This window comes from Pelophylax lessonae, assembly GCF_965119305.1.
Source record: "Pelophylax lessonae genome assembly, chromosome: 11".
NCBI lineage: Eukaryota > Metazoa > Chordata > Amphibia > Anura > Ranidae > Pelophylax > Pelophylax lessonae.
Genome location: NC_138778.1, coordinates 68,738,475 through 69,891,907, shown reverse-complemented (window position 1 = coordinate 69,891,907; position 1,153,433 = coordinate 68,738,475). Strand labels below are relative to the sequence as shown.

At 45.3% G+C, this 1,153,433-nt stretch overlaps 3 protein-coding genes and 1 long non-coding RNA gene across 4 annotated transcripts; 1 reads left to right on the top strand and 3 right to left on the bottom strand.

Moving 5' to 3' along the window:
- Positions 1-28,750: 28,750 nt before the first annotated feature.
- On the bottom strand, positions 28,751-46,348 carry RPL23 (ribosomal protein L23). Its single transcript, XM_082271956.1, has 5 exons — positions 46,276-46,348; positions 41,453-41,536; positions 38,968-39,096; positions 38,649-38,762; positions 28,751-28,874 (listed from the first exon to the last, which is right to left on the bottom strand). Exons 1-5 carry the CDS (start codon positions 46,286-46,288, stop codon positions 28,792-28,794), a joined length of 423 nt encoding a protein of 140 aa, XP_082128082.1. The 5' UTR covers positions 46,289-46,348; the 3' UTR covers positions 28,751-28,791.
- Positions 46,349-161,908: 115,560 nt separating this feature from the next.
- On the bottom strand, positions 161,909-321,006 carry LASP1 (LIM and SH3 protein 1). The gene is made up of 7 exons (XM_082272074.1): positions 320,765-321,006; positions 256,867-256,961; positions 216,663-216,747; positions 195,293-195,400; positions 170,227-170,383; positions 168,009-168,109; positions 161,909-162,624 (listed from the first exon to the last, which is right to left on the bottom strand). The coding sequence occupies exons 1-7, from the start codon at positions 320,831-320,833 to the stop codon at positions 162,451-162,453; spliced, it is 789 nt and encodes a 262-aa protein (XP_082128200.1). The 5' UTR covers positions 320,834-321,006; the 3' UTR covers positions 161,909-162,450.
- Positions 321,007-406,350: 85,344 nt separating this feature from the next.
- Positions 406,351-432,683, top strand: LOC309566523. The gene is made up of 2 exons (XR_014225884.1): positions 406,351-406,589; positions 432,402-432,683. It is a non-coding gene; the product is annotated as an uncharacterized lncRNA (long non-coding RNA).
- A 34,458-nt stretch (positions 432,684-467,141) lies between these two features.
- FBXO47 (F-box protein 47) lies at positions 467,142-1,051,467 on the bottom strand (the record flags this gene model as incomplete). Its single annotated transcript, XM_082272782.1, has 11 exons — positions 467,142-467,254; positions 546,161-546,320; positions 618,103-618,245; positions 618,581-618,727; positions 645,701-645,877; positions 667,025-667,133; positions 737,221-737,298; positions 837,615-837,691; positions 936,788-936,952; positions 1,036,178-1,036,362; positions 1,050,992-1,051,467. The coding sequence occupies 11 exons, from the start codon at positions 1,051,465-1,051,467 to the stop codon at positions 467,142-467,144; spliced, it is 1,830 nt and encodes a 609-aa protein (XP_082128908.1).
- Positions 1,051,468-1,153,433: the final 101,966 nt, after the last annotated feature.

Below are 1,153,433 nucleotides of genomic sequence, written 5' to 3'. Positions count from 1 at the left end.
GGAATCTCCAGGCTAACTTTGAAGGACTATAGTCAGCATAGGAAAAAATTCTATATTGACAAGTAGTGAAAAAGGCAGCAACGGTGACAGGGGCGGTACCTGTCAACTCAATCATTGGCCAGAGATTAGCTACCTCTGGGGGGCAACCGCTTATGGTTGGGAAATCAATTTCAGGGTCCATAATCCGTAAGGATGGGTAATAAAATCGCTTCAAAGAGGGCGTCTAACCGTGGTGAACCCTACCACTTGACCCCGAAGGAAGAGATGATTGATAAATATGGGCCTTGGGTTGTGAAATATATTCAAGATTGGGATCGCTGGACTGGGAAGAAGTATTCTAAAAGAGGGACTTTTAAGCCTAAAGCCTGGGAGGCCCTGTGGCATAGTCATCACAGCAAGATGATACGCCCAAATGAAAGAGATGCTTGGAGTGCATGGATGGTAGAATCCATGAACAGGGCTAATGATGTGAATATTTTTACTGTGAGAATTAAGACAAAAACACACCAAATGCCGCTGAGGATTAGAGAAAAGCAGGAGCAGCTACTAGAGCCAAATCCCCAGAGTAGTGAGAGTGATGAACAGGGGGAAGATGCAGAATTGTCAGGATTGGGGCCTTATGCAATCGCACAGGCCTTATTAGCAAAGTACTCAAAAATTGATCCAAACTGGAGAGATAAGCCCCTCTCCTCTTTGTTGTCACTTGCAACTGCTATTGAAAGAAATATAGCTGATTGGGAGTCACTGAAACCTCAAAGGATCTGCATTGTCACTGATCAATTGAACAGTGCAGATCTCGGCCTAAAACCAAAAAGGAAGCCTGTCTGCTTCAACTGCAACAGACCAGGACACTTCGAGAGGGAGTGTAGAGCTCCAAGACAAATTAGGCCACCACGACCTAAAAGGGAATCTGTAAGAGACCCTAAGTGATGTGGAGAGCTCCCGGTGTTACCTGTAATCTCAACAAATGAGAAAGGAAGTGCTTATGTACAAATGCCATTAAATAATCAGACCCTAAATTGTTTAGTAGACACCGGGCCAGCTCGTTCAGTTTTGAAATCCAGTGAGGTAAATCTTCCCATTCAAAATACAATTAGGGGAGTTGGTCTAGGGGGTATATCATATCCCCCTACTGGAAACCACTCCCACAAAAGTTTGAATTGGACCCTTTCAAACTGAAGCCTTCCTGCTCTTGAGCGATTCAGTTCCTTGCAATTTGCTAGGAAAAGATTTGCTCTCCCAAATAAAAGCGCAAATTTACTGAGGATGGAGTGGAAGTAAATATCCCTTGAGATCCTGACCAGCACCAAATGGTAGAAACAGCATCATCGCCTTATGTAAATTGGAACCAGACAAAAGTTTTGCAGAGAGCTTGCCCAGTGATTTATCCAAAAGCACGAATCTAAAGAGGAGAACACTGGGATTATGATCCACCTCCCCCCTGTTAAGATAAAACTAAAACCAGATGCTATCCTCCCTAGGTTACCTCAGTATCCATTGAAATTGGCTCAATTGGAGGGAATTAGAGCATATTGGTGAAAGTGAGTTCACCAGCTATTACCCCATTGTACCCTGTGAAGAAAAAAAAAAAAAGAGAGAAATCTTTCAGAATACTTCAGAAAAGTCCACGGGGGAGATTGAACTATTAATGAGTTCGGGAAGTCTCCAGGTCGGTTTGAAAGACTATAGTCAGGATAGGGAAATTCCTGTTCTGACAAGTAGTGAAAATTTGGCAACGGTGACAGGGGCGGAACCTGTCAACCCAGTCATTGGCCAGAGATTAGCTACCTCTGGGGGGCAACCGCTTAAGGTTGGGAAATCAATTCAGGGTCCAAGGATGGGTAATAAAATCGCTTCAAAGAGGGCGTCTAAGTGTGGTAAACCCTACCAACTGACCCCAAGGGAAGAGATGATTGATAAATATGGACCCTGGGTGGTATGATATATTAGTGATTGGGATCGCTGGACCGGAAAGAAGTATTCTAAAAAAGGTACATTTAAGGTTAAAGCATGGGAGGAGCTGTGGTACGCTCATCATAAAAAGATGACACGCCCAAATGAAAGAGATGCTTGGAGTATATGGATGCTAGAATCATTGAACAGGGCAGAGGAAGTGAATGCTTTTGCTTTGGGATTTAAGGAGAAATCTTTCCAAGCAACACTTCAAAGTAGGGACAAGCAGATACTGTCCAAAAAGTCACAACCCCAAAGTTGTGGCAGTTATGAACAGGGGGACAATAAGCAATTGTCGGGACTTGGGCCTTGTCTTGCAATTGCCCAGTCCTTGTCAGCAAAATGCTCAAACGCTGATCTAAATTGTCACCTTTCAGTAGCTGACAAAAAGGGAGAGCAACAAAAAAGCTACAAGTTTGATACTCCAGTAAAAGATGAATTACTGGAAGATTGTGAGGCACAGGAACCGGAAGAGGAAAGTAGAACAGCAAGGCAGGGAACGAATGCCATGCTGGAATTAAGGGAGGAAAGTCTCCAGGCAGAAGGAGCATTTTCGGCTCCTCTGATGGAAGAGGATATGAAATTAAACTGGAAAATGTTATAGTAAGCGTGGGGGAAAGACTCCGCTGATCTTTGCAGCCAGGTGGATAAGTAGACAGTATGAACATTTGAAATTGCAAAACACGTCCCTAAAAGAAGCTCTAGATATAGCCAAAAGTAACATCAGTACTTTAGAAGTTTCTAAGTCAAATTCTGATGTTTGCTACCATCACCTAGTAATAGAAAACAAGAGATTACAGGAAGAAGTTCATCAGCTGGTAAAATGACTGAAGGATGCAGAACGTTAAGTAAAATCCTTATCTGTCAGCTGCCAGGAGCAGCTTGCTCAGTCTTCAAAGAGGGTGGATAACAAAGCAACTGATTTGGTTATGTCCAAATTCAGTGGGACACCCACACCTAATGTTTGTACCAATAGGGATAAATCCATGGAAGGTAGGAGTTCTCACAAAATTGCCCCTATATCTTGTAAAGTACCAGAAAAAGCTTCTAATCCAGTTGGAACCTTTCCAGTCGTAGCCATCAAACATTCTCAGTCATCTAAAACAAAGCCTTATGTTAAGAGATGCTGTACAACTTTAGATAAGATAAAATTTTATGTATGTGGACTATTTGGCCACATAGCTCGATTCTGTCTATCACGTCCCATTGAAAAAGTAGTGAAACAAAATCCATACAGGACAAATAGACGGGATTTTGAAGTGTACTCCGTGCGCCTAGGTGTAATAAGTATGAACAGCCCAGATCATTGGTCCCATTCCAAAATCCTAAATTAGAGAATGCGTCCATACAGGATGAGAATGAGGAAAAGATTTGGGATGGGTCTTTGAAAGAATTTCAAACTTACCAAACAGATTTTAAGGAATTGAAAGGAAGACGTACAGGCTATTATAGAAAACATGCCGGTATTTGTGGTGTCTAGAATTTGACTTTAACCTAGCTAATTGTGAGAGTAAGTTTGGTCTGTGAAATACATGATCTATATATGTTGTGTTGTCTGATGTTTATCTCAGCTGCTTACAGCCCACTGACCCCCCTCCTTTCTAGCCAGATCTGTGAGTGTATTGTCATGCGAATTGCCTGGTAATTCATTAAAGTGAAAGGTGAAATTTCTGTAATAGTGAATTGAGATGTGTATTCACTAACATGTGTTTTGTTTTCCAGAGAGACAGTTCTAAAGAGTGTCATTGTAATGAGGTATTATGATTTGTGAATATATGGTACCACCTAAATATTTTTTTTTTTTTTACGAGCTGCTCATTTTTGACCATGGTGAAAATTTTTTGGGGGGGAATTAATGGTATACCATAAAAAAAAATCCACGTGGTAATTAGTTTGAGCTCAACAATTTTTGGTATTTGAAAAAGTGCACTGTTCCAAAACAACTTAGGAAAAATGTTTAAGTCTTTCTTTATGGAATGTAATGTATTGTATAATTGTGTGTTTCATATGCTAATTTTTTGTTACATGTACCTAACCATCGGTTTATTTTTAGGAGGAAGAAAAAATGTAATGTTTATTTGTAATTCTAAATTTTATTGGTGTTTTATCCTTCAGATTCGATAATTGGATTTCATGGCTTTCAGAACCAAAGGAGATCACAGCCTTCAGAGACAACTTTATATAAAAATAAAATTTTTCTTTTTTAGGTTTATTTAGATGGGGCTTCTGATGTCAGTCCATTTGGCTGTGCTTGGTTCTAGACCATGTGTGGTGTATGTTCTGATCCGATATATGTAGAGCCCTGGTATTAATGAGTTTCTTTCCTCAACTGATAAGCAAAACCAACTAGTTAAAGTCTGCTATGCCATATTTCCTCTGACAATATGATTGGTCATCTTCAGTCTTACTTAGGTTCTATAGATGAGAATTTGATTAGGACTGCAGTGGATAATTGTCACTCTAAACACCTATATTAGGTTGGAGAAGTGTTATGAATCTCTGTCAGTGTTACTGCATTTATTGGTAAGGGTATTTTGGAATTGTCCAGAGTTTGAATAGATCTGTTACAGATATGTTTCCTCTTTGCCCAAACTTGTAAGGGTCTGCTGTTATACCTGATATAATTGTGTTCACACCCTGCTGTTAATTGAATTAATTACACACCCAGCCAGTCCTTTCTTTTCAAACTTAGCTCATTGCCTCCACGGTAATATAATTTTGTCTTCCTAGCAGTCTCTCTGTGTGTCCCCAAGTGTATTTCAAGGTTACTTCCTGCCCAGTGACACCATGCAACTATCTGCTCTTAAAGTTTCCTGTTTGTTTTTACATGGCTATTCATTATTGGCCATCTGTGCCCAGTAGCAGAAGTTTCTTGAGCTGGAAACACACTACGTAATTTTTTATTGATTCAATTTCTTTTGGATTGTCCTTCAGATATGTGGTACAAGGGCCTGCCTGGTTGCATCCAATTTGAGAGTGTTTAGGTCTGGCCTCATATTGTATGGTTTTGATGACTCTGAAGAAGCATTGTATGGGAAAATTGTATGCGAATTGTATGGTGTGTTGCCAGCTTCGGACTTTGTGCCTTGGCCGTTAGAAGGGCCCTCACTTTTGTTATGTGTGGACATGTTGTATTCTCCTCAGTTGGTGCCCATAGGTGTCTTTCCTGTCCTAGACTCCTTGTGTACCTTAACTAGTATTCTGTGTCCTGCATGCCAGAAAGACCAGTGCCCCAGTGATGTACTATGCTCCTGCATTCCATGTGAGTCCTATTGGAATAGTGTACGCAGTTTATATTGTATGGGTGAAGGATAACATTGTCTGATTACCGGATTGACAAACGGGTCACAAGGTGTGCAGCCTTTGTAAAGAATCAGGTGTACATGTTGGAAGGTTAATTTCAATCCGGGTATTCAGACTATTCCCATAGTTCGGTTAAAGAGAGGTTTATTGGAGACTGCAGGAGCTGGAGGCATGGCACTGGGTGCTTTAAACACTATCGACCGGAAGGTACTCAGGAACACATTGGGGAGTCTGGAACTACATGTTGCTGAAGGGGTTAGAAAATCCCACTTACTCTGTCCAGCACCCAGGTACAATGAGAGGTGTTCCAGGACCCCAGGAAAAGTATTTGCCTCTTTCTCAGGGGGACAATTTCCACTTTGCAAAGACAGGCAGGTGGGGGTAGTATCCAAGTTTACTATGGGTCATATGGATTGGTGGATGACTCTGTTCCATGGCTGTCAAAACCAGATTTGCACCGTTCTCGTCCCTGATTGCAGGGACTGAACATCGTGCGTATACCTTGGTCAATTTGGGTACTATCCTATCTGACTCTACAGTGTTACACCCCAGAGTCCATTATGTTCTGATGGTTTATGAGTCTGGAAAACCTCAAATGATTGATATTGACGGGTGCTGGAGAAGGGAAAGTGTTGTGTTATGTCAAAGGAAACGGTACAGAATCATGAGTCAGCAATGCTGGCACAGGAAGGGGTCATGTGTCATGGATGCCGAGGTATTGTCCCAACCTGTCCTAAACAAAGTTAAAATTATTTGAGACCAGGGCACTGGTGCTGCTATCAAATGTCTAGTGATGCACTGTGTTCAGCATCAAGTTAAATTGTACTCAGCGGGGTACACTACCTCGGGGATCTATTGCACATCTTCTCTTGTCCTTGGCATGGATATAGCAGGAACACCGGGACGTACCCCTATTACCCCAGAGAAAATACTTCATATCAAACATGACAACCCTTTACATCTGCAGAAACTTCCTTTGGGATTTAGGGCAGAGTTAAAAGTTTGGTAGTTAGACTTTGGGCAACAGGATTTGAATAGCGTCCGCAGTTTCTGCCATGCGTTAATAGAAGGGCCCTACTTAAGGGGTTAATAATCCAAGGGGAGGCGGTTGTACAAAAAGATAATAGCTGCAGGGGGAAATGATCTGATGGAGTTGGCTGAGGTAAAGTTCTTGGTGGAAGTGGAGTAGACTTTCCTGAATAAATGAGTTTTCAGGGATCACCTAGTGGTGGACGGGGAGTAGGAGCTGGCTGGACATACTAGAGTATGGAGTTCTATAGATTCTGGAGCAGTCCTGATAGTGAACCCGGGAGGAGGTAACATGGGAGCTGGAGATCAGGATGCCTTAGGAGGAGCAGAGTGGATGATTTGGGTGATATCTTGAGATCAAAATAGATTAATCCAAATATCTCAGGTTAAGTTTTTCAATGGGCATATACAGTCCTTGGGCCACAGCTTTAGTGAACTCCACCCTGTTGCTGTCCTGATTTGGGTAACTATTAGGAGACGATATGGGTATTGTGCGAATTTAATAGAGGACCCTAGAACAATATAAAAGAACAAACTATATTTTTTAATTTTTGTTTTTGTGAGAAGCCTCTAAATTGGAGTAATAAAGTGCAGACAGGTTTACCTAAATCCTAAAAAATGTATTTATTTATTTTTATCAATTTTTTTACTCTCTCCTTAATATCTGTGTACCTGACCTGCAAATTCATACTGCTGATCACTAGTGTCGGAGAGGAGTTGCCCTTTTTGTAAAGTAGTTGCTGCAATACTTTTTGTTTTTTCTCCTTTTTCAGTGCAGTCAACAATAGACTTCAGGGCAACTATGTATTAGTGAATTTCTTTTTTTATACAAATTTAATGCTCTGTAACTATCCAAAGTTGAATGTGTTAAATAAAAAACTTAGTTGGAGCAGCATTAAATCTGTAGTTTTTATATTTTTATATTTTGACAAAATCTGTTCACATGTAAGCATATTGGATTTGGGGTTTTGTAACTTGGAGGGTTGTACAATAAACGTTGAAACAATATTACACTATTGCGCCCCCATCTTTATTTCCATGACACATCCTAATCCGTGATTGGAGTACGTATCTGGAGGTTATCCGGGATTGACGGTGTGATTCAAGGAAGTAAAGGGTCCAAGCAACCAATGCTTACAGGCGCATTTTTCATGATATTTCCGGTGAGTGCCCACTGCTAGGGGGGTCACGTCTGGTGTGGTGAAGGCTGTAACCTGACTATGGACAACTGTACACCGGGGAATATAATTATCATATGAACTGTCGGATGATTTTATGAATATTTCACTGAACCCACAGGCAGTCATTTGCATTTGAGGACTATATGATCTATGATATATATTTGATATATTGAGCGCTGCTGGATGCTATTTAGTGCTGGTTTATACTCATTGAAGTATTTTTTACAGTATTTTATTACATCAATTTTATAGAGTGTTTTCATTGACAGCGGCTGCGATCAACAAACTTTTAAGTGTCTTAATACGTTTTATTATATTTATTCTAGTGTGTGGTTTTATCCCTTTATTAGAAGCGCTGGGCGAGTGTTTGCAGTCCAATATCGGTCTCAACCACTTTTTTACTACTCTGTATATTATGCTGTCCTGTGCCCAGCGCTCCGTGTATTATGCTGTCCTGAACCCAGAACTCTGTGTATTACGCTGTCCTGAACCCAGCTCTCTGTGTATTAAGCTCTTCTGAACCCAGCACTCTGTTTATTATGCTGTCCTGAACTCAGCTCTCTGTGTATTATGCTGTCCTGAACCCAACTCTCTGTGTATTATGCTTGTCTGAAACCAGTGCTCTGTGTATTATGCTGTTCTGAACCCAGCGCGCTGTGTATTACGCTGTACTGAACCCAGCACTCTGTGTATTACGTTGTCCTGAACCCATCCCTCTGTGATTGACGCTGCCCTGAATCCAGCAATCTGTGTATAACGCTCTCCTGAAGCCAGAACTCTGTGTATTATGCTGTCCTGGATCCATCACTCTGTGTATTCTGCTGTCCTGTGCCTAGAGCTCTGTGTATTTTGCTGTCCTGAACCCAGCGCACTCTGTGTACTTTGCTGTCCTGAACCCAGCTCTCTGTGTATTACGCTCTCCTGAACCCAGTGCTATGTGTACTATATAGTCCTGTACCCAGCGCTCTGTGTATTATGCTGTTCTGAACCCAGAACTCTGTGTATTACGCTGTCTTGAACCCAGCTCTCTGTGTATTACACTTTCCTGAACCCAGTTCTCTGTGTATTATGCTCTCCTGAACCCAGCTCTCTTTGTATTACGCTCTCCTGAACCCAGCTCTCTGTGTATTAGGATGTCCTGAATCCAGCTCTCTGTGTATTACGCTGTCCTGAACCCAGCACTCTGTATATTACGCTGTCCTGAACCCAGCACTCTGTGTATTACGCTGTTCTGAACCCAGTGCTTTGTGTATTACGCTGTCCTGAATCCAATGCTTTGTGTATTACGCTGTCCTGAATCCAGCGCGCTGTGTATTACGCTGTCCTGATCTCAGCTCTCTGTCTATTACACTGTCCTGAACAAAGCTCTCTGTGTGTTACCCTGTCCTGAACCCAGCACTCTGTGTATTATGCTGTCCTGAACCCAGAACTCTGTGTATTACGCTGTCCTGAACCCAGATCTCTGTGTATTAAGCTCTTCTGAACCCAGCTCTCTGTGTATTATGCTGTACCCAGCCCTCTGTGTATTATGCTGTCCTGTAACTCAGCTCTCTGTGTATTACGCTGTCCTGAACCTATCGCTCTGTGTATTATGCTGTTCTGAACCAGTGCACTGTGTATTATGCTGTCCTGAACCCAGCACTCTGTGAATTACGCTGCCCTGAACCCAGCAATCTGTGTATTAAGCTCTCCTGAACCCAGAACTCTGTGTATTACGCTGTCCTAACCCAGCACTCTGTGTATTACACTGTCCTAACTCAGCGTTGTGTATTACACTGTCCTAAACCCAGCGCTCTGTGTATTACGCTGTCCTGAACCCAGCGCCCTGTGTATTACACTGCCCTGAACTCAGCGTTCTGTGTATTACGTAATCCTGTAACCAGCGCTCTGTGTATTTTGCTGTACTGAATCCAGCACTCTGTATATTATGCTGTCCTGTGCCCAGCGCTCCGCGTATTATGCTGTCCTGAACCCAGAACTCTGTGTATAACGCTGTCCTGAACCCAGCTCTCTGTGTATTAAGCTCTTCTGAACCCAGCACTCTGTTTATTATGCTGTCCTGAACTCAGCTCTCTGTGTATTACGCTGTCCTGAACCCAACTCTCTGTGTATTACGCTTGTCTGAAAACAGTGCTCTGTGTATTATGCTGTTCTGAACCCAGCGTGCTGTGTATTACGCTGTACTGAACCCAGCACTCTGTGTATTACGTTGTCCTGAACCCATCCCTCTGTGAATTACGCTGCCCTGAATCCAGCAATCTGTGTATTACGCTCTCCTGAAGCCAGAACTCTGTGTATTATGCTGTCCTGGATACATCACTCTGTGTATTCTGCTGTCCTGTGCCTAGAGCTCTGTGTATTTTGCTGTCCTGAACCCAGCGCGCTCTGTGTACTTTGCTGTCCTGAACCCAGCTCTCTGTGTATTACGCTCTCCTGAACCCGGTGCTATGTGTACTATATAGTCCTGTACCCAGCGCTCTGTGTATTACGCTATCTTGAACCCAGCTCTCTGTGTATTACACTTTCCTGAACCCAGTTCTCTGTGTATTACGTTCTCCTGAACCCAGCTCTCTTTGTATTACGCTCTCCTGAACCCAGTTTCTCTGTGTATTAGGATGTCCTGAACCAAGCACTCTGTGTACTATGCTGTGCTAAACCAAGCTCTTTGTGTATTATGCTGTCCTGAATCCAGCTCTCTGTATATTACGCTGTTCTGAACCCAGTGCTTTGTGTATTACGCTGTCCTGAATCCAGCTCTCTGTGTATTAGGATGTCCTGAACCCAGCTCTCTGTGTATTAGGATGTCCTGAACCCAGCACTCTGTGTATTATGCTGTGCTAAACCCAGCTCTATATGTATTATGCTGTCCTGAACCCAACTCTCTGTGTATTACGCTGTCCTGAACCCAGCACTCTGTATATTACGCTGTCCTGAACCCAGCGCTCTGTGTATTACGCTGTTCTGAACCCAATGCTTTGTGTATTACGCTGTCCTGAATCCAGCGCGCTGTGTATTACGCTGTCCTGATCTCAGCTCTCTGTGTATTACGCTGTCTTGATCTCAGCTCTCTGTGTATTACACTGTCCTGAACCAAGCTCTCTGTGTGTTACGCTGTCCTGAACCCAGCACTCTGTGTATTATGCTGTCCTGAACCCATCTCTGTGTATTACAGTCTCCTGAACCCAGAACTCTGTATATTACACTGTCCTGAATCCAGTGCTCTGTGTATTACACTTTTCTTAACCCAATGCTTTGTGTATTACGCTGTCCTGAATCCAGCGTGCTGTGTATTACGCTGTCCTGATCTCAGCTCTCTGTGTATTACACTGTCCTGAACCAAGCTCTCTGTGTGTTACGCTGTCCTGAACCCAGCACTCTGTGTACTATGCCAGGGCTCAAAATTTCAAGTCCTGAGCTACTAGCCAGGCCTTAAGAGTTACTCCCCACCAGTTGCCCCACCCAACCTTACCCTGCCCCGCCCAGGGCCATCTTTCCGAATGGGCATGCCCGGCGAGTGCCCGGGGGCCCCACACATAGTGTGGCAATGATCTGTCCCCCCCCCAGGCCAGATTCGTTTACCTGGTGGTCTAGCCCCCCCTGACCAGTTTGTCCCCTGGGAACGGGTGCCGGCTGCTTTGCTGCGGCTCTGAGTCTCCCTGCACTGGTTGCTAGCAAGGCAGCCGAATGGCATCTAGCAACCAGTGACGTCCTGAGTAGAGGGGACCCAGCATGCACAGGGAAGAGGATCCTCCTCGGCTCGTCCTCATCCGCCCCTACAATGGCTCCACCCACCTCCTCCCTTCATGTGCTGTGCTAGTGTGCTGCTGTAGAAGGTAATTAGACTGCTGCAGGCTGCTTGATTTTTCTCTCTCCATCCTCTATGTGCCATGAACATCCTGTGTGTCATCCTGTGTGCCATGTACATCCTGTGTGCCATGTACATCCTGTGTGCCATGTACATCCTGTGTGTCGTGTCATCCTGTGTGCCATGTACATGCTGTGTGTCATCCTGTGTGCCATGTGCATCCTGTGTGCCATGTACATCCTGTGTATCATCCTGTGTGCCATGTACATCCTGTGTGTGCCATGTACATCCTGTGTGTCATCCTGTGTGCCGTGTGCCATCCTTTACCTGTCATGTACATCCTCTGTGTTCCATCCTATACTTGCCATGTACATCCTCTGTCTGTGCCATCCTATACCTGCCATGTACATCCTGTCTGTGCCATCCTTTACCTGCCATGGTCATCCTCTGTGTGCCATCCTATACCTGCCATGTACATCCTCTGTCTGTGCCATCCTATACCTGTCATGTACATCCTCTGTCTCTGCCATCCTATACTTGCCATGTACATCCTCTGTCTGTGCCATCCTATACCTGCCATGTACATCCTCTGTGTGTATTCTCGTGGGTGATTGTGTAGGCAGGGCCCCAGTGCACTGCATTGCCCGAGGAGCTATAAGGCTCTTAAGATGGCACTGGCCCCGCCTATTGTTCCACCCCTAAACACGCCCTCTTAAATTATCTTATTAAGTGACACTGTTAAATGTTGTATGCAGAATTAGGTTACAAAAATAAATATTAACAACTTTAACAATAATATAAAGTATATTTAATTGATTTGACTGTGATAAATAAAATGATATAATACGATTGGCTACTATAGGCACTGTACATATCATTACTGCCTTGTTAAGTAAATATGCGCTACATACAGAGTGCAGGATTGAGGGGTGCCAACGTATACTCCACAAACGGCTTAAAACATCCCAGTGCCAGGTTCCAAAAGGGCCATTTTGGAATCTGGCGCTGGGATGTTTTAAGCCGTTCACAATGCCTATTGACTTTTTTTATGTTTACATACAGTATTTCATGTTTTTTTCACTATTGTCACACATGCACGGTCACTTTATTTGTTTACAATAAAATTTAGATCCACATGTGTGCTATAGTCAAAATTTGCTTATAACTATTGGGACATCATGCATTTTCTGAAAAAAAAAATCTTTGTCTGCATGAGGGGTTTTAGCGCTGCACACATTGTTGTTTTCTAATTCTATACAGGAGTCTGTTAACCTGCCAGCATGTTTTTGGAGTGTGCGAGGAAACCCACATAAGCAGGGAGAATATTCAGACAGCATCCTGGACAGGATTTGACCCCAGTGCGATAAGGCAGTAGTACTAAGCCACTGTGTATTATTGCTTAGTGCTATCTGCTCTTTTACTTGTACAATATCCTGTATCCTGTCCTGCCTTTCCCAGAAAGTGGCATACTTTGGGCGGTGGCATAAATGTGGGGCCTCCAAAGGTGTCCAAATTGTTCCTGATATACAGGGCGCCCTCTGCCATCTGGGTCCACTATAAGCCAACAAGTGGCTCTCCGCATACAGTGCCAGAATTTTATATTTCATTATATATTTCAGTTGGAATAGAGCACAATTTAGAGTCTGTTCTGGACAAAATAATACAATATCTTTGTTTTCTGCATTCAACTCTCTTTACTTGAGGGACCTCTGGTGGTATACTAGATATATTTTATGTGAGGCTAAGATAATTGTGTGCCATCAGCATTCAGTACTACATATTGAGTTAGTTGTTGTGGTTTTATTTTTAATTGTACTATAGTGAGTGGAGCTTGCATGTAGGCTGTTACCCGAAGTGTCTCTCGCTGCCGACTCTTCCTCGCCCTCCTCGCTGCCCTGGGACGCACATCTTCTCTGCCGTCTCAAGTCCGTAATGTCAGTGAGAAGAGAATCCACAGGGCTGTGCTGGAAACTACACTTCCCAGCGTGCAACACGGCTCACGGAGTGCTCATAGGGATGACTGGGGAGGCGGCTCGTGCGGCTTGTCTAAAGCCGAGCAGACCCGCCCACCACCCTAGCCAAGCCGAGCGGATCCACCACCACCTGAGCCAAGCTGAAACACTCGCCATCAAATAAATTCCACTCGCCAAATGCGAGCAGGTGAGTGGAAATTTTGGGGGCTGTACTAGGCTGTCCTGAACCCAGCTCTCTGTGTATTCTGCTGTGCTGAACCCAGAACTCTGTGTATTACTGTCAAACCCTTGGAGTAATGTTACTTTGGATTCAAGTCCACATCTCCCCAAGACACACAGACTCTGGGTCTCAGGGCCTAGGATCCATGTTAAAGGCCTAGCTGCCTATTGCCAATAGGGGACTGCTCCGCACAGTCAGACTCTTTGCAGATGCTAATGTTATCAGCTCAACCACCTGTCTTTCACACATTGTGGATTGTGCTGATTAACTCACCTATTGTCTACTGTGGGGACGGGTTTACACTTCTAATAATGTGTATTGTACTTCAGGAGCTCGATAACGGCAGGTCTGCTAGTTAATTAGCTCCACGTTAATAAAATCACTGTCATCTATTAATTGCTATTGGGAAAGTAGAATATTGTTTGTGTTGGTTGTTCCTTAGATATGTTAATTATATTTCTATACACAATTTAATCTGCATATGATAATGTAATGAGGCACCTGACCTGGTAGGGTATACATTAGGTGTGAGTTTGTTCAAAAAATGTTCCAAATTTTATACAAGCTTGTGGTGGACCCCCTACCTCAAAAAGAGTATGTCTGCCGTATGAGCTTCCCTTGCCCGATACCAGCACAATCCAAAATCCCTTAGCCCACCCAGTCACTTGTCGAGACATCTGTGTAGGGTGGTAGTAAGCATAAGACTGTTTATTCAAACACAGGCACAAAGAGATATACACTCAGGGGACAATCCCCCTTCTTTGCATGACACAGGGTGGGGTAAACTACATTCAGTAACATGACACACAGGTATCTTCAACTTTCCAACAGTAGAGACAGTCTTTAGGAAGGGCTGCTTGAGAAATCCCCCCCCCCCCTATCTAGCAGCTAATCCACATACACATCCAATAATATGTTGATCCCAAGGCAGACAAACAATGGAACAGTGGGATATAGGCATTTAACAATAACAAACCCCACTTCAAACTATCTAGCAATGGTCTATGAAAAACTCCTACAAGCAGCCTGAAAAGGTCAAACCAATTTATCTTCATATACAGTGCCTTGCGAAAGTATTTGGCCCTCTTGAACTTTGACCTTTTGCCACATTTCAGGCTTCAAACATAAAGATCAAAAAAAATTACAGTTTTATAAGAATCAACAAGTGGGACACAATCATTTATTGGATATGTCAAACTTTAACAAATAAAAAACTGAAAAATTGGGCGTGAAAAATTGGGCGTGAAAAATTATTCAGCCCCCTTAAGTTAATACTTTGTAGCGCCATCTTTTGCTGCGATTACAGCTGTAAGTCGCTTGGGGTATGTCTCTATCAGTAGTATGTAAAGACAGTTTTACTCGCGCCTAGGATGCGTAATTGTTAGAGCTGGGGAAGCTGCAAGTAGTCAAGTGAACTACTAGATAGTTAACTGGAAATGTGAGATCAAAAATTACTGCGCTACCCTTGTATTGTATATAAAACTGCTGTTTAAGTTACTAAAGTGATAATATAAATTTGCAAAATTACCAATATAAAGTGATTAAATTATCATATCACTGGAAAGTGCATATGTGCAAAAATTATAATAAATATTGCATAAAATACGTGGTTCAACTGTGCACACAATAATCACATATACTGAAAAAGTCCTGGGAAAAATGTGCAAAAAACAATTCTGTGCAAAAAAAACAATCCTTTGTGCTATATATTTCTTCAAAAATCAGTCCATAGTGCTGGTATTGCAGAAAAGGAAGAAGAAAAGTGCAGCAGTGCTTGTGAAGTCCTATTGTAATCGTGACAATTTCTGCAACCCTTCGCTTCACCGCAAGGTGCTATGTGGTAAGGTAGCTCACTTACCAGATGGTGTGGACTCTTGTGGCGTACGCCAACAAGAATATCTGCGCTTGGTTATTATGCCGGCTTCACTGTTGGATGGGATCCTGGAGGTTCTGGTGTGGACCCAGAACGAGAAAGAAGAGAGGCTCCTCATGGTGTAGAAGGTTAACAACCTTTATTTTGTGCATTCACACGAAACATCAATCCACATAAAATATCCATAAAACTGCAGTGGTTAAAAATCTTCACTCCAAAAACACCACGCTTTAAAAATCAAAACATGCGTCCAAATATAAACAATCTCTGTAAAAAGAGCAGTTCTGTATCGATGGTGGCTGAGTAAAACACTCCAGCCACTTCTGAGCCCCTGTACAGCCCTGCGGCTGATGTGACAGGACGCCGCTATGTGTGACCGCGAGGTCTGCCGTACCCGGAAGTGGGAACTCGGCGTGCGGTCCAGCAGTCTGCTCAGAACGAGACAACATGCGTACCAACTTGACACGTTTTGTCAGAGATGTGACATCTTCGGAAGTGGTACGTACGTTGCGTGTCAAGATGGTTTTATGTGAAAGACGGAGGTCATATCCGCCTTTCCTCTGCAATGGCATCCATAGTTTAACCAGAAGCAATTCACATGGTCCGTAATCCAGCGGTGGATGTTAGATTATACCAAATATTCCAACCTTATATCTATATGCATCTCAATTACAATGGGCAAACCCATATATCGCTATTTTGGGTACCAAAAGCTAAAAAAAATGGATTTTTGTAAAATCTTACCGTAAAATCCTTTTCTCTTAGCTCATTGACAGACGTAGTCCTCGGTGATACAGCACCTTCGGGTTATGTTGCCTCCACAGGAGTAGGACTAGACAGGAAATAAAATGCTCTGGCCACACCCTAGGGGCAGTCCCAGAGGGTATATCCTCTCTCTCTCTCTGCCTCAGCAAATCAGTTATGTCATAAAAGCAGTCTTTAGAGAATTTAACCCAACCCAACTCAAAAAAACAGAGGGGCGGGTACTACGTCTGTCAATGAGCTAAGAGAAAAGGATTTTACGGTAAGATTTTACAAAAATCCATTTTTCTCTATCGCTCATTGACAGACGTAGTCCTCGGTGATACAGCACCTTCGGGAAGTCCCAGAGCAGTATCACAAATGAGGGGTGGGAAAATGGAAATCAAATCCCATCTAGAAGGCCCAACCGGTGCCAACTAGAAGTTTACAATGCTCATCCTTAATGATGAGACTCAACAAAAAAAGGTTTTCAAACAGAAAAAAACCCTCGAGGTAGACCACCGGTCTCCTCAAATAGCGGCCTGCAAAACCTTGCGGCCAAATGAGGCATCCGCCGATGCCATCACATCAATTTTATAAAATTTTGTAAAGGTATGTACCGACGACCAGGTGGCCGCCTTACATACCTGGACCACCGACGCCTGATGGCGAAAGGCCCAGGAAGTACTGAGCGCTCGAGTGGAGTGCGCCCTAACAGGGAACGGAGGACTCTGACCCTTAATAGAATAAGCCTGTACCACCGTCTGTCTAATCCATTTGGCAATAGTCGCAGCAGATGCAGGCAACCCCTTTCTGGGGCCATCCGTGATCACAAAAAGTGAATCCGTCTTACGGAACGATTCCGTCGCCTTCAGGTATACCCTGATTGCCCGAACCACATCCAAGGAATGCATGTTCCCGATGATGATTGGGCTGAGGACACAAGGAAGGTAGTACAATATCTTCATTCAGATGAAAATGTGTAATCCTTTGCTTCGGGTTTGGCTGAGTCGGTCCTCTGTTTGTCCGACCAGCCTTTCTAGAACCCTCCTGGAGGAGTCTTGCCTTTCCCGCTTGTTCCAGCCAGGCGTGCGAACCCTTTATGGGCGGTAAAGAAAGGTCCTCGCTTGTTGCGAGGTCCCTTAGCTTTAGCAGCCGGTGGCAAGAAAGTGCTCTTGCCCCCAGTGGCATCTTTAATGATTTCATCTAGGGTGGCCCCAAATAGGCGATTCCCCTGAAAAGGGAGATTCGTCAAGGTCTTTTTGGAACCTAGGTCAGCTGACCAGCATTTTAACCACAGCACACGTCTGAGGATTACCGCTGACATAGATGCATGCCCTAATAGGGGAGTAGTGTCCAAGGCTGCGTCACAGATAAACTGTAGCCCTTGTATAATCTGTTCCATCAAATCAGATGTTTCCTGGGGAATATCTTTTCCCCTAAGGTCTTGGCGTACCAATCTCGCCCATTCCGTAAGTGTCTGGGAAACTAGACCAATAACAATTACTGGTCTAAATGCTGACCCTATCAGAGAGAAGATAGTGCGGGACTCTGCTTCCATCTTCCGATCCACCGGATCCTTAAAGGACGAAGTGTCCTCCACTGGGATAACCGTGGCTTTATTCAGCCTGGAAATAGGTGGAAGCAATACGTTTGGAAATAGTAAAGGTACGCTTAGAATGCTCCCATTCTCCTTTAATTTTATTACCAAAACACTTGGGTACAGGAAAAACCTTCACCGTTTTGATGGGCTTGTTAGTACCAAAGGGAATCTCTGTTTCAGTTGCCTCTGCCGGTAAAACCTCAAGTCTTAAGGTTTCCCGCACCGCCACAACTAGTGCATCCACCAATGCTTCTTCCTGAATTATGGCGGAAGAATGAACGTCCTCCTCACTGTCTGAGGGAGCTTTACCTGAGATAACAGCCCTTGCAGAGGGACCTGCAGTGACCATCTCTGAATCTGAGTCAGAGGTGTCAGATATTATAGGGGTAGGCGGGGGTCGCTTTCTTGACCCCAGTCCCTGACAGGCCGCCTCCACCCGAGCCACCATAGACTCCAAAACTGCTGTAAATGCATCCATACTCTGTGCACCGGTGGGTCCCGAGGCCCCCTCGAGGGAAACAGGTGGGGGTACTTGTGTGGCAGGGTCCATGATTATTCCAGTAACTACCCGGAAACTTCAATCCAACTTAAATAAAAAACTTTTTTTTTTTCCAGACCCCCAGCGCCACAAAAGCCCCTTAGTGTTACCTGCTAGGGATCCCTATCGAGCGAGAGAGAGAGAGAGATAGACCCCCAGGCTCACCACTTGATGCTCAGAGTTCACTTGCAACAGGTTACAGCACTGTCTTCACAAACAGGAAGTCTTTTGGCTGGCTGCCCAGGAAGAAAGGAGGCGGCTCCGCCCCTCTGCACGCCTTCCGGCGCCTCCCCTAGCTCCACGAGGTGTTGAAGTCACCTCAAACATGGCCGCCCCCATGCTGCAGACACGAGGCTACGCCAAAATGGCGGCCTCGTGCGATCTACGGCGGTTTGCACAGCATAGCGGCGTCCTGCAGTAACTAGGCATCGCAAAACCTCTCTCTCATGGAGATCAGCTTGACCGGCGGTACCGAACCCTGGCGGAACCGCATGGCCGTCGGGAGACCTGCTTCAGCTGGAGGAATGACCTGGCAAGCCGCATCCCTGTGACTTCTGACAGGTAGGATACTTCTTGTAACACAGTAAGCTTCCAGTGCTGCCACATATTACAAACATACTTTGTAATTAGATTGTCAGCTCCCAAACCAAGCCTGCTGGCTTTTTGTACACAAAAATCACACTCAATTAGGGGGATCTGTGACATGTTATAGGATAGAGGGGAACCCATCCTTACCATTACAGAGGGGCCCGCGTTCACCACAAGACCCGTCAGGGGGAAAAGGGGAACATACTACTCACCATATCGGAACCAGGCGGGCGCCATTCCTGACAGTACCCCTCTCCACCGAAGTTGGAGGGCTGTCGACCAATACGGACGCCGTGACTCATGGTCTTTGGCGTTTCAGCGAGACGTTTAACTCGCAGGGTCAGTCCCTCCAGTGGGACAATGTCGCGGCCGACCCAGCGCGGAGCTATGGCCTGCACGCGCTCGTAGGCTGAACTGGGGTGACCACTGGATCTCAACATCCAGCCCGTCGCCCAGTTCAGCTTTCTTGCTTGAAGATCTCACAGGAACACTGGAGAAAAAAAGCTGTCTAAAAAAATCTTTTCTAAGAAAAAAATCCTGCCAGGACCGAAGATCCCAGCAAGGTATCTAGGTCCTTACTCCTGACTAGACAGAAAAAAACTGATTTGCTGAGGCAGAGAGAGAGAGAGGATATACCCTCTGGGACTGCCCCTAGGGTGTGGCCAGAGCATTTTATTTCCTGTCTAGTCCTACTCCTGTGGAGGCAACATAACCCGAAGGTGCTGTATCACCGAGGACTACGTCTGTCAATGAGCGATAGAGAAAACATGTTAATTAATACGTGATATTAGGATGTTAAAGGGTATACCACATTACTCATTTACTGTGTATAAGCCCTGTTGCACATACGCCCTGCTAGTTGCAAAAAAAGCTTATTAATGTGTGATGTTGGGATGTTAAAAGGGGTTTGTCACATTGCTTATTTGCTGCGTCTATGCCATGCTGCGTATATGCCCTGCTGGGTGTAGAAAACGTGAATTACTTCCGTTTACATAAATCTCAATGTACACACCCTATTTTTATTAATGTTTATACCTAACCTAGGGAATATATTTTTTAAAAAAACACTATTATTTCACCTCATAGGTTTATATAAATTTATAAAAAGGTCCTTTATTAAAAATTATTTATAAAAGTTTTGATATTATGTTAAAATGATTTAATAATTGGAAATAAAACAATTTAAATCAAGGTCTTTGTTCATTCCTCCCGGCTGTAATGTACCTAGTTCATATATCCAAAATGTTTCATTTTTAGATATAGCTATTCGCATATCCCCTCCTCTCCAATGGGTATCTACTTTGTCAATTCCACAGAACTAAAGCAGTCTGGGATCTCTGTCGTGGTGGGTTCTAAAGTGCATGGAGACACTATGCTTTTTATACCCTTTTCTTATATTATTGAGATGTTCGCCTATTCTTATGCCCAATTTTCTTGTAGTGCGGCCTACATATTGTAGGCCGCAAGGGCAAACCAATAAGTATGTAACATGGGTGCTCGAACATGTGATCAATTTTTTTAATTTGATACTCCTTTGTGGGTCTGGTGGGATATGACAGTGGTTTGTTTTCTTACTCTGGCTTTGACTGTGTTGCATGGTTTACATTTACCACAAGAATAAAAGCCCTGAAAATTCAGAAAGGATATCATCCGCTTTGGAGGATCAGGGACATTGTGCACCAATCTATCCCTCAGGTTAGGTAATCTCCGATACACAAACTGTGGTTTGGGCGGTAGGATAGTTTTGAGGGCATTATCCCTCATTAATATGTGCCAATGTTTAATTATTTTTTCAAATTGTCTATGATTTCTGTGATATTGCGTAATAAAGGCAAGATTATAATTAGACCTCTTTGGATCCTTATTTTTTTGTTTTATCCTCCCAATAACAGTAAAACGGCTGTGAAAAAATATATACCAACCCACCGCTGCACCAGTGGTACTACAAGTCCCAGTGCACCAAAATCACTATAGCAGCAAGATCGAGCCAAATAACCCTTCACCTTAACAGATGCGGATGCAGTGTTAGGCTGCATGCCATGTGATGAGAGGAAGTTCACAGAACTGCCACTAGAGGCCCACCGCCGAATCACCTCCCCAGTCTCCAAAAACATGGCCGCCTATTGATAGCAATGGGAAAGAAAATGGCCAGACTACACAATCATGGCCGCTGATAAAGCAGCCATCCACAACAAAATGGTGGCTGCACGTGGCTCCAAGGACCACCAGGTACAGTTGGACAGCCAGGTCCACCCACTCCATAAAAAAAAAAAATCGGGCATGGCCACCAGGTATGGGTGATGGTGGGCCCACGTCCACCCTGAGGGACCACCAGAGGGGCAGGGGAAAACCACTTATCACACCATGGGTCCAGGCAGGCACCACTCCAGACAGATCACCCACCATTTTGGCATGAGGGTGCTGCGGGCCAGAGGTACGCTGCGTCTAAGGCCAGGACTAGGATCGTGACCAGGGCTATGCGCACTTGTGAGGCGTTTAACTCGCCGGACAGCCCCCGTCCAGTGGGGCTATGTCACGTCCAAGCCAGCGTGGAGGATATGGTTGGTCATGCTCGCTGGCCAGACTGGGAAGTTATCTACTCCTATGGAGAGGAGCAAAAATCCATCGGTCAAGAAGATATGGAGCTGTGTCCGTCAATGAACAAAAACTTACCGTTAGTTCACCGGTAATGGTCTTTCTATGAACCCTTCCAGGACGGCCTAAATATGAGAGATTGTGGCTCCACCCTACCGGAAACACAACTAATTTGCAGCTGTTAAAAAGGTCCCACCCATACCTTAGGCTTCAGTAATACAAAAGTAGTTTCCAACACGAAACCCTAGGGATACAGTTATATAACTTATCGTTACTATACAAATAAATATAACCATATATACACTTCTTATAACTCACCACCACCACATCAGGGCGGGAAGTAGGCCAGCCATCCTGGAAGGGTTCATAGAAAGACCATTACCAGTGAACTAACGGTGTTTTCTCATTTCACCCTTCCAGGACGGCCTACATGAGAGGATAATAAAGGAATCCATACTTAGGGTGGGACCACCGCCTGTAAAACCTTTCTGCCAAAGGCAAGGCCTTGTTGAGACAGTACTTCCACAGATAGTGCTTTAGGATGGTATCTTGACTGGACAAGGTGGCTGCATGGCGGATCTGTTCCCAGGACGCTCCAGCTCTTTCAGCCCAGGGTGTTGCCAGGGCCTTGTAGAATGTGCTTTCAGCTTTGCTGGGGCAGGAATACCTGAGATCTTATAAGACATGTTAATGGCTTGCCTGATCCACCTGTAAATTGAAGGCTTTGAGGCCTGTAATCCTTTCCTTGGTCCAGAATGTAGAACCAACAGGTGATTAGATCTCCTAAATCTTTTGGTCCTTAAATAGGTGAGAAGACACCTTCCCACATCTATACAATGGAATTTCTGTTCCTTTGCACACTTAGGTTTCTCACAGAATGAGGGTTAACACTATCTCTTGCTTTCTATGAAAGTAAGAAGCTACTTTAGGCAGATACAATGGTGATCTGGTTTCAGGATCACTGTCTGGGAAGATTAACATAAAGGGCTCCTGGACAAACTTTGCAAGTCCCCAACTCTTCTGGCTGTGTTCACTGCCAACAGAAAAGTTAATTTAACAGACCACATATTCAGGGGAACCTTATCTAAAGGTTCAAAGGGTTCACTAGATAACACCTCTAGTATCCTAGTTAAATCCCATGCTGGGAAATCAATCCTGTTAATCGGGGTATCTCTTTCCCTTGCTAACAGCAATCTTTTAAAGGTTCTTTGGCAAGTCCTTTATCTAGAAAAACATAAAGCGCCGCTAAGTGTACCCTAAGGGTGTTAACTGCCACACCCTTATCTACCCCATCCCGTAAAAACTCCAGGATCATAGGGATGGAGGCAGAGGAATCCTTCTGACTCTGCCCGGTACAGAACTTTTTCCAAACTTTGGAATATATTTTTCTTGTGACAGGTTTCCTACTAAGGAGGAGCGTATCAATGACTATCAGAACAACCTTTGTTCTTAGAATTTGGCGCTCACTAACCAGGCTGTCAATAGAAAAAATTGAGGTCTGGGGTGAATAAATGGTCCCTGTAGTAACAGGTCTGGAATCTCAGGGCCATCAGTGTTTTGCGAACCAAGTCCTCTTGGGCCACCAAGGCGCAATCAGAATGAGACTTCGGTCTGGAAATCCGCTGAGTTTCTGTAGAACTCTCGGAATCAGAGTGAGGAGGAGGAAAGGCATATGCTAGTTTGAACTGCCATGGCTGTTCTAGAGTATCCAGGCCCAACATGTCCCTCTGTTGTGATAGGGGAAAGAACTGGCTTACTTTTCTGTTTCGCCGAGTGGCAAACAGATCTGTTTCTGGAAGACCAAATTTTTGAACCAGAAGCTGAAACATTCTGGGATTCAGTTCCCACTCTGTTTGCTCGATGGAATGGCGACTGAGGAAATCCGCTTCGCCATTGTCCTTTCCTCTTATGTGTACTACTAATCGAGAGATCACTCTGTTCTGCCCATAACAGTATCTCCTGGGCTAACCTTAACAGGGTGTCAGACCTGGTCCCTCCCTGATGGTTCAGGTAAGCTACTGTTGTAGCATTGTCTGAGCATATCTGGATCTCTTTCCCCGATATGTCTTTCTCAAATGCTCTCAAGGCTTCTCCTACCGCTTTCAGTTCTCTGTAATTTGACGAGGAATGACTCACCTGGGTCACCCAAGTGCCCTGGGCATGAGCTCCTTCTAGCAGAGCTCCCCAGCCGCAGGTGCTTGCATCTGTGGTGATTTTTAAGGGTCGCCACTGTGCCCAGAGTCTGCCTTTCCTCAAATTTTGAGGAATTGTCCACCACTTCAGGGAAGATATTACCTGAGGGGAAAGAATCACTTTCTCCTCTAGTGAATCCTGTCTCTTGTTCCAAGAAGAGAGGTGTAAGAACTGAAGCTCTCGTAAATGGAGCTGAGCCCACTCTACTGCTGGGATGCAGGCTGTTATCAGACCCAGTATTCTCATGATCTGTCTCCTGGAGCACAGAGGAAGAGAAAATGCACTTTTTACTGCAGAGACCACTTTTTCCACCTTTTCTTATGGAAAAAAAAGCTTTTGAGACTTGGAGTCTATTTGATAGCCTAGATAGGTTTAAACCTTTGCTGGCTTCAATGAGGATTTCTCCACATTTATCAGCCACCCTAGTGTCTGTAAAACAGTTAACACTTTCTGGGTGTTTGCACTCACTTGTTCTGCTGTATGAGCAAATATCAAAATATCATCCAGATAAGGGACTAGTGTTAGGCCCTGTAAGTGCAGGTGGCCTACTACCTCCGCTAGGACTTTTGTAAAAATCCTTGGACTGGCTGCCAAGCCAAAGGGAAGAGCTCCGAACTGCCAATGGGCAGTGCCTTCCTCTGTGACCACTGCGAATCTCAGGAATGCCTGATGTTCCAGATGAATTGGAATATGGAGGTAGGCATCTCTTAGATCTATCGTGGTCATAAAAATGTCTTAACAGATTTTTTCTGACCGCATAAATATTCTCCATTGAGGATTTTTTGTATATTAGGTACTGGTTTAACTTCCTGAGGTTTATAACCAATCGGAATTTCCCTGAGGGTTTTGGCACCACAAATATGTGGGAGTAAAAGCCTTGGAAGGCCTGACTTAGTGGTACGGGGGTAACTACCCTTGGCTCTGCTAGTTCTTGAACCCCCTTTAACAGGGCTTCCCTTTTTTGTACATCTTTTGATGGATGTTAGTGTTATTTCTGCCACTGCAGTCGGTATCCTTCCCGAATAATCTGGAGCACATAAGGGCTGGTTGAGATGTTTTCCTATTGGGGAACAAAATGGGATATCCTACCCCCCACCCCTGACGCTGGCATCATTTGGTCTCTTTGGGGTTGGCCCCGGGCTTAAGGAACCGCATGTTAGACTTTTGCTTGCCTCTTGCCAACCCTGTTTTTGGCCTGCCCCCTAAAAGGTCTTTGTTGTCCTTTGTCTTGAGAGTTCCGAAAGGAATATCTCCCTACTTTTTCTTTCCTCTTAATGTGAAACCTCTTTCCTTTTTCTGAGGATCTGGATAAAACATCATCCAGGCCTGAGCCAAACAGTAAGGCCCCTTCAAAAGGCAAGGCACAAAGGCTCAGTTTGGAAGAAACTTCTCCTCCCAGGCTTTCACCCAGACCGTTCTAGCAGAATTAACCAAGGCTGCTGTTTTTGCAGCGGCTTTAACCGCTTCCACTGCTGAGTCCGCCAAGTAAGACACTGCTTTCCCAATTACAGACAGGGAGTCTAGGATGTCTTGAGACCCTCCACTAGCTAAAACCTGCTTAGGGAGATCCTTAACCCAGAAATCAGCATTTCTGGCTACACAGGTATCTGCTAATGCAGTAGTCCTATTACCAGAATGGGCTACCCAAGCCTTTTTCAACAAGGATTTGGTTTTCCGATCCATGATATCCTTAATGAACCCAGCATTTTCAAATGACAGATCTGATTTTTTTGAAAGCCAAGCCAGGGGAGCGTCCAATCTAGGGTTTTTAGTAAACTCTTCTAGCTCCTTTTCCTCAAAAGGATACCTCCTTTTCCAGGACTTCAGCCTGATTGGAGCGCTCATAGGAGAGCTCCATTCCTGACGAATAATATCTTTTAAGGATTGGTGAATTGGAATAAACCTAGAGCGGGTTTTCTCCAGGCCCTTATACATCTTATCCTGAACAGAGGATACTTTAGCAGGCGTAGGAATCCCTTCCGTGGCATATACTCCCTTGAGTCCTTCCATATCATTCAGGGAAAAGAGGCTCTTGCTCCCTTTGGAGCTTAGTCTATCCTGTCACTGTCAGACTTTACTAGAGCTAGATGAATGATCTGTCTCCCAAGTCCCAGCCAGACTAGTCCCTTCTGGATATTCCTCATCCCTTGCCTGTGCAGAGGGGATGTCCTGGGAAGCTGTACAGGGGGCAAAGGGACCTGCCCTAGGTCCCGCACTCTCCTGGGTTGACAGGCTCTCTTGGCACCTCTACAGACTGCACTGAATTTGGCGGAGTAACTGTTGCAGTCCTAAAAGACTGAATAGTTGCTACCATTTCCTCCTGTAATGATCTAAGGAAATCCTTCATTAAAACAGAAGCCTCTTGTGCAGCTAGCTTGTTTAAACATGTAGGGCAAACAGCTTTAGTGTAAGGCCTAGGCAGTCTATCCCCACAGTTACCACACTTCCTAGACATGCTTGTGCTGGTTGAAGTGGTGGGGGGTCTGTAGTAATAACCAGAGAGAGGGAGAATCACCATCTCTTTAACACAATTACATGAGTACACAGACACAGTTAAAATTAACAGAGGCTGTCAGCAAGGAATAAAGAGTCATGCTATCCTATATAACAATAGCAGTGGACCCCCACAGACCGGAGAATCACTTACCCGGTCTCTCGCTGTCATTCCTTGCAGCCACCTGTGGTACCGCTTGTTCCCCCTATGGGACGTGATGCGGTGGTCTTTGTCTTCCTGGGGGGTTTCCCCTTTGCAGCCGGCTTAGCACGCGGGTCCAGCGTCTCCTCCATGCCTGTGTTAGCTCCTCCCCACTTAACCGGAACTTGTGGTATTCAGAACGAGGCTTGCAGCGCTTCTTCCAGCAGGAGATTTGAATTTCCTTTAGCGCTTACCAAGCATAGAAGTGCTTATGGAGGAGACTTTTCCTGTGGAGACTACCAGGACTTCAGGTATGGAGGGCACTTCTTTACTTCAAGAAGCCGACTACCTGGCAAGCATTTTGGTGACCTGTAAGTTTTTTTCCCCAAGGAAAGCAGATAGGGAGGCAATTTAACAGGGTTTCCCCAGATACCATCTGTATTGCCCTTACAGGGGTACCCATTAGACAATCAATTGCGTTCAGGTCAGAGAAAAAAAAACAAACGTTCCGGTGTAGGTTGGAAACACAACTGAACTGAAGCCCAAGGTATGGGTGGGACCTTTTAACAGCTGCAAATTAGTTGTGTTTCCTGTAGGGTGGAGCCACAATCTCATATGTAGGCCGTCCTGGAAGGGTGAAATGAGAAAGAGAAATAAACATCTTAAATGTTTTTACATGCTAGGACAGGGATATGCAAACTGTGTCCCTTCAGCTGTTGAAAAACTACAAGTCCCATCATGCTTCTGCCGCTAATGCTTGTGGCTGTCAGCCTTGCTATGCCTTATGGGACTTTTAGTTCTGCAACATCTGGGAGGCCCACAGTTTTCATACCCTTGCTCTAGGAGCTCCTTCCCTTCCTCTTGTTCCCTATATATGAATGTCAGACATACAAGTTTGACAGCGTACACAGTTGGGGATATCGGCTACAGATTATCCCAGGAGTAATGCGCAGTTGCTGTTTTATAACTTTACTAGCAATAAATTCTGGTGAGTCCCATCTAGTACGTATGGTGGTGGATTACACTGGGTGTTAACCTTTAGCCGACCGCCGCACGAACATATACTGCGGCGGTCAGCCCCTCACAGGCAGAGTGACGTATCGGTACGTCACTAGCCTGGGAGGGTCTGGGGAGCGAGCGCGCGCCGCCGGCGGCGCGCTCCCGCTCCGTCACGGACCCCCCCCCACGCGTGTGACCGGCGGACCCGATGTCCGCTGGTCACTCGGCGATCGGCGGGGGAGAGGGAGAAAGGCAGGCAGCTTGTGTAAACAAGCTGCCTGTCAGTTCTCCCTGTGTAGAAACACTTATCATACGGTTCTACTATGTAGAACCGTTGATCAGTGTAACTACACCTCAAGCCACAGCCTATCACAGTTAGAATCACGCCCCTATGGACACACAGCCCCTCCCTCTCAAATAAAGTTAACCCCTTCACTGCCAGTGTATTTTTACAGTAACAGTGCATATATATATATAGCACTGATTACTGTAGAAATGTCACTGGTAACCCCAAAAGTGTCAAAAATGTCAGGTCAGTCAAGGGTCCGATTTGTCCGCCGCAATGTCGGGGAAAAAAAAAAAAAAAAAAAAAAAAGCAGATCGCCGCCATTACGCGTTAAAAAAAAAAAAACAACAAAAATCTTTCCCTTTGTTAGTAAACGCGATAACTTTTGCGCAAACCAATCAAAATACGCTTTTTTTACCAAACATATGTAGCATTAAACAAATTGGCCGAAAATTTTAAAAAATTTTGATTTTTACTTTTTTTTGGGGGGAATTTCATATAAAAAAATGTGAAAAATATTGTTATTTTTGCAAAATTGACGCTCTTTTTTTGTTAATAGCGCGTGATCAAAAAAAAAAAAAAAAAAAAAAAAAAAAAAAAAAAAAAATCGCACAGGTGATCAAATACCGCCAAAAGAAAGCTCTGTTTGTGGGAAAAAAAGGACGTCAAATTAGTTTAGGTACAGCGTCGCACGACCGCGCAATTGTCCATTAAAGTCACGCAGTGCCGAATCGCAAAATACCCCCTGGTCAGGAAGGGGGTAAAATCTTCCGGGGCTTAAGTGGTTAAGCACACACCTGAAGGTCCAGACAGAAGAAATCACTTGAAACATTTTCCTTTCACCTTTTATGGCATGGGACTTTATTGAGCAAATTATTATTGGAAAATTTTGCTCATATGATTTTTTTTTTGTATTTATGGTCACTGATTTTCTGATGTATGTTATACAGTATTGCATTGCATAGGGCAGTTCAGTATATATTGATTTAAAGAGATTTGTATTAATACATTTTGCACATATTGTATTTGATGAATTTGGTATTTTTTTTTTTATTGCACAAGGCACTTTATATAGAGATTTTCCAGAATTTTTTGTGGCAGTTAATGATAGTGCACACATTGCATGTATGAGCACTCATTTGTTTGCAAAAAAAAAAAAAAAAAAAAAAAAACTTCATGAAAAGGCTAAAGGCCTTAGCGCAGTTCTATACTAAAATGAATACAAAAAAATAACATCTTTGTAACAAGAACTTTATTTTACAAACAGATGGCATGTTCAGGCAATGCTTCCAGCATTTGAGGCGATCCTGGGCCACAGGTCTGCACATTCTTTTGCCACCGGGCCTGTTATAGCTGAACCTACAAAGCAAAAAACAGAGCGTTAATAGTTTAGAAAATTTTCTAGTCAAAAATAATAAAGTGAATCCCAAGAATGTGAATTAGTAAATATAAGTGACAGATATCTTTGAAGGAACAGGTCATATTGCATATACAAAGTTCAGAATGCTCCCAACACTATAATGGAGCCCAAATTTAACCACTCAGACAACACACCCCAAGAGCGCCCTTCTCCCATGTACTCTGACAGGAAAAGGACTCCAGGAAAATGGCCACTGAATTCAAAGTGTGTATATTTACTTTGTGCTCTTACCCCTGGGAGCTGTACTATAACAAAATGAGGGCAGCAGGTAAGACACTCCTATCTCATATCATTAATACATCATGAGCATGAATGTAGAGCAGTAGAACTTGTTATGCTCATGATGTATTATTGGTGTACGATTGAGTTTTTTTTTCACCACCACTGCAGATGCCCTAAATGTTACTACAACCCACTGCACCCTCAGAAGTAAAAGCCTATTTACAGAGCCTGTCAAAGTGACCCGATTTCTTTACTGACCATGTGTAATGTACAGGTTTACTTACAGCTTTAAGTAGCCCAATTTTAAAAGAACACTATAAACACACCTGGCATCTAAATATTAAAAAGGTTACTGTCCTGAAGAATGTCACACCGCTGATTGAAACAGTATGGCACATGTAGCCACCTCCTCACCCAAAAGCAGTGCATTTATTTCCTCTTCATCGACAACTCAAAGTGCCACTAAACAGACACAACAAGTGCTTTAAAAAGAGGCATTTCACTGAAATCAGAAACCATGGTAATCACCATTGCAATCCCAATAACCTTGCTCATTTGAGGAATCTTATTTCAATTACAGGTTAATATTTATACCAAGACTTCCATACAGGATAGAATATTAAAGCTCAACTCAATCAGTATACCTTGGGGGGGGGGGGCTGGGGGATTTTTTCTAGGGAAGGATGTGAAGACAGGTCTCCCACATTTTTTACTACTATTGGCACGATCAGCAATTTTTAGCGGGACTGCGACAGTGCGGCGGACAAATATGACGCCAAGTAATAATTTTTGGAGACCAGTGACCCAACTGTGTTCAGTGCTTAAAAAAAAAAACAAAAAACAAAAAACACACTGTCACTGTACAGACACTGGCAAGGAAGCGGTTATCAGGGGCATATGTGCAGGAGGGGGGACACAGATCTGTGTCCCTGCTTAGCAGAGACACAAAATCTCCTGCCTCTCCTGAAAACGATCAGTGTGTCCGGGGGACATCACATCCATTGGACCCGCTGTTTTCAATCACAGCGGAAGTGGGTCACTGGCAGTGCACATGCCCCAGTGCACTAAAAAACGTACAGGTATGTGATTTCAGGCAGGAGGACCCCCCTGCCACAGTAAATTGTGTGGAGCTCAGATTGCAAATATGTGTAGGACAAATTCTTGGCAGTCAAAGGGTTAAATAATTTTCCTGAGCACTCCTTGGCTGCCACCATTTTCAAAAGGCTGCAGTACTGTCCAAGTCAAGCTCTGAACAAGTATGTAGAATAGAAATTCTGAATTTTCTATTGTGTTAGCAAATCTTCAGTTCCACTTTTGATTCACTATGTTAGAGGAAAACTAGAAATGTAACTACCTAAGCAATACTCTGAAAAGGGTAACTTTTGTCTGGAATTCCTCATGAAAAACAGCAGAGCACTTTATGGTGAAAGTACCTAGGTACCCCTGTGACTGCAACCCAATTGCTGGTTATCTGAAGTGAGACCTACAGTACACAGTGCTGCCACTAACTACTAAACTGTGCTGCTCACTGTACTTGTCAAAGCTCTGACATGAGGATGCAAAGCCTTGCTTCCATCAAGATAGCTGCCTTCAGGCAGAGTAGCGGAATGTTTGGAGAGTTAATAGGAAAAGATCGAAGGGAGACCAGACAATACTGGCAACTACTTGCATTTTCTTTTTCAGGCAAAAAACTTCCAGAGTTCAGTTTCCTAAAGAAATGAGGCCAGTAAAAGTAGATATTTTCAGGAGGTCAGCAATTGCAGCCTTCATATTTCTCCCAGTACAGATTTTCCTTTAACCTATTTAGTATTAATCCTTTCGAAAGACTGACAGTTCGATTAAAACTTGTCAGAAGTGAAATTGGGGAACAAAGTGACCTCACCGCAGCTCGCACTGTTTAACTAGTCGTTTCTCATTTTTCCCCCACACCTGTCAAAGCACAAAAATCCGGGGCTCTGGCAGGTTTAAGGAATATGTAAACCCAACATGTCGCATTCCTGATCAGGGTCTGTTATACCGGTGTTTCTCAACTCCGGTCCTTAGGGCACACTAACAGGCCAGGTTTGCAGGAAAACAAATACATTACAGGTGATATAATTTGCTGCTCAGTGATTGCAGTATTCTAGTTTGCATCTTCCCAAGGTAATACTTAAAATTTGGCCTGTTAGTGTGCCCTGAGGACCGGAGTTGAGAAACACCAATACCATGCACGTATCCTGTTTTGTATTACTTTTTTTTTATGGAACCAACCATCTGCTCAGCGTTTTACAAAATGAAGGCTGACAACATTTAGAGTCGGTTCACACTAGCGCGACTTGTCAGCATGACAAGTTGCACTCCCTCGCAGTCCATTGACCAATACAGGACCCGTTCTAATAGGAGCGACACAAGTCGCTCCGACTTAGAAAGGGTCCTGTACTACTTCGGGGCGACCTCAGAGAGACTTGCATAGACTTCCATTATGTAAAGTCCCTGCAAGTCGCTCCAAAGTCGTGGTGCACGGGACTGCACAAGTCGCCCCCGAAGTAGTAAGGAGTCGTGTCGCCTCAGTGTGAACCGGCTCCTACCATACAAGTTAGTACAAGAGGAACCCTGCTTGATGAAGCTTACAAGAGTTGTATTGCTTCCTTCGTATGAAATACCTGGGGTTCTTGCCAGAACCTCTGTTTTCCAAACAAAAACTGACCACATTAGGCATTCGATGACAGCGTGGCCAGTTTTCTAGCCCTGGTCAGACTAATGATACACGTACAGGTTCCTGCTGAATTATACCCAGGTCTTAACCTCCCCACGGGGATTCCTATCCAGCAACAACCTGAATTAATTTCGTAGGGGACTCTGCTTGCAGAAGGCGGTCGTCCAAGCAGCCCGCTAGCGCGATCCCCCGTTGGCGTAACAACGCTAGCACCAGGGCTAACACTTTTGTGAAGACCCGAGGAGCAGAGGAGAGACCAAAGGGTAACTCCACAAACTGATAATGCTCCTCTCCCATGGCAAAGCAAGGGAAGAGATGGTGACCGTCACATATTGCACCAGCACAAAGCAGTTAAGCACCTTGAGGTCCAGGATTGGACACACCTTGCCTTCCTGGGAACTGTAAACAGGTTTGAGTAAATACCCTGAAAATTTTCTGAACAGGGACAATCAGCCCTTGAAGCAACAGGTCTTGTACAGCCCCAAACAGACCCTGTAAACGGTCTATGGACAGGCGCAATTTAGAAGGAAATTCAATCTTAACCAGACCAAACAACTTCGTGGACCCACTTGTCTTGCACCAGGGAAGTCCCCCCACCCCCGATACGTGTGAGGGTGCACGTTCAAGCTGAAGGAGGCTCGTCTGCGGGCCTGGAGAAGCCCGCTCCCGGCTTGCCAGACCAGGTTCATTTGGATCCTCCAGAAGAGGCCCTGAAAGGCTTCGAGCCCTTGTCAGTCAACCCTGAGGGACAAAAAAAAAAAAAAACTGTATGAGCCAAAAGGAGGGCCCACGTCTACGACGAAGTTCCTTTCCCTTCGTAGCCTATGGAAGAAAAAGTACTCTTACCCCCTGCGAGACCTTTAATGATGTCATCCAGTGTAGCCTCAAACAGGCGATCCCCTTGAAAGGGGAGATCCGTCAAGGCCTTTTTTTATGTCAGCCCCCATCCAGTGGGGTTATGTTGTGGCCGACCTAGCGCAAAGCTGAGGTCTGCGCATGCTCGCTGGCCAGACTGGGGTGACCACTGGATCTAGATTATTCAGCCAGTCAACCAGTATGGCATTTGATTGTAGATCTCACAGAAAAAAAACAGGAGAAAAAAAAAAAAAAAAATCTAAAAAAATTTGCCAGGACCAGAGATCACAGCAAGGGAACTAGGTCCTTACTCCTGACTAGGCAGAAAAAAAAAACAAAAAAAACTGAAGTACCTATAGCAGGGGTAGGGAGTATAACCCCTGGGACTGCCCATAGGCATAGCCAGATTATTTTTCTGCCTAGTGTCCTACTCCTGTAGGGGGCAGTATAACCCAATGGTTATAAAGATCAGGAGCTGTGTCTGTCACTATACGAAGGAGAAATAAAAAACGTCTGGAATGCTTTGTACTAGAATATTTTTAGTGTCTTTTTTAAAAGTACATTTAACATAATAAAAGTCACTATCTACAGTAACATTTTGTTTTTAAAATCACTGATCAAAGAAAGTGCATAAAGTGCTTAAAAAAAAACCTACTAACAAAAAATACTTTATTGCCAGATAAGAGAATTGATAATGGGAGTGTATGAGACTTTACAACCACTTTACTTTGGTTCTGTGGCTTTATCTAAAGCAGGGGTCAACAACCCGTTAATAGCGCAAGGTGACTGGTAGATCATGGTCTGGGCTTGCATCAATGCAGAGCTACTACTTGTAAAGGTGGAGTAGTAGCAGGGAGCAAGCGCCACATAAGCGGATGCCTCTTCTGTAGTGCTGGCTTCTATCCCATCATGTGGAGTGATAACTGCACTCAACTTCTTTTCCCGGTTAGCAGTCTGCAGAGTGGCGCCAGCAGCAGGAAAGAAGAGATCTTCAGGTTAGTGTGAAGCAATAAACTGGGCATAATAGTATAGGGCTGCTTTCACACTGCGGGTACAGTGTACCTGCAGGTTTGCTGCACTTTGCCACAGACTTCAATGATATCCTGAGGGTTTGGTGCACTTTCAGAAAGCGTGCCACACCTGCATGATATAATATAAGTCTAACAAAGCGCAGCTAACTCAAAAGTTGCAGATGCACTGCGCTGCTCCCGCAGAGCAGGTAAACTGCAGCACATCAGTGTAAAAGCAGCCTTATAGGGGGCCAACAACAGTAAGGGTTCATTTACATGTGTAGTTTGGGCGGTGGTAAAACTCAAACGTTAAAGTGTTTTACCACTCCAGTCCCAACTGCTCCCCCTTTAGCTGCAGTGGCCAGGGGTGTACATATGCCACAGCACATCACTAACTCCGTAAATGCTCTGCAACCTTGTTTAGTACAGCAAACAAAAGTTACATGCATTTACAGGGCACTTGCTGAGTTGCCCCATTTACTTGAATGGGTCGCTGCAGGCAGGCAGTAGCACCCAGCAAAAGCAACAGGTGGTTTATTTACTGCTGCAACATGTGTACACTTTTGGCAAAAAAATGCAGGGATTGCAGGCATTAAAGTGACTCAACTGCAGGTTTTTACCACCCCCAACTTTGTGTAAGTGGGCCCTAAGAGTGCCGCTGCAACGAAGGGCTCATTCACAAATGCAGCAGCCACTGCTGCTCCCCTGAAAAGCGATCTGTATTTGACAGGTGGCGAGGAGGCAATATGTTGCCTCCTCACTACCTGATTTAAACGCACGTTTGCCGTGCAATGCATGCGATTGAGACATGGTACTACGGCAATTCGGTTTAAATCAAGTTTGAGGAGTGGGCAACACTGCTTGGGTGATCTTTGACTTCTCCCATGTTGTTCAGGTAGATAACCACCTCTTTAAAGGTTGTATTCCCCTGATCTAAAGGTTGCAAAAGCACACTCTTTGCAAGAAAATATCACAAAAAGAAAGCCGTATTTGATCAAACTATTTTGCTATCTTACGTAATGGATAAAGTTATTGTGGAATAAACCGGTCCACAGCACAAACGTAAAACCTTCTCCAATACTTATCTATAGGGGGTGTAAAGATTTGGGAAGAGAGTTAGGCAAGTGGTTAAGGAAGGTCGTCAAACGTCCACAAAGGGATGCCAGAAAAAAAAAAAGCACAGAAGTAGGCATAAAGGTCCAGTGCAGCATAAAATAAAAAAGGTATTGTAAAGGTCCAGTGCAGCATAAAATAAAAAGGTATTGCCACAGTACCAAGCAGACAGGAAAAGAAGCAGTAGAATCTGATCCTGTAAATCAGGGGGTTGTCCTGGAGAGTGAAAATACCGAGGTGTGCCAATTACCACTAGAGGTTCAACAGTATGAAAAAGATGTAACATTTTCCTGAACAGAGTGAAATTCCAGATGCCGGTTTAACAAGGAGTCCCAGGGTACGGGGAAGCCAGCAAAACTTGGGAACATACTGCAGAGTTTGGAAAGGATACTCATGTCACACACAGTTAGCCAATGGGCTAAAAGGGGTGTCTGGAGCAAAATGCCAGGGAGGCAGAGGACCTTCCTGGATGTACATGTAACCCCCACAACTTGTGGAAGTGGGGGAGCACTTTAATGTAGATCCAGAAGGGTTAGAGTATCTGATTTTAGACTAGGCCTGAGTGGAGGACGGCTCTGAAGGCCTATGGCCACTAATTGCCAAGCAGAAAATTTCCACTGAACCTTCCAGAGCCTCTGAGTTGAGGAAGGAGCACACACTGGCCACCAATCGCATTGCTAATGACTGTCAGGAGCAGGTCTTAAGATATGAAGATTCTAAAAAGCAAAAAAGAGAACCAGATGTTTAACAGCTCTAAAGGTGTCCCATGTAGAGGCTTTTTCCTGGCATCCCAAAGTGCTGATGTAACAAGCCATCACAACCAAAGCGCAAGGCTCTGCCCGCTTTATAAAAAGGGGCTCATCTTTGCTGTGGGGGGAAACCAAGGGATACCCATTCTGACAGATAGAATGGTTATTGCTAAACAGGACAGTGCAAAAACTGTATATTTACACTGGGATGCGATTCCAAACTGAGCACACTTTTACCAGACATACTACAGAAGGGTTAATGTTGAACACAGATGTATCCACAATGGTCACCAACTACAGGTTTACAAATCTCTTCTCAAAAGGAAAATGGTTTGACAAACTATCAGGCATGGCCCAGGATCCATCAAGGCGTTTACAGCCTGCATTGAACAGGGGTAGGCAAACTTCAACCTTCCGTTTGTTGTTGCAGACTTCAACCTTCCGTTTGTTGCAGAAGTACAAGTGCCATGAGGCACCGCAAGACTGACAGCCACAAGTCTCAGTGACATGATGTAGTTTCACACTGGTTGAACTACATGGACTTGTGCCTTTTTTCAACCAGACTATGCGACAGTTGGAGGGTCAAAGTTAACATACCCGTAACAAAGAATGACTTAATGGCTGAAGCCAAAAGGTCTGCCACTGTGGAAGCCTACAAGACCCAGGGTCTCAGACATTGACTCTTCAATAAGATGTGAAAATACCCTGTACATTTAAGTAAACTCAAAAAAAACTTTAACAGCCTCTCCCAAAATATACAGTTGGGACACTGGAGTTGATTTACTAAAACTGGAGAGCAAAAATCGGGTGCAGCTCTGCAAAGAAACCAATCAGCTTCAAGGTTTTTTCCCCCCTTCTCGCAACCCCTAGATAAACAAGATGAGGTTAGAAGCTAGGGATCAACCGATATCGTTTTTTCATTGCCGATACCGATATTTTGGCCATTGCATATCGGTATCGGCCTATATTTTGTACATTTAAAAATTATGACACAAATCTAGTACTGAACATGTTAATTTTTGTTTAATGCCTAATGTCTGGTTTGCTTGCACCCTGTGGTGGCTCGCTCGCTGGCACAGTGCCTGTGGCTGGCTGGCACCGGGCTGCTGTGGGTGAGTATGGCTGTGATACACTCCTGCGAGACTAGTCCCGACTCCAGACAAGGCTGTCCAAGGCGAGGGAGGTGGCCTAAGGCAGAAGGACGTCACAAAAATATCGGCCAGTCTCAGGGCCAATACCGATCTATCGGGGTAAGTGCATATCGGCCTTGCCGATAATCAGTCGATCCCTATTAGAAAGAAGCACAAGGATTTGCACTCTCCAGTTTTAGTAATTCAACCCCACTGTATCAAGCTGCAGTCCGGTTTGATGTAAAGGATCCAGAAGGTCAAAGACTGCCCAAGATAGTTCCAGGGCTCGCTTGGAGCATCTGCATGCAGATTGCTCCAACAACTGGGCACAAACAGAAGACTAAGGTGGACATTGAAGTCCCTGTGGACATAGGGAAGATTTTGGACCTGTCCAACAGAGCTGCAGAAGACGGATGATAACCCTATAAGGATAGGGAGTCCCAGGTTTCAGATGACATGCATTAGCTCTCTATGGGAATATTGGTGTAAACACTCCCAGAACCACTACGGGAGCATGGGCTGAAGTCACCTGTAAGAAGCAGACTGCCTTGTGTCTCCTAAGACATGTTGCCTCACATAGCGGTCGCTGTAGACAGGCAGTGGAACAAAGTGGTGAGTCACATGGTGCTTCAAGAGTTCAACAGAACATGGTGCTGAATGTTGGGAATAGTTGAGCACAAGCAGCACCTTACCAAGTAGATTACACCCATGCTCAATCATTAAGCTTTAATCTTTACCACAGAGAAAAATGCCAATTTGAATAGAGACCAGCTGTATATTAGGTAAAGGGATGTTTTTCTCATTCAGCACTACCACCAGCTTTAGAACTAGTCATAGGCCAGACTAGTGCAGCAAAAATGATAGCTACACTGGGTCACGTCAAAAATAAAGTGAGGAAACATCCACAATGATCTAAGGCCAGAATAATCACAAGCACATGATTGGGTGTTGACTTGCACCTATTAAAGATAGTAATTACACGAAAAAAAAAAAAAAAAAAAAAACACTAAACGGCACCAGGGCCAGTGTTTACCATGAATTAAGTGTCCCGCATGCAGGTTGCCAACTGTGTCAAATTTAAAATTTTAGGTCCTCTGCCCCGGCTACATTTATAAGGGGCTGCACCTGTAATTGGCATACTCGAGTGCAAACTATTCCCACTTGTTTCCACTGTCATGCCATATCCATAGAAGTTGTGCTAACATTTCCATCAATGAAAAGCACTCTGACTAGAAGATGGGTTGATAAGTAGAAATCTCTGCCACCTTCAATTTATTTTGTGGGAACTTATATGAAGCACATGGACAGAAAGGGTGGGTATAGTCAGCACTTGTCACAGGCACAGCAACTCACACTGACCTGGAAGATCAATGTGGGACACAGAACTTCAGATTTAAACCAAACAGCAGCCATCAGCACACAGGACATTGAAGGCAAGTCCATCCCCGGTGCAATAATAAAAAAAATAAAAAATGTACATTTCAGATTTAAACTGAACACTTCATTTATAGAAAAAAAAAAATAAACTGTTGCTAATTCAAATAGAAGGGTCCCATAACACAAGCATCAGTTCAGTTATGTCTTTTGCCAAGAAAGAGGAAAACAAATCCTTATTCTGTTCATTTAACACCATTTGTTACTGTGTATATTTTTTGTTATAGAAGAAACTAATCAAAGATGACAAAAGAAAACAAAATGGGTTTCTTGCTTAAAAACAGACAAATGGAACAAAAAACAAATGAAACGCTTGCCTGAAACAATCCAAGTCAAAATTAGCATACACAAATCCTTTAACTTACATGGAGGCAGAGTCTGTTTGAGGTGGGCCTAACTTTGTTCCAGCAGAATACATTTTTCTTCCCAATTGCCTGGTGCCAGCACACAAAACAATCCAACAATTCCCACCTGTGCACATTGGGAAATTTTATGCAATACATACCTTTCATTTCTCCTTTATTATTCACTATCACCCCCGCATTGTCTTCAAAATACAAGAACACACCATCTTTTCTCCGGTATGATTTTCGTTGTCTTATTACCACTGCAGGATGCACTGTTGAGGTAAAAACAAATCCCATTTACATTTAAGGTCTAAAGCTTTAAGCTCTTTCATAAAACACCACAAGCAGGTAGGCTTATCAGACCAAAAGCACTGAGATGTTTTAGGAATTCATAAAGCAGATGCCTAGAAAATGACACAAGTTACATTTACAAATACCGCATATATATTTTCATGTGTGAGGATACCAAAACACCACCTTTTTTCCGAAGTTCAGGTTTTCCTTTTTTAACTGTGGCCATCACCATGTCACCAACACCGGCAGCTGGCAATCTGTTCAGGCGTCCTTTAATTCCTTTAACAGAAATGATGTACAAATTCTTGGCACCTAAAAAAAAAAAAAAAAAAAAAAAAAAAAAAAAATGAACATCATCAAGCAAAAGAAAATCTAACCGCACACAAAAATGTGACATTTGTTTTGCTGATCCAGAAATGTGCACAAGAGGATCAAGCAGCATTGTACCAAGGCCGATCAAAGTAGCACAGCAGCCTCTTAAAGTTTAAATATAAAAAAAAAAAAAAAGAAACACACAAAGCACTTTTTACTTCAACAAAAAACACCAGCCTATCATAGTTCCCCATAAATTTTGGTGCATTAGAAAGCAAGTCCTTTTACTGTAATTCAAGTCAGTTTTTTGTACAGAAGTTAAATACTTCCCAGAACCATTTTATCCCTTAAAACTAACTCAGGGATAGAAGCTTCGGAGGAAGCCATTTTATGACCACAAATCTTCCTCTAATTTGCTGAGACAGGCTGATGAGGTTGTGATCTCCATCTCAGCCAGAGGAAAGTGCGCATTCATTCATTAACTATAAAGACCTTAGAACAACTTGATTTTGTTCTAGGACGAGGTGGTAAGTTCCTGTCCCACGGCTGGAACATCTCTATATGTAGCTGAGGGAACATTCCGTTTATACAGTCTGCTCAGCAGGCACATCTAGTAAAGAGAATAGATTGTTTTGGCCCAAACAAGTTAAAGGCACAGTAAACGTTAAGCTTTAAAACTGAACTCCAAACCAAAATCGCACACGTAAAGCCCCATCTCGGTTTATGACCTCATTAAAGCAGTATTAAACCCAAAAGCAAACATTTTTTATATTGCAGCTTACCAATTCTTAGATGTGATGGCTGCATGTTTTCTTTAGGCTTGTTTTTTTATTTTCACCTGGGGACCCTGTCAGTATGTTTTTCAAGAGAACAAGCTGCCCTGCAGATGTGGCAGTTAGAGAGTTGAGACAAACTGTTTAACAGACAAGGGTGCTTACAATGATAAGCTTTTATGTAAAACTACCAGAAACGGACAAATCTGTTTGCCGTTAATTGGTTTAGTGTATCTAAATCTGCTTGTAAACCCAAACACTCCCCTCCCCAGATTAACAATGCTGCTGTCTAAAGGTGCCCCGGTGCTTCTTCATCCACAGTGTAGGCATTCTCTTGCAGGTGGTGTGTTACTTGCCAGATCATCAGATAAAAACAGGGGGGGGGGGGGGGAGCATGAATGCAGCTACCACATCCGCGGATTTATACGCTGCAATATATTGCAATTTTGATTTGGGGTTTAATACAACTTTAAATAAAGGCAAAAAAGGGATTTTTTACTTGTCTGAAAAATTCCTTTGAGAATACAGTAAAAGCAATGTGATCTTTATTCTCAACCATGGGTTATGTGGCTTCCTTCAGTATACTGGACAACAAAGCTCTAAATAAAAAAAGAAAGCCCCTCCTACTCCCAGCATGCCAAATATTGGTCAGCAAGAAATATGAATCGAAAAAAATAATTTTCTTCCAATTAAAATTTTGAAGTTTAACTGTTCTATTCCAACAAATAAAAATAGTTACATTTATTTCCATATGATTTGCTACTGCAATTACCTTATTAATACTGCCCCAAAGTTTATGTATGTTCTCTGATTGGACAAGGTATAGATTACCACCCAGGCTCTTTACCTAGTCTAATCAGACAACAGCTGGTCCTCACTGAAGAAAATAAAAGTTTTAAATGGCAGAAGGAAGTGAGCGACCCCCTGTGGCTACTATGCAGAAGGGCAGCACTGGAAGACTGCTGTTATCACTGCTGGTGGCAACTACTACAGTGATTTACAGCTTACAAAGGAAGAGGTTGGGTAGGAGATGTGCATACCTACATTGATCAAAGCTGGGCCAATGTTACTAAGCAATAAAGCTCATACCTAAACAGCTAGAAGGTAGACTTTAAATGCAGAAGAGGATAACATTTTAAATACTCCAAGCATGAATTACTCTGGATAAAAAAAGCCTGTTTGGTGGCTCAAAGTGTCACATTTTGAAATGAATTTCAGTAATTTCATTCAAAAAATGAAACTCGGTGGGTGATAGAGCTCCCTGTGGGAAGCGATCCTGGGAGGACCTCATAATGTCTTCCCAGGATAACAGGGCTCCCGCTCGGCTGTCCCATTACAATAGGCCGGGCGGGAGGGGGTTATACAGACCATTTAAATGGAGCTAAATGGTCTGTATATTCCAGTATACAGTACAAGTCCTCTGTTCAGATGACTTGTTATATTCAAGTATGAACTTCCACGTTATGACAAAAGCCCACCCAGAACAATGCTGATTTTAGTCCCGCTTCGATAAGAGCAAACAGACTTTGGATGCACAAGTAAATTGGATAACTAGAACACAAACATCTTCGTATTTAACATACCGGTGTTATCAGCACAGTTAATGACAGCTCCCACAGGTAGACCGAGGGAGATGCGAAACTTCGCACCAGAAGAACCTCCACGTCCTAAAAAAAAAAAAAAAAAAAAAAAAAACAAACGAATGCCAGTTTATAAAGATGTCAACTGTATACTTAGTTTAAAGCAACGGTTGTAAAAGTCAATCACAGGTTATAAGATGTACCTGAAAAGAAATAAAATGCCTCCACCAATTAATGTCTGCAAACACTGCTTCATTAGGAGAAGAGTATAAATCTTCTGTGTTCCCGCTTTGTTCATTGGTTCCTACCGCTGACCCCTATGTCACTGCTATGCACAGTGCCCTGGAAAAATATTCATACTCCTTGAAATTTTCCACATTTTGTCGTATTACAACTAAAAATGTATTTTATTGGGATTTTATGTGATAGACCAACACAAAGTGACACATCATTGTGCTTTGTAGAACCACCTTTCGCTGCATTTACAGCTGCAAGTCTTTTTGGGTATGTCTCTACCAGCTTTGCACATCTAGGTGGTGACATTCTTCCTTGCAAAATAGCTCAAGCTCTGTCATTGGATGGAGAGCGTCTGTCAAAAGCAATTTTTCAAGTCTTGCCACAGATTTTCAATTGGATTTAGGTCTGGAATGTGACTGGGTCATTCGAACACATGAATATGCTTTGAGATAAACCATTCCATTGTAGCTCTGGCTGTATGTTTAGGGTTGTTGTCCTGTTGAAAGGTGAATCTCCATCCCAGTCTCTAGTATTTTGCAGACCAACAGATTTTCTTCTAAGGTTACCCTGTATTTGGGCTCCATCCTTCTTCCCATTAACTCCGACCAGCTTCCCTGTCACTGCTGAAGAAAAGCATCCCTACATGACACTGCCACCACCATGTTACACAGTGGGGACGGTGTTTAGGTTCATGTGCAGTGTTAATTTTTCACCACACAGCGTTTTACTTTTAGGCCAGAAAGTTTTTGTCTCATCTGACCAGACCACCTTCTTCCACGTTTGCTGTGTTCCCCACATGGCTTCTCGCAAACTGCAAATAGGACTTAAGGCTTTCTTCTTGCCACTTTTCCATAAAGGTCAGATTTGTGGAGTGTACAACTAATAGTTTTCCTGTGGACAGATTCTCCCACCTGAGCCGTGGATCTCCTCCAGAGTTACTATGGGCCTACAAGCGGCTTCTCTGATTATTGCACTACTTGCCCGGGCCTGTCAGTTTGGTGGATGGCCATGTCTTAGTTGGTTTGCAGTTGTGCCATACTCTTTCCATTTTAAGATGATGGATTGAACAGTGCTTCATGAGATGTTCAAAGTTTGGGGGGAAAAAATGTTATAACCTTATCCTGCTTTAAACTTCACAACTTATTCCCGACTTGTCTAGTGTGTTCCTCCGCCTTCATGATGCAGTTTACCAAGGTTCTCTAACAAACCACTGAGAGCTTCACAGAACAGCTGTATTTATAGTGAGATTAAATTACATATAGATGTACTCTATTTACTAATTAGATGACTTCAGAAGGCAATTAGTTCCACTAGATTTTAGTTAGGGGTATCAGAGTAAAGGGGGCTGAATACAAATGCATGCCACACTTTTCAGATATTTGTAAAAAATGCTGAACATTGATCTTTTTCCTTCCACTTTATGTTGGTCTATCACATAAAATCCCAATAAAATACATTTACATGTTTGGTTGTAACATAGTAAAATGTGAAAAATGTCAAAGGGTATGAATACTCTTTCATGGCACTGTACAAGGGGTATGCAAGAATTTCTGCAGAATCGAAGTAGGAAACTGCTGCGCTTCCCATTTAGATATGTGGAATGAAGTGCTACAGGGCCATACTCCTACTATTACAGGTTAAATAAACCTGTGCATAAATTCATATACCATATTAAGAAAAAATAATAATCAGTATCCTGGATTTAAAATAATTCATCAATATGGAGCAAAAAAAAGGGAATATAAATTTCTTCTTTTTTGATTTCATTGATGTATGTGCAGTCCATGATTTTAATAACCGAGTAGGTTGCCAGTGAAAAAAGTGCTCATCCAATATTAAGCTGTAAAGTGCTCCATGCTTGTGTAAATCACTGCAACTCCCAGCGTGCAGACTCTCACCAGAGCGTGCACTCACCCGCAGGTGTGGACCCCCCTGGGCTTATGCCGAGGTAGGTCAACCAGGCTTTGGAATAGATTTATATCCACCCAATGGCACGAGAGCCCTCATGCGCTCCAGATCATGGATGGAAAAATGATCACAAAGTGGACATAGCCTAATTCCATTTATTAAAACCATTTCTGTGCCATGCCCCAAGACTGGGAAAAATCTGCCAGCTTTTTGGGGAGTTAGTGACACCAATACAGCGATTAGTGCTAAAATATGCACCGTCACTGTACCGACACTGGCAGGGAAGGGGTTAACATCAGGGGCGGTCAAGGGGTTAAATGCATGGCCAACATTCACCTCATTTGTCCTTCAATCTTTCAAATGGGACACTAGTTCTGGTGACCTGGGGATCCCCAAGGAATTCCCTTAATTCGCAGGAATTTCCACTTACTTCCTGTTTGGCTATGAGACAGGAAGTCTAGGAAAATCTCCACAATAGGACACAGAAGGCAGGAAAAATAAAAAATCTGACAGAGGGTACTTAAGGCCCCTTTAACACCTGTGCAACCTGAAAGTCATGTGACTTTGCTGCAACTTGAGGCACTGCCTGTGTAATCTTGAGGTCTATGGACCTCAAGTCGCATCAAAGTCGGATCAAAGTTGTGCAGGGACTACTCTGAAGTAGCTGCGACAGTCGCACAGATATGAACGGTACTCATTGGAAATCATGGGTTAGGACTTATGCGACTGCAGTCCAAAAAACGTGAAAGGGGCCTTAAAGGGGAGCTCCACCCACCATGGCAAGCTCCGCTTTAAGCACTTCTTTCCCCAAAAAATATGACATTTGGCATGTCGTTTATTTGGGTGGTGACAGGTACCCACTACTGCTCAAACAGCTTAGGCCCCTTTCACACGAATGATCCGATCAAATCCGCCTGTCAGTTTTTCAGGCGGACCTGATCAGAAGCTCCATGCATCCCTATGGGGCAGCAGATGTCAGCGGAGATATCTCGGCTGACACCCGCTGCTATCCGATCCTGTCTGTGAAATCCGGACGGATGGAAACCCTATTTTGGAGGATCGGATGGGATCATGAGAACGGACAGGCAGTCCGTTCTCATCCGATATCCCCATAGAGGACAGTGGGGATCCAACAGCTCCATCTCTGCACACAGAGCGGTGACGGAGCCGTCATCTGCCTGCTCAGCGGGGAACGGCTGATCGATCCCCGCTGAGCAGAACGTATTCTGTCGTCGTGTGAAAAGGGCCTTAGGCAGCTTGAGTGGAAGTTCTCCTTTGCCACTCTCTCCTTGTAATCTTCTGAGACATGTCACAGGTCCCAGAAGATTGCCCGATCAATGGGGAGGCGCTGCCAGCGCACACCCGGGTGTGAAGCCGCAAGTTATCACAGCCGGGTGCCCACTATTGCAGCGCTGGCGCTACAGAGAGCAGCGCTGGCGCTACAGAGAGCAGCGCTGGCGCTACAGAGAGCAGCGCTGGCGCTACAGAGAGCAGAGGGAGAGAAGCGAGGTTTTAGGTGGCTGCATCGCTGGACAGGTAAGTGGGTTTATTAAAAGTCAGCACATACACTTTTTGTAGCTGCTAACTTTTATTAAACACAAAAATGAGCAGAACTCCACTTTAAGAGCATAACGTGCCAGCATGCAACACAATGAAAGACTTACCTTAAAATAAAGTCCTCCATTGGGGAACTATCAGGGCTTCCATCGTCACTTGGTCTTCTTCTGGGTTTGCGGTCTCCAGCTGTTTGAATGGCCGAGACATGATGATGTCACTGCCGCAACACAGCTCTGTCAATGGACAGCATGGCCTTCATTTTGAGCGCAGTGTGCATGCGCGGTGTCATCACTGGCTGCTACTAAAGTAAATCGCTCTTAAACAGCGCAGGTTTAGGAGATATTTACTGTACCTACAGGTAAGCTTTACTATAGGTTCACCTGTAGGTAGGGTTGCCACCTCATCCCTATAAACCAGGACACATTATTTACACAGGCTCTGAGGCTAATATAATGCTGATAAAGCACCAAGTGATTTTGATTACCACCTTGATCAGCCATAGAACCTGTGTAAGTAATGTGTGTCCTGGTTTAAAGGGATGAGGTGGCAACCCTACCTGTAGGTATAAATTATGATGGCTTTACTGTTTCCTGTCATACCCCACGTGATAAAACATATACAGCACCCCAAACATGCTTAGACCTCACACAACCACATCATATCCTGATACTATGACTACTCCAACATGACAGGAGCCATTCAGGAAGAGTACTGATAAGAAGCATTGCTCTGCATTAGTATTTAGGAGTGTGAATGACAGGCCAGGCACACACTATGGAGCGCTGCACACCGAGATACTCCACCTACCGGCTCTAATGCTTTCTAACCATAGCAAAACTTTATACAAAACATACAATGAGCAAAACCCACAGCAAGCACACCGCCACACATATAACCCTCACACCCTGCCTGACAGGATCGTTCCCCGACATTAAACATGGCTGCCTGCTTTCACCCCCTCCCGTCGATGATTCTACAACCTTCTCTACCATGCAACCCTTGTCATAATGCCGGGAGGAGATAGACAGGAATGCAGAGAAGAGAACATGATTAAACACAAGCACGAACAACCATCGCAGATAGCGGATGGCAACAGATTGCACGGCGCCGCTCTCTACACTCACCCCTCTTAGACATCTTGGTAGCCGGAAAGAGAAAGGCCGCCGCAAAGGATGCCGGGATATAGCATCCGCCGCGCGAGCAGTAGTTCGGGCATGTGACGTGACATCAGCGGGCGGCGCGTAATGACGTATTTCCTGTGTCGGGGTGGTATACGAGCCGTGAGGAGATTTGGTCATCAGTAGTTGTAGAGCGCAGCCCGTGGAAAGTTTACTTTTTACTTTAACCCACACGATAGGCGGATATATCAATTCAGGAACAGTGTTTATAGGCTGCTAAAATGTCTGTGAAAAAACAGGCAGGACTAATGGGACGTGATTTACCCACTGGCTGTGCTGACAATTTTTACATTTCTCATGTGTAGTCCTGGTTCTTACTGGGAAACCCTGCAATTCATTTCCGGTTCCCACATCACACCTGAATCTCACACTGAGATCTGCGAACCGCTGTGGGTGTCAATGTAAAGTTAAAGAGGAAGTAAACCCTCCTCTGACACTTTTACCTATAGGTACTGTAAATATCTCCTAAACATGTACAGTTTAGGAGATATTTACCTTACATGCAGCCAGTGACGTCACTGGCGCATGCGCTCTGAAGGAACGGCTGCTGTTGCCGTTTCTTCAGAGCCCTGTGCCGTGACCGTCAGCTAGCGTGCGTGTGAGTGACGTCACCGTGGCTCCGGCCAATCAGATGGCCGGATGCCGCGATCCTGGAAGACGGGCGACTGGACATGTCGCCCATAATACAGGTGAGCGGGCGGCACGGCGGGGGCTCGTTCTTAGGTAAGTATTTCATAATGACCTAGTATGCGATGCATACTAGCTCATTATGGGTTTCTCTAAAAAAAACTTTAGAGGGTTTACAACAGGCATGTCCAACCTGCGGCCCGGAACCCCAGGCAATGCAGCCCACTGCCCCCTGACAATTTTTTTTATTTGCTGGGGAGGAAGGAAGTCGGGTCGGGGGCATGGCCACAGCAGCCTCCAACTAACGGTAGGCAGAGGCTGCCTCGAATAGGGGGGGTATGTGAGCATGTGCAGTGTTTCTGACTCATACCACCATGACCACTTCAAATCACTGAATTGGTCATGGTGGTTAGAGTGTTCCTTTAATATCTCTCAGAAGAAGTAAACCTCCATATACTGATTCCATTTCATTTGATAATCCTCTAGTTGTGTTAAATTAGTGCGGGGGGGGGCTGCAGTTTATTACTTATATACCTTAACTATAGTATATATTTTCTATGCGGCCCAAGAAAATTTCTCTACAATCAATGTGGCCCAGAGGAGCCAAAAAGTTGGACACCCATGGTTTACAACCTCTTTAATGACACTCCCAGATCGGTTCGCAGAGCGCAGTGCCAAATGTCAAATGGTTCAGGTGTTACGTTAGAAAACCATACCCCGTAAGAAATCCATACCCACGTCACTTCCTGTCAGGAACAGCTGAGCAGCGTAGCAGTGCGCATGCTTACAGCCCCGGATACGTCATTGAACAGCTGAGGGCCTGACAAGTGCGCATGCTCGGAGGGTATGGTTTTATCACGGTAGTGTGTGTAACGTTACACTTGCGGCAGTTACATTAAAACAGCTGGGCTGCAACATGGGTCATCTCCGCTCCTATCCCTGGCACTTCCGTGATCTCGGCAAGTAAATGTAAAAGCGGCGGCGGGTGTATGAAATCTAAATGACGGAGATCACGGCTCCGTGATCCGCTTTTATATTTATTAGCCGAGATGAGGGAAGTGACAGGGGAAGGAGCGGAGATGACTCATGTTGCAGCCCAGCTGTTTTAATGTAACCGCCGCAAGTGTAACGTTACACACACTACCGTGATAAATCCATACCCTCCGAGCACGCGCACTTGTCAGGCCCTCAGCTGTTCAATGAGTTAGGTGCTGACGTAGGTGCATCGGAAGTGACGAGGGTATGCATTTCTCACGGGTATGGTTTTTTTACGCAACACAGGAATCGGGTCACAGAGGTGTGAACATCCATTCGATCCAATTCCAGTGCCAACCAAACAGGTCCTGCACCATTTTGGAGCAAATGCGATGAGATTAGAGCAGTGTCATACTAGCGGGGGGCCAGGCACTGGGAGGAGTGCCGGACCAGCCGCATTTCCCTGTGAAGGCAGCGCTGCAGTTGCAGCTCCTTCAGTCTACGCTGCTCACAGGGGGCGGGAAGGTGAGTGCCTGGATAGGAGAAGCAGCGGGGGCAGCTGCATATAGAGGAATTTATCTTTTCATATTCCTCCTGCAGCCGCTGAATGCCCACTTCTCCTCTCCCTTCTACAGGCATTCAACGGCTGCAGGAGGAATATGGAAAGATTAATTCCTCTATATCCAGCTGCCCCACCGTTCCTCCTATCCAACTTCTTTTGCTGGCCCCCCAGTGCTGTCTAGCACCCCCCAGTGCTCTTCAGCTCCCCATAGTGCATTCCAGCTCCCCCCCATGCTCTCTGGCTCCCCCAGTGCTCTCCAACCCCCTGTTCTCCCTGACACCCCTCCCTTCCCCAGTGCTCTCCAGTTCCCCCCACCAGTGCTCTTCAGTCCCCCTGGTATTCCCTGCCCCCCCCCCGTGCTCTCCACCCCTACAATGCTTTCCAACCCCCCCCCCCCAGGCTATAAAATTTTTATGGTATGTGAACACAACGTCAAATTTTCATTTAATTAGTACAATTTGCGTCCGAAAAAAATCGTAAGAGCAAGATTACGCATGTTCGGAGAGTAAAGAATGCATACAAAACAATTCAATACATTACATAACTTCTGAAGTTGACTTCTGTGGTATGCGTATTTTTGCATGAAAGTAATAACCTCTTCACTTTTGATATAAGACTAGCATGCAACAAAAAACAGACGAAAAGTCGTCTGATAATTTGATCGTGTGTAGGAGACTTTATCCTTTTTCACACAGGCTTTCCGATCAGGTCCGCCTGTTAGTTTTTCAGGCAGACCTGCTCAGACCCTCTATTCACCCCTATGGAGCGGCAGATGTCAGCGGTGACATGTCCGCTGACACCTGCCACTATCCGATACTGTCTGCCAAATTCAGACCGATGGTGACCCTATTTTCTATCCATCTAGAGGATCTGATCGAATGGGATCAGATGAAAACGGACAGGCGGTCCATTTTCATCCGATCTCCCCATAGAGGAGAGCAGGAATCTGACAGGTCTGTTTCAGCACAGTGAGCGGAGATGGACCTGTCATCCACCTGCTTATCAGGGATCAGTGGATCGATCCACGCTTAGCAAGTGGACTTCTTCAAACTGAGGCACCCAGTGTGAAGGGGGCCTAACAAGCCAGGACAATAAAAAATATCCCCCAAATGACTCCCTTTTTGGAAAGCTGACATTCCAAGGTACTTAGTAAGAGGCATGGGGGTTAATTTACTGTAGCACCTAGTCAGCAAATGGGCTCCTATGCATTAGCGACTACTTTTAGTCAGAGAAAGGATTTACTAAAGCACTTAGTCAAAAAATAGTTACAACTGCAAATGTATGAATGGTCACAAAACTTGGCGACCATCTAAATTAGTTCCCCTCCTAGAACCAGGTGCATAGTAGAGAAAATCTTTTTTTAACCACTTCTGGACTGGAAGGTTTTACTCACTTAATGACCATGCCATTTTTTTGCAATTTGGCACTGCGTGAATTTAACTGGTAATTGCGCGGTCATGCAATGCTGCTTTTTTTTTTTTTTTACACAAAGTTGTCATTGAAATTATATATTGCTCACACATGCCATGGGTATATGTGAAATTACACCCAAAAATACATTCTGCTGCTTCTCCTGAGTACAGAGATCTCTCGTGTGAGAATTTTTGGCAGTCTAGCCACATTCTACTTACCAAAAAATGGTCATGGGGGGGGGGGGGGGGGGGGTTTGTGCTATCTTGGCATTTCATGGCCTCGGAAACTGTGATAGGTAGTGAGGAGGGAAATCAACAATTTTCACCCTTAGAAAGCCTGAAGGCGGTGATTGGTTTTCGGGGTCCTGTACGTGGCTAGACTGCCAAAATGTCTCACACGTGCGGTATCCCTGTACTCAGGAAAAGCAGCAGAATGTAGTTCTATATGAGCAATATAGAACTACATTCTATAGTTCTATATTCTATATATGAGCAATATATAATTTAACCTTCCCCCATCCGCGCTACAGCCTATATACGGCTGCAGCGCGGACTCGAATTTTCGGGAGGCCGTTTTTAAATGGCCTCCCAGTGACACGCCCCCCGCGCGCTCCCGCGAGCGCCCTGCGGGGGAAATCTGTGTCGGCCGTGTCCCTTGGACACGGCCGATCACAGATCGTGGTGAATGGCCAATCACAGCGGCCATTCACCACGTGATCGGGCCATCCAATGAGCGATGATCTCATATGTAAACATATGAGATCATCTCTCATCGCCGGCGCTCCTTCCTCACACGGAGCCTGCAGTGTGAGGAAGGAGGGGGAGCCTCACAGCGCCGGGGACACAGGAGAATGTAATCAGGGCACTGATCACCAGTGCCCTGATTACTAGAGGTAAAAACACACACACAGTGCCCCCCCATCAGTGCCCACAGTGCCCGCCATCAGTGCCCCCCATCAATGCCCACAATCAGTGCCCATAGTGCTGCTAGTCAGTGCCCATTAGTGCCTGCTCATCTAAGCACTGATGAGCACTGACTGGCAGCACTATGGGCACTGAGTGTGGGCACTGATGGTGCTGCCCATCAGTGCCGCTCATCAGTGCCACCCATCAGTGTCCAGTGCCATCCGCCAGTGCCCATCAGTGCTGCCTATCAGTGCCCGTCAGTGCCGCCTCTCAGTGCCCAGCAGTGCCACCTCTCAGTGCCCAGCAGTGCCACCTCTCAGTGCCCAGCAGTGCCGCCTATCAGTGCTCATCAGTGCCGCCTATCAGTGCTCATCAGTGCCGCCTCTCAGTGCCGCCTATCAATGCCGCCTATCAGTGCTCATCAGTGCGGAATATTAGTACCTCCTCATCAGTGCCCATAAGTGCCACCTCATCAGTGCCCATAAGTGCCACCTCATCAGTGCCCATCAGTGCAGCCTATCAGTGCCCATCAGTGCCGCCTCATCAGCGCACATCAGTGAAGGAGAAAAATTTATTTTCAAAATTTACTCGCAGAAAATAAGAAAAACTTTTTTTTTTTTTTCAAAATTTTCTGTCTTTTTTCTTTTTTTTTGTAAAAAATAAAAAACCCAGAGGTGATTAAATACCACCAAAAGAAAGCTCTATTTGTGTGAAAAAAATGATAAAAATTTCATATGGGTACAGTGTAGCATGACCGCGCAATTGTCATTCAAAGTGTGAGAGCGCTGAAAGCTGAAAATTGGCCTGGATGGGAAGGGCGTTTAAGTGCACAGAAGGCAAGTGGTTAAGTGACAACTTTGTGTAAAGAAAAAAAAAAATTTTTTCCTAAAACTTGTGGCAAAATATTCCATGGACTCAACATGCCTTTCAGCAAATAGCTTGGGGTGTCTACTTTTCAAAAAGGGGTCATTTGGGGGTGTTTGAACTGTCCTGGCATTTTATGCCCAATATTAGAAGCTTATGTCAAACATCACCCACTCTTCTAACCACTTGAAGAGCAAGCCTTTTCTGACACTTTTTGTTTACATGAAAAAATTTATACCAGAAAGTGTGTGGTCTGCCCACCATTGGACCTCCCAGCATCCACCCATTTCTAATGATGGGCATACATGCAATGTTCTTTTTTTCCATTCAGCACATAGCAAGAACATAGCAGATTCCTCCATTTGATCAATGTGGATGAAGAAATCTCTGCCAAGAAAAGTGTTAAAAAATTAATGGCGAAGCATAGGAGAGAACCGCCCTCTTTGGCCATCCCATTCCCTGTGCTTTGCCATATAAGCTCTTTTAATTTAACTGTGGTGGTGAAACCTCCTACAGCGCTGCAATCATTGATTTTTGTATATGCTGAGAGCAAATGCTGTTGTCAGAATAACCAAATCAGCGCTGCAGCTGATGGGTGTACCTGCAAAGCAAACAATTGTTAACAATAAGATGCATTAACAAAAAAACATTACAATATAAAAGTATACAGTGCAGTAAAACAGTAGAATGGTGGTATCTGCAAAGAAAACTATGGTTAACAATGAATATACAGTAACAATAAAACATTACAGTATATTATAAAGTACAGTAAAAGTAGAGTAAGAACAGAAAATTAACTCAATAAAATGACAACTATTTTTGGTAGAGGTGCACCGAAATTTCGGCCACCGATATTTTCGGCCGAAAATGGGACTATCCTATTTCGGCCGAAATGGGGTTAAAGATGCCGAAAATGTATGGCCGCTGATATCTGTAAAAAGTGAGCCCTTTACTTCCCTGTCATTTGCGGGTATCTCTGCTGACTGCTGCGAACCGATCTGGCGCCGGGCGCTTCATTGTGACCTGCACTGGTTGCTAGATGGCCAGCCGACTGGTGTCTAGCAACCAGTGACGTCTCGGAGGAGAGGACCCAGAATGCACAGCGGTGAAGGATCTCATCTCGCCTATTGCTGAAGTGCTCCACCCACCTCCTCCCTTCATGTGCTTTGCGCTGCGGAGGAAGGTAATGTGGATGTCTGCCGTTTTTTTTTTTTCTTCTCTCTCAGTGCCATCTATGTACTTGTGCAGCCTACAGGTGTAAAAAAACAGCTTGTCCCCTTTTTTCCTCCATAAGAACAACTGATTAAATTTACAATCACAGCCTAGTTCTGCTTGCCATTGGAGCTCACCCCCTTGTAATTGCAGCAGCACAAGGTGTTTGTAGATGCAAGTGAAAAGCACATTGCTTGCAATATTGCCTCAATAGTGTGTTTAGGTCCAGCAATCTCGCTCTCTCTCTTTCTCTCTAATGCAATTTCCCATAAAAGCGCTCTCTCTCTCTAATGCAATTTCCCATGAAAGCGCTCTCTCTCTCTCTCTAAAATTACGTGAATCGCATACTCCATGCAGCGGTATGTGATGCAAATCCCAAGAAGTAGATAATAATCAAATGAAATATAACACCATGATTCGCATACTAAACAATGCTCAAGAAAATGTGCAAATAATGCAACAGATTCAGGAATACATTCCTAACCATAACATGTGCAAATTTGACAATAAGTGCTGAATAATGGGTATCATGAATTATGATACCCATTTTTCAGCACTTACGGTCATCTAAAAGTCATTTTTGGTTTCGGTTTCTGGCCAAGGGCATCCTGAATTTTCAGTTTCTGTTTCGGCCCAGAATTTTCATTTCGGTGTATCCCTAATTTGTTTACACTTTTTTTGTAACTGTAAAAAAACTGTTCCAGGCTAGGGTCTCTCAAAATGCGAAAGACATCTAACATCTTTCGAGACCCTGTACAGTATGAAAGTGTGCACTAGACTGTGGCGTGCTGTACCCTATACTTATACTCTACTAGTGTGGGGTAGCGACAGAAACAGTCCCAGATGCAGAGACCAGGTTGGCCAGGTCAGGAGGGACAAAAATAGCAGGTTTCACGCCTATATCTGCCTTTTTTACAGACCCAACATCTTCATTGGGGCATTGGGGTGCTCTATGGGTAGGGATACCATGGAGGACATCTGGAAAATGCCTCTCACGCAGCCGGCTCACTGCATCTGGATTGTGAATTTGGGCCACAGCACCTTCTGGATATAGAAGGGCTGTGTGGTGATCTCTTCCTGGAATTTTAGGAAGGATTTACTTCTTCCAAAGGAAGGAAATAGCCCTGCATATTGATATCATGTTGTATTATCTTTATAGACATATATAGACGCATCTACTCCTGAAGAAGTGAGCTGTGTCTTACGAAACGTGAGTTCTAAGATGCTTTCATACCACCATGTAACTTCAATTGCTATTTACAAACATGTATACCATCATGTACTCTATGATTAATTGATCTGGCATATGTATATGTATTTTATGATGATTTTTTACTCTCAATAAAATTATCTTTGGCCAATTGTGCTCTTCTCATTTAAAGTCCCAGAGCTAATTCCTTCCTTTGTATGTAATTTTAGGGATGGAGGTGTGTCATTGGCAGTATCAGACCCCTTTTTTATCATTGGATCCACTTCTTCCTGACGCTTGTAATGTTCCGGTACCTTTGGTACCCTAAATTACACTTTCCACAAGTGTATGCGCCCTACCATTTACTTTTGGAAAGGTGCGCATACACCTTTAAGACTGGAGCTGTCATCACTCAGCGCCGGACTAGATGGCTATTTAAGGCGTCGGCTCTCACTCACATGTGTTCGTTCAAACACCCTTATCTGGATGCTAACCTTGCTTGAAGCTTCCATGCTTGCAAGCTTACTTCGCTGACGGAACCTCGCTGCGCTGATCCCTGTATCCCGCTACTGGATCATCCGCCTCTCCTGAACCACCCTTCGGCTGTATCGCTAATAGTGCTAAGTACCCCACAGGGGAATTCTCTATAAACTTATACTAAGCTTACACTATCTAGCTCTGCATAGTAGAGACTGTTTATCACATCTGCATAAACTAGATTGCTAGCTCTTGAGACTACTGCTACTTTTCTGCACTGGGTTGATCTCTTTTGTATGTCCACCTGCTATTCTATCATCTGCTACCATACAACATTGCTAAACCTTCCTGCATCCATCTGCTACTGTCTCACCTTCAAGTGTCTATCACCTACCACCTCCACTCAACCTATCCCTCAACCTTCATCATTGTGTTACCACATGCATAAAGTCACTCTAAGAACCAGCTTGCTAATTGTGTGTATTTACTGGCTGAAATAAGACCTTCCACACATGATGAGTCATTGAGGTTGGGAATGGTGTCTCAGCATATCTCTTACATGACTGCTGACGTGGAACTATTTCTGCAGCTGAAAATCCACACCATATAAAAACGCAGGAGCGTTACAGATTGAACGAACCTAAAAATGGATTCAGCAGAAATAGTTCCAGAAATAACCACTCAGGTGACACAATTAAAACAGCAAGTATCTGCGTTAATACACGCACTTGCTGAATTAAAAGAAGACAATCAGGCTCTGTCGCAGCAGGTAATTAGACTGACACAACTTACCTCTGCTCAGTCCCCTGAACCCAAGATAAATCCCCCTTTGGTATTTACAGGCGATCGCAAAAAATTTCGCGAATTTAAAAACGCATGTGAGTTACTTTTTTTGCTAAAACCTCGTACCTACCTTACTGATCACATTAAGGTTTGTACTATTATTTCTTACCTATCAAGCGATCCTCGAGCCTGGGCAGATTCTCTTTTTGAGAAAAACGACCAGCTTCTCAACTCCTATGCCTTGTTCCTGGCAGAGCTCACTAGCCTATATGATGACCCCAATAGGCAGAGTACTGCTGATCTTCAGTTAAGATCCTTGAAACAAGGAAAGAGGCCTGTGGAAGACTTTGTCGCAGAGTTCAAGAGATGGACCCTTGATTCAGAATGGAATGATGCATCTCTGAAAACCCAATTTAGGCTTGGCCTATCAGAGGCCGTTAAGGACGAGCTCGCCCGAGCGGATCTGCCAAAAACCCTGGATGCATTAATACAACTCAGTATTACCATAGATAGAAGACTACGAGAAAGAAAGGCTGAAAAGATGGGAATGCCATTATCCGTTTCCTCTCGAAGTCTGGCCGTTCCTATGGAGGTAGGAACCATACGCCCACCGCTATCCACTATGGAAAAAACCAAAAGACGAAATGAAAATCTCTCCTTGTACTGTGCATCCCCGGATCACAAGATAAACGTCTGTCCCCTAGTCAACAAAAAGAAGGGTGAGTGTTCACATGTCTCTCTAGGAGGATTGACAACTTCATTCACTAACCCCTACATTTCTGTTTTTTTGACATTACAGTGGGACCAGAACAGGATTACTACTAAGGCCATGATTGACACAGGATCTTGTGGAAATTATATGGATATATGTTTTGCTGCTTTAAATAAAATTCCTATTATTTCTAAACTCAAACCTGTCTCAGTAAGTCTTATTACCGGTGTTCCGTTATCCTCTGGTCCGATTACCGATCAGACACAAGCACTTCTAGTTACTATTAACGAGTCTCATAGGGAGACTTCTACCTTCGATTTAATACCATCACCCCACTTTCCCATTGTGTTGGGACTTCCCTGGTTGCACACACACCAACCAACCATAGATTGGAAGAAACGGTCCTTGACCTTCCCTTCTTGTTATTGCGAGGAAACGTGTAACCTCCCGTTTTCCGGGAAGATTCTGTCTGTGGTGACAGATGAGATTGCACCACTATGTTATCAGGATCTTTCTGAGGTTTTTCTTGAGAAAAATGCTCAAGCATTACCTCCTCATCGAGACTATGATTGTAGCATTGATCTACTCCCAAATAGCAAATTGCCGTTCGGTCATGTTTATCCTCTTTCACAGGATGAACTTGCCCATCTCAAAACCTATTTGGATGAGAACTTGGAAAAAGGTTTTATTAGACCTTCCACTTCTTCCACAGCAGCAGGACTCTTTTTTGTTCGCAATAAAGATTCAAGTCTCAGACCTATCATCGACTACAGGAAATTGAATGCTATCACAATAAAAGATCGCTATCCTCTACCGCTTATCCCTGAGCTCATTGAGCAGGTGCGTGGAGCTACCTATTTTTCAAAATTAGACCTGAAAGGAGCATACAATCTCATTCGAATCCGTGATGGACACGAGTGGAAGACTGCATTCAGAACTAGATACGGATTGTTCGAATATCTTGTGATGCCATTCGGCCTATGCAATGCCCCTGCAGTTTTCCAACGATTTATAAACGATATTTTTAAAGACTTACTAGATGTCTGTGTTGTGGTATATCTGGACGATATACTTATATATTCACGGACCCTGTCTGAACACATAAGACATGTAAGACTTGTATTATCGAGATTGCTTGCACATAATCTTTATGTGAAGCTGAAGAAATGCTTGTTCCATAAAGACGAGGTACTCTTTCTAGGCTACATCATATCCAAAACAGGAATCGAGATGGACATGAGTAAAATATCCTGCATTCAGGATTGGCCTACACCAACTACACGCAAGGCGCTACAGCGATTCCTGGGATTTTCAAATTTCTACAGGAAGTTCATCAAAAACTTTTCTGCTATTGTGAGACCCCTCACACAGCTCACTAGCATAAAAATACCATTTAAATGGTCAGAAGAAGCAAATAAGGCTTTCCACTTGTTAAAGACAAGGTTTACTTCCGCTCCCATATTACGCCATCCAGACCCATCCCTCCAATACATTCTGGAGGTAGATGCGTCAAACCTGGCAGTAGGAGCAATACTCTCCCAACGACCTACCCCCACTTCACCACTTCATCCAGTCGCCTTTTTTTCTAAATCCCTGAGCAGTCCCGAGATAAATTACCCCGTGGGTGAGAAGGAACTGCTTGCTATAAAATTGGCTCTGGAGAATTGGCGACATTTACTCGAAGGCACCCAATTACCAATAATTATATACACGGACCATAAAAACCTCCAATATCTTCAGACTAGCAAAACTCTCTCGCATCGACAGGTACGATGGTCACTATTCTTTCTAAGGTTTAACTTCCTAGTGACCTACACACCTGCAGATAAGAACAAAAAGGCGGATGCACTATCACGACTAACTGAAGAAAACTACTTTGAAATTCCTTCCGTTCCTATAATACCTCACAAACGCATTATTGGAGTTGTCCGTTCCTTGAAGGAAGAGGTTCTGCATGGTATAAGGTTGGATTCATCCCCACCACAACTAACTACCGATGCAGAAGGCTTCCTCTACTACAACGACAAACTTTACATACCACCTACCCTACGCACCAAGATCTTGGAATTATCGCATGATGTGCCTATGGCAGGACATATGGGTATGACAAAGACTTTCAATTTGATTTCTCGGCAATTCTGGTGGCCTGACATGAAAACATCTATACAAAAATTCGTCTCTTCATGCAATGTCTGTGCCAGGTCCAAAATTGACACTACGAGACCATCCGGTCTACTATGCAGTCTACCAATACCCCAAACTCCATGGGAGGTTCTGTCATTGGACTTCATCGTAGAATTGCCTCCTTCCAAAGGATTTAATACCATCTTGGTGTCAGTGGACCATCTGACAAAGATGGCACATTTCATTGCTATTCGCAGACTACCTTCGTCCAAACAAACGGCAGAACTCCTGATGAAACATGTCTTCAGATTACATGGTATCCCAAAAACTCTTTTGTCTGACCGTGGATCCCAATTTATTTCTAAATTCTGGCAAGAACTATGTCACATACTACGGATTGAGCGGAAGCTCACTTCTCCTTACCATCCGCAGACCAACGGACAGACTGAAAGAGTCAACCAATGCATCGAGCAGTATTTACGTTGTTACACTTCTTACCAACAGGATGATTGGTTGGATCTTCTCCCCCTGGCAGAATTTGCCTACAACAACGCAACTCACAGTACAACCAAGCAGAGTCCGTTCTACTTGAACTATGGGTTCCATCCCTCTATTCTCCCTCCACGCATCCTTCCTTCAAATAACCCAGTAGCCTCAGACTATCTTACCCAAATAAAGGATTCTCTGGGTTTACTAAATACTACCATTGCACACGCTCACAGTCAACAAAAGAAGTACTATGATCTTCGTAGAAGACCTTCTCCACAGTATACTATCGGGGACCTCGTTTGGCTCTCAACAAAAAACTTGAGACTGAAGATCCCTAGCAAAAAGCTTGGACCTCTGTTCTTGGGACCTTTCCCAATCAAGAAACTTATTGGAAAAGCTGCAGTGCAGCTTACATTGCCAATGGACCTAAAAATCCATCCCATTTTCCATGTGTCGCTACTAAAACCCCATGTTCCGGACCAAGGAATAAGGCCTAATATTCCACCTCCCCCTCCTGTACAAGTTGAAGGTGGAGAAGAATACGAGATAAAAGAGATTCTGGATTCTCGTATCTACAGAAGAAGACTTCAGTACTTGGTTAGATGGAAGAACTATGGGCCCCAAGACGACACCTGGCTAAACACCTCTGACATACATGCCCCTAGATTAATCCGCAATTTTCATGCGAGATACCCAGACAAACCAGCTCCAGAGGCCTTCAGGAGCAGGCCTTAAGGGGGGGGTATTGTAATGTTCCGGTACCTTTGGTACCCTAAATTACACTTTCCACAAGTGTATGCGCCCTACCATTTACTTTTGGAAAGGTGCGCATACACCTTTAAGACTGGAGCTGTCATCACTCAGCGCCGGACTAGATGGCTATTTAAGGCGTCGGCTCTCACTCACATGTGTTCGTTCAAACACCCTTATCTGGATGCTAACCTTGCTTGAAGCTTGCAAGCTTACTTCGCTGACGGAACCTCGCTGCGCTGATCCCTGTATCCCGCTACTGGATCATCCGCCTCTCCTGAACCACCCTTCGGCTGTATCGCTAATAGTGCTAAGTACCCCACAGGGGAATTCTCTATAAACTTATACTAAGCTTACACTATCTAGCTCTGCATAGTAGAGACTGTTTATCACATCTGCATAAACTAGATTGCTAGCTCTTGAGACTACTGCTACTTTTCTGCACTGGGTTGATCTCTTTTGTATGTCCACCTGCTATTCTATCATCTGCTACCATACAACATTGCTAAACCTTCCTGCATCCATCTGCTACTGTCTCACCTTCAAGTGTCTATCACCTACCACCTCCACTCAACCTATCCCTCAACCTTCATCATTGTGTTACCACATGCATAAAGTCACTCTAAGAACCAGCTTGCTAATTGTGTGTATTTACTGGCTGAAATAAGACCTTCCACACATGATGAGTCATTGAGGTTGGGAATGGTGTCTCAGCATATCTCTTACATGACTGCTGACGTGGAACTATTTCTGCAGCTGAAAATCCACACCATATAAAAACGCAGGAGCGTTACACGCTTTATTATTATTATTATTATACAGGATTTATATAGCACCAACAGTTTGCGTAGCGCTTTACAATGTGAGGGAAGACAATACAGTTACAATACAGTTCAATACAGGAGGAATTAGAGGGCCCTGCTCGAGCTTACAATCTAGAAGGGAGGGTCAAGTGAAACAAAAGGCAATGACTGTGGGGGATGGGCTGATGGAGAAAATGGAAGTATAGTTGCTAGGTGTTAAATAGGCTTTATATAGCATAAGCATTCAGCAGTGCCAATTGGAATAGGTATACGGACACTTTTTTTTGTACCAGCGTCTGGCCTTACGGGCAATTAAGTACGGCGCCATCATCTGGTCATTGAAGTCCACCTCTTTAATGTTAAGGTTGTATTCATGGACACAGAGGGGCTTCCCAACAACACCAGTCTCTGTTGCAATTTAGACTGTTGTATCTGCGTGAATAGAGGACAGAATGAAAACATTCTGAGTATCCCTCCACTTCACTGCAAGCAATTTATTACACGTCAAGCAGGCTCTCTCCCCCCCCCCCCCAAGTCTAAGTCAGGAATCTACAAGCTGTTGGGGGAAGCCCCGGCGATTAGGTCGCACAGTGCCACATGCGCCAATTCCAAAATCAAAAAGGTGACTAAAAAGTGGCACGCTTGTGTAATAATTGTCCATGTGTAAATGGTACCCCTTTCTGAATAAGGGTGACACCAAGTCCCAAACAATCTTGCCACTGCTCCCCATGTAGTCTGGGCAGTTGGGAGGCTCCACATTGCTATATTTTCCCTCATATATCTGGAAACTACATTATAAAGAGTTTATACATCTTGACCCCATATTTGGCACGCTTGCTGGGGAGAAACTGTTTGAAAGCAAGGTAGCCAGAAAATTGAATCAGGGACTCATCAACGCAGATAGCTTGTTGGGGTATATACAAGGCTGCAAACTTATGGTTGAAGTAATTTACAAGGGGCCGAGTTCATTGTCACTGGAGCGCATGAGCCGCAAGATTTGCCGGTATCTAGTCCTGGCCATGGCAGCAGAGAACACAGGCATATGATGAATTTGGTCAGTGGACTAATATGACCGCAACTCACTCTTCTTATTAATGCCCATGATGAGGGATAGGCCCAGAAAGGATTTAAATTTGTGTAGCACCCTCCTAGGTAGGTGCTAGTGAGAGAGTATAGTTTTGGCTCTGTCTGCCTATTAGAGGAGCAGCAGGCAAATCTATATTGCTTTCTGCCTACCAGAGAGCAAGATCTGTGAGTTAGGTCTGCTCATAGTGCTCAGTGTGTGATTCATCTGGTCTAGGGATTGTTTCACACTGGTCCAATAGGAGGCATATTGGACAGTGGAGGAAATCTGACCAATGGGTACATAGGCTTTGATACAGCCCCAGTGATTGGCACAGACTGTCTCAGTGCATTGTGGGGTGTGGTATAAAAGCCAGGAGGACATGTGCTGCGGGGTCTTTGGCTGGTGAGCAGAGTCCCGGGGGGAGGGTGGCAGCTGCCTCCTCCTCTGTAGCAGTGGCATGGGATCACAGGCAGACGGCCTGGGGACCAGAAGGAGCTGAGCCTAGAGGTCCATGAGAGCTGACTGAAGGGGTAGAGACACTGGAGATCCTCGAAAACCAGAATCGTGAGTGCAGGGGGATCATGTCTAGGGGCCTGACCAGAGGGGGGCCACCCGTGTGTAGGATAGTCAGAGGACGGGTGTCAGCAGGTCAAGTGAAAGGGGGTACTAGGTGTGTATCCCTGTGTCATCTGCATAGAGACTTAATCCTAAATCCAAGTGGCAAGGTGAATCTGCAGCCTGGCTGCATTTTCAGACAGGAGTCCTCATCTACTGTGAATAGTTAAATTTGGAGTATCCCAATCTTACCTTCTCCCACCCCCAATTAAAATAAAACCACAAAGACAACTACATCCCATAGACTGTTCATTGACTGAGCCAGATAGTAAAGAGTTAAACTGTGCATGCGGCAGTTGCTATCGGTAACCCAGGGGGATCCCATGGTGAACAACCCAGCAGTCCTCAAGGGGGCAGTGCTACAATCGGAAACAGTGATACGTTTCCATGCAAATTCTCTGGCAAGGGTCAAATTTGGATTTGTGGTGATTAATTGATCGGCTTATAAATTGCTTTAGTCCACAATAGATTTGTACAGATCTTCAGTGAAAAACAGCTCATAAAAACCAAGGAGAATAAAACTGGCTGTTTCCACCTGAATTCCGGGTTGGCCAGTGAATTGGGAAATACGGGCGCTGCAGAAGTGGTGGGCTCCCAATCAGGATTTGCAAGCGCATCAGGAAGGACACTATGGGCTCTACGGGCCTGTCTTCGAAATTCCTAGTGGCTGCGGGCCAAAACGTATGCTAGCCACTGCACCAGCTTAAACTGCACTTATAAAAAACTTGCCACGTCACCAAGTGTTACTGCAGTGCTGGTTTGACTATGACCAGGATGTACTAGGTCGCTGGTGCTTACCAGTTCACCAGAAGTTTGAGCGGCACTAGCACCGACACTCTGCTGCATACGAGAACCCTGCAGTTGTTGCACTTCAGCAACAGAAGAACGGGGTTGGGTATGCCTGACCTTAGCAGGGACCACTACTCCGTAATCAGAGTTATCTGTCAGTGTGCCGCTGCTCTCTACAGGTTAGAATACTGAGCCTGATTCTGACAGTGAGGCTTCCCCATCGCTCTCATCTGTCATGCTCAGCATCGTGTAGGCCTCTTCACTAGTGTACCTCTGTCTGGACATTTTGGCCAATAAATTTATAGGTACCTAGTGTGACTCACAGGTAAAAAATCACCTGGTTGTCAAAGACTATTTTAACCGCTACCAAAAAATGTAACTGCTAGTGCTAGCAGAGATTAGACCTGACTCTGCTTATGCTGCGGTTTAGTGTGCTGTGTATTGGATGTGACAGTAATCTGCTGATACTGCACTTCTTGGGGGGGCGGAGGGGCTAAACGCAGTTGCTGACAGATGTCGGGGTTAACACTGTGTTTTGGGAACACTATACTAAATTGTTAGGGAATAGGGATGCTAGTGTAGTTATGATCAGATCAAAGATATTAATCCGTTCAGACACTATACTAGTATTGGAGATGTTTAGTGTGTGTGTGTGTCGCTAGCAATCAAAGGGTTAAAACGTATTACTAAATATGCGACGGGCAATTGGACACTATCCTGTATTGACGCTAACTAACGTTAACGCTGACTGATGTCACCTGTGACACTAATACAGTGATCAGAAAAAGATCTGTACACTATAATAGTGACACTGTGACAAGGCAATGAAGGGGTTAACGGGGGCTGATCAAGGGGTTAAATCTTTTTAGGGGATATATGGCGGGTACCCTAAACCTATCTGGGACTCCCTCTTAACTACCACTAACTGTCTATCACACTAACTGAAGTCACAAGTTACACTAATACAGTGATCAGTAAATTATCTGTATATAGTGTACACTGTGACAGGGAGTGATAGGGTTAACTGGGGGAGATGAGGGGGTTAAATCTTTATTAGGGGATGTATGGCGGGTACCTAAACCTATCTGGGACTACCACTAGTTGTCTCTCACACTAACTGAAGTCACAAGTGACACTAATACAGTGATAAGTAAATTATCAGTATCGAGTGTACACTGTGACAAGGAGTGAAAGGGTTAACTGGGGGGTGATCAGCGGGTAAATGTGTGCCTATGTGTACTGGTGTCAGTTTAATGCTTGTGTACTCATGGCAGATGTTCTCTCTTCTCACGCTGGAACCGAAAAGGGTTCCAGGAGAGAAGATTGCATAATTTCCTGTGCCTGTGTTTACATTACACAGCCACAGGACATGTTGCAATTGGTAAGAACCGATCACCAGGTCCAAGCCAAAAATCATGTTCTGAACCATGTCAGAACAACGCGAGGACGGACGGCTGGTGAGCGCACCCCCTAGCCCCGTGCGTGACCAACGTACAGTTACGTCACTTCGCGCAGCTGAGCCACCTTGCTGCAGTAAATCTGCGGCGGGCGGTCAGCAACAGGTTAAAACATGATCTCAGGCATTTTAGACTTCCTGTACATTTGTTGAACATTTTAAAGAATAACTGCTTCAAAAGAATTCTAAATGTGTCAGTATAAAGTGATATATTTCAAAAAATTCAAACAAGCATTGACTTCTAGTTCAAACGCCTCAGTAGTGACACAACTGAGCATGCCCAGACCAGAAAAACTACCACTTGCTTTCCCTCGGGTGTTTTTTTTTTTTTTTTTTTTTTTAAGTGCTATAGTAAATACCAGTGTTTGCAAGTCTGGAAATGTTCGAAATGCGGGAACCTGTTTTCGCTAAAGCCTGTAGTAAACAGTCTAACATTTATTTATATCTATTTAAAAGTATACATAAATCCCTAACTAGAGAACTGTTACTATGCACAGAAACACCAACAAAGATATTCTAAGAACTTTTACATTTCCTTTGTAATTGTATTTAGCAGTGTTTTTTTTTCTTTCTTTTGCTTCTAATACAATATTTATCTTTTCTCATCTTTTAATAAATGCTAGTAGCGTTTTAAAGCGGAGTTCCGGGCACAGAAGTCATTTTTTACTAAACATACCCCCGGGACAGTCAGGGCTAGCACATTCCACAATGGCTAGCCTCTGATCTGTCCCGTTTCGCACTTACCTTTTAGAAGAAATAATTACTTATAAAATTTCTTCCACAGCGTTTCCATCTCTCTTGTGGGCAGCTGAAGCCGGCGCGGTCCTCTTCTGTGTCTTCTTCCGCGTCTTCTTGTCCCAGAATGCGCCTGCACCGGCCCCTCTCGTCACTTCCGGTGTGGCGCCGCATTCCTCCGTCGCCCGGAAATGACGAGCGGGGCCGGTGCCGTCGCATTGATTCCTGGGAGCTATGATGTTCAGCTCCCAGGAATCATAGCGAGACATGAAGTGACGGGGTGAGCCGCGGCTCCGAGGGAGGAAGTACTCTGAGGTGAGTATCTTCGATCTTCAATTACAAGGTAAGTAAACAAAAAAAAAATATCGTTTTTGTGCCCGGAACTCCGCTTTAATTTTTTTTAGGGTACATTTTATTTTATTTATGTACTACAATGTGCATTGAGCATGCCTTTTGACTTTTGAGATATATTACCTAAATGGTAGAAAAACTGCACTTGGTGCCCAGCATCTAACAAAAATCGAAATTAAAACTCTGATAGCTGTCTTCATGAACCGCACATAATACCAGTGCTGAAGCCAAATTAAAAGGAATACAAATGTTGTGCTGTGTTACTAAATGAGATGTATGTTGGTTATATGTATTCCAATACAAAGGATCATAATAATATTCCAAAAAATGTGATCTGTGTTCCCAACATTATAAATATTCAAAAAAAAAAAAAATAAATATAGGAGGGTGACACTACAAACCCTATTGACACACAAATGAAGAAAAAATATGAATTCATAAATTAATAAACATAAATCCTGGTGCAAGTCCACCACCTACATGTAAATGTCCAAATAAAAGAAGTAGTTGTGTGTAGGAGGGTTCCACCATCATTGCAAATCTTGCCATATATTTCCACTCAATAATGACCATCAGCAGTGAATTCCACACCAACACCAATTACAGCCTCTTACCAAGCGCTAAGACCAAACATATAGGTGGTGTTATAGCAGCATGTTGTCAGTAATCATCTATTTGTATGGCATATCACAGCAACAAGTTGTTGAATGGTACTCAGGAACTCCAGGGTACATCAGCAAGGATTTACTGTTTGCATCTCCCCTCCCCCACGTACATCAGGGCATGTAAGAGAGATAAGCAAGCATTCAAACGTGCAACCTGCAGATTTTGTGTAATAAATATCGTGCATCTACTCACAAGTACAATAATAAATCGCATGGCTTAATGTACATGGTGGAGCGGAGGTGAAAACAGTGAATCCCTGCTTTTATGTTTTTTTTTTTTCTTGTGTCACTTTGGAATGGTGGTGTCACCCTCCAAACTTAGGGCTGGTTCCCACCACAGAGATGCAGTTGACATGCGTGTGGAAGCACAGTGGCTAAGTGGTTAGCACTCCACTTAGCAGCACTTGGGTTGTTGGTTTGAATCCTAACCATGGTACTAACTGCCTGGAGTTTGCATGTTTTCCCTGTGCCTGCATGGTTTTTCTCCCACACTCAAAAGACATGCTGATAGCTGATTATGGCCCTCCAGCTGTTCAGGAACTACAATTCCCATCATGCCTAGTTATGTCTGTGATTGTCAGAGATTTACAATGTCTCATGGGATATGTAGTTCCGTAACAGCTGGAGGGCCGTAGTTTGGACACCCGTGGAAGCTGTCCCTAGTAGGTGTATAATTGTGAGTTATGGACTTTAGATTGTAAGCTCCTTGAAGGCAGGGCCTGATGTGAATGTACAATATATATATATATGAAAGTGCTGTGTATATTGACAACGCTATATAAGTACCTGAACTAATAATAACAAATGTTTTTCTATGTGTTTTTGAAATCTGGTAGATTTTAGAAGGGCTTCTCATATTGGAAACAAAAGAGCTGACATTACAAATAAAAAGTGTGTGTGTTTGGGAAAGGGGGGGGGGGGGTTGTGCTTGCTCTTCCATCCCCCTTTCCTGGCCTGCAGGACTGTATGCTTAGATAAGGGTGTGTTAGTGATTTTGGGGGAGGCCACGCATTTTTTTTTTATTTTTTGGCCAAGGGGTCTCCATGTCAGACTCAAGGGCCCACGCTCTTTTGTGACATTTTGGCAATGTTGTTTCCAATATGCTGCCACTAGGGAATCCCTGCTGACATCAGGGATGAGTCACTGGTGTTTTTTTTTTTTTCTTTTAGCACTCAGCGTATCCAGGGACTTTTCACTCACATATGCTTATATAACTGTTGCTTTCTTTCTGTGCATGCTATTAGATCTTTTGGTCTGTAGTGTGTGAATTGATGCACATAGCCAAGGGATAACACAGTTGGAGAGAGATTTTGTGCCTGCAATTAGGTGCAAACATTATAGGCATAATGAATGGACAGATTGAATGACAGTGGTGGGCGTATCCTTTATTAGGCATGTGTAGGTGTGCTCACAATACAACCTATGTTAAATAAATAACTGCAGTAGTGAGGCTTGCTTTGCCTGAGAAGAGGCCAGATTATTTGCTGTCTGTCCTTGCATATTTTCCCCTTCTTTTTTCCTGGGGTGGGGGTAATATTGTGCATAATGGCCAGCACCCCACTATGGCTGTTTTGATGTTTGTTCTGTGTGTTTGCTTTAATTGTTGTGCATTTATTACTTTTTTTTTTTTTATCCCCCATTTTGTTTGTGAGAATCTTGCACCTAACAACAAATTGATAGGGATGGTGAGAGTAGTTGCATCTTACTATAATGGCACTTTTCCACTGCAAGTACCGGCTCGGCCCTGCTTGGCCCGGTTTGCTTCTCCACTGCTGGTACCGCATGGTACGGTGTTGGAACGGTTCGGTATGGTACGGTATAGTTTGCTTTTCCACTAAAGTAGTACTAAAGTTAAGTGGGTGGGATAACAACGGGGTGGGTGGGATTCTCTGACCAATCAGTGGCTAGTAGTGACTGCATGCAAAGGATTGTGGGATATGGAACCGGGTATGGTACCTCTTGGAACCACAATCGAGGTGGTACTGTTTTTTGAGAGCCGTACCGTTCGGCTCCATGCAGTGGAAAAGCGCAGCTGTACCGTACCGAACCGTTCCTACACCATACCATGTGGTACCAGCAGTGGAAAAGCACAAAAGCGAGCCGAACCGTTCGGTTCCATGCAGTGGAAAAGCGCCATAAGAGAGAGAGGAGTTTACCTTTACTAAAATAATTGCATTTCCGTGTTCTGTGTACTTGTCAAGGTCTTACCTTACTAGCCTTGCTGTTGGCAGCCATCTTGGACATGTGCAGACTGCTGTCTCTCATAAACTCTGCATCATCACTTGCCTGCTGCCTGAGCGTCGCTCAGTAATGATGTTGCACACCTGACTATACATACAGTGCCTTGCGAAAGTATTCGCCCCCCTTGAACTTTTCGACCTTTTGCCACATTTCAGGCTTCAAACATAAAGATATAAAACTGTAATTTTTTGTGAAGAATCAACAACAAGTGGGACACAATCATGAAGGGGAACGAAATTTATTGGATATTTCAAACTTTAACAAATAAAAAACTGAAAAATTTGGCGTGCAAATGCATATACATATAAACACAGGCGCACAGACACGCTGTCCTGCCACAATACATATACTGTGGTGGGGTGGCACGTGCAGGCACAATCATGTACATATACGTCATGATGCCTAAGGACACAGCGGATTGTGGCTCACGGTATCATTCCGATTTGAGTGGCCCTGGACTTATTGGATCGCTATTCGATCACATGATCACAATGTCTACAAAGCAGCCAGAAGTGGAATGAATCTCATTTATAACAGTTTTGCTTCCTATACTAGTGAGTTGGGATTGGCCCACAGCTATCACATGTTACCTGGCCCTATGACAGCACCTTGTGATTAGCTTTAGCCAATCACAGATCAGTAGTAATCACAGCTGTCATGAATGAAACTCATGCATGACAGTTCAAAGTATTGCTGGTACAAAGATTTTCATTGTAACACCAATGTTAAAATAGAAAACTGGACCCCTCGACGCAGAGTAGTACATTGTTACTATGGTGACGCTGAACTACTCGGATGCAAGTGTTACATAAATTAAAAATATTTACTTTTTTTGTCCACACATTTTTGTATTTTTTTTTTTCTATTTTTACCATACTGTCCCCAGTCAGTGTCCCTAATCGCCGCCACACCAGTCATATGCGGATGCATAAGAACATAGGTCATTTGCTTGGGCTAAGGGCTGGTTCACACCACAAAAACACACTCCAGATCCATTCTGAATGTGTGTTTTTAATGCATTTTTTATGCTTTCTGGTGTGTTTCTGATGCGTTTCCAGATACCTTCCGAATGCTTTTTTTCACTGTACTGAGGTCTGGTGCATTTTTGACGTGTTATACCACATTCCAGTGCAGGAAAATTGCAGCACGTTCTACTTCTTTTTCAGGCAGCTGAAAATGCACAAACTAAAATGCACACATGAAAAAGACAGGCTGGGCAAATTAACCACTTAAGCCCCGGAAGATTTTACCCCCTTCCTGACCAGGGGGTATTTTGCGATTCGGCACTGCGTGACTTTAACGGACAATTGCGCGGTCGTGCGACGCCGTACCTAAACGAATTTGACTTCCTTTTTTCCCCACAAACAGAGCTTTCTTTTGGTGGTATTTGATCATCTGTGCGATTTTTTTGATCATGCGCTATAAACAAAATAAGAGCGTCAATTTTGCAAAAATAACAATATTTTTCACATTTTTTTATATGAAATTACCCCCCAAAAAAATGTAAAAATCTAAATTTTTTAACATTTTCGGCCAATTTGTTTTATGCTACATATGTTTGGTAAAAAAAATCGCAAAAAGCGTATTTTGATTGGTTTGCGCAAAAGTTATCACGTTTACTAACAAAGGGAAAGATTTTTGTTGTTTTTTTTTAACGCGTAATGGCGGCGATCTGCGATTTTTTTTGCGGTACTGCGACATTGGGGCGGACAGATCGGACCCTTGACTGACATTTTTGACACTTTTGGGGTTACCAGTGACATTACTGCAGTAATCACTGCTATACATATGCACTGTTACTGTAAAAATACACTGGTGTTTCTACACAGGGGAGAATGACAGGCAGCGTTCATGACAGAGTTCATGGTTGTGATTTGAACCCATGACCCAAGTGCTTCTAGGCAGAAGTGCTAACCACTAAACCACTGTACTAGAGATCGACCAATATTGGTTTTTCATTGCTGATACCGATATTTTGGTCATCGCGTATCGGTATCGGTCAATATGGGCCGATATTTTCATACATTAAAAAAAAAAATGTTTTTATTTTTTTACTTGACAGGTACTCTTGTGGAGAAAACTGGGGATCTAAAAGACCCCAAACCCCTCCACTGCACTTTAAAGCATTCAAAATGCCAAGTTTGGCTGTTTTGAATGCTGTCATTTTTATAAAATCTGTCATGACATCACTTCCGGGTTTTTGCATGGAGACCCAATCAGAGCCGAATGTGGCTTTGATCGGGTCTTCGGTGGCCATGCAAAGCTGGTTGCCCGGGTCTTCCGGTGGGACAGGAGACGAGCCACGGAAGGTGGCGGGAGGTCCCCTCCCACACCTTGTAATGACAGCCGAGCGGCTATGGACGCCGGTACCGGGGTTATGTCTCTAGCTTCAGGCATTACTCCGGGACAAGCACTTTCCGAATATCAGTGGCCGATTCCGATATATCGGAGAAAGTGCATATCGGCCCTCAATATATCGGCTTTGCCGATAATCGGTCGATCCCTGCACTGTACTGCCCATAGTTTTAACTAGAATATATATGTATAGTAGTACCATGATTCAAGAATTAAGATATAAACAGTGCATTAAAAGCATTCAAAATGCCAAGTTTGGCTGTTTTGAATGCTGTCATTTTTTTAAAATCTTTCATGACATCACTTCCGGGTTTTTGCATGGAGACCCAATCAGAGCCGAATGTGGCTTTGATCGGGTCTTCGGTGGCCATGCAAAGCTGGTTGCCCGGGTCTTCCGGTGGGACAGGAGACGAGCCGCGGAAGGTGGCGGGAGGTCCCCTCCCACACCTTGTAATGACAGCCGAGCGGCTATGGACGCCGGTACCGGGGTTATGTCTCTAGCTTCAGGCATTACTCCGGGACAAGCACTTTCCGAATATCAGTGGCCGATTCCGATATATCGGAGAAAGTGCATATCGGCCCCTCAATATATCGGCTTTGCCGATAATCGGTCGATCCCTACACTGTACTGCCCATAGTTTTAACTAGAATATATATGTATAGTAGTACCATGATTCAAGAATTAAGATATAAACAGTGCATTAAAAAAGTAATCATACCCCTTGAAATTTTCCACATTTTGTCATGTTACAACTACAAACGTAAATTAATAATTATGGTGTCAGCATAACATCAAAAGCAGGAAGCACAAATAAAGGAGTGTACCACCGTCCCTAGCAAATTGGGTAGAAGGGAAAAGAGACTAGAAGAGGCAGGGGGACTTTGAAGGTACGATAAAGTGGAGATATCAAGTCATAAAAGCATAGAAATTTATTGAATCAAATTCATAAAAAAGAAAAACACAAATACGCATACATATAACAGTGCATTAAAATCAAGCATAACTTGAACAACAGACTCTCATGCTACCACTATGAACATAATGCCCAATATGTGTAGGTCTTGCCCAACATGTTTCGCGGTATGTTGTCTGCTTCTTCAGGGGTCTTATCCTGACAGAGAGTTTGTTTCACAGTTATAGAGAACTTGTATTCAAATCTATTAAAGAGAAATGCAATCATAAATACAATAATATACATAAGACAGAGAGGCTCAGTGGCCAAGAAGGGGAGGGCCTCTAGCCAAATATCATTATATATTAAACACATACATGGCTTAAAGATGATCTTGGTGTCCACAGTGTTCCCATGTGGCCAATATGGTCCCAGAGATGAAATGGGGAGAGAAACCCCCTAGTTTGGCCAGGACAGATATCAAAAAACGCCTCCAAGGCGAGTATGGGAGTCCTAGATAGATATGTATGAAAATAATAAGTGGTTGCAAAAAATGCATCAATAAATAGTATAATAAAAGATATATAGTCATGCAAAACTGCGTATCATGATTGATATCAAATAGGAATTCTGTCTTACAACGTTAGTTATTGTGTATATAAAAATAATTATTAAGAATGCAATATGTACAGTGGGTACGGAAAGTATTCAGACCCCCTTAAATTTTTCACTCTTTGTTATATTGCAGCCATTTGCTAAAATCATTAAAGTTCATTCTTCTTCCTCATGAATGTACACATAGCACCCCATACTGACAGAAAAACACCGAATTGTTGACATTGTTGCAGATTTATTAAAAAAGAAAAACTGAAATATAACATGGTCCTAAGTATTCAGACCCTTTGCTCAGTATTTAGTAGAAGCCCCCTTTTGATCTAATACAGCCAGGAGTCTTTTTGGGAAAGATGCAACAAGTCTTTCACACCTGGATTTGGGGATCCTCTGCCATTCCTCCTTGCAGATCCTCTCCAGTTCTGTCAGGATGGATGGTAAACGTTGGTGGACAGCCATTTTTAGGTCTCTCCAGAGATGCTCAATTGGGTTTAAGTCAGGGCTCTGGCTGGGCCATTCAAGAACAGTCATGGAGTTGTTGTGAAGCCACTCCTTCGTTATTTTAGCTGTGTGCTTAGGGTCATTGTCTTGTTGGAAGGTAAACCTTCGGCCCAGTCTGAGGTCCAGAGCACTCTGGAGAAGGTTTTTGTCCAGGATATCCCTGTACAGGATATCCCTGTACTTGGCCGCATTCATCTTTCCCTCGATTGCAACCATTCGTCCTGTCCCTGCAGCTGAAAAACACCCCCACAGCATGATGCTGCCACCACCATGCTTCACTGTTGGGACTGTATTGGACAGGTGATGAGCAGTGCCTGGTTTTCTCCACACATACCGCTTAGAATTAAGGCCAAAAAGTTCTATTTTGGTCTCATCAGACCAGAGAATCTTATTTCTCACCATCTTGGAGTCCTTCAGGTGTTTTTTAGCAAACTCAATGCGGGCTTTCATGTGTCTTACACTGAGGAGAGTCTTCCGTCGGGCCACTCTGCCATAAAGCCCCGACTGGTGGAGGGCTGCAGTGATGGTTGACTTTCTACAACTTTCTCCCATCTCCTGACTGCATCTCTGGAGCTCAGCCACAGTGATCTTTGGGTTCTTCTTTACCTCTCTCACCAAGGCTCTTCTCCCCCGATAGCTCAGTTTGGCCGGACGGTCAGCTCTAGGAAGGGTTTTGGTCGTCCCAAACGTCTTCCATTTGAGGATTATGGAGGCCACTGTGCTCTTAGGAACCTTAAGTGCAGCAGAAATCTTTTTGTAACCTTGGCCAGATCTGTGCCTTGCCACAATTCTGTCTCTGAGCTCTTCAGGCAGTTCCTTTGACCTCATGATTCTCATTTGCTCTGACATGCATTGTGATCTGGAAGGTCTTATATAGACAGGTGTGTGGCTTTCCTAATCAAGTCCAATCAGTATAATCAAACACAGCTGGACTCAAATGAAGGTGTAGAACCATCTCAAGGATGATCAGAAATGGAAAGCACCTGAGTTAAATATATGAGTGTCACAGCAAAGGGTCTGAATACTTAGGACCATGTGATATTTCAGTTTTTCTTTTTTAATAAATCTGCAACAATGTCAACAATTCTGTGTTTTTCCGTCAATATGGGGAGATGTGTGTACATTCATGAGGAAGAAGAATGAACTTAAATTATTTTAGCAAATGGCTGCAATATAACAAAGAGTGAAAAATTTAAAGCGGAGTTCCGGGCACAGAAGTCATTTTTTACTAAACATACCCCCGGGACAGTCAGGGCTAGCACATTCCACAATGGCTAGCCTCTGATCTGTCCTGGTTCGCACTTACCTTTTAGAAGAAATACTTACTTATAAAATTTCTTCCACAGCGTTTCCATCTCTCTTGTGGGCAGCTGAAGCCGGCGCGGTCCTCTTATGTGTCTTCTTCCGCGTCTTCTTGTCCCAGAATGCGCCTGCACCGGCCCCTCTCGTCCCTTCCGGTGCGGCGCCGCATTCCTCCACAGCTTCTGGGCATGCCCAGAAGCTGTTTAGCAGGGGAATGCGGCGTCGCCCGGAAATGACGAGCGGGGCCGGTGCCGTCGCATTGATTCCTGGGAGCTATGACGTTCAGCTCCCAGGAATCATAGCGAGACAGGAAGTGACGGGGTGAGCCGCGGCTCCGAGGGAGGAAGTACTCTGAGGTGAGAATCTTCGATCTTCAATTACAAGGTAAGTAAACAAAAAAAAAAATAACTATCCAATTCCATTTCAGGTGAGGTCTACCTAGCGGAGGGGCACAAAAACAAAATATCGTTTTTGTGCCCGGAACTCCGCTTTAAGGGGGTCTGAATACTTTCCGTACCCACTGTATATATATAAGACTGTTAGATATAGGTATCAAAAGATTTAGATAGATAAAAAGTGGTAGAAGAAATCCGCGCTTAGGATAAAGAGTGTATAGAAATTATGTATACAAACACCACACTTGGCTGCTGCCCACTTCAAAAAATGCAACCCTAAAAGGGAAGCATCAGATGTATGGATAGAATGAGGAAGTGATTGGCGCTACCTAATGGGGTGTTCGGGAAATCAGATTGTTTAAATGTTATTGCGTCACTCCTAAAAATAAATTATGTCCCTGGTAATTGGTATGGAGTGTGTATATGTATCCAATGGTAATACGCGTGATAAAAAATTGAAATGGATTAAAATCCGTGTATATCCATTTAGTTTAACAATTGGTTAGTTTTGCCTCCCCACCTCAGCGCAGTGTGCTCCCTATATGGGGTGCCGGTGGGTTGGTGCTACCAATCACTAATCTCTCGTGACCACCCATTTTACCGCCCCTTGTCTATTAACCCTCACGAATTGCTGTAGTTACTGTTATTGGTCATGCTCTGTTACCAAGCTCTGTTTGCATTACCTTGCATTATTCTGCATGTCAAACGTTGTTACTCACTTGCATTATTCAATTAAATACTTGAAACAGGAAAAAAAAAAAAAATCTGTGTATATCCATATTAAGTGACAAGCATAAAAAATAAACAGTAAAAATGTTATGATGTATATAAAATACAAACACTAAAAATACAAGTACCAATCTGCGTGTTAGTATAAAAAGGATATATAAATAAATAAATAAATATGTGCAGACCCAAAGTGAACGTGTGCAGATTTGGTGCAATAAATAATCAATGTGTTACACAATGTGTGTGAAATAAATAGATATATGCACAATCCACAATAAACCTGTATGGTTAGTGGCTAGGTACAAGCCTAAATGGATATATCTACTATCACTGGTATGTGTATGAAAGCCAACAATGGGCTCTTCCAGATTGGATACACAAAATAAATTGAGTATCCAGGTGGGTGCAAATAATAAAGTATGTGGATACAAAAATTAATGTGCAATAGTGAATACAGGTAGCAATGAAATCTACCTTATCAAATAAGCAATTTACAAGTGTGTGATATTGTAGGAGTGGGACTTATTTAAAATAGATGGATGTATATACTCTGTACAATACCAGTAATGAGTATAAAATGGGAATTCAATCGCAAGCAATAAATATTAGTAATAAATATAGCTGCCAATAAATAGGTACAACAGTGCAAATGTGAGAAAGAAAGAACTGTGCAAATTCAGCAAAAAAGGTGGGTATCACTATAGAACGCCACAACAGATAAGTCCAAATATCATGCAATCAAAGCTGATGAATGAATCCAAAAAGTCCTATAGTTATATAGTCCATATAAAATGGTTAAGGTGCTCTTTTCTCTATGCCCGGAGTGCAGTGAGTGGGCGGAAGGTAAGGTGCTCCCCTAATCCTGGGGTCTTGCGCTTACCAGATTCCCATACCCCTACAGGGGTAAATAGCGGGTCGATATTGGGGATCGCTCCCATACACCGGCAACCTGGTCCCTTCTAATGTACTTCCTCCCTTTGCTCGATCTCACTCCGTCATAGGGTATATGGCTTACGGTATCAGCTCAGTAAGGAAACATCCAGTGCAGTCCCCGGGTATGGAAAAAGGGAAAAGGAGCCTCCGATAGTGTAGTATTGTTTAAAAACTCTTTATTCCAATAAAAAAGACATGTACTCACATATAATATGAACCTGTAGTACGTCCGTCTGGCATAGGAGCCGCAACCTCCTCTCTCGCGGTGCACACCTGGGAGTAGCGTGCGTGCCAACCGCCGGATGTGCGTTCCGAGCCTCGGGATCGTTAGACGGAAGTGATGTGGTCACGCTCTCGACGCGTTTCGTCACACTGACATCATCTGGAGTAGCGTCGACCACGTCCATTCCGTCTGTTTAAATATTGTGTGGTTACCAGGCAACCCGGCCGGGGGATGTCCAATTGTTTCTCATTTGGCCAATGGGGCAATTGCGTGTCATATGTTGCTAGGCAGAAGTGGTCTATTTAATCATTGTTGAACAAACGCTTTTATTTGGCCAATTAAAAAAGAGGAAGTTTGATGTCATATGTTACTAGGCAGTATTCCTTTGTTGAAAATTGTTTAGAAAAAAGGGGAACTTCATACAAAGTATAGGAAAGCCGGGTGATCGAGGTTTCCCGGTCACCCGGTCCTGTCAAACTATGTTATTAGTGGATAATGACTATGTGTATATGTACCCAGATGTAAGTTATCGTGGAGCCGGCACATATATCTAATCTGGGGAGAAAAGAGGGGGGTTTTTTTTAAAAAGATTATTATAGGGGACATTGCATGCCTCTTTTTACTGATGACATAGGCAAGTATATGTGTGGGGTAGATGAAGTGGGAGGCGAGAGTGTTTTTAATTGAGCCAAGTGCTATTTCTAAATATCTAAAAGAAGGGGCTTAAAGCTTATATTAATCCAGTGGTCAGTAAAAATATAAAAATATAAATATCAACAGAAAGGGGCTTGCCACGTGTATTAATCCGGTAGCCAATAAAGATATATATATAAAAAATAATATATAAAAAATGGATAGTAAAAAAATTTTTGGGATAGTAAAAAAAATATATATATATAAGGGTAGGCTATTTCTTAGGGCAGTCCATATAAAAATCTCCTAGTAGTATCTAAAAAGGGCATTCATTTTATGTATATTAAAAATGCAGATAAAATCTTTTAAAACCTAGTGGTCTGGTAGGCACTCAATATCTGGTATGTTACTTTACACCTAATCAAGAAATAATATATTTGCACCTCTAACATATATTATAACAGTATCCGTAACATATATACAGTGGTAAGTCAACTGTACGTCACATGTCCTGAGTTTTTTTAAAATGGAAAAGATGTATCAATCAGTGTTCATAAGTAGAATTTAACATATAGGGTATATGAAAAATCTATGTATGCCTATGGTGTACCACAGGCTACCCTAAATGTTCCCTAAGTTAGTTCTAAGTTACTAGGAGGAATGTGTATTGATCTAGGCCCTGTAATAGTATCTATCATGTTTGGGCCCATGTACATTAATATGTATGTGTTATATCTAAATGTGAGCATCATTTGAGCTGTTGTTATTCTCATTATGGAAAAAGGCAATGATATGCGAATAAGTGAGGGTGTGGGAAGAGTAAAAGAATATTGACCCGTCCTGTCCTGCTGAAAATAGTATGGGGATTATTTCAGAATAATCCTATCCAAATTATGTGGAATTGGAAATGTGATAAGTTTTTACTATTTCTAATAATGGGGGGACCAGAATCCTGTATTGTTCAAATTGTCCCATTCATAGGAGGTTTGGAGCCTGGATCTGATGTGGATATAGAAATGTATATATTAATCTAAAATGACTTAAAAGATGAATTAGTAGTTTGAAATAAAACAATTAAGATCTATTTTGAGAGTCAACCCTCCAGGCTGGAGTGATTCTAATTGAAATATCCATTTCGTTTCGTTTTTGGAAATTTTCCTTGTTTTATTCTCTCCCCTCCAATGTGCTTTTATGGTGTCTATGCCATAGAACAGTAAACCTTTTGGATTCTTGTTGTGTGTTTCAAGGAAGTGTCTTGATAGACCATGTTTAGGAAAGCCATTTTTGATGTTTTTTATGTGCTCTCTTATGCGCACGTACAGTGGTCTGGTGGTTCTGCCCACGTACTGTTTGTGGCAAGGGCACTCAATAGCGTAAGTAACGTGGGTGCTGGAGCACGTTATCAGTTCATTAATTTTAAATTTCCGTTTGTTGGAAAAGGATCTGAATTCGGTCATCTTCCTAGGTTGTAATGTGTTATTTCTACATGCAAGGCATTTCCGACATCTTATAAACCCTTTTAGATCTGGGAAAATTTTAGTTTGCTTTGGTGGGTCTACCACGTTATGGACCAACCTGTTTCTAAGTGCAGGTGCTTTTCGGTAAATGAACTTTGGTTTACTGGGTAAAATCTTTGCCAAAGTCCTATCTGATTTTAAAATGGGCCAGTATTTGTTAAAAAATGTTTCCATTTGTCTGTGTTGTTTGTTAAAACCAGTGATAAAAGCCAGATCAAATTCATTATTTTTGTTTTTGGGTTTTTCCTTCAATAATTCTTCTCTCCGCATATTTTTAAAAATATTTGCCCCATTGGCCGAATGAGAAACAATTGGACATCCCCCGGCCGGGTTGCCTGGTAACCACACAATATTTAAACAGACGGAATGGACGTGGTCGACGCTACTCCAGATGACGTCAGTGTGACGAAACGTGTCGAGAGCGTGACCACATCACTTCCGTCTAACGATCCCGAGGCTCGGAACACACATCCGGCGGTTGGCACGCATGCTACTCCCAGGTGTGCACCGCGAGAGAGGAGGTTGCGGCTCCTATGCCAGACGGACGTACTACAGGTTCATATTATATGTGAGTACATGTCTTTTTTATTGGAATAAAGAGTTTTTAAACAATACTATACTATCGGAGGCTCCTTTTCCCTTTTTCCATACCCGGGGACTGCACTGGATGTTTCCTTACTGAGCTGATACCGTAAGCCATATACCCTATGACGGAGTGAGATCGAGCACAGGGAGGAAGTACATTAGAAGGGACCAGGTTGCCGGTGTATGGGAGCGATCCCCAATATCGACCCGCTATTTACCCCTGCAGGGGTACGGGAATCTGGTAAGCGCAAGACCCCAGGATTAGGGGAGCACCTTACCTTCCGCCCACTCACTGCACTCCGGGCATAGAGAAAAGAGCACCTTAACCATTTTATATGGACTATATAACTATAGGACTTTTTGGATTCATTCATCAGCTTTGATTGCATGATATTTGGACTTATCTGTTGTGGCGTTCTATAATGATACCCACCTTTTTTGCTGAATTTGCACAGTTCTTTCTTTCTCACATTTGCACTGTTGTACCTATTTATTGGCAGCTATATTTATTACTAATATTTATTGCTTGCGATTGAATTCCCATTTTATACTCATTACTGGTATTGTACAGAGTATATACATCCATCTATTTTAAATAAGTCCCACTCCTACAATATCACACACTTGTAAATTGCTTATTTGATCAGGTAGATGTCATTGCTATCTGTATTCACTATTGCACATTAATTTTTGTATCCATATACTTTATTATTTGCACCCACCTGGATACTCAATTTATTTTGTGTATCCAATCTGGAAGAGCCCATTGTTGGCTTTCATACACATACCAGTGATAGTAGATATATCCATTTAGGCTTGTACCTAGCCACTAACCATACAGGTTTATTGTGGATTGTGCATATATCTATTTATTTCACACACATTGTGTAACACATTGATTATTTATTGCACCAAATCAGCACACGTTCACTTTGGGTCTGCACATATTTATTTATTTATATATCCTTTTTATACTAACACGCAGATTGGTACTTGTATTTTTAGTGTTTGTATTTTATATACATCATAACATTTTTACTGTTTATTTTTTATGCTTGTCACTTAATATGGATATACAGGGATTTTAATCCATTTCAATTTTTTATCACGCGTATTAACATTGGATACATATACACACTCCATACCAATTACCAGGGACATAATTTATTTTTAGGAGTGACGCAATAACATTTAAACAATCTGATTTCCAGAACACCCCATTAGGTAGCGCCAATCACTTCCTCATTCTATCCAAAAGATTTAGATAACTCACCAAAGGGGAATACCTCAAAACATGAGGATAAAGTGGAGGCCTACAGACTGGATGGATTGATGAAGGTAGGTAGAAAATGGAAGGTTTGTATTACCAACGCCTAAGAAAAAGGTGGGGGGGGGGGCGCATGAACCACCAGTCAGAGGGATATCATAAACAAGGACTGAGATAAACAAAAAAAGAGGGATAATTCAGCATGATTAAATGCTAATTGTATATAAAAAAAAACGGTGTACATATATATATATATATATATATATATATATATATATATATGCAGAAGGTATATTGTCCCAGTAAGATCTTACCAATGCAAAAAGCAACCATGCGATCCAAATAGAGGGAAGGATATGTGAAGGCTGCGCCTCAGAGAAAAGTATCCCCCGCCAATCAAAAAAAGGAAGGCGTGGAGGCTGTTAAATACAAAGGTAAAGGGGTAATCAAACACCATGAAAAACCAAGAAAGTACCCAATCTAGAATGTATTTTATTGGGATTTAAGGTGATAGACCAACACAAAGTGGCACATAATTGGAATTGGAAGGAAAATGATAAATAGTTTTCCACATTTTTTACAAATAAATATGTGAAAAGTGTGGTATGCATTTATATTCAGCCCCCTTTACTCTAATACCCCTAGCAAAAATCTAGTGGAAACAATTGCCTTCAGGAGTCACCTAATTAGTAAATAGAGTCCAACTGTGTATGTAATTTAATCTTAGTATAAATACAGCTGTTCTGTGAAGCCCTCAGAGGTTTGTTAGAGAACCTTAGTTAACAAACCGCATAATCTAGGCCAAGGAACACACCCGGCAGGTCAGGGATAAAGTTGTGGATAAGCTTAACCACTTGCCGACCGCCGCAAGTACATTTACTGCGGCGGTCAGCCCCTCCTGGGCAAAGTGACGTATATATACGTCACTTGCCCGCAAGCCAATAGCGGGCGAGCGCGTGCCGCCGGAGGCGTGCTCCCGCTCGTTCCTGCACATCCCCGCGTGTGTGACCGGCGGACCCGATGTCCGCCGGTCACTCGCGATCCTCCGCTGCAGAGGGAGAAAGGCAAGCGGCTGATGTAAACAAAGCCGCCTGTCATTCTCCCTGGTGTAACTGCAGAGACTATATGATCCTGCTATGTAGGATCTATGTCTCTGTGGTTACATGAAAAGCCACACCCCTTTACAGTTAGAAGCACGCCCCTAGGGACACATTTAACCCCTTCCCTGCCAGTGTCATTTTTACAGTAACAGTGAATTTGTATAGCACTGATTACTGTAGTAATGTCACTGGTACCCCCAAAAGTGTCAAAAATGTCAGTCAAGGGTCCGATCTGTCCGCCGCAATGTCGCAGTCCCGCAAAAAAAATCGCAGATCGCCGCCATTACTCGCTTATTGTGATTTTTTTTACCAAACATATGTAGCAGAAAACAAATTGGCCTAAAATGTTAAAAAAATTTTATTTTTAAATTTTTTGGGGGGAATTTCATATAAAAAAATGTGAAAAATATTGTTATTTTTTCAAAATTGTTGCTATTTTTTTTGTTTATAGCGCAAAAAGTAAAAATTGCACAGGTGATCAAATACCACCAAAAGAAAGCCCTGTTTGTGGAAAAAAAAGGATGTCAATTTCATTTGGGTACAGCATCGCACGACCGTGCAATTGCCAGTTAAAATCACGCAGTGCCAAATTGCAAAATACCCCCTGGTCTTTGAGCAGCCAAATCCTCCGCGGCTTAAGTGGTTAAAGCAGGGTTAGGTTATAAAAAAAAAATATCACAAGCCTTGAAAAAATTACGGAGGAATGTTCAATCCATTATCCAAAAATAGAAAGAATATGGCACAACTGCAAGCCTACCAAGACATGGCCATCCACCTAAACTGACTGGCCGGGCAATTAATCAGAGAAGCAGCCAAAAGGCCTTTGGTAACTGTGGAGGAGATGCAGAGGTTCACAGCTCAGGTAGGAGATTCTGTCCACAGGACACCTATTAGTCGTGCACTCCACAAATCTGGCCTTTATAGAAGAGTGGCAATAAGAAAGCCATTGTTGAAATAAAGCAATAAGAAGTCCTGTTTGCAGTTTGCGAGAAGCCATGTGGGGGACACAGCAAGTATGTAGAAGAAGGTGCTCTGGTTAGATGAGACCAAAGTTAAACTTTTTCACCTAAAAGCAAAATGCTATGTGTGGCGGAAAACTAACATTGCACATCACCCTGAACATACCATCCCCACCGTAAAACATGGTGGTGGCAGCATCATGTTGTGGGGATTCTTTTCTTCAGCAGGGACAGGAATGCTGGTCAGAGTTCATGGAAAGATGGATGTAGTCAAATACAGGGCAATCTTAGAAGAAAACCTGTTATGCCTCGTACACACAATCGGATAATCGTATGAAAAGAAATCGCTTTTGAATTGATCGCATGATAATTTGATCGTTAGTACACAGCTTTCGACAGCCGATCATGACATTTTGTCCAACAAAATCCGAAGGGACAAACACGAAAACTTTTGTCGTACGATAGCCTATCGAACGACAATCGTTTAATCAGTACGCTAAAAATTGATAGACAGGAAAGGTTAGACAGATAGTGGTAGTAGGGAACTCAATTATTAAGAGGACAGAGAGGGCTATCTGTCAAAACGACCGTGAGTGCCGAACATTATGTTGTTTACTGGGTTCTTGGGTTCGGCACATTGCGGATCGGGTAGACAGATTGTTGGGTGGGGCTAGGGAGGACCCAGCGCTCATGCTGCATGTAGGCACTAATGACCAAGTAAGAGGAAGGTGGAGGATCCTAAAAAAATGATTTCAGGGTCTTAGGGAATAGATTGAGGAAAAGGACCTCCAGGGTGGTTTTCTCTGAAATACTGCCTGTACCTCAAGCCACACCAGAGAGGCAGAAGGAGCTTAGGGAGCTGAACAAGTGGCTGAGGAACTGGTGTAGGAAGGAGGGGTTCGGGTTCCTGGAGAACTGGGTTGACTTCTCAGTCGGTTACCGGCTCTTTAGTAAGGATGGGCTGCACCTTAATGGGGACAGTACAGCCTTTTTAGGAAGAAAGATAGTCACAAAGTTGGAGGGGCTTTTAAACTAGGTGTTGGGGGGGAGGGCTCAGAAATAGTGCCAGTTAATAGTGAACAAAGGACAGAAGCTACTGTGTGGGGGGCAGCAGTGACTATATAACCGCAATGACAACTACTGGGGGGAATGAGCGGACAAACCACACACCGAGTAGGAATTAATGTAATAATAAATCAATATCAACTCCAACATCACTAAGAGGGGTATACACAAATGCCAGGAGCCTAGCAAATAAAATGGAGGAATTGGAACGGTTATTACACGAGGAGGACATAGACCTGGTAGGAATAACAGAAAATTATTTTGACCCGTCACAAGACTGGCTGGCAAATATTGAAGGGTATTCTGTGTAAAGGAAGGACAGGGAAGGCAAAAGAGGGTATGTCTCTATATTAAATATAACGTAAGGGTGGTGGAGAGGAGTGACATAATGGAAGGGATGAGGGCGGAGGTGAAATTGTGTGGGTAGAACTCCATAAGGAAGAAGGAAGGGGGTAAGCAGGGGTGGCACGTCCATTAGGAGCGCCGCCCCCCATTCATGCGTCCGGCCCCCTAATCTACATGCAGGGGCGCCGGACGCATGGAGTTCAATGGGGATTTTTTTTTAAGCACCTGATTAGAGCCAGAGGCTCTAATAGGCTTCAGAAAAGGGTGGGCCCAGGGCGCAGAGCACTGCACCCCGAACTCACCCAGTTGTGCGACAATAGCGGGTCGTGAGACGTGATTTTACTGGCCTTTGGCCAGGAAGAGGGAGGGGACATACAGCCGAGGAGAAGACACAGCGGCTCTCGGTGAAGGAGCAGGTAAGATGCCAGCCAGCCAGCCATCCATCCAGCCATCCATCCATCCTGGGAGGGGGGAGGAAGTAGGGAGGGGGTGGTAGAGTAGATTGCAGGCCAGCCACCCGTCCTGCTGGGGGGGGGTGTTGGTTTTCACGCCGCCCCCCCCCCCCCCCCGAATTTTTATTCACCAGCCGCCACTGGGGGTAAGTAATAGTGGGGGTATGTTATAGGCTGCCCAACCAAAGTGAGGAGGTAGAGCTGGAATTTCTTTCACAGTTGGGAATAGCAGCTAATCAGGGACAAGTCATCGTAATGGGGCACTTCAATTATCCCGATATTGACTGGTAATTGAGGACAGCTCACTCTGTAAAGGCCAGGCATTTCATGAATGTCTTACAGGACAACTACATGTCACAGATGGTAGATTTTCCTACTAGAAAGAATGCATTGCTAGATCTATTCATTACGAACGATTCAGGCCTAATCTCAGATGTAGAAGTATGGGACAACTTGTGCTCTAGTGATCACAGAATGATTGATTACATTTAAAGTAAATCATAGAACAATAAGACACGAGGGGAATATAAGGACTCTAAACTTCAAAAAGGCAAACTTTTCTAAATTGTGCTCAATAATAATAGATTGGGACCAAACCCTAGGAACAGTGAACACGGAGGCAAAATGGGAATCCTTTAGGAACATATTAAACAAAAGTATTGCACAGTGCATTCCAATAGGAAATAAATTTAGAAGAGCCAAGGTCAAAACAGGGTGGCTAAACCGTAATGTAAAAATGCTTATTAGAGTGAAAAAAATTGTCTTCAAGAAATACAAATCGGAGGGGACATTATCAGCTAAAATACTTTCTTCTCCTCTGTTTTTACACATGAAAAGGAAGGGTATACAGACCAGGACTGTCTGGTTAGCACAACACCGCAAGACTTGCCGCAGTGGCTATCAGAGGGCGAAATCAAGGAAAGACTTGATAGCATTAATACTAATAAATCGCCTGGACTGGATGGCTTGCACCCGAGAGTACTCAAGGAACTCAGTAGGGTTATATCTAGACCGTTGTTCCTATGTTCACAGACAGTATATTGACAGGAACTGTACCGGGTGACTGGAGGAAAGCTAATGTGATATCAATATTCAAAAAAGGAAGGAGGGATATTCTGGGAAACTATCGACCAGTCAGCCTGACATCAATTGTATGTAAATTATTGGAAGGGTTGATAAGAGACTACATCCAAGAATTTGCTAAGGACAACAGTATCATCAGCAGTAATCAGCACGGGTTCACAAACGGAAGTTCTTGCCAAACCAGTCTGCTAACATTTTACGAGGAGGTGAGCTATGAGCTAGATAGGGGGAGACCTGTGGATGTGGTGTATCTGGATTGCGCTAAGGCATTCGACACTGTTCCCCACAAACGCTTAATCTACAAGCTAAGGTCTGCAGGCATCGACCTCAAGTTTTGTTCTTGGATAGAAAACTGGTTACATAGGTGTGTCCAAAGGGTGGTGATAAATAACGCGTACTCAGACTGGTTTGGAGTGGTAAGTGGGGTCCCCCAGGGCTCTGTCCTGGGACCAATTTTGTTTAATTTATTCATCAATAACATAGAGGACATAATCAGTAGCTCAATCTCAGTTTTCGCAGATGACACAAAGATCTGTAGGACAATAACTTCTCATCAAGATATAGAAATTTTACAGAATGACCTGAACAAAATAACTGAGTGGGCAACTATGTGGCAAATGAGATTTAATGTAGATAAGTGTAAGGTATTACACGTGGGGGCAAAAAAACATAAAAGCTAATTATGCTTTGGGGGGGCCTCTGGGTGTATCCAGAATGGAGAAGGATTTGGGGGGTTCTAGTGGAAGATAGACTAAGTAATAGCATGAAATGTCAAGCTGCAGTTGTCAAAGCTGGCAAAACTCCAGAAATAAAGCTATAATCCTGCCACTTTATAAAACCCTGGAGTATTCTGTCCAGTTCTGGTCGCCAATCCTCAGAAAGGATGTGCTGGAACTGGAAAAAGTCCAAAGAAGGGCAACTAAACTAATAAGGGGATTGGAGGACCTAATTTTTTTTGTTCAATATGTTTTTATTGAGAAAAGAAATGCCACAGGTTACAAAACCATATCAAAGCAGTATAAAGGCATGAACATACATAAACAACTGAATGAATTAGAAACAGTGTGGAAAATCTCCACAAAAAGTTATTGACATACAGAAAGTGTAACCTCATGTATAACACTAGAACCGTAAATAATGAATACATTTCACTTCCCATCAGAACTGATGGATAAGAAAATAGTAAAACAAATAGAGGATAATGGAAAAAAAGGAAAGAGAGGGGGGGAAGGTGGTGGGGGAGGGCAGCTGGCTCGTATGACTGGTACCTGAGCATATAGCATAAAAAGACAATATACATTGTACTATTTGTTTTCAGGACACCAACGCAGCATAAGTAGATGAATATGTAAAGGGAGGACCTTATTTATGAGGAGCGATTACAAGTGCTTAATTTATTCTCCTTGGAGAGGAGATGCCTGAGAGGGGACATGATAGCGATTTACAAATACCTCAAAGGTGATCCCAGCATAGGTAGAAAACTATTTAGTCCCAAGGAGTGCAAAAAGACACATGGCCACACAATGAAATTAGAGGAGAGGTGGTTTAACCATAAGCTGCATAAGGGGTTATTCGCTGTAAGGGCGGTGAGAATGTGGAACTCTCTTCCACAATTGATGGTAGCTGCGGGGAGTATGGCTACTTTTAAAAGACTCTTGGATGTGCATCTCACAGATCACAACATTCAGGGTTATGGGAAATGAGCAGGCCACAGACACACACATACACCTGTACAGGTTGAACTGGATGGACTGATGTCTTTATTCAACCTCAACTACTATGTAAGACCACGCATGATCAGAAAAACCAAAATAACCTGGAAAAAGCCTGGCGGCCATTTTTTTTATGTATTGCACTGATACATAGCTACACAACCAGGAAGCTTTTTCAGAAACGTATGAAAATAAAAAAATCATACGTTTAGTACGCATTGTTGAATTCGATACTAGTATCATACAACAAAATGCGAACGATAAATTTTCCAATTATCTGATCGTGTATATGAGGCATTAGAGTCTGCAAAAGACTTGAGAGTGGGGAGTTGACCTTCCAGCAGGACAATGACCCTAAACATACAGCCAGAGCTACAATGAAATAGTTTAGATTAAAGCATATGTACAGTATCTCACAAAAGTGAGTACACTCCTCACATTTTTGTAAATATTTTATTATATCTTTTCATGTGACAAGCCTGTGTGGTAGCAACCAGGTGAGGAGTGGCCAAGCATGTCTCCAGACCTAAATCTCATTAAGCATCTGTGGGGCATCCTCAAACAGAAGGTGGAGGAGCACAAGGTCTCTAACATCCACCAGCTCCTTGATGTTGTCATGGAGGAGTGGAAGAGGACTCCAGTGGCAACCTGTGAAACTCTGGTGAGCTCCATGCTCAAGAGGGTTAAGGCAGTGCTGGAAAATAATGGTGGCCACACAAACTATTGACTCTTTGGGCCAAATTTGGACATTTTCACTTAATGGTGTACTCACTTTTGTTGCCAGTGGTTTAGACAATAATGGCTGTGTGTTGAGTTATTTTGAGGGGACAGCAAATTTACACTGTTATGCAAGCTGTACACTCACTACTTTACATTGTAGCAAAGTGTCATTTCTTCAGTGTTGTCACATGAAAAGATATAATAAAATATTTACAGAAATGTGAGGGATGTACTCACTTTTGTGAGATACTGTATGTGTTCGAATGGCCCAGTCAAAGTCCAGACCTAAATCCAATTGAGAATATGTGGCAAGACTTGTAGATTGCTGCTCACAGTCACTCTCCATCTAATCTGACAGAGCTTGAGCTATTTTGCATAGAATAATGGGCTAAAACGCAGCCAAACTACATTTGCTAATTGTTTCTTTTTACACACAAATGGGATCTTGGCTAAATCCGTCAATCCTATGCTCTCTAAGAACCACGTTTAGCATTTTCTATTATGGAAATGTGAGTATCCTGACTAGACATTTACTAAAAGGCTTCACCCAATTCATGGTGCTTCTCTGTTCTGCACATAAAGTCTTAGTTGTTTCAGTTAGGTGCAATTAGGAGTCTTATTGCCTCTCCCTATTCTTAGGAAATGAACCCCATCATGAGGTTTTTAACCACTTCAGCTCCAGGTTTTACCCCATTTTTTGCGATTCGGCACTACGTTGCTTTAACTGACAATTCCGCGGTCGCGCGACACTGTACCCAAATACAATTGATATCCTTTTTTTCCCACAAATAGAGCTTTCTTTTGATGGTACTTGATCACCTGTGCCATTTTTAGATTTTGCGCTATAAACAAAAAAATTGCGACAAAAAAAAACACTATTTTTTACTTTCTGCTTTAAAACATTCCCAATAAAAATAGTTTTTAAAAATCAAAAAATTTTTTTATCAGTTTAGGCAAATTTGTATTCTGCCACATATTTTTGTAAAAAAAAAATTCCAAAAAGCATATTTTAATTGGTTTGCACAAAAGTTATAGCTTTTTCAAACTACAGGATAGATTTTTGGGCTTTTTATATTATTTTTTTTTTATTGGTAATGGCGGCGATCAGCGTTTAGCAGGACTGCGACATTGCGGCGGACAGATTGGACACCTGACATTTTTTACACTTTTTGGGGACCAGTGACATTAATACAGTAATCAGTGATAAATAATATGCACTTTTACTGTATAAATGACACTGGCAGTGAAGGGGTTAACACTGGGGGTGATCAAGGGGTTAAGTGTATGCCTAATAGTGCTTACTAACTGTGTGGGGGGATGGGTTGGACAGAGGCAGGGAGAGATCGGTGATTCAGCTTAGCTGAATCACACAATCTTTCCCTGGCTCCCTGACAGAAAAGCAGCCTGCTTTGTTTGCATAAGCAGACAGCTCTTCTGTCATTCTAGCCGAAGATTGTGAGAGGCCGGCAGGGATCGAGCCTGCTCCTCCGGCGTTGTGGCTCCTGCTGTGTCTAATCCACGTGCACATAATCACGTAGCTCATAATCACGTGCACATAATCACGCAGTAAATCTGTGTAGGGCGGTCGACAAGTGGTTGAAGTTGTTTTTCTCTTCCGTCCTCTGACAGTCGCCGCCCACTCATACAGTCTTCACCAATGGGTATTGACCTCTTATCCACAGGAGCAAGCTAGGCATAAGACTTGTTAAAAACAAAGCAGTTTACATAGACACACCTACAGGGGGCTGTCCCACTGGTCCAGTACCCCCGGCTAGCCTCATTCCCAATTCAGTTTGTCTTCTGCCTAGATAGGAGTAAGATAGGCTTTCCCTGTGCTGGGGCTACATGTCTCAGCCTTTCTTCTGTTTTATTACTTTTATTTTCTGCAAAAGTGTTTTCTTTGCACTACTAGCTTTTTATTTGTTCTGCGCTTAGTTAGTCGGATCTTCGGAAGACTACAGCGTTTGCGGAGCTGGAAATCGGACTGGTCGTCCTGGTACTCCAGGACAGAGGATCTTATGGAATCCCAGCCCGCCATCGAGCGTTTAGCGGGCTATGCGTGCGTCCTGGCCTAGCAAAAGACCTGCCCCTGTCCTCAGGGGCAAAAGCCTGGGAGGTGGCTACCTCGCTCGGATGCCTCAACATGCGGTTTTGACCATGCAACGCATCCTATTTCGACTGACGGCCCCCCGCCATCTGGGGTGGGGGGTTCCCGCGATATCAAGGCGCCCACGCCGTATGGATCGGTAAGTAAACTCTGTGTGGGGCCTCTGTTTGGGGATGACAGTCTGCATATGTCTGTGCTCTTCCCTCATGTCTGTTTCCGGGGCTTGCATCCCTCCCGGTCCCTGCGGGGGCTTCTAGGCGCAGGTATCGCCATGTGGGGGTTTGTGAGGGTCCCTATCCCTGCCCGCTTTATTAGTGTGTTTGAGGGTGCAGACATGGCGGTGCAAAAAAACGCGGGTCCGCCATTTTGGGTATGGGCAGCTGCTCTGGCCTCACTGTAGGCACTTTCTGCAGCTCTCTATGTAGTGGTTTTGGCGCCTTCGGGAGCCATCTTGTGTGTGGCAAGGTGTTCTTCTTTGCACATGTTCGGCGGCCATTTTCCCTGAGCCTCCCATTCAGATGCATTGGCAACCATTTTCCATTAGACCAGTTCCTGTTCAGCCTCTAGTAGGTGACATCACTTCCTTTACTGTATGCAGTGATCGTTTCCAGCAGCAAGGTAACACTTCTGGGGGCTTTTGCTGGTGTTGGGGCTTATTCTTCTGTTTTCAGTGCTTTTCCCATCTCAGGGGGGTACCTTAGTGGGATCCCTATTGTGGTGCATTGCGGTGGGTCGCCGAGATCGCGTCTTAAAGGGCCAGCGCCATAGTATGTTTCTCATAGAGTCCCAGGACTGCATATTTCCCCCAGCCTTAGTGAATGTTTTCAGGTACTCCTGTATCTTCATTTTCTCTTGCTGCTGCACTTGCGACTTTAGCGTCCAAGGTGGATTTATTGATGTCAGAGCGGAGTTCTAGGAAAAGAGCTAGGATTTCATTATCCTCTGATTCTGAGTCTGATATGGTTGCCCTGGACAGTTTACCCCCTGAGGGGTCTCAGTCCTTTCATGCTGATGTGGAGGGGGAGGGGGAGAATGATCTTTCTTCTGAAGCGGCTAAAGAACACGCTGCTGTGTCTGCGCTTTCTTTGCTTCTGTTGAAGAGACACTACATTTAGAAGATGAGCCCAATCCACCGGGTAAGCAGTCTTCTTTTTGGGACTCGCAGAACCCGAACTGCGGCACAGGTGTTTCCTTGTCCCGCTGAGTTTCACGTGACGGTGAACGAACAATGGCGTAATTTAATGCGCCCTCTTGTGGTTCCAAAACGGTTTCAATTCCGTTGCCCTTTCGCGTCTCCTACGGATTCGCAATGGACCGTGTCCCTTAAAGTGGATCACACAGTGTCCAGGTTAAACAAGGCCACTCTCATGCCCTCGGAGGATTCTCCGGTGTTCAGTGCTCAAACGCACTCTGGAGGCGGATTCCGCCCCTCCGACTACTGTGGAGATGGTGGAGCAGATGCGTCTGGCAGGTTTTTTGTACCTGTGTGATGCGGCCTTGGAGGAGGCTCCTCTAGCAGCTCGGCTGTCTGGTGTCACGGTGCTGCTCCATTGTTTAATGTGGCTGACAAGCTGGTCGGCTGACCAGACTCCAGGAAGACGGTGTCTGACATCCCTTATGAGGGGAATCGTCTTTTTGGGGATTCCCTGGGTGAGTTGGTTAAAGGGGGCACTAGGGGCAGAAGCACTCTGCTGCCCCAGAACCCCAGGGGTAAGTTTTTCTGCAGTAAGCGGGGCCCTTCCTTTAAACCAAATCAGGGGTCCTTTCGTGCCTTCAAGGCACAGGTCAAGGGGAAACCCTTTAAGGGCCAGGGTGTTCAGAGGAAGCCCTGGGCGGGCAAGCTAAAATCCACCCATGCCGGCCCGGCAGGTCCTTCCGCCTCCACCTGCAGGGACGCCCTCGCCCATTGCAGGGGTGGGGGGACGTCTGCACGGTTTTCTAGACCTTTGGTTGCTCCGGGTTCCGGACAGGTGGGTTCAGGAAATCATTCGATCGGGATACAAGATCAAATTTATTTCGCGGCCAGCGGACAGATTCTTTCCCTCAAATCTTCATTTGACCCCAGCTCGGTTACACGATCTTCATTGGGCGGTTCAGGACCTCCTCGCCCAGGGGGTGATCGTCTCGGTACCTCATCGGGACAGGTTTCGGGGGTTTTACTCAAATCTGTTCACTGTGCCTAGTAAGGAGGGCAAGGTACGTCCATTTCTGGACTTGAAAGCTCTGAACCGCTTCGCGCGGGTTCAAAAAGTTCCGCATGGAATCCCTCAGTTTGGTGGTGGCCTCCTTAAGTCCAGGAGATTTCCTGGCTTCCACTGACCTCGAGGATGCATATTTACACATCCCTATATTCGTGGGTCTTCAGAGGTTACTCCAATTCGCAATCACGGAGGATCACTATCAGTTTGTGGCATTACCTTTCGGTCTCGCTTCGGCTCCAAGGGTGTTTCCCAAAGTGCTGGCTCCTGTTCTGGCCCTGTTGCGGGCGCAGGGGATTGCGGTCTTGGGATGTCTGGATGTCTGGGATCTCCTGTTACGATCGAGTGCCAGCCCGAGTCTGTTACGCGATCGGTCAACTACCGTTCAGACGCTCCAGGAGTTCGGATGGACCATCAACGTTCAGAAGTTGACCTTGTCTCCTTCTGTTCGTCTCCCTTATCTGGGAATGAAATGCATGGCGGGTCATGGTACCTGCCGTGCATGTATGGGGCTGTGGCAAGACAAAAAAAAATAAAAAATTGTATAGAATATAACTATTTCTATTGGATAAATTATAAAAGTAAGGATTGGTCAGTTAAGGCTGAAATTTAATTGGTAGAAAATATACTTTAGTGATTGGAGGAATTTGAATAATTTCAATACCTTGAGGTGACAGTTATCCCTATATAAGAGAGTGTAACAACTGTCAAAAATCAGTCAACAGGAGAGGACCAAGAAATTAGTTTGCCTGGCGATTACCTTGTCATGGAGTCCCTTCTTCGTGAATTACTGGAGAGAGCCCGTAGTGCCGACGGTGAGGAATGGGTGAAGAAATGCCTTTCCATTCCGGTGGATACCTCTGTCTCTGCTTGTCCTCCGACATCATCGTCTCCTGATTTCTGCGTACTTCCGGCTCCTGTTGACCCCGGTATTGACGCTGCTTCCGCTCGGCTGGTTTCGCGAATGGGATCGTCTGCCCCCGGTGACCTGGATGCAGTTTGCGGTGATCATCATTTCCGGGCGATGGCTTCCTCCGGGTCCCGGGATAGGAAATCACCGCGGATCACGAAGAGGCCTAGTAGATTCGGTCCGGCTGCAGTTTCCTCGGCTCCGGTCCCTACTTCCATGAAAGGGAAAGTTATTAAAGGTACTTGTGGTACCCGTTTGTCCTCTGCCCCTCGGGGAGAAAGTGTTTCTTTTTTACAGGTTGCAGTTTCTCCTGTTGTAGGTCGGTCAGCCTGTGCGGTTCTACCCGGTTCGGTACCGGCGACGGTGGCCTCAGCCTCATCAGCTTCTTGTGATTAAGTTTCTTTGCCTCCAGCTCCGGTCCAACTGCAATTGGCTAGCAGTGCTGCGGTCAGTGATGACGCAGCTGTTGCAGGTGAGCGTCCTGCAAGTGCTATGATGTCTGAATTTTTAAATGTAATGTCTGAATTTTGTAAAAAATGTTCTGCTCCTGTCACAGCTCCTGTTTTAGTTAGTAGTCCTGCAATGGGTAGGGATGTTGTTGAGTCTAATGTTCCTGCCTCTTTGCAGGAAGTTTGGGGTACCGATGTGCTTCACGGTGAGTCTCCTTCTAATGTATATGTTATGGATCCGGTACACGTTGATCAGCATGATGCGTTCTCTGGGAGTTTGAGGAATATACCTGAGATTGCTTTGAGGGAGGCTTTACCTTGTCCCGTGTCTCCTTTAGGGTTTCACCTTAAAGAATCTATTAAAGATAAAATTTGTAGGGGAGAGTATGTTGACATCTTGTCGTTGCTTCCTGGCCTTAAGATTTCTAAATTTGACAATGGGAAGGCTGGCGAGGATAGATCCAGGGTTGCTCCTAGGACATTTAATAATTGGCTACAGGGTTTCCGTATTTATTCCAGTGTACTGGGTGAGAGAAGACCGGAATTATGTAGCGGGCTATTCCAGCACTTGGATATTGTGCTGGAGGCATACAAGAGTTTCGCTGGTTTTGGTTGGTTAGCTTACGATGAGTCGTTCAGACAGAAGCTTTCCATCCATAGATCTTTACAATGGGGAGTTAAGGATGTGGGATTGTGGCTCAACTTATTGTTACCACAGAAACCTACTTTTGTACCAAAACCTGCCAATTCAGTTACACATAGGAAAGGTGTTTGTTTTGGATTCAACGATGGCATGTGTAAATGGCCACACGCATGTAAGTTTAAGCACGAGTGCTCACATTGCGCTGGGGCACACCCAGTATCTAAGTGTTATAAAAAACAGGCTTCGCTTGGTAGTCACTCGAATAAGGAGCACATTTTTCTTAAAGGCGGAAACGACAGTGAGCTTGGAAAAAATGCTCCCGTGGTTACAGGTTTACCCAAACCGTAAGTCAGCTGATATTTTACTTCAAGGTTTTTGTTTTTCTTTACCTTCTTTTTCAGGTACAGGCTGTGTAATTCATGATAATCTTCCTTCTGTGGCTATGCATCCTGACGTGGTAAAGCAAAAAATTGCTAAAGAAGTTGCTAGCGGAAGGGTTGCAGGGCCTTTTTCTGCTCCTCCTTTTCATAGTTTTAGGGTTTCCCCTTTAGGAGTCATAGCCAAGAAGGAGGATGGCGAATTTCGTTTAATATACCACCTGTCTTTCCCGACAGGGGAATCGTTAAATGACGAAATTGATTCTGATTTATGTTCTGTATCCTGTAGGAAAGCAGGTTGCTCTGCCTTACTTGCTAAAGCCGACATAAAATCAGCTTTTCGGCTGTTGCCCATTCATCCCAAGGCATTCAATTCTTTGGGTTTTTGTTTTAATGGAGAATTCTTCTTTGACAAATGTTTGCCAATGGGGTGCTCCATCTCATGTTTTTATTTCGAATTATTTTCCACATTTTTAGAATGGGTGATTATTAGCAAGTCGGGTCCGGATAGTGTGTTACATTATTTGGACGACTTTCTATTTATTGGTAGGGCAGGGTCATCTGATTGCATTTCTTGTTTTAAGTATTTTGAGTATATTTGCTGCGAATTTGGTATTCCATTGGCTGTCGAGAAGACGGTGTATCCTACATCTTGCCTTGAATTTTTAGGTATTCAAATTGACACAACTGCTATGGTTTTTCGCTTGCCTGATTCAAAAATTTCTAAAATTCGTTTTCTTTTGAATTTTGTTTTGGGTAGAAATAGGATCAGATTGAAATTTGTTCAGTCTCTCCTAGGTTTACTCAATTTTGCGTCCAGGGTCATGCCGATGGGCAGGGCCTTTACTAAACGGTTATATAGGGCTATTTCAGGTGTCTCATCCCCTAGTCATTTCATTGCTGTGTCGGCAGATATTAGAGATGATTTATTGATTTGGTTGCAATTTTTAGATTCCTTCAATGGATACACTGTTTGGCAGGACTGTTTCTGCTCATCTTCGGCTTTGGACTTGTTCACTGATGCCTCCGGCTCCCACGGATATGGCCTTTTCTGGAACGGCCACTGGCCAGCTGCTAATTGGCCTGCTGCGTGGATAGATAAAGGTTTGACTGGTTGCATAGTTTTACTAGAATTGTTTCCAGTTCTAGTTGCATTTTGAGATCTGGGGAATACATTTTAGTAATAAGCGTATTTTGTTGCATTCCGACAAAAAAGGAGTAGTATTTGCCATTAATTGCTTATCCTCAAGGTCTGCTCCGGTTATTTCACTTCTTCGGTATTTAGTGTTGTTATGTTTAAAACTTAATATTTGGCTAAAAGCTAAATATATTCCTGGATATTCCAACGTTATTGCTGATTCTCTGTCTTGCCAGCAGATGGACCATTTCCGGATTGCGGCTCCTGGCGCGGATCTCTTGGGCCTTTCATGCCCTTCTCATCTGTGTAATCTGGTCTGACAAAGGTTTCTTCAGCAATTTTCTCTTCTCTGGCTCCTGCTACGTGGCGTTCATATCACGCCGCGTGGCGTATGTGGTCTTCCTTTTTTGTTAGCCATGATATACATGATTTTTCTTTTTCTGAAAAAAATGTATTGTCCTTTTTGGAATATTTGTTTAATAGAAAGTTTTCTTATTCTCATATTCTCAAGTCTTTGGCGGGTATTTCCTTTTTTGCGAAATTGCATGGCCACCGCTCATGTAGGGATTTTTTCTCAGTGAAACTGGCTTTGAAGGGTTATCGCAAATCTAATATTGCCCCTGATAGGAGACTTGCTGTTTCTCTTTCTTTGTTGGAAAATTTATGTAAAGCCTCTTGTTTTGTTTGTTTTTCACAATATGAGGCTGTTTTGTTACAATGCACTTTTTGCTTATGTTTTTTCGGTGCGTTTCGCATTTCAGAGTTGCTGGCTTTAAAATCATCTGCCATTGATGGTTTGCGTTTCTCTGATGTTTCTATTACTAAAGGTGTGTTTCGCGTCTTTTTGAGGCGAAGTAAAACAGACCAGTTTGGAAAAGGCCATTGGATATCTTTGGGGCGCTATGAGAATGCAAATATTTGCGCTGTTCATCGGGTTGAAAAAATTTTATCCGTACGGCCTCTTCCGTTTCTTCATTTTTTCATTCATCAGAATGGTAAACCGCTGACGATTTTTCAGTTTAATGCTATTTTAAAGAAATGTTTGATCCATTTAAATTTGGGCCATCTTCCAATTTCCGCTCATTCATTCCGCATTGGCGCTGCTACCACTGCAGCTCAGTTTGGTATGTCTGTCAATTCTATTAGAAGTATTGGTAGATGGCGTTCTGCCGCTTTCAGATCATATGTGCGTCCTAATTCTGGTATTTAATTACAGGTTCTCGTAAAATAATTTGGATCATCGGACATTCGTTCATTTTTTGGGCCCACAAGCGGGCAGAAGTTCGGGTTTATACTGCAAATTTGGGTTTTTCATCGTCCTCTGCTTCGCTATTCTGGTACGGTAGGCGTGGAATGCGTTGGCATGACCTCTGTTCTGTTTTTTCTGAACTGTGTTTACTTTGGCCTTTCCCCGATGCGGTAATTCGATGCGGTAATTATTCATCTTGGGGGCAATGATTTAGGTTCCCGTAAAAGTGTGGATTTGTTATTGCATATTAAATCTGATTTTATGCATTTCAAGTCGGTGTTTTCTTCTTGTACTTTTGTTTTTTCCGAAATTATACCCAGATTGTGTTGGTTTTCGGAAGAACATTTGTTTTTGGAGAAAACTTGAATAAAGGTAAATAGGGCTGTTTCTAAATTTTTACCCTCCATAGGGGGTTTTTCGTTTAGACATGTGGATTTAGAGGGGGGGTTGGGGGGTTTTTATATATGGGATATGGTTCATTTGTCTCCAATTGCAAATGACATTTTTAATCTGGACTTGCAATCGTGTATTGAAATGGCCTTGGGCCTTGTGGTGGTGCCATGCTCTTAAGTTGAGCATGGCTTGTGGGTTTGTTTTTATTGTATAGTGTTATACAATGGGTAGTCCGAGTTTTTTGACTGGACTACAGTTCTTGTTACATTAATGTGTATGGTTAGTTCGAGCTTCTGGGCTGAACTAAAAATATGGTTATTACATATAGATAATAAAGGGCCACGGCCTATCATACCATTGCAAGTCCAGTACTGTTTTTGTCTTTATTTAAATTATAAAGTAATATATTGTTTAAGTTGTTCTGCATGCGGCACCATGAAATGCATGGCGGGTCATGGTACCTGCCGTGCATGTATGGGGCCGTGGCAAGACAAAAAAAAAAAAAATTGTATAGAATATAACTATTTCTATTGGATAAATTATAAAAGTAAGGATTGGTCAGTTAAGGCTGAAATTTAATTGGTAGAAAATATACTTTAGTGATTGGAGGAATTTGAATAATTTCAATACCTTGAGGTGACAGTTATCCCTATATAAGAGAGTGTAACAACAGTCAAAAATCAGTCAACAGGAGAGGACCAAGAAATTCGTCCCTCCCTCCCTCCCAATGTTCCCAGTGTTGTGAGTGGGTTTGTTTTTATTGTATAGTGTTATACAATGGGTAGTCCGAGTTTTTTGACTGGACTACAGTTCTTGTTACGTTAATGTGTATGGTTAGTTCGAGCTTCTGGGCTGAACTAAAAATATGGTTATTACATATAGTTAATAAAGGGCCACGGCTTATCATACCATTGCAAGTCCAGTACTGTTTTTGTCTTTATTTAAATTATAAAGTAATATATTGTTTAAGTTGTTCTGCATGCGGCACCATGGTCCTGGACTCTGCCCAAGTAAAGGTTTACTGCCGGAGGACATGCTAAAGGACATGAGGAGTGCCCGGGCGGCCCAGGAAGTGACCAGAATTCTGTCTTGGGCCGAGACGCACGTCTCTGCGATTTCGGCAGTTCACATTCCGGGTGTGGAGCATTGGCAGGCCAATTATCTGAGCCGCCAGACCCTGGACCAGGGAGAATGGTCCCTACACCTGGAGGTTTTTCAGATGCTGTGTGCGAGCTGGGGATCCCCGGATGTGGATCTGTTTGCCTCTCGGCTAACCAACAAGGTGGAAAGGTTTGTGGCACGAACACGTGATCCTCTGGCGGTCGCCTTGGATGCGCTGATGGTGCCTTGGAATCATTATCGCCTGATTTCTGCCTTTTCTCCACTTCGGTTGTTGGCCAGGTTCCTTCGCAGGTTAGTCTCGGAACCGAAGTTGGTGATTCTGGTGGTCCCAGACTGGCCGCGCTGGTCTTGGTACGTGGCCATCGTCCAACTGGTTGTCGAGACTCCGTGGCGGCTCCCGTTTGAGACGATCTGCTGTCTCAGGGGGCGATCTTCCACCCTGCTTTACGGTCGCTGACCTTGGCGGCGTGGCTGTTAAAAGCCAGGTCTTGAGAGATCGGGGTCTCTTGTCGGCGGTCATTCCTGCCCTGCTCAGGGCTAGGAAGGCCTCGTCCGGTAAGATCTATTACCGTACTTGGAAGGCTTATTTTGCCTGGTGTGAATCCAAGGGCATCCATCCTCTCTCCCTTTCGGTGGTGAGGGTGTTAGCCTTCCTCCAATCTGGTGTGGACCAGCGTCTTGTGCTGACCACTATTAAGGGCCAGTTATCTGCACTGGCCATCCTTTTTCAGCGCCCCTTGGCATCTAATTCATTGATAGGCACCTTTATCAAGGTGTGCGTCATTTGGCTCCTCCTCGGAGAGCGACTTTACCTCCCTTGGGATCTAAACTTGGTCCTGTCCGTTTTGCAACGTCCTCCCTTTGAAAACATCAGAAAACTTTTTCTGCATCTGCAGACGAGAAAGGTTACCTTTCTGGTGGCTATCACATCTGCTCGCAGAGTGTCGGAGTTGGCGGCCTTGTCTTGCCGCTCCCCTTACCTGGTGGTTCATAGGGATAAGGTGGTCTTGTGACCTAACCAATCCTTTCTTCCTAAGGTGGTTTCTGATTTTCACCTTAACGAGGATATTGTCTTACCTTCGCTATGTGCGAACCCTAAGCATCCTAAGGAGTGTGCCTTGCATTCCTTGGATGTAGTCCGGGCGATCAGGGTCTCCCTGTCGTCCACGGCTTCCTTCAGAAAGTCGGATTCTCTTTTTGTCCTTCCTGAGGGACCTCGGAAGGGTATGGCTGCATCTGCGGCAACCATTTCTAGATGTATCAGACAGACGATTGTACAGGCCTATTTGTTTAGGGAACGGGTACCGCTCTTCCTTGTCAAGGCGCACTCTACCAGAGCGGTGAGTGCGTCCTGGGCTTTCCAGCAACAGGCTTAGGTGGCCCAGGTGTGCAAGGTTGCGACTTGGTCGTCGGGGCACACCCTTTCCAAATTTTACAAACTTGAGGTTCTGGCATCTGCAGATGCTTCCTTTGGTCGCAAGGTTCTGTGTGCGGCAGTGCCTTAAGGGGGCCCTAGTTTTGCAGGTCCCTGGCTGTTGGGGTTGGTTTCCCCCTTAGTTATTTGCTTTCCTGGGTTGTTTGCTCCAGTTGAGCTTTTCTGTTACCCAGAGGGTTTACCTTTCTGTTCAGATAAGGTTCCCTTCTCTGACCTGGGTGCTGCGTTGCCTTTGTGACGGTTGCGCTTCCCACCCCTCATGTCTACACTGCTTTGGGACATCCCATTGGATAAGACTGTATGAGTGGGCGGCGACTGTCAGAGGACGTAAGAGAAAACTGAATTTTTGTAAAATCTTACCGTAAAATTCCTTTCTCTGAGTCCTCTGACAGTCGCCGCCCCCACACCTCTTTTGGGGTTCATGGACTATCTACTGCTTGCTACTAAACTGAATTGGGAATGAGGCTAGCCGGGGGTATTGGACCAGTGGGACAGCCCCCTGTAGGTGTGTCTATGTAAATTGCTTTGTTTTTAACAAGTCTTATGCCTAGCTTGCTCCTGTGGATAAGAGGTCAATACCCATTGGTGAAGACTGTATGAGCGGGCGGCGACTGTCAGAGGACGGAAGAGAAAGGAATTTTACGGTAAGATTTTACAAAAATTCTGTTTTTTATTCCCACAGTTCTTTTCAAAATCAAATTTTTTTTCTTCATAAAATTATCATATATTAACAGCCTATTTCTCCCACGTGGCACATGCATACTTGATACTACACCCCAAAACACATTCTGCTACTCCTCCTGAGTAGGGCGATACCACATGAGACTTTTGCACAGCCCAGCCACATAGAGAGGCCCAACATGCAGGGGTCACTGTCAGGTGTTCTAGGAGCATAAATTACACTTCTAATTTCTTGACTACCTATTACATTTTGAAGGCCCTTGAGCACCAGGACAATGGAAATGCCCACAAAGTGACCCCATTTGGGAAAGCAAACACCTTAATGTATATTCTAGGAGGCATAATGAGTCTTTTGAACATGTCATTTTTTCCACAAGTTTTTGGAAAATGTGGAAAGAAAATAAAAACTGGATTTTTGACTTACCGTAAAATCCTTTTCTCTTAAGTTCATTGACGGACGCAGTTCTCTCTGATTCATATCAGTAGTGTTATACTGCCCCCTACAGGAGTAGGACACTAGGCAGAAAAAAGTTCTGGCTACGCGTATGGGCAGTCCCGGAGGGTACACCCTCTCTCTTCCTGCATAGGATGTCAGTTTAGTATCAAGCAGTGTCAGTAAGTAACACCAACCCAACTCAAAAGAGAGGGGCGGGTACTGCATCCGTCAATGAACTTAAGAGAAAAGGATTTTATGGCAAGTCAAAAATCCATTTTTGGCTATCATTCGTTGACGGACGCAGTTCTCTAATTGATATCAGTAGGGACGTCCCAAAGCAGTGCCACAAAATGAGGGGTGGTAACAGCAGGGAACAGCAGGAAACAACAAGTCCCCAAGGCTAAACATAGCCGACCAGGCAACATAGGACCCAGCAGAACAAAAGATGAGGCCCACCTGAAAAAAAACAGTAAACACCCTCAAGGAAGGCCAAAAGACCTCCAAACAGCAGCCAGCAAAAAACCTTGCGGCCAAAAGAGGCATCTGCAGATGCCAGCACATCCACCTTATAAAAGGTGGTAAAGGTGTGAACAAACGACCAGGTAGTTGTCTTGCAACCTGAAGCACAGATGCCTGTATGGCGAAAAGCCCAGGAAGCACTAGGCGCCCAATTAGAAAGCGCCGAAACAGGGAAAGGCAGGACCTGACCCTTAAGTGAAGAAACCACCAAAGAATGCATCGATGGACAGTGGAGATCCAAAAGGCCCTGCGGCCTCCGTGAGGGGGTCAGGTGGGGATACATGACCTGCAGGGTCAATACAGAACCTGAGGAACCCGCCAGCAAAATTTGCAAAAAATTTATAAAAATTACATTTTTTTTTTCTGTAAAAAGAAGTGGCCCCACAGCGCTACAGCGTCCCCCGGAGGTCAGGCACATGCTAATTAACCCCCCCCCCCCAAGCTGGAGAGGAGGGAAGGTGTAAATCTGATGATACTGGTCCCAGGGGCCATCAGCGCATCTGTGCCATCCGCTAGTGGGTCCCGTGACCGTGCCACAAAGCTGTGCACCTTCCTGTTGAGCCAAGATGCTAACAGATCCACCTCGGGGGTGCCCCACCAGAGACACAGCTGATAAAAACACCTCCAGATGAAGGGACAGCTCCCCTTGATCCAACGCCTGCGGACTGAGATAATCCGCCTGCCATATTTCCACCCCTGGAATGTGTACGTCGGAGAGGGCCGGAACAAAACGTTCTGCCCACCAAAGGATGCCGGCAACCTCCAGAGCTGCCAATACACTACTTGTTCCAACCTGGTGTCTGACATAAGCCATGGCTGTAGCATTGTCCAATTGAATTTGCACCAGACACCCCTGAAGGTGATACTTCCAGTGATTCGGGCACAGCCTGAGTTTCAGGACATTAATCGGGAGCCTGGACTCTTCCAGTGTCCAAACTCCCTAAGCGGAGTTCTGACCAAGGACACCTCCCCACCCAGGCAGACTGGCATCCGTGGTGACCACTGTCCAATACAGGGGAGATAAGATTTGCCCTGGCGAAGAGCTGGAGAGCGAAGTCACCAGGTCAGAGACCCTTTTGTTTTTAGGCTCAGCTAGATTTGATTGTCCAGAGACTTCGAACACTTGTCCCATTTGGCCAAGATCTCCCTTTGCAGGGAAGTCATATAGAACTGTGCAAATGGGACCATCTCAAAGGTAGCCACCATTAGTCCCAGCCCCCTCATGCAAGTCTGGAGGGATGACCACCTGTTGGGACAGCAAGAGATGAATTGCAGCATGCAACTTCTGGAGTTTGCCCAGAGGAAGGAACGCTGGCTAGAGCAGAGTCCAGAATCAGACCCAGATAGTCCAGTTTTGTGGAAGGAACCAGAGCAGACTTCTGAAAATTCAGAAGCTAGCCGAACTCCCTCAGAGTCCGTATAGCGATGTCCACATTTTCCATCAGAGCAGTAGAAGACACTGCTCACAAGAGAAGGTCGTCCAGGTAGCCCATCACTGGGATTTCTCGCTGAAGTAACAACGCCAGCACCGGAGCCTTTGTGAAGACCCGAGGAGCAGAGACCAAAGGTTAACACCACAAACTGATAATGCTCCTCTCCCATGGCAAAGCGGAGGAAGTGTTGGTGACAGACACATATTGGAATGTGTAAGTAAGCGTCCTTGATGTCGGTAGAGGCAAGGAAATCCCAGATGCAAGGATGCCACCACCGTGCGAATAGACTCCAGTCTGAACTTCTGTACCCACACAAAGCAGTTCAGGGCCTTGGGGTTCAGAATTGGATGCACTTTGCCTTCTTTCGGGACCGTGAACAGGTTTGAAAAAAACCCTGAAAATGTACTGGAGTTGGAACTGGAACAATTACCCCTTAAAGCAACAGGTCTTGCACGGCCCCAAAGAGGGCTTGCAATTGGTCCAGAGACAGATGCACATTGGAAGGAAAGAACCTTTCCGGAGCGTAGGAACGAAACTCGATCTTATAGCCAGACCGTCTCACTTCGCCGACCGACTTGTCTTGCACTAAGGAGGTCCATGGGTCCAGAAACCAGCAAAGACGTTTCCGCACAGGTGAGGGCGCACATTCATGCAGAAGGAGCCTTATCTCTGGGTCTGGAGAAACCCGCTTTGGACTTGCCAGACCTAGTTCACTTGGATCCTCCCAAAGAGGCCTTGAAAGGTTTTGAACCCTTGTCATCTGACCCTGAAGGTACCTCATTGTGAATTGTTTAGGGACCACAAAGGGACGTTTTGGATGTTCCCACTATTTTGCACCAAATTTGTCAAAATAGGAAGGAAACGGAAACACCTTTGCCGCTCTAGATGGCTTGTGAGTGCCAGAGGGAACCGGTGATTCCGCTGCAGCTTCAGCTGCACCCTTCATTTATAAAGTCTCAAGCACAGACACAATCAGTGCGTCCACCAGCGCCTTTTCGTGCGCGGCTACAGGAGTGGAGGATTTATCCTCACTATTTGAGAACTCAAATAGTGCGTGGCTGCAGACCTCTCAGGGCGGCCCCCATCCACGGCGGCCATATTAGATTCAGAATCTAAGGAGACAGATGAAGCAGGGGAAGACAGGGGGCGCTTTTTACTACCCTGCCGTCCAAAATCCACCTTCACCTGGGACACAAAGGACTCCTGGACCACCTTCAGTGCATCAATGGATGGTTGGGACCCAGAGGGCCCTGCAGACTCTGAGAGGGGTTCAGGTGGGGAAATGTGCTACAAGGACTCCATGAGGAATAAGGGTACCCTAGAAAAGTGCAAAAAAACACCGCACTGGTAACACCATCCGGGCACCAGCCACAGAGCACCCCCAATCCTGCAGCAGAGAGAGGGAGAGGGCCCCACCAGACTCACCACCCCACCAGACAGTCACCGGCAGCACCAGGATCAAAGCACTCCATGTGCGCCGTCTGGGAAGGAAAAAGGCCCCATGAGATAAGGTGGGGCTCCCACAGCTAAAATTTCCACCTAGAAGGCTCCACAGTAATGGCCGCCATTCATTCAAATGCCAGACTAACACAAAATGGCCACCAGCCTAGACAGAAAATAGACTACAACTAAATGGCGGCTCTACAAGGCTCCCAGGAGAGATCCCTTAGGGCTTGCCTAGGCCCCCCCCCCCCACAGGTGATCGCTGGTGGCGCATCCACCCACCCCTATCTCCAGTACAGTACCATGCTCCAACCCCAGGAGGTAGTCAGATCACCATACAACCCCAGTATAAGTGGAGGGGGGATAGATGACTTATACAGTGGGTACGGAAAATATTCAACCCCCTTAAATTTTTCACTCTTTGTTATATTGCAGCCATTTGCTAAAATCATTTATGTTCATTCTTCTTCCTCATGAATGTACACATAGCACCCCACATAGCACTGACAGAAAAACACAGAATTGTTGACATTGTTGCAGATTTATTAAAAAAGAAAAACTGAAATATCACATGGTCCTAAGTATTCAGACCCTTTGCTCAGTATTTAGTAGAAGCCCCCTTTTGATCTAATACAGCCAGGAGTCTTTTTGGGAAAGATGCAACAAGTCTTTCACACCTGGATTTGGGGATCCTCTGCCATTCCTCCTTGCAGATCCTCTCCAGTTCTGTCAGGTTGGATGGTAAACGTTGGTGGACAGCCATTTGTAGGTCTCTCCAGAGATGCTCAATTGGGTTTAAGTCAGGACTCTGGCTGGGCCATTCAAGAACAGTCACAGAGTTGTTGTGAAGCCACTCCTTCGTTATTTTAGCTGTGTGCTTAGGGTCATTGTCTTGTTGGAAGGTAAACCTTCGGCCCAGTCTGAGGTCCAGAGCACTCTGGAGAAGGTTTTTGTCCAGGATATCCCTGTACTTGGCCGCATTCATCTTTCCCTCGATTGCAACCAGTCGTCCTGTCCCTGCAGCTGAAAAACACCCCCACAGCATGATGCTGCCACCACCATGCTTCACTGTTGGGACTGTATTGGACAGGTGATGAGCAGTGCCTGGTTTTCTCCACACATACCGCTTAGAATTAAGGCCAAAAAGTTCTATTTTGGTCTCATCAGACCAGAGAATCTTATTTCTCACCATCTTGGAGTCCTTCAGGTGTTTTTTAGCAAACTCCATGTGGGCTTTCATGTGTCTTACACTGAGGAGAGGCTTCCGTCGGGCCACTCTGCCATAAAGCCCCGACTGGTGGAGGGCTGCAGTGATGGTTGACTTTCTACAACTTTCTCCCATCTCCTGACTGCATCTCTGGAGCTCAGCCACAGTGATCTTTGGGTTCTTCTTTACCTCTCTCACCAAGGCTCTTCTCCCTCGATAGCTCAGTTTGGCCGGACGGCCAGCTCTAGGAAGGGTTCTGGTCGTCCCAAACGTCTTCCATTTGAGGATTATGGAGGCCACTGTGCTCTTAGGAACCTTAAGTGCAGCAGAAATCTTTTTGTAACCTTGGCCAGATCTGTGCCTTGCCACAATTCTGTCTCTAAGCTCTTCAGGCAGTTCCTTTGACCTCATGATTCTCATTTGCTCTGACATGCATTGTGATCTGGAAGGTCTTATATAGACAGGTGTGTGGCTTTCCTAATCAAGTCCAATCAGTATATTCAAACACAGCTGGACTCAAATGAAGGTGTAGAACCATCTCAAGGATGATCAGAAGAAATGGAAAGCACCTGAGTTAAATATATGAGTGTCACAGCAAAGGGTCTGAATACTTAGGACCATGTGATATTTCAGTTTTTCTTTTTTAATAAATCTGCAACAATGTCAACAATTCTGTGTTTTTCTGTCAGTATGGGGTGCTATGTGTACATTCATGAGGAAGAAGAATGAACTTAAATGATTTTAGCAAATGGCTGCAATATAACAAAGAGTGAAAAATTTAAGGGGGTCTGAATACTTTCCGTACCCACTGTAGGACCATCAGAACCAAGGGGGGCCTAACAGGAAGAAGGGGAACCCGGGGTCTGACCATCCCAGGGAGGGGTCTGCGTCCACCCCAAAACCTCCAGGGGGAGAGGTGGGATAGCTACTCACTATACCAGGAACCAGGTGGGCACCACTCCAGACAGAACCTCCTTGCCATGGAAATGGGGGGGCTGTCGGACAGCAGCATGCTGGGACATAGGCCAAGACCCGGTCGTATGCAAACTTGCGAGGTGTTTAACACGCAGACCAGCCCCCGTCCAGTGGGGCTATGTCACGGCCAACCTAGTGCGGAGCTGAGGTCTGCGCGTGCTCGCTGGCCAGACTGGGGTGACCACTGGATCTAGATTATCCAGCCCGTCACCCAGTCCGGCAGTTGATTGTAGATCTCACAGGAAAAAAAAACAGAAGAAAAAAAAATCTATCTGAAAAAGAAACAATTACCAGGACCAGAGATCCCAGCAAGGAACTAGGTCCCTACTCCTGACTATGAAGAAAAAAACTGAGTACCTATAGCAGAGAGGCGGGGGTATACCTCCTGGGACTGTCCATAGGCTTATTCAAGTTCTTTTTTCTGCCTAGTGTCCTACTCCTGTAGGGGGGCAGTATAACCCAATGGTCAAGAAGATCTGGAGCTGTCCGTGTCCGTCCATCAATGAACGAAAGAGAAACTAAATATTTTGTATCTCAGAAAATTTGAATATTACACAAGACCAATGAAAAAAGGATTTTTAATACTGAAAGGTATGTCCATGTACAGTATAGTATGCACTCAATATTTGATCAGGGCTCATTTTGCATGAATTACTGCATTAATGCAGTATGGCATGGAGGCGATCAGGCTGTGGCACTGCTGAGGTGTTATGGAAGCCCAGGTGTCTTTGGTAGTGGCTTTCAGCTCATCTGTATTGTTGGAGCTGGACTCTCTCATCTTCCTCCGAACAATATCCCACAGATTCTCTATTGGGTTTAGGTCAGGCAAGTTTGCTGGCCATTCAAGAACAGTGATACCATGATCATAAACCAGGTTTTGGTACTTTTGGCAGTATGGGCAGGTGCCATATCCCGCTGGAAAATGAAATCAGCATCTCCATAAAGCTTGTCAGCAGAGGGAAGCATGAAGTGCTCTAGAATTTCCTGGTAGAGGGCCATTTTCTTGAGGTTTGCCATTGGAAATAGCGGCAGCCATAACAGTGGAGCCCTGTGGGTGGCAATTTCGGTGGTGGGAGCCCCTCCTCATTCCCTGGTGCCGACTCCTGAATCATTTTACTTCCTGATCACGGCACATGTAGTGCAGATTCTCCTGGTGGCTGCAGGTGCCTGTTTCTGTGGGTGGCGAGTCTGGTGGGGTCCTCTCCCTCTCTGCTGAGGATCGCTTGGTGCTTTGTGCCTGGCGACCAGGTGGTGCTTCCAGCGCGGTGGGGGTTGTCCCTTAGCAGTGTTTTACACTTTTTGTGGGGTCTCCCTGGTGACTCATGGAGTCTTTGGAGCATATTTGCCCACCTGATCCCCTCTCAGAGGCTACAGGGCCCTCTAGGTTCCAACCATCCATCCATGCACTGATGGCGGTCCTGGAGTCCCTTGTGCCCCGGGTGGAGGTGGTTTACAGGCGACAGGCAAGCAAAAAGCACCCCCCCCCCCCTGCCTTCCCCTGCCTCATCTGTCTCATTAGATCCTGAATCCGAGGCTGTGTACACTCTGGCTGGTTCGGCAATGAGGCCGGTAATCACCGTTGCTGTAGTGTTGCAAACTCTGGCCGAGTGGGCTAAGCTTCTACACACTGACCTGGAGGGGGTACAGCTCCCCCCTGCCTTTGCAGAGCTGGCGGACCAGCTGGTCCAGGGGCTGCAGTTTATCTGTGATGCCTCTTTGGATGCGGCTCCCCTAATGGCTCGTCTCTCTGTTTGGGCAGTGGTCCTTTGGCGTGTTTTTTAAGTGCTTGTCTGCGGATCAGACTTCAAAAAACGCCTTGACTGATCTTCCTTTTAAGGAGATCGCCTGTTTGGAGCTACCCTGGATGACAACATTAAAGGTCTCACGGGGGGGGGGGGGGGGAAGAGTACTACTACTCTACTAAGGCTAGGCTACTAAGGGAAAGGAGCCTCGTTGTAGACGTGGGCCTTCCTTCTCAGCTCATAAGAAGTTTTTTAGTCCCTTAGAGTCGACTGACAAGGGCTCAAAGCCTTTCAGGGCCTTTTCTGAAGGATGCATATTATATTACACAACAGAACAATTATGCTTACTGTTACTGGGTCCATATAGGGAACATTGTATCCCACTTAATCAATACACCTTCCAAATTTTCAGAGGTTAACCCATGGATGTTGAAACCGGATGAAGGACAATTAGGATTTTGATTAAATAAGTGCATGTGAGGGTTACATAGTTACATAGTGAGGTTGAAAAAAGACATCAGTCCATCCAGTTCAACCTATGATGTGTGTGTGTGTTTGCTTTTAACCGTACATTGTATACCCCTGTATGTTGTGGTCTCTAAGGTGCCCATCTAATAGTTTTTTGAAGCTATCAATGCTCCCTGCTGATACAACTGCTTGTGGAAGAGAATTCCACATCCTTACCGCTCTTACAGTGAAGAACCCCTTACGCATTTTAAGGTTAAACCGCCTTTCCTCTAGTTTTAGTGAGTGGTCTTATTGTATTCCCTTTCTCTGAATAGTTTGTTCCTTATGCTAGGGTCACCAGTACAGAATTTGTACATTGATATCATATCCCCTCTCAAGCGTCTCTTCTCCAGAGAGAATAAGTTCAGTGCTTGTAGTCTTTCCTCATAGCTGATGTCCTCCATTCCCCTAATTATTTTTGTTGCCCTTCTCTGGACTCTTTCCAATTCCAGCACATGCTTCCTGAGGACCGGTGCCCCGAACTGGACAGCATACTCCAGATGTGGCCGGACCAGAGTCTTGTAGAGTGGGAGAATAATCTCTTTATTTCTGGAGTGAATTCCCTTTTTTATACATCCCAGTATTCTGGGTGGATATCAGTATACCATAAGGAGTACTAGAAGTCAGAATCTAGGCACCTAGGGAGAAACAAGGAATTTGACTGAATATACAGGACTTTTTATAACTTTTGCTTCTAATACTATGATGCCTGATGAATCCATAATGAGATATTACCTTGAATCACTCCTGCTCAATCAAGGATTGCAACCTAGAAGTTCCTTAGACAGCCTCAGGATATAAGCAATATCATAGAAATGACATCTGAATACTAGTGGACATCTTCCCCTTCCATTATAGCAGAGCCTATGACCTTGCCACATACCTGGAACAGGGTAATATCATATCAGCTCAAAAGAGTTCAAAAGATCAAGTCCTGATAGTTCACTCCCATTTAGAATGATTCAATGTCTTACCTAAATGTTCCTTTCTTTGTACATGTAGGTTACCCCAAGGTGCTTCAGAGTTAATTAGCACTACATTTCCTCCACCTTATATACTCCTCACCTCCAGCATCCATCAGGACGCTTCAAAAGGCCGGACGCCGTTTGTTTCCACCACGCATTCGCATGATGGCGACGGGTAATGAAGTCACAGGGATGCTGTGAATCACCCGGCGCCATATTGGAAAATCCTCCACTGTCTACGGCACACAAGATATCCAGTAAACGAAGGGAGGAGGTGGAAAATGCAAGTGGCCATAAGAGGGGCAGTAAACACGCTCCACCGCGGCGGTCAGGCACAACCCAACCATGTCTGGAGCATCCAATAGCCCCCCCGGGGCGTCTGTATGGTCACCCTTCCATCAAACAGCTGCAAATAACAATTGTATTAATTAAATTCTATAGTGCCATCTAGTGGACAACCTGCAAATTAAACAATAATCTTCCCAATGTGTTGCCCAGAATACCTAAACCAAACCAGAGATACATATAATATTTTCTTCATAATATTTTATTCATTTTTCATACCATAATACATTATATCACTAATACACCCTTGTGCACTCCTTAAACTATTTTATCCAAAAAATTTTAATGAATATAAACATTTTTGTATGTTTCAAAAAACAATATAATAGAAAATCTAATAACACCTCCTTAGATCATCTAAAAATATGTAAATATCTTGATCTATTTCAAAAAGGCTTGAAACTCAATGACTCATGAGAGAGTATATATCCATTTGGATTCTCGTTGCAACAACAATTGATCTATATCACCTCCCCTTTCATGGGGCAGGACATAATCCAAGGCAAAAAACTTCATCTTACAAGGATCAAAGTTATGGTAAAGTCCAATATGCCTGCTAATAGGAGTCTCCATTTTTTTCCTTCAGAATAAGACACACGATCCCTTATTCTGTGAAAAAAATTGTCTTTTTGTTTTGCCAATATAGAAAACTTTACATTCACAGACCATATGGTAAACTTTTACAATTGTTTGACAATCGGCTTGAAAATTTGACCTGTAAATCTGTCCATTAGGTAACCTTATTTCTTGGGCATTCATCACCAAGTGACAAACATTATATTTACCACATGGTTTTGTGCCTGGTGTTTTTGGATTAACCATCATACTCTTGTTTTGAAAATGGCTTTTGACTAAATGGTCCTTTAAAGAAGAAGCACGCCTAAATGTAATCTGAGGTCGATCACTAACATATTGAGATACAATATCATCAGCCTTTAACAAATGCCAATATTTATCCATTATGCCACGTATACGATTATGACGACTTGAATATTTGGTGATCAGTCTGACCTTGTTGTCTGGGACTGATCTGATTCTTGTAGAGTGTATCAATATCACCCTTTCCTGATTATTAGCCCGGTGGTACGCCTTTTTGATGCATGACCGGCTATAACCCCTTGCTAGCAATCTTGTTTGTAAGGCTTTAGCCTCAGTGACAAAGTCAGCCTGCTCGCTGCAAATACGTTTTAATCTGAGATATTGACTGTATAGTATACTTCGGATTTGTGAAGGATGATGCGAACTAGTCGCATCGTCTAACAATAATCCCTCCCTCCATTTTGTTTTTTCAATTTATTTCATAATTTGTTGAGTGAACGTCCAAATATTAGGGTTTGCTTGAAGAATAGGAAAGGCTCGCGACTTAGGCTTGTAGAATTGAGGGGGGGATAGTAACAACAGGAGTCTCATCTAATGGAAAACAGCAAACAGGATCTCCATCAGAGGTTGACATTGGTTCAGATGACTCTCCATCATCCCAGAGGTCTATCAGGTCCTGAAGAGCCCTGAAGTCATTCAAGGTGAAACCACTCCAAGGCTCCCGGACTCGAGAACTGTGAACCCATGGGTAAGTTTTCTTTGTGGTGTAAAACTTTATACATTAGTGGTCTGGCGAACAAGTGTACATCTTTTATAAGTTCAAAACCATCAACTCTTTGGGCCGGACAGAAGGTCAACCCCATACTAAGTAGTTGGAGTTGATCTTCAGATAATTCATAAGAGGACAGATTAATTATTTGGATAATTGGTTTGCTCATGTTTTTTGGGTGGCTGGTCTCGCCATTTGAAATCTTTTTGAGATCCATTGTGGGAGGTAGGCAAAAAATTGATGCTGAGCGTATGTACCCCATTTGGGGTACCAAATTAGAAAAATGTATCTGTGACAAAGTAAAGAATTAATTTGCGGGGTAGGTGGATTAACCACCTCCTCTCACCATGTGTTAGAAATGTTTACTTTAGACAAATTTAACTTTAGTGACTGTGATGTATGACGCCTAGAATCAGCGTACCCCTGTGCGTTTAGGTGCAGAAAACTGAGCTCCCACAGTTTCATTTTTACGTTTAGAAGACGATCGTTTTTCTCCCTCATAGTCATCAGAAGTTCCTTGGATAAATACCACTGAGGATATTGATGAGCCATCAGAATCTGTCGGATCATTAGTAGCTGTATTCAGTGTGTTTGCGCTACCCTACCTATATTTTGTATTTGTCTCATTGTCCATTTGTCCATTTATAAGAAACTTTTGATTCAAATGTCATTTTGTCACGGTAATACTTTCCTATCTTTGGTTTTAAAAATAGAAATAACAAATGTCTCTATATATTTATTGAGAGATTATTCTCTACTAGAGAAGGTAGGGTCTAACAATAATCCCTCCCTTCATTTACTGGCAATCTTGTGTGCTGTGTACAGTGGAGGATTTTCCAAGATGGTACCGGGTGAGTCACGGCATCCGTGTGATGTCATTACCCATCACCATCTTGCGCATGCATGGGGGAAACAAACGGCGTCCGCGCCTCCTGAAGTGTCCTAATGGACGCTGGAGGTGAAGAGTATATAAAGGTGGAGAAAATGTAGTGCTAATTAGCTCTGTAGCACTTCGGGGGGAACCTACATGTGCAAAGAAAGGACAATGTAGGTAAGACATTGAATCGTTCTAAATGGGAGTGAACTATCAGGACTTGATCCTTTGAATTCTTTTGAGCTGATATGATATTGCCCTGTTCCAGGTATGTGGCGAGGCCCTGGGAGCTGCTAAAATGTAAGGGGAAGATGTCCAGTAGTATTCAGATGTAATTTCTATGATATTGCTTATATCCTGAGGCTGGTTGCAATCCTTGATTGATCAGGAGTGATTTAAGGTAATTACTCTGATCTCTTAATTATGTAAGAGATATTTGGATTCATCAGGCATCATAGTATTAGAAGCAAAAGTTATAAATAGTCCTCTATATTCACATTCCTTGTTTCTCCCTAGGTGCCTAGATTCTGACTTCTAGTACTCCTTATGGTATACGGATATCCACCCTCACATGCACTTATTTAATCAAAATCCTAATTGTCCTTCATCTGGTTTCAACATCCAGGGGTTAACCTCTGAAAATTTGGAAGGTGTATTGTTTAAATGGGATACAATGTTCCCTCTATGGACCCAGTAACTAAAGCATAATTGTTCTGTTGTGTAATATAATATTTGTCAGATACCGGTGTTTGTTTGTCATATGGAAATCATGATAATTATTTAAATGAGTAAATATGTATTTATTTATTACTAGCTTATGTAAACAATATCCAGACAAATCTCCTGAAGAAGCTATGATTATCTAGCAAAACATGTCGAGGAAGTTTGGTTTATTGACATATGCAAATAACGTTTTATGAGATGAATTTTAATGTTTAATAACATTTTTTGAATTTTAAATATTGTCTGTAAATTTCTTTATGGCACCTTAAAAACCCTTAATTTACAAATTGCTTCTTGTTAAAAATCTCAGGGTGTGGTGCAAGTAATTAGATGGTGCACTCAATCATTTAGCTATACTGAAGATCACAATATGAACTCTGCGGGAGTTTGGCTGGATTCTGAATTTTTAGAAATATGGTCTAGTTCCGTCCACAAAGCTGGACTATCTGGGCCTGACTCTGGACTCGGCCTTAGCCAGAGTGCTCCTTCCTCTGGACAAACTACAGAAATTGCAGGCTGCAATTCACCTCCTGCTGTCCAACAAATGGTCATCCCTCCGGACTTGCATGCAGGTTACATAGTTAGTGAGGTTGAAAAAAGACATCAGTCCATCCAGTTCAACCCATGATGCATGTGTGTGTTTCCTTTTAACCGTACATGTTGTGGTCTCTAAGGTGTCCATCTAATAGTTTTTTGAAACTATCAATGCTCCCTGCTGATACTACTGCTTGTGGAAGAGAATTCCACATCCTTACCTTACCGGTTAATAGATTGGTTTGGCACGAACGATTTTTCATGAATCCATGCTGATTACTACTTATAATACCGTTTTCATTACTAAAGTCTTGTATGTGGTCCCTTAACATCCCCTCCAAAATTTTGCAGACTACTGATGTTAGCCTGACCGGCCTATAGTTACCCGGGATATATCTCGGCCCCTTTTTAAATATTGGTATCACGTTGGCTTTTTTCCAATCAGCTGGCACCATACCCGTCTGTAAACTATCCTTAAAGATCAAGAATAATGGTCTGGCAATCACCTGGCTGAGCTCATTAAGAACCCTCGGGTGCAAGCCATCCGGTCCAGGGGATTTATTTATGTTAAGTTTCTCTAGTTTAGCTCTAAGTCTATCTTCTGTTAGCCATGGCGGCACTTCCTGAGGTGTATTATTTAGTTCGGCCTTACAAGCTGGGTTCGTGTAGCCCCCCGATTCCTTTGTGAGGACTGAAGAGAAGAAATTATTTAACACTTCCGCCTTTTCTCTGTCCTCAGTGGCCATATTTCCTTTATCATCTTTTATGGGGCCAATGTGTTCTGGCCTCGCTTTTCTACTATTTATATACTTCTTGGGGTTCTTTTTACTCTCCTCCGCTATATGTCTCTCGTGTTCTATTTTAACCGCCCTGATTTCATCTTTACATTTCTTATTACACTCTTTGTAATGCTTAAATGCTGCCAATGACCCCTCAGTCTTGTATTTTTTGAAGGCCTTTTCTTTAGCACTAATATACATTTTTATGTTGGAGTTTAGCCACCCAGGGTTTAGTTTTGCTCTTTTAAATTTATTTCCATTTGGAATGCACTGGCCAATCCCCTTGTTAAGTATGCTCTTGAAGCACTCCCATTTTCCTCCGTGTTCTTTGTTCCCAGGGTTCTATCCCATTTGATATTTTCTAGCAGCGAGCGCAGTTTAGGGAAATTGGCTCTTTTGAAATTCAGTGTCCTTACATTACCCTTGTGTTTCCTATTACTGTAATTAATCCTGAAACCAATTGACCTATGGTCACTGTTCCCTAAGTTGTCCCGTATTTCTACAGTGGGTACGGAAAGTTTTCAGACCCCCTTAAATTTTTCACTCTTTGTTATATTGCAGCCATTTGCTAAAATCATTTAAGTTCATTCTTCTTCCTCATGAATGTACACATAGCACCCCATACTGACAGAAAAACACAGAATTGTTGACATTGTTGCAGATTTATTAAAAAAGAAAAACTGAAATATCACATGGTCCTAAGTATTCAGACCCTTTGCTCAGTATTTAGTAGAAGCCCCCTTTTGATCTAATACAGCCAGGAGTCTTTTTGGGAAAGATGCAACAAGTCTTTCACACCTGGATTTGGGGATCCTCTGCCATTCCTCCTTGCAGATCCTCTCCAGTTCTGTCAGGTTGGATGGTAAACGTTGGTGGACAGCCATTTTTAGGTCTCTCCAGAGATGCTCAATTGGGTTTAAGTCAGGGCTCTGGCTGGGCCATTCAAGAACAGTCACGGAGTTGTTGTGAAGCCACTCCTTCCTTATTTTAGCTGTGTGCTTAGGGTCATTGTCTTGGTGGAAGGTAAACCTTCGGCCCAGTCTGAGGTCCAGAGCACTCTGGAGAAGGTTTTTGTCCAGGATATTCTGTACTTGGCCGCATTCATCTTTCCCTCGATTGCAACCAGTCGTCCTGTCCCTGCAGCTGAAAAACACCCCCACAGCATGATGCTGCCACCACCATGCTTTACTGTTGGGACTGTATTGGACAGGTGATGAGCAGTGCCTGGTTTTCTCCACACATACCGCTTAGAATTAAGGCCAAAAAGTTCTATTTTGGTCTCATCAGACCAGAGAATCTTATTTCTCACCATCTTGGAGTCCTTCAGGTGTTTTTTAGCAAACTCCATGCGGGCTTTCATGTGTCTTACACTGAGGAGAGGCTTCCCTCGGGCCACTCTGCCATAAAGCCCCGACTGGTGGAGGGCTGCAGTGATGGTTGACTTTCTACAACTTTCTCCCATCTCCTGACTGCATCTCTGGAGCTCAGCCACAGTGATCTTTGGGTTCTTCTTTACCTCTCTCACCAAGGCTCTTCTCCCCCGATAGCTCAGTTTGGCCGGACGGACAGCTCTAGGAAGGGTTCTGGTCGTCCCAAACGTCTTCCATTTGAGGATTATGGAGGCCACTGTGCTCTTAGGAACCTTAAGTGCAGCAGAAATCTTTTTGTAACCTCTGTGCCTTGCCACAATTCTGTCTCTGAGCTCTTCAGGCAGTTCCTTTGACCTCACGATTCTCATTTGCTCTGACATGCATTGTGATCTGGAAGGTCTTATATAGACAGGTGTGTGGCTTTCCTTATCAAGTCCAATCAGTATAATCAAACACAGCTGGACTCAAATGAAGGTGTAGAACCATCTCAAGGATGATCAGAAGAAATGGAAAGCACCTGAGTTAAATATATGAGTGTCACAGCAAAGGGTCTGAATACTTAGGACCATGTGATATTTCAGTTTTTCTTTTTTAATAAATCTGCAACAATGTCAACAATTCTGTGTTTTTCTGTCAGTATGGGGTGCTATGTGTACATTCATGAGGAAGAAGAATGAACCTAAATGATTTTAGCAAATGGCTGCAATATAACAAAGAGTGAAAAATTTAAGGGGGTCTGAATACTTTCCGTACCCACTGTATATCCGTGAGCAGGTCTGTATCGTTGGTAATCAGTAGGTCAAGTACCGCATTGTTTCTTGTCAGTGCATTCACCATCTGACCCATGAAATTGTCCTGCAAAACATTTAGGAACTGCCTAGCCTTGGCTGAGTGCACGGTTCCTTCTGCCCACTCTATATCTGGATAATTAAAGTCCCCCATTATAATGACATTTCCCATCCTTGCTGCCAATCCTATCTGTAACATGAGGTCCGCCTCACCCTCCTCCCTCTGGTTGGGGGGCCTATAGCATACGCCCAATATTACCTTCCCCACTGTGCCTTCCCTTTGAAGCTCTACCCATAGGGATTCTGCCTCATCCATAGCTCCATTATTAATATCATCCCTCATATTTACCTGTATACTGTTCTTAATATACAGACATACCCCTCCCCCTTTTTTACCTTCTCTATCCCTGCGATAAAGGGAATACCCCTGAATGGTTGCCATCCAGTCATGGGAGCTGTCAAACCAAGTCTCAGTTATCCCCACAAAATCTAAGTCCTCCTCAAACATCAGCAGCTCCAGCTCTCCCATCTTGTTGGCCAAGCTTCTGGCATTGGTATACAAACCTCTTAATTTTGATCGGTTACATATATCCACATTTGTTGTTATTAGGCTGCTCTCTTGATTTTTCCCCATACCCACCCTGGGTTTAGGAGCTCCGAACACCCTACCGCTAATGCCCCCATTTCTGCCCTCTGAATCTTGCTTTCCACTGGCTAATTCTACATCTGTACCCTCCCCCCGTCGCCTAGTTTAAAAGCCCCTCTAACTTTGTGGCCATCCTCTCACCCAGTACGGCTGCACCCTCCCCATTTAGGTGCAATCCGTCCCTACCAAAGAGCCGGTGGCCGACTGAGAAGTCGGCCCAGTTCTCCAGGAACCCGAAACCCTCCTTACTACACCAGCTCCTCAGCCACTTGTTAACTTCCCTAATCTCCCGCTGCCTCTCTGGTGTGGCTCGAGGTACAGGTAGTATTTCGGAAAATACTACCTTGGAGGTCCTACTCCTCAACTTAGCGCCTAAGTCCCTGAAATCGTTTAGGACTCTCCATCTTCCTCTGCCTATGTCATTGGTACCCACGTGTACCATGACAGCTGGGTCTTCCCCAGCCCCACCCAATAATCTGTTCACCCGATCCGCGATGTGCCAAACCCGAGCGCCCGGCAAACAACAGACTGTTCGGCGCACACGGTCTTTATCACAGATTACACTGTCTGTCCTTCTAATAATTGAGTCCCCTACCACCAGCACCTGTCTTTCCTTTCCCTTTCTCCCGGCCTCACTGGAGGAGTTCTTCCCCTGGCAGCTAGGGGCGTCGCTCTGCTCCAGCAATGCTGGTCCCTGGCTGGTTTCCCCAACATCACACAACGGGGCGTATCTATTGGGGTGCTCCAGCCCAGGATCAGCCTCCTTGCCTTGTCCCCTTCTACCCCTCCTATCTGTCACCCCTCTACTCTGATGCCTGCACCTCCAATACTCCGCCCACCTCTGTGCAGACCCCTGTCTGCACCTGACTGGTACGATCCTGGCTCTCCTCCAGTATGGACATTCATCTCAGTGTTGCCAGCTGCTCCCCTAGATTCAGGACCTGAGCTTCCAGGGAAGCAACGTGCTTACATTTTGAGCATTTGTATTTGCCCTCGATCACATGTCTGAGGAACGCATACATATCACAAGATGTACACCGAGTCGCATCTCCACACCCGCCGGGCATTGTACCTACTAATCTAATCTAATGGGGATTCAGTAATTTAAGTCTATCCTATGTGGCTATTTCCTGGCTTCCTAACGCTACCTTCTCACCCTCTGGTACTCCGCTACACTCGCTTGACACTCAGTTGCACAACACTCACAATCTCACAGCCCGGTCAGTCTCACGACACTCCCAGTCGCACCACCCGGTCAGTCGCACAACACTCCTGTCGCACACACTCACAGTCTCACAGCCCGGTTCAGTTGCACCATACTCACAATCGCACAGCCGGTCAGTCGCACAACACTCTCAGTTGCCCAACACTCAGTTGCACAGCCCAGTCACACCACACTCACCAGTCGCAAGGACACTCACCAGTCGCAAGGACCCTTACCAGTCGCAAGGACCCTTACCAGTCGCCAGGACACTCACCAGTCGCAAGGACACTCACCAGTCGCAAGGACACTCTCCAGTCGCAAGGATACTCACCAGTCGCAGGGATACTCACCAGTCGTAAGATACTCACCAGTCGCAAGGACACTCCCAGTCGCAAGATGCTCACCAGTCGCTAGATACTCACCAGTTGCAAGGATACTCCCCAGTCGCAAGGACACTCCCAGTCGCAAGATGCTCACCAGTCGCTAGATACTCACCAGTCGCAAGGACACTCACCAGGTACTCACAGAGCCTCAGTGTTCAACCTCAGTCACCAGTCCTGTGTGTGTGTGTGTCCCTTTAAGCACTTTAAGACACTTGCTTAGGCTCCTACCTCCCTCCTCTGTCACTTGCCGATCAGTCTCCCCTCAGCTCCTCTCCCTGCCAATGGTCAGGTCAGGTATTGTGCGTCTCCTCTGCCCCTCTGCCCTCTCTCTGTCTGCCGCCCGCCCTTGCAGGGGGGGGGGGGTTACCACACCGCTCGCTGCCCGCACACCACGCTCTTTCCTCTGGGGGGGGTTCTCGCACCGCTCGCCGCCGCTCTTGTTAGGAGGGGGGGGGGGGTTCACACACACTCACTCGCTCCTTCAGTCACACACACACACACACACACGTGCTCCTCACACACGTCCTCCTTGTCAGCCTCTGCTCCCGCGCCTTGTCAGCCTCTGCTCCCGCGCTGCTTAAGTCCGCAGCACAGCACCACCTGTTGGCCGCAGCACCAGCCTCTGCGATCGCGCTATGCGGCAGGAAAGTCCGCGGCTTCGCGTCAGGCACTAGGCCGCGATTTCACAATGTCCCCAAACTCGCAAATCTTGATCTCAAAATGTTGCTGGGGGTCAGATGGAACCCGATGGGGTGAAGAAAGGCCCGTAGAAAGCGCCCTGCTGGAGGATGGCTGCAGATAGAGTCCGGGGTCGGCGGAGCTCTCACCTCGCGCGTCTGGCTCCAACAGTAGTAGTTCTCGAGAAAGGCAAATTTCCTTTGAGGCTTTTGATTCAGATCTTATGCCATCAATGCCCAGGTGCTGGGCCTGATGGTGTCTACCTTCGAGGTGGTTCAGTTTGCACAGTTTCATACAAGGTCCCTGCAAAGGGAAATTCTGGCCAAATGGTACAAGTCTCCACAGTCTCTGGACAATCAGATCTGGCTGGGTCGGGGTACGAAGGAGTCCCTGATATGATGGCTTCATTCTCTGGTGCTTTAGCTGGGAAATTCCTTCCTCTCCTTGTATTGGACAGTGGTCACCACGGATGCCAGCCTGTCTGGCTGGGGAGGCGTCCTCGGCTAGCATTCTGCTCAGGGGATCTGAATGCTGGAAGAGTCCAGACTCCCGATCAATGTCTTGGAACTCCGAGCGATCAAACTGTGTCTGGATCATTGGACAGATCGTCTTCAGGTTTGTCCAGTGTGCATTAAATCAGACAATACAAAAAGAAAAGAGAAGCCTATGCACTGCTAATCAGGTATCAGATGTGAGAGCAGTAAATATTAAGTAAATAAATCTGCCCAGGTGAAAAAATGAAGTTGAAGAAAAGAGCAGCCAATTCTGTATTATCACAAAATACTAAAATTATCAAGATATAAGAGATGAATCGGCGCTGATTTCAGAAAAAAAAAAAACTGAAGAATAAATAATAACTGGGTATCATAAAGATGTAGGGAAAATACCCAATGGACCCATCAATAAACGTAATATGTGCTGAAAGAGAAAATATATATATATATATATATATATATATATATATATATATATATATATATATATCTCTACAGAAGTGAAAGTGACAAATTGTGTCTAAAATATGGATGGGTGAGATAAGTGATCCCAGAAAAGGTAGGCAAGGTAAAATGTGCATCAAAGGGATAAGGTGGCTCTTTGCCCCTGTCCGTCCTTCCTTTTAAAAGGTCGTCTCTGATTTTTATTTGAATGAAGACATTATGTTGCCTTCCCTGTGTCCCAGGCCTAAACATCTGAAGGAAATTGCCTTGCATGCCTTAGATGTGGTCCAGGCAATTAGGGTGTACCTGGCAGCTACGGAGTCTTTAAGGAAGTTAGACTTTGTGTGCTCAAGGATGGACCTCGAAAAGGGTTGCCTGCTTCCTCTGCGACTATTTCCAGATGGATCAGAGAGACAGTGGTTCAGGCCTATTCCATCAGGGGTCAGATTCCTCCTTTCACTGTCAAGGCGCACTCTTCTAGGGTGCTTAGTGCATCCTGGACTCTCCATCAGGCGTCAGTGATACAGGTTTGCAAGGCAACCACCTGGTCGTCGATGCACACTTTTACAAAGTTTTATAAAGGGGAGGTTTTGCCACCTGCAGATGCTTCTTTTGGCCGCAAGGTTTTGCAGGATGCTGTTTAAGAGGACCTGATCCTCTTTGAGGGTGTGTTTTTTTTTTTCAGGTGGGCTCCTGTTGCCTGGTTGGCGACTGTTTAGCCTTGGGAATTTTTTGTTGCAACCACCCCTCATGTTTAACACTGCTTTGGGACATCCCAATGGTTATGAATATCAGGAGCGGTGTCTGTCAATGAATGCAAGAGAAAATGGAATTTTTGACTTACCGTAAAATTCATTTCTCTGATGTTCATTGACAGACACAGCACCCACCCCTCTGTCGAGGTATAATTCTACTGACACTCTTTGTAACAAAACTGAGTGGCTATAGCAGAGAGAGGGAGTATATCCCCTGGGACTGCCCATGGGTGTAGCCAGAATTATTTTCTGCCTAGTGTCCTATTCCTGTAGGGGGCAGTATACCCAATGGTTATGAATATAAGAGCTGTGTCCATCAATGAACATCAGAGAAATGGATTTTATGGGAAGTCAAAAATCCTGTTTCTCTTAATAGTGGGAATCGAGGACTCGGGTGACGTGTGTATACCTATGTTCACGCCACCCTCATGCTAAAAGGTACACAGTATATTGGACTAGAATATGAAAGATGAAAAAAATGACAGTGAAAATGAGTGTACAGTCAAGACTAAAAATATTAGCACCCCTGCATTTCTGTCAGATAATGCACCACTTTGCCCAAAAAATTGTTGCAATTTCAAAGGTTTAGGCATTCTCATGTTTATTTCTTTTGTTTGTATTGGTAGGACATAAAAAATTGGAAAACCAAAAGGCCAAATCTGACACATTCCATGCAATAATGGACTGAATAAAAGGATTGGCACCTTCTCAAAATTGTAAGAAATAATTGCATTCCAAGTTTGTGATGCTCCTGTAATTTGTAATTAAACTCATCTTTATTAATTAACAGGTGCTGTGAATATAGAAATCACACCAGCAACCAGTTAAAATGGTAAAAACATTTACTCAACCTTTGTTGTGTGGAATTTTGAGAAAGCATGGACAATCTCAAGATTACAAGTCCATCTCCAGAGATCCTAATGTAGCTGTGTGCACTGTGCGCAGCATTGTCAAGATATTTACAGCCCTTGGCACTGTAGCTAATCTCCCTGGACGTGGACAAAAGAGGAAAAATTGTTCAAGGAGTTTGCCAAAACGTACCTGTGGAAGCCAAAATAGTTTTGGGAGAATGTGCTGTGGACAGATGAAAAAATTACAGCTTTTTGATAAAGCCCATCATTCTACTGTTTTCAGAAAAAGAAATGAGGACTTTAACGAAAAGAATACAGTCCCTTCAGTCAAATATAGTGGAGGTCACTGATGTTTTGGGTTTTTTTGCTGCTTCAGGCACTGGATGTGTTGACTGTGTGCATGGCATTATGAGATCTGAGGAATACCAAAGAATTCTGGGTTGCAATGTAAGGCCCATTGTCAGAAAGTTGGGTCTCTCTCAGAGGTCATGCGTCTTACATAGGGACAATGACCCAAAGCACACATCAAAAAGCACCCAGAAATGGTTTAAGACAAAGCACTGGGGAGTACTGAACTGGCCTGCAATGAGTCCAGATCTAAATCCCATAAAGCACCTATGGAGAGATCTCAAAACAGAAGTCAGGAAAAGGAACTCTTCCAACCTGAGAGACCTGGAGGAGTTGGTGCAAAAAAAAAAAAAAAAGGTATGGCGGCGCTGCCTAAAGGCAAATTGACATATGTGCAAAAGGAACAGATAAATAAATTCTGTATGTGATGTGTATGAACAAAAATGTGCTCAAATGTGCTGGGGAAGACACCAATGGATACACTGGATATGGTCTGGATGGCACCTGCAATAGCAAAGAGAGACAGCAAGGTGGAGAAGAGGATACACAATAATTGGCAACTTACAGTGGGTGGATGATGTCATGCATTAGAGTCATTGGTGCACCTGCAGCTGGGCGTAGAAGGCATCAAGGAAACCATGATGGAGCTGCAGTGCAGTGTGGTAGCTGGAGTGACCAGGCAGTGTAAGGACAGGAAGCAGCACATGTGGATTGATGGAGCACATGGAGGTAAAGTGTGCGAGTTGTGGTATGTGACACCTGGTCATCCAAATGAGACTACGCTCTGAGTGGTCAAATTTAACGCCAAGTTTGAAAAGTTTATTCTGTAAAAGTGAATAAATTCCAAACCCAGCCCCAGTTTCTTGATAATTATATGGTATGCACGCATACTATTCAGGATTGTTGGGCTACAGTAACAGAGTTACAGGGTGACCCTGTCTTACCTGGACATGTCAATGGTCCCTACTAAATATTGGGTCCAGGGTTCATCCATTGCAGTAGACATACCCCAGAGGGATCCTCAGGGTCTGGGTTCCAAAGGGATGGGCCATGGTCCACACTGCAGCTCACAAGCATTTCACATGGGATCCAGTGTCTGAGGCCACCCCAATGGTGTGGGGCCCTTGTATGTTTCCCAAGTTTTACAGAGGTTGCAGATTTGGATGCATGGCTTCTACTGTTGTATTAGAAGACACCGAGGAGTTGATACAACAAAAAGAAAAAATAATAAATTAGTTAAAGGGATAAAAAAAAGTCTCACTGGACAAAACTGGATTTTTGACTTACCATAAAATCCTTTTCTCTGAAGTTCATTGACAGATGCAGCTCCATATTCTTCTTAACCATTGGGTTATGCTGCCCCCTACAAGAGTAGGACAATAAGCAGGAAAAACCTTTACCGTGCCTATGGGGCAGTCCCTGGGGATATACACCCACTCACTCTGCTATAGGCATTCAGTTTTGTTGCAAGCAGTGTCAGAAGGAAAAAAAAAAAAAAAAACCCCAACTCAACTCATATATAGAGGGCGGGCGCTGCATCTGTCAATGAACTTCAAAAGAAGCATCCAAAGATGCCTACACATCTACCTTGTAGAATTTTGTGAATGTGTGCACAGACGACCAAGTTGCCACTTTGCAAACTTGTATCACTGATGCCTGATGGCAAAAAGCCCAAGAGGCACTCAGCGCCCTAGTAGAATGCACCTTCACAGTTAAAGGTGGAACCAGACCCTTAGTTGAATAAGCCTGTACCACCGTCTGCCTGATCCATCTGGATATGGTCGCAGCAGACTCAGGCAGTCCTTTCCAAGGTCCAGCCGTGAGGACAAAAGCGAGTCTGATTTTCCAAAGGACTCAGTAGCCGCCAGGTAAACCCCCATTACCCTACAACATCCAAAGAATGCAAGGAAAATGCTTTAGGATGCTTAAGCTTAGGCGATAATGAAGGCAGCACAATGTCTTCATATAAATGGAAATCCGAGACCCTCTTCCGAAGAAACGACTGATTAGGTCGATGTATCACCTTGTCTCTGTGGACCACCAGATAAGGTGAGTGGCAGGATAGCGCCACCAATTCTGACACTCTGCGCGCAGAGGCAATAGCCACTAAAAAGGCTACTTTTTGTGACAGTGAAGGCACAGGAATTTCCCCGATGTGTTCAAAAGGAAGTTTCTGAAGAACTGACAGTACCAGGTTAAGATCTTCTCGAGGTAACGGGGACCGTATCGGGGGAACCATGTGGCGAACACTCTGAATAAAAGTGTGAATCAAAGAATACGTGGCTAAAGGGTGTTAAAAAAAACACTGCTAGAGCCGACACTTGGCCTTTAATAGTAGCCAAGGCCAACAGCTGCTCAACCCCTTTTTGGAGGAAAGTCAATATCCGAGCCACTGAAAATAAGCGCGGATTTACCTTAATGGATTCACACTATGCAATGCAAAATTTCCATGTATGATGATAAATCTTCCGAGAGGTAGATTTTCTGGCCTTCAACAGTGTGGGAATCACAGTGTCAGAAATACCCCTAGCCTTCAATACCTGGCTTTCAACAGCCACGCCGTTAAGGCCAGTGACTGTAAAGCAGGATGGAAGATCAGCCCTTGAGACAGCAGATCTTCCCTGAGAGGAAGTCTCCAAGGAGCATCGGCGACCAATCTCACCAAAATGGCATACCAAGATCGGCGTGATCTGAGTCCCTTCCAGCTGTATTCTGTGCAGAAGTCTCTGCAGCAGTTATAGTGGGGGGATACGCATAGATCAGCCGATACTATCCCTAAGGAGCCACTAGTGCGTCTGTGGCGTCTGCCAGAGGATCCCAAGAATGGGCTACAAACCTCTGTACCTTCCTGTTGAGCCGAGAGGCCAACAGATCCACATCAGGAGTCCCCCACCGGACACACAGCAGGTGAAACACCTCCGGGTGAAGGGACTATTCTGCCTGATCCAACACCTGACGACTCAGGTAATCCGCTTGCCAATTCTCCACTCCCAGGATATGCATGGCGGATAGGGCTGGAACAAAGTTTTCTGCCCATATTAGGATCTCAGCCACCTCTCGAGCCACCAGGACACTCTTGGTGCCCCCTTGATGATTAACTAAGTCACGGCAGTGGCATTATCTGATTGAATCGGAACTGGACACCCTCGAAAGTGATTTGTCCAGTGAATCAAGCAAAGCTTTATTGCTCGGAGTTCCAGAATATTGATCGGTAGTCTGGACTCCTTTCGAGTCCAGGTCCCCTGGGCATACATCTTTCCAAGTACCCCCCCTCCCAACCGAACAGGCTGACATCCGTGGTAACCACAGTCAAATACAGGGGAAGGAATGACTTGCCCTGATGTAGAGCCAGGGAGCGGAGCCACCACAGCAGAACACTTCGTTTTTGGCTCAGCAGGATCAGATAGTCCAAATATTTTGGATCCTTGTTCTACTTGACAAGAAAATCTCTTTGCAGAGATCTCATGTGGAACTGTGGGAACGGAACTGCCTCGAAGGTAGACAACATCAGGCCCAGCCCTCGCATGCAAGTTCGTAGAAAGGACAGTTTGATGGATAACAGCAGTTTGTCCAAAGGAAGAAACACCCTCGCTGAAGCTGAGTTCAGAGTCAGTCCCAGATAATCCAGTTTTGAGGATGGGACTAGAGCATATTTATGGAAATTGATGTTTCAACCGAACTCTTGCAGAGTCCGTACAGTGATGGTTAAGTCGACCAGCAGGGCTGAATGGGAGTCTCCTAAGAGGAGATCATCCAGGTACCCCAGTAACACAATCCCCCGCTGTCGCAGTAATGTCAATACCGGAGCCAACACTTTGGTGAAGACCCTGGGAGCAGAGGCGAGACCAAAGGGTAACGCCATAAACTGATAATGCTCCTCGCCCACAGTGAAGCGAAGGAAACGTGGGATGTAAAGGTAGGTGTCCTTGATATCGATAGAGGCCAAAAGGTCTCCTTGGTGTAGGGATGCCACTACCATGCAAATGGACTCTATTCGAAACTTCTGTACCTGCACAAAGCGGTTCAGAGCCTTAAGGTCCAAGATAGAACGCACTTGCCTTTTTAGAAAAGGAATGGACAGAGGGCGCACCAGCCTAGCGCATTATCTTTAAAACAATTTATTGTTATTAAATATACATACACATTGTACTCACAAATCAATTGTAAAACACGGGCAAATGTAAGCAATGTAGGACCACCAAGGGTCTCCACTGGGCATCCTCTGCTGCCGCAGGCCGTGGAAGGATGTGGACCTCCAAAGAACTGCTTACGCGTTTCAGGGTGTTCCCCCTTCATCAGAGCTAATTGGGGGAGTGAGTGGTAGGGCTTTTTGTATTCTAAAAGGTCACATGATCAAGTACCAATGCTCCACCCCTTGTGTGTGGGTCAAAAGCAATAATGACAATAAAAATAATCGCAACAAAGTAATGATATCAATACATGTGCAAATAGATTAGTAACAAAAATAACATTATGACCTTAAAAGAGCAAGCCATACAAGATTGACAGACATAAATCATAAGTTCCGCCCTATTTCATTGTGCACTCAGTATATGCCATCCAAATACAGCAACAGACACAGTGTATGATGTAATATAATATACTATAATGTTCTATGATGTTCCTTACTTCCCAAATGTATGTTGTATGTACCGACCCACCCTCTGAACAACGTTCAGGTTCCATGTAAGGTCAGACCATAATACCATGGGAAAGAGACTAGCTGCAATGTGGGACATCGGTACCGTTTATGGAAACAAAATTATTATTATTACCGGGGCGTCACTGTATGCAAACTTTATGTGCCTCCGTTTGCGTACCAAATACATATAAATTTTAAACCTTGGACCATTTTGTCCATCAGTTCGGCAAAGTCAGGGGGAAGCGGTCTCGCTTCCAAATCATTCTTCAAGAGCTTTTCCCATTACGTAATGGTCTGGGACACCAGAGCGATCGTGAAGACTGGTCTAAGTATTGAGCCCACTATCACATGTAAGTGGCGGGACAGAGCCTCATCCTATCAACGGGGTCTTTAAATACCGGAGGCTCCTCCACCGGAATCACAGTGGATTTGTTCAGTCTGTAGACTGGGTGGTCCACCTTCAGTGGAACGGTCCATTTTTTGATCACAGTGTCCGCAAAGGGATAAGCCTCGTACACACGCATCGATTATTGGCCAGGAATTTTCGGCCAACGTCCGATCGGCCATTTTTCGGCTTGTTAGTATGATGCTTTCGACAACTGACTCCGACTTTTCGGCCGAATAAAATCTGGTGTGCAGACTATAAAATTTTTGTTGGCCGTCAACACAACGGCCGATTTTCCAGTCAGTACAGATTTTGGCAGACAAAAATCTGATGAGCAAGACTGGGCATGCTCAGATGCTCAGAGAAGAAAAAACACACGGAAAGTAAACCAGCACATGATATCACTTCTGAAGTAGATTTTTGTTGGCCGAGAAAATTCGTGTGCAGTCTAGGCACATTCCAACCAACAAAACACCATTCTGGACAAAAGTCGGACGATCGGTCGGCCGATAATCGTTGCGTGTGTACGAGGCAATAGCGTCTCGTGAAACGCTTCGGCACCACTAACTTGTTTAAGGCACCCCCCACTGTTCAGTGACAATTTTCTCAAAAAGTTCTGGGAAAAGGGAAAACCTTGACCGACCCGAGATTTGCGGGTGCCAAAAGACACCTGCGTCCCTGATGCTGTGGAATCATCTGCCATTTTTAGAGTTTCCCACACTGACACTACAAGTGCCTCCACAAGCACTTTTTCCCGTGCGGCTGCAGATGAGGATTTATCATCCTTGCCATCCGAATCAGAGTGCGATGACACAGACCCTTCAAGGTAACTCGCGTCCGTGGCAGCCATATCAACCTCAGAATCTGAGGATACAGATGAGGCAAGTGAGGGCAGTGGGCGCTTTTTACTAGTCCTCTTTTTTTTTTTTAGGACCATAACTTGACACCAGAGTTTAAAAAAAAAAAAAAACACCTGCCATTAGGGCAGACAAGGGTTGCGACCTGGAGGTCCCCACAACACCAAAGAGGGGATCAGTAGGTGATACTTGCTCCTGGGACTCCATGTTAACCTGGGGACAGCGCAGTGTCACTTTAAGATTATGGCAAAAAAAAAAAACGTCCCCAAGTCACTGTACCAGTGGTACTACAAGTCCCAGCACACTAAACAGCAATATAGCAGAGTGAGAGAGCGACCTACAGGGACCCCAATAGACTCACCACCACACGATATTAGGGAGAGCAGAGCTGGTCTGAAGTGTACAGAAAATGATCCTCACAGGAAGAGGAAGTACCTGGGTCAGCACCACAGGTAAAGCTTTGCCACTCACTGATGTACAGCATCCTTAGACTCAGAGAAAATGGCCGCCCAATGCATTTCAATGGAGAGACAACAAAATGGCCGCCCAATGCATTTCAATGGGAAACTACTAAAAAATGGCTGCCGAGCCTTGTACAGCTGACCTTTAAGAAAATGGTGGCGTCCGCACGCCATGCGGTCTACAGGATCCCAAGGGGTCCAGCGATCAATCAGGCATAGGGGGGGCCCTGGCAGGGACCCCCCACCAGGATTACCCCCCCCTGCAGATTGCGCGATCAGTGACATTGGCGCGCCCCCCCCCCCGAGAGCCCCCATCGCCTGCTACAGCCCCTGCACCGTACCAAACTAAGGTAGGGACCCCCTATGAAATAGTGGGAAGGATGGCCTGCGGGGGGAGAATTGAATGGTCGATTGGGGAGGGTCCCTAGGGACCCCACATACAAGGGGGGCATTGGGAATGGGGGGGTAACCCGAGGGTCCAACCGTCCCAGAGATATGGGGGGACACTACTCACCATACCAACGATATCAGGGTGGGCGCCACTCCGGACAGACCACCTCTCCACCTGGGGTGGGGGTGCTGACGGCCAAGGTATATGTTGCGACTGAATCCAAACCAGGTTGTGTGCATCCCGGTGAGGTGTTTCACTCGCGAGTCAGCCCCCGTCCAGTGGGGCTATGTCGTGGCGAGGCCTAGCACAGAGCTGCGACCTGCACACGCTCGCTGGCCAGACTGGAAGATCATAAGGATCTAGAATATCCAGTCCAACGCCCAGCCCGGCTGTTGATTGTAGTTCTCTCAGGAACAGAACTAGCTAAAAAAAAAAAGAAAAAAAAATGTAGACAAAACGTTCCCTTTTACATAAACATGCTAGGATGGAAATCCCAGCAGGGAACTAGGTTCTTACTCCTGACTAGGCAGAAAAAAACGTAATGCCTATAGCAGAGTAAGTGGGTGTATACCTCCAGGGACTGCCCCATAGGCGTGGTAAAGATTTTTCCTGCCTCGTGTCCTACTTCTGTAGGGGGCAGCATAACCCAATGGTTAAGAAGAATATGGAGCTGCGTCTGTCAATGAACAATAGAGAAAAATATATAAACATGTTATACTTACTGTACCTGCTCTGTGCAGTGGCTTTGCACAGAGCAACCCTGATCCTTCTCATCTCGGGTTCTCTGCTGGTGCTCCTGGCCCCTCCCCCTTGCCGAGTGCTCCTAAAGCAGAGCGCAATATTGTGATCCCTTGCTCCCTCCTCACTGCCTGTGATCAACAGCAGAGGAAGTCACACACTGAATGCATGAAGGTAAAAAATCTTTAGCCTTCACGATCACAAAAAGGAGAGAACTTATTGGTCAGTCTTTAGAGACAGATAAGACACTTGGTAACATAAAATTATGCACATTTTTATTTGTACAAAAAAATTTAAAAGTCAAAGCGTATGTCATGTCATATTTAAAAACAAATGCACAAACACATCTTACAAAGATGGTAATGATACATCAAATCACTGTGATGGTATTCCAGATAATTCCAATGCATAAATCCTTCTGTAGTGGTGTATCAACGCGTTTCTCTTTTGCTTCCTCAGAACACACAGCAAGATGATATAGGATTTACTTGCCTGGAGAGGCAGACGCGTGTATGGGAAAGCCTTCGGGGTGGACACTGGAGCACCAAAGGGAAGAGCAACCACGCCCTGATTCCCTAATTGTAGAGAAAGAAGAGGGAGGTTTAATACATTGAGGTAATCATATGGCCCACAGGTGATGGTGAGTGGCCTGATGACGAGTTCCCCTCAAAATGGGCAAGTGACCATATGGATTAATGTTTAGGCCCAATGTCAAATCGATGCTATATCCTCTATTGGCACTGTAATATGTCCAGCTTATTAATAGAGATGTATAGAACTGTTCGCCGGCGAACAGTTCCCGACGAACTTCGCATGTTCGCGTTCGCCGCTGCGGGCGAACATATGCGATGTTCGGTCCGCCTCCTATACATCATCATTGAGGCAAACTTTGACCCTGAACATCACAGTCAGCAGACACTTTCCAGGCCAATCAGCATACCTCCCTCCCACACCCTCCCACCTCCTATAAATAAGCAAGGGCAGCATCCATTTTAGATCATTTCTGTGTTACTGAGAGCAGGGAAAGTGCTGGTGCTGCTGCTGTTGTTATAGCTAGGGACAGTTCCCGGTCTTGTTAGCCAGTGTTCTTGGTACACTCCTGCTGTAAGGATAGCACCCCAAAAAGCCCTTCCTAGGTCTGGTATTTGAGGGTTTTTTTGTGTATATATATATATATATTGTCCCCCAAAAGCCCTTTTGAGGGCTGGTATTTGTGTAATTTTTTTTGTTCTGTGATATATATATATATATATATATATATATATATATATATATATCTATTGTCCCCAAAAGCCCCTTTGAGGGCTGGTATTTGAGTATTTTTTTAATATATATATATATGTAGCATGTCCAGAACCAGAAAAAAAAATTCATATAGGTGTAAAAGGGGTTCCCACCATCCCTGCTCTACTGAAAAATTATCTTTTTTTTCTGGTTCTGGACATGCTACAGAGCTGAGACTTCACAGGTACACTTTTAGACCCCCTATACACTAAATCACACAAAAAAAGTTCTTAAAAATTGTCATTTTTGATAGAGAGCCAATTATTGGAAAACTTAAAAAAAAAAAAAATTCTTTGGATTTATTGTCTGGGGGGTCTAAAAAGTGTACCTGTGAAGTTTCAGCTCTGTAGCTTGTCCAGAACCAGAAAAAAAAATAGAATTAGGGTTAGGGCTAGGGTTAGGGTCAGGGCTAAGGTTAGGGTTATTTTTAGTGCTTAGGGTTAGAGTTAGAGGGGTAGGGGTAGGGCTACTAACTCTAACCCTAAGTATCTCACCATAACCCTATCCCCTAACACTAAACCTAACCCTAACCCTCTACCCATAACCCTAAACCTCTAACCTTAACCCTAACCCTCTAAGCCTAGCCGTAAAAATAACCCTAAACCTCTAACCTTAACCCTAACCCTCTAATCCTAGCCGTAAAAATAACCCTAACCCTAAACCTAACCCTAGCCCTAACCCTAACCCTAGCCCTAAGCCTAACCCTAGCCCTAACCCTAAGTCGTATTTTTTTCCGGTTCCGGACATGCTACAGAGCTGAAATTTCACAGGTACACTTTTTAGACCCCCTAGACACTAAATCACACAAAAAAAGTTCTTAAAAATTGTCATTTTTGATAGACAATTATTGGAAAACTTAAAAAAAAATAATTTCTTTGGATTTATTGTCTGGGGGGTCTAAAAAGTGTACCTGTGAAGTTTCAGCTCTGTAGCATGTCCAGAACCAGAAAAAAAATAGAATTAGGGTTAGGGCTAGGGTTAGGGTTATTTTTAGTGCTTAGGGTTAGAGGGTTAGAGTTAGAGGGGTAGGGGTAGGGCTACTAACTCTAACCCTAAGTATCTCACCGTAACCCTAACCCTAGCCCCTAACACTAAACCTAACCCTAACCCTCTAACCATAACCCTAACCCTCTAAGCCTAGCCATAAAAATAACCCTAACCCTAAACCTAACCCTAACCCTAATTCGTATTTTTTTCTGGTTCCGGACATGCTACAGAGCTGAAACTTCACAGGTACACTTTTTTTTTTTTTAATTTTTCCAATAATTGGCTCTCTATCAAAAAATTACAATTTTTAAGAACTTTTTTTTGTGTGATCCCTCTCCGGCATGCCACAGTCCAGGTGTTTGTCCCCTTGAAACAACTTTTCCATTACTATTGTGGCCAGAAAGAGTCCCTGTGGGTTTTAAAATTCGCCTGCCTATTAAAGTCTATGGCGGTTCGCGAACATTTGCCGATGTTCGCGTTCGCCGTTCGCGAACGGCGAATTTTAGGTTCGCGACATCACTACTTATTAACAGCTGACGTATACCTTTGCACTTTGGGGGGCCAAACATTATCTGGAATACCATCACAGTGATTTGATGTATTGTTACAATTGTTGTAAGATGCGTTTGTGCATATGTTTTTAAATACAGTGCATTATGCATGTGCTTTGACTTTTATAATCATCCAAATTTATTTGTACAAAATAATTTAAATTACTAAGTGTCTCATCTGCCTCTAAAGTCTTGCCAATAAGTTCTCTCATTTTTGTACCATATATTCTACATTTACCCTCCCTTTGTTGTTCTTTGTACAATAGGGATGTGGCAGTGGAGTAATCGCTTTCTGCTTTTCATCCTTTACAACCACTTTAAGCTAAGAGTGATTTCTCTGTAAGGAAGAAGAGGTCCATCGCCTTGGAACACTAGCAAAAAACTCAGGACTTATGGATTGGGGTAGGGTTAAAGGGGACACCCAGGGCATGTGTCCTTAAAAGTTTGCCAGTGTCCAGTCTCCTGAAGTTTTCAGTGGTATGGTAGTTTAGCCACTTAAGGACCAAGCCTATTTCTGACACATGTTGTTTACAAGTTAAAATCAGTATTTTTTGCTATATATATATATATATATATATATATATATATATATATATATAGCAAAGACTCTGGAGACTAAAATGTTTGCATGCAATATTCGTTGCAATGTTTTTTTGTCACGCGGTATTTGTGCAGCGGTCTTTTGAACGCAATTCATTTGGAAAGAATAGAATTTTTGTAAATTCTTACCGTAAAATTATTTTCTCTGAGTCCTCTGACAGTCGCCGCCCATTTATACAGTCTTCACGATTGGGTATTGGCATTCTCCGCAGGAGTAAGCTAGGCAGTAATTTTGTTAATACAACAAACATTAACATATAGACACACCCACAGGGGGCCGTCCCTCTGGCCTATATCCTCCAGCCAGTACCACTCTAATCCAGTTATGTAGCAAGCAGTCCATGAAAAACCGTCAACCCCAAAGAGGGGAGGGGGCGGCGACTGTCAGAGGACTCAGAGAAAATACTTTTACGGTAAGATTTTACAAAAATGTTATTTTCTCTTACGTCCTCTGACAGTCGCCGCCCATTCATACAGTCTTCACGATTGGAACGTCCCAAAGCAGTGTAGATGTGAGGGGTGGGAAGACGCAACCTTAAAATAGGCAACGCAGCACCCAGGTCAGAGAAAAAAACTGAACTGAACCAGTGGGGTAAGTAAAGCTCAACAGGAGCTAATCCAGGAAAAAAATGAAATAAAGCCCATGACTAAGACATTAAAAAAATAGCATGCCTCTAAACCACTGCCGCACTCAAAACCTTGTGGCCAAAAGAAGCATCCGAGGATGCCATCACATCAAGTTTGTAAAACTTAGAAAAGGTGTGTACAGACGACCAGGTCACCGCTTTGCACACCTGAGCCACCGACGCCTGGTGGCGAAAAGCCCAAGACGCACTAACCGCTCTAGTAGAGTGTGCCTTAACACTGTCCACATTCCAGGTGTGGAAAACTGGCAGGCGGACAGGGAAGGGAGGAAATTGACCCTTAATCGAATAGGCCTGCACAATCGTCTGTCTGATCCATTTGAAAATGGTTGCTGCAGACGCCGCTGTACCCTTCCTTCCGGGGTCATTCAGGAAGGACAGACAATCCAACTTCCGGAAAGAGTCAGTGGCGAAAAGGTAAACCTTGATCGCCCGCACCACGTCCAAGGAATGCAAGGCAAATTCCTTCGGATGCTTAGGCTTCGCACAAAACGAAGGCAACACATATACTCATTGAGGTGGAAGGCTGAAACCACCTTAGGAAGAAAAGCTTGATTTGGTCGCAGGACCACTTTATCCCTATGAACAACCAGATAGGGGGAGCGGCAAGACAGAGCCGCAAACTCAGACACTCTGCGAGCAGATGTGATCACCACTAGAAAGGCAACTTTCTGTGACAACACAGGCAGAGGGATATCCCTGATGTTCTCAAAGGGAGGTCGTTGTAAAATGGACAGAACCAGATTCAGGTCCCAGGGAAGTAAGGGAGCCTTCCTCGGGGGAGCCAGATGACCCACCCCCTGAATAAAGGTGCGAATCAAGGAATTAAGACACCAAAGGGTGCTGAAAAAGAATGGCCAAGGCCGACAATTGGCCTTTGATTGTGGTCAGCGCCAGGCGCTGATCCACCTTAGTCTGTAGGAAGGCCAATACCCTCGCCACTGAAAAGGAGCGGGGGTGAAGACCTTGTGATTCACATCAGGCAAAATATGCCCTTCAGGTGCGATGATAAATCTTCCCAGAGGAAGCTTTTCTAGCTTTTAGCAAGGTAGGAATGGCAGCCGACGGGGAACCCCTGTCTCTCAAGACTTGGCTTTCAACAGCCAAGCCGTCAAAGCCAGCGACTGTAAAGCAGGATGGAAGATCTGTCCCTGAGACAGAAGATCGTTTCTTAGTGGAAGCCGCCAGGGAGGCTCGACAACCATCTGCATAATGTCCGCGTACCAAGACCGACGCGGCCAGTCTTGAGCTACCAGAATCATCAGCATCCGTTCCAAGGCTAACCTGCGGAAGAACCTGGACACCATTTGAATCAGAGGAAAGGCATATATCAGCCGATACCGATGCCACGGCACCACTAACGCATCCGAGGCGTTCGCCAGAGCATCGCGAGATCGAGCAACGAACCTTTCCACTTTTTTGTTGAGATGGAATGTGAACAGATCCGCGTCCAGAAACCCCCACGGATACACAGAAGGTGAAACACCTCCGGGTGCAAGGACCATTCCCCCCTGGTCCAGGGTCTGGCGACTGCCAGTTTTCCACACCTGGAATGTGGACGTCCGAAATCGCCCGAACATGCGATTTGGCCCAAGACAGAATCTCGGCCACTTCCCTTGCTGCCCGGGCACTCCTGGTGCCCCGCTGATGATTGATGTACGCCACCGCTGTGGCGATGTCCGTCTGCACTCGTACAGGGCAGCCCTGAATCCGAGCCGACCAACGGAACAAACAGGGCTTGATTGCCCGGAGCTTCAGGACATTTATCGGTAGGGAGAACTCCTCCCCCGACCACGTCCCCATCCCCTGGGCACAAATCGTGCCCAAAACTCCACCCCAGCCCGACAGGCTGGCATTCGTGGAGAGCCCCATCCACAATAACGGCTGGAAGGACTTGCATTGTGTCAGAATCAGTGACTGGAGCCACCACAAAAGATCTGATCTCACCTGGTGGCTTAGAGAAATCCTTCTGTCCAAGACTTGAGGATGTCTGTCCCACCTGGTAAGGATCTCTGCCCCGTAGCAAAGCCAACACAGGAGCCAAAACCTTGGTGAACACCCTTCGAGCCGAAGTGAGACCGAAGGGCAACGCCATGAACTGGTAATGCTCCTCTGCGATTGCGAAGCGGAGATACCGCTGATGACCCTTCTAAAAAGGGATGTGCAGATATGCATCTTTTAGGTCGATGGAGGCCATGAATTCCCCTGGACTCAGGGATGCCACCACCGACCTGAACTTCTCCACCCGCACAAAGCGGTTCAGAAACTTCAGGTCCAAAATCGGACGCACCTTGCCCTCTTATCTGGGCACTGTGAACAGATTGGAGTAAAACCCCCAAAACCTGTCCCTTGGGCGAGAAGATCTTGAACCGCCCGTTGTAGATCCCGGAAATGATCGGGAGTCAGATGGATATTTGATGGAAAGAATCTGTCTGCGGGGCGAGATCGGAACTCGATCTTGTACCCTGAACGAATGAGCTTGCGAACCCACCTGTCCTGAATGTCGGACAGCCAGGGCTCGGAAAAACAATGCAGACGTCCCCCCACCCATGATACAGGTGAGGGCGTTCCTTCAGGAAGGGGTGGACTGGGTTGCCTGCCCAGCTTGACCCGTTTTGGGCTTACCCGCCCAAAACTTCTTGTGACCACCAGAGGCCTTGAAGGACTTACCCTTTTCCTGTGCCCCGAAGACACGAAAGGACCCCCAATTAGTATTAAAGGAGGGACCCCGCTTAGCGTAGGGAGATTTACCTTTCAAGACTTGAGGCAAGAGAGTACTCTTACCCCCACAGTAAGCCCCTTGATCAGCTCATCCAGAGAGTCACCAAAAAGACGATCCCCCGCATAAGGGATGTCAGACACTGTCTTCTTAGAAGCCTGGTCGGCCGACCAGCTTTTCAGCCAAATAATGCAGCGGATTGCAATCCCGTCCGCAGATAGACATGCGACTAAATGAGCCTCGTCCAAAGCCGCGTCACACAGGTACATCAAGGCGTGTGCCATTTGATCCAACATGTCCAGCGCAGCAGCAGAAACCGACTCTTCTACCAGAGTGCGCCTAAGCACCTTGGCCCATTCTGCGATGGTCTGAGAGACCATCATTGAGGCGAACACCGGTTTCAGCAGGGAACCCGCCACCATATACATGTGGCGGGAAAGCGTTTCCACCCGTCTATCCGCCGAGTCCTTAAGCACTGGTGAGTCTTCCAGGGGCATCAAGGTGGATTTATTCAGCCTGGAAACAGTGTGGTACACTTTAGGAACCACAGTCCAGCGAGAATCAACCGAATCCGCAAAAGGGGTAACGGTGCTTAAATCTCTTAGGTACTACCAGCATCTGCTTAATGCAACATCATTGGTCTCCTGGAACTCCTCGGGACAAGAAAAAACCTGACCGAGTTCAGGGCCTTGCGGGTCCCGAAGGAAACCCCCTTACCTGCCATGGAGGGCTCATCATCAAGATTTAAAGTCTCCTTAACGGAGCTAATAAGTGCGTCTATCGCAGTGCGGTCACGTGCTATCCCAGAGGAAGAATCCTCCTCCACATCCAACTGAGAAGACGGGAACCCAGGCTCGGAGTCAGAAGACAGAGGGCATTGGCCGTTTCTTTGTAACTCGGTCAGACATCAGCAAATCAACTTTTGACGCTAAAGTCGCAAGTGCAGCAGATAAAGAGGCTAAGGAAGTGGGATCAGGAGTATCTGAACCACCAACTAGGTCTGTGGGGAATTTGCTATCCTGGGACTCCATATTAGCAAACTGCAAAAAAAATTACGCTGGCCCTTTAAAACGGCGGTTCCCGCGGACCCCTATCGCAAACTGCACTACAGGTGGAGACCCTTCCCTTAACTAAAGCTAAACTGACAAAAAGAGTGTTAGCAGAAATATAGCCAGAGAAAACCAGTAAAATCCCCCCACAGTGTCCCTATACTTGCCACGCTGCTTTTGAGAAGGCTGATTATAAAGAGGAAGTGACCTCACGCCCCTAGAGGCAAAAGCCAGCCATGAGCCACAAAAAAATGGGTCCTGATAGAGTCGAATGGAGGAAAAGCACTTAGAAAATGGCCACTGCCCAGACAGGACATCCGTCCACAGAAAAGATGGCGCCTGATCTGCGCTGGTGTAACGTTAAAAAACCCTACCTCGTGAAAATTCCCTACCCTCGTCACTTCCTGTGCACATACGTCATGGAACAGCTGAGCAGCTTCCCACTGCGCATGCTCATAGCTGCGGAGGGTAGGGAATTTTCATGCGCTAGTTGTTTTGTAACGTTACACCGCATCAGCTGTTGCCGCGGGTACATTAAATCATCTCCGCTCCAACCCCTCTGACTTCCCTGATCTTGGCTCCAAAATGTAAAAGCGATGGCGGGTCTATGAAAATGTAACTCACGGAGATCTCGGCTCTGTGATTTATGTTTTCATACACCCGCAGCCGCTTTTATATTTTGGAGCCGAGATCAGGGAAGTCAGGATTGGATTGGGTTGGAGCGGAGATGATTTAATGTACCCGCGGCAACAGCTGATGCGGTGTAACCTTAAAAAACACTACCCAGTGAAAATTCCCTACCCTCCGGAGCTGTGAGCATGCGCAGTGGTAAGCTGCTCAATGACGTAGGTGCACAGGAAGTGACGAGGGTAGGGAATTTTCACGAGTAGGGTTTTTTCATGGAACATCGGCAATGATGATGGAAAATGGCCGCTGCCCTCACTCTGAGGCCAAACAGCCAGCCCTTACCAAACATGGCAGCCGGGCGAAACAGCGCCAAACGCCGCAGAAAACGCCCGCACTGGCCCCCACCGGGATCTGCAGAGAGCACCCCCGGGGAGAAGGAAGCCCCCACACCCCCCCATATGGCAGTCTGCACCGCAGGAGCGCCCCCGCAGGGACAGGGAAGGTAAGACACAGGGTGTCATCCCATGGCCATGAGGGGGATATTACAGCAAACTTTACATGTAACGCCATCCCCAGAGTGGGCCCACTCAATACCCCCTCAAAAACCTGTTCCCGGGGACAGAGGGGTAGTAGTATTCACCATACCGCAAACGTAGGCACCGCTCAGACACGGGAGACCTCCCACCTGGTGGGGGTGCCATCAGCCAGGAAGGATGCTAGCAACCCCGGGCGTTCCGACGTTGAGACATCCCAGTTGTGATAGAAAACTTAGCAGGCTCGTCCCCGCTTCTAGGGGCACTGTCGTTGCGAGGCTTGGGCGTACCAAAAGCCTGCGACGCTCGATGGCAGATTGGGACTCCATAAGGTTCTATATTAACCAGTACGAGGCACAGTTCTGCTGATGCTTGTAGTCCTGCAAATTCTGACTAACTAGCGTAGGGGAGAAAACATAAAAAGCTATTCTTAAAAGAAAAAAAAACTTTCCAGAAATAAAACAAGAAAAAAAAACTGAGACAATAGGTCCCGGCAGGGAAAACCTAGTCTACTTCTGATGCTAGGCAGCAAAGAACTGGATTAGAGTGTTACTGGCTGGAGGATATAGGCCAGAGGGACGGCCCCCTGTGGGTGTGTCTATATGTTAATTGTTGTACTAACAAAATTACTGCCTAGCTTGCTCCTGCAGAGAAGGCCAATACCCAATCGTGAAGACTGTATGAATCTGCGGCGACTGTCAGAGGACGTAAGAGAGAATACATTTCACTTCATTTAAAAAAAAATAAATAAACAAATTTAGCCCAATTTTTTGTATATTTTAAAAGAGGATGTCTCTCTGAGTAAATAGATATCTAACATGTTTAAAATTGCACACACTCGTGGAATGGCGACAAACTACGGTACCTAAAAATCTCCATAGGCGACACTTTAAAATTTTTTAACAGTTACCAGTTTAAAGTTACAGAGGTCTTTTTTTAGAATTATTGCTCTTGCTCTGGCGATCGCAGCGATACCTCACGTGCGATTTGAACAGTTTTAATTTGCGGGCGTGACCTACGTATGAGTTTTCTTTCGTGCGCAAGCTCACGGGGACAGGGGTGCTTAAAAAAAAAAAAAAAAATGCTTTTCCTATTTTATATATTATATTTTTTTTCCTATTTGTTCCTATTTTTATTTTCTGCTTTAACCACTCTACAACCGCTCACAGTAATACTACTGCGGCAGAGTGGTTCGTTATCGTCCAGCCACGTAGTATTAACGTGACTGGACACTCCCCCTTCTGGGCGGCGCTTGCGCGCCGCCGGAGGCTCGCTCCCGCTGTGTTCATTCACAGCGGGAGTCGGGCCAGGGGAGGAGCAGCGGCGATCGCCGCTGCTCTTACCCGATCGTCGGGGATCGAGTCTGGAGATCCGCCCGCTGTGTGTAAACACAGCGGGCGGATCTCCATAGTGACAGGGAGTGACAGATCGGACTGTTCAGCATAGCTGGACATCCGATATGTCCATGACTCACACAGTCACCTCCCCCCCTACACGTCAGTAAGCACCAGGCATACATTAACCCCTCCCTCTCCAATAAAATTAACCCCTTCCCTGCCAGTGTCATTTTTACAGTAACAGTGCATATTTATAGCACTGATTACTGCAGTAATGTCACTGGTACCCCCAAAAGTGTCAAAAATGTCAGTCAGGGGTCCGGTCTGTCCGCCGCAATGTCGCAGTCCCGCAAAAAAAGTCGCAGATCGCCGCCATTACGCGTTAAAAAAAAAACACCAAAAATGACAGAAATCTTTCCCTTTGTTAGTAAACGCAATAACTTTTGCGCAAACCAATCAAAATACGCTTATTGCGATTTTTTTTACCAAACATAGGTAGCAGAAAACAAATTGGCCAAAAATTTTTTAAAAAATTGGTTTTTACATCTTTTTTGGGGGGAATTTCATATAAAAAAGTTAAAAATATTGTTATTTTTTCAAAATAAACGCTCTTTTTTTGTTTATAGCGCAAAAAGTAAAAATCGCACAGGTGATCAAATACCACCAAAAGAAAGCTCTGTTTGTGGGAAAAAAAGGACGTAAATTTCGTTTGGGTACGGCGTCGCACGACCGCGCAATTGTCAGTTGAAGTCGCACAGCGCCGAATCGCAAAAAGTGGCCTGGACGGAAGACAGCAAAATCCTCCGGTGGTAAAGTGGTTAAAACAAATCCAAGTAAAAAAACATGTTCATCAATTTAGCCCAATATGTATTCTGCTACACTTTGAAAAAAAAATCCCAATAAGCGTATATTGATTTTTTTTTTTTTTAAAGCCCGTAGCGTGTGCAACACACTCAAAAGACTCCACCCGATGCATAAAAAAGTGCACACACACACAAAGTGAGAACACAAAAAAGCACAGGGTGTGCGAAATCGTATGGTCTTCCCTCCGAAGAGGTAGGACCCGAAACCTCGATCCCCCGGGGCGCAAGACTCCTGACAGGGATATAAGGTACTTGTGGTCAGTCGGCCGAAACCAAACTGACCCCGTTCTTCAGGGGGACTGCCGAAACAGCCCACCCCAAGTACTAAGTGGAGCTCCCCCGAAGGGAGACCCCATGAGAGAGGGTGAACTAAGCCAAAAGGCCATATCCACCCCCTCCCAAGACTCAAGGCTGGGCCCGAGGACCCACACACTCCAGTCGTGCAAATAAAGAAAAAAAAGGTGAAAGTGCAGTGACAAACTCCAAAGAAAAGGACAAACAAACAAAGAGGTGGGGAAAGGGAAGTGGGGAAAGTGCAATGGTGCCATGTGAGGAACCAAGGCAGGCCTTCCAGCCGGAATAAAAAATTCCTCTGGTGCAAGCCAAAAGGCCTGTCCCAAGAGGCAGGTGCGAAAAAGGTGTGCATAAGTGCAGTGACCAAGGTGCCGAAAAAACTCACAGCGAGCTGCCCCTCACCAGTGAGAAATTAAGGCACCCCTGGGCTGCCACCCCAGGGGCACTTACACTACGGGCTTTTTCTATCTCAGCCCCCGGCCAGACCGAGTGTAGCCTATCCCCACCAGCAGACATCAGAACCTGGACAGCTTAAAGAGGGCTTACCTACAACTGGGGACAGGCCCACAAGCAAGCCAGATCAAAACCCAGGAGAGAAAGCCCTCCCCTCGCCATCCTGTTCCTCAGCCCATTACATCCAGGAGCAGTTCCACCGGGCTCATCCTCCAGACCGGCTTTCCTGATCCCTTCAAACTGGTTAGGACAGTTCAACCCATTCAAATCAGAAGGCGGCGGGCCCCACATGCTTTCCCAGATGACCTACTCCCCATACCTCAATACTCTGAGCGCTCCGGGTTTCGGTCATACTGGTACTAGCTAAGGCCCATACCAACTGATAAGAACAGATACTACACTTGATCTTAGACAAAAGGCCGAGAAGCGTATATTGATTGGTTTGCGCAAAAGTTATATCTACAAGCTATGGGATATTTAGGGAATTTTTATTTATTTTTTACTAGTAACAGCGGCAATCAGCGACTTATAGCGAGACTGTGAATTTGAGGCGGACAAAACGGACACCAAGTGACACTTTTTGGGGACCAGTGAGAATAATAGTAATCAGTCCTAAAAAAAAATACACAGTCACTGTTCTGACACTGACAAGGAAGGGCTAAAATCTGGGGCAATCAAAGGGTTAAATGTGTTCCTAGAGAGTGCTTGCTAATTGTAGGAAGGCAGAGATCCGTGATCCTGCTCAGCAGAAACACAGGATCACTACCTCCCCTTCTCACAGAACAGCGATCTGCCTTGTTTACATCAGCAAACGGCTATTCTGCTTGACAGGTCCCTGTGGACATCCTGACCCACGGGGATCCACTGATTGACTCCTGCTGTGTCCAATCACCATGCACCCCAAACCCAGTAGTGCAAAATCACGTACCTGTGCCTTGCTGCCATATATGTACTTTATATGGTCAGGAAGCGGTTATACCGGAATGATGCCTGCAGAGATGGTAGGAGCTCTTGTAAAAGCAATCCTAGCAGCTAAATTGCTGTTACAAGCAAAGGCTTTCCTGTCCCACTGGGAGTCCTGATAGACCTAGTAGTGCTTTCACCAGCTGAACGTAGAGGCAAACAGAGACCGGATCGGCTCTGTTCGCCTCTATGATATAGGAACTTGGAAGCGATGAGCATGCATCATTTCCGGTTTCCCTGGAGGTAAACGGTGCCATTTTTAAAAATGATAAGCATTTGATCACACCGATCTTGGTGTGATCAAATGCTTTTAGGAGCAGAGTAGAGATCTGGGGTCCCCATATTTCTACATAAAGAGTACCTGTCACTGTCTATAGCTATCACAGGGGATATTTATTGTGAGAACCATAAAAGTGATCAAAAAAATATTTAACGTGACAGTGTAAAAGAAAAATAAGTATTAAATAAAATAGTGTCCCCGTCCCCTCTTGCTCAAAGGCAAAACGTGCGAGTTGGTCCCACACGCAAACAGCGATGGTCCCACACATGTGAGGAATCACCACAAATGTCAGGTCATGGGCTCTAGCACCAAATCTGCTGTGTAAATTTAAAGTGGTAACCCATCAATAGGCATGTGCATGTTTCGGTCCAAATGTAAATTCGGACAAATTTATGGTTATTCGGAGATTCGGCTGCTGCGTCCTTAGCAACCAATGATTTATCAGATGTCAGCGAACACTCCCACTGTCAGCTGAACTGTAAACAAATGAATGCCAGCAATAAAAAAAATTCAGGAAAAGAAAACCGTGTGGGGTCGCCCCCCTATCCATACCAGGCCCTTGAGTTCTGGTATAGATTTTTAAAGGAAACCCCATGCCAAAATTAAAAAAAAAAAAAAAAATGGTGCCCCTCCACCATACCAGGCCACATGCCATCAACATGGGGGGTTGGAGCACGAGGGCTCTGCCATGATGATGGGGACAAGAGCCTCTTAAGCCCCGTACACACGTGCAGATTGTCGGCCGAACGATCGGCCGTCTTTTGTCCCCGGGCTGTCGTGTCCGCTGAAAAGTGCAAAAGACTGCACACGAATTTTGTCTGCCAACAGCAGCCGACTGCAGAAGTGATGTCATGTGATTGTTAACTTTCCCTGTGTTTTTTCTTTTCTGAGCATGCCCAGTCTTGCAAATCTGCTGTCTGTCGGACAAAATCTGTACTGACTGGCGAACAATCGGCCGTTCTGGTGTCGGCATACAAAAATTTTAATGCTTGCATGACAGATTCTGTTCGGCCGAAAGTGCGCTGTCGGCAGCATCATACTAACATCGGCCGATCGGTAGTCGGCTGAATCTTTTCGGCCGACAATCTGCACGTGTGTACGGGCCTTTAGCCACAACAAGGGGCTTATTGGAATCTGGATCCCCTTTTAACAAGGGGGCAGCCAGAATCCGTATGGTATGGGGTACGTAGGAGTAAGAGTATGGGTACCCCTTCCCATTCACCAAAAAGTGTAAAAACTGAGTAAACACCAGTTTTTGGCAAGTCCTTTATTAAAAAAAAAAAAAAAAAAAAAAAAAAAGGTGACAGGTGTAGATCGTTCATCACGAAGTCCGCCGCACCTGAAAAAGCAAAACAAAAAAAAAACCTCCTCCAGTCTCATGAAGGCTTCCGCTGTCTGCCATTTCTTAAGCAGAGAACCACACAAAAGTGGAAATTCTGCTCATATCCCCCACCCCCCCCCCCCGGTGCCACATCAGAAACAGGTACCCACATCGGTACCTCATCAAAAACAGTCACCCACTTCCACTTCCGTGTAAGGTTGACCTATGTCATTTCTGGCCCCTTCTCCTTCCCCCTGCTGCCCTCTGGGAGACGCACACAAGTCCCAGAAGACCGAGGAACCATTCAGAAAGCGCAGCGCAACTCGCGCATGCACAGGAGAAAACCGTCTGTAAAGCCACAAGGCTTCACTTCCTATTTCCCTTAGTAAGGATGCTGGCGCTTGCACCCAAAGCTGATGGACTAGGGGTGCCAACATCAAAGAATACCAGGACAGGTAAGTGTCCTTATATTAAAAGTCAGCAGCAACAGTATTTGTAGCTGCTTACTTTTATTTTTTTTAATACAGGCTGGAACTTCACTTTAATAGCTAAGGGGCGGTGCTACCCAGCGTTGTCACCAGGTGGCCACACTTTGTGACATCATTGACTGAGGCATGCTCAATCAATCACATCACAAAGGGGTGGGGGTCACCAGATGGTGTCATCAGGTGACTCTGCCCCTTAGTTATTTAACCACTTAAGCCCCGGAAGATTTTACCCCCATTCCGACCAGGGGGTATTTTGCGATTCGGCACTGCGTGTCTTTAACGTACAATTGCGCGGTCGTGCGACGCTGTACCTAAACGAATTTGGCGTCCTTTTTTTCCCACAAACAGAGCTTTCTTTTGGTGGTATTTGATCACCTGTGCGATTTTTTGATCACGCGCTATAAACAAAAAAAGAGCGTCAATTTTGCAAAAATAGCAATATTTTTCACATTTTTTTATATGAAATTCCCCCAAAAAAATGTAAAAATCAAAATTTTTTAACATTTTCGGCCAATTTGTTTTATGCTACCTATGTTTGGTAAAAAAAAAAATCGCAAAAAGCGTATTTTGATTGGTTTGCGCAAAAGTTATCGCGTTTACTAACAAAGGGAAAGATTGTCATTTTTGTTGTTTTTTTTTTTAACGCGTAATGGCGGCGATCTGCGATTTTTTTTGCGGTACTGCGACATTGCGGCGGACAGATCGGACCCTTGACTGACATTTTTGACACTTTTGGAGTCACCAGTGACATTACTGCAGTAATCAGTGCTATATATATGCACTGTTACTGTAAAAATACACTGGTAGTGAAGGGGTTAACTTTATTTGGAAGGGAGGGGCTGTGTGTGTCCCTAGGGGCGTGCTTTCTACTGTGATTGGCTGTGGCTTCAGCTGTAAGGACACTGATCAACGGATCTACATAGTAGATCCATGTGATCAGTGTCTTTGCAGCGAGGAGAATGACAGGCAGCTTGTTTACACAAGCTGCCTGACATTCTCCCTCTCCCCCGCCGATCGCCGAGTGGCCGGCGGACATCGGGTCCGCTGGTCACACGCGCGGGGGGGGGGGGGGGGGGGTCCGGGAGCGCGCCTCCGGGGGCGCGCGCTTGCTCCCTAGACCCTCACAAGCAAGCAACGTAGCCCTACGTTAGTTTGCCTGTGAGGGGCTGACCGCCGACGTAGATAGTCGTGCGGCGGTCGGCAAGTGGTTAAGAAATATCAGACAGTGGAGCAGGCAGACAGCGGGAGCCTTCGACGAAACCAGTTTTTTTTCCCCCAGGTCTGGTGGGCGTCATGATTGATGATGGATCTACACCGGCGCACTTCCCCCCCCCCCCCAAATAAAGTACTTGTGTCTTTACTCACTTTTTTGGTGAATGGGTAGGGGTACTATGTACCCCATATTTATTTGCATAAGGAGGGACGGGATCTGGGGGCTCCCAGATTCCGATAAGCCCCCTGCCCGCAGACCCCCACAACTAATGCCCAGGGTTGTGGGGAAGAGGCCCTTGTTCTCATCAACATTAAGATAAGGTGCTTTGGGATGGGGCAGAGCACCCCCCCCTCCATATTGAGAGCATGTGGATTGGTATGGTTCACTCACCCCCCCCCCCTCCATATTGAGAGCATGTGGATTGATATGGTTTGCTCACCCCCCCCCCCCCCACACCTTTCCTAGCCTGCCTGCATGCTCAGAAAAGGGTTTGGTATGGATTTTGGCAAGGGACACCACATTGTTTTTTCTTCTGATTTATTACCGGAATTATTTTGTTTACAGTTCAGCTGTCAGTGGGGAAGCCATCAGTTAGGGAACTGGCGGTCAGCGTCCCGGGTCTCTCCTTGCCAATCAGCAATTCTTTACACAGCATTCAAAATGGTTGAGCATTTTTCAACCGATCTGAATTCGAATCATTCCGAAAATGTGGAGTTCATTTGAAAATTAATAAATTTAATTTTACAAAAGGAAACTAAACGAATTCCTAAATGAATCAACGAAACAAAATTAGTAACGTAACAAATCTATTAGAAACAAACATTTTCAGTTCTGCACCGGTCTACCTGTAAAGGCTTTTAAAGCGTCGCCTAGGGATGGTAAAATTTATGTAGTTTGTCACCGTTGCATGAGTGTGCAAAATTAGATTAGGCAATAGCATGCAATGTCAAGCGGCAGCTGCCAAAGCCAGCAGAATATTCGCATGCATAAAGAAAGGGATGTATTCCAGAGAAGACTATAATCCTTCCACTTTATAAAACTCTGGTCCGACCGCATCTGAAGTATTCTGTCCAGTTCTGGTCGCCAGTCCTCAGGAGGGATGTGTTGGAGCTGGAGAGAGTCCAGAGAAGGGCAACTAAACGGATTAGGGGATTGGAGGACCTTAATTATGAAGAGCGTCTGCAATCGCTTGATTTATTCTCCCTGGAGAAGAGACGCCTGAGGGGGGACATGATAGCAATTTATAAATATCTCAATGGGGATCTCGGCATAGAAAAAAAGCTATTCAGTCGAAGGGATTGCATGAGGACTAGAGTGCATACAATGCGATTAGAGAAGAGTTTAACCTCAGGCAACGTGGGGGGTTCTTTACTGTTAGGGCTACAAGATTGTGGAATTCTCTACCACAAGAGGTGGTTTCTGCAGGCAGTATGGTGGCTTTCAAAAGACTCTTATGCCTCGTTTCCACTGAGCGGATCGGTTCGTGTCAGTTTGGTACGGTACGCTAATTTGAGTGTTTCCATTATGAAAGTGGCCCATACAACCGAACCAAACTGCACCATTCCTGGTCCTGCTTCAGATGTAGGGCCATAGGAAATGGTACGGTACGGTTAGGGCGGAGCTACTGGCGTCACACGATAGAGTCCACTGATTGGCGGACAGGAAACCATCAATGCTCACGGCAAATGAAAGAGCAAAACAAAACACCTCATTTGGTGTAAACCCCGCATGGTCCCTGGTGGCCCGACTTGCAGTGGAAACGCTCACCTGAATATACCGGACCATTCTAACCCTTCCAAACTGTACCAACCCGAACCGTTCCGCTCAGTGGAAACGAGGCATTAGACGTACATCTCAAGGATCAGAACAATCAGGGCTATGTGAGACGATTACAGCCACACACACCTATACAGGTTGAACTGGATGGACTATTGTCTTTATTCAACCTCACCTACTATGTAACTATATAACAATTTTAAAGCGTAACGTGTTTGGTATCGATTTATCCAGTCTAATATCATCTTTTAAATTTGACCAAACAATTAGGTATTATTGTGTGCATTTGTGCATTAGAATTCAAAAAATTGTGTTTGGAAAAACCGCTTTGCAAATATTGTGAGAGAAAAAAATTGCAACATCCACCAAAATTATTCTCTAGAGCTTCTGCTTTTAAAGTATATATTTGGGGGTTCTAAGTAATTTTATAGCAAAAAACACTGATTTTACAAGTAAACAAAAGTGTCAGAAGAAGGCCTGATTTTAAAGTGGTTAAACTTTACTTCATAGAGGAATAAAATGCTAAAAAAATAAAAAAAAACCCTCTTGCTTATGGTTCCAAAACATATCAAATAAAAATGCCAGGACAGTATGAACAGCCCCAAAATGACCCAATTTTGCAAAGTAGACATTTTTTCTCAAATTATTTGAAAGCATGAAGCTTGGTAATAGATACAGCACATCATTACAGTATGTCATACACAGATGGAGGAGGAAGTGAAGGGGTTATTGCACATGTCCTACGCAGCAGGTGGATGGAGAGGAGACGTGCAGGACAACAGGTGTGTACCTGTTCTACAGTACATAATACAGTTCCACAATGACTTAAAGCTGAAAGTATACGTTTCGTGCAATAGCCCATAATATACATTCTTGACAATAGAAATTGTCTTACCTGTAAAACCTCTTGGAGGAAAATTACAGGACACAGGATGGTATTCATTAATGTAGGGTTATGCTGCCCCCTTCAGGAGATTGGCACAGTAAAGGTGTTGGGGCAGCCCTGCATAACCCGCCCCACTTCCAGCAAGTTTTTTTTTTTTTTAGCAAGCAATAGTAAGAGCAGATAAAATAAGAAAATGTGGCGTAATTGACATTACAAAAAGAATTTTAAAATTAAGAAAATTGCATCTTTTTTTGTACATTACAGGACGGTATTAAGGAAAATAGGGACGCCCCCAAGCAATACAAAAGAGATGATCATAACAGCAAATGAAACGTCGGCCAACGTAACAAAAGGTTAACTGAATGGGTTTGAGAGAGTTCATAGAGCCACCGCAAGAACCTTGTGAGAGACAGCATTAGACAAGGCTTGAATATTAACTCAGTAAATCTAGTGAATTGAGGACCTGGCAGCAGTCTTGCATATCTGAGAAACAGGTGCCTGATACTAGAAAGCCCAAGATTAAATTATGCTTTGATAAGTTCCATATGCTTGAAAAATTAAGTTGTAATATCCACCTGGAGATGGTGGAACAAGAGGTCGGTTGTCCCCCTGCAGGAATCCCCTAGAAGTGGAAAGAGGGGTGGTTTGTGTAGCAGTGTTAATTTCGTCGACTAAAACCGACTAAAACGTTTTCGTCGACTAACACAATTCAGATGACTAAAATACGACTAAAACTAAAACGGCATTTTAGTCAAAAGACTATAACTAAAACTAAATCGAAATTTGCTGCCAAAAATTAACACTGGTGCATGCTCAAAGCATAAATAATAACATATTCGATTTTTCACTCCAGGACCAGCAGTAGTATATAATGAGTTTGGAAATTGTAGAGAAATGCTTAAATAATGCATTACAAATTACAATTGAACTACACCCATTTGATTATAGATTACTAAAATGAGTTTTAGTCGACTAAAATGTAAGATGTTTTAGTCGACTAAAATATACTGGAGTTTTAGTCGACTAAATAAGACTAAAACTAAAACACTTGCAGAAGACTGAAATAGGACTAAAACTAAAATGCCATTTTAGTCCTAAGACTAAGACTAAAACTAAATTGAAATTTGCTGCCAAAATTAACACTGTTGTGTAGGCATGCTTTGGATGGCAAGGAGCAGGACATAGAGAAGGCAAAACAATGTCCTGGGTCCTGGTTAGGATAGAGAGAAATAATCTTGGTGAGAAAGGAGGCTTTTGGCTCCATTACAATCTTGACTTTGTTCAGTACAAGGAAGTGTACCTTACAGGTTAAAAAGTAACCACTTTTGTTGAGAAAAAAAACATTCCCCTCTGAGTGATCCATATACATTACAGGGATTTAAAACTTTGTTGCAGATTCCTACCTTTTTGGATCTGAATAAATCACTGTGTCTGGGTTTGTGTCCATGTGGAAAGTTATTCTATATGGGAGTGATTTCATAATTATCAATCAGTTGCTGGACTTGCAGGGCTTTAATGAGGAAAGTGGCAGGATCTGCATCCCTTTAGGCTGTGGCTTCAGCTGTAAGGACACTGATCAACGGATCTACATAGTAGATCCATGTGATCAGTGTCTTTGCAGCGAGGAGAATGACAGGCAGCTTGTTTACACAAGCTGCCTGACATTCTCCCTCTCCCCCGCCGATCGCCGAGTGGCCGGCGGACATCGGGTCCGCTGGTCACACGCGCGGGGGGGGGGGGGGGGGGGTCCGGGAGCGCGCCTCCGGGGGCGCGCGCTTGCTCCCTAGACCCTCACAAGCAAGCAACGTAGCCCTACGTTAGTTTGCCTGTGAGGGGCTGACCGCCGACGTAGATAGTCGTGCGGCGGTCGGCAAGTGGTTAAGAAATATCAGACAGTGGAGCAGGCAGACAGCGGGAGCCTTCGACGAAACCAGTTTTTTTTCCCCCAGGTCTGGTGGGCGTCATGATTGATGATGGATCTACACCGGCGCACTTCCCCCCCCCCCCCAAATAAAGTACTTGTGTCTTTACTCACTTTTTTGGTGAATGGGTAGGGGTACTATGTACCCCATATTTATTTGCATAAGGAGGGACGGGATCTGGGGGCTCCCAGATTCCGATAAGCCCCCTGCCCGCAGACCCCCACAACTAATGCCCAGGGTTGTGGGGAAGAGGCCCTTGTTCTCATCAACATTAAGATAAGGTGCTTTGGGATGGGGCAGAGCACCCCCCCCTCCATATTGAGAGCATGTGGATTGGTATGGTTCACTCACCCCCCCCCCCTCCATATTGAGAGCATGTGGATTGATATGGTTTGCTCACCCCCCCCCCCCCCACACCTTTCCTAGCCTGCCTGCATGCTCAGAAAAGGGTTTGGTATGGATTTTGGCAAGGGACACCACATTGTTTTTTCTTCTGATTTATTACCGGAATTATTTTGTTTACAGTTCAGCTGTCAGTGGGGAAGCCATCAGTTAGGGAACTGGCGGTCAGCGTCCCGGGTCTCTCCTTGCCAATCAGCAATTCTTTACACAGCATTCAAAATGGTTGAGCATTTTTCAACCGATCTGAATTCGAATCATTCCGAAAATGTGGAGTTCATTTGAAAATTAATAAATTTAATTTTACAAAAGGAAACTAAACGAATTCCTAAATGAATCAACGAAACAAAATTAGTAACGTAACAAATCTATTAGAAACAAACATTTTCAGTTCTGCACCGGTCTACCTGTAAAGGCTTTTAAAGCGTCGCCTAGGGATGGTAAAATTTATGTAGTTTGTCACCGTTGCATGAGTGTGCAAAATTAGATTAGGCAATAGCATGCAATGTCAAGCGGCAGCTGCCAAAGCCAGCAGAATATTCGCATGCATAAAGAAAGGGATGTATTCCAGAGAAGACTATAATCCTTCCACTTTATAAAACTCTGGTCCGACCGGCATAGAAAAAAAGCTATTCAGTCGAAGGGATTGCATGAGGACTAGAGTGCATACAATGCGATTAGAGAAGAGTTTAACCTCAGGCAACGTGGGGGGTTCTTTACTGTTAGGGCTACAAGATTGTGGAATTCTCTACCACAAGAGGTGGTTTCTGCAGGCAGTATGGTGGCTTTCAAAAGACTCTTATGCCTCGTTTCCACTGAGCGGATCGGTTCGTGTCAGTTTGGTACGGTACGCTAATTTGAGTGTTTCCATTATGAAAGTGGCCCATACAACCGAACCAAACTGCACCATTCCTGGTCCTGCTTCAGATGTAGGGCCATAGGAAATGGTACGGTACGGTTAGGGCGGAGCTACTGGCGTCACACGATAGAGTCCACTGATTGGCGGACAGGAAACCATCAATGCTCACGGCAAATGAAAGAGCAAAACAAAACACCTCATTTGGTGTAAACCCCGCATGGTCCCTGGTGGCCCGACTTGCAGTGGAAACGCTCACCTGAATATACCGGACCATTCTAACCCTTCCAAACTGTACCAACCCGAACCGTTCCGCTCAGTGGAAACGAGGCATTAGACGTACATCTCAAGGATCAGAACAATCAGGGCTATGTGAGACGATTACAGCCACACACACCTATACAGGTTGAACTGGATGGACTATTGTCTTTATTCAACCTCACCTACTATGTAACTATATAACAATTTTAAAGCGTAACGTGTTTGGTATCGATTTATCCAGTCTAATATCATCTTTTAAATTTGACCGTTTCGTGCAATAGCCCATAATATACATTCTTGACAATAGAAATTGTCTTACCTGTAAAACCTCTTGGAGGAAAATTACAGGACACAGGATGGTATTCATTAATGTAGGGTTATGCTGCCCCCTTCAGGAGATTGGCACAGTAAAGGTGTTGGGGCAGCCCTGCATAACCCGCCCCACTTCCAGCAAGTTTTTTTTTTTTTTAGCAAGCAATAGTAAGAGCAGATAAAATAAGAAAATGTGGCGTAATTGACATTACAAAAAGAATTTTAAAATTAAGAAAATTGCATCTTTTTTTGTACATTACAGGACGGTATTAAGGAAAATAGGGACGCCCCCAAGCAATACAAAAGAGATGATCATAACAGCAAATGAAACGTCGGCCAACGTAACAAAAGGTTAACTGAATGGGTTTGAGAGAGTTCATAGAGCCACCGCAAGAACCTTGTGAGAGACAGCATTAGACAAGGCTTGAATATTAACTCAGTAAATCTAGTGAATTGAGGACCTGGCAGCAGTCTTGCATATCTGAGAAACAGGTGCCTGATACTAGAAAGCCCAAGATTAAATTATGCTTTGATAAGTTCCATATGCTTGAAAAATTAAGTTGTAATATCCACCTGGAGATGGTGGAACAAGAGGTCGGTTGTCCCCCTGCAGGAATCCCCTAGAAGTGGAAAGAGGGGTGGTTTGTGTAGCAGTGTTAATTTCGTCGACTAAAACCGACTAAAACGTTTTCGTCGACTAACACAATTCAGATGACTAAAATACGACTAAAACTAAAACGGCATTTTAGTCAAAAGACTATAACTAAAACTAAATCGAAATTTGCTGCCAAAAATTAACACTGGTGCATGCTCAAAGCATAAATAATAACATATTCGATTTTTCACTCCAGGACCAGCAGTAGTATATAATGAGTTTGGAAATTGTAGAGAAATGCTTAAATAATGCATTACAAATTACAATTGAACTACACCCATTTGATTATAGATTACTAAAATGAGTTTTAGTCGACTAAAATGTAAGATGTTTTAGTCGACTAAAATATACTGGAGTTTTAGTCGACTAAATAAGACTAAAACTAAAACACTTGCAGAAGACTGAAATAGGACTAAAACTAAAATGCCATTTTAGTCCTAAGACTAAGACTAAAACTAAATTGAAATTTGCTGCCAAAATTAACACTGTTGTGTAGGCATGCTTTGGATGGCAAGGAGCAGGACATAGAGAAGGCAAAACAATGTCCTGGGTCCTGGTTAGGATAGAGAGAAATAATCTTGGTGAGAAAGGAGGCTTTTGGCTCCATTACAATCTTGACTTTGTTCAGTACAAGGAAGTGTACCTTACAGGTTAAAAAGTAACCACTTTTGTTGAGAAAAAAAACATTCCCCTCTGAGTGATCCATATACATTACAGGGATTTAAAACTTTGTTGCAGATTCCTACCTTTTTGGATCTGAATAAATCACTGTGTCTGGGTTTGTGTCCATGTGGAAAGTTATTCTATATGGGAGTGATTTCATAATTATCAATCAGTTGCTGGACTTGCAGGGCTTTAATGAGGAAAGTGGCAGGATCTGCATCCCTTTAGCCACGATTTCCTATTGGGAGCATCTTCCCAAAAATTAAATTTGTGTTGCAAGGGATGCCCGAAATCAGACTTGTATCTAAAGCCACGTACACACGTACCGATTGTCGGCCATAAATATTCGGCCGACGACCGATCCGCCGATTGTAGGCTTGTTAGTATGATGCTTCCGACAGCGCACTTTCGGCCGAAAAGAATCTGTCGTGTAGACATTTAAATTTTTGTTGGCCAACACCAGAACGGCCGATTGTTCGCCAGTCAGTACAGATTTCGGCCGACAGACAGCAGATTTGCAAGACTGGGCATGCTCAGAAAAGAAAAAAGACAAGGAAAGTTAACCATCACATGACATCACTTCTGCAGTCAACTGTTGTTGGCCGACAAAATTCGTGTGCAGTCTTTTGCAGTTTTCAACATACACAACAGCTCTGGACAAAAGACGGCCGATCGTTCGGCCGACAATCGGTACGTGTGTACGGGGCTTTAATGTAGACTTCTGGGGAAACCAGTGAACCACACAAGCAGAAAATTATGTTTCTGGGAGGGCGTTCTGTACACATTCTGTGTACAGAACACCTCCAGGTAGCCATAATTGTATTGCATTTTACATTAAATTACAGAGCTGCAGATTGAAATGGAAAGATAGTTTGTAATAACAGTCAATTGCAATAGGACTTGTCGCAATTGTATGTGCTATAATATACATTTCTTTTATTTGCCATTTTTTTCCCCACAAAAGTGGAGTTCCTTTTACGGCTGCAAGCTCAAGGACACAGCATGCAGAGTTGATGGCAACAAGAAAGGCAACCCTGTAAGTGAAAAAGTCAAGAGAATATCCCTGATAGCTCTTCAGAATCTACCCTTGAGCCTGACAGAACCAGGTTAAGATGCCACATAAATACAAGGGAACAGACAGGGAAAACAATGTGACCACCACTCTGAACAAAAGATTTCACTACGGAGTGAGAAGAGCGTGGTCGTTGAAAAAGAATCACCAAGGCTGAAATCTGCCCTTCAATGGTAATGGTACTCAAAGCTAAGGTACACACTAATGCAGTGCGATTTGATTTTCAATACAATTGTGTAGTGCAGCTGCAGTATGACTTGTCGAGTGTTTTTTGATAAGTTTTTAATGTGTGTTTTACTACTGCGACTCATCCCTGCTGCGTGCCCCCCCCCCCCAATCCGTATTAGGCCCTTTAGGTCTGTTATGGATAATAAGAGGGGTCCCACGCAAAAAAAAAAGCCTGGCAGGACAGAAAAGGGGAGCGCCCCCCCTTCCAGAAACATACCAGGCCACGTGCCTTCAACATGAGACACTTCTTTGCTGGGAAGGACCCCACCCTGGCAAAGTACCTTGTCTATGTTGATTACAAGGAACTTTTCCAGACAGCTCTGGCATGGTGGGTAGCTTATCGGAATCTGAAAACCCCCAATAGCATCCCCAGATCCTGACCCCTTCATGTGAATGAGTATGGGGTACATTTTTTTTTTTTTTAATGCCACCTCTTGTTTACATTCTGCTGTCAGTGGGGCATCCTTGCTGTCAGAGGGGGATTCCCCAAAAGGTCAGAGTACCATGTCTGGCTGGACCAGTTTGAGAATCATCAGAATATGCCTTCTTGTCACCTATCCTGCAAAACAGATTGAGGAGTTGCAATGGAAGAAGGCATAAAACAGGCTGAACTAATCCCACCAAATCACCAAGGCATCCACAGAGAGGGTTGGGGGATCCCTGGATCTGTACATGAATCCTTCAAATTTGTTGTTTAAACATGAAAGCAAGGAGGTCTATGCCGTGTTCCACATATACCACAGGTGTCTTGAAACCCCTTCGGGTGAAGTGACCATTCCCTGGAGTCCAGACGTTGTTGAAAGAGGAACTTCGTTTGTTTTCCACTCCTGGAATATTGATTGCAGATATGGCTGATACGTGAAGTTCCACAAAGACAGTATCAGATCAATCCTGGTCAGATGACGTGCCACAGTTGACAATATATTTGGAGATAACTGAATCATTCGGAGCTCCAAAATGTTGCTCAGGATCAGGGCCGGGACAAGGGGTGGGCAGGAGGGGGCGGCTGCACTGGGCACTGTGGTATCATGTGAGGTGGGGGAGCACCATCAGGAAATTTTTGGGGGGGCGGGGGTTTGTGTTGGAAGGGGGAATTTGGGGGTGGCAGAGGGTTAGAATTGTTCTACGAGTAAAATATATTGGGGGGGGGGGGGATTTGTGTTGGGAGTGGGATGGGGGAAAAGTATTTGTGCTAGAAAAGGTAATATGGTGTGTCTTTGGGGGGGATTTGTGCTAGAAGGGGGAAGTTTTTTTTGGGGGGGTGGGGGATGACTGGAAGGATGGAGGATGTAAATTTATGCTGAGAGGGGTAGGGGAGAGGATTTGTGCTCAGAGGGAAAATTTGAGGGGCAGAGGATACATGGTAGGAGGGGGACATTTTATTTATTTTTGTTTTGTTTGTGGGGGGGAGGGGTTTGTGATGGGGGCATATGAGGAGTGAAACGACTTGAGGGGGGGGGGTCTTTCAGCAGATTTGTACTGGGAGGAGAGTGAATTAATGTTTAGGTGGTAAACATGCAGATTAGTGCTCAACTGGGGGGAGGGGCGGGACTTTTGCTGACACATAATGGTTATACATCTGGGGGGCAGGGTAAATTTGGCATGTGTGCCCTGGGCTCTATATGACCTTGCCCCGGCCCTAAGGATACAGGCTTCATTTGGCATCCAAATAACTTGGACTAAAAGAGCGCACATACCGACAGGGTAGGAGCCGTCCTTATGACTTTCCAGCGGAGATACAGGAATAACTGTGCCCTCTGCAGAAGGTCATCCACATAACCCACTATAGGATTCACCTGTACATGAAGCAATGTAAGTACAGGAGTGAGCACCTTGGTGAAGACCACGGTGCCATGGCCAACCAAAAGGCAGGGCAATGAACTGGTAAATTTGTTTGCCCACTACATAACACCGGAAGAGTTGATGCACTGGGCAGATAGGGACATAAAATAACAAAAGGCCACAGTATCCTGGAGCATCAATTACATAGCTGAAAAATATACATAAGTGTTGCTGTTTCATAAACGGGCAGAGGAAACTATGCAGTATCAACAAACAGTTGTAAATGCAGATAAAACAAGCACAAATACCTCCATATGTCCTATAAAAATAAAGTTTATTGCGTGACTGGGAAGGTAAAAACCTATAGGGCCTTCCAAAGATGTGACAATTCAGATACATACTTGTCAGAGGCTGGAAGGCAGGCCACTCCATATTACCATGACCTAAATCTGGAAGAAATAAAAACAGGTGTACTCCGCCCTAAGGAAGTGAATCTAAACAGTGGGCTGCAGCCCCCCTCAAATATAACCGCAGTTATATACAGAAAACTAGAAAGAACAAGGGGTGTGGCACTGCCAAGGTGGTTGATAAATTGGTAGTGTATAAAAAATGTCAAAGATAAATAAATAATAAAATAAAATAAACCACTGGTAGTGCAACCCTACAAAGGTGGTAGATAAATTGATAGTGTATAAAAAATGTCAGACACAAAGAGTAAAAAGAAATGGTAAAGTAAACCAATGGTAGTGCAGGAGAGCAGAGCAGATGCAAAACAGCGTGACAAATGTGAGTGGCCGGTGTTTTGAGTGCAAACCCTCCTGGTAATGATCAATATTAGTGAATACTTAAAGAGGTCTAACAGACGGATGAATAATGAAGCAATATATATACAAATCCAAGAAAGTGAATAAATATCAGATGACTACTATATAATCTTCAATATAAAAAGATAAATAAATGAATAAAGTGGAAGTGTGTGTATAGTGTGCAAAAAATATACAGTGACTATATATAGACAGTGGCAACAGTCCATATATATCATGCAGCACAGCCCGTGGATCCTTAGATGGTGACAGTGGTAACCCTGTGGTGGGGTGCTCGTGATCCCTGGGGTAAGTAGCACACTCACCAGAAATACCCACCCCACACAGGGATATAGAGCGGGTATAAATATGTAGGTATCTCTCTGGTGGGTCCTGGATCCCTCTGGGGGTCTTGACCTGGCAATCCCGAGTAGGTATCCTGGGGGCCTCACTATGTCTTTGACATTTTCTATACACTACCAAATTTATCAACCACCTTGGCAGCACCACACCCCTTGTTCTTTCTAGTAAATCTGGAAGAACCCTATATTCGCAAATAATGTTACCAACTGGGAGGTTTTCTAGACTGTTTCATTCCACACAAGAGACATGTTTCGTTTTTTTTTTTCATCTCTATTGGTTGAACTGGATGGACTTGTGTTTTTTTTTTTTCCAGACTAACAATGTAATTAATTCTAAATTTAGTAAAGGTGAATTGTGAGTAGCCTGCAGCACCACTTCCCTTGTGCATATGATTAGCTACGCTATCCCTAGAATTAACCACTTAAGGACCAGGCCTATTTGACACTTGTTTACAAGTTAAAATCAATAATTTTTGCTAGAAAATTACTTAGAACCCCCAAACACACACACACTTTTTTTTTCAGCAGAGACCCTAGAGAATAAAATGGAGATCGTTGCAATCTTTAATGTCACACTGTATTTGCTTTCAACAAACACAAAAAAATACACTTTTTAATTAAAAAAGAAAACAGTAAAGCTAGCCCAAGTTTTTTCTAGAATGTAAAAGATGTTACGCTGAGTAAATGGATACCCAGCATGTCATGCTTCAAAATTGTGCACGCTCGTGGAATGGCAACAAACATTGGTACTTAAAAATCTCCATAGGTGATGCTTTAAAAATTTCTATAGGTTGCTAGAGTTCCAGAGGAGGTCTAGGACTAGAATTATTGCTCTTACTGTAATTATCGCGGCGATACCTGTGTGGTTTGAACACCATTTACATATGTTGGCGCGACTTGTGTATGCGTTAGCTTCTGCGCGCGAGCTTGGAGGATCGGGGCACTTTACATTTTTTTCTTATTTATTTTACCTTTTATTTTTACACTGCCCCCTTAAAAAAAATTTTTTTTGATCACTTTTAATCGCTATTATAAGGAAAGTAAACACCCCTTGTAATAGGAAAAAAATAAAAAATAAAAGGTATTTTTTCAGCAAGAAAAAATATTGGCCCTTTAAGGCCCCAAGGCCATAGAGTCGAGTGGGGGCCATCTTGCCCTCATTCGACTTCCTGGCTGGGACACAGAAGGACTGGATCGTTTTCCCTGCTACCGACTGCTCCGGTAAGCGGGGAAAACGACTAGGAAGTGGGGCACCTTTCCCGCCGCCCATAAAAGTGATCCCGCGGCGAATCAGCTGCTGGGACCACTTTTATGTGAAAGAGGACTGCTGGCCCTGTAAGAAAATACCAGGGTTATGGCAGCTATCTATTATGGCACATGCTGCACGCTTTTAGAATGCCTGCAGGACAAGTTTTGCAAAATATGTCTGCACATGTTTCTCTCTGTAGGCCAAATAGAGTTTGCCTTAATAAGCTCCACTGTCAGTATGTTATTTTGAATTTGGCACATTCATTGCGCCACAATATAAAAGTAGCGCGTTTTAGAACTACCTAAATTTGGTGCACAAGTCCCTGTCAGAACCAAATATGTCACAAATGCTTCATGAATATGGGGTAATTAAAGCCAGATAAGTGATACAGCAGCTTTATTCAAATCACACTATGTGTAGGTGAGAAGAATCCCAAAATAGATTCTCACAACACCTGTGGTAGAAGGAACGGTAAATGTAGATGTGACCTTGTCATGGAGGCATCTGGGAGACCAAGGACCCCCAACTGATCATAGTGTGGGTACAGGCTTCGAGCTTGCTGTAAGCATTGAGTCTGTTGCGTGTGCTCAGTAAAACGGTATGCACATACGCTACGACCCAAGACAGGGTGCCGGTTTTAAAAATGATGCTGACTTCACCCCCTGCACGGCTTACTACACAAGGATTGCCACCAGACTTTGTGAATAAAATGATTTTGCGCCCAAGGACACTAAAAATGTGTTAGTATTGGGAGGAGTTCTGAAGGGCTGCCCTGAATGCTTTGCCAGTGTCCAGTTCTTGAAAGGCAGCATAACCCTACATTCCTGCATACCATCCATGTGTACTGTATTGTAAAATAAAGAAACAGAAAGGTGTACAGTATTTTTCTAAATTTTAGCCAAATTGACACACCAAAAAAGAAAAGAAAAACTGACTTGTTACCAAATGAAAACACAATGACATCACAGTTAAAAATGATACTTTTATTTTAAATTTAAGTAAACTGAGAAAGCTTCTCTTGGTAGCTGCATGATTGTTTTCTTTCTTTAAATGATTATAGGCCCAAGCAATTTGGTACAAAGGCTTTTCCAGCTAGGGATAATATTAATTAGAAAAAAATAAAATGAAAAAAGTAGGTTAAGGAATGATTGATACATACACAAAAAGACTAAGGCTGCGGAGGGAATGGGATGAAGACATGAGGGGACATCATGTCTGCTTTCTGCAATCCCACACTTGAGTAAGAGTGAAAGTGCATTGAATGAGGGAGGACGACAGAAAAGAGTTTGGTCCAATTAGAAGAGAATGTGCTCATGATAAGTCGGTGGGCATTAAAATACTTGCAATGCCACCATTGCCAATAAGTTTTATGTATAGTGTTTCTGTGTGTCTTTTCAGAAATACAGAACTGTCATTGCCACACGCATAAAACCATCTAGCACTTCTTATTCTAAAATATGTTAGACTGCATATAAAGGAATGTACATAGTATTTCGTTCAGGTGTTTTGTGGAATTATCTGTCCCTCCACAGGTATTCACATTGTATTCCAGTTACTTCAATTGTAATTGTGCTTTAAATGTAATATTAAGAATACTGGAATGACTTGTGCTTGATCCTCAATGTTACAGTCTGCCTCCTTTCTCAAGCTCAGCTTTTGTCTGAGAGCACCATTACATCAAAATGCACCACGACAGATCATGAACTGTCCAAGCCTGAGAGGAAATGAATTAGATAAGGCAGATGAAGCAAAAGGCAGCAGGTTTTTGGCTCAAAGGGCATCTGGTAAAATGTACATGTGTAGTAAGTTGGCACCAGAAGACTGATGTTCTTTTTCCTAAGTAAATGCATTATAGAAACAGCTGCACCATGAAACTCACCAACAGAAATATTTCAGCAGCTTTCTGTGGCTTTCACACAGACTGTTGAAACAAAATGTAGCAGACAGCACTAAATCATATTAGGCTTTGTGCCACAAGGCAAAAATACACCTCTCTATCACCAGACAACCTACAGTAGAGTAGAGGTCCTTTCACCACTACAAAACTTAAAAAGGCAATGAATGTTGTCACCAGGGAAAGTTAGACACGTTAACGGTCAAAATGGTCTATGTGAAGCTCCTCCACATTTGTTCAATTTCACAATGAAAAATGTCTTCATTTTTCTTATTCCTCCCGAATTCAACTGTGGCCTAACAAAATGGAAAAGGAAATATATACACACATATTTATAAAACATATCAAGCTGGGGGAAAACAAAAATTAAAGTAAATTAAGTTCTTTATCTACCAATATTATAATTAAATCTTCCAAGCCGTTTATTTTTCCACTATACTAAATATATATTTAAAATATCAGAAATTAAAAAATGAATGGCATGTTTCTGGCAAAAGGAAAGGTTAACCACAACAGTGGACATTGCGGACTGTCAAGAGGTGGATTTCAAAGAGAACAGGGTGCTTACTGGTGTCTGCTTTAAAAAAACTGTTGTCCATAAGTATGCAAGATAATGAATACCAGTATAAATAATTTGCCATCCTTCCACATCAGTGATATCACAAGAATTCCCACAACTGCATGATAACTTAAGCTCCCGTTTAACCGTTCCTTAACCAGTCAGAGTTAGCTGGTATACAACTAATGTGACAGTATTTAGGGTAAGCTAAGTATAAATAATGGGAAGTCCTGCAAGTTGACGTGCCACTGCCAAAGATATATCTGAGGCAAAGGAAATTATGGTGAATGGTCAGGTGTACAAGCATCACACATCCTTGCGTTTTTTTCTATACTGAACTTCTCAATTTAGCTATGTAAGCTACTTGGGGCTAACTGTTCTCATCTAAAAAAAAGAGAAATTGGGGAGCCATATTTTAAATGGGCAGACCTTTTTTTAAGTTTCAGGTTAGAAATTCACAGAGTAAGAAGAATGATGGACAAGACAAAAAAAAAAAAAAAAAAAAATCGAGGGGAAATGTCCCAGTGACTGGTCCGCTCCTTTTAACCTGTAAAAGTATTTTTATAATAGTGCAAAGCGCATAAACAAGTCAGTCAGACAGAAAAGAAAAAAAAAAAAGAAGGGAGGTGTTGAAGAGGGAGACCTCTGCCCAATGTGGTCCCTCCAGTGTCTAAAAGATCAAGCCAGAGGTAATTTTCTCTTCTGCCACCAAAGGACAGTGGAGAGGCCTTCAAGAGAGAATGCTATAAAGAGAATTGGAGCCAATCCTTCCCATTGCTGGAAGAGGAATGCACTGGAATGATTCATGATTTTCTGTGAGAAAGAGATGAAGCATGTTCTTCTGTTCAGATGGCTTCAACATAATTGGCAGGAAGCATGCCCGTGTCCCCGGTGCGCTCAACAGTTCCGTACATCCACCCCTCATCGATCTGCTGCACGTTGATAATTGTGTCGCCATCTTGGAAGGACACCTCATCTTCATCGGCTGCATTATAATCATAGACGGCTCGATAGCGCTTCTGTAAACAAAGGCAATATATATGAAACCTTTAAGGTTTTCAGACATACATGTAACACCAAAGTCAACATTTCTGGTTGAAGCCCATTTCTATGACTCCTTTTCAGCAAGTATACATTCTTTGTTTTGGGATTACCACTTCTAATGGTCATGTGTATATGGGGGAATGTGATAAGAACAGACTGCCACTGCTTACACACACTGATGAAAACGCTACTTTCTGGTCTTTGGATCCAACCCTCAGATTAATACTTCCTCAGTCAATGACCCAGGACAAGTAAGTGTGTGAGCGCTTCCCCCTCCTGATCGTGTCCCTGCTATATTGTGGATATTCAAAATGCGATGGGTTCACAGACCCCTCCCCCCCCTTTAATCTCCTGTGCAATAATACCTATATACAAATCTATTATAATCATATACTGTTAATGTAATTAATGCACAATGTAATAGTGAAAAAAGCCTTCCTCCTTTCAATATTGTTCAGAATGCTGTTGCAATATATGCATATACACTATCGATCCTTCTCATTCAGTCCATCCAAATTGTTATCCAATGTGATGTCAAGTGCAGTCTCTTGTGCTGAGATTAATCACCCCTATGCAAATGTGAACACTCTGCTCCCCTCGTGTCCCCACTCACCGAATAGATGTAGAACGAATGCATTATAACTTCACATTTGCACAGGGGTGATTAATCTCAGCACGAGACTGCACTTGAAGCGACATTGGATAAAAATTTTGATGGCCTGAATGAGAAGGATCGATCGTATATGCATAAATTGGATCATTCTGAATATTGAAAGGAATGAGAATTGTTCATGATATTTTGCATTATTTACATTAACAGTATAGGATTATAATATATTTGTATATAAATATTATTGCACAGGGAATTGAGGGGGAGCGCTGTAAGCCTACTGGATATCTGAACTCCCTTATGTTTGTTCTATTTCAGTGTCTCAGGAAGTACAAAATATTAAATTTGGAGTTCAACAATAATGGCTCATATACCATTAATCCTTATAGTATCATTATTTCCACCATTATTATAAAATAAACCATTATCATATGCAGGCTTAATGCCCCCCTATTCAAAAGTTTAATCATTTACATTAGACTGATTATGTTAATATGTATCTAATGTGTGTAAAAATTATAGTTTATCTTTAACCACCTCCTTCCCAAGACTTTTCTAGAAAAGGACTTAGAACCCCTATATATTTATTTATTTATTTTTTAGCAGAGACCCTATAGAATTGGTGTGTGTTGCAATTTTTTATTTCACACAGTATTTGTGCAGCGGTTTTTCAAATGCAAAGGCGAAAAAAAACAAACACATTTATGAAAAAAAACAAACCCAAATTTTTTTTTTTTTGTATAATGTGAAAGATGTTACATCGAGTAAATAGATACCAAACATGTCACGCTTTAAAAATGCGTCTGCCCGCAGAATGGCGGCAAATTACGGTACTTAAAATTCTCAACAGGCAACGCTTTAAATGCCTTTACAGGTTACCAGTTTAGAATGGCGTAGGAAGTCTGATGCTATAACTATTGCTCTCGCTCAGACATTCGCGACTTTCCCTTATGTGTGGTGCGATCACCGTTTACATATGCACATGGTAGTAATGTATGCGTTTGCATTTGCGCGTACGCATGCTGGGACAGGGGCACTTTACATTTTTTACTTTTATTTAACAAGAAAAAAAAAAATATTTTTTTGTACAAGCCACCCACAGGCCCTAGTCTCAGCCACCAGCCATCCGACCCACAACAGGGTGTCAGTCGGCCAGCTTCCAGCCAACCACCCCACAACAGGGTTCCAGTGAACAAGCAAACCAGCCACCCAGATGGCACCAAGCCAGCCACCACACAGTGTTCAAGCAAGCCAGTCACCCAGAACAGGCCAGGTTGAGTGAGTGTCACCAAGCCAGCCACCCACCACAGTGTTCCAGCACGCCACCCACCCACCACAGTGTTCCAGCACGCCAGCCAGCAAGCCACCCACCACAGGGTGACACCAAGCCAGCCACCCATCACAGGGTGACACCAAGCCAGCCACCCACCACAGTGTTCCTGAAGGCCAGCCACCCACCACAGTGTTCCTGAAGGCCAGCCACCCACCACAGGGTGACACCAAGCCAGCCACCCACAACAGGGTGACACCAAGCCAGCCACCCACAACAGGGTGACACCAAGCCAGCCACCCACAACAGGGTGACACCAAGCCAGCCACCCACAACAGGGTGACACCAAGCCAGCCACCCACAACAGGGTGACACCAAGCCAGCCACCCACAACAGGGTGACACCAAGCCAGCCACCCACAACAGGGTGACACCAAGCCAGCCACCCACAACAGGGTGACACCAAGCCAGCCACCCACAACAGGGTGACACCAAGCCAGCCACCCACAACAGGGTGACACCAAGCCAGCCACCCACAACAGGGTGACACCAAGCCAGCCACCCACAACAGGGTGACACCAAGCCAGCCACCCACAACAGGGTGACACCAAGCCAGCCACCCACAACAGGGTGACACCAAGCCAGCCACCCACAACAGGGTGACACCAAGCCAGCCACCCACAACAGGGTGACACCAAGCCAGCCACCCACAACAGGGTGACACCAAGCCAGCCACCCAGCACAGTGTTCCAGCAAGCCAGCCACCCAGCACAGTGTTCCAGCAAGCCAGCCACCCAGCACAGTGTTCCAGCAAGCCAGCCACCCACAACAGGGTGACACCAAGCCAGCCACCCAGCACAGTGTTCCAGCAAGCCAGCCCCCCACAACAGGGTGCCAGCAAGCCAGCCACCCACACTGCCAGGCGTCAGCCACTGACCCACAACAGGGTGACAGTAGCCAGCCACTCCACAACAGGGTGCCAGCAAGCAAGCCATTCACACTGCCAAGCGTCAGCCACCAACCCAAAAGAGGGTGCCAGCAAGCAACCCACACTGCCAGGTGTCAGCCACCAACCCACAATTGGGTGCCAGCAGCTTCAGCAAGCCATTTTTTAAATCTTTTTTGTGTCTTTCAAATTGAAACGGAGATAGATGAGGAGAGAAAGTAAAAGTGTGGTCTGGGACTATTTCTCGTCTCAACCTTCTACAGCAAAAGCAGCAGTGTGCAACACATGTACAAACATCATAAGCACGGGATCAGTAACTGCAAAAAAACAAAAATACCTCAAATCTTTGGGTCCATCTAAGACAGTGGTTCTTAACATGGGTTCGATTGAACCCCAGGGGTTCGGTAAATCAGTCTCGCGGGTTCGGAGGAGGTCAAGACACACACCCGACAAATGATTTGTGATGACACGCCCTGCTCATTCGCTGCAGGTGATCACGCAACATCGCTTGGCCTATCTGTGCTGCAGGGAATTTGGCGTGCCCAGTAGTCGAATTGTACAATATGGATTCACATGTATAACGGAACGTGTTGGGAATCAGCGTCCTAACTGCATGATTTGCAATGCCAAGTTGAGCAATTCTAGTCTAGCACCGGCAAAACTAAGAGAACACTTCCTTAAGCTGCATGGAGATGGAAAATACAAGAAAACAACGCTCGTTGAATTCAAGGTGAGGAGAGCCAGATTCGATGAAAAGGCTAGTCTGCCTGTTCTCGACTTTGTACCCATCAACAAACCGATCCTCATAGCATCGTACGACGTTGCTTACCTGATCGCAAAGCAGGGCAAACCACACACCATTGGTGAAACACTCATAAAACCAGCTGTGTTGAAGATGGCGAATATCATGCTGGGAAAAGCGGCTGAAGTTAAGTTATCCCAAATTCATTATTAGGTTTTTGTTTTGTTGTGAAAATCATGTTTTAATGGTTTTGTTCTTTAATGGTTTTGTTCATTTTGTGCACCTATGTATAAATATATACCTAAATATGTTTTGAATTTGAAAAAAAAAAATTTTTATTTTTCCAATTAAGAAGGGTTCAGTGAATGCGCATATGAAACTAGTGGGGTTCAGTAGCTCCAACGAGGTTAAGAACCACTAAGAGTTCATCATATTGAATTATATCATGCAGCACAGAAAAAAACAAAATGAATATCAATGTGACTTTGAAATACCTCCTCCACTATCCCAGGCAACAATAACAGATATGTTTCTGAAAAAAAACAGGTGTCACTGTCTAGATTCAGATGGAAGATCCCAACTGCTGAACAGAGTAATCACAGAGATGATTGTCACTGATAACCAGTTATTTACAATGGTGTCTGACTCCGGATTTAAGCAGTTGATGTCCATACTTGAACCAAGCTGCACACTGAAGAGTGAGAAGTATCAAACAGCAATGCTGGGAAAGATTCACCAAAAGATCGTTGACAAAGTAAAGGCTATGCTGCAACCAGAGAATGCTGGCAACTCGCTCTCATTCACGACTGACTGCTGGTCAGGCAAACAGAGTCAGACAAGTCACTACTTCTTACATGCCACTTCAGGGCATGGACAAAAAGGCAATTGGTGTCTAATACAAAAGTGATGCAAGGATACCACACGGAGTACAGTAGAAAAATGTTTCTAGGCATGCTTGAAGACTAGGGAATCAACAAAGACCGAGTGATGCTCGTGCTACTTCGAGACAGTGGAGCAAACCTGCGGAAAGGAATGAGGGTTGATGATATGTCATACCTCAGTGTCATGGCACACAACACCCTCCAACTTTCAAATGATGGTCTGTCAAGCCAAAGAGCTTTGATTGATATATGTTTTGAGAAGGATGAACAGATTAAAAATGTTGTGTTTGCAAGTCTTTTGAATCCTCAATACAAGAACAAGGCTTTCTCTTCTGATGTATTGGCAAAGGCAAAACAATGGCTGACAGAAGATATTCAACAGGAGGTTCCTGTCGAAAAAACAAGTCCAGATCACTATTTTTATAATATGAAAGAGCAGCATGCTGCAAACACAGGAAAATGTCCAAAAATACGTCAACGAACAGAAAAAAATCTTTTTCATCGTGGTCGAATTGATCAAGCAATTTTCAGTGTTTTATTGGGGCCTCATGCAGAGGAATCAATTTCTTCTGAATCTGTAATAATGAGCCTGGATGATGAACTTCATCTCTATTTGATGCAGTGAGTGCCCTACTGCAGAGGTAGCCCACTGACTCCAATCCAATATCATTATCGGTTAAGAGAAAATGATATCGGCCGATCACCAGTTTAGCCACTAGGTATTGTCAGCTCCATAAGTTGCTTTTTCTTGCATCTGGTATCCTACTCCCGCAGGTGTTGATATAAAATTGAATTAATTCCTTCTAAAACACTAACACATCATTGATAATAAGGAAACCCACATAGCAAATTTATCAATTTCAAATAACCAGCTGGCACACTTCCAAATCTCTTTAAGAAATGGTACTTACTCCTCCTGCAGGGGCTGAGTGCTGGGTAGTGACTGGAGTCACTGGCTCCTGGTAACCAAATTTAGGCTGCTGCGGTAGCTGCTGTCGCTGATGTGGATATGCTGCACACATACAAAAAAGACAAATAGGGGCAGTATTAGTTTACATCTGTCCTTACTTATCACTTAAAGGATTTCTAAATTCAAGAGCAAAAATAGTTTCTTTATTGTCCATCGAGGGAAAAAGTAAATCATTCATGTGGGTTATGTTGTAGCATTCAGTAGGTGGACATAGGCAAACATAAAAATTGGAAGGCCAGCCAACTAACTCCACCCCCAACAGTCATACCTATGTTTTTGCTAGTGTCCTAGGAGTTTGGACACTTTCTTTAGCTTTGAGAATATAATTTCTTCTATCAACAAACTTCATTCTCCGCAGATAATTTTCGCTTAATTTAGGAGGTGCTTTCGCTGCTTAAGTTTAAAATTTAATTATTTGGCCTCAACACCATAAAAACGGTATGTCTGGTGGAAATTCAATACAGCTCACCATCCAAATAACACCATTCATACAGTAATCATGGAGGTGGTAATATCCTATTATGAGAATGTTTCTCTGCAGCAGGGACTGGAGCACTAGTCAGGATAGAAGAAAAATGGATGGGGCAAAATACCATCAAAATAGGATGGAGGTCCTATTTATACAGTGGGTATAGAAAAATATCACTCCCCTTTAAAATAATCCCATTTTGTTGCTTTGCAGCCTGAAATGAAGACAGTTTGTTTTATCCAGCTGTACTTACTAGTGCAACTTACAACATCAAAGTGAAAGATATAACATCAACATGTCAGAAAAAAAATGAAACAGAATTACCGAGTTGGAAAAAGGATCACCCCACTTATGTCAGTATTTTGTTGGGCCACATTTTGCTTTAATCACAGCTTTTGAAAAAGAAAAAGATGACCCTCTATGGGACTTTATGGGGCTCTACTGTAATAATCAATATATCAATTTAGTAAATGAACAATTTATTATACACAATAATGATACATGTAATAAGAATACATAATGAAAACAAAATGATTGTGGCAATAAAAGCACATACAGGACAATATACACACAAACGCAACCAAAAGGAACCCAGCCCCTATGGATACAGGGTGGGTGAAGCCCAAAGCGTTTCGAATTTTAGAGGGATGATTCTATCTTCAAGGGCATATTGGTTGAGAAATATTTCTCAACCGATATGCCCTTGAAGATAGAATCATCCCTCTAAAATTAAAAATGCGTTTGGCTTCACCCACCTTGGCTTCACCCACCCTGTATCCATAGGGGCTTGGTTTCTTTTAGTTGCGTTTGTGTGTATATTGTCCTTTATGTGCTTTCATTGGCACAACCATTTTGTTTTTATTATGCATTTTTATTACATGCATCATCATTATAGTGTATAATACATTTTTCATTTACTAAATTGATAAATGGATTATTACAGTAGAGCCCCATAAAGTCCCATAGAGGGTCATCTCTTTTCTTTTTCAAAATCTGTGATTAAAGCAAAATGTGGCACAACAAAATACTGACATAAGTGGGGTGATCCTTTTTCCAACTCGGTAATTCTGTTTCATTTTTTTTCTGACATGTTGTTATATCTTTCACTTTGATGTTGTAAGTTGCACTAGTAAGTACAGCTGGATAAAACAAAAAAAACTGTCTTCATTTCAGGCTGCAAAGCAACAAAATGGGATTATTTTAAAGGGGAGCGATATTTTTCTATACCCACTGTATAAATAGGACCTCCATCCTCCTAGGACACCATCCAAAAATGGAGGCATTGTGGGAATGGGAAGGACACCTGACTGGCCAACAGCTTTTTGTTTGCCAGTGTCAAAACACTTCTGTATATATCAGAATAAATACATCCTGTGTCCCCTAATGCAGTGGTCCTCAACTCCGGTCCTCAGGGCCCACTACCAGGCCAGATTTTAAGTATTACCTTGGGGAGATGCAGACTAGAGTACTGCAATCACTGAGCAGCAAATTATATCACCTGGGATGTATTTCAGTTATCTTGCAAATCTGGCTTGTTAGTGGGCCCTGTAGGCCAGGGTTGAGGACCACTGCCCTAATGAACGATAAAGAAATGTAAATACTTTGATGGCCATGGTCTGAGAACAAATGCACTTTGAAAAAATGTATATACACAAATATATACAATAATGTTTTTGTTTTGCGCCATTACCTGAGCTACCGGGTGGGGGTTGATGGGGGGGCATGCTCTCTGAAGGAGTCCGACGATAATTGGCACCATCTTCAGAACCTCTACGTTCACGTTCATCTCCTGCATCCATGGAAGGACCACCCATCCGGCTCTTCTCAAACTCTTCATGATATTTAATCTAGAAATAAAGGTGTTTTAGAGCTCCTATGTGCAAAGGAAACAGCTAAAGCCAAATCTACCAGTATATCATGACCACATGGTATTCTAGAACTTTGTTCGAGACCACACAATCATACTCTTAAAACAAATGTAAACCAAAATAAAGCCTAACACCACATCTTTTTTAGCTTGTAAACCTATCCTTGCACTTTATTTTGCCATTTTGTGTGTGCACCCTTGAAATTGAAATAAACTACATAAATACATAGTCTATCTGGTTGAAAGAAGACAAAGTCCTTCTAGATCAACCAATAAAAAGGGGAAAACAATCCTATATACACAATCCCATACCCACACAGTTGATCCAGAGGAAGGCAAACCACAACAGCAAAGCATAAACCAATTTGCTCCAGTGATGGAAAAGATTCATTCCTGATCCCCCAAGAGACAATTGGATGATCACTGGATCAACTTTACCTATAGAGGTTAGTATCCAGTTATATATACATTTAGGAAAGAATCCAGGCCTTTTTTTAAAGCAATCTACTGAGCTGGACAGAACCAGCTCTTAAGGGAGTCTGTTCCACATTTTCCCAGCTCTTACTGTGAAGAAGCCCTTGGAGATTAAATCTCCTTTCCTCCAGATTTAAAGAGTGCCCCCATGTCCTCTGTGATGACCTTAAAGTGAACTCAACACCAAGTTCACTATATGGACAACCTATATATTTATACATGTTTATATCCCCCCTAATCTTCAGTTCCTCTAATCCAGTGATGGTGAACCTTGGCACCCCAGATGTTTTAGAACTACATTTCCCAGGATGGTCAGGCACTCTGCAGTGTAGTTGAGCATCATGGGAAATGTAGTTCCAAAACATCTGGGGTGCCAAGGTTCGCCATCACTGCTCTAATCTTTCCTCCATGCCTCTTATCAGTTTGGTTGACCTTCTCTTCATTTTCTCCAGTTCCCCAATATCTTTTTTGTGAACTGGTGCCCAAAAATAAACTGCATATTCTGAGTGAGGTCTTACTAATGCTTTGTACAGGGGAAAAAATAGGTCTCTCTCTGGAGTCTTTGGAACGTGCACTTTGGCATTGCATGCTATTAAGCTTATGATCTACCAGAACGCTCAGATCATTCACCATAGATTCCCTCAGTTGTACTCCTCCTAGTATGTATGATTAGGGATGCACCGATCCGATATTCGGATCGGATATCGGCCCCGATATGCCCATAATAGCTGGATCGGTAAAATTAACAGATCCACGGGCCAATCTGGTTTTGCTCTTTACATAGCTATGAGGGAGCAGAGAACAGCTGTCGAAGAAAAAAAAAAAAAAAGCCTCCTGCAAATGCCTGTCAGTCTCCCAGTTAAGTAAACACAATGATTACAATGTATCTTTTCGTTCGGAGGAGGGAAGTTTAACCTCTTAAATGCACAATTGTTATAGGGTATCTGCCGATGCCGATACCGATCCGGAAGTATTATTTTGTTATAAGCTCACAAAACAGTACTTCCGGATCGGACTCGGGATCGGCGACTTCACAAAGCAAAAGATCGGCATCGGCACCAAAAAAGTCGGATCGGTGCAACCCTATGTATGATGTATGCAAATTCTTAGCCTTCAAGTGAACTGTATATTTATCAACATTAAACCTCATTTGCCACATAGTTGCCCAATAAAACAATGCATTGAGATTGGCTTGCAAGTTGGAGACATCCTGTAAGGGCGTTATTGCACTGCATAGCTTGGTGTCCTCTGCAAAGACTGAAACGGATGTACTTTTAATCCGAGACCCAATATCATTTATAAATATTAAAAAGTAAAAGGTCCCAACACTGAACCTTGGGGTACACCACTGATACCTTAGACCAGGGGTGTCAAACTAAATTTAATCGCGGGCCGCATCAGCATTATGATTGCCCTGAAAAGGGCCGGTTGTATCAGTTAGACTAGATATCCAGAGCATTCCCTACCCTTACATAAGATGTCAGGAGCCTCTCCACCATCAGAAGTTGAGTCCCCCGCCCTCCCTTACATCACAGTGCACCCCCATTGCCTTGTGCTGCTGCTGGGAAGAAGCTGGGGGCAATGCTGGAAAGCAGAAGGTACAGGATCTAGAGGAGGACCAGAGGAGGGCTGGAGCTCTTCTGCAGCTGCAGGAGAGGTGTGAGGGCCACATTAAATGGCCTGGAGGGCCGGTTTCGGCCCGCGGGCCTTGTGTTTGACACATGTGCCTTAGACCATTCAGAGTTTGAATCATTAACCACTACTCTCTAAATTCAGTCTTTTTGCCAGTTTGCTATCCATTTACAAACTGATTTTTCCAGACCTGTAGAAATTACCTTATACATTAGCTGTGTGTGGGCAACTGTGTCAAACGCTTTTTCAAAAACTAAGTATGCTACGTCCACAGCTACTCCTTTGTCGAAGGTTTTACTTGCCTCTTCATAAAAAGAAAAAAACAGAATTTTTGTAAAATCTTACCTGCAAAATTCCTTTCTCTTACGTCCGACAGTCGCCGCCTCCTATCACTATTGGGTATTGTCCACCTATCCGTAGGAATAGCTAGGCATATAGACTTAGTCAAAAGACAAAAGGCATTAGCATATACACACCCACGGGGGGCTGTCCCATCTGGTCAATACCCCCCTGCATCACCACTCCCAACTCAGTTTGGTAGCATAGCAGTAGGTAATAAGAACCCCAAAAGAGGGGCGGGGGCGGCGACTGTCGGAGGACTCAGAAAGGAATTTTACAGGTAAGATTTTACAAAAATTCCGTTTTCTCTTACTTCCTCCGACAGTTGCCGCCTCCTCCAAGTCATCACTATTGGGATGTCCCAAAGCAGTATAGACATGAGGGGTGGGAGACGCAAGCGTAGAAAAGGCAACGCAGTACCCACATCAGAGAAAGGAATCTTACATGCACCGTAAGAACCAACTGGGCAACAGAGAAAAAACAATGCTCAACAGGAGCAACAGCCCAGGAAAGCAAATGCCAACAGCCAGGGACCCAGAGAAAAAAATCAAGGGTCCATCATGGCACAGCCGCACTGAGAACTTTGTGGCCAAAAGAAGCATCAGCTGATGCCAGAACGTCTACTTTGTAGAACTTGGAAAAAGTGTGCACCGACGACCAAGTTGCCGCCTTGCACACCTGGGCTACCGAGGCCCGATGCCAACAGGCCCAGGAAGTACCCAAAGACCTGGTAGAGTGCGCCTTAACAGGGAAGGGCGGAACCCGTTCCTTCAAGGCATAGGCCTGCTAAATGGTCTGTCTGATCCACTTGGCAATAGTCGCTGACGATGCAGCCATGCCCTTCCGAGGTCCCTCAGGAAGGACAAAGAGTCCGCCTTCCGAAAGGATTCCGTAGACTTCAGGAAAACCCTGATCGCCATGACAACATCCAAGGAATGCAAAGCAATCTCCTTTGGATGCTTAGGCTTCGTACAAAGCGAAGGCAGGACAATTTCCTCATTAAGGTGGAACTCCGTGATCACCTTGGGAAGAAAGGACGGGGGTGTTCTCAACACCACCTTATCCTTGTGAATTATCAAGTAAGGGGAGCGGCAAGACAACGCCACCAGCTCCGACACTCTGCGAGCTGAAGTGATCGCCACAAGAAAAGCAACCTTTTTCGACAGCAGAGGCAACGATATCTCCCTGATATTTTAAAAGGGAGCACGCTGCAATGCGGACAGGACCAAGTTCAAGTCCCATGGAGGTAAAGGCTCCTTCCTGGGAGGAGCCAAATGTCGCACACCTTGAATGAATGTGCGCACCAAGGAATGAGACGCCACAGGCGTTGGAAAAGGACCGCCAGTGCTGACACATGGCCCTTTATTGTGGCCAGCGCCAGGCGCTGATCCACTCCAGACTGGAGGAAAGCCAAGATTCTCGACACCGAGTAAGAACGAGGGGAAAACCCCCTGGACTCACACCAGGTGAAGTAGGCTTTCCAGGTACGGTAATAGATTTTACCAGAGGAAGATTTCCTAGCCTTGATCAGGGTAGGGATAACCTCAGAAGATAGACCCTTGTCCTTCAAGACCTGGGTCTCAACAGCCAGGCCATTAAAGCCAGCGACTGTAAAGCAGGATGGAAGATCGGACCCTGACACAGGAGATCTTCCCACAGAGGAAGGCGCCACGGAGGCGCCACTGCCAGGTGAACAACGTCGGCGTACCAAGACCGGCGAGGCCAGTCCGGCGCCACCAGAATCACCATGTGCGGTTCCGAGACCAATCTGCGAAGGAGCCGGGATAGTAACTGAATCTGAGGAAAGGCGTACATCAGACGATACTGATGCCAAGGGGCCACCAACGCATCCGAGACGTCCGCCAACGGGTTGCGCGTTCTTGCCACGAACCTTTCCACCTTTCGGTTTAGCCGGGATGTGAACAGATCCACGTCTGGGGATCCCCACTTCGCACACAGCATCTGAAAGACCTCCGGGTGTAGGGACCATTCCCCCTGGTCCAGGGTCTGGCGGCTCAGATAGTCTGCCTGCCAATTCTCCACACCCGGAATGTGAACTGCCGAAATCGCCGGGACACGAGTCTCGGCCCAAGACAGGATGTCGGTCACCTCCCGGGCTGCTCGAACACTCCTGGTGCCCCCCTGGTGGTTGATGTAAGCCACCACGGTAGCATTGTCCGTCTGTACGCGAACAGGCAGGCCCTGGAGACGGTCCGACCACTGGAAGAGACAGTTTTATCGCTCGTAGTTCCAGCACATTTATCGGGAGGGAGGACTCCAGCCCGACAGGCTGGCATCCGTGGTAACCACCGTCCACACCAACGGCGGAAGGACTTGCCTTCCGCCACCGATGGGGACTGGATCCACCACAGAAGAGCCAATCTGGTCCGGCGACTCAAGGAGACCTCCAGATCCAAGGACTGAGGAAGTATGTCCCACCTGGCCAGGATCTCCGTCTGGAGAGCCCGTGTGTGGAACCGGGCAAAGGGAATCGCCTCGAAGGGCGACACCATCAAACCCAGGCCCCGCATGCAGGCCCTGAGTGACGAGGACGGATTGTCCCTGAGGGACCGGATTTTGTCCCGCAAAGTCCGGAGCTTGTCCTCCGGCAAGAATACCTTTGCCTGAGCAGAGTCCAGAACCATTCCCAGATAGGGAAGGCGAAGCGACGGAGACAACGCTGATTTTTGAACGTTGATGGTCCACCCGAACTCCTGGAGTGTCTGTACCGTGATGGACAGATCGCGCACAAGGTCCTGACTGGCACGCGATCTCAGAAGCAGATCGTCCAGGTACCCCAGGACCGCAATGCCCTGGGCCCGCAGCAGGCCCAGAACCGGTGCAAACACCTTGGTAAAAACCCTGGGTGCCGAAGCGAGACCGAACGGTAACGCCACAAACTGAGTAGTGGTCCTCTGCGATAGCGAACCGAAGGTACCGCTGATGACCCTCGAAAATGGGGATGTGCAGGTACGCATCCTTCAGATCTATCGAAGCCAGGAATTCTCCTGGACTCAAGGAGGCCACAACCGAACGGAGAGACTCCATTAGAAACTTCCGAACACGCACGAAGCGGTTCAGCACTTTCAGGTCCAGAATAGGACTCTTTGCCCTCCTTCCTGGGCACAGTGAACAGATTCGAATAAAACCCCCGAAACCTGTCCCGATGAGGCACCGGGACAATCAGCCCCTGAGCAAGCATGTCCTGCACCGCTTGATGCAAGTCCAGCAGACGCCCCGGAAGCAAATGGAGATTGGAGGAAAAGAAGGAAGGAATTCGATCTTGTAACCTGATCGAACGATTTCCAGGACCCACCTGTCTGAGATCCGGAGCAGCCAAGGTTGGAGGAAACCGCGCAAACGTCCCCCCACCCCAGAAATGGGTGAGGGCGCCCCTTCAGGCAGAGGCGGAGTGTCCCGCTGAACCGGCATTGCCGGTCTTCTGCTTACCCGCCCAGGGTTTCTTCCGGTTGCCCTGGGCCTTGAAGGGCTTGCCCTTGGATTGTTTCCGAAAGGCACAAAAGGACCGACTTGATTTAGGCGCAGAACCCCGCTTGCCACGGAAAGACTTGTTCTTCGGGTTCTGGGGTAGCATAGTGCTCTTACCCCCAGTGACGCCCTTCACCAGGGTATCCAACGCCTCGCCAAAAAGGTGAAAACCAGCATAGGGAAAATCAGCAACAGTTTTCCGCGAGGACTGGTCGGCCGACCAGCTCTTCAGCCATATCAGTCGCCGGTTAAGTACCGCAACACTCGAAAAGCAAGCCACCAAGGGGGCCTCATTAAGGGCTGCATCACACAGATACAGGACTCATTGATGGATCTGGTCCACCCTTACCAGTCGTGCAGGCGGCACGCCATCGGACACTAGGTTGCTTCTAAGCACCTTAACGGACGCGAAAACGGGTTTAAGTAACGAACCCCGCCACCGTATAGGAATGGCGGGCTAGAGACTCCAACCGCCGGTCCGTGGGATCCCGGAAAACCGGGGTATCCTCAGTAGGAACCAAGGTAGCCTTGTTCAGCACGGCCACAGTGTGATCTACCTGTGGAGGCACACACCATCGTGATTCCGTAGCCGGCGCAAAAGGATTTTAAAGCAATTTGAACCGACTAGGTACCAGGAATGGACGTTTTAACGTGCGCCACATTTCATTAACAGTGTAATGGAATTCCACTGGGCAGGGAAAAACCTGCGCAGACTTGCGGGTCCTGTGCGTCCCAAATGAGGACACAACGCCCGGAGGACAGGGCTCATCCTCTAATTGTAAGAAACAACTCATCCATAGTGACCCTGGGGAGGATGTATCAACACCCTCCACCTCAGCCTCCCCCTCAGACCCCGGGGGGTCTAAGGATGAGCGGGACCCTGAAAAGGGCACACTCGCAGCAGCATCCATATCCCCATCTGAATCAGAAGCGAGACAGTCTTGGCCGTTTTCTCGCAGCCCGTTCAGACATCAGCATTTCCATATTTGCCACTAAAGTCGCAACTACAGCAGCCAGATCAGGTCGCAGCGGGGCCACAGGAGAACTGGGGCCCCCCACTAAAGCTGGAGGAAACTTGCTTTCCTGAGAATCCATGGCTCAAGATAATAAAAAACTACAGTGCAAAAAAGTAGTGTACTGTCCCCTTAAATATTGCTGCGGAGTGCGCAGCCCACCGCTACTGTCACAGCTGTGAAGACCCCCAAAAGGAGAAAGAAACTGAGCCAGAAGCAGTATACAGAGGAAGACAGAGATAAACTGCAGAGCCCGCAGATGGTTGCTACCTGTGTCTGTGCTGTCTGAGAGAAAAAGGAAATGCTGCTGGAGGGGGCTGGCCATAAGCCAGACCCCAGGGAAAATGGCTGCCCCATAGGGATGCATAGGAGGCTACACCAAGATGGCCGCCGACATGCGGCCGAACCGATCGTCTCACCGCCAACAAAATGGCAGCGGATGGCGCCAAAATGAGCTGTATACTCGCCCCAGAGGGGCTATACACCTGTGCGTAGTAAAAACATGGCGGACCGCCCGATTACACCCCCGCAGCGGTCGCCGCACAGCACACAAGTCTGTACCCCCAAACATGCAGCTAAGGTGACACAGGGACAGGGACCCCCGGCAAACATACATGATCTGCACACAGTGAACCCCGCAGGGATCGCACAGGGAGTCACACAGGCACAGACATGGGGACACACAGCAACACAGACTGCCACCCCAGGCAGAGGCCCCACACAGAAAGTACTTACCTGTACCCGATGGCATGGGGGAGCCTCTATGCACGGATAAACCTCTGTCCTCATCTGACAGGGAGTGCCGTGAGCCAGGGACATGACGCTGCAGTACCGCAGACAAGTCCTGTGAGGTAGCCACCTCACGGCTGCATCCCTGCAGCGAACAGGGATGGGTCGTTCTTAATGCCAGGGCGAACCATAGCTGAACGCTCATGGCGGGCTGGGGGTCCATCTGGCCCTCTGTGCCCTGGAGAACCAGGGTGGCCAGTCCGAATCCCAGCACCGCATGATCCATCTTCATCCGAAGAATAAACTAACACTAAAGCTGACAAAATAAACAGCTAGTAAAGTGAGAGAAAAAACTGACATTTTAAAAGAAAATCAAATAAAAGATTTTAGGAAGGCTGAGACTGAAGCCCCAGCACAAGGTAGCCTGACTATTCCTGATTGCTAGGCAAACTAAAACTGAGTTGGGAGTGGTGATGCAGGGGGGTATTGACCAGATGGGACAGCCCCCGTGGGTGTGTATATGCTAATGCCTTTTGTCTTTTGACTAAGTCTATATGCCTAGCTATTACTACGGATAGGTGGACAATACCCAATAGTGATGACTTAGAGGAGGCGGCGACTGTCGGAGGACGTAAGAGAAACTGGATTTTTTACTTACCGTAAAATCCTTTTCTCTTAGGTTCATTGACGGACGCAGTCCTCTGATGCATATTGGTAGGGTAATACCGCCACCTACAGGAGTAGGACACTAGGCAGAAAGAATTTCTGGCTACGCCTATGGGCAGTCCCTGGGGGTATACCCTCTCTCTTCCTGCATAGGATGTCAGTTTGGTACTAAGGCAGTGTCAGAGAAAACACACCAACCCACTCAAAAAAGGGGGCGGGTACTGCATCTGTCAATGAACCTAAGAGAAAATGATTTAACGGTAAGTCAAAAATCCAGTTTTCTCTATCGTTCATTGATGGACGCAGTCCTCTGATGCATCTCAGTAGGGACGTCCCAAAGCAGTACCAAAATGAGGGGTGGGAACAGCAGAACAAAGAAAAAACAGTCCCCAAGGCCAACAAGGCCAACCAGGCAACACAGGACTCATCCGAACAACCAGATGGAGGTCCACCTGAAAACAGAAGAACACCCTCAAGGAAGGCCAAGGGGCCCCCTAAACCATGGCCTGCAAAACCTTGTGGCCAAAAGTGGCATCCGCAGATGCCATCACATCCACCTTATAAAATTTAGTAAAGGTGTGAACAGACGACCAAGTCGCCGCCTTGCACACCTAAAGCTTAGACGCCTGATGGCAAAAGGCCCAGGAAGCTCTAAGCACCCGAGTAGAATGCACCTTGACAGGGAAGGGAGGAACCTGACCCTTAATGGAATAAGCCTGCACCACTGTTCGTCTGATCCATCTGAAAAAAATAGTCGCAGCAGACACAGGCAGCCCTTTCTTCGGGCCATCCGTGAGCACAAAGAGCGAGTCAGACTTGCGAAAAGACTCGGTAGACGCCAAATACACCATGATCGCACAAACAACATCCAGGGTATGCAGAGCAACTTCCTTAGGATGTTTAATCTTAGAACACAAGGAAGGTAACACGATGTCCTCATTCAGGTGAAAACTGGAAACCACCTTCGGCAGGAAAGCCGGATCCGGCCGAAGGACCACCTTGCTTGTCCTTGTGCACCACCACATAGGGAGAACGACAGGACAGCGCCACCAGTTCCGACACCCTGCACGCAGAAGTGATAGCCACCAAGAAGGCCACCTTCTGAGATAGGGTAAGCAGGGGGACCTCCCGAATATTCTCAAAGGGAGGCCTCTGGAGAACCGACAGCACCAAATTAAGATCCCATGGCGGTAGCGGAGGTCGCACCGGAGGTACCAAATGTTGCACCCCCTGGATGAAACTACGCACCAGGGAATGGGCAGCCAACGGCCTCTGGAAGAAAATGGCTGAGACCTGACCCTTGATAGTACTCAAGGCCAACTTTTGATCAACTCCCCTTTGAAGGAAAGGGACTCACACCACGCAATGTACGACTTCAACGTACAAAGACAATTCTTCCTGGAAGAAGCCTCTCACGTCCTCGCTTTTAGCAGAGTGAGAATCACTGAAGCAGATAAACCCCTGTCCTTCAGTGTCCTTCAGCACCTGGCTTTCAACAGCCAAGCCGTCAAAGCCAGCGACTGTAAAGCAGGATGGAAGATTGGCCCCTGAGACAGTAGAACCTCCCTGAGAGGAAGTCTCCACAGGGCATCTGCGACAAGCCTGACCAGGTCGGCGTACCAAACGCGAGGAGGCCAGTCCGGAGCCACAAGAATGACGGAATCCCTTCCGTCTCTATATCCTGCGAAGCAATTGGCAGCAACTTGAGAGGAGAAAAGGCATACAGCAGCTGTACCGGCCCCAGGGGGCCACCAGCGCATCTGCGGCGTCTGCCAGAGGGTCCCGGGAGTGGACCACAAACCGCTGTACCTTCCTGTTGATTCGAGACGCCAACAGATCCACATCCGGAGTGCCCCAGCGAAGGCACAACTGTTGTAACACCTCCGGATGCAGGGACCACTCCCCTGCGTCCAAGGCATGGCGGCTGAGGTAATCTGCCGGCCAATTCTCCACTCCCGGAATGTGTACCGCGGAGAGAGCTGGAACATGGCGCTCCGCCCAATGTAGAATGTCCGCCACTTCCAGGGCCGCAAGGACACTCTTGGTGCCCCCCAGGTGATTGACGTAAGCCACGGCCGTGGCATTGTCCGATTGAATGTGCACTGAACAACCCTCCAGATGGTCGGTCCAGTGTGTCAGGCAAAGCCGGATCGCTCTCAGCTCCAGGACATTGATCGGCAATCGAGATTCCTCCAGGGACCAGACTCCCTGTGCCGAGTCCTGATTGAGGACAGCCTCCGCCTTCCTATCCTCTGGGTGGAGAATCTTCCACCGGAATCATGGTAGCCTTGATAAGTCTGGAAACAGGGGGATCCACCTTAGGTGGCATGGCCACTTCTTCACCAGAGACTCCTCAAAAGGGTAACGCCTGGTAAACCGCCTAGACACACCGGGAGAACGTGTCCGCCGCTCCCATTCTTTGGCGAGCAGGGCAGCAAAATAAGCGGGAAAGGGAAAATACTTTTCCACGCTCTGAGGTTTATAGGTGCCGAAGGCAACCCGCCCCCCAGGAGCGACAACAGCCGCATCCTCCAAATTTAGGGTTTCGTGCACCGAACCAATGAGTGCAGACACCCGCGCCTTATGCTGCACAGCAGAAGGCTCATCCTCACTATCAGAGGAGGCATAGTGCGGGGTACCCGCATCTGCGGTGGCTGGGTCAGACTCAGAGTCCGAGACGTCAGAGAAGGCAGGGGTAGGAGGGGGGGGGGGGGGTCGCTTCTGCGCTCCCCGCCCTCTAAAGGCCACCTCCACCCAGGACACAAAAGCTTCCAGGCAGTGGACAGTTGCGACCCGGAGGGCCCTGCGGTCTGCGTGAGGACACATGGTCTGAGGGGTCCATGTTGCACTAATGGGACCCGCCAGCACCTTTTTTTTGTAAGAAAAGGGAACGTCCCCACAGCGCTACAGGTCAGGCCCATGCTATGGAACCCTGCAGAGAGAATAAGCCCCCAGCAACTCACTGTCCTTGGAACTCAGCAAGCTTCAGGATGTCTGCGCGTGTCAGCGGTGGCTCAGGAAAGGAAACCTGAGCCAGAAGCTTCCTGGGCTGAAGAGAGGGGCTCCTCTCCCGAAAAACGCCTCCAGGCACACCCACGGGCCTTCCCAGCAAAAATCTACCGCAAAATGGCCGAAAACCACCCCCCAAGATGGCCGTCTCCATAACTGCAGACAAAGGCTACAACAAAATGGCGGGTGGGGCAATCGGAACCCCACGCCAGCCTTAATACCTCATCTAGCCCTGGAGGGTCTGACCGAGGCCCCCCCCAGCGACCGGGCGCCACAAATGGCGCACCCCCCAGCCCCCCATGTGGCCTGCACACCAGGCTCCAGCCACAGGTAGGCCCAAACCATTCCCCTACGCGGGGGGTGGGGGCAGTGGTGGTGGTGGGGGTAAGGGGGTGTGCAAGGAGGGGGGGTCACAGCAGGACAGAGGGAAACCCAGGATTGTGAGGGTCCGACCATCCCAGAGAGAGGGCCCGCGTCCACCCCAGGGCATGGGAGGGGGGGGGGGGACGTTTAATCACCATACTGGGAACACAGGCGGGCGCTATCTCATGACAGGACCTCACGCCACCTGAGTAGGGGGGCTGTCGGCCAAATAAGAACACTAGGACATAAGCCTGGACCCTGTAGTGTGCGTCCTGGCGAGACGTTTAACTCGTGGGGCCAGTCCCCGTCCAGTGGGACTATGTCGCGGCCAAACCAGCGCGGAGCTAAGGCCTGCACGCGCTCGCTGGCCAGAATGGGATAACCACTGGATATGGGGGTCCAATCTGTCGCCCAGCCCGGCATAATTGCTTGAAGATCTCACAGGAAAATCTTTCCGGAGAAAAAAAGACTAGCTAAAAAAAAATGCTACATAAAAAAATACTCCCATGCCAGGACCAAAGATCCCAGCAAGGAACTAGGTCCTTACTAGGCAGAAAAAAACTGACATCCTATGCAGGAAGAGAGAGGGTATACCCCCAGGGACTGCCCATAGGCGTAGCCAGAAATTCTTTCTGCCTAGTGTCCTACTCCTGTAGGTGGCGGTATTACCCTACTGATATGCATCAGAGGACTGCGTCCGTCAATGAACGATAAAGAAATCAGGTTTGTCTGACAACTTCTGGCTTTCATGAATCCATGCTGGCTAATGCTTAAAGTGGAGTTCCACCCGTTTTTCCAACATTATAAAAATTGCTTTTTTTCCCCAAATGATCATAGCATTGGCTAAATGTAATTGTTTTCCTATCTACTTAAAGTAAATGTTTTATAAATGACATTCTTCATAAACTAACCTTGATTTTTCCTCAGCAACTACTTCCTACAATAGGTGCTGCTGGTTACCCAGCATGCACCTCCAAAGGAAGGTCCCACCCTGTTATGGCAACACAGCTACTTCTGTGCTGGTCTCTGGTGAGAATTGAAATCACATGAATGTCTAATACATTGTTACTGTGGCTAACTTTGTTTATGTTAAACATACCTGTATCATATATATTATTACTATTATACAGGATTTATATCGTGCCAACAGTTTGCGCAGCACTTTACAATGTGAGGGAAGACAATACAGTTACAGTACAATTCAATACAGGAGGAATCAGAGGGCCCTGCTTGTTAAAGCTTACAATCTAGAAGATTATATATATATATATATATATATATATATATATATATATATATATATATATATATATATATATATATATATATATATATATATATATATATATATATATATATTTATATTAGGGATGCAACGAATATTCGGCGGCCGAACATTATTCGGCCGAAAATAGAAAAAATAGCACTTTGTGTTCGGCCGAATAAGTCAAAAGGCCAAATAATTTTGTGCCGAACAATAGGGCTGAACGATAGTCGATATGATATCGACTATCGTTCTATGGCCGTAGGCGATATTCATATCGCCGCAGGGGGAAGGGACTCGGAGGAGGACTCTCAGACTTCCGTGAAGCCGGGACACTTCAGCGGTGAGCATACATACATTACTCACTCGTGCACTGCAGCCCGCCCCCACACATTCAGTGAGTCTTACTCTCCTCCCTAGTTTTTTCAATGGCACATTCAGAGAGCCAATCACGCCGTGATTAGCTGTACAGCGAACCAATCACGCGTGCCTGCACACCTGATTGGTTCCGCTGTGCCGCTACTCACGGCGTGATTGGCTTCCTGAATGTGCCATTGAAAAAACTAGGGAGGAGAGTAAGACTCACTGAATGTGTGGGGGCGGGCTGCAGTGCACGAGTGAGTAATGTATGTATGCGGCTGTGCTCCTTTCCAGGCTCCTACTAGTCCACCTCCATCCTCCTACTACCACCACTATGAGAGACTGTATAATCTGATCGAGTCCACACTGACACTGACTGTCACTGAGTAATTGATGTTACCATATTAACCCTGACCTGCCCAGTGCCCTGTATCTGCAATTAAAATTTACAAGGCTGCCTGCATGCTTCCTGATTTCCATTCCCGGCATCCTTCCCAATCCCTACAGTGTCACTAACATTAACCCTATGGTACAAGGCTGCAGTGTGCACTGAATCCCATTCCCTACAGTAACATTTAGGGAGAGAGACATGAGAGGACAAGAGAGAGAGAGAGAGACACGAGAGGACAAGAGAGGACAAAAAATTGGCAAAATAAATAAATGGAAAAAATGCGAAACACCGCGTTCGGTATTCGGCCTTCGGCCAAGCATTTCATTATTATTCGGCTTCGGCCAAGAATTTCATTTCGGTGCATCCCTAATATATATATATATATATATATATATATATATATATATATATATATATATATATATATATATATATATATATATATATAGATCCATCTGTCTCTCTCTATATATATTTATTAATATTGTTATATATCCATTTATTTTTTACAGTATTGCTAATTTTCACTTGCAGCTGACGAAACAGATTTTCACTTCACCTTTAATTCCACCGTGAATTTTAAATGTACCTTGGCGCCGCGTGAGGGGGGGCGCACATAATCCTCTATCTCCCGCAAGCATTGCCGGGACAAGGCCATCCAGCGCCCAGGGCGAAGACACCAAACTGCACCCCCCCATAAAATTTCCCCTCCAAGCGCAAATTCTCCCCTCTTCAAATCCCCCCTCCCAGCACAAATCTTCCCCTCCCCCAAATGTCCCCTTCTAGCATTAAGTCCTCCTCCCCTCCTAGCAGAAATACCCATCAATTATCCCTACTAGCACAAATCCTCTCCCCCAAACCCCCCCTCCCCCCCAAAAAATTCCCCTTCTTGCACAAATCCCCCCTCCTAGGACAAATCCTCTTCCCCCCCATCCCCCCAGCGCAAACCCCCCAAATATCCCGTCTAGCACATCCACCATATTCCCCCGCCTAGCACAAATCCTCCCCCCAATTTTCCCCTCTAGCACAAATACCCCCAATCATCCCTACAAGCATAAATTCCCCCCCATCCCCATTTCTAACAGCGCCATAATTCCCCATCCTAGCACAAATCCCCCCCCATCACCTCTTCTAGCACAACCCCCCCCAAATCCCCCTCCTAGCACAAATCCTCCCCCCCGTCCCCCCAGCACAAATCCTCTTCCCCTTATTCCTACAGCACAAATCCCCCCCTCCTAGACAGAACCTCCCCCCCAACAATCTCCACAGCACAAATCCCCTCTCCTGGTACAAATCCTCTTCCCTCCATCCCCACAGCAAAAATCCCCCCTCCTGGCACAAATTCTCCCCCCACCCCCACAGCACAAATCCCTCCTCCTGGCACGAATCCTCCCCCCCAGCACAAATCACCCCTCCTAGCACCCCCCTCCCCAATTTCCCTGCTAGAAAAAATGTTATCCTGTCACCTCTCAAATTCCCCCCCCCCCTATATTGATCCAACCTAGAAGTAATCATCTTCTCCCCACCCTTCCTAGTACAAATACTCTCATTCCCCTCTCTCCCCCCCTCCCTGGTGTCCCCAGTGCAGTTCTCCCTTCCCTCGGCTTGGCTGCAGCTTTCCTCTAGCAGGCAGACCTCAGATACAGCGTGGCACATTGATTTGTGATTCTCCTCTTCTGAGGCTCCTTCCTTCTCATCTTCATATGTCAGAGCGGAGGAGGAGCCTAGGGGAAGCCGATTTCTAAAGCTTTGCACGGACAGCTGGCGGGAGAGATGCTGCTGCAGAAAGGGGAGGAAGATTGCGGCTCAGGGATGCCACTGGATGTCAGATCGGGACTTTACAGTGTTTGTTACCCCCTCTCCTTAAAGCAAACAATGTGTGTAGGGGGCACGTAATCAAACTCTGTATTGTCCCGATCTGACAACCAGTGGCATCCCTGAGCCGCGATCTTCTTCCCCTTCAGCACAGCAGCCGCATCTCTTCCGCCAGCTGTCCGTGCAAAGCTTTAGAAATCGGCTTCCCCTAGGCTCCTCCTCCGCTCTGACATATGAAGATGAGAAGGAAGGAGCCTCAGAAGAGGAGAATCACAAATCAATGTGCCACGCTGTATCTGAGGTCTGCCTGCCTGTCCGTGCCAAAGGTTTAGCAATCAGCATCTCCTAGGCTCCTCTCCACTCTGACATATCAAGATGAGGAGGAGCCGAAAGAGGAGAAATCCCGATCTGACAGTCCCCATCTGATGAGCGCTACAGTAACAGGAGTGTGAAGCTGGGGAGGAAAGAGAGAGAGCTCCGCCTACCATTTCCGGTTTTGAAAAAATGCAATGATTCCTTCCCACGGCTCCTGGGAATGATGACACACATCTCCCAGGAGCCCCTGCGGCGCAGGAAGTGACATATCTCGCCGCGGCGCCGAAGGAGGCAGAAAATTGCTTACCCCTAGCAACAGGGCAAGTGGAGCAAGAAAAAAAAAAAAAGTCACCAATACTGTGATCATTTGGGGAATAAAAGCAATTTTTGTATTGTTGAAAAAACGGGTGGAACTCCACTTTAATTCCAGCAAGAACTCGTCTATGTGATCTTTTATTAAACTTTCCAGTACCTTCCCATTTTTAGAAGTTAAACTAACAGGTCTTTAGTTACTTGGTTAAGACCTTGATCCCTTCTTAAATAAAGGAATATCAGTAAAAAGTTAATTTCAGTAATTAAATTCAAAAAGTGAAACTCATTATTGATTACACACAGAATGATATATTTGAAGAATTTATTTCTTATTTTTTATGAATATGGCTTACAGCTAGTGAAAACCCAAAATTCAGCATCTCAGAAAATTTGAATATTGTGAAAAAGCTCAATACTGTAGAGTCATGGGGTCACACTCTAATCCGCTAATTAACTCAAAACACCTGTAAAGGTATTCTGAGCCTTTAAATGGTCTCAGTCTTGTTCAGTAGGTTACACAATCATGTGGAAGACTGTTGACTTGACAGTTGTCCAGAAGTAGGCCATTGACACCCTCCACAAGCAGGGGGAAGTCAACAAAAGGTCATTGCTGAAGAAGCTGGCTGTTCACAGAGTGCTGTATTCTAGCATAGGATGGACGACCACCTGCTGCACAGCAGTAGATGAATCGCAGCCCACAATTTCTGGTGCTTGTCCAGAGGAAGGAACACTCTGGCTAAAGCAGAGTCAGACTCAGATAGTCAAGCTTCGTGGAAAGAACCAGAGAAGACTTCTGATAATTCTGAAGCCAGCCAAACTCCCTCAGAGTCTGTATAGTGATTTCCACAACGTTCACTGTCGCAGTAGAGGACTCTGCTTGCAGGAGGTGGTCATCGAGGTAGCCCAGCACTGTGATTCCTTGCTGACGAGAAGACCCGAGGAGTGGAGGTGAGACCAAAAGGTAACGCCATAAACTGATCATGCTCCTCTCCCACAGCAAAGTGGAGGAAGTGCTGGTGACAGACACCTAATGGAATGTGTAAGCATATTTGATGTAGATCGAGGCAAGGAAATCCCCCTTATGCAGGGATGACACCACCGTGCGAAAAGACTCCATTCAGAACTTCTGTATCCGCACAGACTCACCAATCCCACCAGACAGTCGCCGGCAGCACCAGGACAAAAGCACTCCACGTGCGGCATCCAGGTAAAAAACAGACCCAGGAGTCAGCACCAGGGGATAAGGAGAAGCTCCCACAGCCGAAATCGCCACCCAGAAGGCTACTCTGTAATGGCTGCAATATATTTAAATGCCAGACTAAGGCAAAATGGCCACCAGAATACACAATTGACTATACAGACTATAGGCTACAACAAAACGGCAGCACCACCAGGCTCCCTCCCAGGAAGGATCCCTGGCAAGGAACAAAAAGGTAAAGGGGGAACCAGAGAGGAGCCCCCACCAGGTACACCACCCCCCAGTCCCCAGCCCCAGAAGCCGCCCAGCCTGCCACACTATCCCATGCCAAGAGGGGAGGGGGGATGGATGGGGGACTAGATGACTCGCAGAGACCACCAAGGCGCAGGGGGGAGGCCAAAAGGGAAGTAGGGGAATGCGGGGGTCCAACCATCCCAGGGAGGGGCCTGCATACACCCCAAAACCCTCCAGGGGGAGAGGGTGGGGACAGCTACTTACCATACCAGGAACCAGACGGGCACCGCTCCAGACAGAAACACTCACCATGAAATGGGGGGGGGGGGCATCGGCCAGGAGGAACGTTGCGCCGCTGGGCGAAACCCTGCGACCTCACAAGACATATAACTCGCAGGCCAGCACCCATCCAGTGGGGCTATGTCGCGGTGGACCTAGCGCAGAGCTGTGGTCTGTGCGGGCACGCTGGCCAGACTGGGGTGACCACTGGATCTAGATTATCCAGCTCATCGCCCAGTCCGGCAGCGGATCGTAAATCTCACGGGAAAAAAAAATATCTATCTAACTAAAAAGGATAATTGCCAGGACCAGAGATCCCAGCAAGGACCTAGGTCCTTACTTCTGCTTAGGAGGTAGTATAACCTACTGGTTGAGATTCTTAGGGGCTGTCAATGAACGAAAGAGAAATTAAAGGAACACTTTTTAATCCTATAGCATCAAGTCAAGTAAACTCTTGGGATATTAATCTGGTCATTCAAGTAGCAGAGGAGGTTATTAATCAGTTTCAGCTTGCTTTGGTGTTAACAAAATAGGTGCACTAGATGGGGCAACAGTTTTGCATTTGGCTAGGGTCAGTGTCACTACCAGTAGCATGAGGCGATACCTGGACCCTATAGATATTGCACAGGCAGTCCAACTCCACCAACATCGCACATTAATACATGCCATTGCCTGAAGGTTTGCTGTTTCCACCAGCACAGTCTCAAGCGCATGGAGGAGATTCTAGGAGACAGGCAGTTACTTAAGGAGAACTGGACAGGGCCGTAGAAGGTCATTAGCCCATCAACAGGACTGGCATCTGCTCCTTTGTGCGAGGAGGAACAGGATGAGTACTGCCAGAGCCCTACAAAATGACCTCTAGCAGGTCACTGGTGTGAATGTCTGTGACCAAACAATCAGAACCTGAGGGCCCAATGTCTTTAGGTGGGGCCTGTGCTCACTGCCCGGCACCGTGAAGCTCGATTGGCATTTGCCATTGAACACCAGAATTGTCAGGTCCGCCACTGACACCCTGTGCTTTTCACAGATGAATCAGTTTCACCCTGAGCATGTGACAGACGTGAAAGGGTCGAAGCCGTGGAGAACATTATGCTGCCTGTAACATCATTCAGCATGACCTGTTAGGTGGTGGGTCAGTAATGGTGTGGGGAGGCATATCTATGGAGGGACACAGACCTCTACAGGCAAGACAATGGCACCCTGACTGCCATTAGGTATCGGGATAAACTCCTTGGACCTATTGTCAGACCCAACGCTGGTGCAGTGGGCCCAGGGCTCCTCCTGGTGCACGACAATGCCCGGCCTCATGTGGCGAGAGTATGCAGCCAGATCCTGGAGGAAGAAGGGATACCATTGAACCGCCTGACCTAAATCCAACATCTCTGAAACATTATGTTTCGGTCCATCAGACGCTGTCAGGTTGCATCTTAGTCTGTTCAGAAGCTCAGTGATGCCCTGGTCCAGATCTAGGAGGCAATACCTCAGGACACCATCCGTAGTCTCATAAAGAGCATGCCCAGACGTTGTCAGGCATGCATACAAGCACGTGGGGGCCATACAGAGTATTATTTTGAGTTTATTTTAGTATAGATACCCAGCATGATATTTTTCCCCATTGAGAACTGATGTTTTCAAATTATATTATATTATATATATATATATATATATATATATATATATATATATATATATATATATATATATATATACACACACACACACACTATATATATATATATATATATATATATATATATATATATATATATATATATATATATATATATACACACACACACAAATATATGTCTATACACACAATTATGTCTGTGTGTGTATGTATATATATGATTTATACACACACATAAATACACACAATTACACCATAGTTTGTGGACCCTATAACTTTCCTACGGAGTAATATACACCAATTTGGGTTTATTTTTTACCAAAGAAATGTAGCAGTATACATTTTAGCTTACATTTATCAAGATTTATTTGTAACATTTTAGAACAAAAAAAAGTGCCTTTTCAAAATCTCTGGCCTTTTTTGTTTATTTCGCAAAATATGTAAAACCCAGTTGTAATTAAATACTACCAAAAGAAAGCTGTATTTGTGTGAAATAAATTATAAAAATGTCATATGGGTACAGCGTGGCATGACTGCGCAATTGGCAAAGTGAGACAGCACTGAAAGCTTAAAATTGGCCTGAAGTGGTTAAGTAGACATCAATAAAGCAACAGTGAAACCACAAAAAAAAAAAAAAAAAAATTCTCCATGCAAATTGCTAGCATACTATCACATTATGAGAGACTTGCCTGAAAACGAAGTACTCCGGCTAGCTCCTTAGTAGTGCAGGAGTTTGTCTTTCCCCTGCTAGGTATGTTCTCTGGGTAGTATGACCTGGAGGCGCTCCGCACTGAGCACTTCCAGGTTCTTCACAAAGATAACACAAAAGCAATATTAGGACAATTTGAGAGTTTCTAACAACTTAGAAACACCTGATGTTTGTTTACACTGGAAAGCTGGCACCCTGCCAAGATTGTTTTAAATGGAAGAAAAGTTAAGCTTCTGTTAACTTTGATGAGAGTAATTAAACAAATAAAACAAAAATGTAATACATAGTAGTTTCATAATCCTTAACCATTTCGTATCCAGGCCAATCCAGGCCAGTCTGACACTTTGCTCCTTCATGTAAAAATCTATTGGTATTTGATCACCTCTGCGTGTTTTTTTTTTTTGTGCAATAAAAAGAAAAAAAAGACTGACAATTTAGAAAAAAAAAAAAAAAAAACAAACAAATAATATTTTTTTATTTTCTGCTTAAGAGCCGGTTCACACTGGGGCGACCTGTCAGGCGGTCGCCGTAGGTCGCCTGCCATAGAGAAGCTGTGGACCCGTTCTAATAGGAGCGACTTGTGTCTTAGAAAAAGGGTCCGGAGCTTCTTTGGGGCGACCCGGAGCGACCTGCATAGACTTCAATGTTATGAAGTCCGTGCCGGCTGCTCCGAGGTCGCGGTGCGAGCAGCGCACCGCGACTTGTGAGATCGCCCCGGCAAGTCGGATCGCTGTAATGTGAACCGGCTCTTAAAGCCTATCCAATAAAATAAAAAAAAAAATTTCTTCGTCAATTTAGGCCAACACGTATTCGGTTACACCTTTTATGTAAAAAAAAAAAAAAAAAAAATCCCATTAAGCGCATAGATCGTTTTGCGCAAAAGTTATAGCGTCCAAAAACGATGGCATAGCTTTATGGAATTCTTATTTATTTTTACTAGTAATGGCGGCAATCAGCGACCAATAGCGGGACTGCAATATTGCAAGGGACAAATCAGATACCTAATACTTTTGACACTTTTTTGGGAAACAGGGACACCAATACAGTGATCAGTGCTAAAAATATGCACTGTCACTGTACAAATGACATTGGCAAGGAAGGGGGTTAACATCTAGGGCAATCAAGGCATTAAATGTGTGGCCAACATGTGTTACTAGGTGTGCTGTTTTTACTAAGCAATGTGCTATTTTTCAATTTGTGCTTTGCAGAAAGAAAACAGCACATTGCTGCTGTCACAAGAGAGCCCTGTGTTTGTTTACCTACACAAGGCTCTCTTCGGTAATGTCTGGAGGCGATTGTCGCGTGCCGGTGATCAATCAGTGGCCAGCACCCGTTGATTGGTTCATGCTGCAGCTAATCACAGTACAGCCAGGGCAGCGGGGGCGCTCCCTACACCCCAAAGCAGGAGAGCTACCTTGCCGCCATTTATGTACAGTAATCGGTGGGCAAGCGGTTAAAAGAAAGAGAAAACATTTACCTAAATTTTTTTGTATAATGTGAATGATAGCAATCAAAAGTAGACTAGATAAAATAAATAAGTAAAAAAGTAAATATGACAGTCAATCATAATTTAAAGTGCAAAGCGAGCCATTGGGATCATGGGATCAACAAATATATATATATATATATATATATATATATATATATATATATATATATTTATTTATGTGTAAACAAACAAATTTATAAATAAATATTCTGAAATTGGTGAATAAATATAGTATGTGAAAAATGTTTGCAAATAATATTGACTTCTTTTAAAGTGATAACGGTGCTGGTGAATCTTCCGTGCTGTAAATATTGAACTTTCCCAAAAATTCTGTGTAAAGCTAATTGCCCAGACCACATCCAAGACATGTAAGGCAATTTCCTTCAGATGTTTAGGCCTGGGACACAGGGAAGGCAACACAATGTCTGCATTCAAATGACAGTCAGAGACCACAATAGGAAGGAATGGAGGACAGAGGCAAAGCACCACCTTATACTTGTGAAGCACCATAAGGTGATAACGCCGTTCCGACACTCTGCATGCAGACATGATAGCCACCAAAGTCGTCCACCTTCCGGGGCATTGTAAACAGGGAACCTCCCAAATATATTCAAAGAGAAGCTTCAGTAGAGCTGAAAGCACCACATTAAGATCCCAGGGATGCAACAGAGCCCACACTGAAGGCACCAAATGAAGGACACCCTGAAGAAAAAGGTATGCACCAGGGAGTGTGTGGCCAAAGGTCGTTTGAAAAAGACCGCTAAAACCAGATACCTGGCCCTTGTTAGGATTCAAGGCCAACTTCTGTTCAACCCCCCCGTTGAAGGAAGGTTAAGAACTCCCTCAGAGTTCGCAGAGCAATCTCCAGTAATCCATCATAGCAGTCGGAGACTCCACTCGCAGAAGATGATCGTCCAGATACCCCAGTACCGCAATCCCCTGCTGACTCAAACAATGCCAGCACCGCTGCCAACACTCCTGTAAAGACCTGAGGTGCGGAGATGAGACCAAAGGTCAGCGCAACAAACTAATAATGCTCCTCGTCCGCGGCAAAACGGAGGAAGCGCTGACAACCAGCACATATTAGAACATGCAGGTAGGCATCCTTGATGTTGATGGAAGCGAGAAGAAATCCCCCCTGATGTAGGGATGCCACTACCATGTGAATGTACTCCATGCAAAACTTTTGTACTCGCACAAAGCAGCTTAGCGGCTTGAGGTCCAGAATTGGATGCGCCTTGCCTTCCTTCCTGGGGACTGTAACGAGGTTTGAGTAAAAAGCCAAGAAGTTTTTGAAGTCAGAACAATCCCCCCTTGAAGTAACAAGTCTTGCACTGCCCCAAAGAGGCCCCCGAAACGATCTGGGGACAAGTGCAGGTTGGAAGGGGGAAAAAAACACTGTTTCATAAGTTGATACAAGGAGTATAGGTGTATAAGCTGATACAACATGGGTGGATGATTATTTGGTAGTAAACCCCACAGAACAGAATGTCCTAAGGAGGGTGACAAAGTTCCAAGAACCCTGGAAGGACTACAGCTTGATGTGCCTGTAAGGGAGCACTGTCTTAGTTCCCTATGTGATGTAGCTATCCCAACAGCCCTCTCACCTGGCAGCTCGATTTTAGGGAAACCACAAAGGAGGATGGCAGGACAATTTAACCACTTGCCTACCTGGCACTTTCACCCCCTTCCTGCCCAGGCCAATTTTTAGCTTTCAGCGCTCTCACGCTTTGAATGACAATTGCGCGGTCATGCTACACTGTACCCATATGAAATTTTTTATCATTTTTTTCACACAAATAGAGCTTTCTTTTGGTGGTATTTAATCATCGCTGGGGTTTTTATTTCTTACAAAAATAAGAAAAAGAAAAAAGACAGAAAATTTTGAAAAAAAAAAAAAGTTTATTTTCTGCGAGTAAATTTTGAAAATAAATAGATTTTTCTCCTTCACTGAGGTGCGCTGATGAGGCGGCACTGATAGGCTGCACTGATGGGCACTGATAGGCAGCACTGAGAGGCAGCACTGACGGGCGGCACTGCTGGATACTGATGGGTGGCACTGCTGGGCAGCACCATCAGTGCCCATAATGCTGCCAGTCAGTGCTCATCAGTGCCTAGATGAGCAGGCACTGATGGGCACTGATTGTGGGCACTGATGGGGGGCACTGTGGGAACTGATGGTGGGCACATTGTATTTTATTTACCTCTGTTGTAATCAGGGCACTGGTGATCAGTGCCCTGATTACATTTTTCTGTGTCCCCGAACGGCTGATCGGCTCTGCTCCTTCCTCACACGCAGTCTCTGTGTGAGGAAGGAGAGCTGGCGATGAGAGATGATCTCATATGTTTACATATGAGATAATCTCTCATTGCATGGGCCGATCACGTGGTAAATGGCCACTGTGATTGGCCATTTACCACGATCTGTGATTAGCTGTGTCCAAGGGACACGGCCGACACAGATTTTCCCTGATGCGCGCTCGCGGGAGCGCGCAGGGAGCTTGTTACTGGGAGGCCGTATAAAGACGGCCTCCCGGAAATTAGAGTCCGCGCTGTAGCCGTCTTTCGGCTATAGCGCGGGCCGGAAGAAGTTAAAGATTTCCGGACTGCCTGCCGCATATACAGTTGTGCTCATAAGTTTACATACCTTGGCAGAATTTATTATTTCTTGGCCATTTTTCAGAGAATATGAATGATAAACACAAAAACTTTTCTTTTACTCATGGTTAGTGTTTGGCTGGAGCAAATTATCAAATCAACTGTGTCACTCAACAAAAAAACTGCTAATGACCGTTCTTCACACTGCCAATATGTTAGGGATCAGTCAGCAATATCTGTGGACATGGAAACTCAGGGGGATAGTGGATACTGCAAAAAGCAGTGTCTGTAGTGGGGAGAAAATGGACACTGCAATGAATGCAGTGGAAGTGTAGTTCCTGCACAGAGATGATGGTCCATGGAGGAAATGTGGAGACCGAAAAGCAAACACACTTTGTACTGAAATGTGTTGCATGTGTTACTACGGTTTGCAAAAAACCCTAGGACAAAAAACAGGGAGTTGCAATCTAGCTCTAAAAGATGTTGTATATGACAATTCTGCTTTCAAATAAACTGATTTTTTTTATTTACTTTGAGTATTAGAGGCAGCTACACCTATTAGTGGGATGAAGAACACTTACATTGCTGATTTGATCTTGCGTCTTCTTAATTCTCTGTAGTTCAGGTGTATCAGCTACCACACTGAATCCCTTTCCCTTATTCTTTTCAAAGTCTTCCTTGTAGCGAATCTAAATAAAATACATCACAAAAGTGTTAAAAATTCTTACAACACACACAGAATTTAAAGAAAAAAAAAAAAAACACGTCTGGTGATTCCTGCAACACTCAGGTGGCCAGTACTTCTGATTTATACTGCTGTTAAAATAAAATGTGCGCAAATTAAAAAAGTGTATATAAATGGTTGACATTTTATGAAGATCCCAACACATTTACTTCAAATCTCTTAAATACTGATATGCTGACAGGAGGAATTTCAGGAGGTGGAATTAGTACAGGAATCACTGCTTGCATGCAGCATGGTATCATGGGATAAGTAGTTAAAAGAAACTGAAAGTAAACAGCAGAAGCTGCAAAGCATGCAGAAAATCCAGAAAGTGAAGGAAGAGATGGACAGTTGATAGGCAGCATTGATAACATGAAAGGAGATTTTTCAAGCAAGCTTGGATTGGATTGTCACATGTAACTATTATTATTACAAATACTTATTTTAGAAAGTTAAAGTGAAAAAGTGTATGCTGTGACCATAGATTTCCTTTAAAGAGAAAGTAAAAGCTTCCCCTGTAACTTTTAACTATAGGTAAGCCTATGATAAGAATATGAGATATGAGATGAGATGAGATATACAAGATATGAAACATGCACCGTTTAGGAGATATTTACTCTGAATGCAGCCAGTGACATCACTGGTGCATGCACTCTAAAGGAACGGCCACCGGTGCCGTTCCTTCAGAACCCTGTGTCGTGAACGGCAGCTCCCGCACGCATGGGTATACATGGACGCTGTATACATGGGGGCTTCGTTTTAAGATAAGTATTTCATAAAAGATTAGTATGTGATGAATAACAGCTCATTATGCCTTTGTCGTTAGGCATTTTTTTTTTTTTGGGGAGGTTTACAACCTTCAAGGAAATATTCAATATTGCCCAAAAGGCTTTTGTCTTTCTACAAATCTGGCTCTATGTAATCTTCTAACTCACCAATAACCCTTCTTAAATAGTACTCTAAAGACACTTTGTTAATCATCTATGTATAGTGGGAGGAGATTTTGCTTGATGAAAAATCACCTATTCCATCTGGAAAGTCATACGTTCCAGAGATCGTAACATCAGTATTTAAAAAGTATACTAAGAGAAATGTGGGTTTTATTTAAAAAAAAAAAAAATGAAAACCACTCACCTAGGAGGATAAAGCAGTGGTCCGATGCCTCTAAGAATAAGAATGAAGCGATCAAGGACCGCTGAGAGCGCAGTCCTCTGTCTTCAGTGAGCAGAGGGCTAAGTGACGTCACCTGATGGTGAACTTTAGCCTGCTGTTGGCTAAGTACGGGTCACAGGAATGTAGAAGTACGGGTCACAGGAGTGTAGAATGAGGTGCAGACCCGTGACCCACAGTAGAAATAGGTCCCTAAAAACATTGGCCCCATTCCTTCTTTAATTATTTTGTCCATATGACAAACAAAATGGCTCATTTCCGTTTCAGTTGTTCCTGCCCCAGCCTCTGGCCTCTTTGATAGAATGCCACTTACTATAAAAAAAACTGTTTCATTGGGCTTTCCTTAAAAAAAAAAAAAAAATCAGACTCAGACTTTAAGGCCTTCCATTTTCTGACCTATTACCCAACAATAGTATGTGGTTTAAAAAAAGCGCCAAACTAGTATCCGAGTAGGTTGTCCGCAAATGCAGCTACTTCATGGGATGTCTCGCCAACCTGTACCCGTTATATCTAGATTGCCTCTGATTTGCCTTAGCAGAGACTCTAGAGTTAATAAAAAAAAAAGGAGCGGTTAAAGGGGATAGCCATGACGAGTGCCATTTGCCAATGTAAAACTAGTGAATAGCACTGTTAGCTTTGACCGCAGCGGTTGGGTGGTCATATAGGGCTTCTATCTATTTCACTACATTTGTCCCAAACCCTATACACCAAAGAGTACTCCTCAAATTTCCAACTCACCCTATCAAATGCCTTCTCGGGGAGCGAAGCATTGCTGGTATTTTAGTAGGCTCACACAGGTGGATGATCTTGAGAGATCTGGTAGTATTATTCCTCGCCTCTCTGCCAGGTACAAAGCCCGACTGTCTACATGGACAATTCTTTTCAGATAGGGGAGGAGTCCTGTTGCCATTATCTTTGTAAACAGTTTTAGATCTGTATTAGGAAGAGAATATGGCCTGTAGCTGGCACAAAGCAAGAGGTCTTTATCAGGTTTCAACAAAACATTTATATGCGCATGAGAAGTATCCCTCAGGATAGAGTCATTCTGTAATATTGAGTTGAAAGCTGATGTAAATTTAGGGGCCAGGGTTTGATTAAGCATTTTAGAATAAAACAATGTGACCCCGTCAGGTCCTGGAGCTTTTTTGACTGGCAAGCTCTTTAGGGCCCTACTAAAATAATTTTCTTCTATAGGTTTACTGAGTGCCATTTTTCTCTTTGCAGGAGAGTTTTGGAAGAAAAGACTCAATAAGATATGTATTAGATCTTCTTTCTGGGCAGGAGTAATATGGGACAATTTATCCGGGAGTTTATAGAGAGCTGAATAAAATTCTTTGAAACAGTTCTCTTATTTCTACCGATTTTTTGATTCTCTGTAGCCGTGATAACCTGAATGGGGGCCTGTGTGGACAGAGCATGAATGGAGCTTGCAAGAAGCCGACTTGCTTTGTTGCCAAATTCATAGCACAGGCGCCTACTATAAAGCATCTCTGTTTTGGCTGTAGATAGCAAGAGGGAGTTAAAGCGGTTGTAAACCCTATTTAAAAAAAAAAAAACCTGCAAGACAAAGGCATAATGAGCTAGTATGCATCGCATACTAGCCCATTATGTTTAACTTACCTTAAAACTAAGCCCCGACACGGACCCCCGGACATCGATGCGGGCGCTGCCATGATCCCTCGTCGTCTCTTCCGGGTTCGGCGGCTCCGGCGCGCTGATTGGCCGAAAGAGACGGCTCCAGCGCGCTGATTGGCCGGAGCCGCGATGACGTCACTCCCGCGCATGCGCGCGGGAGTGATTTTTCCGGCAAGCTCCCGCCAAGTTAATTGAAGGTCCCCCCCGGACCTTCAGAGCGCATGCGCCGCTCGCGCGAGCGGCTGCATGCACTGTAAATATCTCCTAAACCGTGCCGGTTTAGGAGATATTATTTGTACCTACAGGTAAGCCTTATTATAGGCTTACCTGTGGGTAAAAGTGTCAAAAAGCGGGATACAACCGCTTTAACCTGTTGCAGTAAATTAGCTAGTTCCGACTTTAATTGTATCGCTTGTGATTTTTTATGTTGGGCTTCAATAAAGTGTATGCGCGATATTAATAAAATCAGTTTTTCAAGATACTCCTTCTTGCGTCTGGAGCCAAGTTTGATCAGGAAACCCCTGATGTAGCATTTATGAGCTTACCAAATTGACAAGTTTAAAATATGGTTACATTTGTCTCAACACTGAGAAGGTAGAGGGGAGAGAGAAAAAAAAAAAGAAAAAAGAAAAACAAAAATCCTGTCGCTATAGTCAGACACCAAGCCAATCCTGAGCAGATTTGCTGTTTGGAGGCTGAAGAGTGGAAAATTTGAGTGGAGAGTGATAAACCGTTTTGATTTTGACTGCTGGTGACTGTTTGCATTTTAGGGAGCTCTTTCCTTGCAGTTTTTTGGAGTTTTTTTCCCTTTTTTTGTTACTATTTTTTTTCTGTCACTCCTTTTTAAATAGCCTTTTTTTTTTCTCTATCTTTCTTTCCTTCCTTCAGACTACTGATAAAGGGGAGTCGTTAATTGGTCACAGGTGCTTTTGAGCTTGCTCATCCTTTAGCTTGTCACCTTTTTGCTTGCTGGAACTCTGAGCAAGTGGATCTTGACTAAGTGGGGAGTTAAAAACCAGAGTTTAAAAAGGAGATTTGAAAAGGAGTCTTCAGACCTGTTAAGTAACATCTGAGATTTTCTGTTAGTTGTATTATTGTTGTAACTGGGAAAATGTGTGCTAGCAAGATTGAAGGTTTTGTGCAGTGCACAGTGTGCCGCATGTATACAATAACGGAGCAACCGCTCCAGGATGGATACCGCTGCGACAGATGTGAGCAGGTTGTCCTTCTGGAAGCTCGCATTAGAGATCTGGAGGAGCAAATTGCAGCAATGGGCAGAACTGACAAACTTGAAGGAGGTCCTCTGCTCACTCAGCAGGTGGCTAGTGGGGTTAATGGGGAGGGTGGAGGGGTAAGTCAGGTTTATCAGGTAGGAAGATGGGTTAATACAGTCAGAGGGAGTGGTAGGGGCTCACAGAAAAGGAAGGCCAGACCTGGGTTTGAGCACCCTAACAGATTTGCCATGTTGGATGAAGATGTGGGGGTGGCAAACTCTGAGGTGGCAGCCCTAGATGTCACTGCTATACCTAACAGCCAGGAGAGCAGTTCGTCTAGTAGAGGTGGTGAGGGGACTGTAGGTAGGCCTAGACAGTTGGTGGTAATTGGGGATTCTATAATCAGAAGCACTGATAGAATAATTTGTCGCCAGGATCACCTCAACCGAATGAGAAAAGAAATGAGAGATTATGATCTGAGGTATGCACAGTGGCTGACCTCCATTCCTGAGAGTCTAAAGAAAAGAGTAGGGCATGGGTTGTGGGACTTTGAGTGAGATCAGTCACTGTACTTAATAACAAGAAAATATACAATCATCAAATATACATTTATTAACCATTTCATGATACACATAAGGATGTACAATGCAGATATTGGTAATCAATGTAGACATAAATTAAAGGAGAATCAGACATAAAATCACTAAATTCATATATATATATATATATATATATATATATATATATATATATATATTAGGGATGCACCGAAATGAAAATTTTGGGCCGAAACCGAAAATGCAGGATGCCCTTGGCCGAAAACCGAAACCGAAACCGAAAATGACTTTTTCCCCCAAAAAAATTTGAAATGGATAGAACAGGGACATAAACCAAAAACAGGCAGCGACGTACACCTACACCTGTCGCTGCCACCCTGTCACAGTATATGTACTGTGATGGGTTGGCAAGAGGTTAATTTAATTACCAATGGTATTTGTATTATGAGGCATGAGGGGTTAATGTATTGTCACTGCTGGTCACTCATCTATTAGTGACTGACCAGTGGCAGGTAATTAACCCCTTTGTGCTGCATTAGTGCAACCAGTGTTAATTAACACTGACACTGGTTGCACTAATGCAGCACAAAAGGGGTTAATTAACTGCCACTGGTCAGTCACTAATAGATGAGTGACCAGCAGTGACAATACATTAACCCCTCATGCCTCATAATACTAATAGCATTGGTAAGCTGCCTCAGCTCCCCTCCCCCCTCCCCCACTGCCTCAGCGTCCTCCTCCTCGGGTGTCCTCTCCTGCATTCAAAAGTCCCGCCTCTGGCCGGCGGCACCGCCTCTCAATGATGTCCCTACTACTCTGTGCATTATGAATGGACATACTAGGCGGGGGGCGGGGCGAGCGGCCGCTATAGAGAGAACTATTGTGATCCTTCACTGTCAGCTCCTCACGTCTATGTATGAATGAGAACTGAACTGAGCTGACACCGGGCGGGGGGGCGGGCGGAGCGGCCGCTATTAGCTGTGACTATGTGAGAGCTTCTCTTCCTTGTCAGCGGAGATACGTGCCTGTCAGGGAAGTGAAGCTCTCACATAGTCACAGCTAATAGCGGCCGCTCCGCCCGCCCCCCCGCCCGGTGTCAACAATACAATTGTTCAAAAATTAAAATATTTTTTTGTGCGGTGTATAAACGTGAGGGCACGTATGTATAGATCTATATATGTATATGGGCACAGAAATATGCCCAAAAAAAAAAAAAAAAAAAAAAAAGGGAGGAAAAATCCCCAAAAACAATATAAAAAAGGGGGAAAAAAATACAACCATGTGAAAAACATACCTGCAAACTGATTCTATGATGGCATAAGAGGTGAAAAAAGCCAAGCATAAAATCCAAGGAGAGGAAAGACAATGGGCAAAATAGAGCAGTCTCAACCCGTTGTCTCAGACTGTCACTTTTGGGTTCGTTTCAGCTCCTCCTAATGCTTTTGGGTCATTTCGCATTTTCTGTAAGTAACTGACAACTTTTTATATTCATATTTGGAGCAATTTGTTTTCCTGTTTTCTTTATGAGTATTCTGCATTCTGATATTTATGTATATATATTTACAGGTATTGGTTTTTAATAGCTCCTGATTAGTGGCCTATGAGCCACGTGTCAAGCTTATACTTTGAAGATTTATCTTTATTTGGGGACTGACAACTTTTTATGAGATACATTTATGATATGGTTATTACCTTGATATGTGTATATATGAATTTAGTGATTTTATGTCTGGTTCTCCTTTAATTTGTGTTTACATTGATTACCGATATCTGCATTGTACATCCTTATGTGTATCATGAAATGGTTAATAAATGTATATTTGATGATTGTATATTTTCTGGTTATTGAATACAGTGACTGATCTCACTCAAGTCCCACAACCCATGCCCTACTCTTTCTTTAGACCTCAACCAAATGGTTTGCTGTCTCCCTGGTGCCAGGGTTCCGCATGTGGTGGACCGGGTTGATAAATTACTGGGAGTGGCTGGGCATGACCCAGCTGTCTTGGTCCACATTGGAACCAACGACAGAATATATGGAAGGTGGAGGCTCCTTAAGAACCAATTTAATGAAATAGGCTGCAAGTTGAAGGAAAGGACCTCCAAGGTGATCTTCTCTGAAATATTGCCTGTGCCATGCGCAACACAGGAAAGGCAGGGGGAGATTAGAGAGCTGAATGCATGGCTAAAGACATGGTTTAAGAAGGAGGGATTTAGGTTTTTAGAGCACTGGGCTCACTTTTCATTGGGGTGCAATCTATATGCTAAAGATGGTTTGCACCTAATGGAAGGGGGTCTGTTGTGCTGGGGGAGAGGTTTATGGGAAGGCTGGAGGAGTTTTTAAACTAGGATTGAGGGGGGAGGGTGAATTAGATTATAATGGGGCAGACAGGTCAGACAGGGGCCTGCCCCTATTGGTGGGTGGAATGGGGAAAGATGGGGGGAGAGATATGGCAGAGGATAAGAAGGTTCCCATGTTACAAACAACCATTGGAAATGGTACTATTTGTACCAAAATTAAAAACATGCAAAATAGGTGTGCAAAAAGGGACAAATGATTTAAAGTGTTTGTTCACCAATGCCAGAAGTCTGCCAAGCAAAATAGGTGAGTTGGAAGCTCTGGTGCACGAGGAGAACTATGGCTTAATTGGTATTGCTGAATCTTGGCTTCATTCTTCACATGACGGAAAGACAGGGTAAAACGGTGGGGTGGTGGTGTTTGTCTCTATGTGAGAAGTGATCTCAAAGTGAGTTTGAAAAATGACCTAGTTGATGGAGTGTGCTGAATCTGAAGCAGTATGGGTTGAAATGTACATGGGTGTGCGTAAAACAAAGATTATCATTGGAGTTTGTTATAGACCTTCCAGTATTAATGAGGAGGTGGAGACTCAGCTCCTGGCACAGATAGAAAGGGCTGGGACAGTGTTAATAGTGGGGGATTTTAACTACCCAGACATTGACTGGAGTAATGGCACTGCTGGAACAGTTAAAGGGCAAAAATGTATAAACCAATTACAAGACAATTTTATGGTGAAGTTTATTGAGGCCCCCACTAGAAATTATGCTCTATTGGACCTGGTAATCTCAAACCATGCAGAGCTTAACAATGTTCATATAAAAACATCTGGGTAGCAGCGACCATGACACGATTTCATTTAATGTTGGCTGTAAGCAAAAAACGCATACAGGAAATACAAAAAACACTTAACTTTAAGAGAGCTAATTTTTCCAAGAACGAGGGCTGCTATCCAGGATTTAGACTGGGAGGGAATATTGGCATCGATGAACAATAGGACAAACCCCCAAAAAGTCTTCAAATATATTAACAGTAAAAAGGTTAGGTCTAGCATGTAGGCCCTTTACAAAATAATCAGGAGTGGGTGACTGGGAACAAAGAGAAGGCAAATTTATTAAATACTTTCTTCAGCTCTATATATACAAAGGAGCATGGGGGAGCTCATGACCATAATGAGGACGGTATTGACAGAGCCCCAAATGATCCACAATGGCTCAAAAGTGATATGGTTCAAAAATATTTAGACAGAATAAGGGTGGATAAAGCACCTGGACCAGATGGCATCCACACACGCATCCTATAAGAATTGAGTGCTGTAATTTCTAAGCCTTTGTTTCTAATTTTTAGGGACTCGTTAAGGACTGGAATAGTACCACTGGATTGGCGTAGGGCCAATGTGGTTTCTATATTTAAAAAGGGATCAAAGTCTTTGCCAAGTAACTATAGACCTGTAAGTTTAACCGCTTCCATACAGAGCAGTTTGACACCCTTCCTGCCCAGACCAATTTTCAGCTTTCAGCACTCTCACACTTTGAATGACAATTGCTCAGTCATGCTACACTATAACCAAACAAAATTTTTATCATTTTTTTCACACAAATAGAGCTTTCTTTTGGTGGTATTTGATCACAACTGGGGTTTTTTTTTTTTCGTGATATATGCAAAAAAAGAGCAAAAATTTTGAAAAAAAAACACTTTTTTTAGTTTCAATTATAAAATTTTGCAAAAAATTAATTTTTCTTCATACATTTGGGCCAAAATGTATACTGCTACATGTCTCTGGTAAAATTAACCCAAATTAGTGTATATTATTTAGTCTGTGTGAAAGTTATTGAGTCTAGAAGCTATGGTACCAATTACTGAAAATTGATCACACCAGATGTACTGACTGCCTATCTCCTTTCTTGAGGCCCTGAAATGTCAGGACAGTACAAATACCGACCAAATGACCCCTTTTTGTAAAGTAGACAGTCCAAGGTATTTAGTAAGAGGCATGGTGAGTTTTTTGAAGTTGTAATTTTTTCCCACAATTCTTGGGAAAATGAAGAAAAAATTTTTTTTTTCTTTTTTTTCCCACAAAGTTGTCAATTTATAAGCTATTTCTAACACATAGCATGTACACAGCAAAAATTACACCCAAAAATACATTCTGCTACTCCTTCCGAGTATGGCGATACCACGTGTGAGACTTTTACACAGCCTGGCCACAAAAAGAGACTCCACGTCCAAGAAGCACATTCAGGCGTTCTAGGAGCATAAATACACATAAAACTTTCTTACTACCTATCACACTTTTCAAGGCCCTAGAGCACCAATACAATGGAAAAGTCCACAAAATGACCCCATTTTGGAAAGCAAACACTCCAACGTATATTCTATGAGGCATTATGGGTCGTTTGAACATATCATTTTTTTCCACAGGTTTTTGGAAAATGTGGGAAAAAAATGAAAACTTTTTTTTTTTACACAAAGTTGTCAATTTATAGGATATTCCTAACACATAGCATGTACACAGCAAAAATGACACCCCAAAATACATTCTGCCACTCCTCCTGAGTATGGCAATACCACAAGTGTGAGACTTTTTCACAGCCTAGCCATATAGAGGGGCCGAACATCCAAGGAGCATCATCATGCATCCTAGCCACTTGCCTAGGCCTATTTTTGACATTTGGTGTTTACAAGCTAAAATCAGTTGTTTTGCTAGAAAACTGCTTAGAACCCCCAAACATTATATATTTTTTTTTTAGCAGAGACCCTAGAGAATAAAATGGAGATTATTGCACTATTTTTTATCACACCGTATTTGCGTAGCGGTCTTCCAAACGCAATTTTTTTGGAAAAAATTCACTTTTTTTAATTAAAAAATAAGAAACCAGTAAAGTTAGCCCAATTTTTTTCCATAATGTGAAAGATAATGTTACGCCGAGTAAATAGATACCCAACATGTCATGTTTCAAAATTGCGCACGCTCACGGAATGGTGACAAACTTTGGTACTTAAAAATCCCCATAGGCGACAATTTAAAAATTTCTACAGGTTGCCATCTTTGAGTTACAGAGGAGGTCTAGGGCTCAAATTATTCCCCTTGCTCTAACGATCGCGGCGATACCTCACATGTGTGGTTTGAACACCGTTTACATATGTGGGCGGGGTTTCTGTATGCATTCGCTTCTGCGCGTGAGCTAACGGGGACAGGGCGCTTTAATTTTTTTTTTTTTTTTTACTATTTTATTTATTATTTTTTATTTTTACACCGTTTAAAAAAAAAAAAAAAAATTGATCATTTTTATTTCTATTAAAAGAAATGTAAATATTCCTCGTAATAGAAATAGGCACGACAGGACCTCTTTTTTGTGAGATCTGGGGTCAAAAAGTCCTCAGATCTCACAAGTACACTAAAAGATAGAAAAAAAAAAAAAATAATAATAATTATAATATAAAATGAAAAAAAAAAAAAAAAAAAAAAAAAGGACCTTTAAACCGGTTGCTAGGCAACAACATTTTCCGTAGCTCCGGTCCTCCAAGACCATAGAGTCAAGTGAGGGCAAGCTTGCCCTCACTCGACATCCTGTCTGTGAGGATTCGGGACCGGATCGTTTTCCCCGCTGCCGGCGGGTCCGGTAAGCGGGGAAAGGGACCGGAACGCGTCGGGAGGGGGGGGGCGCCTCTTCCGCCATCCCGGAAGGGTGATCCCACGGCGAATCCGCCGCTGGGACCACCCTTATCGGAAAGCCAACCGTCCACCGTTTAAAAAAATACCAGGGTTATGGCAGCTATCTGCTACCATAACACCGGTATTTAGGTTTAAACGGACGACGTATATAAACCTTTTTGGACTTGGACATGGTGGCTGTATGAAGGGTGACAGGTACTCGGGTACTTTGTTGGGCAGGTGACAGGTACTCTGGTACTGATGAGCAGGTGGCAGGTACTCGGGTACTCCGATAGGCAGGTGACAGGTACTCGGGTACTCTGATGGGCAGGTGACAGGCAGGTGATAGGTACTGATGAGTAGTACTCACTGACTGATAGGTGATAGGTGATACTGTACTGATGGGTACTGATGATCAGTACTGATACGTGATAGGTACTGATGAGTACTGATGAGTAGTGATGGGTACTGATGAGCAGGCGGCAAGTACTTGGGTACTTCAGGCGTCAGGTACTCTGATGAGCAGGTGGAAGGTACTCGGGTACTCTGATGGGTAGGTGACAGGTACTCAGGTACTCTGATGACGGGTACTCCGTTGACAGGTACTCAAAGTACCCGAGTACCTGTCATCAGAGTACCCGAGTACCTGTCATCAGAGTACCCGAGTACCCGTCATCAGAGTACCCGAGTACCCGTCATCAGAGTACCCGAGTACCTGTCATCAGAGTACCCGAGTACCTGTCATCAGAGTACCCGAGATCAGAGTACCCGAGTACCCGTCATCAGAGTACCCAAGTACCCGTCATCAGAGTACTCGAGTACCTGTCATCAGAGTACTCGAGTACCTGTCATCAGAGTACCCGAGTACCTGTCATCAGAGTACCCGAGTACCTGTCATCAGAGTACCCGAGTACCTGTCATCAGAGTACCCGAGTACCTGTCATCAGAGTACCCGAGTACCCGTCATCAGAGTACCCGAGTACCCGTCATCAGAGTACCCGAGTACCCGTCATCAGAGTACCCGTGTACCCGTCATCAGAGTACCCGTGTACCCGTCATCAGAGTACCCGAGTACCCGTCATCAGAGTACCCGAGTACCTGTCATCAGAGTACCCGAGTACCCGTCATCAGAGTACCCGAGTACCCGTCATCAGAGTACCCGAGTACCCGTCAGAGTACCCGAGTACCTGTCATCAGAGTATCCGAGTACCTGTCATCAGAGTACCCGAATACCTGTCACCAGCCCATCAGAGTACCCGAGTACCTGTCATCTGAGTACCTGATGACAGGTACTCGGGTACTTTGATGGGCTAGTGACAGGTGCTCTTTATTGGGGGGGGGGCAATAAGTGTGGTTGGGGTGCACTGTAGTTGGTAACTAGCTGTTACCACAATCTCCTCCTCACACAGGATCAGTGTGTGAGGAGGAGAACACGGTGACAGCTAGTTACCGTGTTCTCTGTTGACATTTGTGACCGGCTGTGATTGGACACAGCCGGTCACGTGGTAAAGAGCCAATTTCATTGGCTCTTTACCTAGATCGGGGATCGACTCTGTCCGAGGGACGAGCCTCGTCCCCGATCGCTGCTCTGCGCGCCCCCGGGGGCGCGCATTGCAGAGAGAACGAGCGGCTCGTGCTGGAGCCGCTCATGTGATCGGCTGTGATTGACACAGCCGATCACGTGGTAAACAGCCAATTTCTATTGGCTGTTTACCTTGATCAGTGATGGGCTATGTCCGAGGGACGAGCCTCATCCCTGATCGCGCCGCTGCGCGCCGCCGGGGGCGCGCAGTAGCAGCTAGAACGGGCCGACGTCATATGACGGCGGCCCGGATCTAGACAACCACTTTGCCGACGTCATTTTACATGACTCGGTAAGGAAGTGGTTAACTTCTATAGTCGGAAAGATATTGGAGAGTTTAATAAAAGACCACATAGATGAGTTCTTGCTGAAAAAAAATATTTTAAGCAAAAGACAGCATGTTCATTAGAGACAGAAGTTGTCAAACAAACATGATTTCTTTTTATGAGGTGGTAAGTAAAACCTTGGACAGAGGGGTGGATGTGGACGTAGTATACTTGAATTTTGCAAAAGGGTTTGACACAGTTCCCCAAACACGGCTAATGTGTAAGGTAAAGTCTACTGGCTTGGAAAGATCAGTTTGTAATTGGATAGAAAATTGGCTAAAAGATATAATTCAGAGAGTAGTGGTTATTGATTCTTACTCTGAATGGTCTAAAGTTATCAGTGGTGTACCCCAAGGTTCAGTGTTGGGACCCTTACTTTTTAATATCTTTATAAAATATATCAGGTCTGGGATTAAAAGTAGCATTTCAGTCTTTGCAGATGACACCAAGCTTTGCAGTGGAATAACTTCCTTATAGGATCTCTCCAACTTACAAGCAGACCTCAATGCACTGTTTCATTGGGCAACTAGGTGGCAAATGAGGTTTAATGTTGATAAATATAAAGTTATGCACTTGGGGGCTAAGAATATGCATGCATCATACATACTAGGTGGAGTAGAACTGGGGGAATCCATAGCGAAGAAGGATCTAGGTGTTCTGGTAGATCATAAGCTTAATAATAGCATGCAATGCCAAGCTGCTGTTTCCAAAGCAAGCAAAGTTCTTGTATTAACAGAGGCATGGACTCCAGAGAGAGAGAGATACAATTTTGCCCCTGTACAAATACTTAGTAAGACCTCATCTGAAATATGCAGTTCAGTTTTGGGCACCAGTTCTTAAAAAGGATATCGGGGAACTGGAGAAATTGCAGAGAAGGGCAACCAAACTGATAAGAGGCATGGAGGACCTCAGCTATGAGAAAAGATTAGAGGAACTGAATTTATTCTCTCTCGAGAAGAGGAGATTTAGGGCTCTTTCACACAGGTGTACCGTTCAGATCCGCCTGTCCGTTTTTTTGGCGGATCTGAAAGGCCCCCCCATGCATCCCTATGGGGCATCGGATGTCAGCGGAGACATGTCCGCTGACATCCGATCTGTCAAATCTGGACGGATGGAAACCCTATTTTTCATCCATCCAGGGGATCGGATGGGGTCCGTTCCCATCTGATTCCCCCATAGAGATGTATGGGGAACTGACAACTGTGTCATTCTCCTGCTCAGCGGGGGATTGGCGGATGGATTCCCCGCCGAGATAAACTGAGTCCATCTGACGGATGGACTGTGTGAAAGGGGCCTAAGGGGGGGATATGATCAACATGTATAAATACATAAGGGGTCCATATAGTGAACTTGGTGTTGAGTTGTTCACTTTAAGGTCAACACAGAGGACAAGGGGGCACTCTATGTCTAGAGGAAAAACAGATTTCGTCTCCAAATACGGAAAAGGTTTCCTCACCGTAAGAGCTGAAAATGTGGAATAGACTCCCTCCAGAGGTGGTTCTGGCTAGCTCACTAGATTGCTTTAAAAAAGGCCTGGATTCTTTCCTAGGTGTACATAATATAAATGGGTACTACAATCTTTTTTAGGTAAAGTTGATCCAGGGAATATCCGATTGCCTCTCGGGGATCAGGAAGGATTTTTTTTCCCCTGCTGTAGCAAATTGGATCATGCTTTGCTGGGGTTTATTTTTGCCGTCCTCTGGATCAACAGAGGGTATAGGATTGTGTATATGGGATTGTATGGTTGGGTTTTCAATACTGTTTTTTTTTGGTTGAACCGGATGGACTTGGGTCTTTTTTCAACCTGACTAACTATGTATCTATGTAAACCTGTACCACCATGGGCTCTCGGGTATATGCTATCTAGGGAGTAGGTGTCTGTCACAAAACCACACAGACACCAACAAGTGTTTCTTGCAGAAACAAGATATCTGCCCCCATCCACCAACGTTCCCCTAAGGACCTGTGTGTGCTTCTCTGAGCCTCTCAGGCCCCTAACATTAATGAAGACAAATTTACTAGATTGTAAACTTATCACTGGGGAGGTGAAGGGGAGAGAGCGAGAAAAAAAAAATCCTGCCCCTATAGGTGCCAAGCACCAATCCAACAGTGTCCCCACCAGGGGCTCCTGGGTATATACTATCTAGGGGGTAAGTTTCTGGTCATAAAACCACACAGACACTATAGGCCAAACAAAGTAGACCCACCCCCTATTTTTTATCATTAATGAAGATAAAAAACTGGATTTTTGACTTACCGTAAAATCCTTTTCTCTTAAGTTCCTTGACGGACGCAGTTCTCTCCGATTCATATCAGTAGGGTTATACTGCCCCCTACAGGAGTAGGACACTAGGCAGAAAAAAGTTCTGGCTATGCCCATGGGCAGTCCTCTCTCTTTCTGCATAGGATGTCAATTTTGTATCAAAGCAGTGTCAGAAAGTAACACCAACCCAACTCAAAATAGAGGGGCGGGTACTGCGTTTGCAATGAAGAGAAAAGGATTTTACGGTAAGTCAAAAATCCAGTTTTCTCTATCGTTCATTGACGGACGCAGTTCTCTCTGATTCATATCAGTAGGGACGTCCCAAAGCAGTGCCATAAAATGAGGGGTGGGAACAGCAGAATAGAACAAGTCCCTAAGGCCAAAAACAGCCAACTAGGCAACATAGGACTCATCAGAACAAAAGATGAGGCCCACCTGAAAACAAACAGTAAACACCCTAAAGGAAGGCCAAAAGCCCTCCAAACAGCAGCGAGCAAAAAACCTTGCGGCCGAAAAGAGGCATCTGCAGATGCCAGCACATCCACCTCATAAAACGTAGGAAAGGTGTGAACAACCAACCAGGTAGTCGCCTTACAACCTGAAGCACAGATGCCTGTATGGCAAAAGCCCAGGAAGCACTAGGCGCCCAAGTAGAAAGCACAGAAACAGGGAAAGGTAGGACCTGAACCAAAAATAAAGAAGCCTGCACCACCAACTGTCCGATTCACCTGGAAATAGTCGCAGCAGACACAGGCAGCCCTGTCCTTGGGCCATCCGTGAGCACAGAGAGCGAACCTGACTACGGGAAGACTCAGTAGTCGCCAAGAACCCCTCGAGTGCCGAACTCCATCCAGGGTATGCAGCGCACATTCTGTAGGATGAGGGGGCTCAGGACACAAGATGGCAACACAATGGCCCGTGCAAGTGAACACCAGAAACCGCCTTAGGAGGGAAGGACGGATCCGGACGAAGTACCACCTGGCCCCATGAACCAACAGATAGGGAGAATGACAGGACAATGTCACCAGTACCGACACCCCGTGTGCAGAGTGACAGCAACCAAGGCCACCTTCTACAATAAGGTAAGCAGGGGATACCCACGATACTGGCAAAGGAGGGTCTGGAAGAACCGACTGCACCAACCAAGGTCCCCAGTTGACGACGGAAGTCGCACCGGAAGAACCAAGTGTCGCACCCCCTGGAAAAAGTTACGCACCAGGGAACGGGCGGCCAACGGCCCGAGGAATAAAAATGATCAAAGCCGAAACTTGACCCTTGACAGTACTCAAGGCCAACTTTTGATCAATCCCCCCATTGAAGGAAGCCAAGATCCGGCCACAGAGCAAGAGCGAGGGGGAGCCTAAGAAGACTCACACCGCGCCATACGCGACTTTCTCATGATGAAAAAAATCATCATAGAAGACGCTTTACGCAGGGTGGGAATCACCAAAGCAGACAACCCCCCGTCCTTTGACACCTGGCTTACAAACAGCAAAGCCCGCAAGCCGTCGAACGTAAAGCCGGATGGGAGATCGGCCCCGGAGAGAAGAAAACCCAAGGAGCGTTAGCGTTAAGCCTGACCAGGTCGACGTACCAAGCTCGGCGAGGCAAGTCCGGAGCCACGAGAATGACCAAAATCCTGCCGCATCGATCCTGCGAAGGATTCTTGGCAGCAACAGGAAAGGAGGAAAAGCAGACAGCAGCTGACACTGACCTCGGCCCATCCGCGAGCACTCTTGCACGACCATGCCGGCCTCAGCTTTGCACAGGTGACCACACCAAACATCTAGGCATTGAACATGTTGAACCTAGCGAATGTTCTTGCCCATGACAGAACCCATGAAGCCACCATTGCACCTGCCAGAGGGTACCGGGAGTGGGCCACGACCTCTGCACTATCCTGTAGATGCGATGCCAACAGGCCCACGTCCGGAGTGCTCCCAAACGAAGGCACAACTGCTGGAACGACTCCGGATAAAGGGACCATTGTCCTGCATCCAGGGCCAGTCGACTGAGGCAAACCGCCTACCAATTGTGTTGTTTCCCCCCTGGAAATGGAACAGCGGATAGAGCCGGAACAAGGCGCTCTGCCCAATGAAGAAACATCACTTCCAAGGCAGCAAGGACACTCATGGTGCCCCCATGGTGAATGACAAGCCACGGTCGTGGCGTAGTCAATTGAAAGTGCACCAGACAGCTGCAGGTGCCCGATCCAGTGAACTAGACAAAGCTGGAACGCTCTCAGCCCCAGGACAATAAGCGGTAACCTGGATCCTCCAGGGACCATACTCCCGAAGCAGAAAACCTGCTGAGGACTCCTCCCCACCCGGACAAGCTTGCATCCATGGTGACAGTTGTCCAGTAGACGGGGAGTAAGGATTCCAGAGCAAGACTCCCCGGGCACCCGGCCCAGTCGGATCCGCAAGTCCAGAGAGTTTGGATTCCAGTCGCCTTCGAGAAGGAGCTCCTCCTGGGGGATCCCCAGAGGGATTGAGCGAAAGGGGCCGTCTTGAAAAACAACACCATCAGTCCCAGAACTCGCATGCAGGTCCAAAGAGAAGACCATGCGCAGAACAGCAGCAGTCGACCGCAGTCTAAAGTGCCAAGAGTTTTGACCCCGGAGGGAAAAACACCCTGACCGAGGACACGTCCAAAGTCCCTCAGAAAATCCAGTCTCATGGAAAGGACCAGGGATGATATCTGAAAATCCACCAGAGTTCCTACGGTGACAACCAACTTCGTTGTCAGCACCGTAGGGGACTCCAAACGGAAAATTTGTGAACCGCACGGAACCAACAAAAGACCAGTAGGTCCAGCTTGTTGAACCAGAGCCTGAACTGCCCCACAGAGCACCTGTAAGCGATCCAGAGACAGCCACACATTGGAAGGGAAAAAACGTAACCGGAAATAACCCGATCAAAACTCGATCTTGCAACTGGACCGCATGACCTCCTGAACCCAGTCAGCCTGGGATCCGGGCCTGTCCAGCAGGAAGTTGAGTGGTGTCATGAGCATGAAACTGAGGCTGAGACCGCAGGATGGAACACAGCGTGAGCCGTACTGGCCGTCCACAGGATCTTCCGGCGTGATGACAACGCGTTTCCGAGCATGCGCACTGCGATGGGATACCAGCGCGCGCTCCTTTTTCAAGTCGGTCGCTGGTGTCCCATTGCAGTGCGCATGCTCGGAAACGCGTCGTCATCACGCCGAAGATCCTGTGGACGGCCAGTACAGCTCACGCTGTGTTCCATCCTGCGGTCTCAGCCTCAGTTTCATGCCGTGACACCACTCCACTTCCTGCTGGACAGGAAGAACTGAGACGAATACAGACCCCCAGTGGTGACCCCAAGCCTCAAGCCTTCACATGGACACCGGAAGGACCCACCTAACCCACAATTACTTACCTTCATGTAAGTTTTTACTATTGTTTGTCAATTAAATACTACAGTCTTTTACTCAGAGGTGCCTGTTTTTTTCTCTTTGTCAGCGTATTATTTAGTTTGTACTAAACCCATAGTTGGCAGTTAGATTTATAACCTACTATTGGTGTTTTGTGCACTTATGCAATAGAGGCACAACTATATTTATATAGAAATATCTTCCCACCATCCACTGGGCCCTAGCTCATATCCCACCACCAATCTTGTTATTTGAAATTTATAGGTATAGTTATTTGCAAGCGCAGACCTGTGGGGGTAGGCGTTCAACCCCTTTTTTCTTTTTAGTTTAGTTACGTAGCAGGAGGGGGGTCTAACAGCTGCTCCATACATATATATTCTATTTTATTACCTTAGTATTTCACTGATAGAGGTGGTCCTTGGTGCGGGTGACCCATTTTGTATTCATTACTTTCTGCACATAGCCTGAAGCAGTGGTGGGATTCAGCCGGTTTGCACTGGTTAACATTTCACAAGTTTCCCGAACCGGTGCAAGCCAGAGGAGATCGGGCCACTCTGTTATTGCCACCCAGCAATTTACCAGCACAGCTGGTATTTGGGGATCCCCAGTAATTGCAGGTATTTTTATTGCAGCAGCATCTGTGCGCTACACTTGTTGCTAGGGTGGCCAGCCGCCTAGCGTCTAGCAACCAGTGACGTGCCGAGGAGGAGAGGGACCAGCATGCAGAGCGAGACAAGGAAGATCCACCTCCGTGACTATTATTGAATGTCTGGCTCCACCCACCTCCTCCCTGCATCTTTACAGTGCGGCCACTGCAGAAGAGAAACTGTCTGACAGAAGACCTTGGAGCAGACAAAAACTGATGCTTAGGCGAGTCTCCACCTCCTCTCACTCTCCCCCTCCCTCCCTTCTCTCCCCCCCCCCCCTCCTCTACCTCTCCCCCTCCTCTACCTCTCCCCAGGTGCTGTTGGCCTTCTAAATTTTGGGGTCAATTTTTCCAGTAATTAGGCAGTTTTGTCTGTGGTGATGGAGCACTGGATCTGCATCATGGATAGCTGGCACTTGCAGTTCACATACTAGTATATGGACTATTCACAATATGAATGTGTTTATATCTATGTTGATTATTATGACATTGTATGTCTGAGCATTTAGATCACTGAATGGTGTCACTATGTTTGTTCTATGTTGTTTTGACATGATTTTAAGGTATAAAGTTTTTATTGCAGTTGTATTTTGGTATCCTGACGCTTCTTAGTATCTCCCACTTAATGACCAGGCCATTTTTTGCGATTCGGCACTGCGTTACTTTAACTGACAATTGCACTGCACTGTCGTGCCACGCTGTACCCAAATAAAATTGATGTCCTTTTTTCCCACAAATAGAACTTTCGTTTGGTGGTATTTGATCACCTGTGTGTTTTTTTTGCGCTATAAACAAAAAAAAAAAAAGAGCGACAAAAAAAAAAAAAAAAAAAAAAAAGAATCCCAATAAGCGTATTTTGATCGGTTTGCGCAAAAGTTATTGCGTCTACAAACTAGGGGAAAGATGTCATTTTTAATTTTTTTTACTATTTATGGCGGCGATCTGCGATTTTTAGCGGGACTGCGACATTGCGGTGGACAGATCCGACCCCTAACTGACATTAGATAAAAAAAATTACATTACACCATGCTTGAAGGTCGGAACTGGTTACTAAAATTTTTGAATCCCACCACTGGCCTGAAGTGCTTTAATCCTCCCTTGAAGAGCAAAATGGCAGCAGGCCGTAAAAGAGACCAAGTTTCAGAATATTTAACAAAGTGCCTGGTGGCCCGAATGAGACATCATGAGAAGACGTGCTGTGATGAAAGGAACGTGTTTGAAGTGTTTTAGATGTAGACCCAGCTGATATATTCAGCTTAAGTGTTTTTTTTCTCAAAGATCTTTGGTTTATGCACTTCAGTTACTAAACATTGATGTTTAAGGAAATACAAGAATATGTAATATAATGTTATTGTTTTAAGTAAATTAAAGAATTTGAGTAGTTCAACTGTGTGTGATTAACCTATTAACCTAAAATTGGTTCTGATATCGCTGTTTTACTAACCCGACAGCTTATTATTCTAAATAGGAAACCTTCATTTTGACTGCAAATATTACAAATTCGAACTACCAGCAAGAAGGAGTACTTACATTTAAAAAGAGAACCTGCCATTTCAGATCCCTCATGGGCACCGCCTGTTAGCGGGCATCCACTCACCTGTTGCGTTCCTCACCTTGTTGTGTCACTGCCGCATCACCAGCCGTCCCATTAAGGTGAATAGGACTGTCAGTGAGTCAACAGCGGGTCAGAGGAGGAGCTGCTCTTTAAAAATTATTATTTAAATCAAGCCTTTACACTAGTGATTTAAATGGACTTGATTTAAATCAAATGCACCCTTTAGAGAATGGAGTTGTACAGGGCCAGGTGTAAAAAGTAGATCAATACTTTTTTTATACCAATGTATTGATCTTGTGGTCAAGGAAGGCTGTAACATTTGGTAATTATAATCCACACGGATTGTATTCGTGTATTCAATCTGTTTTTTGGAATAGACAGTGCCCTCCTTTGATGCTTCTGTGCGGTTGTGGATGGAGGAAAAGGACATGCATATCCCATTTATCCCTCCATTTAAAGGCTAAGCTCACCTTTTTGGGAAAATAATGCACAAATTTCTGCACAAAAGAACATTTATCATCATTTCCGGCAGGAGCCTGGAAAGCATTGCACCCATGATCAGTAAAACACAGGTGCAATGCCAGGCTCCTGCAGACTCAGTATAGCTGTCTACGCATATGGGAGATACGGGCAGACAGTTACTGAAGATCAAGAAAATTAATAAACTACCAGAGCGCTCACCAGCACCCTCACAGTTCATTGAGAACTAAAAGCCGTCTGCTGCAATGGCAGACAGTAGTTGTAGGTCAATCATTCACAAAGCTCTGAATGAAGATGGCTGTGTGAGTGCTTTTTAAATTGTAAGAGCAATTGCGGGGAGAAATACTCCTGCCCCTGTCACAGGGAGAGGGGGAGGATGGGAAGGAGGTGTTGGGGACTGCTGGAGCATATTACATATTGCATACACAACATAACGCAGACCATGTTACCTGGCTTTGCAGCTCACTTTGCTGCTTCAAGCGAAGGTTTTCTGGAGTGTCGGCCACTGTGGTAAAAGACTGTTTAGGATAATGTCTGAAATAGAAGAAAAAAAAAAAAAAAAAAAACAACTTAGAAAGTATTAAAGCTAAAGCATCAATACAACAGCCAGGAAAGACCATCATTGGCAGTCTATATAAAATTTTCTCATGACTTTGGTTTATGCAGCAAATTAATGATGAAAGGCAGACTACTCTGTTACGCATTATATACCAGTAATCAGATACTAATGCTCATCTATTGACACATTTACGCTTCAGCTTCTAAAAGCATCTGGTTATGAACTGTTTTACTAGATAGGAGGAGAAAACACTTTTCGCTCTACATATAATTCTGCCTTCAAAGGCGATTTTAAAATAATGGGATTTTTGCACTCACCGTAAAATCCATTTCTCTGAGTTCATCGATGGACACAGCGCTCCATGAATCATAACTATGGGTTATATTGCCTCCTCCAGGAGTAGGACTAGGTAGAACAAAAAACACCCAGCTACGCCCATGGGCTGTCCCCAGCTGGTATATAACCACCCACTCTGCTCTAAGTAATCTGTTTAATAGCAAGCAGTTTTAGAAGTATCAGAACTCCATAGAGGGCTTGGTGTTGTGTTCTTCAAACTCCGAGAAATAGATTTCACGGTAAGTACAAAAATCAATTCCATTCATTCATCCACAGACACAGCACTCCATAAATCATAACTATTGGGACATCCAAAAGCAGTGGCAAAAGGAAAATGAGGGGTGGGGAAAACAATGGCTAAATATAAAAGAACCCTTAATCAGGACACAGGAGCCCTGTCTGAAAAACTGGATTTTTGTCTTACCGAAAAATCCTTTCCGCTGATCTTCACTGACCGACACAGCCCCATGTCTTCTAGACCATTGGGTCTATGCAGCTCTCTTCAGGAGTAGGACTAGGCAGAAACAATTGGTTACACCCAAGGCAGTCCCAGAGGGTATACCATCACTTCTTGCTATCACTTCTAGACTTCAGTTTGTAAGCAGCAGTGTCATTCGTAAACATAACTCAACCCAACAGAGGGGCAGGTGCTGTGTCCATCAGTGAACCTCAGCGAAAAAGGATTTTACAGCAAGAAAAAAAATCCAGTTCTCTTTCATTCACTGACACACAGCTTCATCTCTCTAGACCATTGGGATGTTCAAAAAGAGTGTCAACATGAATGGTGGGGAAAACAACGCAGATGCATAGAATTCCCAACAAGGCTAAACATAACCAAACCAGGTAAAAACTGGAGCTCAACCAGGAACAACTGGAGCTCACCACCAGGAAAAAAAAATTACACCCTTAAGAAGTGTAAGCCTCTGCAACCGCAGCCTGCAAAACTTTGCGGCCCAGCACCGCATCCGAAGATATAAGTACATCCACCTTATAAAATGTTGTGAATGTGTGTAATGATAGCCACGTAGCCCACATAGACCACGTAGCCGCTTTGCACACCTGAACCACTGATGCCTGATGACGGAAGGCCCAAGAGGCACTGAGTGCCCTTGTAGAATGCGCCTCAAACGGGATAGGAGGAACCTGACCCTTAATAGAATGGGCCTGCACCACAGTCTGTCTGATCCACTTGGAAATGGTCGCAGCAGACGCGGCTTGTCCCTTACGAGGTCCATCTGTAAAAAAAAAAAAAAACGCATTTCCGAATCGGCTCAGTCACAGCCAGGTACACCCAAATCGCCCGGACCACATCTAAGAAATGTAAAGCAATTTCCTTAGGATGTTTCAGTTTAGGACATAAGGACGGTAAAACAATATAACTTGATTTAAATGAAATCCCAGAGAAAACCCTTTAGGAAGGAACGCCTGACAGGGTCACAACACCACTTTCTTCCTATGAATCACCAAGGTAAAGCGATCGACAGGACAATGCAGTCAACTCCAAAACCCTAAGTGCGGAAGTAATCACGACTAAAAAAGCCACCTTCTGCGACAAAGTGAGCACAGGAAGTTCTCAAAACTTTTCAAAGGGAGGCTTTTGAAGCACCGACTGTATCCAAATTGAGATCCCATGGAGGCACCAGGGATTGCACCGAAGAACCACTTTATCCCTATGGACCATCAAATAGGGACTGCAACAGGATAATGCCGCCAACTCTGATACCCTGCCGAGGTAATAGCCATCAAGAATGCCACCTTCTGAGATAACGTAAGCAAGGGAATCTCCTGAATATTCTCAAATAGAGGTTTCTGGAGAACCAAAAGCACTACATTTAAATCCCAAGGCGGTAAAAGAGAACGTACTAGTGGAGCCACATGTCGAACCCCCTGAATGAAGGTACAAACTAAAGTTTGTGGCTAGGGGGGGGGGGGTCACTGAAAGAGGATTGCCAAGGCAGACACCTAGCCCTTGATGGTACTCAGGACCAACTTCTAATTAATGCCCAGTTGAAGAAACGTTAAGATCTGAGCCACTGAAAAGGATCGAGAAGGAGCGCTAATCGACTCACACTGAGAGGAAGCACCCAAGGAACATTTACGGCCACCAGGCTGATTGGAAGATCCTCGCTCTTGACTCCTCTCAGGAACTGCGGAAGAAGCATGAGCCAAGGATGATGCTGGCCTTACCGTGGCTCATGGATGCCTGCGTAGTCTGCTAGAGGAACCAGTGATCACGTCACGAACCTCTGTATCCTCCTGTGGTGCCGAACCTGCTAGGAGCTGCATGTAGGACTGTGCAAACAGAACTGTCTTGAAGGTGGACACCACCAGACTCAGAACCTGTATGCAAATCTGGAGAGAGAACTGTCTGACAGCAGCCGGGGAATCACAGCCTGTGGTTCCTAAAATTTGTCCAGACGAAGGACCACCCTGGTCAGAATTAAAATTAGACCTAGGTAATGCAACTCTGGATAGGGATAGGGGGAACCATTGATAGTTCAGACATCACCTGAACCTTTGCAGGATTACGCGCATCTCCTTAACTCTCACCAAAGTAGTTCACGGACATCAAAGATGTCCCCCAACTTCAATAATGGGTAGGGGCAGACCTTCAATGCTGAAGGAGTCCTGTCTGAGGGTCCGGAGAAGCTAGCTGTAGGCTTACCAGACCAAGGTTGCTTGAAACCTCCCGGGGAAGATTTGAAAGATCTTTTTCCCTTATTCTCTGTACCAGAAGCAGGAAAGAATTTCCTATGGGCTGAGGAGGGGAGGCCCCAGTCTGCAGCAAGGCTCCTTCCCATTCCTTGACTGTGGCAGGAAGGTACTCTCCTCCCCCCCCCCCTTCCCCGCGATATCCTAATGATGTCATCAAGGGTAGCCCCAAACAAGCGATCGCCTTTAAAGGACAGATCAATGCGAGCTTTCATAGAGGCTTGGACTACAGACCAATTCTTAAAGGGTCCCTAGGAAACTGCCGCACTGAGAACTTTACGGCCAAAGGAGGCATCAGCCGATGCCTGAACATCCACCTTATAGAACTTTGAGAAGGTGTGAACGGACGACCAAGTCGCCGCCTTACACACCTGGGCCACAGAAGCCTGATGACGGTAAGCCCAAGACGTACTCAAAGACCTGGTAGAGTGCGCCTTCACAGGGAAGGGAGGAACCTTCCCCCTTCAAGGCATAGGCTTGTTCAATGATCTGTCTGATCCATTTGGCGATGGTCGCAGCCGACGCCGCCATGCCTTTCCGAGGTCCCTCAGGAAGGACAAAGAGGGAATCCGACTTGCGAAAAGACTGATCGTCCGGACAACATCCAAAAAATGTAAGGCAACCTCCTTCGGATGCTTAGGCTTCGCGCAGAGCGAAGGCAAGACAATGTCTTCATTCAGGTGAAATTCCGAGATCCTTTTCGGAAGAAAAGATGGGTTGGGCCGCAGGACCACCTTATCCTTGTGGACCACCAGGTAGGGAGAATTGCAGGACAAAGCCGCCAGCTCCGACACCCTGCAAGCCGAAGCGATCGCCACCAAAAAGGCAACCTTCTTGGATAACAGACAACGAGATCTCCCTGATCTTTTCAAAGGGAGCCTGTTGCAACACGGACAGAACCAAGTTCAAGTCCCATGGAGGTAAAGGTTCCCTCCTAGGAGGGGCCAAATGTCGCACCCCCTGAACAAAAGGTGCTAACCAATGAATTAGACGCCACAGGGCGTTGAAAGAGAACGGCCAGTGCAGAAATCTGACCCTTAATCATGGCCAACGCCACGCCCGTTTGAAGGAAAGCCAACACTCTCGACACCGAGTATGAGCGAGGGGAATACCACCTGGACTCACACGGCAAAAATACGCCTTCCAAGTACGGTAGTAAATCTTCCCCGAAGAGGCTTTTCTAGCCTTGATCAAAGTGGGAATGACCTCAGGGGAGAGACCCCTATCCTTCAGGACCTGGCTTTCAACAGCCAGGCCGTTAAAGCCAGCGACTGTAAAGCAGGATGGAATATCGGTCCTTGAGACAGGAGATCTTCTCGAAGTGGCAGACGCCACGGAGCGTCGACCGCCAGATTTACGAGGTCTGCGTACCAAGACCGGCGAGGCCAGTCCGGCGCCACCAGAATCACCATGTGCGGTTCCGAGGCCAACCTGCGAAGAAGCCTAGATAGCAGTTGAATCGGTGGAAAGGCATACATCAGACGATACTGATGCCAGGGCATCACCAACGCGTCCAAGGCGTCCGCCCGAGGATCGCGCGTTCTTGCCACAAACCTTTCCACCTTGTTGTTTAGACGAGACGCGAACAGGTCCACATCCAGGGAACCCCACTTCGCGCACAACATGTGGAAGACATCCGGGTGAAGGGACCACTCTCCCTGGTCCAGGGTCTGGCGACTTAGATAATCCGCCTGCCAGTTCTCCACCCCCAGAATGTGAACTGCCGTTACCGCCGGGACGTGCGTCTCGGCCCAAGACAGAATGTCGGCTACTTCCCGAGCCGCTCGGGCACTCCTGGTGCCCCCTTGGTGGTTGATGTAGGCCACCGCGGTGGCATTGTCCGTCTGAGCCCGAACTGGACGGCCCCGAAGCCGGTCCGTCCCATCTCAGAAGGCAAAGCTTTATCGCTCTCAATTCCAGAATGTTGATCGGAAGGGAGGACTCCTCCTCCGACCAAGTTCCCTGGGCGGACAGAACGCCCAGAACACCACCCCAGCCCGACAGGCTCGCATCCGTGGTGAGTACCGTCCATGATAATGGACGAAAAGACTTGCCCCCCGACACCGCCGGGGACTGGAGCCACCACAGAAGATCCCTCCTGGTGTCGTGGCTCAACGAGATCCGCAGATCTAGACATCTCATGCCTAGACATCTCATGCATAGACATCTCATGCATGTCCGGAGAGACGAGTGCCGGTTGTCCCTGAGGGACCTGACCTCGTCCTGAAGAGTCCGAAGCTTGTCCTCCGGCAGGAAGACCTTCGCTTGGACAGAGTCCAGAATCATTCCCAGATAGGGAAGACGAACCGAAGGACACAGAGTCGACTTCGGGATGTTGATAGTCCAACCGAACTCCTGCAGTGTCCGCATCGTGGTGGACAGGTCGGTCACCAGGCTCTGACTGGCATTTGACCTTATCAGGATATCGTCCAGATACCCCAAGACAGCAATGGCCCGTGCTCGCAACAGGGCCAGAACCGGCGCCAGCACTTTGGTAAAAACCCGCGGAGCTGAAGCGAGACCGAAAGGTAACGCCACGAATTGGTAGTGATCCTCCGCAATGGCGAATCGAAGGTACCTCTGGTGACCCTCGAAAATGGGGATGTGTAGGTACGCAACCTTCAGATCGATGGAGGCCATGAATTCCCCAGGACTCAGGGCAGCCACCACTGAGCGCAGGGATTCCATGCGAAACTTTTCAGAGCTTTCAAGTCCAGAATCGGACGCACTTTGCCCTCATTTCTGGGCACAGTGAACAGATTGGAGTAAAACCCCCGAAATCTGTCGCGATGAGGCACCGGGACCACCACCCCCTGGGCCCGCAGGTCCCGCACCACCAGGTGCAGATCCTGCAAGCGCTCCGGAGACAGCTGAAGATTTGAGGGAAAGAATCTGCCCGCCGGCCGAGAGAGAAATTCGATCTTGTAACCAGATCAAACGATTTCCTGAACCCATCTGTCCCGAACGCGGGCCAGCCAAGGTTGTAGGAAACCGCGCAGACGTCCCCCCATCCCAGAAACGGGTGAGGGCGCCCCTTCAGGCGGAAGTGGTATGGGAAAGTTGAACCGGACTGCCCGGACTTCTGCTTCCCCGCCCACGGCTTCTTCTGGGAGCCTTGGCCTTTGAAGGGCTTGCCCTTGGACTGCGACCGAAAGGACCCCTGAGAGGGCCTAGACGAGGAATTCCGCTTTCCACGGAAAGACTTATGCTTTTAAGACTGGGGCAGGAGAGTACTCTTGCCCCCCGTAACCCCTTTTATCAGGGTATCCAAAGCCTCGCCAAAAAGGCGAGACCCCGCGTAGGGAAAATCCGCCAGCGTCTTGCGAGAAGATTGGTCGACCGACCAATTCTTCAGCCAAATCAGACGACGATTCAGAATCGCCACGCTGGACAGGCGCGCAGCCAAGGGAGCTAAATTCAAGTCTGCATCGCACAAGTACATGACACCCTGATGGATCTGGTCCACCATAGCCAACGTGGTAGGTGAAGCGGAATCAGCCGCCAAGGTGCGCCATCTTGGTCCAATCAGCAACAGCCTGTGCCGCCATAATGGAAGCAAAAATAGGCTTCAGCATAGAACCAGCCACCATATAGGCATGACGGGCAAGAGACTATTCTCCTGTCCGTAGGGTCCCGGAAGACCGGGGTATCCTCAGAAGGCACCGCAGTAGCTTTGTTCAAAACGGCTACCGCGTGATCCACCGGAGGCCTCACACACCAACGCTAGTCGGTGGCAGGTGCAAACGGATAAAGCAGTTTAAACTTATTTGGCACAGTAAAGGGCTTCTTTAAATTGGGCCACTGTTCATTAACCGTATGGTGAAATTCAGCAGGGCAGGGAAAAACCTGCGCTGATTTGCGAGTCCTCTGTGTTCCAAAGGAAGACATCCTAGCAGGAGGAGTAGGCTCATCCTCCAGGTGCAAGGTGTCCTTTATGGAAGCAATCAGCTCATTCACGAGTGCAAGCTCTTCAGGCGAGCCAGGGGGAGAAACATCAACCCCCTCCACCTCAGGCTCCCCCTCAGATCCCACAAGGTCCAAAGATGAGCGGGACCCTGAGAAGGGCACGCCAGCCACAGCAGCCACATTGCCCTCTGAATCAGAGGAAATGGATAACCTGGCCCTTTTTGCGGATCGTTCAGCCAGCAGCATCTGCACCGGTGACACTAAGGAAGCCACCACAGTGGTCAGATCAGCCCCCTCGGGGGTGCAGCAGCCCCCTGGTCCCCTACCAGGGCGGGGGGAAACTTGCCATCCTGAGAATCCATGCCCCAGTACAGAAAAGTATAAAGGTACTGGCCCTTTAATACCACGGCGAGCGCAGCCCACCGCACACTGCTGTATGCACTGACCCCGCAGGGATAGACCACACTGAGCAAGGAATGACAGGACAAGAAGTTAAAAACCTGGAGAGAGCACACCAGACTGCTGCCACCGATCGCTGTTCCCAGAGAAAGAGGAAGTGATGCAATGCTGGCTGACTGATATAGCCTATGGAAGGCTCCAGCAAAATGGCCGCTCGGCCGAGGGAGAAGGCTACAATAAAATGGTGCCGCCATGTGCATAATGAGAACCGCCCGCCAAAATGGCGGCGAATGGCGCCAAAACACGGCGCTGTATAGGGACAGGGCCGGTCACAGTATACAGGCAAATAAAATGGTGCAGCGACCACCGCACACACACGTCTGCACACAAACTGCACCCAGAGCATAATAAACAGCAGAGCAGGATGGCCCCCCCTCGCAGCCCACAGGCAGTGCAGCCACACAGGGAACTGACAGGGAGCCCACAGTTATACAGACATGGAGGGTAATACACAGCCACAGACTGACACCCATACAGAAGGTCCCCACACAGAAGGTGCTTACCGTACCAGATGGCGTGGGGAGCTGTCTCCAGCGACAAACTGCTATCAGGGCAGACAGGGAGTGCCGCAGCCAGGACGCTTGTGGACCGCAGTCATGGCGTCCAGTGAGGTAGCCACCTCACAGGCAGCATCCCTGCAGCGAACAGGGATGGGTCGTTCAATGTGCCAGGGTAAAACCTAAGCTGAACGCTCGATGGCAGGCTGGGGATCCATCTGGCTCTCAGCCCTGGGATCCAGGGCGACCAGTCCGAGACCCAGCTCCGCATGATCATCTTCATCCGAAGATCCCTAAACTAAGGCTGACAAAATAACAGCTAGCAAGGAAAAGAGAAAAATACTTGAAATAAAATCAAATAAAGGGTAGAAGGCTGAGACTGAGCCCCAGCACAGGAAAGCCAGCTACTCCTAAGCTAGGCAAAGTCAAACTGAGTTGGGAATGCTGGTGCAGTGAGGTATTGACTGAGGGGACAGCCCCTAGGGGTGTGTCTATGCTAAAAGCTTTTGTATTAACAATTCTTGTTGCCTAGCTACTCCTACGGAGCAAAGGTCAATACCCATTGGTGAAGACTTGTGAGTGGGCGGCGACTGTCGGAGGACGTAAGAGAAAGGAGTGTTTACGGTACCACTGGTGGACAAGTCCACTTTTTTTTTTTTAAATGGGACTCCTCAAAAGGGTAACGTACAGCAAAACGTTTGGGGACCACAAAGGGTAATTTTGGTTGCTCCCACTCCTCAAAATAAGGCACATAAGTAAACACCATTGGAGTATGATGCAACCTATGCGTACCAAATTATACAGTCACGTCTGTGGCTACATCAACCGCATCCTCCATCTTTAAAGTCTCACGCACTGCAGTAATAAAGTGCATCTACCAGCGGCTTTTCATTCGCTGCTGTGACCATGGAGGAAGCATCCTCCCTATCGGATGGATCAGGGGGTGGGATATTAAGTCCTCCTGGATGAGCCGCGTCAACGGCGGCATCCGGCTCAGAATCAGATGAGACAGAATGAGCAGGGGAAGGCGGGGGGGGACACTTCTTCCTGGGCTTTTGCCCACATGCCCCTTCCACTCGGGACACCAAGGACTGCAGGGCCGCCGTCAGTGCAACCATGGGAAACTGGGGTTCCACGGGACCTGCCACCTCCATGGAGGGGGTCAGTGGGGGAGAGGTGACCCTGAAGTCCCATAAAAAAAGGAAGACCTTGCAGTACAAAAACAATCTTTTTGGCACCACTAAAGGATCCCCCATAGGCTCAGGGTACCTATCAGCAGAGAGAGATAAGGACACCCCAAAGACTCTCCCTACCGAAGAAGCGCAGAGAATTCGAACCCAGCATCATTATGGACGCTATCCCTGTTCACATCTCCCGGGCACAGGAAGAGGAAACTAAAGAGAAAGAGGTAGAGGGGGAGCTTTGGCATCGACATGCGGCCTCAGTCCTCCAGCATCCCCCTGACATCATCTGCTACACAAACACAGCCATCAACTGGAGACCAGCTGAACCAAAAGAAAATGGCCCCCGTGACATTCAGCTACACAGACATGGCCGCCTACCAGAGACAAGCTAGAGTAAAGGAAAATGGCCCCCGTGACTTCATTGGGCTACACAAACATGGACGCCAACTGGAGACCAGCTAGAAAAAGGGAAAATGGCCCCCATCAGCTACACTAAAGCATGCTGCTAGGATCTTTCCTGCACCCTCTGCAAGGGGAACCCACCCCCACCTCTAGATCAGGGGTCTTCAAACTATGGCCCTCCAGTTGTCCAGGAACTACAATTCCCATCATGCCTGTGAATGTCAGAGTTTTACAATGCCTCATGTGATGTGTAGTTCCGCAACAGCTGGAGGGCCATAGTTTGTGGATCCCTGATCTAGGTTATCCAGCCCGTCGCCCAGCCCTGCCGTTGATTGTAGATCTCCCGAGAGAAAAAACAAAAGATGTAAGGGAGAAAGTTGCTAGGACCAGAGGTCGCAGCCTAGGACCTTACTCCTGACTAGACAGATTAAAACTGATTACCTAGAGCAGAGAGGGGGGGGGGGGGTTATATACCAGCTGGGGACGGCCCATGGGAGTAGCCAGGGTTTTTTCGTTCTGCCTAGTCTTACTCCTGGGAGGAGGCAACATAACCCAGTAGTTCCGATTTATGGATTTATGGAGTGCTGTGTCCGTCGAACGAAAGAGAAAAATATTTTTTTCTTCTTTGAGCTCATGCATTTGGCACATTCGTCCATACAGTGTAAACCACTGGAGTATTTTGAAGCCCAGACACTGCATACAGCTGCCCAGAGACATGAATAGTGCCCTCTGATTCCTCCGGTATTGAATTGTATTGTCTGCCCTCATGTTGTTAAGTGCTGCGAAAAACTGCAGGCACTATATAAATCCTGAATAAGAACAACAGGGAAAGGCACGTGTAAGCAGCTTTTGCCGCTACTTGCATAAAGTGGTACATTTGCACAGACATATGTCCTAAATGCAGTGTGCATTTAGGACGTTACGTCTGAGCGCACGCACTAAACGCAAGTAACTGTGCATAACTGCGTTCAGTCACCTTTACGCATTCATATGTATGGGTGGCTGTATGTAACAGTAGGGCATCCTGGGTACCAAAAAATGCAGAGTTTACACTGTATGAGTAAAATGCACCCATGCATATGAACCCTTAGGGCTCATTCACAAGTGTGCAGCCTTGCCCAGCGTAATACAGGCCAAAAAGCCTTTGTTCCCTATGAAGGCAGTTTACAACACTGCACTTAAAAAAAAAATTTAAAAAAAAAAATTTAGTACAGAAGGTTGCAATGCAAACTACTGCATTGCATTATTGTGCAAATAGAATGTAAAGAAAACTCAGTTGAGACATTTCAAAAAAGATCTAACAAAAAGAAGCTGATGGTGCTATGCGCCGGGAACTGCATATCAGCACAGTTTCCTCCCAGCACACACCAGCGGATATGTGATTAGCAAGGCTTGCTGGTGTGAATAAGCCCTCAGAATGTTTAGGCTAATGCTGAAATTGCAACTCGGCTTATAAAAAAAAAAAAAAATAAATAAAAGCCCTGCAAACAAAGTAGACCTACAGATTTACGGAGCATGCATTCACTTAACATGAAAAATATATATCTGATAGGTCAGACATTTACAAGTTTTCTGTGCAAAGTTTGCATTCAGCCAGTTGAGTGGGCGGCTGGCAAAACCGTCAAAGTGTGAATGTATATCCTGTCCACAGTGTGACAGGAAATGGCTGGGCTTACACACAGGTGACCACTCAGAGCAAAAAGCGTTGTTCCCTCTCTGACCACAATCACATCTTCTCCAAATTCATGACTATTTATAGACAATGACACAGTAAATGCTTACTCAATACAGTGGAAAAAAAATGCACATCCTGTGTGAGGGTGATGCAGGTGAAAATAGAAAGAACTCAAGAGGAGGAGAGCTATAAAGATTGAGAGATATCTTAATCAGAACCAACAGAGGAGGGAAACAGATAAGTTACAAAAGTATGAGGAAGGTTTCTTCACTTCAAAGGCACATAAAAAAAAAAAGGTTTATTCACACAAGAGTAAGCTGTCCACATAGCAAACATGCTGCCCTGTTTAACAGATACCAGTAAACATAATATAGACAACCCTACAAATCCTAACAATGTTCAAAAAGGCAAACGTATATATTTTTTTTCTTCATTCCACAGATGTTCTAGCAATTACACAGCCCACCATTCATAATGGCAAAGGCTATCTAAATCCAAAACCAAAAATGTAATATATTACAGATCACTAGTAGTACTTGGTGTGGTGGCTGTATTGGTTTCCTTTTTTTTCTTTTTAGAATATTTTGCATTATTTTCACCTGGTAACCCTGCAAACACAATTCCTTTAGCTACGTCACTCCTCCACTATATCTATGGATAGGAGCCATTGTTGTCACCCTAGGCTGCTCCCCTGATATGGACTTCAAATATGTCCATATCGCTTTAACTCTATTAAATGGAGGGCACAGCAATCAGAAGGTTTTTGGTGAAGCTCACAAGAACTGACAAACACTGCATTTCTAGGAAGATCAACAGATATTTTCTGAATTTGCTAAAAAAAAAAAAAAAAAAGGGGCTTAAAATAAAAGCGGATGTAGACACCACATCTAAGTACTGTGAACTGCAGTATAACACATTTTTGTTTATGGGTTTAGTTATCCTTGAGTCCCCGTTCACACTAAGGCAACCTGTGAGGCGACCTGGTCGCCTAACAGGTCGCCGTAGGTCGCCTTCCATAGGGAAGCTGCGGACCCGTTCTAATAGGAGCGACACAAGTCGCTCCGACTTAGAAAAAGGGTCCGGAGCTTCTTTGGGGCGACCCGGAGGCGACCGCCATAGACTTCAATGTTATGAAGTCCGTGGCGGCCGCTCCGAGGTCGCGGCGCGCTGCTCGCACCGCGACCTCGGAGGTCGCCCCCCCAAGTCGGATCGCGGCAATGTGAACGGGGCCTTAGTTAACCGTTTGCTGAGAATAATTTTATGATGGAAAACTCTCACATTTGACAGTTCATCAATTGCTTTTAGTAATGTGTACATGTAACAAGCTTTTTTCTAAATTCAAGTTAAACTAAAATCAAAACATAAAAATAAGCGAGAGAGACCTTGTTTACAGGAGGCTCTTTAATTAGGCAAATTAGGCGGTCACCTAAGGCCTCACGGCCACTTAATTTTCCCGAACACAATGCCCCTTGTTTTAAATGGAGAGTTCGGTGGGCGCAAACAGCGGCAAGGCTGCAGGGATTCGAGGAAGGTGGACAGCGAGGATGGCAGCTAGACCTACGAGAGCCCAAACAAATATGGAACTGCAACCATCTCACAAACCAATCCAGGCCATCCACGGAAGTTAACACATCAACAGGAGTGTCTTCTGATGAGAAGGGTTGAAGAAAATCGCCATGTAAGTTCACTGCCGTTAGCTAAAGAAGTAGAAAGCCAAACTGGGGTGATTGTTTCCTGTGGCACAATAAGGCGTACAATGTAGAGGAATGTCATGCATGGGTGTTGCCCACTAAAAAATCCTCTCCTAAAGCCTACACACCAAAAACCCACCTAGAATTTGCCAGGGCCTATGCTGAAAAAGAAGACAACTACTGGGACTCTGTACTCGGGAGTGATGAGACCAAGAGAAATGTTTTGATGGCTTCAATACTGTATGGCGTCGCAAAGGTGAGGAGTACAAAGAAAATTGCATAGTGCCTACAGTGAAACCTGATGTTGGCAGTGTCCTTCTGTGGGGCTGCATGAGTGCTGCTGGTGTCGGGGAGCTGCATTTCATTGACAACATGAATTCACAAATGTACTGCTATAGATGGAAAGAGAAGATACTAGAATCACTCCGTGCCCTTGGTCGTCATGCACTTTTCCAACATGATAATGATCCAAAACACACATCTAAGGCCACTGTTTCAGTTTCAGCCTGTTCTTCAGAAATGCTTCAGTGGTCAAGTAGGTCTACTGATCTGAACCCAAACACCTATGGGGAATTCTGAAGAGACAAGTTGAGCATCACTTTCCATCCAGGCTCTAAAAGAGGTTGTTCTTGAATGGAAAAAGATAGATGTTGCAATAGATCGTCAACTTGTTCATTCCATGCCTAAAAGACTTGGTGCTGTCCTTACAAATCATGGAGGTCATACAGAATACTAGATGTAGTTTTTGTTGCGGGGTGTATTCATTTTTGGTTAGGGGGTGCAAATTACTTGCCACCTGCACTGACAACCCAAGCTACACCACTATGCATTACCCCAGTTTTGTGTTAAGGCAGCGTTAAGAGCCCTGTCTCACTTAAGCGGGCCTCGCGGAATTATTTTTCCCATTATGGGCATGAGTGGGGGCCCATGTCTAAGCTTTTCCTTAGGCCTCACAAAGTCTAGAGCCGCCTCTGTTTACAGATAACATGTGTGGATTCTTCTTTTAGGTGAAATCTTCCATTCAAAGACCCCCCCCCCCCCCAACATCTTTTGGTGTGGCGGAGGTTAATGCGACTAAAGAGCTGTCAGGCACTCTCCTCAAGAGAGCTTGATTATGCCTGCTCTTTCCTGCCATTCATAGAAGCCATGCTACAAGTTTAATGAATGACAGCGTCTGCATAGGGAAAAAGTGGGTGACTGATAGCTCCGCCCCCTCCATTCATAAAAGCTGTAGAATGGTTTCTATGAATGGCGGATCTGGCAGGAAAGGGTAATAATCAGAACAAGGGACAATTCGTATAAAGTTATATCCCTTGTGCTGATTTTTTTTTTTTTTTTTTTTTTTTTTTAGCTGAAACGCTGAGCCAATGGGCAATCGCTGCTGCTCCCTAACACTCAAGCATATAGCTGTTAATGCTGGTGAACATTTCATGGTTGACTGTTAAATAAGGACAGGAAGGTTTTACCCCATTAATGACCAGGCCATTTTTTGCAATACGGCACTGCAATAGTTAACTTTAACTGACAATTGCACGGTCGTGTAACGCTGTACCGAAATAAAATGTCTTGTCTTTTTCCCCACAAATAGAGCTTTCTTTTGGTGGTATTTGATCACCTCTTGAGTTATTTTTTTTCTTGCACTATGAACAAAAAAAGAGCGCCAATTCTGAAATAAACAAAATATATATTTTTTACTTTCTGATATAAAACATTCCAAATAAAAAAAAAAAAAAATGAAAATCAGATTTTTTTCATCATCAATTTAGGCCAATATGTATTCTGCACCAAAAATTTGTGGTAAAAGAAAATCCCAATAAGTGTATATTGATTGGTTTGCGCTAAAGTTATCGGGTCTACAAACTAGGGGAAAGATTTAGGTAATTTTTATTTATTTTTACTAGTAATCACGGCGATTAGCGATTTTTAGCAGGACTGCGATATTGCAGCGGACAGGTCTGACACTTGATACTTTTGAGGGAACCAGTTACACTAATCGGTGCTAAAAATATGCGCTGTTACTGTACTAATGACAATGGCAGGGAAGGGGTTAACACCAAGGGCGATCAAAGGGTTAAGTGTGTCCCCATGGGATGCTTTCTAACTGTGTGGGGGATAGACTCATTGGATGAACACAGAGACCCGTGTGTGTTCCTGAATAGGAGAAACACTGAATTCCTGTGTTCATCTCAGACAGAACAGCGGTCTGCCTTGTTTACATCAGCAGACCGCCGTTCTGTCTCCATGGGGAGCGATCGTGGGTGGCTGACTGGCTCCTACTCTGGCCAATCGCGGTGTGTGCGCTCCCCCACTATCTGTTACACCGACATACAGGTATGTTTTGTGTAATAGCGCCAACCTGCCGCAGTAGAACTACGGCAGCTGGTCGGCAAGTGGTTAAACACCACCAAAAGTGTTAAACTGGAGCAGACAGTATTCTGTAGCCAGCTGTGCATAGAAACCAATCAGCTTCCATCTTCAGCTTGTTCAAATAGGTTTTAAAATGAAAGCCGAAAAACTAATAATTGGTAGCCATGCACAGCTGCATTCAGATTCTGGCTGCTCCAGTCTTAGTAAATTGTCCTAACATAATACGGAGTGCATTGCAGTCAGTTTATAAATTCCGAAAAATTGCCTGGTGGGCATGTCTCACACATATTCCAGCTGGTATGATGAATGGGCAACACAGCTATGACAGTGATGCAGAAATGATTGATCCCCCTGCAATTTTTTCTTAAAGATCCAAGCCAACAATCCAAAATTCCAGCATGATACAGCAAAAGAACTGGGAAGTCTGTGCTATGACTGGAATTGGTCTGCTTCCTCCCCACCACATACAAAACAGAAGGCAGTAACCCTTGCAGTACCAAGGCAAAACAGCACCACATAGAAAGCAATGTGGCAGACCACAACAAAAAGCTTGACAAAGTCGGAGGATAGATTAGACGAAATACCAATCTAGATTCCCTTCTTGTACCAGGTAAAACATCCTTTCCTATATAATTACTTGGAGGCTACAGACAAAGTCTTGGTGGCATTTGTGATAAATGCAACATTTACATAGGCTAACCTACTTCTGCCATAGTAATGAGCAAACAGTATGTAGGAGCCTTAAAGTGTATGTATATCAAACACTTATGTTTTAGACAGTGGTAAAGGATTAAAACCCCTACCAGATTATTTTTTTGTTTTGTACCATTGGGGAAATTTCCCTTTACGTCCTGTGACAAATATGCAATAGAAAAGAAAACCTCCCATTGGCAGATTCACTCACTTCTTGTTTTGGAAACCACTCCGATTTCCCCTCACTTTCTTTGTGACAATGCTCACCAGAACAAAAAGAAGAGTGAATCTCTATAATAAGGAAATCGAGAGCAACAAAATCTATACAGTGGGTCTAACCCATTTCGCACTTATCTCCTATGGACGCTAGCAAAAAACTAGACTTACTGGGTGTGGTCACACAGGGGATTTACTTTTTTGTCTATGTTCAATACCCTGAAGGCAGTTGCATATAACCCAACACTGTATGCTTAAGAAAATGGTATACTGTGAGACAATGCCAAACATACTGAAAAGCGCATGTTGGTTTTGCATACACTTTTAGGCCTTGTTCTCACAGGTGAACTTGCCTAAATGTACACCCGTGTGAAAACCAAGCTTTGCCTGCATGGGATGCACAGGTGTTCAATGCATTCATGTTCAGGCAGTCCCATTTGAGTCAATTGGGATGAAACAGTTGCACAGACTGCTACCAATCTGACATCTGTATGGGTACCCGTCCTTGAACGCACACAGTCTGCGGTCATGGACCCATACCTGTCGCCTGGTAAATTGGAAGCAACAGCACTGTCCACGCAGTTGCTGTGTCCCAATTAATACCAATGGGACAGCCTGCAAACAGATGCACCGAACACATGTGCATTCTAGGTGGACAAAAAACAGCCCTCACAGGTGTGTTTTTAAGTCTACCCATGTGAACAAGGCCTAAAAGAAGCATTAGATCAAGGTACCAGCTGTACAGCCGTATTTACCCACTAATCTAAAAGTGATAGAATCTTTTCAGTGTATTTGTAGATATTGCCTGAGAGGCTAAGCAGAGTAGCAGACAGCTGGCACACATTCTGTATGAGACAGCATGAGTGGGAGGCTGCCAGAACTGCTATGAACAGACTTTCAACATAGGATGAAAGCAGGAGACTAGAATGCTATATATATATATATATATATACATATATATATATATATATATATATATATATATATACATACACACACATATATATATATATATATACATATATATATATATATATATATATATATATATATATATATACACATACATATATATATATATATACACACACATATACATATACACACATACATACATACACACACACATACATACATACACACACACACACACCCTTTAACTGGGGAAATACAGAGCTTTGCATGTTAATTAAAATAAAAAAAAAATTATTATAGGCAGTTGACGTACAGTAAACAGTTAAGTGAATGTTGCCAAAGGGCAGCACATCAATGTGACTATAATGAGCTGACATTCTCCCTACAGATATCTATGGGATCACTTTAGCGCCCCATTATCAAATAGGTGAAAGATTTAGGCTTGTTCTGGGGAAAGGATTCTTTTTTGTTGTCCAGGCAGTACCCAAATTGCTGCCCCTGCCTCCCTGTTTACAGGTGTCTCCTTTAGCTATCCATCTGCTAAGGAGACATTCAGTTGAGCTCACTCCCAGCTGGAGTTGAGGGTGTCCATTTAAATACACTGTACCCAGAAACCACGCCCCTACTCCCCTCTCCCAACTAATTTAGAGGCAAGCTGCAAGAGCCTGTTGCTTCCCTACCCTCAACTCTCCTCGCGGACTTGTAAGTTTGAGGGAACAGCAAGGATTGTCGGGGACATGGCAGTAGTGACAAGGACAGCAAACAAGTATACATACTGGGGTGTTTTTTACCCTAATGCCTCTTGTAGAGTGCCAAAACTCTGGTGCTGAATCTTACTGTGCGGCAATAACAGTGACAGAATAAAATGTGTTGCATTCTATGAAAATAATGGAATGACTTTTGTGAATGGAGAAGGAGAGAAGGGTGGATGGTTAACCCCTGCAAACCCGGAGGTTCAGCAGTGTGAAGAGGACCACTATTCACTGCAGGGAACATTTTGACACTATGGAGCAATCAGCAGGATGTGGGATACTCTTCACTAGAAGTAATGCTGCTGAACTTCCAGCACAGAAAAAAAAAAAAAAAAAAAGTCAGCTTTAAGATATACGCTACGCTTTCATAGCTGGCAAAAAAAAAAAAGCCACCTTTTTTTATATGCATCGACTGTCTAATTGGTTCGTTTGAATCAAGCTTTTACTCCATTACAAAGATTACAATTAAAAAAACCAAAACACACACACACACACCAGACTTTGACAGCTACATAATCACACTACAAAAAGGTCAATTGCTTATAGGATTTAGGTCACAAACAAGAATGCAAGTGACTCGCCTTCCTGTCTCTGAAAGAGGAAGAGGCGTTTCAACTGTGCAGTGCAGCAGGACATGTTAAAAGGCTGCAAAGCAATAACCAGAGCCAAGTTATTTTTGCAAACATACTCTGCCCCTATTTAGAAAATATTTTCATGCAGACATTCACTCTAGGTAAACATCACAAAAATATAAATCCATGCTGCAAAGGAGTGTGTAACCATACCATTTTGTGGTTTCACTCTTGGCCAAAAATCCTCATAATAGTTTTCTTTTTTGAGGGACACTCATAGGCCTAAATCTTTATAGAAGATTGTTTTTTTTTTATATGTACAATTTGGATTAAAACCTAACGAAGAAACAGGAAGACGGATGAAACTTGATTTTTCTACTGAACGGTGGTATGGTTTTTGCGAGTGCCCTTTCAATTGTGTCATATATACAGTGAGATATTTAATGGTTTACCTGAAGGGAATGCCTTAATATCTGAAAACCTCACAGCAACACATTCTGTGCTTTAAGAATCTGCTATTATAACTGCTAGGAGAACCATATACACCTCACCTTGAAAAATTGGTCAAAAATGTAAAATCTTAATCCAACTTGAAAAACTTGGTTAAAATGTACGCTGAAGCCCATTTCTTAGCAAGAGGCACTGAGGCCTGTACACTGTGTATTGGTTGTTTATGGAGATGGAGCCTTCAGGTGCTGCGCAGACAGCCCATGTAAGCCTATAGGGACACAGCTACTTGTCCTAATTTTACAGGCAAGCAGCCCTAAATGCTAACCATGTACATGCGGGGCCAGTCATTTGCCCACCAGTCAAATTAAGATGATGAAAAACTGAGAACACTTTGGTAAAAAAGATGGGTCACTTAGGGTGAATTCTTACACAAAGGAGAGCTACCGCTACAACAGCTCACAGTTGCTGGCTGCGGTTGGGGGCAGCGTGGTGACAAACACATCACGCTGCTCCCTTTTTTTTGTACAAACTATTTGAAGTGTACAAAAAATGCACTTCGTTCATGGCAATGTACAGCAGTGCGATGCATTGCTGTGCTATTTGGCACGGGGTGCTGTTGTAGGGGGTCAGCCCCTTGAATGACTAAACTCCATTACACTGTACTTCTATTGAGAAAGTCCCACAGACTGTCATGCATCTTTCAGCCACAAGATGTCACTGATGTTAATGAGAATAAGCCACCGTTGTTGTTGTTTTAAGTGAGGGGATCTTTCTGGAAAGGAGGAGGGAGCAGGAAGTTCCTGGAACGGTGTGGTGTTCGTGTCTCTATGGCTGTGCTGAGCTGAGAAAAGGGACGGTATGCTGTGGCCTTGAGAGGGCATATAGACTGTATAATCCAGGGACAGGGCAATAGGATCTTGCCAGAGGAGACAGAGCTGAACTGTGGTACTACGGACTGCAGCTGAGAACCAGAGAAAGAGAGGAGAGAACATCCCAGAGCACCTCAAGCAAGTTAAAGAGCAAGGGGCCAGACTGCAGTGACCTCCAAGTGACAGAACAAGATAAACAACCTGCAAAGAAACCCAGACCAGTGCATAAGAGACTGCAGCTACAGACAGCAAGGGACAGATACAGAGACCTGACTGCATCCACCATCACAGACTGAGATAAAGCAGCTGTACCTACAGAACTGTGAGTGTGCACCGGTGCTAACCTGTGGCAGGGCATAGAGCAGGTTTCTGTAGACAGAGCATTGCAGCAACGTGTCCCGGTTAGCGGGAATCAGATAGGATCATATAGCAGAGTAGCCTGTATTCCTGTGTGTGAGTTGGTGGGAGCGCCATTTTATGTATCACGTTGCAGTTAACTTTGCTGTAAACCTATGTAATCTGTTATTACTGTTAACATCATTCTCCGGCCATTATACTCTGTTGGTTAATAAAGCCGGTATCTGCTTCAGCCTCATTGTCTGCTGTACCGTACTTGAATTCTGCATTGCGGTCCCCTACTCCTCTGACCGCTACACTGTGATAAAAAGCAGAATGTCTGCCTTTTAGCTTCTGGGACTTGTCAAGGGTCATAGAAGGTTACGGAACCATTGACAAAGAGAAGCACAACTCGTGCATGCGCAGTGGGAAGCTGGCTTTGAAGACGCAAGAAGACTATTACCAACAGTTAATATACCGAGACCCCGAAGAACTGGCCTGAGGACAGCACTGGATCCCTGCACAGGTAAGGGTCTTTTTATTAAATGTCAGTAGCTACGGTATTTGAATTTTTTTTTCCAAACAGGGTGAAGAACGTCTTAAGGGATTAATGTAATACTATATTACTTTTTAAATTTAGAATCTGTCTATATACAGTATGTGGTTTTAAACTAGCAAAATAATGGGGCCTTAAATTACTCCTACACTAATCCAAAGAAAGAAATTTCCACTGTATCCTACAGCAGAACTAAACTATATCTGAACACTACAAACTGAAAACGCTATTTAATTTATTTTTAAAATTCAAAGCAAACTCACCCATCCATCCATGTCTCCGTACTTAATTTTGTTGAGAAATATTTTTGTTGGGGGGGGGGGGGGACCCTTGAATTTCTGGCTTCAGCCATCTTATGGGTAAATTATGTATGCAACATTTACTTCATGAAATTCATCTGCTCTGCTCAGGCATGAGGGTGTGCTTCGCTGAGAAATCCCCTCCTCCAGATGAAAGAAATAAAAAATGCCCATGAAGATTCACGGGATAAATGCCATTTTGACCTAGACCAGAAACCAGGAAGCAACTGATGTAAAAAAAACAAAAACAAATACAACAGGAAAATATATATATTTACTAAGACTAGAGGCATAAGGATTAAAAATAAGAATTTTGTAAGACGTGCGAGAGATTAGCTCACAGGGATCACCTTTTCCAGGAAAGTAAGGCCAGCATGCAGGTAATTTCTTAAAAGTCTGGTGGGTTGCCAGCTTTATTCAGCAGAGGTTTGCAAATATGAAACAACAAAACAGTAAAACAAATCCTTGCCGTCCAGCGCTAAACTATACAGGAATTTTCCTCACTATACAGTGTGGGGCTGGTCCCCATCACCTACAAAAAACATATGGCAAAGCAAACCTTTTAAAGTCCAAACCGAGCTCCTCTCTCAGATCCCCTTCTGAGTCTCAGGCCAGAGCATTTCTGTGCTCTTTTCCTGTTCATTTAAAGTTCAACTGAGCATGGACTCCGGTAACTCACAATCTCTGGACCGGAACCTAGCCTGTCACGGAGGCTGGAAAAACCCGGGCCGGATTCCAGTTCAGTCTCTCACTACAGAACGTATGCCAGGTGAAATATAGTGATCTACTACCTCACCTCGCCTACCGTCACAGACCTTACAGTAAAATCGGTTTCTCTGATGTCCATTGACAGACGCAGCCTCATCTTAATGAGCTATGTGGGTTATGCTGCCACCTGCAAGAGTAGTCTAGGCAGTACGTTAGTACAAAGTTTTTACACACACGCCCACGGGGCTGTCCCTCCAGACATAACCCTCACAGACACAGCCCAGCACATCAGTTTAGTTGCAAACAACGAAGACAAAAAACCATCCCCATCAGAGATGCAGGTGCTGCGTCTGTCAATGGACATCAGAGAAAAAGATTTTACAGTAAGATCTTAAAAATCGTATTTTCTCCATCGTCAGACGCAGCCTCATCTTCATGAGCTGTGTGGGACATCCCAAAGCAATATAGGCCTGAGGGGTGGGAAAAACGCAACCAGAAAGGAACGTAAACTGCAAAGGCTAAAACCTAACCAACTGGGTAACATGAAGCTCAACCAAAAACATGAGCTCACCCAGGTAAAAAAACCCTAAGAGAATAAAAAATAAAAAAAAAACATTCTCGTACGAAACAGCAGCCTGCAAAACCTTGCGGTCAAAAGAGGTGTCCGAAAAAGCAAACAAATCCCCCTTGTAAAATTTGGTAAAGGTGTGCACAGACGACCAAGTCACTGCCTTACAAACCTGTACGACCGAGGCCCGATGGCAAAAAGCCCAAGAGGCATTCAGCGCTCTAGTAGAATGAGCATTCACAGGGAAAGAAGGAACCTGACCCTTGAGTGAACAATCCTGAACAACCGTCTGCCTGATCCATCGCAAAATGGTCGCAGCAGACGCAGACAAACCTTTGCAAGGACAGTCTGACCGACTGTCTGATTGCCTAAAGGATTCAGTAACCGGCAGATAAACCCTCGTCGCCCAAATCCCACATCCAGAGAGTGCAAGGCAATTTCCTTGGGATGTTTAGGCTTAGGACATAAGGAAGGCAACTCAATGTCTTCATTAAGGTGAAAATACGACACCACCTTAGGGAGAAAAGACGGTTTTGGCCGGAGGGCCACTTTATCCCTGTCGACCACCAAATAAGGCGGACAGGGTAGCGCCGCTAACCCAGAGACTATGCAAGCAGAAGTAATAGCCACTAGGAAGGCAACCTACTGTGAGAAGGAAAGCAGAGAAATCTCCCCGATATTCTCAAAAGGGAGGTTTTTGAAGAACAGACAAAACCAGATTGAGATGCCACGGCGCTAACGGGGATCTCCTCGGAGGAGCCAGATGACGCATCCCCCTGGATGAAAGCGCGAATCAAGCTATTAGTGGCCAATGGACATAGGAAGTAAACAGCGAAGGCCAACACCTGGCCCTTGATAGTACCCAACGCCAAGCGCTGCTCAACCCCTTTTTGTAAAAAGGCCAAAACCCTAGCTATAGAAAACAAGCAAGGGTGCAGCTGCAGCAATTCACAACATAAAATGTACAATTTCCACGTACGATGATAGATCTTCCTGGAAGTCGACTTCCTGGCCTTCAAAAAGGGTGGGAATCACCGAGTCAGACAGACCTATATCCCTCAACACCTTGCTTTCAACAGCCAAGCTGTTAAAGCCAGCGACCGTAAAACAGGATGGAAGATAGGTCCTTGAGACAGTAGATCTTCCTGCAGAGGAAGTCTCAATGGAGGGCGTACGACCATTTTTACCAGGTCTGCATACCAAAACCGCTGAAGCCAGTCTGGTGCCACCAGAACAGAATCTCGGCCACCTCCTTTGCCGCCAGGACACTCTTGGTGCCCCATTGATTGATGTAAGCCACGGCCGTGGCATTGTCCGGCTATATCCCAACCAGAGACCAAGGCCAGCAGCAGGAAACAGAGCACAGGAAGTGATCTCGCCTGAATGAAAAGGTCACGCTGCTCAGTGCAGCACAAAGGCTACACAAACATGGTTACCCATACAGTTGCAATAGGAAGCTCAGGGAAAATGGCTGCCTCATACAAGTCTATGGGGAAAAAAAACAACACTGCCGACACTTAAGATGGCGGCGCCCACGGCGGGCCATGTGGCAAGGAACCGACACTATGAAGGTCTCAGGATCCACAACAGAACCCAGCAAGCCCAAGGTGCCATGCCGCCACCCCCTCTCCCAGGGCGCCCAGCAGGAAAAGGGAAGGGGGGGGGGTAAGACACACAAACCGGGCAGGCCAGGGGGTTCTTTCAGGAAGCACAAATCCCATTATCCCCAGGAGAGGGCCCACGTCCTCCCAAGGCTAACAGGGGCAAGGGGGGCACATTTACTCACCATACCATGGACTGGGGTGGGCTCCGCTCCAGGCAGAATGCTTCCCACCTGAAGTGGGGGTGCTGCCAGCCGAGGGGTACGCTGTGACTCAGGGCATTTCAGGTCGTTGCGTTCCAGGTCGTCGCGTCCCGGTGAGACGTCCGCTCGCATGCTCGTCCCCATCCGGAATAGGGGCACTGTCGTGGCTAGGCCTAGTGCAGGACTATAACCTGCTCATGTTTGTAGGCCAGGTTGGGGGGACCATAAGGATCTAGATTATCCAGTGCGAAGCCCCAGCCGGCATCGTTGCTTGTAGATCACCAGGAAATTCTTCCCTGAACACTAGCTAGCGAGTAAACAAAAATAAAAGAAAATATTCTAAAAAAAAAAAAAAAAAAAAAAAAGACCGGAGTCCCAGCAGGAAATCTAGGTCCTACTCCTTCTCTAGGCAGAAACAGATGTGCTGGGCTGTGTCTGTGAGTGTTATGTCTGGGGGGACAGCCCCTTGGACGTGAATATGTAAAAATGTTGTACAAACGTACTGCCTAGACGTGGCAGCATAACCCACACAGCTCATGAAGATGAGGCTGTGTCTGTCAATGGACATTTGAGAAATTGGATTTTTGTCTTACCGTAAAATCATTTTCTCTGATGTTCATTGACTGAGGAGTTCCAGAATCTTCTTGACCAATGGGTTATGCTGCCCCCTACAGTAGTAGGACACTAGGCAGGAAAAAACTACCATGCCTATGGAGCAGTCCCAGGGAGTATACTCCCACTTCCTGCTATAGGCATTCAGTTTTGTTGCAAGCACTGTCAGAAAAAAAAATAACCCAACTCAATAGAGGGGTGGGTGCTGTCTCCGGAGAATGCGCCTTAAACATGAGGAGGAACCTTACCCTTGATTTAATAGGCCTGCACTACCGTCTGTCTGATCCATCTGGAAATGTTCGAGGCAGACACGGCCAACCCCTTGCGAGGTCCATCTGTAAAAGAACAAAAAGCGAGTCCGATTTCCTAAACGACTCAGTTGCCGCCAGGTACGCCCAGATCGTCTGAAGCACATCCAGAGAATGCAAGGCAATCTCCTTAGGATGCTTAGGACACAGGGAAGGCAACACAATGGCTTTATTCAGATGGAATCCAGAGACAACCTTTGGAAGGAACGATTGACAAGGGCGAAGCATCACTTTATCTCTGTGAACCACCAAGTAAGGTGAATGACAAGACAAAGCTGCCAGCTCTGACACCCTTCGTGTAGAAGTAATAGCCACCAAGAAGGCTATCTTCTGAGACAATGTCAGCAAAGGAATCTCGCAAATATTTTCAAAAGGCGGTTTGTGAAGGACCAACAGCACCAAACTGAGGTCCCACAGAGGCAACAGAGACCGCACAGCTGGAGTCAAGTGGTGAACCCCCTGAACAAAAAGGTGCAAACCAGAGAATGCGTCGCCAAAGGACGTTGAAAAAATATCACCAAGGCCGAAACCTGGTCCTTGATGGTACCCAAGGCCAGGCCCTGCTCCACACCTCTTTGGAGGAGCGTCAAAAATCGAGCCACCGAAAATGAATGGGGAGAAAACCCCCAGACTCGCACCAAGCAATGTATGCTTTCCAAACGAGATGGTAAATCTTCCTAGAGGTAGATTTCCTAGCCTTTAACAGTGTGGGAATCACCGAGTCAGACAACCCCTTATCCTTCAGCACCTGGCTTTCAACAGCCAAGCCTTTAAAGCCAGTGACTAAGTAGGATTGAAGGGTAAATAGGTCTTCTCTGAGAGGGAGTCGCGTCCAGCCTCACTAGATCCACGTCTGGGGCCACAAGAATGACCGGAATTCCTTCTGCCTCGATCCTCCGTAGAAATCTCAGCAGAAGTTTGAGAGGGGGAAAGGGGTATATTAGATGGTACTGGCCCCAAGGAGCCCCAGTGCATCCGTGGCATCGGCTAGACTGGATTTTGAGACCTTGCCACAAATCTCTGCACCTTCCTGTTGAGACAAGAGACCAACAGGTCCACCTTGGGAGTTCCCCACTGAAGACACAGCTGGAGAAACACCTCTTGATGAAGATACCACTCCCCTTGGTCCAAGGCCTGTTGACAGAGGTAATCCAACTGACAATTTTCCACCCCTGGAATATGCACGGCAGAGAGCTGGAACTTAACGTTCCGCCTACCTTAGAATGCCAGATACTTCCGAGCCCCAGGGACACTTTTTGTGACCCCTTGGTGATTGACCTATGCCACTCCTGAGTCCAGACCCCCTGAGCACAATCAGTGCCCGAAACACCTCCCCTCCCGGACAGGCTGGCATCTGTGGTGACCACCGTCCAGTACAGGGGAAGCATTTTCCCTGTCGAATAGCCGGGGAGCGAAGCCACCAGACCAGGGACCCTCTCATACCCAGGCTTAACAGGATCAAAATTGTATAGAGACTGTGGGTTCTTGTCCCACTTGGCAAGAATCTCTCTCTGCAAAGGTCTCGTTTAGAACTGTGCAAACGGAACTGCCTCAAAAGCGAACAATCAGGCCCAGCACCCACATGCAAGTCCTGAGAGACGACTGACTGCTGGACATCAGAAGTTGAATAGCATCCTGCAGCTTCTGAAGCTTGTCCAGCGTAAAAAAAGAACTCTGGCCGAGTCCAGAGTAAGACCCAGATAGTCCCAACTTGGTGGACGGAACTAGAGCGGACTTCTGGAAGTTTAAAGTCCAACCGAACTCCTGCAGAGTCTGCATAAAGATGTACAGGTTGTCCTGTAGAGCAGTCAGAGACTCTGTTCCCAGGAGAAGATCGTCCAGGTACCCCAGCACTGCAATCCCCCGCTGTCGCAACAACACTATCACCGGGGGACAACACTTTTGTGACCACCCGAGTAGCTGAAGCGAGACCAAAAGGGTAACGCAACTAATTGATAATGCTCCTCGCCCACGGCAAAGCGGAGGAAGCGCTGATGCCCGACATACAATGGGGATATGGAGGTAAGCATCCTTGATATCATTAGAGGCCAGAAAATCGCCTTGGAGATGCCACCACCAAATGGATTGACTCCATCTGAAACTTCTGTACCCCCAAAAAGCGGTTCAGGGATTTGAGTTGACTTTGCCTTGCTTTCTGGGAACCGTGAACAGAATAAATCCCGAAAACGTCCGAGCTTGGAACCAGTACAATCACCCCTTACATTAGCAAATCTTGTACCGCCCTGAAGAGGTCTGGGGAAAAACACAGGTTGGAAGGAAAAAACCTCTCTGGAGAATGAGACCAAAATTTGATCTTGTTGCTGAACCAAATCGGCTCGTGGACCCACCTGTCTTGAGTCAGGGAGGTCCACGGGTCTGGAAAGCAGCGAAGCCGTCTTCCCACCTCACATGCAGGTGAGGGCGCCCCTTCAGGCAGAAGGTTTGTCTGCAGGTCTGGAAGGACCTGCCCTCGGCTTACTAGGCCAGGGCCTCTTGGAACCTCCAGAGACATTCCGAACAGATTTTGATCCTTTTTGAGACCCTGGGGGACGAAGAAAAGCTTATGAGTCTGCAACAAGACTCCCTGCCCCTGGAAGCCTATGGGAGGAGAGTATTCTTCCCTCCTGTGACTTAATTATTTCATCCAGGGAAGACACAAACAAGCAATTCCCCACAAAGGGGAGATCCGCCAAGGCCTTTTTGGAAGCTTGGTCCGCAGACCAGCATTTCAGCCATATCATGCCCCGAAGAACAACTGCTGTCAGACACCCTAGACACTAAGGGAGCCGCATCCAGAGAGGCGTCACAGAAAAAATGCAGCCCCTGGACCAACTGGTCCACCAGCTCCGCAAAGGCAGGGGGGGAGCTTCCCCCCCCCCCTCCAGGTCCTGGCGCAAAAGCTTAGCCCACTCTGTCAAGGTCTGGGACACCACCAAGGCAATGGTGAACACCAGCATAAGGACCGAACCAGCCATAGTAAACAAGTGTCGGACCAAGGTCTCTGCCTTCCTATCAAAAGGGTCCTTAAAAGCCGGAGACTCCTCTACGGGAATCAGAGTGGATTTGTTCAGTCTGGAAACCGGAAAATCCATCACAGGCTGGACCGACCACTCTTATTAGGAACTCTTCAGAGGGGTACCTCCTAGCGAAACACTTAGGAACCACAACACGTTTAGGGCAACCCCACTGATTTGCGACAATTTTTTCAAAATAAGCAGGAAAAGGAAAAAACCTTTGCTGCTTTAGAGGATTTGCAGATACCAAAGGTGACCGGCGCCTCAAACGCAACGTATTCTCCATTTTTAAAGTTTCCCACACTGATACAATCAGTGCATCCACCAATGCTTTTTCATGCGTGACTGTACTGGAGTATACAGAGGAATCATCGTCACTATCAGAGCACACAGGGTGCGTGGACGCAGACCCAGAAGGGTGACTTGCGTCCGCGGCGGCCAGATCAGCCTCAGAATCTGAGGAGACAGAGGAGGCAGGTGAAGGCGGTGGATGCTTTTTGCTGGTCCTCTTTTGCAGGACTATATCAACCTTGGACACCAAGGACTCCAGAGCCGCCGCCATTGCAGACAGGGTGGACTGGGACCCAGAAGGGCCCGCCTCCTCAGAGATGGGATTAGGGGGTGAAATCTGCTCCAGGGACTCACACGGCCAAACATAGTAAAAAAAAAAAAAAAAAAAAAAACACTGCTAAGTGACTCCTGCTGCCACGCTAGCGACACTACAAGTCCCAGCACAGATGAATAGCTGCTATAGCAGAGAGAGTAGTATCTCCACAATCACTCACCACCCCAGTCAGCACAGAGCAGAGCGCTGTATGCTATACATCATGCGGTGATCAGAAAGGAAGAGGAAGTCCAGGAGTCAGTCACTAGCGGTTCACCGCCACCAAAGCTCCAAAAAACATGGCCGCTGCTTTAGTTAATGGGAAACACTAAAAAAATGGCCGCTGGACTTCACAAACATGGTCGCCGTATATAATCAGCCAGCAAAATGGCAGTAGCACGCGGCTACCGGGACCCACAGGGGACACCAGAGACATTCGGCCAGTAAGAGGGGGGCCCTGGCAGGAGCCACTTTTAGAATAGCACCCAATAAAACCACACGATCAGCTGCTGTCTGGATCAGGTATTGCCTCTTTGGGGGGGAAAGAGGGGAGCTAGGTGTGGGTAGATGGGGGGAGGTCCACTAGGGACCCCGACATATGGGGGGGGGGGGGACGCCATGAGGGAAGGAGGGGAGCTGCTCCAGGCAGACCATCTCTCCCTCAGAATGGGGGGTGCTGCGGCCAGGAGGCATGCTGCGACTCAGGCCTGGACCAGGTCGTGTGCGCCCTCGCGAGACGTTTAACTCACATGCCAGCCCCCATCCAGTGGGTCTATGTCGCGGCCAACCTAGCGCAGAATATCCAGCCCATTGCCCAGTCCAGCAGTTGATTGTAGGGGGAAGCATAACCCAATGGTCAAGAAGGTTCTGGAGCTGTGTCCGTCAATGAACGAAATAGAAAAAAACTTAAGTGGTTGTAAACCCTTACATATACCCAGTAAAGTGACTAGCCTTTAGGTGATACATAGAAATAAAACAAATCACACTATATAAAATTGTACCTGTTCAGCTGTAGTCTTCTCTACAACCATTTAAAGTCCAGAATTTATACAGCATTTCTGAGCTTTTAGAAAGCAGTGGGCGTGGAGCTGAAGTTTCACTCTGCAGAGCTCAGTAACGAGAGCCGATTGGAGGGAAGGGACATAGCCCTGTTCACACAGCACACAGGGACAGAGCTGAGGCAGTCAGTCACAGGCTGTGTTGGAGCTCCCTCCCAACAACTTTTTATCTCTTGGTTTAAAGAAAACTTTTAGAAGGGACTCCTACAGATAAAGGAATGAGACAGCAGGCAGAAAAGAATTTGTGCTCTGGACCGACAAGTACACACTACAGAGGCATTTGCTTTGTTCACATTTCATGTGAGAAGGTTTACAACCATTTTAATGATGATTGAGACAGTTTAGTAAGTGAAGAATATGCCAGCTACTTACTTTGTCAGTAGCAATGAATATTAGTTTTCCAGAAGTAGCATGTATGTATGTCCAACAATGTAGTGCAAGGAGTTACAGAATTACCAAAAGATTAGAAGCACTAGTAAAAGATAGAATATATATATATATATATATATATATATATATATATATATATATATATATATATATATATATATATATATATATATATATATATATATATATATATATATATATATATATATATATACATATACATACACACACATACACACACACATACATACTTGAAGGGGAATTCTAGTCATAATTGAAAATTTGCACATGATTAGTATGTTAAATGTGTTTAACTTTGATATTATTCATTTTCAGGTTTGCCGATTGTCTGGCTCAGATTAGACTTTCTAAGCTACACAATCAGCTATTTCCTGTTCTTCACCGACAATGCTTTGCTTGCCGGGCTGAATTTGGCAGCTCTCAGGCACTTCCTGAAAAGGTTGTCTGCCTCTGTGAGAAAACCAGGCTAGCTTTTAGGAAAGCCGCCCTTGGCCTGCCAGCACCAACCCCATCCCTGCCAGAAGCCTTCTGCAGATTGTGCAGCAGCTCCTCTTCCAAGCCTCGTTTTGGGGGAGAAGTCCTTGTATGGCTAAAATCCTCACTGCAATGTATACACCGACACATGACACACGCACACATTGCAATGTATACACCGACACATGACACACGCACACACTGCAATGTATACACCGACACACACACACACTGCAATGTATACACCGACACATGACACACACACAGCAATGTATACACCGACACATGACACACACTGCAATGTATACACCAACACATGACACACACTGCAATGTATACACCGACACGACACACACACACACACACACACTGCAATGTATACACAGACACATAACACACACTGCAATGTATATACCAACACATAACACACACTGCTATGTATACACCAACACATGACACACGTAAGGAGGAATCCAGTGCAATATACTGCAGCCTTTGTGTTACACACGACAAGGCAGAATCATGGGGAGATCTCTGTCATGCTTTGCACTTACACTAAAATTGTTAGATCGTGTGAAGTTCTCCGCTTGTCATGCGTTGCAATAACACTACGATGTTGGATCATGGGGAGTTCTCTGCTTGTCACTTGTGGCACTCACACTACAATGTTGGCTTATGTGAAGATCTCTGCTTGCCATGTGTTGCAATAACACTACAATGTTGGATCATGTGGGGTTCTGTGCTTGTCTTGAGTTGTTCTCCGCTTGTGTTACACAAGACAAGACAGAATTCATGGGGAGATCTCTGTCATGCGTTGCACTTACACTAAAATTGTTAGATCGTGTGCAGTTCTCCGATTGTCATGCGTTGCAATAACACTACCATGCTGGATCATGGGGAGTTCTCCGCTTGTCATGCATTGCAATAACACTTCAACGTTGGCTTATGTGGAGTTCTGTTTGTCATGGAATATTTTCTGCTTGTAATGCGTTGCAATAACACGACAATGTTGGATCATGAGTTCTCTGCTTGTCACACAAGACAGAATCATGTTGTGTTAATGTATAGCGATCATTGTAGACTGAGTGGAGACCCCAGAGCACTTCCAGCTACACTGACAGTTACCCCTGTGTCCAGCTCTCTTCTCCCATGGTAGTCTTGATTCAAAGCCCTGCAAGGCTATACTGTATATGTACACTGCACCTCCCAGCCCCTGTGTCCTGTGTGAATGGGTCTTTTTTAGGGATGCACCAAAATTTTCTGCCGAAAATGGGCCTATCCCATTTCGGCCGAAAATGGGTTAAAAATGCCGAAATTAATGGCCGCCGTGAGGAAGGAGGACGTAGCGCAGGTTTGAAAAGTCGCGCCTCTGGCCGGCCGCCTCTCAATGATGTCCCTACTACGACTATGTGTATGAATGAACTGACACACCGGGCGGGAGGGCGGGCGACCGCTAATAGCTATAACTATGTGAGTGAGAGCTTCACTTCCCTATTGGCCGGTATATCCTCTGACAGGGAAGTGAAGCGCTCACATAGTTCTAGCTATTAGCGGCCACTCGCCCGCCCTCCCGCCCGGTGTGTCAGTTCATTCATGCACAGATCGTAGTAGTGACATCACAGGGAGGCGGGCCGCCGGCCAGAGGCACGTCTTTTGAAACTGGAAGGACACCGGAGGAGCAAAGTAAGGAGATTGCATCCTACGGATGGGGAGAGATGCTGAGGCGGATGGGGAGGGACGCTGAGGCGGGGGGGGGGGGGGGGGAGTGTACTGCCAAGATGCTGAGGCGGGGGTGCACTGAGGCAGTGGGGGGGGAAGCTGAGGAGAGCTTGCCAATGGTATTCGTATTATGCAGCATGAGGGGGTTAATGTATTGTCACTGCTGGTCACTGATGCATTAGTGACCGACCAGTGGCAGTTAATTAACCCCTTTGTGCTGCATTAGTGCAACCAGTGTTAATTAACACTGATACTGGTTGCACTAATGCAGCACAAAGGGGTTCATTAACTGCCACTGGTTGGTCACTAATGCATCAGTGACCAGCAGAGACAATACATTAACCCCCTCATGCTGCATAATACAAATACCATTGGTAATTAAATTAACCTCTTGCCAACCCGTCACAGTACATATACTGTGACAGGGTGGCAGCGACAGGTGTACGTCGCTGCCTGTAATTGGTGTATGCCCCTCTTCGATTTTAAAATTATTTGGGGGAAGTAATTTTCGGTTTTCGGCCAAGGGCATCCTGCATTTTGGGTTTCGGTCCAGAATTTTCATTTCGGTGCATCCCTAGTCTTTTTTTCTTCATTTTCTCATGAATTAGGATGTACAATGCATTCTTATTAATGAAATGACACTGGACAGGAACCTATGATTAGCTCCTCCTATTCTGTATAAGCCCACTGGCTACATAGCAACAGTGTCCCTCCCTGGAAGTGATGTCACTAGCTTTCAGTAACCACACCCACTTGCTGTTCTTAGAGTCAGAAGGAAGAGGAATTAAGGTCATGTGACAGGCACTGTATACTGCAAAATAAAGGTAGAAAAACTGGGATTTTTTCATTTTGAGACATAAGGCTGAACTCCGCTTACTGCCTTCAGAATCTCAGAGAGACGAACCCAGCTTCTGGGAGATACAACTTTCCAGCATTGGAAAATGATGCATAGGCTCGAGGTAGACTGGAAAAGCAGAATTGGTTTGTAAAGCAGAATTAACCACTTCCCGCCCGCCCTATAGGCAAAGGACGGTGGGAAAGTGGTTGTATTATCCTGACCGGACGTCATATGACGTCGGCAGGATAATACAGCTCTGCGCATCCCAGGGGGCGCGCAGAGCGGCGATCGGTGATGCGAGGAGTCAGTCTGACTCCCTGCATCTCCGATCTCGGTAAAGAGCCTCTGACGTAGGCTCTTTACCATGTGACCAGCCGTGTCCAATCACGGCTGGGCACATAGTAAACAGGAAGAGCCGTTGATCAGCTTTCCTTAGTTCGTGCTTGACCGGTACTGGTAATCAGATCATTGATTACCAGTGCAGACCCTCGGGGGGGGGGGGGGTGCCACTAGAACCACCAGGGATGCCCACCCATGACCCCAGGGATGCCCACTATGCCCAGGGATGGTAATCAGGGCTCAGAGCCCCCCATTGCCCTCCCCATCAGTGCCCATCATTGCCATCCATCAGTGCTGCCCATCATTGCCATCCATCAGTACTGCCCACCAGTGCCATCCATCAGTACTGCCCACCAGTGCCATCCATCAGTACTGCCCACCAGTGCCATCCATCAGTGCTGCCCACCAGTGCCATCCATCAGTGCTGCCCACCAGTGCCCATCATTGCCCATCAGTGCTGCCCACCAGTGCCCATCATTGCTGCCCACCAGTGCCCATCATTGCTGCCCACCAGTGCCCATCATTGCTGCCCACCAGTGCCCATCATTGCTGCCCACCAGTGCCCATCAGTGCCCATCAGTGCTGCCCACCAGTGCCCATCATTGCCCATCAGTGCTGCCCACCAGTGCCCATCAGTGCTGCCCACCAGTGCCCATCAGTGCTGCCCACCAGTGCCCATCAGTGCTGCCCACCAGTGCCCATCAGTGCTGCCCACCAGTGCCCATCATTGCCCATCAGTGCCGCCCCATCAGTGCAGGAAAAAAAACTTATTTACAAAATTGTATAACAAACAAAAAAACTTTTTTTTTTTTCCAAACTTTCCGTTCTTTTTTTATTTGTTTAGCAAAAAGGAAAAAACCCAGAGGTGATCAAATACCACCAAAAGAAAGCTCTATTTGTGGGGGGGAAATGACAAATTTGGTGTAGGTACAGTGTTGCATGACCGCGCAATTATCATTCAAAATGCAACAGCGCTAAAAAGGGGAAAAATTGGCCTGGGCAGGAAGGGGGTGAAAGTGCCCGGTATTGAAGTGGTTAAGGGAAGATCAAACGCGTGAACCAGCCAGTCTCTATAACACTGCACAGTGCTCCTAATATGTTGGGAGATGGTGGGTTGGAGGTGTTAAGGTGACTGACAAGCAAAGGAAGACTACACAGAGGCAATTATCACTGGAGTGGAGAGCTTTGGTATTGCAATGCTTATGACTGGAGGGGGGGGGGGGGACACAAAACTGCAGATTCTAACTTGTGTTATCATTAAGCTATATAGTGTGCCAGAGGCATGTGATTTGAAAGAGTTGATGACTCAACTTCCCATGCTATGATAGGCAAGGGATATTGTACTTGGGCTTTGGACTCAAACAACACAAAGAAAAATAGTTTGCATTTAAGATGAACATAAAGTCAGTTTGGAAGGCATTCTCAACCCATTGCAGGGAGAAATAAAAGCAACATTAGGTATGCCAAGGGCAACACTGCTCCATAGGATACAGACATTTAGACACTGTATAAAAATGGGAAATTTGGACGTACTTGTACATTCCATATCTTGAAGTATAGTACAGGGCAGAGGAAATAGAGTCCATGAGTAAAATGCTACTTTCAGATGGTTAGACGACACTGGAAAAAGTTCACTGGAACTGCCCCCTAGTGGCCCCATATAACCAGCTGCCCACTCCGAGACTCCAATTTTCTTAGTAAGCAATGATTAAATCACAGAAAAGGAGAAGAAGGTCTGTGTCCTGTATGTTATTTACAATGTTAAAATTTATTTTACCTTTATTCAATTTTTTAACCCTCTTCCTGCCCAGGCCAATTTTCACATTTCAGTGCTGTTGCACTTTGAATGACAATTGTGCAGTCATGCAATGCTGTACCAAATTGAAATTTTTACCTTTTTTCACACAAATACAGTGCCCATAAAAAAGTATTCATACCCCTTGAAGTTTTCCAAATGTTTCCAAATGAAATGTTGGCTAGGAGAAGTGTAGCAGCGCTGCGCCGGAGATAGAGGCGATGTTTCTTGTATTGGTCACGGGCGGAGTGCATTTGATATCACTCCGCCTGTGACTCACTCAGTCTATCAGAACAGAGCCAGAACTATACAGGAAGCATCGGCTCTGTTTTGAGAGATCAGCTGAGTGAGACAGACTCAGCTGCACGGGGGGCCGGACCAGATGACTTTGCGGGCCGCATACGGCCTGCTGGCCTTCGGTTCCCCACCCCTGGTTTAGATCAAAGCATATTCATGTGTTAGAATGGCCCAAAGTCAAGATCTAAATCCAATTGAGAATCTGTGGCAAGACTTTAAAACTGTTGTTCACAGGTGCTCTCCATCCAATCTGACAGAGTTTGAGTTATTTTGGAAAGAAAAATGTCACTCTTGATGTGCAAAGCTGACATACACAAAAAGACTTGCAGCTGTAATTGCAGTGAAAAGTGGTTTTGCAAAGTATTGACTCAGGGGGGCTAAATACAAATGCTTACCACACTTTCTAGATATTTGTAAAAAAAAAAAAAAAAAAAAAAAAAAAATGGAAAACCATTTATCGTTTTCCTACCACTGCACAATTATGTGCCACTTTGTGTTGGTCTATCACATAAAATCCCAAATAAAATACATTTATGTTTTTGGTTGTAACATGACAAATTGTGGAACATTTCAAGGGGTATAAATACTTTAAGCCAATGTAGAGCTTTCTTTTGGTGGCATTTAATCACCACTGGGTTTTTTACTTTTTGCTAAACAAAAAAAAAAAAAAAAAAAAAGACCAAAATTAAAGAAAAAAAAAAAAAAATTTTTGTCTTACTGTAAAAATTCTTTTCTCTGAGGTTTACTGATGGACACAGCTTTAAGTCTTCAGACCCCTGGGCTTTATGCGGTCTCTCTTCAGGAGGACTAGGCAGAAACCTTCTTGGTTACTCCCCTGGGGCAGTCCCAGAGGGTATACTATCACTTCCTGCTGTAGGACTCCAGTTTGTAACAAGCAGTGTCAGAAAAACATAATTCAACCCCAACAGAGGGAAGGGTGCTGTGTCTGTCAAAGAACCTCAGAGAAAAGGATTTTACAAAAGACAAAAATCCAGTTCTCTTTCGTTCACCGTTGGACACGGCTTCAAATCTTCAGACCATTGGGATGTCCCAAAGCAGTGTCAGTACTAGAAGTGGGAAGGAAAAAAAAACAGCAAACGCAGAGTTCCCAACAAGGCTAAACATAGCCAACCAGGTAACAGGAGCTCAACCAGGAACAACTGGAGCTCACCTCCCAGAAAAAAAATACACCTTCAAGAAGCAGAAGCCTATGCAACCGCAGCCTGCAAAACTTTGCGGCCAAATGCAGCATCCATAGATGCAAGTACATCCACCTTATAAAACTTTGTGTGAATGTGTGTACAGACAACCACGTAGCCACCTTGCACACCTGAACCACTGACCCCTGATGACGGAAGGCCCAGGAGGCACTAAGTGCCCTCGTAAAATGCACTTCAACAGGGAAAGGAGGAACCTGACCCTTAATGGAGTAGGCCTGTACCACCATCTACCTGATCGACTTGGAAATGGCCGCAGCAGATGCAGCCTGCCCCTTACGAGGTCCATCCATAAGAACAAACAAGGAACCTGATTTTCTAATCGGTTCAGTCACCGCCAGGTACACCCGAATCTCCCTTACCATATCTAAGGAACATAAGGCAATTTCCTTAGAATGTTTCGGCTTCGGACATAGGGTCGGTAACACAATATCCTCATTCAAATGAAACCCAGAGACAACTTTAGGAATGAACGCCTGACAGGGTCATTTGGAAAAAGGAAAAAATTCCATTTAAGGAAAAAATGCCAGGACCCCAGATCCCAGCAGTGAGCCAGGTCCTTACTCATGACTAGGCAGAAAAAACTGGAGCCCTACAGTAAGAAGTGATGGTATATCCTCTGGGACTGCCCCAGGGGCATAACCAAAAAGGTTTCAGCTTAGTCCTACTCCTGAAGAGAGACACCATAAAGCCCAATGGCTGTGTCCTTCAGTGAACGAAAGAGAAAAATCCTTTCATAGTTTGTTATAAAATTCTGCAAACAACTAATTTTTCTCCTTGGTGTGTGCTGATGAAGCTGTACTGATGGGCACTGATGTGAGGGCACAGATGAGGCTGCACTGATAATCAGGACACAGGTAATCAGTGCATGTCTCTAACACAAGCTGGTTACCGTCTCTCTTTTCTCACGCTGTTAGCGTGAGGAGGGAAAAGCCGATAACCGTCTTGTGTTTACATCCTGTGACCAGCTGTCATTGGCTGACAGCTCATCACGCGGTAAAGGGCCACTGTGATTGGCCCTTTACCCCGATCTGTGATCAGCTGAACCCTGCGCGATCATGGGAGGACATCCATGGACACCCTCCCGATATTGGAAGCCCGCGTTGTAGCAGTCTTTCGCTTGTTAACAAATACAAGAGATTACATCACTTTCAAATTTTTATTCTGACATACCAGAATTTTCTTAACTTTAGTAACCTCTTAATTTTTTTTTTTATGGAGACTAGCATGCGAAAAAACACAAAAAAAGGGGACGATCATTCGTCCGATAATCTCATTGTGTGCACCAGGCATTGGACCAGGAGAATCTGAGCCCCGGTTCACACTTGTGCGTGTGCGGGGTTCGCATGTAATGTCGGAGCGCACTGCTCCTACATTACATGCGATCGGCTGTGCGGTGCGAGTTTAGCCATACAAACTGTATGGCTAAATTCGCATCGCTCCCGCAGCAAACACGCACAGGAGGCATTTTTGCAGCCGCATCAGGATCGGATCGCACAGCGGTTCACACTTGTGCGATCCGATCCTGCGCGAACTGCACGATCGCACTGCGATATGCGATCAAACTGGGGGTGTCGTTAAGATTACATTGACACCCCCAGCGTATCGCATATGGCAGTGTGAACTGCCGGGGGTGCGTGTGCGATGCGGGAACAGGCTGCGAATTCGCAGGCTTCCCGCATCGCATTAGTGTGAACCGAGCCTTAGGGTGGGGCAATAATACAACTAAACAGCAGCAATAGCCCCACAGGAAAAAGAATGGTCAACAGAATAAAGGTGAATAAAGCACCTGGAGCAGATGGCATACACCTACAGATTCTAAAGAACTGAGCTCTGTCATTTTAAAGCCATTGTTTCTAATCTTTAGGGACTCTACTACTTGCCGCCCATGCTATAGCCGAAAGACGGCTACAGTGCGGGCTTCAAGTGACTCAGCTGATCACAGAACAGGGTAAAGGGCAAATCACAGCGGCCCTTTACCATGTGATAAGCTGTCAGTCAATGACAGCTGATTATGGAAGTAAACAGAAGCTGGTTATCGTTTTTTTTTTATCTCCTCATGATCAGTGTGAGGAGAATAGAAGAAAGCTAGTAACTGGCTTCTGTTACAGTGAAATCAGTCCTAATCTGTGTCCACCAGTGTCTCATCTCAGTTGCCCATCAGCGCTGCCTATCAGCGCCCATCAGTGAAGGAGAAAAATCAGTTTGGAAAATTTTATAACAAACTATGAAAAATGTTTTTTTGTCTTATTTAAATTTTCGGACTTTGTTTCTTGAGCAAAAAAAACAAAAAAATCTGTGGTGATTAAGCGCCGGTTCACACTACCGCGACGCTACTTCCCGGGGCGACCTCCGAGATCGCGGTGCGAGCAGAGCGCCGCGACCTCGGAGTGGCCACCACGGACTTCATAACATTGAAGTCTATGGCGGTCGCCTCCTGGTCGCCCCAAAGAAGCTCCGGACCCTTTTTCTAGGTCGGAGCGACTTGTGTCGCTCCTATTAGAACGGGTCCGCAGCTTCCCTATGGGAGGCGACCTGCGGCGACCTGTGAGGTGACCAGGTCGCCTCACAGGTCGCCCTAGTGTGAACCGAGGCTAAATATCACCAAAAGAAAGCTCTATTTGTGTGGGAAAAAAAATTATACAAAATTTTGTTTGGGTACAGTGTTGCATGACCGTGCTATTGTCATTCACATGCGACGGTGCTGAAAGCTGAAAAATGGCCTGAGCAGAAAGGGGGAATAAGTGCCCAGTAAGAAAGTAGTTAATGACTGGAATAGTAAAAAGGATCAACATTTTTACAAAAATAACTATAGACCTGTTTAACTTCTATAGTTTGGAAGATACTGGAGAGTTTAATAAAAGATTACATAAATGAGTTCTTGCTGAGAAAAAATATTTTAACCCCTAGGCGCCAACAAATATGCAGCCTGCATCTGGGTGGCAGGCGACACACTCCGGGCTCCCACTAATTTAACATTATGGTGAGTTGAGCTATTTCATTTTATATTACAATGCAAGAATAGAAATTATGCGCTTCAATCATCCTGACACCATATCAACCATAATGTGGTGAGGACTGAAGCGCTAACACCAGCCATATCCCAACAAATATACAACGCCCCTTATGGATTCCTCAGTCATTTTCCATGTCACAGAAAGTAATAGCAAGCGGGTCACCATAAAAGTCAGATAATTAGCATTTTCAGAATAAGTTCAGCCATGGCAATTCCCATATTTCACTAACAGGTTAACTTTAAGGCCATGACTAGTAGATACGCATTGCATCGAAAAGCATCCACTAAACACAGAAGGTAGAGGCAGCTTTTTAGTAGACTAAACCAATAGTCAAAAAAGCAATCAGTTCACTAGACCCATATTTCATGCACTAAAGTACTGAGCAGAAAGTTGTGGAAACAAACGGAATTAGATTGCCACTTACGCGCTACAGTATGGCTTCTTGTCATATCCCTTGTAATTCTTCATGTTCAGAGTCATCTTGCAGGTCTCGCAGCTGAAGCATGCTTTATGCCAAAACTAGGAGAGAAAGAAATAAAGTCACATTGGCCTACTTTCACAGCCTGTGCCAAAATATCTCAATCTTATTTAACCACTTCCATACAGTGCAGGTACACCCCAGACCACTTCCTGCCCAGACCAGTTTTCAGGGCTCTCACACTTTGAATGATAATTACTCAGTCATGCAACGCTGTACCCAATCAAATTTTTTTATCATTTTATTCACACAAATAGAGCTCTCTTTTGGTAGTATTTAACCACCACTGGGTTTTTTATTTTTTTGCGATATAAGTGAAAAAAAAGAGCGAAAATTTTGAAAAAAAAAAAAAAAAAAATTTTGTTTTAGTTTCTTTTATAAAATTTTTTATAAAAGTTAATTTTTCAGAAATTTGGGCCAAAATGTATACTACTACATATCTTTGGTAAACATAAACCAAATTAGTGGTTATTATTTAGTCTGTGTGAAAGTTATAGAGTCTACAAGCTATGGTGCCAATCATTGAAAATTGATCACACCTGATGTACCGACGGCCTATCTAATTTCTTGAGGCCCTGAAATGTCAGGACAGTACAAAATAAACCCCAAATGACCCTTTTGGAAAGTAGACATTCATTTAGTAAGAGGCATGGTGAGTTTTTTGAAGCTGTAATTTTTTCCCACAATTCTTGGGAAAACGAAGAAATAATTTTTTTTTGTCATATTACCAAGTCATTTCTCACACACCGTATATGCATACTTGCAATTACACCCCAAAATACATTCTGCTACTCCTGAGTATGGCGATACCACATGTGTGAGACTTTTACACAGCCTGGCCACATACAGAGGCCCAACATGCAAGGAGCACCGTCAGGTGTTCTAGGAGCATAAATACACATATAATTTCCTAAATTACACATATAATTTCCTAACGACCTATCACACTTTTGAAGGCCCTGGAGCACCAGGACAATGGAATTACCCACAAAATGATCCGTATATCCTATGAGGCATAATGAGTCTTTTGAATAGGTCATTTTTTTCCACAAGTTTTTGGAAAATGTGGAAAGAAAAAGAAAACTTTTTTTTTTTTTTTTTTTTTACACAAAGTTGTCAATTTATTCGATATTTCTAATACATAGCATGTGCATAGCAAAAATTACACCCCAAAATACATTCTGCTACTCCTCCTGAGTATGGGAATACCACATATATGAGACTTTGTCACAGCATAGCCACATACGGAGGCCCAACATGCAAGGAGCACCGTCAGGTGTTCTTGGAGCATAAATTACACATATAATTTCATTACAAGCAATCCCACTTTTGAAGGCCCTGGAGCACCAGGACAATGGAAAAACCCACAAAATGACCCCATTTTGGAAAGCAAACACCCCAACACAATCTAGGAGGCATGGGCTGGAGACAGGTACTAGACAGGACAAGAGTACTCTGATGGGCTAGTGAGTGACAGGTACTCTGATGGGCTAGTGAGTGACAGGTACTCTGATGGGCTAGTGAGTGACAGGTACTCTGATGGGCTAGTGAGTGACAGGTACTCTTTATTTGGGGGGGGGGGGTAACAGCTAGTTACATGTTCTCTGTTGACATTCTGTGAGCGGCTGTGATTGGACACGTGGTAAAGAGCCAATTTCATTGGCTCTTTACCCTGATTAGGGATGGACTGTGTCAGAGTGACACTCTCCATCCCTGATTGCCGCTCTGCGGCGTGCACGAGGAAAGTACGTGTGGCCGGCTGTTATTTAGACACAGCCACTCACATGGTAAAGAGCCATATGTTAATGGCTTTTTACACTGATCGGGGATGGGCTGTGTCTCGACGGACATGCCACATCCCGATCGATGCGTGCCCCGGGGGGGCAGGAGAGCAGTGGAAACAGGCGGATGTCATATGACGCCCGCCCGGATCGAGAGTGTGTTCCTGCCAGCGTCATTTTACAACGAGCCGGTATGGCACTGGTTAATCACTTGAACACCAGCTTCTAATACCCTCTCACTGCCTGGCCATTTTTTAGTTTCCAATGCTACGATTGTCATTAAAAACTATTACTACATCATGCAACACTGAGCCCAAATTAATATAAATTTTTGATACAGGGCATTCTTGTACTTCATTATTCAATATTAATTATTTTTCTCTTTAAGCTATAAAGACTTGTTTACACTTGTGGTTAGGGGGGGAGGGCAGTACAAACAGATGGTTGGCCATATTTTTAACAGCTTCCGGTCCCGCTCCATAGCAATTTTACTGCACCTGTGCGACGGATCACGAATATATACGTGATCTGGTTCTCCCAGGTAGGGTGCATGCAAGCGCGCTGCCAGTGGCTCACTACCGCTGTGATCACACACACAGTGGGAGCCCAGCAGCAGGTACCGTGGTCACCTGCCAATTGTTCAGTACACAGGCAGAACACTGATCTGCCTATGTAAACAAGGCAGATCACTGTTCTGTCAGGAGGGAAGGCATTGAACCGGTCCTATGCCTTCCCCTAGTAAAAGCACCTCCCCCACAGTACACAAAATCACTACCTAGGCACAGTCAACTCCTTGAACGCCCCTGATGTTAACCCCTTCCTAGCTAGTGTCCCCAGTACAGTGACAGTGCATATTTTTTAGCACTGATTAAGGCTGGATTCACACTTATGCAAACTGGATGTGGGTTTCCCCACATACAATTCGCATGACAGGAAATTGTGACCTGTTCCTCACTCAATGGAGCCAGTTCACACAACTCCAGGGTGGCTGCAGAGCGAATTGCACAGGGGACCTGTGCGTCTTCAGCTCCATTTGATGTGAGAATTCAGCCAAAATTTGGGGCCCGATTCGTCCCTGAAATGGAGAATCTATCCATTAAAATGCATATGCTTCCACTGTGGAGACTCTCATAGCTTTACAGGAGTTAGGACTGCAGGTAATACAGGGTGCCATGAAGTGGCCCTGTAGCTTACACATGCGTTTGCAATTGTTCTCGAACTAGACCCCGGTTTTTAACGCATACTGTTAGATAGATTAATTTGGTTGGTAAGCAGACTGGTTGGCACTCTGAGCTGGTCATTTTTCTGGTTTTGTCTTGAAATGGAGAACAGGAACGCACTGGACCCCTGTCAGCCACATCTGTTTCAAGTGTGAACCCAGCCCAATGTCACTGGTCCCCAAAAAGTGTCAAAACAGTCAGTGTCCAAATTGTCCGCCCCAATATCGCAGTCCCACTATAAGTCGCTGATCACCACCATTACTAGTAAAAAAATACATAAATAAAAATATCCCAAAGTTTGTTGTAGACGCTGTAACTTTTGTGCAAACCAATCAATATATGCTTATTGGGATTTTTTTGTAATTAAAAATATGTAGCAGAATACATATTGGCCTAAATAGATGGAGAAATTGGATTTTCTAAAGGTTTTGTTAGAAATGCTTTATAGCAGAAAGTAAAAAAAAAAAAAAAAAATTTTTGTTTTTTAAATTGTGTGGGGGGGGGGGGGGGGGGGGGGGGAGAATCTTCCGGAGGTAAAGTGGTGAATGCAAGTCCGTTCTGTCCACCACTTCCCGTCCTATATATTTACTTTATTTTTATACTTTTAGTTTTTTTCCTGAAAAAGGGTTTGGTTCCGCCTCAAATACATGTTACATAGTTAGTGAGGTTGAAAAAAAATCATCAGTCCATCCAGTTCAACCTATAGTGTGTGTGTTTAAAGTTAACCGTACATTGTATCCCCCTGTATGCTGTGGTCTTTAAGGGGACTGTCTAATAATTTTTTGAAACTATTGATGCTCCCTGATACCACTGCTTGTGGAAGAGAGTTCCACATCCCCACTGCTCTGACGGTAAAGAACCCCCAACGTATTTTAAGGTTGAACTGTTTTTCCTCTAGTTTTAGTGAGTGGCCATGTGTCTTATTGTAGTCTGAACTCTGAAAAGTTTGTTCCTTATTCTAGGGTCACCAGTACAGTATTTGTACATTGATATCAAATCCCCTCCCAAGCGTCTCTTCTCCATAGAGAATACGTTCAATGATTGCAGTCTTTCCTCATAGCTTAGATGCTCCATTCCCCTAATTATTTTTGTTGCCCTTCTCTGGACTCTCTCCAGTACCAGCACATCCTTTGAGGACTGGTCCCCAGAACTGGATGCCATACTCCAGATGTGGCCGGACTAGAGCCTTGTAGAGTGGGAGAAAAATCTCTATTTCTGGAGTGAATACCCTTTTTTATACATGCCAGTATTCTATTGGCTTTGCTTGCAGAGGCTTGGCATAGCATGCCACTGTCAAGCCTGTTGTCCACTAGGACCCCCAGGTCCTTTTACACCCTTAGATTCACCCAGTGGTTCTCCCCCCAGTGAGTAGCTTGTGTTCGTGTTTGACGCCCAAGTGCATTACTTTACATCTTTCAACATTAAACCTCATCTGCCATGTAGTTGCCCACCCCATTATTACGTTCAGGTCTGCGTGTAAGGTTTCCACATCCTGTATAGAAGTTATTGCCCTACTTAGTTTAGTATCATCCGCAAATCCTGAGATTGTGCTAGATATTCCCTCCTCTAGATCATTTATAAATAAATTAAACAGGATTGGTCCCAGGACAGATCCTTGGGGGACCCCACTTTCCACCCCCGCCCAATCTGAGTACTCCCCAATTATCACCATCCTCTATCCAAGTACTCACCCTATGGTCCATACCTACGTACCTTAGTTTGTACAGTAAGCGTTTGTGGTGAACGGTGTCAAAGGCCTTTGAAAAGTCCAGATACACCACATCCACAGGCTTTCCTTTATCTAGGTGGCAGCTCACTTCATCGTAGAAGGTTAGTAGATTGGTTTGGCAAGAACGATTTTTCATGAATCCATGCTGATTACTACTAATAATACTGTTTTCATTACTAAAGTCTTGTATATAGTCCCTTAACATCGCCTCCATCTTGCAGACTACAGATGTTACGCTGACAGGTCTATGGTTACCCAGGACATATCTCGGCCCTTTTTTAAATAGTGTTACCACGTTGGCTTTTTTCCAATAAGCTGGCCCCATTCCCATCTGTAGAATATCTGTAAAGATCAAGAATAAAGGTCTGGCTATCACCTGGTTGAGTTCTTTAAGAACCCCCGGGTGCAAGCCATCCGGTCCAGATGATTTATTTATGTTAGGTTTCTGTAGTTTAGTTCTAAGTCTATCTTCTGTTAACCATTGGGGTACTTCCCGAGGTGTATTATTTAATTTAGCATTACAAGCTGGGTTAGTGAAGCCCCCAATTCTTTTGTGAAGACTGAAGAGAAATTTAGCACTTTCGCCTTCTCTCTGTCCTCTGTGGCCAGATTACCTTCATCGTCTTTTATGGGGCCAATGTGTTCTGGTCTCGCTTTCTTACTATTTATATACCTAAAGAATTTTTTGGGTTTTTTTTTCTACTCTCTTCCGCTATATGTCTCTTGTTTTCTATTTTAGCCACCTTGATTTCCCTTTTACATTTCTTATTACACTCTTTATACTGTTGGAATGCTGCCAATGACCCCTCAGCCTTGAATTTTTTGAATGCCTTTTCCTTGATATTAATATGCCTTTTTATGTTGGTTTGGAAACCCTGGGTTTGCTTTTGCTCTTTTAAATTTATTCCCTTTTGGAATGCACTGGCCAATCCCTTTGTTTAGTATGCTCTAGAAGCACTCCCATTTTCCTCCGTGTTCTTTGCTCCTAGGGTTCTATCCCATTGGATATTTTCTAGCAAAGAGCGCAGTTTTTGGAAGTTGGCTCTTTTGAAATTTAGTGTCCTTATATTACCCCTGTGTTTCCTATTACTATGATTTATACTGAAACTATTTGACCTATGGTCACTGTTTCCCAAGTTGCCCTGTATTTCTATATCCGTGATTAGGTCTGTATGGTTGGTAATCAGTAGGTCAAGTACCGCATTGTTTGTCGGTGCGTTCACCATCTGACCCGTGAAATTATCATTCAAAACATTTAGGAACTGCCGAGCCTTGGATTAATGCACAGTTCCTTCTGCCCAGTCTATATCTGGATAATTAAAGTCTCCCCCATTATAATTACATTTCCCATCCTTGCTGCCAATCCAATCTGTTAGAGGTCTGTCTCCCCCTCCTCCCTCTGGTTGGGGGGCCTATAGCATACGCCCAATATTACTTTCCTTATAGTATCTTCCTTTTGAAGTTCTACCCATAGGGATTCTACCTCCTCAGCTCCATTATTAATATCGTCCCTCCTATTTACCTTTACACAGTTCTTAATATACAGTGCCTTGCGAAAGTATTCGGCCCCCTTAAACTTTGACCTTTTGCCACATCTCAGGCTTCAAACAAAGATATAAAACTGTAATTTTTTGTAAAGAAACAAGTGGGACACAATCATGAAGTGGAACGAAATTTATTGGATATTTAAAACTTTAACAAATAAAAAACTGAAAAATTGGGCGTGCTAAATTATTCAGCCCTCTTAAGTTAATACTTTGTAGCGCCACCTTTTGCTGCGATTACAGCTGTAAGTCGCTTGGGGTAGGTCTCTATCAGTTTTGCACATCGAGAGACTGAAATTTTTGCCCATTCCTCCATGTAAAACAGCTCGAGCTCAGTGAGGTTGGATGGAGAGCGTTTGTGAACAGCAGTTTTCAGTTCTTTCCACAGATTCTCGATTGGATTCAGGTCTGGACTTTGACTTGGCTATTCTAAAACCTGGATATGTTTATTTGTGAACCATTCGATTGTAGATTTTGCTTTGTTTTGGATCATTGTCTTGTTGGAAGACAAATCTCCGTCCCAGTCTCAGGTCTTTTGCAGACTCCATCAGGTTTTCTTCCAGAATGGTCCTGTATTTGGCTCCATCCATCTTCCCATCAATTTTAACCATCTTCCCTGTCCCTGCTGAAGAAAAGCAGGCCCAAACCAGGATGCTGCCACCACCATGTTTGACAGTGGGGATGGTGTGTTCATGGTGATGAGCTGTGTTGCTTTCACGCCAAACATAGCGTTTTGCATTGTTGCCAAAAAGTTTGATTTTGGTTTCATCTGACCAGAGCACCTTCTTCCACATGTTTGGTGTGTCTCCCAGGTGGCTTGTGGCAAACTTTAAACACTTTTTATGGATATCTTTAAGAAATGGCTTTCTTCTTGCCACTCTTCCATAAAGGCCAGATTTGTGCAGTATACGACTGATTGTTGTCCTATGGACATAGTCTCCCACCTCAGCTGTAGATCTCTGCAGTTCATCCAGAATGATCATGGGCCTCTTGGCTGCATCTCTGATCAGTCTTCTTGTATGGGCTGAAAGTTTACAGGGACGGCCAGGTCTTCGTAGATTTGCAGTGGTCTGATACTCCTTCCATTTTAATATTATCGCTTGCACAGTGCTCCTTGGGATGTTTAAAGCTTGGGAAATCTTTTTGTATCCAAATCCGGCTTTAAACTTCTCCACAACAGTATCTCGGACCTGCCTGGTGGGTTCCTTGTTCTTCATGATGCTCTCTGCGCTTTAAACGGACCTCTGAGACTATCACAGTGCAGGTGCATTTATACGGAGACTTGATTACACACAGGTGGATTCTATTTATCATCATTAGTCATTTAGGTCAACATTGGATCATTCAGAGATCCTCACTGAACTTCTGGAGAGAGTTTGCTGCACTGAAAGTAAAGGGGCTGAATAATTTTGCACGCCCAATTTTTCAGTTTTTATTTGTTAACAAAGTTCGAAATATCCAATAAATTTCGTTCCACTTCATGATTGTGTCCCACTTGTTCATTTTTCACAAAAAATTAGTTTTATATCTTTATGTTTGAAGCCTGAAATGTGGCAAAAGGTCGCAAAGTTCAAGGGGGCCGAATACTTCGCAAGGCACTGTACATGTGATTGGCAGAGGCAAGAAGAGAGCAGTGATGATGGTCAGTCACCAGCTCTCTGCTCTGCCCCCTCCAGCACTTTCTGGAATGCTGGGCTGGCTCAGTCTCCCAATGGAGCAGCTGAGAGGGTGAGCCAGCTGCTGGTCCAGGCATCTGGGTAATCCTGACAGTAAAGTTGGGACCTTTCCCCAACCTTGATTGCCCACTGTCAGATGAAAATGGGTCACAGAACTGCACTCCTACGATCCATAGGGGAAGTAGGGCCAAAAAGGCTTTGGCCATACTTCTTTCAATTCCTGACACATCATAATAAATATCGAAAGTACAAATTTTCAAAAGCAGTTGCACCTTTTCATCATCAAAAGCAGTCCTTAAGCTTCAACCTTGTAGAAGAAGAAGTGTCTAGGCTGACATTCCATCATCAGCTGCAGGCAGGAGATAGCATTTCTAGGGTCTCCTTTTTTACTCCCCACCTACCTCCCCATGACTGCAACATTGTAAAGCTGAAGCTTACACCCCCTTCCTAACCAGAACAATTTTCAGCTTTCAGGGCTCTCACATTTTGAATGACACTCATTCATGCAACACTGTACCCTTATGAAATGTTTGTCCTTTTTTCACATAAATAGAGCTTTCATTTGGTGGTATTTAAGAAGTAGTAAACCCTGCACAAAAAAAAAAGAAAAAAAGAAGAAAAAGAAAAAAAAAAAAAAGCCTGTAAGATAAAGGCATACTAGCTCATTGTGAAATACTTACCTTAGAATGAAGCCTTCGCAGTGACTCCTGCACAGCGACAGGACGGCCGACATGTTCGGCCGTCCTGCTTCCTGGTTTGCGTCCTCTGGCCATCTGACAGGGCACACTGACGGGGCACGATTGAGGTATGGATGAGCCCTGCTGCACTCTCTCGTCTCACGATGTACCGATCGCTGTGTACAGTGTGCGAGGAGAGGAGAGAACAGAACATGCGCAGGTTTGTTGACAACTGATCGCTCAGTTATTGGACGGAGCGATCAGGTGGTAAAGGGCCGCTGTCATTGGCCTTTTACCACGAACCGTGATGCACCGGGTCCCTTGGACCCAGCGAGCATGGACACTTCTGTGTGCGGGCCCTAGGGGGAAGCGCGATTCTGGGAGGATTTCATTGTACGTCCTACTAGAATAAGCCGACAGCGCTGTAGCCGTCATTCGGCTATGGCCCGGTCAACAAGTGGTTAAATAAGCCAAACTGATTTTCCCATCCACACAGCTGGGATAGATAAAGGAATCCTTTCTACAATGCTATTGTATTCTGACATAGGGGACTTCTCTCTTGTCAAAAAAAACTGATCAGCGCTGCGGCTAATTGGCTGAAATTCCTGTTCGAGAGAAGCCAATTGTTAGACTGTAGATCAATGGGCATAGATGGATCAAAATGTAGTCAGTCCTTACTGAACCGACTAAAACGGAATTTTTGTAAAATCTTACCTGTAAAATTCCTTTCTCTGAGTCCTCCGACAGTCGCCGCCTCTTCATATTCGTCACATATGGGGTATTAGACTTTGCTCCGAAGGAGTAGCTAGGCAACAGAATATGTTAACAATAAAGCTTTAACATATCCCACCCTCAAGGGGTGGTCCCCTCAGTCAATACCCTCCTACTTCCTGCAACCATATCTCAGTTTTAGTGGAATAGCAGTAGAGTATACATTCAAACCCCAAAAGAGGGGCGGGGGCGGCGACTGTCGGAGGACTCAGAGAAAGGAATTTTACAGGTAAGATTTTACAAAAATTCCGTTTTCTCTTACGTCCTCCGACAGTCGCCGCCTCTTCATATTCGTCACATATGGGGACGTCCCAAAGCAGTGCAAACATGAGGGGTGGGAAACGCATCCGCGCCGAAAGGCAACGCAGTCTCCACATCAAAGAAAGGAACCTTACCAAAGGAAGGAAACCAGCTGGGCAACAGCAAAATAAGTGCTCAACAGGAGCAACAACCCAGGAAAAGACAAAAAAACCAGGGGATACAAAAAACTATCCCAACAGCCAGGAGTCCCCAACAAGGGACCCTATGGAACAGCCGCACTAAGAACCTTGCGGCCAAAGGAAGCATCCGCCGATGCCTGAACATCTACTTTGTAGAATTTTGTGAAAGTGTGTACGGTCGACCAAGTCGCCGCCTTACACACCTGGGCTACAGAAGCCCCATGACGGCAGGCCCAAGACGTACTCAGTGATCTAGTAGAGTGCGCCACAGGGGGAACCTTCCCCTGCAAGGCATAGGCCTGTTCAATGGTCTGCCTGATCCATTTGGCAATGGTAGAGGCGGAAGCCGCCATGCCCTTCCGAGGACCCTCTGGAAGAACAAACAAGGAGTCAGTCTTACGAAAAGACTCAGTCGATTTAAGGTAAACCCTTATCGCCCGAACAACATCCAGAGAGTGCAATCTCACCTCCTTCGGATGTTTAGGCTTCGTGCACAACGAAGGCAAAACAATATCCTCGTTAAGATGGAATTCCGAAACTCGTTTCGGTAGAAAAGAAGGATTAGGTCGCAAGACCACCTTATCCAAATGAACAACCAGGTACGGAGACTTGCAGGACAAAGCCGCCAGTTCCGACACTCTGCGAGCCGAAGTGATCGCCACCAAAAAGGCGACCTTTTTGGACAACATAGACAACGAGATCTCCCTGATCTGTTCAAAAGGAGCACGTTGTAACACAGATAGAACTAGATTCAAGTCCCAAGGGGGCAAAGGATCCCTCCTAGGAGGAACCAGATGCCGCACACCCTGAATAAAAGTGCCAACCAAGGAGTTGGAAGCCACGGGACGTTGAAACAGAACGGCCAGCGCCGACACCTGACCCTTAATCGTAGCCAGCGCCAAACGCTGATCGACACCCGTCTGAAGGAAAGACAGCACACGGGAAACCGAGTACGTGCGGGGTGAAAACCCCCTGGACTCACACCAGGCAAAATAGGCCTTCCAAGTACGGTAATAAACCTTCCCCGAGGAAGACTTCCTCGCGTTGATCAAAGTATGAACGACCTCTGGAGAGAGACCCTTCTCCTTCAGGACCTCGGTCTCAACAGCCAGGCCGTCAAAGCCAGCGACTGTAAAGCAGGATGGTAAATCGGTCCTTGAGACAGTAGATCGTCTCGAAGAGGCAGACGCCAAGGAGCGTCGACCGCCAGATTCACGAGGTCTGCGTACCAGGACCGGCGAGGCCAGTCCGGTGCCACAAGAATCACCGTGCTGCGTTCCGAGTGCAACCTGCGAAGGAACCTGGACAGCAACTGAATCGGTGGAAACGCGTACATCAGCCTGTACTGATGCCACGGGGCCACTAACGCGTCCGACGCGTCTGCCCGAGGGTCGCGCGTCCTTGCCACGAACCTCTGCACCTTGTAGTTGAGGCGAGACGCGAACAGGTCCACATCTGGAAGACCCCACTTCGCGCACAACATCTGGAAGACAGCCGGGTGGAGAGACCATTCCCCCTGATCCAGGGTCTGGCGACTCAGATAGTCCGCCTGCCAGTTCTCCACTCCCGGAATGTGAACCGCCGTTATCGCCGGGACATGAGTCTCGGCCCAAGACAGAATGTCGGCCACTTCTCGAGCCGCTCGGGCACTCCTGGTGCCCCCTTGGTGGTTGATGTAGGCCACCGCCGTGGCATTGTCCGTCTGCACCCGAACCGGGCAGCCCTGCAGCCGGTCCGTCCAGCGATGAAGACAGAGCCTTATCGCACGCAATTCCAGAATGTTGATCGGAAGGGAAGACTCCCCCTCCGACCAGGTCCCCTGGGCGGACAGAACGCCCAGAACACCACCCCAGCCCGACAGGCTGGCATCCGTGGTGATTATCGTCCACGAGATCGGACGAAACGACTTGCCCCCGGACACCAACGGGGACTGGAGCCACCACAGAAGGTTTTCCCTGGTGCGATGACTCAACGAGATCTGAAGATCCAGAGATTGAGGTCGCCCGTCCCACCTGGACAGGATCTCCGCTTGGAGACCCCGCGTGTGAAACTGCGCGAAAGGAATCGCCTCGAAGGCCGAGACCATCAATCCCAGACATCTCATACCCGTCCGCAGAGACGAGTGTGGAACGTCCCTGAGGGACCTGACTTCCTCCTGAAGAGTCCTGAGTTTGTCTTCCGGCAGGAAGACCTTCGCCTGCACCGAGTCCAGTATCATTCCCAGATAGGGGAGACGAACCGACGGACTCAGTGTCGACTTTGGAACATTTATCGTCCAACCGAACTCCTGCAGAGTTTGCATTGTGACAGACAGGTCCTTCTCCAGACCCTGTCTGGTCGCAGACCGAACCAGAATGTCGTCCAGATACCCCAGGACAGAAATGCCCTGGGCTCTCAATAATGCCAGAACCGGTGAATGCCACCTTGGTGAAGACCCGCGGAGCCGAGGCGAGCCCAAAGGGCAACGCCACAAACTGGTAGTGATCCTCCGCAATGGCAAATCGAAGGTACTTCTGATGACCCTCGAATATGGGGATGTGAAGGTACGCATCCTTCAAATCGATGGAGGCCATGAATTCCCCCGGAACCAGGGCAGCCACCACCGAGCGCAGGGATTCCATGCGGAACTTGCGAACTCGCACAGAGCGGTTCAGAGCTTTCAAGTCCAGAATCGGACGAACCTTGCCCTCCTTCCTGGGCACGGTGAACAGAGTGGAATAAAACCCCCGAAATCTGTCCCGATGAGGCACCGGAACCACCACTCCCTGAGCCCTCAGGTCCCGCACCGCCAGGTGCAGATCCCGCAGGCGCTCTGGAGACAGTTGAAGATTTGAGGGAAAAAATCTGCTCTCCGGCCGAGAGAGAAACTCGATCTTGTAACCAGATCGAACGATTTCCAGAACCCATCTGTCCCTCACACGGGCCAACCAGGGCTGAAGAAAACCGAGCAAGCGTCCCCCCACCCCAAAACTGGGTGAGGGCGCCCCTTCAGGCCGAACTGTTATGGGCCGCAGGTCCGGATTGACCGGACTTCTGTTTCCCAGACCAGGGCTTCTTCTGAGAGCCTTGGCCCTTGAACGGTTTGCCCTTGTAGTGCGGCCGAAAGGCACGAAAGGACCCCTGAGGGGGCCGAAAATGAGCATGCTTCTTCCCAGAAGCCCCCTTAGCCTTGGGGAAATGGGGCAAGAGAGTGCTCTTACCCCCGGTAATCCCCTTAATCAACACATCCAGGGACTCCCCAAAAAGGCGAGACCCATCATAAGGCAGATTGGCTAAGGTTTTACGTGAAGATTGGTCCACCGACCAACATTTCAACCAAACCAGGCGGCGAGACAACACCGCCACGCTGTGCACACGCGCGGCCAACGGAATCAGGTCCAGGTCCGCATCACACAGATACATGACACCCTGGTGGATCTGATCCACCATATCCAGGGTCGCCGCCGAGGCCGAATCGGCCACTAGGACGCGCCTAAGCATCTGCGTCCAACTTGCGATCGCCTGGGCCGCCATGAGAGAAGCAAACAGAGCCTTAAGCATAGAATCCGTAACAGAATAAGTATGACGGGCAAGAGACTCCAGTCTCCTATCCGTGGCATCACGGAAAACAGGGGATCCCTCTGCAGGGATCGCAGTGGCTTTGTTCAAAACCGCAATAGCATGATCCACTGGCGGAGGCACACACCACCGTTCATCAGTGGCAGGCGAGAAAGGATAACGCAGCTTAAATTTACTTGGTACCGCAAAAGGCTTGCGCAAATCGCGCCATTGGTCCTTAACAGCGCGCTGAAAATCAGCATTGCAGGGAAAAACCTGCGGCGTCCTGCGTTTTCTCTGCGTCCCATAAGCCGCCAAGGCAGCTGGGGGACACACCTCGTCCTGCAAACGTAGCGTCTGCTTAATGGAAGCAATCAACTCATCCATGATTGCAAGCTCTTCAGGCGAGCCAGGGGGAGAATTATCAACCCCCTCAACTTCAGCCTCTACCTCAGACCCCACTAGATCAAGAGAGGAGCGGGACCCCGATAGGGGGGTCCCCGCCAGAACAGCCCCATCACCTTCACCCTCAGAATCAGAGGACAGAGCAACTCTGGGCCGTTTAGTAGATTGAGCAGCCACCAGCATTTGCACCTGTGCAGCAAGGCCAGCCACAATAGTGGCTAAATCCCCCCCTGGGGGGGGGAAACAGCGGTCCCCTGGCTTTCCTGGGAAACTTGCCCTCCTGAGAATCCATTGCCCCTGTATGCCAGACAACCAAGGGTTAACTGCCCCCTTACAGCAAGCGCGGCAAGCGCAGCCCACCGCACCACACTCAGGCACAATGAGACCCCCACAGGGAATATACAGACTGAATACAGGCAATGGAACACAGGAATAGAAGGATAAAACCTGAGGAGACTCCGCTGCTGCTGCTGCCTCGATCGGTGCTTCCAGGAGAGAGGAAGTGATGCTGCCAGGGCGCTCTATGTAAGCCTATGGAGGCTACAAGAAAATGGCCGCCGTGCATGTAAACCATGCGGCCGGAGCGGGCGCCGGTAAAATGGCGTCGTTTGGCGCCGAAATCGCCGCTCCACAGTGCATAAAATCACACACAATATTATCCCATTATATGGATACCTGTTAGATCGCCGCAGCGATCGCTGTATATGCCCCAACATGCCATTAAAAACATGCCCCACAGCACACAGCTCCTCACACTGCCCAGCCTGACATACTCAGTGTCATACAGCTCCCCCCCCCCCCCTTGCAGCCCACAGCATGCAGCCGAGAGATAGGGAGACAAGCAGTGTGATTAAAGGCAGGTTACACAGTCCCAGACTGAGACCCCCCCCAGACAGACAGGTCCCCACATAGATACACTTACCTCACATGGCGTGGGGAACCCGCACAGGCGAACAAGCCGCTGCACATGAGGCAGGGAGAGTCGCAATTCAAGACGCACACAATGGCGGTTCAGAAACCGCACAGCGTCCGGTGAGGTAGCCACCTCACCAATCATCCCTGCACCGAACAGGGATAGGTCGTTCACTGTGCCAGGAGCGTTACCTGGCTGAACGCTCGATGGCAGACTGGGAAGCCACTGACCCACGACCTGCGACCAGGGGGATCAGCCCGAGACCCAGTCCGCATGATCCTCTTCGTCCGAAGAACGAACTAATGCTGACAAAAATAACAGCTAAGTAAAGGTAGAGAGAAAACTCAAACAAAATATCAAAAAGAAGAAAGAGTCTGGGACAAAAAGTCCCAGCACAGAGAGAGCCAGCCACTCCTGACAAGCTAGACATTAAAACTGAGATATGGTTGCAGGAAGTAGGAGGGTATTGACTGAGGGGACCACCCCTTGAGGGTGGGATATGTTAAAGCTTTATTGTTAACATATTCTGTTGCCTAGCTACTCCTTCGGAGCAAAGTCTAATACCCCATATGTGACGAATATGAAGAGGCGGCGACTGTCGGAGGACGTAAGAGAAAATTCGATTCACCTATGGCCAGCTTAAAGCGGAGTTCCGGCCTTGGGGGTCATTTTGAGCTTAAAATACCCCCGCGACAGTCAGGGCTAGTACATCTGAAGTGCAGCTGAAGCCGCAGCGTCCCTCTTCGTGTCCTCTTCCGTGACGTCGGACTCCCACAATGCACTGCACCAGCCCCGCTCCTCACTTCCGGTGCAGGCGTGGCATGCCCAGAAGCTGTTTAGCAGTGAATGCCGCGCCTGCACCGGAAGGGACGAGTGGGGCCGGTGCGGGCGCATTGATTCCTGGGAGCAATGACGTTCAGCTTCCAGGAATCATCTCAAACCGGAAGTGACGGCGCGGGCAGTGGCCGCAGAGGGAAGAAGTGGAAGGAAAACGAGTATATTTTCTTCTATAATAAGGTAAGTGACCGAAAAAAAAAAAAAAAAAATCGTCGCTATCCATTTCTCTTTCAGGTTGCCCTTTCGCAAGCGGATGGCCCAAAAACGATCTTTTCGATTTGGAGGCCGGAACTCCGCTTTAAGTAACAAGATCGGTTTAGGAATTGGTGAACACAACCAAGAACTGCACAGATATTCGGTTTTACATGACTCATCTCTGAGCCAGCTTTTTAGTACTGTAAATACATGCTGGAAAATGGAGTAATCACAGATAAAAATGGGTGTATCAAGGCAAATCTGCAGCTTCGAATACATACTTTATTGCATATATCATCTGCATAAGCTGCAGATGACATCTGCAGCTATAGGTCACAGCCGCTAGCATTAATCAATATGTGTTCTCACGCCAGGGGCAGCTCCCCGCACCTCCACCGGGAGAACACAATAGCTCCACGGGAGGTGTTGCAGCATCATCTATGTCTGGCTTAACCAAAGTCAAATGATTCACCCTTGACAAGAGTCACCCCCCTAAGAGAAATCGGTGCTCTAATCTTCCTATTGGAACTTGCCACTATGCAGTTCTGTCGTACACATCTGAGGAGAGCTGGCACTATAATTTGGAGTCATGCTGCTGTAACTGGCACACACATCTCTCTGGAGAACCGGAGCTCTTCTGGAGAAAACCTATCAAGGTAACATCTTCCATAGAGAGCTACCAAAATTACAGTACCAGAGGCATTAAAATACCTATTTGAAGAATTTCTTTAAAAGAATATTACGGACTCCAGTAGTAGTGAAATTATTCCTATAGAAGATATTAAGTCTCAACAACAAAGTGATTGTAAACCTCAGACATGAAATTTGAACAAAGCATATCCTTCTATAGTGTGTGCTTTTCTCAATTAAGAGTACGAAGTGTCATTTCTGTCTGCGGCTGTGTTCCCAATATCTGCACCCGGCAATCTCCTTCAGATGTTTATGCCTGAGACACAGGGAAGGCAACAGTGTCTTTATACATATGACAGAGACCACCTTAGGAAGGAATGACGGTTATATAGCAGGCCAGAGCATCCGCCCTCTTATTAGCTGGACCTGTAAAGGTCGGGGACTCCTCAACCGGGATGAGGGTAACTCAGTTTGACCTGGAAACCGGCGAGTCCACTTCACTACACAGTAAAACCTCATAAGGTACCGCAAGCCAAAAAACGCCAAGAAACCACTGTGTTTTGCACAACCCCACTGTTTGTGAAAATGTTGTCAAGGTAAGCACTTTGCAGGGCCTGTGGGTGCCAAACAGAACCAGTGCCTCCGACTTGGCATCAGCTGCAACCTCCATTTTTAAAGTTTCACGCACTGACACACTGGATTTTTGACTTACCGTAAAATCCTTTTCTCTGAAGTTCATTGACAGACGCAGCTCCATATTCTTCTTGACCATTGGGTTATGCTGCCCCCTACAAAGATAGGACACTAGGCAAGAAAAACCTTTACCACGCCTATGGGGGCAGTCCCTGCAGGCATACACCCACTCACTTCAATTTTGTTGCAAGCCGTGTTTAGAGGTAAAAACTCCATCCCACTCAGAAAGAGGTGGGTGCTGCGTCTGTCAATGAACTTCAGAGAAAAGGATTTTACGACAAGTCAAAAATCCAGTTCTCTATTGTTCATTGACAGACACAACTCCATATTCTTCTTGACCATTGGGACGTCCCAAAGCAGTATTTGCATGAGGGGTGGGGGGGGGACTGCAGAGAAAGAACGTAATTCCCCAAAAAAGGCTAAATTTAGCCAACCAGGTAATATGGACAAAGAGTATGAAAGCCTGAAAGGCTTAGTAATCGCCAGGTAAACCCAAACTGCCCAAACCACATCCAAAGAATGCAAGGCAATTTCCTTGGGATGCTTGGGCTTAGCACAGAGTGAAGGCAGCACAATGTTTTCATTCAAATGGAAATCAGAAACTACCTTAGGATGAAAGGACTGATTAGGTCGAAGTACCACCTTTTCTCTGTGGACCACCAGATAAGGTGAACGGCAGGATAGCACTGCCAATTCAGACATCCTGCAGGCAGAAGTGATAACCACCAAAAAGGCAACCATCTGTGACAGTGTAAGCAGAGGAATCTCCCTAATGTTCTTAAAAAGGGGGTTTTTGAAGAAGAACAGACAATACCAAGTTAAGGTCCCACAGAGGTAGCGGGGGGGATCGCCTCGGAGGAGCCATATGGCGAACCCCTTGGATAAAAGTGCGAATCAAGGCTGGGTACCTAAAGGACGTAGGAAAAACACAGCCAAAGCTGACACTTGGCCTTTGATAGTGCCCAAGGCCAACCGCTGTTAAACCCCTTTTTGAAATCCTAGCCACTGAAAAAAAAGGAGGAGAGGATGCACCTTCAGTGATTCACACCATGAGATGTACGATTTCCACGTACGATGATAGATCTTCCTGGAAGTAGACTTTCTGGCCTTCAACAGTGTAGGAATCACCGAGTCAGAAAGACCCCTGTCCTTCAATACCTGGCTTTCAACAGCCACACCATTAAAGCCAGCGACTGTAAAGCAGGATGGAAGATCGTCCCTTGAGACAGCAGATCTTCCCTGAGACAAGGGGGGGGGGGGGCACATCTAGCGATGCATCACATATAAATAGTAGGGCTTGGATCATTTGGTCTGTTAGCTCTGTCAGGCCTGGAGAGAGCTGTTCTGTTTCTAGGTCACTTTTTAGTAACTTCGCCCATTCCATTATGGTCTGGGACACCAGAGTGATCACGAAGATCGATATTGAGCCCGCTATCACATGTAAATGATGGGACAGAGACTCAATCCCTCTATCCACGGGGTCTTCAAAAACTGGGGACTCAACCACCGGGACCACAGTAGATTTGTTCAGTCTGGAAACCGGATGGTCCACCTTCAGTGGTACGGTCCATTTTGTGGATACTGTATCTGTGAATGGGTAGCTCCTTTTAAAACACTTTGGCACCACCAACATCTGTTTGATGCACCCCCACTGTTCATTGACAATTGTCAAAAAGTTAAGGACAAGGGAAAACCTTGCCCGACTTCTGAGATTTGCGGGTGTCAAAAGACACCTGCGTTACCGACGCTGCAGAATCATCCGCCATTTTTAGAGTTTCCCGCACCGACATTAAGTGCCTCCGCCGGCGAGCTTTCTCGTGCAGCTGCAGATGAGGATATATTGTCCTACCCATCCGAGTGCGATGACACAGATCCCTTTTGGTATCTATCTCAGAATCTGAGGATACAGGAGAGGCAGGGGAGGGCATATGGCGCTTTATACTAGTGGTATTTTTTAAAAACAAATCCACCTTTAAAACACCAGGTTTTCCAAAACTGACTCCCTGCTGATACGACTGTTTGCGGAAGAGAATTCCACATCCTTACTGCTCTGACAGTGAAGAACCCCTTACGTATTTTTAAGGTTTAACCGCATTTCCTCTAGTTTTAGTGAGTGGCCACGTGTCTTATTGCATTTCCTTTCTCTGAATAGTTTGTTCCTTATGCTAGGGTCGCCAGTACAGTATTTGTACATGGATATCATATTCCCCCTCAATCGTCTCTTCTCCAGAGAGAATAAGTTCAGTGCTTGTAGTCTTTCCTCATAACTGATGTCCTCCATTCCCCTAATTATTTTTGTTGTCCTTCTCTGGACTCTCTCCAGTTCCAGCACATCCTTCCTGAGGACCGGTGCCCAGAACTGGACAGCATACTCCAGATGTGGCCAGACCAGAGTCTTGTAGAGTGGGAGAATAATCTCTTTATTTCTGGAGTGAATCCCCTTTTTCTATACATCCCAGTATTCTTTTGGCATTGCATGCCACTGCCAAGCCTGTTGTCTACTAGTACCCCCAGGTCCTTTTCCATCCTAGACTTACTCAGAGGCCCCCCCCCCCCCCCCCACTGAGTAGCTTGCTTTCGTGTTTCTGGCACCCAAGTGCATTACTTTACATTTTTCAACATTAAACCTCATCTGCCATGTAGTTGCCCACCCCATTATTTTGTTCAGGTCCACTTGTAAGGTTTCCACATCCTGCATAGAAGATATTGGCATGCTTAGTTTAGTATCATCTGCAAATCCTGAGATTGTGCTAAGATATCCCCTCCTCTAGATCATTTATGAATAAATTAAACAGGATTGGCCCCAGGCCCCGGGACCTACAGGGACCCCAACAGACATACCAGCAATTGATATGGAGATCAGGATCGGTCTGCTGTGTAGAAAAACGATCTTCACAGGAAAAGGAAGTACCTGGGTTTTTTACTAGTCCCGGCAGGGACCCCCACCAGGATTAAACCCCCCCCAGCAGATCCGCTATTGCGTCCTCGCATTAACCCCCCCCCCTCCCCCGAGGACCCCGGTCACTGACTGAGGTAGGGACCTCTATGATGGTGGGGAGGGAGGCCTTGGGGGAGCCTGGTACATGCCGAGGCGCCAGGGGAAATGAGGGGTATCTGTGGGTCCGACCTTCCCAGGGAGGGGTTCATGTCAGCGCCGAGACCGCCAGAGCTATGGGGGGACACTACTCACCAACCAACGACATTGGGTGGGCGCCACTCCGGACAGACTACCTTTCCACCCAGGGTGGGGGTGCTGATGGCCAAGGGGCACGCTGCAACTCAGGCTGAACAAGGTAGTGTGCCTCCCGGCGAGGAGTTTAACTCGCGGGCCAGCCCTCGTCCACTGGGGCTCCGTCGTGGCGAGGCCTAGCTCTGGGCTATAACCTGCACACGCTCACTGGCTGGGCTGGGAGGCCTTAGGGATCTAGGCTAACCAGTCCGAAACCCAGCGCGGCTGTTGAACATAACTAGCTAAAAAATTTAATTTTTAACAAAAGTTACCTATAAAATAAGATAAACAACAAAAAACAAGCTAAGACCAAAGTCCCAGCCGGGAACTAGGTCCTAATCCTAAACTAGGCAGAAAAACGGAATCCTATAGCATAGTGAGTGGGTGTATGACTGCTGGGACTGCCCTATAGGCATGGTAAAGATTTTTCCTGCCTAGTGTCCTACTACTGTAGGGGGCAGCATAACCCAATGGTCAAGAAGAATATAGAGCTGCGTCTATCAATGAACAATAGAGAAAAGAGTGCATCCACCAGTGCCTATTTAACCACTTAAGGACTATTTGACACATTTTGTTCACAAGTTAAAATCAGTGGTTTTTTTTGCTAGAAAACTACTTAGAACCCCCCAAACACACACACACACATATATACATATATATTGCTTACGCTCTGGGGATATCTCACATGTGTGGTTTGAACAGCGATTTAATTTGCGGGCGCGACTTCCGTATGCATTTTTTTTCGTAGGCGAGCTCTCGGCGTCGGCTAAAAAATTTTTTTTTCCTATTGATTTTAATTAATTTTTTAAAATTTTACCAAAGGCTTTAAAAAAAAAAAAAAATAATAATCTGATCCCTTTTATTGCAGTCACAAGCAATGTAAACATCCCTTGCGACAGCAATAGGCAGTGACAGGTACTCTTTATTATAGGGGGATCGAGGGTCTAAAAGAGCCTAGACCCATGCACTACACTTCCATGTATTCAAAACGCCGAAAACTGCATTTTTGAATATGCTCACTTTTTAAATTTGGCACCTTTAGCAGCCGAGTAACCCGGATGTGACGTCATGGACGCCGCCTCCAGGTTACGTCATCGGAGACCCGATCAAAGCCGCATTCGGCTTTGATCGGGACTCCATCCAGCCGGCAGACGCGCTGGCTGGTTGCTCGGGTCTCCCAGGACGTCCCCTCCCGAGCCGCATCGGTCGTTACCGCCGGAAAGCCGACCGCCGGCTCTAAAAAAGGGTATCGGGATGATGCCTCTAGCTAGTCTAGTCTAGTCTAGCTAGAAGCATCATCCCAGTACAACCACTTAAAAGGCAGGCAACGCAGACCTACGTCAGTTTGAGTTAAGTGGTTAAGCGCGGCTAGAAGAGCAGAGAAATCATCCTTAATATCTGGGCACTATCTGGTGCATGGACGCAGACCCAGTAGTGGTCTGCTAAAAACCTTTAAAAAAAAAAGAAAAATCCTCAGGGGTGACAGGATGCACGGAATATAGCATTATTTGCTTAAATGAGAACTACCTGGACTTCGCTAAGCTACAGCATGGTGCTAAATGGAAGGGATATGGAGTGTTGCCAACTTTTGAAGAGCTGAAGGGGAAATTAAATCCACCAGATTCTATTACTACATGCAGTTGAGACTAGGGATGCACCGAAATGAAAATTTTGGGCCGAAACCGAAACCGAAAATGCAGGATGCCCTTGGCCGAAAACCGAAACCGAAAATGACTTTTTCCCCAAAAAAAATTTGAAATGGATAGAACAGGGACATAAACCAAAAACAGGCAGCGACGTACACCTACACCTGTCGCTGCCACCCTGTCACAGTATATGTACTGTGATGGGTTGGCAAGAGGTTAATTTAATTACCAATGGTATTTGTATTATGAGGCATGAGGGGTTAATGTATTGTCACTGCTGGTCACTCATCTATTAGTGACTGACCAGTGGCAGGTAATTAACCCCTTTGTGCTGCATTAGTGCAACCAGTGTTAATTAACACTGACACTGGTTGCACTAATGCAGCACAAAAGGGGTTAATTAACTGCCACTGGTCAGTCACTAATAGATGAGTGACCAGCAGTGACAATACATTAACCCCTCATGCCTCATAATACTAATAGCATTGGTAAGCTGCCTCAGCTCCCCTCCCCCCTCCCCCACTGCCTCAGCGTCCTCCTCCTCGGGTGTCCTCTCCTGCATTCAAAAGTCCCGCCTCTGGCCGGCGGCACCGCCTCTCAATGATGTCCCTACTACTCTGTGCATTATGAATGGACATACTAGGCGGGGGGCGGGGCGAGCGGCCGCTATAGAGAGAACTATTGTGATCCTTCACTGTCAGCTCCTCACGTCTATGTATGAATGAGAACTGAACTGAGCTGACACCGGGCGGGGGGGCGGGCGGAGCGGCCGCTATTAGCTGTGACTATGTGAGAGCTTCTCTTCCTTGTCAGCGGAGATACGTGCCTGTCAGGGAAGTGTCCCTAGTTGAGACACGCTGTGATAGCGCAGGGAAGATCTTAGGAGTGGATTGCATCCCCGGGCGCCTCTGTTTACACTAAGCAGAGAAGCAGAAACATATAAAAAGGGTTTATATCACAATGCTATGCTACTACAATCTTTCCTGTCCAAACTTATTCTGCAACAGGACAAGATCCCCAAACATACAGCCAATGTCATTAGGAAAGCGTAAAGAACAAGGAGTCTTATAAGTGATGGTTTGTCCCCAATAGAGCCATGATCTCAACATTAAGTCTGTCTAAGATTGCATGAAGACACAAAAGGATTCGAGGCAGCCTACATCCACAGAAGAAAATGCAATACTCCAAACAAATAATCAGCCAAGCGCTCACTCCGAAGGGGAAGACTGGCGTGCTGCTCTCCTCAGGCAGGGAACTCCAAACGGATGCATGAAAGAAAGGAAAAGGAGGCGCAAACACCTAGTGCATTACCCGTGGTACTGTTTAAAATGATTTAATAAAATGCTGAATGCATACTCACAAACATGAAGAATTAAAATCGTATTGCAAATTCCCGTCACCCATGTGTTGGACCATGTCCTGGAAATTGCGACCGCTAACGCGTTTCGGGAGTCAAGCTCTCTTCCACAGAAGAGCTGTGGTTAGTTCCGTGATTTTAGGAACAACCTACCTGCTGAGTTTCTTCAAAAATTGTGTGCAAGTGTACCTAGAAATGATGCTGGTTTGAAGCCAAAGAGTAGTCAGTAGTCACACCAAATATTAATTTGACTTAAGATTTTTCTTCTGTCCACTCTTTGCATTTCGGAAATTGATAAAAATAAAACAAATAGAATATATGTTTTTGAAAGCATTCTTACTTTACAGCATTACACCTGCCTAAAACTTTTGCACAGTACTGTACCTTACTACATGCAGATGATTTCCTGTTACTCATTCTTGCTACATACTTGTCCAATTTATTTCCTGTTGCTCATTCCTATTGCAAGGGTGTCCAGTCTATGTTTAGGTCATGACTGCTCTAAAGAACAATCATATAGTAGTTGGATATTTACATCACCAATTAAGATCTGTGAGCAGCTTTAACCACTTGGTAGAATAGTTTTATTTAAGAGATTAGAATATTTGACTTGAACTAGATCAAATAAAAAAAACACACCCAAACCACTGTGTGCCAGCCCTGGAAAAGATAGTAAAAAAAACTGCTGTACGAGTTAACAGCTAGATGGGAATAATTTACAAAAAAAAAAAAAAAAAAAAACACACTGGCAAGAGGGAAGTAAAAGTAAGTAAGGAAACAGATCTAGTCATCTTATGTGGCTTGGAAATGTAAGAACAATGTTTATACCTAGCAACTGTAGAAACAAGTTCCTTTTATTAACTTGGTTCTTTGTATAGAGATGTGTATTTATTCGTTTTTGGCACATTACCAGTCTACAGTTTTGCTTGTTTAGCTGCCTACCATGGCTTAAAATTGACCAGGAGCCACCCATTTCTAGCTTGTATACAGTGCCTTGCAAAAGTAATACAGCCTTAAGTTTAATGTTTTGTTAATCTGAATTTTATGTAATGGATCAGAACACAATAGTCTATGTTGGTGAAGTGAAATGAGAAAAATATTTTTATAAAACTATTTTTAACATAAAACGATTTTTACAAATAGAAAACAGAAAATTGGCATGTGCGTATGTATTCACCCCCTTTGTTATGAAGCCCCAAAAAAGCTCTGGTGCAACCAATTACCTTCAGAAGTCACATAATTAGTGAAATGATGTCCACCTGTGTGCAATCTAAGTGTCACATGATCTGTCATTACATATACACACCTTTTTTGAAAGGCCCCAGAAGCTGCAACACCTAAGCAAGAGACACCACTAACCAAACACTGCCATGAAGACCAAGGAACTCTCCAAACAAGTAAAGGACAACGTTGTTGAGAAGTACAGTCAGTGTTAAATTATAAAAAATAAAAAAAATCCAAATCTTTGATGATCCCCCCAGGGGTACACCATCAAATCTATCATAACAAAATGGAAAGAACATGGCACAAAAGCAAGCTTGCCAAGAGACGGCCACTCACCAAAACTCCCAGACCGGGCAAGGAGGGCATAAATCAGAGTCAGGACAGAAACCTAAGGTAACCCTGGAGGAGCTGCAGAGTTCCACAGCAGAGACTGGAGTATCTGTACATAGGACGAAAATAAGCTGTACGCTGCACAGAGTTGGGCTTTATGGCAGAGTGGCCAGAAGAAAACCATTACTTTCAGCAAAAAACAAAATAGCACGTTTTGGAGTTTGCGAAAAGGCATGTGGGAGACTCCCAAAATGTATGGAGGAAGGTGCTCTGGTCTGAGGAGACTAAAATTGACCTTTTCGGCCATCAAAGAAAATTATGTCTGTCGCAAACCCAACACATCACCCAAAGAACACCATCATCTGCGTGATTTGAGGCTAGGACGGAGGTTCCCCTTCCAGAAGGACAATGACCCCAAACACACTGCTAAAGCAGCACTTGAGTGGTTTAAGGAGAAACATGTAAATGTGTTGGAATGGCCTAGTCAAAGCCCAGACCTCCAATAGAAAATCTGTGGTTAGACTTAAAGACTTCTGTTCACAAGCGCAAACCATCCAACTTGGAGGTGCTGGAGCAGTTTTGTAGTGAGGAATGGGCAAAAATCCCAGTGGAGGGGTGTGGCAAGCTAATAGAGACTTATCCAAAGCGACTTGGAGTTGTGGTTGCCACAAAAGGAGGCTCTACAAAGTATTGACTTTAAGGGGGTGAATAGTTATGCACATTGACTTTTTCTGTTATTTTGTCTTATTTGTGGTTTGCTTCACAATAAAAAAAATACATCTTCAAAGTTGTGGGCATGTTCTGTAAATTAAATTATGCAAATCCTAAAAACAATCCATGTTAATTCCAGGTTGTGAGGCAACAAAAGAAAAAATGCCAAGGGGGTGAATACTTTTGCAAGACACTGTATACACTGACATGTAAGAGTATAAATCTGTGTGACAAACATTATTGCTTTGTTTTCTCAATAACCTGGAGTGTAATTTATTACTCTTAATGGAACCCCACATAGGTCTATAAGATAATAACAGGTTGTCCAAAGGGCCGTACACACAGCCTGAAAAATTGGGCAACATGGGCCAGTTCACTAGAAACTGACATTCATCCTAGGTGTACGGCAGCCAGTCAAACAGAAGCTGGTCATTTGGCCGGTTACGGTTGAAAAGGCATGACCCCAAAAAAGTCTGCCGATTGGCACCTGATCAGCGCTCTTAGGCAATGGCTGAGAGCGCTGACCGGTGTGTTCTGGCGGAGAGGACGCCCCCTGTCATAACACAATAGCACAGCAGGGGAGATCCCTGTACTAACTGATTGTTAGTACAGCGGCTACTTCTGAGCTCTTCAGTTTTTTCCCCCCTTCAGCCCACTGGGTTGAAAAAAAAACCTACTAGTGTGTACCAGGCCTAACTCCAGCAGACAACAGGATTTACAAAGGGTAGAAGATAATAAAGTTCTATTTACTAAAACTAACTTAAAGCAGACCTGTTGGTACTAGGTTTTGACAGGTACCTGCTTCCATTTCTGATGGGAGATCGCCGCGGCAACCCCCCCCCCCCCCCCACAACCTTCTGAGATAAGTCACAGGTCCCAGAAGGCTGCGGAACTATTCAAAAAAGCGCAGGTCACAAATGTGCAGAGGGCAGCCGACTACCCACAGAAAACATTCTAGCAATGGGGACCCGAAGACCAGTGAAAAACTAGTTCAGGTGAGGATGGCACAGAACCCTGGACAGGCAAGTGTCTTTTTTTTTTTAAAGTCAGCAGCTACAGTTTTTGTAGCTGCTGACTAAGGTTTTTTCAAACAAGACGAAGAACCATTTTAAGTAATATGAGAAGAAAAACTCCAATGCTGCATCTGTCTCCGGCTGGCTCTAACACTGAGAACCGAGCGATCAAGCATCACCAAGCGATCAAGCATCAACGATCGCTCGGCTCTCAGAGCTTCAAGAGCTCCCAGCTCATTTGGTTGCGATCCTGGTTTGAGCCTGGACTGGCTCTGCGACTTCAGCCTGCTGTCTACTGACCACAGATCAGCAGACAGAACGAACTGCACTTTTGTGATCCACAGGAGTTTTACTGCCAAACAAGTTTTGGCTGTACTTCTTTAATGAATACAAAGCATTCACTAATTTAGTAGAAATTAGTGGCGAAGAGGAGTGGAAGACATCACAATCTTTACCTTATCCAATCAGAAAAAGTTGTGTATTAACCGCCGGAGGATTTTGCTGTCTTACATCCAGGCCACTTTTTGCGATTCGGCGCTGTGCGACTTTAACTGACAATTGCGCGGTCATGCGACGCCGTACCCAAATGAAATTTACGTCCTTTTTTCCCCAAAAACAGAGCTTTCTTTTGGTGGTATTTGATCACCTGTGCGATTTTTACTTTTTGCGCTATAAACAAAAGAGCGTTTATTTTGAAAAAATAATATTTTTAACATTTTTTTTATATGAAATTCCCCCCCCCCCCCAAAAAAATGTAAAAAATCTAATTTTTTTTTAAATTTTCGGCCAATTTTTTTTGTGCTACCTATGTTTGGTATAAAAAAAAATAAAAAAAATAAAAATCACAATAAGCGTATTTTGATTGGTTTGCGCAAAAGTTATTGCGTTTAAAAGATTTGTCATTTTTGGTGTTTTTTTTTTTTTAACGTGTAATGGCGGCGATCTGCAATATTTTTGCGGGACTGCGACATTGCGGCGGACAGATCGGACCCTTGACTGACATTTTTGACACTTTTGAGGGTACCAGTGACATTTCTACAGTAAGCAGTGCTATAAATATGAACTGTTACTGTAAAATTACACTGGCAGGGAAGGGGGTTAATTTTATTGGAGAGGGAGGGGTTAATGTATGCCTGGTGCTTACTAACGTCTGGGTCTGGGGGGGGGGGGGGGGAGGTGACTGAGTGACTCAAGGACAGATCGCATGTTCAGCTATTCAGCTATGCTGAACACTGCAATCTGTCACTCCTTGTCACTGAGGAGATCCGCCCGCTCTGTTTACACAAGCGGGCGGATCTCCAAACTAGATTCCCCGACGATCGGGGAAGAGCAGCGGCGATCGCCGCCGCTCCTCCCCTGGCCCGACTCCCGCTGTTTTCAGTCACAGCGGGAGCGCGCCTCCTACAAGGGGAGGAGTCCAGCGAAGTAGGTCTACGTCGCTGGACGGAATCGTGCCACTTTGCCGCAGTACAGTCCCAGTGACTGGTCGGCAAGTGGTTAATTAAAAAAAAAAAAAAAAAAGTGTTCCTGAATGGAGGTGATGCTGAGTGACTGCCTGTGTTCAGTCAGCAGAGGGGAAGCCCCTGGAGCAGCACCCAGGAGATCAAGGCTATCAATGTATATACTACAATGATTTTTAGTGGTCCTTCACATATATGGAGCCAAGCTGGACTGAAGTAATTTTGGGGGAAAAAAAAAGAAAATCCCTGGAGTTCCTCTTTATTAAAAAGGATAAACACAGGGATGCTCTGCCATATCATTTTAAGACCAAATGAACTTTCAGTATACATTTCATGTGTAGCAAAACAAAAAAAAAAAAAAAAAAAAAAAAAAAAAAAAGGTGTACAGCTTGTTTTATTTAAAAAGCAAAAAGTCTAAGTAGAAATCCCTGTGTGCTGCCAGCGTTCTGCAAAGCTGGACTCTTGGCTCTTAACCTTTTTTATGAGGTCTGCCATGTCCCTTGCAGAGTCAAATTCAGAGATCTCCAATCAAAAGAAAGCATGAGCGTAGCTGATTGCAGGGCTATAGACCTAAGGCCCTCTTCTTCACACCTGAGCGTTTTACGAGCTGAAATGCGCTCATCTCTGCAGTCTCAAAATGCCCAACAAGCAAAATCCCATTCATTTCAATGACCCCTGTTCACATATGAGCGTTTTGTCGACTGAAGCAAAACACCTGAAGCTCAAAAAATACACGAGCTGTTTATTTGGCAGATTACAAGAGTTTTTGTTAGATGTCAATGCCTGCCTCCAAACACCTGCAAAACAAGTCATAAAAACGCCTTAAAAAAAGGGCAGAAAAAGAAAAAAAAGGCCTGAAAAAGGCCAGGAAAAAAAAAACTCCTAAATACGTGAATGAAGCATTAGTCATTAGGGTGTTTTGGACCTCTGAACGGTTTCCCCATAGATAACCAGTAGAAGGTACTGACCGGATTGTCAAAGAAAACAGCTACAGAAAAAAAAAAAAAAACTATTTCAAAAGTAGTAAACAGATACCCACAACTTGTCTAAATAGAGGAATTATGAATAGCCCAAGCACTTTAGGAGATGACAAACCTACTGATATGCTGCAACTTAAAATAAAACAAAAACTGAAAAGGGGGAGTCCTCTGCCAAAATAGCAGAAAAATCCAGTAGCGCAATAGTGGTGGCACCCTCCTGCCACACCTCAAACACACAGTGCTTATACCAATGAAAAATATCAGCAACGTGAGAATAGGATCACAGGATATATCCCTAGAAATCCTTGGTAAGTTATAAACATATCGCATAACATAAATGACCTGTTAAAACATTAAAAGTCCATATGATATGCACATAGAGTCCATATAATAGACACACAAAATGGTCCAAGGAGAGTTCTTAGAGTTGTATAAAGTACTCAAAACCCATACTTGAGTAAAAGTACAAATGCACGATCAAAAAGTTGTCCTTAAGGCGGAGTTCCACCGTGGATTTTTTTTTTTTTTTTTTTAATACCCCCGGGACAGTCAGGGCTAGTGCATTCCACAATGGCTAGCCTCTGATCTGTCCCGGGTTGCACTTACCTGTTAGGACAAATACTTACCTTGCAAACGTCTTGTCCAGCGCTGCCATCTCAGATGTGGGCAGCTTGAAGCCAGCGAGATCCCCTTCGGCGTCTTCTTCTGCCTTCTTTGGTCCCACGATGCTCTGCGCCGGCCCCGACGTCCGTTCCGGGTCGCGCGCGTCATCCCTCTACAGCTTCTGGGCATGCCCAGAAGCTGTTTAGAAGGGGATGACGCGCGCGACCCGGAACGGACGTCGGGGCCGGTGCAGGCGCAATGATTCCTGGGAGCTATGACGTTCAGCTCCCAGGAATCATTGCAGAGCCAGGAAGTGACGACGGGCCGCGGCCGAGGAAGGAGGAAGAAGGAAGTAAGTAAGGTAAGTATTTTTTCTTCGCTACGAGGTAAGTAAAAAAAAAAAAAAAAAAATATGCGATTATCCATTTCTTTTTCAGGTGACCCGGAGCGAGAAGATGGAGGTAAGTATAAAAATAGGGTGGAACTCCACTTTAAGTATTGCAAGTAGTTTTTTTAAAATTTTGCTACTCATGTACTGAAAGTAAAAAGTACAAGTACTGTGTTATGTAGTTATTAAAGAAAGAAGTCAAAAGTTTGAACATCATATTGTTTTTTATTATTTCAAATGCAGCTTTTATTTATACATACAGTAGCATTTATTTTCAAATGCGCTGATAATACACGTTTTGAACTTCATGAAACCTGCCATCTACTGTTCTGGCAGTGGTAATTTTTATAATAGGAACGAGTAACTATGCCGCACAAAAAAAAAAAAAAAAAAAATATCGGAGTAGAAGTATTGAAATCATTGAAAAAATGTAGTGAAGTAAAAGTGGAAGTAGGAGAAAAAAAATTCTACTCTAGGAAAGTAAAAAGATACCGCCTTTCGGTACTTAAGTACAGTAGTGAAGTAGTTCTACTTATTACTAAGAACCAGAGATGTATAGTAATTGTGTATAAACATATGGGTCACCAATCTCCATCTCCACCGTGTCCAGGGACAGCTGAAAAACGCACTCTTCAAATACTGTGGCTTAATCACTCGCAATTAAGCTGGAAAGCCAGATTCTCAGGAACACACTGGACAACTCCCATAAACAGTAGTTGATCATATATTTTGAATCTTATAAAACCAGTCTCCTTGATCTCCTAGCCTGAGGAACAGAAAGTATGGAACAAATCACAAGGGAGCTCCAGGGATGACTCAACTGCTAGATATCCTGGGAGTGCTGTCACGCTCATCACCTGCTGATTGTTGGCAGAACTGCAACGGAAGCCGGAAGCGGTATGGCGGCTGGCAGTCCTCTGTACCATCTGTACCAGAACTTTTGCTAGAAAGGTTGATTGAGAACCTTACTAAATAAATGGGAAATGGAGTATTTTTACTCAAATGGAAAGGTTCTCTTTAGAGATTATCTGATCAGCTCTTTACTTAGGATCAGACAGGTTTGAACATGAAAGTGCTCAGAGATCAGGGCCACCAGGTTCACTACACGCAGGCTTATGGCAAAGATCAGAATTCCTCTTGGTCTTCCATCAGTGGATGTTGAAAAGGCATTTGACCATTTTGATTGTTTTTTATTCTGATACAATATTCATATTGATTTTCCCGCTATCTTCTATCGAGAATATTGGTGCTTTAACCACACTCCGGCAGCTAGGGTTAAAAGTGAAGTGCAGGATTCTTAATAAAAATAAATACTCGCCTATTTAGATAGAGTAACAATTAGATGCTGCTGCTGTCCCGCGCTGACTACACACAGAGATTAAACCCCTCTGATAGCTCAACTCACAAGTCCACTCTGAGCAGAGTTGCAACTGTCAGTCACCACACCACACACTGCTCTGCACTCACTAGAGCACCAGGCTATGGAGGGGGCAGGAGCGGCTGGCTATCAGCAGTGGGCTGAAAGCCTGAGCCAGCTTCTGGCTAGGAATCTGGGTGGATCCCATCATGCAGAGCCTGGATTGGCTCTGTGACGTCAGGCGCCAGCGCACTTTAGCCCAGTTGGGTGTTCCATTAGAAGAGGTATAGCCAAAGCTAAAATAAACTGAACCCTTTGTGATCTGATAGTTACACAAAACGATAAACAGGGTTGTACCTATTCTTGTATATAATTACCATAGAGCATCTGGCAAATGCTGGATGGATTAGACATAATCCATCCATACAGGAGTGTATATTGGCAACCTGGAGTATAAAATTGAGATGATTTATTACATTTTTTCTCCGGGTAGGGCGTGGTCTAACAGCAGATGTAGTAAGACGCTACGAGTCCTCCCCGCCGGCATCCGATCCCTAATCCTTAGGACGCACATCCTGCACACCCAATCGTCTTCCAAGCCGCACGGTGAGCTTCCCTAGACCCCAGACATCACATACTTGCCCTACGCGGGATCCTCCGACATGCAAACTGGAGAAAGGCACAACGTGCTTCGGCCGAGGAGGCGCTCCACGATGGCACCCTGCCCCAGCGCTCACAAAAACTATTTTCAAGGGCACACATCAAGGACTCGGCCACTGTCAGTCCCCCTGGAAGATGAACTGAGTACAAATATGGACTGGAACGCAGTGAGTACACCAGGGGATGCATTTGCATTACACTCTGCCTCCCTAGCGGACCCTGAGCCCACACTGCGAGATATTCGCTCAGCAGTTACATCATGTCATGCCTCCATCATTGCACTAACGGATGAGATCAAGGTGGGTCAAAACAGAGATTCTGTTTCTCAGACAGGATAAGCAGAAATTAAGGGACCGCACACCTCTGCCCTTGAGGGAAGGGTCAGTACCACCGAGGATGATATGGAGCCACTGCAAAGGGATGTCAAATATCACACTCATCTTACTGCCCAACATGCAGCGCAGCTCGATGATCTTGAGAATAGAACGAGGCGCAATAATGTGTGGGCTATCGGAATCCCAGAGAGGGTGGAGGGCAAAAACCTTGTGACTTTCATAGAACAGTGGCTGATATCTACATTTGGCAGGGACTTCTGCAGTGTAATGTCCTCATAGGGTGCCAGCCTGCCCACTGCCAACTGGAACTAATCCACGCCCATTCCTATTTAAGCTCCTGAACTTCAAAGATAGGGGATGCGATCCTGTCTAAAGCAAGAACGACCAGTGGCAAGCTATCGACAACTTTAAACTATCTTTATTTCCATATTTCTCCGCTGAACTACAAAAACAGCATGCAAAATTTGTTGACATCGAAAAAACGTCTTAGAGCTTCTGAACTTCCAATACACAATGCTCTACCCAGCACGCCTCCACGTGGTGGCAAGAGGAGAAGTGCATTTTTTGACTGCCCCATGAATGCTACACAGTGGCTAGACGGGGAAGAAAGATCTCTGCATGCTGACATGGCTCCACGACCATCTGCAACCTGAATCGCTGGAAGACAAGGGACCATATAAAACTGTGACATACGGTCACCCTTTACATTTGGATTCATCTTCTCAGACAAGGCAGAAAAATTAGACTACCATTGTTCAGGTGATCACATGGCCTCTGCTGACAGTGAAGCGTGGCAAAAATTAGCTAGTTCCCCCCATCAGAGGTCCTACACGGGACTGTTCATGTTTTGGTTACAACTACATTGGGCCCTGTTGGCCCTAGATATGCTTTCTGGATATCTTAGTTATTGTTTTTTTCCCTTTCTTCTCCCCTTAATCAACCCTGATGACAAGTGTGAACATGACTTGAGGAGTGGCTCTAGTGAGAGCTATGGGAGTATCCTTTGTGGTATGCTGCCTGGGCATCGGATCCCCAGATGTTTGGCAGTCATCGGTACCCCACAACCCAAGAAACTTTGCCATGTACTAGACTCATTGGGGCTATATGGGAACATGTGACATCCCCTTTTTTCAATGTGCAACATGGCCAACACTGAAAGGATAGTGTCCTTGAACAAATAGGGGACTTAATAACTCAGTTAAGAGACTGGCAGTGTTCCGAGCTGTTAAAAGACTTAATGCTGCCATCATCTGCGTGCAGGAGACGCATCTGTCTCCTACGCCAATACCTTGTTTATTACCACGCCAATTTGACAATCTGTATCACTCTACTTACTCCTCCTGCTCCAGAGGGGTGAGCATTTTTATCCGCAAAGGAGTTAGGTTTACATGTTTAAGCGCAGATATTGATACTGCAGGGAGATAGGTTATATTGGTATGTTGGTATGTAAATTACAAGGCCAGATGTGTATCATAGCTAGTATCTATATTTCCCCCCCCCCCCTTTTTCTCCTCTGAGGTCCTTAGACATCTGGCGAGCTACACGGCACGCTTCCCAGATATGCCACTATTGATAGTGGGAGATTTCAATAATTATTTGGACCCTGAATGTGACAAGTTTCCTCCTCCAGCACATCCTGCAGCTAGGCGGGGTGGACTCACCTCCTTTGCACATTTGCTCAAGGACCTGGGTTGGATGGATGTCTGGAGGATGAGACACTACTGGGCTCCTCTCATTATGAAGCCAGGAGTGTCTCTGATCACTCTCCCTTCTGGGTGGAAATGGTTGCCCCCATCTCTCACAGGCCTAAGATTTGGAAGTTAAAGCCTGTCCATTTCCATAACAAGACCCGATGCTGACAGACACTTTTTTCTTCTACAATGTGGGCACGACAATATATAGTGTGGGATGCAGCGAAAGCACATTCTCGTGGTCAGTTTATAAATAAAAAATACTACCCATATAAAATCTGACACTAAGGCTTGGGAGACACTGGTGTTGGCTGAGGCCCGGAGAGCAGAGGAGGCATATATTGCAGGTCCCACTGACGATACTAAAAGGGTATGGCTTGAGGCCCAATCCATGTGACGGCAGGTGGAACTGCAACTGACCGAGAACAAGAGTTTTTTCTTACAGCAAACATGCTTTGAGGAGGGTGAAAATACAGGGTACACACTGGCACCGTTGACTAGATCTCATCAATCAAGAAGTCGCTGGAGAATATAGGTGGTGTACTCCTCTCAATTCTGTTCAGTAGCCTGTAAAAGTAGCCCCGAAATTTGGTAACTAGATAGAGCAGATACCCTCCCATGAGGAAGCATGTAAGCAGAACTTTCACTTTTGGGTGGAACTCTGCTTTATATAGATTCAATTGTGGAGCGGTACTGGACTGTTTAAGATGTGCGGTGCTATGTGTACAGCCATGAGCAGCTGCATACCCTTTTTTAAAACCACGGCTCAACTGCCTGATTTTACCATCCCCTGGTCATCTATGTTAAGGAGTCCTAAAGCAATGGGGAAGAGTAGAAATATATAAATATGTGATCCATGCATTGATGTAACTTTGGTTGTGTAGAATGTAATTTTCTGTTATGTCTAAATGTAGGCAAGGAAACCGGGGGTCCCATAATCTTCTATTGCCTGGGGGCCCATGAGTTGTCAGTCTACCCCTGGTTACAACAAACATTTTTTTTGTTCCTTTAGGATGAGGGTTTTACATGAATAAATAAAAGCGGGTCATTGTAACCACCCCTGTCGGTGGTACATGGTTTGTCTCATCCCTGTACACTGATACATCTGGAAAAGAGCTTGTTCTTTTGAAAAGCAGCAGACTTGCTGACCAGATAAAAATAGAAGAGAGCCTAAAAAAGGAAAACAAAGGCAGCCAATTACATCTAAGAATCTGTAAGCTGCAATCTGCTTTTGGGACCTCAATCAACGTACATGAGCTCTACGGGATGAAATGCTTTCAGTTTGCGCTCACTGAGAGGAGGCGGGGCGGAGCGCGGAATGAAAAGGAATACATCCCTGAGTACAGCTGGTGCCCGTCTGGATATAACGCGAGATTTCGTCACTAGGCGATTCGCAAGGGCTGCTGGGATACATGACGTCGCTATCCCAGGAGCCCTTGGGAATCGCCTATAGGCGGCCGGACTCTGAAGTGCGGAAAAATAAATTGAAAAAAAGATATTTCCTTACAAAAAAAAATAATCTATAGTTTACATTGGTAAAAGCATTTTTTAAAAGGGGATTGCATACATCTCCACTTATTAAAATGGGTGGAACTCCGCTTTAACCAGACTAAGGATCAAGGATAATGATATTCTCAAAATATAATATCCTATAGAATACCAGTTATTTCTTCTGGTCTTTGCATATATTGCATTTCATCCACCCTTTCTCAAAAAGATCGGGGAGAGGAAGATTTCCAGTGTCTAGGTATAGTTGATCTGGCAGCAATCAGAAAAAAAATTGTAAAAGACAATTTTTAGCAACAGTAATAGGGTCTGAAAAGATTGATAGTAATGCAAATTGAGGAGAATGAGATACATTTGGTCATATATGTCAAAAATAGCTGACCAAAAAGGAATTATGCATGGGCATTGTCCACCTTAAGTGAGGCAGCGAGCCCTAGATTTTTATTGGTTGAACTAGATGGTCGTTTTTCAACCAAACTATGTAGCTATCTCCAAAAGACATTACAACTTTAACCACCTTAGCCCCAGAGGATTTTGCTTAATGACCAGGCCCTATTTTGCGATTCGGCACTGCGTTACTTACAATTGCGCGGTGGTGTGACGCTGTACCCAAATAAAATTGACATCCTTTTTTTCCCCAGAAATAGAGCTTTCTTTTGGTGGTATTTGATCACCTGTGCGATTTTTATTTTTTGAGCTATAAACAAAAAAAGAGCAACGATTTTGAAAAAAAATATATATATTTTTCACATTCTGCTATATAAAACATTCCAGAAAAAAAAAAAAAAAAAACATTTAAAAATCAAAATTTAACATTTTAGGCCAATTTGTTTTGTGCTACATATTTTTGGTAAAAAAAAAAAGGGGTTAAATGTAAGCCTAGGGGAGTGATTCTAACTGGGGGGGGGGGGTTGGGCTTGTGAGATCATCACAGAGACATGAGATCCTATATAGCAGGGTCACATAGCCTCTGTGATCACTTCAGGGATGATGACAGACGGCTGTGTTTACATCTGCCGCCCATCCTCTGTCAGCGGGGGGAGATTGCGAGTGGCCTGTCACACGCACTGGCTCCCTGGCTGACGAGCGGAGGTGGGAGCGTGCGCCCCCTAGAGTCTCCTGAGCGAGCGACGTAGTACTACGTCGGTTTGCCCAGGAGCGGCCGCCTGCCGCAGTAAATCTGCCGTGGGCGGTCGTCAAGTGGTTAAGGGAAGATAGTCTAGTAGTAATACCATCTTGTTAAAAGCCTAAAATTTCTTTGCTGTGTCCCACTAGCAATGGGCATTCTGTAAATCATAAGGCTTTAGCAGCTTCATTAGATTTTGTACACAGCAATTCCTTCTCCCCCTCCGCCGTTTATTATGGGAGTTGTGGAGTGGATGGAGCCAAAAACAAGGCATATAGCACAGAAATTGGGTTTCCTAGCAAAAAATACTGATTTAAATTTATAAGTAAAAAGTAGGGATGCACCGAAATTTCGGCCACCGAAATTATCGGCCGAAAATGAGCCTCTCTCATTTCGGCCGATAATGGGTTAACAGTGCCGAAAATAAAAATGGCCGCCGTGGGGAAGGAGGAGGGCGCAGCGCAGCGCAGGGCAGGTTTCAAAAGTCCCGCCTCTGGCCGGCCGTCCGCCTCTTAATAATGTCCCTACTACTCTGTGCATTATGAATGGACATACTAGGCGGGGGGCGGGGCGAGCGGCCGCTATAGAGAGAACTATTGTGATCCTTCACTGTCAGCTCCTCACGTCTATGTATGAATGAGAACTGAACTGAGCTGACACCGGGCGGGGGGGCGGGCGGAGCGGCCGCTATTAGCTGTGACTATGTGAGAGCTTCACTTCCCTGACAGGCACGTATCTCCGCTGACAAGGAAGAGAAGCTCTCACATAGTCACAGCTAATAGCGGCCGCTCCGCCCGCCCCCCCGCCCGGTGTCAGCTCAGTTCAGTTCTCATTCATACATAGACGTGAGGAGCTGACAGTGAAGGATCACAATAGTTCTCTCTATAGCGGCCGCTCGCCCCGCCCCCCGCCTAGTATGTCCATTCATAATGCACAGAGTAGTAGGGACATCATTGAGAGGCGGTGCCGCCGGCCAGAGGCGGGACTTTTGAATGCAGGAGAGGACACCCGAGGAGGAGGACGCTGAGGCAGTGGGGGAGGGGGGAGGGGAGCTGAGGCAGCTTACCAATGCTATTAGTATTATGAGGCATGAGGGGTTAATGTATTGTCACTGCTGGTCACTCATCTATTAGTGACTGACCAGTGGCAGTTAATTAACCCCTTTTGTGCTGCATTAGTGCAACCAGTGTCAGTGTTAATTAACACTGGTTGCACTAATGCAGCACAAAGGGGTTAATTACCTGCCACTGGTCAGTCACTAATAGATGAGTGACCAGCAGTGACAATACATTAACCCCTCATGCCTCATAATACTAATACCATTGGTAATTAAATTAACCTCTTGCCAACCCATCACAGTACATATACTGTGACAGGGTGGCAGCGACAGGTGTAGGTGTACGTCGCTGCCTGTTTTTGGTTTATGTCCCTGTTCTATCCATTTCAAATTTTTTTGGGGGAAAAAGTCATTTTCGGTTTCGGTTTCGGTTTTCGGCCAAGGGCATCCTGCATTTTCGGTTTCGGTTTCGGCCCAAAATTTTCATTTCGGTGCATCCCTAGTAAAAAGTGCCATGTCACCTACGTGAACCTCGCATATGAATATGAAAAACAAATAGCCAAAAGATTAGGCAAAAACCACCTCATTCCAACGAATACGGCAGTCGTGGATTCCTTGGGAAAACAAATGACTGATGTCAACAGGCTATAAATATATATGCAATTATAACCATAAACTTCTCTTCTTCAATGCTCATTGTTATATTTCATATTTCTTGTATGACGAAGCATATAGGTATGTAACCCCAATCATTCCGACATTGTTGTTGTTGGTTATTCTTTTTGAAAACTCAAGAATTGAATAAAAAAAAAAGTGCCAGAAAAACACCTGGTCAGCAATTGGTTAACCACTTGACCTCCGGAAGATTTACCCCCCATCATGACCAGGCCACAACATAACAATATTTTTTCACTGTGTTAAACATTCCATTTAAAAAAAATGTCTTTATAAAATTCAGGCCGATATGTATTCTGCTTTTTGGTAAAAGAAAAAATCCCAATAAGTTTATTTTGATTTGCACAAAAGTGTCTACAAACTGATCTTTAAAACATTTTCTTTACCAATTTTTCTTAGTACACCATGGTGGTGATCAGTGACTTCTAGCAGGACTGGGATCAGAGGTGGGGGACTCGAGTCACATGACTTAACCCTCCTCTTGTGTTAGGGTCAAAACTGACCCGTTTTCAGGTTTTGAATGTCTTATAAGTATCACATAAATTTGTTTATTGCATCAAGATTTTTTTACTTTGTCAGGAACCTCTATTTAAAGCGGAGTTCCGGCCTCAAATACCTTTTTTAACTAAAAATACCCATATAATACTAATCCATCACCCTTTACAGAACCACTATTCTCGTACTTACAAGGTGTACAGTATTGGATTTTGGTCAAAATCGTACTTTTAAAAACGCCATCTGGGCGCGCCCATCTTAGACGTGGGCATCTGAAGCCGCAGTGTAATCTGCTGTGTCCTTCTTCCCGATTCCAGGGAGTGTTCTGGGAGTTCTTCCTGATTCCAGCCTCCTGGGAGTGATGACAAACAGCTCCCAGGATGCAATGCAAAGGCGGAAGTGATGTCAGTGGCCGTGACCACAGAGAGGGGAGAAGGAGGAAGTACAACCAAAAATGTCCTGAAAATAAGGTAAGAGACCCCCGAAAAAAATTGAAAATGCCCAATTGTTGATCAGCATAGCGAGCACTCCAGGAATCACTAAAGTTGCAAAATAGGCCGGAACTCCGCTTTAAACAATGCAATAGAAAAATAATCCTTTTCACTAAATTAGAAAATACTGTGGTGAAAATTAAGACGTTCATGGTGTTAGGGTCAATTCTGACCCAGTTATAATATAGGATTTTAGGACACTAATAAGTGCCAAAACTGAAATCATAAACACTCTCTCTGCTTAGTAACAGTGACAGCCAATCCCCTCTCAACCCTGTAAGCTGTAGTTAGGGAGGGGCATATCTCTTTTCCTGCTTCTCTAAATAAAGTGAAGAAACATAGGACAAATTCATTTCAGGAGTTGCTGACTTTATTTTACCATTTTTTCAATTTGACAATGAGAGGTATGCTATCAAAAGAAAGGTCTAGGGGTCACACCAAAAATATTAAAACCAATCTTTTCAAGGATAAAGAAGCCTAACAAGGTAACCAAGAGGTAAGAAACAAATTTGATGATAAATAATTATTCAGAGGGTATTTTATGGCTGATTTAAAACACGGGTCAAAACTGACCCTAAACATCATGGATAGTAACGGAATTCTAACATAAGAGGAGGGTTAAGTCAGACTTAAGTCACCAGTTTGAGGACTTGAGACTTGCTTGACTAAAATAAAAGACTCGACTTGACTTTGACTTGGTATTCATGACTTGAGACTTGACTTTGACTTGAGACATACGACTCGAAATGACTTTACTTTAAGTTATTAAATATTTGCATTTTCTCAAGATGTGTTAAAGCAAAATGAATGTGCCTGTTAGTGATGGACGAACATCTGCCGGGACAGTTCGCAAACGGTTTGTGCGAACTCGCTCAAATGTTCGCGAACCACGGGTTCGCAGCGGCCCCTATTCATTTTAATGGCAGGCGAACATGAAAAACCTCCAGGTCATATTTGCAGCCACAAAATACTTACTAGCTGTGCACACATAGTCCCACAACATGGACACTGACATACCAGAAGTATTGCTATTGGAAAAGTTGCCATAAAAATGTTTTATTATTTTTTCAGCAAAAAATATACATCTTATTTTTCTAAATCAGCCAGAACTGACAGCAGCCAGTAAATATATGTCAAATACATATAGGGTCCATTCACACGTCTGTAAAATTGGTCCGCATCCATTCCACAAATTAGCGGAACGTTTACAGACCCATTGATTTTCAATTCCAGTCTGAAAAATTAGGCATTCACAGGATAAAGAAGTGTCAGCCAGTACAGGCACCAAAAATTAGCCCACGGGCGTTCACGTGACAGCAAAGAGCGTTGTATTCTGTCCTAATGCTGGAGGTACATTAGGCATTCACAGGATTGTTCTGATTTTTTGGACACTGGCTGTTTAACAATAGAAATACGTAACATGTTTTTAGTGACCGTAGTGTTGAAACATGACCAGACGAAGGATTTTGAGCTGTTTGGGCATTCAAAGTGTTTCTTTAATATGCCAAGAAAAAAAGCACTAAGCATTTTTGTTAATGTTGAAAACAAAACCTTTCCTGACCACTGACTTTAACTGATTTAAAAAGGTGAAAATTGGGGTAGATCAGTATTTTTGACTTGACCAAAATAAACGACTTGACTTGCTTGACTTCTAGCAGGGATTAGACTTGCTTGCTTTTCGCCACAATAACTTGGGACTTGCTTGAGGCTTGAAGGTTAAGATTTGAGACTTGCTTCTGACTTGCACATGTGTGACTTACTCCCATGTCTGACTGCGATATTGCGGTAGACATTCTGGCACTTACACTTTTGACACTTTTTGGGGACCAGTGACACTAATACAGTGATCAGTGCTAAAAATAAATAAATATGCACTGTTACTGTATGAACGACACTGGCTGGGAAGGTGTTAACATCCCAGGCTATCAAAGGGTTAACTGTGTGCCAAGCCTGTGTTTGTGTGAACTGTGGGAGGTGCTTTTACTAGGTAAAAAGATTGAATTTATTCCTTGCTTTCTGTCAGAATGGCGATCCACCTTGTTTACATAGGTAGATTGTCATTCTGTCTCTAATGATTGGCAGGTGGCGGTGGACATCAGGTACTGTGCATCCGCCAATCGGCTTCCACTTCACAGCGGAAGTGAGCCACCAGCAGCGCATACGTGCCCCCTACCCAGAAGAGTTGAATCTATATTTTATATATATATATACATACATACATATATATATATATATATATATATATATATATATATATATATATATATATATATATATATATATATATATATATACACATATACACATATACATACATACATACATACACATATACACACGATATGGGGCAAATGTGTCACCCTATAGCAGTAAAACTGCTATAGGGCAGACCTTAAGTGGTAAAGAATAAAGCAATCATCCTGTTTAACCACTTCAGCCCCGGAAGGTTTTACCCCTTAATGACCAGGTGATTTTTTTGTGATTCGGCACTGCGTTGCTTTAACAATTGCGCGGTCGACACTGAACCCTAATACAATTGATGTCCTTTTTCCCCCCCCACAAATAGAACTTTCTTTTGGTGTTATTTTTAGATTTTGCGCTATAAACAAAAAAAAGAGCAACAATTAAAAATAATATTTTTTACTTTCTGCTATAAAACATTCACAATAAAATTTTTTTTTTTTTTTTTATCAGTTTAGGCCAATTTGTATTCTGCTACTTTTTTGGTTAAAAAAAAAAATAAATAAATAAATAAAAAAAATAAAAATCCCAAAAAGCATATATTAAATTGGTTTACATAAAAGTTATAGCGTTTACAAACTATGGGATAGATTTTGGACTTTTTTTTTTGTTGTTTTTAACCACTTTACCGCTGAGTACCGTATTACTACTGCGGCAAAGTGGCTCTTGTAGGTCTGACGACGTAGACCTACGTCGCCAGACTCCTCCCCCTGTAGGCGCGCTCCCGCTGTTTTCATTCACAGCGGGAGTCGGGCCAGGGGAGGAGCAGCGGCGATCGCCGCTGCTCTGCCCCGATCGTCGGGGAATCCAGTTTGGATCTCCTAAGTGACAAGGAGTGACAAATCAGAGTGTTCAGCATAGCTGAACATCCGATCTGTCCCTGGCTCACTCAGTCACCTCCCCCCACACACGTCAGTAAGCACCAGGCATACATTAACCCCTCCCTCTCCAATAAAATTAACCCCTTCCCTGCCAGTGTCATTTTTACAGTAACAGTGCATATATATAGCACTGATTACTGCAGTAATGTCACTGGTACCCCCAAAAGTGTCAAAAATGTCAGTCAAGGGTCCGATCTGTCCGCCGCAATGTCGCAGTCCCGCAAAAAAAAAAAAAAAAAAAAAAAAAAAAAAATCGCCACCATTACTCTTAAACACCAAAAATGACGCAAATCTTTCCCTTAGTTAGTAAACGCAATAACTTTTGCGCAAACCAATCAAAATACGCTTATTGCGATTTTGTTTACCAAACATGGGTAGCAGAAAACAAATTGGCCAAAAATTTAAAAAAAAAAAAAAATTGTTTTTTACATCTTTTTTGGGGGGAATTTCATATAAAAAAAAAAAAAAAGTTAAAAATATTGTTATTTTTTTCAAAATAAACGCTCTTTTATTTTGTTTATAGAGCAAAAAGTAGAAATCGCACAGGTGATCAAATACCACCAAAAGAAAGTTCTGTTTGTGGGGAAAAAAAGGACGTAAATTTCGTTTGGGTATGGCGTCGCACGACCGCGCAATTGTCAGTTAAAGTCGCACAGCGCCGAATCGCAAAAAGTGGCCCAGACGTAAGACAGCAAAATGCTCTAGTGGTAAAGTGGTTAATTAGGAATGGTGGCAATCAGCGATTTTTAGCGGAACTGCGACATTGCGGCAGACAAATCCGACACTAAGTAACACTTTTTGGGGACCAGTGACACCAATACAGTGATCAGTGATAAATAATATGCACTGTTACTGTATAAATGACACGGGCAGGGAAGGGGTTAATACGGGGGGGGTTGAGGGTGCTTCTAAATTGTGCTTACTAACTGTGGGGGTAGGCTCTGTGACAGGCACACAGATCAGTGTTTCAGCTTAGCTGACACACACACACAATCTCATCATTGTGCCTGTCTGACAGGAGAGCCAACTGCCTTGTTTACATAAGCAGACGGCTCTCCTGTCAGTTTCCCTAAAGATCGCGGGAGGCCGGCAGTGATCGCGCCCGCTCCTCCCGCAGTCTGGCTCCCGCTGTCTCTAACCAAGGCGGCGCGGCAGTATAATATACTGGATTCTTCCTTGTAGTGTGTGTCATGACACTGCAGTGAGCATTACAGCCATACAATGACTGCTCTCTATGCCAAAACAAGACCTTGGAGCCTGAGGCGCTCTATTCAACTATAGAGTATTCAACTATAGAGTGATCTTCCCCATGTAGGCAGGTATACAAGATCTGTCAGTGGCAGAGTGTGTTTCGTACTACAGATGACGTCACGTACGATGAAACGCATGGAGTGGAGCCGAAACACACAACACTGCACATGCGTCAACCAGCCGCAGCCATCCTGCTTGTGGGAAAAACACAAGTTTGCATAACTCCAATTTAATCTTCATTTATTGTAAGTGAATTTCCTAATAAATCTTGCGGTTTTTAAAATCGATTCACACTATGAAGACTGCACTTTCCCTTTATTATATTACCCATGTATGGAGCTTCAACTTGTGACACGCTGTAATAACGGAATTTTTGTAAAATCTTACCTGTAAAATTCCTTTCTCTGAGTCCTCCGACAGTCGCCGCCTCTTCATATTCGTCACATATGGGGTATTAGACTTTGCTCCGAAGGAGTAGCTAGGCAACAGAATATGTTAACAATAAAGCTTTAACATATCCCACCCTCAAGGGGTGGTCCCCTCAGTCAATACCCTCCTACTTCCTGCAACCATATCTCAGTTTTAGTGGAATAGCAGTAGAGTATACAGTCAAACCCCAAAAGAGGGGCGGGGGCGGCGACTGTCGGAGGACTCAGAGAAAGGAATTTTACAGGTAAGATTTTACAAAAATTCCGTTTTCTCTTACGTCCTCCGACAGTCGCCGCCTCTTCATATTCGTCACATATGGGGACGTCCCAAAGCAGTGCAAACATGAGGGGTGGGAAACGCATCCGCGCCGAAAGGCAACGCAGTCTCCACATCAAAGAAAGGAACCTTACCAAAGGAAGGAAACCAGCTGGGCAACAGCAAAAATAAGTGCTCAACAGGAGCAACAACCCAGGAAAAGACAAAAAACCAGGGGATACAAAACTTATCCCAACAGCCAGGAGTCCCCAACAAGGGACCCTAGGGAACAGCCGCACTAAGAACCTTGCGGCCAAAGGAAGCATCCGCCGATGCCTGAACATCTACTTTGTAGAATTTTGTGAAAGTGTGTACGGTCGACCAAGTCGCCGCCTTACACACCTGGGCTACAGAAGCCCCATGACGACAGGCCCAAGACGTACTCAGAGATCTAGTAGAGTGCGCCTTCACAGGCACAGGGGGAACCTTCCCCTGCAAGGCATAGGCCTGTTCAATGGTCTGCCTGATCCATTTGGCAATGGTAGAGGCGGAAGCCGCCATGCCCTTCCGAGGACCCTCTGGAAGAACAAACAAGGAGTCCGTCTTTCGAAAAGACTCAGTCGATTTAAGGTAAACCCTAATCGCCCGAACAACATCCAGAGAATGTAGTCTCACCTCCTTTGGATGTTTAGGCTTCGTGCACAACGAAGGCAAAACAATATCCTCGTTAAGATGGAATTCCGAAACTCGTTTCGGCAGAAAAGAAGGATTAGGTCGCAAGACCACCTTATCCAAATGAACAACCAGGTACGGAGACTTGCAGGACAAAGCCGCCAGTTCCGACACTCTGCGAGCCGAAGTGATCGCCACCAAAAAGGCGACCTTTTTGGACAACATAGACAACGATATCTCCCTGATCTGTTCAAAAGGAGCACGTTGTAACACAGACAGGACTAGATTCAAGTCCCAAGGGGGCAAAGGATCCCTCCTAGGAGGAACCAGATGCCGCACACCCTGAATAAAAGTGCCAACCAAGGAGTTGGAAGCCACGGGACGTTGAAACAGAACGGCCAGCGCAGACACCTGACCCTTTATCGTAGCCAGCGCCAAACGCTGATCGACACCCGTCTGAAGGAAAGACAGCACACGGGAAACCGAGTACGTGCGGGGTGAAAACCCCCTGGACTCACACCAGGCAAAATAGGCCTTCCAAGTACGGTAATAAACCTTTCCCGAGGAAGACTTCCTCGCGTTGATCAAGGTATGAACAACCTCTGGAGAGAGACCCTTCTCCTTCAGGACCTCGGTCTCAACAGCCAGGCCGTCAAAGCCAGCGACTGTAAAGCAGGATGGTAAATCGGTCCTTGAGACAGTAGATCGTCCCGAAGAGGCAGACGCCAGGGGGCGTCGACCGCCAGATTCACGAGGTCTGCGTACCAGGACCGGCGAGGCCAGTCCGGTGCCACAAGAATCACCGTGCTGCGTTCCGAGTGTAACCTGCGAAGGAACCGGGACAGCAACTGAATCGGTGGAAACGCGTACATCAGCCTGTACTGATGCCACGGGGCCACTAACGCGTCCGACGCGTCTGCCCGAGGGTCGCGCGTCCTTGCCACGAACCTCTTCACCTTGTAGTTGAGGCGAGACGCGAACAGGTCCACATCTGGAAGACCCCACTTCGCGCACAACATCTGGAAGACAGCCGGGTGGAGAGACCATTCCCCCTGATCCAGGGTCTGGCGACTCAGATAGTCCGCCTGCCAGTTCTCCACTCCCGGAATGTGAACCGCCGTTATCGCCGGGACATGAGTCTCGGCCCAAGACAGAATGTCGGCCACTTCTCGAGCCGCTCGGGCACTCCTGGTGCCCCCTTGGTGGTTGATGTAGGCCACCGCCGTGGCATTGTCCGTCTGCACCCGAACCGGGCAGCCCTGCAGCCGGTCCGTCCAGCGATGAAGACAGAGCCTTATCGCACGCAATTCCAGAATGTTGATCGGGAGGGAAGACTCCCCCTCCGACCAGGTCCCCTGGGCGGACAGAACGCCCAGAACACCACCCCAGCCCGACAGGCTGGCATCCGTGGTGATTATCGTCCACGAGATCGGACGAAACGACTTGCCCCCGGACACCAACGGGGACTGGAGCCACCACAGAAGGTTTTCCCTGGTGCGATGACTCAACGAGATCTGAAGATCCAGAGATTGAGGTCGCCCGTCCCACTTGGACAAGATCTCCGCCTGGAGACCCCGCGTGTGAAACTGCGCGAAAGGAATCGCCTCGAAAGCCGAGACCATCAATCCCAGACATCTCATACACGTCCGCAGAGACGAGTTCGGAACGTCCCTGAGGGACCTGACTTCCTCCTGAAGAGTTCTGAGTTTGTCTTCCGGCAGGAAGACCTTCGCCTGCACCGAGTCCAGTATCATTCCCAGATAGGGAAGACGAACCGACGGACTCAGTGTCGACTTTGGAACATTTATCGTCCAACCGAACTCCTGCAGAGTTTGCATCGTGACAGACAGGTCCTTCTCCAGACCCTGACTGGTCGCAGACCGAATCAGAATGTCGTCCAGATACCCCAGGACAGAAATGCCCTGGGCTCTCAATAATGCCAGAACCGGTGCAAGCACTTTGGTGAAGACCCGCGGAGCCGAGGCGAGCCCAAAGGGCAACGCCACGAACTGGTAGTGATCCTCCGCAATGGCAAATCGAAGGTATCTCTGATGACCCTCGAATATGGGGATGTGAAGATACGCATCCTTCAAATCGATGGAGGCCATGAATTCCCCCGGAACCAGGGCAGCCACCACCGAGCGCAGGGATTCCATGCGGAACTTGCGAACCCGCACAGAGCGGTTCAGAGCTTTCAAGTCCAGAATTGGACGAACCTTGCCCTCCTTTCTGGGCACGGTGAACAGATTGGAATAAAACCCCCGAAATCTGTCCCGATGAGGCACCGGAACCACCACTCCCTGAGCCCTCAGGTCCCGCACCGCCAGGTGCAGATCCCGCAGGCGCTCTGGAGACAGTTGTAGATTTGAGGGAAAAAATCTGCTCTCTGCCGAGAGAGAAACTCGATCTTGTAACCAGATCGAACGATTTCCAGAACCCATCTGTCCCGCACACGGGCCAACCAGGGCTGAAGAAAACCGAGCAAGCGTCCCCCCACCCCAAAACTGGGTGAGGGCGCCCCTTCAGGCCGAACTGTTATGGGCCGCAGGTCCGGATTGGCCGGACTTCTGTTTCCCAGACCAGGGTTTCTTCTGAGAGCCCTGGCCCTTGAACGGTTTGCCCTTGTAGTGCGGCCGAAAGGCACGAAAGGACCCCTGAGGGGGCCGAAAATGAGCATGCTTCTTCCCAGAAGCCCCCTTAGCCTTGGGGAAATGGGGCAAGAGAGTGCTCTTACCCCCGGTAATCCCCTTAATCAACACATCCAGGGACTCCCCAAAAAGGCGAGACCCATCATAAGGCAGATTGGCTAAGGTTTTACGTGAAGATTGGTCCACCGACCAACATTTCAACCAAACCAGGCGGCGAGACAACACCGCCACGCTGTGCACACGCGCGGCCAACGGAATCAGGTCCAGGTCCGCATCACACAGATACATGACACCCTGGTGGATCTGATCCACCATATCCAGGGTCGCCGCCGAGGCCGAATCGGCCACTAGGACGCGCCTAAGCATCTGCGTCCAACTTGCGATCGCCTGGGCCGCCATGAGAGAAGCAAACAGAGCCTTAAGCATAGAACCCGTAACAGAATAAGTATGACGGGCAAGAGACTCCAGTCTCCTATCCGTGGCATCACGGAAAACAGGGGATCCCTCTGCAGGGATCGCAGTGGCTTTGTTCAAAACCGCAATAGCATGATCCACTGGCGGAGGCACACACCACCGTTCATCAGTGGCAGGCGAGAAAGGATAACGCAGCTTAAATTTACTTGGTACCGCAAAAGGCTTGCGCAAATCGCGCCATCGGTCCTTAACAGCGCGCTGAAAATCAGCATTGCAGGGAAAAACCTGCGGCGTCCTGCGGTTTCTCTGCGTCCCATAAGCCGCCAAGGCAGCTGGGGGACACACCTCGTCCTGCAAACGTAGCGTCTGCTTAATGGAAGCAATCAACTCATCCATGATTGCAAGCTCTTCAGGCGAGCCAGGGGGAGAATTATCAACCCCCTCAACTTCAGCCTCTACCTCAGACCCCACTAGATCAAGAGAGGAGCGGGACCCCGATAGGGGGGTCCCCGCCAGAACAGCCCCATCACCTTCACCCTCAGAATCAGAGGACAGAGTAACTCTGGGCCGTTTAGTAGATTGAGCAGCCACCAGCATTTGCACCTGTGCAGCAAGGCCAGCCACAATAGTGGCCAAATCCCCCCCTGGGGGGGAAACAGCGGTCCCCTGGCTTTCCACCAATACTGTGGGAAACTTGCCCTCCTGAGAATCCATTGCCCCTGTATGCCAGACAACCAAGGGTTAACTGCCCCCTTACAGCAAGCGCGGCAAGCGCAGCCCACCGCACCACACTCAGGCACAATGAGACCCCCACAGGGAATATACAGACTGAATACAGGCAATGGAATACAGGAATAGAAGGATAAAACCTGAGGAGACTCCGCTGCTGCTGCTGCCTCGATCGGTGCTTCCAGGAGAGAGGAAGTGATGCTGCCAGGGCGCTCTATGTAAGCCTATGGAGGCTACAAGAAAATGGCCGCCGTGCATGTAAACCATGCGGCCGGAGCGGGCGCCGGTAAAATGGCGCCGTTTGGCGCCGAAATCGCCGCTCCACAGTGCATAAAATCACACACAATATTATCCCATACTATGGATACATGTTAGATCGCCGCAGCGATCGCTGTATATGCCCCAACATGCCATTAAAAACATGCCCCACAGCACACAGCTCCTCACACTGCCCAGCCTGACATACTCAGTGTCATACAGCTCCCCCCCCCCTTGCAGCCCACAGCATGCAGCCGAGATATAGGGAGACAAGCAGTGTGATTAAAGGCAGGTTACACAGTCCCAGACTGAGACCCCCCCCAGACAGACAGGTCCCCACATAGATACACTTACCTCACATGGCGTGGGGAACCCGCACAGGCGAACAAGCCGCTGCACATGAGGCAGGGAGAGTCGCAATTCAAGACGCACACAATGGCGGTTCAGAAACCGCACAGCGTCCGGTGAGGTAGCCACCTCACCAATCATCCCTGCACCGAACAGGGATGGGTCGTTCACCGTGCCAGGAGCGTTACCTGGCTGAACGCTCGATGGCAGACTGGGAAGCCACTGACCCACGACCTGCGACCAGGGGGATCAGCCCGAGACCCAGTCCGCATGATCCTCTTCGTCCAAAGAACTAACTAATGCTGACAAAAATAACAGCTAAGTAAAGGTAGAGAGAAAACTCAAACAAAATATCAAAAAGAAGAAAGAGTCTGGGACAAAAAGTCCCAGCACAGAGAGAGCCAGCCACTCCTGACAAGCTAGACATTAAAACTGAGATATGGTTGCAGGAAGTAGGAGGGTATTGACTGAGGGGACCACCCCTTGAGGGTGGGATATGTTAAAGCTTTATTGTTAACATATTCTGTTGCCTAGCTACTCCTTCGGAGCAAAGTCTAATACCCCATATGTGACGAATATGAAGAGGCGGCGACTGTCGGAGGACGTAAGAGAAAAATACTTTGCCTTGATGTGAACACAGTATTTAGATCAGTGGTCCTGTGTAGCTATTACATACACTCAACAAAATTATAAAATGCAACACTTTTGTTTTTGCCCCCATTTTTCATGAGCTGAAGACTTTTTCTATGTACACAAAAGGCCTATTTCTCTCAAATATTGTTCACAAATCTGTCTAAATCTGTGTTGGGGTCCTTTCCCACGGAACAGAGTCCGTTCTGCTCAGCAGGGGGGGGGGGGGGGGGGGCAGGTTTTCATCCGCCGATCCCCACTGAGCAGGCTGATGACAGCTCCGTCTCTGCTCTGTGTGCGGAGACAGAGCTGTCAGATCCCCGCTGTCCTCTATGGGGAGATCGGACGAGAACAGACCGCCTGTCCATTCTCATGCGATCCGATCGATGGATGGATGGAAAATAGGGTTTCCATCCATCCGAATTTCACAGACAGGGTGGGAATCGGGTAGCAGCGGTGATGTCTCCGCGGACATCCGCTGCCCCATAGGCATGCATGGAGCAAACCCGATCCGCCTGAAAAACTGACAGGCGAATCGGATCGCCTGTTTGAAAGGGGCCTTAGTGAGCACTTCTCCTTTGCCGAGATAATCCATCCACTCCATCCACCTCACAGGTGTGGCATATCAAGATGCTCATTAGACAGCATGATTATTGTGCAGGTGTGCCTTAGGCTGGCCACAATAAAAGGCCACTCTAAAATGTGCAGTTTTATCACACAGCACAATGCCACAAGTTTTGAGAGAGCGTGCAATTGGCATGCTGACTGCAGGAATGTCCACCAGAGCTGTTGCCTGTGAATTGAATGTTCATTTCTCTACCATAAGCCGTCTCCAAAGGGGTTTCAGAGAATTTGGCAGTAGATCCAACCGGTCTCACAACAGCAGATCACGTGTAACCACACCAGCCCAGGACCTCCACATCCAGAATCTTCACCTCCAAGATCATCAGAGACCAGCCACCTGAACAGCTGCTGCAACAATCTGTTTGCATAACCAAAGAATTTCTGTGCAAACTGTCAGAAACCGTCTCAGGGAAGCTCATCTGCATGCTCGTCGTCCTCATCAGGGTTTCGACAAATGCTCACATTCAATGGCGTCTGGCACTTTGGAGGAGAGGTGTTCTCTTCACTTATGAATCCTGGTTTTCACTGTACAGGGCAGATGGCAGAAAGCGTGTATGGCATTGTGTGGGTGAGCAGTTTGCTGATGTCAATGTTGTGGATCGAGTGGCCCATGGTGGGGTTATTGTATGGGCAGGCATATGTTCTGGACAATGAACACGGGTGCATTTTATTGATGGCATTTTGAATGCAGATACGGTGACAAATCCTGAGGCCCATTGTTGTTCCATTCTACCACGACCATCGCCTCATGTGGCAGCATGATAGTGCACGACCCCATGTTGCAAGGATCTGTACATAATTCCTGGAAGTTGAAAACATCCCAGTTCTTGCATGGCCAGCATACTCATGGGAAAGGTCACCCATTGAGCATTTTTGGGATGCTCTGGATCAGCATATACAACAGTGTGTTCATGGTCCTGCCAATATCCAGCAACTTTGCACAGCCATTGAAGAGGAGTGGACCAACATTCCACAGGCCACAATCAACAACCCGATCAACTCTATGCGAAGGAGATGTGTTGCACTGCGTGAGACAAATGGTGGTCACACGCAATACTGACTGATTTTCGGACCCCTCCCCCGTACAGTAAAACTGCACATTTTAGAGTGGCCTTGTATTGTGGCCAGCCTAAGGCACACCTGTGCGGTAATCATGCTGTCTAATCAGCATCTTGATATGCCACACCTGTGAGGTGGATGGATTATCTCAGTAGAGGAGGAGTGCTCACTAACAGATTTGTGAACAATATTTGAGAGAAATAGGTCTTTTATGTACATAGATAAAAGGCTTAGATCTTTGAGTTCAGCTCATGAAAAATGTGTCCAAAAACAAATAAGTGTTGCGTTTATAAATTTTGTTGAGTAAAAAGGCATGCTAACCTCTCCTTGGTGAAGTTCACTGGAATCTAGCAAGCCCTCACTCTTTTACGCACTGGGGTTACTCTCAGAGTAGCGTTAAAGGAGTTGTAAAGTCTCGAAGTTTCACGTTGATGCATTCTATTAATGTGAAAAACCTTTGGTGCTGCAGCTGACCCCCCCCCCCCCCTTATTCTTACCTGAACCTGATCGTACCAGCAACAAGCATAAGCCCAGCAGCTCCAGCCGCTGTCTCGGGTCCTCATTGGATAGACTGATAGCAGCAGGAGCCATTGGCTCAAATCCAGTGACACCGGAGCCAGGGAGGGAAGCAGAGTCCTGATGTCTGTGTCAATGGACACAATGGACTCGTAAGCATGCCCGCACCGATGCCCCCATGGAAATCATCTCATCAAATCATGTGGGGCATCCAATGAAGAGGAGGAGCCAGGAGTGACCCAGGGGAGACCCTAGAAGAGGAGGATCGGGGCTGCTTGCACAGAGCAGGTAAGGTGGAACATGTTTATTATTTTGCACAAAAAACAACAAACCTTTACAATCACTTTAATAACTGGAATTTGGAAGCTTTTCTTTGAGATCCACTTTTATTTATTTATTTTTTTTTTATCTGCCATACACATGTGGCCCCCAAATCTTTTACGTGTCATTTAGTCAAGTTTACAAGTAGGGGTTCACAGATCTGACTTTTGTAGTCCCGATACCTGGCATTGTGTATCTGCCGATACCGATTCGGAACTACACACATACACAATATGCATGCGGCTGCAGTACAGAGCCATACCACTGCTTCCTGTATATGGCTCATCTATTCACAGGCGGAGTGCATCTGATATCACTCCGCCTGTGAGCCGGATCTATACAGGAAGTAGCGGCTCCATGCAAGTAAGGGATGGCTGAGCCGGGACTTAGCAAAACCAGATCGGCCCGTGGATCGGTTCATTTTACCGATCCAGCTATTTTGGCAGTATCGGCGCCGATATCTTATCCCAATATCAGATCGGTGCATCCCTATTTACAAGAATATCTCAGGCGACTGGATCCCCTGTACACTTTGAAAAGCCCAAAAATCTTAGGTTTTTCCTGTGGAATTTTAAAAATCATCTAACTTAGTACTTACTGTAAGCTTGAAGGGCCATTTCATATCCAGGGATAGTGCAAGGCAGAGAAGAAATGGAATCTCCCATCGTGCCTAAAAATATAAGGTCCATAAAGACATGGATAAGAGAGTTTGGGTGGAGGAACTTGACTGGACTGACAACCCGATAGAACACCTTTGGGATGAATTAGAGTGGAGACTGCGAGCCAGGACTTCTCATCCACATCAGTGCATGACCTCACAAAAGCACTTCTGGAAGAATGGTCAAATATTCCCATAGACACACTCCTAAACCTTGTAGACAGCCTTCCCAGAAGAGTTAAAAGCTGTTATAGCTGCAACAGGTGGGCCAACTCAATACTGAACTCTACAGACTAAGACTGGGATGCCATTAAAGTGCAGGTGTGTGTAAAGGCAGGCGTCCCAACATTTTTTGTAATATAGTGTATACTTGATGTTAATTTGTTCCTTTGGTTCTTGCCAATGAGTCTGTCACACTAAATCAGACTTTAACCACTTACCGCAAAGTGAAGTAGGGCTACGTCGGCAAACCTTGCGGTGTTATACCGGGGTGATGTCTCTAGCATCATCCCTGTACTGTGGTTTAGAGCTTTCCGTCTGCAACGACCGATGCGGCTCGGGAGCCACTCGATCATTACCCGGGTGAGCGGGAGGGGACGTCCCCCCCCCCCCTCCTGCCGCGACTTTGCCCGGGCCTCCCATCCCCCGGCTGGAAGGAGTCCCGATCTAAGCCGGAAGCGGCTTCAATCGGGTCTCTGATGACGTAACCCAGAGGCGGCGTCCATGACGTCACTTTCAGGGTTATTCTGCAGCAAAAGGCGGCAGATTTAAAAAAACGACTGTATGCAAAAATGCAGTTTTCGGCGTTTTGCATACATGGAAGTGTAGTGGAGGGGTCTAGGGTCTTTTAGACCCTCGATCCCTCCATAAAGAGTACCTGTCACTGCATATTTGTGTCACAAGGGATGTTTACATTGCTTGTGACAGCAATAAAAGTGATCAGATTTTTTATTTTTTTTTAAAAACCTGAATAAAGTAAAAAAAAAAAAAATAAATAGGAAAAAAAACATTTTAGCCACCCCCGTCATCGTTCGCTCGCGCACTAAAGAAAACGTATACGGAAGTCGAGCCGCAAATGTAATCACTGTTCAAACCACATATGTGAGGTATCGCCGCAATCGCCAGAGCGTGAGCAATAAAAAAAAAAAAGAGCTACACTCTAACTCTCTGGTAACCGTTAAAAAATTTTAAAGCGTCACCTATTGAGATTTCTATTGACCATAGTTTGTCGCCATTCCACGGGTGTGCGCAATTTTAAACCGTAACATGTTAGATATCCATTTACTCGGCGTGACATCACAATATACAAAAAAAAAAAAATGGGCTAACTTTACTGTTTAGTATTTTTTAAATGCAGTGAAATGTGATTTTTCGTAATTTTTCCCAAAAAAAAAAATGGCGTTTTAAAGACTGCTGCGCAAATACCGGGTGACAAAAAAAATATTGCAATGACCGACATTTTATTCTCCAGAGTCTTTGCTAAATATATATTCTAATATAGTAGTTTTCTAGGAAAAAATACTGATTTTAACTTGTAAACAAAAAGTGTCCGAAATAGGGCTGGGGCTTAAGTGGTTAAAGTCGCACGATTTCAAAGCCACATGTCAATGCGACTTGGAAGATATCAGTGCGACTTCATGCACAGATGTCTGTGTAAGTCACACCTGGACTTGCAAAAAGCAGAGCAGGAAATACTTCAAAATTAGGGCAACTCTTAGGGCTCTTTCACGCGGCCGCTCCGCTTGTCCGCAAATCATCCTATTTTTTTGCGGATGATTTGCGGACATAATGCAGGTCAATGGCACTGCGGATGTCAGCGGAATACCATCCTTTCAGTTCTGTTCCGTTTTTTGGAACGGAACAGAACCCTATTTTTTCATCCGTTCAAAAAACGGAAAGGAAGGAAAATCGGATGTCAGCGGTGTCATCCGCTGACATCCGCAATAGTAATGTAATAATGTAATGCCATAGACATACATTATGTCCGCATATCATTCATCCGCAAACGGATGGGATGATATGCGGGCACACGGAGCGGATGACACAAATGTCATTCGCTCCGTGAAAAAAAAAAAAAAAGTCCTGCAGCGGATTAGAAATCCGGAGCGGCCGTGTGAAAGAAGCCTAATGGAGTTGCACAGATTTGACCACTTCCATTGCAGACAATAGGGTGCGACTTATGTGTTTTGAAACTATCAAATCACATGACAAGTTGCACCGGTGTGACAAGGGACTTACTGTGGTGACTAGTTTTTTCTTCTAGTCTTTTAGGTTTCCTGTTCCAGGTTCGCAGAACTATTATCCTGCGCGGTTCTAAAAAAAAAAGAAAAAAAAAAAAAAAGGGGTCTTGGAAATTGAGTCACCAGGTAATTAACTAACCCTTTCACTGCCAGTCTAGGTGCTCAATTTTTAACCAAGTACAGAAGTTTGCTTCCAAATTGGCTCATCTATTCCTGTACACAAGTTCAGATGTGTGGTTACATCTGTACAGCCACAGCATCTGTCAACCGGTTATTGATTTGCACAGACTGCTGCCCCTAGCTGTATGCAAACACTTTTGATTTCCCCTTTGAGGATAGAGAAAGATTGAGGTCACAAAGTCCTCAAGCTCTTTCTCTCTGAAGGACAGTGCTTCCTCATGAACAGAGAAGTCCTATACAGAGCACTAGTCATTCACAACACATGACTGATGTTTACTATTGCTTCTGTCATGAGCAGACACAGCAGTGATCAGTACTTATCACTTGCTGCTGCTATTCAGTAAAGGAATGGGAGTGGTAAAAATGAGGGGCTTACCGATCTGAAATACAATCCTTCCTCTTGCAGAGCCTGCCGGTCATTGATCCACCTGGAACCTGACCCCCTGCAAAAATCCACCGTCTCTGCTGACACAGGTGTGTTATGTTAATGCAAGCCGCCGTAGGGCTAATTTACACAGTGTGCAATGACAGACATTTCACTGCGTTGTAAAACACGTTACTGCAAGGACATACAGGAAATAATTATTTCCTATGTGTCCCATTCACACTGCGCTGCAGCATATGGATGCACTAAAAGGACGACCTGCTGCATTTTAGCTCAGTGCACCATCATGACAATGTACAGTCACTCACCACACTGCTCCCTGCCACAGCCAGCTGCAAGAGTGGTAAAGTGCTCCAGCAGCTCGCTGTTCCCATGTGAATGGTGTAAGGCCGGTTCTGAGCATAAATAAGATATACCTGTGCTCAAATCCTTACAGGCCATAGATCAGGCCCCTTTCACAGAGCAGCGGTTAGCGACCCCTGGTCTAGATCAGCTGTTTTGAACTACGGCCTTGTGAGCCAGTTCCCAGTCCACTGGTTGCTGTGCTATAGCTTCTGAATTGAGAAGGCCAGTGAAGACATTTTCAGTTGCATACCAGGTGAGCGGCCTGCACAGATTTGCAGCTGCTGAACACAGAGTTTCGGGGTCTTTTATTGCTTCCACTGACAGCAATGAGTAGTGGGCTCTTTTAGTACTCTGATGCAGTCGTTTTTTGCCCCTAGTTACTGATGAAGGGGCATGTTTAACCTCATTGGCATACATTTCTTTTTTTAATTCCACTGTCCACAAACCCAACTTACTTAGGGGCATTTTTTTTTTTTGCTTCTACTGACTACAGACCAGCCCTCACAGTGCGATGAACAGCAAACTGGCCCGTTGTTTAAAAAGTTCTGGGACCCCTGGTATAGCAATTTAAGATGCAATTTAAAGGACTGAGGAAACCAAAGTTGAGTGTTGGTTAGTTACTAAACAAACTTCATTCCTTGCTCTGCTAATCTTTCTCAGCTCACATGTAGCTGCTTGTCTTGAAAACACAATGGGGGAATGCCATAAATCCCTAATGACAGTTTTCTGGCGCTTTGAGCCATGGCTTGAACCACATTCAAAAATCCCTGCCACCTATTTAAAGAATTTAAAGAGGAGGTCCAGTGGTTTTTGTGTTTATTAAAAAGTCAGTAGCTACAAAAAGCCTAGCTGCTGACTTTTAATAAACACGCACTCACCTGTCCCACGATCCAGCAATGTTGTCCCCTGAACCATCGCTTCTCTCCCCTGCGCGGGCATTTTAACTGTGGGCATCCGGTTGCGATAGCTTGCGGCTTAACAGCTGGGTGCCCACTGCGTGAGTCACGCTGCGTCTCCTCAATGGTTGGGCAATCTTCTGGGACCCATGACATGTCCCAAAAGACTGCACAGAGGGAGGGGGGGGGGGGGGGAGAGAACTTCCCCTCAGATCGCCTAGGTCAGTGATGGCAAACCTTGGCACCCCAGATGTTTTGGAACTACATTTCCCATGATCCTCAGCTACACCGCAGAGTGCATGAGCATCATGGGAAATGTAGTTCCAAAACATCAGGGGTGCCAAGGTTTGCCATCACTGGCCTAGGTGAACTAAGCAAAAGTGAGAGTGGGTACCTGTCAAAACTAGGTACCCGCTCCCCCCCCCCAAAAAATGACATGCTAAATGTGGCACAGGAGGGTGGGGAGGAGTGCAAAAAGCGCACCTTCCCTTTTGGGTGGAGCTCTGCTTTCAGTAGCTTAACATGCAGCAAAGAAAGTTCTTAACAGAGACATTTTTTCAAAGTTGCGCTTTTAATGCACCAAATTCATAAATACTTCCGGTTCCTAGATAAGAAAATTGGACGTAACTAGGACTAACTTTTAGAGGTTCATTCAGTTTTTCTAAAAATAAACAAAAAGGGTGAATACTCTACACCCTCCCCATGCCCTAATCCCCATGGTACTTCCATGGGTGATGAACTGTCAAGAGTCCAGCCCACACAGTGGGTGCAGCAAGGTTGGGGATTTGAAATCCATGTTCACACAATGCAACAGATCAAAGCGATGTTTTGTGCCATCGCTGACTAATCAGAATTGCTCTGATCTGTCCTGGAAATCCAGCAGAGAGAAGAGGGAGAAAAACTGGGATTTCATGTCCCTGGACCGCTTTACCAGCTACATGGGCAATGACAGCTCATCACCCACTAAGGCAAGTACAGTGGGCACCAGGGGAGGGTGTAAAGTGTTAGGTAACCTTTCCATTTTTGCTAAAAAAAAAAAAAAATTTGAACTTGCACTTTAAGGCCCCTTTTACACCTGTACGACCTGAAAGTCATGCGATGCCTGTGTAATCTTGAGGTCTATAGGCCTCAAGTCGCATCAAAACCGGACCAAAAGTAGTGCAGGGACTACTTTGAAGTCGCACATATATGAATGGTACACATTGGAAATCATAGGGTACGACTTGTCATGCGATTTTGCAGTCTCAAGTCGCAGGACAAGTCGCACAAGTGTTAAAGGAGCCTAAAGCCCCGTACACACGCACAGATTGTTGGCCGACCGATCGGCCGTCTTTTGTCCAGTGTTGTTTGTTGGTTGAAATGTGCTCTAGACTTGCACTGGACTTTTGTTGGCCAACAAAAACCAACTTCAGAAGTGATGTCATGTGATGGTTGACTTTCCCTGTGTTTTTTCTTCTCTGAGCATGCCCAGTCTTGCTCATCAGATTTTTGTCTGCCGAAATCTGTACTGACTGAGGAACAATCGGCCGTTCTGTTGTTGGCCAACAAAAATTTTATAGCATGCACACCAGATTTTTTTCGGCCGAAAAGTCGCAGTCGGTTGTCGGAAGCATCATACTAACAAGCCTACAATCGGCCGATCGGACGTTGGCCGACAATTTACGGCCAACAATCTGTGAGTGTGTACAGGGCTTTAGTTGGTGTACTGAGACAGGCACAGGCAGACTACTTATCTCTGCATGTTGTATAGGGGGAGTAGCATGTTTGCGGCTTCTACCCTCTCCCCAACTGTGCAGTCAACTTCACAGCTGACAGTCTCCTAGCAACCAGTGATGCCACACTGGCAGAGCTTGATGAGGAAGATAGACACTAGTGACCCTATCAGGTCAATTTTCTCCTCAATGTTGACAGCAGACGGTGGGTGGATTCTATAGCCAATACTAGGTTGTCTATTGGCTAAGGAGCACACGCTGCCTGCTGACAAACAGGAGCGGACCTGGTGGGTAACTACTAACTAGTGCCTTAGCTTCCCCTTCAGGTTAGCCCATCCAGCTTCATAATTGGTACAAGAATTTGTCGCCCGCGCTGAGACAAACCAGAATTCTAACAGGGGTCCATGACACACTCATATCCCCTAAAAGTCTGCTTACTTTCTTCAAAAAGACTCCCAGGAGAACTCCAAGCTTAGTCAACACTGGAAACTTTGTGCAACAGGTCCAATGTTGCAACATGTAAAAAACGGGTACAATCTCTAAAGTAACAAATATGTAAACTTACTGACATACATTCAGTACATGTAGGCATTTAGAGAAACACACAAGACTCTATTCAACAGAACGGAAGCTAGTCACAAAAAGATGTTTAGTGAAGGGAGGGGGCTGGGGATGTTACTGGAAGATTTTGTAGCCCTGGGAAAGTGAACTCTAGGGGTCAAGCTAAGCAAGGGTGGGTCTATGAGTCTACTTAACCCCTCTAACACACATACATGTCGCAACTCTTCAGCTCTCAAATGAAACATGACGCCAGCCAGCTTTAACCCATTCATGCACAGCTCGTCCTGCAAAAAACATAAATCATGGCTAATCAACACCTGGCAATGGTAAAATGCATAAGGCATAAACATGACAGCAACATTATAGATTAGATTTATAGCCTGACAAAAATGTAATACAAATCCTTCTTGTGTTTGGTTACACTGTCTAAAGCCTGACCATTATGTACTTTGGGGAATGTAAAGAATTTAAGAGCACCGAGATGTGGGGGCAGTGGCTTAGGAAATGAAAGAGTTAACACTGGGAAAAATTAGCATTTGTGGAGATGATGCCAGGATGGACGGACTTCCGCATACATGGCGGCTAGCAGGGGGAGGGAGGAAACCATCATTCACACAGGCTGGGGGCACTACACATGAAGAAGCAAGGGATAGAGACGTTGCAACTGCAAAACAATCATGCATAGTCCTATTAACTGCAATGAGGCACTCGGAATGTGAACCGCCCATATGAACCATAAAAATACATCTAAAAGAGAACTCCATACAGCAAACCGCTCTAGACAATTTATCAAAGCCAAACAGCTGAAAACAATCACGTTTATTCTTGCAAAGTAGACCAAAAACTTTGCTTGAATACTAAATAAAAAAAAAAACACAAATGCTGTTATAACTTTACCAGATCCGTGGCACTTAACATACTTTTTGATAATTCAAGTAGGGCTCATTTAAATTTGCAAAGAAAAATAAGCGCCTATTAATGCACGTTTTGTGTTAAAACATGTTTTTGCGTTTTTTACAAGTTTGCATCGCATTAAAAAAGCACTCGCCAGACGCCTTCCCATGTGTTGGTTTTCTATTGCATGGATTCTTGTACGATCAATTGGGCTAGTAACGCTTTGTAAACGCATGTCACTGTAAACACCATAGGGGTGTTTGTGGTGCATTTTACATGGAGATGAATGCAGGCATTTGGGGAAGATAAAAGCCAGCCGCACAATATGTTGGATCCATTTTGACTTGATGCAACGCAAATGCAATCATGTGAACACTGGGCGCTGCAACGCAATTTCAACCACTAAACATGGGGCTTCAACAATGTTGCTGAAACTCCTTTTGAAGCTAGGGTAAACTTCGCCTTACACACTAAACAGTATTTATAAATCAAAAGGAGGATTTGAAAATATGATTTATAAATAAAAAAGAGGATTAGAAAATATTGTATATTTTTAAAAAGGAGGATTTGAAAATATAGCTTTCACACTGCCGCAATTTGTCAGGCGACTTGTCAGCCTAACAAGTCGCGGTCAGTCGCGGTCCATTGAGTAGTACAGGAACCGTTCTAATAGGAGCGACACAAGTCGCTCCGACTTAGAAAAGGGGTCCTGTACTACTTTGGGGCGACCTCGGAGCGACTAGCATAGACTTCCATTATGTGAAGTCCCTGCAAGTCGCACCGACGTCATGGTGCACAGCGGTGCACACGACTTCACAGGTCGCCCCCCCCCGAAGTTGTGTCTCCTTAGTCCCCGTTCACACCTGGTCGCCTGACAGGTCGCCGTAGGTCGCCTTCCATAGAGAAGCTGCGGACTCGTTCTAATAGGAGCGACACAAGTCGCTCCGACTTAGAAAAAGGGTCCGGAGCTTCTTTGGGGTGACCCGGAGCGACTTGCATAGACTTCAATGTTATGAAGTCCGTGCCGGCCGCTCCGAGGTCACGGTGCGAGCAGCTATGAGGTCGCCCTGGCAAGTAGCGTCGCCCCAGTGTGAACCAGCTCTCAATAAAAAGAAGGATTAGAAAATATTTATAAATAAAAAAGAGGATTTGAAAATATAATTTAGGCCTCTTGCACCATGATACTCTTATTTGAGCATCTACATTTTCAGACTTTTTTTGTTTTTTAATTTGTATGTATTTACACGCATTTTGGCAAAAATGTATTCTCGCTTTCTTATCCTGCATAATATGTAAATGGGAATTTGCACGCACAAGGCATAAATTACTGACCAAAAAAAGTTGATTTTTCAATTTTTTCCACTGAAGAATGCATGGCGCTTGTTTACGCGCCCGTGTGTATAGGCACATTACAATCAATAGGTTGTAACCAAAAAACTCAGTAACCAGTAGGTTGCAGTGTTCAAGAGGCCTTATAATTAAAGAGGAAGTAAACCCTCCTCTACAACTTGTACCTATAGGTAAGCCTATGATAAGGCTTACCTATAGGTACTGTAAATATCTCCTAAACATGCACCGTTTAGGAGATATTTACCTTACATGTCGCCAGTGACGTCACTGGCGCATGCGCTCTGAAGGAACGGCCGATCGTGCCGTTCCTTCAGAGCCCCATGCCGTGACTGTCGGCTCTAGCGCGTGTGCGCGGGAGTGACGTCACCGCGGCTCCGGCCAATCAGATGGCCGGATGCCGCGATCCCGGAAGACGGGCGACTAGACATGTCGCCCGTCATAGAGGTGAGTGAGCAGCACGGCGGGGGCTCGTTCTGAGGTAAGTATTGCATAATGAGCTAATATGCGATGCATACTAGCTCATTATGTCTTTCTTTTGCAGGGTGTAAAAAAAAAAAAAAAAACTCAAACGAGTTTACAACCTCTTTAAAGAGAAGGATTTTAAAATACTACAGCACCTTTCACATAGTGCGGTTCAGTTTTGATGGGCTCCGCTGATCCCCGCTGAGCAGGCGGATGACAGGCCCGTCTCCGCTCACTGTGCCGAGACTGACCTGTCAGAGTCCTGCTCTCCTCTATGGGCCTGTCCGTTTTGATTCGATCTGACCCGCTAGAGTCCCAGGGGTCTTCAAACTATGGCCCTCCAGTTGTTCAGGAACTACAATTCTCATCATGCCTAGTCATGTCTGTGAATGTCAGGGTTTTCCAATGCCTCATGGGATGTGTAGTTCTGCAACAGCTGGAGGGCCGTAGTTTGAGGATCCCTGCGCTAGACGGATGGCGAAAGTATCGCCAGCCGTCTATTTTCAGCGGATCTTATCGGATGCCAGGCGGGTGTCAGTAGCCATCCACCTCCCCATAGAGGAGAATGGGTGGCCCGATCGGGCCTGCCTGAAAAATGGAAACGATCGGGTGAAAAGGTGCCTCATACTGAGAGATATTTTATATATATATATATATATATATATATATATATATATATATATATATATATATATATATATATGCGCACGCTATGTATATTGTCAGCGTTATATAAAATACCTATATTTATAAAGAGGATTTATACTGTATAAGCAAATGGAAGATTTGAAAATATTGATAAATATATGGAGGATTGGAATGGACAGGACAGCTGTGATGTGCAGGAGCAACAGCCTTCCAGATCCATGTGAAGGTGTCAGGCTATAGAAGAACAGGGAACATAAATGATGCAGGGCCTCCAGGTAACTAAATACCAGCAGCAGGAGGAGAAGAAGAAGAATATAGAATTGTGGGTTTATGCTTGACCTTTGGAAGAGATAATCTACAACATGGGCATTCATGTGAGTTAGGCGGATGGGTTGGGAGCAATGCCCTTGACTTTGTTGGTATGTATTGTGTATGACTAATATGTGGAGAATTCATAGAAATGCTGTGAATGGTGAAAATAGATGCGGTGTAGCGGATGAGAGGTTTAGCATACCATAGACATCATTAGAGAAGGGAAGTATACCATAGACATGATTAGAGAAGGGAAGAGTCATGGTACAGTCATCATAGGATACAACCCATGGCCTACAATGACTGTATACTGTACACCCCAATACACACAACAGCCACTGTGCAGGTAAGAAATACACGGCTTATTGTGTAGAATGTGACAGTGACACACACCTGAATTGTGCCTGTAATACAGAGCAGACAGGACTGGGCACAACACGTGTAATTGAACCCATGATACCTCTGCTGGGCCCATATAATGTGCAGAGTGCCCATACGTGACCTGTATTACAAGGCACACTGGGCGGGGAGGCGGATAATTACCTTGTCCAGGCAGTTGACTTTCTCAGTCGGGTAGACAATCTTGCCGCAGCGGGCACAGCTCGGGTTCATAATGGCAGATAAAGAGACTTCGCTTAGTAATGGAATAGTGCTGACAGTGTCTCTGACACCCCGTCCAGCTCCCTTCTCTCCTCAGGACTCTCCGGCAGTCTCTCCTCAGCGGTCTCTGGCTGTCTCTTTGCCGCGCTGTCCGTGACAAACATAGGAGGGGCGGGGGCGCGAGAACGTGCACAGAGCGGGAGCGCGCCTCTGCTCAGGGCGTTTCTTGGTGGTGTGGGAGTGCGCGCGTTGTTGGCCTCATAGGCAGAGGAGAGCTGATAAGATTATACCAAACATTTCTCTTCACATACAATGTAACCCTTATATGTAGAATTGGTCACATGTAAGGTATATGAACATTGTGCTGCTAGTAAAGGTTGGTTGAGTAGGTGATGCAGTATTTTCTATCAGCTGGGGGTATAGCTCAGTGGTAGAGCATTCGACTGCAGATCGAGAGGTCCCTGGTTCAAATCCGGGTGCCCCCTCACAAGTTTTTTTTCTTCATTATTTGGATTTATAGTTTGTTCAATTCAGACTTGAAAGATTGTACTTTTGTATAATGCTCTGTTTCCACCATCGCGGGCGGCTACGAAATCGTGCTACTTCTAGCGCGGGTTCGTAGTGTAAGTTGTTTGCGGCTTTCAGTGCGACTGGTCCCTCATTATAGAAGGAAGTCGCACTGAAGTCGGCCCAAAAGTAGTGCACAAACTACTTTTCAAGTCGCGGCGACTGAAGTCGCAGCAGTTAGAACGGGCCAAATTGAAATGAATGGCTTTTGACTTGCTGTGCGACTTGACATGTGTCAAGTCACACAACAAGTCACAATAGTGGAAACGGAGCCTAAGGCTCTGTTTACATATTGGCGTCCCAGATTGATTCCTCCCGCAATCCTGAATCACAGCAAATCGCAGGACGCCCGTGCAATTCCCATCACTTCCACTGGCACCACAAACGCCTGTGCGATTCCCATCACTTCCAATGGCACCCTAAATGGCTGTGCGGTTCTCATCACTTCCAATGGCACCCCAAACGCCCTGCGATTCTGGTCACTTCCAATGGCACCACAAACGCCAGTGCGATTCCCATCACTTCCACTGGGACCCCAAACGCCCGAGCGATTGCCATCACTTCCAATGGCACCCCAAACGCTCGTTTGATTCCCATCACTTCCACTGGCACCACAAACGCCCGTGCGATTCCCATCACTTCCACTGGCACCACAAACGCCCGTGTGATTCCCATCACTTCCAATGGCATCCCAAATGCCTGTGCGATTCCCATCACTTCCAATGGCACCACAAACACCTGTGCAATTCCCATCACTTCCAATGGCATCCCAAATGCCCGTGCGATTCCCATCACTTCCAATGGCATCCCAAACGCCTGTGCGATTCCCATCACTTCCAATGGCACCACAAACACCCGTGCGATTCCCATCACTTCCACTGAGACCCCAAATGCCCGTGCGATTCCCATCACTTCCAATGGCACCACAAACGCCCGTGCGATTCCCATCACTTCCAATGGCATCCCAAACGCCCGTGCGTTTCCCATCACTTCCAATGGCACCACAAACACCCGTGCGATTCCCATCACTTCCAATGCCACCACAAACGCCAGTGTGATTCCCATCACTTCCAATGCCACCACAAATGCCCGTGCGATTCCCATCACTTCCAATGGCACCACAAACGCCCGTGCGATTCCCATCACTTCCAATGGCATCCCAAACGCCCGTGCGTTTCCCATCACTTCCAATGGCACCACAAACACCCGTGCGATTCCCATCACTTCCAATGCCACCACAAACGCCAGTGTGATTCCCATCACTTCCAATGCCACCACAAATGCCCGTGCGATTCCCATCACTTCCAATGGCACCACAAATGCCAGTGCGATTCCCATCACTTCCAATGGCACCCCAAACGCCCATGCCATTCCCATCACTTCCAATGGCACCCCAAACGCCCGTGCCATTCCCATCACTTCCAATGGCACCACAAACGCCCGTGCGATTCCCATCACTTCCAATGGCACCACAAACACCCGTGCGATTCCCATTACTTCCACTGGCACCCCAAATACCCGTATGATTCCCATCACTTCCACTGGCACCCAAATACCCCTATGATTCCCATCACTTCCACTGGGACCTTATCGCGTCTACAAACTAGGGGAAAGATTTATGTAATTTTTATTTTTTTACTAGTAATGGTGGCGATCTGTGATTTTTAGCGTGACTGCGACATTGTGGCGGACAGATCGGACCCCTAACTGACATTTTTAATACTTTTGGGGGGGCCAGTGACATTACTACAGTAATCAAAGCTAAAAAGATGCACTGTTACTATAACAATGACACTGGCAGGGAAGGGGTTAAATCATGGGCGATCAAAGGGTTAAGTGTATGCCTAGGGGGGTGTTTTCTAACTGTGAGGGGGGATGGGCTTGTGGAATCAACACAGAGACCTGTGATTCTAATTAGGAGGATCAAAGGTGTTCTGTGTTCATTCCAGAGAGAACAATGGTCAGCTGTGTTTACAACAGCAAACCGTTGTTCTCTCTCCGCGGGGAGCGATTGCGAGTGCCCAGCGGCAATCGCATCCGCAGGCCCTGTGGATCGGCTTCCCCGTTGCCTGATGGGGGTGCGAGTGCGCCTCTGGCAGCACACGCGCCCCCAGGAGTGCTCCCGCGAACCGCCGAGTCAGCCTGCCGCAGTATATCTGTGGCGGGGGGTCGTAAGTAGTTAAATTAATATTTTGTTGAAGCACCTTTTGATTTTATTACAGCACTCTTTTTGGGTATGAGTCTATCAGCATGGCACATCTTGACTCAGCTTGCGAAGGTATCTCCTGTGCACAGCCTTCTTCAGATCACCCCACAGATTTTCAATCGGATTCAGGTCTGAGCTCTGGCTGGGCCATTCAAAAACTTTTCTCTTCCTCTGGTTAAGCCATTCCTTTGTTGATTTGGATGCAGGGGCAGAGTGAGCGGTCGGGCACTTCGGACGTAATCCGAGGGCCTGGCTGGGAAGGGGGCCCACCGCCCAGTACAGAATTAAGGTAGGAGGAGGGGCCCGGCGGCCGGCGCTACTTCCGTGAGAGGAGGGGCCCGGCGCTGCCTACTTCACTCCTGTGCCAGGAGCCGGGCAGAGAGACAGCCTCGGCTAGAAGACTCCGCCCCCACTCTTCAGCCGTCAAAGCATGGATCACTGGATCCTGAAAAAAATAATCTCTCCTTCCATCTTGGCGGTGGCAGAGAGAGGGACAGGAACACCTCCAGTTTAGCAGCACACAGACCATGGCCGCTGAACTGGAGGGCACGTGAGATGAGGGGGAGCCCGGGGAAGAGCCTGGAGCCGATCTAGTTTAGGGGGATGGGCCTGGAGATTAGAGGGAGGAGCCGAGTGAGACAATGGGGAGGAGCCTGAAGATGTGGCAGAGGAGCCTGGAGCTGAGGGAGAAGAGCCTGGAGACAAGTGAGACCAGGGGAGAGGGGCGCAGTGGCACTGGTACCACCACAGATGAAGATTTCTCCATTACATCTCTGGAAGGTAGGGCATAGAAACTGCTTTTACTTTTATGCTGTCAGAATCTGGCTGTGAATAATTTTGTACCAGCCGTTCCTTGTGCCATGCCCGCAGTTTCTGACAGCTCCTTTTGCCATGCCTGCAGTCTCTGACTGCCCCTTGTGCCATGCCCACAGTTTCTGACCGTCCCTTGTGCCATGCCCGCAGTCTCTGACCGCTCCTTGTGCCATGTCCTCAGTCTCTGACTGCCCCTTGTGCCATGCCCGCAGTCTCTGACTGCCCCTTGTGCCATGCCCGCAGTCTCTGACCGCCCCTTGTGCCATGCCTTCAGTGTCTGACCGCCCCTTGTGCCATGCCCACAGTCTCTGACCGCCCCTTGTGCCATGCCCACAGTCTCTGACCGCCCCTTGTGCCTTGCACGCAGTCGCTGACCACCCCTTCTACCATGCCCGCAGTCTTTGAGCGCCCCTTGTGCCATGCCCACAGTCTCTGACCGCCCCTGGTGTCATGCCCGCAGTCTCTGAGCGCCCCATGTGCTATGCCTGCAGTTTCTGACCGCCCCTTGTGCCATGCCTGCAGTCTCTGACCTCCCCTTGTGCCATGCCCTCAATGTCTGACCGCCCCTTGTTCCATGCACCCAGTCTCTGACCGCCCCTTGTGCCAAGCCCACAGTTTTTGACCGCTCCTTGTGCAATGCCCGCAGTCTCTGACCACCCCTTGTGCCATGCTTGCAATCTCTGACTGCCCCTTGTGCCATGACCGCAGTCTCTGACTGCCCCTTGTGCCATGACCTCAGTTTCTGACCGCACCTTTTGCCATGCCCGTAGTCTCTGACCGCCACTTTTGCCATGCCTGCAGTCTCTGACCGCCCCTTGTGCCATGCACGCAGTCTCTGACCACCCCTTCTGTCATTCCCGCAGTCTCTGACCACCCCTTCTGTCATGCCCGCAGTCTCTGACCACCCCTTCTGTCATGCCCGCAGTCTCTATCCGACCCTTGTGCCATGCCCGCAGTCTCTGACTGCCCCTTGTGCCTTGCACGCAGTCTCTGACCACCCCTTCTATCATGCCCGCAGTCTTTGAGCGCCCCTTGTGCCATGCCCACAGTCTCTGACCGCCCCTTGGGTCATGCCCGCAGTCTCTGACTGCCCCTTGTGTCCTGCCCGCAGTCTCTGACTGCCCCTTGTGCTATGCCTGCAGTTTCTGACCGCCCCTTGTGCCATGCCTGCATTCTCTGACCGCCCCCTTGTGCCATGCCCTCAATTTCTGACCGCCCCTTGTGCCATGCCCGCAGTCTCTGACCGCCCCTTGTGCCAAGCCTGCAGTCTTTGACCGCTCCTTGTGCCATGCCCGCAGTCTCTGACCACCCCTTGTGCCATGCTTGCAGTCTCTGACTGCCCCTTGTGCCATGCCCGCAGTCTCTGACTGCCCCTTGTGCCATGAAATCAGTTTCTGACCGCCCCTTGTGCCATGCCCGTAGTCTCTGACCGCCCCTTGTGCCATGCCTGCAGTCTCTGACCGCCCCTGGTGCCATGCGCGCAGTCTCTGACCACCCCTTCTGTCATGCCCGCAGTCTCTGACCACCCCTTGTACCATACCCGCAGTCTCTGACCGCCCCTTGTGCCATGCTCGCTGTTTTTGACCGCCCCTTGTGCCATGCCCGCATTCTCTGACCGCCCCTTGTGCCATGCCCACAGTGTCTGACCGCCCCTTGTGCCATGCCTGCAGTTTCTGACTACCCGCTGTGCCATGCTCTCAGTCTCTGATAGTCCCTTGTGCCATGCCTACAGACTCTGACTGCCCCTTGTGCCATGCCAGTAGTCTGTGACCGTCCCTTGTGCCATGCCCGCAGTTTCTGACCACCCCTTGTGCCATGTCCGCCCCTTGTGCCATGCCCGCAGTCTTTGAGCGTCCCTTGTGCCATGCCCACAGTCTCTGACCACCCCTTGTGTTATGACCGCAGTCTCTGACCGCCCCTTGTGTCCTGCCCGCAGTCTCTGACTGCCCCTTGTGCTATGCCTGCAGTTTCTGACCGCCCCTTGTGCCATGCCTGCATTCTCTGACCGCCCCTTGTGCCATGCCCTCAATTTCTGACCGCCCCTTGTGCCATGCCCGCAGTCTCTGACCGCCCCTTGTGCCAAGCCTGCAGTCTCTGACCACCCCTTGTGCCATGCTTGCAGTCTCTGACTGCCCCTTGTGCCATGCCCGCAGTCTCTGACTGCCCCTTGTGCCATGAAATCAGTTTCTGACCGCCCCTTGTGCCATGCCCATAGTCTCTGACCGCCCCTTGTGCCATGCCCGCAGTCTCTGACTGCCCCTGGTGCCATGCACGCAGTCTCTGACCACCCCTTCTGTCATGCCCGCAGTCTCTGACCACCCCTTGTACCATACCCGCAGTCTCTGACCGCCCCTTGTGCCATGCTCGCTGTTTTTGACCGCCCCTTGTGCCATGCCCACATTCTCTGACCGCCCCTTTTTCCATGCCCACAGTGTCTGACCGCCCCTTGTGCCATGCCTGCAGTTTCTGACTACCTGCTGTGCCATGCTCTCAGTCTCTGATAGTCCCTTGTGCCATGCCTACAGACTCTGACTGCCCCTTGTGCCATGCCAGTAGTCTGTGACCGTCCCTTGTGCAATGCCCGCAGTTTCTGACCACCCCTTGTGCCATGTCCGCCCCTTGTGCCATGCCCGCAGTTTCTGACCGCCCCTTGTGCCATGCCTGCAGTCTCTGACCATCACTTGTGCCATGCCCGCAGTTTCTGACAGCTGCTTGTGCCATGCCTGCAGTCTCTGACTGTCTTTTATGCCATGTCCGGAGTCACTTACCGTTTCTTGTGCCATGTATGCAGTCTCTGATCGTCTCTTGTGCCATGTATGCAGTCTCTGACCATCTCTTGTGCCATGTATGCAGTCTTTGACCGCCCCCTGGTGCCATGTCCACAGTCTCTGACCACCCCTTGTGTCCTGCCCGCATTCTCTGACTGCCCCTTGTGCCATGCCCTCAATTTCTGACCGCCCCTTGTGCCATGCCCGCAGTCTCTGACCGCCTCTTTTGCCATGTATGCAGTCTCTGACCATCTCTTGTGCCATGTATGCAGTCTTTGACCGCCCCCTGGTGCCATGCCCACAGTCTCTGACCACCCCTTGTGTCCTGCCCGCATTCTCTGACTGCCCCGTGTGCCTTGCCCTCAATTTCTGACCGCCCCTTGTGCCATGCCCGCAGTCTCTGACCGCCCCTTGTGCAAAGCCTGCAGTCTTTGACCGCTCCTTGTGCCATGCCCGCAGTCTCTGACCACCCCTTGTGCCATGCTTGCAGTCTCTGACTGCCCCTTGTGCCATGCCCGCAGTCTCTGACTGCCCCTTGTGCCATGAAATCAGTTTCTGACCGCCCCTTGTGCCATGCCTGTAGTCTCTGACCGCCCCTTATGCCATGCCCGCAGTCTCTGACCACCCCTTCTGTTATGCCCGCAGTCTCTGACCACCCCTTGTACCATACCCGCAGTCTCTGACCGCCCCTTGTGCCATGCTTGCTGTCTCTGACTGCCCCTTGTGTCATGCCCGCAGTCTCTGACTGCCCCTTGTGCCATGAAATCAGTTTCTGACCGCACCCCTTGTGCCATGCCTGTAGTCCCTGACCGCCCTTGTGCCATGCACGCAGTCTCTGTCCACCCCTTCTGTCATGCCCGCAGTCTCTGACCACCCCTTGTACCATACCCACAGTCTCTGACCGCCCATTGTGCCATGCTTGCGGTTTTTGACCGCCCCTTGTGCCATGCCCGCATTCTCTGACCGCCCCTTGTGCCATACCTACGGTGTCTGACCGCCCCTTGTGCCATGCCTGCAGTTTCTGACTACCCGCTGTGCCATGCTCTCAATGTCTGACCGCCACTTGTGCCATGCCCGTAGTCTCTGACTGCCCCTTGTGCCATGCCAGTAGTCTGTGACCGCCCCTTGTGCCATGCCCACAGTTTATGACCACCCCTTGTGCCATGTCCGCCCCTTGTGCCATGCCCGCAGTTTCTGACCGCACCTTGTGCCATGCGTGCAGTCTCTGACCATCCCTTGTGCCATGCTCGCAGTTACTGACAGTTCCTTATGCCACGCCTGCAGTCTCTGACTGTCTCTTATGCCATGTCCGGAGTCACTTACCGTTTCTTGTGCCATGTATGCAGTCTCTGCTCGTCCCTTGTGCCATGTATGCAGTCTCTGACCATCTCTTGTGCCATGTATGCAGTCTTTGATCGCCCCCTGGTGCCATGCCCGCCGTCTCTGACCGCCCCTTGTGCCATTTCCGCTGTTTCTGACTACCCCCTTGTGCCATGCCTGCAGTTTCTTACTACCCCCTGTGCCATGCCCTCAGTCTCTGACTGCCCCTTGTGCCATGCCCGCAGTGTCTGACCACCCCTTGTGCCCTGCCCGCCCCTTGTGCCATGCCCACAGTTTCTGACCGTCCCTTTTGCCATGCCTGCAGTCTCTTACCGTCTCTTGTGCCCTGACCATCCTTTGTGCCATGCCCGCAGTTTCTGACAGCTCCTTGTGCCATGCCTGCAGTCTCTGACTGTCCCTTCTGCCATGTCCACAGTCTCTGACCGCCCCTTGTGCCATGCACGCACTCTCTGACCACCCCTTCTGTCATGCCCACAGTCTCTGACCACCCCTTGTACCCTACCTGCAGTTTCTGACCGCCCCTTGTGCCATGCTCGCAGTCTTTGACTGCCCCTTGTTCCATGCCCCCATTCTCGGACCGCCCCTTGTTCCATGCCCACATTCTCGGACCGCCCCTTGTTCCACGTCCATAGTCTCTGATCGCCATGCCCGCAGTTTCTGACTACCCCCTGTGCCATGCACTCAGTCTCTGATAGTCCCTTGTGCCAGGCCTGAAGTCTCTGACTGCCCCTTGTGCCATGCCCGCAGTCTCTGACCACCCCTTGTGCCATACCCACAGTCTGTGACCGCCCCTTCTGCCATGCCCGCAGTTTCTGACCACCCCTTGTGCCATGCCTGCCCCTTTTGCCATACCCGCAGTTTCTGACTGCCCCTTGTGCCATGCTTGCAGTCTCTGACCGTCCCTTGTGCAATGCCTGCAGTTTCTGACAGTTCCTTGTGCCATGTCTGTAGTCTCTGACTGTCCCTTATGCCATGTACGGAGTCTCTTACCGTTTCCTGTGCCATGTATGCAGTCTCTGACATTCTCTTGTGCCATGTATGCAGTCTCTGACCGCCTCTTGTGCCATGCCCGCAGTCTCTGACAGCCTCTTGTGCCATGCCCGCAGTCTCTGACCGCCCCTTGGGCCATGTTCGCAGTTTCTGACTACCCCCTGTGCCGTGCCCTCAGTCTCTGACAGCCCCTTGGGCCATGCCCACAGTTTCTGACCGCCCCTTGTGCCATGCCTGCAGTCTCTGACCACCCCTTGTTCCATGCCCACCCCTTGTGCCATGCCCACAGTTTCTGACTGCCCCTTGTGCCATGCCTGCAGTCTCTCACCGTCTCTTGTTCCATGCCCACAGTTTCTGTCCGGCTCTTGTGCCATGCCTGCAGTCTCTAACCGCCCCTTGTGCCATGCCCGCAGTTTCTAACCTCCCCTTGTGCCATGCCCGCAGTCTCTGACCGCCCCTTGTGCCATGCCCGCAGTCTCTGACTGCCACTTGTTCTATGCCCACCCCTTATGCCATGCCCACAGTTTCTGACCGCCCCTTGTGCCATTCCTGCAGTCTCTTACAGTCTCTTGTGCCATGCCTGCAGTTTCTGTCCGCCTCTTGTGCCATGCCTGCAGTCTCTAACCACCCCTTGTGCCATGCCCGAAGTCTCTAACCGCCCCTTGTGCCATGCCTGCAGTCTTTGAAAGCCCCTTGTGCAATGCCCGCAGTCTCTGACTGCCCCTTGTGTCATGCCCTCAGTATCTGAGCGCCCCTTGTGCTATGCCCGCAGTTTCTGACCACCCCTTGTGCCATGCCCACCCTTTGTGCCATGCCCACAGTCTCTGACGCCCCTTGTGCCATGCCCACAGTCTCTAACCGCCTCATGGGCCACGCAGTCTCTGACCGCCCCTTGTGCCATGCACACAGTCTCTGACCACCCCTTCTGCCATGCCGCAGTTTCTGACTACCCCCTGTGCCATGGCCTCAGTCTCTGACAGCCCCTTCTGCCATGGCCTCAGTCTCTGACAGCCCCTTCTGCCATGCCCACAGTCTCTGACAGCCCCTTGTGCCATGCCCACAGTCTCTGACCGCCCCTTGTGCCATGCCCGCAGTTTCTGACTACTCCCTGTGCCATGCCCTCAGTCTCTGACAGCCCCTTGTGCCATGCCCACAGTCTCTGACTGCCCCTTGTGCCATGCTCGCAGTGTCTGACTACCCCTTGTTCCATGCCCACAGTTTATGACCGTCCCTTGTGCCATGCCTGCAGTCTCTGACCATCCCTTGTGCCATGCCCGCAGTTTCTGACAGCTCCATGTGCCGTGCCTGCAGTCTCTGACCGTCCCTTATGCCATGTCCGCAGTCTCTTACCGTTCCTTGTGCCATGTATGCAGTCTTTGATCGTCTCTTGTGCTATGTATGCAGTCCCTAATCTTCTCTTGTGCCATGTATGCAGTCACTGACCATCTCTTGTGCCATGTATGCAGTCCCTAATCTTCTCTTGTGCCATGTATGCAGTCACTGACCATCTCTTGTGCCATGTATGCAGTCACTGACCATCTCTTGTGCCATGTATGCAGTCTCTGAGCATCCCTTGTGCCATGTCCGCAGTCTCTGATCATCTGTTGTGCCATGTATGCGGTCTTTGATAATCTCTCCTGCCATATATGCCATCTCTGACCATCTCTTTTTGCCATGTATGCAGTCACTGACCATCTCTTGTGCCATTTATGCAGTCTCTGATTGTCTCTTGTGCCATGTAGGCAGCCACTAACCATCTCTTGTGCCATGTATGCAATCTCTGACCATCCCTTGTACCATGTCTGCAGTCTCTGATCATCTCTTGTGCCATGTATGCAGTCTCTGACCATCCCTTGTGCCATGTCTGTAGTCTCTGACCATCTCTTGTGCCATGTATGCAGCCTCTGACCATCTCTTATGCATTGTATGCAGTCTCTGTGGACAGTAATGTAAGGGGTAGCTCTATGGACTCTTGTGTAAAGGGGGCTGTGGTGACCAGAGACTCTTTTACATTAGAATTTCCCTTTACACCAGAGTCCACAGAAAAGCCTCTTACATCAGAGTCCTTAGAGTTCTCCTTTACATCAGGGTCCACAATGTTCTCTTTTACGTCAGGGTCCACAGAGATCCCACTTACACTTTAAAGGAAAACCCTGTGTTGGATTTTATTAACCTGACCTTCATATAAATGGAGAAATGTGTTGTTGGCCTATTGTTATACCTAAAACACATTGCTAATTACACTAGTAACATGTGCGATTAACATAATATATAACTTAAATATTGATATTTGCACTGTTTTGCATGGAAATTAGCCATTTTATGTAATTTTTTGAATTGTCTGTAAAAATGTTAGTAAATTTCATGTGGCTCTGTCTTGTAAATTTTTAACTCTCCTTCAGTAAATTTCAATCAGGGGGGTTGGCAACACTGCACCCCATTATAGTGCCCCCTCCCTCAATTATGTATCCTGAGCGCCTCTTGCCCATTTCCGGCTTCTGGGCCTGGCATAGCAGATTCCGCCAGATAGAGGGGAGGGAGAAGAGCAGACAACGTCTGCTCTCCTCTCCTTCTTCTGGAGGCGGGATGTGGGTGTGGCTGGAGACGGGATGTGGGTGTGGCTGGAGGTAGGGCAAGGGTGTGGCTGGAGGCAGAACATGGGTGGGGCCTTGAAGGGGGCCCTTGATTTATTTTGCCTGGGGGCCCTGAGGGTTCTCATTCCGCCCCTGTTTGGATGTATTCTTTAGGTCATTGTCATTTTGAAAGATGAAGTTCCTCCTCATGTTCAGCTTTCTAGCAGAAGCCTGAAGGTTATGTGTCAATATTAACTGGTATTTGGAACTGTTCTTAATTTCCTCTATCTTGACTAAGGCCCCTGTTCCAGCTGAAGAAAAATATCCCCAAAGCATGATGCTTCACTGGGGGTATGGTGTTCTTTTGGTGATGTGCAGTGATGTTTTTGCACCAATTCTTTTGGAATTATGGCCAAAAAGTTCAACCTTGGTTTCATCAGACCATAACACATTTCCCACATGCTTTTGGGAGACTTCAGATGTGTTTATGCAAAATTTAGCTGGGCTTGGAGGTTTTTCTTTGTATAAAAGGCTTCCATCTTACCACTCTACCTCATAGCCCAGACATATGAAGATTACTGGAGATTTTTGTCATATGTACCACATAGTCAGTACTTGCCAGGTATTTCTGAAGCTCCTTTAATGTTGCTGTAGGCCTCTTGGCAGCCTCTCTGACTAGTTTTCTTCTCATCTTTTCATCAATTTTGGAGGGACGTCCAGTTCTTGGTAAGGTCACTGTTGTGCCATACTTGAATATGACTGTCTTCACTGTGTTCCATGGTATGTCTAATGCCTTGGAAATTATTTTGTACCCTTATCCTGTCTATTACCTTTTCACAATGAGATCCCTCTGGTGCTTTGGAAGCTCTCTATAAATCATGGCTTTTGCTGTAGGAAGCGACTAAGAAATTGTCAGGAAAGACCTACTAGAACAGCTGAAGTTTATTTGGGGTTAATCAGAGGCACTTTAAATGATGGCAGGTGTGTATTGACTCCTATTTAACATGAGTTTGAATGTGATTGCTTAACTCTGAATACAGCTACATCCCCAGTTATGAGAGGGTGTGCACACTTATACAACCACATTATTTTAGTTTTTTGTTTTTACTTCCCCTCTGAAAGATTTTAGTTTGTTGTACAGTTTATAGGCCACATTGAAGGTGGAAAAAGTTCTGAAACAATTTATCTTTGTTTCATTGTTTTTAACTCACAGAAACCTGTCATTTTAATAGGGGTGTGTAGACTTTTTATATCCACTGTATGCTGTAGCCGCGGGTCACAGCATGGGGTCTGGTGCATCCTTGCTCACCGATTCAGGTGCAAATCAGGACCAAAATTTTGCCTGAATTCGCACCTGAATCAGACCAGAAGATGCATAGGAATCATATTAAATGCGGACCGTGGCCGCCCCTGAGCCGTGTGAGCTGGCTCCACAGAGAGCCGATGTTCTATCAGATTACGGCTACCCATCAGATTGTGTAACGGAAGTGACGTTCCAACCAAAAAATAGTTACTGTGCATGCGCTATGTGTTCCAATATGGCATCCACAGTGCTATGCATTCCAAACACTTCATGATCTGATGGGTAGCGGTAAACTGATAGAACACCCATGCGGACATCTTACTACACCCAGCTACGTCTTTTCAGAGTAATTTTAGCAATAAAGTGAGCATATATAAATATATATATACTATATTGATATCTGCGATGCTGTTTGGATGTTTATTTTTGAAAGCCTAAAGGTTTAGCGCTGAGCAGTGCAGGGTGTTCCAACACGGCCTCCGCCACCTCCCTACTGCTGGTGTCCAGCTTCTTTCAAAATGTAACATCCAAACAGCATCACAGATGTCAATATACTATATTTATTTAGATACGCTCAGTTTATTGCTAAAATTACTCTGCAATTCAAGACGTAGCTGGGTGTGGTAAGATGTCCGCATGGGTGTTCTATCAGATTACCGCTAACTGTCATGGAACACATGTTGGAACACAAAGCACATGCGCAGTAAGTGTTTTTTGTCGAAAAGTCACTTCCGTTTCACAATCTGATGGGTAGCGGTAATCTGATAGAACATCAGTCACACTCTCCTGTCAAGCGAATTGGATGCAAGGAAACTCGCATCCAATTCGTATATGTGTGAACCCAGCCTTAAAGTGGTACTAAACCCAAGACCCTGCATTTACTATGAAAAAGGAGGAAAATGCCCCGGATCACCACTCAATAATGCACCCTGATTGATCAGGGAAGGTCAGTTGGTAATACCAACTAATTAAACCATAGCTACACAGTCTCCTATCACAGCCATGAGGGCTGGGCAGTCTCCAACCTAGGAAAAGTATTTAACCACTTAAGCCCCGGAGGATTTGGCTGCTAAAGGACCAGGGGTTTTTTTGCGATTTTTTACTGCGTGACTTTAACGGACAATTGCGCGGTCGTGCGACGCTGTACCTAAACGAATTTGACGTCCTTTTTTTCCCACAAACAGAGCTTTCTTTTGGTGGTATTTGATCACCTGTGCGATTTTTTGATCACGCGCTATAAACAAAAAAAGAGCGTAAATTTTGCAAAAATAACAATATTTTTCACATTTTTTTATATGAAATTCCCCAAAAAAAAAAAGTAAAAATCTAAATTTTTTAACATTTTTCGGCCAATTTGTTTTATGCTACCTATGTTTGGTAAAAAAAAACGCAAAAAGCGTATTTTTATTGGTTTGCGCAAAAGTTATCGCGTTTACTAACAAAGGGAAAGATTTTTGTCATTTTTGGTGTTTTTTTTTAACGCGTAATGGCGGCGATCTGCGATTTTTTTTTCGGTACTGCGACATTGCGGCGGACAGATCGGACCCTTGACTGACATTTTTGACACTTTTGGGGGTACCAGTGACATTACTGCAGTAATCAGTGCTATACATATGCACTGTTACTGCAAAAATGACACTGGCAGGGAAGGGGTTAACTTTATTGGACAGGGAGGGGTTAAGTGTGTCCTAGGGGCGTGATTCTAACTGTGTAGGGACATTCCTATTGGTGTAAAAGCAAAGATCAACCGTTCTACATAGTAGAACGGACAGATCTTCACTTTTACACAGGGAGAACTGACAGGCAGCTTGTTTACACAAGCTGCTCTGTCTTTCTCCCTTCACAGGAGCGATCGCAGTGTGACTGGCGGACATCGAGTCCGCCGGTCACACGCACTGACTTGTCTGTGAACGAGCCGCGGCGGACGCGCGCCTCGGCGGGCGCGCGCCCGCCCACGATAGGCTCGCAAGTCAGTGACAGGCGAGTGACGTACCAATACGTCACTCTGCCTGGCCGGGGCTGACCGCCGCAGTATATAGTCGTGCGGCGGTCGGCAACCGGTTAAAAAAGAATATGGAAAATGTAAGGCACAGGATCCCAAATAAGGTTGATCTAAGGACACACGGAGATTATAGAAGTAGCTTTATTATTTTCAAAAAATTAGATTAGTACAAAAATTCAACCCTACCACCACAGGCTGTGCATATAGCCCACACCATTAAAATCAGAAAATGTTGTCTATAACGGGGGAGTTAACTGCAGCTGTACATGCATTACCCAGTAACATTCAATCAACATTCATAAAACATTTGGATAGAGTTATTAGCTGTGGGGCTCCACCCAGTTTAGAGATAATGATGATAGTATCTTAATAGTTCACCTATTCATGGTGTCATGGTGCCGAATCATTATAATTCATGGTGCCAATGCAGATTGGGGATTAGTAGGAGGGTTGAGGCTATCACTAGATCGGCAGTCCACCTATATAAAAAATTGGGTGCTGAGTGTCGGGAGTGTAGCTTGCACTTCATATAGTCTTTGGCAGAAGCAGTATATACAGCACAAAGCCGAGTGCCCAAGTTCCACAGTAGTTAAGTTCACATCAGTATCGAAGTGGTTCACTCACCACTCAGTCACTCTATAGTAGCTGCACAACCGTGCTGTAAAGTCAGCCATTACGTATGTCGGGGGACGCTCTAATGATTTCAGATAGCCATCTCTATCCTGACTAGGCACTGTATGTTCAGGTACACTGGAGGGGTTATGGTCCAGAGGAATGCTCTTGGGTCTCATATTCGGACGTACATGCTCCTGCACTCCTCCGTCTTTCCGTAGACGTTTTTCCATTAAGCCTGGTGCCCCCTTGAGGGGGAGGGGTCGTTGAGGAGGGGATACTGTCAGGGCTGGATTCCTGCTATTTATGAGCAGTTATTTTCTTTTAATGCACAGAGGCTGCTCAGCTGTCAGTTAATTACCAGCCACTTGTTGTATCCATAATGACTCACCAGGTTACCATTACCTGCCTCATTAGTCCAGACTACTGCCAGCCCCTTTTGGCTATTTAAACAGCTTTGCTTATTTCCTCCTTGCCCTTGCATGGTCTAAGATCTCCAGTGTGCTCCTGTGTATGACTTGGCCTGGCTGACTTCTCTTCCAATACCTGTTCCTGTTTTTGCCCCTTACTTTGCTGACTTCTGGCTTCCTGACCCCAGCTTGTCTAATTACCCGCTCTAGCATCCAAACCCTGGCTTCAGTTTCTTTCTACGCTCCTGAACTGTATTTTTTTCAGAGATGTATAGTAACGAAGTAGAACTACTTAAGTACTGTACTTAGGTACCGAAATGCGGTATCTGTACTTTCCTAGAGTAGAATTTTTTTTCTCCTACTTCTACTTTTACTTCACTACATTTTTTCGATGATTTCGATACGTCTACTCAAGTATTTTTTTTTTGTGCTGCATAGTTACTCGTTACTTTTAAAAAAATTACCACTGCCAGAACAGTAGATGGCAGGTTGCATAAAGCTCAAAAAAACGTGTATAATGTCATTTGTAAATCAGCGCATACGAAAATAAAGGCTGTGTATAATAAAAGCTGCTATACCAAATCTTTCCAATAAAAAGAAAATATGAAACAAACAAATAAATGGTGCTACAGCGCTTAAAGTGCATCAAGAAACTACTAACAAACACAGGTTAATCATTTGAATAAATCATTTGAAATAATAAAAAACAATATGATGTTCAAACTTTTGACTTATTTCTTTAATAACTACATAACACAGTACTTGTACTTCTACTTTCAGTACTTGAGTAGAAATTTTTTTTCAAAACTACTGGTACTTTTTACTTTTAGTACTTAAGTAGCAAATTTTTTGAAAAAACTACTTGCAATACTTAAGTAAAAAAAATGTTGAATACTTTAGTACTTCTACTTAAGTAACTTTTTCTGCGAGCACTTCCACTTCTACTCAAGTAATTTTTTGATCGAGCACTTGTACTTTTACTCAAGTAGAAATTTAGAGTACTTTATACAAGTCTGATTTTTTTATATTTTATTAAAGGTGTGATTTTAACTGCATTTTCTGTCTCTGCCTGATTTTATGGTTTCTGACATGACCTCTATGCTCTGGGTGTTACTCCTTACCCCTACACTCTGCCAGTTATGCACTCCTGACCCCTATGTACTTTTGTTCCCTGCACTAAGTGAGTTACACACTCCTGACCTGACCCCTATACTCTGGGTGTTATGCACTTCCATCTTTTGCACACTATGTACTCCTTACCCCTGCTCTCTCTATGTTAAGTATTTTTGACCCCTGAGCTCTGTGCGATATATACTCAAATATTTACCCCCTCCCACTGTTAGCACAATTTTTCCACATGTACAATTAGCCACAACATTCTGCACGCGCAAACTTATTTTCTCCTCTGGATCCCCATGGCTGAAAAACACTTTCCTACTGTCCTGGCAGCAAAAAAAGAAATCTTTAGTACCTATTATATACACAAACCACCACATCGCACTACAAGTCCCAGCTTTCAAAGCCTAATGGCCATGACATTCATTAGATCCAATGAGGCCAAACAGGGACAACAATGGTCACAAGGCAACAGGATCCTGCAGCTTCCCGATAGGGATCCGGATGATCCAAGACAACCAAAAAAAAACAGGAGTGCAGGATCTTCATTAAAATCACAGCATATGGTTATTATTACAGTTTAAGCTTTGGTAGATCAGCATGGAAAGCAGAGGGCAATAGCAGGGAACAGGGGACATACTAAAACATTTAATGTGAAAATGGCTTAATGTAGCTTAATGTGTAATAAAGTGCCTAAACCATAACCAATTGCCCTGAAACTTTGCACAGACTAAGTTTTTAACTGTTTTAATATATCCTAGAAGTTTCATGTAGTTTGGTCTTCCACGAGGCAAACTGGGGACATTAAGCTTGTTTTTTGGGGAGCTTAATGTGGCTTAACGTACAAAAAAGAGCTTAGATGTGAACCAATTTCCCCCAAACTTGGCACAATAGAAGAGTCTATCAATTCAAACATATTCTGAAAATTTCAGATCATTTGGTAAATCACACCAAAAGTTATTCACATTAAGCTATTTTTTTACAATACTAAAACGTTTAATGTCCACGGCTTAATGTAAAAAGAGCTTAATGTACCAAAATGTGCCTAAACCTCAACCAATTGTCCTGAAACTTTGCACAGCCCAAGTTCTGCACTTTCCAAAGCTATCCTGGGGGTTTCATCGATTTTGGTCTCCCACGTGGAAAACTGGGGACATTAAGCTCTTTTTTTGGGGCGCTTAATGTGGCTTAACGTACAAAAAAGAGCTTAGATGTGAACCAATTTCCCCCAAACTTGGCACAATAGAAGAGTCTATCAATTCAAACATATTCTGAAAATTTCGGATCATTTGGTAAATCACACCAAAAGTTATTCACATTAAGCTCTTTTTGTACAATACTAAAACGTTTAATGTCCTTAGCTTAATGTAAAAAGAGCTTAACGTACCAAAATGTGCCTAAACCTCAACCAATTGTCTTGAAACTTTGCGCAGCCCAAGTTCTGCACTTCTCAAAGCTATCCTGGATGTTTCATCGATTTTGGTCTCCCACACGGAAAACTGGGGACATTAAGCTCTTTTTTTGGGGCGCTTAATGTGGCTTAACGTACAAAAAAGAGCTTAGATGTGAACCAATTTCCCCCAAACTTGGCACAATAGAAGAGCCTATCAATTCCAACATATTCTAAAAATTTCAGATCATTTGGTAAATCACACCAAAAGTTATTCACATTAAGCTCTTTTTAGCAATCATAAAAACGCATAGCTTAATGTGAAAAGAGCTTAACGTACTAAAATGTGCCTAAACCTCAACCAATTGTCTTGAAACTTTGCACAGTCCAAGTTCTGCACTTCTCAAAGCTATCCTGGAGGTTTCATCGATTTTGGTCTCCCACACGGAAAACTGGGGACATTAAGCTCTTTTTTTGGGGCGCTTAATGTGGCTTAACGTACAAAAAAGAGCCTATATGTGAACCAATTTCCCTCAAACTTGGCACAATAGAAGAGTCTATCAATTCCAACATATTCTGAAAATTTTAGCTCATTTGGTAAATCACACCGAAAGTTATTCACATTAAGCTCTTTTTAGCAAACATAAAAACGCATAGCTTAATGTGAAAAGAGCTTAACGTACTAAAATGTGCCTAAACCTCAACCAATTGTCTTGAAACTTTGCACAGCCCAAGTTCTGCACTTCCCAAAGCTATCCTGGAGGTTTCATCGATTTTGGTCTCCCACACGGAAAACTGGGGACATTAAGCTCTTTTTTTGGGGCGCTTAATGTGGCTTAACGTACAAAAAAGAGCCTAGATGTGAACCAATTTCCCTCAAACTTGGCACAATAGAAGAGTCTATCCATTCCAACATATTCTGAAAATTTTAGCTCATTTGGTAAATCACACCAAAAGTTATTCACATTAAGCTCTTTTTAGCAATCATAAAAACGCATAGCTTAATGTGAAAAGAGCTTAACGTACCAAAATGTGCCTAAACCTCAACCAATTGTCTTAAACTTTGCACAGCCCAAGTTCTGCACTTCCCTCAGCTATCCTGGAGGTTTCATCGATTTTGGTCTCCCACACGGAAAACTGGGGACATTAAGCTCTTTTTTTGGGGCGCTTAATGTGGCTTAACGTACAAAAAAGAGCTTAGATGTGAACCAATTTCCCCCAAACTTGGCACAATAGAAGAGCCTATCTATTCCAACATATTCTGAAAATTTCAGATCATTTGGTAAATCACACCAAAAGTTATTCACATTAAGCTCTTTTTAGCAATCATAAAAACGCATAGCTTAATGTGAAAAGAGCTTAACGTACCAAATTGTGCCTAAACCTCAACCAATTGTCTTGAAACTTTGCACAGTCCCAGTTCTGCACTTCCCAAAGCTATCCTGGAGGTTTCATCGATTTTGGTCTCCCACACGGAAAACTGGGGACATTAAGCTCTTTTTTTGGGCGCTTAATGTGGCTTAACGTACAAAAAAGAGCCTATATGTGAACCAATTTCCCTCAAACTTGGCACAATAGAAGAGTCTATCTATTCCAACATATTCTGAAAATTTTAGCTCATTTGGTAAATCACACCGAAAGTTATTCACATTAAGCTCTTTTTAGCAAACATAAAAACGCATAGCTTAATGTGAAAAGAGCTTAACGTACTAAAATGTGCCTAAACCTCAACCAATTGTCTTGAAACTTTGCACAGCCCAAGTTCTGCACTTCCCTCAGCTATCCTGGAGGTTTCATCGATTTTGGTCTCCCACACGGAAAACTGGGGACATTAAGCTCTTTTTTTGGGGCGCTTAATGTGGCTTAACGTACAAAAAAGAGCTTAGATGTGAACCAATTTCCCCCAAACTTGGCACAATAGAAGAGTCTATCAATTCCAACATATTCTGAAAATTTCAGATCATTTGGTAAATCACACCAAAAGTTATTCACATTAAGCTCTTTTTAGCAATCATAAAAACGCATAGCTTAATGTGAAAAGAGCTTAACGTACCAAAATGTGCCTAAACCTCAACCAATTGTCTTGAAACTTTGCACAGCCCAAGTTCTGCACTTCTCAAAGCTATCCTGGATGTTTCATCGATTTTGGTCTCCCACACGGAAAACTGGGGACATTAAGCTCTTTTTTTGGGGCGCTTAATGTGGCTTAACGTACAAAAAAGAGCCTATATGTGAACCAATTTCCCTCAAACTTGGCACAATAGAAGAGTCTATCAATTCCAACATATTCTGAAAATTTTAGCTCATTTGGTAAATCACACCGAAAGTTATTCACATTAAGCTCTTTTTAGCAAACATAAAAACGCATAGCTTAATGTGAAAAGAGCTTAACGTACTAAAATGTGCCTAAACCTCAACCAATCGTCTTGAAACTTTGCACAGCCCAAGTTCTGCACTTCCCAAAGCTATCCTGGAGGTTTCATCGATTTTGGTCTCCCACACGGAAAACTGGGGACATTAAGCTCTTTTTTTGGGGCGCTTAATGTGGCTTAACGTACAAAAAAGAGCCTAGATGTGAACCAATTTCCCCCAAACTTGGCACAATAGAAGAGCCTATCCATTCCAACATATTCTGAAAATTTCAGATCATTTGGTAAATCACACCAAAAGTTATTCACATTAAGCTCTTTTTAGCAATCATAAAAACGCATAGCTTAATGTGAAAAGAGCTTAACGTACCAAAATGTGCCTAAACCTCAACCAATTGTCTTGAAACTTTGCACAGCCCAAGTTCTGCACTTCCCTCAGCTATCCTGGAGGTTTCATCGATTTTGGTCTCCCACACGGAAAACTAGGGACATTAAGCTCTTTTTTTGGGGTGCTTAATGTGGCTTAACGTACAAAAAAGAGCTTAGATGTGAACCAATTTCCCCCAAACTTGGCACAATAGAAGAGCCTATCTATTCCAACATATTCTGAAAATTTCAGATCATTTGGTAAATCACACCAAAAGTTATTCACATTAAGCTCTTTTTAGCAATCATAAAAACGCATAGCTTAATGTGAAAAGAGCTTAACGTACCAAAATGTGCCTAAACCTCAACCAATTGTCTTGAAACTTTGCACAGCCCAAGTTCTGCACTTCTCAAAGCTATCCTGGATGTTTCATCGATTTTGGTCTCCCACGTGGAAAACTGGGGACATTAAGCTCTTTTTTTGGGGAGCTTAATGTGGCTTAACGTACAAAAAAGAGCTTAGATGTGAACCAATTTCCCCCAAACTTGGCACAATAGAAGAGTCTATCAATTCCAACATATTCTGAAAATTTTAGCTCATTTGGTAAATCACACCGAAAGTTATTCACATTAAGCTCTTTTTAGCAAACATAAAAACGCATAGCTTAATGTGAAAAGAGCTTAACGTACTAAAATGTGCCTAAACCTCAACTAATCGTCTTGAAACTTTGCACAGCCCAAGTTCTGCACTTCCCAAAGCTATCCTGGAGGTTTCATCGATTTTGGTCTCCCACACGGAAAACTGGGGACATTAAGCTCTTTTTTTGGGGCGCTTAATGTGGCTTAACGTACAAAAAAGAGCCAAGATGTGAACCAATTTCCCCCAAACTTGGCACAATAGAAGAGCCTATCCATTCCAACATATTCTGAAAATTTCAGATCATTTGGTAAATCACACCAAAAGTTATTCACATTAAGCTCTTTTTAGCAATCATAAAAACGCATAGCTTAATGTGAAAAGAGCTTAACGTACCAAAATGTGCCTAAACCTCAACCAATTGTCTTGAAACTTTGCACAGCCCAAGTTCTGCACTTCCCTCAGCTATCCTGGAGGTTTCATCGATTTTGGTCTCCCACACGGAAAACTGGGGACATTAAGCTCTTTTTTTGGGGCGCTTAATGTGGCTTAACGTACAAAAAAGAGCTTAGATGTGAACCAATTTCCCCCAAACTTGGCACAATAGAAGAGTCTATCTATTCCAACATATTCTGAAAATTTCAGATCATTTGGTAAATCACACCAAAAGTTATTCACATTAAGCTCTTTTTAGCAATCATAAAAACGCATAGCTTAATGTGAAAAGAGCTTAACGTACCAAAATGTGCCTAAACCTCAACCAATTGTCTTGAAACTTTGCACAGCCCAAGTTCTGCACTTCTCAAAGCTATCCTGGAGGTTTCATCGATTTTGGTCTCCCACACGGAAAACTGGGGACATTAAGCTCTTTTTTTGGGGCGCTTAATGTGGCTTAACGTACAAAAAAGAGCTTAGATGTGAACCAATTTCCCCCAAACTTGGCACAATAGAAGAGCCTATCTATTCCAACATATTCTGAAAATTTCAGATCATTTGGTAAATCACACCAAAAGTTATTCACATTAAGCTCTTTTTAGCAATCATAAAAACGCATAGCTTAATGTGAAAAGAGCTTAACGTACCAAAATGTGCCTAAACCTCAACCAATTGTCTTGAAACTTTGCACAGTCCAAGTTCTGCACTTCCCAAAGCTATCCTGGAGGTTTCATCGATTTTGGTCTCCCACGTGGAAAACTGGTGACATTAAGCTCTTTTTTTGGGGCGCTTAATGTGGCTTAACGTACAAAAAAGAGCCTAGATGTGAACCAATTTCCCCCAAACTTGGCACAATAGAAGAGTCTATCTATTCCAACATATTCTGAAAATTTCAGATCATTTGGTAAATCACACCAAAAGTTATTCACATTACGCTTTTTAGCAATCATAAAAACGCATAGCTTAATGTGAAAAGAGCTTAACGTACCAAAATGTGCCTAAACCTCAACCAATTGTCTTGAAACTTTGCACAGTCCAAGTTCTGCACTTCCCAAAGCTATTAAGCTATTAAGCTATTCACATTAAGCTATGCGTTTTTATGATTGCTAAAAAGAGCTTAATGTGAATAACTTTTGGTGTGATTTACCAAATGATCTGAAATTTTCAGAATATGTTGGAATAGATAGGCTCTTCTATTGTGCCAAGTTTGGGGGAAATTGGTTCACATCTAAGCTCTTTTTTGTACGTTAAGCCACATTAAGCGCCCCAAAAAAAGAGCTTAATGTCCCCAGTTTTCCGTGTGGGAGACCAAAATCGATGAAACCTCCAGGATAGCTTTGGGAAGTGCAGAACTTGGGCTGTGCAAAGTTTCAAGACGATTGGTTGAGGTTTAGGCACATTTTAGTACGTTAAGCTCTTTTCACATTAAGCTATGCGTTTTTATGTTTGCTAAAAAGAGCTTAATGTGAATAACTTTCGGTGTGATTTACCAAATGAGCTAAAATTTTCAGAATATGTTGGAATTGATAGACTCTTCTATTGTGCCAAGTTTGAGGGAAATTGGTTCACATCTAGGCTCTTTTTTGTACGTTAAGCCACATTAAGCGCCCCAAAAAAAGAGCTTAATGTCCCCAGTTTTCCGTGTGGGAGACCAAAATCGATGAAACCTCCAGGATAGCTGAGGAAAGTGCAGAACTTGGGCTGTGCAAAGTTTCAAGACAATTGGTTGAGGTTTAGGCACATTTTGGTACGTTAAGCTCTTTTCACATTAAGCTATGCGTTTTTATGATTGCTAAAAAGAGCTTAATGTGAATAACTTTTGGTGTGATTTACCAAATGATCTGAAATTTTCAGAATATGTTGGAATAGATAGGCTCTTCTATTGTGCCAAGTTTGGGGGAAATTGGTTCACATCTAAGCTCTTTTTTGTACGTTAAGCCACATTAAGCGCCCCAAAAAAAGAGCTTAATGTCCCCAGTTTTCCGTGTGGGAGACCAAAATCGATGAAACATCCAGGATAGCTTTGAGAAGTGCAGAACTTGGGCTGTGCAAAGTTTCAAGACAATTGGTTGAGGTTTAGGCACATTTTGGTACGTTAAGCTCTTTTCACATTAAGCTATGCGTTTTTATGATTGCTAAAAAGAGCTTAATGTGAATAACTTTTGGTGTGATTTACCAAATGATCTGAAATTTTCAGAATATGTTGGAATGGATAGGCTCTTCTATTGTGCCAAGTTTGGGGGAAATTGGTTCACATCTAGGCTCTTTTTTGTACGTTAAGCCACATTAAGCGCCCCAAAAAAAGAGCTTAATGTCCCCAGTTTTCCGTGTGGGAGACCAAAATCGATGAAACCTCCAGGATAGCTTTGGGAAGTGCAGAACTTGGGCTGTGCAAAGTTTCAAGACGATTGGTTGAGGTTTAGGCACATTTTAGTACGTTAAGCTCTTTTCACATTAAGCTATGCGTTTTTATGTTTGCTAAAAAGAGCTTAATGTGAATAACTTTCGGTGTGATTTACCAAATGAGCTAAAATTTTCAGAATATGTTGGAATTGATAGACTCTTCTATTGTGCCAAGTTTGAGGGAAATTGGTTTACATATAGGCTCTTTTTTGTACGTTAAGCCACATTAAGCGCCCCAAAAAAAGAGCTTAATGTCCCCAGTTTTCCGTGTGGGAGACCAAAATCGATGAAACATCCAGGATAGCTTTGAGAAGTGCAGAACTTGGGCTGTGCAAAGTTTCAAGACAATTGGTTGAGGTTTAGGCACATTTTGGTACGTTAAGCTCTTTTCACATTAAGCTATGCGTTTTTATGATTGCTAAAAAGAGCTTAATGTGAATAACTTTTGGTGTGATTTACCAAATGATCTTAAATTTTCAGAATATGTTGGAATAGATAGACTCTTCTATTGTGCCAAGTTTGGGGGAAATTGGTTCACATCTAAGCTCTTTTTTGTACGTTAAGCCACATTAAGCGCCCCAAAAAAAGAGCTTAATGTCCCCAGTTTTCCGTGTGGGAGACCAAAATCGATGAAACCTCCAGGATAGCTGAGGGAAGTGCAGAACTTGGGCTGTGCAAAGTTTCAAGACAATTGGTTGAGGTTTAGGCACATTTTGGTACATTAAGCTCTTTTCACATTAAGCTATGCGTTTTTATGATTGCTAAAAAGAGCTTAATGTGAATAACTTTTGGTGTGATTTACCAAATGATCTGAAATTTTCAGAATATGTTGGAATGGATAGGCTCTTCTATTGTGCTAAGTTTGGGGGAAATTGGTTCACATCTAGGCTCTTTTTTGTACGTTAAGCCACATTAAGCGCCCCAAAAAAAGAGCTTAATGTCCCCAGTTTTCCGTGTGGGAGACCAAAATCGATGAAACCTCCAGGATAGCTTTGAGAAGTGCAGAACTTGGGTTGTGCAAAGTTTCAAGACAATTGGTTGAGGTTTAGGCACATTTTAGTACGTTAAGCTCTTTTCACATTAAGCTATGCGTTTTTATGTTTGCTAAAAAGAGCTTAATGTGAATAACTTTCGGTGTGATTTACCAAATGAGCTAAAATTTTCAGAATATGTTGGAATTGATAGACTCTTCTATTGTGCCAAGTTTGAGGGAAATTGGTTCACATATAGGCTCTTTTTTGTACGTTAAGCCACATTAAGCGCCCCAAAAAAAGAGCTTAATGTCCCCAGTTTTCCGTGTGGGAGACCAAAATCGATGAAACCTCCAGGATAGCTTTGGGAAGTGCAGAACTGGGACTGTGCAAAGTTTCAAGACAATTGGTTGAGGTTTAGGCACATTTTGGTACGTTAAGCTCTTTTCACATTAAGCTATGCGTTTTTATGATTGCTAAAAAGAGCTTAATGTGAATAACTTTTGGTGTGATTTACCAAATGATCTGAAATTTTCAGAATATGTTGGAATAGATAGGCTCTTCTATTGTGCCAAGTTTGGGGGAAATTGGTTCACATCTAAGCTCTTTTTTGTACGTTAAGCCACATTAAGCGCCCCAAAAAAAGAGCTTAATGTCCCCAGTTTTCCGTGTGGGAGACCAAAATCGATGAAACATCCAGGATAGCTTTGAGAAGTGCAGAACTTGGGCTGTGCAAAGTTTCAAGACAATTGGTTGAGGTTTAGGCACATTTTGGTACGTTAAGCTCTTTTTACATTAAGCTAAGGACATTAAACGTTTTAGTATTGTACAAAAAGAGCTTAATGTGAATAACTTTTGGTGTGATTTACCAAATGATCTGAAATTTTCAGAATATGTTTGAATTGATAGACTCTTCTATTGTGCCAAGTTTGGGGGAAATTGGTTCACATCTAAGCTCTTTTTTGTACGTTAAGCCACATTAAGCGCCCCAAAAAAAGAGCTTAATGTCCCCAGTTTTCCACGTGGGAGACCAAAATCGATGAAACCTCCAGGATAGCTTTGGAAAGTGCAGAACTTGGGCTGTGCAAAGTTTCAGGACAATTGGTTGAGGTTTAGGCACATTTTGGTACATTAAGCTCTTTTTACATTAAGCCGTGGACATTAAACGTTTTAGTATTGTAAAAAAATAGCTTAATGTGAATAACTTTTGGTGTGATTTACCAAATGAGCTAAAATTTTCAGAATATGTTTGAATTGATAGACTCTTCTATTGTGCCAAGTTTGGGGGAAATTGGTTCACATCTAAGCTCTTTTTTGTACGTTAAGCCACATTAAGCTCCCCAAAAAACAAGCTTAATGTCCCCAGTTTGCCTCGTGGAAGACCAAACTACATGAAACTTCTAGGATATATTAGAACAGTTAAAAACTTAGTCTGTGCAAAGTTTCAGGGCAATTGGTTATGGTTTAGGCACTTTATTACACATTAAGCTACATTAAGCCATTTTCACATTAAATGTTTTAGTATGTCCCAGGGAACAGTGACAAAGCTGTACTGCATAAGCGGCAGCTCCAGATCCCATAGGAGGCCTAATAGAGACCCAAACTGACAGCTGTCAAAAATCAACCAGAATACAGCTTTCTCTGCTGCTGTCTCCTGCCTCATGATGATCTCTATGCGTGAGGGGCAGTATCATGTTTTGAAGGATAGCTCCTTCTTTTTCAAACCTGCTCCTGGGAGTGATTGAGACATTTATAAAAGATCGTGTCGGGGGAAAGGTGTTAATCAAACAATTTGTAAATTTGTGAATGATTTAAGTGGTAGTGTAACTTTTCACAAGGTTCCCATTAGTTGTACTATCCCCACTTGATAAAAAAATATAAAAAATAAGAATAAATTTATTCCATTGCGGGTTACATCGGTAAAAGAGGGAAGGAAAGACCCACAAACTATATCAATTTTACCCTTTTCTTACCAAATCTTCATAAGCATCCTCAAAAAGTAAAAAGCAATAACCATAAATATCATTAAACTAAACAACACTTTAAAAAAAACTCAGCTATTTAGGATAACCCTATTACCATATTAAGAATTACAGGAAAAATACAATTTCTAGTAATAGAAATGATCAATCATCTAGAGAGCACTGATCCTCTTATATAATACACACACACAGACATCCAGTAGAGTATTTATCAAACAAAGTATCTATTTCAGTGTCATATATACTAAGGCCCCGTTCACACTGGGGCGACGCTACTTCCCGGGGCGACCTCCGAGGTCGCGGCGCGCTGCTCGCACCGTGACCTCGGAGCAGCCGGCACGGACTTCATAACATTGAAGTCTATGCAGGTCGCCCCAAAGAAGCTCCGGACCCTTTTTCTAAGTCGGAGCGACTTGTGTCGCTCCTTTTAGAACGGGTCCATAGCTTCTCAATGCAAGGCGACCTACGGCGACCTGTCAGGCGACCAGGTCGCCTGGCAGGTCGCCCCAGTGTGAACGGGGGCTTATTAGCATTTGTTAGGGAAAAATTGCTACAAAATAATAAATAAAAAAAAAACCTCTGTGTGTGTTCTGGGCATAAAAACTAAAGTATAGCTATGTTTATATTGAGGTAAATTTAGAGCAGGGGTCAGCAATCTACGGCCCGCGGGCTGCATCTGGACCTCCACTACTTAATGTCTGGCCGTCAGTGCCTGTTATAATTTCATGTACACCCAGTCCATGGACATTTTCGCTGCTCCCCTCTTCATTGGACAATGGCCAGGATTATAGGGCTGGATGGGGGCAGGAACTTTTGGAGTTAACTTTTCACATTAAATAGCAGCTGATTGGTTGCTACCCTAGTCAGATAGAGTCCAGAAGCAGGTAGTCTCCGGGTCGTCGTCTGATGCGGCTTTGTCTGCCGATGCAGAATCCAGACCCAGGAAGGTCGTCAGCCAAGCCAAATCATGCACAGAGAAACCACAGAGACCAGAGGACTGCTAGCAGTGATGCACCTTGGAGCACAAAAGCAAGGCCAAGGTCTGAAAGCCATATACTGTATATCACTATATATATATACAGTATAGTGATATATATAGTCAGGTGTGCAACATCATCACTGAGCGACGCCCAGGCAGCAGACAAGTGATGATGTAAACAGAGTTTATAAGAGACAGCAGTCTGCACATGTCCAAGATGGCTGCCAACAGAAAGGCAAGGTAAGACCTTAACAGTACACTCCCCTCAATGGCCCCTCCTCCATGGAGCAAAAAACGGTTTCTGAGGAAAGCGAGCATGGAAAGCACGGAGAAGGCCGGGAGCATGAACATCAGTGAAGGGAACCCAGGAGTGCTCCTCAGGACCATAACCTTTCCAGTGAACCAGGTATTGAACCTGACCTCGGAAAAGATGAGAATCCAAGATTCTGCTAACCTCATACTCCTCATGATTGCCCACAGGAATGGGACGAGGGCAAGGAAGTGAAGAAGTATAGCCATTGCAAACCAGTGGCTTCAAAAGTGACACGTGAAAGACATGGAGATACGCATGCCAGGAGGAAGATCAAGGGCATAGGCCACCGGGTTCACCTTACCGTGAATGTGAAAAGGGCCAACAAAATGAGGTGCCAGTTTTGGAGTTGGCACCTTGAGGTTGAGATTACTGGCTGACAACCACACCATCTCCCCGAACTGGTAAGAAGGAGCAGATAAACGTCTCCGGTCTGCCTGGAGCTTAAGACACTGTGCAGAGACCCGTAAAGACTCTTGAATCTGTACCATAAAGGAACGGAGGGCACAAAGGTGATCCTCCACAGCCGGAATGTCCTGTGGCGAGAACGACTCAGGCAACACAGCCGGTTGGAACCCATAATTGACCATGAATGGAGACATTCCGGAGGACGAGTTGACGGAAGAGTTCCTGGCAAACTCTGCCCAGGGTAGCAGATCAACCCAATTGTCCTGATTGTCAGAGATATAACAGTGGAGAAATTGCTTCAGAGCTTGGTTGGAACGTTCAGCTGCACCATTGGACTGGGGATGGTAGACCGAGGAGAAGGAGAGTCGAATACCCAATTGAGAGCAAAAGGTGCGCCAGAACCTAGAGACAAACTGACTCCCACGGTCCGAGAATCTCCTTGTGTAAGCATAAAACCTCCCTGGCAAACACCAAGGCAAGCTCCTGAGTGGTAGGCAGCCGCCTTAAAGGAACACAGTGGCACATTTTGGAAAGCCGGTCGACGACCATGAGGATAACCATGTACCCTTGAGACACGAGAAGTTCCACAATAAAATCTATGGTCAGGTGAGACCAGGGATGCTCCCCATTGGGAATGGGATGCAGTAGGCCCAAAGGAAGGTGCCGCGGAGGTTTGTTCTGGGCACAGACCGAACAAGCAGCCACGTACGCAGCAACATCAGTACAGAGAGATGGCCACCAGAACTGATGGGAAATAGCCCAGGACATTTGGTTCTTACCAGGATGACTAGCAGTCTTGGAATTGTGGTACGTGCACAACAGTCTGATGCGCAACACCTCAGGTACAAAACATTTGCCAGCAGGTCTCTCAGTGGGAGCAACAGGTTGGGCAGCCAAGATCTGTTCCCCAAGAGGAGAGGTTTAGTTAGTGTGGAAGGCAGCCAGAATATGATCTGAAGGTATGACCGGTGTCGGCACGGAATCTTCCCTGGACAACTCAGAATACTGGCGAGACAAGGCATTAGCTTTAACATTCTTGGAGCTGGGCAAATATGAGACCGCATAGTTAAAAATGAGACAAGAACAAGGCCCATCTGGCCTGACGGGGTGTGAGCCTTTTGGCCTCCGAGAGATACGTCAGATTCTTATGATCAGTGAGAATGAGAACTGGAAATGCAGAACCTTCGAGCAAGTGTCTCCACTCCTTGAGAGCCAGGATAATGGCCAAGAGCTCTCTGTCTCCAATCTCGTAGTTGCATTCATCTGGAGACAGCATCCTGGAGTAGAACCCACAAGGAAGTAAGGGTCCATCAGGTGTCTGATGCTGAGACAGGAAGGCGCCTACTCCTGTCTTAGACACATCCACCTCTAGGACAAAGGGCAAACCAGGATTGACATGAGACAGAATGGGAGCCAAAGCAAAAGCAGACTTAAGGGTCTCAAAAGCTTTGATAGCAGCAGGCGTCCAATCGTGGGTATCACTGCCCCTCTTGGTCAGATCTGAGATAGGTTTGGCCAAAGAGGAAATGTTCCTGATAAATTTCTGATAGTAGTTGGCAAACTCAAAGATGGAATGGAAACCACTAGGGCGAGGCTACTGTAGAACAGCCAAAACCTTCTGAGGGTCCATAGAGAACCCCTCAGCAGAAATGATGTAGCCCAAGAAGGACACCTTAAACAGGTGGAATTCACATTTCTCAAGCTTACAGAAAAGTCCATTCTCGCGTAACCGTTGCAGCAACCGTCTGAAATCAAGGTAGTGTGATTCAATGGAGTCCGAGTAAACCAAAATGTCGTCCAAATAGACAACCACGCATTGCTGCAACATATCACGGAAGACATCATTGATGAACTCCTGGAAGACAGCGGGCGCATTGCACAAGCCAAACGGCATTACTAAATATTTGTAATGACCGGTTCTGGTATTAAACGCGGTCTTCCACTCATCGCCTTCCTTGATCCTTACAAGGTTATACACGGCCCTTAGGTCAAGCTTGGTATACACCATTGCTATCCTGAGGCGGTCGAACAATTCAGTAATCAATGGAATCGGGTATGCATTCTTGACCGTGATGCGATTGAGAACCCTATAATCAATGCAAGGTCTCAACTCCCCGAAGAAAAATGCGACACCCGCTGGAGAAGTGGACTTGCCAATGTGCCTTCGGGTAAGCGCATCCACCACGTACTCCTCCATGGCCTTATTCTCTGCAACAAAGAGAGGATAAACCCTGCCACGAGGGGGAATGACAACAGTTTGCAAGTCTATGGCACAATCGTACGGACGATGAGGAGGAAGAGTACCAGCACGTACCTTGTCAAATACATCTTGATACTCATGATATTCAGTAGGTAATACTGAATCTGAGGAGGTACAAAGTACCTTAACAGGCCCATGGATACAAACAGCGCCACACTGTGGAGACCAAGAGAGGATCTCAACTGACTGCCAATCAAATGTCAGATTATGCTTCTGAAGCCAAGGGTACCCTAAAACAACAGAGTAGTGTGGGGCAGATATAACCTGGAAACAGGCTGACTCCCTGTGAACAGCCCCTATAGCCATGTCAACTGAAACAGTCTCGTGGGTAACCTGTGCCAGTTGCAGGGGTCTGCCATCAATCGCCTCGATGACCAGTGGAGCAACACGGGGCTGCAAGAGTATGGAATTCGCAGCAGCAAACATACTGTCAATAAAGTACCCGCCAGCACCGGAGTCTACCAACACCTGGGTAACCACCGAGCCTGCTGCCCAGGAGAAGACAACTGTGATTAGCGGTTCATCTTTATGGGAAACCGAGGATGAGGAAATTCCACCTAAGATCTGCCCCCGGCAGGATCTTAGGTGGGAGCGTTTCCCAGACGGGTAGGACAAGATTTCAGGAAATTTCCATTAAGGCCGCAATACAGACACGGCCCTCCCTCCTCCTAAAGGCCGCTCAGCCTCAGAAAGGTGAGTGAACCCTAGCTGCATGGGTTCACAGCCAGACGCACAATCCCCAGGAGGCATGGGAGGTGAGGTATGGGTGGGAAAGAAAACATAGGAGCCAATCTGGTAGGAGGCCTCCGCAGGCGCTCCTTAAAAGATGGTCTCTCCCTGAGCCTGGTATCCATCTAAATCAGGAAGGAAATAAGAGCCTTGAGCTCATCAGGGAGATCCTTGGCCGTGATCTTGTCCTTCAATGCATCAGAGAGACCACGAGAGAAGACTGCCACCAGAGCCTCAATATTCCAGCCCACCTCTGCTGCCAGGGTACGAAATTCAATGGCATACTCGGCAACAGTTTGAATACCCTGTTGAATGGACAGGAGCAGCTTAGCAGCAGAAGCAGAGCGAGCAGGCACATCGAATACCCTACGAAAGGTGGCAACAAAACTCGGGTAATTGAGAATCACAGAATTATCGTTCTCCCATAAGGGATTCACCCAGGCCAAGGCCTTGTCCGAGAGCAACGAGATTAGGAAGCCCACCTTGGACCTGTCAGAGGGAAATGCCTGAGGAACCATATCAATATAAATGTCCACTTGGTTTAGGAAGCCACGACACTGACTGTTTCACCCCCATAGCGCTGCGGGAGGGGGCTGAACCAGTCATCCCTTTGGTAACAGCGACTTCAGCTGCAGGAGCGGCAACAGGAGCAGCAGTGGATGCAACAACAGGAGGAACCACTGGCCTAGCAGCACTAGGAGTAAGGTGTGCTGTGCGTGCAAGGAACGTCTGCAACGCCTGAGCGAACTGAGGGGATCTTGTTGATCGGGCCCTGTAACCAGCAAGGGAAGCGTAGGAGCACCCCCATCGTCAGGGTTCATGGCCCTTGCGTACTGTCATTGTGCCAGGAAACCAGACCACATGAAGATAAAGTAGAATAAAGCTATTTATTTATGCAACAATAATAATCGCACAGCAAGAGAGAGGAGCAAAATCAAGAACAGCCGGGGTCAAGTTCGGAAGTGGGTAGTCAGCCAAGCCGGGATCGAGTCCAGGAACAGGTAGTCACCCAGACCGAGATAGAGTCCAGAAGCGGGTAGTCTGCCGAAGCCGGGTCATTGTCTGATGCCGGGTCCTCTGCCGGTGTGGAATCCAGAGCCAGGAAGGTCATCAGCCGAGCCAAGTCATGCACGGAGAAACCACAGAGACCAGAGAACTGCTAGCAGTGATGTACCTTGGAGCACAAACGCAAGGGCAAGGTCTGAAAGCCATCAGGTGATATATAGTCAGGTGTGCAACATCATCACTGAGCAACGCCCAGGCAGCAGACAAGTGATGATGCAAACAGAGTTTATAAGAGACAGCAGTCTGCACATGTCCAAGATGGCTGCCAACAGGAAGGCAAGGTAAGACCTTGACATATTATTATCTTAATTTATTAGCAGGCGAATGCGGCCCTCCATGAATTCACATACATAAAATCCAGCACTTAAGTGTAAAAAGGTTACTGATCCCTGATTTAGAGGATAGTAAGGACCTCTTATGCCTCATTTTACCCATTGGGGCTAAGGCATCCAGTGTGAAGATCCAGAATGTTTCCCTGTGACATAATTTTCTCTCCGCAAAGGATCCTCCCTTAGGCCCTGTTGACACCTGGGTTTTTACAATCATGGGTAGAATTGCCGCCATTTTCCCTGTGATCCCAAAATGCTCTGCAAAACTTACATATCGCACCACGATTGTTCAGGTGCCGTTATTTTCAGAACCTAAATGTGGGTGTGGTCTGACGCGATTATTACGCCATAAATCACACTGCAGTCGGGGCAAACCACATCGCCCGAAGCTTGTCACTCAAAAGAAGAAGGAACTTCTGTTGGGTGACAATCTTCGCACAAGGCAGTTTGCCACAATTGCAGTAAGATTTATTGTATGACAATCATGGCAGGACTGCACCCATGTTTAGGTGTCATCAAAAATGAATGGCATCTGAAATAGTGTGATGTGAGTTGTCAGTTTTGCAGAGTGTTTTGGGATCGTGGGCAGAATCGTGGCAATTCTGCCTGCAATTGCGAAAGCACAGGTGTGAACAGGACCTTAGGAATAGCTTCTATTATTCAAACCTTTAAACTACTAGTCGATTAACTGCATTTAAGCATAAAGTGTCTTGGAACACTATTTTCCACGTCATCTGACGAGTCGCCTGTGTGTCCCAAGAAGTACATTGGAAGACCTGACTGATGCTTTTTCAATCAACATGCTTAAAGGCATAGTTCACCTTTACCAAAAAACTGTGTATGCAGATAAGGGGTGTCTGTAGATAAAAACAAATGGCTTTGACTAAAGTTGAATAATGCTTTTGCTATACCTCTTGAAGCCTGACTGAACCCCTTCTTAACAGAGATTGCATCATCCCATCCTGCTTTGTTGCTAGGATGTTGCTAAGATACTCCTAGCGCTTTGGGCCAATTAACACTAGTGCATTTTAGCACAGCTGTAAAACGCAGATCAATGGAAGGACATCTTAAAAACAATCATTAAAATGTGTCCTATTCACACCAAAATGTTGCGCTACACTAAAATGCAGAATATATGTCAGCGGATATCAGTGCGCATTAAAGCGCAACAAAATGATTGGAAATGTTCATGCATTTTAGCGCAAGTCAGTGTGAATTTGCCCTTACTGTTTACCTCCACCATCACAGAAGTGAGCTGTGTCTCTGATTCAAACCCCCTTACATGCTTTTCTATCCCCTGATACAGTAGCTCTGAGGTCTGCATCTGAGAGATCACTCCTGTGATGATGGAGGTGAACAGTAGGAGCTAGGAGTCTCTTAGTAACATCCTAACAACAAGGCAGAACAGGATGATGTAATCTCTGGGTGTATTTCAGTTAGGCTTCAAGAAGAACATAAATGATCTACACCTATAGAAAAGGCATTATTCAACTTTGGTGAAAGCACAGTATGTTTTATCTAGAGATAAGGGACTTATCTGCATAGGTAGTATTTTTTAGTAAAGGTGAACTATGCCTTTAAAGTGTTACTAAAGCCACAACAGTACAATTAGTCTGTATATGCAGCAAAGCATGCTTGTTATAATCCTGCACATTGTGAAAAAAGGATGTTTGATCCTGTCTTCTCTGATCCTCCCCTTCTTCCACTGTCCCAAATCCATCTGCTGATAGAACATACTCCACTCTTTAGGAGCTAAAATGATGCCTAGAAATTCTCTGTCCCCAATCTCGTAATTGCACTCTGCTGGAGACAACGTCTTATAAAAGTAGCCACAGGGATGCATAGAGCTCTCAGAGGTAGGACGTTGGAGAGAGAGGAGGAGAGCGCCTACTCCAGTCTCAGACGCATCAACTTCAAGATTGAAGGGTAACCTAGGATCAGGATGTGCCAGCATTGGAGCTGTAGCAAAATGTCACGGAACCATGAACCAGACGTACAACAACAGATAAGTGAAAATAAGAAGGCTTTATTGAAAATCAAGCTGTAAAGCAAAAGTCCAAACAGATGGCGAAACCGAAGCAGAGTCCTTGCGAAGCCAGAGGTCAGGAACCAGGAGGGTAGTCAGACGAAGCCGGAATCAGGAACCAGCAGGGTAGTCAGACGAAGCCAGGATCAGGAACCAGCAGGGTAGTCAGACGAAGCCAGGATCAGGAACCAGCAGGGTAGTCAGACGAAGCCAGGATCAGGAACCAGAAGCAGCAGCAGTCTTAGAAGCATGTGAACACAGGAGGACCAAACAAGGAACTGAAGCCACAGACCTCCTATATATATGAGCTAGGCATCCAGCTCCTCCCAGTGGGAAGGAGGAGCCGCAGGGTGGGAGGCTACAAGAAACCCAGAAACCAAGATGGCCGCCAGCACATGTCAAACGAAGGAGAACAGCAAGAAGGTAAGACCATGACAGTACCTCCCCCTCAAGGGCCCCTCCTCCGCGGAGTAAAGAACGGTTTCTGGGGGAAGCGTGCGTGGAAGGCTCGGAGCAAGGCAGGAGCATGGACATCTGCGGAGGGAACCCAGGAACGCTCCTCTGGACCATAACCACGCCAATGAACCAAAAACTGCACTCGACCGCGGACCAGGCGTGAGTCCAGGATATTGCTCACCTCATACTCCTCACGATTGCCCACTTGGACCGGACGAGGCCGAGGAACCGAGGAAGTGAAACGATTACACACCAGTGGCTTCAACAGGGAGACATGAAACACGTTGGAGATCCGCATGCCAGGAGGAAGCGCAAGGGCATAGGCTACCGGGTTTACCCTGCGAAGCACTCGGAAGGGACCAACAAAGCGAGGCGCCAGCTTGGGAGTGGGCACTCGAAGGTTGAGGTTGCGGGTGGACAACCATACACGGTCTCCGGCCTGGCAGGAAGGAGCAGGCGCTCGTCTGCGATCAGCCTGGAGTCTCTGGCGCTGCGCAGAGACCTCAAGGGACTTCTGGATCTGAACCCAAGAAGCACGTAGGACGGAAAGGTGATCCTCCACAGCCGGAATATCCTGGGGAGAGAATACCTCCGGTAACACGGCAGGTTGGAACCCATAATTGGCCATGAAGGGAGACGTCCCAGAGGAAGAGTTCACCGCCGTGTTCCTGGCAAACTCAGCCCAAGGCAGGAGGTCAACCCAATTGTCTTGGTGATCGGAGACATAGCAACGAAGGAATTGCTCCAAGGCCTGATTGGATCGTTCTGCGGCCCCATTGGACTGAGGGTGGTAGGCCGAGGAGAAGGAGAGATGAATCCCCAACTGGGAGAAAAAGGCGCGCCAGAACCTGGACACAAACTGACTCCCCCGATCCGACACAATCTCCTTGGGCAAACCGTGCAACCGGAAGACCTCCCTGGCAAAAATCGTGGCCAACTCCTGTGCAGAGGGTAACTTCTTGAGAGGAACACAGTGGCACATTTTGGAAAACCGATCCACAATCATGAGAATGACCGTATGGCCTCGGGATGCAGGGAGGTCCACAATGAAATCCATCCCCAGGTGTGACCATGGGCGCTCCCCGGTGGCTATGGGTTGCAGAAGGCCCAACGGAAGGTGCCGAGGGGACTTACTCTGGGCACAAACGGAGCATGCCGCTACATATGCGGCGATGTCGGAACGTAGGGAAGGCCACCAGAACAGACGTGAAACAGCCCAGGACAGCTGATTCTTTCCAGGATGCCCCGCGGTCTTGGAGTTATGGTAGGTTCGCAGCAACCGAGTGCGCAACTCCTCAGGCACAAAACATCTGCCGTTGGGTCTCCCAGAGGGAGCACCAGATTGAGCCGCCAAAATCTGCTCACCCAGGGGAGAGGTCAGGCTGGTGCGAATGGCGGCCAGGATCTGATTCGGAGGTATGACCGAAGTCGGAATTGACTCCTCCCTGGACAGGTCGGAGTACTGCCGTGATAAGGCATCCGCCCTGATGTTCTTGGAACCGGGTAGGTAGGAGACCACGTAATTAAAATGTGACAAGAACAGAGCCCATCTGGCCTGACGTGGTGTCAATCTCTTGGCCTCAGAAAGGTAGGTCAGATTCTTGTGGTCCGTCAGGATGAGGACCGGAACCACCGAACCCTCGAGCAAGTGCCTCCATTCTTTAAGGGCCTGCACGATGGCCAATAACTCCCTGTCACCAATCTGATAGTTGCATTCCGCGGAAGACAGTTTCCGGGAGTAAAACCCACAAGGAAGCAGAGGGCCCTCTGGTGTTCTACGCTGAGACAGAAGGGCGCCTACTCCCGTCTCAGACGCGTCCACCTCGAGGACAAAGGGCAACCCAGGGTTGGGATGCGACAGAATCGGAGCCAACACAAAGGCGGACTTTAGAGCCTCAAAAGCTCGGATGGCCTCGAGCGGCCAGACCTGGGAATTACTGCCCTTCCTGGTCAGATCCGTGAGAGGCTTGGCTAGCATGGAAAAGTCCCTGATGAACCTCCGATAATAATTGGCAAAGCCCAAAAAGCGCTGCAGGGAGCGAAGACCACTGGGCTGGGGCCACTGTAAGACAGCCGAAACCTTCTCAGGATCCATGGAGAACCCCTCAGCGGAAATGATGTAACCTAAGAAGGTTAACTGGGATCGGTGAAATTCGCATTTCTCAAGCTTACCGAACAGCTTGTTCTCTCGTAACCGTTGCAACACTCGTCTGACATCCAGAATGTGGGTCTCCATGGATTCAGAATATACCAAGATGTCATCCAAATAGACCACCACACACTGCTGCAACAGGTCACGGAAAACATCGTTGATGAATTCCTGAAAGACTGCGGACGCATTGCACAACCCAAAGGGCATAACCAAGGATTCATAATGACCGGTCCTGGTGTTAAACGCGGTCTTCCACTCATCGCCCGCCTTGATCCTTACGAGGTTATATGCCGCCCTCAGGTCGAGTTTGGTAAAGACCGTGGCCCCTTTAAGGCGATCGAACAGCTCGGAAATCAAGGGTATCGGGTAAGCGTTCTTGATCGTGATGCGATTGAGGCCCCTGTAATCGATGCAAGGCCTCAACTCACCGCCCTTCTTTTTCACAAAGAAAAATCCAGCCCCTGCCGGGGACGAGGATTTGCGAATGTGTCCGCGTGAAAGCGCCTCCTTCACGTACTCCTCCATGGCCTCATTCTCCGCTACCGACAGTGGATAGACTTTGCCACGAGGAGGAACGGCACCAGGTTGTAACTCGATGGCACAATCGTATGGGCGGTGCGGAGGTAGGGCAACCGCGCGCACCTTATCGAATACATCCCGGTACTCCTTGTATACAGGAGGCAACAGAGAGTCCGAGGAAGTACACAGCAACTTGACAGGCCCATGGATGCAACTAGCCCCACACTGCGGTGACCACGAGAGGATCTCGGCCGATCTCCAATCGAAAGTCGGATTATGCTTCTGGAGCCAGGGGTACCCCAAGACCACAGAGTAGTGTGGAGACGAAATAACCTGGAAGCAGACCGACTCTCTGTGAACGGCACCAATGGCTATCCCCACTGGAAGGGTCTCATGAGTCACGTGTGGCGGCAGAAGGGGTCTGCCGTCTATCGCCTCAAGAGCCAGTGGAGAACCTCGAGCCTGCAGAGGAATGGAATTGGCGGCAGCGAACACACTATCAATGAACAAACCACCAGCACCAGAGTCCACCAACGCCTGGGTCGTCACCGAGCCCCCGACCCAGGAGAGGACAACAGTGATCAGTGGTTTGTCAACACGGGAAACCGGGGACGAGGAGACTCCACCCAAGATCTGCCCCCGACAGGATCTCAGGTGCGAGCGTTTCCCGGACGGTTCGGACATGCCAACCGAAAATGCCCACCGAGACCACAGTACATGCATCGGCCCTCGCGTCTCCGGAGTACCCTCTCCCCCTCGGACAGGCGAGCAAACCCCAGCTGCATGGGTTCACCCCCAGCCAAGTCATCCCCAGGAGGCGTGGGAGGAGAGGGAGGCACGGGTGGGACAGCAAAGGTAGGCGCCAATCTGTTAGGAGGCCTCCGCAGACTCTCCTTAAAGGAGGGTCTCTCCCTGAGTCTGGTGTCAATCAAAATCAGGAAAGAAATAAGAGACTTGAGCTCCACTGGTAGGTCCTTAGCTGCAACCTCATCCTTCAAGGCATCCGAGAGACCATGAGAGAAAGCAGCGACCAGAGCCTCATTATTCCAGCCCACCTCTGCTGCCAGGGTACGAAACTCAATGGCGTATTCAGCTACGGATCGTGAACCCTGCCTGATGGACATAAGGAGCTTCGCAGCAGAGGCAGCACGAGCCGGCACATCGAATACCCTCCGAAGAGAAGCAACAAAACCGGAAAACTCGGCAACCACCGGATTGTTGTTCTCCCATAAAGGGCTGGCCCAGGCCAAGGCCTTGTCCGAGAGCAGCGAAATTAAGAAGCCCACCTTTGATCTCTCAGTAGGAAAGGCATGTGGCAGCAACTCGAAATAAATGCCCACCTGGTTAAGGAAACCTCGGCACTGAGTTGGCTCTCCCCCAAAGCGCTGTGGAAGGGGGGCAGAACCGGTCATACCCCGAAACACCGCAGGCGCAACAACAGGTGTCGGAGTAGACTCTGGCGCAACAACCGGAGCGGCAGTAGGAGCGGGCCCAGGAGCGACAACCGACCCATCGGCAACGGGAGCGAAATGAGCCGTGCGTTCAAGCAGGGTTTGCAACGCCACGGCGAACTGACCCAACAGGTAATCCTGCTGATCGAGTCTGGCAACCAGCGTGAGTAGCGAGGATGGCCCTGTACCGTCAGAATTCATGGCTTGGTCCTAATGTCACGGAACCATGAACCAGACGTACAACAACAGATAAGTGAAAATAAGAAGGCTTTATTGAAAATCAAGCTGTAAAGCAAAAGTCCAAACAGATGGCGAAACCGAAGCAGAGTCCTTGCGAAGCCAGAGGTCAGGAACCAGGAGGGTAGTCAGACGAAGCCGTAATCAGGAACCAGCAGGGTAGTCAGACGAAGCCAGGATCAGGAACCAGCAGGGTAGTCAGACGAAGCCAGGATCAGGAACCAGCAGGGTAGTCAGACGAAGCCAGGATCAGGAACCAGAAGCAGCAGCAGTCTTAGAAGCATGTGAACACAGGAGGACCAAGCAAGGAACTGAAGCCACAGACCTCCTATATATATGAGCTAGGCATCCAGCTCCTCCCAGTGGGAAGGAGGAGCCGCAGGGTGGGAGGCTACAAGAAACCCAGAAACCAAGATGGCCGCCAGCACATGTCAAACGAAGGAGAACAGCAAGAAGGTAAGACCATGACACAAAAGCAGCCTTGAGAGAATCAAAGACTTTAATGGAATCCAGGGACCAATCCTGTGAGTTGCCGTCTTTCAGGGGGTTTTCAGGGGTTTCACCAGAGAAGAAAAATTACGAATACATTTCCGATAATAATTGTAAAAGCAAAAAAAAACATTATAGAGAACGTAGACCTATGGGTCAAGGCCACTGTAAGATTGCAAATAGCTTCTCAGGGTAAAATATAACCTGTTCATGATGCAATTCGTACTTTTCCAACTTGCAATACAAGTTGTTCTCTCCTAACCTCTGTAGCACACGGGAGACGTCTGTGTGGTGCTTCTCTAAGGATTTTGAATATATGAGAATAGCATTGGGGTAACCACCACACATTGCTGCAGCATATCTTGGAAGACATTGTTAAAATATTCCTGGAAAACTGCAGGAGCATTGCAGAGACCAAAGGGGATTACAAGGTATTTGTAGTGTCCTGTCCTAGTATTAAATGCAGTTTTCCATTCATGGCTCTCTTTGAGATTGTATGCTCCTCTCAAATTGAACTTAGTGAAGACCAGTGCTCTCTTGAAGCAGTTAAATAATTCCGTTATCAATTGAATCGGGTAGGCATTCTTAACAGTAATGCGTTTAAGACCACTATAATCGATTAAGGGTCTCGGTTTGCCACTATTCTTTTTTACAAAGAAAAAGCCAGCACCGGCGGGAGAATAGGATTTGCGGTTGAACCCCCAGGATAGTACATTTTCAACATACTCCTCCATAGCCTTATCCTTAGAGACAAACAGAGGATAAACTTGGCCACGAGGAGGAATGGCACCGGGTTGAAGGTCAATTGTGCATTCATAAGGCTGACATGGCAGCACAGACTACCAATTGGATTACCTATTGACCCTAGTTTTTTGCTGCAATCTGCCACTAAGTTGTAGCCCTCAGCATCATCCCACCAAGGGGGTGACTGGAATGGCGAAACTACAAAGCGAAGACTGCAGACAGGAGAATAGTCAGGTCCAAGCGGAGGTCAAGGCATAGCAGAGAAGATAATGGTCAGGTCCAGGCAGGGATTGAGGCAGGCAGCAAGCAAGAAAGTAGTCAGGTCCAGACAAGGGTCAAGGCAGAAGGATGGCAAAAGAGTAGTCAGGTCCAGGCATGGACTGAGGCAGGCAGCAGGCAAGAGAGTAGTCAGATCCAGACATGGGTCAGCAACAGGCAGGCAGCTAGCACTTTAGCTCAAGTGTAGCTGAAGATAAGACACAGCACTAACCACTTCAAAGGCTATTGGATAAATACATTCCAGGTAGGAAACATGACTAGCCTTGCCATGAGCGTTGACACAAATCAATGTGTGCTGCCACATGCTGAACAGATACACTGGCCATTCAGGAAATCCTGAAGATACTGGGAATCCTGAAAATGTGGTGAGTACCATAACGGCCAAGTGCTGAAATGAAGAGAAAAGGTTCCCAAATCTATTCCCAAGACCCTATTATAGATCCTGATGAACTTGGATTTGACTTCACGAGGGATCATGTGTGTTTGTTAGTCTTTAGGGAAAAACATTGGAAAATCAACCCTGAGATATACTTTATAGAACTTATAGAACTAATAAGTGAAAAAATGCAATACAGTATAACTAAAAAAAAAAAAAAAAAGGCATGCATAATGAATTTATTAGATACATATACAGTCAGGTCCATAAATACATCGACACAATTCTAATATTTTTGGCTCTATACACCACCACAATGGATTTGAAATGAAACAAACAAGATGTGTTTTAACTGCAGACTTTCAGTTTTAATTTCAGGGTATTTACATCCAAATCAGGTGAAAGGTGTAGGAATTACAACAGTTTGTATATGTGCCTTCCACTTTTTAAGGCACCAAAAGTAATGGGACAAATGGCTGCTCAGCTGTTCCATGGCCAGGTGTGTGTTATTCCCTCATTATCCCATTTACAAGGAGCAGATAAAAGGTCCAGAGTTAATTTCAAGTATGCAATTTGCATTTGGAATCTGTTGCTGTCAACTCTCAATATGAGATCCAAAGAGCTGTCACTATCAGTGAAGCAAGCCATCATTAGGCTGAAAAAAAAAAACCCATCAGAGAGATAGCAAAAATATTAGGTGTGGCCATATCAACTGTTTGGAACATCCTTAAAAAGAAAGAACGTACCAGTGAACTCAGCAACACCAAAGAAGACCATGGAAAACAACTGTGGTGGGTGACCGAAGAATTATTTCCCTGGTGAAGAAAATACCCTTCACAACAGTTGGCCAGATCAAGAACACTCTCCAGGAGGTAGGTGTATGTGTGTCAAAGTCAACCATCAAGAGAAGACTTCACCAGGAGTGAATACAGAGGGTTCACCACAAGATGTAAACCATTGGTGAGCCTCAAAATCAGGAAGGCTAGAGTTTGTCAAACAACATCTAAAAAAGCCTTCACAGTTATGGAACAACATCCTATTGACAGATGAGACCAAGATCAATTTGTACCAGAGTGAGGAGAAGAGAAGAGTATGGAGAAGGAAAGGAACTGCTCATGATCCAAAGCATACCACCTCATCAGTGAAGCATGGTGATGGTAGTGTCATGGCGTGGGCATGTATGGCTGCCAATGGAACTGGTTCTCTTGTATTTATTGATGATGTGACTGCTGACAAAAGCAGCAGGATGAATTCTGAAGTGTTTCGGGCAATATTATCTGCTCATATTCAGCCAAATGCTTCAGAACTCATTGGATGGCGCTTCACAGTGCAAATGGACAATGATCCGAAGCATACTGTGAAAGCAACCAAAGAGTTTTTTAAGGGAAAGAAGTGGAATGTTATGCAATGGCCAAGTCAATCACCTGACCTGAATCCGATTGAGCATGCATTTTACTTGCTGAAGACAAAACTCAAGGGAAAAATGCCCCAAGAACAAGCAGGAACTGAAGACAGTTGCAGTAGAGGCCTGGCAGAGCATCACCAGGGATGAAACCCGGCGTCTGGTGATGTCTATGCATTCCAGACTTCAGGCTGTAATTTACTGCAAAGGATTTGCAACCAAGTTTTAAAACGTGAAAGTTTGATTTATGATTGTTAATCTGTCCCATTACTTTTGGTCCCTTAAAAAGTGGGAGGCACATATACAAACTGTTGTAATTCCTACACAATTCACCTGATTTTGATGTAAATACCCTCAAATTAAAGTACATCTTTGTTTGTTTAATTTCAAATCCATTGTGGTGGTGTATAGAGCCAAAAAGATTAGAATTGTGTTGATGTCCCAATATTTATGGACCTGACTGTATAAAGAGGAATTCCTAAAAAAAAACCCACATACAAACAATATAAGGACCTATTATTATATATTTATATCTAATAACATTAACTCCTAGGCGCAGGGAGTACACCTTTTTTTCGGAAAAGGGTACTTGTTTTTCACATAAGGACCTATTGCCTGATACTGCCTAGTGATACATGTACCCTACCACTATCCAAGAACCACAAAGAAGCTGACCACCAATGTATGGGCACTCAAAAATGTAAGTATAAACCTAAACTATCATTAAGAAATCACTGATACAACAGTTAATATCAAACTCTTGTGTTATGTTGTGTTATTTTATGGCCTGTTGGGTGTAAATTTTGCAATTCCTTTACACTATACTACCAAAAGTATTGGGACACCTGCCTTTTCACGCACATGAACTTTAATGGCATCCCAGTCTTAGTCTGTAGGGTTCAATATTATATGGGCCCATCCTTTGCAGCTATAACAGCTTCAACTCTTCTGGGAAGGCTGTCCACAAGGTTTAGGAGTATGTCTATGGGACTGTATGACCATTCTTCCAGAAGTGCATTTGCTAGGTCAGTCACTGATGTGGATGAGCAGGCCTGGCTCGCAGTCTCCACTGAAATTCATTTTTGGGCTTGGCCCCTTAATACCAGTTAAGGTAACTCTTAAGGCATCAGCATACCAAGACATTTTGAATAATTTCATGCTCCCAACTTTGTGGGAACAGTTATGGGATGGCACTTTCCTGTTCCAACATGACTACCCACAAGTGCACAAACAAGATTCCTGTGCATGTAAAGGCAGGCATCCCAATACTTTTGATAATATGGTGTATTTAGATTTCGGTTGGCTGATGGTAATCCTCTTACTGCTTCCCCTCCAATGGGGATTGTACTTTTCAATTCCCAATAGGAACAGCAAGGAGGGGTCCATTGTGACAACTCACATAATGTTTTGATAAACTATTATTTTTGTATCCTTTACTGATGCTCCGCAAATGTTCCCTAAACCTTTTCCATATGGTCTCTTTGTTCGACACATATGTTGCTTCCCACGTGGACATTGAAGGGCATATGGGAAGAAATTTAGGGTAATTGGCGCTGCCTATATTAAAGAACTGAGGTGTAAACAGTGATCGGTAAACTGGTATATAAATACACTGTGGTGTATATATGAAATTTAGTGATCAATAAGTTGTCAGTGCAACAAATAAATATATAAAAATATAACAATATGAAATCAGCATATATTATAATAAAATACAGTGACTAATAAATATCATTATCCCCGTGATAAAGTGCAATCCAAGTGACAAAGTGAATATAAAATATAATCCAGCAGTGAATAAAATGTAATATATAAATTGGTACAAAGCTGATATAAACAAGATAAAGTGGCAGTGGCAAACGAAAGTGCAAAAAAATGCACTAAAGGTATAGAAAGTGGTCTGAATACTCTGAAAAATAAAAGTGACAACAATAGTGCAATAAGGTGCACAAAAGTGACTAATAAATATAATAAAGTGAATGGCTGAGAGAAAGCCCTAATAGCCAGTGATGCAATGGTGGTGTATAGATAACCAGGTTAGTCCATAACCGAATGGATGTACAGGTGACTTTGTGGGTAATATTTAGGGTGACCCCGTGGTGGGTAACTGGTGAGGTGCTGGGTGACCCCTAAGGTAAATATCCTACTAACCAGATATACCCACCCCACACAGGGGTATAGAGCGGGTATTTAGGTGCAAGTGAAAGCCGCTCTGTTGGTTCCTATCTCCCTTCTGTGATTGGGGGATGTCAGGGGTTGTCTCTGAGGGTCCACAGTGTGTAGGCGTCCCAGGAGGAATTCTGGATCCTATGGTCCTCTACTTTGGGAGCGATAGTATGTCCAATGGTCCGTGGGTGGACTCCGGCCACTCGGTAATGTATGGAGGCAGGAGGGTCATATAGGGCAGAAAAGAAGGCTGATAGTGTGATATCGTAAAAGCCTTTATTGAACAAATCGTACATAAAATGGGTACTCACAATAATGCAGTCAGTACGAGCAAAAAGTAGCGTCCTGGAACGCAATGCATTCCACCAGAATGCCGGAACCTGAAGAGATGTGACGGCGCTGTACGCGTTTCGTCATCAGACGTCTTCTGCAGCGTCGCATCACTTCCAGTAAGCTCCCTTATGTGTATGGTGGTTACTAGGCAACGGTAGACGCCGTGGGTCAGTACAGCGGAAGTGTCGGCAAGGTTAGAGGCTCCAATAATATGGCGGGGAAGGAAGTAAATATGCCGATCATTACGGATGGTGCCGATTTGAGGTATTTGCTGTGACCCAAAGGCGAGAGGTGGAGATAGGATAAAATATATTACCTCTGTAAATGTATAAATATATAAAAGACTCCAAGAGTAAATATATATTATCCGTGCCAAAAAAAACAGCAAAACAAAAAACAGAAAACCACCATAGGCATGATCAGGAGGAATATAAAAATTAACAATTATGTAATATATAATATATAATTGAAAACTGGTGACCTCTAGTGGCTAAAAATATATATTGCACAAGAAAAAGAATATGTATATAAATGTGTATGTATGATAATTTAAAATGGGGACATCTAGTGGATGAAAATAAGTATTGCACAAATAGGGAAATAATTTAATAAAAGTGAATGTGTACAGTAAACCTCCCTCCATTGCCGGGGTTATGTTCCGGACCCAGCCGCGAAAAGTGAAAATCCGCGAAATAGAAAAACCCTATTAAAATGCATTGTAGGCATGTTTTTTTTACTGTCACTGTACGTGTAAAAGCATTTTAAGGTCTTTAAACACACTTTTAAAACAATAGAAACTCATTTAAACACATAAAAGATACTGAGAGACATAGCAAGAGCTATGGAAAACACAAAAATATTTAATTCTATTGATTTATATAGTAAAATAACATTACAAAAAAAAACGCAATATACCGGGACTGCAAAAACTGAACCGCGATGGAGCGGGGGTTTACTATATATATATATATATATATATATATATATATATATATATACAGTGGGTACGGAAAGTATTCAGACCCCCTTAAATTTTTCACTCTTTGTTATATTGCAGCCATTTGCTAAAATCATTTAGGTTCATTCTTCTTCCTCATGAATGTACACATAGCACCCCATACTGACAGAAAAACACAGAATTGTTGACATTGTTGCAGATTTATTAAAAAAGGAAAACTGAAATATCACATGGTCCTAAGTATTCAGACCCTTTTCTCAGTATTTAGTAGAAGCCCCCTTTTGATCTAATACAGCCAGGAGTCTTTTGGGGAAAGATGCAACAAGTCTTTTACACCTGGATTTGGGGATCCTCTGCCATTCCTCCTTGCAGATCCTCTCCAGTTCTGTCAGTTTGGATGGTAAACGTTGGTGGACAGCCATTTTTAGGTCTCTCCAGAGATGCTCAATTGGGTTTAAGTCAGGGCTCTGGCTGGGCCATTCAAGAACAGTCACGGAGTTGTTGTGAAGCCACTCCTTCGTTATTTTAGCTGTGTGCTTAGGGTCATTGTCTTGTTGGAAGGTAAACCTTCAGCCCAGTCTGAGGTCCAGAGCACTCTGGAGAAGGTTTTTGTCCAGGATATCCCTGTACTTGGCCGCATTCATCTTTCCCTCGATTGCAACCAGTCGTCCTGTCCCTGCAGCTGAAAAACACCCCCACAGCATGATGCTGCCACCACCATGCTTCACTGTTGGGACTGTATTGGACAGGTGATGAGCAGTGCCTGGTTTTCTCCACACATACCGCTTAGAATTAAGGCCAAAAAGTTCTATTTTGGTCTCATCAGACCAGAGAATCTTATTTCTCACCATCTTGGAGTCCTTCAGGTGTTTTTTAGCAAACTCCATGCAGGCTTTCATGTGTCTTACACTGAGGAGAGGCTTCCGTCGGGCCACTCGGCCATAAAGCCCCGACTGGTGGAGGGCTGCAGTGATGGTTGACTTTCTAAAACTTTCTCCCATCTCCTGACTGCATCTCTGGAGCTCAGCCACAGTGATCTTTGGGTTCTTCTTTACCTCTCTCACCAAGGCTCTTCTCCCCCGATAGCTCAGTTTGGCCGGACGGCCAGCTCTAGGAAGGGTTCTGGTCGTCCCAAATGTCTTCCATTTGAGAATTATGGAGGCCACTGTGCTCTTAGGAACCTTAAGTGCAGCAGAAATCTTTTTGTAACCTTGGCCAGATCTGTGCCTTGCCACAATTCTGTCTCTGAGCTCTTCAGGCAGTTCCTTTGACCTCATGATTCTCATTTGCTCTGACATGCATTGTGATCTGGAAGGTCTTATATAGACAGGTGTGTGGCTTTCCTAATCAAGTCCAATCAGTATAATCAAACACAGCTGGACTCAAATGAAGATGTAGAACCATCTCAAGGATGATCAGAAGAAATGGAAAGCACCTGAGTTAAATATATGAGTGTCACAGCAAAGGGTCTGAATACTTAGGACCATGTGATATTTCAGTTTTTCTTTTTTAATAAACCTGCAACAATGTCAACAATTCTGTGTTTTTCTGTCAGTATGGGGTGCTATGTGTACATTCATGAGGAAGAAGAATTAACTTAAATGATTTTAGCAAATGGCTGCAATATAACAAAGAGTGAAAAATTTAAGGGGGTCTGAATACTTTCCGTACCCACTGTATATATAAGTGAGGAGGGGAGACGAGAAATATCATATACAATAACATGGGATAAGTATGTGTAATAAAAAATATATATTTAATAAAAATATACAGTATATATTTAATAGAAAGGTGTATTTAATAGAAAAGGTATATTTGGTATATATTAATAAAAAGGCATATATGGTGGCAGGTATATTAAAAGGTATATTAAAAAGGGGTATTAAAAAAGAAAAGTGTATAAAAATAAAATATAACATATATATAGTACATTCCAAATAAATATTTTGGCAAATGATCACTAAAAATATTATGTAACTTTATTATGAGGGGTATTGTAAGTACAAGTGTGAGGCTATGTATAAAACGAGGGAAGATTGTATGTGGGGTCTAAAAATTAGAGATAAAACAGTTGAGGTCAATATCCAGATTCAAACCCCTCGGCTGGAGGGTATTAAGCCTGTATATCCAGGCAGTCTCATTTTTAGAAATCTTGATCCTTTTGTTTTCACCTCTCCAATGTCCTGAAATGGAATCTATTCCTATAAATGTAAGTCCTCTCGGGTCCTTATTGTGTGCTTCTGCGAAGTGTCTAGACAAGCTATGCTTCGGGAATCCCTTTCTGATGTTGTTCATGTGTTCCCTGATCCGTACAAATAAAGGCCTTGTGCAATATATATTTTTAGCCACTAGAGGTCACCAGTTTTCAATTATATATTATATATTACATAATTGTTAATTTTTATATTCCTCCTGATCATGACTATGGTGGTTTTCAGTTTTTTTGTTTTGTTGTTTTTTTGGCACGGATAATATATATTTACTCTTGGAGTCTTTTATATATTTATACATTTACAGAGGTAGTATATTTTATCCTATCTCCACCTCTCGCCTTTGGGTCACAGCAAATACCTCCAATCGGCACCATCCGTAATGATCGGCATATTTACTTCCTTCCCCGCCATATTATTGGAGCCTCTAACCTTGCCGACACTTCCACTGTACTGACCCAAGGCGTCTACCGTTGCCTAGTAACCACCATACACATAAGGGAGCTTACTGGAAGTGATTCGACGCTTCAGTAGATGTCTGATGATGAAACGCGTACAGCGGCGTCACATCACTTCCGGTTCCGTCATTCTGGTGGAACGCATAGCGTTCCAGGACGCTACTTTTTGCTCGTACTGACTGCATTATTGTGAGTACTCATTTTATGTACGATTTGTTCAATAAAGGCTTTTACAGTATCAAACTATCAGCCTTCTTTTCTGCCCTATATGACCCTCCTGCCCCCGATACATTACCGAGTGCCCGGAGTCCACCCACGGACCATTGGACATACTATCGCTCCCAAAGTAGAGGACCATAGGATCCAGAATTCCTCCTGGGATGCCTACACACCATGGACCCTCAGGGACGACCCCCGACATCCCCCAATCACAGAAGGGAGATAGGAACCAACAGAGCGACCTTCGCTTGCACCTAAATACCCTCTCTATACCCCTGTGTGGGGTGGGTACATCTGGTTAGTAGGATATTTACCTTAGGGGTCACCCAGCACCTCACCAGTTACCCACCACGGGGTCACCCTAAGTATTACCCACGAAGTCACCTGTACATCCATTCGGTTATGGACTAACCTGGTTATCTATACACCACCATTGCATCACTGGCTATTAGGGCTTTCTCTCAGCCAGTCACTTTATTATATTTACAGTCAGGTCCATAAATATTGGGACATCAACACAATTCTAATCTTTTTGGCTCTATACACCACCACAATGGATTTGAAATGAAGCAAACAATATGTGCTTTAACTACTGACTTTCAGCTTTAATTTGAGGGTATTTACATCCAAATCAGGTGAACGGTGTAGGAATTACAACAGTTTGTATATGTGCCTCACACTTTTTAAAGGACCAAAAGTAATGGGACAACTGGCTGCTCAGCTGTTCCATGGCCAGGTGTGTGTTATTCCCTCATTATCCCATTTACAAGGAGCAGATAAAAGGTCCAGAGTTAATTTCAAGTGTGCTATTTGCATTTGGAATCTGTTGCTGTCAACTCTCAATATGAGATCCAAAGAGCTGTCACTATCAGTGAAGCAAGCCATCATTAGGCTGAAAAAACAAAGCAAACCCATCAGAGAGATAGCAAAAACATTAGGTGTGGCCAAATTAACTGTTTGGAACATTTTTAAAAAGAAAGAATGCACCGGTGAGCTCAGCAACACCAAAAGACCCGGAAGACCACGGAAAACAACTGTGGTGGATGACCGAAGAATTCTTTCCCTGGTGAAGAAAACACCCTTCACAACAGTTGGCCAGATCAAGAACACTCTCCAGGAGGTAGGTGTATGTGTGTCAAAGTCAACAATCAAGAGAAGACTTCACCAGAGTGAATACAGAGGGTTCACCACAAGATTGGTGGGCCTCAAAAACAGGAAGGCCAGATTAGAAGGCCAGATTAAGGCCATTGGTGAGCCTCAAAAACAGGAAGGCCAGATTAGAATTTGCCAAACAACATCTAAAAAAGCCTTCACAGTTCTGGAACAACATTCTATGGACAAATGAGACCAAGATCAACTTGTACCAGAGTGATGGGAAGAGTAGAGTATGGAGAAGGAAAGGAACTGCTCATGATCCAAAGCATACCACCTCATCAGTGAAGCATGGTGGTGGTAGTGTCATGGCGTGGGCATGTATGGCTGCCAATGGAACTGGTTCTCTTGTATTTATTGATGATGTGACTGATGACAAAAGCAGCAGGATGAATTCTGAAGTGTTTCGGGCAATATTATCTGCTCATATTCAGCCAAATGCTTCAGAACTCATTGGACGGCGCTTCACAGTGCAGATGGACAATGACCCGAAGTATACTGCGAAAGCAACCAAAGTGTTTTTTAAGGGAAAGAAGTGGAATGTTATGCAATGGCCAAGTCAATCACCTGACCTGAATCCGATTGAGCATGCATTTCACTTGCTGAAGACAAAACTCAAGGGAAAATGCCCCAAGAACAAGCAGGAAATTAAGACAGTTGCAGTAGAGGCCTGGCAGAGCCTCACCAGGGATGAAACCCAGTGTCTGCTGATGTCTATGCTTTCCAGACTTCAGGCTGTAATTGACTGCAAAGGTTTTGCAACCAAGTATTAAAAAAGCGAAGTTTGATTTATGATTGTTAACCTGTCCCATTACTATTGGTCTCTTAAAAAGTGGGAGGCACATATACAAACTGTTGTAATTCCTACACCGTTCACCTGATTTGGATGTAAATACCCTCAAATTAAAGCTGAAAGTCTGCAGTTAAAGCACATATTGTTTGTTTCATTTCAAATCCATTGTGGTGGTGTATAGAGCCAAAAGTATTAGAATTGTGTCAATGTCCCAATATTTATGGACCTGACTGTATTAGTCACTTTTGTGCACCTTATTACACTATTGTTGTCACTTTTATTTTTCAGAGCATTCAGACCACTTTCTATACCTTTAGTGCATTTTTTTGCACTTTCGTTTGCCACTGCCACTTTATCTTGTTTATATCAGCTTTGTACCAATTTATATATTACATTTTATTCACTGCTCGATTATATTTTATATTCACTTTGTCACTTGGATTGCACTTTATCACGGGGATACTGATATTTATTAGTCACTGTATATTATTATAATATATGCTGATTTCATATTTTTATATTTTTATATATTTATTTGTTGCACTGACAACTTATTGATTACTACATTCCATATATACACCACAGTGTATTTATATACCAGTTTACCGATCATTGTTTACACCTCAGTTCTTTAATATAGGCAGTGCCAATTACCCTAAATGTCTTCCCTTATTTTATACAGCATTTTTTACTGTAGTCCAGGGTAGGCCCCAGCCTATATACACATTTGCACTTTACAGATATCCTTAGCGCGGTGTTAATTTCTTTCCATTGAAGGGCATATCCCTGATTGGTTGGAGAAGGATGGGCAAGGAGGAGCTCCAACAGAGAAGGGGGTATTAAGCAGGATGCAAGCAAGCGCAAAGAAAATACTAGGAGAATACTTTTTTAATGTTAATAGAATTAAATTGACAATAGAGGAAAAAAGTTATCAACATACCACTTTGAGAAACAATACATGATTTGCAGAAATTAGAATTGAAGAAAAAGGTAGCCAGAGATAATGACTAAAGAAGAAAAAAGATATAGTCGTAAGGCCTGCTGACAAGGGAGGAGGAATTCGTGCTCAAGTCAAAAGAACAGGAAGGCAACTCGAAGATCGGGACACTTAGGCCTCTTTCAGACTGCTTTGTAGCAAAATCGTGGTAAAAACATATATGTGTTTTTACATACTTCCCAACTTTCTAAGATGGGAATGAGGGACACCTATTAGCAAAAGTATGTAGGCATTGGACACAACCCCTGCCACAGATAATTGTGCAAAAATGATTGCTTAAACCCACAAGTGCTTTTTTACTACTACTATTAATTTATATTGACTTTTGGAATTTACAAATGCAGCAATTTAGAAAGTGGATGAAAGGTTTAGCACTGGGAAACACTTTTTCAGTCCCGAGCAAAGCACTCGGAAGTGGGAACTCTGCATTCTGGAAAAGGCAGTAGTACAGCAGGTGGAGCAGCAGCAGCCGGACTGGAGGGTGCTGTTATAGGGATGGAACTGGTGAGTTTGGCTCGGCAGAAGTCATGGAAGTAGAGATGGTATGGAGACGCCCCTCAAGCTGGAAGTAGCCATCTTGCAGCTTCTTGACTGCTTGTGTCAAAGCTGTCATCTGTTGACCTAGAGCTTCCAGTGCAGAAGCACCTCTCTCAGCCTCAGACATAGTGGCTAATTGATCAGGTACCGGGTGCTGGTGGCCAATAGAAAGGGCTTCCCTTGCAGCTAAGTTCTGGAATCACCTGGAGGTGAGAAAGGAAGGGTCGGGAACAAATTTGCACAGGTTGTCTGCAGAGTTGCTAGCCGATGGAATACTGCTGATGTGGTGAACAGAGTCTGCAGGCAGGTGGCGCCTGTGAGATGTGACAGGTCTGTAAAATCACTGAGACAGTAGGATATTCAACACAAGCCGGGATCAGGAACCAGGTGGAAAGCAGAGTAGACAAAGGCAGGTGGAAGTCAAGGTCAAACTTGAGAAGCAGGCAGAGGGTATCTGTTAGACAAGCCGGGCTCAGGGACTGGAGACAGGCAGGAGACCAGTCAGGAACAAGCTGGGATAGTAACTAGGGATCACAGGAACAAGGAATCACAGAAACACAGGTAACAAGCTAAAGATGAATCAGCAATTTCAACCAATGACAGGCTTCCTTATAAAGGCCCATGTGAAGTACTGGTGGAGATGCTGGGTCTAGGAGTCCTTCTCCTACCGTTGATGCTCTGACATAGGCTCAGACTAAAGAAAGTTTCCTGAAGAGAAGGCATAGAATAGGGATGGTCCTGCATATCCCTGGAAGTCTACCTCGTGTAAGGGGAACAACATTTGTGTTCAGCCTCCTATATGAATTGACATGTTCTGCCAACACAGCACCCCTTGTGGAAGGCCACAATTTATTGGCTTTAGGTTACCTGTCTGAATTAGAATTTTTAAGCACCCTGCCATATGTAAGTCTACACTTTCCCTAACCAAGTAAACTGTGTTTTATCCCACTACCTGTGGTCCCTTTGTATTGCATAGCTAAGCGCTGAAAAATTCATTGAGAACAGGTTACCCGCTTTTGCAGATACTTTGGCACCCAAATACATGATGGAATAGGTCTGCACTTGAAGAGAAATGTTCTCTCTAACTGCATCTGAAAGAGTAATAAGGAGAATATTTAACTTTCTGATATTGATTTTAAAAATAGAAAGATCCTGGAACCTGACAAGTTTCTTCATAATGAGCAGTAGAGAAAAGTGAGATTTGGTAACAAAGAAATAGACAATATCCATGATAGTGGTGAGCTTGTGAGAAGGAGAAACAGCTGTTTACCAGATATATCTGGGTTATGGCTAATCTTGTAAAGCAATGCTTGAAAAACTAGTACAAATAGCATCTGCGACAGGGGGCAGGATCATCTTTACCTTTATTTTGGCTGAGGGGGTAGCTATACAAAGTGGGTATCAATGGAAGCATATTCCCACAACATCCTTAAAACCCCAGTCAACCTAATAAAATGCTTTTTCAGCATTGGTTGATAAGATGAGACGGGATATTTAGGAGTCTCACCCCGTGAACAGAAGATATGACTCTTTGAGAGCTGACTTTACTTTTCCTAAGAGATAAACCCCACTTGGTCCTGGTGAAAAATATCTCCCAGGTAGCCTGTCAGGCAGAAGTTTTGCCAAGGCTTTAACATTGAAATTCATTCATGAAATAGGGTAACCATTTTTGGCAGAGGAGGAGATCCTTGTCCTCATTGAGCAACAAAGTATTGTGGGCCATCTTTGCAGCTCTTAGGATGTACCCCCAAGGTCAGGTTAATAAAAGATTATATGCAGCAAATTAAGTTTAGAGTATTTGAGAATGTAGGCTCTAATTAACCACTTAAGCCCCAGAGGATTTTCCTACTCAAAGACCAGGGCCTATTTTCGATTCGGCACTGTGTGACTTTAACGGACAATTGCGCGGTCGTGCGATGCTGTACCCAAATTAAATTTACTTCCTTTTTTCCCACAAACAGAGCTTTCTTTTGGTGGTATTTGATCACCTGTGCGATTTTTATTTTTTGCGCTATAAACAAAAAAAGAACATCAATTTTGAAAAAATAACAATATTTGTCACATTTGTTTATATGAAATTCCCCCCAAAAAATGTAAAAATCTAAATTTTTTAACATTTTAGGCCAATTTTTTTTCTGCTACATATTTTTGGTAAAAAAAATCACAATAAGCGTAATTTGATTGGTTTGCGCAAAAGTTATTGCATTTACTAACTAAGGGAAAGATTTATGTCATTTTTATTGTTTTTTTTTTTAACGAGTAATGGCGGCGATCTGCGATTTTTTTTGCGGGACTGCGACATTGCGGCGGACAGATCGGACCCCTGACTGACATTTTTGACACTTTTGGGGGTACCAGTGACATTACTACAGTAATCAGTGCTATACATATGCACTGTTACTGTAAAAATTACACTGGCAGGCAAGGGGTTAATTTTATTAGTGATCAAGGGGTTAAGTGTGTCCCTAGGGGTGTGTTTCTAACTGTAAAGGGGTGTGGCTTTTGATGTAACCACAGAGACATACGATCCTACATAGCAGGATCGTATGATCTCTGCTGTTACACCAGGGAGAATGACAGGCGGCTTTGTTTACATTAGCCACCTGCCTTTCTCCCTCTCCAGCGGGAGATCGCGAGTAACCGGCGGACATCGGAGCCATCGGTCACACGCGCGGGGATGCAGGGGATAGAGGGGGGGCGGGAGCGGGAACGTGTCTCCGGCGGCGCGCGCTTGCCCCCTGCAGGCTTCTGGGCGAGTGACATAGTACTACGTCGCTTTGCGCAGGAGGGGCTGACTGCCGCAGTAAATATACTGTGGGCGGTCAGCAAGTGTTAAGGCATCTGTTACATAGTTAGTGAGGTTAAAAAAAGACACCAGTCCATCCAGTTCAACCTATAATGAGTGTGTGTTTGAATGTGTTTATGTCAATAGTACATCGTATACCCCTGTATGTTGTGGTCATTAAGGTGACCATCTAATAGATTTTGGAACTATTGATGCTCCTTGCTAATACCACTGCTTGTGGAAGAGAATTCCACATCCTTACCACACTGATGGTTTAGAACCCTTTATATTCCCCTTCACAGAAAAGTTTGTTCCCTATGCTCCCAGGGGAGTGGCTTAATGCAGGTATATCCTCTTCATTTCAGTTGCCCTGAACCTGCTCCAACCCAACTGACACTATTAGTTTGGTCATGTTAAATGATCACGACCGCAAGGATTGCAACAAAAGATCAAGTTTACTGCTCTTTGATTTGAAGTTAGAGAATGTACAAACAGAATCAATGGTAATGCAAGAATGTCAATAGTGATGTAGATCCTGAATCCCCAACCAATAACTTGAGTAGGGTTCAGCACTCAGGATCTGGAAGACAAACCACACATATATAATGTATATACATACATATATATGCTAGAGGGTTGTATTCTGAAACAATATAAACAAACTGATTGTTTAAGTTGATGGAGAGTGACCACAAATTAAGGTTAACTGTACTTAGAGAATAACTGTAAAATAAACAGTACAACAATACTAACTAAATATCAGAGTGCACTCTGTTGACTAATGGGGGCCCCCTTTACACTAGATTGCAAGAGTCTCCTGGAGAGTGAGGCCTCACTAGTCTTCACCGGCAAGAAATCCTCAGGCAATCCAAGGAAAGTAATTGTAATCCAAGTAAAGGTGATCAATAACTGTAATCCCCAAGGTAGTTAGTAATTAAAATCCACAAAGATAAATGAGAAACAGATCTTGATGCTTTCCAAAAGACAATAACCTGGTACTGTAAAAGGGCTTAAGGCTGCAAAGTGTCAAATGTAAAACTGCAGTGTCCAGTAGAGATTTCAGAACTGAATATGGCTGCTACTCAAATAGTTTGACAGTTCTGCCCTGATTCAGTCTAGTGATGTGATATATGCAGATGTAGATGCTGGATGTCTCTCACCCAATACCGGGAGCTCCGCACTGCCACCAGGCCCCGCTCTGCTCAGCGACTCTCCCTCGGCCTGTCAGGCATCCTTCCACTCAGTCACACTACCGAGCCTCTTCCACCCACACCACTCATCTCAGCTCCGGTTTTAATACATGCCAATATTCTGTTGGCTTTGCTTGCAGCAGTTTGACATGCCATTGCTGACCTTGCCGTCTGCTGTGCTCAAAGAGATGACCAGTTAGTGCTTTCACCTTAGATGTCCCAGGCCTGGTGGATTGGAGATATATCACCACCTCCTTAAGTAGAGGTAATGGGTAGCCAGCAGGTGATCTCTGTATGGGATGCGAGGGCAAGGATGAATAAAGCAGGCAACATTTGGCCGAAAATAGTAGCACTGCCGATACAACCTGGACTTAAGCTGCTTTACACAACAGAGTGCATACATCAGCCTCATACGTAGATTACTGGGTAAGTGGACTGCCCTTAGCTTTAGCACACATGGCTGATAATACACAGGTGATTATTTTCATAGGAATTAATCACTGCTAGAAATTGTTAAGGCCAGCAATTCACAGCAATTTATAACTAGCGATTTAAAAGCCTTAAGAGCAATTGTGGTTAGTCATTTTGATTGTCAACAACAAATAACTTAAAAATGTCACTGCTAGCAAACCTATGAAACATCATTACGCTTTTCTTAGCGACAAATCGATGTAACAAAACAAAATGGTAATCGCTGCTTTATCTGCGCATCTGTGGTTATAATGTGCATATAACTGGGCTACTCATAGAATTGTTTTGCCACCAGGGGGTACCATATCTAACCAAGAATTGGATAGCTGGTCTCTCATATGGAGGTGTGATATTATACCTAAGGGACGATTCATTTGGAGCTGGACAGGATTACGTTAGTGCACTGTAGGGCACCTGGTTATTCACACAGTTCATTGGTATCCCTTTGGAATACGTGCATTATTATATATAATGTACATATGAAAGTCATGTCCTCTATGTTTCTCTCCTTGTTGGGCGCCAAGCACATAAGATGCCTACCCTGGGGTGGGCTCTTCTGGGCTACACTAAGCACTTTCTACAGTGTCAACCCCAATACACATGGGGCACTTTGACTCGAGCCACGCTCATGACCTGAACAGATGATCAAAGATGAACAAACTCTCCTAAAAATGTATTGGTGTAGTAAACATGAACATGGTTACTTGTGCATTTAGGAGGGACACACAGTCTTTGTCCTTGTCCTCTCCAGCTGTCTAGCATATCTTCTCACTGTGTTAAGAGTCATTTCAGACAAGGCAAAGGCAGTTTCAAACATTTTACTTGAAAAATAAATTAACATAATGGCAAAGACTATCGACGATCCAAAATAAAATGCCAACATTTCCTAAGTCCTAACTTCAGGCTTGTAGCTGCCCCAGCATACCTATTCAGGCAAAAGTCAGATACTGGTTGAGTCAATGTCTTGAATTTAGCTACGACTTTGGCATGGCACTGTCCATCCAGACTCACATCAGGAGAGCCTGGCAAGGTGGTCCTGGTCCTCCTTCTTCACTTTCCACTTACTTGTCTCTGCATCATCTCTCTCCCTGGGTCTGAACCTCTGTCCCTTTTATATCCCAGAAGACCAAGGGTTGGACTAAATTGGGGAATTAATATGTACTGCACAGCACTATTAAAGATAGATGGAGTTATAAATGTTTTTTAAATGTTTTTTTTTAAATGTCTGGTACATTTACATGTATTTACATGTATGGTACATGTATATGGTTTGAATTCTACATAAAATATATAATAAAAGAGTTATAATTAGGATTTAATTTGTTAAGGTTTATGGGACATTTGTGATTATATATTAATAGGGGTTCCCCCTGTTTGAAGTAGGTTGTTAAATTTATAGTCCTAGTTGTTGTTTAGGATAGCAAATATTTCTGCAGGTGCAATTTTCTGGTCCAGGTCCTGAATATTTTGAGTATCTAAAACAGGATAATAAAGCTTCTCTAAGTACTGCTGTGTTTTCTTTATCGATCTCTGGTTTGCACTGATTCACCCTTCTTTGAGATTGCACCAGTCTGCATAATATTCTTAGAAAAGTTTTTCTTTCTCTGCAGCTTCTGTTGTAGAGTGAATGTATGACCCTGCAGCCTTTATTCTGAGGGCCCTTTCTAACATACCACCACACTTCTTTCCTCGCTAGTAATAGAGGTGGGAAATAAATCTGAATTATATGAGTATCTATCATTAATTTCTGTGTGTCCTAAAGTGGAATAGGACATGTCCATCTTCTGGGTCTGGGATCTCTTTTGTTTGTGTTCCAAAGATGGGTACTTCGTAAGTAAGGCCCTAATTACAGCCTGAAGCTGTTGTTTCAGTTCTTCAGCTGTTTCTTTAGCTATCTTTCCTGTGTCTTTCTGTAAAAAAAAAATACTGGCAAAGTGTGGAGTAGATGAATTCCACAGTGGCTACATAATCTAAAAGATTCTTGTTTAAACGCCAAGCCCTCTCTTTCTGGACAGCGTATTGGATAGATAAATGTAGTATCATTGAGGAATAGTTTGAGAGTGTAATAGGGAGAATATTCACATCAATACATCTGTCCAAGTACCCTTGATAAACTACTCTATTCTGGAATAAAACTGGTGTACTGCGGAATAGTTAGTGAAATCTTTCTCGTAGATGAAAGTCTCCAATAGTCTACCAGTCTGAGCTTCTGAAGAGACTTTTTGAAGTGCTTCCTTGTTGACCCAGTGTAGTATGGTAAGCAACGGGTTAAGTTGCTGTCTGCAAAATGTTACAATTATGTATATGTCTGGGAGCTGGGTGTGGCTGAAGTTAGTTGCATGCTGATGTGCAGTGAATAAAGAAGCAACCTGTACAGCTTGTCTGTGTTAATACACTACATTTTGGCGACAAGGATGGCTAGCTTTCTGGATTTACCGGCTATCGGACCGTTTGATGTGTCTGGAGACCACACTAGTCTCTCACAGCGCTGGGACAAGTGGAAGAAGGGATTTCAGCTCTATGTTATAGCCACAGGAGTGACTGCACCTGCTCAGAAGAGAGCCATGCTGCTGCATCTAGCTGGACCTCAAGTTCAGGACATTTTTGAAACCCTGGGAGCAACAGGGGAAGATTCAGACTATGAGACAGCCATGAATAGACTGAGTGAGTACTTTGAGCCAAAGAAAAATATTCCCTATGAAAGATATAAGTTTAGACAGGCTGTGCAAGAACTGGGAGAAACCACAGACAGTTATGTGACTAGGCTGAAATATCTGGCAAAGTCTTGTGATTTTGGGACTGTAACTGAGGAGATAATCAGAGATCAGGTCATAGAGAAATGCACATCTGTGCACCTCAGGAGGAGATTATTGAGAGAACCTAGTCTCACACTTACTAGTCTGCAGGAGATTGCAAGAGCCATTGAACTGTCTGAGCTCCAGGCTCTGCATATTGAAACCAAGAACACTGCATCTGTCAATACAGTCTCCAAACCTACCTATAATAATAGGAATATCTGGAGTAGGAAAGAGAGTTTTCCAAAGAGGACTTTACATATCACCTGCAATAAATGTGGCAGGGCGGGACACACAAGTCAGGACTGCACTGTGGTACAGAATAAAATGTGCTATGCTTGTGGAAAGACAGGTCATTTTGCAGCTGTGTGTAGAAGTACAACCAGAGATAACAAAACCAAAGGACAATCTGCACAAGTAAATGTTATAGCTGAGGATAAAGAGAGTGCTCCTGACTGTGAATTTATATTCTCCCTGTGTTCTCTGCAAGCTGGGACATTAACCATTAAGATTGGAAATACAGATGTGTCAGTGCTGATTGACTCTGGAGCTACATGCAATGTTATGGACTTGGCTTCTTGGCACAGTCTTAATGGCAGAGAAAATCACCTTAAATTGTGTAACACCACTAAACAGATTTATACTTATGGCTCCAGTACACCACTGCAACTTAAAGGCAAATTTTATACCTCTGTTCAAACACATGAGACTGGTCCTCCATTGCAGACCGAATTCTATGTTGTAGATGGCACAGGGTCGCCTCTGCTTGGTCGTCAAACCGCAATGGCACTAGGGGTGTTACAGATTGGCCGTGATGTAGGCAGCGCAAGAGTGAATATGGTGTCTCCTGCTATTTCTGCATTGAAAGAGGAATTTAAAGATTGCTTCTCTGGGTTTGGAAAATTAAAGGATTTTCAGTTGGAGCTTCACATTGATCCACATGTAAAGCCTATTGCACAGCCAGTACGCAGACTTCCTTATAGCCTGAGATCACCTGTTGAGCACAAACTGGCAGAGCTGCTAGACCTTGACATTATTGAACCTGTGGAAGGGCCCACTCCGTGGGTATCGCCGTTAGTTGTTGTACCAAAGGGCACAGATATTCGGATTTGTGTGGACATGAGATGTGCTAACCAAGCTGTGCAGAGAGAGAGACATCCAATTCCCACTATTGCAGATGTTCTGCATGCAATGAATGGGGCAAGTGTCTTCAGTAAACTGGATTTGAAATGGGGTTATCATCAGATTGAATTGACCCCAGCATCTAGAGTCATCACTACATTTGCAAGCCATAAAGGTCTTTTTAGATACAAGAGGTTGATGTTTGGCGTATCGTCCGCACCGGAGGCCTATCAACATGTGATTCAGCAAGTGCTACATGGTTGTGAAGGCACGCATAACATTTCTGATGATATAATTGTGTGGGGAACAAACACACAGGAGCACGATGAACGTCTCCGTGCAGTGCTAAATCGCTTGAAGGAGAAAGGGTTAACATTAAATGAGAAGAAATGCACATTTCAAATGAATAAAATGACTTTTATGGGCCATGTGCTGTCTGACAGGGGCATTGGTCCGGAGGACTGTAAAATTAAAGCTGTGTCTGATGCCAGAAATCCTGAAAACCCTGCAGAAGTACGCAGTTTTCTTGGGCTAGTGAATTACTGTGCCAAGTTTATTCCAGATATGGCGACTGTCAGTGAACCTTTGAGAGTGTTGACTCGCAAAGCAGTCCCGTGGAAGTGGGGCTTTTTGGAACAAGGTGCATTTGATGAACTTAAGAGACGGCTGACTTGCGCCACAACTTTGGCTTATTTCAATCCTACTGCACACACCCAAGTTATTGTCGATGCTAGCCCTGTGGGGTTAGGCGCCATCTTGGTTCAGAGACAATGCACAGGCGATTACAGGCCTATTCAGTATGCAAGCAGATCCCTCACTGATGTAGAGAGACGTTATTCTCAGACCGAGAAAGAAGCTTTGGCTGTTGTTTGGGGATGTGAAAGGTTTCACACCTATCTCTACGGCCTTGATTTTGAAATCATCACAGACCACAAGCCTCTGGAAGTGATATATTCGCCACGCTCAAAACCATCCGCCAGGATTGAGAGATGGGTTCTCAGATTGTTACCATATCGCTTTACAGTGCGGTACAGACCTGGACCGACTAATGCGGCAGATGCACTTTCCAGATTGCCTCAGTCTTCTGCACCTGTTCATAACCTGGCAGAAGAGTACATTCGTTTTGTGGCTACTAACGCCATGCCTCAGGCATTGACACCGCGGGAGGTTGAAGAATTGTCATCTGTGGATCCGGAAATTGCTCGGTTGAGAAAATGTGTAAGACAAGGGGTTTGGGTGGATTGTGACCCAAGCTATCACAGAATCAAACAAGAGCTGAGTATTGCAGGACAACTAGTTCTACGTGGCAATCGTATTGTGATGCCTAAAGATTTACGGAAACGTACATTACATTTAGCCCATGAGGGCCATCAAGGCATTGTACGCACCAAACAAAGATTACGTGAGAAAGTCTGGTGGCCAGGAATTGACAAGGATGTGGAACGTTTGGTTTCTTCATGTCGAGCATGTCAGTTGGTGGGCAGCAAACCTAAACCAGAACCAGTAACTCACACTGTTCTACCTGAGGGACCATGGGAAGATTTAGCCATTGATCTGTGCGACATTCCATCTGGACACCATCTTTTAGTTGTTGTGGACTATTATTCAAAGTGGCAAGAGGTGGTAGTTCTCACTAAAGCTACATCATCAACTGTAATTGAGGGGTTGGAGAGCATTTTTGCATCTCATGGGTTGCCTAAACGGATTGTGAGTGATAATGGTGCCCAATTTACTTCTCAGGAATTTCAGGATTATCTGAAATCAAATGCTATTGAACATCATCGTACAACTCCATACTGGCCACAGGCTAACGGGGAAGTGGAACGCCAGAATCGAACCTTGCTGAAAGCTTTGCGGATTGCTCATTTAGAGAGAAGAGACTGGAAAAAGGAACTGTGGCGTTTTCTTTTGGCTTATCGCACAACTCCGCATACTGTCACTGGCGTTAGTCCTGCGGAACTTCTTTGTGGTCGCAAATTCAGGACAAAATTGCCAGACATTGGGGGTCCTCCTACAAGTCAGAAACCTTTTCGGCATATTGATGAGGAAAGGAAGATCCGGGCTGAACAGTATGCAAACCACCGCCGCCATTGTCAACCTAGTGGCCTTCAACAGGGTGATAAGGTGTTGCTTCAAAGTGATCGGTTTAACAAACTGGCTCCGTTCTTTGAACCTGAGCCTTATGTTGTAAAGGAGAAAAGAGGTACTCAAGTGGTTTTAGAGGATTTAGATGGACACACAAAAGTGCGTAATTCCTCATTTGTGAAGAAATTTATTGAGTCTGAAGGTCAAGTATCGGAAGATGGCGAACAGGCAAAGAGTAGTGATGATACTGCCAGTGATCCAGACTTCAATCCACAACCATCCACATCGGAATGGCCAAGAGAAAAACGAGCAACAAATCCACCGGCCTACCTTAAGGACTATGTGTATAGTCAGGAGTTTATAGGTTAAATTTTTAGTTGTTCATCCATGCATTTTGTTAATCTTATTAATACGTTGTGCATGTTATGTTTTATTCAAAGAGAGGAGGGAATGTAGTATGGTAAGCAACGGGTTAAGTTGCTGTCTGCAAAATGTTACAATTATGTATATGTCTGGGAGCTGGGTGTGGCTGAAGTTAGTTGCATGCTGATGTGCAGTGAATAAAGAAGCAACCTGTACAGCTTGTCTGTGTTAATACACTACACCCAGGTTACTGCAGATTTTAAAATCCTTCCCTACCAATGCCAAGCTGGAGAAAAACTCTTCATGGTTTCTGATTTTGTCCCAGGGTGGATCATCTCCCACACTTGAGGCCCATGTGACATAGAGGCCCAGGCAACATAGCACGTGCATTGGAGGAACCTTACCAGCCAATGTCACTGACTGACCCGCTATCATCAAACCACAAAACAACTGCCCTGAATTGGCTTCTAGAGTACTGTAGATTTTTTCCAAGTATTGGATATACCTCCCTACGTCTCATAGAGACTGTATGACCAGTCCAGCATATTGAAAGGCAAACTTTCTATACTCCTGAATGCCATACAGAAAACCAAGCCCCCGGATAGTCTTCACTGAACACATTAAGATCACACTTGTTTGGTTTATGTTTTTTTATTTTTTTATTGAACATTTGAACAGTTTACAGAGTAAACAGCAGTTGGCTTTTTGAAAAACAGTTTAAAAAGCAGAACAGTTAATCTTATGTAGCACCCTCCTAGTTAGGCTGCTAGGCAATTTTAATTTTTGGATTTTGCTGTGATCATATGATCAGTGATTGTTTGGTTTGGTCTGCTCAGAGCTTCACAGGCTGAGTGTTTGATTGGTTCCCCTGCCTCTAGAGAAAGTTTCTAGAGTTTAGGGTGGGAGAATTCAAATGTTCAGTCTGAATATTCAGCAGGGCCTAGCCTATCCCTGAGGAGGTGTGTCCAGATGGAGGTACAGTAGGTTGCTGTTAAATAGTCTGGAGCCCAGAGGATAATGTCTATTTCCCCCCTGTGGATCTGGAACGGTAAGCTGGGAGGAGAGGAGCTGCGTGTCCCTGGAATCTGGACTACTTTACTTCATAGTCTCCAGCCGTGAACCATGGACTGTTCCAGTCTACCCATACTAGTGCTACAATTGCTAAGCAAGAATTGTCCTCTGAAAGCAATTTGTTCTGTTTTGGAGTATCCAGCATCATCCAATTTCCCTGCCAAGTTTCAACTTGCAAAATAACTTCCAAAAGGCAAGCCCTAGACTGATTAACCACTTTCCACACGTGCTATAGCAGAAAGATGACTACAGCGTGGGCTTCAAGTGCCGGGAGGGCATAAATAGACGTCCTCCTGTGATCGCGCAGCTTGTGTGCCCCCTGCGGCGTGTGGGCGGCGAGCTCTGTGATAGTCGAGTCCTTCGGACTTGGCTGATCACAGAACAGGTTAAAGGGCCAATCACAGGGCCCTTTACCATGTGATCAGCTGTCAGCCAATGACAGCTAATCACAGAAGTAAACAGAACACATTGGTCCCAATCTGTGCCTGCAATTGCTGTTAATCAGTGTCAACTAGTGCCACCTATCAGTGCCTACCAGTGCCACCTATAAGTGCCCACCAGTGCCCACCTATCAGTGCTCACCAGTGCCACCTATTAATGTCCACCAATGCTTCCAATCAGAGCCTGACAGTGCAACCTTTTAGTGCCCATTAGTGCTGCCAACAGTGCCCATCAGTCCCTCAATATCAGTGTCATCTATCAGTGCCACCTACCAATGCCTATCAGTGTCCATCAGTGCAACCTATCAGTGCCCATCAGTGCCGCCTATCTGTGCCCATTAGTGCCACCTATTAGTGCCCATCAGTGCCATCTATCAGTGCAGCCTCATCAGTACCTCCTATCAGTGCCCATTAGTGCGGCCTATCAGTGATCATCAGTGCAGCCTCATCAGCACACATCAGCAAAGGAGAAAAATTACCTGTTTGCAAATTTTCTAACAAACTTTAAAAATTATTTATTTTTATTTTTTTTTTAATTTTCGGTCTTTTTTTGTTCCTTTAGCAAAAAAATAAAAAACTCACAGGTGGTTAAATACCACCAAAAGAAAGCTCTATTTGTGTGAAAAAATGATGAAAATTTTGTTTGGGTACAGTGTTGCATGACCGCGATTGTCATTCAAAGCGCAATAGCACTGAAAGCTGAAAATTGGCCTTGGCAGGAAGGGGGCAAGCACCCAGTAAGCAAGTGGTTAATAAGCCAGAGTGAATGGACTGTGGTTGCTGTGTACCTGGCTGCCTTTGCACTGTTTGGGAAAGAGCTTGTCTATTCTCAGAGGCCCCTATGTGGGTTGCGCTACATGTGGGGGCTTGTCTGGGATTCTCTACAGTGCCTGCTGTTGCCGTCATTGGCAACTGATAGAGGATTAAAAATTGTGGTGTTTTATCCAACAGCATTACTTTAATGAAGGGGAAAACACTGGCCATCTATTGGCAGTCATTGCTAGGGCACAACATAGTTTTACACAGATAGCGGCAATTCAGACTCCCACGGGTGAGACAGTTCATGAATGATCCCGCCCGGATTTCTTCGGTTTTTACTAAATTTTTTCAAGACTTATACACCTCTAATGTTTGTCCCTCCGTAGATAGTTTAGAAGAGTTCTTGAATCAGTGCCCAATCCCACAGCTTACCTGGACAGGGAGAAATGCGTTGGGTGCCTCCCTTACCATTGAGGAGTAGAGATGTATAGAACTGTTCGCCGGCGAACAGTTCCCGGCGAACTTAGCATGTTCGCGTTCGCCGCTGCCGGCGAACATATGCGATGTTCGGTCCGCCCCCCATAAGACATCATTGAGGCAAACTTTGACCCTGAACTTTACAGTCAGCAGACACATTTCCAGCCAATCAGCATACCTCCCTCCCACACCCTCCCACCTCCTATAAATAAGCAAGGGCAGCATCCATCTTAGATCATTCTGAAGCAGTGTGTGTAGTGAGAGTAGGGAGAGAGCTGCTGCTGCTGCTGCTGCTGCTGCTGTTAAGCTAGGGACAGTTAGTCAGTGTTCCTGGTCTTGCAGTGTTCTTGGTCCACTACTGCTGTAATATCAGCACCCCAAAAAGCCCTTCTAAGGGCTGGTATTTGTGTTTTTTTTTTTTTTATATATATATGTATATATATATATATATATATATATATATATACCTAGCGTCCCCAAAAGCCCTTTTAAGGGCTGGTAATTGAGTTGTTTCTTCTTATATATATATATATATATCTATATCTATCTAGTGTCCCCAAAAGCCCTTTTAAGGACTGGTAATTGAGGATTTTTTTTTATTTATATATATACATATATATATATATATATATATATATATAGTGTCCCCAAAAGCCCTTTTAAGGGCTGGTAAGGTAATAGAGTTTTTTCTTTATATATATATCTATATATATCTATTGTACACTGCAGTTGCCTGCCCGCTGTGTGTGAGAGGCCACAGACCTACCACAGACTGTACTGTGTGCACACCACACTCATTTCGGGTGGCACAGGCACAGTACCTTGCATTTTAAAAAATATTTTTTTTTTCCTCTGTCATAATTGCAGTGAGTGCTGTGTCAGGTCCACAGAGTGCACTGTACCCACTGCAGTGCACTGCCCACCACTGATATATATACGGTGGCACAGCATCTTGTTGCAATAAATTGAAAAAAAAAAAATATTTTTTATTATTGCAGTTGCCTGGGCTGCCAGTTACTGTCAGGTCCACAGAGTGTACTGTGCCCACTGCAGTGCCACTGTGTGCCCACCCACCACTGATATATAAGGTGGCACAGCAGCTTGCAAAGTAAAAAAAAATATATATTTTTTTTAATTGCAGTTGCCTGGGTGCCAGTGACTGCTGTCAGGTCCACAGAGAGTGTACTGTGCCACTGCCCACCCACCACTGATATATAAGGTGGCACAGCAGCTTGCAAAGTAAAATAAAATATATTTTTTTAAAATTGCAGTTGCCTGGGTGCCAGTGACTGCTGTCAGGTCCACAGAGAGTGTACTGTGCCACTGCCCACCCACCACTGATATATAAGGTGGCACAGCAGCTTGCAAAGTAAAATAAAATATATATTTTTTAAAATTGCAGTTGCCTGGGTGCCAGTGACTGCTGTCAGGTCCACAGAGAGTGTACTGTGCCACTGCCCACCCACCACTGATATATAAGGTGGCACAGCAGCTTGCAAAGTAAAAAAAAATATATATTTTTTTAAATTGCAGTTGCCTGGGTGCCAGTGACTGCTGTCAGGTCCACAGAGAGTGTACTGTGCCACTGCCCACCCACCACTGATATATAAAGTGGCACAGCAGCTTGCAAAGTAAAAAAATATATATATATTTTTTAAATTGCAGTTGCCTGGGTGCCAGTGACTGCTGTCAGGTCCACAGAGAGTGTACTGTGCCACTGCCCACCCACCACTGATATATATGCCTGCAAGAGAAAAAGCCAGCCGCAGAGAAGCCGTATTCCTGAAAATATAAGAAAAATGCTGTTTTTTAGGGGTTCTGGACATGCTACAGAGCTGAAACTTGACAGGTACACTTTTTAGACCCCCCCAGACACTAAATACAAAAAATGACATGCCTGCCTAAAAAAATGCCCGCTAAATGCCTGCAAGAGAAAAAGCCAGCCGCAGAGAAGCCGTATTCCTGAAAATATAAGAAAAATGCTGTTTTTTAGGGGTTCTGGACATGCTACAGAGCTGAAACTTGACAGGTACACTTTTTAGACCCCCCAGACACTAAATACAAAAAATGACATGCCTGCCTAAAAAAATGCCCGCTAAATGCCTGCAAGAAAAAAAGCCAGCCGCAGAGAAGCCGTATTCCTGAAAATATAAGAAAAATGCTGTTTTTTAGGGGTTCTGGACATGCTACAGAGCTGAAACTTGACAGGTACACTTTTTAGACCCCCCAGACACTAAATACAAAAAATGACATGCCTGCCTAAAAAAATGCCCGCTAAATGCCTGCAAGAGAAAAAGCCAGCCGCAGAGAAGCCGTATTCCTGAAAATATAAGAAAAATGCTGTTTTTTAGGGGTTCTGGACATGCTACAGAGCTGAAACTTGACAGGTACACTTTTTAGACCCCCCAGACACTAAATACAAAAAATTACATGCCTGCCTAAAAAAATGCCCGCTAAATGCCTGCAAGAGAAAAAGCCAGCCGCAGAGAAGCCATATTCCTGAAAATATAAGAAAAATGCTGCTTTTTAGGGGTTCTGGACATGCTACAGAGCTGAAACTTGACAGGTACACTTTTTAGACCCCCCAGACACTAAATACAAAAAATGACATGCCTGCCTAAAAAAATGCCCGATAAATGCCTGCAAGAGAAAAAGCCAGCCGCAGAGAAGCCGTATTCCTGAAAATATAAGAAAAATGCTGTTTTTTAGGGGTTCTGGACATGCTACAGAGCTGAAACTTGACAGGTACACTTTTTAGACCCCCCAGACACTAAATACAAAAAATTACATGCCTGCCTAAAAAAATGCCCGCTAAATGCCTGCAAGAGAAAAAGCCAGCCGCAGAGAAGCCGTATTCCTGAAAATATAAGAAAAATGCTGTTTTTTAGGGGTTCTGGACATGCTACAGAGCTGAAACTTGACAGGTACACTTTTTAGACCCCCCAGACACTAAATACAAAAAATTACATGCCTGCCTAAAAAAATGCCCGCTAAATGCCTGCAAGAGAAAAAGCCAGCCGCAGAGAAGCCATATTCCTGAAAATATAAGAAAAATGCTGCTTTTTAGGGGTTCTGGACATGCTACAGAGCTGAAACTTGACAGGTACACTTTTTAGACCCCCCAGACACTAAATACAAAAAATGACATGCCTGCCTAAAAAAATGCCCGATAAATGCCTGCAAGAGAAAAAGCCAGCCGCAGAGAAGCCATATTCCTGAAAATATAAGACAAATGCTGTTTTTTAGGGGTTCTGGACATGCTACAGAGCTGAAACTTCACAGGTACACTTTTTAGACCCCCCAGATGCTAAATCCAAAGAAATTTTTTATTTTTATTTTTTTTTTAATTTTTCCAATAATTGGCTCTCTATCAAAAAATTATAATTTTTAAGAACTTTTTTTTGCGTGATCCCTCTCCGGCATGCCACAGTCCAGGTGTTAGTCCCCTTGAATCAACTTTTCCATCACTATTGTGGCCAGAAAGAGTCCCTGTGTGTTTTAAAATTCGCCTGCCTATTGAAGTCTATAGCGGTTCGCCCGGTTCGCCGGTTCGCGAACATTTGCCGATGTTCGCGTTCGCCGTTCGCGAACGGCGAATTTTAGGTTCGTGACATCACTATTGAGGAGCTGTCTCTAGCTGCCTCTCAGATGGCCAATAATAAGTCACTGGGGATGGATGGTTTTCCTGCTGAGATTTATAAAACGTATGGTGATACACTTTTACCGACTTTGTTGATTACATTCAATGAAACTCGCCGGGTGGGTGAGTTGCCGGAGTCAATGCAAGAGGCCATAGTGGTAGTTATTCCCAAACCTGGTAAGGATCCCCTACATCCTGACTTCTATAGGCCAATTTCGCTGGTAAATACGGATGTCAAGCTTTTGGCTAGGGTGTTGGCTAATAGACTGGCAAAGATCATATCTAAGTTAATACATGTTGATCAATCCGGCTTCATCCCAGCTAGGTCTACTGCCCTGAATCTTAGGAGGCCGTTCTTGAATGTTAAACTCCCGGTTGATAATCTGGGTAATAGAGCCATTTTTTCATACGCTGCTAAGGCTTTCGACAGCGTCGAGTGGAAATACCTTTGGGCCGTGCTGAACAGATTTGGGCTGGGCACCGAATTCATATCCTGGTTTCAGCTGCTTTATACTGGGTCTAGAGCCCGCATCAGAATAAACGGTTCCCTCTCTGACTCCTTCCCTTTATATAGAGGCACTAGACAGGGGTGTCCCTTGTCACCATTGCTATTTGCCCTGTATGCCATTGAACCACTTGCAATACTGATTAGGAACTCACCCTCTATCATCGGTTTTAAACAGGGACTGCGGGAGGACAAAATTTCTCAATATTCAGACGATACCCTGCTGTACCCTAGAGACACCGGTGGGTCGCTCTCTTAAGTTGTTCAGAAGCTTTTCGGGCTTTGCTATTAACTGGCATAAGACTGTACTTTTACCCCTAGACCCTCTGAGCGTGAGGTTGTCGGATACTTTCTCCCAGGTGCAGGTGGTCTCCACCTTCAAATACCTGGGCGCTATGATTTCCACTAATCTTAAGGACTACGTCTCCCTGAATCCTAAACTTCTCTTACGTACATTCCAATCTAAATGTGATAGTTGGTGCAAACTCCCCCTTACAGTCACTGGCCACGTTAACTTAATCAAAATGATTTGGGCGCCTCAACTACTTTACATCCTTCATAACTCTCCGGTCTGGATACCTAAGTACTGGCTTGATAGAATAGACTTCCAGTTTAGTGCCCTTATATGGAAAAATGGAACGGCACTTTTGAAGCTTGAAATCTTACAATATCCCAAGGATGGGGGTGGGATGGCTGTCCCTCACTCGCAGACTTACTTTTTCGTAGCTCAGCTGCAGCACTTTACTGATTGGGATCTCTCTACATGTGAAGACCCCTCACGGGGCCTACTGTTGTGACCTGATACGGGATACACCTCATTTACTCACATGGAGATGGGTTTTCCCAGTGTCCTCTCTCATTGCCTTACCTCTCAGCTTTTAACTAAGCTGTGGAGGATGATCAAACAGAGACTGGGCCTTTCAGATTATTTTAACCTTACCCCACTGTGGAATAATCACTTCTATGTAGAGTTGATAAGGCATGGTAGTTTCCCTGTGTGGATATGGGCTGGGGTTAAATATATCTCCCAGCTATGTGTCCATGCAAATATAAAGACCTTTGCACAACTAACTGTTTACTTTCCGCTGCTCAAGAACTGTAGATATCAATATATGCGACTGTATCATGCATTTCGTAGTCAGAGGAGACACACTCCCTTACAGCTTGTTGAATTTACCTTTTCGGAATCTATTTTTACAGATAGGGAAAAAAAGCGCATTATTTCTAGGATATATACTACTTTGTTATCTTATCTGCAAGACTCGGCCCTACTTCCGTGTCGGGAAAAATGGGAACAGATGTTGGCCCCATCGGTGGAGATTAGTGGGAACAGATACTGGAGGCAGGTCCTTTGGTGTCGGTGTCTGCCACTCACAAACTGTCCCATTTATTTTTGTTGCACCGCACCTATAGAACTCCAACTCAACTATATGCATGGGGTAGAAGAGACATGCCTATCTGTCCCAAATGTCAAGTGCATCAAGGTGATTACATTCACATGCTCTGGAAATGTCCTAAACTTGTGAGATATTGGAGTTATGTAGTGTCCACTATTAATTGGGTATATCAGGTTCAACTTGCACTGGACCCGCTGACGTGCTTGTTGGGGAGCTTAGATGAGTAGTGATGGACGAACATCGGCCGGGGCGGTTCGCGAACGTCAGCCGCAAATTTTCTCAAAAGTCCGCAAACCGCAAGTTCGCTGACTTTAATGGGAGGCGAACCTTAAAAACCTTTAGGTCATATTTGCAGCCACAAAAGACGTACTAGATGTGCACAAATAGTCCCAGCACATGGACAATGTCATAACAGAAGTATTGCAATTGGAAAAGTAGCCCTAAAAATTTTTTTTTTTTTTTTAACAGCAAAAAAATGTATTTTTTTTTTCATAAATCAGCCAGAACTGACAGCAGCCGGTAAATACATGTCTAATACATACAGGGTCCATTCACACATCTGTAAAATGGGTCCGCATCCATTCCACAATTTGGCGGAACCTTTACAGACCCAATGATTTTAATTCCAGTCTGAAAAATTAGGCATTCACAGGATAAAGAAGTAAGTGTCGGCAATTCCAGGCCCCAAAAATTAGCCCACATGCGTTTACCTGACAGCTAAGAACGTAGTATTCTATGGCTGAAGGTACATTAGGCATTCACAGGATAAAGAAGTAAGTGTCGGCCAGTATAGGCCCCAAAAATTAGCCCACATGGGTTTAACTGACAGCTAAGAACTAGGGTTGAGCGGACACCTAGATGTCCGTGTTCGACGGGTTCGGCCGAACTTTAAAAAAAAGTCCGGGTCCGTGTCCCGGACTTTTACCGAACTTTTCCTGGACACCGAACCCCATTGAAGTCAATGGGGACCCGAACTTTAAGGCACTAAAATGGCTCTAAAACACCAAAGGAAAGGGCTAGAGTGCTGCAAATGGCAGCAAAACGTAATTAAGAGCATGGCAAGTGCTCTGCAAACAAATGTGGATAGGGAAATAACTTAAAACAACAAAAAAAAACAGAAAAATAAAACAATGTTCTTCTTCATCTCTGAAGGACGAGGCCCATATGGAGTAGGAGGGAGGTTGAGGTGGTGGTGGATGTGGCGGTGACATAGGCGTGCGCACAGGGTGTGCTGGGTGTGCCTGGGCACACCCTAATCACCTAGGGCACATAGCATTGCCAGTGAGGAGATGGGAAAGATCTCCCTGGGACCTGCTCTGCTCTATTTCTCCTTGCCTACAGGTACATGGCCCCGATACATTACTCTCCCTGCTGGCAAACACATGCATGTGTATTTCAACTTTGGGGTGCACACCTTAATGCAATAGGCTGCGCACACCTATGGGCGGTGTAGGTGGAAGCGGCGGTGGAGGAGGACCAGGGCCGGATTAACAGCATCATGGGCTTGGTGCTGAGGATTTTGAAGGGCCTTAAGGGCCGTGCCTTGCCATGCACCCAGAGGAGGAAGGGTGCAGCCATGCATGCCTAATTCAACATGGGATGCTGTCTCTGAAGCCCATAAACACATCCATGCATCGCCAACTGTCCCTCCTTGTCCGGCCTTCACGCTGTGTGGGGAGGTTCTGAGGGTGCTGCCTGGGGAAGCGAGCATAGAAGCCAGACTTCTGTGTTTACAAGTGACAGAAGAGCGGTAACAGTGAATATGGCCAACCCGGGGCCTATATAAAAGGTAGGGGCCTGGAGCTGCAGCTCCAATAGCCCCTACATTAATCTGGCCCTGAGGAGGAGGACGAGGTAGCCAACACTGCTTCTTTTCAAAAATTTTAAATGAGGGTACACCCCAAAAGAGTGAGAAAGAGCAAAAATGGAACAATGGGTGGGTAAGGTCGGTATCCATTGCTATTCTGCATAAGGTACGGAAAAGTCCCGTGGGATCCATGCCTGGTTCATTTTAATGAACGTGAGCTTGTCCACATTGTCTCTGGACAGGCGGCTGCGCTTGTCTGTTATAACGCCCCCAGCCGTGCTAAATACCCGTTCAGATAATACACTGGCTGCAGGGCACGCCAGCACCTCCAAGGCGTAAAGGGCAAGCTCAGGCCATGTGCCCAATTTGGAGACCCAGAAGTTGAAGGGGGCAGACCCGTCATTCACTACATGTAGGCGTGTGCACACATACTGCTCCACCATGTTGGTAAAATGCTGCCTCCTGCTAAGACGTTCCATCTGAGCTGCTGGTGCTGCTGTTTGTTGTGGCGTGCTGACAAAGCTTTTCCACATTTCGGCCATGCTAACCCTGCCTTCTGAGGTGCTGGCGGTGCCCTGGTTGCGTTGGCGACCTCCTCCTCCTCCTCCTCTGCCTTGTGCTTCCACTGTGGCCCCGCTGTCAGATGGGAATGCCAGCAGCATGGCGTCTACCAGCGTGCGCTTGTACTCGCGCATCTTGCGATCGCGCTCCAGTGAGTGAATTAAGGACGGTACGTTGTCCTTGTAACGGGGATCCAGCAGCGTGGCCACCCAGTAATCAGCACAAGTTAGAATGTGGGCAACTCGGCGGTCGTTGTGGAGACACTGCAGCATGTAATCGCTCATGTGTGCCAGGCTGCCCAGAGGCAACGAAAGGCTGTCCTCTGTGGGAGGTGTATCGTCCGTGTCCTCTGTATCCCCCCAGCCACGCACCAGTGATGGCCATGAGCTGGCCTGGGTGCCACCCTGCTGTGAACATGGTTCCATCTCCTCCTCCAGCTCCTCCTCCTCCTCATCCTCCTCATCCTCCAGAACTGTGCCCCTGCTGGACAATTGCGTCCCTGGCGTTTGCGTGTGCAGGAACCCACCCTCGGAGCCCCTTGCGAATGACTGCCCTGAAAGCCTTGGAAATGTTACCTCTTCATCCTCCTCCTCCTCCTCATCCTGTGCCACATCCTCTTCCATCATCGCCCGAATTGTTTTTTCAAGGAGGCATAGAAGTGGGATAGTTAAGCTGAGAACGGCGTCATTGCCACTGGCCATGTTGGTGGAGTACTCAAAACAGCGCAACAAGGCACACAGGTCTCGCATGGAGGCCCAGTTAAATTAAATAGCGGAATAGAAAATATGATCCAAAAAAAGTGTATGTATATCACACGTACACAACCACACTGGGCCCCAATTACTATTGTTTGTACCCCTAAAAGGCTAGATGAGGAGTAGGGGGAGTATGGAACAGGCAGCACCCTCAAACCTTCAGAAGTATGAGATGAACCCCAACAACTTGGAAAGGTGGATCTCTCTCACACGTACCAACACAGACTATCCCCCAATTTAACTGATCCCCAAAGGTTTTTGATTAAATAGCGGAATAGAAAATATGATCCAAAAAAAGTGTATGTATATCACACGTACACAACCACACTAGGCCCCAATTACTATTGTTTGTACCCCTAAAAGGCTAGATGAGGAGTAGGGGGGGTATGGAACAGGCAGCACCCTCAAACCTTCAGAAGTATGAGATGAACCCCAACAACTTGGAAAGGTGGATCTCTCTCACACGTACCAACACAGACTATCCCCCAATTTAACTGATCCCCAAAGGTTTTTGATTAAATAGCGGAATAGAAAATATGATCCAAAAAAAGTGTATGTATATCACACGTACACAACCACACTAGGCCCCAATTACTATTGTTTGTACCCCTAAAAGGCTAGATGAGGAGTAGGGGGGTATGGAACAGGCAGCACCCTCAAACCTTCAGAAGTATGAGATGAACCCCAACAACTTGGAAAGGTGGATCTCTCTCACACGTACCAACACAGACTATCCCCCAATTTAACTGATCCCCAAAGGTTTTTGATTAAATAGCGGAATAGAAAATATGATCCAAAAAAAGTGTATGTATATCACACGTACACAACCACACTAGGCCCCAATTACTATTGTTTGTACCCCTAAAAGGCTAGGAGTAGGGGGAGTATGGAACAGGCAGCACCCTCAAACCTTCAGAAGTATGAGATGAACCCCAACAACTTGGAAAGGTGGATCTCTCTCACACGTACCAACACAGACTATCCCCCAATTTAACTGATCCCCAAAGGTTTTTGATTAAATAGCGGAATAGAAAATATGATCCAAAAAAAGTGTATGTATATCACACGTACACAACCACACTGGGCCCCAATTACTATTGTTTGTACCCCTAAAAGGCTAGGAGTAGGGGGAGTATGGAACAGGCAGCACCCTCAAACCTTCAGAAGTATGAGATGAACCCCAACAACTTGGAAAGGTGGATCTCTCTCACACGTACCAACACAGACTATCCCCCAATTTAACTGATCCCCAAAGGTTTTTGATTAAATAGCGGAATAGAAAATATGATCCAAAAAAAGTGTATGTATATCACACGTACACAACCACACTAGGCCCCAATTACTATTGTTTGTACCCCTAAAAGGCTAGATGAGGAGTAGGGGGGGTATGGAACAGGCAGCACCCTCAAATCTTCAGAAGTATGAGATGAACCCCAAAAACTTGGAAAGGTGGATCTCTCTCACACGTACCAACACAGACTATCCCCCAATTTAACTGATCCCCAAAGGTTTTTGATTAAATAGCGGAATAGAAAATATGATCCAAAAAAAGTGTATGTATATCACACGTACACAACCACACTAGGCCCCAATTACTATTGTTTGTACCCCTAAAAGGCTAGATGAGGAGTAGGGGGGGTATGGAACAGGCAGCACCCTCAAACCTTCAGAAGTATGAGATGAACCCCAACAACTTGGAAAGGTGGATCTCTCTCACACGTACCAACACAGACTATCCCCCAATTTAACTGATCCCCAAAGGTTTTTGATTAAATAGCGGAATAGAAAATATGATCCAAAAAAAGTGTATGTATATCACACGTACACAACCACACTAGGCCCCAATTACTATTGTTTGTACCCCTAAAAGGCTAGATGAGGAGTAGGGGGGGTATGGAACAGGCAGCACCCTCAAACCTTCAGAAGTATGAGATGAACCCCAACAACTTGGAAAGGTGGATCTCTCTCACACGTACCAACACAGACTATCCCCCAATTTAACTGATCCCCAAAGGTTTTTGATTAAATAGCGGAATAGAAAATATGATCCAAAAAAAGTGTATGTATATCACACGTACACAACCACACTGGGCCCCAATTACTATTGTTTGTACCCCTAAAAGGCTAGATGAGGAGTAGGGGGGGTATGGAACAGGCAGCACCCTCAAACCTTCAGAAGTATGAGATGAACCCCAACAACTTGGAAAGGTGGATCTCTCTCACACGTACCAACACAGACTATCCCCCAATTTAACTGATCCCCAAAGGTTTTTGATTAAATAGCGGAATAGAAAATATGATCCAAAAAAAGTGTATGTATATCACACGTACACAACCACACTAGGCCCCAATTACTATTGTTTGTACCCCTAAAAGGCTAGATGAGGAGTAGGGGGGGTATGGAACAGGCAGCACCCTCAAATCTTCAGAAGTATGAGATGAACCCCAAAAACTTGGAAAGGTGGATCTCTCTCACACGTACCAACACAGACTATCCCCCAATTTAACTGATCCCCAAAGGTTTTTGATTAAATAGCGGAATAGAAAATATGATCCAAAAAAAGTGTATGTATATCACACGTACACAACCACACTGGGCCCCAATTACTATTGTTTGTACCCCTAAAAGGCTAGATGAGGAGTAGGGGGGGTATGGAACAGGCAGCACCCTCAAACCTTCAGAAGTATGAGATGAACCCCAACAACTTGGAAAGGTGGATCTCTCTCACACGTACCAACACAGACTATCCCCCAATTTAACTGATCCCCAAAGGTTTTTGATTAAATAGCGGAATAGAAAATATGATCCAAAAAAAGTGTATGTATATCACACGTACACAACCACACTAGGCCCCAATTACTATTGTTTGTACCCCTAAAAGGCTAGATGAGGAGTAGGGGGGGTATGGAACAGGCAGCACCCTCAAACCTTCAGAAGTATGAGATGAACCCCAACAACTTGGAAAGGTGGATCTCTCTCACACGTACCAACACAGACTATCCCCCAATTTAACTGATCCCCAAAGGTTTTTGATTAAATAGCGGAATAGAAAATATGATCCAAAAAAAGTGTATGTATATCACACGTACACAACCACACTGGGCCCCAATTACTATTGTTTGTACCCCTAAAAGGCTAGATGAGGAGTAGGGGGGGTATGGAACAGGCAGCACCCTCAAACCTTCAGAAGTATGAGATGAACCCCAACAACTTGGAAAGGTGGATCTCTCTCACACGTACCAACACAGACTATCCCCCAATTTAACTGATCCCCAAAGGTTTTTGATTAAATAGCGGAATAGAAAATATGATCCAAAAAAAGTGTATGTATATCACACGTACACAACCACACTAGGCCCCAATTACTATTGTTTGTACCCCTAAAAGGCTAGATGAGGAGTAGGGGGGGTATGGAACAGGCAGCACCCTCAAATCTTCAGAAGTATGAGATGAACCCCAAAAACTTGGAAAGGTGGATCTCTCTCACACGTACCAACACAGACTATCCCCCAATTTAACTGATCCCCAAAGGTTTTTGATTAAATAGCGGAATAGAAAATATGATCCAAAAAAAGTGTATGTATATCACACGTACACAACCACACTGGGCCCCAATTACTATTGTTTGTACCCCTAAAAGGCTAGATGAGGAGTAGGGGGGGTATGGAACAGGCAGCACCCTCAAACCTTCAGAAGTATGAGATGAACCCCAACAACTTGGAAAGGTGGATCTCTCTCACACGTACCAACACAGACTATCCCCCAATTTAACTGATCCCCAAAGGTTTTTGATTGAATAGCGGAATAGAAAATATGATCCAAAAAAAGTGTATGTATATCACACGTACACAACCACACTAGGCCCCAATTACTATTGTTTGTACCCCTAAAAGGCTAGATGAGGAGTAGGGGGGGTATGGAACAGGCAGCACCCTCAAACCTTCAGAAGTATGAGATGAACCCCAACAACTTGGAAAGGTGGATCTCTCTCACACGTACCAACACAGACTATCCCCCAATTTAACTGATTCCCAAAGGTTTTTGATTAAATAGCGGAATAGAAAATATGATCCAAAAAAAGTGTATGTATATCACACGTACACAACCACACTAGGCCCCAATTACTATTGTTTGTACCCCTAAAAGGCTAGATGAGGAGTAGGGGGAGTATGGAACAGGCAGCACCCTCAAATCTTCAGAAGTATGAGATTGTGTTCACTGTACCCCACAAAGATTGAGTTCACTGCACCCCACAATGATTGTGTTCACTGCACCCCACAAAGATTGTGTTCACTGCACCTCACAAAGATTGTGTTCACTGTACCCCCCAAAGATTGTGTTCACTGCACCCCACAAAGATTCTGTTCACTGTACCCCACAAAAATTGTGTTCACTGCACCCTAAAAGGATGTTGTTCACTGCACCCCACAAAGATTGTGTTCACTGCACCCTAAAAGGATGTTGTTCACTGCACCCCAAAAAGATTGTGTTCACTGTACCCCCCCAAAGATTGTGTTCACTGCACCCCACAAAGATTGTGTTCACTGCACCCCAAAAAGATTGTGTTCACTGTACCCCCCAAAGATTGTGTTCACTGCACCCCAAAAAGATTGTGTTCACTGTACCCCCCAAAGATTGTGTTCACTGCACCCCACAAAGATTCTGTTCACTGTACCCCACAAAGATTGTGTTCACTGCACCCCAAAAAGATTGTGTTCACTGTACCCCCCCAAAGATTGTGTTCACTGCACCCCACAAAGATTGTGTTCACTGCACCCCAAAAAGATTGTGTTCACTGTACCCCCCAAAGATTGTGTTCACTGCACCCCAAAAAGATTGTGTTCACTGTACCCCCCAAAGATTGTGTTCACTGCACCCCACAAAGATTCTGTTCACTGTACCCCACAAAGATTGTGTTCACTGCACCCCAAAAAGATTGTGTTCACTGTACCCCCCCAAAGATTGTGTTCACTGCACCCCACAAAGATTCTGTTCACTGCACCCCACAAAGGATTTTGTTCACTGCACCCCAAAAAGATTGTGTTCACTGCACCCCAAAAAGGATTTTGATCACTGCACCCCAAAAAGGATGTTGTTCACTGCACCCCAAAAATGATTTTGTTCACTCCACCCCAAAAAGATTGTGTTCACTGCACCCCACAAAGATTGTGTTCACTGCACCCCAAAAAGATTGTGTTCACTGTACCCCCCAAAGATTGTGTTCACTGCACCCCACAAAGATTCTGTTCACTGTACCCCACAAAGATAGTGTTCACTGCACCCCAAAAAGATTGTGTTCACTGCACCCCAAAAAGGATGTTGTTCACTGCACCCCAAAAAGGATGTTGTTCACTCCACCCCAAAAAGATTGTGTTCACTGCACCCCACAAAGATTGTGTTCACTGCACCCCAAAAAGATTGTGTTCACTGCACCCCAAAAATGATTTTGTTCACTGCACCCCAAAAAGGATTTTGTTCACTGCACCCCAAAAAGGATGTTGTTCACTCCACCCCAAAAAGATTGTGTTCACTGCACCCCAAAAAGATTGTGTTCACTGCACCCCACAAAGGATTTTGTTCACTGCACCCCAAAAAGATTGTGTTCACTGCACCCCAAAAAGGATGTTGTTCACTGCACCCCAAAAAGGATTTTGTTCACTGCACCCCAAAAAGATTGTGTTCACTGCACCCCACAAAGGATTTTGTTCACTGCACCCCACAAAGATTGTGTTCACTGCACACCAAAAAGGATTGTGTTCACTGCACCCCAAAAAGATTTTGTTCACTGCACCCCAAAAAGATTGTGTTCACTGCAGCCCAAAAAGATTGTGTTCACTGCAGCCCAAAAAGATTGTGTTCACTGCAGCCCAAAAAGATTGTGTTCACTGCAGCCCAAAAAGATTGTGTTCACTGCAGCTCACACACAGAAAAATGGATGTGGATCACTGACACCTGCCTATCTCCAATCCCACACCACACAGCAATATCGATTGTAGTTTGTAGAACACAGTTTCCCTAAAATTCAGCAGACTCTGTCCCTAACAGGATTGAGAAGAGATCGTAGATCAGGATTGAGTGCAGATTCACCCCACCCCCCACACAGCAATATCGATTGTAGTTTGTAGAAGACACTGACCCTATAATTCAGCAGACTCTATCCCTAAAATGCCTACAACTCGCCCTGCCTAAACACTCCGACCTGTCCCTCAATTCTATCCGGACACAAATGTTTTTTTCCTGCCTATCTTTCCCTAATCAGCAGCCAGCACATTGATGTGTGCTCTGTCCCTTAGCTAAGCAGCAGAATGACGCTGCTGCGGCGGCTGCCTCGAACTTATAAAGACTTGGTCACATGCTTCAGACGGCCAATCACAGCTACTAAGACATTTGCAGGCATGGCTGGGATGGCTTAAGGCACACCAGTTAAACGATTGTTGATTGGCTGTTGAAAGCCCGCCATGAAAAGAGCGCCAAAGCATGCAAAACCCGGAAATAAAACGACCGAACACGGATTTTTACCCGAACATACAGTAAAGTGTCCGTGTCCGTGTTCGGGTAAAAAAAATCCAATTATTCGGTACGAACACGAATAATACAGTCCGTGTTCGCTCAACACTACTAAGAACATAGTATTCTGTGGCTTAAGGTTCATTAGGCATTCACAGGATACAGAAGTAAGTTTCAGCCTGTATAGGCCCCAAAAATTAGCCCACATGGGTTTACCTGATAGCTAAGAATGTAGTATTTGGTAGCTGGAGGTACATTAGGCATTCACAGGATAAAGAAGTAAGTGTCGGCCAGTATAGGCCACAAAAATTAGCCCACATGGGTTTACCTGACAGCTAAGAACGTAGTATTTGGTGGCTGGAGATACATTACGCAGATTCAGATTGATTTTTCTGTTTTTTTTTCTCTTATGTTTTTTTCCACTGAGACCTATTGGAATTTGAGTCTATTTTTATGCCTGTAAATATCTGCATAGCAGTAAACTAAACATTACTGCAGGAAGTTATTTTATCCCATTTATATGGTGTCAAAGCTGCAAACTATTCTTTTAGAGCAGTCTGCAGACCTAGAAAATATTTTCTAAGCAGCCCCCTATGAGGGTGTGCAGGGATCTCCTCCTGAACAGAGTGCATAGTGGCAGGTCCAGGTAAAAATACAATTTAGCCCCTTTTATGCATAGCTTGCATAATGGCAGTGTAGTGCATATTACATTCCTGGGACTGTCCACATCCCCATGTCTAGGCACAATGGCTCTATGTGCATGTTCACATTTCCTGGAGTTGGCTAAGTGTACACTCCAAGAACTGGGTAAAATACCCAAGAGTGTTGGCAGCAGATCTTGGGTCCTGCTTGATTGTGGTAGTCCCCTAATTCTTATATTTTTTCTATTTTCATATTTTCATAGTCAGCCAATTTGAATATTAGAACCTAAATTTTAGGGTCTTGTTGATTGGTTTTGTCAGGCGTTGTGCTCAGTTTGAGCTTCAGAATTTGAACTCAGTGCTTCAGAGTTTTAGCGGTGTCTTCCCACTTCTCTTCCAAGTCACTCGCCCTCCCCCCCCTCAGATTAGAGGTGTCCTCTTTTAGTTCAATGAAGCTGCTCTAATATCTGTCCTTTACCTTAGGGAGGAAAGCCACAAGATCATCTTTAGTCAGGACTCTGGAAGACATTGAAGCATTTTTGAATGTCTTGCAGGACATTCCCCAGTGGGTCACTTTGCTTATCCCTAGTCTTCCTATCCCCACTACCCTGGGAGTGCGCAGGGGGAACTTACAAGGGACTCACTGTTGGTCAATGAGGGAGATGTACAATACCCTGTATCAAGGTGAGGATGTCAGCTGCAGGTTTCCATGACTCCCCATGTGCCATTTTGGTGCTTGCCAGCACCTGATGTTTGCCATCATAAAGAAAGGTTTCTATCTTACCGTACTGAGCAGGGGTGCCAGTGTGTCCAGTCTTTTTTTGTCATAGTGTTATTGCTAGCTTGAAAGCAACAGTTGGTAGGTAGTAGGAGATGATGGGAGCAGGACAATTTTAAAGGATAAGTTCACCCTTTTTAAAAAAATAAATGCACATCTTCTTGCAACTTACTAGAGACAAAAAGCATAGGCTGGGGTTATACTACAAGAATTAAGGTACTGCAGAAAATATATCAGTGTAAAGTTGGCCATTTGCAGGCAATTTTATTTTATAATTGTATTTTATCTATGGTGATAGATGGGCATGATGAATGTGAACTATATAATTTGATGTGTTTTAGATGCACACTTTTCTTGCACTTACTTTTTTTTTATTTCAAAAGATGCAGCTGGGTGCTGCGAACAAAGGCTGCTTTAAGAACAGATGGTGAGTAACAAATTAATGATCTCCTTTTGGCGTTTGTATCAACATAAAATAAAAATAATAAAAAAAAATCAATGATAATTAAATACAAAAAACAAAACAAAACAGAAAAAAAAAAACAGCTTGACCTAAGGTAAAGGCTATATCAAAATAAAGACCAACATGCCCCCAAATTAATTTAAAAAAAAAAAACCCCAAAACACACCTAAAACAAAAGCCTGTTTTTTAAGGGAATGTGATAAGATAAAAAGTGTACTGAAAAAATATAGAAAAGCTGCTACCGTAGAAAATAAATTATAGGCTGAATGGTGAATATCAGGTGCGCTAATCTATTAGCTAATCATTATTATATATAAATAAATAATTAAATCAACAAAAATGTTGATGAATAAGTAAATTCAGTTTAAGGAGGACCAAGTCCTCTAAGACAAACAAGTCCAAAAACCCAGGTGATAAATGAAGTGTGCTCAACAAAGTGAACGAAAAATATACAATAAAACAACAAAATCAATGGGGAATCAAGACAGTCCATCCTTAATTTAAATCCAACATGCATGTGATATGTCTCCAAGGTGCAAAACTTCAAACGCAATGGATGAGTGCAGCGAAGACCTCCACCGTGAGTGAATAAGCCCCTTACCAGATGGGATAATACAAGGGCATGTGTATTATCCGATCCAATGATGATATAGCCCAGGGAAAGTAAGAAAAGGTTCCCACAAACTTCTCCCAATGTAGGGGGGAGTAGGTCAGCCTCTTACCAGAATGATAGTAAATCTGTGCAAGAAAAAACAGCTTGACCTAAGGTAAAGGGCATATCAAAATAAAGACCAACATGCCCCCAAATGAATTAAAAAAACAAAAACAAAACACACCTAAAACAAAAGCCTGTTTTATAAGGGAAGCCTTGCAGCAAAATAAAGTTCGCTTTGGACATGTCAGCAGCTAAAAATGACTGCTGACCTCAAATCAACCACATGATAAAATGAAAGACAAATACAGAAGACCCCAAATATTAGGAAAATAGAAAGCAGCAAAGGGGTAGATTTCCCAAAGAGCTATCAATAAGAAATAAAGTGCAATTTCCAAACTGACCTTACTCTCTCTATGGCATTCTCAGCTCCCCCCTTTGCTTTACCTTCAACAGCTTTCAAGGCATTCATAATACTGTGTCTACTGTGTCCCCCCCCCACCCCAACTTTTATAGTGAAAAATCTACATATTACCAGCACACCCAGGATCTTCAAATTACATCAAAATGTTTTATTTAGGGTGATCACATCACAGCGGAAGAATGCAACGTTTCAGAGTTACAAAGGACCCCTATATCAGGCATGTGATCACATCAAAAATAAAAATATTCTTACCAAAGTACATACAGGAACGTTAGCTGAAAATGTGATCATGCAAAAAAAAAGTATTTCTGATGTGATTCTGTATTTTATTCCAATGGAATATAACTCACTTAGAACATTGCCTATAAACCTTGCATTTTTTATTTGCAGTGGATCAGGAAAATGGCCCTTTAATATGTTGGACTGCCTTTGCTGTTAAATTATTGCAAAATATATGGACAATGTGCTGCAATGTTGTTTAGGGAACATTCATCCTGAAGGATTGTTTTTTTTTTTTTGCCTATTGTGCTGATGATGACACAGCATTGACGGTGTAACAGCATGAATACAAGAGGAGGCGAATGACAGAAGTAAGAGTGGCAGCGTAAGCAGATGCAGCCCCCTCCCCTCCTATCCACATCTCTCCCTGCCCCCTCCCAGACTATTTCCCTGCATCCCAAGGCCTTCAAGATGCTGGACATTTTCATCCTGATGTTTTTTGCCATTATTGGCCTGGTTTTGCTGTCCTACATCATCTATATATTGTGAGAAATGATGTCCTTGGCTAGCAGGTAAGTCTCTTGTCATTCTCTGTCACTATACCTACTCTGTTATGGCTCCAGTAGATAGCAGGCTACAGGGTTTACCTTATACTAACATAGCCATTATGCATTACATACTATATGTATATATATATATATATATATATATATATATATATACATATATATATGTATATATATATATATATATATATATATATATACACACACACACACACAGCGAGAGAGTTTGTTTCTTGTATCAGTTTACATCACACTTTAATATTAGGAACCTGCACCCTCATGTTTATTACACAGGTTAAAGTGCATATGTCAGGATTATCATCTATTTATTTATCAAAACCCCCCTTTCCCATATAATTGACCATGAGACATTTGATGTTAATACACAGGTACTTGTTGACAGAAGGATCCTGAGCAAAATGTTCCGACCTTATGTATACCCAGGTATAGGCATGTTAATGTGCATATGTGTCATGGGCGTCCGCAAGATGGGGCAAGTGCCCCCCCCTCTGGAAATTTCCAGGCCTGCTCTAAGAGGGGAGTCTATGGGGACCCTGCTCTAAAGGGGGATATATGGGGGACCCTGGCCTGTCTTGCTCTAAAGGGGGATCTATGGGGACCCTGCTCTAAAGGGGATCTATGGGGGACCCTGGCCTGGCTTGTCCTAAAGGGGATCTATGGGGATCCTGCCCTTCTCTAAAGGTGGTCATATTGACTATATATATATATATATATATATATATATATATTGTTTGCAGGGAGTGTCTGGAGTACCTGATGGTGCAGGCAAAACCGGTAGCACAGGGAATATAGGTGAAAAGGTTAGACTAAAGAGGGATCGATGGGGACCCTGGCCTGCTCCAAAGCTTCAGTACATTTTAGTTGGATATAACCATTTTAGTCAACTAAAATCGAATGCGTTTAGTTAAATTGTAATGCATTATTTAAGCATCTCTATAGAATTTCTAAACTCATTATATACTCCTGCAGTAAAAAAAATATCACGTTATTATTTATGGTATTACGGTTTGAATGAACTCACAGATACAGATTTTGCCACTATGGACAGTCTGAAGAGGCCTGTAATGCTGCACAGTGCTCTGCACGGTGGTCTGAGGAGGCCTGGAATACGCACAGTGCTCTGGACATGGACAGTTTGAAGAGGAGGCCTATAATGCATTGCACACAGTGCTCTGGATGCAAGTCTGAGGAGGCCTGTAATGCTGCACAGTGCTCTGGATGGTGGCTGTAATGCTACACAGTAGTGATCGACCAATATCGGTTTTTCGTTGCCGATACCGATATTTTGGCCATCGCATATTGGTATCGCCCGATATTGGCCGATATTTTTGTACATTTAAAATTTTGCAAAATAAACACAAATTTCGACACAAATCTGTTACTGAACATGTAAAACTTTATTTATTAATAATTTTAACATTAAGGACTCCTTCTTCACACCTTAACTGCATGAGAACTGATAGGAAAACTTCAATTGCAGGGACATTTAGTTTCACATCATTCTGATTGTGCATTAATGCATAATAAACTGCTGCAGTAGTGCAATCACTCACTGCAATAATTTTAAATCACTACTGCAGTGCAGTCAGTGCAAAACTGCTAGAAAAAAGCTAGACAACAGCTAGACAGTGGATTGGATTGGAGTCAGTGGACTACCTCTGCAGTATGGCACTCACTGCAACTACTGCGGTCAGTGCAAAACTGCTAGAAAAATAGCTAGGCAACACAACAGCTACAAAGTGGATTGCACTGGAGTCCATGGACTACCTCTGCAGTCTGCAGTATGGCACTCACTGCAACTACTGCAGTCAGTGCAAAACTGCTAGAAAAAAAGCTAGGCTACACAACAGCTACACAGTGGATTGGACTGGAGTCAGTGGACTACCACTGCAGTAGGGCACTCACTCACTGCAATAATTTTAATCACTACTGCACTACTACAGCAGTAGTCCACTGACTCCAATCCACTGTCTAGATTTTTTCTAGCAGTTTTGCACTGACTGCAGTGCAGTCAAAAGCTAGACAGTGGATTGGAGTGGACTCAGTGGACTGGTGGACAGACACTACTACTATACTTTCACATCAATACTCCCAGTTAAGTAAAACAATATTATAATGCAGAAAGCATAACATTTCAGCATGTGCACTAGTTAAACTGCTTATTTTCTTTTCATAAATTGCTTCCACTTCACTAAAAACACACTCACTTGGTACCGAGGAAGGAGGAGCAGAAAGGTATCTTCTAGCATGAGAAGCAAGTCTTTTAAAGCGTGCCTCATTTTCTTTCCACCACTGAAGAGGATGAATTTTTCTGTAAATTACTGGTTCCTTCAAATAGAGATGAAGTTCATCATAAAGGCTCATTAATGCAGATTCTGATAAATCCTCCACATGAAGCCCCAATAAAACACTGAATATGGCATCTATTTCACCACAATTAACTTTCTCTTCTGTCCATTGTCTTTTTGGACATTTTTCTCCTGCATCCTGCTCTTCCACATCAGAAACCTTCTCTTCTTGACTTTTCTTTTCGTCAAGAGGAACCTCCTGCACCTTCTGCTGAACTTGAATCTCTTCTGTCAGCCATTGTTTTGCCTTGGCCAATACATCATCAGCAGAGAAAGGAGGGTTCTTGTATCAAGGATCTAAAAGACATGCAAGCACAACATTTTTATTCTCCTCATGCTTCTCAAACTGTTTGGCGAGGCTGTCCCTCATGGCCTGCCTACATGCTTTAATGTCACGTGTGTTGGGTCCTTCCCGTTGAAGAAACATCTTCAGCACTCTCACACATGGGATGTGTTAGTATTTAGGACCCCTGGTCCGATGGTAGTCCCGGACTACCTATGGCTCCTTTGCTCGTATTGTGTCTGGCAGGCCTGGGAGGCTGGTTTCTGGAAATAACACAGACGGAGACAGATGTATAGTGAAACCAAGCTCTCAGTTTATTATAGGCTCGTTGCGGCTTATATAGTAAAGATAAAGGCATATAATCATAGGTATAGGGCACTTGTTACGTTCTTATTGGTTAAACAGCTTCAGGAGACAAAAGGTCACCTTGGGGAGTAATACCATATAAGACATATCTCGTGTGACTAGAATCACCTGACACAGCCTTATCGCGAACTGCAGAAACTTTCCATGGTACGTAGACACTTTTCATATCTTGTGTAACTAAGGTCACATACACACACAAACACACAGCTTATAAGACATTAATGCATACAAAATGGGGTAGGGACATACAAAATGGAGGACACATAGAATTTGATATCTCCCCATCTCCCACAATCCCCTCTTAAAATCATTAACCCTTAATTGATTTTCCCTTGTCACCCTGTATATCATTGGAATATATAATTCTTAGGGATATTATCAGGAGTCCTAAACCTCCTAGGAATATAGTACCACGATTGGCAGATTAATTTTCTATATCCCTGCTGCTTGAAAGACCAGATCATATATCATCCTTTAAACAATAAGGTTCTTTTTTTCTTTCTGTTTATACCTCTTAATGTACTCAGTATATTCTTTAGGGTTATTAGTCGAGGAGGTCTGGTAGCCTGGGACTTGGTGGGATAGCATAGAGACATTTTTCACCTTTGGTCGGGAAACTCTAGCAATAATACACATTACGAGTTTGAAGCATGCATATAGGAATAATAAAAAAAGCAAAACCATTATAACAGTCATAGCGATATTTTTCAACCATGAGGATATTCCTCCAAATTCAAAATTCCCACTACCAAAAGGACTCCATGTCTTAGCAATATTCCTAGCTTCCTGTTGCAACTTGTCTACTTCTTTCCGGTGCTGTGCAATAATATCATAATAATCGGGTATCTCAACAGATGTATTGTGTATCCATGTGCAACATTCATAATCCTCCGTAACTTCACATAACCCAGTAAGAGCAGCACTCATGCTTTCTATGGCTAGGTCATGGAGCTCAAGTTGTTTCTTAATTGCCCTCACTTCTATATTTAATTTGGTAATGTCCCCTGAGTTCTTATCTAGGATGTCATCGAGAATTTTAGAGTAATTATTCAACCTTTTCATCATGTCTATTCCCCATCCGGTCCATGAGGGGAACCAGGCCCATACCATATCCTTTTCAAGGAATAATTCCCTTTTATTGCGGTGTTTGAGGGGGTACCTAGGATACATACTAGCTTCGAGGAGATGTCCTCCTTCGTTGTCTCCCACTACACCCATGATGGGAACTAGGGATGCGAGGTAACACCACCCTTGGGGTTCAATGGGGATCCAAGGGTGACAAATCTTTCCACAACAAATATAAGTACTGTTTCCCAAAGCTAGGGGACGTTTGTGAAGTAGTGCCATTAATTGATCATCATAACTGGACCAAGCTAAATTTGACAACAACTGTCCTACTGGGGAAGAGGAAGTGGAACTGGAGTTAAGAAAGTTCATTAGAGTGGCGTTTAGGGCTGGTTCTGAGGTGTGCCAGAAGGAGCTGTCCATCGAGGTCATTGAGAAATTAATCTTAGTTTGCCGGCACACTTCAGCTCCCTTGGTGGAGTTTCCCAACCTAAAACACCAGTCTGGGGAATGACTCCTACCAATAATTTGGAAAGTGAGGGTATCATTTGAGAGTGTTCTCGTGACATTGGTGAGGACAAAAGGAGGTGTACCATTTAGGAAAGGGGTGAAGTTTAAAGGTATCGCTATTAGGGGGATTCTAGCGGTGCTAGGATGGAGTTTACTACATATCCAACATTTTTCATATCCGGACTTCTGGGCATATGCATATTTAAATTGCAACAATGACATTTTATCTGTAAGACTTTTTGAGCTTTCATCTCTCTTTTGTCTGTTATGTGCATTACTCTGTGTTGGGGTGTTGGAAGCTCTGCAAATGGCCTGTAGCCCTACCAGGTCTTCTGGATAATAAATACAGCTAGTGGTAACCCATACTACAGAGAAGACTGAAAATGATACGAGTCCCATAAGTAGCCAAAGTTTTCCAGAATCTGGTGCTATTAGGAATGTCATTTTTCTACAGGGTCAGGGCCGCCTGCCTCTGAAAAACCCCCTTTTCTTGACTATCCTGTTCGAGGTCAGAGTCGTCCACTCCCGTTAGTACCTCTCTTGCTTCTGGACCTTCCTGTTCAAGGTCAGGGCCGTCCGCCCCCGTTAGTACCTCTCTTGGGTCTGGATCTGGACTTGCTTCTGGGGGTGGAGCCTCCTTCACCAATTTCACTCGAGTAGCATGGATCCAGGCTTGTTGGTTCTCCACAAGGACAGCGATTCTGGTCACTGCGACTACCTTTGTCTTTTGGTCCAAAACGAAATCCGGCCTTGGTCTTGTGATGCTACTTCATCTCCTTCCTTCAAGTGATGGGTTGATACCTGTGAAAAGAAAAGAAAGGTGCGAGCAACTTTTTCGTTCCACTTGATTCAAAATTCCAATTTACTTTTTCTCAACTCGTCTTTGATTGTCCTATTTATCCTTTCCACTGTACCTGAATTCTGGGCAATGCAAATAGGAGCACTATTACGGGGTATACACGGTTTCCCCTCTTTGCAAATCAATCCTGTTTCAGGATTCCTTTGCAAAACAGGATAACACCAGTCCTCCAATTCCTCAGCAGTGGCTGAGGCCTGTAGATCTGTGATCAACTGGGCATCATCGGGGAGGATGTGGGTTAGGACAGGCATTTGTTTTAGGGCTCCTAAAGGTAACTGTTGTGCGGCTGCTTTTGCTATTTTGTCTGCTAGTGCGTTGCCCTTGGAGATGTCATCAGTACCTCTGGTATGTGCCCTACAGTGAATGATAGCTAACTCTGAGGGTAACAACATAGCCTGAAGAAGGTTGGTGATGAGCTCTTTCATCATGTCTGCACGGGGTGAAGTGACACTTTCAATAGTTTCTAGGCAGTCATGTGGTTCTTGGCCCATATCATCTGCTGAATCCATCTACTATTGACTAAAAGGAACTCTTATTTCTTCCCTGCTTTGGGCCTATATGTAAAAACCTATTTCTAGATGTTCATGTTTGGCCTTATGTGTTTGTTTGTGTTGTTCCTAATACAGGTGATGCACCTAGCAACATATGCTTTCACTAATTTAGGCCTGTAAATGCAAAAAAAAACTTCAGTAATACTTCATATGTTCTTTCCCACCCCCTGTGTCCTATTCCATCATACTAGGCAATAGACAGTGGGGCGCTAGCTGCGGGGATACAAGATCTCCCCTTCTTTTAGAAAAAGGCCACTCTCAACTTTTTCTAAACCATCACCTAATTCCTTAAACCTGTTCTGTAGCATGCGTTTGTAGCTCTAATAATGTGTGATCTTTTGGCCTGACTTTCAGCTCTACAACCAGGAACCATCTACAAAAACATCCTCTTCTCCCTCTATGGCTGTCTAGATATATTATGTCTATACAATCATGTTGTTGTGTAACACACCCTTTAATCCCAGTAACCCATTTAAAACTGGGGCCTACCTAGGGCAAAAGATGTGGCCATCCCTATTACCATCTCACAAGATGCTATGTTTGGAGTCACCTCAGGCATGCCTTAGACCTGGACTGCGACCATCTTTGGACAAAAACTATAGGGCAAAGTCCATCACCATACTCCTGGGCAAGTACACCTGTCATGGTCTTACAATTGTCCCTTGCATTAACACAAAACATTTTTCCATAATTTGGGAGGCCCAGTGCAGACGCTACAACCATAGCATTTTTCAGATACATAAACGCATTCAACATTACTTGTGACATTTCTGGACCTGTGGCTTGTCTCAAAATGTTGTCATAAAATAGGAGCAGTCGGATCCATTGCAATCAATGATCCTGGTTTTGTGGGCGGGCAAGACCCACTGTGGGCTGGCAAGACCCACGTGACTGACTCTCCTTTTCCCCCTCTGTGAGAACAAAACCAAGGTAAACAACACTTTCCTGATACCATTGTCATTTTTCCTTTGACACTTTGTGTCCACATACATGTACTTTTCTCAATGAACTCACTCGCTCTGACTGGCCTCCACAGAGTGACTACATATGTTATCCACATATTGTAGCGGGACTGACTCATGAGCAGGTGTCCATCCCCTCTTGCGTGGTCTGGAGAACTATAGAGCAGACAACTAAAACTGTCTATTTAGCCCTGAGGCATTTCTACACCAGGTCAGTTACCTGGACTGATTATCAAAACAAGAAACAAAGATGGCTGTGTCTCCTCGTCCACTAGGACGGTAAAAAAAACGCATTACTTCAACCAATCACTGTAAAGTGGGTAGCATCGGATGGTATGGCTATCAGTAGAGATGGCACATCAGATACCACTTGCATACTACATACTACAGTCAGATAAAACTAAAACTTTTTGGCTCTGTGCCAATCTTACTAAAAAAAACTTTTTTATTTTTTTTTCTTCTGCCAATCTAACAAAAACCTGTCCAGAGGTTCCCCTCCCTCAATAGAGGACTCCCCTAAAATATTACCCAAAAACTGAAATCAGATAAAAAGTTAATCTGATTTGAAACTTTTGGCTCGGTGCCAATAGGGTCCAATGGTCACACTAATTGCGGTAACCCTTTCTGTCCCAAAATAAATTCCATAACTATAACAGGAATGAAAATATTTAAGTTTGAACCCTTTCTTGGCAAGTAGCCAATTTTCAAAATTTTGCACCAGAGCTCCCTTTTACGTTTAGGGACACAAGGGACCCATTTGTAAAATGTAATTTCTCATTATCTATAATTCTATAAAAAATAACCTCAAAATATCTTGCCGACTACGGCGAACTATGTTTTGCCTGATAAAAACTGTATTTGTTCACTATTATTATTCTTCCCAGAGGTTCCTATGCTTTATGCACAAATGTATAAATGGCAAAACTCCAAAAATTCCATAAAAAGATAATTGCATATGTTTGGCAATGCTGGGACGCATAGTCCCACAAGCTGGGACCCATAGTCCCACGAGCTGGAACACATAGTCCTATCAGGCTCCGCACAAGAATTGACCCCCTCCCTAGGAATGTGGGAACCGCCTCTCCCTAGAAATGTACCAACGTCAGGGTCAACGTCGTAGCTTCAAACAATTATGTATATCTAACTTGGAAAATGAATATTCAGAACAACAAAAACAGGGGCGCCATGTTATCTTGTGAGGTAACACTATTTTAATGTACCTTCGGCCAAGAGTCTGTCTAATGTATGCCTGACTTCATACTCCCTAACAAACTAAGTGGACACCTAGGTATTATTCTGAAACAGTGCCAAATGATTGAGTACTCTCCTGACTCTTCTATAATTGGTAAAGGGGGGGGGGTTTCTAAATGTCTTGGTGGGGATCCCATTGAAGGTTCGGCTTCTAATGTCTCTCCATTCCAGAATTCTTGTGATATGGAACTGCTAATCACTCCACAATCCACGAGAACTAGAAGATTCATGCCATCTACACAAAGTGAAATCATAGGCAGTTGTTGGTAATTGAGAGACACACGGGGAAATGCCGAGTCCCCGCCTTCTGGGCACCATCATTGTTGGTTATTAAAAGGGGGCCTATTCTGAGAATGCTCTGCTCTGCCCCTGAATCCCCCCTTGCCTCTTCCACTTTGATAGCGTCCCTGATAGGGTGTCTAAAAATATGTAGCAACGGGCTGTTTCTCTCTGGGGAGATCAAAACATCCCGCCGCATCCTTTTCTGTTAAGGCTTTCTGGAAACCATCCATGTCTTTGTTTGTCCAGTCTGAAACTTGCTGTTTCACAATCACCATGTATTGGGACTTTAAATTATTGATAAATGTCTGAATCATGAGGCTGTGCCGTTCCTTGGTGACACTTAAACCGGCCTCCTGATTCCATACATTTTTAAACCTTGTCCAAAATTCCAGGACGGTTTCACTTGACTTCTGCTTACAGGTGATTGCTGTGGCAAGTGAAGGATATAGACTAGCAATGGGGGCACCAGGGGCATATGAGGGTGGACATCCCGAATGACCCAGATGTGATTTTTCTGTATTTGAGCAGAATCTCTGTTTCTCCACGGCGTGGAGACCTGGAGCTTCTTTGCCTTTCAGGTTACTTTTCGGCCTTTTTGTCCTCTTGTCTGTTTTATTAATCTCTGTCCAGATTGCTAAATTATCGACCCACGGGTCTGTATATGTATATCCACCCGATACCCGGGTGACACACGCTTTGCATGTCTCCCCCCGGTTCAGGTGGGGGGATGTTCTTAGACTGACTTTTCCCCATTCCCAAGGATATCACAAATATCTCTCCCTGACAGAGAATACGTACAGATTATAAAGCTTTCTTTTCTGTGATATACCTGACTCTTAATATCTTCTAGGCTAAAACCTTTAATACATTTCACATAACAATGTATATTAATTCTTAATACTCTAACTTAAGGTAGACCGTTCTTCTACCTTAATTTACTTCCAGGAATATTACTCACCAAATATTCCTGGCCATTTACATAACAAGACAATAAACAAATACCAATATTCTCTCACTCAATAAGACATGTCTCTATGATTTACACATTCACATAATCACTTGTTACCATGGTAACCCTTTATGGTTTCAAAACCCTCCTTCAAGCCACTGATGTATATAAATTAAACCCATATACTTTTGGACTCGGGTGTCCCTTTTAGGACAAAAAGAAAAAAAACCCTTTCCGAGTCTTGACCAATACCTCCCGGTTACAGTGGCTATCAAGAAAGTTTTCCTACCATTATAGACAAACAATACAAATTATCTTATACTTCTATGCGACAGAGAAGGAAAGCTTAAAGATTTTTCAGACACAATACGAGCAAATTGCTAACACTTCTTAAGTCTCCCTGAGACTAGCAAATTTCTAACACTTCTTAAGTCTCCCTGAGACTAAATATTTCCCTGAAATATTTCAATTATAGGTATGTTGCGTGTGTTCCCGGAACACACCAACCCCTGTGGTTCAATTGGATATGAGTCTAGCCAGTGTCCCCCCCGGAGCCGCACTACAATCGGTTACATAGAAAGGAGTTTTCTACTTACCGGGTGAGTGTGGGTGTCCGCGGAGAGTGACTCTCATATCCCGGCATACGAGCCCCCAGCTGTTAGTATTTAGGACCCCTGGTCCGATGGTAGTCCCGGACTACCTATGGCTCCTTTGCTCGTATTGTGTCTGGCAGGCCTGGGAGGCTGGTTTCTGGAAATAACACAGACGGAGACAGATGTATAGTGAAACCAAGCTCTCAGTTTATTATAGGCTCGTTGCGGCTTATATAGTAAAGATAAAGGCATATAATCATAGGTATAGGGCACTTGTTACGTTCTTATTGGTTAAACAGCTTCAGGAGACAAAAGGTCACCTTGGGGAGTAATACCATATAAGACATATCTCGTGTGACTAGAATCACCTGACACAGCCTTATCGCGAACTGCAGAAACTTTCCATGGTACGTAGACACTTTTCATATCTTGTGTAACTAAGGTCACATACACACACAAACACACAGCTTATAAGACATTAATGCATACAAAATGGGGTAGGGACATACAAAATGGAGGACACATAGAATTTGATATCTCCCCATCTCCCACAGGATGACAGAGGACACAGATGAGTCGTAATGACTCACCTCTAGTGTCACTTCCTCAATGGGTAGGAGCATCTCAATAATGTTGGCTACTATGTCCCACTGATCAGCAATAGGACAAGAATGTCCTCCAATTCCATATTCACCAGAATATATAGTGAGAGCTCGTTTCTGCTCCAGCATCCTTTGTAACATGTGTAGTGCTGATCTCTTTTTTTTGTGTGCATTTTACTTTGCTCATTTATCTGTGGTTCAGTGTCACCCTAGTAACACTGTACGATTCTGGGTGGGGGAGTCCATTTTTTATGGTAACATTTTGATTACAATGAAAATCTTTGTACCAGCAATACATTGAATTGTCATGCATGAGTTTCATTCATGACAGTTGCGATTACTACTGATCTGTGATTGGCTAAAGCTAATCACATGGTACAGTGTGATGTGATAGGTCAAGGTACAATTTGATAGCTGTGGGCCAATTACAGCTCACTAGTATAAAAAGCAAAATGTTATAAATTAAATTCATTCATTAGACATTGTGATCACATAAGCCCAGGGCCGCTCAAAGCGGAACAGTGTCGTGAGCACAATCCTCTGTGCCCAGTGGACACAACAGTGGCGAGGGGCATACTGCACACCCCAGCAGACATGCAGCGATCCCCAAGTAGGCATCATGACATATATGTACATGATTGTGCCTGCATGTGCCAACCCGCCACTGTATATGTACTGTGGCAGGACAGCGTGTCTGTGTGTGTGTGTGTGTGTGTGTGTGTGTGTGTGTATATATATATATATATATATATATATATATATATATATATATATATATATATATATCCTTTATTATTAATATACAGTATTTACCTAGGGCCATCAGTTGGTGCAGCTCTTTACAAAATGCATATATACAGTATATACATACAAAATACACACTGTATTCACATGAGCAGGCACAAATCTAGGAAGTCTACTGTACATATAAACAGGAGTGACATGTGTGGCCGTTAGCAAGAAGTGAATGTGTGCTGATGATCACTAAACACAGAGACCCCCCCCCCATTCAAAAAAAAAAAAACCCTAACCATGGCAAAAAATAAAAAACCCAGTGGTGATTAAATACCACCAAAAGGAAGCTCTATTTGTGTGAATAAAATGATAAAAAATGTGATTGGGTACAGCGTTGCATGACTGAGTAATTATCATTCAAAATGTGAGAACGCTGAAAGCTGAAACTTGGTCTGGGCAGGAAGGGGGTGAAAGTGCCCTGTATGGAAGTGGAAATAAATGTCCATCTTTAAGTTTTACCTATAGGTAAGCCTATATAAAGACTTACCTACAGGTAGTGTAAAAATCTCCTAAACATGCACCGTTTAGGGGATATTTACTGAGCTAGTGGCCAGTTACTTCACTGGCGCATGCGCTCTGAAGGAACGGCCACCGTGGTTTTTCTTCAGAGCAGTGTGCCCTAACTGGCGGCTCCCACGCACACCTGGAAGGAACACTAGGTAGAGATGGATGCTGCGTCCAGCGATGGCATCGCTTCGCTGGAACACTTCAGTTTCAGATGCGTACTAGCACATTATGCCTTTGCTTTGCAGGTAAGTAAAAAGAAAAAAGTGCAGCAGTTTACAACTTCTTAAAAACATATTACAAATCTCCACATTAGCATATAATAAAAGTCCAAAATGAAGCCCAAAAGTCCCACAATGGCTAGAATAGTTCCATGGAATAAGTAAAGTAAAATCAGAAGTATATATCCACTTCAGGGGGTTCATCCCTTTACCCACGGACAAACACCGCGCTTACCTCAGTCCAATGACACCTGTGTTACCAGCAGGTCATAAACACTTGTCCCATCTAAGGGCCCTTTCACACGGGCGCTCCGTATGTCCGCAAATCATCCTATTTTTTTGCGGATGATTTGCGGACATAATGTAAGTCTATGGCATTGCGGATGTCAGCGGAATACCATCCGCTGACATCCGATTTTCCTCCTGTCAGTTCTGTTCCGTTTTTTGGAACTGAAAAAATCCTATTTTTGTTCCGTTCAAAAAACGGAAAGGAAGGAAAATCGGATGTCAGCGGTGTCATCCGCTGACATCCGCAATCCCCCATAGACTTACATTAGGTCCGCATATCATCCGCAAACGGATGGGATGATATGCGGACCTACGGAGCGGATGACAGAAATGTCATCCGCTCCGTGAAAAAAAAAAAAAAAGTCCCGCAGCGGACCTTTCACACGGAAAGCCCGTGTGAAAGAGCCCTAAAGGGAAAAAAATATGAAGCAGCAGGGATTACCCAGACATCAACTCGATCCCAAGCACATATGAGGAAAAGGAACAATCGAAAGCCCCGTACACACGATCAGATTATCGAACGATCTGTCGTCCGTTTTTTGTGGCATGCTAGTCTGATGTGGAAAGTGAAGAGGTTATTTTCATACAAATTTTCCCGTACGACAGAATTCTACTTCAGAAGTGATGTCAAGTGTTGGATTGCTTTGTATGTGTTCTTTCGTCTCTGAGCATGCCTAGTCTTGCTCTTAAGATTTTTTCCCGTCTAAATCTGTACAAATGAGATGAAAATCGGACGTTGTATTATGGACGACAAAAATTATATAGCCTGCACATCAGGATTTTTTCGGCCGAAAAGTCGGAGCCGGCTGTCGAAAGCACCATACTAACAATCCGAAAATCGGCAGATCGGTCGTCGGACGAATTTTCCCTTCAGATTTTCTTATTGTGTGTACGGGCCTTAAGTGCTCACTCGTAGTCCTATATCCTATAATTCTTTAACCACTTCAGCCCCGAAAGGTTTCACCCCCTTCCTGACCAGATCGTTTTTTGCAATTTGGCACTGCGCTAACTTACCTGATAATTGCACGGTCATGCAACGCTGTACCTAAACAACATTTCTGTCCTTTTTTCCCTACAAATAGAGCTTTCTTTTGGTGGTATTTAGTCACACTGGGATTTTTATTTTTTGCGATATAAAACGAAAAAAGGCTGAACATTTTGGGGAAAAAAATGATATTTTCAACTTTTTCTTTTAAAAAAATATCCAATAAACTATATTTTTGTCAAACATTTAGGCCAAAATGTATTTAGCTATATGTCTTTGGTAAAAAAAAAAAAAAATCTCAATAAGCGTATATTTAATGGTTTGCGCAAAAAGTTATACCATCTATAAACTATGGTGTATATACTGGAATTTACGCAGCTTTTACTTTCTGACTGCCTATTTCATTTCTTGAGGTGCTAAAATAGCAGGATTGTACAACCCCCCCCCCCCCCCCAAATGAACCCTTTCTGGAAAGTAGACACCCCAAGGAATTTGCTGAGAGGCATGTTGAGTCCATGGAATATTTTATGTTTTGCCACAAGTTTCTGGAAAATTACAAAATTTTTTTTTTTTTTTTACACAGTTGTCACCAAAATGATATATTGCTTACTAGACATGTGCAGAACGGGAAAATTTGTTTTGTTTACTTTCAGATAGATTTGTGATGTTACTAATTTTGTTTCGTTATGGAATTCATTTTGTTTGGTTTCGGAATTTGTTTAGTTTTGCTTTGTTTTCATTAAATTTCATTTAGTTTTGTTGAAATTAGTTTCATTTAATCATTTTCCAACAAATTACTACTTTTCAGAACAATTAGAATTTGGATTGGTCAAAAAAATGAACGACCAATTAGAGTTCTGTGTAAAGAAATAGCTGGTTGTTTAGTAGTGGGCCGGGAAGCCAGCCGCTCGCGTCCTTAACCACTTTAACCCCGCCCAACGTACATATACTGCGACACCCTGCTGCTGCTGGTCAAAGTGACGTAGCCCTACGTCGCTCACTCAGGAGACTGTAGGGGGCGCACTACCTCCCCCGCTCGTTCCCTGGGGAGCCAGCGCATGTGACCGGCGGCTCAGATGGCCGCCGGCCACTCGCGATCTCCCGCAGCTGAGGGAGAAAGACAGACGGCTGATGTAAACACAGCCGCCTGCCATTCTCCCTGAAGTGATCACAGAGGCCATGTGATCCTACTATATAGGATTGCATATCTCTGTGATTACTTCACAAGCCATGCCCCTTGACAGTTAGAATCATGCCCCTAGGGACACATTTAATCCCTTGATCACCAGTACAGTTAACCCCTTCCCTTCCAGTGTAATTTTTACAGTAACAGTGCATATTTATAGCACTAATTACTATAGTAATGTCACTGGTACCCCCAAAAGTGTCAAAAATGTTAGTTAGGGGTCCGATCTGTCCGCCGCAATGTCGCAGTCCCGCAAGAAAAATCGCAGATCGCCCCCATTACTAGTAAAAAAAAAAAAAAAAACAATCAAAACGGCATAAATCTTTCCCATAGTTAGTAAACGCAATAACTTTTGCGCAAACCAATCAAAATACGCTTATTGCAATTTTGTTTACCAAAAATATGTAGCAAAAAACAAATTGGCCTAAAATGCTAAAAAATTTAGATTTTTACTTTTTTTTTTGAGAATTTCATATAAAAAAATTTGAAAAATATTGTCGCTCTTTTTTTGTTCATAGCGCAAAAAATAAAAATCGCACAGGTGATCAAATACCACCAAAAGAAATCTTTGTTTGTGGGTAAAAAAAGGACGTCAATTTCGTTTGGGTACAGCGTTGCGCGACCACGCAATTGTCCGTTAAAGTAACACAGTTGCCAAATAGCAAAATAGGGTCTGGTCATTGAGCAGCCAAATCCTCCAGGGCTAAAGTGGTTAACAACCATGAGTCATCATCTGTCAGCGGGCTTCCCCACTAACAGATAAATGTAAAGAAAAGAATGCCGGCTATTGCCTGGCAATAGAAAAATGATTAAAAAAATGGCGTAGGATCCTCCCCCTAGTCCATACCAGATCCTTCGGGTCTAGTATGGATTTTAAGGGGAACCTGACACCAAAATAAAAATAAAAAACGATGTGGGGTCCCCCCCAAAATCCATACCAGACCCTTATCCGAGCATACAGCCTGGCAGGTCAGGAAAGGGGGGGACGAGTGAACGCCCCCCCCTTCTGAACCATACCAGGCCACATGTCCTCAACATGGGGGGGGGTGGGTGCTTTGGGTCAGGGGGAACTCTGCGCCCCCCCAACCCAAAGCACTTTGTCCCCATGTTGATAGGGACAAGGGCCTCCTCCCGACAACCCTAGGCTGTGGTTGTCGCGGTCTGCAGGCAGGAGTCTTATTGGCCTCATGGGAGGCCTTCTGCCTCTGCCTCTGCCTTCCTTGACAATTCTTATATAGGCAAGAGGCGTCATGTGACATCAAAAGGGGGCGGTGCCACTGGGTGGCGTAGCTGGGTGGCCCCAGAACTGTCAAAGTGGAGAGCAGGCAAACGGTGGGAGGCCTCCCAAGAGGCGAAAGTATTTTTTTTTTTACTATTTTTGGGGTCTGGCGGGAGTCGTGATTGACGATGGATTTACGAGGGACATTATTTTTTAATAAAGGACTTGTCAAAAACTGTTTCCTGTGGTTTGTGGTTCTTACTTTTTGACACTTTTTTGGGGAATGGGTAGGGGTACAATATACCCAATACCCAATCATATAGGGGGGGGGGTGCCGGGATCTGGGAGCCCTCTTGTTAAAGGGGGCTTCCAGATTCTGATAAGCCCCCCACTCGCAGACCCTGACAACCACAGCCCAGCCCCTCAACATGAAGACAAGGTGCTTTAGGGTGGGGGGCACAGAGCACCCAATCCCGGGTGGGGGGCGCAGAGCACCCAATCCCCCCATGTTAAGGGCATGTGGCCTGGTATGGTTCAGGAAGGGGGGCGCTCGCTTGCCCCCCCCCCTTCCTGACCTGCCAGGCTGCATGCTCGGATAAGAGTATGGTATGAATTTTGGGGGGAACCCTACGCCAGTTTTTTTTATTATTTTGGCGTAGAATTCCCCCTAAAATCCATACCATACCTGAACATAAAATATTCCATGGACTCAACATGCCTCTCAGCAAGTATCATGGGGTATCTATTCTCTTAAAAGGGGTCATTTGGAGGAGTTTTGTGCTATCTTGGCATTTCAGGGCCCCTAAAACTGTGATAGGTAGTGAGGAAGTGAAATTAGTAATTTTCGACCTTCGAAAGCCGGAAGGCAGTGATTGGTTTTTGGGTCCTGTATGCGGCTAGACTGACAAAAAGTCTCACACATGTGGTATCCCCTTACTCAGGAGAAGTAGCAGAATGTATTTTTGGGTGTAATTCCCCATATACCCATGGCATGTGTGAGCAATATATCATTTAAATAACAACTTTCCTGGCCCACTGCTAAACAACCAGCTATTTCTTCACACAGAACTCAAATTGGTCAATCTATTTTTTGACCAATCCGAATTCTAATTGTTCTGAAAAGTTGGAATTCGTTAGAAAATTTCAACAAAACGAAATTAAATTTAATGAAAACGAAGCAAAACTAAACAAATTCCGAAACCAAACAAAACAAATTCCATAAGGAAACAATATTAGTAACATCACAAATCTATCTGAAACTAAACAAAACAAATTTTTCCGTTCTGCACATGTCTAGTGAGCAATATATCATTTCGGTGACAACTTTGTGTAAAAAAAAAAAACTATTTTTGTAATTTTCCAAAAACTTGTGGCAAAACATAAAATATTCCAAGGACTCAACATGCCTCTCAACAAATAGCTTGGGGTGTCTACTTTCCAAAAAGGGGTAATTTGGGGGGGGTGTTTGAACTGCTCTAAAATTTTATGCTAAACATCAGAAGCTTATGCCACACATCACCCACTCTACTAACCTTTTGAAGACCAAGCCTTTTCTGAAACTTTTTTGTTTACATGAAAATTATTTATTTATTTTTTTTGCTGGAAAATTACTTGAACCCCCAAACATCATATATATTTTTTTAAAGCAGAGGCCCTACAAAATAAAAGGGTGGGCGTTGCAATTTTTTTTTTTTTCAGACAATATTTGTGCAGCGATTTTCCAAACACAATTTTTTTGGAAAAAAATTTTTGGGATTTTTTTTTTTTACTCTTTTTATTGTTTTTGAAAAAAGACAGAGCCATTGGGCATACCCTGGCTTAAGATAACACAAAAAGAACATACACTAGAAGTACAACAACTACAAAACAAAAACCCCGAACATGGCTGCAGCTATAATATATCAATGTCATGCTTCACCAAAAAACGGGTGATAGTCACTCGATCTATAAAGTCCAGAACCTCGGTCCAGTATGCGAGTACAGATGGACAATGCCATATCATATGCGTATAAGTGGGGGCATCAGAACGGCATCGCCAGCAGGTCCCAGGAGTATCAGGGAAAGCTCTGCTCAGTCTAGTCGGCGTCAGGTGGAACTTGTGCAATATTTTGAACTGTACCAGTCGGTCTCTGGAGGCCACGAGGTGCCTGAAGGGGTAATCCAAGACATCCTCCCAGCCCTCCGTGTCCAGCTCCGGCACCTCCGCAACCCAGAAGGCCTGCAGAGCCTCCATGCCAGAATGTACACTGGGGAGCAGGGTGTTATATATGGAAGAGAGAGGCTTTTTCAGTGTCTCATCACGACTTTTTGGAATTTTAATGCACAAAAACACAGGTCTACTGCTAGCATTACTGGCCTCGATCTGACGTTCATGGTGATACTTCACATGCATGGTGCATTTGCGGTTTACATAAGCCACGAGACTAATGCTTGCATTTGCCTTTGCACGCAAGCACAAGGGACAGGGGTGCTTTAATTATATTTTTTATTATTTTTTATTTCGCTTTTTTTATTTTATTTTGACACCTTCCCTTTAATTTTTTTTTTTTATCCTCTTTATTATTATCACAGGGAATGTAAAAATCCTCGATGATAGCAATAGGTAGTGACTGATACTCTTTTTTGAAAAATGTAGGGTCTATTAGACTCTAGATCTCTCCTCTGCCCTTAAAGCCTGACCACACCAATACCAATTTAAAAATGCCGCTGTTGATGAGTGATGAGATTCTTGTAGCTTTCGGTTTCTTAGGCTGTAGAGATGATTGGAACCATTTAAATCTCAGATCAGCTCTATGGTCAACTGAACCACCGGCTGCATTCTCGGGTTCCACAGTGGGACAGGAGAGCCCGAGAAAACCATGGAAGGTGGCAGGAGGAGTCCCCTCCCACTGCTTGTAAAAGCAGTCTAGCAGCTAATTAGAGTGAAAAATATATATTTCACCACCGCAGTAAAAAAAAAAAGGCATATATGGCGAAGCATAAGGGCGATCCACCCTCTGTCCACCCCAGCCCCTATGATTCGCCATTATGCCCTTTTTTTTACTGCGGTGGTGAAATCACCTCATATAGCGCTGTAGTCACTGATTTACATATGCAAAAAGCAAACCCTGTTGCTGTCAGAATAAACAGATCAGTGCTGCAGCTGAATGGACTAACTGCAAAGCAAACCATGGTTAACAATAAAACACAGTAACAATAAAACATTACAGTATAGCAGTATAGTATAAAGTACAGTAAAACAGTAAAAAACAGAACATTATCTCAATAAAATGACAACTATTTTTGGCTTGGTGTCAGTGATTGTAGTAATATCAACCTATGTTGGTGGTCAGTGGCAGTGCTATCTAAACCGTTTTCCTTAGCAGTCAGTTGCAGTGGAAGTGCTAGTAGTCTCCTCCACACACTAGTTACATAGTTAGTCAGGTTAAAAAAAAAAACACATTTCATCTTGATCAACCAATAAAAGAGGGGAAAACATCTTACAATCCCATATACACAATTCTAAACCCACAGTTGATCCAGAGGAAGGTAAAAAACCCCAGCAAATTATGATCCAATTTGCTACAACAGGGGGAAAAAATCCTCCCTGATCCCCTGAGAGGCAATCGGATATTCCCTGGATCAACTTTACCTATAAATGTTAGTATCCATTTATATTATATACACTTAGGAAATAATCCAGGCCTTTTTTAAAGCAATCTACTGAGCTGGCTAGAACCAGCACCTGAGGGAGTCTATTCCACATTTTCACAGCTCTTACTGTCTGGCAAGGGTCAAATTTGGGTTTGCAGTGATAAATTGATTAGCATACAAATAGCTTTGGTCCACAATAGATCCGTACAGATCTTCTGTAAAAAACAGCTAAAAAAAATCAGGGGCCATAAAATTGGCTTTTTTCACCTGATTTTCAGGTTGGCTAGTGAACGGGGGAAGTGCGGGCGCTGCAGAATCTGTGGGCTGCCAATCAGGATTTGCAAGCGAATCAGGAAGGGCACTATGGGCTCTACGGGCCTGTGTTCGAATTCTTGGTGGCTGCGGACCACTACTTGTTCTAGCCACCACACCAGCTTGAACTGCACTTATGGGACTCGCCATGTCACCAAGTGATACCGCAGTGCTGGTTTGTCTATGACCAGGGTGTACTAGGCCGCTGGTGCTCACCAGTTCACCAGAAGGTTGAGCGGCACTAGTCCCGACACTCTGCTGCATAGGATAATCATGCAGCTGTTGCACCCCAGCAACAGAAGAACGGGGTCGGGTACGCCTGACCTTAGCAGGAACCTCTACTCCATTGTCAGAGCTGTCTGTCAGGGTGCTGCTGCTCCCCACAGGTTCATATACTGAGCCTGATTCTAACAATGAGGCCTCCCCATCGCTCTCATCTGTCATGCTCAGTATCCTGTAGGCCTCTTCACTAGTGTACCTTTTGTTTGACATTTTGGCCACTAAATTTACAGGTACCTAGTGTGACTCACAGGTAAAAAAGCGCCTGGTTGTCAAGGACTGTTTGAACCTCTAAAAAAAAAAAAAAATAAACTGCTAGTTCTGGCAGAGATCAGGCCTGACTCTGCTAATGCTGCAGTTTTGTGTGCTGTGTATTGAAAGTGACATTGAGCTATTGATACTGCACTTCTTGAGGGCTGGGAGGAGGGGCTAAACACAGGTGTTGGCAGGTGTCAGGTGTCCTGCTGTCCTGCTAACACCGCATATTTGGGAACACTAAACTATTGGGGACGCTAGTATACTTCTGATCAGATCAAAGATATTGATCCGTTAAGACACTATACTAGTAATGGCGGTATATAGTGTGTGTGTATGTGTGTGTGTGTGTGTGTGTTAGTATTACTGGCAATCAAAGGGTTGAAATCTGATGCTATCTGGGATTGACCCTAACTGACACTGATGCTGTCGCTAACTGGTGTCAACCGTGACACTAATACAGTGATCAGAAAAAAAGATCTGTACACTATACTAGTGACACTATGACAGAGAGTGAAAGGGTTAACGGGGAGGGCGATCAGGGGGTTAAAACTTTATTAGAAAATATGTGGAGGGACCCTGATGCTATACTAAGACTTGACACTGACGCTGACTTTCTAACTAGCGTCACTCGTGACACTAATACAGTGGTAACTTATCTGTACACTGTATATAGTGACAGGGCAGTGAAGGGGTTAACTGGGGTGATCAAGGGGTTAAACCTTTATTAGTGGATATATATTGCGGGTACCCTAAACCTATCTGGGACTGACGATAACTACCGCTAACTTCCGCTGGCGCTAACTGGCGTCACCAGTGAGCCTAATACAGGGATCAGTAAATTATCTGTATACTGTATATAGGGACACTGTGACAGGGAGTAAAAGGGTTACCTGGAGGGGGATCAGCTGGTTAAATATGTGCCTATGTATAATGGTGTTAGTGTAGTGCTTGTGAACTTACTGTGACTCTTTCTCCTCTCACACTGGAACCGAAAATGGCTCCAGGAGAGGCGATTGCATAATTTCCTGTGCATGTGCTTACATTACACAGGCACAGGACAAGCAATTGGTCAGAACTGATAACCAGGTCCAGGCCATAAATAATTGTACCAGATCACTGCGGGGACGGCGGGCGCATTGGGCCCCCTATCTGCGGGCGCTCATCACATACCTGTACGTGACTTTGCACAGCCGTGCCACCCTGCCATAGTGTATAGTGGACTGAAGTCCGCTCTCTCTGCTGACATCACAGAAGTCGGTCCAGGCACCGCGTCATCGCGATCATGGATTTAGGATCCGCCAGGTGCCTGGGCCGACACCCAGCTCAGCCTCTCAGCAAGCTGCTGAGAGTCTGAGCCGGCCGATCCCCCCCCCTCCACAGCTTGGCATTCCAGTCAGCGTTCCAGTCAGCAGCTCTCTGATCGGGGAGCTGTCAGAACCGAGCGATCGGCGGTGTTAAATTGCTTGGTTCTCAGTGTAGAGGCACATAGGGACAGATGCAGCATCGGACTGATGCTGCATCCACCTAGGTAAGTACGAATGGGGGAAAAAAAAAAAAAAAATCTCATATATCTCTTTTAAGGAGTGGATGTATATGAGATATTTATGGACAATAAGGGCATCATTGTCACTTTAAATTTGTAGGATATTTGTGAAAAAAAGAGTAATGGGGTGAGGTAACTTTTTACAGTTGCTATTCTGACACCCTGTAAAAGTCAAGTCCTTCTGTAAAAAATCTCATTTTTTATTTCACATAACTGCTTGCTAGGTATTCCTTTGTTTTCTGGCTCATTTCTCCTATCCCTTCTCTTAAGTCTCGTACACAAGACTTACTTACTTACACTTTACTAGCTCCTGAACGCTTTTCCCAACATCATCCTTGGAGCTGACCAAATCTTCCATTTCTTTACACAGCTGTTTGTTAACTCTTTCTAGTTCAACCTTACACTCTAGAGCTTCCTCCAAGGAGCGAGCCAAGAACAGGGCTTTGCTCTCTTTATCACGCGCCTCCGCTTCTGCACGGTCGCGTTCTTCTGCATATTTTGCAGACACAGTCTTCTCCTCACCAAGCATCTGATCAAACTTCTTTTTCACATCTTCAACATTTTCTAATGCACCAACGCTTTCTTCCATGCGTTTTTTCATATCCGCTATCTGAGCTTGCAGTGTTGCGACTTGCTCTAAAAGGTTTTTCTTTGCTTCTTCCTCCTCCTTTAATTGTTCCAGGAAGCCATTTTTCTCAACTTCCATTTGTTTTAGTTTTGTGCTAAAACTCAGCCTTTGACACCTCTCTTCCTGTAAGAGTTCCTGAGTGTCTTGCATCTGCGATTCCAAGATAGAGAAATCTTTGGCAATTTCTCTAGATTTGCTGTCTGCTTGAGAAAGCTGATTTATGACATTGTCCAACTCAACCTGCAGTCGGTTTGCCTTCTCTGACAGCTTAGCACACAATCGGTCACCTTCTGACACCTTGACTTGCGATTCCTGCAGCTGTGCCTCTACTTTTTTCCTCTTGTGTTCAGAATCTCCTTTTCCCTGCATAAGAGCCTTCACCTCATTGGCTAGCTTCTGGGAATGAGAATGTAATTCTGCCACACAGGCTTCTTTCTTCTTTAGCTGCTGCTGGACACGTTGGGCTTCATCTTTCCAACTTTCACAGTCTGTACGTAATCCATCTACCACATTGCTCAAAGTGGTGAGCTCATACACAGTACTCAGTAATTTAGCCTCTCTCTCATTTTTCTCCTTGTAGCTGAGAGACAATGTCGTTTTCAGAGCGACATTCTGTTCCTGCACATCCTGCAGGTCTATTTTTGTAGCTTCCAAAGACTGAAGACTTTTTTTCAGCTGATTACGCAACTCCAACATATCACCCATACTTTGCTTCTGCAAAGTCTGAACTTCAATTTCCTTTTCCATGAGGATGGTATTTTTTTCCATTATAGTCTCTCTACGTTTTTGCAACTGGGAAAAAAGAAGAGCAGTGGATTCTTCCCACTGTAACACCTGAGCCTGCAAGTTTCTATGCTCCATCCTAAGCAACTCCAGGGCGTGTTCCTTTTCTTCCATTTTCTGTTTCAAGGCATCCAGCTCAGCCCTGCACACATACTCGGTTTCCTCCAAACCGATGACCACCATTTGCTGCTGGCGTCTCTGTTTCCAGCCTGCCATGCTCTCTTGGTGAGCCTTTTGTTGAGCTGCAAAGCTCCACTGAAAATCTGCATTTGCCTGCTGTTGAGCTGCATTTGCCTCAGTGTTGCTAGGGACAACAACCTTTCTCTTTAGCAGATTCTGTTCAGGCATGGATGGGGCTCGTTCAGGCGGTAACATCCCCTCCATCCTTAGAATCCGGTCTCTCATTTCAGCTATCTTTGCATCTTTCAGGCGCTTTGATCGCCCCATCTTCAATAACTCCACAATAAATTTTTCACAGTCCAGTAGTTTTTCTCTCTCTTGCAGGATCTCCTTTCCTGCATACACAGTTTGTGCAGTCTCATGCACCAGACAAAGCTCATCAAGAATTTTGAGACCACTGTCTCTTTAAAACAAGTAGTTTTTCTCTCTTTCATGATCTTATCTCCTGCACACACAGATTGTGCAATCTCATGCACCAGACAAAGTTCATAGAACAGATGGGAACTTCTTTGCAGGGATCTCTGCTTCTTCCCACTGCATACCTCCACCATATGTGAGGTTGATTAACTCGATGGCGGGTGTGGATGACCCCTTTGGGGGGTTCGTTACACAGGGAGATAGCCGAGAAGTGGTTGCAAACAACAGTTTGGTTTATTCATGCAATTTTCTTCACACAAGTGCAAGCGTCAAAAACATCCAAAATAAAATAAAACACAAAATAAATCCTTGCCACTGTGGGCGGCTACCTTCTCACACACAGGAACCTACCTAAGGAAGTCTGTCCCCAACCTACTGTTGGGCAGACTTTGCTGATCCTACAGCAGACACTCAATAGTCCATGTCTTTTCTCTTCACATTGAACATGTCCCTTTTCTCTTCACATTGAACATGTCCCTTTTCTCTTCACATTGAACATGTCCCTTTTTTCTTCACATAGAAATAGTTCATTTATTTCTTTTCACATAGAAACAATCCCAGACCTCACCTTGAGTAGTCTTCAGTGTTAATTCATTTTTCCTTCACACAGGAAATGTCCATTGGTTTATTTTCACATAGAAACAATCCAAGACCTCACCTTGAGTAGCCTTCACACTTTTTACCCTCCTCAGCGCACATCGCTTCAGGAGGCATTCCTTCTCCCATGCTCACATAGCGTCGGGAGGCACAGATCTGACTGTCCTCCTCTACTCACACAGCGTCAGGAGGCAGCAATCAATAGGACTTCCTCTGGACAAATTATAGAGGCCTTAATTTCCTCATTCTGAATAGCTGAATGGTTTTCAACTTCTTTACACCTTCCTGCTGCCTTTGCAGCTGACACCCTATAGTAATTGGTGAATTGTCTAAACCAAGCAGACATGTATCTCCTGTCTGTGACAACATCCATAGATTTACCTGACTTCTTGTCACAATATATATATATATATATATACTGGGTTTTTTTCAGCAGGAACGTGGGGGAACGCAGTTCCGGCACCTCCAGAGCTACATGTATGTAATGGCAAGGGGTGCTGGGATGTGCTTGAGGGTCTATTGATGCTGGGGAAACCATTGTTGCTGCAGGGGACCTATTTTTGTGGAGGAAGAGGGTCTATTGTTCTAGGGAGGTTTTCTGTTGCTCGTGGGGAATCTATTGTGGCTGAGGGGTGGGTCTTATATTGCTGGGGGGGGGGGGTCAATCGTTGCTGGGAGGGATCTACTGTTGCTGACTGCTGGAGAGTCTATTGTAACAAATGCCATACAAAATACTTGACAAAATGATACTTGGTTCTGTCTTCTCTAAAAGGGGTGGTACTAGGAGGTGGGTAAGGGGTGGAACAAATTAATGGTGTTCGGAGGTGGGTAGGGGCGGAGTCAAGGGGTGACTTGAAAGGGAGGAGTTCCTGCACCCATTCTCTGAGAAAAAAAGCCCTATAAATATATATATATATATATATATATATATATATATATACTGTATTATTTTTCAACACATTGTTGGTATTAGGTATTTTATGTATGAGCACTTACTTCAGCCCAATCATTCTATCCTTTTGATGCTTTTGTATGGTTTTTTTATTTTTGAATTGTGTTTTCACATCCTATTAGCACCTCGTGCAGAGTGTAGAGTCATTTGGCATTAAGACAGCAGCACAGCAATATTTTTTGTACTAATCAGTTTTATTTGTGGGAGCACAATTAGTGTTAGCAACAGCTGGATATACAGTAAGCAGTTCCTTATTTTTTTTTACACTATTATTGAGGTTTGTTACTGATAGCGCAGTAGTTACACTTTTTTATTATGTAAATACATTGCACTTTGCGTAGGAAATGGGGATGCTTGTTTTGCTTCAATCTGATTCACTTTGTATGAAATCTTCAGCCTTTAGGTGAATGGATATGTCGAAAATGAACAAGTCAACGTTATGAGACACAATGCTCCTTAATCTACTGTGGACCAGAGGGGACTCTTTGAAGGCAATAACAGATATAGAATACCAAAAACATGGGCAAGAAGACGCTATCAAGGAGTTTTCCGTGTGGAGACACCAGAGAAAAAACGGAGAAACTGTTACATCACCGATATCACAGTTAAAATGTCTAATTTATTTCTAAATATTGTGGGTCAAAGAAAAAAATAAAAGACTGCAACATGAATGTTATAAATGTATTTCTCCTGCTATCATTTTACATATTGCGCTATATTGATTGATTTTTAATTAACATAATGGAATGTGATTTTTTTGTTATTACATTTTAAATTTAGTTTAGCCAGCTTTTATTATAAACAACAAATAATATGAACAAAAACATTGGCTCACATATGTACTAGAATATAAAGTTTAAGAAATCATATTTTTTTACCCAAATGCTCAATTATGCCTTTATATATACTGTGCTGTGCAACAGAAGTGCAGCAAAAAAGTTTCTAAGAAATCCTTAATTCTAAGGTACCTTGTCAAGGTTAGGAGGCTTGCATGCATCAGGTATACAAAATTTTTAATTCCTGTTAGAGTCACATATGGCAGATGGGTTTTAGCAGAGATGCAAGACCAAAACCTACCACCTATTTTAGGCAGAAGCAACATAGCAGGCTGTCAGATGATCATTGAAGGAGATAATAACAGCAAAGACATTGGCTCAAACTGGATGAGAGAAGGCAATGACAAACCACTTCTGTACTTAACCAAGAAAACCATATGGATAAATACAATAGAATTTTTGGATAGTGCCTAAAGATGGGCTTCACAAGTCAGAAGGCACTCAACATACCCCCCTGAGCTAAGGATTTCTCAAAGTTTATGTAAATGACACAACTAGATTAAAACTTTTTGTTGTTTTGGCAAGCTAGTGTCATTAAGAGAAAGAACACTGGGACTAAGCACACAGGACCATACATGCAGGATTTTTATTGAGGGTTTTTTGGCACATTAAAGAGCAGGAAGGACCAGCATGATGGGCGTTGAGATAATAACCAAAGGGCAAAGTCCAAAAATTCAGACAAAAGAGATCTGGGGGAGCCTGCCAGCAATCCAAAACCAGCTCTGTTTGTCTACTTGTCTACCAAGGTATGTTTGTAAATGGCACAGTAGACAAGTGGTTAAATTAAGTTCACAACTGCTGCTGCGGCAGCAGCTGGGAGCTTGACATTGACTTTATTGTCAACTAAAGCTTTCCGATAAAAGTCATTGGGCAGCTCTAAGCTGCCTGATCACTTTTATGGACTTCTCAAAGGGGCTTCCTCCATTTGTCAGTGTTGCTGACACCCACAGTGGTTCCAGGGCTCTGTGTTGGAATGGTTGCATTGCAGGGTAGGGGAGACATTGGGGGTCTATCTCTAGTCTGATAGAAGTCAAGAGCACCTGCCCATGCCATTACATAGAGGGATAACATCATTGCACCACACATGTAAGGTATTGTCGCAAACATCAGAATGCGAGCAAAAATTCTAAGGCCATAGTTCATGGTTAACTCTAAACTGATGACCTGTAAAAGCTTTTAAAGAGTTGCCTATGGAGAATTTTGGTTACCATATTTTTTTGTGATTTCCTGGACGTGTGCAATTTTAAGATTTGACATGTTTGGTATCTATTTACTCGATACAACCCCATATTTTATATTTCGCAAAAAAAAAAAAAAAAACATGTATAAGATTGTGTTTGTTTGCACTAAAATTCATTTTTGTGAAAATATGCATTTGATAAATAACTGCACAAATATCATGCGACATAAAAAATGTAAACTACCACCATTTTATTCTCCAGGGTGTCTGCTTTCGGGAAAAATATAACGTATGCTAGAAAAAAATTGCCCTGGTAAACAAGTGGTTAAAGAAGAGAGTTCTAAGTCCCACAAAATGCCCAGAGCAGTACAAGTCCCAGCAGTAACAGTGCTTGGATAGAAGTGTAGCGCTATCCCCATAGGGGCTGCTGATTTGGATAGGTCCTCCATTGTTTGCCTCAGCCTTTTCCAAGACAAATTTCAGCCCCTCCAACACATTGATTGTACAAACATACAATATCTCAAGAAGTCACTAAAAGTAAAACTTATTAGTGCTATATCAAAGAAAACAGGCAGCAAACTATGTAGTAAAGGTTATATTGTCACACAATAAGGTTGGTAACTTGGCAAGCATAAAACGGAAAGTTAAATATCAAATACTTACCATGATTTTCCTTTCCTGACGAGTTCCATGTCAGTCTACCACTGGGGTATGCTCCGCCTATACCCCCACCTGCAGGACCTAACTTATAAATTTAACTCCCTCCCTCAGGCCGGCATTCCATAACTCAGTTTCCACACACCTGGGTGGGAGTCTGTGCTGACATGGAGCTCGTCAGGAAAGGAAAATTGCGGTAAGAATTTGATAAATAATTTTCCTTTTTCCTGAAAGCTAACTAGCTAACCAGGGTGGGATAATGTGGAAATAAAAAAAGGTTAAATATGACCTCTGGCTAATGAGATAACTGTTTCGCCACAATTGACAGTTGTCAAAAATTACGTATCTATGCGATAATGAGAAATATAGGTGAGGAGGAAAAGAAAGGAACTCCAGCATGAGGGAGTCAAATTTATTTATTAGGTCCTGCAGGTGGGGGTATAGGCAGAGCATACCTCAGTAGTAGGCTGACATGGAGCGGTCAGGAAAATAGATTAACAATGGTAATAACAAGTCCCACCCTTCCTTCTAACGCCATGTTTCAACATCCGACTGTTGTGAGTTCCTGGTGTATTTTCTGTATGGCCATTCATGTACTGGTAAATGGTATCTTCCCAGCTCCATCCCCATGCTACCCTATTCTATGCAATCCAAACATCACTCCGGGGATGTCAAGACCCACTTTTCTGCCTCTGCGCCACCGAGACATACAGTATATTCTGCCATCCATTAGATTAACCACTTGCCGACTGCCTAACGCCGATCTACGTCGGCAGTCAGCCCCTCACAGGCAAAGTGACGTAGGGCTACGTCACTAGCTTGTGAGGGTCTAGGGAGCGAGCGCGCGCCCCCGGAGGCGCGCTCCCGCTCCCGCGTGGTCACGGACCCCCCCCGCGCGTGTGACCGGCGGACCCGATGTCCGCCGGTCACTCGGCGATCGGCGGGGGAGAGGGAGAATGTCAGGCAGCTTGTGTAAACAAGCCACCTGTCATTCTCCTTGCTGTTAGGATACTGATCACTCGGATCTAGTATGTAGATCCGTTGATCAGTGTCCATACAGCTCAAGCCCCAGCCAATCACAGTAGAAAGCACGCCCCTAGGGATACACACAGCCCCTCCCTCCCAAATAAAGTTAACCCCTTCACTACCAGTGTATTTTTACAGTAACAGTGCATATATATAGCACTGATTACTGTAGAAATGTCACTGGTAACCCCAAAAGTGTCAAAAATGTCAGTCAAGGGTCCGATCTGTCCGCCCCAATGTCGCAGTACCGCAAAAAAAATCGCAGATCGCCGCCATTACACGTTAAAAAAAAAAAACAACAAAAATGACAGAAATCTTTCCCTTTGTTAGTAAACGCGATAACTATTGCGCAAACCAATCAAAATACGCTTTTTGCGATTTTTTTTACCAAACATAGGGACCATAAAACAAATTGGCCGAAAAAGTAAAAAAATTTTGATTTTTAAATTTTTTTTTTGGGGAATTTCATATAAAAAAATGTGAAAAATATTGCTATTTTTGCAAAATTGACGCTCTTTTTTTGTTTATAGCGCGTGATCAAAAAATCGCACAGGTGATCAAATACCACCAAAAGAAAGCTCTGTTTGTGGGAAAAAAAGGACGCCAAATTCATTTAGGTACAGCGTCGCACGACCGCGCAATTGTCCGTTAAAGTCACGCAGTGCCGAATCGCAAAATACCCCCTGGTCGGAATGGGGGTAAAATCTTCCGGGGCTTAAGTGGTTAAGGATTCCATGTGTGTTGACCTTTGCTCAGAAGTGTCAAGATAATAATTTTTCTGACCTGAGACACTTTCAGTTTCTCCAACATTCCCATTTTCTACCATCTCTAACGAATGCCTCCTCCTTTATGCAACCATTAACTATATATGAGCGTGAATGTCAGCTTGAGAAGATCTCAAGACATGCTAATTTCCTCACCTATAAACTTTTGCTGCTAGAGACCTCACTGTCTCCACCTAAAGTGAAAGTAAAGGCAAAACCTAACTAGCTCTAAACTAACTCCCACCCCCATTCTAAGCCTTATCTATCTAACCCTGTAAAGAAAAGATCACTATACGCACCTATTCTGAAGCCGCTCCAGTCTGATCTCCAGCAGCACCTTCTGTGGGCAGGTGACAGCTCAGCCTGGGACCGAAATGGAGCAGCTTCACAATAGGTAAGTACTGTATAACAATCTTTTCTTTACAGGGTTAGATATATTAGGCTTAGAATGGGGTTGGGATTAGGTTTAGAGTTAGTTAGGTTTTGCCTTTACATCCACTTTAATTACTTAGACAAATGGGAGAGAAACTTCCAAATAAGTTGGACATCTGCAGACTGCAAAAAGATCTTGACCCTTTCTTTTAAATCATCCATTTGCAATAAATATCAGGAATTGGGTTATAAAATACATACACAATGATATTGCACCACTGCTGCACTACATATATCCTTCCATACCTGAAACCTGTTGATGATGCGGTACTGGCAGGGGAGACATGTTACACATGTTTTGGTCATGTCCAGTGCTCTACATATTTTGGAACAGGGTACATACTATATTAATATTATACAGGATTAATATAGCGCCAACAATTTACGCATCACTTTACAATATAAAGTGGGACAGTATAATTACAATACAGTTCAATACAGAAGGAGTAGGAGGGCCCTGCTCATAAAGCTTACAATCTAAAAGGAGGGGGAGGAAGTGCAAAAGGTAATCACTGCAGGAAATGATCTGATGGAGGTGACTCAAGTACAGTTCTCAGGTGGAGGTGGAGGTGGCGTAGACTTCCCTGAATAAATTAGTTTTCAAGGATTGCCCAAAGGACAGGATAGGAGATGACTGGACATGTTGGGGCAGGGAGTTTCAGAGGAAGGGAGATGCCCTGGAGAAGTCCTGGAGGCAAGCGTGGCAGAAGGTAACAAGGGAGCTATAGAGCAGAAGGTCTTGGGAGGTGCAGAGAGGATGTTTTGGGCGATATCTGCATATGAGGTTGGTGATGTAGCTGGGGGCGATGTTATGGATGACCTTGTATGTTGTGGTTAGTGAAGAGATTGGCAGAGAGGGCCAGCAGTCACAGATCGGGTATTAGGGTATATTAGTCTAGTAGCAGAATTCATAATAGACTGAGGGGGATAGCCTGTGTAAAGGTAGGCCAGTGAGGAGGGAGTTGCCATAGTCAAGGCGAGAAATAACTGAGAAGTGAATAAGTTGTTTTGTGGTGCCATTAGGAAGGGGAGAATTCTGGAAACGTTGCGGAGGTTAAGACGGCAAGATTTAGCAAGTGATTAGATGTGGGGGCTGAAGGAGAGGTCAGAGTCTAGGATTACACCTAGCACCCTGGCATGTGTAGAAGGAATAATGACTGTGCAGTTGATCTCCTTAGTAAAGTCATGAGAGGATCAGGGAGGAGGAAATTATACAAGATTAGTTTCAGAGAGATTAAGTTTGAGAAAGTGGTGTGACATCTATACTGATGGATACAATACTGATGTCACTCAGAAAATTTGTGATAGGTGAGAAGACTGAGGGGGTGAATTGAGGAGTCCAGAGAGAGATCTGGGTGTCATCAGCATAGAGGTGGTATTGGAAGCCATGGAAGGTTATCAACTGGCCCAGGGAGGAGGTATATAGAGAGAATAGGAAGGGCCCGAGGATGGAGCCTTGGGGTACCCCAACAGAAAGAGGAAAAGGAGCAGAGGAGTTGCTGTTGTATGTGACACTGAAAATATGCTGAGATAGGTAGGGGGAGAACCAGGAAAGAGCAGAGTCAAGGAGGTAAAGGGAGTGGAGTTTATTGAGGTAGAGTGGGTGGTCAACTGTGTCAAAGACAGAAGAAAAGTCCAAGAGTATGAGTACGCCTATTGGTTTTAGCAGTTAGTAAGTCATTGGTAAGTTTTAGTAGGGCAGTTTCAGTGGAATGTTGTGGGCGGAAGCTGGACTGTTGGGGATCGAGAAGATTGTTGTCAGTGAGGAAGCAACTCATATGGTTATGGACAATGTGTTCAAGAAGCTTGGAGGCAAATGGGAGCAGGAAGAGGGGTCTTAAGTTAAGTTATTGACACAGGTGGGGTCCAGTGATGATTTTCTAAGTATGGGGGTACCCAGTGCAGTTTAAGTGGGGGAGGGAAAGGTTCAAGATGAGAGGGAGAGGTTCAAGATGTGGGTTAGAGAGTTTAGGATAGTGCAGGAAGGTGGTCATAGTAAGGAGGGTACAGGGGACAGGTGGGCTGAGGAAAGGAGTTTGGCAACTTCCTCAGTGGTGGCAGAGTTGAAAGAGGAATGTATTGAGTGTGTTGTTGGTTGGGGGAGGAAGCTGGGGGCTGGATATCTCATAATGAATTGTGTCGATTTTGTTTTTGAAATAATTGGCAATCTCCTGGGCAGTAAGCAAGCAGAGGCAGTCGGTTGGTGAAGTAAGGAGTTAAGGATAGAAAAGAGTATAGGAGGTTAGGATGAGCGGGTTTTGATGAGAGTGGTGTAATAGGTTTGTTTAGCAGTGTGGAGGCAGCAGCTGTAATTGGGAAGGGCAGATTTGTAGAATGAGAAGTATTGCAGGAATTTTGTTTTATGCCATGCTCGCTCAAGAGCACGGCCGCGTCTCTTGAGACTTCTGGTGATGTCTGTTTGCCATGGTTGTAACAGACGAGGCCTAGTTCTACGTGTAGAGAGAGGAGCGAGTGTGTCAAAGGAGGATGTTGTAGACAGAAGTGGCCAGGTCTGGGCAGGACAGGGGTATGATTTTATCATGAAGGCAGTCAGTAGCAGAATAAAGAAGGGAAGGGTTGATGTGGCGAATGTTCCTGCGTGTTATTGTTTGCCAGTTGGAGGCATGGGAGCAAGGAGAGAGGGAGAGTGTGAAACTGATAAGGTTGTGATCAGAGAGAGGAAAAGGGGTGTTAGAGAAGTTGCAGGGAGTACAGAGGTGGGAGAATATGAGGTCGAGAGTGTTAACATTGGAGTTAGTGATGATTTGTGTCCATTGTGTTAGGTTAAAAGAGGAGGTTAAGTTGAGTAGTTGAGAAGTGGCTAAGGTTTTAACATTGATTGGAATGTTAAAGTCACTGAGGATGATGGTAGGTACCAGTGGCGGCTGGTGCTCAAAATTTTTGGGGGGGTGCAAAAAGAAAAATTCGCGGCAAAAAACGCGGTAAAAAATGATGTGACTTTGATGCCACACAAGTGTTAAAGGGGCCATCAGTAATCAAGGAAGAGTGCCTTGATAAAGTATTCATAGTTACCCCTTTAAATAATCCATATTTTGTCATGTTATTTACCACCAAAAAACGTACATGTATTTCATGTGATAGACCGGCACAAAATTGTGAACTGGAAGGATAATGGAAGAAAAATGACAAATGTATTGCTTTGAACATTTTATTAACAAAATTCAAACATGAAAGAAGAAAACTAAAACCAAACCACAAAAAGCCAGCGTCCTTATCTGAAAATAAATTTTGCTCTTCTTTTCTTAAGGGATGCAAATTTCTCGATGACCTTCTGGTTGAAATCGGTCATCTCTGTCACCAGTCTCTTTTCCATAGACAGCATGGCCAATGCATTCAACCTCTCCTGGGTCATGGTGTTCCTCAGAAAAGTCTTGATCCTTTTTAGGGTTGAGAAGCACCTCTCAGCCTCTGCTGTGGTCATGGGTGTGGTGATGAGGATCTTCAGGAGAGTGAAAGTCTCTGCAAAGACATCTGTAAGGTTGTTGGCAACAAAAAACAGAAATAAATCCACAACTCCATCGCATGTTCGGAATTGCTCCTCGGAGTAGAGGAGACTAAGCTCCGTTTTTAACCTACTCCCATCAAGTACAGCATAGGTCTTCACAGTAGTGCTAAGTGCATCCTTTGGGAATTCCCTCGCATACTGCTCAAACTTGTCCGCTTGAAGCAGGGTGGCACTAACCAGATGGTTTGTGAACGAGAAGCGATCCATGGTATGTAGGAGGATGGTATCACAGGCCTATCAAGAATGAGAAAAAAACAAAATTAGGTACTGGTGACAAAATGTCAATGTCATGTGTTAGCTCCCTGAGCATCAGAAATGCATGAAACTTAAAATATGTACTCAGAATGTCTTGGGCATTTGTATGGGATGCAGAGAAATTATGATTTCAAAAAGCACTTGTTAAAATGTTCAGGTTTAAGTTATTATAAAGGAAGATCATATTCAGTGTTTTTGAATCCAGAACTCCATACACATCAACAGGACATTCAAAGTAAATGTTTCTAAGTTGTATGCATTTCTGATGGTCTGGGAGCTATGAATGCTGTAATACCAATTTTCTCCACTAGAGGGAAAAAACACATTATTTTCTACAAATAAAAACTAACCGAGGGGCGTGGCTTGGCGCGCAGCGAGGATGGCTGCCTGATCCCTGAGCTCCGGACCCGAGGCGACATTGCACGAACTCTACAGCGTCTTCTTAGCTGACTTTTGCCACAGAATGGGCAGGCTCGGCAAGGCGAACCCCACGACCAGAAGTGTGAAGCCCGTTAAAACCAGCCAGGGGAAAATCATCGCCGATATTTTCAAGGCCCAGGCGACACTCTCCAGGAGACATACTTCTGGGCACAAGATGGCGCGGAGACAGGCCTCTGAGGATGAGGAGGAGATCGATACTGACTCCATAGCAGCTTCTGAGGACAACGTAAGTTCAGCCTCCCCCAGAGACAGACAGGTGACCCTTAAAGATATGATGGCTATCGCTGCTGACATAAAAGGCTCCCTGGGGGCCGCCATCACGGACCTAAAGGCAGATATGGTGAGACTAACTGATCAGATGGCAGGGGTGGAGAAGGCCGGCAGAGTCAGAGACAAGGCGATAAAAAGACTGGAAGAAGTGACATGTACCCATGCTAACCATTTAATCTCGATGAATCGCCACCTCGAGGATCTAGATAATCGTGGCAGAAGAAATAACATAAGGGTGCGAGGCCTGCCTGAATCGGTGGAGGGGGGGGACATTAGAGCAGCTCTCTCATCCATATTCAACAGTCTGTTGGAGAGACCACCTGAGTCCCCGATAGAAATGGACAGAGCTCATAGGGCTCTCAGACAAAGGGCCCCTGATACTTTACCACCCAGAGATGTCATTTGCTGTCTCACCAGCCATGTTCTCAAAGAAGAGATATTAGCCAAAGCGAGACAAAATGAGGAGATCCTATTCAATGAGGTTCCTATCTTACTCTTTCAGGATTTGTCACCTATAACCCTGAAAAATAGAAGAGCGGTGAGACCCTTGTTAGAGGTTATGAAAGAAAGAAATATCCCATATAAGTGGAAGTTTCCTTTTGCTCTGCAGGCCACTTTCAAGGGGAAAAATTATCTTTTGCGTACACCGGACGACCTGCATTCCTTCTGTACAAATTTGCATCTGGATCCAATAAGCCTACCAGAGTGGTACGCAGAATTTTTATTGCCCTCTTCACCGGTCAACCATCATGCATACGATAGTTCTCCTTCAACCTCGGCTCACAAATCTCCCTTTTCCAAAGGAGGTAACAAGACAAAATTTAAAAATCAATCACTTCCTTTTGCATCACCTCCTAAAACGCCGAGGATGAGAGATAAATAACAAGGTCCACAATCTTCCAGGTTGCGGATTAATTCTCATTTCTCCTGCTGACACTTCATCTTTTTGGTCTTACCTTTGCTGTTGATCGCTCTGCTGAGTTTTTTTTTTAGTTTTACTTTTAAGGTCATTTGATTATGGCTAGCATTGGCCGTTGCTATTTGTCGGAAGGTTTACCTCCATTATAAAACGGATGATTAGACTGGAATTCTTGTTCTATAAGCAATATAAGCTAAGACGCTTTCTGGTGGCTTTTTTCCTTTTTTCGCCACTAGGGGTCGCCTTTGTTCCAAGAAAGTGAGCTATACTTATAATAGAGGATTTTCCTTATCCAACGCAGCTCTTGTCATAGTATTAAGCATGCTGACTTTGCTTTATTTTTTGGTTTCCTCAGATAATCTTACTTGCACCTACAGCCCACTTCAGATGTTCTTTGTGACTTTTCCTTAGATGGAAACTTTGCCGCATGGAAATAGGACTTCTTCTCGACGTTTCCCTTAAGGTACTGTATGGTCTTGATGTGGTTTACACACAGTGTTCTACGAAGTGTTGAGGCTGTAGATAATAACATGGCTGCAGGATAATCTTGATCGCTCCAAAACAATTTTCAATTTACAACAGGAACTGAACATTGCCTAATTTTTTCCTTTCTTTTCTCAAAAGGCTTTTCATCATAAGTGAATACTCGTTGCCTTCTTTATTTTATTTTCTTTTTTTGACATTTTTTCTAGGTCCTAACATGCCATTATTGACCGTTTAGATGTGATTTTTATAAGATTTCCTAAACATTCTGCCATTGTTTTGTTTATATGCTGTAGAGTTGTTTTATAAAAATTTATACTATCGCATTTTTTAATAATGTCGCCTCACATGGGTTGGGGCATTTTCTGACTTCAGTACTTACCTTTACGCACTGCGTTGTGCTACTTCCAGTGCTCCCACCAGGCTCTCATACCGTTTGGTTGTATCCCAACCTGACGGTATAGCCTACTTTTTGGTTGACGGAGAGCTGAACTCTAGTTAACCGGCCTATACTGTCTTTACTTACTCACTCTTTTTTCATACTAACTTCTGTTTCCCCTTCCCCTTTCCCTTTGACTTCCCCCCCCACTCCTACGAGTGTGCAATTTTAAGATGGCTTTCGCCCACCTAGGCAGAAATCCATTGGTCGTTTCCTTCAACGCCAATGGACTTAATATTCCTGAGAAAAGGAGAAAGCTACTAGGTGAATTGAGGAAGAGCAAAGCTCTTGTAGCTTTTATTCAAGAGACTCATTTTAGATCAGACCAGATCCCCAAATTCACAGACAGACACTTCACCAAACTATACACGGCTTCTAACCAGTTGGCAAAAACGAAAGGTGTCGCTATATTGCTTAGTAAAAACTCCCCATTTGTAGTCGAAAGAGAACTATCGGACCCTGAGGGAAGATTCGTTTTCCTGGCAGGGTCCCTGAATGGACGTCCCATGACTTTTGCTAATGTCTACTTCCCGAACAGGGCCCAGGTCACCTTTTGTACGAAACTGATTGACGAACTTAAAAGTTTTGCTTCTGGTTGCATTATCCTTGGGGGAGATTTTAATGTCCCCCTGGAACCACTGAGAGATACCTCCACAGGCAAAACTAGTATTGCATACGGCAAACTTAAAAAAATCAAAGACTTGTTGAGATCCCTTAATCTTGTGGACTCATGGCGAGCCTTACACCCGACTGATAAAGATTACTCTCACTATTCTGCCCCACACAACAAATACGCTAGAATAGACATGATCATGATCTCACAAAGGGACTTACCCGACTTAGTTGAGGCAAAGATAGGGCACGTGGTCCTGTCGGACCACGCGCCCGTTTCCATCTCCCTCAACACTGATTTTAAGCACAAACCCGAATTCAATTGGAGATTGAATCCTTCGTTGCTCCTCGACCCAGTCATTAAAAAGGAAATGGAGGGCTCTATTTCCGATTATTTCAAAGAGAACTCCTCACATGAAATGTCTAGTGTGACAATATGGGAAGCTCACAAGAGCGTCATTAGAGGAGAATTTATTAAATTTGGAGCGAGGAAAAAAAAGGAGAAAGAGAAGCTGATGAACGATCTGGTCTCCAAAATCGCTAAGTTAGAGGCGCAACACAAGATCTCTGCGGCTGACTCTATTCTGGAGGAGTTAACCGACTTTAGGAAAAGATTGAGAGATCTACTTAATAATAAAACTAGAAGATCAATCTACTTCAGCAGAGCCATTTATTATGAGCACGGTGACAAAGGCAGCAAATTTCTTGCTAGAGCCCTTAAGGACATCCAAGCGGCCTCACATATTCCGTTCATGAGAAACAGGAAAAATATCAAAATTCATGATCCCAGATTTATTGCAGAATCGTTTCGCTCATATTATGAAACTCTCTATAACCTCCCCCAACAAACACGCCCTGCTAATCTTTCGGGTCCCAGAGACCAATTAATTTCTCAATACATTATTGATAGCGGACTTCCCTGCCTCTCCAAACTGGATAATGCCCTATTAGAGAAAGACATTTCCCAGGAGGAGGTCAAGCAAGCGATAGATTCCTTAAAATGCGGTAAGAGCCCCGGACCTGATGGCCTAACGTCTCAGTACTACAAATTATTACGTCCCCTGCTGACTGGCCCCCTAACCAAAGCATTGAACGACCTTTCCACTTTGACGCGCCCCTCTTCTGAATTCCTGTCCGCCCATATAACTGTCATTCCCAAAAAAGACAAGGATCCGACTCTATGTCCAAGCTACAGACCGATTTCGTTGCTCAATCTAGATGTTAAACTCCTGGCGAAAATCCTGGCTAATAGACTTAAGCCTTTGTTACAATACATCATAGGCCCAGAACAGGTCGGCTTTATGCCAGGACGAGAGGCTCGTGATAACATTATCAAATCTCTTAATTTATTACATGCTGTAAGGACTAATGGAATACAGGGTTTGATGTTGTCCACCGATGCTGAGAAAGCTTTCGACAGAGTGGCTTGGGACTATCTACTTGCTACCTGTCGACACCTCGGGTTGGGAGACAACATGATGAGATGGATTGGATCGCTTTATGCTAACCCGACAGCTAGGGTGAAGGTTAACAATGTTTTTTCTACGCCCCTATACTTGAAAAATGGGACGAGACAGGGCTGCCCCCTGTCACCTATATTATTCATTCTAGCACTAGAACCGTTAATTAGACATATTAAAATGGACACGGCCGTTCATGGGTTTTGGGTCAAAGGTAGAGAATATAAGGTCTCGGCATACGCCGATGACCTGCTGTTCTATATCACCCAACCACATGTCTCTATCCCTAATCTTAATTTACATTTCCAAAAATTTAGATTCTTATCAAACTTCAAGGTGAATCACTCGAAGTCTGAAGCCTTGGATATTTCACTTTCTGAGAGTACGAAAGCTTTAACCCGCGCCAATTGCCCCTATAGATGGGTACCTAAATCTCTTAAATATTTAGGAATTCAACTTACACCCAAAACAGATATGATTTTTGACGCCAACTTCACCCCATTGTTGGCGGATATAGGTAGAGATCTCAAGAGTTGGAACTCCAAGAACTTTTCCTGGTTTGGAAGGGCGGCCATCTTGAAGATGGTAATTCTTCCCCGCCTACTTTATCTTTTCCATGCTTTGCCGATTAAGATCCCTACAAGTTTTTTCCGTAAACTTAATTCTATCCAGCGACAATTTCTGTGGGCGTATAGGAGACCGAGAATTAGCCTTCAGATCCTACATCGTGCTAAGCAGGACGGAGGTATTGGCTTACCAAATTTTGCTAAATATCATCTGGCCACTCACATCACGAGAGTGGTTGATTGGCACTGTCATCTATCACAAAAAGATTGGGTTGCACTAGAAAGAGATTGCACCGAATTTCAAACACAAAACCTACTTTGGACTAGTCCGGAGAATTACCCCTTAGAAATTAAACACCATCCATTAATTTCCACTACCTTAGACCTGGTTAACCGTGTTGCTACTAAACATCATTTGATTACCAAATTCGGGACAATGACACCTATTTCACATAATCCAGATTTCATCCCGGGTTTGGACTTTAGGCTAGGGGACAGGTCTGGGAATCATCGCGGAGCACAGCTACGAGTTGGTGATTGTGTGTCTGGCAGTAGGCTACTCTCTCTCGAGGAGTTTAACTCGCTGCAACCTAAAGGTTTCTGTCTTTCCTTTTGGAATTACTTGCAGCTTCATAACTTTTTCCGAAACGCGAAATCTAAACTACAATTGAGCATTCCTCTAACAGCTCTTGAGGAGATCTGCCTCGGACAGACACCTCGCACCAAAACCACTTCACAAGCATATCAATGGCTGTCTCAGTCTGGTGGCGATCTCCCTTACAAAAACAAACTACTGTGGGAAAAAGATTTAAATCGTATTATTTCTGTCAAACAATGGGAAAAAGCTTGTGTCTTTACACATAAGTGCTCCTTGAGCACAAGGGTGCAAGAGACTTCCTTTAAAATCCTGACACGCTGGTACATTACCCCTGTACAACTTAAGATGTGGTCTGCGCAACTCTCGGACAGATGTTGGAGATGCTTAAAGGAGAGAGGTACTTTCCTGCATTTGTGGTGGGATTGTCCCATCATCCAAAAATTCTGGATTGAAATCATACATCTGATTAAATTTATTACCAACACTAATCTACCGTTAGATGCCGCCTGCTGTCTCTTACATGTGCATAATGTATCCTATAGGATTTACAAACGATCTCTCACTAGGCACTTGCTGAATGCTGCAAAGGCAGTCATTCCCCTGCATTGGAATGCCCAGTCTGGGCCTTCTGTGAAGGAGTGGCTTGATAGAGTTAAAACTTTCTTTGAGATGGAAGAGATAATTGCTATTAAAAAAGAATGCGATTCTGCCTTTCACAAAACCTGGCGTTCCTGGTTAGAATTTACTCTTTCTGATACTTTCAAAAGATTTTATGTCAACTAAATCTGAATTTAGTCATCTTTGGTCCAAGGTTACTGTTTGTCACATGATTATGTGATTGCTTACTATGCCTCCCTCCCATAATTTACATGTTTTTGCACACTCAACTTGTCCTTATCCCGTTACCCACCTTTCCCTTGTATTTTCCCTCTTCTCAGTCACTTTTCTCCTTTCTCTCCCTTTTCTACGGCTCACTTGCCGTGGCCACGTTAAGTGGCAGTTAATTCTAGTAGTTATGTTATTTTAATTTCATGGTTTGGTCTATGCAGTGTGTGTTACCTCATTTGTTTCGTCATTTTTGCACTTTTTGACCTATTCCATGTACATGTTCTTGTCACTTTTTTGCTAAGCATTCCAATTTGAAATGTATCTATGTCATTTCCTTTGCAAAGCTAATGTTTGTAATTGACAATTCTTGCAATAAAGCTTTTTTTATTGAAAAAAAAACTAACCTCTGTTGCAAGAACTTTATGGGTTGCTGGTTCAAACGAGCACCGCCTCTTCGGTTGAGAACCACCTTCACTCAGTTCACCAACCAGGGAATGCAGAGAATCTCTGAAAAATGTAGAAGTAGTAAGAATAATTAAAACAACAACAACAAAAACAACAACATGGAAAGGGATGAATACAGCTGCTACCTGATGTTTTGTATGGCCTGCTGGAACTGCTGGATGCTCCCCTTAATGTGGATTGAATCTATGTCCTTCCGCTGGGAGGCATTGGGTGACATCAGCTTCCGGTTGGACGGCCGTAACCGGAAGTACCCGGGAATCAACACCGCAAGAGTGCAGCAACATTATATCGTCTCTGCCTATACCATTCATTTTAAATGTGAGTGTATTTCTTTGCTTTACATAATAAAGACAGTTTTTACATGCTTCACGATTGGGGATTATTCTCTTTTTCTGGGACACACTGGTACCGTTTGGAGATAATCTGGAACCAATAACTGTGGAGTACAGAGTGGAGGTTGGAGTATCCCTTGCTGAAGAACCCAGCAGTACACCCCTAGGGGAGAGACCAGCTTAAAGCGCCTATTAAGGCGCAGTGAGGTGAGCGGCCACTGCGCTTATACTACCATGGCTCACTCTGGATCACAGCGCGGAATATTCACAATAGTGCCTTAGAAAATCACTAATTGTCACCTATTAATTGTGCACGGATGAACTTTATTTTTTTTTTTATAAATTCTTTTATTGAGAAAAAAAACATATAAGGCATGTCACAACTCCAACAGAGAAATACGGTGCACAATAGCAAGAGAGAGTAAGATACATAGTCAAAATCCCAGTAAAAAAAATATATATTTATATAAGCCAACATGTCGACATAAAGACTGGGAGGAGAATATGGCTAACAGAAGGTAAACAACTCCAAGGAGGCATTCCCCTGAGAGCGCGCTGGAGAGAAACGTCCAGAGCAAAATACAGGACAATGGGGCCATTGACCGCGCTTGGGCAATTCCCGACACCCTCCGGCATCTATCACATGGCCGGCTGCAGGTGCACGTGGGAAAATACCCATATAATTTCCATATATATCTCAGCTGCCACTAAGGGGATCAATATAGATAATCTCTCAGAGATTGGGAACAAACAAATAGTCCGATAAACCTGCACAAAAGTGAAGCTTAGAAATTAGTTAGAGAGCAACGAGGAAAGTCCAGTCTGCGCCCCCTATAGACAGGGCAGACTTGATGCAGTAGGGACAGAGGAGGAGGAGGAGGAGGAGAACAGCAAAGGGGAAGTAGAAGGGGACTGGAGGAGAGAAAAAGAAAAAACAAGAGAGAAAAAGGAGTGTGGGGGGGGGGGGGGACAGCCCGGCCCAGCGACAGCACCAGCTTCAGGTCACCAGATCTCTATATTCCGCCGTAAATGTGAATTCGTGCCAGTGGTGCCAGCGCTTCAGAAATTTCTCTCTGTCATCGTGCTCCACCGCCATCAGGTCTTCCATTTCATTGATGCATTTCATCTTACGGAGCCACATGGCCACAGTGGGGGGCTGGGTCTGCTTCCAAAGAGGGGGAATGCAACTTTTCGCCGCCGTGAACAACGGCAGAATTGATTTCTTATAGGACGCCCTTGGGAAATCGTGATGGTGAAGAAAGAAGAGAGCCAGGTCCATTGAAAGAGGGTGATCAGTGAATTTTTGGGCAATGCGAAGCACTGAGGTCCAGAAGGGCCGCAGCCCTTCACAGGACCAAAAGACGTGGAGGTACGATCCCACCTCATCTCCACACCTCCAGCAAGTGTCGGTACAGGTCGGGAACATCCTACGAAGCTTCGTAGGGGTGTAATGCCATAGAGTGAGGCACTTGTAACCTACTTCTTGATAGCGAGAGCAGATCGAGGTTTTGTATGCGAAGAACAACATGCGATCGACATGATGATCTGTGAAGGTCAGGCCAAGATCCCGTTCCCATTGTGCAATATATGGAGGGCGATACGGTGCTTCCGGCGTGACCAAAGCCCTGTATATCAGGGAAATAGTATGTCGTAGAGGAGACGGGTCAGAACAGAGCTCCTCAAAATAAGTGAGGGGCCTGACAAACTGATGAGCCGGGGGTAGGGACTGTAAGAAATGGGAAAGTTGGACCTGCTGCCAAAAGGATAAGGCAGAAAAAGTAGCTTCAGAATGCAGGAGAGATCTAGAGATCCACTCCCTATTCCGTATAAAGTGGCGCGCCTGGGCAAGGCCGATGGCCTCCAGGGACCGAAAACCAGGGAAATTATTTCCCGGCAAAAAGTCCGGATTGCCGATCACTGGGAGAAGGGGGGATGGCAGGGTAGCCAATTGGCCCCCATGACACAGCCGCCTTCCCACCGCCAGAGTGGGACCAACGGTAGAGTGAGCAGACAGTTCCCTGGGAACGGAGGAAGGAGTCCATAAAGAGGATTCCGGGGGAGACCCCACCGAGAGCCGCTCCAGCCGAACCCACTGCTTCAGTGAGCCATGGCGGTACCAATCAAGGATGCGAGACATGTGACAGGCTTCATAGTAGGCAACTGCATCCGGTAGGGCCATGCCGCCACTCAGTTTAGGCATGCTGAGCACACGTAAGGCCAGTCGGGGGGGACCTCTAATCCACAGGAATTCTCGAAACAGTTGGTTTACCCTCTTGAGGAAAGAGGACGGGACGGCTACCGGCAACGCCTGGAACACATATAACAAGCGAGGCATCACATTCATTTTAATAACATTACAGCGCCCAAACCAGGAAAATCTGCCGACGCGCCACTCGTCGAGATCCTTCTTAATTCGGGCCAGCAGGGGGGGGAAATTACAGTCAAAGATTTTATCGGGGCAACTCGGGAGGGAGATCCCCAAGTATTGAATATGAGACTGAACTTTATTTTTATCACTGCACCAACTGTATTCACCGCACACAGATCATCATTTGCACAAAGATTTGTTTATATATATATATATATACCTTTTATGCACATGGACTGTTGAGTGCACATAGAATTATTGATATATATTTATTTTTGATCACTGCACCAGATTGATATATGCACTTTAAATTATTTATCAGGAATACACACGTATTTGTTTTAGATATTTATTGATATTTGATTATTTTATATTATTTATTGATTCATCATAGCACTTTATATATATATTTATTTGGTCACACATGCACCATTTGTGAATTAGCCAACTATTACTGCGATTCAGTTGGCTGTTGCGATTATCAAGGTCATTTATCTTTATGTGTCGTTTTTAGAAAAGGAGGCTTTTTATTCTACTGGGAATTAATATTTTATAATTTTTAATTAGTGTCAAGGAATCGGATTTGGATGTTTTTAAAGATTCGCATTATATATGTCGTCTTATACCTCCTTTGTTTATAGATTGACCTGATGAAAGTTGTCTACAAGTAGGATTTACTTCCCACCTTCATACACCTCAGACAGATATAGGGATTTTTTAAGGATTTTAAAGGAATCGGATTAGTTTGCAAGAGTTGGATCATATATGTTTCGTATACCTGCTGACTTCTGATTTAATTATCTGGTCTGTCTATATATTATAAGTAGTGAGACCCCCTTTTTTCTTCAGCATCTTCCTATATCTTAAGACATCTCGCTGCGATTCTGACATTGGTAGACTTGGTCAGAGTCTTTTCTGAGATCTCTTCTGTCGTGCGCCGACTCATTGTGTCTTCCTTATTGTATTGGTATTTAGTGATTAATACTAGAGTTGGCTGCATATAGAATCGGATTGAATCCGAATCTCAGAGTCATTTTTTATTTATTTATTCATTTATAACGAGCTGCGGCATATTAGAGGAATCCTCCCACTTGGATACATACGTGACAGCGCATTTATCACCCCACTATTTTTTCTCACTGTGTGGCAATATCAGTGGTCTCGTCGGCCTAGATGGAGAGAAAATCACTGTTTCGTGCTTCTTGGATAATTTGGTCTTTAACTACCTCCCACCCGGGCCATAGTACATATACGGCCGGGCGGGAGTCTCGTCCTTCTGAATGGACGTTCCGGGAACATCCTTCAGAAGGAGAGATCGCGCCGCCGCGGGCACGCACAGCGGCGCGATCTCGATGTGCCTGTGTCCCTCGGACACACGGCAACAACATTCGGCAGGAGGGCCCTGTGATTGGCCCTCCTGATCACATGACGGCTGTGTCCAATCACAGCCGTCATGTAATGTAAATAGAGCCGTGGTAACGGCTTCGATCTCTTCTCCTCCTGACAGATCCTGTCAGTGAGGAGAAGAAGAGAGGATCGGTGCTGCTGCGGGGGTGATCAGTGAGTATTTCTAATTACTCACTGATCACAGGGGGGGTCTGTGCTGGTAATCAGAACATTGATTACCAGTGCAGCCCTGGGGGGGGGAGGGGTGCCACTAAGCCACCAGGGATGCCCACCCATGACCACCAGGGATGGCAAGCAGGGCTCAGAGAGCCCCCCAGTGCCCTCCCTATCAGTGTTGCCCACCAATGGCATCTATCAGTGCTGCCCACCAGTGCCATTATTGCCATCTATCAGTGCCGCCCACCAGTGCCCATTATTGCCCACCAGTGCTGCCTATCAGTGCCCATCAGTGCCCCCCATCAGTGCCGATCAGTGCCACCCATCAGTGCCGATCAGTGCCGATCATTGCCGCCCAACAGTGCCACTATCAGTGCCGCCAATCAGTGCCCATCAGCGCTGCCTATCAGTGCTGCCTATCAGTGCCCACCAATGCTGCATATCAGTGCTATCTATCAGTGCCACATATCAGTGCCCATCAGTGCTGCATATCAGTGCTACCTATCAGTGCCCATCAGTGCTGCATATCAGTGCCACCCCATTAGTGCCACCCCATCAGTGTCTCCTGATCAGTGCTTGTCAGTGCGGCATCATCAGTGCTCATCAGTGCAGGAAAAAACATATCTATTTACAAAATTTTATAACCTAAACAAAAAAACTTTTTTTTTTTTTTCAAACTTTTCAGTCTTTTTTTATTTGTGCACCAAAAAGAAAACACCTGACGGTGATCAAATACCACCAAAAGAAAGCTCTATTTGTGGGGAAAAAATGACACAAATTTGGTTTAGGTACAGCGTTGCATGACCGCGCAATTGTCATTCAAATTGCAACAGCGCTAAAAGCTGAAAATTGGTCTGGGAAGGAAGGGGGTTTAAGTGCCCTGTATTGAGGTGGTTAACAACTGACGACATGCAGTCCAAGAGCTCGTTCTGCACAGTTTTTGAAGTTCCCTTAAACACAGTGGCGTTCTCAAGGTGCTCTTTCAAAACTCCATCCAGAGAAGCTACAAAGTCGACCAAGCCACGGAATATCCCGGGATTATCTGAAGTCGCACTCTCATCATGGCCACGCAAAGCAAGTTCAAATGCACCACAAAATTTCACGCAGTCTATAATTCTAGACAGGATGTGTCTATTTTTGGTGACTTCCTCATTGTGCTTTCTTATGGCAGTCCTGTAGCTTTGATGTAGCTGTTCAGCAATGCTATGGCTCCCAAAAAGCTGGAGCCTCATAGCGTTGGCCAGATGACTTTGGCTAGCTTCATGCCACTTGCACTTGTCTGTCAGATGTTTCAAGTCAGAAACCCCTGTTGTTATCCAAGATGTGTCAGTTCCATGACCTTGAAACAGCATACAGGGAAAACAATAGAAGGCATTGCTAACATCACATCCAGCTAGCCAACTCCGTCTCTCATAAGAAGTGGTGGAAAAGCTCCGAGTGTAAGCCCGACCACGATCACTTGCCTGCTGCTTAATTTGCAAGTTGGGACGATCTGGTCCAAGCTCCTTTAGCCTCTTTTTCAAAGCATCAGAACACCGTGAGAAGGGGTTTTCTTTTAGGCTCCATTCACACCTGGGCGTTTTCAGCTCCAAAAACGCTCAAAAGAAACGCTTCCAAAACGCCCAACAAGTAAAACCCCATTCATTTAAATGGCCCCTGTTCACATCTGAGCGTTTTGCAAAACGCCTGTAGCTGAAAAAAGTACATGAGCTTCTTTTTGGGCTGATTACCAGCGTTTTTGATAGATGTCAATGAAAAAAGCCTGAAAAAATCGCGGTAAAATCGCGGTAAAAATCGCGGTAAAATCGCGGTAAAAAAACGCTACGCTCAAGTGTGAATGCAGCCTTAAAGCTACCACAGAATTTTCTCTATGACTCATCATGGCTGACAAATGTGCCTCACTTCCTAAATGATCAGTACCTAGGAGTCAAATGACAATGTGGGAATGTTTAAAAGAGAGATCCGTATGGCAATTCTATATGCGTGTCTATTTAATCAAGAGTTATGATAGTTAGGCTAGGAGGTTTGAAGGTGTTTTGCACGTCACCCTGAAGCCTCGTAACACATTTTTTGTTCGCCTACTTAATGATTTTTACAGTGGTCATTATACAGTGACATGTTGTACTGACTACATGCCAATGATCAGAAGTGGTATTGCTGAGACAAGCAAGACAAAGGTGCAGCAGCACATGGAAACTGACATAAATATACAAAAGCTGATCATTGTGAGCACCTCTGTCAGTGTAAATGCTTTGTCAGAACCTTCTAACTGCAACATCTGCAGGACTGCTTGTTTTGTTGAAAACAATGCACTTAGTCTTACTAGCAGGATCAGCAGGTGAACATAAAGAAACTAATTACAGGTCACTATAAAAAAGTCCTCAAGATCCATTCCCTCATCCAGGACAGGGAAGGTGCCACTGCCCACTCTGATATTAGGGATTTCTCCACCCCCCCTCCTATGATAATAAGGAGTCCAGACAGCCTGCTGAGCCACCCTCCCATTCCTAGACTGTGTGACCTCCATCAGTGATAACTATTAAAACTGAAATAAAATGTGTCAAGTTTACTCATTTTACCTTTGTGTGAATCTAGGAATGGGAGGGTGGCTCAGCAGGCTGTCTGGACTCCTTATTATCATAGGATGGGGGGCCCAGGGGTGCATCCCTAATAGCAGAGTGGGCAGTGTGGCATCCTTCCCTGTCCTGGATGAGGCCAGAACTACTACAAGGACTTCTCATCATGCCACCACTCCATAACCATGATGGAACCATCTTCTACCAGGCAGCAGTCTGTGTGCCATTTACTAGTAATAAATATATAGTGCCAGGCCAGCAGCCTGCTTAGCAGTGAGTGTACACAATATAAGACAGTGCAGGCCAGGCCAATTACATTGTACACTGGTAAAGTGCTATGCTAACTTAGCCAGTGTTCAATGTAATTGGCTTGACCTGCACTGTCTTATATTGTGTACACTCACTGCTAAGCAGGCTGTTGGCCTGGCACTATATATTTATTAATAGTAAATGGCACACAGCGGCCTGGTAGAAGATGGTATAAAACTCACTAACTCAGTAAAATTATTAAAACACAAAGTTAATATTCTGAAGAGGAGTAATTCTTCCATTTAAAAAGTAAAATAATTTAGAGCCTGCACACTGAATTCACATACATTAGTAAATGTCTGCACATGAAGTAACTCCAACACAGATATATATACTGTACACAGGCTGTTAATATTTATAGGCCACAGATACCCTGTGTATGTAGGCCTTAGACATGACCAGCGTGCCGTGCCCCCCCCCATCATCAATGCAGACTAACCACCAGCTTGCCGTGCCCCCAATGATCAGACATCAATGCAGACTGTGACCACCACCATCTATCATATATATCATCATGGATGGATGATCCATCCATCCATCCATGATGATATATATAAGGATATCTGTGCACACTCTGGTCTGGGCCCGGCCTGGGTAACTTGATAAATCTTGCACCGTGACCTGCCTGTACCTACCTGTTCTGGCCTGGCCTGGGTCCATCCAACCATCCATGATGGATGGATGGACCCAGGCCAGGCCAGAACAGGTAGGTAGTACAGGCACTCAGGCAGGTCATGGACGGTGCAAGATTTATCAAGTTACCCAGGCCGGGCCCAGACCAGAGTGCAGATGAGATATCTTTATCATGGATGGATGGATGGACCCAGGCCAGGGGAAAACAGGTAGGTACAGGCATGTGAGGTCACTGTGCAAGAAGAATAACATTAAGTTACCCAGGTCGGGCCCAGACCACAGTGTGCAGATATGATTATATATATATATATCAATCCATGGATGGATGTATCATCCATCCATCCATGATGATATATATATATAATCATATCTGCACACTGTGGTCTGGGCCCGGCCTGGGTAACTTGATAAATCTTGCACCGTGACCTGCCTGTACCTACCTGTTCTGGCCTGGCCTGGGTCCATCCAACCATCCATGATGGATGGATGGACCCAGGCCAGGCCAGAACAGGTAGGTAGTACAGGCACTCAGGCAGGTCACGGGTGGTGCAAGATTTATCACGTTACCCAGGCCGGGCCCAGACCAGAGTGCAGATATCCTTATCATGGATGGACCCAGGCCAGGGGAAAACAGGTAGGTACAAGCATGTGAGGTCATGGTGCAAGAAGAATAACATCAAGTTACCCAGGTTGGGCCCAGACCACAGTGTGCAGATATGATTATATATATATCAATCCATGGATGGATGTATCATCCATCCATCCATGATGATATATAGATATATATATAATCATATCTGCACACTGTGGTCTGGGCCCGGCCTGGGTAACTTGATAAATCTTGCACCGTGACCTGCCTGTACCTACCTGTTCTGGCCTGGCCTGGGTCCATCCAACCATCCATGATGAATGGATGGACCCAGGCCAGGCCAGAACAGGTAGGTAGTACAGGCACTCAGGCAGGTCACGGATGGTGCAAGATTTATCACGTTACCCAGGCCGGGCCCAGACCAGAGTGCAGATATCCTTATCATGGATGGACCCAGGCCAGGGGAAAACAGGTAGGTACAGGCATGTGAGGTCATGGTGCAAGAAGAATAACATCAAGTTACCCAGGTCGGGCCCAGACCACAGTGTGCAGATATGATTATATATATATATATATCAATCCATGGATGGATGTATCATCCATCCATCCATGATGATATATATATATATATATATAAGGATATCTGTGCACACTTGGTCTGGGCCCGGCCTGGGTAACTTGATAAATCTTGCACCGTGACATGCCTGTACCTACCTGTTCTGGCCTGGCCTGGGTCCATCCAACCATCCATGATGGATGGATGGATGGATGGACCCAGCCCATGGCAGAACAAGTAGGTACAGGCATGGATGGCATTGGTGATGGCAAATTCTAGTGATTTAGTGAGAATTTGAAACCACTGAGGAGAAGACTGCAGTCTGCAGGTGCAGGAGAGGAGGAATGACTGACACAGGAGAGGACTGTCTGCGAGTGACTGAGGACTGAGGAGTCACTTACAGGTGGTGACTGACTGTTCGTGACTCGAGTGGTGCACTGGTGTGGTGTCTCTCTCTTCCAGACTGGAGTTCCAGATGACCTCTGAGAGACATTTGGTTAATGCTGCTAGGGTGTGTATTCCGCCTTTGTGGAAATTGACGATGCCACCAACTTTACAACCATGGATTCCTAAAGTGGAAGGCATTAGGCAAATGGCAAGCCTCACCAGTTCTCTAAACACAAGTGAAAGATTTACCAAAACGTGGAAAGTTACAAAGATTTGCCCTTGGGACTTTAAATGAGGTGCAACACGCCCAATGATACAATGTAAAAAGCAAGTTTATTGAAACATACAATGTCAGCAAGTAAACACAGACAGATACCATATTATGAAACAGATTTATGATGTTATACATAGTATATTGATATTCATAGTCATGTTCAGTATTCCATAGAGCAGTCCATGGTAGGTATGAAAGTGCATCCTGATAACCCAACGCGTTGTGTGAACAGCGGCTCACTTCCTCAGGGGTTGATGCGATACATGGTTTCTAAGAAATAAAGAGTTTGTGGCATGTAATAAAGATAGTTGATAATGTTATGCTAATGCGAAACACTAAATGGCCACCAAGGGGCCCATACTTATAAATCTGGTAAAAGAAATCGCATGCTCGTGATCCATTGGCTGCTGCTGGGAATTTATCAAAATATGGTTTTACTGGATAGAATTTTCCTGCACGGATGAATTCACAAAGATCCTGATGGAATAATCCTTGCACATTATAGGATCCTTCCTACCCATCTGTACAGATGGGCAGAGCTGCCTATATGGATCCCCAGGTGTGGCATGGTGTGTGGGGGTACTTTAGCAGCTTTGGTGCTCCGTTTTCCTTCTCTTAAGGGCTAGACAATTGATTATTATTTTTCCTCTCCTCCTTTTTTTTTTCTCTCTCGCTCACTCTTGTGCTATAAGTACTCTTACTTCTAACACTTTCTCACCCTGATGCAGGATCACTGGCAGGATGCTATCATCTGCTATACTTCATTTTAGGTAGCTCTTCGTGCTGTTATTTTCGCTCGATGTGAAATACTGTGGGTCACATTTGTGAACAAAAATACAGTATAAGTATATATGCTACCTAAACTCATTGTAATCTACTGCATATTTGCAAGTTGGATTAGGGTGACTTTGATAACGGTTGTGATTTTTCTGTCTGCATTATTCTTTCAAAAATGACATTTGGAATTCCTTTTGGCATAAACAGTAATGAGGGCACCTCAAGTGCAACGGTGAGCAGTAGTGAAGTTAATTACCCCCGCAGGAGCCACTGGTGATGATGGGTTATCTGTTCTGCCATGACTCTTGAAGCTGCTCAATCCCCTGTGACGCACCCGGTTACAGGTAGAAGGCCACTCACACCTGTGTAACTTAAGCGTTAGTGTGCTATAACACTACACAGGAAATAGGCCAAGTGACTGGTGGTAGAGTAAATTATTGTATTGAAGAAATGCAGTAAAACAATGCAAAAATCATTCAACAAGAAAATGTTAAATTAAACTATAACTAGTACAACAAGTGTTTAACCACTTCAGCCCCGGGATATTTTACCCCCTTCCTGACCAGGCCCTATTTTGAGATTCGGCACTGCTTTAGTTTAACGGACAATTGCGCGGTAATGCAACGCTATACCCAAACAAAATTTACGTCCTTTTTTTCCCCAGAAATAGAGTTTTCTTTTGGTGGTATTTGATATTTGATATTTTTATTTTTTGCACTATAAACAAAAAAAGAGCGACATTTTTGAAAAAAAAGAAAACAATATTTTTTTAAATTCTGCTATATGACATTCCCAAAAAAAAATTAAAAATTTAAAATTAATACCGGAACCGGATGTGATACAACAGCGATGTATGCGTTTCGTCACAATACATCCTCGGCAGCGTCGCATCACTTCCAGCCTCCTCCCTTATGTACATGGTGGTTACTGAGCAACGAACAATGCTAATCACCGAAAGACTGGTCAGCAGAGGTATTTGTGGATTAAAGGACTATGCCAATATGGCGGAGAGAACGATATATATATATAATCCATTTTAATGATACATGCTGTCCCAGAGGTGAAATTAGGAATTATCCACAATATATACATTATAATTATGATAAAATTTGTATTGGTATATAAAAATATATATATATGATGGGTCAAGAATATGCGTATAATTCCGTGCTCAAAAACCAGGAGAAATATACAATATGGTACTAGGATAATGAAATTAATTGGTATTTAGATATAAACATAAATTATACTAACTATGGATAAATTATAAAACCCTAAAATAAAGTGTATGTGGGGACATCTAGTGGATTTAAGTGGTATTGGTAGAAATATTAAGAAACATAGATGAGGTAACTAAAAAACACATATTAAATATATTGGAATGTATATATGTATAAAATGCATGTAGGAAAGCTAAACTTATGTCAGTAGGGTAGAAGAAAAGCCTCTTAGTAATTAGTACTAGAAAATGGTAAAAGGACAATAAGAGAAATATTTATATAATTAGAAAAAATATATATATGAAAATATATATATAAAATGAATGTATAAATAAATAACGGACATGTATAAAATATATATAGTGAGAGTATGTAGTATCATATGAATAAATTAAGCTGGGTAAAAAGGGTAATGACATGTAAAAGGAACATAAAATGTACAAATAAATTTAGAGGAGATTGTAGTAAAAATAGCTCATATATGATAGTATGAGTGGTGTATGGTAAGACGGAGTGGGAAGTCTAAAATGATAGGAACAGGGAGTCTAAAAATTGGAAATAAAACAGTTGAGGTCAATGTCTAAATTTAAACCTCTCGGCTGGAGTGTATTAAGTCTGTATATCCAGGCGGTTTCATTTCTGGAAATTTTAATCTTTTTATTATGCCCTCTCCAGTTACCGGAGATGTAATCTATTCCAAAAAAAGGTAAGTCCACTAGGATCCTTGTTATGTACCTCCGCAAAGTGTCTAGAAAGGCTGTGTCTACGAAAACCTTTTCTTATATTCTTTATGTGCTCTCTGATCCTAACGAATAGAGGCCTAGTAGTCCTGCCGCCATATTGGAGTCGGCAGGGGCACTCTATTAGGTAAGTGACGTGAGTAGTCTGGCATGTGATTCATTTGTTAATGTGGAATTCCTCTCCACTCCATCTGGACTTAAACTTCAATGTTTTCTTTGGTTGGTCCCTAATGGTTCCTCATGACAAACACCTGTTGCACCTCACGAACCCTTTGATGTCAGAAAACATTTTGACAGGTTTAGGGTGGTCCACAACATTGTGGACTAGTTGGTTCCGCAATAAGGGGGCACTTCTGTAAATTAATTTTGGTTTAGGAGGTAGCAGTTTGGATAGAGTTTTATCTGATTCCACAAATGAAACCGCCTGGATATACAGACTTAATACACTCCAGCCGAGAGGTTTAAATTTAGACATTGACCTCAACTGTCTTATTTCCAATTTTTAGACTCCCTGTTCCTATAATTTTAGGCTTCCCACTCCGTCTTACCATACACCACTCATACTATCATATATGAGCTATTTTTACTACAATGTCTTCTAAATGTATTTGTACATTTTATGTTCCTTTTACATGTCATTACCCTTTTTACCCAGCTTAATTCATTCATATGATACTACATACTCTCACTATTTATATTTTATACATGTCCGTTATTTATTTATACATTTATTTTATATATATATTTTCATATATATATTTTTTCTAATTATATAAATATTTCTCCTATTGTCCTTTTACCATTTTCTAGTACTAATTAATAAGAGGCTTTTCTTCTACCCTCCTGACATAAGTTTAGCTTTCCTACATGCATTTTATTCATATATACATTCCAATATATTTAATTTGTGTTTTTTAGTCACCTCATCTATGTTTCTTAATATTTCTACCAATACCACTTAAATCCACTAGATGTCCCCACATACACTTTATTTTAGGTTTTTATAATTTATCCATAGTTAGTATAATTTATGTTTATATCTAAATACCAATTAATTTCATTATCCTAGCACCATATTGTATATTTCTTCTAGCTATGTTTATTGTGGTTTTTGAACACGGAATTATACGCATATTCTTGACCCATCATATATATATTTTTATATACCAACACAAATTTTATCATAATTATAATGTATATATTGTGGATAATTCCTAATTTCACCTCTGGGACAGCATGTATCATTAAAATGGATTATATATATATATCGTTCTCTCCGCCATATTGGCATAGTCCTTTAATCCACAAATACCTCTGCTGACCAGTCTTTCGGTGATTAGCGTTGTTCGTTGCTCGGTAACCACCATGTACATAAGGGAGGAGGTTGGAAGTGATGTGACGCTGCCGAGGATGTCTTGTGACGCATACAGCGCCGTTGTATCACATCCGGTTCCGGTACTCAAGTGGAACGCATTGCATTCCAAGGATCTCCTATCTTGCTTTTTACTACTTTTAAACTGTGAGTACCCATTTGTATGCATTTTTATCAATAAAGGCTTTACGGAATTACACTATGAGCCCTTTTTCTTGCCCCATATGACCTACTTGCCCTAACCCCGTCCTCATTGGCTGACCCTTACCTGCGGACCACTGGAGGTTATACCCCCTTTGAGTGCGGACCACCACAGGATCCTGACTACCCTTTAAAGAGCCCCTGTTTATCCCGGGACCCCACGGAGGACCCCTAGTATATCCATACCAACTGAGGGAACCAGGATCCACTTGAGTGATCGTTATCCTCAATTTATACCCGCTCTATACCCCTGTGTGGGGTGGGTATTTCCGGTGAGTCGACTACTTACCCTGGGGTTCACTGAGCACCTCACCCACTATCCACCACGGGGTCCCCTCCGACATCTATGTGTGAAGATTTAGTCACCTATATTCGTTTATATTTGTTAATGGACTTATTTTTCACCCAGTCACCTTAAATTGATTTTCTTTGATTCTGTGTACTGGCCTATGGACTTTTTTGCCAGTTGATATTTTGTTACTTTAAGTGCACTAATCACTTTATTGTATATTTTGGTCGATACAATTTTATCTGATTTTGTACACGTTGCCACTTTATTGTTATCTCTCACCATACTGCACCTTATCACTATTGAGATATATATATTATAATTTTTTGCGTGCACTATAACACTTTTTTGTATATTCATTTATTTACCTATTTATTGCACCTGTGCTGCACCCCACCTTTATTTATTATATATTACCTATTTATTTTATTGTTCACATATCGTGTATTTTGATACTTTGACTTTTTATTTTATACACTGGTACCTCTTTAATACCTACCCCTACATATTATTAGGAGGCAGCGCCATTCCCCTACCTTTACTTTTCCAAATTTATATAGCCTCTGGCTGTAGTCTAGGGAGGCTGCAGCCCACCTATCCATTTATTACTCATCTATTTCCTTAGCGCAGAGTCTACCACCTTCAAATTCTTTACTTCGCCCACTGATGCTCGTATGGTATCAAGAAGTAGGTTATAAATTGTTGACATGCTGATCAACAGGCTCTCCTTTAAAAAGCCTATCCCACTGTATGGCTGCTATGCTGGCATTGTCAACAAGAACCTGGCACACTGCTACATATCTTTTGGTCATGCCCCCGTGTAAGGCCCTTCTGGGAAGACATTAAATGGCAGTTTCATAAACTCACTGACTTTTCTCTGGAGAGGTCTCTGGAGGTGTTCCTCCCACAGGTTTCCCCACTCTGGAGAAGCAGGTAGAAGAAGTGCCTCCTAATCCACCTGCTTAATGTCACCAAAGTTTGCATTCCAAAAAAGTGGAAGAGCATGGACCCACGATTGATTGGTCAATGGATAGCAGTAGTTAATGAGATTGAGGATATACAGTGCCTTGAAAAAGTATTTATACCCCTAAAAATTTTCCACATTTTATCATGTTACAATCAAAAAGGTAAATGTATTTTATTGGGATTTTATGTGATAGACCAACACAAAATGGCACATAATTGTGAAGTGGAAGGAAAATGATAAATGGTTTTCAAAATTTTTTACATTTTTCAAATAAATATCTGAAAAGTGTGGCGTGAGTTTGTGTTCAGCCCCTTTTACTCTGATACCCACAACTAAAATCTAGTGGAGCCAATTGCCTTCAGAAGTCACCAAATTAGTAAATAGAATCTACCTGTGTGTAATTTAATCTCAGTATAAATGCAGCTGTTCTGTGAAGCCCTCTGAGGTTTTTTAGAGAACCCTAGTGAACAAACAGCATCATGAAGCCCAAGGAACGCACCAGATAGGTCAGGGATAAAGTTGTGGAGAAGTTTAAAGCAGGGTTAGGTTATATAAAAATATCCCAAGCTTTGAACATCTCATGAAGCACTGTTCAATCCATCATCCTAAAATGGAAAGAGTAAGGCACAACTGAAAACCCACCAAGACATGGCCGTCCACCTAAATTGACAGGCCGGGCAAGGAGAGCATTTTTCAGAAAAGTAGTCAAGAAGCCCATGGTAACTCTGGAGAAGTTACAGAGATCTACAACTCCGGTGGGAGAATCTGTCCACAATACAACTATTAGTTGTGCACTCCACAAATCTGGCCTTTTTGGAACAGTTGCAAGAAGAAAGCCATTGCTGGAAGAAAGAAGAAGAAAAAGTGCTGTTTGCCGTTTGCGAGAAGCCATGTGGGGGACACAGAAAACATGTGGAAGAAGGTGCTCTGGTCACATGAGACCAAAATGAATTTGCCTAAAAGCAAAATGCTATGTGTGGGGCAAACTAAGACTGCACATCACCCTGAACACAGTTCAGTGATGGAAAGATGGATGGAGCCAAGTACAGGGCAATGTGGAAAGATGGATGTAGCCAAATACAGGGCAACCTTAGAAGACAACCTTCTACAAAAGACTTGAGACTGGGGTGGAGGTTCAACTTCCACCAGGACAACGACAATAAACATACAGCCAGAGCTACAATGGAATAGTTTAGAACAAAGCGTATTCATGTGTTAGAATGGCCCAGTCAAAGTCAACACCTAAATCCAATTGAGAATCTGTGGCAAGACTTTATAATTGCTGTTCGCAGATGCTCTCCATCCAATCTGACAGAGCTTAAGCTATTTTGCAAAGAAGAATGGGCAAAAATTTCACTCTCTAGATGTGCAAAGCTGGTAGAGACATACCCAAAAAAAACTTACATCTGTGACTGCAGCGAAAAGTGGGTCTACAAAGTACAAAGTATTAACTCAGGGGGGCTGAAGACAAATGCACGCCACACTTTTCAGATATTTGTAAAAAATTTTGAAAACCATTTATCATTTTCCTTTCACTTCACAATTATGTGCCACTTTGTGTTGGTCTATAACATAAAATCCCAATAAAATAAATTTACATTTTTGGTTGTAACATGACAAAAATTTAAAAATTGCAAGGGGTATGATTTTTCAAGGCACTGTAGAATGGTAAACAGCAGCTATGAAATATATAGAAGAACAATTCTGTGAAATATGCAACGATTGGCACGATTTTCAATGTTCACTCTGGTAGCGCAAGGTCCGCCTCAGTAAAGGTTGGCTATCGCATATCTTTGGTTTGCCTTTGCAGACAACAGTTCCCTCACATCCCTGTGCTCTTCTCTTCCTCCCTTTCCCCCTCCCAACTTTTTTTTTCTCGCTTTCTCTCTCTTGTGTTCATCCCCTATACATGAGTATGTTTTGAAAAGGTGCTCTTTGCTCTTAAGAACTATCTAACCGGATCCTGGTCTACAAACCCAAATCCAAAAAAGTTGGGACACTGTACAAATTGTGAGTAAAAAAGGAATGGACTAATTTACAAATCTCATAATCTTATATTTTATTCACAATATAATATAGATAACATATCAAATGTTGAAAGTGAGACATTTTGAAATGTCATGCCAAATATTGGATATTTTGGATTTCATGAGAGCTACACATTCCAAAAAAGTTGGGACAGGGAGCAATAAGAGGCCGGAAAAGTTAAATGTACATATAAGCAACAGCTGGAGGACCAATTTGCAACTTATTAGGTCAATTGGCAACATGATTGGGTATCTAAAGAGCCTCTCAGAGTGGCAGTGTCTCTCAGATGTCAAGATGGGCAGAAGATCACCAATTCCCCCAATGCTGCAGCGAAAAATAGTGGAGCAATATCAGAAAGGAGTTTCTGAGAGAAAAATTTGAAAGAGTTTGAAGTTATCATCATCTACAGTACATAATATCATCCAAAGATTCAGAGAATCTGGAACAAAATCTGTGCGTAAGGGTCAATGTCGGAAAACCATACTGGATACCCATGATCTTCGGGCCCTTAGACGGCACTGCATCACATACAGGAATGCTACTGTAATGGAAATCACAACATGGGCTCAGGAATACTTCCAGAAAACATTGTCGGTGAACACAATCCACCATGCCATTCGCCGTTGCCATCTAAAACTCGATAGGCCAAAAAAGAAGCCATATCTAAACATGATCCAGAAGTGCAGGCTTTTTCTCTGGGCCAAGGCTCATTTAAAATGGTCTGTGGCAAAGTGGAAAACTGTTTTGTGGTCAGACGAATCAAAATGTGAAGTTCTTTTTGGAAAACTGGGACGCCATGTCATCTGGACTAAAAAGGACAAGGACAACCCAAGTTGTTTTCAGCACTCAGTTCAGAAGCCTGCATCTCTGATGGTATGGGGTTGCATGAGTGTGTGTGGCATGGGCAGCTTACACATCTGGAAAGGCACCATCAATGCTGAAAGGTATATCCAAGTTCTAGAACAACATATGCTCCCATCCATATGTCGTCTCTTTCAGGGAAGACCTTGCATTTTCCAACATGACAATGCCAGACCACATACTGCATTAATTACATCATCATGGCTGCGTAGAAGAAGGATCCGGGTACTGCCTGCAGCCCAGATCTTTCACCCATAGAAAACATTTGGCGCATCATAAAGAGGAAGATACGACAAAGAAGACCTAAGACAGTTGAGCAAATAGAAGCCTGTATTAGACAAGAATGGAACAACATTCCTATTCCTAAACTTGAGCAACTTGTCTCCTCAGTCCCCAGACTTTTGCAGACTGTTATAAAAAGAAGAGGGGGTGCCACACAGTGGTAAACATGGCCTTGTCCCAACTTTTTTGAGATGTGTTGATGCCATAACATTTAAAATCAACTTATTTTTCCCTTAAAATTATACATTTTCTCAGTTTAAACATTTCATATGTCATCTATGTTGTATTCTGAATGAAATTTGAAACTTCCACGTCATTGCATTTTGTTTTTATTCACAATTTGTACAGTGTCCCAACTTTTTTGGAATCGGGTTTGTACATACCTGGTATAAGTGTCTGGGAATATGACTGCCTGTGGGCCTCGTTTGTCATAGTGGCCTTGCATGGGTCTGGATTTATGGTATTGAATGGGACAGACAGACGATCTCAGTGTTGTGGGCATAACTCCCATGTGCTTTCCAAAAGAGTGAATTATAAATCAATACATTTTAAAAAAGACCTATGTTATATCCAGCAACCTAATAAAGGGCATTACAAATAAATGAATACCTTTAAAAAATAACTTTTTATTTTTTCCCAAAATAATAAATAGACAAATATATATTCTTCAAATGACACAATAATCTTGGCCAAAACAAATGAGACAACACCACATACTTCTGCTGTTTCAAAACAACCTTCTATGAAATAAAATACCACTTTTATCAAAGTAGCTGTGCGTAATCTTCTATTACTTACTAACAAAAAAGCTTATTGATATCTAACTAGAACTGCTGTAATATGGAAAATAATAATAATAATAACATGAGTATTTTTTTACAGTGCTTAAATAATTTATGTAAAAAACAGTTGAAAGGGAGATATTTCAATTGTACTCTAAACAACATTTTCACAAATAAATAACATAACATAACGTTTTACATACAACATATGTAATAAGATATGACATGTAATATCATTCCAACATATGACCAAATTTGGATGTTTTTTTTTCTTCATACTGAAGGTGAGCAGAGAGTCAAGTACATGATCTCCTTGTGGAAATTTGCTTGAGCATTAACCAGGAGGAACAAGCTCAGGAAGTTGCTGTCCTCTTCATCTCGACCCCCTGGAAGAGAACAACAGAATTATCATTGTAGACCAAAATGGCAGACAGGGATGGCAAATAGCCACCCACTCAGTTTAATGATTTGCGTTATTGCAATCAGCATACAGGTATTTTCAGCATAGGAACAATCAAACATCAGGGTGTTAAAATGAGATCTTGTGTGTGACTGAAAGAGTAAATTACAGCCGTACTGCAGAGCAACAAGAAATGTAGGACACATTTTCACTCACTAGAAGGCATAATTGGAACCCCCCCCCCAAAAAAAAAAAAACAACAGGGTTTGTGTTTTTCCCCTATTTATACTTACCTAGGTGGATGCTCGCTCATTGGAGCGCTGGGCTGTGGAAGAGCGAGGAGCGGTCGGCTCAGGCTCTCAGCAGCTCACTGAGAGGCTGCGCCGGGTGTAGGATCCCGACTCTGTGGTGGTGATGAGGTGGTGCCTGGACAGACATCTGTGATGTCAGCAGAGAGCAGACTTCAGTCCGTTCTCTGCTGAAAACGGGTCACAGGAGCAAAACGATCCATAGGGGGTGTACAGCCAAACAAACTTTGGCTGTACATCTCCTTTAATGTAATTTTCAATTAATTTTAGGTTTGTCTTAGCTCAAAAGTATTATTAGAAGAAAAGGTCCCAGACTAAGGAACTAATTTTAAAAATTACTTTCCACCTAGTTTCCATGAGAATGTACCATTTATCATAGATTCTATGCAATCTGACAATAATGGCAGATATCTGATGCTTGGGGGCTCATTATGGAATAGAGATGCTACTATAGCTAATATTTATGCTCTAAATACTAACCAGGTATCCATCTGAAAACTTAGGCTACATGTACACTGGCCACCCCTAAATGTAACTCTCCTGGCACCAGAAAAATGCTAAACACAGCAAAAAAAGCAGGACCGCATTGCCGTCATGATTTTGCCACGTTTTCATTTTTTGCCACATCGTTCCTCTCCTGAAAGCGATTCTTCTTTGTTCAGGAGAGGGACATTTAACTGCCTCTAAACTCTGATCAAAGCCTATGTGTACTTGGACACATACAGTAGGCTTATATGCAGTTATGTTCAGGGGCTTTGGCAAAAAAAACGCCAAAAGCTCTTAAATTCACGTTTAGGAGCAACAGTGTACATGAGGCCTTAGGGAGTTTAAGACAGGCCTGATTATTCTTGTTGGCGATATCAAGCTCTGCCCAATGCTTACAATTTTCAAACTATTTTTTTCTAAAGCACAGTTGATAGATGTTTGGAAATTGGATAATCCAAATAGAAAATATTATATTGGAAATAATAAAATAGTAAAACAGTGAGTCCAAGTGTCAAAATTCATAACATAAGTAAAAAGTCCAAAAAAGTTGTGATAATAAGTAAATAAATTCCTGTGCGCCAGAATTTTCCTTGTGATAAATACCTCACATGAGTGGCGCAACTTTTTTTTTGTTCCATATATCACAAGAGCAATATTCTTTTGTTGTTAATAGAAAATATTATATGCAGAGCTGGAACAAGAGAGAGGCAGAAAGGGCATATGGGAAGAAGAAGAAGCTGTCTTCATGCCCAGGAGGCACATGCTAAGAAGGAGGACAGAACTGAGTGGGTACACAGATGATGGGGGATAACTCAGCCCTAGGCCTCTCCTCTCTTGCTCAGAATCCCCCAAGAGCCCCTTAGCCTCCTCTCTCCTTTAGAGCCCACCAGCCAACTTCCTCCCCCAGATCCCCTCCCAGATCCTTTAAGTTCCATGCACCCGACAGAGCTACACTCTCCTTCCCTTGTTCACCCCACTGACATAGACGGCAAAGTAGTTTTCCCCAGACTGATACTACTGATGCAAGTGTTTCTCCTTCCACTGACACTGATGTAGCACCATTATTCCACTATACAACACAACTAAGGCAGGGACACTTTTCCTTCCAGTGATGGCACAGACACAGGGATCTTTATACTTCCAGTGACACCACTGACACTGAAAAATGTTTTCATTCCAATAACTAGAGATGGCCTTGCGGTTCGCCCGGCGGTCGGTTCGCGGCAAATTTTGCTTGTTCGCAAATTCGCAAAAAGTCAGACTTTTTCCGATGTTCGCGAATATGTCCGCGACGCCATTTTCTTTTTCATTCAGAAGAACTTTTACCCATGACACAGCCGTCAGGTGGAACGGGACAGCCAATTGAAACATTTCACCACATGGACATGCCCCCTACCCTATAAATAGACCTGAGCTGTCGGCCATTTCACATTCCGCATTTTGTCAGCGTAGGGAGAGGTTGCCTGTGTTCATGAGGGAGAGATTGCCAGACACAAATAGCTCTGTGAAGATCCACAAAAGTCCTTTTCAAGGCTGGTATTTCGGTATAGGTCTACTAGTATCTTTTCAGGTTAGGGGCAGGTATCCAGTGGGTGCTTTAGGGGCAGTTAGAGATCGGCAGCAGTCACACAAATCGCTCTGTTAATGTCCACAAAAGTCCTTTTCAGGGCTGGTATTTCGGTATAGGTCCAGTCTCTCTTCAGTATAGGGTCAGGTATCCAGTCTGTGCTTTAGGGGCAGTTAGAAATCGGCATCTGCAGTGACACAAATCGCTCTGTTAATGTCCACAAGTCATTTAAAGGGCTGCAATTTTTTTGGTATTGCTGTGCAGTGAACTATATAGGGGGGTAATCCACAGTATAATATACTTTGTAGAAAGCATATTATAGTGGATTAGTAGTATTATTGTGCACTGTGCAGCATTGTGACAGGTGTGGTGACTGGGTGTTGCTGCAACACCAATCGCTGATGGGAATAATAAAGGGGCACTCTGACCGCAATATTAAAGGGGCACTCATCGCTGATGGGAATAATAAAGGGGCACTCTGACCGCAATATTAAAGGGGCACTCTGACCGCAATATTAAAGGGGAACTCTGACCGCAATATTAAAGGGGCACTCTGACGGGAATATTAAAGGGGCACTCTGACGGGAATAATAAAGGGGAACTCTGACTGCAATATTAAAGGGGCACTCTGACCACAATATTAAAGGGGCACTGTGACGGGAATAATAAAGGGGCACTTTGACCGCAATATTAAAGGGGAACTCTGACCGCAATATTAAAGGGGCACTCTGACGGGAATAATAAAGGGGCACTCTGATCGCAATATTAAAGTGGAACTCTGATGGGAATAATAAAGGGCACTCTGATCGCAATATTAAAGGTAAACTCTGACCGCAATATTAAAGGGGCACTCTGACGGGAATATTAAAGGGGCACTCTGACCACAACATTAAAGGGGCACTCTGACTGCAATATTAAAGGGGCACTCTGACGGGAATAATAAAGGGGCACTCTGACCGCAATATTAAAGGTGAACTCTGACTGCAATATTAAAGGGGCACTCTGACAGGAATAATAAAGGGGAACTCTGACCGCAATATTAAAGGGGCACTCTGACCACAACATTAAAGGGGCACTCTGACTGCAATATTAAAGGGGCACTCTGATGGGAATAATAAAGGGGAACTCTGAGCGGGACACATATAAGGGCACTCTGATGGGGACACACTGGATGTAAAGGGGCACTCTGACGGGGACACACTGGATGTAAAGGAGCACTCTGATGGGAACATGGATGTAAAGGAGGGACTCTGACAGGGACACACTGGATGTAAAGGAGGACTCTGATGGGGACACGGACACAGGCTGAATGACGGCGGGGGACACGGGCTGCATGACAGCAGTGACATGGGCTGAATGACGGGAGAATACAGACTGGATGAGGGGGGACACAGGCTGGATGAGGGGGGACACAGGCTGACAGTGTGTCCCATCAGAGTGCCCCTTTATATCCAGTGTGTCCCCATCGGAGTGCCCCTTTATGTGGGCTAATTTTTGGGGCCTATACAGGCCGACACTTACTTCTGTATCCTGTAAATGCGTAATGTACCTCCAGCCACCAAATACTATGTTCTTAGCTGTCAGGTAAACCCATGTGGGCTAATTTTTGGGGCCTATACTGGCCGACACTTACTTCTTTATCCTGTGAATGCCTAATGTACCTTTAGCCACAGAATACTACATTTTTAGCTGTCAGGTAGATCGATGTGGGTTAATTTTTGGGGCCAATACTGGGCGACACTTACTTCTGTATCCTGTGAATGCCTAATGAACCTTAAGCCACAGAATACTACGTTGTTTGCTGTCAGGTAAATGCATGTGGGCTAATTTTTGGGGCCTGGAATGGCCGACACTTACTTCTTTATCCTGTGAATGCCTAATTTTTCAGACTGGAATTGAAAATCAATGGGTCTGTAAAGGTTCCGCCAAATTGTGGAATGGATGCGGACCCATTTTACAGATGTGTTAATGGACCCCATGTGTATTAGACATGTATTTACCGGCTGCTGTCAGTTCTGGCTGATTTATGAAAAAAAAAAAAACATTTTTTTGCTGTAAAAAAAATAAAATAAAAAATTTTAGGGCAACTTTTCCAATTGCAATACTTCTGTTATGACATTTTTCATGTGCTGGGGCTATTTGTTCACAGCTAGTACATCTTTTGTGGCTGCAAATATGACCTAAAGGTTTTTAAAGTTCGCCTCCCATTAAAATCAATGGGGCCCGCCGCGAACTCGCGGTTCGTGGACTTTTGAGAAAATTTGTGGCTGATATTCGCGAACCGCCCCGGCCAATGTTCGTCCATCACTATCAATAACACCACAAATGCTCAGACATCTTTTTCCTTCAAGTGATGTCACCACACATGAACATTTTTTTCTTCCAGTGACGCTACCAACTCAGGGACAATTTTCCTTCAAGCGTGAACACAGATGAAGGGACTTTTTTTTCTTTTAGGGACACCACTGATGCTGAGATCTTTTTTTCCTCCCAGTAACACCATCAATGCAGGGACAATTATCCTTCAAATCACACCACTGATGCAGGGATATGTTTTCCTTCCACTGATACCACTAGCATAGAGAAACTTTTTCCTTTTATAGTAAAACCATCAATGCAAGAACATTGTTTTCTTCCTGTAACTCTACAGACACAGGGAATTTTTTTACCTTCCAGTGACACCACATATGCTGAGATATTTTTTTCTTTTAGAAACACCATTGAAGCAGGGACATTTTTTTCCTTCGCTACTGTTAGCCCGATATTTGTGCAGTGATTTTAAACTCTTTAGTTCGCTGCTGTGTACTAACTATTGGTACTATTTTAATGCATGCCACAATATTACATACAATTCAGTGCAGCGTGTTCTAGCTGCATCCTCTCCTCCACCCCATTCAGTACTATTTGACAAGCCCTTTATAGCTACTGTTTGAGAGGATTTAGAAACATTATTTTAATAATGATGCTGATAGTATTAATTCTTCTAATTATATTGGAAACTCATACGATTTATATTAGTGGCAAACTAATTGCACAGGGTAGCAAGCGTAAAAAAAAAAAAAAACAAGCTGCGCTTGAATTTGATGACTTTCTGCACCAGATAACAAATTAAAGCGTAGTTCCACCCTAAAATTAAACTTACCTCCATCTTCTCGCTCCGGGTCACCTGAAAAACAAATGGATAATCGCAATTTTTTTTTTTTTTTTACTTACCCGGTTTAGAAGAATATATACTTACCTTACTTCCTCCCCTCGGCGGCCACGGCGACTCGTCACTTCCTGGCTTGCAATGATTCCTGGGAGCTGAACGTCATCGCTCCCAGGAATCAATGCGCCTGCAACGGCCCTGATGTCAGTTCCAGTGCGGACGCCGTCATACCTTGCTAAACAGCTTCTGGGCAACGCGAGCCAGAAGTCCTTGGTGAAGGAACAGGGACGAAGAGACAAGCAGTGACCTAATAACACTTGAGTTGTATATGGATGAATCTGATAGCAGTGCAGCAGGGCAAATGCATAACAGGCAGAATCAAGTAAAATGTCATCAGTAGCTATATAAATACAGGAAATGGGTCCACTTTAGGAGACATAAGTCACAGTGCCAAGACCAACTGAGTCCACGTGTAAAACTGTGATAACTATCATCTAAAGGTAGAGCTCAAATGCAACAAGGAGGCAGGAAAAATATGAAGCTGTAGAACTGATTATACCATATTGCCTATTAGAGATGGGCATAACAACCCCCGGATTGGTTCGCTCCAGAACTCTTGAACAACTCGAAAGTTCGGAGTCGAATACCGAAACCCCCGGTTAAAGGGTCTATGGGACCCGAACTGAAAAAATCAAAAGTGCCCGTTTTGAGGGCTTAGATGCAAGTTATAGGGTATACAAAGGGTATGGGGGGTTCAGGTACTGCCCTGGGGGACATGTATCAATGAAAAAAAGTTTGTAAAAAACATAGTTTTTAAGTGAGCAGTGATTTACTGATGCTTAAAATGAACAATAAAAATGAAAAATGTCTTTAAATATAGTGCCTGGGGTTCCCCCTAGTCTGCCTGTAAAGTGGTGCATTTGTACCGTGTATAAAACCTCCTGCAGCAAAAATGACAGTTATAAAGGCAAACAAAAGGCAAAGACTTTTTCCCTGCAAGCTTTCTTTATTTTATAAACAACGGATTGGGGAGCTAGTCTGTATGATGAGGCCACAATTCAGTGCACTAAGAACAACATTAGAGATTTTTTGGGATAAATTCTGGTGTCTGTTTCGCAGACTTTGGATAGAAGTAACAATTGCAGAAAATTTGGGCTTTTGGTGTTGGTGTGCCTTCACACCATAACCCTATAGAGATATTCTTGATGAAAGCAAGAATTGGCCTTGCTCTAAAAAATTTAAATGATAGGCAGTTAGGCACCAGTAAAAAAGGTGTGGAAAAATTGGTCCTTGGGTGTTAATTGTGCCCATGAAACCTATACCAAAAAATGTCTTTAAGATAAATCAACACCCTTAAAGCTAGGAAGCGCAGACAGTCTTTCAGAGATTCCAGATCCAGAAAACACGCTGCGACATCGGCATCAGGGGTTTTATAGCTGCTGCTTATCCAGGACTGATTAATTTTGATAAATATCTGCTCCCTCTGTGAGGATGGGATGATTTTCGAGACATTCCCCCTGTAATGATGGTCAAAGAGGGTTGCCAACCAATAGTGATCCTTCTCCTTGATGCCACAAATTCTTGAGTCTGCTCGCAGGCTTTGAAGAATGAGAGAGTCCATGTACCGCAAGTTTACGAAGGCATGAGAAGCAGAGTCCTCCAGGTCACTGAGAATTACAGTATCTGGAATTGCCTCCACCCAGCCACGTACTACACCCAAGGGTTCGGGGGACAGAAAACCATCTCTTAAGGTTTTATGTATGTCTGCCTCTGCTTCAATGCCTCCAAAACTGCCAGAATCCTCCTCCCCCCTCTCCTCTTGTGTATTCTGTGGTGTCGCAAGAACGGTGCTTGCATAAAGTGGACCTTGAGAGGAATGGAAGTTATCCTCTTCCTCCCACTGCAAAGGGTGACAGTACAGTGCATGCATCCTTTATCAGCAGTCATTGGTGTGGGGAAAAAAGCCAAGCCAGCCTGAGCCTGTTGTTGTGCCATACACAGGTACTCATTGACAGCCCTCTGCTGCATGTGAAGCCATTGCAGCATTGTCAAAGTTGAGTTCCACCTAGAAGACATATCACAAATCATGCGGTTTATGGATAGGTGGAATTCCCGCTGAATTTCAGCTAACAGAGCACTGGCTGATGTATGACCGTCTGAAATGGCTACATATTCTTCTGGCCTGCTTTAGCAGATCTTTTAACCCTGGGTATCTGTTTAAGAAACGCTGAACCACCAAACTGAGGAGATGTGCCAGGCATAGCACATGTGCCAACTTTCCCTGTCTAAAGGCGGACAGGAGGTTAGTACCATTATCGCACACCACCATTCCTTGCTCCAGCCAGACTGGTGTGGCTCCTGTTCCATAGACAGACCATCTGAAGGACTGCATGGCATCTTTTAGCCTGACTCATTGAATAGTTCTTGAATGATTAGGGGGTACTGGTGGTTCATAGGACAATTCAGCAGGGGAGGGCATGGAGGAGGAGGAGGAAGGGGTGGAACTGACAAATCTCGCATCATCACCACCAGCAGTATGGAGATGTGGCAGCAAAACAAGCTGCGACACTGAGCCTTATCCTGCATCCTTCCAAGTTGCAAGCAGAGTTACTCAGTGTGCTGTGAACTAAAGTTATAGTCCCTGACCATGCTTGCTGGACCACATGTCAGCAGTAACATGGACCTTGAGGCTGATTGCCTTGCACAACTATGCCACAACATTGTTTTCTGTGTGATGGTACAGAGCTTGAATGGTCTTACGTGAAAAGAAATAGCGACCAGGAACCTGCCATTGTGGTACAGCACATTCTGAAAATTCAGGGAAGGGGACAGAATCCACCAGATGGAAAGGTAGGAGTTGTAAAAGCCAACAGCTTTGACAAACTTGACTTTAGACGCTGGGCATGTGGGTGGCAGTGACTGTATTTTTTTTTTTTCCTGCAGCAGCTGGGGTAGAAAAATTTGCCTGCTATAGTCTACAGCTGGTGGTGTGCTGCTGGCAGACATGCTGCAAGAATCAAGAATCTGTGACAACCTTCACTATACCATCATCCCTGTCAGTGGAGGCTGCTGAGAGGTCATGAAATATAGCGGGGGTAGACCTGAAAGGTGAGGAGTGAGGAGGAGCAGAATAGCATCCCTTTTGTGTAGCTTTTAGGTACTCTTGCCAACAGGCTGAGTGGTGGGAAGTTAAATGCCTTGTCAAGCATGTGGTTCCCAATTGGCTGGTGTTTTTTCAAGCCACGCTTGATCTGCTTGAGTCAAAGTTTGCAAATTGCAGCAGTGCGATCGGCTGCACATGTGCTAAAAAAGACCAGACAGCTGAGCTGTGGGAAGTGGGCCGGGAGATAGCAGCTCCACAATGTGATGGAATAGGATGGCTGCTCTCTACTCTTCCATTATGGCTGCCTTGTCGGGGTTGTGTCTCACCCTCACTTTACTCCTCTGCTCTATCTGGCACCCAAGTCACGTCAGTGACCTTATCATCATCATCCCCTCCATCCTCATCATCACTGGACCAACTTGGCAATACGCTGCGGCTCTGGGAACATGACTGCCAATTTGTTGTTTACCAGTGTTCTCCCCTCTCTGTAAGCTCATGTTCCTTTCTTCCCCAACCTCAGAGTCAGAACCAACATCGGAATCAAGTAATGCCTGTGCAACATCAAGGAGCAAGTGGCTGACGCTGTGTCCATCTAACTCAGCTGACTCATTCATGCATGATGCGGTGGCTATGGCAGGAGAAGCTGTGGACAAGGAGGCAGAATAAGCTGCTCTGGCAGCTGCGATGGACTGCGCACTAGTCTCTGCTTTGGTGATAGATGATGAGGAGGATGAGAATGGTTTTGTAAGCCAGGCCACCACCTCCTCTGCATGCTGTGGTTGGATAGCACGGGCAATATCACTAAAAAGAAATAGTGCCCTGCCTGAGTACAGACCACGTCCACCTTTGTCTGTGGACAAAGGTGCTGCCGGCCCCCTCACAGTGCCATGGTAACGTCTACCTCTACATGCTGGCCTCCCAGACATGATGGTGGAGCCGATTACCAAAATGTCATAGAGACGGGGAAATGTGTGCTTGGATGCACTTTAATCAATGGAAAGTGGTGTTTGGTGAACTTTAAATTGAGTACTCGCTACACAGACACTCTCCACTGACACACTAGAATATACTGCAGTAAAAGTGCACTAATGGAATTCAATCTACTGCAGTAAAAGTGCATTAACGCACTTCAATATACTGCCATAAAAGTACCCTGACACACTTCAATATACTGTAGTAAAGAGCACTAATACACTTCACTATACTGCCATAAAAGTGCACCAATGAACTTCAATATACTGTGGTAAAACTGCACTAATATACTTCAATATACTGCAGTAAACATGCACTAATGCACTTCAATATACTGCAGAAAAACAGAATTTTTGTAAAATCTTACCTGTAAAATTCCTTTCTCTGAGTCCTCCGACAGTCGCCGCCTCCTCTAAGTCATCACTGTTGGGTATTGACTTCCGCTCCGCAGGAGTAGATAGGCATAAAGACTTAGTCAAAAGAACAAAGGCGTTTGCATATACACACCCATGGGGGCTGTCCCATCTGGTCAATACCCCCCTGCAGTGACCACTCCCAACTCAGTTTGGTAGCATAGCAGTAGGTAATAAGAAACACAACCCCAAAAGAGGGGCGGGGGCGGCGACTGTCGGAGGACTCAGAGAAAGGAATTTTACAGGTAAGATTTTACAACAATTCAGTTTTCTCTTACGTCCTCCGACAGTCGCCGCCTCCTCTAAGTCATCACTGTTGGGATGTCCCAAAGCTGTATAGACATGAGGGGTGGGAGACGCAACCGCAGAAAAGGCAACGCAGTACCCACATCAGAGAAAGGAATCTTACATGCACAGTAAGAGAACCTGCTGGGCAACAGAAAACAATGCTTAACAGGAGCAACAGCCCAGGAAAGCAAACACCAACAGCCAGGGACCCAGAAAAAAACAAGGGTCCTTCATGGCACTGCCGCACTGAGAATCTTGCGGCCAAAGGAGGCATCAGCTGACGCCAGAACATCTACTTTGTAGAATTTGGAAAAAGTGTGCACCGACGACCAAGTCGCAGCCTTGCACACCTGGGCCACCGAGGCCCGATGCCAATAGGCCCAGGACGCACTCACAGATCTGGTAGAGTGCGCCTTAACAGGGAAGGGTGGAACCCGTTCCTTCAAAGCATAAGCCTGTTCAATGGTCTGTCTGATCCATTTGGCAAAAGTCGCTGCAGACGCAGCCATGCCCTTCCGAGGTCCCTCAGGAAGGACAAAGAGGGAATCCGTCTTCCGAAAGGATTACGTAGACGACAGGTAAACCCTGATCGCCCTGACAACATCCAGGGAATGCAGAGCCACCTCCTTAGGATGCTTAGGCTTCGTACAAAGCTAAGGCAGGACAATGTCCTCATTAATGTGAAACTCAGAGACCACCTTAGGAAGGAAGGAGGGATGCAGACGCAAAACCACCTTATCCTGGCAAGATAACGCCGCCAGTTCTGATACCCTGCGAGCCGAAGTGATCGCCACCAAAAAGGCAACCTTCTTAGACAGCAGAGGTAACGATATCTCCCTTATGTTTTCAAAGGGAGCACGCTGTAACACGGACAGAACCAAGTTCAAGTCCCATGGAGGTAAGGGCTCCTTCCTGGGAGGAGCCAAATGTCGCACACCTTGAATGAAGGTGCGAACCAGGGAATGAGACGCCACAGGGCATTGGAAAAGAATAGCCAGTGCGGACACCTGGCCCTTTATCGTGGCCAGCGCCAGGCGCTGGTCCACCCCAGAATGGAGGAAGGCCAACACCCTCGACACCGAGTACGAGCGAGGGGAGAACCCCCTGGACTCACACCAGGCGAAATAGTCCTTCCAGGTACGGTAAAAGATTTTACCAGAGGAGGTCTTCCTAGCCTTGACAAGGGTAGGGATGACCTCAGGGGAGAGACCCCTGTCCCTCAGGACCTGGGTCTCAACAGCCAGGCTGTTAAAGCCAGCGACTGTAAAGCAGGATGGAAAATCGGACCCTGAGACAGGAGATCTTCCCGCATTGGCAGCCGCCACTGCCAGGTGAACAACGTCGGCGTACCAGGACCGGCGTGGCCAGTCCGGCGCCACCAGAATCACCAGGTGCGGTTCCGAGGCTAACCTGCGAAAGAACCTGGACACCAACTGAATCGGAGGAAAGGCATACATCAGATGATACTGATGCCAAGGGGCCACCAACGCATCCGAGGCGTCTGCCAGAGGATCGCGCGTTCTTGCCACGAACCTTTCCACCTTGTGGTTTAGACGAGATGCGAACAGATCCACATCCAGGGATCCCCACTTCGCACACAGCATTTGGAAGACCTCCGGGTGTAGGGACCATTCCCCCTGGTCCAGGGTCTGGCGGCTCAGATATTCGACCTGCCAATTCTCCACACCCGTAATGTGAACTGCTGAAATCGCCGGGACATGAGTCTCGGCCCAACACAAAATGTCGGTCACCTCCCCGCCCGGGCACTCCTGGTGCCCCCTTGGTGGTTGATGTAAGCCACCGCGGTAGCATTGTCTGTCTGTACCCGAACAGGACGGCCCCGAAGACGGTCCGACCATTGGAAGAGACAGAGCTTTATCGCTCTCAATTCCAGCACATTTATCGGAAGGGAGGACTTCTCCTCCGACCAAGTGCCCTGGGCAGGCAGGTTGCCCAGGACTCCACCACAGCCCAACAGGCTGGCATCCGTGGTAATCACCGTCCACAAAAACGGACGGAAGGACTTGCCCTCCGACACCGTCGGGGACTGGAGCCACCACAGAAGAGCCAATCTTGTCTGACGATTTAATGAGACACTCAGATCCAGGGAATGAGGTAGCCTGTCCCACCTGGCAAGGATCTCCGCTTGGAGAGCCCGCGTGTGAAACTGAGCAAAGGGTATCGCCTTGAAGGCCGAAACCATAAACCCCAGGCCTCGCATACAGGTCCTGAGTGACGAGGACGGATTGTCCCTGAGGGACCTGACCTTGAGAGTCCAGGATCATTCCCAGATAGGGAAGAAGAACCGATGGAGACAATGTCGACTTCTGAACGTTGATAGTCCAACCGAACTCTTGCAGCGTCTGCACCGTGGTGGACAGATCGCGCAGAAGGTCTTGGCTGACACTCGATCTCAGAAGAAGATCGTCTAGGTACCCCAAGACCGCAATGCCCTGTGCCCTCAACAGGCCCAGAACCGGCGCCAGCACCTTGGTAAAAACCCTTGGACCCGAAGCGAGACCGAAAGGTAACGCCACAGACTGATAGTGGTCCTCCGCGATAGCAAACCGAAGGTACCTCTGGTGACCCTCGAAAATGGGGATGTGCAGATACCCATCCTTCAGATCTATCGAGGCCAGGAATTCTCCGGGACTCAGGGAGGCCACCACCGAACGGAGAGACTCCATTCGAAAACTTTCAAACTCGCACGAAGCGGTTCAGCGCTTTCAGGTCCAGAATTGGACGTACTTTGCCCTCCTTCCTGGGCACAGTGAACAGATTTGAATAAAATCCTCGAAACCTGTCCCGATGAGGCACCGGGACAATCACCCCCTGAGCAAGAAGGTCCCGCACTGCTTGGTGCAGATCCTGCAGACGCCCAGGAGGCAAATGAAGATTTGAGGCAAAAAATCTGTTCCCCGGCCGGGATAGGAATTCGATCTTGTATCCTGATCGAACGATTTCCTGAACCCACCTGTCCGAAACCCGGAGCAGCCAAGGAAACCGCGCAAACGTCCCCCCACCCCGGAATTGGGTGAGGGCGCCCCTTCAGGCGGAGGCGGACTGACCTGCCGAGCCGGCATTGCCCGACTTCTGCTTGCCGCCCAGGGCTTCTTCTGGTTACCCTGGCCCTTGAAGGGCTTGCCCTTCGATTGGTTCCGAAAGGCACGAAAGGACCCCTGATTGGATCGAGACGCCGAACCCCGCTTGCCACGAAAGGACTTGTTCTTTGGGTTCTGGGGCAGCATAGTGCTCTTACCCCCTGTGACGCCTTTCACCAGGGTATCCAACGCCTCGCCAAAAAGGCGAGAACCAGCATAGGGAAAATCAGCAACTGTTTTCCGCGAGGACTAGTCAGCCGACCAGCTCTTCAGCCAGATTAGTCAATGGTTAAGTACAGAGACACTAGACAGGCGTGCTGCCAAAGGGGCCTCATTTAAGGCCGCATCACACAAATACATGATTCCTTGGTGAATTTGATCCACCATATCCAGCCGGGCAGGTGGAACAGCATCAGACACGAGGTTGCTCCTAAGCACCTTAGTCCAATCAGCCACCGCCTGGGCCACCAAAACGGACGTGAAAATGGGTTTGAGCAACGAGCCCGCCACCTTATAGGAATGGCGTGCCAGGGACTCCAACCGCCGGTCCGTGGGATCCCGAAAAACCGGGGTATCCTCTGAAGGAACCAAGGTAGCCTTGTTTAAGACTGCCACAGTGTGATCCACCTGCAGAGGCACACACCATCGTGATTCCGTAGCCGGCGCAAAAGGATAAAGCAATTTGAACCGACTAGGTACCAGAAATGGACGTTTTAAAGTGCGCCATAGTTCATTAACAGTGTAATGAAACTCAGCGGGACAGGGAAAAACCTGTGCCGTCTTGCGGGTCCTGTGTGTCCCAAACAAGGACACAATGCCCGGAGGACTGGGCTCATTCTCCAAATGTAGTGTTTCCTTTACAGAAACAATCAATTCATCCATGGTCGCGCGCTCTTCAGGCGACCCCGGGGAGGAAGTATCAACCCCCTCCATCTCAGCCTCCCCCTCAGACCCCAGCGGGTCCAAGGATGAGCGGGACCCTGAAAAGGGCACGCTCGCTGCAGCAGCCATATCACCATCTGAATCAGAAGAGAAAGACAATCTGGGCCTCTTTTTAGCAGCACGTTCAGCAATCAGTATTTCCATATTGGACACCAAGGTCACCACTACAGCGGCCAAATCAGGTCTCAGAGGGGCCACAGGAGAACTGGGGTCCCCCACCAGAGCTGGGGGGAATTTGCTGTCCTGAGAATCCATTGCTCCAGACGAAAAAACAACAGTGCAATAAATTTGGTACTGTCCCTTTAAGACCGCTGCGGAGTGCGCAGCCCACCGCTACAGCTACAGTGACAAAGACCCCCAAACAGGAGAAGAAAAAACTGAGCCAGAAATGACAATACAGAAGGTAATTGAGAGAGATAGTCTGCAGAGCCCCGCAGAGTGTTACCACCGATGTCCTGCTTCAGAGGAAAAGGAAGTGCTGTCCGAGTGGGCTGAACTATAAGCTGCATGACTCAGGGAAGATGGCTGCCCCATAGGACTGAATGGAAGGCTCCGGCAAAATGGCCACCGGACATACGGTCAGAAAGATCGTTCTGCTACCGCAAAATGGCGGCGGATGGCGCCTGTCAGGAAAGGAATTACCGTTCAGCAAAAATAGAACGCTGGAGGCAGATCAGGTGTGTCACCACGCCCATCTCCCCAGCCCTGGCCCTATATAAAGCACTCTCTGGCTGTGCTTCAGTGCTGGTTTATCATCAGCTCTAGTACCTGTGACCTGTTTGTTTATCTGCATTCCTGCTTTTGACCCGGCTTGCTCCTTGACCCATCTGCACTTCTCCTTGTTTGACCTCGGCTTGCCTGACGACTCTTTGCCTGAACCATACCTCTGCTGGATATTCTGTGTACCTACCTCGGCCTGGATTCCACGGACTCTCTCCTTGTCTTACCCCTCTGTACCTCCATTTCCTCGGACTGATTCACTGTGTATGACCCTCGGCCTGGCATTAACCTTTTGTCTCTTGTTTCAAGCATCTTTAGATCCTCTGGAAACGGTCCTGTGAGTCCACACCATACCATTCATCATACGGAATCCACCCGCATCCAGTGCTCCTGGGGACGTATCATCTCCTGTTCCACCTCCAGGGGTGATCCGCACCGAGCTGCAAAGGAAGCCCTCTCAGCACTTCGGCCTCCACCAAGGTAACTGACAGCATAAACCAGCCATGTCAGAGGCCGACAGAGGTGCTTCCCAGCTCGAGGCCCTATGCCAGCAGGTTTCAGCCCTGACCCAAGCTGTGCAAAGGCTACAAGATGGGTACTTCCAGCTAGAGGGTCGAGTACTCAACATGACCGGCCCTTCTCCTCCACCTGATCCGAATCAGCCATCCACTAGCTCGCTGCAGGCTCTGGCCCAACCGGACCAAGCTAGCTCTGGCCATTCGGCTTCAGCTCCGCCCCCGGAACCACGGGTGCCCACGCTGGAACGCTTCCGTGGGGAGCGTAGGAAATTCAGGGCCTTCAAGAATGCTTGTTTATTATACATAGCCCTTCAACCTAGGACCTTTTCCTCTGAGTCCGTCAAGGTGGGATTCATAATTTCCCTACTGGCCGAAGAACCTCAAACTTGGGCACACAATCTCTTGGAACAGAAGAGTCCAATCCTGAATTCCACAAACTCTTTCTTTGAGGCTATGGCCCAATTATACGAGGATCCCCAGCGTACGGTCACGGCAGAATCGGCCCTGCATGCCCTCCAGCAAAACAAACGCCCGGCCGAGGACTATACGGTAGACTTCCGTAGATGGGCAGCCGACACGTACTGGAACGAGGCAGCATTGAAATACCAGTACCGTCATGGCCTCTCGGAAGCTTTAAAAGACGAGCTGGCTCGGGTAGAAACACCTGCATCCTTAGAGGATCTAATCGCTCTTGCCATCCAAATGTATAGGCGTCTGCGGGAGCGACGCTCAGAACGCCTTCAAGGGTCTCAAGCCACGTGGGTCATGCCAAAGGTCCCATTTATGGCCTCTCCTCTACCAGGACCAGCTGTCAATGCCCCGGCAGACGGGGAACCTATGCAAATTGGGCTCATTCGTTCCTCCCTGACCCCCGAAGAGAGACAACGCCGTCGCCAGGCAAACCTCTGTCTATACTGCGGAGCTTCCGGCCACTTCCTCCGCAATTGCCCTGTGAGGCCTAGTAAGTGCTGTTCGTGGTCTGTCCCGAACTGTCAGGTCTCTGAGCCATCCCCTGCTCACCTTATCCTTCCTGTCTCCCTACAGGTAGCAGAAGAGAGGATCCAGCTCACGGCAATTATTGATTCCGGAGCTTGCAGTTGCTTCCTGGATTGTACACTAGCTGCGAAGCTAGGGGTACCCCTGCAAGCCAAGGAGCAACAGCTTCAAGTTTTCCTGGCCGACGGATCCCTGCCTAGTTCCGGACCCGTGACCAGGGAGACCTATCCGGTCCTTACTACCACGGACTCGGGTCATCAAGAGCTCCTCCGCTTTGATGTCCTGTCCTCTCCCTTATTCCCGGTCATCCTAGGCCTACCATGGCTCCAAGCCCACAATCCACAGATTGATTGGATTAAGAAGAGGATTTCTTTCTCATCCAAATACTGCCTGGATCATTGCTTCCCTTCCGAATCCCAAGCTCCTGCCACTTGCCTAGCTGTCCAGCCGGCCTCAGATTCCTCCGAAGACATTCCTGCAGCTTACCGGGACTTTAAGGATGTTTTCGACAAAAAGAAAGCTGATGTTCTACCCCCTCACAGGCCCTACGACTGCCCCATTGAGCTTCTCCCAGGGGCAGAGATCCCTTTTGGAAGGATCTTCCCCCTATCTGAAAAGGAATTAGAAACTCTCCGGTCCTATGTCGATGAGAATCTGAAAAAGGGGTTCATCAGGCCCTCATCCTCCCCAGCTGGCGCTGGAATATTTTTTGTAGAGAAGAAGGACGGTACGTTAAGACCTTGTGTTGATTATCGGGAACTCAACAAAGTTACCATTAAAAAACGCTACCCTCTCCCGCTAATTCCAGAATTGTTCCAGCGCTTCCGGAATGCTCGAGTCTTTACTAAACTAGACCTCCGAGGGGCATACAATCTTATCCGCATCCGAGAGGGGGATGAGTGGAAAACTGCATTTAGAACCCGTTTTGGCCACTATGAATATATGGTCATGCCATTCGGGCTGTGCAATGCCCCGGCCACTTTCCAACATCTGGTAAATGACATTTTCCGTGAATTTCTGGATAACTTCTTAATTGTTTACCTAGATGACATCCTGATCTTCTCCCCCTCTCTAGAACTTCATCGGATTCATGTTAAAAAAGTTCTAACCACCCTGAGGAAACATGGACTCTACGTGAAACTGGAGAAGTGTGAATTTGAGAGAGGATCTATTCAGTTTCTGGGGCTTATCATTTCAACAGAGGGCGTCTCGATGGATCCTCAGAAGGTGAAGGCAATTTTGGAGTGGCCAGCCCCCACGGATAAGAAAGGAGTTCAGCGATTTGTGGGCTTCGCTAACTTCTACAGAAGATTTGTAAAAGGCTTCTCAACAATTGTCACACCCATCACCCAGCTAACACGCCAGCAGATCCGTTTCCGCTGGTCGCCAGAGGCCCAGTTAGCCTTTGATAAATTAAAGAGCCTGTTTGTGACCGCTCCGATTCTTCAACATCCAGATCCAGCTTTACCCTACATTCTCAAGGTAGATGCCTCAGAAGTAGCCACGGGGGCTATTCTGTCCCAGCGACAAGGCCCAAAGGCCTTACTACACCCAGTAGCATTTTTCTCTCGGAAGATGTCACCTCCTGAGAGGAATTATGATGTGGGGGATCGAGAACTTCTAGCCATTAAATCTGCCCTGGAGGAATGGAGGTACCTGTTGGAAGGGGCAGTGCACCCTATTATGATATACACGGACCACAAGAATCTCGAATATCTGAGGGCCGCCAAACGGTTGAGACCTCGGCAAGCTAGGTGGGCCTTATTTTTCTCACGCTTCAATTTCCACATTACCTACAGGCCAGGGTGTAAGAATGTAAAAGCAGATGCCCTATCCCGGATGTTTCCAGACACTCCCGATACAACAGAGCCCAATACCATCCTGTCGGCTCAAAACTTTTTTCTGATCCATACGGACTTACGGTCCTCAATTCAGCAAGCCTCTACCCATTATACAGGACAAGAAGCCGAATCTCTACATAAGCGGGAAGGGTTCCTCTGGTTTCAGGAGAAAATTTTTGTTCCCACACAAGTGAGATTGATGGTCCTCAAGACCTTCCATGACCACAAACTTGCAGGGCATTTTGGGGTAAGGAAGACCTTCGAACTAATTCAACGCCACTTTTGGTGGCCTAAATTACACCAGGACTGCAAAACATATGTAGATTCCTGTATCACCTGTCAACGCAACAAGGGGGCAAAAGTAAAGTCATGGGGACTGTTAAGACCATTGCCAATTCCGGAACTACCCTGGAAGGGTCTATCTATGGACTTCATAGTCGAGCTTCCACCCTCAGAAGGGTTTACTACCATCTTAGTGGTCGTAGACCGACTCTCTAAAATGGCTCACTTCCTACCAATGATGGGTACCCCTTCTGCCTTGGAGACAGCCAATACATTTATCAAAGAGGTGGTCAGGCTTCATGGACTTCCGAACAATATAGTCTCGGATCGAGGCGTTCAATTTACCTCTAGTTTCTGGAAGGAGCTCTGTAAATCTTTGGCGGTTGAAGTGTCCCTGTCATCTGCTTATCATCCACAAAGCAACGGGCTGACTGAAAAAACAAATCAAACCCTGGAACAGTACCTCCGATGCTTCTGCACCAGTGCTCAGGACAACTGGACCTCCCTGCTTCCATGCGCGGAGTTCGCCTATAATAAATCTGTGCACTCCGCAACCAGCCAAACCCCATTTTGGGCTAATTATGGCTTCCATCCTTCCTTTTTGCCCAAATGGATCAGGAAATTACGGTTCCCGCAGTCCATGATCGGCTAGCAGCCATTGCAGCTAATCTCCAGTTGTTACGGGACAATATTCTGAAGGCACAACAGGCCTATAAAAAGTTCTGTGATCTCAAACGGAAGGAGAACCCAGCATACAAGGTGGGAGACAAGGTTTGGCTTTCGTCAATTAATCTAAGATTGCCTTGCCCGTCCAAGAAGTTGGGGCCCAGATTCATTGGTCCTTTTGAGGACAAAAGAATAGTGAATCCTGTAGCCTTTGAGTTAATCCTGCCTGGCTCTCTTAAGATCCATCCGGTGTTTCATGCTTCGCTGCTTAAACAGGCGATACCAAGCCCCTACCCTGGAAGAGAAGAGTTACCACCTCCTCCAGTTTCGGTAGAAGGGGAGCCTGAATTCGAGGTTGAGACCATCCTAGATTGTCGACAGAAAGGCAATCGCACTCAATATTTAATCAAATGGAAAGGATACCCGCCGGAAGACAATTCTTGGGAACCATTAGGCAACATACATGCTCCTAAACTCCTGAGAGAGTTTCACAACAAGTTTCCAGAAAAGTGTGGTCGTAGGGCATCCAGAGGCTGCCCCTCGGGGGGGGGGGGGGGGCACTGTCAGGAAAGGAATTACCATTCAGCAACAATAGAACGCTGGAGGCAGATCAGGTGTGTCACCACGCCCATCTCCCCAGCCCTGGCCCTATATAAAGCACTCTCTGGCTGTGCTTCAGTGCTGGTTTATCATCAGCTCTAGTACCTGTGACCTGTTTGTTTATCTGCGTTCCTGCTTTTGACCCGGCTTGCTCCTTGACCCATCTGCACTTCTCCTTGTTTGACCTCGGCTTGCCTGACGACTCTTTGCCTGAACCATACCTCTGCTGGATATTCTGTGTACCTACCTCGGCCTGGATTCCACGGACTTTCTCCTTGTCTTACCCCTCTGTACCTCCATTTTCTCGGACTGATTCACTGTGTATGACCCTCGGCCTGGCATTAACCTTTTGGCTCTTGTTTCAAGCATCTTTAGATCCTCTGGAAACGGTGCTGTGAGTCCACACCATACCATTCATCATACGGAATCCACCCGCATCCAGTGCTCCTTGGGACGTATCATCTCCTGTTCCACCTCCAGGGGTGATCTGCACCGAGCTACAAAGGAAGCCCTCTCAGCACTTCGGCCTCCACCAAGGTAACTGACAGCGCCAAAACAGCATGTAGTATTGCCCATAGTGAAGAAATGGTGAACCGCACGGTTTTACCCCGCTACGGCCGCCACACACACAGTCTGCACCCCCAATAAGCACCGAAGCGACACAGGGAAGGGGACCCCCAAAAACATACAGCACCACAGCGCATGCACAAGCGATCCCCGCAGGGACCGCATCAGGGAGTCACACAGGCACAGACATGGGGGACCACAGCAACACAGGACTGCCACCCCAGACAGAGGCCCCACACAGAAGTACTTACCTGTACCAGATGGCGTGGGGAGCCTCTCAGAACGGAAAGCCGCTGTCCTCATCTGACAGGGAGTGCCGTTAGCCAGGGACATGACACTACAGCATCGCAGACGTGTCCTGTGAGGTAGCCACCTCACGGCTGCATCCCTGCTGCGAGCAGGGATGGGTCGTTCATAGTGCCAGGACGAATCACGGCTGAACGCTCGATGGTGGGCTGGGGGTCCATCTGACCCTCTGCCCTGGAGAACCAGGGCGGTCAGTCCGAATCCCAGCACCGCATGATCCACCTTCATCCGAATATCCGACTAAAAACTAAAAGCTGACAAAATAAACAGCTAGTAAAGTAAGAAAAAAACTGACATTTTCAAAGAAAATCAAATAAAAGATTAGTTAGGCTGAGACTGTAGCCCCAGATCAGGGAATCCTAACTACTCCTGACGCTAGGCAGAAAGAAACTGAGTTGGGAGTGGTCACTGCAGGGGGGTATTGACCAGATGGGACAGCCCCCATGGGTGTGTATATGCAAACGCCTTTGTTCTTTTGACTAAGTCTTTATGCCTAGCTACTCCTGCGGAGCGGAAGTCAATACCCAACAGTGATGACTTAGAGGAGGCGGCGACTGTCGGAGGACGTAAGAGAAACATGCACTGATGCACATCAATATACCGCAGTAAACATGCACTGACGCACTTCAATATACTGCAGTAAACATGCACTAACACTTCAATATACTGCAGTAAACATGCACTAACACTTCAATATACTGCAGTAAACATGCACTAATGCACTTCAATATACTTCAGTAAAAATGCACTGACGCACTTCAATATACTGCAGTAAACGTGCACTAACACACTTCAATATACTACAGTAAAAGTGCACTAACTCACTTCAATATGTTGCAGTAAAAGTGCACTAATCCACTTCAGTATAATGCAGTAAAACTGCCCTGACACACTACTTTACTGCAGTAAAACTGACCTGACACTTTACACTGACACGCTTCAATATACTGCAGGTAACCTGCTCTAAAAAACGAAACTGACACTACAGTAAAAATGAATGGTTGCACTACACTTACACTACACTATCATTATATTCACAATAAACTGACACTCTACACTGACAATAGAATCACAATAGCACACTAACTCACTATTAGCAATGAACAGATCCCTGTTCTATTCAGCTCCACTCCAAAATTACACTGAAAATGACTGCTCTGGGAAAGAACCTTTTGTAGTGTGGGATGGGTCTATGAGCAATGAGCCATTATTGGGCACAGTCATCATTACTTTCTCCAGTCATGGCTCTGACAGCGCTCTGTGCCCTGATTGGGCAAATCCTTCATTACTTCAGCCAATCAGGGCTTCTAATGCAATTGTGCTGCATGTAGTGCATAGTGGGGTGCTCGGCGGGTCAAACAAACAGTTGAATGCCCTCACAATTTGCCCCAAACTCATGCTCGGGCCGAATCGTTAGCCCAACACTATTGCCGCCTGGTGGGGGGAGCACTATACTCTCCCGGCCGCAAGTCTCTCACTGCAGCCTCGGAGCTGCCTGCTATATCCTTTGTAGTTGTGAGCTGAGGGGAGGGGCGACAGTGGGGGAGGAAGACAAGACAGAGGGAGATGCCGGGTTTCCAGTTCCAGCTTTAAAAAGGCAAGCACATGACAATGACAGATCATCAGGTGAGGTGGGAGGTGTAAACATTGATCGGATGGATCGCTGAGTAGTGTAGCAGCTGCCTCTCCTTACAATCTTCCTCTCAGTCTGTTACTGCAAGCAGGCTGGGGGCTGCTCAGAGAGCTCCAATCCAGCCCCTTTTTCCCATGCGGAGCTGTGGAGGAAGAAGTCTCATGGCATGTTTGTGAGTGTGACCCGGGCCATGCAATCCCACAGCCTGAGCCTGCTGAAGTTTTAGTGTGTGCTGGCATTGCTGATCTATCAGTTTTGCTGGTGGTTGTGCCAGAGCGATCAGTGACAGGAACTGATGACATCCTCTGAGCTGTGTATCTGTCACTGTGTGATCGCAAAGTTCGGGTGTCCTCTGTGTGAGTTGCCTGATGTCAGTGTTTTATCTTCCCCCACTGCCTGAGAAATCCAAGCATGTCAGAGTGTGAATCCTCCCCTCTCCCACTGCAACGGTCACCCTGTCAGCCACAGATAAAGTTTGTGACACTGAATAGCAGAGCCTGGGAGGGAGGCAGACTTTACCAGGGGACATACTGTACCTCAGTCCCACACTGACAGATGAATTAAAGTGCCTGCCTGTGTATGGGCAGATCACAGTGTGATCACTGGGTTTGATAAGTTACAGTCAGAGCATGTAATGTACACTACACATACACTTCCAAAACATGATGGTGATGTCACATTACCATTATGGAAGTGTATGTGTAGTGTACACTACATGCTCTGACTGTAACTTAGACTGAAGTTTAATGCATAGTAAAACGTTTTGGGCTTATGGAAGTGTATGTGTACTAATAATGCGCATTGTGCCGCACATTCATGAGCATATGGGGGGAGGGGGGGGGGGGCAGCAATTTTTATTTTGCCTAGGGCGCCAAAAATCCTTGCACCAGCCCTGGAGAGGAGGAGCCGTACAGAGGAAGCAGCTGCTTTGCTCTCTACTGCAGCTGCCTGCTTTCTCTGTACGGCTCCTCCTCTCACAGGCGGAGTGCATTTGATATCACTCCGCCTGTGAACCGGGACTATGGAGGCGCCGTTCTCACAGTGACAGCCACAGCCCCGCTGAGATATCACACAAGAGCTTTACACCACAGAGCCTACAGAGCCCAGCATCACAGAGCCCAGCATCACAGAGCCCAGCACACCACAGAGCCCAGCACCACAGAGCCCAGCACACCACAGAGCCCAGCACACCACAGAGCCCAGCACCACAGAGCCCAGCACACCACAGAGCCCAGCACCACAGAGCCCAGCACCACAGAGGCCGGCATCACAGAGCCCGGCATCACAGAGCCCGGCACCACAGAGCCCGGCCCCACAGAGCCCGGCACCACAGAGCCCAGCACCACAGAGCCCAGCACCACAGAGCCCAGCATACCACAGAGCCCAGCACCACAGAGCCAGCACTACAGAGTCAGCACTACAGAGTCAGCACTACAGAGCCCAGCCCCACAGAGCCCAGCACCACAGAGCCAGCACTACAGAGCCCAGCCCCACAGAGCCTGGCACCACAGAGCCCAGCATCACAGAGCCCAGCACCACAGAGCCAGCATCACAGAGGCCAGCTTCACAGAGCCCAGCACCACAGAGCCCGACCCCACACAGCCCGGCACCACAGAGTTCAGCACCACAGAGCCCAGCACCACAGAACCCAGAATACCACAGAGCCCAGCACCACAGAGCCAGCACTACAGAGTCAGCACTACAGAGCCCAGCCCCACAGAGCCAGCACTACAGAGCCCAACATACCACAGAGCCCAACATACCACAGAGCCCAACATACCACAGAGCCCAGCATACCACAGAGCCCAGCATAGCACAGAGACTGGCACCACAGAGACTGGCACCACAGAGCCTGCCACCACAGAGCCCAGCACCACCGCCACCACAGAGCCAGTATACCACAGAGACTGGCACCACAGCCCAGCATACCACAGAGACCGGCACACCACAGAGGAGCCAGGAATCAGGACAGGCAGCCAAGAATCAGGACCAGCAGCCAGACCCCAGGACCAGCAGCCAAGAATCAGGACCAGAATCCACCCCCAAGGCCCCAGCAGCCAGCCCCAAGGCCCCAGGACCAGCAGCCAGACCTCAGGACCAGCAGGCCAGCCCCAGCAGCCAGACCTTAGGACCAGCAGCAAAGCCCCAGAAGCCAGGACCCAGTCCCAGAAGCCAGGCCCCAGGACCAGCAGCCAGGCCCCAGGACCAGCAGCCAGGCCCCAGGACCAGCAGCCAGCCCCAGTACCCATTATTTAAGGTAAGTGAAGTCTTCTAGTCTTGGGCCTGGGCATCAAAGTGCTATTAATTAATATAATATTGTTTATTTTTCTATTGTTCGGTGACACACTAATGTAGTCTCTCATCGGGGATGGAGGGGACTCTTTCTATCAGAGACTCTCCAATAGGCACAGAGAGGGCCTCTGTAAGATAAACCCCCCTCCAGGTCCCATTAGACTCCGTTGTAGTCTCTAATGGGGCCTGGTGGGGGGTCTTTCTAACATAGACTTTAAAATGCACACAGAGATGACCTCTGTTCGAGAGATCCCCCTCCAGGTCCATGATACAACCCCATTGTAGTCTCTAATGGGGCCTGGTGGAGGCTCTTTCTAACAGACTCTCTCTCTAACAGAGGCCCTCTCTGTGTTCCTTGGAGAGACGCCCTCCAGGTCCCATGATACAACCCCATTGTAGTCTCTAATGGGGCCTGGTGGAGGCTCTTTCTAACAGACTCTCTAACAGAGGCCCTCTCTGTGTTCCGTGGAGAGACCCCCTCCAGGTCCCATTAGGAAAGGGGAGGGGTTAGTAAGATGACCACGCCCACACGGGGGGCGCCATAAATATTTCTGCACCCAGGCGTCTGTTACCCTAGGATCGGCCCTGGAAGGACATGCAAACTATACCATTGAATGTACCAACTAATTTACCGTGAAAAGTGCACTTCACTTCAATGATGCTCTTTGCCTTTGTAATTACAAAGAGAAGTCAATAAAAATAGAGTTGTTCACATTCGTGTCCTTTATAGGGCCTTTTTGTCTTTTTTTTCTTAGAACAAGATATCTGTTCTTGCAGTTGAGAAACATTACTAGTCCAGGTGGTACTTCAGGTAGTGGAGGATTAGTTAGGACCCTATGGGGCAATACCACAGCAAAATCAGCCAAAAACTAGGTGTCAGGAATAAGTATCAAAAACTATAGCCTTAGGGGGCTACCTATAGCGCTTGCTAAATTTTCTATTATACAAATTAGTACCAATTAATGTGTATCTTTTTATGATAATGATTCAAGTGCTTAGTGTGATAAATAAAAAATATAAATAAAATAAGAATCAACAGTGAATATAAAATATAAAATATGTAGCTAGGTGAAGTGTTATTATGCAATTCCAGACAGTGTATATATCATTAGTGAGATATATCTATTACAATAAATATACAAATGTAATCAAAAAATAAATAAATAAAATAGTTAAAATATCCCAACAGGGTTAAATCAAGTCCATATGTTAGGTGACTACAGTGACAAATAAAGTTGAAGTGGAGTTTTCCTTGTGCACAAATGTTCCAGTGCACTTAAGTGCAGGTGGTCAATGTGGATTCCTATAGCATAAAACTTGTGACCTTTTGTGGCTCACGTTCCTTTTTACCGTGGTATAGGTAAAGTTTGAAACTTACCAGATTCCGTGGGTCTTATGTACCTTACGGCACTAAAACCACTTGTGCTAATTGGCTCCCAGGTACTAATTTGTATAATAGAAAATTTAGCAAGCGCTAAAGGTAGCCCCCTAAGGCTATAATTTTTGATACTCTTAAACCACTTCCATACAGAGCAGTTAGACCCCTTTCCTGCCCAGACCAATTTTCAGCTTTCAGCACTCTCACACTTTGAATGACAAGTGCTCAGTCATGCTACACTGTAACCAAACAAAATTTTTATCATTTTTTTCACACAAATAGAGCTTTCTTTTGGTGGTATTTGATCACAACTGGGTTTTTTTTTTTTTTCGTGATATAAGCAAAAAAAGAGAAAAAATTTTGAAAAAAAACCCCACTTTTTTTTTAGTTTCTATTATAAAATTTATACTGCTACATATCTCTTGTAAATTTAACCCAAATTAATGTATATTATTTAGTCTGTGTGAAAGTTATTGAGTCTAGAAGCTATGGTACCAATTACTGAAAATTGATCACACCAGATGTATTGACGGCCTATCTCCTTTCTTGATGCCCTGAAATGTCAGGACAGTACAAATACCCCCCAAATTACCCATTTTTGTAAAGTAGACAGTCCAAGGTATTTAGTAAGAGGCATGGTGAGTTTTTTGAAGTTATAATTTTTTTCCCCCAATTCTTGGGAAAATGAAGAAAAAAAATGTTTTTCTTTTTTTTCCACAAAGCTGTCAATTTATAAGCTATTTCTAACACATAGCATGTACACAGCAAATATGACACCCCAAAATACATTCTACTACTCCTCCTGAGTATGGTGATACCACATGTGTGAGACTTTTACACAGCCTGGCCAGAAAAAGAGACTTAACATCCAAATAGCACCTTCAGGCATTCTAGGAGCATAAATACACATAAAACTTTCTTACTACCTATCACAGGCCCTAGAGCACCAATACAATGGAAAAGTCCACAAAATGACCCCATTTTGGAAAGCAAACACTCCAACGTATATATTCTATGAGGCATTATGGGTCGTTTGAACATGTCATTTTTTTCCACAAGTTTTTGGAAAACAAAGTTGTCAATTTATAGGATATTCCTAACACATAGCATGTGCACAGCAAAAATGACACCCCAAAATACATTCTGCCACTCCTCCTGATTATGGCAATACCACAAGTGTGGAACTTTTTCACAGCCTAGCCATATAGAGGGGCCCAACATCCAAGAAGCACCATCATGCATCCTAGCCACTTGCCTAGGCCTATTTTTGACATTTGGTGTTTACAAGCTAAAATCAGTTGTTTTTGCTAGAAAACTACTTAGAACCCCCAAACATTATATATTTTTTTAGCAGAGACCCTAGAGAATAAAATGGAGATTATTGCAATATTTTTTATCACACCGTATTTGCGCAGCGGTCTTCCAAACGCAATTTTTTGGGAAAAAATTCACTTTTTTGAATTAAAAAATAAGAAACCAGTAAAGTTAGCCCAATTTTTTTCCATAATGTGAAAGATAATGTTACGCCAAGTAAATAGATACCCAACATGTCATGCTTCAAAATTGCGCACGCTCATGGAATGGCGACAAACTTTGGTACTTAGAAATCCCCATAGGCGACACTTTAAAAATTTCTACAGGTTGCCATCTTAGAGTTACAGAGGGTCTAGGGCTCAAATTATTGCTCTTGCTCTAACGATCGCGGCGATACCTCACATGTGTGGTTTGAACACCATTTACATATGTGGGCGGGGTTTCCGTATGTGTTCGCTTCTGCGCGCAAGCTCACGGGGACAGGGCGCTTTAATGTTTTTTGTTTTTTTTTACTATTTATTTTATTTAATATTTTTTATTTTTACACCGTTTTAAAAAAAAATAAAAAAATGATAATTTTTATTTCTATTACAAGGAATGTAAACAAAAGGCATGACAGGACCTCTTTTTTGTGAGATCTGGGGTCAAAAAGTCCTCAGATCTCACAAGTACACTAAAAGATAGAAAAAAAAAAATAAGTAAATAAAATAAAATGAAAAAAAAAAAAGGGACCTTTAAACCAGTTGCTAGGCAACAACATTTGCAGTAGCTCCGGTCCTCCAAGACCATAGAGTCGAGTGAGGGCAAGCTTGCCCTCACTCGACATCCTGTCCGTGAGAATCCGGGACCGGATCATTTTCCCCGCTGCCGGCGGGTCCGGTAAGCGGGGAGAAGGACCAGAACGCGGCGGGAGGGGGGGGGTCACCTCTTCCGCCATCCCGGAAGGGTGATCCCGCGGCGAATCCGCCGCTGGGACTACCCTTATCGGAAAGCCAACCGTCCACCGTTTAAAAAAATACCAGGGTTATGGCAGCTATCTGTCATCAGTGTATCCGAATACCCGTCATCAGAGTACCTGAATACCTGTCATCAGAGTACCCGAATACCTGTCACCAGCCCATCAGAGTACCCGAGTACCTCTCTGCATCCCATCAGAGTACCCGAATACCTGTCACCAGCCCATCAGAGTACCCGAGTACCTCTCTGCATCCCATCAGAGTACCCGAGTACCTGTCACTAGCCCATCAGATTACCCGAGTACCTGTCACCTACCCATCAGAGTACCCAAGTACCTGTCACCAGCCCATCAGAGTACCCGAGTACCTGTCATCAGAGTACCTGATGGGCTGGTGACAGGTACTCGGGTACTTTGATGGGCTAGTGACAGGTACTTGGGTAATCTGATGGGCTGGTGACAGGTACTCGGGTACTCTGATGGGATGCAGAGAGGTACTCGGGTAATATTTTATTACCATATATCTTTTCATTTGACAACACTGAAGAAATTACACTTTGCAACAATGTAAAGTAGTGAGTGTACAGCTTGTATAACAGTGTCATTTTGCTGTCTCCTTAAAATAATTCAACACACAGCCAATAATGTCTAAACCGCTGGCAACAAAAGTGAGTATGCCCCTAAGTTAAAATGTCCAAATTGGGCCCAAAGTGTCAATATTTTGTGTGGCCATCAATATTTTCCAGCACTGCCTTAACCCTCTTGGGCATGGAGTTTACCAGAGCTTCACAGTTTGTCACTGAATTCCTCTTCCACTCCTCCATGACGACATCACGGAGCTGGTGGATACTTGAGCTCCTGCACCTTCCGTTTGAGGATGCTCCACAGATGCTCAAGGTTTAGGTTTAGCGGTTTAGGTCTGGAGACATTCTTGGCCAGTCCATCACATTTACCCTGAGCTTCTTTAGCAAGGCAGTGGTCATCTTGGAGGTGTGTTTAAGTCATTATCATGTTGGAATACTGCCCTGCGGCCCGGTCTTCGAAGGGAGGGGATCATGCTCTGCTTTAGTATGTCACAGTACATGTTGGCATTTATGGTTCCCTCAATGAACTGTAGCTCCCCAGTGCCAGCAGCACTCATGCAGCCCCAGACATTGACCTCCTGACTGTAAGCAAGACACACTTGTCTTTGTACTCCTCACCTGGTTGTCAACACACACGCTTGACACCATCTGAACCAAATAAGCTTATCTTGGTCTCATCAGACCACAGGGCATGGTGATCAGCCATGCAGACCAATTTGATGCTGTGTGTCGTATGGTCTGAGCACTGACAGGCTGACCCCCCCACCACTTCAACCTCTGCAGCAATGCTGGCAGCACTCATATGTCTATTTCCCAAAGACAACCTCTGGATATGACGCTGAGAACGTGCACTCAACTTCTTTGGTCGACCATGGCAAGGCCTGTTCTGAGTGGAATCTGTCCTGTTAAACGGCTGTATGGTCTAATATAATTTTGAGTGGAGAGCAAATTTACCCTGTTATACAAGCTGTACACTCACTACTTTACATTGTAGCAAAATGTAATTTCTTCAGTGTTGTCACATGAAAAGATATAATAAAATATTTACAAAAATCTGAGGGGTGTACTATTTTTTGTGACATACTGTAGCCCCGCACCGTGAGAGCAGCAACACTCAAGCAGCACCATCGCATCATACATCACTGTCCTTTGCCAAATACAAAAAAATCTCTCACCCTGCACCTCATCAACGCGGCTAAAATGTTCCATGTCACTGGTTGTCTACCTCCCCCCCTACTATTGCGGAATGGTTCCGGAGGGTACAACGGGTTGCTGAGATGGAGGACCTTATTGCCCAGGTCAAGGACTCTAACCACAAACACTACATGACTTGGGCACCTTGGATACACTTCAGGTCCTTGCCCGACTTTCAGACGCTGAGCACTTAATCACCGGATTCCCCCAACCAAATGTACTTTACCTCAGGTGGGTATACTCCGCCTTTCCAACACTCAGGGGACCGCTCCTTATACCACCACCCCTCCCTTGCTTCCTTCTGTCCCCCCTTTCCCCTCCTCCCTTCCCCCCTCCTTCCCTCCCCCATTTTTCCTCCCCCCTTCATGCCCCACCCCCCTCCTGACCCCCCAGCTGTCATCCGAAGGTCACTACCTTCCACTGTCCGCCTCTCCACGTATCCCAATTTAGAATTACTCATAACTGGGACCCGCTTGTAAATGGTGTGTACCCTTTGTTCCCCGACACAGCAAGTTCCCCATCGTGGGTGTCGGAGTTCAGGAAGCCTCGCCGCAACACATCTCCTGCTCCCGTACCCCAGTTCTCTACAGCTGCACAGATACTTTCAATTATATGACCCTACGATGATGATAAACCTCATGTTAGAGTCTCCATGGTGCCTTACCCTTCCCTGACATTTACAATGGCATTGTCTCCTACCGTTCTGTTTACTGTATAAGTTTGAAATGTTTGTTATAACGCATGTTTGTACACATGACTGTCTTTACAATTGTTTTGATTACTATGTACTTTGCTTAATCTCAATATAATGTTTTGGAAAAAAAAAAGAAGTACCGTCGAAGAGATATAAATAAAGTTCCAAGAGGCTCGTGGAAATGTTCGAAGCTATGTTAGGCTCCGCCAACCACCCAGCCCAAACCCAATAATATTTGCGGGGGCATCCTCTGTTTGCATAAGTGTCTTTATAAAATGGCAGGCTGTTATTAATCCATTGTTTCCAAAATGAAAGTGCTGGGGGAGTAGATTTTTTCAGATGGAGAGCAACGGCTTTCCTAGAGTAGAATAATGTAATGTTTGCCAGCAAACGCTTCGCCAGTGAGGGCAGAAAAGGTTCCACCAGTCCCAGCAGGCATACGGGCATCGAAGTCTGCAAGGCAGAGGAGACAAAGGAGTTCAAAAAGGTTACTACCCCTTCCCGAAATCCAGCAACGAGTGGACAGGTCCAAAAAGTGTGTGAGAAGTCCCCTGGGGTCCCGCCACATCGCTAGCATTCGGGGGGGGGGGGCATGTGGAATTCATTTTGTGAAGTCTATACGGTGTGAAATAGACACAGTGCACCAATTTAAATTGAATTAAGCGGTCCCTCAAGGAGACCAAGGATCGGAAGGGGAAGTCCCACACATCGTCCCAGTGATCACCTAGATCGGGTATGTCTCACAGCCAACGAGCCCTGAGACCCTCCAATGCTGGGAGAGAAACTGAAAGTAAGTGGAAGTATGCAAAGATAGAGGAATATGATCCGGAGCAAACACAATGACATGCCTCCATCCCTAATGGTTAATGCAAACAGAAAACAGAGGTCGTGGGACTTTAAATGAGGCAGGTCACAAACTAAGATATACAAAAATAGAACATAATAATTTATTATACATACAGTAATTGATACAAATGTTGACATCAGTTACAAATATAATGCAGACATATATGCAAAAAAGGCTGACACAAAAAAATACATATAGTAAAGACATTGTTATAATAGTAACAAGATATATTCAGTAAAAAAGTACATGGTCGTCACTTAATGTTGCATCTATTCATCTAAGTAGCTCTGCGCGTTTCGTGGATCCCTGTCCACTCATCAGGAGCTTAAAGCCAAAGAAATACCTGTAAATGTACAATATGTAGGTTTGTATGCATGAAATCTCAAAAAAAAAAAGAAATTGCCTCATTACTTACGCATATCGGCATCAAAAATATACCCAGCATCTGGGGGGGGGGGGGGGTAAGAAATGAACGCACGAGGGCAGATGTCTGATCCGGGGCCGTGGCAAGGATGAACCATCTAGTCCAAAGAGGGAGGGGAGGGGAAGAGACGGAAAGGCAGCTGGAGGCCAAAAAAACAAAAAAGTGAATATACATGTAGACACATGTAGAAGGGTGCTATAAAAAAAAAAAAAAATATATATACATATACATATTTTTTTTTGCGTCAGCCTTTTTTGTATACATGTCTGCATCATATTTGTGACTGATGTCAACATTTGTATCAATTACTGTATTTATATTTGTTTGTACCTGTATATTCTATAAAAGAATACCTGTAAATAAGCTTGTACCTGCATATTTATTGCAGGTACAAGCTTATTTACCCTGCATCGGCTCCTGATGAGTGGAAAGAACCCACGAAACGCGTAGAGCCCTTTTCGATGCTACGCAATTACCACTATCTGTTATATTACTTGTTCATACAACCATTATTTATCAATGCATCTTGACAGTGAAGTCTAGGTCAATTTATAACACCCACAACACGCTGGTGTGGCGATATGTCTTAGTGTATATATATGTACTATGTGCGATTAACCACTTAAGCCCCGGAGGATTTGGCTGCTAAAGGACCAGGGTTTTTTTTGCGATTTTTTACTGCGTGACTTTAACGGACAATTGCGCGGTCGTGCGACGCTGTACCTAAACGAATTTGACGTCCTTTTTTTCCCACAAACAGAGCTTTCTTTTGGTGGTATTTGATCACCTGTGCGATTTTTTGATCACGCGCTATAAACAAAAAAAGAGCGTAAATTTTGCAAAAATAACAATATTTTTCACATTTTTTTATATGAAATTCCCCAAAAAAAAAGTAAAAATCAAAATTTTTTAACATTTTTCGGCCAATTTGTTTTATGCTACCTATGTTTGGTAAAAAAAATTGCAAAAAGCGTATTTTGATTGGTTTGCGCAAAAGTTATCGCGTTTACTAACAAAGAGAAAGATTTTTGTCATTTTTGGTGTTTTTTTTTTTTAACGCGTAATGGCGGCGATCTGCGATTTTTTTTTCGGTACTGCGACATTGCGGCGGACAGATCGGACCCTTGACTGACATTTTTGACACTTTTGGGGTTACCAGTGACATTACTGCAGTAATCAGTGCTATACATATGCACTGTTACTGCAAAAATGACACTGGCAGGGAAGGGGTTAACTTTATTGGACAGGGAGGGGTTAAGTGTGTCCTAGGGGCGTGCTTTCTACTGTGTAGGGACATTGCTATTGGTGTAAAAGCAAAGATCAACCGTTCTACATAGTAGAACGGTCAGATCTTTACTTTTACACAGGGAGAACTGACAGGCAGCTTGTTTACACAAGCTGCTCTGTCTTTCTCCCTTCACAGGAGCGATCGCAGTGTGACTGGCGGACATCGAGTCCGCCGGTCACACGCACTGACTTGCCTGTGAACGAGCCGCGGCGGGCGCGCGCCTCGGCGGGCGCGCGCCCGCCCGCTATAGGCTCGCAAGTCAGTGACAGGCGAGTGACGTACCGATACGTCACTCTGCCTGGCCGGGGCTGACCGCCGCAGTATATAGTCGTGCGGCGGTCGGCAACCGGTTAATGAGCAATACTATTTATTCATTGTATTTTGAAATGACTCAATATGTGTATATTTACCAATAAACGTTTTATACATTGATTTTCTACATCATGTTATAGCTGTGTGCTTCATTCAAAGTCCCAAACCTCCCTCCTCTTTTATCTGAACCAGGGATGGAGGCATATGACCCTACCCAGTTTTATTGCCTCATTTAAAGTCCCACATATCCCCCCCCTTTTTTTTTTTTAAATCAAAAATCCAGTTTTCTCTATCGTTCATTGACGGACGCAGTTCTCTCTGATTTGTATCAGTAGGGACGTCCCAAAGCAGTGCCATAAAATGAGCGTTGGGAACAGCAGAAAAGAACAAGTCCCCAAGGCCAAACATAGCCGACCAGGCAACATAGGACTCATCAGAACAAAAGATGAGGCCAACCTGAAAACAAACAGTAAACACCCTCAAGGCAGGCCAAAAGCACTCCAAACAGCAGCCAGCAAAAAACCTTGCGGCCGAAAAGAGGCATCTGCAGATGCCAGCACATCCACCTTATAAAACGTGGCAAAGGTGTGAACAAACGACCAGGTAGTCGTCTTGCAACCTGAAGCACAGATGTCTGTATGGAAAAAAGCCCAGGAAGCACTAGGCGCCCAAGTAGAAGGCGCCGAAACAGGGAAAGGTAGGACCTGACCCATAAATGAAAAAGCCTGCACCACTGACTGTCCGATTCACCTTGAAATAGTCGCAGCAGACACAGGCAGCCCTGTCCTTGGGCCATCAGTGAGCACAGAGAGCGAACCTGACTACAGGAAGACTCATTCGCCAAGTACCCCTCGAGTGCCCGAACTCCATCCAGAGTATGCGGCGCACCTTCTGTAGGATGAGGGGGCTTAGGACACAAGATGGCAACACAATGGCCTCGTGCAAGTGAACACTAGAAACTACCTTCGGAGGAAAGGACGGATCCGGACGAAGTACCACCTGGTCCCATGAACCAACATATAGGGAGAACGAAAGGACAATGTCGCCAGTGCCGACACCCTGCGTGCCGAGTGACAACAACCAAGAAGGCCACCTTCTGCAATAAGGTAAGCAGGGGATTCCCTCAATACTCGCAAAGGAGGGTCTGGAATAACCGACTGCACCAACCAATGTCCCCAGTTGGCGACGGAGGTCGCACCGGAAGAACCAAGTGTCACACCCCCTGGAAAAAGTTACGCACCAGGGAACGGGCGGTCAACGGCCTGTGGAATAAAAATTACCAAAGCGGAAACCTGACCTTTAGAAGTACTCAAGGCCAACTTGGTGAATGACACAAGCCACGGTCGCGGCGTAGTCAATTGAAAGTGCATCGGACAGCTGCAGGTGCCCGATCCAGTGTACTAGGCAAAGCTCCCAAAGCAGAGAACCTGCCGAGGACTCCTCCCCACCCGGACAAGCTAGCGTCCCTGGTGACAATTGTCCAGTAGACGGAGCGGAAGGATTCCAGCGCAAGACTCCCCGGGCACCCGGCCTAGCCGGATTCCTTAAGTCCAGAGAGTTTGGATTCCAGTCGCCTTCGAGAAGGATTGCCTCCTGGGGGATCCTCAAGAGGGATTGCGGGACCGTCTTGAAAAAAAAAACAACATCAGTCCCAGAACTCATGCAGGTCCAAAGAGAAGCATGCAGGTCCAAAGAGAAGACCATGTGCGGGACAGCAACAGTCGACTGCAGTCTAAAGTGCCAAGAGTTTTGACCCCGGAAGGAGAAACACCCTGACCGAGGACGAGTCCAAAGTCAGGCTTAGAAAGTCCAGTCTCATGGAAGGGACCAGGGATGATTTCTGAAGGTTCAGAACCCACCTGAACTCCACCAGAGATCTCACGGTGACAACCAACTTCATTGTCGGCACCGTAGGGGACTCCAAACGGAGAAGCAGAGCGGCTAGGAAACCAGGGCCGATACGCCCCGCTGCCACAACAGCACCAGGACCGGAGCCAACACCTTCATGAAGACCCTAGCAGCACAAGCGAGATCAAAGGGTAACGCCACAAACCAAGAGATCCTTCCCCACGGCAAAAAACTGAGAACCCGTAGCTGTCCAGAACATAACGGGTTGTGAAGGTAGGCAGCTTGATGTCTATGGAGGCCAGGAAGCCCCCTGATGTAGAGAAGCCACCACTGTGCGAACCAAACCCTACTTGGATTTGTGATCTGCACGGAACCATCAAAGGACCAGTGGGTTCAGCTTGTTGAACCAGAACCTGAACTGCCCCACAGAGCGCCTGTAAGCGATCTGGAGACAGCTGTACATTGGAAGGGAAAAACATTACCGGAAATAAACGGATTGAAACTCGATCTTGCAACTGGACCGCATGACCTCCTGAACCCAGTAGCCTGGGATCCGGGCCAGCCGCAGGTCCTCGACCGGCAAGAACTTCCCCCAACCCCATAGATGGGAGAGGAAGCGCCTTCAGGCCGAGTAGGCCTTGTCCACAGGTCTGGAAAAAAACAATCTCATGTACACCAGACCAGGGTCGTCTGGAACCCACGCGGAAGTCTGGAAGAACTGTGCCACATCAACTGTCCCCGAGGGATGAAGAAACTGTTTGTGAGCCGAAAGGGAGGAACCACGACTGCGACGAAGGCCCTCACCCTTGACAGCCTGTGGAAAAAAACACTCTGTCCCCGCGAGACTCTTACATAATGTCATCCAGGGCAGTGCCAAACAGGCGATCCCGTTGAAAGGGAGATTTATTAAAACCTTCTTAGAAGATTGATCCGCAGACCAACACTCTGGTCAAGTAGACTCCGGTCAACCACCACCGAAAACGAAAAGGTGAATATACAAGGGAGCCTCGACCAGCGTGGCATTGCAAAAAAAATGCAGCCCCTTCGCCAGCTGGTCCAACAGCTCCCCCAGGGCAAGTGGGACATGCCCCACACCAAGTCACGGCGTTGGGACTCCGCCCATCAGGCATAGTCTGCGTGGCAAGGGCAAACATAAACACTGTTCCCAGTGCAGCTATGCCAGAGAGCACAGAGCGGAGGCCACCGCCCGCGCCATCCTATCCCCCAAGTCCTTAAAGAACGGGGATTCCTCCACCGGAACAATGGTATTCCCATTCAGCTAGAGACTGTACGTCCACCAAAGGCGGAACAGTCCTCTGTACCAGAGACTCCCCCAAAAGGGCAACGTCTAACGGCTGCTTAGACACCCCAGGGGAACGTCTCAGATGGTCCCCTCCAACCTCCAGCAAATAGTCCAGGTGGCATGTGAGTGCCAGATGCCATCTGCGCCCTAGGCGCCGCCGCTGAGATCCCCAAATTGCAGGGTGTTACGCACCAAAAAACAGCCAGTGCGTCCAACAGCGCCTGTCGCGGCAGGGGAGGTGGAAATGTCATCCTCATCATCCGAGGAGACAAGGCGCGAGGTAACAGACCCAGCAGGGAGGCCCATGTCTGCGGCGGCTGAGCCAGACTCCGACTCTGAGACATCAGATGAGGCAGGGGTAGGTGGAGAAACGTTTTAGCGCACATACCACCACCCCCCCGGGCCCAAATGCGTCCCGAACTGCCGAAAAGGCATCGACAGACAGTGGAAATCAGGAAGGTCCTGCGGCCTCCGTGAGGGGGTCAGGTGGGAAAAAATGGCCTGCAGGATCCATACTTAACCTGAGGAACCCGCCAGCAAATAAAAAAAATGATTTTTTTTAAATGGCCCCACAGCGCTACAGCACCCCCCCGGAGGTCAGGCACGCGCTAAGGGACCCCCACAGAGAGGGAGAGACTACCCTGAAGACTCACTGTCCTGAGGACACTCCCACAGGCCTTCACAGCAAAAGATCTACAGCAAAATGGCCGAAAACGGGTGTACTAAATGGTTGCCTCCATAGAAGCAGACAAAGGTGGCCCCGCACGGGAATCGCGGTAATCTGGACCCACAGGGGGACCCCCCCAAACGCCCATCCACACCATCACTTCAGAAAAACCCCACCGAGGCCCCCCCCACGCACGATCGTTGAGCAACGGCGCACTCCCCCGGCCCCCCATGTGGCCTGCACACTAGGCCCCAGGCTCAGGTAGGCCCAAACAGTCCCCCACATGGGGGGGGTGGAGAGGCAGGGGGGTCACAACAGGACAGAGGGAAACCCAGAAGTGTGAGGGTCCGACCGTCCCAGGGAGAGGGCCCGAGTCCACCCCAAAATCCGCCAGGGAAGGGGGGGAGGGAACACAGGCGGGCGCCATCTCTTGACAGGACCCCACGCCACAAGAGTTGGGGGGCTGTCAGCCAAATAGGAATGCTGCGACATCAGCCTCGACCCTGTCGTGTGTGTCGTGTGTGTCCTGGCGAGACGTTTAACTCGTGGGGCCAGTCCCCATCCAGTGGGACTATGTCATGGCTGACCCAGCACGTAGCTAAGGTCTGCACGCGCTCGATGGCCAGACTGGGGTGACCACTGGATATGGGGGTCCAGTCTGTCGCCCAGCCTGGCATAATTGCTTGAAAACAGGAGAAAAAGCTCCAGAGAAAAAAAAAGGCTAGCTATAAAAAATCTATGTAAAAAAATACTTTATATGGCAGGAGCATATATCCCAGCAAGGAACTAGGTCCTTACTCCTTCCTAGGCAGGAAAAAAAACTGACATCCTATGCAGGAAGAGAGTGAGTGTACCCTCCGGGACTGCCCATAGGCATAGCCAGAACTTTTTTCTGCCTAGTGTCCTACTCCTGTAGGGGGCAGTATTACCCTTCTGATTCGAATCAGAGAGAACTGCGTCTGTCAATGAACTTAAGAGAAAAGGATTTTATGGTAAGTCAAAAATCCAGTTTTTTTGGGACCCGTGGGTGCCTTCTACGGTAAAACTCTGTTACTTTTGGTGCTTCAGACATCACCCTCCAGAACATTTCTTCATCCTGAAAAGAATAGCACAATCTGCTCAGGAGGTGGAAGTCGTCTCTGATTACATCAATATTATACGACTGCAATGGTGAATTATTCAAAGTCCTCCCTCAGAGAAATTTATAGACTTTTATTTTCCTCTGTGTCTCGTACAATGAAGACAGGTGTTAAATTTATATATACTGAGTCTTGGCGGGAGATGGACATTTTCACTTTGTGTGTCTACCTTTCAGGGCTCTCCACTTCACCAATGACCTTTATGGAAGTCCTAATCTCTGTGTAGCCCCTCTAAGGAAACAGGGGTGCTTTAAATCCATCATTACTTAGATGGTATTCTAAGAGTATTCTGGAGAGAACTTCATCCGTCAATGAACGATAGAGAAATGGGCTTTACCACCTGTGTGCACAATCGGCCACCCTGGCCCCCACCACACTAGCCTGGGGGGGGGGGGGGGGGGGGTCTCCTGTCAACAAGACTCCTGTACGATGAAGGGATTAAAAAGGACCATGGCTGTGCATTCCTCAGAAAGATGCCCTTGAAAAATCCTTCCATTCGCTCTTGAAGGCAAAGGATCTTGAGTCCAGGAATGTAGAGTTGACCAAACTAGCAGAGAGAACTCCCTGGAGCCTCAACCTCCTATGAGGAGGAAGGCCGGACTAACCACCGATTGCTCTTGGAATAATGCTTAGCGTTGGGATGTACAGCATATGTGACTTTTAATTGTGACCAATAAAGAATATTTTAAATTCCAAGGATGTGTGCCACTCTACAAATTTAAACACTGCTGTATGGCATTCAAGAGCTGACTGTGAGCACCATCCATCTGCACAGCAAACTGAGGAAATTCAGGGTTAAGCAGTGGTGAGTCAAAATTTCTAGTCAGAGGGAAAACCTTGTCATCATACAGGCACTTACGACCACCCTGCCTCAAGACGGGTTTGTTGACCAAGGACTGGGCTTCAAAGCCCTTTTCATTGTCACTAAATGAAACACTGCCTTAGGGGAACATTGATAACAACAAATGCTACTTCATCCACAAAATCTGCCGAGCACTTAATTTCGACAAAATCATTAATAATCTGCCCACTCGGCTATTTATAGGTGATGGTGATATCAAGATTCTGGATCCCAACTGTATTGAGATCACTGGCCTACAAGCGCCCCCTGCCTCTCGACATGATTCTCTCAGATATCCATCAATTCATCGATCGAGGATACAGCAAACTGAATCTGAATCTTTCCTAGGAATAATAACACACTTGACAAAATGCATAATGGCAGCATCTATACCTTTACTGTAGGGTGCAGTGCTGTAAAGTGTGTGTTACTGCAACACATGTTCAGTGCGGTAGCTCGATGCAATTCTTTTGACCAGAGAATCTGCATTTCCCTCCGGAGTAGGGCGTAATTTTGCTGCTGCTTACTTATGTAAAACTTCAAATCACTACTGCCACTCTTCTTAAATCAACCTTTTCACCTTTCAATTCATTGGAGAGTATGCGAGACCGTGTTTTGAATACGTGAAGTATGTTCTGACTTTGAAGGCAGTCATCTGGGTCATCCAATTCCAGGCCTGCTTAACCAACCTAATTAATGACTGGAACCAAGAGACACTCAAAACCTGCTTAGCCTCTTCAAGGAGGATGACCAACACTCTTCTACCTTTGGTGCAGCCAGATGTAAGGCAGAGGTGAATGGCTTGGATAAAGGTGCCCTCAGAGCTTGGAACAAAGATGGCTGTAATGAGCTCAAGGACTACTTGGTTAGGAGGGCTAGTTGTGATGCCCTGAACTCATCTGCAGTGCTGCTTCCTTGACGTTGCACCTGGAGTCTGCTGGAATAAGTGGCTGGAGAACTCAGTTGGAGGCTCACTAACTACTTGCCCATGAAGGGCCATGACTTGCTGGCTCACAGCATCCTTTGTCCTTAGAGAGACCTCCATGGCAATATCCATAGACATGTTAGTCTAGTAATAGGTCCACACCGCAGGCCCACCATTTCTTACTCTTTTGTCACTGTTAGTGCTCAGAGGAGGAGAAATGCTATCACTCACTGTTAATTTTCTGTGCCTCCTGGCTTAAGCAAGAGTGAGAGAGGGTAAGGTTGCATCAGAAGATGAAGGCCACGCTCATAGAAAGGCACTCTTTTGCCTCTTCTTACTTACCAGACCGATGGTCCATACCTAGCCCCTTTGAGGTCTTGGCTATGTGGCAGAAAGTTCCTATTGGAGCAAGGCTGTCAGCACTGCGCAGAAAGCAAAAGGAAGGAGACTCAGAGAAAGAAGCATACAGATCATAGGCATGTGCCAAAACCACCTCCCTCCCATTCACCTGTAGCATAAGCTATGAAAAACAGAAAATGTTTCTAGTGCAAAATACACCTCACACATGGGAGAGCCTGGACATGCCATAACAAAGATGGCCGCCACACGAGGCCCTCTGCGCAGTGCATGCATGGACGCAAAAGCTGGCCCTGAGACCGGAAACAGCCATCAAACCTGGACTAGGTCGTGCATGCACGCACGCTTGTCACAGAAAAAAACCACAGATGAAGGAAAAAAACTGCAGACAAAAGAAAAAAAAAAAACAAATGCTCCCACAAAGGAAAAATGACTAAGCATAATAAAGATAGAGGCAAGGGAGGAAAAACAAAAAGGACAGCACATGAAAATAAATAAAAGGCAACACTAACACCAGTACCAGGATTCAGCTCAGGTGTGTAGAGACATGCATGCATAATGGACTGCAGCAACCACACACCAGCTCAGGTGTGCAGAAAACACATGCATCTTGGACTGCAGCAACCAAACACAAGCCCAGGTGTGCAGAGAAACACATGCATCATGGACTGCAGCAACCAAACACAAGCTCAGGTGTGCAGAGAAACACATGCATCATGGACTGCAGAAACCAAACACCAGCTCAGGGGGGCAGAGAAACACATGCATAATGGACTGCAGCAACCAAACACCAGCTCAGGTGTGCAGAGAAACACATGCAGCGAGGACTGCAGCAACCAAACACCAGCTCAGGTATGCAGAGAAACACATGCGTCATTGACTGCAGCAACCAAACACCAACTCAGGTGCAACACATTAGGTTCTAATGTCTCTAGTTAGAGAACTCCTCAGCCGCAGACCACCAGAAAGGCCTCCCCACCTTGTTGGTGCATTTAGCAACCTAAAATGTGGGGCTGCGCCTGGGAGAGGCTGAACCCAGATAGATACCGACACAGTCGGCAGGTAGGGACTTATTGCAACATCACGGTCTTGCAGGTGTAGAACTTGAGAACAGGGATGGGGCGTGCCCGGAAGTGAGGATGTGAGTGTGGGCTGTGTATCTCCTCGCTGAACACCTCTCCCGCCGGAGCTGACAGAGACGCCGCGAGGACGCCCTAAAACAGCGGAGCTATAGAGCCGGAACTTGGCTGTGATCCAACCGCCGACATCTGAGCAGCTCGTGCCTCGGGAGGGGGGAGAGGAGCAGCTGTCCCGTGCGTGGAGAGAGAGGTGGAACCCGGCTAGATCCCGCCGTTCGGAACGTGGGCGGCCTGACCGGGTAGGGGACCGTGTCCCGGACCTCCCGCTGGGTGTCTCCGCCGCCAAGCTCCTTGCTGCTGGAGCACGCCGGGGTAACGGTGTGGAGAAGACAAGGAGAGTAGAAGGAGGAAATAGGACATCAACCTCTTGAGCTCCCACACTGTAGAGAAACGGAGGTGGGATACCCGGTTGGAAAAGCCGGCCCGAACAAGCACAAGATACCTATTGCAGGTTATTATATTATTTTAAAGCTCCTTAATGTGAAGGGTTTCCCCCAGAGAAAAAGGACTGTATACCTACCGAAAGAGGACAGCTGCGAACGTGGGTGAGATAATACCTTTTTGTTCTTTTTCTACCTATATCTACCTATTTCCATTGCTTGTGGGATGGCCATAGACTGTGATATCTATAGCAGGTAAAGTGGAAGAAAAAGGGACTACATCCCCTCTGTGCCGGATACCTGTTTGCCTCTTGGTGTTATTGAAATAAAGTCTACTAGAGGAATTATTGGAAACTGGGAGAGAACTGGTTATTGAACTAAAAAGGAAAGCATGACATTAACTAAAAAAAGGAAAGGAAAGAAAAACACGATAAAAGTCAAGATAAATAAACCAGAAGGAGAAATAGATAAATATTTTGCTAATAATCATAAAACGCCAAGGGAAGTAAAAATGGCAAGATCTGGAAACAGTGCCTTAACAAGCCCAGAGTCAGGGGATGTGCCGAGCTCTATGACTACTTCTCCTACCTCGGAGAATTATCTGGAAAGTCCGGAGACGAGACAAAGGGAGAATGAAATATCTTGTAATTATACACAGAGCTTGGAGTGCAGCGCGGAGTTAAAAGCTATGCTACAAGCTCTACCAACTAAAATAGACATAGAACAGATGGTGCATAAAATAGAGGAAGCACATCAGAGAGAAATGCAGGAAATTAAGAAAGATATAAAAAATATTTCGCAAGCTCTAGTAGAGGAATCAAAGGCCAGAAAAGATATTGAAGAGAGAGTAACATCATTGGAATTAACAAGAGACATACAAAGGGAGATAGATGAGAAGATACAATTACAGTTGGAGGAGATAGAAAACAGAAATAGACGTAATAACCTACGCATAAGAGGCATACCTGAAACGGTGGGAAAAGAGAGACTATTAGAAGTAGCGGAAGATATTTTTAAACAGATCATGAAGGATAAATATCCGGAACAACTAGAGATAGAAAGAATACATAGAACCACTGGCCCCAGAAATAAGGATGAGAGAAGCCCAAGGGATGTGATCTGCAGACTATTTCACTACGTACATAAAGAAGGGATTTTAAGACTGGCATGGGAATCCCAGGATATAAAAGTGGAAGGAGGGATAGTTAGGATATATGCAGATATCGCCAGAGGAACATTGAGAAGAAGAACTCTTTTGAAACCGCTATTAGATCTGGCAAGAAAAGCAGGATGTACATACAGGTGGGGGTTCCCATTCTCTGTAACATTCCGTAGGAACGGACAGTATTTCAACCTTAGGACATATCAGGACAAGACGGCATTTTTCCGGTTTATTGAAACAGATCCTATTCAAATAGTGAATTGGCTGAACCGATTGCCCAGCGAAAAACCGTCAACATACCTTCAACAAAGGGAGAAAAGATCAGAGATACTATCAAGAGAAGAAAGAAGATAAAGAGACTTAACTATTAAGAGATTGTAGTGAGGTCCCCTTATGGGAATTAAGGGTTAATAATCTCCCCCCCCCTTTTTTTTTTTTTTTTTCACACAATTTTTTAAATTCTTGATGGAAGTTATTCCTCTAACCACTAATTTTACGGGGGATCTTGGGATTTTCACATAATTTTGAAACTATGATGGAAGTTGTTCCTCTAATCACTAATTTTTGAGGGATTTTGGGGAGGGGTCCCCCCCTCCCCCTTTTTCTTTTTTTTTTTTTTTTTTTTTTTTTTTTTTTACACAATTTTGAAACTATGATGGAAGTTATTCCTCTAATCACTAATTTTGGGGAGGGGTTTCCCCCCCCCCTTTTTTTTTTTTTTTTTTTTTTTTTTGTTGTTTGTTTTTGAGACTATGATGGAGGCTTTTCTTCTGGTTGCTAAGCTTGTGGGGGATTGATGGATTAACAATTGGGGGGGAGGAAAGAAGGAGGGGATTGAATTAGTGAATTTGAAAATGTTGTGATGTTTATTATGTGATGAATGACGCTCAGGGGATCGGGGGGAGGGATGGTTGGGGAAGGGAGAGAGGGGAAGAGGGAGGTTACTCTCAAACCTGCTACCCCCCCACCTACCTCCCCAGGGCCATAAGTTAGACATTTTAATGTCCTTTGGTAATTTAATGAGAAGGGAAGGCCTCTACTTACTGGGGGAAGCTGAAGAATATGAGGGGAAAAGGAAACTCCGGTAAATCTTAGAATAAAAAAAGGATAGAATAAGCACATAAAAAACGGCGGGAGGAGGTGGAGGAGAGTCCACAGAGAATCACTTCAGGGCACGACCCTATCTATAGAGTCACACAAGTGGCACGAAAGTGACCGTGTGAAATAAGGATAAGTTTTGTTATTATCCGAAACTACGGGGGAGAGGGTCGCTCTCTTGTGGAGATCGTCCCCCTCAAACCCGTAGGAAGGGAGGGGTGGGGGTTTAGGGAAAGCGGAGGGGTTTTTTTTTTTTTTTTTTCTCTCTCTCTCTCCTCTCTCTCTCTCTCTCTCTCTCTTCCTCCTTTTGCTCGTTTTTGTGTCACGAGCTAAGGATGGAAAATATAAAGGTGGTATCATATAATGTCAAGGGACTTAATGTACCAGAAAAAAGACACATGCTATTATCTGACCTAAAGCAGTTACATACTAGTATAGCACTGATCCAAGAAACGCATTTCAGGACGGATAAACTACCCTTTCTTAAAAACAGAAATTTCCCTTATGCATATCATTCCACCTATACACAATCCAAAGCAAGAGGAGTCTCCATACTTATTGCAAACTCTGTCCCTTGGACTTTCCAAGATAAAATGCAAGACCCGGAAGGAAGATTTCTGTTTGTGAAGGGGAAAATAGGAGAAATACAAATAACAATAGCAACAATTTATGCGCCCAACAAAAGACAGGAAAGGTTTATAGCTAAAGTAATAGAGAAATCTATGAGGTTTTCAGAGGGACAGTTAATTATGGGAGGAGACTTTAATTGCCCATTAACACCAGCATTGGATATATCTACAGGGACATCGACTTTTTCAGCGGGAAGAAATAAAAAAATTTTAAAGACAATACATAAAGCTCAACTTATAGATGCATGGCGGTTACAACACCCCTCTGAAAAAGAATACACCTTTTTCTCTACGCCGCATAAGACTTATTCTAGAATTGATTTTTTTCTTATACCACATGCACAATTACAATCAGTTCAAAAAACAAGTATAGGTAGTATCACATGGTCAGACCACGCACCTATATCCTTGCTGTATAATTTGGTGGTGAATTCTGCACAGGGGAGGAGCTTCTGGAGGCTAAACGAAAGTCTGCTACAAAAGGAAGAGATATTAAGGGAAGTTGAGAAAGAAATGAAAAGTTTTTTTGAAATAAATGAACAACCAGACTGTAAGATAGGAATACTCTGGGAGGCACATAAGGTAGTTGTGAGAGGAATCCTTATAAAACATGGAGCACGTATTAAAAAAGAAAGGAATGAGCAATTATCACAGCTATTGGGAAAACTTGGAGAACTAGAGATAGAACATAAACAAAGACCAATAGATGTAACCTTGGTTGAGTTAAAATTAGTCAGGAAACAGATAACAGACCTGTTACAGTATAAAGCAAAAGCTGCATTACAAAGATGCCGCAAATTAAACTATGAGGCGGGAGATAAATGCGGGAAAGTACTGGCTAGAACTGTGCGTGAGCAGAGGACAAGAGCCTATATACAATCTATCACATCAAGAGAGGGAATTAAAAAGACTTTGCCAAAACAAATATTGAAAGAATTTGAGATATACTATACTTCTCTATATAATCTACAGGAGGCACCCCCTCAACAGCAAGATATGGATCAGTATCTGGTACAGTCACAGATGCCTAGACTCTCAGAGGAGGACCGGGAAAGTCTGGAAGCCGAGATTACACTAGAGGAAATAAAACAGGCAATTGGAGCCATGAATCCCGGGAAGGCACCTGGCCCAGACGGCCTAACGGTACAATATTACCAGGTACTGTTCCATATCTTGGGACCGTATATGGCAAAGCTGTATAATGCTTCAGGTCCAGAAGGGAAACTAGCGAGAGATACACTTACAGCTCACATCTCGTTAATATTAAAAGAGGGTAAGGACCCAACGGCATGTGGCAGCTATAGGCCAATATCCCTATTAAATGTGGATTTAAAAGTACTGACTAAAATCTTGGCAAGTAGATTGGCAGAATTCCTTCCAAAATTAATACACCTAGATCAGGTAGGCTTTATGCCATCTAGAGAGGCAAAAGACAATACAACAAGAATCCTCAATTTGATGCAAGTAGCAAAAGAAAAAAAGATCCCTTATGTTGTGCTGAGTACGGATGCAGAGAAGGCATTTGATAGAGTGGGATGGCCGTTTCTGTTTTCCGTACTCAGACACATCGGATTAGGAAAAAATATGCTAGAGAAGATTACTAGGGTGTACACGGAACCGATAGCTAGAGTAAAGGCCAATGGGTTATTATCAGAAGCTTTCCCAATAAGGAATGGTACTAGACAGGGATGTCCCCTGTCTCCCCTCCTGTTTGCCTTAACGGTGGAACCGTTTCTGTGCAGGGTCAGACTGAATCAGGATATTGAAGGGATAGAGGTAAAAGAAGTGCAATATAAAGTAGCTGCTTACGCAGATGATTTATTATTTTCCCTGACTAAACCGGGTATCTCACTGCCAAATCTTCTACAGGAATTTAGAAAATTTAATAACCTGTCCTATTTAAAGATTAACTATGGAAAATCAGAAGCAATGGGCGTAGGATTATCTATAGCTCAAATTAACCTATTAAGAGATAGTTTTGGCTTTAAATGGAAGAAGGATGCAGTGAGATACCTGGGGACATATATACCAGCAAGGTTAATACAGGTGTTTGACCTTAATTTTTTACCACTTTTGGAAATGACTAGGAAACTACTTAAACAGTGGAATGGCGGGCTACATTCTTGGTTCGGTAAATGCAACTTATTAAAAATGATAGTACTACCTAAATTTTTATATCTATTACGTGCCTTGCCAGTTAAGATACCAAGCGCGTTTTTCAAGACAATACACTCTCTTTTTGTAAAGTATATATGGGCCCATAAAAGACCCCGCATAGCACGTAGAACTTTAACCCTACCGAAAAAGAATGGGGGTCTGGCTGTACCAGATGTCCGAGTCTATTATCTTGCAGCACATATGAGCAGGATATTGGATTGGTGGCATCATTCAGAAAATAAACTTTGGGTACAAATTGAACAGACTCAAACAGAAATAGACTTAAAGAGGGCGATATGGGTCTACCAGTGGTTGCCTAAGGAGTTGAAAAATCACCCAATAATAGGAAATACACTGCGGATATGCTCGCATCCGAGCATATATAGTAAACTAACGAAGAAGGAATCACCTTTATTTCCAATATTAGGGAATCCGCAGTTTACTCCGGGCTTAGACTCCAGAAGCTTTATACAGCTGAGAGAAAAGAAACAGGAACAGGCCTCATCATTTCTTATACAAAATAACTGGGCTTCGATCAGTGAATTGCTGGAGAGAGATGGTGCATATAGCTTATCTTTTTGGCAAGCAGCGCAACTACATCATTTCCTGGACTCCATACAGGACTCAGAGAAGTATGGTAGAGCATTAACAAAATTTGAAAAGCTATGTGTAGAACCAGGGAAACTACTACGTACACTGTCAATCTCCTACGATTTACTGATGGAACCAGAAGAGCAAGTTAAACCTCATTGGGTGGGAAAGTGGGAGAAGGATTTAGGGTTTGAGTTAACAGAAGGGCAGGTGCAGAGAATAGTGAGACTAACTTTTAAACCAGCAAGATGTACCAAGACTCAAGAGATGAACTATAAGTTCATGATGAGATGGTATATTACTCCTGAGAAATTGCATAATTGGTATCCAAGAGAAACCAGTGAATGCTGGAGATGTAAAAAAGAAATAGGTACGTTGGTCCATATTCTCTGGACATGCACAGAAGTTAAACCCTTTTGGGGAAGAGTAAAGGAGGTAATCCAGAAATTTACTGAAAATAGAATAGAAGAAAAACCAGCCCTTTTTCTGCTGCACTTGTCGGATATATCGACAAAGAGTTACGAAAACTCGATCGTCCCATTTTTGATAAATGCAGCAAAGGCATGTATACCGAGTAATTGGAAAAAAGCACACCCCCCCTCGATAGGAGAATGGGTAAATAGAGTAGAGGAAATAAGGAGAATGGAGGAAATGATTGCATCCTCTCAGAATAGGCAGGGAAGATATAAGAAAATATGGGAGGAGTGGAGTCAATTCATAATCTCGGAAGAAGGGAAACAACTTACAATAGGATAAAGTAATCTGGAAAAACTTATTGATTGCTTTGATCACTTGAACATTGGCTATGGATGGAGGGGTGAGGGGGGGAGAGAGAGGAGGAGAGAAAAACTTATGGGGGGTTTCCTTTTTTTTTTTTTTTTTTCTCTTTTTTTTTTTTTTTTTTTTTTTTTTTTCTTTTGGGTTTTGATAGGGAGGGAGGGAGGGAGGGAAGAGAGAAAAAATGTAGGAATATAAGAGGTAAAAAGTGGAAGAGGAAGATTAAATTACGTGTTAAAAAATGTTGTAAATTTCACTTTGAAGTAATGTTTGTATTTTGTTTTTTGTATGAATATTCCTGAATAAAAATTTCATATTTGAAAAGAACTTGAGAACAAAAAGGAGAATGGGGGAGGTTGCTCTAGCGTTCCTTTTAAAGATTTAAACAGGTCTTGTGGGTGGATAAAGGGGTAGAGCTATATCACATGTATGCTGCAATGTTGGCGTCAAGAACAAGGTTTTGCCTTGAGTCATACTTTAAAGTGGAGTTCCACCCATTTTTGGAACTTTAGATCTATGTAATCTCCTTTAAAATGGCTTTTACCAATGGAAACTTTTTTTTTTTTGCTAGTAAATACCTTAATTTCGGCTTTATTCCTCCTCTCCTCACTTCCTGGTCCGATCGGCGATGACGTCATTCGGCGATCCGCAGTGTCTGCTGGGATGTATTCTATTCCAGAAACCTCGCAGTAGCTGTATCTGTACTGAGCCGTGCCTGCCCCGCCTCCGCCCCGCCTCCTCTCATTGAGTTGCATTTTAGAATGTATTAAGGCTGTTCTCTGCCCCGCCTCCTCTCATTGAGTTGCATTGTATGAATGTATTAAGGCTGTTCTCTGCCCCGCCTCCGCCCCGCCTCCTCTCATTGAGTTGTATTGCAATACAACTCAATGAGAGGAGGCGGGGCGGAGGCGGGGCAGAGGCGGGGCAGGCACGGCTCAGTACAGATACGGCTACTGCGAGATTTCTGGAATAGAATACATCCCAGCAGACACTGCGGATCGCCGAATGACGTCATCACCGATCGGACCAGGAAGTAAGGAGAGGAGGAATAAAGCAGAAATTAAGGTATTTACTAGCAAAAAAAAAAAAAAAAGTTTCCATTGGTAAAAGCCGTTTTAAAGGGGATTACATAGATCTATGTATTCCAACCGATTAAAAATGGCTGGAACTCCGCTTTAAGTATGTGTATGAATTCCTGTGCCTTCTATTCTAGTCCTTTCCTCCCATCATCCTTTAATCCTAGCAGTCAAATCTTCTAACTGTTCCGATTTTAGCCAAATCAACCTCCACTGCTTAACCACTAGAATGTAGAGGAAGCTGATTGGTTGATCATACAAACACTTTTGATCTTATTGGTAAAAAAGATTAAAGACTTTATTGCAGTCACTGAAAAATCACAATTTAGGCTTATTCAGTCCTGAGGATCTCCATTGTACAGTTTTTCAGCTCTCAGTAGTTTGCATTGGGGGCCAGGTGACATAGATGGGGATATAGCACTGTTAGTTTTGTGTTGATTTGTTCTTATGCATAGGATATGGCATAATCAATTCTCTGCTGGTGTAGTTTTCTCTTATGTCCACAAGATGGTGTTCATGTCACATGTATTGACAAAATGCTATTGTTTACTGAAGCTCAGACTTCTCAGCATATTTTGTGCTTTTCATTGTCAGTTCTAATCCTACAGTTTTAACCACTTGCCAACCGCAAAACATATGTATACGTTGCGGTCTGCAAGTGGTTTACCGGGTTTATGGCTGATATCCTCACTACCGTAGCAGCTGCTGGATTTGTTGGGTCCTTCCCCCACACAGCCAGGCAAGAGGAATTTTCACAGTTTCTCAAAAGCTCATTAATCAGTCCAGGGGTAAAGGTTGTGTTATTGTTTATTTAGGGGATAAACTTGTATAGGGAATAAGGATGCATAGGATGCCCAGAACTGAAGAACTTGAATAAACTCTTGAGAACTTGCTTGTTAAGAACTGACTTCAGAAGTACTGCTCACTTGTAGGAATGATGATGCAGCTAAAATTACATAAAAAAGATTCCAAAACTGGTGGTGCAGGTGCTACTCCTTGCAAGAATTTCAAAGCACCTGGTAACTATTGTCCCAAGCTTGAGATGTGAGCGACTGGTGAGTATCTTTGCGACTGGTGAGTATCTTTGCGACTGGTGAGTATCTCTGCGACTGGTGAGTATCTTAGTGACTGGTGAGTATATTAGCGACTGGTGAGTACCCCAGGTTTAGTACCAGGGGAGATAGAGGTAGTGTATGTAAGGAATAGCAGGTCGTTAACATTATCCCCATAGAGTAGTGGGTAATAATGTCCGACAGGATTGCGGATGCCACCCAGTGCACTTCTTGCTGCATGTATGCGTTCCTTGATGAACCAATCGAGGGCGGATACTGCTGTGCAAGATGTGAGCGACTTGTTGCTCTGGTAGACCAGATCCTGGATCTAGAAAACACAGTGGCAACACTGCGTAGCATCAACAACCTGGAAAGGAGCTTGGACATTACCCATCAGGAGCTGGCAGAAGCCAGCATAGAGGAGGAAGGAGTAGAGGAGACGCAGGCATCAGTGGTACGCAGCTGGGTGACTGTTAGGAAGGGTAGAGGGATGAGTGTCAGGGAGGCCAGTCCTGAGTTGTTACACCCTAACAAATTTGCCACGTTGCAGGTTGAGGGGATATCAGCTCAGGGATGGCAGAGCTGGAGCAGGAGCCCTCCCTCAGCTGCCAGGGAAGTGGCGGCTCCAGGAAGAAGGGGGGCCGTGACTCAGGAAAGGTTAGACAGGCTGTGGTAGTTGGAGACTCAAATATCAAGAGGACAGAGAGGGCAATCTGCCAAAAAGATCTCGGTAGCCGAACAGTAAGTTGTTTACCGGGCGCCCGAGTTTGGCACATTGCGGATCTGGCAGACAGATTATTGTGCGGGCTGGAGATGACCCAGCGGTCATGGTGCATGTGGGCACTAATGACAAAGTAAAAGGAAGGTGGAGGATCCTAAAGAACGATTTCAGGGACTTAGGTAATAGATTGTGGAATAGGACCTCCAAGGTGGTTTTCTCTGAAATACTGCCTGTACCTCGAGCCACACAAGAGAGGCAGAAGGAGATTAGGGAACTTAACAAGTGGCTGAGGAATTGGTGTAGGAAGGAGGGGTTTGGGTTCCTGGAGAACTGGGCTGATTTCTCAGTCGGCTACCGGCTCTTTAGTAAGGATGAGCTGCACCTTAATGGGGATGGTACAGCTCTTTTGGGGAGAAAGATGGCCACCAAGTTGGAGGGGCTTTTAAACTAGGAGACGGGGGGGAGGGCTCAGAAGTAGAGTCAGTCAGGAGGGAGCAAAGGACTGAAGGCAGTTGTAGGGTGAGCAGCGACAGTAGGTCCACAACGTCAATTGGCAGGTCTGTGCGGGAAAACCTCAGACCAAACAGGAATAAACATAACCGCCAATCACGTTTAACTTCCGTAAAACTAAGAGGGGTATATGCTAATGCCAGGAGCCTAGCTAATAAAATGGATGAGTTGGAAATGTTAGTACATGAGGATGACATAGACCTTGTGGGAATAACAGAGACTTGGTTCAACCCCTCACATGACTGGCTGGCCAATATCCAAGGGTATTCGGTGTACCGGAAGGACAGGGTAGGAAAAAGAGGGGGAGGGGTATGTCTCTATGTCAAGAACAATGTAAAGGTGATAGAGAGGAGTGACATTACGGATGGGATGAGCATGGATTTAGAATCTGTGTGGGTAGAACTCCATAGGGAAGGAGAAAAGGGAAAAGTAATTGTGGGGGTTTGCTATAGGCCACCTAAACAAGAGGAGGAGGTAGAGCTGGAATTTTTAGCACTAATGGGTAAAGTGGCAAAATTGGGATCTGTCATCATATTGGGGGACTTCAATTATCCCGACATTGACTGGGATGAGGGGACTGCACACTCACAGAAGGCCCGTCTATTCATGGAAACCTTACAGGATAATTACATGTCACAGTTGGTGGATTCTCCGACAAGAGAAAACGCAGTCCTGGATCTATTGATCACTAATGACCCAGACCTAATCTCGGAGGTAGGAGTCCAGGACTACCTGGGCTCTAGCGATCACAGGATGATCACATTTAGCGTAAATAACAATATAGCAAGGCAAGTGGGGAACATAAGAACCCTTAACTTCAGAAGGGCAAACTTTCCAAAATTGTACTCATTGATGGAAAGGGTAAACTGGGACCAAACCCTGGGAGCACTGACCACAGAGGAAAAAATGGGAATGCTTTAGGAACATATTAAGCAAATGCATCTTGCAGTGCATTCCTATGGGAAATAAATTTAGAAGAGACAAAGCCAGACCTGGCTGGCTAAACCGTAGCGTTAAAAAACTTATTAGGGGAAAAAAATTGGCCTTCAAGAAAAATAAATTAGAGGGCACAGTATTGGCTTTCGAGCAATACAAGGAGGCAAATAAGAAAAGTAAACAAGAAATCAAGATGGCTAAAATCAACTATGAGAGACAAATAGCGGAGGATAGTAAAAAAAACCCAAAGAAATTCTTTAAATATATCAACAGCAAAAAAACTAGGGCAGAGCATATTGCACACATAATTAACGATGATGGGAGGATGGTTACAGAGGACACTGAAAAAGCAACTGTGCTGAATGCTTTTTTCTCGTCAGTCTTTACACAGGAAAAGGAGGGGTACACTGAGCATGACTGTATGGTTAGTAGTAATACACAGGACTTGCCACTATGGCTAACAGAGGGTGAAATCAGGGAAAGGCTGGATAAACTTAACACAAACAAATCACCAGGCCCTGGTGGCGTACATTCGAGAGTACTCAAGGAACTCAGTAAGGTTATATCTAGACCACTGTTCCTGATCTTTGCTGACAGTATTAGGACAGGAGATGTACCAGGGGATTGGAGGAAGGCTAACGTGATTCCGATATTCAAAAAGGGCCAGAGGCATATCCCGGGAAACTATAGGCCTGTCAGTTTGACATCAATAGTATGTAAACTTCTGGAGGGGATGATAAGGGACTATATCATAGAGTATGCTAAAGACAACAACATCATCAGCAGTAATCAGCATGGGTATACAAATGGGCGTTCTTGTCAAACCAATCTCTTAACATTCTACGAGGGGGTGAGCTGTGAGCTAGATAGGGGCAGACCAGTATATGTGGTGTACTTGGATTTCGCTAAGGCGTTTGATACAGTTCCCCACAAGCGCTTAATTTATAAAATAAGGTCTGCAGGTATCAACAGCAGGGTATGCTCTTGGATACGGAACTGGCTAAAAGGGCGTGTCCAAAGGGTGGTTATAAACAGCGCATACTCAGACTGGTCTGAGGTAGTAAGCGGGGTGCCCCAGGGCTCAGTCCTGGGACCAACCTTGTTCAATTTATTCATAAACAGCATTGAGGACGGGATCAGTAGTTCGTTATCAGTTTTTGCAGATGACACAAAATTAGCCAGGGCAATAACTGCACAGCATGAAGCAGATATCCTACAGAATGACCTGGACAAAATAACGGAGTGGGCAACGACATGGCAAATGAGGTTTAATGTGGAGAAGTGTAAGGTTTTGCACTTGGGGACTAAAAACATAAAAACACAATACACATTAGGAGGGGAACCCTTGGGGGAATCAAAAATGGACAAGGATCTGGGAGTCTTGGTTGATGATAGATTAGGCAACAGCATGCAATGTCAAGCGGCAGCTCCCAAAGCCAGCAGAATATTAGCATGCATAAAGAAAGGGATGTATTCCAGAGATAGGACTATAATCCTTCCACTTTATAAAACTCTGGTCCGACCGCATCTGGAGTATTCTGTCCAGTTCTGGTCGCCAGTCCTCAGGAGGGATGTGTTGGAGCTGGAGAGAGTCCAGAGAAGGGCAACTAAACTGATTAGGGGATTGGAGGACCTTAACTATGAAGAGCGGCTGCAATCGCTCGATTTATTCTCCCTGGAGAAAAGACGCCTGAGGGGGGACATGATATCAATTTATAAATATCTCAATGGGGATCTCAGCTCAGAAAAAAAGCTGTTCATTCGAAGGGATTGCATGAGGACAAGAGGGCATACAATGCGATTAGAGGAGAAGCGTTTTAACCTCAGGCAACGTGGGGGGTTCTTTACTGTTAGGGCTACAAGATTGTGCAATCCTCTACCACAAGAGGTGGTTTCTGCGGGAAGTATGGTGGCTTTCAAAAGACTCTTAGACTTACATCTCAAGGATCAGGACATTAAGGGCTATGTGAGATGATTACAGCCACACACACCTACACAGGTTGAACTGGATGGACTATTGTCTTTATTCAACCTCACCTACTATGTAACTATGTAACTATGTGGGGTCCTTCTTGCTGCCTTGCGCTAGCTCTAAGCTGTCCCCTAGTCCTGACATGTAAAGTATTGCAGCTTTACTGTCTTCTTGGGGTATGGTGAAATTAAAGTTACTCACTCAGTCCCATTAGGTGATTCCTGGAATTCAAGAGGCTGCTGTATGGGCATGCTGCTATACAGACCGGGTCTTGCTTTCAGGATGGCTTCAGATAAATCTAGCTGAGGCTGGTTAAGGGTGTGAGGCTTCCAGCTCTTGGACCGTGGAAACTTTCTGATGAGGGCGGCAGGTCACTCAGTGTGAGTTCCATTAGTGGCTTCCCGCAATGCCAAAACTTTACCCATTCCTTGATGACTGCTGTGGTTTTCTTGCAGCCTGTGCACATCAGACACAGTCTCTCCACTCCATCAATCATTTCCAGAGCAATCTTTCGCAATGCTCCAAATGAACTCACATGTCTACCATCTACTTCTGCCACTCAAGCTCTCAGTTCTGCGACTCAGCCATAGCAGCTACAAACCTGCACATAATCCACCATCTTACTCCTTTCACACATGTGCTAGGTGTACTCCTCCTTCCGGGGCTTCCTGGATTTGTTGGGTCTTTCCCCCCACACAGCCAGGCACCAGGAATTTTCACTTTCTCAAAGGCTCATTAATCAGTCCAGGGGTTTTGTTTTTGGTTATTTAGGGGATAAACTTGGATAGGGAATAAGGATGCATGGGATGCCCAGAACTAAAGAACTTGAATAAACTCTTGAGTATTTGCTTGCTAAGCACTGACTTCAAAAGTTCTGCTCGGTCATGGAAATAATGATGCAGCTAAAATAACATAAAAAAGGTTCCAAAACTGGTGGTGCAGGTGCTGCTCCTTGTAGGAATACCAAAGCACCTGGTTACTACTGTCCCAAGCTAGCGATGTGGGGGTGCTCCTGGCTGCCTTGTGCTGGCTCTAAGCGGTCCCCAGGTCCCTGACATGTAAAGCATTGCAGTTTTACTGTCTTCTCTGTACAGGCTTGGGGTTTAATGAAATGGAAGTTACTCACTCAGTCCCTTTCAGTGATTCCTGAAATCCAAGAGGCTACTGTATGGGCTCACTATAGAGGCCAGGTCTTGCTTTCAGGAGGGCTTTGGCTAAGCCTAGCTGAGGCTGGAAAAGGGTGTGAGGCTTTCAACTGCTCTTTCTTCTGGCCTTCCTCCTGCCCAGGGACAGAGTCCCATCAGCACAAGTGTCTTCTTCCTGGACTCGGCTCCCTTGACTACCAGGCTTCTGACTATTTATGGGTTGTTCCCCACCTACTGAGCATTGCCTCCTCAGGGATTGGGGGGAACTCCATAAATATTCAAGCTGCAGCCTATGTTCCTCCAGAAGTATACAGTGAGTTCTAAAAGCCAGGCGGAGGTAGCAGAGTCACAGGCTTAAAGCAATGCACAGTCTAAAAACAAAGCAACTGCTGCTCCTCTGCCTATAGAGTTGCCCAATTAAATTTAGCTACACTTAGTAACACTGAGTTTGCTACACGTACATGCGTAAAATTCTTCTTCATCCTTTTCTAGTTGCCAGAGTTGCAAAATACATGGGTATACCTGCATATAATGCATATATATGTCATTACTGCACCCAAAAGTAAAATTTTCAGTTTTCATTTCACATCTCTGCACTGTATTACTGATTTTTATGCAGTTGTGTGCATTGTTCCATTGACAATGCATGCGTGTTAAGATCATTAAAAAAACATGGCATCCTTTAATCCAATGTGCAAGAGGCCATATAGTGAGGAGTACAGAGCTGTAAAATAAGCATAGAATATTTTACGTTTGAGTACAGTCATTTACACGCATGCGCATGTACGTGCATATGCAGTATACATGTGTATATTGCAACACTAGCAACTAGATGAGGATGGGGAAGAAGTTAAAGGCATGTTTGAGTGCCTATACGCATGTATTTGCAAGGTATTTATGGAACATTTTAGGCCAGTCGCACACGGACATAAGAATGTACTCAATCTTGTTGACAAAGATCCTGAGTAAAATATTTTTCGTACAGATCATCAGTGCCCTGATAACAGTACAGTCTCAGCAGTGCCCATCAGTGAAACCAATAATTCCCTATCAGAGACTCCAATCAGTGCCCCACAGTGACACCAATCAGTGCCCATTAGTGCCTTTCAGTGCCCATCAGTGCTGCCCATCAGTGCCATCCATCAGTGCTGCCCATCAATGCCGCCTATCCATTCTGCCTATCATTGCCCACCAGTGCTGCCCATCAGTGCCACCTATCAGTGCCAATCAGTGCTCATTGGTGCCGCATATCAGTGCCACATATCAGTGCCCATCAGTGCAGCATATTAGTGCCTCCTCATCAGTGCCACCTAATCAGTGCCATTCAGTGCCACCTAATCAGTGCCTGCCAGTGCAGCCTATCAATGCCCATCAATGCCACCTCATCAGCGCACATCAGTGACAGAGAAAAATTACTTATTTACAAAAACTTTTTTCCCCAAATTTTTGGTCCTTTTCAGTCAACAGTGATTAAATACCTTTAAAAGAAAGCGCTATTTGTGTGAAAATATGATACAAATTAAATTTGCGTACAGGGTTGCATGACCGCGCAATTGTCATTCAAAGTGTGACAGCACTGAAAGATGAAAATTGGCCTGGGCAGGAAGGCGGTGAAAGGGCTCAGTAGGCAAGTGGTTAAGATTCTTCTTCATTGCCAGTGTTGCAATATATGCTTGTATATGTGCACAAACATGCTTATAGACGCATGAACACATGTATGTGTGTAAATTACTGCACTCAAACCAAAAGGGAAACTATAGTCAAAAATGAAATTTTTCCTATTAATAGTATGTTAACTATCTTTATCTTTGATATATTCATTTTCTGACTAGCTGCTGGTGTAGCTTAGAAAGTCTTATTGAAGCTGGACAATCAGCTTCTTCCTGTTCTTCACCAACAATGCTATCTCCCTTTATCTGAATTTGCTAAGCTGTCTTTCACTTCCTGAAAAAGTTGATGGTCTTTCTTAGACCCACCTGTAATGGTGTCGTGCGCTGGGACACCATTTTGTCATCACGGGCATCCATGTTGTCCAGTGACACAGGCGACCATTTTGTTTAAAGCTGTAGCCAGCAGATGTGTACTCAGAGAGATTTTCCTTCCCCCCTCTCTCTCCCTCGAACTAAATTAGCCCCCCACCTTATCCTAATCAGTATGCAAGCTTCAAAGAAGCCTTATCTTAACAGACCCTGGCAGATGGCGGGTCATAAAGGAAGCAAACTTTGTCTTAGCAGGCTGGGTTGTAAATTCCACAAGCCCAGTTGTTAATTAAAATGTAACACCTACATCCAACAATTTATACCCAATTTATAAATGCAGATAGGAACATAACATATTAACAAAAAGTATATATTTGAATGCCACATAAAATACAGATTGAATTAAGATCAAACATGATCACGTTCACTCCTAGGGAAGACAAGCTAGTGGTCAGATGCCTTACGGGTCAGAGGTTATTACGAGATAACCTGTGTTTGGTGTCCATGGATGTGAAATTCTATGCCGTACCATAAAATATCAGTTTCAAGAATGTAACCATTACATATTTCAAGATATGAATTCTGTTACAAAATCTGTCTAAACGGGAGGTCCCTTAGCATTTTATGAGCCTCCGGGGCCGCCCATGGCCCCAGTGTTTATTGGTCAAGACTTCTGGTGACACCCCCTGGGGGGGTCAGAGAAAAAGAGGGAAGCTGAGGGAGCTCTCAGTTCTCAATTTTAACATCAAGCAGTAACATCGCTGAAGGGAAGAACCGATCACACATGTTCAGCCTCTGAAACTCTGAAACACCCAGGACTTTTGAATGCAAGTATTTTCATTTCTAATTCTTTATCGATTCTTCTAAATTGCTGTATTGTGTCTCTATTTCTTTGTAACCAATTTTTCTGTAAATATTTTAATTTGCACCAATTTTAACCTTTCTTATAATTAAACCTTATTTTGAAAAGTGTTACTTTTGTCTCTAAGCTCTTAAACGCAAACTGACCCCAAAGAACCTGTCCCCTGAAGAGCGCTACTGTTTAGGATAAATCCTCCAGACATTCCTGTCTGCTGTGACAGTGTGGGTTATGGATGATTATTCTAAAGTCATAATTGGTATTTCTAAAATTTCGAGCGTCCTCTGGGCTCATTATATTGTAGAGGTGGTGGCAGAGAAAGGGTTAATTGTTTAATTAGCCCGGTGACAATCGCTCTCAGTCTGCTGGCATCTAGATTGTGGTCCCGCAAGCTGGACAATCTGTGTGCTGGGTGCAGCTGAGAGTGGCATTGTTACGCAAGTGACGGCAGGGTGTGAGATTGCCTGGTCTTTAGTCACGAGTTGGATGAGAAGGCCAGGGGTCTGATACCCGCCACCGTCACATATTGGCTGGCAGCGTACGTGGGATAGTTTTGCATTTAAGAGCATTCAGTGCACTGTTAGGAATTAGCTCTGCACTGAAGGATTGTAACAGTTGTGGAAAGTAGTCCTTAGAGACAAGCTGGTGCATATTTTTTGTTTTTTAAAAAGAGACATACAGCAATCTCTACTTTCTACAGCTCCTTCCTATCTTTGCTTTCTGTTCTATCTTTTCTGCTTGCAAACATGCCGGGTTTATCGGAATATAAGAAAATGAACAAAAGTGATCTGACTACTGAGTGCACATCAAGAGGACTTGACGTCAGTGGCAAAAGTCGTGAAGTAATGATTCATGCCCTGCAGGAGTATGATATTCAGGCGATCCAGAACCTGGCGGAACCAGGAGATGGAGTGTCCGTTACTTCAGAGCCCAGTGATTCAGGAACGACCTCGCAGGATGGGCCAGCAGAGACTGACACTGGAGTATCACTGGAAGTCACTCCCCAGCCACAGCATGAGCAGACCAGCCCCAGCTTGCTTGCAACCAGCATAGACTCTCCTCAAATGCAGGAAACACTACAACATATCAAGGCGGTGGATCCTATGGCTTACCAGCAGTTTCTGGAACGCCAGGCTGAGAGAGAGAGAGAGAGGAACGCCAGGCTGAGAGAGAGGAACGCCGGGCTGCGAGAGAGGCTGCGGAACGCCAGGCTGCGGCTGAGAGAGAGGCTGCAGAACGCCGGGCTAAGAGAGAGGATGCACAGAGGGAGGCTAATCATCGGCACAAACAGGAGATGGCTAAGCTCCAGCCGCAGTGACAGACTCAGAACCTCGGATCCCTAGAGCACAGGGACACCTCTCTGCTGGTGAGCCAGGCAGCCAAATTTCCAGTTATGGAAAAGGACAGTGACATTGATGTGTACTTACTGTTTTTTTAAAAGACTTGCCGTCAGTACCAGCTGCCCCAAGCACAGTGGGCCTGGCACCTGACGCCCGGGCTGCGAGGCAAGGCCCTTGACACTTACGTCGAATTGCCAACATCAAAGGATGGCGATTATGAGGCCATAAAGGCTGCGATTATCCAGAAGTACCAGTTAACCCCGGAAGTGTACCGGAAGCGATTTAGGTCCCTGCAAAAGTGACCTTGGGACTATATGGATGTGGTAAGCTGCTTACGCACCACATTCCGGCAGTGGACTAAGGGCTTGAAAGCCATTACGTTTGAGTTCCTGGAGGATCTCATGATTGGAGATCAACTTTTGCACATCTGTCCTACAGACATCAGACAGTTTGTGTTGGAAAGGAAGCCAGCCTCTGCCCAAGAAGCAGCAGAACTGGCAGATACCTACATCCACACTCCAATGTATGGCGTGAAAGGAGGGAAATTGCACATGGAAACACCTCCTGCACCTAGGAGTCAAGTTCCCCAGCAACCAGCACTTGCAGTCCCTGGTGTCACCCTAACTGCAACTGACACCCGCTGATGCTACACCTGTGGGAAAGCTGGACATCTCAGGACACAGTGCCCTGAGCAGAAGCAGATGACATCAACTGGTCAGCCGGCCAGCAACTCTTCCTCAGTGCTGTTTGTCTGCAGGAGATCCCGGGTGACCGCAGCCAACTTGCAGCCCGTCGCCGTGGGCAACCGTACTGTCACTGGTTTTAGGGACACAGGAGCTGAAGTCACCTTGGTCAGACCAGAAGTGATAAGAAGAAAGGACATCATCCCTGGAAAGTTTTTTACCCTCACTGGAGTTGGGGGGACCCGCTCACAAGTACCCCGTACCCGTGTTTTCATTGATTGGGGTGCTGGGAATGGGATGAGGGAGGTGGGCATCTCTGAGGAAATCCCCACAGCTGTTTTGTTGGGTGCCGACCTAGGCACCCTTGTTTATTACTACACCCCTGCTAAAAGCACCCTGGATGCCTCCACGGAACTCTCTGGACTTGACAAGGTACTGTGTGCAGATGTTGCATTAAAGCGGAGTTCCACCCTGGATTTTTTTTTTTTTTTTTTAATACCCCCGGGACAGTCAGGGCTAGTGCATTCCACAATGGCTAGCCTCTGATCTGTCCCGGGTTGCACTTACCTGTTAGGACAAATACTTACCTTGCAAACGTCTTGTCCAGCGCTGCCATCTCAGATGTGGGCAGCTTGAAGCCAGCGCGTCCTCTTCGGCGTCTTCTTCCGCCTTCTTTGGTCCCACGATGCTCTGCGCCGGCCCCGACGTCACTTCCGGGTCGCGCGCGTCATCCCTCCACAGCTTCTGTGCATGCCCAGAAGCTGTTTAGAAGGGGATGACGCGCGCGACCCGGAACTGACGTCGGGGCCCGGTGCAGGCGCAATGATTCCTGGGAGCTATGACGTCCAGCTCCCAGGAATCATTGCAGAGCCAGGAAGTGACGACGGGCCGCGGCCGAGGAAGGAGGAAGAAGGAAGTAAGGTAAGTATATTTTCTTCGCTACGAGGTAAGTAAAAAAAAAAAAAATATGCGATTATCCATTTCTTTTTCAGGTGACCCGGAGCGAGAAGATGGAGGTAAGTTTAAAAATAGGGTGGAACTCCACTTTAATGTCTGGGCAACCTATGGATGGATGGACAGAGGGAGGGGGAGGGGTAGGGTAGCGTTGAAATACAAGGTCCTCCATCTTCTGAAGGAGAAGAGGCCCCCTTGCCTGTGAAGTTACCAGGGGTATGCTGTAATAATGTTGATGATGATGATGATGATCATAATGTTGATGCTAATGATGATGAAAATGATGTGCTGATAATGATGATGAAAATGTTGATGATGATGCTAATGACGATGAAAATTATAATGCTGATGATGTTTTGCCAATGTTGGTGGTCCCTCGCAGTGCTGTAAAGGCAGTGGAGATGCAGGCCCTGGTCGCAGAGCAGCAGGAGGAGGTCTCTGGGCCCTCTCCTTGTTCTGACCCAGTGGAGTATCTGAACCACCAACTAGGTCTGTGGGGAATTTGCTATCCTGGGACTCCATATTAGCAAAGTGCAAAAAAATGACACTGGCCCTTTAAAATGGCGGTTCCCGCGGACCCCTATCGCAAACTGCACTACAGCTCGAGACCCTTTTCTTAACTAAAGCTAAACTGACAAGAGTGCTAGCAGAAATATAGCCAGAGAAAACCAGTAAAATCCCCCACAGTGTCCCTATACTTGCCACGCTGCTTTTGAGAAAGCTGATTATAAAGAGGAAGCGACCTCACGCCCCTAGAGGCAAAAGCCAGCCCTGAGCCACAAAAAAATGGTGCCTGATAGAGTCAAATGGAGGAAAAGCACTTAGAAAATGGCCACTGCCCAGACAGGACATCCGCCCACACTAAAGATGGCGCCCGATTGGCGCTGGTGTTCCGTGAGAATTACCTACCCGTGAGAAAAACCTACCCCTCGTCACTTCCGGTACTCCGCACTGTATGTAATGCAGCGGGTACATTAAAACAGCTGTGCTGAAATACGAGTGATCTCCGCTCCTGTCCCGGTCACTTCCCTGCTCTCGGATAGTAAATATAAAAGCGGCGGCGGCTGTATGAAAACATAAATCACTGAGCCGAAAGCCGCTTTTATATTTACTTGCCGAGAGCAGGGAAGTGACCGGGACAGGAGCGGGGATGACTCGTATGTCAGCACAGCTGTTTTAGGTAAGCGTCGCATCGGTAGGTTCTTTTCACGGTACACCGTGATCGTTTTATACTAGTGCGCATGCGCACTAGTAAGCTCCTCTGTTCTGCCATTAGGTATCCGGGGCTCTGAGCATGCGCACTGCTGCGCTGCTCAGATGCTTCTGGACGGAAGTGACGAGGGGTAGGTAATTCTCACAGGGTAGGTAATTCTCACGGAACACTGGCAATGATGATGGAAAATGGCCGCTGCCTTCACTTCCAAACAGCCAGCCCTTACCAAACATGGCGGACGGGCGAAACAGTGCCAAACACCGCAGAAAAAGCCCTCACTGGCCCCCACCGGGATCTGCAAAGAGCACCCCCGGGGAGAAGGAAGCCCCCACACCCCCCATATGGTGGTCTGCACTGCAGGAGTGCCCCCGCAGGGATAGGGAAGGTAAGGCACAGGGGGCCATCCCACGGCCATGAGGGGGATTTAACAGCAAACTTTACATGTACCGCCATCCCCAGAGTGAGCCCACTCAATACCCCCTCAAAAACCTGTTCCCAGGGACAGAGGGGTAGTAGTACTAGGGCTGCGCATCTTCACCTACCTCACGATTCAATTCGATTACGATTATTAGGGTCACGATTCAATACGATTCGATTCCGCGATGCATTGCAATGCATCACGATTACTGCCCAATGCCCATGCCCGGCCCACTGCCCAATGGTTTACAAAACTTTATAAAAAAAAACAAACAATCAAGCAGTCACAAATTAAAGAATCCTTTTTATTTTCATTTGCTTTTAAAGGACACTTCCCTGGACCCTGGCATGGCCTGCAAGCCCTGCATAGTGCACTGCAAACATATAGGAGGTCTCCTCAGGGATGTGATAAATACATGTCGGTATATTGAGGTCTCCTCCATATACCGCCATGTGTGTGGAGACACAGCTAACAGGTCCCAATTCTTCTCTATCGGGGAATGGGATGGGACGAATAGGGTTTCCATCTGTCCGTTTTTGACGGATTGGATCGGATCTGAAGAGGGGGGATGTTAAGATGCAGATTTAAACTGAAGCCAAAACTCTACCTAACACTTTATAAGCAGTTACAGCAATAGTTTTGTTACTTTTGAGATAAAAGTTTTACATCAATAAATTAAAGCTGCCCATTGTAAGCACACCTGTCAGTGGTAAACAGTCTGCCCAAACCCCTAACTGCTACATCTGCAGGGCAGCTTGTTCATTTGGGGAAAAAAAAAAAACACTTACTGGCAGGATCACCAGGTGAAAACTGAAAGCCGTAAAAATCAAAGAATAATAATGCAGCCACTTCTCCTAAGAAATTGGTAAGATGCAATTTAATAAAAGTTTGCTTTTGGATTTATAATATATAATAAATACCACTTTAATATTTGCACAATAGTTCAATGTTAAATCAAGCCTGTACCTTGTCTATACTTGGCATATTGTAGGTTTGCTTTCTAAAAGGCAGTCTATATTTACTTTGCCCATGCTCCCCTGCTTTTTGACTTCCTGAAAGTGCAAACTTACATTGGGCTGCCGTGTGACAGAAATTGGGCCTATCGGCTGGCAGACCAGGAACCAGCCAGGGAAGCAGGAGCAGTGTTCCATGTGCCCCCAGTAAGTAGAAGGCATTTTGCAGGGCTCTGGTGACAGTTTAGACTAGCAGGTGAGCAGCTTTCAGTGTACAGTAGTACAAGTTTGCTGTAAGGGTAGGAGTAATTTTCACTGACATTTCTATTTGTTTTATCAATATGGGTGTAGCAGCAATAAATACACAGAACACAAAATCGGAATACAGTGACATTGTGCTGGTACCATGCCGGATAGTCCGGCTCCCCCTGTCCGCCACCTCACCTGGCTCTGCCGCTTCTCCTCCGACTAAGACGAGGCCTACTCATCCTCCACCGTCCCATCTCCGGCTGGGAAGGCCGCAGCCGCCCCGAACCCTCCCGGGGCCAGAGCGCTGATAGCTCTGCTCTCCTTCTCTCCCGCGAGGAGCTCCGTGTTCCACAAGCCGGCCGCCTCCGCCACTCTCATCAAGCCCCAACCCCGGAACTGACGTCATTAGAAATCGATTTTGCAGCCACCCCGAATCGATGCAGAATCGTGAAGGGTCGCATTGCGATGCATCGATTCAGCGATTATATTCCGCAGGCCTAGTACTTACCATACCGCAAAGGTGGACACTGCTCAGACACGGAAGACCTCCCACCTTGGTGGGGGTGCCGTCAGCCAGGAAGGATGCTAGCATCCCCGGGCGTTCCAATGTTGAGACATCCCAGCGAAGATAGAAAAACTCGTCCCCGCTTCTAGGGGCACTGTCGTTGCGAGGCCTGGGCGTACCAAAAGCCTGCGATGATCAATGGCAGACTGGGACTCCATAAGGTTCTATATTAACCAGTACAAGGCCCAGTTCTGCTGACGCTTGTAGTCCTCCAAATTCTGACTTACTAGCGTAGGTGAGAAAAAATAGAAAGCTATTCTTAAAGAAAAAACACTTTTCAGAAATAAAACAAGAAAAAAACTGAGACACCAGGTCTGAGAAACCTAGCCTACGCTTGACGCTAGGCAGCAAAGAACTGGATTAGAGTGGTACTGGCTGGGGGATATAAGCCAGAGGGACGGCCCCCTGTGGGTGTGTCTATATGTTAATGTTTGTTGTATTAACAAAATTACTGTCTAGATTGCTCCTGCGGAGAAGGCCAATACCCAATCGTGAAGACTGTATAAATGGGCGGCGACTGTCAGAGGACGTAAGAGAAAGTGTAATTTCTTCAGTATTGTCACATGAAAAGATATAACAAAAATTTGAGGGATGTACTCACTTTTGTGAGATACTGTATATTCTATGAGGCATTATGAGTCGTTTGAACACGTAATTTTTTTCCACAAGTTTTTGGAGAATGTGGGAAAAAAATTAAAACCTATTTTTTTACACAAAGTTGTCAATTTATAGGATATTTCTAACACATAGCATGTACATAGCAAAAACGACACCCTAAAATACATTCTGCTACTCCTCCTGAGTATGATGATACCACATGTGTGAGACTTTTGCACAGCCTAGCCACATAAAGAGACTCAACATCCAAGTAGCACCTTCAGGCGTTCTAGGAGCATAAATTGAACAAATAATTTTGAGTTTTTTTTCACAAGTTTTTGGAAAATGTGGGAAAAGAATGAAAACATATTTTTTTTTACACAAGGTTGTCATTTTATAGGATATTTCTAACACACAGCATGTATATAGTTACATAGTTTGTGAGGCTGAAAAAAGACATCAGTCCATCCAGTTCAACCTATGATGCGCGGGCGTGTTTGCTGTTAACCGTACATTGTATACCCCTGTATGTTGTGGTCTTTAAGGTGCCCATCTAATAGCTTTTTGAAACTATCTATGCTCCCTGCTGATACGACTGCCTGTGGAAGCGAATTCCACATCCCTACTGCTCTGACAGTGAAGAACCCCTTATGTATTTTAAGGTTAAACCGTTTTTCCTCTAGTTTCAGTGAGTGGCCACGTGTCTTATTGTATTCCCTTTCTCTAAAAAGTTTGATCCTAATGCTAGGGTCGCCAGTACAGTATTTTTACATTGATACAATACTGAATCACCCCCCTCAATCGTCTCTTCTCCACAGAGAATAAGTTCAGTGCTTGTAGTGCTTGTACATAGCAAAAATGACACCCCAAAACACATTCTGCTACTCCTCCTGAGTATGGCGATACCACATGTGTGAGACTTTTACACAGCCTGGCCACATAAAGAGACTTAACATCCATCAGCACCTTCAGGCGTTCTAGGAGCATAAATTACGCACCTAATTTTCTGGCTACCTATCACGCTTTTGAAGGCCCTAGAACACCAAGACAATGGAAAGGCCCACAAAATGACCCCATTTTGGAAAGCAAACACCCCAACATATATTTTATGAGGCTTTATGAGTCTTCCGAGCATATCATTTAGGATATTTCTAACACATAGCATGTACATAGCAAAAATTACACCCCAAAAATCATTCTGCTACTCCTTCTGAGTATGGTGATACCACATGTGTGAGACTTTTTCACTGCCTGGCCACATAAAGAGACTCAACATCCAAGTAGCACCTTCAGGCGTTCTAGGAGCGTTCATCAAAATCCCACAAAATGACCCTGTTTTGGAAAGCATACACTCCAATGTACAGTGCCTTGCGAAAGTATTCGGCCCCCTTGAACTTTGCAACCTTTTGCCATATTTCAGGCTTTAAACATAAAGATATAAAACTGTAATTTTTTGTGAAGAATCAACAACAAGTGGGACACAATCATGAAGTGGAACGAAATTTATTGGATATTTCAAACTTTGTTAACAAATAAAAAACTGAAAAATTGGGCGTGCAAAATTATTCAGCCCCTTTACTTTCAGTGCAGCAAACTCTCTCCAGAAGTTGAATAAAGGTCTAAAATTAGCTCCTAGAAAGCCTTTTTAATAAGTTCGAAACATTTATAGACTGTGACAGGAAGTCAGGTAAATCTGTGGATGTAGTCACAGACAGGAGATACATTTCCACCTGGTTTAGAAAATTCACCAATTACTATAGGGTGTCGGCTGCAAAGGTAGCCAGGACGGCTTAAGGAAGTTGAAAGGCCTTCAGCTGTTCGGAATGAGGAAGTTAAGGCCTCTATAATTTGTCCAAAGGAAGTCCTATTGATTGCTGCCTCCTGACGCCGTGTGGGCTGGGGAGAGGAGGACAGTCAGATGTGTGCCTCCCGACGCTGTGAAAGCCTGGGAGAAGGATTGCTGCCTCCTGACGCTGTGTGAAGCTGGGGAGAGGAGGACAGTCAGATGAATGCCCCCTGAAGCTGTGTGGGCATGGGGAAGACCTCCTCGAGCAATGTGTGCTGAGGAGGGTAAAAAGTGTGAAGACCTCCTGGAGTGATGTGCGCTAAGGAGGGTAAAAAAGTGTGAAGACTTCTCAAGGTGAGAAAATTAACTATTTCTATGTGGAAGAAATAAATGAACTGTTTGCTATGTGAAGAGGACAAGGGACATGTTCAATGGACATTTGTTATGTGAAGAGAAAGGTAGCCGCCCACAGTGGCAAGGATTTATTTTGTTTATGTTTATTTTGAATTATGCTGTTTTTGGAGCTTGCACTTGTGTGAAGAAAATTGCAAGAATAAAACCTTACACTGTTGTTTTCAACCACTTCTCTGCTATCTCCCTGTGTAACGAACCCCCCCAAGGGGTCATCCACGCCTACCACCGAGCTAATCTCCCACAAGACGTACATAAATACATTAGAAAACTCAATGTTAAGAGGCATTTCTTGGCAAAAGCTAATGAGAGGAATTATGTCTCCTACCAGCAGTCATCATACATTCCAACCAATCTTAGAAATGCATCTTTATTCAACCCTCCCAACACCCAAAACACTAATATTTCAGTGTTCCGGGATGTTGTTCTTAAAGAATTAGAAGAAAAAGAAGTGCACTCGAAACCTCAATGGGATCTCATGAAAGGAGTAAAAACCATCTGCGATAATAAGAATCTCATTGTAAGACGCGCAGACAAAGGGGGAGGTATTGTACTGTTAAGTCGAAATGACTATCTGAGTGAGATGGAGAATCTACTATCAGATCCAGATACATACCAAACCTTAAACAAAGATCCCACTTGTTCCTTTAAGAAAAAGTTGGAAAAGGTAGTGAAAAAGGGATTTGAAGATGGTATCATTACAAAAAAAGAAAAAGAATATTTAATTCCATTAGCACCCAAGATACCAACCATGTACTATCTCCCGAAAATCCACAAATGTCAAAACAAACCCCCGGGGAGGCCAATTATAACTGGAATAGAGTCGGTGACATCAAGGATCGGGAAGTACGTAGATTTTTTTCTACAACCTCTCGTGCAAGACACCCCTGCATTTCTAAAGGATACCACCCAGTGTATTAGAGAGATGACCAATCTTGAAATAGAAGGCAAAGTCCTACTTGTTACAGCAGATGTAACATCTCTATACACTGTAATTCCACACCACATGGGGTATAAAGCGGTCAGTGTCTTCTTAAACCAAGACTACCAAATCCCCACCAAACAAAAGGAATTCATATTAGAACTCCTTATTTTTGGAATGGAGCACAACTACTTCTTCTTTGGAAACAGGTTCTATCTTCAAAAGACGGGAGTTGCAATGGGAGCCAAGTTCGCCCCCAGTCTAGCCAACCTATTTATGGCTCTGTGGGAGGACAGAAATGTGTTTTCCGACAGAGCCAAGGAACTGGTGCTATGGTGACGCTACATCGACTATGCCTTGATTGTCTGGAAAGGTGACGCTAAGTCATTACATCGATTTATGAATAATCTCAACTGTAACAACTGGGGCATCAGATTCTCTTACAAATTTAGTTACACTTCTATTAACTATCTTGACCTGGTGATAACTAGGAGAGGAAATGGTTTTATAACAAAAACCTACTTCAAACCCACCGACAAAAATGGGTTTATCTCAAGAGATAGTTGCCTCCACCCGAATTGGCTCAGAGCAGTTCCCAAAAGTCAATTTCAGAGGATCAGAAGGAATTGTACTGAAGATCAAGACTTCCAGATACAAGCATCAACTCTGAAAGAGAGATTTGTTGAAAAAGGATATGATCCCAGAAGTTTGGAAGAAGAAATTGCCAATATTGGAAAGTTAAAACAAAAAGAGATGACTGTTCAAAGAGATAAAATTAGACCCACTCAAACCAACACTGGATATGAATTTGCATTCATCACCAAATTTTCCAGCCACTATAGATGGATGAACCACCTCACTGGGGAATTTTAAAAGGAGATAAAATTCTGGGACCCTCCCTACCAGGAAAAACCCCCCGTGATTTTTCGTAAAGCCAATAATCTCCAGAACATGATAGCCAAGAATCCGGTAGAGAAACCTATAGCAATACCTATGTTTCCCAACATGAAGGGGTTCTTCCCCTGTAAGAATTGTAAAATCTGCAAAGAAGCTAAAACCATCAAGACAGACAAATTTAGGTCTGAAATTACAGGGAAGGAGTATAACATTCAGACCTTCATTTCATGCCACACTAAAGGGGTCATCTACCTATTAACATGTAGTTGTGGCCAACAATACATTGGTAGGACCATCAGAACTGCATGTATTAGCATAGGAGAACACTTGGCGAACATCCGCAAAGGTTTCCCGGGACACAGTTTGTCCAAGCATTTTGCGATTTCGCCATCAAAAAAATCCTCAGGACCTAAAAATTACAGTGATAGAAAAATATGTCCCACACTGGAGAGGAAGTAATCTAAAAAGATCTATATCAAGGCGTGAGACCTACTGGATATATGAGATCAAAAGCTTCCGTCCTCTAGGTCACAACATAGAATGGGACATAAATTCATATATCAATAACAGCTAACTCAATACATTTTTCTGTTCCACTCCTTTAAAAAATATCAGAAAGTATTTGTTTTTAATTATCATGCAATATACATCTATTTTCCTGAGAGAGGGAATGCGTCACACCCACCCTTAACACTCCCCAATGTGAGAAGAGGCAGTAAATGTAGCCGTGTGGCTCAGTTTCACATATTCTTCTCATATATTTTTTCATTATTTTTCAATTTTTTAAAAAAACACTTTGAATTTTTAAAAGGTAAACATTTAATAAAAATACTTTTAATATCTTTTTAGTATTTATATATCTTAATGGATTTTTAATAATATTTTTTAATAATATTATTATGATTCAGCCTAATAATGTTTATAATACATATCCCACTAGGCTAATAAGATATTAAATATTTTTATATCAATTTGAATTAAATCTTGGTTTACCCATATCTTAGTGAGATCATCTCATTATGGGTAAGCTGAGTAAGGGTTAATTCATTTTTTAAATAATGTTGTACCAATCCAAAAAGGTGGGAGATACACACACATTGAGAAGATGTGTGGGATTGTTTATTTCATTTTAAATACATCTCCCAATATTGTGAAGTACGTGGATATAACATTACCACTTAAGTTTTGTTTGATAACTATTGTACACAGGGAATCTTCATTCTGCGTGGTTAACATATTACTTCCTGTTTGAGCTCCGTTAACATCTAGTCATTAACATAGAATACATCACTTCCTGGTTGAGTCTCGGTCGGGATATCACTTCCTGTTTGAGCTCCATTAACATCTAGTTATTAAAATAGAATACATCACTTCCTGGTTGAGTTCAGTCGGGATATCACTTCCTGTTTGGGCTCCGTTGACACCGGAAGTGATGTGTCACATCGTCATTAACATCTAGTATATACAGTGAAGTACATGTATATAATAACACCACATAAGTTTTGTTTGTTAATAAACATGCATAGGCATTTTATACTGTGTGGTAAATATATGAAACATCGCTTCCTGGTTGAAGTGCAGTCGAGATATTACTTCCTGTTTGAGTCCCATTGACACCGGAAGTGATATTTCACATAGTCATAAAAAGGGCAGAGATGATGGCGCTGACTCCCCTCCTATCTCCGTGGAAGCCCAATAGGGAGGAAACGCGTCAGAGCGAAGGAGGAGTCGCGCCGTCAATCACAATAGCCGCGGCTTGCACTGCAGGCAGCCGCCGCTCTCCAGACAGAACTTGTATCTTCGTTTTTTCCTGTAAGTGCAATCTTTACTTTTCTAATAAATGTGATAAAAGGTAATGCACTATTAGTCTCTTCCCCCATTTTTATGGTGCACCTTATATGAGTGTCATTCCTAGAGAAGAACCAGGAAACACCAGGAGTCCCTCGTTTACATATCCAGAGAGAGTCTACATTCATTACATGTTTGGAAACAGTGGGATCTGGTAAGCAGCTCCCCTCCCCTGTCACACACGAGGGTGGATTCCAACATAGCACTCCCTTTTGGTTATCTACAGAGGTCCCTTTGAATTCATATTCTGTCTATCTGCCCTATATCTACTTAAAGCTGGTAAGAGGTGAATTCACCAGGTGATGGGATTTTCACGTCACGTTCGTTGATTTGCAGCAGCACTTGGTTTTCTCACGGCCACCAGTGATTATTTTGGGAATTTTCATGAACACTGGACTTCATTTGCACATTCATCTATTTAGCTTTTTTCTGGTGGAGTTGTTCACGGAAAACACATTATATTGATTTGCAAGAGAAACCAGAGACTTTGTTCACTCACATTTTCATTTGTTTCAAATTGTTTGTACACTATTTTGTATGCATGATTGACATTGTTTATTTCATTGCAATTTAGTAGCGCACCAGACTTTTTTACACTATTTCATTTATACACCTTTGGTAGCAGCACACTCACATTTATCAGCGCACTTTTTCATTTAAATACCATTTTCATAGCTATTGACCATTTTACACCCCACTGGAGGGGGAGTTCTTTAAAAAGGGAGATTTCACATTGTGAAAACCCAGTGGATATATTCCATTAAATCTTATGTCCCCTTTGGACTTAATGTAGGGACATTAATTGTTTTGTTAATATTAGTTGACATGGTTCTTTTTTGATAATTTTGTGAGCCCCCCTGTGGTACCATATGTTTGAAGCATTTCTCTCTGAGCTATGACCTTTTCCTATCCTTATCAATTTTAGATTGACTTTAATGTTTTACATTTTTATAGTATGTATGATTTTATAAATATTATTTTGGTTTAGGGCATTTTATTTTATGTCATGTAAAATTTAAAAAATGTTGTGTTAATTTAAATTTTATATAATTTCCATGCAGCAGGCTGGTCGGTTTAACAATAATATTTCCATCCACTAGATGGTGTTTTCCTTATTTTAAGCCCACTATTCTCTTATCTATTGAATGGAAATGAGCCCCGCTCACACACCTGGCTGTTGTTATCTCTTTGGTTCCGCATTTCTATGCACTATATAATCATTCCTATGGGTGTTGATCGTCACTTGGCCCGTCCCCCGTAGACGTCATTGGTGAGGAAATGCGTCGGAACCAGCTTTGAGGTGATGTCATCCCGTACGAAGAGCCATGAATGAGCGGTGTTTGAAAGCCGTTTGAAAGCCGACGACTTGCTAGAACTATTTGCAGTTGATTTTAACCTTTATAAGGTAATAGTAGCCATCTATTTTTTCTAATAAACACTTTATTGGAGTTTGATTGACTTTACTATGGGAGTTATTTTATCCATTCGTTTTTAAGTCCATATGGAATCCATTGCCTGTTGATAAGTCTTCCACCCGTGATGATCATCTTTATCCACCTGCTTGCTTGAGCGCATTAGACTATTATAACTTATGGTCCTGCTGAGGTTTAATGTTGAAAAATGTAAAGTAATGCACCTGGGCGTCAGAAATACAAAAGCAAGCTACTCACTGGGGGGGGGGGGGGGTGAAACCTCTGGGTGAGTCTACAATGGAAAAGGACCTGCAGGTACTGGTAGACAACAGGCTTGGCAAGCCGCTGCAAGCAAAGCCAACAGAATACTGGCATCTATAAAAAAGGGGATTCACTCCAGAAATAAAGAGATTATCCTCCCACTCTACAAGACTCTGGTCCGGCCACATCTGGAGTATGCTGTCCAGTTCTAGAGAAAACGCAATCCTGGATCTATTGATCACTAATGACCCAGACCTAATCTCGGAGGTAGGAGTCCAGGACTACCTGGGCTCTAGCGATCACAGGATGATCACATTTAGCGTAAATAACAATATAGCAAGGCAAGTGGGGAACATAAGAACCCTTAACTTCAGAAGGGCAAACTTTCCAAAATTGTACTCATTGATGGAAAGGGTTAACTGGGACCAAACCTTGGGATCACTGACCACAGAGGAAAAATGGGAATGCTTTAGGAACATATTAAGCAAATGCATCTTGCAGTGCATTCCTATGGGAAATAAATTTAGAAGAGACAAAGCCAAACCTGGCTGGCTAAACCGTAGCGTTAAAAAACTTATTAGGGGAAAAAAATTGGCCTTCAGGAAATATAAATCAGAGGACACAGTATTGGCTTTCGACCAATACAAGGAGGCAAATAAGAAGAGTAAACACGAAATCAAGATGGCTAAAATCAACTTTGAGAGACAAATAGCGGAGGATAGTAAAAAAAAAACCCAAAGAAATTCTTTAAATATATCAACAGCAAAAAAACTAGGGCAGAGCATATTGCACACACAATTAACGATGATGGGAGGATGGTTACAGAGGACACTGAAAAAGCAACCGTGCTGAATGCTTTTTTCTCGTCAGTCTTTACACAGGAAACGGAGGGGTACACTGACCATCACTGTATGGTTAGTAGTAATACACAGGACTTGCCACTATGGCTAACAGAGGGTGAAATCAGGGAAAGGCTGGATAAACTTAACACAAACAAATCACCAGGCCCGGATGGGGTACATCCGAGAGTACTCAAGGAACTCAGTAAGGTTATATCTAGACCACTGTTCCTGATCTTTGCTGACAGTATTAGGACAGGAGATGTACCAGGGGAGTGGAGGAAAGCAAACGTGATTCCGATATTCAAAAAGGGTCAGAGGCATATACCGGGAAATTATAGGCCTGTCAGTCTGACATCAGTAGTATGTAAACTTCTGGAGGGGATGATAAGGGACTATATCGTAGAGCCAACAGCATCAGCAGTAACCAGCACGGGTTTACAAATGGGCGTTCTTGTCAAACCAATCTCTTAACATTCTACGAGGAGGTGAGCTGTGAGCTAGATAGGGGCAGACCAGTGGATGTGGTGTTCTTAGATTTCGCTAAGGCGTTTGATACAGTTCCCCATAAGCGCTTAATTTATAAAATAAGGTCTGCAGGTATCGACAGCAGGGTTTGCTCTTGGATACGGAACTGGCTAAAAGGGCGTGTCCAAAGGGTGGTAATAAACAGCGCATACTCAGACTGGTCTGAGGTAGTAAACGGGGTCCACCAAGGCTCAGTCCTGGGACCAACCTTGTTCAATTTATTCATAAACAGCATTGAGGACGGGATCAGTTCAATATCAGTTTTTGCAGATGACACAAAATTGGGCAGGGCAATAACTGCACAGCATGAAGCAGATATCCTACAGGATGACCTGGACAAAATAACGGAGTGGGCAATGACTTGGCAAATGAGGTTTAACGTGGAGAAGTGTAAGGTTTTGCACTTGGGGACTAGAAACATAAAAGCACAATACACATTAGGAGGGGAACCCTTGGGGGAATCAAAAATGGAGAAAGATCTGGGAGTCTTGGTTGATGATAGACTAGGCAACAGCATGCAATGTCAAGCGGCAGGTGCCAAGGCCAGCAGAATATTAGCATGCATAAAGAAAGGGATGTATTCCAGAGATAAGTCTATAATCCTTCCACTTTATAAAACTCTGGTCCGACCGCATCTGGAGTATTCTGTCCAGTTCTGGTCGCCAGTCCTCAGGAGGGATGTGTTGGAGCTGGAGAGAGTCCAGTGAAGGGCAACTAAACTAATTAGGGGATTGGAGGACCTTAATTATGAAGAGCGTCTGCAATCGCTTGATTTATTCTCTCTGGAGAAGAGACGCCAGAGGGGGGACATGATAGCAATCTTTAAATATCTCAATGGGGATCTCAGCTTAGAAAAAAAGCTGTTCAGTCGAAGGGATTGCATGAGGACTCGGGGGCATACAATGCGATTAGAGGAGAAGCGTTTTAACCTCAGGCTACGTGGGGGGTTCTTTACGGTTAGGGCTACAAGATTGTGGAATTCTCTACCACAAGAGGTGGTTTCTGCGGGTAGTATGGTGCCTTTCAAAAGACTATTAGACGTACATCTCAAGGATCAGAACATACAGGGGTATGTGAGATGATTGCAGCCACACACACCTACACAGGTTGAACTGGATGGACTGTTGTCTTTATTCAACCTCACCTACTATGTAACTATATATGTAAGTTCTGGGCACCGGTCCTCAGGAAGGACGTGCTGGAACTGGAGAGAGTCCAGAGAAGGGCAACAAAAAATAATTAGGGGAATGGAGGGCATCGGCTATGAGGAAAGACTACAAGCACTGAACTTATTCTCTCTGGAGAAGAGACGATTGAGGGGGGATATGATATCAATGTACAAATACTGTACTGGCGACCCTAGCATAAAGAACAAACTTTTCAGAGTAAGGGAATACAATAAGACACGTGGCCACTCACTAAAACTTGAGGAAAAATGTTTTAACCTTAAAATACGTAGGGGGTTCTTTACTGTCAGAGCAGTAACGATGTGGAATTCTCTTCCACAAGCAGTCGTATCAGCAGGGAGCATTGTTAGTTTCAAAAAACCATTAGATGGGCACCTTAAAGACGACAACATACAGGGGTATACAATCTACGGTTAACAGCAAACACACACACATCATAGGTTGAACTGGATGGACTGATGTCTTTTTTCGACCTCACAAACTATGTAACTATGTAACACTTGAGCCAGAGGAGCTGATAAGTCCTGGTTCACATTGGTGTGATAAGCTTTGGAAGTCACTTCAGGTGCACTGATGCAGTGCAGGTTCTGTGCGTGTAAGTGCTTTAGGATTCTAATTACATTTTAGTGGTGTGCATTTCTGGGCACGATTATAGGATTGGAGTACCACCACTACTGCCACCGCTAGGGATGAGCTCAGGCGTGTTCGGATCCTAGTCCCAACCCACCTGAGCAATCCCAAAAGGTAGCCGTCACTGCACACCGCCAATCATAAGTGACTGAGGCATTTGCTGGCCCACAGCTGCCCATACACATGCCCCCTTGTATATGTGTGGCTGCAGGCTAAGGAATGACTAGGCTGTGTGCAGTGTGCAGTGACGGCTTCCTGGCAGGATAGCTCAGGTTGGTTGGGACTAGGATCCAAACACGCCTGACTCACCCCAAGCCACCGCCAACACCATCAACACCACCACCACAAAAACACAACAAAATTGCATCAAAAATGCAAGTACATGCTTTTCTAAAGCATTTCAGTTCAAGGCTATGAACAACAAAATTGCACTGCATTGCACCAAAGTAGCACAGGACCCTTCCCCAAAAATCACAGTTGCCTTGCATTGATGTGAATAGCCACCATTAAAATCAATGTTATTTCCGTTGTCATGCAATTCTGTGGGACTCAAGTTGCATCTCAAAACCAGACAGCTGACATCAAACGCCATATCACATGTATGTAGGACCCTAGATGAGTTGAAGCGCCAGGTTAATACGAAACAGGAAACACCTGTTCATCCAGAAAACCTTGATGTAAGTGTGGCACAGACGCCAGACCGGTCTGGCAGTTTTGTCCCAGGTTGTATTCCCTATAAGGTACACGACAGCCAGGCACACAGAAGCTCCACACTCTCACAACTAAAGAAACAGGCAGTACATGTCTTTATGTAGTTTAATGTTGGGTAAACTTGGATAGGGTGTAGGGTGGGCCTTGGGATACTCAAAAATTAGTGCAAGGTACAACAGAAAACACTCTCTGGCTAAAACTGAACTCTTCAGGGTGAACCTCCTTAATGGCTAGTAGTAGGTGACCATACAGCTCAGGAAGCTCTGAAGCATAAGCATTCCTAAGCCAGGAACAGTCTCTCCAAAGTTTAACAAGGACAGTCACTAGGATCTCTCTACCAGGTCTTTACTTACTGTGTCCTATGTACCTAGGTGTCTTCCTCCAGTACCAGCCAGATTCTGTACTGTGAGCCCCCAGGCCAGATCCTCAGTGGACTTCCTCCAAACTGTTCCAAGCAACTTCAGATATAGGTCCCTCAGCTCTCCCTGAGCTCGAACCTTGTTGGCCTCCTGCTGACCTAAGCCAATTGACCAAGAGGCCTATGGCCCTCCAAACTTGGTCTTCCTCACCAGGACAAGGACCCTGCTGTTCCAGTCCCCAGCCTATTTGTATACACCTAAGGCCCTTACTGGTTATTCTTCCTTCTATGGACTGGCTGAGGCTGTATGAATATGCAAGGCTAAGGTCTTCCTCTTCCAACCCACTAAATTTCTAGAACTCGGGTGGAAGCAGTTGAGCCTGCAACCAGGAGAACCCAGAACAGCCAAAAGTATTCAAGCTTTGCTCCACTGGCTACAGAGGTGCCGAAAACTAAATTTGCCTTAATCCTACTAGCAACCTAACTAGTAGCTTGCCACGCAAGAATTTGGGCCAATCTGTAAATGTTTGTGTAATAACAACCCAGTAGCCATTCAGCTGGTGGGGGGAATGGGAGAACTGTACAGAGCAACAGAGCAACCACACAGGTTGGCACTTGATGAGAGTGGCCTTGTGCACAGGAGGAAGCAACTGTGGGAAAACACAGTGTAGCAAGAAGATAAATAGTGCCCAAAACCAAAATAGTACCGGTGGCAAATTGCAATCAGAGGGTACTGAAAGGTTCTTTGAGGGACAAAAGGGCTCCAGAAACAGTCCTCAGAGGGACTCAGCACAGAGAATCAATGAAAAGTGGTGCTTCCCATACCTACAGTGTCCCCATGTAGCTAGTTTGCAGACCGTGGCCAAGAACTCCTCCCAAGTCTCCCAAAAAGATTGTACACTTTTGTACCTAGTTTCCAACTCTGGCATGAGGTATTATAACCCATTCATTGAGAATACAGAAATCTATATCCATCAGTGTACAAAAGAGAAAACCGTTTTGTTTTCATAAATGTTGTTTCCTCTTTAACCATTGCCTTGTGTATTATCCACATAGTTCTCTTATAAAGAGGCATAATTCTCCTAGCCTAAATACAGATTATAGATAAAAAAAAAAAAGAGTACTAACCTGATATTACAATTTGCATCAAGTTCATGATAGTATGTGCAAATGCGCTTTCTACATTTTTCAGGAAGCTCCTTCTCTCCTGCTGTGTTCCAAACACGTTAGAGACCCTCTGCATCATTTTCACTGCCCATGATAGGCAGTACTTGTCCTTCTCACAAACCTGGGCCACATACAGAGAGTGAGGTAGAGATGTAAAAATGTACTGTTAGATAACCTGTCACGTGAAACTATGACATCCACAGCAGGCACCACAGTGTTCTATCAAGTTTCATAGCATATCCTGTGTTTAACAGTCAGAACAATCGGTCAGTATGCCCGAAATGTACTCTACATTTAGAGCAAATATTATTATGAAGACTGCTGATACAAGTACACATAAAGTGTAAATCAACCTGCACATCATTTAGCAACAGATTTGCTAAAAGGTTTTGTATATGTTAGTGACAGCTGCACCTGTGCAACTAACTAGGGGCTCATGTAGATGGACATTTATGTCAAAATCTGAACATAGCACTGCTGAAATGCATGTGTTTGAATGTACAACTTTTGACAATAAAAGACCGCATTTAACCTGCTTTGCCTGTAAACCAAATGCACTCCAATAGGACCTGCTTCCAAAGAATCAAAATTAAATCAGGTCTAACACAACCTTTGAAATGTCATCTACCCTATGTCATGTCAAATGTTGGAAAACAATGCCCATGTACGCAAAATATTATTACAAAATGTTGACTCAAAACTCATGAAATCCTAAAATTAGAGGCATGTTTTATATATGCTCAGTTTTAATCTTGCAGCTTAACAATTCTTAGATTGGATGGCTGCATCGGGTTTTCTTTTTTAACCACTTTAGCCCTGGAAGGATTTGCCCCCTTTCTGACCAGGCCCTATTTTGCAATTCGCCACTGCGTTACTTTAACGGACAATTGCGCGGTCGTGTGATGCTGTACCCAAACTAAATTTACGTCTTTTTTTCCCACAAAAAGAGCTTTATTTTGGTGGTATTTGATCACCTGTGCGATTTTTAATTTTTGCGCTATAAATAAAAAAACAGTGACAATTTTGAAAAAAAATATATATTTTTCACATTCTGCTATATGACATTCCCAAAAAAAAATTTAAAAATCTAAATTTTTTAACATTTTAGGCCAATTTGTTTTCTGCTACATATTTTTGGTAAAAAAAAATTGCAATACATACTACAGGAAAAATCCTCTGGGTGGGACTTTTAAGGGCAATGGGTAGACAAAGTATAAATTTCAAAAAAGTATAAGAAAATATAGGAAAAGAGAAAAATAGGAAAAAATCTCAAAAAATATATGGAGTTTATTGCATGAAACATAAAAAGATCACATGAATCCAAAGAGAACCTCCAGATGGGTTAAAACAAGATGATGCGGTTACACAATGTCATCTAACAAAAGAAAAGAGTATATTGTGAAAAACATAGATAGCTAAGACCCAACGCGTTTCGAAAATGGTGAGGTCAAATTCTTCCTCAGGGGTCTACATGAGCATGGCTATGTACAGATGTCTACAATCACAGATGCTCTGGTGTTTGGAATGAAATAACCGCATGTTTAAAAGAACCAAGCCAGAGTATCTCATATAAGGCTGAAATCAGTCAGTGCCAGAGCAGGCCAAGATCCTGGGCACCCCCAGCGTCCACAAGGGGCATGAGTAAGAGACCTCCACTTTTCACTGGAGTATCTGTGAAGTAGTAGAATAATTCTCCTGCGCTCAAGTATAACATAGGCCGGAGGGAAGAGAGATACTTCAAACTTGAGTGGTAATAGCTTGTGGTCTTGCTGCCCCTTCAGGATCAAGGGTATCCGAAACCAACTAAGAGACAACAAAGAAGAAAAAGGGCGCACCGACCTAGTGCATTACCACTAAAACTGTATTAAAAGTATTAAAAAGTATATATTATACTCACAAAGCAGGTGTGTATAACTATACTCTATATGTGTGTTATGTTGATGTGTGGTTATACACACCTGCTTTGTGAGTATAATATATACTTTTTAATACTTTTAATACATTTTTAGTGGTAATGCACTAGGTCGATGCGCCCTTTTTCTTCTTTGTTGTATCTGTAAAGTACCTGATACACGATGCAGAGGGGTTTTTATGCAAGGTGATCCACAGACCAGTGCCAGAAGAGAGGCTGGTGTAATATATATCACATAAGACCTGGTTTAGAGCAGCTCATCGGCTCCTGACCACACTCTGCTGAGTAGAGATCTTTTTATCTCTACTCAGCAGAATGTGGTCATGGGCTGATGAGCTGCTCTAAACCAGGTCTTATGCAGTGGCGGCCGGTCGATAGGGGGCACAGGGGCGCCGCCCCCCCCCAATCATCTTCAAAGAAAAAAAAATTACCATTTAAAGCCCACTATGGGGCGCCGGACCTATTGCTGCCTATGGGGGGGGGGGTTTGGCATCCCACGTGGTGGCAGGCAGAGGCGCCGATTGGCGGCTGTTCTGGGTGTCATCGGGGCGCAGAGCAATGCGCCCCGACACTCCCCCACTAGTCCTGTCCTGGCTGTGATTGGTCCAGACTCCAGCCTCGACCAATCATGCAGGACATCCCGGATGACATGGTCGTGGGGGCGGTGCGTGCACCTTCATTCACGTTCCTGCCCACCGTCAGAGCGAAGAGGAGCAGCGGCATGGTCGGTCTTCAGCAGCAGCAGCACACAGCAGAAGTCGGTCCGGTCCGGTCGAGGAGTAAGTCAGCCAGAGCCAGCCCGAGCCAGCCCAAGAGCAGAGGTAAGTGAATGATTGAAGCAGCCGCCTCCGTATGCCGGACCTCTAGTGCCTGCCTGCCAGGGCCGGTACAAGGCATGGGCGGGAGGGGCTCTTACCCTGGGCGGTGCCGGCGTCTTAATCTGGGGTGAGGGGGGGGCACACTGGGAGCTTCGGTTGCTGCTCCTGCCTCACTGACATGCAGTGAATGTAAGCCACAGTCACTCCTATCTACTGATTCCCGACTCCTCCGTTCATCCGAAGTCTCCCTAATCTGTTTACTGCAGCTACTAATCACTCCCACACACACACCTTGCTCTCCTTCCCAGGGCACCTCACACTCACTTATCCGTTCAATCTCCGCTCCCCTACATCTCTCTCTACCTTTCCTGCACGATCACACAGTAAGTCACACCGATCCTCCTTGCTTCTCTGCCCTGTTGATTTTTTGTCCTTCTCTTATCTGTTCTGTCTATAAATCTCTACAACACTTGTCCTGCAGGCTCTGGTCTCAGCTCAGCATTCCACACACTGATCTTACACCCTTTCCATCCCAGTTTGCTTTTAGCTTTTCTGCCCTGTCCTCACACAGCCTAAAATATTCAAATTTTTTCTGCACACCATCACTTTGCTCTTCTCTAGCACATACCACCCCACCCTACTCATCGATTCACTATTTTCTTATCCCTAATAGTGGGTTCACATAGGTGAGCAGCAGGATGGCCGCAGCATGATTGTATGTGCAGTTTACCCACAATTGTAAGTGCACTTCCATTAAATTCTATCAGACCGCGTGTTTTCATGAAAGCAAATCACAGTCTTGCATGCTGCATCTTTGATGCACGTTCAGAAAATGCACAGTCCATGAGAATTCATTGGGAGCGCACCTAAATCTGCAGGTAAACTGCACATACAATCGCACTGCAGCCAAACCACCGCACAAAAGTGTGAACCTGCTTGCAAGTCAGGATTTTGCACAAAATTGTGGCTTCCTGTAGGTCAGGGCCGGCCCTACCATAGGCTCCCTGACATCCCCTCACTGTCCACTCAGCCATGCCTGTACCATGACCTGTGCCATGCCTGTACCATAACCTGTGACATGCCTGTACCATGACCTGTGCCATGTCTGTACCATGACCTGTGCCATGCCTGTACCATGACCTGTGACATGCCTGTACCATGACCTGTACCATGCCTGTACCATGACCTGTGACATGCCTCTACAATGACCTGTGCCATGCCTGTACCATGACCTGTGACATGCCTATACCATCATCTGTGCCATGCCTATACAATCATCTGTGCCATGCCTGTACCATCACCTGTGCCATGCCCTTACCATGACCTGTGCCATGCCTATACCATCTCCTGTACCATGACCTATGACATGCCTGTACCATCACCTGTGCCATGCCTATGCCATCATCTGTGCCATGCCTGTGCCATGCCTGTACCATGACCTGTGGCATGACCTGTGGCATGCATATACCATCACCTGTGCCATGCCTATACCATCATCTGTGCCATGCCTGTACCATGACCTCAAAGTCAAGCAATTATTTACCGCGTTTTTGCCGCAAAGCAATGCCTATTACATTTTTCTTTTTGCGCCCCCCCCCCCCCAAAAAAATTTTGAGCACCAGTCACCACTGGTCTTATGTGATATATATTATACCGGCCTCTCTTCTGGTACTGGTCTGTGGATCACCTTGCATAAAAAACCCCTCTGCATCGTGTATCAAGTACTTCACAGATCCTCCAGTGAGAAGTGGAGGTCTCTTACTCATTCCCCTTGTGGACGCTGGGGGTGCCCAGGATCTTGGCCCGCTCTGGTACTAACTGATTTCAGCCTTACATGAAATACTCTGGCTTGGTTCTTTTAAACATGCGTGTCAGGGCACTACCAACGTCATTGCTAATCAGCGAATTCGCGCATTGGCGCGAACGCGCATGCGCGCCCAATCACGGGCGAACGCAGTCCGAAATGTGCGTGCGCCAATGCGCACGCGCATACGCAAGTGCGTAATGGCGCTTGGCGCTAAACGGCCTATTTAAAGCCAGCAATCTCAACAACAAGTTGCTGGATGACCAACAGCCTCCCGTGTTCCCTGTGCCTTGTATCCTGCTGATCGTGATTCCCTGTTGCCGACCCGGACTGTCTGACGTTGTTTCTCCTGGCTCCTGACCCCTTGGCTTACTCCTGGTTTCCTGCTGTCTGCTCCTATACTTGACCTCGGCTTGGCTCTTGACTTCTCTACAGCATACTCCCAGTCTGTTCCTGTTTGCATCCTGCTACTGCCTGGCTTGCCAAAGTGTTCCGGACCTGCTTGGAACTTACAACAAGCTTTGTTCCTGCTACCATCTGGTCATCCCAACCGGCAACCCGTGCAACTTCGGGCACAGCACTCCCTGTCCCACTCCCAGGGGTGCTCTGCACCTAGCCGCAAGGGGGAGCCCTCTCTACACTCCGGCTTCGGATCAGGTACGTGACAGTATCATCCAGCCATGACAGAAGCCGAGAGAGGTGTCTCCCCGTTGGAAGCTTTATGTCAACAAGTTACAGCATTGACCCAAGCGGTTAAGAACCTCCAAGATGGTTACTTCCAGATAGAAGGTCGCCTCCAGAACCTGTCAGCACCATCTTTGCCGGCAACCCCTGGTCCATCCGCTGCAGTCTCCGCCTCCGCTCCTTCAGCTTCAGGACCCTCAGCACCTGCTATGATGGCTCCTCCCCCTGAGCCGAGGGTACCCACTCCGGAACGTTTCTCTGGTGACCGCAAGAAATTCAAGTCATTTAAAAACGCTTGCCTGCTATATCTGGCTCTACAGCCTAGAACTTTTGCCTCAGAGACAGTTAAAGTGGGGTTTGTTATTTCCTTATTATCCGATGAACCCCAATCATGGGCCCACCATCTGTTGGAACAGAAAGACCCTGTATTGAACTCTATAGACGTTTTCTTTGCTTCTATGGGTCAATTGTATGATGACCCGCAACGCACGGCCACTGCCGAAGCTACCCTCCACAAGTTACAGCAAGGCCGACGCCCTGTGGAGGACTATACCGTGGACTTTCGTAGGTGGGCTGCAGACACGGGTTGGAATGAGGCCGCCCTCAAATATCAGTATCGGCTAGGCCTTTCCGAGACCCTTAAGGATGAACTCGCAAGAATAGAGACCCCCACCACATTGGAAGGTCTCATTCAGCTTTCTATTCAGCTGGACAGACGTTTACGGGAGCGTCGGTCGGAACGTGCACAATTATTTCAGCCGTCTTGGATGCTGCCCAAAGTTCCGCCAACTCCGGCACCGCTGCCCACGGCTGCCAGTCCGATTCCCCCTGATGAACCGATGCAGATTGGGGCGGTCCGCGCAGCTTTAACTCCTGCTGAACGACTTCGTCGCCGGCAAGCAAACCTGTGCCTTTACTGTGGAGGAGATGGACACTTTCTTCGCAACTGCCCGGTGAGACCAAGTAAGGCTCCTTCTCCCAGCTACATGCATCTCCAGATTCCGGGACCTTCCCCAACTCACCTAGTCCTCTCTGTGTCTTTACAGGTTTCGGAAGGGGAAGTCAAGCTGCCCGCCATCATTGACTCCGGAGCTTGCAGTTGCTTCCTGGATATCTCTCTAGCAAAGGCCCTTCATATCCCGCTTCAGACTAAAGGCCATAAACTAGAGATCCATCTTGCAGATGGCACCACGCCCAGATCAGGGCCCATTACTCAGGAAACCCTACCTATCCTTTCCACAACTGGCCCCAACCATCAGGAATTCCTTCACTTTGATGTCCTTCCTTCACCCATGTTTCCCATAATTTTGGGAATTCCTTGGTTACGGGCACATAACCCACAGATAGACTGGCTCAAAGGGGAGGTTTCCTTCAAATCAATGTACTGTCTCCAACACTGTATGCCACCTGGAATCCCGCAGTCTACAAGCTGTCTCTCCATCCAACCTGTCTCTAATGCCAGCCAAGAGGTCCCTTCAGTTTATCACGACTTTCTGGATGTCTTTGACAAGAAAAAAGCGGACGCACTACCACCTCACCGTCCCTATGATTGCCCAATTGAACTGTTGCCCGGTGCAGAAATTCCCTTTGGGCGTATCTTTCCACTTTCTGAAACAGAGCTTGAAGCCTTACGTCAATATATTGATGAGAACCTCAAGAAAGGATTTATTCGTCCTTCTTCTTCCCCGGCAGGAGCTGGGATCTTCTTCGTGGAGAAGAAGGATCACACTCTCAGGCCATGTGTGGATTACAGGGACCTAAATAAAATTACCATTAAAAATCGGTACCCTCTTCCCCTCGTTCCCGAACTCTTTCAAAGGTTCCGTACCGCCCGAGTTTTCACTAAACTAGACTTGCGAGGAGCCTACAACCTGGTACGGATCCGCGAGGGCGACGAGTGGAAAACTGCCTTTCGAACCCGCTTCGGGCACTACGAATACCTTGTCATGCCCTTCGGGCTGTGCAACGCCCCGGCCACTTTTCAACACCTAGTGCAGTGGTTCTCAATTCCGGTCCTCGGGACCCACTAACAGGCCAGATTTTAAGTATTACCTTGGGGGATGCAGACTAGAATACTGCAATCACTGAGCAGCAAATGAGATCACCTGTGATGTAATTTAGTTATCTTGCAAACTTGGCCTGTTGGTGGGTCCCGAGGACCGGAATTGAGAACCACTGACCTAGTGAATGATATCTTCAGAGAATTTTTGGACAACTTTCTCATTGTTTACTTGGATGATATCCTTATTTTTTCTGCCACCCTGGAACTGCACAGAATGCATGTAAGGAAGGTACTGGCTACTCTACGGAAACACGGACTTTATGCAAAATCAGAAAAGTGCGAATTCGAAAAATCGTCTATACAATTTCTGGGCTTGATCATCTCAACAGATGGAGTGGCAATGGATCCTCAAAAAGTATCTGCCATCCTGGAGTGGCCTGCTCCCACAGACAAGAAAGGCATCCAAAGGTTTGTGGGTTTTGCAAACTTCTACCGGAGGTTTATCAAAGACTTTTCTCGCATTATTGCTCCTATTACCCAAATGACCCGGCAACACACCCGTTTTCAATGGTCCTCAGCAGCTCAGATGGCATTTGACAAGCTCAAAGCCCTGTTTACCTGTGCCCCTGTGTTACAACATCCAGATCCAGCCTTGCCTTACGTCCTAGAAGTCGATGCTTCAGAAGTGGCCACAGGAGCAGTTCTCTCCCAACGCCAAGGACCCAAGGCGATGCTTCACCCAGTTGCCTTTTTTTCCCGGAAGCTCAGCCAACCTGAAAGGAATTACGATGTGGGTGATCGGGAACTGTTGGCCATTAAGGCTGCTTTTGAAGAATGGCGGTATCTGTTAGAAGGTGCAGCACATCCGATAATGATATTCACTGACCACAAAAATCTTGAATATCTCAGATCGGCCAAACGTTTGAGACCTCGACAAGCCAGATGGGCATTATTTTTCTCAAGATTCAATTTTCATCTCACGTACCGTCCGGGCTCCAAGAACGGGAAGGCGGACGCTCTCTCACGGATGTTCCCTGAAACCCCTGTGGATACCACCCCCAGCACTATCCTGTCCTCCCAAAATTTTCTTCTGATGCAACCAGACCTTAGGTCTACCCTGGAATCAGCCTCTGCCCAATGTTTTGTTCCTGAGATCCCTTCACTCGAGAAACGAGGAAAACTTTTTTGGCACAAGGACAAGATCTTTGTACCTCAGGAAACCAGACTCGCAGTCTTTAAAGCATGCCACGATCACCAACTAGCTGGCCACTTCGGGGTCCGCAAAACTCTGGAACTAATCCAACGAGCCTATTGGTGGCCAAACTTAAGGCAGGACTGTCAGAATTACGTGAGCTCCTGTACAATCTGCCTTCGTAACAAGGGCAGCCACGTCCAAGCCTGGGGTCTACTGAGACCACTTCCTGTCCCAAGTCGGCCATGGGAAATGTTGTCTATGGACTTCATAGTAGATCTACCCTCTTCAGACGGATTCTCCACAATCATGGTGGTGGTGGATCGCCTATCAAAAATGGCCCACTTCTTGCCCATGATAGGTACTCCTTCGGCCATGGACACGGCACACACTTTTGTGAAAGAGATCCTAAGGCTACATGGTCTACCCGGCAGTATCGTGTCCGATCGTGGGGTACAATTTACCTCCAAATTCTGGAGGGCGCTCTGTAAGGTCTTAAACATCCAGGTCTGCTTGTCTTCAGCTTACCACCCTCAAACTAATGGCCAAACTGAAAGAACTAACCAGACATTGGAGCAATACCTCCGCTGCTTTTCTACCTTTTCCCAGGACAACTGGGCAGTCTTACTGCCATGTGCGGAATTCGCTTATAACAACTCCATCCATGCCTCCACTCGTCAATCTCCATTCTGGGCGAACTACGGATTCCACCCATCATCTCTGCCTACACCTATGCCCGAAGCTACTGTACCTGCCGTCCAAGACAGGGTAGCCCTTATACAAGAAAACTTCCTACTCTTACAGGAAACTTTGCAAAAAGCACAAATGGATTACAAGGAATTCTATGACAAGAGGAAGAAGGACAGTCCAGCTCTGAAGGTAGGAGACAAAGTGTGGCTCTCCACAGTAAACCTTAAGTTGTCCTGCCCATCCAGAAAGCTGGGTCCGAAATTCATTGGCCCCTTTTCGATCAAAAGGATGATCAATCCCGTGGCTTTTGAACTTTGTCTTCCAAGCACATACAGGATTCACCCAGTCTTCCACGTCTCCCTGCTAAAGCCTGCAAATCCTGGCCCCTTTCCTGGAAGAGATGACTTGCCTCCACCTCCTGTTACGGTAGATGGAGAAACTGAGTACGAGATTGAATCCATCTTGGATTGCCGGAAAAGAGGAAGGCAGGTTCAGTACCTGATAAAATGGAAAGGCTATGCACCTGAGGAGAGTTCGTGGGAACCGGCGAAGAACATACACGCTCCCAGACTCCTGCGAGTGTTCTTCAACAGATTCCCTGAAAAACGATCTTACTTGGGCATCCGGAGGCTGCCCCTCGGGGGGGGGGCACTGTCAGGGCACTACCAACGTCATTGCTAATCAGCGAATTCGCGCATTGGCGCGAACGCGCATGCGCGCCCAATCACGGGCGAACGCAGTCCGAAATGTGCGTGCGCCAATGCGCACGCGCATACGCAAGTGCGTAATGGCGCTTGGCGCTAAACGGCCTATTTAAAGCCAGCAATCTCAACAACAAGTTGCTGGATGACCAACAGCCTCCCGTGTTCCCTGTGCCTTGTATCCTGCTGATCGTGATTCCCTGTTGCCGACCCGGACTGTCTGACGTTGTTTCTCCTGGCTCCTGACCCCTTGGCTTACTCCTGGTTTCCTGCTGTCTGCTCCTATACTTGACCTCGGCTTGGCTCTTGACTTCTCTACAGCATACTCCCAGTCTGTTCCTGTTTGCATCCTGCTACTGCCTGGCTTGCCAAAGTGTTCCGGACCTGCTTGGAACTTACAACAAGCTTTGTTCCTGCTACCATCTGGTCATCCCAACCGGCAACCCGTGCAACTTCGGGCACAGCACTCCCTGTCCCACTCCCAGGGGTGCTCTGCACCTAGCCGCAAGGGGGAGCCCTCTCTACACTCCGGCTTCGGATCAGGTACGTGACAATGCGGTTATTTCATTCCAAACACCAGAGCATCTGTGATTGTAGACATCTGTACATAGCCATGCTCATTTAGACCCCTGAGGAAGAATTTGACCTCACCATTTTGGAAACGCGTTGGGTCTTAGCTATCTATGTTTTTCACAATATGCTCTTTTCTTTTGTTAGGTGTTGTGTATGACATTGTGTAACCGCATCATCTTGTTTTAACCCATCCGGAGGTTCTCTCTGGATTCATGTAATCTTTTTTTTATGTTTCATGCAATAAACTTCATATATTTTTTGCGATTTTTTCCTATTTTTCTCTTTTCCTATATTTTCTTATACTTTTTTGAAATTTATATTTTGTCTACCCATTGCCCTTAAAAGTCTCACCCAGAGGGTTTTTCCTGTTTTATGTATTGATTTTGGGATGCGGGCATAGTAATCTCTATTTGGCTCCAGTGTAAGGCAATTAAAAAATTGCAATAAGCATATTTTGATTGGTTTGCGCAAAAGTTATTACGTCTACTAACTACGGGAAAGATTTATTTCATTTTTATTGGTTTTTTTTTTGCTAGTAATGGTGGTGATCTGCATTTTTTTTGCAGGACTGCGACATTGCGGCGGACAGATCGGACTAACTGACATTTTTGACACTTTTGGGGGGACCAGTGACATTACTACAGTAATCAGTGCTAAAAATATGCACTGTTACTGTAATAATGACACTGGCAGGGAAGGGGTTAACCCAATGGGTGATCAATGGGTTAAATGTGAGCCTCATGCTTACTGACATGTGTGTGTGTGTGTGTGTGGGGGGGGGGGGGGGGGTTCTGTGACAGACACAGAGATCACAGTTTCAGCTATGCTGAATCTGCTGATCTCTTCCTGTCTGTCACTGAGAAGATCAGACTACTTTGTTTACATAAGCAGGCGGGTCTTCTCTCCGTTTCCCTGACGATCGGGGGAGGGCAGCGGCAATTGGAGCCGCTCCTCCCACGGCCGGACTCCCGCTGTGTCTAAACACAGCGGGAGCACGGCTCCAGCGGTGCGCGACCCCAGGATCACTAGCAGTCCAGTAATATAGGTCTACGTGGCTGGACCCAGGGGAGCTGCACTGCCGCAGTAATATTACTGTGAGCAGTCGGCAAGTGGTTAAGCTTTGTTTCCTTTATTTTCATCAGCTGATTTAATAAAGCAGCTTTACTTTTCCTTTACTATTCTCTATTATGGATCGGGTCCGTCCGATACCTTACAATGTATGCTCATCTTTCAGTTTTATATGGACATTTATCGGGGGTCTTTTCCTCACTTAACTTTTAGGCACTTTGTCACACTTTATATGTGATAATCCTCTGCTCCATATGTGGCTTTCTTGCATTACTTGATCTGATTCACACCATATGGGTATCTATTTTGCTCATTTTTACTTGTTACTAGTCTTTTACCTTTATACTTTTTGTCTATGGGTCCCTCATCTTTACTCACTCATGGTCACTACTATGTTTTATCTTTTCATTCACCCTCATGGCCTTGCTTCCGGAGACCAATCTTTATGATACTCATCCACACAACCCCCTTTCTTCCTTAATGGATTCTGGGATTATTGGTGATGAGCTCTTTTTTACAAATTATTGATTCTCTCAGATATGCTGTGACTCGACAGAGCCCGGTCCGGTTCCTGTCAATAGAGTGAGGTCAGATCTGGCTGGACTTCAAGTTCAGGGTGTTTTACCCACCATTGGACACACGGCAGAGATCCCTGGTATATGGATACCTGTGCAATGCTCTAGATACAACCATTGGTGAGCCTTAAATCTTAAATACATCAAGAGTGGTTAAATGTGATTATGATTATATCTAAACCCATTGTATATTATTTACATTTAGAACCTGAGTTGAGGTCACCAGCTTACAATGTCCCAGAGGAAGCCTGCTGGAGAAACATGTCGGACATAAGTGGCCCTAACCACACAACTATGGTTCCTTGTATACCATGTATCTTTATGCACTGAATTAATATCACCGTTTGTGATTGTTTTTATAAATATTATAATAAAATCTTGTTATTTTATTTTGTCTCATTATTATTTATCTATTTCATACCTTAGCAAGCTTCACCTTTAAAATCCCATTTTTTGGTTTACACCCATCTATTACGATCTCTTTGGGGCCCAACAAGAGTCCGTAGGGTGTGTCATACCATTTTCATTTTCCTTCTATGTTTAAACAGGGATGTGGTGAAAGCTTGCTAGGTACAGTGGCTATTTAGGCTTGGCGTTCCTCTTTATACATGATTTAATAAATCTGTTGTTTTTCAGTGGAACAAGCTCTCCTGCAAATGTAGCAGTTAGTGTTCAGACAAACCATTTATCACCAACAGGGGTGCCTACAATGATCAGCTTTTATTTATTCATGTAAAAGCTTTATTCTAAAAGGAACAACATTGTTGCTGTAACTGCTTGTGTAACTGCAGTGTGAGCTGGAGTTTGGCTGTAATTTGTTAAAGTATCTAAATCTACTTGTACATCTAACACTCCCCTCCCCCCAGATTGACAGAGTTGTTGTCTAAAGGTGCCCCTGTGCTCCTTCATCCAAAATGGCAGCACTAATACAGGAGGTGTGCTCCTGACCAGATCTCAAAGTGAAAAAACAAGGAAAAATCCTAAAAACAAATATTATTGCAGCCATCACATTTAAGGATTGGTAAGATGCAAAATATGAAAATTTTGGTTATGGGTTTAATAACGCTTTAAGCACCAGATGGGGCTATATATGAGTCAAGCTGCAATCTTATAGTAAATCAGTCTCATAGTCTGTTTCTCTGCTGCTGTTTTGCACAGCCTTGCTTAGTCAAATTCTATAAATGTCCTTCTCTAGAAGTGTGAGCCTTAGCACTGTTGTGTTCCACGTTATGCTTTGCTATACATACAGTGCCTTGCGAAAGTATTCGGCCCCCTTGAACTTTGCGACCTTTTGCCACATTTCAGGCTTCAAACATGAAGATAAAAAACTGTAATTTTTTGTGAAGAATCAACAACAAGTGGGACACAATCATGAAGTGTAACGAAATTTATTGGATATTTCAAACTTTGTTAACAAATAAAAAACTGAAAAATTGGGCGTGCAAAATTATTCAGCCCCTTTACTTTCAGTGCAGCAAACTCTCTCCAGAAGTTCAGTGAGGATCTCTGAATGATCCAATGTTGACATAAATGACTAATGATGATAAATAGAATCCACCTGTGTGTAATCAAGTCTCCGTATAAATGCACCTGCACTGTGATAGTCTCAGAGGTCCGTTTAAAGCACAGAGAGCATCATGAAGAACAAGGAACACACCAGGCAGGTCCGAGATACTGTTGTGGAGAAGTTTAAAGCCGGATTTGGATACAAAAAGATTTCCCAAGCTTTAAACATCCCAAGGAGCACTGTGCAAGCGATAATATTGAAATGGAAGGAGTATAAGACCACTGCAAATCTACGAAGACCTGGCCGTCCCTCTAAACTTTCAGCTCATACAAGGAGAAGACTGATCAGAGATGCAGCCAAGAGGCCCATGATCACTCTGGATGAACCGCAGAGATCTACAGCTGAGGTGGAAGACTCTGTCCATAGGACAACAATCAGTCGTATACTGCACAAATCTGGCCTTTATGGAAGAGTGGCAAGAAGAAAGCCATTTCTTAAAGATATCCATAAAAAGTGTCGTTTAAAGTTTGCCACAAGCCACCTGGGAGACACACCAAACATGTGGAAGAAGGTGCTCTGGTCAGATGAAGCCAAAATCAAACTTTTTGGCAACAATGCAAAATGTTATGTTAAGCGTAAAAGCAACACAGCTCATCACCCTGAACACACCATCCCCACTGTCAAACATGGTGGTGGCAGCATCATGGTTTGGGCCTGCTTTTCTTCAGCAGGGACAGGGAAGATGGTTAAAATTGATGGGAAGATGGATGGAGCCAAATACAGGACCATTCTGGAAGAAAACCTGATGGAGTCTGCAAAAGACCTGAGACTGGGATGGAGATTTGTCTTCCAACAAGACAATGATCCAAAACATAAAGCAAAATCTACAATGGAATGGTTCACAAATAAACATATCCAGATGTTAGAATGGCCAAGTCAAAGTCCAGACCTGAATCCAAACGAGAATCTGTGGAAAGAACTGAAAACTGCTGATCACAAACGCTCTCCATTCAGCCGCATTGAGCTCGAGCTGTTTTGCAAGGAGGAATGGGCAAAAATTTCAGTCTCTCGATGTGCAAAACTGATAGAGACATACCCCAAGCGACTTACAGCAAAAGGTGGCGCTACAAAGTATTAACTTAAGGGGGCTGAATAATTTTGCACGCCCGATTTTTCAGTTTTTTATTTGTTAAAAAAGTTTTATCCAATAAATTTCGTTCCACTTAATGATTGTGTCCCACTTGTTATAGATAGTGATGTGAGTCTTGCGCTATCTAGAGGATTAAATCTATATATATATATAACACCCCTTAAAGCTGCGTATACCCGTTCTGTGAACCAGACAGTGTATAAACAAGTTTAGGAAGGGGGGAGGGGTATCGCGCTTCAGGGAAGACTTAAATGATTCTCATTCAATGGTGTAAAAATTATATAGTGATATTAAATCAGAATAAATTATCTCTATAATAGTGTGCAAAGTCAATATATAATCATAAAACTACACACTTAAAATGGTGACCTAAAATAAATAAAACAATAAAGGTGTATTTGCTTCCAACATATCACAATCTATATAAATTGCTCTAGTGCTGTCATCATAGAAATGGACTTTGCTATAAATAGATAAACTAAAGGTGAAATAAAGTGACAAGTGCTCATTCAATGCACATATATAGAAAGCAGGTAAATATAAAGTGCTTATAAGTGAATAAAGGTGCTTATAGTGTCCAAATAATGTCCAAATCATTTAACCCGCATAAGCGGTATTTCTTACATAGTTACATAGTTACTGAGGTTGAAAAAAGACATCAGTCCATCCAGTTCAACCTATGATGTGTGTGTGTGTGTCCGCTTTTAACCGTACATTGTATACCCCTGTATGTTGTGGTCTTTAAGGTGTCCATCTAATAGTTTTTTGAAACTATCAATGCTCCCTGCTGATACGACTGCTTGTGGAAGAGAATTCCACATCCTTACCGCTCTTACAGTGAAGAACCCCTTACGCACTTTAAGGTTAAACCGCCTTTCCTCTAGTTTTAGTGAGTGGCCACGTGTCTTATTGTATCTCCTTTCTCTGAATAGTTTGTTCCTTATGCTCGGGTCACCAGTACAGTATTTGTACATTGATATCATATCCCCCCTCAATCGTCTCTTCTCCAGAGAGAATAGGTTCAGTGCTTGTAGTCTTTCCTCATAGCTGATGTCCTCCATTCCCTTAATTATTTTTGTTGCCCTTCTCTGGACTTTCTCCAGTTCCAGCACATCCTTCCTGAGGACCGGTGCCCAGAACTGGACAGCATACTCCAGATGTGGCCGGACCAGAGTCTTGTAGAGTGGGAGAATAATCTCTTTATTTCTGGAGTGAATCCCCTTTTTTATACATCCCAGTATTCTGTTGGCTTTGCTTGCAGCGGCTTGGCATTGCATGCCACTGCCAAGCTTGTTGTCTACCAGTACCCCCAAGTCCTTTTCCATCCTAGACTCACCCAGAGGTTCCCCCCCTAGTGAGTTACTTGCTTTCTGGTTTCTGGACCCCAAGTGCATTACTTTACGTTTTTCAACATTAAATCTCATCTGCCATGTAGTTGCCCACCCCGTTCTTTTGTTCAGGCCCGCTTGCAAGGTTTCCACATCCTGCATAGAAGATATTGGCAAGCCCAGTTTAGTATCATCTGCAAATACTGAGATTGTACTAGATATCCCCTCCTCTAGATCATTTATGAATAAATTAAACAGGATTGGTCCCAGGACAGAACCCTGGGGGACCCCACTTTCCACACCCGCCCAATCCGAGTACTCCCCATTAATCACCACCCTATGTACTCTCCCCTGGAGCCAGTTCTCTATCCAGGTACTCACCTTATGGTCCATACCTACCTTCCTTAGTTTGTACAGTAAGCGTTTGTGGGGAACGGTGTCAAAGGCCTTTGCAAAGTCCAGATACACCACAACCACAGGCTTTCCTTTATCTAGGTGGCAGCTCACTTCATCGTAGAAGGTTAATAGATTGGTTTGGCACGAAAGATTTTTCATGAATCCATGCTGATTTCTACTTATAATACCGTTTTCATTACTAACGTCTTGTATGTGGTCCCTTAACATCCCCTCCAAAATTTTGCAGACTACTGATGTTAGGCTGACCGGCCTATAGTTACCCGGGATATATCTCGGCCCCTTTTTAAATATTGGTACCACGTTGGCTTTTTTCAATCAGCTGGCACCATACCCGTCTGTAAACTATCCTTAAAGATCAAGAATAATGGTCTGGCAATCACCTGGCTGAGCTCATTAAGAACCCTCGGGTGCAAGCCATCCGGTCCCGGGGATTTATTTATGTTAAGTTTCTCTAGTTTAGCTCTAAGTCTATCTTCTGTTAGCCATGGCGGCACTTCCTGGGGTGTATTATTTAGTTTGTCCTTACAAGCTGGGTTAGTGTAGCCCCCCGATTCTTTTGTGAAGACTGAAGAGAAGAAATTATTTAACACTTCCGCCTTTTCTCTGTCCTCAGTGGCCATATTTCCTTTATCATCTTTTATGGGGCCAATGTGTTCTGGCCTCGCTTTCTTACTGTTTATATACTTAAAGAACTTCTTGGGGTTCTTTTTACTCTCCTCCGCTATATGTCTCTCGTGTTCTATTTTAGCCGCCCTGATTTCATCTTTACATTTCTTATTGCACACTTTGTAATGCTTAAATGCTGCCAATGACCCCTCAGTCTTGTATTTTTTGAAGGCCTTTTCTTTAGCACTAATATACATTTTTTTGTTGGAGTTTAGCCACCCAGGGTTTAGTTTTGCTCTTTTAAATTTATTTCCCTTTGGAATGCACTGGCCAATCCCCCTGTTAAGTATGCTCTTGAAGCAATCCCATTTTTCCTCCGTGTTCTTTGTTCCCAGGGTTCTATCCCATTTGATATTTTCTAGCAGCGAGCGCAGTTTAGGGAAATTGGCTCTTTTGAAATTCAGTGTCCTTATATTACCCTTGTGTTTCCTATTACTGTAATTAATACTGAAACCAATTGACCTATGGTCACTGTTTCCTAAGTTGTCCCGTATTTCTATATCCGTGAGCAGGTCTGTATTGTTGGTAATCAGTAGGTCAAGTACCGCATTGTTTCTTGTCGGTGCATTTACCATCTGACCCATGAAATTGTCCTGCAAAACATTTAGGAACTGCCTAGCCTTGGCTGAGTGCGCGGTTCCTTCTGCCCAATATCTGGATAATTAAAGTCCCCCATTATAATGATATTTCCCATCCTTGCTGCCAATCCTATCTGTAACATGAGGTCCGCCTCACCCTCCTCCCTCTGGTTGGGGGGCCTATAGCATACGCCCAATATTACCTTCCCCACCGTGCCTTCCCTTAAAAGCTCTACCCATAGGGATTCTGCCTCATCCATAGCTCCATTATTAATATCATCCCTCATATTTACCTGTATACTGTTCTTAATATACAGACATACCCCTCCCCCTTTTTTACCTTCTCTATCCCTGCAATAAAGGGAATACCCCCGAATGGTCGCCATCCAGTCATGAGAGCTGTCAAACCAAGTCTCAGTTATCCCCACAAAATCTAAGTCCTCCTCAAACATCAGCAGCTCCAGCTCTCCCATCTTGTTGGCCAGGCTTCTGGCATTGGTATACAAACCTCTTAATTTTGATCGGTTACATATATCCTCATTTGTTGTTATTAGGCTGCTCTCTTGATTTTTCCCCATACCCACCCTGGGTATAGGAGTTCCAAACACCCTACCGCTAATGCCCCCATTTCTGCCCTCTGAAACTTGCTTTCCACTGGCTAATTCTACATCTGTACCCTCCCCCCCGTCACCTAGTTTAAAAGCCCCTCTAACTTTGTGGCCATCCTCTCACCCAGTACGGCTGCACCCTCCCCATTTAGGTGCAATCCGTCCCTACCAAATAGCCGGTGGCCGACTGAGAAGTCGGCCCAGTTCTCCAGGAACCCGAAACCCTCCTTACTACACCAGCTCCTCAGCCACTCGTTAACTTCCCTAATCTCCCGCTGCCTCTCTGGTGTGGCTCGAGGTACAGGTAGTATTTCGGAAAATACTACCTTGGAGGTCCTAATCCTCAACTTAGCGCCTAAGTCCCTGAAATCGTTTAGGACTCTCCATCTTCCTCTGTCTATGTTATTGGTACCCACGTGTACCATGACAGCTGGGTCTTCCCCAGACCCACCCAATAATCTGTTCACCCGATCCGCGATGTGCCGAACCCGAGCGCCCGGCAAACAACAGACTGTTTGGTGCACATGGTCTTTGTCACAGATTACACTGTCTGTCCTTCTAATAATTGAGTCCCCTACCACCAGCACCTTTCCCTTTCCTTTCCCTTTCTCCCAGCCTCACTGGAGGAGTTCTTCCCCTGGCAGCTAGGGGCGTCACTCTGCTCCAGCAATGCTGGTCCCTGACTGGTTTCCCCAACATCACACAACGGGGCGTATCTATTGGGGTGCTCCAGCCCAGGATCAGCCTCCTTGCCTTGTCCCCTTCTACCCCTCCTAACTGTCACCCCTCTACTCTGCTTTGATGCCTGCACCTCCAATACTCCGCCCACCTCTGTGCAGACCCCTGTCTGCACCTGACTGGTACGATCCTGGCTCTCCTCCGGTATGGACATTCGTCTCAGTGTTGCCAGCTGCTTCCCTAGATTCAGGACCTGAGCTTCCAGGGAAGCAACGTGCTTACATTTTGCGCATTTGTACTCGCCCTCGATCACATGTCTGAGGAACGCATACATATCACAAGATGTACACCGAGTCGCACCTCCACACCCGCCGGGCATTGTACCTACTAATCTAATCTAATGGGGATTCAGCGATTTAAGTCTATCCTATGTGGCTATTTCCTGGCTTCCTAACGCTACCTTCTCACCCTCTGGTACTCCGCTACACTCGCTTGACACTCAGTCGCACAACACTCACAATCTCACAGCCCGGTCAGTCGCACAACACTCCCAGTCGCACAGCCCGGTCAGTCGCACAACACTCCCAGTCGCACAGCCCGGTCAGTCGCACAACACTCACAGTCGCACAGCCCGGTCAGACGCACAACACTCAGTCGCACAGCCCGGTCAGACGCACAACACTCAGTCGCACAGCCCGGTCAGACGCACAACACTCAGTCGCACAGCCCGGTCAGACGCACAACACTCAGTCGCACAGCCCGGTCAGACGCACAACACTAAGTCGCACAGCCCGGTCAGACGCACAACACTCAGTCGCACAGCCCGGTCAGACGCACAACACTCAGTCGCACAGCCCGGTCAGACGCACAACACACTTAGTCACACAGCCCGGTCACACGCACAACACTCAGTCGCACAGCCCGGTCAGACGCACAACACACAGTCGCACCGCCCGGTCAGAGGCACAACACTCAGTCGCACAGCCCGGTCAGACGCACAACACTAAGTCGCACAGCCCGGTCAGACGCACAACACTCAGTCGCACAGCCCGGTCAGACGCACAACACTCAGTCGCACAGCCCGGTCAGACGCACAACACTCAGTCGTACCGCCCGGTCAGACGCACAACACTCAGTCGCACCGCCCGGTCAGACGCACAACACTCAGTCGCACAGCCCGGTCAGACGCACAACACTAAGTCGCACAGCCCGGTCAGACGCACAACACTCAGTCGCACAGCCCGGTGAGACGCACAACACTCAGTCGCACAGCCCGGTCAGACGCACAACACTCAGTCGCACAGCCCGGTCAGACGCACAACACTCAGTCGCACAGCCCGGTCACACGCACAACACTCAGTCGCACAGCCCGGTCAGACGCACAACACTCAGTCGCACAGCCCGGTCAGACGCACAACACTCAGTCGTACCGCCCGGTCAGACGCACAACACTCAGTCGCACCGCCCGGTCAGACACACAACACTCAGTCGCACAGCCCGGTCAGACGCACAACACTAAGTCGCACAGCCCGGTCAGAGGCACAACACTCAGTCGCACAGCCCGGTCAGACACACAACACTAAGTCGCACAGCCCGGTCAGACGCACAACACTCAGTCGCACAGCCCGGTCAGACGCACAACACTCAGTCGCACAGCCCGGTCAGACGCACAACACTCAGTCGTACCGCCCGGTCAGACGCACAACAGTCAGTCGCACCGCCCGGTCAGACGCACAACACTCAGTCGCACAGCCCGGTCAGACGCACAACACTAAGTCGCACAGCCCGGTCAGACGCACAACACTCAGTCGCACAGCCCGGTGAGACGCACAACACTCAGTCGCACAGCCCGGTCAGACACACAACACTCAGTCGCACAGCCCGGTCAGACGCACAACACTCAGTCGCACAGCCCGGTCACACGCACAACACTCAGTCGCACAGCCCGGTCAGACGCACAACACTCAGTCGCACAGCCCGGTCAGACGCACAACACTCAGTCGTACCGCCCGGTCAGACGCACAACACTCAGTCGCACCGCCCGGTCAGACACACAACACTCAGTCGCACAGCCCGGTCAGACGCACAACACTAAGTCGCACAGCCCGGTCAGACGCACAACACTCAGTCGCACAGCCCGGTCAGACGCACAACACTCAGTCGCACAGCCCGGTCAGACGCACAACACTCAGTCGCACAGCCCGGTCAGACGCACAACACTCAGTCGCACAGCCCGGTCACACGCACAACACTCAGTCGCACAGCCCGGTCAGACGCACAACACACAGTCGCACCGCCCGGTCAGACGCACAACACTCCCAGTACACTCAGGTAGCAATAGGTACTCCCAGACATTGTGGTGGGGGGTTGTTTATTAGTGGTTGGGCTTGGCCCCCTTAGTTCCAGTGACTGCGCACCAGCCACAAATCAAGGTCTATAAATACATGGATGAGCGAATTTGGGTTGGAGGATCTTGGCTGGCCTGCACAGAGCCTGACCTCCACCTTTAAGATGAATTAGACCGTAGACTGTAAGCCAGGCCTTCTTGTCCAACATCAGTGCCTGACCTCACAAAGGCACTTCTGGAAGAACAGTCAAAAATTTCTATAGAAAGATAGACCTATGTGCTACCAATCAAGAAAAGGAATGAGGGAATAAGGAAGAGAAATAGTGATGTTATGGAACACCAGAAATCTGCAGCTAATTCGGTAGTGTCACCACATACAAAAATAGTTATAGGGAAGGAGGGAATCAGTGCAAGATGTCTAAAATTGGTGGACCATAAGACTCTAATGCATGAGTAAAACCATATACAATAATGATCTTCTAACAAAAAATACAATGATAATATATAAAGTGCCAAAGTAATCAAGTGCTCAAGTGCCGAATAAAAATAAGTATAAATAAAAGTGATGATCCTTATATCACAATCTAAAATATTGAAGTGGTAGTAAAATAAAGTGAAAAATATGGTAATTAATGAAGTACTGTACAGCTAAATAATTGCTGTATTATAAAAAAGGACAACTACAACATCAAGTTGCACGGTGGTTATCTAGGATAACTGAATTAAGTGCCAGTGAAAATATCAATAAAAATAGGTGACAGTGAAATTCACTTGAAGTGCTTAATAACTAAAATGGATTAACGCAGTGTACAGCACTAATAAATAAGTCGCATTAGAATGGCAAAGTCCCAAAAAAGTGCAGAAAGTGCAAACAAAGCCAAAAATAACGATGATAGAAAGTTCATATGTGATAGAGTGACACAGGACACTTCCGGTGACAACCCGGTGTGATCTTTCGTGAGCTTGGAATCCACAATTAAGTGTAATGGCCGCTCACCTCCATTAACACTCAAAAGAGCATTTTGGGTATAATGGATCACCCTATGGACCCTCTGGATCAATCTCCAATCTGCTGCGAGGCTTAGGTAATCCCTCTGCAATCCTCAAGTATATGGATGTACCAAATGGATCAATCAGTTTTCTTCTATAGTGACATCAGGTATACGGCAACAACTGCAGTGTTCCTAGGGTACTCATTCACCAGAGATAAACAGGGGGGACTCTCATAATGTAGTATATTCAATATTTTTAATGAATCCAAAATAAATTACACTTACATTAAAGATGAAAAACGAAAGCATTTAGAAAATATTGTAGGATCCCGCTGATGCGGTCCGTTCCGATACTTCCGGTCTCGGCCGTAGACCGGAAGTGACGTCACCACGGCTTCTCCCGACGCGTTGCGTCACAAACTCACGTGACTTTATCAAGGGTAAGCCATTGGGTGACTGTCTCCATTATTTATTGTGTCATGGTAACCATAGGAACCAATGCGGACGCCGTTCTGCTGTTAACCCATATGCGGCTGCTAACTAATACGGTAACGCTGCTGAAGTATTATACATTCAAAGCAGCATTATATAACTTCTATGATTAGGGGGAAAGAAGTGTATCTGAAGGACAGTTATAATAACATGAATAGTTAAAAAACAACAGTCATTAAAAAACAAATGTAAAAACTCCGGTCGTCTGATTAAAGGTCATATTACCAAGGACGCCATCTAGTGTTAAAAATGTATAAGGTCTCTGATATATTTAAATATCGGTAACCCAAAATTCTCCATCTGCTATTAAACCAATATAGCTGACTGGTCTTGTGGTATCAATATTAAAATTTTAAAACCAGGAATAAGCCAAATAAAGGTTCCATAATAGACATCAATCTATAAAATAGCATGATGGGTTAAGAACATACGGTGTGCCAATAGGCAATAAAATACTCATACAATAAAATTTAATATAAAAATAAATAATAATAATAAAATATATATCATAAAATATGTATATATAAAGAAAAAACTTCAAAAGTAGTGTAGAATCATAACGTATGTGTTACCTATTTATTAAAAGCATCTATAACCAGGAGAGACTAAAAACAAGAGAGAGGAGCCAGAAGGCAAATACTGGTATAGAGTGGATGCTAAGGAGGAATTGAGCATTAAATGTGGTTGTAAAATGGAGTAATCAAGGAAAATTAAAATCAATAATCAGAAATAAAACAGTTAAGATCAAACTCTATGTTTAACCCTGCCGGTGTGAGTGTCTGTACTTCAAAGATCCAACGGGATTCAGCTTGACTTAATGTTTTGATTTTGTTACTCCCTCTCCAATGGGGCTTGTATTTTTCAATACCCCTAAAAAGGAGAGAAGAGGGGTTCTTTTGATGTATTTCTGCATAGTGTTTGGATACAATATGTTTAGGGTACCCTTTTTGAATATTTTGCACATGTTCCCTTAGCCGTTTTCATAGGGGTCTTTTGGTCCTGCCAACATACTGAATTTGGCAAGGACATTGCAAGACATACACTACTCCTTCTGTTTTGCAGGATATGAATTCTTTTAACTTGTAATTTTTTCCAGTTTTCGTTGATTTGAATTCTTATTTTTTCTTTTTATTTCCAGAAGTTCTTTTACAGGCATAGCAGCCTTTACATGGGTAAAATCCTTTCCCCTCAAAAAAACTGAAATTACTTTTTTTAGGTTGATCTAAAATATTTTTTTCAATCATATTTCTGAGTATTGGAGCTCTTCTATACGTAAATTTAGGTAAATGTGGTAAAAATTCCGCCATGGTTCTGTCTGCCAGGCGAACTTCCCAGTGTTTTTTTATTATCGTTTCTAATTTTTTATGTTACATAGTTACATAGTTACATAGTAGGTGAGGTTGAATAAAGACAATAGTCCATCCAGTTCAACCTGTGTAGGTGTGTGTGGCTGTAATCATCTCACATACCCCTGAATGTTCTGATCCTTGAGATGTAAGTCTAAGAGTCTTTTGAAAGCCACCATACTACCCGCAGAAACCACCTCTTGTGGTAGAGAATTCCACAATCTTGTAGCCCTAACAGTAAAGAACCCCCCACGTTGCCTGAGGTTAAAACGCTTCTCCTCTAATCGCATTGTATGCCCTCGAGTCCTCATGCAATCCCTTCGAATGAACAGCTTTTTTTCTAAGCTGGGATCCCCATTAAGATATTTATAAATTGCTATCATGTCCCCCCTCAGACGTCTCTTCTCCAGGGAGAATAAATCGAGCGATTGTAGACGCTCTTCATAGTCAAGGTCCTCCAATCCCCTAATTAGTTTAGTTGCCCTTCTCTGGACTCTCTCCAGCTCCAACACATCCCTCCTGAGGACTGGCGACCAGAACTGGACAGAATACTCCAGATGCGGTCGGACCAGAGTTTTATAAAGTGGAAGGATTATAGTCTTATCTCTGGAATACATCCCTTTCTTTATGCATGCTAATATTCTGCTGGCTTTGGCAGCTGCCGCTTGACATTGCATGCTGTTGCCTAATCTATCATCAACCAAGACTCCCAGATCCTTCTCCATTTTTGATTCCCCCAAGGGTTCCCCTCCTAACGTGTATTGTGCTTTTATGTTTTTAGTCCCCAAGTGCAAAACCTTACACTTCTCCACGTTAAACCTCATTTGCCATGTCGTTGCCCACTCTGTAATTTTGTCCAGGTCATTCTGTAGGATATCTGCTTCATGCTGTGCAGTTATTGCTCTGGCCAATTTTGTGTCATCTGCAAAAACTGATATCGAACTACTGATCCCGACCTCAATGTTGTTTATGAATAAATTGAACAAGGTTGGTCCCAGGACTGAGCCCTGGGGCACCCCGCTTACTACCTCAGACCAGTCTGAGTATGCGCTGTTTATTACCACTCTTTGGACACGCCCTTTAAGCCAATTCCGTATCCAAGAGCAAACCCTGCTGTCGATACCTGCAGATCTTATTTTATAAATTAAGCGCTTGTGGGGAACTGTATCAAACGCCTTAGCGAAATCCAAGTACACCACATCCACTGGTCTCCCCCTATCTAGCTCACAGCTCACCTCCTCGTAGAATGTTAATAGATTGGTTTGACAAGAACGCCCATTTGTAAACCCGTGCTGATTACTGCTGATGATGTTGTTGTCTTTAGCAAACTCTACGATATAGTCCCTTATCATCCCCTCCAGAAGTTTACATACTATTGATGTCAAACTGACAGGCCTATAATTTCCCGGGATATGCCTCTGGCCCTTTTTGAATATCGGAATCACGTTAGCTTTCTTCCAATCCCCTGGTACATCTCCTGTCCTAATACTGTCAGCAAAGATCAGGAACAGTGGTCTGGATATAACCTTATTGAGTTCCTTGAGTACTCTCGGATGTACGCCATCCGGGCCTGGTGATTTGTTTGTGTTGAGTTTATCCAGCCTTTCCCTGATATCACCCTCTGTTAGCCATAGTGGCAAGTCCTGTGTATTACTACTAACCAAACAGTCATGGTCAGTGTACCCCTCCGTTTCCTGTGTAAAGACTGACGAGAAAAAAGCATTCAGCACGGTTGCTTTTTCAGTGTCCTCTGTAACCATCCTCCCATCATTGTTAATTATGTGTGCAATATGCTCTGCCCTAGTTTTTTTGCTGTTGATATATTTAAAGAATTTCTTTGGGTTTTTTTTACTATCCTCTGCTATTTGTCTCTCAAAGTTGATTTTAGCCATCTTGATTTCTTGTTTACTTTTCTTATTTGCCTCCTTGTATAGCTCGAAAGTCGATACTGTGCCCTCTGATTTATACTTCTTGAAGGCCAATTTTTTTCCCCTAATAAGTTTTTTGATGCTATAGTTTAGCCAGCCAGGTTTGGCTTTGTCTCTTCTAAATTTATTTCCCATAGGAATGCACTGCAAGATGCCTTTGCCTAATATGTTCCTAAAGCATTCCCATTTTTCCTCTGTGGTCAGGGATCCCAGGGTTTGGTCCCAGTTTACCCTTTCCATCAATGAGTACAATTTTGGAATGTTTGCCCTTCTGAAGTTTAGGGTTCTTATGTTCCCCACTTGCCTTGTTATATTGTTATTTATACTAAATGTGATCATCCTGTGATCGCTAGAGCCCAGAATGTCCTGGACTCCTACCTGCGAGATTAGGTCTGGGTCATTAGTGATCAATAGATCCAGGACTGCATTTTCTCTAGTCGGAGAGTCCACCAACTGTGACATGTAATTATCCAGTAAGGTTTCCGTGAATAGGCGGGCCTTCTGTGAGTGTGCAGTCCCCTCGTCCCAGTCAATGTCGGGATAATTGAAGTCCCCCAATATGACGACTGATCCCAATTTTGCCACTTTACTCATTAGTGCTAAGAATTCCAGCTCTACCTCCTCCCCTTGGTTAGGTGGCCTATAGCAAACCCCCACAATTACTTTCCCCTTTTCTCCTTCCCTATGAAGTTCAACCCACACAGATTCTAAATCCATGCTCATCCCATCCGTAAAGTCACTACTTTCTATCACCTTTATATTGTTCTTGACATAGAGACATACCCCTCCCCCTCTTTTTCCTACCCTGTCCTTCCGGTACACCGAATACCCTTGGATATTGGCCAGCCAGTCATGTGAGGGGTCGAACCAAGTCTCTGTTATTCCCACAAGGTCTATGTCCTCCTCATGTACCAATATTTCCAACTCATCCATTTTATTAGCTAGGCTCCTGGCATTAGCATATACCCCTCTTAGTTTTACGGAAGTTAAGCGCAAATGGCGGTTATGTTTATTCCTGTTTGGTCTGAGATTTTCCCGCACAGACCTGCCAATTGACATTGTGGACCTACTGTCGCTGCTGACCCTACAGCTGCCTTCAGTCCTCTGCTCCCTCCTGACTGACTCTACCTCTGAGCCCTCCCCCCCGTCTCCTAGTTTAAAAGCCCCTCCAACTTGGTGGCCATCTTTCTCCCCAAAAGAGCTGTACCGTCCCCATTAAGGTGCAGCCCATCCTTACTAAAGAGCCGGTAGCCGACTGAGAAGTCAGCCCAGTTCTCCAGGAACCCAAACCCCTCCTTCCTACACCAATTCCTTAGCCACTTGTTAAGTTCCCTAATCTCCTTCTGCCTCTCCTGTGTGGCTCGAGGTACAGGCAGTATTTCAGAGAAAACCACCTTGGAGGTCCTTTTCCTCAATCTATTACCTAAGTCCCTGAAATCGTTCTTAAGGATCCTCCACCTACCTTTAACTTTGTCATTAGTGCCCACATGCACCATGACCGCTGGGTCATCCCCAGCCCCCCCCATCAATCTGTCTGCCAGATCTGCGATGTGCCGAACTCGGGCGCCCGGTAAACAACAAACTGTTCGGTTCACGAGATCTTTTTTACAGATTGCCCTCTCTGTCCTCTTGATAATTGAGTCCCCAACTACCACAACCTTTCTAACCTTTCCTGAGTTACCGCCCCCCTTCTTCCTTGAGCCGACCCCCCCCCTGGCAGCTGGGGGAGGGCGCGTTCTCCAGCTCTGCCACCCCTGAGTTGATATCCCCCTCAACCTGCAACTCGGCAAATTTGTTAGGGTGTACCAACTCAGGATTGGCCTCCCTGGCACTCATCCCTCTACCCTTCCTAACAGTCACCCAGCTGCGTACCTCTGCTGCTTGCGTCTCCTCTGTTCCTCCCTCCTCTATGCTGGCCCCTACCAGCGCCTGATAGGCAATGTCCAAGCTCCTTTCCAGGTTGTTGATGCCACGCAGTGTTGCCACTGTGTTCTGTAGGTCCAGGATCTGGTCTACCAGAGCAACAAGTCGCTCACAGCAGTATTCGCCCTCGATTGGTTCATCAAGGAACGCATACATGCAGCAAGAAGTGCACTGAGTAGCATCCGCAATCCTGTTGGACATTATTACCCTCTACTCTATGGGGATAATATTAACGACCTGCTCTTCCTTACCTACACTACCTCTGTCTCCCCTGGTACTAAACCTGGGGTCCTCACCAGTCGCTAATATACTAACCAGTCGCTAAGATACTCACCAGTCGCAAAGATCCAACAGACGCAAAGATACTCACCAGTCGCAAGGATACTCACCAGTCGCAAGGATACTCACCAGTCGCAAGGATACTCACCAGTCGCAAGTGTTGTATATTAAAATCAAGAATAAGGGAGGGATTCTGATACGTAGACTCATATTTAGTTTTTTGTTTGTCTTATTGAGTACAACTTCCCTGTTAATACCACCAACTTCTTTTATTTTCTCTTTTAAAAATTCATCTTTATAACCTTTCTCTATAAAACAATTTTTTAAAACCTCAGCCTGTTCTTCATAAATATTAAAATCTGTACAATTGCGCCAAATCCTCATTAGTTGGCCTTTCGGGATATTAATCAGCCATGGCTTATAATGACAGCTATTCATTGGTAAATAGCTATTCTTGTCGACTGGTTTAAAAAAAGTCTTGGTTTTGAGTGAGTTACCTTCTCGTCTGATTTCTAAATCGAGGAATGTAATTCTTTCTTCACTCAGAGTCCAAGATAAAGCAATATTTTTGTCATTATGCGATAAAAAATCAACAAAGTCCAATAAACTTTCTTTATTTCCTGTCCATAAAATCAAAATATCATCTATGAACCTCTTATATAGCATCAATTGATCTGGTCGGTTGTTGAATATGGTATATTCTTCCCAGTTCGTCATGTAAAGGTTTGCCACACTCGGCGCAAACATTGCAACTCCTTGTAATTAACTATAATATTCCGACCCGTACCAGACCAGGCTAAATTTCAAACATTTTAATAAAAATTTCCTTTGTTTATATTTAATATCGCTCATAACTTGCAATGCCCATTTCGTGGCTGATAGTGCTTCTTCGGGATTGATAATAGTATAGAGGCTTGCAACATCTGCCGTGGCCAATATCAATGTATCTGTATTAATTTGTAATTTGTCTAATTGTTCCAATAAATCCTTGTTGTCTTTTAGATAGGCTTTTGTTGTTTGTACAATAGGTTGCAAGAACCAATCAATGTATTCTCCCAATCTGGATCCAATTGAATTGATACTATTTACAATTGGTCTTCCCGGTGGATTTGTACTATCTTTATGGCAATGTGTATAAAATTGGAGTTCTACAAGTTTTGGGTAAAAGATATATAGCCTCTTTTTCATTGAGGAGACGCTTCTTTTTTCCTTCTGCTATCAATAATTGGAGATCTTTCTTGTATGGGTTAGTGGGATTCGATAATAATTTACGATAGGTGCATGAGTCTGAAAGTTGTTTAAGTATCTCATTGTTATACGCTTCTTTCATTTGAATAACGATTGATCCTCCCTTATCCGCTGGTCTTATTACGATGTTATTTCTTTCTTCCAGTTTTTTAATACCTTCTTTTATATTCATAGCATCCCATGATTTCTTTATCTTCAAATCCTGAAGGTCCTTGGTACCTAGTTTTTTGAACACTTCACTGTGGTCAATATGTATTCCTGAAGGGTTAAACAGTGATTTATTTTTTAAATCTGTATGAATAATCTTAGAATCAGTACGTCTGGCAATCTGTGGTTCTCCTGGTTTGGATAGCATATATTTTTTGATGTTTATTCTTCTGGTAAATTTACAAATATCTACATATGCTTCAATTTTGTTCAGATTCTTTTTGGGTGCGAATTTTAAACCTTTATCTACAACTTGTTTCTCCTGCATCGTTAGCTCAACTCCACTCAGGTTATAAATACCATCTCCTAATACTCTCTTTTTCGCTTGTTTTTTCCGGCCTGCTTTGCATCCTCTCTTGTTTCTCCGCTCTTTCTGGTTCCTTTCTCTGGGGGTGGTGTTCTTCTTCTCTAGTTGTCTCCCTCCGGTTTTCTGGGTGCTCTCTGTGGACGATCTTCTAACAAATGCCGTTCTCTACTCCGATCATATCTATGCCTTTCGTTTCTGTTTTGATGTCTCGTGAGGTGTCATGGTCCTGTAATGTTCCGGTACCTCTGGTACCCTTGTTTCCATATTTCTCCTCTCTTAATTGCGTCCCATCTTGTATAACAAAGGACGCATATACCTTTAAGACCGGATGACATCACTGCCGAGCGCCGCTATGAGCGGCTATTTCAATCGCCGGTTTGCTCTCACTCATCGCTCGTTCAAACCCACATGTTCATCACACCTACTCCTGAGAAGTCGGAGCTGCTGACATACCTTCCTTGCTGAACTGAAGCCGGAAACCTCGCTGGTGATCCGTATCTCGCTACGGGATCACCCTTCTCCAATGGACACTGTTATTCCTAAACCTATCTAAGTGATAAGTACCCCGCAGGGGATTCTTGCTACCAATCTCCTACTGTCATCTACTGCAATTACCAAGACTATCTATCTATCTATTCACTATCACCTGCATAAGACTGTTAGCTCTTGGGACTACCTTGAACTATCCTTGCACTAGGTTACTCTGTCTAAGTATACTCCATCTGTGTCCTCTTACCATCTGCACTATACTTGACATCAGAACCTATCTGCTTTACCATCACCTGCAACTCTCCTAATACTACTTCTAGTGCTCACCATACAATAGCCTGTCTCTCATCTATATCCTCATATACTCTATCCCTCCATTAAACATCTATTGGTATATATATAGTATATAACAGGCTGTACACGGTGATGAAGTCCTGAGAGTTGGATATGTTGTTCAACAGATTCTCTACAAGGCTACTGAGTGTAATAATTCTGCAGCTGTAAATCCATCCACAAACAAAAATGCATGAACGTTACAGATTGAACGAGCCCTTACAAAAAATATGGATTCAGCAGAATTATCCACTCATGTTCTACAATTAAAACAGCAAGTAGATGCATTGATCCATGCGCTTACAGAGGTAAAAAATGACAATCAAACCTTGAGACAGCAGCTTGGCCGTCTCACACAGCCTCCTGCTGCTCAGCCCCGTGAGCCCAAGATAAACCCTCCTATAGTGTTTTCTGGTGATCGGAGCAAATTCCGTGAATTTAAAAACGCATGTCAATTGTTTTTTTTGTTAAAACCTCTAACCTACACCACTGACCAAATTAAGGTTTGTACTATCATCTCCTATTTAACGGGTGAACCCCGGGCCTGGGCAGATGCTCTCTTTGAAAAGGATGATCCACTCCTTAGTTCTTATCCCTTATTTCTAGCACAACTTGCTACTTTATATGAAGACCCCAACAAGCAGAGTACCGCTGACACACAATTACGGGCCTTAAAACAAGGAAGGAGACCTGTTGAAGATTTCGTGGCGAATTTTAAAAGATGGTCCCCTGATTCAGGGTGGAAAGACACATCTTTGCGAACGCAGTTTAGACTCGGCCTATCTGAGGCCGTTAAAGACGAGCTCGCCCGAGCGGATTTACCTGGCACTCTAGAGGGACTGATCCAGACCAGTATCAATATTGACAGACGACTATGAGAAAGAAAGGCTGAGAAGATGGGCTCACCATTTTCCAGTCCTTCTCGGATGTTGCCTGATGACCCTACTCCTATGGAAGTAGGAATGATACGTCCACCTCTGACCCTTTCTGAACGTGCCAGGAGGAAAACCGAACATCTTTGCATGTACTGCGCATCCCCGAATCATTTGGTAAACGACTGTCCTCTTGTCCGCAGAAAAGAGGGTGAGTGTTCAAATGTCTTGCTAGGGGGACTCACAACTTCCTTCTCTAATCCTTATCTTTTTGTTCAATTAACATTGCAGTGGGACCAAACTAGGATCACCACCAAGGCTATGATTGACACAGGATCTTGTGGAAACTACATTGACATTTGTTTTGTCTCCCTTAATAAAATACCTATTGTTTCAAAACCCAAACTTGTCTCCGTTAGTTTTATTAACGGTACCCCTTTATCCTCTGGTCCTATCACCAGTCAGACACAGGCACTTCTTGTAACTGCTGACGAGTCTCATGTGGAGACCACCACCTTTGATGTATTAACTTCACCACATTTTCCAATCATTTTGGGACTTCCCTGGTTACACATACATCAACCAATCATCGATTGGAAAACAAAAACGTTAACCTTCTCTTCTCACTATTGTGAGACGACGTGTAACCTCCCCACACATGATAGGATCCTGTCTGTACTGCCGGATGACATTATTCCTAAGTGTTATCAAGATTTATCGGAGGTTTTCCTTGAGAAAAACGCTCAAATGCTACCTCCTCATAGGGACTATGATTGTTGTATCGATCTGCTCCCTAATAGCAAGTTGCCTTACGGACATGTATATCCTCTCTCACAGGATGAACTCTCTCACCTTAAGGAGTATCTGGATGAAAACTTGGCAAAAGGATTCATCCGACCTTCTACTTCCTCCACTGCGGCTGGGCTCTTCTTCGTCCGCAATAAGGACTCTAGCCTTAGGCCTATCATTGATTTCAGACAATTAAATGCCATCACAATAAAGGATCGTTATCCTTTACCCCTTATTCCTGAACTTATCGAACAGGTGCGTGGGGCTTCTTTCTTTTCAAAATTGGACCTAAAAGGGGCATACAATTTAATTCGAATCCGTAAAGGGGATGAATGGAAGACGGCATTTAGAACCAGATACGGACTGTTTGAGTACCTTGTAATGCCATTTGGGCTATGTAATGCCCCCGCAGCCTTCCAACGGTTTATAAACTAGATATTCCGAGACTTGCTTGATGTTTGTGTGGTAGTATATTTGGACGATATACTTATCTATTCTCATTCCTTACCTGAGCACATAAAACATGTGAGACTTGTGTTGTCAAGACTACTTGCACATAACTTATATGTTAAATCAAAGAAATGTTTGTTTCATAAAGAGGAGGTACTATTCCTAGGATATATTATATCTAAAAGTGGAATCAAAATGGACATGAGCAAAATATCCTGCATTCTGGATTGGCCTGTGCCAACCACTCGCAAAGCATTACAAAGGTTCCTAGGATTCTCTAATTACTATAGGAAATTCATTAAAAACTTCTCTGCGATTGTGAAACCTCTCACACAACTTACAAGCACGAAGAGACCATTTAATTGGACAAAAGAAGCAAATGGAGCATTCTCTCTACTGAAATCAAGCTTTACCACTGCCCCCATACTATGCCATCCAGACCCATCCCTTCAATACATCTTGGAGGTAGATGCGTCTAATATGGCAGTAGGAGCAGTTCTCTTACAACGACCAACAAACACCTCACCTCTTCACCCAGTTGCTTTCTTTTCAAAGTCATTAAGTAGCCCCGAGGTGAACTACCCAGTAGGTGAGAAGGAGTTATTAGCCATAAAACTGGCATTAGAGAATTGGAGACATCTACTTGAGGGCACTCAATTGCCAATTCTGATATATACTGATCACAAAAACCTCCAATACCTTCAGACTAATAGAATTCTTTCCCACCGGCAGGTACGGTGGTCGTTATTCTTTCTGAGATTTAATTTTTTAGTAACTTACACGCCCGCAGACAAAAATAAAAAAGCGGATGCACTCTCACGACTAGCCGAGAAAGATTGCACTGAGGTTCCCTCAGTTCCTATAATACCACTTGAACGTATTATAGGAGTCGTTCGCTCACTAAAGGAGGAGATTTTGCACAGCATAGGGTTGGATTCACCTCCACCACAACTAACTACTGACGCAGAAGGCTTCCTCTACTACAACGATAAATTATACATACCCCTTACTATGCGAACCAAGATCTTGGAATTGTCGCATGATGTACCTATGGCAGGACATATGGGTATGACTAAAACTCTCAATCTACTCACTAGGCAATTTTGGTGGCCAGACATGTAGACAACCGTAAAAAAGTTCGTATTATCTTGTGATATCTGTGCAAGGTCTAAAATTGACAACATGAAACCATCAGGATTACTTTGTAGTTTACCGATACCCCACGTTCCGTGGGAAGTGGTATCCTTAGACTTCATAGTGGAATTACCACCTTCCAAAGGATTCAACACCATCTTGGTATCAGTGGACCATCTGACCAAGATGGCACATTTCACCCCTATCCGAAAACTACCTTCATCCAAACAAACAGCAGAATTACTTGTGAAACATGTCTTTAAAGAGGAAGTAAACCCTCCTCTACAACTTGTACCTATAGGTAAGCCTATGATAAGGCTTACCTATAGGTACTGTAAATATCTCCTAAACATGTACCGTTTAGGAGATATTTACCTTACATGTCGCCAGTGACGTCACTGGCGCATGCGCTCTGAAGGAACGGCCGATCGTGCCGTTCCTTCAGAGCCCCGTGCCGTGACTGTCGGCTCTAGCGCGCGTGCGCGGGAGTGACGTCACCGCGGCTCCGGCCAATCAGATGGCCGGATGCCGCGATCCCGGAAGACGGGCGACTAGACATGTCGCCCGTCATAGAGGTGAGTGAGCGGCACGGCGGGGGCTCGTTCTGAGGTAAGTATTGCATAATGAGCTAATATGCGATGCATACTAGCTCATTATGTCTTTCTTTTGCAGGGTGTAAAAAAAAAAAAAAACTCAAACAAAAAAAAGTTTACAACCTCTTTAAGTTACATGGTATTCCAAAAACACTGCTGTCTGACCGTGGTTCACAATTTATCTCAAAGTTTTGGCTAGCTCTATGTCAGATACTGCGAATAGAGCGTAACCTCACTTCTCCCTACCACCCTCAGACCAACGGACAGACAGAGAGAGTTAACCAGTGCATTGAACAGTACCTGCGTTGCTATACTTCGTATCTACAGGACGATTGGGCAGATCTCCTCCCACTGGCGGAATTCGCCTATAACAATGCTACTCATAGCACTACTAAGCAAAGTCCGTTTTACCTGAATTATGGGTTTCATCCCACACTCCTTCCTCCACGTATCTTACCATCAAGTAATCCAGTGGCATCTGATTATCTTGCCCAGATAAAGGATTCTCTGGGATTACTCAACAATACCATATCTCATGCTCATAGCCAACAAAAAAAGTACTACGACCTCCGTAGGAAACCCTCTCCCCAATATGCCATTGGGGATCTTGTTTGGCTTTCTACAAAAAATCTGAGACTAAAGATCCCTAGTAAAAAACTTGGACCTCTGTTCCTGGGACCTTTCCCAATAGAGAAGCTTATTGGTAAAGCTGCAGTACAACTCACATTGCCAGTAGACCTCAAGATACATCCTGTCTTCCATGTGTCTCTACTGAAGCCCCATGTTCCTAACCAAGGAATAAGGCCTACTATCTCACCTCCACCTCCTGTACAAGTGGAAGGTGGAGAAGAATTTGAGATAAAAGAAATTTTGGATTCCCGTTTCAATAGAAGAAGACTCCAGTATCTTGTACGATGGAAGAATTATGGGCCCCAAGATGACACCTGGCTGGATACCTCCGATATACATGCCCCTAGACTGATTCGCAATTTCCACTCGAAATATCCGGAAAAACCAGTTCTAGAGGCCTTCCGGAGCCGGCCTTAAGGGGGGGGTACTGTAATGTTCCGGTACCTCTGGTACCCTTGTTTCCATATTTCTCCTCTCTTAATTGCATCCCATCTTGTATAACAAAGGACGCATATACCTTTAAGACCGGATGACATCACTGCCGAGCGCCGCTATGAGCGGCTATTTCAATCGCCGGTTTGCTCTCACTCATCGCTCGTTCAAACCCACATGTTCATCGCACCTACGCCTGAGAAGTCGGAGCTGCTGACATACCTTCCTTGCTGAACTGAAGCCGGAAACCTCGCTGATGATCCGTATCTCGCTACGGGATCACCCTTCTCCAATGGACACTGTTATTCCTAAACCTATCTAAGTGATAAGTACCCCGCAGGGGATTCTTGCTACCAATCTCCTACTGTCATCTACTGCAATTACCAAGACTATCTATCTATTCACTATCACCTGCATAAGACTGTTAGCTCTTGGGACTACCTTGAACTATCCTTGCACTAGGTTACTCTGTCTAAGTATACTCCATCTGTGTCCTCTTACCATCTGCACTATACTTGACATCAGAACCTATCTGCTTTACCATCACCTGCAACTCTCCTAATACTACTTCTAGTGCTCACCATACAATAGCCTGTCTCTCATCTATATCCTCATATACTCTATCCCTCCATTAAACATCTATTGGTATATATATAGTATATAACAGGCTGTACACGGTGATGAAGTCCTGAGAGTTGGATATGTTGTTCAACAGATTCTCTACAAGGCTACTGAGTGTAATAATTCTGCAGCTGTAAATCCATCCACAAACAAAAACGCATGAACGTTACAGGTCCTCATCTCTCCTCAATACATCATATCTATTTTACGTAGGAATGTCGTACCTCCTTTCGTCATGATTCTGTCTTCTTGGGGTACGCTGACCTCGTGGGGTTCTTCTGGTACCATGATAATCTTTCTTTGGGCTTCTTCTGTTATCATGATGGTCTCTTCTCGGACTTCTCCTGTTATCATAGTAGTCTCTTCTCGAACTTCTTCTCCTCTCCGAGTACTGAGAATGATAGTACGCAGACTGATGGTGTGGTAATAACCTCTTTGTGGTTGTCTATATTGCCCATTATTTTTCCAGAAAGGTTTCTTCCATTGGTTGTTATTACCGGGTCTTCTTTTCCAGACTGGCGCCTTTTGATTGGATGGATGGTTTATTTCATTCCTTGGAGTGTTGTATGTATGATGCTCTCTTGGTTTGAGGTCTTCCTTTAACCTAATTTCTCTGGTGGGAGTATCTATCTCTTGATTTCTTTCTTGTGTAGTGTAAGCAGAATTGACTACATTAGTCATTTGCCATTTGAACACTTCATCATCTTGATAATCTTTCAAATCTCTGGTGTATTTTCTTTTTTTCCTAGCTGCTGTTTCTTTTTTCTCCTTATTCCTTTTCTGGATTGGTAACGCATAGGTCTATCTTTCTATTGTTCTTACTCTCTATCTTATCACCTGTGCAGCAACCATGGAGGTATTTGATTACCTTGAGAAAAGGTCAGTTAATTTGGATGATATCTTTTCCAAACAAGAAAGCACACCTACAGGAGACATAGAGAGTTGTTTCAGGAAAATGAAACATCTCATGGAGGAAAAGGTAAATTTATGGTGGGATATTATCACCCATGAAAAATATATTAAGGAGAAATTGGTCCCTAGGAGATTAAGATGGGACATACCTATTAGTGATGGACTTATGGACAAAGACTCGCTATACGATTGGTTTATTTTTTTAAATAATAAAGGATTAGAGTTATTAGACTTTTTGATTAAAAGGAAACAGAAGAAAATTAGAACTATTGATAGACAGCTAAAAGTCCTTAAAGATACTCTAGAATCTCTGAAAGATACACCAGAATTTGAGACTCTTTCTAGGCAACTCAGTAGAGATATGGAACATAAGGATAAAGAAACAGCAGCTAGGAAAAAAAGAAAATACACCAGAGATTTGAAAGATTATCAAGATGATGTAGTGTTCAAATGGCAAATGACTAATGTAGTCAATTCTGCATACACTACACCTGAAAGAAATCAAGAGATAGATACTCCCACCAGAGAAATTAGGTTAAAGGAAGACCTCAAACCAAGAGAGCATCATACATACAACACTCCAAGGAATGAAATAAACCATCCATCCAATCAAAAGGCACCATTCTGGAAAAGAAGACAAGGTAATAACAACCAATGGAAGAAACCTTTCTGGAAAAATAATGGGCAATAGAGACAACCACAAAGAGGTTATTACCAACAAGATAGTAGAACCCCTCATCAACAACAGACATACTATCAGCCACCCCAATATCAACAACAGGCATACCATCAACCACCTCAAAGTGGTTATTATCAACAAGATAATAGAACACCACACCATCAGTCTGCGTACTATCATTCTCAGTACTCGGAGAGGAGAAGAAGTCCAAGAAGAGACTACTATGATAACAGGAGAAGTCGGAGAAGAGACCATCATGATAACAGAAGAAGCCCAAAGAAAGATTATCATGATACCAGAAGAAGCCCACGAGGTCAGTGTACCCCATGAAGACAGAATCGTGACGAAAGGAGGTACGACATTCCTACGTATAATAGATATGATGTATTGAGGAGAGATGAGGACCATGATACCTCACGAGACATCAAAACAGAAACGAAAGGCATAGAGATGATCGGAGTAGAGAACGGCATTTTTTAGAAGATCGTCCACAGAGAGCACCCAGAAAACCGGAGGGAGACAACGAGAGAAGAAGAAAACCACCCCCAGAGAAAGGAACCAGAAAGAGCGGAGAACCAAGAGAGGATGCAGAGCAGGCCGGAAAAAACAAGCGAAAAAGAGAGTTTTAGGAGATGGTATTTATAACCTGAGTGGAGTTGAGCTAACGATGCAGGAGAAACAAGTTCTAGATAAAGGTTTAAAATTCACACCCAAAAAGAATCTGAACAAATTTGAAGCATATGTAGATATTTGTAAATTTACCAGAAGAATAAACATCAAAAAATATATGCTATCCAAACCAGGAGAACCACAGATTGCCAGACATACTGATTCTAAGATTATTCATACAGATTTAAAAAATAAATCACTGTTTAACCCTTCAGGAATACATATTGACCACAGTGAAGTGTTCAAAAACTAGTTACCAAGGACCTTCAGGATTTCAAGATAAAGAAGTCATGGGATGCTATGGATATAAAAGAAGGTATTAAAAAACTGGAAGAAAGAAATAACATCGTAATAAGACCAGCGGATAACAATGAGATACTTAAACAACTTTCAGACTCATGTACCTATCGTAAATTATTATCGAATCCCACCAACCATACCATATTCAACAACCGACCAGATCAATTGCTGCTATATAAGAGGTTCATAGATGATATTTTGATTTTATGGACAGGAAAAAAAGAAAGTTTATTGGACTTTGTTGAATTTTTATCGCATAATGACAAAAATATTGCTTTATCTTGGACTCTGAGTGAAGAATTATATTCCTCGATTTAGAAATCAGACGAGAAGGTAACTCACTCAAATCCAAGACTTTTTTTAAACCAGTCGACAAGAATAGCTATTTACCAATGAATAGCTGTCATTATAAGCCATGGCTGATTAATATCCCAAAAGGCCAACTAATGAGGATTAGGCGCAATTGTACAGATTTTAATGATTATGAAGAGCAGGCTGAGATTTTAAAAAATAATTTTATAGAGAAAGGTTATAAAGATGAATTTTTAAAAGAGAAAATAAAAGAAGTTGGTGGTATTAACAGGGAAGTTTTACTCAATAAGACAAACAAAAAAACTAAACATGAGTCTACATAAGAATTCAAATCAACGAAAACTGGAAAAAATTACAAGTTAAAAGAATTCATATCCTGCAAAACAGAAGGAGTAGTGTATGTCTTGCAATGTCCTTGCCAAATTCAGTATGTTGGCAGGACCAAAAGACCCCTATAGAAACGGCTAAGGGAACATGTGCAAAATATTCAAAAAGGGTACCCTAAACATAGTGTATCCAAACACTATGCAGAAATACATCAAACGAACCCCTCTTCTCTCCTTTTTTGGGGTATTGAAAAATACAAGCCCCATTGGAGAGGGAGTAACAAAATCAAAACATTAAGTCAAGCTGAATCCCGTTGGATTTTTGAATTACAGACACTCACGCCGGCAGGGTTAAACATAGGGTTTGATCTTAACTGTTTTATTTCTGATTATTTCCTTGATTACTCCTTTTTACTTGTTTTTAGTCTCTCCTGGTTATAGATGCTTTTAATAATTAGGTAACACATACGTTATGATTCTACACTACTTTTGAAGTATTTTCTTTTACATATTTTATGATATATATTTTATTATTATTTTTCTTATTATTATATATTTTTATATTAAATTTTATTGTATGAGTATTTTATTGCCTATTGGCACACCGTATGTTCTTAACCCATCATGCTATTTTATAGATTGATGTCTATTATGGATCCTTTATTTGGCTTATTCCTGGTTTTAAAATTTTAATATTGATACCACAAGACCGGTCAGCTATATTGGTTTAATAGCAGATGGAGAATTTTGGGTTACCGATATTTTAATATATCAGAGACCTTATACATTTTTAACAATAGATGGCGTCCTTGGTAATATGACCTTTAATCAGACGGAGTTTTTATATTTGTTTTTTAATGACTGTTGTTTTTTAACGATTCATGTTATTATAACTGTCCTTTAGATACACTTCTTTCCCCCTAATCATAGAAGTTATATAATGCTGCTTTGAATCTATAATACTTTGGCAGCGTTACCGTATTAGTTAGCAGCCGCATATGGGTTAACAGCAGAATGCGTCCGCATTGGTTCCTATGGTTACCATGACACAATAAATACCGGAGACAGTCACCCAATGGCTTACCCTTGATAAAGTCACAAGAGTTTGTGACGCAACGCATCAGGAGAAGCCGTGGTGACGTCACTTCCGGTCTACGGCCGAGACCGGAAGTATCAGAAACGGACCGCATCGGCGGGATCCTACAATATTTTCTGAATGCTTTCGTTTTTCATCTTTAATGTAAGTGTAATTTATTTTGGATTCATTAAACATATTGAATATACTACACTATGAGAGTCCCCCCTGTTTATCTCTGGTGAATGAGTACCCTAGGAACACTGCAGTTGTTGCCGTACAGTAAACCCCCCTCCATTGCGGGGTTACGTTCCGGACCCAGCCGCGAAAAGTGAAAATCCGCGAAATAGAAAAACCCTATTAAAATGCATTGTAGGCATGTTTTTTTTACTTTCACTGTACGTGTAAAAGCATTTTAAGGTCTTTAAACACACTTTTAAAACAATAGAAACTCATTTAAACACATAAAAGATACTGAGAGACATAGCAGGAGCTATGGAAAACACAAAAATATTTCATTTTTAATGATTTATATAGTAAAATAACATTACAAAAAAAACCGCAATATACCGGGACCGCAAAAACTGAACCGCGATGGAGCAGGGGTTTACTGTATACCTGATGTCACTATAGAAGAAAACTGATTGATCCATTTGGTACATCCATATACTTGAGGATTGCAGAGGGATTACCTAATCCTCGCAGCAGATTGGAGATTGATTCAGAGGGTCCATAGGGTGATCCATTATACCCAAAACGCTCTTTTGAGTGTTAATGGAGGTGAGCGGCCATTACACTTAATTGAGGATTCGAAGCTCACGAAAGATCGCACCGGGTTGTCACCGGAAGTGTCCTGTGTCACTCTATCACATATGAACTTTCTATTATCGTTATTTTTGGCTTTGTTTGCACTTTCTGCACTTTTTTGGGACTTTGCAATTCTAATGCGACTTATTTATTAGTGCTGTACACTGCGTTTATCCATTTTAGTTATGAGGCACTTCAAGTGAATTTTACTGTCACCTATTTTTATTGATATTTTCACTGGCACTTAATTCAGTTATCCTAGATAACCACCATGCAACTTGATGTTGTAGTTGTCCTTTTTTTTAAATACAGCAATTATTTAGCTGTACTTCATTAATTACCATATTTTTCACTTTATTTTACTACCACTTCAATATTTTAGATTGTGATATAAGGATCATCACTTTTATTTATACTTATTTTTATTCGGCACTTGAGCACTTGATTGATCACTTTGGCACTTCCTGCCCAGACCAATTTTCAGCTTTCAGCACTCAAACTTTGAAAGACAATTGCTCAGTCATGTTACACTGTAACCAAACACATTTTTTATCATTTTTTTCACACAAATAGAGCTTTCTTTTGGTGGTATTTGATCACAACTGGGTTTTTTGTTTTCTGTGATACAAGCAAAAAATACATTTTTCTTCATACATTTGGGTCAAAATTTATACTGCTACATATCTCTGGTAAAAATAACCCAAATTAGTGTATATTATTTAGTCTGTGTGAAAGTTATAGAGTCCACAAGCTATGGTACTAATCACTGAAAATCGATCACACCTGATGTACTGACTGCCTATCTCCTTTCCTGAGGCCCTGAAATGTCAGGACAGTACAAATGACCCTTGGGAAATTGAAAAAAAAAACAATTATTTTCTTTTTTTCCCCACAAAGTTGTCAATTTATAAACTATTTCTAAAACATAGCATGTACACAGCAAACATGACACCCTAAAATACATTCCACTACTCCTCCTGAGTATGGTGATACCACATGTGTGAGACTTTCACACAGTCTGGCCACATAAAGAGACTCAACATACAAGTAACACCTTCAGGCATTCTAGGAGCATAAATTACACACATCATTTTCTGACTACCTATCACACTTTTGAAGGCCCTAGAGCACCAAGACAATGGAAACGCCCACAAAATGACCCCATTTTGGAAAGCAAACACTCCAACGTATATTCTATGAGGCACTATGAGTCTTTTGAACATGTCATTTTTTCAACTGGTTTTTGGAAAATGTGGTAAAAAAATTAAAACCTATTTTTTTACACAAAGTTGTCAATTTATAGGATATTCCTAACACATAGCATGTACACAGCAAAAATTACACCCCAAAATACATTCTGCCACTCTTCCTGAGTATGGCAATACCACATGTGTGAGACTTTTTCACAGCCTAGCCACATAGAGGGGCCCAACATCAAGGAGCCCCATCATGCTTCCTAGGGACATAAATCACACACATAAATTACTGACAACCTATCACATTGCTGAAGGCCCCTAACACATAGCATAATACATACCAAAATACATTCTGCTGAGCAAAGGGTAAACAAAAGATTACCTGTGGTTTTAGCAGTGCAGGGGTCCAGGCAGCAGGCAGTAACATAGACAGCGACAGTGAAAGGATCGTCTAGGTAGCAGGCAGGAACACTGTCCATAGGCAGTACAGGCAGAGATATTGTCAGCACAGCCAAAGCATTGGTCCAGGTAGCAGGCAGGGATATGGTCAGCAGCAGCAAAAGGATAGTCCATGCAGCAGGCAGGAATACTGTCCATAATTAGTACAGGCAGCAGGCAGAGATATGGTCAGTACAGCCCAAGTATTGTTCCAAGCAACAGGCACATATTTCATTAAAAGTCCTCGGTCAGTGCAGGCAGAGATATTATTAGCAAAGCCAAAGTATTGGTCCAGGCAGCAGGCAGGACCATCAAGCTTAGGGTCTCGGTAAGGAAAGGATAGAGACAGGGGTAGAGGCTTCTCTTTGAAGCCTCCGGACTCCAGACCCTGTTCCGGGATTACAAAACCCAGAAAAAAACAAAAACTGTTTTTCTCAACTCAGAACACTATTCTGAAGCCCCTCACAAAATTGAGACCCCTGTGTTATTTTGAATCCCACTACTACAGCAGCAGGGCGAAAGATCAGCCTAAGTGGCAGACAAAAAAAATAGTCGCAACAGGCCGAGGTCAGTGCAGGTAAAGACAGAAATAGACCGTAAACTAAGGCATAGTCGATAAACAGTCGAGGGTCAGTTCACGTGAAAGACAGAAACATGGCGGATAAACAATGCAGACAGCAGGCAGAGGCATAGTCGATATAAAGGCCAGGGTCAGTTCACATGGAAGGCAGTAATACGGATGGTTGAGGCAGCAGAATAATATTCAGCACAGAAATTGAAAAGGGGGAAATGGCAGTCTGATTGAAATATGGGCTAATAGTTTAGGGCAGTGTTATAGAGTCTGAAGCATTCTGCGATGCATAGGCCAGGTTGGGAGGGACATTGGAGGCAATGAAAAGTGGTGTCTTTCCTAATACCTCTTTTGCTACACACCCGACACTTTTTTTGGCGTCTTCTTCCGGTTTCTGATGGTGGGATATTGTCAGGGAAATGGTGCTCATGAAGTCTGCTGACACAATCCGAATGAATGCTTTCTGGGGGGGATCCTTGCTGGCAAATCAGGGCAGGGGCAATATCTTCGATAAACTGGAGGAAGGTGTTTGGTGTGTCGGTAGATTTTTGATTGGTGACATATGCATTGTAAATGGCCAAATGGAAAAAGTAAATTGCAACATTTTTATACCAGAAGAGGGGCTTTTGCGTTGGGAGATAGGGCTGCAACATTTGATCGTTTAAATACACCCCCCCCATGAACTTATTTTACTCGTGGATACAACCAGATTTTTGAACAGGACCGCATCTTCTTTGAAGTTCCAATGAGGTGTCATCGTGGATGGTGGACATGATGTAAATGTCTTCACTTCACGGCCAACACTTCCTCATTCCTAAGACTTACGGGTTCCCTGCTTCGTAGTTTTGTGGTGACTAGATACTGCGGGAAGCCCTTCCTGTTTTTTCTTGGTGTACCGCAGGCCAAAGTTTTCTTCGGGTACAGGTTATAAGACCATACAGCAGTTTAACAGGACAGTTTCCACTCGGAAAAGTCCTCGCCATGGTTGACCAAAGAAGAGTGCACGTGCTCAGCGCCATTTACAGAGGTTGTCTTTGGGAAATAGACGTGTAAGTCCTGCCAGCATTGCTGCAGAGGTTGAAGGGGTGGGGGGTCAGCCTGTCAGTGCTCAGACGACACTACATCAAATCGGTCTGCATGGCTGGAAGCCTCTTCTAAAGATGATGCACAAGAAAGCCTGCAAACAGTTTGCTGAAGGCAAGCATAATCAGGACATGGATTACTGGAACCATGTCCTGTGGTCTGATGAGACCAAGATAAACTTAAATGGTTCAGATGGTGTCAAGCGTGTGTGGCGGAAACCAGGTGAGGAGTACAAGGACAAGTTTGTCTTGCCTACAAACATGATGGTGGAAGTGTCATGGTCTGGGGCTGCATGAGTGCTGCTGGCACTGGGGAGCTACAGTTCATGGAGGGAACCATGAATGTCAACATGTACTGGGACATAATGAAGCAGGGCATAATCCCCTCCCTTCGGAGACTGGACCACAGGGCAGTATTCCAACATGATAACGACCCCAAACCCACCCCCAAATGACCATTGCCTTGCTAAAGAAGCTGAGGGTAAAGGTGATGGACTGGCCAAGCATGTCTCCAGACCTAAACCCTATTGAGCATCTGTGGGGCATCCTCAAATGGAAGGTGAAGGAGCTTAATGTCTCTAACATCCACCAGCTCCGTGATGTCATCATGGAGGAGTGGGAGAGGTCTCCAGTGGCAACCTGTGAAGCTCTGGTGAACTCCATGCCCAAGAGGGTTAAAAGAAGTGCAGGAAAATAATGGTGGCCACACAAAGTATTGACACTTTGGGCCCAATTTGGACATTTTACCTTAGGGGTGTACTCACTTTTGTTGCCAGCGGTCTAGACAATAATGGCTGTGTGTTGAGTTATTTTGAGAGGACAGCAAACTTACACTACTATACAAACTGTACACTCACTACTTTTCATTGTAGCAAAGTGTAATTTCTTCAGTGTTGTCACATGAAAAGATATAATAAAATATTTACAAAAAATGTGAGGGGTGTATTCACTTTTGTGAGATACTGTGTGTGTGTGTGTATATATATATATATATATATATATATATATATATATATATATATATACATATATATATATATACTGGATATATATATATATATATATATATATATATATACACACGTGATCCTGCACTTCTGGGCATCAGATGTGGATGCGCGCTGCCGGTGGCTCTCTCCCACTGTGTAAACAATGTAGACAAGGCAGATTGCTGTTCTGTCAGTACAGAAGGCATGGATTCTGTGTTCCTGTAAAGCAGGAACACTGATCCATGCCTTCCACTAGTAAAAGCACCTTCTCCACTACACTGAAAAACAGTCTAGGCACACATTTAACCCTTTTATCGCCCCTGATGTTAACCCTTTCCCAAACCAGTGTCATGAGTACAGTGACAGAGCATATTTTTAGAAATGATCACTGTATTAGTGTCACTGGTTCCCAAAAAGGTGTCAAAAGTATCAGCTAAGGGTCCGATTTGTCCACCGCAATATCGCAGTCTCTCTATATGTTGCTGATCACCGCCATTACTAGTAAAAAATAAATAAAAATTTCATAAATAAATTGCTTAGTTTCTAGATGCTATAAATTTTGGGCAAAGCAATAAATATACGCTTATTGGGATTTTTTTTTTTTTTTTTAACACAAATATGTAGCAGAATACGTTATCCTAAATTGATGAAGAAATTCGATTTTTTATATATTTTTTTATATGTTTTAGAGCAGAAAGTAAAAATATTGTTTTTTTTAATATATTTTTTGTATATAGCGCAAGAAATAAAAACCACAGAGGTGATCAAATACCCCCAAAAGAAAGCTCTATTTGCGGGAAAAAAAAGGACATAAATATATTATTTAGGTACAGCGTCGCACGCCCACGCAATTGTCAGTTAAAGTAACACAGTGCCGTATCACAAAAAATAGCCTGGTCAGGAAATGGGGTAAATCTTCTGGAGGTCATGTGGTTAACCCCTTCAATGCTGGGCACTTTAATCCCCTTCCTGCCCAGGGCAATTTTCAAGTTTACGCGTTGTCACACTTTGAATGACAATTGCGCGGCCATGCAACACTGTACCCAAAAATACATTTTTATAATTTTGTTCACACACATAGAGCTTTCTTTTAGTGGTATTTAATCACGGCTGGGTTTTTAAATTTTTTTGTGAAATAAACTAAAATATTCTGAAAATTTGGAAAATAAACTGTTTTTTAATTTCTTTCTGTTAAAAACAAATTGCAAATAAATACATTTTTTAATATAAATTTAGCCCAAAATGTATTCTGCTACATTTCTTTGGTGAAAATAACCCAAATCAGTGTATATTATTTAGTCTGTAGGAAAGTTATAGACTATGGTATATACAGTATCTGAAAATTGATCAATCCTGATTTACTGACAGACTATCTCAGTTCTTAAGGCCCTAAAACACCAGGATAGTACAAATATCCCCAAAATGACCCCTTTTTGGAAAGTAGATAGTCCAAGACGTTATTAAGGGGCACGACAGGTTTTATGAAGTTGTATTTTTTTGTTATAATTGTTTGGAATTATGAAAAAATGAAAATGAAATGAAAATGAAGAAATTAAAACAAAAAAATGTTCACATTTTTTTACATACTATCTCCAGTGCAGTACCGCATTATCATTTAACTAGTGTGCGGGCTGGTCAGGGACAGCAGTAATTTTTTTTTCTTTCTTTTTTTTTAATTATTATTTTTTTTTTAACACACTGTGACCAGAGCAATAAAATGTTACCTTGTTAATATTGGACTACTTAGGGGAAGTGATCAGGATTTATTTTTTACACATTATGTTTGCATATAGCAGTGCATTACATTGCTGTAAGCAAGCATTTTACTGAATGAAACTAAATTAGTTTGTTTTGTTGTGATTAGCTGTAAATTGGTCAAGGATAATCACATGATTACAGATGGGCTGTGGTTTGTCTTGTCTGTACCATGTGATCAAATTGACCAATCACAGCTAGCGACTAGAGATGGCCTTGCGGTCCGCCCGGCAGTCGGATTGCGGCGAATTTTGCTTGTTCGCTACCTGCCAAATTTGCGAACACATGGCGTTGTTCGCGGCGGCCATATTAGTTTACATTGTGGAGAACTTTGACCTATGACACAGCCGTCAGGTGGAACGGGACAGCCAATTAAAACATTTCAGCACATGGACATGCCCCCTACCCTATAAATAGACCTGAGCTGTTGGTCATTTCACATTCTGCTTTTTGCCAGCGTAGGGAGAGGTCTGCTGTATGCATCAGGGAGAGTTTGCCAGACACAAATAGCTCTGTTAAGATCCACAAAAGTTTTTTTCAGGGCTGGTATTTCGGTATAGGTCTACTAGTACCTTTTCAGGTTAGGGACAGGTATCCAGTCTGTGTTTTAGCGGCAGTTAGAGATCGGCAGCAGTCACACAAATCGCTCTGTTAATGTCCACAAAAATTAATTTAAAGGGCTGCAATTTTTTTGGTATTGCTTTGCAGTGCACTATAGAGGGGGGGGGGGGTGTAATCCACAGTATAATATACTTTGTAGAAAACATATTATAGTGGATTAGTAGTATTATTGTGCACTGTGCAGCATTGTGACAGGTGTGGTGACTGAGCGTTGCTGCAGCAATACTACAAACAGTGACAAAAGCACTTATAAAGTATTATAACTGGTGTGATAGACCAATGTCCCCCCACCCCCCAATAGCACATATTGAAGTGGGGTGTTATCTGAGTATACTTTTAGAAGTGTATTTTTGTCCTGCAACAATATTGCCTCTTTTGCTGAGTTAAGTCTGGTACACACAGTGCCAAACTCACTGGCCAATTTTTTGAACAACTGGTGTCATAGACCAGTGTCCCCAAATACCACATATTTAAGTGGGGTGTTATCTGAGTAAACTTTTACAAGTGTATTTGTGTCCTGCAACAATATTGCCTCTTTTGCTGTGTTAAGTCTGGTACACACAGTGCCAAACTCACTAGCCAATTTTTTGAACAACTGATGTGATAGACCAGTTGCCCCCCAATACCACATATTGAAGTGGGGTGTTATTTAACTATTTAACAGTATAATTTTCTAAGAGTGTATTTTAGTCCTGCAAAAAATTGGCCTCTTGCTGTGTTAACTGTGCTACACACAGTGACAACAGTTACTGGCCAATTATTTGTAGAACTGTTGTAATAAACCTGTGGCCCCCCCAATACCACATATTAAAGTGGGGTGTTATCTGAGTAAACTTTTACAAGTGTATTTGTGTCCTGCAACAATATTGCCTCTTTTGCTGAGTTAAGTCTGGTACACGCAGTGCCAAACTCACTGGCCAATTTTTTTGAACAACTGGTGTGATAGACCAGTGCCCCCCCCCCTCAATACCACATATTGAAGTGGGGTGTTATTTAACAGTATACTTTTCTAAGATTGTATTTTAGTCCTGCAAAAATTTGGCCTCTTTTGCTGTGTTAACTGTGCTACACACAGTGACAACGATTACTGGCCAATTATTTGTAGAACTGGCGGACTGACGGACCGGCAGATAGGGATTTGAGGCAGGCAGAACTTGAATTGCACAAGAGGTACAAAGCAGACTGCAAATGTATGAGGAGTGAGCCATCAACCATGTACAGTCACATCTGGCGCTCCCAGGACTCCGGCACATGGCTCCGCAGTGTGGGATTTTTTTAATGTGTCCGTTGCTGACAACAGTGTTGCCATCTGCAGCCTTTGGAGTCAACGCATAAGTCGCGGTAAGCCCAACACTCACCTAGGGACAACCACCTTAAGAAGGCACCTGAACTCCCATCACCGAGCCCAGTGGGAGCAACACCGTTAGAACCCACAAAGACACACTCCAGGCTCTCACCGTCCAGCCTCTTCTCCTTCTCCTCTCTCCTCACATTTGTCCTCCACTCCACCTTCCATGATGCCATCGTCACGTTGTTCTGGAAAAAGGCTTCTGTGGCCCAAATGTTGGAGCATAAAAAAAGGTGTCCGATTGGTGTCCGACTACATCGGGTTAACTGCCGATATGGACGCTCTGAGGAGTGATGAACCCCTGGACTACTGGGTGGGCAGGCTTGACCTCTGGCCAGAGCTTACACAATTTGCAATCAAACTGTTGGCTTGCCCCCGTCCAGTGTCCTGCCGAAAGGACGTTTAGCACAGCAGGGGGGATCGTGACCAATAAGCGCACTCGCCTAGCTCATGACAGTGTAGACTACCTCACATTTCTAAAAATGAATTAGGCATGGATCTTTGAGGAATTCAACATGTGACCAGTAGACCATGTTTCATTGAAATTCCTCATGCCAGGCCACAAATATCCGCCAGACCGCCATCCACCCACAGCAATTCCTGGTCCTTGGCTTCGTTACATACAGCGGCATAAAAGGCATTTCATGTCCATTGAATGGCTAATTTTTGGGGCCTATACAGGCCAACACTTACTTCTGTATACTGTGAATGCCTAATGTACCTCTAGCCATCAAATACACTACGTTCTTTGCTGTCAGTTAAACCCATGTGAGCTAATTTTTGGGGCCTCTACAGGCCGACACTTACTTCTGTATCCTGTGTGAATGCCTAATGTACCTCTAGCCATCAAATACTATGTTCTTTGCTGTCAGTTAAACCCATGTGAGCTAATTTTTGGAGCCTATACAGGCCGACACTTACTTCTGTATACTGTGAATGCCTAATGTACCTCCAGCCATCAAATACTACGTTCTTTGCTGTCAGTTAAACCCATGTGAGATAATTTTTGGGGCCTATACAGGCCGACACTTACTTCTGTATCCTGTGTGAATGCCTAATGTACCTCCAGCCATCAAATACTACGTTCTTTGCTGTCAGTTAAACCCATGTGAGCTAATTTTTGGGGCCTATACAGGCCGACACTTACTTCTGTATCCTGTGTGAATGCCTAATGTAACTCCAGCCATCAAATACTACGTTCTTTGCTGTCAGTTAAACCCATGTGAGCTAATTTTTGGGGCCTATACAGGCCGACACTTACTTCTGTATCCTGTGTGAATGCCTAATGTACCTCCAGCCATCAAATACTACGCTCTTTGCTGTCTGTTAAACCCATGTGAGCTAATTTTTGTGGCCTATACAGGCCGACACTTACTTCTGTATACTGTGAATGCCTAATGTACCTTCAGCCACAGAATACTACGTTCTTAGCTGTCAGGTAAACGCATGTGGGCTAATTTTTGGGGCCTTTTATGGCCGACACTTACTTCTGTATCCTGTGTGAATGCCGAATGTACCTCTAGCCATCAAATACTACATTCTTTGCTGTCAGTTAAACCCATATGAGCCAATTTTTGGGGCCTATACAGTCCAAAACTCTCTTCTGTATACTGTGAATGCCTAATGTACCTCTAGCCATCAAATACACTACGTTCTTAGCTGTCAGTTAAACCCATGTGGGCTAATTTTTGGGGCCAATACTGGCCGACACTTGCTTCTGTATCCTGTGAATGCCTAATGTACCTTCAGCCACAGAATACTACGTTCTTAGCTGTCAGGTAAATGCATGTGGGCTAATTTTTGGGGCCTGGAATGGCCGACACTTACTTCTTTATCCTGTGGATGCCTAATTTTTCAGACTGGAAATGAAAAACAATGGGTCTGTAAAGGTTCCGCCAAATTGTGGAATGGATGCGGACCCATTTTACAGATGTGTGAATGGACCCTATATGTATTAGACATGTATTTACCGGCTGCTGTCAGTTCTGGCTGATTTATGAAAAAAAAAATATTTAGGGCAACTTTTTCAATTGCAATACTTCTGTTATGACATTGTCCATGTGCTGGGACTATTTGTGCACAGCTAGTACGTCTTTTGTGGCTGCAAATATGACCTAAAGTTTTTTAAAGTTCGCCTCCCATTAAAGTCAATGGGGCCCGCCGCAAACTTGCGGTTCCCAGACTTTTGAGAAAATTAGCGGCTGAGATTCGCGAACCACCCCGACCGATGTTCGTCCATCACTACTAACAACCCAATCGTACATAAAAGAATGGCTTTTTGACCTCTATAGCTCTTCATAAAGAAGACTTGGCATGCCTATTTTTATTACAAGGGATAGTTACATTCCTTGTAATAGGAATAAAAGTGATAAAAAAAAATTAATAAAAGGGGCAGTGTAAAAATAAAAAGTAAAATAAATACATTTATTTTTAAAGTGCCTCCATCCCTCCGTGCTCCTGCGCAGAAGCAAACGCATACATAGGTTGCACAGGCATATGTAAACGATATTCGAACCACACGTGAGATATTGCCGCGAACGTTAGAGCGAGAGCCATCAATCTAGCACTGGACTACCTCTGTAACTCTAAACAGGTAAGACGTTTAAAGTGTCGCCATGGAGTTGTAACGGATCCTATAGTCTCTATGAGAGAGATCCTTGCAGCTTCTCCTGAAATCCCACTGAAAATACCATCCAGAAGTGAAAATAGCTCCCCAATCCCCCAAACACGAGTCCAGACTTCATGAAGGGGTAAAACGAACTCTTTATTGAACAGAAAAAACACTCAATTTATACACATACATAAGCACATCCCCTTCCATATCAAATTACTACATACAGGTCAGGGGATGAATGACCACACTATCCCATGCAGATGAAATTGTATACAAGAACTGAACTAATTATCTAGCCCTCTGAACAGAAGCAATGGGAGTACATTAACATTTCTGAAGGAATAATGACCACAAACAGTATTCTTAACAGATGACAATGACTTAATCAACCTGAGCCAATTAACTGGAAGACGGCCGTCCTCGAGCTCATGAACTACAATACACATTATCAAACAGAGGGGTAAATCAGCATATTCAATGATGTCTGGAAGACAGAGGGTTGAGCTGATGACATTAGTATCTGTCACAAGAAGTACACATCTAAGCATGGCAACTTGGGACCAAATCTTCACACCTCTGGAGAGACATTGTTGACAACTATCCTTCTCCCTTACAGGTAAAACTTTAATTTTGTCACATAGCTCCCCCTTAGTTCCATGGGACGGCATACCCGCCTAGACCCTAACGGGTCGGCTTGGAGATGTCTCGGTAGTAGAGTCTATTTCTCCAGTTCTGTCTGCCGGGATAAACCATCAGCATTGGCGTTCTGCTTCCCTGGCCGGTATTGCATGGTGAAGTTGTAGGGCTGCAGTGCCAAGCTCCATCTCAACAGTCTGGGGTTATCTCCGGCTACTCGGTTGAGCCAAATAAGTGGGTTGTGGTCCATCATTACTATAAAGGAACGTCCATACAAATACGGCTGCAGTTTCTTAAGTGCCCAAACAGGGGCCAAACACTCTTTTTCAACGGTGGCATAACTGACCTTCCTGGGTAGAAGTTTTCTGCTAAGATATGCCACCAGATGCTCCATGCCATCCTCCCCAACCTGGCTTAAAATGGCTCCCAGTCCAAACATTGAGGCATCTGGGTATCTGGAGAGGGTGAGGCATCCATAGCTCGTTCCTGCTGTCTAGTGGTGACTGGGAGTGCTCCTTCCGAAGTCGGGGGTATAAATTGTGAGGTTAAACACCCTAAGTCATTCCCCAACAAGATCTCAGCTGGTAAATCTGGCATGATGCCCACTTCCACTGACTTAGCCCCGGTGCCCCAATCAATATGCACCCTGGCGGCAGGTAACTTGTGGATGGCTCCCCCTGCCACCCTTACAGCCACAGCACGCCCAGTGTGCTGTGAGGGTTTAACCCTGTGCGGTTGTACCTGGGTTATGGTGGCTCCAGTGTCTCTCAGTCCCCTGGCTTCTTGTCCATTTAGTCTCACCGTCTGTCTGTGGGGAGCCCTGTTGTCCTCAGCTGCTTGCACTGGGTTAGCCTCGTGAAGGGTACCCAATTGCTCCTCAGTGGGTTCAAACCTGGGTACGACTGAGGAAACCTCTGTGGGATAGTAGGGGACCATTGTCTGTGCTGAAGGGGGTAACCCTGGTCGGATCCATGCATCTTGGTTCCTGCTCTGGGTACAGTCTTGTTGATAGTGCCCAAACTGCTTGCACCTGTGGCACTGTACCCCACTGTGGGACAGGTATCTGGGTGTCTGCTTGTGGGTGTGGTAGTAGTGAACTGCTGCTTGCGCTGAGGAAGGTGGCACTGTTTGAATCCATGAAGTGTGGTTCCGTTTCTGAGTGCAGTCTCTCGGATTGTGCCCAATTTTCTTGCACAAATGGCACTGCACTCCATTGTGCCTATGGTATTGATTTGCCGGGGGGTTAGGGATTAGTCCTGATTGTTGTGGTGCTGGTGCTTGAGGATAGTACTGGGGACATAATCCTGATGATCCTCTGTGAAGGTCGACCCGCCTGCTGTCATAGAATTTGTCCGCCAGTCTGGCTGCCTCCTCCACTGTCTGAGGTTTCCTGTCTTTGACCCAGTTTCAGACATCTGCTGGAGTATAGTCGAAGAATTGCTCCAGCAGTAGCAACTGTAGGGCATCTGCTAATGTAGTCGCCTAGCATCCCTGCATCCAATTGCTGGTGGTGCGGTGCATGCGGAATGCCCACTCTGTATATGACTCTTTGCCCTGTCTCCTGAGGGCCCAGAATTTTCTTCTGTGTGCCTCCGGTGTAACAGCATAACGAGCCAACAAAATTTCTTTTACTTTGTCATAATTGTGAATGTCCTCGTCAGGCACTGCCAGGCTTCTGCTGCTCTGCCTGATAACTTGCTGCTCAATATCGCAGCCCAGTTAGCTTTTTCCAGGTCCTCTAATACACACTGTCTCGCAAAGTTTAATTTTGTCACAGGAGTTTTTTAAGTAGCGTAGTTTGTCGCCATTCCACGAGAGTATACAATTTTTAAGCGTGACATGTTAAGTATCTAATAAATCAGCATAACATCATCTTTTACATTATACAAAAAAAATTGGGGTAACTATTAAGTTTTTTTTTTATTTATTAAAGTGCATTTTTTCCCAAAAAATTGTGTTTGCAAAACCGCTGCGCAAATACCGTGATATAAAAAATTGCAATGATCGCCATTTTATTTCCTAGGGCAGTGATGGTGAACCTTGGCACCCCAGATGTTTTGGAACTACATCTCCCATAATGCTCAACTACACTAAAGATTGCATGAGCATTATGGGAAATGTAGTTCCAAAACATCTGGGGTGCCAAGATTCGCCATCACTGCCCTAGGGTCTCTGCTGAAAAAAAGAAAATGTATAATGTTTGGGGGCTATAAGTAATTTTCTAGCAAAAATACTGATTTAAACTTGTAAACAAAAAGTGCCAGAAAAAGCCTGTTCCACAAATGAAATTTACAACAGGTGCACTAGATGGGCAACAATGAGACAACCTCCAAAACAAGAATGGTTTTACAGGTGGAGGCCACTGACATTCCCCCCCCCCCCCTACTCAGACTGTTTTTCACTGGTTTTGCATTTGGCTAAGGCCAGTGTTGCTATTGGTAGCATAGGCCAATACCCGGACCTTATAAAGTTTTCTCAGGCAGTCCAACTCCTCCAGGATGGCCCATCAATACATGCCATTGCCAGGTTTGCTGTGTCTCCCAGCACAGTCTTAAGAGCACGGAGGAGATTCCAGGAGACAGGCAGTAGAAGGTCCTTAACCCATCAGCAGGACCAGTATATGCTCCTTTCTGCAAGGAGGAACAGGATGAGCACTGCCACAGCCCTACAAAATGACCTCCAGCAGGTCCCTGGTGTGAATGTCTCTGACCAAACAATCAGAAACAGATTTCATTAGTGTGGCCTGAGGGCCCGACTTCCTCTAGTGGGCCCTGTGCTCACTGCCCAGCACCATGGAGCTCGATTTGCATTTGCCATTAAACACCAGAACTGGCAGGTCCAACACTGGCACTCTGTGCTTTTCACAGATGAGAGCAGGTTCACCCTGAGCACATGTGACAGACGTGAAAGGGTCTGGAGAAGCCGTGGAGAATGTTATGTTGCCTGTAACATTGTTCAGCATGACCGGTTTGGTGGTGGGTCAGTGATGGTCTAGGGAGGCATATCCATTGAGGGACACACAGACCTCAACAGGCTAGGCAATGGCACCCTGACTGCCATTAGGTATCAGGATGAAATCCTTGGACCCTTTATCAGACCCTACGCTGGAGCAGTGGGTTCTGGGTTCCTCCTGGTGCATGACAATGTCTGGCCTCATGTGGCGAGAGGATGCTGCCAGTTTCCGGAGGATGAAGGAATTGATGCCATTGAATGGCCCCCACGCTCACCTGACCTAAATCCAATTGAACACTTTTGGGCATTATGTTTTGGTACAGCTGATGCCACCAGGTTGCACCTCAGTCTGTTCAGGAGCTCAGTGATGCCCTGGTCCAGATCGGGAAGGAAATACTCCACGACACCATATGTTATCTCATTAGGAGCATGCCCCGACGTTGTCAGGCATGAAAACAAACATGTAGGGGCCATACAAACTACTAAGTACCATTTTGAGTTGCTGCAATTACATTTCAGCAAAATGGACTAGCCTGCTGCATCATTTTTTAGTTTGATTTTCTGGGTGTCTTGAATTCAGCCCTCTGTAGGTTGATAATTTTCCTTTCCATCAAAATATGTGGCATCCTTTTGATTCTTACACATTACCCAGTCCATATCAGTATAGATATCCAGCATGATATTTGTCCCTATTGAAATCTTATGTGTTTTCAAAGTGTTCCTTTAATTTTTTTGAGCAGTGTATTTTTTTTTATGTATAAATCTACAGTATATGCAAAAGAAACCAAGATAAGTTGCAGCTAGAGCTAGCTGTTTTCTGTGTCATGCACTTTTGTTTCCATGTCTTAACCTCTTCTTGCTTTTGCTCTTCCCCTTTCTCTCCCTGACTCCTGTCATGCCTGCCGGTCTGGATGCAACCGTCGAACAGCCCTATGCGCCGAGCCTGCCGCCTCCTGAGGATCCCCCCCCCACTGGTCTGCTGATGGCGTCATTTAAGGTAATATCTGTCCGTGATCTAAGGTAATGTCTGTGATCTGTGCTCTCTTCATAAACGTAACCGCCTGTGGTGGGAGCTGAAAAAGCTCAAAGCACAGGTGGTTCTCCTGCAGGAGATCCACTTTACCCCTCAGTCTCTTCCGAAGCTCCCCACTCACCTGTTCACTCAGTGGTTCCACAGTCCCTCCCCAATTAGTAAATCTAGGGGCATGGCCATTGCTGTTCACAGAGCCTGTCCTTTTCAGCTTACAGATCACTTGGCGGACCCACATGGCTGCTATCTGTTCCTAAAAGGCACGATCATGGGTAGAATGTATACGTTCAGACAGCTTACTTTCATAGATGCCACACTTGAGCGCCTGGCTTAGTTCAGGGAAGGCTCCCTGATCGTTGGCAGCGACTTCAATGTCTGTTTTGATCCTCTGCTTGATACCTCTCATGGTTGCTCCTCCCACTCATTCTCTTTTCTAAAGCACTACCGTAAAACTCTCCAGTCCCATCTCCTCGTGGACTCCTGGCGGATTCTTCATCCCCAGGAAAAGGACTTTAGTTACTTCTCTTCCCTGCATGAGGTGTATACTAGGATTGATGTTATTTACATTGATCACCCCACCCTGGAGTTCCTCCTGCGGTCGTCCATTGGTAACATTACGATCTCCGATCATGCCCCAATTGTGTTGGAGCTTGCCTTACCTCCAGGTTCCTCTCGGTCCTGGACCTGGAGGCTGAATGAAAACTTGTTGGACGACTCACAGGTGGTCTCCAGGGTCTCGGAGGTCCTGCGGTGCTACTTTGCGGAGAATGCGTCTGAGGATCTGGGTGGGGGACTGATATGGGAAGCACATAAAGCGGTGGTGCGTGGGGAGCTCATCTCCCTAGGAGCTAAGCTTAAGCGTGAGCGCCAGGCGGATTTCCACCGAGTTCTGACCTCTTTACAACAGGCTGAACTTACTCACAAGCAGACTGGCGCCCCTGATGCACTGATGAGACTGGTTGCCTTACGCCTCCTTTTTTCTCGCCTCTTGGACAGACATACCCAAGCTCGCATGCGCCACGTATCTCACAAGTTTTATGAACAGGGCAACAAATGCGGCCGCATGCTTGCCCGGGCTCTGCGTCGGAAACGTGCCCAGATGTGTGTGCACAAGCTGCACCCCCTGTCGGGCAGCCCGTTTTTAAGCCCATGGATATTGCAGACCTGTTTCGCACCTATTATGCGGACCTTTATGACCTGTCAGGTTCTACTACAGCAGACTCCCAAACTGCTAAGTTGACGGCCATCAGAGACTATCTTTCTGACCATGTCTTCCCCTCCTTGTCCACGGAACAGCGCTCTGACTTGGACTCTCCCATTACGCTGGACGAACTGGAACGCACGATCCTCTCCCTGCCTAATGGCAAAAGCCCTGGCCCTGACGGCTATACAAAGGCCTATTACAAAACCTTCCTCCCTCTCCTACAGCAACCCATGTGTGACTACTTTAACTCGTTGGCCACAGGGGGGGAGATACCCTCGGAGGCCTTGATGGCCCATATCACGGGGCTTTCGAAGGCCAATAAGGATCCAACGGTACCACAAAGCTACCGTCCCATCTCATTGCTTAACGTGGATATCAAAATTTTGGCTAAACTCCCTGCAAATCACTTGAAACACCTTATGCCCCAGGTTATCCACCTCGACCAGACCGGTTACATTACCGACAGGGAGGCTTGGGATAACGCTATTCGGGCAGTACAGTTGATCTATTGGGCCACCTCCTGCCCTGACTCGCCGCCATATCTGATCCTCTCGACCAACGCCGAAAAGGCGTTTGATCGGGTGGACTGGACTTATCTGTGGGGTGTTCTGGAGTCGCTGGGCCTGGGTCCACACATGCTAACCTGGATCATGGCACTGTATAGAGACCCCATCGCTAGGGTCCGTGTTAATGGCTGCCTTTCCGCCAGGTTCTAGATCCAGAACGGTACCAGACAGGGATGCCCTCTTTTGCCCCTTCTTTTCGCCCTGGTTTTGGAGCCCTTTTTGGCCAAGGTCCGGGTGAATGGCGATATTAGAGGTGTGCGAGTCGATACGGTGGAACATAAGCTCTCGGCCTATGCCGATGACATCTTGTTCCACCTTACCGACCCCCTGCTTTCTTTGCCGGTCCTGAAGCGAGAGCTTGAGCGCTTTAGCCATGTCTCCAACTTTAAGATCTTTAATCTTGGCAAATCTGAAATTCTCCCCATCTGTGTGCCCGCGTCCTTGTCTGGTTCCCTGCGGGCCGCCTTTCCCTTTACGTGGATAAACTCCTCTCTGACATACCTAGGTGTACAACTTACGGACCATTTTGACACACTTTATGCGGCCAACTACCCCCGCCTCCTAGCAGACATCAAACAGGACCTCTTACATTGGACCAAGACGGCCTTTACTTGATTAGGGAGGGTTAACATTATTAAGATGAATATCCTCCCCAGGGTGTTGTTCTACCTGCAGATGCTACCTATCCCCCTACCTCGTTGCTTTTTCCGACTTCTGGACGGCCTGATTACAGGCTTCGTCTGGAACGGTAAACGCCCCGCATTGCCCTGGCTACTCTAAAGCGCCTCAAACATTTGGGAGGTCTCGGCCTTCCGGACGTCCAACGCTATTATCGCACAATTGTCCTTCAGCGTATCCTCAACTGGCGCTTCCATACCCACTCCAAGCTCTGGGTCCCGCTTGAAAAGTTTATGGCGGGCAGGAATCTATCCTATGCCCCTTGGCTTTCCCGGGAGTACCAGGGGCTGTCAGACAATGTTTCTCCCCTTACGGTCCATGCGCTTGCGGTGTGGGACCGAGTTAATAAGCTTGTGGACCTGGCACCCCCTGTTTCCCCGTTGGCCCCCCTGGGGGGCTAATAGTTTAGTGGTGAATTGGCGCAAGAAGAGGTCTCAAAAAAGTCTGGTCCTGGGGACCCGGGGGGGGAGGGATAAACCAGGGGTGGAAGGACCCCCTGTCCACTGTAGAGGCTACCAGCGGAAGAGACAGAAGAGATCTCTGGGGGAGACAAGAGGGAAGATAGCGCAGCGCCTTCTAAGTGCAGCAAGACATTTATTGAAGTATGTGCAGCAGTATCACACTCACATTTAGTCGGTGAATAAGATGCAGTTAGTCAAGTAATGTTGATCACCAGGAGCATCACTGGAGCGGGTCCTGGTGGTGGAGGCAGTGGATCCCGGTAAGAGCGGCAGGGGGGGTTCCTCCGTGTGTACAGGGACGGACTCGGTGGTGTCCGCGGGCTCCACATCAGCTGGTGGAACGCTGGCGCTCGTAGGTCCTGGGATCCTGACGTCACTCCTGGCGGTGATGCGGGACGCTACAGCGACGCGTTATCGGAGCATGCGCTCCTTCTTCAGGCCGTGGATGCACCATGTTGGTACAGGGCATTTATGCAGTGATAAGGACGGTGGCTCAGGGGAGGCAGAAGACATGGCGTGAAAGTCTGCAATAGGTGGAATGTCGGTGTTTGGTGGGGTGTGTGGGTACACAAACTGTGGTTAAATGCACGGGGAGGGGAATAACAAACCATGTAGGAAACTATAGTGTAATATGGCCGTAGTTGTAAATTGAAAAGGGGGGGGGGGCTGGGTTGCTGTTTTGGTTTTTTTTTCACTGGGAGGGATGGAGATGACAAGGGGGGGGTGTGGGGGGATTATGTGTATAAGTGTCACAGATATGTGTTGCTGTATGTATGGTGCTATGGGATGAAAATAGGGCACATGGGGTGGACACATTGGGGGCGGGGTAGGATACCTTAGGCTTTGGGGGGATGGTGGAATTTAGGTGGGGATCTTCCAATAGGATGGGCCAGTGTTTGGTAAGGATCTGTTCCAGTCTGCGAAATTTGACATGGAATTGGGTGGTGAAGCGTATGGGCTGTGTTGTGGGTGCATCTTTAGGGGTGGGGGCAGGGATGTTTGTGTACTGGGAGTAAGCTTCATTGATGAGGGGTTGGGGGTAACCTTTTTCAACAAATTTTTGGGTTATCAGGCCGCTCTGTTCAGTGTAGTCATGTTCTTTGGTGCAATTTCTTCTGAGTCGGCAGAATTGGCTTTTGGGGATATTTGAGATCCATCTTGGGTGGTGGCAGCTTTGGAAGTGTAGGAAAGAATTGCCCGCAGTGGGCTTAGTGTAGTTCTTGGCCAATATGTTTGTCTTGGTGGTATAGTAGGAGATCTAAAAAGGCGAGTTCTGTGGGGTCGCACACTGAGGTGAATGAGAGGTTGTAAGTGTTCGTATTATTGAAAAATGCCAGTTCATGTTTATTGATTATGCCGGCCACTATACCACTAAGCCCACTGCGGGCAATTCTTTCCTACACTTCCAAAGCTGCCACCACCCAAGATGGATCTCAAATATCCCCAAAAGCAAATTCTGCCGACTCAGAAGAAATTGCACCAAAGAACATGACTACACTGAACAGATGTAAGATTCTGGTACCTCTGGTACCCTTATTTTCCACTTTTCTTTCAAATATGCGTCCCACCTTTCTAATTAGGTGGTACGCATACACCTTTAAGACGGATGACGTCATCGCCGAGCGCCGCAGAGCGGCTATTTCAACCGCCGGCGTTCTCTCTCACATCGTTCGTTCAACCTGCCGTGTGTCCACATGCTTACAAGCTTACCTTGCTACCGGAACCTCCAGCTATTCCCTTTTACTTGGAAACAGACCGGAACCTCGCTACCGATCCCTGTATCTCGCTACTGGATCACTCCCTTACTACTGGACCCTGCTACTACTAACTTACTAGTGATAAGTACCCCACAGGGGAATCCTCCATAACCTTACTTACACTATCTACCTCTGCACATAAGGACTGTTACTATCTATGCATACTAATTCTATCATCTGCACTTTTACATAGATTGCTAGCTCTTGAGTCTACTACCATCTATCCTTGCACTGGGTTAGTCTATCCTGTATTTGTCATCTGCTGTCCTTACCACCTGTTACCATACTCGATTACTAACCTATCTGCATTCTACCTAATACCATCTAATACTCTCCTGAACATTTCTATCAAGTGCTTGCCATCTCTGTCACTGTTCACACCTGTCCCTTCAGCACATCATCTTCATACTGTTATATACATCCTATCACTCCAGGAACATCTTATTGAGTGTGTATATCTGTATGCTGAAGCTGACAAGCCCACAGTGATGAGTCTGGAGAGTTGGATCTGGTTATTCAACACATCTCTACATGACTACTGAGTGGAGATTCTGCAGCTGCAAATCCAGCCTACTACAAAAACGCAGGAGCGTTACAGATTGAACGAACCACAAAAAATAGATTCAGCAGAATTACCCACTCAAGTGACACAATTAACACAACAAGTAAATGCACTAATGCTTGCTCTTACTGAAGTAACAGAAGAAAATCAGACTCTGATACAGCAGGTAACCCGTCTTTCACGGCTCACTGCTGCTCAACCCCCTGAACCTAAAATAAACCCTCCCCTAGTGTTTACAGGTGATCGGAAAAATTTTCGTGAATTCAAAAACGCATGTCAATTGCTTTTTTTGTTAAAACCTCGTACATACCCTACTGATCAAATTAAAGTCTGTACCGTTATCTCATACTTAACGGGTGATCCACGGGCCTGGGCAGACTCTCTCTTTGAGAAAAATGATCAGCTTCTCAACTCCTATTCTTTATTCCTAGCGGAACTCGCTAGTTTATATGATGACCCCAACAGGCAGAGTACTGCTGATATTCAATTGAGGGCTTTAAAACAAGGAAGGAGACCTGTAGAAGATTTTGTAGCTGAGTTCAAAAGATGGACCCTTGATTCAGGGTGGAATGACACATCTCTGCGAACTCAATTCAGACTCGGGTTGTCAGAAGCTGTTAAAGACGAGCTCGCCCGAGCGGATTTACCTGGCACCTTAGATGCCTTAATACAACTCAGTATCAACATCGACAGGCGACTGCATGAAAGAAGGGCTGAGAAAATGGGAATGCCATTGTCTAGTCGTTCTCGGATTTCGGCCGTTGACCCTACTCCCATGGAGGTAGGAACCATACGCCCACCTTTATCAACTACTGAACGAGTCAGAAGATCCAGAAACCTCTGCATGTACTGCGCATCCCCGGATCATTTGATAAGCGTCTGTCCCCTTGTCCGCAAAAAAGAGGGTGAGTGTTCACATGTCTTGCTAGGAGGATTAACGACTTCCTTTTCTAACCCCTATCTTTTTGTTCATTTGACATTACAGTGGGACCAGACTAGGATTACCACCAAGGCTATGATCGACACCGGATCTTGTGGAAACTATATTGATACATGTTTTGTTACCTTAAATAAAATACCTATTATTTCAAAACCTAAACCTGTTTCTGTTAGTTTCATTAACGGTATTCCACTATCTTCTGGTCCAATCACCAACCAGACACAAGCACTCCTTGTCACTACTAACGAGTCTCATATGGAGACCACCACTTTTGATATACTATCATCACCCCATTTTTCTATTATTTTGGGACTCCCCTGGTTACACACACATCAACCAATCATAGATTGGAAAAGACGGACTTTGTCTTTCCCTTCTCACTATTGCGAGATTACGTGTAACCTCCCATCTTTTGGAAAGATCCTGTCTGTGGTGTCAGATGAGATTGCACCACTATGCTATCAGGACCTGTCCAAAGTATTCCTTGAAAAAAATGCTCAAATGTTGCCTCCCCATAGGGATTATGATTGCACTATCGATCTACTCCCCAACAGCAAATTGCCTTTCGGTCATGTTTATCCTCTTTCTCAGGATGAACTTTCTCATCTCAAGGAATACTTGGATGAGAATTTGACAAAAGGTTTCATCAGACCCTCAACTTCTTCCACAGCTGCAGGACTTTTCTTTGTCCGCAATAAGGATTCAAGTCTTAGGCCTATTATCGATTATAGGCAATTAAATACGATTACAATAAAGGATCGCTATCCTTTACCGCTCATCCCTGAACTCATTGAACAAGTGCGTGGGGCTACTTACTTCTCTTAATTAGACCTGAAAGGGGCATACAACCTAATCCGAATCCGTGACGGAGATGAGTGGAAAACAGCATTCAGAACCAGATACGGATTATTCGAATATCTTGTGATGCCATTCGGGTTGTGTAATGCTCCCGCAGCTTTCCAAAGGTTCATAAACGACATCTTTAGAGACTTACTTGATGTCTGTGTTGTAGTATATCTGGACGATATACTTATCTATTCTCGATCTCTCTCTGAACATATAAAACATGTAAGACTTGTGTTATCCAGATTACTTGCACACAATCTATACGTGAAATTAAAAAAATGCCTATTTTATAAGGAAGAAATATTATTTCTAGGATACATCATATCCAGAACCGGAATTAAGATGGATATGAGCAAGATATCCTGTATTCTGGACTGGCCTATACCAACAACTCGTAAGGCATTACAGCGATTCCTTGGATTTTCAAACTTCTATAGGAAGTTCATCAAGAACTTTTCTGCCATTGTGAGACCTCTCACACAACTGACAAGTATAAAGAAACCATACAAATTGTCAGAAGAAACAAATCGAGCTTTCTGCTTGTTAAAATCAAGCTTTACTTCTGCTCCCATACTACGCCATCCAGACCCATCCCTCCAATATATTCTGGAGGTAGATGCGTCAAATATGGCAGTAGGAGCAGTTCTCTCCCAACGACCAACAAATACTTCACCACTCCACCCAGTTGCTTTCTTTTCAAAATCATTAAGCAGCCCAGAGGTGAATTACCCAGTGGGTGAAAAGGAGTTGCTTGCCATAAAACTGGCACTGGAGAATTGGCGACATCTACTTGAGGGTACCCGGTTACCAATACTCATATATACAGATCATAAAAACCTTCAATACCTCCAGACTAACAAAACTCTCTCCCACCGGCAGGTACGATGGTCATTATTCTTCCTAAGATTCAACTTCTTAGTGACCTACACGCCTGCAGACAAAAATAAAAAAGCGGATGCGCTATCACGATTAACCGAAGATAACTGCGCTGAAATCCCTTCTATTCCTATAATACCCTATGAACGTATTATTGGGGTTGTTCGTTCCCTGAAGGAAGAGATTTTGCACAGTATAGGATTAGATTCACCTCCACCACAACTAAGTACTGATGCAGAAGGCTTCCTCTACTACAACGACAAACTTTACATACCCCCTACTATGCGCACCAAGATCTTGGAGTTATCACATGATGTGCCCATGGCAGGACATATGAGTATGACGAAAACCCTTAATTTGCTTACTAGGCAGTTTTGGTGGCCTGATATGAAGACGTCTGTACAAAAATTTGTATCTTCATGTGACATCTGTGCAAGGTCCAAAATTGACACTACAAAACCATCTGGTCTACTCTGCAGTCTACCAATAACCCAGGTTCCATGGGAGGTTGTATCCTTAGACTTTATAGTAGAACTACCACCTTCTAAAGGATTTAATACCATTCTAGTGTCAGTGGACCACCTGACAAAGATGGCACATTTCATCGCTATCCGTAGACTACCTTCATCCAAACAAACAGCGGAACTACTGATGAAACATGTGTTCAAGTTACACGGAATACCAAAGACTCTTTTATCAGACCGTGGTTCACAGTTCATCTCCAAATTTTGGCAAGCTCTTTGTCAAATATTACGGACTGAGCGAAAGCTCACTTCTCCCTACCACCCTCAAACCAACGGACAGACTGAAAGAGTCAACCAGTGTATAGAACAATATCTGCGTTGCTACACATCATACCTACAGGATGATTGGGTGGACCTTCTCCCTCTGGCGGAATTTGCTTATAACAACGCAACCCACAGTACTACTAAGCAAAGTCCGTTCTACTTGAACTATGGGTTTCATCCCACGCTTCTTCCACCACGCATCCTACCATCAAGTAACCCAGTAGCCTCAGACTATCTTACCCAAATAAAGGACTCTCTGGGTCTACTTAATACCACTATCTCACACGCCCACAGCCAACAAAAAAGGTACTACGACCTACGTAGAAGACCTTCTCCTCAGTATGCTATTGGGGACCTCGTTTGGCTATCAACAAGAAATTTAAGATTAAAGATCCCTAGCAAAAAGCTTGGACCTTTATTTCTGGGACCCTTCCCAATTAAGAAACTTATTGGAAAAGCTGCAGTACAGCTCACCTTACCAGCAGATCTCAAGATCCATCCCATTTTCCATGTGTCGCTACTGAAGCCCCATGTTCCTAATCAAGGAATCAGGCCTACCATCTTGCCTCCACCTCCAGTACAAGTTGAAGGCGGAGAAGAATATGAGATTAAGGAGATTTTGGATTCTCGTATCCACAGAGGAAGACTCCAGTATCTCATAAGATGGAAGAACTATGGACCCCAAGACGACACCTGGTTGGATACCACTGATGTTCACGCACCTAGGCTTATACGAAGATTTCACTCGAAATACCCGGAGAAACCAGTGCTATAGGCCTTTCCGGAGCCAGCCTTAAGGGGGGGGTACTGTAAGATTCTGGTACCTCTGGTACCCTTATTTTCCACTTTTCTTTCAAATATGCGTCCCACCTTTCTAATTAGGTGGTACGCATACACCTTTAAGACGGATGACGTCATCGCCGAGCGCCGCAGAGCGGCTATTTCAACCGCCGGCGTTCTCTCTCACATCGTTCGTTCAACCTGCCGTGTGTCCACATGCTTACAAGCTTACCTTGCTACCGGAACCTCCAGCTATTCCCTTTTACTTGGAAACAGACCGGAACCTCGCTACCGATCCCTGTATCTCGCTACTGGATCACTCCCTTACTACTGGACCCTGCTACTACTAACTTACTAGTGATAAGTACCCCACAGGGGAATCCTCCATAACCTTACTTACACTATCTACCTCTGCACATAAGGACTGTTACTATCTATGCATACTAATTCTATCATCTGCACTGTTACATAGATTGCTAGCTCTTGAGTCTACTACCATCTATCCTTGCACTGGGTTAGTCTATCCTGTATTTGTCATCTGCTGTCCTTACCACCTGTTACCATACTCGATTACTAACCTATCTGCATTCTACCTAATACCATCTAATACTCTCCTGAACATTTCTATCAAGTGCTTGCCATCTCTGTCACTGTTCACACCTGTCCCTTCAGCACATCATCTTCATACTGTTATATACATCCTATCACTCCAGGAACATCTTATTGAGTGTGTATATCTGTATGCTGAAGCTGACAAGCCCACAGTGATGAGTCTGGAGAGTTGGATCTGGTTATTCAACACATCTCTACATGACTACTGAGTGGAGATTCTGCAGCTGCAAATCCAGCCTACTACAAAAACGCAGGAGCGTTACAACAGAGCGGCCTGCTAACCCAAAAATTTGTTGAAAAAAGTTACCCCTAACCCCTCATCAATGAAGCTTACTCCCAGCACACAAACATCCCTGACCCCACCCCTAAAGACGCACCCACAACACAGCGCATACGCTTCACCACCCAATTCCATGTCAAATTTCGCAGAATAGAACAGATCCTTACCAAACACTGGCCCATCCTATTGGAAGATCCCCACCTAAAATCCACCATCCCCCCAAAGCCTAAGGTATCCTACCGAAAGGCCAGAAGCATCAAAACTCTTGTAGCACCGAGCAAACTAAAACGAGAACAAAAAACCCCCACAGCCACCCCATCCCCATGCTTGTTGGGATGTATCAATGCCGCAAAGCCCTTTGCCTCACCTGCAAACACATACAACATGGACAAAAAGAATTCAACGTAAAAGGCAAAACATACACCATCAAACACTTCCACAACTGCTCATCCGAATACGTGATCTACTGCCTCACCTGCCCTTGTGGCCAGTTCTATGTAGGAAGAACCATCCGGACCCTAAGAAAACGGTTTGGCGAACACCGCCGCCTAGTCGAGGCCGGAAAGGACAAACATAGTGTGCCTAGACATTTTGCCGAACACCATGAGAAATCGTCCACAGGTCTGCGTGTCTGGGTCATCGAGTCCATCCCCAACTCATTTCCACAAACGGAACGTTTCAAGCGACTGTGTCGCAGAGAAACGTTCTGGGTCTACACACTTGACACCCTCGCGCCTGGAGGCCTGAACGAGGAAATAGAAACCAACACCTTACTGTAATGCTTCCCCATGCTCCCCACAAACCTTCTTCCCACGCCCCCCATTTAATCCCCCCCCCTCATGAGACAACGCACCACCCCTCCATTCCCCTCCCCCCCCGGATTAAACCTCCCGTGAAAACAAAAACCCCCCACACCCCCAACCCCCCCCAAACAGCCACACCCAAAACCACCCCAACAACCCCCCCCCCCCCATCGCCTGTTGCAAAAGTTCAGATTTGATATTTATTGATTCATACATTTATTTTTCTTTGTGTTTATTACATAGGGGTTCATATCTTCCCCCCCCCCCCCCCATTGCAAAAGTTCGGATTTGATATTTATTGATTCATACATTTATTTTCCTTGTGTTTATTACATCTTCCCCTCCTCCCCCCCCAACCCCCAACATGTCCTTCTCCTTCCCCCTCCCCCCCCCCAATATGTACCCGTGTCCAAACCATGTGCCCTATTTTCATCCCATAGCACCATACATACAGCAACACATATCTGTGACACTTATGCACATAATCCCCCCACACCCCCCTCCCTTGTCATCTCCATCCCTCCCAGTGAAAAAAAAACCCAAAACAACAACCCAGACCCCCCCCTTTCAATTTACAACTACGGCCATATTACACTATAGTTTCCTACATGGTTTGTTATTCCCCTCCCCGTGCATTTAACCACATCAGTTCGTGTACCCACACACCCCACCTAATGGCCAAACACCGACATTCCATCTATTGCAGACTTTCACGCCATGTCTTCTGCCTCCCCTGAGCCACCGTCCTTATCACTGCATAAATGCCCTGTACCAACATGGTGCATCCACGGCCTGAAGAAAGAGCGCATGCTCTGATAACGCGTCGCCATAGAGTCCCGCATCACCGCCAGGAGTGACGTCAGGATCCCAGGACCCACAAGTGCCAGCGTTCCACCAGCTGACGGGGAGCCCGCGGACACCACCGAGGCCATCCCTGTGCACACGGAGGAACCCCCCCTGCCGCTCTTACCGGGATCCACTGCCTCCACCACCAGGACCCGCTCCAGTGATGCTCCTGATGATCAACATCACTTGACTAACTGCATCTTATTCACCGACTAAATGTGAGTGTGATACTGCTGCACATACTTCAATATATGTCTTGCTGCACTTAGAAGGCGCTGCGCTGTCTTCCCTCTTGTCTCCCCCTAGGGGGCTACCTTTGGTTCCCCCCTGGAGAACAGATGGCCTTTTTTGACCCTTGGGTGGATGATGGCAATGCCAGTTGCGGGAAATTGATGGAACGCGGTAAGCTCCTGTCTTACGACATATTAAAAGCTTGCCACGGCGGGTCCCCTATGAACTTTTGGAAATATAGGCAGCTCCACCATTTCTTTGCTGTTCATGGCCCCTCCATCCGCCCCCAGACCTCTCTTAAGCCTTTTGAATGTCTGTTCATCCAGGACGCTCCCATCCCTCATATGGTTTCTGAGTTGTACCAATTGTTACGTTCTGCATCCTCCGTTTCTGCGCCCATCTGTGTTCGACTATGGGAGCGGGACCTTGGAATGCAGCCCTCTGATGCCCAACTTTCTTGTCTTTATCAACAAACCCATTCGAACTCAGTAGACTCCAAGATGCAAGAAACTAATTACAGTAAAACCTTGGATTGCGAGCATAATTCGTTCCGGAAGCATGCTTGTAATCCAAAGCACTCTTATATCAAAGCGAATTTCCCCATAAGAAATAATGGAAACTCAGATGATTCGTTCCACAACCATTTATTTATAAATCCTTCAATTTATAGTCCATATAAAAAGATTATAGCATTGCGATAGGTTGTGTAACCATACAATGTCCATCCACAAATAGCCGCTTCCACAAGGGGATTGGAAGCAAAATCCAGCAGGAGCTACAGGGTAGCAATATGGTTCCATTTAATGAAGGTATAACATTTAGCAACTCACATGGTTGATGAATAAAACAGGCACATCTAAGTATGCAGGCCTTCAGGGGTAAAGCTGTCCACATAGACCATCTTCTGCACCACCGACTGCTAGTCTGTAATCCTGACCGGGAAGACCACCCTGCAGTAAAGCGATCTGAAAGCGAGGGGCATCATGGAAAGGATGACGTAGATGACGGTGCGGAGGATGGTCCTATGTGGACAGCTTTACCCCTGATGCCTGCATCCTTAGATGTGCCTGTTCCAATCATCAACCATGTGAATTGCTAAATGTTGTACCTTCATTAAATTTAACCATATTGCTACACTTAGAGGCGCCTCTCTTCTCTTTTATACTCAGCTGTGACTTGAGGCTACTTGTATATCAAGACATCGCTTGTATATCAAGTCAAAATTTATTTGAAAATTTTGCTTGTCTTGCAAAGCGCTCTTAAACCAAGTTACTCTCAAACCAAGGTTTTACTGTACAAGCTCCTGACGCGTTGGTACCGGGTACCGGCGGATTTGTCCCGCATCTATCCCTCAACCTCCTCTGCATGCTGGGGGAACTGTGGCGGTATTGGTACCCTACTTCACTTGTGGTGGGAGTGCCCGGTAATTGCCCCCTTTTGGCGTGATATCCAGGGACAGATTAAGTCTGTCCTGGACTTGGATGTGCCCTTCAGCCCCCTCCACTTTCTCCTGCATGTGCCCTGTATGCTGCTCAGCCGCTATAGACATAGCCTACTGCCTCATCTCCTTAATGCTGCTAGGAGATTAATCCTGATTTATTGGAAGCGGCCGCAGGTCCCGGGCAGGTCGGATTGGCGGTGGATGGTAGACAGTATAAGGGATGCAGAGGACTGGGTTTCTGGATGTCGGGGGACAAGGGAGCGCAACGACTTGAGGTGGAGACCGTGGCTCGATTATTTAGGTGACCCGGCCGCGCTACCCTCGAGCCTGGATCACGCCCTGTTAGTGTTGGCTGACCCATCCATGGCAGCCCTCCCCCAGCCTGGCCCTTAAACCCCTTCCCGTAGGGTGCCTTTGCTTTCAGATGGATGGGGGGACCTCATGGGGGCATGGTGCTGGTGGCGGTCCGGATTCCGGCAGGTACGACCCTCTTCCTCTTCTTTTTTTCCCTATGTTTCTTCCCTATCCCCCGCTCTCCTTCTTCCCTCCCCCCTTTCCTTCTTTTTTTCTCCTCTCGGTTTCCCCCTTCTCTTTGATTCCTCCTTTGGTTATCTCCTCCACATACAGCTCGATCTACCTCTGGTGGGTGACTTTCGGACTGTACTAGGTGGACTGCTGAAGCTAGCTATGTTGCGTCTCCCTTTCCTCTGGCCCCTTTAGGCTATTGACCTGGCCTGAAGGTTGTGCTGTCCTCTCGTGAGGTCCTGATCTGTTGCCATGTACACCCCCTCCGCCCGCTTTGGGTGGTTGGGTGTGCCGGGGGGGCAACGGGTGGGAGCGCCGCGCTGGGGGTGGTCTGATGGAGGCTGTTGGCCCCCTCCCCCTGCGGTGTGCCCCGGGCTGGGGCCCCCCTAGGCTCTGTCCCCAGCCTCCAGGAGACTTGAGGATGTTCATGACTGACTGCGGCTCCTGGCTTCCGGCGGTCTGCCTTCTACTGTATGACGAATGCTGGTTATTGCATTATATCCTGTTGCAAATTGCTGCTCCTTTTTCATAGTGTTATGTACCACGTTGCACTTTTGTACCCCCCTGGGTTGTAGCACTGTTTGGCTAACACCCCTCCCTCATACTTTCAATGTTGTTGTCTCATTTTTCTCTGTTTTCTTGTTGAAATTAAATAAAGATTCATTAAAAAAAAAATCATTTCCACCCTGAAGGGTATTTAAAACCCACAAAATATTATATATTTTCTGAAAGAAGACACCCTAGCAAATAAATAGTAGTGGTTCCAATTTTTTTTTTGTTTTAATTTTTAATGTCCATGTTTGTGTTATTTTATGTGTATATGCGGGGCTTAAAGCATTTTTTTGTAGAGGATAAAGTGCTTGGGTGTAACTTTAGATTTTTACACGTTTTCACTAAACTTGATTTTTCATGTCCCCTATGTGAACCTTTTTTTTTTTTCTTTTGGTGACCTGTTCATTTTAAACAACACCATTTTGCAATTTTAGGTTCTTCAATTTTCACTAGATCTGCAGACTTCCATTGAGTACTCACCAGTGCAAGGAAAACAACCATTCGGGCTAGATCCATTGTCCTCCCATTAACAGCCTTACTAGCCATAAAGGTGAAACAAATGCTGTTGCCACCAAGAATGAGAAGACGAGCGCTGTTCTCCAGTAGCCACTGATGTGGGACCACTGCAACCAGAAAGGGCATTTTATAGTAAACTTTGCAGTAAAGGTAATATCTTTATCTTTAATGTCCAGTGTGTAAACCAGACCAGCGAACTAAATGTTTACAGCAGGATGTTTCTCAAAAGAATATGTAAGTACAGATAATATGAGCAAAAATACTACTTTCTACTATGTGTGAACACCCTTGCTTCAAGAGCTTGGCTTATGAAATACCCCATAAGCAGGCAATGTAGAGTCAATATGGCTGATTTCTGACCTAACCAATGGCCACAACTGTTACAGTAACAACAAAATAATTGTGCAATTATTTATTTTGAGAAAATAATATGCAACTTTACCTAAAAGTTCATCCACCAAACTTATAACATCATCGGCTGTCCACTCTTTGGCTTCTGTGTCATAGAGTAGTTTGATAGCATCTGCAAGCTCTTTTAGGCTATTCTCATCAGCTGCCCCTTCTGTCATCTCCAGCCATGCTACATGTCCTAATAAATATTATGGGACTAAAATTAATAACTATTGTATAATAACTGTGACATTAGAACAATGTTGTGCTTATTCAATTAGTAGTAAACTTAATATCTATAATGCAGTTTATGCCCAGAAGGTTTATGAACATTTCAGAAAGATCTAGGGGTATATTTATAAAAGATTAGTTGACAAATTATCTTGTGAATTTTCTGAAGCAGTTTACCCTTTGGACATTCACACACATTTACTTGGCATTTTATGTCTATATACAATAGGGTCAATGCGCACAAGATGCTTTTTTTACATATAATCCTTATTTAAAGCTGTAGTAAATCCCATAAAAAAAAAAACGGGCAGTTTAAGTCATAATTGTTATTGACATTATGAAAGACTTAGAAATAAATAGACGTCCCATCAGTCAATTCCTGCACCATCACCCTAGAGATAATAGTCAAAAATGTATAGGCTGTAAAGAGGGATATATCGGTGCTGGACCAACCGCTATGAGAGACAGAGATCAAACAAAGGTATATAAAAGTATACTTTTATTGAGAATACATCTAGTAAAATACTATACAACAGTGGTATATTTAGGCAAAGACAAAAATACACATAAAGACAATAGACAAATGTGGACCTCTTAGTAAAACCCTACCCACACCCAGCCCCACACAGGTACATAAAGAAATGTCCTATAGTGGCGCAAGGTAAGGGTGTCCAATGCATTTCGCCTACTCGGCTTCTTGAGGGAAGGGTAGGTGTAGAGGATTCACAGTATTATTATAAAATCAGAGATGGCCCCATGTATAGAAGAGCAAAAAGCCACCTATAAGCATTTCAGAAGCTAGATCGTTCGTGCAGGGGATCAAATTGCATTTAATTCAAAACTTTTTATAGAGCCAGTTTACGCTGTTTATCTTCAATAAGGAATGGATTAGCATAGAGTCACCAGGGCCTTGGGAGAAATTTCTATCCACCGTGGTCCAAATGAAGGCATGGGGAGGGACTGGGGCATTTACTCACACAAACAGATACAACCAGAGCCCTTAGTCACTGGTCCATAAGGGCTCTGGTTGTATCTGTTTGTGCAATTATAAAAGTAAATATAGTAATATATAACTAAAGTAAATATCTCCTAAACGGTACACATTTAAGAGGTATTTAGTATACCTATAGGTACGCCTTATTATTGGCTTACCTATAGGCAAAAAAAAATAACAAGGTAGTTTGCTCCCACTTTAAGATTTTACACAATACAGAGTAGGACAAACAAGTGAATTCAAGAGTTACATGCTGGCATTTGGCTGGGGTCACAGACAACATAGCCAGTGGAAGAGATATTAGACTTGCAAAATACCAAACTCTATAGTAGAAGGCGACATACAACAAGAATGCACTGTGCAAACATAAGCAAACAATAGAAGAAAAATAACTCACATAAGAGCAGCCAAAGGTACCACAGATGCAAGCGTCCTTTATTTAAAAAGGAAGACACGTTCAGCACTGTAAGGTACTCAGGGGGTAGTCACCTGTCATACATCATGAAAAACAGAGAAGTAGGATTCCTGGGGGGATGGGTGCGGTGCAGACCCAGACTGGGACAAAAAATAGGCCCGGGCATTTTAGACTGAGCAGCCCGGGGGGTGGGGGATCGATTACAGGATTTAACATTCCAGGTTGTGTGGATTCGATTACAGTACCTTTTTTAGTTTAATCTGACAGACTGGGTCCAATTTAGATTAGAGCTGCCATATGATCCTGTTTTTTTGTCTTACTTTAAATCCTGTTTTGATGGTTGAGTCCTGAAAATAGTATGAAGCAGCACAAGATGAGGGTTACTCTAATCATGGGGTCGACAACCTTTTTGGGCACAGTGTGCTGAAATTGGGAGTGCCAGATACATACAAAAACAACTGTCAACTTCATATAAAGTAAAAGCTGTAAACCACTTAAATAATAGTAAGAAATCAACTGAGCTTTGCACCTTCACACCTCAGATCACCCCAATTCCGGCACCTCCACACCTCAGATCACCCCAATTCCTGCACCTTCCCAACTCAGATCAGCCCCAATTTCTGCACCATCACACTCAGATTACCCCAATTCCTGCACCATCACACGCACATTACCCCAATTCCTACACCATAACACCTCAGATCAGCCCCAACTTCTGCACCTTCAGAATACACAAAAGGCAATGCAGCTAGCCACTCACAGGTGTCAAAAATAGAAGGAATCAGCAGATTCCTGCCCTTGCCATTTGCATTGTGCCTAAATGAATGGCCAGCTTCTGTCAGACTGGCTGCCATACACACAGGCTGAAGCCAACCGACATGTGGCCCGTATGTACTAGGCTTTACTCACAAATTAGCTAAATTAAGCCAATTATTAGGAAAAATTCCTTTCTAACTGGCTCTGTGGATAATTCTTTACAACTGGCTTTGTTAGTACTGCAAAGACAGTTATAAAGCATCACTCACAGAGCCAGTTATAAAGGAGTGTTGGTTTATAACTGGATTTTTGAGTATTACTTTTAGTAGTCCTTCCAAAGCATGTTAAATACTTCATCCAACTTTCTGGGTAAAGGTCAGCCTGTCAGTGCTCAGACCATACGCAGCACACTGCATCAAATTGGTCTGCATGGCTATCATCCCAGAAGGAATCCTCCTCTAAAGATGATACACAACAAAGCCCGCAAACAGTTTGCTGAAGGCAAGCAGACTAAGGATATAGATTACTGGAACCATGTCCTGTGGTCTGATGAGACCAAGATAAACTTATATGGTTCAGATGGTGTCAAGCGTGTGTGGTGGCAACCAGGTGAGGAGTACAAAGACAAGTGTGTCTTGCCTACAAACATGGTTGTGGGAGTGTCATGGTCTGGGGCTACATGAGTGTTCCTGGCACTGGGGAGCTACAGTTCACTGAGGGAACCATGAATGGCAACATGTACTTTGACATACTGAAGCAGACCATGATCCCCTCCCTTTGGAGACTGGGCCACAGGGCAGAATTCCAACATGATAATGACCCCAAACACACCTCCAAGATCACCACTGCCTTGCTAAAGAAGCTGAGGCTAAGGGTGATAGACTGGCCAAACATGTCTCCAGACCTAAACCCTATTAAGCATCTGTGGGGCATCCTCAAACAGAAGGTGGAGGAGTGCAAGGTCTCTAACATCGACCAGCTCCGTGATGTCATCGTGGAGGAGTGGAAGAAGACTCCAGTGGCAACCTGTGAAGCTCTGGTGAACTCCATGCCCAAGAGGGTTAAGGCAGTGCTGGAAAATAATGGTGGCCACACAAAATATTAACATCTTGGGCCCAATTTGGACATTTTCACTTGACCACAATCCCTCCAACAAGCACTAGACTGGGAAGGATAGATTGCAGCCAATCTGGATGGGACTTGGTACCAGCAAGTGAGCAGCTTGTTCTTTTACATCTTTGTATCAACAGAGCTAGAGTGAGTCAACTCTCTCTCCCATTCCTGTATGTACGAAGGCTTCCTAAATGTGTCCCCCAAACTGAGCAGTTTTTAATGTACAGGCATAGAGTGCAGGACTGGAACATCCATAACACAATTTGGCAAAAGATATTATTGCGGACAGTGTGCGACCTCTCCTCGCTGTGAATAAAGTGATGAAATTGCCTAACTTCATCAGGGATAACAGAGGGACCAGACCCTAATCTCGAACAAACCTGCCACACGCCAGCTCCCCATCCATGGCCCCTGTCCAAAAGAAGGAAAAGTGTTTTCCAAGAACAGATTTGGGAATTCCCCCAAGTGGAGCGAGAGGGGAGAAAGGCGGAATTAGCTTCCCCATCTTGTTCATAATATCCCAAAGGTGTAGGGCTTGGGCCGTGGTAGGAGAGGCAAAGTGAGCAAGTCCTTGGAATTCTTGGTTAAGCCATGGTAAGTGAGACTAATTTCTTCCAGACAGAAACTTCTCTAATGGGACCCAGAGTTTGTCCTTGATATGATGGTGCCCATCTTTAATCCTCCGGAGAGTAATTACTTCATAAAAATTGATGTACATCAAGGAAACACATGCCATCCTGTTGTTTGGCTTTTTTCAAAAGAGAGAGAGAGCTAGGCATAGTTGTTTACAGACTACTGAGGCTTGAAAAAAAATGACCTAGGCAGGGCAATAGGTACCATCTGTAAGTAAAACAAAATCCTGGACAGGATGTTCCTTTACATCCAGGTAAATTAAGCCGGGTTCTAGTTGGCAAGATTGCTGCAGATGTTAGTGAATAGGAGGGCATAATTACTAGAATACAACTGAGTAAAATGACTAGTTAGGCGGATACCCAGGTATTTCAAAGTGCCCTTGCACCATGAGAAGGAGAAGGGACTTTGCAACTGTGTACGCATAGCCGGTGGGAAGGAGATTGGTAATATTTGGGATTTACTATAGTTAATTTTAAAGTTGGATAATTGTTGAACACTTGAAGTTCAGCCATTATGTTAGGGTTTCAAAGCACTGTATGAAAAGGTCTGAGTTTAAGGTGAGAGCATTCACTAACTAGTGGTGGATCATGAGGTGTTTTTTTTAGGCTGGGGCTTGCTGTGGACACATGCAGCTTTCTGGAATCTTGTATTGGACGTTTTACTGATTTTATAATTTGCCTCAATCTTTTCACAAAATGAAGACTTTTAAGTTGGAAGGTTCCCACCACTATTGCACTTTGGATGTTTTTTTATTTGTTTAGATGGTTACACTAAATTAATTACCAATTTATCGGCGTATAACACGCACAGGCGTATAACATGCACCTTCATTTTAAGAGGGAAATTTCAGGAAAAAAACTAAATTCTCATCATTGCCCATCAATGCAGCCTGAAAATTGCCCATCAATGCAGCCTGATCAGTGCCCATCTGCAGCCTCACCATTGCAGCCTGGTTAGTACCCATCTGCACCCTCACCATTGCCCATCAATGCAGCCTGATAAGTGCCCATCTGCGGCCTCACCATTGCAGCCTGATCAGTGCCCATCTGCAGCCTCACCATTGCAGCCTGGTCAGTGCCCATCTGCACCCTCACCATTGTCCATCAATGCAGTCTGATCAATGCCCATCTGCAGCCTCACCATTGGGCTTGTTAGTTTGTGGGCTTCTTCTTTTTACACATTATCACAATGCATTGTCTTAAAAGTTTAATAAAATGTCAAAACAGATTGCACAAAAAACTATTCAAACCACAAACTCACATTACCTGATCCCACTTCCATGTCTGTATCCCCAATCAATCCCAAAATATTCAAAATATAGACTTCAAATAAGTGTTTAGTAGAAATTGACTATCTTCAAGCAAACGGGCACCAATGATAATGCAAACTGGGTAACAATAATGGAAGTAGGGAACACGTTTCAATCCCACTTTGGCCTTGTTGACCTTTTTACATGAGTCTTTCTCCAGGGACAAGAGAGAAAGGGCAGGCAGAAAAAAAAATATGCATCTAACCCTACAGCCATAGACTACCTGCCTTGAAACTTAAAGTGGTAGAAAAGGAAGAAGGTTTCTTTTATCTTAATGCATTCAATGCATTAGGATAAAAAGCCTTATTTGTGCAGCAACCCCCTAATACTTACCTGAGGCCAATATAGATCCAGCGATGTTACAGGAGTGTCTCGGCTGCCTGGGACTCCCCGCCTCATTGGCTGAGACAGCAGCGCGGCGCCAATCAAAGTCAGTAAGCCAATGAGGAAAGAAAGGGGGCGGGCCGGGGATCCATGTCTAAATGGACACAAGGAGCTGTGGCTCGGGTCGGGTGCCTCAATAGCAAGCTGCTTGCTGTGGGGGCACTCAACTGGAGGATGGTAGAATGGGTGGTCGTGAGATGACAGCAGTGGACATATTTAAAGAAGGGCATAGGAAGGGAATGGACTGGCCTGAAGAGTTAATGATAGGTGGCCTTGTAGTCGAAATACAGCAGACCAAGTTCATGCCAAAATTCATTTTCCAGCCCCATTGGGCTAAATGTAGCTATATCCTGAACTTATATAGAGTAGTATATTCTGAGATAAGCAATATATGTGAAAAAGCCAAGAGAGACTTTAGATCCAACATGTCATGTAAAGAAAACAAGGCAATATAAGATCTAATAGATAATGCTAATTTGATTATCAGGCAGGCGGACCTCCAAGGTGGGGTGGTATATTGACTATTTTTACAGGCCCTTGTTACACAACTCCCCTCATATTTAAAAGACTCAGGCCACGTTAGAGACTCTATCCAACTACACCTGGAAGCCTGGGTATAGATGGGTATCCTTGGACATTTCATCCTTGTACCCCCTCTTGGTTACGTTTTCGAACACAAATCAGTTACAAGCTATATGTATTCTAAACTGTATTGAGTTCACTTTAAAACAAAAATACTTTCAGAGTGAATTATACCAAAAGATAGGATGGATAGCTATGGCAGCCAGGTTCACCCAAAGCTATGCAAATCTTTTTATGGGTTATTGGAAAAAATTCTAAAAAAAAATATTTGAAACAATAAATCTTTGGGGGCAAACCTGGTATTGTATTCTCGCTACATTGATGATATAATTATTATTTGGAATCGACCTGATGAGACATTAGAAAGATTTATTGAACAATGTTGAGATAACCCCTTTGAAATAAACGCCTCTTTCACACCTGGATGTTTGCAATAGAAATGCCAAAATGCTCTGCAAAACTGACAAATCACACCATGCTTGTTCAGGTGCCATTCATTTTCAATGGCACCTAAAAGTGGGAGCCATTCTGCCGCAATCACAGAAAACTGCATTGCACGAAGCTTGTTGGCCAAAACAACCTCCTGCTCCTTTTTGGGTGACAAGCTTTGCACAATGCGGTTTGGCTCAACAATCACGGCAGAATCACACCCGTTTTTAGGTCCCATTGACAATGAGTGAAACCTGAATAAGCATGGTGAAATGTATTAGTTTTGCAGAGCGTTTTGGCATTGTGGGCAGAAATACCACAATTCTGCCCGCAATTGCATACGCCCAGGTGTGAACGGGGCCTAAAGTGGAACTAAACCCATTGATTTAACAGTCCCAAAAAACAGTTAGGCCCCTTTCACACTAGCGGACCGTTCAGATCCACCTGTCAGTTTTTCAGGCAGATCTGAACGGATGCCCCATGCTTTTTTATGGGGCATCGGATGTCAGCGGAGACATGTCCGCTGACATCGATCCGATCCGATCCAATCCAGTCCATCAAATCTGGATGGATGGAAACCCTATTTTCCATCCGTCCAGCGTATCAGATCGGATAGGTTCAGATGAGAACGGACAGGCGGTCCGTTCCCATCCAATTCCCCCATAGAGAACAGCGGGACCGGACAGCTCTGTCTCCGCACACAGCGCGGAGACAGAGCTGCCATCCGCCTGCTCAGCGGGGAATCGGCGGGTCGATCCCCCGCTGAGATAAACAGAGTCCACCAACGGACTTCCTTGTGTGAAAGGGGCCGTACATTCAAGGCATGCCAGTATTGCTAACCATCACATTTGCTTGTGCTCTCATCCAAATTGTTAAACCATCAAATGGCTAGTGTCATAATTGATCACATGTGCAGCACCATGGCAGTTGCAGATCAAACAGAGGCCAAGATGGCAAAAGAATAGGAGGGTTTAGTTCCACTTTAACCACTTGCCAGCAGTATATATACTGCGGCAGGTCGGCTATAGTGCATGAAACGACATACCTGTACATCGTTCCATGCAATAGCCAGCAGGGTCGCGCTCGGAGACTACATAGAACAGAGGGTTCAAAGGATTTTGAAGAAAAAGTTACTAGAAAAATTCTATAATGGGTTATCGATTGAAAAAGCATTCTACAAATACAAGTCCCAATATAAGAAAAGTCAGGAGGAACAATTGGGAAATGTGGAGGTGAAGCCCCTAGAAGAAAAACAAAGATTGAATTTTTGTACTAGATATAATAACAAGGCTTTTAAAATTAAAGTGGTATTAAAGGGTAACTCCACTTTCACGGGGGGGGGGGGGGGGAAACAAATAAAGAAAAAAATATATAACGTATACAATTGCGACACAAGTCATGATGTAATTGAATGTTATTAAAAATTACCTTTCCTTTTCAATCTGCATCTGCTCTAATTTTCTGAAAATGCAATGCAATATGGCTACCTGGAGTTGTTCTGTACACAGAAGAACACACCCCAGAAACATAATTCCCTGCTTGTGTGATTGGCTAACCCAATTTTCTACACTAAGTCTGCACTAAGCTACAAGTCGGATTTCAGGCATTCCCATGAACAAAAATGTCATTTTTGATGAGATACTCCCAATATGAACACATCGAAAGGGATGCAGGCCCAGCAGATTTCCTCATTAGTGCTCTGCAGGTGCACAGCTGATAGATAATTATGAAACCACTCCCATTAGATTCATTTTCCTACATGAGCGCAGAGAAACACACAGGGATTTCTTCAGAAAAACAAAAGGTAGGAATCTGCAACAAATGTTGTTATAATCCTTGCAATGTACATACAGTAGACCACCCAGAGGGGAATGTTTTTTTTTCAACAAAAGTGGAGTTACGCTTTAAACCCCAAACCAAAAATGTCAAATATTTTCAACTTATCATTTATTAGATGTGGTGGCAACATTATTTTTCTTTTTTTAGGCTTTTTCCCTCTGTGTTTACATGGTGATCTGCCCAGTAATACACCTCCTGTATTAGAGTGCCTAAACTCTGGATGAATAAGCACAGAAACACCTTTGGACGGCAGCTAACATTTTATATTCAGCAAAACAATGGGTTATTGCCTTTTGGGATAAAGGTTTTATAGAAATACATCAATTTTGATCAATGTGAGCATACCTGCCAGTGGTAAATGGTATGTCTAAACCTTATAACTGCTACATCTGCAGGAGAGCTTGTTCTTTTGAAAATCAACAGATTTACCGACAGGTGAAAATAAAAGCCTAAAAAAGAAATGCAGCCATCACATCTAAGAATTGGTAAGCTGCAATATAATAAATGTTTGTTTTTGGGTTTTATACCACTTTAACCACTTGCCTACAGTGCACTTTCACCCCCTTCCTGCCCAGACTGATTTTCAGCTTTAAGCGCTCTCACACTTTGAATGACAATTACTCAGTCATGCAACACTGTACCCATAAAAAATGTGTGTCCTTTTTTTTCACACAAATAGAGCTTTCTTTTAATGGTATTTAATCACTACTGGGTTTTTTATTTTTTGTGCTATAAATAAAAAAAGACTGAAAATATTGTGAAAAACGCATTTTTCTTTGTTTCTGTCATAAAATTTAGCAAATTAGTAATTTTTCTTCACAAATTTTGGCCAAAATTTATACTGCTACTTATCTTTGGTAAAAATAACCCAAATAAGTATATATTATTTGGTCTTTGTGAAAGTTATAGAGTCCACAAGTTATGCTGCTAATCATTGAAAATTGATCACACTTGATCACACCTGATGTACTGAAGGCCTATCTCATTTCTTGAGACACTAAAAAGTCAGGAAAGTACAAATACCCCCCAAATGACCCCTTTTTGGAAAGTAGACATTCCAATGTATTTAATAAGGGGCATGGTGAGTTTTTTGAAGTTGTAATTTTTTCCCACAACTCTTTGCAAAATGAAGATTTATTTATTTATTTATTTTTTTACAAATTGACGTATTAACAGGTTATTTCTCTCACACAGCATATGCATACTTGCAACTACACCCCAAAACACATTCTACTACTTCTCCTGAGTATGGCGATACCACATGTGTGAGACTTTTTCACAGCCTGGCCACATACAGAGACCTAACATCCAAGTAGCACCGTCCGGCATTCTAGGAGCACAAATTACACATATAATTTCCTGACAACCTATCGCACTTTTGAAGGCCCTGGAGCACCAGGACAATGGAAACCCCCATAAAATGACCCCATTTTGGAAAGCAAACAGCCCAACGTATAATTTATGAGGCATAATGAGTCTTTTGAACGTGTCATTTTTTTCCACAAGTCTTTGGAATCTGTGGAAAGAAAATGAAAACCCATTTTTTTTTTTACACAAAGCTGTCCATTTATGCAATATTTCTAACACATAGCATGTACATAGCAAAAATTGCACCCCAAAATACATTCTGCTATTCCTCCTGAGTATGGCGATACCACATGTGTAACACTTTTACACAGCCTAGCCACATACAGAGGCCTAACATCCCAGTAGCCCTTTTCACAAAGTTTTCCATTTATCCACTTTAAGACTGGGCCTATTTTTGACACTTGCCGTGTTTACAAGCTAAAATAATTTATTTTGCTAGAAAACTACTTAGAACCCCCAAACATTATATATTTTTTTTAGCAGAGACCCTAGAGAATACAATGGAGATCATTGCAATATTTTTTATCACACCATATTTGCGCAGCAGTCTTCCAAATGCAATGTTTTTGAAAAAAATTCACTTTTTTGAACTAAAAAATAAGAAAACAGTAAATTTAGCCCAATTTTTTTCCATAATGTGAAAGATAATGTTACGTCGAGTAATTAGATACCCAACATGTCATGCTTCAAAATTGCGCATGCTCACAGAATGGCGCCAAACATTGGTACTTAAAAATCCCCATAGGCAACATTTAAAAAATTTCTGCAGGTTACCAGCTTAGAGTTACAGAGGAGGTCTAGGGCTCAAATTATTGCTCTCGCTCTAACGATCGCGGTGATACCTCACATGTATGGTTTGAACACCGTTTACATATGTGGGCGGGACTTGCGTATGCGTTTGCTTCTGCGCGCGAGCTAACGGGGACAGGGCGCTTTAATTTTTTTATACTATTTATTTTATTTATTATTTTTTTATTTTTACACAGTTTAAAAAAAAAATGTTTTGATCATTTTTATTCCTATTACAAGGAATGTAAACATCCCTTGTAATAGAAATAGGCATGACAGGTCCTCTTTATTGTGAGATCTGGGGTCAAAAAGACCTCACACCTCACAACTACACTAAAAAATAAAAAAAAAATAAAAAATTGTTGAAAAAGGAAAAAAAACAAAAAAAAAAACGGCCCTTTAAACCGGTTGCTAGGCAACGGCTTTTGACGTAGCTCCGGTCCTCCAAGACCATAGAGTCGAGTGAGGGCCATCTTGCCCTCACTCGACTTCCTGTCTCTGAGGATCCGGGACCGGATAGTTTTCCCCACTGCCGGCGGGTCCGGTAAGCTGGGAAAACGTCTTGGACGCAGCGGGAGGGGGGGCACCTCTTTCCCTGCACCGTAAGGGTAATTTCGCGGCAAATTCGCCACTGGGACCACCCTTATCTGAAAGCCGACCGCCCGCCGTTTAAAAAAATACCGGGGTTATGGCAGCTATCTGCTGCCATAACCCCAGTATTTAGCTTTTAATGGCCGACGCATATAGTCGTTAGGTGGTCGGTAAGTGGTTGCATGTATATGGCAAACAGGTGACGATGACTGATGGGGTGACAGGTGACGATGACTGATGGGGTGACAGGTGACGATGACCGATGGGGTGACAGGTTACAATGACTGATGGGGTGACAGGTTACAATGACTGATGGGGTGACAGGTGACAATGACTGATGGGGTGACAGGTGACGATGATTGATGAGGTGACAGATGACGACTGATGAGGTGACAAGTGACGATGATTGATGGGGTGACAGATGACAATCACTGACGGGGTGACAAGTGACGATGATTGATGGGGTGACAAGTGACGATCACTGATGGGGTGACAAGTGACGATGATTGATAGGGTGACAGATGACGATGACTGATGGGGTGACAGATGACGATGACTGATGGGGTGACAGATGACTGTGATTGATGGGGTGACAGGTGACGGGCGATGGTCACCGATGGGTGACAGGTGACGGACGATGGGGCACGGCGGTACTGATGACAGTCTCTGGTGTCCGGTGAACTTTAGGCTATGTTCACATGTGAGCGTAGCGATCACGGGCAGAATAACCGCGATTCTGCCCGCAATCCGGATATCATTGCAATTCACGGGGGGCCTGTGCGTTCCCCGTGATTTGCAATAGCACCCCAAACGCTGTGCGATGTTGCCACGATTTCCGTCTGCTGAATCGCGGTAACATCGCGCAAACAACGCATGACGCCCCAAAGAAACTCTTGTACCTTTTTTGGGCGTCATGCGATGTTTGCGCGATGTTACCGCGATTCGGCAGGCGGAAATGGCGGCAACATTGCACAGCGTTTGGGGTGCTATTGCAAATCACGGGCAACGCACAGGCGTCCCGCGATTTGCAATGATTTCCGGATCGCGGGCAGAATCGCTGTGATTCTGCCTGCGATCGCTACGCTCACATGTGAACGTTATGGGTGTCAATTTCTGGGCACTGATGAGGTGACTGTTGGGTGACAGGTGCAATTGGGGGGGGGGGGCTAAGGACTGTGTGGGGACATTTATTTTTGTGCTTTTACATTGACAGGTACACAGAGCAGTAACTCACTGTTTCTGGCTCTGCTCTCCTCACACTGGAAACTGTATGAGGAGAGAAGAGCTAGTAACAGTGAGTTACTGCTCTGTGTTTACATTTTGTGATCGGCTGTGAATGGATTCACAGCCGATCACATAGTAAACAGTCACTGTCAGTGACTGTTTACTACTGCCAGTGACTAGCTGTGTTCCTAGGGAACACAGAGCCACGACATGACCGCGCTGCGCGCTCCCGATCGCGCATGCGCGGTCATCTTGTGGGCTCCTCTATTGTGATCTGCTGTGTCATTGTAACACAGCCGATCACATGGGAAACAGCCATGACCATTGGCTGTTTCCCCCCTGCTGGTGACCGGCTGTGTCCCGGGGACACGCCGACACCGGCAGTGCAGGGCGGCACGCACACGATTGCGCGCCTGCCCTGCTGAATGGGCCGCCGTCATATGACGGTGGCCCAGAACAATGGTCGCACCGCTCCGCCGTAATATGAGGGCGGGCGGCAAGTGGTTAAACATATTTTTTGTAAGAAATGGAACATTCTGAAACAAGATACATGTCGGGATTCGAACCCGTGACCAGCCACATCCCAGGCGGTAGCCCTGCTTACTAGGCTACCGTCCTCTCTGGAATTTCCTCTCTGGAATTTCCTCTCTGGAATTTCCTCTCTGGAATTTCCTCTCTGGAATTTCCTCCCTGGAATTTCCTCCCTGAAGCCTATTATTTCAACCTTAGTCTTGCCAAGCCTTGCTCATCACCCTTGATTCCTGACACCTGGTACTTCCCTATATAAGTCCAGCCCCGTGCACTCAAGCTTGCTGATTATTGAGCTCCTGAGCCCTGATCAAGCTTCTCCTCATCTGCTGCTCTATCTACTACCACAAATCCAACGCTGACCAGGAATTGACTACCGACTACTCTTCTGCTTTGTCCCTACCTACTGAACTGCTACCTCTGTTGCTGATCCGGATTGTCTGACCACGCTTACTGCTGCCCGCCCCGACCTTTGGCTCGTCTGACTTCTCTCTGGTTATCCCTTGTCTGCTCCTCTGCCTTCGGACCAAACCTGCACTCTGCCTGGCTGGATGATCCTGAGGACCGCGTCCTGGTGTTAGCTTGCAGCGCAGTCTATCCCCACCATCAGGGGCTCTAGTGAAAACCAGCTATCACTTAGTTTCCGCACCTCAGGTGAACCCGTGTCCTCAGCAGAGTACTAACTGGTGTCCATCCGGCATCCAGCACTGCTACCACCGTAGCCAACCCAGATTATCTGACCAAGCCTCTGCCAGACTTCCTGCACCTACTACCGGCCTGCGGTCCTTGCCACTGGGCTCCACTCATACCTCCGGCCAGCAGTCCTCTGACTCAGGTGAGCCTGTAGGATTGTTACAGAATAATCAGCCTAACTATGGAGTCCACAATGACCACTCTGTGTAAACAGGTCACTGAACTTCAAGAATTTGGTACTACGTATCAGGAGAAATTTGCCCAGCTCCAAGACGTAGTCAAAAGCCAACAGAGGGAGATTATTGAACTACAAAGGCAACTCCTAGACGTCCGCGGCGCGGCCGCAGACACCCGCATGCCACTCCCATCAAAATTTGGCGGTGACAGACGCCAGTATCGGGGATTTTTGAACCAATGCCGCATCTATTTTCAGATGAACCCGGCCCCCTTCACCACCGATAAAAAGAAGGTGCTATTCATGATCAATCTCTTGACGGATGAAGCATTAGCATGGGCGTCGCCATACGTGGAGTCTAACAATCTGCTCCTGGACAACCTAAACAACTTCATCACCGCCATGAGCCTAGTCTTCGATGATCCCAACCGCTGTGCAACAGCCGAGGCGCAACTGCATAGTCTGCGACAAGGGAGACGCTCCGTTGCTGAATATCGCCGAATTTCGCTGTTGGGTCACGGACACCATCTGGAACCCAGCAGCACAGAGGAGCCAATTCCGGCGAGGCCTCTCTGAAGCAATAAAAGACGAACTCGCCAGAGTTGAGGCCCCGGACGATCTGGATGACTTTATTCAGTTATACATCCGGATAAATCAAAGACTCTCCGAGAGGAAGAAGGAAAGACTCTGGTCCTCGGACCACAGACCCACTTACTTCTTCTCCTCTACTGCCCAGCGCGACCCTCAGTCAGCAACTGAACCTATGCAGGTCGACGCACTACGGAGGTCTCTATCCACAGCTGAAAAGGAGAGACAGCTGGCCGAAAACCTCTGCCTCTACTGTGGAGAGCCGGGTCATTTTGCCATCAAATGTCCCAATAAGATCCGAAGAACTATTGCCATCACGGAGCTAAAGGATCAATCACAGACTCCAACCTCGGCAGCAGCCCCTGAAGATAACAACACAGCGGCTCATGGTTCCCATTTCATCGTCCCCATCCTCATCAACATCGAGGGGTGACAACTCCCTTGTTCTGCAATGTTAGACTCCGGGGCGGGAGGCAACTTCATGGACCTAACCTTCGCCCGCGAAAAGAACATTCCACTGACAATCAAGGCAGCCCCTGTTGACCTGGAAACCGTCGACGGATCCCCACTCTCCTCGGGGCCGGCGACTCATGAGACCATCGAACTACAACTCCTTATAGAACCTGATCACCATGAGAAGATCCACTTCTCGCTGATCGCCTCCCCGAAGTTTCTGGTGATCTTGGGCATCCCATGGTTGGCCACCCACAACCCCTCGGTGGACTGGGAAACCCGCTGCATACGGTTCCCGTCCGAGTTCTGCTCGCTAAATTGCTCCCACAAACCCGTCCTTCCACCCGAAGACACCACCATATCTGAACTATCCGTCAAGGATCTGCTACCCCCTCAATACCGCGAGTTTCAGGATGTCTGCGACAAGAAAAATGCAGACAAGCTGCCACCACACCGACCCTACGACTGCCCTATAGAACTGTTGCCCGGGGCCGAAATACCCTTTGGCAGTATCTACCCCCTCTCGGAGCCTGAACTCAGGGCCTTGAAAGAGTACCTGGACGAGGACCTAAGGAAGGGGTTTATCCGGCCCTCTACCTCCCCTGCGGGAGCCCCCTTTTTCTTCGTAGAGAAAAAAGACTCCTCCCTGCGTCCCTGCATTGACTACAGGAAGCTTAACGACATAACCGTAAAGAACCGGTACCCACTCCCACTGATTTCAGAACTCCTCGAGAGACTCCGGGCAGCGAAGATTTTCACCAAACTTGTCCTTCGAGGGGCCTACAATCTCGTCCGAATCCGCCCTGGGGATGAATGGAAGACCGCCTTTCGGACACGTTATGGTCACTTCGAGTACCTAGTCATGCCTTTTGGACTCTGCAATGCTCCCGCCACCTTCCAGCACTTCATTAACGACGTCCTCAGGGACATGCTCGATCTGTTTGTAGTCGTTTACCTGGACGACATCTTGATCTTCTCTGAAGACCCCGAGCAGCACCGCGAACACGTCCACAGGGTACTGCAGAGACTCCGACAGAACTCTCTCTATATCAAGCTAGAGAAATGTGAGTTTGAGTGAACCACCACTCAGTTCCTCGGATACATCATCTCCCCAGAGGGCCTAAGCATGGACCCGGGGAAGGTGCAAGCCGTGATGAACTGGCCCATTCCGAGAAACGAGAAGGAGATACAAAGATTCATTGGCTTTGCCAACTTTTATCGGAAGTTTATCCGGAACTTCTCCAAGGTCATAGCACCAATCACCCAACTCACCAAGAAAGCAGTCCCCTTCTCCTGGACACCCGAGGCACTGGAGGCCTTCACCAAGTTGAAACTCCTCTTCACTTCTGCTCCAATCCTAATCCACCCGAACCCCGAGCTGCCATTTACAGTCGAAGTGGATGCATCTGACTCCGCGGTGGGGGCTGTTCTGTCACAACGGTCAGGGGAGAAGATGCTACTACACCCGTGCGCATATTTCTCCTGCCAGATGTCCCCCTCAGAGAGGAATTATGACATCGGGAACAAGGAACTACTGGCGATCAAGGATGCCTTCTCCGAGTGGAGACACCTGCTGGAGGGAGCCACCAACCCCATAATCGTACTAACTGATCACAAGAACCTCGAGTTAATCTGCAGCGCTAAGAGACTCTCAGCCAGACAGGCCAGATGGAGCCTATTCTTTTCCCGCTTCAACTTTCTCATCACCTATCGCCCCGGATCAAAGAACGGTAAGGCTGACGCCCTTTCCAGAATGTTTTCCGAGCCCTCGCAGAGTAAAAAGAGCCAAAACAACATCCTACCCGAGAGAAGGGTCGTAGGGGCCACCTACTCTAAAGAACTCCTGGGCACAATCAAAGAAGGATACGAAAATGACCCCTTCCTCGCCCACCCCACAAGGAATGTCTGCCTTACGTTTAAGAATGGTCATTGGTTTCATCAGAACCTACAGTTATATGTTCCGGAAATCGCACGGCTCAAAGTACTCAGACTCAACCATGACTCCAAACTGGCCGGTCATCTAGGCACAAGAAAGACCCAGGAGCTTCTCTCCCGCTCCTTCTGGTGGCCAACATACAAGGAGGACATCAAGAGGTACATCTCCTCGTGCACGGTCTGTGCCCGCAATAAGACTCCTCGTTCCTCTCCCGTGGGTCTGTTACAACCTCTCCCCATTCCCTCCCGCCCCTGGGGCTCGATCTCCATGGACTTTGTGGTAGACCTTCCTCCTTCAGAAGGGATGAACACCATCCTGGTCGTAGTCGACCGCCTCACCAAGATGTCCCATTTCATCCCCTACAAAAGCCTACCCACCGCCAAACAGACGGCCGATCTTATTCTCAGAGAGGTCTTCAGGCTGCATGGGATCCCGGACGATGTGGTCTCCGACCGAGGCGTACAATTTGCCTCTAAGTTCTGGAAGAACTTCTGCTTGGCGCTCGGGGTTAAGGTGAACCTGAACCTGAACGCTTTCCACCCCCAGTCAAACGGGCAGACGGAGAGAACTAATCAGACCCTAGAGCAGTACCTACGCTGTTTCAGCTCCCACCTGCAGGATGACTGGCTTGACCATCTCTCCACGGCCGAGTTTGCCTACAACAATGCTGAGCACAGCTCAACCAAGCACAGCCCCTTCTTTGCTAACACAGGCTCGCACCCGGTGTTCATTCTGCACCTACCTGTCGCCTCCACCCTCCGAGCATTGGCAGAACGCCTAACAACCCTACAGGAGGCACAAAAGAACATTATAAACAACCTCCAGCTTGCCCAGAGGCGCTTTAAACAGGGAGCAGACAGACGCCGCAAACCCACCCTGGGTTTCCATGTGGGAGACAAGGTGTGGCTGTTCACCAGGAACCTCAGATTGAAAATCCCCTCCAAAAAGTTGGCCCAAAAATACATGGGTCCGTTCCGGATCTCAGCTCAAATTAATGAGGTCACGTTCCGGCTCGATCTTCCGGACTCCATTAGGGTGCACCCTGTCTTCCATTGCTCCCTCCTCAGGCCATACGTGTGGAGAACACCTTCACAGGCCGCAACTCGCCCCCTCCACCACCCGTGAGGGTACAGGGTGAAGAAGAATACACTGTAGCAAACATCCTCGACTCCAGGATCCACCGGGTAAGACTACAATATCTAATTGGTTGGGAGGGCTACCCTCCCGAGGATACCTCCTGGGAACCAGAAGAAAACGTCCACGCCCCCAGACTGGTAAGAGAGTTCCACCAACGGCACCCCGGTAAGCCTGCCCCTGCGGTGCCCAGAGGTCACCTTGGAAGGGGGGGAGTACTATCGGGATTCGAACCCGTGACCAGCCACATTCCAGGCGGTAGCCCTGCTTACTAGGCTACCGTCCTCTCTGGACTTTCCTCCCTGAACATTCCTCCCTGAACATTCCTCCCTGAACATTCCTCCCTGAAGCCTATTATTTCAACCTTAGTCTTGCCAAGCCTTGCTCATCACCCTTGATTTCTGACACCTGGTACTTCCCTATATAAGTCCAGCCGTGGACTCAAGCTTGCTGATTATTGAGCTCCTGAGCCCTGATCAAGCTTCTCCTCATCTGCTGCTCTATCTACTACCACAAATCCAACGCTGACCAGGAATTGACTACCGACTACTCTTCTGCTTTGTCCCTACCTACTGAACTGCTACCTCTGTTGCTGATCCGGATTGTCTGACCACGCTTACTGCTGCCCGCCCTGACCTTTGGCTCGTCTGACTTCTCTCTGATTATTCCTTGTCTGCTCCTCCGCCTTCGGACCAAACCTGCACTCTGCCTGGCTGGATGATCCCGAGGACCGCATCCTGGTGTTAGCTTGCAGCTCAGTCTATCCCCACCATCAGGGGCTCTAGTGAAAACCAGCTATCACTTAGTTTCCGCACCTCAGGTGAACCCGTGTCCTCAGCAGAGTACTACCTGGTGTCCATCCGGCATCCAGCACTGCTACCACCGTAGCCAACCCAGATTATCTGACCAAGCCTCTGCCAGACTTCCTGCACCTACTACCGGCCTGCGGTCCTTGCCACTGGGCTCCACTCATACCTCCGGCCAGCAGTCCTCTGACTCAGGTGAGCCTGTAGGATTGTTACAATACAATCTTGGGGATTAGTCTACTCGATAACCCTGGAGTTAATTTTTAGGAAACCATGGGACCTTACTGAACTTTAAATTGTCTTAGAGAAGAGAGGGCCGCAGATAAACAGGTACAACGTATGTAGGAGGAATTTTTTTATTTCTATGTATCACTTGAGGCTGGTAGCTTCACTGGGTATATGAGGATTAACAAACCATTTTAATGGTTTCAGAAGGTGTTGCGCTAGGTTGGTGCACCCTCTCTTTTTCTGTAGTATAAGGATGAATAATGAGTGAAAACAGTTAGGGAAATGTCTTGAAGAATAGGGAGGTAGTGTATACTTCAGAGCAGTGGCGTAACTAGAACCTTCAGGGCCCCGGTGCAAGAAACCATGAAGGGCCCCCCAGACCCCTGGCCGGGGACCTTTTCTTCAAGCCTGGGGCTCTTCCCATTGATCCTGGGGCCCTTTACTATGATCCTGCAACGGGACCCTTTCACAAATTCTTCCAGCTTGGGGCCTCCCCACGGTGGTGGAACGCCAGGGCCCGGTCGCAAGTGTGACCTTTGCGAACCTGGAAGTTCACCCACTGGTGTCAATTTTTTTATTTTTTGGTATTTTAATTGTATTATTTTTTATCATTTTACTTTATTTTTTTACAATGTCACTGACTATGACTCTGTCCATTCAGAAAAGGAAAATTACATTTTTACCGACTCCTTTCTGGTTCCCTATTGTGACATATCCCCTGCAGCAACCAGCAGGAGAGGGGAGGGAGCACAGTGGGGGGCAGCACAGTGGGGGGGGACCAGGGGGACACACAGGGGCCCAGAGACAGCAGAACACAAGTGAACTGGATAGGAGGAGTGGTGGGGGCAGCATACAGAGGAACCAATCTCCTCCATTTTCCTCCTGCAGCTACAGGAGGAAAAAGGAGGACAGTGATTTCTCTACATGCTGCCCCAACCGCCCCTCCTATCCAGGTGTACAGGGGAGCCGCACAGGCCTCCTGAAGCATGGGGCCTGGTTGCAATTGCAACCCCTGTAGTTACGCCCCTGATACAGAGTACAGAATGTGTACAGCCCACAGCACAGACTATGTACAGCATACAGAGCACAAAATGTGTACAGCACACAGCACAGAATGTGTACAGCACAGAGCATACACAGCACAAAATGTCTACAGCATACACAGCACATAATGTGTACAGTACACAACACAGCACAAAATGTGTATAGCACACAACACAGAATTTGTACAGCCCAGAGAATATATAGAACAGCGAATGTGTAGAACACAGAGCAAACGCGGCACAAAATGTGTACAGCAAACAGCATAGAATGTATACAGCACACAGCATACAGAATGTTTACCGCACAGAGTATACACAGCACAAAATGTGTACAGCATACACAGCACAGCATGTGTCTAGCACACAGCACAGAATGTGTACAGCACAGAGCATACACAGCACAGAGAATGTTACAGCACACAGCCTACACAACACGGAATGTGTATAGCACACTGCATAGAATGTATATAACACACATCATAGACAGCACAGAGTGTGTACAGCAGACATCATACACAGCACAGAATGACTTTGCAGTGTTTATTGGTTGCATGTATGAGATATAATAAAAGTCTAACAAAATGGAATTATTTAGCCCTAAGGGCTCGTTCACACTCGCTTTCCTCTCCGAAGAGCTATATGTGCTTGGACTGCTTTTCTGAGAGTATCCAGCAACCATTGCCTCCACCTGCTTTAACATCTTGAACCCCACACTAGTATGCTGCAACTGTGTGCATTGCATGTGCTTACAGGGCGCTTTATGTATAGCACTTTGACTCCAGAGCTCTGGAAATATGGGTGGCTAACAATGCCCCAGCATATACTCATACAGCCAGCTTTCATTAGCAGTGTGGTATTATCACCATATTACTGGAGCCTATATGTTGCTCCCTAGATGACATCCTTCAAGTTTATGCAGTTCATTTGGCACCAAAGTATAGGGCTCCTTCAAAGATGTCCATGTTACTACACACACATACATACATACATATACACACATACACATACATACATACACACACATACATACATACACACATACATACCTACATACATACATACACACACATACATACAGAAAGCCTTTTTAAAAACGGGAGAGAGAGGACTGTACCTTCTTCCTGTAACTTCCTGCCAGCAGGTATTGCACTGTAGGGGGAGACAGAGAGCACAGCACACACTCTGCTTTCACTTTCCTATCCCTCGGTGCCGATTTACAGTTCAGCTGAGGATCGGGGAGCTCCGGTCTCAGCTGCGCTTGCCGCTCCTCATATCTATACATACAGTGGGCCCTCTCAGGCCCCCTGCAGCATGGGGCCTGGTCGCCATGGCGACCCCTGTACGTCCGCCCCTGCTTCAGAGCCATTAAGACATGTAACCAAGAACTGGTCTATATTTCTGGTCACATCAAGGGTCCAGGCTTCACCCATCACAACGGTCAAATTCTCAGAAGGGTCTTCAGGGTCTGGGTGTCATAGGAGTGGAACATGGCCCTCGAACTGTATAGCACCCAGTGGCTAGCTACACTTGTTGCACCACATGCCAAGGTGAGCACCTAATGCAGGTTACAGTGCTCAAAGTAAACATTACAGGCCAGCCTGGTGACTGTGGGGTTTGGGTACAGTTCCCAACGTGTGCTCGGGGGTCACTGATCTGAAAACCTCTAATGAGCCATGAAGGCAGTAAGCAGTCAGATCTTGATAAAAGTGGCAGTTAAATGAGCAGGTAATGTGGGGAAAAGATAATAGGGGTCTCATGGAATGAACAAGGTTGTGACGGTGTTCACCGTCACTGGAATTTAAGGACAGATGGGTGATGGTTTGGACTACTACAAAGGGGACAGTCCTATTCAGGAATAATGTCTCCCTTGTAATATGAAGATTTTTATTCCCTGTATAGTATGAGGTCTCTGACCAGGAAGTAAAACTCCTAATATGGACATTCCAGGAAGTTCAATGAGGAGACGGGCTGGCTAACAATGTTGCTTTTGTCTGAGGTGGCTTTACATTCACCTATTGTCAGGTGTGCTAATGACCTCACCTATTGTCTCCTTGCACATGGCAGTCCTTCTGGTCAAGCTATCTGACCAATCACTGCTGACTCATTTTCAATTCCTCATTTGCATGGCTAAGGAGGACCAGAAGGGGAACTGCAGGTACTTTACAATTGACCAATAGGAAAGCGGTTGTTGGGGGCAGGATGTTCCAAATTCTGTATAAAAGTGTGCTGTGTTCTTCCAATAAATTGTCTTCCTGTTTGAACTTACATACAGGCTTGCCTGGTGTTTGTTCTAATGGATTCCGAACGGCACATAGCTGTAGTTCGGATCCCGGATCCTTGGTTGACCGAACCATCAGACGTTGTGATCTGCAAGCTGACTCACTAGAAACAGAGGAGTGTCGGGAGAACGGAAGCAAGCGAGCAAGGGTCTCGTCACATTGGTTGGCAGCGGTGGGATTTGCTCTCCAGTTACCGGGACACTCCAAACCACCACAGTTGATGACCAGCTATGCAGCATGCAGGAGAGCCACGCTGAAAGACTTACTTGAGAGCCGCGGAGGGACCGGTGGGACAAAGAAAAAGGCCACCCTGATCAGTGAGCTATCCGAGATGGATAAGAGGGATGGTGATGCAAGACCCCGGTCAGTTGAAGACTTGTTTCAGCAACGAGTTTGAGAGCGGTTGGGATTATATGGTGCTAACCCATCAGAGCCAGCCATACAGAATGCCATTAGAGACATCCAGCTGCAGGATGAACGGCAAGAGAGGGAACAAGAGCAGCAACATGAGCAGAAAATGGCAGAAATACGGCAATCGGAGAAAACGCCTAAAGATGCAGCGACTTTCCGTAAGTTGCCCTTTTGGGCGTTCAAACTATTTAAGGAAGGAGAGGAGGAAATTGACGCATTCCTGCAGGACTTTGAGAGACTATGCCAGATACATGAAGTACTGTCCCAAGATTGGGTCGTCTTACTGGCGAGTAATTTAACTGGCAGAGCGGCAGATGCATATCGGGCCCTGGAGGACGAAGACGCTAAAGACTACGACCGGGTAAAAGAAGCTTTGCTAGCCCGATTTGCCATTACACCCGAAGCCAGCCGGATTAAGTTTTGAGAATCCCGGAAACAAACCAACACAACATACATGGAGTGGGCACATCGTCTGCAGTGGAACCTTAAGAGCTGGTTCCAGGGAAGCCACGCTCATACCATAGAGGACATCACCCAGCTAGTACTATTAGAACAGTTCTTTAACCACACCCCTCCGGTAGTACGGGATTGGGTGCGAGATAAACACCAACAGACGGTACAGCAAGCGGCTACTCTGGCTGATGAATATCTGGACTCTCGAAGGTCAGGCGAAAACGAGCGCTATCCACTATTATGGCCCAGTTTACCAGCCTCTAAGCCAACTTCAGTACCTCCGTGGTCTGCCTCTAGACCCCCAGCCCGACCCAACCCTCCTACCGAACCTAAGTGCTATACCTGTAACCGAACTGGTCATCTGCAACGATATTGCCCTAGCCAATCCACGAGGTATCGAGAGACTAATCATCCATCCAGACCAGCGGCTCATTGCTACCAGAATGAGCCCAACTATCGAGATGTTCGAAAAGTTCACCACACTCTTCCTGAAGCGGATCCTGTCCAAGCTGCTGCCGGAGATAATCGGCAGCACCATCGCCTGGCAGTATGGGTTAATGGGCAGCAGGCCCAGGGACTCCGCGATTCCGGGGCTACGATTACCCTCATCCAGCCTCACATGATTCCCCAGTCAGCCCGGACTGGCCAGACTGTTGCAGTCAGGGTAGCAGGGGGAAAGGTGCTACGTTTATCCACCGCCCAAGTCCTCTTGGATTGGGGCTCAGGGGAGCGATATGTGTGAGTGGGATTACTACGCAAGTTACCCGCAGAAGTACTTTTGGGGAACGATTTGGGCCATTTAACTTCCTCTTATGCACCAGAGGCCGCCATGGCCGGGATCACCAGACGTCACAGCCGCCGTCGCTCTCCCATGTCAAATCGAAGGCGGCATATAGGAAGTAGAGTAAGTCCGGCAAATCCTGATCCTAACTGCTGTTTGGGCATGTTTGGCCTAAGTCTTTACACAACGGAGCGAGATCTAAGAGAAGTATTTTCAAAATATGGTCCAATGGCTGATGTATCTATTGTGTATGATCGGCAGTCTCGACGTTACAGGGGTTTAGCGTTTGTCTGCTTTGAAAATGTTGAAGACGCAAAGGAGGCAAAAGAACGTGCAAATGGAATGGAACTTGATGGAAGACACATACGTGTAGATTTCTCAATTACAAAAAGGCCCCACACCCCTACACCAGGAATATACATGGGAATGTGGAGGGGTTATCCTGGCAGACAGACCTGGAACCATAAAACTACTTTTCCAACATCCTCGAGTTGACCCGTTCGGGGTCCCACAGTGGCTGTTGGACTGTTTCCCGGGGGAAGATATGTGACGGTGTTCACCGTCACTGGAATTTAAGGACAGATGGGTGATGGTTTGGACTACTACAAAGGGGACAGTCATATTCAGGAATAATGTCTCCCTTGTAATATGAAGATTTTTATTCCCTGTATAGTATGAGGTCTCTGACCAGGAAGTACCACTCCTAATATGGTCATTCCAGGAAGTTCAATGAGGAGACGGGCTGGCTAACAATGTTGCTTTTGTCTGAGGTGGCCTTCCATTCACCTATTGTCAGGTGTGCTAATGACCTCACCTATTGTCTGCTAGGGGATGTATTGACACTCAGAGTAAGGTGTATTGGGGGCTCGTTAGGGAACCATTGTTCTGTGTCTGGCTATTGTGTACATTGATTGCCCCCTGGGGCTTCTGTCTCCTTGCACATGGCAGTCCTTTTGGTCAAGCTATCTGACCAATCACTGCTGACTCATTTTCAATTCCTCATTTGCATGGCTAAGGAGGACCAGAAGGGGAACTGCAGGTACTTTACAATTGACCAATAGGAAAGCGGTTGTTGGGGGCAGGATGTTCCAAATTCTGTATAAAAGTGTGCTGTGTTCTTCCAATAAATTGTCTTCCTGTTTGAACTTACATACAGCCTTGCCTGGTGTTTGTTCTAATGGATTCCGAACGGCACATAGCTGTAGTTCGGATCCCGGATCCTTGGTTGACCGAACCATCAGACGTTGCGATCTGCAAGCTGACTCACTAGAAACAGAGGAGTGTCGGGAGAGCGGAAGCGAGCGAGCAAGGGTCTCGTCACAAAGGTTATATGGAGACACTCGGGGACAGAACCAGTAAAGCCAGTGAACAATGACCTGAAGGTAGCAACACATAGGAATGGATTCGTAGACCATAAGTTGAGTCCTATACTGTATAATAAAGATATGAATGTTAAAGAAATGAGCAGGCTTAAAGTGGTTGTAACAAAAAAAAAAAAAAAAAGAGCTCCTGTTTCCTTATAGCAGATTAAACAGCACAGTGCTTGTGCTGTCTATTCTGCCTTTTTCTAAGCTGTAAAAAACCTGGCTTATCCTGCCCGTTTCTGTGTTCCTCTCTGTGTGCTGACCACGGTTATCATGGCTGCTGATCCCTGATTACCATGGTCAGTTTACATGCCTCTGTCATCCTGTTGCTCTACCTCTTCCCCCACCTCTGTGCCTGTCAACTCCTGTGTGTGTTTCTTCCCCTCTTGGACAGGACTTGGACTGGGGGCAGTAAAAGTAAACAAATATTACAGCCATTCCCTCTGTTCTAATAATCTATCCTACACCGTATACATATTTTTTAATTTATCCTACATGTATACATGTTTTTTAGAAACAATGCCTGTAAATACCTTATCTTAGATCGCTTCTGGCTGGTCACATGACCTTTGACTGCTCTCCTCCCCCATCTAGGGGGTACAGCAGGAGGGGCTGAGCAGCCAGCACAGTGGTCACTTGACCTCCCCGGTGACATCAGAGGGGATCTTGGCCCCTCCTGCTTTAGCCCATAGATCAGAGGAATAGAGTTTCCGGAGGTCACGTGACCGGCCAGAAGAGATCTAAGATAAGGTATTTACGGGCATCCTTAAAAAAAAAAAAACATGTATACAGTGTAGGAGAGAATAATAAAACAGTGGGGCTGGCTGTAATTTTTGGTTACCTTTACAACCACTTTAAAGAACGAAAAATCTGAATCTTTTTTCTCCTTAAGAAATGCATAAAATACTGTTCGGTAAAAGGATGCTGTACACAGGCACTTAAAGTGCATGTAAACCCTTACATATACCCAGTGAGGTGAACAGCCTCAGATGATACACAGAGATTAAACAAATCTCCCTACAGAAGTTTTATTTGTATATCTGCTGCCTTCAGCTTTCTACACTGTTTAGAAAATGAACATTGTGTTAGAATTTTTTCTTCTTGTTCTAGCACTGGGTGTGGAGACCTGGCATACACTGTATGACAGCTGATTGGAGGAAAGGCACACAACCCCTCTCCACATGGGCAGAGGAAAGAAAAGAAACATGCAGAGCTGTGCTGTAAATAGATAAGCTCTCTGCTAATCTATCTCTATGCACCCACCCTGACATAGATTTCTAGCTGCTTTTATCTCCTGTGTGGGAGAACTTTATCTGAAGTTATCATGCTGATAACAGGAACGGAGCAGCAGAAGGACATGGGACTTAGGGCTTTGGATAGAGATAAGTAAACACTACAGATATGTGTTCGGGTCACATTTAATGAATGGGGTTTACAACCACTTTAATGTGTGTCCATTAGGCACTTACTTTGACTTACAAAACATACCTCTATTTGTCTTTATTAGAAGTAGCCACTCCCTGACACATACTATTCATAAGCAACCTCACTTTCCCCCTGGATTAGCATATAAAACAAGAGTCAATGAATGGCTATTTCCATTGGAGATTAGCCATGCAAAATCAACTTTGCAGCATAGATACCATCATCTGCAGTGACAGGTCCAAAAATAATGTACAGTAACTGTGCTTGGTTCACCATTGGCCATGGTTTAAGAAGCCTTGTAAGCCAAAAGGCAGAGTCACTGCGGTGTGTCCAGTGATCCAGCAGAACATTGCGGCAGAAGAGGCGCACTTGAAGTTCCAGTGTATGTGATGTTCCTGTGTAGAGCGGGGGGAAAAAAGTTAGAACAAATGAAAGAGAAAGAGAAAAAAAATGGTCAGGTTTCTTATATAAAATATAACTGTGTACCATGAATTCATAATAAAAGATTATCCATACATGCACAAAAGTAAAAATGAAAAGACCAGAGCACAATTTTTCTGCACATCAATGGATAAGCCTTGTTAATATCAGACATCATATCCTTAAACACTTTGAGCAGTATTTGCTACATAATTTCATTTTGATTCTGTTTATAGCGTGCCTTTCGGCAAGGCTTCCAAAGAATCATCAGTAATGTTAGTATTTCTGAAAAATTAGCATGCATAAACACACCCAGCTACCGGCTTGTTCCATTCTCCCATTGTAACACCAGGTGCTGGCAGTCTCTTCAGTTCATCTGTAGTAAACCTCTTTAAATAAATAATAGGCAGCTCTCCAAACAGTTAACAATGAGTTTCACATATTTATGAAATAAATCATTAAGCACCATATACAGATATAACAGTACATCAGAATGCATGCACAAGATCTCCCCACAGTTCCTTTATCTAAACAAGGCAATCTTTCAATTATAAACATCATATACATATTTTCATTAGAACAGGGAGGAAATCCAGTCTAAAAGTACAGCAACTATCAAACATCAATAGACATGCATAGATACCAGAAAAAACCCTAAGCGGACATGCAGGCATTCAAGATCAGGTGAAGCGGAGAAGCACAACATGGTAACAAGTAGGTGCTTTCAAAAGGTTCTAAAACGTTAACAGTTTTCTCTTGCTGTGTTCATGCTCTCCAGCTAAGTAGGTCAGCCAGGTGCAAAGTGTTATAATGTTTTAGTGGTGCTCTGTGCAGTGGCGTCTCCAGCTTTCATTTTTAGGGGGGGCACATGGGGGGACAGGGACAAAAGTAGGGGGGCCAACTATAAAATGCGATCTATATCTATGCAATATATATATATATATATATATATATATATATATATATATATATACTGTATATTTCAATAATAGAATGCACTCCAGAGGTCTTCTAACAAATTCACCTTTGTTTAATTTGTGCAATATACAATACACTTGAGCGTCAACTTTTCAATCTGACTAGAGACTTTCATCAAGATGCTAAAAAGTCCCTCAGACGTACTTCAGAGAAGGAAGCTGGAGAGTCCCTTTAACATGACCAATAGACAGAAATTTGCATTATGAACCGGGCCGGCGCTCCCGCTAGGCGAACAAGACAGCCGCCTAGGGCGCACTGCCACCTAGGGCGCAGCCATACCTCCCTCTCCCAAGCGTCCCTGATTCCCAGAATGCTAGCGGCGGTGCGGGCGGCTTGGTTCCCGCATGCCACGAGTTACACACACACGGCAGCTGGTCTCTCTCCCCAGCTGCCTGTGTCAGTGCAGAGAACGGCGAGCACTGAACCCACCCCTCCCCCTTACTGTGTGTTTCCTGTACACAGAGGAGGCGGGGAGCAGCTCACCACTGTCTGCAACAGCGCTGCTCTGATCTGAGGTCTGTGATGTTTATAACTAATACAAACTTGAAAGGGGGGAGGGGTGGAGATGGGGGGCGTATGGAGATGGGGGGATGTATGTCATCTTTCTACCACCCCACATCTTCACCCCCCTGAACCCCCCTGTCATCTTCCTACCATCCCACCCACTGTCAGCTTCCTACCATCCCACCCCCTGTCATCTTCATCCCCCATCAGCTTCCTACCATCCCACCCCCTGTCATCTTCATCCCCCATCAGCTTCCTACCATCCCACTCCCTGTCCTCTTCATCCCCCCCTGTACCCCACTGCAAGCTTCCTACCACCCAAGCCCCTTAAATTTACTGGTGCACATCATATACGATGGACGCAGGGACAATGTTTTTCTTCCAGTGACAACGCGGACACAAGGACATTTTGTCCTTCCAGTGAAACCACCAATGCAGTGACTTTTTTATTTCAGTGACACCAAGGATGCAGGGACAATCTTTTTTCCAGTGACACCACAGATGCAGATGCATTTCTACCCAAAACCCATCTTACCCATAGTGCAGTGACCGTGTTTTAAAAATGTTTTAAAGTTTGATTTTTTTTTTGGGGGGGCGCAAGTGGCTGGTCTTGCCTAGGGCGCAAAATAGTCTAGCACCGGTCCTGATTATGAAGGGCCAGCTAGCTTGTCCTGTAAGAAGGGCTGCTTTGGCTCTGCTTCCATAAGAAACTGCCAGGAAGGGTTGGCTCTTCAAAATGAAAATTTAAGTCTTTAGATGAATATTGCTGAAAATGGGCATTAAACACATAAAAATGTAATATTTGTGACAATGGGCTGGGGCATGAAAAGCAGAAACATGAAATATTCCTAACCGATGCCCATTGTCAGTAATATTTCATGTTTATGTGTTTGATGCCCACTGTCAGGAATATTTCATGTTTATGCATTTTATGCCCACTGTGAAGAAGAAACAATGGGCATCAAAGGCATGAACATGAAATATTCCTGACAATTGGCATCAAAAGCATAAATATGAAATAATCCTATGAATTTATCAGGAATATTTCATGTTTATGTGTTTGATGCCCACAGTCAAGAAACAATGGGCATCAAACGCATATATATGAAATATTCCTGACAGAATTTTACAGCTGTACATATCAAACTTACTGACATGTATTATAGATGTTTGCCATGTTCAGCTGTAAAATTCTGTCAGAGTGTCAGTTCACATTGTCCTTTGCAGGGTTAGGGTGGGTGATATGACTCATTTCACCCTCACCCTGCAAAGGACAATGTGGACTGACACTCTGACAGAATTTTACAGCTGAACATGGCAAACATCTATAATACATGCCAGTAAGTTTGATATGTCCAGCTGTAAAATCATATGAGATTGTCATTTGTAGTGGAGTCACTGCTCAACTCACCTATGCGCCAATGCCACCGTGACCTCTGTAATGCATGCCCCCGGCCTGCTGCTCCTCGTGTCCTGTGCTCTGGCTGTGGCTCAGTGGCTGTCTCCTCCTCTTAACCTTCCGCAGCACTCTGTCTGCTGGGCTGGTGCAGGGACCTCAGTCTTCACAGCCAGGCTGGTCCATGATCTGGCTGACCTCGTTCTAAAATGGATGCCCTGGGCCCGCTGCTCCTCCTGTCCTGTGCTGTCTGGCTTTGGCTCAGTGGCTGGCCTGGCTCCTTCTCTTCACCAGACTCTGGTGGTCCGTGACTGACCTCAGTGACCACTGACCTGACCTCTAAAATGGATACCGGCCTGCTGCTGCTCCTCATGTCCTGTGCTGTGTGCTCTGCTCTGGTTGGCCTGGCTCCTCCTCTTCAGGCTGGTGCACTCAGTCTCACTCTCTGAGACTGCAGCCTGGTCCATGACCTGACCTCTAAGTCTGCCTGGGTGGGCGGCATCCATCGGCCTGCTGCTGCCGCTCCTGGATCTCGTGTGTCCTCCTCTGCTCCAGCTGGTTCCTCCCTTCACCTGTTCTGCTGTCACACAGCGCATCCCCCCTTAGAGCAGGCCAGGGTCCCCTACCAATAGATCCCCCTTGGAGCAGTCCATGGTCCCCCTCCCATAGATCCCCCTTAGAGCAGGCCTGGCCCCATCCCTTCCTGGTGGTCTTGGCCTGCTCTAGGGGATCTATATGGGGGGGACCCCTGGCCTGGTGAGTTGTCCCAACCCATAGACCCCCCCCAGGGTGGATCCCCCACTCCCCCCTGGGCCCCCTCCCCCATAAAGAACCCTTAAAACAGGCCAGGCCCCATCCCTTCCTGAGGTGGCCTAATGGCCCCCTCCGCCAAATACTTCAGTTAAACTTTAAAAACTTGTACCTTGTGTTGTGTCTCCCCTCAGTCTCTGGTGGTCCCTGAAGTCCAACTCCGGCCTCTCTCTCTCCACTAGTCCAGCAGCGGGCACCCTGCAACAAGATTCTTCCAGACTCTGACTTGTGCTCTCCTCTGCTCTGAGCGTGCGGTCTCATCACAGGCTTCCCACAGCTACAGTGTCACTCCCTAGTCCCTCCTTCAGAGAGGGAGACAATTCTCTGGAGTCCCGCCGCCACGCCAATTCCACAGTCCCTCGCTCTCACTTGCAGCCGCACAGCCCAGGAAGGCATGTCTTGTTCTGGGTGGCGCTGGCGGCAGGCCAGCGGGAGGCGGGACTGTCTTCAGGGAGCAGCGGGTGGCGACTCCGGCCGGCGACTGAGCACACACATGATGATGAATGATGGCGGGGCAGCGTGGCGGACCCCGGGACCCGGCGCCGACCCTTGATCAATTTATATGGGGGGGCACACTGTAACTTTGGTGGGGCCGTGGCCCCCTCTGGCCCTACCCTAGTGACGCTACTGGCTCTGTGTCCTTAGACCTATTCTTTGGGCTGGTTGCGTCCAGGGAGGATGAGTTAATCTTTTTCCTGCTCTTCTCTTCTGGGTCACCACTCCCTGCAGGTCATACCATATAAATAGGGCTCACGATGGGCCCTGGGGAGTGGGTTGGGGAAAGACCACCACAATGTAGCTGTTTCTCTGTTGGAGTGGATCACCCTCTTGGGTGGGGGTTGTGATTGAAGCCCAGTCAAGGGTTCCCTGTGGGTCTGGAGTCTTTAAACTCTCGTGCATTTTTTTGCCATTTTTGGATTACTGCCATAGACTCCAAAGGACTATTGCTACCACTTGTGGATTTACTGCCAAATTGACTCTTGCCTTGAAAGTATTACTTTCATGGACTTTTGCCAACTATACAGTCACTCTATGGGGCACTAGATTGCTTTGCAAAGGAAACTGTGTGGAAGATGCTATTGAGAACTGTTACTTGCTATTTGCTACTACCTTAGTAAAAGATCTTTAACCACCTCGATCTCCTCTCGTTCTGGGATGACAACATATGACATCCCCAATGTGTTCCTGCTCTTGCGCGTTCCCGGGGGAGCACAGCGGGGCAATCGCAGGCCCACCGTGTCCCTAAGACATGATGTGACCCTGATCTAGGTAAAGAGCCGATGACGCGGCTCTTTACCCATGCGATTGGCTGTTTCCAACCACAGCAGATCACATGTAAACAGGGAAGTGCCGTTTATCGACTCTCCTCGCTTCACACTGACAGAGTGTGAGGAAAGGAGAGCTGATCAGCATTGCCTTTCAGTGGTCATCAGTGCCTGCCCATCAGTGCTGCCCAGCAATGCTGCCCATCAGTGCCATCTGTGAGTGCCCATTAGTTCCACCTATCAGTGCTCATCAGTGCCACCTATCAGTGCCCATCAGTGCCGTCTCATCAGCCCACATCAATGAAGGAGAAAAATTACTTATTTACTTTTTTTTTTTTTTTTTAATTTTCTGTATTTTTTCGTTTTTTTTTTTTTTTTTTTTTTTTTAGCAATATTAAAAAAACGTGATTAAATAACACCAAAATAAAGGGGGGCGTGGTCTGACCGCGCGAGATGATGGACGCCTGCTAGGAGAGCTCCCGCCGCCACGAGCCGACCTAACCGCACTACGGGCTCTGCACTGACTCTGCACCGCCGGTGAGGATGCCTAACACTCCGCGCTCTTCCTCCGCCACCCGCTCTCGCTCCCCGAGGGACCCCGCTGCCAAGCTCAGCCCCAGCATTCCGGAGCTGTTCCGGACCCAGGCCGCAACAATGGCGTCCTCGGGCTGCGGCTCCTCTCCCGCAATCTCTCCTCCTCCCCCTGCCCGCTCCTATGCCACTGTAGCCTCCGGGGACCCGGAATCCAGCTCCCCCACGCCTGCATTGCATAGGCAGCTGAACATGGACGATCTCCGCTCGGTGGCTGCGGACATTAAAGACACCCTGGGGGCGGCCATCTTGGAATTAAGGGAAGATATCCATTCCCTCACAGGCAGGGTTCATGAGGTGGAAAGGGTGACTGCTAGACAGGACTCAGCCATACATGAACTGCACTACAGGTCTGATACCCACACGGTCCAGTTAAGGGATATGCAGCGCCATTTGGAGGACCTGGACAACAGAGGGAGGCGCCATAACCTTCGCATCCGCGGGGTTCCCGAATCTGTGGAAGGTGACCTTCTGAGTCCCGCCATAGTCTCCCTGTTCAACTCACTCCTGGATAGACCCCCACAGTCCCCCATCGACATGGAGCGAGCGCATCGCGCCCTGCGCCCCAAGGGCAGGGAGGGGGATCCGCCGAGGGATATTATCTGCTGTCTGGTGGACTTTCGCCTTAAGGAGGACATCTTACGCAAAGCGAGAAATAGACCCCACATTGACCTGGAAGGGGCCCCCATCCAACTCTTTCAGGACCTCTCGGGCATCACGCTCCAGCGTCGCAGGGAACTGAGACCGTTGCTTGACACACTCAGGGCCAACGGAATTACTTATAGATGGAAATTCCCGTTCTGCCTCTCGGCCTCTACACAAGGCCGCACAGCCCTTCTCAGGGTCCCTGAGGATCTACCCCACTTTTGTTCCACACTGGGTATTCCTTATATGCACCTGCCCAACTGGTATGCAGAGTTTCGTCCAGGTCCATTGGTGACCGATGCGCCTGAAGCGGAACCCATGGACGCCCAGGAGGTCAGGTTCCGGCGCCAACGTTCTCCATCTGAGGTCCGTCAGGCCCGTGTTCCTGCTGCTCCCCCTCACGCTAATAGTCCTACTAAACCGCCACAGGTTCGTCGGGCCAGGCTGGACGCCTAAGGCCCATTGTGCTCTCTTCTGGATCTCAGCCTATTCCCCCGGAAGGATTCCGTGAGTCTCACAGCCTTGGAAACTACAGTACCCACGCCTGACTGTGTCCGCAACCGCTGCACGGACTTTCTGCTTTCCTGAACGTTTTTTTCCCCGTTGCTCAGTTGCTTCACATCCTGCTCCCTGGAATGGTAATGTACTCGTGGCTCCCCTCCCCCCTACGACCCGTCTCCTTATTTTTCCCCTTCGGGTTTGCCCGCAACTTTGAACTAGAACTGCCAACACCCTCGGCCCCCTACCTATATCTCCGATTCCGGCTGTTCTTTTGTTGTTGTTAGTTTTTAAGCTGGTATGGGTGGGTCATATGCTCCCCGATAAGGGGTTTTTTTTTTTTTTTTTGTTTGTTTTTTTTTGGGGATGTACGTCTCTCCTTTTCAGGTGTCGGCTTGTAGTACCTTTCCATAATATTGTTTGTTATGTTTGCATTATGTGCTCAATTGCGTATTTATGCCAGGGGGGCCATTCGCCCTATGGGTACATTTTACTGTTTGCTATGTTTATGTTTTTGAGTTTGCAGACATCGGTGCCCCCATGCCTATGTGAAGCGCTGTGTCTCACCCCTTGCCTGGGACCGTGGGGCTTCGCATCCGCATCGGGCGCCGCCTGCCGACCTATGCCATCGGCCCTTCACTCTTCCTCGAGGTTGTTTGTTGGTGGGACCCCCTACCCGCGTGCAACGGATTTGCCCTGAGGCTTGCACCCGTCCGTTGCACTGTGAAGGTACGCATGCCCTGACATGCTCCGTTCACCCCCTCTTGCCCCCGTTTGGGGGGTGGTTATCCCCCGTCTATGCCATATGTCGGCAGGGTTCCCAGGACTGCTTTTAACGCCTCGAGGAAGGGAGGGGTCGTGAACATGTTCATGCACTTTCTTGGATATTGCAGGTGACCCCACAACCTCACGTTGATGGTTATATTGCACACTATTGCTTAGAGTTTTCCTGTCTAGGTATGTGTTTGGTTTTCAGCCCCCCCTTTTTTTTTTTTTTTCTTAATATACCACCATATGCTTGGCACCTATCCAGGTAGTCAGACGGTTCTCCCCTCCTTCTCCAATGTTGCACTGTTGGTATACTCCCCGATGCTTTGCCCTATGACTCCTATTTCCCTGACCCTACCTCTTGTGCACTCCCTGATTGTCCGCGGCCACCGCCTACATTGCCCACTTCTATCCTACGTCTGGAGCCCGTTCCATACATGTTTATGCCCTTCCCCCCCCCCCGTGCGTACCCCGACGCTTGACCCTTTGAGGCTCTAGATGCCTACTACTAACTTCTGTCCTCACAGGAGGCTTGTTCTTGCCCCGTGTGCTGCCCTTACACTGCCTTGCCCATGCACTACCTCTCGGTTCGTGGCCGGGCCCCCTACCTAGGTGGTTACTTCGGTCCCCTCGTCGCGTTCGGTCTACCCCAACCCCCAATTAGTGGTCTACTCCCCCCCCTGATAAAGAAGCCCCCGATTTATACTCAAAGTAGCCACTATACTCCCCTGTACTCTGTGTACCACTCCGTTTTGTCTCGGCAGGCCGGACTAGGTTGTGGTCTCTGTTCCCCGCTCTCTCCCCCCTTCTCCCCGCCGTAGCCTCTTGCCTTTCCTTCCTTGTCTGTTCCCTTCCCCCCCACCCTCCTCCGCTTTCTTTCTCTCCCCCCCCTTCTTGTGTTGTGTCTTGTCAACTATGCAGTCCTCTTCTGATCATACGCATCCCACTTTCAAGTTATACTCCTTGAACGTCCGTGGCCTCAATGTCCCTGAAAAGCGTTCCCAGCTTGCCATTGCCTTACGCAAAACCAAGGCTGACATTGTATTCCTCCAGGAAACCCACTATAGGTCCGACAGCATCCAAAAGATCCCTTCTTCACACTTCCCTGAGGCGTATCATGCCACGTCTGCGGACTCCAAGTCCAAAGGAGTGTCCATACTCCTATCCAAACACTGTCCATTCAAAATCACGGAGTCTATGGCCGACGACCAGGGTCGGTTCCTCTTCCTTAAAGGGCAGCTCCATGGCCGCCTGTGTACCCTGGCTAACCTCTACGCCCCCAACAAACACTTGGTCCCCTTTTTCAGAACCACCATCCGACGCCTGTCGGATTTCTGCTCTGGACAGCTCATTTTGGGAGGGGACTTCAATGTTGCCCTGTCCCCTCTTGTGGATACTTCAGCGGGTTCCTCCTCCATGCCGTACGCTGCCCTCCGCACGATTAAAACTCTCATGTCAACCCTTCTCCTACACGATTCGTGGCGCACCCTGCATCCAGACACTAAGGACTTCACCTTCTACTCGTCCCCCCACGATCGTTATTCCCGTATTGACTACCTATTTGTCTCCCAGGACCTTCTGCCAACCCTCCGCTCTGCCTCCATCGACCCGATGTTTCTTTCCGATCACAATCCCATCAGTGTCACCTTTTCTTTCCCCGCACAGTCTTATGCCCCGCGGGCGTGGAGAATGGATGGCTCCATTCTCTCTGATGCTGCCTGTGTTTCGGCGCTCTCGGAGCGCCTGCAGCTTTACTTTGCAGAAAACCAATCTCCGGATATCGCCCCCATCACGCTTTGGGCGGCGCATAAATGCGTGATCAGAGGAGAATTTATGGCACTCGCCTCTAAACGCAGGAAGGCTCATTCGGCTCAAGTTGACTCTCTGCTGCTGAAAATTGGTACTCTAGAACGTGCCCACAAGAGATCCCTAGCGTCCGCCACCCTCGCGGAACTTACCCTGGCTCGTCAGGAGCTACTGGAGACTCTTGGGAGATCTGTTCGCCGCAAGTTTGCTCTATCCCGAGGTCTGTTCTATGAACATGCTAACAAATCGGGCAAGCTCCTGGCCCGGGCCCTCCAGAAAAAACGGGCAGCCAACACTATTCACTCCATAGTTGATCAAGCGGGTAAAACGCTGAATTCCACTCCTGACATAGCAGCCCAATTCGTTAGCTACTACTCACGCTTGTATAATTTGCCGCGAGCGGACTCTCAGGACTCACAGTGCTCCAGACTCCAGGACATCAGACAGTTCTTGGAACGATATTCTCCCTCCCCACTGCCTGACGCCGCTCTATCTGCACTAGACGCCCCTATCACTTTGACGGAAATCTTGGCGGCTCTGAAGCAATCTAAACCGGGCAAAGCCCCGGGCCCGGATGGCCTTCCTGTGTGCTACTACAAGGCCTTTTCGGATCTGCTGCTACCACACCTGGAAAACGCGTTCAACGCTTTTCCGGACGCCGACTCCCTCCATGCGGATTTCCTAGAGGCGCACATCGCGGTCATCCCGAAACCGAATAAAGATGCATCCCAGGTCCCTAATTACCGGCCCATCTCGCTCCTCAATGTGGACGTCAAGATGTACGCTAAAATATTGGCTAATCGCCTCCTTCCCTCTATTCCTAACGTGATCTCCCTTAACCAAGTTGGCTTCGTCCCTGGCCGAGAGGCAAGGGACAACACCACCAAAGCCCTTCACCTCCACCATTGGTTATCCGCGTCCAATACCCCCGGTTTTTTCTTGTCCCTCGACGCGGAGAAGGCGTTCGACAGGGTGGCCTGGGACTACATGACCGAGACGCTCCGGGCTCTGGGCATGACAGGCCGGTTCCTGCGGTTTGTCTCGGTCCTGTACTCCACCCCCTCTGCGCGGGTCCGGGTCAATGGTACTCTTTCGGACGCCTTCTCCGTGTCGAACGGCACGAGACAAGGCTGCCCCCTGTCCCCTTTGATCTACATTCTCACCCTAGAGCCCCTTCTCCGTCAAATCAACGAAGACCCGAATATTAAGGGTGTTTCCATAAAGGACAAAACATATAAACTGGCTGCTTACGCAGATGACGTCCTCCTCTTCCTCACTGATCCCTTGACTTCGGTCCCTAATCTCCTCTCGGCCCTAAAATCCTTTCAGGCAATTTCTAATCTCAAAATCAACTATTCCAAATCCCGTGCCCTTAACATTTCCCTCCCTACTTCGCTCTTGCGGCTCTGCCAGACCAACTTTCCATTCCAATGGGATCCCCATGCCATCACCTATCTCGGGGTCCAGCTCCCATGCAAACTTTCAGACTTGTACGCCAAAAACCACTTGACTATCCTACAATCTATCAAATCGGACCTACAATCGTGGTCTAAGGGACCCTTCTCTTGGTTTGGCAGGGTCGCAATAGTGAGGATGAATATCCTTCCCCGTCTGCTTTACATCTTGCATGCCCTTCCCATCCATGTTCCCCCTGCCTTTTTCAAATCCTACCAGCGTATCTGTTCAGACTTTGTATGGCAGTCACATAAATCAAGGATCCGGTGGGACACGCTCACTCGCCCCAAAGCAGAAGGGGGGGTCGGCTTGCCACACCTGCTCAAATATCACTGGGCCTGCCACCTTACCCGGATAATTGATTGGCACGCTCATGCTGACTCTAAGGACTGGGTGTCCTTGGAGTCTGCGGTGTCCACCATTCCCGCACATCATCTCCCATGGGTGACGCCGTCCAAGACTCCACGCTCTATTCTGACCCATCCCGTCACGGGTGCAACCCTGCGCCTCTTTCAAACGATCCGCCATAAATTAGATCTTTCCCCGAAACTTAGTCCACTGCTACCCCTGTGCGCTTCTCCAGAATTCCCACCTGATCTCCCTTATGTCCCTTCCACGGGGCCCACCGTGGACATGCCCTTTCAGGCACGTCACTTTTTTGCTGACGCTCGCCCTCTTACGCAACAGGCCCTTCGCCTCAAATACCCGTCCGTAGATGTTCCGTTCTACAGCTTTTTACAAGTTAGACACTTCCTGCACAGCGCACAGCCGGTGGCGGATTGGACCCGCTCCCTTACTTCATTTGAACGACTTTGTGAAGCGCCAGGGCCACACCGTCATTTGATATCCATATTATATACTATGCTCTTTCCGGTTGACCACGCACACACAAAGGCACTTCGGTCTAGGTGGGAGAGGGACCTTGGCAGGAGCCTCTCTGAGGACGACTAGACGAGAATTCACTACCACATGCACAAGGGATCCCTAAATGTCCTTGCCCAGGAAACTGGCTACAAACTCTATGCTAAATGGTACCGAACTCCTGAATTATTACACAAGTTCTCCTCGGCTAACTCTCCTACTTGTTGGAGATGTGGCCTGCATCCGGGCTCCCTTTTGCATGTCTGGTGGGACTGCCCTTTAGTCCAGCCGTTCTGGAGGGAGGTGCAATCCCTGATTCCCCGGATCACCACATATACTCCTGATTTTACTCCGGCGCAATATTTGCTTCACCACACCTCCTTACCCTACTCCAGTTACAAGAAGTCCCTCACACTACACCTTATCAACGCTGCCAGGATGTGTGTGCCCTGTCACTGGCGTTCTACCTCCCCCCCCACGGTTGCGGAATGGTTGAAGAGGGTCCAAAGGGTGGCAGAAATGGAAGACACTATTGCGCAGGCTAAAGATACCCACCACAAATATTATACGACCTGGGCTTCCTGGAAACACTTCACGACACTTCCGGACTTTAGGACATTGACCACCACATCCTAGCTGCTAGCTATTGTCGTGTCGGTTTCGGGTCGCCTCGGGCATATTTTCCCGTCAAACACTGATTACGTTGATTACGTTCTTGGTCAGGTCCCCCCCCCCTAATGCCACGGGCGTCACATATCTCTTCTGAGTATATCCTTCCTTGCTCTCTCCCCCCCTTTTTTTCTTTCCTTCTCTTTCTATCTAGCGTCCTCTCCTTTTGTCTCTCCACCTACCCCCCCACCCCCTCGTCCCCCCCCCCTCCCAGGTGCTCCCCTGTTTCCCCCCAAACCGCAGTCCCGACCACGCTTATGGGCCAGAACGCTTAACTCCACCGACCCCTCCAGTGGATTTCTTCAGAACTCCCTGCCCCAGGACGACCTACACACCATTAATGGTTGCCCCCTGTGCCCGGACACAGCGTGTTCCCCTCTGGGGGTGTCCGGACATGTGAAGGGGGCCACCACTGCCCTTGAAGATGCCTCGGTCGTGGCACACCCAACAGAGATGGAGGTTGCAATTGATTCCTGTTTGTGTTCTCACCATGGTCCTGCACCAAGGGAAGGGGGAACAAGATTGTCCTCACCTCCTTGAACGGTTTACAATGTCTATCGTACGTTGATCTTGTACTTTCCTATACTTCCCGGTATGATTGAGTCATGGTTTGTTCACCCACCCTATTTTCAGTACATGGTACTGCGGTTCATCCTGTTGGTTTTTTTTGTTTTTTTTTTTCTCTTTTCAATGATCTTTGTATTGCTTTGTATTGCTTGAAAGTGATGTTCACTTCTTATGTCATTTCATTTTGTCACAATAAATTGTTTTGGAAAAAAAAAAACACCAAAATAAAGCTCTATTTGTGTAAAACAATGATAAACATTTCATTTGGGTACAGTGTTGCATGACTGTGCAATTGTCATTCAAAGTGTGACAGCGCTGAAAGCCAAAAATTGGCCTGGGCAGGAAGGGGGTGAAGGTGCCCTGTATTGAAGTGGTTAATTGGCCTGCTCTGAAGATCTAACTGTAGCACCCTCCTAGGTAGGTGCTAGGCAGGGAAAGTATAGTTACTCTGTCTGCTTATCAGGAGAGCCTGATTAGTAGTTATGCCTGTTGCATGTGTCCAGGGTGTGATTCATCTGGGCTGAGGGATTGTCCCCACTGTATCCAATAGGTGAGCCTGTTGGACAGTGGAGGAAACCCAGCCAGTGACACACAGGCTTTTGTAACTATCTCAGTGGGTTAGCACAAACAGTGGTGCATCCTGGGATATGTTATAAAAGCCAAAGCACATGTGACAGGGGTCTTTGGGCGAGAAACCAAATCCCAGGAGGAGGGTGACGGCTGTCTCTCCTCCTGTTTGCTGTGGATGGTGGTCACAGGCAGTTAGCCTAGTGGATCAGGAAGTGTGGCTGAACCCAGAGGTCCATTGGAAGCTGACTTTGGAGGTGAAGGCAGAGCAACCCTACAAAAACAGTGTCCGTGAGTACAGGGAAGCTTGTCAAGGGGTCTGCCCAGGAAGGGGACCACTCCAGTGGCTAGAGTCAGCGGACGGGTGTCAGCACACAGGCAGTGAGAGTAAAGGGGATGCCAAATTATTAACCCTGAAGAGTGTTCAGGCGGGAACAGTAATCTTATTGTGCATAGTTACTAGTTGGAGTATCCCACTCATCCCTTCTCCTATCCCAGTTCTAAATAAAACACAAAAAAAAACACATCCCCTGGACTGATTATTGACTGAGCCAAGAACTATTGGTGCCGTTTGTCTACTGTCAGTTGTTAATGGTACCCCAGGGGACCCAAGAAGTGTAATTCTCAGCAGCCCTCTAGAGGGAGTGCTACATTTGGGGGCTTGTCCGGGATATCGCCCTGGGTTACCAGAATGGTTGCTAATGGCAATGACAGAAGAAAATTTTCGAAAATGTAATTTTTCTCTCAAGAACTGTGTTCTAATGCTCAAGAGAAGTGTAAGGCCTGCTCTACAGGAGATAGGGAGCGTGGGATGAAGAATCAAATGCACAGTGATGGTTGACAAAAACAACGGAAGAATCTTTGTCAGAATTACAAATTGTCTGCCCGAGCAATGTGCTGGAGAGTGGGAGAAATGCATCTTGCTGTACAAATGGACTGTGTCTGCTTAACAGTAGAAGGTGCAAGTATGGATGGAGAAAATGGCAGCCCAGGGCATATGGATCGGTGTGCCGGGGGCCATGTGTGCCGGAGCTATACAGGAAAATGTTGACCGTGCATCCAATGACAGCGGGACATTCTTCCAAAAATAGTGGCCAAATGGATGCTGTAAAGAAAACTGTTGAACATGCATTCAATGGCACTGGAACATTTTTCCAATACAGTATGGCGAGTCTTGCCTGTACAAGTGCTGTGAATTGGAGTGTCGACCGAGCAATGCCTGACAGCGGGACAGTTCTACTACATAGCAAAAAGGGCCAGCTGGCTCAGAGTGATGGAAGGCAAAGCTGGGGCCCTGGTACAGACAAGGATGGCGGATGCATGCAGACTGAGAGGCATGGTCCGCTTTACAGTAACTTCCATGCAGGCTGAGCTGAGATGGAGTGGCATTGGAGGGGTTGCTGTACCGCGCAGGAAAGCGCGCGCTGGAAAGATCTGCCTAGCAGGAGGAGCCACCGCCAATCTGGAGTCATTGGCGGAGGCACCGCTCACGCACAGCCAATCCGGGGAAGGAAGGAAAGTCTATAAATGACTTCCGCCTTTGGCTGGGGCTGAGAGGGAGACACGTGTGTGGAGCAGTAAGATGGTGAGTGCCGGAGCGAGCCGGAGCACAGAGGCTATCCCACGTTCTGGCGGAGAACCTGCGGAGCAGACCGGAAAGCCAACAACATCAACCCTGTGGGATACAGGGGTGTGGATGGTGCCCGAGGGAAGAATGGCATTGTGCACGGGAGGAGGCGTGGAGCACTTAGGCCTGGTATATACTCAGCGTCTAAATGTGACCATGCGGATGTAAGTTTGGGGCCAGTGCGGGCATTGCAGCAATCTGCTGCTGAGGGGCAAAATAGAGCAGAGGTTGGCCCAGAAGATTGAATGTGTCTTGGGAGACCGGGGTCACTCATGCCCTGTCGGCTGCGGAGTCGGGACCTTTCACGGGCCGAGGAAGAGGAATGCTGAGGGTCCTTATGCAACTGGACTCTATGCAATCCATCAGTGATCCAGAGTGCAAATGGAGAGAGGCCCGAATGTCCGAGCCAGGATGCATGCAGGTAGTGCGGGCCAGGGAGTGGCCACCTGGTGCATTGAAAGCTGCAACGGCAGAGACAAAGTCTGTTCCTATACAGGCAGAGGGGAGAAGATGGCCAGCGGTGACCTGGGCTGCAAGAGTGAGCAGCGAGGAAGAGGCCGGGGTCATTGATGTGGGGTCTCCCAGCTTCCAGCAAAGGTTTGGATCCTTGAAGGAGGGATTGGATGTCTGGAAGTCCGAGGGAGAGACTTAATGGGACTGGTGGTCCGAAGATCGGAGCAGTCCAGCCAGTCTAGGCCCACCTGATGAGGAGACTAGGGACTCTGTGGCGCGGGGTCAGTGGCCAAGAGTCTGGGGTTCTGTGAGGCCTACTTTAATCGGGTCCCAGATTTGTCCCCACCCAGAAGCTATTCCCGGGTTCGGGATCAAAATGAGGCCTATGCCTCCCTTATCCAGAGAGTGGAGACCCTGTATTCCCCACCTGGGAGAGGAAACTAACAGATCATCCCCATGCTTTCCAGGATGCAATGTATGATTCAGAAGAAAGTGGCTTTAGAGTTTGGATATGACTATCCCTATGCTCCGTGATAGGTCATGTTGAAGATAGAAGCTCAAAGAGAAACATGGTGTAATGAGACTGTGTGGGACTTTCTGTTTGTTCCAAAACCCCACCGCAACTCGTCCAACTTGGAGCTGTGGAAAACCTTCCAATTGGTGAAGGTGAACTGGAAACATGGGCGGGCTATTTACATAGACCCGGTGGAAGTCCGCCGCCCAGACGGATCTGGTCAGGCCTGGTCAATCCGAGTTAAAGATGAAGAAGGAAAAGTTACACGAATTCCTCATCCAGATAATTGTTAATGAGTGACAGACTGCTGGATCTTGTTAAGGCTGGCTAGCCTAAGTTATCGGCTGTGAATTATACAGCATGGTCTGAACTCAGTAACTGTTTCGGCTCAAGCCCTGTGTTTACTACCCCTTCCCTTTCTGTCCTTGTAAGAAGGGTTAAGGAATTTGAAATTTACCACTGCTAAGTGGATCCACCAAAGGGGGCCATCCCTCTAAAGAACTGAAGGAGAATGACTTTGAAATGTTTGAATCCACAGTGTTCAGGAGATCCCTTGGGCCATCAGGCCAGGATCAGAAAATTTTGAACTAACCTTGTGCCAATGGGCCGAAGAAGGACTGAAGTAGCCCTATTGGTGGGGGGGGGGGGGTGCCGTAGTGCAAGGGGCCCCTGATGAGACCACCACTCTCCACAGGTCAGACAGGTTGCTCGGGCTCCAGCGTAAAAAAAATGTCCTGTCCAGAACAAGACTTGTTACCCAGGTGTGGCAGGTGCTGAGGACACTGCTGACACTAGATGGGGCACTTCATATCTTCCTGACCACGTAGGAGAGGGTGTGATTGGAAAGCTAGCCAGTGACAGGTTTAGTATTGTCTTTGAGGCGCAAGACTACACTTCGTGTCAAGATTGGCAGATGGAACATTGACCGAAACCCTTAGATAGGGAATGTGGTGAGAAGTAGTTGTGTAACCAGGTTGGAAGGTGACTAATTAGGGGTGGGGGGAGGGAAAGGGAGGGGAATATGACAAAAAAGGGAGATGTATCTACCAAACACTGAATATAGGGATTTAAATGTGCCTATATATCAGCAACCGAGACCAAAGATTATAAAAAGGATAATACAGGTTTATTGAAAACAACAAGCAAAAAAAAAAAAAAATATATATATATATATATATATATATATATATATATATATATATATAGTCATATAAATATGATTTATGCCCAACTTGAAAGTAAGTGATGGGTAGACCTTTTTAGGGCCTGGGCTGCTACTTCTGGAAAAGGCCTTATGGTCGTATCCACATGTAAACTAGGAAGAGTAGGTAGAAAGGAGTCCCTGGTGTCAAGTAAATGCAAAATGGAAGGTGAGTTTGAAGGCGTTTATTAGAAATTGCAATAAGTATGACAAGCCAAGGCGTTTCGGGGGAACAAATACTCCCCCTTCTTCAGAGCATTTTTTTTATTTTTAACATGATTCTATGGTTTCATTTAGTCGGTGTGGAGTAAGGGTATTGAGTTGGTATATCCAGTACAATTCTCTTTGGCCATCTAGTGTATCTATTTAAGCTGATGGATTCTGGGATCTGCTTGATGATTGTGGAAAATATTAGGTCTGGATTTCTTTTGTAATGGGTGGAAAAGTGACGACAGATGCTGTGTTCGGGGACTGCATTCTTCATGTAATTCCATAAAGACTTGATGATGTTGAGATCAGAGCTCTGTGGTGGCCAAACCATCACTTCCAAGACTTTGTTCTTCTTTACGCTGAAGATAGTTCTTAATTACATTGTCTGTATGTTTGGGGTCATTTTCCTGCTTCAGAATAAATTTGAGGCCAATCCAATACCTCACTGAGGGTATGGCACGATGGATAAGAATCTCCCTGTGTTTCCCACCATTGAGGACATAATTAATTGGGCAACGTTGAGGACTGTAGACGCAGTGGTTGGTCAAGGAAACTTAACAGGATTACATGAAGAGACAGAAGGCTTTGGGAAGGCTATATCCACAGAAGATCTGTGGTTAGTTCTCCAAGGTGTTTGGAACAACTTACCTGCTGTGTTACTTCAAAATCTGTGTGCAAGTGTACCTAGAAGAATTGATGCTGATTTTAAGCCAAAAGGGTAGTCACATCAAATATTGATTACATCTTTCTTGTTTGCTTACTTTGTATTATGTAAATTGATAAAAATAAACAATTAAAATATATACGTATTTCTTAAAGCATTTTTACTTTATAGCCTTTTTTTCATACCTGCCTAAACCTTTTGCACAGTAATGTATGTTTCTGTCTATTGCCTCTCAAATATTACACTTAGTTTAAGTTTTTCAGTACTGTGAACACAGAAGCTCACAAACTATACTACTATTTTCCTACTGACATTCCTACAAGTATGAAGTTGTGGGCTTTACCTTTATTTTTTATAAGATAACACTTTTCAATTGCTTTTATACAGTATCTGTTGTGGCTGTCACTTCTACCAGTCACTTCAAGCCTATTATCGTCTGATAAAAACTCAAAGGCAAAACTACCAAAAAAACAGTTAATCAGATTGGGGTACTGCTGTTGAATAATGAAAGAATAATGTAGAAAGTAAATAAAAAAAAAAAGACACTGTCAATAAGAATTTAGGAATTATTCTGTTCTGTTACACCACATGTGACTTAAAGCAGTTGCAAACCTCAGATATAAAAATTGGAGCAAAGCATATCCCTCTATAGCAGTGGTTCTTAACCTGGGTTCGATCGAACCCCAGGGGTTCGGTGAGTCAGTCTCGCAGGTCAAGACACACACCCGACTCATATGATTCGTGATGACACGCCCCGCTCATTGGCTGCAGGTGATCACGGAACATCGCTTGGCCTATCTGTGCTGCAGGGAATTTGGCGCGCCCAGTAGTCGAATTGTAACTGTCGCGATGGTACGTCGTGTGATTTCTTTCTTAATATTAATCCCTTCATACTAACTATGTCGAGCAAAAAAAGAAAGTGGTCGGACGAATATGTACAATATGGATTCACATGTATAACGGAACGTGATGGGAGTCAGCGTCCTGACTGCATGATTTGCAATGCCAAGTTGAGCAATTCTAGTCTAGCACCAGCAAAACTAAGAGAACACTTCCTTAAGCTGCATGGAGATGGAAAATACAAGAACACAACGCTCGCTGAATTCAACGTGAGGAGAGCCAGATTTGATGAAAAGGCTAGTCTGCCTGTTCTCGGCTTTGTACCCATCAACAAACCGATCCTCATAGCATTGTACGAAGTTGCTTACCTGATCGCAAAGCAGGGCAAACCACACATCATTGGTGAAACACTCATAAAACCAGCTGTGTTGAAGATGGCGAATATCATGCTGGGAAAAGCGGCTGAAGTTAAGTTATCCCAAATTATGTTTTTTTTTATGTGTGAAAATCATGTTTTAATGGTTTTGTTCTTTGTTCTTAATGGTTTTGTTCTTTAATGGTTTTGTTCATTTTGTGCACCTATGTATAAATATATACCGAAATATATACCTATGTTTTGAATTTGAAAAAAATCATATTTTATTTTTCCAATTAAGAAGAGTTCGGTGAATGCGCATATGAAACTGGTGGGGTTCAGTTCCTCCAACAAGGTTAAGAACCACTGCTCTATAGTGTGTACTTGTCTCAATTAGGAACTAAGTGTCATTTCTGTCTGCTGCTTCATTCATCTGCTCTCAACATGAATCACTTCTGATAAGTTTTCTTGTCACTTCTGACACCAAAGGAAAAAAGGAAGCTACAGAATATTGACAGCCTCAGCTCTGTTCCTGTGTGCTGTAAAGAAGGGGGTGTGTCCCTTCCCTATAATCGTCTCTCCTCACTGATCTCTGCAGGGTGTAATTTCAGCTCTCCGCCACCTTTTTTTCTGAAATCTGGGACAAGCTTTAAATAACTGGACTTTGAACAGATGTAGAGAGAGAAGACTGCAGATAGACAGGTATAACTTATGTAGAAGGATTTTTTTCATCTCGGTATATTACCTGAGGCCAGTCACTTCACTGCGTATATATAAGGTTTACAACCACTTTAACTGCTTCAGGCCGCGCCATTGTAAAATGACAGTCGGGCGGGAACCCCCTTGTTCTCGGAGGATGTCATATGAAATCTTTCACATAACCCCAGACAGCAGAGGTTCTAACTCTTTGATCACTTCACATAAGATGAAGAAAAAAGTTTTGGCTAGACATACACTCTAGGAATGAATTACATGATCTTATCCTAACTGATATTGCCAGGTGCCACGCAAAGAGGTCACTGGGTGGCCCCATGAAAATATTGCTATTACTATGGGGTCCCTTGAATTGTAGTTATCCCTCTGGAATTCTATGCCCCATTCTGTATCTGAGAAAATTACAGTAGAATTTAGAGTTTAACTGCCCCTAGATATCTCCATAAATAGGCCCTGTTAAAAAAATACAAGTAATAAAAAGATGTATACTATGCTGCTATATCCTCTGCCTGCCTTTTCTATTTCCTGCACATACTACCTGTGGTCAAACCCTCTGGCCATCCTAACTTACTCCCTGCTGTTATATTCTTCAGCACTCTTCTACTGCACCTACTGCCCACCATTATACCTTTTGCATTCTCCTGCACATGTTTCCTGCCATCATACCCTGCAGTTTTCTCCTACACACTCTTTCCACCATAGTTTTCTCCTTCACATGTTGCCCACCTCTATACCCTCTGCACTGCTTTCCTGTACATACTGTCTCCTCAGACATACTCTCTGGCACACCTCTCCTGTACATACTGCCCATAACCATACCTTCAAGCACTCCTCTCCTGCACTCGCTGGCAGTTGTCATAACTTCAAAACTCCCTTCTTGCCCATAACCCCTCCACATTTCTCTCCTGCCCATACTGCCCACCATGATACCTTCCACACTCTCACCTGCACATACTGAGTGCTGTCATAGCCTCTACACTCCTCTCCTGCACATACTGTCCCTGTCAAACCCTCACCACTGCTCTCCTGCTAACACTGCCCAGTTATACCCTCCACACTTTTTATCTGCACATACTGCCTGTACACTTTTTTAACCATTGTTCATAAAGGTACATTTGCAGAATTCTCTATAAAATTTTTGGTACTTCATATTTAGGACATTACCTGGTTTGCTGCTGACCAGACTCTGCACTTTACGCAGTAGATTCGTTAAATCACATATGAAGATATAAACTCTGTGGCACTCAAGGTCATCCCAACCAGCTGTGAGAATCTGAAAAATAGTAAGAATATAATATAATATTCAGAGCCGGTACAAGGGTGGGGCAGAAGGAGCGGGTGCCCTGGGCGCTAACATTTATTGGAGAGAGGGGGGGCGCCACTGCTGGATAACTTCTTTCACACACTGCTGACTCTGTGTGAGTGTAAATTACTGCTGGCCGCCAGCAGCTATCTGCCTGCAATGTGCCGAATGCGCTCCTCCTGCACTCAGCACAGCCTGAAGCCTTCTGTTCTACTACTTCTTCTGTCAGAGGAGCGGAGAAAACACCCCCCCCCCTGACAGGCGCTCTGTAGTCTGTCCCGGCCGTGACGTCATTGAGCATAGAGCGCTCTCCTCCTGCTTCAGCCACTACCTCGAGGAGCCGTGGAAGAGAGGAGAAAGTGAAAGTGAAAGCAGAAAAGCACATCCAGAGCCTGGCACTGTGTCTCTGCCTGTCTGCAGCAGCGTGAGTGAAGCCTGCCTGCCCTGGTGAAGAAGTGAACTATTCAGATGGAGGGAGAGGGGTCTGTCTGTCTGGCTGAGAGCAAGTAAGTGGGGGGGAGGGTGCTGTCTCTCTGGCTCAGAGCAGGTAAACTCTGCAGATTTGGGGGGGGGGGTCTCTGGCTCAGAGCAGGTAAACTCTGCAGATTTGGGGGGGGGGGGTCTCTGGCTCAGAGTAGGTAAACTCTTTAGATTAGTGGGGGAGGGGGGGTTCTGGCTGAGGGGGGGGGGGTCTGTCTGGCTGAGAGCAGGTGAACTATTTAGATTAGTGGGGAGGGGGGAGTTCTGGCTGGGGGGGGGGGGGTCTGGCTGGCTGAGAGGAGGAGGTGAATAGGTGAACAATTTAGATTAGTGGGGGGGGGGGGTGTTTGGCTGAGGGGGGGGGGTCTGTCTGGCTGAGAGCAAGTCAACTATTTTGATTAGTGGGGGGGGGGGGTTCTGGCTGAGATTAGTGTGGGGTCTACCTATATGGAGCAGGTGGTGGTGGTAAATTTCAAGATAAAGAGATATAAAGATAAAAAGAGTAAATGTAAAATCTTATATGTGGCATATATACTACCAATATAAATGTAATGTACCTATGTACATATGCCGCTGTGAAGCAGATGTGACCTAAGTGCAAAAAGTGCTAAGTGCAGCAGGTGTGGTCACCCAAAATAAATCTATAAAGTAAAAAATGTATATATGTGTCCGTAGTTGTATATAAATTTAGTGCCAGCCTCAAAAATAGTCTAAAATTATAAAATACATATATTAACTTAACATTTAGCCTTCATTACTTTCTGAGTCACTAATCCAGAACAAGTACATTGATTAGAAAAGCAACAATAAATATTGTGAGGGATTAGCTCGGTGGTAGGCGTGGATGACCCCTTTGGGGGTGCGTTTTCACAGAGAGATAGCCGATTAGAGGTTGAAAACAAGACTGATTTATTCATGCAATTTACTTAACACAATTGCAAGCATCAAAACAGCCAAAATAAAATAAAAGACAAAATAAATCCTTGCCTCTGTGGGCGGCTACCTTCTCACGCTGGAACCTACCTAAGAAGTCTTTCCAACCTACTGTTGGGCCGACACTGCTGATCCTACAGCAGACACTCAAATGTCCATTTGTTTGCTTTTCACTCAGCACAAACATTGTCCATTGAACATGTCCCTTTGTTTTCTTTCACACAGCACATGTTCATTTATAACAGGATCCTTTACTCTTCAGATTCTTCATATTGAACACAGTTCATTTAACAGGTCCCTTTACTCTTCACACTCTTCACATGGAACACTTTGTCTTCTCACCTTTGAGACGTCTTCACTCGTGGTTACCCTCCTTAGCTTCACATCGCTTTAGGGGGTCTTCTCCCATGCTCACCAGCTTGTCGGGAGGCACACATCCGACTGTCCCCCTCTCCCAGCCCACACGGCGACAGGCGGCAGCAGTCCTTCTCCCATGCCCACACGGCGTCGGGAGGTACACGTATGTCTGTCCTCCTCTTCCCAGCTCACACAGCGACAGGAGGCAGCACTCAATAGATTTTCTCTGGACAAATTATAGAGTCCTTGATCTCCTCATTCTGAACAGCTGAATGGTTTTCAACTTCCTGCTGGCTCTCTCTGCAGCCAACACCCTATAGTATCAGTGAACTTTCAAAGCAGGTGGGAATGTGTCTCCTCTCAGTGACTACATTCCCAGATTTACCTGACTTCCTGTCACATACCCCCCCCTCTTGTTTCAACCCTAGGGTTGGGACACATATTTCCAGGCACGCATGTGTCAGGCACTGCTGACTCACTGATAAGCCTCCTATTATCCTCAAGCTTCCGGATGAAACTGTTTTGTCATCTTCATTGACAGATTTCTCATAACTGCCACACAGTTTGTCTCTCATCTCATATACACATTCTTCAACTGCATTTTTGGCATCATTTTGCTCCTTCTCGTTTCTGTCATCTTCATTGACAGCTTTCTCATAAATGTCAGACAGCTTGTCCCTCATAACCGTCTGTCCAATCCACCATGGAGGACCGTGATCCATAGGCAACTCAATTGGGCTAGTCTTAATGTCTTCAACATTCTTAAGACGCCTCTCTCTGCAATCCATAAATGTTTTCCACAAAACTTTGAGAACCTTTGCTTCACTAAGCTTTGTTCCAAGTAGGGACTCTTGACATCCCTCTGTGACTTGAGTTGCCTCTCCATACATCTGTACACAATCATTGACTTTTTGTTGTAAAAGGGAATGATCTTCCTTCTTGAGCTTTGCTTGCTCTAAGATGCTGTGCAGAGGATTTTCCAATTGAGACAACAGGCTGTCACACATTTCTTCAAAGTGACCCCTGTTCCTTTTCCCAGAGATATCAATATCATTCACCAAACATTTCATATTCATAGGCAGATCGGAAGCATTTGCACTCATCAACTTCTTAAACTTTTCGCCCTCCTGAGCGAGTCGCAGTAAAGGCCTACTATTTGATTTGATATTCAGTTTATATTTCTTGCCAAACTCTTCACAGAAGTAGTCAACCGGAACATCATCAACTTTCCTTACACCAACATAGGGGTTAAAGGCAACAACACAGTTGAACCCAGCGATCTGGGTGGTATCCATTATAGACCTCCTCTCTGCATCAGTGAAGAAGCATGGAACTGCAACACATTCTTTTACAGGTTTCTTCAATGCACTTTCTGCTGAACTATTTGACCGCTCAAGGTCACCTAGTTCTTTTTCTCTATCTGAATTCCACATGGAATGCATCTCAAGATCACGATCAAACTTCTGCCACCCGTCTTTCACCAGTTCCATTTTGGAAACACTCCCTGAAAGGCACTTATTCATTTGCTTCACGTTTTCACCAACAGCCTTAGTTTTCCCCACTAGGTTTTCAGCCTGAACTGAGAAATCATCACATTTCTTACTCAGCTCCTTTGTTTGCTGAAGCTCTAATGATACATTTTCCAATGCTTGAAGTTTTTGAAGGAACGGTTTATTCCAAAGGGGTGATTCAAGCCACATGTCATCACATTTCTGAGGCTCACTCAGGACAGACCCCAAAACACTGATCCTTTTAAAAACTGCATCAGGCACACTATCCCCTCTTTGGGACAGATCCTCTGTTGCCTGGAATTCCTCTTCCAGTTCCTGCAACGGAATCTTCATCTCTTCTACTTGCTGTTCTAAGGCTCGCTTAGACTTTTCTAGCTCCTGAACTCTTTTCACAACATCATCCTTGGAGCTGACCAATTCTTCCATTTCTGTACGCAGCTGTTTGTTAACACTTTCTAGTTCAGCCTTACACTCTAGAGCTTCCTCCAAAGAGCGAGCCAAGAACAGGGCTTTGCTCTCGTTATCACGCACCTCCGTTTCTGCACGGGCGCGTTCTTCTGCATATTTTGCAGACACAGTCTTCTCTTCACCAAGCATCTGATCAAACTTCTTTTTCACATCTTCAACACACTGTAATGAACCAACGCTTTCTTCCATGCGTTTTTTCATATCCGCTATCTGAGCTTGCAATGTTGCGACTTGCTCTGATAGGTTTTTCTTTGCGTCCGCCTCCTCTTTTAATTGTTCCAGGAAGCCATTTTTCTCATCTTCCATTTGTTTGAGCTTTGTGCTAAAACTCAGCCTTTGACACCTCTCTTCCTGTAAGAGTTCCTGCGTGTCTTGCAGCTGCGATTCCAAGATAGAAAAATCTTCCGCAATTTCTCTAGATTTGCTGTCTGCTTGAGAAAGCTGATTTGTAACATTGTCCAACTCAACCTGCAGTCGGTTTGCCTTCTCTGACAGCTTAGCACACAATCGGTCACCTTCTGACACTTTGGCTTGCGATTCCAGAAGCTGTGCCTCTACTTTTTCCCTCTTATGTTCACAATCTTCTTTTCCCTGCATAAGAGCCTTCACCTCATTGGCTAGCATCTGGGAATAAGAATGTAATTCTGCCACACAGGCTTCTTTCTCCTTTAACTGCTGCTGGACACGTTGGGCTTCCCCTTTCCAACTTTCACAGTCCGCACGCCATTCATTTACCACATTGCTTAAAGTAGTGAGCTCATACACAGTACTCAGTAATTTAGCCTCTCTTTCACTTTTCTCTTTGTCGCTGAGAGACAATGTCGCTTTCAGAGCAACATTCTGTTCCTGCGACTCCTGCAGGTCTATTTTTGTAACTTCCAAACACTGAAGACTTTTTTCCAGCTGATTACGCAACTCCAACATATCAGCCATACTTTGCTTCTGCAAAGTCTGAATTTCACTTTCCTTTTCCATGAGGATGGTATCTTTCTCCATTATAGTCTCTCTGCGTTTTTGCAACTCGACCAAAAGAAGAGCAGTGGATTCTTCCCACTGTAACACATGAGACTTGAGTAGTTCATTCATTTCCTGCAAGTTTCTATGCTCCATTTTAAGCAATTCCAAGGCTTGTTCCTTTTCTTCCATTTTCCGTTGCAAGGCATCCAATTCAGCCCTGCACACATACTCGGTTTCTTCCAAACCGATGGCCTCCATTGGCTGCTGGCGTCTCTGTTTCCAGCCTGCCATGCTCTCTTGGTGAGCCTTTTGCTGAGCTGCAAAGCTCCGCTGAAAATCCGCATTTGCCTGCTGTTGAGCTGCATTTGCTTGCTGTTGAGCTGCATTTGATATAATCAGATGTTTCAACATCTCCTCCATTTTGAGTTTACTTTTCATCTGAGCACACTGCGTCTCCATAGCAGTTTCATCAGTGTTGCTAGGGACAACAACCTTCCTCTTTAGTAGACTCTCTTTAGGCATGGATGGGGCTGGTTCAGACGGCAACATCCCCTCCATCCAAAGAATCCGGTCTCTCATTTCATCTATCTTTGCATTTTTCAGGCGTTTGGACCGCCCCATCTTCAATAACTCCACAAACAAATTTTTCACAGTCCAGCAAACAATTTTCAGACCACTGTCTCTTCAACACATGTAGTTTTTCTCTCTCTTGCAGGATCTCTTTTCCTGCGCACACAGTTTGTGCAGTCACTTGCACCAGACACAACAAAGTTCATCAAAAAATTTTGAGACCCCTGTCTCTTTAAAACACTTTTTTTTTTTTTTTTTTTTCTTCTGTCAGGATCTTCTCTCCTGCACACATAGATTGTGCAATCTCATGCACCAGACAAAGTTCATCAAACATTTGCACTTCCTTGCAGGGATCTTGCTGCTTCTGCCCACTGCATACCTCCACCATATGTGAGGGATTAGCTCGGTGGTAGGCGTGGATGACCCCTTTGGGGGTGCGTTTTCACAGAGAGATAGCCGATTAGAGGTTGAAAACAAGACTGATTTATTCATGCAATTTACTTAACACAATTGCAAGCATCAAAACAGCCAAAATAAAATAAAAGACAAAATAAATCCTTGCCTCTGTGGGCGGCTACCTTCTCACGCTGGAACCTACCTAAGAAGTCTTTCCAACCTACTGTTGGGCCGACACTGCTGATCCTACAGCAGACACTCAAATGTCCATTTGTTTGCTTTTTACTCAGCACAAACATTGTCCATTGAACATGTCCCTTTGTTTTCTTTCACACAGCACATGTTCATTTATAACAGGATCCTTTACTCTTCAGATTCTTCATATTGAACACAGTTCATTTAACAGGTCCCTTTACTCTTCACACTCTTCACATGGAACACTTTGTCTTCTCACCTTTGAGACGTCTTCACTCGTGGTTACCCTCCTTAGCTTCACATCGCTTTAGGGGGTCTTCTCCCATGCTCACCAGCTTGTCGGGAGGCACACATCCGACTGTCCCCCTCTCCCAGCCCACACGGCGACAGGCGGCAGCAGTCCTTCTCCCATGCCCACACGGCGTCGGGAGGTACACGTATGTCTGTCCTCCTCTTCCCAGCTCACACAGCGACAGGAGGCAGCACTCAATAGATTTTCTCTGGACAAATTATAGAGTCCTTGATCTCCTCATTCTGAACAGCTGAATGGTTTTCAACTTCCTGCTGGCTCTCTCTGCAGCCAACACCCTATAGTATCAGTGAACTTTCAAAGCAGGTGGGAATGTGTCTCCTCTCAGTGACTACATTCCCAGATTTACCTGACTTCCTGTCACAATATGAAATCCTTTTCATGACTAAATGTCAGACTTCCCAGGTACATGGGGCTCCATACACAAAAAACAGCAGATTGCTTGCGGTATTTGGGTGTTTTCCCAAATACCGCATATGAACCTGAAAATGTCAATCCACTATTGCTTTAGGGGGTAATTACCACTAGGGATTAGCTTCCAGTTTGAGTCGAAGCTAAGTTGGACTTGAACATCGATCGCTCGATCGTTCATTGAATGACGAACAAATGTGCTTCTTTGCGGGAAATTCGAGCACCCATAATGCACTGCGCACGTGCGGCGCATGCATTACGTTATGTAATCGGCCAAAGCATGCACCCTGATCTCCATGCTTTGGCCAATGAAATCATCTGTGCCATGGCTGGGCAAAAGGCAGGCTGCCTTTAGCCAATCATGGCTTAGGGGCTAAGTACACGCCCCACACTATATAAAGGTACAGCGTGCAGTGTGATTGTGTGGGCGAGACAGAAGACAGGGAGAGCAACATGTTGGAGGCAGGGAGAGAATAGGTATTTTGCAGTTTGTTAGACAGTGCAGTAAGACATTGTTAGCAGTGTGAGTATAGGGAGGGAGAGGATCGTGTTTTTCAGGCAGGGAGAGCAAAGTGATTTGCCGTTTTTCAGACAGTGCAGTGGGACATTGCTAGCAGTGACTTAGGGAGGGAGAGGATCGTGTTTTTCAGGCAGGGAGAGCAAAATGTTTTGCATTTTTTCAGACAGTGCAGTGTAGTCTAACTAGAGACATTGCTAGCAGTTAGGCAAGGAGAGAGATTTGTGCTTTTCAAAAGTTAAGAGATCAGATAGTGAAGTATATTCAGTAGAGCAGTATATACCATAGATCATATACAATACATTGATCTCTATCTATATATAGGGCTACTGATTAGATCATATCAGGTCATTGAGTATCTATCAGTCACTTGCGTATACCCTGTATTGATCTGATCTCTATCTATATATAGGACAATAGATTAGATCATATCAGGTCATTGAGTATCTATCGGTCACTTGCGTATACCCTATATTGATCTGATCTTTATCTATATATAGGGCTATTGATTAGATCATATCAGGTCATTGAGTATCTATAGGTCACTTGCATATACCCTATATTGATCTGATCTTTATCTATATATAGGGCTATTGATTAGATCATATAAGGCCATTGAGTAGCTATCGGTCACTTGCGTATAACCTATATTGATCTGATCTCTATTTATATATAGGGCTATTAATTAGATCATATCAGGTCACTGCGTATACCCTATATTGATCTGATCTCTATCCATATATAGGGCTATTGAGTAGATCATATCAGGTCATTGAGTATCTATCTGTCACTTGCGTATACCCTATATTGATCTGATCTCTATTTAAATATAGGGCAATAGAATAGATATCAGGCCATTGAGAATCTATCGGTCACTTGCGTATACTCTATATTAATCTGATCTTTAGCTATATATAGGGCTATTGAGTAGATCATATCTGGTCATTGAATATCTATTGGTCACTTTTATATACCCTATATTGATCTGATCTCTATCTATTTTTAGGGCAATAGATTAGATATCAGGCCATTGAGTATCTATCGGTCACTTGTGTATAACCTATATTGATCTGATCTCTATCTATATATAGGGCTATTGATTAGATAATATCAGGTCATTGAGTATATATCGGTCACTTGCGTACACCCTATATTGATCTTATCTCTATCTATATATAGGTCTATTGATTAGATCATATCAGGTCATTGAGTATCTATCATTCACTTGCGTATACCCTATATTGATCTGTATCCACATCATGTCCGAAAGGCCGACAAGGAGAGGCAGATGCTCACAGGCCACAAAAAGAGAGCAAGCAGCCTCTGTGTCCACATTGAAAAGTGGTGGTCACAGTTGACATGGTGCATCCTCTGCAGGCGGGGCACACCCGGCCTTTATTTCTGGTGCTGCCCATGTTATTCAGCCACAACATGCGGAAGAGTTGGTGGAGTATATAAATAGGCCATCCTCATCCCCCTCATCCTCTGACACCCACGCTCACAGTAGTTTGCCTTCCACCGCAGCTGCCAAAGTGGCCCGTTCCCCAGGCTCCTTCTCCACAGCTACTCCTTCTGTCGCCCCACCATCATGCATGGAGGAGTCACCTGAACTATTTGATCATAGGGTCAGGGACATGCTGCTGAAGGCTGCACAGCAATTTGAAAGCTGTGATGTTGGTTCCCAGGTTGATGAAGGGAATAACGTGAGCCTAGAGAGAGGGGGTGACAATGATGGACAAAAAACTAGCAGTCATGTTCCCACAGCTGCAGCATACTGCCAAGTTTGCTCCAGTGACGAGGAGGGAGGGGATGACGAGGTCACTGACTGTACTTGGGTGCCTGACAGGATAGAGGAAGGTGAAGGAGGAGGAGGAGGCACAACTCCAACAAGGTAGGATATGCTCCAGGGGCTGCCATAGGAGTAGCCAACCTATTGCATCACAGCACAGAGCTCCACAGGTGCAGGGTGCTGCAAACTCCCCGTGGACTCCCAAAAGTTCATTAGTGTGGGCTTTTTTCAGCACATGTGCAGTAGACCACAGCGTTGCTGTTTGCAACATCTGTCTGAAGCGGATCAAGCGTGGCCAGAACACCAGCTGCTTGGGCACTACATGCTAGACAAGGCAAATGACAACCTGCCATGCAGTCCGTTGGCAACAGCACCTGAAAGAGCCACAAGAACAAAACAAGCATACTGCACCTTGCTCCTCATCTGGGATCTCTAACTCTACACCTCCTGTCTTCTCAAATACCTGCATTGAGAGGGATGATGGTATAGCACAGAGACTTGCACCCAATCTGCTAGCAGTACAGCACCGCTTAATTTGAGCAGCAGGCAAATTTCACAACACCAGTTACTGAACTGTAGAAAGAAATACTGTCCCAGCCATCGACATGCTCAGCGTCTTAATGCTAGCTTGGCCAAATTGCTAGCATTACAGTTGCTGCCTTTTCATCTTGTAGATTCTGCTCCCTTTCACGAATTTGTGGAATGTGCTGTACCTCAGTGGCAGGTACCAAAAAGGCATTTATTTTCGTGTAAGGCCATTCCGGCTCTCTACCATCATGTGGAAGGTAGGGTTTTGGCCTCGTTAGACAGAGCGGTTAGCAGGAAGGTTCACATTACTGCTGAATCTTGGTCCAGCAGGCATTGACAGGGACGTTTTATTTCTTTCACTGTGCACTGGGTAACTCTGCTGGCAGCTGGGAAGGATGCAGGACAGGGTTCAGTGTTGCAGCTTGTTTTGCCACCATGCCTCAAAAAAGCTGGTGCTGGTTCTGCCACATATGGCTACTCTACCACCTCCTCCTCTTCTTCTTCTTCCTCCATGTCCTCTTCTGCTCAATTGTCCTCTGAAGCAACAGTGCTCCCTAAGCGTTCAAGGGCCTTCGCAAGCAGTCAGGCTAAAAGATGACACGCCGTGCTTCAGTTAGTCTGTCTAGGGGATAGGAGTCACATCGGGGCAGAGATTCTGTCAGCTCTGCAGGGGCAGGTTCAGAGATGGTGTATTCCATGACAGCTTGAGCCAGGAATGGTTGTATGCGACAATAGCACCAAGATGTCCTAAATCTGGTGGTGCAGCTTTTTTTCACCAGATACCCAGGCTTCCAAGATCTCCAGAGGCAGGCCAGAAAAGTCTGTGGCCATTTCCGGCGTTCATATGATGCCGGTGGTCACTTATCTGAAATTCAACGGGAATTCAACCTGCCCACCAACTGCCTCATTTGTGACATGCCCACCAGGTGGAACTCAACATTGGCAATGCTGCAGTGGCTGCACACGCAGCAGAGGGCCATCAATGAGTACCTGTGTGAGTATGGCATGAGGACAGGGTCAGGGGAGCTTGGCTTTTTTTCACCACGCCAATGGCTTTTGATACAGGATGCATGCATCGTCTTGTCACCATCTGAGGAAGCCACAAGGATGGCGAGCCAGGACGATGCATGCATCAGTGATACTATATCTCTAGTCTACCTGCAGGAGCACACGCTTCATGGAATCATGGACAGGGCACTTGAGGCAGAAGAGTGGGAGGAAGAGGAGGAGTTCCTTTCTTTACAAGGCCCCCTTTATGCAGATATCATCCCTGCAGGGACACAAAACACGCAGAAGGAAGAGGAAGAGGAGGATTGCAGCAGCATGGATGTAGAGGATAGCATACAGCATACAGCAGTCTTCAAGGTATGTTTTTGATTTCCCAGAAACCCCAGAAGTTGTATGTGGTTGGGGAGAGGTCTTAATGACTCAGAAGCTAATGCCTCCTCCAACTTACATTGCATGGGCTCCCTGATTCTGAAAAGCCTGCGAAAGGACCTGAGGATTCGTGCTATCAAGGAGAGGGATAATTACTAGCTGGCAACCATTCTTGATCCATGTTATAAGGGTAAAGTTGCAGAGCTCATCCTGCCTTCGCAGAGGGAGCAAAGGATGATATATCTTGAGGAGGACTTGAAAAAAAAAAATTGTGTACCACCTTTTCAGACACTGGGAGGTTAACATTCTCTGGACCTTTTTCTGAGGCATCGTTCAGCCAAAGGAGGAACGGTGGAGAAGGCGGCCGGCTAACCGATGCCTTTAAACAGTTTTTTAGCCCTCAGCAGCACCCAAGGCTGTTTGGTTCAAGCAACCATTGGCAGCGTCTCCATCATATGGTGCATGATTATCTAGGTGCAAGAGCAGACTTGGAGACCTTTCCAGCTGAGCATCCACTGGGTTACTGGGTCTTGAGGATGGACCACTGGCCAGAACTTGCTCAATATGCAATGGAGCTACTGGACTGTCCTGCTTCAGTGCTGCTGGAGGTTTTGTGATGGACAAAAGAGTGCGTCTGTCCACAGACTCTGTTGACCAGCTGACTTTTATCAGAATTGATCAGTCCTGGATCAACAACAGCTATCAAGTCCCTGATGCTGATGTAACTGATTGAATTTGCTAGGGGTATGCCATCCCTTGAAGACTGCGTATACTGCCTATCCTATTCTTCAACCTTGATTCTGCTAGCTTCCAACAATGTTTTTGGTTTAGGTCACTACCAACCCCCAAGGCCTAATTTTTCTGCACTTGTATGACAGGTGCATACAATTTAATATTTGTATGTAATTTTTAAAAGCTGGCCCTGTCCCTGTGCCCTGTGCCCAGCAAGAGTATCTGTGAGGAGTTACGGTGTTCAGGCACCATCAACACGACAGGCCAAATTTTTGGAACCTGTATGACAAGTACATGCAATCTCAAATTTGTATGGAATTCTTACCAACAGGTCCTGTTCCTGCCCCCAGCAAGAGTAAATGTGAGGGGTTGGTTACAGTGTTCAGGCACCAGCAACACCAAAGGCCCAATTTTTTGGCACCTGTATGACAAGTACATGCGATTTCAAATTTGTATGGAATTCTTACCAGCAGATCCCATTCCTGCGCCCAGCAAGAGTAACTGTGAGGGGTTGGTTACGATGTTCAGGCACCACCAACAGCAAAGGCCCAATTTTTGGCACCTGTGTGACAAGTACATGTGATTTCAAATTTGTATGGAATTCTTACCAGCAGGTCCCGTTCCTGCGCCCAGCAAGAGTAACTGTGAGGGGTTGGTTATGGTGTTCAGGCACCACCAACAGCAAAGGCCCAATTTTTGGCACCTGTATGACAAGTACATGCGATTTCAAATTTGTATGGAATTCTTACCAGCAGGTCCCATTTCTGCGCCCAGCAAAAGTAACTGTGAGGGGTTGGTTACGGTGTTCAGGCACCACCAACAGCAAAGGCCCAATTTTTGGCACCTGTATGACAAGTACATGCGATTTCAAATTTGTATGGAATTCTTCCCAGCAGGTCCCATTCCTGCGCCCAGCAAGAGTAAATGTGAGGAGTTGGTTATGGTGTTCAGACACCACCAACTGCAAAGGCCCAATTTCAGTTTCAGTTCCTGCCGATACTAAGCTTCCAGGTCCCCATCACTCCAGCCGGTTTGCATAGCCACCACCAAACCTTGGCCAGGTCAGATGACAGCACAGCGCCCCCACTAGATCACTGATAAGAACACATACAACACTTGATCTTTGCCAATTTCAAATTGGTATGACATTTTTACCAGCAGGGCCGTTCCTGCGCCCAGCAAGAGTAACTGCGAGGGGTTGCGGTGTTCAAGCACCATCAACACCCAAGGCCCAATTTTTCTGCATCTCTATGACAACTGACAAGTACATGCAATTTCAAATTTGTATGGAATTCTTACTAGCAGGTCCCGTTCCTGCGCCCAGCAAGAGTAACTGTGAGGGGTTACGGTGTTCAGGCACCACCAACACCAAAACCCCAATATTTCTGCACCTGTATGACAAGTACATGCAATTTCAAATTTGTATGGAAGTTTTAGCAGCAGGGTCCGTTCCTGTGCCCAGCAAGAGTAACTGCGAGGGGTAACGGTGTTCAGGCACCACCAACAACCAAGGCCCAATTTTTCTGCACCTGTATGACAAGTACATGCCATTTGAAATTTGTATGTATATTTGTATATGACATTTTTTCCTTTAGAAATGTCAGTATTGCTGCAGCAGGTTACATACATCGTAGAGATGCACTAATTTACAGGCACATTCAGGGGACTCCTCAGGCACGATATTTGAAGGAATTTTTCATTTTTATAGTTTCACTTTAAGCCTCATTAAAATCAGTAAATCACTGCTCCTTAAAAAGTGATCACTTTTAAAAACTTTTTTTGCATTGTTACATGTTCCCCAGGTCAGTACCCGGACCCACATACACTTTTTTGGGGCAATAACTTGGATTTAAGCCTTCAAAATTAGGCCATTTGATTTTTGAAATTCAAGTCCCATAGACGTCAATGGAGTTTGTTTGTTCGAACAAACTTTTCTTCTGTTCGCGGTGTTCTGGTGCGAAACGAACCTGGGGGTGTTCGGCTCATCACTAATTACCACATAAAGCAGAAACATTTAGTAAATACTACATAAAACAGGAATTAAAGTCAATTCAGAAAAGGAAATAAATAAATACATGCAGTAAATAAGTAGTGGCCCTTGCATGCAATAGTTAGGGAACTGGCAGCCATCGGCATCCTTAACAATCAGTAAACAACATACTTTTATAAGGAGCAGGCGGCCGCCGCATCCTTAACAACCTCTGAGTCGTCAGCTGTCAGCGGAGTTCCCCTCTGACAACTTAATGTAAAAAAAAAAAAAACTGTATTTAGCATTGTGTTTTCATAGGCGCTGGGAAAAAGTGGACATTTGGTTCTTCTAGGGCTGACCACTTTCATTTTCTAAAATAAATAATTGCCGTCATTTAAAGATTGGTGAGAAAAATGGTGTAGTGTCCCCCCCCCCCCCAAAATCTATACCAGACCCTTATATGAGTGGTCCCTATTTACACTATTTGTTAAGTTACCATAGGCTTTTACTACTAAAGTACTGCATGACTTTATAAAATAGCGCATGCGTTATTTTAGTAGCATTTTTTAGTGCATTGAAAAGAAATGATTAAAAACGATGTGCGGTATCTTACTGCATTTTCAAATGTGGTAAGATCCTGCTTTGTGAATGGAGCCCATGGTCATTAAAGAGGTTGTAAACCTCAGAATTTTTTTTTTTTAAAAAGTACACCTGAGAGACAAACACATAATGAGCAAGTATGCATCGCATACTAGCTCATTATGATATACTTACCTTAGAAGGAAGCCCCGACCGATCACCTCTCCCATGGGTGACATGTTCTGTCACCCTTGTTCCGGGTTCGCGGCATCCGGCCATCTAATTGGCTGGACGGTCATGGCACGGGGCTCTGTAGGAACGGCACCAGTGGCCATTCCTTCAGAGCGCATGCGCCAGTGATGTCACTGGCTGAATTTAAGGTAAATATCTCCTAAACGGTACATGTTTAGGAGATATTTACAGTACCTATAGGTAAGCCTTATCATAGGCTTACCTATAGGAACAACTTGCAGAGGAGGGTTTACTTTCTCTTTAAATAGACCTAAAGGCTAAACGGGTCGACTTGTATGGCTCTGTCAACTACCCTAATATGACGAATAGTATATGTGAGATGGTATTAGTAAAAATAATTGTACTGGTGGCTATGCTAGAGCATACACATTTGCTTTTTTCCCTAAGTCTTAAAAGATCTCAGATTTTCACAGTGAAAATAAGAGCACAAGTAGTATGAATAAAAACAAACAAGAGGGGGCGCCTCCATCTCCAAGTAAACCGTGAATGCAAGTGGCATAATGAATAAATAAAAATATTGCACCCATTGAACGTAAGTAGGTAGTAAGCCTGTCATCCTAAGCAACATGGGCATCGGATGAGCTGCAGAGATCAGCAGGCAAGCAGCTAATGATTAGCAGAGTCAAGCTAGGAAGTGGCTGGATGTCAGTCTGTCAGCGGCTGCTGCTGCTGCTGGAAGCTGAGATGCAAACTTGTCCAGTGTTCTGTCAAAAGAGCCTCCAAGGTGGCGACAACTTTTTACTCCTTACCTGATGTTCTGTCAAAACAGCCAACTCGTCCTGTATCGTAGTGTATACGCTGCTGGTGTTCTGTGAAAAATACTACTGCTAGAGAGTCACCAGAAGTGATGTAATTACAGATTTTGATGAGTTGGCTCTTTTGACAAGAACACCGGACATGTTTGCATTCCAGCTCCCAACTAGGTTTGGCTCTCCTCGAGGATGACATCACTACCTACAGGGGGAACGGTTACATGTTTCAGGGCTCTGCCCCTTCGTCATACCAACAGAAAGGCCTCTTTCACATGGTCCGCCTCCGTAGGCGGATCCGTGTTGCTCAGCGGGGATCGATCTGCTGATCCCCTCTGAGCCGGCGGATGACAGCTCCGTCTCCGCTTGCAGCGCGGAGAGGGAGGTGTCTCAGCCCCCGCTGCCCTCTATGGGGGATCAGATGAGAGCAGACCGCCTGTCCGCTCTCATCCGATCCGATCACTGAACGGATGGAAAAATAGGGTTTCCATCCGTCCAGATTTCACGGACAGGATCGGATACGGATGGCAGCGGGTGTCAGCGGAGGTGTCTCCGCTGACATCCGCTGCCCCATAGAGCTGCATGGAGGATCCAATCAGATCCGCCAAAAAATCTGACAGGCGGATCTGATCGGATCGCCCATGTGAAAGGGCCCGAAGATGGGAGGCTGTGAGTGCAATGTATTTAAAGGGGAGGTGGGCAGGGATAAGAATGAGGAATCACTGTTCCTAATGCTTGACTGACAGCCTATGTAGTGTATAGTAAGTTGACAGATCAAGGCTTGAGCTGTCAGATGAAGCAATGGCGTGCGATAAGGGGTAAAAAGAGTGGAGGAGGAATGGAACGAGGTTGGAAGCCACATGTGTAAATCAACACCTATCCATGCGAAAAAGAAAAAGGGGAAGAGATCTGTCACAAAATGTATGTCTGGTTGCCTCCATCCCTAAATATGTATTGTGGAAAAAGGGGGGGCTGTGGGACTTTAAATGAGTTTTGCAACCAGGCATATGTGTTTCCAAATGAGTATCATATAGAGCCCCTACACAAGGAGGGGAACCCATCAAGAGCTGACATAATTGTACAGATTAAATAAACCATATTTATTTTTCACATATATATTACAAAATGGGGATAATACACTCATTCCATATACAATAAAATCCATAAAATGAATAAGTTACATCTGACATAAATTTCTCTGTAGATACATATTGTGGAAACATGAGATACTTGAATACAGCTGAGTAAATATAGGCTCTACGCGTTTCGTGGACCTCCGTCCACTCATCAGGAGCTTGAAGAAAAACAGTATCTAAAAATACATAAAAAATCTCAATTATACCAAAGTAATATTGAGGAAAAAAATGGGCACTACCTGAAATGGTGTCACATATCCTAAAGTATTCCAATTGGGAAAATTGAAAAACCAAGGCTGATCCGAGAAATGCCTGACCCGGGGCTGAGGCATGGACATCATCCAGCACACGGGGGAGAAGAAGCAGCAAAGAAGTGAAGAGCCAGTGGGTGGTTGATAATAAGGCAGATGTATTTGAATCAAAAGAATCTATAAATATATAATGCTTGATTTAATTGTTATATATTCCTTTCAAAATAAGGAAACTAATTGATCTCAAAACCACCACCAGATCTGTGAGAACATAATGAAAGCCAGAGAGTCTGGGAACCAATGCCAGAAAAAGTGAACAGCCAGATAAAGAAGGGTGCAGAAAGAGCGGTGGAACCAGGCTGCAAATCTCCAAGTAGGGAGACAAAATGAAAAAGTGGTGGAAACGTGGCCAAACCACAAGAGAAAGAATGAAAAAGAAAGAGTGAGAAGGCGAAGAAAATTGAAAGGGTGCATGTCTGTCCCATAGTGGACGGGAAAAGAGATGTGCATAAAGTGAATAAAAAGTGGGTTAAAACAGAAACAGAAGGATACATACCACAATATACACCTCCACAATGGGAGGATAAGAGGATTTAATGGCAAAGTGAGCTGAAATAACCCAACTGCATGTCCCGATGGGCGAGGATGAGTCCATGCCAACGCCATAATGGCGTCTGATCTATATAGGCGGAAGTCAAACCTCCCACAACCGGTCAGCTGACCGGATGTTGGTCGGAGAGGAACCGCCACAGACGCAGATGAAAGAAGCGTAACCATGGAAATATGACGCCAGAGGGCGCCAACCCCATGGAGAGCAGATTATGGCGCCGATGGTTGTAGCACAGCCCGACCCCCCACCTGGATGCAGAAAGGCAGAGGCAGGTGCAAGGGAGGAGCGGCTAACAACCATCACAGCCCCGGAACCGGAAACTCGGACCAGCTCCCGTGATTCAGGTCCACTCTAAATTGGGGACAAAAAATAAGGAAGCACAAATGGCTAAAAAAAGGATGATAAAAAACAATATTATTGTAAAATAAAAATATTATATACTATAAAGATTAAAGTGGCAGACCTCTCCAATAAACGGATGTCTTCCACCCAAACTGTTTGCGAAAAAGAAAAAGGGTAAGAGATCTGTCACAAAATGTATGTCTGGTTGCCTCCATCCCTAAATATGTATTGTGGAAAAAGGGGGGGCTGTGGGACTTTAAATGAGTTTTGCAACCAGGCATATGTGTTTCCAAATGAGTATCATATAGAGCCCCTACACAAGGAGGGGAACCCATCAAGAGCTGACATAATTGTACAGATTAAATAAACCATATTTATTTTTCACATATATATTACAAAATGGGGATAATACACTCATTTCATATACAATAAAATCCATAAAATGAATAAGTTACATCTGACATAAATTTCTCTGTAGATACATAATCTGGAAACATGAGATACTTGAATACAGCTGAGTAAATATAGGCTCTACGCGTTTCGTGGACCTCCGTCCACTCATCAGGAGCTTGAAGAAAAACAGTATCTAAAAATACATAAAAAATCTCAATTATACCAAAGTAATATTGAGGAAAAAAAGGGAGAAAAAAGGGGAAAAACACCTATCCATGTTTCAGATGCACGGAGGGGGAGGAGCATACGAATAGCGCATAGGGAGCTCATTCTAGGAGCTCCAGGCAGCCACCATCCCTCTATGTAGCTACAAGCCTGACATCCTGTATCCTTTTCGCCCCCCCCCCCCCCCCCCCCACACACACACACACACACACACACACACACACACTCAGTCCGGCATGGCCCCTCTCCTTCTCCCGGTCTGAGAGGGCTCTGGGACAGCCGATGAGAGTGGTCGGAGTAGTGGAGGTGGTGAACCTGCCACCTGGTCAGCAACTTTTGGAGGACTTCGGGAGCTTAGACACGCCAGCATTTGCTAAGCCACACCGCAGGGCGCATGCTGGGACGTGGTTGCGACGCAGAGATTGCCGAAGAGGGCCGAGGGCTTCAAGACGAGCCGAACTCGACCGTAGTCACTTGGCACTTAAAAGTGCCTGGTGGAGCACCAGAAAGAACCGGAGAGAGCCGAAGAGTCACAGGAGAAGCGGGAAGTGCGGCTGAGGGACCAGAGCCCAGCCAAACACAGGGGAAACAGAACCCCTCTGATACCTCTCAGACTCAATCAGCCTCCCTCAAGGAAGCTGACCCCCTCAATGCAAGTCAACTTTTACCCTTGCAGACCCCTTCAGTGTGGTGAATTCTGTCTCTTTCACTTTTGTTTGCTTTTACTGCTGCTGACTTTGCATAGCATTGACTGCTTGTTGAATCTAATCAGTTACACGGGGGGCCATAGAAGCACCACAGGGGTCTGCGACTTAAAGGGAAGAGGACAAGAATAATATAGAAAAATGAGAGGTAAAATAGTAAGCGAAGGAGCTTCTGCCAAGTCTCCTAAAATAAGCTCAAGTCCTGGAATAATTAAAAAGTATATGACACAAGAAGATGGCCCAGACAAGCAGGCTCCAGAAGAACAACTGAGTACCCGTGTAAGGCAGATAGAAAGGAAAGAAAAAAATGGACAAAACAGACCATCAATAGGTACAAATACTTTGGGGCAATCTAGAGTGGAACAGGACTTGGAGAGTGACACAGAGACAGACTACACTGTAGAACAGAATATGAATACCCAACTGCACACAAAAGTGGAAATGGCGGCTATGTACGCAGCATTAGAAAAGTCCTTAAAAACAGAAATGGCAACAATACATAACGACCTAGGCCACCTACTGACACGTGTCGAAGATCTAGAAAAAAGAATAGACAGTTTCTTACAAACAATAAATGAGCTAAAAAGAGAAATGAAAGATCTAAAAATGAAACAGAGGAACCTAGCTTAGAAACTGGAAGACCAAGGAAACTGGAATAGAAGGTAGAACTTGAGAATACGAGGCCTTGATAGATAAAATGAGGAAAATCTTTAATCCATTACTAGAAAGAGGAGAAATTGAACAGATAAAAATAGAAAGAGTACACCGGATTAAAATATCTAAAGGTACATCAGCAGAGGCCCCAAGAGATGTAATTATAAGATTTCAGAACTATGAAGAAAAAGCCCAAATTTGGAAGAGCCTGAAAAGAAAGATGATAAAATATGACAGTGGCAATCTCCAGATCTTCACAGATCTGGCACAGGAAACATTAAGAAGAAGGAGATTATTGAAACAACTTTTGGAGCTGATGCACAACCATGGAGTACGGTACAATTGGGGCTTCCCAGCATGTCTGGTAGGCCAGAGCGAAAGCCACACGGCAATTTTATTTATACAGTAGAAGCACGGTAGGATCGTTCCGCTTATGCCGAGGAGTATTTGGGATGTATTATTGATGAGCCCAGAAAATACTTATACTTTGTAAGTTCATATCTTGAAGTTTTATTGTATAAATAAAATTGTTGAAAACGTACTAGACCATCTGGGATCTTTCTGTTTGTCTTCCTGCATTGAGGAGAGGACATCTTAAAGGGGCCCCATCTTCTATTCCACTTGCCAAGCCTTTCAGACCCCTTTGCCATAAGGTTTAGGGGTCCATGCCTTCTGGTAAGTGGACTCACTTGTGGGGGAGAGTGCACTTTGAAACCACGGTTCACAAGAATCCACCTGGAAGTTTTTTTTTTTTTTTGCATTATTGGTCACGTGTGATCACAATTTCTTTCACTGGACACTTGTTAATTTCTTCACTGGACACTTGCTTATTTGAAATTTTATTTTACCACTGGGACTGGATATATACAGTATATATTTTTACAGATTTATTAGAATACAATTTTCATAGATTTATTTGTATATTAATTGTCAGATAATTTAAGATTTACACTGTTTCAGCGCTGTGTTTTTTTTGTACATATGTCTTTCACTTGGTGATGAGCAGCAGCGGCAGTATTTAAATATTTAAATTATTAATTTGTTGCTTAGCACAGGGTGGACTTATTTTGAGTCATTTTTTCACAGCAGTTTAAAAAAGGTAAACTGATCATGGCAGGAGATTTCAATTTCTGCATGGATCCGCTCTTGGACTGTACATGTCAGGCACTGGAGACAGGAAGTCATCAACTTAGGATGGTGAAAAAATAGAATTTTTGTAAGAACAAAAATTATTTTCTCTGAGTCCTCTGACAGTCACAGCCCACTCATTCATTCTGCACATCTGGGTATTGGCCTTATCCGCAGGAGTAAGCTAGGCAGAAGATTTTGTTAGAATAATCACAAAACCTTGTATAGACACACCTACAGGGGGCTGTCCCTCTGGTCAATACCCCCAGCTAGCCTCATTCCCAATTCAGTTTTGTAGCAAGCAGTACAGAGATCCATGAACCCCAAAAGAGGGGTGGGGCGGCGACTGTCAGAGGAATCAGAGAAAATAATTTTATGGTAAGTTCTTACAAAATTCTATTTTCTCTTACGTCCTCTGACAGTCGCCACCCACTCATTCATTCTGCACGTCTGGGAAGTCCCAAAGCAGTGTAGATGTGAGGGGTGGGAAAAAGCAACCGTCAAAGAGGCAACACAGCACCCAGGTCAGAGAAAATAATCTTTTCTGATCCAGAAAAAAGAAAGAAACCCCAACAGGAGGAGACAGGAAAAAAAACGACCCTGTCTCCCCTAAGGCACTGCCACACTCAAAACTTTGCAGCCAAAAGAGGCATCCGCAGATGCCAATATATCAAGTTTGTAAAACTTTGTAAAGGTATGCACGGACGACCAGGTTGCACACCTGAGTCACCAACGCCTGATGGCGGAAGGCCCAAGACGCAGTAATCGCTCTGGTAGAGTGCGCCGTGACAGGGAAAGGCGGAACCTGATCCCTAATCGAATAGGCCTGCACAATTGTCTGTCTGATCCATTTTGAAATGGTTGCCACAGACGCAGCCGTACCCTTCCGGGGTCCCTCGGGAAGGACAAAAAGACAATCCGTCTTCCTGAAGGATTCAGTAGACGACAGGTAGACCCTGATCGCCCAGACCACATCCAAGGAATGTAAAGCAAACTCCCTAGGATGCATAGGCTTCGCACACAGTGAAAGCAACACAATGTCCTCATTGAGGTGGAAGTCTGAAACCACCTTTGGAAGGAAGGACTGATGAGGTCGCAAGACCACTTTATCTCTATGAACAACCAGATAGGGGGAGCGGCAAGACAGGGCCGCCAACTCCGACACTCTGTGAGCAGATGTAATCGCCACCAGAAAGGCAACTTTCCGTGACAGCACAGGCAGAGGAATCTCTCGGATGTTCTCAAAAGGAGGACGTTGTAAAATGGACAAAACCAAATTCAGGTCCCAAGGGGGCAAGGGTGCCCTCCTAGGGGGAGCCAGATGACACACCCCTTGAATAAAGGTGCGGATCAACGAATTTGACGCCAAGGGGCGCTGAAACAGAATGGCCAGTGCAGACAACTGGCCCTTAATCGTGGTCAGCGCAAGACCCTGATCCACACCGGTTTGCAGGAAAGCCAACACCCTCGCCACCGAAAAGGAGCAGGGATGGAAACCCTAAAACTCACACCAGGCGAAATAAGCCTTCCAGGTACGATAATAAATCTTACCAGAGGAGGCCTTCCTGGCCTTGAGTAAGGTAGGAATGACTGCCGATGAGAGACCTCTGTCTCTCAAGACTTGGCTTTCAACAGCCAGGCCGTCAAAGCCAGCGACTGTAAAGCAGGATGTAAGATCGGCCCTTGAGACAGAAGATCGTCTCGAAGCGGAAGCCGCAAGGGAGGCTCGACGACCATTTGCATGATGTCCGTGTACCAAGACCGACGCGGCCAGTCCGGGGCCACCAGAATCACCAACCTGTGGAGGAATCTGGACAACAGCTGAATCGGGGGAAATGCATAAATCAGCCGATACCGATGCCAAGGCACCACCAACGCGCCTAAGGCGTCCGCCAGAGGGTCGCGTGTTTGAGCCACAAACCTTTCCACCTTTTTGTTGAGACGAGATGTGAACAGATCCACATCCGGGGATCCCCACAGCGCACACAACATCTGAAACACCTCTGGGTGTAGGGACCATTCCCCCTGGTCCAGGGTCTGGCGACTCAGATAGTCCGCCTGCCAGTTCTCCACACCTGGAATGTGAACCCCCGAAATTGCCAAGATGTGCGTCTCGGCCCAGGACAGAATCTCAACCACTTCCTTGGCCGCCTGGGCACTCCTGGTGCCCCCTTGGTGATTGATGTAAGCCACCGCCATTGCGTTGTCCATCTGTACACGCACAGGGCAGCCCTGAAGCGGAGCCGACCAACGGAGCAAACAGAGCCTGATTGCCAGCAGTTCCAAGACGTTTATCGGCAGGGAGGATTCCCCCCTGACCAAGTGCCCTGGGCACACAGCTTTCCCAGAACTCCACCCCAGCCCGACAGGCTGGTGTCCGTGGTGACCACAGTCCACAGCAATGGCCGGAAGGACTTGCCTCTCGTCAGAGCTGGAGACTGGAGCCACCACAAGAGATCCAATCTCACTTGGGGACTCAAAGAAATCCTCCTTTCCAAAGACTGAGGATGTCTGTCCCACTTGACCAGAATCTCTGCTTGAAGAGATCTCATGTGAAACTGTGCAAATGGGATCGCCTCGAAAGCCGACACCATCAGGCCCAGGGACCGCATGCAGGTCCGAAGTAAGGAGAGCTTGTTGTCCCTGAGGGACCTGACCTCCGCCTGCAGGATCAGGAGCTTGTCCTCCGGAAGGGAGACCTTCACCTGGGCAGAGTCCAGAATCATTCCCAGGTAGGGTAGACGAACCGAAGGGGACAAAGTCGACTTCTGAAAATAGATGGTCCACCCGAAATCCCAGAGCATCTGAATCGTGATTGACAGATCGCGCAACAGGGTGGCACTGGAACTCGACCTTAATAGGAGATCGTCCAGATAACCGAGGATTGCAATCCCCTGTACCCTTAACAAGGCTAGAATAGGAGCCAACACTTTGGTAAACACCCTTGGAGCCGAAGCGAGGGCGAAAACCAACGCCACAAAACGAATAATGTTCCTCCACGATTGCGAATCGGAGGAACCTCTGATGACCCTCGTAGATAGGGATGTGTAGATACGCATCCTTGAGATCGATGGAAGCCAAGAAATCCCCTGGACTCAGGGATGCCACCACCGACCGGAGGGACTCCATCCGGAACTTCTGAACCCGCACAAAGCGGTTTTTTAACTTCAAGTCCAGAATCGGACGCACCTTGCCCTCCTTTCTGGGCACTGTGAACAGATGAGTAAAAATCCAGAAACCTGTCCCGCTGTGGAACTGGGACGACCACCCCTTGGGTGAGGAGGTCCTGAACCGCCCGGCAGAGATCCCGGAAACGATCGGACGTTAAATGAAGATTTGAGGGAAAGAACCTGTCTGCGGGGCGAGACCGAAATTCGATCTTGTACCCTGAGTGAATGAGTTCTTGAACCCACCTGTCCTGAACCTTGGACAGCCAGGGCTCGGGAAAACAACTCCTGAGACGGGTGAGGGTGTCCCTTCAGGACGAGGTGGACTGGGTCGCTGTGCCAGCGTGGCCGCCTTTGGACTTACCTGCCCATGGCTTCTTCTGGCCACCAGAGGCCTTGAAGGACATCCCCTTGTCCTGTGTCCTGAAGGCACGAAAGGATCCCTTGTTAGGTTTAAAGGAGGGACCCCGCTTGGCGCGGGACGATTTTCCCCTAGCCACCTGGGGTAAAAGAGTGCTCTTACCCCCAGTGAGCCCTTTGATCAGTTCATCCAGAGAGTCCCAAAACAAGATGACTCCCCGCATAAGGGATGTCAGTCACTGTCTTTTTTTAAGACTGGTCGGCCGACCAGTTTTTCAACCAAGTAATGCGGCGGATTGCATCTGCGACCGCCGACAGTCATGCGACTAAAGGGGCCTCATCCAAAGCCGCGTCACACGGGTACCGCACAGCCTGGGCCATTTGATCCACCATCTCCAGCGCAGCAGAAGAGGCGGATTCAGCAATTAGAGTGCACCTAAGCGTCTTGGCCCACTCTGCAACAGCCTGAGAGACCATTACCGAAGCGAACACGGGCTTCAGCAAGAAACCCGCTACCAGATAGATGTGGCGGGAAAGTGTCTCCACCCGTCCTATCCGCCGGGTCTTTAGACACCGGGGAATCCTCCATGGGCATTAAAGTGGCTTTATTTAACCTGGACACAGTGTGGTCCACCTTAGGAGCCGCAGTCCAGCGAGAATCCACCGGATCTTCAAAGGGATAATGGTACTGAAACCTCTTGGGCACCTCAAACATATGTTTGAGATGGCACCATTGGTCATTCACTGTTTCGTGAAACTCCTCGGGACAAGGAAAAACCTGACCCGATTTTTGGGCTTTGCGGGTCCTGAAGGAAACACGTTTACCCGACAGGAGGGGCTCAACATCCAAATTTAACGTTTCCTTAACAGCGCTGATAAGCGCATCCACCGCAGCATGGTCCTGCGCTGACCCAGAGGACGAATCCTCCTCCTCCACATCCGACTGAGAGGACAGGGACCCTTCAGGGGGGACGTTGTCCGTAGCAACCATATCTGGCTCTGAATCAGAAGACTGAGAGGTCATAGGCCGTTTTTTAGAAACCCGGTCAGACATCAGCAAATCCACTTTTGACGCTAAAGTGCAGCAGATAGAGAGGCTATGGGATCGGATTCAGGAGTACCTGAACCACCCACCAGGTCTGTGGGGAATTTGCTATCCTGGTATTCCATAATAGCAATACACAAATTAAATGACGCTAGCCCTTTAAATCAGCGATTCCCGCTGCCCCCACCGCAAACCTGCACCGCAAATGGAGACCCTGTCCCTTGTTACAGGAATCCATAAAAATGAGTGCTAGCAGGAATCCAGGCCAGAGAAAACAGTAAAATGCCCCCCACAGTGTGTTATACTTGCCTGCGCTGCTGAGGAGCTGAAGGGAAGAAGGAGGAAGCAAAGCCAGCCCTGAGCCACAAGAAAATGGTTGCCCATAGAAGTCAATGGGGAGAAAAGCCCTGGGAAAATGGCCACTGCCCACAAAGGACATCATGCCCACACCAAAGATGGTGCCCGATCGGCGCCAAAAGGATGACAGAAAATGGCTGCTGCCCACACAATGAGGCCGAACAGCCTGCCCTCACCCAAAATGGCAGCCGCGCGAGCAGCGCTATTTGCGGCCCCAAAAACACCAGCACTGGCCCCCACAGAGCACCACAAAGCACCCCTGGGGAGTAGGAGACCCCCGCACCCCCCATACAGCGGTCAAACCGCGATAGCGCCCCTGCAGGGACAGGGAAGGGACACACAGGAGCCGCACCTACAGCCATGAGGGGGATATCACAGAACCCATACCTGAACTGTCATCCCCAAACAGAGGGCTCACATACACACCCCAACAAACATGGTCCAGAGACAGAGGGGTAGTAATATTACTCACCGGTCCAGCGAACGTGGGCACCGCTCTGCGACAGGAAACCTCCCACCCTGAGTGGGGGTGCCGTCAGCCGAAGGGGACACTAGCAACATGCGGGCGTACCGCAGTTGAGACATCCCAGCGAAGATAGCAACTTCGCAGGCTCATCCCTGATGCTAGGGACACTGTCATTTGCGAGGCCTGGGCATACCAATAACCTGCTAACGCTCGATGGCAGGCTGGGAGTCCGTAAGGTTCTAGAACAACCAGTGCGAGGCCCAGCTCTGCAAACGCTGTAGTCTTCTAAAGTCTGACTAACTAAGCTAAGGAGAAAATAAAAAGCTATCGTTAAAAAGAAAAACACTTTTTTAGAGAGAAAACATAAAAAGAAGAAAAAAGCTGAGACCTAAGTCTCAGCCAGGGAAACCCAGCCTACTCCTGAGCTATGCAGCAGAAAACTGAATTGGGAATGAGGCTATCTGGGGGTATTGACCAGAGGGACAGCCCCCTGTAGGTGTGTCTATACAAGGTTTTGTGATTATTCTAACAAAATCTTCTGCCTAGCTTACTCCTGCGGATAAGGCCAATACCCAGACGTGCAGAATGAATGAGTGGGCGGCGACTGTCAGAGGATGTAAGAGAAAAAATGATTTTACTGTCAACTAGTGGATGTGTAGAGAATCCAACATCCGAGAGAGAGAGATTACTCTTTCCACTCCCCTGTGCATGGGATGTATTCAAGATTGGACTACATCATGATAGAACACAGGCTGTTAATCAGTTGTTAATATGTGTTGGGGGATGGGTGCGCTGATAGAATGTTGAAGCTGCTCCCGGTATTCAGTGCTTGGTGAATATATAATTTAAATGTGGTAGGTGTTGGGGTGCGCTAAACAACAATGTTGAAGACCCAAATAAATGGGATGACAAATTCAATAAACATGAATATTCATAAACAAAAATAGAAAATAAATCTTCATAAACTGGTGACCCATAGTGATGTGATCCATAGTGATGAATCAACATAAACAAAAAAGTTCATAAGTGTCCATAGATGAAGTGATGAATAAAACTGAAGGTGGAAAACAAAGGTGCTTCCAATTCAAAAGTATAAATCCACCACCAAGTGAAATTCCTCCTTACCAGACGGAAGAAGTAAGATGCCAAAACATAACACATGTGCTGAAAACAAAATGGAAATCCCACAGTGCTCCAAAATCGCCTTGTGAAACACCTGAATTGGTCTCTTACCAGATAGCAATCAATAAACGCTTGCAAATAGCTCTCAGAGAATACTATCTTCTCCTCCTCCTTCACATTCAAATAAATCTCTCCAATATGCCATGCTGCCGGTCACTCTCCACTGTATGACATAAAAACAGAAGCAGGCTGATAGTGTATTACCTCTTAAACATTTATTTACAACAAGCGGTATTGCACTTACATTGGTAGTCTTGTATTCAGCATATATTTACAGTTCGTGCAGGGAATTTCTATAGACGCTTGCGTCCGGCTGCAGCACGGATCGCAAGTTACTTGTGTGACGGGTACGCCTCCTATTCTGACGCGTTTCCTCCTATTGGACTTCGACTGAGACAGGAGTGGCTTGTGTACCGTCACTTCCGCCTTTATATACACAATGAAGCAACTTGCCATACTTCCGGTGTCCGCAAGGACAATCCATTGTGTGTATTGCCGATGCTACTATTTACTTATTTGAAAGCAGGTTGCTTAATACATTAAATAGGTAATCTTTAAAATAAACTTTATTAACTATTAAAATCAACCTTTATGCATTTAAACTTAAAATGATCTTTTATCCCCTCAGGGATACACCGGAAGTAAGCACTTTCCTTCCTATCCTACATTCAACACAATCAGGGGTGTAAATAGGAGAGGTGGTGACACTATTCGGGGATATAAAGGTACATAAAATTAAATATTATTATTAAAATCAATATTAAAATGGTATAAATGAAAACATTAAAATGCTGTGTGAACATGTAAAATTGAATAAGGAGAATCAAATATTATTTATGTGGGCATTGATATCCCACTCTATGTTGTGTCCCAGAGGTCTGGAGCATCTGAGCGAATATATCCAGAAGGTTTCCCTCCTGGATATAGATCTCTTCAGATTGCTCCCTCTCCAATGTGGTGTATATTTTTCTATGGCGATAATCTTCAAATTTCTTAGGTTCTTCTTATGGCATTGGGCATAGTGTTGGGACAGACTATGTCCTGGAAAGCCTCTATATATATATTGGCCAGATGCTCTCCAATACGTATAGAGGCGGAGCGTATGGTCCTACTTACATATTGTAAGTTGCACTCACACTGTAATAGGTATACGATCCCCTTGTTATGGCAAGAAATAAATTCTTTGATGGGATATTCTTTTCCACTTACAGTGGAACAGAATTTGTTGGTCCTTATGGTGTTTGCTTCTTTACACATCCTGCAATTCCTGCAGGGAAAAAAGCCCTTCATGTCTGGGAAAATTTTTGACATGACCGGTTGGTCAATGGGATTTTGGGCTATCAGATCTTTTAAATTCTGAGCCTTCCTATAAATGATTTGTGGAGTCTCCGGTAATGTGGGACCAAGGATTTTATCCTTTTGTAAGACTCCCCAGTGTTTACGAAACACATGATTTAACCATTTGTAGTTTTGGGAAAATTTGGTAACAAAAGCATATTCAAACCTAGAGCTATTTCTATTTTGAACCGTTTCTTCTTTAGGTTTCACCAATGTTTCTTGTTTAACCAAACTCAAAGATTGGATCTCTCTCTCTCCAACTCCTCAGACTTGTAACCCTTTTCAAGAAACCTTTGTTTTAAAACCAGTGCCTGTTGTTGAAAATCCTGGTCATCAGTGCAGTTCCTTCTAACTCTTCTGAACTGTCCTTTGGGTACTGCTCTGAGCCAGGTCGGGTGGTGACAGCTGTCTAAGGCTATAAAACCATTCCTGTCGGTTGGTTTGAAACATGATTGGGTCATAAAACCTGAACCTTTTCTAAAAATAACCAAATTTAGGAAGTTCACTGACGTATTGCTGTATTGGTATGTGAATCTAATCCCCCAATCATTGCAGTTAAGATTCTCCATAAACGATTTCAGTGAATGTTCGTCTCCTTGCCAGACTAACAGCGTATCATCGATGTAACGTCTCCACATTACAAGTTCTCTGGGTCTGTTAGAGAAGACATTCCTGTCCTCCCACAAAGCCATAAACAAATTGGCTAGGCTGGGGGCAAATTTAGCCCCCATAGCCAGGCCCAGTCGCTGTAGATAAAACTTTTATGAATAATAGAAGTAGTTGTGTTCCATACCGAAAATGAGAAGGTCCAAAATGAACCTTTTTTGGTCCACTGGTATGTCGTAGTTGGCATCTAAAAAGGTGCAAACTGCTTCATATCCTATCTGATGAGGTATCACAGTATATAAAGATGTCACATCAGCTGTGACCAGTAAAACCTCGCCTTTTTACCTCTAATTGAGTCATTTCTTGGATGCATTGGGTCGTATCCCTCAAATATGAAGGAGTTTCCTGTACTAAGGGCTGCAGAAAAAAATCTACGTATCTCCCGATTCTTGAGGTGACAGAATCTATCACACTTACTATAGGCCTTCCTGGTGGTCTAGTAAGACTCTTGTGTACCTTAGGAAGGTAATATATCGTGGGGATTCTTGGTGCTAAGGGAACCAGACATTCTTTTTCTTTAATGTTAATGATTCCTTCCTTGAAACCTTTGTCCACTAGTTTTTCAAGTTGCCTTTTGTACAAATGTGTGGGATCTTTTTTAAGGACTTTGTATGTGTTGTCATCAGATAATAATCTTTCCATTTCTTCTCTATATTGTTCTTTGTTAAGCAACACAATACCCCCGCCTTTGTCCGCAGGTCTTATTATGAGATTTTTATTCTCACATAACGTTTTCACTCCCTTCATTAAATCTCTTTGGGGTTGTGATCTAAATTCTTTATCTTCCAATTCTTTTGTTACAAGATCCTTAAGGATAGTCACATGGTGACTTTGCACTCCTTGGGGGTTAAAGAGGGAGGCATTTCTAAGGCCTGTGGGAATGAAAGGTGCTGGTTGGTAGGAAACATGGTTCCTTTCATTGGCTTTAGATAGGAAGTGTCATTTACATTTAACTTCCTAATGAATTTGTGGATGTCGATAAAGGTTTCAAATGTATTCAATTGTTTTTTTTGGGGCATATTTCAGCCCTTTATTCAAAGTATGTTTCTCGGAATTAGTTAATTGAATCCCACTGATGTTAAATATTCCATGGGTTTCTACCTTGTTATTCTTCCGAGTAGATCCACCTCTGCAACCTCTCTTTACTTTCTTCTTTTTCCCTTCTTGGGACCCTGTTCTAAAAAACTCTTCTTCTTGGAGCTAATAGGTGTTTTCGGTGGGGGTGTCTCCATTTCATCTTCTCTTTCCTCATATCTTTCATGTCTTAATGGCTCATACCTATTGTAAGAACTCGAAGGATAAGGTCTGGGAGTATGTGGTGTATCTGAATAGTTTCCCATATAATCTAATGGGACTCTTCTTGGAGACCTAGATCTTGAGCGTCTACGTGTCCTTTCAGGTGAAGGATGACGATATTCTTGTTCACTTCTGTGATGGTCCTGCACCATAGGGCGTGATTTTCCCTTCCCATTATCGCCTTTATTCTTAGGTTTCTTCTGATGATTGGGTGGATTCTCCCTCAGGGGTTTGAATCTCTGATTCCTACCATTAGAGAAATCCTTATGCGATATTTCTTGAGGGACTCCATTTCCTTTAAGTATCTCTCTGGGTTCCTTAAAGCCCAATGTTTCCATACCTGCTTCAGAATTAGCCTCTTCCATAGGGCCCTGTTCTGAGCTAGGAACTTCTCTTTCTACCAAAGTGTTCCATTTAAACACTTTGAAGGTCTTGTAGTCCTCTAGATCCCTAAAGAACTTTTTCCTCTTTTTAATTTTCTGTTCTTCTTCCTCTATCGCCATCATTTCACTAAGTTCTTTATTATAAATTTTGTACGCCTCCTCTTGCATAGAAGGGGATAATTTCTCCTTAATTTCTAAAAGGAGGCTCATACCAGCCCCATTAAAAAAATTGAAACCATTCTAATAGGTCCTGGTCTCCTTGGTCTGGATGGATATTCCATCGGAAACTCCTCGGGACCATTTTTTCCTGAACGTACTTTTCTAGGAATGCAATGTCCCATGAGGCGTGTAATTCGGCCACCATTACATTTTTAGGCCTCATGAATATGCCTCGTAAATCTGTAGAATCGGAAGGTGTTTTGTCAAAAACCTCTTCTACTGCAAGTTGTATTGCAATGTATTAAGCAACCTGCTTTTAAATAAGTAAATAGTAGCATCGGCAATACACACAATGGATTTTCCTTGCGGACACCGGAAGTATGGCAAGTTGCTTCATTGTGTATATAAAGGCGGAAGTGACGGTACGCAAGCCACTCCTGTCTCAGTCGAAGTCCAATAGGAGGAAACGCGTCAGAATAGGAGGCGTACCCGTCACACAAGTTACTTGCGATCCGTGCTACAGCCGGCTGCAAGCGTCTATAGAAATTCCCTGCACGAACTGTAAATATATGCTGAATACAAGACTACCAATGTAAGTGCAATACCGCTTGTTGTATATAAATGTTTAAGAGGTAATACACTATCAGCCTGCTTCTGTTTTTATGTCATACGGTGGAGAGTGACCGCCAGCGTGGCATATTGGAGAAATTCATTTGAATGTGAAGGAGGAGGAGAAGATAGTATTCTCTGAGAGCTATTTGCAAGCGTTTATTGATTACTATCTGGTAAGAGACCAATTCAGGTGTTTCACAAGGCGATTTTGGAGCACTGTGGGATTTCCATTTTGTTTTCAGCACATTTGTTTTCAGCACATGTGTTATGTTTTGGCATATTACTTCTTCCGTCTGGTAAGGAGAAATCTCACTTGGTGGTGGATTTATACTTTTGAATTGGAAGCACGTTTGTTTTCCACCTTCAGTTTTATTCATCACTTCATCTATGGACACTTATGAACTTTTTTGTTTATGTTGATTTATCACTATGGATCACACGAGTGTCACCAGTTTATGAAGATTTATTTTCTATTTTCTTTTTTTTTTTTATGAATATTCATGTTTATTAAATTTGTCATCCCATTTATTTGGGTCTTCAACAATCAGTTGTTAATACATCAATAGGAATCATGACACTATCAGACCATGCTCCAGTAGTTATGAAAATAAAATTTAAAGGACTTCAGCAAAACGCAGACACTTGGAGGATTAATGAAAATCTGAAACAAGACGTAGAAGTAGAGAAAAAGAAAAGGACTGGAACAATATTTCTCGAGTAATGAAACCCCAGATATGTTAGATGCTACAATATGGGAGGCTCATAAGGAAGAAGAAGAAAGCGGAAAGAACTATTAACATAAATAGACTAATAACAAAAATATTTGTGTTAGAACATTAAGGCTGCATTCACACTTGAGCGTAGCGTTTTTTACCGCGATTTTACCGCAATTTTTACCGCGATTTTTTCAGGCGTTTTTCATTGACATCTATCAAAAACGCTGGTAATCAGCCCAAAAAGAAGCTCATGTACTTTTTTCAGCTACAGGCATTTTGCAAAACGCTCAGATGTGAACAGGGGCCATTTAAATGAATGGGGTTTTACTTGTTGGGCGTTTTGGAAGCGTTTCTTTTGAGCGTTTTTGGAGCTGAAAACGCCCAGGTGTGAATGGAGCCCTACATAAAAAGAGAGTAGAGGCCGAGACACTACAAGCCCTAGTATTGAAAAGGGATAAATTAAAAGAACTGATGGAAGAAGAGACAAGATGGGCCTTCAACAGAGTCGCTAGAGAAAGACATAAATGGTGTAACAAACCAGGGAAATATTTAGCAGGAATTTTAAGTGCCGGTTCACACTAGGGCGACCTGTGAGGACACCAGGTCGCCTCACAGGTCGCCGCAGGTCGCCTCCCATAGGGAAGCTGCGGACCCGTTGTAATAGGAGCGACACAAGTCGCTCCGACCTAGAAAAAGGGTCTGGAGCTTCTTTGGGGCGACACGGAGGCGACCGCCATAGACTTCAATGTTATGAAGTCCGTGGCGGCCGCTCCGAGGTAGCGGCGCGCTGCGAAGTAGCGCCGCCCCTATGTGAATGGGGGCTTAAGAATAAAAAGTTGTTTAATTATACAGAAAAAATTAAAAAAACAGAAGAAATGGTTCACTCAACAGAAAAAGCAAAGGCATTCCATAGCTTTTACGGTGCCCTATATTCAGTGAGGCAAATAGGGTCAGAAAAAGCAGAAAAAAAAAAGAAAACAAAAGATACAAAAATATATAAAGAAAGCAAAATAACCTAGAATTCCAATAGAAAAACTGAAGGCTCTTGAGGCGCCAATCTCACAGGAGGAGATATTGGAGGCATTAAAACACTAAGCAACAGGGAAGAGCCCATGATGAATAGACAAGCTAAATGGGAATATAACTCACCACTGCTATCATTAGAAGGCGCAAAATATTTTTCACCTGGGAACAAGACACAATTTGGCAATTGGATTAAAAATACACAGTTAAAAATATCACACATGGAGGTAAGATAAGGACATATCACAAACTCAAAACGAAGGGGGAAAATATGTCTTTGAATGAATGGAGATATTTTCATTTAATACACTTTGTGGGAGATCTGCCACAGCCCATTAGACCTGAGAAGGACTTAAATCTAGTGTAAAAACTATGTAACCCACAAACAAAAGTAAAACAGTATATCACAGGTATATAAAATGCTTACGGAGATGGCGGGTCTGAGAAGGCCTCCATTCATAGAGACATGGGAAAAAGAGATAAGACCACGAATAAATGAGAATGAGTAAAAGTAATACTGAGAGCTGTTCATAACTTTGTGGCTGACATAAACACTAATGAAATTAACTATAAATGTCTATCGAGATGGTATACAACACCGGTAAATGCCAACCTGAGAAATCCCCACTTTGTTGGAGGGGTTGTAACATGAAGGTCACAATGTCCCACATTTGGTGGGACTGCCCTAAGACACGTGACTACTGGCAGAAGGTGCAACAATACATTGTTTGGGGAATTGGGGAATTTACAGGAGTAAAATAACCAATGATCATTGGGGAAATTACAGGAGTAAAATAACCGATGATCCATGGGTTTGCTTATTTCATAATACTGACAAATCAAAAAAACATTACAAAAGTACAATAGTACCAAATTTAATAAACTACTAATTTAATCATACTGGTCCACTGGAAGTTCAACACGGCACTTCATGGCAAAGAACTCTCTGAGGATCTTAAAAAAATAATTGTTGCTGTACATAAAGATGGCCTAGGCTATAAGATGATTGCCAAGACCCTGAAACTGCAACTGACCATACAGCGGTTTAACAGAACTGGTTCCACTCAGAAGATGCCTCGCCATGGCCAAAGAAGTTGAGTGCACGTGCTCAGCGTCATATCCAGAAGTTGTCCTTGGGAAATAGACATATGAGTGCTGCCAGCATTGCTGCAGAGGTTGAAGGGGTGGGCGGCCAGCCTGTCAGTGCTGAGATCATACGCCACACACTGCATCAAATTGGTCTGCATGGCTGTCATCCCAGAAGGAAGCCTTTTCTAAAGATGAAGCACAAGATAGCTCACATAACTTTAGCTGAAGACAAGCAGACTAAGGACATGAATTACTGGAACCATGTCCTGTGGTCTGATGAGACCAAGATAAACGTATTTGTTTCCGATGGTGTCAAGCGTGTGTAGCGGCAACCAGATGAGGAGTACAAGACAAGTGTGCCTTGCCTACAGTCAAGCATGGTGGTGGGAGTGTCATGGTCTGGGGTTGCATGAGTGCTGCCGGCACTAGGGAGCTACAGTTTATTGAGGAAACCATGAATGCCAACATGTACTGTGACATACTTAAGCAGAGCATGATCCCCTCCCTTTAGGAACTGGGCCACAGGGCAGTATTCCAACATGATAACGACCCAAACACACCTCCAAGATGACCACTGCCTTGCTAAAGAAGCTGAGAGTAAAGGTGATGGACTGACCAAGCATGTCTCTAAACCTAAACCCTATTGAGCATCTGTGGGGCATACTCAAACGGAAGGTGGAGAACGGCAAGGTCTCTAACATCCACAAGCTCTGTGATGTCGTCATGGAAGAGTGGAAGAGGACTCCAGTGGCAACCTGTGAAGCTCTGGTGAACTCCATGCCCAAGAGGGTTAAAGCAGTGCTGGAAAATAATGGTGGCCACACAAATTATTGACACTTTGGGCCCAATTTGGACATTTTCACTTAGGGGTGTACTCACTTTTGCTACCACGCCGGGACCAAGCCTTGTCCTGAGCGGACACTGCATCTAGGAAGTCAGGAAGCTAGACAGAATCTGCCATTGATTTTAACCAAAGCCTGTATTTTCTGCACAAATGTGAGTGTAACCTTGATTTTTGATTTATTAAACTGAAAAGATGGATTACACTATTGTGCATTTCTCTATTTGATTTTATATCGCGCTGCTATTTGCTGGGAGCTTTATCCACTAGACCTTCAGGGATATTCATCTGGTTCCTTACTAGGACACAAGTTATTCTGACTTTCTATGCTATATGGCATAGGGTCAATTTTGTCCGGTAAGTGGAACATTCAAAGGGGGTGGATCTGCATCTACACTGCACTGGATTGCTGGCATGGTTTTGCACATATCTTTTGGCACTTTAATATTTGGACTATTTTCACTGGCCACTTGCTGAATGCACTTTATATTTATTGATATTTTTTGGACTTTCACGTGGAATTATTTATTTAATAAGTGCTTCACTATATATGATTGTTGATTGCATTTCACGAAAGTATTTTTCCCAATATTATTTTATTGCAACTATCTTGCACGTTGCACTTTCACTTGTGTGTGTGTTACACCTTATATGTTTATCATTGATGTTTATTATTATATCACAACCTTTTTGCACTTTGTACTAGTAATCGCATATTTTAAAAAATGTAATAATTTTTTGAACAGCAGCATTTAGGTATTTTACACTATTTTATTCATTTTTATAATATATCTATAGCGCAGTGCACCTTCTTATTAGTTTCACATTAATGGCTGTGTGTTGAGTTATTTTGAGGGGACAGCAAATTTACACTGTAATACAAGCTGTACACTCACTACTTTACATTGTAGCAAAGTGTCATTTCTTCAGTGTTGTCACATGAAAAGATATAACAAAATATTTACAAAAATGTAAGGGGTGTACTCACTTTTGTGAGATAATGTATGTATTATGGTTTCAACATATCTCTTGAATTGCACTTTTGTGTTTGTAAACTGCTTTGATTTTGAGGAGGAGAAATAAACGATAGAGAAAAAAATAAATAGAATACAAATCATACAGTGCTGGGTGAAAAAAAATTATAAGGGAAGGATCCTTAGGGAAGAAATACCAGGGAAAAAGGGGGGGGGGGGGCAAGTTATAATAAATGTTTAGTTAAAATGACAATAATAATAAATGGAAATCACAATATAAAATAACAAATAGAAATAAAAATAAATTACTTTATTAATATTTTAAAAACAAATGAAGGGGTACTAATCAAAAATTCAAGATAGAAAATCAAGAATAAAAGTTCAGGATAAGAAGTTCAAAAAGAAAGAATTGTAACTAGTTGGGTCTCAGATAAAATAAAAAATAAAAAAAAAGGAATTTTCATTTATTAGGTCCCAGGTAGGTGTCTGTAAAAATTGTAAACACATGTTAAAAAATGCATGTAGAGAATGTGTATAGAAAAATATATGTGTAGCTACACCAATGTTTATAAGATATGTTGAACCATGTTGGGAAAAAAGAAGAGAACTATAAAAAATTATAAATAATAATCAATCCCAGAGTTTAATAGTAAAGGGTAGGGTTGAGCGGACACCTAGATGTCCGTGTTCGACGGGTTCGGCCGAACTTTAAAAAAAAGTCCGGGTCCGTGTCCCGGACTTTTACCGAACTTTTCCCGGACACCGAACCCCATTGAAGTCAATGGGGACCCGAACTTTAAGGCACTAAAATGGCTCTAAAACACCAATGGAAAGGGCTAGAGTGCTGCAAATGGCAGCAAAACGTAGTTAAGAGCATGGCAAGTGCTCTGCAAACAAATGTGGATAGGGAAATAACTTAAAACAACAAAAAAAAAACAGAAAAATAAAACAATGTTCTTCATCTCTGAAGGACGAGGCCCATATGGAGTAGGAGGGAGGTTGAGGTGGTGGTGGATGTGGCGGTGTCATAGGCGTGCGCACAGGCTGTGCCTGGTGTACCTGGGCACACCCTAATCACCTAGGGCACATAGCATTATCGCTCTGTTTGCCAGTGAGGAGATGGGAAAGATCTCCCTCGCACCTGCTCTGCTCTATTTCTCTTTGCCAGCAGGGAGAGTAATGTATCGGGGCCATGTACATGTAGGCAAACACATGCATGTGTATTTCAACTTTGGGGTGCACACCCTAATGCAATAGGCTGCGCACACCTATGGGCGGTGTAGGTGGAAGCGGCGGTGGAGGAGGACCAGGGCCGGATTAAGAGCATCATGGTCTTGGTGCTGAGGATTTTGAAGGGCCTTAAGGGCCGTGCCTTGGCATGCACCCAGAGGAGGAAGGGTGCAGCCATGCATGCCTAATTCAACATGGGATGCTGTCTCTGAAGCCCATAAACACATCCATGCATCGGCAACTGTCCCTCCTTGTCCGGCCTTCGCGCTGTGTGGGGAGGTTCTGAGGGTGCTGCCTGGGAAAACGAGCATAGAAGCCAGACTTCTGTGTTTACAAGTGACAGAAGAGCGGTCACAGTGAATATGGCCAACCCGGGGCCAATATAAAAGGTAGGGGCCTGCATGGAGCTGCAGCTCCAATAGCCCCTACGTTAATCTGGCCCTGAGGAGGAGGACGAGGTAGCCAACACTGCTTCTTTTCACAAATTTTAAATGAGGGTACACCCCAAAAGAGTGAGAAAGAGCAAAAATGGAACAATGGCTGGGTAAGGTCGGTATCCATTGCTATTCTGCACAAGGTACGGAAAAGTCCCGTGGGATCCATGCCTGGTTCATTTTAATGAACGTGAGCTTGTCCACATTGTCTCTGGACAGGCGGCTGCGCTTGTCTGTTATAACACCCCCAGCCGTGCTAAATACCCGTTCAGATAATACACTGGCTGCAGGGCACGCCAGCACCTCCAAGGCGTAAAGGGCAAGCTCAGGCCATGTGCCCAATTTGGAGACCCAGAAGTTGAAGGGGGCAGACCCCTCATTCACTACATGTAGGCGTGTGCACACATACTGCTCCACCATGTTGGTAAAATGCTGCCTCCTGCTAAGACGTTCCATCTGAGCTGCTGGTGCTGCTATTTCTTGTGGCGTGCTGACAAAGCTTTTCCACATTTCGGCCATGCTAACCCTGCCTTCTGAGGTGCTGGCGGTGCCCTGGTTGAGTTGGCGACCTCCTCCTCCTCCTCCTCTGCCTTGTGCTTCCACTGTGGCCCCGCTGTCAGATGGGAATGCCAGCAGCATCGCGTCTACCAGCGTGCGCTTGTACTCACGCATCTTGCGATCGCGCTCCAGTGAGTGAATTAAGGACGGTACGTTGTCCTTGTAACAGGGATCCAGCAGCGTGGCCACCCAGTAATCAGCACAAGTTAGAATGTGGGCAACTCGGCGGTCGTTGTGGAGACACTGCAGCATGTAATCGCTCATGTGTGCCAGGCTGCCCAGAGGCGACGAAAGGCTGTCCTCTGTGGGAGGTGTATCGTCCGTGTCCTCTGTATCCCCCCAGCCACGCACCAGTGATGGCCATGAGCTGGCCTGGGTGCCACCCTGCTGTGAACATGGTTCCATCTCCTCCTCCAGCTCCTCCTCCTCCTCATCCTCCTCATCCTCCAGAACTGTGCCCCTGCTGGACAATTGTGTCCCTGGCGTTTGTGTGTGCAGGAACCCACCCTCGGAGCCCCTTGCGAATGACTGCCCTGAAAGCCTTGGAAATGTTACCTCTTCATCCTCCTCCTCCTCCTCATCCTGTGCCACATCCTCTTCCATCATCGCCCGAATTGTTTTTTCAAGGAGGCATAGAAGTGGGATAGTTAAGCTGAGAACGGCGTCATTGCCACTGGCCATGTTGGTGGAGTACTCAAAACAGCGCAACAAGGCACACAGGTCTCGCATGGAGGCCCAGTTATTGGTGGTGAAGTGGTGCTGTTCCGCAGAGCGACTCACGCGTGCGTGCTGCAGCTGAAACTCCACTATGGCCTGCTGCTGCTCGCACAGTCTTTCCAGCATGTGCAAGGTGGAGTTCCACCCTTGTGGGCACGTCACATATGAGGCGGTGAGCGGGAAGGCCGAAGTTACGCTGCAGCGCTGCCAGGCGAGCAGCAGCAGGGTGAGAACGCCGAAAGTGCGCACAAACGGCCCGCACTTTCTGCAGCAGCTCTGACATATCGGGGTAGTTTTTAAGGAACCTCTGCACCACCAAATTCAGCACATGCGCCAGGCAAGGGATGTGCGTCAAACCGGCTAGGCCCAGAGCTGCTATGAGATTTCTCCCGTTATCGCACACCACCAGGCCGGGCTTGAGGCTCGCTGGCAGCAACCACTCATTTGTCTGCTGTTCCATGCTCCTCCACAACTCCTGCGCGGTGTGTGGTTTGTCCCCCAAACAGGCAAGTTGTAAAACTGCCTGCTGTCGTTTACCCCTGGCCGTGCTGAAGTTGGTGGTGAAGGTGTTACGCTGTCCGGATGAGGAGGCGGTAGAGGATGAGGAAGCGGAGTAGGAGGAGTTAGGAACAGGAGGCAAACTGAAGCGCCCTGCAATCCTCGGTGGTGGAAGGACATGCGCCAAATTGCTATCCGCCTCAGGCCCATCCGCCACTGCATTTACCCAGTGTGCCGTTAGGGAGATATAACGCCCCTGACCGTGCTTACTGGTCCACGTATCGGTAGTTAGGTGGACCTTGGCACAGGTGGCGTTGCGCAGTGCACACCTGATTTTTTCCCCCACTTGGTTGTGCAGGGAAGGGATGGCTTGCCTGGAAAAGTAGTGGCGGCTGGGCACAACGTACTGTGGGACAGCCACCGACATAAGGTTTTTAAAACTGTGCGTCTCCACCAGACGGAATGACAGCATTTCAAAGGCCAATAATTTTGAAATGATGGCATTCAGGGCCAGGGATCGCGGGTGGGTAGGGGGGTACTTCCTCTTCCTCTCAAGTGTTTGGGAGATGGAAAGCTGAACGCTTCCACGGGACATTGTGGAGATGGTTGTTGGTGACCCAGGTGGTGGTGTTGCTGACAGATCGTCTGTTTGCGGGGTGGCAGGTGCCGGTATCACTAGAGATGTGGCTGGAGCGGCCGAGACTGCAGCAGAAGAGGAAGCAGGATGAGCCAGAGACGTTTCTTGGTTTTGAAGGTGTGTACTCCACTGCAGCTCGTGCTTTGCACTTAGATGCCTGATCATGCAGGTTGTGCTCAGGTTGAGAAGGTTTATGCCTCGCTTCAAGCTCTGATTGCACAGGGTGCAAACCACTCGTGTCCTGTCATCAGCACATTTTCTAAAGAACTTCCACGCTAGAGAACTCCTTTGAGCTGACTTTGGTGCGCTCGTTCCCTTGCTGCGTTGGGCAGTAGCGGGCGTAGTGTCTAGGGCACGGCCGCTCCGCTTCTGCACCCTGCTCCCTCTTCTGCTGTGCTGGTGGCTCTGTGCGACCACCGCCTCTTCCTCCAAACTACTCAGGTCACCTGCATGACGTTCATTCCATGTGGGGTCGAGGACCTCATCGTCCTCCACATCATCTTCCACCCAGTCTTCACCCCTGCCCTCCTTGTCGGTCTCCACAATGCTGAACGCAGCAGCAGTTGGCACCTGCGTTTCGTCATCATCGGAGACGTGCTGCGATGATCCTTGCATGTACTCATCTTGAGAAATAAGTGGTTGGGCATCGCTGCACTCAATCTCTTCCACTTCTGGGGCAGGGCTAGGTGGATGGCCCTGGGAAACCCTGCTGACAGAGTCATCAAAAAGAAGAAGAGACTGCTGTATGGCTTGGGGCTCAGACTGCTTGCCTGATTTGCAAGGGGGTGAGGTGAAAGACGGTTGGACATCGGCTGCAGGTGCCAACTGTGACCTTTCTGCAGTAGACTGGGTGGGAGACAATGTGAAGGAACTGGAGGCACTGTCAGCAGCAAACCAATCTACTATCGCCTCCACTTGTTCTGGCCTCATCACTTCTAGGGGCGTATGATGCCCTACCAAATACTGATGCAGGTTCTGTCGCCTACTCACACTTGAGGAAGGTGTTTCACTTGTGCGTGTAGCTGGCACAGATCGACCATGTCCTCTCCTTGCAACAGGAGCTCTAGCAACAGCACCACCACGACCCAGGCCACGGCCCCTATTTGACGCTCTCCTCATATTTCTGAAATTTAAGATCTTGCCCTAGAAAGGTCTTTATTGAATAGCGGAACAAAAGAACAACAGTATCGCACGGGTGTATCTCACAGTCAAATATGCAAACTATGCCGCAATTTAATGTTTTTTACACCAAAAGGGTGTGTATTGAATAGCGGAATAGGATAAAAAACTGTGTATCTCACACGTACAAACACAGACTAGGCCCGATTAAATTTTTTCCTACCCTAAAGGGAGGATGAGGAAGAGGAGTATGGAACAGGCAGCACCCTCAAATCTTCAGAAGTATGAGATGAACCCCAAAAACTTGGAAAGGTGGATCTCACACGTACCGACACAGACTATTCCGCAATTTAATTGAGCCACAAAGGTTTTTATTGAATAGCGGAATAGGAAATATGATCAAAAAAAAGTGTATGTTTTTCACACGTACAGAAGCACACTAGGCCCCAATTACTATTGTTTGTACACCTAAAAGGATGGATGAGGAGGAGGAGGAGTATAGAACAGGCAGCACCCTCAAAGCTTCAGAAGTATGAGATGAACCCCAAAAACTTGGAAAGGTGGATCTCACACGTACCGACACAGACTATTCCGCAATTTAATTGAGCCCCAAAGGTTTTTATTGAATAGCGGAATAGGAAATATGATCAAAAAAAAGTGTATGTTTTTCACACGTACAGAAGCACACTAGGCCCCAATTACTATTGTTTGTACACCTAAAAGGATGGATGAGGAAGAGGAGGAGGAGGAGTATAGAACAGGCAGCACCCTCAAAGCTTCAGAAGTATGAGATGAACCCCAAAAACTTGGAAAGGTGGATCTCACACGTACCGACACAGACTATTCCGCAATTTAATTGAGCCCCAAAGGTTTTTATTGAATAGCGGAATAGGAAATATGATCAAAAAAAAGTGTATGTTTTTTTACACGTACAGAAGCACACTAGGCCCCAATTACTATTGTTTGTACACCTAAAAGGATGGATGAGGAGGAGGAGTATAGAACAGGCAGCACCCTCAAAGCTTCAGAAGTATGAGATGAACCCCAAAAACTTGGAAAGGTGGATCTCACACGTACAGACACAGACTATTCCGCAATTTAATTGAGCCCCAAAGGTTTTTATTGAATAGCGGAATAGGAAATATGATCAAAAAAAAGTGTATGTTTTTCACACGTACAGAAGCACACTAGGCCCCAATTACTATTGTTTGTACACCTAAAAGGATGGATGAGGAGGAGGAGGAGTATAGAACAGGCAGCACCCTCAAAGCTTCAGAAGTATGAGATGAACCCCAAAAACTTGGAAAGGTAGATCTCACACGTACCGACACAGACTATTCCGCAATTTAATTGAGCCCCAAAGGTTTTTATTGAATAGCGGAATAGGAAATATGATCAAAAAAAAGTGTATGTTTTTCACACGTACAGAAGCACACTAGGCCCCAATTACTATTGTTTGTACACCTAAAAGGATGGATGAGGAAGAGGAGGAGGAGGAGTATAGAACAGGCAGCACCCTTAAAGCTTCAGAAGTATGAGATGAACCCCAAAAACTTGGAAAGGTGGATCTCACACGTACCGACACAGACTATTCCGCAATTTAATTGAGCCCCAAAGGTTTTTATTAAATAGCGGAATAGGAAATATGATCAAAAAAAAGTGTATGTTTTTCACACGTACAGAAGCACACTAGGCCCCAATTACTATTGTTTGTACACCTAAAAGGATGGATGAGGAGGAGGAGGAGGAGTATAGAACAGGCAGCACCCTCAAAGCTTCAGAAGTATGAGATGAACCCCAAAAACTTGGAAAGGTGGATCTCACACGTACCGACACAGACTATTCCGCAATTTAATTGAGCCCCAAAGGTTTTTATTGAATAGCGGAATAGGAAATATGATCAAAAAAAAGTGTATGTTTTTCACACGTACAGAAGCACACTAGGCCCCAATTACTATTGTTTGTACACCTAAAAGGATGGATGAGGAAGAGGAGGAGGAGGAGTATAGAACAGGCAGCACCCTCAAAGCTTCAGAAGTATGAGATGAACCCCAAAAACTTGGAAAGGTGGATCTCACACGTACCGACACAGACTATTCCGCAATTTAATTGAGCCCCAAAGGTTTTTATTGAATAACGGAATAGGAAATATGATCAAAAAAAGTGTATGTTTTTCACACGTACAGAAGCACACTAGGCCCCAATTACTATTGTTTGTACACCTAAAAGGATGGATGAGGAGGAGGAGGAGGAGGAGTATAGAACAGGCAGCACCCTCAAAGCTTCAGAAGTATGAGATGAACCCCAAAAACTTGGAAAGGTGGATCTCACACGTACCGACACAGACTATTCCGCAATTTAATTGAGCCCCAAAGGTTTTTATTGAATAACGGAATAGGAAATATGATCAAAAAAAGTGTATGTTTTTCACACGTACAGAAGCACACTAGGCCCCAATTACTATTGTTTGTACACCTAAAAGGATGGATGAGGAGGAGGAGGAGGAGTATAGAACAGGCAGCACCCTCAAAGCTTCAGAAGTATGAGATTGTGTTCACTGTACCCCACAAAGATTGTGTTCACTGTACCCCACAAAGATTGTGTTCACTGTACCCCACAAAGGTTTTGTTCACTGCACCCCACAAAGATTGTGTTCACTGTACCCCACAAAGGTTTTGTTCACTGCACCCCACAAAGATTGTGTTCACTGTACCCCACAAAAAATTGTGTTCACTGCACCCCAAAAGGATTGTCTTCTCTGCACCCCACAAAGATTGTGTTCACTGTACCCCACAAAGGTTTTGTTCACTGTACCCCACAAAGATTGTGTTCACTGCACTCCAAAAGGATTGTCTTCACTGCACCCCACAAAGGTTTTGTTCACTGCACCCCACAGAGATTGTGTTCACTGTACCCCCCAAAGATTTTGTTCACTGCACCCCACAAGGATTGTTTGTCTTCACTGCACCCCACAAGGATTGTGTTCACTGCACCCCACAAAGATTGTGTTCACTGCACCCCACAAAGGTTTTGTTCACTGCACCCCACAAAGATTGTGTTCACTGCACCCCACAAAGATTGTGTTCACTGTACCCCACAAAGATTGTTACATAGTTACATAGTTACATAGTTAGTGAGGTTGAAAAAAGACACAAGTCCATCCAGTTCAACCCATGATGCGTGTGTGTTTGCTTTTAACCGTACATTGTGTACCCCTGTATGTTGTGGTCTTTAAGGTGTACATCTAATAGTTTTTTGAAACTATCTATGCTCCCCGCTGATACGACTGCTTGTGGAAGAGAATTCCACATCCTTACCGCTCTTACAGTGAAGAACCCCTTACGCACTTTAAGGTTAAACCGCCTTTCCTCAAGTTTTAGTGAGTGGCCACGTGTCTTATTGTATTCCCTTTCTCTGAATAGTTTGTTCCTTATGCTAGGGTCGCCAGTACAGTATTTGTACATTGATATCATATCCCCCCTCAATCGTCTCTTCTCCAGAGAGAATAGGTTCAGTGCTTGTAGTCTTTCCTCATAGCCGATGTCCTCCATTCCCCTAATTATTTTTGTTGCCCTCCTCTGGACTTTCTCCAGTTCCAGCACATCCTTCCTGCGGACCGGTGCCCAGAACTGGACAGCATACTCCAGATGTGGCCGGACCAGAGTCTTGTAGAGCGGGAGAATAATCTCTTTATTTCTGGAGTGAATCCCCCTTTTTATACATCCCAGTATTCTGTTGGCTTTGCTTGCGGCGGCTTGGCATTGCATGCCACTGCCAAGCCTGTTGTCTACCAGTACCCCCAAGTCCTTTTCCATCCTAGACTCACCCAGAGGTTCACCCCCTAGTGAATAGCTTGCTTTCTGGTTTCTGGCACCCAAGTGCATTACTTTACATTTTTCTACATTAAACCTCATCTGCCATGTGGTTGCCCACCCCGTTATTTTGTTCAGGTCTGCTTGCAAGATTTCCACATCCTGCATAGAAGATATTGGCATGCCTAATTTAGTATCATCTGCAAATACTGAGATTGTACTAGATATCCCCTCCTCTAGATCATTTATGAATAAATTAAACAGGATTGGTCCCAGGACAGAACCCTGGGGGACCCCACTTTCCACACCCGCCCAATCCGAGTACTCCCCATTAATCACCACCCTCTGGACTCTCCCCTGGAGCCAGGTCTCTATCCAGGTACTCACCTTATGATCCATACCTACCTTCCTTAGTTTGTACAGTAAGCGTTTGTGAGGAACGGTGTCAAAGGCCTTTGCGAAGTCCAGATACACCACATCCACAGGCTTACCTTTATCTAGGTGGCAGCTCACTTCATCGTAGAAGGTTAACAGATTGGTTTGGCACGAACGATTTTTCATGAATCCATGCTGATTTCTACTTATAATACCATTTTCATTACTAAAGTCTTGTATGTGGTCCCTTATCATCCCCTCCAAAATTTTGCAGACTACTGATGTTAGGCTGACCGGCCTATAGTTACCCGGGATATATCTCGGCCCCTTTTTAAATATTGGTACCACGTTGGCTTTTTTCCAATCAGCTGGCACCATACCCGTCTGTAAACTATCCTTAAAGATCAAGAATAATGGTCTGGCAATCACCTGGCTGAGCTCATTAAGAACCCTCGGGTGCAAGCCATCCGGTCCCGGGGATTTATTTATGTTAAGTTTCTCTAGTTTAGCTCTAAGTCTATCCTCTGTTAGCCATGGCGGCACTTCCTGAGGTGTATTATTTAGTTCGGCCTTACAAGCGGGTTTCGTGTAGCCCCCCGATTCCTTTGTGAAGACTGAAGAAAAGAAATTATTTAACACTTCCGCCTTTTCTCTGTCCTCAGTGGCCATTTTTCCTTTATCATCTTTTATGGGGCCAATGTGCTCTGGCCTGGCTTTCTTACTGTTTATATACTTAAAGAACTTCTTGGGGTTCTTTTTGCTCTCCTCCGCTATATGTCTCTCGTGTTCTATTTTAGCCGCCCTGATTTCATCTTTACATTTCTTATTACACTCTTTGTAGTGCTTAAATGCTGCCAATGACCCCTCAGTCTTGTATTTTTTGAAGGCCTTTTCTTTAGCTCTAATATACATTTTAATGTTGGAGTTTAGCCACCCAGGGTTTAGTTTTGCTCTTTTAAATTTATTTCCCTGTGGAATGCACTGGCCCACTCCCTTGTTAAGTATGCTCTTGAAGCACTCCCATTTTTCCTCCGTGTTCTTTGTTCCCAGGGTTCTATCCCATTTGATATTTTCTAGCAGCGAGCGCAGTTTAGGGAAATTGGCTCTTGTGAAATTCAGCGTCCTTATATTACCCTTGTGTTTCCTATTACTGTAATTAATACTGAAACCAATTGACCTATGGTCACTGTTCCCTAAGTTGTCCCGTATTTCTATATCCGTGATCAGGTCTGTATTGTTGGTAATCAGTAGGTCAAGTACCGCATTGCTTCTTGTCGGTGCATTCACCATCTGACCCATGAAATTGTCCTGCAAAACATTTAGGAACTGCCGAGCCTTGGCTGAGTGTGCGGTTCCTTCTGCCCAGTCTATATCAGGATAATTAAAGTCCCCCATTATAATGACATTTCCCATCCTTGCTGCCAATCCTATCTGTAACATGAGGTCCGCCTCACCCTCCTCCCTCTGGTTGGGGGGCCTATAGCATACGCCCAATATTACCTTCCCCGCCGTGCCTTCCCTTTGAAGCTCTACCCATAGGGATTCTGCCTCGTCCATAGCTCCATTATTAATATCATCCCTCATATTTACCTGTATACTGTTCTTAATATACAAACATACAAACAGTGTTCACTGCACCCCAAAAGGATTGTCTTCTCTGCACCCCACAAAGATTGTGTTCACTGTACCCCACAAAGGTTTTGTTCACTGCACCCTACAAAGATTGTGTTCACTGTACCCCACAAAGGTTTTGTTCACTGCACCCCACAAAGATTGTGTTCACTGTACCCCACAAAGATTGTGTTCACTGTACCCCACAAAGGTTTTGTTCACTGCACCCCACAAAGATTGTGTTCACTGTACCCCACAAAGGTTGTGTTCACTGCACCCCACAAAGATTGTGTTCACTGCACCCCACAAAGATTGTGTTCACTGTACCCCACAAAGGTTTTGTTCACTGCACCCCACAAAGGTTTTGTTCACTGCACCCCACAAATATTGTGTTCACTGTACCCCACAAAGATTGTGTTCACTGCACTCCAAAAGGATTGTCTTCACTGCACCCCACAAAGATTGTGTTCACTGTACCCCACAAAGGTTTTGTTCACTGCACCCCACAAAGATTGTGTTCACTGTACCCCCCAAAGATTTTGTTCACTGCACCCCACAAGGATTGTCTTCACTGTACCCCACAAGGATTGTCTTCACTGCACCCCACAAAGATTGTGTTCACTGTACCCCACAAAGATTGTGTTCACTGCACTCCAAAAGGATTGTCTTCACTGCACCCCACAAAGATTGTCTTCACTGCACCCCACAAAGATTGTGTTCACTGCACCCCACAAAGATTGTGTTCACTGTACCCCCCAAAGATTTTGTTCACTGCACCCCACAAGGATTGTCTTCACTGCACCCCACAAGGATTGTCTTCACTGCACCCCACAAAGATTGTGTTCACTGTACCCCACAAAGATTTTGTTCACTGCACCCCACAAAGATTGTGTTCACTGTACCCCACAAAGATTTTGTTCACTGCACTCCAAAAGGATTGTCTTCACTGCACCCCACAAAGATTGTGTTCACTGTACCCCACAAAAGGTTTTGTTCACTGCACCCCACAAAGATTGTGTTCACTGTACCCCACAAAGGTTTTGTTCACTGCACCCCACAAAGATTGTGTTCACTGTACCCCACAAAGATTGTGTTCACTGTACCCCACAAAGGTTTTGTTCACTGCGCCCCACAAAGATTGTGTTCACTGTACCCCACAAAGGTTGTGTTCACTGCACCCCACAAAGGTTTTGTTCACTGCACCCCACAAAGATTGTGTTCACTGCACCCCACAAAGATTGTGTTCACTGTACCCCACAAAGGTTTTGTTCACTGCACCCCACAAAGATTGTGTTCACTGTACCCCACAAAGATTGTGTTCACTGTACCCCACAAAGGTTTTGTTCACTGCACCCCACAAAGATTGTGTTCACTGTACCCCACAAAGGTTGTGTTCACTGCACCCCACAAAGGTTTTGTTCACTGCACCCCACAAAGATTGTGTTCACTGCACCCCACAAAGATTGTGTTCACTGTACCCCACAAAGGTTTTGTTCACTGCACCCCACAAAGATTGTGTTCACTGTACCCCACAAAGATTGTGTTCACTGCACTCCAAAAGGATTGTCTTCACTGCACCCCACAAAGATTGTGTTCACTGTACCCCACAAAGATTGTGTTCACTGCACTCCAAAAGGATTGTCTTCACTGCACCCCACAAAGATTGTGTTCACTGCACCCCACAAAGATTGTGTTCACTGTACCCCACAAAGATTGTGTTCACTGCACCCCACAAAGATTGTGTTCACTGCACCCCACAAAGGTTGTGTTCACTGTACCCCACAAAGGTTTTGTTCACTGCACCCCACAAAGATTGTGTTCACTGTACCCCACAAAGGTTGTGTTCACTGCACCCCACAAAGGTTTTGTTCACTGCACCCCACAAAGATTGTGTTCACTGCACCCCACAAAGATTGTGTTCACTGTACCCCACAAAGGTTTTGTTCACTGCACCCCACAAAGATTGTGTTCACTGTACTCCACAAAGATTGTGTTCACTGCACTCCAAAAGGATTGTCTTCACTGCACCCCACAAAGATTGTGTTCACTGTACCCCACAAAGATTGTGTTCACTGCACTCCAAAAGGATTGTCTTCACTGCACCCCACAAAGATTGTGTTCACTGCACCCCACAAAGATTGTGTTCACTGTACCCCACAAAGATTGTGTTCACTGCACCCCACAAAGATTGTGTTCACTGCACCCCACAAAGGTTGTGTTCACTGCACCCCACAAAGGTTTTGTTCACTGCACCCCACAAAGATTGTGTTCACTGCACCCCACAAAGGTTGTGTTCACTGTACCCCACAAAGGTTTTGTTCACTGCACCCCACAAAGATTGTGTTCACTGTACCCCACAAAGATTGTGTTCACTGCACTCCAAAAGGATTGTCTTCACTGCACCCCACAAAGATTGTGTTCACTGTACCCCACAAAGGTTTTGTTCACTGCACCCCACAAAGATTGTGTTCACTGTACCCCACAAAGGTTTTGTTCACTGCACCCCACAAATATTGTGTTCACTGTACCCCCCAAAGATTTTGTTCACTGCACCCCACAAGGATTGTCTTCACTGCACCCCACAAGGATTGTCTTCACTGCACCCCACAAAGATTGTGTTCACTGCACCCCACAAAGGTTTTGTTCACTGCACCCCACAAAGTTTGTGTTCACTGTACCCCCCCAAAGATTTTGTTCACTGCACCCCACAAGGATTGTCTTCTCTGCACCCCACAAAGATTGTGTTCACTGTACCCCCCAAAGATTTTGTTCACTGCACCCCACAAAGATTGTCTTCACTGCACCCCACAAGGATTGTCTTCACTGCACCCCACAAAGATTGTGTTCACTGTACCCCCACAAAGGTTTTGTTCACTGCACCCCACAAAGATTTTGTTCACTGCACTCCAAAAGGATTGTGTTCACTGCACCTCAAAAAGATTGTGTTCACTGCAGCCCACACACAGAAAAATGGATGTGGATCACTGACACCTGCCTATCTCCTATCCCACACCACACAGCAATATCGATTGTAGTTTGTAGAACACACTTTCCCTAAAATTCAGCAGACTCTGTCCCTAACAGGATTGAGAAGAGATCGTAGATCAGGAGAACTAAGTGCAGACCCCACCCCACACAGCAATATCGATTGTAGTTTGTAGAACACACTGACCCTATAATTCAGCAGACTCTATCCCTAAAATGCCTACAACTCGCCCTGCCTAAACACTCCGACCTGTCCCTCAATTCTATCCGGACACAAATGGTTTTTTCCTGCCTATCTTTCCCTAATCAGCAGCCAGCACGTTGATGTGTGCTCTGTCCCTGATCTAAGCAGCATAATGATGCCGCTGCGGCTGCCTCGAACTTATAAAGACTTGGTCACATGCTTCAGACGGCCAATCACAGCTACTGAGACATTTGCAGGCATGGCTGGGATGGCTTAAGGCACACCAGTTAAACGATTGTTGATTGGCTGTTGAAAGCCCGCCATGAAAAGAGCGCCAAAGCATGCAAAACCCGGAAATAAAACGACCGAACACGGATTTTTACCCGAATATACAGTAAAGTGTCCGTGTTCGTGTAACAAAAATCCAATTATTCGGTACGAACACGAATAATACAGTCCGTGTTCGCTCAACACTAGTAAAGGGTGATTCCTATGATCAATGGAACTATAAATCACTAATGTATAATAAGAAAGCTTATATGCCCACCGAAAACCAAGAATTAAAATAAGCTAACCCAAGCGCTAAAATGAGGACCACTCACCAAGGAATGAAATGGCTATGCAGCTACTTAACTTAAAAAATGTAGAAAATAGATATATAATAGATATTACACAATAACTCTAAATATACCAGTAGCGCAAACTTTACAAAAAGAAAGTGCCATAAATATTGTACAAAAACTGCACAAAGTCCAACTGTTCCACAGATGTCACACTAACAGCAGGAAATGATCATGATGACATAAAAACAGTCCATGCTCCTTCAATCTATCTCCTGGAATGATTGGATAAACACGTGTGTTTCTCAAAGGGATCACCACCACCACCGTGCTTCAAAGGGGGGGAGGAGAAATGCCCACTCACCAGATGCTGTGGCCCAACCCACTTTCGTGTTTGAGCATTCAAGCTTAAAATAATGGTCACTGATCCGAATTATCCACACCGGGAGTCACACCAGCATAGCCAATAGAAGCAGTGCTTAGATGTGTTTCCTGCTTTAGTTTTCTTCTTTCAGTCTTATTTTCCTATTACTTTCTTACACCTTGTAATCCTGGAATAACACTTTTCCTGTTCCTAGGTGGCTATGAGCATTCCCTCTGGTAAATAAATGCGTCCCCCATTTCTTTCCAGATTTAATAAGGACCTGTTCGGCCTGGATGGTTGCAACCATCCAGGCCGAACAGGTCCTTATTAAATCTGGAAAGAAATGGGGGACGCAATTATTTACCAGAGGGAATGCTCATAGCCACCTAGGAACAGGAAAAGTGTTATTCCAGGATTACAAGGTGTAAGAAAGTAATAGGAAAATAAGACTGAAAGAAGAAAACTAAAGCAGGAAACACATCTAAGCACTGCTTCTATTGGCTATGCTGGTGTGACTCCCAGTGTGGATAATTCGGATCAGTGACCATTATTTTAAGCTTGAATGCTCAAACACGAAAGTGGGTTGGGCCACAGCATCTGGTGAGTGGGCATTTCTCCTCCCCCCCTTTGAAGCACGGTGGTGGTGGTGATCCCTTTGAGAAACACACGTGTTTATCCAATCATTCCAGGAGATAGATTGAAGGAGCATGGACTGTTTTTATGTCATCATGATCATTTCCTGCTGTTAGTGTGACATCTGTGGAACAGTTGGACTTTGTGCAGTTTTTGTACAATATTTATGGCACTTTCTTTTTGTAAAGTTTGCGCTACTGGTATATTTAGAGTTATTGTGTAATATCTATTATATATCTATTTTCTATAAATAACTAATGTGGCAGAGGGTCAGAAGCGTGTATGGTGAATATATGTTGTCCTGAAGGTGCATGTGATCTAAAATTCATGATTGTTGGTAATTAAAACACAATAATATAAACAAGGTCTGTAGTGGAGCTCCAATACCCAACCCTAGCATATCCACGGCAAAATCCCCCCAGTAACTGGACGACACACAGTTCTGGGAGTCAACCACTTTATTGAACAGTCTCACACAATATATAAACACATGAGGACATCCCCCTCCTGATCAAATTACCCCACCAGGTCACATGCCTGATTACATTTTCCTATGCAGATGAAGTTGTGTACAGAAATAGAATTAACCTGAACTACTTATCTAGCCATCTGGACAGAAACAACATGTGAGTTCATTAACAACTTACCAATGAACTTTAAATGCTTTTAAGTGCAGAGGAGGGGTTTGGGGTCTTTTAGACCCCAAGATCCCTCCACAAGAGTACCTGTCAAGTAAAAAAAATAAAATCTTTTTAAATGTACGAAAATATTGGCCCATATCGGCCGATACCGATACGCAATAACCAAAATGTCGGTATTGGTAATGAAAAATCGGTATCGGTCGATCCCTAACGGGGAGTACTCATGGATCACTTTTCCAGTTCAGTTTGTTGCGATAACCCGTCGGTATTGCCATTCTGTTTCCTGGGGCGATAGTGAATAGTAAAGTCATAAGGTTGTAACGCCGAACTCCAGTGCAACAACTGGGCATTGTCCCCTGCCACCTGGGTTAGCCATACCAACTGGTTGTGATCCATGAATAGGGTGAACTGCTGTCCGTACAAGTAGGGCCCACACAGCAGCCAGGCATTCTTTTTCTATGGCAGCGTAGCTCACTTCCCTGGGGAGAAGCTTCCTGCTCAAGTAGGCTAAGGGGTGTTCTCCGCCATCTTCTCCAACCTGGCTCAATACCACTCCCAATCCAAACATTTGGACCTCAGAAGGCCAGTGGGTCTCCGTGAGGTGGGCCTGGGATCTGGACCAACAGGAATGCTGAGGGCAACTAGCCTAGGTCGTTCCCCAGTAAGACGTCAGTGGGGAGCTTCTGTATCGACCCCACATCAATCAGACCTGACCCGGCACCCCAATTCAAGTGGACCCTTGCAGTGGGTAGCCTGTGTACTGCTTCCCCTGTCATCGATACCACTATTGAACCTCCAGTTTGGGCAGCATCTGGGACCAGGTGTCGCTTGACCAAGGTGAGAGTGGCTCCCGTGTCTCGGAGGCCTTGCACGGGCTTTCCATTTAATTTGACAGATTGGAGATGGTGCTGTCAGTTCTCCATAACGGCTTGCACCGGGTCAGCTTAGAGAAGAATACCCAATTGCTCCTCGGTGGGTTTGAACCTTGGTGCGACTGGGGGAACCTCTGCGGGATAGTAGGGGACCGTTGTCCCTGCTGAAGGGGGTGACCCTAGTCGGATCCATGCAGCTTGGTTCTTCTCTGGGTACAGTCTTGTCGATAGTAGGGGTTAAGAGGTGTTGGTATGGGGCGCTACCACCTTGCACAGCGAATTTCTTCGTTGTATGTGATCCAAAGATGAAAGTGCACAGTGCTTATTGGTGAGCAGATATTGTGCAAATTAAAATTATTTTATTGTTAAAATCTTAAATGTGCAATATAGTGCAAATATAAAAATATAAAAAACGGTAATTATCGTGTATCGATTGGATTGTACCGTATATGTATCACTCATCGGATGTAAACAATCATATATAAGTGACCAGTGCAATAAAGTGCTAAGTGCAATTGAGTGATTTAAACAATAAATGCTTTATTGTGGTCTCCTTTTAAAGAGGAAACTGACATCCGTGGTGAATATTACAAACACTATGCAGTGTAAAGTGAGAGAATAAAACGCCTGTTGCGCGTGTTGAGAGTGAGAAGTGCTAATACCGTGGGTAAAGCACTTACCAATGTCCTCTCCCTTCTCACTCTAGTATACTGTGTCTCCCTTCTCCTGATGCCTGTAAGAGCTGGTTGTTCCGTACATGTAGTTGCGCTTGCATCTAGGGAGTCAGTGTACAAAAGACCAAGAGAGCTTCCATTGCGTAGTATAGTATAACATTGAGGGAAAAATAAGTATCGACTCACTGTTAGGAAGTTCACCGTCAGCTTGTTTGGTGTGTCTCCAGTGTTCGGCCGCGCGGTGCTTCCGCGTTCCACCGGCCGGAGCCACATAACCGGAAGTGACGTATGACGCTGCTTTGCCGCTCTACGCGTTTCGTCACTGCGACGTCATCTGGGGCGGTACTAGGCTAAACTCCCGGAGCTTATATAGACCTGCGTATCCTAGCGACCATTGTGTGTACCTCCGCCATCTTGGTACCCTCATGCGAGTCATACCGGCGGCCATCTTGGTACCTTTGGATATAATGGTCCACACATGCCGCATACCAGGTTTTGTTTACATCACGTGAACTTCCTTATACAGCGGTCCCCACATATTAAATGCATACATCTCATAAACTTAAAGTGACAGTGATTAGTGAATCTTAAAAACATGCCATAAAGTGCTGAGAGATGAGCCGGGTGGGTGATCCGCTTTTGAATAGAGAAAAATTTAAAAATAAATAAACTTTTATTATGAACACTTAAAATTGAATAAAAAATTAAAAAGTTTAAAATTAGAATTAAAAACTAGAACAGAGTTTGGAGTAAAAATACTCGATTGGAGGGACATATCGGGTATGCAAATTTCGGATAAATCCATAGAAGGTATTAGAAAACCATACTAGCTGAATGAGACTGAGCACACACAGCAGCATGGCCTCAAGTCCCATTAATGAAGGAGAGGAGTTAGATAATGTGTGTGGAGGAGGAACCATAAGGTTTAGGTTGGAGGAGAAAAATTACAGCCTTGTTGTTATGTTGGAGCAGTGGAAAACCATTGCGGAGGGGTAAAATATCGGCATAAAATAAAAAATAAAAAATATCGGCATACACGCATGAGATCTTGTGCGTCAAAGTACCTTAAAATGTGAAAACCCATAAAAACCACCAAGTCTAAAAATTAGAAAATTATGGTGGAGATATAAAATCGCATGGGGTCACATGTACTGAAACTGCATAAAAGCTACATAATACTGCATGGAAACCATGTACCTTCTAAAACTTTTAAGATTGTAAAATCATAAAAAGTCAGGAGGATCATTAAGAAGGTGCTGGATATATACTGGATGTTCTTAAAAGTGCTAAAAGATTGCTAAAAAGATCATAAAAGGCCATGGTGTTAAAAATCAGTGATAAAACAGTTTAAATCGATGTCTATGTTAAGGCCTTCAGGCTGAAGCGATTGCAATAAGTATATCCACTTTGTCTCATTACGGGATACATTGATTTTCTTGTTGCTGCCCCTCCAGTCATTCTTAATTTTATCAATTGCATAGAAGGTCATGACTGAGGGGTCTTTTGCGTGGGCTATCTTGAAATGACGTGACAGACTATGTTTGTCAAAGCCCTTCTTTATATTTTTCACATGTTCCCTTATCCTTACAAACAATGGACGAGTGGTTCGACCCACATATTGCAATTTGCAAGGACATTCAACCACATATGTCACATGCGTGCTTGTGCATGTGATAGTTTCATTGATTTTGTATTGCCTTCCTGTTGATGTGGACTGGAAAACGGTTTTTCTTCTTTCTTGTGCTCTGTTTGTTCTGCATGGTAAACATTTCCTACACCGAAAAAAGCCTTTTAGATTTGTTGGAAGTTGCACTTGTTTGGGGGGGTCTATTACGTTATGTACCAGTCTGTTTCTGAGTGTGGGTGCTCTTCTGTATATGAAGTTTGGCTGATTTGGTAATATTTTCTTCAATGTCTTGTCTGCTTTCAAAATGGGCCAATGCTTTTTTATTATCTTCTCTAGTGCCTTATGTTGCCTGTTGTATCCTGTGAAAAAAGCGAATTCCATGTTCTTGTATTTATCTCTTTTTGGGCCGTTCTCTTGTATCATTTCCTCTCTCTTCATGCTCATTACCTTTTTCTTTATGTTAAGCAGATCTTTTTTCTTGTACCCCTTTTCCATAAACCTTTCAATAAGCATGTCTGCTTGTATGTTGAAATCTTCGGGGTCGCTACAATTCCTTCTTATTCGCATTAGTTGGCCCTTTGGGATGTTGCCAAGCCATTTTGGATGGTGGCAGCTTGTTTTTGGTATATATCCATTTCTGTCTGTTGTTTTGAAAAAAGTCTTGCTTGCCAATATTCCATCCTTTTTGAAGACCTCAATATCAAGAAATGCGATTTTTTGTGCATGCCAACTTCCTGAGAAGGTAATACCATAGGCATTGTTGTTGATTTCATTGAAGAAATTCTGCAAAGACTCCATATCTCCTTTCCAGATGAGTACAATGTCATCTATGTACCTCCGATAGTATCCAATGTTGGGCCTTGGTATACTATAAATTTGTTCTTCTTCCCATTTCTGCATGAAAATGTTCGCCACACTCGGTGCATATTTTGCCCCCATAGCCACGCCTTTAACTTGTGTGTAGTACCTTCCTTTGTGCCAAAAAGAGTTGGAGTTCATGGCTATCCCTAATCCTTCCAAAATAAAATTGATCTGTTCCTCCCTCATCTCCGTACTGCTATGTAGTGCCCATTCTACTGCTTCCAGACCATCCTTCTGGACAATGTTTGTATAAAGTGAGTTCACATCAATGGTGACTAATAAGTCCTCTTCTGCAATATCAATGTTTTGAATCTCTGATAAAAACTGCTTGCTGTCCCTTAGGTAGGACTTCCCCAAGGGCACTAAAGGTTGCAGGTATTTGTCCAGGTATTCGCCAAGTCTGGAATGCAGGGAATTGATGCCGCTGATTATGGGCCTACCTGGTGGTTTCTTGTCATCTTTATGGACTTTGGGTACATAGTACATGACCGGGGTTCTAGGTGCTTCTGGACAGAGGTATTTTGCTTCTTTCTTGTTAAGAATACCCATTTCTTTACCTTTTTCCACATATTTGTGTAGTGTTTTTGTCGATAGTGCCCACACTGCTTGCACCTGTGGCACTATACCCCACTGCAGGACGGATATCTGGGTGCCTGCGAGTTGGAGGAGTTTTCCCCCCTCTGTGGTAGTGGTGGTCAAAGGTTGGTAATCATGGGCTTGAGCATTGGTTTGAGGCTAGGTCGTTGCTGCCTGTGGGTGTGGTAGTAGTGGACTGCTGCCGATGGAGAAGGTGGTCCTGCTCAAATCCATGAAGCGTGGTTCTGGTTCTGAGTGCAGTCTCTCTGATAGTGCTCAAATTTCTTGCATAAATGCACTGCACTCTGTTTTGCCTGTGGTATCGATTTGCCGACGGGTTAGGGATTAGTCCTAAACGTTGTTTTGCTGGTGACCCTAGGTCAGTGGTCTGGGGTTTGGTCTGAAGCTAATCCGTGATTGCCTGCAGGCATCCTGATATTCATCAGCCTGCCTGCCCGCTTTAGGGAGAGCGGTAGGTTTGCAGTCCCTTACCCACTCCTGTACCTCTGGGTTTAGTCCATTAAAGAATTGTTCCAGTAAAATCAGCTGGGTGATTGCTTCTGCCATGGTTGCCTGGCTGGCTTGTAGCCAGGCTAGGGCTGCCCTCTGCATACGGCAAGCCCGATCGGTGTGGGAGTCCTTCTCCTGTTTCTTTGTTTCCCCGAAGTGTCTCCTGTATGTTTCTGGGGTGATGGCATATCTTGCCAAAATCACTTCCTTTACCCGGCTATAGCTTGAGATTTCCTCCTCTGGCACAGCTTTGTAGGCTTCTGCTGCATGGCCTGACAGCTTACCAGCTAGGATCCATACCCAGTCTGTCAGGGATACTTGGTACAGCCTGCATTGCCGTTCAAAATCTTGCATTAAGCCATCAATCTCTTCCTCTGCTTCCACAAACATTTTAAAGGCATCATGTGGTACCTTTAATCTTGTCTCTGGTGCCTGTGTAGGAGTTGGCAGTCTCTCCAAGGCACCCTGTTCCGCCAGCCGGACTTGGTTCTCCCGGTCTTCCCTAGCCATGATAAAGGCATCCACTTTGGCTAATGTTGCCTGTACCAGCTCTATTGAGGGGTTTTCTCCAAAAAAAAGGCTAGCCTGCGTTTCACTTCTTTGTCAAACTCTGTATCCATGGTCTCTGTAGCCATACTGTGTGTGCAACCCCCCTCGGTGAGCTCTGCAATCAGCATGGCTTTGGTTTTATTGCTGGCTATCTTCCCTCTCGCTTCCAGCAAATCCTTTAACGTTGCTCATTTTAGTCCAGCATAGTTCATCCCCATTCACACATCCATTCGTGTAACCGAATTTGTACGAACTGTTGTTTTCCCGTTGCTGTTTGTGTATCTGAATCCATACGAACGCTGCTTCCTCTTGCTGCAAGGCTTGTTTCCCGCCGCTGCCACCACTTATACCCAGCCTAGGTATCTCCGCTGCATAATCCTTGAATCTGAGGAAAATCCCCCCCAGGCACTGGATGACACACAGTTCTGGAAGTCAACCACTTTATTGAACAGTCTTACACAATATACACACACATGAGGACACCCCCCCCCAATCAAATTACCCCATCAGGTCACATGCCTGATTACATTATCCTATGCAGATGAAATTGTGTAACCATCCAGGCCGAACAGGTCCTTATTAAATCTGGAAAGAAATGGGGGACGCAATTATTTACCAGAGGGAATGCTCATAGCCACCTAGGAACAGGAAAAGTGTTATTCCAGGATTACAAGGTGTAAGAAAGTAATAGGAAAATAAGACTGAAAGAAGAAAACTAAAGCAGGAAACACATCTAAGCACTGCTTCTATTGGCTATGCTGGTGTGACTCCCAGTGTGGATAATTCGGATCAGTGACCATTATTTTAAGCTTGAATGCTCAAACACGAAAGTGGGTTGGGCCACAGCATCTGGTGAGTGGGCATTTCTCCTCCCCCCCTTTGAAGCACGGTGGTGGTGGTGATCCCTTTGAGAAACACACGTGTTTATCCAATCATTCCAGGAGATAGATTGAAGGAGCATGGACTGTTTTTATGTCATCATGATCATTTCCTGCTGTTAGTGTGACATCTGTGGAACAGTTGGACTTTGTGCAGTTTTTGTACAATATTTATGGCACTTTCTTTTTGTAAAGTTTGCGCTACTGGTATATTTAGAGTTATTGTGTAATATCTATTATATATCTATTTTCTATAAATAACTAATGTGGCAGAGGGTCAGAAGCGTGTATGGTGAATATATGTTGTCCTGAAGGTGCATGTGATCTAAAATTCATGATTGTTGGTAATTAAAACACAATAATATAAACAAGGTCTGTAGTGGAGCTCCAATACCCAACCCTAGCATATCCACGGCAAAATCCCCCCAGTAACTGGACGACACACAGTTCTGGGAGTCAACCACTTTATTGAACAGTCTCACACAATATATAAACACATGAGGACATCCCCCTCCTGATCAAATTACCCCACCAGGTCACATGCCTGATTACATTTTCCTATGCAGATGAAGTTGTGTACAGAAATAGAATTAACCTGAACTACTTATCTAGCCATCTGGACAGAAACAACATGTGAGTTCATTAACAACTTACCAATGGGACAGACAGGCTTAATAAAAAACACATCACACCTTAATACACAGACAACAGGAAGAGACCACCAGCACCAGATTGTCCATCTCTGACATTGAAGAACATGGAACAGAAGCCAATGTGATTAGCTCTTTCAATAAATATGTTCAGAATCAAACAGGCCAGGAATAGTCTTCATATATTTCTTGAGATATATTGTGGACAAATATTACTGTCCCATTTGAAGTAATCCAAACTATATAATCAGTGTCCATTCTGCTACAAGGTCCATTTGGAGAGGATATAGGACTATAGCTCAGAACAGTGTTCAACTTTAATTGTTCATGGAGCCAGAGTATTTAAGGAAAAGATCCAGTAGGTCTCTATCTTACAAAGTCTTTCAAAACGTTCAGCTTCAATGTAATTCCTTGGAATGCTTTCAATGATCCAGACCTGAAGCCCCTTGGTGGATTGCCCATGGGCTTCTTTAAAGTGTCTAGGGACACTGTAGTTGGTGCTTCCTTGCACAGTTTTCAGCATTTTTTTATTGCAGGGTTTGCTTCCATTATTTGTGACTTTATAATCAGAATGAAGCTTCCTGCTGTTTAGTTTATGTCTGAGGTTGGGTGGTTGTCTGAAAGCCAGTATTGAGGGTTGTTGAAATATTTATTTCAGAGTTTCATCCTATGTTATGATGGGCTGTAAATCTTTGATTATCTTTTATATCCCTTCTAGTGCTGAATTGTATGTGGTTACCAGAGGCACACGATTATTTTTTTTTTCTCTTTGTATTGAAGTAGATTTTCTCTTCTGGTTTTCAAGGCCGTGTTTACATAGTAACATAGTAACATAGTAACATAGTTAGTAAGGTTGAAAAAAGACATCAGTCCATCCAGTTCAACCTATGCATCCAGGTCAACCTATGAATGCGTGTGTGTGTTTGCTTTTAATCGTACATTGTATACCCCTGTATGTTGTGGTCTTTAAGGTGTCCATCTACTAGTTTTTTGAAACTATCGATGCTCCCTGCTGATACGACTGCTTGTGGAAGAGAATTCCACATCCTTACTGCTCTTACAGTGAAGAACCCCTTACGCACTTTAAGGTTAAACCGCCTTTCCTCTAGTTTTAGTGAGTGGCCACGTGTCTTATTGTACCTCCTTTCTCTGAATAGTTTGTTCCTTATGCTCGGGTCACCAGTACAGTATTTGTACATTGATATCATATCCCCCCTCAATCGTCTTTTCTCCAGAGAGAAAAGGTTCAGTGCTTGTAGTCTTTCCTCATAGCTGATGTCCTCCATTCCCCTAATTATTTTTGTTGCCCTTCTCTGGACTTTCTCCAGTTCCAGCACATTCTTCCTGAGGACCGGTGCCCAGAACTGGACAGCATACTCCAGATGTGGCCGGACCAGAGTCTTGTAGAGTGGGAGAATAATCTCTTTATTTCTGGAGTGAATCCCCTTTTTTATACATCCCAGTATTCTGTTGGCTTTGCTTGCGGCGGCTTGGCATTGCATGCCACTGCCAAGCTTGTTGTCTACCAGTACCCCCAAGTCCTTTTCCATCTTAGACTCACCCAGAGGTTCCCCCCCTAGTGAGTAGCTTGCTTTCTGGTTTCTGGCACCCAGGTGCATTACTTTACATTTTTCAACATTAAACCTCATCTGCCATGTAGTTGCCCACCCCGTTATTTTGTTCAGGTCTGCTTGCAAGGTTTCCACATCCTGCATAGAAGATATTGGCATGCCTAATTTAGTATCATCTGAAAATACTGAGATTGTACTAGATATCCCCTCCTCTAGATCATTTATGAATAAATTAAACAGGATTGGTCCCAGGACAGAACCCTGGGGGACCCCACTTTCCACACCCGCCCAATCCGAGTACTCCCCATTAATCACCACCCTCTGTACTCTCCCCTGGAGCCAGTTCTCTATCCAGGTACTCACCTTATGGTCCATACCTACCTTCCTTAGTTTGTACAGTAATCTTTTGTGGGGAACGGTGTCAAAGGCCTTTGCAAAGTCCAGATACACCACATCCACAGGCTTACCTTTATCTAGGTGGCTGCTCACTTCATCGTAGAAGGTTAATAGATTGGTTTGGCAAGAACGATTTTTCATGAATCCATGCTGATTACTACTTATAATACCAGTTTCATTACTAAAGTCTTGTATGTGGTCCCTTAACATCCCCTCCAAAATTTTGCAGACTACTGATGTTAGGCTGACCGGCCTATAGTTACCCGGGATATATCTCGGCCCCTTCTTAAATATTGGTACCACGTTGGCTTTTTTCCAATCAGCTGGCACCATACCCGTCTGTAAACTATCCTTAAAGATCAAGAATAATGGTCTGGCAATCACCTGGCTGAGCTCATTAAGAACCCTCGGGTGCAAGCCATCCGGTCCCGGGGATTTATTTATGTTAAGTTTCTCTAGTTTAGCTCTAAGTCTATCTTCTGTTAACCATGGCGGCACTTTCTGAGGTGTATTATTGGCCTTACAAGCTGGGTTCGTGTAGCCCCCCGATTCTTTTGTGAAGACTGAAGAGAAGAAATTATTTAACACTTCCGCCTTTTCTCTGTCCTCAGTGGCCATATTTCCCTTATCATCTTTTACGGGGCCAATGTGTTCTGGCCTCGCTTTCTTACTGTTTATATACTTAAAGAACTTCTTAGGGTTCTTTTTACTCTCCTCCGCTATATGTCTCTCGTGTTCTATTTTAGCCGCCCTGATTTCATCTTTACATTTCTTATTACACTCTTTGTAATGCTTAAATGCTGCCAATGACCCCTCAGTCTTGTATTTTTTGAAGGCCTTTTCTTTAGCACTAATATACATTTTTATGTTGGAGTTTAGCCATCCAGGGTTTATTTTTGCTCTTTTAAATTTATTTCCCTTTGGAATGCACTGGCCAATCCCCCTGTTTAGTATGCTCTTGAAGCACTCCCATTTTTCCTCCGTGTTCTTTGTTTCCAGGGTTCTATCCCAATTGATATTTTCTAGCAGCGAGCGCAGCTTTGGGAAATTGGCTCTTTTGAAATTCAGTGTCCTTATATTACCCCTCAGCTTCCTATTACTGTAATTAATACTGAAACTTATTGACCTATGGTCACTGTTTCCTAAGTTGTCCCGTATTTCTATATCCATGATCAGGTCTGTATCGTTGGTAATCAGTAGGTCAAGTACCGCATTGTTTCTTGTCGGTGCATTCACCATCTGACCCATAAAATTGTCCTGCAAAACATTTAGGAACTGCCTAGCCTTGGCTGAGTGCGCGGTTCCTTCTGCCCAGTCTATATCTGGATAATTAAAGTCCCCCATTATAATGACATTTCCCATCCTTGCTGCCAATCCTATCTGTAAAAGGAGGGCCGCCTCACCCTCCTCCCTCTGGTTGGGGGGTCTATAGCATACGCCCAATATTAACTTCCCCGCTGTGCCATCCCTTTGAAGCTCTACCCATAGGGATTCTGCCTCATCCATAGCTCCATTATTAATATCATCCCTCATATTTACCTGTATGCTGTTCTTAATATACAGACATACCCCTCCCCCTTTTTTACCTTCTCTATCTCTGCGATAAAGGGAATACCCCTGAATGGTCGCCATCCAGTCATGGGAGCTGTCAAACCAAGTCTCAGTTATCCCCACAAAATCTAAGTCCTCCTCAAACATCAGCAGCTCCAGCTCTCCCATCTTGTTGGCCAGGCTTCTGGCATTGGTATATAAGCCTCGTAATTTTGATGTTTTTAGGCTGCTCTCTTGATTTTTCCCCGTACCCACCCTGGGTATAGGAGCTCCAAACACCCTACCGCTAATGCCCCCATTTCTGCCCTCTGAAACTTTCTTTCCACTGGCTAATTCTACATCTGTACCCTCCCCCCCATTCCCTAGTTTAAAAGCCCCTCTAACTTTTTGGCCATCCTCGCACCCAGTACGGCTGCACCCACCCCATTTAGGTGCAATCCGTCCCTACCAAAGAGCCGGTGACCGACTGAGAAGACGGCCCAGTTCTCCAGGAACCCGAAACCCTCCTTACTACACCAGCTCCTCAGCCACTCGTTAACTTCCCTAATCTCCCGCTGCCTCTCTGGTGTGGCTCGAGGTACAGGTAGTATTTCGGAAAATACTACCTTGGAGGTCCTAGTCCTCAACTTAGCGCCTAAGTCCCTGAAATCATTTAGGACTCTCCGTCTTCCTCTACCTATGTCATTGGTACCCACGTGTACCATGACAGCTGGGTCTTCCCCAGCCCCACCCAATAATCTGTCCATCCGATCCGCAATGTGCCGAACCCGAGCGCCCGGCAAACAACAGACTGTTCGGCGCACATGGTCTTTGTCACAGATTACACTATCTGCCCTTCTAATAATTGAGTCCCCTACCACCAGCACCTGTCTTTCCTTTCCCTTTCTCCCAGCCTCACTGGAGGAGTTCTTCCCCTGGCAGCTAGGGGCATCGCTCTGCTCCAGCAATGCTGGTCCCTGACTGGTTTCCCCATCATCACACAATGGGGCGTATCTATTGGGGTGCTCCAGCCCAGGATCAGCCTCCTTGACTTGTTCCCTTCTACCCCTCCTAACTGTCACCCCTCTAAACTGCTCTGATGCCTGCACCTCCGATACTCCGCCCACCTCTGTGCAGACCCCTGCCTGCACCTGACTGGTACAATCCTGGCTCTCCTCCGGTATGGACATTCGTCTCAGTGTTGCCAGCTCCTTCCCTAGATTCAGGACCTGAGCTTCCAGGGAAGCAACGTGCTCACATTTTGCGCATTTGTATTCGCCCTCGATCACATGTCCGAGGAACGCATACATATTACAAGATGTACACCGTGTCGCATCTCCACACCCGCCGGCATTGTACCTACTAATCTAATCTAATGGGGATTCAGTAATTTAAGTCTATCCTATGTGGCTATTTCCTAGCTTCCTAACGCTACCTTCTCACCCTCTGGTGTTCCGCTACACTCACTTGACTCTCAGTTGCACAACACTCACAATCTCACAGCCCGGTCAGTCTCACGACACTCCCAGTCGCACCACCCGGTCAGTCGCACAACACTCCTGTCGCACACACTCACAGTCTCACAGCCTGATTTAGTTGCACCACACTCACAATCGCACAGCCGGTCAGTCGCACAACACTCTCAGTTGCCCAACACTCAGTTGCACAGCCCAGTCAGTCGCACCACACTCACAGTCGCAAGGACACTCACAGTCGCACGGACGCTCACCAGTCGCACGGACGCTCACCAGTCGCAAGGACGCTCACCAGTCGCAAGGACGCTCACCAGACGTAAGGACGCTCACCAGACGCATGGACGCTCACCAGTCGCAAGGACGCTCACCAGTCGCAAGGAAGCTCACCATTCGCAAAGACACTCACCAGTCGCAAAGACACTCACCAGTCGCAAGGACACTAACCAGTCGCAAGATGCTCACCAGTCGCAAGGACACTCACCAGTCGCAAGGACACTCACCAGTCACAAGATGCTCACCAGTCGCAAGGACACTCACCAGTCGCAAGGGCACTCAACAGTCGCAAGGACACTCACCAGTCGCAAGGACACTCACCAGTCGCTAGATACTCACCAGTGGTAAGATGCTCACCAGTCGCTAGATACTCACCAGTCGCAAGGATGCTCACCAGTGGTAAGATACTCACCAGTCGCAAGGACACTCCCAGTCGCAAGGACACTCCCAGTCGCAAGGATACTCACCAGGTACTCACTGAGCCTCAGTGTTCAACCTCAGTCACCAGTCCTGTGTGTGTCCCTTTAAGCCTGACACTTGCTTAGGCTCCTGCCTCCCTCCTCCCTCCTCTGTCACCTGCCGATCAGTCTCCTCTGCTCCTCTCCCTTCCAATGTCCAGGTCAGGTATTTTGCGTCTCCTCTGGCCCCCTGCCCTCTCTCTGTCTGCCCGCCCTTGCAGGGGGGGGGGTTACCTCACCTCTCGCTGCCCGCACACCACGCTCTCACCTCTGGGGGAGGGGGGGTTCTCGCACCGCTCTTCTCAGGAGAGGGGGGGGGGTTCTCGCACCGCTCGCCGCCGCTCAGGAGGGGGGGGGTTTGCACCGCTCGCTGCCGCCGCTCTTCTTAGGAGGGGGGGTTCTCGCACCGCTCGCCGCCGCCGCTCTTCTTAGGAGGGGGGGTGATCACACTCACACTCACTCGCTCACACACGCTCTCCTCTCACACGTCCGCCTCTGCTCCCGCGCTGCTCAGCCTCTGCTCCCGCACTGCACCAGTCCGCAGCACAGCACCACCTGCAGGCCAAAGTAGTGCACCTCTAGCTCCAGCACTGCACCCTGACTGTGGTGAAGGCAGCTGACTGAAATCAAAGCCCACTGGTGTTGATGGTTTTGTCTTTGTACCCGTTCTTATAGAATGAGTCTGCTTGTGTTCTGAGATGTTTATCTATGTCTTTTGGGTCTGAACATATTCAGTGGTATCTGATGGCCTGGCTGTGTATGTTGGTCCATTTAGTGTATTGAGGGTGAAAACTGGAACTATGAAGAGGGTTGCATCGTTCAGTTGGTTCCCTGTATATTGAAGTATGAAGCTTGTCATTCCTGATGTATACTGTAGTGTCTAGAAAGTTGACATGTGTGTTAGAATTATCTATTTTTAGTTTGATAAATGAGTGGAAAGTGTTGATCAATGAGTAAAACTGTTTTAGATTTGTTTCACCTTCTGTCCATATGATGAAAATATAATCGATATAGCAATAATATGTGTATGGCTTTTGTTGTATGCTGTTCAGGACTTTTTCCTCTATTTCTGCCATAAATAAGTTTGCATATTGGGGTACCATTTTACTTTCAGTAGCAGTACCCTTACATTGAAGATAGATCCCATTGTAGAAAGTGAAGTCGTCGTGTTTAAGAATGAAACTCTGAAGGAAATATTTCAACAACCCCCAATACTGGCTTTCAGACAACCACCCAATCTCAGACAAACTAATCAGCAGGAAACTTCATTCTGATTATGAAGTCACAAAGAATGGAAGCAAACCCTGCAATAAAAAACGCTACAAACTGTGCAACTAGATCAATCCATCTAAAAGTGTCACACACACAAAAGAGACCTTCAATATCACAGGGTCATACAACTGCACCTCTAGTAATGTTGTGTACCTCATCCAAAAAGATGTAGCAAAGGATCTTACATTGGCAAACAGGACAGATGTTGCGAACAAGGATACATTTGCACAGACATACCATCAAGGAACATAAAAATATAGTTTCTGCACACCTGTAGGACATCATTTCTCACAACCAGACCACATGTTAGAAGACCTCAATGTTTTAGTTCTTAACCACTTTCAGACCGGAGGATTTTCCCCCTTAATGACCAGGCCCTATTTTGCAATTCGGCACTGCGTTACTTTAACGGACAGTTGCGCAGTCGTGCAACGCTGTACTCAAATAAAATTGACGTCCTTTTTTTCCCACAAATAGAGCTTTCGGTGGTATTTGATAACCTGTGTATTTTCTTTTTTTTGCGCTATAAACAAAAAAAGAGCGACAATTTTGCAAAAAAAAAAAAAAAACAATATTTTTCACATTCTGCTATATAACATTCACATTTTTACATTCCCAAAAAAATGTTTTTAACACTTTAGGTCAATTTGTTTTCTGCTACATATTTTTGGTAAAAAAAAAATCGCAATAAGCGTGTTTTGATTGGTTTGCGCAAAAGTTATTGCGTTTACTAACTACGGGAAAGATTTGTCATTTTTATAATTTTTTTTTTTTTAATAGTAATGGTTGCGATCTGCAATTTTTAGCGGGACTGCGACATTGCAGCGGACAGATCGGACCCCTAACTGACATTTTTGACACTTTTGGGGGGACCAGTGACATTACTACAGTAATCAGTGCTAAAAATATGCACTGTTACTGTAATAATTACACTGGCAGGGAAGGGGTTAACATTATAGGTGATCAAGGGGTTAAATGTAAGCGTAGGGGAGTGATTCTAACTGTGGGGGGATTGGGCTTGTGAGATGATCACAGAGACATGCGATCCTATATAGCAGGATCACATAGCCTCTGTGATCATCCGAGGGAGAAGGATGGACGGCTGTGTTTACATCAGCCGTCCGTCCTTCTCTGTCAGCGGGGGGAGATCGCCAGTGTTAGGCGTCATTTGGAGCCACCTGACAATTGCGCCAGCTTCCCCACTGAGAATCGGGTGCGGTAAAGCGCCGCCGCCGGCGCACGCTCGCCTCCTAGCTCCTCCCGGGCAGATGACGTTTATTAACGTGATTCTGCCTGGGACTGCCACTTTGCCGACGTAAATATACAGTGCATAGTCAGCAAGTGGTTAAAGGGCATTTCAGAACTATCAAGGAAAGGAAAACGTTTGAACTAAGAATGATACTTCTATTAACAACCTAAATTTAGATTTGGGTTCTTACTCATTATCTTACATTATCCCCCCTCCCCTTCTATAGCTCTCCCTCTGTCCTTTTTTTTGTTTTTTTTCTTTCCCTTTTTTTTTTTTTACATTCTGCTAAAACTTTTGTGAATCAGTACTGCTGGGACCCTGAAGAAGAGTACATACCCTGAAAGCTAGTTAGTACAAATAAAAAACATATCACGGAAAGTACTAATAAGGCTACAATCACCTCTATCCTTTTTGAAGAAATGTTTGTTTTAGAACCTCACTTTGTTGTATATAGTCTCCAAAGTACAAACTCTATGTAGCCGCTGAATCTGTCTTTTGGTGATGTTCATTTTCCACCTAGGGTGGTGGCAGCTGTTGAAGTGTACAAATGAATTTCCTGCGGTACTTTTAAAGTGATTTTTAGATATGATTGTGGACTGAGCATAACCCAATTCCAGATCAAGAAAGATCAAAGATCCCTCGTCTTTAACATAGGTAAAGGACAGAACATAATAATTGGTGTTGCAATAATCAACAAAATCAGTGATTGAGGAGGCAGGACCATTGCAGATGATGACAATGTCATCTATTTATCTTTTGAAGAAGGTGATGTATTGAGAAAAGGGGTTATGATGATAGAAGTGCTGCTGTTCTCATAAACCCATTGTTAAGTTGGCGTAGATGTGCTCAGGCTGCTCAGCTGTTGGTTAATTGTCAGCACTTTCCTCAGTGGCTCACCTGGTTATCATTATCTGCTTGTCAGTCCCGCCTACAGCCAGCCCCTTCTGGCTATTTAAGCTGCCTTGTTCATTCCTTTCTTGCCTTCACCTTGTCAACATATCTGGAGTTTCTCTGATGTGTTCCCGTGAAAGACTTTGCCCAGCTGACATCCCTTGTGGTTCCTGATCCTGTTCCCCTGCCTCCAACTATGCTGATTTCTGGTTTCCTGGTCACTGGCTCATTTGACTTCCCGTATTGGCCTCCGATCCCTGTTATATGTTTTGACTACGTTTACTGTTCTGTACCATTTTTTACCATTACAATAAAGGTGTGATTTTACTGCATTTTCTGTCTCAGTCTGATTCATGGTTAATTACAGATGGTTTGGCTAGGCTCCGCTCCCCCTTTAAGGAGGACATCACATTACACTCAGAGCTTCCCCTCTTTCTATCAGTTTGACAAAGGAGTGAGACCCTGAAATATGTAACCATGCCCCCTGCACATAGTGACATCATCCCTGAGGAGAGCTGAGCCTAACCGATCCATGCTAAGCATACAGAGCAGGCCCGGAAGAAACAATCACAGAGGCAGACAGGCTTGTATTCCAGCTCCCAGCAGCAGCAGCCACTGACAGACATCCCGCTGCTTTCTAACATGACTCTGCCAACCACCAGCTGCTTGCCTGCTGATCTCTGCAGCTCATCCAAAGTCCATGTTCTTTAGGATGACACACTTACCACCTACTTACATTCAGTGAGTGCAATATTTTTATTTATTCATTTTGCCACTTGTGTTAATGGTTTACATTTTTATGTAGGTGCCCTCTCTTGTTTGTTTTTAAATGTGTATAAAGTACTCAGGACCTGTTTGGGGGAGCAGCCACCATTCAACTTTATACATTTTCTGGCCACTCTCTGACCATTTCCTGGTTTTCCACATGAATGTCTGAACTGTGTAGAATTCAGAATACATTTACAAACATAATACTGTCAAATCAAGTACAAATGCACAGTTTGACAATTGTGTTCAATACAAAATATCATGTGCCACATGTGGAGCCCTTTAAAATCTGAAATTGGATACAAACTGAATATTTCTTTAAACGCATTTTGAAGCAGAACAAAAAAACACTTTAGAAGAAACAGCACACATATCACAAACTAATTATGGATAAAAAGCAACAGGTAGAGCTAGAAGCAAACCTTTAATAAAGCTCCATAACAAAGGAGGCCTAGGCACTTGGTGGGGGATGGGCAACCACATAATTCAAAGCAAGAGACCTGTAAAAAGCAACACAAACATTTTGGTAAAGGAACATTTCATCAAGGTTGGGAAAGAATGCATTTGAGCTTTCAAAGTATTTATTCGCAGTATATTACAAGAAAATATAAACAATAAGCATCCAATATAATATCAATATCCTCATTTATCAGTCACTAAGGCCACACACAGCTGTCTACTAGGGATAAGCCAAATTGCCTTGGGTTTGATTCAAGCAGGGTTCAGCGAATTTCAAAGGAGTTGGGTTCCTGAATCAATGGGAACAAAACCTGTAAGGCGCTTTTCACACGGACGGTCCGCCTACTTATTTAGTTCATTCAAGTGTTTTCAAAGAAAAAATGGATTCAGTTTACATCAGTTTTTAAATCCACTAGCTGAAGCCAGGGTCCCGGAGCCATTTTTTCAAATTTTTGTTAACATTATTATTATTATACAGGCCTTATATAGCGCCAACAGTTTACTCAGTGCTTTACAATATAAAAAGGAACAGTACAATTACAATACAGTTCAATACAGAAGGAATTGGAGCTTACAATTTAAAGGGAGGGGTAGGTGGTACAAAAGGTAATAGCTGCAGGGGATGATCTGATGGAGGTGACTCGATTACAGTTCTTAAGTGGAGGTATGGTAGGCTTCCCTGAATAAATGAGTATTCAAGAATCGTCTAAAGGCGGACAGGGTAGGAGCTGACCAGACATACTGGGGCAGGGAGTTCCAGAGGATAGGAGAGGCTCTGGAGAAGTCCTGGAGGCGAGTGTGGGAGGAGGCAACAAGGGAACTAAAGAGCAGAAGGTCTTGGGAGGAGTGGGGAGGACGATTTGGGCTGTATCAGCAGACGAGGTTGGTGATGTAGCTGGGGGCGATGTTGTGGATGGCCTTGTATTTTGTGTTTAGTATTTTTCATTTTATAAGATGGGGTAAGGAAAGCCAGTGAAGACATTGGCAGAGAGGGGCAGCAGTCACAGATTAGTTAGTAAGGTGTATTAGTCTAGCAGCAGCATTTATATTAGACTGAAGGGGGGGGGGGGATTGCCTGTGTAAAGGCCAGTGAGAAGAAAGTTGCAGTAGTCAAGGCGAGAAATAACCAAGGTGTGAATAAGTTGTTTTGTGGTGTCATTAGTCAGCAAGGGGGGAATTCTGGAAATGTTGCAGATGTTAAGGCAGCATGATTTAGTCAGTGATTGCATGTGGGGGCTTAAGAAGAGGTCAGAGTCTGGGATTATACCCAGCACCCTGGCATGTGTGGAGCGACCAATGGTTGTGCCATTGATCTCAATGGTAAAGTCATGAGGGGGAGGAGAATCTATAACAAGTTTTGTTTTAGAAAGACTGCGTTTGAGGAAGTGGAGTGACATCCATACTGATATTATAAATTTGTGATATGTTAGGAGATTGAGGGGGTGAGTTGAGGAGTTGAGAGATAGATCTGGGTGTTGTCAGCATAGAGGTGGTATTGGAAGCCATGGGAGGTTATCAATAAGCCCAGGGAAGAGGTATAAAAAGAGAGAATAGAAGGGGCCCAAGGATGAAGCCTTGGGTACCCCAACAGAAAGAGGAAGAGGAGCAGAGGAGATGGTGTTGTATGTGACACTGAAAGTGCGCTCAGATAGTGTGTAGGGATTAGACTTGAAATGGTCATTTTAATCACCTAACTGTCACCCATTTTGTATGAATAGCAGTCATCTTAAGTTTGATCTTATTATGTCTCAAAATACATATTTCTGCTAGCATAGAATTTTACTTAGTCATTACAACTTACCATTACATGACAACTTACAAGACTTTTTGTTGAACCTTTTCTCAGAACCCCATGCCCTCGGGACTTATCTCCAGAAGAACAGAACTGACATTGCAACTTTTAACTTTGAATGATGTTAATGCTTGATCCTTATTACGATGTGTAATAATTATAAAGCTGTACAATCACAACCGGTTCTTGGTGGTCCTTTGAACTGTAAGCAGATCCCCACACGTGTGTACAGTGTGTTAAAAAAACTTATCTGATTTGAAACTACCACAGACGTTGGTTGCTGCTGGTCATTTCGCTGGCTATCCTAAACAAAATGGTGCTGTGACTCGGGTGGTTTGAGCCTTGATTTTCCAGACTTCCCCAGAAATTGAGCTCTGCAAATAAGAGGCGCCCCAATGAGTATTTTATCCTTATTATGTTTGGAAACTTCTGTGGTTGGGCAGGTATGGAACCTCAAGTCTATACATCATTCATGAATCTCTGTAGTTTTTTGTTATATATTTGTTTTATGTTTATCTGTCTATGTCTGGAATAATGTCAAACTAACCTTCTGAATGTGTGGGTTCCTGGAAGTAGCTACCATTGGGGTTGCTGCTTTACAAGGCTTTAGTCTCAAGAAGCTCAAGGTATATTGCCTTAACAGCTGATATATCCACCTAGGCACATGAATGTGTAAATTGGATTTGGTAAGTGTTTGCGTTCGTGGTAAGTTGGACACACTTAAGAGCGGGAAGTTTGTCCCTAATTACTAACACTTTACCATATGTGAAGATTTAGCAGAAACTGTTGTGTGTTTTGAGAAGTCCCTACGGTTTGGCACTCACCCAGGTAAGGTGCATTTTTAGTTACCTTTTTCAAGTGTGAAAGGAATTCTATCTTTCAAACAGAGGGACTAATTGGGCTGGTATAGGTGATGCACACTATGGGACTCTAAATGGGGTCGTGATCCAGCTGGATGATTCCAAGGAACCGGGATGGAGATACTGCAACCAGCGAGGGAGCCAGCCAAGGACACCAGGGTGGGTGGAAGTGGACGGGACGCCTGAGAGTTATGGCCTCTTCACAGGGAAAGCTGCACCTGTCGCCTAGAAATTACTTTACAAGCTATTTGAAGTGAAGGATAGTGTGACGCGAGCTGTGCACAGTGCTGTGATGGATGAATGGTTAGAGGTGCACTGTAGCCGAGGGAACATGAAACATGAACAAAAGCAAGCAGCCAGACTACATGTTTTAGGGCGTGGACCCTTCTTCAGGTCATAAGGTGCTACTGGCAAAGATAGTGAAGAAGTTTAAATAAGGGAAGGGAAGGGGCGGAAGAGGGGCGGGCAGGAGCTCATGTCACTCATGTTAAAACACCCTCTGGGCAATATATGAAATATTTAAAATAATCTTCAGATATAAACAAATATTCTTAGTTAAGGTTATTAATGCATAAAACATAATTGAAAGGTTGGGTTAACATACAGTATCTTACAAAAGTGAGTACACCCCTCACAATTTTGTAAATATTTTATTATATCTTTTCATGTGACAACACTGAAGAAATGACACTTTGCTAGTAGAGTAGCGAGTGTACAGCTTGTATAACAGTGCAAATTTGCTGTCCCCTCAAAATACTGTAACTCATAACCATTAATGTCTATACCACTGGAAACAAAAATGAGTACATCCCTAAGTGAAAATGTCCAAATTGGGCCCAAAGTGTCAATATTTTGTGTCGCCACCATTATTTTCTAGCACTGCCTTAACCCTCTTGGGCATGGAGTTCACCAGAGCTCAATTTGGATATTTTCACTTAGGGGTGTACTCACATTTGTTGCCAGTGTTTAAGACATTAATGGCTGTGTGTTGAGTTATTTTGAGGGGACAGCAAATTTACACTGTTATACAAACTGTACACTCACTACTTTTCATTTTAGCAAAGTGTAATTTCTTCAGTATTGTCACATGAAAAGATATAATAAAATATTTACAAGAATGTGAGGGGTGTACTCACTTTTGTGAGATACCGTAAAATGCAATTCTAAAAACCTTTAGATGATAATGAAAAAGGATACATTATGTATACATAATACAATTAAGAATGTGTCATAATGGACACAAGCAACCACACATGCATGTAGAGCTAAACTTGCCACATGGAATAAAAACTTTTATAAATAAGCAATAAAAAATGAAAAAATTACAAAAATGCAGAGAAGCAGACAAGGTGTAAAAAAAATCATGTATCAGATTGCAGGGGTCAAACGTTACATTACTGTGTGGACATCCTTCCCCTTTAAGCCATGGGGGGAGAGGATATTGAGCTTATATATCCAGAAGGTCTCTTTCTTGCACACCAGCAAGAATTTTGTGTTGTCCGTCAATCTGCTCAATTGCTGATACAGATAAATCCCTAATGTTCTTGCCATGATGAGTAGCAAAATGGCGGGGGACACTGTGTTCATCTTCGCCTTTCTTTTTTTGTTTCAAATAATTTTTATTGTAATTTTCTCATACAACAGGGGTAAATAAACAAGCAGGTGAAATTCAACAGTATATCACATCAATATATCCATATATCAACAGGGTAAAGAGAAGTGTGTACAGCAGGTTCAAGCCTTGGAGCAGTAAATCAAAGCTGTATCATGTATGCAAGCCATGCCCTCTATTGGCAAAAGTTAGTACTGCAGAGAAGAACTTTCACAAACTAACTACTGTCCCCGGAAGGCACACTATCGCCATCTAGCGTTCAGTCAAGAGAATACAGATGTAGTTAGGTGCAGAAATTTCATCTATACCAATGAGACTATTGAAGCCATTTGTTTTTTCCATTTGAAAGAGCTCACATATGGATGTCATAAGTAATTCAAATGCATGGTGGGTTTGGGTAGTATTGAAAACCTCCAAAAGAGATGGAGGCTGATCGCACTTCCATTTTCTGGTAATGCTGATTCTGGTTGCTAGGAGTACATTTAACACTACTTTGCGGGATTTCAACGGAATTTGTTCTATTGATAAGTTCAACAGGGCCATCTCAGGTGACGGAGGGAGTGAGACTTCTATGATTGTGGAGAGCATCTGGAACATTTCCGTCCATAATGTGAATATGGGGGGGCAGTCCCACAGAATGTGTTTGATAGTACCCACATGGCCACACCCCCTCCAGCATGCGGAAGGAGAGTTCGGAGCAAAGTTCGCTATGACGGATGGTGTAAGGTACCACCGTAGAGATATTTTTAGGTGTAGTTCCCTAAGAGATGCGCTGAGCGTGGCTTTATACCCCGAGGTTAGAGCTATTCTCCATTGGTGTGGGGTGAATGTAGCCCCCAGGTCTTGTTCCCATTTTACAAGGGGGGGGGGTCTTGGTGAAAGTGCTTTTTTCCCCAAGTATGGGATAGATAGTAGATATACCTTTAGCTGTTGGCAATGGAGACGTGAGATATCCCCAAATTTTGGTAGGAATTCTAGCTCTAAGCTGTGGGTTTTGATGTAGACAGGATGTAATCTGTTTGTAGCGAAACCACTCCGCTGTGGGTATGCGTAATTCAGAGGACAATTGCGAAAAGGGTTTGAGGGAGCCGTTAGAGTAGAGGGTATCTAGTGATACCGGGGCTCCGTGCATCCACGGAGGCAGGTTTATGTCAGGAACAAGTGCGAGGATACTTATTAGCGGAAGAGTGATTGTGGTAAGTGGTGTACTTTTCCATCTGGTGTGTGTCAAGTGTAGCCATGCCGAGACTGATGCCCTAATGGTCGGGAATAAGTGAGCTGGGAGTTTGTCTCCTTTCTTTTTACTGCAGAGCCATGTGGTGAGGTCGCGGCGAGGGATCAAGTCTCGTTCCATCAGTCCCCAAAGGTTATCCGGGGACTGCTGGAACCATGTGCACAGTTGAGACAGTATAGTAGCTAAGTAATACTCCTCTAGGTTTGGTAATGAGGCCCCCCCCCTACATCTTTAGTTTTCATTAAGGTAATTCTAGCACATCTGGCTCTTTTACTTTGCCATAGATAGCGGGATAGCATAGACTGCAGTGATTGTATAAAGGATTTGGGAATGGGTATGGGCAGAGACCTATATAGATAGAGTAGTTTTGGAAGGTGCACATCTTAAAGGCTGCTAGCCTACCTGACCACTTGAGTTCAAATTTGGATAAAGACTAGAGTTCTTTGGACATTTGGGATTTAAAGGGGGTAAAGTTGGCTTAGAATAGGTGTTTTGTAGATTTAGTAAGAATTATTCCTAGGTAAGTGATGCCAGCATCAGTCCATTTATATGGGAGCGAACGTGTCAGGATATCTCTAGTTATACCATCTATCCCTAGGGTCCAAGATGAGGGATTTGGCTTCATTCACTTAATACAGGGATACATCTCCGAATTCAGTGAGGATATGTTTAATCCGTGGAAGGGAGGTGGTGGGTTGGAGATTATCAGGATAACGTCATCAGCAAATAAGCTGATGCAATGTTCCTGGGAGCCTACAGTGATGCCTGTTATGCTTGGGTCAGTCCGTATTTTCTGGGCTAAGGGTTCTATAGCCAGGTTAAAGACAAGGGGAGAGAGTGGACACCCCTGCCTCGTCCCATTCGTGATGTCAAACGGTTCGGATAACGAGTTGTCAATTAGAACCTGGGCAGAGGGATGTGAATACAACGCTAGTATGGCCGAGTGCATTCTACCATCTATGCCGAAGCGCCGAAGCACCTCTCTGAGGTAGCCCCAATGGACCCTATCGAACGCCTTCTCTGCATCTAACGAAAGAAGCAGAGAAGGCGTTCTGGTGGCATTTGCGGTGTGTATGACATTAATAAGCCACCTGGTTGCGTCTGCTGACTGCCTCCCATTAGTGAAACCCGTTTGGTCACTGTGTATAAGCTGTGGTAAAATTGGCATCAGTCTGTTTGCAACAGTTTTTGCATATATTTTAATGTCGGTGTTAAGCAGTGATATTGGGTGGAAGTTTTGTGGAGAATTGGGTTCTTTGCCCGGTTTAGGGAGAGTTATGATGGTTGCCGAAAGCATTTCTGTCGAGAACTTGGAGGAAGAGGCTGCATCATTAAGAACCACGCATAGGTGGGGAGCTAGGGTCTCTTTCAATAGCTTATAGTATTCATTAACAATACCGTCCGGACCTGGGGATTTTACAGTCGGTAGCGACGTGATGGCCTCGCATATATCTTCCATCGTGAAGGGGGCATTAAGCTGTGCCTTTTGTGCAGGGGTAAGGGAGGGGAGAGCAATGCTATCTAGAAATTGATGAATGAGTTCGGGGGTAGGGGATGCAGTTTGAGAAGCTTGAAGGTTGTACAGGGAGTCATAGTAGCTACTAAAGGCATTGGCAATGCCTCTAGGATCTTGTAACACTTTGCCTGTGTGGGGATGTATGATGGACCTAATTTTATTTTTCGTGCATTGGCCCTTAATTCTGGCGGCTAACGATTTACCTGCCTTGTTGCTAGTGGCGTAGTATTTGGCTTTAGATTTTTGGAGATTTCTCTCATAAGTGTCAAGGAGATGTGACCTGAGTTCCTGTCTAAGTGTCGTAAGCTTGTTTTTTAAGTCCGCTGAGGGATTGTGTTGGTTCTGGGATTCAATGGAAGAAATTTCCCGCGTCAATCTGTCTACGTGTTGCGACTGCTTCCTATTCGTCCTATGTTGCAATTGAATCAATACCCCCCTACTGAAAGCCTTATGGGCACTCCAGAGAGTCGCGGACTCAGATACCGACCCCACATTGTCTCAAAAGAATTCTGTTACTGAGTTTCAGAGAAAATCAGCGTTTTCTGGTAGTTTGAGAATATCAGCCCTCGCCCGCCAGGGTTTTCGGGTAGAAGTTATAGGAGATAGCATTATCAAAATGCTCACAGGAGCGTGATCTGACCATGTAATTGGGGCTATCTCGGAGTCCGCTGCTCTCTGAAGGATCGCTTTATCAGTTAAGATTACATCAATGCGTGAATACATATTGTGCACTACAGAGTGATGCAAGAACTCCCGGTCGGAGGGGTGGTGGCACCTCCACACATCGTAGAGGTCATTTCTGTGCATAAAGCCTTGCGGGGACTGTTGGCATCTGGTGACCTTAGCTGAAGTGTCCATGAGCCTGTCAGGTGGAAGATTGAAGTCTCTGCATAATATTAAGGGTCCTTTCTGGACGGATCAAATTTTTTTAATCGTGCGGTTCAGGAACCGAACTTGATGAATATTGGGGGCGTATATGGAGACCAAAGTCATAGTGCAGCCGTCTATGGTGCACACCTCAATTAGATATCTGCCGGTGGGATCTGCTACAGATGACATGAGGCTAAAGTCCAGGGATTTGTGAATCGCTATCAAAACTCCTTTCCTTTTCTTAGAGCAGGATGCTGTGAAAACAGTGGGGTATTCCCTGTGGGTGCACACGGGAGCATACGTATCCAGAAAATGAGTCTCCTGAGCACAGACAATTTTGGCCTTGCTCCTGGTGGCTGTGCGCCACAGTGATGCGCGTTTGGCTGGGTGATTTAAGCCATTAACGTTCAGTGATAAAATTTTAACTGGCATGAGTGTGCACAAGTTTGTGTGGTGTATAGTTACTCACGTAACCGTGGATATTCATACTGTAGTAAAGGGAGCGAGGGATGGTACGGCTTGGGACGAGTCTTTCGTTGTTAGATCTGTAGAAGCTGAAAGAGAGGCTTGAGCGATGGTCGGTGGTCACGTAGTTCAAAGAGGCTGTAGACACGCCATTCAGGACTGTTTCATCTTTGGCACCTGCATAGGGAGGAGGGAAAAAACAAAGAACCAGACAAAACAACAAAAATCGAACAAGCACGGTGGAGACCATAGGCATGTTTAGCCATCTCCTAGTGGGGGTAGGAACAGTTTATAGCCAAACGGGCTAAACGACATCAGACGATTCGCGGTTAACAGATCAGGACCCCAGGTTTACAGGATGAGGAGAAAGAGTAGGTTATCTCTAGATTTCAAGTGTCCCTCATGTTGCGTTGTGGCACAGAATGCCATTGCTGAGGCACTCTACTCTGAGATTTTTTGGCTCCTACTGGGGGTGCCGGTTTGGGGATTATGCCCCAAGGTTGAAGCAGGGAGATGCCTCTATCCAGAGTAGTGACAGAGTGTGATATTCCACTTCTCTCCACTACGATCTTGGAAGGGTGTTTCCATTTATACGGAAGATTGGGATTCCGCAGCGCTTTTGTGATGGTAGAAAGCTGTCTGCGCATATCCAGGGTATGTTTGGATAGGTCAGCAAAGATTTGCACAGTGGAATGGGGTTCAGGGAGTTGGCCAAGGGATCTAGATTTGGCTAGAATAGCTTCCTTTGTTTGGTAGAAGTGCACCCGTAACAATGTGTCGCGGGGTATGTGCTGGGGAAGAAAAGGGGGCTTCAGGACCCTGTGGATGCGGTCATTAGTAAGCTCCGGGGGAGTCGCTCCAGGGAGGATAGCAGAGAAAACATCAAGGGAAAATTTGTGTAGCTCAGCAGGTAGCATGGATTCAGGGATGCCCCGGATCTTAAGATTGTTTCTTCTGCAGCGGTCCTCCAGATCCGCAATCTTCGCTTTGATCCAGTGTCGCTCTTCAACATTCTCTTCATGCACTTCTAACAAATCATTGACAGTGGTGACTATATCAGATACTGAGGATTCCACATTATGAACCCTGTCTCCCAGTGAGTGGACTTCTGCAGTGAATCTATTCGCAAGTGTCACAATGTCAGCTTGTAGGGAGGTATGCAGGGTGAACATCATCTCTTTAAGAGCAGTGTCCAGGATAGGTTGGCCTGCAGTGGGAAAGGCAGCTATGGGAGAGGTCCCCAGGGTGATGGGCAGTAAGGAGGTAAGTGAGTATCCAGGAGTTGAGGCCGTGTCAGGGTGTTCAAGCCTCATTTTAGATTTGGCCGGGCTGCTGCAGGAGGGGCTGGAGGGTTCTGAGGCATGAGGGGAGAGAGTACCTTTGTCTGTGTGCCCTCCGGAGGGTGTCTCTTCCGGGAGATCCGTGTAGTGTACACGCTGCCTCTCCGTTGCGGCAAGGCCCGGGCCGCCGGCGCCATCTTGTCGGCCACCTTGAGGCGGCGGCAGGAAGAAAGCAGTAAGTTTTTTCGGCCCCTTCTCCTCCTTTCGTTTCCAGGACATGGCGGGTGTGTGCCGCGCTGTGTCCAAGCTCGATGCGGGTGAGGATCCTGATCCTGTAGCTGAGGATGGCGCTGGATGTGTTCGTCAGATGGCGGAGTGAGCGATCAGGCGTCCATCTCGGTCCCGTGCTGGCCAAGCCCCTCCATCTTCGCCTTTCTTGATGAACCTGCAGTGCTCACCCATTCTAGTGTTCAAGGTCCCTATGGTGTGACCTACATATAACAAGTTGCATGGGCACCGCAGGACATATATGACAAATTGAGTAGAGCAAGTGATGAATTTTTACCAGAACTATCGCTGACGGAAGACTGGCCATGGGATATAAATTGGCAAGTGAGACAGCCCCTTTTCCTACACTGAAAAATCTCTACTCTATTGTCGAATTAACATCTGATGTCTATGCTTCTTTCTGGGTTTGTCTCCTTAGGTTTACGTGATTCGATGCAATTTTTAAGAGTACAGGCTCTTCTAAAAACAACTTAGGGGAATGGTGGCAGGTGGAATATGAGATAGGCCAGTGTTTTTTTATTACATTGGTAATGGCCCTATAATTGCTATTAAAACCCATATTGAACCTGACATTGGGTTTGGTGAAATCTTGATCTTTGTGTGTGTTAACCTGATATGAATGTTTGATCATACCAGGAATCGAAGGCTTCCTGAAGAAGTGTATCCGGATAGCCCTACTCCCAGAATTTACAGAACAAGATCTCGCCCTGTGCAACATAATCCTGGTCCTTAGAGCAGTTCCTTATAAGTCTGAGGAGCTGACCCCTAATGATGTTCCTATAGGTAAGAGTTCCCACCGACCATCTTAGAATGATTAATGGTGAATATGGAACATGCGTGAGCTCTAAATATAGAAATACCAAACAGGTCATCAGGTTTGATGACGTGTAAAAAGGAGGCCCAAATATTTGGCATTGCAATGTCCAACAAATGCTGAGAAATCCTCAGTGTCCCTGTCCCAGATGATGAGCACGTCATCAATGTACCTGCTATTGAAGATGACGTGTCTCATATATGGGTTATTTCTCCAAAAGAATGTTCCTCCCAGTACCCCCATGTTAAGTTGGCATAACAAGGTGCAAAACTCGCACCCATTGCTGTGTCTCTAGTTTGCAAGTAGAACTTGTCAAGAAATTATGCTCGAGACAAAATCTCTTCCCCCTCCAGCAAGAATTGAGCCTGCCTAGAATTGTGCTGTAAATCTTTGTACAGGAAGTAATTAAGGGCCTCAAGACCTACCTCATGGGGAATAGATATATAAAGGGAGCAGACATCTAAGGATGCCCAAAAGTAATGGCTCTCCTATCTGTAGTGTTGGAGGATGTCAATGACGTGGCTTGAGTAGCGTATGTATGAGGGGAGCTGTTGGACCCCTGGTTGGAGGAACCAGTCGCTGTACTGAGAAAGTCTGTTGGTAAAGCTGTTAGTGCCAGCAACTATAGGTCTGCCAGGTGGATTTTCCAGCGACTTGTGCACCTTAGGAAGATGGTGAAAATATGGGGTGCTACAGGTGGTTGGCCGGAGAAACTGGCCTTCTTTATTACTGAGTACTTCATCCCTAATTGCCTCCTGTATCATATTCTTAAGGTCCAAATGGAAATCAGGGAGGGGTTCCTTAAACAAAACTGAATAGGTGCTGCTGTGGGAAAGCAACCTAAGGGACTCCATAGGATAAACAGTTTGTTCCTGAATAACTATACTGCCCCCTTATCCACCTGTTTGATGATGACATTGGAATTAGATTCCAAGACCTTTAGAGCTTTCCGCTCAGTAGGTAGTAGGTTAGATGTGTTGTCGCATAGGCCAATTAAGTCTTTGTAAACTACCTGATAATATGTTTCTAGAAACGGACCTCTGGATTGAGAGGGGTAGAAGGTGCAATGGGGTATGTTGGACGAGTGGGTCGAAATATTCCTTAAACGATTGACTATCAATATGACCCTCTTCCCATAGCTCCCATGAATGTTGTAAAGTAGAAATGTCGTGATCACCAGCTGCAGGATTCTGGTTCAGTGTGGACATGTTCTGAAGGGTGGAATTGGCTGTATCACTATTAGTATAGTTGCACCGCGAGATTCCTTATGAAACGGTTTAGGTCTTTAAAGAGACTAAATGTATTGGCTAGGGTGTGGGTTGCAAAGCAGAGACCCTTTCTCAGTAGTGACTGTTCAGCTTCACTAAAAATGTGGCTAGAGAGATTATAAATTTTTATAGTACTATTGGATCCATCCGCTCTCTTTACTGTCTTTTTTGTTTTTGTTTCTTAGTCTCCACCCCCCATGTCTACCTCTCGAAGCTTTCTTTTTACTTCTGTTGGGTTAGTGGGGGATAGTACTAAAAAGAATCATTACCAATAGGTAGAATATCCAAAGAGTTGGGAGCCAGGGTACAGTAGCTCAGAAAAAAAAGGTACACCCCTCACATTTTTGTAAATATTTTATTATATCTTTTCATGTGACAACACTGAAGAAATTACACTTTGCTACAATGTAAAGTAGTGAGTGTACATCTTGTATAACAGTGTACATTTGCTGTCCCCTCAAAATAACTCAACATACAGCCATTAATGTCTAAACCGCTGGCAACAAAAGTGAGTACACCCCTAAGTTGAAATGTTAAAATTGGGTCCAAATTTTTAATATTTTGTGTGGCCACCATTATTTTCCAGCACTGCCTTAACCCTTTTGGGCATGGAGTTCACCAGAACTTCACAGGTTGCCTGTCAGGGCACAAACACCAGAAGAAGGGCTCTAGGACCCAGCAGCACTATCAGCAATATACCTGGGCCTAAATAAGGAAGCCTGCCAGTGATTTTAGTTGCTGGTTGATCTTCGGCTCCTCCAGTGTGTTATCCTTGTGATATTCCAGTTCCTGTCTCCTGTTACCAACCCGGTGTTCTAAAATTTTATCGGACCCATGAAAATTCCGGACCTCGTCACTTCCGGCTGGTGTGAGCCCCGGTGCGCATGTGCACAAGGTCCGAGGAAATTCTAAGACTTAGAGAACAGCTGATTGAGAGGAGGAGGGGCTAAGGTGGGACGCACACACCGCCGCGGGAAAATTGCTGTCACGGGCGAACCATATGTGCTAGAGAGCCCAAAATTGTATCGCAGGTAGCCAAGACGCTCCCCTACAGCTGTTAAAAATTTGGGGTCTCGGGGATGAAAAGGTGCGGAGCAGTGATCCCCGGTTCTCGGGGGCACTGCTCCGCGCCCTTTCATCCCCGAGACCCACGGGGTCACTACTCCGCGCCCTTTCATCCCCGGGACCCCAAATTTCTATCAGCTATAGGGGAGCGTTTTGGCTACCTGCGATACAATTTTGGGGTATCTAGCAGCTTTGGTTCGCCCGTGACAGCAATTTTCCCGCGGCGGTGTGTGCGTCCCTCCTCAGCCCCTCCTCCTCTCAATCAGCTGTTCGCCAAGTCTTAGAATTTCCTCGGACCTTGTGCGCATGCGCACCAGGGCTCGCACCAGCCGGAAGTGACGAGGTCCGATTTTTTTCACGGGTCCGACAAAATTTTACAACACCGGCTTGTCCTTCACCTGTCTCCTGATTGCTTCCTGATGACGCTAGGATAGCGAAATGCATTGTGGTCTCTGCTAAACCCGGAAGTAAAGAGGAAGAAGTTACCTCCTAACGGCAGGCACTGGTATACAGACCGGAACCGCACATCGGCACCGCTTCATGCTACAGGGAGCAATAAAGAGGGAGAACACCAGGAGTCTGCAGATCCTGTCCCCATACAGCCACCCATAGCAACCAATGCATATTGCCCTGTGCCAGGTGGGCACATCTAATAGTAAGCAGCCATTTTTTAAATAGATGTAAATTTGTCAATAAAGTTGCAGTATTACACTATTTTTGGCTTTCTATTTGTATCCCTGCACATGGGTTTTAAAAACACCTATGAGAGGTAATTATTTGGAGGAGTGAGGAGAAGGAGCTAATTAATTTGTGGAATTATTTAACCAATAACCAAGAGGAGAGGAGGTGTTCCTATGGTTTGCTCCACCAAGGATAAAGGGATCACAGGCGTGTGGGGTCTGTGTGACCCACCTGTATCTGGTAAGAGGCAAAGATTATCATCTTTCTGCACAGGAGCACCTGATATTCAAGCAATATCATCCACTACCTTGCACGAACTGTCGTTTTTGGATCACGATTTTAACCATTTGAGAACCTTAGAAATGCACATTATTTGAATATCAACAACATTTTTTGCTCATACATATATTTTAATTATTTATTCACCATTTGTATATGCGTTTTATTCACACACGTTTTTAAATCTTATAAAGTGATCACTAGCACTTTATTGGTTCTTTATTGCACTTTTCAGCACCTTATATATCAATATTATTTCTTTGCACAATATATTCTGTGGCACCAGCACTTTTTAAAAAAAGTTTATGATGGTATATATGATTATTGGTTGTAAATTTTAACCTACATATTTTTTTACCATTTTTTAAGAAGAAGTTATTACTTACCATAATTTATTCTCTGTCACAGATACATATCAGTTATTGCACTTTATATATTTTTTTTTTTTAGAATATTATTTTGGTACATCACTGTTATTAATTCTATATTCAGGGATACCAGCGCCTTTTTACCATTTGTTACCTAGCTTTTATTGCATCTTGCAATTAAAGGAGCAGCAGGTTCTATAACCCACTAAAATCCCCTAAGAACAAGGCGCCTTAACATTAATTACCTATACTGATTGCTTCCTGTGTTCGACCTCGGCTATCCACCTGACCACGCTTGCTCTGATATCCACCTGGCTCCTGATCTTGACTATCCACCTGACCATGTTCCAGTCTCAGCGTTATCCAAGTCCTGCAAACACCTCACGGGCGCCACCTGTCTGCTGATTCTACTCCAGCACTCCAGTTGTACTCTGGATCCTCCTGCACACAGTCCAGCAAGCGACCGTGCTACTTTGGGCCTGACCTCTCCTGTTCTCATCCTCAGGGGGGTCTGGAACTTAGCCGCAAGGGAAGCCCTCTCTCTCCATTGGCCTCCAGCACCAGGTACGTGATAGTATCAACCAGCCAAGATGTCTGGGACTGAGAGAGGTGCTTCTGCATTAGAGGCCCTACGTCAGCAGATTACAGCTCTTGCACAAGCAGTCCAGAGCTTACAAGATGGCTACTTTCAGCTGGAAGGACGCCTTCACTCTCTCACTACCTCTATGTCTCCTGTGGATCCTAACCAAGCTACTAGCTCCACTAAAAATATATATATTCAAACGAATATATTCCTAGCTCCACTGCCTCCGCTCCAACAGCCAGTTGTTCTGCTACAGCCACACCTGCTATGGGTTTACCCCCTCCGGAGCCCAGAGTCCCCACTCCTGATCGCTTTTCAGGTGACCGACGGAAATTCAGAGCTTTCAAAAATGCTTGTGACCTTTACTTTGCCCTGCAACCATGGACTTTTATTCTTCAGACTGTCAAGGTGGGTTTCACCATTTCACTTTTATCTGATGAGCCACAGTCCTGGGCTCATAATCTCCTTGAGCAAAAGGACTCAGTCCTGGATTCAGTTTCCACCTTCTTTAAAGCTATGACTACCCTATATATGATGATCCACAAAGGACTGCCACCGCAGAGTCGGCCCTTCATGCTCTTGTACAAGGCAGACGACCAGTGGAGGATTACATTGTGGAATTTCGCAAGTGGTCAGCTGATAATGGGTGGAATGAGGCCGCCCTAAAATACCAGTTCCGGCAAGGCTTATCTGAGTCTCTCAAGGACGAGTTGGCTAGGATTGAGGCTCCCACCTCATTAGAAAGTCTCATCCAAGTCTCTATCCAACTAAAAAGAAAAGAGAAGGCGCCTGGCCCTTTAAATAAAAGATTGTTGAACCTGCTGCCCTTTTAATTGTAATAAAACAATAAATAGGTATATATCATAGGTAAAAAGGCGCTGGTAATCTTAATATATCACGTGTTATAAAAATTAATAGGTGATTTAAAGTGTAATATATGTGATTAAAAATTGCTACAAATATATATATGATCTACTATTGGTGCAATTAGCAAAGAAAAGTGCATACCAGTGCAATTTCAATTCAGAAGTGTTTGTGCTTCTCAAAGTAAATTAATCCACAAAGGTGTGGATCAGTGAACCAATAAATAGATATATAAAGAATTCCATACAAAAATCACATAAGAATATATAAAAATATAAATATATAAATGTGCTCCAAGTAGTGTTTAAAAATCCAGGCAATAGCATGCAATCAAAATTGTGCTTGGTGGATTCTTATTAATCCCTTCACAGTGCTCCAGGTGCTGGGATGTGACAACCGTCAATTAAGAAGTGCTTGTGCTTCTCAAAGTAAATTAATCCACAAAGGTGTGGATCAGTGAACCAATAAATAAATATATAAAGAATTCCATACAAAAATCACATAAGGATATATAAAAAAATCACATAAGAATATATAAAAAAGTATAAATATATAAATGTGCTCCAAGTAGTGTTTAAAAGTCCAAGCAATAGCATGCAATCAAAATTGTGCTTGGTGAATTCTTATTAATCCATTCACAGTGCTCCAGGTGCTGGGATGTGACAACCGTGGCCTCTTACCAGCTAGCAGCAGGTCACAAGGACCCCCAACGCCTGTGATCCCTTTATTGGGTGGATCAGACCTCTCCTCGATTGCTTGGATCTCTGGCTCCTATATTACTCGAGTTGGACCATGTAGTCCCCCCATACACATAAAGATATAGAAGAACAAATAGCCTCCAATAGTGAAATACTGTTTTATTCTCCAAAAAACATACACTATAAGGTGACAATTAGCCTCTTACTATTTGTTGTGCCCTCCTGGCACTGGGCAATTCGGCAGTACAAAATCGTTTTTTTGGGTCTTAGGAAGATATTCTCCGGGGATCTGCAGCACCCTGTATCTCCTTTCCCCCTTTCTTTGTATTGCAGCGGTGGATGTGTATCCCAGCCTCTGTTCCGAATGCCTCTGTGTGTTACTTCCGGGTTAGCATTGACCACAATGCATTTCGCTTAACGAGCGTCCTCAGGCAGGGACTGTACTGCCGAATTGCCCAGTGCCAGGAGGGCACAACAAATAGTAAGAGGCTAATTGTCACCTTATAGTGTATGTTTTTTGGAGAATAAAACAGTATTTCACTATTGGAGGCTATTTGTTCTTCTATATCTTTATGTGTATGGGGGGACTACATGGTCCAACTCGAGTAATATAGGAGCCAGAGATCCAAGCAATCGAGGAGAGGTCTGATCCACCCAATAAAGGGATCACAGGCGTTGGGGGTCCTTGTGACCTGCTGCTAGCTGGTAAGAGGCCACGGTTGTCACATCCCAGCACCTGGAGCACTGTGAATGGATTAATAAGAATTCACCAAGCACAATTTTGATTGCATGCTATTGCTTGGACTTTTAAACACTACTTGGAGCACATTTATATATTTATACTTTTTTATATATTCTTATGTGATTTTTTTATATATCCTTATGTGATTTTTGTATGGAATTCTTTATATATTTATTTATTGGTTCACTGATCCACACCTTTGTGGATTAATTTACTCTATCCAACTAGACCGATGGCTGAGGGAGCGAAGGTCCGAACGCACTCAGACCCTCCGACCCACATGGGTAATGCCAAAGGTCCCGGGACCAACACTCCCAGTCTCTGTTCCCCAGTCCATGAATACGTCCGACAGGGAACCCATGCAAATTGGCCTACTCCGCCCTGCTTTAACCCCTGAAGAGAGAGCACGCAGACAACAAGATAACTTGTGTCTCTACTGTGGGGCTTCGGGCCACTTCCTTCGCAGTTGTCCTGTTCACCCAAGTAAGTCCAGCCTTCCACGCCTCTCGTACCTCCAGTTGTCTGGGACTATATCCACTCATTTAATACTCCCCATCTCTCTGCAGGTGGATGGAAAGGAAGTAAAGCTGCGGGCGATCATTGACTCTGGAGCCTGTAGTTGCTTCCTGGACATCAACCTAGCCAAGAACTTGCGCATATCCCTGAAACTGAAGGAACAAAGACTTGATGTACATTTAGCAGATGGCACTGCTCCTAGCTCTGGACCAGTCACTCAGGAGACTATCCCTGTCCTTGCCACAACAGAAGCAGGCCATCAGGAATTCCTCCGCTTTGATGTCATTAGGTCTCCTATATCCCCAGCCATTCTAGGGATACCCTGGCTACCGGCCCACAACCCGCATATCAACTGGCCCAAGGGAGAAATCATCTTCTCATCTTCCTACTGTCATCAACACTGTGGCGTCCCCATGCCTGTCACCTCTTCAGTGTGTCTCTCCGTTCAACCTACACCGGATCCCTGTCATGCTGTTCCTTCAGCCTACCTCGACTTCCTTGATGTGTTTGACAAAAAAGGTGCCGATGCCTTGCCCCCACATCGGTCCTACGACTGCCCAATTGAGTTGCTACCCGGAGCAGAAGTACCTTTTGGGCGCATCTTTCCTTTATCCGAGCTGGAGGCCCTCCGACAATATATAGATGAAAACCTTGCCAAAGGATTCATCTGCCCTTCCTCATCACCTGCTGGAGCCGGCATTTTCTTTGTCGAGAAGAAGGATCGTTCTCTCAGAACATGCATTGATTATAGGGACCTTAATAAAATTACTATCAAGAACAGATACCCACTCCCCCTCGTCCCTGAGTTATTCCAAAGATTCCGAACAGCACAGGTTTTCACAAAGTTGGACTTACGGGGGACCTATAACCTGGTTCGTATTAGGGAAGATGATGAGTGGAAGACCGCCTTCCGAACACGCTTTGGTCACTTTGAGTACCTTGTGATGCCCTTGAGGCTATGTAATGCCCCAGCGACATTCCAACATTTTGTGAATGACATTTTCAGAGAATACCTTGACCTGTTCTTAATAGTCTATCTGGACGACATACTAATTTTCTCAGCCTCGCTTGAACTCCATCGAGAGCACGTCAGAAAAGTGTTAAAGACCTTAAGAACCCATGGCTTATATGCTAAAGCAGAAAAGTGTGAGTTTGAGAAACAATCTATCCAGTTCTGGATCCACAGAAGGTATCCGCAATCTTGGAGTGGCCTGCACCTTCTGACAAGAAAGGGGTCCAGAGGTTCGTGGGCTTCGCTAATTTTTATAGGAAATTTATTTGGAATTTCTCGACTATTATTGCCCCGATCACCCAGCTCACTCGCCTGCACTCACGCTTCTCCTATAACCAAGATTCTCAAGCGGCTTTCGAAAAAACTGAAGGCTCTGTTCACCTCTGCTCCCGTGTTGCAACACCGTGACCCAGCTCTTCCCTTTGTCCTTGAGGTGGACGCATCCGAAGTAGCTACGGGAGCCATGCTCTCTCAGCGTCAGGGCCCAAAGGCCCTGCTTCACCCAGTAGCCTTTTGCTCCAGGAAGCTGAGTCAGGCCGAAAGAAACTATGACAGGGGTGACAGAGAACTCCTGGCAATTAAAGTCGCTCTCGAAGAATGGAGGTACCTGCTGGAGGGCGCTAACCATCCAATTATGATCTTCACAGATCAAAAAATTTCCGCTTGACATACCGCCCAGGTTCCAAAAATAGGAAAGCTGATGCCCTGTCCAGGATGTTCCCCGAATCTACTGAATGTGCTCCTCCAAGCACTATCTTATCTGCCCAAATTTTTTTGCTGATTCAACCCAACCTAAAGGCATCAATTGAACAAGTTTCTGTATCGTGCCTTGAATCTGAACATGACTCGTTAAGGAGGCAGGGTGGATTACTTTGGCACCAGGACAAAATCTTTGTACCTCAAGAAGCTAGGCCTCTGGTTCTCAGGGCATTCCATGACCACCAACTTGCAGGGCACTTTGGTGCCCGTAAAACGAACAAGCTCATTCAGCGGTCCCTTTGGTGGCCTAACCTCAGTCGGGACTGTAGATCCTACGTCAAGTCATGCACGATATGTCTACGTAGCAAAAACGACAAAGTCAAAGCCTGGGGGTTATTAAGATCCTTGCCTATCCCTAATCTCCCCTGGGAAATTATTTCTATGGATTTTATTGTTGATCTTCCTCCCTCTGAAAGATTCTCGACATCCTGGTTGTGGTAGACCGATTATCAAAAATGGCCCACTTCATACTAATGATTGGTACTCCCTCTGCAGCGGAAACCGCTTACACGTTTATCAAAGAGATCATAAGACTTCATGGACTACCAAAGAACATTGTTTCGGATCGGGGGTGCAATTCACCTCTAGGTTTTGGAGAGCCCTTTGTAAAGCCTTGGAAGTGGAACTCTGCCTATCATCTGCCTACCATCCCCAAAGTAATGGGCAAACAGAACGCACTAACCAAACCCTCGAGCAATACCTCCGCTGTTTTTCAGCTTTTTCCCAAGATGACTGGGCATCCCTGCTTCCGCTGGCGAAATTTGCCTATAATAACTCTGTCCATTCAACTACAAACCAGTCCCCATTCTGGGCTAATTATGGATTCCACCCTGCTGCCCTGCTTGAAATTATGCCTGAAACTTCTGTACCCACCTTGCAGGACAATTATCAGGTCCTCTGGGACTCCATACAGAAAGCCCAAGTGGATTACAAAAAAACACTTTGACCTTCCTTCAAGGTTGGGGACAAAGTGTGGCTGTCTACTGCCAACCTGAAATTGGCCTGCCCTTCACGGAAGCTAGGGCCAAGGTATATTGAGCCCTTCCGGATCAAACGGGAAATTAACCCAGTGGCTTACGAATTATATTTGCCTGACTCATATAGGATCCATCCGGTTTTTCATACCTCCTTGCTTAAACCAACTGTTCCAGATCCATTTCCAGGGAGAGCGGAGCCACCTCCACCACCAGTGACGATTGGTGAGTACACAGAATTCGAGGTGGAAGCAATCCTGGACTGCAGGAAGCGAGGGAGGCAAACCCAGTTCTTAATAAAATGGAAAGGGTATCCACCCAAAGAAAGTTAATGGTAACCCGAAACTGATGTACATGCCCCCAGACTCCTCCAAGAGTTTCAGGACAAATACCCAGAGAAAATTGCCCAAATGGGCATCCGGAGGCTGCCCGTCGGGGGGGGGGGGAGCACTGTCAGGGCACAAACACCAGGAGAAGGGCTCTAGGACCCAGCAGCACTATCAGCAATTTACCTGGGCATATATAAGGAAGCCTGCCAGTGATTTTAGTTGCTGGTTGATCTTCGGCTCCTCCAGTGTGTTATCCTTGTGATATTCCAGTTCCTGTCTCCTGTTATCAACCCGGCTTGTCCTTGACCTGTCTCCTGATTGCTTCCTGTGTTCAACCTCGGCTATCCACCTGACCACGCTTGCTCGGATATCCACCTGGCTCCTGATCTTGGCTATCCACCTGACCACGCTTGCTCTGTTATCCACCTGGCTCCTGATCTTGGCTATCCACCTGACCACGTTCCAGTCTCAGCGTTATCCAAGTCCTGCAAACACCTCACGGGCGCCGCCTGTCTGCTGATTCTACTCCAGCACTCCAGTTGTACTCTGGATCCTCCTGCACATAGTCCAGCAAGCGACCCGTGCTACTTTGGGCCTGACCTCTCCTGTTCTCATCCTCAGGGGGGTCTGGAACTTAGCTGCAAGGGAAGCCCTCTCTCTCCATTGGCCTCCAGCACCAGGTACGTAATATTGCCACTGGAGTCCTCTTCCACTCCTCCATGACAAAAGCACAGACCTGGTGGATGTTAGAGACCTTGTGCTCCTCAGCCTTCCATTTGAGGATGCCCCATGGATGCTTAATAGGGTTTAGGTCTGGAGACATGCTTGTCCAGTCCATCACCTTTACCCTCCGCTTCTTTAGCAAGGCAGTGGTCATCTTGGAGGTGTGTTTGGGGTCGTTATCGTATTGGAATACTGCCCTGCGGCCCAGTCTCTGAAGAGAGGGGATCATGCTCTGCTTCAGTATGTCACAGTACCATGTTGGCATTCATGGTTCCCTCAATGAACTGTAGCTCCCCAGTGCTGGCAGCACTCATGCAGCCCCAGACCATGACACTCCCACCACCATGCTTGACTGTAGGCAAGACCCACTTGTCTTTGTACTCCTCACCTGGTTGCCACCACACGCGCTTGACACCATCAGAACAAAATGAGTTTATCTTGGTCTCATCAGACCACAGGACATGGTTCCAGTAATCCATGTCCTTAGTCTGCTTGTCTTCAGCAAACTGTTTTGCGGGTTTTTTTGTGCATCATCTTTAGAAGAGGCTTCCTTCTGGGACAACAGCCATGCAGACCAATTTGATGAAGTGTGCGGCGTATGGTCTGAGCACTGACAGGTTAACCCCCTCCTCTTCAACCTCTGCAGCAATGCTGGCAGCACTCATACATCTATTTCCCAAAGACAACCTCTGGATATGATGCTGAGCACGTGCACTCAACTTCTTTAGTCGACAGTGGAACCTGTCCTGGTAAATCATTCTATGGTCCTGGCCACCATACTGCAGTTCAGTTTCAGGGTCTTGGCAATGTTCTCATAGCCTAGGCTATCTTTATCTAGAGCAACAATTTTTTTCAGATCCTCAGAGAGTTCTTTGCCATGAGGTGCCATGTTGAACTTCCAGTGACCAGTATGAGAGAATGAGAGCGATAACACCAAATGTAACACACCTGCTACCTTCACACCTGAGACCTTGTAACACCAACTATTCACGTGACACCGGGGAGGGAAAATGTCTGATTGGGCCCAATTTGGACATTTGCACTTAGAGGTGTACTCACTTTTGTTGTCAGTGGTTTAGACATCAATGGCTGTGTTTTGAGTTATTTTGAGGGGACAGCAAATTTACACTGTTATACAAGCTGTACACTCACTACTTTACATTGTAGCAAAGTGTCATTTCTTCAGTGTTGTCACATGAAAAGATACAATAAAACGTTTACAAAAAATGTGAGGGATGTATTCACTTTTGTGAGATACTGTATGTGAGGAAATACCGGGGTTGGGAGCCACTGGATCAGGATCATCTAAGAGAGGATTAAATGTATTGGATACGGAAATGGGGGATGGCTGGTTGCCATGGTACAAAGTGGGACTAAGCTTCCCACGATGGTTCCCATCCTGTTATTGTCAGTAACTGTTGGGAAGTCAATGTTGGCTCCATCACTGGAAGCCATGACCCCACCTGTGGCAGATCTGAAGGGAAGATCAGAAGTGAGGCTACGGGGTGCAACTCCTGCACCAATGCTGATCCCCACATTGCTGGATGTAGCTGGGGGTTGACTTGGGTTCTATTAGGGATAGGAGATGGGATGTTGGGAACTTTTTTTGTTGTTCTTGATTATGCTACTTTTATGTTTATTGTTGTTGTTCCTTTGGTTATCTCAATTGTTTTTATTGTTACTGGGAGGGATGTTATGTGAGGAATGGGGGGTACGTGAAGGACATTTCCAGTTAAAACTTCGTAAACTTTGTAATCTCTCAGGTCACGTTAAAATTGACTTTGTTTTTTTTGTGGACTAAATCATTCTCAAATCTCTTTATATTTTGATTGAGAACCTGGTGCCATTTATCAAAGAGACAGGAAGCGAAGAAGTATTTAGGGAAGGTCTCTGGGTCCGTGACCATTTTTTTGCCTTTCTCAAGTTCCCTGTCTCTCTGTTGGATGATAAGTTGGATTCACTTATTGGTACAGAGTTCTGAAAAAAGGTGTCAGTCCTTTCTCAGAGCCTCATCCAAAAACCCACACTGTTTCTTGATTCTGAGCCCTCTAGGGGTGATTTTAAGTTCTAATTATTTTTTGAAAAAATATTTGTCCCACCATTGTGTGCATTCAAACCGACGAGCATTTTGTAGTGCGAAAATGGTCTTTCTCACTCCTCTCAGTGAGATGATCCAGATTCGTTACAGGTAGTATGGGGAGTTTCCAACTGTAATGAACAGGGAACCCTATTGTTGGGTCAGATAGAAAAGGAGCCAAAAATGGAATTAAGTCTGTTAACCCTGTCCTAAAACATAACAGAAGAGGGAGAAATAAAAAAAGGGGGGAAGAAAATAATTAAATGTAGCACAGCCCCCATAGGGGCTGCTAAGTATGTTCACTTTCTCCGCACTCCCTTGACCCTGAGGCACCTCCAACCCGCTAGAAACTATTGGTTCTGACATGGCAGCTCAGAGAGACAACAATGACACTTGAATATCAGTATATCAGTTTACCGATGTAAGAAGGAAATAAACAGGTACAGTTTCAACACAACAGGAAATATTAGCAAAAAAGGCAAGATTGAGATTCTGAATCTCCAGGTCCCGAAACCCCCGTGAAGCTCAAGAATCTTTTGCAACAATAATATAAGCTGTGAATAGATATAACAATATCTAACTAAAGATGCAAATATATATATGTAACTGCAATGCAACTTCTTTTATGAACCTGTGAGAGTGACAATCAGACATTTAAATCTTTAATAACTATTGATAAAACAGTCAGATCTAACTAACTCAGCCGAATGTATATATTTGTAGATATATCTCAATAGAATACCTTTCAACCTTGCGTAATACTGAAAGAGTGCACTCTATCACCTATAGGGGGGCCCCCTTATCTCTGAATTACATGAGTCTCTTCCTAGCAAGGCCTTGCAAATCTTCGCCAGCAGCAGGAACTTTATTCATTCACATAAATGACATTTGTAATCCAAAGGGAAAAGGGGGTATTTGTAATCCAGATTCTGCTTGCGGAGAAGTCAGTATAATTCACTGTATGTATTGTGAGGGATTAGCTCGGTGGTAGGCGTGGATGACCCCTTTGGGGGTGCGTTTTCACAGAGAGATAGCCGAGCAGTGGTTGCAAACAACACTTTGATTTATTCATGCAATTTACTTCACACAATTGCAAGCTCCAAAAACAGCAAAATAAAATAAAAGACAAAATAAATCCTTGCCACTGTGGGCGGCTACCTTCACACACTGGAACCTATCTAATGAAGTCTGTCCCCAACCTACTGTTGGGCAGACTTGGCTGATCACACAGCAGACTCTCAATAGTCCATGTTTTATCTCTTCACATTGAACATGTCCCTTTTCCTCTTCACATTGAACATGTCCCTTTTCTCTTCACATTGAACACAGTTCATCTATTTCTTCCCACATAGAAATAGTTCAAGACCTCACCTTGAGTAGCATTCGGTCTTACATAATTTCCCCTTCACCCAGGGAATGTCCATTGGTTTCTTTTCACCTAGAAACGATCCAAGACCTCACTTCGAATAGTCTTCACACTGGTTACCCTCCTCAGCTTCACATCGCTTCAGGGGGTCTTCTCCCATGCTCACCAGCTTGTCGGGAGGCACTCATCTGTCTGTCCTCCTCTCCCAGCCCACACGGCGACAGGAGGCAGCAATCCATTAGACTTCCTTTGGACAAATTATAGAGGCCTTCATTTCCTCATTCTGAACAGCTGACGTCTGTTCAACTTCCTGCTGGCTGGCTCTGTAGCCAACACCCTATAGTAATTAGTGAACTTTCTAAATCAGGTGGAAATGTATCTCCTGCCCGTGACTACATTCCCAGATTTACCTGACTTCCTGTCACAGTATGTATCTGCGACCTTCCAGTTCACCACGCAAAGCTCCAGAGTGTCCTTTGGCAACTGCCCCAACTATATCAGAGTTCTCGCTGTGTCTGTGCTGCATCACAGGCTCTCTCTCTCAGTGAGCTTCTGCACCCACTACAATTAGACCTCTCTCACCCAATCCTCCGACACTTCTCTCCGGCAGGTCTCCCCACCAGATCAGTCACTTCCCTGGGACATCCGCTACCTCTCCAATGTGCCTCCGCACAAGGCCACAGCGGTCCTCCTCCTCTTCCAGACCCTCCGCACCTCACAAGGTCCCCGAGACAAGAGAGCGTACATCCGGCCCCACCCCTAATTTATCGACTCTCCCATAATCCTGTGCGGAACCTCCAGCTCCCTGGGAGTATAGTTCAATCCTGCCCACTTTACACAGTCTTCATCCTTCGGACTATATCTACCACAATCCAACACGCCTCTCTTTCAGGAGAACCCACAATAAGCGCCAGACTTAAAGGAACAGTATATCAGCCTCAATTATACTGGATATGATTTCTTCACTTGGCTACATCCTCCCCCCACTTGAAAGTCTTTGGTCCCCAAAGATGAAGAGACTCCTGAAAGGAAGAATCTATTGAGTTGTAAGGTATTGCAGAGCTGCAACTAACAACAATTTCGTGTAGAACTAATAACAGCTGATAACTGATCAATAAACGTACTTTCTAACAGTTGACTATAAAAAAAACTACTAGAAAGGTCTGAGTCCCTCTCACAATAGGCAAACAATAAGTCAGTGGCCAACCTAATAGTGTCAGCGGTGGAATAAGCTCATCTTCTTTGGGGATCCCAATAGAAGAGGCAACTACTTGTGTGGGGCTTTGAGTCTTTACAATTTGTTCTTCAGAGCTTTCTCCTAAAGTATCATATGTTAGTCTTTTTGGCGGGTGTATTTCTCTTCTTAGCCTTAATGACACCCCATCATTGGGTTCAGACTCGTTTTCCAACCTTTGAAAGCTACAGCTTGGCCGAGACTCCCCAAGCTCCTCAGAAGTGTCCACTGGATCCTCTGTTTCTTGTAAAACTGGACTCCTATCTTCCACTAGAACCTCTGCATTCTCTTCAGGGGAATGACTTACATTCCCATCAGAAGGCTTCCCCAAATCAGGAGATGAAGAAGTAACTGGAGCATCTTCACAAAGCAGGGCACCCACAGGAACATCTATCACATCCTCTCTCTCTATGGAATCTAATACTGGTGGGATAGTAGCCGAATCTGGACCTTGGGGCCTCTTTCTTTCAGGAAGGGGTATAGAAGGCCAATCAACAGCTGACGAGTGACTTCCTTGAACAGGATTATTTTCAGGCAATGGCCACCACCAATCAAAGTTGATCTCTTCATCATCACTTTCCTCCTCTCTCTCAGGTACACTTGAGGTCTGGGAATCTTGTGAAGGTCGAGGTTGCAATCTTGGAATCCTAGGAGCATCCTCCTCTTGATCACACTCTGCTAGTACTCAAACTGCTTCAGCAATGGGCAGCAAATGATTCCAGTGCCAAGCTTTCAGAGGCCAAACCTTCCCTTCAGGGTGAATTTGATAGACAGGCAACCCTGGTAGTTTCTTATGAACAACAAATAGCTGTGGACGCCAACAATCAGCTAATTTGTGCTTTCCAGGCACTCCCAAGTTTCGCAGAAGAACTCCTGTATTCTCACTTTCAAGTCAAAACTTCTCTTGTTCCGCTGTTCCCTAGTAGCAGAGGCTTCCATGGCCTTTTCATAAGCTAATTTTAAATTTCATCGGAGTCTATCAACATAACCTTTGTAGGAGCTCTGTGAAGTATGGTCAGATGAAGGCCAGGTCCACTGGTAACCAAGCTTCTCTTCCGAACATTAGCTGATAGGAAGAATATCCAGTGGAATCATTAACTGTACTGTTATAAGCATGCACCAGCGCTGAAACATTCGCCCCAATGTTGTTTCTTCTCAAAGGGTAATGTCCCCAAAATGTTCAATAAGGTGCGATTAAACCTTTCAGGCTGAAGATCTCCTTGGGGATGATATGGAGTAGTCCTTGACTTTTGTATCTTTAGCAATCCACACAACTTCTTAATCAGTCTACTTTCGAAGTCTCTGCCCTGATCAGAATGCAGCCATTGGGGTAGGCCGTAGTGAACAAAGAACTTCTCAACTAGGATCTTAGCCACGGTGCTTGCCTTCTGGTCCCGAGTAGGGAAGGCCTGAGCATACCTAGTAAAATGGTCCATCACAACCAGGATATTACTACGCCCACCCAAATCAGGTTCGAGACACAGGAAGTCAATACACACCAACTCCATAGGTCCTTGACTTTGTAGATGACCCATGGCAGCAGCTCTGTGTGGTAAAGTCTTCCTTTGGATACATTGAATACAGGAATGGCAGTAAGTCTCCACCTCCTTCCTCATGAAGGGCCAGTAGAATCGGTCCCTTACCAATTGAAAGGTAATGTCCATGAGAATCATGGAGGGCAGCTAAGACAGCCAACCAATATTTTTCAAGCAGCAGCAGTTGGCAAACCCCATCAGAATCTTCCACTGGGTTTATACGGTAGATGATCCCATCTTACATCTTCATCTTTTCCCAGTCTCAATGAACTACCTTGGCCCCTATGATAATCTGGGTGCATGGGTATCTGGTAGTATCCGCTATTCAAATCTAACACACTGAACCACTTGGCTCCAGACAAACATTGCAGCTCGTCTTCTATCCGAGGAGTAGTGTATTGATCTGCGATTCAGAGTGCGATAATCAATGCACATTCTTCTTATGGACCAACACTATGGGGGAGGCATAAGGAGTGCGAGACTCCCGAAAAACACCAGACTTCTTTAATTCTGCCAATTGCTCCCGAAGGCCTTCAAGATAACTCAACGATATTCTCCTAGCCCTCTCTCGGAAGGGTTTGTCCTCACTGAGGCGGATATGGTGCTGAGCACTCTTGGCATAGCCAACATCATAATCATTTTTAGAGAATAATTTCTCCCATCTGGATAACTGAGTCTTCACCCACTCCCCCCACTTGAATGGGACAGCCGGGTGCTGGGTTGGAGTGTCTTCGGACTCATTCGCTTTGTCCCCTTCTTCATCCAACTCTGATGGAGTTAGGGCCATGGCAGCACTCACTCGCCCCAACACCATCCGGGGCTTCAAACTGATTGGCTGTTTCCTGACATTTTGAAACACTGACTGGAACCTTCCCTCCACTTCTCCATAAAGCCTTAGTCGGGACTATCTCAGGGACCAACTCTATCCCACTGTCTTCTCCTAGCAGATCTCCTTCCAACATCACGAAAGGGCGCGGCTGATCCCAGGACAGCTTCACCATTGCCTTCATGCAAGCTCTCTCTTCTGGCTGCAACAGCCGTTCTCTGGTGTCCAGCCACCACAACTTCCCCACTCCTTCCACAGGGGTCTTCTGCTCTTTCACCACTCGCTGAAAGGCCTGCCTTAGTTGTGGGTGCACTTCTTCTTCTAGCGAGCCATTTAAGGCTAAAGGAGTGAACATTCTTTTGACCCAGTCAGTATTGTTCCCAATAATCAAAGAGTTCTGCTTGGCACCAGGAGGTCGTGGGCACACCACAGCTAGCGTGTCAAACACCTCCATCTTCCCCCCTGCTGACGGTTGAAACAAAATCTTCACGGGGATATACCCATCATAGGGGACCTTTTGGGGTCCCAAGCCCCAAATCTCCAATTTTTCCAACTTGCAAAGGGGAATATGCTTCAAGTGTTTATAATAGAAGTCTCGATAGAGTAATGTTACTTGGGCCCCGGTATCCGATTAACCTTCTGTGGGAGTTCAGCAGTCTGCACTTCTACTGATTTCATCCTGGGGGTCAAAGTTCTCTTTTCCCGGAGTGGAGTGGAGGTACTGACCCCCTGTGTCTCTCTCCCCAACCCAAGCGACCCCCATAGACTAACTGAGATATCAGGGGAGGGTGGAGGAGCAAACCCCACCCTGAGGTGACTATGACCATTTTTACTACTGTTGGAGCTCACATTTGTCGAGGGACTCTCAATTGGCTCCTTCACTAAGGTCCCCTGAAGTTTTCCGCCTTCTTTGAGAAAAAGTACTTCTGCAGTGTTTTCAACAGTTCTTCCAACACTTCAGGGCTCAAGCCTCTCTTCGGACACTTAGCTCGGAAGTGCCCTAACTCCCCACATTCGAAACATCCCCTTTCCCCAAGGGGAGGGAGGTTGGACCCTTTGAAACTCTTCCTGGCCTCTGGCATCTTTCCTTGAGCTTCCATGACCTGCATCAACATTTGACACATTTGGGTCTGTGCCACCTGAAGCATCAGGTCAGAAGAATGTAGATTATAATCTGATTTCCTTTTCTCCCCTGCTTCTTTCTGAGGGTTCACTTCCAGTTCCACTTCACTTTCATCTTCGGAGAGACTGTTTACAACTCTGACCAGTCGGGCTGCAGCTCTTTTCCTTCTCCCCTCATTGTTCAGGAGGTCTCTTACTCCTTGGCTCTTTTCTTCCAGGAGGGCCTCCTCCTCTCTCACTTCTCTCATGAGTTCAGGATAGGTGGGGGTGTCCCGGACCCCTTTCAGCAATAGCTTCAGAACAATAGGGTGATTGGGTCAGGCCCTTTGCAATACTCTATCCAGCCGTACCCTATCAGCAACCTTTGGGTCAATGCCCTTCTTCAGCAGGATCTGATGTAACATTTTATCGACCCGAGAGATGTATTCAGACAGTCTCTCTCCCCTCTGTTGATGTGTGGTTAAACTTATACAGCAAATCTGTGGTCTTTTCCACTTGTCCAAAGACTTAAAATAGAGCATCCAAGTAGTCTTAAGCAATGCAGTTCTTATTACCCATCCTTAAATTTTGGATCACTTCAGCGGCAGGACTTCTTAGACTCTCGCTCAGTCTCTGTCTCTTCACTGCTTCAGAAACACTCCACTCATCTACTCCCTGAGTGGCCTGGCTCATCCAGCTTTCAAAGTCATCTTCTCCTACTGGAGTGTGCAATTGGCCTGAGAAAATATGTAGTCTCCGGTAGCTCTGCCCAGCTCCGCTAGACCCGTTAAGGACCAGACTATCCACTAGCCTACTCATATCAGTGTAACGCTCCTGCGTTTCATGTATGGTGTGGATTTTCAGCTGCAGAAATATTCCACTTCAGTAGTCATGTAAGAGAGATGCTGAGATACCATTCCCAACCTCAATGACTCATCATGTGTGGAAGGTCTTAATTCAGCTAGTAAATACACACACTCAACAAGCTGGTTCCTAGAGTGACTTTATGTATGTAGTAACACAGTGATGAAGATTTAAGAGACAGGTTGAGTGGAGGTGGTAGGTGACAGACACTTGAAGGTAAGACAGTAGCAATGATGGATGCAGGTAGGTTTAGCAATCATGTATGGTAGCAGATGACAGAGTAGCAGGTGGACATACAAGAGAGATCAACCCAGTGCAGGAATAAGTAGCAGTAGTCTTAAGAGCTAGCAATCTAGATATGTAGATGTGATAAATAGTCTTTACTATGCAGAGCTAGATAGTGTAAGCTTAGTATAAGTTTATAGAGGGTTCCCCTGCGGGGTACTTAGCACTAATAGCAATACAGCCGAAGGTTGGTTCAGGAGGAGCGGATGATCCGGAAGCGGGATGCAGGGATCAGCGCAGCGAGGTTCCGTCAGCGAGGTATGCTTGCAAGCACGAAAGCTTCAAGCCAAGTTAGCATCCAGGTAAGGGTGTTTGAACGAACACATGTGAGTGAGAACCGGCGATTTAAATAGCCATCTAGTCCGGCGCTGAGTGATGACAGCTTCAGTCTTAAAGGTGTATGCGCACCTTTCCAAAAGAGAATGGTGGGGCGCATACACTTGTGAAAAGAGTAATTTAGGGTACCAAAGGTACCGGAACATTACAATACCCCCCCCCCCTTAAGGCCGGCTCCTGAAGGCCTCTGGAGCTGGTTTGTCTGGGTATCTCGCATGAAAATTGCGGATTAATCTAGGGGCATGTATTTCAGAGGTGTTTAGCCAGGTGTCGTCTTGGGGCCCATAGTTCTTCCATCTAACCAAGTACTGAAGTCTTCTTCTGTAGATACGAGAATCCAGAATCTCTTTTATCTCGTATTCTTCTCCACCTTCAACTTGTACAGGAGGCGGAGGTGGAATATTTGGCCTTATTCCTTGGTCCGGAACATGGGGCTTCAGTAGCGACACATGGAAAATGGGATGGATTTTTAGGTCTATTGGCAATGTAAGCTGTACTGCAGCTTTTCCAATAAGTTTTTTGATTGGGAAAGGTCCCAAGAACAGAGGTCCAAGCTTTTTGCTAGGGATCTTCAGTCTTAAATTTTTTGTTGAGAGCCAAACGAGGTCCCCGATAGTGTACTGTGGAGAAGGTCTTCTGCGAAGATCATAGTACTTCTTTTGTTGACTGTGAGCGTGTGCAATGGTAGTATTTAATAAACCCAGAGAATCCTTTATTTGGGTAAGATAGTCTGAGGCTACTGGGTTGTTTGAAGGAAGGATGCGTGGTGGAAGAATAGAGGGATGAAACCCATAGTTCAAGTAGAACGGACTCTGCTTGGTTGTACTGTGGGTTGCGTTGTTGTAGGCAAATTCTGCCAGAGGGAGAAGATCCACCCAATCATCCTGTTGGTAAGAAGTGTAACAACGTAAATACTGCTCGATGCATTGGTTGACTCTTTCAGTCTGTCCGTTGGTCTGCGGATGGTAAGGAGAAGTGAGCTTCCGCTCGATCCGTAGTATGTGACATAGTTCTTGCCAGAACTTAGAAATAAATTGGGATCCACGGTCAGACAGAAGAGTTTTTGGGATACCATGTAATCTAAAGACATGTTTCATCAGGAGTTCTGCCGTTTGTTTGGACGAAGGTAGTCTGCGAATAGCAATGAAATGTGCCATCTTTGTCAGATGGTCCACTGACACCAAGATGGTATTAAATCCTTTGGAAAGAGGCAATTCTACGATGAAGTCCAAGGACAAAACTTCCCATGGAGTTTGGGGTATTGGTAGACTGCATAGAAGACCGGATGGTCTCGTAGTGTCAATTTTGGACCTGGCACAGACATTGCATGAAGAGACGAATTTTTGTATAGATGTTTTCATGTCAGGCCACCAGAATTGCCGGGAAATCAAATTAAGAGTCTTTGTCATACCCATATGTCCTACCATAGGCACATCATGAGATAATTCCAAGATCTTGGTGCGTAGGGTAGGTGGTATGTAAAGTTTGTCGTTGTAGTAGAGGAAGCCTTCTGCATCAGTATTTAGTTGTGGTGGGGGTGAATCCAAACTTATACCATGCAAAACCTCTTCCTTCAAGGAACGGACAACTCCAAAAATGCGTTTGTGAGGTATTATAGGAACGGAAGGGATTTCAAAGTAGTTTTCTTCAGTTAGTCGTGATAGTGCATCCGCCTTTTTGTTCTTATCTGCAGGTGTGTAAGTCACTAGGAAGTTAAACCTTAGAAAGAATAGTGACCATCGTACCTGTCGGTGCGAGAGAGTTTTGCTAGTCTGAAGATATTGGAGGTTTTTATGGTCAGTGTATATAATTATTGGTAATTGGGTGCCTTTGAGTAAATGTCGCCAATTCTCCAGAGCCAATTTTATAGCAAGCAGTTCCTTTTCACCTACGGGGTAATTTATCTCGGGACTGCTTAGGGATTTAGAAAAAAAGGCGACTGGATGAAGTGGTGAGGTGTGGGTTGGTCGTTGGGAGAGTATTGCTCCTACTGCCATGTTTGACGCATCTACCTCCAGAATGTATTGGAGGGATGGGTCTGGATGGCGTAATATGGGAGCGGAAGTAAACCTTGTCTTTAACAAGTGAAAAGCTTTATTGGCTTCTTCTGACCATTTGAATGTTTTTTTTTTATGCTAGTGAGCTGTGTGAGGGGTCTCACAATAGCAGAAAAGTTTTTAATGAACTTCCTGTAGAAATTTGAAAATCCCAGGAATCGCTGTAGCGCCTTGCGTGTGGTTGGTGTAGGCCAATCCTGAATGCAGGATATTTTACTCATGTCCATCTCGATTCCTGTTTTGGATATGATGTAGCCTAGAAAGAGTACCTCGTCTTTATGAAACAAGCATTTCTTCAGTTTCACATAAAGGTTATGTGCAAGCAATCTCGATAGTACAAGTCTTACATGTCTTATGTGTTCAGACAGGGATCGTGAATATATAAGTATATCGTCCAGATATACCACAACACAGACATCTAGTAAGTCTTTAAAAATATCGTTTATAAATCGTTGGAAAACTGCAGGGGCGTTGCATAGCCCGAATGGCATCACAAGATATTCGAACAATCCGTATCTGGTTCTGAATGCAGTCTTCCACTCGTGTCCATCACGGATTCGAATGAGATTGTATGCTCCTTTCAGGTCCAATTTTGAAAAATAGGTAGCTCCACGCACCTGCTCAATGAGCTCAGGGATAAGCGGTAGAGGATAGCGATCTTTTATTGTGATAGCATTCAATTTCCTGTAGTCGATGATAGGTCTGAGACTTGAGTCCTTATTGCGAACAAAAAAGAGTCCTGCTGCTGTGGAAGAAGTGGAAGGTCTAATAAAACCTTTTTCCAAATTCTCATCCAAATAGGTTTTGAGATGGGAAAGTTCATCCTGTGAAAGAGGATAAACATGAGGGGCGTGGCTTGCGCGCGTGCTGCATGGACGCTTGAGCTGAGAGCTCTCTGTACCCGGCCGACTCTTACCCCAGCATATCCGAGGCACAGCGACCTCTGACTCTCAACACTTACCGGAACACCTTGCTGAATACATCGGGAAGATGACCAGCCGTAAGAGGAAGGATGAGCGGGGCCCGAAAAAGCTCACGGCCTTCTTCTTTCCACAGCCGCCTTTCCCTGAGAGGATCCAAGATGGCGCCGCAGCGCGACATGACGGCGGGAGTCCTGCGGCCTACACGGATCTCCCTGATGCGGTCCCAGCGTCATCTCCTGAGGACTCCCCCTCGCTGCCTCCTATGCCGGACTCCTCTCCTGCAACACCGATATCGGGTAGCCCAGCGAAGTCGAGGATGCGCATGGACCCTGCTAATCCTCCCGGGATTGATGTGAGTACATCTTTTGCCTCTATGCACTCTATGACAGCACTTCAATCCTCTATTGCTGCGTTTCCCACTACTGGCCAGCCTGTCCTGGACACCACAATGAAAAACATGTTAATGACTTTCCAATCCTCCCTTATGGCTAATCTCACCACCATAATGGACAGATTTACTTATGAAATGAGACATATGGGCAGCAGGGTGTCTCATATGGAGCATGGTATGCAGGAATGTGCTGAAACGGTTAATGACCTTGTGGACGCTTATCAGGAGCAAAGGGAGGACACAGAATGGATTAAATCCAAAATAGCGGATTTGGAGGATCGTTCGCGCCGCAATAACATCAAGCTGCGCGGCATTCCTGAATCAGTGCAGCCGAACGATCTTCTCCAGCATGCATCCACTCTTTTCTCTACTTTGGTCCCTGAATTGGCTCCTATCGAACTGACTATTGACAGAATTCACAGAATCCCTAAGCCCCGCCACCTGGAAGATTCTGTGCCAAGAGATGTGCTTTTGCGCATGCACTTCTATCCCGCCAAAGAAAAAATCCTCAAGGTATCCAGGCAGCTGGGAACACTCCCTGATCCTTATGCAGCAGTGCAGCTCTACGCTGACTTGTCTCAGCATACCCTACAACAAAGGAGGCAACTAAAAACCCTCACAAAAGCCCTTTTCAATCATAAAATTCTGTATAAGTGGCGCCACCCGGCGACTTTGCTTGTTACTCATAATGGGATCCCGCACACCATATCCACCATAGAAGGAGGAATGCGGCTCCTTCACTCTTGGGGTATCATCCCGGATCCCCCGAGGAACTTCCATGATGGCTCTCAACATTCTTCCTCATCCCGCTCGAGACCTCAACAAGGACAAGGACGCCAAAATCATCGACCATGACAAGCTGTGCTTCCCTGCTTTCTCGTCTACTAGCCCGGCCGGGCTACAGCTCGTTCTTTATTCTGTTCCTGTAACCAGTTAATCCACCCTGGTGGATGTCCCCTGTTTCTTTATCAGTAGGCCTCTCCGTAGGATATCCCTACTGATCATCAGTCCACATCGGCCACTCAACCCACTTACCAAGCATAGTTCAAGCAGCCTCATTTGGTTGCTCATCAGAGAAGTATTGCATACTCATTGCTTTTTTTTTTTTGTTGTTTGCTTCTATTTTTTGTGTACCCCACCTTTAGTGCCCTCATTCACCAGCGGCTGTAACTCTCAGAACTAGTGACAGCGACTGAATCCGTCTGCCTTTTTGGACACCCTCAGGTACCTGGAGTCCTCACCAGTGACGCAAGACTCACTATAAGCTGCCTGCCATCGAGACTTCAGGTACGGTCTTCACCTTCTTGGACACATCACTGTCTTCAACTACACACTTTTACCAGCCATGTCTCTCAATGTTCTCTCCCTGAATGCCAGGGGCCTTAACCACCCTGTAAAACGGTCCTCGTTGTGGAAATCCGCTCTCTCCTTTCAGAGTGACATAATATGTGTGCAGGAAACTCATTTCTCCCAATCCGCAACTCCCAAATGTTCCCATACTCAATTTCCCCACGTATATATGGCGTCAAGCAAGAAAAAGCGCAAAGGGGTTCTAATAGCCATCCACCAGTCCCTGTCATACCAACTTCATGACTCTATCATAGACCCGAAAGGTCGTTACATCATTCTCCAGTGTATTATAGACAATCGCAATTTCACTTTGGTTAATCTCTATGCGCCTAATGTGCACCAGATGACCTTTATCCGATCGATTGTGGACAAAGCTAAATCCCTCCAATGGGGACATTTACTGCTATGCGGTGACTTCAATCTGGCTCCTGACAGTGCTATGGATTCATCTGCCTCTCCTAAAAAGCACAACACTTCCCTGTCCAAGTTTTTGTGGGAATCTGATTTGTATGACGCGTGGAGGTGCTGTCATGCGGGGGAGAGGGACTATTCTTTCCTTTCCCCTCGTCACGGCACCTACTCGCGTATTGACCTGTGCATTACTGACAAGCATCTTTTGGATCATGTCTCTTCTATCGAGCTGCACACTGCCACCTGGTCGGATCATTCCCCCTTAAGCATATCGATTGCCTTGGGTGCTCCTAAGATGTCCACGTTTGTGTGGAAACTTCCTAGCTATCTTATAACCAATCCGGACTACGTAGCGGAGATTCAGAATCAACTGGATTACTTTATTAATGAAAATACCTTGCCTGATACCGACCCGGTGGTAGTGTGGAATGCTCATAAAGCTGTATTACGCAGTTTGTTTTTACAATTGGGTGCTAGAGAACGGAAAAGGAGAACGCAGCATTTAGATACCCTTACCAACAAACTAGCGTCCCTGGATGCACAAAACAAGACAGACCCTTCCCCAGTCCTTCAGGCTCAAATCTTTGCGACTAGACAGGAACTTCGGTCTTTCTTGCTGGAGAAGTACAGTTTCTCCCTCAAGAAATGGAAAGCCAACACATACGCCACCAGTGACAAAGCTACCAAAGCTATGGCCCTCCGAATTAAGGGTCAACGGATCAAATCCAAAATCCCTAGCATGATTCATCCCAAGACAAAAGAGAAATTGCTCAAACCTACACTTATAGCCAATGCCTTTAGTTCTTACTATGAATCCCTCTATAATCTTAGGTCGGATCCCTCGACCTTCCAACCGACCCCTGCGGACATTGACGACTTTCTCGCACAAATTGAACTCCCTTCCCTTTTGCCCCAAGATATAAACTCTTTAAACAGACCCTTCTCTGACTTGGAAATTAAGACTGCTATAGCTTCGCTTCCCAACATGAAATCACCTGGACCAGACGGGTATTCTTCGGAATACTATAAGAAATTTAGTGACACCTTGACCCCCCTTCTTCGAAATGTATTTAATTCTGCTGCCTCCTCCTCATCCTTTCCGAAGGAAATGTTAAGTGCATTAATTGTGACCCTGCCTAAGCCTGGGAAGGAACCTGATCAACCTCAAAATTTTAGGCCCATATCCCTGTTAAACATAGATGTGAAGATATACGCCAAAGTTATAGCCGCCAGATTGGTGGACCTACTTCCCCAAATTATACATAAGGATCAATCGGGATTCACTAAAGGTCGTCAAGCGTCAGACGCTACTAGGCGTGTGGTTAATATTATCCATCATGTGGGCCTCAATGGGACGCCTTCTCTGCTCCTATCACTGGACGCGGAGAAGGCGTTCGATAGGGTCCACTGGGGGTTTCTATCAGCCGTCCTTCAAAAATTCGGATTTCGTGGATTTATTCACGACGCCATTATGGCCTTATACTCCACGCCCTCTGCAGTAGTCCGTACAACGGAAGCTATTTCTACTCCGTTTAATATCACCAATGGCACTAGGCAGGGATGTCCACTCTCCCCCCTGATTTTTTAGCCACACATATCCGATCCAATCCCAAAATCTCTGGTTTACTTATGGGTGATCAACACCATAAAATTAGTCTCTTCGCGGATGATGTGATACTTATGATATCAGACCCAACTACGTCCCTCCCGGAAATTCAAAGGATTCTTCAGTGGTTTGGAAGGGTCTCCTTTTATAAAGTAAATGAGTCCAAGTCCAACATATTGGGTATTGGCATTAATGCCACCATGCGTAACTTGTTGCAACACCAATTCCCGTATGCGTGGGCAGACCAAAGCATATCCTATCTGGGCGTACAATTAACTGCATCTACGAAACAGCTATTTCACCACAATTTCCTTTCTGCTCGCACTAAATTGCAGGACAACCTCAAGCATGTAGCTTCCTTTGAAAGAGGATAAACATGACCGAACGGCAATTTGCTATTTGGGAGTAGATCAATGCTACAATCATAGTCTCGATGAGGAGGTAATGCTTGAGCATTTTTCTCAAGAAAAACCTCAGAAAGATCCTGATAACATAGTGGTGCAATCTCATCTGTCACCATAGACAGAATCTTCCCGGAAGACGGGAGGTTACACGTATCCTCGCAATAGCAAGAGAGGAAGGCCAAGGACCGTTCCTTCCAATCTATGGTTGGTTGGTGTGTGTGTAACCAGGGAAGTCCCAACACAATGGGAAAGTGGGGTGAAGGTATTAAATCGAAGGTAGTAGTCTCCCTATGAGACTCGTTAATAGTGACTAGAAGTGCTTGTGTCTGATCGGTGATCGGACCAGAGGATAACGGAACACCGGTAATAAGACTTACTGAGACAGGTTTAAGTTTAGAAATAATAGGAATTTTATTTGAAGCAGCAAAACATATATCAATATAATTTCCACAAGATCCTGTGTCAATCATGGCCTTAGTAGTAATCCTGTTCTGGTCCCACTGTAATGTCAAACAAACAAAAATGTAAGGGTTAGTGAATGAAGTTGTCAATCCCCCTAGGAGGACATGTGAACACTCACCCTTCTTTTTGTTGACTAGGGGACAGACATTTATCTTGTGATCCAGGGATGCACAGTACAAGCAGAGATTTTCATTTCGTCTTTTGGCTTTTTTCATAGTTGATAGCGGTGGGCGTATGGTTCCTACCTCCATAGGAACGGGGTTAACGGCCGGAATCCGAGAGGAAACGGATAATGGCATTCCCATTTTCTCAGCCTTTCTTTCTCGTAGTCTTCTATCTATGGTAATACTGAGTTGTATTAATACATCCAGGGTTTTTGGTAGATCCGCTCGGGCGAGCTCGTCCTTAACGGCTTCTGATAGGCCAAGCCTAAATTGGGTTTTCAGAGATGCATCATTCCATTCTGAATCAAGGGTCCATCTCTTGAATTCCGCGACAAAGTCTTCTACAGGCCTCCTTCCTTGTTTCAAGGATCTTAATTGAAGATCGGCAGTACTCTGCCTATTGGGGTCATCATATAGGCTAGTGAGTTCTGCTAGGAACAAGGCATAGGAGTTGAGAAGCTGGTCGTTTTTCTCAAAAAGAGAGTCTGCCCAGGCTCGAGGATCGCCTGTTAGGTAAGAAATAATAGTACAAACCTTAATGTGATCAGTAAGGTAGGTACGAGGTTTTAGCAAAAAAAGTAACTCACATGCGTTTTTAAATTCGCGAAATTTTTTGCGATCGCCTGTAAATACCAAAGGGGGATTTATCTTGGGTTCAGGGGACTGAGCAGAGGTAAGTTGTGTCAGTCTAATTACCTGCTGCGACAGAGCCTGATTGTCTTCTTTTAATTCAGCAAGTGCGTGTATTAACGCAGTTACTTGCTGTTTTAATTGTGTCACCTGAGTGGTTATTTCTGCTGAATCCATTTGTGGGTTCGTTCAATCTGTAACGCTCCTGCGTTTCATGTATGGTGTGGATTTTCAGCTGCAGAAATATTCCACTTCAGTAGTCATGTAAGAGAGATGCTGAGATACCATTCCCAACCTCAATGACTCATCATGTGTGGAAGGTCTTAATTCAGCTAGTAAATACACACACTCAACAAGCTGGTTCCTAGAGTGACTTTATGTATGTAGTAACACAGTGATGAAGATTTAAGAGACAGGTTGAGTGGAGGTGGTAGGTGACAGACACTTGAAGGTAAGACAGTAGCAGATGGATGCAGGTAGGTTTAGCAATCATGTATGGTAGCAGATGACAGAGTAGCAGGTGGACATACAAGAGAGATCAACCCAGTGCAGGAATAAGTAGCAGTAGTCTTAAGAGCTAGCAATCTAGATATGCAGATGTGTTAAATAGTCTTTACTATGCAGAGCTAGATAGTGTAAGCTTAGTATAAGTTTATAGAGGGTTCCCCTGCGGGGTACTTAGCACTAATAGCAATACAGCCAAAGGTTGGTTCAGGAGGAGCGGATGATCCGGAAGCGGGATGCAGGGATCAGCGCAGCGAGGTTCCGTCAGCGAGGTATGCTTGCAAGCACGAAAGCTTCAAGCCAAGTTAGCATCCAGGTAAGGGTGTTTGAACGAACACATGTGAGTGAGAACCGGCGATTTAAATAGCCATCTAGTCCGGCGCTGAGTGATGACAGCTTCAGTCTTAAAGGTGTATGCGCACCTTTCCAAAAGAGAATGGTGGGGCGCATACACTTGTGAAAAGAGTAATTTAGGGTACCAAAGGTACCGGAACATTACAATCAGCATAATAGGAAGCAGAAGGAACTCCTGTGCCGTCAGCATCCTTATTCACAGAGCTGGGGCTGGCTGGAGGTGAGGGAGATCTCCCTTCACTCTCTCTCTTCTCCAAGGGGAAGAACCCTTTGGCGGGGACCTTCTCATCCAGCATCACATCATTCACCTGAAAACATTCAGGCACGTTCTCCCGCCATTCTACAAGCACTTGGACAGCATCCAACATATAATCAGCTTGTGCATCCACTATGTAGGAACTCTGGTCTGGGGCAAAAGCTCTCACCCAACGTCTGATTTCTGCTTCTGTGCATTCACTTCCAGTAACTTCAAGGACGATACTTTGGTCTAGGTGGGCTCCTTGGAAATGAGCCCAGGCTCGGGTGAGAGTCAGGTTCATAACTCCTCCCTTGACTGACTCATGGGCGGGTGCACTCAGGGCTGAACTGGCACTGAGGATCCCGGACGAGCCCCCAAATGTAGCACGGCCCCCACAGGGGCTGCTAAGTATGTTCACTTCCTCTGCACTCCCTTGACCCTGGGGCACCTCCAACTCACTAGACACTATTGGTTCTGACATGACAGCTCAGAGAGACAACAATGACACTTGAATATCATTATATCAGTTTACCGATGTAAGAAGGAAATAAACAGGTACAGTTTCAACACAACAGGAAATATTAGCAAAAAGGGCAAGATTGAGATTCTGAATCTCCAGGTCCCGAAACCACTGTGAAGCCCAAGACTCAGAATCTTATGCAACAATAATATAAGCTGTAAATAGATATAACAATATCTAACTAGAGATGCAAATATGTATATGTAACTGCAATGCAGCTTCTTTTATGAACCTGTGAGAGTGACAATCAGATGTTTAAATCTATAATAAATATAGATAAAAAAGTCAGATCTAACTAACTCAGCCAAATGTATATATTTGTAGATATATCTCAATAGAATACCTTTCAACATTGCGTAATACTGGAAGAGTGCACTCTATCACCTATAGGGGGGGGCCCTTTATCTCTGAATTTGTAATCCAGAATCTGCTTCGGGTGAAGTCAGTATAATTCACTGTATGTATGTATCTGCGACCTTCCGGTTCACCACGCACCGCCAAAGCTCCAGAGTGTCCTATGGCAACCACCCCAACTGTATCAGAGTTCTCGCTGTGTATGTGCTGCATCACAGCCTCTCTCTCTCTCTCAGTGAGCTTCTGCACCCACTACAATTAGGCCTCTCTCACCCAATCCTCCGACACTTCTCTCTGGCAGGTCTTCACACCAGATCAGTCACTTCCCTGCGATATCCGCTACCTCTCAAATGTGCCTCCGCACCAGGCCAAGGCCTCCGCTCGCTCTGCTCCCCACAGCAGTCCTTCTCCTCTTCCAGACCCTCCGCAACTCTGAGGCAAGAGAGCGTACAACCCCTTATTTATCGACTCTACCATAATCCTGTGCGGAACCCTCAGCTCCCTGGGAGAATAGTTCAATTCTGCCCACTTTACACAGTCTTCATCCTTCTTCGGACTATATCTCCCACAATCCAACATGCCGCTCTTTCAGGAGAACCCGCAATAAGGGCCAGAGTTAAAGGAACAGTATATCAGCCTCAATTATACTGGATATGATTTCTTCACTTGGCTACATCAATATACACAAAACCTCAACCAATGAAATCAATGCATGCAGTAAAAATGACCTTAGATACACAAAACTTAACTGGAGATAAAAAAGTAATTACAATAAAGGACATAAACCATATTAGTTGCACTTTGCCACAATAGTTGGCTCAAAAAAACCTGTGCGAAAAGACGGATTAAATTCAGTACACAGGTTTGCATGTGAAAATCAGATCCCAGTGGGTGACATTTGAAGCCATAGGAAGGTCAGAAGAAAGAAAATGCACAAATGTCAGGCCCATAACTCACTGCCCAGCTGAAGGGAAGAAAAGAGTCTGCTTGGGGGTCGCTGCTTTTCAAAAACTCGTAAACCAATGAGATCAGGGGAAGAACACAAAGAAGGAAAGAGCTGTACCCTGGCCGAGTCATAACACTGATCTCCAGATGGTTAAAAGCATGTCTGTTTATTGTTAAAAAATCCAAGGCATACAGTTAACAAGGAACATCCCATAAAAAATGATGCTGACCCAAGTAGATTACCTGGAGAAGGAGACCACATTATTGACAGGATGACTCCAGGGAAACCACGGAGGGACTAGCTGGGCTGGAAAAGGCGATGCACGCTGAAGAACTCCAAAGGGGGTCATGATCCGCCTAGATGTTTCCAAGGCCCCGGGATGGATATCCTGCAACCAGCAAGGGATCCAGCTGGGGACACCAGGGCGGATGGAAGTGGCTGGGGCGTCTGAGAGTGACGGCCACTTCACAGGGGAAGCCGAACCTGTCACAAGCTGGTAGAAGTGAAGTACAGTGTGACGCGAGCTGTGGGCAGTACTGTGATGGATGTATGGTCCGAGGTGCGCTGTAGCCAGGGGGCATGAAACAGGAACAGAGCTCACACATGAGAATGCTTCCATAGTTACCATTAACCATTCTAAGCCAGTCGATGGGAACTTATACCTACACTTTGGGAGCTGCCACCACTCAACCTGGAAGAGGAACATCCCTTAGGATCAGTTCCTCAGACTAAGAAGGAACTGCTCTAGGGACCAGGATTATGTTGCACAGGGCAAGATCTTGTTTGGTAAATTCAGGGAGAAGAGCTATTTGGACTAACTTCTTATGCAAACAGGGGTGTCCTGCCAAATACGATAAAGTGTGGGCCAAAAGGTTGAAGGAGCCCCACCATGGCTTCATAGTTACTAAATAGCGGAAAGCCTGGAGATGTCTAGCTAAACTTACATCAATCTTGGGTTTTGTGTGGGTAATTGTGTTCGTTTTAACTCCATGTATTAGGTTCTGGAAACCGGTGCTGTAGGATACGCAGTCACACTATTGCCATCCTGGTGATGATCCAGCTAACAGCGTTTGTACCATTTATTTTCAAGTTATGTCCCCTGTGTGGGCAACACAAGTTTATTTATTGTATTGTTTAAGTGTTTTTGGTTGTACTTGTTTGGTACATAAAAACTTTAATAAAAAAAATGAACTGTCGCACTACACTCACACTGAACCATCACTAGATTCACACTAAACTGACACTAAAGTAAAAATTAATGGTCGAACTAGAGCACTAAACAGAGCCCTGATCTATCCCTCTCCACGTTAATATCACACTGCAAATGGCCGCTATTGAAAGAATAGTTTTATAGTGTGGGGTGGGACTAAGAACAATGAGCCATGACTGGATAGAGTCATCATGACAGTATCCAATCATGGCTCTGACATTGCTATGTGCCCTGATTGGGCTAAGCTTTCATTGCTTCAGCCAATCAGGGATTCCAATTCACTGTGTGGTGGCGCAGTGCATTGTGGTCGTTCGGCGGGCCTAACAAACAGTCGAATGCCCCGACAATTCGGGTGTTTGTCGAACAGGTGAACAGCCAATGTATGGTACAAACCCATGCTCGGGCCTAAACATTTGCCCCAACTCTAGTGGCTAAGCCGTTATCTGAAAAAGCAGATGTCAGTTTAGGACACTCCACTTCTGAAGGAGCAAGTGATAATAGTGCAAGTATAAGTGAAAGACGCTTTTACTGTCGAATACAACTTCCACCCTTTTGCCCATTTTGAAGAAGCCGGGCATGGTGAGGCCTTTTTATATTTAAGCATGTAGTTTTGGTATTCTCAGAGGAAGAATGAAAGTCGCTGAGTGTCCAGCAAAAGGTGGGAAGGATGGACAAGATGAAAAAAAAGGAATGGACATCTTGTGTTTCTAGGTTTCAATGTTCCCTCCACTTTGTTAAGGGATGGTATTAGTCAACCAAAATGTCAGAAAGGTCTCCTAGTTGTAAGTAAGTGAAGGGAAAGAGAATATATAAAAACTATGTATCCATTGTACAATTGAGAGAACCAACACTTTTCCAGGTAAAAGTGGGAAATACTGCTTTTTAGTTTACCCTCTCATCAGATGGTCTAAAGGGGGAAATATTTTGTGAGGATGGTTATGCTCATTGAAGGCATGTGTATGTGTGTACGTGCATATATATGCAGGTGTGTATATATGTGTATGTACTCTTTATACATGTGTGTATGTGTATATACTGTATGTATACATATATCCTGCTCACTATAAAGTGTCATTTTCTAAAAGCAAAATATTACATTTGAAGATTAGTTATTTTTGTCCCTTATCTGTAAGAACAGATCATGCTACACTGAACATGACAATCCTAAAACGTGTCTGAGAGTTTGAAAGTTTTGTCTTATTTGGGAAGTTTTGCGTTCAAATCCTTAACACATCTTGGACTCCATTTATTTTTATTTTTTGTCCTCCTTAATGACCAGGCCATTTTTTGTGATTCGGCACTGCGTTACTTTAACTGACAATTGCGCAGTCGCGCGACGCTGTACCCAAATAAAATTTATGTCCTTTTTTTCCCCACAAATAGAGCTTTCTTTTAGTGATATTTGATCCCCTCTGCGATTTTTATTTTTTGCTCTATACAACAAAAAACAGAGCAACAATTCTGCAAAAAAAAAAAAAATATTTTTCACATTCCCAATAAAAAAAATTAAAAATCAAAATTTTTCATCATTTTAGGCCAATATGTATTCTGCTAGATAGTTTTGGTAACAAAAAATCCCAATAAGAGTATATTGATTGGTTTGCACAAAGGTTATTCCATCAAACAAACTAGGGGAAAGATTTGTCATTTTGATTCATTTTTTTTTTTTTTTTTTACTAGTAATGGTGGTGATCAACTATTTTTAGTGGGACTGTGAGATTGCGGCTGACAGATCGGACACCTAACTGACATTTTTGACACTTTTTGGGGAACCAGTGACATTACTACAGTAATCAATGCTAAAAATATGCACTGTTACTGTACTAATGACACTGACAGGGAAGGGGTTAACACCAGGGGTGATCAAAGGGTTAAATGTGTCCTTAGGGGGTGCTTTCTAACTGTGTGGGGGATGTACTTATGGAATGAACACAGGGACCTGTATTCCTAAATAGGAGGAACACAGGAGCCCTGTGTTCATTGCTGACAGAACAGCGGTCTGCCGTATTTACAACAGCAGACCGCCGTTCTGTCTCCACGGGGAGCAATCGTGGGTGCCCGGCGGCAATCGTGGCCACCGGACTCGCAGGTTAACTTCCCCTGTGGCGAATTGGCATGCACGCGCCACCGGACGTGTTGTTACCTTGTTTCACAGGACAGAGCCGACCTGCCACAGTATATGTACTGCAGGCTGTCGGGAAGTGGTTAAGTATACTGGAGTTTGGAGGTGTACATTTTTTTAATCTTGTGGTTTTTCTTTTCGTACATTACAGGACACAGAGCCATAAATCATAACATATAGGATAAATAGCCACCTACAGGTGAAGGACACTGGCAACCAATCAGAAAGGATGCCCCCCTATATAACCCCTCCCACACAGAAAGTACCTCAGTTTTTTCGCCAGTGTCTAAAGGTGATGGTCACTGTGGAGAGTCTCTCAACATTTCACTTCAAAGACGAAAGAAGATAAGCTACATACCCCGATCAAAGATCACTGAATCTAAGGGGTTAGCTATCAGATCCATCTAAAAAAGTCAGTACCTGAGCCTCAGGAAGCAGATACAAGGTTTTGCCTGTAATGCTGTCCTTTTTTGGGCTGGACCCTGGGTTCCGGACCCTTGGAATACCAAACCCCAAAGGCACTCCTTGCAGGGTACTCTACAGGTCCAAGGCTGTGGCCCCTCTAAAACAATGGGACCCAATCCCTGAATGGTCGCCAAGACAAAGCTTGCCGTGATGGGTGAATATTGGATTCCTGTTTACAAACAGAATCCTGCGGCAGGACTGGTGAGTCCAATTTAAAATATTTACACATACAGCAAACCTTGAAGGTAAAAATTGCTGGCATGATTGCAGATTGTAAATATTTTATGCACTGTTCCCTTTAAAAATAACTGAGACCGAGTGCCATGTGAGTCTCTGCATGAGACTATGGCTCCTTTCACACAAACGATCCGATCAGATCCGCCTGTAAGTTTTTTTAGAAAGATCTGATCGAATCCCCCATGCATCCCTATGGGGCAGCGAATGTCAGCGGAGACATCTCCGCTGACACCCGCTGCCATCCGCATCGGATCCTGTCCGTGAAATCCGGACGGATAGGATTGCTGGCATGATTGCAGCATCACAAGGAGGGAGGATATTTGAAAGATCCCCCTCACCTGAGCCACACCCTGAATTAGTTTAGGATTAGGCAGAGGATGTGGAAGAAGTAGCTGATGGTGACCATATGGAAGGTCAAGCTGAGGTTTCCACTTCTGGGGAGTCAGGGTCAGAGCAGTCTCTATCGGCCTCTCAAACCCAGAGATTGTTAATTCAGTCTCTTACTGAAATAGTCCGGTCTGAATAAAAATTTCCTCCCTTAGAGACAGCTGAAGTCTCTTTTTCCTCTCTAGGCTCATTGCGCCCTCCTCATAGTCCCCTGGACGTTTCCCATACATCCGCTCTTGGAGCAAGAAATGTATAATGATTCGGATCATCCTGATAGGATTTTTGTTCCTCCTAAAAGGTTTTCACTATTGTATTCTATAGAGCAAAAGTTTACTAAGAAATGGAGTATACCCACTGTGGATGCTGCCATTTCTTCGGTTAGCAAGAGTTTAACCTGCCCTGTGGATAATGCCAAGGTTTTTAAAGATCCAGCAGATAAGAAGTTGGAATCTTTATTGAAAGCCTCCTTTGTGGTTGCAGGATCTGTGATACAACCAGCAGTAGCGGCCATAGGAGTTTGCCAGTCTTTGAAAGACCGTATGAAGCGAGTGTCCAAGACAGTTCCTTCTCAAGGAGAGTCTGTGGAAGATTTGTCAGATCTACCTCGCACTTTATGTTTCACAATGGATTCTCTTACGGACTCCATATGGCAATTGTCACGAGTTGCTCTGATGACAGTGCATATGCGTAGAATCCTTTGACTAAAGAGCTGGTCTGCGGGATTACCATGTAACCATAGCACAACGTAAAGTTACTGGCTAGCTTCCCTTTTCAGGGAGAACGCCTTTTTGGTGATGATCTGGATAAGTATATCCAAAAGATCTGGGGGGGGGGGGGGGAGTATGTTGCTACATGTGAAGAGGAAGAGCAAGCTCCCTTCTTTTAAGATCCCCAGCACTCATACTACCTGTGCTTCTAATTCCAGACGGTGGCGACGTCCTTAACCATCTGGCTCCGGAAGCAAGCCTTCAAGGCAGTGTAAGAAAAAGCCCTGGGCCCAGAGATCAGCCAAGTCTTCCTCTAAGCCTACTCTGTGAAAGGGGTGCCCCCCACTCACTTGGGTAGGGGGAGGGCTGCTGCATTTCTGAAAGGTTTGGGTGGAATTGATCCAAGACAACTGGGTTATCTGCACCATTTCGCAGGGGTACAAACTAGAATTTTGGGTGTCCCCGTATCCTCGGTTTATAAGGTCAAGTATACTGACAGATCCCCTAAAAAGAAGGTCTCTCTTTCTTTCATTGGACCAGCTGAGAGCTCAAACAGTGATAATGGAGGTTCTGGAGAACGAAAGGTTCAGGCGTTAGGGGTTTTTACTCAAACCTGTTCATAATCCCCAAACCAAGCGGGGATGTGAGACCTATTTGGAATCTCAAAACTCTAAACCAGTTTTCTGAACGCTCGTACTTTCTGTATGGAGTCAATTCATTCAGTCATGGCCTCCCTGCAGGGAGAGGAATTTCTAGCATCTATAGACATCAAGGATGCATACATTTCTACATTTTGCAATAGAAAACCGTCATTTTCAGTTCATGGCCCTGCCCTTCGGGTTAGCCACAGCTCCAAGAGTGTTTACAAAGATCCTAGCTCCAGTATTGGCTGTTCTAAGGTCTGGAGGGATATCTGTAATAGGATATCTGGACGATCTATTACTAATAGATCGATCGGCTTCGGGCTCTAAGCCAAAATGTCCTCCAGACAGTACAGTTCCTAGAAAGTCTGGGTTGGATACTAAATTTGGAAAATTCAGCATTACAGCCAGTCCAGAGTCTGGAATATTTGGGTCTTCTTGTGGACAGCCAAAGATATTCTTGCCAACAAGAAAGGTCATAGACCTGAAAAATCTGGTTCGGTCCGTAGTAAGGCTGGGATATCCTTCTATACGTCTTTATATGATGTTACTGGGGAAGATGGTGTCTGCATTCGAGGCAATTCCCTATGCTCAATTCCATGCCAGACCCTTACAGAACAACATTCTGTCTACATGGACCGGAAGGGTTCAGTCTCTGGACTGGTCCATGTTTCTGGTACAAAGAGTACGCCAGAGTCTGAATTGGTGGTTGTTGACCAGAAATCTGGAGAAGGGGAAATCCTTTCTTCCAGTGACTTGGAAGGTGGTGACTACAGATGCCAGTCTCTCCGGTTGGGGAGTGGTTCTGGAGGAAGCCACTGTCCAGGGGAAATGGTCTTGGGTAGAGAGAGTTCTCCCCATCAACATTCTAGAAATCCGAGCAGTCAGTCAGTCAGGCTTTGAAATACTGAACGCCCAGACTTCAGGGTCACCCTGTCAGGGTGCAATCTGACAATGCCCCGGCTGTGGCTTATATCAACCATCAAGGAGGCACAAAGAGTCAGTCAGTCCAGAAAAAGGTGGACATCATCCTATCCTGGGCAGAGAAGTTTGTAACATGCCTGACAGCAGTTTTTATTCCAGGGATAGAGAACTGGCAGGTTGATTTTTTGAGCTGTCAACAGATGTTTCCAGGGGAATGGTCCTTACATCCCGAGATTTTTCAATCAATCTGCCTACGCTGGGGGTCCCAGATGTAGATCTGTTGACATTCAGGTTTAACAACAAGTTGAAGAGATTTGTGTCCAGGACCAGGGATCAACTCGCAGTCGGAGTGGATGCTTTGGTGACTCCTTGGGAGGAGTATTCCCTTATTTATGCCTTTCCTCTGGTGCAGCTGGTACCGCGTCTGTTGCGCAGGATCCAAATAGAGGGGAAACCAATAATCCTGGTAGCTCCGGCATGGCTGAGGAGGGTTTGGTATGCACAAACCCAAAGGTTGGCATTGAAGAGGCCTTGGGCTCTTCCACTGCATCTGGACCTACTCTCTCAAGGTCCGATATTCCACCCTGCTTTATAGTCTCTAAATTTGATGGTTTGGCTATTGAAGCCTTAATCTTGAAGCAGCGGTATCTGAAGGTATCTGGCCCTGCAGTTCATACGCTGATAAACGCTAGGAAACCACACTCTAGAAACATTTATTACAGGGTCTCGAAATCCTGCATTGCCTGGTGTGAAGCCAGGAAATAGCATCCCCACAAATATATCATCAGGAGAATTCTAGCTTTCCTTCAAGCAGGGGTAGATATGAAATTAGCCTTGAGCACTATTAAAGGGCAAATTTCAGCCTTATTGGTTTTCTTCAAAGAACTGATTGCTTCCCATTCGTTGGTTCAGACCTTCGTCCGGGGAATGTTACATTTGCTTCTGCCTGTGAAGTCACCATTGTGTCCTAGGGACTTAAATTTGGTACTGGCAGTTTTACAAAAACAGCCTTTTGAACCTCTGGGGCAAGGGTTCCCCTGGTTCTTTTGACCAGAAAACTGGTCTTGATTGCGATATCTTCAGCTAGAAGGGTATCAGAACTAGCAGTTCTTTCTTGTAAAAAGCCATTCTTGATTTTTCATCAAGATAGGGTGATACTACGTCCACACCCAGGTTTTTTGCCCAAGGTGGTGTTCGCCTTTCATTTGAATCAGGACATTATACTACCTTCCTTTTTTCCAGATCCTCACTCAGAGGAGGTTATTGCATTCCCTTGATGTAATGCGTGCACTTAAGTTTTACTTAGAGAAATCAGCTTGGATTCGCAAGACCGAGAGCTTGTTTGTGCTGCCAGAAGGGCCCAGGAAGGGCTTGGCACGATTTCTCATTGGATTTGCCAGGTCATTACCTAGGCGTATGGTTTAGAAGGGAAGGTTCCACCTTTTTCTGTAAAGGCGCATTCAACCAGAGGAGTAGGTGCCTCTTTGGCACATCGCAATCAAGCCCCTATGGCTCAGATTTGCAGGGCCGTGACCTGGTCGTCGGTGCATACGTTCACTCATTTCTATCGAGGAATCTGCATTTGGCCACAGTGTTCTGCAGGCATTCGTGTAATCCTTTTTGTGGTCGGATGGTGGTATTGTTTGGTGTCCCCCTCCCCTCAGATGCATTGCTTTGGGACATCCCATATGTTATGATTTATGGCTCTGTGTCCCGTGATGTACGAAAAGAAAAATTGATTTTTTTTATACAGACTTACCTGTAAAATCTATTTCTTGAAGTACATTATGGGACACAGAGGCATCCTTTCTGATTGGTTGCTAGTGTCCTTTACCTGTAGGTGGCTAGATAACCCATATGTTATGATTTATGGCTCTGTGTCCCGTGATGTACTTCAGGAAATGGATTTTACAGGTAAGTCTGTATTAAAAAATCAATTTATTTTCATCATACCAAGGAATTGTGTTTTAATGTTGTGTTTTAACATTAGTTTGCTCACGAAGCATATTACTAGGTTATCTGGGCATTTTAGCTAAACTAGGTCTTATCTCTGTCCACCAGAAGTTACTTTAAAGCGGAGTTCCGGCCACAAAAAAATGTTTTCAATAAAAATACCCCCGGGACAGTCAGGGCTAGTACATTCCACAATGGATAGCCTCTGTACTGTCCCGGGTTGCACTTACCTTTTAGAAGAAATACTTACCTTTAAAATTTCTTCTCCAGCGTTGCCATCTCGGATGTGGGCAACTGAAGCCAGCGCGATCCTCTTCTGCGTCCTCTTCCGTGTCCTCTTCTCCCAGAATGCGCCTGCACCGGCCCCGCTCGTCACTTCCGGTGCTGCGCCGCACCGGAAGTGACGAGCGGGGCCGGTGAAGGCGCATTGATTTCTGGGAGCGATGACGTTCAGCTCCCAGGAATCATTGCAAACCGGAAGTGACGGCGCGGGCCGCGGCCGCAGAGGGAGGAAGTGGAAGAAAGGTGAGTATATTTTTCTTCAATAAAAAAAAGGTACCGTATTTTTCGCCGTATAAGACGCACTTTTTCTTCCCCAAAACTGGGGGGGAAAAGTTGGTGCGTCTTATACGGCAAATTAACATTTTTCCTGCTGCCTGTGCTGAGCCCTGATGCCAATGGGGGTGGTGCCGGCGCGTGCGTCAGTCACGCACCGTCACCGCCCGATCTCCTTCCCGCCAGACCGAGAGAGCCGCCGAAAGAGCCGCCGAGAGAGCCGCCGTGACGCCGTCAAAGAACGAAGACAGAAGAGGACGAGAGGAGCAGCGCCGTGGACGGTTCCAGGAATCCCGCCGCCGCCAGAAGAAGAGGATGAGAGGAGCAGCGCAGGCAGCCCAGGAGAGCAGGTAAGTGAGCCGACCTGTGCCATACCTGTACCACCACCTGTGCCATGCCTAAACCACCACCTGTGCCATGCTTAAACCACCACCTGTGCCATGCCTAAACCACCACCTGTGCCATGCTTAAACCACCACCTATGCCATGCCTAAACCACCACCTGTGCCATGCCTAAACCACCACCTGTGCCAAGCCTAAACCACCACCTGTGCCAAGCCTAAACCACCACCTGTGCCATCCCTAAACCACCACCTGTGCCATGCCTAAACCACCACCTGTGCCATGCCTAAAACATCACCTGTGCCATGCCTAAACCACCACATGTGCCATTCCTAAACCACCACCTGTGCCATGCCTAAACCACCACCTGTGCCATGCCTATACCCTCACCTGTGCCATGCCTGTACCCACACCTGTGCCATGCCTGTACCATGCCTATGCCATGCCTATACCATCACCTGTTGATATAAAATATTTTACTGCAGTATTTGGTTCAGAATCTTTTTTTTCTAGATTTTCCTCCTTTAAAATTGGGTGCGTCTTATATGCCTGTGCATCTTATACGGCGAAAAATACGGTAAGTAAACAAAAAAAAAATTTTAACTATCCATTTATTTTTCAGGTGACGAAAAGCAAGCGGATGGCCCAAAATCGACTATGTCGATTTTGTGGCCGGAACTCCGCTTAAAGCAAGTAATGTATAAACCTTAGCCTTAAAAAATATTAACTCTTCGAATACTTGCTTATTACTGTAAAGTCCTTTTCTCTGAAGTCCATCGACAGACGCAGCTCATTATCTTCATGACTCATAGGGTTATGCTGTTCCTTCTTGGAATAGGCACTAGGCAGGAAAAAAACATAACCACGACTGGGGAGCTGTCCCTGCAGGCATAATCCCTCAGACTCAGCAGTGTTTAGAAGACAAAAAACCCATACCTCAGAAGTAGAGGGGCGGGTGCTGCGTCTGTCGATGAACTTCAGAGAAAACGATTTTACAGTAAGTTCTTACTAAAATTCTATTTTCTCTATCGTTCATCGACAGACGCAGCTCCTTATCTTCATATTTCATAGGGATGTCCCAAAGCAGTGTAATCATGAGGGGTGGGAAACAATGCAGAAACAAAACATAAGTCCCCAAAGACTAAACGTAGCCAACCAGGTAACATGGAGCTCAACCAGGAACATCTGGAGCTCACCCAGAAAAAAGTGAACCCTCAAAGAGAAACTAAACAGAGTTCTCTTTTAAACTGCAGCCTGCAAAACCTTGAGGCCAAAAGATGCATTCGCAGATGCCAACACATCTACCTTGTAGAATTTTGTGAACGTATGTACAGACAACCAAGATGCCACCTTGCAAACTTGTAGCACCGACGCCTGATGGTGAAAAGCCCAAGAGGCACTCAGCGCTCTCGTAGAATGAGACTTCACTGGGAAAGGAGGAACCTGACCCTTCAGTGAATAGGCCTATACCACGTCTGCCTCATCCATCTAGGAATTGTCACAGCAGATGCAGCCAATCCCTTACGAGGTCCATCAGTAAGGACAAAAAGAGTGTCTGATTTTCTAAAGGACTCAGTGGTCTCTAAATAAACCCTGATTGCCCGAACCACATCCAAAGAATGCAAGGCATACTCCTTAGGATGCTGAGGTTTAGATCAAAGTGAAGGCAACACAATGTCTTCATTCAGATGAAAATCAGAAACCACATTAGGAAGGAACGACTGATTAGGTTGAAGTACCGCCTTATCCCTGTGTACCACCAGATAAGGTGAGTGGCAAGACAACGCCATTAATTCAGATACCCTGCTGGCAGAAGTAATCGCCACCAAGAAGGCAACCTTCTGAGACAGAGAAAGCAGCGAAATCTCCCAAACTTTTTTAAAAGGAGGCTTTTGAAGAACAGATAACACCAGATTTAGATCCCAAGGAGGTAACAGGGATCGCACTCCTTGGATAAAAGTCTGGATTAGGACATACGTGGCTAACGGGCATTGAAAATATATAGCCAAAGCCGAAACTTGGCCTTTGATAGTACCCAAAGCCAACCACATTTCAACCCCTTTCAACAAAAAGACCAAAAACCTAGCGATCGAAACAAGCGAGGGTGCACCTTCACACCATGAAATGTACGATTTCCACGTACGATGGTAGATCTTACTAGAAGTTGACTTCCTAGCCTTCAAGAGTGTAGGAATCAGAGTCAGAAAGACCTCCAAATCTAAACACCTGACTTTCAACAGCCATGCTGTTAAAGCCAGCGACTGTAAAGCAGGATGGAAGATCGGACCTTGAGACAGCAGATCTTCCCTTAGAGGAAGTCTCCAAGGGGTATCGGCGATCAGCCTTATCAAGTCTGTGTACCAAGACTCGCTAGGCCAGTCTGAAGCCACCAGAATAACCGTAATGCTTTCCACCTCTAACCTGCGCCGAAGCCTCGGCAGGAGTTTCAATTGGGGAAATGTATAAATCAGCTGATACCGACCCCAAGGAGCCACCATTGCATCTGTGGTGTTGGCCAGAGGATCTCGAGACCTGGCTACGAATCTCTGCACCTTCATGGTGAGGTGAGAGGCAAACAGATTGACCTCGGGAGTTCCCAAAACACACAGGAGGTGGAACACCTCTGGGTTTAGGGACCACTCCCCTTGATCCAACACCTGACGACTCAGGTAATCTGCCTGCCAGTTTTCCACACCTGGAATGTGTACAGCAGAGAGGGCTGGAACAAAGCTTTTCACCCAGGCCAGAATCTCGGCCACCTCCTTGGCCGCCAAGACACTCTTGGTGCACCCCTTGTGATTGATGTAAGCCACAGCCATGGCGTTGTCTGATTGAATCCGAACTGGACAACCTTGCAGACGAGTCGTCCAATGACTCACACAAAGCTTTATTGCTCTGAGCTCCAAAACATTTATCGCAAGTTTTGACTCTTCAATCATCCAGGTACCCTGAACACAGAGCTTTCCCAGTACCCCGCTCTAGCCCCACAGGCTGGCGTCCATGGTTACCACCGTTCAAAACAACGGAAGGCAGGACTTGCCCTGGCACAGTGCTGGAGACTGAATCCACCACAACAGAGCAGATTTTGTGTTGTGGTTCAACCGAATCACAGAATCCAAGGACTTTGGATCCTTGTTCCATTTTACAAGAATCTCCCTTTGCAAAGGCCTTGTATGGAACTGAGCAAACAGAACCGCCTCGAAGGTCGATACCATCAGACTCAAGGCTTCCATGCAAACTCGTAAAGAGGACAAATTGTTGTCCAACAACAACTGAATCGCCCCCTGCAACTTTTGCAGCTTGTCCGGGGGAAAAAATACCCTTGTCAAGGCTGAATCCAGATTCAATCCAGTCTCAGAACCGAAGTCAGCACGGATTTCTTGAAATTGATGTTCCAACCAAACTCCTGAAGAGTTCTGACCGTGATCGTCAGATCCCCCAACAAGGATGAATGAGAGTCCGCTTTCAACAGGAGATTGTCCAGGTACCCCAGTACCGCAATCCCCCGCTGGCGCAGCAGTGCTAATACCGGTGCTAGTACCTTGGTAAACACTCTGGGAACAGAGGTGAGAACAAAGGATAACGCCACAAATTGATAATGTTCCTCTGCTACCGCAAAGCGAAGAAACGCTGGTGTCCAGCATAGATAGGGATGTGTAGATATGGGTCCTTGATATCTATGGAGGCTAAGAAATTGAACGTTACAGAGGTTCGTTCAATCTGTAATGCTCCTGCGTTTTTGTTCTAGTGAGCTGGATTTGCAGCTGCAGAATCTCCACTCAGTAGTCGTGTAGAGATGTGTTGAATTACCAGATCCAACTCTCCAGACTCATCATTGTGGCCCGGCCTGCTTCAGCATGCAAATATACATACACTCAATAAGATGTTCCTGGAGTGATAGGATGTATACGATAGTATAGAGGTGATGTGCTGAAGGGACAGGCGTGAGCAGTGATAGCAATGATAAGCACTTGATAGTATTGTTCAGGACAGTAGTAGATGGTAATAGGTAGAATGCAGATAGGTTAGTAATCATGTATGGTAACAGGTGGTAGGGGATAGCAGATGATATATACAGGAGAGACTAACCTAGTGCAAGGATATAGATGGTAGTAGACTCAAGAGTTAGCAATCTATGTAACAGTGCAGATGATAGAATTTGTAATACATAGATAGTAACAGTCCTTAGTGTGCAGAAGTAGATAGTGTAAGTTTGTTATGAAGGAATCCCCTGTGGGGTACTTATCACTAGCAGGGTTAGTAAGCAGAAGGGTCCGGTAGTAAGAGAGTGATCCGGTAGCGAGATACGGGATCAATAGCGAGGTTCCGGTCTGTTCCAGGTAAGGGAATTAGCTGGAGGCTCCGGCAGCATAAGGTAAGGCTGTTAAGCATGCGGTTTGAACGAACAACCTGTGAGAGAAAGCCGGCGGTTGAAATAGCCGCTCAGAGCGGCGCTCAGTGATGATGTCATATACTACGGATTGAGCGAAAACTCACTTCTCCTTACCACCCTCAGACCAACGGACAGACTGAAAGAGTCAACCAGTGCATTGAACAATATCTACGTTGCTACACCTCATACCTACAGGATGATTGGGAAGACCTCCTCCCTCTGGCGGAATTTGCTTATAACAATGCAACCCACAGTACTACTAAGCAAAGTCCGTTCTACTTAAACTATGGGTTCCATCCCACACTTCTTCCACCACGCATCCTACCATCAAGTAACCCAGTAGCCTCGGATTATCTTACCCAAATAAAAGACTCTCTGGGTTTACTTAATACCACCATCTCACACGCTCATAGTCAACAAAAAAGGTACTACGACCTTCGTAGGAAACCTTCTCCTCAATATGCTATTAGGGGTCTCGTTTGGCTATCTACGAAAAATTTGAGGTTAAAGATCCCTAGTAAAAAACTTGGACCTTTATTTCTGGGACCCTTCCCAATTAAGAAACTCATTGGAAAAGCTGCAGTGCAACTCACTTTACCGGCAGATCTCAGAATACATCCCATCTTCCATGTGTCGTTACTGAAACCACATGTTCCTAACCAAGAAAAAAGGCCTACCATCTTGCCTCCACCTCCAGTACAAGTTGAAGGCAGAGAAGAATTTGAGATTAGGGAAATTTTGGATTCTCGTATCCACAGAGGAAAACTCCAATATCTCATAAGATGGAAGAACTATGGACCCCAAGACGACACCTGGTTGGATACTTCTGACGTTCATGCACCCAGGCTTATACGAAGGTTTCACTCCAAATACCCGGAGAAACCAGTGCTATAGGCCTTCCGGAGCCGGCCTTAAGGGGGGAGGTACTGTAAGATTCTGGTACCTTCGGTACCCTTATTGCCCATTTTCCTTTTCATATTGCGTCCCACCTTTTCAGTTAGGTGGAACGCATATACCTTTAAGCCGCATGACATCATCACTGAGCGCCGCTCTGAGCGGCTATTTCAACCGCCGGCTTTCTCTCACAGGTTGTTCGTTCAAACCGCATGCTTAACAGCCTTACCTTATGCTGCCGGAGCCTCCAGCTAATTCCCTTACCTGGAACAGACCGGAACCTCGCTATTGATCCCGTATCTCGCTACCGGATCACTCTCTTACTACCGGACCCTAGTGTAACAAACTTACACTATCTACTTCTGCACACTAAGGACTGTTACTATCTATGTATTACAAATTCTATCATCTGCACTGTTACATAGATTGCTAGCTCTTGAGTCTACTACCATCTATATCCTTGCACTAGGTTAGTCTCTCCTGTATATATCATCTGCTATCCCCTACCACCTGTTACCATACATGATTACTAACCTATCTGCATTCTACCTATTACCATCTACTACTCTTCTGAACAATACTATCAAGTGCTTATCATTGCTATCACTGCTCACGCCTGTCCCTTCAGCACATCACCTCTATACTATCGTATACATCCTATCACTCCAGGAACATCTTATTGAGTGTATGTATATTTGCATGCTGAAGCAGGCCGGGCCACAATGATGAGTCTGGAGAGTTGGATCTGGTAATTCAACACATCTCTACACGACTACTGAGTGGAGATTCTGCAGCTGCAAATCCAGCTCACTAGAACAAAAACGCAGGAGCGTTACAATGAAACGGTTCAGGGCCTTGAGATCCAGGATGGGACGCACCTTGCCTTCTTTTCTGGGCACGGTGAATAGGTTTAAATAAAACCCCTGAAAACGCTCCAGAGCAGGAACCGACACAATCACTCCTTACGACAGCAAGTCGTGTACCGCCCCCCGCAAGTCCCTTAACTGGACTGGGGATAATTGAAGATTGGATGGGAAGAACCTGTGTTATGAGGCTGGTGGAAGCCTGTCGTGCAGAGAAGGCTTACCGTCACCAGTGGGCGGAGCTTGGATGGAAACCCCTGAGGTGAGTGGCACAGGCTAGCCTGAGGTGCGGAGTCTAAGTACCCACCGGTCTTAACCAGAGCCTCTGATGGTGAGGATAGATTTGGCTGCAGGTGGATACCAGGTCGGGATCCCCAGGGTCGCCCCACCAGAGGGTAACCGATCAAGGTCCGAAGATGGATGAGCAGACAAGGAGGATCCAGAAGGGTAGTCAAACGAGCCGGGGTCGGGACGGGCAGCAAACAAGCGAGGTCAGGAATGAGCCAAAGGTCAACAGGAATCAGGCAGGAATCAACAGGATGCAGGTTCAGGAACACAGGAAGAGCTGAAGACAAAGCAGCAAAGTGCACCTGCTGCCTTTAAATAGGCCTGTTTTGGTGCCAAAACGTCCAGGTCCATGAGTGAGAACGTGAGAACGCATAATGTAGCCAGGAGCTAATTCGCACATGCGCATTAGCCAATTAGCGTTTCCTAACAACCTGTCTGACGGATGAGACCGGAATTTGATCTTGTTTCCTATTCGGATCAGTTTGTGAACCCATTTGTCCTGAATCAAGGAGGTCCTGGGTTCCTGAAAGAATTGAAGACATCCCCCCACCCCAGACTCGGGTGAGGGCGCCCATTCATGAAGCGGAGGACTTGTCTGTATGTCGCAAATGGCCGGACTTAGATTTTCCCAACCATGGCTTCTTGGAACCCCCAGAAGACCTAAACGGTTTACCTTTTTTCTTGTGACCCGAAAATCGAGACACGAAAAATACGTTTGTGAGCAGTAAAGGAAGGCCCCCGCCTAGTACGCAACGCCTTGCCCTAGTGCTCTTAACCCCCACGATGCCTTTGATTAACTCATCCAGGGAGGATCCAAACAGCCTCTCCCCTGTAAAAGGAAGATCAGTCACAGCCTTCTTAGAAGCCTGGTCAGCCGACCAGCATTTTACCCATACCATGCACCTAATAGTACTCCCCACTGCTGACGTCCTGGCCACCAACAAAGCTGAGTCCAGGGACGTATCACACATAAACACCAGGGCTTGGGTCAACTGGTCTATTAGTTCCAGTACCACAGGGGGAAGCTGTGCCGTTTCCAAGTTACTTTTAAATAACTTCACCGTTTCAGTTGCAGTCTGCGCTACCAAAACATTCACAAATTTAGCCTTTAACATGTGACCTGCTACCACACGTAAATGGCGGGACAAGGATTCCACCCGCCTATCTACCTGATCCGGAAAGGTTGGAGACTCTTCCACCAGTACCAGAGTCGCTTTATTCAACCTGGTCACTGGAGAATCCACTTTCGGTGGTACAGTTCTATCGGACACCGACTCCACAAAAGGATACTGGCGTGTAAAATGCTTAGGCACCACCAGCATGTGCTTAATGCATCACCATTGTTCATCCACAATAGTATGAAACAAATCTGGACAAGGGAATGCCTTGCACGATTTACGGGAGCCAAAAGACACCTGCGTATCTGACGCTGTGGGTTCATCAGCCGATTTTAGGGTTTCCCGCACAGAAACTATCAGAGCTTCCACCAATGCACAATCCCGCGCGGCGGCTGATGAAGACAGGTCCTCTTAACCCTCAAAATGTAAAGACCGCGACCCCTTAAGGTGGTCTGTGTCTACGGCAACCATATCTATCTCAGAGTCCGAAAACCCTGCCGATGGAGGTGAGGGCGAAGGGCGTTTGCGGCTGGCAGCACCAGAAATAACAAAATCTACTTTTGACATCAGGCTTTGCAAAAAAAATGCAATTTCTGGCTATGACTGTGAAACGGAGGGTCCCGCAGTCGCTTCCAGGGGGTCTGCAGGTGAATTTTTATCCTGGGACTCCATTGCTCAAATAAAAAAAAATTTCTGTAATGTCCCTTTAAGACCTCAAAAAACGTGGTCCCACTGCTATTACTGTGGACTCACAATTATAGCAGAGCAGAAGAGGGAAAAGCCCACAGGGAAACCCAGGAACGTTACCAGACCACAGAAAAGCATCCAGCCTGATCAGTGTAAAAACGAAACTAACACTGTCTGCACAGGAAGAGGAAGAAGCTCTGCCTCTATCATTACAAGCCATGCCCACGGACCTCAAGAAAATGGTTCTCAATGGGGAAGCATAGAAAATGGCTGGGAACACAGAGATCATGATCCACAGCAAAAGGGCAGCCCCCCACAGCACACCACGCAGTCTCCAGGACCCCCCAAAGGGGTCCCAGAACAATAGGCATCTAATGGTCCCTAGCCAGGGACCCACCAAGGACAATCCACCCCCTTCAAATAAGCGCCATAACGGCCGCATTATTACCACCACCCCAAGGTAAAACCTGCTAGGGGTAGAGGAATGCCAAGGGGTACACCAGATTAGTCCTCTGGGGTGCCAAGGAACCAAGGGAGCCCCTAAGGTTCAACCATTCCAGGGAGGGGCCCACACCCGCCCCGTGACTGCCAAGGGTGATTGAGGGGACAATTTTACTCACCATACCATGGTACCAGGCAGGCCCGGACTGGGACAAAAAATAGGCCCGGGCATTTTGGGCTGAGCAGCCCAGGAGGGGGGGGGGGGCGTGACGGGGGCGTGACGGGGGCGTGACCAGGGCTTGACGTTCATCGGGACGGTTGATGACAGGATTTAATGTTCCAGGATGTTTGGATTCGATTACGGTACCTTTTTTTTAGTTTAACCTGACAGACTGGGTCCAGTTTAGATCAGAGCTGCCATATGATGCTGTTTTTTTTTTGTCTTACTTTAAATCCTGTTTTGATGGTTGAGTCCTAAAAATATTATGAAGCAGCACAAGATGAGGGTTTCTCTAATCAAGGGGTAGACAACCTTTTTGGGCACAGTGTGCCGAAATTTTTTTTCAAAGAAATTGGGAGTTCCAGATACATAAAAAAACAACTGTCAGCTTCATATAAAGTTACTGCTGTAAACCGCTTGAATAATAGTAAGAAATCAAGTGAGCTTTGCACCTTCACACCTCAGATCACCCCAATTCCTGCATCTTCACAAATCAGATCATCCCAATTCCTGCACCTTCACACATCAGATCACCCCAATTTCTGCACCTTCACACCTCAGATCACCCCAATTCCTGCACCTTCACACATCAGATTACCCCAATTCCTGCACCTTCCCACCTCAGATTACCCCAATTCCTGTACCTTCACACATCAGATCACCCCAATTCCTGCACCTTCACACATCAGATCACCCCAATTCCTGCACCTTCCCACCTCAGATTACCCCAATTCCTGCACCTTCACACATCAGATCACCCCAATTCCTGCACCTTCACACACCAGATCACCCCAATTCCTGCACCTTCACACCTCAGATCACCCCAATTCCTGCACCTTCACACCTCAGACCACCCCAATTCCTGCACCTTCACACCTCAGATCACCCCAATTCCTGCACCTTCACACCTCAGATTACCCAAATTCCTGCACCTTCACACCTCAGATTACCCCAATTCCTGCACCTTCACACCTCAGACCACCCCAATTCCTGCACCTTCACACCTCAGATCACCCCAATTCCTGCACCTTCACACCTCAGATCACTACAATTCCTGCACCTTCACACCTCAGATCACCCCAATTCCTGCACCTTCACACCTCAGATCACCCCAATTCCTGCACTATCACACCTCAGATCACCCCAATTCCTGCACTATAACACCTCAGATCACCCCAATTCCTGCACTGTCACACCTCAGATCAGTCACTGCTAGAAAACATGTGCCATGTGGCATGCCAGTTTGCTTGTTACATGTGATGTGCCAGCCAGGTGCAGATTTTCAAGTTGAAAATGTGCACCTGGCTGTCACATCACATGTAACAAACAAACTGGCATGCCGCATGGCACATGTTTTCTAGCAGTGACAGTGTGTGTGTAGCTGTTTTCAAAACAGCTACACACTGTCACTGCCAGCAAACATGTGCCATGTAAGGAAAGGGCACAAAAACAAACACAACACTGCTGGGATTTGTGGTTCTGGCCTCCGGCAGAGCATTGTTCACTTCTGGCTTAGCAGCAGGCAGGCCGCAGGCATAAAAAACAGATAACAGTCAGCTACACACTGTCACTGCTAGAAAACATGTGCCATCATGCCAGTTTGCTTGTTACATGTGATGTGACAGCCAGGTGCACATTTTCATGTTGAAAATGTGCACCTGGCTGTCACATCACATGTAACAAGCAAACTGGCATGATGGCACATGTTTTCTAGCAGTGATAGCTCCAGACCAGTCTGACCAGAACAATGCTCTGCCGGTGGAGGCCAGCCAAGAACCACAAATCCCAGCTGTTGTGTCTGTTTTTGTGCTGCCTGCGGCTGCCCTTTCCTTACCTTGTTGCAGCAGCCAGGCCTTGGCTCGTCGTCCTGGTGTTCAACTTCTGTTCTTTGTCTCTCACTCTGGCTGAAGCTGTCTGCGGTGCGGTGCGGCGCCGGCGACTTCATTCCCGCCGCTTCTTCCTGAATCAAGCAGGGGGTGATGGTCCCCGGCCTCTAGCTCCACCCCTTCGCCTTCAGTCACCTGATGCTGGTACCCCTCCTGAGTGCCTACTATGGATGCCGATCATGCCGCTGCAATCCGACATGACAACGGCCGGCGGCCACAGTGAGCGGCGCTGGGCTCAGCTCAGCATCAGCCGGCTGCCAGCTGAGCCCAGGCAGTGCTAGGACTCGGAGTGAGTGGCGGCCACTGGCGGGGAGTCGGGGACAGCGGCGGGCGGCCCTCAGTCTCTGCAGAATCGGCCGTGGAGAGGCCAGCAGCGGCCGGCAACCGCCGGCATCGGGACACAGACACTGTCTGACTGACTGAGAGCGGAGGCCTCGGCCCACCGGGCATGTGCCCGGTCTGCCCTATGGTCAGTCCGGCCCTGGTACCAGGTGGGTGCCACTCTGAAACACATCGCCTCCCACTCTGGATGGGGGTGCTGTCAGCCAAGGGGAAGCTGTGACTCAGGGCGTTCCAGGTCCATGCGTCCCAGTGAGACTGTCCGCTTGCAGGCTCGTCCCCATCCATCGGGGCACTGCCGTGGCGAGGCCTAGTTCTGGACTATAACCTGCTCACGCTGGCCAGGCTTGGAGACCTTAAGGATCTAGATTATCCAGTGTGAACTGCAGCCGGCTGTTGCTTGTAGTTCCCCTGAATCTTGGTCCTCAGGAACTAACTAGTTAAAAAATAAAAAATCACAAACTTACCCTGTTACAGCTAAAACCGAAGTCCCAGCAGGGAGCTAGGTCCTATTCCTAACACTAGGCAGAACAAACTGCTTGATGATAGCAGAGTCTGAGGGGTTATGCCTGCAGGGACAGCCCCCAAAGTTTTTTCCTGCCTAGTGCCTATTCCTAGAAGGAGGAGCATAGCCCTATGAGTCATGAAGATAAGGAGCTGCACCTGTCGATGAACGATAGAGAAAGTGAAGTTGAATGTGAGAATGTGACAGGGTAAATCCACTTTTGTGGAGGAAAAAGTAGCAAATAAAGAAAAAATAATATAGTGTATACAATTGCGAAACAAGTCATATTTTAATTGAATGTTAATAAAAATGACCTTTCCTTTTCAATCTGCAGGCTCTGTAATTTTCTGAAAATGCAATGTAATATGGCTACCCGGAGTTGTTCTGTACTCAGAATGTGTACTGAACAAACCCTAGAAAGACCATTTCCTGCTTGTGTGATTGGCTCACCGATTTTCCCAGATGTCTGCCTAAGATACAAGTCAGATTTCAGGCATCCCCTGCAACAAAAATGTCATTTTTGGTGAGATACTCCCAATAGGAACATGTCTAACCCTGTAAAGCCCAAACCATTAAATAATTGACAGAAAATTCTAATTCTTTGAAACTGGAGCCTTTATTGGTCCTTCTGAACAAACAAACAAAAAAAAAATTCAAATATCAATTTCCATATAGGAGTTTTAATTTGTATCATATTTGATACAGCGGGTCACAATGCTCAAAGATTATATCTTTCTTGAACAAAAAATACACAAAAAAATCCAAAAAAACAACAATGCAGCAATGGAACTGCTGGAAAATGTCATTTTTGGTGAGATACTCCCAATAGGAACATGTCTAACCCTGTAAAGCCCAAACCATTAAATAATTGACAGAAAATTCTAATTCTTTGAAACTGGAGCCTTTATTGGTCCTTCTGAACAAACAAACAAAAAAAAATTCAAATATCAATTTCCATATAGGAGTTTTAATTTGTATCATATTTGATACAGCGGGTCACAATGCTCAAAGATTATATCTTTCTTGAACAAAAAATACACAAAAAAATCCAAAAAAACAACAATGCAGCAATGGAACTGGCAGGGTGGAAGTCTGTAAGACATAACATTTCAGTTATTTTTACTCATTTTGCGGTTTACAGCCTTTTTATTTTGAGTGATGGTAGGCTTGAAAACAGTTTCTGTCCTTGTTCAGACAAAGAACATCGTCATCTGTTACTCCATCAATCATCGTCACTTGTCACCCCCATCAGTGATCGTCATCTGTCACCCCATCAATCATCGTCACTTGTCACCCCATCAGTCACCGTCACCTGTCACCCCATCAGTCACCGTCACCTGTCAACCCATCAGTCATCGTCATCTGTCACCCCATCAGTGACCGTCACCTGTCACCTATCACCTATCAGTCACCTGCCACCCATCAGTGATCATCCGCAGTCAACCGTCACCCATCGCACAACCCATCACAGCCAGCATGTCAAAAAGGATGTACGGCAGCGAGGAGGCCCTTCAGGTCCTCTCCATGACTGATGAGAGCACCGGGGAGCTCTCATCAGTATCCAAATCAAATTCCGAATCCAATTCGGAATTTGAAATCGCTAATAGTAGCGGATCGGAGATGGACTCGGACTATTCCTGTACACTTTCCTTTATAGAATGTATTTTGTAGTGTAATTCTTGGTATGTACATGCTATGTGTTAGAAATATGAGGGGCCTTCAAAAATGATAGGTTGTCAGGAAATTAGATGTGTATTTTATGTTCTCAGAATGCCTGACAGTGCTACTTGAATGTTGGGCCTCTGTATGTGGTCAGGCTATGTAAAAGTCTCACACGTGTGGTATTGCCATACTTGGGAGGAGTAGCAGAATGTATTTTGGGGTGCAATTTTTTGCTATATACATGCAACCACTTACCGACCGCCTAACGACTATATACGTCGGCCATTTAAAGCTAAATACTGGGGTTATGGCAGAAAATAGCTGCCATAACCCAGGTATTTTTTTAAACGGCGGGTGGTCGGCTTTCAGATAAGGGTGGTCCCAGTGGCGGATTCGCCGCAGAATTACTCTTACGGTGCTGGCAAAGCAGTGCCCCCCACCCTCCCGCCGCGTCCCAGACGTTTTCCCAGCTTACCAGACCCGCCGACAGCGGGTAAATCTATCCGGTCCCGGATCCTCAGAGACAGGAAGTCGAGTGAGGGCAAGATGGCCCTCACTCGACTCTATGGTCTTGGAGGACCGGAGCTACGACAAAAGTCGTTGCCTAGCAACCGGTTTAAAGGGCCGTTTTTTTTTGTTTTGTTTTTTTTTCTTTTTCAACTATTTTTTTTTTTTTTTTTTAGTGTAGTTGTGAGGTGTGAGGTCTTTTTGACCCCAGATCTCACAATAAAGAGGACCTGTCATGCCTATTTCTATTACAAGGGATGTTTACATTCCTTGTAATAGGAATAAAAATGATCAAAACATTTTTTATTTTTAAACTGTGTAAAAATAAAAAATTAATAAATAAAATAAATAGGAAAAAAATAAAAAATTAAAGCGCCCTGTCCCTGTTAGCTCGCGCGCAGAAGCGAACGCATACGCAAGTCCCGCCCACATATGTAAACGGTGTTCAAACCACACATGTGAGGTATCGCCGCGATCGTTGGAGTGAGAGCAATAATTTGAGCCTTAGACCTTCTCTGTAACTCTAAGCTGGTAACCTGTAGAATTTTTTAAAATGTTGCCTATGGGGATTTTTAAGTACCAATGTTTGGCGCCATTCCGCGAGCGTGCGCAATTTTGAAGCATGACATGTTGGGTATCTAATTACTCGGCGTAACATTATCTTTCACATTATGGAAAAAAATTGGGTGAAATGTACTGTTTTCTCATTTTTTAATTTAAAAAAGTAAATTTTTTTCAAAAAAATTGCATTTGGAAGACTGCTGCGCAAATATGGTGTGATAAAAAATATTGCAACGATCTCCATTTTATTCTCTAGGGTCTCTGTTAAAAAAATATATAATGTTTGGGGGTTCTAAGTAGTTTTCTAGCAAAAAAAATTATTTTAGCTTGTAAACACCAAGTGTCAAAAATAGGCCCAGTCTTAAAGTGGATAAATGGACAACTTTGTGTAAAGTGCTACATGGATGTTAGGCTTCTGTATGTGGCCAGGCTGTGTAAAAGTGTTACACATGTGGTATCGCCATACTTAAGGAGGAATAGCAGAATGTGTTTTGGGGGTGTAGTTGCAATACACATATGCTGTGTGAGAGAAATAACCTGTTAATACGTCAATTTGTAAAAAAAAAAAAAAATCTTCATTTTGCAAAGAATTGTGGGAAAAAATTACAACTTCAAAAAACTCACCATGCCCCTTATTAAATACCTTGGAATGTCTACTTTCCAAAAAGGGGTCATTTGGGGGGTATTTGTACTTTCCTGACTTTTTAGTGTCTCAAGAAATGAGATAGGCCTTCAGTAGATCAGGTGTAATCAATTTTCAATGATTAGCACCATAGCTTGTGGACTATAACTTTCTCAAAGACCAAATAATATACAATATAGGCAAGTGGTTAAACATTTAATTAGTTTACTTGAAAAATAAAAAGACTATGTTGCTTGATGTTATTTATAATGCATAAAATACATTAAAATAACAATTGACTGATTTAGAGTTACATGACCTTATACACCTGCTGTATCAAATTTGATACGTCATTTTTAACACGGTTTTACTAAACCATAGATTATGAAATATTAAGTAATTTCACATTGCATCAACCCAGTAACTGTTCCTATTGATGTTTCACAAAATTTTTTTTTTTTTTCTTACCTTAACCTTTTCAAAATTGGCAAAGTTCTTCTGCAAATGCATGATATGTCCACTTCTTGGTTAATGGCAGTCTTGTAGCATGGCTGGAAAGCTTTCTAGTGAGCCAATTACTGCCCCCTGGTGGATTATCCTTGTACTGCATGTATATAATTGTATACATCGCGTTTTTCAGGGAAAATATTGTCACACCGCTCATTTGGAGGGCTCAAAAACTCATGTATCACATATGATACGTTTGGCGTTATAGGGCTAAAGGGATGCAGGCCCAGCAGATTTCCTCATTAGTGGTCTGGAGGTGCACAGCTGATTGATAATTATGAAACCACTCCCATTAAACTCACAGGGGCACAGAGGAACAAACAGTGATTTATTCAGAAGAACAAAAGATAGGAATCTGCAACAAAGATTGTTATAACCCTTGCAATGTATATAGATCACCCAGAGTTGAATATTTTTTTCTTAACAAAAGTGGAGTTACGCTTTAATATAAGCTAACAAAGGAAGTCCTATTTTTATAACATAAATAATGAAAAATGTGTTTGCAGCTTCTAAGTTAACCACTTGCCTACCGTGCACTTTCACCCCCTTCCTGCCCAGACCGATTTTCAGCTTTCAGCGCTCTCACACTTTGAATGACAATTACTCAGTCATGCAACACTGTACCCATAAAAAAAATTGTGTCCTTTTCTTCACACAAATAGAGCTTTCTTTTGATGGTATTTTTTTTTTTTTAATGAATCTTTATTTAGTGTACCTGAGTACAAACAAATATGAGACAACAACAACAAAAATACAGAGTAAGGGTAGCAGCGGAACAGAGCCACACTCCAAGGGGCATACACTATGGTACATACCATAGTGTAAAAGGGGTAGTGTGTATCAACACAACATAGTGCAAAAACCATCGTTCAGTGGAAGAAATAAGAGGGCGGCCTGCCGGGAGTTACGCGTCACAGTCAACTTCAGACGTCTGCAGGTCCCAGAGGGTGCAATACATATCCCAGGGGAGCCCCAAGCCAAAGCACACCGCAGGGGGAGGGGGGCATCAGCCTCCATCAAACCGCCCCCAGTGCGGTGCCCCCAGCCGGCGCCCCCCCAGGTACCTCAAACCGCCCCCCACTGGCCGTGGGGGGCATCTATCAACAGGGTGGGACCACACAGAAGAGCTGCACCGACCTCAGGCCAGCTCCGCGGGCGGAGGGGTTTGAAGGAAAGGGAGACGCAACATGACCAACTCCGGCAGACCCTCCAAAACACTGACAAAAATCACCCACTCGAGGTAAATGGGGCAGCATGTAGGGAGGAAAAACAAAGAAAGAGTCCAGAAACAGGGATACCAAGGAGAGGAAACATGAGGAAAAGGCAGGGAGAGGGAGAGAAAAAAAGAAGCCTAGGGAAGAAGAAAGAGGAAGGGGGAAAGGAGATAGTACCTGCCAGAATCCGGAGCACTGCCAACGTCGCGCCCCCACGGGATCCTCCCGTCCACCTGAAGACCAAGGACAGCCTACGGAAAGGGACCTAAGGGCTGGGTCTGGGAAGGGCTACTAGGGAAGGGTCGACCAACACCAGCAGGGCATGATCTAGGCTCGAGGGCAACGCGGACAGACCACCTGAGTGGTCAGCCCACGGTTGCAACCTCAAGTCATTGCGCTCCCGTGTCCCACGACATCTAGCGACCCAGCCTCCGCATCTCGGATAGTGTCCACCATCCACCGCCACTCCGTCCTACCCGGGACCTGCGGCCGCTTCAAATAAATCGGAATCAGTCTCCTCGCAGCATTGAGGAGATGGGGTAGCAAGCTACGTCTATATCGGCTGAGCGGCATGCAGGGTACGTGCAGGAGAAAATGGAGGGGGCTAAATGGCACGTCCAGATCCAGGATAGTTTTGACCTGGTCCCGGACATCGTGCCAAAAAGGGGCGATCACCGGACACTCCCACCACAAATGCAGCAGGGTACCGGTACCGCCGCAGTTTCGCCAACATGCGGAGGAGGCCGAGGGGTAGATGCGTGCCAAATCCGCCGGCACCCGGTACCAGCGCGTCATGAGCTTATAATTTGTTTCTTGCATCTTAGAGTCCGCCGAACTCGAGTGAGTCGAGTGAGTCAGTTGTAAAAGGCAAGAAAGCTGGGCCTCAGTAAGTTGCATTCCCAGGTCCCGCTCCCATAGCCGAGTACATATGGGCGCAGAAGCGGAGGATGCAGCACCCAGTAGTTGGTACAACTCAGAAACCATGTGGGGGACGGGGTCAAAGGGCGTAAGAGATGTCTGAGGACGGATCGCCGGGCCGTGGAAAGCAAAGAAGTGGTGTAGCTGCCTGTACCTCCAAAAATTCATTGATCTTAAAATTGGAGACAAGGCTAAATCGTTCAAGTTCTCGCATCAGGACTGGCAACAAAAGCAGGGGATCGGTAAGATGGAACAAGATGTCATCGGCATAAGCCGAGAGTTTATGCTCCATTGTCCCGACCCGCACACCTCTGATGTCCCCATTCGCCCTGACCTTGGCCAAAAAGGGCTCTAGGACCAGGGCAAAAAGAAGGGGCGAGAGAGGACATCCCAGCCTGGTACCGTTCCGGATCCGGAACCCGGCGGAAAGACACCCATTAACACGGACCCTAGCACTAGGAGCCCTGTACAGTGCCATGATCCATGCCAACATGTGTGGTCCCAGGCCCAACGACTCCAGGACCCCCCTCAAATAAGTCCAATCCACCCGATCAAACACCTTTTCGGCATCGGTCGAGAGGATCAGGGAGGGCGGGGAGTCAGAACGGGTGGTAGCCCAGTGGATTAACTGTATCACCCGAATAGCATTGTCTCTAGCCTCCCTACCGGCAATAAACCCGGTCTGGTCAAGATGGATAACCTGGGGCATAAGATGTTTCAGGCGATTTGCCAGGACTTTTGATGGTATTTAATCACTACTGGGTTTTTTATTTTTTGTGCTATAAATAAAAAAAGACTGAAAATATTGTGAAAAAACACCTTTTTCTTTGTTTCTGTCATAGAATTTTGCAAATTAGTAATTTTTCTTCACAAATTTTGCCCAAAATTTATACTGCTACTTATCTTTGGTAAAAAATAACCCAAATAAGTATATATTATTTGGTCTTTGTGAAAGTTATAGAGTCCACAAGTTATGGCGCTAATCATTGAAAACTGATCACACTTGACCACACCTGATGTACTGAAGGCCTATCTCAATTCTTGAGACACTAACAAGTCAGGAAAGTACAAATACCCCCCAAATGACCCCTTTTTGGAAAGTAGACATTCCAAGGTATTTAATAAGGGGCATGGTGAGTTTTTTGAAGTTGTAATTTTTTCCCACAATTCTTTGCAAAATGAAGATTTTTTTTTTTTTTTTACAAATTGACGTATTAACAGGTTATTTCTCTCACACAGCATATATTGTATACTTGCAACTACACCCCAAAACACATTCTACTACTCCTCCTGAGTATAGCGATACCACATGTGTGAGACTTTTTCAAAGCCTGGCCACATACAGAGGCCTAATATCCAAGTAGCACCGTCCGGCATTCTAGGAGCATAAATTACGCATATAATTTCCTGACAACCTATCGGACTTTTGAAGGCCCTGGAGCACCAGGACAATGGAAACCTCCATAAAATGACCCCATTTTGGAAAGCAAACACCCCAACGTATAATTTTTGAGGCATAATGAGTCTTGTGAACGTGTCATTTTTTTCCACAAGTTTTTGGAAACTGTGGAAAGAAAATGAAAATGCATTTTTTTTTACACAAAGTTGTCCATTTATGAAATATTTCCAACACATAGCATGTACATAGAAAAAATTGCACCCCAAAATATATTCTGCTACTTCTCCTGATTATGTCAATACCACATGTGTGAGACTTTTTCACAGCCTGGCCACATACAGAGGCCTAACATCCAAGTAGCACCGTCCGGCAATATAGGAGCACAAATTACACATATAATTTCCTGACAACCTATCGCACTTTTGAAGGCCCTGGAGCACCAGCACAATAGAAACCCCCATAAAATTATCCCATTTTGGAAAGCAAACAGCCAAACGTATAATTTTTGAGGCATAATGAGTCTTTTGAATATGTCATTTTTTTTTCCACAAGTTTTTGGAAAATGTGGAAAGAAAATGAAAACGCATTTTTTTTACACAAAGCTGTACATTTATGCAATATTTCTAACACATAGCATGTACATAGCAAAAATTGCACCCCAAAATACATTCTGCTATTCCTCCTGAGTATGGCGATACCACATGTGTAACACTTTTACACAGCTTAGCCACATACAGAGGCCCAACATCCAAGTAGCACTTTACACAAAGTTGTCGATTTATCCACTTTAAGACTGGGCCTATTTTTGACACTTGGTGTTTACAAGCTAAAATAATTTTTTTTGCTAGAAAACTACTCAGAACCCCCCGAAATGATATATTTTTTTAGCAGAGACCCTAGAGAATAAAATGGAGATCGTTGCAATATTTTTTATCACATCATATTTGCGCAGCAGTCTTCCAAATGCAATTTTTTTGAAAAAAAATCACTTTTTTTAATTAAAAAATTAGAAAACAGTAAATTTAGCCCAATTTTTTCCATAATGTGAAAGATAATGTTACGCCGAGTAATTAGATACCCAACATGTCATGCTTCAAAATTGCGCACGCTCATGGAATGGCGCCAAACATTGGTACTTAAAAATCCCCATAGGCAACATTTTAAAAATTTCTACAGGTTACCAGCTTAGAGTTACAGAGGAGGTCTAGCACTTATATTATTGCTCTCGCTCTAACGACCGCGGCGATACCTCACATGTGTGGTTTGAGCACCGTTTACATATGTAGGCGGGACTTGCGTATGCGTTCGCTTCTGCGCGCGAGCTAACGGGGACAGGGCGCTTTAATTTTTAATTTTTTTCCTATTTATTTTATTTATTAATTTTTTTATTTTTACACAGTTTAAAAAAAATGTTTTGATCATTTTTATTCCTATTACAAGGAATGTAAACATCCCTTGTAATAGAAATAGGCATGACAGGTCCTCTTTATTGTGAGATCTGGGGTCAAAAAGACCCCACACCTCACATCTACATTAAAAAAAAAAAAAATAGTTGAAAAAGAAAAAAAAAAAAAGCGGCCCTTTAAACCGATTGCTAGGCAACGACTTTTGACGTAGCTCCGGTCCTCCAAGACCATAGAGTCGAGTGAGGGCCATCTTGCCCTCACTCGACTTCCTGTCTCTGAGGATCCGGGACCGGATAGTTTTTCCCCGCTGCTGGCGGGTCTGGTAAGCTGGGAAAACGTCTGGGACGTGGCGGGAGGGGGGACACCTCTTCCCCTGCACCGTAAGGGTAATTCCACGGCGAATCCGCCACTGGGACCACCCTTATCTGAAAGCCGACCGCCCGCCGTTTAAAAAAATACTGGGGTTATGGCAGCTATCTGCTGCCATAACCCCAGTATTTAGCTTTTATTGGCCGACGTATATGGTCGTTAGGCGGTCGGTAAGTGGTTGCATGTATATAGGAAAAATTGCACCCCAAAATACATTCTATAAAGGAAAGTGTACAGGAATAGTCCGAGTCCATCTCTGATCCGCTACTATTAGCGATTTCAAATTCCGAATCGGATTCGCAATTGGATTCGGATACTGATGAGAGCTCCCCGGTGCTCTCATCAGTCATGGAGAGGACCTGAAGGGCCTCCTCACTGCTGTACATCCTTTTTGACATGCTGGCTGTGATGGGCTGTGCGACGGGTGACGGTTGACTGCGGATGATCACTGATGGGTGGCAGGTGACTGATAGGTGGCAGGTGACAGTCACTGATGGGGTGACAGGTGACGATGATTGATGGGGTGACAGGTGACGGTCACTGATGGGGTGACAGATGACAATCACTGATGGGGTGACAGATGACGGTGACTGATGGGTTGACAGGTGATGATGACTGATGGGTTGACAGGTGACGAGGACTGATGGGGTAACAGGTGACGATGACTGATGGGGTGACAGGTGACGATCACTGATTGGGTGACAGGTGACGATCACTGATGGGGTGACAGGTGACAATGATTGATGGGGTGACAGATGACCATCACTGATGGGGTGACAGATAACGATGACTGATGGGGTGACAGATGACGATCACTGATGGGGTGACAAGTGACGATGATTGATGGGGTGACAGATGACGATCACTGATGGGGTGACAAGTGACGATGATTGATGGGGTGACAGATAACGATGACTGATGGGGTGACAGGTGACGGTGATTGATGGGGTGACAGATAACGATGACTGATGGGGTGACAGATGACGGTGATTGATGGGGTGACAGATGACGGGCGATGGTCACCGATGGGTGACAGGTGATGGGTGATGGGGCACGGCGGTACTGATGGCAGTCTCTGGTGACAGGTGCACTTTAGGCTACGTTCACATGTGAGTGTAGCGATCGCGGGCAGAATAACCGCGATTCTGCCCGCGATCCGGATATCATTGCAATTCGCGGGGGCCTGTGCGTTGTCCGTGATTTGCAATAGCACCCCAAACGCTGTGCGATGTTGCCACGATATCCGTCTGCCGAATCGCGGTAACATCGCGCAAACAAAGCATGACGCCCCAAAGAAGCTCTTGTACCTTTTTTGGGCGTCATGCGATGTTTGCGCGATGTTACTGCGATTCGGCAGGGGAAATCGCAGCAACATCGCACAGCATTTGGGGTGCTATTGAAAATCACGGGCAACGCACAGGCGCCCTGCGATTTGCAATGATTTTCGGATCGCGGGCAGAATCGCTGTGATTCTGCCCGCGATCGCTACGCTCACAAGTGAACGTAGCCTTATGGGTGGCAATTTCTGGGCACTGATGAGGTGACTGTTGGGTGACAGGTGCAATTGGGGGGGGGGCTGAGGACTGTGTGGGGACCTTTATTGCTGTGATTTTACTTTTACAGGTGTACAGAGCAGTAACTCACTGTTTCTGGCTTTGCTCTCCTCACACTGGAAACTGTGTGTGAGGGGAGAAGAGCTAGTAACAGTGAGTTACTGCTCTGTGTTTACATTTTGTGATCGGCTGTGAATGGATTCACAACCGATCACATAGTAAACAGCCACTGTCAGTGACTGTTTACTACTGCCGGTGACTAGCTGTGTTCCTAGGGAACACAGAGCCACCGACATGACCGCGATGTGCGCTCCCGATCGCGCATGCGCGGTCTTCTCCTGGGCCCCTCTATTGTGATCGGCTGTGTGATTAGATCACAGCCAATCATGTGGGAAACAGCCATACCCATTGGCTGTTTCCCCCTGCCGGTGACGCGTTGTGTCCCGGGGACACGCCGCCGCCGACAGTTCCGGGGCGGCGCGCACACGATCGCACGCCTGCCCTGCCTGAATGGGCCGCCGTCATATGACGGCGGCCCAGAACAATGGTCGCTCCGTCCCGCCGTCATTTGATGGTGGGCAGGCGTAAAGTGGTTAAACAGCACTTATATATTCCATATATTTTTATAATTATATTTTAACATTTTATATTTTAAAATATTATAATATTTTATATTATATTTAAGTAAGATTATAATGATTTAGTAAAGATAAAAGCTGTTCATTTCCTAGGAATATGATTATGTCCCTCATGTTTTAGTGACTATCATAGACCTTTTATGGTTCATTTTCAATAAGGTTGTACATCTGCTTCAGGCAGATCTAAGTCTAAAGGACTGCAGACCGATAATGGTGGTAAGCAAGGTATCGGGGGAGGCTCTGCTTGGCTGAGGGGGGCTTCCCTTGGTGCTATATGCTACTACAGTGGTCGTTGTATTATAATATATGTCTGACAATGAGTGCTGAGTAATCAGACCGAATGCTTGTTGTCTGGTGGGGCGGGCGTAAAGTGGTTAAACAGCACTTATATATTCCATATATTTTTAATAGTCAGATTATAATTATATTTTAACATTTTATATTTTTAAATTCTATAATATTTTATATTATATTTAAGTAAGATTATAATGATTTAGTAAAGATAAAAGCTGTTCATTTCCTAGGAATATGATTATGTCCCTCATGTTTTAGTGACTATCATAGACCTTTTATGTTTCATTTTCAATAAGGTTGTATATCTGCTTCAGGCAGATCTAAGTCTAAAGGACTGCAGACCGATAATGGTGGTAAGCAAGGTATCGGGGGAGGCTCTGCTTGGCTGAGGGGGGCTTCCCTTGGTGCTATATGCTACTACAGTGGTCGTTGTATTATAATATATGTCTGACAATGAGTGCTGAGTAATCAGACCGAATGCTTGTTGTCTGGTGGGCAGTTCTTGTCTTCACCAAGACATTGCTCAGTACTAGTGATGAGCAGAACAACCCCCTGTCTGGTGGGCAGTTCTTGTCTTCACCAAGACATTGCTCAGTACTAGTGATCAGGTGCAGAAAAATTGGGCCTTGGTTGTGTGGTGCCTGAACACCCTAACCCCTTGCAAATACTCTTGCTAGGCGCAGGAACGGGCCCTGCTGCTAAAAATTCCATGAAATTTGAAATCGCATGTACTTGTCATACAGGCGAGAAAAAATTGGGCCTTGGTTGTTGGTGGTGCCTGAACACCTTAACCCCTCGCAGTTACTCTTGCTGGGTGCAGGTACGGGCCCTGCTGGTAAAAATTCCATACTAATTTGAAATCACATGTACTTGTCATACAGGTGCAGAAAAATTGGGCCTTGGTTGTTGGTGGTGCCTGAACACCCCAACCCCTCACAGTTACTCTTGCTGGGCACAGGGACAGGCCCTGCTGCTAAAATTTCCGTACAAATTTAAAATCGCATGTACTATACAGGTGCCAAAAATTGGGCCTTTGGTGTTGCCTGAACACCGTAACCAACCCCTGACAATTACTCTTGCTGCGCGCAGGAATGGGACCTGCTGGTAAGAATTTCCAACAAATTTTGAAATTGCATGTACTATACAGGTGCCAAAAATTAGGCCTTTGCTGTTGGTGGTGCTTGAACACCGTAACCCCTCACAGTTACTCTTGCTGGGCGCAGAAATGAGACCTGCTGGTAAGAATTCCATACAAACTTGAACTCGCATGTACTTGTCAGTTGTCATAGAGGTGCAGAAAAATTGGGCCTTGGGTGTTGGTGGTGCCTGAACACCGCAACCCCTCACAGTTACTCTTGCTGAGTGCAGGACCGGGCCCTGCTGGTAAAAATTCCATACTTATTTGAAGTTGGCAAAGATCAAGTGTTGTATGTGTTCTTATCAGTGATGTAGTGGGGGCGCTGTGCTGTCACCTGACCTGGCCAAGGTTGGGTGGCGGCTATGCAAACTGGCTGGAGTGATAGGAACCTGGAAGGTTAGTATCGGCAGGAACTAAAACTGAAATTGGGCCTTGGTTGTTGGTGGTGCCTGAACACCGCAACCCCTCGCAAGTTACTCTTGCTGGGTGCAGGCATGGGACCTGCTGGTAAGAATTCCATAAAAATTTGAAATCGCATGTACTTGTTATACAGGTGCCAAAAATTGGGCTTTTGGCGTTGGTGGTGCCTGAACACCGTAACCAAGCCCTCGCAGTTACTCTTGCTGGGCGCAGGTATGGGACCTGCTGGTAAGAATTCCATACAAATTTGAAATTGCATGTATTTGTCATACAGGTGCAAAAATATTGGGCCTTTGGTGTTGGTGGTGCCTGAACACCGTAACCCCTCACAGTTAGCAGGGCACGGGGACAGGGCCTGCTGTTAAAAATTACATACGACATTTAAATTGTATGCACCTGTCATACAGGACAGAAGCACTCTTTTGTCCATCACAAAACCTCCAGCAGCACTGAACGTCCATTCGGAAAGCACGCTGGAAGCAGGACAGCCCAGTAGCTCCATTGCATATTGAGCAAGTTCTGGCCAATGGTCCATCCTCAAGACCCAGTAAACCAGTGGATGCTCAGCTGGAAAGGTCTCCAAGTCTGCTCTTGCGCCTAGATAATCATGCACCATATGATGGAGACACTGCAGATGGTTGCTTAAACCTAATAGCCCTGGGTGCTGCTGAGGACAAAAGAACTGTTTAAATGCATCGGTCAGCCAGTCGCCTTCTCCACCGCTCCACCTTTGGCTGAACGATGCCTCAGAAACATGTACAGAGAATTTTGACCTCCCAGTGTCTTGAAAGGTGGTACACAAATTTATTTTCAAGGCCTCCTCAAGATGTTTCATCCTTTGCTCCCTCTGCGAAGGCAAGATGAGCTCTGCAACTTTACCCTTATAACAGATCAAGAAGGGTTGCCAATCAGTAATTATCCCTCTCCTTGATAGCATGAATCCTCGGGTCCTTTCGCAGGCTTTGCAGATTCAGGGAGCCCATGCAATGCAAGTTGGAGGAGGCATGAGCTTCTGAGTCCTCTGGGTCACTAAAGTTGACATTGTCAGCAGGAGCAACTTCTCCCCAACCAGGTACAACTCCTGGAGTTTCTGGGTAATCAAAACCATCCATACTACTGAAATCCTCCTCCTCTTCCTCCTGTGTGTTTGGTGGCACTGCAGGAATGATATCTGCATAAAGGGGACCTTGTGAGGAAAGGAAGTCCTCCTATTCCTCCAGCTGTTCTGCCTCAAGTTCTGGATCACACACAGACACACAGACTTGAAGAGATCACTCACACACACATCAATAAGAAAAGAAATGAACTACCCAACAAGTGCCATCATCCAAATAATAACATTGAGGAAAAAAATGAGAAATATATGGTTGGAAGAACCAAACCATTATTTCACAAAAAATATGGACTTTCGGGGGCACATAGTAGAATGAACCAAAGCGACTCACAATTGATAAAAAATATCATTTTATTACAAAGAAATCAAAATTAAAATTAAAAGAGTGAAGAACCAAAACAATCCTCACTCAATTGACATATACAACACAGAGAGAGGAAAAAACATCTAAAAATAACCGAGACAGTTTGTTAGCCCACTATGTTCAAAAGAACAAGTGGTTCAGACTGACAAGGAAATACTTGACATGTTACAGAGTTATGTCTGATCAACGGGTCTACGCGTTTCTCAGCGTGCTTCTTCAGGACCAGTTTTTATCAGAATAGTTCTTTAAGTAAAACAAAACATAAATTAATATCAGAAATAGTGCTTATTGTACCAACTTAAAACAAAGTGCCAATAAAAAATGTGTCATAAAAAACCATTTAATTTGAAATAAAGTGCACTAGTGATTTGTGGTGTGACCAAGTTAGCTGGTTAATAGACTGGGCCCATAAGGTGCAACTCAGTAAAGTGCAAGTGCTGTGCTGCATATACTAAACGAGTAAGAAATAATGGGTTCCCAATGTGCATTTATTTTGTGATGACAGTTGATAATAACAGAAAATAAGTTAAATTCATAAATAAATTAGTGATTTAAAATGCATAAAACAGTGAACATAAATTCATCCGTGCTGTGCATGGAGTTTGTATTACCACTTAAGTGAAAAAGAGCCAAAATGAATGAGAGAAAGTAATAAATAAAAAATAAAAAATGGGGTTGCAATTCTGTTGTACATCCACTAGATGTCGCCCCTAAGTATACGACCTGTGTTTGAGAAAAAAGATGGTCGGTTTCTTCCGGGGTTCTCCAGTGAGCCAAACCAGGCTTTTAGTACCTCAAGTTAGAAGAAAAAAACCCCATGATGCAATGTGTATCTGTAGCGTGGAAGAGAGAGCATAAAACTCACGTTTGAGGCTGTCTAGGATCAGCGGTGATGGCCGGGAAGCTTCCGCGTTCCACGGCCCAGGCTCCGAAACCGGAAGTGACGTATTGACGTTGCGACTCCGCCCTAAGCGTTTCGTCATGTGACGTCTGCTGGAGCCGCTCACAGTGTTTTGTCACAGTGCAGAGAATATACTGTACTTGGCAGTGATGTAATCAATAAACAAAAGTGGGTGATTGATTTGGCTAATTAAAGTATTTGGAAAGATCCATCTAGGCCCAAATAAGTGCTAATTGATCCCTCTGTATACAGTAATGTTGGTTCCATTACTAATATTTCCACAGAACAAAAATGGCCTAATATTGATGGTAATTGTGCTTTAAAGGAAATGGTACAACGTTTTCCATGTTTGTGGTCAAAGTTCAAAAATGACATAGGAACTTTGAAAAATACTGAACTGAATATTAAAGGAAAAGATCCAGAACCTCATAATCAGTATGAGTTACCACTAGAATCAATTGGTCCACTTTCTGCCATTATTCAAGAGTTTGAACTAGGAATTTTAAAGAAAGCACAATCAGTGGTAAATAATTGAATTTGGCCTATCAAAAAAGCTGATAATTCATATTCTTTATCAGTTGACTTAAGGACACTGAATAAACATATCACAAATAACACGGTCATTCCTGATAAATCTAACATAAAGCTAAATTTGGATACCAAAGCTAAAGTGTTCTCTGTATTAGAAATCTCTAATAGTCATTTTTCAATCCCTTTAACTAAAAGTTGTCACTACAAACTTGCGTTCACATTCAACAAAGAGAGTTATACATTCACTCGATTAATACCTGGCCTAGGTATTGGTGATGGTGTAGTTCATGAATCTATAGCAAAAATACTGTCAAAATTTTCAAGGCCAGAATGTATTTATCAGCATGTGGATACGATTCTGCTGAGTACCCAGAATATCGATGAACATATTGCTCTTTTGTCTTTTGAGTTGTTTACATTGTTACAAGTTGCAGGCCTAAAATTAAACACTGCAAAAGTTCAGCTGATGAAAAGTCAGGTAAAATACCTTCACATGAAAATTAGTCAAGGAAAGAGACAATCGCGGAAAGAAACAATTAGAAATATTACTTCTATTCCAACTCCAACAACGCAAAAGGCATTGCATCAGTTTTTGAATAAAATAAATCATTGTAAAGAATTCATAAACATTTTCGCAGAGAAAGTTAATCCACTATATAATCTTTTGAGAAATAAAGGTAATATAGTTGACCAATGGGGTCCAAATGAGAAAAATGCCTTTGAAGTGTTGAAAAAAAATTGCAGACTGCTCCAGTGTTAAGTGCAATAGAAGTTTGTTCTGAAGTACCTTTTGTTTTGAAAACTCATGTTTCTGAGAATGCAATCTCAGTAAAGTTGTCTCAACTGAAAGAAGGTAAAGAGAAAATAATTGCCTATTTCTCCAGAGTTTTATCATTTTTGGAAAAAACTTTTGAGTCAGATATAAAGCAACTGCTAAGTGTTTACTATGCAATTAAAGCAACAGAGAGCATAGTGAAATCAAACAAGATCATATTAGAGATATGATCTGACTACTCATTAAAAGGTATTTTTGAGAAAAATGGTTTTAGAGAATGTCGAGAAAAATATTCTCAACTTTGTCATCTAATTTTCATTTTCAGGGAAGCACACCAGCACATGTTTATACAGCTGTATCTGAGAAGTCTGTACCTCGTGTTTCCAGCATAAGAGCTGAGAAAGGTATTGAACCAGTATTTGTTACTGCAGAACAGGCTAACACTAGAATAAGTGCTTCAACACAGAACACAGTTACCAATATTTCTAACTTTATAGAGATGAGAACAAAGGCATAGTCCATTGTCATCTCTGGGGTGATACAAAACCTTTCTTTGTTTGTGAAAACAAGATTTTGTGTCATGACCAAAAGAAGATGTTACATTCTGTCATACCTAAACTTCACAGTATATTTGTATTATAGTTTAGGACATCTTACACAGGATAAGGACAGTACATATCATACAGAAGTTTTCCTTGAAGAAAAAATTTGTAGTATTATTTCACATATAGTTTTACAAATTCATGAAACTTTTGTCCCATATAGAGTTGAGCGAACACCTGGATGTCCAGGTTCGGCGGGTTCGACCGAACTTGAAAAAAAAGTGACTTAATCCGAACTTTGCCCCGATCCCGAACCCCATTGAAGTCAATGGAGACCCGAACTTTTGAGCACTAAATTGCCTCTAAAACAAATATGGAAAGGGCTAGAGGGCTGCAAATGGCAGCAAACTCATCTTAAGAGCATGGCAAGTGCTCTGTAAACAAATGTGGATAGGGAAATAACTTAAAATAACAGAAAAAACTGAAAAATAAAAAATATTCATCTTGAATGATGTAGGAGGAGGACGAGGCCCATATGGAGTAGAAGGTTGAGGTGGTGGGTGGTGGTGGATATGGCAGTGGATATGGCGGTGTAGGTGGAAGTGGCGGTGGCAGTGGAGGAGGAGGACAAGGTAGCCAACACTGGTTTTGGTTTTTAATAAAAAAAATTTTTAATTCGGGTACACCCCAAAAGAGTAATTAAGATCAAATCCAGCAATGGCTGGGTAAGGCCGGTATACATGTCTATTCTGCACAAGGTACGGACAAGTCCTGTGGGATCCATGCCTGGTTCATTTTAATGAACGTGAGCTTGTCCACATTGGCTCTGGACAGGCGGCTGCGCTTATCTGTGATAACGCCCCCAGCCGTGCTAAATACCTGTTCAGATAATACTCTGGCTGCAGGGCAGGCCAGCACCTCCAAGGCGTAAAGGGCAAGCTCAGGCGATGTGCCCAACTTGGAGACCCAGAAGTTGAAGGGGACAGACCCGTCATTCAGTATGTCTAGGCGTGTGCACACATACTGCTCCACCATGTTAGTGAAATGCTGCCTCCTGCTAAGACGTTCAATATCAGCTGCTGGTGCTGCTGCTTGTTGTGGCGAGCTGACAAAGCTTTTCCACATTTCGGCCATGCTAACCCTGCCTTCTGAGGTGCTGGCGGTGCCCTGGCAGCGTTAACGACCTCTTCCTCCTCCTCCTCCCCTGCCTTGGCCTTGTGCTTCCACTGTGCCCCCGCTGTCAGGTGGGAATGCCACCAGCAGCGCGTCTACCAGCGTGCGCTTGCACTCGCGCATCTTCCGATCACGCTCCAGTGAGGGAATTAAGGACGGTACATTGTCCTTGTAACGGGGATCCAGCAGGGTGGCCACCCAGTAATCAGCACAAGTTACTATGTGGGAAACCCGGCAGTCGTTGCGGAGACACTGCAGCATGTAATCGCTCATGTGTGCCAGGCTGCCCAGAGGCAACGAAAAGCTGTCCTCTGTGGGAGGTGTATCCTCTGTGTCCTCCGTATCTCCCCAGCCACGCCCCAGTGATGGCCATAAGCTGGCCTGGGTGCCACCCGGCTGTGAACATGGTTCCATATCCTCCTCCATCATCTCCTCCTAATCCTCGTCATCCTCCAGAACTGTGTCCCTGCTGGACAATTGTGTCCCTGGCATTTGTGGGTGCAGGAACCCACCCTCGGAGCCACTTGCGAATGACTGCCCTGAAAGCCTTGGAAATGTTACCTCTTCATCCTCCTCCTCCTCCTGTGTCACATCCTCTTCCATCATCGCCCCAAGTGTTTTTTCAAGAAGACATAGAAGTGGGATAGTTAAGCTGAGGGCGGGGGATCGGGCTGGGGGATCTGCTCTTGGCTCTCCGCAGGGTTTTCGGCCACGGTGGTAGCCATAGCACTCTTTGCTCCTCTGGTGAACGACATATCTCCTTCTCCTACACGTGTCTCCCGCACGACCGCGCCCGGAGGAGGGGATATTAGTAGAGTCCCCTGGGTCGCTCCGGATTGGCCAGAAGTTCTCGCTACCTCCACCCACTCTCCATTTTGGGCGGTGACTCCTCCCTTTGGGCAGATCTGCTTGTGGCGCGCTTTCCTGCGCAGTACTGTAACTCTTCCTCTGCCATGCTGCGCTGCAAACACTTGGGAAGTAGCTGCAAAGCGGAGTATGTCACTTGCTAGACACACATCCGCCCACCTTAACCACTTGCCGACTGCCTAACGCCGATCTACGTCGGCAGTCAGCCCCTCACAGGCAAAGTGACGTAGGGCTACGTCACTAGCTTGTGAGGGTCTAGGGAGCGAGCGCGCGCCCCCGGAGGCGCGCTCCCGCGTGGTCACGGACCCCCCCCGCGCGTGTGACCAGCGGACCCGATGTCCGCCGGTCACTCGGCGATCCGCGGGGGAGAGGGAGAAAGGCAGGCAGCTTGTGTAAACAAGCCACCTGTCATTCTCCTCGGTGTAAAGACACTGATCACACGGATCTACTATGTAGATCCGTTGATCAGTGTCCTTACAGCTGAAGCCACAGCCAATCACAGTAGAAAGCACGCCCCTAGGGACACACACAGCCCCTCCCTCCCAAATAAAGTTAACCCCTTCACTACCAGTGTATTTTTACAGTAACAGTGCATATATATAGCACTGATTACTGTAGAAATGTCACTGGTAACCCCAAAAGTGTCAAAAATGTCAGTCAAGGGTCCGATCTGTCCGCCCCAATGTCGCAGTACCGCAAAAAAAATCGCAGATCGCCGCCATTACGCGTTAAAAAAAAACAACAAAAATCTTTCCCTTTGTTAGTAAACGCGATAACTTTTGCGCAAACCAATCAAAATACGCTTTTTGCAATTTTTTTTACCAAACATAGGTAGCATAAAACAAATTGGCCGAAAATTTTAAAAAATTTTGATTTTTACATTTTTTTTGGGGGGAATTTCATATAAAAAAATGTGAAAAATATTGCTATTTTTGCAAAATTGACGCTCTTTTTTTGTTTATAGCGCGTGATCAAAAAATCGCACAGGTGATCAAATACCACCTAAAGAAAGCTCTGTTTGTGGGAAAAAAAGGACTCCAAATTCGTTTAGGTACAGCGTCGCACGACCGCGCAATTGTCCGTTACAGTCACGCAGTGCCGAATCGCAAAATACCCCCTGGTCGGAATGGGGGTAAAATCTTCCGGGGCTTAAGTGGTTAATTGCACTAGGGCCTCCACTGCGCTTTTCTTGCCTAAAGCCAGCTGCCCTCTCTTGCTCGGCAAGAGCAGCATCCCGCCACCGACTGCACGGTCGATACTTCTCTTCCTTGCCACACATATGCAATTAACATCTTCCATACTGACTCCGGGACTAGCTCCATGGCCCTCCTCAGCGTGGCCGACTACAATCCCCACAGTATGTGTGCAACCGCCATAAAGAATAAATGTCCCGCTGTCAGATGCATGGTCAACATTCTTCCACATAGATTGCACCACCACCCGGCCCCCGACACCCCTCTTCCCGTGCCCCTGGCCTCCATTTTCACTGTCGACACCCGACACCCCTCTTCCCTGGACCCTTGACGCCATTTGCACTGTCCACACTAGGACCCCTTGCTATCAGGCAGTTACTGCATTCACACATCCTGACATACTTGTCTTCTGCTTTCCACTTCCTGACATCAGAATACATCTCATAATCCATACGAAAAGTCATGGTCACTTTACAGTCTTTCCTGGAGCATTTGCGTTGCCACAAGCCCTCTCTGTGGGCCTCTAGTCTCAGTCCACTCTCCCTGTCTCCCGCAGTTGCAGTCTCACACCCCGCCTGATGCTGATGTAGCAGTTACGGACACAAGGGCAACTGGCCCAGTAGCTAATGGCAAAATCCCGGACGAGCCCCCAAATGTAGCAAGGTTTCCAGGCCTATGGCCTGATGTGGGTCTGCCATTAGTACCGGAATCCTCTCCAGCCCATGTGAGCTGAGTTCCCAGGTGTGACAACTGAAGCAGCGACAACTCCGGCATCTTTGTTTGTGGTTTTTATTATAAATTAAGAGGATGGGAGAAGGGAATGTGTGGGATACTCCTTTCGGCTTGAACTAATTACAACTGGGACTTCGATCCTGAAAATGCCCGTTGGCGCTTCCTTGACGCCAGCCGGCGCCAGCCAATGCTCACTGACTCTGAGAACACTCTGTATAACAGAAAAAGTGTTGAATCCCCGACCTATAGTCCAGTAGATCCAAGACTGAGAACTGTAGAACTCCTGACACTGTTTCACTGTGTAATGCCCCGTACACACGTGCAGATTATCTGAAGACTTTTGTCTTCAGATTTACCTTTTCTATGTAGTGCAAGGGCCTGCCGGATTGCATACAAATTGAAAGTGTTTAGGTTTGACCTCATATTATATGGTTTTGGTAAGTCTGCAGACAAAAGTCTTCAGATAATCTGCACGTGTGTACGGGGCATAAGTCTCTGAATACTTTCCCCCGCCTGACACAGCTTGAGGCAGTATTTTGTAGAACTCCGAATAACTATGACTGTAACTGGCACACGCAATACAATTCAGGGCCCAGACTGTAGGTGCCCCCTTTGCTCCTTGAACTCTTCAGGGTCCACTGACTATGTACCCCCTTTACAACTTTAGGGTCCTCAACCTAGTTACCCCCTTTACAGCTAGCTGACACTGGATCCCAGAACCTCTTCTGGAGTGGTCCCCTCTGACTCTAGGCAGACCCCCAGGGGCAATCCACAGTACTCACAACCTATGTAGGCTTTCCTGGGACTAGACCCCTCTCTCTATCCGCAGGCTCTCGGCACACCGGATCCCCTCAGCTCAACTCAGCACTCTCTGGATTCTCAGGCGACACCCGAGATATCCACCTTCCTCAGACAGGAGGAGAGACAGCCGCACTCTCCTTACTGGGACTCTGCTCCCACCAAAGACACCGTGCCACGCACTTCCCCCAAACTAATACCCACTCCCAGAATCCCTTGCAGCATAATCTGCATTCTGGGGTAGTTACAAGCTGGGATGTGTCCCCTGATTGGGATTTCCCCAGTGCCCTATGAGAAGCCTCTCACAGGAGCCAGTGGGGATACTTCTCCCTTCAGCAGGCACATCTGGAAGCCCTGACACCCTAACTATATAAATCACAGCCCTGCTGATAGACAGACAAGGCCCACTATAGTTTTACCTAGCACCTACCTGAAGGGTGCTACAATATATATATATATATATATATATATATATATATATATATACGGCAAAAGCTAAAAAAAAGCTATAGATGAAAAGAAAAGAGCTTTCAAAAAATAGAAAAATGAGGGAACACTATCATTGTTTAATTGTTACAAAGAATATAACAGAATATGTAAAAAGGAAATCAGGGACGCAAAAATTCAAAATGAACGACAGATACTGTAGTAGGGCAAACCCCAAAAAATTCTTCAAATATATTAACAGTAAAAAGGTTAGGTCTGAGTATGTAGGCCCTTTACAAAATAATCAGGAGTGGGTGACTGGGGACAAAGAGAAGGCAAATTTATTAAATACTTTCTTCAGCTCTGTATATACAAAGGAGCATGGGGGGCTCATGACCATAATGAGGATGGTATTGACACACCCTCAAATGATCCACAATGGCTCAAAAGTGATATGGTCCAGAAATATTTAGACAGAATAAGGGTGGATAAAGCGCCTGGACCAGATGGCATCCACCCACGCATCCTAAAAGAATTGAACGCTGTAATTTCTAAGCCTTTGTTTCTAATTTTTAGGGACTCGTTAAGGACTGGAATAGTACCACTGGATTGGCGTAGGGCCAATGTGGTGCCTATATTTAAAAAGGGATCAAAGTCTTTGCCAAGTAACTATATACCTGTTAGTTTAACTTCTTTAGTCGGGAAGATATTGGAGAGTTTAATAAAAGACCACATATATGAGTTCTTGCTGGAAAAAAATGTTTTAAGCAACAGACAGCATGGATTCATGAAAGACAGAAGTTTTCAAACAAACCTGATTTCTTTTTATGAGGAGGTAAGTAAAACCTTGGACAGAGGGGTGGCTGTGGACGTAGTATACTTGGATTTTGCAAAAGCTTTTGACACAGTTCCCCACACACAGCTAATGTGTAAGGTAAAGTCTACTGACTTGAAAATCGGCTAAAAGATGGAAATCAGAGAGTAGTGGTTAATGATTCTTACTCTGAAAGGTCTAAAGTTATCAGTGGTGTACCCTAAGGTTCAGTGTTGGGATCCTTACTTTTTAATATATTTATAAATGATATAGGGTCAGGGATTAAAAGTAGCATTTCAGTCTTTGTAGATGACACCAAGCTTTGCAGTGGAATAACTTCTTTAAAGGATGTCTCCAACTTACAAGCTGACCTCAATGCACTGTTTCATTGGGCAACTATGTGGCAAATGAGGTTTAATGTTGATGAATGTAAAGTTATGCACTTGGGGGCTAAGAATATGCATGCATCATACATACTAGGTGGAGTAGAACTGGGGGAATCCATAGCTTAATAATAGCATGCAATGTCAAGCTACTGTTTCCAAAGCAAGCAAAGTCCTTTCTTGTATTAACAGAGGCATGGACTTCAGAGAGAGAGATATAATTTTGCCCCTGTACAGATCATTAGTAAGACCACATCTGGAATATGCAGTTAAGTTTTAGGCACCAGTTCTAAAAAAGGATATCGGGGAACTGGAGAAAGTGCAGAGAAGGGCAACCAAACTGATAAGAGGCATGGAGGACTTTAGCTATGAGAAAAGATTAGAGGAACTGAATTTATTATCTCTTGAGAGATTAAGGGGGGATATGATCAACATGTATAAATACATAAGGGGTCCATATAGTGAACTTGGTGTTGAGTTGTTCACTTTAAGGTAAACACAAAGGACAAGGGGGACTCTTTACGTCTAGAGGAAAACAGATTTCGTCTCCAAATACAGAAAGCATTCTTCACCGTAAGAGCTGTGAAAATGTGGAATAGACTCCCTCCAGAGGTGGTTCTGGCTAGCTCACTAGATTGCTTTAAAAAAAAAACCTGGATTCTTTCCTAGGTGTACATAATATAAATGGGTACTAAATTTTGTTTTTAAGGTAAAGTTGATCCAGGGAATATCTGATTGCCTATTGAGGGATCAGGAATTAATTTTTTTCCTCTGCTGTAGCAAATTGGATCATACTTTGCTGGGGTTTATTTTCGCCTTCCTCTGGATCAACAGCGGGTATAAGATTGTGTATATGGGATTGTATGGTTGGCTTTTCAATACTTTTCTTTTTTTTGAATAGGATGGACTTGTGTCTTTTTTCAACTTGACTAAATATGTAACTATGTAACCCAACAGTAGTCAAGTGCAGAGCATGCCAGTAAGTGATGAGAGGAGCCCAGTAACTTCAGAGAGGGCTAAAGGAATCCTTGCACAAGGGCCAGTCTTCACTCTTAGTGGTAGATGTTCAAAACCGATGTAGCACCCTACAGGTAGGTGCTAGGAAAAATATAGTGTGCTTTGCTTGCCTAACAGCAGAGCCATGATTTCTTTTGTCAGGTAGGTTGTCATGGTTCCCACTTGTTTTTGCTGAGAGGGGAGTCTCCCCACTGGTTCTGTGAAAGGTTTTTCGTTGGGCAGTGGAGGAAACCCCATCAGAGATACATTCAGGCTTTTATCTACCCCAGAAGGCAGATTTTGCCACAGAGGATTCTGGGGTATAAGTTTGACCGGAGTGTATGGCTCGGTGTCTTTGGCGGGAAGCAGAGTCCCAGGAGGGAGAGTACGGCTGTCTCTCCTCCTGTCAGAAGAAGTGGATGTCTCTGGGTACTGCCTGAGAATCCAGAGGGTGCTGAGTTGAGCTGAAGGGGAGCTGGTGTGCCCAGAACCAGTGGAGAAAGAAAAGGATCCAGTCCATGGAAAGCCTACAAAGGTCGTGAGTACTGTGGATTGCCCCTGTGGGTCTACCTAGTGTCAGAGGGGACCACTCCGGAGAAGTCAGCTAGCTGTAAAGGGGGTGCCTGGTCGGAGGACCCTGAAGTGTTAGAGGGGGTACCTAGGTTGAGAAGCCTGAAATGATTTTTCATAAATCCATGCTGATTACTACTAATAATACTGTTTTCATTACTAAAGTCTTGTATGTGGTCCCTTAACATCCCCTCCAAAATCTTGCAGACTACAGATGTTAGGCTGACCGGCCTATAGTTACCCGGGATACACCTCGGCCCCTTTTTAAATATTGGTACCACGTTGTTTTTTTTCCAATCGGCTGGCACCCAACCCCGTCTGTAAACTATCCTTAAAGATCAAGAATAATGGTCTGGCAATCACCTGGCTGAGCTCTTTAAGAACCCTCGGGTGCAAGCCATCCGGTCCCGGTGATTTATTTATGTTAAGTTTCTTTAGTTTAGTTCTAAGTCTATCTTCTGTTAGCCATGGCGGCACTTCCTGAGGTGTGTTGTTTAGTTTGGCCTTACAAGCTGGGTTCGTGTAGCCCCCCGATTCTTTTGTGAAGACTGAAGAGAAGAAATTATTTAACACTTCCGCCTTTTCTCTGTCCTCAGTGGCCATATTTCCTTTGTCATCTTTTATGGGGCCAATGTGTTCTGGCCTCACTTTCTTACTGTTTATATACTTAAAGAATTTCTTGGGGTTCTTTTTACTCTCCTCCGCTATATGTCTCTCGTGTTCTATTTTAGCCGCCCTGATTTCATCTTTACATTTCTTATTACATTCTTTGTAATGCTTAAATGCTGCCAATGACCCCTCAGTCTTGTATTTTTTGAAGGCCTTTTCTTTAGCACTAATATGCATTTTTATGTTGGAGTTTAGCCACCCAGGGTTTAATTTTGCTCTTTTAAATTTATTCCCCTTTGGAATGCACTGGTCAATCCCCTTGTTAAGTATGCTCTTGAAGCACTCCCGTTTTTCCTCCGTGTTCTTTGTTCCCAGGGTTCTATCCCAATTGATATTTTCTAGCAGCGAGTGCAGTTTTGGGAAATTGGCTCTTTTGAAATTCAGCGTCCTTATATTACCCCTCTGCGCCCTATAACTGTAATTAATACTGAAACTTATTGACCTATGGTCACTGTTTCCTAAGTTGCCCCGTATTTCTATATCCGTGAGCAGGTCTGTATTGTTGGTAATCAGTAGGTCAAGTACCGCATTGTTTCTTGTCGGTGCATTCACCATCTGACCCATGAAATTGTCCTGCAAAATATTTAGGAACTGCCTAGCCTTGGCTGAGTGTGCGGTTCCTTCTGCCCAGTCTATATCTGGATAATTAAAGTCCCCCATTATAATGACATTTCCCATCCTTGCTGCCAATCCTATCTGTAAAATGAGGTCCGACTCCCCTCCTCCCTCAGGTTGGGGGGCCTATAGCATACGCCCAATATTACCCTCCCCACAGTGCCTTCCCTTTGAAGCTCTACCCATAGGGATTCTGCCTCGTCCATTATTAATATCATATTTACCTGTAGACTGTTCTTAATATACAGACATACCCCTCCCCCTTTTTTACCTTCTCTATCTCTGCGATAAAGGGAATACCCCTGAATGGTCGCCATCCAGTCATGAGAGCTGTCGAACCAAGTCTCAGTTATCCCCACAAAATCGAAGTCCTCCTCAAACATCAGCAGCTCCAGCTCTCCCATCTTGTTGGCCAGGCTTCTGGCATTGGTATACAAACCTCTTAATTTTGATCGGTTACATATATCCTCATTTGATGTTTTTAGGCTACTCTCTTGATTTTTCCCCATAGCCACACTGGGTATAGGAGCTCCGAACACCCTACCGCTAATGCCCCCATTTCTGCCCTCTGAAACTTGCTTTCCACTGGCTAATTCTACATCTGTACCCTCCCCCCATCACCTAGTTTAAAAGCCCCTCTAACTTTTTGGCCATCCTCTCACCCAGGACAGCGGCACCCTCCCCATTTAGGTGCAATCCGTCCCTACCAAAGAGCCGGTGGCCGACTGAGAAGTCGGCCCAGTTCTCCAGGAACCCGAAACCCTCCTTACTACACCAGCTCCTCAGCCACTTGTTAACTTCCCTAATCTCCCGCTGCCTCTCTGGTGTGGCTCGAGGTACAGGTAGTATTTCGGAAAATACTACCTTGGAGGTCCTACTCCTCAACTTAGCGCCTAAGTCCCTGAAATCGTTTAGGACTCTCCATCTTCCTCTGCCTATGTCATTGGTACCCACGTGTACCATGACAGCTGGGTCTTCCCCAGCCCCACCCAATAATCTGTCCACCCGATCCGCGATGTGCCGAACCCGAGCGCCCGGCAAACAACAGACTGTTCGGCGCACACAGTCTTTGTCACAGATTACACTGTCTGTCCTTCTAATAATTGAGTCCCCTACCACCAGCACCTGTTTTTTCTTTACCTTTCTCCCGGCATCACTGGAGGAGTTCTTCCCCTGGCAGCTAGGGGCGTCGCTCTGCTCCAGCAATGCTGGTCCCTGACTGGTTTCCCCAACATCACACAACGGGGCGTATCTGTTGGGGTGCTCCAGCCCAGGATCAGCCTCCTTGCCTTGTCCCCTTCTACCCCTCCTAACTGTCAGCCCGGTCAGTCGCACAACACTCCCAGTCGCACCACCCGGTCAGTCGCACAACACTCACAGTCGCACACACTCACAGTCTCACAGCCCGGTTCAGTCGCACCCCACTCACAATCGCACAGCCCGGTCAGTCGCACAACACTCTCAGTTGCCCAACACTCACAATCGCACAGCCCGGTCAGTCGCACCACACTCACAGTCGCACAACCCTCACAGACACACAGCCCGGTCAGTCGCACAACACTCACAGACACACAGCCCGGTCAGTCGCACAACACTCACAGACACACAGCCCGGTCAGTCGCACAACACTCACAGACACAGAGATACTCACCTGTCGCAAAGATACTCCCTGTCGCAAAGATACTCACCAGTTGCAAGGATTCTCACCAGTCGCAAGGACACTCACCAGTCGCAAGGACTCTCCCCAGTCGCAAGGACACTCACCAGTCGCAAGGACACTTCACCAGTCGCAAGGACACTCGCCAGTCGCAAGGATACTCACCAGTCGCAAAGATACTCACCAGTTGCAAAGATACTCACCTGTCTCAATGATACTCACCAGTCACAGGGATTCTCACCAGTCGCAAGGATACTCACCAGTCGCAAGGATACTCACTAGTTGCAAGATACTCACCAGTCACAAAGATACTCACCAGTCGCAAGATACTTACCAGTCGCAGGGATACTCACCAGTCGCAAGATACTCACCAGTCGCAAGGACACTCCCAGTCGCAAAGATACTCACCAGGTACTCACAGAGCCTCAGTCAGTGTTCAACCTTAGTCACAGTCTTGTGTGTGTCCCTTTAAGCCTGACACTTACAGTTCCTGACCTCCTCCCTCAGGCGGTCAGTCTTCTTCCCAAGCTCCTGCCTCCCTCCTCTGTCACTTGCCGAACAGTCTCACCTAAGCTCCTCTCCCTGCCAATGGCCAGGTCAGGTATTGTACGTCTCCTCTGCTCCCCTGCCCTCTCTCTGTCTGCCGCCCGCTCTTGCAGGGGGGGGTTACCGCACCGCTCGCTGCCCGCACACCACACGCTCTTTCCTCTGGGGGGGGGTTACCGCACCGCTCGCTGCCCGCACACCGCACGCTCTTTCCTCTGGGGGGGGGTTCTCGCACCGCTCGCCGCCGCTCTTCTTAGGAGGGGGGGGGTGTTCACACACACTCACTCACTCCTTTCAGTAACACACACGCTCCTCACACACGTCCGCCCTGTCAGCCTCTGTTCCCGCGCTCTGCTCTAGTCTGCAGCACAGCACTACCTGTCTTCAGAAAGCCGCAGCTCATGTGACACTAAATACAGTGATCAGTAGTCATCTGATTTACTGTATATATTAGTGCACTGTGTTATAGGGAGTGAAGGGGTTAACTGGGGGAGATCAAGGGGTTAAAAGTTTATTAGGGGATAAGTGGCGGGTGCCCTAACCCTATCTGAGCTTAGCGCAAGCGCAAATTAGGGTCACAAGTGACACTAAATACAGTGATCAGTAGTTATCTGATTTACTGTATATATTAGTGCACTGTGCTATAGGGAGTGAAGGGGTTAACTGGGGGAGATCAAGGGGTTAAAAGTTTATTAGGGGATAGGTGGCGGGTGCCCTAACCTTATCTGGGCTTAGCACAAGCGCAAATTAGGGTCACTAGTGACACTAAATATAGTGATCAGTAGTTATCTGATTTACTGTATATATTAGTGCACAGAGTAATAGGGAGTAAAGGGGTTAACTGGGGGTGATCAAGGGGTTAAAACTTTATTAGGGGATAGGTGGCGGGTGCCCTAACCCTATTTTGGCCTAGTGCAAGCGCAAACTAGGCTCACAAGTGACACTTATACAGTGATCAGTAAAATATCTGTATACCACTGTATATAGTGTTCACTGTGAGGGGTTTAGGGGTGATCAGGGGGTGATCAGAGGTGATCAAGGGGTTAAATGTGCCTATGAGAGGTGTGTCAGTGTAGTGTTGGTGGAACTCACGTTTTTGATGTCTCTCTGTCTTCTCCTGGAACCGAAAGGACTCCAGAAGGGACAGTGACTGTTTACATTACACAGGCAGGGGAAAGCTAACCATTGGCTGGGACCGATCGCCAGATACTTGACCAAAAATCATTGGTCAGTATCTGGTGACTGATCGGTTCCCTACCGAATCCAATCGGAATTGGCACCCACGGCGCGCGGGAGCGCGCTCTGGGAGCTATGATCGCGCCCGACGTAGGTCTACGTCGTCAGACGGTATCGAGCCACTTTGCCGCAGTAGAGCTCTAGTGAGCAGTGCGGAAGTGGTTAAAATCCCTCAAACAGAAAAGGAAACTATGGCACATTTAACACTGTACCTCCATTTCCTGTTTCCGCTACCCCTGCTAAAATACTTCCATCACAGGCAATTTCATCACCCCTCTTTTGCTGGCTCCCGCACATCTCTTCTGACCTGCCTCACTTTCCGCTGCTCACATACTTCCTTTCAAGTCTTTCTGCTAGTTAATTTCCCTCTACCCTCCCACAAACTGACAATGTTGCTGTGTGCTGTGACCCCTGTGCTCCTTCATCTAGAGTGGGGGTACTCTGATACAGGAGGTGTGTTTCTGGCCAGATCAACAGGTGAAAACAGAGAGAAAAAAACCTAAAAAAAACCCACCACATCTAATGAATGGTAAGCTAAAATAATAGAATTTTTGTAAGAACTTACCGTAAAAATTATTTTCTACGAGTCTTCTGACAGTCGTCGCCTGTTCAGTTAGCCTTCACGAGTGGGTAATGCGCATCTCTGCAGGAGTAGGCTAGGCAGTGAAAAGGTTAACAAACAAAAGCTTTTACACATAACACACCTCTAGGGGGGGCTGTTCCTCAGCTAATACCCAGCAGCCACTCGGAGCTGCTCTTCAGTTTTGTAGCAAGCAGTACATGAAGACTATCAACCACCAAATAAAGAGGGGCGGGGGCAGCGACTATCAGAGGACTCAGAGAAAAGAATTTTACGGTAAGTTCTTACAAAAATTCTATTTTCTCTTACATCCTCTGATAGTCGCCGCCCGTTCAGTTAGCCTTCACGAGTGGGATGTCCCAAAGCAGTGCAGGTGTGAGGGGTGGGAAGACGCAACCAAGAAAAGGCAACGTGCAACCCCTGGAGAAATACACCCCAAGAAGAGACAAGCACATGTCTCTGCAAAACCACCGCGTACAAAACTCAGCGGCTAAAGGAAGCATCCTAGGATGCCAGTACATCAAATCAGTAGAATTTTGTGAAAGTGCGCACAGATGACCACGTCGCCGCTATGCACACCTCAGCTACAGGAAGCCTGATGGCGGAAAGACCAAGAGGCAATGACGGCTCTAGTAGAACGTATAGCCTATAGTCAAGAGGCCCAAACCAAAGTCTGTCCGAGCGGAACCGGAAGAAACTGCAGCGGACGCAGCCAAACTCTTCCGAGGGCGCTCGGAAGGAAAACAGGGAATCAGACTTCCCAAAAGGCTCTGTGTCAGACAGGCAAAAACCTGACCGCCCGGACCACATGCAAGGAACACAGGAAAAAGTCCTTTGGAGCACTTGGGCTATGCCCAAGGCGGAAGCATCGGAAGAAACAACGATTAGGTGGAAAGCAGACACCACCGCAGGAAGAAAAGACTGACTGGGTTGCCGGACCACGTTATCCCTACAACCGACCAAAGAAGGCGACCGGCAAGATTGAGCCGCCAATACCAACACTCAGCGAACAGAGGTGACAGCCACCAGAAAGGCAACTTTCTGGAACATCACAGGCAGAGCTGATTCTCTGATGTCCTCAAAGGGAGGCTGTTGTAAGAAAAACTGACAAAAAAAACCAAAGTCAGTCCCCACGGAAGCAAGGGAACCTTCCGCGGGGGAGCCAGGCGACGCACCCCTTGAGTAAAGGTGCGAATCAAGGAATTAGTCGCTAAGGGACGATGGAAGAAAACCAGTAAAGGACAACAACTGACCCACGACCGTGCCCAGCGATGATCCACACCTTCCTGCAGGAAGGCCAAAACCCTTGCTACCGAAAAGGAGCGTGGATGAAACCCTTGTGACTCACATCAAGCAAATTTACGTCCTCCAGGTACGATGGTAAATCTTCCTGGAGTTAGTTGTCTGAGCCTTCAGTAAGGTAGAAGCAACAGCATCCGAGAGACCCTATCCTCTCGAGAACTTGACTTTTAACAGCCATGCCGTCAAGACCAGATACTGTACAACAGGATGGAATATCGGCCCCGGAGACAGTAGAACGTCTCACAGCGGAAGCCGCCAGGGCGGCTCGACAACCAACCGCCCAAGGTCTGCGTACCAAGACCGACAAGGCCAGTCTGGGGCCACCAGAGATGCTTGAACCCATTCCGACGCCACCGGCAGAGGAACCTGGACAGCAGTCGAATTGGAGGGAAGGCCAATACTGGTGCCAGGGCACCACCAACGTGTCCGTGGCGATTGCCAGAGGACCGCGGGTTCTGGCCATGAACCTTCCCACCTCCATGTTGAGACGGGACAGGAACAAAACCACGTCCAGAGACCCCCACTAAGCACACATGAGGCGAAACACCCCCGGATGCAGGGACCATTCCCCCTGGTCCACGGACTGGCAGCGAAGACAATCCGTCTGCCAGTGCACCATTCCCGGAACGTTAACAGCCGAAACGCTGGAAAGCGCAACTCCGCCCAAGACAGGACCTCAGCCACCACCTGGGCCCCCCGGGTACCCTCGATGCCCCCTTTGGCGAATGACATAAGCCTCTGCCGTGGGGTTGCTTGAGTGAAACATGAACCAGGCGACTCTGATCCGAGTCGTCCAAGGGAACAAGAAGAACTTGCTTTCTCTGAGCTCCAAGACGATATCGGCAAGGAGGATCCCTCCACTGACCACATCCCCTGGACACAGAGCGTGCCCAGAAGTCCACCCCAGCCGACAGGCTGGCATCCGTGGTAATCACTGTTCCCAGCATAGGCAGAAAAGATTTGTCTTGCGCCAAAACGGGTGACCGGAGCCACCCCGAAAAGTCCACCCTGAGGGGGCTCGAAGATATCCTCTTGTCCAACGACTGAGGATTTTGTCCCACCTCTGCTGACAGATCTCGTTGAGAACTGAGCAAACAAAATGGCTTTGAAGGCCGAAACCAGCAGACCCAGGGACCGCCCACAGGCCCGTAGGGAGGAGAGATAGTTGTCCCTGAAGGACCCAATCCTGCCCTGCAGTGTCAGAAATTTTCCTACCCTGGGAGAAAAAACCTTGCGCAAGCAGGGTCCAGGACCAACCCGAGGCAACTGAGACAAACTCACGGGTCAGTGCCGACACCTGAAAGTTGATGGTCCACCTGAACTCCTGGAGCGCCTGAAACATGACCTGTAGATCGCTTGACGGAGCGGCACACGAGCCCGCCCACAACAGGAGGTCGTCCAGAAAACCAAGGACCGCAATCCCCTTCACGCACAGCAAAGCCCTTATAGCCAAAACCTTGGTGATTACCCTGGGAGCGGAAGCAAGACCAAAGGGTAATGCAGCAAATAGAAAATGCTCCTCTGCCACTGCGAAGCGGAGATACCGCTGAGGACCATCCGTAGGGATGTGCAGACACGCACCCTTTTGGTCAATGGAGACCAGAAGCCCCATGGACTCAACGATGCCCCCATCGACCGGATTAATGCCATTCGGAACCTCTGCACCTGCACAAAGCGGTTCAGAGACTTGAGGTCCAGAAACAGACGCACTTTTCCCTCTCACCTGGGACCCATGAACAGGTTGACCGGACCATGGCTTCCTGCGACTGCCTGAGGCCTTTAAGGAGTTACCTCTTTCCCACACCCCTAAGGCACGTAGGGACCCCCGAAGTGAAGGAAAGACCCTGCCTGGCGCAGGGAGATTTCACCTTTAGAGGTGTGGGGCCAAAGGGTACCCACACCACTCATAAGACCTGTGAGCAACGCATCTAAGGCATTCCCAAGAAGCCAAATTCCCATGAAAAGGGAAATCAGACACAGATTTTTAGGAAGCGCGGTCAGCCGACCAACGTCCGGCCACAAAAAAAGCGGCGGATTGCGACCCCAAACGCAGGAACCTAGCGATCAGAGGAGTCTTGCTCCAAGGCCGCAGCACCAAGGTACACCGGGACCTGGGCCATGTGAGTCACCAGGCCAAGGGCAGTTAGAGAGACCTCCTGAGCCACCAAGGCGCACCTAAGCACTCTTGACCATTCCGTGACAGCTTGAGAAAACCATCACCGAAGCGTACCTAGGTTCGAGCAGGGAGCCTGCCACCAAACACATGTGGCGGGAAAGTGGCTCCAAGCCGGATCCGTGAACACTGGGAAGTCCTCCATGGGCACCCGCGTGGATGCATTTAACCCAGAAACAGAGCGGTCCACCTTCGGTGACACCGTCCAACAATTACCCACAGCATCCGCAAAGGGATAACGGTAATTAAATCGCTTAGGCACCGCCAGCATACACGTGATGCAACGCCATAGGTCGTTATCGGTTACGTGAAAACTCCTTGAGGCAGGGAAAAAACCTGACCTGACTCCTGGGCGTTTTGCGGGATCCGAAGGAAACCCGCCAACCTGACTGGGTGGGCACAGCAGCAATATTTCAAGTCTCCCTGACGGAGCTAAGAAGTGCAACCACTATAGCACGTTCCAGCGCCGCAGTGGAGGAGGACCCCTCCTCCATCCCATCTGAATGTGAGGACTGGGACCCCTCAGGGGGGACATTTTCTGTGGCAACCAAAGCAGGCTCTGAGTCAGAAAAAACTGAGAGGGCATCGGACATTTTTGGACTAGTGCGTTCAGACAGCAGCAGACCATCCTGGACGCTAAAGTCACCAGTGCAGCAGATAAGGAGGCCATGGAAGAGGATTCAGGGGTTCCTGAAGCACCAACCAGGTCTGTGGGGAGTTTGCTATTCTGGGACTCCATATTGCATTAAAAAATTATTCAGGACAACGGCCCTTTAAATCGGTGGTTCCCGCAGTGCACACCACAAATCTACACCGCCGGTGGAGACCCCTTCAAAACTGCTAAAGCAACAGAGAAAGAGCCGTTTTGCAGGAAAGAAAAAACAAAAAAGCAGCCAAAAATCAACCCCACAGTATACACTATCACCTCACACACGCTGCTGCAGTGAACGGAGATGCGACCGCCCGCACTAGAGGCCAATTCATGCCCTGAGCCACAATACAATGAGAGCCATTTGAAAGTAAATGGGAGGAAGCACTCACAAAATGGCCGCCACCCTTACTAGGCGGCCGCCCACAACAAAGATGGCGCCCAAACCGGCGCCCACAGTGAGAAAATGGCTGCTGCCCATACAATGAGGCCAGATAGCCTGCCCTCACCCAAAATGACGGCCGAATGAACGACGCCAAATTAGCACAAACCCAGGGACCTGGCCACCACGGGGACACCTCCGAGGCACCCCCAGACATTCAACAAGCCCCCACACCCCCCCATCCAGGCAGTGTGCACCGCAAGTAGGGGCCGCCCAAAATGGCTAGGGAGGGGGATACTACAGAGACCACGTTTTTTCTGCCTTCCCCTAGGAGTGGGCCCACGACCCCCATATAACAGTCTCGGGGACACAGGGTAGTATCACTCCCCATTCCAAGGATTGCGGGCTCCGCTCCAACATGGAACACCTCCCACCCTGAGTGGGGGTGCTGGCAGCCAGGAAGGGATGCTAGCAACACAGGGTGTTCCAGAGTTGAGACATCCCGGCAAAGATGGATTCTCTGCAGGCTTGCCCCCGTCCTCAGGGGCAATGTCGTTGCGAGGCCAGGGCGCACCAATGACTTGCGACGCTCATTGGCAGGCTGAGACTCCATAAGGATCTATATGATCCAGTGCGAGACCCAGCTCTGCTGTCACTTGTAGTCCTTCTGACTAACTAGTGATAGTGAGTGAGGAAAGAAATAAAAAGAAAAAACTTTTTGCAAAGAAAAAGAGAAAAAAACTGAGACATAGGTCCCAGCAGGTAACCCTATGTTCTACTCCTACGCTAGGCAGCAAAAAACTGAAGAGCAGCTCCTAGTGGCTGATGGGTAATAGCTGAGGAACAGCCCCCTAGAGGTGTGTTATGTGTAAAAGCTTTTGTTTGTTAACCTTTTCACTGCCTAGCCTACTCCTGCAGAGAGGCGCATTACCCACTCGTGAAGGCTAACTGGTGGCGACTGTCAGAGGACGTAAGAGAAATATAACATGTTTTTCTTTAATTTCAATTAAGATGATTTATTTATATTTTCGCCATCCTTTGCTTGTATCACCTTTATCTGTATTCACTATTTTAAATAAAAGTTTAAAAAATATTTGCCTGTTTAAGTACGTAAAAAAAAAAAAAAATTTTAACGGGGTCAGGGTGTACTTTCTCTTTCAAATAACTGTATATATTTTTGCATGTGTACAGATATGATATCAAATGCAATCCATAGTAGTACATACAGGGCTGTGAGCATTTTCAATACATAATCTTATTATCTTATATAATATTATTATCTGTTTATACAGATATAATGTCAAATAGTTATGTCTAGCAAATATGTTAATTATCCCGTTTAGCTAGTTAAACCAAAAAAAAAGCATAGTTTGCAACTTGTCATAAATCTGTTTTTCTGTCTTCATTTCTTATACAGAACACACTTTGCTACCACAAGCTGAAAAAAATCTTACCTTACATAAAATCTTATGAATGTATTTTAACCTTTCTCTGGTAGGCAGAAGCAAAGTGCATCTCTTGAACAACAAGCCTGTGGGGAGAAAGAGTGTGATGGTAAACTTAACTTAAAGTGCTGATTCTGTTGGCTTTATGCAATAAAAATCCCATAACCCCCCTCCCCCCCCCCCCCCAATCAACAGGAAAATAAACTGCTCATTATCAAAATAGAATTAAAGTGCAATCCACACAAAAATAGCCATATGTACAGAAATACAGACAAATTACCTTACATGTATAGGAAATCCCAAACTAGATGGGATAATATAGCGCTTGCTGGTGTGAGCAGGGAGAGGTAGGAGTAAAATTGCAATAAAAAAGCTAATATCCTAAAACTCTAAAACTCTAAATACTGTACCCTTAAAAAATAAATACAGTGAGGAATTATATAGATTAAATAACAATATGAAAAATGTGCCAAGTCAAGTCCAAATGTGTTCATAAAAATGCACAGTGAAAAAATACATAAATAAATCACAGTATAAATAATGTGCCAAGTGGGATTCAAAAATAGTTCATAGGTGACTCAGTGATAAATAATCCAAAAAAAAAAAAAAAGTGTGTAAGTGCTTGGTGCTGGATCCTCCAATGGACCAGGAAATCCAATCATGCAGGTGACTTCAAAGAAGGTAAGATGTAAACTCACCAGATATGGTGGGTCTCAACTGCCTTACGGCAAAGAGACCAATAGTGCTTTTATGACCCTCCAGGTCAGAAAGATGGTAACTGCTGGGCTCTAATCCCTCCCGGCCAGAATCCCCCACGTAGGGCAAATAGGGTTCTCACGGTCCTCCAAGTATGATTCAGGGAACAAAAAGAACAGGCTCCGGATGGTGCAGTACCATTAGGGTTATTTTATTAAAATTAAAGGGCAAACAATGGATAAAAAACGCTGTGCAGAGCCCGCCAGTGAGTGTCTGTAGCGTGGAGAGCGGCTTGCGTTCCAGGCTGACGGCGTGCGTTCCACCTGACGCGCGTTTCGTCAGAGCGTAGTGACGTCTTCAGTGAATCATATCACTGAAGACGTCACTACGCTCTGACAAAACGCGCGTCAGGTGGAATGCACGCCGTCAGCCCGGAAGTCAGCCTGGAACGCAAGCCGCTCTCCACGCTACAGACACTCACTGGCGGGCTCTGCACAGCGTTTTTTATCCATTGTTTGCCCTTTAATTTTAATAAAATAACCCTAATGGTACTGCACCATCCGGAGCCTGTCCTTTTTGTTCCCTGAATCATACTTGGAGGACCGTGAGGACCCTATTTGCCCTACGTGGGGGATTCCGGCCGGGAGGGATTAGAGCCCAGCAGTTACCATCTTTCTGACCTGGAGGGTCATAAAAGCATTATTGGTCTCTTTGCCGTAAGGCAGTTGAGACCCACCATATCTGGTGAGTTTACATCTTACCTTCTTTGAAGTCACCTGCATGATTGGATTTCCTGGTCCATTGGAGGATCCAGCACCAAGCACTTGCACACTTTTTTTTTTGGATTATTTATCACTGAGTCACCTATGAACTATTTTTGAATCCCACTTGGCACATTATTTATACTGTGATTTATTTATGTATTTTTTCACTGTGCATTTTTATGAACACATTTGGACTTGACTTGGCACATTATTCATATTGTTATTTAATCTATATAATTCCTCACTGTATTTATTTTTTAAGGGTACAGTATTTAGAGTTTTAGGATATTAGCTTTTTTATTGCAATTTTACTCCTACCTCTCCCTGCTCACACCAGCAAACGCTATATTATCCCATCTAGTTTGGGATTTCCTATACATTCACTTTGCACTTTATAGCAGCTGCTTATTTAATTATTTAATTTTTCTTTATATAGTAGCTATACTACCTGTCCTATTAGGCACTCCTAGGCGCGAGGAATATATTCGTTTGAATATATACTTTTCAGAAATTACCTTACATACCTGATAAAGGTTTATCAAAGGGAATTTAACCACTTCAGCCCCGGAAGTTTTTACCCCGTTAATGACTAGAGCATTTTTTGCAATTTTGGACTGCGTGACTTTAACTGGTATTGCGCAGTCATGCAACGCTGTACCCAAACGAAAAGTATGTCCTTTTTTCCCACAAATAATGCTTTCTTTTGGTGGTATTTGATCACCATTGGGATTTTTATTTTTGTGCGATACAGGAATACCACATGTGTTAGACTTTTTTGGAGCCTAGCTACGTACGGGAGGAGAAAACCAATCACCACCTTCAGGATTTCAAAGGACGTAAATTTCTAATTTCACTTCCTCACTACCTACCACAGTTTCGGATGGCTGCGGAAAAAAGCCCAAATTAATTCCTGGGCATGGACATCCTTTTCGGGGCTCCCAGGAATTCTCCTATGGGCCATAGCCCTTCCATTTAACCAGGAATTGTATTTGGTTCCTCCTCCTTCTGCAGTAAAAGATAGCTTCCACCTCGAATTCCTCAACACCGTCAATCACCACAGGGTCAGGAGGCCTAGAATCCCTACTTGGAAAGGGGTCAGGTAAGGCAGGCTTTAACAGCGAAGTGTGAAATACAGGGTGGATTTTAAGTGAATCAGGCAAGATCAGTTCATAGGATACCTCGTTAGGTTTCCTCTTTACTGGAAATGGCACTATAAATTTGGGTGCCAATTTTTTCGAGGGGCAGGCCAAGGAGGTTATTTGTTGATAGCCAAACCTTGTCCCCTGGTTGGAGGATCAGTTTACCTTTCCTCTTTTTGTCGAAGATCACCTTGTTGGCTGCCTGCGCCTTGACCATCGCTTCCTGTAGCAGTTTGCTTTTGAGATTGGGGAATTCAGCGACACTCCGAGCTGCAGGGACTGTGGACTCCGAGACAACACAAGGGAAGAATGATGGGTGGAACCCGTAGTTGGTAAAGAATGGTGACTGGCCTGTGGCTGAGTGTTTGGCATTGTTATAGGCAAATTCCGCTAAAGGTAATAATGACACCCAGTTATCCTGGACAAACGTGGTAAAGCACCGAATATACTGTTCGAGAGTTTGATTTGTCCTCTCCATTTGTCCATTCGTCTGAGGGTGGTATGCTGATGACATGGATAGCTTGATCTTTAGAGTTTCGCACAGGGATCTCCAGAACCGGGAGGTGAATTGGACCCCTCTATCGGAAACAATGTCTGCTGGGATCCCTTGAAGCCTGATTATCTCCTTGACAAATACTTGAGCAGTCTCTGAGGCAGAGGGGGTGTTATTTAATGGCAGAAAGTAAGCCATCTTTGATAGGTGGTCAATCACTACAAAGATGACAGAGCAACCTTCAGATGGAGGAAGTTCAACAATGAAATCCATGGAAATAATTTTCCATGGCCTATCTGGGACTGGCAGTGGTCTGAGTAGCCCCTAGGCTTTACTTCTAACCGTCTTGCTCCGGTTACGGATGGGGCATGCTCGCACCATCTGTAAATCAGGCCACCAGAATGTGCGTTGTATCAGGTCCAGAGTCTTGTGAACCCCGAAGTGACCCGCCAAAGGGTGATCATGGCACAGGCCCAGGATCATCACTCGAGGGCTTTCAGGGACAAAAATGTTGTTACCCTGCCATAATAGTCCATCTCGGGAAGATAATGTAATTCCAGGGAGGCAAGGGACATCCCTCGAGGCTTGTTGCATAAGGGACAGCAGGTCAGGTTGAAGCAGCAGAAAGTGGTTTTGGGATAGGATGGTGTCTGGCACTGAAGTCTCCTTAGGGTCGTCAAACATCCGGGACAGCGCATCAGGCTTAACGTTCTTTGATCCAGGCCGGTACGTAATGTGGAAAGAAAATCGGGAGAAAAATAATGCCCAACGAGCGTGGCGTGGCTTCAGGCGCTTGGCTGTCCTTAAATATTCAAGGTTTTTATGATCTGTATAGATCAGAATAGGGTGTGCTGCCCCTTCTAATAGATACCGCAATTCCTCCAGGGCGGCCTTGATGGCCAAGAGCTCCCGATCGCCCACATCATAATTTTTCTCTGCTGGTGAAAGTTTGCGGGAGAAAAAAGCCACAGGGTGGACTAAATCTTTAAGACCCTGATGCTGGGAAATTACCGCACCTACAGCCGTTTCTGAGGCATCCACTTCAAGTAGATAGGGCAAAGTGGGATCAGGGTGGCTCAGAATTGGTGCAGTGGTGAATAGTCCCTTCAAAGTGCAAGAGAAGGTTGATGGCGCTGCCAGTGTATACCTGCTAATCCGTGTGCTTAATAATGATGCTAGAATAAATGTAGAATAAAAATTAATAAATTGATAATTAATAAAGTGTCTTGTGCTTCCTAAATAAATATTGAATGAGAAATTAATAAAGTGTCATGTGCTGCATACTGATAAAGGAATCTGTGACAAGTGCAAAAAGTAAGTGATCCGACTCTGTAAGAAATCACAATCTTACTAGTGCAAACTCCAAATATAAATAAATAAATCACTAGGTGTGTGAACCTAATTAATAAAGTGTCTTGTGCTTCCTAAATAAATATTGAATGAGAAATTAATAAAGTGTCATGTGCTGCATACTGATAAAGGAATCTGTGACAAGTGCAAAAAGTAAGTGATCCGACTCTGTAAGAAATCACAATCTTACTAGTGCAAACTCCAAATATAAATAAATAAATCACTAGGTGTGTGAACCTTAAAACATAAGTAAATGGAACCTAAAAAGATTAGTAAAACTCTGGTGGATCAACCTAAAACAGATGTGAACTGTGAATCTTAAAAGGTGCAAACTCTGCAACAAGAAGCATCAAATGTTGGCATAAAATATGAAAACGCAGGTATATATATAAGACACTAAAGATAAAACATCAAAATTCCAGGTACTGGTTAGTCCATAATGGCTATAGTCCTAGAGGAAAGGTGAGTCCCACTAAGGCAAAACACTCCCTAAGTTAGGGGTGCAAAAAAGTGACTTGTGCAGGTGCTCTGGCAGAAATTGTGGTGATGCTCGAGTGCCGGTGACCATTCAGTGCTCCCCGCACCCCTTGGACCGCACTCACCAGATTTGATCACCCCTGCAGGGGTATCAGGCCTTGGGTCGATAATCCTGGGGGTCCCCTTATTACTGTATCGCTAGTGTGGTCCACTGGCCTGCTCGAGTCCTCCGTATCGGGGTCCTTGAGATTACGGTCCACGGGTATATATATGGGGGAAGAAGGCTTCACATAGGGTAGTACCGTTTTTAAAAGACTTTATTGAAGCAAGAAATGGGTACTTACAAACGTAAGGAATGAATAGGCAGGTAAAAACAATGATGTTGTGCACTTTCGGGACGCCGTGCGGGCCACGGTCCGGATATGCGTTCCACTTGCGCGGATGTGTCGTGATGACGCTCTACGTACGTTTCGTCGATTGACGTCTTCAGGAGTGGCGTCATCACGCCATCTCCGCCTCTTATAGCAACATGGTAAATGGGACTTACTAAACGCTCCAATCAAAACTGGTGGTTGCGAACCTCCAATGAGAAAGGAGTATGTCGCAAACTGTTGTCGGGTAGAATTTGTGTGCTTTTTCAACTACATACAGCTGCTTAACCTAACTTCCGGGGACTGACATATCGTAACTTAGTATTTAGAGATATGCAGCGTTGTGTGCCTTATGGGGTAGAGAAAGCAAAAGACTATATATATAAAAAGGATATATCCCTTGTTGGTAATCACTTTGGTGGTGTGAATTTGGATCGAGTCCTAATTACCATATTGTTGACAAGCAAATACTGGCTCCTTATTACACATAATGCCCTAAAAAATCTACAACATACTTTGGTATACTGCAAATTGATTAGCCTAAACAATACGATGCATATTAGGGCAGAGAAGTACAATGTCATACCCAGTAAAAAAGTCTGTCTTGTAAGCATTAAAATTAAGCATAATGTATATATGATGTATATTATTTTAAAATACATATGCCATAAAAAATAGATATAATAAAATGAAAAATGTATAATAATGGGATAAAAAATGTTAGTCCAAAATTGCACCTATATTCCGGTGTGAACCGTATTAAACCATGCAGGATTGCTTAAGGCCATCATTATTAATAGTCAAAATGAATATAAACGGGCTAGTTTACCTTACGTGGGGGACTATAAAGTGGGAGAATTAAAACAACTTAAAAAGCAAACTAATATATTATATCAGTAATTATCTAAATAAGGAACTATTAAGATTATAGGGAGGCTAACAGTATTATATATCTGATAAGTTAATAAATAAATAACTGATTCCTGGTTATAGAAAATACAATGACACATAGACAATAGTTAAGGGAGTGGAACTACCCTTTGGAATAAATATCCGTATGGGGAAATGGATAGGAAGAGGTGGATATGATAATATATGGACGGTAATTTAGGGAGGATACCAACCCATTAAGAAAAAACTCTCTTTGAAGGGAATATGGATAAAAGAGGTGATTGAGAGGATGGTCACACTAATGAGGAAAAACACTCCAGTGGACATATAAAAAGGGAATTTATAAGTGTGTCAAAAATACTGAGAGAATAATACTCCTCCCAGCTATGTAATGTCAAACGGACACACATTTCGACCAAAAAAAGGCCAGATACCCACTGTTTAAAAATGTAAAAAAGATAAATAAATATACTGAATTTTAAAAATTTGAAATAAAACAATTCAAGTCTATGTCAAGGTTAAGTCCCTTGGGTTGAAGTGTGTCAAGTAAATATATCCACTTGGTCTCATTCTGAGAGATTTTTCTCCTTTTACTTTCACCTCTCCAGTGTCCCTGAATCGAATCTATACCGTAAAAGATTAGTCCTTTTGGGTTTTTATTATGGACCTCTAGGTAATGTCTGGAGAGGCTGTGTTTCGGAAAGCCGTTTTTAATATTGGTTATATGCTCCCTTATCCTAACGTGGAGAGGTCTGGTAGTGCGTCCCACGTACTGTAAATTGCAGGTACATTCCACAATATACGTAACATGGGTGCTGTTGCACGTTATGAGATTGTTGATTTTGTGTCTCTTGTGGTTCACCTTTGATTTAAAGTCTAGCATTTTCCTCGGTTGAGTGGGATTATTCCTACAGGCCAGACATTTTTTACATCTGATAAACCCCTTCATGTCAGGGAAGATTTTAACATTTTTTGGGGGGTCTATCACATTTTTGACCAAACGATTTCTCAGCGTGGGTGCCCTACGGTAAATGAATTTGGGCCTTTCTGGGAGAACTTTGGCCAGTGTTTTGTCACTCTTCAACACCGGCCAGTATCTCCTAAAAATCCTTTCTACCTCTTTGTACTGTCTGTGGTAGCCTGAAATAAAGGCACATTCGAATTGACCCTTATGGGGATAGGGCACCCCAGGACTCAAGATTTGTCTCACCAGGGTATAGAACCCCAACATACCATAGAGAGAGAGCCATACAGGAGCCCAGATTCATTTCCCCAGGCTATAGGATTCCAACATATAACAGGTTCTCCCCTCTGAGGGATGATAGAACACATACCCTTAGGGATGAAAGAAGAGGGGGTTATAATGAGCACGGAAGGGATTTTTTTCGCGTGAACAATTATGGGAGACCTCCGAGACATCAAAACTGGCCAAATCAGTACAGGAGACCAGGAGGGAGAGGCCCTCAAGGACACAATTACCGAGGAGTATTTCCAGACCACATGAACAATCGAGGAGGGAGACTAGGACCCAGGAGAGATCAAACATCCCCACAGAGAGAGGAAGGGAGGCACTATGCACCTTACCAGCAGAACAACTGGAACCATTGGAACGGGTACGGGGCAAGAGGCAACGGGCAAGAGGCAAACGTGGGGGCAGGAAGAAAGCGAAGAAGGGAATTTTAGGTACGGGCATTTTTAATCTCAGTAATACAGTTTTTAGTAAAGAAGAGATGGCAATTTTAGATTTAGGGCTCAAGTTCGCACCTTCTAAAGATATAGACAAGTTTGAAACTTATATAGATCTCCAAAAATTCATTCGGAAATTGAATGTTAAAATTTTTTTTCAGATTAAGGGCGAACATAAGAACCCCATACCTACACGTTTTAAACATACAGGTTTAAGGAATAATTCGGTTTTTAATCCTAAAGTACCAAACAATGATTGCATTAAAGCTTTTAAAAAAATGGTGGAGGAGGATCTTAAAAAACTACAAACCCATGGCAAAGATAGTAAACGGATTTGGAAGGCAATTCGAAATTTGGAAAAAAATAAAGACGTGGTTATCAGACCAGCAGACAAGGGAGGAGGACTTGTTATTCTGAGTAAAAAAGATTACGAGGAGGAAATGGAGAACCTCTTGAAGGTGCCAGATACATATAAAAAACTAAAGAAGAACCCTAAGATTGAATACACTAGGAAACTTAAGGAATATGTACAAAAGGGTAAAGATATCGGCATCTTAACAGAAAAAGAAGCAAAGTATTTGATACCTGAAAACCCCTGTGATATACCACATTCCCAAAATCCACAAGCGATTGGAGAAACCCCCCGGGAGACCCATTGTGAGTGGGGTAGACTCCCTATTCTCCCGATTGGGGGAATATTTAGATAAATTTCTCCAACCGCTTGTATCCAAAGGGAAGTCCTATTTAAAGGACAGCACCCAACTGCTTAAAGAAATTAGGAACTTAAATACTGATGAATCTCAATTCTTGGTTACAATAGACGCCAATTCATTGTATACCAGCATCAAACAAAAAGATGGGCTTAGTGCAATAAAACAAGCACTTTATGAGGACAATAGTTTGAAGAGAATTCAGATACAGTACATATTAGAAGGCCTGAAACTGGCCATGGAGAGTAATTATTTCTGGTATGGGAAGTCGTTCTATGTACAAACTAAAGGAGTTGCCATGGGGGCTAGATATGCCCCCAATGTGGCAAATGTTTTTATGAACATGTGGGAGGAACAGCATATTTACAACCAAAACTTACCGGAAATTAAATTCTACAAACGCTACATAGACGACATCATTATGATTTGGGAGGGGCCAAGAGAATCTTTACAAGAATTTTTGGAAGAAATTAATTCCAACCCATATGGACTGACCTTTACTGGGCATTGGAATTTAGAAAAAATCGATTACCTTGACCTACAAATTTTTAAAGAAGGGGGCCACTTGCAAACACGAACATTTTTTAAGACCACAGACAAGAATGGATATATTCCGAAAACAAGTTGTCACCATCCGAAATGGAAGAACAATATCCCCAAAGGGCAATTTATGAGGATGAGGAGGAACTGTGGAAAATTGGAAGATTTTGATGAACAAACATCTATTTTAATGCAGAGATTTGAAGAGAAAGGGTACCAACAAGACTTTTTGGAAAAAACCAGGGAAGAAGTCAGGAATATGAACAGGGATACCCTGTTGGAAACTAAAACAAGGGAAAATAAGGGTCAATTCGAATGTGCCTTTATTTCAGGCTACCACAGACAGTACAAAGAGGTAGAAAGGATTTTTAGGAGATACTGGCCGGTGTTGAAGAGTGACAAAACACTGGCCAAAGTTTTCCCAGAAAGGCCCAAATTCATTTACCGTAGGGCACCCACGCTGAGAAATCGTTTGGTCAAAAATGTGATAGACCCCCCCAAAAAATGTTAAAATCTTCCCTGACATGAAGGGGTTTATCAGATGTAAAAAATGTCTGGCCTGTAGGAATAATCCCACTCAACCAAGGAAAATGCTAGACTTTAAATCAAAGGTGAACCACAAGAGACACAAAATCAACAATCTCATAACGTGCAACAGCACCCATGTTACGTATATTGTGGAATGTACCTGCAATTTACAGTACATGGGACGCACTACCAGACCTCTCCACGTTAGGATAAGGGAGCATATAACCAATATTAAAAACGGCTTTCCGAAACACAGCCTCTCCAGACATTACCTAGAGGTCCATAATAAAAACCCAAAAGGACTAATCTTTTACGGTATAGATTCGATTCAGGGACACTGGAGAGGTGAAAGTAAAAGGAGAAAAATCTCTCAGAATGAGACCAAGTGGATATATTTACTTGACACACTTCAACCCAAGGGACGTAACCTTGACATAGACTTGAATTGTTTTATTTCAAATTTTTAAAATTCTGTATATTTATTTATCTTTTATACATTTTTAAACAGTGGGTATCTGGCCTTTTTTTGGTCGAAATGTGTGTCCGTTTGACATTACATAGCTGGGAGGAGTATTATTCTCTCAGTATTTTTGACACACTTATAAATTCCCTTTTTATATGTCCACTGGAGTGTTTTTCCTCATTAGTGTGACCATCCTCTCAATCACCTCTTTTATCCATATTCCCTTCAAAGAGAGTTTTTTCTTAATGGGTTGGTATCCTCCCTAAATTACCATCCATATATTATCATATCCACCTCTTCCTATCCATTTCCCCATACGGATATTTATTCCAAAGGGTAGTTCCACTCCCTTAACTATTGTCTATGTGTCATTGTATTTTCTATAATCAGGAATCAGTTATTTATTTATTAACTTATCAGATATATAATACTGTTAGCCTCCCTATAATCTTAATAGTTCCTTATTTAGATAATTACTGATATAATATATTAGTTTGCTTTTTAAGTTGTTTTAATTCTCCCACTTTATAGTCCCCCATGTAAGGTAAACTAGCCCGTTTATATTCATTTTGACTATTAATAATGATGGCCTTAAGCAATCCTGCATGGTTTAATACGGTTCACACCGGAATATAGGTGCAATTTTGGACTAACATTTTTTATCCCATTATTATACATTTTTCATTTTATTATATCTATTTTTTATGGCATATGTATTTTAAAATAATATACATCATATATACATTATGCTTAATTTTAATTTTAATGCTTACAAGACAGACTTTTTTACTGGGTATGACATTGTACTTCTCTGCCCTAATATGCATCGTATTGTTTAGGCTAATCAATTTGCAGTATACCAAAGTATGTTGTAGATTTTTTAGGGCATTATGTGTAATAAGGAGCCAGTATTTGCTTGTCAACAATATGGTAATTAGGACTTGATCCAAATTCACACCACCAAAGTGATTACCAACAAGGGATATATCCTTTTTATATATATAGTCTTTTGCTTTCTCTACCCCATAAGGCACACAACGCTGCATATCTCTAAATACTAAGTTACGATATGTCAGTCCCCGGAAGTTAGGTTAAGCAGCTGTATGTAGTTGAAAAAGCACACAAATTCTACCCAGCAACAGTTTGCGACATACTCCTTTCTCATTGGAGGTTCGCAACCACCAGTTTTGATTGGAGCGTTTAGTAAGTCCCGTTTACCATGTTGCTATAAGAGGCGGAGATGGCGTGGTGACGCCACTCCTGAAGACGTCAATCGACGAAACGTACGTAGAGCGTCATCACGCCACATCCGCCCAAGTGGAACGCATATCCGGACCGTGGCCCGCACGGCGTCCCGGAAGTGCACAACGATCATTGTTTTTACCTGCCTATTCATTCCTTACGTTTGTAAGTACCCATTTCTTGCTTCAATAAAGTCTTTTAAAAACGGTACTACCCTATGTGAAGCCTTCTTCCCCCATATATATACCCGTGGACCGTAATCTCAAGGACCCCGATACGGAGGACTCGAGCAGGCCAGTGGACCACACTAGCGATACAGTAATAAGGGGACCCCCAGGATTATCGACCCAAGGCCTGATACCCCTGCCGGGGTGATCAAATCTGGTGAGTGCGGTCCAAGGGGTGCGGGGAGCACTGAATAGTCACCGGCATTCGAGCATCACCACAATTTCTGCCAGAGCACCTGCACAAGTCACTTTTTTGCACCCCTAACTTAGGGAGTGTTTTACCTTAGTGGGACTCACCTTTCCTCTAGGACTATAGCCATTATGGACTAACCAGTACCTGGAATTTTGATGTTTTATCTTTAGTGTCTTATATATATACCTGCGTTTTCATATTTTATGCCAACATTTGATGCTTCTTGTTGCAGAGTTTGCACCTTTTAAGATTCACAGTTCACATCTGTTTTAGGTTGATCTACCAGAGTTTTACTAATCTTTTTAGGTTCCATTTACTTATGTTTTAAGGTTCACACACCTAGTGATTTATTTATTTATATTTGGAGTTTGCACTAGTAAGATTGTGATTTCTTACAGAGTCGGATCACTTACTTTTTGCACTTGTCACAGATTCCTTTATCAGTATGCAGCACATGACACTTTATTAATTTCTCATTCAATATTTATTTAGGAAGCACAAGACACTTTATTAATTATCAATTTATTAATTTTTATTCTACATTTATTCTAGCATCATTATTAAGCACACGGATTAGCAGGTATACACTGGCAGCGCCATCAACCTTCTCTTGCATTTTTAATCTTACTATATTTCTAGGAATATAGTGTATAGGTGGGCAGCAGCCAGTATTAACAACAATTATCCTAAGCGCGGATCTTTTTTATTTCAGTCCCTTCAAAGTACTGAAGGCGGCCTGTGCTTCAGAGGTCCAACAGAAGCGATTGTTTTGCTTAGTTAGCTGTGTAATAGGAGAGATGATGGCGGAGAATCCTTTAATAAACCTCTTATAGAAATTGTCAAAACCTGCAAAACGTTGTACCCCCTTTTTGTCTGAGGGTGCTGGCCAGTCCAGGATGGCAGAGACCTTTTGTGGGTCCATCTTGATGCCTGTGGAAGAAATTACTAGTCCCAAAAACTGAATACTCCGTTGTTCGAACTCACATTTTATTGATTTGTCGTACAGCCTATGTTGCCGAAGACGGTGGAGGACCTTCTTGACGTGATCCCGGTGTTGGTCCAGGGAAGAGGAAAAGACTAGGATGTCGTCCAGGTAAACAATTACAAAGACATCTAGATAAGCTCTGAAAATGTCATTGACAAAATGTTGAAAAGTAGCCGGGGCATTACAAAGGCCGAAAGGCATCACCAGATATTCGTAATGGCCAAACCTGTTACGGAAGGCCGTTTTCCACTCGTCCCCTTCACGAATGCGGACCAGATTGTAGGCTCCCCTCATGTCCAGCTTAGTAAACAAAGAAGCAGACCTCAGTCTTTGAAAAAGTTCAGGGATCAGTGGAAGGGGGTAACGATTTTTAACTGTGATCTTGTTCAGTTCCCTGTAGTCAACACAGGGCCGAAGGGAATGGTCCTTCTTCTCTACAAAGAAGATTCCCACCCCTGCCGGGGAGGTGGATGGGCGGATGAACCCTCTCTTTGGGTTTTCTTCCACGTACTCTTTAAGGGTTCCCAACTCATGTTCTGATAGAGGGAAGATCCGACCGAAGGGAATCTCAGCTCCTGGGAGTAACTCAATCGGGCAATCATAGGGACGGTGTGGTGGGAGAGTTTCAGCCCCTTGTTTGCTAAAAACATCCAGGTAATCGTGGTAGGGTTCAGGTACGAGAGACCGTGTCTCTTTATCAGAGTCGGTGCATAGCAAGATACTGGGGGAACTGAGGGGCATCGGCAAGCAGTGGTTCTGGCAGTAGGAAGACTGAAACTTGATGTCTCCAGAAGCCCAGTTGATCGATGGTTTATGTGCCTGAAGCCAAGGCAGCCCCAAAATGACTGGAAATAGGGGGGAAGCGATGGCGTCCAAGCTCAGGAGCTCCTTGTGATTCCCAAGAGCAGTTACGAGTAAAGGAGGGGTTTCTTGGGTCACCAATCCGGACTTGTGTGTGAACCATCTGCCAACAATATGGAGAGTCCTTGTGACTTGGGTCGAAGGGTAATATGCTGTTGTGCTGCAAATGACAAGTCAATAAAGCAGCTGCATGCTCCGGAGTCAATTATTGCAGTGACCGATACTATACCTTCCGGAAGCTGAAAAAGAACAGACAGAGCCAGGTGAGTAGTGCTGGAAGACGGTGCCGGATAGCTTGAGGGAGAGATGGAGAAGCACTTACGCAGCTTTGCGGGACAGGAGTGTACATAGTGACCGGCCTCCCCACAGTACAGACACAGATTGTTCTGTCTCCGGTGAAGACGTTCTTCTGCTGTCAGGGAAGGTCACATGAGTCCAAGCTGCATGGGTTCCGATGTGTCCGGTACCGGTGTAACAGGAGCCGTATCCATAGGGACGGAACTGGTGGGAAAAGGACGTCCGGGAGTGGGTACTCGGGGCAACATCCAGACTGAATGAGACTGCTGGGAATATCGCTCCGCTCTCCGTTCGCAGAGCCGACGATCAATCTGGATTGCCAGTGCGATCAGTTCCTCCAAAGTCTCTGGTACACCCACATGGGCCAGCTCGTCTTTCAGCCCCTCTGAAAGACCAAGACGGAACTGGTGACATAAGGCCGCATCGTTCCAGTAGGTGTCTGTGCTCCACCACCTGAAGTCAATAACTTAGTCCTCCACAGCTCTTCGGCCTTTTTGGAGCATGTGGAGTGCGGTTTCCACGGTGGAGGTCCACTGCGGGTCATCGTAGAGCTGGGCCATCGCATTAAAGAAGGATGACAAGGAGTCAAGCTGCATGTTGCATTCTTCTAACAGACGATGGGCCCAAGCCTAAGCCTTGCGGAATGCACGGAACTTGCTGCGGTCTCCACTGAATCTTTCTGGTATATGGACTCTCGGTTCTGGGGGCAACATGACCACCGTGGGCATAAATGACAACAAACGAAAAAAAGGGAAAGGTATAAAAAATATTAAATTAAAGAAAAAAATCCAATCAACAGATTAAATATAGATACAGTATACCCACTCGCTCAAATGAGAGCGGAACTCAAATGGCAGATAAGCAGCATATGAAAAAAGGGAATGGGACAACTAGAAAATAGGTGTTGCCCAAAAAAAGCACCATTAGTTCGAGTAACAGGGAAGTAGCAAAAAAATGGGTCTACAAAGGAACAAAGCCAATGAAACCAATTCCAAATGAAAAACACAAATTTTTATTGAATGTACAAAATACAATAAGCGGTAGTTAATGAATTAACGAACATAACCTTCCACCTCACCACTAAAATATACCATGTGGTAGTTAAAAACAAGACAAACACACATAATGTAGGTGAACTACAGACACCTGAAGAGCAATCCAAATAGTCACATATAGTAATGCATCACATGTGAGTGGCAAAATTGGCGGTATAAGACCAAATGGACCCAAATGAGGGTAGAGATTCAGCCAAACGCAACCACCCAGTGTCAGTCCAAATAAAGGGGGCGACACCCGGGTGAGTTGCCGTCACCTGAAAAGCAATGCAAATGATCACACCATGTGAATGCTCACAAAGAATATGACATCATAGGCGGTACAAAAATCAAACAGAGCCCACATAGGGGCCACAGCTTGGCTGAAGGCAGCCACCCCACGTCAAACAAAAATAAGTGTTCGACCCATGAGTAGCTGCAAACATACCGAGCCAGGAGCAAAATCAAACATGTAGAGGTAGATGGCACTGATGGAATGGAGAAAGTACCAAGAAACAATGTAATTTGGCAAGTAGAGGTAGATGGCACTGATGGAATGGAGAAAGTACCAAGAAACAATGTAATTTGGCAATGAAAAAATAAAAAACAATAATTGAATGCCAAATCTGGGCACTAAAAATAAAGCGCACATGATAAGTATCTCCAATTCCTCAGATATCACCAACCTCACATGTATTGGATTGGCCAGTAGGGAGAGTACACAAGGAGACCAATAACATGTGAACTATACTGAAATAAACTCAGAAGCAGAGCAAATGAACAGATGTTGCAATCATGTAAAAAATAATAAATAAACCCAGTCAATCCACTAGACATGAAACACTGAAATGCATGAAATACATATATAAAGAGTCACTCTCCTAGACAATGGTTCATGGAGGAAATGATGAACAGGTGATCCCTTTTCAAAGTACAGGTTCAGCAGATGTATATCAAGCAGTGGAAGTGTCTATTAGAACTCTTATAGATTGCAATCTGCAGTCCTGTGAGAAATGAACCCAGTTATGCCCCGTACACACGTACCGATTGTCGGCCGTAAATATTCGGCCAACGTACGATCAGCCGATTGTCGGCTTGTTAGTATGATGCTTCCGACAACCGACTGCGACTTTTCGGCCGAACAAAATCTGGTCTGCATGCTATAAAATTTTTGTTGGCCGTCACCAGAACGGCCGATTGTTCGTCAGTCAGTACAGATTTCGGCCGACAAACATCTACAAATCGGAACAAGTGCATAAATACTTTATTGGTGGTGCAAAACAATAGAATACAAAAACGATTCATAAAAAACTACACATGCTATCGTGTAGTGGACATGATGTGATAAAGACCCCTGGTAACTGTGTGGGTAAACTGTGCTATTGGGAGCACTACCCTGACCAAGGCTCCACCTCGCCCAGGACCCTGCCAGCACCGACTCAAGAGGTAGAGAGTGATATGTTACTGGGAACATTCATTCACTCCATCTATCCCCGAGAGTTAAAGTGTCTAATGCCTCAGTTGTAACTGAATTCAGAATAGCTTGCTCAAATAGCATCAAGGTATTTGCTATATAGACAACATGGGGCATGTATAGCGTTGACAAGCTGCCGCTGAATGACCTCTAAATAATTTATGGTGGCTGTGTATCTCACTCTTGATGAGTGCAAGAAGTCCAAATCTTCAATGTAGAAGTAGTTGGTGCACAGTAAACCAAAACGTTGGAGCTCAAGCCTATCTTCTTAGATCAATTTATATTTCATGTAGTGTTCAACACTGAAGTATGGGATGGCTAAATGTCATATTGTAACGCTCCTGCGTTTTTAGTATAGGCTGGATTTGCAGCTGCAAAATCTCCACTCAGTAGTCATGTAGAGATGTGTTGAATACCAGATCCAACTCTCCAGGGCTCATCACCGTGGGCCTGTCAGCTTCAACATACAGATATATACACACTCAATGAGATGTTCCTGGAGTGATAGGATGTATATGATAGTATGAAGGTGATGTGCTGAAGGGACAGGTGTGAACAGTGACAAGGATGGTAATCACTTGATAGGTTTTGTATAGGAGAGTTCAAGATGGTATTTAGGAATGCAGATAGGTTAGTATCGAGTATGCTAATAGGTGGTGAGGACAGCAGATGACAAATACAGGATAGACTAACCCAGTGCAAGGATAGATAGTAGTAGACAGGAGAGCTAGCAATCTATGCAGCAGTGCAGATGATAGATGGTAGTAGGCTGAAGAGCTAGCAATCTATGTAACAGTGCAGATGATAGGATAGTATAGATAGGTAGTAACAGTCCTTAATGTGCATAGATAGTGCAATAAGGTTATGGAGGGTTCCCCTGCGGGGTACTTATCACTTGTAATGTTAGTAGTTTAGAGAGGTCCAGTAGATAAGGGATGATCCGGTAGCGAGATACAGGGATCAGTAGCGAGGTTCCGGTCTGCTCCAGGTAAAGGGAATAGCTGGAGGTTCCGATCGAGAGACAGGCTTGAAAGCATGTGGATAACAAGGAAGTTTGAACGAACAATGTGAGTGAGACCGCCGGCGGTTGAAATAGCCGCTCTGCGGCGCTCAGCAGTGACATCATCGTTCTTAAAGGTATATGTGTAGCACCTGAAGAGAAAGGTGGGACGCATTACAGAGGAAAGTGGTGATTAAGGGTACCGGAGGTACCGGAATCTTACAGTACCCCCCCCTTAAGGCCGGCTCCGGAAGGCCTATAGGACAGGTTTCTCTGGGTGTTTCCAGTGAAAGTTCCGTATAAGTCTAGGCGCATGAATATCAGAGGTATCTAGCCAGGTGTCGTCTTGGGGTCCATAGTTCTTCCATCTTATGAGATACTGGAGTCTTCCTCTATGGATGCGAGAATCCAAAATTTCCTTGATCTCATACTCTTCTCCGCCTTCAACTTGTATTGGAGGTGGAGGCAAGATGGTAGGCCTTATTCCTTGGTTAGGAACATGGGGCTTCAGTAGCGACACATGGAAGATGGGATGGATCTTGAGATCTGCTGGTAGGGTGAGCTGTACTGCAGCTTTTCCGATAAGTTTTTTAATTGGGAAGGGTCCCAAAAATAAAGGTCCAAGCTTCTTGCTAGGGATTTTTAATCTTAAGTTCTTTGTCGATAGCCAAACAAGGTCCCCAATAGCATACTGAGGAGAAGGTCTTCTACGAAGGTCGTAGTACTTTTTTTGTTGACTGTGAGCGTGTGATATAGTGGTATTGAGTAAACCCAAAGAGTCTTTTATTTGGGTAAGGTAATCCGAGGCTACTGGGTTACTCGATGGCAGGATGCGTGGTGGAAGAAGAGTGGGATGAAACCCATAGTTCAAGTAGAACGGACTTTGCTTCGTAGTACTGTGGGTTGCGTTGTTGTAAGCAAATTCTGCTAGAGGAAGGAGATCCACCCAATCATCCTGCAAGTATGATGTGTAGCAACGTAGATATTGCTCAATGCACTGGTTCACTCTTTCAGTCTGTCCATTGGTCTGAGGATGGTAGGGAGAAGTGAGCTTTCGCTCAATGCGTAAAATTTGACAAAGTGCTTGCCAAAATTTAGAGATGAATTGTGAACCACGGTCGGACAAAAGAGTTTTTGGAATTCCATGCAACTTAAACACATGTTTCATCAGTAGTTCTGCTGTTTGTTTAGATGAAGGTAGTCTACGGATAGCAATGAAATGTGCCATCTTTGTCAAGTGATCCACTGACACTAGGATGGTATTAAATCCTTTAGAGGGTGGTATTTCTACTATGAAATCTAAGGACACAACTTCCCATGGAACCTGGGGTATTGGTAGACTACAAAGTAGTCCAGATGGTTTTGTAGTGTCAATTTTGGACCTTGCACAGATGTCACATGAAGAAACAAATTTTTGTACAGACGTCTTCATATCAGGCCACCAAAACTGCCTGGTGAGCAAATTAAAGGTTTTTGTTATACCCATATGTCCTGCCATGGGCACATCATGCGATAACTCCAAGATCTTGGTGCGCATAGTAGGGGGTATGTAGAGTTTGTCATTGTAATAGAGGAAGCCTTCTGCATCAGTACTTAGTTGTGGTGGAGGTGAATCCATTCTTATACTGTGCAAAATCTCTTCCTTCAAGGAACGGACAACACCAATAATGCGTTCATAGGGTATTATGGGAATGGAAGGGATTTCGGCACAGTTATCTTCGGTTAATCGTGATAGCGCATTCGCTTTTTTATTTTTGTCTGCAGGCGTGTTTAATTGCCAATAATCGATAATAGGCCTGAGACTGGAATCTTTATTGCGGACAAAGGAAAGTCCTGCAGCAGTGGAAGAAGTAGAGGGTCTAATGAACCCTTTTGTCAAATTCTCATCCAAGTATTCCTTGAGATGAGAAAGTTCATCCTGTGAAAGGGGATAAACATGACCGAAAGGCAATTTGCTGTTAGGGAGTAGATCGATAGTGCAATCGTAATCCCTATGGGGAGGCAACACTTGAGCATTTTTCTCAAGGAACACTTCGGACAGATCCTGATAGCATAGTGGTGCAATTTCATCTGACACCACAGACAGAATCTTCCCATGAGATGGGAGGTTACACGTATTCTCACAATAGTGAGAAGGGAAAACCAAAGTCCGTTTTTTCCAATCTATGATTGGTTGGTGTGTGTGTAACCAGGGAAGTCCCAAAATAATAGGAAAATGGGGTGAGGATAGTATGTCAAAGGTGATGGTCTCCACATGTGATTCGTTGGTAGTGGCAAGGAGTGCCTGTGTCTGGTTGGTGATTGGACCAGAAGACAGTGGAATACCATTAATGAAACTAACAGGAACAGGCTTAGATTTTGAAATAATAGGTATTTTATTTAAGGTAACAAAGCGTGTATCAATATCGTTTCCACAAGATCCAGTGTCGACCATAGCCTTAGTGGTGATCCTAGTTTGGTCCCACTGTAATATTAAATGAACAAAAAGATAGGGGTTAGAAAAGGAAGTTGTTAATCCTCCCAGCAAGACATGTGAACACTCACCCTCTTTTTTGCGGACAAGGGGACAGGTGCTTATCAAATGATTCGAGGATACGCAGTACATGCAGAGATTTCTGGATGTTCTTCTAGCTCGTTCAGTAGTCGTTAAAGGTGGGCGTATGGTTCCTACATCCATGGGAGTAGGGTCAACGGCCGAAATCTGAGAAGGACTAGACAATGGCATTCCCATCTTTTCAGCCCTTCTTTCTCGCAGTCGTCTGTCGATGTTGATACTAAGTTGTATCAAGGCCTCCAAGGTGCCAGGTAAATCCGCTCGGGCGAGCTCGTCTTTAACAGCTTCCGATAACCCGAGTCTGAATTGAGTTCGCAAAGATGTGTCATTCCACCCTGAATCAAGGGTCCATCTTTTGAACTCAGATACAAAGTCTTCTACAGGTCTCCTTCCTTGTTTTAAGGCCCTCAACTGAATATCAGCAGTACTCTGCCTATTGGGGTCATCGTATAAACTAGCGAGTTCCGCTAGGAATAAGGAATAGGTGTTGAGAATCTGATCATTATTCTTAAAGAGAGAGTCTGCCCAGGCCCGTGGATCACCCGTTAAGTATGAAATAACGGTACAGACTTTTATTTGATCAGTGGGGTATGTACGAGGTTTTAACAAAAAAAGCAATTGACATGCGTTTTTGAATTCACTAAATTTTTTCCGATCACCTGTAAACACTAGAGGAGGGTTTATTTTAGGTTCAGGAGGCTGAATAGCAGTAAGCCGTGAGAGCTGGGTTACCTGCTGTGTCAGAGTCTGATTCTTTTCTTGTACGTCAGTCAGAGCAAGTATTAACGCTTTTACTTGTTGTGTTAATTGTGTCACTTGAGTGGGTAATTCTGCTGAATCCATTTTTAAGGTTCGTTCAATCTGTAACGCTCCTGCGTTTTTATTATAGGCTGGATTTGCAGCTGCAAAATCTCCACTCAGTAGTCATGTAGAGATGTGTTGAATACCAGATCCAACTCTCCAGGACTCATCACCGTGGGCCTGTCAGCTTCAACGTACAGATATATACACACTCAATGAGATGTTCCTGGAGTAATAGGATGTATATGATAGTATGAAGGTGATGTGCTGAAGGGACAGGTGTGAACAGTGACAAGGATGGTAATCACTTGATAGGTTTTGTATAGGAGAGTTCAAGATGGTATTTAGGAATGCAGATAGGTTAGTATCGAGTATGCTAACAGGTGGTGAGGACAGCAGATGACAAATACAGGATAGACTAACCCAGTGCAAGGATAGATAGTAGTAGACAGGAGAGCTAGCAATCTATGCAGCAGTGCAGATGATAGATGGTAGTAGGCTGAAGAGCTAGCAATCTATGTAACAGTGCAGATGATAGGATAGTATAGATAGGTAGTAACAGTCCTTAATGTGCATAGATAGATAGTGCAATAAGGTTATGGAGGGTTCCCCTGCGGGGTACTTATCACTTGTAATGTTAGTAGATTAGAGAGGTCCAGTAGATAAGGGATGATCCGGTAGCGAGATACAGGGATCAGTAGCGAGGTTCCGGTCTGCTCCAGGTAAAGGGAATAGCTGGAGGTTCCGATCGAGAGACAGGCTTGAAAGCATGTGGATAACAAGGAAGTTTGAAAGAACAATGTGAGTGAGACCGCCGGCGGTTGAAATAGCCGCACTGCGGCGCTCAGCAGTGACATCATCGTTCTTAAAGGTATATGCGTACCACCTGAAGAGAAAGGTGGGACGCATTACAGAGGAAAGTGGTGATTAAGGGTTACCGGAGGTACCGGAATCTTACACATATTGATGTAATAGAGGTGACCACTCAAGGGTCAAACAGTGGTGTAACTGGAACGGGGAGGGGGGGGGGGAAGGAGAATCATCAAATGAGAGGCCTGGGGAGATTTCCAGCAAAATAGTCAACAAGGACTTAGAGTAGGGAGTACCTTTGTCCTGCTAGGCGATGATTCCGGTGGTGACACAGGAGAGTAGGGGGGCTACTGTTGGACAAGACGCCACCAAATCATTGTGGCCAGTGAACTGTGCCGAAGAAAGATAAGTAAACTGTCCCTTACCAGTAGCTCCTCTTCATCGTCCCCATGCAGTCCACTTCGGTGTCACTGATCACAGATACAGTCGCTCACTTTGCAGGTTCTGTGGCACGTATCCCCCAGGCTCATCTCAGGCAAGATTTCCCATCTTGTGGCATCTCGTAGCTCCGCTGTTTGATTTGCCGTTCTGTAACCCGGAAGTAGATCTCTCCGTTTCCCCGTAGCGTACTTCGCTACGGCGTCCTGTTCGGTCCAAGCGAGGCAGGGAACATACTACTAGGTTGGTGGAGCGTTGGCGTCTGACGTTGATGCGTTTCGCGTGCCCGCGCACGCTTCTTCAGAACGTCATGGCGCTATACATTCGGTGTTTAAATAGCCGGTCTCTTGATTAGAGGTAATTCATCACAGCTTGTATAGATGCCATGTCGGGGGCCATCTAGTGGTATAGATTGGGAATTACCCATCCTTTTCAGCAAAAGCAATCCACATATAGCTTAAGATTAAAAACTACTATCTGACAAATATAAAAATGATCAAGCATAGCCAGAGACACAATTTCTCTCTCATCTAAAGAAAAGATGATGGCATTTATTAAAGTAATAAAGGGCAGAGTGACCTCATGCGAAATATATAGGGTCTAGGTAGATAGACATAGAAGTTAATTATTGACAGCAGAAATTGTGACTAGCTAATGGGGGATGTCCATCATTCCTCCACCCTCGAGGATGATAGTCTACAGGCAGACATCGGTCCAGGATATCTATGCCTAGGTGAGTGTATCAAATAAAGCTCACCCATCTGTCACTAACAACAGATTTATAGCTGGTAGGGAGATATCATCATCCCGGACAACGTCAGGTCCGGCCTCTTTTGTTGGGGGGCAACTAACAACGGGGAGGAATGGACAGAAGGCCCTATAGGGGTTCTAGGCCAGGAGATGACATACTGTGGGAGAAGGAAGGGAAGGGGGGATGTTGTGGAAAAGGAAGGGGTATATATATAAAAAAGGTCAGGGGCTTTTTTTTGGGGGGGGGGGTTGGTATGTACCTCCTACTAGGGGTCAAGAAAGATTTTAAGGCTAAGTTCATTGTTTAACCCTAAGGGGGCTAGGGTGCAAAGCCTGAAAATCCAGGATTTCTCTTGGCGTAGTAGCACTTTATCTAAATCACCTCGACGTGCTGAAATGTTGAGCGCCCAGAAACCTTTTACCTTGAGACCCTTTGGGTTACCCCCATGTTTCTCAATAAAGTGTTGGGCGACTGGAGTTTCCTCTTTTAACCTGATACTTTTCAAGTGTTCTCCTATCCTCGTGCGTAACGACCTCTTTGTCTTACCAACATATATCCTATTACAGGGACATATAATCTGGTAAAGAAGACGTGTCGTGCTACAATTGATAAAGGACGTTATGTTGTATTCTTTAATACCCGAGGAATCAGTAAAACAGGTAGTTTTTTCAACATATTCACAAATATGGCAATGCCCACAGAGATACATTCCTTTTAATCTTGGGAGGTCTGTTAACCAGTTTCATTGTGTATTAGTCTTAGTGAATTCCAAATGCACAAGATAGTCTCCAAGATTTTTGGCCCTTCTTGCCACCATCAGTGGTTTGGGACCCTCTATGTTTTTTAGTCTGTCAGTCTTCTGAAGGATGTGCCAGTGCCGTTCTAGTATTCCTTTGATTTCATGCCACTGATTACCAAATCTGGTAATTAACCGAGGTAGAGCCGTAATATTTTGATCTGAATTTGAGCTAGAATGGGGGGAAAGAAGTTGATCCCTAGTTCTTTGTCCTGCCTTTCTTTTAGCCCTACGCAAAGTACGGTGGGAGTACCCTCGCTCCCTGAATCTGGTATATAGTTTTTGGGCCTCAGATAGATAGTCACTATACTTAGAGCAATTTCTTTTCAGTCTAACAAACTGTCCTACTGGTATACCATTCTTTAGGGGCTCTGGGTGGGAACTATCGGCCATCAATAAAGTATTGGCTGCTGTTGTCTTCCGGAACATGGACGTTGTTAACTTAGCATTTTCTAAACAGATATTTAAGTCCAAGAACGGAATTTGATTTTGGTCAACAAAATATGTAAGTCGTATATTGTGACTATTGGTGTTCAATTCTTCCATAAAGGCTTCAAGTTGTGACAGCAAACCCCGCCAGACCATGAACACATCGTCTATGTACCTCAGCCATGTCAAAGCGTGGCTGTGGTACATAGACGAGGTGAACACCGCCTCCTCCTCCCAGAGTCCAAGGTGAAGGCAGGCATAGGAGGGGGCCCAAGGTGCCCCCATTGCAGTGCCCCTTATTTGTTGAAAGTACTGACCAGTAAATTGAAAAAAGTTATTACATAGCGCGAAATCTAAAATTTCCAGCAAGAACTCATTCTGGGCACCATTTAGGGGGAACTTCTTCTCCAAAAAATGGTAGACAGCTAGAATGCCCCAGTTATTGGGGATGGATGTGTACAAAGACTCTACATCTATGCCCACTAGGAGCACATCTCCTTCGAATTGCAGATCTCGTATTTTATTCAGCACATCGCCAGTATCCCTCACATATGAGGGTAGATCCCACACCAGTTCTTTTATTAGAGAGTCAAGGTATTTTCCCACCCTTTCTAGGGGGCCTCCAATAGCTGAGACTATTGGTCTCCCTGGTGGTCTTAGTGGGTTTTTGTGAATCTTGGGAATGACGTCAAAGGTTGGGGTATTATAGTTGAAAATTTTTAAAAAGGTTTTTTATTTTTCAGTGATTAAGCAGGCCTCTCTCGCATAATTTAATTTCTATATTGTCTATATAGCAAATACCTTGATGCAATTTGAGCAAGCTATTCTGAATTCAGTAACAACTGAGGCATTAGACACTTTAACTCTCGGGGATAGATGGAGTGAATGAATGTTCCCAGTAACATATCACTCTCTACCTCTTGAGTCGGTGCTGGCAGGGTCCTGGGCGAGGTGGAGCCTTGGTCAGGGTAGTGCTCCCAATAGCACAGTTTACCCACACAGGTACCAGGGGTCTTTATCACATCATGTCCACTACACGATAGCATGTGTAGTTTTTTATGAATCGTTTTTGTATTCTATTGTTTTGCACCAACAATAAAGTATTTATGCACTTGATACCTTGTGAGCCCGGTTTATGCAACCTTTCGGAGAGGGTCCCTTCCCTCTCACCTTCCTCTTTTTGCCCATTTGGTTTTGGTTGCCTGAGGTTCCCGGTTAAATTCACCGTTTTGGTACAGTCGAAGTATCCAACCGATTCCACTGGATCGGTTGATCCCATTCATCGCACAGGTTTTATCCTAGTTATGTGTTATGTTTTGATGAAGATAATGATTTGTCTATTCTATATGGTGCATCAAATCTTAAAATTAAATATTTTAAACTCTTCACCATTCTCTTTGTATTTTGACTGCAAAGATCTAACTATTGATATGTCCCTTTATTCCTTTATGATTTAATGTATAAAACATATATTGCTGGTTACGCACAATATTCTACATGTAAAAAAATAAAGATAGGCCATATTTTTTTTTTCATTGTATTTATTTGTGAAAATAAGAAAAACAAACCTAAATATATAAATACTCTCCGTATTGTAAAAAACAACATAAAAAAGGTCAATTTCGACTAATAGAAATTTTAAATAAATAAAAAGGGGTAACATAAATAACAGGGTCAAAATTAGGGTAAATTATAATTGGCCATAATGGTAATCATGCTGCCATGAGGGGATGTTGGCATCATGAGGGCCATATTGCCACTGACTGCCATGTGGCAGTTGTTGCTGTTGTGGAGGTGGTGGCTGGGGTTGTTGTGGTGGAGGTGGAGGTGGAGGGCATGGGTGCTCATCGCAGAGGTGCGTGCGCTCCTATAGTCCGCCCCGTTCTGCTTTATGCAGCACCTCCAGAATCAGCTTCTCAGCCATTTGGCGCTGTAGAAAATCTACTTTGCTGAGCTTATTGCCCGTCATGTTCCCAAAGGATGATCTTCTGGCTTCCTTCTGAGGGCTATGGAGGCCTGGCTGAGGAATTCAGTAGTTATGTCGTCTATATGTTTCTGTTTCTGCCGCCATTTGGCAGGAGGTAGGGCAGATACAGAGGGCTCCACAGGTTCCTGGCTGACACCTGCCTCATCCTCTGTGACACTTTCCTGTTAAAGAAATGAACAATTTATTAGAATGTTATAGTGTATATAAAAAGTCATGTTTGCTATATTATTTTGAACAAATAGCAGACTTTACATACAGTGGCGTATCTAGGGTCCCCAGTGCCCTTGGTGAGGAGCTGTATTTGCCCCCCCCCCCCCATGATCAATTAAAAAATGTAACGAACAAAAAAAATATAAAAGGGAATTTAAAGTTTCTGATGTGTCCCTTGTTTGCCCAGTGTAGAGCTCTCTAGTGGGCAATCATTGTCTCAGGTGTGAACAACAAGAAAGAGAGGGGTGAGAGATAGAGAGAGGGAGAGAAAGAGGGGGTGTGAGAGAGAGGAGGGGGGTGTGAGAGAGAGAGGGGGGTGACAGAGAGAGAGGGGCCTGAACTTGCAGAGGGCTTGATGTAGGGCACTGAGGGGGAATCGGTGCAGGGAAAGAGGAATAAGGGAGCCACCTGCCTTGCTGACCCGGAGTGAGAGATCAGAGACATGGAAGCAAGGATGGATGTATCATTTGCAGGAGCTGTTCGTTTGTTAGAGTTAAAAAAAATCTGTAGAGCCGGTGTCACGATCCGGGGTCAGGCTCGAAGACCAGTAGCTATAGCAGTCGCAGGGCACACAGGAACCAGCAGGATAGGAACACTGACAGGTCACCCAGGCAGATGACGCAGGCTCACCTGAGGTGCGGAGTCTAAGTACTAACGGGTCTTCACCAGCGCTCCTGAAGGTGGAGATGGATTTTGCTGCGTGTTAGCACCAGGTCGCGGTCCTCAAGATCGCCCCACCAGGAGGTGAGCAAGTCAGAGTCCAGTAGCAGATAAGGATTAAGCTGAAGCGTAGTCAAGGAGTAGCCAAAGGTCGGTAACCAGTAGTTGCAGGTTGGGATCAAACAGAAGAGTAGTCGAGGAACAAGCCAAGTGTCGATAACGGATAGTAGCAAGGATACAGACGGCAGCAGGAGAGACAAGCGAGATATCGGCTGTTGAAGGCACAATATTCTGGCGACCAGGAAGTGCAAAGACATGGCTTATAACAGGAAGTTCATGGGAGGAGCAAAGGGTTCAAGGTTCAAGGCAATAAAGATTCACAGCAGGATCATTCAAGGATTTGTCCAGGGAGCTGTCCAGCATTCCAGGTAGCTCAGCAAGTAGAGTCATTGCCAGACACCATGGAGGTCCCAGGTCCAAGTCCGGGTCCTGACAGTACTCCCCTCCTCCCAGGACGTCCGCTGGACGTCTTAGGACCAGGTTTAAGAGGAAACCTCTGGTGGAACTCCCTTGTTAATCTAGGGGCATGAACATTTTCTTCTGGCTCCCAGGAATTTTCTTCTGGTCCATATCCTTCCCATTGAACCAGATATTGTAATTTATTCCTAAAGATCCTGGAATCAAGAATTCTCTCCACTACAAATTCTTCTTCACCCTGTACTTCAACAGGTGGAGGAGGCGGAAGAATTCTTCCAGGAAAGGGATTTTCCTTAAATGGCTTGAGCAGTGATATGTGAAAAACCGGGTGAATTCTCATACTGTCGGGAAGTTTTAAACGGAAAGTGACTGGGTTGACCTGAGCAGAAATTTGGAAAGGTCCCACAAACTTTTGTCCCAACTTTGCAGATGGAACATGGACCTTCAAATTTTTGATTGATAACCAAACCTTGTCACCCACTTGAAAGGTAGGAAGTGATCGGCGATGTCTATCAGCAGCCTTCTTGTAAGATTCCTGAGCCTCCTTCAAAGTCTCAATTAATTTCTCCTGAATCTCTTGCAACATAGTTAATCTGTTGGCTACAGCAGGAATTGGAGTTGAGATAGGGAGATCAGGAATAAAACCTGGATGATAACCATTGTTTAAGAAAAACGGGCTTTGAGAGGTTGAGCTATGTCTAGAATTGTTGTAAGAAAACTCTGCCATGGGAAGATAGTCCACCCAGTCGTCCTGAAGATAACTAACAAAACATCGAAGGTACTGTTCTAAAGTTTGATTGGTCCTCTCAGTCTGACCATTAGACTGAGGATGAAAAGCAGAAGACAGGTTGATTGCTACTCCTAAAGCTGAGCAAAAGCTTTTCCAAAACTTTGAAGTAAACTGTACTCCTCGATCTGACACAACGTCTTCAGGAATTCCATGTAGTCTGAAGACTTCTCGAACCATCAACTCTGCAGTTTGTTCCGAAGAGGGTACCCCCTTAACTGGTATAAAGTGAGCCATCTTGGTGAGGCGGTCAACGACCACCAAGATAGTGGTCATTCCTTTTGAGGGGGGTAAATCAACCACAAAGTCCATAGAAATTGACCCCCATGGTCTTGATGGGATAGGGAGTGGTTGGAGCAACCCCAAAGGAGAAGCTCGGGGTGTCTTATTGCGTGCACAGGTCAGGCACGAGGCTACATACCTTTTAACATCTTTCTTGTACCCAGGCCACCAAAAGGAGCGTGATAAAAGTTCCTCTGTTTTAGAAACTCCAAAATGTCCAGCAAGTTTTGAGTCATGACTCAACTGGAGGACTTCAACCCGAGCAGACTCAGGTACATAGAGGCGATGCGTTTTAATCCAAAAGCCATTCTTGAACTCAAGACTGATGTCCATAGGAGGATTATTGAGGAGTGAGTCATTCTCGTAACCTTCTTTGAGGAGACTCAAGAATGCCTTTGAACTTGTGACACCTAGGAAGTTCTTTTGAGGCAGGATAGTGCATTCAGCATGGTTCTCCTGGGAAGGCCCCGATAACATCCGTGATAAGGCATCAGCCTTACCATTTCTTGACCCAGGTCTATATGAGATAATAAAATTAAATCTAGAAAAGAACAGCGACCAACGTGCTTGTCTAGAAGACAATCTTTTGGCCGAACAAATGAATTCTAAATTTCTGTGATCAGTGAGAACGGTCACAGGATGCTTAGTACCTTCCAGCAAATGCCTCCATTCGGAAAAAAGGCTTCCTTAATTGCCAGTAACTCCTTATTCCCTATGTCATAATTCCTCTCAGCTGAAGACATTAAACGAGAAAAGTAAGCACAAGGATGAAGCTGCATCTTTTCACCGCTTCGTTGAGAAAGGATAGCTCCTACAGCAGAGTCAGAAGCATCCACTTCCTCTACAAAAGGTAGCTCAGGATTGGGATGTACCAATACTGGTGCAGAAGTGAACAGAGTCTTTAACTTATCAAAAGCAGCCTGAGCATTAGATGACCACACAAAGGGCACCCCTTTCTTTGTCAGCTGTGTAATCGGAGCTATCACCTTAGAGAAATTTCTTATGAATTTCCTGTAGAAATTGGCAAACCCGATGAATCTTTGAATTTCCTTAACGTTTTCAGGGACAGGCCAATCTACTACTGCTCTAATCTTCTCAGGATCCATGCTTACTCCATCTGGTGAAATAATATACCCCAGAAACTGGATCTGGGTTTGTTCAAACTCACATTTTTCCAATTTGATATAAAGTCGATTCTGCCTCATTCTTTCAAGGACAGTGCAAACATGCTTGCGATGCTCCTCTAGGTTATTGGAAAAAATGAGGATGTCATCCAAATAAGCAACTAGAAATTGGTCCAACAGATCTCGAAAAACATCGTTGATGAAGTGTTGAAAGGTTGCAGGGGCATTACAAAGACCAAAAGGCATAACCAAGGACTCGAAGTGTCCGTATCTGGTTCTAAAGGCGGTTTTCCATTCATCTCCTTGGCGGATACGAACAAGGTTATAAGCCCCCCGCAAGTCAAGCTTTGTAAAAATCTTGGCAGAACGAAGTCTTTCCAACATTTCAGAGATCAACGGGAGAGGATAACGGTTTTTAATAGTAACTTTATTCATGTGCCTGTAATCAATGCATGGACGTAAGGTAGAGTCTTTCTTTTCAACAAAGAACAAGGCTGCTCCAGCAGGGGATGTTGAGTGTCTAATAAACCCCTTCTCTAAATTCTCATCAAGCCACTCCCTGAGCACCTTTAATTCAGGTTCTGATAAATTGAATAGGCGGCCGAAAGGTATTTCTGCACCTGGGAGTAGCTCAATGGGGCAATGATATGGGCGATGAGGAGGTAACTGGTCGGCGTTCTTCTTATCACAGACATCCTGAAACTCATGGTATTGTGGAGGCAGTTTAGGATATGACTGTGCTGTAACCAAATCCAACTGTGTTTCCTTAATCTGTGGAGAACTAATTGGACAAGGCTCTCTACAGTATTCCTCACAATGGGGGGATGTAAAATTTATAACGCATGCTTCCCAATTGATTGAGGGATTATGGGTGGAAAACCAAGGGATGCCCAAGATCACAGGAAATTTAGGTGACGTAATCAGCTGAAAACTGATGGTCTCACGATGGTTAGCCTCAAATTGGAGAACCAAAGGGACTGTTTCATGGGTAACAGGTCCAGAAGTTAAGGGTGAACCATCCACTGTCTCCATATCGACTGGGGCTAATTTATTTCTTGTCTGAATCATATTGTTTTTGGCAAAGTCTATGTCCATGAAGTTCCCCCCTGCACCAGAGTCCAGCATAGCAGAGCAAGGAATCTCAATGCCCTCAGAGATAAGTTTAATAGGGAGGACAAAATGAGGTAGTGAAGAATTTACTTTATTTTCTTCCTGGACCAACGGGGAGATGGACTGGCTAATGGAGTTTATTTGTTCAGGCGTGATCACATCAATCGATGCAATTGTTCTTCTAACCTTGTTAGGGCAGTTAATTGCATAATGACCAGAATCTCCACAGTAAAGACATAGGTTCTCAGAACGTCTTCTTTCTTTCTCCTGAATGGAAATGCATCTCTTAATTGCATCTACCTGCATTGGCTCAGGAGTGTTAGAATTAGGAGCAACTTTGAAATCCTGCTGAACAAATGGAGTAGCAGAGAAACGCATGCCACTCTTACTTGCAAACATTCCCAGCCTCTCCTTCCTCCTTTCTGTAAGTCTTTGATCAATTCTGATACATAATTGGATGAAGGCATCAAGATCATCAGGAGTATCAACTCTAGCGACCTCATCCTTTACCTGTTCAGAAAGCCCTCGGCGGAACTGACTCTTTCGCGCAGCAGGGTTCCAAGTAGTATCTGCAACCCAACATCTGAATTCTGCTGTGTACTCAGCGACAGAGCGCCTTCCCTGCCTCAGACTATGCAGCTTTGCTTCAGCAGTAGCACAGCGGTTGGGATCATCAAAAACCTGATCCATTGCGGTCAAAAAGGTCTGCAGATTATTTAAAATCGCGCTGTCCTGCTCAATATATGGGGAGGCCCAAGCTAGAGCTTCTCCAGTCAGAAGTTCGAGAATCAAGGTTACCTTTCTCTTCTCAGAAGGAAATGCAGCAGGGTGTGTTTGGAAATATAAACGACACTGATTTAGGAAACCTCTGTAATGATGGCGGTCTCCATTAAACTTGGATGGTAAAGGCTGAGGCATATGTGTGATAGTATCACCTCGGTCCAGTAGTAGTCTCTGCAGAGCATGAATCTCCTTCTGTTGTCTTTCCAATAGACTTTCTAGTTTATTAACTTTTTCTTGGCAGGTAACACTAAATTCTTGCAGCTCAGCAATTTGTTGCCTAAGAGGAGTCACGATGCTTGCTATAGCGGCCTCCATGTTTTGGGCCAGAATATTCTGTCACGATCCGGGGTCAGGCTCGAAGACCAGTAGCTATAGCAGTCGCAGGGCACACAGGAACCAGCAGGATAGGAACACTGACAGGTCACCCAGGCAGATGACGCAGGCTCACCTGAGGTGCGGAGTCTAAGTACTAACCGGTCTTCACCAGCGCTCCTGAAGGTGGAGATGGATTTTGCTGCGTGTTAGCACCAGGTCGCGGTCCTCAAGATCGCCCCACCAGGAGGTGAGCAAGTCAGAGTCCAGTAGCAGATAAGGATTAAGCTGAAGCGTAGTCAAGGAGTAGCCAAAGGTCGGTAACCAGTAGTTGCAGGTTGGGATCAAACAGAAGAGTAGTCGAGGAACAAGCCAAGTGTCGATAACGGATAGTAGCAAGGATACAGATGGCAGCAGGAGAGACAAGCGAGATATCGGCTGTTGAAGGCACAATATTCTGGCGACCAGGAAGTGAAAAGACATGGCTTATAACAGGAAGTTCATGGGAGGAGCAAAGGGTTCAAGGTTCAAGGCAATAAAGATTCACAGCAGGATCATTCAAGGATTTGTCCAGGGAGCTGTCCAGCATTCCAGGTAGCTCAGCGAGTAGAGTCATTGCCAGACACCATGGAGGTCCCAGGTTCAAGTCCGGGTCCTGACAGCCGGAGGAATGCTGAGGCTACAGCAGTGTGTGTAAGACCGGAGGTGTGCTGGGGATGCAGTGAGAGGCAGTTTCAGTCTCCTGGTCTGCTGGCTCAGCTGCTGTTAATGTTTTAGACCTCAATGAAGCCCCATGCTGCCTGAGGGTCCTGGGGAGCGCAGGCTGAGCGGAGGTCTAAAAAATCACTAACACTGCCAATGTTTTTGCGCCCCCCCCCCCCCTTGGCCTGCGCCCCTGGCGGGCGCCGGTCTCGCCAACCCCTTGCTACGCCCCTGTTTACATAAAGGGTCAATTATGGTCTTGCTAATTATTTTGTTACGTCATTATATTTATAGCAGACAATATATTGTGAAATGCCATACCTGAGTCAAATTCGCCTCCAGGATATCTTCCTCCTGGCTGGCCTCAAATGAGGCCTCTGCAGACGTGGAAGGGAGTGTGGACAGGGATGGCCTGGATTCCTCCACATCCGTCAGGAACCACAGGCTTTCAAAATACCACAGCCGTGTTACATAGACCTCCGCTGCAGCAGCTTCAGACCTAGTTGTTTTTTCTATTTTATTCAGCTCCCGTCTGTAGGCAGTACGAATGCTGTTTATTTTCGTTTTCACATAATCCACGGTAGCCTTAGGATTTGCCGTTTAGTAAAAGGCAACTAATTTTAAATAGGCCTCTTGTTTAAGTTGCCTATTACTGTAGGTTTTACTTTTAACTTGCCACAAACAGGGCAGTTTTCTGTACTCCTCGATGAATAGTTGCAAAAACTCAGGGGTGGTGAAATTGTCCACCATTATGTAGTACAGTATATGCCTGCAAGACAAAACACAACACAAAACATAGTAAAAGAGCATGTATTTTGTGACATAATAAAGATATTCCCAATAAAAGCTGTATAGGGCCAAAACACCCGCTTTTGAATGAATAGTCGTACCTTTGTTTGTGCTGATGAATCGTGATTCGCCGATTGATCGTGCTCCTACAAACGACTTTTCCAATAGCGGATCGTCGACCGAAAGATCTGGCGTCCTTTAAATACAGCGCATACGTCAACTCCGCCTCCAGTGGCGGGCTGACGCAGGGGCGTGTACGTGCCGAAGATTAGGCTGCATGCGACACACACACGTGAGTCGGCGGAAGATTCTTTGGCAAGTGAACATGTCTCAAAGATCTCAGAGTTCTACAAGTGAGGGCCGAAGTGGTTGGGCCACCAAAAAACACAAAGCAACACCTATGACCAAGGGGGAAATGGTGGAGATGGTTGCCATACTTGAGAAGCAGGACTATGATGGCAGGTTGGATAATTATGAGAGGCCCAACGCAAGAAAAGACCGGATTCTGGACAAGGTGGTGGCATGTTTACACAAAAAGTACGGTGTGGAGCGATCAAAAGACCAAATCCGGAAAAGATGGTCCGATCTAAAGCATCGTGAGCAAGAACAAGTTGTTTTTTTTAACAAGCAATATGTTTTGGGTCAATTTGGTGTATGTTGTATTAAAATGTATAGATTATAATGTATATTAAAAATTTACAATTAATAATATTATTGGTCATGTCTTGATTACATTAAAAGACAGGAAGCCACAGTAAAAAATATATGCATTTGATTGCAACAAATGTTCTTTCTTGCAACTAATTTTCTATGCAAATATTCCTATTATTCACATATTATTATTCTAACCTTTAAATAGGAGAAAAACGCAAATTAAAAGCAAAAGAATGGGAAAAGAGGAGGAGAGGTGCAGCGACTTTGGCAGCTCCATCCACATTGGAGGAAGAAGCATTAATGTACCATATTTTTCAGAGATAAGTATGTACATGTCTTAATATTTTTTAATAAAATAGCTATCAAGCAGTGCACCATGTCCTATCAGATTTACCTCTTGTGAATTTTATTATATGCCACATTTTTATTATTATGTAGATAAAGACAGTAGTCCCGAGTGCAGCATGGTGGAGCCAACAAGTGTGCAGCCACCACAGCAACAGGAAGGTTGGTAGGCCCAGATTTTTGGGTAGTGGGATACTAAAAATATGTGTATTTGCAATGATTGTTTAACCTTATATTGTTGTATTTCCTTTAAAATGTACATTGCAGAGGTTCCCTCATGTGAGGTATGGGATGTGTCATCTCCAGCTGGTTCTGATGTGGAAATGTCAGTAGCCAAATCTCATGCCAGCATTACAACCAGCCTTGCAAGCACATCTGCGAATGGTCCGGATCATGAAGCAAGTGTCGGGGAGCCAGTTGTGTGCCCAAGTATGTTTTTTTATAATGTGTTTTCAAGTGTATTTCACATTTGCTGTATTTGATGTAATGCTTCAAAGGAACGACCTGTTTGTTAAATAATGTGAATCAGGTGCGCAAAGCTTTTAAAATATGTGTCAATTATATAATCATATAGTGTAAAAATCGTCATAATTTAGCTTCATTTGTGTAGATTTGTGACTATATGATTATATATTCGACACATGATTAAATAGTTTGGCGCACCTGATTCACATTTTACACCAAACATATGTTTTTGACGTTTGCAGGTTTTTAGGCCCCTTGCACACGGGGCATGAGCAAAAACGTGTGTCAAAGCTTGTTTTTGACGCCGGAAAAAGCAGCTGTAAATACGTGCTTTCAGTAGTTCGTTCAATTAGCGTAATCCCACGTTTTGCCATGTTGCTTTTAGCAGCGTTATTTTCAGCCTCCATTTCTAAACAATAGTTCCCTATGGGAGCCTCTTGATTTGAATGGAAGCCGCACCGTAGGTCGGATCAGGATGATCCGACTTGCGGGGCCACTTGCGCTGTGAGATTATTGAGGAACTACACACAAAAATGGGATAAACCGCCGTGGGTGTCCCCCCCAAGTTCCCAAGCAGGCCCTTTGTGTGTGGTATGGAATTTGAGGGTAGGCCCACACCAAAAATACGGCGTGGGGTACCCCCAAAATCCATACAATACCCTTATACAAGCATGCAACTTGGCAGGCCAGGAAAGGGGAGGGGACGAGCAAGCGGACCCACCCCCCCTGGACCAGACCAGGCAACATGCCCTCAACATGGGTCGTCTTGTTGCTTTGGGGCAGGGGGGGCTCTGCACCCCACACCCAAAAGCACCTTGCCCCCATGTTGATGAGAACAAGGGCCTCATCCCCACAACCCTGTCTGGTGGTTCTGGGGGTCATGCAGCCAGGGGACTCATAGGAATCTGGAAGCACCCTTATCAGCCGGAAAAAATGTTTGTGCCTTCAGGACCAGTGGACATGATATTCACTAGTACACTGAATGCACTATAATATCTGAGAACTGAGTGGCAATCAGTCTACTAAAATACAGGTTATATTTAGTGCCGGCTCACACTTTTGTGGCTGCGGCAATCGCATGTAATATTGGAGCTTCACTGCTCCTTCATTACATGTGATCGGATGTGCAGTGCGAATTCAGCTATACACTTTGTATGGCTAAATTCACACTGCACCCCCACACAAGTCGCACATGACCCTTTTTTTCTGCCGCATCAGGATTGGATCGCACAGTGCTTCACAGTTGTGGAATCCAATCCTGTGCGAACTGTAAGTGCTGGGTCACACTTATGCGATGCAGGAAGGCTGCGAAGTCGCAGCCTTCCCGCATCGCATAAGTGTGACTCGGCACTCAAAGTACTAGCATCCTAGGATTCGATATGGCATTGAGATTGCCAGTAGCAATCAGTGTAGGGAGATAAGTGTAATATATAGTGTATTGCTGGTTCTTTGTCTATTTCACTTTACATTACCTATATATAACACTTTGAGCTCAACAATGAGCAAGTTTCACATAACACTGACATCTCCTAACATTGGTGGGCAGTGAGAAGGATGTCATAAATGAACACAACATAACAGGTGGAGGTAAGTTGTTAATACACTAATGTATTACAATAAATATATAGTAAGGGGAATTTCTGGACAATGACCACCAATGTAAGGTGACATTAGATGAACCTTGGGTGTGACCTAGTTCTCAATGTGAGAGGGTTTGTAGAAATTTAAAGGGGTGCAGAAGGCCCTTGTATTTACACCACTGGGGAAAAAATAACACATGGCCATCATCGCATTGGATCAGAAACACACTGATGAATGTATTAACCCTTCTAAAGTCACACATATATAACACATGATGAACCATAAAAATTATGTTTGGGATATGTGCCCAAATTATTAGAATACACAATACAGAATCATTGCAATTTTGGTTTAATTTTTTCAAAATGATTATATCTCTCACATGTATCTTGTGTCTGGCAGATAAGACAAAATTAATGAGTGTCTGGCAGTGATTCCTGCCAGGACACAGCTCCTCTCCCCACAAAATAGTCAAGATATTCCTGGCGGATCTGACGGGCTCTTTGTGATGCCAATCCGGAACGTCTGACTTCCATTGAGGTCATGGACTCCACTTGTTCACGGGGTTGTGCCTCTCCATTTGGCCCTGGCATAGCAGGGTCAGTATCCCATTGCTGCATTAGATAGTTCTCAGCATTCCTGCATAAAAAGTTATGTAAAATGTAGCAACAGAGGACCACGTGATCAATTTTGTAGAGTGCCAGGTGTATTGAAGTCAGAAAGATCCTGAACCGGTTGGTCATTATCCCGAAGGCATTCTCCACCACTCTGCGAGCTCTGGACAACCGGTAGTTGAAGATCCTTTGCCTGGGGATGAGGTTCCTCAGAGGGTAGGGCTTCATAAGATGCTCCCCATGCGCAAAAGCATCATCTGCAACAAAAACAAAGCTCATCCCCTCAATGGTTTGCTCCCTGGGTGGCAAGTTCAGAGTGCCGTTATAAAGGCGATGAGCGAACTCCGTCTGCTCAATAACTCCCCCATCCGAATTGCGGCCATTTTTGCCAATATCCAAAAAGATAAACTCATAGTTAGCATTAACTATGGCTAGCATAGCCATAAAACCTTTATAATTATAATAAAATGAGCCGGAATTCGGAGGGGGGACAATGCGGACGTGCTTCCCATCTATAGCACCCCCACAATTGGGAAAATTCCAGTTTTCCAGAAATTGAGCAGAAATCTCCAGCCATTGCTCTGCGTTTGAAGGAAACTGTGGGGGAAAAAAAAAACAAAATTTAGTGCTTGAGCACATCACATTATTACACACACAGTTGTCTGTTAAATGCTTATGCAACTTTAAGATATAAACAACAGGAAGCCAATCGTTTGCATTTGGGGATCTAACATCTACATACATTTATTTTACACCTCCTAATGTTATTATATTGTAATTCACCAGCTAGAGCTTTGATATATGCTGACTTTTAGATTTAGCATGGGTGGGTGGGGGGATGGGTAAGTAAAACTATGCATTTATACATCAATAAGGGCTTGTGGTCAGTGAACGTTTTTACATCATTACATAAACATACACAATCATAGGTGGGAATGGATGGACTGATGTGTTTAAGATAAATCATTTACTAGGTACTAAAACATTGGCAAAGGAATAATTGGTTCAGGGAAAGTCAAAAAATGACACAGATTTAATATACTGTTAACAAGCTATGCTTTTAGGGACACATAGGAGAGAATGCTGGGGTGGTTAGTGGGTCATTTTACAAATGGTTAAGATAATATAAATCTTTACTACTATGTGCATGCGGACAGAGGGTAGTTACAAAATAATGACCTCTGTAAATTGATGTACATCCAAAAACAACATAATTTGGGTGAGATGACTAATACATGTAATGTAATGTAAAACATAAAACATACCTTGATATAGTCCTTCTGCAAGACCTTGATGATAGCAGAGCAGGTCTCAGGGATGATGATACCAAGAGCTTGGGGGGAGATGCCTGTGGTGAACTTGAGATCCTGCAGGCTTCTCCCTGTTGCAAGATATCTCAAAGTCGCAATTAACCTTTGCCCAGGAGTAATTGCAACCCGCATACACGTATCCTGCTTGATAATACAGAACACGTATCCTGCTTGATAATACAGGGGGACACCAGGGTAAGAAGAAGGTGAAAGATGGGATCCGTCATCCTCAAATAATTCCTGAAGTCATCAGGATTATTTTCCTGGAGCTCCCTCAGCAAGGACATTTTCTTGAAGGGCTTCTTCTTCCTCTTGCTCATACCTCGCCTCAGAGCCAAAACTCCAACACCAACTTGTAACGCTCCTGTGTTTTTGTTCTAGTGAGCTGGATTTTCAGCTGCAGAATCTCCACTCAGTAGTCGTGTAGAGATGTGTTGAATTACCAGATCCAACTCTCCAGACTCATCATTGCGGCCCGGCCTGCTTCAGCATGCAAATATACATACACTCAATAAGATGTTCCTGGAGTGATAGGATGTATACGATAGTATAGAGGTGATGTGCTGAAGGGACAGGCGTGAGCAGTGATAGCAATGATAAGCACTTGATAGTATTGTTCAGGAGAGTAGTAGATGGTAATAGGTAGAATGCAGATAGGTTAGTAATCATGTATGGTAACAGGTGGTAGGGGACAGCAGATGATATATACAGGAGAGACTAACCTAGTGCAAGGATATAGATGGTAGTAGACTCAAGAGCTAGCAATCTATGTAACAGTGCAGATGATAGAATAGTAATGCATAGATAGTAACAGTCCTTAGTGTGCAGAAGTAGATAGTGTAAGTTTGTTATGAAGGAATCCCCTGTGGGGTACTTATCACTAGTGAGGTTAGTAAGCAGAAGGGTCCGGTAGTAAGAGAGTGATCCGGTAGCGAGATACGGGATCAATAGCGAGGTTCCGGTCTGTTCCAGGTAAGGACATTAGCTGGAGGCTCCGGCAGTATAAGACAAGGCAGTTAAGCATGTGGGTTGAACGCACAAGCTGTGAGAGAAAGCCGGCGATTGAAATAGCCGCTCAGAGCGGCGCTCAGTGATGATGTCATGCGGCTTAAAGGTATATGCGTTCCACCTAACTGAAAAGGTGGGACGCAATATGCAAAGGAAAATGGGCAATAAGGGTACCGAAGGTACCAGAATCTTACACAACTACAGCAAGAGTCGAATCCTCGGTCTCCATAATAAATTCTCGAACGATGTCTCGGAAAATATCGAAATGTTGTTAACCAAACAAATGCTACCGAAATCAGTGCGAGATGCCCAGAAGGGTCACGGCCAAACACTCACTTCCTCTTTTGTAGCGGCGGACGTGTGCCGAACGTGTGACGTCATTTTCTGTCGGCCAACAAAAGTCCAGTGCAAGTCTAGAGCACATTTCAACCGACAACCAACCAACACGACAGCACTGGACAAAAGACGGCCGATCGTTCGGCCGACAATTGGTACGTGTGTACGGGGCATTAATCCACTCAACATGAAAATACTGAAAATAAAAAAGGATAAACAAGAGAGTCACTCTCCTGTAGTTCACCTACATTATGTGTGTTTGTCTTGTTTTTAACTACCACGTGGTTAACTACCGCTTATTGTATTTTGTACATTCAATAAAAATTTGTGTTTTTCATTTGGAATTGGTTTCATTGGCTTTGTTCCTTTGTAGACCCATTTTTTTGCTACACCCCTGTTACTCGAACTAATGGCGTTTTTTTTGGTCAACACCTCTTTTCTAGTTGTCCCATTCCCTTTTTTCATATGACCACCGTGGGTCCTGGCGTGGTCCCCGTGGGAGGTGTGGCGGATGAGGAAGCTGGATCTGCGGTAGGGTCAGCAGAAGAGACCAGGGACTGCACACATCCTTCCAGCTGAGTATACCCCTCTTGAAGGGATTTCACGGCCTGAGTAAGAGCCGCCAGATGCTGACATATCTCATGCATCAGAGAAATCCCTCATGCAGGCTCGGTCATGGCTGTGTTATACTGTCAGGATGGCAGGTGGAGCCTGACTAACAGAAAGAACTCTCACCTGATGAAAGGCCGCGGTAGCAGAGCTGCATGCCGGATGGACACTAAGGTAAGTAGTCTGATAAGGACACAGGTTCACCTGAGGTGCGGAGTCTAAGTGTTAGCTGGTTTTCACCAGAGCCCCTAGTAGTGGGGATGGACTACGCTGCAAGCTAGCACCAGGTCGCGGTCCCCAGGATCACCCAGCCAGGCAGAGTGCAGGTTCCAGTCCAGAAGCGGAGAAGCAGACAAGGGATAACCAAAAGAGTAGTCAGATGAGCCAAAGGTCAGGGCGGGCAGCAAGTAGCAAGGTCAAGAGGAAGTCGGGTCAAATAATCAGGAACAACAGGAACACAGGATCACAAGGAAGAGCTGAAGATAACACAGCAATTACCTGGAGTGACTGCTGTGTTTAAATAGGCCGTTTTGGCGCCAATTTAGTAGCCTCAAACTATTCTAAGGTAGCCTCGAACTATTCCAAGGTAGCCTCGGACTATTGCAAGGTAGCCTCGAACTATTACAAGGTAGCCTCAAACTATTACAAGGTAGCCTCAATATATTGCAAGGTAGCCTCGGTCTATTGCAAGGTAGCCTCGAGTTATTGCAAGGTAGCCTCGAGCTATTCTAAGGTAGCATCTAGCTATTCAAGGCGCCTCTTCGTACGTGCATGCGCATAGGCATTCACCGGTTTGCAGGGCCAGTGCGCATGCGCATGGCAGTGGATCCCTGACAGCACCATATTCCGCAGCATTGTAAATCAAGATTCCTTAGAGGTCAGAAGAGAAGACATGCATAGGAATATACGATAAAGAGAAAAAAGGGAGAAAACTTAACCAGGTGGCAGCAAGTTTACCCCTCATCTGCTGATCTGGTATTTAGGAAAAGAAAAAGAAAAGACATAGCCTTGTGGGGGAAAAAGGAGTTCAACATAGCAAAGAGAGAGCAAATATGAAAGGAAGGGTTGAGAAGTAAAGTAAAAGGGGGGGGAATAGAAGAAGGACAAGAAAAGAGGACCTAGATTTTGTAATGGAAGATGCTGTTCTGCATTCAGCTCGGTGTGGGTGATAAGGGTAACTTGACCTAAAGTGCACACGGTTCCCAGGTTAGCTCAAAAACCGGTTCCCAGGTTAGCGCAACATTATCCAAGATATATTCTGTTTCATGTGAGGGACAGACACAGAGGGAGATTTCCATGCTCCGACAAAAGTGATCTTAGTCGCTAGTAACATAAAATAAATTAAACGTTTAATGTGTGTTGGCCTGGAGTGTCTTTTAATAGGGTGATAGAGGGTGATCGTTCTAATTCAAGATTTGTTAGTTTCCGTATCAAAGCAAAAACTTTGTTCCAGAAACTTCTAATCCTAGGTCATTCCCACCAGACGTGAAGCATCGTTTCTCACAGAAAGCACCCTCAAAACACTTCTCAGATGATGATAGGTACATCTTGGCTAAGCGAGAGGGAACCAGGTACCATCTTGTCAATACTTTAATACTCACCTCTATCAAGGAGACATTTAGAATGCCCCTGTAGGCAGTCTGGAGCCTGGCGTTCCAGGAATCAGGCTCCGTTACAATACCAAGGTCTCTCTCCTATGCCAACATTTATGGTTCTTTCATTGGTGAGTTCAGCAACAACACATAGACTATGGAGATGCAACCTCTGGTGCCCTGATTCTTAGCACACCACTGTTCCTATGGAGTTAGTGATGGAGGGTCCGAGTGGGAGTGAAGGCCTGATAAGAAATGTGCGATTTGATGAAAACGAAATTGTTCTGTGTGAGGCATCTTCAGCTTAATAATACAATGGGACAAGGTAAAGGGTCCTTTATGTGTGTAGAAGTGTCCTATGCGGTAGAGACCCTTTTTTGTCCACCATTGGAAGGCCCGAATCTCCATGCCCGCAGGGAAGGCTAAATTATGGAATAAATTATCTAGGGGCGCGAAGGTCGAAATCAACGCCGTGTTGTTGCGCACCCGGTCCCACAAAGCAAAGGAGTGGGACAGGGTGGGCACCAGAATAGGGGGCCTAGACCTAGGGGCTGTGCCACAGAAGAAAATCAATAGTGTGGGATGGGATTGCTTGCCGTTCGATGTTGACCCAATCAGGAAATTCCCATCGCGTGTACACAATAGAAAGCTGTGCAAGTTGGGCCACTTTATAATATGTCCAAAGGTCCGGAACCCCTAATCCTCCCTTGGTCCTTGGTGTGTATAGTGTGGCACTGGGTAGCCTGTGACCCTTAGGGCCCCAGATACATTTTAGGACTCTAGATTGAAAATGAGTCAAATCTGCCCTATTAATCGGGATGGGGAGGGAACAAAACAGATATAGTAATTTAGGCAATAGGGTCATTTTGAACGCCGCTATTCTCCCCAGCCATGAGACGGCGTGTAGTATCCAACGCGAAAGTAGGTTGTTTAGGCGATGGTAGGAGGGGGGAAAGTTAGCTGAATATAGTGACTCGTAGCAGGTAGTGAGGGGGATTCCCATGTATGGCAAAGCCCTTGGTTGCCATTGGAACAGGAAAGTCTTCCGTAAGCGTATCAATAGTTGTTCAGGGAGATTAATATTAAGTGCCATAGACTTCGTCTTATTTACCTGAAGTCCTGATAGGCCGCCAAACTCCCACAATGTCTTCATGAGCTTGGAGAGTGAGGTAAGAGGGGAAGAGATAAACAGGAGGATGTTGTTTGCAAATAACACACATTTATGTTCTCCTGTTCCGAAGGTAACACCTTTGATATCTGAGTTATCTCTAATTGTTATTGCTAGCGTTTCTATCCCAATAGCAATCAGCAACGGGGATAGAGGACACCCCTGGCGAGTACCGTGTGAAATCTCAAAGGAATTGGAATGAAAACCTGCTAGTTTGATTGTCGCTCGAGGGGACGAGTATAGATTATCCATGATATGGAGAAATCGTGGGCCAAAGCCCCAGGTCCTTAAGGCCTTAAACATGTATGTTAAAAAGAGAGACAACTGCGCTAATCCTAATAGACAATGTGTAAGCAGCAACTTCAAGTGTGACTAGCACCCCAAAGATCAAATAATAATAAAAAAAGTTGCGCTAAAAAATGATCGAACAATGTTCAGATTATCAGATATAAATGTCCATAAAGTCCATAAACAAGTATTGATGGATGACTTGCAGGATATCCAAATGAATGGGAGGCTTACCAGAAACCAGAAAAGTATATGCCAAATGGACACACAAATCCTGACGCTTTCAAAGGGACACTCCAAGGTGATCTCGTAGTCCAAGACAATCCCCCTCAATGGTGTTTATATGTGGGATAAAAATGAAAACGCCATAGCGTAAAACCAAAAAAAACAATATTGGGGTATAGAGAAGATAGCAAATAACACTATCTCAAATGGTGAGACACCATGGTGCCAAAAATATAAAAAAGGAGTGAAAAGATGAACCTCCACCAACGAATCTAATAGATACTCCTTACCAGAATTGAGGATAAAAGAGCAAATGTGTGTTAAGTGAAAGAATCCCTTCTCCGACAAGACTGCAGCTTACCAGATAGTAAAATCCAAAGTGCCCATATGTATTAAGGGATCCCAAACGTGCTCTGATGCAACACCATAAGTCCTAAACAACCTTACCGGATATGAATATAAGATGAGCAGGAAATATCAGCAGCTGAGATGAAGGACCCTTGTGGCACCAGGGGGCTCGGGATGCCGTGTGGATATACACATGAAATAAAAGGAGGGAGCGCCGTCACCTCTGTACGGATTACTCCAGATCCTCTTCCGATGTGAAGATCGGAAGAGGATCTGGAGTAATCGATCATTTTTTAGCGCAACTTTTTTATTATTATTACTCAAACATGTATGGCCAGGATACAGAATCAAAGGTCTTTTGTAGATCCAGGGAGAGAACAAGTCCCTCCTGAGGGGCACCGCCCGCCCACGACATCTGCATAAGGGAGATCAAATCTATAGCCCCTTCTAATTTGATCTGGACCCACCTGATTCCTGGGTATATATTGTGAAATAAAAGATGCTAACGATTGGCAATCACTTTAGTAAAAAATTTGAGATCATTGTCTATAAGTGATATAGGTCGATAATTACCCACCTCCCCAGGATCCTTCTGTGGCTTTGGTATGACTGAAATGTAAGCCATAAAGGGAAGGAAGGGGGGGTCCAAGGGGGCTCCCTCCCACAGGGCGTTTAAGTAGTTTACCAAGTCATTTTTTTTTCACATAAAGTTAGCATTAAATGATATATTGCTCACACATGCCAGGGGTATATGTGGAATTACATCCCAAAATACATTCTGCTGCTTCTCTTGAGTATGGGGATACCACATGTGTGAGACCTTTTGTCAGTCTAGCTGCATACAGGACCCCGAAAACCAATCACTGCCTTTAGGCTTTCTCAATGCGTAAATTTCTCATTTCATCTCCTCACTACCTATCACAGTTTTGGAGGCCCTGAAATGCCAAGATAGCACACAACCTCCCTAAATGTCCTGTTTTTCAAAAGTAGACACCCAAGCTATTTTCTGAGAGGCATGTTGAGTCCATGGAATATTTTATGTTTTGCCACAGGTTTCTGGAAAATTACAAAATTTATTTTTTTCTACAAAAAGTTGTCACTTAAATGATATATTGTTCACACATTCCATGAGTATATGTGGAATTACACCCCAAAATACATTTCTCTGCTTCTCCTGTGTGTGGGGATACCACATGTGTTAGACCTTTTTGCAGTCTAGCCCCGTGCAGGACCCCGAAAACCAATCACTGCCTTTATGCTTTCTAAGGGCGTAATATTCTCATTTCACTTCCTCACTACCTATCACAGTTTCGGAGGCCCTGAAATGCCAAGACAGCACAACCCCCCCCCCCCCCCCCCCAAATGACCCATTTTCAGAAAGTAGACACCCAAAGGTATTTGCTAAGTGGCATTGTGAGTATTTTGCAGATCTCATTTGTTGCCGCAATTTTTGTGGAAAATGAAGAAAGAAAAGGAAAATTTATTTTTTTCTTTTCTCTTTTCAATTTTCAAAACTTTGTGATAAAAAGCGAGATCTGCAAAATACTCAACATGCTTCTCAACAAATTCGGACCTTTGGAGCTTATTCGGGCCTCAAGATCAATTGGCAAAAATCGCCCCTCATGCCTCTTAGGTCACACACACTCTCCCCGGGAGATTTCTCAGGGTCGCTCAAGGTGGTCAGCTCCTTTAAGTATTGTGGAATTGTTGTCATGGCAGAACCCTTAGAAGCTTTGCATGCCAATATAACCCCTCTTATGCACAAAGTTAGAACTAAATTGACAGCCTTGTCTAAATTGCCTCTATCAGTGGCCGGCAGACTCAATCTAATCAAGATGGTTCTCCTACCCAAGTGTTTATACATCATGTGGCACATGCCAATCCATATCCCTTAAACCTCTTTTAAAACTCTAGATACCCTATTCACTACATTCATATGGGGCAATGGTAGAATAAGACTCAAACTGTCAGTGCTGCAAAGGTCGAAGGCAGAGGCGGGCATGGCGCTTTCTAATGTGTATTTATATTATTTTGCTGGCCAGCTTGGGCACTTGGCTGTGTGGGTAGAATCTCATTTAGCACAAGTGAAGGGACTGGACCGTTTGATGATAGCCCTGGAGACTCCAGTGACACTCCTGGGTTGTAGGAATATATCAATACCAACTTTAGCCCACACGGTTTGGAGAGAAGTCAAACATATTGATAAATGCACGAAACTAACATAGATCTACCAATGTGGAGGAACCCTATGTTTCCACATTTGACACAATACGCAGATTACAACTTCTGGGAACAAAAGGGCACACATACCATGGCTGATGTGTTTCAGAATAACATCATCTACTTATTTGCAGATCTGCAAAGTAAATATGATTTGGCGCACGCATCTTTTTACAGGTACCTGCAGCTGTGCCATGCCTTGCATGCACAGTTTGGAAGTGCTGACAAAAGGTTTTCCAACTACCCGATGATAGGTATACTTAGATCGCAGGGTCCCAGGGGATTGATTTCAATTATATACTCCCACTTGCTGAATGCCACATTGGCAGCCTCCTTTCTTGAGATCCGGTCGAGATGGCAGGCAGTTATCCCTAACCTAACTGATGAGCACTGGGAGGAGGCATGCTCCCCTCACTTGCATGCATCACCTGCAGTTAACAACAAATGAATTCAGCTATATATGGGGCATCAGCCCTATCTATCCCCAACTAGACTATTCGCAATGCACTGTATACCCGCCTCAAATTGTACAAGGTGAGACCAGTGGTGGGATTCAAAAATTTTAGTAACCAGTTTAGACTTTCAATGCACAGTGACCAGCATGCCCCCTTTCAATGCAGAATGACCAGCGTGCCCCCTTTCAATGCATAGTGACCAGCGTGCCCCCTTCAAAACAGTGACCAGCGTGCCCCCTTCAATGCAGTGACCAGCGTGTCCCCTTCAATGCAGAAACCAGCGTGCCCCCTTTCAAAGCAGTGACCAGCGTGCCCCCTTCAATGCAGTGGCCAGCGTGCCCCCTTGTCATGGTCTTACCTTCTTGCTGTTCTCCTTCGTTTGACATGTGCTGGCGGCCATCTTGGTTTCTGGGTTTCTTGTAGCCTCCCACCCTGCGGCTCCTCCTTCCCACTGGGAGGAGCTGGATGCCTAGCTCATATATATAGGAGGTCTGTGGCTTCAGTTCCCTGCTTGGTCCTCCTGTGTTCACATGCTACTAAGACTGCTGCTACTTCTGGCTCCCGTTCCTGGCTTCGTCTGACTACCCTGTTGGTTCCTGATCCTGGCTTCGTCTGACTACCCTGTTGGTTCCTGATCCTGGCTTCGTCTGACTACCCTGCTGGTTCCTGACCCCTGGCTTCGCAAAGACTCTGCATCGGTTTCGCCATCCGTTTGGACTTTTGCTTTATAGCTTGTTTTTCAATAAAGCTGTCTTATTTTCACTTATCTGTTGTTGTACGTCTGGTTCATGGTTCCGTGACATTAGGACCAAGCCATGAATTCTGACGGTACAGGGCCATCCTCGCTACCCACGCTGGTTGCCAGACTTGATCAGCAGGATCACCTGTTGGGTCGGTTCGCCGTGGCGTTGCAAACCCTGCTTGAACGCACGGTACCACAGGCCACGAATTCTGACGGTACAGGGCCATCCTCACTACCCACGCTGGTTGCCAGACTTGATCAGCAGGATCACCTGTTGGGCCAGTTCGCCGTGGCGTTGCAAACCCTGCTTGAACGCATGGTTCATTTCGCTCCCGTTGCCGATGGGTCGGTTGTCGCTCCTGGGTCCGCTCCTACTGCCGCTCCGGTTGTTGCGCCAGAGTCTACCCCGACACCTGTTGTTGCGCCCGCGGTGTTTCGGGGTATGTCCGGTTCTGCCCCCCTTCCACAGCGCTTTGGGGGAGAGCCAACTCAGTGCCGAGGTTTCCTTAACCAGGTGGGCATTTATTTCGAGTTGCTGCCACATGCCTTTCCTACTGAGAGATCAAAGGTGGGCTTCTTAATCTCGCTGCTCTCGGACAAGGCCTTGGCCTGGGCCAGCCCTTTATGGGAGAACAACAATCCGGTGGTTGCCGAGTTTTCCGGTTTTGTTGCTTCTCTTCGGAAGGTATTCGATGTGCCGGCTCGTGCTGCCTCTGCTGCGAAGCTCCTTATGTCCATCAGACAGGGTTCACGATCCGTAGCTGAATACGCCATTGAGTTTCGTACCCTGGCAGCAGAGGTGGGCTGGAATAATGAGGCTCTGGTCGCTGCTTTCTCTCATGGTCTCTCGGATGCCTTGAAGGATGAGGTTGCAGCTAAGAACCTACCAGTGGAGCTCGAGTCTCTTATTTCTTTCCTGATTTTGATTGACACCAGACTCAGGGAGAGACCTTCCTTTAAGGAGAGTCTGCGGAGGCCTCCTAACAGATTGGCGCCTACCTTTGTTGTCCCACCCGTGCCTCCCTCTCCTCCCACGCCTCCTGGGGATGACTTGTCTGGGGGTGAACCCATGCAGCTGGGGTTTGCTCGCCTGTCCGAGGGGGAGAGGGTACTCCGGAGACGCGAGGGCCGATGCATGTACTGTGGTCTCGGTGGGCATTTTCGGTTGGCATATCCGAACCGTCCAGGGAAACGCTCGCACCTGAGATCCTGTCGGGGGCAGATCTTGGGTGGAGTCTCCTCGTCCCCGGTTTCCCGTGTTGACAAACCACTGATCACTGTTGTCCTTTCCTGGGTCGGGGGCTCGGTGACGACCCAGGCGTTGGTGGACTCTGGTGCTGGTGGTTTGTTCATCGATAGTGTGTTCGCTGCCGCCAATTCCATTCCTCTGCAGGCTCGAGGTTCTCCTCTGGCTCTTGAGGCGATAGACGGCAGACCCCTTCTGCCGCCACACGTGACTCATGAGACCCTTCCAGTGGGGTTAGCCATTGGTGCCGTCCACAGAGAGTCGGTCTGCTTCCAGGTTATTTCGTCTCCACACTACTCGGTGGTCTTGGGGTACCCCTGGCTCCAGAAGCATAATCCGATTTTCGATTGGAGATCGGCCGAGATCCTCTCGTGGTCACCGCAGTGTGGGACTAGTTGCATCCATGGGCCTGTCAAGTTGCTGTGTACTTCCTCGGACTCTCTGTTGCCCCCTGAATACGAGGAGTACCGGGATGTATTCGATAAGGTGCGCGCGGTTGCCCTACCTCCGCACCGCCCATACGATTGTGCCATCGAGTTACAATCTGGTGCCGTTCCTCCTCGTGGCAAAGTCTATCCACTGTCGGTAGCGGAGAATGAGGCCATGGAGGAGTACGTGAGGGAGGCGCTTTCACGTGGACACATTCGCAAATCCTCGTCCCCGGCAGGGGCTGGATTTTTCTTTGTGAAAAAGAAGGGCGGTGAGTTGAGGCCTTGCATCGATTACAGGGGTCTCAATCGCATCACGATCAAGAACGCTTACCCGATACCCTTGATTTCCGAGCTGTTCGATCGCCTTAAAGGGGCCACGGTCTTTACCAAACTCGACCTGAGGGCGGCATATAACCTCGTAAGGATCAAGGCGGGCGATGAGTGGAAGACCGCGTTTAACACTAGGACCGGTCATTATGAATCCTTGGTTATGCCCTTTGGGCTGTGCAATGCGCCCGCAGTCTTTCAGGAATTCATCAACGATGTTTTCCGTGACCTGTTGCAGCAGTGTGTGGTGGTCTACCTGGATGACATCTTGGTATATTCTGAGTCCATGGAGACCCACATTCTGGATGTCAAACGAGTGTTGCAACGGTTACGAGAGAACAAGCTGTTCGGTAAGCTTGAGAAATGCGAATTTCACCGATCCCAGGTAACCTTCTTAGGTTACATCATTTCCGCTGAGGGGTTCTCCATGGATCCTGAGAAGGTTTCGGCTGTCTTACAGTGGCCCCAGCCCAGTGGTCTTCGCTCCCTGCAGCGCTTTTTGGGCTTCGCCAATTATTATCGGAAGTTCATCAGGGACTTTTCCATGCTAGCCAAGCCTCTCACGGATCTGACCAGGAAGGGCAGTAATTCCCAGGTCTGGCCGCCCGAGGCCATCTGAGCTTTTGAGGCTCTAAAGTCCGCCTTTGTGTCGGCTCCGATTCTGTCGCATCCCAACCCTGGGTTGCCCTTTGTCCTCGAGGTGGACGCGTCTGAGACGGGAGTAGGCGCCCTTCTGTCTCAGCGTAGAACACCAGAGGGTCCTCTGCTTCCTTGTGGGTTTTACTCCCGGAAACTGTCTTCCGCGGAGTGCAACTACCAGATTGGTGACAGGGAGTTATTGGCCATCGTGCAGGCTCTTAAAGAATGGAGGCACTTGCTCGAGGGTTCGGTGGTTCCGGTCCTCATCCTGACGGACCACAAGAATCTGACCTACCTCTCTGAGGCCAAGAGATTGACACCACGTCAGGCCAGATGGGCTCTGTTCTTGTCACGTTTTAATTACGTGGTCTCCTACCTACCCGGTTCCAAGAACATCAGGGCTGATGCCTTATCACGGCAGTACTCCGACCTGTCCAGGGAGGAGTCGATTCCGACTTCGGTCATACCTCCGAATCAGATCCTGGCTGCCATTCGCACCAGCCTGACCTCTCCCCTGGGTGAGCAGATTTTGGCGGCTCAATCTGGTGCTCCCTCTGGGAGACCCAACGGCAGATGTTTTGTGCCTGAGGAGTTGCGCACTCGGTTGTTGCGAACCTACCATAACTCCAAGACCGCGGGGCATCCTGGAAAGAATCAGCTGTCCTGGGCTGTTTCACGTCTGTTCTGGTGGCCTTCCCTACGTTCCGACATCGCCGCATATGTAGCGGCATGCTCCGTTTGTGCCCAGAGTAAGTCCCCTCGGCACCTTCCGTTGGGCCTTCTGCAACCCTTAGCCACCGGGGAGCGCCCATGGTCACACCTGGGGATGGATTTCATTGTGGACCTCCCTGCATCCCGAGGCCATACGGTCATTCTCATGATTGTGGATCGGTTTTCCAAAATGTGTCACTGTGTTCCTCTCAAGAAGTTACCCTCTGCACAGGAGTTGGCCACGATTTTTGCCAGGGAGGTCTTCCGGTTGCACGGTTTGCCCAAGGAGATTGTGTCGGATCGGGGGAGTCAGTTTGTGTCCAGGTTCTGGCGCGCCTTTTGCTCCCAGTTGGGGATTCATCTCTCCTTCTCCTCGGCCTACCACCCTCAGTCCAATGGGGCCGCAGAACGATCCAATCAGGCCTTGGAGCAATTCCTTCGTTGCTATGTCTCCGATCACCAAGACAATTGGGTTGACCTCCTGCCTTGGGCTGAGTTTGCCAGGAACACGGCGGTGAACTCTTCCTCTGGGACGTCTCCCTTCATGGCCAACTATGGGTTCCAACCTGCCGTGTTACCGGAGGTATTCTCTCCCCAGGATATTCCGGCTGTGGAGGATCACCTTTCCGTCCTACGTGCTTCTTGGGTACAGATCCAGAAGTCCCTTGAGGTCTCTGCGCAGCGCCAGAGACTCCAGGCTGATCGCAGACGAGCGCCTGCTCCTTCCTACCAGGCCGGAGACCGTGTATGGTTGTCCACCCGCAACCTCAACCTTCGAGTGCCCACTCCCAAGCTGGCGCCTCGCTTTGTTGGTCCCTTCCGAGTGCTTCGCAGGGTAAACCCGGTAGCCTATGCCCTTGCGCTTCCTCCTGGCATGCGGATCTCCAACGTGTTTCATGTCTCCCTGTTGAAGCCTCTGGTGTGTAATCGTTTCACTTCCTCGGTTCCTCGGCCTCGTCCGGTCCGAGTGGGCAATCGTGAGGAGTATGAGGTGAGCAATATCCTGGACTCACGCCTGGTCCGCGGTCGGGTGCAGTTTTTGGTTCATTGGCGTGGTTATGGTCCAGAGGAGCGTTCCTGGGTTCCCTCCGCAGATGTCCATGCTCCTGCCTTGCTCCGAGCCTTCCACGCACGCTTCCCTCAGAAACCGTTCTTTACTCCGCGGAGGAGGGGCCCTTGAGGGGGAGGTACTGTCATGGTCTTACCTTCTTGCTGTTCTCCTTCGTTTGACATGTGCTGGCGGCCATCTTGGTTTCTGGGTTTCTTGTAGCCTCCCACCCTGCGGCTCCTCTTTCCCACTGGGAGGAGCTGGATGCCTAGCTCATATATATAGGAGGTCTGTGGCTTCAGTTCCCTGCTTGGTCCTCCTGTGTTCACATGCTACTAAGACTGCTGCTACTTCTGGTTCCCGTTCCTGGCTTCGTCTGACTACCCTGTTGGTTCCTGATCCTGGCTTCGTCTGACTACCCTGTTGGTTCCTGATCCTGGCTTCGTCTGACTACCCTGCTGGTTCCTGACCCCTGGCTTCGCAAAGACTCTGCATCGGTTTCGCCATCCGTTTGGACTTTTGCTTTATAGCTTGTTTTTCAATAAAGCTGTCTTATTTTCACTTATCTGTTGTTGTACGTCTGGTTCATGGTTCCGTGACACCCCTTCAATGCAGAGTGACCAGCATGCCCCCTTCAATGCAGAGACCAGCGTGCCCCCTTTCAATGCACAGTGACCAGCGTGCCCCCTTCAAAACAGTGACCAGCGTGCCCCCTTCAATGCAGAGTGACCAGCATGCCCCCCTCAATGCAGTGACCAGCGTGTCCCCTTCAATGCAGAGACCAGCGTGCCCCCTTTCAATGCAGAGACCAGCGTGCCCCTTTCAATGCAGAGTGAACAGCGTGCCCCCTTTCAATGCAGAGTGAACAGCGTGCCCCCATTTGTTTCACAGTGACCAGTGTGCCCCCTCTCAATGCACAGTGACCAGCGTGTCCCCTTTCAATGCACAGTGACCAGCATGCCCCCTTCAAAACAGTGACCAGCGTGCCCCGTGCCCCCTTCAATGCAGTGACCAGTGTGCCCCCTTCAATGCAGAGACCAGCTAGCCCACTTCAATGCAGAATGACCAGCGTGCCCCCTTCAATGCAAAGACCAGTGTGCCCCCTTTCAATGCAGAGACCAGCGTGCCCCCTTCAATGCAGTGACCAGCGTGCCCCCTTTCAATGCAGAGATCAGCGTGCCCCCTTTCAATGCAGAGTGAAAAGCGTGCCCCCTTCAAAACAGTGACCAGCGTGCCCCCTTCAATGCAGTGACCAGCGTGCCCCCTTTCAATGCAGAGACCAGCGTGACCCCTTTCAATGCACAGTGACCAGTGTGCCCCCTTCAAAACAGTGACCAGCATGCCCCCTTCAAAACAGAGATCAGCGTGCCCCCTTCAATGCAGAATGACCAGCGTGCCCCCTTCAATGCAGAATGACCAGCGTGCCCCCTTTCAATGCAGAGACCAGAGTATCCACTTTCAGTGCAGAGACCAGCGTGCCCCCTTCAATGCAGTGACCAGCGTGCCCCCTTAATGCAGAATGACCAGCGTGCCCCCTTTCAATGCAGTGACCAGCGTGCCCCCTTTAATGCAGAGACCAGCGTGCCCCCTTTCGGTGCACAGTGACCAGCGTGCCCCCTTCAAAACAGTGACCAGCGTGCCCCCTTCAATGCAGAGTGACCAGCGTGCCCCCCTCAATGCAGTGACCAGCGTGCCCCCTTCAATGCAGAGACCAGCGTGCCCCCTTTCAATGCAGAGACCAGCGTGCCCCCTTCAATGCAGAGATCATCGTGCCCCCTTTCAATGCAGAGAGACCAGCGTGCCCCCTTTCAATGCAGAGTTAACAGCGTGCCTCCATTCGTTTCACAGTGACCAGTGTGCCCCCTCTTAATGCACAGTGACCAGCGTGTCCCCTTTCAATGCACAGTGACCAGCGTGCCCCCTTCAAAACAGTGACCAGCGTGCCCCGTGCCCCCTTCAATGCAGTGATCAGTGTGCCCCCTTCAATGCAGAGACCAGCTTGCCCCCTTCAATGAAGAATGACCAGCGTGCCCCCTTCAATGCAAAGACCAGCGTGCCCCCTATCAATGCAGAGACCAGCGTGCCCCCTTTCAATGCAGAGACCAGCGTGCCCCCTTTCAATGCAGAGATCAGCGTGCCCCCTTTCAATTCAGAGTGAAAAGCGTACCCCCTTCAAAACAGTGACCAGCGTGCCCCCTTCAATGCAGTGACCAGCGTGCCCCCTTTCAATGCAGAGACCAGTGTGACCCCTTTCAATGAACAGTGACCAGCGTGCCCCCTTCAAAACAGTGACCAGCGTGCCCCCTTCAATACAGAGATCAGCGTGCCCCCTTTCAATGCACAGTGACCAGCATGCCCCCTTTCAATGCACAGTGACCAGCGTGCCCCCTTCAATGCAGAATGACCAGCGTGCCCCCTTCAATGCAGAGACCAGCGTGCCCCCTTTCAATGCAGAGACCAGAGTACCCCCTTTCAATGCAGAGACCAGAGTACCCCCTTTCAATGCAGTGACCAGCGTGCCCCCTTTAATGCAGAATGACCAGCGTGCCCCCTTTCAATGCAGAGACCAGCGTGCCCCCTTTCAATGCAGAGACCAGCGTGCCCCCTTCAATGCAGTGACCAGCGTGCCCCCTTTAATGCAGAGACCAGCGTGCCCCCTTTCAATGCAGAGACCAGCGTGACCCCTTTCAATGCACAGTGACCAGCGTGCCCCCTTCAAAACAGTGACCAGCGTGCCCCCTTCAATACAGAGATCAGCGTGCCCCCTTTCAATGCACAGTGACCAGCATGCCCCCTTTCAATGCACAATGACCGGCGTGCCCCCTTCAATGCAGAATGACCAGCGTGCCCCCTTCAATGCAGAATGGCCAGCGTGCCCCCTTTCAATGCAGAGACCAGAGTACCCCCTTTCAATGCAGAGACCAGCGTGCCCCCTTCAATGCAGTGACCAGCGTGCCCCCTTTAATGCAGAATGACCAGCGTGCCCCCTTTCAATGCAGAGACCAGCGTGCCCCCTTTCAATTCAGAGTCCAGCGTGCCCTCCTTCAATGCAGTGACCAGCGTGCCCCCTTTAATGCAGAGACCAGCGCGCCCCCTTTCGATGCACAGTGACCAGCGTGCCCCCTTCAAAACAGTCACCAGCGTGCCCCCTTTCAATGCACAGTGACCAGCGTTCCCCCTTCAAAACAGTGACCAGCGTGCCCCCTCAATGCAGAGACCAGTGTGCCCCCTTCAATGCAGAGACCAGCGTGCCCCCTTTCAATGCACAGTGACCCACGTGCCCCCTTCAATGCAGAGACCAGCGTGCCCCCTTTCAATGCAGAGATAACAGTGCCCCCTTTCAATGCAGAGACCATCGTGCCCTGTTTCAATGCAGAGACCAGCGTGCCCCCTTTCAATGTAGAGACCAGCGTGCCCCCTTTTAAATGCAGACTGACCAGTGTGCCCCCTTTCAATGCAGAGATCAGCGTGCCCCCTTTCAATGCAGAGTGAACAGTGTGCCAAGCCCCCCCCCCCCGAGACCAGTGCACTTACCTGTTGCGGTGGCTTCTCCTCAGTCCCCCGGCATCTCCTCAAGTCCTCAGTCCTCCCGCCTCCTCCTCGGCCAATGGCATGGGGTCTCAGACCCGCTTCCTGATTGGCCAGGAGGAGGATCCATGTGACAATAGCGAATTTTCATTCGCTATTGTCACACAATGGGTGGGCTCGGGGTGCACTGCTCTGCGCCCCGGGTCCACCCTTTGCTGGAGCCAAATTGTAATGGGCGGGGACTGGGAGGCAGCGGTGCAGTGGCCTGGAGGAGAAAGGGGGTGACGTCACTGGTTGCTAGACGCTAAGCGGCTCTAGCCTAGCAACCAGTGCAGTGTGTGGGCTCCGGCCGCCTCCCCGCAGAGAGAGAGCGCCGCCATGGCCACAGGCAGGGACAGAGGCAGAGAGAGCCAGAGCGGATGATAGAGATGGTCACAGTAAGGCGGTTCGGCGAACTTCCAAATGTTTAGTAACCGGTTCTGTGGAACCGGTGCGAACCGGCTGAATCCCACCACTGGGTGCGACGCTCCAGGAGCAGACTTCCTTCATGTCATCTGGCAATGCCCAGCAATAGCTAGATATTAGCGAGGGGCTTTGGAGGTGCTGACCTCTGTACTGTATACCCCTAACTCCAGAGATCTGTCTTTTGGGTATTCTGGATCAGGAACTGTGGTCCAGGTGTAGAAGAATTATGCTTATGGAGACACTCTTACGTGGATTCAACCCACACCTCCTACAGTTCAGAGCTGGATATGGGCTGTCAACCAGGTTTTCCCATATGAAAAAGTACTGTATGCACATGGGGGTGCCCACAGAAATATCATAACATTTGGGATAGCTGGGACCTCTCAACCCTGACGAGGTAAAGGGCAACACCAGGTTAAGCTGCAATGCACAAATATATCCATATTTCAGCACACCAGATTTGGTTAATTTGGAAAAGATTTCCGAAGTTTGGAGATAATACTGTTCTGTAAGTTGCATGTTTTCTTTCTTTGCTGATAACTCTGTTACTGACGTCAAATAACATTTGTTTTAATTGTAATTGTACAGTTTTCAATAAAAAGTTTAAAAAAAAAACAAAAGATTCATTGATGATTTAATTTTTATATGGGCTGGGACAGAGACGACTGTGGAGGTTTTTATGCAACATCTCAATATTAATCCAAATAATGTAAAGTTGGAGTATCAATGGAGTGAGAAGCAGATTAATTACTTGGACTTAACTATCATGTGACAGATTGATTCACTTACCACCAAGGTTTATTTTAAACCAACTTACCGTAATAGTGGGCACCACCCTGTTTGGTTAAAGAATATCTCAAAGGGACTATTCATTAGAGTAAGGAGGATTTGCACCTCTGATTCCAAGTTTTTAACACAATCCCAGATAATTAAAAATAGGTTTGTGGTGAAGGGATATAGGATGTATGTATTCGATGGGATGATCAATTTAGTGGGCAATGAATCTCAAGATAGTTCCCTAAGGTATCAGGCACAGATAAGCAGAGGTGGGGGACTTGAGTCACATGACTTGACTTAAGTCAGACTTAAGTCACCAGTTTGAGGACTTGAGACTTGCTTGACTAAAATTAATAAAAGACTCGACTTGACTTTGACTTGGTATTCATGACTTGAGACTTGACTTCGACTTGAGACATATGACTCGAAATGACTTTCCTTTTTCAAGTTATTAAATATTTGCATTTTCTCAAGATGTGTTAAAGCAAAATTAATGTGTCTGTTATGTTTCTGACACCACAGTCACTTAAAACACCTCAGTGTGTTCTGATTTTTAGAACACTGGCTGTTTAACAATGGAAATACTTAAAGTGGAGTTCCAGCCTCAAAACAAAAATTTGACATCCGCCTACAAAGAATTGGATAATCACGATTTTTTTTTTTTTGCTTTACTTACCTTGTTCTTGAAGAAAATATAGTTACCTTCCTTCCACTTCCTTCCTCTGGGGCCGCGGCCCGCGCCGTCTCTTCCTGCTTGCATTGACTCCTGGGAGCTGAACGTCATCGCTCCCAGGAGTCAATGCGCCTGCACCGGCCCTGCTTGTTACTTCCGGTGCAGGCGCGTCATTCCCTGCTAAACAGCTTCTGGGCATGCCCAGAAGCTGTGCAGGGATGACGAGCAGGGCCGATGCAGGGCATTCTGGGACTCCGACGTCACCGAAGAGGACACCGAAGAGGACGCTCCGGCTTCAGCTGCCCAATCCTGAGAAGACATTTTCAAGGTAATTATTTCTTCTAAAAGGTAAGTGAAACAGGGGACAGTTCAGAGGCTATCATTGCTGAAATGCACTAGCCCTTACTGTCCCGGGGGTATTTTTATCGATAAAAAAAATTGAGTCCGGACCTCCGCTTTAACATGTTTTAATGACTGTGGTGTTGAAACATGACCGGACGGAGGATTTTGAGCTGTTTGGGCATTCAAAGTGTTTCTTTAATATGCCAAGAAAAAAGCACTAAGCAGTTTTGTTAATGTTGAAAATAAAACAAAACCTTTCCTGACCACTGACTTTTAACGGATTTAACCACTTGCCGACTGCCGCAAGTACATTTACTGAGGCATTAAACAAAGTGAAGCAATATCAGCGCACGGAAAATACAATCCTAAAAATTCAGCTGCTGAACACTCAGGTCAAAATACAACACCCGTATAATCAAATAATCAAGAAGAATAGTGCAGCGCTTATAATCCACATCAAATGACATCAGACCAAAACATAGTAGAATAGATAATAAGGTAAGAATAAAAAACAGTCCATGCAATGCCCGTGAGACAAAGGTGAATCAGAGTAATCCTGAATGGGGATGCAGGTGCTCTTAGTGCACGATCGACCACCACCTTTTAGATTGGCCTCTCACCTTATATCTACTTGTGATAAGCTCAGCACTCCTCTCACAGTAGGCAATCCTGGATCAGACCTCCACTTAATGGACACAATAGATCAGCCACAGCCTTTCGCTCCAAACAAGCAAGCAGCACTCCTGGATCAGCTTAAACCTTGGCAGCTCCACTCATTAGCATGTTATGGGGAACATAAAGCGGGCAAGCCCATGGCGTAATACTGATAAAACTTTATTATAAAGCACATAAAAGACAGCCTCTTACTTTGTAGTAGTAGAAAGCAGGCAAACGAATGACACAGCGGTATCGTAGCGGCGAGTCCTGCACGGACCTCGCCAGACTCCAGATGGCAGCGGGTGACATCAACGGCTCCACCTTCCCCCCGTACACGTGTCGTCCCCCTATGGGCGGAGACTTCCTCAGCGGTAATTGAAGGATGTATGAGACGTCACCCTTATAATAGCCGAACAGCCCGCTGATTGGCCGAGCAGTCCGGGTCATCTGATTGGCTAATCCCGGTAGTTACAGCAACTGGGACGCCGCATTCCGCTAATAGCGGAAGTATACGGACCGATGCAGGGATTATCAGCCACTCATTCATTGATACAATGAAGGTTAACTGGTGATGGGCTAGTTCACCATCACCATAGCTACGGAGGCACTGCTTATGCAAATTAGCAAGGATCAACGAGCCGTATGTGATTTTGAAGGTAAATAACCTGCACAGACGCTGTCTGTATGCAAACACTAAAAAGGATATCATACACAGAGGGAATCTAACTAAAATACTTATTCCTCTTTGCTGTGCCTAGTATAATAAATAAAACTACATCCCTTATATAAATAGAGCTAAAATCCTGACAGGATAAATAAATAGGGGAGCAATCAACCACGTCCCGCTGTCATCTGGATTACAGAATAAAATATAGATAAATATACAATTAAGAAAGCAACAACAGTATAAAAACCCCAATACAATGCAACCTAAATTGACAGAAATACTAAAAACGATGCTGCAAAAATGTCACAAAATTTAACGATCAGAGATAAAACAATTTGAGTAGGGTTGAGCGAACACCTAGATGTCCGTGTTCGACGGGTTCGGCCGAACTTTAAAAAAAAGTCCGGGTCCGTGTCCCGGACTTTTACCGAACTTTTCCCGGACACCGAACCCCATTGAAGTCAATGGGGACCCGAACTTTAAGGCACTAAAATGGCTCTAAAACACCAAAGGAAAGGGCTAGAGTGCTGCAAATGGCAGCAAAACGTAATTAAGAGCATGGCAAGTGCTCTGCAAACAAATGTGGATAGGGAAATAACTTAAAACAACAAAAAAAAAACAGAAAAATAAAACAATGTTCTTCTTCATCTCTGAAGGACGAGGCCCATATGGAGTAGGAGGGAGGTTGAGGTGGTGGTGGATGTGGCGGTGACATAGGCGTGCGCACAGGGTGTGCTGGGTGTGCCTGGGCACACCCTAATCACCTAGGGCACATAGCATTGCCAGTGAGGAGATGGGAAAGATCTCCCTGGGACCTGCTCTGCTCTATTTCTCCTTGCCTACAGGTACATGGCCCCGATACATTACTCTCCCTGCTGGCAAACACATGCATGTGTATTTCAACTTTGGGGTGCACACCTTAATGCAATAGGCTGCGCACACCTATGGGCGGTGTAGGTGGAAGCGGCGGTGGAGGAGGACCAGGGCCGGATTAACAGCATCATGGGCTTGGTGCTGAGGATTTTGAAGGGCCTTAAGGGCCGTGCCTTGCCATGCACCCAGAGGAGGAAGGGTGCAGCCATGCATGCCTAATTCAACATGGGATGCTGTCTCTGAAGCCCATAAACACATCCATGCATCGCCAACTGTCCCTCCTTGTCCGGCCTTCACGCTGTGTGGGGAGGTTCTGAGGGTGCTGCCTGGGGAAGCGAGCATAGAAGCCAGACTTCTGTGTTTACAAGTGACAGAAGAGCGGTAACAGTGAATATGGCCAACCTGGGGCCTATATAAAAGGTAGGGGCCTGGAGCTGCAGCTCCAATAGCCCCTACATTAATCTGGCCCTGAGGAGGAGGACGAGGTAGCCAACACTGCTTCTTTTCAAAAATTTTAAATGAGGGTACACCCCAAAAGAGTGAGAAAGAGCAAAAATGGATCAATGGGTGGGTAAGGTCGGTATCCATTGCTATTCTGCATAAGGTACGGAAAAGTCCCGTGGGATCCATGCCTGGTTCATTTTAATGAACGTGAGCTTGTCCACATTGTCTCTGGACAGGCGGCTGCGCTTGTCTGTTATAACGCCCCCAGCCGTGCTAAATACCCGTTCAGATAATACACTGGCTGCAGGGCACGCCAGCACCTCCAAGGCGTAAAGGGCAAGCTCAAGCCATGTGCCCAATTTGGAGACCCAGAAGTTGAAGGGGGCAGACCCGTCATTCACTACATGTAGGCGTGTGCACACATACTGCTCCACCATGTTGGTAAAATGCTGCCTCCTGCTAAGACGTTCCATCTGAGCTGCTGGTGCTGCTGTTTGTTGTGGCGTGCTGACAAAGCTTTTCCACATTTCGGCCATGCTAACCCTGCCTTCTGAGGTGCTGGCGGTGCCCTGGTTGCGTTGGCGACCTCCTCCTCCTCCTCCTCTGCCTTGTGCTTCCACTGTGGCCCCGCTGTCAGATGGGAATGCCAGCAGCATGGCGTCTACCAGCGTGCGCTTGTACTCGCGCATCTTGCGATCGCGCTCCAGTGAGTGAATTAAGGACGGTACGTTGTCCTTGTAACGGGGATCCAGCAGCGTGGCCACCCAGTAATCAGCACAAGTTAGAATGTGGGCAACTCGGCGGTCGTTGTGGAGACACTGCAGCATGTAATCGCTCATGTGTGCCAGGCTGCCCAGAGGCAACGAAAGGCTGTCCTCTGTGGGAGGTGTATCGTCCGTGTCCTCTGTATCCCCCCAGCCACGCACCAGTGATGGCCATGAGCTGGCCTGGGTGCCACCCTGCTGTGAACATGGTTCCATCTCCTCCTCCAGCTCCTCCTCCTCCTCATCCTCCTCATCCTCCAGAACTGTGCCCCTGCTGGACAATTGCGTCCCTGGCGTTTGCGTGTGCAGGAACCCACCCTCGGAGCCCCTTGCGAATGACTGCCCTGAAAGCCTTGGAAATGTTACCTCTTCATCCTCCTCCTCCTCCTCATCCTGTGCCACATCCTCTTCCATCATCGCCCGAATTGTTTTTTCAAGGAGGCATAGAAGTGGGATAGTTAAGCTGAGAACGGCGTCATTGCCACTGGCCATGTTGGTGGAGTACTCAAAACAGCGCAACAAGGCACACAGGTCTCGCATGGAGGCCCAGTTAAATTAAATAGCGGAATAGAAAATATGATCCAAAAAAAGTGTATGTATATCACACGTACACAACCACACTGGGCCCCAATTACTATTGTTTGTACCCCTAAAAGGCTAGATGAGGAGTAGGGGGAGTATGGAACAGGCAGCACCCTCAAACCTTCAGAAGTATGAGATGAACCCCAACAACTTGGAAAGGTGGATCTCTCTCACACGTACCGACACAGACTATCCCCCAATTTAACTGATCCCCAAAGGTTTTTGATTAAATAGCGGAATAGAAAATATGATCCAAAAAAAGTGTATGTATATCACACGTACACAACCACACTAGGCCCCAATTACTATTGTTTGTACCCCTAAAAGGCTAGGAGTAGGGGGAGTATGGAACAGGCAGCACCCTCAAACCTTCAGAAGTATGAGATGAACCCCAACAACTTGGAAAGGTGGATCTCTCTCACACGTACCGACACAGACTATCCCCCAATTTAACTGATCCCCAAAGGTTTTTGATTAAATAGCGGAATAGAAAATATGATCCAAAAAAAGTGTATGTATATCACACGTACACAACCACACTAGGCCCCAATTACTATTGTTTGTACCCCTAAAAGGCTAGGAGTAGGGGGAGTATGGAACAGGCAGCACCCTCAAACCTTCAGAAGTATGAGATGAACCCCAACAACTTGGAAAGGTGGATCTCTCTCACACGTACCAACACAGACTATCCCCCAATTTAACTGATCCCCAAAGGTTTTTGATTAAATAGCGGAATAGAAAATATGATCCCAAAAAAGTGTATGTATATCACACGTACACAACCACACTAGGCCCCAATTACTATTGTTTGTACCCCTAAAAGGCTAGGAGTAGGGGGAGTATGGAACAGGCAGCACCCTCAAACCTTCAGAAGTATGAGATGAACCCCAACAACTTGGAAAGGTGGATCTCTCTCACACGTACCAACACAGACTATCCCCCAATTTAACTGATCCCCAAAGGTTTTTGATTAAATAGCGGAATAGAAAATATGATCCAAAAAAAGTGTATGTATATCACACGTACACAACCACACTAGGCCCCAATTACTATTGTTTGTACCCCTAAAAGGCTAGATGAGGAGTAGGGGGAGTATGGAACAGGCAGCACCCTCAAACCTTCAGAAGTATGAGATGAACCCCAACAACTTGGAAAGGTGGATCTCTCTCACACGTACCGACACAGACTATCCCCCAATTTAACTGATCCCCAAAGGTTTTTGATTAAATAGCGGAATAGAAAATATGATCCAAAAAAAGTGTATGTATATCACACGTACACAACCACACTAGGCCCCAATTACTATTGTTTGTACCCCTAAAAGGCTAGGAGTAGGGGGAGTATGGAACAGGCAGCACCCTCAAACCTTCAGAAGTATGAGATGAACCCCAACAACTTGGAAAGGTGGATCTCTCTCACACGTACCAACACAGACTATCCCCCAATTTAACTGATCCCCAAAGGTTTTTGATTAAATAGCGGAATAGAAAATATGATCCCAAAAAAGTGTATGTATATCACACGTACACAACCACACTAGGCCCCAATTACTATTGTTTGTACCCCTAAAAGGCTAGGAGTAGGGGGAGTATGGAACAGGCAGCACCCTCAAACCTTCAGAAGTATGAGATGAACCCCAACAACTTGGAAAGGTGGATCTCTCTCACACGTACCAACACAGACTATCCCCCAATTTAACTGATCCCCAAAGGTTTTTGATTAAATAGCGGAATAGAAAATATGATCCAAAAAAAGTGTATGTATATCACACGTACACAACCACACTAGGCCCCAATTACTATTGTTTGTACCCCTAAAAGGCTAGATGAGGAGTAGGGGGAGTATGGAACAGGCAGCACCCTCAAACCTTCAGAAGTATGAGATGAACCCCAACAACTTGGAAAGGTGGATCTCTCTCACACGTACCGACACAGACTATCCCGCAATTCAATTGATCCTCAAAGGTTTTTATTGAATAGCGGAATAGGAAATATGATCAAAAAAAGTGTATGTATCTCGCACGTACACAACCACACTAGGCCCCAATTACTATTGTTTGTACCCCTAAAAGGCTAGATGAGGAGTAGGGGGGGTATGGAACAGGCAGCACCCTCAAACCTTCAGAAGTATGAGATGAACCCCAACAACTTGGAAAGGTGGATCTCTCTCACACGTACCGACACAGACTATCCCCCAATTTAACTGATCCCCAAAGGTTTTTGATTAAATAGCGGAATAGAAAATATGATCCAAAAAAAGTGTATGTATATCACACGTACACAACCACACTAGGCCCCAATTACTATTGTTTGTACCCCTAAAAGGCTAGGAGTAGGGGGAGTATGGAACAGGCAGCACCCTCAAACCTTCAGAAGTATGAGATGAACCCCAACAACTTGGAAAGGTGGATCTCTCTCACACGTACCAACACAGACTATCCCCCAATTTAACTGATCCCCAAAGGTTTTTGATTAAATAGCGGAATAGAAAATATGATCCCAAAAAAGTGTATGTATATCACACGTACACAACCACACTAGGCCCCAATTACTATTGTTTGTACCCCTAAAAGGCTAGGAGTAGGGGGAGTATGGAACAGGCAGCACCCTCAAACCTTCAGAAGTATGAGATGAACCCCAACAACTTGGAAAGGTGGATCTCTCTCACACGTACCAACACAGACTATCCCCCAATTTAACTGATCCCCAAAGGTTTTTGATTAAATAGCGGAATAGAAAATATGATCCCAAAAAAGTGTATGTATATCACACGTACACAACCACACTAGGCCCCAATTACTATTGTTTGTACCCCTAAAAGGCTAGGAGTAGGGGGAGTATGGAACAGGCAGCACCCTCAAACCTTCAGAAGTATGAGATGAACCCCAACAACTTGGAAAGGTGGATCTCTCTCACACGTACCAACACAGACTATCCCCCAATTTAACTGATCCCCAAAGGTTTTTGATTAAATAGCGGAATAGAAAATATGATCCCAAAAAAGTGTATGTATATCACACGTACACAACCACACTAGGCCCCAATTACTATTGTTTGTACCCCTAAAAGGCTAGGAGTAGGGGGAGTATGGAACAGGCAGCACCCTCAAACCTTCAGAAGTATGAGATGAACCCCAACAACTTGGAAAGGTGGATCTCTCTCACACGTACCAACACAGACTATCCCCCAATTTAACTGATCCCCAAAGGTTTTTGATTAAATAGCGGAATAGAAAATATGATCCCAAAAAAGTGTATGTATATCACACGTACACAACCACACTAGGCCCCAATTACTATTGTTTGTACCCCTAAAAGGCTAGGAGTAGGGGGGAGTATGGAACAGGCAGCACCCTCAAACCTTCAGAAGTATGAGATGAACCCCAACAACTTGGAAAGGTGGATCTCTCTCACACGTACCAACACAGACTATCCCCCAATTTAACTGATCCCCAAAGGTTTTTGATTAAATAGCGGAATAGAAAATATGATCCCAAAAAAGTGTATGTATATCACACGTACACAACCACACTAGGCCCCAATTACTATTGTTTGTACCCCTAAAAGGCTAGGAGTAGGGGGAGTATGGAACAGGCAGCACCCTCAAACCTTCAGAAGTATGAGATGAACCCCAACAACTTGGAAAGGTGGATCTCTCTCACACGTACCAACACAGACTATCCCCCAATTTAACTGATCCCCAAAGGTTTTTGATTAAATAGCGGAATAGAAAATATGATCCCAAAAAAGTGTATGTATATCACACGTACACAACCACACTAGGCCCCAATTACTATTGTTTGTACCCCTAAAAGGCTAGGAGTAGGGGGAGTATGGAACAGGCAGCACCCTCAAACCTTCAGAAGTATGAGATGAACCCCAACAACTTGGAAAGGTGGATCTCTCTCACACGTACCAACACAGACTATCCCCCAATTTAACTGATCCCCAAAGGTTTTTGATTAAATAGCGGAATAGAAAATATGATCCCAAAAAAGTGTATGTATATCACACGTACACAACCACACTAGGCCCCAATTACTATTGTTTGTACCCCTAAAAGGCTAGATGAGGAGTAGGGGGAGTATGGAACAGGCAGCACCCTCAAACCTTCAGAAGTATGAGATTGTGTTCACTGTACCCCACAAAGATTGAGTTCACTGCACCCCACAAAGATTGTGTTCACTGCACCTCACAAAGATTGTGTTCACTGTACCCCCCAAAGATTGTGTTCACTGCACCCCACAAAGATTCTGTTTACTGTACCCCACAAAGATTGTGTTCACTGCACCCCAAAAAGATTGTGTTCACTGCACCCCAAAAAGGATGTTGTTCACTGCACCCCAAAAAGGATGTTGTTCACTCCACCCCAAAAAGATTGTGTTCACTGCACCCCACAAAGATTGTGTTCACTGCACCCCAAAAAGATTGTGTTCACTGCACCCCAAAAATGATTTTGTTCACTGCACCCCAAAAAGGATTTTGTTCACTGCACCCCAAAAAGGATGTTGTTCACTCCACCCCAAAAAGATTGTGTTCACTGCACCCCACAAAGGATTTTGTTCACTGCACCCCAAAAAGATTGTGTTCACTGCACCCCAAAAAGGATGTTGTTCACTGCACCCCAAAAAGGATTTTGTTCACTGCACCCCAAAAAGATTGTGTTCACTGCACCCCACAAAGGATTTTGTTCACTGCACCCCACAAAGATTGTGTTCACTGCACACCAAAAAGGATTGTGTTCACTGCACCCCAAAAAGATTTTGTTCACTGCACCCCAAAAAGATTGTGTTCACTGCAGCCCAAAAAGATTGTGTTCACTGCAGCCCAAAAAGATTGTGTTCACTGCAGCCCAAAAAGATTGTGTTCACTGCAGCCCAAAAAGATTGTGTTCACTGCAGCCCAAAAAGATTGTGTTCACTGCAGCTCACACACAGAAAAATGGATGTGGATCACTGACACCTGCCTATCTCCAATTCCACACCACACAGCAATATCGATTGTAGTTTGTAGAACACAGTTTCCCTAAAATTCAGCAGACTCTGTCCCTAACAGGATTGAGAAGAGATCGTAGATCAGGATTGAGTGCAGATTCACCCCACCCCCCACACAGCAATATCGATTGTAGTTTGTAGAAGACACTGACCCTATAATTCAGCAGACTCTATCCCTAAAATGCCTACAACTCGCCCTGCCTAAACACTCCGACCTGTCCCTCAATTCTATCCGGACACAAATGGTTTTTTCCTGCCTATCTTTCCCTAATCAGCAGCCAGCACGTTGATGTGTGCTCTGTCCCTGAATCTAAGCAGCATAATGACGCCGCTGCGGCTGCCTCGAACTTATAAAGACTTGGTCACATGCTTCAGACGGCCAATCACAGCTACTGAGACATTTGCAGGCATGGCTGGGATGGCTTAAGGCACACCAGTTAAACGATTGTTGATTGGCTGTTGAAAGCCCGCCATGAAAAGAGCGCCAAAGCATGCAAAACCCGGAAATAAAACGACCGAACACGGATTTTTACCCGAACATACAGTAAAGTGTCCGTGTCCGTGTTCGGGTACAAAAAATCCAATTATTCGGTACGAACACGAATAATACAGTCCGTGTTCGCTCAACACTAAATTTGAGTCAAAATCGACGTTTAACCCACGAGGGACTGCTACCTTTGTCTCATAGATCCAAAGGGATTCTCGTTGGCTAAGCTGCCACATAAAATTTCCTCCTCTCCAATGTTTTTTAACCCTTTCTACTCCCCAAAATTTCAGACCCCGTGGGTCTTTATTATGATATCTTTTAAAGTGATGGGATACATAATGGGAAGTTTTACCCTTTTTAATGTTCCTTACATGCTCTGCTATCCGGATTTGTAAGGCCCTAGATGTCCTGCCTATGTACTGTAAACCACAGTCGCATTCTAGCGTGTAGACAACGCCTGTGGTAGAGCATGTGATCAGGTCTTTTATCGTATATTTCTTCCCTGTGGCATTAGCTGTAAACTCCTTCCTTCGTTTAAGATTAGATTTAGCTGTGCGGCACACCACACATTTCCCACAGGCATAAAACCCTGATAGAAAAGAAAATAATTTGTTATTGTTTTGTACCGGTGGGTCCACTATACCAGGGGCTATAAGGTTCCTAAGCGTCGGTGCTTTCTTATACACGAAAGAAGGTCTGGCCGGTAGTTTGGTTCCTAAAATCTTATCTTGTTGTAGAATTGGCCAGTGTTTGTTGATGATCTTTTCAATTTTCTTATACTGGACATTATAGTCCAGTATAATCCTGATCTCCTCCTTCTTGGTGGTTGTTTCTTTAGGAACATTAGACAATAGGGTATCTCTTTTAATGGCCTGTACTGCCATCCTATCTTTTTCAAGCTTATTTTTACAGTACCCTTTTTGGACAAACGGCTCAGCGAGTAGTTTTGACTGTGAATCATAATCAACTTCAGATGAGCAGTTACGCCTCAGGCGCACAAACTGACCCTTGGGGATGTTACATAACCAGGTGTGATGGTGACAACTATCCAACGGGATATAAGAGTTGTGATCAGTAGGTTTTGAAAAGTTACAAGTAGTGTACCTATTACCATTTTTGGAAATAACTAGATCCAGGAACACTACCTTTTCATGACTAGTAGTCCATGTCAGAACAATATTTTTATTATTCCTGTTCAGTTTATCCACCATAAACAATACCAGACCATCTGAGTCCCTGTTCCGAATTAGGAACAGGTCGTCTATGTATCGCCTATAGCATAGCAACTCTGGGGGGGGGCGATTCTTAAACACAACTTCTTCCTCCCAGTGGGCCATAAACAAATTGGCCACACTGGGCCCATTTCACGGCTGCCTCTGCTGCATTATGCCCGATGATGGTATACAGGGAGCCTACATGCACTGTAACCAGTATTGATGAGGCAGTGCAGGGTAAGTCCTGCAGTATCTGTATGATGTGTTTGGTGTCTTTCAAATAGGTATCTGTATTGACTACCAGAGGTTGAAGATGCACATCAATAAATTGACCTAATCTAGAGGTCACTGACTCTATGCCGTTAACTATAGGCCTTCCCGGTGGGCGCTCTTTATCTTTGTGAATCTTTGGCAAGAAATAAATAATAGGGGTGCGGCAAAATAATGGGTCCAAATATAAGGATTCCTTTTTATTTAAGACCCCTTATTTTTGCCCAATTCAACCAATTTGTTTAATTCACCCTTAAATTTGGGAAGTGGATCACTCTTTAAGATGTCATACGTATCACGATCCGAGAGCAAACGTGCCATCTCGTTCTTGTAATATTCTTTACTAAGTATTACTAAACCTCCCCCCTTATCTGCAGGTCTGATGATAATCTGTTTGTTATCTTCTAATGATTTAATCCCTGTTTTGATTGATTGGGGGTCAGTAACTTTTCTAACCTTCAATCTCTCTAGATCCTTAAAGACCATGTTCTTAAAAACATCCAGATATTTGTTGTCTTTATTCGGAGGATTGAAGGTAGATTTGTTTCTGAGGTTTGTGTGTAAAGAATGATCCCTTGGAGAACTAGTTAATGTGGAGGTGCCTGTAATAGAGGCGGAGGAGTTCTTAATAATAGGATTAGACATACAGTATTTTTTAACGTTCAAAGTGCGAACGAACTTTTGTATGCCAACGTAGGTTTGGAACTTATTAAGGTTCCGCACTGGTGCGAATTTGAGACCTTTGTCTAGAGTCCTAAGTTCATCATCTCCTAACTGAACTCCGCTTAAATTAAAAATACCAGCCCCTACCGGGATCTTTTTCCTCTGGATCCTCCGGCCTCCTCTGTTTCCTCTCTGCTTCTTTTTCCTACCTTGCCCTCTGGGGTGCCCTCTACTGGGCCCCTCCACCAGTTGTCTGACTGGTTCTGAAAGGGAAGAAGGGGGCCCCTCTCCTGACCCCCCGTATTCCCTAAAAAAGTGTCCTCATGGTGATTATTACGTAGAGGCTCAAACCTATTTTGGGTGGCTATCTGCGCATAGGTCTGATTATTCCCTCTATTAGGGTACCCTCTATTAGACTGCCCACCTCTCGGAGGATAAAAATTACCCCCTCTACCCCAGCTAGTTCCCTGTGGGTTCTGCACAGGGGTCTGAGGGCGACTCCTTTGGTTGGCTATGTATTGCCCATTCTGATAATTGTTGACTTGGTGGTTTTGGTAATGGCTTTTTCCCCTCCCAGGGGTACTATTTTTCCCTCTCCCTCCCTCTCCTTCCCTCTGTGTATGAAATCCTTTTTAGTGTTTGCATACAGACAGCGTCTGTGCAGGTTATTTACCTTCAAAATCACATACGGGTCGTTGATCCTTGCTAATTTGCATAAGCAGCACCTCCGTAGCTATGGTGATGGTGAACTAGCCCATCACCAGTTAACCTTCATTGTATCAATGAATGAGTGGCTGATAATCCCTGCATCGGTCCGTATACTTCCGCTTTTAGCGGAATGCGGCATCCCAGTTGCCGTAACTACCGGGATTAGCCAATCAGATGACCCGGACTGCTCGGCCAATCAGTGGGCTGTTCGGCTATTATAAGGGTGATGTCTCATACAGCCTTCAATTACCGCTGAGGAAGTCTCCGCCCATAGGGGGACGACACGCGTACGGGGGGAAGGTGGAGCCGTTGAAGTCACCCGCTGCCATCTGGAGTCTGGCGAGGTCCGTGCAGGACTCGCCACGATACCGCTGTGTCATTCGTTTGCCTGCTTTCTACTACTACAAAGTAAGAGGCTGTCTTTTATGTGCTTTATAATAAAGTTTTATCAGTATTACACCATGGGCTTACCCGCTTTATGTTCCCCATAACATGCTAATGAGTGGAGCTGCCAAGGTTTAAGCTGATCCAGGAGTGCTGCTTGCTTGTTTGGAGCGAAAGGCTGTGGCTGATCTATTGTGTCCATTAAGTGGAGGTCTGATCCAGGATTGCCTACTGTGAGAGGAGTGCTGAGCTTATCACAAGTAGATATAAGGTGAGAGGCCAATCTAAAAGGTGGTGGTCGATCGTGCACTAAGAGCACCTGCATCCCCATTCAGGATTACTCTGATTCACCTTTGTCTCACGGGCATTGTATGGACTGTTTTTTATTCTTACCTTATTATCTATTCTACTATGTTTTGGTCTGATGTCATTTGATGTGGATTATAAGCGCTGCACTATTCTTCTTGATTATTTGATTATACAGGTGTTGTATTTTGACCTGAGTGTTCAGCAGCTGAATTTTTAGGATTGTATTTTCCGTGCGCTGATATTGCTTCACTTTGTTTAATACTGTATACCTCAATCTACAGATATTTAGCTGCATGGATATGGATATTTTTAATTACATAGAAAAAAGAGAGATTAATCTGGGAGATATCTTCTCTAGTAGCAAGGCTTCTAGTACAGAAGGTGATGTGTCTACTTCCTTCAAAAAATTAGGATATGCACTAGAGAAGAAAATTAAACTGTGGTGGGATATCACAACATTTGAGCATTATCTGCGTGTAAAGCTCATCCCAAGACGCCTCAGGTGGGACATACCACCAAATGATGGACTGTTAGATAATGATTCTATTGAGGAATGGAAAGTGTTTTTCACCAAAAAGGGATTTGAGCTTATTGAATTCCTTCTTCTAAGGAAAAAACGCAAGTTAAAATCAATAGAAACCCAGATTAAAGAATTACAATCATCTCTTGAGCCACATAAGGATACTTAAGGGTTTATTAGACTCTCAGGGATTCTTAAACATAGATTGGTTAAATGGGATATGGAGACACAAAACAAGAAAAAGAAAAAATATATAAGAGATTTTGGCGATTTTGAGGCAGACAACATTTATAAATGGCAAAAAAATGCTAATAACCTAGAAGACGAGGGAGAAGAAGGTCTTCAAAATCCACCCACTACTCCAGCCCCGACAACTAGAGAAATCCCGAATGAGGTCTGGAGAGCTTCCCCTGCCCCAGACTATCATGATACGGGTCTCCAGTATGGATATCCCAATAGAGGAAAGAAGAGGGGTGGTAGAGGAGGGAGAGGGAAAAATAGTACCCATGGGAGGGGAAAAAGCCATTACCAAAACCACCAAGTCAACAATTATCAGAATGGGCAAAACTGATAATACTGATGGTAATAGGCAATACCAAGTCAACAATTATCAGAATGGGTAGAGGGGGTAATTTTTATCCTCCGAGAGGTGGGCAATAGGTCTAATAGAGGGTACCCTAATAGAGGGAATAATCAGACCTATGCGCAGATAGCCACCCAAAATAGGTTTGAGCCTCTACGTAATAATCACCATGAGGACACTTTTTTAGGGAATACGGGGGGTCAGGAGAGGGGCCCCCTTCTTCCCTTTCAGAACCAGTCAGACAACTGGTGGAGGGGCCCAGTAGAGGGCACCCCAGAGGGCAAGGTAGGAAAAAGAAGCAGAGAGGAAACAGAGGAGGCCGGAGGATCCAGAGGAAAAAGATCCCGGTAGGGGCTGGTATTTTTAATTTAAGCGGAGTTCAGTTAGGAGATGATGAACTTAGGACTCTAGACAAAGGTCTCAAATTCGCACCAGTGCGGAACCTTAATAAGTTCCAAACCTACGTTGGCATACAAAAGTTCATTCGCACTTTGAACGTTAAAAAATACTGTATGTCTAATCCTATTATTAAGAACTTCTCCGCCTCTATTACAGGCACCTCCACATTAACTAGTTCTCCAAGGGATCATTCTTTACACACAAACCTCAGAAACAAATCTACCTTCAATCCTCCGAATAAAGACAACAAATATCTGGATGTTTTTAAGAACATGGTCTTTAAGGATCTAGAGAGGTTTGAAGGTTAGAAAAGTTACTGACCCCCAACCAATCAAAACAGGGATTAAATCATTAGAAGATAACAAACAGACCTGCAGATAAGGGGGGAGGTTTAGTAATACTTAGTAAAGAATATTACAAGAACGAGATGGCACGTTTGCTCTCGGATCGTGATACGTATGACATCTTACAGAGTGATCCACTTCCCAAATTTAAGGGTGAATTAAACAAATTGGTTGAATCGGGCAAAAATAAGGGGGTCTTAAATAAAAAGGAATCCTTATATTTGGACCCATTATTTTGCCGCACCCCTATTATTTATTTCTTGCTAAAGATTCACAAAGATAAAGAGCGCCCACCGGGAAGGCCTATAGTTAACGGCATAGAGTCAGTGACCTCTAGATTAGGTCAATTTATTGATGTGCATCTTCAACCTCTGGTAGTCAATACAGATGCCTATTTGAAAGACACCAAACACATCATACAGATACTGCAGGACTTACCCTGCACTGCCTCATCAATACTGGTTACAGCCGATGTAGGCTCCCTGTATACCATCATCGGGCATAATGCAGCAGAGGCAGCCGTGAAATGGGCCTTCGTAAACTCTAGTCTCCCTAGGAAGTTAAGAAGTTTTTTATTGAGTAGTCTTTGCTTTTGTCTATCCAGGAATTACTTCTGGTATGACAATACTTATTATTTGCAAACCAGGGGTGTGGCGATGGGGGCACGTTTTGCTCCCAGTGTGGCCAATTTGTTTATGGCCCACTGGGAGGAAGAAGTTGTGTTTAAGAATCGCCCCCCTCCAGAGTTGCTATGCGATACATTGCTAGGCGATACATAGACGACCTGTTCCTAATTCGGAAAGGGGGACTCAGATGGTCTGGTATTGTTTATAGATAAACTGAACAGGAATAATAAAAATATCGTTCTGACATGGACTACTAGTCATGAAAAGGTAGTGTTCCTGGATCTAGTTATTTCCAAAAATGGTAATAGGTACACTACTTGTAACTTTTCAAAACCTACTGATCGCAACTCTTATATCCCGTTGGATAGTTGTCACCATCACACCTGGTTATGTAACATCCCCAAGGGTCAGTTTGTGCGCCTGAGGCGTAACTGCTCATCTGAAGTTGATTATGATTCACAGTCAAAACTACTCGCTGAGCGTTTGTCCAAAAAGGGTACTGTAAAAATAAGCTTGAAAAAGATAGGATGGCAGTACAGGCCATTAAAAGAGATACCCAATTGTCTAATGTTCCTAAAGAAACAACCACCAAGAAGGAGGAGATCAGGATTATACTGGACTATAATGTCCAGTATAAGAAAATTGAAAAGATCATCAACAAACACTGGCCAATTCTACAACAAGATAAGATTTTAGGAACCAAACTACCGGCCAGACCTTCTTTCGTGTATAAGAAAGCACCGACGCTTAGGAACCTTATAGCCCCTGGTATAGTGGACCCACCGGTACAAAACAATAACAAATTATTTTCTTTTCTATCAGGGTTTTATGCCTGTGGGAAATGTGTGGTGTGCCGCACAGCTAAATCTTATCTTAAACGAAGGAAGGAGTTTACAGCTAATGCCACAGGGAAGAAATATACGATAAAAGACCTGATCACATGCTCTACCACAGGCGTTGTCTACATTCTAGAATGCGACTGTGGTTTACAGTACATAGGCAGGACATCTAGGGCCTTACAAATCCGGATAGCAGAGCATGTAAGGAACATTAAAAAGGGTAAAACCTCCCATTATGTATCCCATCACTTTAAAAGATATCATAATAAAGACCCACGGGGTTACATAGTTACATAGTTAGTGAGGTTGAAAAAAGACATCAGTCCATCCAGTTCAACCTATGATGTGTGTGTGTTTGCTTTTAACCGTACATTGTGTACCCCTGTATGTTGTGGTCTCCAAGGTGCCCATCTAATAGTTTTTTGAAACTATCAATGCTCCCAGCTGATACGACTGCTTGTGGAAGAGAATTCCACATCCTTACCGCTCTTACAGTGAAGAACCCCTTACGCATTTTAAGGTTAAACCGCTTTTCCTCTAGTTTTAGTGAATGGCCACGTGTCTTATTGTATCTCCTCTCTCTGAATAGTTTGTTCCTTATGCTAGGGTCACCAGTACAGTATTTGTACATTGATATCATATCCCCTCTCAATCGTCTCTTCTCCAGAGAGAATAAGTTCAGTGCTTGTAGTCTTTCCTCATAGCTGATATCCTCCATTCCCCTAATTATTTTTGTTGCCCTTCTCTGGACTCTTTCCAATTCCAGCACAACCTTCCTGAGGACCAGTGCCCAGAACTGGACAGCATACTCCAAATGTGGCCGGACCAGAGTCTTGTAGAGTGGGAGAATAATCTCTTTATTTCTGGAGTGAATCCCCTTTTTTATACATCCCAGTATTCTGTTGGCTTTGCTTGCAGCGGCTTGGCATTGCATGCCACTGCCAAGCCTGTTGTCTACCAGTACCCCCAGGTCCCTTTCCATCCTAGACTCACCCAGAGGTTCCCCCCCTAGTGAGTAGCTTGCTTTCTGGTTTCTGGCCCCCAAGTGCATTACTTTACATTTTTCAACATTAAACCTCATCTGCCATGTAGTTGCCCACCCCGTTATTTTGTTCAGGTCCGCTTGTAAGGTTTCCACATCCTGCATAGAAGATATTGGCATGCTTAGTTTAGTATCATCCGCAAATACTGAGATTGTACTAGATATCCCCTACTCTAGATCATTTATGAATAAATTAAACAGGATTGGTCCCAGGACAGAACCCTGGGGGACCCCACTTTCCACACCCGCCCAATCCGAGTACTCCCCATTAATCACCACCCTCTGGACTCTCCCCTGGAGCCAGTTCTCTATCCAGGTACTCACCCTATGGTCCATACCTACCTTCCTTAGTTTGTAGAGTAAGCGTTTGTGGGGAACGGTGTCAAAGGCCTTTGCAAAGTCCAGATACACCACATCCACCGGCTTACCTTTATCTAGGTGGCAGCTCACTTCATCGTAGAAGGTTAATAGATTGGTTTGGCAAGAACGATTTTTCATGAATCCATGCTGATTACTACTAATAATACCATTTTCATTACTAAAGTCTTGTATGTGGTCCCTTAACATCCCCTCCAAAATCTTGCAGACTACAGATGTTAGGCTGACCGGCCTATAGTTACTCGGGATACATCTCGGCCCCTTTTTAAATATTGGTACCACGTTGGCTTTTTTCCAATCAGCTGGCACCATACCCGTCTGTAAACTATCCTTAAAGATCAAGAATAATGGTCTGGCAATCACCTGGCTGAGCTCTTTCAGAACCCTCGGGTGCAAGCCATCTGGTCCCGGTGATTTATTTATGTTAAGTTTCTCTAGTTTAGTTTTAAGTCTATCTTCTGTTAGCCATGGCGGTATTTCCTGAGGTGTGTTGTTTAGTTGGGCCTTACAAGCTAGGTTTGTGTAGCCCCCCGATTCTTTTGTGAAGACTGAAGAGAAGAAATTATTTAACACTTCCGCCTTTTCTCTGTCCTCAGTGGCCATATTTCCTTTGTCATCTTTTATGGGGCCAATGTGTTCTGGCCTCGCTTTCTTACTGTTTATATACTTAAAAAACTTCTTGGGGTTCTTTTTACTCTCCTCCGCTATATGTCTATGTTCTATTTTAGCCGCCCTGATTTCATCTTTACATTTCTTATTACACTCTTTGTAATGCTTAAATGCTGCCAATGACCCCTCAGTCTTGTATTTTTTGAAGGCCTTTTCTTTAGCACTAATATACATTTTTATGTTGGAGTTTAGCCACCCAGGGTTTAATTTTGCTCTTTTAAATTTATTTCCCTTTGGAATGCACTGGTCAATCCCTTTGTTAAGTATGCTCTTGAAGCACTTCCATTTTTCCTCCGTGTTCTTTGTTCCCAGGGTTCTATCCCAATTGATATTTTCTAGCAGTGAGCGCAGTTTTGGGAAATTGGCTCTTTTGAAATTCAGCGTCTTAATATTACCCTTGTGCTTCCTATTACTGTAATTAATACTGAAACTTATTGACCTATGGTCACTGTTTCCTAAGTTCTCCTGTATTTCTATATCCGTGAGCAGGTCTGCATTGTTAGTAATCAGTAGGTCAAGTACCGCGTTGTTTCTTGTCGGTGCATTCACCATCTGACCCATGAAATTGTCCTGCAAAACATTTATTAACTGCCGAGCCTTGGCTGAGTGTGCGGTTCCTTCTGCCCAGTCTATATCAGGATAATTAAAGTCCCCCATTATAATGACATTTCCCATCCTTGCTGCCAATCCTATCTGTAAAATGAGGTCCACCTCCCCCTCCTCCCTCTGGTGGGGGGGCCTATAGCATACGCCCAATATTACCTTCCCCACCGTGCCTTCCATTTGAAGCTCTACCCATAGGGATTCTGCCTCGTCCTTAGCTCCATTATTATCATCCCTCATATTTACCTGTATACTGTTCTTAATATACAAACATACCCCTCCCCCTTTTTTACCTTCTCTATCTCTGCGATAAAGGGAATACCCCTGAATGGTCGCCATCCAGTCATGAGAGCTGTCAAACCAAGTCTCAGTTATCCCCACAAAATCTAAGTCCTCCTCAAACATCAGCAGCTCCAGCTCTCCCATCTTGTTGGCCAGGCTTCTGGCATTGGTATACAAACCTCGTAATTTTGACCGGTTACAAATATCCTCATTTGATGTTTTTAGGCTGCTCTTGTGGTTTTTCCCCATACCCACCCTGGGTATAGGAGCTCCAAACACCCTACTGCTAATGCCCCCATTTCTGCCCTCTGAATCTTGCTTTCCACTGGCTAATTCTACATCTGTACCCTCCCCCCCATTCCCTAGTTTAAAAGCCCCTCTAACTTTGTGGCCATCCTCTCACCCAGTACGGCTGCACCCACCCCATTTAGGTGCAATCCGTCCCTACCAAAGAGCCGGTGGCCGACTGAGAAGTCGGCCCAGTTCTCCAGGAACCCGAAACCCTCCTTACTACACCAGCTCCTCAGCCACTCGTTAACTTCCCTTTTGGGGAGTAGAAAGAGTTAAAAAACATTGGAGAGAAGGAAATTTTATGCGGTAGCTTAGCCAACGAGAATCCCTTTGGATTTATGAGACAAAGGTAGCAGTCCCTCGTGGGTTAATCGTTAATTTCGACTCAAATTGTTTTATCTCTGATTGTTAAATTTTGTGACATTTTTGCAGCATCATTTTTAGTATTTCTGTCAATTTAGGTTGCATTTTATTGGGATTTTTATACTGTTATTGCTTTCTTAATTTATCTATATTTTATTCTGTAATCCAGATGACAGCGGGACGTTGATAGCTCCCTTATTTATTTATCCTGTGAGGATTTTAGCTCTATTTATATAAGGGATGTAGTTTTATTTATTATATTAGGCATAGCAAAGAGTTAACCTTCATTGTATCAAACAGACGTAGTACTACGTCACTCGCCCAGAAGCCTGTAGGGAGCGAGCGCGCACCGCCGGAGGCGCGCTCCCGCCCCCGCTTGTTCCCTGGCATCCCCACGCGAGTGACCGGCGGCTCCGATGTCTGCCCGCCACTCGCGATCTCCCGCTGGAGAGGGAGAAGGACGGATGGCTGATGTAAACACAGCCGTCTGACATTCTCCCTGATGTAACTACAGAGACTATACGATCCTGCTATGTAGGATCGTATGTCTCTGTGGTTACATCACAAGCCACGCCCCCCACAGTTAGAATCCCGCCCCTAGGGATACATTTAACCCACTGATCACCAATATAGTTAACCCCTTCCCTGCCAGTGTCATTTTTACAGTAACAGTGCATATGTATAGCACTGAATACTGTAGTAATGTCACTGGTACTCCAAAAAGTGTCAAAAATGTCACTCAGGGGTCCCATCTGTCCACCAAAATGTCGCAGTCCCACAAAAAAAAAAAAATCGCAGATCGCCATTACTCGTTAACAAAAAAAAATAATAAAAATGACATAAATCTTTCCCGTAGTTATTAAACGCAATAACTTTTGCGCAAACCAATCAAAATACGCTTATTGTGATTTTTTAACCAAAAATATGTAGCAGAAAACAAATTGGCCTAAAATGTTAAAAAATTTAGATTTTTACCTTTTTTTTTTTGAGAATTTCATATAAAAAAATGTGTAAAATATTGTTATTTTTTCAAAATTGTCGCTCTTTTTTTGTTTATAGCGCAACAAATAAAAATCGCACAGGTGATCAAATACCACCAAAAGAAAGCTCTGTTTGTGGGAAAAATAGGGCATCAATTTCATTTAGGTACAGCGTCGCACGACCGCGCAATTGTCCATTAAAATCACACAGTGCCGAATCGCAAAATAGGCCCTGGTCTTTAAACAGCCAAATCCTCCGGGGCAAGTGGAAATGGGGTAGATCAGTATTTTGCCTTGATTTGTGACTTGACCAAATCAAATGACTTGACTTGACTTGCTTGACTTCTAGCAGGGACTCAACTTGACTTGCTTGCTTTTTGCCACAGTAACTTGGGACTTGCTTGAGACTTGAAGGTTAAGACTTGAGACTTGCTTGTGACTTGCACATGTATGACTTACTCCCATGTCTGCAGATAAGGAATGATAAGCATAAATGGGGTTTTATAACTAACTATCATCCTCAGTTCAGAGAAGTAGAACAGATTTTTACCAAACATTTTTTGTGTATTATTCAATTCCATGTAATCTATTGGTTTTGAGCTATTTCAGAGGTGATTTTATGATCATTGATGTTTTGATATTGTCAGTGTGATTTAATATATGTTTGATTTAATAACATATTTAATATATGTTAGTTTTTTTGCTAATGTATTTGTGTTTTAGATATGATATTGATGTGTTGCACATAATGCAGTATTCTTTAGATGGGAATGGGAAGCAGAGATGTGCTATCTATTTCCTGTATGGAGTATCACTTTCACTGATTGATTAACAGCTAACAGGCAGAAGGGGTTAAAACTCCTGCCTGTGTTGGCCTAAATAGGAGAGGCAAGGCCGCGTGACCACGCCTGCTGAAGAAGATGTAATGACGAAACGCGTCCGCGGAGTGATCACGTGGCTTCTGTAACTAGTGACGAGTACAGTATGATGGCGGACTCAGAGGAACCCTTGAATCACCAGACTGTCAGTATGCTCAGCAAGAAGCAGTGAGACACTCTGGCCATGCCGATCACATCATTGATTGTTTTAAGGCTTGTGTTTCTGTTTACCATGTGAGTGCAATTTAAAGAGTGATTGGGGCAATAAAGGTTTAAACGATATTATGCCATGTACCTCATTTCTTTATTGCATGACCATTGGTTTATTGACGGACTGATGGGTGAGTTGCCTATGTGGATGTAAGGTGGAATTATGACGCTGGGTGGTTCTAATGCACCAATATGCAATCAAAGCGCTTATATGTCAGTAATCTGGTGAGTTTTCTATTCAAAGGGGAGAGGATCCCACGAGATGTGGTGAAGGCACTGACAGGACCAATACAATACAGGCCACTTTCACTCCCTTCCTGCCCAGGCCAATTTTCAGCTTTCAGCACTGTCACACTTTGGATGACAATTGCGCGGTCATGCTACACTGTACCCAAATAACATTTTTATAATTTCTTTCACACAAATAGAGCTTTCTTTTGGTGGCATTTAATCACTGCTGGGTTTTTTATTTTTTACAAAAAAAGAAAAGAAAAAAGACAACATTTTGAAAAAACAAAATGTTTTTTATCATTTCTGTCAGTAAATTTTGTAAATAAGTAATTTTTCTCCTTCACTGATGTGTGCTGATGAGGCGGCACTGATGGGCACTGATAGGCTGCACTGATGGGCACTGATGAGGTGGCACTGATGAGGAGGCACTAATATGCCACACTGATGGGCATTGATCACACTCATATCTGAATAAAACAATATTATATAAGTGCCATAAGTCAAGACATAGTCAATGCGTTCTATAAACTGCAATGTGCATCTGCATATTGTAGTACTCATGTATCCATCAAGGACTGGCATGTATAGGTACCATCCAATGTTGGTTTAAAGAGATAAGTTCTGTTTAGGCACAAAAATGACAGATCAAGTGCTGAAGAGGATATTGCCAGATAGCGCGGCAAAGCGCAGCGGTCAATGGGATTGTGCGAATCACAAGGACTCGGGGCTGGTCTGAACCAACACCCCTACAATGCTGAAGTGTCAAAAAGAGTACCGTATAAATATATTGGATATATGACTTCCATCACAATACTTTGTAAGGTATTGTAGGCATAATAGTAAAAGAAAAAAATCCTTATTAAGAAAGCATATGAGGGGTATATATGCCTGAGACCTGACAAAGCCAGTCACCATGTAGACGGCTAGTATGGCTACAGGTAAGTTGCTATAGTGGTTTGTTGGTCAATTACTAGCCATGTTACCTCACAAACTTTGTCATATTGACCAGGATGTGATCTTAAGTCCTGGTCAAAAATAACAATTTGTCTATACATAGATATATCTCTTGCACTGTGATTTTTATCCCTTGTACACATACTCTATCATACCCCTTTTCTTTTTCCCTTCCTATTGATGTGTTGTGTGAATTCACAATGGCCAATTTCCTTGGAGATAATTGGGACACGTTAATGGCTAAATCACAAAAATCTTTTCAGGATAATGAATCTGTCGTATCTGAATTATCATATATCTTCTCTAAAGATAAAGCCTCCATATATTGGCATATTAAATTCTTTGAGCATTACATACAGGAAGGCATCAATCCATTTGGATTAAGGGTGCCCTCTTTTGATCACATGGAGCCTCAATTCAAGGTCGCATGGGAGACAGTGTTGAATCTTTGCTCCAAAGAGTTGATGTTGTTGCTGATTGGCGAATATCGCATCAATTTACAGGAATTGAACAAAACAATTGACAGTCTTAACCACTTAAGCCCCGGAGGATTTGCTCAAAGACCAGAGCCCTTTTTTCAACTTGGCACTGCATGATTTTAACTGACAATTGCGCGGACATGCAATGCTGTACCCAAACAAAATGTATGTCCTTTTTTTCCCCAAAAACAGAGCTTTCTTTTGGTGGTATTTGATCACCTCTGCGCTTTTTATTTTTTGCGATATTAACCACTTAAGCCCTGGAGGATTTGGCTGCTAAACGACCAGGGGGTATTTTGCGATTCGGCACTGCGTGACTTTAACGGACAATTGCGCGGTCGTGCGACGCTGTACCCAAACAAATTTGGCGTCCTTTTTTTCCCACAAACAGAGCTTTCTTTTGGCGGTATTTGATCACCTGTGCAATTTTTTGATCACGCGCTATAAACAAAAAAAGAGCGTAAATTTTTCAAAAATAGCAATATTTTTCCCTTTTTTTTATATGAAATTCCCCCCAAAAAAATGTAAAAATCTAAATTTTTTAACATTTTCGGCCAATTTGTTTTATGCTACCTATGTTTGGTAAAAAAAATCGCAAAAAGCGTATTTTGATTGGTTTGCGCAAAAGTTATTGCGTTTACTAACAAAGGGAAAGATTTTTGTCATTTTTGTTGTTTTTTTTTTTAACGCGTAATGGCGGCGATCTGCGATTTTTTTGCGGTACTGCGACATTGCGGCGGACAGATCGGACCCTTGACTGACATTTTTGACACTTTTGGGGTTACCAGTGACATTTCTACAGTAATCAGTGCTATATATATGCACTGTTACTGTAAAAATACACTGGTAGTGAAGGGGTTAACTTTATTTCAGAGGGAGTCTTTGTCATGGGGGCGTGACCGGAAGCCGTCATGTGAGACGTGCTTAGTGATTCTTCCCGACGCCGAATGCACCTCCGACGCTGATAGCAGAGAAGACGCCGAGGAGAGACATAGGGGAGTCGGCTATTATAGAGCGAGACCCGGGAGCGGAGGATTGAACCGCCGCAGATACTGGTCCCTGCGTTAGGATCAGAAGGAGCCACAGACGGAGGATTGAACCGTCCCGCTAGGCGGAGGAGTGAGCCGCCACGGACATTAGATCCCTACATTGGGAACAGGAAGGAGCCGAAGACGGAGGAGTGAGCCGTCATACATAACGGTCCCTGCACTGCCCCAGGTGGAAGAGCGAGCCGCCGCAGGCGTTGACATCGCATGTGGTGGACGGAGGACGGGAGAGGCAGAGCAGACATTGCTAATTATCGGCTGGGTAACTGTGGACTAAGGCTGGTAGAGAGGGGAGAGGTGGTTACCGCCAGCTATACCGCCAGGTACTGCCCCATTGCGCTAGTGTACCACTATACTAGTACATCACCGTAAGCAACAGAGACGCTAGAAAGCTGAACAACGCAAGGAGGAAGCTGTAAAGAAAGCTCTACCCTGCCCCTCTTAACAGCAGGGAAAGACGGGAGAAATCTGAAATCTAGCATGGTGGTCAAGAAAAAAGGAGAACTGTGAGTACTTTAAACACGTGAAAACTGCAGTGTGATGAAGTGATTTACATGGTGCATAGTCTTTAAACATAATAAATAAGGAGAGACTACCAAAAATCACAGCTCTGGGAAAGAGATTAAGTTACTGAGAAACGGTGTTAACCATTAGAAACCTGAGAGGGGACCTTATACCCTAATAACCTATAGAGGGGACTGGCCGGGACAATTCAAAATAAGCTGACCGAGCCCCAATTTAAGGAGGATAAGAAAACCTTACACTGTGAAGTATTTTTGGAGAGCAAAGGCTGTAGCCCCCTAGTGGATAAGAAAGTAAGATGACACTTGCTAAAAGGAGAAAAGGAAGAAAAAGCACAGGAAAAGAAGGAAAAGCCCAGACAAGCAAAACTGAAGGGGAAATCGACCGTTTTTTCAATAGCAAAAAATCCGCCAAAGGGGTGAAATTGACATTCACAAGCCCAGAAACCAGTGACATACCAAATTCATTAGAAACCACCCCCTCTGTAGAAGAAGAGGCCAACAGCGTAATGAATAGTCAAAAAGAGACCCCGATATCCTGTATACTCACACAAACTGCCTCACAGAACTCAGAGCTTAAAATAATGTTACAAGCACTACCGACAAGGGCAGACATAGAGCAAATGATTAGTAGAATAGAAGAAAAACATCAGAAAGAAATACAGGAGGTAAAGAAAGATATACAGGATATCACAGTTCGTCTAGTAGAAGAGGAGACATCCATTAACTCATTAAAGGAAAGATTACTAGCTTTGGAGTTAAAGGGTGTTAACCAAAAAGAAACAGAAGACGCAATACAGTTACAGTTGGAGGATATTGAAAATAGAAGCCGCCGTAGTAATCTGCGACTACGAGGCATAGCTGAAACTATTGGCCATGACAAACTAGCTGAGACTGCGAAGGAGATTTTTAAACAAGTTCTCAAAAACAAACTACCAGAAAATTTAGAAATCGAGAGGATCCATAGAACCGGCGGCCCTAGAAGGACAGAAGATAAATGGCCTAGGGATGTGATCTGCAGGATACACCACTATATACACAAAGAGATGATCTTGAGACAAGCTTGGGAGGCTAAGGATATAACATTAGAAGGAAGGCCAGTTAAGATATATTCGGATATATCTAGAGGAACATTGCGAAGAAGGGCGATTCTCAGACCATTGTTGGAGCTAGCCAGAAAGGCAGGATGTACTTATAGATGGGGATTCCCCTTCTATGCAGCGCTCCGTAGAGACGGCAGATCTTTTATCCTGAGATCACACCAAGATTGTGATGCACTTTTCCGGTTCATAGAGACGGAACCCATACAGGTCGCCAATTGGCTGAGTCGCATACCTAGGGAAGAAGCTTTTGAACACCCTCAGCGACAGAAGAAAGGGATAGAGAGTATGGAGGAAGAAGTACTAAGAGAAAAATAAATAACAATTGGGATAGGGAAAAGGGCCCTCCCCATGTAACAGACTTAATTTAACGGAGAGAGGGTTTTTTTTTTTTTTTTTTTTTTTTTTTTATACTAAAATGTTGAGGTTTCACTTAGTATTCATGTTATATGTTGTTAAATTAAGGAGGGGATGTGCCCTCCCTTATGTTTAAATAATATACACGATTGGGGTTTTTTTTTTTTTTTTTTTTCTTGGAAGGTTGAGTTAGCACTAAGCATCAAAGTTAAATGTTGATAAATTAAGGAGGGGGTGCTCCCTCCCTTATGACCTTAAAAAATTTACACGATTGGGTGATTGAGGTTTTTTTTTGTTTTTTTTTTTTTTTTTTTAGAATGTTGAGTTAGCACTAAGTATCAAAGTTATATGTTGATAAATTAAGGAGGGGATGTTCCCTCTCTTATGCCTTAAAAAATCTACACGATTGGGTTTTTTTTTTTTTTTTTTTTTCTCACTGAAAATGTTGAGTTTTCACTTAGTATTTATGTTATATGTTGCTAAATTAAGGAGGGGATGTGCCCTCCCTTATGCTTAAAATATACACGATTGGGCCTTTTTTTTTTTTTTTTTTTTTTTTTTTTTTTTTTTGGTAACTATATTAAATGTTGTTAAATTAAGAAGAGGAAATTGCCTCAATGGCGGGTAAAGAGCCTACATGAAGGAGGGGTTTTTTCTTTATTTTATCAATAGGATATAAAGAAAGTTTAAGATGAGGGAAAAAAGGATAGGTGTTTAGCCTTGGGTCGAGGAAAAGTATATGTGTAAAAATCAGGGGGTAGACGGGAAGGGGGCTGAGAGGGGAGAAGACAATGGAAATGAGGAGGAGACCCTTTTTTTTTTTTTTTTTTTTTTTTCTCTCGCCTCATTATTTCAGAACTCTCCCCAGCTCCCCCCCGGAACGGCTTCCCCTTAATAGCAAAATTGAAGGGGTCGGAGGTGGGAAGGGAAAGGAAGAATCACACCGGGGTAGTCCCCTAGTTAGGAAATCCACACAAGTTGCATATAGCAACGCCGTGTGAGATAAGGATAGGGTAACTATCCAAATTGACAGAGAGAGGAGAAGGACCTTGATAGGGACCGAACCCTCTCGACTGCCAATTAGTTAGGGAAGGGGTTTTTTTTTTTTTTTTCTTGATTTCCTGTGTAAATAGAGATGGAGGAGGTAAAAATTATCTCTTATAACGTTAGGGGATTAAATGTACCAGAAAAAAGGCACATGCTATTAGGGGAATTAAGACAACAGAAAGTTGATATCGCACTAATACAAGAGACACATTTTAAGACAGATAAGTTACCATATCTTAAAAATAGATTTTTTCCCTATTCATATCATTCCACAAACGAACAGACAAAATCAAGAGGGGTATCAATATTATTAGCAAAGGATGTCCCATGGACTTATCAGGATAGTAGGCAAGACCCGGAGGGAAGATTCCTATTTTTGAAAGGACGGATAGGCGAAACTCAGGTGACGCTAGCAACATTATACGCGCCTAATAAACGACAAGACAGGTTTATATCAAAGACCCTGATCAACTTAAGGATCTTCTCTGAAGGACAACTGATTGTTGGAGGGGACCTTAATATACCATTGATACCGACTGTAGATACCTCCCTAGGGACTTCGGTACTTTCCACTAGACTATGTAGACGAGTCTTGAAGATAATGCACGAATCCCAGTTGATCGATATTTGGAGACTACAACATCCCGATGAAAAAGACTACACGTTTTACTCGACAGTACACAAAAACTACTCGAGAATAGATTATTTTTTGATACCACATGCGCAGTTACAAGCAGTCCAAAAATCATCTATTAACAATATCGCCTGGTCAGATCATGCATCTATAGTAATAATATATAAACTAACAGAGAACTCTTCACAGAAAAGACAGTTTTGGAGGCTGAACGAAAGCCTGTTACAAAGGGAAGAGATATTAAAAGAAGTAATACAGGAATTAAATACGTACTTTGAGATCAATGACCAAAATGACTGCAATATGGGCACCCTTTGGGAAGCCCATAAGGCAGTAATTAGAGGTACCCTTATTAAGCATGGGGCACGTATAAAGAGGGAAAGAAATAAACAGATGTCTCAGTTACTGGAAAGGCTTAGAGTGTTAGAAACAAAACATAAACAATCCCCAACGAATAGCATATATACAGACCTGACTATGACCAGAAAGCAGATCACGGATTTGCTACAGTACAAAGCTAAAGCAAACATACAAAGGGGCCGTAAATTAAATTATGAAGCTGGAAATAAGTGCGGGAAACTGCTTGCCAAGACAGTTCAGGAACAGAAGTTGAGATCGTATATACCCAATATTGTAACATCGGAAGGGATTAAAAAAACTCTACCAACACAAATAACTGAGACATTCGAAAAATTTTATGCCTCATTATATAATTTAAATAATGAGATACCATCACAAAGGGAAATAGAAAGATATCTAAATCAGTCCAATTTACCCAAAATCTCAGAGGAGGACAGGGAATACCTAGAGGAAGAAATTAGTCTAGAGGAAGTACAACAGGCAATAAGGAAAATGAGACCAGGGAAGGCACCAGGACCAGATGGTCTGACAACACAATATTATCAGCTATTATCCCATATTCTAGGACCCTACCTAGTAAGACTGTATAATGCAACAGGTCTGGACGGAACATTGAGTAGAGACACACTTACAGCACATATCTCACTGATATTAAAAGAAGGCAAAGATCCAGCGGCCTGTGGAAGCTACAGGCCGATATCTTTGCTGAACGTAGATTTGAAGATATTCACTAAGGTGTTAGCGGATAGGTTAGCAAGAATATTACCAAAACTGATCCACCCAGACCAGGTAGGCTTTATGACATCAAGAGAAGCAAAAGACAATACCATCAGAATACTCAACCTGATACATATAGTAAATGAGAAAAAGATCCCTTGTGTGGTATTAAGCGCCGACGCTGAGAAGGCCTTCGATCGGGTTGGATGGCCTTATCTATTTGCAGTACTTAAATATATCGGGATGGGAAATTCGATGCTAGATAGGATAATCAGAGTATATACAAATCCAGTTGCTAGGGTGAAAGCCAATGGCCTAATATCAAATGCGTTCCCAGTAAAGAACGGCACCAGGCAAGGATGCCCATTATCACCCCTCCTATTTGCCCTGTCACTAGAGCCCTTTCTTTGTAAGATCCGATCGAACCCGGACATTGAGGGAGTGAGGGTAAAGGGAAAACAATTCAAAATAGCCGCTTACGCGGATGATATGTTATTTTCACTGTCTAACCCAAATATCTCACTGCCAAATTTGATACGAGAATTCAAAAGATATGGGGCAGTGTCAAATTTGAAAATTAATTTCGGGAAATCAGAAGCTATGGGAGTGGGGATGACATCAACTCAAATACAAGCACTGAAAAATAATTATGAGTTTAAGTGGAGTGAAACGGCAGTGAGATATTTGGGGACACATATACCAACAAAATTGTCACGAGTATACGATCTCAACTTCTTACCCCTGATAGCAATGACCAAGAAACTGTTAGAACAATGGCATGTGGGGATGCAGTCATGGTTCGGCAAGTGCAACCTATTGAAGATGATTGTACTCCCAAAATTTTTATATCTCCTCCGGGCCTTACCAGTTAGGATACCAAGTAGATTTTTCGCAGTGATAAACTCATTATTTTCAAAATATATTTGGTCTCGTAAGAAAACGCGAATAGCACGGAGAATATTGACCCTCCCAAAAAAAAAAGGGGGCCTTGCACTACCAGACATAAAAGCTTATTATCAGGCCACACATGTGGGCAGGATTTGGGACTGGTGGCATAATGCAGAGACGAAAATATGGGTAGAACTGGAACAAATGCAAACGGATGTAAATTTGAAAAGAGCTATATGGTGCTACCAGGATCTACCCAAAAATTTAAAACAACACTTAATAATAGGGAACACGTTGCGTATCTGTACGAGACCAAATATATACTCTAAATTAACAACAGAGAGATCTCCCCTATATCCAATATTAGGTAACCCCCTATTCCCGGTGGGACTAGATAGCAAAAGGTTTACATCATTAAGGGAAAAGGGGCAGATACAGGCTTCATCATTCTTAATACAAAAAAAGTGGCCCTTAGTGACTGAACTGATGGATGAGGAAGGCCCATTTAACCTGCCATTTTGGCAAGCTATGCAATTATACCATTACCTGGGATCCATACCTAAACCAGAAGAGTTTGATAGGAAGCTAACCAGATTTGAGCAGGCCTGCGTAAAACCAGGGAAACTAACACGCACTCTATCGGCTGCATATGGATTATTGATAAACCCAGAAGATCAACCAGATTTACCCTGGGTGAGAAAGTGGGAGGGAGACCTAGGTTGTAATTTGACAAAGGAACAGATTCAGAGGATATTGAGGTTTACCTTCAGTCCAATTAAATGCACTAAAATACAAGAGATGAACTACAAACTTATAACAAGATGGTACATTACGCCCAAGAAATTACAAAAATGGTCTTCAAACCAATCCAACTTATGTTGGAGATGTGAAAAAGAAGTGGGCACACTATATCATATCTTTTGGACCTGTTCTAAGATAAAAACTTATTGGGAAGGGGTGAGATCTATAGTGCAGAAGGTAGTAGAATATGAAATAGAAGAGAATCCAGCCTTTTTTTTGTTGAATATCTCGGATATACCAGCAAGTAAATATGAGAACTCATTGATACCACACCTAGTAAATGCGGCTAAGGTAGGCATCCCGGGTAGTTGGAAAAAAATACAACCCCCATCGATAAGAGAGTGGATAAATAGGGTCGAGGATAATAGGAGATTAGAAGAACTAATCGCCACAACACAAAATAAGCAGGGAAAATATGAGAAAATTTGGAAAGCATGGACTGACTTCCTAGACTCGGAAGAAGCGAAACAATATATGTAAAATAATAAGGGGGGGAAGGAAAAAGAAAGGAGAAAGAAAGAGGAAGAAAAGAGGAGGTAGAAAAGATAATAACTAAAGGAACACCATCTCTATACACGGGAATAAAATTTTTTTTTTTTTTTTTTTTTTTTTTTTTTTTCTTCTCTAGTTTTTATTGTTTGTTTAGGAGGGAAGGGAGGGGAGGGAGGGAGGGGGAAAGGGAAAAAAAAAAGGGGTAAAAATAAGGGATCTTGAAGGTATAATAAAGGAAGAAGCTATATTGTATGTTGTGACAGAAAAAATATGTAACATGTAGAAGATTATGTGTAATAGCCTGTCTGTACCTTTAAGATCCCTGAATAAAAGAGGATATTTGGAAAAAAAAACTTTATTTCAGAGGGAGGGGCTGTGTGTGTCCCTAGGGGCGTGATTCTAACTGTGATTGGCTGTGGCTTCAACTGTATGCAGAGTGATCAACGGATCTACATAGTAGATCCATATGATCATCTCTCATACAGAGGGGAGAATGACAGGCAGCTTGTTTACACAAGCTGCCTGACTTTCTCCCTCTCCCCCGCCGATCGCAGAGTGGCCGGCGGACATCGGGTCCGCCGGTCACACGCGCGGGGGGGTCCGTGACCACGCGGGAGCGGGAGCGCGCCTCCGGCGGCGCGCGCTCGCTCCCTAGACCCTCACAAGCTAGTGACGTAGCCCTACGTCACTTTGCCTGTGAGGGGCTGACCGCCGACGTAGATAGTCGTGCGGCGGTCGGCAAGTGGTTAATACAAAAAGAGCGAAAATATTGAGAAAAAATGACATTTTCAACTTTGTCTTTTAAAAAATATCCAATATACTCAATTTATGTCATATATTTTGGCAAAAATGTATTTAGCTACATGTCTTTGATAAAAAAAAATCTCAATGAGCGTATTTTTATTTGTTTGCGCAAAAGTTATAGCGTCTACAAATGGTGTAAATACTGGAATTTACGCAGCTTTAATTTCTGACTGCCTATCTCATTTCATGAAGTGCTAAAATGGCAGAGCAGTACAACCCCCCCCCCCCCCCCAAATAACCACTTTTTGGAAAGTAGACATCCTAAGTAATGTCCTGAGAGGCATGTTGAATATTTCATTTTATTGTCACAGGTGTTTGAAAAATGACTAAAAAAAAAAAAAATTTTTTTTAACACAAAGTTGTCATTGAAAGGATATATTGCTCACACATGCCATGGGTATATGTGTAATTACAACCCAAAATATATTCTGCTGCTTCTCCTGAGTACAGGGATAACACATATGTGAGACTTTTTTGGAGCCTATCTGTGTACGGGACCCCGAAAACCAATCCCCACCATCAGAATTTCAAATTGCGTACATTTTTCATTGCATTTTCTCATTACCTATAACGGTTTAGGAGGCCCTGAAATGTCAAGATACCACAAAACCCCCCCAAATGACCCCATTTTGGAAAGTAGACACCCCAAGATGTTTGCTGAGAGGCATGGTGAGTCCATGGAATATTTTATATTTTGCCACAAGTTTTGGGAAAATTACAGTTTTTTTTTAACACAAAGTTGTCACTAAAAGATACATTTCTCACACATGACATGGGTATATGTGGAATGACACCCCAAAATACATTATGCTGCTTCTCCTGAGTATGGGGATACCACATGTGTGAGACTTTTTGGGAGCCTGGCTTGGAAGGGGGGCCCGCCGCCCAGTACAGCATTTTTCCCCCGATGTTGTCTCAGAGACAACATCGGGCTATCGGGGGCCCAGCGCTATGGAAGTGGGAGGAGGGGAGGGGCCCGGCGGCTGGCGCTATGAAAGTGGGAGGAGGGGACGGGCCCGGCGGCCAGCACTAAGGAAGTGGGAGGAGGGGAGGGGCCCAGCGGCCGGCATTATGGAAGTGGGAGGAGGGGAGGGGCTGGCAGCCGGCGCTGCTTCCATGAGAGGTGGAGCCCGGAGCTGGGTTTCCATGGTGTCCTCAGTGAGCGGGGGCGCGTCGGCTTCGCGTACTGAGTGACGTTGCGTCAATGTCATGATGTCCACAGCACAGGTAGGTAATGATTTTTTCTAAGTAGATGCTAACGGTCTAAGGCCTAATGATGGTACAGTACAGGTTTTGTTCAATGCAAGCCCAACTAAGTACCAGATCCACTGACACCCCCACCAATATGTGATGGTGAATTTGGGGGAGATCACATATTGGTGGGGGTGTCAGTGATGAATTGTGTGGTGTGTGTGTGGGGGGGGGGGGGGGTGACACAGCAGTAGTGAACTTGGGAGATCACATATTGATTGGGTTGTCAGTGGTGGTGTGAGGGGGGGGGGTATGACACAGCGGTGGGGAATTTGGGGGAGATCACATATTGGTGGGGGTGTCAGTGTTGAATTGTGTGGTGTAGAGGGGGGAATGAAACAGCAGTGGTGAACTTGGGGGAGATCATATATTGTTGGGGGTGTCAGTGGTGGTGTAGGGGGGGAATGACACAGCTGAGGTGTCACCATCGCTGTGTCATACCCCCCCTACACCACCACTGATACCCCCACCAATATGTGATCTCCCCCAAATTCACCACTGCTGTGTCATACCCCCCTACACCACCATTGACACCCCCACCAATATGTGATCTCCCCACCAAACCAAATTCACCACTGCTGTGTCACCCCCCCCCCCCACGCACACCAAACAATTCACCACTGACCCACCCACAAATATGTGATCTCCCAACCAAATTCACAACCGCTGGGTCATAATCTCCCCCTACACCACACATCACCATCGACACCCCCACCAATATGTGATCTCCCCCAAATGAACCACCGCTGTGTCACCCCCCCCCCCCTTCACCACACAATTCACCACTGACACCCCCACCAATATGTAATCTCACCAAATTCCCCACTGCTGTGTCATCCCCCACCACCTCACACATTACACCACTGACTACCCCCCCTACCCAACATGTGATCTCCCCACAAAATTCACCACCACTGTATCATACCCCCCCCCACACACACAATTACACAATTCACCACTGATCTCCTCACCAAATTCACCACCGCTGTGTCATAATCCCCCCCTACACCACACATCACCATTGACACCCCCACCAATATGTGATCTCCCCCAAATTAACCACGGCTGTATCACGCCCCCCCCCTTCACCACACAATTCACCACTGACACCCCCACCAATATGTAATCTCACCAAATTCACCACTGCTGTGTCCTCCCCCACCACCCCACACATTTCACCACTGACACCCCCCCACCCCAACATGTGATCTCCTCACCAAATTCACCACCACTGTATCATACCCCCCCCCCCCCCCCACACACAATTCACCACTGATCTCCTCACCAAATTCACCACCACTGTGTCATAATCCCCCCCCTACACCACACATCACCATCGACACCCCCACCAATATGTGATCTCCCCCAAATTAACCACGGCTGTATCACGCCCCCCCCCTTCACCACACAATTCACCACTGACACCCCCACCAATATGTAATCTCACCAAATTCCCCACTGCTGTGTCATCCCCCACCACCTCACACATTACACCACTGACTACCCCCCCACCCAACATGTGATCTCCCCACAAAATTCACCACCACTGTATCATACCCCCCCCCACACACACAATTCACCACTGATCTCCTCACCAAATTCACCACGCTGTGTCATAATCCCCCCCTACACCACACATCACCATTGACACCCCCACCAATATGTGATCTCCCCCAAATTAACCACGGCTGTATCACGCCCCCCCCCCTTCACCACACAATTCACCACTGACACCCCCACCAATATGTAATCTCACCAAATTCACCACTGCTGTGTCCTCCCCCACCACCCCACACATTTCACCACTGACACCCCCCCACCCCAACATGTGATCTCCTCACCAAATTCACCACCACTGTATCATACCCCCCCCCCCACACACACAATTCACCACTGATCTCCTCACCAAATTCACCACCACTGTGTCATAATCCCCCCCCTACACCACACATCACCATCGACACCCCCACCAATATGTGATCTCCCCCAAATTAACCACGGCTGTGTCACCCCCCCCCCCCCCTTCACCACACAATTCACCACTGACACCCCCACCAATATGTATTCTCACCAAAATCACCACTGCTGTGTCATCCCCCACCACCCCACACATTTCACCACTGACACCCCCCCTACCCCAACATGTGATCTCCCCACCAAATTCACCACCATTGTATCATACCCCCCCCCCCCCCCCACACACACAATTCACCACTGATCTCCTCACCAAATTCACCACTGCTGTGTAATTCGGGGGGAATGACACAGTAGTGGTGAATTGTGTGGGGTGTGGGGGATATGATACAGCACTGGTGTAGCCCCCCCCCAAAACCACACAATTCACCACTGACACCCTCACCCTAATATGTGATCTCCCCCAAATTCACCACCACTCTCATTCCCTACCACAAAATTCACCACTGACACCTGGGACTGACGATTCAGCACTGACCCCTCCTCCCCACCAATATATGATCTCCCCCCCAAATTCACCACCACACTGTGACCCCCCCCCCCCCAGACCTGATCATGCACTACTACCAACCCCCCCCCCCCCCCAATATGTGATTCCCCTTTAGACCTGATCATTCACTACTACCTATCCCCCCTTCCCTGCCACCCCATTCCCAACCTCCACTGATACTACTTGACTTTATATTGGTGTATCCATAACATCCTATTCCATCAGTCCCTTTAAATGCAACACCATCTGTCATACTCAAATATCACTTATAGGTGTCTGCAGAAAACTGCATATGTGATCCAACCCATCACCCACAGACCTGATAATTCTCTACTGCCTACCACCCCCACTGCTACACAGTGACCCCCCCCCCAGACATGGCAATTCACCACTGCCTACCACCCCCACTGCTACACAGTGAACCCCCCCCCCTAGACCTGGCAATTCGCTACTGGCTACCACCCCCACTGCAGCACAGTGATCTCCCCCCCAGCCCTGGCAATTCACCACTGCCTGCCCCCCCCCTCTCTTCAGCCTGAGAACCTGTATAATTCATATGTGTCCTGGATTAAAGGGATGAGGTGGCGACCCTACCCCACCTAGACCTGGCAATTTACCATTGTAATGCTGGTTTTGTCTGTTTATGATTTGAATTGCTCTGGCTTTGTCCGTTTGTGATTTGTAATGCTCTAGTTTTGTCTATTTATGATTTTGTAATGCACTGGTCTTGGTTTGTCTGTTTATCCATGGTAATGCACTTGTCCTGGTTTGTCTGTTTATCATTGGTAATGTACTTGGCTTGGTTTGCCTGTTTATTATTGTTAATGTACGTGTCTTGGTTTTTGCATTCGTTATTTATATTGCAATTATTCATAAATGTGTCTAGTGTCTAAAGATTGTGTAGGGTGTGGCTGAAGGCGGGATGTGGGTGTGGCTGTAGGCGGAGTGTGGGTGTGGCTGGAGGCAGGGGAAGGGTGTGGCTGGAGGTGGAACATGGGTGGGACCTGGAAGGGGGCCCTTGATTTATTTTGCCCGGTGGCCCTGAAGGTTCTCAGTCTGCCCCTGCATGCGTGCCATGCAAATTAAATTTGCCTTAGACTACCTGTTAGGGAAAGAGGGAGGCCTATGTGTGCTTGCAAATTATTCTGCCTGCTGTAAATGGTTTGAAAGCCCTGAGACACAAGCCATGAAAGAAGCCCATCTCCAGAAGATGGTAAAACTGAGGAAACAGGCCATTGATCTCACCACCCCTGCAAAGATAGTAATTGGAATCCATTTACTGATTGGAAAATCAGTGTTCATGGATTCAACAAATTCTTTTTGTCCTTGTAGGAATTATTGTCATAGGATTGCTTGCTTATTTGTTTTTCAGGTGTGCTAAATGTAGAATATAAAAGATTACTACAATGGCAGTTAGGACTGAGGAAGATGACCCCAATAGAGTGTTACCAGATAGTGATTTTAGCAGATACATATGATACCAATATGGGTGATATGAATGAGTAAAGTCTAGTATCTACATACACCCTGAGAAGAACTTTACTCCACTTAAAAGTGAAGTAGTACTGTGGACTCTTGGTGTTGTATTAGGTAGGGAAAAATAAGGTAATGACCCCATCATAGGGGTCAAGAGGAGGGAATTGAGTAAATATATGGGGGTTTGATAAATGTGTTCTCTATATATCCATATACAGTATCTGACAAAAGTGAGTACACTCCTCATATTTTTATAAATATTTTATAGTATCTTTTCATGTGACAACACTGAAGAATCACACTTTTCTACAATGTAAAGTAGTGAGTGCACAGCTTTTATAACAGTGTGAATTTGCTGTCCCTTCAAAATAACTCAACACACAGCCATTATTGTCTAAACTGCTGGTCACAAAAGTGACTACACCCCTAAGTGAAAATGTTCAAATTGGGCCCAATTAGGTTTTTTCCCCTCCCGGTCTCATGTGACTCATTAGTGTTACAAGGTCTCAGGCATGAATAGAGAGCAGGTGTGTAAAATTTGGTGTTATTGCTCTCTCATATTGGTCACTGGAAGTTCAACATGGCACCTCATGGCAATGAACTCTCTGAGGATCTGAAAAAAAGAATTGTTGCTCTACATAAAGATGGGCTCGGCTATAAGAAGATTGCCAAGACCCTGAAACTGAGATGCAGCACGGTGGCCAAGACCATACAGTGGTTTAACAGGACAGGTCCCACTCAGAACAGGCCTCACCATGGTCAACCAAAGAAGTTGAGTGCACGTGCTCAGCGTCATATCCAGAGGTTGTCTTTGGAAAATAGACGTATGAGTGCTGCCAGCACTGCTGCAGAGGTTAAAAAGGTGGGGGGTCAGTCTGTCAGTGATCAGACCATATGCCTCACACTGCATTAAATTGGTCTGAATGGCTGTCATCCCAGAAGGAAGCCTCTTCTAAAGATGATGTGCAAGAAAGCCTGCAAACAGTTTTCTGAAGACAAGCAGACTAAGGACATGGATTACTGGAACCATGGCCTGTGGTCTGATGAGACCAAGGTAAACTTATTTGGTTCACATGGTGTCAAGCATGTGTGGCGGCAACCAGGTGAGGAGTACAAAGACAAGTGTGTCTTGCCTACAGTCAAGCATGGTGATGGGAGTGTCATGGTCTTGGGCTACATGAGTGCTGCTGGCACTGCGGAGCTACAGTTCATTGAGGGAACCATGGATGCCAACATTTACTGTGACATACTGAAGCAGAGCATAATCCCCTCGCTTTGGAGACTGGGCAGCAGGGCCGTATTCCCACATGATAACGACCCCAATTACACCAGCAAGACGACCACTACCTTGTTAAAGAAGCTGAGGGTAAAGGTGATGGACTGGCCAAGCATTTCTCCAGACCTAAACCCTATTGAGCATCTGTGGGGCATCCTCAAATGGAAGGTGCCTCCTGCCGTCCATGCAGGGCTTGTTCAGGATGGCTGAGCGGACTCTTAAATGGCAGCGTGACACTGCGCCCCCCAGATTTTGCGCCCGGTGCGGTTGGCCCCCCCCACGCTACGCCACTGGGTGAAGGAGCGCACGGTCTCTAACACCCACCAGCTCCGTGATGTCATCACGGAGGAGTGGAAGAGGACTCCAGTGGCAACCTGTGCAGCTCTGGTGAACTCCATGCCCAAGAGGATTAAGACAGTGCTGGAAAATAATAATGGCTACACAAAATATTGACAATTTGGCCTCAATTTGGACATTTTCACTTAGGGGTTTACTCACATTTGTTGCCAGCGGTTTAGACATTAATGGCTGTGTGTTGAGTTATTTTGAAGGGACAGCAAATTCACACTGTTATAAAAGCTGTACACTCACTACTTTACATTGTAGCAAAGTGTCAATTCTTCAGTGTTATCACATTAAAAGATATAATAAAATATTTACAACATGTGAGGGGTGTACTCAGTTTTGTGAGATACTGTATATACTGTTACTTCTGCTTTTTCACTGACATTTCATTTTAAGAGCTAATGTACACTTTTCTGTTAACTGTAGGAAACAAATGTCTGAGCATGTGATGACAACCAACCACCTACCTTCCTGTTTGATCAGAGAATAGACATTTGTGGTCAGAACCAGTTTGAACTAACAACTATAATGGCGGACTGCTGCTAGTTCCCTTTTTGTGTCAGTCACATGATGTTAACGCCCATTTAACTATTAGCTTGCTATTCAGAAGATAAGGACACTGATTGGATTGATTATACATTCACAACTAGATTACAACCTAGAACACGCCTATACCTTATGCATATTTATGACTATAAAATAGTTAGCCTAATGCTTGTTAGCTAGACAATACTTCTGCTTTTGCCCAGTTCACTTCAAACTGAGCTTCTGTAAAACTTTATCCTCTCCACTGCAGTGAATAAATGCACCTTTTTTTTCATCAATTTGGACTCACGATCTCGTCTTAAAGGTCTTGTTTGAAGACTCCCTAACTGGAAGTAGCACAAGCTTAGCTCTACCCCCTGGCTATTATCATCAAGCAGCAGGTGTCCATCTTCCATCTGAGCTTCAGTCAGTCCAATCTACCTGGCACTCAAAAAAGTCAAAGCTGGCTTCAATGCAAAATCCACAGCTTTCATTTATTAAAAACCAAGCGGTAAAGTATACAGCAGAAAGCTAATGCGTTTTGGCTTACAAAGCCTTACTCATAGCACTAACAACTACTTTTTCAAACAAATGCACACACAATGCACATTAACACGCTTGCTGCAGTGCACTACATAGGGTTGTGAACAAGTCCTTAAAAGGTAAAAACAAAAAAAAACAAATTGAACCTAATGTTATTTATGCAAATCTGACACATGTAAATCAATATAACTGATCTAAAGTAGATTAAAGCAATGCAGTTTACTTTCATTTTTAAGTTCCCACTGAAATTGTTGGCATACTGTTTTGGGGTTTCTCCACCCATCAGCAAATGTGTCTTGCTTCCATCAGGCTATTGAAACAGGATTCAGCTTACATGGTGCAATTGTGAGAGTTGTCACTATTCATGATCACTTGTGGCTGGCTATTTCAAACTTTGAGACAAATCTAGCATGAAGTAAGAGAAAGCTACAACAGGGTGAAAAAAGCTCTAGAAAGTAATAAAACTTGAACCAACATTAACCACTTAATGCAAACTGACGTAGACCTACATCGGTTGACTTTAAGTGGTTGTACCGGGATGATGCCTCTAGCTAGAGGCATCATCCTGGTACCGTTTTTTAGAGATGGCGGTCAGCTTTCTGGTGGTAATGACCGATGCGGCTTGGGAGCCCCTTGATCATTACCCCGGCGAGCGGAAGGGGGCCCCCCCCCTCCAGACACCTTCCGCGGCTCTGCCCGGGTCTCCCGTCCCACCGTCGGCTGGATGGAGTCCCGATCAAAGCCAGATGTTTACATTCCTTGTGACAGCAATAAAAGTGATCATATTTTTTTTTTTTTTAAAACCTGTGTTAAAATTTAAAAAATAAATAAATAAATAGGAAAAAAATGTTTTAGCTGCTCCTGTCACCGTGAGCTCGCGCACGAAAGAAAAGGTTATACGGGAAGTCGGGCCGCAAATGAAATCGTTGTTCAAACCACACATGTGAGGTATCGCCGCAATCGCCAAAGCATGAGCAATGATTTAAAAAAAAAAAAAAAGAGCTACACTCTAAATCTAAACTGGTAACTGTTAAAAAATTTTAAAGCGTCGTCTATGGAGATTTTTATTGACTGTAGTTTGTCGCCATTCCGCGGGTGTGCAAAATTTTAAACCACAACATGTTGGGTATCTATTTACTCGGCATGACATCATCTTTCACAATATCCAAAAATTGGGCTAACTTTACTTTACGTTTATGTTTAGTTTTTTTTTAAATTCAGTGAAATGTGATTTTTCCTAATTTATCCAAAAAAATGGCGTTTGAAAGACTGCTGCACAAATACCACGTGAAAAAAATATTGCAATGACCACCATTTTCTTCTCCAGAGTCTTTGCTAAAAAAATATATATAATGTTTGGGGGTTCTAAGTAGATTTCTATTAAAAAATACTGATTTTAACTTGTAAACAAAAAGTGTCAAAAATGGGCTTGGGGCTGAAGTGGTTAATAAAAGAGTATAATTTAAAACTAGCTCTTCACCTAAAGCTCTGTAGTGAGTGACTATGTCTCTCCCTCCATCCACTATGCCAGCAGGGTGAAAGTCCTGATGCAGAAGACGGCGACTTCCTGCTGCAGAAGCGATGTAGCCAATAAGTTGATCATTGATAGTCTTGGAAACCATGCTCATTATACTGATATCTTTAACTGAAATAAACAGAACCAATTGAATGTGTTAATTTAGAAAATGTGGCATTCAAGTAAAAAAAATAGAATAAAAAAGTAAACATATATTACAGATCACCTTTAATGATGCAAAATTTTTCTTTTTGTGTTAAAGAGGTTGTAAAGACAGACGTTTTTTTTTTTTTTATCTTAATGCATTCTATGCATTAAGATAAAAAGCCTTCTGTGTGTATTAGCCTCCCCAGCACCCCTAATACTTACCTAAGTTTCATCTCTGTCCAGCGATGTCCACGAGTCCCTCGGACAACCGGGACTCTCTCTCCTTATTGGCTGAGACACAGCAGTGGCGCCATTGGCTCCCACAGCTGACAATCAAAGTCAGTCAGCCAGTCAATCAGGCGAGAGGGGGCGGGCCAAACGGCAGCTCCTTGTCTGAATGGACACACAGAGCTGCAGCTCGGCTCAGGTGCCCCCATAGCAAGCTGCTTGCTGTGGGGGCACTCAACCAAAGGGAGGGGCCAGGAGCAGCAAAGAGGGACCTTGAGTAGAGGAGGATCCGGGCTGCCCTGTGCAAAACTACTTCACAGGGCAGGTAAGTATAACATGTTTGGTATTTAAAAAAAAACAAAAAAAATAGACTTTACAATCACTCACGAACAGTAAACCATAAGAGTGTAGCGCTAAAAATATTGATGATCAAAAATTGAAAAATGGTGTCCAAATAAATGGAAGAAAACCACTAATCACAATAATGTTTGTAATAGAGAAAAAAGTGTCCAAGTGAATAAGTCCCAATATAAATGATATAAAATGAAATCATGAATCCACGTGCACAATGTTGCAAGAAGTGATTCAGCCCGTGACGCCCAGGGTATGGGAAGGAAGGGAACACCTCGGTGGTGGGATATATTAAGCAGCTTACCAGATTTCTGATCTAAGAGTGAGGCTTGGAATTCGAGCATGCTTGAAACGATGAAGGAGAGAAATACAAGATCTGAGTAAGAACAGAAAGGTGGACCTGAGCAGATATGAGCACCCTAAATGAGTTTGGTGAAAAATACTGAGGAGTACGAATCCTGCACTGATCCGTTATATGTTTCTTGAGAAGTGGTTTATTTGCATCAATTAAGCATCCCTTGAACACCGGATCGTCAACGGTCTTGATTACTAGCTGGGAGAGGCTGGTTCATTAAGTTGAACAGCCACGGAAATCTGGTAAGCTGCTTAATATATCCCACCACCGAGGTGTTCCCTTCCTTCCCATACCCTGGGCGTCACGGGCTGAATCACTTCTTGCAACATTGTGCACGTGGATTCATGATTTCATTTTATATCATTTATATTGGGACTTATTCACTTGGACACTTTTTTCTCTATTACAAACATTATTGTGATTAGTGGTTTTCTTCCATTTATTTGGACACCATTTTTCAATTTTTGATCATCAATATTTTTAGCGCTACACTCTTATGGTTTACTGTTATTTTTGAGTCACTGTTGGTTGATTTTGTGTTGGCTGCTGACATACATCTACTAATTATTTATCATATTAGCGCGGAAATTTTTTCTATTTTTTCTATTAATCACTCACGAACAACTTAAATTTATTTTAAATGCCTTTTAAATCTGAACCTATTCTCTGACTGTGCTCATTAAAGTATTTACATATTCTAAACAAGCATTAGGCCGCTGCTCCGTCACAAAAGTCACGCAACTTCCGATCTGACTTTGCCCTGCAACTTCGATCTGACTTCCATGTGACTTTAATGCACAGAGAATTCATTGAGAATCACACTCTCTTTTCTAGTCCTCATATACCCATCAGGTGTGCGGGGGTATGGCTCCACAGTTCCCGGGTTAGACATCGTCCCGGAAGACTCTCTACCCCTTGTGCTGTATGGCGACAGACAATTTTGAATTGTAAGATACATTTTTTTTTATGTAAAGCAATATTCATGGATATTATGGATATGGATATTATATTTCAAACGTGGCTGCTAATGTGTACTTTCTTTTATAGATGCATGGACTGCACCTGCTCCTGAGGAATTGTTTGTACACGAAACGAGTAGAGATTTTAGTCCTATAATATGTCTTGAACATTGATTAGATTTATTTATGCCAATCATGAACATTGCACATATCTTTGCTATTATTACCATTATCATGTTTATTCAATCTCTTTATTTATTTTAATTGTTACGCTTTATGAATTTGATACTTTGGGCATATGGATACATTTTATATGAATCATGTGTATTATGTGATATGAAGCATATATTTTTCCATTTATACCCTTTTCTCATGTGTTCTTAGATATTACTTAATAAATATGTACCCTTTTTTTATATTATCATTGTATGTTTATATAGAGACACATGAGTAGTACAATTTGTGTATTTATTGGTCAGACACCTCATGTAAAGTTCCAACAAGCTTGCTTCTTCTTTCTTTAATGCACAGGATTTAACTTTGAGCTGAATGCAACTTGGGTCTGGTATGGATTTTCCTGCCAAATTTACAAAAAATAAATAAATCGTTTGTGAGCCCCCCCAAATCCATAACAGACCCTTAGCTCTGGTGTAGATTTTAGAGGAAACCCCACTCCAAATAACAAAAATGGCATGGGGCCCCCCTAAAATCCATACCAGACCCTTATCCGAGCATGCAGCTCGGCAGGCCAGGAAAGGGGGGGTCAAGCGAGCAGCCCCCCTCCTGAACTATGCCCTCAAAATGGGGGGGTGCTTTGGCACAGGGGGGGCACTGCCCCCCTCTTTAAAGTACCTTGTCTCCATGTTGATGGGGACAAGGGTCTCTTCCCCACAACCCTGGGCTGTGGTTGTGGGGGGTCTGGGGTCAGGGGGCTTATCGGATTCTGGAAGCCCCCTTCAAGGGGGCCCCCCAGATCCCACCCCCCCTATGTGAATGAGTATGGGTAAGAGAATATAGGGAAAAGCTGCGCTAAGTGACATAGATCATAAGTGATATGATCAAAAAAAATAATAATAGTGAATGTCCCAAAAGTCCCAAAATATTGAGTGATGGGTAAACAGATGAAGTCCAATCCAACAAATCACAAATGCAATCAGTATGTGTAGATACTGCTTACCGGATGTAGCAGTAAGATGAGCATTAATGTGTGAAGAAGCCAAGTCAAATGGAAATCTGCAAGGGACTCCTCCCAGACGATAACCAACTCAGAAATGTGGATTGGTGAATGTTGTAATAAAAAATAAAGTAAACATAGCGTGATACTGTATAAATAAACACTAATAATATCTCCCGTGTGCAACAAGGAAAATTATAGTGTGCACCACCACCAGCACAGGCTGCTTACCAGAAGTAAGAAAAAAAGGGGCAAAAGCAGATCATATATGGACAAATTGAATAAAGAACCACCACCGTGCTCCCAATCAAATTACCAGATAACTGCAGGCAAATCGTGTGGTATTAATCACTCGAATAGACAGGACCATCACCAGAAATCCCTGCTTACCAGATGTCGGCAACAAATTTGCATGTATCCAGTCAGGGTAATGCTGATGTATGGCAGTCTGCTAGTATATGGAATGAACGCTCCCTTTAGCAATCAGGCTGGCCCGCACAAATACTCCGATGTTACATGGAATTAAATGATAAGGGGAGAGCCCATAGCGTAAAACCATTTATTATAAAAATCATAAAACAAAGGAATGCACTTACAAAAGTACGTGCAGATAGCGCTGAATTGAAGCCGCCGGCCAGTCAGCTTCAAACACCCGCCTGAGTCTCGTCTCGTAGAGGTGACGTCAGCACGCCGCAACCGACGTACGTTTCGTCAAAAACTGACGTTCTCAAGGTACAGGCGGCGCACTGACGCCACCTCTTAAATAACAATCGGAAGGAGGATCCTCCCCAAGAGACCCGAGTCTCGCATCGCCATCTTGGTTGAGGTCTCAATGTGTTGGAAACAACTCTAAGAGTAGTGCCGTATGAATCCAAATGAATAGACCCCAGAAATCAAATCTGTCTTAGCACATGAATAATACATGGGCATATAAATACCAAATATTAATAGATATGTTTAAATATACAGCAATACTATGGGCAAATGACTCTCGGGTCTAAAGGAGAAAATCCCTTACATAGCATTGGCATATATAGACAAATATAATTAAATAACTAAATTCAAATTGCATTACTTCAATTTAAAACCTCAAGGTTGGATAGTCAACTAATAAAGTGACATTCAACCAATATGAGCGATAACTCAAAGCTTAATCACATGAGGTCACATGGGTCAGACCCCATAAGTACATAGATCAAACAATATCAAGTTAATATTATTAAAACGTCAAATGATTGACATCAAATAAAAAACAAAATATAAATTATAAACAAGTACAATTAACAAAGGGGATATAGCAAATTGGCCCTGACACTACAAGAGCCCCACTATGGATCTAGGATCCTACAATCAAAAGTCGACCCCAGCTAATCTAAACAGATGTCAACGACTCATGCAATCACCTATGAGTTGTTGATAAAGGCGTTAACGTCGGTATCAACGTTCATACCAAAGGGCGTATAGGTCTTAACTTTGAAAATCCATGCCATTTCTAGCCTAGAGAGGCCCCTTACAAATGGCTCACCTCGCCATTTTGGGGTAAATTTGTCAATGCCCAAGAAAGTGACATTGGAAGGATTTTTATTGTGATTGGTCAAGAAATGTTTTGACATAGAATGTTTGTCATACCCCTTACGTATATTTGCTATATGTTCGTTTAAACGTACAAAGAGTGGACGCTTGGTTCTGCCTATGTATTGAAATCCACACGAGCACTGGAGGAGATAAACTACCCCAGTGCTCGGGCAGGAAATAAAGGGTTTGATATCAAAGAGCTTACCAGTACTTGTTGATCTAAAGGACTTGGTGTTTTTACATTTGATGTGATTTAAACGGCATACCTGACACCTATTACATCTATAGAAACCCTTTAAATGATCCAAAAAGGTAGATCTAGCCATAGGGGCCTCAATAACATTGGGGGCCAATAGATCCCTCAAATTTGAGGTACCCTTAAATATGATGACTCTCGGTCTGTCTGGCAAAATTCGGTGCAGAACTGGATCATTGTCCAAAATGTGCCAATGCCGTGTTATCAGCCTCTTGATATCCATGGCCTGTTTTGAGTAGGTGGTTATAAACGAGGGACTCGATGTAAAGTCATCCTGTGCTACCACTGGACGCGTCACCAACAGTTGGGATCTGTCCATCGAGCTGACAAGCTCCAGGGACCCACGGAGAAAGTCAGGGTCATACCCCTTGGCAACGAATCTCTCTGTGAGAACCTGGGCCTGTTGATTAAATTCAGCCATATTAGAGCAATTGCGACGGATGCGCATATACTGCCCCTTAGGCACAGCTCTAAGCCAAGAGCTGTGATGGCAGCTGTCTACCGGTATATACGCATTACGGTCCGTCGCTTTAAAAAATGTAGAAGTAACAAAAGAACCTTCTCTGATAGAGATGGACAGATCCAAAAAGTTAATGGCTGTCTGGCTCAATTCATAATTCAGAACTATTCCTCTTGAGTTATTATTGAGGGAATCCAAAAAGGAAATTAGGTTCTGTTTATTTCCATCCCATAGGAGGAGGATGTCATCGATATACCTGGCCCATAGCAAGACTTGGGGTCTAGCATGGGCATAGATGACATCCTCCTCCCACTGGGCCATAAAGAGATTGGCCAATGATGGAGCGTACTTTGCGCCCATGGCAACACCAGTGTCTTGCCTATAAAATTGACCTCCGAACCAAAAGTAATTATGCTTTGTCACATAGTTAAGTAGTTCCATTATGAAATCAATCTGTATATGAGGCAACACTGAATCTCTCCTGAGAAACTTGAAAACTGCATCCAGACCAAGACCATGGGGAATAACAGTATATAGCGACGAAACGTCGGCTGTAACCATCCACATGTTCTCGGTGGGGACCAACCCAGACAGTAAATTTATAATGTGTCTACTATCTCGGACATAACCAAAGGCTGCAAGTAGAAATCTATATACTTCCCCACCCGGGACGTCACAGAGTCAATGCCACTGACTATGGGACGCCCCGGGGGGGAAGTAAGGCTCTTATGGACCTTGGGCAAATAATGGGTACCCATTCACCCAAAAAAAACCTATGTAGTGTAACAAAAACATGAGGCAGTTTTTAATCAGTCCTTTATTAAAATTAATAATGTTCTCTGATGTAGATCCAACGTCCATCATGATGGCCATCAGCACCGCCGCCCCTATTAAAAAAGAAAAAAACTCCTACCCTGACAAATGCTCTGCTGTCTGACAGTTCTTATATGGCTATGGGGCGTGGCCATGCGCTAACACTACCGGAGACCCTGCTCCCTTGTAAAGCCACCGCTACAGGCATGATGGGCCTGTGACAACACAAGGGGGTGGAGTATCTGTGCCATCACCACATGGCCACGCCCCATAGCTATACAAGAACAGTCAGACACCAGAGCTGCCAGAAAAGCAGGCGCACTCATCGGGGGAGGAGTTTTTTATTCTATCAGGTCTGGGGCAGAAACGACCCCCATGATTGACGTTAGAGCTACATCAAGGAGGCATTGATAATTTTTAATAAAGGACTTGTCAAAATCTGCCTTATGTTTTTTTTTACACTACACTGTTTTTTTTTTTTTTGGGTGAATGGGTAGGGGTACTTTATATTCACAAGGGGGAGGGGCTGGGATCTGGGGGCCTCCTTTATTAAAGGGGGTTTCCAGATTCTGATAAGCCCCCTGCCCCCAGACACCCACAGCCCAGGGTTGTGGGGAAGAGACCCTAGTCCCCATCAACATGGGGACAAGGTGTTTTGGGGTGGTGGGGGCAGAGCCAGGGCATGTGGCCTGGTATGGTTAAGGACAGGGGGGCACTCGCTCTGCATGCTCAGATAAGGGTCTGGATATTTTTTAAGTTTGGCGTGAAGTTTCCCCTCAAAATCTATACCATCCATCCAAACCATCAGGGGCATAACTAGAACCTTCAGGGCCCCGGTGCAAGAAACCATGCAGGCCCCCCTCGGACCCATGGCTGGGGCCCTTCCCTTTAAGCCTGGGACTCTTCCCACTGATCCTGGGGCTCTTTACTCTCGTTTTGGGGCCCTTTATTACGGTTCCGCAGCTGGACCCTTTCACAAGTTCTGCAGTGGGCCCCCTCCCTGCCATCTTGGGGCCTCCCCACGGTGGTGGAATGCCAGGGCTTGGTAGCAAGTGTGACCTTTGCAATCCTGGAAGTTCACCCACTGGTATCAGTAGTTTTTATTTTTTGGTATTTTAATTGTATTATTTTTTATCATTTTTTTACAATATCACTGACTATGACTCTGTCCGTTCAGAAAAGGAAGGAGCTGGAAAATTACATATTTACCGACCCCTTCCTGGTTCTCTATTGTGACACATCCCCTGCAGCAGCCGTCAGGAGAGGGGAGGGAGCACATTGGGGGGGGGGGGGGGGAACTAGGGGAGCACACAGGGGCCCAGAGACAGCAGAATTCAAGTGAACTGGATAGGAGGACTGGCGGGGGGCAGCATACAGAGGAGCCAATCTCCTCCATTTTCCTCCTGCTGCTACATGAGGAAAAAGGAGGACAGTGATTTCTCTACATGCTACCCCCACCACCCCTCCTATCCAGGTGTACAGGGAAACCGCACAGGCCCTCTGGGGCATGGGGCCTGGTTGCAATTGCAACCCCTGCAGTTACGCCCCTGAAAACCATACATTTTTTATTGCTAACATTGCCTTTAACCACAAGTCGCATGTCACAAGCCGGATCAGTTAATTTCTTTTCAATTCTATGGGCTGAAATCGGACAGAAGTCTGACCAAAGAAGTGCGGGAACCTTTTCCAAATTTGGACTGACACAAGTCGGACCGGTTGAGACGGCTCTCAAACGGAATCATTGATTTTTACATGCCATGCAACGTGCTCTCAAAGTTGGAGGGCATGTCGCACCAGTGTGAAAACCCCTAAAGTGATTGTAAAGCTTTTTTTCCTCTTTCGTTCATGAGGGACACAGCACTTCATATTCAGAACCATAGGGCTATACCCCCCCCCCCCAGGAGTAGGAGACTAGGCAGAAAAAAGACTTGGCTATGCCTATGGGCAGTCCCCAGCTGGTATACATCCCCTTCTTTGCTCTAGGCCTTCAGTTTTTTCTGATATGAAGGTTATATTACTCGCGCCTAGGTAATGTTGTTATTCTAATGTAATAGGAAGCAGCTAGTAATCAAAAGCACTAACTTGGTATAGTTTGTGGTTTCAAAATTGTGAAAATTGTATAATACTGCGCTAACCTGATAAATAAGTTGGTGAAATAAATAAGTAAAGTGCACGTGCAAACGTGTAACAATACTAATACTTATGCTGATAAATAGAATAATTTACAAATTATTAAATAAACAATAAATAAGCCGTGTATAATATTAAATCATTAAAGTGCACGTGCAAACATGTAAACCATATACTGCTAATAATTGATGGTAGATCAATACATAAAAACAGTTCAAATATAGTCCGTGAAAGTGAACACAACTTGATAATGTGCCAAAAAACGTGCTCAGAAAAGTCTCTGGTGCAAGATTGGGGTCGTGCGTGACGGTGATCCTTTGGGTTTTATCACTCTGTGCCCAGGGGTAAGGTAGCACACTTACCAGAGGATGTGGATTCCAATGGCGTACGCCAAAAGGAATCTAAAGCGCTTAAGCTGCTGCTCCCGTGTATGGATAGGTGGGTGGACGATCTCCTTATGGATAAGACTGGACACTCGGCATGGAAGAAAAAAGGTAGAGGCTCCTCATAGTGTAAAAAGGTTTTCCTTTTATTGAACTCCAAAAAATGCACAACAAAACTTCACATACAACGTCCATAAAAATTATCCATAAAACCCCCTGATCGGTACTGCAGCAAACTTTAAAAACTCTCCAAGGTGATAAAACCACTCCAAATAAAACGTGGGTAACACATCAAAAACAAACTTGGCCCAATATGGCCACTTCCGAAGACGTCACACTCTGACGAAACGCGTCAAGTTGGCACGCACGTTGCCTCGATTTGAGCTAGCAGCTGGACCGCACGCCGAGACTCTTACTTCCGGGTTCGGCGAGACTAGCGGAGAGAGCCAGCGTCCTATCCAGCCGCGAGGCAAACATAGGAGCTCAATAGCGGCTTTTTATTGCCCCTTTTTTTCATATTGGGCCAAGTTTGTTTTTGATGTGTTACCCACGTTTTATTTGGAGTGGTTTTATCACCTTGGAGAGTTTTTAAAGTTTGCTGCAGTACCGATCGGGGGGTTTTATGGATAATTTTTATGGACGTTGTATGTGAAGTTTTGTTGTGCATTTTTTGGAGTTCAATAAAAGGAAACCCTTTTTACACTATGAGGAGCCTCTACTTTTTTTCTTCCATGCCGAGTGTCCAGTCTTATCCATAAGGAGATCGTCCACCCACCTATCCATACACGGGAGCAGCAGCTTAAGCGCTTTAGATTCCTTTTGGCGTACGCCATTGGAATCCACATCCTCTGGTAAGTGTGCTACCTTACCCCTGGGCACAGAGTGATAAAACCCAAAGAATCACCGTCACGCACGACCCCAATCTTGCACCAGAGACTTTTCTGAGCACGTTTTTTGGCACATTATCAAGTTGTGTTCACTTTCACGGACTATATTTGAACTGTTTTTATGTATTGATCTACCATCAATTATTAGCAGTATATGGTTTACATGTTTGCACGTGCACTTTAATGATTTAATATTATACACGGCTTATTTATTGTTTATTTAATAATTTGTAAATTATTCTATTTATCAGCATAAGTATTAGTATTGTTACACGTTTGCACGTGCACTTTACTTATTTATTTCACCAACTTATTTATCAGGTTAGCGCAGTATTATACAATCTTCAGTTTTTTCTGCCTAGTCAGGAGTAAGGACCTAGTTCCCTGCCGGGATCTTTGTTTCTGGCAATTTTTTTCCTTTTAAATGTCTTTCTCCTGTTTTTTTCCTGTGAGATCTACAATCAACTGCTGGGCTTGATAGCTAGATCCAGTTGTCCCCCCAGTCTGGCCAGCAAGCGCGCACAGACTAAAGCTCCGAGCTGAGTCAGCCGCAACATAGCCCCACCGGATGGGGTTGGCCTGAGAGTTAAATGCCTTCGTGAGGTTGCATACGACCTGGTCTTGGCCCAAGTCAAAGCATTCCTCCTGGCTGACAGCCCCCCTATTTTGATGGTGAGGGGTTCTGTCTAGAGTGGTGCTTGCCTGGTTACATGGTATGGTAAGATGTCCCCCCTCTCCCTCTGGATGCGGTGTGGGGTGGATGCGGGCACCCCCGGGATAGTCAGACGTGCTGGTGCCCCTCCTTTCCCCCAGACCTCCTTCTGTTTTGTGTGGACCCTGTGGGACATCTTTGTACCCCCCACAGGGCTAGCGTGATTGGTTGGCAGGTGGATGTGGGCTGGTGGGGGGGCCGATGGTCATGCCACCGGCAGGACAGACTTCCCTGCTGGGGTGAGTACCGACAGTTTTTGTGGTCCTGCACCTGGGTCCCCCTTCCGCTGTAGCCTGTGCTCCAGGGGTCTCTCCTGGGTCCCTGGGAGCCTTGTGGGCACTGCGTGTGGTGGTCATTTTGCCATGGTCGGTGTTATTGCTTTGAGGCATGTGTTTTTCTCTATACCGGCAGCCATATTTGAGTGGTCCGGTGGCCATTTTTGGTTGGTTCGGCGTGCATAGAGAGCAGCGTTCATGACAGTGGAGCCTCTGGGTGGCGATTATGGCTGTGGAGGCTCCTCCCTTTCCCCCGGATGCCGCACATGGAAATTAAAATAACAAACATGTTATACTTGCCTGCTCTTTGCAATGGGATTGCACAGAGCGGCCCTGAACCTCCTTCTGTTTCTGCCCTCATAGCAAGTGCTTGCTATGGAGGCGGAGGTATGGGCTCGATCCCAAGCCAAACTGAAGTCAGAGCCAAACTCCAGCTCACACTTTATAATCAGTAACAGCAAACAGTTTTGTTCTTTTTGGGATAAAGGTTTTACATAAATAAATAAACTTGATCATTGTAAGTATTAAATGTTTTTCTCATCCTTTTACCTGCTACATCGGCAAGAAAGCTTGTTCTTTTGAAAATCAACAGACTTACTGGCTGGATCACTAGGTGAAAAAAAAGGGAAAGAAAACCAATAATGTGCGCCTGCGTGCAGCCACGGAGGAGGACATGCTTTGATCAGACTCTGCATACAGCCCGGTTTTTCCTCAGTTATAATCAGCAGTGGAGAGGCGGGAATGGCTCCCACGCTACTTGAAGCACAACCCGACAGCACCATGCAGCGGAGAGCAGCGAGACCGGCAAAAAAAAACAAAACAAAAAACACAGCCCCTCTCAGTCCTTCACTTAAGATGTACCGGGCTGGAGGGACAAAACAAGCTGCAGCCCTCATAATCTCTGTCCATAGCACTCACACACTAAGCCTGGAGATCACACAGCCGCAGACCAGAAACCCTGCTTCTCTCAGTCACAGGGGGCACAGCTAGCCATGCATCAGGATGAGCATTCTCAACATTCATGATCCATAAACAATTAGTTGTTCAACCTTTAACCTTTGCTGATAGCTCGCTTCTCTGCCCTCCTACAGCAAGAACTTTCTAAGGCATGTTCCATCACAACTACAAACCTTAAACATGACCTACGCAGCAATAGTGAACGACTGGATGGCACCATAAAGGAAATTAAATGAAAAAAAATTTGGCATGATTTCACTTCTACAAGTGGACCAGGCCCTCGCAGAGATTGAAGACCTAGATAATTGGTCCCTCAGATACAATGTACGCATAAGAGGTCTCTCAGAGTTTGTTACTGATTTGGAAGATGTCGCCCACACATTAATGAAGGATCTGATACTGGACATTGCGCCCCATCAGATAGAAGTAGACAGCGGTCACTGTGCCATAACCGCGCCAAGACCAGATGGGTTGCAAAGTGACGTGATGGTCAAGCCACATTTTTGCAGAATTAAAGAAAAATTTAGGGTTGTGGCCAGATCCAATTGTGACCTCATCTTGCATGGATCTGCATTCCAGCTTTTTGCAGACTTAGCACCATCCAAAAACTGAGATCACTAAAACTTCTTATCTCACAACTGATGAAACAGGGCATAAAATATTGATGGTCATTCCCATTCCTTTAAGGCAGGGGTGGGGAACCTTTTTTCTGCCAAGGGCCATTTGGGTATTTATAAAATCATTCGGGGGCCTAACAAAATTATCAACCTAAAAATGTGCCTGTTATATTTGGTCAAACATTTAACTCACCTGTGTGAGTGGCTGCAACTGCTTCTCTTTGGTGAGGTGCGTGATGTTAGCTGGTATTTATGATGTTGCTACTAGCAACTGGTTTTCCAGGTTTGCCTCGGTCAGTCTGGAGCGCAGTCGACTCTTTGCGGTGGTAAGTTTTGAAAAGAACTGCTGGTGGGTACAGCTGGTGGGTATAGCTGGCTGGTACTGCTGGTGGGCACAGCTGGCTGGTACTGCTGGTGGGTACAGCTGGCTGGTACTGCTGTGGGTACTGCTGGCTCAGGCTGGTACTGCTGGCTGGTATTGCTGTGGGTACTGCTGGCCCAGGCTGGTACTGCTGGCTGGTACTGTGCTGTAGGTACTGCTGGCTGGTACAGTTGTGGGTACTGCTGACTCTGGCTGGTTCTGCTGTGGGTACTGCTGGCTCTTGCTGGCACTGCTGTGGGTACTGCTGGTTCTGCTGTGGGTACTGCTGACTCTGGCTGGTACTGCTGTGGGTACTGCTGGCTCTAACTGGTACTGATTTGAGTACTGCTGGCTCTGGCTGGTACTGCTGGTTCTGGCTGGTACTGTTGTGAGAACTGCTGTCTCTGGCTGGTACCGCTGTGGGTATTGCTGGTTCTGGCTGGTACTGCTGTGGGTACTGCTGGCTCTGGCTGGTACTGCTGTGAGTACTGCTGGCTCTGGCTGGTACTGTTGGTTCTGGTTGGTACTGCTGTGGGTACTGTTGGTTCTGGCTGGTACTGCTGTGAGTACTACTTGCTCTGGCTGGTACTGCTGGTCCTGGCTGGTACTGCAGTGAGTACTGCTGGTTCTGGCTGGTACTGCTGTGAGTACTTCTGGTTCTGGCTGGTACTGCTGGCTCTGGCTGTTACTGCTGTGAGTACTGCTGGTTCTGTCTGGTACTGCTGTGTGTGCTGCTGGCAAAAAATGCTGGCTAGCAGCGGCTCTGTGCTGGAGGAAGAGGCGATGTTTCCTGTATTGGTCACAGACAGAGTGCATTTGATATCACTCTGCCTTTGACTCACTCAGAACGTAGCCGGAACTATACAGGAAGCATCGGCTCCGTTCTGACAGATCAGCTGAGAGACACAGACTCAGCTGCATGGAGGGCCAGACCAAATGACTTTGAGGGCCGTATACGGCCCCCAGGCCATAGGTTCCCCGCCACTGCTTTAAGGGCAAGTAACATTCTTTCTCCACATTCCAGGAAGGAGAAGATCGTCTTCTTAGTCTTGGTCTCATCTCCAGAGAGCTCCCTGCCTCAAGAACGCCGCACCAGACAGATCAACCACTATCTCCCATATGGTCTCAACAACGGAATACACCACTGAAAAAAAGCATGCACCTACCTACGACCTACATATGCTTCCATAGGGAAACATCTCCTTCCCTATATGTGCTCATTTGGGATTGGTTTGTTTTATCTCACAGTGTCTTAGCATTTATCAGGTCTGCCATTACTGGCCTAATATGCTTACAGGATTGACCCCCCCCCCCAATTTCCCTGGCTGTTCCCCTACATTTCCCTGTTCCCCTTCCATGTTCCTCCCTCTCCATAATCCTGCCGGAGGTCCACCCTTGCTCATTCCCCTTCCTTCTCCCATGGCACCCTGAAGGGACCCGATGTTCTTTGACATTTACATTTTTGTGCATATCTGATTTTACAGCTTGTTAGATGTGTAAAGTGGTTTTGCAGTAATTTGCCTTTTTCTTATTTGCAACCCATAATAGTTCCCCTGTGTTTTTTTGCCGAATTTGGAAATTGGGCTGCTTCATATCTGTGTCTTTATGCCTTTTTTCTTGGAGATTGATACTGATGATTGTTACCTGCCGCTTTTGCCTCTATGGGCGCCCCCCCACCCGATGCCATTTGGTTTGTACTGTATATGGATATGAGCCGGCATGGATACGCATGCCACTGCAGGTGAACTTGCCTCTATCTGGTAGATGGCAATAACTTCTCATTCGATTTTTAGAGTAAAACTTAATTGGCTTGTGCCAGTAACTCTTTACTACCAGATATGCTTTCCAAGCGCCCAGTTTCGGTGGATGCTCGGCTGGCCAGGTAGTTCTTTCTCTTCATATAGCCTGCCTGTGGACTTTTATGCTAAACCCTTCCTGAGACCCTGACAGTGTTTTTTACCCCCCTGTATAGCTGTGCATTGCTTAAAGGTAGAATTTTAAAAATGGCTGCTTTAATATCTCTTGTAGTATGTCTGCAGTCTCTGGTTATCTCCTGTAGTCCATCCACAGTCTTTGGTTATCTCCTATAATCTATCTGCAATCTCTGGTTATCTCCTGTAGTCCATCCACAGTCTCTGGTTATCTCCTGTAATCTATCCGCATTCTCTGGTTATCTCCTGTAGTCATAGTTACATAGTTACATAGTTACATAGTAGGTGAGGTTGAATAAAGACAATAGTCCATCCAGTTCAACCTGTGTAGGTGTGTGTGGCTGTAATCATCTCACATACCCCTGAATGTTCTGATCCTTGAGATGTAAGTCTAAGAGTCTTTTGAAAGCCACCATACTACCCGCAGAAACCACCTCTTGTGGTAGAGAATTCCACAATCTTGTAGCCCTAACAGTAAAGAACCCCCCACGTTGCCTGAGGTTAAAACGCTTCTCCTCTAATCGCATTGTATGCCCTCGAGTCCTCATGCAATCCCTTCGAATGAACAGCTTTTTTTCTAAGCTGGGATCCCCATTAAGATATTTATAAATTGCTATCATGTCCCCCCTCAGACGTCTCTTCTCCAGGGAGAATAAATCGAGCGATTGTAGACGCTCTTCATAGTCAAGGTCCTCCAATCCCCTAATTAGTTTAGTTGCCCTTCTCTGGACTTTCTCCAGCTCCAACACATCCCTCCTGAGAACTGGCGACCAGAACTGGACAGAATACTCCAGATGCGGTCGGACCAGAGTTTTATAAAGTGGAAGGATTATAGTCTTATCTCTGGAATACATCCCTTTCTTTATGCATGCCAATATTCTGCTGGCTTTGGCAGCTGCCGCTTGACATTGCATGCTGTTGCCTAATCTATCATCAACCAAGACTCCCAGATCCTTCTCCATTTTTGATTCCCCCAAGGGTTCCCCTCCTAACGTGTATTGTGCTTTTATGTTTTTAGTCCCCAAGTGCAAAACCTTACACTTCTCCGCGTTAAACCTCATTTGCCATGTCCGTGCCCACTCTGTAATTTTGTCCAGGTCATTCTGTAGGATATCTGCTTCATGCTGTGCAGTTATTGCTCTGGCCAATTTTGTGTCATCTGCAAAAACTGATATCGAACTACTGATCCCGACCTCAATGTTGTTTATGAATAAATTGAACAAGGTTGGTCCCAGGACTGAGCCCTGGGGCACCCCGCTTACTACCTCAGACCAGTCTGAGTATGCGCTGTTTATTACCACTCTTTGGACACGCCCTTTAAGCCAATTCCGTATCCAAGAGCAAACCCTGCTGTCGATACCTGCAGATCTTATTTTATAAATTAAGCGCTTGTGGGGAACTGTATCAAACGCCTTAGCGAAATCCAAGTACACCACATCCACTGGTCTCCCCCTATCTAGCTCACAGCTCACCTCCTCGTAAAATGTTAATAGATTGGTTTGACAAGAACGCCCATTTGTAAACCCGTGCTGATTACTGCTGATGATGTTGTAGTCTGTCCACAGTCTCTGGTTATCTCCTGTAGCTCATCCGCAGTCTCTGGTTATCTCCTGTAGTCTATCCGCAGTCTCTAGCTATCTCCTGTAATCTATCTGCAGTCTCTGGTTATCTCCTGTAGTCCATCAGCAGTCTCTGGTTATCTCCTGTAATCCATACTCAGTCTCTGGTTATCTCCTGTAGTTAATCCGCTGTCTCTGGTTATCTCCTGTAGTCCATCTGCAGTCTCTGGTTATCTCCTGTAATCTATCCGCAGTCTCTGGTTATCGCCTGTAGTCCATCCGCAGTCTCTGGTTATCGCCTGTAGTCCAGCCGCAGTCTCTGGTTATCTCCTGTAGTCCATCTGCAGTCTCTGGTTATCTCCTGTAGTCTATCTGCAGTCTCTGGTTATCTCCTGTAGTCCATCCGCAGTCTCTGGTTATCTCCTATAATCCATCCGCTGTCTCTGGTTATCCCCTGTAATCTATCTGCAGTACCCCCTGTATAGCTGTGCATTGCTGAAAAGTAGAATTTTAAAAATGGCTGCTTGAATAGCTCCTGTAGTATGTTGCATCTGCAGTCTCTGGTTATCTCCTGTAGTCCATCCACAGTCTTTGGTTATCTCCTATAATCTATCTGCAATCTCTGGTTATCTCCTGTAGTCCATCCGCAGTGTATGGTTATCTCTTGTAATATATCTGCAGTCTCTGGTTATCTCCTGTAGTCTGTCCACAGTCTCTGGTTATCCCCTGTAGTCTGTCCACAGTCTCTGGTTATCCCCTGTAGTCTGTCCACAGTCTTTGGTTATCTCCTGTAGTCCATCAGCAGTCTCTGGTTATTTTCTGTAGTCCATCAGCAGTCTCTGGTTATATACTGTAGTCCATCCACAGTCTCTGGTTATCTCCTGTAATCTATCCGCAGTCTCTGGTTATTTCCTGTAATCTATCCGCAGTCTCTGGTTATCTCCTGTAAGCTATTCGCAGTCTCTGGTTATCTCCTGTAATCTATTTGCAGTCTCTGGTTATCTCCTGTAGTCTAGCCACAGTCTCTGGTTATCTCCTGTAATCTATCCGCAGTCTCTGGTTATCTCCTGTAGTCCATCAGCAGTCTCTGGTTATCTCCTGTAGTCTATCCGCAGTCTCTGGTTATCTCCTGTAGTCCATCCGCAGTCTCTGGTTATCTCCTGTAGTCCATCTGCAGTCTCTGGTTATCTCCTGTAGTACATCCGCAGTCTCTGGTTATCTCCTGTAGTCCATCTGCAGTCTTTGGTTATCTCTTGTAATCTATCCGCAGTCGCTGGTTATCTCCTGTAGTCCATCCACAGTCTTTGGTTATTTCCTGTAGTCCATCCACAGTCTCTAGTTATCTCCTGTAGTCCATCCGCAGTCTCTGGTTATCTCCTGTAGTCTATCCGCAATCTCTGGTTATCTCCTGTAGTCCATCCGCAGTCTCTGGTTATCTCCTGTAGTCCATCTGCAGTCTCTGGTTATCTCCTGTTGTACATCCGCAGTCTCTGGTTATCTCCTGTAGTCCATCTGCAGTCTTTGGTTATCTCTTGTAATCTATCCGCAGTCGCTGGTTATCTCCTGTAGTCCATCCACAGTCTTTGGTTATTTCCTGTAGTCCATCCACAGTCTCTAGTTATCTCCTGTAGTCCATCCGCAGTCTCTGGTTATCTCCTGTAATCTATCCGCAGTCTCTTTTTTATCTCCTGTAGTATATCAGCAGTCTCTGGTTATCTCCTGTAGTCTATCCGCAGTCTTTGGTTATCTCCTGTAGTCTATCCGCAGTCTCTGGTTGTCTCCTGTAGTCTGTCTGCATTCTCTGGTTATCTCCTGTTGTCTATCCGAAGTCTCAGGCTATCTCCTGTAATCTATCCACAGTCATAGTTACATAGTTAGTAAGGTTGAAAAAAGACATCAGTCCATCCAGTTCAACCTATGATGCGTGTGTGTGTTTGCTTTTAACCGTACATTGTATACCCCTGTATGTTGTGGTCTTTAAGGTGTCCATCTAATAGTTTTTTGAAATTATCAATGCTCCCTGCTGATACGACTGCTTGTGGAAGAGAATTCCACATCCTTACTGCTCTTACAGTGAAGAACCCCTTACGCACTTTAAGGTTAAACCGCCTTTCCTCTAGTTTTAGTGAGTGGCCACGTGTCTTATTGTATCTCCTTTCTCTGAATAGTTTGTTCCTTATGCTCAGGTCGCCAGTACAGTATTTGTACATTGATATCATATCCCCCCTCAATCGTCTTTTCTCCAGAGAGAAAAGGTTCAGTGCTTGTAGTCTTTCCTCATAGCTGATGTCCTCCATTCCCCTAATTATTTTTGTTGCCCTTCTCTGGACTTTCTCCAATTCCAGCACATCCTTCCTGAGGACCGGTGCCCAGAACTGGACAGCATACTCCAGATGTGGTCGGACCAGAGTCTTGTAGAGTGGGAGAATAATCTCTTTATTTCTGGAGTGAATCCCCTTTTTTATACATCCCAGTAATCTGTTTGCTTTGCTTGCGGCGGCTTGGCATTGCATGCCACTGCCAAGCTTGTTGTCTACCAGTACCCCCAAGTCCTTTTCCATCCTAGACTCACCCAGAGGTTCCCCCCCTAGTGAGTAGCTTGCTTTCTGGTTTCTGGCCCCCAAGTGCATTACTTTACATTTTTCTACATTAAATCTCATCTGCCATGTAGTTGCCCACCCCGTTATTTTGTTCAGGTCTGCTTGCAAGGTTTCCACATCCTGCATAGAAGATATTGGCATGCCTAGTTTAGTATCATCTGCAAATACTGAGATTGTACTCGATATCCCTCCTCTAGATCATTTATGAACAAATTAAACAGGATTGGTCCCAGGACAGAACCCTGGGGGACCCCACTTTCCACACCCGCCCAATCCGAGTACTCCCCATTAATCACCACCCTCTGTACTCTCCCCTGGAGCCAGTTCTCTATCCAGGTACTCACCTTATGGTCCATACCTACCTTCCTTAGTTTGTACAGTAATCGTTTGTGGGGAACGGTGTCAAAGGCCTTTGCAAAGTCCAGATACACCACATCCACAGGCTTACCTTTATCTAGGTGGCTGCACACTTCATCGTAGTCTGTCTGCAGTCCCCGGTTATCTCCTGTAGTAGGTCCGCTGTCTCTGGCTATCTCCTGTAATCTATCCACATTCTCTTGTTACCTTGTGTAATCTATCCGCAGTCTCTGGTTATCTCCTGTAATCTATCCGCAGTCTCTGGTTATCTCCTGTAGTCCATTTGCAGTCTCTGGTTATCTCCTGTTGTCTCTCTGCAGTCTCTGGTTATCCCCTGTAGTCTGTCCGTAGTCTCTGGTTGTCTCCTGTTGCCTGTCTTCAGTTTCTGGTTATCCCCTGTAGTCTGTTTGCACTCTCTGGTTATATCCTGTTGTCTATTCGCAGTCTCTGGTTATGTTCTGTTGTCCATCCGCAGTGTCTGGTTATCTCCTGTAGTCCCTCCGCAGTCTCTGGTTATCTCCTGTAGTCTGTTCGCAGTCTCTGGTTATCTCTTGTAGTCTAACAACAAAAGAAGGGCGCCCCAACCTCGTGCATTACCACTAAAAAAGTTTATTCAAATCCAAAAAGGTAGCATACATTGTACTCAAAAACTATGATATATGCACGCATGTAATAAATAAGGACCAATGCTGCTGGATGACATGATGGCGTCCACAATTGCTTGGCTGACGCGTTTTGAGGGAGAACCCTCTTCTTCAGAGCCAAAAGTGCTAGTGACCCACCATCAATTCCCAAGATTTTATATAGCCGGTCTGCACCGCCCACAACACCCCACAGCAAAGGTCAGGAGTGTGGGTCACTAGGATAGGGTATGTATGCTAAGGTACATGATACTAACGTAATAGACAGCCCCCCAGTGCCAGCTGTCATCACTTAGTGTGAGTACCGGCCATAAACAATTGCAAATGATGATAGTGGCAGCAACACAGATGAAGTAATAAAAAATAAAGAAATATAAAATAAATAGTAAAAAATAACACTAGAATCCTAAGAATCAAAACGGACATTAAAACTCATTGACTGAACCAGCAGACAAACGTAATGTCCCAGACTGATATAAAGTCTCCAATTTGGCTATGAAGATTGGACTGGAATGTATGATGGTAATGTATGCCCTCCCCACACTGTATTCTGGATACATAAACACAGATATAGGTAGATTAATCACCATAAACTCCCACCTTTACCTTATCATAGACTGTAAAGGGTGATGGTTTGTCCCCCCCAGGCAAGAGGAGTGCTCAATGAATCTGTGGGTGCAGCCATCAGCACCCCAAGCCGCATATTGCAGGCTTGGAACGCACGCCGTGCTTGTACACTCGGAAGTGCGGACGGCACTGCGTTCCAAAGCCCTGTTAGTCACTTGCCGGTGCACGGCGGCGCCACTTCCGGTTTCATCCGAAGATGCCTCCACCATGAGTGACGGCCCCAACGGCACAACAGGTGTCTCAGAAAGCCGCCCAAGCCAGCCTCCACCCACCACAAATGCCGAGAGGGGGAGATGAATACTGGCTACAGGAGGAATCTCTTGTTGTTTATCTGCAGTCTCTGGTTATCTCCTGTAGTCTATCCGCAGTTTCTGGTTATCCTTGTAGTCAGTCCGCAGTCTCTCCTAATCTCCTGCAGTCTGTCCGCAGTCTCTGGTTATTTCCTGTAGTCTGTCCGCAGTCTCTGGTTATCTCCTTAAAGCCCCGTACACACGTACCGATCGTCGGCCGAACGATCGGCCGTCTTTTGTCCAGGGCTGTTGTGTCTGTTGAAAACTGCAAAAGACTGCACATGAATTTTGTCGGCCAACAATAGCCGACTGCAGAAGTGATGTCATGTGATGGTTAACTTTCCTTGTCTTTTTTCTTTTCTGAGCATGCCCAGTCTTGCAAATCTGCTGTCTGTCGGCCGAAATCTGTACTGACTGGCGAACAATCGGCCGTTCTGGTGTTGACCAACAAAAATTTTAATGCCTGCACGACAGATTCTGTTCAACCGAAAATGCGCTGTCGGCTGTCGGAAGCATCATACTAACAAGCCTACAATCGGCCGATCGGTCGTCGGCCGAATATTTACGGCTGACAATCGGTACGTGTGTACGGGGCTGTAGTCTGTCTGCAGTCTCTGGTTATTCCCTGTAGTCTGTCCGCAGTCTCTGGTTGTCTCCTGTTGTCCATCCGCAGTTTCTGGATAGCACCTGTAGTCTGTCTGCAGTTTCTGGTTGTCTCCTTTAGTCTGTCCACAGTCTCTGGTTTTGTCCTATTGTCTATTCGCAGTCTCTGGTTATCTCCTGCAATCCATCCGCAGTCTCTGATTATCTGTGCATTGGGCTTGTGGCTGTGGCAACTGTGACATCAATGGGAAAGTTCAATGGTGCCGCCTGTGAAACTTGCCATGTCGGGTTGCGGCACCGTGAAGCTAAGCCCCAATGTCACGGCAATGTATAGTCAACGATGCAGCTGCTATGTTCATTTATGGCACTTTTCCACTGCAAGTACCGGCTGGGCTCTGCTTGGCCCTGCTTGGCCCGGTTTGCTTTTCCACTGCTGGTACCGCATGGTACGGTGTTGGAACGGTTCGTTGCGGTACGGTATAGGTTTGCTTTTCCACTAAAGTAGTACTAAAGTTAAGTGGGTGGGATAACAACGGGGTGGGTGGGATTCTCTGACCAATCAGTGGCTAGAAGTGACTGCATGCAAAGGATTGTGGGATATGGTACCAGTTATGGTACCTGTTGGAACCACAATCGAGTAGGTACTGTTTTTTCAGAGCCGTACCGTACCGTACCGTTCGGTTCCATGCAGTGGAAAAGCGCCGCCGTACTGTACCGAACCTTTTCCGACACTATACCATGCGGTACCAGCAGTGGAAAAACACAAAAGCGTGCCGAACCGCTTGGTTCCATGCAGTGGAAAAGCACCATTAGAGGTGGGTGGTAAAGGGGTGGGTCTGTTTATTTATCCTCTTTAAACCCCCCTTCACATTGACTGCGGCTTCAAAATCGTTCATCTTCAACTTAAATCACACAATGTCAAAGCCGCATGTCAGTGCAACTTCAGGTGTGACTTGGAAGGCATCGGTGCAGCTTCATGCACAGATGTCAATGCAAGTCGCACACAAAATCGCTAAAAGTAGTGCAGAAACTACTTTTTCAAATTGGTGCAGCATTTGCACATGACCTTTGCCAGCAATAGGGTGCAACTTGTCATGCGGTTTGACCTGTCAAATCGCATGACAAGTTGCTCCAGGGTCAGCGGGGGCTTAGGCCATTCTTAGTTTCAATGGTTTTTATTAGAGAATATCAAGTACATGTAACAATAGAAACGATACAGTAATGGCAAAAAGACCCGACTGTTAACAATGGTCGGAGAACAAAGTACAGCAGTGATAGGCAGGTATGTGGTAGTCAAGGCAACAATTATTATAAGAGTCAAAGACCAGGCAGTGTAATGAATTTAACTCCGGAGAAGATCACTGTCCAACGACCAGGGGGGTCACCCCCATAACATTAGGGCACTACCCCTAAGACACCCCAAAAGGGAACACACTGTGTCTCAGGGGAGGTGATCCACATGTTAACTATGCTATCTTAGAGTAGCCCATGTGTTCTACACTCGAAAGGTGTACATCATGAAGGTTTCCTATCAACAAGCCTAAGGAGGGTCTAGAAGTGATCCTCACAATTATAAGGTTAGAATACTCTGAACTAAACCCAACGGAACCAAGAAGAGAGGCTTCAGACCTTATCCTGGGTGCACTCATGTTCGGGATCGGTAGCTGAAAGCAGTATTAACGTTATAACCAAGAATAAATAACAGAACGAAGAAGGAGAAGGCAGAGATAAGAGAAAGGGTGCAGACAGGCAGGAAAGAGATAAGCGAAGAAAGGAGAAAGGGGAGAGAAGAAAGGAAGGAGGTTCCTGCGGCCCGGCTCCTGATGACAATGTGGGAGGTAAAAAATGAAGAGGGGGAAATGGAAGAAAGGTCCGTCACTCAGACTATTATCAGAAGCTATTAAATTGTTACATTCACAAAGGCCGCCCAGGGTTCCCAGATCATTTCAAACTTCTCTTTGGAGTCATCTAAAATACTGGACATCTTCTCCTGTGCCATTATCCATGGGATTTTGCATTTAGCCAGATGAGGTGAAACTGATGGCAGCTTTCACTGCCTGGCTATCGTCAGCTTGGCACAGAGGAAGATGTAAAAGATAAGAGCTTGGGTGTGTTTAGGGACTTTGGGGATGAGTTGCCACAACAGGGCGTGAACCGGGGAAGGGTGAACGGTGAGACCAGTAATCTGGCGGACCATTTTAAAAATATGATGCCAAAACGTCCTAAGTTTGGGGCATTCCCAAAAAATGTGGAGAAGAGTGCCAGTCAGGTTGCATCCCCGAAAGCAAATCGGGGAAGTGGTGGGAAAAATAGTGGCCAATCTAGCGGGCATCATGTACCATCTCATGAGAACCTTGAGATTAGCTTCCATGAGACCTATGTTGTGAACTCCCCAAAAAGAGCGCCCAACATTTGCGTGCCAGTCCGAGAGGTCCCATTCTAGGTTCAGGTCTTGTTCCCATTTGAGCATGTAGGCAGGTTTGGTTTGGGAGTCGTTCAGTAGGGCATAAATAACGGAATTTTTGTAAAATCTTACCTGTAAAATTCCTTTCTCTGAGTCCTCCGACAGTCGCCGCCTCCTCTAAGTCTTCACAATTGGGTATTGTCCACCTGTCCGTAGGACCAGCTAGGCATATAGACTTAGTCAAAAGACAAAAGGCATTAGCATATACACACCCACGGGGGCTGTCCCATCTGGCCAATACCCCCCCTGCATCACCAATCCCAACTCAGTTTGGTAGCATAGCAGTAGGTAATAAGAACCCCACAAAAGAGGGGCGGGGGCGGCGACTGTCGGAGGACTCAGAAAAAGGAATTTTACAGGTAAGATGTTACAAAAATTCAGTTTTCTCTTACGTCCTCCGACAGTCGCCGCCTCCTCTAAGTCATCACAATTGGGATGTCCCAAAGCAGTATAGACATGAGGGGTGGGAGACGCAACCGTAGAAAAGGCAACGCAGTACCCACATCAGAGAAAGGAATCTTACATTCACTGTAAGAACCAACTGGACAACAGAGAAAAAAACATGCTCAACAGGAGCAACAGCCCAGCCCAGGAAAGCAAATGCCAACAGCCAGGGACCCAGAGAAAAAAACTCAAGGGTCCATCATGGCACAGCCGCACTGAGAACTTTGCGGCCAAAAGAAGCATCAGCTGATGCCAGGACGTCTACTTTGTAGAACTTGGATAACGTGTGCACCGACGACCAAGTCGCCGCCTTGCACACCTGGGCCACCGAGGCCCGATGCCAATAGGCCCAGAAAGTACTCAAAGACCTGGTAGAGTGCGCCTTAACAGGGAAGGGCGGAACCCGTTCCTTCAAGGCGTAAGCCTGTTCAATGGTCTGTCTGATCCATGTGGCAATAGTCGCTGCGGACGCAGCCATGCCCTTCCGAGGTCCCTCAGGAAGGACAAAGAGGGAATCCGTCTTCCGAAAGGACTCCGTAGACGACAGGTAAACCCTGATCTCCCTGACAACATCCAAGGAATGCAAGGCAATCGCCTTTGGATGTTTTGGCTTCGTACAAAGCGAAGGCAGGACAATGTCCTCATTAAGGTGATAATCCAAGATCACCTTGGGAAGGAAGGATGTGGGTGGTTGCAAAACCACCTTATCCCTGTGAATTACCAAGTAAGGGGAGCGGCCAGACAACACCGCCAGCTCCGACACTCTGCGAGCCGAAGTGATCGCCACAAGAAAGGCAACTTTCTTCGACAGCAGAGGCAACGACATCTCCCTGATATTTTCAAAGGGAGCCCGCTGCAACGCGGACAGGACCAAGTGCAGGTCCCATGGAGGTAAAGGCTCCTTTCTGGGAGGAGCCAAATGTCGCACACCCTGAATGAATGTGCGCACCAAGGAATGAGACGCCACAGGGCGTTGGAAAAGGACCGCCGATGCTGACACCTGGCCCTTTATTGTGGCCAGCGCCAGGCGCTGATCCACTCCAGACTGGAGGAAAGCCAAGATTCTCGACACCGAGTAAGAACGAGGGGAACACCCCCTGGGCTCACACCAGGTGAAGTAGGCCTTCCAGGTACGGTAATAGATCTTACCAGAGGAAGATTTCCTAGCCTTGATCAAGGTAGGGATAACCTCAGAGGATAGACCCTTGTCCTTCAAGACCTGGGTCTCAACAGCCAGGCCGTTAAAGCCAGCGACTGTAAAGCAGGATGGAAGATCGGACCTTGAGACAGGAGATCTTCCCGCAGAGGCAGGCGCCACGAAGGTGCCACTGCCAGGCGAACAACGTCGGCGTACCAGGACTGGCGAGGCCAGTCCGGTGCCACCAGAATCACCATGTGCGGTTCCAAGGCCAATCTGCGAAGGAACCGGGATAGCAACTGAATCGGAGGAAAGGCGTACAGCAGACGATACTGATGCCAAGGGGCCACCAACGCATCCGAGGCGTCCGCCAACGGATCGCGCGTTCTTGCCACGAAGCTTTCCACCTTTCGGTTTAGCCGGGATGCGAACAGATCAACATCTGGGGATCCCCAATTCGCACACAGCATCTGAAAGACCTCCGGGTGAAGGGACCATTCCCCCTGGTCCAGGGTCTGGCGGCTCAGATAGTCGGCCTGCCAATTTTTCACACCCGGAATGTATCGCTCTCAGTTCCAGTACATTTATCGGGAGGGAGGATTCCTCCTCCGACCAAGTGCCCTGGGCAGATAGGTTGCCCAGGACTCCACCCCAGCCCGACAGGCTGGCGTCCGTGGTAACCCCTGTCCACACCACAGGGCGGAAGGACTTGCCTTCCGCCACCGCCGGGGACAGGATCCACCACAGAAGAGCCAATCTGGTCTGGCGACTCAAGGAGACATCCAGATCCAAGGACTGAGGAAGTCTGTCCCACCTGGCCAGGACCTCCGTCTGGAGAGCCCGCGTGTGGAACTGGGCAAAGGGAATCGCCTCGAAGGCCGACACCACAACCCCAGGCCCCGCATGCAGGTCCTGAGTGACGAGGACGGATTGTCCCTGAGGGACCTGAGTTCGTCCCGCAAAGTCCGGAGCTTGTCCTCCGGCAAGAATACCTTTGCCTGAGCAGAGTCCAGAACCATTCCCAGACAGGGAAGGCGAAGCGACGGAGACAACGCTGATTTCTGAACGTTGATGGTCCATCCGAACTCCTGGAGCGTCTGTACCGTGATGGACAGATCGCGCACAAGGTCCTGGCTGGCTCTCGATCTCAGAAGCAGATCGTCCAGGTACCCCAGGACCGCAATGCCCTGGGCCCGTAGCAGGCCCAGGACTGGCGCCAACACCTTGGTAAACACCCTTGGTGCCGAAGCGAGACCGAAAGGTAACGCCACAAACCGGTAGTGGTCCTCTGCAATAGCAAACCGAAGGTACCGCTGATGACCCTCGAAAATGGGGACGTGCAGGTACGCATCCTTCCGATCTATCGAAGCCAGGAATTCTCCCGGACTCAAGGAGGCCACAACCGAACGGAGAGACTCCATTCGAAACTATCGAACACGCACAAAGCGGTTCAGTGCTTTCAGGTCCAGAATAGGATGCACTTTGCCCTCCTCCTGGGCACAGTGAACAGATTTGAATAAAAACCCCAAAACCTGTCCCGATGAGGCACCGGGACAACCACTCCCTGAGCAAGCAGGTCCTGCACCGCCCTATGCAAATCCTGCAGATGCCCGGAAGCAGATGGAGATTGGAGGGAAAGAATCTGTCTGCCGGCCTTGAAAGGAATTCGATCTTGTATCCCGATCGAACGATTTCCTGGACCCACCTGTCCGATATCCGGAGCAGCCAAGGTTGGAGGAAACCGCGCAAACGTCCCCCCACCCCAGAAACGGGTGAGGGCGCCCCTTCAGGCAGAGGCGGAGTGTCCCGCTGAGCCGGCATTGCCGGCCTTCTGCTCACCCGCCCAGGGCTTCTTCTGGTTGCCCTTGGCCCTGAAAGGCTTGCCCTTGGATTGGTTCCCGAAAGGCACGAAAGGACCCCTGATTAGACCTAGGCGCAGAACCCCGCTTGCCCCGGAAGGACTTGTCCTTCGGGTTCTGGGGCAGCATAGTGCTCTTGCCCCCCGTGACGCCTTTTACCAGGGTATCCAACGCCTCGCCAAAAAGACGAGAGCCAACACAGGGAAAATCAGCAACAGTTTTCCGTGAGGACTGGTCGGCCGACCAGCTCTTCAGCCATATCAGTCGCCGGTTAAGCACCGTGACACTCGAGAGGCGAGCCACCAAGGGGGCCTCATTTAAGGCTGCAGCACACAGATACATGACTCCTTGGTGGATCTGATCCACCATTTCCAGACGGGCAGGCGGCACGTCATCAGACACCAGGTTGCTACGACGCACCTTGATCCAATCAGCTACCGCCTGAGCCACCATAACGGACGCGAAAACGGGTTTGAGCAACGAACCCGCCACCGTATAGGAATGGCGGGCTAGAGACTCTAACCGCCGGTCCGTGGGATCCCGGAAAACCGGAGTATCCTCAGTAGGAACTAAGGTAGCCTTGTTCAGCACGGCCACAGTGTGATCTACCTGTGGAGGCACACACCATCGCGAGTCCGTAGCCGGCGCAAAAGGATAAAGCAATTTGAACCGACTAGGCACCACGAACGGACGTTTTAACGTGCGCCACATTTCATTTACAGTGTAATGAAATTCAGCTGGGCAGGGAAAAACCTGCGCAGACTTGCGGGTTCTGTGCATCCCAAAAGAGGACACAACGCCCGGAGGATTGGGCTCATCCTCTAAATGCAAAGTTTCTTTTACAGAAACAATTAACTCATCCATGGTCGCCCGTTCATCAGGGGACCCTGGGGAGGATGTGTCAACACCCTCAATTTCAGCCTCCCCCTCAGACCCCGGGGGGTCCAGGGATGAGCGGGACCCTGAAAAGGGCACGCTCGCAGCAGCAGAAGCAGCAGCATCAGCCAGATCCCCATCTGAAGCAGAAGAGAGAGACAGCCTGGGCCGTTTTCTCGCAGCCCGTTCAGACATCAGCATTTCCATATTTGCCACTAAAGTCGCAACTACAGCAGCCAGACCAGGTCGCAGCGGGGCCACAGGAGAACTGGGGCCCCCCACCAAAGCTGGAGGAAACTTGCTTTCCTGAGAATCCATGGCTCAATACAGTAAAAAATTACAGTGCAAAAAATTAGTGTACTGTCCCCTTAAATAGCGCACCGGAGTGCGCAGCCCACCGCTACTGTCACAGCAATGAAGACCCCCAAAGGAGAAAGAAAAACTGAGCCAGAAGCAGTATGCAGAAGAAGACTGAGAGGGATACACTGCAGAGCCCGCAGATCGTTGCTACCTGTGCCTGTGCTGTCGCAGAGGAAAAGGAAATGCTGTTGGGAGGGGCTAGCTATAAGCCAGATCTCAGGGAAAATGGCTGCCACATAGGGAAGCATAGGAGGCTTCACTAAAATGGCTGCCGACATGCGGCCGAACCGATCGTTCTCCCGCCCCTAAAATGGCGGCGGATGGCGCCAAAAACGAGCGGTATACTCGCCCCAGAGGGGCCACACAGTGTGCATAGCAAAAAAACATGGCGGACCGCGCGAATTTTCGTCCGCAGCGGTCGCCGCACCATACACATGGCTGTACCCCCAAACATGCACCTAAGGTGACACAGGGACAGGGACCCCCAGCAAACAGACATATCTGTACAAAAACTAATCCCGCAGGGATCGCACAGGGAGTCACACAGGCACAGACATGGGGACACACAGCAACACAGACTGCCACCCCAGACAGAGGCCCCACACAGAAAAGTACTTACCTGTACCCGATGGCGTGGGGGAGCCTCTATGCACGGATAAACCTCTGTCCTCATCTGACAGGGAGTGCCGTGAGCCAGGGACATGACGCAGCAGCACCGCAGACGAGTCCTGTGAGGTAGCCACCTCACGGCTGCATCCCTGCATCGAACAGGGATGGGTCGTTCTTAGTGCCAGGGCGAACCATAGCTGAACGCTCGATGGCGGGCTGGGGGTCCATCTGACCCTCTGTGCCCTGGAGAACCAGGGCGGTCAGTCCAAATCCCAGCACCGCATGATCCATCTTCATCCGAAGAATAAAATAACACTAAAGCTGACAAAATAAACAGCTAGTAAAGTGAGAGAAAAAAACTGACATTTTCAAAGAAAATCAAAGAAAAGATCAGGAAGGCTGAGACTGAAGCCCCAGCACAAGGGAAGCCTAACTAGTCCTGATGCTAGGCAGATTAAAACTGAGTTGGGAGTGGTGATGCAGGGGGGGTATTGGCCAGATGGGACAGCCCCCGTGGGTGTGTATATGCTAATGCCTTTTGTCTTTTGACTAAGTCTATATGCCTAGCTGGTCCTACGGACAGGTGGACAATACCCAATTGTGATGACTTAGAGGAGGCAGCGACTGTTGGGGGACGTAAGAGAAAAGAGAGATTCCTCCCTTGACATCAAAAATTTGAGCACACCACTGTTCATAAGGGGTTACCTGCAGGGGCTCAGGGGATCTGGTCCTAAGTGAGCGAAGAAAATGAGTAATTCGAGTTAGACGGAATCGTTCTACAGGTGGCATCTTTAAATTAGTGGTACAATGAGAGAGTGTTAGAGGACCCGAGCTATCCAAAAAGTGGCCAATCCTATAGAGGCCCTTGTCTGTCCACCATTTAAATGTCCCTATGTCTGCACCAGCAAGGAAGGCCGGGTTATGGAAGATATGAGTGAGGGGGGCCCAGTGAGAGGTGACCTTCAATGACTTGTGTATTGTATCACAGATGGAAAAAGAGTGAGAGAGGGAGGGGGCCATCACTGGGGGGCAAGAGTTAGCAGGTCGCCATACCAGATAATCAATGGTGTGTAGGGGACCTGCTTGACATTCCATGGAGTACCAGTCAGGTTTAACACCTCTGGAGTAGATAATAGAATATTGAGCCAATTGTGCCGCTTGATAATATTTCCAGAGGTCTGGAACACCAAGACCACCTTGTTTCCGGGAGCGCAGCAGAGTGTGTTTGTTAATCCTATAACTCTTCTTTCCCCAGATAAACTTAAAAATGTGACCTTGAAGTTTCTAAATGTCGGATTTCAGCATAGGGATAGGAAGTGAACGGAACAAATAGAGGATACGCGGCAGAATAGTCATTTTGACCGCATTGATTCTGCCTAACCAAGAAATATGACAACGCGACCAATCAGAGAGATCCTGTTTCAATTTTTGGATCATGGGCAGGTAGTTAGCTGAGTAAAGTTTGTCTATTGTAGAAGTTAAGGAGACTCTCAAATAAGGGATGGAGTCCGAGTGCCAGGAAAAGGGAAAATGATCCTTAAGACGCTCCACCAGTGGCGAAGGGAGGGTGATGTTGAGTGCTAGCGATTTATTCATGTTAACTCGCAAACCCGAAGCCTCACCAAAGGCATCAAGGAGGGAGAATATATTGGGGAGTGAAATCAAGGGTGAAGTGACAAAAAGCATTATGTCGTCAGCGAACAGGGCGCATTTGTGGGTATCTGCCCCGCACCGTAGGCCATGGATATCAGGATGAAGACGGATGGCTGTTGCCAGGGACTCTAAGGCTATGGCGAAAAGGAGTGGGGAAAGAGGGCACCCCTGTCTCGTGCCCCTGCGAATCGGAATGTCCGCGGAGTAGTAACCTTGCATTCTAACTTGAGCCATTGGGTAGGAGTAAAGGGCAGTGAGAGTGGTGATAAAAGAGGGATCAAATCCCCATCTTTTGAGAGTGCGGAATAGAAATGGCCAAGATAGGGAGTCGAATGCCTTTTGTAAATCTAACGAGTAGAAAACCTGTTTGAGACGGGCCTCCGTCCCATCCCGAGTTCAACAGAGAGATGGCATCCACCACTCTCCTCACCTGGTCAGGTCCCTGCCTGCCCGGGATGAATCCCACTTGATCTGTATGAATGTATTTGGCAATAAAGCTAGATAGGTGGTTAGCTAAAATTTTCATCATAATCTTGAGATCGTTATTGATGAGAGAAATTGGTCTGTAATTTCCTACCTCGGAAAGGATCCTTTCCCGGTTTGGGGATAACAGAAATGTAAGCTTTGTTAGAAGCATCGTCTAGTCGGGCTCCGCCCCTAAGAGCGTTGATGAACCTGACCAGATAAGGAGATAGGATGGACCCAAAAGCCCCGTAATAAGTATTGTAGAAACTGTCGGGCCCGGGGTGGAGTTAGGGCGAAGAGACTTGATGACATCCAGCACTTCCTGTTCAATGAAAGGGTAGTCAAGGAGGGATCTATGCAAATATGTGAGTCGGGGGAGCGGTACACTGTCCAAGAAAAAGTCAGGGGTGCCCCCCTTATGGGGCATAGGGTCAGCATTATGCTGTGAATAGAAAGAGTGGAAAGAGTCCATGATGGAATTGGGATTGCTGGTAAGAGCGCCAATGGAAGATTTGATTTTGGGCAGGGAGACCGCCCTAAACTTAGGGGAGAGTTTTGCAGCCAATTTCAGGCACAGTTTATCCTGGAATGCATAGGAACGAGCCCCTTGCCAGCGTAAGCTTTTTTCCGCTCTGAAGGTGAGGGCCAGATTAAGCGACAGTTTAATTATATCCAATTCCGCAAGGGAAGTAGAAGTGGGGGAGCGTTTGTGTGCTCTACTAAGGTGTTTGAACTCTGCCCGTAACGAGTAATGTCAATTTGCCGTTCCAGTTGGATGAGGTAGCCCCTCAGAACTGCTTTATGGGCCCCCCAGAGGGTGGAGGGTGAGGTGTCGGGGAGATCATTAAGAGCAAAGTAGTCGCGAAGTGCAGATTCTATCATGGAGCACCTAGCAGGGTAGCTCAGAAGGGAATCGTTGATTCTCCAAGGGGCAGGACCCCTGTGCTGATAGAAGCAGGAGAGCTGGAGAGTGACCATAGAGTGGTCCAACCGCGGGATGTCCCTAATTTAGATTTTTAGGCAGAGGGAATGTCAGTAGTGGGGATGAAGATGTGGTCAATTCGTGCCAGCGAGTTATGTGGGGCTGAAAAATGGGTGTAATCTCGGGTAGAAGGGTTCAATTCGAGCCATATATCTATCAGACCTAAGGCATGAAGTGATCTGGCCACTCGAAGGCTCTGTTTAGAGGAGCAGATTTGTCTAGTGAGCAGTCGAAGGCTAGGTTAGAGTCCCCCCACATGATAACACGACCCTCAAAGTGGGGAGAAAGGAGGAGAAGCATCTCAGAGAGGAACTTCGCCTATCCCTTGTTAGGTGCATAATATGAGATAAATGTATACAAGGTACCGTGTAGATGGCCTTTGACCAGAATGTATCTGAAAATATAGCCACCCCTTTCTGTTTGGAGGGGGCATTGGCAAGAAAAAACAGGGGGTATTTATGGTGGACATATGTCGGTTGGTAAGATGCTGGAAAGTGAGTCTCCTGAAGCAGGAGGATCCCCATTCCTTGGGAGTGATATTGCTGAAACGCTTTTCTACATTTAAGAGGAGAATTCAAGCCCTGTGTATTGTGCGATGCCACTTGTAGAGAGGAGACCGTACTTACATTAGGCTGCATGTGGTATGGGCAGGAGGTACAAAGTTGTATGGGGCCATTCAGCGTCCTGAGGATTCCCCAGAGGATGTCTTGTCACGGTGTCAACAGGTGGATCAAGTGCGGTAGTGGACTAGCTGGACCACAGGAACCTGGAGGGAAGAAAAAAGAGCAGTAAAAGGAGAAAAGGAGGGGATAGAGGACAGCAGAGAGAAGAGAGGACTGCAAGAGCATGTTCTCGCAGGGTGATGGGGAAACCGCGGGCATAACCCCCGGTTCCCCATCGTGTGTACAGATGCGTCCTGAACCAGTCAGGGTGCATACCTGAAGGATGTAAGAGGAGGATGTCCTACGTCCAACAGGAGGAGGCGCATTAAGGCCACTCCAGCCATAGGGCCCCCGCACGGCATTCCTGAAAAAAAAATAAAAAGTAATAGAAACACCCCTAGTCATACGGTGTGGGTAGCTTCCAAAGGGACCCTAGGGGGAAGATAGGGGAAGGGGAGGGGGGAAGGGAAAGGCAAAGGAGGGAAGGAGAAGAGGGGGTGGGCTATGGGAGAAGAGGGGGTGGGAGGAGAGGAGGCTAGGAAGGGAATAGGTAAGTGGAAGGGGTAAGGGGAGGAAGGAAGCAGCTGCGGACCCAACAGCAGATAAGTAAACATTTAACAATGCTCAATAGTCCCAGCATTTACGGGAGGACCTGACCAGCTCAAAACCAAAAATATGGTCTGTAATGAAAAGAGTGTAAAAGGAAACGTTCAATTAAAAAATGGCAAAAATATCTATCAAAAAGGAAAAAGAGTTCCAAAAAGGGGCAAAAAATGGAGGCAGGGGTCAAGGTCAACCCCTGTCAGACGAAGAAGGTTGAACTTCAACGGCAAGAAGAAGAAGATTCCTGTGGATCATCAATAACATCATGGGGGCTTGACATCACGGTGGCATTTCGTCTGTTGCTTGTTCCAGACCGAAGATAATGAACTGATCGGTGGGGGTCGCTTGGAGGATTCCCGTCTTGAGGTGGATGAAGTGGGGGAAGGATCCCTGGTGATGATGCCCATTTGCAGAAGCAAGCTTTCACCCTCCTGGAAGTTGGAGAAGCCATGAGTCTTGTTCTGGAATTGGAAATTCAACCTGAAGGGGAAGGACCACCAATATTTCAGTGCTCTAGCAGATAGCAGAAATGTAAGCGGTTTCAGTGCTCTGCGGCGCTGTATGGTTAAGGGGAGAGGTCAGCAAAGAGTTGGATCTTATGGCCTTGGATGGATAGATCCTCTCTACCCCTACTCTTTTTCATGAGCTCCTCCTTAACCCCATAGAAGTGTGGTTTGACAATAACATCCATGGGAAGGCCATCCTTACGGAGTGGTTGGAGGGCTCTGTGCGCTCGATCGAGTTCCAAGCGGTGGTCAGAGATGTCAGGAATGAGATCTTTAATAAAAGCTTTGATCGTGACTGGGATCCCCCTGATCCTGAAATTCAGGCGTCTGCTTTTATTTTCAAGATCGTCCAGTTTACCCAGTGCCATTTCTAGTTGATCTTGTAGAGTCTGGATGCAAGCAGTATTTTGATTGGCTCTAGCAACCGTTTGATCCATAGTATTCTCAATCGCCTCAATCCGGGTGCCAATGTTATGAAGTTCAGCTTTAATGGAGCCTGTAATCTGTGAGGCAGTATGGGCTAGACCAGTGGCTAGCATTTCTGAAAACTTGGCCATCAAAAGTGAGAGGTCAGGGAAGTGTCCTGGAGAGTTCAGGCCTAGTTGGTGCTGCAAAGCCAGGGCCTCAGGTGATTGCAACCCCGTGATCCCTGGGGCCTGCTCCATGGATCTGCTGATGAAGGATTCTGTGGATGCTGGTGAGGTAAGTGGGGGCTGTGGGTGGTATGCGGGGGTCGCTGGGGAGGACCAGGGGTCTGGGGAGACTGATGGATGGTCCATAATAAAAGCTAATGTGTCCCCTACCTCCCGTTCACAACGCTCCTCTGAGGGGAGGAGCGGTCGCCATCTTGGCCGGATCCCGCTCCGGTGAAGAAAAGTGTAGACGGCGGGAGACCTCTCTCTGGTGTCCCACCGACATCTAAAGGGGGGCCGCTGAGAGGAGGGGACGTCGATGCTGCGGAATGCGGGGTGAAGCGCTCACTGAAGACGGTGCAGGGGCCCTTTACAGACCGGAGAGGCACGGAGCTCTCTGACTAAACCGCCATGTCAGAGCTGCCGCGCATGCACTCTCGCTTAGGCCATTCTTATACACAATCTTTTCATGCCTACTGCTCTCTGCGGCATGCTTAACAGAATTTGTTTTCGAACTGTATTATCCCGGGGGGGGGGGGGGCTGGTATTTTGTCACACTGCTGTAATCTCTAGCAACCAATCAGTGAGCAGTAATGTTGTGCAGTAACCTCTAGCAACCAATCAGCAAGCAGAAACGATGTGCTGTAACCTCTGCCATCTAATCAGTGAGCCGTAATGTGTGCTGTAATCTCTGGCAACCAATCACAATTGCTGCCTGATCTGTTGCAGTAAACTGATTTTGAGTCTTCTTGCTATTTGTTATGTCTCAGAGCGGGGGGGGCCTGACTGTTCAAATGTAGCAAATTTGGGAACGTGGGCAGAATATCACTGTGATTCTGCCCGCCACTGTGCACCGATTCAAAATCACACTGCAATGGTGGCAAAACGCAGCACATGTGTTTGTGTTCCATTAATTTTTAGTGGTGTCTTTTTGCTGTGATTATCGCACAACAGGCATCCAAAACCACACTGTGTTTTGTTGTCACTAAAAATAAATGGAACACAAACACATGCTGCGTTTTGCCATCATTGCAGTGTGATTTTGAATCCGGGCATGGTGGCGGGCAGAATCACAGCGATATTCTGCCCACAATCCCAAACCACTACATTTGAACAGTCAGGGCCTAACAGACTAACACGACAGCAACTATAGAAGACTCAGCCTCAGCATATTTTAGAGGTACAAGGAAGCTCAGGTTTTGTTTAACCACTGCCATCAAGCCCCCCCCCACTATCATGTTTGGCCACACCCACTTATTTGCAGGTCTCTACTTCCATGTCATTGTCCCTTATTCTCAAGTTGGAAGTTATGTTCTGTATGTATGGACACTGCACAGTACCACTTCACTTCTCTTGCCTGGTATGCTGGGTTAACAAGAAATCCGTGAGTGTGCTGCCTTCCACAAGATGGCGCCCTTTGCACCTGCCCAGTAAAATTGGCTACTGCAGTGCACCACCCTGTGATAGCCAGTCCAGGGGGGGACGTTCCCTTGTCAGAACACAATAGCACAATGGGGGACATCTCTGTACTAACGCCGCGTGTCTTAGTACCATGACCTGCCAGGTTTATTTCGTTCATCCAGTACCAGGCTTTAGAATGAGCAATAGCCACCCTCACTGGGCAACGTTCGTAAAAACTGGAAGGTGGCAAAACTGAAATCAGGTTCAATTTTCAAGAGATCTGAGAGCATAGAATTAAGGATGTGATTGAACAATACATTGTTTTTTCTTTTTCCAGTCTTTATGAATTTGACGCAATTTTGTTTTTTTATTTAAAATACTTTGACTTAGTACCTGCTGCTGAAGCCCCCCCAGAACAAAAGAATATGTACGGCCCTGACTTAAAACATGTGTAAAATTATCATATACAGAAAAATGGGAATCTGACTTTGGAAATAGATGAATGGCATAAACTAGTGCAATACACCTCTTGATCACTTATCAATATTTCAATTATAGAAGCTTATTACAAGGTGTTATTAGGGTGGTACATGGTGTCAACCAGGGTGGCTTCAATTTTTTATGTCTGGCGGCAGTGCCCCAAGGTGAAACGCTTCTGGATGCGACTTTACAATTTTATTGCCTTTATCACTCAAGTAAACTTCCAAAAATCCCCTTGGCAACCAGCCGCTTCTGCCCCATCCATAGCTCAGTGCCCGGGGGGGGGGGGGGCAGCAGAGCAGAGGGCCGCTGACTGACAGACACGGCTCTCTGCTCAGAGCGGAGTTGGAGCACGATTCCATTTAAGTTGATGAGGTCTAAATTGTCATGTATTATGGTCAAGAAACCCCCTCATTGTGATCTTAAAACGGGAAAAGTGCACTATTTGAGAAAACATGGAAGACTTGGATTAATTATTTGACAAGTGATGCTTAACCTCCCTGGCGGTCTGATTATGTCTGAATTTTTGTGCTAAAAGCAGTACATTGTTTTGCATGGAAATATGTTGTTTTATATTTTAGGCCAGTAATTCTTAGGAATAACCCACTTAAATCTGTCCAAACAAGAGTCTAGTAGATATTCCGGGTATGATAAAGTTTGAAACACGAAATCATAAATTATAATATAATAATAACAAATTGTATTCAATAATATAATTAAACCAAAAACACTGAAATGTATACAAACAAGGGGTGCAATATTACTGGTCACTGTAATAAAGGTTTAGTAAACATCTCGGGTATGAAATATTTTGAAACATGGGACTGCACAAAGTCTGGCGTCACAATCGGGACAATAGAATCTGGTTTCTTTCTTATTTTCCTTCCACTGTCATCTCTCTTCGAGCAACAAACTACACATCCTTGTAGGTGCTGACTTTTTCTCAGTTGGTGGGATGTAGTCCATGAAGTGACGACCAGTCAGGCGTTCCGGGTTGACAACATCAACAGCACGACATCCAGATCTGTTCACAGCCATTGATGGTGTTTGGTGACTCAGAAAGATTTGTCACTCTTTCTTTTGAGCAGAATGTATGCATTCCACAAACATTGCTCAAGAAGATGTCTGAAGATCTTCTTATAGTATTTTTTTTTGCTCCTTCCTCATAGCTGGGTAGAATGTCATTGCTTGGTCGGCTCTGTCGACACCTCCCATGGTGTTGTTGTAGTCTATCACTACTTGTGGCTTCATGACTTCTTTCCCACCTTTCATGCGTACCACAACAGTGGAGGTGTTATGCACTGTACTCATTAGGCACACATCTTTCTTGTCCCTCCATCGCAGTGCCATAATTTTGCCTTTCTGCCAGGCAATCATTTCTCCTGTCTTGAGCTTATTTTTGCCAAACATTGGTGGCATGTCACGCCGGTTAGCCCTTACGGTTCTATAGGCATCGGTTTTGTTGTGCAGTAGAACCTCATAAAGTTCAATGTATAAAAGTTGCCCATTGTATCCCTGAAATCACACCCGACTATTGGGGTTACTTTAGCGGTAACGGCCTCCCTCCTTTCCAAACCGTCGGTGTCCTCCTCTACCTCCCCTTTATTCCCAGTGCTGGGTAACCCAGCCTTTCAACCAGGGACCGTGGAAAAGCAATTCCTTTCTCTTTTGGCTCGGGATCGGGCGCGGCCACCCATTTTCTACGGGCAGACGGCTGGCCGTCAATTGCTTGCCTAATGGACTCCTCTGGTCCATATACTCTGACATTCTGGCAGGCGGCTCAACTACGCCATTTCCTGCACTCTTTGCCTTCGCCTGACCTTTTCAGCCGGGAACTTACACCATATGAAGTTTTATGCTCTGGTGAAGGGACTCTTCCCCACACTTTATCGCAAACCTACGCCATACTGGTTACTCCTCCGGAAGACTTCACGCCTGCGTACATTTCCAAATCGGAACGGGACCTCCAACTGACGCTCTCATCGGCTCAACGTGCTAATCTTTACGCCAGTGCTCTGAAGACCCCAACCTGTACGAAGTTGCAGGAATCTAATTATAAGGTACTGACGCGGTGGTATAGGGTTCCGTCTTTACTGAGTAAAATGTTCCCGGGTACGTCTAATCTGTGCTGGCGGTGCCAGGAGGAATGCGGCACTTTATTGCACATCTTCTGGTCTTGCCCCAAATTAAGGGACTTTTGGATGGCAGTGGGCTCTCTCCTACGGGACCTCACGGACCATGCCATACCTGACACTCCGGCTTTCTACATCCTACAACTCTCCAGCATCCCCATGCGGAAATATAAAAAGTCGATCGTGCCCCATGTACTGGCGGCGGCGAGGTCATGCATTCCACTCTATTGGAAGACTACACGGTCCCCCTCCATAGGGGACTGTATGCGCAGACTGGAAGACATCAACAAGATGGAGGACCTGACCCTTACAGCGCTTCATAAGCGAGATAGATATGTGAAGACTTGGGGATACTGGAATGTGTTTCTCATCTCTGATAGGGGAAAGGCTCTGATGTGCCCTTGAGGTTCCGCCGAATTGCGGTCCTTCTCTGGGAAACCGGTCCAGGTGTGGCCCCCGTTATCCCCCCACCCCCTCCCTGTCTGTTCCCCCCCACTTCCCTCCTTTTCCTTCCTCCCTTGTTCTCTCTTTTCTCTGTGTCTTGCAGCCACCTTCGCTCTCCTCCTTCTCTGCCCTCCCCCTGGCTTCTCGCCGCCATACTGTACGGCTTTCCTACCTTTCATTATAGTTTCTTTACTCTTCAGGTGAAGCCGAATGTGCTCCTCCTATGGGGGCTTGTTTTCCCCCAATACGGTGCTGTTGACATGTACTTTGTTGACTTCTAAATGCCTTACTATTCACTGTATTGAATGTTATCTGTGGTTTAAGTTGATTGACCCACCGTAGTGGGACGCACTGTAGATGTGTTCTCCTCTGTAGTCTTTTCCCTGCCTACGTACGAAGGTTTCCGTTGTACAATTGTTTTCTCTCATGTTTCTGCCTCCTCTGACACACCGCTAATGCATTGCGAGAAGTTTGTGCACTATGGTTGTTTTGTGTGTGACATACTGTTATCCCCTTTGTTTATGTATCTCAATAAACTTCATATTTGAAAAAAAAAAAGTTGCCCATTGTTACACAATAGCCCTGATTTAGCAATGGCTCAATTAGTGAAAGTTCAATATATAAAAGTTGGCCATTGTTACACAATCTCATGAGATTATTGATCACACAATACCAAACAGATCTTAACTTACTGGCTCAGGAATTATTGTTACTAAACAACAAATATGAAGCTGTTAAAAACCATGCACAATTTGATGCAAAATGGCATGGTAAAAGACTATGTCGTTAAGATCAATAAGGATATAATCCCCAAAAAGCAAGCAAAGTTAGCCAAAGATCAGATGGCATTTATTGAAGAGTTTGCCTATCAGTGATCTGATCCTTCACAGACTAGAGGTTTCCATCGTACTAGTGGTACAAACATCCAAATCAATAAAAATCAAAGTACTGATGATGGTATCAAATCTGACTGTTCCCTTTCCTTTTTTTTTTTAAACAATCCCACAAGGGGTATCCTACATCTAGACCTATGCACACAAATTCAGTTTCACGCAAGAGGACTTATCATGATGGTGGGTATAGTAATTCTCCTCACTTTTTGTATGAAAATAACAAATATATTGTACTTACCTGCTCTGTGCAGTGGTTTTGCACAGGGCAGCCCAGATCCTCCTCTACTCGGGTTCCTGGCTGGAGCTCCTGGCCCCTCCCTCCTGTTTCGTGCCCCCACAGCAAGCAGCTTGCTATAGGGGCACCCAAGCTGAGCCGTAGCTCCATTCAGACAGGAAGCTGTTATTTGGCCTCGCCAATGGCCCCGCAGCTGTGTCTCAGCCTATCAGGCGGTAGAGTCCCAGAAGGCCGGCCGAGACACTCATGGACATCACTGGATAGAGATGGGGCTCAGGTAAGTATTATGGGGGCTGCTGCACGCAGAAGGCTTTTTATCTTAATGCATAGAATGCACTAAGATAAAAAACCTTCTGCTTTTACAACCACTTTAAGTTCTGCACTGTCTGCATCACATTTTTTGTCAAAATGGCAAATTGAATGTAACACCAAAAGGAGGTTGTCCAGGTACCCCACAATAGGAATGCCTTGGGAGAGTAGTAAGGCTATCAAGGGTGCTGATGTGCAAGATAGGAACATGCAAGCAGGCATTATTTATGTTTACAGAGGCTAGAAAGCCTTCCTGCTGGAGGGATGTTATGACCACCCTGGTGGATTACATGCAAACTTTTTGGACCTTAATGAAAACACTAAAGGTCTTCAGATTCAAGACGGGGCATATGCCCCATTTCAGTTTGAGAAAGTGTATATTATGGCATAAAGACCTTGAAAGCTTTCTACCATTGGAATAATGGTGGTAAATCCTTGGTTCAAGACCAATGCTAGGGCAGCACGAAGATCTGCTATTCTTTATGAAGACACAGGTAGGTTGGACAACATGAAACAGGGGGGGTCATAGAGAGGTAATTCTCACTTGTAGCCCCTGGAAATCACACCTCTCACCCAGGAATCATGGGTGTTTAATAACCAGATGTCCACAAAGGCTAATAGTCATTCCCGGCTTTGAAAACTGGGGTTCCGTACATGCTGAAGAAGACTTGTCTACAGATCTGGGTAATTCAAGGGACCAAGGATTGCGACTGGGTCCCTGGATTGAATCTGGCCTTGGAGGTTGAAGCTTGGGAACTTTTCTGGTATAAGAAGGGGAGGAGTCTTCCCACCTGAAAGTTTAGATTATTTCTGTTGAGTGTGCCTTCCCCACAATTTAATTTCTTTATCAGGGTGTCTAAAGCAGCTCCAGAAGATACCATCAAAAGGCATGCACAAAAAACGCTTTTTACATAGCTAGGATTTGGAAAGTATTTCCAACTTCTGTACAGGACGCCATCACATAAGGAGCACATTGGAAAAAATGTGATCGTATTAGGTCCTTACAGGCATCCAAAACTGGTAACAGTAGTAGAAGCTACAGCCTGTTTTTCCATTTTTAAGGTGGCACGCACAACGGCAGAGGAACTGATATGGTATTTTAAGGCCAGGGAGCTATGGCAGCTGCCTGCTGCTTCTTGGGGGCAAAATCATCCATCAAGGATTTGTTCAGAGGCTGCTACACCTGTAGATATTTAAAATAATGGATTCTAGAAAAAAGGCTTGGAGGTACACTTATAGCCTCTGCCTTACGAGTAAATATTTAAAGTTGCAATTTTGTCTATAAATTTCAGCATAGCTGCAAAGAACGCAACCCTGGATAAGGAAAAGGAGGGGACTACACCTGATGGAGCTAAGGAAGATTCCGAAAGTGTATAGACACAAGCAGGTAACAAAAATTCAGGCTGTGGGTGTCAAATCCATGAGCAGCCAAAATTCTAAACACGAGATTGAAGTGCCACACCCAGACTGAAATTAAATTTATTCAAAATTCTATTTGAGTACAATTGTCAACACGTTTCGGGGATTGACATCACCTCCTTCATCAGGGCTAAAATTAAACATGAAAGGTAAAGGAAAATAATAAAACAGGGAAAATGGGATTTTTGACTTACCCTAAAATCCATTTCTCTGATGTTCATTGACGGATACAGCTCCTGATCTTCTTAGCCATTGGGTTATACTGCCCCCTACAGGAGTAGGACACTAGGCAGAAAAAAAGTCTGGCTACGCCTATGGGCAGTTCCAGGGGGTTTATGCCTTCTCTCTGCTATAGGTACTCAGTTTTGTTACAAGCAGTGTCAGAAGAATTACAACTCCACAAATCGGTGGGGTGGGTGCTGTGTACATCAATGAACAGCAGAGAAATGGATTTTACGATAAGTCAAAAATCCCATTTTCTCTTTCGTTCATTGACAGACACAGCTCCTGATCTTCTTAACCATTGGGACATCTCACAGCAGTGTTAAACATGAGGGGTGGAAACAGCAAAAAAGGCTAACTATAGCCAACCAGGTAAACAGGAGCTCAACCAAAACAACTGAAGCTCATCTGAAAAAAAACAATACACCCTCAAGGAGGACAAGGTCCTCTAAACAGCAGCCTGCAAAACCTTGCGGCCAAAGGAAGCATACACAGATGCCAACACATCCACTTTGTAGAACTTTGTGAAAGTGTGCACCGATGACCAGGTGGCCACCTTGCAAACCTGTGTCACTGATGCCTGATGACGGAAGGCCCAGGAGGCACTGAGCGCCCGAGTAGAGTGCGCCTTGACAGGGAAAGGTGGAACCTGACCCTTGATGGAACAGGCCTGAATCACCTTCTGTCTGATCCATCTGGAAATGGTCGCTGAGGAAGCAGGCAACCCTTTCTGAGGCCCATCCGTAAGCACCAATACTGAGTCTGATTTTCCAAAAGACTCTGTAGCTGCCAGGTAGACTCTAATCTCCCTGACCACATCAAAGGCATGCAAAGCAATTTCCTTCAGACTTTTTGACCTGGGACACAGGGAAGGCAACACAATGTCTTCATTCAAATAAAAATCAGAGACAACCTGAGGAAGAAACGACAGACAGGTGCGAAGAACCACCTTATCACTGTGAACCACCAAGTAAGGTGAACGACAGGGTAATGCCACCAATTCTGTCAACCTGCACGCAGAGGTGAAAGCAAACAAAAAGGCCACCTTCTGGGACAGCGTAAGCAGGGGAATCTCCCGAAGATTTTTAAAAGGAGGCTTCTGGACGGGAGAGGTGGGAAAGTCACTTACCATACCAGGAACCAGGCAGGCACCACTCCAGAAAGAACCTCCTCTCCATAAAATTGGGGAGGGGCTGTCGGCCAGGAGGAACGCTGCTACTCAGGCCGAGACCCGGTGTTTAACTCGCAGGCCAGCCCCGTCTGGTAAGTCTATGTCACGCCAAACTGCGCGTGCTCGCTGGCCAGACTGGGGTGACCACTGGATTTAGATTATCCAGCCCATCACCCAGTCTGGCAGTTGATTGTAGATCTCACAGGAAAAATCCAAAATCTAAATATAAAAAAATGCCAGGACCAGAGATCCTAGCAAGGAACTAGGTCCTTATTCCTGGCTAGGCAGAAAAAAATGGATTACCTACAGCAGAGAGAGGGAGTATACCCCCTGGGACTGCCCATAGGAGTAGCCAGACTTTTTTCTGTTTAATGTCCTACTCCTGTAGGGGGCAGTATTACCCAATGGTTAGGAAGATCAGGAGCTGTGTCCGTCAATGAACGAAAGAGAAATTTGAATATTCTTGAAGTTACAGGTGCATAGGAGGTGTCTAAATAACAATAATAGATATAAATACTAGTGATCGACCGATATCGTTTTTTTTACAGCCGATACCGATATTTTGGTCATCAGGTATCGGTATCGGCCGATATCTGCCGATATTTTCGAACATTAAACAAAAATTTTTTATTTTTTTTTAATGTTTACATGTACTGTGGTGGAGGGATCTGGGGGTCTAAAAGACCCCAAACCCCTCCTCTGCACTAAAGCATTCAAAATGCCAAATTTGGCTGCTTTGAATGCTCTAAGTTTTTTGAATTCGGCGCCAGTACCTGGAAGTGATGCTGAGCGGCTTCTCAGCCGTATCGGTTGTCATTACAAGACAGACGATCGTCGGCTATGGACACTGGTACCAGGGTGATGCCTCTAGCTGCAGGCATCACCGCGGTACAAGCACTTTCCCTGAAATATCAGCAATATCGGTAAATAAAAAGCCGATTCCGATATATCGGGGGAAAGTCCATATCGGCCCTTGATATATTGGCTTTGCTTATAATCGGTTCATCTCTAATAAATACAGGGAAAATTATAGCATAGACTAAATTACTGAGATAAACACAAGTTTACATAATACTTGCATGAAATTCTATCGATTTACATAAATCCAATTTACCTTCAGAAGGTTTTACCCCCTCGTGACCAGGCCTGATTAGGCACTGCGCTGCTTTAACTGGTAATTACGTGGTCATGCAGCGCTATGCTCAAGCAAAATTTTGGCCCTTTTTCACATAAATAGAGCTTTCTTTTGGTGGTAATTGATCACCACTGGGTTTTTTATTTTTTGAAAGATATAAACAAAAAGACCGAAAATTTTAGACAAAATAAACCCCCATATTTTCTAATTTTAGTTATAAAAAATATGCAAATAACTCAAATTTTGTCATAAATTTAAACCAAAATGTATTCTACTACATGTCTTTGGTAAAACAAATCGCAATAAGCATATATTGATTGGTTTGCGCAAAAGTTATAGCGTCTAAAAACTACGGTATATATACACACTTGAATTTACGCAGCTTTTACTTTCTGACTGCCTAAAACATTTCTTGAGGTGCTAAAATGCTAGAGCAGTACAGAATCACCCTAAATTATACCTTTTTAGAAAGTAGACACCCCAAGGAATTTGCTGAAAGGCAATGGAAGACTTTATCTTTTGTCACAAGTTTTGAAAAAAAAAAAAAAAAAACAACATTTTTTTTTTTTAAATACAGAGTTGTCAACTAAATGATATATTTCTTGCACATGCCATGGTTATATGTGTAAAAACATTCTGCTGCTTCTCCTTTTTGGGAGCCTAGCTGTGTACAGGTGCCGAAAACCAATGATTGCCCTCAGGATTTCAAAGGGCGTAAATTGCTTATTTCACCTCCTCACTACCTATCACAGTTTCTGAGGCCTAAAATGCCAAGATAGCCAAAAAAAAACAAAAAACAAATTACCCCTTTTCAGAAAGTAGACACACCAAGCTATTTGCAGAGAGGCATGTTGATTTATTTTTTTTTGCTCATTTCAATTCCTCACTACTGTACCTATCACAGTTTCAGAGGCCCTGAAATGTCAAGATAGCATGACTCCTTTTCAGAAAATAGACACCCAAGGAATTTGATAAGAGGCATGGTGAGTGTTTTTCAGATCTCATTTTTTGTCACAAGGTTTTGAAAATTGAAAAAAGAAAAAAATTAATTTTCGTTTTCTTTCATTTTCCAAAAGATTGTGGGAACAAATGAGATCTGCAAAATACTCACCATGCCGCTTGTTAGGTAGTCAGGAAGTGTATTGAGGAAAACACGCTCTATAAAAGCCTGAAGGTGCTTATTGGAGTCTCTCACATGTGGTATCCCCATACTCAGAAGCATCTAAATGTACTTTGGGGTGTATTTCCTCATATACCCATGGCATTTGTGAGCAACATATCATTTAAGTGACAAGATTGTGTAATAAAAAAAAGTAATTTTCCAGAAACTTTTGTGAAAAAATAAACTTTACAATGGGTTCCACATGCCTCTCAGCAAATAGCTTGGGATGTCTACTTCCTGAAAAGGAGTCATCATGGGGGGTTTCTTGGCATTTTAGGGCCTCCTAAACTAAAAGGGAGGAGGAAGTAAAGTTATGAAATAACGCCCTTTAAAAGCCAGAAGGTGCTGATTGGATTTCGGGGTCCTGTACATGGCTCTAGACTGCCAAAAAGTCTTTTGTGTGGTATCCCCATTTTCAGGAGAAGCAGAATAATGTATTTTGGGGTGTAATATAACATATAACCATGGCATTTGTGAGCAATATATCATTCAAGTGACACAAAAAAATGTTGCCATTTTCCAGAAACTTGGGACAAACAATAAAATATTCCATGGGCTCAACATGCCTCTCAGCATATAGCTTTGTGTGTCTAATTTCCCAAAAAAGGGGTAATTTTTTTTTTTTTTGCCATCTTGGCTGTGATAGGTAGTGAGAAGTGAAATGAGCAATTTACGCCGTTTGAAACCCTGAAGGCGGTCATTGGTTTTCGGCACCCGTACATGGCTAGGCTCCCAAAAATTCTCACACATGTGGTATCTCCATACTCAGGAGAAGCAGCAGATTGTATTTTGGGGTGTAATTTCACATATACCCATGGCATGTGTGAGCAATTTATTATTTAAATGACAACTTTGTGTGCCATTTTCCATAAAGTTAAAAAAAAAAAGAAACGAAAAAAAAAGTTGCAAAAAAGAAAATATTACATGGGCTTAACACCTTAGGGTGTCTACCTTCCAAAAAGGGGTCATTTGGGGGGTGTTTAAAATGTCCTGGTATTTTATACCCAACATTTTGAAGCTACATTTCACCCACTCTTCTTAACACTTGAAGACCAAGCCTTTTCTGACACTTTGTGTACATGAGAAAAATTTTATTTTTCCTACATCTTACCTGTAAAATCCATTTCTTGGAGTACATCACGGGACACAGAGCAGCCATAACAATAACTATCTGGGTTATACGCCACCTATAGGAGAATGGACACTGGCAACTAAAAAGTCAGGAAGTCCCCCTCTATATAACCCCTCCCATACAGGAAGTACCTCAGTTTTGTAGGAAGCAATAAACTTCCCAGACAAGAAGGGAGGGACCTCTGTGTTCCATGATGTACTCCAAAAAATGGATTTTACAGGTAAGATGTAGAAAAATCTAATTTTCTTTATTGTACATCAGGGGACACAGAGCAGCCATAATAATTACTATCTGGGATGTCCCAAAGCAATGCACTTGAGGGGAGGGGGACACTGATCAACCGACAACTGCCATCGGACTGAAAGGATCTACATAGCTACCTGCAGCACACTGCGGCCAAACGCAGAATCCTCTTGGGCCCTAACATCCACCTGATAAAATCTAGAGAATGTATGTACTGCAGACCAAGTAGCGGCCCTGCAAATCTGAGCCATAGAAGCTTGATGGCTAACTGCCCATGAAGCACATACTCTTCTGGTAGAGTTTCCCTTTACCCGAAAGGGTGGGGCCTTCCCCTTTAAACCATACACCTGGATAACAACCTGGCAAATCTATTGGGAGATTGTTGACCTAGATGCTGCCTGCCATTTTCTGGGCCCTTCTGGCAGCACAAACAAAGAATCGGTCTTCCGAATCTGAGCTGACATTTTCAAATAGACTCTGAATGCGCATACTACAAACCCGATTCCAAAAAAGTTGGGACACTGTAAAATTGTGAGTAAAATAGGAATGGACTAATTTACAAATCTCATAAACTTATATTTTATTCACAATATAATATAGATAACATATCAAATGTTGACAGAGAGACATTTTGAAATGTCATGCTAAATATAGGCTCATTTTGGATTTCATGAGAGCTACACATTCCAAAAAAGTTGGGACGGGTAGCAATAGGAGGCCGGAAAAGTTAAATGTATATATATGGAAGATCTGGAGGACCAATTTGCAACTTATTAGGTCAATTGGCAACATGATTGGGTATAAAAAGAGCCTCTCAGAGTGGCAGTGTCTCTCAGAAGTCAAGATAGGCAGAGGATCACCAATTTCCCAATGCTACGGCGAAAAATATTGGAGCAATATCAAAAAGGAGTTTCTCAGAAAAAAATTGCAAAGAGTTTGAAGTTATCATCATCTACAGTGCATAATATCATCCAAAGATTCAGAGAATCTGGAACAATCTCTGTGCGTAAGGGTCAAGGCCGGAAAACCATACTGGATGCCCGTGATCTTCGGGCCCTTAGACAGCACTGCATCACATACAGGAATGCTACTGTAATGGAAATCACAACATGGGCTCAGGAATACTTCCAGAAAACATTTTCAGTGAACACAGTCCACCGTGCCATTCGCCATTGCTGGCTAAAACTCTATAGGCCAAAAAAGAAGCCATATCTAAACATGATCCAGAAGCGCAGGCGTTTTCTCTGGGCCAAGGCTCATTTAAAATGGACTGTGGCAAAGTGGAAAACTGTTCTGTGGTCAGACAAATCAAAATTTGAAGTTCTTTTTGGAAAACTGGGACGCCATGTCATCCAGACTAAAGAGGACACGGACAACCCAAGTTGTTATCAGCGCTCAGTTCAGAAGCCTGCATCTCTGATGGTATGGGGTTGCATGAGTGCATGTGGCATGGGTAGCTTACACATCTGGAAAGGCACCATCAATGCTGAAAGGTATATCCAAGTTCTAGAACAACATATGCTCCCATCCAGACGTCGTCACTTTCAGGGAAGACCTTGCATTTTCCAACATGAGAATGCCAGACCACATACTGCATCAATTACAACATCATGGCTGCGTAGAAGAAGGATCCGGGTACTGAAATGGCCAGCCTGCAGTCCAGATATTTCACCCATAGAAAACATTTGGCGCATCATAAAGAGGAAGATGCGACAAAGAAGACCTAAGACAGTTGCGCAACTAGAAGCCTGTATAAGACAAGAATGGGCCAACATTCCTATTCCTAAACTTGAACAACGTGTCTCCTCAGTCCCCAGACGTTTGCAGACTGTTATAAAAAGAAGAGTGGATGCCACACAGTGGTAAACATGGCCTTGTCCTAACTTTTTTGAGATGTGTTGATGCCATGAATTTTAAAATCAACGTATTTTTCCCTTAAAATTATACATTTTCTCAGTTTAAACATTTGATATGTCATCTATGTTGAAACATCATTACTGTACATTATGTTTATATTCACAATTTTTACAGTGTCCCAACTTTTTTGGAATCGGGTTTGTACATCGAGAGAATATAACAACTTTCCCTCTGTTGTTTGAGGATTTGGAAAGAAGGAAGGCAGTGTGATGTCTTCATTCAAATGAAAGCCGGACTCCACCTTAGGCAAAAACCCTGGGTGTGAACGCAGAATCACCCTATCTTGGTATAAGATCAAAAATGGCTCCTTACAAGAAAGAGCTGCTAATTCTGACACCCTTCTAGCTGATGTTACTGCAACCAAAAAGACTAACTTTCTTGTCAGAATGTAGCGGTCGGAGGAGTAGGGGACCGCAATGCAGAATTCAAGTACGGTACAGCAGACAATGAGGCTGAAGCAGATACCGGCTTTATTAACCAACAGAGTATAATGGCCGGAGAATGATGTTAACAGTAATAACAGATTACATAGGTTTACAGCAAAGTTAACTGCAATGTGATACATAAAATGGCGCTTCCGCCAACGCACACACAGAAATACAGGCTACTCTGTTATATGATCCTATCTGATTCCCGCTAACCGGGGCACGTTGCTGCAACGCTCTGTCTACAGAAACCTGCTCTATGCCCTGCCACAGGTTAGCACCGGTGCACACTCACAGTTCTGTAGGTACAGCTGCTTAACTCAGTCTCTGTGATGGTGGATGCAGTCAGGTCTCTGGATCTGTCCCTTGCTGACTGTAGCTGCAGTCTCTTATGCACTGGTCTGGGTTTCTTTGCAGGTTGTTTATCTTGTTCTGTCACTTGGAGGTCACTGCAGTCTGGCCCCTTGCTCTGTAACTTGCTTAAGGTGCTCTGGGATGTTCTCTCCTCTCTTTCTCTGGTTCTCAGCTGCAGTCCGTAGTACCACAGTTCAGCTCTGTCTCCTCTGGCAAGATCCTATTGCTCTGTCCCTGGATTATACAGTCTATATGCCCTCTCAAGGCCACAGCATGCAGTCCCTTTTCTCAGCTCAGCACAGCCATAGAGAGACGAACACCACACCGTCCCAGGAACTTCCTGCTCCCTCCTCCTTACCAGAAAGATCCTTTTCACTTAAAGCAACAACAGTGACATCTTGTGGCTGAAAGATGCATGACAGTCTGTGGGAATTTCTCAATAGAAGTACAGTGTAATGGAGTTCAGTCATTCAAGGGGCTGACCCCCTACAAGAAGAACCAGAGGAATATGCAGAATGGGCTCAAAGGGTTGTTTCTGTAGGACCTGCCAGAAAAAAATTTAAATCCCAAGGACACAAGGGTGGTCTAACAGGCAGAAACATACGAAGCACCCCTTGTATAAAGGCTCAAACCACGGAATGTGAAGTAATTGGTCTTTGAAAGAAGACTGAGAAGGCTGAAATTTGACCCTCAATTGTGCCTAAGACCAGCTTCATTTCTACCCCTACTTGCAAAACAGCTAGAATTCTCCCGATGATATATTTAAGGGGATGCCACTTCCTGGCCTCCCACCAGGAAATGTAAGACTTCCAGACTCTGTAATAAATGTTCCTAGAGACTGGTTTCCTACCGTTTATCATGGTAGATTGCAGTAATAGCTTAATATAGCAAATGTGGTAAAAATATATGTAGGTTAAAATTTACAACCAATAATCATATATACCATCATAAAAATATTTTTAAAAGTGCTAGTGCCACAAGGTATATTGTGCGCAACAAATTAGTGATATTAAATAAGGTGCTGAAAAGTGCAATAAATGACAAATAAAGTGCTAGTGATCACTTATAAAAAATTCAAAATATAAAAACGTATGTGGATAAATAAATTAGTTGCATGAGCAAAAAAGTGGATGAATAAATTAATTTCTTGAGCAAAGAATATTAATAATGTTCAAGTAAGGTGCTTTATAAAGTGATCAAATGGTTAAAATCGTGATGCAAAACAGTTCATGCAGGATAGTGGATGATATTGATTGAATATCAGGTGCTCCAGTGCAGAAAGATGTTAACCTTTGCCTCTTACCAGATACAGGTGGGTCAAGCTATTACTTGATATATATTTTACCTTTTGTCACAGCTGCACAACTGATATTGCACTTTACTTTTGTTTAGAAAAACAATATTCAGGTGCACAACCGTTAATAATTTTATATTCAGGGATACCAGCGCCTTTTTACCATTTGTTATCTAACAGATGTATTAATCAATGCTGGATACATTTAGTCTTACTGGAATAGACCATAACATAACATTCTTCTACCTTGTTTTATATATATATATATATATATATATATATATATATATATATATATATATATATATATATAAAACAAGGTAGAAGAATAGCAATACATATATATAGTGCAACAGTGGACATAAAGACAATATAATAATATCAATATGGAATCAGAAAAAAGGAAATGGGGTAGGTTAAGACCAAAAATCAATATATAGTAAGAAGATGTATGATAATGTACCCACATTTAAAATAATAGTAAAGGGAATATAGAATGAGGTAAAAATCTATATATAATGGATAAATAATACATACAGTATACATGTGTGGGTACAAAATGAAGATTTTGAATTAGAAGAAATATGGTAGTAGTGAAATATATAGAAAGCGGAAAAAAGGATATATATTCACACATATACATATATACATAAATGTGTGACAACTACACATGCATGTATATACATACAAAAAACACATAATGATGATATGCCGATATAATAAAAGTGTGAAGAGAGGGGGATAATGAAACGTAAATAATAAATCCACATAATTACATATAACTGTGTGCGTATATACGTGTGTGTGTATATGGAGGTAGGTAGTCGATTTATCTCTATTGTAGAAAAAACTACATCAGCAGATAGACCAAAGTCTAAAGGATGGTACTGATCTCCATAAATCTGTCCAACTTGTTGAACCTGGATGCCAACAGATCTACGTCCGGAACCTCCCAGCGTTGACAAAATCAATGCAAAGATCTCGGGATGTAGAGACTATTCCCCTGGAAACATCTGCTGGCAACTCAGAAATTCCACCTGCCAGTTCTCTTTTCTCGGAATAAATACTGCTGACAGGCATGGTACAAATTTCTCTGCCAAGGATAGGATGTGACCCACCTCCTTCTGGGCTGACTGACTCTTGGTGCCCCCCTGATAGTTGATGTAGGCCACAGCCGTGGCATTGTCAGATTGGACCCTGACAGGGCAACCCTGGTAGTCTGGTAGTCCAGAACCTTAGAGCCAGACGAACAGCTTGAATTTCCAGGATATTGTTGGGCATTTTCCTATCTAACCAGGACCGTTTCCCTTGGAAGTGGCTTCCTCCAGAACTGCTCCCCAGCCAGAGAGACTGGCATATGTGGTCACCAGCTTCCATCCAAACCACTGGTAGAAAGGAATTCCCTGTATCCAAATTCCTGGTTACCAACCACCAACCACCAACCGAGACTCAGACGCACCCTTGGTGACAGAGACATGCAACAATCTAGGGCCTGGATCTTTTTGCTCCAAGCTGACAGAATGTTGTTTTATAATGGTCGGGCATGAAATTGGGCATAGGGAACTGCTTCGAATGAAGACACTTCCCTAGCAACTTCAAGCAAAGACATACAGAAGGATACTTTTTCCCTCTTACAACCTGGACAGATGTACAGAAGGATACATCTTATGATCCGGACAAGATCCTTTACAGTTTTGACCTTTCTTGGAGGCAAAAACACTTTTGCCTGTACTGTGTCCACAAGGACACCCAGATATTCTAGACTCTGAACCAACTGCATTGCTGATTTTGCCAAATTCAAAATCCAACCCAGACGTTCTAAGAACTGAACTGCCTGGAACACATTCTGTCTTAGAGTAGAAGCCGACTGATCTATGAGCAATAGATCGTCCATGTATCCTACAATTGTTATCCCCTGAGATCTTAGAATGGCCAATACCAGAGCTAGGGCTTTTGTGAACCCTCGTGGAGCTGCGGCTAACCTGAAGGGCAAATCCACAAACTGAAAATGGCGGTCTTCCAGCGCAAACAGCAGAAACCTTTGATGGGCCTAGAAAATTGGCACGTGTAGGTATGCATCTTTGATGTCTATGGAAGCCATAAATTCTCCTTGCAGAGAAGCAATGACTGAGCGAATTCACTCCATGCGAAACATGCGAATGTTTAGAAACTGGTTCAGGTCTTTGAGATCCAGAATAGGTCTCACATCTCCTTTTGGTTTGGGTCCTATAAAAAGATTTGAGTAGAAGCCTCTGAATTTCTTATAGTCTGGAACCTCTGTAATTACTGCTTGTGATTTCAGATGGTCTAGAGTCTGAAAAAATTGAGGTTTTGTAAGAACTTACAGTAAAACTCTTTTCTCTGAGTCCTCAGGAGTAGCCAGGCAGTGAAAAAGTTAATACAAAAAGACTTTTACACTTGACACACCCCAAGGGGCTGCCCCCCATACATTACCCTGCTCATGTCATCCCATGCTGTTTTGTAGCAAGCAGTAGCGGAAGGCATCAACCCCAAGAAAAAATTCAGAGGGGCAGGGGCTGCGACTGAAAGAGGACTAAGAGAAAAGAGTTTTACGGTAAGTTCTTACAAAAACTCTATTTTCTATTACATCCTCTGACAGTTGCAGCCCAGTCCAATCAGCCTTCACTATTGGGACGTCCCAAAGCAGTGCAGGTTTGAGGGGTTGGAAGACGCAACCTACTAGAAAAAAGGCAACGTGTCAACCCGGGCCAGAGGAAGAAACAAAAACACCACTGAGCCAACAGGGCAACAAAAAGCTCAACAGGAGCTAAACCCCAAACCAACCCCCAGTAAAAAAGATAAGAAACATATCTCTTCAAACAACTGCCGCACTAAAAACTTTGTGGCCAAAGGAAGCATCTGAAGATGCCATCACGTCAAGTTTATAAAATGTTGTGAAAGTGTGCACCGACGACCAAGCCGCTGCTTTGCACACCTGAGCCACAGAAGCCTGATGGCCAAATGCCAAAGAGGCACTGATAGCTCTTGTAGAATGTGCTCTCACAGGGAAAGGAGGCACCTGACCCTTGAGTGAATAGGCCTGAACAATAGTCTGTCTGATCCATTTTGAAATGGCTGCAGCGGACGCAGCTGAACCCCTCCAAGGTCCCTCGGGAAGGACAAACAGGGAATCAGACTTTCGAAAGGACTCCGTGGCAGCCAGGTAAACCCTGCCCGCCCGGACCACATCCAAGGAATGCAAGGCAAATTCCTTGGGATGTTTCGGCTTCGCACAAAGCAAAGGTAAAACAATATCTTCGTTAACTACTTAAGCCCCGGAAGATTTTACCCCCTTCCTGACCAGGGCCTATTTTGCGATTCGGCACTGCGTGACTTTAACGGACAATTGCGCGGTCGTGCGACGCTGTACCTAAACGAATCTGGCGTCCTTTTTTCCCACAAACAGAGCTTTCTCTTGGTGGTATTTGATCACCTGTGCGATTTTTTGATCATGCGCTATAAACAAAAAAAGAGCGTAAATTTTGCAAAAATAACAATATTTTCACTATTTTTTATATGAAATTCCCCCAAAAAATGTAAAAATCAAAATTTTTTAACAATTTAGGCCAATTTTTTTTTTTTACCATATGTTTGGTAAAAAAAAAAAAAAACGCAAAAAGCGTATTTTGATTGGTTTGCGCAAAAGTTATTGCGTTTACTAACAAAGGGAAAGATTTTTGGCATTTTTGTTGTTTTTTTTTTTTAGCGCGTAATGGCGGCGATCTGTTTTTTTTCTGCGGGACTGCGACATTGGGGCGGACAGATCGGACCCTTGACTGACATTTTTGACACTTTTGGGGTTACCAGTGACATTACTACAGTAATCAGTGCTATATATATGCACTGTTACTGTAAAAATTACACTGGCAGTGAAGGAGTTAACTGTATTGGAGAGGGAGGGGTTAAGTGTGTCCTAGGGGCATGCTTCTAACTGTGATTGGCTGTGGCTTGATGTGTAAGAACAGTGATCAACGGTCCTACATAGTAGAACCGTTTGATCATCATTCTTACACAGGGAGAACTGACAGGCAGCTTTGTTTACACTAGCCGCCTGCCTTTCTCCCGCCTCCGGCAGCGCGCGCTCGCTCCCAAAACCCTCACAGGCTAGCAACGTAGCCCTACATTACTTTGCCTGTGAGGGGCTGACTGCCGACGTAAATAGTCATGCGGCAGTCGGCAATTGGTTAAGATGGAAGGTAGATACCACCTTGGGAAGAAAAGACAATTCGGGTCGCAGGACCACTTTATCTCTATGAACAATCAGATAAGGTGAACGACAAGATAGCGCCGCCAATTCAGACACTCTGCGGGCAGAGGTGACAGCTACCAGAAAGGCAACTTTCCGGGACAACACAGGCAAAGCTATTTCCCTGATATTCTCAAAGGGAGGCCGTTTTAGAACGGACAAAACCAAATTCAAGTCCCACGGAGGCAATGGAGGTAGATGACAAACACCTTTTATAAAAGTGCAAAACAAGGAATTAGTCGCCAAGGGACGCTGAAAGAAGATGGCTAAGGCCGACAATTGACCCTTTATAGTGGCCAACGCTAAACGCTGATCCACACCTTCCTGCAGGAAGGCCAAAGCTCTCGCCACCTTAAAGGAGCGGGGATGAAACCCTTGCGACTCGCACCAAGCAATATACGCCCTCCAGGTATGATGGTAAACCTTCAACAGCCACACCGTTTTAAAGCCAGAGACTGTAAAGCAGGATGGAAGATCGGCCCTTGAGACAGGAGATCGTCTTGCAGTGGAAGCCGCCAGGGAGGCTCGACGACCATCTGCACGAGATCTGCATACCAAGACCGGCGAGGCCAGTCCGGAGCCACCAGAATTACCTGTACCTGTTCCGATGCCAACCTGCGTAGGAACCTGGACAACAGTTGGATCGGGGGAAAGGCATACAGCAGCCGATACTGGTGCCAAGGCTCCACCAAAGCGCCGTGGCAGCCGCAGAGGATCGCGGGTTTTGGCCACGAATCTTTCTACCTTTTTGTTGAGATGGGAGGCGAACAGATCCACGTCCGGAGTTCCCCATCGGGCACACAGGAGGCGGAAAACCTCCTGGTGTAAGGACCATTCCCCTTGGTCCAAAGTCTGGCGGCTCAGCTAATCCGCCCTCCAGTTCTCCACTCCCGGAATGTGGATGGCCGAAATCGCCGCAACGTGCGTCTTGGCCCAAGACAGGATCTCGACCACTTCTTTGGCCGCCCGGGCACTTTTGGTGCCCCCTTAGTGATTGACATAGGCCACCACCGTGGCGTTGTCCGTCTGAACCCGGACCGGGCGACCCTGTAGCCGTGTCGTCCAATGAAAAAGGCAGAGCTTGATTGCTCTGAGCTCCAAGAAATTTATAGGCAAGGATGATTCCTCCACCGACCAAGTCCCCTGGGCACAAAGCGTGTCCAGGACACCCCCCCCCCCCCCCCCCAGCCCGACAGGCTGGCATCCGTGGTGAGCACCGTCTACAACAGAGGCAGAAAAGATTTGCCCTGTGTCAAGGTGGGAGACAGGAACCACCACAACAGGTCCACCCTCGTGAGGTGGCTCAGGGATATCCTCTTGTATAGAGACAGAGTCTGCTTGTCCCATCTGGCAAGAATATCTGCTTGCAGGGTTCTTGTGTGGAACTGGGCAAATGGCATGGCCTTAAAGGCCGAGACCATCAGACCCAGGGACCGCATGCAGGTCCACAGCGAGGAGAGATCCGTTTCCCTGAGGGACCTGATCTCGCTCCGTAGGGTCTGAAGCTTCTCTTCTGGGAAAAATACCTTCGCTTGGACTGAGTCCAGGACCATCCCCAGATAAGTGAGACGAACAGACGGGGTCAGTGTTGACTTCTGAAAGTTTATGGTCCAACCAAACTCCTGGAGCGTCTGAACCGTAATCGACAGATTGCTCGTCAGAGATGCACTTGAGTTCGCCCTCAGTAGGAGATCATCCAGGTAGCCAATGACTGCAATCCCTTTCATGCGCAGCAATGACAATACTGGAGCCAAAACCTTGGTGAACACCCTGGGAGCCGAAGCGAGACCGAAGGGTAAGGCCACAAACTGAAAGTGCTCCTCTGCCACTGCGAAGTGGAGATACCGCTGATGACCTTTGAAGATAGGAATGTGCAGATATGCATCCTTTAGGTCGACAGAGGCCATGAAGGCTCCTGGAATCAAGGTCGCCACCACCGAGTGGATGGACTCCATACTGAACTTCTGAACCCACACAAAGCGGTTAAGGGACTTGAGGTCCAGCATCGGACGCACCTTGCCCTCTTTTCAGGGCACCGTGAACAGGTTGGAATAATACCTGTGGAATCTGTCCCGCTGAGGGACTGGCACAATCACTCCTTGGGCAACCAGATCCTGCACCGCCCCCTTGAGATCTTTTAATCGGTCGGGGGACAAACAGATTTAAAGGAAAGAATCTGTCTACGGGACGAGAGCGAAACTTGTACCCTGAGCAAATCAGTTTGTGAACCCATCTGTCCCAAATCTTGGACAACCATGGTACCTGAAAGTAACGCAGATGTCCCCCCACCCCTACAACGGGTGAGGGCGTCCCTTCAGGTGGAGGAGGACTGGGCCGCCGAGCCGGACTGACCCATCTTGGACTTACCAGACCAGGATTTCTTGGTCCCCCCGGGGGCCTTGAAGGATTTACCTTTTTCTTGTGATCCTGAGGCACGAAAGGACCCCCGATAAGCCTTGAAGGAAGGACCCCTCCGAGGGCAGGGCTGTTTACCCCTAGAATTTTGGGGCAGTAGAGTACTTTCCCCCAGTAAGACCCTTGATCAATTCATTTAAGGTATCCCCAAAAAGTCAACTCCCCATATATGGGACATCTGACTTAGCCAAATAATGCGACTGATAGCGACCCCCACCGCAGACAGCTGTGTGACCAAAGGAGCCTCGTCCAAAGCCGCATCACATAGATACAATACAGCTTGGGCCATTTGATCCACCAGATCGAGGGCCGCTGTCTCAGCCATTCCGTGATTGCCTGAGACACCATCACAGAAGCGAAAACCGGTTTGAGTAGGGAACCCACCAACAAAAAGATATGGTTTGAAAGCGTTTCCGTGCGCCTGTCCGCTGGGTCTTTAAAAACCGGGGAGTCCTCCATGGGCATTAGTGTGGACTTGTTTAACCTAGAAACCATGTGGTCCACCTTAGGCGCCACTGTCCAGCGGTTGTCAACTGCATCCCCTAAAGGGATAACGGTACTGGAAGCGCTTAGGTACTGTCAGCATATGTTTTATGCGACGCCATTGTTCGTTCACTGTTCCGTGAAACTCCTCGGGACAGGGGAAAACCTGACTTGACCTCTGGGCCTTGTGGGACCCGAAAGAAACCCGCTTACCTGATTGAGTGGGTTCTTCTACAATATTTAAAGTCTCCCTGACAGAGGTAATGAGTGCATCCATTATAGCGCGTATTGGAGGGAGACTCCTCCTCTTCCCCATCTGAATGCGAGGACAGGGACCCCTCCAGGGGGACGTTGTCCGTGGCAACCAAATCAGGCTCTGAGTCAGAAGACTGAGAGGGCATCGGCCGTTTTTGAGTAGTGCGTTCTGACATCAGCAGATCCACCTTAGACGCTAAAGTCGCAAGCGCAGCAGATAAGGAGGCCATGGAAAAAGATTCAGGTGTCCCTGAAGCCCCAACCAGGTCTGGAGGAGATTTGCTGTCCTGTGAGTCCATGTGCACACAAAAATTTTTTTAGAACACTGGCCCTTTAAATCGGCGGTTCCCACGGTTCCCACCGCAAATCTACACTGCTGATAGAGACCCCCTGTAAACTGAACTAGAGCAGAGAAAGTGAAGTTTTGCAGGGAAAATGTCAGAGAAAACAGCAAAAATCAGCCCCCAGTGTCACAGTGTACTGTACCAGACCTCCACGCGCTGCTGCAGTGAATAGAGGGAAGTGATGTAATGCACTAAGGCCGCCCCAGCCCTGTCTGCCTATCAAAATGGGAGAGGAGAGATTAAAGATGGCCGCTGCCCTCACAAGGCAGCTGCCCAAATCCAAGATGGCGCCAGAACGGCGCCAAAGGGCAGTAAAAAATGGCCGCTGCCCATACAGTGAGGCTAGAAGCCTGCCCTTACCCAAAATGGTGGCCGGAAGTTCGGCGCCACATGCTGACCGAATAAAGCCACTGACCACCACGGAGATACCTTCCAGGGACCCCCCCAGACATGAAGCAAGCCCCCACACTCCCCCATGCACTCTTCCAATCAGTGCGTATAGCACCCCCAGCGGGGCTGGATCAGACAACGGCCGGGCATGGGGATATTACAGAGGCCTCAATGTCTGCCATCCCCTAGGAGTGGGCCCACATAACAACCCCGCAGATTGCCCCAGGACAAGGGGGTAGCATCACTCACCATACCACGATTTGCGGGCTCCTCACCGAGACAGGAAACACCTCCCACCCTAAGTGGGGGTGCCGTCAGCCAGGAAGGGATGCTATAACAGACAAAATGATGCAGCGCAAATCCTGTAAGTAATGGCATAAGAAATAAAGAGTCCCAAAAAGATGAAAGAGACAGTTCCTTAGGTCCAATCTGTGTTGAAAGAGGATATAGGAGACAACGATTCCACACAGTGATCTCCCTCCACCATAAAGCACACTGATGCCCTCACCTCATGATTCGACCACTGTGTTACCAGAGGTCAAAAATCGCAGTGTCAATCCACATCAATAAGCAGGCTTCAGGTACATTCGTATACACTCCTTGATAACTAAGGACCAAGATAGGACTCACAGATCGGATTCCCCAAATGCAGACATTCCGAGGTATAAATGAAAGAAGAAAACCTCTAAGTGCAGACTGCCAGTACTAAACTTCCTTTAATAAATATAATATGCACTTACACTCTTTCAACACAGATTGGACCTAAGGAACTGTCTCTTTCATCTTTTTGGGACTCTTTATTTCTTATGCCATTACTTACAGGATTTGCGCTGCATCATTTTGTCTGTTATATCTCTCTGGGATTTTTTGCTGTGTGTCCTGGGTCGGTGTTCAGCTGGCATCTCCATCTAGTTTAGCTACACTTACCTGTCTGCGCTGATTGTTTTTTCATTTACAGGAAGGGATGCTAGCAACACAGAGCGTACCACAGTTGAGACATCCTGGCGAAGAATCTTTGCAGACTCGTCCCCATCCAGAGGGGCACCGTCGTGGCGAGGCCTGGGCGCATCGCAGACCTGCGACGCTCGGTGGCTGGCTGGGACACCATAAGGATCTATATTACCCAGTGCGAGGCCCAGTTCTGCTGTCGTAGCCCTCCAGGGATCCCCCTGACTAACTGGCGATAGTGAGTGGAGGAAGGAAATTAAAATAAAACACTTTTTTCAAAGAAAAATGGAAAAAACTGAGACCTAGGTCTCAGCTGGGTAACCTAGATCTACTCCTGAAGCTAGGCAGCAAAAAACTGAGAGCATGGGATGAGGTGAGCAGGGTAATGTATGTGGGACACCCCCTAGGGGTGTGTCAAGTGTAAAAGTCTTGTTGTATTAACTTTTTCACTGCCTAGTTACTCCTGCGGAGGTTGCCATTACCCAATAGTGAAGGCTGATTGGACTGGGCTGCGACTGTCAGAGGACATAAGAGAAAAGGATTTTCTCTTTAATGTATCTGCGGTATGTTGGACCTTAAGAACGAGGAAACACCTGGAATTCTAGTTTTTACCCCTGCGAGACTGTGGAAACAACCCAGCTGTCCTGAATCACTTCTACCCAGGCATCCGAGAACTGTAGTAGCCTTCCCCCCACCCGACTGAGTGGGGGCGCCCCTTCATAAGGTAGATTTAGAGCTAGGCTTGGTAGGCCTCTGGACCCAGGGTTTCTTCTGCCTTTGACATGGAAGTTTTGCCCTAGATCCAGACAGCTGAGGCTGTCTAAACTGCCTAGGATTAGAAGTATTGGGTACTTGGGTGTTAGACACCTTAAAAGGACGTTTACTCCTCCTCTTAACTGGTAGCAGTGCACTCTTCCCCCTTGAAAACCTTTGGATATATTTATCCAGATCATCACCAAATAGGCATTCCGAATGAAAGGGAAAAAGAGCTAGTAACTTCTTACAAGGTAATTCCGCAGACCAATTCTTTAACCACAGAATTCTGCGCATATGTACTGACAGAAGAGCAAACCATGACACCTGCTGTATGGAGCATCTACTGGAAAACCCAATACCCAAGTCAAATCTGCTAAAACTTCAGTAGACTTCCACCTTCACGCTTATTATGGTGTTTCAAAGACTGACAAACTCCTATAGCTGCCACTGCGGTTGTATTGCAGACCAAGCAATAGCAAAAGACATTTTTAGTAAAGATTCCAATTTCTTATCCGCTGGATCTTTAAAAACCTGGGCATTGTCTACAGGACAGGTTAAATTTCTATTTACAGAAGAAAAAGCAGCATCAGCCGTAGGCATACTCCACTTCTTTGTAAATTTTTCCTCCCTAGGTTACAACAGAGAAAACCTTTTGGGAGGAACAAAAACCCTGTCAGGGTGATCCCAATCAGCATATACTATCCGCTATAAAACCGATGTAAGGGAAAAGCCTGAGAGTTCTGCGGAGGGCGTAATGAGCCTAATGAAGAAAAAAAGACTTCAGAAATCTCTAAGGAGGTAATTTAAATCCAGACCGGACCATTTCAGTGAGAGAATGAAATAACAATCTCTGAGATTGAGAGGCCTGAAAAGACCCTGACTCCCAGAAGTGGAATCCTCAGCTTGACCATCTTCTAGGTAATTTACAGCTACTTCTTCCACATCGTCTGCCCGATCCTGTACTAAAACAGGGGGGGGGGGCCTCAATCATGTTTTCTCCATCCATGTTATACTGACGCAATCATGCCAGCAATCTTTCCCTCAAGGCCGGCTAAAGCTAATGCCAAATCGTCCTTAGTGACATAGGCTGAGACAGAAGCACTAGATGTAGCTACTATGCCTGATGACCGTAATGGCTCAGATTATCCAGTTGCCTCTGGCCTCTCAGGGAGATTAACACAGAGGATGCTCAGCTAGGATCTTCCAATACGGACGGCGGCACACTTGTGCCCCTTCCTGCTGTGCCCCACCCACTCCTTTTCCTACTTTTCTGTAGGAGGCAGCATAACCCAATGGTCAAGAAGATATGAAGCTGCGTCTGTCAATAAACTTCAGAGAAAAGGATTTTATGGTAAGTAAAAAATCCAGTTTTCTCTATTGTTCATTGACAGACGCAGCTTCATATCTTCTTGACCATTGGGACGTCCCAAAGCATTATTAGCATGAGGGGTGGGAAAATATAACGCAAAGAAGAACGTAATTTTCCAAAGGCTAAACATAGCCAACCAGGTAACAAGGAGCTTAACTAGGAACAACTGGAGCTCACCTAGAAAAAACATACACCCTCAAATAGAATAAAAGTTCTCTTTAGACAGCAGCCTGCAAAACCTTGTGGCCAAAAGAGGCATTCGAAGATGCCAATACATCTAACGTGTCGAATTTTGTGAACGTGTGCACCGACGACCAAGTAGCCACCTTGCAAACTTTCATCACTGATGCCTGATGGCGAAAGGTCCAAGAGGCACTCAGCGCTCTAGTAGAATGCACCTTCACCGGGAAAGAAGGGACCTGACCCTTCAGTGAATAAGCCTGAACCACTGTCTGCCTGATCCATCTGGATATGATCGCAGCAGACGCAGCCATTCCTTTACAAGGTTCTTTGGTAAGGAAAAAAAGAGTCCGATTTTCTGAAAGATTCAGTAGCCGCCAGGTAAACTTTAATTGCCCGAAACACATCCAAAGAATGCAAAGCAATTTTCTTGGGATGCTTGGGTTTAGGACAGAGTTACATAGTTAGTGAGGTTGAAAAAAGACATCAGTCCATCCAGTTCAACCTATGATGTGTGTGTGTGTTTGATGTTAACCGTACATTGTATACCCCCTTATGTTGTGGTCTTTAACCACTTGCCTACAGTGCACTTTCACCCCCTTCCTGCCCAGACCGATTTTCAGCTTTCAGCGCTCTCACACTTTGACTGAGAATTACTCAGTCATGCAACACTGTACCCATACAAAAATTGTGTCCTTTTTTTCACACAAATAGAGCTTTCTTTTGATGGTATTTGATCAATACTGGGTTTTTTATTTTTTGTGCTATAAATAAAAAAATACTGAAAATATTGTGAAAAAACGCATTTTTCTTTGTTTCTGTCATAAAATTTTGCAAATTAGTCATTTTTCTTCACAAATTTTGGCCAAAATTTATACTGCTACTTATCTTTGGTAAAAATAACCTAAGTAAGTGTATATTATTTGGTCTTTGTGAAAGTTATAGAGTCCACAAGCTATGGTGCGAATCATTGAAAATTGATCACACTTGCTCACACCTGATGTACTGAAGGCCTATCTCATTTCTTGAGACACTAAAAAGTCAGGAAAGTAAAAATACCCCCCAAATGACCCCTTTTTGGAAAGTAGACATTCCAATGTATTTAATAAGGGGCATGGTGAGTTTTTTGAAGTTGTAATTTTTTCCCACAATGCTTTGCAAAATGAAGATTTTTTTTTTTTTTTTTTTTTTTTACAAATTGCCGTATTAACAGGTTATTTCTCTCACACAGCACATGTATACTTGCAACTACACCCCAAAACACATTCTACTACTCCTCCTGAGTATGGCGATACCACATGTGTGAGACTTTTTCACAGCCTGGCCACATACAGAGGCCTAACATTCAAGTAGCCCCGTCCGGCATTCTAGGAGCACAAATTACACATATAATTTCCTGACAACCTATCGCACTTTTGAAGGCCCTGGAGCACCAGGACAATGGAAACCCCCATAAAATGACCCCATTTTGGAAAGCAAACAGCCCAACGTATAATTTTTGAGGCATAATGAGTCTTTTGAATATGTCATTTTTTTCCACAAGTTTTTGGAATATGTGGAAAGAAAATGAAAACACATTTTTTTTTACACAAAGCTGTCCATTTATGCAATATTTCTAACACATAGCATGTACATAGCACAAATTGCACCCCAAAATACATTCTGCTATTCCTCCTGAGTATGGCGATACCACATGTGTAACACTTTTTCACAGCCTGGCCACATACATAGGCCTAACATCCAAGTAGCGCTTTACACAAAGTTGTCCATTTATCCACTTTAAGACTGGGCCTATTTTTGACACTTGGTGTTTACAAGCTAAAATCATTTTTTTTGCTAGAAAATTACTTGGAACCCCCAAACATTATATATTTTTTTTTAGCAGAGACCCTAGAGAATAAAATGGAGATCGTTGCAATATTTTTTATCACACCATATTTGCGCAGCAGTCTTCCAGATGCGATTTTTTTTAAAAAAACACACTTTTTTGAACTAAAAAATAAGAAAACAGTAAATTTAGCACAATTTTTTTCCATAATGTGAAAGATAATGTTACGTTGAGTAATTAGATACCCAACATGTCATGCTTCAAAATTGCGCATGCTCACAGAATGGCGCCAAACATTGGTACTTAAAAATCCCCATAGGCAACATTTTAAAAATTTCTGCAGGTTACTAGCTTAGAGATAAAGAGGAGGTCTAGGGCTCAAATTATTTCTCTCGCTCTAACGATCGCGGAGATACCTCACATGTATGGTTTGAACACCGTTTACATATGTGGGCGGGACTTGCATATGCGTTTGCTTCTGCGCGCGAGCTAACGGGGACAGGGCGCTTTAATTTTTTTTTTTTCCTATTTATTTTATTTATTATTTTTTTATTTTTACACAGTTTAAAAAAAAAAATGTTTTGATCATTTTTATTCCTATTACAAGGAATGTAAACATCCCTTGTAATAGAAATAGGCATGACAGGTCCTCTTTATTGTGAGATCTGGGGTCAAAAAGACCTCACAACTACACTAAAAAAGAAAAGAAAAAAAAAATTGTTGAAAGAGGAAAAAAAAAAAAGAAAAAAAAAAAAGCGGCCCTTTAAACCGGTTGCTAGGCAACGTCTTTTGACGTAGCTTCGGTCCTCCAAGACCATAGAGTTGAGTGAGGGCCATCTTGCCCTCACTCGACTTCCTGTCTCTGAGGATCCGGGACCGGATAGTTTTCCCCGCTGCCGGCGGGTCCGGTAAGCTGGGAAAACGTCTGGGACGCGGCAGGAGGGGGGGTGCACCTCTTCCCCTGCATCGTAAGGGTAATTCCGCGGCGAATCCGCCACTGGGACCACCCTTATCTGAAAGCCGACCGCCCGCCGTTTCAAAAAATGCCAGGGTTATGGGGGCTATCTGCTGCCATAACCCCAGTATTTAGCTTTTAATGGCCGACGCATATAGTCGTTAGGCGGTCAGTAAGTGATTGCATGTATATGGCAAACAGGTGACGATGACTGATGGGGTGACAGGTGACGATGACTGATGGGGTGACAGGTGACAATGACTGATGGGGTGACAGGTGACGATGACTGATGGGGTGACAGGTGACGATGACTGATGGGGTGACAGGTGACGATGACTGATGAGGTGACAGGTGACGATGATTGATGAGGTGACAAGTGACGATGATTGATGGGGTGACAGATGACAATCACTGACGGGGTGACATGTGACGATGATTGATGGGGTGACAAGTGACGATCACTGATGGGGTGTCAAGTGACGATGATTGATAGGGTGACAGATGACGGGCGATGGTCACTGATGGGTGACAGGTGACGGGCGATGGTGCACGGCGGTACTGATGGCAGTCTCTGGTGACCGGTGAATTTTAGGCTACGTTCACATGTGAGCGTAGCGATCGCGGGCAGAATCACTGCGATTCTGCCCGTGATCCAGAAATCATCGCCTGTACGTTGCCCGTGATTTGCAATAGCACCCCAAACGCTGTGCGATGTTGCTGCGATTTCCGCCTGCCGAATCGCGGTAACATCACGCAAACAACGCATGACGCCCCAAAGAAGCTCTTGTACCTTTTTTGGGCGTCATGCGTTGTTTGCGCGATGTTACCGCGATTCGGCAGGCAGAAATGGCGGCAACATTGCACAGCGTTTGGGGTGCTATTGCAAAAAACGGGCAACGCACAGGCGTCCCGCAATTTGCAATGATTTCCGGATCGCGGGCAGAATCGCGGTGATTCTGCCCGCGATCGCTGCGCTCACATGTTGAACGTTATGGGTGTCAATTTCTGGGCACTGATGAGGTGACTGTTGGGTGACAGGTGGCATTGGGGGGGGGGGGGGCTGAGGACTGTGTGGGGACCTTTATTAGTGTGATTTCAGTGTGATTTTCCTTTTGCAGGTACACAAAGCAGTAACTCACTATTTCTAGTTCTTCTCCCCTCATACTGGAAGCTGTATGAGGGGAGAAGAGCTACTAACACCGAGTTACTGCTCTTTGTTTACATTTTCTGATTGGCTGTGAATGGATTCACAGCCGATCACATAGTAAACAGTCACTGTCAGTGACTGTTTACTACTGCCGGTGACAGCTGTGTTCCTACGGAACACAGTGCCACCGACATGACCGCGCTGCGCGCTCCCGATCGCGCATGCGCGGTCATCTCCCGGCCGCCTCCATTGTGATCGGCTGTGTCATTGGAACACAGCCGATCACGTGGGAAACAGCCACGCCCAGTGGCTGTTTCCCCCTGCCGGTGACCGGCTGTGTCCCGGGGACACGCCGACACCGGCAGTGCATGGTGGCGCGCCCGCGATCGCGCGCCTGCCGTGCATTTCCTGGGTCACGTCATATGACGTCCGCCCAGGATAATAGCCGCACCGGCGGGCGGTAAGTGGTTAAGGTGCCCAGCTAATAGTTTTTTGAAGCTATCGATGCTCCCTGCTGATACTACTGCCTGTGGAAGAGAATTCCCCATCCTTACTGCTCTGACAGTAAAGAACCTCTTATGTATTTTAAGGTTAAACTGTTTTACCTCTAGTTTTAGTGAGTGGCCACGTGTCTTATTGTATTCCCTTTCTCTAAAAAGTTTGTTCCTTATGCTAGGGACATCACCAGTACAGTATTTGTATATTGTTATGATATCCCCCCTCAAGCGTCTCTTCTCCAGATAGAATAAGTTCAGTGCTTGTAGTCTTTCCTCATAGCTGATGTCCTCCATTCCCCTAATTATTTTTGTTGCCCTTCTCTGGACTCTCTCCAGCTCCAACACATCCTTCCTGAGGACCGGTGCCCAGAACTGGACTGAATACTGCAGATGTGGCGAACCAGAGTCTTGTAGAGTGGGAGAATAATCTTTTTATTTCTGAAGCGAATCTCCTTTTTTATACATGCCAGTATTTTGTTGGCTTTGCCCTCAGCGGCTTGGCATTGCATGCCACTACCAAGCATGTTGTCCACTAGGACCCCCAGGTCCTTTTCCATCTTAGATTCACCCAGAGGTTCCCCTCCTTGTTAGTAGCTTGCTTTCGTATTTCTGACACCTAAATGCATTACTTTACATTTTTCAACATTAAACCTCATCTGCCATGTAGTTGCCCACCCCATTATTTTGTTCAGGTCCGCTTGTAAGGTTTCCACATCCTGCATCGAAGATATTGGCATGCTTAGTTTAGTATCATCCACAAATACCGAGATTGTGCTAGATATCCCCTCCTCTAGGTTGTTTATGAATAAATTAAAACAGGATTGGTCCCAGGACAGAACCTTGGGGGACCCCACTTTCCACATCCGCCCAATCTGAGTACTCCCCATTTATCACCACCCTCTGGACTCTCCCCTGGAGCCAGTTCTCTATTCGGGTACTCACCCTAAGGTCCATACCTATGTACCTTAGTTTGTACAGTAAGCGTTTGTGGTGAACTGCACCACATCCACAGGCTTTCCTTTATCTAGGTGGCAGCTCACTTCATCGTAGAAGGTTAATAAATTGGTTTGGCAAGAACGATTTTTCATGAATCCATGCTGATTACTACTACTTGTATGTGGTCCCTTAACATCCCCTCCAAAATCTTGCAGACTACTGATGTTAGGCTGGCCGGCCTATAGTTACCCGGGATATATCTCGGCCCTTTTTAACCACTTGCCGACTGCCTAACGCCGATCTACGTCGGCAGTCAGCCCCTCACAGGCAAAGTGACGTAGGGCTACGTCACTAGCTTGTGAGGGTTTAGGGAGCGAGCGCGCGCCCCCGGAGGCGCGCTCCCGCTCCCGCGTGGTCACGGACCCCCCCGCGCGTGTGACCAGCGGACCCGATGTCCGCCGGTCACTCGGCGATCGGCGGGGGAGAGGGAGAATGTCAGGCAGCTTGTGTAAACAAGCTGCCTGTCATTCTCCTCGCTGTAAAGACACTGATCAAACGGATCTAGTATGTAGATCCGTTGATCAGTGTCCTTACAGCTCAAGCCACAGCCAATCACAGTAGAAAGCACGCCCCTAGGGATACACACAGCCCCTCCCTTCCAAATAAAGTTAACCCCTTCACAACCAGTGTATTTTTACAGTAACAGTGCATATGTATAGCACTGATTACTGTAGAAATGTCACTGGTAACCCCAAAAGTGTCACAAATGTCAGTCAAGGGTCCGATCTGTCCGCCCCAATGTCGCAGTACCGCAAAAAAAAACGCAGATCGCCGCCATTACGCGTTAAAAAAAAAAACAACAAAAATTACAAAAATCTTTCCCTTTGTTAGTAAACGCGATAACTTTTGCGCAAACCAATCAAAATACGCTTTTTGCGATTTTTTTTACCAAACATATGTAGCATAAAACAAATTGGCCGAAAATTTTAAAAAATTTTGATTTTTACTTTTTTTTTTGGGGGAATTTCATATAAAAAAATGTGAAAAATATTGTTATTTTTGCAAAATTGACGCTCTTTTTTTGTTTATAGCGCGTGATCAAAAAATCGCACAGGTGATCAAATACCACCAAAAGAAAGCTCTGTTTGTGGGAAAAAAAGGACGTCAAATTCGTTTAGGTACAGCGTCGCACGACCGCGCAATTGTCCGTTAAAGTCACGCAGTGCCGAATCGCAAAATACCCCCTGGTCAGGAAGGGGGTAAAATCTTCCGGGGCTTAAGTGGTTAAATATTGGTACCACGTTGGCTTTTTTCCAATCAGCTGGCACCATACCCGTCTGTAGACTATCCTTAAAGATCAAGAATAATGGTCTGGCAATCACCTGGCTGAGCTCTTTAAGAACCCTCGGGTGCAAGCCATCCGGTCCCGGTGATTTATTTATGTTAAGTTTCTCTAGTTTAGTTCTAAGTCTATCTTCTGTTAGCCATGGCGGTACTTCCTGAGTTGTATTATATAGTTTAGCATTACAAGCTGGGTTAGTGTAGCCCCCCGATTCTTTTGTGAAGACTGAAGAGAAGAAATTATTTAACACTTCTGCCTTTTCTCTGTCCTCTGTGGCCAAATTTCCTTTGTCGTCTTTTATGGGGCCAATGTGTTCTGGCTTCGCTTTCTTACTGTTTATATACTTAAACAATTTCTTTGGGTTCTTTTTACTCTCTTCCGCTATATGTCTCTAATGTTCTATTTTAGCCGCCTTGATTTTGTCTTTACATTTCTTATTACACTCTTTGTAATGCTTGAATGCTGCCAATGACCCCTCAGCCTTGAATTTTTTGAAGGCCTTTTCTTTAGTATTAATATGCATTTTTATGTTGGAGTTTAGCCACCCAGGGTTTAATTTTGCTCTTTTAAATTTATTTTGCTTTGGAATGCACTGGCCAATCCCTTTGTTTAATATGCTCTTGAAGCACTCCCATTTTTCCTCCGTGTTCTTTGTTCCCAGGGTTCTATCCCATTTGATATTTTCTAGCAGAGAGCGCAGTTTTGGGAAATTGGCTCTTTTGAAATTTAGTGTCCTTTTATTACCCTTGTGTTTCTTATTACTGTAATTAACTATTACTGTCACTGTTTCCTAAGTTGCCCCTTATTTCAATATCAGTGAGCAGGTCTGTATTGTTGGTAATCAGTAGGTCAAGTACCGCATTTTTTCTTGTCGGTGCGTTCACCATCTGACCCATGAAATAGTCCTGCAAAACATTTAGGAACTGCCGAGCCTTGGCTGAATACGCGGTTCCTTCTGCCCAGCCTATGCATTCCAATGGGGAAGATTTAGAAAATGGCTGCCCATGCATTAAAATAAAAGATCCTGACATTAAAGCAGGGCAAGTCTACAGCAAAATGGCAGCCCCCACGGCGCGCCATGCAGGCTCCAGGACCCGGGGGGGGGGGGGGGAGTCAGCAGAAAAAGGCAATGCCCCCCCCGCAGAACCGCCGCAATTTATCCACCCCCAGGAGGTAGGAACCTGTTATGGGGGGGCAGCTAAGGGGGGCCTGGTATAACTAAGAGGCCAGGGGAACCTAGGGATCTGAGGGTCTGACAATTCAATGGAGGTGGCCTACCTCCACCCCGAGACCGCCAGAGAATTGGTGGGACACTTACTCACCATACCAGGTGGGCGCCACTCCGAACAGACTACCTCCCACCCGGGATGGGGGTGCTGCCAGCCAAGGGGTACGCTGCAACTCAGGGCATTCCAGGTTGTTCGCGTCCCAGCGAGCGGTCCACTCGCAGGCTCGTCTCCGTACAACGGGGCTCTGTCGTGGCGAGGCCTAGTGCTGGACTATAACCTGCTCACGCTCGCTGGCCAGTCTGGGAGACCTTAAGGATCTAGAATATCCAGTCCAAAACCCAGCCGGCTGTTGCTTGACATTCTCCAAGAACAGCTAAGACCGAAGTCCCAGCAGGAAACTAGGTCGTACTCCTAAACTAGGCAGAAACAAACTAGGGGGTGTAGCAGAGTGTGTGGGGTTTTGCCTGCAGGGACAGCCCTATAGCCATGGTGAAAGCTTTTTCCTGCCTAGTGTCCTACTACTGTAGGGGGCAGCATAACCCAATGGTCAAGAAGATATGAAGCTGCATCTGTCAATGAACAATAAAGAAATCCAATTTTTTTTTGGAGAAAATTACTTTGAACCCCTAAACATTATATATATATATATATATATATATATATATATATATATATATATTTTTTTTTTTTTTTTTAAACAGAGGCCCTACAGAATAAAATGGTGGGTGCTGCAATTTTTTTTGTCACAGTATTTGCGCAGCAATTTTTCAAACACAATTTTTTGGGGAAAAAAAGACACAATGAATTGCCCAATTGTTTAGTACGCCATAAAAGATGACCACGTGTAAATAGATACCAAACGTATTAGAATATACGGCCCTGCATCTACCCACTTCTAATGATGGCCATACATGCACTGTTTTTTTTTTTCGTTCAGCAAAAGAACCTTGCATATTTTTCCATTCACATTTAGCGATCTGAATGAAGAAATCTCTGCCTAAAAAAGTGAAAAAAAAAAATATGTCGAAGCATAGGGGTGATCTGCCCACTGACCATTCCAGGCCCAATGCTTCGGCATATGTGTTTTTTTTTTTTTTTTAACTACAGTGGAGAAATCACATCCTACAGCGCTGCAATCACTGATGCATGTATTCTGAAAGCACACCCTGCTGCTGTCAGAATAAAAAGATCAATGCTGCAGCTGAATCCTGCAAAGCAAAGAATGGTTAACGAAAAATAAACCCAGTAAGAACAGAACATTATCACAATAAAACGACAACAAATTTTTGTGATTTTTTTACTTTTTGCTTTTTTTTTATAACTTGTAAACTTTCCAGACTAGGATCTCTCAAAAAGCGGTAGCTAGTTTCCTGGCTATCTAACATCTTTCGAGACCCTGTATAAATGTGTGCCCTAGACTGTGCCATGCTGTACTCGATAATAATACTCCACTAGTGTATGGTAGCAACGGAAGCAGTCCTTGAGGTAGAGACCAGGTTGGCCAGGACAGGAGGGAAAAAAAAAAAAAAGCAGGCGCCTCTTCTTATTTTGTGTCTGCTACAAAAAACTGAATTTTTGTAAAATCTTACCTGTAAAAATTCCTTTCTCTGAGTCCTCCGACATTCACCGCCTCCTCTAAGTCATCACTGTTGGGTATTGACTTCCGCTTCGCAGGAGTAGCTAGGCATAAAGACTTAGTCAAAAGAACAAAGGCATTTGCATATACACACCCATGGGGGCTGTCCCATCTGGTCAATACCCCCCTGCAGTGACCACTCCCAACTCAGTTTGGTAGCATAGCAGTAGGTAATAAGAACCCCAAAAGAGGGGCGGCGATTGTCGGAGGACTCAGAGAAAGGAATTTTAAAGGTAGGACAGTCGCCGCCTCCTCTAAGTCATCACTGTTGGGATGTCCCAAAGCAGTATAGACATGAGGGGTGGGAAATGCAACCGTAGAAAAGGCAATGCAGTACCCACATTAGAGAAAGGAACCTTACATGCACAGTAAGAGAACCTCTGGGCAACAGAAAACAGTGCTCAACAGGAGCAACAGCCCAGGAAAGCAAATACCAACAGCCAGGGACCCATAAAAAAACAAGGGTCCTTCATGGCACTGCCGCACTGAGAACCTTGCGGCCAAAGGAGGCATCAGCTGATGCCAGAACATCTACTTTGTAGAATATGGAAAAAGTGTGCACTGACGACCAAGTCGCAGCCTTGCACACCTGGGCCACCGAGGCCCGATGCCAATAGGCCCAGGACGCACTCACAGATCTGGTAGAGTGCGCCTTAACAGGGAAGGGTGGAACGCGTTCCTTCAAAGCATAAGCCTGTTCAATGGTCTGTCTGATCCATTTGGCAATAGTCGCTGCAGATGCAGCCATGCCCTTCCGAGGTCCCTCAGGAAGGACAAAGAGTGAGTCCGTCTTCCGAAAGGACTCCGTAGACAACAGGTAAACCCTGATCGCTCTGACAACATCCAAGGAATGCAGAGCAACCTCCTTAGGATGCTTAGGCTTCGTACAAAGCGAAGGTAGGACAATGTCCTCATTAATGTGGAACTCAGAGACCACCTTAGGAAGAAAGGAGGGATGCGGACGCAAGACCACCTTATCCCGGTGAATCACCAAGTATGGAGAACGGCAAGATAACGCTGCCAGTTCCGACACCCTGCGAGCCAAAGTGATCGCCACCAAAAAGGCAACCTTCTTAGACAGCAGAGGCAACGATATATCCCGAATGTTTTCAAAGGGAGCACGCTGTAACACGGACAGAACCAAGTTCAAGTCCCATGGAGGCAAAGGCTCCCTCCTGGGAGGAGCTAAAATGTCGCACACTTTGAATGAAGGTGCGAACCAGAGAATGAAACGCCACAGGGCGTTGGAAAAGAATAGCCAGTGCGGACACCTGGCCCTTGATCGTGGCCAGCGCCAGACGCTGGTCCACACCAGACTGGAGGACGGCCAAAACTCTCGAACACCGAGTACGAGTGAGGGGACAGGTACAGGTACGGTAATAGATTTTACCAGAGGAGGTTTTTCTAGCCTTGACAAGGGTAGGAATGACCTCAGAGGAGAGACCCCTGTCCCTCAGGACCTGGGTCTCAACAGTCAGGTCGTTAAAGCCAGCGACTGTAAAGCAGGATGGAAGATCGGACCCTGAGACAGGAGATCTTCCCGCAGAGGCAGCCGCCACGGAGGCGCCACTGCCAGGTGAACAACGTCGGCGTACCAGGACCGGCGTACCAGGACCGGCGTGGCCAGTCCGGCGCCACCAGAATCACCAGGTGCGGTTCCGAGACTAACCTGCGGAGGAACCTGGATAGCAACTGAATCGGAGGAAAGGCATACATCAGACGATACAGATGCCAAGGGGCCACTAACGCATCCGAGGCGTCCATCAGCGGATCGCGCGTTCTTGACACGAACCTTTCCACCTTTCGGTTTAGCCGATATGCGAACAGATCCACGTCCGGGGATCCCCACTTCGCACACAGCATTTGGAAGACCTCCGGGTGTAGGGACCATTCCCCCTGGTCCAGGGTCTGGCGGCTCAGATAGTCGGCCTGCCAATTCTCCACACCCGGAATGTGGACTGCTGAAATTGCCGGGACATGAGTCTCGGCCCAAGACAGAATGTCGGTCACCTCCCGGGCCGCTCGAGCACTCCTGGTGCCCCCTTGGTGGTTGATGTAAGCCACCGCAGTAGCATTGTCCGTCAGTACCCGGACAGGAAGGCCCCGAAGACGGTCCGACCACTGGAAGAGACAGAGTTTTATCGCTCGCAATTCCAGCACATTTATCGGAAGGGAGGACTCCTCTGACCAAGTGCCCTGGGCAGACAGGTTGCCCAGGACTCCACCCCAGCCCGACAGGCTGGCATCCGTGGTAATCACCGTCCACACCAACGGACGGAAGGACTTGCCTTCCGCCACCGACGGGGACTGGAGCCACCACAGAAGAGCCATTCTGGTCTGACGACTCAAGGAGACACTCAGATCCAGGGACTGAGGCAGTCTGTCCCACCTGTCCAGTATCTCCACTTGGGGAGCCCGCGTGTGAAACTGAGCAAAGGTATCGCCTCGAAGGCCGAAACCATCAACCCCAGGCCCAGCATACAGGCCCTGAGTGACGAGGACGGGCTGTCCCTGAGGGACCTGATCTCGTCCCGCAAAGTCCGGAGCTTGTCCTCCGGCAAGAACACCTTTGCCTGAGCAGAGTCCAGAATCATTCCCAGGTAGGGAAGACGAATCAATGGAGACAACGTCGATTTCTGAACGTTGATGGTCCATCCGAACTCCTGGAGCGTCTGTACCGTGGTGGACAGATCGCGCACTAGGTCCTGGCTGGCACGTGATCTCAGAAGTAGATCGTAAAGGTAACCCAAGACCGCAATGCCCTGAGCCCTCAGCAGGCCCAGAACCGGCGCCAACACTTTGGTAAAAACCCTTGGTGCCGAAGCGAGACCGAAAGGTAACGCCACAAACTGGTAGTGGTCCTCTGCGATAGCAAATCGAAGGTACCGCTGATGACCCTCGAAAATGGGGATGTGCAGGTACGCATCTTTTAGATTTATCGAGGCCAGGAATTCTCCTGTACTCAAGGAGGCCACCACCGAACGGAGAGACTCCATACGGAACTTCCGAACACGCACGAAGCGTTAGCGTTTTCAGGTCCAGAATAGGATGCACTTTGCCCTCCTTTCTGGGCACAGTGAACAGATTTGAATAAAACCCCCGAAACCTGTCCCGATGAGGCACCGGGACAATCACCCCCTGAGCAAGAAGGTCCTGCACCGCTTGGTGCAGGTCCTGCAGACACCCCGGAGGCAAATGAAGATTTGAGGGAAAGAATCTGTCCGCTGGCTGGGAAAGGAATTCGATCTTGTATCCCGATCGAACGATTTCCAGAACCCACCTGTCCGATATCCGGAGCAGCCAAGGTTGGAGGAAACCGCGCAAACGTCCCCCCACCCCTGAAACGGGTGAGGGCGCCCCTTCAGGCAGAGGCGGACTGACCCGCCGAGCCGCCATTGCCTGACTTTGCTTACCCGCCCAGGGCTTCTTCTGACTGCCCTGGGCCTTGAAGGGCTTGCCCTTGGATTGGTTCCGAAAGGCACAAAAGGACCCCTGAGTGGATCTAGGCGCAGAACCCCGCTTGCCTCGAAAGGACTTGTTCTTCGGGTTCTGGGGCAGCAAGGTGCTCTTGCCCCCCGTGACGCCTTTTACCAGGGTATCCAACGCCTCGCCAAAAAGTCGAGAGCCAGCATAGGGAAAATCAGCAACTGTTTTCCACGAGGACTGGTCAGCCGACCAGCTCTTCAGCCGTATCAGTTGCCGGTTAAGCACCGAGACACTAGAGAGGCGTGCCACTAAAGGGGCCTCATTTAAGGCCGCATCACACAAGTACATGATTCCTTGGTGAATTTGATCCACCATTTCCAGCCGGGCAGGCGGAACATCATCAAACACGAGGTTGCTCCTAAGCACCTTCGTCCAATCAGCCACAGCCTGAGCCACCAAAATGGACGCGAAAATGGGTCTGAGCAACGAGCCCGCCACCATATAGGAATGGCGGGCTAGAGACTCCAACCGCCGGTCCGTGGGATCCCGGAAAACCGGGGTATCCTCAGAAGGAACCAAGGTAGCCTTGTTTAACACGGCCACAGTGTGATCTACCTGTGGAGGCACACACCATTGTGATTCCGTAGCCGGTGCAAAGGGATAAAGCAATTTGAACCGACTAGGCACCAGGAATAGACGTTTTAACGTGCGCCACATTTCATTAACAGTGTAATGAAACTCAGCTGGGCAGGGAAAAACCTGCGCCGACTTGCGGTTCCTGTGCGTCCCAAATGAGGACACAACGCCCGGAGGACAGGGCTCATCCTCCAAATGTAGTGTTTCCTTAACGGAAAAAATTACTTCATCCATGGTCGCCCGCTCTTCAGGCAACCCCGGGGAAGAGGTATCAACCCCTTCTACCTCTGCCTCCCCCTCAGACCCCAGCGGGTCCAAGGATGAGCGAGACCCTGAAAAGGGCACGCTCGCAGCAGCAGCAGCCATATCACCATCTGAATCAGAGGAGAGAGACAAATCTGGGCCTCTTTTTAGCAGCACGTTCAGCCATCAGCATTTCCATATTTGACACCAAGGTCGCCACTACAGCGGCCAAATCAGGTCTTAGAGGGGCCACAGGAGAACTGGGGACCCCCACCAGAGCTGGGGGGAATTTGCTGTCCTGAGAATCCATTGCTCAAGGAGACAAACACAGTGCAATAAAGTTAGTACTGCCCCTTTAAGATCGCTGCGGAGTGCGCAGCCCACCGCTACAGCTACAGTGACAAAGACCCCCAAACAGGAGAAGAAAAAAACTGAGCCAGAAATGACAATACAGAAAGATATTGAGAGCAATAACCTGCAGAGCCCCGCAGAGTGTTGCCACCGATGTCCTTCTTCAGAGGAAAAGGAAGTGCTGTTACAGTAGGCTGAACTTATAGGCTGCATGACTCAGGGAAAATGGTTGCCCCATAGGAATGCATGGAAGGCTCCGCCAAAATGGCCGCCGGACATGCGGTCGGAACGATCGTTCTGCTACCGCAAAATGGAGGCGGATGGCGCCAAAAAACAGCATGTATATTGCCCATAGAGAAGCCAAACATGCCTGCCCATACCTAAAATGGCAGACCGTGCGGATCTTCCCCGCTGCGGCCGCCACACACACAGTCTGCACCCCCAACAAGCACCGAAGTGACACAGGGAAGGGGACCCCCAAAAACATACAGCACCGCAGCACATGCACAAGCGATCCCCGCAGGGACCGCATCAGGGAGTCACACAGGCACAGACATGGGGGACACACAGCAACACAGGACTGCCACCCCAGACAGAGGCCCCACACAGAAGTACTTACCTGTACCAGATGGCGTGGGGTGCCTCTATGAACGGAAAGCCGCTGTCCTCATCTGACAGGGAGTGCCGTTAGCCAGGGACATGACACTGCAGCATCGCAGATGTGTCCTGTGAGGTAGCCACCTCACGGCTGCATCCCTGCTGTGAACAGGGATGGGTCGTTCATAGTGGCAGGATGAACCACGGCTGAATGCTCGATGTCGGGCTGGGGGTCCAGCTGACCCTCTGCCCTGGAGAACCAGGGCGGTCAGTCCGAATCCCAGCACTGCATGAATCCATCTTCTTCTGAAGAATCGACTAAGTGCCGGTTCACACTGATGCGCTTGTACTGCGAATGCGTTGCGTTCTAAAAAGTCTCCAATCGCATGCACTTAAAAAATACATTGCATTCGTGACGGTCGTTCACATCTATGCGTTGCGATCTAGATGCGAATGTGATGCGATGAAAAAAAGGGTCTTGTGCGAGTTTACAGTGCTGCGTTGCGAATTTAGTCTCCATAGACATCAATGTAAATCGCTCTGAACTCGCATGTACAGTTCAGATATGTGCGAATATGTGTATAGTTTGTCCCGACAGCTACACCCCCCTATTTCCTGTCCCGAGCCTGCATGTGACATCCACAAACATCTTCATCAACAAACATGGCACCCAAACGTGTTGGGATCGACAATGAGGAGCTGATCAGGCTTGTCCGTTCCAGGCCATATATATGGGACAGCCGTACTGCAGAGTACAAAAACAACGCTATGAAGAAAAGAGGGTGGGAAGAAATTTGTGCAAGCCTGTATGAGGACTGGAGTGGATTCACAACTCAAGAGCGCAAAAAGAAAGGTATGTGTATATATTCTCCTATGGGGGGGCCATGTTTTAAATGGGGATCTATGTGGGGGGGCCAAGTTTTAAATGGGGATCTATGGGGGGGCCAAGTTTTAAATGGGGATCTATGGGGGGGCCAAGTTTTAAATGGGGATCTATGTGGGGGGGCCATGTTTTAAGGGGATCTATGGGGGGGGCCAAGTTTTAAGGGGATCTTTGGGGGGGGCCAAGTTTTAAGGGGATCTTTGGGGGGGCCAAGTTTTAAGGGGATCTTTGGGGGGAGCAAGTTTTAAATGGGGATCTATGTGGGGGGGCCAAGTTTTAAATGGGGATCTATGTGGGGGGGCCAAGTTTTAAATGGGGATCTATGGGGGGGCCAAGTTTTAAATGGGGATCTATGGGGGGCCCTGTGGAAGACAATGCATGCTCAGTATGTAACCACAGACGAAAAGAAATGCATTACGCAATGTTGAACATTTGAACAATAGTTTATTTATTGAAACAAAGTACAGTAAAAATTAATTAATACTCTTTATTGTATGGAATCAAGCTGCCATGGCACTTGACCAGCAGGACTCATAAAGTAGTCAGTGAAATTCTCCCTGATGTTGGCCCCTCTGTAGTTTCCCCTGGTGTGGATCCACTCTGCGCCTTCCATATCATCCATCAGGGAGTCCTCGAAGAGGTATCCATCTCGCGATCTTACAAAGTTGTGGAGTACACAGGCAGCTTTGACGGCAATTATGGCGTTATCCGTGGTTAGAGTCAGTGGCGTGTGTAGAAAGCGCCACTTATTTGCCAGAATACCAAAACTGCACTCCACAACTCTGCGCGCTCTTGTGAGCCTGTAGTTAAACACTCTCTTTTCAACAGTCAGTGAGCGATTAGCATACGGGCGAAGCAGGTGTTCCGAAAGTGCAAAAGCCTCATCACCAACAAAAACAAATGGGAGGCTTTGCTGAGATGTTCCAGGCAGTGGTCTTTCATGTGGGAGGTCCAGGCTTTTTTCACGCAGCATTTTTCCAAAACTGGAGTGGGAAAAAATACTGGAGTCGGAACTGCTCCCATATGAACCAACATCTATGTAGATGAATGAGTAGTTTGCATCCGCCACTGCCAGCAAAACCAAAGAAAAATATTTTTTGTAATTGAAATATTTGGTGCCGCTACCAACTGGTCTCACAATCCTAATGTGCTTGCCATCTATAGCACCGACACAATTAGGGAAGTTGCAGCGTTGCCAAAAAAGATCAGCTACAGAGATCCACTCCTCTTTGGTTGGTTTTCTCATCACCACATCTCTTAGGACCTCCCAGATGGCAATACAGGTATCACGAACAATTGTGCTCACAGTAGATTTCCCCAATTTGAACTCGTAATGCAGGCTTGCAAAAGAATTACCAGTTCCAAGGTACCTGAAATAAAAAACAGAAAGTTATTATTAGTCATGTTTTTCTCTTACAGAATTACTAATACGAACAAGATGGCGTAGCCTCAAGGATACCCTGCAAAGGTACAAGAGACTGGAACGTGAGGCGAGAAGTGGATCCGGTGCCCCCCCTAAGCGTCCCTATGCCTTTGCCAGATGTCTGGATTTTCTGCTCCCGGTTCTAGAAATGCGGAAGTAAGTTTATTGTCAAATTCTCTTTCACTATTAACCCATCCTTCCTTCCCCCTCCCTCTTCACCCCACCCCAACCCCCTCACCTTCCAATCCCCACCTATCATTCAAATTATATATTGGAGCGGATGATGAAAAGTTGTTTCATGTTTGTCATTGCAGCACACAAGCAAGTTGGGAGGAGGTGGAGAATGTGCAGGAGGAAGGGGAGGAGGAGGAGCATGCAGCTCAAGTTGATGAGGAAGAAGGCGTCGCATTTGCATGTTCGAATAGTAGTTCAAATATTCCTAACGAGTCACAGAGTTTGGATGAGTCAGGATCCGCTCAAGAACCAGAACAGGAGTTTGAGGAAACTGACGTTTCCACGCCTTCCACCAGGCCTCAAAGTCGAGGCTCTACATCCCACAGGAGGAGAGTCAGCAGGGCAACTGCTGAGGCGGAAGACGAGCAGACAAAGCACTTAGTGGACATTATGTCAGGCATCAGCCAGCAACTAGATGCACATAAATGTCCTCACACACTATTTGCTCATAGCTTGGTGCCTCTTCTCAAAGAGGTCCCGTCTGAAAGGTATTTCGACATGAGAATGGCGGTACAAAACTGCATACATTCGTTCTCTGTACCACGACAGTTACCGCAAGACACTCCATGGTCCCCTCATTTCACACCCAGTCATTCTGCCATTCCAACAAACCCTTATCCGTCAAGTTTTGACCAATATCGGAGCATCCATGAGACCCCTAGATCCCAAATCCCATATCCTATTCCTTCCCCAATTCCCTCTGTAATCCCCCCCCACACTAGAACACCGGATGTCTCCACTTCTTCCCATTTCCCCCCCTCCAGCAGACCACCACCACCACCATCACAATCTAGTGCATTTTCCCCAAAAATACCTCCACCCTATCCACAATATAGGCCCCCAAGTGGACCGTCACATAGACCTCCATCCCCGCTTGTGCCATGGCTATATGCCAACACCGTGGATCATACACCCTCAGGCTCTTCAACACCACTTGATCTGGAGAGTTCACCAAATTTTTTGGATCTATAGTACACTTGCCACTGTATTGCCACGTTGACCTAAGTTGTCTTTTTTGACCTAATTTTTCTGTATTTTGTTCCTTTGTTCTTGTTACATGCAACAAAATAAAAAAAAAAATAAAAACTTTTTTTGAAGTCAACTTTGCCATCATATCTGTCTGCATTCACTGTATTGCTAACTATGGAGAAAAAAAATACATGACTTTTCACAAAATATATCACACTTACCGTAATGTAACAAGCAATCTTTCAGCAGGCACAACACTGTTCCGGAAGGTGGTGTTCTGATGCTCCAAACGTGAAAAGAGCAGCCCAAGTAATTCGTCAAAACTAAAAAAAAACACAACACACGTAAGTGGCAAGCAAAAGGGGGGCGTGGGGAGCTTCAGGAATGATTCGGGGGTAGATATAGGTGAAAACAGAGAGAGAGGAAAAAGAGAGATGGGGAAAAAAGAGATATAGAGGGAAGCAGCAAAAAGAGAGAAGAAGAAGGAGAGACTCCCTCTCACATACTAACCTATTAACAGACATCCGAGTATAGTTGAAAAACTTCTCTTCATGTTGCCGGAGATCATGATAGAGGACATTGAACTGACCTCTCTCTTCCCTGTTTGAAATTATGGGATGAACCCAATACCTTCGTCTTCTCATCATCATCATCCTCATCCTTCTCCTCCTCCTGTCCTTATTGATCAAGACTGCAGCAGTGGCAGTAGCAACTGCTGCCATGACCAAAGGCAAATGAAACATAGTGGCAATACACCAAAATACAGCACACTCTCCACAACGTAATCTCCAAACAAAACCACAGCTCACACTCCACGGTGTACTCTCCTCATAAAGACCAGGAAGTCCACCGGAAGTTAACACCCATTTCATTTGGATTGGCTGGAGCAAAAATCGCACCTGAGCTAATTAACATGATTATACGCAATGCGATTCGCATTGCAATCGCGCTGTACTATGGAAAAACGCAAGGTAAACTCGCACCGCAAATTCGCATTACAATCGCAAGCGCATCAGTGTGAACCGGCACTAAAACTAAAGCTGACAAAATAAACAGCTAGTAAAGTAAGAAAAAACTGACATTTTCGAAAGAAAATCAACTAAAAAAGATTAGATAGGCTGAGAATGTAGCCCCAGCACAGGGAAGCCTAACTACTCCTGACGCTAGGCAGAATGAAACTGGGTTGGGAGTGGTCACTGCAGGGGGGTATTGACCAGATGGGACAGCCCCCATGGGTGTGTATTTGCAAATGCCTTTGTTCTTTTGACTAAGTCTTTATGCCTAGCTACTCCTGCGGAGAAGAAGTCAATACCCAACAGCGATGACTTAGAGGAGGCGGCGACTGTCGGAGGACGTAAGAGAAACATCTTTTTTTTGGGGTGACTTTTGGGTCAGGGTACCAGGAATAACATCCGTAAAAATGCCTCTCATGCAGCCAGCTCAATGCATCTGGATTGGGAAATTGGGACACACCTTCTGGATATAAAAGGGTTGTGATTATCTCTTCCTGAAATTTTAGGAATGATCCACTTCCTGACGCTTTGTATAGTACAAAAGCCAATTGGAATAAACATACAGACGTGTCCTCTGCCTGGTTTTAAGAGAAATTAAGTACAGCCCCATCATCTGGTTGTTTGTCTACCCCTCCCATGTTAAGGTTGTAGACATGAACACAGAGAGGCTTCTCAACAACACCAGTCGCCATTACAATTTGGATTGTTGTGTCTGCGTGAATGGAAGAAAGGATGAAAACATCCTGTTAGTCCTTCCACTTCCCTGCAAGCAATTCATTGTTTCCCAAACAGGCTCTCTTCCGCTGTCTAAGTTGGGTATTTACAAGCTGTTGGGGGAAGCCCCAGCAATTAGATTGCATGGTGCCACGTGAGCTAATTTCTAATTCAAACAGGTGTCTAAAAAAAGGCACACTTCTACCATGTTCAAATGGTACTCTTTACAGAACAAGGGAGACACCAAGTCCCAAACAATCTTGCCATTGCTTCCAATGTAGTCTGGGCAGTCGCAGGGCTTCACGTGACTATCTTTGCCCTCGTAAATCTGGAAATTACATATATAGCTTTTTGTCCTCTCACAGAACATATATATTTTGACCCCAGATTTGGCATGCTTGGGACCGAAATTTGTACAGCTATTCATATCCAGGGTCACTCCGAGGACGACAGAGTTCATGGTCATTGAAGTGCAAAAATCGCATGATATTCTCACATATACCCCTGGCTATGGCAGCAGAGAACACGGGCATATGATGAATTGGGTTTATGGACCAATATAACCACAACTCATTCTTTTTAGTAATGCCCATTGTGACGGTACTAACCGTCACTATGAGTGAAAGACAGATAAGTAATGGTTTGGATTGCTTCAATATTTGTCAGCAAAATCTTCATATAGAAATATGAAGATTTACCGTATATACTCGAGTATAAGCCGAGTTTTTCAGCACACTTTTTGGGCTGAAAACGTCCCCCTCGGCTTATACTCGAGTCAAGAAAAAAAAAGTCCCTGGCCGCTCCGACGTGCTTAAGCTTTAAAAATGGCGCCGCCCGGCGCATACATGTCACATCGGATGTGCCGCCGCCGCTCGGGAGAGGCCGGGAATAGCCGAAAGTATACGAGCGGCGGCGGCGCGTGCGCAATGACGTGTCGGCGCCGGGCGGCGCCATATTTAAAATGAAGGCGCCTCTGGAACAGGTAAGTGAAACAGCTGCACTACCTGCCATTATGCAGAGCTGCGGGCATACTACAAGGGATGCAGTGCTGCGGGCATGGTCCACCTGTACCATGCCCACAGCACTGCATCTCCTGTAGTATGCCCACAACCCCGGATCCTCTTGTACCATGCCAGTCACCCTGCATTCTCCTGTACCATGCCAGTACCCTGCATTCTCCTGCACCATGCCAGTACCCTGCATTCTCCTGTACCATGCCAGTACCCTGCATTCTCCTGCACCATGCCAGTACCCTGCATTCTCCTGCACCATGCCAGTACCCTGCATTCTCCTGTACCATGCCAGTACCCTGCATTCTCCTGCACCATGCCAGTACCCTGCATTCTCCTGGTACCATGCCAGTACCCTGCATTCTCCTGCACCATGCCAGTACCCTGCATTCTCCTGCACCATGCCAGTACCCTGCATTCTCCTGTACCATGCCAGTACCCTGCATTCTCCTGTACCATGCCAGTATCCTGCATTCTCCTGCACCATGCCAGTCACCCTGCATTCTCCTGTACCATGCTAGTCACCCTGCATTCTCCTGTACCATGCTGCCGCCCTGCATTCTCACCCTAGACTTATACTCGAGTCAATCATTTTTCCCATCTTTTTGTGGTAAAAGTAGGGGCCTCGGCTTATACTCGGGTCGGCTTATACTCGAGTATATACAGTAATACCACCTTACACAGTCTATTCCATGCTTGGCTGTGACAGAGACACGCAGACTGTCATACGCAGACTTCCCTATTGTTTGTGTATTGGAAGGGAATGTGTATTGTGATAAAGTTTACCTGTCTGTTCCATTGTTAAATGTTAATGACCTCACATTGTTCTGTCCAGATGGCTAGATAATTAGTTTAGTTCCCCTATACACTTTCATCTGTATATGCTACTGTAATCAGCCAGAGGGGAGGGATTGTGTACACTGTATAAGAGTGTAAAACTCTTTTCCTATTGGATTGTGAATGTTACGTCCAGTCTTCAACAAGGTCCGCCTGGGCGGTAACCTTGTGGGTGAAAACTGTATACAAGTCTGTTTCTTGTTCAATAAAGTTATTTCACCCTGAATCTAGAGTCCTGTCTCTTATTGGGGGAATATGCTACAAGGGATTGCTATGGTCTTCCATACTCCCTTAGATAATGACTAAGCTCTTGTAAGAGCTTGTTTTGCTGCACTCTCTGGGGAAAGAGAGGTTCACCCACGGGAACCTGGAGCCTTGTCATAGGTCCAGGGTGGGTAGGAGACGGAGAGACCCTAACCAAGCTGCAGCGGTTCGTGGGGTCTGAAATGGTTACGGTGTCTGGTGGAGTGCTTGGAGCCCTCGGGAAGCACTAGGAGCATTTGTCAACGGAGGTACCCAGTCAGGGGTGCCCTGTTCCGTTACACCCATGTTGAGGGTTATGCCCAAAAAAGTCTTTAATTCGGAAACCGTGATATGTTTCCATGCGAATTGTCTGTGAAGGTTTGAATTTGCAGCAATAAATTGCTTGCACACCAGGAAGGACACTATGGGCTCTACGGGCCTGTGTTCAAATTCTTGGTGGCTGCAGGACACCACCTGTGCTAGCCGCCACACCAGCTTGAACTGCACTTTTGGGACTCGCCACGTCACTAAGTGTAACTGCAGTGCTGGTGTATCTAGGACCAGGATGTACTAGGCCGCTGGTGCTCATCAGTTCACCAAAAGGTAGAGGGGCACTAGTATTGGCACTCGGAAATCATCATGCAAGTGCACCACCTCAGCAACCTGGGCATGGGGTCAGGTACGCCTGACCTTAGCAGGGACTTCTTCTCCATCGTCTAAACTATCTGTCAGGGTGCCGCTGTTCTCTAAAAGTTCATATTTTGAGCATGATTCTGACAGTAAGGACTCCCCATCGCTCTCATCTGTCATGTTCAGATTCCTGTAGGCCACTTCATTACTGTACCTTTCTTGGAACATTTTGGACACTAAATTTATAGGTACCTAGTACAACTCACAGGTAAAAAAGAACCTGGTTGTCAGGGACTGCCTGAACTACTACAAAAAAATGTACCAGCGGTTTTGTGCGTATCAGAAGTGAAAGTGATCTACCGACACTTCACTTCTTGGTGGGGGGTGCAGAGGGGCTAAACGCAGGTGCTGGTAGTTGTCGGGGTTGATCCTGCTAATGCTGAATTTTTGGGAACACCGTACAATTGGGGACGCTAGTATAGTTCTGATCTGATCAATGATCTGTTCAGACACTATGCTAGTAATGGAGCTGTATAGTGTGTATGTTATTGACAACCTAAAGGGTTAAAATGTATTAGTGAATATGTAGCGGGAAAACTGATGCTATCTGACACTAATACTGTGTTAAGAAAAAAAATCTTTACACTGTACTAAGGACACTGTGACAGGGCAGTGAAAGGGGTTAACTGGGGAGAGCATTGGGGGTTAAACTTTATTAGGGAATATGTGGTTGGCAAACGGACACTATCTGGGATTGCCACTGGTGCGATCTGGCATCACTCGTGACACTAATACGGTGATCAGAAAAAAAAAAAGGGATTTTTGACTTACTGTAAAATCCATTTCTTTGTTCTTTGATGGACACAGCTCTTCATCTTCATGTCCATAGGATTTTACTGCCCCCTACAGCAGTAGGACACAAGGCAGAGAAAAGAGCTTGAGCAGGCCTATGGGGCAGTCCCTGGGGGTATACTCCCACATCCTGCTATAGCTATTCAGTTTTGTAACAAGCAGCGTTGGAAGAAAAAACCCAACTCCAAAGAGGGGCGGATGCTGTGTCCCATGACCGTAGGGGCTTCCCAAAGCAGTGTCAAACATGAGGGGTGGGAACAGCAGAAAACAAACTTCCCCAAGGCTAAACATCGCCAACCAGGTAACTTAGAGCTCAACTAGTAACAACTGGACCTCACCTGGAAAAACCTCCTCAAAGAGGACAAATCCTTTAAATATCAGCCTGCAAAACTTTGCGGCCAAAAGAAGCATCCGCAGATGCCAACACATCAACTTTATAAAATTTTGTGAATGTGTATACAGACAACCAGGTGGCCCCCTTGCAAACCTGCTTCACTGACGCCTGATGACGGAAGGCCCAGGAGGCACTAAGCGCCCGTGTAGAGTACACCCTGACAGGGAAAGGAGGAACCTGACCCTTAATAGAACAAGCCCGAACCACTGTCTGTCTGATCCATCTGGAAATGGTTGCAGTAGAAGCAGAAAACCCCTTGCGAGGTCCATCCGTAAGGACAAATAGTGAGTCTGACTTCCAAAACGACTCTGTAGCTGCCAGGCACACCCTAATTGCCCAAATTATATCCAGGGAATGCAAAGAAACTTCTTTAGGATGCTTAGGCTTGGGACACAGTGAGGACAACACAATGTCTTAATTCAAATGAAAATCGGAGACAATCTTTGGAAGGACATGGCTGAAGAACCACCTTATCCCTGTGAACCACTAGGTAAGGTGAACGACAAGACAGCGCCGCCAGCTCAGACACCCTGCACGCAGAAGTAATAGCCACCAAAAAGGCCATCTTCTGGGTCAATGTAAGCAAGGGAATCTCCCAAATATTTTCAAAGAGAGGTTTCTGGAGAACTGACAACACCAAATTGAGGTCCCATGGCGGCAATGCAGATTGCAACAGGAGAACCAAGTGTCTCACTCCCTGGAGAAAGGTACGCGCCAAGGAGTGTGTGGCTAATGGACGTTGAAAGAAAATCGCCAAGGCCGAGACCTGGCCCTTGATGGTACTCAAGGCCAGATGCTGCTCGACCCCTCGCTGGAGGAAAGCCAATATCCGAGTCACCGAAAAGGAGCGAGGGCGTACCTATAGAGATTCACACCATGCAATGTACGTCTTCCAAGTACGATGGTAAATCTTCCTGGAAGTAGATTTTCTAGCTTTAAAAGCTAATTTTAGCCAAATAGGAAAAGGGGGTGCCCTGTGGGACTTTAAATGAGGTAGATGCAATAAATAGACATGAATGTAAAAAAGTAGATTTTTTGAATAAAAAACGTACAGTAAATGTATAATACATGTTACAGCAATCATCAAAACACAGCACAATAGGCATAATGAAATAATAACATCAATATTGCAAATGAATGTCATGTATTGAACTCATATCTTGAATTTGAACGTGTTTCATGAGTCTGAAAGCTCTCTCATCAGGAGTATATATGAGTGTAAGCCTATCCATGAATAAAGCAATAAGCACAGTATTAGTATGCATAAAATTAGCCAGTAGGTGTGAGATTTTAACATATACATGTATAACCCAAATGGGGAAATCGCACTCACATGCGGCCAAAAGGCAATGGTGAATGAATGCCATTGCCTTTTGGCCGCATGTGAGCGCAATTTCCCCACTGGTCATTTATTGTACGTTTTTTATTCAATAAATCTGCTTTTATACATTCAGATTTATTTATTGCATCTACCTCATTTAAAGTCCCACAGGGCACACCCTTTTCCTATTTGTATTCAATTCGGGATGGAGGTGGATACAATTGACAGGGCGAGAGCATTTTTATCTATTGAATCACTGATTCAGACAACCCTCTATCCTTCAGCACCTGGCTTTCAACAGCCAAGCTGTCAAAGCCAGCGACTGCAAAGCAGGATGGAAGATCGGTCCTTGGGACAGCAGAACTTCCCTGAGAAGAAGTCTCCAAGAAGCATTGGCGACCAGCCTTACCAGATCGGTGCCACTAGGATGACCGGAATCCCTACTGCCTTGAGCCTGCACAGGAGCCTTGGCAGAAGTTGAGAGGAGGAAAGGCATATATCAGATGATACCGACTCCAGAGAGCCACCAAGGCATCTGTGGCATCGGCTAGAGAATCCCGAGACAGTGCCACAAACCTCTGTACTTTTCTGTTAAGGCGAGAGGCCAACAGATCCCCCTCAGGAGTCCCCCACCGGAGATACAACTGATGGAAAACCACCGGATGAAGTGACCACTCTCCTTGGTCTAACGCCTGTCGACTGAGATAGTCCGCCTGCCAATTATTCATTCCTGGAATGTGCACAGCAGAGAGGGCTGGAAGGAACCGTTCCACCCACCTTAGAATGCCTGAGCCGCCAGAACACTTCTTGTGCCCCCTTGGTGATTGAGATAGGCCACGGCCGTGGCATTGTCTGATTGGATGCGTACTGGACACCCATGGAGACGACTTGTCCAATGATCCAGACAAAGTCTGATCGCTCAGAGCTCCAGTACATTGATCGGTAGCCTGGACTCTTCCAGAGTCCAGACCCCTTGAGCACACTCTGTGCCGAGGACGCCTCCCCACCCGGATAGGCTGGCATCCGTGGTAACAACCGTCCAGTACAGGGGAAGAAATTATTTTCCCAGAAGAAGTGCCATAGAACAAAGCCACCAAACCAGGGACCCCCTCGTGTTTCGGTTCTGCAGGATCAGATTGTCCAGAGACTGATGATCCTTGTTCCACTTCCCCAGAATCTCCCTTTGCCGAGATCTTGTGTGGAACTGTGCAAATGGAACTGCCTTGAAGGTAGACACCATCAGGCCCAGAATCCACATGCAAGCCTGCAGAGATGACCATCTGCTGGACAGCAGGAGCTGAATAGCCTCCTGCAATTTGTTAAGTTTTTTCAGAGGAAGAAACACTCTGGCCGAGTCCAGAGTCAGACCCAGATAGTCCAGGCTCTTGGACAGGACCAGAGCAGACTTCTGAAGATTCAGAATCCAACCGAACTCCCTCAGCGTTTGCAGAGTAATCTCCAAGTTGCTCAACAGAGCAGAAGAAGACCCTGCTCACAAAGGCAGATCATCCAGGTACCCCAGTATCGCAATCCCCCTCTGACGCAGTAATGCTAGAACCGGGGCCAACACGTTTGTGAAGACCCGAGGAGCGGAGGTAAGACCAAAGGCTAAGGCCACAAATTGATAATGCTCCTCACCCACGGCAAAGTGGAGGAAGCTCTGATGGGCGACACATATGGGGATATGAAGGTAGGCATCCTGGATGTTAATAGAGGCGAGAAAATCCCCCTGATGTAGGGACACCACCACCATGCAAATGGATTGGTACTTCTGTACCCGCACAAAGCAGTTTAGCGCCTTGAGATCCATAATTGGGTGTACCTTGCCCTCCTTCCTGGGAACCGTAAACGGGTTTGAATAGAAACCTCGAAAACGTTCCTGCGTCGGAACTGGAACAATCACCCCTTGAAGTAACAAGTCTTGCACCACCCCATAGAGATCCTTCAAGCAATCTGGGGACAAGTGCAGGTTGGAAGGGAAGAACCTTTCCAGGGGATATGATCGAAACTCAATCTTGTAGCCGGAGCGAATTACATTGTGGACCCACTTCTCCTGGATCAGGAAGGTCCACGGACTCAGAATACAGCTAAGACATCCCCCCACCCCCGATACAGGTGAGGGCGCACCTTCATGCAAAGGAATTTTTGTCTGCAGGTCTGGCAGAACGCGCTCTTGGTTTGCCTGACTAAGATTTCTTGGAACCCCCCGTGAAGGACCTGAAGGGTTTTGATCCCTAGTCTTGAGATGAAAAGGCTGCTTGTGAGCCGAAAAGGGAGGTATCTGGGACGGAACTCCTTACCCTTGGAAGCCTGAGGAAGTTGAGTACTCTTCTCCCTCCCGTGAGGCCATTGATGATGTCATCCAAGGAAGCTCCAAACAGGCGATCCCCGACGAATGGAAGATCGGACAAAGCCTTCTTTGACCAGCTTTTCAGCCATATAATGCACCGCAGGACCACTGCTGAGACAGACAGTCTAAAAATCAAGGGAGTGGCATCCAAAGAGGCATCACAGATGAACTGTAGCCCTTGGACCAACTGATCAGCCAGCTCCACATAGGCAGGGGAGAGTTGTTTCTCTCCAGGTCCCGGCATAAACTTTTGGCCCATTTAGTCATAGCTTGTGACACCAAGGTGATGGTAAACACTGGCCTAAGTACCAACCCAGCCACAGTAAACATATGGCGGGTCAAGGCCTCTGACCTATTAGCAGGATCTGAAAAGACCGGGGACTCTTCAACCGGTATTACAGTGGCTTTATTCAACCTGGAAACTGGGGAGTCCACTACAGGAGGTACAGTCCATTTTTTAAGGAGGGACTCCTCATAAGGGTAACGCATTCCAAAACGCTTAGGGATTGCAAAGGTGTGTTTTAGGGACTCCCACTGTTTTGAGACAATATCGTCAATGAAGGCAGGAAAGGGGAACAACCTCGCTGCTTTGGAGGACCTGTGAGTGCCAAATGTGATCTGTGCCTCTGATGCTGCAGTAGTCGCATCTTCCATATGTAAGGTTTCCCGCACCGATACAATCAGTGCATCCACTAGCGGCTTTTCATGTGCGGATAGAGGAACAGATGAATCATCTTCACTATCTGAGCATGCAGGGTGCGTGGACGCAGACTCCGTAGGTAACTCGCATTCGCTGCGGTCGAATCAGGAGACAGAGAAAGCAGGTGAAGGCGGGGGATGCTTTTTGCTAGCCCGTTTGCCCAGGACTCCAAGGACTCCAGGACCGCAGTCAGTGTAGTCAGTTGTGGGGCCCGTAGGGCCGGACAGCTTCTGAGAGGGGATCAGGTGGTGAAAAATGCTTCAGGGACTCCATTAATGGAGAGGGGAACCCGCACAAAAAAAGGTGTAAAAACACTGCAAGGGATACCCCACTGCGCTGTAGGCAAAACAAGGCCCAGCACAGCACTACCGCTGTAATAGCTGAAAGAGGGAGAGAAAACCCCACAAGGTCCTCCCCACCGCTGGTCAGCACACAGCCTGCATTATCTGCACACCATGCGGCAATCAGGTAGAGGACAAACCCTGTATCACCACTACAGGCCGAGGAAGGGCTTGCAACCGCTGAATCTCTGCCCATCTGTTTGCCAAAAACATGGCCGCTGCTGTGACAAATGGCCGCCGGTAATTAAAAGGAGGAAAAAATTACATTTAAAAAGGACCAGAGATTCCAGCAAGGAAATAGGTCCTTACTGAATACTGTCACATACCTGGAGATGGAGCCTGACGTGGCGAGGAAGGCGATCTCTTACACCTCCGGCCTAGTACCCCTGATAATGCAAACAGGAGGCACAGAAGCCTGGAGTGGCACGAGTGCCTAGAAGTTCAGATGGTGAAGGCTGCAGATGTGAGGTCCGTGCGTACTTGGATGAAGGCTGGATCGTAAAGCAGACAGCAGGTACTTGGCAGACTGACTGGTCACAGCCAGCAGATGCTTAGCAGGCTGGCAGATCACAGGCAGCAGACACTTGGCAGGCTGACAGGAAGCAGACAGCAGGAATAAGGATGGACGGTTACACAGCAGAGTTAGGCAAGCCGGGTCGGTAACTAGCAGGCACGTCAGGAAAAGAGCAGTAGGCAGCAGAGTAGTCAGGTTCAGGCTGGAGTTGGCAACTGGCAGACAGCAGGATAAAGTGGAGACGTCGAAGAGCAAGCCAGGGCTTGCTTCAGGCAGAGTAAAAGCATGGTCTGACGGATCAGGACAGCAACAGAGTTCAACACCAGGAACAGGAAACAGGAAGCTGTAGGCCATAAAGGCAAGGTCCTAGTTCAGCAGAGGTGTTTATATAGGCGATTTGACGCCACTTAGTGGTGGGCGTGGAAAGTGAACAGGAATTCTCTGTCCATAGGTTTGGCTAAATAGGCTTTCTCCATTGGTTAACAAAAACTCTCCGTCTGCTGATAACTATGTGCCTGTGCTTACTTCTTCTTCCCTGACAAATACCTATAGCAGGAAGTGGGAGTATGCCCCCAGGGACTGCTCCATAGGCGTGCGCAAGCTTTTTTCTCTGCCTCGTGTCCTACTCCTGTAGGGGGCAGTATAACTCTAAGGTCATGGAAGTGAAGAGCTGTGTTCGTCAATGAATGAAAGAGAAAATCTGTACACTGTACTAGTGACACTGACAGGGCAGTAAAATAGGTTGACTGGGGGGCAATCAAGGGGTTAAACTTTATAAGGGAATATGTGGCGGGCAAACTGGCGCTTTCAAGGATTGACACTAATGCTATCTAGCATTACCAGTGACACTAATACTGTGATCAGCAATAAATCTGTACACTGTACCTAATGACACTATGACAGGGAAGTGAAAGGGTTAACTGGGGGGGGCAATCAGAGGGTTAAATGTGCCTAACTACAGTGCCTTGCGAAAGTATTCGGCCCCCTTTAACTTTTCAACCTTTTGCCATATTTCAGGCTTCAAACATAAAGATATAAAACTGTAATTTTTTGTAAAGAATCAACAAGTGGGACACAATCATGAAGTGGAACGAAATTTATTGGATATTTCAAACTTTGTTAACAAATAAAAAACTGAAAAATTGGGCGTGCAAAATTATTCAGCCCCTTTACTTTCAGTGCAGCAAACTCTCTCCAGAAGTTCAGTGAGGATCTCTGAATGATCCAATGTTGACCTAAATGACTAATGATGATAAATAGAATCCACCTGTGTGTAATCAAGTCTCCGTAGAAATGCACCTGCACTGTTATAGTCTCAGAGGTCCGTTTAAAGCGCAGAGAGCATCATGAAGAACAAGGAACACACCAGGCAGGTCCGAGATACTGTTGTGGAGAAGTTTAAAGCCGGATTCGGATACAAAAAGATTTACCAAGCTTTAAACATTCCAAGGAGCACTGTGCAAGCGATAATATTGAAATTGAAGGAGTATCAGACCACTGAAAATCTACGAAGACCTGGCCGTCCCTCTAAACTTTCAGCTTATACAAGGAGAAGACTGATCAGAGATGCAGCCAAGAGGCCCATGATCACTCTGGATGAACTGCAGAGATCTACAGCTTAGGTGGGAGACTCTGTCCATAGGACAACAATCAGTTGTATACTGCACAAATCTGGCCTTTATGGAAGAGTGGCTAGAAGAAAGCAATTTCTTAAAGATATCCATAAAAAGTGTCGTTTAAAGTTTGCCACAAGCCACCTGGGAGACACACCAAACATGTGGAAGAAGGTGCTCTGGTCAGATGAAACCAAAATCAAACTTTTTGGCAACAATGCAAAACGTTATGTTTGGCGTAAAAGCAACACAGCTCATCACCCTGAACACACCATCCCCACTGTCAAACATGGTGGTGGCAGCATCATGGTTTGGGCCTGCTTTTCTTCAGCAGGGACAGGGAAGATGGTTAAAATTGATGGGAAGATGGATGGAGCCAAATACAGGATCATTCTGGAAGAAAACCTGATGGAGTCTGCAAAAGACCTGAGACTGGGACAGAGATTAGTCTTCCAATAAGACAATGATCCAAAACATAAAGCAAAATGTACAATGGAATGGTTCACAAATAAACATATCCAGGTGTTAGAATGGCCAAGTCAAAGTCCAGACCTGAATCCAATCGAGAATCTGTGGAAAGAACTGAAAACTGCTGTTCACAAACGCTCTCCATCCAACCTCACTGAGCTCGAGCTGTTTTGCAAGGAGGAATGGGCAAATTTCAGTCTCTCGATGTGCAAAACTGATAGAGACATACCCCAATCGACTTACAGCTGTAATCGCAGCAAAAGGTGGCGCTACAAAGTATTAACTTAAGGAGGCTGAATCATTTTGCACACCCAATTTTTCAGTTTTTTATTTGTTAAAAAAGTTTGAAATATCCAATAAATTTCCTTCCACTTCATGATTGTGTCCCACTTGTTGATTCTTCACAAAAAATTACAGTTTTATATCTTTATGTTTGAAGCCTGAAATGTGGCAAAAGGTCGAGAAGTTCAAGGGGGGTGAATACTTTTGCAAGGTCTTCTCCTTGTATAAGCTGATCTGGTGTCAGTGTAGTGTTTGAACTCACAGTATGATGTTCTCTCTCTCTGTGAAACCAAAAAGGCTACACGGGAGAAGATGACATGATTTCCTGTGCCTGTGTTTTGTAAAAATGCTGTTTGCTGATTCCCCAGAACAGATCAGCAGGTCTGAGCCAAAAATCATTGATGTGATGGTGCTCAGGTACATGCTTGGAGCACAGATCACGCTTTGCAGCGCAGCAGCCCTGTAGCAGTAAAATTGCTATAGGGCGGTCGGCAACTGGTTAAATCATACAAACGAACATACATGCTAGCATGTGTCCATAAAAAAAGAAAATTCACTGGAGTAAAAGAGCATTCCATTTCTGCTATGGACTATATGCCCTGTGAACCTCACACATTGGTAATTTGCAATCACGTTATAGAGGAAGGATACTGCAGGCTTCCCCGAAACAGTAAGGCCCCTTTCACACAGGCTTTCTGATCCGGTTCGCCTGTCAGTTTTTCAGACGGACCTGATCAGATGCTCCATGCAGTCCTATGGAGCAGCGGATGTCAGCGGAGACATCTCCGCTGACGCCCACTGCTATCTGATCCAATCCTGTCTGTGAAATCTGGACGGATGGCAACCCTATTTTCCATCTGTCTGGAGGATCGGATCAGATGAAAATGGACAGGCGGTCTATTTTCATCTAATCTCCTATAGAGGAGAGCAGGGCTCTGACACCTCCGTCTCTGCAATGGAAGCGGAGATGGAGCAAAACTGAGTCCGTCAGGCACACCGCCTGTGTGAAAGGGGCCTTAGTGGATCATGAGCTGAAAAAACACAATGCAGTAGGACAGCTCCACTTGGGATCCAACATATTGAACATTTTGTAAAGACACCCCATGGTTCCACAAAATAAAGTAGCTGCCAATGCATGGTCTATCAATTATTGAGTCTTCAGGGACTGGGTCACACCAAAGGTCTGGAAAGCGTCACAAGTAGAGCCCAGTGCCTGGAGAACACATTCGAGGCAGGCCCCACAATCTTCGGTCCGGAATCATTGGGATAAGGCCTCCAAAGATATTTCATAAGAATAAATAGTTGCATACAGATATGAGCTCAGCAGTCTGAATCCTGTGTCCCCTAATGAATGAAAAAGAATAAATGCATGTATACTGAATGTTCCTTCTGTGAATTTTGCACTAGTGACAAAGCAGCTTGTGATATATGGTTTAACAGGCAGCTCAAAATGCTGCCAAAGAGAACTTTCAGCTTGGAGAAAAGATGGCACTTCAATAGATAAGATTTATTTTGTTATTCAATATTGTAATGTCGGTTTGGCATTAAAGCTTAACTTTGGGCTCAGACCCTTCTTGCCCTCCATTACTCCCCCCCATTGATACCCTGTCCCTTTCCCAACCTCTGTACTTTTTGCCTTTTCTGAAGTCTTCAGGCTGGTCACTTATATGTGCAGGTTCCTCTTCAGATCTTGTCCCATGGATGGGTGCTCCTTAATGATGCAAAAAGTTGTTCTGATATCATGTCACCACACTTTGTGCCATTACTCTCATGGACTGCAGGGCACCATGATAGCACACTGAACCTACACTACGCCTGCTGTCTTTCAGGCTGAATGTCTCTGGGCAACGCTTTTAGCCCAAAGTTGGACCGTAAAAAAAAAAAAAAAAAAAAAGAAACACGCAGACTGATATTTTTGAATTCTCATTGTGTAAATGATAACTGTGTGGCTGTCATGCTGACTCTCTAGCTCAGTGGTAGTCAGCTGGATATTTATTTTGGTCCTGCCTCATTTTTGGGTATCACAATGCACACTGAAGTAGTTGAAATACAATAACCCCAGAATTGGTGTCTGAGTACATTAATTAACAACCAACATTGGTGTCAATGGACACAATAATAACCCCCAACACTGGTGTCAGTGGACTCAATAACAACTACCCAAACAATGGTGTCAGTGAATGCAAAAATTACCCCCAGCATTGGTGTCAGTGGATGCAAAATTAACCCCAAACATTGGTATCAAGACACAAGAATAACCAACAGAATTTGTACCACTGTATGCAATAATAACCACCAGCACTGGAGTCAGTGAATGTAATAATAGACACCAGTATTGGAGTCAGTGAATGCAGTAACCCCCAGCACTGGTGTCAGTGGACGCAATAATCCCCAGCATTATTATCAGTGGATGCAATAATAACCTTAAGCATTAGTGTCAGTTAACACAGTAGTAGCCCCCCAGTATTGGTTGGTATGAAAACAATACTAGCCCCAAACACTGGTGTAAGTGGACACAAAAGTAACCCACAGCATTGGTATCAGTGGATGCAATAATAACCCCCAGCACTGGTATTAATGAACACAATATAAGCCCCCAGCATTGGTATTAGTGAACGCAATAATAGCCCCTAGCACTTGTGTCAATTCTATTAACTTTGTTGGTCATTAGCAGTGAAATTTAACCTCCCATTGGTGGTCAGAGGCAGGGAACATTTAACCTCCTCTCACACTGGTGGTCAATGACAGTGAAGGTTAACACCCCAATTCCCCCCACCCCACATTAGTAGTTATGGAAGTTAAAGGGGAACTTAATCGATAACAACCTGATTTAAAAAAATTATGTTCTCCAGCAATCAACACACATTCCACATTTTAATAATTATGCTACCAAATTGAATGTGCGCTGTAAATTGCCTCCAGCATTGCTGCTGTTTCTTCTTGCTGGAGCTGCCATTTTGAAGAAGACCAGAGCCCCTGAACAGCAGTAAAGCTTTTGGCTGTTAGCACAATGCTGAAAATGGAGAGCATCTGAGCATGTGCAGAGCAAGGTGAGACAATATTTTATTGGATTTTAACCACTTAACCCCCGGAAGATTACCCCCTTCCTGACCAGGCTCTATTTTGCGATTTGGCACTGCGTGACTTTAACGGACAATTGCGCGGTCGTGCGACGCTGTACCTAAACGAATTTGACGTCCTTTTTTTCCCACAAACAAAGCTTTCTTTTAGTGGTATTTGATCACCTGTGCGATTTTTTGATCATGCGCTATAAATAAAAAAAGAGAATACATTTTTTTATATAAAATTCCCCCAAAAAAAAGTTAAAATCAAAATGTTTTAACATTTTTGGCCACTTTGTTTTCTGCTACATATATTTGGTAAACAAAAATCGCAATAAGTGTATTTTGATTGGTTTGCGCAAAAGTTATTGCGTTTACTAACTACGGGAAAGATTTTTGTCATTTTTGTAGTTTTTTTTTTTTAAACGAGTAACGGCGGCGATCTGCGATTTTTTTTGCGGGACTGCGACATTGCGGCGGACAGATCGGACCCTTGACTGACATTTTTGACACTTTTGGGGGTACCAGTGACATTACTACAGTAATCAGTGCTATACATATGCACTGATACTGTAAAAATGACACTGGCAGGGAAGGGGTTAACTTTATTGGAGAGGGAGGGGTTAAATGTGTCCCTAGGGGCGTGTTTCTAACTGTGCAGGGATGTGGCTGTGTGTGTAACAGCAGAGATCAATGGTCCTACATAGCAGGACCATTTGATCTCTGCTGTTACACAAGGGAGAATGACAGGCGGCTGTGTTTACATTAGCCGCCTGCTTTTCTCCCTCTGTAACTGACGATCGTGAGTGACCGGCGGACATCGGGTCCGCCGGTCACTCGCGCGGAGGTGTCCATGAAGGAGCGGGAGCGCGCCTCCGGCGGCGTGCGCTCGCCCCCTATTGGCTCACAGGCTAGTGACGTACCAGTACGCCACTTTGCCTGCACGAGGCTGACCGCCGCAGTATATGTACTTGCCGCGGTCGGCAAGTGGTTAAACAGTATAGACACTTATTTTTCATGTTTTATATACAGTAGATATAACAGCATAATGAGCCAGCATGAAGTGGTCTAGCAGGACCAAATTTTCTGACTATAGTTCCACTTTAAATTTAACACCTACCTACACTGGAAGGCAGTGGTAGTGAGAGTTAACCCCTTACCTCTCCCCTGCAACCACTGTAACCACTGCAACAGTGGTGCTCAGTGGCAGTGAAATTTATCTTCGCCTGCATTGATGCTCAGTGGCAGAAAGTGATAACCCTCGCATTCCCCCCCTAGATTGGCGGTCAGTGGTAGTGAAAGGTAAACCCCATCTCCCCATTAATGATCACTTACCCATTACATGTTCCTGCATTGCTCTCCTGCTCTTCAGGCTAGAATCTTACTTTTACAGTGGGGGAGATAACTCTGCCCACAGTATAGTCTCTCTTTCAGTGACAGCATTGGAGCACAGACAGCATTCTAGCACCTGTCACCCCACTGCCACTCTGCTTTCTACATGGTGCCCAACTGCCCACAGGCTGCATGCAAAGAGCCAGCAGGCCACATGCAGCCTGCGTGTTGGGCACCAGGGTTCTAGATTCAGTGGTTGAGAAGAGGTACTGCGTCAAACAGCACCAGAGTAGAGAAGCATACTGCAGCAACTTCTGCTTTTTCATTTTAAACACTAGCTTAGACAAATTCTTTTATAAAAACAAAAATATATGCTACCCAGAATTGAGTTTTAAAAAAAACTTGATCCAGGAAGAACATGTAGAATGCCATTTTTACCATGCCAACTGCATGGCTTCTATGCTGCCCCTCTAGTTTCATTTGTTTGTCAAAGACCCAGAAAAAGCATGTTTGTCTATGGACTTCTGATTTACTAGATATACATACTACTACATATACATACTCCTCCCTGGTCAGTGACTCAGAAACGACTGAATCAAGTAAATGACAGCTCCCGTATTTCTCTCCTGAAACTTTACATTGAAGGTGCATTTTCCAGCTGTCAGTATAAAGCCTAGAACACTGTACCGGTAAATGCGTACCGCTGTCTGTTTAACAGGACCCAGCTAACAACTGGCTTCTGTCAGATGTTCATGCTGGAAAACCAGCCCACGAGCAGTGCTCTGATCAGTGTATTCTGGTGGTGAAGGGAGGGGGATGTATACCCAGCCTAAGTCAACCTGTGTTGCTTTGTGACAAAAGATCATGCTACACAGGAATGCAGACAATGAGGCAGATACCAAAGAGAATGACTGACAATACCCTCTAGAGTTGTGCAAGTAGAGGACATCAAGTAAGGAATGGGCTTTGACCCTACTTAGCAGAGCTCCATCCAAAACTAAAATGTAGCTCTGTTAATTTCATTGTAAACAAGCTAGCAAACATTATACACTAGCAGTGAGCTTCCTTACCAGAGAGGTACTCTAATAAAATGTGGAATATCTCTAAGGGCAAAGCTTGGAAACGACCCAAAGTTGACAGATCCATAAGCTTTAAGCTTTCAGCGGTTAGTTGGTTGGGAATAAATTGGTTGGGAATGAGGGTGGAGCTGCTGTAGGAGGGCTGTGGCATTGTTCCTGATCCGTTTACTGTTTTTCTGAAAAATACAAACACATTTAAAACCATGTATATTCTTCTGTATATTTTGTCAGGATTATTTATGTCCATTATGTCCTAGAAAAATTAAAAAAACATACCTGTTAACTTTATTTCTATAAATATAACAGGATAGGCTTCTCTGGCCTAAGACAGATACAGGTGCAAACAGGTAGGTGCAAAAAAGTTAGAATATTATAAAAAAGGTAATGTATTTCAGCAATTCAATTCAAAAAGTGAAACGTATAATAAATAGATTCATTAACAACAGAGTGATATATTTTAAGCGTTTTTTTTTTTTTTTTTCATTTTGATGATTAAGGCTTACAGCTAGTGCGAATCCAACATTCTGTGTCTCATAAAACTAGAATATTACATAAGACCAATAAAAAAAACTGAAAACTGAATTTTTGTAAAATCTTACCGTAAAATTCCTTTCTCTGAGTCCTCTGACAGTCGCCGCCCACTCATACAGTCTTCACCAATGGGTATTGACCTCTTATCCACAGGAGCAAGCTAGGCATAAGACTTGTTAAAACAAAGCAATTTACATAGACACACCTGTAGGGGGCTGTCCCTTTGGTCCAATACCCCCCTGCTATCAGCCATCCCAACTCAGTTTGGTAGCAAGCAGTTAGAATCCATAAAATCCCAAAAGAGGGGCGGGGGTGGCGACTGTCAGAGGACTCAGAGAAAGGAATTTTACAGTAAGATTTTACAAAAATTCCGTTTTCTCTTACGTCTTCTGACAGTCGCCGCCCACTCATACAGTCTTCACCAATGGGATGTCCCAAAGCAGTGTAGACATGAGGGGTGGGAAGCGCAACCATCACAAAGGCAACACAGCACCCAAGTCAGAGAAGGGAACCTTATCTGAACAGAAAGGCAAATCCTCTGGGTAACAAAGAAAGGCTCAACTGGAGCAACAACCCAGGAAAGCAAATCAACAAGGGGAAAAACAACCCCAACAGGCAGGGACCGGCAAAGCCAGGGCCCCCTCAAGGCACTGCCGCACACAGAACTTTGCGGCCAAAGGAGGCATCTGCAGATGCCAGAACATCAAGTTTGTAAAATTTTGAGAAGTGTGCACGTTCCTTAATCGAATAGGCCTGAACAATCGTCTGTCTGATCCATCTTGAAATGGTTGCCGCAGACACAGCCGTACCCTTCCGAGGTCCCTCAGGAAGGACAAAAAGAGAATCCGACTTCCGAAAGAATTCAGTGGACGACAGGTAAACCCTGACCGCTCGGACAACATCCAAGGAATGTAAGGCAAACTCCTTAGGATGCTTAGGATTCGCACACAGCGATGGTAGGACAATGTCCTCGTTAAGGTGAAAATCAGAAACCACCTTAGGAAGGAAAGATTGGTTAGGTCACAAGACCACCTTATCCCTATGAACCACCAGGTAAGGGGAGCGGTAAGAAAGGGCCGCCAACTCCAACACTCTGCGGGCAGAAGTGATCGCCACCAGAAAGGCAACCTTTCGTGACAGCAGAGGTAAAGAAATTTCCCTGATGTTTTCAAAGGGAGGACGTTGCAAAACGGACAGAACCAAGTTCAAGTCCCAAGGAGGTAAAGGCGCCCTCTGAGGAGGAGCCAATTGACGCACTCCTTGAATAAAGGTGCGTATCAAAAAATTAGACGCCAAGGGGAGCTGGAAAAGGATAGCCAGTGCAGATAACTGGCCCTTAATCGTGGTCAACGCAAGGCGCTGGTCCACATCAGTTTGCAGGAAGGCCAACACCCTCGCCACTGAAAAGGAACGAGGAGGGATGCCCCTGGATTCACACCAGGCAAAAGAAGCCTTCCAGGTACGGTAATAGGACTTACCGGACGAGGCCTTCCTAGCCTTAAGCAGGGTAGGAATGACCTCCGATGAGAGACCCCTGTCTCTCAGGACCTGGCTTTCAACAGCCATGCCGTTAAAGCCAGCGACTGTAAAGCAGGATGGAAGATCGGCCCCTGGGACAGCAGATCGTCCTGTAACGGGAGCCGCCATGGAGGCTCGACGACCAGTTGTATGATGTCCGCGTACCAAGACCGGCGCCGCCAGTCCGGGGCCACCAGAATCACCAACTTCGGTTCCAAGACCAACCTGCGAAAGAACCTGGACAACAACTGAATCGGGGGAAAGTCGTAAATCAGCCGATACTGATGCCAAGGCACCACCAGCGCATCCGAGGCGTCTGCCAGAGGTTCGCGCGTTCTTGCCACAAACTTTCCCACCCTGTTGTTTAGCCGAGATGGGAACTGATCCACATCTGGGGATCCCCATCTCGCACACAGCATCTGAAACCCCTCCGGGTGTAGGGACCATTCCCCCTGGTCCAGGGTCTGGCGGCTCAGATAGTCGGCCTGCCAATTCTCCACACCTGGAATGTGAACTGCTGAAATCACCAGGACGTGCGTCTCGGCCCAAGACAGGATGTCGGTCACTTCCCGGCCGCCCGGGCACTCCTGGTGCCCCCTTGGTGATTGATGTAAGCCACCGCAGTGGCGTTGTTCATCTGCCCCCGCACAGGGCGGCCCTGAAGTTGATCCGACCAACGGAGCAAGCACAGTCTGATTGCTCGCAGTTCCAATATGTTGATCAGTAGGGAGGATTCCTCCTCCGACCAAGTGCCCTGGGCAGACAGAACACCCAGAACGCCACCCCAGCCCGACAGGCTGGCATCCGCGTGATAACCGTCCACAACAACGGCGGAAGGACTTGCCTTCCGTCAAAGCCGGGGACTGGAGCCACCAGAGAAAACTCTCACTGACGTGGCGACTCAGAGATATCCTCTTTTCCAAGGATTGAGGAAACCTGTCCCATCTGGCCAGGATCTCCGCTTGAAGAGATCGCGTGTGGAACTGTGCAAATGGAATTGCTTCGAAGGCTGACACCATCAACCCCAGGGACCCCATGCAGGCCCGGAGTGACGAGGAATCCTTGTCCCGGAGGGACCTGACTTCGTCCTGCAGAGTCCGGAGCTTGTCCTCCGGCAGAAAAACCTTTGCTTGGGCAGAGTCCAGGACCATTCCCAGGTAAGGGAGATGAACAGAAGGGGACAAGGTCGACTTCAGAACGTTGATGGTCCACCCGAACTCCTGGAGCGTCTGAACAGTAGTTGACAAATCGCGCAATAGGTTCGGAATGGCGCTCGATCTTAACATCAGATCGTCCAGATATCCCAAGATCGCAATCCCCTGTGCCCACAACAGGGCCAGAACAGGAGCCAGCACTTTGGTAAACACCCTTGAAGCAGAAGCGAGACCGAAAGGTAACGCCACAAACTGATAGTGGGCCTCCGCGATTGCGAATCGGAAGAAACTCTGATGACCCTCGAATATGGGGATATGTAAATACACATCCTTGAGGTCAGTTCAGAGCTTTCTGGGCACAGTGAACAGATTTGAATAAAACCCCCGAAACCTGTCCCGATGAGGCACCGGGACGACCACCCCTTGGGCGAGGAGACCATGAACCGCCCGATGAAGATCGTGCAACCAATCTGGGGTCAAATGAAGATTTGAGGGAAAGAATCTGTCCGCTGGCCGCGAAAGGAATTCGATCTTGTATCCTGATCGAATGATTTCCTGAACCCACCTGTCCGGAAACCGGAGCAGCCAAGGTTCTAGGAAACCGCACAGACGTCCCCCCACCCCTGAAACGGGTGAGGGTGTCCCTTCAGGTAGAGGCAGAAGGACCCGCCGGGCCGGCGTGGTTAGGTTTTTGCTTGCCCGCCCAGGGTTTCCTCTGACCACCCTGGCCTTTAAAGGGTTTCCCCTTGTCCTGTGTCTTAAAGGCACGAAAGGACCCCTGATTTGGTTTAAAGGAAGGCCCCCGCTTACCACGGAAAAACTTACCCTTGGGCTGCTGGGGTAGTAGAGTGCTCTTACCCCCAGTGACCCCTTTAACCAATTCGTCCAGGGATTCCACAAAAAGACGATTTCCCGCATAAGGGATGTCAGACACTGTCTTCCTGGAAGACTGGTCAGCCGACCAGCTCTTCAGCCACATCAAACGACGGAGCAGCACCGTGACACCAGACAGCCGTGCTGCTAGAGGCGCCTCATCCAAGGCCGCATCACACAGGTACAAAACCGCCAGACGCATCTGCTCCACCATCTCCACAGTAGCTGGAGGGACGGAATCCGCCTCCAGAGTGCGTTTTAGCACCTGGGCCCAATCGGCCACAGCCTGAGAGACCATAACAGAGGCGAATATGGGCTTCAGTAAGGAACCCGCCACTATATACGCGCGGCGAGTAAGGGATTCCACCCGCCTATCCGTAGGGTCCCTGAGCACCGGAGAATCCTCCGAGGGCATGAGAGTGCCCTTGTTCAATCTGGACACAGTGTGATCCACTTTTGGGGACACTGTCCATCGCGAATCCGTAGGAGACGCGAAAGGGTAACGGAACTGAAACCGTTTTGGTACCACAAAAGGGCGCTTTAAATTACGCCATTGTTCGTTCACTGTTTCGTGAAACTCAGCGGGGCAAGGAAACACCTGCGCCGCTTTTGGGCTCATCCTCTAAACGTAGTGTCTCTTTAACAGAAGCAATGAGCGCAGACACAGCCACGCGTTCTTTAGCCGCTTCAGGGGAAGGATCATCCCCCTCCTCCCCTTCCATCCCCATATCAGAATGCAAGGACTGAGACCCCTCAGGGGCTAGACTGTCCAGGGCAACCATATCAGACTCAGAATCAGAGGACAATGAAGTCCTCGCTCTTTTCCTAGAATCCCGCTCTGACATCAACAAATCCACCTTGGACGCTAAAGTCGCAAGTGCAGCAGCAAGGGAAGGTGAAGATTCAGGAGTACCTGAATCACTCACTAAGGCTGGGGGGAATTTGCAGTCCTGGGACTCCATGAGAAAAAACAGTATCGCTGGCCCTTTAAGACGCAATCACAGCGACCCATCGCAATGCACTGCAATAAGGATTACGCTAAGGCACCCCCCTGAGATGGGAAAAGCAATGAAAACAGAAGAATATTCCCCAAAACCAGCAAAAAGAACCCCCAGAAGTGTTACCACGCTGCCAGGAACGATCTCTGCATACAGTAAAGGAAGTGATGTCATCTGCAAGAGGCTGAACAGGAATCTGTCCAAGGGAAAATGGTTGCCAATGCATCTGAATGGGAGGCTCCGGGAAAATGGCAGCCGAACATGTGCAAAGAAAAAACACCTGGCCACACACAAGATGGCGCCCGAAGGCGCTAAAAAACACTACATAGAGAGCTGCAGAATGTGCCCACAGGCCAGAGCAGCTGACCACACCCAAAATGGCGGACCCGCAGTTTTTTGCACCGCAGCCGTCCGCACCGCCATGTCTGCACCCCCAAACACACTGACAAGTGGATAGGGAAAGGGACCCCCACAGACCCCCCCCCACAGCGAAACAGGCGCCAAGAGGCCCCCGCAGGGACCGGGAGGGATGCAAGCCCCGGACGCAGACATGAGGGGAGAGCACAGACATCAGCAGACTGTCATCCCCAAACAGAAGCCCCACACAGAAGGTACTTACCGCACCATATGGCGTGGGTGCCTCAATATCGCGGGAAACCCCCCAGTCCAGATGGCGGGGGGGCGTCAGCCGAAACAGGATGCGTTGCACGATCCAGAAACCGCATGTTGAGGCACCCGGCGAGCTAGCCACCTCGCAGGCTTTTGCCGGGGGCAGGCCGTTTGCTAGGCCAGGGCGCACGCATAGCCTGCTAAACGCTCGATGGCGGGCTGGGATTCCATACGATTCTCTGTTCTTACCAGGACGACCAGACCGATTCCCAGCTCCGCAAACGCTGTAGTCTTCCGAGGCTCCGACTAACTAAGCGCTGACAAATAAAAGCTAGTAATGCAAAGAAAAAACACTTTGCAGAAAATAAAAGTAGAAAACATAAGAAAGGCTGAGACATGTAGCCCCAGCACAGGGAAACCTATCTTACTCCTAACTAGGCAGAAGACAAACTGAGTTGGGATGGCTGATTGCAGGGGGGTATTGGACCAAAGGGACAGCCCCCTACAGGTGTGTCTATGTAAATTGCTTTGTTTTAACAAGTCTTATGCCTAGCTTGCTCCTGTGGATAAGAGGTCAATACCCATTGGTGAAGACTGTATGAGTGGGCGTCGACTGTCAGAGGACGTAAGAGAAAAAATATTTTTTAATACAGAAATGTTGGCTTACTGAAAAGTATGGCCATGTACAGTATAGTATGCACTCAGTACTTGGTCGGGGTTCCTTTTGCATGAATTACTGCATCAATGCGGAGTGGCATAGAGGCGATCAGGCTGCGGCACTGCTGAGGTGTTATGGAAGCCCAGGTTGCTTTAATAGTGGCCTTCAGCTCATCTGCATTGTTGGGTTTGAGGTCTCTTCTCTTCCTCTTGACAATTCCCCACAGATTCTCTACAGGGTTTAGGTCAGGCGAGTTTGCTAGCCATTCAAGCACAGAGATACCATGATCATTAAACATGGTATTGCTATTTTTGGCAGTGTGGGCAGGTGCCAAGTCATGCTGGAAAATGAAATCAGCATCTCCATAAAGCTGATAAGCAGAAGGGAAGCATGAAGTGCTCTAGAATTTCCTGGTAGAGGGCTGCACTGAATTTGGACTTGATAAAACACAGTGGACCAACAACAGCACATGTCATGGCTCCCCAAATCATCACTGACTGTGGAAACATCACACCGGACATAATGCAACTTGGATTCAATGCCACTCCACTCTTCCTGCAGACTCTGGGACCTTGATTTACAAATAAAATTCAAAACTTACTTTTCATCCAAAAAGAGGACTTTGGACCACTGAGCAACAGTCCAGTCAGTGTTCTCTTTAGCCCAGGTAAGACACTTCTGATGTTGTCTCTGGTTCAGGAGTGGCTTGACACATGGAATACAACAGTTGCAGCTCATGTCCTGGATGTATGTGGTGGCTTTTGAAGCACTGACACCAGCTGTAGTTACTCCTTGTGAATCTCCCTCAAATTCTTGAATGGCGTTTGCTTCACAATCCTCTCAAGGCTGCGGTTATTCCTGTTGCTTGTGCACCTTTTTCTACCAAACTTTTCCTTCCAATCAACTTTCCATTAATATGCTTGGATACAGCACTCTGTAAACAGCCAACTTCCTTACCAATGACCTTGTGTGACTTACCCTCCTTGTGGAGGATGTCAATGACTGTCTTCTGGACAACTGTAAAATCTGTAGTCTTCCCCATGATTGTGTAACCTACTGAACAAAACTGAGAGAACATTTAAAGGCTCAGGAAACATTTGCAGGTGTTTTGAGTTAATTAGAAGATAAGAGTGTGACACCATGAGTCTACAATATTGACCATTTTTCACAATATTCTAATTTTCTAAGATACTGAATTTTGAGTTTTCACTAGCTGTAATCCATAATTATCAGAATTAAAAGAAATATATATTAAATATATTGCTCAAATAAATTAAAGGAACACTTTTTCATCAGAGTATAGCATCAAGTCAATTAAACTCCTGGGATATTGATCTGGTCAGTTAGGTATGTAGGGAATCAGACTCAAGGCGCAGGGACACGCTCACAGTTTCTTTGGAAAATATCAGGTTTAACCACTTAAGCCCCGGAGGATTTGGCTGCTCAAAGACCAGGCCCTTTTTTTTCAACTTGGCACTGCGTGACTTTAAAAAAAAAAATAATAATAATTTTCCCGAAACTTGTGGCAAAACATAAACTATTCCATGGACTCACCATGCCTCTCAGCTAATAGCTTGGAGTGTCTACTTTGCAAAATGGGGTCATTTGGGGGGGTTTTGTGCTATCTTGATAATTCGGGACCTCTGAAACTGTGACAGCTAGTGCGGAAGTAAAATGCACAATTTAGGCCATTAGAAAACCTGAAAGCGGTGATTGGATTTCGGGGTCCCATACACAGCTAGGCTCCCAAAAAGTCTCACACATGTGGTATCCCTGTACTCAAATTGTCACCTTCCCGAAACTTAGGGCAAAACATAAAATACTCCATTGACTCAATATGCCTCTCAGCAAATTGGGTGTCTACTTTTCAAAAAGGGGTCCTTTGGGGGGGTGTTTGAACTGTTCCGGTATTTTATGCTCAATCTTAGCCACACATCACCTACTCTTCTAACCACTTGAAAACAAAGCCTTTTCTGTGACTTTTTGTTTACATGAAAACATGTTTTTTTTTTTTACTAGAAAATTACTTTGAACCCCCAAACATTATATATTTCTTTAAAGCAGAGGCCCTACAGTACAAAATGGTGGATGTTGCAAATTTTTTTGTCACACGGTATTTGCGCACAGATTTTCCAAACACAATTTCTGCGAAAAAAATAAATTTTTTAAAAATTGAATGCACAAATACACTATATAATTCCAAATTGTTTGGTAAAATTTAAAAGATGATCGTATGCCAAGTACATAGATACCAAACATGAAATGCTTTAAAAATTGAGCACGCCTGTGCAGCGGCAACAAACTACGTACATTTTAAAAAGCCTTTAAAAGTCTTTACAGGTTACCACTTTAGACTTACAGAGGAGGTCTACTGCAAGAATTACTGCCCTCGACCTGGCGTTTGTGGCCATACCTCACATGCATGCTGCAATTGCGGTTTACATATGACACTAGACCAACGCTTGCGTGCGCCTTTGCGCGCAAGCACGGGGGGATAGGGGGGCTTGATTTTTTTTATGTTATTTTGACACCTTTCCTTTCATTTTTTTTTAAATCATTTTTATTGTTATCACAGTGAATTAAAATATCCCCTATGATAGCAATCTGTAGTGACAGGTACTCTTTTTTTAAAAAAATGGGGTCTTTTAGACTCTAGATCTTTCCCGATTTCCCAATGGCGCTGTTTATTATTGGCAAAACAGAAGTCATGAAATGCTCGTAGCTTCCGGTATCTTAGGCCATAGCGATGATTGGAACCATTCTCGTCTCCAATTAGCTCTATGGTTAGATAATTGAACCACCGGCTGCACTCTCGGGTTAACAGGGGACATTGAGAGCCTGAGAAAAACCGTGGAAGGTGGCGGGAGGTGTCCCCTCCCACTACATGTAAAAGCAGTCTAGCAGTCAATTATCCACTAGGATTGCTTTTACATGTAAGCCGACCGATGGCTGTAAAAAACGATACCAAGATGATGCCTAAATCTGCAGGCATCATCCTGGTATAACCACTCAAAGTCCAGCAACGTACCAGTACATTGATGGTCCTTGTTTGGCATATAGTGTCATTTTTTTTTTTCATGCAGCCTGTGGGCTGAACGAAAAAAAAGAGAACCTAACAGAAATCACCACAGGAAAATTGTGTAGTATACACACCATTAACTGCCCAAACATCCAAACCCACTTATTTAATGGCGGGTATACATGACAATATTCCACGTATACCTAAAGGTATTTTAACTGCAGTGGTGAAATCAACCTACCACAGCGCTGCTATCAGAGGTATCCATATATGCTGAGCGCAAACACTGTTTGTGTCAGAATATATAAAATCAGTGTGGCAGTCGACGAGTACCTGCAAGAGAAACAGGTTAACAAAAGAATGAAAAACAAACAAAGTACAGTAGGAAGAGTAGAAGTACATAAAAATAATTGACACGACAACTGCTTTTGGCTTTTTTATTTTATATTTTTTTTGTATTTTTTTTTTTTACACTTTTTTTGTGGACTGCAACTTTCCAGCTTAGGGTCTCTCAAAATGTTGATAGCCATCGAACATCTTTAGAGACCCTGTGTTAGTGTGCCCTACACTATGTCGTGCTGTACCCTACACTAAAACTCTACTAGTGTGTGGTAACGCTCGATAAATTCCCGATGCAGAGACCAGGTTGGTCAGGACAGGTGGGACAATAATAACGGGTGTCACGCCTAAATCCACGCCTGCTACAGACACGACATCTTCTTTGGTGGTATCTTTGGGTAGGGGTACTCGGGAGGACATTTGAAAAATGCCTCTCATGCAGCCGGCTCACTGCATCTGGAAGGGAAAGTTGGACAGGAACACCTCTTGGGTACAGGTAGGCATTGATGATCACTTCCTGGAATTCTCTGAAGTATCTGGTTCGTCCTGACGCCCTGTATAGGACAAAGGCGTTCAGCATTGCCAATTGGAATAAATAAACAGACACTTTTTTGTACCAGCGTCTGGCTTTACGGGCAACTAAATACGGCGCCAAAAGCTGGTCGTTAAGGTCCACCCCTCCCATATTAAGGTTATATTCGTGGACACAGAGGGTTTTCTCCATAACACCAGTTGCCGTAGTAATTTGGATCGTCGTGTCTGCGTGAAGGGAGGACAGAACGAAAACATTCTGTGTATCCCTCCACTTCACTGCAAGCAATTTGTCAGTTTTCAAGCAGGCTCTCTCCCCCCGACTAAGATGGGAATCTACAAGCCGTTAGGGGAAGCCCCGGCGATTAGGTCGCACGGCGCCACATGCGCCAATTTGAAATTCGAGAAGGTAGCTAAATAGTGTCACGCTTGTGTAAAAGTTGTCCACGTACAAATGGTACCTCTTTCCGGATAAGGGTGACACCAAGTCCAAAACGATCTTGCCGCTGCTCCCTATGTAGTCTGGGCAGTTGGGGGGGCCTCAGAGACCCGGAAACTAACTGTATAGCCTGTGGCCCTGTCACACAGCTTGTACAGTTTGACCCTGTATCTGGCACGCTTGCTGGGGAGATACTGTTTCATAGCAAGGCGGCCAGTAAACTTAATCAGGGACTCGTCAACGCAGACAACTTGTTCGGGGGTAAACAAGGCTGCAAACCGCTGATTGAAGTGGTCTATGAGTGGCCAAATTTTGTGGAGCCGATCATATTCAGGGTCTCCACGAGGACGACAGATTTCATTGTCGTTGAAATGTATAAATCGCAGAATTTGCTCGTATCTCGCCCGGGACATGGAGGCAGAGTACACACGCATATAATGAATTGGGCGGCACAGTGGTGTAGTGGTTAGCACTTTCACCTAGCAGCAAAAGGGTCACTGGTTCAAATCCCAACCATGACACTACCTGCCTGGAGTTTGCATGTTCTCCCTGTGCCTGCGTGGGTTTCCTCCGGGTACTCCGGTTTCCTCCCACATTCCAAAGACATGCTGGTAGGTTAATTGGATCCTGTATAAAAAAAAAAAAACGGCCCTACTGTGTATGTATGTATTTGAGTTAGGGACCTTAGATTGTAAGCTCCTTGAGGGCAGGGACTGATGTGAATGTGTAATGTATATGTAAAGTGCTGCGTAAATTGACAGCGCTATATAAGTACCTGAAATAATAGTGGACCAATATAGCCGCAATTCACTCTTTTTGGTTATGCCCATGTTGAAGGAAAGGCCCAGAAAGATTTTAAAATCGGAAACCGTTATAGGTTTCCAGCCGAATGGTCTGGCAAGGGGCGAATTTGGGTTGGCGGCGATGAATTGACGTGCATATAAATTTGATTGATCCACAATAGATCTGAAAAGATCTTCCGTGAAGAACAGCTCATAAAAATCCAGGGGCGTAAAATTGGCTGTTTCCACGTGGATTCCAGGTTGGGCAGTGAATGGGGAAGTACGGGCGCTGTAGTATCAGTGGGTTGCCAATTGGGATATGCCAGCGCATCAGGGAGGGCACTATGGGCTCTACATGCCTGTCTTAGAATACGCGGTGGCTGCGGGCCACTACTTGTGCTAGCCACCGCACCAGCTTCAACTGCACTTATGGGACTCGCCACTTCACCAAGTGTTACTGCAGTGCTGGTTGTACTAGGTCCAGGGTGTACTAGGGGGCTGGCACTTGCCAGGCCACCAGAAGGCTGAGCGGCACTAGTAACGACACTCTGCTCCATACGAGCACGCTGCGATCTCTGCACCTCAGCAACTCCAGAATGGGGTCGGGTACGCCTGGTTCTAACAGGGACCCATCCGTCGTCAGAGCTGTCTGTCAGGGAGCCGCTGCTCTCTTCAGGTTCATATACTGACCTTGATTCTGCCAGTGAGGCTTCCCCTTCGCTCTCATCTGACATGGTAAGTATACTGTAAGCCTCTGCACTACTGAACCACCATTTTGACATTTTAGTAACTAAATTTACCGGTACAGTAGTGTGACTCACAGGTAAAAAAAAGCACCTGGTTGTCAAGGACTATTTCAACCGCTACCAAAAAAAACTGCTAATGCTAGCAGGGATCTGGCCTGACTCTGCTAACACAGCGGTTTTGTGTTTTTTTTAAGTGACAGTAATCTATTGATTACTACACTTGCCCAGGTGGGGTGGGGTGGGCTGGGCGGAGGGGTTAAACGCAGGTGCTGGCAGGAATCAGTGCTGATCGTGCAAACACCGCATTTTGGGAACCCTAAACTATAGGGACGCTAGTATAGTTCTGATCAGATCAGATATTGAAATGTTCAAACACTATACTAGTAATGGAAGTGTATGTGTGTGTGTGTGTGTGTGTAATCAAGGGGTTATTTCTAACTATGCGCTGGGGATCTGCACTATCTTAGACTGACGCTAACACTAACTAATGTCACCTGTGTCACTAATAATAGTGATCAGAAAAAAAACTCTACACTATAAAATTGACACTGTGACAGGGCAATGAAGGGGTTAACTGGGGGTGATCAGGGGGTTAAATGTTTATTGGGGGGGCGGGTATCCTAACCCTAAAAGTAACGGCCGCAAGCGCTAAACCTGGTCACAAGTCACACTGATACAGGTATATAGAAAACTGCTATATACTGTATGCAGTGTGTGTTGTGACAGGGGGTATAGGAGTTAACTGGGGGTGATCAGGGGGTTAAATCTTTATGGGGGTGGCGGGGACCCTAAACCTCCTTGGGACAGAAACTAACTCGCTAGCGCTAACTCAAGTCACAATCAAACTAATACAAAATACAGTAAAACACTATACTACCTGTATATTAGTGTGCAACGTGACAGGGGGAAGGGGTTAACTGGGGGTGATCGGGGGGATAAATCTTTTTTGGGGGGGTGGCGGGTATCCGAAGTATAAAAGGAAGGGCCGCAAGCGCTAAACCTGGTCACAAGTCACACTTATACAGGTATATAGGAAAATGCTATATACAGTATACAGTGTGTGTTGGTAAAAAACTCACATGTACAGGCACTACTGATAGTGCATGGAAACCGCAATTATAGAGCAGCAAACTAGCTGTAAGCTTCTAGGTTGCCGGTGAAGACTCCGCCCCCCTATACTATTCTGTCAATCAGACCCCCTACTGAGTAAGTCGAGCGTCTGATTGACAGATGACGTAACCCGTATAGGGGGGCGGAGTCTTCATCGGTAACCTGGAAGCTTACAGCTAGTTTGCTGCTCTATAATTGCGGTTTCCATGCACTATCAGTAGTGCCTGTACATGTGAGTTTTTTACCATTTTTTGTCCTGAATAAAAACCCCTGTTAATACTGAGAGCATTAGATCCTGTGCCTTTTATTTTTTATGTGATATGCATGATGAGATCTGTGTCCCTATGTTTGGCTATCTTCGGGCAGCAGTGTGTCTACAGAGAGGCTGTGAGAGAGCCTACTAATCCCTGCTGGTGATTATTTGCTTGTTTGGACCTTGTGGTGAAACACAGGTCAAAACTTCAGGTGAGAGGCTAATTATCTTGGGTGTTGGTGGTGGAAGACACACAGATTCACTTGTAAAACACTGGCTGGATTATCGTCATCAAGCTAATTTTGCACCAATTCTAGCACAAGACCACTGGACTCTTTGGATCTATCAATTATTTATTTATATATTATATGAATTTGATTTATTACAAGCACTTTATTTCTATTATAGCACATTAATATTGCGCAGTTATTTGTAATATGGCACTTTAATACTGCACAGATTTATGTATTATAGCACCTTAATATTGCATAGATATATGTTCTTTTATTTTTACATATTATCACTGAATGCACCTTATTAGCGCTGTACCGTTGTTTTGGATTTTTACCATCCCCTGGCCAATAATGTACCCCAAATATCGGGCCTCCTCTTATACATTAGATTTGGGACCACTTCTACTTCATGGTCCCTGGTGCCACCGGAAGATTCGATCGACCCAATGGCTGTGGGGTAGCACATGGCATCTCCATGGATACAGACCACTCCTATTAGCTGACGCTGCAACTTGTGGGGGGTTCACTAGACTGGCGTGCACTAAAGTGACGAGACTGCCGGAGTCCAGCAAGGCAGTCATCTGGCAACCATCCACTTTAATCACACAAATTTGTTTCTCAGAGCCACCTGGCTGTTGTGGGGCGTCCCCGGTTGAAGCAACAAAGGAGCGTTTCTGGGTCACGCTGCAATCCATAGGTTCCTGGGTTAGGGGACAACTGGCGACCAGGTGTCCTGGTTCTTGGCAGCGCCAGCACACTACAGGTCGCCAGTCTTGCCTTGTGCATCAGTGTCTTCAAAGTTATTTACCTCCCGTTTCCCCCACTTTAGGGCGGGAGCGGTTTTTCCCATGTTGGTGGGCTTTTGTCTCTGGGAGAAGGACCCTTTGGGTGTTACCCCCTGAAGAAAGTCCACATAGGTACCGCTCCATGAGGGCCACCAACTCATGGGCATCTTTAGGATCTGTTCCGTTGTATAGGGATGGGAAGGGCTCTCACAAGGTGATCCACTAACACTCTCTCCATGATCTGAGCTGGAGTGGCGACCTCTGGTTGTAACCACATCCGTGTGAAATGAATGAGGTCATACATCTGGGACCTTGCAGATTGGGCCACCTTGTATTGCCACGCATGGACGCGCTGGGCACTCAAGGCCATTGTAACCCCAAGACGGGCCAAAATCTTTGTTTTAAGGCTCTGGTATTTGCAGGCTTCAGCAGCACTCAGATCAAAATAGGCCTTCTGGGGATCTCTGGTCAAAAAAGGGGCAAGGACCTTAGCCCACAGGTCCTGGGGAAGCCCTTCTCGCTCTGCCACCCTCTCAAATACCGTCAGGAAAGCCTCCACGTCATCCTCGGCTGTCATTTTTGTAGTGCAGCCTGCACTCGCTTTTTGTTCTTGCATGGCCACCTGGGAAGCTGCAGCAAACAAACTATTTATTTCCTGTTGCTCAGTGCGTGCTTGCACCAACTGTTTCAATAGTTCCTCCATTATCCCCACTTTATACTGGCACCAGTATACTGTCCCTTTAAAAGTGCTGGCTATATGTATTTTTTCCATTATAACAAAAATGTCACTGCAAGAGGTACAGTCTCTGGGTCTTGTGCCCGCTCCAAGCCACCAATTGTGGGGATCAGACTCAAGGCTCAGGGACACGCTGACAGTTTCTTTAGAAAATGTCAGGTTTAATCCACACTCAAGTTCATAACTCCTGGCCAAAACAAACAAAAGTAAACTTCCCCCCAGCTGAGCCTTACTGTGTTTGTAGTCCTTTAAAGTCCTTGTTCAAAGGTAAGTGTCCTTTCTGGAACAAAACATTGATATCCAAGTTTTCAGGGACAAGCAGCCATGCTCCCATTTGCTTCCTCTAATGGAGACATCCACACTCTCACTCAGATCCAGGTCCAGCTGCCTTAATCAAGGCCTAGCCAGAGACCAACAAACTGTGGTCAACGGAAATGGGAATCTGTCCCACCCAGAGCACTATCAGATTCCCAGTAAAACCAGCCCTGGAACAGACTTTACTAATAAAGGGTAAAGAACTAGCACTCTACCATAATGTCTTTGCTGATTTTACCTTAGATTGAAAAATCTAAGAAACCGTGGAGGAACATAGATCCCATAAACCACTTCCCCTGCCATTTGGAGCTGTTTTACCAGGTAGCAGAGGGGGTTGCTAATCAGTTTCATCTGCTTTGGTGTTAATGCAATTAACACCAGGTGCACTAGATGGGCAATAATGAGACAATCTCCAAAACAGAAATGGTTTTACAGGTGGTGGCCACAGACATTTTTTCCCTACTCATCTTTTCTGACTGTTTTTCACTAGTTTGCCATTTGGCTAGGGTCAGTGTCACTACTGGTAGCATGAGGCGATACCTGGACCCTATAGAGGTTGCACAGGCAGTCCAACTCCTCCAGGATGGCACATTATTATGTGTCTTTGCCAGAAGGTTTGCTGTGTCTCCAGTCACAGTCTCAAGAGCATGGAGGAGATTTCAGGAGACAGGCAGTTACTCTAGGTGAGCTAGACAAGGCCATAGAAGGTCCTTAACCCATCAGCAGGACTAGAATCTGCTCCTTTGTGCAAGAAGGAACAGGATGAACATTGCCAGAGTTCTACAAAATGACCGCCAGCAGACCACTGGTGTGAATGTCTCTGACCAAAAAATCAGAAATCGACTTCATGAGGGTGGCCTGAGGGCCCGATGTCCTCTTGTGGGCCCTGTGCTTACTGCCCAGCACTGTGGAGCTTGATTGGCATTTGCCATTGAACACCAGAATTGGCAGGTCCGCCACTGGCACCCTGTGCTTTTCAGAGGAGAGCAGGTTCATCCTGAGCACATGTGATAATGAAAGGGTATGGGGAAGCCATGGAGAATGTTATGCTGCCTGTAACATCGTTCAGCATGACCCGTTTGGTGGTGGGTCATTGATGGTCTAGGAAGACATATCCATGGAGGGATGCACAGACCTCTACAGGCTAGACAATGGAATCCTGACTGCCATTAGGTATCGGGATGAAATCCTTGGACCCATTGTCAGACCCTACGCTGGTCCTGGGTTCCTCCTGGTGCACGACAATACCGGGCTTCATGTGGCGAAAGTATGCAGACAGTTCGTGGAGGATGAAGGAATTTATATCATTGAATCGCTCTGTCAAGGTCTTACCTTGCCTTCCTTCCTGTTGCAGCCATCTTGGACATGTGCAGACCGCTGTCTCTTATAAACTCTGTTTGCATCATCACTTGCCTGCTGCCTGGGCACTGCTCGGTAATGTTGTTGCACACCTGACTACATATATATATATATCTATATCTATATCACCTGATGATCGCTTGCAGTCCTTGTCCTTGTGTTTGTGCTCCAAGGTGCATCACTGCTAGCAGTCATCTGTTCTCCGTGTTCCCTCTGGCTTGGCTGACAACTTTCCTGGCTTTCGACCCATCGGCAGATGATCCGGGATCAGTAGACTACCCGCTACTGGACTCGACCCCAGCTTCGATGACTACCCGCTTCCAGACTCGATCCCGGCTTGGATGACTACCCGCCTCTGGACTTGACCTCAGATGTTCCTGATTTTGCTCCTCACTCTTGCGGTGTATTTATTGTTGTTGCACTAATAAACTGCTTTATTTTACTTGCATCTTAGTGTGGTCTGGTTTCCTGGCACCCTGACAGTACAAAAGGGCCATGAATCCTGACGATGCAGGTGCTCCAACGCTCTCCATGCTGGTTACCAGGCTCAATCAACAAGATTACCTTTTGGGTCACTTCGCTCAGGCGTTGCAGACGTTGCTTGAATGCACATCACACCTTGCTCCTGGTGCTGCTAGGCCAGTGGTCCCTCCTGCTGCTGCTCCTGTTCCTGCTCCTGCAGTTGGAGTCGCTTTTACCAGAATCAGTCCTCTCCCTCAGTGCTATGGGGGTGAACCGAGTCAGTGTCGTGGCTTCTTAAACCAAGTGGGCATTTATTGTGAGATGGTCCCTCAGGAATTTCCCTCTGACAGGTCCAAGGTGGGCTTCCTAATCTCGTTGTTCTCGGACAAGGCCTTGGCCTGGGCGAATCCCTTATGGGAAAACGATAATCCTGTGATACTCGATTACCCGAGTTTTGTTGCCTTCTTTCGTAGGATATTCAATGTGCCTGCTCCCTCTGCCTCTGCTGCTAAGCTGCTCCTATCCATTCTGCGAGGTATACAAACCGTTGCCAAGTATGCCATTGAATTTCGTACCCTGGCAGCAGAGGTGGGCTAGAAAAATGAGGCTTGGATTGGTTGCGCATCAGACTGTTGCGCACGTACCCCAATTCCAAGACTGCCGGTCATCCTGGTGGGAACCAGATGTCCTGGGATATTTCCTATCAATTCTGGTGGCCATCTCTCCGCACTGATGCTGCTGCGTATGTGGCTGCTTGTTCGGTCTGTGCCCAGAACAAATCTCTGCGGCACCTTCCCTTGGGCATACTGCATCCCATTCCCAATGGCGAGCGTCCCTGGTCTCACCTGGCCATGGATTTTATTGTGGAACATCCCGCGTCCTGAGGTTACACAGTTATCCTCATGGTTGTCGACCGGTTCTCCAAAATGCCATGGTGTTCCATTTAAGAGGCTGCCTACTGCTCAGGAGCTGGCCTCGGTGTTTGCCAGGGAGTTGTTCCGCCTACACAGGTTGCCTAAGGAGATTGTCTCGGACCGCGGGAGCCAGTTTGTTTCTAGGTTACGGTGCGCCTTTTGCTCCCAAGTGGGTATTCGACTCTATTTCTCCTCGGCCTACCATCCACAGTCCAATGGTGCCGCTGAGCATTCCAACCAAGCTCTGGAGGAATTTCTCCGCTGCTATATCTCTGACCATCAGCACAATTGAGTTGATCTGCTACGCTGGGCAGATTTTGCCAGGAACTCTGCCATCAACTTGTCTTCCGGAATGTCTCTATTCATGGCCCATTATGGGTTCCAACCCATTGTGTTGCCTGAGTGGTTCTCGCCACAGGACATCCCGGCTGCGGAGGATCATCTTTGTGCCCTTTGTTCCTCTTGGGTGCAGATTCAAGAGTCTTTACGGGTCTCTGCACATTGCAGAAGCTCCAGGCTGACCGGAGGTGTTTATCTGCTCCTTCATACCAGGTCAGGGAGAGGGTGTGGTTGTTGACCCGTAATCTCAACCTCAGGGTGCCCACTCCTAAACTGGCACCCCGTTTTGTTGGGCCTTTTCGCATCCGCCGTAAGGTGAACCCAGTGGCCTATGCCCTTGATCTGCCTCCTAGCATGCGTGTCACTTTTGAAGCCACTGGTTTGCAATTGCTATACTTCTTCACATCCTCGCCCTCGTCCTATTCCCGTGGGTAATCATGAGGAGTATGAGGTTGGCAGCATCTTGGATTCTTGTCTGTTCCGAGGTCAGGTACAATACCTGGTGCACTGGAAGGGTTATGGTCCAGAGGAGGGCTCCTGGGTTCCCTCCACTGATGTTCATGCTCCCACCGTTCTCTGCACCTTCCACGCTCGCTTTCGTCAGAAACCGTTTTTGCTCCGCGGAGGAGGGGCCGTTGAGGGGAAGGTACTGTCAAGGTCTTACCTTGTTTTCCTGTTGGCAGCCATCTTGGACATGTGTAGACTGCTGTTTCCTATAAACTCTATTTGTATCATCACTTCCCTGCTGCCTGAGCATCGCTCAGTGATGATGTTGCACACCTGACTGTGTATATCACCTTATGGCTTGCAGTCCTTGTCCTTGTGTTTGTGCTCCAAGTTGCATCTTCTGTTCTCTGTGTTCCTCCGTGCATGACCTGGATTGTCTGAAAACTTTCCGCATCAGCAGACAACCCCGCAACGGCAGACTACCCGCTACTGGACTCGCCCACGGCTTGGATGACTACCCACTTCTAGACTCGATCCTGGCTTGGATGACTACCCACTTCTGGACTTGACCCCGGCTGTTCCTGATTTTACTCCTCACTCTTGCTGTGTGTTTATTTACTTGCACCTTTGTGTGGTCTGGTTTCCTGGGCCTCCACACTCGTCTGACCTAAATCCAATAGAACGCCTCTGGGACATTATGTTTTGGTCCATCCAACACCGCCAGGTTGCACCTCAGTCTGTTCAGGAGCTCAGTGATGCCCTGGTCCACATCTGGGAGGAAATACCCCAGGACAGCTCTGTTGTCTAATTAGGAGGATGCCCCGACATTTTCAGGCATGCATATAAGCAAGTGAGGGCTATACAAACTACTGAGTAACATTTTGAGCTGCTGCAATGAAAATTTTAGCAAAATGAACCATCCTGCTGCATCATTTTTTCACTTCCGCCCTCTGTAGGTTGATCATTTTCATTTCTATAAAATGATGTGGCATTCTTTCATTCCCAACACATTACCCAGTCTATATCAGTAGAGATATTCAGCATGATATTTTTCCCTATTGAGATCTGATGTGTTTTCAAAGTTTTCCTTAAATTTTTTTTATTTTATCTTTTCATGTGACAACATTGAAGAAATCACACTTTGCTACAATGTAAAAGTAGTGAGTGTGCAGCTTGTATAACAGTGTAACTTAGCTGTCCCACAAAATAAAGCCCCGTACACACGTACCGATTGTCGGCCGAACGATCGGCCGTCTTTTGTCCGGTGCTGTTTTGTTGGTTGAAAAGTGCTCAAGACTGCACACAAATTTTGTCGGCCAACAACAACCAACTGCAGAAGTGATGTCATGTTCTGGTCTACTTTTCGTGTGTTTTTTCTTCACTGAGCATGCCCAGTCTTGATCATCACATTTTTGTCAGCCGAAATCTGTACTGACTGACGAACAATCGGCCGTTCTTTGTTGGCCAACAAAAATTTTAAAGCCTGCACACCAGATTTTGTTCGGCCGAAAAGTCGCAGTCGGTTGTCGGAAGCATCATACTAACAAGCCGACCATCGGACGATCAGACGTTGGCCAAATATTTACGGCCGAAAATCGGTAAAGTACGTAAGGGGTTCTTCACTGTAAGAGCGGTAAGGATGTGGAATTCTCTTCCACAAGCAGTAGTATCAGCAGGGAGCATTGATAGTTTCAAAAAACTATTCGATGGAAACCTTAGAGACCACAACATACAGGGGAATACAATGTACGGTTAAAAGCAAACACGCACACGCATCATGGGTTGAACTGGATGGACTGATGTCTTTTTTCAACCTCACTAACTATGTAACTATGTGTACGGGCCTTAACTCAGCACACCCCTTAGTAAAAATATCCGAATTGGGCCAAAAATGTCAATATTTTGTGTGGCCACCATTATTTTCCACCACTGCCTTAACCCTTTAGAGCATGGAGTTTACCAGAGCTTCACAGGTTGCCACTGGAGTCCTCTTCCACTCCTCCATGATGACATCACAGAGCTGGTGGATGTTAGAGACCTTGCGCTCCTCCACCTGCCGTTTGACGATGCCCCACAGATGCTCAATAGGGTTTAGGTCTGGAGACATGCTTGGCCAGTCCATCACTTGTACCCTTAGCTTCTTTAGCAAGGCAGTGGTCGTCTTGGAGGTGTGTTTGGGGTCATTATCATGTTGGAATACTGCCCTGTGGCCCAGTATCTGAAGGGAGGGGATTATGCTCTGATTCAGTATGTCACAGTACATGTTGGCATTCGTGGTTCCCTCAATAAACTGTAGCTCCCCAGTGTCGGCAGCTCTCGTGCAGCCCTAGACCATGACACTCCCACCACCATGCTTGACTGTAGGCAAGACACACTTGTCTTTTTCCACACACGCTTGACACCATCTGATCCAAATAAGTTCATCTGGGTCTCATCACACCACAGGACATGGTTCAAGTAATCAATGTCCATAGTCTGGGGTAATGTAGAGAGTAATGGCGCCTCCCTTTAAATGGAATCAATGTATGTTGTGAAGCTGCCTTCAATTTAAGTACAATGGACTTAAAATGAAAATGGAGAAAAATGGTGAGGTGCTAACACATAAATACAACCAATCACAGATATTGTTCTAAAATAAATAGCAAACTCAGTATTAAACGTGATAGTGCTGTAATTATCACCAAATGTGAGGTATATCAGTGAAAAACAAATCAAGATGTGAAAATAAACCTAGATCAATTAGTACCAGTGCACAAAGCAGATGTGAATAGATGATGAAATAAATGATAAAAGTACTTGTGCAATATTCCTCCCAAACTCAATAATACTGGTGCTGTAGGTGGGCGCACCAACTTATACAGCAAAAAGATATAATAATATTAGTGGGTGGGGTGTTTCATGCAATACACTGTGTAAAAAAGTGGACTATATATGTGTAAATAAGTGCCAAACACAAATATATGTAATAGAATTGACACACAATAAAATTAATTAATTAAAAATTGCAAGAAAGTCCATATAAGATGTAAAAAATTCCAAGTGAGGTAGTGACAAATCTTGTGTTTTTTTCTCTGTGCTTCTTCTCTCAGTGAGATATACAAGTGACGCAGGAATGTCTGATCCTTCACCCAGTGAGCTGAAGTCACTTACCAGAAGCGCTAAGGCCTCTGAGGTTTATTTTTACATCTTGATTTGTTTTGCACTGATATACCTCACATTTGGTGATAATTACAGCACTATCACGTTTAATACTGAGTTTGCTATTTATTTTAGAACAATATTTGTGATTGGTTGTATTTATGTGTTAGCGCCTTACCATTTTTCTCCATGTCCTTAGTCTGCTTGTCTTCAGCAAACTCTTTGGGGGCTTTCCTGTGGCTTATCTTTAGAAGAGGCTTCCCAGGGATGACAGCCATGCAGACCAATTTGATGCAGTGTGTGGCATGTGGTCTAAGCACTGACAGGCTGACCCTCCACCCCTTCAACTTCTGCAGCAATGCAGGCAGCAATCATATGTCTATTTCCCAAAGACAACATTTAGATATGACGCTGAGCATGTCTTTTTTGATCAACCATGGCAAGGCCTGTTTTGAGTGGAACCTGTCCTTTTTAACCTGCTGTACGGTCTTGGCCACCGTGCTGCAGCTTAGTTTCAGGGTCTTGGCAATCTTCTTATAGCCTAGGCCATCTTTATGTAGAGCTACAATTCATTTTTTTTCAGACCCTCAGAGAGTTCTTTGCCATGAGGTGCCATGTTTAACTTCCAGTGACCAGTACGAGAGAGTGAGAGCGATAACACCAAATTTAACACACCTCTTCCCTACTCACAGCTGAGACCTTGTAACACTAATGAGTCACATGACGCTTGGAGAGGGAAAATGGCTAATTTGGACATTTTCACCTAGGGGTGTACTCACTCTTGTTGCCAGCAGTTTAGACATTAATAGCTGTGTGTTGAGTTATTCTGAAGGGGCAGCAAATATACACTGTTATACAAACTGTACACTTTACATTATAGCAAAGTGTCATTTTTCAGGTTTGTAACAGGAAAAGATATAATAAAATATTTACAAAAATGTGAGGGGTGTACAAATTTTTGTGAGATGCTGTATGTATATATATATATATATATATATAATGGAATTTTTGTAAAATCTTACCTGTAAAATTCCTTTCTCTGAGTCCTCCGACAGTCGCCGCCACCTCTAAGTCATCACTATTGGGTATTGATTTCCGCTCCGCAGGAGTAGCTAGGCATAAGACTTAGTCAAAAGAACAAAGACATTTGCATATACACACCCATGGGGGCTGTCCCACTGGTCAATACCCCCCTGCATTGAACACTCCCAACTCAGTTTGGTAGCATAGCAGTAAGTGTACAAGAAAAAACCCCAAAAGAGGGGCGGGGACGGCGACTGTCAGAGGACTTAGAGAAAGGAATTTTACAGGTAAGATTTTACAAAAATTCCGTTTTCTCTTACGTCCTCCGACAGTCGCCGCCACCTCTAAGTCATCACTATTGGGATGTCCCAAAGCAGTGTAAACATGAGGGGTGGGAGACGCAACCGTAGACAAGGCAATGCAGTACCCACATCAGAGAAAGGAACCTTACACGCATAGTAAGAGAACCTTCTGGGCAACAGAAAAGGCTCAACAGGAGCAACAGCCCAGGAAAGCAAATAACCCAGGGGATAAACAACCCCAAACGTCAGGGACCCACAACAAAACAAGGGTCCCTCATGACACTGCCGCACTGAGAACTTTGCGGCCAAAGGAGGCATCAGCTGATGCTAGAACATCCACCTTATAGAATCTTGAAAAGGTGTGCAGTGACGACCAAGTCGCAGCCTTGCACACCTGGGCCTCGATGCCAGTAGGCCCAGGACGCACTCAAAGATCTGGTAGAGTGCGCCTTAACAGGGAAGGGTGGAACCCGTTGTTGTGGAAATTGCATATTTAACAGTGGCTCACTAAATGATACCTTTTCTTTTCCTTAAGACTTGGAATGTAGTATAACAAAGCCTACCTTCCCCCCTTTAAGGTGAAGTCAAACAATGGATTAGCAAGCCCTTTTCTCCTCAGGACAAATGGTGTTGGTTTGGGGGGATGGTATATTCCTTAATCACAAGTCTAAATGACTGCTCAAAACTGCAAGAAGTCAGTCTCAAACGAAACATCCATGAAGCGAGGACTGACCTCTCTGTGCCATGTGCTTGGAAAGCAAACGGGACTCCATGGCTGCGAACCTCTTTTAGCTAAGTATATTTGCTTTATCTTTATCTGTATCTGCTAGTCTTGTATTATGCTCCTAAATATTGTAATAGTTTTGTATGTACAGATTGTTTTTGCATAGTAAAAGCACATTTATATACCACAAAGGTCTAAGTTTCCTTGGTTGTACCGCAAAGTAACGTTGCTAGAAACGCACGCAAAACATTTGGGGGCTCGTCCAGGATTGCGCTATAAATTCAACTGAAACAGACCTGTTTGTTTTCTGTGGTGTGTTGTGTAGCTTGTGCTAGGTAAAAAATGCTGTGTACGCTGTTTAGGAAAAGCAAGGCTGCAGAGGTTTCATGTGTCCAGAAGGAAATGTGCAGTTTACCTATCTGGGCCAGAGACAATGAGTGGGAGTCTATTGCTAAAGAATTTGCAAAGTATGCTTCTCCTTTGAATAAGGCTTGGGGTGATAAAATCTCAGATCATTTTGTAGATTTTAGCCTTAAGGGGTTGGATTTAAGTAAAGCAGAGAAGAGGACAGTTTCCACAGTGGGCTGGTATTTTCTTCATGCTCTCTATACAGAATCACAGAGAAGGGAGAAGGCAGAGGCAGAAGTTAAGTTATTGAAAGACCAGCTAGCAGTTGCTTCAGAGTGTGTGCGTTCAACTGCTAGTAGGGCTGATGATTTGCAAGAGCGGTGTGCAGCCCTCATGACCAAATCAATTAATGCCTTAAGGAAAAGAAAGGGACTTAAACCTGTTAGTAAAGCCAGGGTACGTGCCATTGTCACATCCCAAAACTGGGATTGTGAGGATGTCTCCTCCAATGATAGTGAGGATGAGGAGATAGAATTTGATGTTTCTGATGATGATCATCCAATGGGAAAGAAAAAGTGTGCCAGACCTCTCATTACTAAGCATAGGAAAAGGCAACATGATAGAGAGGATATGGCAGATGGGGAGGTGCATTATCGCAACCCCAGAGATGTTGAATTTGAAGAAGTCAGGGAGTTTACACAAACTGAACTCCATGAGCTGGCAAAACAATACAAACAAAGGTCCGGGGAACCCCTATTGAGTTGGCTCTTACGTTTGTGGGATGAAGGGGCGGACAGTGTTGTTTTATCAGGCAAGGAAGCAGTGGCTTTGGGAGTGTTAACCCATGATCCACAATTGCGTCAGGCCATGCGAAAAGCCCGAGAGTTTAGTGTGAATTTTTCACTCTTAGACCTCGTGAGAGATGGTATAGTCCGAGTGTACGCTAATCCTAATGACCTGGAAAATACCTACTCGTGGAGAACATTAGGAGAAGGTATTTCCAGGTTACGTGAGATGGGTTGTATAACTGGAATAAATACATTTCCAGAATGGATGGGTCCAGATATGGAACCCTTCACGTCTGCTCTGCGCTCTAAGCTAATGAAGTCTGCACCATTTAATCTCAGGGCTCCTTTATTGTCTTTGCTGGGAGGCCTGGGTTTAAACAGCAAAATTCATGAAGCAACAACCCTTTTAAGCCAGTTGGGGGAGCTAGAGGAGACTAAAACAAAACCTGTCAGGGCAGTAGATAAGGTCAGACAGGCAGAGAACAGGCTGAAAAGGACTTTTAAAGAGAAGAAAGGGAATGTGGGAGAGAAGACAGGAGGTGAAGAGAAAACCAGGCTAGTTATCTCTAGGAAACAAATGTGGGTGGACCTATTAAAGGCAGGAGTACCTAAAAGTGAGATAGATGGCATCTCTACTGCAGAAATTTTGAAGCAGTGGAAACATTTAGTGGGGAAAACTGTCAGGGTTAGAAACACTACTCCTAGTGGAGATAACATCAGCCTAGATTTAGAGACAACAGAACAGACCCCTCCTGTTAGTCCCAAACCCATTCCCAAAACTGAACATGAACCCAAATCCAAATCCCTTTATCCTGGGGAGGAGTTAGAGAGAATTAGAAAAGGGGATGGGGAGGTCCCTTATCCTTTATGAAGGGAAGGTGGGTCTACTGTAATAGCAATAAGAACAGTGACAGCAGGAGACCGACGCCCATATGCACCTGTCACTGTATGGTGGGGGAAGTCGTCTCCTCCTACACATGTCATGGCTTTAGTGGATACTGGAGCTGAAGTTACACTTTTGCAAGGAGATCCTTCCCATCACAAAGGAGAAGTGATTTATGTAGAAGGTTTGGGAGGGCAAACCACACCAGCAGTTAGGACACGGGTGAAATTGGCTATTGGCAAGGGACCAGGATTTTGGACAAATGTTTTGGTATCAGAGTTACCTGAAAATATTCTTGGGATGGATGTACTTCAAGGTCAGTCTATTCAGACTGAACAAGGTACATTCACATTCGGGTATCCTGATAAAACGTATCTGGTCAGGGCAGTGAAGGCTGTGGTCAGAGGTCATGCAAAATGGACCCCTGTCTTTATTCCTCCACCAGAGAAGCCAGTCTGTCTGAAGCAATACAAACTTCCTGGAGGCCACAAAGAAATTGGGGAGACTATTCATGAACTATTAAGAGTAGGGATCCTTAGACCTGCTGTAAGTCCATTCTCATCTCCGGTGTTCCCAGTAAAGAAACCTGATGGGACATATAGAATGACTGTGGATTACAGAGGTCTAAACAAAGTGGCACCTCCATTAAAGTCAGCTGTACCTGATATGATCTCAATCATTGAGAAAATTGCTAAAGAGGCAGGAGAATATCATGCTGTGATAGACCTGGCTAATGCTTTCTTTTCGATTCCAATAGACCCAGAGTGTCAGAACCAGTTTCCCTTTGTGTGGAATGGCCGCCAGTACACTTTCACTGTTCTTCCTCAAGGATACCTTCATTCTCCAACGATTTGTCATGGACTGATTGCCCGAGATTTAAGCACCCTAAATCTGAAAGTCGCTGTGTTTCACTACATTGATGACATCATGATCTCAGGAACAAAGGAAGATGTAACTGAAGCACTGCACCTGCTGATACAGCACATGGAGAACAGAGGGTGGGCTATCAACAGAGACAAAGTCCAAGGACCTGCCACAGAGGTGAAATTCCTGGGAATGATGTGGACTGGGCCACAGAGGAAAATTCCAGAGACAGTTGTGCAAACTATCCAGGCATTGTTGCCACCTACTACCAAAAAGGAGGCGCAGAAGTTCATTGGAGTTGTGGGATTCTGGAGATCATTCATCCCACATCTTGGACTGATTCTGAGGCCTATATACAATGTCACAAGGAAAAAGACTGAGTTCACATGGGGTTCAGAGCAGCGGACCGCATTCCTGGCTGCTAAAGAAGCCATTTTGCAGCATCAAGGATTGGGACCTGTGAGACAAGGAGTACCATTTCAGCTGGATGTAGTGGAGCAGGATGGTACAATATCTTGGAGTCTGTGGCAGCCAAATGAAAAGAAGGGACTGAGAGCAATACCCATTGGATTTTGGTCCAAACAACTTACAGGGGCACAGAAAATGTACACGCCCCTAGAGAAGTACCTGTTTGGGGCCTACACAGCACTTCAACACGTAGAGACCATTACAGGAAAGGACACAGTCACCATCCATACTGCATTGCCAATAGCAGGATGGGTGAGAGATGATGGACTGACCACTAGGGCAGCTGTAGCCCAGAACCAAACACTGATGAAATGGAAATGGTACCTTCAAGAAAGAGGGGGTATTGCAGCTGGGGATGTCAGAGACATTTCAAAACAGTTGGCTGGGCTTGTCACTTTTACCAGCACCCATACGGAAGAAGAAATTCCTGTGCTGCAGTCATCCCCCATTCATGAGGCTCCACCCTTTGAGTCTTTGTCCGATAAGATGAAGGAGTCAGCATGGTTCACTGATGGTTCAGCCATAGTCACCTCGTCTGGGCGTAAATGGACAGCAGCAGCCTACAACCCGAGTACAGACACAGTCCTGCAGGAGACCGGAATTGGAGGGTCCAGTCAGTATGCAGAGTTGAAAGCTGTAGTGATGACTCTTCAGGAGGATCTTTCTTCCCATGTCACTATCTACACTGACAGCTGGGCGGTCTTTAAAGGACTGACAACTTGGATGCCCACGTGGAAGTCCAATGAATGGTTGATTCATGGAAAGGTGGTGTGGGGAGGCAAGGAAGTCTGGGACTTCATCTGGAAGGAAGCTCACTCCCGCAGCATAAAAGTGGGGCATGTTGATGCACATGTGCCCCTGGTCCCAGACTTTGAGAACTATAACAGAGTGGCAGACGAAATTGCCAAGGTAAATGCAGTTGTGCCAATTGATCCTGTCTTGATGAACTTGGCCAACTGGGCCCACAAGCAATCTGGACATTTGGGGCAGAAAGCCACATATGAATGGGCACAGCAAAGAGGATTGCCCATATCAATGGACATGATAAGGACTGTAATAGGCAACTGTACTGTGTGTGGAGAAGTGCGACAATGGCCATTGCAAAAGTACTCCACTGGGTCGATTAAGAGGGGACAGAGGCCTGCAGAGATTTGGCAGATTGACTTCATCGGTCCCCTGCCCCAGGGAAACAATGGACTGAGGTATTGTTGCACTGCAGTGGACACCTATTCAGGACTTTTGTTTGTTCATCCTTGCAAACGGGCAGATCAAGCCGCAACACTTCAACTGCTACAGAAAATTGTTGTTGCGTATGGCTGTCCCAAACAAGTCCAAAGTGATAACGGCTCACACTTCACCGGATCTACAGTACAGCAATGGGCCAAAGATTCTGGAGTGTACTGGTTGTGCCACATCCCATACTATCCACAGGCAGCTGGTTTGATTGAAAGATACAATGGGCTATTGAAGGACCAGATACGCAAACTTACACCCACACGTACACTAAGGGGGTGGGATCGGGTCCTCACACAGGCAGTCATGTTGTTAAATTCTAGGCCACTAGCCAAAAGCACACCATATGAAAGGATGGTTGGGGCTGGGGTGCAGATTCCACAGCTAGAGTGCAGAGTTCAGTATTTACACAAGGTTCCTGAAAGAACAGGGTTTAACAGATACCAAGTTACTGCTTCCCATGACATAGAAACCAAGAGTGACGTATCTGAAGCTGAAGCCTATCTAGGAATGAGAGGGAATCTGGCAGGAAGGTTTGAAGTTATATTTGCATTGGCAGATGAGCTTCAGGACACTGGCTGGGACTCTGATTGGTTAGTGGATACTTCCCAGCAAGAGTGGAAACTGAGGCTCTATAATATCAAACCTTCCAAAATAAACAGCAGTGATCTTCTGGGAAATATCAGTATATTTCCTCTCCTCCCTATTGATGTTCTTTGGGAGGGTCAGAAGTGGATACAGGCAGGTGGAAAAGTGTTGGTCAGAGATCCAGGCAAGAAGTCAGTTAGAGGAGAGATTGTAGCTGAAGGGCCGGGATCTACTGTATATGTATTATTAGAAGGAACAGATAATCCGCTTTGTTTTCCACTCCACAGGCTGTCTCCGATTTGATCCATAGGAAAACCAGAGAAAGTGGTTACATGATGGACAGAATGATGGAAGACCGCAAAAGCTATGGAGAGCAAGGCCTTTTGATGTATTACAAGCCTGGACTTGTTTTCTAAAGAACGTTAGATTGGACTTTTCTAAACTTTTAGCCAAAGACTGAAATACCTTCATAGTTATAGGAGGGGGTTGCATTTTAGTTAGTTCCCCCATTGTGTTTTATTTAAGATAAACCAGGGGGTGGGAGAATTATTAGATGTCTTTATGTAAAGTTGGAGGCATTATGTCATTTGTGAGCCAAGGGGTGGAGTGTTGTGGAAATTGCATATTTAACAGTGGCTCACTAAATGATACCTTTTCTTTTCCTTAAGACTTGGAATGTAGTATAACAAAGCCTACCTTCCCCCTTTAAGGTGAAGTCAAACAATGGATTAGCAAGCCCTTTTCTCCTCAGGACAAATGGTGTTGGTTTGGGGGGATGGTATATTCCTTAATCACAAGTCTAAATGACTGCTCAAAACTGCAAGAAGTCAGTCTCAAACGAAACATCCATGAAGCGAGGACTGACCTCTCTGTGCCATGTGCTTGGAAAGCAAACGGGACTCCATGGCTGCGAACTTCTTTTAGCTAAGTATATTTGCTTTATCTTTATCTGTATCTGCTAGTCTTGTATTATGCTCCTAAATATTGTAATAGTTTTGTATGTACAGATTGTTTTTGCATAGTAAAAGCACATTTATATACCACAAAGGTCTAAGTTTCCTTGGTTGTACCGCAAAGTAACGTTGCTAGAAACGCACGCAAAACACCCGTTCCTTCAAAGCATAGGCCTGTTCAATGGTCTGTCTGATCCAGTTGGCAATGGTCGCTGCAGACACAGCCATGCCCTTCCGAGGTCCCTCAGGAAGGACAAAGAGGGAATCCGTCTCCTGAAAGGATTCAGTGGACGACAGGTAAACCCTGATCGCCCTGACAACATCCAAGGAATGCAATGCAACCTCCTTGGGATGCTTAGGCTTCGTACAAAGCGAAGGCAGGACAATGTCCTCATTAAGGTGGAACTCAGAGACCACCTTAGGAAGAAACAACGGGTGTGGTCACAAGACCACCTTATCCTTGTGAATTACCAAGTAAGGAGAGCGACAGGACAACGCCGCCAGCTCCGAAACTCTGCGAGCCGAAGTGATCGCCACTAAAAAGGCAACCTTCTTAGACAGCAGAGGCAACGAAATCTCCCGGATGTTCTCAAAGGGAGAACGCTGTAAAACGGACAGAACCAAGTTCAAGTCCCATGGAGGTAAAGGCTCCCTCCTGGGAAGAGCCAAATGTCGCACACCTTGAATGAAGGTGCGGATTAAAGAATTAGATGCCACAGGGCGTTGAAAAAGAATAGCCAGTGCAGACACCTGGCCCTTTATCGTGGCCAGCGCCAGGCGCTGGTCCACCCCAGACTGGAGGAAAGCCAACACTCTCGACACCGAGTACGAGCGAGGGGAGAACCCCCTGGACTCACACCAGGCGAAATTAGCTTTCCAGGTATGGTAATAGGTTTTACCAGAGGAAGTTTTCCTAGCCTTGATCAGGGTAGGAATGACCTCAGGGGAGAGACCCCTGTCTTTCAGGACCTGGGTCTCAACAGCCAGGCCGTTAAAGCCAGCGACTGTAAAGCAGGATGGAAGATCGGTCCCTGAGACAGTAGATCTTCCCGCATTGGTAGCCACCAAGAAGGCGCCACCGCCAGGTGAACAATGTCAGCGTACCAGGACCGGCGTGGCCAGTCCGGCGCCACCAGAATCACCAGGTGCAGTTCCGAGGCTAACCTGCGAAGGAACCTGGACAACAACTGAATCAGAGGAAAGGCATACATCAGACGATACTGATGCCAAGGAGCCACCAACGCATCCGAGGCGTCTGCCAGAGGATCGCGCATTCTTGCTACGAACCTTTCTACCCTGTGGTTTAGCCGAGACGCGAACAGATCCACGTCCGGGGATCCCCACTTCGCACAAAGCATGTGGAAGACCTCCGGGTGTAGGGACCATTCCCCCTTGTCCAGGGTCTGGTGGCTCAGATAGTCGGCCTGCCAATTCTCCACACCGGAATGTGAACTGCTGAGATTGCCGGGACATGAGTCTCGGCCCAAGACAGAATTTCGGTCACCTCCCGGGCCGCCTGGGCACTCCTGGTGCCCCCTTGGTGGTTGACGTAAGCCACCGCAGTAGCATTGTCCATCTGTACCCGAACAGGACGGCCCCGAAGTCGTTCTGACCACTGGAAGAGACAGAGTTTGATCGCTCTCAATTCCAAGATGTTGAACGGAAGGGAGGATTCCTCCCCTGACCAAGTGCCCTGGGCAGACAGGTTGCCCAGGACTCCACCCCAGCCCGACAGGCTGGCATCCGTGGTAATCACCGTCCACAGCAACGGACGGAAGGATTTTCCTTCTGACACAGCCGGGGATTGAAGCCACCACAGAAGATCCATTCTGGTCCGGCGACTCAATGAGACACTCAGATCCAAGGACTGAGGTAGTCTGTCTAACCTGGCCAGGATCTCCGCTTGAAGAGACCGTGTGTGAAACTGGGCAAAGGGTATCGCCTCGAAGGCCGATACCATCAACCCTAGGGACCGCATGCAGGTCCTGAGTGACGAGGATTGCTTGTCCCTGAGGGACCTGACCTCGTCCTGCAAGGTCCGGAGCTTGCCCTCCGGCAAGAACACCTTTGCTTGAGCAGAGTCCAGAACCATTCCCAGATAGGGAAGATGAACCGAAGGAGACAAGGTCGACTTCTGTACGTTGATGGTCCATCCGAACTCCTGGAGCGTCTGTACCGTGGTGGACAGATCGCGCAGTAGGTCCTGGCGGACACTCGATCTTAAGAGGAGATCGTCCAGATATCCCAAGACCCCAATGCCCTGAGCCCTCAGCAGGCCCAGAACAGGCGCCAACACTTTTGTAAAGACCCGTGGAGCCGAAGCGAGACCGAAAGGTAACGCCACAAACTGATAGTGGTCCTCCGCTATAGCGAACCGAAGGTACCTCTGGTGACCCTCGAAAATGGGGATGTGTAGGTACGCATCCTTCAGGTCTATAGAGGCCAGGAATTCCCCCGGACTCAGGGAGGCCACCACCGAATGGAGAGATTCCATACGGAACTTTCGAACGCGCACGAAGCGGTTCAGAGCTTTCAGGTCCAGAATAGGACGCACCTTGCCCTCCTTTCTGGGCACAGTGAACAGATTGAAATAAAACCCCTGAAACCTGTCCCGATGAGGCACCGGGACAACCAACCACTGGGCAAGGAGGTCCTGCACGCGCCGCGGGGTCAAATGAAGATTTGAGGGAAAAAATCTGTCCGCCGGCCGGGAAAGGAATTCGCTCTTGTATCCTGATCAAATGATTTCCTGAACCCACCTATCCGGAATTCGGAGCAACCAAGGTTGGAGGAAACCGTGGAAACGTCCCCCCACCCCTGAAATGGATGAGGGCGCCCCTTCAGGCAGAGGCGGATTGACCCTCCGTACCGGCATTGCCGGACTTTTGCTTGCCCGCCCAGGGCTTCTTCTGGCTACCTTGGCCCTTGAAGGGCTTGCCCTTGGTTCCGAAAGGCACGAAAGGACCCCTGGTTGGGTCGAGAGGCGGAACCCCGCTTGCCACGAAAGGACTTGTTCTTCGGGTTCTGGGGCAGCATGGTGCTCTTGCCCCCCGTGATGCCTTTTACCAAGGTATCCAACGCCTCGCCAAAAAGGCGAGAACCAGCATAGGGAAAATCAGCAACTGTTTTCCGTGATGTCTGGTCAGCCGACCAGCTCTTCAGCAGCAGTTAAGCACCGCGACACTAGATAGGCATGCTACCAAAGGGGTCTCATTTAAGGCCGCATCGCACAAATACATGACTCCTTGGTGAATTTGATCCACCATATCCAGCCTGGCAGATGGGACAGAATCAGACACGAGGTTGCTCCTAAGCACCTTAGTCCAATCAGCCACCGCCTGAGCCACCAGAACGGACGCGAAAACAGGTTTGAGCAAGGAACCCGCCACCGTGTAGGAATGGCGGGCCAGAGACTCCAACCTCCTGTCCGTGGGATCCCGAAAAACTGGGGTCTCCTCAGTAGGAATCAAGGTAGCCTTGTTCAATACTGCCACAGTGTGATCCACCTGTGGGGGCACACACCATCGTAATTCTGTAGCCGGTGCAAAGGGATAAAGTAACTTAAACCGACTAGGTACCATGAATGGACGTTTTAAAGTGCGCCACAGTTCATTAACAGTGTAATGAAACTCAGCGGGGCAGGGAAAAACATGCGCCAACTTGCGGGTCCTGTGTGTCCCAAATGAGGACACAATGCCCGGAGGACTGGGCTCATCCTCCAAGTGTAGAGTTTCTTTTACAGAAACAATCAACTCATCCATGGTCGCGCGTTCTTCAGGCGACACCGGGGGTGAAACATCAACCCCCTCCACCTCCGCCTCCCCCTCAGACCCCAGCGGGTCTAAGGATGAGCGAGACCCTGAAAAGGGCACCCCCATCCCTGCAGCCATATCACCATCTGAATCAGAGGAGATAGATAATCTGGGCCTCTTCCTAGCAGCACGTTAAGCCATCAGCACCTCCATTTTGGACACTAAGGACGCCACTACAGCGGCCAAATCAGGCATAACAGGGGCCACAGCAGGACTGGGGTCCCCCACCAGGGCTGGAGGAAATTTGCTGTCCTGAGAATCCATTGCCCAAGGTGAAAATAACAGTGCAAGAAAAGGATACTGTCCCTTTAAAACCGTTGCGGAGTGCGCAGCCCACCGCTATTGTACAGTGACCAAAAGACCCCCAATAGGATAAGAAAACTGAGCCAGAAATGACAAAACAGGAGGTTATGGAAGAGACAGTCTGTAGAGCCCCACAGAGTGTTACCACCTAGATCGCTGCTTCAGAGGAAAAGGAAGTGAGGTCATGAGAGGCTGAACTATAAGCTGCAAATGACCCAGGGAAAATGGCTGCCCATAGAACTGAATGGGAGACTTCGGAAAATGGCCGCCGACATGTGCATGGAACGATCGTTCTGCCACACGCAAAACGGCATCGGATGGCCCCCAAAACTGCATGTAAATCAGCCCACAGTGAAGCCAACATGCTTGCCCAAAATAAAGATGGCGGACCGCACGGTTTTTCCCCGCTGCGGCCGCCACACACACAACGTCTGCACCCCCAAACACACACCAAAGTGACACAGGGGAAGGGGCCCCCACACATATATACCACACCGCAGCGCAGGCATAGAGAAGACCCCCACAGGGATCGCAATAGGGAGTCCCACACCAGCACAGACATGGGGGACACACAGCACACAGGACTGCCACCCCAGACAGAGGCCCCACACAGAAGTACTTACCTGTACCAGATGGCGTGGGGTGCCTCTCAGAACGGAAAGCCGCTGTCCTCATCTGACAGGGAATGCCGTTTGCCAAGGACATTACACTGCATATCGCAGATGTGTCCAGTGAGGTAGCCACCTCACAGCTGCATCCCTGCGGCGAGCAGGGATGGGTCGTTCATAATGCCAGGACGAACCATGGCTGAATGCTCAATGGCGGGTTGGGGGTCCCTCTGACCCTCTGCCCTGGAGAACCAGGGTGGTCAGTCCGACACCCAGCTACGCAGGAATCCATCTTTATCCGAAGAGTCGACTAAAAACTAAAGCCGACAAAAGAAACAGCTAGTATAACAAAGAAAAAACTGACATTTTGAAAGAAAATCAAATAAAAAGATCAGAAGGCTGAGACCGGAGCCCCAGCACAGGGAAAGACTAACTTCTTCTGACGCTAGGCAGAAAGAAACTGAGTTGGGAGTGTTCAATGCAGGGGGGTATTGACCAGTGGGACAGCCCCCATGGGTGTGTATATGCAAATGTCTTTGTTCTTTTGACTAAGTCTTATGCCTAGCTACTCCTGCGGAGCGGAAGTCAATACTCAATAGTGATTAGAGGTGACGGCGACTGTCGGAGGACATAAGAGAAATATATATATATATATATATATATATATATACAGTATATACACACAGTATATATATTTATTATATACACACAGTCATGTGAAATTTTTAAAGTGGTTTTAAAGTCCAAGTTTAATAAAAACACTGACAGAAGAGACCCTAGTGTCACAAATTTCCCCCTGCCTGTCAAATGAAATGTGATCTGAGCATGCGCATGACCACAATTATGGCCTACTCATTGTAACATGGTGATGTGACTCCCGTGTGTATGCCTGGTGTTAAACCCCAACTCAGCCCAGCCATTCAAGCGACCAAAGATATGGAGTTTAGAAGGAAAAATGGGTAAAGATAGGAATGGGTAAAAATAGAAATACCATGGACCTGGGAGAACAGTGACAGCGCAGTGCTGGAGGGAAGTCTGTCATAATGTCCTAGTATGCAGTGCAGTGCACCTAATGGGGTGTTCTACCTTCAGAGGTGTGGCGCCACAATGGGCACTAAATTCTTGCCCTCCCTTGCTAACCTATATATGGGTTGGTGGGAGCGGTCCCACATCTTTGGAGTGGCAACTCATTCAGGTCGCACATTAGAATGTTTTTTCGCTACATAGACGATCTCATTTTTGTAGTAGATGATCAAATAGGTGAGATGGATAGCTTCTTGTCATATTTGAACAACAATACATTTAATCTTAGGTGTACTGGCCAAATTAACAAGAGGCAGATTTGTTTTCTTGATGTCTGTCTGACAGGTGAACTTGATAGGGTTTTTAAGTTTTTATAGGAAAAATATGTAAAAAAAATCAGGTATAGGAAATTACTTTTTAGCAATAGCCTTTTATAGGCTCGTTCTAGCCATCCAAGACATACAATTAAGGGTATACCTGTGGGACAGTTCTTACAGATATGTATAATCTGTAAAAAGGACCAACAGTTTAAGAGAGAATCTTGCACACTATGCCAACAATTTCTGAGTAGAGGCTATCCCAAGTGGTTTTTAGATTGAGCTTATGACATTGCTAAAAGTAAGAACAGATCTGATCTTATTAACAGCAAACAGACAGCTGACAGGTCTCATAGGCTGTCTCTACCCACTCCACTCAGCCCAGAGTTTAACCAAATAAGGGCCATCATTGACCGGAGTTTACCCCTGATGTATAGTGATCAGACTTGTGCCATTCTGCTTAAGGATGGCATCAATTTAGTTTCCAGAAGAGCTTCCACTTTGATTGTTTTTTTGTCACCTAGTTTCTTCAAACCAACTACATGGATACATTTTAAAGGCAACTATAAATGCAGTAGTTCAAATTGTCCATGCTGCTCTTATTTTCTAGCGGTGACATCGTGAGTTCCATTGCCAATAGGAAAACTCATAAAATACAGTCTCTTCAATTTCTTCAATTGCAATACTCGGTACATTGTATATATAATTACATGTAAAATTTGTCAGGTAAATAGGTTGGCAGATCGATCAGAAGTTTGAGAGACCACTTACAAGATCACCTTAATGACATTACTAAGCAACATTCCACGAATGCCACGTGATATTTTAATGACTGTCATTCCAGTGATCTTTCTGCATTATCTATTCAAACTATTGAAAAAATACGGACCCCCAAGAGGGGTAGTGATGTGTTTCGCATTTTATGCAAGAGAGAGGTTCACTGGATCTTTTGGTAACAAACTCGCAAACCAGATGGTTTACATATTCCCTTGCTTTTTACTGCAGCTTACTGTTCTGTGTCCTCGTTGATGCTCTAGGATCAATATTTGGATCAGGTTTTTTGGATCTTGATTTAATAGATCTAAAGAATTTTATATATACACATATATCTTTTTCTCTTTGCTGCCTTTTTTTTTACTTTCTGTGACAGTGACTTTAGATAGATTTATTGATGGTCATCAAAGATTTGATTGTTATATTCTGAGTCACTAGTTTTGTTTATTTTTTGATATATTCTTTTTATTTACTTTTTTTACTTTAATTTGTCATGATGGTGTGAGGGTAAATTTACAATTATAGTTAACACCTGTGATTTCTTACCACTATTTAGAGGGCATTGTTTCCCATTCCTTGCTTTTATTGCAGCTTCCTGTTCAGTGTCCTTGCTAATGCTCTAGGATCTATATTTGGATCAGGTTTTTTGGATCTTCATTTAATAGATCTATAGAACTTTATAATATATATATATATATATATATATATATATATATATATATATATATATATATATATATTATAAAGTTCTATAGATCTATTAAATGAAGATCCAAAAAACCTGATCCAAATATAGAGGGGAGCTGTGTGGGGTGCTGTGCAGGGAGCTGTGTGAGGAGCTAACTACTAGGAGCTGTTTGCCAGGAGTGTAGACACCAGTATGCTGAGAGGGAAGCGCCATTGCTGTCTGTGACCTGTACTGGGTGAGCCAAGCCTGATGAGAGACTGTAGCTCTGGTTAAGAGCTGTTTAAAAGTTGCCTTTAAAGCCTGTTTGCTGCAAAGACTGTGCTTTACCCTGCTGTTGATTTGTGTTACAAGACCAGACTGTCGTTTCTTTTGTTTGTTTTGCCTTTTTGCTGAATTAAAGCATATTTAATTTCACTGGAATGTCTCTGAGCCGGCTGTTCACCCCTCTGATCCCGTACAATATATATATATATATATATATATATATATATATATATATATACAGGGCTCAAAATTTCAAGCCCTGAACCACTAGCCAGGCCTTAAGAGTTACTTGCCACCAGTTGCCCCATCTAACCTCTGTCCTGCCCCTAAACATGGCTTCATCGGTGGCCTTCAGTGCAGCCTCATCGATGCAGCCTATTAGTGCCCATCAGTGCAGCATATCAGTGCCCAACAGTGCAGCTTACCAGTTCCGTCTCATCAGTGGCCATCAGTGCAGCTTATCAGTGGCCATCAGTGCAGCCTATCAGTGGCCATTAATGCAGCCTACAATTGCCCATCAGTTCAGCATATCATTGCCCATCAGTTCAGCCTATCATTGCCCATCAGTGCAGGCTATCATTGCCCATCAGTGCAGCATAGCATTGCACATGACTGCAGCATAGCATTGCCCATCAGTGCAGCATAGCATTTCCCATCAGTGTAGCCTATCAGTGCCCATAAGTGCAGCATATCTGTGCCCATCAATGCAGCCTACCATTGCCCATCAGTGCACCATGCTATTGCCCATCAGTGCACCATATCATTGCCCATCAATCTTTATCAGTGCAGCATATCGTTGCCCATCAGTGCAGACTATTATTACCCACCAGTGCAGCCTATCAGTGCCCATAGGTGCAGCCTATTAGTACCCATCAATGCAGCCTATCATTGTCCATCAGTGCAGCATATCATTGCCCATCAGTGCAGCCTATTAGTGCCCATAAGTGCAGCCTATCATTGCCCATCAGTGCAGCATTGCCCATTAATGCAGACTATCATTGCCCATCAGTGCAGCATATCAGTGCCTATTAATGCAGCTATGTAACAGCCAGAGATCCCCACTCTGTGTGATCCAGCCACCAGACCCTCCTGACCGTTTTCTGGCTAATCACTTCTGGCAGAAGCGGTGTAGTCTTTTTTACAGGACAACAGAGGGGCTGGGGGCAGCGATTAGCCAGGAAACTGTCAGCCTAGTCCACCTCTGCTTCACACTCGCCCTCCACAAATTTCCACTCACCAAATGTGAGCAGGCCAGTGGAAATTTTGAGGGCTGTATATATATATATATATATATATATATATATATATATATATATATATATACACACATACTGTATACCTTTTTTCTTTTCTGTCATGATGGTGTGAGGGTTAATTTGTAATTATGGTTAACACCAGTGATTCCTTATCACTATTTAGAGGGCATTTTCACTTAGCTTTCTTTGTGTTATCATCTGTTATCTGCATGAAACGCATTAACATTTTTATCTCCTGGTGCTCAATGTGCTGTCCAGATCCAGGATGGATACTGCAACGACAGATGTGATCAGGTTGCCCTTCTGGAAGCTCATATCAGAGATGGAGGGGTAAATTAGGATTATCAGGTAGAAAGATGGGTTACTGTAGTCAGAGGGAGTGGTAAGGGCTCACAGAAAAGGAAGGCCAGACCTGGGTTTGAGCACCCAAACGGATTTGCCAAGTTGGGTGAAGTAGTGGGGGTGGCAAGCTCAGAGGTGGAAGCACTAGATTTTACTACTACCCCTAACAGCCGGGAGAACAGCCCATCTAGTAGGGGTGGTGAGGGTAGTGCAGGCCTAGACAGTTGGTGGTAAACGGAGCTTCTACACTGCTCAAAAAAATGAAAGGAACACTTTTTAATCAGTGTATAAAATCTAGTCAATTAAACTCCTGGAATGTTGATCTGGTCAGTTAAGTTAATCAGTTTCAGCTGCTTTGGTGTTAATTAAATTAAAAACAGGGGCATTAGATGGGCAACAATGAGACAACCTACAAAACAGAATGGTTTTATAGGTGGAGGCCACTGACCTTTTTCCCTACTCATCTTTTCTGACTGTTTTTCACTAGTTTTTCATCTGGCTAGGGTCAGTGTCACTGATGGTAGCATGAGGGGATACCTGGACCCTATAGAGGTTGCACAGGCATTCCAACTCCTCCAGAATGGCATATCAATAGGTGCAATTGCCAGAAGGTTTGCCGTGTCTCCCAGAACAGTCTCAAGAGCATGGAGGAGATTTCAGGAGACAGGCAGTTACTCTAGGAGAGCTGGACAGGGCCAAAGAAGGTCCTTAACCCATCAGCAAGACTGGTATCTGCTTCTTTGTGCAAGGAGGAACAGGATGAGCAGTGCCAGAGCCCTACAAAATTACCTCCAGCATGCCACTGGTGTGAATGTCTCTGACCAAACAATCAGAAACAGACTTCATGAGGGTGGCCTGAGGGCCCAATGTCCTCTAGTGGGTCCTGTGCTCACTGCCTGGCACCATAGAGCTTGATTGGCATTTGCCATTGAACACCAGAATTGGCAGGTCCGCTACTGGCTCCCTGTGCTTTTCCAAATGAGAGGAGGTTCACCCTGAGCAGATGTGACAGACGTCAAAGAGTCTAGGGAAGCCGTGGAGAACATTATGCTGCCTGTAACATTGTTCAGTATGACTGGTTTGGTGGTGGGTCAGTGATGGTCTGGGGAGGCATACCTATGGAGGACGCACAGACCTCTACAGGCTATCATGGCAATGCAGAGCCTCATATGGCGAGAGTATGCAACCAGTTCCTGGAAGATGAAGCAATTGATACTACTGAATGACCCCCCACGCTCGCCTGACCTAAATTCAATAGAACACCTGAGACATAGAGGGCCATACAAAATAAGTACAAAGTGCCATTTTGAGTTGCTGCAATAAACTTCAGCAAAATTGACTAGCCTGCTGCATAATTTTTTCACTTTGATTTTTGGGGTGTCTTTGAATTCAGCTCTCTGTAGGTTGATAATTTTTATTTTCATTAAACAATGTGGCATCCTTTCTTTCCAAAGACATTACCCAGTCCATATCAGTATAGATGTCCAGCATGATATTTTTCCCCATTGAGATCTGATGTGTTTTCAAAGTGTTCCTTTCATTTTTTTTTGAACAGTGTATAATCAGAAGGACTGAGAATAATTTGTCGCCAGGATTGCCTCAACCAAATGGTTTGCTGTCTCCCTGGTGCCAGGGTTCGGCATGTGGTGGACCAGGTTGATAAATTACTGGGAGGGGCTTGGCATAACCCAGCTGTCTTGGTCCAGGCTGGAACCAATGACAGAATATATGGAAGGTGGAGGCTCCTTAAGAATCAATTTATAGGACCAGGCTGCAAGTTGAAGGGAAGACTGGAGGAGTATTTAAACTAGGTTTGAGGGGGGGAGGGAGAACTAGATTATAATGGGGCAGACAGGTTGTCAGTCCCTATTGGTGGGTGGAATGGGGAAAGATGCGATAGGGGGAGGGCTATGGCAGGTGATAAGAAGATTTCCATGTTACAAACAATTATTGGAAATGGTTCTGTTTGTACTAAAATAAAAAATATGCAAAATACATGTGCAAAATGTGACAATGAATTAAAGTGTTTGTTCACCAATGCCAAAAGTCTGCCAAGCAAAATAGGTGAGTTGGAAGCCTTGGTTCATTAAGAGAACTATGATTTAATTGGTATTGCCGAATCTTGGCTTTATTCTTCACATGACTGGGCTGTTATTATTCTTGGTTATGCTCTCTTTTGGAAAGACAGGGTAAAACAAAAGGGTGGTGGTGGTGTCTGTCTCTATATGAGAGGACCTGGTTCACGAAGAGTGTGATAAGGCTGAAGCATTATGGGTGGAACTGCACATGAGTGTGTGTGTACTACAAAAGCAATTATTGGAGTTTGTTACAGAGCTCCTAGTATTAATAAGGAGGTGAAGACTCCTTGCACAGATAGAAAAGGCTGGGACGGTGATAATAATGGTGGTTTTAACTACCTGTAAATCGACTGAAGTAATGGCACTGCAGGAACAGTTAAAGGGCAAAAACCTATGACAAGAAAATTTTATAGTACGGTTCATTGAGGCCCCCGACTATAAATGATGCTCTGCTGGACCTAGTAACCTCAAACCATGCAGAGCTTATTTGCAATGTTCATATAAAAGAACATTTGGATAGCAGTGACCATAACATGATTTAATTTAATGTTAGCTGTAAACAACAAGCACATACTGGAAATATAAAAACACTTAATTTTAATAGGACAAATTTTCCAAGAATGAGGACTGCTCTCCAAGACTTAGACTGGGAGGGAATATTGGCATCGATGAACACAGAACATAAATGGGAATTCATCAAGAAGACTATCTTTAACTTCACTGCAAAGTACAGTATAGTCCCATGGGCAATAAGTTTAAAAGGCTAAAAATAATTTTTTTTTAAAGTTAAAAAAGCTATAAATAATAAGAAAAGAGCTTGTAAAAAATATAAAACTGAAGGAACACTGTCATCATTTAAAGGTTACAAAGATTATAACAGAAAATGTAAAAAGGAAATCCAAGGCTGCAAAAATTCAAAACAAACGACAGATTGCAAAAGATAGTAGGACAAACCCCAAAACATTCTCCGAATATATTAATAGGAAAAATGTCAGGTCTGAGCATGTAGGCCATCAGGAACTCAGTCCCCATTAATCTAGGGTCCACTCCACTGGACCTGTATAGCACCTTGCAGGAAAGCAACTTGGTCAGAACAAACACTGCACTGTGTTCTGTTACGCAGGGTCCAGCGCCATAAGGCTGCATTACAGGCAAACCTCAAGGATTTGTAACGCTCCTGCGTTTTTATTATAGGCTGGATTCGCAGCTACAAAATCTCCACTCAGTAGTCATGTAGAGATGTGTTGAATACCAGATCCAACTCTCCAGGACTCATCACCGTGGGCCTGTCAGCTTCAACATACAGATATATACACATTCAATGAGATGTTCCTGGAGTGATAGGATGTATATGATAGTATGAAGGTGATGTGCTGAAGGGACAGGTGTGAACAGTGACAAGGATGGTAATCACTTGATAGGTTTTGTATAGGAGAGTTCAAGATGGTATTTAGGAATGCAGATAGGTTAGTATCGAGTATGCTAACAGGTGGCGAGGACAGCAGATGACAAATACAGGATAGACTAACCCAGTGCAAGGATAGATAGTAGTAGACAGGAGAGCTAGCAATCTATGTAACAGTGCAGATGATAGGATAGTATAGATAGGTAGTAACAGTCCTTAATGTGCATAGGTAGATAGTGCAATAAGGTTATGGAGGGTTCCCCTGCGGGGTACTTATCACTTGTAATGTTAGTAGTTTAGAGAGGTCCAGTAGATGAGGAATGATCCGGTAGCGAGATACAGGGATCAGTAGCGAGGTTCCGGTCTGCTCCAGGTAAAGGGAATGGCTGGAGGTTCCGATCGAGAGACAGGCTTGAAAGCATGTGGGTAACAAGGCAGGAAAGCAGGGTGAGATAGCCATAAGTAGAAGCAGTATTCCAAGAGTGATCGGGTAGCGAGATACAAGATCAGTGAGTGAAACAAGTCCAGGTAGCGAGATACATGAGCGAGTAACATCAGGTATGGCTGCTTCAGGCATGGCTTGATCGAACCAACCATGCGGTTGAACTAGAGCTGCACGATTAATCGTATGAAAATCGCGATCTCGATTCACCCCTCCTGACGATCTGAACCTGACATATGCTTGATTCTTTGCATAGCTGCAGAGAGAACAGCTGTGGGAAAAAAAAAAAAGCCTCGAAAACAAAAGCCTATCAACATTAGTCTCCCAGTAACTATAAACAAAATGATTACATTGTATCTTTTCCTTCCCTCTGCCAGGGAGAAAGGAAGTTTAACCTCTTAAAGACTAGACCTTTTTCTGACACTTGTTGCCTGCAAGTTAAAATCATTTTTTTTTGCTAGAAAAGTACTTAGAACCCCCAAACATTTTATATATTTTTTTAGCAGAGACCCTACAGAATAAAATGGCGATTGTTGTAATATTTTATGTCACACTGTATTTGCGCAGCAGTCTTTCAAACGCAATTAATAGACTTTAATGAATAAAAAAGAAAAAACGTAACAGTAAAGTTATCCCAATTTTTTTTTTGTTACACAGAGAATCGTGAGAGAATCGTGATCTTTATTCCAAGCTAAAAAATCGTGATTCTCATTTTGGCCAGAATCGTGCAGCTCTAGGTTGAACGAACAATGTGAGTGAGACCGCCGGCGGTTGAAATAGTCGCTCTGCGGCGCTCAGCAGTGACATCATCGTTCTTAAAGGTATATGCGTACCACCTGAAGAGAAAGGTGGGACGCATTACAGAGAAAGTGGTGATTAAGGGTACCGGAGGTACCAGAATCTTACAGTACCCCCCCCCCCCCTTAAGGCCGGCTCCGGAAGGCCTATAGGACAGGTTTCTCTGGGTGTTTCCAGTGAAAATTCCGTATAAGTCTAGGCGCATGAATATCAGAGGTATCTAGCCAGGTGTCGTCTTGGGGTCCATAGTTCTTCCATCTTATGAGATACTGGAGTCTTCGTCTATTGATGCGAGAATCCAAAATTTCCTTGATCTCATACTCTTCTCCGCCTTCAACTTGTATTGGAGGTGGAGGCAAGATGGTAGGCCTTATTCCTTGGTTAGGAACATAGGGCTTAAGTAGCGACACATGGAAGATGGGATGGATCTTGAGATCTGCTGGTAGGGTGAGCTGTATTGCAGCTTTTCCGATAAGTTTTTTAATTGGGAAGGGTCCCAAAAATAAAGGTCCAAGCTTTTTGCTAGGCATTTTTAATCTTAAGTTCTTTGTCGATAGCCAAACAAGGTCCCCAATAGCATACTGAGGAGAAGGTCTTCTACGAAGGTCGTAGTACTTTTTTTGTTGACTGTGAGCGTGTGATATAGTGGTATTGAGTAAGCCCAAAGAGTCTTTTATTTGGGTAAGGTAATCCGAGGCTACTGGGTTACTCGATGGCAGGATGCGTGGTGGAAGAAGAGTGGGATGAAACCCATAGTTCAAGTAGAACGGACTTTGCTTCGTGGTACTGTGGGTTGCGTTGTTGTAAGCAAATTCTGCTAGAGGAAGGAGATCCACCCAATCATCCTGCAAGTATGATGTGTAGCAACGTAGATATTGCTCAATGCACTGGTTGACTCTTTCAGTCTGTCCGTTGGTCTGAGGATGGTAGGGAGAAGTGAGCTTTCGCTCAATGCGTAAAATTTGACAAAGTGCTTGCCAAAATTTAGAGATGAATTGTGAACCACGGTCGGACAAAAGAGTTTTTGGAATTCCATGCAACTTAAACACATGTTTCATCAGTAGTTCTGATGTTTGTTTAGATGAAGGTAGTCTACGGATAGCAATGAAATGTGCCATCTTTGTCAAGTGGTCCACTGACACTAGGATGGTATTAAATCCTTTAGAGGGTGGTAGTTCTACTATGAAATCTAAGGATACAACTTCCCATGGAACCTGGGGTATTGGTAGACTACAAAGTAGTCCAGATGGTTTTGTAGTGTCAATTTTGGACCTTGCACAGATGTCACATGAAGAAACAATTTTTTGTACAGATGTCTTCATATCAGGCCACCAAAACTGCCTGGTGAGCAAATTAAAGGTTTTCGTTATACCCATATGTCCTGCCATGGGCACATCATGCGATAACTCCAAAATCTTGGTGCGCATAGTAGGGGGTATGTAGAGTTTGTCATTGTAATATAGGAAGCCTTCTGCATCAGTACTTAGTTGTGGTGGAGGTGAATCCATTATTATACTGTGCAAAATCTCTTCCTTCAAGGAACGGACAACACCAATAATGCGTTCATAGGGTATTATGGGAATGGGAGGGATTTCGGCGCAGTTATCTTCGGTTAATCGTGATAGCGCATCCGCTTTTGTATTTTTGTCTGCAGGCGTGTAGGTCACTAGGAAATTAAATCTTAAAAAGAATAATGACCATCGTACCTGCCGGTGGGAGAGAGTCTTGTTAGTCTGGAGGTATTGAAGGTTTTTATGATCTGTATATATGAGTATTGGTAACTGAGTACCTTCGAGCAGATGTCGCCAATTCTCCAGTGCCAGTTTTATGGCAAGCAACTCCTTTTCACCCACTGGGTAATTCACCTCTGGGCTGCTTAGTGATTTTGAAAAGAAAGCAACTGGGTGGAGTGATGAAGTGTTTGTTGGTCGTTGGGAGAGAACTGCTCCTACTGCCATATTTGACGCATCTACCTCTAGAATATATTGGAGGGATGGGTCTGGATGGCGTAGTATGGGAGCAGAAGTAAAGCTTGATTTTAACAAGCAGAAAGCTTGATTTGCTTCTTCTGACCATTTGAATGTTTTTTTTTATACTTGTCAGTTGTGTGAGAGGTCTAACAATAGCGGAAAAGTTCTTGATGAACTTCCTATAGAAGTTCGAGAATCCAAGAAATCGCTGTAGGGCCTTATGAGTTGTTGGTATAGGCCAGTCTTGAATACAGGATATCTTACTCATATCCATCCTAATTCCAGTTTTGGATATGAAGTATCCTAGAAATAATATTTCTTCTTTATGAAATAGACATTTTTTTAATTTCACATATAGTCTGTGTGAGAGCAGTCTGGACAACACAAGTCTTACATGTTTTATGTGTTCAGGCATAGATCGAGAATAAATAAGTATATCGTCTAGGTATACTACAACACAGACATCAAGTAAGTCTCTAAAGATGTATTTTTGGAAAGCTGCGGGAGCATTACATAGCCCGAATGGCATCACAAGGTATTCGAATAGTCCGTATCTGGTTCTGAATGCCTTTTTTCCACTCATCCCCGTCACGGATTCGGATTAGGTTGTATGCCCCTTTCAGGTCTAATTTGGTGAAATAAGTAGCCCCACGCACCTGTTCAATAAGTTCAGGGATGAGCGCCAAAGGATAGCGATCCTTTATCGTAATCGTGTTTAATTGCCTATAATCGATAATAGGCCTGAGACTGGAATCCTTATTGCGGACAAAGAAAAGTCCTGCAGCAGTGGAAGAAGTAGAGGGTCTAATGAACCCTTTTGTCAAATTCTCATCCAAGTATTCCTTGAGATGAGAAAGTTCATCCTGTGAAAGGGGATAAACATGACCGAAAGGCAATTTGCTGTTAGGGAGTAGATCGATTGTGCAATCGTAATCCCTATGGGGAGGCAACACTTGAGCATTTTTCTCAAGGAACACTTCGGACAGATCCTGATAGCATAGTGGTGCAATTTCATCAGACACCACAGACAGAATCTTCCCATAAGATGGGAGGTTACACGTATTCTCACAATAGTGAGAAGGGAAAACCAAAGTCCGTTTTTTCCAATCTATGATTGGTTGGTGTGTGTGTAACCAGGGAAGTCCCAAAATAATAGGAAAATGGGGTGAGGATAGTATGTCAAAGGTGATGGTCTCCACATGTGATTCGTTGGTAGTGGCAAGGAGTGCCTGAGTCTGGTTGGTGATTGGACCAGAAGACAGTGGAATACCATTAATGAAACTAACAGAAACAGGCTTAGATTTTGAAATAATAGGTATTTTATTTAAGGTAACAAAGCGTGTATCAATATAGTTTCCACAAGATCCAGTGTCGACCATAGCCTTGGTGGTGATCCTAGTTTGGTCCCACTGTAATATTAAATGAACAAAAAGATAGGGGTTAGAGAAGGAAGTCGTTAATCCTCCCAGCAAGACATGTGAACACTCACCCTCTTTTTTGAGGACAAGGGGACAGGTGTTTATCAAATGATCCGAGGATGCGCAGTACATGCAGAGATTTCTGGATGTTCTTCTAGCTCATTCAGTAGTCGTTAAAGGTGGGCGTATGGTTCCTACATCCATGGGAGTAGGGTCAACGGCTGAAATCTGAGAAGGACTAGACAATGGCATTCCCATCTTTTCAGCCCTTCTTTCTTGCAGTCGTCTGTCGATGTTGATACTAAGTTGTATCAAGGCCTCCAAGGTGCCAGGTAAATCCGCTCGGGCGAGCTCGTCTTTAACAGCTTCCGATAACCCGAGTCTGAATTGAGTTCGCAAAGATGTGTCATTCCACCCTGAATCAAGGGTCCATCTTTTGAACTCAGATACAAAGTCTTCTACAGGTCTCCTTCCTTGTTTTAAGGCCCTCAACTGAATATCAGCAGTACTCTGCCTATTGGGGTCATCGTATAAACTAGCGAGTTCCGCTAGGAATAAGGAATAGGTGTTGAGAATCTGATCATTACTCTCAAAGAGAGAGTCTGCCCAGGCCCGTGGATCACCCGTCAGGTATGAAATAACGGTACAGACTTTTATTTGATCAGTGGGGTATGTACGAGGTTTTAACAAAAAAAGCAATTGACATGCGTTTTTGAATTCACTAAATTTTTTCCGATCACCTGTAAACACTAGAGGAGGGTTTATTTTAGGTTCAGGAGGCTGAATAGCAGTAAGCCGTGAGAGCTGGGTTACCTGCTGTGTCAGAGTCTGATTCTTTTCTTGTACGTCAGTCAGAGCAAGTATTAACGCTTTTACTTGTTGTGTTAATTGTGTCACTTGAGTGGGTAATTCTGCTGAATCCATTTTTAAGGTTCGTTCAATCTGTAACGCTCCTGCGTTTTTATTATAGGCTGGATTTGCAGCTGCAAAATCTCCACTCAGTAGTCATGTAGAGATGTGTTGAATACCAGATCCAACTCTCCAGGACTCATCATACAGATATATACACACTCAATGAGATGTTCCTGGAGTGATAGGATGTATATGATAGTATGAAGGTGATGTGCTGAAGGGACAGGTGTGAACAGTGACAAGGATGGTAATCACTTGATAGGTTTTGTATAGGAGAGTTCAAGATGGTATTTAGGAATGCAGATAGGTTAGTATCGAGTATGCTAACAGGTGGTGAGGACAGCAGATGACAAATACAGGATAGACTAACCCAGTGCAAGGATAGATAGTAGTAGACAGGAGAGCTAGCAATCCATGCAGCAGTGCAGATGATAGATGGTAGTAGGCTGAAGAGCTAGCAATCTATGTAACAGTGCAGATGATAGGATAGTATAGATAGGTAGTAACAGTCCTTAATGTGCATAGGTAGATAGTGCAATAAGGTTATGGAGGGTTCCCCTGCGGGGTACTTATCACTTGTAATGTTAGTAGTTTAGAGAGATCCAGTAGATGAGGAATGATCCGGTAGCGAGATACAGGGATCAGTAGCGAGGTTCCGGTCTGCTCCAGGTAAAGGGAATGGCTGGAGGTTCCGATCGAGAGACAGGCTTGAAAGCATGTGGGTAACAAGGCAGGAAAGCAGGGTGAGATAGCCATAAGTAGAAGCAGTATTCCAAGAGTGATCGGGTAGCGAGATACAAGATCAGTGAGTGAAACAAGTCCAGGTAGCGAGATACATGAGCGAGTAACATCAGGTATGGCTGCTTCAGGCATGGCTTGATCGAACCAACCATGCGGTTGAACAAACAATGTGAGTGAGACCGCCGGCGGTTGAAATAGCCGCTCTGCGGCGCTCAGCAGTGACATCATCGTTCTTAAAGGTATATGCGTACCACCTGAAGAGAAAGGTGGGACGCATTACAGAGGAAAGTGGTGATTAAGGGTATCGGAGGTACCAGAATCTTACAGGATTCTATCCAGCGAGGCTCAGGTACCAACTATTTTAGCTGACAGATTTTTTTTCGAATGGATCAGATTGAAGTCCAAGGTTCTATTTAGGACCTCCAAGTATTCTCCAACACCACCCACCTTACAGACACTGGCGAAAAAACCAAGGTACTTTCTGTGTAGGAGGGGTTTTTTAACAGAGGACTTCCTGTTTGATTGATCTGCCAGTGTCCATTCCCCCAAAGGTGGCGCATAACCCAGATAGTAAGGTGTATAGCCTGCTCTGTGTCCCGTGATGTACGATAAAGAAAACTGGAGTTAGACTTGCCGGTAACTGTTTCCAGGAGTCTTCCAGGACAGCCCATGAGAGAAGCACCTCCTCCAACAGAAACCGGAAACACATCACCAATACACTTTAAAAGGCAGTCCCTCTGCTGAACTGGTCAGTTTTAAATAAGAACCGAAGGGCGAAACATTAAAGCATATACAAACATAAAAACAACCATAAACATAAGGGCGGGAATCTGGTAGTCCTATAAGACTCCTGGAAACAGAGTTACCGGAAAGTATCTCTGGTTTACCCATCATCTTCCAGGACAGCCCATGAGAGGAATAGCAAGAATTTACTATAATAGGAATGGTCATTAAAAGTCCAAAGACCTTTACCACCCTTGGAATTACCATAATTATCGTAGATATGTGAACCAGGTTATCTTAAATTCTAAATAGAAACATGCCCCAACAGACACTACATGGAATGACTATGTTTAAATTATGGTGGAGATTAAAAAAAACACCATCCTATATAGAATATAAACATAAGGATCTGCTACAGAGGCATAGGTCTAGTGACATTCCCCTACCTACATCTGTGTATATGAATGTGACAAAGCCCTGTGCCTTGAGACATACATTATCCTTCAGGAACCCATGTTAACCTCCACTGTGTAAGAATAACATGTTATGTACAACAGCTTTGTTATATGGAGACAGTGCTGATACCCCAAGCAATTCTGATACCCCTAGCAATGCTGATACCCCAAGCTACTGTGCACCCACTGCAACATGAAAAGACTAAACAGTAGGGGGGTTATCCTAAAATGCCAACATGACTACCGTACTTCAGGAATATTATGGGATGCCAAAAAATCCACTTGAACAAGCCTCCAAATCCACCCCTCTTTCTGCTAATTGGAGCACATACACGCCTAGTTGCAGATGTACATATTTATTCGCGCCTGCAAACACTACCACCATACTTATTGCAATCATTGCTGAAGATGAGAAGGTGCTGCTGCTGGCTGTCTGTCAGAGCCTTATGTGAAGTGGCAGAGACCTCAAGCAATGCTGATACCCTAAGCTACTGTGCACCCACTGCAACCTGAAAAGGCTAAGCAGTAGGGAAGGGTTGGCCTAAAATGCCAACATGACTACCGTACTTCAGGAATATTATGGGATGACAAAAGTCCACTAGAACAAGCCTCCAAATTCACCCCTCTTTCTGCTAATTGGAGCACATACATGCCTAGTTGCACATGCGTGTATTTATTAGTGCCTGTAACCACTACCACCTCACTTATTGCAATCATTGCTGAAGATGAGGAGGTGCTGCTGCTGGCTGGCTGTCAGAGTCTTATGTGAAGTGGCAGAGAAGGCACGCAACCAAGTTGCTGCCCTTATGTTCCTTTGCCAGACCCGCCTTTTAGTACCACTTGCATACTTGGAAAACATGCAGGACTCTGATGGCATGGTTGAATCTGAATCAATGACCCCAGCTCCGCCAGGCAGAAACACCAATCACCAAGCCACTGTGCTGCCTATGCAAAATATAGTTATACCCCTGTACCAACATTTCTTGTAGCACAAGGACATACACTACACAAATGCAGCAATATCATCTACACATGAAGCCATGGAAGAGGTATAACATTTTGATACAGGACAGACACCACTCCAAAATGCATAAGTACAACGCATGTCCTGCAAAATGGACTTAGGGTTGCAAGTGTAAATTTGTTGCAACACTCTACACAAAATGAAGCAAAGCAAATACGAGACATTCCAAAAAATACCTTAAAAGGTTAGAGAAACCAAGTTTCTACTCATGTGCAAGGAAGCTATAAAGTGGGAACAAGATAGATACCCCCAGAGCTCATAAGTAAAGCACATATAAAAATAACTGGATTTTTGTCTTACCGTAAAATCCTTTTCTCTGAAGTTCATTGACAGATGCAGCTTCATATCTTCTTAGCCATTGGGTTATGCTTCTCCCATCAGGAATAGGACACTAGGCAGGAAAAAGCTTTCACCATGCCTACGGGGCTGTCCCTGCAAGCATAAGCCCCCACACTCTGCTACAGCCCTCAGTTTCGTTGCAAGCAGTGTTTAGAAGACATTAAGCCCATCCCACTCATAATTAGAGGGGCAGGTGCTGCGTCTGTCAATGAACTTCAGAGAAAAGGATTTTACGGTAAGACAAAAATCCAGTTTTCTCTATCGTTCATTGGCAGACGCAGCTTCATATCCTCTTAGCCACTGCAACGTCCCAAGGCAGTATTATCATGAGGGGTAGGAAGAACAACAGAAGAAAAACGCAATTCCCCAAAAAGGCTAAACGTAGCCAACCAGGTAACAAGGAGCTCAACCAGGAACAAATGGAGCTCACCCAGTAAAAACAAAGAGAAAAAAAGATCTATTTTAAACAGCAGCCTGCAAAACCTTGCGGCCAAAAGAGGCATCCCAAGATGCCAACACATCTACCTTGTAGAAATGTATAAAAGTGTGCACTGACGACCAAGTTGCTGCCTTGCAAACTTGCATCACTGACGCCTGATGGTGAAAAGCCCAAGAGGTACTCAGCGCTCTAGTAGAATGCGCCTTCACCAGGAAAGGAGGAAACTGACCCTTCAGTGAATAAGCCTGAACCACCGCCTGCCTGATCCATCTGGATATGGTCACAGCAGATGCAGGCAATCCTTTAAAAGGTCTTTCGGTAAGGAAGGTCTGATTTCCTGAAAGATTCAGTAGCAGCCAGGTAAACTCTAAAACTCTAATTGCCCAAACCACATCCAAAGAATGCAAAGCAATTTCCTTGGGATGCCTGGGCTTAGGACAGAGTGAAGGCAGCACAATGACTTCATTCAAATGGAAATCAGAAACCACCCTAGGAAGAAACGACTGATTAGGTCGAAGTACCACTTTATCTCTGTGGACCACCAGATAAGGTGAACGGCAAGACAACGCCACCATTTCAGATACTCTGCAAGCAGAAGTGATAGCCACCAAAAAGGCAACCTTCTGAGACAATGAAAGCAGAGAAATCTCTGAATGTTCTCAAAAAGAGGCTTTTGAAGAACAGATAATACCAAATTGAGATCCCACAGAAGTAGCGGGGACCATCTCGGAGGAGACACATGCCACACTCCCTGAAGAAAAGTATGAATCAAGGTATGCGTGGCTAACGAGCGTTGGCCAACACTTGGCCTTTGATAGTGCCCAAAGCCAACCGCTGTTCAACCCCTTTCTGTAAAAAGGCCAAAACCCTTGCAATGGAAAACAAGCGAGGGTGCACCTTCAACGATTCACACCATAAAATGTACGATTTCCACGTATGATGATATATCTTCCTGGAAGTCGACTTCCTAGCCTTCAATAGCGTAGCAATCACAGAGTCAGAAATACCTCTATCTCTCAACACCTGGCTTTCAATAGCCATCCCGTTAAAGCCAGCAACTGTAAAGCATGATGGAAGATCGGGCCTTGAGACAGCAGATCTTCCCTGAGAGGAAGTCTCCAAGGAGCATCGGCGACCAACCTTACCATGTCTGTGTACCAAGACCGGCGAGGCCAGTCTGGGGCCACCAAAATAACCGGAATTCTTTCCACCTCTAACCTGCGTAGAAGCCTTGGCAGAAGTGTTAACTGAGGGAAGGCATAAATCAACAGATGGCACAGAAGGAGTGAAGAGAGATGGACAGGGTGAGGCTTCAGGCTGCAGGACTGACATCAGACCAGGGGTGACAAGCAGTTGGACTGAGAGTACCTTAGTATCTGAAAGTACCTTGGTATTGGGAGTATTACCTTAGCGACTGGGAGTAATACCCTAGCTACTGGGAGTAATACCTTAGCATCTGGGCGTAATACCTTAGCGACTGGGAGTAATACCTTTAGCTACTGGGAGTAATACCTTTAATGACTGGGAGTAATACTTTTAGCGACTGGGAGTAATACCTTAGCGACTGGGGTAATACCCTTAGCGACTGGGAGTAATACCCTTAGCGACTGGGAGGAATACCTTTGCGACTAGGAGTAATACCTTTGCGACTAGGAGTAATACCTTTGCGACTGGGAGTAATACCTTAGCGACTGGGAGCAGTACCTTAGCGACTGGGGGGAGTGCCGTAGCAACTGGGAGTGCCATAGCGACTGGGAGTAGTACCTTAGCATCCGGGGACTGAAAGTCAGGTGAGAAGAGTGACTGGGAGGTAACTGGGTTAGGTTTAGTATCAGGGAAGCTAGAGTAGGGTAGGTAACAAATTAGCAGGATATTACTATCCCGCAGAATAGAGGGTAAAAATGTCTAACAGGATTGGAGATGCCACTCAGTGCACATCTTGCTCCATGTATGCATTCCTTGATGAACCAATCGAGGGCGAATACTGCTGTGCGAGATGTGAGCGACTTGTTTCTCTGGAAGCGCTGATCCTAGATCTAGAAAACAAGGTTGCAACACTGCGCAGCATTAACAACCTGGAAAGGAGCTTGGACATTACCCAGCAGGTGCTGGCGGGGGTGGCTTCTCAGTCGGTTACCGGCTCTTTAGCAAGCATGGACTGCCCCTTAATGGGGATGGTACAGCCCTTTTGGAAAGAAAGATGGCCACAAAGTTGGAGGGGCTTTTAAACTAGGTGTTGGGGGGAGGGCTTAAAAGTAGTGCCAGTTAGTAGGGAACAAAAGACAGAAGCTACTATGGGGAGCATCAGTGACTATATAACCATGACAACTACTGGGGGGAATGAGCAGACAAAACGCAAACCAAGTAGGATTAAGTGTAATGATAAATCGATATCGACTCCAACATCACTAAGAGGGATATACACAAATGCCAAGAGCCTAGCAAGTAAAATGGAGGAATTGGAACTGTTATTACACGAGGAGGACATAGACCTGGTAGGAATAACAGAAACTTGGTTTGACACGTCACACAACTGGCTTGCAAATATTGATAGGTATTCTGTGTATAGGAAGGACAGGGGTGGTAAAAGAGGGGGAGGGGTATTTCTCTATATCAAAAATAACATGAGGGTGGTAGAGAGGAGTGACATAATAGAAGGGATGAGGGCGGAGGTGGAATCCGTGTTAGTAGAACTCCATAAGGAAGAAGGAAGGGGGAAAGTAATAGTGGGGGTATGTTATAGGCCCCCTAACCAAAGCGCGGAGGTAGAGCTGGAATTTCTTTCACAGTTGGGATTAGCAGCTAATCAGGGACAAGTCATTGTATGGGGTGACTTCAATTACCCCGACATTGACTGGGAAGAGGGGACAGCTAACTCGGTAAAGGCATTTCATGAATGTCTTGCAGGACAACTACATGTCACAGATGGTAGATTCACTGCCGGCGAGCGTACCCGGAAGTGGATCGTTTTGCTATGACTATTGATTGTGATACAACGCTGTTACTTGATATACCTTTGTGAGTACTTTTAATATATTTTAATACAATAAATACCTTACGGGCTTCACTTTATTTGGCTCCTTCCCTCTTTTTCTGAGCACCTGAGCAAAGGGGAAATTATAGAGGAGGCTAGAGGTGTGTTGGAGGCTTTGCATACTCATCCATCCCTACTGGTTATCCTGTGGAAAATCACTGCAGATTTGAGGCTGTATTACATTCTAAGTCTGGTGAGTGCATCCCCAAAAGGGGTTTCTTTGAAAGCACTTCGGCACTTGTGTGGAGCACCTCAAGCACCTTATCCAGCACTTTATGCATATTTTAAGTGGACTTTCATTTTGGACTGCACATAACTCAGCAATTTTGCACTTTTTTTTGCACTATTAATGTATTGTGAATGCACTTTAATATATTATTATTAGCGCACTTTATTAATAATTATTGTTATTCTATTTGATATTATTGGATGAATTTGGATATTTTATATATATTGCAGATTTGAGCACTAGTGCACTTTATTATTTTTACCCACATTATAACTGTGATAATTTTATACCTGATAGCGCTGTTTTAGATTATTTTATTATAATGTGAAAAAAATGGCCTTTAACAGCTTTGCGTCCAGCCGCCGCAGATGTACTGTGGCAGGCTGGCTCTCCCAGGCAAAGTCCCGTACATGTACGGCGCTCGTCTGGGAGGAGCTAGGGGGCGAGTGCTCGCCGCCGCCAGTGCGCTCCCGCCCCTGCTCGTCAGCGGGGAAGCTGGCGTGAGTGTCAGACGGCTCCGATGGCCACCGGCCACTCGCAATCTCTCCCCGCTGACATAGAAGGACGGACGGCTGATGTAAACACAGCCGTCTGTCATTCTCCCTGAGATGATCACAGAGACCATCGCTATGGTCATCTCACAAACCCAACCCCCCCCCCCCACAGTTAGAATCACTCCCCTAGGCTTACATTTAACCCCTTGATCCCCCAGTGTCATTATTACAGTAACAGTGCATATTTTTAGCACTGATTACTGTAGTAATGTCACTGGTACCCCCAAAAGTGTCAAAAATGTCAGTTAGGGGTCCGATCTGTCCGCCGCAATGTCGCAGTCCCGCTAAAAATCGCAGCTTGCCGCCATTACTAGTAAAACAAAAAAAAAAACGAAAAAATGACATAAATCTTTCCCGTAGTTAGTAAACGCAATAACTTGTGCGAAAACCGATAAAAATACGCTTATTGCGATTTTTTTTTTTTCTTTACCAAAAATATGTAGCAGAAAACAAATTGGCCTAAAATGTTAAATAATTTTGATTTTTACATTTTTTTTTTTTGGGAATGTTATATAGCAGAATGTGAAAAAAATTTTTTTTTTCAAAATTGTCACTCTTTTTTTTGTTTTATAGCGAAAAAAATAAAAATCGCAGAGGTGATCAAATACCACCAAAAGAAAGCTCTATTTGTAGGGAAAAAAAGAACATCAATTTCGTTTGGGTACAGCATTGCACGACCGCGCAATTGTCCGTTAAATTCACGCAGTGCCGAATCGCAAAATAGGGCCTGGTCTTAAAGCAGCAAAATCTTCCGGTCTTAAAGTGATTAAGAAATACAAATCGGAGGGGAGATTATCAGCTTTTCCCCAATACAAGGAATCTAACAAGAAATGTAAAAACAAAATTAGGGCAGCTAAAAATTATTTCAAAAGACACATAGCAGAGGAGAGTAAAAAAAAAACCCTAAGAAATTCTTTAAATATATTAATAGCAAGAAAGCGAGGTCAGAGCATGTTGCACAAATAATTAACAATGATGGGAGGTTGGTTACAGAGGACACAGAGAAGGCAACTGCGCTAAATAGTTTCTTCTCCTCGGTTTTTACACACGAAAAGGAGGGGTATACAGGCCAGGACTGTCTGGATAGCACAACACCGCAAGACTTGCCGCAGTGGCTATCAGAGGGCAAAATCAAGGAAAGACTTGATAGCATTAATACTAATAAACCGCCTGGTTTGCACCCAAGAGTACTCAAGGAACTCAGTAGGGTTATATCTAGACTGTTGTTCCTAATCTTCACAGACAGTATACTGACAGGAACTGTACCGAGTGACTGGAGGAAAGCTAATGTGATACCAATATTCAAAAAAAGGGAGGAGGGATATTCCGGGAAACTATAGACTGATCAGCCTGACATCAATTGTATGTCAATTATTGGAAGGGTTGATACTACATCCAAGAATTTGCTAAGGACAACAATATCATCAGCAATAATCAGCAGGGGTTCACAAAAGGACGTTCTTGCCAAAGCAATCTGCTAACATTTTGCGAGGAGGTGAGCTGTGAGTTAGATAGGGGGAGACCTGTGGATGTGGTGTATCTGAATTTCGCTAAGGCATTCGACACTGTTCCTCACAAACACTTAATATACAAGCTAAGGTCTGCAGGCATCAACCTCAAGGTTTGTTCTTGGATAGAAAACTGGTTACATGGGCCTGTCCAAAGGGTGGTGACTGGTCTAGAGTGATAAGTGGGGTCCCCCAGGGCTTAGTCCTGGGACCAATTTTGTTTAATTTATTCATCAATAACAGAGGATGGAATCAGTAGCTCAATCTCCGTTTTTTCGCGGATGATACCCGAATGTAGGTTCTCAGAGAGGGTAAATCGGTTCCCAACAACAACTGAATCGCCTCCTGCAATTTTGCAGCTTGTCCGGGGGAAGAAAGACCCTCGCCAAAACAGAGTCCAGAGTCAGGCCCAGATAATCTAGTCTCGAGGAAGGTATCAGGGCGGATTTCTTGAAATTGATGGTCCACCTGAACTCCTGCAGTGTTTGGACAGTGATCGTTAGGTCGCCCATCAGGGCTGAAAGAGAGTTCGCTCTCAATAGGAGATCGTCTAAGTATCCCAGTACTGCAATCACCCGTTGGCGCAGCAATGCAAACACTGGGGCCAGTACCTTGGTAAAAACCCTGAGGGCGAAGGTGAGACCAAAGGGTAATGCCGCAAATTGATATTGCTCTTCTGCTACTGCAAAGCGAAGAAGCCACTGGTGTCCAGCGTAGATAGGGATGTGTAGATATGCATCCTTGATATCTATTGAGGCCAAAAAATCTCCCTGGTGTAGTGAAGCCAATACCGAGCGAATGGATTCCATCCGAAACGTATGTAGCTGCACAAAGCGGTTCAGGGCCTTGAGGTCCAGGATTGGACGCACCTTGCCCTCCTTTCTGGGCACGGTGAACATGTTTGAATAAAGCCCTTGAAAGTGTTCCTGAGAGGGAACCGGAACAATCACCCCTTCTGACAGCAAATTACCAGAATACTTTCCTGCGACCTGGAGGTACGAAAAAGCCGCTTATGAGCAGAGAAGAAAGGCCCCCGCCTAGACTGTGGCGCCTTACCCTTAGAGGATTGAGGAAGAAGAGTACTCTTTCCCACAGTGAGACCTTTGATCAACTCATCCAGTGAGGATCCAAACAACCTTTCCCCTGTAAAGGGGAGATCAGTCAAGGCCTTTTTAGAAGCCTGGTCAGCAGACCATCTTTTTAGCCACACCATGAGTCTAATAGCAATCTCCACTGCCGATACCCTGGCCACCAGCCAAGTCGCATCCAGGGAGGTATCACACACGAAAACCAGGGCTTGAGACAACTGGTCTATTAGGTCTAGCACTGCAGGGGGGAGAGCCGTTCAGCTTCCAAGTTTGCTTTTAGTAGCTTCACCCATTCAGTAACCGTCTGTGATACCAGAATGTTCACAAAAGTAGTTTTCAAAATGGAACCCGCTATCACGTGTAAATGACGGGATAGGGACTCCACCTGTCTATCCACGTGGTCCGCAAAAGTCTGTGATTTCTCCACCGGAACCACAGTAGACTTGTTTAGCCTGGAAACTGGGTGATCCACCTTTGGTGGTACAGTCCACCCAGTGGATACTGCTTCTTCAAAAGGGTAACGGCATTAAAAATGCTTAGGCACCACCAGCATGTGCTTGATGCGCCGCCATTGTTCACCCACAATGGCATGAAACATATGAGGACAAGGGAACACCTAGCCTGATTTCTGGGATTTGCGGGAGCCAAAAGACACCTGCGTACCCGACACTGTAGATTCATCAGCCAATTTTAAAGTTTCCCGCACTGAAACTATAAGGGCTTCCACCAAGGAGCGTTCCCACGCTGCAGATGATAACAGGTCCTCTTCACCGACAGAATGCAAAGACACCGACCCTGCAGGGTGGGGTGCGTCTGCAGTGGCCATATCTACCTCAGAGCCTGAAGACACTGCCAATGGAGGTGAAGGCAGGGGGTGTTTGCTTCTGGCAACACTTGTAATTACAAAATCTACTTTTGACATCAGGCTTAGTAAAAATGCTGTGATATCGGGCTGTGACTGTGACCCAGAAGGGTCCGCAGCAGCACCTAAGGGGTCTGTAGGTGAAATTGTATCCTGGGACTCCATTTTACACTGGTAAGAAAAAAAGTGCACTGTCCCTTTAGGAGTCCCCCAAATCACAATCCCATCCCTATCTTAGCGGGCTACCAAACCCCAGGCTAGTACAATCTAAGAGCAGAGTGTACAAGGAAAACCCACAGGAAACCCCAGGAAAACGTTACCTCAGGAGCTGCCCCCCCCCAAGGTAGGAACCTGCACAGGGTAGGGGAAAAAACTGAGGGGTTTGGGCCTAGTCCTCCCGAGAGGCCAGGGGAACCGAGGGAGCCCCGAGGGTCTGATAATTCCAGGGATAGGGCCCACGTCCGCCAGAGGTTTTGGGGGGACAATTACTCACCATAACATGATACCAGGTGGGCACCACTCAGAAACAGATCACCTCCCAGCCGTGATTGGGGTTGCTGTCAGCCAAGGGGTACGTCGTGACTCAGGGCGTTCCAGGTTGATTGCGTCCCCACAAAATGGCTCATCCCCATCCGCCGGGGCACTGTCGTGGCGAGGTCTAGTTCTGGACTATAATCTGCTCGCGCTCACTGGCCAGGCAGGGAGACCTTAAGGATCTGGATTATAAGTCCAAAACCACAGCCGGCTGTTGCTTGTAGTTCTCCAGGAACTAACTAGTGAAAATAAAAAAATCACAAAATAATAAAAATTCCCTGTTTACAGCTAAGACTGAAGTCCCAGCAGGGAGCTAGGTCCTATTCCTAAAACTAGGCAGAAACAAACTGCAATCTGAAGCAGAGTGTGTGGGGTTAAGCCTGCGGGGACAGCCCCCATGGGCGTGGTAAAGTTTTTTTCCTGTCTAATGCCTATTCCTATTCAAGGAGCATAACCCAATGGTAGTGAAGATATGGAGCTGTGTCTGTCGATGAACGATAGAGAAAATAAATATAAAACACCTGGTTTGCATGTTTCAGGTTCTGTATTCAGAATGGCAGCCAAGCAACTAGCAATTTCAGGAGAGGCCATCTAATTTATTTCACATGCAGTTTTGCATGTGTCATCCTTCTGGTAACTCTGAAAACATGCTCTTTTTTAGTCACAGAAAGTTTTTCACTGTCATGAGAACTGGAGCTCCCACTACATGTGCAAAAAAAGCGCATACTTCTTCACACAGTTCTTTTAACCACTTTACCACCAGAGGATTTTGCTGTTTTACGTCCAGGCCACTTTTTGTGCTTCGGCACTGTGCGACTTTAACTGACAATTGTGCGGTCATGCAATGTGGTACCCAAACTAAATTTACGTCCTTTTTTTTCTCACAAACAGAGCTTTCTTTTGGTGGTATTTGATCACCTCTGCGCTTTTTATTTTTTGCGATATTAATAAAAAAAGAGCGAAAATTTTGCGAAAAAATGACATTTTCAACTTTGTCTTTTAAAAAATATCCAATATACTCTATGTCATTTTTTTGGGCCAAAATATATTTAGCTACATGTCTTTGACAAAAAAAAAAATTAAAAGAGCGTATTTTTATTGGTTTGCGAAAAAGTTATAGCATCTACAAAAGTTATAGCGTCTACAAACTATGGTGTAAATACAGAAATTACGCAGCTTTAATTTCTGACTGCCTAGCTCATTTCATGAAGTGCTAAAATGGCAGGGCAGTACAAACCACCCCCCCCCCCCCCAAATTACCACTTTTTGGAAAGTAGACATCCTAAGGAATGTTCTGAGGGGCATGTTGAGGTCATTGAATATTTCATTTTTTTGTCACAGGTGTTTGAAAAATGACTAAAAAAAATTTTTTTTTTTTTTACACAAAGTTGTCATTGAAATGATATATTGCTCACACATGCCATGGGTATATTTGTAATTACACCCCAAAATACATTCTGCTGCTTCTCCTGAGTACAGGGATACCACATATGTGAGACTTTTTGGGAGCCTAGCTGTGTACGGGACCTCGAAAACCAATCCCCACCATCAGAATTTCAAAGGGCGTACATTTTTCATTGCATTTTCTCACTACCTATAACGGTTTAGGAGGCCCTGAAATGTCAAGATACCACAATACCCCCCCAAATGACCACATTTTCGAAAGTAGACACCCCAAGCTGTTTGCTGAGAGGCATGGTGAGTCCATGGAATATTTTATATTTTGCCACAAGTTTTGGGAAAATTACAATTTCTTTTTTTATTTTATTTTTTTTAACACAAAGTTGTCACTAAAAGATACATTTCTCACACATGACATGGGTATATGTGGAATGACACCCCAAAATACATTCTGCTGCTTCTCCTGTGTATGGGGATACCCCATGTGTGAGACTTTTTGGGAGCCTAGCTGTGTACGGGACCCCGAAAATCAATCACCATCTTTAGGTTTTCTAATGGCGTAAATTTTTGATTTTACTCCTCACAACCCATCACAGTTTCGGAAGCCCTGAAATTTCAAGATAGCACAAAACCCCCCCAAATGACCCCAATTTGCAAAGTAGACACCCCAAGCTATTTGCTGAGAGGCATGGTGAGTCCATGAAATATTTTATATTTTGCCACAAGTTCTGGGAAATATATTATTATTTTTTTTTTGTTTTTTTACACAAAGTTGTCACTAAATGATATATTTCTCACACATGCCATGGGTATATGTGAAATGACACCCCAAAATACATTCTGCTGCTTCTCCTGAGTACAGGGATACCCCATGTGTGAGACTTTTTTGCAGTCTAGCCGAGTACAGGCCCCCGAAAATCAATCACCACTTTAAGGCTTTCCAAGGGCGTAAATTGTTGATTTCACTCCTGACTACCTATCACAGTTTCGGAGGCCATGAAATGCCAAGACAGCACAACCCCCCCCCCCCCAAATGACCCCTTTTCGGGAAGTAGACACCCTAAGCTATTTGCAGAGAGGCATGTGGAGTGTTTTGCAGATCTCACTTTTTGTCACAAAGTTTTGGAAATTGAAAAAAGAGGAAAAAAAATGCATTTTCCTGTTTTTTCTTCATTTTCTCAAAAAAATGAGGGATGCAAAATACTCACCATGCCTCTCAGATAATAGCTTGGAGTGTCTACTTTGCAAAATGGGGTCATTTGGGGGGGGGGGGGTTGTGCCATCTTGGCATTTCATGGCCTTCAAAATTGTGATAGGTAGTAAGGAGTGAGATCAACAATTTACGCCCTTAGAAAGCCTGAAGGTGGGGAGTGGTTTTCAGGGTCCTGTACGCGGCTAGACTGCCAAAAGGTCTCACACATGGGTTATCCCTGTACTCAGGAGAAGCAGCAGAATGTATTTTGGGGTGTCATTTCACATATACCCATGGCATGTGTGAGCATTATATCATTTAGTGACAACTTTGTGTAAAAAAAAAAAACAAATTGTAATTTTCCTGAAACTTAGGGCAAAATGTAAAATACTCCATGGACTCAATATGCCTCTCAGCAAATAGCTTTGGGTGTCTACTTTCCAAAAAGGGGTCATTTGGGGGGGTGTTTGAACAGTCCTGGCATTTATGCTCAATTTTAGCAACCCATCACCCACTCTTCTAACGACTTGAAAACCAAGCCTTTTCTGTGACTTTTTGTTTACATGAAAAAAAAAAATTTTTTTACAAGAAAATTACTTTGAACCCCTAAACATTATATATTTTTTTTAAAGCAGAGGCCCTACAGAACAAAATGGTGGATGTTGCAATTTTTTTTGTCACACGGTATTTGCGCACACATTTTCCAAACACAACTTTTGCGTAAAAAAAACACTTTTTTTATATTTAATGCAGAAATCCACTATATAATTCCAAATTGTTTGGTAAAATTTAAAAGACGATCTTATGCCGAGTACATAGACACCAAACATGACATGCTTTAAAAATTGCGCACGCCCGTGCCGCGGCAACAAACTACGTACGGTTTTAAAAGCCTTTAAAAGTCTTTACAGGTTACCACTTTGGACTTACAGAGGAGGTCTACTTCAAGAATTACTGCACTCGACCTGTCGTTCGCGGCGATATCTCACATGCATGGTGCAATTGTGGTTTACATATGACACTAGACCAACGCTTGTGTGCGCATTTGCGCGCAAGCACGGGGGGGCTTGATTTTTTTTTTCTTTCTTAATTTGCTTTTTTATGTTATTTTGACACCTTTTCTTTCATTTTTTTTAATCATTTTTATTGTTATCACGGTGAATTTAAATTTCCCCTATGATAGCAATCTGTAGTGACAGGTACTCTTTTTAAAAAAATTGGGGTCTTTTAGACTCTAGCTCTTTCCTCTGACCTTAACGCATCTGACCACATCAAAATTGGTGTGATAAAATACTTTCCCAATTTCCCAATGGCGCTGTTTATTTCTGGCGAAACAGAAGTCATGAATTGCTCGTAGCTTCCGATATCTTAGGCCATGGAGATGATTGGAGCCATTCTCATCTCCAATCAGCTCTATGGTTAGATAACTGAACCACCGACTGCACTCTCGGGTTAACCGGTGGGACAGGAGAGCCCGAGAAAAACCGTTGAAGGCGGCAGGAGGGGGGGGGGAGTCCCCTCCCACTGCATGTAAAAGCAGTCTAGCGGTCAATTATCCGCTAGGATTGCTTTTACATGTAAGCCGACCGCTGGCTGTAAAAAACAATACCAAGATGATGCCTAAATCTCCAGGCATCATCCTGGTATAACCACTCAAAGTCCAGCAACGTACCAGTACATTGCTGGTCCTTGTTTGGCATATAGTGTAGGTTTTTTTTTTTTCATGCAGCCTGTGGGCTGAACAAAAAAAAAAGAGAACCTATCACAAATCAGCACAGGAATAATGTGTAGTATTACCCACCATTAACCACCCAAACATCCACCCACTTAATTTAATGATGGGTATACACGACACTATCCACGTATACCAAAATAGGATTTTAACTGCAGTGCTGAAATCAGAAAATCACCACAGCTGCTGCCAGCAAAGGTATCCATATATGCTGAGCGCAAACGCTGTTTGTGTCAGAATATATAAAATCAATGCCGTGGCAGCCGACGAGTAACTGCAAGAGAAACAGGTCACAAAAGAATGAAAAACAAACAAAGTACAGTAAAAGTACAGTAGGAAGTGTAGAAGAACATAAAAAATGACTGAGACGACAACTATTTTTGGCTTTTATGGATTTTTTTTTTTCTTCAAACGTTAGAGTTCCAGGTTCGGGTCTCTCAAAATGACGATAGCCATCGAACATCTGTCTAGACCTTGTGTAAATGTGCCCTAAACTGTGCCGTGCTGTACCCTATGCTAATAATCCTCTAGTGTGTGGTAGCGACGGAAACAGTCACCGTGGCAAAGACCAGGTCGGTCAGGACAATAATTCCGCGTGTCACGCCTAAATCCGCGCTTGCTGCAGACACGGCATCTTTTTTGGGTTATCTTTGGGTAGGGGTACTGTGGTGGTATTGCGGAAATTGCCTCTCATGCAGCCGGCTCACTGCATCTGGTTGTGGAATTGGGGCAGGAGCACCAGCTGGATACAGAAGGGCTCTGATTATCTCTTCTTGGGATTGAAAGAAGGATAATGTTCCGGCAGACGCTTTGTATAAGACAAAAGCGTGGTAAATAGCCAATTGAAATAGGTATACAGACACTTTTTTGTACCAGCGTCTGGCCTTACGGGCAATTAAGTACGGTCCCATCATCTGGTCGTTGAAGTCCACCCCTCCCATTTTACGGTTATAGTCGTGGACACAGAGGGGCTTCTCAACAACAACACTGGTGACCGTAGTAATTTGGACTGCCGTGTCTGGGTGAATGGAGGACAGAACAAAAATGTTCCGTTTGTCCCTCCACTTCACTGCAAGCAATTCCTCACACCTCAAGCAGGCTCTCTCCCCGAGCTCAGTGGGGCATTTACTAGCCGTTGGGGGAAGCCCCGGCAATTAGATCGCACAGTGCCACAAGCACCAATTTGCAATTGAAAGAGGTGTCTAAAAAGTGGCACGCTTGTATAGAAGTTATCCACGTACAAGTGGTTCCCCTTTCCGAATAAGGGTGACACCAAGTCCCAAACTATCTTGCCGCTGCTCCCTATGTAGCCTGGGCAGTCGGGGGGCTCCACAGTGCTATCTTTTCCCTCGTAGACACGGAAATTAACTGTATAACCTGTGGCCCTGTCACACAATTTATACAACTTGACCCCGTATCTGGCATGCTTTCTGGGGAGGTACTGTTTGATAGCAAGGCGGCCAGTAAACTTAATCAGGGACTCGTCAACGCAGACATCTTGTTGGGGGGTAAACAAGGCTGCGAACCGCTGATTGAAGTGGTCTACGAGGGGCCAAATTTTGTGGAGCCGATCATATTCAGGGTCTCCCCGAGGACAACAGAGTTCATTGTCGTTGAAATGCATGAACCGAAATATTTGTTCGTATCGAGCCCTGGACATAGCAGCAGAGAACACGTACATTTGATGAATTGGGTCAGTGGACCAATATAACCGCAATTCATTCTTTTTTGTAATGCCCGTGTTGAAGGAAAGGCCCAGAAAGGTTTTAAACTCGGGAATCGTAATAGGATTCCAGGCGAATGGTCTGGCAAGGGGTGAATTTGGGTTGGCGGCGATGAATTGTTGAGCGTATAAATTTGATTGGTCCACAATAGATCCGAAAAGATCTTCAGTGAAAAACAGCTCAAAAAAGTTTATGGGATTAAAACCAGCTGTTTCCACTTGGATTCCGGGTTGGGGCGGTGAATGGGGGAAGTACTGGCGCTGTGGAATCTGTCGGCTGCCAATTAGGATATGCCATCGCTTCAGGGAGGACACTATGGGCTCTACGGGCCTGTCTTCGGATACGCGGTGGCTGTGGGCCACTACTCGTGCTAGCCACCGCACCAGCTTCAACTGCACTTAGGTGACTCGCCACATCACCAGGTGATACTGCAGTGCTGGTTGTAAGTCCAGGGTGTACTAGGCCGCTCGTGCTTGCCAGATCACGAGAAGTGTGAGCGGCACTAGTACTGGCACTCTGCTGCATACGAGAAACTCCCGGTTCTTGCTACTCAGCAACTCCAGAATGGGGTCGGGTACGCCTGACCTTAGCAGGGACCCCTCTGTCGCCGGAGCTATCTGTCAGGGAGCCGCTGCTGTCATCTGGTTCGTATACTGATCCTGATTCTGCCAGTGAGGCTTCCCCATTGCTCCCATCTGACATGGTCAGCATACTGTAGACCTCTTCACCACTGTACCAATGTTTTGTCATTTTAGTAACTAAATTTAACGGTACAGTAGTGCGACTACTAGGTAATAAAAGCACCTGGTTGTCGAGGACTATTTGGTCGCTATAAAAAAAAAAAACTGCTAGTGCTAGCAGAGATCAGGCCTGACTCTGCTAACGCAGCGGTTTTGTGTGATTTGTGTTTTTTGGAAGTGTCAGTAATCTATTGATTACTACACTTGCCTGGGTAAGGTGGTCTGGGCAAGAGGGCTAAACGCAGGTGCTAGCAGGAATCAGTGCTGATTGTGCAAACACTGCGTTTTGGGAACACTAAATTATGGGGACGCTAGTATAATTCTGATCAGATCAGATATTGATCTGTTCGAACACTATACTAGTAATGGAGGTATGTGTGTGTGTATGTGTGTTAGTGTACTTGATTGTAACTGACGCTAAGTAACGGTGGTGTAGTGGGACCCTGACGCTAACTAGCCTAAGTTGTGTCACCCGTGACACTAATACAGTGATCGGTAATCACTGTATATAGTGAACACTGTGACAGGGCAGTGAAGGGGTTAACTGGGGGAGATCAAGGGGTTAAACCTTTATAGGGGATAGATGGTGGGTGGCCTAAACCTATTTGGGCTTAGCGCAAATTAGGGTGACAAGTGACACTAAATACAGTGATCAGTAGTTATCTGATATACTGTATATATTAGTGCACTGTGTGATAGGGAGTTAAGGGGTTAACTGGGGGAGATCAAGGGTTTAAAAGTTTATTAGGGGATAGGTGGCGGGTGCCCTAACCCTATCTGGGCTTAGCGCAAGCGCAAATTAGTTTCATTAGTGACACTAAATACAGTGATCAGTATTTACCTATATATTGTATTTAGTGCACAGAGTAATAGGGAGTAAAGGGGTTAACTGGGGGTGAGTAAGGGGTTAAAACTTTATTAGGGGATAGGTGGTGGGTGCCCTTACCCTATTTGGGCCTAGCACAAGCGCAAATTAGGCTCACAAGCGACACTTATACAGTGATCAGTAAAAGATCTGTATACCAAGGGGTTTGGGGGGGTGATCAGGGGGTGATCAGAGGTGATCAAGGGGTTAAATGTGCCTATGTGAGGTGTGTCAGTCTAGTGTTGGTGGAAACTCACGTTTTTGATGTGTCTCAGTCTTCTCCTGGAACCGAAAGGACTTTAGGAGGGACAGTGACATCATTTCCCCTGCCTGTGTTTACATTACACAGGCAGGGGACAGATTACCATTGGCTGGAACCGATCGCCAGATACTGACCAAAAATCATTGGTCAGTATCTGGTGACTGATCGGTTCCCTACCGAATCCGACCAGAATCGGCTCCCACGGTGCGTGGGAGCGTGCTCTGGGAGCCGTGATCGTGCCCGATGTAGGTCTAAGTCGCTGGGCGGGATCATGCCACACTGCCGCAGTAGTATCCATGTGAGTGGTCGTAAAGTGGTTAAATAAGGCCACTTTCACATTTGTGCGACCTGAAAGTTACCTGACTTTGACACGACTTGAAGCAATGCCTGTGTAATCTTGAGGTCTATGGAGTCACATCAAAGTAGGACCAATGTAGTGCAGGGACTACTTTGAAGTATCACAGATGATCCCCTTTGCACCCCCCTGGTGACATTACCCATAGCCCATCTGTTGTCAGAACATCCTCCTCTCCCCTGCAGCAGCAACTGGCTGACAGGGGAGCTGGACAGTGGGACCAGAGTAGGCTGAAAATAAGTAAGTATAAACATATTTTTTTTCCAAAGGTTAGTCAGCATTGGTGTTAGAATATTGGGAGGGGGGCATTTTTTAAAGCAGTTGTAAACTCAGTAAAAAAATACAAAAAAAAAACCCTGCAGGACAAAGGCATAATAAGCTAGTATGCATCGCATACTAGCTCATTATGAAATATTTATCTTAAAACAAAGCCCCAACGCGGTCGCCTGGACAACAATAAGGGCGCTGTCATGTTGCCACGGCGTCTCTTCCTGGTTCTGTGGCTCCGGCGCTGTGAGTGGCCGGAGCCGCAATGACGTCACTCCTGCGCATGCGCGCGGGACTTTCACTTTTTAGCAAGGAGCTCCTTCAGAGAGCTTGCGCCGCTGCCGCCAGCAGCTGCACGCAGGGCGAATATCTCCTAAACCGTGCGGGTTTAGGAGATATTAATTGTACCTACAGGTAAGCCTTATTATAGGCTTACCTGTAGGTTAAAGTCAAATAGCGGAGTATACTACCGCTTTAAGACTAGTTAGATATAGGCTGGAATTCTACTTTAATGGTATAAAAAAAATAAATCCCAACATTCTGTAATAAATGGGAGCATAACCTCTTCCAAAATCGGAAAAATAAAATTTCTAGTTAGTTTTGCACACTGCTTAAAGTCACAACCTATGTGCCTGACATTTCCACAGAACAAACAATAACATCCCCACCTCTTCTCTATATTTATCACGCACCTGGAAAATCCCACAGGAGCGATAATAACAAGCGCTTAGTTAGTACATGTGCCACATACTACAGCACCAGTGAAGGGTCCGCTCGGAGGAGGTTTTTCCCTCACAAGAGCAGTTCTGGAATTCACCGCGCTTTCCGCGGCCCCGCCTACCGCAAACACGGGTTGGCTCCCCCTGGCCACGTGATGCTTTCATAGGAGAGAAGAGATACGTGTCGCTTACTTCCGGGTGGAGCTAGCTGGGGTTCTGCATCTGCAAGTGGAGAAGAACGGGAGCTTAGAGCATAAAGTGGGGTGAGCTGTCTGACAGGACTGAAAACCCACTTAGGAGATAGTTTAGAATTGTACACTTCTTTTGCCTAAAATGGTACTAAACGCAGATACCTGCCTACCTTGTATAGAGGAGGCACAGCAATAACCAAATATGTATGGAAACAGGGCTTTAAAAATGATGTTGTTTATGCCTTTATTTTATTTGTATTTCTTAGGTCACGTAATCTCTATTCATATTAGCACCACAGAAGGGTCAGGGGCAGAGGTAAGCCATAGAGGCAGTGCCATATCCATGTGTGCAGGGTGTTCCCTGCATATGGCCCCTGAGGGGGGGGTGGAGCACCCTGCACTCATAAATCATCTCTCTGCTGTGAACTGCTGCATCCAAGGAGTGTGTATCCCGCTGCCTGTGAAACAGTTTCACATTCAGCAAATAGGCTTACAAGATCTGCTCAGTGTGTGATCCTGTCAGGTAATGGAACTACATGCAGGTAGAAAGACCAGAAAAGACTAAGAGGTGATGTTGGGGGTGGCTGGGACTGAACAGCTAACACCAGCCAATGGGAGGGGGGGTCTGGATGGGCTGCTACATTTATGTGGCTCTGTCCCTTTCTTAACCACTTAAGCCCCGGAAGATTTTACCCCCTTCCTGACCAGGGCCTATTTTGCGATTTGGCACTGCGTGACTTTAACGGACAAATGCGCAGTCGTGCGACGCTGTACCTAAACTAATTTGACGTCCTTTTTTTTCCCACAAACAGAGCTTTCTTTTGGTGGTATTTGATCACCTGTGCGATTTTTTTTTTTTTTTGATCATGCGCTATAAACAAAAAAAGAGCGTCAATTTTGCAAAAATAACAATATTTTTCACATTTTTTTATATGAAATTCCCCCAAAAAAATGTAAAAATCAAAATTTTTTAACATTTTCGGCCAATTTGTTTTCTGCTACATATGTTTGGTAAAAAAAAAAATCGCAAAAAGCGTATTTTGATTGGTTTGCGCAAAAGTCATTGCGTTTACTAACAAAGGGAAAGATTTTTGTTGTTTTTTTTTTTAACGAGTAATGGCGGCGATCTGCGTTTTTTTTTTTTTTTTGCGGCGGACAGATCGGACCCTTGACTGACATTTTTGACACTTTTGGGGTTACCAGTGATATTACTGCAGTAATCAGTGCTATACATATGCACTGTTACTGTAAAAATGACACTGGCAGGGAAGGGGTTAACTGTATTGGAGAGGGAGGGGTTAAGTGTGTCCTAGGGGCGTGTTTCTAACTGCGATTGGCTGTGGTTACTAGTGTAAGAACAGAGATCAACGGTCCTACATAGTAGAACCGTCTGATCTCCATTCTTACACAGGGAAGAATGACAGGCGGCTTTGTTTACATCAGCCACCTGCCTTTCTTCCGGTGTAACAGACGATCACGAGTGCCCGGCGGACCCGCACACGCGCGGGGGGGGTCCGTGACCGCGCAGGAGCGCGCCTCCGGCGGCGCGCGCTCGCTCCCTAGAGCCTCACAGGCTAGCGACGTATTACTACGTCGCTTTGCCTGTGAGGGGCTGACCGCCGCAGTAAATAGTCATGCGGTGGTCGGCAAGCGGTTAAGCAGCCCAGTCATTGCCTGGTGTTTGATAGCTGCTCGGCCCGGCCCACCCCCAACATCGCTGCTGAGTTTTGACACCTGGTCTTTCTACCAGCAAGCAGTTGCATTACCTGACTGTTTTTTACACACACACTATCTGCTGAATGTGAAACTCCCCCTCTCCTCTGTCAGTGTCCATGAGTGATGCCGAACAGTGCTGCCAATCAGTGTCCACCAGTGCTACCTCATCAGTGCCCATCAATTCTGCCACTCAATGCCACCTATCAGTGCAGGGATGATGAGATGAACTCAGCAGCCAGGCACATTGTCCATGGGGGAGGGGGGCCTGGGCAACTGAAATTTGTTGATGTTAATGTCACACGCAGATCTTTAGTATAATAGGTAATCCCCATTCTACTACTTACATTAAAATACTGGAGGTAAAAAAAAAAGGGGTCAGTAAAAGGCTTGCTGCTAGCACCATTGTGTTCCCACACCACAAAAAAAAAAAAAGCAGCGCTAACTTACTAATCGATAGCTTAACAATAATGATGGAACCTTCTAATGTATGGAAATCTCAATAAACCTCAATATTACTACAATACCAGTCTCTGTGATATGTAACTTCACATATAACACACATCAAACTGAAAATGATGATGGAAACTCCTCCTATAGATATTTGCCATACAGAATAACCTCAAGTGCAATAATTCCAGTGATATGTGATTTCACATGTAATACACATCAAAAGGAGAATAAGGCATACATCTTTTCTTTAGCCTGTTACACTTAATTTTTAATGTTTTAGTTACTATTATAATGTGAATTATTGCACTTGAAGTTAATTTCCCACCACCCCTGCTAAGTCTTGCTACTACAGCCAACAGATTAAACTCCTGCTTAAGGCTGTTTCCAATGATAATAACTACTTTTTGAGTATCCCTGATAGGGTTGAAGACTCTACTTATGCGTATATCTAAATGCTCCGACTAACACCTAAATTTGATACCTTTTAGAGAACTACATTGACAGGATACGGGGGATTGTTCCCGGAACAGTTACGGAACGACAATCACCATCAAATCAATCTCCACCCCTCCAATTGCTCAAAACCTAGGAGCTTCCTTCACTGTCACCCACACTGACCCAATAAGGGATGGGCCTTCTTTCTCTTCCCCCTCCCCCCATATATATACACCGATGATCACCACATCGAACCCCCTATATACCCCTCCTAAATTCTGTTCCCGGGATTATATCCCTCGTCTCCTGTCTAGCATTAGACTTTATTTATCATGTTCTGTCTAATATTATACTTTAACTATCAAGTAACTTTATTCATCGCATCACTACCTCACTTTTTCACTTTTCTACTGACGCATAGTCCTACACTATATCAACCAAAAACCTGCCCTCCTGCACTTTTATACGTCTGCCCTCACTTAGGTGTACAGGATATCACATAAGCTCAACAACACCTACTTCATATGCTTTCACACCCCTACACTACAGTAACGCAACAATGACATTCCACAATGACCTTTGAATATACCTCCCACCCATTCTTATACTCCCTGAACACCCCACATACAGTATACCTGATATCTTGAAGTCTACCTACATGAATCTTCATAGATGCATACACCCATTGAACACACTGATTTAGAACGATACTCCGTGACATGACAATTACACAATAGCTAAATACAGGTTAAAACGTTCCTAGAACTTCCCTTCCATATCTGTTGTCCCTTATAACTTATAGTGACCGGTCCTTCTACAACACAAAATCCTTAGTCCTTCGCAGCGGAAGTACATTGTTCTCGACCGACCCTCCTACCTTCCCAATCAGCGGATTCTCTGAATCTTCGCTGACGATAACCGGACTTACGCCACTCTCCCAGGTAGGGTAGCTGGTCTGTCCTTACCCCCAGTACCACCTCCCCCACCTACCAAATCACTCCTATTCCCCCCTCCAATACCTACTCAATCCCTTCCCTATCCTTGCCATAACCCTTCTCCATCCCGCACCCCCCCCCCTGCCCACCCCCCCCCATTTCCACACTCCCGACAATATACAAATAAAAGCGCAGACTCCAACCACATCTATCCCTCTACCAATTCTACATCCCAACCCACCCCACTAACCAAAAATGCCTTCAGAAACTTCTCCAACACCTCTCAAATCACTCCTTTTCCCCCCCTCCAATACCTACTCAATCCCTTCCCTATCCTTGCCCTAACCCTTCTCCATCCCGCACCCTCCCCCTGCCCATCCCCCCATTTCCACACTCCCGACAATATACAAATAAAAGCGCAGACTCCAACCACATCTATCCCTCTACCAACTCTACATCCCAACCCACCCCACTAACCAAAAATGCCTTCAGAAACTTCTCCAAAACCTCTCACATTGAAACTCCTTTCTTTAAACGTTAAGGGCCTCAATGAAAAGCCACAAAGCAGACATAATATATCTACAAGAAACTAATTTCAAAACTGTCATCCCAAACTTAGCAACATGCACTCCCCACGGCTCTCCATGCTACAAACTCCCTCTCGAAATCCAAAGGGGTTTCCATTCTAATAGCAAATCAACGTCCCCTAGAGATCACTGATTCTTTGTGTCAGGGATCCACTACCATGCGCAGGCGCACTGGCGCCGCAAACTGGCGAATGCCTATGTGCATGCGCGTACGAAGAGGCGCCTTGAATAGCTAGAGGCTACCTTAGAATAGCTCGAGGCTACCTTAGAATAGCTTGAGGCTACCTTAGAATAGTTTGAGGCTACCTTAGAATAGCTTGAGGCTACCTTAGAATAGCTTGAGGCTACCTTAGAATAGCTTTAGGCTACCTTACAATAGCTCGAGGCTACCTTGGAATAGTCAGAGGCTACCTCGGAATAGTTCGTGGCTACCTTAGAAGTTTGAGGCTACTAAATTGGTGCCAAAATGGCCTATTTAAACACAGCAGTCACTCCAGGTAATTGCTGTGTTATCTTCAGCTCTTCCTTGTGATCCTGTGTTCCTGTGTACCTGTTGTTCCTGATTGTTTGACCCGGCTTTCTCTTGACCTTGCTACTTGCTGCCCGCCCTGACCTTTGGCTCGTCTGACTACTCTTTTGGTTATCCCTTGTCTGCTTCTCCGCTTCTGGACTGGAACCTGCACTCTGCTGGGTGATTCTGGGGACCGTGACCTGGTGCTAGCTTGCAGCGTAGTCCATCCCCACCACTAGGGGCTCTGGTGAAAACCAGCTAACACTTAGACTCCGCACCTCAGGTGAACCTGTGTCCTTATCAGAGTACTTACCTTAGAGTCCATCCGGCATCCAGCTCTGCTACCGCGGCCTTTCATCAGGTGAGAGTTCTCTCTATTAGTCAGGCTCCACCTGCCATCCTGACACTTTGGCGGACCCCGAAGGCAGCTACTTATTTATCAAAGGCCATCTCTGGAACAGACCGATCTCCTTAGCCAACATTTACTCTCTGAAAGTGAAACAAGTCCCCTTCTGCAAAATCACTTCCCTTCTCTTCTCTTTCCAAACTGGGATGCTGATCCCTGGAGGTGACTGCAATGTTCCCCTCAACTCTATCTTAGACTCTTCCACAAGCACATCTTCTCTCACTTACCGAGTTTTACGTCAAATACACACTCAACTCCACGACCTTTCACTACATGATGCCTCCACTCCAAAAATACTCCAGAATTGATTACATCTTCCTAATTCAGCCGGACTTACCTCTGTTATCCAAGGCCACAATTAAACCCATATTTCTTTCTGACCACCATCCCATCTCCATGCTGCTAACCTTCCCAGAAACAGTTGAAAGGTCAAAAGTGTGGCATCTCGACGCCTCACTACTTACAGACAAAGCCAACTTGGACCTCAATCATTCCTGCCTCAAATCCTTCTTCCAAGTGAAGAACACACCTGACATACACCCCTTAACCCAATGGGAAGCACATAAGTGCACCATAAGGGGGGAATTACTCAACATCGCTTCCAAAAGAAAAAGGCAGCAACAGGAATACATAAATCTGACCAACCACATTAAAAACCTGGAAATATCACACAAAAAGACCCGAGCTGCCCAATTCCTACAAGAACTCACACACGCAAGGTTTCTCCTATTGGATAAGCTCAACCAAATCACAAAACGCAAATTTGCCCTGACACGTAAACTATTTTACAAACAGAGCAACAAAAGCGGAGCACTACTAGCTAGAGCTTTACAAGCCGAGAGAGCATACAACACAATAAGATAAGACCAGAGTCCTGACAGGACCCTTGCCAAAAAAAACAGAGATAGTGACTTGTTTTGAACAATACCACGCCAACTTATATTACTTTAAACACACAACCTCTCCCCAAGACTCCAAAACGCCCAGATTGACACTCATACAAGATTTTTTAAAACAGCATACCTCGAACGGTCTAACCCAATATCTCCAGAAACAATTTAAATTCTTGACAACCCTATCTCAGAAGAAGAACCATCCCAAGCGATAATTCAAACAAAAGCCCAGGCCCAGATGGCTACACGGCCGCATATTATAAAGCGTTCGAAGTTACTCTCAAAACTCCCTTCCTCTCCGCCTTCAATTTACTTGCTTCATCAACACTCCCCCCTTCCCCACATCGCCTCCTAGAAGCCCACATAACGGTATAACCCAAGGAGGGGGAAAGACCACACTAAGGTTTCAAACTACCGCCCAATTTCCCTCCTCAACGTGGACACCAAGCTTTTTTCTAAAGTTCTGTCTAACCGCCTCCTCCCACTTGTGCCATCTTTGATTTCCACGAACCAGGTGGGCTTTGTCCCTGGTCAAGAAGCTAGGGATAATACCATTAAAGCCATCAATATCCATTCCTGGCTAACCTTCCAAACAAAGCGGCCTTTTCCTTTCACTAGACGCAGGCTTTGCATTCGACAGAGTGGCATGTGACTACATGACTGAAACCCTCAAATTCCTTGGACTCGGAGATAACATGCTTAAGATGATCCTAGCCCTCTATACCGATCCAAACGCACAAGTGAGAGTCAATGGCCACCTGTCGAATGCCTTCTCCATACACAATGGCACTCGCCAAGGCTGCCCTTTATCCCTACTTCTTTATATTCTTACTCTGGAGCCCTTCCTCAACTGCCTCCATTCCAACCAAAATATCAAGAGCATTCCGATATCTGGACATGAATTTAAAATTGCAGCTTTTACAGATAACATCTTATTGTCCCTTTCTGATCCACATACCACCCTCCCAACCCTTTTTAAGAGATTTCACCCTTTCTCTATCGTTCATCGACAGACGGAGCTCTGCTTAATCATAGGCTATAGAGTTATGCCTCTCCCACTAGGGATAGGCACTAGGCAGAAAAAAAGGCTTGTCCACGCCTATAGGGGCTGTCCCAGCCGGAATAACCCCCTCAGGCTCTGCTATACTCAAACAGTTTGTTCTGCCTAGTGACAGGGATAGGACCTAGTTCCCTGCTGGGACTTCGGTCTTAGCTGTAACAAGGAAAGTTTTTTTATTTTTTAGTTAGTTCCTGAGGACCAAGATCCAGAGGAACTACAAGCAACAGCCGGCGGTGGTTTTTGCACTGGATAATATAGATCCTTAACCACTTTAAGACCGGAAGGATTTGCCCCCTTAATGACTAGGCCCTATTTTGCAATTCGGCACTGCGTTACTTTAATGGACAATTGTGCGGTCGTGCTACGCTGTACCCAAAAAAAATTGATGACCTTTTTTTTCCACAAATAAGAGCTTTCTTTTGGTGGTATTTGATCACCTGTGCAATTTTTATTTTTTGCGCTATAAACAAAATAAATAGCAACAATTTTGAAAAAAACAACATTTTTCACATTCTGCTATATGATATTCTCAAAAAAAAAATGTAAAAATCTAAATTTTTTAACATTTTAGGCCAATTTGTATTCAGCTACATATTTTTGGTAAAAAAAAAAAAATCACAATAAGTGTATTTTGATTTGTTTACGCAAAAGTTATCACGTCTACTAACTACTATGTAAATTTTATTGTTTTATTTTTATTTTTTTTACTAGTAATGGTGGCAATCTGCGTTTTTTTTGCGGGACTGCGACATTACGGCAGACAGATCGGACCCCTAACTGATATTTTTTACACTTTTTGGGGGTACCAGTGACATTACTACAGTAATCAGTGCTAAAAATATGCACTGTTACTGTAATAATGACACTGGCAGGGAAGGGGTTAACCCTATTGGTGATCAGTGGGTTAAATGTGAGCCTAGGGGAGTGATTCTAAATGTGGGGGGGCGTGGTTTGTGAAATGACCATAGAGACATGTGATCCTATATAGAAGGATCACATGAGCTCTGTGATCATTTCAGGGAGAGGAGCAGTCGGCTGTGTTTACAACAGCCAACCGTCCTTCTCCCTCAGCGGGGAGTGATCGCGGGTGTCAGGCGGCAATCGGAGCTGCCTGACCCGTGCATTGGCTCCCCCGCTGCCGGGTGGGGGCGAGAGCGCGCCGCCGGTGGTGCGTGGTCGCCCCCTAGCTTCCCGCGCGCGAGCGACGTAGACCTACGTCGGTTTGCGCAGGAGAGCCACCCTACCGCAGTAAATAGGCAGCGGGTGGTCGGGAAGTGGTTAAGGTCTCCCAGCCTGGCCTACGAGCATGAGCAGGTTATAGTCCAGTACTAGGCCTCACCACGACAGTGCTCAAAGGGATGGGAACGAGCCTGCGAGTGGAAGCAGATGATCTGGAATGCCCTGAGTCGCAGCCTCCCCTTGGCTAACAGCACCCCCATCCCAGGTGGGAGGTGATCTGTTTCGGAGTGGCGCCCGAATGGTACCACCATATAGTGAGTAACATGTCCCCCCACTACCACTGGAGGTCGAGCGGTGGGCGTGAGCCCCTCCCTGGAATGGTCAGACCTTAGGGGCTCCCTCAGTTCCCTGGCACCCCGGAAGCCTAACAGGAGGTACCCCTTTTTTCCCCCCCTTGTAGGTTTTTACCGTGCTTGGTGGGGGCAGTAACAATGCGGCCGGTTTTTGACACATATTTGCGAGGGATAGATTGTCCGGGGGGCTCCTTGATTGGGGACCCTTAGTTGCCTTTTGTTCTGGGACCCCTTTTGGGGGTCACGGAGACCGCATGGCGTGCATGGGGGCCGCCATTTTGCCGTATGTAGGGATCAGGATCAAAGATAATGGTGTGTTGAAAATTCTAAAAGTCACAAAAATATATACAGTAGTACCGGTTGGAAAAATCAAAAAGTGTGTGAAAGTGAATGAAGTGCCCCGAAGGGGGGCTGGTGAGTGACATAGTGATAGAATACCACAAACTCAAGTGGAGAGGGTAAGGAATGGTGATACAAAAGAGTATTGTTAATGTGAGAAGCCTCCTAAACAAAGAGGCACAAATGTGAGGGTACAGAGGAGTGAGTGATCACACTAGGGGACCAATGAGTACATAGGGACTGTGATGAGATGAACCAGAAAGTGAGGGTGTGATAAGTAGAGACCTCTAGGCAGAAATAGAAAAGATTGAGAAAGGGAAAAGGAGTGATGAGAATACATACTGTGAACGCCATATATAAGATTACCTGTATCCAAACCATGTAGTAGTAATCATGAGTAATATATCCATAAGAGGTGGACAAATGGAGTCCCAAGGAGAAGGATGCATGTGCACCCTTACATGCGACAGACTTTAATAGCTCCCAGCGTCACGCTGGCATTCATATGGGATAGGATGCGTCATCCACTGAGCTGCTGATGCAGCTCAGGTGTATGGCGCCAAGACTCCCCCATGTGAAAGAACGCCAGATGGAAGACTGCATGCTGGCGTGTTGGCGCCACAGGAGTGATGTCACAGGTGCGGCATGGAGGCGTAGCGAGGAGCACTGCGAGCAACCAACCCTCTCCCCCTAAAGGGGGAAAGGGAAGGTGTATGGAGCAGATCGCAGTTCCCAGAATGGGCAGCGGACACAGCAGTGCTAAGTGCAAGAGCAAAACCACTGAAGGGATTGAAAAGATGCAAAATAAACAAATCTAAATAGTTGCCTAGAGAATGTAAAGAAAAAGTATGGACAAGTCCCCAAAGAAAGCAATTAGGACAATACGCTGACTATAAGCTGATTAGCTATATAGAGGGGTGCTCTGGATAGTAGTAATACCTCCATCCCTATTTGGCTAATGTAGAGAAGGGGATTTGGGACTTTTAGACAAGACACATGGGGAACACATGTCTCCATCCCTATTCATGAATTAAAAGAGGGGAGTATGTGTGAAAGGGGCCTAACTTGAAAACAACACAGCTTCCCCCTGCGGTTCTGGAACTGTTAGACCGGTTGGTTCAAGCCCTGGTGTTCATGTGTGATACGTGGAATTGGCCTTATTGGTGGCCAGGATGTCAGCAGTGGAGGTTGCTATTAGGCGCCTGAAATGCTGGTCGGCTGATCAGGCTTCTAAAAAAATCAAAAGGTATCACGGGGGGTAAGAGCACTAATCTGCCCCAATCCTCTAAAGGCAAGGCGCCACACTCTAGACGGGGGCCTTCCTTTACTGCTCATAAACGTCTTTTTCATGACTCCGGGTCACAGGAAAAAAGTAAACCATTTAGATCTTCGGTGGGCTCCAAGAAGCCATGGCCCGGTAAGTCCAAGGACGGCAAATCTGGACCCGCAGACAAGCCCTCGTCTGCATGAAGGGATGTCCTCACCTGAGTCTGGGGTGGGGGGACGTCTTGGATTCTTCAGGGAACCCTGGACTTCTTTGATTCAGGACAAATGGGTTCACGAATTGATCCGTTTCGGATACAAAATCGAATTCTGGTCTCGTCCACGAGACAGGTTCTTAGCATCCCATCTTCTATTGTCCCTGGCCAGGTTGAGACTTGAAAGGGACGGTACACGACTTGCTGTCGTAAGGGGTGGTTGTGCCAGTTCCAGCTTCCGAACGCTTTCAGGGGTTTTATTCAAACCTGTTCACCGTGCCCAGAAAAGAAGGCAAGGTGCGCCCAATCCTAGATCTCAAAGTCCTGAACGGCTTTGTGCGGGTACAGAGGTTTCACATGGAGTCCATCCGTACGGTAATGGACATCCCTATCTACGCTGGACACCAGCAGTTTCTTCGCTTTGCGGTAGCGGAGCAGCATTATCAATTTGTGGCGTTACCCTTTGGTCTTACCAAGGTTCTGGTTCCAGTGTTAGCATTGCTGTGCTGGAGGGGGGTTGCGGTACTGGGATTACCTGGATGATCTCCTGTTGAGAGTGGTCCCTCATTCGGCTCTGTTGGAGAATGCGGAGGTCACTGTCTGTTGGACCTCCGGTCCTGAGACTGGAGTACCTAGGCTTAATTCTGGATTCAGCCTTGGCGAGGGTTTTCCTCCCCTCGAACAAACTTTGTCCCAATCCGGTTCGGGTTCAATCAGACAACGCCATGGCTGTGGCTTACATCAATCACTAGGGGGGCACCAGGAGTGTCCTGGCGGCCAAGGAGGTGGCCGAGATACTGACTTGGGCAGAAAGATTTGTTCCAACCTTCTCTGCTGTACACATCCCAGGTGTGGAAAACTGGCAGGCGGATTACCGAAGTTGTCAGGTGTTGGATCAAGGGGAGTGGTCCCTACACCCAGGGGTGTTTCACCTACTGTGTGTTCGGTGGGGGACCCCCGAGGTCCTGCCCCAACAAGATGATGCAGAAATTCCTAGCCAGGTCTCGAAATCCTCTGGCCGACACCACAGACGCCCTGGTGGCTCCTTGGGGTCAGTATCTTCTGATTTAAGCATTCCCCCCTCCGTTGAAACTTCTGCCGCGTCTTCTTCGCAGGATAGAGGTGGAAAACATTACAGTCATTCTGGTGGCTCCAGACTGGCCTCGTCGGTCTTGGTACGCAGACCTCATAAGATTGGCCACTGGTACCCCTTGGAGGCTTCCTCTCAGGGAAGATCTGTTGTTTCAAGATCCGATCTTCCATCCTGCTTCACAGTCGCTGGCTTTTACGGCATGGCCGTTGAAAGTCAGGTGTTGAGAGATAGGGGTCTCTCTGAGTCTGTAATCCCCACTCTCTTGAAGGCTAGGAAGTCAGCTAGGAAGTTGAGATCTATCATCGCATGTGGAAATCGTACATTTCATGGTGTGAATCGCTGAAAATGCACCCTCGCTTGTTTTCTATCTCCAGGGTTGAACAGCAGTTGGCCTTGGATACTATCAAAGGCCAGGTTTTTGGCTTTGGCTGTCTATTTTCAACACCCAATAGCCACGCACACCTTTATCCAGACGTTTATTCAATGTGTGCGCCATATGGTGCCTCCACGGCGATCCCCGTTACAGTCATTTTAGTGCTGTCTGTTCTTCAAAAGCCTCCTTTTGAAAAAATTTGGGAGATTTCGCTGCTTGCTTTGTCTCAGAAGGTTGCCTTCTTGGTGGCGATCACTTCTGCCCGCAGAGTATCTGACTTGGCGGCGTTGTCTTGCCACTCACCTTATCTGGTGGTTCACAGAGATAAGGTGGTACTTTGTTCTAATCAGTTGTTCCTTCCTAACGTGGGTTCTGATTTTCATTTAAATGAAGACATTGTACTGCCTTCCCTTTGTCCTAAACCTCAGCATCCTAAGGAGTATGCTTTACATTCTTTGGATGTGGTCGGGGCTATCAGGTTTTACTTAGAGACCACTGTGTCCTTCAGAAAATCGGACGCTCTTTTTGTCCTTGAGGATGGACCTTGTAGGGGACTGGCTGCCCCGGCTGCAACCATTTGCAGATGGATCAGACAGATGGTGGTACAGAACTATTCACTGAGGGGTCAGACTCCTCCTTTTCCAGTGAAGGAGCATTCTACTAGAGCTCTGAGGCCCTCCTGGGCTTTTCGCCATCAGGCGCCGGTGCTACAAGTTTGCAAGGCGGCAGCTTGGTCGTCTGTGCATACCTTTACAAAATTCTACAAGGTAGATGTGCTGGCATCTGCGGATGCTTCTTTTGGCTACAAGGTTTTGCAGTAGGGCTGAACGATAGTCAATGTGATATCGACTATCGTTCTGCAGGCACGGGCGATATTCATATCGCCGAAGCCACGATATTCAGGCATTAGGCAGGGCGGGGAGAAGTCCGGACTCGGGGGGAGGAGGAGGACTCGCAGTGATTCCATCCGTCCCACACTTCCCTCCCAGCTCTGCCTCTAGTATCCAGCTACCATTACTCCGCCCTGCTCCACCCATTGTCTCTCCTGGCTGCATCAGGGGCAGGATCAGGCTGTAATGTTTTTCAATGGAGAGACAATGGGCGGAGTAATGGTCGGCTGTTGACTAAGAGGGAGGGCTGGAGTACGGGGCGGATTGCATGGCGGCGGAGAGGCTACAGTTTTTGCAGCAGGAGAGGGGGGAGAGACGTCCGGAGCAATGCCGGAGGAGCACCGCGGGACAAAGGCAGGCTGCTACCGACACTCTGGCTCCGACACAAGGCTCGGGCGGGAGAAGTTGTACGAGTGTGGTGGATCCCCTGGCAGAAAGCTGAGCTGCTAACTGATCCCTCCTCCGGAGACTGTCTGGAGAAATATCGCAATATACTTTTTTCACCAATATCGTGCAGCCCTATTTTGCAGGCTGCAGTTTAAGAGAGAACCCCCTTTTTTGTTTTCTCTTTGAGGGTTCGTTGTTCCAGGAGAGCTCCTGTTGTTTCTGGTTGAGCTCTGTTTTACTTGGTTGGCTACGTTTGGCCAATGAGGCATTGAGGTTTTTTGTTCCTGTCTTGTTCCCACCCCTCATGTTTTTACTACTTTGGGATATCCCTATAGCCTATGATTAAGTAGAACTGCGTCTGTCGTCGAACAATAGAGAAAACTGGAATTTCTCTTAAGTCCTCTGACAGTCGCCGCACACTCATACAGTCTTCACTTATGGGTATTGACCTTTTATCCACAGGAGCAAGCTAGGCATAAGACTTGTTAAAACACAAACAATTTGCATAGACACACCTGTGGCTGTCCCACTGGTCCAATACCCCCTGCTATCAGCATTCCCAACTCAGTTTGTCCCTTGCCTAGTTAGGAGTAAGATAGGCTTCCCTGTGCTGGGGCTACAGTCTCAGCCTTTTATTCTGTTTTTCTTACATTTTATTTTATGCTAAGAGTGTTTTCTTTGCACTAATAGCATTTTATTTGTTCCTGCGCTTAGTTAGATGGAACTTCGGAAGACTACAGCGTTTGCGGAGCTGGGAATCGGACTGGTTGTACTAGAGCCTTACGGAATCCCAGCCCGCCATTGAGCGTTTAGCAGGCTATGCGTACACCATGGCCTCGTAAACGACCTGTCCCTGTCCTCAGGGACCAAAGCCCGCAAAATGGCCACTTCGCTAGGATGTTTCAACTGCAGTTTGCCGTGTGTTGCTAGAGTCCTGTTTGGCTGATAGGAACCCCCACCACCAGGGGTGGGAGGCTTCCCGTCGCAGAGAGGCACCCACGCCTTTGTGGATCGGTAAGTACCATGCTACCACCTCTGTTTTTGTGACATTGCATGTTCGGGGGGTGTATGTGGGGCCTTTGTTAAGGGGAAGGCAGTCTGCTGGAGTCTGTGTTATCCCCTCATATCTGTGTGTCTGGGCCCCGCGTTTCCTCCCGCTCCCTGCCGGGGCGCTTTTGCGTCCGGGCCGCGCTGTGTTGCGGTGAAAAATCGTGGGGCCGCCATTTTGGGTGTGGGCAGGCTGTTCTGGCTTCAGTAAGGGCATTCAGCAGCCATTTTCCCTGTAGTGTATCGCGCCCTTTCGGGCGCCATCTTTAGTGTGGCAAGACATTTGTGCATGTGTTCGGTGGCCATTGCTTTCTATTGGCAACCATTTTTCCTTGGCCCGAGTACTAGCAGTGTGACATCACTTCCTTTCTTCATGCAGCCAGATCGTTCAGCAAGCGTGGTAACTGTACCGCTACACTTCGGGGGGACTTTTTCTGCTGTTTTTCAGGGGATATTCCTTTGCTATCAGTTATATTCCTCCTTGTGGGGTACCTCAGGCTAGTCCTCATTGCGGTGCATTGCGGTGGGTTTAGCCGCTATCGTGGATTTAAAGGGCCAGCGCCAAAAAGTTTTTATGGAGTCCCAGGACAGCAAATTCCCCCCAGCTTTAATGGAAGATTCAGGTACGCCTGAATCATTTGCGATTACTGCGGCACTTGCGACTTTAGCGTCCAAAGTGGATCTGTTGATGTCTGAACGGGTTTCTAGAAAAAGGCCTAGGCTTTCTCACAGGCGGAGGATGAGGAGGGGAGGCATTGAAAGAGGGGACGTTGCCCTTGCAAGCCAGCTCTGGATCTGTGAGTCCTGGTTCCAGTGGACCTGGTATCCCTCCTGCTTCATTCTCTACAGACATGAGCTGATTGGTTGAGAGTTTGGTGAAGAATGGTTCCAGTGGTGCAGAGCAAGGTTATAGAAGGCTGTGTTTTTTTTCCCGATTAGACGCAAAAACCCAACTGGAGAAGAGGACTTTGAAAACTGGATGAGTCAAGCCACTCAAGCAGTAGCAGAGTGGAGCGTGCCAGAGTGTGTGAAGAGACAGCGGCTTAGTCAGAGCTTGAGAGGCCCAGCCGCCGAAGTGATTAGAAAGATGAGAATGGGCAATAAGGATTGTGTAGCCATGGACTATATTGATGCCTTTATGGCTGCCTTCGGCAGAGTGGAGAGAACCTCAGACTTGCTGTACAAATTCAACCATACCCACCAACAGCGAGGGGAGAGATTGTCCGATTACGTCTCCCGGGTGGACAAGATGTTACATCAGATCATCTTGAAGGAGGGTATAGAACCCAAAGATGCTGATTAAGTGCGACTGGATAGAGTGTTACATGGGGCCTGGCTAAACCACCCCATAGTCCTGAAGCTGCTTTTGAAAGGAGCCCAAGCTACCCCTCCTTATCCAGAGTTAATGAGAGAAGTGAGAGAAGAGGAGGCTTTGTTGGAAGAAAAGAGTCAAGGTTGTTGGTGGGTGAAGAAAGGAGAGAGAAAGCAACTGCCACCTGGCTCATGTGGAACCTAGTCTTTCAGATGAGGAAAGTGAAATAGACTTGGACTGTGGCCGACTCAAGAGTTCAGATAGTAAGAAACCAGAGGACAATTTGAGCCCAGCTGATTTGATGATCCAAGTAGCCAAGGTTCAAACCCAAATTTGCCAAGCCCCAATTCAAGTGATGGAAGCTCAAGGAAAGGTTCATGAACCAAAGGGGAGCTCTAGGGGGACCGGGTCCCTCTCCCTTCTGAGAACGAGGTTGTTTTGAGTGTGGAGAAGTAGGTCATTTCCAGGCCAAATGCCCCAAGCGAGGGATTAGCCCTGAACTACTGGAGGAGTTGCTGAAAGCCTTGCAGAAGATCTTCTTCCCAAAGAAGGTGGAAAACTTCAGCAGACCTCAGTGAATGAGCCAATTGAGCATCCTGAGACTAAACAGAGCTCCAGCACTAGTAAAATCTCAAAAAGACAGGGGGGAGGACAGGGCCTTCCATCCGGTCCTCTCCTTCCGCGCCTAGTAACCAGAAAGGGCCACTCGGGTCGGGGGGAAAGACACAGGAGGCCAATGTATCTTCTCCAAGGAAGAAAAAAAGGGTCTGGTCCCCAACCATGAAGTTAGTCAAGGTACAGACCATTGAGTTCCCTCAAGAGGATATACCCAGACAGCAGGTGATAATGGCTTCCTTTCCAAATACAAGTTTGTGTAAAATGCGCCTCAGCATCTAGCAGAACCTATTCCGACAGTACGGCTAAGATTGTTTGAAACCCCGGAAGGAAGTGTGCCGAAGAGACTAGTGGGGCCCTCCCCTGTAGTTTCCTTCAGGTAGAGGGGATCTACACCAAGGCTTTGTTAGATACTGAGGCTCAAGTGACCCTGTTGTATAGAGACTTTTATGACAAGCACTTGAAACACATTCCGTTGTGCAAGTTGGAAGAGCTGGAGATTTGGGGCCTTGGCCTCCAGAAGTTTCCCTATGACACAGATATATACCAATCAAAATTGCTTTTGACCCTTCTTTGGTCGGGAAGACGGAAATTTTTGATACTCTAGCGGTGGTGTGTCCCCGACCTCCTGGAGCGAAGCAGAATTCCCTGATAAATAGGAACTAACACAGATCTGGTGAGAAGACTGCTCATTCCATTGGTCATCAGGGATTCGGCTGTCGAAGAAGTGCATCCACAGCTAAGGAAGGCTTTTCAATGGGTGATTCATGAGCAGAAGGCCTCGGTTGAAGGGGTAGGAAAGCTGTGGCAACTGGACACACTGGAGCCTGGGGAGAGGACATGCATGAAAGCTACAGTCAAGCTGTCATGGGACCAATCGGGTCCCTTTGTGATGTTGGAGGGAGATCCCCTGGAGGAAGACACGGAACTAAAACTGGTTCCGGAGATAGTGCCCACCAAGACACTGTGGAGGACAGGAGGAAGAGTCCCTGTCAGCATTCGTAATGTCACTAGACAGCCTGTCAGCCTGAAGCTTCAAATGGTGTTGGGGCGGTGAGTGTCGCCACTCCGGTAACCCTGAAGAATCTGGTTTAGAAGGATGGGAAAGATGGTTAAGATGAAGATTCTGGAGTCCGACGCACCGCTGTCCCTTTCAAGTGGGGCAGCGGGTAAAAGATAAATTAGCCAGATGGGATAAGATCTTCTTGAAGAATGACTTTGATGTGGGATGCTCAAAGAGTGCTCAGCACTGGATTTGGTTGAGTGAAGATAAGCCTTTTTGAGAAAGAGCTCAATGGATCCCTCTGAGTGACCTGGAAGACATTCGGGAACATTTAGCTGAGCGGAAGAAGTCCAGGGTCATTAGAGAGTCTAGAAGACCATATGCTTCCCCTATTGTAGTTGTTAGGAAGAATAATGGGACTATTTGAATGTGTTTCGACTACTGGACTTTGAATCGGCGAACTATCCCTGACCAATACACGACCCCTCAGGTTGTAGATGCATCGCAGTGCTTGTCTGGAGCCAAGTGGTTCAGTGTGCTAGACTTGAAGAGTGGGTATTATCAGATACCTATGCACTCTGATGACAGGGAAAAGACTGCTTTCATCAGCCTGCTGGGTTTCTTTTAATTTGATCATATGCCCCAGGGATTGGCGGCTGCTCTGGCCACATTTTAGAGACTGATGGAGAACACGGTTGGTGATATGAACCTGATCGAGGTTCTTGTGTACTTGGATGACATCATTGTGTTTGGCAAGACTCTTAAAGAACATGAAGCTCGACTCGAGAAGGTCTTCAAGAAACTCCATGCAGAAGGACTGAAGTTGTCCTTGGAGAAGTGTCAGCTTTATCAGACGTCGGTCCCTTATTTGGGGAATGTGGTTTCAGCAGATGGAGAAGCCACTGATCCCCAGAAGCTGGAGGCTGTTACCACTTGGCCTAGGCCAAGAACTGTGACCGAATTGTGCTCCTTCCTTGGGTTTTGTTCCTATTACCGGAGATTTGTGAAGAATTTTGCCTAGATAGCAAAACCCCTGAATGAACTTTTTCAGAAGGAAGGAGGTGAAGAGTTTCTGCAGTCAAGTGTCAAGGAACGACAGCCTATGGTGCCCAGAGGATCCCGAGAATCTATACAAGGTCAGTGGACCTCAAAGTGTGAGCAGGCCTTTGGGAGGTTGAAGGAGAGTCTCACACAAGCCCCTGTCCTGGCTGATGCTGATCGTGTAAAACCATATGAATTGCATGTAGATGCTAGCCGAGATGGTCTTGGTGGGGTACTTTATCAAGAAACTGCTGGGAAGCTTCGCCCTGTGGCTTATGTGAGTCACAGTCTGTCACTAGTGATGAGCCGAACACCCCCCGGTTCGGTTCGCACCAGAACACCGCAAACAGAGGAAAAATTTGTTTGAATAAACAAAGCCCATTGAAGTCTATAGGAATCGAACCTCAAAAATCAAACGGCCTCATTGTGAAGGCTTAAATGCAAGTTATTGCACCAAAAAAGTGTATGGGGGTCCAGGTACTGACCTGGGGAACATGTAGCAATGAAAAAAAGTTTTTAGAAACTATAGTTTTTAAAGGAGCAGTGATTTACTGATTTTAATGAGGCTTAAAGTGAAACTATAAAAATGAAAAATTCCTTCAAATATCGTGCCTGGGGGGGTCCCCTGAATGTGCCTGTAAAGTAGTGCATCTCTACGATGTATGTAGCCTGCTGCAGCAATGCTGACATTTCTAAAGCAAAGCATGTCATATACAAATATACATACAAATTTCAAATCACATGTATAGAAAGGGTGGGTGACCAGCGCTATGGAGTGTATAAGATGTGTAAGAGGTATAAAAAGTGCAGGTATGAAGCTGCCACCAACCAACCCCTAGAGAGGGGTCAAATAGATGAATAAAGTGCAAAAAGGTTGGTGATGGCGCTAACCTGATTTCTGTGTATATTGCACAAGATCCTGTGTATAAAAGAAAATGGTGATTACCATAACAGGTAAATAAATTAACTTATAATAAAGTCATAAAAGTGCAAGTGCCAAAAGTCAGGATCTATATATTGGGCTCAGTATTGCATGCCCCAGAAAGTGCTTAAGTGATAAGAATAAATGTGCAAACATCCAATGAAAGTGCGTTTTATTTTTCACAAATAGTGCATAAATAAATAGTGCGGGTATTTATTAAAATGAATATAATATAAACAGGTAAAAAATTATTGTCCATAAAACTTCCAAGCTATGTAGTGCCAAAAGAGTGGTGCTAGTGCAGATGGTGAAAAACACTAAAATCCGTGAAAAAAATGGTAAAAGGTTGTGCCTATAAAAGGACACTAGGTGTCGCACTCACCCCTTTAGGAGGTACACTATAAAAGCAGGCTGTATATGTTCGGATACCCCAAATGGGGACAAGCAAGTGGTCTTAGGCTGGGCAAACCACAGAGGATCCTCCAAGCATGGGTCCGGTCTAGGTGCTCAAAGACAAAGAAAGCCCCATGGTGTAGTATATCTCAGTAATGTACAGGCAAGTGTAGGTAAAACTCACGCTTTGGGTTGATCAAATTCAGTCTCGAGTGCAAACGCCGGACGCTGAAGCTTCTTCCGCGTTCCACGGCTCCCAACTGCAAAAACCGGAAGTGACGTTGGCGTACAAACTCTGCCCTACGCGTTTCATCATCTGACGTCTACTGGAGCGCGTACTTGTCATACAAGGTCCAAAAATTGGGCCTTTGGTGTTGGTAGTGCCTGAACACAGTAACCAACCCCACACAGTTACTCTTGCTGGGTGCAGGAATGGGACCTGCTGGTAAGAATTCCATACAAATTTGAAATCGCATGTACTTGTCATAGAGGTGCAGAAAAATTGTGCCTTGGGTGTTGGTGGAGCCTGAACACCGCAACTCCTCGCAATTACTCTTGCTGGGCGCAGGAAAGGGCCCTGCTGGTAAAAATTCCATACTAATTTGAAATTGGCAAAGATCAAGTGTTGTATGTGCTCTTATCAATGATCTAGTGGGGGTGCTGTGCTGTCATCTGACCTGGCCAAGGTTGGGTGGCAGCTACGCAAACTGGTTGGAGTAATGGGGACCTGGAAGCTTAGTATCGGCAGGAACTGAAATTGAAATTGGGCCTTGGTTGTTGGTGGTGCCTGAACACCGCAACTCCTCGCAGTTACTCTTGCTGGACGCAGGAATGGGACCTGCTGGTAAGAATTTCATACAAATTTGAAATTGTTTGTGCTATACAGGTGCCAAAAATTGGGCCTTTGCTGTTGGCGGTGCCTGAACACCGTAACCAAGCCCTCGCAGATACTCTTGCTGGGTGCAGGAACGGGACCTGCTGGTAAGAATTCCATACAAATTTGTAATTGCATGTGCTATACAGGTGCCAAAAATTGGGCTTTTGCTGTTGGTGGTGCCTGAACACCGTAACCAAGCCCTCGCAGATACTCTTGCTGGGTCCAGGAATGGGACCTGCTAGTAAAAATTCCATACAAATTTGAAATTGCATGTGCTATACAGGTGCCAGAAATTGGGCCTTTGCTGTTGGTGGTGCCTGAACACCGTAACCAAGCCCTCGCAGATACTCTTGCTGGGTGCAGTAACTGGACCTGCTGGTAAGAATTCCATACAAATTTGAAATTGCATGTGCTATACAGGTGCCAAAAATTGGGCCTTTGCTGTTGGTGGTGCCTGAACACCGTAACCAATCCCTCGCAGATACTCTTGCTGAGTGCAGGAACGGGACCTGCTGGTAAGAATTCCATACAAATTTGAAATTGCATGTGCTATACAGGTGCCAAAAATTGGGCCTTTGCTATTGGTGGTGCCTGAACACCATAACCAAGCCCTCGCAGATACTCTTGCTAGGTGCAGAAATGAGACCTGCTGGTAAGAATTCCATACATATTTGAAATTGCATGAGCTATACAGGTGCCAAAAATTAGGCCTTTGCTCTTGGGGGTGCCTAAACACTGTAATCCCTCACAGTTAGCAGGGCACAGGGACAGGGCCTGCTGTTAAAAATGACATACAACATTTAAATTGTTTGCACCTGTCATACAAGTGCAGAAAAATTAGGCCTTGTGGGTTGGTAGTGACCTAAACCAAAAACATTGTTGGAAGCTAGCAGAATCAAGATAGAGGAATAGGATAGGCAGCATATGCAGTCTTCAAGGGATGGCAGACCCCTAGCAAATTCAATCAGTTACATCAGCATCAGGGGCTTGATAGCTCTTGTTGATCCAGGACTGGTTCATTTTGATAAACATCAGCTGGTCAACAGAGTCTGTGGACAGACGCACTCTTTTGTCCGTCACAAAACCTCCAGCAGCACTGAACGTCTGTTCAGAAAGCACGCTGGAACCAGGACAGGCCAGTAGCTCCATTGCATATTGAGCAAGTTCTGACCAGTGGTCCATCCTCAAGACCCAGAAACCCAGTAGATGCTCAGCTGAAAAGGTCTCCAAGTCTGCTCTTGCGCCTAGATAATCATGCACCATATGATGGAGACACTGCCGATGGTTGCTTAAACCTAACAGCCCTGGATGCTGCTGAGGACAAAAGAACTGTTTAAAGGCATCAGTCAGCCGGCCGCCTTCTCCACCGCTCCTCCCTTGGCTGAACGATATCTCAGAAACATGTCCAGAGAATGTTGACCTCCCAGTGTCTGGAAAGGTGGTACACAACTTTTTTTAAAGGCCTCCTATTTATTTATTTCAGGTACTTATATAGCGCCGTCAATTTACGCAGCGCTTTACATATACATTGTACATTCACATCAGTCCCTGCCCTCAAGGAGCTTACAATCTACGGTCCCTAACTCACATTCATACACAGTAGGGACAATTTCTTTATACAGGATCCAATTAACCTACCAGCATGTCTTTGGAGTGTGGGAGGAAACCGGAGTACCCGGAGGAAACCCACGCAGGCACAAGGAGAACATGCAAACTCCAGGCAGGTAGTGTCGTCAAGATGTTTCATCCTCTGCTCCCTCTGCGAAGGCAGGATGAGCTCTGCAACTTTACCCTTGTAAGGTGGATCAAGAAGGGTTCCCAACCAGTAATTATCCCTCTCCTTGATAGCACAAATCCTCGGGTCCTTTCGCAGGCTTTGCAGAATCAGGAAGCCCATGCAATGTAAGTTGGAGGAGGCATGAGCTTCTGAGTCCTCTGCGTCACTAAGGATGACATTGTCAGAAGGAGCAACCTCTCCCCAACCACGTACATCTCCTGGGGTTTCTGGGGAATCAAAACCATCCCTTGTAGACTGCTGTATGCTATCCTCTACATCCATGCTGCCGAAATGCTCATCCTCCTCCTCTTCCTCCTGTGTGTTTTGTGGCCCTGCATGAATGATATCTGCATAAAGGGGGCCTTTTGAGGAAAGGAAGTCCTCCTCTTCCTGCCGCTGTTCTGCCTCAAGTGCCCTGTGATTCCATGCAGCGTGGGCTCCAGCAGGTAGACTAGCGGGATAGTGTCACTGATGTACTGTATGCATCGTCCCAGCTCACCATCCTTGTGGCCTCCTCAAATGGTGACAGGACGATGCATGCATCCTTTATCAAAAGCCATTGGCGTGGCGAAAAAAAGCCAAGCTCCCCTGACCCTGTCTTTGTGCTATACTCACACAGGTACTCGTTATTGGCCCTCTGCTGCATGTGCAGTCGCTGCAGCATTGCCAACATTGAGTTCCACCTGGTGGGCATGTCACAAATGAGATGTCAGATAAGGGGGGGGTGTGGTCAGGTAATGGCGCCGTGAGGACGCAGATAGCCGGAGCTCCGTGAATCGGAGCGGTGCTCTTACCTCTGCAGCCAGTGACTCGGACCCTGTATGCGCAGCCTACATTCCTGCAACTCAATCCTCAGTACAGCCGGGTGGAACAGATCAGATATCACCTCATATTTCCTTAGACGATCCGCTGCCCCACAAGGCATTGCAGCTTCTAAGATGGCGCTGACGTGATCCACGGCTACCGGCCCCGCAGGCTCTGCTCCACAAAAAAAAGCATCCAAAACGAACACAGGCCAGATAGGAGATTCCCTCCTCCCCATACAGGGCTCCCCTCCTCATGATCCAGCAATGGAAAAACAAGGGGCAATACAGGCTCCACATACCTCACCATCTCAATATCTTCCTGTCACAGAATGGAAGGAGTTTGTGTCCCGCATTAAAACTAAACAGGACATCAGTGACATGGCGACTACAATCGTGAGTAACCTAAAAGGTGAAATTAACTCTATTAAGTTAAAAGTGGATCAGGTGGATGACAGGGATGGATTGGTGGAAGAGGCACAATCCCTATCTGATTCTAGAATTCAAGAGTTAGAGTACTCAGAGATGCTACTACAAAAACAGATTACTATACTACAACTCAAGCAAGACGATAATGAAAATCGTAATCGCAGAAACAACATCAGACTTAGGGGTCTATCGGAGTCTGTTCTGGGCCCCGATCTTAAGGGGTGTGTGGTGAAGATTATTAATGGGCTAATGGACCTGCCCCTTACTGAGCCTATCGAAATAGATAGAGTTCATAGGGTTAAAGCCCCATGCAGTACAGGAGCAGAACATCCACGCGATGTCTTAATTAGAATTCACTTTTTTGCTTTCAAGGAGATCATGAGGCGTATCTGGAACCAGGGCCCATTAGACTTTGAGGGAACCCATTTGCAATTTTTGCCAGATCTCTCCCATAACACTCTGAGGATGAGGGCCATGTTGAAACCCTTGTTAGAGGAGATCTGCAGGGTAAAGGCCACTTACCACTGGGGCCATCCGTTTCACTTAGTAGTGGTGCGAGAGGAAAAGTCGTTTGTGTTAAGATGGTATGACCAACTTCCTGATTTATTTTCTTTTCTTGGTATTTTTCCAATTCCTCTCCATGACTGGTTTGGTGCCCACGGAGGATGGGGCCCTGGAGGACTCTTATCAACCCCTCTATTAACCCGCTCTCAACGCCGTCGGAGAAACCGATCAGGGACAGTAACAGAGGAAGCCCCTAATGTATCCCAGGACCTGCAAGGACCTCCGGCCCTCAGAGAAGCTTGCCCCTAGCATGGGAGATAAACCCAGGGCCCCTTTTTCTTTTTCTTTTTGACTGTGACTGAAATTTTTTTTTTTCTGTTTTTTTCTCTGTTGGTGACTGCTTAACATATTGGAATGCTGTTGTATAGGGGTTCATGATCTCTCCCTCCCCTTCTTTTTTTTCAGAGGGGGACGGAGGGTCAAATTGAAAGGCCATGGGGTGAATTTGGCTGGCCAATGCTGGGGTGCCGATAGAAGAGGGAGGGGGGGGTGAGTGGGGGACTGAGAGGGAGGGAGGGTTGAGTTTTTTTTTTCTTTCTCTCTCCTCCTCTCCCACCTTCTCTAGTGGTGGGGGAGGAGGAAGGGAGGGGAAGTTCTTTCCATTTTCCTTCTCTCCTTATATATAGAGGTGGGCCCTCTCTGTTTCTTCTTTATCCAATTTTTTTGGATTCTTTTACTCACGGAGCCTGCCAACCACATTTACCCCATAGTAGGCCACGCCTGGTTGTGCAAAGTTAAGGTAACTTGTCTTTTTTTAGCTTGATTGTACATATAAAGGAAGAGGGAGGGGGGTATAGGTACTCTCTTTTTCTTTTTTTTGGGGGTTGGTTTGTTTCTCTTTTGTGCTTATGGCTTCGGCTGGGCCTGTGAGAGAGGGGAGAGGAGGGGAGGGGGAGAAGAGAAAAGAAAAAAATGTCTATAATACCGAGTCCTCATAGACGAACAGCTGTCGGCTGTAAGATCTCCACATTTAATATCAGAGATTTGTCCACTCCACAGAAACGTACACGTCTTTTGCAGGACTTAAAACGTTGTCATACTCAAATAGCATTCCTACAGGAAACATATTTTAGGAAGGATTTCTTACCCAAACTTCACAATAGAGACTTTCCTTGGGCATACCATGCCCCCTCTCCTATCACTAAATCCAAGGGGGTTAGTATCCTCATTTCTAAAGCGATTCCGTGGACATTTAAGGAGGAACTGGCAGACCCTCTGGGAAGATATTTGCTAGTGAAAGGGAGTACTGACCATACAGAGCTTACACTGGTAAATGTATACCTACCTAATTCAGATCACCTGGCATTCCTACAGCAGTTAACACCAGTCATTTTGGGATTTCGGGAAGGTCATCTAGTGATGGGGGGAGACTTCAACTTTGTCCCTGAACCCCTCATAGATACCTTAAAGAAGACCTCATACATCTCGTATGCTCGGTTGCGGTGCCTACAGCGAGAACTTTCTATCCTGGACTTGGTTGACCCCTGGCGGTTAATGCACCCGAGCGAACGAGATTTCAATTATTACTCTCTGATCCACAACGCCTACACCTGAATTGATCGTATTCTAATCCCTCAGTCAGGCCTACCGCTAGTTCTTTCATCCTGCATTGACAATTTTTCCATGTCAGACCACGCTCCTGCACATGTGTGCATGGGCTGGGACTCTAGACCACCTAGACCCGCTATGTGGCGTCTGAATGAGTCATTATTACAATCTCCAGAGACTAGGGCAACAATAGAGGAGGCATTAGTCAATTATTTTTGGAAAATAAGGATGATTCTATGTCTCCCTCAACAATTTGGGAGGCTCATAAATGTGTTGTTCGGGAGGTTATAATGCGATTGGCATCTCAACGCAAAAAAAAACCACGAGAACAAGGTAAATGAGCTGCTCTCCCAAATTGAAGATCTCAGTAACAGCACAAATGATCATTGGCTGTTGAACATCTAGTCCCCCTCACTCGAGCTAGAGAGGAGCTAAACCGCCTTCTTTTCCAAAAGATAAATCGGAGACTGATATGGTCTAGAAGACATTTTTATGAATTTGCAAACAAACCAGGGGTCATGTTGGCACGGGCACTAAGGGGTCCGAGAAAACAAACACACATTTCCCTTATAAAGACAGTGGGTGGTGAGGAGGTGCATACTTTGTCGGCTATTGCAGGCGAGTTCCGCTCATTCTACCACTCCCTGTATAATCTACAGACCTCAGGGGGAGAAAAAAAGGATCTTGTAAGAAAATTAGAACGGATAGAAACCTACCTTCGAGATTCCGGAATGCCCGTATTATCTACGGAACAAACACTAGCTATGGAGGGAGAGATTACAGAGAAAGAACTAGCTCTTGCTATATCACAGGCCAAAACACATAAAGCCCCTGGTCCTGATGGGCTTACATGACCTCATTATCAATATTTCAAGACACGTTTAATTCAACCCCTTTTAAGGCATATGAATTCAGTTCAGGAGGGTATGGTGCTGCCCTCAGACTCACTAAGGGCTTATATTACCCTTATACTCAAGGATGACACAAAATTGGCCAGGGCAATAACTGCACAGCATGAAGCAGATATCCTACAGGATGACCTGGACAAAATAACGGAGTGGGCAACGACTTGGCAAATGAGGTTTAACGTGGAGAAGTGTAAGGTTTTGCACTTGGGGACTAGAAACATAAAAGCACAATACACATTAGGAGGGGAACCCTTGGGGGAATCAAAAATGGAGAAAGATCTGGGAGTCTTGGTTGATGATAGACTAGGCAAAAGCATGCAATGTCAAGCGGCAGCTGCCAAAGCCAGCAGAATATTAGCATGCATAAAAAAAAGGGATGTATTCCAGAGACAAGTCTATAATCCTTCCACTTTATAAAACTCTGGTCCGACCGCATCTGGAGTATTCTGTCCAGTTCTGGTCGCCAGTCCTAAGGAGGGATGTGTTGGAGCTGGAGAGAGTCCAGAGAAGGGCAACTAAACTAATTAGGGGATTGGAGGACCTTAATTATGAAGAGCGTCTGCAATTGCTTGATTTATTCTCCCTGGAGAAGAGACGCCTGAGGGGGGACATGATAGCAATTTTTAAATATCTCAATGGGGATCTCAGCTTAGAAAAAAAGCTGTTCAGTGGAAGGGATTGCATGAGGACTCGAGGGCATACAATGCGATTAGAGGAGAAGCGTTTTAACCTCAGGCAACGTGGGGGGTTCTTTACTGTTAGGGCTACAAGATAGTGGAATTCTCTACCACAAGAGGTGGTTTCTGCGGGTAGTATGGTGGCTTTCAAAAGACTCTTAGACGTACATCTCAAGGATCAGAACATTCAGGGCTATGTGAGATGATTACAGCCACACACACCCACACAACCTCACCTACTATTTAACTATGTAAGGAGGGGAAAGACCCTCTATTATGTGGCAGCTACCGCCCTGTCAGAGAAACAGCCATGCTGCAACTGGCGACTCTGCCAGTACTTCCAATGGCCGCAATGGACTCAGGCCATAGACTCATTGTCAGTGAAATGGCTGTGCTGCAAACTGGCAACTTTGCCAGTACTTCCCATGGCCGCAATGGACTTAGGCCATAGACTAATTCACTGGCCTATAAAAGGGCTCTGCTCAGCCCATCAGATTGCTGGATTGTCTTCAGCTCTTCCTGTTTCCTGTGCATTGCTACTTCCTGGATTCCAGTTTGACCCGGCTTGTTCCTGACCTGTCTGCTCTCTCTCCTGGCTTTGACCCTCGGCTTCATCTGACCATCCCTGTTCCAGTTTGGCTCTCCCGTTATCTGATCTCGGCGTGTGTCACGGACTTGCTTCCTGTCTACCTGCCCTCCAGTACCTGATCTTGGCTTCCCCACGGACTTGTCTGCTTCTGGCTTTCCTACTATACCTTTGGCTTGCACCTGTTGCAGCTTCCTGTGTTTGACCCCCGGCCGGTCTTACACCTACTGCCTGGTTGTTCTTGGTTCCTCCTTGGACTGTCCAGTGTATTCCTGCCCAGTACTCTGCTAGAGACCGCCTGTCTACCATCTGGACTCTGCCGGCAACCAGTGCTTCTGTGGGCGCTACACCCTCTGTCTCAACCCCAGGGGTGTGCCGCACTCAGCCGCAAGGGGAGCCCTCTCTGCATCTCAGGCCTCGGATCAGGTACGTGACAGTACAGTCCAGCCATGTCAGAGGCCGACAGAGGTGCTTCTCCAATTGAGGCTTTGTGCCAGCAAGTCACCGCCCTCACTCAGGCAGTGCAAAGACTCCAGGAGGGTTATTTCCAGTTGGAAGGTTGCCTGCAACACCTGGCCGTTTCGCCTCCTACAGACTCCAATCAATCGCCTGCCAGCATCTCTTCATCCCCGTTACCACAAGGACACACTAGCTCCGCCCACTCCACGCTAGTCCCGCCTCCTGAACCACGAGTACCCACGCCTGAGCGATTTTCTGGATATCGAAAGAAGTTCAGGGCCTTTAAGAACGCCTGCTTGCTATACTTGGCCTTGCAACCCCGGACCTTTTCTCTGGACTCTGTGAAAGTGGGGTTCATCATCTCTTTGCTGTCTGAAGAACCCCAAACCTGGGCTCATAACTTAATGGAACAGAAGAGCCCTGTTCTGGACTCTGTGGACACATTCTTTGAGGCTATGGCTCAGCTTTACGATGACCCCCAGCGCACGGCCACCGTAGAGGTCGCCCTACACTCCCTGCTACAGGGCAAGCGCCCAGTGGAGGACTACACGGTTGAATTCCGTAAATGGTCTGCTGACACTGATTGGAATGAGGCTGCTCTCAAGTATCAGTTTCGCCAAGGACTTTCTGAGACATTAAAAGATGAGCTGGCTCGAGTGGAGACCCCCGCTACCCTTGAGGGTCTCATACAACTCGCCATTCAACTTGATAGACGTCTGCGGGAGCGACGCTCGGAGCGTCTCCAAACATTCCAGCCTACCTGGATGCTTCCCAAGATCTCTTCTGCTTCACCTGCACCTCCGGTCTCTTCCCCCATGGCAGCATCTGAAGGGGAACCTATGCAGCTGGGCCTGGTCCTTTCCTCCCTTACTCCTGATGAGAGACTACGACGTCGGCAGGCCAACCTATGCCTCTACTGCGGCGGGGCTGGACATTTTCTTCGGAACTGCCCCGTGAGACCCAGTAAGCCTTACTCTCAGCCCCCATTTAACTGCCGAGTTTCTGAGCTTTCGCTCTCTCACCTTATTCTCCCGGTCTCCTTACAGGTGGCGGAAGGGGAGGTCCAACTTCGAGCCATCGTTGACTCTGGGGCCTGGAGCTGTTTTCTGGACATTTCTTTGGCCAAGAGACTCCATATTCCTCTTATCCCTAAGACACAAAGGCTCGAGGTCCATCTCGCCGATGGGTCCCTACCCAGTTCCGGACCAGTTATCCTAGAAACTGGACCCATCCTCACCACAGCAGACTCCGGTCATCAGGAGTTCATCCGTTTTGATGCCCTTTGTTCCCCCATGTTTCCCATCATACTGGGACTTCCTTGGCTGCAAGCCCATAACCCCCAAATCGATTGGGCCAAGAAGGAACTCAACTTTTCTTCTGCCTACTGTCAGCAGCATTGCTTCCTTCAAAGACCTAGTGGGCCTGCTAGTTGCTTGTCTGTTCAACCAACACCTGAGCCACTCCTGGATATCCCACCTGATTACCAGGACTTCAGGGACGTCTTTGACAAGAAAAAAGCCGAGGTCCTTCCTCCCCATCGGCCTTACGATTGCCCTATAGAAATGCTTCCCGGAGCCGAGATCCCGTTTGGAAGGATATTCCCCCTTTCTGAAAAGGAACTGGAGGCCCTACGGGTCTATATCGATGAAAATTTGAAAAAGGGGTTTATTCGCCCATCTTCTTCTCCTGCAGGTGCTGGTATATTCTTTGTGGAAAAGAAAGATGGCACCTTGAGACCCTGTGTGGACTATAGAGAGCTGAATAAGGTCACTATCAAAAACTGGTATCCGCTCCCCCTTGTCCCCGAACTCTTCCAGAGGTTCCGGACCGCCCAGCTCTTTACCAAGTTAGACCTGCGGGGAGCTTATAACCTTGTCCGGATACGGGAGGGAGATGAGTGGAAGACCGCATTCAGAACTCGTTTTGGACATTATGAATACCTTGTCATGCCCTTCGGCCTGTGTAATGCCCCAGCCACATTCCAGCACCTGGTAAATTATATCTTTCGGGAGTTTCTTGACCACTTCGTCATCGTATACCTTGACGATATCCTCATTTTTTCTGCCTCACTGGAACTCCATCGGGTTCACGTTAAAAAAGTCCTTTCTACCTTGAGAAAACACAGACTCTATGCCAAGGCGGAGAAGTGTGACTTTGAAAAGGGGTCCATTCAGTTTTTGGGACTCATTATTTCCACCGATGGGATCGCTATGGACCCACAAAAAGTGAAAGCGATCCTAGATTGGCCTGCTCCTTGTGACAAGAAAGGCGTTCAGAGATTCGTGGGCTTTGCTAATTTTTACAGGCGTTTTGTGAAAAATTTTTCTTCCATCGTCTCCCCCATCACCCAGTTAACCCGCCATCAGTCCCGCTTTCTGTGGTCTCAGGAGGCCCATTTGGCATTTGACAAACTTAAACAGCTGTTTATTTCTGCACCCGTCCTACAACACCCTGATCCGGTTCTGCCCTATGTGTTGGAGGTTGATGCCTCGGAAGTGGCCACCGGGGCAATCCTGTCGCAACGTCAAGGGCCCAAATCTCTCCTCCATCCTGTGGCCTTCTTTTCTAGGAAAATGTCACCTTCGGAGAAGAATTATAACGTTGGCGACCGAGAACTGTTGGCCATTAAATTTGCACTAGAAGAGTGGAGATATCTATTGGAAGGAGCCACTCATCCTATTATGATTTTCACCAACCACAAAAACTTGGAGTACCTCAGGACTGCCAAACGGTTGAGACCCAGACAAGCCCGATGGGCGCTGTTTTTCTCCAGGTTTAACTTCCATATTTCTTATCGACCTGGCTCCAAGAATGGGAAAGCAGATGCTCTCTCCCGGATGTTTCCGGATACCCCAGAAACAGCAGAACCTGATACCATCCTTTCTGCCCATAATTTTCTCCTTATCCAACCTGACCTGATGACGGCAATCCGACAGGCCTCAGCCCTTCGCTTGGATCCTGTAGTACCCTCCCTGAAAAAACAGGAAGGGTTGCTGTGGCATCAGGATAAAATCTTTGTCCCTCCCCAAGTAAGACCTCAAGTTCTTAAAATATTTCATGACAGTAAACTTGCTGGGCATTTTGGGGTGCGGAAGACCTCAGAGCTTATCCAACGCTCTTTTTGGTGGCCCAACCCTGGGCAGGATTGCAAGGATTACATTGGCTCTTGTACCATCTGCCAACGTAACAAGGGGTCAAGTACCAAGACTTGGGGTTTGCTAAGACCACTTCCCATTCCTGAGCAACCATGGAAAAAGATATCTATGGACTTTATTGTTGAACTACCCCCTTCAGAAGGATTTTCCACCATCTTGGTGGTAGTGGATCGCCTTTCCAAAATGGCCCATTTTCTACCCATGGTTGGCACACCTTCAGCCCTGGACACAGCCAACATATTCATAAGGGAGATAGTCAGGCTACATGGCCTTCCAGACAACATTATCTCAGATAGAGGAGTGCAATTTACCTCCAGGTTCTGGAGGGATCTCTGTAAATCCCTGTCCATTGAAGTTTCTCTTTCTTCTGCATACCATCCTCAGAGCAATGGGCAAACAGAGAGGACTAATCAAACTCTATAACAATACTTGCGATGCTTTTGCACCTGTTCCCAAGACGACTGGGTCTCGCTCCTCCCCTGTGCGGAATTTGCTTACAACAATTCTCTTCATGCATCCACCAACCAGTCCCCTTTCTGGGCAAATTATGGATTTCATCCCTCCTTTCTGCCTAACACCCTTCCGGAAGCATCAGTTCCTGCTGTCCAAGATCGGATCAGCTTCATTCAAGCCAACTATCAAACCCTACAGGAAGCCATGCGTAAAGCCCAGAAGGACTATAAACGGTTTCATGACTGTAAAAGAAAGAAGGGTCCGAATCTCAAGATTGGAGACAAAGTCTGGCTGTCAGCCTTGAACCTTAAACTCTCATGCCCATCCAGGAAGCTCGGGCCAAGGTTCATTGGTCCGTTTGAAGTCAAGAGGGTGATCAATCCTGTGGCTTTTGAGCTGGCACTTCCCGACTCCTTTAAGGTACACCCAGTTTTCCATATCTCCTTACTCAAACCAGTTGTCCCAAGTCCATTTCCTGGGAGAGACGAGCTACCTCCACCTCCTGTCTCGATCGAAGGGGAGACGGAATTTGAAGTTGAGTCCATACTGGATTGCCGAAAGAAAGGGAGACAAACTCAGTATCTTATTAAATGGAAAGGTTACCCCCCCTGAAGACAATTCCTGGGAACCCGCTAGTAACCTGCATGCCCCCAGGCTGGTACAGGAATTCCACAGGAGATTCCCGGGAAGCATGGCCCGGATGGGCATCCGGAGGCTGCCCCTTGGGGGGGGCACTGTCAGAGAAACAGCCATGCTGCAACTGGCGACTCTGCCAGTACTTCCAATGGTCGCAATGGACTCAGGCCATAGACTCATTGTCAGTGATATGGCTGTGCTGCAAACTGGCAACTTTACCAGTACTTCCCATGGCCGCAATGGACTCAGGCCATAGACTAATTCACTGGCCTATAAAAGGGCTCTGCTCAGCCCATCAGATTGCTGGATTGTCTTCAGCTCTTCCTGTTTCCTGTGCATTGCTACTTCCTGGATTCCAGTTTGACACGGTGTTCTAAAATTTTCTCGGACCCGTGAAAAAATCGGACCCCGTCACTTCCGGTAATAGGAGTCTCAAGTGCGCATGCGCATAAGACATTATCTTCGTTTGGTAAACTTATAACACATAGCGGGCAGCTGAATGAGAGGAGGCGGGGCTGAGGTGGGACGGAAGACACCGCCGCGTCATCTGCAGAGCTGAATAGAGGAGGCGGGACGGAGGTGCGGCCGTGTAATAAATGCAGGGCTTAAGCGACTCCTTGTTTTATTATCTTTAGTAATTATCGTATTATTTATCCTTCGGATTTCATTACATTTAGTATTTCTATAATACAAAATAAGAAATACTAAATGTAATGAAATCCTAAGGATAAATAATACGATAATTGCTAAATATAATGAAACAGAAGGAGTCGCTAAAGTCCTACATATATTACACGGCCGCACCTCCGTCCCACCTCCTCCACCAGCTCTGCATATGTGTCCTCCGTCCTCCGTCGCACCTCAGCCCCGCCTCCTCTCAATCAGCTGTCCGCTCTCTGTTATAATTTTGCCAAACCTCGAAAAATGTCTTCTGCGCATGCGCACGGACGACTCCCATCCGCTGTTTTGTGATGCTCTATCACCGGAAGTGACGAGGTCCGATTTTTTCACGGGTCCGACGAAATTTTACAACACTGGCTTGTTCCTGACCTGTCTGCTCTCTCTCCTGGCTTTGACCCTCGGCTTCGTCTGACCATCCCTGCTCCAGTTTGGCTCTCCCGTTATCTGATCTCGGCTTGGCTCACGGACTTGCTTCCTGTCTACCTGCCCTCCAGTACCTGATCTTGGCTTCCCCACGGACTTGTCTGCTTCTGGCTTTCCTACTATACCTTTGGCTTGCACCTGTTGCAGCTTCCTGTGTTTGACCCCCGGCCGGTCTTACACCTACTGCCTGGTTGTTCTTGGTTCCTCCTTGGACTGTCCGGTGTATTCCTGCCCAGCACTCTGCTAGAGACCGCCTGTCTACCATCTGGACTCTGCCGGCAACCAGTGCTTCTGTGGGCGCTACACCCTCTGTCTCAACCCAAGGGGTGTGCCGCACTCAGCCGCAAGGGGAGCCCTCTCTGCATCTCGGCCTCGGATCAGGTACGTGACACGCCCCATCTCACTTCTAAATTTTGACACCAAACTTTTTGCAAAAATACTCGCAAATCATCTCTTGCCCCACATTCCTCATTTAATATATTTTGATCAGGTAGGTTTCGTACCGTCACGGGAGGCAAGGGACAATACGACGCGGGTAATAGATATTATTCATGCGGCCCATGCATCCCATAATAGAATGGTGTTGTTATCAACAGATGCGGAAAAGGCTTTTGACAGGGTGGCCTGGAGTTTTATCGAGGCCACCCTGTCATATATCGGATTAGGCCCACAGATGTTGACATATATCTTATCACTATATGCTAACCCTTCAGCAGCAGTACGTGCCAATGATTGGAGATCAGATTATTTTTTAATTTCCAACGGGACTAGGCAGGGATGCCCATTTTCGCCTCTCATTTTCATCCTAACACTTGAGCCTTTGCTATGCTCAATTCGCAGATCACCAGATATTGCTGGGATGTGGGTCACTGGCGAACAGCACAAGGTGGCCGCTTTTGCGGAAGACCTTGTGCCCTTCGTCACCAATCCAACTATATCGCTCCCAAACATCCTGGAGGCACTTCGAGTATATGAAGCATTAGCCAATTATAAGATCAATCTTACTAAATCAGCGGCGTTGAGTATATCTATGTCATTACAGGAGGAACTCCAACCAAGTGCATCCTTCCCGTTTCACTGGGTTGAGGGTTCATTAAAATATCTGGGGATTCAAATTACAGCGGATCCCTTGGATCTGTATAGGAAAAATGTTCTTCCTTTATTAGGGAAGATCAAAACCGACCTGAGGATATGGCAGCCACTAACCCTAATCTGGTTTGGTAGGTGCAATGCACTTAAAATGAATATCTTACCTCGGATTAGGGCAATGTTTCGCTCCTTTATTTGGGCCCATAGTTCTCCGCGGATCTGATTACAGGTCCTAACTCTGACAAAATCACAGGGGGGGATAGGTCTGCCGGACGTATTTCGATACTACAGGGCAATACATTTGACACGGGTAGTTGACTGGAACTGTAACATGCCTAATAAACGTTGGGTTGGTTTGAAGGTCGGTGAGGCAGGCCAACCGACCCCCCCGGCACCGTGGTTGATTTATATTTCTACGGATAAGACTCTTTCGCACCCTACTATAGGGGCGACAATACGAGAAACTCGACACATCCAACAGTACCCCAAATAGCTCCAGCTCCTTCCCCCCTAATACCAATCTTGGGTAACCCGGAATTTCCTCCAGGATGTATGAATGCGAAAATACGAAGCCTGGCACAGGTTGGCAAAACCCGTATATTAGATGTATGGCAAAAAGGCCATATACCTACTCAAGAGGAAATAGCAGCATGGCCAGATATTGACTTAGATTATTTCAGTATCTATCAACTGAGACATTTTCTTAAGACATATCAGCAAAAGGGGTATGTACCACGTAATCTAACCCCTTTTGAAACAATATGTAATTCAGATGCTCCCCCTAAACATTTGATATCTTTATTTTACGCATGGCTGATAGAGGACCAAGAAGGACAACAGTTGCCGTTTATACGTCAATGGGAACGCGAGCTTGCAGTATCCCTGACTCCTAGGCAGGTGAGTAAGATTTTGACTACAGTCCATAAATCTTCTATGGACAGTAAATGCCAGGAAACGGGTTATAAAATACTCACTAGGTGGTATAGAGTCCCTGAGGTGTTACATAAAATGGATGAGAACTGTTCGGACAGATGTTGGCGTTGTGGATCGGAGGAGGGGACTATGCTTCACATTTTCTGGTCATGTCCCTCTACAAATGCGTTTTGGACAAAAACGGCTTCAGTTATTAAACAGCTAATTGCGGTTGAGGTTCGAGATGACCCTGCCCTATGCCTACTTCATCTTACGAAAAGCTCATTAAAAAGATATAGAAAGTCATTGACACTTATGCCCCTAATGCCCCATACACACGTGCAGATTATCTGCAGACTTTTGTCTGCAGACTTACCAAAACCATATAATATGAGGTCAAACCTAAACACTTTCAATTTGTATGCAATCCGGCAGGCCCTTGCACTACATAGAAAAGGTAAGTCTGCAGACAAAAGTCTGCAGATAATCTGCACGTGTGTACGGGGCATTAGACTTTTGAATGCTGCAAAGGCGTGTATACCTGCTATGTGGAGACAAATCCAGCCGCCAACTCAGGCGCTATGGTACTCCTAAAGTAAAAGAGATTCACAAGATGGAGGAACTCAACTCTTCTTTGAAAAATACAGAGGAGGTGACCAGAGCCCGATGGATGCCATGGGTACATTTTACTGGTACGGAGACTTTCTTAAATACAACATGAGGAATTGCCTTTTAGACACCTCCCTCTCCCCTCCGTCCTTCTCTTTCCTCTCTCCTCCCCAAAAAAGGGAGAAAAAAAAGGGAAATTTTTTTTTCTTTCGTGGGGTAAATAGGCCTCTTGTAGGCTTGCACCCAACCTCGACAACTTACTCTTCCCGGATGTTGGATAGGTGGGGGGCTTCTTCATACACAACGAGAATGGAGTACTGGGGATGTATTAAATTCACAATTATATTTTTATGTACTTCTCAATGTTTTTATGAGTAAATAGGGGCATATCCCCCTTCTTTTTCACATTTTATTTTGTTTTGACTTTTGCACTAACTTCTCATGATTTATGTGACACAGTGGTTGTTTCACTTCACAAATCAGGTGGGGGGGGTGTATGCACATAAGTGATTTGAATACAAGGAATACACCAGAAGCACATCAATATCCGTGTTTGCACTTTAATGTTCTTGGGACTGTGATAGTGGTATGTTCCCCTTCTCCTCTAGGGGTCATTCACTTCAGCAGAGGTGGTTTGGAAGGGATGGGAAGCGACACCTCCCCCCCCCTTTTTTTTTTTCTTTTTCTTTTTCTTTTCTTCTAATGGCTGTCGGGAGCGGATACCACAATGAACAAATACTTGTTTGTACTTCTGTGTCCCGTACATTTCTCTCCTTGTTTTTGGTTTGTTTTGTATGTATATAAAAATTAATAAAAATGGTCAAATTAACCACTTGCCGACTGCCTAACGACGTCGCTAGCCTGTGAGGCGCGCTACCACTCGCTCACGGACCCCCCCGCGCGTGTGCCCGGCGGACCCGATGTTCGCTGGGCATTCACGATTGTCCGTTACAGCGGGAGAAAGGCAGGTGGCTAATGTAAACACAGCCGCCTGTCATTCTCCCCTGTGTAAGAATGGAGATCATACGGTTCCGCTATGTAGGACCATTGATCTCTGTTCTTACACCTCAAGCCACATCCAATCACAGTTAGAATCACGCACCTAGGGACACACTTAACCCCTTCCTCTCCAAAAAAGTTAACCCCTTCACTGCCAGTGCCATTTTTACAGTAACAGTGCATATGTATAGCACTGATTACTGTAGTAATGTCACTGGTAACCCCAAAAGTGTCAAAAATGTCAGTCAAGGGTCCGATCTGTCCGCCGCAATGTCGCAGTCCTGCAAAAAAAAATCGCAGATCGCCGCCATTACTCGTTAAAAAACAAACAACAAAAATTACAAAAATCTTTCCCTTATTTGGTAAACGCAATAACTTTTGCGCAAACCAATCAAAATACGCTTTTTGCGATTTTTTTTTTACCAAACATATGTAGCATAAAACAAATTGGCCAAAAACTTAAAAAAATTTAAATTTTTACATTTTTTTGGGGAATTTCATATAAAAAATTGTGAAAAATATTGTTATTTTTGCAAAATTTACGCTCTCTTTTTGTTTATAGCGCATGATCAAAAAATCGCACAGGTGATCAAATACCACCAAATGAAAGCTCTGTTTGTGGGGAAAAAAAAGGACGTCAAATTCGTTTAGGTACAGGTGTCGCACGACCGCGCAATTGTCCGTTAAAATCATGCAGTGCCGAAACGCAAAATAGGCCCTGGTCAGTAAGGGGGTAAAATCTTCCGGGGCTTAAGTGGTTAAAAGAATGTCAGATAAGCGAGCACTGGCATTGAACGAAAGGCGGAAATGGCCACAGACTTTTCTGGCCTGCCTCAGGAGATCTTGGAAGCCTGGGTATCTGCTCAAGAAACGTGGCACCACCAGATTCAGAACATTTGCCAAGCATGGAACATGTGTTAAGTGTCCCTGTCTGAGGGCGGAGAGAAGGTTGGTGCCATTGTCGCATATAACCATTCCTGGCTGAAGCCCTATAGATGACTAGCTTTCGTGGTTATAGTAAGTATGCAAGTGACCGATTCACTGATATGATGTAATCGATAGCCCTATAGATGACGAGCTGTCGTGGTTATAGTATGTACGCAAGGGACCGATTAACAATACTCTTACTGATGTGATGTAATCGATATTTCTATAGATGACGAGCTGTTGGGGTTATAGTATGTACGCAAGAGACCGATTAACAATACTCTCACTGATGTAATGTAATTGATAGCCCTATAGATGACGAGCTGACGTGGTTATAGCATGTACACAAGTGGCCGATTAACAATACTCTCACTGATGTGCTGTAATCAATAGCCCTATAGATGACGAGCTGTCATGGTTATAGTAGGTACGCAAGTGACCGATTAACAATACTCTCACTGATGTGATGTAATCGATAGCCCTATAGATGACGAGCTGTCGTGGTTATAGTATGTACGCAAGTGACCGATTAACTATACTCTCCCTGATGTGATGTAATCGATAGCCCTATAGATGATGAGCTGTTGTGGTTATAGTATGTACGCAAGTGACCGATTGAAAATACTCTCACTGATGTGATGTAATCAATAGCCCTATAGATGACAAGCTGTCGTGGTTATAGTATGTACGCAAGTGACCGATTTATTAATACTCTCACTGTTGTGATGTAATCGATAGCCCTATAGATGACGAGCTGTCGTGGTTATAGTATGTACACAAGTGACCGATTAACAATACTCTCACTGATGTAATGTAATCAACAGCCCTATAGATGACGAACTGTCGTGGTTATAGTATGTACGCAGTGACCGATTAAAAATACTCTCACTGATGTGATGTAATCGGTAGCCCTATAGATGACGAGCTGTGGTGATTATAGATGTACGCAAGTGACCGATTAACAATACTCTCACTGATGTAATGTAATCAACAGCCCTATAGATGACGAGCTGTCGTTGTTATAGTATGTACGCAAGTGAGCGATTAAAAATACTCTCACTGATGTGATGTAATCGGTAGCCCTATAGATGACAAGCTGTGGTGATTATAGATGTGCGCAAGTGACTGATTAACAATACTCTTACTGATGTGATGGAATCGATAGCCCTACAGACGACGAGCTGTCATGGTTATAGTATATATGCAAGTGACCGATTAACAATACTCTCACTGATGTGATGTAATCGATAGCCCTATAGATGACGAGCTGTCATGGTTGTAGATGTACGCAAGTGACCGATTAACAATACTCTCACTGATGTAAGATGTGAGATGTGATGACTGATGTGAGAGGTGGCATTGGGAGCAGCCTGGCACACGCATCAGCCTCCCCGCAAATGACGTACCCATGCATGGTTTTGCCTGGGAGAGCCACTCTGCCGCCCTATATATACAGTATGTGGTCGACAAGTAGTTAATAAGCATTCAATCCTTGCAGTGGAGGGGTAGATTTGTTAAGAATCCTGGTATTCGGCTTTAACAGAATTGGTATTTGGCCAAATTAAAAAAATTAAAAGTAATAATGTAAAACATGTTTATGATGGCAAAAACATGCATACAATGAATAATGAAAGCTGCAAAAATGTGGATTCTTCACAACAATGTCTCAATCAGGTTAACTATGAGCTGCATAGCATACTGTAGTCTCAAAAAGACTCTATAACAATAGAGTGTAGCTGAGAATCACTATTACAGCAAAACAGTACAGAACACAAACAGTTACTTGTGATTAACCTGATGAACAGCATAACTCTCAGTGAAGTTCAGGGTAGCTCTGGTAACACAGGTAAATAGTTAGAAGGATCCAAGACCCTGGGATGCAGTGCCACCTCACTGGCAGAGGAGTATTCTGATATCAATAAATATGGGTCACTTCACAATAGCTGAGCTAAGCGTAGCCTCTCTGACCTGTTAAGCAGGCAAGCAGAGAAATTTTTCATGTGTCAAGGAAGGCAGGGAGCTGTAGAAAAAGCTCACCACGCCTGCACTTGCATCTGAGCGTGGTGAGTATATATCGATTTATATACAGTATATGTTGTGTGCGTGTATACTGTATACAACAGCTTCCAAAAGTTTTATGCAACAATAGTATATCTAATCTTTCCTGGACTTTAGCCTGTGTGTGCCTAGCACATGATTTTAGTCAGGTTATGGGACCAGTTTCTTCAAACCTTTTTTTTTTTTTTTACCTCTATTTCTTCATTGTGTCTAAAATCATAACTGTATGCAGTGCTAGGACCAGGCCTTCTGGCACCTGAGGCAAAGATTTCAAAGTGACACCCCCTTACCCAAGGTAAAATACTCTTCCTTCCCAGCTGTCACGGCACTGCTGTGTATTCACCTGCTCCTGGGTGCCCGCGGCGTCCTAGCAACAGAGTCGTGGCACTCGGCGCTCTCAGAGACCTCTCTCCTGGGTCTGAGGCGGTTCCCTCCCTCTCGCCGCCAAAGTCTGCGGCAAGCATGCTGTCATGGCAAGATAGCGTCTGCCATGTGGACCCGGTATTCTGCACAGGGAGGAAGTGCAGGGCTGCGGATCTGGTAGGGGAGTGAAGTTCAGGGATTATGGTGCAAATCAAGATGGTGCTGGGTCCCTGACTTCCTTTTATAGCTCCTGTGTGCCCCACCTACTGGTGGGAGGTGGTCGGTCATGTGATCCTGGCTCTCTATTTAAAACAAACATGCCTTCCAGTCAGTGCTTGGTTATTTTCCTTGCTCTAATATACCTGGCTTTTGTCCTGATTCTGACCCTTGATCTTCTCTTTGACTCTCCCTGCCTGCCACCTGACCTGACTCCAGATTGATCGACTTCTCTTGCTTTCTGCTTCTTCACATGAAAGGCCTCAGTGCCAACACAGACCCTTCGGGACCCTGTCCCCACTTCCAAGTGCTCCTGAGGGTCGTGATTGTTAGGGAGTGCTGTTCCGCTGCAATTGGGTTCAGTCACTGCTGCAAGACCCCAGGAGGGTTGTGACATAATAACCAAGCCAAACATATGGAATCCGCAGGAACAGCCGAAGCTGTTGCTGCCCTGACCCAACAGATGACGGCTTTGGCCCAAGCGGTTCAGGATCTGAAAGCCAGTAACACCACACTTCTACAACACGAACAGAGAAGGGCTCAGTCCGTACCCCTTCCAGATTCACCCCCAGCCGCTTTCCACATGCCGCCTATGTCTCCAGAGCCAGCCATTCCCATGCCTGACACGTTAACTGGAAAAAGGACTGAACTGCGATAATTTTTCACGGCTTGTGAGCTGCTCTTCACTTTAAAACCCAGCACATACCCCAATGATTATGTTAAGGTTCGTACAACAATTTCCCTGCTGTTGGGTCAACCCCAAACCTGGGCACACCAACTCCTGCACTCTAATAGTCCAATACTGGACTCATGGAACGCATTTGCTGCAGCCATGCGCACATTATATGATGACCCTCTGAGACCCTCTGTTGCATGCACTGCCCTCCGTTCCCTCCGGTAGGGAAGAAGACCCATGGAAGACTACACCATGGATTTCCGGGAGTTGGATTTGGACACAGGTTATAATGAAACTGTCCTGATAGAACAGTATTGACTAGGCCTATCCGAGGCCTTAAAAGATGAACTAGCCAGAGTTGAGGTATCCACTCCCTTAGAAGGTCTGATCCTCTTAGTCACCCAATTAGATCGACGCTTCCGTGAACGAAGAAGTGAGAGACAGTTTCCAGCTAATTTCCAGTCCTTGGATCTCTCAGATCTCTCTTCTGCCCTACCTTCCACCTCCTCCTCTGACCCCTATCACACAAACACAACACTAGCATGGTGGTAGTGGATAGATTGACAAATATGGCACATTTCATTCCTTCCATAGGACTCCCATCTGCCGCCAAGTCCGCCTCATTGTTCCTGCAAAACTTATTTTGCCTACATAGATTGCCCCAAACCATCATCACTGATCGAGGTTCTCAATTCACCTCCCGTTTCTGGTCCCATTTTTGTCATCACCTAAAGATTCAGCGCTGTTTGTCTTCAGCTTATCATCCTCAGACCAACAGCCAAACAGAACGTACCAATCAGACGTTAGAACAATACCTTTGCTGTTTCACCATGCATCTTGAAGACAATTGGCTATCTTTGCTTCCCACAGCAGAGTTCTCCTATAACAATCACATGCAGAACTCCAGCAAGATGACATCTTTTTATGCCAACTATGGTTTCCATTAATGTGCCTTTCCTGAGCTGCCTTGTTCTAAAACAGTGCCTGATGTAGCCTCATGCACCTGTGTTCGTTGTCCATAACATACGCCTGCCCATACCATAACCCCACCGCCACCATGGGCCACACGAACCACAACTTTGACATCAGCAAACCACTCACCCACACAACGCCATACACGCTGTCTGCCATCTGCCCTGTACAGTGAAAACCAGGATTCATCCGTGAAGAGAACACCTCTCCAAAGTGCCAGACGACATTGAATGTGAGCATTTGCCCACTGAAGTCGGTTACGATGGCGAACTGCAGTCAGGTCGAGACCCTGATGAGGAAGACGAGCATGCAGATGAGCTTCCCTGAGATGGTTTCTGACAGTTTGTGCAGAAATTCTTTGGTTATGCAAACAGATTGTTGCAGCAGCTGTCTGGGTGGCTGGTCTCAGACAATCTTGGAGGTGAAGATGCTGGATGTGGAGGTCCTGAGCTGGTGTGGCTACACGTGGTCTGCGGTTGTGAGACCAGTTGGATGTACTGCCAAATTCTCTGAAACACCTTTGGAGAGGGGTAGAGAAATGAACATTTAATTCACAGGCAACAGCTCTGGTGGACATTCCTACAGTCAGCATGCCAATTGCACGCTCCCTCAAAATTTGCGACATCTGTGCCATTGTGCTGTGTGATAAAACTGCACATTTTAGAGTGGCCTTTTATTGTGGCCAGCCTAAGGCACACTTGTGCAATAATCATGCTGTCTAATCAGCATCTTGATATGCCACACCTGTGAGGTGGATGGATTATTTCGGCAAAGGAGAAGTGCTCAGTAACACAGATTTAGACAGATTTGTGAACAATATTTGAGAGAAATAGGCCTTTTGTGTATAATTTTTTTTTTACAATTTACACATAGCATTCATTTGTGACCAGGTGCCATATGTTAAGCCTGAAAAAAATAAATAAAAGGATGTGATCTCAACAGTGGGATGTTACTAAAGCGTGGTACACGTGTTGAATATCAGCCAGTATCGCCCGGTTCAACAGAAACCAGCCGACATGTACAGATATGTACATCAGCCTGTCCAACAGAAGCTGGACAAATGGCAAAACTTCTGTTGAATGGACATGCTGGGAAACCAGCATCTGATTGGTGTCTGATCAATGGTTGCGAGCACTGAATGTTGTGTTCTGGTGTGTGTGCCAGGTGCCAAGTGGGTACCAAGCTTTAGGGTGCTAAAAGTTGGGTGCTTACAGGTTACTGTTGTAGCACCCTCCTAGGTAGGTTGCAAGGATGTATGTAGTTAGCATAGTGTGGTCTCCTGCTTAACAGGAAACTAAGGTAAAATACAGTAGTTTTCCTGCCGCCTAACAGGGAGACTGAATTGGTGCAGTTTTGGAAATTGCTGGATGGAAAGGAGTGACTCATTCAAATCAGTGGTGTGAGTATGGATGCCATCCCAGCCAATTGTAGGCATAAGGCCCTATGCATGCTGGGAAGGGATATTTATATTCAGTGAGGAGACACAGGAAGGGGTCTTTGCCTGGAAAGGAGAGTCCAGCTCAGGAGGGGGCTCTCTGCCCTCCTCAGCACCTGCTGAAATGCGGCCTCAGGCTGGAGGCCTAGAAACTGGAGAGCTGACTCTGAATGTGTTCTGAAGAGCTAACTGAGGGGAGCCATGCCTGAGAGGATCTGTTTAAGACTCATGTGAGTACAGACCAAAGATCTTGGGGCCTGTTCTTTTGTAGGCTACCCTTTGCTAGGAAAATCCGCTACTGGGTACAGCAGAAAGGGGATACTGGCTAGTGTCCTGAAGAGCAATAGGCCTGTCCTCAGAGAGGAATTGCTCAGGAGTGTATGTTGCTGCAAATAGGAATTCCGCATTCAAGTTGAAGCAGTTGTCCTCCCTGTATTTAGTTGAATCAAGAGTATCCCACTATCTACCCTTCCCTATCCAAGTTCTCAAAAAAAAAAAAAACATCAAAATCAACCAAAACCCCTAGACTGATTATTCAAGAAATGAGCCTAAGTGCGTGCCTGGCTGTGGAAAATACTGTGTGCCAGGCTGAAGAGATAAAGCAAGAGAGAGTATTGAAGCGGCTTCAACGGGGGTAGCGCTACACAGAAGAGGAATTGCAACAACCAAGATGGGACTCCTTCCCATGTTTGCCTTTCTGCATACCATATATTTTGGGCTTTACACTCAACACCTACTCACAAAGATTATTGACTGGCTGGTAACCTTTTTAGTCTGATTTCCTTCCTTTTTGGGTTACCTATTAAAGTGTATTGTCACAGGCTAGTGCTCTGTCACTGTAAGAAGAAGTAGTTTAACCGCTTCAATACAGGGCACTTTTACCCCTTCTTGCCCAGGCCAATTTTCATCTTTCAGCACTGTCACACTTTGAATGACAATTGTACGATAATGCAACACTATACCCAAATTACATTTTTATCATTTATTTCCACACAAATAGAGCCTTCTTTTGGTGGTATTTAATCACTGCTGGGTTTTTGAATTTTTTGTTAAAAGAAGACTGAAAATTTTGAAGAAAAAAATGTTTTTCTTTGTTTTTGTCAGATTGATTTTTCTCCTTAACTGATGTGCACTGATGGACACTGATAGGCTGCACTGATGGGCACTGATGAGGAGGCACTAATATGCAGCACTGATGAGCACTAATAGGTGGCACTGATGGGCACTAATAGGTGGCACTGATGGGCACTGATAGGTGTCACTTATTGACAATGATAGGCTACACTGATGAGCAGCACTGATGGGCACTGTAAGGCAGCACTGACTTGCATCACTGATAGGCAGATTGGCCTTACTGATGGGCACAAATTGGAATCACTGATGGGCACAGATTGGCATCAACGATGGGCACAGACTGGCATCACTGCTGGGAATTGTTGAGGCTGCATTGATAATCAGGGCACTGTCAGTCAGTGCCCTGATTATCTCTACAGGTCTCCCCTGTTAGGAGATGCCGCCGATCGGTTCTCCTCTCCCCACACTCCCGCGTGCCCTCAAGGTGAGCCTGGGGCGACGTCATATCCGTCGTCCCAGAACCTGCCGTTATTTGTCTATACAGCGGGCGGGGGGTAGTTAAGTGTTTAGTAAGGAGTTCCTGACCAAATGTGAGGTATTGGCCAGAAAGATTGTGGAAATCGCACCTAGATTTTTCACCTACACATGGTAAGGGGATCCAGGGTTGATGACTGATATGGAGGAAACAAACTAGTTTCAGAAAAGCTATGTTCTGGATCCTGAAGCCCAGGGGCTTTGTAGCACTTTTGGTGGGAAAATGCCTCTAATCATAAAATGTATTCCCTTTTGGTTTTTTAACCTCTTCCTGCTGGCTGCTGGTAGCCCTTTAAATACTGGGAGACTGAGTGGATTTCCAAGCACATGACCATTGTGCTTCTCCCTCACAGCAGTCTCTCTGGCTCCTGATCAGAAGCTGTCATCAAGAGCTGTTAGAGTGAGCTTACTCAGTATGCCGGGAATGTGCAGGAAACATGCTCTCAGCTCACAAACTCAGACCGCCATTGGGTGCTAGGCTCTAAAAATCACTTTTCCGGCTGCCTCATATGTGGTTTTGTGGTCAGAAGAGGTTAAATATACCTTGAAAAATACTTTGATAAAGTCAATGTTTAAAAAATGTAAAAAATATCTGCTGATTCTGCCAGAAATATTGTGAGCTGATAACTTCTGGTATTCTCTGTCTAAGCTGTGTCTTACCAATTACTTTGTTCTCTAAGGACTACAAAACCATGCCCCTCTGTGATTTGCAGCATAGGAGAGGAGCAGGGTTTTGTAGTCCAGTCTTTTTTTTGTAGGCCTGATGTAGTATGCTGAATGAGCGTTGCCATGCTATGACTAAAAGTGGTGTTACTGGCAGAATCCCCAAGTAGTGGACAAAGGCCTAAGAAAGAAAACTAATGCAGCCACCACATCTATGGACTGGTAAGATACACTTTTTATTTCTTATATAGTACTGGTGGATAGATGTCTGATTGCTTTTTAGAGGAAAAACCCTGATGTACCTTTGGCTCTAGAGCTACACTGGAAGATTAAAGCTCATCGAATTATCAGCACAATTGCAAAACACTGAGGTGAAGTGCGATAAGATTTGGCAAGCCTGCATTTTTTATGCCAAGAGGGAAAATGTTAAAGCTTAATTCCAGGCAGATATGAAAGGAACAATCTGATGCAGCTCTGTGTTCAATAATACACTATTAAATCATTTTTTTTAATTGCAAGCAGTGTAAGGGTCTGAATTTACCTGGTATCAGGCTCTTCAAATCTCTTGTACAGCAGAACTAACACTGAGAGAGGGAGAAGCAGCAACATGGGCTAATTAATTGTGCTGCAGTAATCACTTCACTTAATTGTGGCTTCACATCCCTACACAAATTGTGTGTAATTATAGAAAGAAAAGACAATTGGGACTTTAAAGGTAGCCACTCATAAACCCCTGGATAAATAGACTCAAGTGTTTATATAAAAAATACATTTTAATTGAAACATTGTTAAAAAATTAGGATAAAAGCAATACAAAAAAGAAAAGAATAAGTACAATCTCCTCATAGTACATTAAAAAAGAGCAGGCTCTCCCCTACATAAAAAGGGAGCAGCCTATATGGATACCCGTATAATGATCAATGGTCATGTGATTGGAAGTAGATAAGTTCTCTGGTTTCCACAGGTATTTTTAAAACTAGCACGATCGCTACGCGTTTCGCTTGTAGCTTCTTCAGGGGATCCTGTCAGTACCAGCTTCCAAATGCAAGGAGATGGAGCATCTGAAGCCGTGAGAGGGAAAGATGTGAACAAGGGCACCCCAGCAAACCTTTCCCAGCAATAAGGAGGGAGAGAAACCCACACACCACAAACTCCAGCCTTGGGTCTCCAAACTCTGGGGTGTCAGTTACAAGCCAATACCACTTGTAAACAAAATATTATGTGAGTCCATGGGTCAAGATCTCTCATATATATAGGGAATAATCCATCCAGTGAATCCTCACTGTTGTTCACTGCTGGTCCGAAGCGTCACCTGCCTCTCTCAATAAAAGGTCCCCACGGCGTGTGTCCCCCAAATTCGGTATATCGGATTGTCTTTGGAGCTTAATCTTAGTCATCTGTGGGGAAGAAGCAGACGCCAGAAGGCAGTAATATCTTGAAATTTATTTGGTGTGATCCCCTTTAATCAATGAACTC

What these genes read in the sequence shown, in the direction of transcription:
- RPL23 (XM_082271956.1), bottom strand. An exon ending in TAACTGTGCTGATAACACCG is followed by an intron (nt 39,097 to 41,452) that starts GTATGTTAAATA and finishes TTTTTTTTTTAG; the next exon opens with GTGCCAAGAATTTGTACATC. An exon ending in ACCTGAACTTCGGAAAAAAG is followed by an intron (nt 38,763 to 38,967) that starts GTGGTGTTTTGG and finishes TTACCTCAACAG; the next exon opens with TGCATCCTGCAGTGGTAATA.
- LASP1 (XM_082272074.1), bottom strand. Translation starts at nt 320,833, where the DNA reads ATGAACCCGAGCTGTGCCCGCTGCGGCAAGATTGTCTACCCGACTGAG. An exon ending in AAAGTGAGCTGCAAAGCCAG is followed by an intron (nt 195,401 to 216,662) that starts GTAACATGGTCT and finishes TATTTTATTTAG; the next exon opens with ATTCGCTACAAGGAAGACTT. An exon ending in ACTCAGCCCCTGCAGGAGGA is followed by an intron (nt 162,625 to 168,008) that starts GTAAGTACCATT and finishes CTTTGTTTACAG; the next exon opens with AAGCGCTATCGAGCCGTCTA.